Raw genomic sequence first — 1,076,101 nt, 5'->3', positions numbered from 1 at the left:
CTTCTTGGTGGTGTTTTGAGAAAAATTTCTTGACCCAGCCCACAAAGAGAAGCGAAAGTTCCTCCCGTTTTTGCACTTGTGTGATTTTTCATGTGTTCTCAAAATCGTTTTAAATTTTGTAATTGAGAAATATGATAAATCACGATTTAGATATCGGAGACGGTGTGGCGAGTTGATGGATGGGGAGAAAAAAACTGGTGTGCACACACGGAATCAATTACTGCAGTTAGATAAATCTGTCAGATTCTATGGCAAGTCATATTCCTTATTCGGAAGATGTTTTCGCCGTGTCAAATTTGCATTAAGTGCGCGCGTTCGCGCCCTAACTGTCGCCAGAGGGCTCTGTGGACTGTGTGAGCTCGACATTCCCTGATGGTGTTGAGTAATCAACGTGAGGCGGTCTTTTGGGTATTTGGGGCGCAGATTTTTTAATTAATTCGCAATCAGGCGGCTCAAGGAGTTCCATATTATCAGGCCAATCCCATCCGCGCGAAGAATGTCCGAAGGCGAAAAAGGGTGGCGTTGAGACGGTGTTTGATGGATTTTTGACCCACGGAGCTTGACCCAAAGTGTGTGTGTGTGTGTGTGTCTCACGGTGAAAAGAGAAGTGAAATGAAAATCAGTATCGCGATCTTATCACGCGTGCACCGCAACTTAATCTGTGGCTGAGAACAATAGGGACACAGGCGAGACCTTGTCGATCACAGCATGACTGCCGTCCAATTGAATACACTCATAAATTCTCTTCGATCGCGGGCCACAGCGTAACATTGATACATTTGTCTCTCTGCAATTTTACTCGTTGTCTCAGCTGTTGAAATGCTGCTCAAGTGCGACCATATAATGAACTGTGTTCGCGACTGTTTTTGCCCTCACTTTTCACGATGGACTCTTTTTTTTGCTGCCGGTGCTTATTTAATTATCTCACCACCCCCTTCTTCGGCTGTCACTGCGGTGAAATACCTGGACAATTCTCAGGAGAGACGACGCTCAGAAAGGCCACGCGCATATGATGAAACTTCTTATGCGCTCCAAGAGATGCCTAATCACGTGAAATCTCACTCAATTGCGAGTCAAAAGTAATCTGATCTTGACGCCTTTTTATGCACAAAACACATCGCGCGAAGGGGGGAAATAATAAGGCAGATGTAAAGGGGAGATTGTAGGGCGGCTTTAAGATTATCATTAAGAAACTATAATAAAAAGTTGTCGGATGCTTTTTTTCTGTTGGAAATCATAAACGAGAGCAAATTGATCACATTCGATTAAATATTTTAGTCATTAGATTTCTTTTCTTAACACATCGAATATCTTGAGAATTCATTGGGTGATTAAATTGTTTGTTCTGGATTCAGGTCGAGGCGTTTTCTGGGCGAGATCACAAAATGGAATCAAATTTCTGGGCATGGCTTGATAAATACATCTTTTCTACTAACAACTCTGTGAGATCCTTTGATGTTACCTGTCACTACAATCAAGGACACTCTTCTCCTCCATCAGGCATCTCTCTTTCCTCTCCCATGTCATGATTGTGCAATTGATCGTCGGCTTTTATGGGTTAATGATTTCAGCGTGTTCCGTTTAACAATAAACAACATCGCTCTGGTATGTTCAGTGAAATCACACACGGGAGATTGAATCTCTCGATAAGATGTTTAGTTGCAGTGCAGCGCTGGATATTTCTTCATTGGTTTGTCCGTTGTGAAGATCATTTGTGGGAAAAAAATGCGACTAAAATTGCCAATAATTAGTCAATTAGTTACTCTTGCGTAAATGTCAATGTCACTGTGAGCATTGGAGTGCACAAAAAGTCAAATAGACTTTCAATTGAACGAAAGACTTCTTTTCGCAAGCGACGAACCCGAATTTTATTTTTAAATTCATTTTCATACGCCGTTTAAGCGCTACTTTTTTTTCGCCATCGCACAGTTGCAAAAGTTTTATATTTGGCATCTTTCTGGCCTTTCCACAGCATATGTACATGTCGGATTTTTTTTTGGCGGTTCCACACCATGTGCCTGAATTATTGGATGACTTTTTGGCACTTGGGGAGTCGGCGAAAAGACGCAGAGAAATCAGAGCAATGCACTTAAAAAGTAATGCCTATACAGATGAGAGTGCGCGGCCAATAATGTGGGGGTTGATTGTGAAATTTGCACATATAAAACATTTATCGGCTCGCCTTTAATCAAATTTACTGGCAATGGCAAAGTGCTGTTCACGCTTTTCGCATCCCATTCGTCAATTTCATGGATCGCAAGAGAGAAAAAAGCCGAAAAATTTTGCGTGAGATAGAAAATTATCCTGCGGCCGTATCGAAAGTATCAATAAAAATATCATTTTCATTTATTCACCCGTCATGTCTTGACGATGAGCTATTTTGGTGCCATTAATAGCCGGAATATTGTGTCCAATTGATGGGCAGATCTCATCTCTTTTTCGCTGTCTCAGCGCCTTTCGCACGCTACAAAACCACCAGCGGAAAAGGAGATGAAAGACAAGAGAAAGATGGCAGAATGGCGTTTAAGATATTAGGCTGAGTTGTCTTTTTTTAATAAATAATTACAATTTCAACACACGAAGTGGAAAATCACTGGCGATTATTAATTGACGAACTGATATTTCAATGTAAGATCTTAGTTTTCGGTTAAAAAGAAGAAAAAGGAGTCGAGTATAATGAAATACAATACAAAAATATCAAAAAATACATGAAATTGAAAAATATTGAAGAACAAGCAAATATTGAAATATTGAAAAATTTATTTGCAAATGTCTAGAAAGTGAATAGCTTGAAATTCCGACTGAAAAACCCCTTGATTTCAATCAAATTCATCACCTTCTCCGCAAATGGATTATTGGCATATCATGCGAATTTGCGGAAAAGTGCCTGAAGCTCCGCATTTTGGACTCAACATGTCATTGTATCAATTTTTTTGCATTCTCCGCGATCTTCCTCAACACCGTGTTAATTGTATTTTCACCGGGATTGTGGCCCCGAACTCTCAGTGGACTGTCTCAGGTGGTGATTGTGCGAATTTCTGCACTTTTCGTCAAATAATCGCAACTTCTCCTTCGCTTCGTTCACGCGCGATCGCAACTTCCCCAGCTTTCCACCATCCGTCGCGCTCTCCATTCACAAGAAACCACGGCATTTCTCCTCACCAGCAGACCCACAGTCTGTTAATGCACTGGAGGAGAAAACTCTGCACACTCTGTGCCACTCTTCGCGTTCTCCCGCCACTGCCAGCGCGCCACACCACTCTTCGCGTGTGGGGCTTTGTGATAAAAAATGATTGACTCTTTGATTCGAAAGTCGTGCAAAGCTCTCGCGACTCTCTTGGGTGGCTGATGAATTTCTTTCGTGGACAAAATACAGCAGCCAGTCAGTCATCGCAGAGCCGCAGAGTGGTTCGGTTGAAGTCTGCAGCGCCGTTCCCGAGGAGATCTTGAGAGTGTGGAAGGTGATTCAGTGTGACTTGGCACAGGAGGAGAGAACTGAGTGCCTGAGGACTGTCGAGGAAGTTGCACAATTTCCCGCTGAGGACATCGAGAGTGACTTTTTTTTCTGTTCCACCAGTGAGCGAATTTATAGTCGTGTGAAGTGTCAGTTTTCATGCTCAAAATCATATAAAATAATCTCAAATTGAGACACATTAATTGACTGAAACATTTTTCTCGATCTGTGCGTGAATTCATTAGTGAAATACGCTGAGGTGTCTTGGGGATTAGTTGACTCTCTTCTCTCTCTCTCGCTCTCTGGTGTGCCTGGCGCGACAGGAGGAGGAAAAGTGGATCTATCTGACCATCTTCTGCCTATTGCACGCATACAAAACATACAAAAATGATTACAAGGTAAAAGAAAATTATCTTATGTCTCTATTCTGCGCGAAATTCAGCATCCACAATACACACAGAGACTCACTGATCGTTGGGAGATCTCCCATGGGAGGATCGTTGTGCAGTGCAAATCAATTACAATGTTGTCACCCATCGTCATAATTCTCCAACACAGTGAACAGCTCTAAAGTGGCACCCACTGAATAGGCTCAGCATTCTCGAAGACGCGCTGATTAATTTATTCAAATGTATACACCTTTTGTTAATTCCATCATTACACAACGTCTTCACCTGTTCTTGTTTGTTTGCTGTACTTGAACTTTCCGAGAATCTCTTTCTCTCTTGCCTTCTCCATGCCAAGTTCTGTGATCTTCTCTCTTTTGCTTATGATGAATTGATGCTGGAGACGGAAAGAGATTGTTAAGTATGGGTTTGAAGACGAGCACAGAAATGATTCTTGTGAAGATCATTGTGAAATTATCATGTCATAGATGTACATTTAAATCATTTTTATTAATTGTTTGGTGCTTTTTTGCAATCTGCCCCAGAACTTGCCAAGCATTCCCAAATCTCCGGCTCATGTTTGGCCATATCGTGAGAGATGAACATATTAGGAATACACTAATAAATAACTGTAAAAGATTCTTTGAATATTGTTCCATCTCTTGACACGTCTTCCTCAAAAGTGCTAAGCTAACCTCTTCATCATCGCCGCAGTGGTTCAATTCTCACAGCAATAAATTCATCTTATGCCAGAGTTTTTCTTTTTGACTCCCTGCTGGACACACGAGATGTGCCACGATGAAAATAAAGAAAAAAACACTGGGAAATGTGTGTCAGTTTAATCGATCCGAAAAACAGTAGCGCGAACGAACACACTTCCTTTTCTCACCTGAAAATTATCTAATTAAGTTGCAGCGGCGTTGAATTTTCATCTAGTTTGTACATAAATTAGGTGCATTTAGCAATTAAATTCATGTCTTTTTTTTCTACATCTCTTCACCTTATGATTTGTGCCTCGGCAAACACACATGACTCAATTTTGTATGTCAATAATAAAAAGGCTCGCAATAGCGATTTACTTGGTGCACAATTTCGCAATAATAAAGTGCACAATTACATGCTTAGGAGAGTGAATGTCGCCAGAGGAATTTTCTAAGAGACACACACATGATATTTATTGAGAGTTTCATGATGATTTCTACCGATGATGACACAACAATAATTATGCGCGTCGATACAACATTTTTTCCCGCACTTGGCGCGCGATTAAAAACCCCACAAATGAAAGTCTCACGAAGTTCCACTTTTTCCCCCGCATTGAAAGCCCCAATTTTCGGTCTAATGCTGCGCGGTGGACTCACGTGAGAGAAGTGGGTGGCATTTTATCGAAATGACTATTTTCACAGGTGTGTGTGTGTGTGTTGAACCTCTCCCACATTTGGCGCTCAAGCTCTCTGCGTAGACACGATAAGTGCGCCTTTCTTGCACAGCCTCTGCTGGGCACTTAATGAGCTCTTATGGCTTCTGGGCTGGAATGGATTTGCTATTACAGAAGACAGCAAATTGAGGAGTCATTTGAGCGATGATTTGCCGCTCAAATCCACTTCTGATGGTTCGATTAAAGTGAATTTTCTCTGCACAAACTCAAAATTACAATCACGGGTGAACACAGGATGACCTGAAACACTTGGAAATTATTACCATTTTATCAACACTCCGTGTCGTGAGTGAGATATTTGTGAGGAAAATCAGGGAGCTTTTGCCCCCCAAGCATTCAATTAATAAATACACACGGAGTCAATTGCAGAAAGGCAGCGCGGAATTTTGCGCAGAAATTGATGAAAGTGAAAATGAAAAGTGCCTTTAGCACTTTTGTATGGTCAAAAATTAATATTTCATGAGTTTTTTCTTCTTCTTCTCTTCATAAATGAATTCAAATGAAAATTTTATTGAAATCAAGCACACAGAATGCGAATTGTCAAATTCACGGACGACCAAAGAGAGAGAGAGAAATGGAAAGCGTATAAGCTTTTGGACATTTGCCTAATGTGCCATCATTTGTTGTTGATGATATTTTACATGTGTTTTTTTTCTGCATTGCAAAGAGTTATCTGCAAATTTTACTCACATTTGACCCTAATCTTCTCAACGGACAAACCCTCGTCTCAGTGAGCCACTCTTCTTTTGGTTTGGAGAACAAATCTCATGAGCTTAAGTCTGCGAAATGTATCGTGCTCGAGTGTTTTGCAATCCCCAGATGTTGTGGCTCGAATTCACTCTCGGGTGATTTATGATGTGCGGAAAGGGAATTTAATACAATATTTTAATTACCTTGTCTTTGCATTTCAAATGTGAATAAAATATTAATTGTATATTAAACACAAATCTAATTGCACACACATTAAAATGCCCAGTGAGAGATCTGTTGGGGCACGAATTGGCATCGGAATTTTGCTGCCTGGAATGGGAGATGAAAGTGAATGGCAAACATTATATTGCAAGTGCTTGTGGAATTGCGGTAATATATTGGGTGTTGAGGAACTCTTGTGCGTCATCTGGATAGGCCTTTATAGAGATAATTAAATTACTCCACGGTGCGTAGGTGTTTTCTCATTTGCCGCCACGCAAATCGACAGTGAGAGTTATTTATCGGTTGAGAAATTAACACGCACACTCACCCGATCGCATTCAAGTTCATTGGCAAACTATTATCATTCGCACTTCGCGCCTTTTTTTACCTCAATAACTCTCTTCTCGCCAAGGGGCAGATATTGTGATCAGAAGTGGTGCAAAGATCAGCGGAAGTCTTCAATAGTCCTTTGAGCTGGAATTATTTTCATTTTTTGGTATTATGGAATTTTTTTAGGAGCTTTTTGATCGTATTTGTACCAAAAAATTCCCGATTTTGCGTTTATTACCAAATTCTAACCAGAATCTAACTAACTTAGTTTTGACTTGGCCTGATTTTGAACATTATTATCAAAAATGTCTCAATATTATTAGAATTTAAGGATATAAAATGACAAAAAGAGTATTTTTAACAATAATTCGCTACAAATTCTAGTTAGAACTGGGTCGTCAGTTGGTTGTAACTTAGTCATAAGTCATATTCCTAAACAGATCGCTTCAAACTTCTCAAGATAAGTTAAGAATGAATGAAAAATGTATTTTTCTTGCACTTTGTCATGGAAAGCGCCAGTGTTTGAGGCACTGCACTGTCACGGTGAGAAGATTCGTCAACTGGCCGGTCATAAAATTGTTGCGGTGATAAAAAGCTGGGCAATTTTGCAATGAGCATAAATCTTCATTCAACTCAAATAGCCGTCGATATTGCATGCGGGAAGGAAATTGAAAAGTTGGATGCGCGCGATCTAGAGAACCAGACATACACTTTCCGGTTTGGAGCTTGTGAGATGGAAAAGGCGATACGGAGCGCGCAATTGAGTGTATTTGGATTTATGGGGGGCATTTTTTTGCTATTGTCGCGGGGGTCAAACAGTCCAGGAATTGCAGATACCCGGACACACCTTCTGCCAGCCATTATGGGTGATAATTGACGCTCTCTGTGCTCTAGAACTCACTGGCCTTGCTGGCTGTGTTGGTTTTTTCTCAGCCAAGAAACAGCTGGAGCGATAAATTACTGGGGAGAAAAAGGCGCACTCGATAGAGCTGAGCAATTTAATGTGGAGCAGAAATGCGTGATTTATCATCAGGATATGCAGAAGAGAGAGTGAGAGTAATTGTCGATTCAGGGCAATGAACCTTCTTCTCGCGAGACCTTTCCGTAGGGACACAAATTGAGTGTGATAAGCGCGATAAGACCATTGGGAAAGGCGGTTAATCTGGCTTGAACAGGAAGGAAAAGCCACCGGTCAAGAGAGACAGTTAAACCTTCAGCATAAAATTGCCCTGTCTGTCTTGTGGAACGCGAAAAGTATTCATGAAGATGTTCCGCGATGTTTAAAGTGAGTGCAATTGCAGCTTCTTTCAATTCCCGCAGCATGTAATCAAAATGATGGTGCAAAGTGAAAGTGAAGGTCGCCATATGCGGCACTCCGGAGTGTATATTTTCGCATTTTACCACTCTTTGATTCTCTCACGTGGAAATTGTACAAGAAGCGCGTGCGTGTATGCGAACAGGTAACACTTGACGGCAAATAATGGTTTATTTACTATAAATAGTGGTGGTTAAATGTGGAATAGAAGGAGGAGGAGAAATATGAATTGACGACTATTGAAGATCTTGTAAAATCGCTTAATGAGCCCAATAATCGCCAGTTTAACTCTCAATGGCTGAACTGCGATTGAGCGCATTGCGAGCACCTTTTGTGGAATTGAACAATAAAGCATTAAATCATTTCAATTTCATTTTCATACAACCATGATTTCATCACATCTTCACTCTCAAGCCAGAGTCATGTTGTGCTTGAGTAAAAAAAAGGAGTCAATGTCGCTCATGTCGTGTTACAATTTTGAAAACCACTCAAAATTCCAAACACCCAAAATTAATCTGGATTATAAACATATCTTTTTGCCTTTCGATGTTGCGGAAAAGGAATTTATTTGCAAGACAGTGAAAATGTCAAGAGTCGTTAGAAAAATAGAAAGGATCTCACAAATGCGGTGGAGAGAATCTGATGCAGGAAATTGTGCGCACCTTTATGATATTTTAATGGTGTGCCGAAGAGGTTGGAAGGTCACCCAATCTCTCTCTCGTGAAACGTGCCTAATAATTCATCATTTCGCCTTAATTGTGAACTCGTGATGCCATAACATTGTATTCCCATTGTGATCCCTCACAACCTCTCAATTAGCTGTTTTATTGTTTCTCCGCATGACTTGAGGATTTTCTGGCCTCTAAGGTGGGTCACTCGGCCACAAACTTGGCCACCGATCAACACTCTGGCGTGTCCAAAATTGGGCAACACGCATTTCTCCGCACGCGTTCTGCAGTTGCATCTCTTCTTCGTCAAATGGCCAGCCTCTGAAATTCCTGGCATTTTTTCCAGCCGCGCATCTTTCACTCTGGCTCCGGCTGGGAGAGCAGAGCAACAATGTCTGCGATGCTTCGGACTCTCGCGTCGTCCGCCAAGGGGGAGATATTGCTCTAGGACAAGAATTTCTAACACTGCTGACACGCCAATTCTCAAATTATATCAAATATGTTTGGTTTCCATCCCAAATTTCTACAAAAATCCATTCGAACCCGCTTTTTGATGATCTTTTTCGATCATAACCTAAAAAATAATTAAACTTATGACCTTTAATAACTTTCTAGTGGTATATTAACTGTGAGGATTTACCAATGAACTCAGAAATCGCCCAAAAAGACTTCTAAAAAATGGTTTTTTACGTCTACGAAGCAAACTTTGAGGTTATGTTACATTTCAACACAATTTGCAGTGTTTATTGCTCTCAGAGGTTCAGAATAGCAACGCTTATTGCATGCAAATGCTTAATAAATGCATAATTTATGTGTTGAAATGCGAAATATTCACTAAACCCGTCTGAAATTGCGTTCATAACCTAGAAAAACAGTGAAATTTTCTTGAATTAAAATAAAAAGAAATTTGAGGAATCGGGATAATTTGACACTAAAAGAAGCACTCAGGAAGTGAATTATTGTAAATTTTAGATCATCTCCACTTCTCGCTTAAGCTGTACACCATTTGCCACCGTGATATCTCCCCCTTGACGACCACGGAGACACGCGACGGTGTCAAGAGACTCGCGAGCAAACACACAAATATGGCATGGATTGGAAATAAAACCAGATCCATTTGGACAGCATCTCTTTCTCTCGGGGCACTTTTTTTCGCATGTTTTCCCTCTTCGAGTTGTTCCTGAAACGCGTGGATTCTGTCATGAATAAAATCGCACTCACTTGAATGTCGTTTGGTGACCAAAAACTTTCCCCGATTGCGCGCCACAAGAACAGGATTTCGCGCATTGTGCTGCCTGCCAATGTGATGTCAATATATACACCAAATGAGAAGTGGTTAACATCGGCGGTAGCGGCGAGGAGAATTGCTCGCGAGATGTGGGTCAAGGAGAACCAGGAGATGTGGCGAGGAGTTGAGCGTGCTTTTTTTTGTACGCCCTGAGGAGCTTTCTTATATTAGTGGGAAATTTGTGCGCCTTTGAAAATCACCCGGTGTGATGGCCTGAAAGCGCGATGCTCATTGGGAGAGAACTTGAACTTAATGAAACACCGCAGTGACTTCAATGCTAAGCTCAATAGACTTGGCAGTTATTTAACATCGCAATAATGGGATCCATTAAATTTGGTCTCTAAAAGTGTATCACGCTGCGCGGCAATTGCCGTGAGTGTCTTTCTTTTTTTCTGACCTCTCGCGATTGCCTTTTTTTCTCTGGCCGCGCGCGCGCGCTTCTTCGGCGATTGCAAATGGACCAATTTGGTTTGGTGAGAGATTACAAAAAAAAACCACTTTCACCTTGAACTTTGCGATGCAAAAGAGCGAAAAAGCCACTCTTCTCTGGACACAGCGCAAAATGCAAAAACCCGAGCGACTTTCTTCACCACGCGCGTGAAAAGGCGGAATTATAACCAATTTCTTGATCCAAATCTCATGGCGTACATTGGAAATGTCAGCAAGAGATCTATTTTTTTCCGCCGCTGACCAGCACAAAAAACTGCACAGGAGCACCTCTTTTTTCTTGACTGGTCAATTAAGAGTTTTGTGATAGAAATTTTTGACATTTTCAAGGAGGCAAAAAATTAATGATGCTTTTCAACATGATATTCACTTTCAGAATTCTCACTGTTCTCTTGGCCACACTGCTGCAGACGCAGGCGCAGTTCTTTCCCTATCACAATGAAGTCTCGGATCGATGTGCTCTCCTCCTCACAGGACCGCCAAGATCATCTGCCTATGACTACAACTTCAATCTGCTGCGAGGAACGCCTGTGTAAGTGAAAATCACGAGATTGTCTCGAAATTTTTATCAACTTCAGTATAAAATTCAATCAAGGTTAGATTAATTCAATTCACCTCAGCATAATAAAGATATATCAAAAATCTCCATGGCATTTTCGACCAAACGCTGGTGGCTTGAGAGGAACGCCCGGAGCTATTAATATTCACAAAAATCTCATTGATTTTCAATGAATGCACTCGTTATCTCTTTTCCGTCTTTGATACTTTTTTCCTCACCTCTAAAGCATTTCCGCGAATTTTTGCCAAAGCTGAGAGACACCTTTTTCCCCTATTTTTTTTCATCTCTGCTTGTGCAACAACCCTTTATCTGCCTCTCAAATCTACACGCCATGCAACACTTTGCGACATTGCGCGCCTCGTAAATGGCGCTGCACAAGAACACTTTTTCTCACAATTTTCGAGTTCAATGTTAAAGTGTGACGCCTGGTGTGCACTGATTAGTTTCAGAGCGTAAATGGGTGTTAAGTGCAAATTGATCTGGGTTAAATAATTAGTGGACATGTGAGTTGATTACTCAATCGCCGCGCAAGAGAGACCAAACAATTTTGTCTGATGGTCATTACGTAAAAAAGGCCGGTCGCAGGCCTTCCCATTGTGTATCTCCAGCATCTCTTCAGCTTCATGTCTCGCTCTACTCGGTGGCTTAATTGTGTCGCAGACATCCCAGCCATCATGTGGAGTACGTTTTCGCGCACAGACTCGCCACGCCGCAGTTAGAAAGTATATAAAAAGAGCTTTTTCCTTATGCGCGAATCTCTCTGATGGTGTTGTGAAATTGAAAACTGAGGAATGTCCAAAGTTATTTAAAGACATTTTCACTTCCTGACGCGCGACCAAGAGGATGGCCATCATTGGGCAACAATCGCGCGTTTACCAAATTTGAATCACATTCCAATGGGATTTTGTAATAAAGTGTATTAGATAAATTGTGGCATATTTTCAATATTTTCAATGGGGGAAAACATCCGAAAACAATGTTGCAATGCCATGTCTTCGTGACAGCACGCAAAATGTGCTCTTGTCTCTCAATCCTCCTCACGTGCCTCTTGATCAGGAATCTTTAACCGCACATCTGCATCCCCAGCGAACCAATGGGAAGATAACAAACGTTTTCTCTTCATTTTCAGCATCTTTAAGATTCCTACAATTTTTTCCACCTTTTTCCGTGAGGATTTTCAAAAAATTTTGAGGTTATTAGGTTAGAAAATCAATGTTTCGTAAAATTCTGTATTTTTGTGTCAATTTTCTTACCATTTTTGACATAAACGAAAGAAAAATAAAGTTTCTATTCTATTTATAAAGAAAAATTGGCTGAAATCGCTGTTTTTATACATTTTTCCAGTCATAACCTCAAATAATACCGAGAAATTTTTAAGCATTTGCTAATGAAACCAAAATGGCGCAAAAACTGTTTCTTTAGACATAATTTTGTCACTAAATTTGTCCTAAATTAATCGCATAACCAAGAAAATCAAGGATTTATAATTTTAAAATACCACGCAATCTGTACACCGCATCAGACCACAACATTTCCCCCTTGAAGCGAGCTTTAGAGTGCAATAAATGAGCGATGAATGTTGCAAAGCTGTTGCCAGAAAATCAATTTGGAAATTGAGGCCCTTTGGGTGTGATTCTGTGAATTCCCCATGAATTACAACAGCAACCTTGTCGCATTGAAACTTATTGCATATTTATTTGCCTCATTGACCTTTGATGCCCTGCAACGCGCGTGCATTTTTCGGCATACAAATGGATTAAATGGTAGAAATATTACATGAAGAGATTTGCGGATTGATCGCAATTTTTTCCGGTTTGCAAATAGTTTTCTCCCATATTCATGTATAATGCAAATCTGGAATGACTAAAGAGCCTCAATTAATTCCCCCTGTGGTGAGGACAAGTGGCTGGGAAGTCTACCGGAACACACCAGCTGAGGTAATTCAGCTGTTCAGTAGCAAATTGTGCAATACTCGAGAGATTCGCCTGCAACAATCTTCGCTGCCTTCGCTGTGGGAAGTGCAAACAACTCGTATTTGTGGCAAAATTGATCGTGAGAAGAAAACGATTAGCGCAGTGTGTCTCTCTGGATTTCTCGAGGCTGTTGTTGTTGAGATGGGATCAGCGGAGACTTTCATGCTCCAAATGGTCGGAAGTACGTCAAGCATGAAGAGAAGCATGTGGTTGAACAGGCAAACGTGATGTATTGGCTGATTGTCTTTTGGGCAAATGCAAAAAGGAAGGACGCTCTCTCGCGCCATTTAGTGCCATTTTCGCACACACAGTGGACATGTGAATTAATTAGATCAACCGCGCGATATTGAGTCTCTCTTGTACTTCCCAATTGTTTGTCTATCTCTATTTATTTGTCTCGTACTCCCAATCAATTTGAACGGGCATTTTATTATAAGTCTTGTAGCACACAAGAGAGAAACACCTCTCGCGATGAAATGGAAAACTTTCACTGATCGTTTGGATTGGACGGGTGTTGTTTTATATGCGCACACATTGCAGGCGAAAGAAAAAAGAAGCCAAACGAGGTGATGATCAATTTTGAGGGCGATCGTATTGTTGTCTGAGTGGTAAAAAAATGCACAAAAGTGCAGTCTTGAGTGCATATTAATCGCGACATGGTCAAGGAGAAGCTTCATTGAGACACTTTCTTTCTTCACCAGAGTTCCTTACACTGTGGGTCAGACGTGTATCACATACGATGCCATCAATGCCGCCTATGTTGACGCCAGGAAGAGAATACGTGAGTAATTTCACAAGTCTAAGAATGATAATAGTCAACTCAACATTGCGGTGGTGGAAATTTGTGTTGCAGGACAGCATTATCGTAAATTTTTCGTGATAGGAAAATGCTGGTAAAATATGAATTATTAATGCAGAATTTTGCCTACAGTCTTTCAACTACTTTACAGTCTCTCCGCACTATCGATTTATGTGCAATAAATTGCTTGTAATTGTACTTAAATTTATTACAGTGTATTTCATACCTTTTTTTTCTCCTACTCCCCGCGTTACACTTATCAGAGAGACATTTTTCAAGTCACAGAGCTTGAATGATGTTTCTTTTTTCAATGCTGTTTTTTTTTCTATATAAACTTTCTTAAGCGACGACGCGTGCTTGAAATTTCAAATGAGTTCCTGGAAGCCAATAAAGTGTCGCGCTGTACAAAAGACTTCTTTTTAATTTCTTAAATGCTCCAAATAATTCACCTGCAGTGTCACTTTCAATCGTGTGACTTCTCTTCTCCTCTCCAATTGCCTGTGTTGTGTCTTTACATGGTAGAGAAAGATGATTTTTACATCTTTAATGCGTAATCTAATGAAAATCATATGTTCTAGAGACTTGTAGACTATCTTCTGCCCTTTCTAAAACACTATTAATTTTGAAAATCCGTTGGAAAACAGCGTTGTTATGAATATTTTAAGAATAAAATGCATAAGAAGACAGTTAACCATATTCAAAAGACTTTGTCAAAACACCTTATAAAACGCGTAAAGACGTGGTATAAGACAAATGATATGTTCTAAAGAGTTGTAGGCTAATAAGTCAGCTTTCCAAATCGCCATTGCTTTTGAAAATATGTCGAAAAATGGCACTTCTATCAGTGTTTTTATTAAAAAGTGCATATAAAGTCTGTTCTGGCATTTCTAGCCATAAATGTTAAATTATACCATCTTGCGACCATTTGTCAACTTTGATATGTTCTAGAGAATTGTAGGCGATGAAATTAGCTTTCCAAAACTGTGCCACTTACTGCGATTGTCGAAGCAGAACGTCTCAAATTGACACTTTGTTAAGATTGTGATTCCTCAAATTCTTTGCTGGAAATATCATTTGTAAAGAAAAGCATTTTATTACTGTATATGAAAGAATTGTCGAGGTTAAAATGTAATTAATCCAACCAACACTGCTCATGCCATCGGAGAGGAAAGAGAAGAGAGTGATGAGATTGGCAAAAGAAGTCGCTGGAAGTGACTGAAAGTGAAGAAAGATTACATTCTCCTTTTCCGCGGAAATGCATTCACTGAAGTGTGTGTCTGATATCATTTAATTCTAGACGTGTCGCAGCCCAAAGGTGACTGGAAGCCGGAAGATATTGCCACAGTTGGAGAATTACTTCTGGATATGTCCATTCAATTGGCTCGCACGTAAGTAAAACATACTCAAATCACTCCCACAATTGGCGCTCTCGTGCGAGAAATTCTCTCCCGCGCTTTATATGAAAAATCATGCAACAATTATTCCAGTGTCACACACAATCTTGGCAACAATGCCAAACATGCTCCGCAATGTCCAACATCACACGCAATCTTGAGGCTGGCGGTGAAATATCTTGACTTTTATGAATGAATTTTGCACTCCTTTTTGCCCACAACGAAATTCCCTCCCATTGTTTGCTAATTGAAAACGCCGCGAGTCTCCCAATTGCGAATTTATGATGAGCTGCAGTGCGCGTCTCTTGTGGCCAATCTTGGGCGCTTGATGAATTGAAAAATCATCGTGAGCATCTTGCAATGCTTGTGCGCCATTGTGAAATTGGCCAGGGTGAATAATTAGAATGCAATTTATCATGCTCTGGACCTGCAAAAAAAAACACAGCCAAGCGACAAAGAAAGATGTTGATTTGATCTTTGAGGTCTTCTCGTTGGGTGGATTTTGCCGTGCAATTGCATAACAACTTCTCTCCACTTGTTGCATGATGTGGAATTAATTGAATACACTAAAGACCCGGCGCGGGTTAAGAGGAGGAACAGTGGCACATCTTTCTTCTCCATTTACTGCTTTAATTTCTTGCGAATTTATGACGAGATTACAGATCAACTTCTCATAGCAATTTAGCCCCGCGAAAATCATAAATCTGAGCTGCAATTTTGCCATTTAGCCGAAGATTTTCCCGATAGATTTCTGTTTTGATATGACTTGCAATTACAAACCATAAATCATTAACCCAGCGAAAGAGACGCTCAAGATGCGTCAATTGATTGTTCAATTCTCTTTCTCTTCCTCACTTTTGTGCTGCTGAATTTTGCAATCATAATAGTGAAAACACAGATTCCATTCACTCATTTTCCATCCTACTTTTAATCATCATCATTTGGAGAGATAGAGAAAAATTGCGCCAATTCATCAACACTTGCCAAATACTCTCTAGGATATTATTTATTCATGCTTAATATACAGAATCTCGTGACTTGTCCTACATTAATGCTATTTAAGGGTGCAGTGAAGAAATACAAATGTTTTTTTTTATTATCTTTATCTATAACAACAACTTTTGCTATGTCAATTTTAATTTATATCCACGTTCAATTATCACCTCGCGATACCACTTCACAACGTAAAATTTCTATTAGTCAATTTGCCTAAATCCTTTGGCACATTTTATACTATAACTGTACATATGCAATTATGTTTTATACTTTCTTCTCTTCATCTTGTCAAATATCCTTTTTTTCTTTTCAATATACGCCACATATTTTCGGTGTGTGAAACATGCAATAAGTTCTCGACAAACGTTTTTCTTAGAGGAATAGGCATGATAATTCCAAAAAAGAGTCGAAGCTCATCATAATTAATTTAGGGTTACAATAGTGGTGTTATTATGGTAATTATTGTTGAGTAGGTGTCGTCATAGGAGCTGCTCTGTACAGTGAATTGATCCCCTTGATGGGCAGCGGATGGGCTTCCGTGTTGAACACCCACTCATCAAGTGGAATGAATGAGTCATCGGAAAATAGTAAATAGAGATACTGCAAAAGATAGACACGAAGCACAACATCAATATAGAATTCTACTTCTCATGAAAGAAACACACTCAAACTCTCGCCCCTTACTTTAAGCGTCTCCGCAAGGAAGAAACTCTGCTGCACATCATCCTTCTGTGGCTCCTCCATGTAGACATTCTTCACCCCTGAATATCCATTTGGAGTTCGGCAGTGCTTCTCCAGCGCCTGTACAGCTTCCCATCCCCAATCCCGATACTTTTGCTGATGCGTCAAGCGCCACATGACGAAGTAACTCTCAAAAGTCTCCGGCCGTAGAATATAGTACTTCTCTGATGTCTTCAGTGCCTTGGCTTCGGCCGCTTCGCTGAATCTAAACGATTCCGGACCCAATTTCGTCTGTGTCCGTATATAACTCTCATGGCAAGTATTTGTCAGTCCATGGGCAATTTCCATATACTTTGTCGACCACTCATTGGACAGTGTTTGTGACCCAAGGCCAAAGAGTCCTCCAGCGAAGCACGCCAAGTGATCCATTTTATGCTCCAATCGATCAAACTTCATATCCGACACATAAATCAAGCCATTCGGGCTCGTTCTAACCATATGCTCAATGATTGGCGGCATCGCCTCGTCAAACATGACACGCGCTTCCTGATCCTCACGACCAGATTGTATCCATGCTTTCAGCAGATACTCAAAGTAGCTGTCGCCTAAGGCACCCAGGGACATGTGATCTGGAAGAGAGCAACGCGTGATAATCCCCATTGGCGCACACTTATGTGTAAATCAACGCCATATTCTCACAAATTCACCTCCTTTCGAATGGATGCGAAAATATAGTGCAATTTTATCAATTATTATTGAATATCTATCAATCAAAGCACCGCTAAGCTCGCAAATAATGTGAATTCTCACACAAAACTTAATGTTTCTCTTCAAATTGCCTATAAACTGAGAAGAAAATCAGTAAATCGCGTGGAAAATCATGTTAAAAGTGAAGAAATTTGCGTGAAAATGTTCTTTAGGAGGAACAAAAATACTTTTACGGCAAGTTAACATGAGAAAATAACCACGAAAAGCATGAAAAATGCTGAAACTTTGAATTTTCTACATAGAATATGCAGAAATTTATTCTGTGTTATTTTCCATCCCTTCTTCGCCCATTTCAAAGGCGGTGAATGAGAATGCCATTGCTGAATTGTACGGTTAAAGCCAGATAAGTAAGTAAATTGACTGAAACTTACATTGTCCCCACTTTCCAGTCTTCGGATTGAGATAGTTGGGATACAATCCTTTGGGCTTCTCCAGCTCCCTGAGTACTTGACGCACATTCTGCACGCGCTCGCGATAAATCGGATTCCCCGTGATGTCACTCAAGTATGCAAACTCAAGATGAAGTGTCCCAAATTCTGACAAGATACTGCTTCCGCCGCTCGCCCAGCCATAATTCTTGCTCACCTGGAAGACAAACGGACGCGCGTGAAGAGGAGAATTTCTCACCACCCCTTCGATATAATCATTGACATACCCCAGTCTTAAGATTCACCAGCGCCAGAGGAATGCCCGTGGGTGTCTGGAAGGCTGGCAACAGCTTGTCAGCCACATGAACCGCCTTATCCCTGAACAGCGGATCCCCCGTGAGGGCATAGCAGGTCAATAATCCGCCCACGAAGCGAATATTCGTCTCAAATACTGAAATATCAACAGACTACCAACGCAAAAAAATACCACACATTAGCTCATCACTCTTTCCCCCCCTTGAAAATACAATACAACGGCATTTAAACTCACGACATTGTCAAAGGAGAATCGCCGCCTCAGCCACTCCCTGCCCTCCTCGAACTCCTCCTCAAGTCCCATAATGTACAGTGTGTCCAGGCCATCAATGATGGTGGCGCCGAAGTCAAAAGCCCCAAAAACACTGCCCGTGTGCGCTCGCTTCGATATCGGTCGCAATTCATTCTTCCCCCATGCAAATTGCTTGTAATTGTTCCACGCGAGAAGCATCATCTGGAAAATTGGAAAATGATTTACAACTCAAGCGCATCCGGCTTAATTACAGCGCTTTTAAATTAAATGCTTCCACAGCCAATAATATTTATACATATAGTAGCTCCAATTGCTGTGCATTAAATAAAACCCTCTGGAGCTGAGAGAATTCGTGGATTAAGTCAATTGATTTCCTAGAAATTCGACGCATTTTTTGACCTACACACAATCAACCAATTATACGCAGTGAATAGTGGAATTTGTGACACTTTATTGCAGAATTTTACTTATTAACTCTTTAATAACCTTATCATAAGGCCTTATCTTATCTTCAGGACTCATTATTAACGCTAAAATTAGATGAATTCCGAGTAACACAGTGTTAGAGACTGCTTTAACGACACTATCTTTGAGAAAACTCATTAGAAGACGTCGTTCATCACTTAATTCGTGCTGAAATGCACCCAAAAGAGACTCTCTGTATATTTTGCATAATTGTGAACAAGTTGAGAGTTAGGAATCTACACTGAATTCACTGAATTGGCGATGGAAATTAGTAGAGAAATGTGAAACTTTCAGAAAAATCTTCTTAATTTATGCAAATTCATCAATACACCTTTCCAATTCTCTTTGTGCAATTTATAATGGATTATAAGTGATATTTCTACTTTTGCCATTGATATAGCAATAAAAAAAAATTATTAGAAAGAAGACTTTTTAAGCAGTTTATGATTTAAAATCAAAACTACAAATTTCAAATTCTTTCGGGGTCACAGAATTTGATATTTCGTGAATTTTGGTTCTTTTCGCTTTGAAGTTATCGACACTTATCGATACAAATTCTTACTTTTTAACATCAAATTATGGGAATTCTTTGGGAAAGTAGTTAAAATCGACTTTCTAAGGGCTAAATAATCCATATCAGTCCTATTTTCCTCTAAAATTGTGTTAAAAAAAAGGAAATTGCACGCAATTTGTGTCGATAAGTGTCGGTAAATGTCGATAACTTCAATCACTTCAGCGCAGTGGGAAAACTCCCTTAGTTTCCAACTAAGGGAAAATTATTATAAGCAAGGAAATGCTTCTTGTTCACTTTGTTAAGGAATTCTTTACCCAAAACATCCTTAAGACATAAAAACAAGAAAGATTTCTAAAATAATATCAGAAAATACAGCAATTTTGCAGTCGCTAAAGGGTTAACACCACTCAAATTCCTCCCTTATAAATATTTGTGACATTCTTCAGACATCTGCCCAGGATTTAGTGCTTCCCGGATTTGTTTTCCAGAGTTACAAAGTAGCTTTTCATTCACCTTTCCACTCGGTGCACATGAAAAGTGTCTCAATTCCGCGCGATTTGCATTTTATCAGTGAGAAATAACCCGCACTGCTTCCGTGGTCGGGTCACTTAACTCGTCAACGAGTGTATAGGAGAAGATATAGACGAAAATACGTGGCGATTTTACCTGTTTCACTTTTTCCCTCTTTTCCCGGATCGATGAGTCGCTGTCTTGGCCGCTGTCGGGCCCGAATTTCAGCGTTGTCGTCACGGTTTTGTCCTCGTCGACGCCCCCGGAGAGGGGCCCCTCCTGCTGCACCCCATCGCCCAGAGACTTGTCCAGTGGCGGAGCCTTTTGCACCTCAGGGCGGTCGATTATGTCACCGATTTCGCCCTGAATCTTCGCCTGAAGCTTCTCCCTGTCATCGAGGAGATGTGGGTCAACGCCACCGTCACCCCTGAAGCCCTGCTGGGCGACGGGTGGGGCGGGTATGAAGATCTCTGGGCCGGCCTTCTGCAGCTGCTTGTACACACTGAACACACGATTGGAACTGAAGTTGTCCGGGAGGAAGAAGAGTCCGCAGAAGCACACCAAACAGAACGTGAGCAGGACCAAGATGACCAGCAATCTTTCACTGTTTCGGAACAATTTTCGCTGGAAGAGTGACGTTGCTGGCGTTGTGGTGGACCTCGAGTAGGTGGGAAGCATGGTTGAATAAGTTATATTACATTTTTTCACACGATACTTGGTAAAATTCTAATTGATAACTCGCGAACTCCGATTTTCACGTCCACTCGATGTGCAATGTCAATTCGCAACTGGCATGATAGCGTGCGTGGCAAAACTTTCCGTTCTGCGCCGCCGCGGCGCTGCCCATCGATGGCGGGAAGAATATGAATAAAAAACGTGTTCTGACAAACGGTATTCTCGCGCGGCTATCGCACAAAGAACGTGAAATGAGAGGAGAACGCTGGAGTGTTGTGGCTTTTGTACAGCAGCGAAAGCCAGGGTGTGGAGTATTCCGCTGTGTGCTCCACTTCACCAATGAGTGGCGCGAATATTCACTGCGTTTTGGCGACCGCGAAGACAAAGAGTCACTGTTCGGGCTGTTCTGTATGGATGCAGAAGAGAAATGTGCGTTACTTTGCTGGCATTCTGGATGGACATTCTGATTGGGAATGAAAGTAATTTGTAGGTAAATCAATCAGCGTTGAAGATGTCTTTTTCAGGCTCATTCTCAGCTTTATGCGGTGAAAAATTGCTCCAATTCATCACCTTGGGTATTTTAGCCGTGGAATTTATGGCAGGAGTGAGTGCTTTTCACAATATCTCGTTAGTCTGAAGGCTCGCCAGTCTTTCTCTTTGGGTGGATTTTGCCTCGTGCCAACGAGTAAATCATATGTGAGCTCCTGACATGCTCAAAGACATAAGATTGACTGTACTTGTCGCACCAGCTTCTTATGCAAATTTGTCTTTATTAATTTGAAGCAAATTATCCATGTCACAGATCAGTGATTATGCACGGTTTGCCTCCAATGAATACAAGTAGCTCACCGATTTTCATTGCAAATCTAATGGATCGCCGATGAATTTGCAATTTCGTGCCAATGCGCGCGCGGACTTTTGCCTCCGAATGCCAATTGCAAAAATTCTGCGCATTGTTGGACTTTCACTCCAGATTCACCGGGGCGCATTTTCACGTGTCTTAGCGAGATTTCATCCACAGCGCCATTTATCCAATTATCAATTCGAGATGCTGCCCGAGACAGGCGCTAAGAGTGGTGAAGATTTGAGGATTTATTCATGGTCTTATTGTGACTCTCAGCATATCAATATTTATGCTGCTGCACATGCAGTTTATCGCCACGAGGGCTTTAGGCCGCCTTTTCCCAATCAGAGTGGCGATTGGCGCAGATGAGAGATAAGATCGCCGCCAAGTTGTGCAATTAGCTGGTCACTAAGTGCAATTTTTACTGTCAAATTTGAGGGAGAGCGCAGCATAAATTAGATCTGGCGACTGGAATTACTTAAATGGAGATTTACGACTGCAAAATTACACACTTTTTCAGCCCAGAATCCAACATTACAGAGTGACATTAATGGAATTCGTGGTGGGAATTATGAATTCCACGTAAAATCTCTGGGCAAAATCTCCCTTATCATCCACCGTACAGCAACTCACGTGAGTGCGCGCGAAAGAGTGCGATTTTCATTAGAAACTCTGGGGCATTTCTTCGTGTTGGGTATCAAGATTGGGAACTGGATGCAATATTTAAACGCATGAAGCCGCGCGATCCAGTTCCAACCGCGTTTGCCAGTAAATAACATTTTAATTATGCAGTCAGCGCGTGAGAGACAAAAAAAAAACAGAGATGAGGAAAAATTCTCGTGCGACTTTCCGCCGATAGAAGAGAAGCCGCGCAGACTTCTTGGCATCTCCTTCTTGGGTGCTTTTGCCACAGAGAGTCTCTCTCGAGAGTCTCACAGATTGTTGGAGGTGAAAATGCGCGCGGCATTTGAATGGGGGAGAAGAGAATTTGCGCGTGTTTGGAAAGTTTGTGACGCGAGTGCAAAAAAGAAATTCCCATGCAAAAAAAAATAAAAATCGCGCGCACTTCATCTGGGCGGAAATGTGCAAACGAGAGTGAGAAAAGGTCATTGGAGCCATTTGTTCCAATCTCAAATTACTTTCCCTCTCGCGCAATTTCCGACAAAAGGCGCCCAAAAGATGGAAAAACTCGCGTGATACTGCCGTGTTTGTTTTGGCGGAATAATTAACACACTCACGGAGACGATTATGTGACTTTTTACCACACTTGAATGTGAGTCAAGAGTGTCAAGAGCATCTCCGAATCCACTTGCATTATTTAAACTACAGTAAATTGTGTAAAATTCATAAGGAAAAATAATTAATAAATTATTAGTGATTTGTTGATTTATGGATGAATTCCCATTAAAACAGAGGAATGTTAAGGATGTGCTGTATGAGATTAAAACAGTCTTTAGTACTCTTAATCACACAATCTTTATAGAGACGATTGTGTTAAAAATTCCATCAAATTTAGTACTGAATTAAAAGAGATTTGCAATTCTGGTTTATTTATTCATGAATTTGTTACTTTAAAACGATTTTCATATTCTTTTCCAAAAGATATCAAATGGCATTCAATGCAGTCAATTTCAGTACAATTTAATGAATTATTTACTTAACTAATTCGCTCTTTACAGCTTTATATATGCCATAACATTATAGTCTGAGAAATTATATTATTACAATGTTGCAGACGTAATTTTATGGTCATTCGACCCAAATTGTGGCAAAATGTGGGAAAATAATAAATGTCTCACTGCTCAAGCTTCGCTCTTGAGCTCCATAAAAGCCAACACAACAAGTAATTTCAATAAAGATAATCTCATAGGTAGCATAAATCCACCCAATAAACAATTGACTTTCGCTCTAAAGTTTTTACTGGAAATTGTTAATAGATAGACGGAAAAGTTTCGTCATCCCCTGTTGATGATCCTCTCACTGGTTTTGTCATCTCTTTTGTGTGTGTGTTTTTCTTCGCCAATTTGTCGCGAAATTGCGTCGCGATCTTTGTACAAGAATGCGCGGCAATTTGGAGATGCGTACAAATAACGACTATTTGATACATTGTTGCGATTTGTTCGGAGCCCATTAGGCAAAAAAGTGAGAGTTTCCCCCTCGACATTCATTACAATTTCTTCTCGTCTCAAACACATCATTTTCAATTTAATACCGTAATTGTCCTACGCGTCACGTGGACTTGCGGTGTCAGCGGCAATTAGCTCGGCGCGGAGGCACGAAAAAAAGCACATGCGCCAAGCCAATTGACGCGAGATGATGACCATCGCGCGATGGGGACAAAAATGAGCATTGAGATGAGGTAATTTATGGGTGTTATTACAAGAAGTGATCTGAGGAGAGAGATATTTTCTCAGGCGCGATCAATTTTCTCTCGCCTTTTCATCAGAAATGAAGTGGTGGAACTGCGCTCTCATATCAAGTGTCTGAATCGGCAATTTGCCCCCTTTTTATCCGCCACCTCGACACTTAATTGAGCCGTTTTGCTATTTGCATGTTTTGTCTGCGGGATGATGCAACAGATCTCCGCGTGAGGAATTCCAAATTGCCCACGTGCCGCATTCTCAGCATTCTTTGCCTCTCTCCGCAGGTACGGACTCTCCTATGAGGACATCGAGAAGGGCTTGCCGCACATCGACACGTCCAAGACGCTCGTGCGCGACGTCTGTCCGCCCTTCCTGTCCGGCGTGGAGTGTCGTCCGGGCAAGTATCGGCGCTTCGACGGGCTGTGCAACAATCTGGACAATCCCACGTGGGGTGCCGCCAACACACCCTTCCAGCGCCTCGTGGGGCCCCTCTATTCGGACGGCATCAACGCGCCCAGGATCAGCGTGACGGGACACGAGCTGCCCTACTCGCGCGTCGTGTCCAGAACCATGCATCCGGACGACGGCTTCCACGATCACGCCGGCACGGTGATGGTGATCGCTTGGGGACAATTCATGGATCATGATTTCACACTCACGGCCACACCACTGGGTGAGTTGAGTAACTTCCTGAGCCGCGCTTTCAGGCCGCGCGCGCTCAATGGGATTATTTATGACGCGATCGCATTCGATCGAGCGCGAGATCATGGTCGGAGATGAGGCGCTTTTCTCCCCGGAAGTGAGGGAGTATTTTGTGATTTATCGACTGGATTTGTGCGCTTTTTTTATCACCCAAACAATGACCAAAAAGAAAAAAAAATCATTAATCTGACTCAAGCTATTAAGACGTTCTGTAAGTGACTTTGTCATTATGGGGCTTTTGTGGAATTTTCTTGGGTGATTATAAAATTTTTCAACTCACCAGACGTGCGTTAAGTAAACTGGAAGAATTTTCTTTATCGGGAAATTTCCATAACATGTTCATGAATCGCTTCATTCTAATATTTCGCAAGATCTAATTAGTGTTTTATCCACTTTTATTTAATACTGATAATTAACTATGAATATATCCCGTGGAAATGACTGGCAATTTGCGCGCTTGACTGTTTGATGAAACGTCTCTGGACAAAATATTGCGGTGCTGAAAATATTGTTCCTGCATCTTGACACTATAATTGCCCTTTCAGGTTTTCATGCCTCCTCTCAATATAATAATACCGAAATGTCTCTATTAATGCGCTCCTTGAGAAACCCATTTGCCATCAGTAATACTTGCTCTGTGTGTGTGTCTGTCTTTTTTCTCAATCGAGCGCACTCTCGAGAAATTAGAGAGCAATTTTCCCGCGCGAATGTTGTGGCTCTCGCAATAAAAGACTTGGGGGTATTTTATCATCCAGTGTCGCGCAATGATGCAAATCCCACGGAGGGTTAATCGTTGGCCATTGCGTTAGGCATTCTTGCATATACAATTTCCAATTGATTTACTCTCGCGTGCTGGCGAGTGAAATTCAGCTGTGTTGCGACATTCACGAAATTTGCATTCATCGCCATCAGATCCGATCAATCGCAATGATCCCGAGGAGTGCTGCAAGCGACCGCCGCACCTCAAGCATCCCTACTGCAATGAGATCCGCGTCCCCGACGACGACTACTTCTACCGTCTGTTCAACGTGAAGTGCATCGACTTCGTCCGGGGCTTCCCGTCGCCCAGACCAGGATGCAGACTGGGCTCCAGGCAGCAATTCAACACGCTTACCGGCGTCATTGACGGCAACACAGTTTACGGCGTAACGGAGAAGTTTGCCAGGAAATTGCGAGCAGGATTTGGCGGGCTGATGCGCATGAATCCGGTGTTTGCCGAGTACGGACTGAAGGACATGCTGCCGCTGAAGCTGGACATCCCGGACGAGGGATGCACGAGGCCCAACAAGAGCATGTTCTGCTTCGAGGCCGGAGAGATTCGAGTCAATGAGCAGCTCGTCCTCACCTGCATGCACACTCTCATGGCCAGGCAGCACAACAAGCTCGCCACGGAATTGGCTCAGATCAATCCTCACTGGGACGACGAGACACTTTTCCAGGTGAGTTAGGCGAGAGCCAAGGGGGAGATATTGTGGTCAGAAGAGGTTTTGAAGACTAAATAACATCTTATTTCTTGAATTGTGAATTTTCATTCAATGAAAATCGCGATTTTAGTGCTAAAATTAAACATAACCTCAAAATTTCCACTCAACAATAGCGTAATTTCAATATTATGCAATATTATTCAGAAATCATATCTAAAAGATATCAAAAAGTGCAATGAAAAACATAAAATCTTAAAATAATGTCTGAAAACCTCAGTTATTAAGTTGTGAGTTAGATTCTAGTTAGATTTTGGTCATTTTTCAGTCGTATAACCATTTTCATGATTTCTATTCATCTCTTCTCCAGGAATCGCGACGCATCAATATCGCCATCATCCAGCACATCACTTTCAATGAGTTCCTGCCGATTCTGCTGGGCAAGGAGGTGATGGAGAAGTTCGGTTTGGTGCTGGAGAAGGAGGGCTATTGGGATGGCTATGATAATCACATCAATCCGGCCATCATTGACGCCTTCGCGGCTGCCGCCTTCCGCTTCGGTCACTCTTTGCTGCCCACAGCCGTCGAGCGCTGGTCCAAGGCGCACAAGTTCATCGCCTCGAAGCGTCTGTCCGACCTCATTCGTCGTCCCTACGATCTGTACCGCGCCGGAGTGTTTGACGAGTACTTCATGGGACTGATGAATCAGGTGGCGCAGGCGATGGACGACTCCATCACGCAGGAGGTGACGAATCATCTGTTCAAGAAGGAGGGCAATCGCTTCGGCATGGATCTGGTGTCGTTCAACATGCAGCGCGGCAGGGAATTCGGACTGCCCGGATATATGGAGTTCAGGAAGTTCTGTGGCCTGCCGACGTCCCACACGTGGGAGGAGATGTTCGGCTCGATGCCCAATGACACAATTCGCCGATACGAGAGCATTTTCCAGTGAGTATTAGGAGCTGTGATAGTTATCATTGATCGTGTTCAGTTTCTATTTAATAAGATATAGTAATTTATCACATCAATATCAATATTATAATCACATTTATTTCATTATTAACCAGCACTTAATGGGCCATAGAGGGAAAATCAATCATTCTGGCGCGCTAATCATCACCATTAAGTTTAATTAAGTACTCAAGTTGATGATCTTTTTTGTGCGCTGCCACGAAGAGGAATTTACAAATTGACACCACATTAATGGGAATATTTATAATGCAATCTCCTGGCACACTGTAAATAATAATGAGAGTGTGATCAGTGATCCTCAACTTGTGCTCTCCCCCTTGGCATTTTCTCAAGCCCCAGAGAAATTCATACACTCTCAAAATGATCAATTTTCTTCAATTGTGAAACATTGTTTCACGTGAATTGGCGAATGAGACAGAAATTGGCTGAAAAGTCGTTGATCTTTCGTGTGATCTCTCCCTGGCGCACACAGATTGCCATCATTAAGCAATGCACCCATGAGATCATGTGTCACCACAAATCCTCCGCGATCATTTATCATTTTTGCGGTTGGATTCATTGAGTAACACGGAGGATCAGCGCGTGATCAATGATACATTCTGGCCCATTGTTCTCGTGTTGATTTCACATGGCAAATTCCCTCCATTTATCGCACTTCACACCTGACCCACCGCCGATGTCTTTTGTCGTCAATTAGGCATCCTGCTGACATTGATTTATGGTCCGGCGGCGTCTCCGAGAGATCACTGCCTGGCTCCATGCTCGGGCCCACCTTCGCTTGCGTCATCGCCACACAGCTGAGCTACTTGCGGCGCGGCGACCGCTTCTGGTACGAATTGCCAAATCAGCCGTCGTCCTTCACGCCGGAGCAACTGCAGGAGATCAGGAAGATCAAGCTGTCGCGCCTGATCTGCGACAACACCGATCTCATCGACACCATCCAGATCTACCCAATGGTTCTGCCTGACCATGAGATGTGAGCTCACCAGCGCAATCATCTCCTCTGCAACGGTTTTAACCTTGTTCTTGTACTCTTGCAGAAACCCCCGAGTGCCATGCAAGAGTGGAATTATTCCATCAATCGACCTGACCAAGTGGGCAGACTATGGACATTCATCAGACTACTCACCTCATCAATATGTAAGACAAATGCTCTCTTTACCCGCAAGAATTGTTGCGGAATTTGATTGATTGTCTTTCCTTTGCGCCTTTCTTTGCCCAATGCCTCTGAAAATGATGGATTTGCTCTCGCAGAAACTTTTACTTTTCGTTTTTCACTCAAAAACTGTATGATAAATACAACGTCAGGAAAGATAAATTAATATTTTTCACTTCTACAACTGAAACATAAGTTTTAATTTGGTTTTTCTAAAGAATCCACTTGAAAATCTTCTTTTTGGGTATTTTTCCGGCCCTAACCTCAAAAATATCATGAAAAAAACCATTTAATTGTGCAAAATTAGTTTTTTTGATTTAATAACAGACTCAAAATGGCCGATTTTAGATCTAAACCCGGCCAGAAAGTTTTCTAATTGACATATTCTAAGTTTTTAATATTATTTTTGAGGTTATGTCAGATTTTAGCACGATTTGCAATATTTTTGTCTGAAAGATGAGAAGACAATGTTTTTGGAGCCTAGAAAGGCATTAAGAAGGACTTTTCTTTAGCTGTAATTTAGATGAAACGTCCATTTAGACGATTGAGCCATAATATCTCCCCCTTGATTGGTCTGATTTTAACAAATGTGTTTGTCTTTGCAGCAATATTTCAATGAGCTTCACGATACCGTGGTAAGCTTCAAGAAGTAAAACCCATAGCACGATCCAACCCAGCACAGAGACACACAAAATGTATAAAGAGAAAGGCCCGGTGCACCAAATTCTGTACAAAACTCCCCCAGTTTTGCCCTGAGGAATTGTGGTTGAGCGGATTTGATGGCGTTGTGATTGGGTTCTTTTTGGCGTTTGAGGGCACCAAAAATGGGCAACGGAGCTTCCATGTGAAGTGCGATTTCCCTGTAAATTCCACGGAGATTTTCCCCCCCAAAATCCTTTTTCATTTAATTTTATAGACATTCACTCATTCGACAGTTAATGCATTTTTTTTTGTAATTATTTATTTCTCCTATTATTTCTTCATTTTGCCATTTTTTTACGTCTCTTTTTGATTTAACTGATAAAAAGAAGTAGCATTTATGGAATGACAATTTGTGGGTGGTGTAAAGTAGATTTTCTTTTTTCGATAATTGACACCCTTTAGATTTGTAGTTTTACGCATTTTCCTTTCACACTGTTTCTTCCTTTTTTTTCCTTTTGTACAGAAAGTTTATGTATTTTTTACACTATGTAGTTGGAGTTAATTTTTTCAGCATGCGAAATCACCCTTCTTTCTTCCTATAAACTTTCCTCCATTATGTTTGAGACATGAAAAAATCCCCTGTATAAATGTATTATTTGTCCAAATGTACATGAAAGATTTTGTAAATATAAATAAATGTGAGAGAAGTGAGTAAATTTCGCCCGCAGAGTAGCTAAGATAAATGGGAAATCTTTCAATTTAGCCATTCTATGCCAACAATTACCTGAGTTTCAAGCGGAAGAAGCGCAGCGCCGACATGGAGGGTGATGAGTATCACCTGTACACTGTCTACGGCCCACCCAGTGTCCGGAACAGCACGAGGAGCAAGCCTGGGCGGCGGAAGAAGGTGTCCAGCACCATCACAGAGGCGCCCAAGGAGGCGCTCGAGGCGGCGGAGCTCGCCAATGATGAGTTCTTCTTCAGGAACATGCGACGACCACCGAAGAAGGACAAGAGGATCCGCGATCAGGTGGAGGTGTTCAGCGAGGGCGCCCAGGAGGACAAGACGGATGAGGATCCGGGCAAGATTGAGGCGAATTCCAAGGAATCCGTTGGGGATTTCTTCAAGAATGCCGACAAGGGCTTCATGGCGGAGTTCGAGAAGCACTTCCACCACAACAGCCGCCTGCTGGAGGCCCAACACGAGGACTCCTCGCCCGAGGAGGACGCCAAGAAGTGGGTGGATGAGGTGAGGAGTCGCGACATCATCACAGACTTCAGTGATCGCATCAACAAGAGGATAAATCAGCGTCACGCCAGGCAGAAATTTCCCAAATATCAATCATCAAATTTCACTCATTTGTAAGAAAGTGATCCGCTCATCAATAAATTGGCAAAGACTTTTGTGTCCCAGGAGAAAAGCTTCTTCTTCTTTTTTTCTGATACTGATTAACTGCGGCCAATGCTGCACAAAACATGGTTATTTATTGCATATACAACAACATAAAAAATCTCACGGTACAGGTAAAGAGTAAATAATACCAACAAAGAGCGATGTGTCGGCAAAATAGGAACTTTCATAAAAATTTCTTATGCACGCGGCGCGTAAAAACGGCCCATGACTAATGCACATCATTGAGATGATCGTGACCTGAATAAATAATCTTATTAGGGAATGACGCGCTGAGAAGATGGCACAGAATGGGGCAGTCCGAGAGAACTCTCTTGGCGGCTGCTTAGTCCAATTTGGTGAGGAAGGGCGCAATGGAGCCAATGTCCTCGCAGTCCGGTATGATTTTCCCCTTGAACTTTACACACGCATCCGCACACATTTGTCCCTCGAAGTACGAGCCGAACATCTTCTTGCATTGAGCACAGTTTCTTATGCAAACGCCAATGAAGTCATAACTCCCCATCACATCTGCATCACACAGAGAGAGAAAAAGAGAGAAGAAGATGGCTTTTAGAGACACTCTCTGCTCCTCATCCGGGTTTTTCAGTCATGCTAAAAATTCACCGCGCGCCGCTCATTGAAGTGCGATTTTCGCGGAAGGCGAAAATCAGGGATTTTTCTAATCCACTCTCAATGATTCTTTTTGCCATCTTGAGAGCATCAATGGAGGCGCCTGGTGAAAGCTCACTCATTTCGCAAATAATCAGAGCTTTCCTGCCACACACTTATCAAATGGTTTTCAACATCACATGGTCAATATCAACATATTAGCATGATTAATCCGTATATTTTTGGATAAAGAGTCAAATTTTTCTAGGAAAATATGAGCTTAAATTCAGAATGAATTGACATCATAATATTGCAGTGTAATTTCCATTCAGAATCAGGAATTTACTATAATGAACAAGCTCGTGCAAAAAAGAAAATTTCCATAAATTATGCTTTTCCAAGGGGGATATAATTTGCTTACAATCAACAATATTTTGATAATTTTGTCTTGAAAATCGACTGAAAACTAACTATTAACTGATAACGATTATTGTTTATCAATCAGAGTATTTCAAGCTCAAGATTGCAATTGTTAGCTTGAAAAATTGAGGTTATGTTTGGTTTTAATCTGTCTTTTATCACTCAATTTCCAAAATAATGATCTTCATTGAGTGCAAATGCGCAATTCTACTCAAAAAAGTAACAAATTTCAATTGGAAGATGTTTTTTATTTTTTAATTTATGACATAACCTAAAAAAATATGTTAATCGATATTAAATCAAAGCAGTGAAGTCAAAGCTCTTGGATTATTGCTACTCTTTTAGCATTTCTAGCACAACTGAACGATAAAAAGCAAAACACAATATATTTCGGCAAATAAAAGAGGAAAAAACAACAATTACCATACTTCTTACCAATCGTTGGAGTTGCAAAGATTTGCTCACTCAACACGGCCATCAGGATGCCCAGCGTCAGGAGGAAAAGGAATCTGTTTTCGCTCATTTTGCTGCGTCGCTTCGCTCTGAACTACAAGATAAATCCAACAACAAGAGAGGCGTTTAGGCAGAAATTCCTCCAGATCGACACTCACTGGATGTCTTTTAGCGCGCGCTTCTTGTGTGGGGACACTTTGAGATCTGCACAGGTGGAAAGCTCAGTTGGAACTGCGAGACTTCCATTGCCTCAGTCACAATTTGGCATCAATATTTATGCCTTTCTCGCGGGCACGCATTTTCTGCGGCAAAATGGCAAAGCACGCGAGAGTCTCTGGCCTGGCGAGAGAGTCCCCACCACAGAGCCTCCAGCACGAGGCGCCCAGGCATAAAAGCTCTCGCGACAGACACACGGTCTGTTGTGGAAGTGTGCAGAGAGGCAGATAGAAATCGTTTTACAGTAAACTTTCCGGTGATCCGCCCAAGGACTACAACGTTGTGGCGACGCCGTTAAAAGAGAGCGCAAATATGTGCAAAAAATGTATTAAATATTCACTCTGCGAAATCACCTTCCGGAAGATGCCATGACAAAGCCACCCGAGCACAGGAGGAAGACTCGCAATGATCTCAGCATCGCACCCACGCCCGTCGCGTTCTCTCTCGTAACGGGGATTTTTCTCAGTGCATCAACACTTGATCCGGAAGTTGCGAGAGAGCTTGATCGACCGAAACTCCGGCGCGAGTCATTGCCATGATCAAGGTGACTTTTTGGCGTACAGCGCTTCAGAGCTTTCTGCGACACACGCCAAGGGGAGTGCAATTGGGGAGTTTTCAGGCCCAAAAGTCCAATAAAATTTCAATTTGCATTGAACACACGTTTCAAAGTTCTAATCTTATAATGAATTCATCCAGTTTACATTCGATATTCTTCTAAGAACCCCCAAAAATACTCTTAAAAACACTTATGATCATTTATTTCGATCATAACCTAAAAATATTATAGGGAAATACTTGAAAAATTAATTTAAGATCAAATATATGAGAATTTTTCTTTATTTTTTAGTTATTAAATTCAAAATTGCTGATTTTGTATCTCAAAACAGCTTTAAAATTTCCCGAAATTCTATTTTTAAGGTTATGTGCACATGTTGCAAACAAATTAAATCACATAACCTAGAAAAGCATTAATATGAATTTTATTAAGTACAGAATCTTAAAAAAAAAGTTATTTAATAGAAAAACTAAGAAAAGCATAGAAGGCAATATTGTAAATATTTCCGCTTTTTAACACTGTTCGCCAGTTCTGACCATGATATCTCCCCCTTGGACATGATTTCGTTCACCCCTTCGGTCAAATATGCAACAAAACCTCGCGACTTGCCAGCCCCTCGGATGCTTCAGTGCGTCCGGAAGATCTCTCCCAGCCGCTCTGCGGGGTGAATGAATCGCGAACGAGGGTCAGGTGAGAAATGTAAACACTGCGTTTCTCAGGCGACTCTTAAAAACCATTCCAAAGATTTTTCAAATAAATCATTTTGGCGTACTTGAAGATAGTTTCCGGACACTGTCTTGGGACTTTTATGACCACTTTTGCACCTCGTCACCACTTTTACGCACGTTACCAGTTGCTGGAAGTCCACTGAAGCTTTGGCGTGCGAACAGTATCGTTTTATACAAAAGTGTTAAAGGCGGCGACTGAGGAGTGTGTGGAAATGCAATCAGTCTCCGGAATTAATTTGATTTGCGGCCATTTCCTCCTAATGGATGCATTACTCTGCGGGTTTTTCCCATCAGTGGGGAAGCTTGGAAGGCGTTGACATCGATAATTTGATCAGATTGATGGAAATTATACATTTCCCGAGTGAAAATTGGGATTTACAATAATCACTTTTCAAACTCACCGTCGCTAAAAGCTCGCAATGCTGTGAGTTTTTGGCGGGGAAACTGTTAGTGTTGCCAGATGATTTCCCATAATCGCGAGCGCCCTCGGTGACCTCTGCGAGAGTTCTGAGATTAGTATGTTTTGCTCACAGTGACGTGGATTTCTCTCCGGGAATGCTGAATCTTCTGGGCACCGTGAAGAACTACCACTGGGGCAAGCGGGCGCCCCAGTCCCTGGTCTATCAGCTGGCGGAGCTGAACTGTCCGCCAGACAAGGAGCTGGACGAGAAAGATGCCTACGCTGAGCTCTGGATGGGGAATCACGTCATGGATCCCTCACTGGTCAAGGATACTCTGCAGCCGCTGGGAGAGTATCTCTCACAGCAGCCCACGGAGGTCGTTGGCGACACAAGAGACTTGCCATTCCTGCTGAAAGTGCTGAGCATCGAGACAGCGCTGAGTATTCAAGTGCATCCCAACAAGAAGGAAGCCGAGGAGCTCCACAAAATCTTCCCGGACGTCTACAAGGATGACAATCACAAGCCCGAGATGTCAATAGCGCTGACTCCCTTCCTGGCGCTCTGTGGATTTCGTCCTGTTGCGGAAATTGTGGGTTTTCTGAAGAAATTCCCAGCAGTCGCTGACCTTCTCGGGCGGGAAAACGTCCAGAAGCTGGAAGCTGATGTTGGGAAGATGGATCATTCTGAAGGCCTGAAGGCCTGTTTCACGAGATTAATGCAATCATCACTAGAAGAAATCGAAACCACGCTGCAAAAGACTAAGAGCCAACTTGAAGCTGTCCTGGACAGAGATGATCTCCTCTTGAAGACATTCCTCACCCTCTTGCGCGACTTCCCAGGCGACGTGGGTGTTCTCACAGTCTTCCTCCTGCACATTGTCCAGCTGAAGCCTGGCGAGGCGATGTTCATCTCAGCGAATGAGCCTCACGCTTACATTTCCGGGGATTGCATCGAATGCATGGCTTGCTCGGACAATGTGATCCGTGCAGGACTCACGCCCAAGCCCAAGGACATTCCCACGCTCATCAGGATGCTGAAATATCAGCCACAATCGCTGGCCGCCAAGATCTTCCCATCCCAGAAACTCAACGGAGACGAATTTGTGGACGTTTTCTCGCCTCCGGTGCCTGATTTCGCTGTCATCAGGTACAGAATCCCTTCGGGTGTGACGAGTCACAGTGTGAAGCTGCCCCAGAGGGGATCTGTGATGCTGGTGTTGTCTGGCGAAGCCAAATTGCAGAGCTCCAAAGGTTCGGGACTCGCCGTGAAGCGAGGATCTGTGGTTTTCCTGCCGGGAAATGCGGGAGAGACGCTCAATATCAACCTGGAGGCTTCTGGAGTGCCATTTGAGGCTTATCAAGCAATGTATAACGATTTTTGATGGTGTAAATAAAAATATTGTGATGGTAAACAAAAGTTGGGCATTTTGGATCCTTCGCATAGCATTTTTTCGCAGATATTGCGACCAGAAGAAGAAGGAATTTTGCTTTATTGTAAGAATACGGCATCAATAACTGTTTTCCGATTAATGTGAGATGGAAATAGTGATTATCTCTCTATTATCTTGTTGAAGCATTCTGAAATGAGAGGATGAAAGAGGATTTTGTGAGGAATTCCTGGAATTCCAATGGTTTTTCTGAGAATCTCGCGCGTTGCGGCGAAGAGCGGCGAATAACATCGCCAGCAGCGGCGATGTCATTGTGACGTGGCGAAAAAACATCGCTCGAGAGTTTCATCGCGTCACTGTGGCAATTTGGTCGAAGTGGTGTTTTTGTGCGTGAAAAATCGCGAATTTTCCAGCTTTTCCACACACTTTTCCGCCCGTGCGTGTCCGCAAAGTGTGCACGAGTGCCTTGCCCGCGTGCTGGCGTGGATGTTTGCTGTGTGTTGGCGGTGGAAAGTGGGAAAAAGTGCGCTCAGCATTCGGGTGTGTCACCCATCGTCGTCGGCCTGGGAAGCTCCTCAGCACCACATCCGCAGTCTCTCACGTCAGTCGGAGACAAGCAGCGGCCGAGTGAGAGTCACAGTCCGTCTCGTCGTCTCCAGTGTGTGTGGCCCCCATTTGGCTCTTCTCCAGTGCTCCGCAGCCGCTCGGGCAGTGTGATGCCACGGGCGTGAGCCGTGTGCCAAAAAGTGGTGCTCCGTGAGCTGTGCCAGTGCTTCTCCGGGTGTCTCGATCCGCGAGTGGGACGCGTGAATCATGTTCAAGTGCATTCCAATCTTCAAGGGCTGCAATCGGCAGATTGAGTTCGTCGACAAGCGCCACTGCTCCCTGCCCAATGTCCCCGAGGAGATCCTCCGCTACTCGCGGAGCCTCGAGGAGCTCCTCCTCGACGCCAATCACATCAAGGATCTGCCCAAGGTGAGTTCCGTCGCATTCCATCGCACTGATGTCATCCGCACACACCCTCTCTTCCCCGGACTTCCCACTCCCGGACGCTCGCGCGCCCAAAACCCAATGCAAAACCCCCAGAAAGAGCGTGGAAAGCGGGAGAACGGGAGAGAAGTCTCGTGATTTGGCGAGAATTTGAATGACTTTTCGGGATGGCAAAACCGTTTCGACGTGGAATTGTTGTTTGCTCGCGAATCTCGCGTGGAATACTTTGATTTTTACTTCGGTTTCGCCTCAAGTGAGCTTTTGAGAGATTCTCAAGCGACTCAATCTTGAGCAACACGATAACATTACGCTGGAATTCCACATATTGCCTTATCGTATTTGCCTTAGATATCGATTATAGGAATACAATTATGAAGTAAAATGCGTGATTCTGAAATGTTTTGGTCATTTTATTAGCCCAAAATGGGCATTTTGAACTACAGAATAAGAAATCGCTTTAATTGCCGATGAAATGTTAATGAAAACACATTTTCCAATGTGCAGAAAAATCCAATTTAAGGGTCAAAATGCTCTTTATGAGCGTGGAAATGAAATTCATGACCAACGATTGACCTGACTGAAATCAAAATGAAAATACGCGATAAGATCTTGGGTTAGCCTTAACCCTACTTAGATAAAATCGCTTGAACAGGATTCTTTATTACGACAATTTCACACCTTGAGAGATTCTATGGTTATTATCTTAATTGTAGTTGATTCATTGGATTCATTAGTCCGAATGTCACGCATTTATCAGCACATTTTCTTGGTGAGTGAGATTAGAAAATCTCAAATAGATAAAAATGTGTAATCGTCAAAGAAAACCACCCATAATTTATTTTTCACTCTCTGGATAGTTTAGCGAGGTTAATTTTTTGTGTTGAGGGGAGAATGTTTTGCTCGATAAAATGTTTGTGAAGCAATTTATTTCCAAAACACACCAAATGCTGACTCTCCCCTATATTGACATAATCTTTCCACGTGGATCACAATGGGGCAATGATTGTGACAAGGGAGCGCACATGGAGGGATATTTAGTCGATTTTTACTGTTTATTTGTGGTGCAATTTTTGCCCAGACATCAAAACTCTGCCCACATTTTCCTCATTTTTCTGTGTTCGGCCTTTCTTCTCGCTGTCACACTTGCTAATTAGGCTGCGGGAGAGATTGGCTGGGCAGACACACAAAGGTTTATGGCTGAAATGGGCGGTTTTTTCTCTCCTCTTCTTGGTTGGAAAATCACATTTGGCCTAATCGAGTAATTATTTCTCTTTTATGAATTATTTAGATGAGTCCATGAGACAATTGCTGTGGATGGAAATTCTGCTCATCAAAATTTCCATCCCCCTTCAATTACTCCGTCAACCCATGCGAATTTTTCAGGGGGTTGTGAAGTCACTGGAGATAATTAATCAATGTGTGCTAATAATTCTCTCTCGGGGGTTAAATTGGCGGTGGCGCACAGGAAAAATTTCGACTCGGACATGCGGGAAGGTCGAAATTTTGTGTGGCACAGCCTTGAATTATGTATTGGCGCTTCGTTTAATTACAGTGGCAAAGACGAAATATTGCCATTGTCTTGGGGGTATATTTGGTCGTTCTTCTTTCTTGTTTACTCTCGTGATAGCACAACGAGGGGTGGTTGATAAATGTATATGCATATGAATCAGTCTCTCTTGTTCTATTAACACTAGAAATGTGCTGAACATGGAATTTCACTCAAATCAATTCTGATTCGATTGAATATTCAGACTTCATTAAGTACGCTTTTGAGAGGAAATTTGCTAAATTTTGACGGAAATATAGCAAAATTAATATAGAAACAGAAAATATTGTGCTTAAAAGTTGATTTAAAATACATTTTGCGTATATTTTACACAAATAATTTGTAAAAAATCAATTTTTAATACTTTTTATCAAAGTTCTGTATGGAAGAAGTTAAAAAAAATTTCATATTTTCTTATTTTAAGTCTTTTAAGAACAAAAATTTTAGACAAAAACCTGTAAATCTAATTTTTTTCTGTTTCCTCATAATATACAAATCTTAAATTTTAAAAGCTACTCAAAAATATTTCAGCAAAGCTTGAAATTTAAATTTTTGCCACAATGGCCACAAAGTGCTTTCTAGTGTTAAAGGCGGAAATGTTGAATTGACTCAAAGAAGAAGAAAAAGGGTTCTTTTTTTACACACATTTTTGCGTCGGGGCCAAACTGTGACTTGAGCCTTGGATTTTCAATTACAATGAAGTGTCTCTGTGCTGTTCTGCATTATCCTGCTGGTTTGTGTCTGCTTGTGATGTGGCAGACGCCACAGGGCGGGTGGGTTTTTGGGCGGGTGGGGTTGAACTAGACAAAGCCACCCACTGCCAAACAGGGCAATTCACTTCATCGCCTCGATGATTGTACTGCGGATCCTTGCTGTGGAGCAGCAGCAGCAGCAGGTTCCTTTGCTGGGCGGGCGCTGCGGGGGGAGGGAGAGAGGGTGGGTGGCCCAATGGTTAAGTGGTTGCCATGCTGTGTGTGTTTGTAGAGCGCTCGCTCTTCCCCAATGGCAAGTTTGGCGCGCGAGGGTGGATCGATTTGAAGAAGTGTCGTCACACAGCGAATCTCACACTCAATTTCTCTCTCAACAGTGCTGATCCAATTGGTGGGAACTGCCAATGGATTGTCAAATGGTTGAATATTTTAATGGTGAGAATTGAGATTCTTTTTCTTGTCTGTCAGTGAAGATAGAGAAATCAACGATGATTGGGCTGAAGGACAGGTAATTGGTGGCGATGTTTGAGGCGAATCCATTAAGGGGTGGATTTTATGTTATATGCTAACTTACCGCACACAATATGGTGAAGTCTTTGTTATTGCAAGGCTAACCTTAAATCAATATTTGATTCAGGTGGGATATTCAAGGCGAGGAGATTAAAGTCAGATTCTCTCAAAACTTCATCAGATTCTGCACTCAAGCCCATCTCTGGCCATTTTACTAGAATAACATCTAAAGGGATTCAACACAAAGTTCGAATCCTGCAGAGGAAATCTCAATGGAGAATGGCTTAACAATGAGTGTGTGTGTTTGCGAAAGGCTTCGAAGCTTTTATGTAATTGATAAAAAACATGATTTTTATCTTGTGTCTGCGACAATCTCCTGTTTACTGTATATTTTATATTTCATATGATATGTGAACATCGGCACAATACAGTTTAGAGGCGATTATAATGTTGGCGAAGAGTGTATTATGTGGCTGAGCTGTACATAAATAGAGAGAGGGATGAGGTGAAAACAGTGACTATGTATAGCGAGGAAATGCCGAAAGGTTGATGGGATGTTTATCACTCCGGGTGGAATTTTATATGGGAAAAAAGTGTGGTTCTGCAATGCATAATTTATGTTGGGTTGAGTTTGGAATTTTCTCCCTGAGAGATTTGATGTGTTTTTTTTTCTTCCTTTCTTTTTTTTTTACTTAATTACTGATTTGTTTTAACAACAAAACTTTGCAAATTGTCAAAGAATTATTTTTTGACAAGTGATTTATTAAATTGTCTTGCGAATATTCAACAGTTTCACTGGGGTTTGAGAAGTTCTTTGCTTAAAGTTTTCCATGAAGTTTTCCTAGAAAACCGTACTGACAGTGTGGATTTTGTGGCGAGGAATTTATTGTATGACTTTGACAAGAGGGAATTGTGAATAGATTTTCAACTCTGAAGATTTTCTCTGAATTGCATTAACAAGATTGGAATATTACTTGAAGATTTGGTTTGAACAAGAGAATTTCTAATTAGTTATTATGCTTTCTATGCATGTACACACATCATAAATGTGAGGAATTCCTGTAGAATAATAAAACATTGCGTTGTTTATCAGTTTAATTGAAATTCTCGACATTTTGATGCAAAAGTCATGAATGATAGTTTAATTTTGGTGCATAAAATGAATGTATTTTATGCTTGAAAATAGAGTGTTAATTTTAAAATTCAACAGTTAGTTAAACTAATAACAAACAGCATTAATTTCAATGTTTGAATTACAAATTTATCTTCATGTGCATAAAATTAAGATAAAAATATCACTGCAGAATTCGTATCTCTACTTTTTTTAAATTAATGTTTTATCAACTTTTTCCTCTCTCTCGGAAAATATTTCTCTATAGTGCAAATGTCAGCGAGGAAGTCTTTTTGTAACAATTTCCTGAACAATCAACTTTTACTGTAATTTGATTTTCATATGGAAAAATGTTTGAAATTGAATTTTTTCTCAGAAATCTGGATTGCGCACAGCAAAATTGAATTTTCCCTGGAATTCTTCCACAATGTGTAGAATATTTCACACTGAGCGAAGGATGGAAGATGTGTTGGGAATGTGGAACACATATAGTACTAATTATTATTAGGTAATTGAGAGATCCTTTCGTGGTGACTTGTGTATTGAGAGAAGACGGAAGTCAATGAGGGGATTTTGGGAAATAAGTAGCTTATAAGGAATGGTGAGGAATTTAGGTTTCGCTGCTACAAAATTCTTGTTCCTCTCTCTCTATCTTTAGCGTCTTTCTGTGTGTGTGTTAATTGAAAGAAATTTGCAAAAGAGATGATGAGGGAAATAAATATTAAAATGGGAAAACTTCACGGCGTGTAATTCCTCTTCTCCAGCATAGATTCCAGTCTTTCTTGGCTGCGAGATAGTTGAAATACGTTTCGCATAAATTTCACTCGCCAGTCAGACAGTTTTGACCACACATTGGTTGGGGAGAGAATGTGGCACAATGGGGCTCGAATGGACTCTCTTGCAGACATTGCAGGAAGAGTCAATGAATTTTTCCCTCTGCATTTACTCTTCTGGACTTGTAATATAAATTTATAATTCAGCATTCACGTGAATATTATGCTGGGTGAATGTATTTTCAATGCATCACTAAATGCTCCATTGTGATGTGTTCAATCATCATCACATAATGTAAAATATATAAAATCCATTGACTTTTTCACTCTATCAAATCTCTGTGTGTGGAAAGAGTGAGATGGAATGAAAAAGAGGGAGTTGGAATAATAGTGGAAAGATACAGTTACGATTATGATGCTTATAAGATCAAAATTAAACCATTAAACTTTAACCTTTTTGTGTGCTTGCTTGGCTCTGTAAATTCCACTGGAGTCACTGAATTGGCTGCTTTCGGAAATTGGAGAAAAACTCTTCGCCACATTTATGGCTTAATGGCCAGCTGTTAGTTTTTAGTGCATTTTATCAGTGGTTTATGTTGATGTTTTATTAGAACTATTTGCGGTGATTTGACAACTATATGAAACTGCTTATTTTATTGAATTGCTATGAAATTCAGCAGAATATTTACTAGTATTTGCTGAAGAAGATGTTTTGAGTGGGAATTTTTGTCGCTGGCAATTTTTTCTCTTACAAAAAGCGTCTATCGGTTGGTGTTATCGCGCAATTTACACCTTGCGCGCGATATCACCGCTTTTTTCTGCTCTAGAGAGAATGTGTAAATAAATACGTGACGTCTCTCTCAACTACGAAGAACACTTATCAACACAGGGTGTCAAATTCTCCCTCACGTCGTACAAACTTTTGCACCGTCGCGCGGGCAAATTGAGGTGTGAATTAAAAAAGGGACACGAGAGAGAGAAAGAGAGAGAAACTCTTGTGATAGATTAGATAAAATGTGAGCGAGGCATACATATCTTGATAAGTTTTATGCTCGTTTTTTTCCACTAATTTCATGATGATGATTTCATTGCTGATAATATTATTATTTAATTTTTGCTACTTGCAGAACTTCTTTCGGCTTCATCGACTGAGAAAATTGGGCTTGAGTGATAATGAAATACACAAATTACCACCGGATATACAAAATTTTGAAAACTTAGTGGAATTAGATGTTTCCAGAAATGGTGAGTACTTTTTTTTTATTTTCACTTTTTTCTTTAAAGAACACTTTGATGATGTAGAAATATATTTCTATTTTGGAGTGTTTTGAATTTCAATGTGAGTGAAAATAAAGAGAAGCATTTTGTGTGGCTTCTTTTTATTTAGAAATTGGAAAGTGGTGGAAAAATATTTCCAACATTACTTTTCACTCTGTTTTTTTTGGGGTGGGTTAAAAATAGAACTTTTTTCCTGTTCTTTTTCCAAATATAATAACCATCTTTTAGCACTTTTCCGAATAGTTTCAATATTTATACTTTCATGTGCATTAGGTGTGGAAAATTTCAATGAATTTTGTAGTAAAATGTCGAAAAAAATTAAGGAAATTTCCCATTTTGGGGGCTTTTTTATGGATATATTTTGACATAAACTTGATGAGAGAAATTTCTTGACAATTATCACTTAATTTCATACTAAACTCATGTGAAAATTGTGAAGATTTTCCGGAAATTTATCCACAAAACAGCATCATTTTTTCAATGCACAGTTGGTGATCTGTTTGAGAGACAGACTCTCGTTTTGTGTATATACGTTTGATAATCCAAATCCAAACACATGAGTTGAAGTCAAAAGGAGGAGAAAAGAGATGAAATTCTTAGAGATGTAATATATACAACAATTTGAACTGTGTGAAAAGTGATGTTGAAGAGGCAAAAAAAGTGTTGAGTTTTTATAGTTGCCAAAAGCATTTTCATCAAGAAAAAAAATTTTATTTCTTGGCGGGTTATTATGCAATGACGGGAGAATTTTTGCACATTTTTCTCTCCATACTTTTCCTCTCTATAAATATTCCTTGACTGAAGACCTTTTCGGCTGTGAGATTCCACGCAGAAATTATAGTTTTGGGTGGTTGGTTATTAAAATTTTTGCGACTCGTGTATTTTTAGACAATTTTCCGACAGACTTTTCGTCTGTTCTCACATGGAATTAGGGGAAGATGGAACACAATATCGCACCGAAGCACAATTGTTCATGTGCGATGTGATAAAATCAGCAATTCTGCACTTCCAATTCGACGGGTTAATTGGAAACGATAAGAATCATCATTATTCAAGAGAACGAGTTGAATATTTAACGTTAATATCGCTGCGAAATTTGTCAAATTGACTTTAAAATCCTCAAAACACCTTTCAATCGTTTGTCAAAGTGCTAATATTGCTCTGTAATTATCAATTTGTGAATATTTCAGTTGATTTTATTGGTATTTATTGGAATTTTTGACTGAATTATGGCAAAGTTAATAGAAAAACAGAAAATATTACTTTCCAAAGTCGATTTTTAGCAGTCTTCGAGTACATTTTATCTAAACAAGTTTTAAAAATCCACTTATCATACTTTACACTAACTTTTCTTTAAATTTTTCTATTAAATTAATTGAAAGATATGAGAAATATTCATTCAAAGTCTTCTTAAACGATAAAAATAGTTGATTTTTCATAGTTTACGTCTAATTATAGTTTATTGTCTCATGAGATGCAAATCTCAAAATTTTTGTAGTTCTGAAAAACCTTGAAACCTTGCTTGAAGACCATTTTAGGGGCAGCGTTGCCCCGTTTTCCCCTATAGTGTCTCTAAATGGCACATGCGGAGGATAAAGGCGCATGTGAGTGTTGTTGGGGGTGGAGATAAAAAATGATTATCGCATAGTGTGATTAAGTAATGGATGGCCCTTTGCTTTTGCGTGTGTTTCATATTAATCTGCATCTTGATGGTTTTCTCACTAATTTTGTGACCTAATATGACTTTACACACATGACGACGACAACCAAGTTTGGGTGGAAAATTTTGTGACGAAGCGAACAATAATTAATGTTGATGGGAAAGTTAGTTGGTGAAAACCGCACAGGAAAATTGTCTCAAAATATTTTAATGATTCTGCGGTGAGTGTGTGTTTTTGGGGAGGGAGGAAGGAAAAGGCAGATTGAGAGATTAGAATTGACATGTGAATATTGAAAGATATAATTTATGGTAATTAATTTGTTCATTTAGTGTGCACTTGAGCGTGAAATGGGCTGAAAGTTTTGGGTGGGGAGGGGGAGAATATTTTGAGTGCGTGGGTGGCTGAACTTTATTTATCTGTCTCGTCCGCCTTCGGAAAATGCCACTGTGAAAATTGACAAGAAGTGCAAAATGTGTGTGTAAGATTTATGGAAAATTTTCACTGAGGTGCAAAATTGTGGCTAATTGCCATTGGCATGTTTGACAAGAGAGTTTTCACACTAATTTCTCAAAGTTTTGTTGGACATTTCAGGTGAAATTCAGTAGCCAAAACATTGAGAGAGGCTCTAACAGTGTGTACAAGTACATTTCAGTGCATAGTGTTAATGATTTTTCGGTGTTTTGCCACTTGTTGTGCACTCAAGCGCACTTCCTTCGAGTCTCGCTAAATATTTTATTCAACATCAAACACTTTTGTTCTACTTTTTTTCTCAACTTTTGCCCTATGTTGTTGTATATAACAAAACGAGTGGAAAGTCTGTCTGAATGTGAGAGATTCTCGTTAGCACGATTGTGTGATGAATGTTGGCTGTGCCTCAGGCGAAAATGCCCATAAAAATTCCACATATTTTTGAGTGTGACTCTTAGATGCTCTCTAACAACATCCCACGGATGACAATATGGGGAATTCCTTTCATCTTTTATCGTTTCACTCAACTCTGTTGACTAATAAGGGCGGCTGTGATCAATGCGATTGATTCTCAATGCTACAATCGTTGGTTCGAATCCCAACGATTGCAAATGTTCAATCACAGCAGAGTGCAAAAATTGAGCCTTTAAATAAATAAACGATAGAATAATAATTCAGAAAATATGTTGTGATACGCTATAAGAATGCTTCTCACTTTATCACTTTATCATATTGATTCCAATGCATTCGAAGCTTGCAAACTCACGATGTTGTTTTGTATTGTGTGAAACGACAGCTGGGAAAATGGTGAGAGTTTTCGGAAGATAGTAAAATTGTCTTTGACACATTAGAGTGTCTCATTAACATTCATTAACTAATTTCTCTCTCACTCTCAAGTGATAAACTTGCTTTTGAAGACACAAAGTGACTTTTTTTCGTGCAAAAAATCCCTTTCTTTTGAACTTGATTGTTGTTTGGCTTTGTGATGAATTACCATCAGACATTCATTGGCTATCAATTTGATGAATAGCTTTCGCTTGCAGAGAGTGAAATAAATTATAGTGTGGCTGCGCTTTCCTGCGTGGAAAATCTATGAGAGTCTTCTTTTCTTCTACTTCTCTGTCTTGTGGTGAAATAAAGAGCGGCAGATGGAAGTAGGAAATATATATTTAAATTCTCATATTAATTCTCTCCACGAAGTCAACACACAAATAGTCTGTGTGAACTTCTTGGAAAGTCAGATGAAAAATTATTTGAGTATATTTGCATTTTTCCTTTGTGTGTTGTGAATGGAAATTCCGGGGAAAAATGAGTGAATAAATCTCAATCTCCGGAATAAAATGCCAAATCATTTCTTAATGATTTTTTCCAATGTGCAGAGGAAAAATGAATCACGCTGTGAAAATATGTTGTTATTGAACATGTTGTGGTGATATATAAAATCATTGTTTAATTGATTGTGAAAAATTCATTTGACGAATTAATTTGACAATTGAAATACATGGAAAATTGATGGAATTGATAAAATATTAAATCTTCAATCCTGTGTCAATGCCATTTTGCGCTCTCACGCTTCGCGGCGGGTTATTTCTAATTAACCCCAATATTGCCATGCAAAATCGATAAATGCGGGTGGATTGTGCGAGGGTGGATGTGTGTGTGGGTGGGGGTGGGAGAGGGAGATTTATGAAAAATGAGTGACTCCTTTGATATCAAAATTTTCCCACGAGTTCATTTTGTGTGTTGTTATAGACAAAATAATGGAATTTTCGGTTCACCACTAATTGCGGCTTAACTGTAGCGTTGCATGTAATATCCACATCGAGGCTTATATATGCCTCATGTTCTCCTCCCACTCTTCCGCCCAGTGCTGTAATGGCCATAACTTTGCTGTTTGCTTGAGCATCTTGAGCGATGAAAAACTAAAATTATGCCCTAATCGAATTTGTGTCACAAAAATGTGGGATTTTGAATGTTTTTTTTTTTGGAGAAAAATTCAACATTCAAGGCTGTAAAGATGAATGGAAAATGTGTGTGAAAATGCCTTAGATGTCATTGGATATTTCACTGACTAAAAATAGTAAAACTTTGTCAATAATTTTCTTATTTTGTAACACATTATAAACTCAATGTTTCATGATGACGATTGTGAATCATCTGCAAGTCAATGAAACTTTTCCAACTTCTTTACCTCTCTTTAGTAAGGCTCTTAATCATTGCTTTCAGCGAAAGAGAGCGAGAATGAAAATATTGCGTGGCTATTGAAAATGAAAAGTGACCTAAAGACGCGCGCGCGCGCGGCTCTTATCGAGGTGGTTTGAATGATGTCGAGAGCGAAAACCATACACTTGATGTGTACAAAGTGAAAAAAAGAATATGTATAAAAGTAATTTCAATTGCGCAATTTATTTTTTTCTTTATTGTTTTCACCTGGTATGCAATAAAATTAAAATGTACAGAGAGTGGAGGAGAAGAAGAAGGTGACTGTTTATTGTTGTCTCATTAAATACATCGCAATTTTTACGTATATTTTTCGCTATAGCCGAGCAATTGTTATGTATTTGTGTCATGATGTGTCGCACAAATATAGGTGAAATAGGTTGAGAGATACAAGGTTAAATCGGTTAAAAGAATTTAATATTTGCTCACTGCGTGCAATACGTGAGAATTTTTTTGTTGTAGGGAATTGATTGTCAACTGATTCACTGGATGATGATGATGATGATGTGACACTGCACACGATGATGGTTACGTGAAAATGTCTGGAGAATATTAATTGGGTTATTTTCTGCCTAATTAGTGAATTATGACAAAACGATTTTAATTGAATTGATGTGTGTATGGCGAGTGACTCTTGCTTTATAATGAAGTTTGTCTTGTCCAGAGATAGTTTTGCCTTTGAACAGAGCTTGTCAGAAAACGTCCACCTCAGACCACAATGGCGAAGAATGTTGAAATTCATATTCCTGTGTCGGCTATATGGCTTCCCCAATGCAGACGTTTGATGTACGCAATTAAGAGTGACTGTGTGGTAAAGTGTGCAAATGCATGTGATTCTTGTCACATAAGTTTTGCATGGGAAAGCAGGCAAGCATGCCATCAGATACACTTGACAATGTTGCGCATCAGATATAGAGAGAGAGAGTCAAAAATGATATATCCTTATGTATGACTCTGTATTACAGTGTTATAAATATGAAGTATTATTAGATGTAGACTGAATATTTCACACTTCCGGATTGTACGTGTGACGATGGCGTACATGAAAAGTTATCTGGGGAACAGATGGAAGTTCTTTGGGGAATTTGAGATGATATCGAAGAGGGAAATTGCCATTCCTCCACTCTTTGTTGGCATATCAGGAAGAGCTAAACATATGCCGTATGTTCAATGCTTTTCCCATCTGTAGAGATGGAGAATTTGATATCCTTGTTGTCATTCTCAATCTGCGCATTGTCGATATCAAGTCATTTTACTCTTGTCTTCATATATGAATATATATACATGAGTGGAAAAGAGACAAGATATTCCAGCAACATTCCTACTAATTAATGTAGTTTTTCCCTGGGAATGAAGTTATATATAATGAAATGTGAAGGAAGAACTTTCAGGACTATAAAGCATATTTGCGATTTGTTGTTTGTATAAAGTCAAAATGTTGTTTGTAACATTTGAAGTCACGCACGAAATGGCTCTTCAAACTTTGGATAATATTATGTTTTATTGAGCTCCTTGGAAACTGCAAACTTCCGGCAAATTTTCCATTGATTTATGGGTTCGCCTTCGTGTGGGTTTTTGCCATGAGAGGGTTTTTCAGCCTCATCATCCCTCTCTCTCTCTGTCTCTCATTTTCCAATTTTGAGCAAATAGAGAGAATGCACAAGAAACTCAATTCTCTATTGAATTGAACTTTCTAATCATCCTAATGATCAATTAATAATTATAGGAAATTAGTTATAATGGTGTAACCTGAGGTTCTCTGTGTGTGTGTTTGCTGGAATCTTGATGGGTTCTGAGAATGTGGCACACATTGATTGAGGGATGGAATATATATTGCTGAAATATCAGGGAATTTGGTGAGTCTTTTGTTGGCTCTTCCTCACTTTGTTTTATTATTTGCGGTGAATGTTTAAAAATAGGCAAGAATTCCAATGGAGAAAAGCCACTGTTTGTACATTTCTCATGTATAATTACAGAATAATTATTTGTTTATCAACTCAATTTCGACAAATAATTCGTCCTCAATTGAATGGGAGGTTAAAAAGAAACAAACAGCCGAACGATATTTCCGTACAAATATACATTTATTTTGAGTTGAAAATTTGCATGTGCAGCACTTTATTATTGTTGTTTTCTTGCCTTTCTGAATGATGATGAAATAATAATACATTTTCGTATATCCAATTAATTATTTTGCCGTTTCTTCCCTTAATTGAGTAATTTGAAGTCTCTCAGTTTGTTTACTTCTAATTGCTGTGTCTGCAATTTTGTACTTTACGCTATCGAAGCTTTTGTTCAGTGGTTTGAAGACACACGAAGTCATTATTTTAGATGTTTTTTTTCATATCTTATCACTTTTTTTCATGGTCAGTAGTTTCTAATCTACAAAAAGGAGGATTTTACAGTGGGTTATAAAGTATTTTCTGTGGTTTTTATTTTACAAATATTCACAAAATGGTGATAAAATTGGCAATAATTTGAGATTATGTTTGGATTAAGTTCTTTATTGTGATTTCGACCCTTTTGTCTCTTCCATCTTGAATGTATGTTAACAATAAACTGTGGCGAAAGAATATTTTGAATTGTCACATAAAAAAGTGTGTTCTTAGGAGAATGTCTGCAAATGATTGCATTTCACTTGATCTCGAGACATTTTTACAGCCTCGAGACAGATACGAATGTTAGGATGGATTGATGTGGTAGAAAACAATGCTCAGTGAATGTGAATATTATGTCAAGAGAGTGATTTCAGCGTCTTGCTTAAATCCACTTTTATTCGTATTCAAGTTGTTATACAAGAAAATGTGCATAAAATATGCCAAATAAATTATCTTACGGTGTGTGTAAGATTTTTTTTTTTTGCAATGAAGAATGGAGAGATATATGAGAAATGTTCCTTCAAATAATGTCTCGAAACATTAAATATGGATGAGTTTTGCTTTTTTACTTTAATGCGAGGGAGTTTTAGACAGAGAATGAGAGAGAGAAAAATTCATCGTTACATGCTCAAGAAGTCAGTGGATATAACCGGCAGGCCTAAACAATGAATAATATGTTTTTATGACTCAGAATTGCCATACAGAAGAACTTTCTTGTATTCTTTCTTGCCTTATGGCCTGTGTGACATCGCGGACTTGAAGCGCGAGAAGCGAAAGAGAGTTTGAGAAATGTGAAGAGTTGCATGGGGAGAAAATTATCCTCTTGAAAAAGTCATATTTGAAAAACAGACGTTTATGGAGATTAAAGGGGGATTTAAGTGAATAACTCCCTGAGAGAGTATTTTTTTTTCTCAAGATCTTCTTTGTGATCTAATTATAGTGAGTGAAATTCCATTTAATTCCCGCTTGTCATAATATTGTTGCCATATTTTTGGCAAGAGTCTCTCTCTAAATATTCTATCGTTGTGCTCTCAGTTTGGAGAGAGTTTATAGAAGTCGCGCAGTGGATTTTTCTTGTCAGGAACAATGCCTGGAATTTCTCCAGAAATTTTTTTTTAAGAAGAGGAGAAAGAAAAATGCCGGAAAAGTATTTCAGCAGCTCGAACAGCGGCAAGTGAGAAAAGAAGAATGAAGGGGAGAGAAATAATCATTTCATTTCCATATAATTTCACATAAAAATGCGCCTTGTATCTCCGAGTGTGGCAACATATATACATGTATGTAGATATTTGGGAAAACTAAATCGATATTTGAGTGCGTGTGGATGGGCTTGTGAAAAGGATGAGTCTCTTCTCTGAAGCATTGAGTGTCGATTAATGCTTTGCCTGCCTTCTCTCTGTTGCTATTAATATCGTGAATGAATATTAAAGGATGTCAATTTAAGCGAAACAGGCGATAATATTGCAATTATGTAGATGAGTTGCAATAAAGGAAGCAAGAGGAAAAGTTAATTCTCCCTCTCTCTCTCTATCTCTGTCTCTAAAATATGATATTCTGTGCGTGTCTCTGGACCAGAGATGATGGGGACTCTTTTTATTGAAGATTAATATTCAATTTTTGCGCCGAAGGATGAAAGATTCTTATATTTTGATCTTCAAGACTTTGCACACGGGCTGAAATGGTTGTCTTTGGTCGCACGCCGTGCGAAAGGAAAATGCCATTAATTTTCCCTGTCACATTCACACAAGTGCTCTTGCTGTTGTTCTCCAACCCCTGAGAGACGTGCATGTACATAATTTCTTTTCCTCTGTCCCTCAGAGAAGAAGGGCGAAAAAGGGTGTGATGGGAAATGTACAGAACGTGCATAACAATTAGTAAGATATGATGTGGAGATTTCGTCATATATATGGGGATATTTGTGAGATGAGAAAAAAAGACAGAGAGAGGGAAAAAAAGTGTCGAGTGTGTCATCGTCATTTTCAATGGGTCAGTGACCCATGTTTAATAGCAGTTGATGATGATGCCTGGTTGACTTCATATAAAACTGAGAATGAGAATGTGAGGCGTTTCATTCGTATAGGAATGTGTTTTACTCCATAACCAGCTTCATCTCTATTCACCATCCAACATATAAAATGCCTGGAATACACAACAGTGCATAGTTGAATGAAAATCCAGTTGCGTCGCCATCCGCAACATATACATAAGCTCTGTCTCTCTCTCTCTTTCTCGCCCCTCTTTGAGCAAGTGAGCAACTATTTTTGCTCCATATGAAGTAAATTGTACATGGCACTATTATTTTTCTGCCTTCTACATAACATACATAGAAAATTGATGAAATGAGAAAAATGTCACGAGATGGAACATGATTCTAGATGATTTTTTAATAACTCCGTCTATGTTGGATAACTATCGTGTGCTTGGATATTTCTGCAGCTATGCTCATGTTTAGTAGTGCTGGTGTCACTTTTTTTTTCTTCTTCTCTTATTCTCTAGCTGTAGTTAATAACGGTGGCATTCTTTGCATGTTTTTTTTTCCTCCTTACACTGCAAATACATATGAAATGATTCGATGGAATTTAGTCAGAGAGTATTAAAATGATCAGAAGGAAATATGGACAGCGAAGAAGAAGGATAATTGCTGAGATTGACTGTAAATGGGAAGAGATTGTGGAATGTGTTCAGTTTAGGAAATGATTGTAAAATAGTGCAGAACGAGATTATTTTGTATTCAAAGATATAATCCCAAATCTGACACCAAACTCAGGTATTTTAGCTAAAAAGTGTCAAGATGTCTGAGCTTAGTTTTTGGCAAAACATTTTCTTGACGATTTCCCGACTGTTCCTGTCGTTTTTTGCTTTTTCTGATCAAATTTCAGCAAGAAAACAGAAAGTTTATCTTACATTAACTTCACTATTTATAAAATTCTCTTGAGTGTTGTTATCACGAAGTATATTATTAAAATGACATGATTTTGCATGAAGCGACATCTATGTATTAGTGCTTCAACTAATTGACGCTGCAATCGCTAGTTCTCCCACTAAACAGCTAAGATCTTAGCGAAGAAAAGCGAAAAAATCAGCTTTTTTTACAATCAATCTTGATATTACGTCAAATTCAAATTCATGTCAAATCAAAACGCAAAAGCTCCACAAAACCGTAACGGTTGGTTTTACTTTCATGAAAGTAAAAAAAGGGGACTGTTTTTTCCATATCTCATCATACAATGTTGAAAAAGCACACATAAAATTACGCTGTTGGCTTGGATTGTTGAGTGGTATTTGCCCATGAGCAATCCAGTGAAACGAGATTGAGCCGTAATGTTGTGTGGTGTGGAGGGGGGGGGGAAGGAAAAATGACAACAATATCAATCTTGTCGTTTTAAAATAGTTCTTGATTGGCTATCAATTAATGTATAAAGAGCCGTATTTCGTTGCTTGTGACGTGAAACACTATATATGTACAATGGGGGGATGTTTATATGTATCTCAATTCCCATTTCTGGACTATGATGAGAGACAGTATGTATTCTGCAGTGATTATGTGGATCAAGGTCTTTTGTGAGGTATATTTTTGGCGATGAGCTCCTTCCGGGAAAAAGTTCCTTCGGAGAGAGCGTTTTCAATTGATTTTTCCTTTCACGTAAACTCTGTTTGGATGACGATGATGAGGATGTTGGTGAGAGAGAGAGTGAGTGAGGAAAAAGCTCATTCTTTGTAGCGATAAATTTGATTATTCTCATATAATCAAATTGATGATGATGGTGGTTTAGCTACAGTTTCCTCCTGAAGATTAATTCTGACTTTCTTTGGTCGTGTATCTTGTTTTTTTTTCGCCTTGCTTTTGCACGCTCCTGAAGCTTTGGTGAGGAAGAGAAGGAGAAGAAAAAATTCTAAGCTATGGTTTTGAGAATTGAATTTCTTCTGGTGAACGTGCCGATAATGTGTTATTCTTTTCTCTTGTGGCCAGCGTTCATTGTACTCTAGAATGTCATCATCATAATCTACTTGGCGTCCAGGTTGAAATCAACGCGCTCGCGGTTGTGTCTTTTTAAAAAGAGAAGAAGAGGTTGAATGTCTTTTTGTGTGTGATTTTCAAGGTGAGAGATTTTGCAAAAGACTGTGTGAGACGCGAAACTCTTTTCTCTCTGTCTTTTCTTGTGTGTCTCTCTCTTCTCCTCCAATATTCACACAAGAAGAAGTTGTGTGACTTTGTGCATAAATAAGCCATATAGAAATTTATAGACTCTGGCCATCGACTGGTATCTTCTCAACCTACGTCTTCATCGTGGAAATTTGCCTTCATCGGGATAATATCAATAGATTACCAAATAATTGCACAGGTTGTTAGATTATTACTTTGTTGTGTATGTGGAAATTCTCAAGGCATGAGTCAGAAATTTATTGAAGAATTTTTACACGAGAAATCCATCAGAGAATAAAGTCAATCTTTCGCTGTGCTGAATTTCAATCAATTTCAGGAGGTTTTTCTGTTATATTAAAACTCTTAATTTATCCCATAATTGCATTGTGGTGAATTTAGGTTTGAACGGTAGTTGTAAAAGTTTCACTTTAGAGTTCATTTGAAGTACAATCGTCTGAAGAGGGAACAACAAAGGCTGGGATGTTGGCATTTGTTCTATATTAATATTCACTCTCGGACGTTGTTTCCCTCCTCACGTGGAGTGTCCGTGTGTGGGTGGATGAAGGGAAGTGTGCTTGAAAAGGTGGGCAGGAGCTGAGGAAACAAGTGTAATTTATTCACGAAAAAGAACAGAGAGCGAGAGAGAGAGAGGTTGAGCCCAGAAGAAGAAGTGTGTAATAAGTTGAATGGGAAACAAAGTACGGTGAATATTTAAAGTATGGATGTGAAACCATCGAGGCAAAAAATCTCAAAAGATGATTCTTTTAGCAAATTGTCGAGAAAGCCCAGGAGAAGAAGAAAGAAGAAGAAGAGGAGTGAGAAAGTAGGACAAGAGATGTTAAAGGTACACCAATATCTTTACCCATTTCACTCTCTTCATGGTCTATTATAGAGTGAAAGAGAGACAGATTTTGCAAATAGAAAAGTCTCACGTTTTCTTCAATTTGGCATCTTGTGGCGTCTGTGAATCAATAAAACCTGGGATGATGTTTGCCGGATGAGTGAATGCAAAATTCGCAAGAGTGGCGCGCGATGTGTGTTATTGAATATTCACGATGAGGAGGAAGAGCGTGAGTTGAAGTGAAGCGCGATGTTAGATTTGATTTAATATGCAAAATCACCCATTATCTTATCTTTCTCCTCTTTCTCTCTCTCGCTCTTGATGCTTGCTTGGGGTGAAAATTTTCACTCTGTTTGATATGCTGACGCAAAAATATGTCTGCGATGGAATTCACAACGTAATATTTGTTTACTTTATAATGCGTTGTGATTCGCCCATAAGAAGCTTAAGTGCTCTCCACCTTTGGATGATATTTGTTGAATGAGGTTTCTGGGCATTCCAAACCACAGTTCAGCACACAGTTAATTACTGACGGTGGAATGAATTGGAATTAGTGGTTTAATTAGATTTCATTCCGGGTTATTTTCACCTCAAACCCCAAATCTCTAATGTTTTGCTGACATGAATTTCTCTGACGTTGAGTAGCAAAAGATGGTATCATCTTGGAAGATATTAACTGAAACATTAGAATTAGCTGTGAGCAACAGTTTAATATTCTGTCTTTTGGTGAGAGAGAGAGAGTTCGTAAAAGTAATTTCTTCCTCAATTGTGCGACTCACTGATTAACTGATATTTCCCATCTCGAGTGTTAATATTGCGACAAGCGTAAAATACACACATTTTCTCGCCCTGGAATCAAGTTCAATATGGGATGAAATGGTGCTGTTGGAAGTCATCGGGTTTCATGAAATAACATGCAATCTATGGCAGAGAATGCGAGAGTCAAAGTGCCTGTTAAATTTTATTATAATATATTATATTAAAACACATGGGATCGATTTTTTTTCTCTCTCTCTTATGCAATATGCTCTGAATTGTGGAGGAAAACAAGGAGGATGAAAGAGAGAAAGATGCTGGAGAAATCTTCAATGCTTTCCCATAAATCCTATTTGATTTCACGCCTTGAAGGTAATTACAGCAAAGTTCTCTCGTGGCTATTAAACTTTTAGAGAGCAAAGTGAGTGGTGAGAGAGAAGGAAGAGGATTTGAGTGTAAATTGACCACAAGAATTGGGGATGAGAAGAAGAAGTCAGTGCGCGCGGTTTTCTTGGCAACTTTTTCCTTCTCTCCTTCTCGTCGTCACTCGATAGATTTGCCAATTGCACGACATGTTCCCGTTCTAGTTGGTCAAGTAACGATTTCGGAATGAGATTGTTGCGCGGTGCTGCGATGAGTGTTGAGAAATCCCCGCAACTTTCATTGTGCGCCGCCAAACATTGAAGAGTGTGAGTTGTTCGCGCTCTTTTTTTCTCTCTTTCTCTTTTTCCTCGTGTGGCACAAAAAGTTCCGTTTTATATGTTCAACACGACTTTGGAATCTAATGGCTAAATAGAAGTGTTTAAAGGGGGATTTTGCGCATGGTGCTTGTCGATTGAGGTGACTTTTATGCTTCTCACATTGCCGTGTATATACATAAAGCACAGGTGGATGTGCGAAATTCGATGAGGCTGATCCGGGTGAGGGGGCGCGCGATTGTGGGAGGTGAAATGCGCGCGGGGATCTATTGAGAATGTACAGGGAATTTTTTTTTTCCTCTTCTTCTTTACTTCGTGGAAAGCACAGCGAAATAAGCGGATAAAGTGTGGAGCAATCGTGATGTTTGCAGACGAATGCAAAATTATTGCTCAGACTTTCAAGCCATCGAAGTTAACATCTGGAACTTTTCACTGTGTGTGCGAAAGAAGGGGAAAGTCACTAGGCGAATTTTGTGAGGAATCTTGATTTTTGAGAAAGGCCAAGATTTCAAGATAAAAAATGACATTTTCTCGAAATTTGTCTTTGGGAAATACAATTGGAAGTTCTACATGCTTTTAGAGTTAAATGCCTTTGAAACTGCTGCCATCTGGTGTCAATTATGTTGAATATATTTCAATTTTGATTGAATATTTAGGAAATTTAACAAAAAAATCCATACAATATTCAAATATTGAGATAAAAATGCTGTTAATGGTCTGATTTTACTAGTGACTTTCCCCTTTGGTGTGAAACTTTATGATGAAAACTACACGAAAAATAAATTGATGGCATTTTCTGCCAACGTGAATAAAAATTGTTGTCATGGTGACAGTCTTTTGTGTGTTGTAAATGTTTGGAACTGGGGAGAAGAGAAGAGAAGAGAGTATTCATCGATGGTGAAAAGAGTATCGTTGCTATTTAGATACTTTAAACGATGTGGACAAATATAGTGTGTCTATTTTGTCTATACAGATAGATAGATTTTGATGGAGAGAAAGGGAGATTGTGTGGCCTTTAAAGGTCTCCTCATTCTTGCATTATTTTCTCACATGATGCTGAATATTTTGCATGTTGAGAGAGTGAATTGCATATTAATAGTTCTCTTTTTCCTTCCAGATATACCGGACATTCCTGATGATATCAAACACCTTCGCAGTTTACAGGTAGCTGACTTCAGTTCGAATCCAATTCCACGATTGCCCGCCGGCTTTTCTCAACTGAGGAGCTTAACAGTATTAGGGCTCAATGATATGTCGTTGACATCATTGCCAGCCGATTTTGGAAGGTGAGATCCATCACGTTTTCCGTTTATCTTCGCACACTCTTATAAACCGTCTTGTTTACATTTTCACGTCCCTCTCTTTGTCTCTCTCTCTCGCTCTTGCTCTGTTCGGAGGAGAGCTTGAGGCTTTTTTTTGTATTCTGCCATTTGGGCACCGCAAAGTAGGGCATTTCAGAGAGCTAGACGAAGGTGAAGAGGTGCCGTAGAAAAAGCCCCACGTACATATAAGAAGGTGGAACAAGATATACAGAGAAAAAAAAAGAAGTAAGGCATTGTTGAAGAGTCATGTTTCTTATAACTCTCCATCGGTCGATTCAGAGAGTGAACTGATTGAAGATTATAAATACCCCGGTTATGGACTTTGAAAGTAATTTAACCTTTAACTTGAAACAATTGCCTAACGGCGTATGGAAAGAGACTCTAATTTGATGGGGAGCAAAGAGAGAGAGAGAAATTGTGTGTGTGTATGCATGGAGACTTTAAGGTGTTTCCCTCTGGGCGTTTTTTTTCACTTCATTTGAAATTGGTAGCTATATAGTGGTTGAGCGAGTGTTGGTGAGATGTTAACCCAGAGAGGTAAAAATCGGAAGGTGATTGTGGGTGGTGGGAAATGAGAAACATTTTTAATCAAGTGAGCGCGCGCGAGAGGGAAGACACAAGAGGTGGGAAACCTCATTTAAAGTAAAGCACAAACTGTGTATATGTTGAAAAGCAATTTTTATATAGCAAAGCTATGACATCACATGACCACACATATATAAATGTGGGCAGGAGAGATAGACAGTGAGTGGTTGGGATTTTATTAGCAATGTCATCAATTTTATTATTTGATTTGGCAGATTCATTGTTGGATAAATTTAATGTTGTGTATAAAATCTCTCTCTCTGGCTTTGCTGCCAACTTCCGGAAAATCTCGACAGGAAAGAGTGGAGAAAAATTGAATTTAGCACTGGATGTAGCATCTGAGGTTTTAGCTATATAGAGCAAGAGACTGAGAGAGAAAAAGAGAGAGATTAAAGTGTATAACAAGTTAGCGACTTATCATGAATATTTCAAGAGTTCTTAATGACAATGGCAGAGACTGTAAAGTGTACACTTGTTCAACGTAACTCCACCGCAACAAATCCAATTACCAAGTCACTTTCAGTGTATTTTCTATACATTATTCCAATGATGGCAACAAGCGCGGCCGGATGATGAGACCCTTTTTCATACCCTGCGAGAAGAGAGTTCTGATATGTTGGGCAAATGTTGCAGAAAAAAAGGCGAAAGAGCGACAGAGAGAGAGAGAGAGACTCTTTAGTAAACAGGAGGTCGACCTTTTAGAAAGTCGCACATCTATTGGAAAGGAAAAATTAAATATAGCTATAATCAAAAGGGGATGCGAAAGAAGGGATGGTGCTTTTTCATGGGTGAATGAAATGTTATACGTGGAAGAGACAAAGGATAAACTGCACAGGACATGTTTTCTCTCTGTAGAGTGGCGATAAAAAATATTGTGAAGTAGTGATCAGGTTTTATTTTTAATGACATCGTCCTGAAAAGTGCCTTCCGGACTGTTCCATCTCTCTCTCTTGGGCGGGACAATTCGAAGGGTGCTTCGAAGACTATCAAGACTTGAGTTTGCATTGTTGGCATCTTATATGGTTCTTGAATAGATCTCGATATCTTGACATGAAAGAAATCGAACTTATAATAGGTCAACTTTTGATAATCTAAGATTTGGACGGTATTCAAAGTCGATATTTGATAGAATTATAAGATAAAGATTAGATCGACTGTATAAATTTCCTGTATTTTATAAGTTGTTTTTCACCCTTAAATTTATTATTATAAATTTTGTATGAAATCCTATTCTGAATAGGATTATTGAGATATAAGAAAGCTATTAAGAATCGACCGTTTCTACTTGATATCTTCAGTTCGTCTATCAAATCTACCAATTTTAATTAATATTTCTATAACTAACCAAGGAAAGCAACAGAAAATAATTAGAATTAATTAATATTTTCAATTTAATGGATGATAAAAGGGAGTTAAGGCAAGAAATCTTGCAAATTAATGAAGCTTTTTCATATCTCAAACTTCAACTCAATTGAATATAAACAAATCTTGCAGAAAGCTTTGAATTCTGGAATAGCAATTTTGCCTTTTGCTGGTTTTTGAGGCAACCGTCGTTATATTTCTCTCACTGTCTGCAAACTCCCACACTCCACAGATCCACAAGATGTGGATGGAGAAAGAGCCGCAACAGGGAAATAATAATAATAAGTGCAACGAAGAGGAATGAGAAGAAGTTGTGGAGTTTCTCTCGAGGGAGAGAGAGTAAAAAGGGAATATTATTATGTGCCGTGTTGTGTATATGGTTTCTTCTTTTCTTCTTGCCTGATGGTGAAGAGAGTGAGTGCGCAATTGAAGCTCATTACTTGAGACTTCACCATTTTGCTCCCAATGTCAATCAATTAAAATTCCACGAGTTGTGAACATTTTTCCTCTGTGGATTATTTGGTCGGCAAATGAGGAACTGAACAAGTGTAGACAAAAGACAGGAATTTTCAATTTCATCTTAATTCACGTGTATCACGCACATGAAAGATATGGTGGTGGTATGAAAATCACACAATGGGTGTATAAAGAGAGTGAATAACTTGGGTATATCACTCATTATTGCATAATAGGGTAATTTATACAAGATTCCCATTTCTCATGCACATGAAATACCCGTAATATCCTTGGAAAGTATAGAGAGAAGATTATGGGTGGACTTTTTACCTCTCTGTCTTTGAATCTCTTTGTTTTTGCATGACATTAAAATGTTGTTGGAAAAAGAATGTTTATAATCAAATCATGTCTTCACAATGCAAAGTTAAGTTCAATTAGTATTCTATGATAGGGTGTGATTGAGAGAAGGTTTCTTCGGCTAACTAATTAAGCAAGTCGACAGGAGTGCTAATCATTTGCACACGTGGCTTTCACGAAGGAAATTTCTATGTTCTACGACATTGTGGCGTGGTTCTCGAATTTCTCTCTCTCATTCTCTCTCTCTCAATTGCCAGACATTCGCATACAAAATTGATTTATCTCAATGAATTATTCTCGTGAGGAGGCACAGAGGAAAATTCATCATGAAATTGCTCTGTATTTTGATCATGCTCTTCCTCACTGGAGCAATTAAGGTGAAATGTTGGCGAAGAGATGAATTAAATTTCTGAGAATAGCTCATATTCACTTTGATAGGTAACTTCTTGGCTGTCTTTTGTTACACTTGATGATGAATTTGACTCTTTCTGACCTACATTTTGTCTTCTTCTTTGATTTTGATTGTTGGAGGATTTTTATTTTGTTGTTGCTAGAGGCAAAAGTATACTTTTGTGTGTGGTCAGAATCATCATTGATTCTCTCTCTCTCTGTTAATTTTGGGAGGAGCGAATTTTTGTTTACGTGCCGATAGCAGTAATAATCGCGCTTCTGTTCAATGTTTCTCTGTACGCTAATTCAATTAAGTGGAACAAATTTAACATTCTGATGCTGAAAATTGGCGAAGAAACTTTGAGTGTTGACGGCATTAAAACATTAAGGAAGTTGAATTGAGTGGCAATTTATTTACAATTATATTGTTTCAATTCAGTCACACACAGATGGAATTATCTATCGATGAATTTTGATATTATGAGTGGTTTTTCCTGATGGGGTGCGTATTGATGCATTAATATTATTATTTCAGGAAAATGAGCCATCATCTATTTTGGTGATTAGTGGTTTTCGGGGCAAAATGTAACGAGCTCTCGATGTGCTCCATGAGAAATTGGAAAGAGAGTTGAAGAGATGATGATGAGAGAATTTATAAATTAAAGATGCTAATTTTAGCTCAAGTCGAACTAAATTTACGATCCACAAACGGTGTAACCTACTTGGCAGAAATGCTCTTTCTCTCTCTCTCTGTCTGTATTCCTTCAATTTCACCACCAATTTTTCACCGATAAGTGAAAAAGAGAAAAAGAGAGAGAAAGAGGTTTTGTTTTGTTTACACACAGTACTCAAAAATCCACATATACACTGAGGGGTTTATAATGTTTGGTGGTGATGCACGGAAAATTATTTTCAGCACTGTAATGATGCCAAATATAGCGTGTGAATATTATTTTTAAATCCCTTCTTACACCATCAATAAATATATTGCCACGGTAGACACACAAAATCACTTCTGACCAATTTTTCACATCATCATTTTCACACGCAATAAATTTTTGATGATTTTCCCTTTCTTCACTCGTGGTGAATATCTCACGAGAGGTTGTTTTGTATTATTTGGGGTTTTTTTCTGTCTTGAATGTGTGCGTATTAAATGCGTATTTAAACACAATTAAATGCAACCGCGTGTTGCAACTTTACGTTCATATCATTTTTAATAAGCTGTCAAAAATGAATGGCAAGAAAAGCCGGAGAATTCACGTGAAAACCAAAGAATTAGACAATAATGATGTATTTATGTAAATAATAAACATATTTATTGGATTTTCCTCAACATTTGTGCACATTTCAATGCACCAGATTGAGGTTATGTGTTTCCGGATATCCTTCGACTCTGTTAAGTACATTGAGAGTAAAGAGCAAATCTTGCACTTTACGGCTAGTCAAAAGAAGTCGCAATAATATGATTGTTTGACAGCTGAAATTCATATTAAATAAACTCCCAAACGTAAAGTTGCAACGACCGGCAATTTTAACAATCTTTATAAATCTGTGTGGAGATTGAGAGATAATGCTTTTTAATGAATTCATAGCGATTCAGAGAGGAAAACGTGCATTTTTGCAATGTGTTTGTTTGTATTTATTGACAAAATGTATGCACATATGATATATAGTAAAGTAATATTTATTTACTGTCTGTTTGTGCATGAGAGCAAACAAACAGTGGACAGAGCGAGTGTGATTGGAATGCCAAGTGAGATATTTGCGGGTGTAATTTACAATTGAAATTAAATGGATGGTATTTAAATTTTGCTTCGTGGTGGAAAGTGTGGTAAACAGAATGACTGGATTGTACTATAGAGTAAACTTGTTAAATATTGGTCAAGTTGGGTGGGAAAATTATCCTGTTCACACCTCTGTGACGCACTAAAGAGAGAGAGAGGAGAAAATTCATGCGGAAAATTACACTTCTCTTTTGCAGTTTGTCACAACTGGAGTCGCTGGAGTTGCGGGAGAATCTACTCAAGAGTCTACCAGAGTCGATAAGTCAATTAACAAAATTGGAGCGACTGGATTTGGGTGATAATGAAATTGAACATTTACCCCCGCACTTGGGTCACTTGCCAGCTCTCCAGGAACTTTGGCTGGATCACAATCAATTACAGAAACTTCCGCCTGATATTGGGTTCCTTAAGAATTTGGTGTGCCTTGATGTTTCTGAGAATAGGTGAGTTTTTTCTATACGTAAAAATTTATATTACGCCATTAAATTGACTTTGTTGGGGGGAATTTTGTCAGTGTGACGGATGTGCTTTAGCCGCCGTACAATCCACTCATCCATGTGATAGAGGTTTTCCTTTAATTTCCTCCTCTTTTGCCATTTATTCAAATTAAAGGTGGTCACTTTAAATATAATTTTACACATCACATGTATGGGTTTTAAAGTGAATTCACACCATCAACATGATCAGCATGATGATGATGATGATGAAAGGGTGGGATTTTGTGCTGACATTTTAGCAAGAGCAAAGTGAAGCTTCTAACCTTTTTTTTGTGATGTGTGTTAACCCAATTTTCTCTCTCTTTCCACCAGATTGGAGGAGCTGCCAGAGGAAATTGGTGGTTTGGAAAATCTGACAGACTTGCACTTGTCGCAGAATCTGCTGGAGACCATCCCCGATGGGGTTTCACACTTGACCAAATTGACAATATTGAAACTAGACCAGAATCGATTACACACGCTGAATGAATCCATTGGAACGTGAGTGTCACTCTTTTGGCCCTTTCTAGCAGCAGCAGAAACAGCAAAAGGCCCATGAATAATTGAAAGGGCAGCTGTTTGAGAAATTATCAGCCATTTAACTCATGTGTTGCTTTCCTTTCTCTCCCACACACGCTTATTGCAGATGTGTTAGCATGCAGGAGTTGATATTGACGGAGAACTTTCTCATGGAGATGCCCAAGTCCATTGGTAATATGGGCAAGCTGAATAATTTGAATGTGGATCGCAATGCACTCACGGAATTGCCAATTGAGATTGGCAATTGTGTTAATATGGGTGTACTCAGCTTGAGGGATAACAAATTGACCAAGTTGCCATCGGAGTTGGGCAATTGCCAGCAACTCCATGTGCTGGATGTGTCCGGGAATCGTCTGAATTATTTGCCGTACTCACTGGTCAATCTCCAGTTGAAAGCTGTGTGGCTGTCGGAGAATCAGGCTCAATCCCTGCTTACATTTCAGCCTGATACAGACGAGGCGACTGGCGAACAGGTGATTGTCAAATATTGTCTCTCTCGTTCTCCATAATCCCATGACTTATTCACATGCAGATCACTTTGGGCTGCGCATAGAAGAGGGTGTTTAGTTAGAAATTCAGAGAGGAACATTCCAGGGCAATATTTCACCCAAGGGGGAGATAGTATGGTCAGAGGTTGTTAGGAATTGGAAAATTTGGTCAGAAACTTACAACATTCCTTTCCTGTGAGCTTATTTTACTGACAAATTATCAGAATTCTTTGAATTGGAATGGAATCATTGCTATTTTGAACCTTTGACGCAAAGAAACTCTAAAAAAATGTGTTTAAATCAAACATAACCTCAAAAAGAATATTTTGAATTTAAAAAAGGTTTGTTTAACAAGCTTTCTGGAGGATTTTGACTCTGAATCGACAATTTTGAATTCATTAAGAAATCAAAAGAGATGATTTTGTGATCTAAAAAGCTTTTAAACGAAGTTTTTAAAGATCTTTTAGTGATATTTTGAGGTTATGGTCGGAAAAGACACCAAAGAAAGCGGTTTTTGTGGACTTTTGCCAAAGTATTGATTAGAAACATTAAGAAATTCAATATAATTTGAGAATTATTGTGCAAACAGTCCAAAAAATTTCAAGTGCTGCAAGTTATTTCCCCCTTTAGCCAGTTTTCAGTTAGATTTCAGTTATTTGATAGGAAATTAATCAATATAACCAGCATATTTTACAGAATATCGTTTATTTTGGCCTTTTCAAATTATTCTGCTATCTCCCCCTTGATTTCTCTCCCTCTTGAATTGCTTCGGCTCCTTCTGTGTGGATGCCAAAAGTCTAAACTATCCTCACATATCTCCATGTGTGCATACTTAATACGAGGTATTCGTGGAAAGTGGAATAGTTCATGAATGGAAAGAGAGACGATCGTAAAATACTTCTTCTCTGATGCATTTTCCCGCAAATGCTCTCGGTTGGCTTTCTGATGATTGCTCTATATTTACGGTGTGAGCTCTATAAAATTACCGTTTATATAGTTTACAAATATTTCTTCGACAGTATAATGTTGGATTTTATGGTCGTAATTTTAGCTCTTCATGTGAATTGCATGGGGTTCCTTTTTTATTGATGAGAGTATATGATTGATAACTGAATTGTGGGTGATAAAATGTTGTAATATTTTACAGGTCCTCACGTGTTTCCTGCTGCCGCAGCAAGAGTACCAACCCCTCAGTCCTGGTGAGTCCTTTTATATTGCCAATGCGTCAAATATCGTCTCCCTTATGCCCAATTAACCATTTTATTTGCCGGCCACGTGAATTTTTGAATGGCGCAGAAGAGACAGAAATCTGTTTGCCAAGACCAGAGTTCATAATAAAATTTGCACTTTGCTCCTATTTTATCGTCGCCACGCTTTTGAACTTTTTCGGGTGGCAGAAAAGGAGGAGGAGGAGAAGAGGATGAAGCATTTGTCTCTGTGCGTCCACGCTGAGAGCATCCTTAAATGCTTTTAAGAATGATCGTAAAAGAGAAGCTTTGTTTTTTACTGTCATAACCTTAGCTCGCCGCTGTGTGTATTGAAATGAAGAAGAAGGAGAAAAAATTCCTCAGTTTTCGTGGGTGTTTTTGAGAGCGCTCAAAAGAGAGAAGAGCGAAGACAGTTGGTTTTGGTGGGAAATTTTTGAATTCAGTGAATTTTTATGTGCAAAATACTATCCAATGCGAACGTGGTTTTTATGTCAGTGGCAAATGGCGCAAGGTTAGAGGAAATTGCGATGAAAAGGGGGTAAAAAATAGAGTGCTTGAGAGAACTTAATGACACTCATAATGCAATATGACTTAAAAGAAACTGCTTTAAGGACTCTGTGTGTGTCCGTCTGGTGGTTTTCCCGCGGTGCAAAAGAGAGAAAAAGAAAAAGAGAGTTACATTTCCGCTGTGTCGCTTTACTAACACCTCAATTCTGTTTTTTTTTAATTTAATTGATGTCTTATTTCTCATTAATTTTATTTTACTGCTAAAAATGATTTGTGTTGGTTTTGTATTCTTGAAGAAATGATCAGTGGCAGACTATACAGATCGAACCAAAGATTCAGTTCCATGGACTTATCAATGATTCAAGGTTTGATTTATTGAAAAAGCAAATATAATTTTCAAATTTTATTATTAATTTGGAATATTATTATTATTATTATTATTTTTTCTTCTTTATCTTCCCTATTGTCTGAAGTTTCTCTTCTCCTTATGAATTTAAACCCTTTTTTAAAATAAAAACTCCACACGTGATGAAATATTGGATGTTTTGCACACATTCAGAATGAAAGAAATAATGGAAATGTTTTAAAAATCACTTGTATAATTCAATCCCTCGACAGAATTTGTCTGAATGCAAAAGGGAAAAGCAAGAAATGTTAACACATTTACTGTGCATTTTGCCTGGAAAAAAGTTTAACTCTCTCTCTGACACAAGCTTGGCTAAAACTCTAACTAACTCAGTGATAACAGACTTTTCTGCGCTTGTTTCTCTTTCGAAATAATTCTACCCCAGAGAACTAAACAGAAAAAAGTGTATATAAATCAGCGTGGAGTTTCTCATTTTCATTCACCTCTTTTTCCAACCATTTTTCCAATTGTATAACAAATACATAACGAAATACTGTTTTTTTCCGTGCTTTTGGAATGGGGAGATAGAGAGCTTTTGCCATGCTAAAATGCATGAATGGAAACTTTCATGGCGACTCGATGAAATTACTTTGACGTGCGTTTTTTATTTATTCCTATCTACATATATTTTTTCTCATTTTGTGAGCAAACACACAACAAATATTCTCTTTCATAAGATTTACTTTTCATTAAAAAGATCTCATTTGCCATTGGATAAATTGAAAGTGCTGGAGAAGAGAGAAAAAAGTGTGTTTGTTTCTGTCTCTGTGTGTTGAAAAAAAAGCTCCAAAGTGAATCATTGAGTCAAGCTGGGAAGAAGTTAGCAAATTAGAAATATAATCACAAATCGCATGAGTTGAGATTTTTTCTCTCTGTGTTCTTTTTTTTTTTGGTAGAGAATAATCTCTTGTGAATTCTTCTGTGTAGAGAAGAGATAATAATTAATAATTAGGAATGCGAGAATATGTTTTGAATACGAAAATGTGGGTCGAACAAACACGAGAGAGATGAGCGAAAATTGATAGATTACATGCCAGTTGTGGACGAAAGGATAGAGACACACACGATGCTCAAATTGGTGATTTAGCATGAATATTATGCGGATTGATTTATTAAAATATCTTTTAGAATTCTAACAACATTATTTTGTTGTTATAATCTAATACAATTTTGCATTTGGAAATGTGATATGAAATTTTACAGCGTGTCCGATACAATTACAACAGCAGAGTTAATCCAATTATTCTGCATTGCGTTGTCACTGTTGTGTGAACGCAAGAGATAAAGAGAGAGAGAGAGAGAGAGAGGGAGTGAGAGAGTGTCTCTAAACTTTTGCCAATGTACTGTGATAATATATTAAAAAAGAAAAACAGAGAGAGAGATGAGAAACAATGTCATGATTAATTAATTGATGTATTCTTTTTTCCCTCCACCGTCGCCGCCGCCGCTTTTTTCCTGGGCATCGAATGGAAGCAGATAATCAGAATGATACGGATTCTGAAGGTTGGGAGGAACGTGAGGCATCTCGCACGCATTCCGTGAAATTCTCCGAAGACTCTGTCACGGATAAGGAGGTATGTGGATGACATTCGAGGAGCTTCCGCTCACCACATGTGGGCTTTTCATGTGACTTAATGGGCTCTTGGGGTTTTTTTTCTCTTTTCTCTCTTGCATTGCAGCAGACGCCGTTTGTGCGACAGAATACGCCACATCCCAAGGAGTTGAAGATGAAGGCGCACAAGTTGTTTGCCAAGGAGAAGAGCAAAACCGATGACACAATCGGTTTGGATACGCTGTCTGAGGAGTCGTCATCCAAACCGTCATCGGTGAAAACGGTAATTGAGTCAGCGACGATGGATAATATATCGGAGACGCAAACAGATGTGGTCCCAGTGGCGCCATCTGGTGTGGTGGTGGCGGGCAAGAGTGTGAGTCAGGAGCCAATTGGTGTGCCACTGCTGCCCAATATTGAGGAAGTCCCTCAGGCGATGCCCATGGGCGACAGCAATGTCGTGGGATTGCCGAATCCGCCGCCGACTGAGGCTGAGCATGAGGATGATATGGAGGACAGAAGAGTGGGATTCACACTGAATCAGGAGAGTGAGGATGATGGTCAGTTTCCCGATCCGGATGATCTGATCAAGAGACCACTGAGACTCCATCGACGCGATACGCCGCATCACTTGAAGAACAAGCGTGTTCAGCATGGACTCAATGATAAAGCCGCCAATCTCATCATTGCAAATGCGATGAAGATGAAGGATCATCCGCACCAGGAGCCAGTGATGCAGCAGCACAGAATTGATAATGTTGTGCATGAGGAGGAGTTGGATGACAGCAAAGCGGAAGATGGTGAGTTTGTTTATTGATTTGATATGTTGAAATTTATTATGCTGAGACACTTGAGAAAGAGAAGAGCTTTTGAAGAGCCTTGAAGAAAGCTCACTGCCAACCAATACAATCCGGATTATTTTTTATCGACTTTGTGTGTGTGTTTGCAATAAATATCAAAAGTCGCGGGCGATGCGGTGAGATCATTGGCAGATTTTTTTTGGCCACTAACGGGGTTTTATGATGGTCAGTAAATTTATTAAAGCTTTCACAGCGATTTGTTCAGTGTTTCTCTGTGTGGTTTTCGTGTGATCAATGGGGGAAGTGTGAGGCTGAAATAATGTGTGATCCCGTTAAAATATATCACACAAAAGCCACATTATTGCTCATCGTAATGTTTTTATTATTACTATTTTCTGCTAAAAATCATTGGCAGCAAAAACCTTTTGCTCAATTGTCGAAGAAGATGTCCAATGTCATATTTTGCAAACAAATGTACAAGTTAAATGGTCACTTAACGCCTCAATCAATGCTGAGTGTGGACAAAATTATGTATTTTTGAACACTCACTAAAGGGTTGAGTACACTCAATCATAAATTTGGCATTGTTTTGGAAATTATATTCAATATTCCATTTGTGTTTTTCTCACACTCAACAATCTCTGCGCTTTTCTATCTTGACAATTAATCAGCCAGAATATATTAAATAGGCGTTAAAGTGCTCAATGAGAGCAATCGGCCAATGCACATTTGGAGAATTGTATAAATACAATTACAGCAATAGTGTTGATTGGGAAGGGGGAAAGGAAGGTCATTTGTGCAATTTTTGCTTTCTTCGGTGTTTCTCACTGTGAAGTTCGAGGTGGAGGTTCACGCGGAGGGGAAAAAGTGTGAGAAAAATGAGGTCAAATGTGACGCTATTTTGAAATCATCAAATAGAGAATAACAATATGAGAGAATTCCAAATGCTTTATTACACACATAAGAAAGAGAAAAATGTGTGATTCTTTTGGGATGGAAAAGTCTATGAAGCGTCACGTGATAATTAAATTAAAGGCAAAAGAGGCTTTTCGTGTGTATCTGCACGGTTGATGCTTTCGAATTTTGTCCAGCGATACCTGGACGAATAAGTTTGTGCGTGTGTGTTTCATCTAAATAAATCTCAGATCGCAATTGACCTCTGGAATATATTGGGCGGTTGGTGGAAATGTTGAATTTGTTACTTAGTGAGGTCATGAGTCAATACAAGAGGCAATTTGGAGATGTTGAGAGTGAGAGAGAGAGAATTAATTCACACATAATAATACGATCTTCTCAGCTGTGGATAGAAATCATTCCAGTCGGTGACTTGAAGTCAGGAATATCGCGTAGTAAAACTATTTGTTTTTGTGCGGAGTCTTTCTGTGTTTTTTTTATTTTGCTGTTGCCAAAATGACACCATTGTCTAATTCAAAATTCATAAACTATTACGTCATGGGTGGTTGTGGCTGTAAAAGGCAGTTTGGAGCATAAATAAAAAACTGGACAAAATGTGTAGAGACAGAGAAGCACACACAACATGAGAATTGTAGACATAAAATATAATATTGGAAGATGTGTGTTGACCGTCGTTGAGGTGCTTCTGAAATGAGCAGCTTTTTATTTGTTGTGAAGCATTCAAGCAGTTCGGATGGCAGATAGTAAATCTCTTTGCTGCTGCTTTACAAGGCGTCTCTCTCACTTGCAAATATTCTGGTTTATTGTGTGACAAGAGTTTAATTTTGGCATTTTGTCAGTGTTGTCTGTCTCTCGACTCGAAGAGACAGAAAAGTCAGTATTGATGTGAAATTTTCAAGTTGGAAATTGAATTTTTGGAAAAACACTTATTATTTCTCTCTGAGACAGTGTTGATTGTGAAAGAAAGTGAAAAGAGATATATATATATAAGGCGATTTAGAGTCAAGTTGCGAAGAAGAGATGAGCAAAACGGTGACAATGAGTGACAAAAGTACGATGGATTTATTAAATTTCCGTTCACATTCACATCATTGCCATTCCTTCCACTTCTTTTTTTCAATGGATTTACGAAAGCTTCACTATCAGAGGCAACCTTTCTCACTGAATTCACGAGTGATAGAGTGTATCGAAAGCAAAGGGGAGGGAGAATGTTGGAAGTGACCGTGATAAGGGAGAAACATGGAATATGTGTGTAAATTTAATATGATTTCCTATCTTGTTGTGTGTTATTTGGGGAACAAGAGGAAGCCAATTGAATGGATGTGTGGGAATTTTTTTTTTCTTTATACTATTGAGGACGAAAATATATTTTTATGCATATCCAATAAGTGTGTGACATTTTGAAGGAGGAAAATTTGTTAGACACGATTTTATGTGGGGGAAAATCAATTCTCACAGAAATGCCTGTGATGGAGAGAGAGAGATTACAGTGGTGGAAAGAATATTAGATGCGATGAAGAATTTGCGGTGTATAGAAAATTGGGTGTGTCTATAATGCTTCCATTCACTGCATTATAGTTGGAGGAGGTAATAAATAAATAATCTCTTCTACCTGATTTGCTCGAGACAAATTTATGATTTCCTTCTTCAATTTATAAGCCATTAATATTTATAGAGGAGAAAAGTAAACTAACAATTTACTATAATTGGTGGCAGTTTTTTTGTTTTGCATCTTCAGCAAAAATAATATGATGAATAATATAAGTTGGAAGATTAAGCTCTGAGATGTCTAGATGAGAGAAAATGAATAAAATATGGGATTAGATATGGGATAGTGGAAAAAAGCGATGATCGAGGAAGAACAAAACTCTCAGTGTTTGAACTGAATTGAGCCACTTTGTCTCAAAAAAACACACACCGTCCGAATTTCTCTGTTCACGTTTCAATGCTCGAATTACTCATATATTTAATAAATATATTTTTTCCACTCTTCTCGCCCAACACGATATTGTGAAGGTGTATTTATATTACATTCATGGCGAAGAGAGAGAAGAATATGACGAAAGGTGTGTGTTAGAAGATAAAATTCACAAGTGTGTGTTGTTTAATATGTGTCGCGCACACTGAAATGCCTGCGCGAAGTTTTATCGCAATTCAACTGTATCAGTCACAACTTGCACTTCAGTTGAAATTCTCCCTTTGGCTGATAAACATTTATTATAAATCTAAAGCTACTATTTAACGTCTCACGGAGGGGATTTTCATCACTTGGGCGACGGAGGACGTTAAACTCACTGGGGAAAAGCGAGATAAATTCTATTTGTGGATTTTGCAATTGGGAAACTTCTCAGTGAACTGGAAGAAGTTTTTGACAGTGGAGAGAATCACACACTTTAGTCTATCTTTGGCATTGATAATAGAGCACTGCGTAATTTCACGAGCGCCGCTGTGTGAGGAATAATAAGAAAAATCCCGATATATGAAGTTGGGAAAAACGCCGCCAATTTGCTAATTGACGTATTTTTTCTCCTTCACAATTTTTATTATGACGAACCTGACACGTTGAAGTTAATTGAGTGGATTTCAGTCGATAGTGCCTCAATTTCTGTTGCTCGCAAAGTCTAAGCGTGAATGAATTTCAAGTTGAGTGTTTCTCAAGAGTGTGGTTTTATCGCGCGGTGTTTGGATAAATAATAGAAGAATGACACAGTGAACTGATAAAATAAGAAGGGACGAAGGTTTTTCTTTCTATCATTTTGGGTGGAAAAATTTATTCCAACACTTAATAAAATACCTGTTCGACGATCTGGTGTAAAAATTCGAGAGAGAATTCGCTTATCTTATCAATTGGAATACCTTATCGGCGACGTAATGTGCTGATAAGGCAATTAAACGCGCGCGCGAGAGTTGGGAAAGAAGGGCACCCCGTGAATGTTGTGACTTGGGCGTTGCTTGGTGAGGAGGAATCATCATCATTGCCGACAACAAAGGGCCCTCGATGAGAGATAGATTTGGGTTTGTGTGGAAAAGTGGGCCACTCGTGAGCGATGTTTAGTGTGAAGTTGAAGGTGAAGGAGGGCAGAAATTCCTTGCCGCGATCGGCGGGAAAGAATAGGATCAGGAGGAATTCTCAGGGCAGCACAAGTGGCAGGAGTTCAATTCTGTCAAACAGAAGTAATGGCGAGAAGAAGGAGAAGAGAGTCAGAATAATAACACATCGTGAGAAAGATCGAGATTATAATGATTTTGGTAAATTTGGCGGGATTATCGAGGGGTCAATAGCTTTGGGATTTCACTCACTCTTTCTCTCTTCTGTTTACCTTGGAAAATTAGCATTTTGCAAGTGGAGAAAATGCGGGAATTGTGCCAAGTTTGGATAAATTGATCAATATCAGTGGCAAAAATTGATGGAATGAATATTCCTGCAGCTATTGTCCCCTCAATTATCCCTGTAAATCCACGCACATTCTTAAGCCTTCTCACAACTCTTATAGCTTCATCTAGTCTATCATATAATGTAATGAGATCATGAAGGTTACAAACAGTGCCACATTTTCATGACACCGATATTTGATCTACACTGTTACACCCACTCAATTGAGCTGTAACGCTTCGACATAACAGAAGGAGATAGAAAAAGAACTGAATGTTGTTTGAAGCAAGAAAAAAATGTGGAAGAAAAACAAGAAAATATTCCAATGTTTTCCATTTTTATCCGAAAAAAAAGTGTCTCTCTTAATTGAGTGTCTTTTTAGGCACATAAAGTGAAGACATGTTAATTGAGATGGAAATTGACTGAGGAGTTCTTTTTGATGTTTCTGTTTGCAGATGCCGCAGATGGAATCACGGAATTGCGTGAGGAGCGCTATGAGATCCACATTGAGCGCACATCGGCGGGATTGGGCTTGAGCATAGCCGGTGGCAAGGGTTCTACACCCTTCAAGGGTGACGATGAGGGTATTTTCATATCACGCGTGACTGAAGCTGGACCAGCGGATCTTGCGGGTCTTCGTGTTGGTGACAAAGTGCTGAAAGTCAATGGGATTTCAGTGGAATTGGCCGATCACTATGAAGCGGTGGAGATTCTGAAGGCGTGCGGATCGGTTTTGGTGTTGCTTGTGACAAGAGAAGTGACTAGACTTGTTGGTCATCCGGTCTTCAGTGAGGATGGCTCAGTGTCACAGATTTCCATTGATAATCGCACACTGGAACAGCAGCAACAGGTGGATCTGCAGCAACCGCAGAAGTACATTCCGCCACCGATTCAGATCAATCCGCAGCAGCAGAATCCTGGCATTACATCGCCATCCCTGCTGACGGCAAATGGTGTGGTGGAGAATGGTGGCAGGGATGTTGTGCACAAGATCACACTCCACACGACCTTCATCAGGGATCAGATTGGTCAGGGATTGGGATTCAGTATTGCCGGTGGCAGAGGATCACCGCCGTATAAGGATGGTTCTGATGGGATTTACATATCGAGAATCACTGAGGGTGGATTAGCGCACAAGGATGGGAAGATTATGATTGGCGATCGAGTATTAGCGGTGAGTTTCACTGCGATATTCTAAAGGATGTTTGAGCAACTTTGCTGTGTTTGTAGATTAATGGCGTGGATATGACTACGGCTCATCACGATTATGCTGTTCAACTGTTGACGGACACACAGAGATTCGTTCGACTGGTGATTCAGCGTGAAGTCAAGGGTCCTCTGGAGCCACCACAGAGTCCCAGAAGTCCGTCAGTGCTCAAGGGATTGAGTCCAACAGGATATATGGCAAATCGACCAAGTAAAGATGAAGGGATGATGTGAAGGCTTATTTAACAGTATTTCACCTATCGTCTTTTTCTCTTTCACAGCCTATTCCGGCTACAGGCGATCCATTGATGGATCTGAGAACGTGAAGACGGCCGCTCAGACACACACAGTGCCACCCACGGCTCAGGCGGCGACAACTGTGCCGCCCAAGACGAATGGCATTGATACAGTTCCAGCGCCTCAGCCGGCGCCACGTCGTCTTGGCTCACAGAGTGTGCCGAATGGGGCGCAGAATGGTCCCCAATCGGGTGACGAAGAACCACAGGTAAGTGTCTTGTGCTGTGTTTTCTATTTCTCTGTTGTATCACACTTGTAGAAATTCTCCCTGACACTCTTTGAGGGGGTTGCGGTGTTTTTTTTTGGGACTTCTGTGGGGCAGATTTAGACAAATGTTCTGATTGTGAATTTCTCTGCGTGGTCTGAAATTGGAGATTTGCTCTTGGCACACAAACAGCGGAGGAGGAGTTTTCAATCGCGCAACAAAAGGTAGGTTTTGCTGCGGGGGTGAAATCAACAATTTCAGACTGTGTGTGTGAAATCACGATGATGGGGAAATTTTGTGGGGGAAAATTCACGGCAAAAAAAACCAATAAAAAAAAATGAAGTCTAACAATTGAGCTAAAAATTAATTTGTCTAACACACATTTTAGTAATTTGCATGCCATAATAATATAAGATTTTGTGAGAGCGATATTAGAGATTAATTGTATTGATCTTTCCCACTAACAAAAACTCCTTCCTTCTTGCGATTTGACAAATTGTTTTCCGCATTTTTTTTTTATATTTGAATTTACATGTTGTGTTTATTTTATATCGATTGGAATGTGAATTTGTTTGTTTTTGCGCTGTTGAAATCGCAATCTTGAATTGGCTGCACGAGAAATGTTTTTGATATTATTATTTTTTACATATTTGTCGTGCGTCTCTTGCGAAGTAGTTTAAATTATCCTTTTTTTTCTTTGTGATAAAAGAAAGTATATAATGACTGTGTAAAAGGATGAAGAGAAAATGGATAAAGAGGAGAAAGAGAGAGAGTTGTAAAAGACACAAAAGATGCAGAATCGCGGCTAAATCAGCGCACAAAAATGATCACAAGAGGAAGAAGAAAGAGGAGATAAAGAGAAAGAGAGACCAAGAGAGAATCCTTTTCCCGTAGAGTTCATCAATCACATTGTTTTACTTATGTTCGCTATCCCCTCCTTCATTTTCGCCCGTCTAGGTGCCACACACGCCTCGTCCACTGACCAGTGATGATTTTCAAGCCATGATCCCGGCCCACTTTATCAGTGGCGGTGTGCAGCCCCATGTTGATGTGCGGGAGAGTGAACATGGGCCAACGGTGACGGTGACGGTGAACAAGGGCATTCCAGATATGCCGATGCTTCCGCCGGCACCCACAGAGTTGGGCAAAGTCACTGAAACCATTACAAAGTCAACATTCACGGAGACTGTCATGACTCGTGTCACTGACAATCGTTTAGCCGAGCCACTCATCAGTGAGGTGATTATTTGATGACGTACAGCAAATCACTAAGTACTTTTGTGTTTCAGAGGAGAGAGAAAGAGACAGAGTGAAAGAGAGAGAGAGAGAGAGAGAGAGTTTTGTTTGCGCTTTGCCAGAGGCAAGAGGATGGGATGACGAGATGAGCAAGAGTTGTTCAAGATGAAGCCTGATTTGAGACAGGCAAAAAGCCATTCTTCAGTGTTGAAAACTTTACTCTGTTTTACTCAAGTGACGTTTGGGTTGATGAGACGACAAACTGATGTGATGGAATCCGAAAATGATGTGAAAGCGCTCATGAACACACACAAGAGCAGAAGGAATAACATGTCCTTCATGGACCGCAGCATAAGGAACAAGGAGCTGGTGACACTTGAGTCATTCCACATATTTATGACAAAATATAGAAACGTCAACAAAAGACAAGACTCTATATTAGTTGATTATTTGATAGGCGCTTGTTGAAGAAGAAATTCATTTCTGTAACGTCGCTTGAGTGAAACAGAGTTAAAGTTTCCGTTTCTCACATAAAAATAGCAAATTTCCAATCTTCTCAACTGTCAAACATCATCTTGAACATCTCAAAGACCAAAAAGAATTTTCTAACCGAAGAAAAAACATGTAAAAAGCAATTCAAATCATCAAAGAGAATCTGGATCATCGTCTTATTTCTTTGCTGTTCTAATTGGAAAACGCATTGGAGAATGAAAAAATTATCCTTCTATCGCATCCTGAGAAGAAAAAAAGACAGAAGAGACTCTGTTTGTTTGTGTGAAGCACAAATTTTGCATTGTGTTATTTATCAGTAAATTTTCATTATCACTGCATTATTACTTCCCACATCACCTTCACACATTCATCTTTTTGTGACACACATTTTCACGGAGAAGTCACTCACGATAGCGAGATTACACAATGACACAAAATGTCTGTAGTGTTTCCTTTAGCAATGTTTCTGTTCAATAGAACTCTTAGTGTTAGTCATTGTTGAGAGACATTCTTGCCGTGAGACTGAGAGACAAGCATGATTTTTCTTAGATGATTTTTTGTGTAATTCTTGTTATTTTTTTACTTGAACTGTAGAGAATGTAGAAGTTGTTTTGGAAGAGTTTTTTCTCGTTTACTTGTTTGTCGTTTTATTTGCTAGTCATGGGCAAAGTTTAATATTTTATTAATTTGTGCATTGTTCCACTAAAATGTTGGCATTTAATTATATATTCTGGCTACCTATAGAGAGAATCAGACAAAAGGCGGGAGAGAGAGGCTTAAAGTTGATAAAACATGATGTCATATTTGAGTAAATGTGGTGGGAATTTCTTTGGGAGTTAAAGCGCCTCATTGATATTTCATTTGGGTTCGGTGACAATTGAATCACACACACACACACAACACATAGTAAATTTCACTGAATTAATTTTGCTGCCAATAAAGGATGTTCTTTCTTTTGTGTGGTCATCCTGAAAGTGGGTGTAAATCAGACCCTTTTCTCCAGGCCGTCAAATTCTGGCTCAAAATGGAGTTGCAGCTGAATAATTCATGACAAATGGCACACTTATCAGTTACCAGTCATCAAACCTACAAATCTTATCATCATCACAAAATTATTTTCTCATCCACTCAAATGTGTGTGGTTTTTTTTTCATTTGGGGTTTTGATTGAGCAAATTGTGATTAATGTTATCATGTGAAATTCATGGATTTGTTATGCTCCTAATGACATTATATTTTTATTTTTGTACTCATGGGAGGACTTTTTTCACTGCAAAATTTACCTATGATTTATTTTCAGCTTTCTGCTCTGTTTTTTTTTTTTGGTTTATTCATCACTTTGGATTGAAAAAGAACAAAATTGTTGTGTAATTAATCTTTCACTTTCAGATTTTTTCTCTTCTTTTGACACGTGTTTTTATCTCTCCCTTCTCTTTATCCTTTTGTCACATCCTTTTCCATACTTTCATCACGCATCATTCTTAGACAATTGAATAAACAAATAGTAGTTATTTAAGTACATGATGGATTAACTTAGCGAGAAATGCATTGCATTGGAATTGAGGTGGAAAACACATTAATTAACTGGTGAAGAAGATAACTATCGGTTTATGGCATGCGGATTACTAAAATGTATTTAGTTACTTTACTAATTAACAGGGTGTCGTGGAAGGGTTTTTTTCTGCGCGGGTGTTTATTAGATGGGAAAAGAGTTACGATGGGATTTTTTGTATATTTGATATTGGATTTTTTTTTTCAGATTTGTACATTTTATAATGTTTTGCAATTTTATCCTTGACAATTTTTGCAAAACTGACCCAAAAAGACCCACAATTATGATTTATTTCTGCAATATTTTGTGCTTTTTGTGTGTGAAAATTCAACTGTAAAATTACTTTGTAATTTGATTGAAAAATCTCTCTCTTCGCCTTTTTTAGGATGTGAAGCTGCCCAAGAATCAGGGCTCTCTTGGCTTCAGCATTATCGGTGGTACAGATCATTCTTGTGTTCCATTTGGAGCTCATGAACCTGGAATATTTATCTCACATGTAAGGAAAAATCTCTTCCGTTTGATTCTTCTGTGGATTTCACTGAAAAATCTCCTGGATTTCAGGTTGTTCCTGGCGGCATTGCCTCCCAATCTGGCAAGATCCGAATGGGTGATCGAATATTGAAGGTAAATGGAACGGATGTGACACAGGCGACGCATCAGGAGGCAGTGATGGAACTCCTTCGTCCTGGTGATGATATCACTCTCACAATTCAACATGATCCACTTCCAATTGGCTTCCAGGTGAGCATTAATGAGAGTTTTATTTTTCGTTGAGTGTTATTTGGTTTTTGCTTTGTTGTTTAAACAATCAAAGTGTTTTTTTTTTCTTTAAAAAAAAGCTGAAAAAATGGCTTTTAGAGAAGAAATTTTTATCTGTTATTTTGTCAAAGAGGAGCTTTTTCATCGAATCCATTTTGCAAATGCTTTTTATATCACAAATTTTTCGTTCTTTTTTTATCACAAATGCAAGCAATGCGAAATAGAAATATTAAAAGATGAGGTATGTAGCTGTCTGGCAAGCATTTTTCCATGGGAATTTTATCATTGAATTCATCGATAGATGTTGCTGAAGTAGTTAAGATTGTTTGGTGGAATTCATTGATTGACTGGTTTCTCGTGATTTCTTTCTCTCCTCTGCAGCAAGTTGTGCTGGTGAAGGCCGAAGGTGAACGCCTGGGAATGCACATCAAGGGTGGATTGAATGGTCAGAAGGGTAATCCGTTGGATGCAACTGATGAGGGTGTTTTCGTGTCTAAGATCAATTCCAGTGGTGCTGCAAGACGAGATGGTCGACTGAAGGTGAAAATTCTATTATGATAATTCCTTCCAAGACTTCTTCTCAATCTTTCTTCCTTGTTTTTTAGGTTGGAATGAGAATTCTGGAGGTCAATGGAATGTCTTTGCTGGGAGCTTCCCATCAAGAGGCCGTCGATTCACTGAGATCGGCCGGCAATGAACTCTACTTAATTGTCTGCAAGGGTTATGATAAGTCTGCGCTGATTCACGGCGCTGGAATGAACACGGGAAGACGTCTGGGCTCGAGGGCGTCAGAGACGGGATCGGAATTGAGTCAGAGTATCTCAAGTTTAGATCGTGAGGATGATGATTTGACATCACAACAGCAGAATCTTGTGGTGAGTTGAACAGAAGATTGAAATGTAATTGAATTTGTCATTGTGTTGTATTTTTTTCAAAAGGATTCTGAAGTGTTCACCGATACGATTGAGAAGATAAAGTCACTGCAAGTGGATGAGGTGGAGGAGAAGTCTCAACCACCCAATGAATTGGCTTTGGTGAATTCAACGCCGTCAGATTTGGTTCTTATGAAGGAGAAGAGCACACCTGAAAAGGTAAGAGTTTCATCTATTGAAGGAGATGTTGTTATTGATGTTTGTTGTGTGCTTTGGCAGGTGCTGGATATTGTAAGGGCTGCCGAGTCTCTGGCTCTTGGTGGGAATGCCGAGGTGCCGCCTGAAGTGCAAGTTGAGGCGCATCATGATGACAAGAAGCAGAAGACCACAACAATTGTCATGTCCAAGCATACACTTGATACACAACCACAGGTATGTTGATTTCTCTCCACTTCCTCAAGCTCTATTTTTGGCCATTCTGTGTGTCTCTCATTGCATCTCTTCTTTCCTACTCTGTCAACCACCCACTCTGTCTAAAATATCCCCCAAAAGGACAGGAAGAGTGCATGTGGTGATAAAAGACTCTCATGAGAGGAGTTCAAAGCCAAAAAAAAACACTCCATTCTGTGTTCCTAATTTCTGTGTTTATTTACTGTGAATAATTGCAATTCCTCCTCATCCTTTTGCACTTCCTTGTCTATCCCAAATTGTGTCTTATAACTTACTTAGTCACCCTGAGACTTCTTGCCAAATTTATGCATCACAAACCATTAAAAGAGAAAAAGCAGTGCAGTGTGTTTTATCTCTTGTTTCGTTTCTCTTAAATTGTGCATATATAGAAGCTTATATATACAATAAATGTGAGCTTCTCTACTTTCTATGATGAAATAATGCCGAAAATGTGCCTCTAAATTTTCTATATCTACATATTTTTTATGTTGGTTATTGTTTGCAGAAGAGGAAAGAGAAAAAAAAGAATTGTTTGCTGATTTTCTGTTTATTTTTAATGCCTTTTGTGCATTTCCATATTAATTACTTTTAAGTGTCTTTAATCTCTTATTTGAGTGTTTATCTTTTTCTTATGTACATTTATGTGTGTGTGTGTGTCTTTCTGTGAGTGTTGTGCTCTCTCTGGAGGTTTGTTAATCCATCTGTAATGCCATGTGAGAAGGAGATTAATTGAGTATTGTTGTACTTGTTGACTTTTTGTAGCGAAATCGTTGCCGTTTATCAACAACTTTTAGAGTTTAAGCTAATTTCAATGGTTATAATTAATTGAGAGATAGTGTTTTAGGCATAAAATGTCCAAATGAATAGTTATATAAATTATCGGATATATATATTTCTTTTTTTATTTAGGCAATTCTTTTTGCTAGGCTATTAGATTGATGAATTGGTAAAAGAAAAAAAAGTTGTAAGCATGTGATTTTATTTGTTAAACAACTCCTGAAATGTGAAATCTTGCCGCATGCGACGTTTCTTCTTGAACCTTTTTGATAGTGTCTTTGCGAAAAGAGAATTGTTATATAGTTCTGCAGTGAATCGATGTAGTGAATATTAATTAAAATATATTTGTCGTGCTCGCCTATTCCTGATAATAATAATAATAATAATGATGCATTTGAAAGGAAACTGATGTGTTTGGTCAAGAATTTTGTAATGAATCTTGGTATATTTAGTAAAAGAGAGAGAAATAGAAAATTGTCCGTAATTATTAGTGATGATGATGATGAAAAAAACTAAAATTGCAAATATTTTTCTATTCTGCCGTTCCAGACATCGGCCAAAAATCGTCCCTAACTAATGGTAACAGTTTACAAGACTGAACTAATTAATTTATTTGTAGTGAAAGGTGGAAAAATTTACTTTAGTCAATATAATCTTTTAGTTTAAGAGATGAAAATTTTGAAAGAGTTATTTTTTCCCTTTACTATCTCACTCACTCTTCCTTTTTACTAACTAATTCGTAATACTCAAATTTTGTAGGTAGATTTAATTACAAACCATCTTTCTGTTAAGTCCAAACATTGAATTTTATCATCCCTTTGATTGAGTTTCTCCAAATCGTATGAATAACTGCCATTTTTTGTGTGCATCAAACGTACAAGTTTTACAACAAAAAGAAGAAAAAAAGAACAGAGAAAAAAAATGATACAAAAATACACATTTCAATCAATCAATGGAAATAATAATAACTGAAGAAACAATCTCTTATCAATCTCTATCCCGCCCTTGAAATGATAATAAGAAAAATAGAAGAAGAAAAAGAAAAAAAATAATAGTGACAGAGAGAAAATTGATTATTTTGAGAATTTAAGAGAAAAAAAGAACTTTGTGTAAGATGTAAAATGTAGATTCTTTTTGTTCCCTCTCTAATGACTGTATTAAATGTGTAAAAAACTACATGAAAAAAAAACCAATTCCTTGGACCAAAAAATAAATGTGTAAGAAATTGAGAGGATTTAACTGAGAAACAGTCACAAGAAACAAAGAAGTGCGTAGAAGAAGTGTTATATTTTTCTCATATATTGATGTCTCAAATCCCCAAAAAAAAGAAAAAAATACTGTCCCAATGTTTCTCCTTTTCTCTGTGAAATGTATTGAACAAAATGATAAAGAAATCAATTTTAACATAAGATGTTAACCAAAAACCAGCACAAAATGAAAATGATAAATCACACACTGGTCCATATTTTATCGGAAAAAGAGTATCTCTGTTGTACAAACTTCTCTGAAGTGTTTAGTGTTGAGTGTTGTAACATTCTTAAGAGTGGACAATTGACGGTGAAGAGTGTTAAAAAGAAAAAAAAAGAGAAAATTCAATCAGTTTTCTTTTCTATCTTGTGTTTCTTCCTTCATAAACGAACAAGATTTTCGGATTTTTATTTGGAGTTTATTTTTTTTTGGAATGGACTAGAAATTAGTCTTTCTGAAAGGGTTTTGAGAGGAATTTCATTTGTCGAAAAGTAGATAAAAACTGGTAACAGGATATGAAATGAACAGAAATTGGAAAAATTGATGTTTCCTAACATTGTGTATAATTGTAATGTAATTGTTAAACACTGAAAGAGAGGAAGAGGAAGGAAAGTTTGTGGAGAGTAATTTAAGGATTAAAAATTGAGAGAGAGAGAGGAATTCCAATGGTTTCCCCGAGAGAACAAATAATAATTGAAATTAGTTATTCTATTGTTATCATTCTCCGTGAACAAAAGAAGCAGAAAAAAAGGATCAGAAGATTTGAGAGGTGTATATAGTTTTTAAAGCAATTCGTTGTCCTTTAGTGAGGTTTTTAATAGAAGTGACAGAAAAAGAGAAAGGAAAGAACATCTTTGAGATTACTTTATTGAACAGTTAACTTGTAATTTTTGCAAGAAAGGCAAAAAGAGAAAAAATAATTTTTGTCTGAGTTTTAGTGGATTTTTTAGCTAGTCCTGTGGCGGAAGAGGATTTTATTATCTCCCATTTCATTTATGGAGGAATAACATGACGAGATCGTGAAATATATTTATAAAAGAAAAAATATTTTTAAAGAATTACCAAAAAAAAAGGCAATTTTATTTATCTTAATTTCCAATTTGTTATGATTTTTCTGTTAAGAGAGCGAGAGAGAGAGAAGTTTTAGATCGCTTAAATGTTTTCTGTGAAAAGATTTAGAAGAGAGTCAGAAAACGAAAATTATTTGTGAGTATAAAAATATCAGAAAATGATGCTTTTGTTGAAGGAATTCTGTTGAAAGTTGTTAATTTTCTTGCTTCGTCTGTTTTTTTTTTATTTCAATGTTTAAGTTTTATATAATGAAGACTATTTTTGTGTGTCCTTTATAATTTTCTGCTAATGCTTCTTTCATCCTCATTAGATATATATTTTTTTGTCTCAATTGGCCCATCATCAATCTCATCCCAAAAGTGTTTCATGAATAATAAGCAGTCAAAAAAAAATGTGCTGAAAAGTTGGTGGCAAAAAAATTGGATCTGGGATCATCTGTGTGTTAATTTCATCATGTTTGTAGAGACTGACTGAAGTGTGAGTGCGTTTGGGGGTGAATTAATGCCATGATCTTTTTCTCTTCCGATTCTCTCTGCGCGTGGCGAGCAGATCGAGGGACAGAGAGGCGGTCAGCAGAGGCAATTGGCCAAGGGTGAGGGTTCAGGAAGGCCCAGAACACCTTCTGTTTCAGATGCCAGCGAAGCGGGAAGTCTGCCCAGAGCGAAGCGGGTGGAGAAGACGCCTCCGGTGCCTGTGAGGAGGAGGGAATCCGTGGAGGCGACACTCGATGATGTGTCAGATGAGAGTGAGGAGGAGAACAGGATGTATGAGAAGCCCCTGCCGGCGGAGCCAAAGAGGCAATTCAGGCCGACAGTTGTGGAGGTGAAAACTGAAGTGCCGCCCACGAAGAAGCCAGAGAAGAGTGAGAAAGCAGTGCATCGAGGTGAATCGGATCGCAGCTCTGTGAGTTCCTACAAGAGTGACAATCACAGGAAGTCCGTGAGTTTCGATTTGAGTGAGAATAGCAGCGAAGAAGCCCCAGAAACGCCGGTACTTCATCGTCCGTACACACCCAAACCGGATCCCAGCAAATATGTGGAATCAGATGAGAATATCTTCAGCTATGAGAGCGATGAAGTGGCCAGAGTGGAGGAGAGATACGCTGATAAGCCTAAGAGAAGAGGCATTCTTCGGTCACCGAGTCCGCGAGTTGAATCGCCAAGAGCGACACTCAGGCGGGAACCCATTCCGGACACTGTGGAAGAGCCAGCTGAGGAGGAGCTCGAGAGGGAGAATCCCTTCCGGAAGGAGGCTCTGTCGGCTCAGCGGTATTCAGACAAGTACAAGGAGTATTCCAAGATCCCGCGAGGCGGTGAATCTGGATCGGATAGCGAAGAGGGACGAAAGAATCGCCCAATTTCCGCTTACGGTTATGATCACGACTATGCCTGGACGTTCAGGCACATCCACAAGGGCTTTGAGGAGATCTCCCAGTCGAATGAGAACCTCAGTCAGCCGTCAATGATTCCCATCAAGAAGCCAATTCTGTACAAGTCAACTTCCACTCTGCCCGATCGTCCGCGTGGAAAGCCTCCGGTGCCGCCGAAGCCGCCGGTGAATGTGAAGCAAGCGGATCTGGTGCAGAATGACGCTCTGAATCGGATATCGATGGAACAGGGTGACTTTGTGGAGTTCCAGCACGATGCCGCGACGAATGCCATCAGAGAGATTCCGCGACCATTCAGTCCGGACTATTCGCCGCTGCCGCCAGTGCCGGAGGCGAAGAAAGTGCCGTACAACAGAGTGAGGAGCGTGGAGAGACCAACTGTGCGTCCTCCGCCGCCACCAGTCAAGTCACCTCTTCAGTACGAAGTCATTCCGGCGAAGTATGACGTTCTGCCGTCACCCAAGACGCCCGAACTCGTGCATGAGAACTGCAAGGACAACATCCTGGTGACGGAGGAGGTGCACAGGAGCATTCTGCTGGGGGAGAATGAGGTGCGCAAGGCGCTGCAAGAGGAGGTGGATGATGCCAACAACAATCGATCGCTGCCAAATCCCTTCCTCAGCGACTCAGATTCCGACATCACGGCCATTTCGGCGGCGGACGCTCTGCCGCCCAGCATCTTTCCGCCACCTCAGATTCTGCCGGTGCACTATTCCCACCTGCCGATGCCCCAGCAGCCGGGCTACTACGTGCCCTATCCGCCGCCGGGCGGGCAGTTCCTGGTGAGTGGCGCCAATCAGCCGTATCAGGCGGGATTCGGTGGTGGTTACAGCTACCCGTCGGCCCAGGCGGTGTTCGGGATGCCGCAGTGGGCACCGCAGCCTTACCAGCAATTCCCCGGACAGGGCAACCTCACCCCCTTGCGTGTCACCTCACCGCCACCTAACAATTTCACCCCATCTCAGAACAGTCCCAATCAGAGCGTCGGCAAGCAGACACAAGTCTAGCTTTCTTTCAGTGTTCCCGGGCACATTCCGCTCTGTCCATTGCGCACGAGTGGAAAAGCCTGCCCGCAAAATCGAGAGTATTCTTAGTCACTTAGTGTTTTTTAGAGAACTTAAGCCAGATTTATTCATCCAGCAAACAATTTTTAGCCATAGTATTTTTTCTACGCAAACATCATCTCTCAGTTTTATTACTATTTTTCCTATAAATCAAATTTAATATATATATTTTAACGCACGGCACATTTTTCGTTTTGCAACTTACAAAATTTAAAATATATTAAGTTACTATAATTCAATGTCTTCTGGACACTTTTTAATGCACATTTGATTTCTCGTCTTTGTCCCCCTTTTATTTACTAATATTTACTTTTCCTTTATTTTTTTCTCTTTAACAATGAAAAAATATTTGTGAGAAATAAACGAAAATATTTATAAGACACCAGAAAATGCAGTGAATTTATTTTGTGGCGTCCTATAAATGTTTTTTTCACTTCTTTTCAGTTCATTTTCATTTTCTTTCTATTTCTTTTCCGTCAAATATTTGTTGCACTGTTTTTGTTGAATTCATGCATTTTCCGTAGTCACCACCGGCATCGGCAAAGACACCCAAAACCGTGTCCGACAAGAAGAGATTCTTTGAGAATGCCATGGAAGATCAGCACAAGACTGCGTCCAAGACAGGTACGATTTTGGCGTCTCTTAAGCTAAGAGAAAAGGGGAAGATGGCATGGCTAAAATGTGTAAGACATTTTTAAGAGACTTCTCATGCGTTTTAAGAGAATCTTGTAGGAATCTTCTAAGAAATTGTCGTATTGGAATTGACAAATTAAAGCTAAAAACAGCTTTTGAAGTGAAAAAACTGGAGAAATAAGTGATATTTTGTCAAATATTGCTTTTTTCTTGATTTTCTCACCCTTTTTAATAATTTTTAGCCACAAAATCTCCCCCAAATTGATTAAGAGATGATTATTCAACTGCTATTTCACTCCCTGCAGACAAAGTCTTCTCGTTCTTGTCCAAAGACGAAGTGGAGAAGCTGAAGCAGGAGGAGGAGCGGAAAATCGCCACGATGGGTCATGAGAAGCCCAAATTGAGTGAATCCGACGATTTAGACGATAATTTCGACGACGATGAGGACGCCTACAATTCCAGGTGTAGCAGGTAAACTAAGCTAAATCGCCTTTTCTCTCCCTTTCAGCAATATTTTTATGAGTGAAATCCACATTTTTTATGGAACTTTACGAAAGCTTCATTTGCAACATTCCTCTAACAAAAAGACACTTTTTAACAATGTTTTTCGCTGAGCTTTCATCTCTCTCTCTTTACAAATTCAGATAAAGTCCAGTCCAAGGCAGAATTGAACGTCTTTAGCCACATTGTCGCCCTTCTGGGTGTGAATTGGTCGTGTGAAATTGAGCTCGATTCTCGCAAATTGGGCGAGAGCCACAGCCAAACCAATTCCAGCAGCACTTCTCATTGTGTCTGCAAAGGCAAAAAGAGCGAGAATAGATCAGAATTTTCTCAATTTAGTGATGAAACTAAGAAGTTACCTAAATTAGAGTCCACATTGCCACAGTTGAAGAATAAATGCGTCCTAAAGAAGCGGGCAAACTTGTAAAAGTAGCTACTGTAAGGCAATGGAGCCCAGATATGAAGTCCAGTTGCCCAAAACATCTGAAAAGATCAATTTCTCATACAGTTTCTGTCCTTGAAAGACTTTTTGAGTGCTTCTTACGTGTGTTCCTGGAGAGTGTCCCTCAATTTGTGGCCCCACGCCGCCAAATTCAAAGCCTCTCAGTGAATATGGGCCACCCATGGTGAAGAGACTGTTGATTGGGATGGGCTTTTCGGGGCTGAGCTCTCTCAGGAATCCACCGCGGGCTGTCATTTGCAGTGACATGTTCCAGAAGAGAGGCAAATTCCGCTCCAAGTGTGACGTTATCGACATGTAGTGGATATCGCCGACTTTTCCTGCAATCGATAGCAAATTAATTGCACTCGTTGAGCTGTGTCATTAGTTATTTAGCACGTTGACTTCGAAAGTCACTCTTCCATGGCAAATTGTTGTTCTAATTGTGTTAAAAACTCACGGAAGACGCTGCTCTCCAGTGTTGTCCACAACATTGTTCCGCTGCGGGGAAAGATTCGATCCTGGCGATCGTCGTACTTCATGATGTAGCGCACAATTGATGCCAGGCGTGGTCCGAAGTGTTGCCGGACGAAGAGAGGCACTTGGCGATTGATGCCCGCGAGTTCGCGGAAGGAGAGCTCATACTGCAGTGTGTGCTGAAGGTGGTTTGACGTGTTAAATACTAGATTCAGAGTGCCGCCAGCTTGATGATTTGTGTAGGAGTTGTTGTGGTTCTTCGAGGTGTTGTCGAATAAATGCAAAAATGTCCTGTAAAGAATCGAAGAGATCTTCAAATGTGAAGACAAGACTTTCCGAGAGACACAACAACTCACTGTGGTCGATACTTTCCGATGAGCTTGCGGTGGAGAAAAGGTTTGGTCAGCTTCACATTGAAGCCCAAATTGCGACGACTCTGATCGCTGTTGCTGTACGCATACTCGAAGCTCAGACTCTCGCCTCTTCCGGCAAGATTGGGCAGGAGAATCTCTGCCTTGGACACCATTTCGTACTGATTCATCTCCGTGGACACATTTCCCTTTATCCGGCGACTCTCCACGCCATAGAAGTCCACCACGTAGCCGTACTTTGTGCCCGGCGTTACGTCAATCTTCGCCCTGATCTCCCGGAAGGCCCCCATTGAGAGCAGAAGCTCTCTCACTTCTCTCACCTTCTCCACCAAGTCCCGGACGTTTGTGATGTCATAGCACTCCTTCAGGGTGTTGTGCACATAGTCATCCTTCGTCCTCTCCAAGCCATTTATCGTGACTTTCGAGACGTAAGCCTGAAAGTGGGGCAAATTCTCAATAAATGGCTGTGAAACTCCCGGAATGAGGTTATGTTGACAGATACTCACTTTGTAACTTCCCAATCTCTCGCGCAATCCCTCGCCTCTCTGTCAGAGGAAAGAAAAATCACACGAAGAGCCATTAATTAGCATAAAGTACTCCATTAGAGTGCAGAGGCACGAGAAACAAATAAAAGAAGGTGAAGAAAGGTAGCACCCAAAGTTACGCAACTTACAGAAGTCATTTCAACTGGTAATCTCCACTAAAATGCGATGTTTTCGATAAAATTTAACAATACTTTACAATAGGTATTATTTACAAGTGTGATAAAGCTGCTTTCTCATGTACTATTTCGTGAATTTCACCGGAAAATCACACTAAAACACCCATTTTCACCCTAGCAAAATGCTAAACACTCACCATGACTTCACTCACTGGCATGCACGTGACCTTGCAGGCGTGCCAGTGTGACTGACAAGCGAAGCTTTCGTGAAAGTTTTTTGTGTGGATTTTTGAATGTGTGAAAGTTCGTTACAAGAGTGCTTCTCAAACATTTCCATCCTTATTAATTCTTATGCAGGAATCCTCTTGCTGAAATTGATGCAGTATTTAGGAAATAGTATTGCTGACTTCTAAGATATTTACAGAGCTTATTTTTTCTGCTTTTTTTGTGAATATATTTCAATTAATAAGGAAATATTTTTTCGCTGCTGTGTAAAAATTGAGAGTTTTAATGCAAATTAAAAGAGTTTGGTAGGATTTGCTACTGTTTTCTTGTGTTTTTCTTTTTGCTATCTGGTCTTCCTTCACTGCATAATTCCTCTTCATTTTACATTTAACCACTTTGTCATGCTTGGTTGAGGGTTTCTTAAAAATAAGCACACGACTTCGACGTGAGCTGAGAACTGGAGAAATGGTCATCTAGACTCTTTCCAACTCAGCTCCGGAGAGTTGGAGTGTACCTTGGAGAACATTCTTCAAACAAGAGCACGAAAACCTCCTGTATTCCCATCTCTTTATTCATGCAATTATCTTTTAACTGCTATTTGTGTTGGCTTTCCAACTGGTTGTGTGAACGAACGGGCTTTTTTTTCCCCACCCTCGTCTTTCGATGGTGAAAATTTTGCAATATTATTAAATAATATTCCACCCCTGACCAAAAACCCGCCTGTTTAATTAACTGTGTGTGTGTGAGTGTCCGAGAAGGGGTTGAAATAATTTATGAGGCGAAACATGAACAATTTATGCACTCAATCATGTTTATTGCCATTTTGCCGCTGGGCTCTTCTTGCCTGGGATTGCACGCAGAAACAATAATAAAATGGGGGGAATTAAAATCCCAACCAAAATTTATTATTGTTCACTCGGTAAATTATCCAAATGCAGCTTCTCGCGCGCGTCCAAAATGTGGGACAAACTATTTTGCACGCTGTTGTGACAAATGGAGTGAAGTTGAAGTTTTCCCAGAGAGTGACTTTTTTAACAGTTTATTTTTATAATTATAATTGGAATTTGTGCACAATTCATGAGGTGTGGATTCATTTGGGGAAATGCACGATAAATGAATTCATTCAAATATATATAGACAGAGGTAAAATGAGGGTGTTTTGGACTTATAATCTTATCGTTTTAGGAATTAATGTGTGAATGCGATATTTTTCCGAATTCCCGTGAATCTGTTTTGTTGTCTGATTGCTAAATATCTGTCTCTGTATGTCGTGTGGCTCATCCAGTTCACCATCGCAACCATCATCCCTCACATTTGTCGCCACCGCATCCTCACCGTCCCCCGAAGCACCCAAGACGCCCCAGAGTCGCATCCCCGTGCGCACGGCCAACGCGGAGAAGCGGACGCGCGACGCTGGCCAGCCGGCCAGTCAGCGGCCAATTGACGAAGCCCAACTGAGCCCGGCGGAATTAAAAGCTCTGAGGTAAGGCCAACACGTCTTTTGCCCCCCATTTTTTCATTCGGGGCGCCACGAGGCGAAGGGGGAAATTGATTTTCCGCCAAATCCCCCTCAAACATCTCCACGGAGACCACAAAGAGTGGCAGATCTTCCGGAGGGGAGGATGGATGGATTAGGTGAGGTTTCGGGGGGATTAAGTTGTCGGTATGAGGAGATATTATCCCAACGATGCTGAGGAAATCTTGAGCGGGGAAAAAAATGACCATTTCTAATCACGTTAATTAATGCAGATGAATGATTAAAGTAATTAAGACGGACTTTGCTTGTACAAAATTATCAAAAGCATGTCAAAGTATCGCTTTAATGACATAAAAATTGCGTTTCACAGTTGTGGTTTTTTTTTCAACACCAAATAATTTGGATTGAAGAAAAATACTGAATAGTCTTCTTGTGATAAAATTGGAGGAAATTGAATCAATTGAATTTCAAATCTCTGAATATTTGCTTCGCCAGGATAAAGGAAGATCGATTTAACGGAGTGAAAGAGCTTTCAGTATTACAGCCATGACGCTCATAAATACGAAGAGAAGTGTGTTTATTTTCAAAACTATCTGGAAAATGCTGTTTATTTTCATGAAGCATCATGATGAAGTGCATGTGAACTCTCCTTTTGTATCCCGTTGAATGTTTACAGCGAAGCAAACAATGCAGTAGTGGCCACTGAAGCTTTATGTTTGTTTGCCTACTCCGCGAAATTAGCCCGTGTTTTGGCATCCCGAATGAATTCTCCGGGATATTTCACGCGTGCAAATTCCCAAGGGTTAAATTTTGTTGGTGCGAAGGGCAAATCTGTAATTGAAATCACTGTTCTTATACTGGAATTGCTGAGCTTGCGTGGAACAGAAGTGTCCTAATTGCTCCTTAAGGGCGCGCTTGGACAGTGAAATTGGTTGGGATTAATGTGATTTTCAGCTGTGGTGGTGAAGATTATATGCAAAAGAATGTTTTCTGTATTTTCTCTGCTGTGTGGCAAAATGCAGGGCGGAGAGGAAGCGCGAGTGGCGCCAGGCGAGACTGAAATCCCTGGAGCAGAGTGCAGAGCAGATTCAGAGCATAATTCAAGCTCAAAATGCTGTGAATGAATCAAATTTGCAGCAGCGTCAGGACAGAGGCGGTAAAAATGAGGTAAGTGGGAATTTTTTGGCCTTGCCACACAGTGCAAATTAATTTATTTGCCCTAGCAAAAATAATTCCCATGAGAAACTCAGTATTAACTCAGAATAATCTCCAATTAATTTGTCGCTTGATTTAATTCTATTTTATACCATTTAATCATGACATGAGAGGTGATTTTTTCTCGGGGTATTTTTTTTTCTTCCTAAACTAATCGCATTTTTAATGTTGGGGTGAATCAATATATTGTGATGAATATAAATATATATTTGTTGTCTTGTCTCTGTACTTTATTTTATTACTGTAATTGTGTCTGTATGTGGATTTTTCAGCTGGGGGAATATTTTGGAGATAAAGCGACGCATTGTGTGATGAATAAATTTGTAATTGGATCATTTATATATTTTTTGGGGGAGATTTTCTGGGAGAAGGTTGAACAAATTAATATACATTATTTGCTATGTCGTCTAATAATTGTGCATAGAGAGATACTGAAGAAATATCATTGATTTCCTATAATCAGCCATTGAGGACGTTTTAATTGGACACTTATCAGCATTTTAATTCAAACGAGAAGTCACAAAATTATATCCAATTAAAGCATTCTCTCACAAACTGACTGAAATTCATCTGTCTCTATTATTTAACTCCTATATTTTATTGATCATTCCTTCTGATATTTTTCTTCTCTTTATTTCTTTTTTTTTCTCTTCCCAATAACCAAAACATAAAACCTGAAAAAAACACACTGAATTGACAAACCAAACCAAAAAAAAAATGTTCAAAATTGCGCCAAATTCTCTGTCGACAGTCTTTAGTATTTCCTCGTATTGCTGTCAAGTCGCGTCCTGGTGCTTTGGTCGTCCGCGAAAAGGAAAAAGTTCTCGATGAGAAGATAACACGGCGTACAGAAGAAGTTGCTTGTCCAATTACTGGGGAACCACAAATCAGAACTATTGAATATATTGAGAAGCTCATCGAAACTGAGGTTAGAAACACATTGAAGCTTCCTTTTTTTTATTATCTCTTGTTACTGTTTTCTTTATTACTTTTAGAAGTGAGAAAACTTTTAAATTTGCTCCTCTTCTCTGATAAACTCTCTCTTTGTGTGTTTTTTTTGCCAATACTTTTTGTACAGAAGTTTCTCTCTGAAAGAGAGAAGAAAAAAAAAGATTCACAGAGGAAAATTACCTTCTTGAGCAGTTAAGGTTTTCTTTTTCATTCTACCTTTAGCGAAAAGCTAAGAGTTTGGTTAAAGACTTTTTTTTGTGTGTAATTATTTGGAAGAAATGGTTTTTTTCCACCTGAAAATCACTGCTCTTGATCGTGATTTTCTCTCTGCAAATGTGTGTGATTCTTTCGGAAAGTGAGAAGGAGATGAAAGTTTTGTGAGAAAATTGGGAAACTCATGTGATGCACAAATGACAAAGTGAGAAAATGCAATTTGACTTAATAGAATTTGAGTTTGGAGAGACAGAAAATTTTATCCTTCCTCCAGAGAGAATGTCTGTCAGTTGTGCAAAAGGTCTTAATTTTCTGCACAAAGTTTTCCTCTCTTTCTGGCACAATCACAAGTGTCTGGTTCTCTTGCAAAGTTCACACACAACAATTTCTATTGCTGTAAATAGCAAAAATGATTTAGTACATACAATAATAAACATGCTGTGCATCCAAAATGCTCCTGCTTTTGTGTGTTATTTTGCGCAAAAGAAGGGTTGGAATGGAAGAAGAGCAAAACTATATATATAGAAAACGATGAAGAGAGAGTTATTCCACTCAATAAAACTCTTAGAGAATCTTCGATAGAGTCAAATTTAGCTGCATTTCTTTTTATGTCAATAAAAATAGAGAGGAATAAAAGAGAGAGAAAATTCTTCAGAGATTTTAACCTAAAATTTATATACACAGAATGAAGAAAAAATTGTAAAGGAGAGGAGAAAAAAAAACTTCTCCAATATTGTATAGTTGGTGAACGAAGAAGAAGAAGAAAATACAATTGCGATAACGTGCACAAAATGGAGAAATGCAATTTAGTACAAAAGCGCACGATAGAAAATTTTTTTGCCCTCTTATCTTGTAGAATATTTTTCACTCTTCACGACTTCTTGTTTTTTTTTTCTTTCCTCCACACGCTAAACTATATATGTACATATATACATATGGAAAATTGCTGTACATTGAAAATTCCTCAAGTTTCTCAACTTCTTTCTCTCACTTTTTCCCCATGTGTGCAACTTCTTGTTATGGGTTGGAAATTCAATGGATGGAATGTGACTATTGTGCAAATGGTTCTTTCAGTTATATTTGGTGAATTGGCTTTTAATACTCTTCTATATATTCTTTCTCTCTCTTTCTGTGTATTATTTAGTGAGGCAGAAATGTTTGAGGGGCGATCAAGTGAGCAAATTGAAGATTTTGATCAAGTTGAAAGGCATTCAATTTCACTCACTTTATCGCCCTTTGCATGATAAATCACACTTTAGTCATCGCACATCGTTTTGTGCATGCATCAGAATGTGTTTGTTGTGACCATTGGCAGAAACGGTTGGCTTTTCATAGGCATGGACAATGTTGTAGATCTGGCTGTGGAAGCGCACTAGAGGGCAGAGTAAAGTGAATGTTGTGCCACACAACTGTCTGGTGTGGAGAATCCACTGACTTTCTCTGACCAATTCGTAGGTGGAAACGTGTCAGGAGAAGATAATCTCGATAGAACTGCAGGATCCGTCGCGCACGCCGGCTGCGACGCCGTCAGATGAGGAGAATCCCTCCATTGTCACCGTCCAGTGTCGGTCTGAGGGCGCCACGGGGCCGCTGGAGTTCATTGTGCGGCCAGGGGTGGACGCCACAGATGCCAGAATGCAGTATGCGCCCATGCAGACGATTGTGGAGGTGGTGAATCCGATCCTTGGCGGTGGCGGAGCGGCAAACACCATCACGGTGGGCAGATCGAGTGATGATTACTATCCGTCCTTGGACGAGGAGACGGCGGAGTTCGAGGCGAACGAGCGATATGAGCTCAGTCTCAATGATAAGATGAAGAATGTTCTGCAGGAGTTGCTGGAGAATGAGAAGGTGAAGCTCAATCGATCCAGGAGCATGACTGAGAGTGACAATGAGGACCAGGATGAGGATGATGATGACGATGAGTCCGAGGGTGCTGAGTATGATTGCGTCTTCAGTGATCATCAGGGCAATTCACACTTTGGCAATGGCTTTCCCGCCACTCTGCACGAGGAGGACGAGGAGAATGCCAATGATGAGATTGAGGAGTGTCAGGTGATCAGCAATCCCAACGCCCAAGACGACGAGGAAGCCACGCAGGAAGCGCGCCAGGAGACAGCCGATGAGGAGCTGAAGGAGCGTCTGATGTCGCAGCTCAATGTGGACAATGCTGTTGCCGAGGAGGCGATGGTGGAGGAGGACGAGATTGTGGCGAATGTCCAGGACACGGGCCTTCCAGCAGCGGTAAATTCAAGTACAAATTCCAGCAAGAGCCGCAAGAAGCGGAAAAACAAGAACAAGAAGAAATAGAGAGCTTCTCTAATCCCATCATATAACCAACCTCAGCGAGGTTTTCGGTGCGTTTCTTCGTTCGACTAATGAGATAATAAAATAATTAGTGTAACAAAAATAAATCCATAATCATGCAGCTAATTGAGGAAAGTGGATGGAAAAATCATGCAAATGACCCACTAATGAGCACAATTAAGTGATCATTTGCCTAAAGAGACATGATGACATGTGCAAGAATGCGCGGTAGATGGAATAATAATGAAATAGATTTACACACTTAATGCTAGAAATCATGCAATTTCTCACTAATTTATAAGTTTGTCTCCTTTATTAGTGAGATTCAAGATACAGAGATATTTTATTTTAGTAGATTTTTAAGCTCATCGTCTCTTTTTTTCTCTTCTCTTTTTCTTTGTCTCTTCCAGCGTGTAGTTTTCACATCACGAGTGGGTTCAATGATTCCGATAGCCAAAAGAAAGGTCTAATTTAAGATAATAGCGCCTAAAATGGACCACTTTTTCCAACACACCAATTCTGGACGAAATCATGCGGAAAAGTAAGACAATTTCACCCTCAAGTCCACTAATCCTCAACTCGATTTTATCCCTTCCATTGCTCTCCAATTAAATTAATAATGGTCAGAGAGGGGGATGAGCGCAAAGCAGGAGAAGAAAGCATTTCGGTGCTTTTGGGTAAAAATTGTGTGTATTGCGCGCATTAAGACTCTCTCTCTCCTCAGTTCATCCCTCTGGACTCCCGTCCTGTTTTTTTTTTCTTTCCCTCACATCCTAATGGCAATTTAATTCTCCGCAATAGGAATTAATTTAATTAATTTTCCATCTATACTCTCTTTTTATTTGTAACACCGTGAGATAGAATTTACGAGGATAATACCTTGCATAGGACTAAAAAAAAAAGAAGTGCAGAGATAACTGAGTATATAAGAAAATTAAATGGTAATTCGTAGAAATTGTATTAAGATTTAGTGTACTGACGTGAATTACGTGGTAGATATACAAGAAAGAAGAAATAGGAGAAAATATAATGTATTAACTATTAGTATTCCATATCAAAATGGTGTCTTTTTCCACTCTCAACGCGAGTGACGATCAAATTCAGCACAAAATTGGCGACAAAGCGCTCTCACAATGCTGGGCAAAATGCATGGAATTCCTGGAGAGCAGCGGATGGTGCAATGGACGATTTATGGTGTTGGTTTTCGCTGTAATTAAACCCGCTCAACTCAATATTGTGTACACTCTTGGGCGTGCAATGGTGCTCAATGTAATCGATTGCATAGCATCGCGGCCCCCAATGATGAAGTGCCGCCTTTTGCCCCTCCAGCAACGCTTGCGACACTATATATGCAGTTTAATTAACAAACACTATTTCTTTGCACTCTCATTTCGTCCTCCAAGACATCTTCATTCGCCGAGAGCGATGTAATTAAAAAGTTTATTTCCTCTGTCACACACACACTTGCCAGATTACACGGATTTTTTTCCTCCACAATCTCCGTCAATTTGGCGAACGTGGGAAAGAAGCTGTGCGCTGACAAAGAGCAGGAAGACAATTGGCTCTTTATACCGAGGAAGATTTCAGTGTCATTATATCTAGTTAGGGTTTTATCGTGTAAGAAGAGGAATTAATGCATCTTCCTTATGTGAGTCCTTTTACAAATTTAATCAAAATTGCACTTCTGAAACACTTAAAATGTCTTCCTCAATTATTTACACTCAAATCATGTGTGTTTTCCCACTTTGAATCGATATGGAAACATTTTCAATTTGAAGTTATGCAACAACAGCTTTGAAAGTTTTCCCAACGGTATGCGCACTTCATTGGAACTTTGTGTGCGCTGAGCTTTTAATTAAGCTCTTCCTCTCTTTGTAATGACTTTTCACTTTGTCGCTGCTGTGTCGAAATAAAATATTTCCCACCCCTCAGTTTCGGGGTGGATTTTATGACTTGTTCAGCACTTGTTGATTGGCACTGTGAACACGAGCTTTCAGGGACATCCTGTATATTTGGGGGAGTGTGAAGTGTGGATTCTTAAGAGATTTCGGAAGGAGAAGAACAGGAGGTAAATTATAATGAAGCCAGTTGCGGAAGGTCAAGGGAAATTAGGGTGGAAATGAACATATTTTTTCTGCACGTTGATTTTTCCAATGGACACTATCTAAGGTGTTCAACATCTACAAAAAGAAGGAAAACGTCTGGAATTCAAGTGGTTGAGCATTGAATTTCTCTCTCTGTGACACACTTCTTCCATTGCTACACTTAAACCACGAGAAAGGGTGTCTTTTCAACCCTCTGCATTATCAGATTGTGAAAGCACTATTGAATGTCAGGAATCCATTCGGAAGGACAAAGTTGCCTTGAAGTTCTTCACAGGACTTTCCGTTCGACTTGTGGTGTTACGTTCTTTCACACAGTGAATTATTTAAACCCCTTTTTCGACTGGTCAATCGACCAATTGCGAGTCTCCGGCGGAGTGAAATTGAAGGAGTGGTGAAAAAGTGCGACTTTCATCTTATGACGTGAACTGATGAAAATGAATAAATCAGGGAAAACTTAAGTGGAACGCCAGCGAGAGAGAGAAAGAGGAAGTAAAGTGAATTATGCTCAAGACAAGTCGCACAAGTAATTTGCATTTGTAATGAGCATAATGTGGAAGGGAGGGAAAGTTGGGGTATGTACACATCTTAATTTTAATCTCTGGGTCACTCACTTGTTACACGCAACGTCTTGGAGGGCATCTCGGTCTGGCCCTTTCTCCCATCCACCCTCCCCTGAACTTCCTACCCCGCCTCGTCGTCAACTGGAGGAGATTTCTTGAATTGCAAATGGTAATGAATTTAGGGCGGATGACAGGGCAAATTACGAGAACGACATTTTTCACTCAGAAGTCAGCCTGAGCATTGAGTGGAATATACTCTGTAATAATTCTATTTTGGGGCCAATCTCTGTCAATCCGCCTTGCTGGGCTTTTGATTGCAGACAGCGCACAATTGTCTTATGGTGGATGAGATGAATGAGATTCTCTAGGCTGATCTCTTCAATTTTATGTTCCTTATCAGACGGATTACACGGAATTTCTTCCTGGGAAATCAATAAAATCCCACAGGAGAATCGCCCCGGAAAGAGGATTGAAATATCTCTATATGAAAGCTTAAAAGCTCTCCATGTACTTTATTTCTTCCTCCTTTTTCTGCTTTTATCGCCTTTAATTAACTTTTTTTGCCGTGACGAATATGAGAACAAGTGAAAATTTCACATCTTAATAAACGCTATAAACTCCCAATGATGTCAGAAGCAGAGCGTGTGAATTTTTAATCAAGAGCTTTTTTTGCAACTGTAATTTACTATTTAGCAGAAGAGAAGAAATGAAGTCTATCACATGGACAAAAAAGCGCTAATTAACGCGCTTTCTTCAAACATTTCTTCTTTCTGCAGTTGAAGTTTTACAGAGTTTCCATTGCAGTGTGAAGAAAGAAACGAATTCAGCATTTTAATTGATATTTAGCAAACTTTCTGCATTTTCACAGGAAAGTTCGCCTTCTTTTTTGTATGTTTTTCGTTTTTTTTTCTATGCAACAATTAGAAAGGCAATAGTTAGCAGAAGAATCCAATTGTTGTGGAGTGAAAGTAGAAAAGCTCTTTGTCAATCATTTGCATTTCACCATCCGGCGCCTCCATTGCAATTGTTGTACTTTAGTGTTGATTTATTTTCCCTTCTCTTTCAGTCTTTTATTCGGTATTTTTTCTCTGCCACTAAATTGCATTCACTCTCGACAGAGAGAATAGACAAGGAGGAAAAACTCTCGCTTCAGCAATTGTAAAATGAAATAAACGGCAAAACTGTATTTAAAAATCCTTCAAAATGTGAAAAAAAATACCAGAAATTGCACTAAAGAGAAACCAAAAAGTAGGGAAAAAGTGAATTTTTAATGCTTTTTCACTGGTCATTCCCGACTTTGAAACGAATAGAAACTGTAACGAGTGCTTTTTTCTTGTATAAATTGAAAAGTTCACCCACATTTCAATGCTTAAAGATATGCAAAAATGCCCTTGTTCATCCTGCAGAGGTGGCAACAGAGCAGATGAAGCTTCAAAGTGCCTGGTAAGCTTTATGAAATGATTATTCAATAAAAACATGTTGGAGCTCCGAAGGTTTTGTGTTGGCGTTGACATTTTCCAGTGTATTTTGCATTCAGAAAAGCTCTTTGAAGTCGCTGCTGACGCTGTTGAGTTTTGGGAAATTTTAATATCATATAATTTAACATATAATAAATTTGCTAAAGGCTTTTAGAAACTTTTTAATAATATTGAATACATGAAAGTTCTTTGATATGCATTTTCGTTAAATGTATATATTAAGTCAACTATGCGAAATTAATATGTTTTATAGAACTTTTTGATATTTCCATCAATAGAATTGTTGAGAAAACAATTGTTGCGAAATATTATTGTTAATTAGAATTTAATTCTATACAGAATTTATAAAATTAAGCTCTTCGCGTTGCATTACATTGAACATATGAAGAGTAATGCAACAAACAGTAAAAACTGCTTCTCGCAGAGCTTTTCCCAAAATAAATACATTCCAAATAAATTCCATCCTCATTATGGGGATGTTTTTTCCACTGAAAATCACAGCACACAATTCATATGAAAATAAAATAATGACAAGGGAGGTTTTCCGGCTGAAACTAATGAATCCACATGTTCCAGGCAAAGAAGCAACAAAAGCCCGTGGAGGAAAAAAAGAACACATCCCGAAGTTCACATCATAAATAAAATGTGTATCCATGGGGCGGCGCGGGGTTGGAAATAGTGGTGGAGTGATTGCTTGGAGCTGCACATGAAAATGCAAATGAAATCACGCAATGGCGTATCGATCTCTTTTGGGAGGCCTTTTCTGCCTCCGCCAGCACTCGTCTTAGTCGCACTCGAACGTGCCTGTGGTGTGAAAGCACTTGGAACTTTCACACCAATTCACGCTGAAATTTCACCCCTTTCTCCCTTTTACCAGCAAAACACCATCAGAAGGTGTGCGGAATTGGTGTGGGGATGTCAATTTGGAATGTTGTATTAGGGATTCAATAACAAATTTTTGAATTACAATTCACCCGATCGACGCGTGAGAATGAACAACGCGTGAAAGTTCCAGTGCTGGAAGCACACATTGAGCCCTGAAAGAAACTCCCATTCGTGACAGGATCACATAATGCCATTCTTCCGATGTCTCTCTCTCTCTCTCTCACTCTCTCTTGACTTCCTCTCCAATGCCAAATGAGATTTGTACACAAAAGCCGCACCGACAAGAGACTTTTGCCTCTCTCTTGCAGAGAAAATAAAAATAACAACAATGCGAAGAGCTTTTTCGCCAAACCCACCGGAAGCGTGTAAGTTTATTTACTCTTTGGCTTTTCTCTGGCCAACGGCGGTGAAAAAAAGAGGGACACGCATGAGATGTGAATGAAAATTCATACAAATTTCATCTCAGCGCGGTCAGTGCTGAAGAGTGAGTTTTCGCAATAACTCCGGCAAATACAATTAATTATGTTTCGAAACTATATTGTCTGTGAATTAATTGGTGGGGTGAACTCTCAACTATATCGCAAATGAGGATTTTCCACCCATCGACGACACAACTTTTAATGGATGTCGTAAAAAAAAGAGCGGATTTTCCATGACCAACAGTCGTGTGAGAGTGACTTTAATTCCCAGGAAATGTTATTGGGTGGAAGTTAAGCTCTTCACGTGGCGGAGGAAACTCAAATTGAAAGGATTTAATGTGATTCTCAGTTCCCGATAGCAAGAACAATAATATACAGTATAATTTAAATGGGAAAACTCTGTCAAATTAATGAACTTGTTTCACTGTGTATTGTTGAGAGAAGAAAAAAAGTTATCTCGTCAAATATAAACAGAAAGTACTGAATGTGTAATTAACCTTTTTTCTGTATAGTAAAATTTGGTGTGATATTTAATTTAGGTGGGAAAAAAAGGACTTCTCCACAGTCAAATCATTTGCATGGTGCTAATCAAACCGCATCAGTGGCAATTCGGCAGCTGTTTGCTCTTGACAACCATCAAGCTTTCGGTCTCGCCGTTCCACACCACAAATGCATCACGATGGGACGTCCCAAAGTTGGTAAATTACTTCTCTCTCTCTCTCTGGCAGCTCAAAAGCCCAGTGAATCGTGAAAAGTTTCAGCATTTCGCCACATCAAAAATCGATAGAATGCAAAATTGAAAAGTCCGGGGCCACAGTTGGGGCAGATTTGGAAAAGCATTTTCACACTATGTGTGGTTTGGGATATTAATAGGGTGCTGAAGAGAACACGGCGGTGTGTTTAAGTGTTCCGGTCAATAAATTCTGTAATTGGTGAAATGTAGTGTGTGTGTGTGTGTGGATTTTACGCACCTTGTTTGTTGCGCCTGCATATTTAAATTTATTGGTCAATTTATGTGAAATATGCACAGCAACAGATTTAATCTCGGCACTGTTGCGCTTCGCCACCATCAGGATTTAAGCAGTAGTAGTCAGCAAACTGACCAACAATTGGCCAAGCTATCCACAAGGTGACAATATTCCAACGCTGCTGCATCGATTTAAGGGCGGAGAAACCTGGGCACAAGACAGTCTCGCACCTGACTTCCACCACGTGCGCTCCTCCCGGGGTGATATGTCGCACCATTCAACAGTGTGTGGCCCTAATGTCTCCTCCACTTACACAACAAATGCAGATGTTCTCCGAATGTCCGCCGGATGCGTTGACATTTAGATATGTTTGCACATCCGCCTGCGATAGCATAACCCAACCATGAAACTTCTCCCTCTTTCTCAATGCGAGAATTACTATTCATCACATCTCTGCTCTATGCAAAACCTATTCATACACGCGCTCAAGAATGTTTGCACAGAATGTATTCAAAGAGTCTAATTTCAAGTGGTGAAAAGTGAGGAAATTAATTAGATATGCTGACAGAATGCATTGACATAAAAATTACAACACTCTAAATCAGTGAAGTTCCATATTTCACTCACTGTATGGAATTTTGTGAGAAAATTTCTGCAAATTGACATTCACAGAAGAAACTAATTAGAATTTCATCAAACTTCCGCATATGGTAAAATAACTATTAAAACTACACAATGAATTCTAACACCAGAATTGTAATATGACAGAGAGTTTTTCTATTTAGTATCTTAGTTGGGAAAAAGTAGGTGAAATATTTTTCCTCATTCACCCTCTCGTGAGAGATAAAAGCTGGTGTTTTCGCCAACATTTCCGTCTCAATAGACAAGCAAGATTACTTAAATTGCATTCTTGTCGCCTTGGACGGGGCGAGAAGTGACGTGCGGGGTTAACAGAAGCACCTCACAGTTGGAAATATCTCAAGTAAATGGATTGGCAAACACATTCCAAACCAACCCATGGCGGAGTGGAAGTTTGTGCTGAGGCGATGAACTCAATTTAACTCACATTATCTAGTGCCTAATCAAATCAGAAAGAGCTCTCACTGCACTGTCTTCACACTCTCTCTCCCTCTCCCTCCGCCCTTTATCACGGAATCTCCCGAAAAGTGAGAAGCATCAGAGCTGATGAAAATATGTCTGTGTCATGCAACCCCATTGAACCACCCCCACATGCTCAATTTATGCTGAGAATCGGTGATTGCAAAAGTGCAAACAAAGCTCTCTAGTCAGTGCATCCCTCGAGCGCCGTCAGTGGAGCACACGCTGCTGGTGGAGGGTTGGTATTCGATGTCGAAGGAGACAAAGAGGGTGTGCCTTTTATCAATTTGCTGATGACCCACCCACGAGATTTATTGTATGTGAAGTATTTGGGCAAATGTGTCGCCCTTTGCGGGGGGAATTGCTGTCGAAGGTCCCTGAGAATTCTATACTTTCTTGTGAACTCACAATGTTCTCTCCTTTGCTTTTTTCGCATGTTTCTGGCCATATCAAGGCAGCAGCAGCACGAGAAGATGGGTGAAATGGGACGAAGAGAAGAGGAAAATAAAGAACCGAACCCACAAGACACTGTCAATATTGGACAATGAAATCACCCAAGAGGTGGATAAATTCGAAGAAGAATTGTCTGAATTCATTTCCTTTTACGCTCAGCAGCACAGAAGTAATTCCTCAATCGCACAATTTCAGGAATTGGTCGCCTGTTGGAAATCAAAAGAAAACTGATACTCGAGAAATATCAATTTTTCATCTCACCCCCAGAAGTGGTCACAATTTCGGGCGAAAGCATTGCGGGTTATGATATGGTTGGGAAAATGATAAAAATCAGCCGACTCAAGCCTTTCCAACCCCCCAAAAAGAGCTCATCGACCGCAATGGGAGATAATGAGCAAATGATGAATTTGTGTTGTTTCGCTTTGATATTTCATTTCAATCTCACACGGAGGCCGTGAAGATGGTCAGGGAGGCTCGAGTCCCGGCGCCTCCACTGTGTGAGTGTGTGTCTCTTGCGACAGTGCGCAAGTGCAAATCTATTTCTTTGCCCTGGGACTAGCAAGTGTCGAGCTTTTCGTCCCTTTTATCCCCCCTCCATCCACCTTCATCCACTTGCTATGCATTCCCAATTGACACTCTCGCGTTGCCGGCGGTCAGAAAGGAAAGCTCATAAGCTCAATTGGTGAACTTTTCTCACCCACGTTGGCCAGACAATAGAAGGAATTATGCGAATTGCAGGCAGGAAATCGGGAAATTTAATTAGCCATTCTATTCATTGCATGAAAATAATTGCGCCGAACTTTCAACTTTAATCCCTCGCTTTAGTCGCACTTCCCACCCTGACCTTTCCATACCATCGAAGCAAAGACAAAAGCTCTTGTTGCCCATTTGCATTAATTCACCAGCTCAAATATCTCACTGGCTGTCTTGTGACCTCCTTTTCTCCCAACACACTGAGCACGAAGCGGCGAGAAATTGGAAAAAGAAACTCTTTGAAAGTGACTCCCCGTGGAGGAAATGAAACACCATTAGATAATGCGATACCGATTTAGGAATAATGAACTTTTGGCCCATGTAATGCGGGATATTTTATACATTCAACACAAATTCTTATGTCCCTTCCCTCCGCCCATCATTGAGGAGCCCCTCAAAAATATCTCACCCTCATTTTAATTAATGATTCAAGCCAGTGTCACGTAGGAAATTTGTCGCGGGATTTGAATATAGACGATGTGGTTGATGAACTTCATTCGAATTTCAGATATGTGGGCTTCCATAAACTCACACCTTCTCATCATGACACTTCAAGTTATGAGGACATTTCTGGTGGCGGATGATGGGAAAATTTCACTAAAATTTCCTCAGAAAGTAATGTATATGGAAACGTTTAAGGAAATTAGGTCGTAAAATTATAATTTGTAAACAAATTATGAACGAAAAGCATTTCAACTGGCCCAAAAGTTCCAGGGATAATTCTCAATTTGAGGAATTCTTTCTGCATTGAATTTCAATCAGTCCTACAGTAGATTTTATTTTTATTACCAAACAATAAATTTTATGTGTATGAATTTCCATTCGAAGTCCAGCAATAAAAATTTTTACGCCTTATATCCTTGTTGCAGTAATATTTTCGACACATGATACATTCATTGTATGATTCGGAAAGTGTGTGTTTTCTCAACAACAAAAGCCCTGACGAGAGATGTTGATGGGAAATTTTCCCTTACATTTCATACGCCTTGTTTTGCCCTAATTTCACCCCTTGTGTGAGGCCAAGCGAGAGTTCTCACTTTCATTTATGTCTCTGTGCTTCTCCATAAACACTCCTCAAAATTCCCGCCGAAATGATCCACCCCCTTAATTCATGTTTCATATGGTTGTCGGAGGGCGGCATCGGCATTATTTCACCCAGAAATAAATGCCGCAATCGGCTCAAGAGGTGCCATCCGTTGAATCGACAGCTTTCTGAGGCCTCGTGTGTCTATTTAATTGCGCCCGCGACGCGAGATCGCGCGCCAGCACAAATGTGGAGCGCACATCTGGGATTATAGACTGGGGTGACGTTGAACTTGACACGAGCGATAATGCTGTAATTAATGTTAATGACTGTGCAAAATGGGATCACACTCCTTGCAGGGCCACAGCGCCTCACAATGGAATGCGGAGGAGCTTGTGGTGTCATAAAATGTATGCCTTCTTCTTCTTTGGTCCTCCGTGTTGCCGAACGATTCCGCATCTCCTTGCCAGTGTGGCACCTTATATTATTCAGCAAATTGTATAGAGAGAGACTCACTTGTATGACTTGCACACATTCACCACAAGACGAGGGAGGATGAGAGCTCAAGAGTGGGGCTGCGTCTTTTGGAAATTGCGGAGGAAATCCCTTATCTCAGCCGCCACATATCCACGCGCCATTCCCTCCTCCACCCATCAAATGCGACACTATTTGTACTTTTAACATCACGTGGAAGAAAGTTCATAGCATGATGGAATGTTTCACAAACGACCCACTCACCTGATAAGGAGTAACGCTATCACCCTGTGCAATAATATCCCAGCGCGGAAAGCTCTCGCTCTTACCAAATTTCTCTCTATAGCCTTCAAGGCGTGCTTCACAGAGACTTCTCTGTCTTGCCGCATGTTGAAGGATTTGTCGGTGAAAATGTGAAATTCATACTCACTCGAGTGTCGCATAACAATAGAGAATTTTATTGTGTAGTATTAGGGGTCCTTCAATATCTCGCTGTATTCATCTTTGATTCCATATTTCATCCACCCCTCAAAAGCATACGTGAAAAGCAATTTCATCCACCTATACGCCACTTCCTCAATCATTTCCCATTACAGTTGAATTTTGCGATAAAGAAATCCCCAACAATGCCACACAAATAAATCCCACCGCAATTAAATTCCATGGATCTCTTCGGCTGTAGAATTCCTGCAAGACACCTGAGACTACGATCGATTTCCTTTTGCCATCGTGTGGCACACACTGAGAAGGTGAATCACCAGTCCAGAAACATAGCTCGCGTGCCTGAATCAACAAGTACACACACTTGGACTCTTAACAGTGCACAAAATTAAATAATTTATCCACTAAATCTTTCTGTTTCGGGAACATTTCTATACTTCCACAGACTCGGAAGATGACCATAAATTACCAAGAGTTGAACTTTCTTGAACCCCCAGGAAGATTTTTGGGTGCGACTCTTGAAATTGGGATCCAGATCCTTGTTATGAATTGCTTAGTGGTTCCACCCTCGTTAGTATGCATCATGAATTTGGGAGTCAATTAATCGAAAACCCCTTTCAGCCACTGTGCTGGGGAGTCGACTTCAAAACTTACATCCAGGCAATGTCATTTCTTTCCCACGATCCTCGTCAAAGAAGTGTATCGCCGAATTCAATCTTCCTCGTCCTTTCGTCACTTATCAGCCCCTTGTTGATATTCCTGACATTATGAACTCTGTCTGGGGTGTATTTCTCCATCTCCAGCTGTAACTTTCGCCACCCCAGCGAATGGGGGGCGGGGGGGAGGGTGGGCGCCACGAGTGTATCAGCAACTTTGTGTGAGATACCGCTGAAGGGGGGAGGCGGGTTTGTGGGGTCAGAAAATACCACGGGGATGTTTCTGAGTAGCGCCAAAACACACACACAAACCATGAATATGAGAAGAGGTGTGAAAGGTTGTCATCAAAATGACATTTATTTTATCTGATATAATACACCAAGGTTTACTGACATATATTTGCATATTAATGATGTCATGGGAGTGGTGAAAGCGCCCCGAGGGCGCAACATTGGCTCCATGGTAGATATTTTCAATTAAATTGAAAACTACTTGATGGAGATTTCTCCCTCGAGCACCCAAAAAAACATCAACCGCGCATGAAAAGAGGGAGTGGAAAAAAAAGAGACGAGCAAACAATGGGGAATTTTCTTCATTATTTGTAAGATTGTTTCCATGTCAAAAAACCATTGCACAGTCAGTCGCAGCAAAATTCACCCCATTTCGCCAAGATTGTGATGAAGGGTGCGCGCCCATTAAACTCTGATTTCACTGCTATGGTTGAACGGATAATTCAAAAATATGAAGTTAATGCCCTGCAATTTGCCCGACCATTTCAAATTCTGGGGCAAAGTTGCAGTGAGAAGGATCTGACAAAGGAGAATTTGCAGGATTAATTTAATCTAAAGCTCCATCCTTGACTCTATGTGCAGAGAAACTAAACAGGTTATCGTATCACAAGATGTTTTCTCGGAGAAAAATGAGAGATTTCTATACCGAAAACTCTCCTGATTATGGGTTAAATTTTCCGCTGACTAATGGCCCCTTTTTGCTGGGCGAAATGCGTCTCACCCTTCACCAGAGGGTGGGGAGAAAATGTGAGAGTGGCTCTAAAACTCAGTGGAATTGTGTACGTAATGATCAAATAGTGTGTGTTTGAGAAGGTTTAGGGTGTTCCGGTGGTTTCTGATGAATTAATTTGCAGAGACCACATGAACCGCACGTACACAGCAAATCCAAGAATTATTGTGTCCTGAGTTCCTACACATTTATGTAAATTCTTCATACACTCAATGCTTAATTCCATGCACAGACACTCCTAATTGTAAATTCAATTTATCTACATTTTTCATACATCGACACTCATGCAGAGCTTAAGCTTTTGCTGAGTAATTTTCATGTCTTGCACTCTTCATATAATCCAACTTTTATCCATAGCAAGTTTTCAATTTGCAAACTGCGAGACTTAAGTGGGTGCGGAGGAGGAAATAAGTGCAATATTGATGGTAACTTTTCTTTCCAATTTACCAATTCAGAAAAACAGGAAAGTGCCGGAGTTGAAGGAGTTTTCACGAGGCTACTGATGAGTGTAGAAAAAATTACGGAGAAATTGCATTAATTGGCAAAGTTTTGCACAATTCCTCAAAATTGTATAATTGTTGAAAATATCTCTTATTGGTCTGGAGAGATATTTCTTGATTAGATTTATCCAACACTGGTGAAACTTTCACATTATTGCGCCTTCATGTCTTGGCTTTCACCCCAATTAGCTGGGCTTTTCGACAAGTCTCCATCGGCTTCTGAAGATCCCCAATAAGTTTCGTGCTTGACTGTACATTGTGCAGAACTTATGCCGGCCATCTAGACGAGAGTGTGTTATGGTTTAGGGGAGTTCTGACATGAATCTTCCATTTAAATTTCCACGCTCATCTTCCGGGAATTGAATGTTAACCTCAATTAGACCATGAGTTGATATTCGCTCTGGGAAGTTCAGCCGCAAACACTGGGGAAAGTGTAGTGATTTAGTGTTTGACTTAATGAGCCATTAAAAGCTTCTGCAGACCCGCAATTGTCACACAAAAGTCCTCCTTTCTCTCTTCTTGACTTTCAAAGGATGAGATTCGGGGTGAAAATTAGTTGGAAATTGAGACAAAAAGCAAAACTCCTCGAGAGACATCTCTATTGGCGGTGCTTTAGAGGAGACAATCAATTGTTGCTGCACAAAAAGCCCGCGGGGTGAGTTGTCTAAGAGAATTCCATTGCTTTTCGCATGGAAACGTGACTCTCCAGTCTTCGACAGAGAAGGCCCATCGGAGGTGATTGATTATTTTTTTCCACTCCAATGGATGCCATTGTGATGGGTGGAAAAGGCGCGCGCCGCCCTGGAGCAGATACAAATTCAAGAGCAATTTTTTACTCCAAGCATCTCCGTTGACGAGCATATTGACTAAAATAATGGCAACTTGTTGCTGGGGAAATCTCTCTTTTTTTACGACTCGTCAGAAATTACACGGAATTTTCTATCTCGTCGAGGAGCTTTATTGCGCAACAAGGAGTCATGAATTAAATATGACGGAGCTTTTATCTATTCAAATTGAGAACCACTTTTGAGACCCTATTCTTTAGGAGATCAAACAGACGCTCATTTCAATCACTGATTTCCTTTCTCCTTGAATTCTCATTGGGTGATGGAGAATCCGCTCACAGATGTGTGGGTGATTTTTAGGGCGTGGGCGAAGGAAAAATGCTAAGAGTATTGAATTTTACAGCAAATTTTACGGTCTGGGCAATAATTATTTCAATGTTAGCACCAAAACAAGACTTTGGCTTCTCTTTTATGACCTTTTCATATCCTCCAGAGACTTTTAACAGTTTCCATTCGTGCATCTCTCGCTCTCTTTCTCTCTATTTCATGGGATACATAGTGATACAGAGATGCTTTTTATTATTAAAAACACTGCGAAGCGAAATGCCCAAAATCCAGCGACAAATTAATCGAGAACATGGTAAAATGAACGTTATTGAGGAAAATTTGGGAATTCCTCGCAGTGTTTCTCGCTCTCCACCTCACTTCTTGTGGTGGTTTCAGGGTAAGGAAATGGTTTCATAAAGCAATTTCTTTTGTGTTGAGCCCAAAATTGCGCAAGTTGAAAAATTTCCAAACAAACTCAGGCACAATCTTCGCCCACACACGCGCATTTTGCCAAAGTAAAATCCTGCTTAATAAGAAAGTGAGTGGTTTTAATAATCATTTGTGTTATAAATTTAACACATTACACGTGAGCCTCTAATAACATTCTTATTTACTCACCGTGTCGTCAATTTCGCCGCTCACGGACTGTGTGTGTTGGGAAGGTGTGGCGGAGAATCTAAATATCAGACACCTGGATACATTGTAAAGGCTCACAAAGCGCTTTTGACGACTTTCTGTGCTGGCGAAAGAGGCTGTGTGCGACGCCGGGAAGCTGTGGGTGGAAAAAGGGGTGGATACAAGTGGATTTTCTTTAATCCTATTTCCATGAGCTGTGTATATATGTGTGTGTGTCTTAAGCAGGGAACAATCTCACCCGAGCGTGTTATAAATTGTACAAAATTTGTTCTCATTTACAGACTTACCAGCAAACTTGCTTCTGGATTAATTATCCCACATTGGCATTTTTGTCCTCTCCCGTGCATCATTATTCGCCCAGGATTATTACCATGATTATCTGCCATGGATTAACCACAATTCATGTTCACATTGTGGAAATTGATTGTAGTGCAAAATCTTCTTTTTTTCTGTGTTTGTGTGATTTTTTTTTGAATTGGTGTGTAAAAGAAAATTCTTGGGCAATAATTCACCCACTCAAATTGCCAATTATGCGGATGAGAAGGCAAGCAATAGTGGGAATGTATGAGTGGGTCCATTGTTTGAGGGAGAAAAATCACCCCATTTGGGCAAATGACCTAAATTTCATTTTCCACTGACGACAGCATCGCCTTTCTACGTCTTTTCATTTTTCAGCGCTGACACAAATATTGATATTTTCCTTATATGTACTCTGATGATCTTGCGAACACAGCCACAATTTCTTCAGAATCTCCACAGAATTGCTCATTCCACCCAATTCTGTCCATTTGTCATCGGATTCTCCAACATCGAGATAATTGCAAGTCTTCCAATTCACCTGCTATTGTCTTTTACTTTTTCATCGTCTCTCGCACTAGGAAATGTCGACAAGTATTTGCTGAGGAGAGGAAGCTTTCAAAGACTCCCAACCGTATTGAAAAGCTCAATACATCAATTCACGACGGATTGAGTGGGAGAGAAACACGACAATTCATTTAATTGTTTCAACATTTCCACCCAACTTCGTCTGTGTATTTTCCGATGGGCCTCTGAGACATGAATTAACAATTTGGCACCAATTATCTTGTTTCTTTCACCCAATTTCTTTGCGCGCCTTTCACACGGCGCGCGTCCAGAAAAATCCACCCTCCAGCTGTTTCTCTGTCTCGAGAGATGGCGAGAAGGAGAGAAATTAGTGGAAAGGTGTTTCTCTTCATGACCTACATAAATAGCCCAGAATGTGTGTGAAGTGCCTCCATGGAGACTTTCCGGGTGGAATTCCCCAGTGGAGATTGACGAGTGAAAATCCGAAAGTGGGGAAGCTTTTCAAACTTTTCCTGCTATTTACTAAATTCTTCAATATCCCCCATTATTATTATTATTTGTTTTCACCCAATTCCCAAGCCTGACATCTGTGAAAATATGCGGGACATTTAATTGATTTAAGACCCGAAAAGAAAAAATTTATCTCCGCTCCTTAGTGAAAATTTTTATCCACCGAGAGCAGGTAATGGAAACTCAAGCGAGACTGTCAACAGTTTTCGCGTGGTTGGCCTAAAGAATTCCCGGAGTAAACTCAAGTTGGGAGCTTGTTTAGTCGCTCGAAGAATTTACCCTGCAAGGGGTGGGGGAGAGGGGGCTGAGGGTGTTTTGCAAAAGAAATCGAGCAAGTCTGTTGTTTATGCTGTGGGACTGGTTTCCATTGTTTCTTTTTTATCTGCAATTTTCACGCCCTCAAAGCTCCGCGCGGCGCAAAAAAAGCTACAAGCGGATTCACAGGCAAACAGAAACATATAAAAGCCAAATAACAATGAATGTTTTACACCTCGAGGAGGCACTCATTTTCTCTGTGCTCATGAATACCAAGGATGAATTCAAATCCACACGAAATGGTAATTATATTTGCTATGTGGGAGCTTTTATTCTGCGCAAATGGCAAAGAGTGTCTGAATGTTTGGAATTTCGCGGGAACGGTTAAAATGAAAAATACAATAATAACCCGACAAAGTCTCCCTTTAATTCCCACAATTTTTCACAATCATTATTTGTTCTGCATCTGCGGAAGCTATAAAATTATCACGTTGAACGGCAACTCCTGCCATCTCGAGAGACTCTCGCTGGGAACTGTGAAAAGACTCATTGCAACAGTGCGAAGTGTTGGGGGTGAACAAAAGATACATGTGTGGATGTAATATCACATTTATCATCGTGTCCTATAAACTATGGGTGAGTAATTTCTATTTTATGTGATATTATATTGCCCTCTCGTAGCATTTGATAGATTATTGCCATCGCACAGCAATTTGCCATCAGAGTAATTGAAAATGAAATTGAACAATTGGATGTGAGTATTACATATTGAAAATGACATACACGGGAAATTCTTCTAATGGATTCACAGATCTCAAAGAGCCCTACATTTAGGGGTGTGTGGGGGTGGGTGGCGGAGGCGTGTGAGCATGATAGGGGGAAATTAAATTCAACTTAAGGAGCAGAGAAGATGTGGAATCTGGCGAATTAGCCCGATGAGGACGGTGATTAGGGTGGTCTGGAGAGGGGTGTGAATGAACACTTGATGATTCCTCAAAGTGCCACTTGCAAGAGAATTCCTTCCAGGTGAATTTGATTAAATTCACATACAAGAGCATACTGTGGAGCTCGAATTTCATCTCTTTAAGCACACTTCGACAGTCACCACGAACAAAGTGCGCAGTTTTAAGGTGGGCTTTTCCCAAGGGGGAGATAATAGATGCCTTGAGTCTGTACACCCACTTTCTGGAACTTTCACAACTCCTGTGCAAAATCTTAACCATCTCAGACTTCAGTTCTTACTTTATCACAATCTTATCGAGGCTTTTTAAGCTGAAATTCATATCATCTGATGCAGTTTTTATCCAAAAACCACTTCCGATCATATCTTCCCCTTGAATTTTCCTCTTAAAAAATCATATAATATGCTGCTAGACTTTAAATAAATCCTCACTCTATTGGCCACAATTTGATTTATATATTTAATTGACTCGTGAAAAAGGGACTCGACTGTCATCAAAGGAATTTGTGGAGAAGTGAATGATTTCATCAGAAATCGATATCTCTCAGCAAAATGTGTCAGGTGAGTGAAGAGATGGCAAATACACCCCAAAGAGCTTTCCATGTGAGGAACTTTTGACAGGGCCGTTGATATCTTATCAGAGCTCCTTCAATCGTGTCAAATGTCAGAGATGTTTTTTTGCCACGGTCTCCCTTTGATGGCATAAAAAAAGCCGGAGGAAGCGCCGCATGTGGAATCCTCCCTTGTGGCATCAGAGCTGAGGTGCTGAGATTAGTGAATAGAGGAATTGAGGTACAATATCGGCATCGAAGTGCTCCGCAACTCTGGTGCTCTATGCCTTTCAACAAGGTAAATTTCTCTACACTTCGTTATCCCCTTTGTCGTGAATGTGTGTGTGTGTGTTGTGTGAGTGTGTGGTTTGTGGAGCTTTAAAGGTATTTCTGCCAGCCTGTTCGACCTTGCTCAGCGGAAGGAACTCATTGTCGTCAATCCAGGAGCGAAAGTTGAGGCGAAACAGGGGGATGAAAAGTGAAACCAAGCAGAAGGAAAAACTAAGCCAATAATCTCCAAAATTCAGCATCTTAAACAAACACCATGAACATCTTTTGCCACCCTCACTCTCTCTCTCTCTTTCTCATTCTACCAGAGGCATTCGTCTATTTGGCCTTTTTATGGTAAGAAGACACAAAGAGAGGGCGGCAAAAACATGCAGAAGTGGGTGGAGGGTAAAAATTTGTGGCAGAAATACGGTGAATTGCTGTGGTGGTTGTCTTATTTATTCTCTTCCGGTTCGTCGAAAATAATGCCAAGGAATAATTCTGCGATAATAAAAGGCATACACATCGCGAATTGAAGGCAAAAAAGCTGCCACAATCTTGAGAAAGAGAGAAAATTTCCAACATTTCACTCCGCGCGCAATGTTGTGGATGAGGAGAGAACATGAGAGCAACATAAACTATGCCTGAGGAAAGTTTGAATACGCGCATGAGATTGAGATATTTCGTTTCCCCCAATTAAATATTCCGGGCGGGCGGCAGATGCCCCACCGCGAATTCATTAGATTTTATCAAATTATCAGGACTCGCATATATTTTTCAATTTGACTGTTGTCCCGAGGTGAAGCCGCCGGAAATGCGAGATGAGCCCTCGTCATCTCCGGGCACGGGGAGATATTAGAAAATTAAATCAGACAGACTTTTTGATTTATTAGCCTTTTACACGTGACTGAATTGGGGAATTTGATTGTAAAGTTGAATTATGGCCGAGAGCAAAACCATTACAAGCGCCTTCCCTGTTATGGTTTTATTCCGCCAAGAAAAAAAATGTGGAGAAGAAGAAATCAACATCTGGCTCCTGTGGAGCATAGAAAATGTGTGCTGTGAAATCTCATTTCAACATCGCACTCAAGCAAATTCACATCTTTTGTGCACATTTCACATGCGATAAATTGGGTGAAATGCAGTCCTTCTTTCACCCAAAATCACCACGATCTCAACCACTTCAGAAAGTCCAGAGATTGCGAATGGCATTCATAGTTGAATAATTTTCTTTCTCCCAACTTTCATGTCAAGAGAATAACCCCGGAGAACACAACTCAGAGTGAAGCAATTTGAGTGTGTTTCTCTGTCACATGGAATCATTCACCGAAAAGCTCATGCTTTGATACAAATAGTTGGCTGCGAAGTTCACAAATCCACTTTTACACCATCCACATCGTCTCGCAACTCTTCACCATTTCCCCTGCACCCCCAGTGTAAAAAGGGTGAGAAGGTATATGACATTAAAATGGAAGAGAGGCAAAAGTTATTTTTCCCACCCACGCCCTCGTGCCATCGCTGTGGGGGTAAAATTGAACATGAAAGCACAATTGAATTTCAGCTTTGTTGAATTGTAGCGTCTTTTTCATAGAATTTGTACCTGAAAACTCTCTCGTGGGAGAACAAGGCGGAGCGGAAATTCGCAGATTCTCACTCTTCAGGGGCGCTTGACTAATTGTTTTAAGTCAATAAGTAGCGTAAGAATACATATAATTCACTCTGATTGTGGCAAAAACAAGATTGATCGAAGTGTGCACTTCATTATTCTTATTCGCAGGGTTTTAGAGATGTTGTGTTGAGCGTTTTTGGCGTAACATTTACAATAAATTATTATTATAAAGTCATTCCGTGGCTCAACTTTTTCCTCTCTCTCTTGGGTTTTTCTCATCATGAAAGCTTTATTTAACAACCCATATTCCATATCTTCTATCCGAATCTAATCACGAAACAATGGCTGTATTAAAAATAATATCTCTTGATCTCATTTCTGGTGCGAGCAATTCCAAAAGCACCCCAGTTATCCTCCCCCGATTTCACACTACAAACTCACCTAATCCTTCACCCTCTGCCACCCCCGTTTTGGGACGCACACACACACACCCGGAAGAAGACCTTGGTGTGGAACGCAGTTTTGGGGGGGTGTGAGACGGACCCACACGCAGAACAGTGCGACGCATTAAAGTGGGCCAAGAGGGTTTATCATCTTGATTAAATTTCATGGGTGGATGGCGAAGCCGACAAAAGCCAAAGCCATTAAGCCGGGGCCAGGCCGAACATCTTCATTTCTTCTTTCCAATAAGCCAAATATTAGCAGATATTCACCTCAGATACTTTCCATTGTTATGAGCCTGTTTCTGTGCCCACTTTCCCTTCCGCTGGGCTAAACTTTTATCTCACGTCCTCAATTATGCACGAGACGTATAGAAGATGAAGCAATTCGTTGGCAAGAGTGGAGAAAATTTCACAATTCCCTCCCCCCGCCCCGCCCCCCGTTCAATGTGAGCGCGCGACGGCAGGGAAAAAGTAAATTATTCCAGAATACATTTATGCAAACAAAATGTCATTTATTTTCAAGTAGCTACCAAGTGTGGAAATCTTAAAATATGTAAATTGCCAGGTAATGACTCTGCTTGAACATCATACACAACAAAGTGTGGGCCGCTCAGGGTCTCCTCTTCTTCAAACTGTGATTTTTTCCACGCTCCAGAATATTCCACACACACACCCTTAAGATGATGAAACAACCCTCAGACATTCATAATACAGAAAAATCTCTGGTGCGATGGGCCAAAAAGTTGGAATATTTTTGAGCCCATTTTTGCACAACACACGCATTTTCGGGATGAAATTTAACGGCAAATCAAGCTTTTCAATTGCCCAGAGGGTGTGCTTTCGTGCGCCACCCGCGCACTGCTTGAGAGTCCTTCCCCTTCGATGCTATAATATAAAACTTATTACCAGTTTATAATAGACGAAGGCAGCGAGGGTGATTTTCGACTTGGAATAAATTAAATTGCGTCAAATTGAATTACAACGTCTTAAGTCGACAACAATTGAGATTGTTGGCAAAAACATGGCAAATTCCACTTTTTCGCATCGTGGATTGCATTGAGAGAGAGAGAGCTTCTCGTGCGGAGAAAAGAACCCTCCTGGCTTTCCGCACTCTTAACGCATTCACACACACACCTGGTGAATTTCCATGTCATAATCCGCAATGTTTCTCCCATATTGTGCCTCATACAGCCATTCTGAAGGGTAATTCTGATGTACGCGACAAGAAACTTGCCTTTATTTGCCTTGCTATCTTCTAATGGATGACAAGAGGGGGTGGGAAGTTTACAAAAGGGGTTCGGCGCCCACGTACACATCAAGGGAAGTGGGCGTGAAGGCGAGAGACAACTAATGAAGCCACTGGAGTGAACTTGAGATTATTTTCACAAGGGATTTTTCCCCACACAGAAATTAATGTAGAAAATGCATGAGATTCTTAATTTCTTACATGCAGGAAATAATTATGCTGAAAATTTACTTCTAAACCTAGAAAATCTCTAAATATTATATTCGATAAATGATTATCAGCGTATAATGCGGATAATGTGTGTTCTTGAGGCATTATTGCGTCACTCCTTAACAATTTGATAAGGAATTTGGTTAATTTCATGTGCCATTTTCAAACGAGCGATAAAATTTGCGCAATTCTCACAAAGAATTTCCACTTTTCCACCTTCATACGTTGGGTAGAAAATGACTCTTGACTAATTCCTCAGCCGCACTTTAATGCTCAAAACTCTCGTCGCTAAAGTGCGTTGTAATTTGCAACCGGAAAATATTTCTACTCATACGTTTCCGTTGTGTTTGCCGAGTGAAAAAAAAAACATGGAAAATGCGTTATTAATTAACTGGCCTCATATTTTACGCGGACTCGAGGGACGAAAGCCATTGACATGTTTACGACGACAAAAGCCTTTCGGGGACCATCACGGGAAATATACTGCTGTGGACTTGAGAAGAGTTTCCGCACAAGGCTTGATAATTATTTATGGCCATCTGGAGCGACTATGATGTCGGCTTCGCCAAGTTGTGAAAAGTATATTTCCTTGTAATTCTCAGCACACTGTGAATATTTGCTCGACTTGCAGTGGAAGAAGTGTATTGAAAGTTTAATGGGGGTTTCCATCAAGGATCTCTTGTGAAAGTCCTCAAGATGCGAAAGGATATCCGTGTGATATGGCAACAGGGCGAGAGAGAGAGAGAGAGACGGTGATAATTCTCACTGTGAAAGTGTCAATTGAATTTCGCTGTATTTCTCATATTTCCACTAAGAGTTCTTCACTGTGCTGAGTGTTGGGAAAATACATAAAATACAGGGAAGAATTATTTTTAGCATTTTAAATAACTTAGATCAAGACTTATATGATCGAAAACTTCCATTAGATAGTTTATGAATATACAAAATCAATTATATCAACAGAAATCAATATGTGATTGAAATGGATGAAAATGCTTTAATAATAAAATTTTCATCAAACTTTCACCAAGAATCTCTCAACAAAGTCCAGACAATGCTTTTTTCAATTCAATGAATTTTGAACAATATTTTATTAGCACAACTTTTCTGCAAATATCCGAGAGGGAGAGAGAGTTTTGAAATTAAAATTGAAATTGATGGAGTTTGAAAGGAAAAAAAAAGAATGCTGTGCATAGTTTTTGTAATCTATGAGACAGGATTTTCATTCCACAGGTGACAACAGCAGCACTTGTGCAGTTTATTTGAGTTGTGGCGTAATTTTTCCGCTTAGCTCGCAGGAAAAGCTTCACGGAAGCACTCAGTGTTGCGGGTGTTGTGCTGCGAAAGTTTTACATCCCAGAGAGAAATAAATGTCCGGCTAGAGGGAGGACAAAAGCAGTGGGTGAGATGGCATGAAGAGCGGGGGAAGTGTTGAGAATGAAACATATCCTGCGGATATTTTTAAACGGATAATTCTTCAACTGTCTCAGCAATGAATGAAGCACGAGATTTGCCGCGTGGATGAATAATAGATCCAATAATCTATGCGCCTTTATGAGTTGAGCTGGTGAGAAACAATTCAGCCAGTGTAAACCTGATCGACTGTGAATTAACTTCATTCACTATTCACCCAGGGTGTGAGAGGAGGGGTGTTTTGTGGGTGGAAAGCTCAAAGCTCGTTAGAAGTTGAATGGAGTGTTTGGCGAAGAGCTCTCCGGGCAAACATTCAACGAGGTCGAATTATCTAAAAGAAGCACTTAAATATTTTCATGAATCCACTGGGGGATTTTTGGCGGGAGTGTGAAATGTGTGAGCAGACTTCGTGATCAGGCGAGTGTGCGATAGTCATAATCCCGCGTGTCGACATCATTATCATAATACGGCGTATGCGTGGCTTCCTCGCTGGAATTTACTCATCATCCCCATGAATGCGGAATCCTGCCTCGGCGTGTTTGCATCCTAATGATGGTGCACAAAATTGCCGGAGAAAAATCCCAGTGAGTTGAAATTGGATTTACACATTCTCCCCATCTCCTTTACATGTATGATACACTCGACTTATGTTGCCAAAGAGATGCCATTTGGCGTCCAAATGGAATGAAATCATACAGATAATCGTGAAATATTTAACCACTGACTTTTTCCACTTCTGACTCAGAAGCCTCTTGTGTTGTACTCTGGAGAAAGTTAAGCAGAATCTCGTGTGAAAATGTGAATCATGTGTTATTTGTATGAATGAATCTGACGGTATATTATTGAAAGATTTATTCACACGTTCCTCTCAACTGCCACTCTTCCGGCACAGCAAACCCACGCAGTTTATGAGATGAAAGCTCACCTTGAGGAGGAAATGTGATAAATTTTTAAGGCTCTTTCAAACTATAACACCACATGAACCATCATCATTCTCATGACAGCTTCCATCACTGTTTTGTAAGTCGCCCAGCGACTCATTTCTCTTGTACACAGTGTCACAGCGGCAACACAATGAGAAGTGACAAAAATGGGTGGGTTTCTCGAAGAAGAGAGAGAGAGAGAGAGTGAGACTGAGAGCCAGGGGCTAATCGCTGGGATTTACTGAACAAAACCATGGGATTTTCCATGAATTGACTTCCATTTAATTCAAGAGAAAAGCCACTTTTGCTTCCATAAATTATGCAAGACATAAAATTTCTCCCTGATAGAAAAAAGAACAGGATACACAATTTTCGGCTGATTCACCCTTGCTTTGCGGATGAGATTTCATACATGTCACTTGAAATGGGAGTTTCACCCATCCTCACGTCCTCGATGGCCCCTTTTTTCCACCCACCACACTGTCTCATCCATCCAGAGAACAGCATTTTGCATTCGTCTTGCCCTGAAGGAGAGAAAAAGTGAACGACAACATAAAAGGATGTTTTCTCATTTTGATTCATGTACATATGTACATACGAGCATAAAAGCTCATGAAACGTGGGAAATAGGAGCAAGAAATATATATGCTTGGCATGGGATTTTTACCACAGAGCCTTGAGTTTACATGTGTATCTTTTTCCCCGGGACAAAACTCCCTAATTACACCGATTCATAATTAATTAAAATTCCATCCATTTTTCAACATTTCTTTTTTGCTCCTTAAATTCACCTTTAATTTCCATATTTCCCCGGAATCTCTAAAGGACACTTCGCCCCCATATAATGGCCAGAAGGTGAAAAGGCAGTCGTCTGAATGCCAAATGTTGTATATTATTTGTCTTTGTGGATCATCTGCCGCCCACATTTGACATTTTCTCACACCCTCGAGAGAGCTTTGATTTTGCAGAGAAACTCATGCGATGGTATTTTGATGAAATTCACACAGCAAAGCACAGAGTTTTGGAATTCTATATGATTTGTATCTGAGAATGAAAGGCATTTCCAATGCTCTACTCCTGTTGCTTGCAAAACAAACTCTTGTGCGCAACATCGAACGGTCTTTTTCCCCTTGCGATGTGGGAAAAGCTCACCCTGAATGAACTCAACTTTTCACGCTCAACTCCCCCTTTTCAGGGTGACGCACTCGCTCCTGTGTAGGTGGTGGTCTTCCTGGGGTAGAAATATATGTGGGCTTCAAAGAGGTGAAATTGTCGAGTTTTTCTCCACTGAATTATTAAAAACACATATTGGGAGAAAAACATAGTGTTGAAAGAATGGGTGAAATGGGAAAAATACTCGCTTACACACCAGGCGTCTCCACTGGATACAGAAGGAATTTCACATAATTCAAATGCTGGGAAATTGGTGAAAAATAAATCATGAAGCATAATCGCTTTCATTTTATTCTCATTCCCCTAAAACATACATTACATTTTCCACCCAAAATCTTATGCACTAGCTGAAATTGCATCATTTACTTTAATGGGTGTCATTTGTGAATAATTCCACAATTGATATTTCCCCTCGAAAGCGAAAGCGCCGTCCCAAAAGTGTGAATTTTACGGAGGCTTTTTGCTACACAAAAATTCCTGCTCTCACTCTCTCTCTCTTCCGCTCTCTCTCTCCCTCTCTCTCAGTTGAGAGTGCTCCCCAGAACCTCCCACCTTGTGAGAGAACGAGCTTTCTCCTTCGGCCCACTCAGTGGAGCTCTCTCGACACGCTCTCTTTCGAATGTAGCGGGTGACACTGGAGCTTTGGCGGTGTCGAGTTAGTCAGGGAAAGCTAGAAAGCCTGAGCACAACAAGTGCGCGACGTGGTAGAGAAGAACACGGAAGTTCTTTCACTCACCAGTAGATTTTCTCCCCCCGAAAAAAAGCAGTGAATAAAACGAAGTTTTCCCCGTGCAAATTGGCAAGTTTCGGCCGCAAGTCACATACACAGGATTGATTGACCAGTGGTTGAGGAGAGAGTGGTGGTCTTTTGTGGCCGAGGGCCGTGGCCGCGAGTTATGAGCCAGCGATTAATAATCATTATGTGAGAGAGCATTATTTGGCACATGGATGAAAAATAGTGTCCCATGAAGGTGTTCAGCAGCGATGCCAAATGTGATTATGTGCGATGGTGACACGAATTCAGTGGAAATTGTGAAAGGCTAGAAGTACGTGACATGGCCCAGAAATCCATATATCTCCCCACACAATCATGCCCGATAATCACGGGTGAATTTTAATTATTCACCCACACCCACGCCCCAAACTTTTGGCCCAGGGAGGAAAAGAGCCTCGGCTTTTTTTTCCTCTTCTCAACCACTGACGAGCAGCCACAGATGGGCTGAACGTCGGAGTTGAGGAATTTCCGACGCACCACAGCAAAAGTTGAAGAGACGCACCAAAAGCTTAATTAGTTATTCGTGTCTTTTGTGAACTTGAATGATATTTTTGTTGAGCTTCTCTCATTTTTTCCATCATCAATTCACTCTCTCTCGTCTCTCTTCCTTCTCTCTTTTCACTTCACCCTCGGGTTTTCTTCCACATTCCTTATTTCCACTCACTTGAGCAGCAAATGAGTGAAATGGCAAAGTGAAAAGAGGTGACAGAAAAGAATGAGTTGCCTGAGAAAGGCGGCATAGAGATGCTGGGGAGATGGAAGAGAATGAAGCAAATTAATTATTAAACTCATTTTTCAAATTGAAATTTCACTCCCGCCCCTCTGGGCTTACAAAAAAGAACTTTTGTTTTCGCTGTGATAATCCCAGGGAGAAAAATATTCACTGACCATTAACATCAACCCGAGCCGAGGGGTGTAAATCAGAATAGCCAACTTCGGTTATTACTCTTCTTTCGTTTCAACTCTTCTTTTCTCACAAAAAAAAATCTTTTGAGATGATTTGGGGAAATTCGTAGAATACGGAGCAAAAAATAATTCTCTATAGAAAGTCTAAAAATATATTCTGATGGTGAGTTTAAAAATAAGGAAATTCAACAAAAAATAGACACCCCTCAGACGGAACCCTTTTTTTGAAAAATAGCCCAGCTTCAACTGACGCAAGCATTTTCCGCGAGTGTTGGAAATTGTGCCCCACGAAGCTTCTGGGGATTATTTTTGTCATTGCGTTAATTATTTCAGAGGCGGAAGGTCGGAGCACTTTGCACCATTGGCCGACCTCAGTGGCTAAATTGCCCATTTCTCCCATCAGCAGCACGCTGTGGCAGATCTAATCGCGGCGATGCTGCCAGTGATGAAAAAAAAGTGGAGCACAAGGTGGATCAATTAGAGTGTGAATTGAGCGTCCAATAATCCGATTTTGCGTCTTTCGCCGCCCTCGGGCTCGGACGGTGGGGTAAGCGAGGGTGATTATCAGGCGTTGTGTGTGCGCGAATGAGGTTTGTTAATAATTAATTGTGAAAGTAATATTGCAGTGCCCGGTAGTTGGTTCATAAACAGAGCAAATTATCTGAATGGAATTATAGTGCATCCCCACATGAGCGTGCAGTGAAGTTTACACGTGGATTTCAAGCGTGAATATAGTGGCCAGAATCACATACAAAAAGCCCTCCCCAGAACCATCAGCAGAATGCCAAAATTAGTAGTGCAGAAATTTTGGATAACTCTTTGTGGATTTATGTTAATTTTGATGAATCACAGAACAAGTGAGTTTAATTACCATGATATTATTTCAACCAATTATTGCATTCGCGGTGCCATTTGCTCACGGCGCTCAATGTTGGCGTGCAATGTTTTTCGGTGGTGCATCACTAAAAATGATTTCCCGTATCAATTTCATTTTATGCGGGAGGAACAGAGTCATCACACTGGCGACCCTCCTTTATGACCCCAACTGGGTGATGTATTCACACAGGAATTTTAGCCCAGAGAACATAATCAAATCCCGTCAAATGTGTGTGTCTGTGTGTGCTTTTCAGTTGAAAATTTTCCACTCTGCACATATAGTTCGAGGCGCATTTGAATGCATTTGCATTGCGAAGTTCGCAATGTGAGCTTCAACGGATTTATTTTATGTAATAAAACTTCACACAGCTTCTCCAATACGCCGCCGAGGATACAGACCAAGTCCCAGAACATGTTGGAAAATGAACAGAACAGCGATTTCACTGATTGTGGATGATAATGAAGCGGCATTCGCTCGAAACAGTTCCAATTTATTAATCTTGTGCTGTACGTTTCAATTCCAATTTGTATACTAATGACTGTTTTTGGAACATTGAAAGCTTTGATATTATTTTGCACTTCATCTGGGAATATTTATGAGCTCAATTGTAGAAATTACTCTGTGTTTCAAAGTAGTTACAATTGATGAAACTTAGCTGGGGTTATGTTTAATCAGGCAATACAATATTGTTTGCATTTCTGATAATACCTTTAATACTATATTAAATAGCTATAAAGATCAATGCACGCAAATTGATTACAAATTCTAAATTACCTCCGAAAGCCATGATTGGAAGGATAAGTCTTTAATCGTCGCTGAATTCAATCAAAACACTTCATCATGGCGCAATAATATACAAACAATAGTCCAGAAACCTGTTGGTTCCACATCAATAGCCGATAAATCATAGGGAATTCTAATCAATAAACAAGTGGGCTAAAAGCCAAAACGAGCATAGTTAAACCATCTACTTTTGTCATGAGTCCGTTGAAAGCATTTCAAACAACCACCGTGATCACTGATAAAATTCCACTCAAATCCAGAGAATCCTCCTGAAATGACTGTCCCAGCGAGACTCGATGTAAATCAATCCTATTGATTTTCTGCCATTGTCCGACGCCCACGTTTTGAAACACGTTCCTCAGTCGCTCTGGTCAAAAATGCGAGGAAAGTCGCCATGAAAAAAACATGTCCATCACGCTTGAGAGAGTGCTGTGAAGGTCTTGTATTAAATTTGAATTTTATTCACAGCTGCACTACATATTTCATCATCCCCGAGTATTATATTCCACCTTTGCCAATGCTAAACATAGAAGGCATACCTTTCTGCATACAATAAAAATCCATCTCTCGAATCCGCGAAAATCAGGGCACGAGTTTGCTTCCTCCCAAAAACCATGGCATTTGAATTGTGTGTTATTTTGGGAGACTGCTGGGAAACATATCTTCATAAATTATTCAAAAACACACACGTTGAGGTACAGTGGATGGGAAATGAAGGAGAGCGTATACACATTAAATTCTTCTCAAACATCGGAGAGGACATGAAAATGCCAAAAGCTTTCACGGATGTTTGGATAACAAATGAAAGTTTGAAAAAACCACGCCAAAAGAGTGGTTTTCCGTCTTCTCAGAGCCTGAGAGCGGAAGGAAGTAGTTGCGAGCATGACTTTTCACTGTCGCGGTCGGGAAAATGCCAGAGATGAGTGCTGAAGATGAGGTCAAAATTCTTGTACAAAACTGAGAGAATATTGCAATTTATTTTTTAGAATCCCTTGCAGTCTATTTAAAGTTCAAATATATGTCTAAATCAGGTGCGAAGCACTTGAAAACTTCAGGTTTATGAGTGGTTTTTGAAGAAGTTGAGAAAATTTTCGTCAAACTTTCTCTACTTGTCGTGATTAGTTTGTTATCTCGAGACTAAATCACGACAAAAACAAGCTTTATATTTAAAAGAGATGAAAATAATAAATCTTGTAATATTTTTTCCGTATCCTCGCATATCCTTTTGCTGTTTTTCCTTGGTTTTCTCCCCCCTGAAGCAAGCCTATAAAAAATAAAATCACTTCACTTAATCATGTTTCCAATCCGGAATTCCTCAGACTCCTTTTCGCAAATTCCATGGAGTATTTTACAACAGTGCTAGAGATTCACGAAAGAGCGCCTATCAGCGTGTGGAAATGTGATTGAAAAATGTAATAAGACTCTCTTTTGTCGCATGATGGGAAGAGAATTACTTTGGCAAATAACTCCACGCACAGTCGCGAGGCGTGGGAAAAGACGAAGGTGGATTTATTTAATTCGGAAATAATGATGCGAAACATGTGCAAAATTTCATGAAATCGATTCAGCAATTCATTGGGCTGAGTGGGTGGCGAAAGACATCTCCCCCATCATTGGTGATAATTTGATCATTTAAAATTTTCTCCGCTTCTCACTTTTCATATCACTTGCTCTTATCTGCGATGAATTTTTCCTCAGTGTCGTGTCATTTAAACACTTATGGCACGAGTGGCAATTTTTCAAAAGTGGATTCATCAACCGAGGGGCGAAAGTACCCGCAAAATGCAAATTCACCCACAATTTTGTATGCAATAAGGAGGTGAAGAGATAAATCTCTATTAATGTTTAATGCATTTTCTTATGCATAAATTTGCCGAGAAGAAGTCAATGGGTAAAATTTCCCACTCAAGGAATCAACTTGAAGAGCGTCTTTTGAGCGGCAAACCCCTTGGATGCCAAGTTCTCATCATTGATCGTATTGATGATAATTTTCATCGTGCCTTCCTCTTCACTTTATCACTCTCCGGGAACTTTTCCCCCGCGGGCTTTGCCACCCCATGGGCTGAACGAGGGAGGGAAAAAAAATATATTCATCGACGTGGGGAGTTTTCAAACACAAAATTCCATGTGGGTGGATTTTGTGGGTCAGAAGTGGAAAGTGGGGTGTGGTGTGAGGCGGGAAATCAAGTCAGGAAAAGCCACGCAACATCTTGAGTGTCGAACTGAAGGGGCGGAGCGGAAGAAAGAATGAGATGAAGTGAATTTGAGTCATTTCAGCCCCTGAGCACATTTATTCTGGTTGCTATCAAATATTTGTCTATTCTTGCTCGCGACATATTTGCTCGGCATAGATGGGAAAATCTTATCAACGCCCCCCACCCTTGAGGATCACCCTCACTCCCCTGTCTTCACCGCCATGGGGATACAGCATGTAGTAAATTACTTGTCACAAAGACTTTCATTTATATACAACTTCCGCCCTTCACTTTGTCACATTGAGTGGGGATATTTTGTCGTATATTTCTTTTCTATGGAGCAAAAGCAGTGCCCGGAGCGGAGAAATTATCTACTATAGATTAACGCTATTTGATGAGGCCACCTGATGTTGTTCCTTCGCCCACCACCCACTGATATCTCAATGGGACTCTATTGATTCCCATTTAATTGAGGCATGAGCTTTGTGCCATCGAGTCCACGCATGCTGAAGGGATTGTCACACTAGCAGCAAATGCTCCCAATCAATTATTCACCTTGGCTCACGAGAAATTACTTGTCATACAGTAAATATTGCCCCCCTCCCACCCCTCAGTTGCTGTGGATGTGATGTGGAAAAATTGAAATTTGAAATTCCATTTGCATGTAATCTCCTCTAATTCCACAGAACATGCCAAGGATGATGTCGATGTTGTCTTACGGAGAAACACACCTCAAACCACCCTAACTCCCTCTCAGCCCGTGGCAAATCCATCCGATGGATTTCCTAACGATACAGGGAAATATCGAGGTGGGAATATTCAACAGGGAGAAATCAATACTAATACACCAATTAAATTACGGCATGGAAAAGCCTTCTGCCTCAAGTAAGGCATCGCAGTCAAGGAGGCAATAGTACATGGTTGTTAAATTGTATTACGTTGCTGGATTTATCATTTTATATATGGTAATCCAATTCAATCCAAGCGATCTAACAATTGTGTATTTTCACAATCATCAATAAAACACGAGGAGATTAAGCTGGTGGGAAATAGAAATCAACTCAATTCCATAATTAATGACTTTGTCATTTCCATCCTCTCATTCTGCCTTCACTACACTTCGAACACTGATAGAAAATATCCATCAAGAGTCTAATTTAATTAAATTAGGCACGATGAAAGCACTGTTTTTCCGTGAATTGTATTTCTATCGAGAGTATGTTCAAATTACATTTATATTTTACCCCATACAATTATTCCTACTATAAAGTATTGATGAAGGGGGTTTTAAATCGACCTTCATAAGTCATGAGAAATGGCGCTTTTTCTCTGTTCTCTAGAACACCTTTTTGAGAAACAACTTACATATGAATGTCCCTGAGTGAGGGAGCGTTTTCACGGGGGTGAGAAAAAGGCAGCCAAACGGGCACTCGGTATTGATTTTGTATATCGAAGTAATATTCTCCACTCCTTGAAAGTCCTTCCCCGCTCGTGCTCGGGAAAAGTATCAAATGGAAGTTACATGTGGGTAATATCGGAGCAGAAACGTGCATTATTAACTTATTGAATAAGTCAATAGCTAACGGCGAAGGCTGCGTAAGTGAAAAACAGTGAGGAAGAATCCTCAATGCGTCCTTCGCATTAATTTTCCCGCGAATTTCAATTATATCTCATTCATTCTTTTCATGTGCAGTTTGGCGGAATAAATTTTGAAATTATGTACAGTAAAAAGTGTGTGTGTTTATATACGCTGAGGAATGCGGTGTGACTTCTTGGGGCAAAAGAAGTTCCATAGTGTGTTTTTGTCAAAAGTTTTGTGTGCTTGCGCGGGTGGGAAAAAGTCAAGTGAGATTATGGCTTGGGCACAGAAATATATACACAAAGAAAATGGGCACAAAAAGCCGCATTGTTGGGCGCTTCTTATGGCAACATTATTCTGATTTCACTCTCTTTTTGGACAAAAAATTACAGAGTCAAATAAATTTTGAATGCTTTCACTGCAAAGTACTCCCTAAGCTCGCAATGTCTTGGGGTGCTTTTGGCTCTCGCACACTCAAAATGGGCTCTGAATTTTTCACGAGGTGATTGTGAGCCCCGGAAGAAGTTCACCCGCCATAAGCTCACCATAATTCCTTGGCATTGTCGTAAGGAGCTAAAGGACATCGCATCGCCCCCTTGACCATTTGAATAAGAAGTCCAGAAGACGCAATTTGCCTGCGGCGTGGCTCTGACATGATCTTGATGATGTCCTCCACTCGCACTTTCACCTCAGACAAAACACAGTATTTAGATACCTCTTCAGCAGCATGTCTGCTAATAATGTCATCAGATTGTGCTTGTTTGTCCTCCGACCGCTCATATCCAATGACACCCTCCCCATATTGACCTTCTCTCATGCCATCTGCAGCAAATCAGTTCTCTTGTTGTTGAATTTAATATAATTTGCATTTGATGAATGTTTCAGTACGACACAGAATACCATTTCTCCCGGCAATATTTTTTGTCCCAATGGATGGATATATTGTTTGATATGAATATTTAAATTGAAACTATGCACAGATGCTCACGTGGAGTCTGCCCAAGAACTGCTTTTCGGAGAGTGCGGAATTAAACTTATGGAAATGTGAGCGGAAGCTATTTTGTGAGCATTATGAGGAGCAGAAGAAGAAAGTAATGCAAAAATAATCAGTATTAATCTACAGATCGCTATCATGCAGATGAAGTGCATAACTTGTGTTTTTTTCATACATTTCCACCCATGGTTATGATTCAAAACGATAAGGGAAGGGAGGGAAAATAAGGGTTTGATAAATGTGCAGGTGTTACACAGCAAAGGGCAAGAAGCGATTCATGAATTATACGGTGAAAGTCTGAAGAAAAACGTCGACTCTCGCAAAGAGTTCTTAACATGAAATTCAAAGCTTCGGGAGCGAATGAGAACGTGCCTCAGGTTCTAATTGCAAAATTCATTGAATCAGATTCTCTGGACTCCACCTGACCGAGAGCGATTAAGAAGGATAATCCTCAATGCTGCCCAGCGCACATAAAGTATTCAATAGCCAGAGAGATTTTTTAATTTAACCCACGTTCACCCTTCCTTCCGTTTTCTTGCCAATTTCCGCGCTTTCGCGTGGCAGAACGCCAATTGGGCGTCAATTTCCCATCGACAAGAGAGATAGAGTGTCAAAATTGGGAGCAAAAAACGGTGCTTCTCCACCATATTAATGTCACTTCGTCACTAAATTTCGTGTCGCGGAAAAGGGGTTGGAAAAAGGCCCGGGATAGACATATACCTTCTGCCTGGGGGTTGGAGATGGAAAAGCGAAGCGGAGAAGCACGAATGAAGGAATTGGACAAATTGTTCCCAGTCACGAAGGTGCGGAAGAGCGTGTCGGACACGAAACTGTTGTTTTCTTCCTCATTGAACCACTCTCCAGCTCCTCAACCCATCTGGCCATATATTATCACTGCACAAGAGTCTCTGGGACTCTGAAAGAAGACGTTGTGCAAGTTTGCCGTGGTGTTTTTGAAATTGGAAGAGCGCGCGATGCATCCGAAGAGGGTTGAAGATTATTATGCGCGAGACAAGGAGCTTTGCAAAGGCGACTTTCTTTCGTCCAATATTAGTTTGCTTCTCTATTATTTATGGATTTCCATAAACATAATGCTTCTTCAGTGGCGTGTTTTCTTCTCCTTTTCACCCTAATTTCTCTTCTCTTGGCTGCTTTCAGACATAGAATTTCAGGCATAGTGAAAGCGTGAAATTCCTCATCTCATCGCCTAATAAACGTCATTCATTGTCTTTTACTGTCGCTCAGCACACAATTTGGCGAAACGACCAGAAAGTTGAGCATCATGAGGAGGAATGTGTAGTAGTTGAAAAATGAGAATCACTCGAGGATAAAGTCCTATTTTCGATTGTTGAAACTTTTCAGAATTGAGGATTCCCAAGTTAAATTGCTTTCACAGACTATTCTTCCTATCTGGAAACTTCCCACACACACACACGCTTCAATTGATATATTATTGGGCGATTATCTCCTGCTTTCCAGCACAAAATAACATTTGAAAGTTTGTCCATCTCGCAGGAATTCAAGGGAAAAGTGAAAAATGCTAGATTGAGAGCAATTGTGGGAAATAAAGACAATAATGAACAGCTATGGAAGCTGCGATTGATAGACAAAGTTCCCCAGAGAAATGAGAGCAGAAAAATTCATTCATTAGGAAGAGAGAAAATCCAATTTATCAAGACAATTACACTTGAAAATGTTTCACTAGAGCTTAAGAGAATTAATTATATGACTTGGAGTGTAATTTTCAGTCCTTGATTAATGTTTAAGTTTATCGATACCTTATAATTTCTCCGAAATCTAAATTTGAACAACCATTCTCAGAATATATTCTGTCTTTTCTTCTCCCTCTGTGATTCAGTGCCCGTGTAAGCCTATAAGCTACTCATGAAAAAAATTTTGAAGGTGAACAATATGGGGAAGAATTCATACAAGAATTTTTCCATTAGCTCTTCACATTTCTTTTCCACATATACACCTTTCCCGCGGTGTGCTATTGCGTGAAGGGCGTGGGGACTGGGTGCGAAATGATAAAGTTTTATATGAAATTCCACGAAAGGCGCTGCGATGATGCCGGATGTATAACAAGGATCATTAAAAACACACGCTAAATGTGTTGTATGTGTTTTTGAGTGGAAGACATGGGGCGAGAAAGTGGCTTTTTTTCATCTCACAACCATCGGAAGGACGAGACTCGTTGAGGGTGCGTGAAAGCTCCCAAGAATGTTTACTCCACACACTCTTCGAGGCCCTGCCGAGGGAGGGTGTCCCTCTATTGCCAGGTGAAATGTGTTGCGTATGATTCTAAATATGCACACATATCGCACTCTGAGGGTTGCGCTCGCACAGCGTGGAAAATCATAAAATTTTATCGCTGAGCCTATCGTTTTCCATCTCCCCAACTATATATCTCTCTCTCTGGACTCACACACCTGCCCTGGACCAGGGATGTACTTCCTCCGGCAGCGCTCCTTGCCACCATCATCCGGCGAAAGCTCACCGAAGCCGTGTGTGGCCTTCTGGAGTCATTCTCGGAGGGTGCATACATCCATATAAAGATGTGCCACAGCCATCCTGGCATGTTGTACACATTTATATTCGACACACGGACTTTGGGGAGACGTGCTGGTGAATTTGAAAGGTTTTCCCACCTCTCGGGCCGGATTACTCTCGCCTGGTGAACTTTCTTCATCGATTGAGGAAACCTTCTCATCTGTTTCGTGTGTCTGTGTCTTCATTTTTCCCTCGCCAGCCGACCTCCTCAAACACACACTTTAGATATATTGAATTTCAATTTCGTGGCCCATTTCGGGGGGTAGTATTTTCAACAGTCACTCCCTCACTTTTTCCCCTCTCTCTCTATTGTCTCTCTGTCTCTCTCGTGCGAAGGATGACCCAAGCAGAAATATTCTGTTTGACCAAAAGCTCGCACTGTCAGTTACAGCGAAGATCACACCAAGAGTAATAGACATAGTCAGACCACACGAGTGAAATGGACACATTTCTTTGCTCATTTGCATAATTTTTCATGACCCAAAAATGTTCACAAGAAAGTGTCACCGATGGGCAAATGGGCACAAAAATTCATGACTCACAAATCACGGTGGCCGCAAATGCCGTCATATTTATTTATAAGGCAGCTCCTGAGGCTATTTCTGGAGTCGCTGCTTCACCATCTTGACACAGTGCTGCATTCAAAATTGGATTAATTAAATTCCGACCCACTTTCTGCCATTACAAACTCATTACTTTCACACCTTGTATTGGGTGGCAAAGGAATTTTATATTCCCCTGAAATTGGATGGGGTGAGTTTGTGTGCCTGAATATCATTTTTCCGGGAGTGTTTTGCTTCGCTCTGAAAAATACCCGGAAATTCAGCATTAACACACCGGGGAAAAATGAATGATGGTTAGATGATTTGGTGCATGCAAATTCCAGGAACAAAGCTAACAAGGTAAATGGCCTGAATGTCGATTAATTATGGGTAATAGGAGATTTTTCACGCGAAACTTCTGCACAAAAGGTGTTTAGTAAATTTGATATTCCATTATTGATTCGCTGGAAAGCGTTGAATTCTAGCGTTATGCTTTTCTTATTTGTGTGAATTAATAAAATGTCGAATAATCAGATGAAAATCTCCGTTTTCTGCCTGTGAAAAAAGGGCGCCAAAGCGTGTCTCACAAAAAGCGAAATATGATGAAGGAGAGAAATTTAATTGAACGTGAAATGTGGCAAACAATAAATTTAAATGATATCGTTTCATCTCCACTTTTCCCAGGAACATTTTGTCAATGTGCGTTGAGAGTCATAAAGAAAATTACATAATGAGAAAGTTCTCGCAAATCTTCAGGGGTTTACTTTTGCCGTAAGGTGGAAAAAGTGTATATGTATAGATGGGTGGGTGGGAATGGTGTGTGTTTTTCCGTGGAAAAAGGATGGGAATTTAATTTGACGATATGCCACTCTCGTGATTCGCCACACAAACACACACACACACACTCACGCTTTGGGATGATGCTGTGGCAAAGAAATTAGAGTTGCAGAGTGGAGTGAGAGTCGTCATATTAACTTTGGCGAAACTTTTCCGCTTCATCTCTAAAAGCCTCTCTCTCTCTCACCAATTCACCCTATGGGAAATTTTACGGAATTCACACACTCACAGTATGAATCACACTTTTCAGACAGCTTTCATTTCCTGCGTGATATCAATTCTGACTTCTCGTCAATTTGATTTGTGCCGTAACAGTTTCCTCAATCCACTGTCATGACAATATACGATCAATTTAACAATGCCGTGGGAGAGAGAGAGGCTTTTGAGCATCAGATGCTGCCATTTCACTTAGCGAAGTGCCCCTGTTGGGCCGTTGGGCGACGCTGCGATTGGAAAACGTAACAAGTTCTCGATACACATTTTCGATATCCGGACCCATCCCCATTGTTGCCCATAAACATGTCACAATCCTTTCAGTCTTCAAAAGTGATGTCATCATTTACCAACATCCTCTCCGTCCGCCGTCATAGCCCAATGATGTGGCACTGGAAAATTTATAAGCTCCCCGAGAATTGATCGCGAGGCAATAAATTCACCCATTGATACCGAAGGCGAGAAGTTTATTCTGCCACACCAAGTGTCGCTCCTGACTTGTAGTGAAATTGAATGCATCTCGAAAGAGGCGAAAAACACCCCACAAGACTTTACAGCACTTGCATTTTATATTGCCTCGTTCTCTCCCTCTTCTTTGGCAAAATCAATTTCAATAGGAGTCACAGGATGAGACAGTGAAGGAGATTTCATGGAGGGAATTTCCATAAAATTCCCATATTGCTGAAATAGCTCGCGAGGCTGCTTGAAGTTTCTACAGTGGAAGAAATTATGGGCTAGGAAGATTGTTAAAAATCTCCAACACTAAGTTGTATAATTTAATGGAAAATCACAATTAGGTTTCTCTGGACGTCAGATGAATTTTTTACACCATCTGTTATTTCTCCAAAAGCAAAAAGGGTATTCAATATACTCAAAAGTGTTCAATCTATTCTTCAATCATAAGAAAAGTTGAATTAAATTTCTACATAACTTATGAGTTACATTTCACTGGAATATTACAGAAACGTTCAGCCAATTTCTCAAACATTAAATTAAAATACATGACATTAAGCTTCTCGGAAGATCATCCCCTTTCTGCTGAATTCCATTAAGTCCTGAATGTTCCTTGATTAATTCTTTATCCCGCCAAAGTTGGCGATTTTCTTCATGCGCTTCGTGAGTGTAAAAAATCACCGCAATGAATATCTCGCTGGAATCTTTGTACTTTCACAGTGTGCACAAAAAACTGTTCACAATGAGTTTCAATGGAATTTGCATTGCATCAAAAATTTATATGTTCGCTTTTTCTCATCACAGACACAGTCGCACATGAGTTTTATTCGACCAAAAATGGGGGGGTGAAAATATATGTAGATTTTCATCCATTTTCAGACTCATCGTGGCAAATTGAATTGCATTCGCAGTAAAACGCATGCCGAAACCTTTTTTGAGATCATGTATTTATTTGAGTGTGAGACAGCATAAAATGTGTCACTTCGTGTTGGGCTTTTTCCATGAAAAAAATTGAAACAAGCATTAATTGCAATTTAGGGAGAATTAATGACTTGTAAGTACGTTGGTAATTGCGAAAAAGCATAATATTTGTGCACAGAAAAAAGCTTGAAAATGTATGAAAACCAAGCTTTGCCGGTTGTGCAAACAATTTTGCAGCGTACTTACGAGAGTGGAAAATTAAATTTATTGCACATATATTATACATAATTTGCATGACGAACATTTCATGCATGCAAAAGATGAGTTTTTCCCTCTAGAGAAGCATAATTCTTAAGCTGTTTAGCATGAGATTTTGATCTACATTCACCATTGATAAGCTTAAAATTTGCAGCTTTCAGTGCTATTAAAAGTATTTTGTTGTTCAAATTCTATCTGTACAGCTTGTCATGAGCATAATGCTAGAACAAATGGTACATGAAATCCATCCTGATCGACGAGAGAGCGTCATGTGTGTTGCACACACAGTAAGGCATTCTATAGTGAGAGTTGAGTTTCCAACTGGAAAAATAGAGAATTGCTTTTCAATTTCAATCTCACAATATTCCACTTTATTGCACACTTTTTTTTCTCCCACCTCGTCCCAAAATTCACTTATAGTGGAATATAGTGAAAAATAATAAACATTTTCAATTTACTCACCCAACGCTGCGGATGAGCGCTGAAGCCTTTTTGTCCTCACCCACAACGGAGTGTTCTCATCATGTGAATTTGTATAGCATGACATGCGAATAGTGTAGAAGAAGTGTTCGTGGGTTACGAATATAAGCAATAAAACGCTTTTCATATTCACTCTCTCTCTCTCTGCGGAATCAGTGAATGAGTTGAAACAAGTCAACATGAATTCAGGGGTGTATGAAAGTATAGAAAGATGGGAAACTATGGAAATTAAATAGATATGCATGTCGAGTGCGGGAAATGGGAAATTTGCGTGGAAAAAAAGAACGAATATTCAGCGTGAGCAAAATGGCACGAACTATAGATGAAATTTGTGTTTTGTCATAGCAAATACTAATTTAATTCTCTACTTTCTCTCCACGCATTCGCACACAGGCGGACAATCCGAATTTGAGGTTCAATTAACAGTTAGAAAATACGTGGAAAAGGGCTCCAGTGTCACTCTCCACTGTGAGCACAATGTGAAACCCGAGATTTTGTACAAGGTAAGTGGAGACGCCTGGTGTACGTGTGATAATTTATTGTCAATGAAGAAGCTCCACCGAGAGCTTTTCCACGGCAATTTTTTTTGCCTCCCACCCAACGCCAAGACACATCCTTTACACGTTTCCGATATCAGAAACCCTCATAAAATATATGTAAAATGTTGGAGTGGAGAAAAAAGTTTAGCGTGTAACAACTTAATATATGGTATTGTTGATAAAATATTTGATATTCTTCACATATTTCTGGAAGCCAACCAGAGAAGTCGGCAGAACCAGATATCTCAGGAAGAAGCCCAGAGTGTGTGTGTGTGTGCATGGGAAAGTTTCCTCCACATTTAGAGCCATATGAATAAATTTATGATTACCATAATTTCTCATGTCAAAACATTCCACCTCTTTTATAACATCGGCCATATCACAAAGTTTCCTTCACTCTTCGGCGAGCACGAATTGCAAGATGGAATTTTTGGAGGCTTTCTGAGAGGAGGAAACTTTCACTAAGAACATTCCATCTTCAAGATGAGCCAAGAAAAGAAACTTCTACACAGAATCAAAAAGTATTTCTGATTAAAAAATGTTTTTGATGAAAAATATCTGCCAAAGATGCTTTGAAACTATATTCAATTTGACCCAAATTAAAGCACTAAAGCCAATTACAACTGATTTCAGGTTTGCATGGGTCATAAATTCATCATCATGTGGCAGATTTTCGTGATAAGCATGCCAAATGTGGATGTTAATTGCAAATCGTGGTCAGAATTTTCTCGACAAATTGAATAAATCAGTGATTAATGACAATTTCATTACTGGGTGGGTTTAAAATAATCCCGAAAACACACAAAGCATAGGAATATGTGGCGAATTTAAATGGCTTTTCCTTGTAAAAACAAAGTAATTGAGGGCCATATTGCAGTGAAAATCTTCAATATCTTCTCCCTTTTCCAGGTCACGTGGCTGAAAGGTGGCAATAAAATATTCGAATACATTAATGGACGCAATCCACCTTTCCGAAACTTCACCGTTCAAGGAGCACTTATCGACGTAAGTGTAGCTCTTCCACCCCCACCAGATTCATCATGAGCCCGCGTGAAATCAATCACTGTCTCCAAATGTGCTTGAGATAATTTATTGCACATCCAGGGCGTGAGGCGCAGACAAGGAGTTAAGACGGGCCCTTTTTTGGGCCGCGTGTGTGCGTCTGGCGGCGGGTCAAGAGGGTGTCGGGAAGTCATAAATTCACGCATGAGTGAAATCACGGCTCTTGCGTCGCGCGCCTCGCAGGATTTGGATGTCTTGCGACCGGATGTCAGAGATGTTGGGGATGCGCGGTGGCTTTTAATGAAATGTGGCACAATTTGAGCATGTGACACGCAAAAATAACGACCACCCATAAATCCTTGTGTTTATTACATCGCTATTTTGTCCGCCTACACACGTTTCACCCTGCGATGCGCAAGATAGTGGCGCTGAGAGTTGAGTGGAAAAGAAGAGGAGCGAAAAAAAAGCTCCAGAGCGCGTAATTCACTGAAAGCCTTCCTCACGCGCCCGATTGTGATGAATCTATTGGCATAGGGAGCTCAGGGGATACAAGACAGTGAAACGTGATGAATTTCCGTGTGCCGGAGAATAGATGAGAATGGGTGGTGTATTGATTGATGACGAGCATAATTCGGAAAATCCCTTCAGCGGAATGATTTTAAGTTCAATGATTTATCGATTGTCTTCCATCCGAATCACCAGCCCTATCTTTATCATCTCCGGCAAGAAAGCATGAATAGCGAACTGGATTATTTATGAAGCCCGTCTTATGTGTAATTTAATTAACTCACACAGAATTGCTCAATTTGAAGCTGGGAATGATGGATTAAATGAATTTTGAGGGAAAACAATGCAAACAATGTCACTTTAGCAGTCAATTGACTGTATAGGGAAAAATCCACACAATATGCGATATCCTCTTTAAGTGATCATTGGCGCGAGTTGATGTTGCTGTGTATGAATTTGCAAAATACCCAGCAGTGCTCATAAGCATATTAGCCTAATATCATCATAAAGGACCCCTTATCTTATCAAGTTGTGCTGCATAGCCCGAGAGCTTCCCTTTTATCTCATTAACGCCAATTCTCCCTCTTCCGCACGGGCGCAGTGGGCGTCATCGGATGAGCGTCAGGTGACTTTGAAGAATGTGGATTTCGATGCGGGTGGCTTGTACTACTGCGAAGTGTCCACCGACACGCCGATATTCACAAAAGCGTCACAGGACGAGCAGGTGCACGTAATTCGTGAGTATCTGGGCAAACCCAAATAATCCCTCTTTCTCTCTCTCATGTGGCTACAGTCTCTAAATCAAATTGATTAATGAATATCAAACATTTGCCCGACCCAAATGCACACACCCTTCGTTAGTTCCACAAAATGGACCACCTCGGATCTCATTCAGCAAGAGGCAATTTTTCATCGGTGAAAATCTAGTGGCCAATTGCACAACATCCAAAGCCAGGCCTGCACCACACATCACGTGGCTTATCAATGGGAAAAAGGTAGGGCGAAAGAGGCATTTTTCAAATTTACATGTTCCCCACACACACAAACACACCGACTGTTGGCAACTTGTTGCAACTTTGGACCTTTGCACGACTGGCGAAATTGGCTCTTGCCAAGGTCCTTTTTTTTATCCTTGTCGCTCGCGCGCGCACACATTTGGTCAGGACAGCAATGGCAATTCTGGCAATTTATTTAATTCAACAGGTCGACGATAAACACATAAGAACGCTCTTTCCCTATGCATCGAGTGGCAGCGGTGGAAAAAGTGCTCATCGATCAAAAGTTCAGCAACACCCCAACAATCCATCGTACGACAGAGTGGACTTAGCAACTGACACATTCCCCAAATCACCGACCCAAGCGAAAGGTAAACCTCGTCCTGAGTTGCTAAAGACATTGCTGAAATTGGAAGAGGGTGGGTGGGAAAATTACAGGGCAAGGAAATCTATTCTCTTTGTGTAGTCTCAACTCAGTCCTGCTTGGAGCTCCACCAACGAAGAAGGATGACAGGATTTTTATCACTTTCAAAAGTGGAGCTCCACAGCACCAAAAGGGTGCCATTTGTAGTGGCTTCAGACACACCTTTCTGTGACCTCTATCAGGTGGGGAGATCTCCTAAATAGACTGTGCGCTGTGAAATTGATTCTCAATTAAAGTGGTCGTGAGAAAAGTTTAAAAATACTTCCTCCATGCAAAGTAACGAGTTATTTTCAACTGAAAGCCCTTCGTGTGGGTTTGTCGTGGATTTGAAACACAGCGCGCCGCACTACCTTTGATTTCCCCACTTATATTTCTTTGGGGGATGAGGAAAAGGAAGTTGAGGCAAAGAAAGTGGAGAAACCATAATCATTAACATGGGCAAGACATTATCATTAAATGACACTCTCCAGCATTTTATTCGAGACATCGAGGGTGTGGGGCGATAAAAATAAAATAAAATGGGGTAAAATCAATACACGGTGAGTGTGGCTGAGGCGCGCCAGATGGTGAAAAGGGGCGTCCTGGGGTGGCTCATGAAATTTGTTGATCCCAGCTGCGTCATCGGAAAAAAGAGAGAAAACTCGGACATGGTTTTTACATTCAAAAGGCCGGGATGGACAAAAGTCGAGCCATTTGCAGAATTAATAAAAGCATCGAACCATTTCGGCAAAAGCTGCTCCTCTTCACCCATATTATCTCTTGCGTCCTCTCCCAGATCGCCACGAGGCGTCGTCGCACATTCCGCGGCCGCAATCTTTCGACACGTTCCACGCATCGAGTCGCTCCTTCGGCTTCGGCGGCAGCTTCGAGGCCGTCCCCGCCAAGGACATCCACTCAGATTTCTACGACAATAAATACCACGACGCGAGAAAGCATCGGTGAGTATCCAATATATATATATGAAGCTCTGGCATGTTTTCTTGTTATCATCATCGCACTGAGAGAAAATTAAGTTAACGTTTACATCACTTTGTGGACGCATTCTGAACTCTGGTGGCACATTCCTATTGATCTCAAGTAAAAGGGAAATCGAATTTGTCGAGAAACTTGATGAATAACAAATAGAAATTGCCTGAATTCCAGTTCCATCCCAAAGATTTCCAAACATGACCCAATTTTCGAAATAGTATCGACATGAACTCTACCAGGAAATCAAACCCAGCCAGCAATATTGGAGAATTGAAGCACTTTCTGAACAAGCGTAAAATAATCGAAAACAGATAGTTAGAATGTTAGAAATGATCGAAATTCTCAATACCAATAATTTTGATATAAAATTGATGATCTTGTGAATTTCTGTCTGATAAATTGGCATTTTTCCAAGCATTTTTCTCTCAGTGCTTCTTCACCCTACTTCACTGAGCAACTTATCGAATTTCTCTTCTTTCTTCTGCTTCAACAAGATAACTTTCAGTCTATCACACTTAGCTTTCGACAAGCCTTCGAATCCTGGGTGGAAGATGAGAATTTTAGAGTCGATAAATTGTCATGAGAATTCCTTACACGATTTTCTTGTTGTCAATACTAATAAAACACCTTTGCATCCTGACTTGCCTACGTGAATTAATGAATATTTGTTCACCTTATCGATGCGAATTGGTTGTAATTCTGGTGTTTGACTTTTCTGCCATCGCCACAGAAATGGCCGAAAGTACCGGCGGTCGTTTGGGGAGGGCGTAACCGTGAGGAATCCCCACAGGCCCATCTTCGCCGCCAGTCAGTTGAGCGTGGAGGTGTCGCAGTTGCACGCCGGCAGCAATGGACGCCTCGAGATCACCTGCCTGGCCACAATTCCCGCTCACGTCGGTCCAGGCGAGCAGTTTGCCGACTACAAGACTTTTTCACTCAAGAGTGAGTAACAGACACACAATTCCTCCCTTCAGCTCAATTATCTCAAGACACACTCTTCTCTCGTGGGACAGTTGACATTGAGCAGCCCGAAGTAACGTCTCCCGTTCCTCAGCCGGCACCACTTGGAAACATGTCGACTAATAGTGCAGCGCTTTTCACAATTAACACCCTTGTTGTTGGAGTACCAATTGCTTTTGTCATAATTCAACAGAAATGCCAACGACTATAAAATCAACAGCCTTCATTTTGCCACACACACACAAAAAGCTACCCTATAATTATTTTGCGTTGTCTTCGAAAAAAGTGCTCCTCTGACTTCCTCTCTAGAGCGTCCCAGGAATTTTCCCACCCTGGCAAATTGCGCATTTTGCATTCTTCCGCGTCAGATTCGCGCCCATGAGCGACAAAAGGAGCCGCTGTTAGGACAAAATTTGGTGTATAATTGTTATTTTTCTGCGTGAAACCGTCAGAGATCCACTCACGCGATATAGATTTTAATTAATCCTGTAAATCTCCTTGTTTTCGCTTGAATTCTAAAAAGAGACGAGAAGAGAGGATATTTATGCGTAGAATGGATGGACAAAATTAGGCGTATATTATGATGATGAGACAAAATGTGAGACATATATTTTAGGAGAGAAGAAAAGTGTGGATATAAATTAATTGTAAATTAAGCGTTTAAGGGAATTTTGTACCGATTTTACATGTATAAGAAGCGTTTATGTTATTGCTTTTCTCATTTTATGCGGACTTTTTCTTGTGTTTTAAAAGAAGAAGAAGGAAAAAGAAAAAAAACAATTATTAAATTAACAAATGTCGCGTGTGTATATTTCTAGAGTGCGACGGACATTAGTGAAATGTTGTTATGATTGAATATATAATGTAAAAGTGATGAAAATTTTCGCCAAAATGAAATTTAGAGAAAAAAAATGGATAATCTTTATGTTCCAAGCGAAGATGACGCCTGAATGACGATTTCAGATGTTATCTGGGTGAGAAAGAGAGCTTTCTCAATATGAACAAATATCGTGCATGAGACAGTTTGCAAAGCTTTGAATGAGAGGGAATTGAAAGTGTACAATTGAGGGATTTATTTAGTCATCACGAGTGGGGAAAATGAAGGATAACTGGAGAGGAGTCTAAAATCAATAGAGCGAAGAGTAAATGTTACATTAGTGAAATGACGAGAAAGGGTTTGCATCCATTTCCTGGCCAAAAGACATCTCTTTGAGTGTCGCACTGGAAAATTATTTCCTACACTCTGAGCATATTTAATTTGGGAAATTACTTTCTCCACCCCTCATTCCGGGGATAGGGGAGAAAATGGGGATGGTGCGGTTGAACCAATAAACTCCACATTGAGGCATTAAAAACACTCGACAAATACCATAAATGCTCTGTACTCTGCTTTCTCCGGGTGTAACCTGGGGGATGAAAAATATCCTTTAATGAGAAAGTTAAACATTCGCCCACTTTTTAGGTAAATGTTTTTTCAATGGCCCTCAGGCAATTTCAATTTATACCCCCTGGAGACCACCCACACTCTATCAGCGCCACTCAGTGCCCAACCCCTTGTCGCTAATGTGATTTTTCCGCTGATGGAGGACTCATGGAAAAAAAAATCTAACGCAAACCCATCCTCTTCAGCGCCTTAATTGAGTTGTGAGGCGAAAGTTGATGAAATTATTGTGCTGCCCAACTCGACGGGATTGTAAACTGCACGGCGTAATTAATTGAGCGATGGGCCATCGGTCATTGGGGACCTTTGTTGACAACTCAATTTTTCACAGATAAATTTGTTGGCCATTTTACACGTTACATTGTCACTTTTCCCATTTTGCCAATGAACACAGAGTGAACATGCTGAAATTTTACATTAATGGACAGCTCCATTAGCTGTCATTGTACTTAATTTTAGCCTGATCCTCGATTTTAATATATTTTCGAAACTCCATCTGCGAATCTTATCAAATTCGCAGATAGCAAATGACAGAATCGATTTTGTGTGTTTGTGATAAAATTACAAGAGAGTGCACTTTTTAATTCACCCGCAAGTTATATTTATTTCACTATTCACATGTCAATTTAAAATATATTATATTGGACAAATCGACCATCCCATTTTCCCCTTTGAATGCTGGAAATTAAATAAATTCCCATTTCCCTGGACGAAATGAAAATCCATTAATACGAAAAACCTTGTTAACCCATAGGAAATTATAGATGAAAAGTAATAGATCAATTCATTGTAAATGAGCTAAAATGACTATTGAAACAAGCTTTAAATGTTTTTTGGGAGTATTAAAAAAAAAGAGAACAGATCGTTTGTGTGCGGAGAAACATTAAATAACAAAAAAAATGAGAAAAATAAATGAGAATTACGTACTGATAGTTGTGTGTATAAAAGTAACACTATATAGAAGAATGTGGGAACATTTTCGTGATGAGATTCACTGGAGAATTTTCCTCACACCATATATATTATTAGGTAAAATGAATTTTCTTATTGACCGATTACAAAAGGGGTGGAAATGAAGAACAAGAAAACACATAGTTGAGACCACATAGAGAAGAAAAACTCTTTCCGTCTCTCATTCCAAAGCATTTCTATAATAAGCAAAAAAGTTCTCACAGTTTGTAAATAGTGATAGAAATGATGCTGAAAACTGAGAGAGAGAGAGAGGAAAGAAAGAGGTTTTCATGGTGAAATGAAAACATTTATGAGCCAATGAGGAGAAACGATGGAGAGAATTCCATGAAAAATTAAATAGTAACAATTTAAAGACACTGTATTGTTCACACACACTAAAAAATTGACATCCCTTGGCGAATTTCACTTGATGCGGAGGTTTTCACGGCAACATGGTCTGTGAGCAGGGCGGAAATTTGAGCATGAAAATAACAAGGCAGGTGCAAGACTTTCCAAGTGAACACAAGAGCCCCAGAAAAGCTCCTTACAAGTGGTCTCTCGCTAAAGAAACATGTCTTATGCAGGTATTGACGTCTTCCTATGCTACGCTGTCTATTATTATATTACAGAGAAGGTGAGATAGTATGAAAAGATACCGTAAATAGAGTAAATTTAACGTTATTTAATACTAAAAAAAACAAGCATATGTAAAACAGAAAATTTGAGAAACATCTAATAAGCTTCTTAACGATAGAAAAGCTGTAACTTAAAGAAAGTCTTACGAGATGATTTTTTCCTTATCTCGAACACACTGACAAATCTATAAGAATAACATTAAAATGACGTGGAAACAAAGAATATTTCATAGAGATGATAACTTCAAGTTTTTGATTTAAAGAAGAAAAAAAAAACACACTTTGAAGGAAAAGAAAATAGTCTTATTGTAGGAGAAATATATATTTCTAGAGTTCTCAATTCATATAAACAAAGAGTTTGAAAAAAAAGAAGTTTTTTAAATAGTGGACATTTTAATGGAAAATGAAAAAATTGTAAAATTTATTACCGATTTCTATGCTTGACAATCTTTGAAATTTGTACAGATGAGAAAAGAAAAATATTACAAATGCTTTGTAATCCTTAATTTTTCACTCCTCATTCTTTCTTAACCAGTTAGATAAACATACATTTTTCCTTGTGTGAAAAACACCTCCCAAGCCCCGAAGCTGGCGGAGAGTTGTGCGGAAAAGTCATAGAGAGAAAAGAAGTTGACATATTTTTTCACTTGGAGAGATATTTTTATAAAGTCGGACATTTTTTATAGTCGAGGTTTCTCTCCCAATTCATCCTTCTGAGATTTTCGTTAGAAAAAAATAAAACTAAATATCCTTGTTGTTTCACTGACCAAGATGAAAAATACCACTGAAGAAAAGACAGCTCCAATCAAAAACTTGAAGGCTAAAAAGACACCCAACTTTCCCTATAAGTAGCTGAGAAAAAAAGTATTTTCCAACAACACACATAATATAAAATACACCATAACAAAGCATAAATAAGCATAACCAAGTAAAGTAACGAGAATATTAAATAAAATTCAATGAGCGTTTTTTGGTGTGGTTGTAAATAAGAAGTGGCAGAGAGTGTGTTGAGAATTGTATTGAGAATTGGCAATTCTCCTGCGCATTTCTGATCAAATGAAGGGACTTTACAATATACAGACTTTGTACATGCAAAATTATGCCTTATTTCCCAAATTTTGTACACAATTAAACACAAGCCCAGTTTAACATTTAGAGCGACTACTAAAGGAATATGAAATGATCCTTATTGGAAAACAATATGCTTCTTTAACTTCATATTGTGAAATGAGTGTTGAAAAATCAAATGCATCAAGAAATAATACTTGTGAACATGTTTATGCGATTACATTCTCAACATTTGAGGCATTCCTTCTCAGGCTGGAGTGTAAAATTACAGCAAAACAAGGAGCATTCCGAAAGGCAGAGAGAAAACCTCCCATTGATATATTTATCCGTGTTTAATGTGGCAATACACAAAACATATCATGAATGTTGTAAAAGTGTATGGAGAGAGAATTATTTTTTGTACATATTGAAGAGAAAGAGAAACCATGATGAGAAGGCCATTGAGAAGCATATGAGGGCAAAATTGAGTAATATAAATATATTTTAGGAGAAGGAAAAAAAAACAAACAACTCTAGACAAGTTCTTTTCGTCAAATTTTCGCAAGAGAAACTGCTGTTCGACATTACATATAAACATGTGTGTGAAGATGAGTTCTTAGGACGGTGGAAGGATGTTGAGAGGATCCACATTCAATTCGCTGAGTTGAGATGATGAGAGAGAAATATTTAAAAAGAAAAATTAATGAAGAAATGATGATAAAAAACACTAAAATATAAAGTGAAGTATTGAGTATTATGCAGAAATATTTCCCCGCATGAATATTAATCAACCCAGTTTTGTAGATAGGAGATAATGAGAAAATTCACAGGATTCTTTGTTAGCCCCTTTTGAGCATTCCAATACCCTTATAGTTGCCGTTAAAGAAAATTTTTATGTCCTCCTCTGTTGAAGAACTCTTAAGATGGCAAAATGCAAAACTGGAGAAACGTTAAAAGTTATTTTTCTTTGTCAATCTATATAGTGTTTAAGATTTAATTGTAAAACTAAAAAAAATGAAAGTGAGAACAACTTATGTATAGGTGAAATAAAATGAAATGATACTAAAAAAGTGACATTAAAAAAGTCTTTATTTTTTAAAGAGATACATTTAATTACCCTGAAAACTGTAGTGTGAATTAAGATGGTTGGAGAAATACGAGGCATTAGAGTGCTGAAGAAGATGTTCTTTCATTTTGTAAAAAAGAAGAAGAAGAAATCATGATAATGAAATTCAATTTTAAAGAAGATGTAAAAATTATATGAAGAAAACATTATGAGAAAACTGCGAAATTATGAGACAAAGAATGAAATAAATGTTAATATAATATAGCCCAGTAAAGTTATCATCACTATTTTCTCATTTTCAGCACAGCTAAGCGAGAGCTTTATGGAAATTCCTGGGCGATGGAGGGAAAAAAAGGAAATTTCATGGTTTCTTCATTAGTCATCATGTCAATTCCATCAACAGGTTTTTTTCCACCCTGGCCAAAGTGTGGTGCTGAGAGATGGAAAAATCGTCTATGAAAGTTCCATGAAAGGCAAAAGTGGTGGAAAATAGATGAAAAAAGCTCCGCTGCCATTAAGCACTGGGCCGGCAAAGGTAGGTTATATGAGATGAAGGGGCAAAAAAGGCTTGGATAAGTCTGTGGGTGTTCTCCTTTATGTGACAACACAAAATCAGAGTTTCTCCTTTTGAGCCCCATAAAATTTCACCACCCAAAAATTCCTCTTTGATGACACACGAGGAGAAAAAAAACGAGAGCTTTTTCCCTTACACAAAAACCAGCCCTCCAGTCACACTCCGCAGCCCACAAAAGAGGGACTCCTTCACTACACACAGACGCTGTGTTGGGAAGACGAGGCGAAGGCGCCTCATAAAAAAGAAATTCAATGAATATCCCTATTTGATGGTGAAGAAAAATTAATAAAATAAATATCATGGGCAGTTGCGTACAAAAGCCTCTTCACATGTGGCCATCTCTCTCCACACCAGGTTCGCCTTTGCTGTGGTGGATATAAAAATATATGCATATAAAGCCAAACACTCATAAGGACCATTAAGCAAGGAAACATTTCCGCCTTGTAAGAGAAATGGCATGAAATAAGGGGTGTAATAAACAGGAAAATTTATATCCACCACCTATATTTGCTCTTTCATTTCACTGGAGCCACCCACATTCGCTCTTATAAACCGATTCATAGGCGAGGAAAAACTTTCGCCCCTCTCCGCCCACATCCGAAGGGTGAGTATCTGTCCAGGGATTAAATACTTATAAGCAGAGTTGATGGGAAGATAGATAGCAACTTCTGATTCTGAAAACTCCATTAATTTTGCAATCAGACAGAAGAGGATTAAAAAAGTCACGTCTTTTAATTCAATTTCTAGTTCTATTATTTCAATTTTTCGCCCCTTTTATTCATGCTGCATTGTGAAAAGCTCTCGGCTATAATCAACTCTATATGATTCCAGAAAGTGTATGGAAAAGATGTCAAAATATGAGGTAAAACTTTCAGGCGGCGAAACTTTATCCATGGTGTTGAAATATGGCAAAAGTGATCAAAAAGTAGCACGGAAAAAAATCAGCTGATGGCAAACTTGAGGGCCCTTTGCTGCCCCATTCAGTCAATTATCGACTTATCTCACAACTCATATGGCGTTTGAGAGGTTTTATGTGGGCTAAATGGAGTGAAGAGAGGAAAAGTTTTGTCGTTCAATTTGCCGTTCATCATTAAAATTGCCCATAACTCTCATCACTTTCACTCTCGATGATGCTAATGGCGTTCACCTAGAGCGGAAGCGAAAAACTGGTTGGAGAGGGGAAAAAAAAAACTTTCCCAGGCCATAGAAAAGACTGCGAGTTTGTTTTTTTGTGTGTGAATTTCCTCCGCGCCAAGAGTGGCGCTTTTTGCGCCTCGCGTCGCAAATGAGAAGGAGCTTTTGTTCTCCAATTCTGCGTGTGATATGAGAAATGAGGATTGAGCACACGAATGGAGGGCAAAAATGAACAATGTGGAAAAGAGGCAAAAATTTTCATGTTCATGCTCAATGGAGCTTTCTCCTCCGCCTCCTCTCCCAATTGTCTGGGCACGAGTGGGTGGCGGGTGAGAGTAAAGAATATGCTCATGAGCTTTTCACCTGGAGTTTTTTCATCCATCTCTTCATACAAGTTCTTTTTTCCGCCGACAACCGACGCTGTAATAAAGGATTCGCAGCATCACTGACAAAGGCGCGGCGCAAATTCAAGCACATGTAACTTTTATTGCATTATTATTTGGACAAATCATGCAAGGGTGGAAAAACGTGCCTGTGAAATTTCGGCATAGCAACAAATTCACTGTGCGATTTATTGCACTTTTCGCAAGTTATTTTTGCTGATAGTGTGAAAAATTCATCAAGAAATATCTTGCCCAATTTCGCAAGGCCCGCAAGAATAAAGCTCTCTTCTTTCTCTCTGACGCGTGACCTTAAATTCAGCAAAAGCATTCGAGCAAATTACCATTCTGCGCATTGTTGTGGGCGTTGTAAAATTTAACAAAATGATCATTGCTAAATTTACCGTGAAATTTCACAGAATCATCAAATTGAACGTCTGGCAGAAAAGGCAAAATCCCATTTTTACCGTCTCTCTTTCTCTTTGAACTTGCGTTTGTTGAACTCCACAAGTTCACCTGGCAAAAGGGTTTGCGGTTGTTGTCGTCTCCAGGATCGTTTCTACGCAACAAATAAGACTGGCGAGAAGAAGAATGGGAGACTTCTGACATCGAGCGTGACCCCACTTTGCTATTGACTCAGCATCTCTCTCTCTCTGTGAATTTATCGTTGTCGCCAGTCATTTATCTCAATTCATTCGTGTGTATATTCTTTCAAAATAAAACAACTACATGAGACTCGAGTGCTAATTAGAGACTTTTCTTCGCCACCAGCTGAATGTGGAGGAGTTTTGAGGCTCAATTTGTTGTGAATTTCATCAGAACTGGAGGTTAATAACGACGCTAATTATCATACACTTCTCAATTAGAGGCCATCGTCCTGTCTCACACATTTAATCATCAACGTTTTGAGTAATTCAGGTGTCATATTTGGTTACTCCCATTCATTTGTCTGCAAAATTTCTCTGGCATCAGAACATTGAGAAGTGTGCATAAAGACAGGTGAAAATTTAATTTTATAGCAATCATGGTGCCGATGGTGGCACTTTGAGTGAAAAATACCCCCCAAACTCATACATAAGTGAGGTGAAGTCGAGGTGGAGAGAGATAAAATAAAATGTCCGAAGCGTGTGTAAATTTATGGATTCCATTTTTTCGTTCAATTAAACACCCCCAAAAGCTCTGTTTCTGCGCACCCACATTCCACCCACTTTGCATCCCAAGTATCCCAAGGGGATGTATTTTATTCTACGCAAAAAAAACATACAAGTCTGTGCATAGAAAATTGGCCATGAGAGTGGAAAATTGAGGATCATTTCACTGTCTTTGTTCATTGGATCAAATGCGTAATTAATCGCTCGTAGTGTAATTAAATTCTCTGTTGACATGTTATGTTGAGGAGTAAAACCTTTGATACTCTGTCCTGGATTTCCTGCCCCGCGTAATTCACTGCAATTGCACAGAAACACCCATTTCAATCCGCCCCTCTTCGTCCAGGAGGGAGAAAAAGAGTCCTTTCGCGTGACTTCAATACACACTTCATCATGGAGTCTGCCAAGGATTTCACTCTTGCTAATTTGCTAATTTCCACCGCGTGAGTGGGAAAAATTCCATTGAAAGGCGTCGCAGTGTGGGAAAAATGGGAAAATTACCCGCAATTTCTTGTAAATTGTGCCAAGCACTCAATTTCCATTGCAATTTTCAAATAATTTATGAACTCATTTCACCACACCATTTTCACCATGAAAATCAATTTGAAAGGCGTCACTTTGTGACCATCTCTGGGCTGCAAGAGAGAATTTTCCCATTAATTTTATGAACTTGTAGAAACTTTCTGTTGCTCTCGCCCATCCCATCTTCGCATACCTATTTCCACGCTATGGGTGATGATTTTATCGTGTCAAGTGTCCATTAAAAATAATATTGCTTTTTATTATATTTCCCACGTACACACTCTCCTTCTCTCTCTCTCTCGCTGTGTCAAGCGTCAAAGGACATTCACAAAGTGACCTGAGGAGACTTCAAAGGGACGATAATTGAATATTCCCGAGATTTATGCATTTATAGTTTACTCACTATTCAGAAGCTCACAGTGTTGATGAGTTATTTTCTCAGACAAACAATTAAGAACAATTTGCTTTGTTCCTTTGCCGGTATACGAATTATCATCCCCCCTGAAGCAACAGAAAATCGAATATAGCGTCTGACTCTCTTGAATATTATTAAATTCCCCCTCTATTCTATTAATACTTTTTCTCTGTCTTATTTTTCGTGTTATTTTCTCAAATATCTGTAAAGTTTACGCCCAGAGCTTTGGCGAGAAGGAAACTTTCATCCACTGCATGCATTAGTGTGATGATTCTATTAACCAAAGATGGTCACCAAATGGTCCATCTAATTGTTCCGAAGCCAGAGCTGGGAAAGTTGCTTTCCAGCCTTGTGGAAAAAGCCAAGTGAAGGAAGAACCTCAGAAGCGGTAAAACCACTCAGAGTCCCTGATGTTATGCCCAGGAAATTTCTAGGTAATTTCATTTCTCCTCTATTTTGGGGATATTTTATCCCCAACCACTCAGACTGCAGATGTGTGTGAAATGCTGCAATTACATTTTCCCACTTTGCAAAGGAAAATCTCCTATTTGACTATGAATAGCGTTTGCAAATTTTTACCACATTTCAGTACATCATGAGCAGCACACCATCAGAGGGTGAATTGCTTTTGTGCAACTTTAATTGAATTTGCGAGAATGTGCGCTGCTTCAGAAGGAGATTTTTCCCCATATTATCTTCAAATGGCAACATTTCCCACACATGAGCGATGAGAGCTTCAGCAATGCCATTGTCATGACAATGATATCTTGAGCAGCATCGCGACGAACATTATGCATGACCCTTTCCAGATTGAGATGGCACTGAAAGTAAAGAACGTCCGCACATTATTTCTGAAGAAGTCACAAGAAAATTATCGATTTGATAGACTCCTTGTGCAGGATGTGCGAGAAATCAAATTGTCGCAATGAGATATATCGATCGAAGTGCGCTTGTTTAAATTCACTCTGCATTTTTGCATCTCTGCTCACGCGAAAGACATCAGTTTGCATCTCATGTTGAGGCGAACTCCTTCAAGACATCTTCTCCAGACACGGTGACACGTATGAATTTAAATATGAGTTGCGCCAACTCATTTATGAATAGTGTCATCCAAATGTAACAGTGTCATTGAGACGTCTCCAACGCCCTGAGATGGCATTTCAATTGGAACACCTGCGCCACTCACTCTCGAGCCACAAACCACAATAGCGCAGTGAGTCGGAAATTGTGATCATAAACCCTAATTATGTACAACTGAAAAAACTCACAGTCACCACTCCTCGGGGTGGGAAAAACAAGAGAGCATAGGGAGCTGTTTTTGAGGACTCGGACGGGCAGGAAGTGAGAGAGAGGCACTTACGGAGGAAACACGTGATTATGCCTGTAAAAGGTGTTTTGTTGAATTTCATGAGGTTGTATAAAATAACATCTCCAATGCTGCATAAGAGGGCTAATAAAAGTAAATTGCTGGTGGTGAACAATTTCCAACTTAAGCCGATTATCCTGCGTAAATTGCATGCAATACATGACACTTTAATTCTATAATTGGCTTTGGCAAATGTATAGATTTCCCCATGAGATACTTCCAACTGATTTTCCCTTCAATTGAATCCCGGACAAATTCAACCACACGCGCGCGCACGTGGAATTGTTGTGACGAAGAAGTCCGTTTAGTCTTGAAGATACGGACAAGTGGAAAATCTCCAACGAAAGAGTAATTATTGTGGTGTTAATTGAAAAATATCGCCCTACTTTTAGCCACACAGACTTTATTTAATCAATTCCCAACTGGGCGAATAGTTAATCACACACTCGACGGACTTTCCATGGGAGACACCGGGAAGTCACGTCGATCGATAGACACTTTTCTTGCTGATGCAATTCATAAATCTCTTTTCAATTTCCGCATAATCCTCCAAGCAATACCATTTCTCCAGCTCCCAGCATTTTGTCCATGTACAGAAGAGAGCCCCATATTTTACTAGGCACATACATACATCCCAGCTTGCAAATAAACACAAGGTGAAATACAATACACCTGCCTCAGAAATCGATATTCTGACGCTTTTTGTGCACAGCAAGACAAGCGCTCGGCAGGGCCGACAGAAGAGGTGAAATAAAACCCACTGATGACCCCACCATCAACCTCTCCATATCACTGCTGAGTGTCGCAAAAGAAGCGGATGAATTATCAAAGAGAAATGATATCTGCAAAACCTCTGCGTATCTCTGCTTCACTAGACAGTGTGTCAGAGTTTTTGCGTGCAAATTTCCCGGAAGTTTCATCAAACTGAAAGCTCATCTGGACTAGCCATTAGAATATTAGTTGACTTTGGCAATTGCATCAGTCCGATTATCTTGCAACTCGGAATAAAATAGCAAAGTTCAAAGGAAATCAAATATTTGTGCCTGAAATTCAACATAAAAGGTATATTTATTTTCTGTAATTCATCTTACGGAATATCTCGACCAATTGTAGTCACTTCTGTAAGTCAACAGAGCTCTTTGTTTATCCTGTGCACTTTGTTGGTAAGCTCACTCGGTCTTGATGGCGCTTTCGGGTGGCAGAAAGTAGGTGAACGCGAAGGAATTCCGAGCCACACCCTCCATATCGCAAATATCCAGTCACATAAAGCAGTGGCTGATTGCTATATTTCACGACACCAAACTTACCTCCTTCTCAGATACAATCAACACCGTCGACGCGCGCTGATAAAATGATAAAAGCTCCGCAGGAATATATAGTAAAGGAGAAAAGTGCCTCAAGGTGTGTTCTCGTCGTTTAGCCCCGAGCGAAGGACTTTCTTACACACTTGGCAGCAATTCCTTGAAGTCATTTGATGGCATATTAATATTTATCAAACCGCTTGATTACCCGCCATTATAGATAAAATATCGCACTGCGCCCTGCCCTCGACAGGGACAATGGCATGGGCCGAAGACTCCAGTAATTATCACCCGACCATCAAATGTTGAATATTTGATTCTCCACATCATTAGGTGGCACATTAATTAATGAAATGTGATAATTATGCCCATCACTGCACAGATAATGGCCAGAAAAATTCTCTGGTGTATCATTGAGCACAATTTGGTGCTGTGATTTGTCAGAGCGAGATGTTCTTTGGCACAGTGAAAAAGATCCACACAGACAACTATTTAGAGTTTCTGGTACGCCATGCGAGCTTTGGAGCTTTACTCAGTGGAAAATGATGGGACATAAATCTGGTGGCGCCAGTGGAAAAATCTCTGAGGCGCCATAGAGAAAATCGCAGCTTCAGTAACACATAAAATACGATTGACTTGTTTTCCTTCCATTCTTCGACAGCACTTGATCCAAGAGGCAAAACCAAGGCCACACACAGATTAGGATGTCTCTCAATGAGATTACCCTCATTCCGGAGCATTAAAATTGTCACTTAAAGGGCTTGGCGAAGAAGGAACAAAAAAAAAATGCCGCCACCAAAATATTTCCTGAGATTTTTGACAAATGTGATTCAATGAATTTCAAAAGCATTGAGGATACACGCAATTGTCGGTGAAGCCATAAATTTCCCAGGAACACGCTTGAAGATAGCTCGAGCCAAAAGGGGTGGCGAACGCACGCGGGGCGCAAAAGCTCCGTCAGCAGCGGATGGCAAAATAAAACCAAAAATCGTGCCATAAAAAGCCACCGTCGCGAGTGTACATTTAATATTTACACCGTGAAGCAGTGGCCTACAAAGCACAGAGCTTGAGTTTTCGTATCAACAGTAAAAAAAAAGGGGTGGCGCCTCCTCCACCCCCAGAAAAGCAAGGGGAGGTGAGTTTGAAGGGAGAAAAAATATAGCATCTACATTATTCACAATCGCGTGCCAGAGAAATGAGTTTCTCAGCCGTGACCATCACCGAAATTGAATGAGTGCCAACTACTTGTTACACGGCTTGTCATGTCCTCTCTGGGACTCCTGCTATGCTTAAAGTCATGCTCATCTGGCAAAATGTTACCCACTTCACCGGAACTTGTTGAATTTGCACTTTAAAACACACAACGCAAGGCCATTGGAAATTAAATTTGTCATCATTAATTTCCTTAGGAAGGCAAAGCCAGATGTCCAAGGGGTTTCCCACTAGTTTGAATTTTGATTAACATCATTGACAGTTTGATGTGATGAATAAAACGTGTCGCAATTGAATTAAATTACCCCAAATGAATATGACTTTTTGCATTCAGTCGCTATATTTATAAATGAAAATTCAATTTTTAATTATTTTTCAATGACTAATAATTAGTGAAATCTCTGAATTGAATTTATCTCTAAATTTCCATTTGCAATTTTCCAATATACAACAGAGATGCCACACAAGAGACATTTTACCTCATTTGCCCACCCCTGGCTTTGCTGACGAGAAATACGACGCAAGAAAGTCTGTTCTCGTGAACTTTTTCACCTCAGCACGGACGGAAAATGTATCCTGGAGGCGACTGGTTGAGAAAATATAATGCTCAGATAGTGAAATTTGAAATCACAGAGCCAGTGAGAGGAGAATATTGCCTGGGAAAATTATGGGTGAAAACTGATGCTTTGCGAATTTTATATCAAATCATAAATTTATAATTGCCAGATGGAGGCGCCAGGTGCTCGGTGTTCTTATCTCTATAAAATAATATTTTAATTGCTTTCACATTTTATAGGGGTTGCAAACTGTGTTGTGTGTGTGTGTGTGTGCCATTTATAGGGTTTTCGGGAATGGATATTTGGGGTATTTCTTGGGATCGTGACTGAGAAGCAAATGGTGTGGGTGGAAGAGAGTGACTTTGAAAGTTGCGACGACGAACTTTCAATGAGTGCCGGAGCACACAAAATACCTGAGATATTTTGCAGTGACGCTCACCAAATTGGTGAAAAGTTGAAGCAATAAAATATGAAATGTCTGCACTGGATATGGCATGTGGGTTTGTTTACTTTGCCAGTGAAATTGGGTGGAATAAATCATTGTTCAAGGCTTTCACACAGGGTGTGTGTGTGATATTTACCGAGATAATTTCGTCAAATGACCATACGAAGTCTTAAGGAAGAAAGCCCCAATAATGGGCGCCCCATTAGAGGTCCCGATAATTCTCCACGCCAAATTGTAATGAGTCTGCTTTTTGGGGGGGCGGGTGAAAACCGCCAATGTGATACTGTGGCTCTGGGTGTAATTTATCCACGGAGTGGATGTGAAAATTGATGACGTGATTCCACATGATATTGTGCACCATAACTTGCCTTACAGCTGAGAAATTTATTCAAGACATCCTCCATGGCATTTAAGGCTGAGTTCTTGCTCCATAAATTTTTCAATAACGCCGCCATTTCCACGTCCATAAAATTCATTTAGTCACCCGTGATGGCCCTCACCCCAGCGACAAAAAGGGGTATCACAGAGAAACTTTTATACTAAAAACATAATTACCACTTAACCGTAAAAGAGGAGCACTCATTATAGGCATCGATATAGGGAGCAGAGAAACGTATAATTCACATGAATTCTCCTTTATCTCTTCAGCGCAATCTTACGCCCATGATAGGGGCACTCTGGCCCGTTTTTATTTACTCTGGAGGGCACTTTCTTTTTTTTTCACCCCTCCCGGGCAGCTTCGCCCTCCGCATGCGATTGTACAGCGTATTTCCTTGCCAAGACGGATGGAGTGCGGGGGAGTTTAATATTACGGAGACGTGACTGGAATAGTTGACCTGACAACTCGCCTGGTTCTGTGCTTTATTAGCAACGTTAATTACGGAGACACTTGTTCAGGCCTACCCGCTTTCCTCCGGCTTCCGCACACACTTCTTCTTCCCTCCGCCGGGCAATTAATTAGCATGATGTGCATCCAAAACTCACATTTCGGCATCCCATAATGAGACACAATTGATATGCGAGGAGAGAGACGAGCACATTGCACTCGGATCGATAATTTAATTAAAATATTTCTACAGGTAATTCATCACTTGACTGTGCCTTTTGCCAAGCTACACCTCTCTCTCTCTCTCTCTTAAGTCAAACTTGACGACAGAGTTGCACATCGAAGTTTCCCACAATAATCCCGGAAAGACTTAAACAGCGACAAAGCGTTGTGCAATTTCGAAATTGGAAGATTTAGAGACGAAACTTGAGCCACTCTCAATAGCTTAAATTGTGGATTTTTCCTTTGCTATTATCAAATTCCCCCTTCAGCCGGAAGTCATCAACTCTGGGCGAAACTATGTGTAGAGTAAATCACTTGTTCATGTAAATTGCCTGTAAAACGATTAAGGCGTTCACTCCTAGACATGTAATTACGGTGAAATTAATGTGATAAATCACTGCTACTTATAACACATCCCATTTTACAGCACTCTCGCTCGGGAAGCATTATATTTTTTAATCAAAAATCGCTCTCTCTCTCGACAAGTTAAGGGCGGTGGAAAAGCTAAACGGTGAGGTGAAAGTCCTCTGGCTGAAACACTTTTTATTCCATTCACAGCAGAGCTTTCGTGCAAATCCCGTAATTTTCAATCAAGATAATTTTTGACCAGCGCAAGGTGATAAAACCAGAAATTAAGTTCTTGCGGAAATTATTTTTTTTACAAATTACATTTATATCACTAATCGCAAAGAGTGCACAATGAGAGAATATTTAGGTCACTGTATGGAAATTTAAATTTATGCATTATCTACTGACGTCAGGCGCTTATGTATTTGATCTAATAGTAACACATACAATAAATTCTTCACTAAAAATTCCACACAAACAGTAATTAGTATCTGTTAACGTGAAATTTTTATCTCTTGTTGGAAAAAATAATAGAGAGGACTCTGGAATTTACATAAAAAATTAGCCATGCAGACACACTTTGCACACGAAGTAATGTTTCAAGGCAAAATTCTGAGAAAAACCTTAAGAGTATGTTATTTTACCCGAAGGGCAATTAAAAGCGATAGAATTACTTTGGGCCCTTTGGGCGCATAAATAGCGATAAACTTTGCGAACTTTCCAATTCAGTGGAATCTTGGGCAGAGTGAAGACTTACAGAATGGAACAGAGAGGATTCTGTATTATCCTATCAATGCTCAGTATCATCAACTTGACTAATTGTGAATCCAAAATTTGTCTTGGAGATTTCCTGAAGGATTTCGTGGAACATGAAAATGTTCCAACGACGATTTCCTTGTTCGATTGTCAAAAGTATTCCATCGTGAAAATTGCGAGAGTGACTGAATTGCCGATTGTGACGAACCCGAAGGACTTCCTCGACATCCTTCAGGATCCGAAAGCCAGAAGGAACGACGTTCTCAACGTTGTGGATCTCGACTGTCCTTCGGCCAGAGAAACTCTCGCCGAACTTCCGCCTCTTCTTCTGGCGCATCCCATTCGGTGGCTTCTCCTCGCGGACTCTGCGAGCCTCAAGGACCACGAAGGACTCCTCGAGGATCTGCCACTGCGACTGGACAGCGACGTTCTTCTGGCCGAAGTCTTCAACTCCTCTAGACTCAGTCTCGATTACAGTGAGAAGAAACTCTATTCAATTGATTATCGCAATTCATCCTGAGCTTTTTCACTCTCTGCAGTCTTCAGGATCAACCCGAGTTTAACGATAAGCCACGAAGCTTACGGAGAGTGGGATTCAAAGGTGGGAATCAGAGACTTTCGGAGCACAAGAGTTTTGTCGCGCAGACGATCGAACTTGCATCAAACTCTCTTAACGACGTCAATCGTCATCACGAATCCAGACAGCGTGAATCATCTCGACGATTACACGTGAGTATCGATTTTGGCTCAATTGAGCAAGATTTCAACTCATGACAATGCATTAATTGTGTTTCTGAAGCGATAAACACATTGACTCAATCACCAAAGTCAACTACAGAACGACCAACATAATAATGGACATGCTAAACGCCACTCGGAAGTTTACAGTCAGCTCGAGTTGGGGCATTAAAAACCAAACCACTGGCAAGTGGGATGGAATGCTTGGTGAAGTTTTAGACGGACGGGCTGAAATTGGCGGAACATCGCTCTTTATGACACCAGAGAGAGTGTGGATTATAGAGTATCTGACGTTGACAGTCTCCACCAATTTAGCCTTCATATTTCGCCCACCGCCGCTTTCTTATGTCGCCAATATCTTCTACCTGCCTTTCAGAGGCACAGTTTGGATCGCGATGTTCGCTCTTTTGGCTCTGGCCACGTTCATCTTCTTCTTCAGCTGGCGACTCAGCATTCAATATAAGAATCGTGAGGAAGAAGTTCCCAGATTCAGCGACATCGTGATGAACGCGGCCGGCGCCGTGACTCAGCAAGGAGCGCACATGGAGGCCAAGATCGCTTCCGGAAGGATTTCGTCGTTCTTCCTCTTCCTCTCCATGTTCTTCTTGTACACTTCCTACACCGCCAACATCGTGGCTCTGCTGCAGTCGACGACGACCAGCATCTCTACTCTGCAGGATCTTCTGGACTCCAACATGGATCTCGGCGTGGAGGACATTGTGTACAATCGCCACTACTTCAGCACCATGACGGAGCCAGTGCGGAAGACAATCTATGACACTAGGATTGCGCCTCCGGGAAAAAAGGACAAATTCATGAGTTTAAATGATGGCGTTGCTGGAATTCGTCGAGGACTTTTCGCATTTTTCTCCGAATGCGCAAAATCTTATCAAATGATTGAGGAAACATTCTACGAGCATGAGAAATGCGGGCTTATGGAAATCAAATATTTATTTACAACTGACCCTTGGCTCGCCATAGCGAAGAACTCTCCCTACAAGGAAGTCATGAAAGTTAGGTAAAATGATCATAAAACACAGCATTCACTGATAGATTCATCAAAAATTTCTCAGTCTTTTTAAGATGAAGGAATTCGGTGTGGAGCGTCGTGTGGAATCAAAACTCTACACACGAAAGCCTGTTTGCAGCGGAAAAGGACAGAACTTTGGAAGTGTTCGTCTGATTGATTGTCACATGATAGTCACAATTATCATATCAGGATACATCTTATCGCTATTCATCCTTCTGCTTGAGCACTTGGTGAAGAGGAAATATTTCAGAATCCCTGAAGGCCTTTGTCTCTTTTAAAATTGCTCCACGCTCACAAAGGACTCTATTATCACCTGAGAATTATAGATTCACTGGAAGCACATGCTGTTTGAACTCGCACAATGAAATTTATATACCTTCAAGCTTAACACTGCAAGCAGAAGCTCTGTTGAGCTTGCACAGGGAAAACTTATGTAGAAAACCCACATTTTGGTTCTCAATAAATGGAGAAGAGAAATAAAATATTTATTTCACTGTGTGAATTCCATAAATTAAAGTGATAAGCAAAGGTTGAGACTGTTTGCTAATCTGTAATCTTGTATGTACAAAAGAAATTTTTAGGTCATCTATGGGTGAAGTTTCAACCCTGAAAACTTGTAGTTTATCTTTGTCTCTTCTCCCAATTTCAGTGATAACTTTCCCATATGCCACTTCCTCTAATGGTACTACATTGTGCTAATATTTCGAGATAGTGTGGACAGAATACATTTATGCGCATAGGAAATGAAGGATTTTAAATGACAATGTATATTGAAGTGAAATTCGGGGAAACAACACTCTCTAAACTCGTCAAGATTCGCTAAGCACAAAGCTTTGTCACATGCATGTACACATTTTCACCAAATTACTTCCCCAAAGCTCTTCATTGCAGGCTTTTGTGGCGTGACCTTCAGTATTGAATAAAATATGACCACTCACGAGAAGTCTTTTGGGGGCGTTTGTAAACATCGAATGGCATGTTTGCTGCCCGATTGCGAGACCCATTATTAACCAACTCAAACGGACAAATAGGCACCTTACTCAATCACAAATGAATTGGAAAGGGTTTGCAGAGCAGTTCAATTGCAGGATTTTCACCATTGTGATTGTCAACAATTTAAACTTCAACGACTGCTCATGATCAGCCAAATGAAATCATTAAAATCGAATTGAAGAAATGTCTAAATAAATCCACTTTTGAGTCTTTCACTATTCATGGTCTCAGAAACATTTTGGTAATTATTAACACATCATTTTCGATGTCTCGAAAACATAGTTAGTTTGTGTTAAAGCGAGGACAAGAGCAGAAGTTTCTTTTTTTCTGAAAAGTGAAGTGTGGAATCCTGTTCAGGACACTAGCAAAATGTACAAACATAGTGGAATCAATTCTCTTCTCACACTAATAAACTGAGCAGTTTCTAAAAGTGACAATTGAACATGCAACAATATAATGTATTTCAATGAATTTCTCTATATATTCACAGTTGCAGGACAGAAGAGATAATTGAGGATAATTGTATGGTTGGGCTTCACCGACAGAGAGTGTGGGAAATAAGATGAGAAAATTAATGGGAGTGAAATTCAGCAGAGAAATGGAAGAAATTCTTCTACTATAGAATTTGCATAAGAGATTTACAGTCGAGAGAAGGATTTTGCAAGAAGGCGGAATTTAGTGCAGTTATTCAGTCAAAGAGTTGTATTTCAATTGTATGTTATTTTATATCACTCAGTGTGTAATTTTCTACAAAATTCCAAATGGCAGAAATGTGATACAAAAGGACAGAAAGCTTTCACGGACTTTCAGTTCCATTTCACATTCATTGCCAAAGAGATAGAAAATGATCGTCGTAAGAATTAGTTGCATTTTAATACTTCTGAGCTTCACCAATTCAATAAACACAGCGTCAAAGGCTTTCCTTGGAGATTTCCTGAAGGATTTCGTGGCGCATGAAAATGTTCCAACGACGATTTCTCTGTTCGACTGTCAAAAGTATTCCATCGTGAAAATTGCGAAAGTGACTGGATTGCCGATTGTGACGACCCCGAAGGAGTTTCTCGTCATCCTTCAGGATCCGAAAGCCAGAAGGAACGACGTTCTCAACGTCGTGGATCTCGACTGTCCTTCGGCCAGAGAAACTCTCGCTGAACTTCCGCCTCTTCTTCTGGCGCATCCCATTCGGTGGCTTCTCCTCGCGGACTCAGCAAGCCTGAAGGACCACGAAGGACTCCTCGAGGATCTGCCACTGCGGCTGGACAGCGACGTTCTCCTGGCCGAAGTCTTCAACTCCTCTAGACTCAGTCTCGATTACAGTGAGAAGAAACTCTATTCAATTGATTATCGCAATTCATCCTGAGCTTTTTCACTCTCTGCAGTCTTCAGGATCAACCCGAGTTTAACGATAAGCCACGAAGCTTACGGAGAGTGGGATTCAAAGGTGGGAATCAGAGACTTTCGGAGCACAAGAGTTTTGTCGCGCAGACGATCGAACTTGCATCAAACTCTCTTAACGGCGTCAATCGTCATCACGAATCCAGACAGCGTGAATCATCTCGACGATTACACGTGAGTATCGATTTTGGCTCAATTGAGCAAGATTTCAACTCATGACAATGCATTAATTGTGTTTCTGAAGCGATAAACACATTGACTCAATCACCAAAGTCAACTACAGAACGACCAACATAATAATGGACATGCTAAACGCCACTCGGAAGTTTACAGTCAGCTCGAGTTGGGGCATTAAAAACAAAACCACTGGCAAGTGGGATGGAATGGTAGGCGATCTTTTGAGTGGGCAAGCTGACATCGGTGGAACATCTTTGTTCCTCACTCCGGAGAGAATTTCTATTATTGAATATGTAGGTCTTACAATTTCTACAAATTTCGCCTTCATATTTCGCCCACCGCCGCTCTCGTACGTCGCCAACATCTTCTACATGCCCTTCCGAGGCACGGTTTGGATCTCGATATTCGCTCTTTTGGCTCTGGCCACGTTCATCTTCTTCTTCAGCTGGCGACTCACCATTCAATATAAGAATCGTGAAGAAGAAATTCCCAGATTCAGCGACATCGTGATGAACGCGGCCGGCGCCGTGACTCAGCAAGGAGCGCACATGGAAGCCAAGATCGCCTCCGGAAGGATCTCGTCGTTCTTCCTCTTCCTCTCCATGTTCTTCTTGTACACTTCCTACACCGCCAACATCGTGGCTCTGCTGCAATCGACGACGACCAGCATCTCCACTCTGCAGGATCTCCTGGACTCCAACATGGATCTCGGCGTGGAAGACATTGTGTACAATCGATACTATTTTGGCATCATGACGGAGCCTGTGAGGAAGACAATCTATGACACTAGAATTGCACCTCCGGGAAAAAAGGATAAATTCATGCTGAAGCAAGAGGGAATAGCTAAAATACGAAAAGGACTTTTTGCATTTTTCTCTGAAGCTACTGGCGCTTACAAGATAATCGAGGAAACTTTTTATGAACATGAGAAATGTGGCTTAATGGAGATTCAATATCTTCAGGCGACGGATCCATATTTCTCTATCGCAAAGAATTCTCCGTATAAGGAAATCATGAAAATTAGGTAATGCATTTGAAAGATAATCAAAGGTATATGAAGTGAAAACATTATTAAATTATTTTTCAGCCTGTTGAAAATGAAAGAACGCGGCATTGAAACTCGAGTGTTATCAAAAATCTACACACGAAAGCCTGTTTGCAGTGGAAAAGGACAGAATTTCGGGAGCGTTCGACTGATTGATTGTCACATGATAGTCACAATTATCATATCAGGCTACATCTTATCGCTATTCATCCTTCTGCTTGAGCACTTGGTGAAGAGGAAATACTTCAGAATCCCTGAAAATCTTTGTCTCTTTTAGAACTCTTTGCTTATATTATTATGTAGTTGCTATTGATTTGATAGCCATTGACAAAAAGCTATCCTATTTGCTCTCTTAAAGTAATTTCATGTTGATGATTATCGCTGATCAATCAAAATACACTCAATGTCACGTTTTGGGAGTAGTACGTTCGCTTACAATAATAATAACCACCTTGATTAGATTTAATGTACAATTTGTTGCTCGAAGGGAAGAAAACAATGTGAGAAAGCTTCTGTAATTAACATAACAATGTCAAGCGAAGAATCCTAGAAAGCAAATTTGTAGAAGTCAATTGTAATTATCTTGTAATGATTTCACGCAATGTTTAAAAAAACATACAAAAAGAGTTTTAAATTGAATTTCACCGTGAAACTCTGCAGGGGTTTTCAAGAAACACTGAAAGCTTTAGAATTTGCCTCCTCTGAACAAAGCATTCAAATGTTCAACATGCGATGCTCTTTGGAAGTAATAATAGACCTCTAACCACTATGGTCTGACCAAACAACGCAGCTTTTAATAATACAGAGCTGGAAATTGTATAAAAGTAGTGAGATATAAGAAACTTTTCCCAGTATTCCTTAAACAAAGAGAAGCAATTAAAATGAAGTGTTTCGGCTTGTATTTGGCTCTTGTTCTGCATTGTTTTTTCAACTCAACATGTGAGTCAAGGATTCTGGAGGATTTTCTTAAGGACTTTGTTAAGCATGAAAACATTCCCACCACAATTTCCCTCATGAACTGCCAACTGGACGTTGTGGTGAAAATCGCAAAAAGCACGAAACTTCATATTATACCAAATCCAACGGCATTTCTGGCAACTCTCGTTGAATCTTCACTGAGGAGACACGATGTCTTGAACATCGTGGATTTGGATTGTCCCCATGCTAATCATGCTTTGACACAAGTTCGTCCCTTTCTTATGGCTCATCCAATGAGATGGCTTCTGTTGTTCAACTCATCTCGCAGTGAAAATCACAGGGAAATTTTACAGAAGCTTCCGCTGCAACTCGATAGTAATGTTCTTATTGCTGAAATCTTTAACTCTTCAAGGCTCTCTCTGAAATACGGTGAGATAACAAGCTCAATGATCGAAGAAAGCTGTTAAGCATCTCTTCCATCTTCTCCCAATCGCCACTAGTTTACAGAATTGACTCAGCAATGGAGGTAATTTACCAGGATTACGGCGACTGGAGCTCCTCAGAAGGTATCACAGATGTGCGCCCGACGAGAATACTGGCCAGAAGACGGATGAATATCCGCGGGAAACTGATGACAGCGTCTCTCGTGGTAACGAATAAAAATTCCCTCAATCACTTAACGGATTATGGGTGAGTTTGCGAGTTCATGTGAAATTTAATTGCCAATCTGGTGGATTAGAAAAGTTAAATTAATCCAAATTCATATGTGAAATTCTCCCCAGGGAGCGTCACATTGACTCAGTTACCAAAGTAAACTACGTGTTTGTCAATCACATAATGGACGTCATGAATGCCTCAAAGGCCTTTATCCACACCCCCGGATGGGGCATCAAGAACCACACGAGCGGAAAGTGGGATGGAATGATCGGTCATTTCCTGGAGGAAAGAGCTGATTTGGGGGCCACTTCGCTGTTCATGACCACAGACCGCGTCGCAATCATTGAGTACGTCTCAATGACAGTTCCCACGTACGGCGCCTTTATCTTCCGCCCACCGCCGCTCTCCTACGTCGCCAATATCTTCTACCTGCCCTTCCAGGACACCGTGTGGCTTGCGGCACTTGCTCTTGTGGCTTTGGCCACGCTTATCTTCTTCTTCAGCTGGCGCCTCAGCATTCGGTATCGATCAAATGTTCCTCAGAACGAAATTCCCAGATTCAGCGACATCGTGATGAACGCGGCCGGCGCCGTGACTCAGCAAGGAGCGCACATGGAGGCCAGGATCGCCTCCGGAAGGATTTCGTCGTTCTTCCTCTTCCTCTCCATGTTCTTCTTGTACACTTCCTACACCGCCAACATCGTGGCTCTGCTGCAATCGACGACGACCAGCATCTCAACTCTGCAGGACCTCCTGGACTCCAACATGGGATTTGGAGTTGAGGACATTATCTACAATCGATACTATTTTGGCATCATGACGGAGCCTGTGAGGAAGGCCATCTACGACACTAAAATTGCGCCTCCGGGAAAAAAGGACAAATTCATGCCGAAAACAGAGGGAATAGCTAAAATACGCGATGGCCTCTTTGCATTCTTCACCGAGGCTCGCGCTGGTTACAAAATGATTGAAGAGACATTCTTTGAGCACGAGAAGTGCAACCTGGTGGAGATTGAATATTTGCAAGTTACCTATCCGTGGAATGCAATGAAGAAGTATTCACCATACAAGGAAATTGTGAAAGTTCAGTGAGTACAACTTAATATTTTAACCGCAAAAGGCTGAGAGAGATAATCAGTAATTTTCGAGAGTGTTTACGAATAGTTAAAATTTTATTTCACTCCATATCTTACATGTTTACTGCTCAATTTTCTCCCGTAAAGCACTTTAACGGCCTCTGCGGAGCATGCAAGGGCCTCGTAAAGGCTCTCCTAGATCTCTATCTTGGACCTTATAAATTTAAAAACTTCCACTTCTTCACCCGTGCAAATGCAGGCAAATGGATTGCATTCATATGAACAAGACTGAGGAGAAGTTTCCTCCTAGAAGTCTTTTGATATTGGTTTATCGATCGACAATTCTGTGCAAGCGACGCTCAAGCCAATGTCAATTTGAGTGAGACTTGAATAATTTCTCCCTTTGCCAGGCTCTTCAAGATGCGAGAACATGGCATTCAATCACGAGAAGTTGACAAAATCTACACAAGAAAGCCCGAGTGCTCGTCCCAAGGGAAAACCTTCGAGAGTGTTCGTCTCATTGACTGTCACGTTATTATGCTTATCATAGCGTGTGGATATGGACTGGCATTGATCATTTTCGTGCTCGAGATGCTGATGAAATTGTGTGAGACCAGAGCAACAAAGGCCATTTGTATGTTCTAAACTTTTATTGTTATACTGTTGCTCGAGAAGAGCTCTGTTGTGTGCCTCTCCTCTTGAGGACATATTTGCAATCTTTGTGAGATTATCTTGTACTTGAATTAATTATTCACAGCATGGTGTAATTCTCAGTGTAAGCACATCGCAATTATACTCTCTGGCATGTATTCGAATATAATTTCTACTAACCATATCTCCAGAGGAACATTCTCGGTCTTTTTTCCGGTCTTCTCCTTTTCCATGCCATCAAATTTCACCCCCGCATGTGCATGGCTCAGTGGTGCCTTTCCTCGCAGATTTCTCCACTCCCTCGGTGGCCTCACTAATGGCACACATAAAGAATTTAATATGATTTTAATTCTCCCTTCCTTCACTACAACAAGAAGTTGCGTTATTTATGGAAATTGCAGCTTTCTTCGCGCACATAGCAATTTCTCATTCCCGCGTTCAACGCTTTTCGCACTGAACAGGAAATTATTTAGCGACACAGATAAACCTCCACTGTTTGTTCGGTAAACAAATTTTCAATTTTCCCATCTCTTGAGCACGGCTAGCTCATGCCGATGCCGAAGGTTGAAGTGTATTTGCCAGAATGCACCTGATGCACTTTTGTCAATATTTTTTATAGATCTCTAGCGTGTTATTTGGCTGTGAGTTAAATTTTCAATACAGCCATGCAAGAACGTGCTGCCAGAGCTTTTCACAAGGTATAAAAGCTCCGACATAAAAGCCGAGAACATAACAGTCACGATGAAATTCAGTGCGGTTGTAATTTTGAATTACATCCTTATTTTCTCGATTGAAAAGTGTCAATCTGATGGTGTCGTTGAACAATTTCTTAAGGATTTCGTTAAGCACGATAACATTCCAACAACAATTTCTCCCCTCGAGAGTCGATTGGAAAATATCGTGCGACTCGTAAAGGCCACAGAACTCCCAATATTAACGAGTCGAGAGATTCTTCTGAATCCATCCGCCAGGAAGAATGACATTCTGATGACGGTTGATTTGGACTGTCCGTCATGCAGAGACATGCTCTCCAGAATCCAGCCTGTCCTCTTGGCGCACCCAATTCGATGGCTCCTCGTGGCCCGGGAGAAGCACAGTGAATTCCTCGAGGGTCTCCCACTGCGCCTGGACAGCAATGTGCTTCTCGCCGAAGCCAGTGACTCCACAAGCTTCTCCCTGAAGCACGGTGAGGAAAAATTTAACATTCTTGTTGTTGACATTCACATTCACTTGTGGGTGTAGTTTACAAGATAAAGCCACTTTTGGGAGTTGTAACTGAGGATTACGGCAACTGGAGCACTTCTCACGGCATTCACGTTGGTCGCACGGACAAAGTCTTGTTCAGGGGCCGCATGAATCTCCATGGAAATCACCTCACAGCGTCAATTGTGCTAACAAACAATGACACCTTCAATCATCTCACAGATTACAGGTGAATTATCAAGTAGAACAACACAGTGGTGGCGGGAAAAGCAGTACTTGCTGGCCTCTTTGCAATTATAAGATTCTCTCAATCTCTGAGAATTGTAAGGATGTGCTTTCATGAGCTATTTCACCCTTTCAGAAATCGTCACATTGACTCCGTCACAAAGGTGAATTACGTATTGACCAATTATCTCTTTGACATGGTTAACGCGACCCGGAACTTCCGCTACCACTCCGTATGGGGCGTAAAGAATAGAACCACCGGCCGATGGGGCGGGATGATGGGTGATTTAATGGACGATAAGGCAGATTTAGGGGGCACATCATTGTTTATGACTGAGGAGCGTGTCCCCATTATAGATTACATCTCAATGACTGTACCCACGTATGCAGCCTTTATCTTCCGCCCACCGCCGCTCTCCTACGTCGCCAATATCTTCTACCTGCCCTTCCAGGACACCGTGTGGCTTGCGATGTTCGCTCTTTTGGCTCTGGCCACGTTCATCTTCTTCTTCAGCTGGCGACTCAGCATTCGCTATCAGAATGTTGAAGAAGAAATTCCCAGATTCAGCGACATCGTGATGAACGCGGCCGGCGCCGTGACTCAGCAAGGAGCGCACATGGAGGCCAGGATCGCCTCCGGAAGGATCTCGTCGTTCTTCCTCTTCCTCTCCATGTTCTTCTTGTACACTTCCTACACCGCCAACATCGTGGCTCTGCTGCAATCGACGACGACCAGCATCTCCACTCTGCAGGATCTCCTGGACTCCAAGATGGATCTCGGCGCGGAGGATATCATCTACAATCGCCACTACTTCGCAATCTCCACAGAGCCTGTGAGGAAAGCAATCTACGTAACTAGAATTGCACCGCCTGGAAAGAAGGACAAGTTTGTGGATAGGAGTGAGGGCGTTGCCAGGATGCGAGCTGGTCTTTATGCTTTTCATGCTGAAGTTTCCACTGTGTACAAATTAGTTGAGGAAACTTTTTATGAGCACGAAAAGTGTGGTCTCATGGAAATTAAATTCCTCCAAGTCACCGATCCGTGGTACGCTCTGCCCAAGTTGTCACCATACAAGGAAATCATGAAAGTCAGGTAATTGGCAAAAGGTTTTTCTTATTAATTTTTTCCAATATTTTCATTTAAATATACATTCTATCCATTTTTGCCTTTCTAGTCTGTTCAAGATCCGTGAGCACGGCCTTCAGGCGCGCGAAGTGGGCAAAATCTACTCGAAGAAGCCCGTGTGCGCGTCGAAGGGTCAAAACTTTGGGAGTGTTCGCCTTATCGATTGCTATGTCATTATCCTGATAATACTCTCGGGCTATGCGCTCTCGATTTTTATTTTTCTACTAGAAAAGTTGCTCAGCACTCGTGAATGTTCTACAGCAATTTGCACACTCTAATTTGCTTAGCACAAATAGACGAACAGATATTTCACCAAATGTTGTTGCAAATTTGTCTTGAAAATGCACACAATTTCAGCATTTCATTTAATTGAATATATATTTTCACTAAATTCGCGTTTTCAGTTTGCAAAAAAAAATACACAGAATAAAATAACATTCATTAGATTGGATGATGTGTTAAAAAAAAAGATTGATCAAATATTATGGCAAAAAATAATATTGAACGTCTCTCACTGGGATGAAAATATCATTTGGTGGTTTTTCGTGGTTTGGAAAATGATGGAGAAAAAAGGGAGAGAGAGAGAAATTGTTTGTGACATGAGAATGACTAATGTGGATGTAATTTATGCAATTGCAAATAAAGCACGAGAATCCAAATGTTAACTATGGCGTGAAACAATTGTATTAATTTGAGCCCACACTCTTTCGGGGGTTGGAAAGGGAAGGATCAGCGAAATGATGAATTGTTCGCCCAATTCAGTTTTCGTCACGATCATTTTTTTCCATCAAAAACCTCTTCTGTGGGTGAAATTCTGCGGCAGTTGCTCATTCATCAATCCAAACCACCCACAACATATTTTTCCGCCCCGTTTGCGAAATTAAGTTCGACAGACACCCTCTTCTCAGCTAAATAGCATTCATAATGATTTCCCTTGAATCCTGGAGGCTGACGAAGAAGACATTTACGCATAATCCCACCCATTGATGCTGGTTAAAATGCCAAAGCACTTCTCGGAACTCGTTTTCAGGGCTTTTTCCCATCAATTCATCAGACTTTGATGAACCTAATATGATTGTCAATCAATTTTATTACGGATTGTTGTACATAAACTGAGTAAATATCAAAATATTCGTGAGAAGCACTTTCATCAACCTTAATAAATTCATTTGAAGAAATATATACAAGCCTTTAATCCGGTGTATTTAAACACTTTTCATAAGTAATGTTACACTCTTTCAAGAATGATTTGATAAGAAAGCTTCGTAGAAAGAAATCTTACGGAGTTCATTTGAGTTAAACAACTCAACATTAAAGGAAATCTTCTTAAGCATCATCCTCATTTATTAATCAAGGAAATTATATTACGAGAATTGAAGCTTTCAGAGCTCCAAGGCCTAATTATAAAGCGATTCCCTTTTGAAGATTGTGGTCAATGTCAATTAATGAAAGACCCGCTGAAGAGAAAAAGGTTTTCTCCTTCGAAGGAAGATGAGAAGGAAGGGAGAATCATTAAAATGATCACTCTGGGTATTTATTTCCTCTCCTTCTGTGCACTTTGTCGACCCAATGAGCTCACACAAAAGGTAAACTGAGCAGTGCTCGTCTTGTAAAGAGACAAGCTCGATGTGCATTTCAAATTAGTGCGCGCAAATTCAACTGCACAGAGTCATTATAATCATTCAGATGAATCGGAAGAACACTTCTCACCACTCACCAGTTGAGACTGATAATAAAAATTCCATTAAAAAGGTTGAATAGATGCAAATTCATTGCTTGCATAATGCCCAGGCAATTGAATGTGAAAAACGAACCGCAGAGTGCTTTTCGCACAGACTGATCTTGAAAATGTGAAAAGTGCCAAGCTAATATTTGGTTTCCACTTTTCTCCACAAACACTTTCTGCCTCATGGGAAAAGAGACATGAGGTGAGAGAGAAAGAGAGCGAAAAAAAACTATATAATGTCAAGAATCTACACTCATTCACACGTGAATCCCCTGGAGTTAGTTCAGCGTGGGAAGCAAAAAAAATCAAATTGCTCAACATGAAAGACATTCGCAATTCTGAGTATGTCTCGCGATAAAACTTGACTGACACTCTGTGGAGAAATTGGATTTGCATTGTATCTTTTCTCCTTTCTTCTGACAGAATTTCACTTTTTTCGCTCTTGCCGTTGATTCACATTTTTTCTCCTGAGTTTTCCACAGAAATTCTGATGGATATTTGTGAGAATTTGTTCTTTGAATTTTCTCTGCTTTAATTAAATTCTCATCGCTGAAGGTGTTGTGCGTTCCCATAATAAACAATACAGTCTTTATTGAATAAACTTTTACCAGACGCTCATCGCACTAAGCAAAAGTCCCTCAAGAACCATTCTCAAACAGAAAAGTCAACCATCCAGAATAAGACTGATAAAACTCCCCCAACAAGACTATATAAATGGGTGAATGAGGATGAAAAAAAAACACACGTGAAAATACTTACCAAGTTGAGAGAAAGTTTATGTTTTCAAGACAATATATGATACTTTAATTCGAAATGAGGACGTGAATGGAATTGATTTGGTCTTAGTGTGATCCTGAGAGGGGAAAAATAAAAACGCACACACACACCTTTTCCATCGTAAATTGGATATTACACACTGAGAATCGGAGAGAAGTTGAGAAAGTTTGCTGAGGAAAGATCCGTGAATAAATTTCATTGCTCTATATATATTAGAGACGATATAAGATTCTCCATATCGTGCAGATGAAGGAGAATCACACAAGTTTCATTTCCACCCTGAGAAAATAATTATTTCACACTTATGCTCCCGAAGTTCCACACTCTTTAAATTTCACCCCGATGCACAGCGCGCTAAATTATATCCAGGTGTGGCGCGTCTGAGGGTGTCTGGGGGTGTGGAAACGTGTCGGTTGGAGAGCACTCAACAATCACAGTCTTGGGATTCTGAGTGGGGCTGTGAGTACCCACGTGGGAAGACTGCCGAAGGAGCTGTAAAAGCCAACCGGATGACGAGAAAGGGTCATGCGTTCGCTGATCTGTGACCCCTTTTTTTATCCCACCCGAAATCTAATTACCCGACAGGATGTATTAGCAGGGTGGGAAATGTCCAATCAATTATTGCATGGTAAAATGGAAAAAACCATAAGCGACAAGTTGTAAGGAATTTTGCTATACAGAATAGCGAGAGAGAGAGTGAAGAATTCACATCACGTTCTTCACCCCCGTTTCATTGGGTTGCCTTTTGTGTCTCTTCATTTTCTCTCCCATTCTCATACAGCGACTTGTAGAATTGTGTGATGCTTTTTCTCTGCGGGGTTTGTGAGCTTTCCGCCCACTGAATTACTCCTTAGGTCACCACACAATAGAGACAAAACGCATAAAGTACCCAAGCCATGGCATAAGTGTCCTTAACCTTTCCTCGCGATGCATATGAAAGCACTGGAGCAGTAAAAATGTTATTTTACACTCTCATTCCGTTTGGAATATGAATGTGATTAATTTCACCATATATATTTTGGATGAGAAGAGAAAACAAACAACTGATGACCCTCCCTCTAAGCATCATCAGTCTGCGAAATTTCTCCTTCGGCGCATAAGAAGCACCGTCGTGGCCTTCATACATCATCATGATAAATTGTTCATTTACCTGAAATAGAGTGTCAGCATTAAATGAAAAAAAGCGCACACACTTTTCACAGGGGGTAGAAAAAACGCACCTCCCAGGCAAAAACGATGCTCTCGCGGAAAGCTTTTCCAGCACACAATCACGCGCTGTAAAGCGGCAAAGGAGAAAATTTTCTCAGATTATATAGAGAGCGCGAAAATGCGCGACAGAGTGGGTGGGATGGCAATAATTTATTTTAAATTAGACAATCCTCAGCTAAGGAGGAAGTAACACTTCGCGAATCCGCCATACGTGGAAAATATTTCCGGGCATGATTTATTCTGACAAATTTCACGTACAAGCTCAGCAACATATTGCTCAACTGTCTTCCAACTGTTATTTACGTCGGTTGAAGACTTTCAAACTATTACTGATAAAATACTCTGTCACCGTGTGAATATTTCTGAATGATTTGACTTCATATTTTCATCATGTATCATGCATATGGAATATTTAAGCAAATTCCCCTCAGTGCTTATAGTACTTCTCAAAATACAACCGCCAAGTGTACTTCAATATATGTACATATAATTAATCAAGAATCAGTTGGCAGAAGCTTAGCAACCAAATGCGAATTTGTGGCGTATTTACAAGTTGATGCTATTTGTGAAACACTCCAAATTTCCATTCGAAAGCTTTCCACGCCAGTAATTCGATAATTGAAAATATTGTCTGTTCCCACTCATATTCAACCACTTTTTACACACAACACTCAATGGAAAATTGATAGAGTTGCTGAGTTCTTTTTTGGTATAAAACCACTAAAAACATGTGCAATAGAGTATCCTTTCAGTAACAAGTTGTTGGCGCTCATCCAGAATGACTGACTTTTTGTCCAGTTGCCGGCAACTGACACGCGATTTTCCGATAATAGTTTTTTTTCATGCTAAAGAGGTTTAAGTCTGTTTAATTTAGGGTATATTGGGTGTAAATCTATATTTAACGTGGGTGATTCTCAGAAGTTATCTGGGAAATTCAGAGAATTGATGAACTTGGCAAATTATTGATTTTCCTGTGACATTTTCTATCTAAACATTAGCAATTCAGTCAATCGTGTCAATAATGGAATAAGAAAGTCAAATTGGGATGGATTTCCCAGAAATGCTGTGAAGATTCAACCCGAAATGTTGGAGTTTCGATGTAGCAAAAATAGCAAACTGAATTTTAATTAAAGCCCATCCCAACTGTTGAATCTCCGGAAGAGGTGCAAAATGCAGAGTGGATTCAATTGAAGTGGGATGCGTGTTTGCCATTGTTGTCTTGCAGTGTGTGTGATTTATCTGGGTACAGCAGAAGCATGATGTTTTGCATTGCGCAAGAGAGATATACACACATATAAATATACACAAGAATGGGGCGCGCACAAGTGAACAGATGTAATCAAATTTACACCCTCTCACTTGGTGACACACAGTTTTCATGTGAACCCCCAGCGAAAACACTGGACAAAGCTCTCGCGCGCGCATAATTTTACATTTGTGCAGCAAACATCAAGAGCACATAATCGCCCCGAGCCCCATCGCCACACTTCCGCCCACGATGAGGGGTTGATACCACAGGTATTTCCGCCACTCACCTCCCAATCCACTCAGCATCACCCAAACTTGCCACATTTCACAGAATTCACCGCCTCTGGAGTTGTCATTCAGACACACTCTTACCGGGAATCTCCCATGAAAGGATCATCAATAAAACATCCTCTTAAGAAGGCCCAGTTAAAAATATACCCTGACCTTTAGCAAAATTAATGTTCTGCCATATACATTCATAGCATTCATACATTTTTCATGGACTTGACATCTTCGTCACGCATTTGACTTATAAATCCATTTCACGAGCTCGACAACTGACAATCAAACAAAACATTTGCAGGAGATTGAATCCAATTTATCAATTAAAAATTAATATTTATTAAATAAACACAATAAATACTCGAAAGTATGAAATCACTATAATTTTTCTCTCTTGTACTTTTTGCTCAATCCATTCATCTTACATGTTTTCCCAGTACAAGCAACATATTCGCTCACCATGTTTTTCCCTAACGTAGGAAAAAAAAAGCTCTGAATTTCCCCTTCGTGAATGTTCCAACAAATGTACGCAATTTACATCCCAACCACGGGCGCACGAGAAGGGTTGACGAATAACATCGCATCTGCTCCTAATGGTTTTGCCGTCTTCAGCCCCAAAATGAGCACGGCAATTGACGACAATCAGGACTCAGTTAAATATTAATTTTCTTATCTCGCGTCGAGTGACTTTGGATGGCTTTCGTGCGATGGGCCGCATTGGGTGGTTGACTAGTAAAAAGCTCCCCATCCATCCACTTTGTGTGAGTCATTTTGACAATATATATAATGCTCGGATCGATTGCCTGGCCGTGTCTCCATTTCGGAGGGGGGAAAGTCATGGAGCGAAAAAGGGATTATTTGCTTCTCAAAATTATGCTGTTGTAAATGGAGAGAAACCCTCTCTAAGATTTATATCACAGAGATTCAACCGCTTTGCATTCCGGCAATATCATATTGGAAAATCCAGCCAAATAAGTAAGCATTGTGTGGAATCGAGAATTTCCACGCTCAATCCTTTTATAACATTTGGCAGTGCGAATGGGAATTCCATAAATAAAATCCACGAATCTGTAAATGGTTTGAGACTATAAATCATATGTCAATTTCCGAGTCCCCAGTGTGAATATTATTTTTTTCCGTGGGACGCCGTGTGACATGGGGAATGAAAAGCTCACCAATATCGTTTATTGTGGGGTTAACCATGGGTAAACAGAATTTTTTTGTGGCCACATGACGTGGCTGTTTGCAGACACTCTTTTTCTCGGTCTTTCTGAAAATTCTCCAACAAAATATCCCTCTCTTGGGCTCCATTGCAGCCCTTAAAGTCACTGGACGGAAGGAGGAAAAGTTCAGCACTGGAAAAAAATGTAGGGCTTGGAAATTGATAACTCTGCAAGTGGGAATAATTTATCACAATCGATTTTAATTCTCTGGCTATTATTTTCCTATTAAATATTGAACTACATCAGGCGGTAATTCGCGGTTTTGTGCTGCATAAATGGATTTCAGGGAGTATTATTGAAAAAAAAAGCAGCATAATTACAACACTGGTTGTGGATAATATTGGAATTTTTAATAAGCATTGCTTCATTTTTATCACATTATTTGACAGTGACGATCAAAGATGAATTGACAATTTTCTCTTTTAGTAGCCACAAATTAATTTTGTGCCATCAAACGATGGGAATTTCAATGAGAGCTCGACGCTCAATTCGATTTTGACATCATTGTGAAAGATTAAATTTTCATGTGATGATAAGTGCTCTTAAGAACCAACATGAACACATCGAGCACTCGGTATGATAAAAGGCTTTGATCACATTAACATTACCTCCTAACTGCTACTCAAACACACTCTCTCGTCCCTCCACTGAATGTTAGGGGTGTCTTTTTGATTTATTTTCACTCTACCAAGCACACGAGCATTGTGACATGCTCTCTTTCACTCTCAGTGGCTGAGCAATTCCGTCCGCAATGTTTGCGAATGAGACTGGCTAGTGGAATATCTATTTGTGTGCTTGAATTTCCATCTCACATAAAATTCCATCATTGTGGGTAATTTATGAAAATAAGGGTGTCACTTCTCCGTCGGCGCCACTGAAAACACATCTCCCCTCAAACTACTCTGGGGCCTCTCCATTGGTGATTCTCGAGAGACGGCTTCGGGCTGGGAAATTTCCATATCTCACACCCAACATGGTAAAGTGCTGAAAGAGCGTCTTGATTTACAAATACAATTTTCCATTTCTATTCCCACAATCAATTGGATGTAGATGGATAAGAGAAGACGATATAGAATAGAAGAGAGAGAGAAAAACTACTTACAAAAAGATCCTGGATTGATATTCAAAAGTATGCAGAATTTCATGCGCAGCTTCGAGCAAGAAAAGGCCGAAATAATACAGAAAATAACAATTTCTGCTATTTATTTTGCACTATCACTGAAAAATTGCAAGTTGGCGAGAAACTGAGTGTGTGTGTGAGAAGAAAAACTCCGATAAAAAGCCCCATAATTGATAATAAAAGGCCAAGAACGGGGCTTCACGGTAAGTGGAAGAAATATGTTGGGCCGCAGCAACGTATGAACTTTTAGTGTTTTCCCACCGAGATTTATGGACGGTCGAAAATAAAGGATTGAAAGTCATGCCACTAATTTTCTAGCTGAACACCCCCGCACGCTGGTGTGGGAGGAATTAGAAGCTATATATTTTTGAGCTTTTTTCACTGGCATCTGAACTTTTCCCGGAGATATGCCATAAATTCCCTCCTTGCTGGTTTAATGCCTTTCTCCACATAGCTTCACGGCGCAGCGCAAGTTGCCGTGTAATGAGAGAAAAATAGATATTTAATCACAATTCAGTTGTGTGGAAAATAAATCGTGAAATTTATGTGGGAGAAATCAATAATCATGGAAAATCAAAAGGCCATTTGGCTCGACAGTGATGAAAAGTTTCACAACAACCACCTTGAAGTCACCGGAATGGTCGGAATGTCATTCTAAATTGCATTTTAATTAAATAATCCACACATTTGAACGCACTTGTAAGTTGGGATCGTTTATTTCAATTAATCCCATCACATTTGCCCCACATTTAGGGGAATTGACACAATTGTTTCTGCAAGGAAGAATGAATTCAGAGAGAGAGCACTAAAGAATGTGACATCCAGTGAACATTCTGGGTCAAGAGTCATTATCTGGGCATTTTGGTGTGAATATATTAAGTGAAATGGGTTATGTACACATAATTAACCAAATATGTTGTTCGTCAATCAAATAACAAGTGATTCTACAACATATTTACTGATAACATAATTGAAAATCGAATCACGCGTGTAAAGCAGTATTGTCACTCACACAATCACTCTCGCACACTTTATTTATTCTGGCGGAAAAGTGCCAGAGAGGAAAAGCTCTTTGGTGGCATTCTCAATGGTGTGGGTGTTAATCAAAATACACTCAATGGCAGGAAATTGAAAATGTTTCCCACTCACAGTTCAGTGGAACCGGTAAAAAGTCATAAGCACGCAAATGAATTTAATTTCGTTCGCCAATCTGTTGAAGAAATTCGTCTGGGCGAAGTTTGTATTTATTGGACAGGTGGACTTTTCCTGGAGTGCAAAGAGAACACAAATTGGGTCAGTCATTTTATGTACTTCACCTTCAAAACCAGAGCACTGTGGCACTATCGATTGCAATCGGGAGCACACACTTGTTGGTCTGGAATTTTTGCCACCCTTTGAGTGCAAATGTAAAATTTACAGCAACCCAGAGAGAGAGAGGATGGAATTTCCACAAAAACCCCATCAGTAAATTTAGAAAATGGGTCTACATTCGCCATGGAGATTTTAAAAATGCACGCATGCCTCGTGATCCCCATCACAATTCCTCAACGCCACCACTTGAGCCCTAACATTTCGCGTGAGTGTCTGCACATGCTATTCATCTAAGTGATAATTGTGGCCACAAAATGCTCCGCTCAGCACTGAAAAATGCTTCCATTTTATCGCTTTTAATGCGGCGGCCAAAATGCACGCACGCCAGAAGTGGTGGAAATAATTTCCCAGTGGCCCTCAGAAAACATGGTAAAATATGTGTTTTTGGCTTCCCCATTTAATGTGAATTTAAAGGCATTGACATGGAATTACATGCTCTGCTCTCTCGAGCTTCAAAGTCATTATTTTAGGAATGCTACAGCCATTCTCTCTGGCCCAGAATAGTGATTGAGTGGACCTGCAAGGACACTCAACAAGTGTCTAAGGTCTTCACATATGAAATTCTCAAGAGAGAGAAATGTTATTGTGCAGATGCTTAGGATAATTCGTCATGTTTCTCCAACTCTCAAGCAATCAATCAATTTTCCAAGGCACTGCATTTAACACTGCACTCGATCACAGTCCAAAATCTTCATATGCATTCAACAAAACAACCCTCGAAGTGAGCGCGAAGTTCTTGCTTGCGCTTAATGAGTTGATGAAGTTGATGAGCTTGAGGGCAAACTTTAAAGTTTACACGCGCAACTATTCACCACTCGTCACGAGAGAATTTAGGCAATTTTCCGTGGTTACTAATAAGCTCCTGTTGGCTTTCAGGAAATCAGCTTTTACCTCCTATTAATGCGCCAATCCTTTACACACGATGTGTATTTATAGAGGAGGTGCAATTATATTCTCGAATAGACGAAAAGAATGCGAAAAAGCAGCGAAACATTTGGCAATTTATAATAAATAATTACACACCATGTCTGGAGAAAAAGCCTCGCATAATACCCATAAATACCCTCTCGTCTTATTTGTTTTGCAAATACCAAAGCTCTTATCTCACGAGCCACCACTTAATTCAATGGCATTTATTCTTTTTCCGCCTCATTTTCCATCCGCAGCGCCAAGATTGTTTTTATTAATTCACGGAGAGATTCGTAGAAATTCTCTAAGAGAGATTAAACAATAAAGTGGAAATATTAGAGCTCGACATGCGATACTCCTTCATTCAATCTCTCCGTCCCTTTTCGCAAGCTTGAAAACTTCCAAACTCCTTTCCTCCACATTTATGTTATTGCTTTCTGCATGGACGATGGCAGAGGAGGAAAAAAAAAGAGCAAAACTCTGATTTTTCTAGACATTATTTCAGAGATGGTTTCCACTTTCAGCTGGTGTAATTTTAAGTGTTGGATTTCTTCTCAGAATTTCACAGAAGTTATTCTATTAAGACTACTTCGTGTAATTAAATAAGAAATGATCCGCCTCTGGCCTTCTTGTGATTTCATATCAGAAATCCCAGTGGATGCCAATCGACGTCAATTGAATCCCCTCAATGAAACCACACTGCACTTGGCATGATGCATCTGTGGGATGCGCCTGGCTTTTGATGGGTGGGAAGGAAGGGAGAAATTTAATTTCCAATGGATTTGCAGTCAGCATGAGACGCCCGAGTCAGTCCAAGAGGCTTGCGGAATGTTCTCTAAACTCAATTATGGCAGCATTTTCCTTTTGGGACACGTTTCCACACATCCGCCGAGAATATTTTTCAATTTCAGCTTCTCCAGAGTAGCCTCGGTGCTCTGTAATACTGATACATTGAGCTCTTTATGCCTGCCAAAGCCAGCAGAGTGGCAGAGTTGCGACAACTTCAACTCACAGCTTTTATTTACACACACGGCGGTGAAGTTCCACGTGTGTGCACACTTCATGTTGTAATAAGATGTTTAGGGGAGACAGAACTTGGAGGATTGTTGCTCATTGCATGCCGAGGTGTCTGAATAACATCTCTCTTCTATGGTCTTCCCTACTCTAGCTTCGCAGCATTGGCAAGAAATGGTCGGGAGAAAGGTTAAAGTGGTATATCGACCCTTGTGTGACCACAAAAGCCATGGAAGATGCCTCCGGGGTGTTATGGGAGAACGGAGTGGAAAAAAGCCCAGAGAGTCCTTAAATATTGAATGGAGCATCTTGTTATACATTTTCCACTCTTTATATCCTCCTCCACATTGACTCACACACACCTCCGCAAAAGATATGACACAAGAGACAAAATATTAGCCTCAAATTGTTAATTTGATCGTCTCACTCGAGAGATTTTCCTGATTTTTCCCATTCACCCTCGACAAACGATGATGTGAGGCCTTCGGGGGTAGATTTGTGACTCTCAATGTAATTTCTCGAGCAAAACTGAAGCTCAAAGATGACCCACATCGTTTATTGGCGCCTCAAAGTCACCCAATTTTACACACCAATGACTTTTTCCACCCTCTGTGTCCTCTTCCTTCTACACAGTATAGCAAAATTTACACACTTTCGGCTTCTTCTTGGCACTTCGCCCCACAGCAACGGTTGGAGGATGTGGGGGTGCTTGTTACTTTATGGCTGAATTTTTCCTCTTCCGCTCTCCCCCCCACTCCCTCTTCCCTGCGCCGGAAGACAGCGCGCGCGAGATTAGATCTGTCCTACGAGACCACAAGCAAGAGGGTGTTTGAGATGCAAGATGCAATCAATCAGACGTGCGACTTTTGCCAGCTTCGCGATGGAAAATGAGACTTTCACCCGAGACCAGAATCAATTTATTATCATTAAAATGGCTGACAGTGTATGCAGAGACTTCCGGAGTGAGATTAATCTCATCACTCAATATGTGGAGCATCCTGGGCGGAATCAATATTGTGTCATTTTATGAGCCACGTGGGTGTATTTCGCTCCCTCGCCTCTCGCAATTTTATTCTGGCATCCACCACAAAGTGAAGAAGCAAGTTTTATCATATTACACAGCGTGGGCTTCGAGCATAACATATGCACATATACAATTGGGGTGTTCATGCTAAATGTTTAGATACCCCAGCTTATCATAAATTGTCAATTTTGCCCGGTCATTTCCTCTCCCGCGCCAACAATTCCGTGAAGGGAATTGGATTTGAGAAAAAAAAATTATTTAGGGAGGAAAGAAAAATATTGAATCTAATCAATGACAATCCCTTTGGCCTTAACCCTCTTGAGGCGCCTTTCAATAATAACATCCCCAAAACAGGTTTCTCATATGACACAACATCAAGAAAAAAAAGTCACTTTCTCGCAGAAGAAAAAGTACTTCGTCTCTCTGGAAAAATGCCATCACTTCAGACTGAAATCTCTTGCTGCGATACAAAAATTCAATATTTCGCCGCGCAGAGAAATCTAATAGAAAAATAGATAAATTACCCAATCTCGATGTGTTTGATCAGTGAACAGTCCCTGAGAGTGCAGCAATTTCATGGTGAACGGAGACAATTTAGCGGAAATTAATTGCAATAAATTGTGTCATCTTTGAAAATTGACTCTCAACATCAAATTATCAAGTAATTGATGTTGTGGGAAATTCAATTAGCACAGTTATGGATCATTAAATTTCAATTACCCGCCATCAATGTGGACTGAGGAGTGTTATGAAAGAAAAAGGGACCAGAGCCAGGGTTTAAAAGAGCATGAAAACAAGCCATTAATTTTGCACGGCTAATATTGGGAATTTATGAAATCAATGTACAACATTATTTCACACCTTTTATTTAAACAATCACACAAATATGCGCTTCATTGTCACAGCATTGTAACAAATCAATGCACAATCTGCATATTGATAGCCATCATTGCATTAACCGCAAGTGTGAAAATATGCAAAATGATTCCATGCAGTTATATTTAAATTACAATAATTGACTCCGAATATGACTTATCAATTTTATAGCTTGGTTATTCCTTCAAGAATACCACAAATCAGCCACGAAAATAATAAATGCTCGGAAAATGCGAGATTCTTTCTTGGAATTTCTTTGAATAATAAATTTCTCACATTTCCCTGAGCATGATGACACAAGACTCTCTCTCTCTCTCTCGCTCTGCACCCACTTGTTGAAATTACATTTTCTCCTCATCCCCAGAAGAATTGCGAGCGAGGGTGAAATATTGCAAGAAAGACCCATTCACCCTCGAGGTGATTTTCATCGTCATCCACTGAAAAATCACATTGATACAAATTGATTTTTTTCCACGATGACTTGCCAGCACAATAGCGAGTGATCTATTATGCAAAAGAGTCTCTTTTTTCCCTCACAGAAAGGGTGTATTCTGTCCACGATACTCCGATTCATCGCATGAATGCTTGCGTCGCATGAATAATGCAATGTCATAATGTTTTTCAAAAAGGAAACTTGTTGGGCTTTCAATTCAATCAAAGAGCTCTTATATGTCTTTAATCTCCTAATCAGTATAGTGTCCCTCACATGTATTGCAACATTTCTGGGGTGTACAGAAAATCACATTATGAAGAACTGTTTTGGAGCTTTCTTAGGAAACAGAAAACATTTCTTTTTTCCCGGAGAATTTTTAGCGTAAACATGTCTCTTGACATTTCTCTGCATGTTTGATCGAGAGAGAGATAAGAAGAGAGTGTGAGAAATCTCACAATCACGCGCTGTGCTTCGAAAGACGCGCCCGTACATGTTGAAAATCACTCCATTTCCCCCCAAACGAGCTCTCATCGAGCTTTCTCTGTTGATGTCTCTCAAACAGCATCACAATACCCAACGAAGAGTCCCGTATAATTAAGATTTGTTATTTTACATGGAAGCTCCTCCACAATGTCTGTTGACAGAGGCAGATGTAGCTCTCGGGGAAATACTTTTAATGAGGGAGAATCACAAAAGTAAGAGTTTTTTTCTCCCATTCTTTCCTCATCGCATGAGTAGGAAAAAGGAGGATTTCGTGAGAATTGCAGTAGGTTGATCTCTCGATCTTGGAGAAGGAGTTTGAACTTCTTTCGTGCAATTAATAGTTTACATGAGAGAAGAATACTTTTTCCTAACTATACTTCCGTCATGGAAACCTCTCTTCGTTCCATTTGTATGAAGAGCTTTACATCCTCCAATGAAATATTCAATGAAAAATATTTGGGAAACTAGGACGAAATGCTCTATCGATTTTATAAGGTGAAAACTCCCTCTTTTCAATATGGTTTCTGTGGTGGCTTCCAGAGGAACAACTCAGCAGTTGATCGAGCATTTTCCCATCCACACCATTAACCAAAATTTTGCACCCTCTTGTATTATCGCTAATGCTGAAAATTACATTTCAACACGACTCTTATGCCATGAGGTTTGTTTTAATTAAATGTTTCCTATCCAATTGTATATATTTCACATTACACAACATTTTCTCATCTCTCAGGGGCGAATTAATAATTCTGGGGGTGTGGAGAATTTTCCCTAACCATGGAAGAGAGAAAGATATTTTGTTCTCCACTCATGTAAAATTGAGGGAGCAGAGCAGCAAAAGGCAAAGCTCAAGGAAGGGACCCAAAAAGGGAAAAACTTGTTTAAACTTTATGCTTGTGTACTCAGAGCTTTCAAGCCAATATGCTCCGCGGCATACATCGCATCTCGCCCACTGATGGAATACCTCTTAAGGAGTCTCTCTCCAGCACAGTGAAGCTATGGGAAATAATAAGGCCATCAATTTGTAATAGTTAAAAATTGGCAGTTAAGGAAGATGTGTGTGGAGTGAATTTCACAACAAACACACAAGAGCGCAAGGGAAGCAGCTCAGAAATCAATAAGAACTCCTACTGCGGTCCATAAAAAACGGGTGAAAAGTTTCAGCTCCCGTGGAGATGTGAAACATACAATAAATGGATTTTACTACCTCTTAAATTTGTAAAAATTTCAACAAACAATAAAGTTTCCCCGTCTCGTGTTAGTGTCTCTGGCACTGAAGCACCCTCAATTTTTGGGGTGGTGGAAGGCGAAAAAAGCCCTTGGGCCAACGCGTGCTGCTTTCTGGATGTGTTTCACATGCACGCACATACACTCTAAACTTGTATTTTGCGTCATATTATTATAAATTGTTTCCACTTTATGTTGGCAAAATTTAACTGCTCGACTTGCAATACTTGGTTGGCAAATTGTGGGAAGAAGTTATAGAAGTTGAAACATTTTATCAACTATATTCTCAAGTGCCTCAGGTGATTTTTGCCGACTTTTAAGACTGCCTTTTTCCGCAAAAATCGTTCCACTTCAATTATCACACAGAAAGAGGAAATTTATAACATTATTGCCTTGGCTTTTCTCACAAATTTTCCACACCAACTATTCCGGGACTTTTTGCCCTCTTCTCTCTCTCTTTCGCTCTCTAAAATGCTATTAGAGATGCTCAGTGAATACTCCGTTGAATTATGCCCCACCCACGCACATAAACTCAATTTAGTGAGACGATTGAGCCCTGAAATGGCTCTGCCAGACTCCAAATAAAATTGTCCCCGCCGTAACACTTTTATTCTCGTCCATATCAATGATATCGACATACCAATGATGCAAAATACACTCTCAATCCACAGAAAAAAAACACACACAGAATGGCATTTGAATTCCAATAGAAAAGCCTTATAATGACGCTTTTATGGGTGGAAAAGTCTCCAACTGGGAGAATAACTTTCTTGATTTATTCAAATTACACCCGACATTTCGGGTGGGAGGCCTGCGAAGGAATATTCAATAAATATACATAAACACTGTCATATCCTCGATGTAATCATTTGGGGGTGTCTGTGCTTGGGAAAAAACAGCAATTTCTCACCCTCTCACATCACGCCGAAATGCCATTTTGATGTGCTCCGAGAGCGAGATATTGCCATCATCATATTGCCAATGGAGAGGTGATAAAAATTGTTCGACAATTCCAACACCCTGACGAGCTTTAAAGCTTCCCAATGCGAGATGGAAGAAAAAAAGCCACATTTGCAGCAGAAAATTCAAGCTCTGTCACTTTTAAATTAGATCACTTATGGGGGAGAGAGTGAGATGAGCTTTCCTGGTCGTCCTACATATTTGGAAAAGCTCCCAAGGAGGAGCTGAGAAAGCCATAAAGTGTGGGAATGTGCGAAGAGCAGCAAGAAATCCTCATCATTTCTTTCCAAGTGTTACTTTTTTTTCCTCCTTCATTGCTCCACTGAGAGAATGAAGAAGGATTCCCGACAGGAAGCAGGATGTATCAGCAGAATTTTGATTGATTGCAACATTGGAGAACACCCTGAGGGACTTGTTGCATTGTTAGAATGTGTCGTTGCGCTGATGCGCCTGGAAATTCAATTGATTCCCCGAGAGGTTCACGTCTTTCGCCGCCCACACAGCCTCAGGGTGACTCCTCGTGGAGAGAATCCGCATGGCATCTGGGGGTTCTTCTCGGTGGATAATAAACAACTCATAAATTTCTTATGCTTCTTCTGCACACGAGGTTGATTTTCACACTGAATAAAGTCCATGGGTGGTGTGAAAAATTTTTCCACATTATTCGCCATTCGAGGGTTTGAGTTGAAGAGAGAAAATGTGGACTTAATGGCATTGTTTGTTTGTTTTCGCACCCAAAAAAAAGCCCGCGTCGAAAGCTGGGCATTTTCGAAAAAAATAAATAGAAAATCACCCATAGAAGAGCTGAAAGAGAGGCGTTAGAATAGCAGAGAATATATGGTGTTAAATTAAGGAAATGTGGAATGGAGAAATGAAAAACCCACCCGATTAATAATGAAGCAATTGAATTTGCTCCATCCCTCAATGAGGCGGCCACAATTGAAGGCAATGAGCCATTCTGGGGGTGGTTAAGCGATAAAGCGGATGAGTTGGGGTGAATGAAAAAAGATCAAGCTTTCCCGCACAGCCAGGACTGTCTCAGTTGCTTCCCAGTGAAAATACCAAACTGCCAAATTAGGTGGAAAGTTGTTTTTAAGCTAAATTGTGCACTGTCAAGAATGGGGAAGGAAATTAGAAGCTTCTATGACAAGGAAAGAAAGAAAATAGAGGCAATTTCACCACTAAGTATGATCAAATACGAGAGCAACTGAACCAATTAAGTCTGTGCATTTATTAATCCGGGAGCCTTTTCGCTTGGTGGCGCTGGAAAATTGATAGGAAAAGGCCCCAAAGTGAAAAGTCAAACACGGTATATTCGGGTGGATATTGTACTTTTGCCAAATTAGCCCGCCCTCCGCCGCTGCGTGTGTGAAATTGAGCTCTGGTCTGGGCGATTAAAAAGGCTGAGTCGCGACGGGAAAAATCCGAAAACGTGCCTTCAGGCCGCCGTAATTGCTTCTCCATGGGTGGAAAATTGCCTGGAAATATGATGTATATATATAGCCACCTCTTCCTCGGAAGAGGAATAATACATATTTGCTTCGGGTCGGGGAAATTTAATTAATTTTCATAACCCAACCAGTCACCACATCATATGGAAATGTGTGAGGAGATTTAATCCATTATTCCAATCTCTCTCAGTCTCCGTGCCTCCACATCCCTATTAATTTCTCAATTGCCGCACGCCTATTTGGCGGGCCTTTTACTGCGTCACACAGACGGATTGAAATGGATGATCATGACAGAGAGCTCTTGCCACACATCTCGCTCCCAAGACAATCATCTCATGAGGCGCGCCTCTCCATAAGCACGCATTTATTCATTCATTCGCACTCATTTACTTATTTATGAGCCACGCCACGGGCGCACTTACTTCGGCACTCAATTGCCGAAGGGCGGAACAAGTGGAGGAATTGGTCAATGTTTCACCCTCCCCAAAACACAGACAAGTTCATAATGTTGAGCTTTCTTGGCGTCACACTTCCGCCAGTGCCAAGATTTTACTGGATTTCTTTTTCGCCTAGCAAAAGAAATTCATTTGGGATTTAATTTCGCCAAAATCGACGTCGCGTCTCGTGGAAATTGTCTGCGATTCGCAACTTTAGCAGCGAGACAGTCTCTAAATGCTGCGTCATGGCGAAATCTCAAGAGGAAATGTTGCTTTTTTTCATTCAATTATCCAACATTTCTGTCAGACACACAAGATCAGATACAATATAAGAGAGAGAATGCGGGGGAGATTTTATTTTATGGCCATCACACGCTAGAAACTGCGAATTGAGCAGCTTCTGTGTATGGGGGCGAAAGTGGGTCAGGAACAAGGGTTGTAGGCCATAGATTTATGTGTGCTAATGATAGAATATAAAAAGAAAAGTTCCTGCCGGCATCTTCGCTATCAATTCAAGTTCATCAGAAAAGTGGCATTTAAACAATAAAAGAAGCAACTTTTTCATGGCCTTTTGACCTTCTTCCGAGCCTTTAAGGGCTGCTTGTGTGTGTAAGGGAGAAGAAATTGATGAGAGGATTGAGAAGGAAAGTTGAAGAAATGGAAAACTGCTGAAATAGTCAGAAACATTTATCGGGGAATCATTTTTTTCCGCCTGATGATGGACTTAAAGTCCTTTCGCATGCTCTAAATTACGCCGGCCTCACGCCTCAGGGGGGAGATCAGAAGGGACGGAATGAGGTCAAAGGGTGGTCAAAAGGTCGCTGCATCACTTAAGGAAAAAGCTGCTTCTGGGCGCGTTTCTGTCCGATGATCGAGTGCGCGACTGAAAATTGATGGATTGTCCGAATGAGCTCTGGAGGAACATGACAAATTATCCAGAGCATCTGCTGCACAGAGGATTTCCTCCTGGGAAATTGCTCTCCAGTACTTGTTGAGTGTCCTCATCCCAGTGATTTATTACTCTCTCCGCCGTTGCCGCAAAGAATTGCGCAATTAATACAATTTAACGCACAAAACTACTGCAAAAATGCTTCACTTTGAATTATTTATGCAAATGTTGCGCGATTTGTGAGATTTTCCCCCACATTAAAGTTTCCACCCCTGAAGCCATAGTATAATAAATTTTCCAGCTGAATGTTATGCACAACATCGTCAGTTGATTATTCACATATTTTGCAAGTATTTTTCCCCAGGAAAATGTATATACAATCGCTCGGAGCTGAATTTCTCACACCCAGTCGTAACACTGATCTTTCCTATTTTGGGTCACTATCGATTTTCCACCCCCGGAGAATCAAGTGAATTCTCCCTCCCCCCCAACAAGTGTCTGCAGCACTTGTTATTGCGCCATTTCAGGCCACACGCTCTGAATGGGGGCACCCTCACGCCATAAAATATGCATCTCAGATTCTCAGGGGCACAGAGTTTCACTCATTGCACCCGAACTTGATTGGGTATCAATGCCCAAGAGCGAAGAAAAACTGCGCCACTCAATTCAAATCACTTTTATTTGCTCAGGTCAACAATTGCTAATAGAGTTTGGCAAGGGGAAGAACAGATTATCTTAAAATAGACTCGCCGTGCTTCTGCAGACAACCCTCAACTGTGCTGTAGACCAGCAACAGTCTCCTCTCCACCGCCTCAAAGTGCTCCTCAGTGAGAATTGGATACAACAGATCGTACTTGGTGAGATCCTCGAGTGTCTCCGTGAGACTGCCGCCCGAGAACATCTTCAATCGATGCCACGTTGACTTCCGGATCAGGCAGCACTGATACAGTGGCGCCAGGATGTCAATAAAGTCCGTCCCAGGATTCCCAAAGCCCTTCCCATTGTCCATGAGCAGCAATCTCTCGTTCCGCGTCTCGTAGTGATGCCGATCGCCATTCTGGATGAGGAAGTCAAACACAGCGGCATCAATCAAGTCCAGCAAGCGCGTCATGGACATTCTCTCCTTCACGGTGTCGCAGTACTCCTCGTCCTCCTCCCACTGCGCCTTCACGTGGTCCTTGTACGTGCGCTGCCACGGTGATCGCTGTTTCCCAATCCCACCAGGCACCAGCAGAAGCAGCGTTCCCTCCAGTTCATTCGACTCCTCCTCGCCACACACGGCTTCGGTGTCTCTGCAGTAGAAGCACTTCCCGAACACGCAGTACTGACTGCCATTCCGCACCTCCATCGTCTCCTTCAGCTCCTTGTCCGCCCGTCTGTACACATCTCTCATGTCTATCCGTCTGCCCACGGCGATCGGCGTCCACCGGAGATTTAGAATCGCTCCCAGATAGAACGCCACAATCTCCGCCGTGTGGCGATCCTTCCCTGAGTACACAGCCCCCGAGAACACCGCATCCTTCTCGTACCACTTGGGCTTGAAGATGGCAATCTGACTACCCGCCAGACGCAGCATCAGCTTCAGTTGCGTCCCTTTCGGGCTGTTCTTGGCCCTGACAATTCCCTCCTGCTGCAGAGCACGCACCACCGCGCCCACGCCCTTCGCATAGGCCGGGTAGATCTCATTATCCGCCACCCACTGCAAAAATTAAAATAATATTCAGCTATCCTGCGCTCTCCATTCGTCCGGTCACTTTCCACTAACCTCTTTGGCTGCATTCCAAACACTCGAAATATTCACATAATTGCTCGGCCGCAGGTTCTTCAGCAGCTCCTTGCGGATGGCCAGGTACTTGGGGCTCCTCGTGCGGTACTGGTCCTCCAAATTGTCTGCATTTTCCACGATTTTCGCCTCAAAATCCCCACTTTTGGGCACCTTTTGCTGCTTTGCCAAGTCCTTCTTCGCAATTTGCTCATTGAGCCTCGACAAGAAGTAGAAGTTTAGTGAGAATATCAACAGGAAGAGACTCACGAGCAGTCCGGCGATCAGGCAGATGCGTTTTCTTATCATCTGAGCCTCATTTGCACACGAGAAACTCAATTTTTGTTGCGAAAAACTAAGAAAATGCAGAACTCTTTGGCCAACGACTAAACATAAACAAACCACACAGAAGGATTTGACAGTTCGCTCTGCGCGGGATATTTTTTCCGCGCGCCGATCAAAATCAAGACAATTTCCACAATTTCAATGAAAAAGCTTTGAAATAAATAATTTACTCATGATTCTCGTGATATTAAATATTATCGCATATATTTTGCGAGTAGAAGAGCTTGAATCCCCGTCCAACGGTGGCTCCATTTGTGCGCACGGGAAGAATCAATGGACCGGCTGAGAAATCCGTGACCGGAAAGCTCTTCGTGAAGTCTTCACTTCTGCTTCCGTCATTTAGTCTCTCTCCGCACAATCTGACTCCATTTATTGCGATGTAGTCGTCAGCACAGTTGAAAATCTCGGCTCCGGCTTGTTTCGGGGGAATTATGCTCACACCGTCTGAAAAATGTTGATAATCAAAGAGAGATTTTTGCTGTCGACGCAAAATTTTACCTTCATCCGTGTTTGTCAGCTGGAATTCCTCCTCGGTATTGTTGACATAATTTGAGTATGAAACTGTGCAGAATCCTGGAATTCTCTTGATGCAGACCACATAATTAAGATTATTCTGTGGGAGAATAAAGAAAATTCCGTTGCTGAATCTGCTCGATATTTTTCGAATAACACCGATATATATCGGATGGGATATTTTTGACAGCTGCAGCTTTTGCCCGTGTGTGCGTGTGTTTTTCAGACAGTTTTTCAGTGAAAGAGAAAACAGCCAGATACAAACGTTGATAAAAAGTGAAAATTCACGGTAAGTAACCAAATTCCGATGATAATATCTGCCCTCAGAGGAACAGTATTTAACCGAGTAGCGGAAAAGGTAAAAATTGAGAGAAAACTCACCAAATAGCTGGGATTTCTCACTGAGACAATCGTCGAGTTGTCCTCATAGTTGAACGTCTGAATGATTCCGGAGGGCTCTGTGAAGTACTGGAGGCAGTTCGGGGGCGCCAGGTTGCTCTTCAGCTGTGTGATCCTCACGCTGAACGCCCTGTTGTCCGCCACGGAGGACAGCATGGAGAGGAAGAGCAGTCTGCTCGCGGAATCTGAGACATCGACGTACACTGAAAGATTGTGAGAGGAATCCCTGAAATCCTGACCAAGTTATCATCCATAGTGACTCACTGTGCTGCCCAGTGTTCACGCCACAGATCACAGGGATGAAGCTGTTGAGATTATTGCCGGACACGACAAATTGATCGTCTGAGCAGAAACCTTCGACTGGCGGACGGAGTTCGAAGAAGACAAACTCAAGCAGGACTTGCTGGACGTCCGGGAGGAGTTTCACGGTCATGGTGCACGCCACACGCTCCGTGATGGGACCTGGGAAGCCTGGATTCTCGAAGTAACTCACTTCTTTGTCGCTGTTTCCGCCGCAACCGACTTGAACTGCAAGGAAAAGGGATTCTATGGATTCCTTCTGCATCTCTTGACGTCAGGAGGAATACCCACAAATGCAGCAGACTCCAAAGCCACTGGCACAGTCCTCAATGCCCACTCCACCCAACTGCTCACACTCCAACTGATGGTAGCAATTCCCGCTGAGTTGCCTGAGGAATTTGTTCGAGGAAGCGCACGGCTCGTTGGGAAACCGCACGATGTTGAAGAGGTTGAGGAACCTCCTGCCCGGTTTATTGACCAATGCCTTGCCCTCTGTGGTCTGATAGTACTTAAACAGACTCATGAGTCGTGTGAAAATATAGCTAAACACCTGATTGAGTGTCGAAGATGATCTTCCTTCGGAAATTTCGTTCTCCATCTCACCAAGATCCTCACTAAAGACGTCCGATCTGCGATTTGAGGGCTCATATCTCAATCTGTAGCGAGTCTTGAGGTCCAAAGACACATGATTGTGGGAAGTGTTGAAGTGATTCTGTGGAGACTTTGTCACAAAAGGCACTAAATGCGTCACATCCTTGGAACAATCAAGATTGATCAGGAGATTCGCGAAGAAGAACACTTTCAACATTGTCGCGAGAGCTGAAGATACACTCACTATCGCGGTGACATCTTAACTGATGTCTGTCGAAGGGATTTCGGCGCATTTAAACAAGTGCACGAGTGCAGCAGAGCTGAAATTGTGGGACAAGAGATGTTGGAGAAGATTCCACAGAGGCAAACATGCAAATCTAAGAAATTGTCAAGCGTGTGATTCTCTCACGATATTCTTCTCTCTCTCGTAACACCATTTCTAATCAGAGGCGATCTTCTTTGTGCTTTTGCAGGACATGGGATCGGAGCAGTCGACCGCGGGCCAAGGAGTCGCTGCCACTCCGGCCAGGCGGCCTCCGAGTGAAGCTCGACTGTATCGTGGGAACACAATCGCTGTGCCTGACAGTGCTTTGAGGAATTCTAGTCAGATTGTGGCGGAAGAGGCAGTGGCAGCTCACACAGACTCTCGCCCATGCTCGCCACCGATCAGCGTCTGCTCCGACTCAGATCTGCCCTACATTTCCTACACGGATCGCCCAATTGGCGACTCGCCGAAGATCAGGAGCAAAGGCCCTCAAGCGAGACTGACGCGCGCCAACACCAGTGCCACGACCAAGAAAGCCTCCTTGCCCAGGGGAAAGATCCGCCCGGGCTCCACAGCGCACAATATTGTGGTGGTGAAGGCGGCCACGAAGGAGGGTGGCATCGAGAAGGATCCCGACATTCTGAGACTCCAAGTGAGTGTTTTGTGCGTTTGTGTCTTCACCTCGACATTCCCTCCCACACTGCTAATGATTCTCCGCAGAGAGATACTAATTTGGGGTCATCAATTGAACGCGGGCGACTTTTGATGGCTTTCTTGTTAGATTTTTTCATTCTTTGAGCAATTTCCGCGTATTGGAATGGAGATTTTTTTGGAAATTGATCCCATAAATTGACGCTTGTTTATGGATTTGAGAGCATAGAATTTTGATATTTTGCTTGAATTCAATTAACACACACAAAAATTGCTATACTTTCTCACAAATAATCCCGCTAACTTTAGAAAACCTACAATTAATTTGAGGATTAAACCTTTTACAGCAAATAATCATAATAATAATCTTTCAGTCAAATCACAAAGCATTTTGAGAAATCATTGTAACATTCCACAATGATGATCTCAGAATGATTCCTTTTACGAAAAATCTCTCTTTCTTGCTTTCAATGTAGATTGTTTTTCGTGGCTTTATTTTTGCAAATAAAAAACACACATTTATGCACATTACTGTAAAATAGTTAAATTAATCGTTACACTATGTGTTGGCTTAATGTTCTTGGCATGTGTTTTCTCGTGTAGATTTGTGCGCTGAGCCACAAACAAGTCACCCTATATAGTGATTAGTTGGTCAAAAAGTATTATTGAGTGCCTGGTGTCTTATAAATCACTGTGGCGTGTCACTCTCGCGGGCAGCGCGAAGGTATCTCTCTCTTGCCTTTTCATCATCATATATCTGGAAGTCCAACGCCCACGCGAGCCACGGCGGTGTCGCGAATGCTCAGCGGTTTCCTCTCGCTGGTGTTTGCGCCTGTGGTGGTGTCATTGAAGAACGAGATGCTCGACTTCAGGTGCTGATGTGCCCTCAAACGCGCCTCATTCGGCACTTCGGATGGCTTTGGTGACTCCCTCACGGTGTTTGAGCGCTGAACAGGTCGTGATTTTGGCGGTTCCACTGGTGGCGGTGAGCGTGGCTTCTCATATCTGTCCTCATCTTCTGGAATCATGTACTTCACTGTCCTCTTCCTGGGCTCGGGCTCGCGATAGAGCGTCTCGCGGGGCTGATAGTAGTACCGATCGATGGGCATTGGTTGATGCAGGATCATCTGTGGCTCATCGTGGAGGAATTCAGGGCGAATTCGGGGGTTTCTGTACGCTGGAACAACGCGATTTTCATAGTAATATTCCTCCTCGGGTCTCACAACTCGAGACTTGATCACTCTCACGGGCATCTCATCGTAATCGTATCCATTGCGATAGACAAACTCCTCTGGCTCAACTTCCACGCGTCTCGTCTTCAGGATGGGCTTCACTTTGGACTGCTTAAGTGTCTCAATCTTCTCCTCAGTTCGTCCATTTGGGCCTATCTTGAGATTTTGCACCTGCTTGTTGAGCTTATGTAAATCCATATCCTCATCATCCTTCTTCAGCGTGAGATTCTCAACAGACTTGGATTTGCTGATGTTCTTTCGGGAGATGTTGGATTTCTTGGAAATATCATCATTCTTAATAGCAATTATGTGTTCTTTCTTACTCGATGATGGTTTTTCTGACTGATTTTCCGTAAATGATATCTTCTTTTCCACCACTTTTGCCGGAGAGGCGCTTCTGGTGATGTTCTCTGACTTCTTCGTCACACTTGGCTCCGTGACGTAATCGTAGAATTCAATCTTGGACGACAAAGTTTGTCGCTTCTGATCCTGAAAGCCCTTGTCGATCGATGGTCGTCGAATGGGATCCTTGGTGGTATCGACGTGATCGTAGAACTCAATGCGGGACTTCATTTGCTTCCTCACCAGTTCCTTGGGCGCCACATCGTCACTGATGGCATTGTTGTTCCACTGTGAAGTGGATGGCGTGTCCGATGGTCTGCGTCGTGCGGCCAAGACGGTTTCTCTGTGCGATGACTCACGAACAGATGGTGTTGTGGCTTCATCTGGCCAGTACATGTGAGACTCCTGACGATTGGGACCACTGCCATTCCTGCGCATCATCTTATCCGTGAGTCCTGTGAAGAATTTCCCGTTGATCATCTTCGTCACTCGCTCGCACTCACTGTCCTTTCACTTTCATCCAAAAATAAAGAAAAAGGTTTAGAGAGAGAGGTTTTGGGCGCAAAAAATCACTTCCTCTGCGCTAGCAAAACTAACAGATCACACGAACGATCGAACTGACACTGAGACGCGCGCGCTTGAGTTGGGCGAAAATTGCGGTCGATGGCAAATCTGAGATGTCGAGAGTCCACACAGTTTTCTCAATTTGGCAATGCACGCAAATAAAAAGAACAAGACGGAATGATATAATTTTTCCATTCATTGTTATTAAAGGCCTGCCTACACAAACCACGAGGCCTGTCATGCAAAGTAGCCAAACGGCGACGACGATGGCATGTCGAATATGTATAGCCATCTATTTCACTCCACAAGACGCACTCTGGGAATTTCTTGGCCTGGAAGATTGAGTGCTTTTGCAACCTTGATGCACTTCCCACTCTCACAAAAACACTTTACATCTCTCACTCTCTGCCAATACCGCACTATATGTTTACACATGCTGAAATTACAAAATATTGTGTTTATTTGTGACATTTCCACTCGAAAAAAGAAAAACATCAGCATAAAAGCCAACCATAACGATCGAATCCACCTTCATTGATGCTCTGCATTTGTTGTCTCTTTTCGCAAGTTCAATGCGATGGCTTTTCTCGCGAGAGTGTCTCTCTAATTGATGCCAGAGGACAGAGAGATAATGCTTAAAAGCTAAGTGTGTGTCTGATTGCAGCACTTTTCCCCCACCACTTCCATGCTTTTCCTCTCCTTCAATCACCCACTTTAAATGCGTTTGTAATTTGCAAGTAAATTACTAATTTAGATTAAGCACTAATTCATCTGTGATGTCTCTGCTTCGCTTTCAATGGAATATTTTCGGTGTCATTATATTGTAGTTCTTGTGCAATCGATGCTTGATTTGTTGCTTTAATTAAAGCTCTCACCCTCGCACTTGATGTTCATGTTGATTTCAGTTGTGAATTCGTAATGCAATTTATCATGCAAATACTCAGAGTTGAAATTCTGTATTACATCGTACGTCCATTCAAGGGGTGGATAAGTGGCTTTTTACAGTGAATCTTGAGTAAATTAAATTGAATAATTCGGTAAATCGATACGAAATTAAATAAATAATTTAATTCCATAAAAATAGCATTTTATATAGTAAAAATTTGTTCAGTTTTACAATACCTTTAAACACTTTGAAAACTCAGTACAGTTATTGATTAATGATTGAAGGAATATTGATTGAATAATCGACAGATCGAAATACAAGTGAACCGAGATCGACACTATTATTCACCTCTTAGTGTGTAATGTGAATAATCAGGGGGTTAAGTGATTAACGCGACGGTATTTCGTTGGGAAGAAGTAATGAAAATTCTGTCTGTTGATAATCCCTGGGCTTTCCGGCAATTGCAACATTGCAACATGCGGTAATTGAAGCTGATTGAGTGGGTGATTTCTTGCAGAGCATTCCTATGTTCTTGCCTGTGATGCGTGGCACGCTGTCGTTGCCAGCCAATCGTGATCCGGAAGTGATGGAGCGACTGCAGCCTGTTCATCTCAACAACATGTGTCGTCGTGTTCAGGCGCACTACAGTGTGATGGCCAATCGAGTGGCGGCCGATCAGGCTCAGCTCACGGCGAAGGTGAAAGAGGTATTTTGAGGGCATTTTCATGACTCCTCCTGAGGATCATCTGAGCATTTATCCTTGCAGATTGATGGTGAGATTGGCAGAATGCACGGCGTCATGTGCGAGAGACAAAAGACATTTTCCACATATGCTGAGCACTTTGCGAAGCTTCACAGTGTTTCGCAACAGCTGAGCAGATGCAATGCGATTCTCAATGAGACCATCGCCAGTGCGGAGGTGCTCAATAATTTTCTGGAAATCGAGGACAGACTAGAACCATTTGTGTGGACGACGCATTAAATAAAGGAGAAGAAGAAAAAGGAGTTGTAAATGAGGGAGAGAAAAAAAGTGCATTGGTGGAATTTTTTTCCAAATTTCCTTATTGATCCATTGATCTCCTTTTTGGCTTTTGCGCTCGTCTACAAAGTGATAAAAAGAGGCGAAGATTAATTTATTTTATGTAATTCATTAGGCTAGGTGATGACGTGTATTTATTTTCCATTTGGAAAACAGACAGGCTTTTAGCGGATTAATTGCTGACAAATTACAAAATTACTGAATTAGTAGAGTATAAAGTCACACAAGTGCGCGCGGTGCAATAAAAAGAAATGAGATTATATTGGATATCATGCGCACGGAAATACGATAATGCAGTGATTTCTTATGCTGCCTCACAGAGTAATGTTAATGGCGTGCACTTTTCCTTCATCCTTCTCTCCTACTTGTCATTAGTCTAAAGTCTCTCCTCTCAAACAGTGTGTCGATATATATATATAGAGGAGAAAAAAACCAGTTGTCACATATCTAATTATATGACAAATATGTACACTTTCTACATAAAAGCATGTCAAAAAATTATTGCAACATTCAACATCTTCATTAAATGGTGCGTATATTGGGTTTGTGAATTAATACCTTACCTGATCCAGATTCCTTCTCACTTTGCCCCAGTCAATTGCGAAATATTTATGATCGATAATGTGTGCAATTTCATCGAGAAGATAGAGAGAGAGAGAGGAGAAAAAGATTTTCACTCAATTGAATCTATATGGGTTGTGAGAAAGCTTTATTTGAAAACTCCCATTACAATATTTCTCTTTTTCTCTGTACGTTGTGCGATTGCAACAAATTAATAAAAGACTTTAATGGCTACCAGGGAAAATTACCTACACTTTGTGGCGTGAAAAAGTCACTTATTTTATAATTTTACCAAGGATTTCTCAATGGATTTTCTTGCTATAGTGTGTGACAACTTTCGTCACACATGGCCTAAGAAGAGACTAACTAAAGCTATATTGCAACACAAGTTTGAAGGGTTTCATGATGATGATGATGATGTTATCAAATGCGTTGGAATATTGGTTTGAAGATGAAATTGTAGAGCAGGAAAGCTAATCCCAGTTGGAGGACACGCTTGAACCAGTAGAGTCTGCAAGAGAAGCACACAAAAGCTCATAATGACGATAGAGTAGAAGTGATTTCAGTGATTTCTCTACCTGTTAAGTTTCTTCCTTGCCTTCTTCATGCTCTCCAGGCCGTCTTTCAGGACGAATTGTCTGATGCCCAGCATGTAGGACTCGACGTAAGAGTCCCAATCCATATTCGTCATGTCGCAGTTGAACTCCTCGCCATCCTTTGCCTCCTTTGCCGTTCGCATGAGTTGCCGAAAGTTGCCATTGTCAAACACCCACTCGTGCATTGCGAAGAATTCTCCTGTGTTTGCCGCCGCCTGGAATCTCTTCGCGATCTTCATCATGATGGGCTTCAGGCCTTGCATTCGCATTATAATGTCGAAGATGTAGGCTGGCAAGAAGTGCAGAAATGCCTCAACAATCTTGTGCATCAGCCTATTTGTGCGATAGCTGAAGCCGGGATACAACATCACGTACTTGGTGGGATTTATCCGTGCCCACTTTTCCGTGATTCTGCCATAGTCATACCAGCCGACGGGGTTGATCTGGCCAGATGTGCAGTTGTAGACGGTGATGGAGCTCTTCTTGTAGTTGCACACGTTCGCCCAGGCGGCGGTTATCAGGGTGTTACTGACGATGTCCACGGGAATGAGGTCCATGATGCACTTCTGATCACACATGATGCTGCTGATGGTGCCGCGGCCGATCTCCATCATGATGCCAGTGATGCCGTACACATTGTCCACCCAGCCGGGGAAAGGCTCCTTAATGGAGCCCGTCACGATTGAGGGTCTCACTATGCACACGGGGATTTTATTCGTGTACTCTGCGACCACTTCCTCAGCCATGGATTTGGTCAGCGTGTAGGTGTTGGGATGCGTTCCCTGGAAAGTCACACAAGCATATTTGAGGTGAAATAGCTGAAATACTGAGCAAATGATTCAAATTAACTCACCTGCAATCGATCTGCGAATGAATCTATGATTTCTTTTGGTAGTACTTTGATGCACTTGATGAACGTGTCCTTATCTAATGGTCCTTTGGTCGCGTACACAGTCTCGCCCACGTACTTCAATCCTGGATTACTGTAGGCTGTGGACACGTGAACAACACTCTTCAGCTTTTTCATCTTGCAGCACAAATCCATCATTGTCTGCGTGCCAAGTGTGTTGAGACACGCGGCATCCCTCAGACTCTCATTGAATTTCACTGTGGCGGCAACGTGAAAAACCACTGTGACATTTTCCATCACCTTCGTCATGCTCGTCTCGTCCAAGCCAAACGACATCTCATTGATGTCACCAGCGATGCAGGTCATTTTGTCAAGAGCGAGAGGATCGCGCGCCCGTACGCGATCAAACACTGGGTTTTTCACGAACTCTTTGAAGCGCTGTTCGCTGGTGAGACCGCGATTCGATCTGAGGAGCACGTAAATGGCTTTGATGTCATCACAACTGAAGAGGAGCTTCTCAATGAGGACCTTTCCGAGGAAACCCGTGCCGCCTGGAAGATAATGAAAGCAGGCTGAAGATCACACTCCGGAGAATATCACTAATTTCCTCACCAGTCACAAAAACCACGCCGTCTCGATAGAATTCTCTGATGCTGCTGTAATTTCTGTCATCATCCGTGTTGTTGTTGTTCATAAAAATCTCCGTCTCGGCCTCCATTCTTCAGCAAAGATCCTCAACTCAAGATGATGATCAAAGTACAATTCTGCACGCGGAAAGATGAATTATGTTCGTGTGAAAGCTTGACTAAATTTGATGCTTAAAAGTTAAAATTTCGCGCATTTCCCGCAGAAATGTTTGCGATTTCGTAACCCAAAATTGAATCTCCAAGAGAGTCGCGTGAAAGTCTTTTACTCTATGAGACTCTATCTATGCTCTTTTTTACACTCTGCATCCAACATTTCCCTCCCAACAGAGTCACATAATGCAATAGATATGCTGCTGGTTTTCTTTGCGATTGCAATTAATAGGAGTGCATTGAAAAACTCTCACTTTGCACTGTGTGTGAATATCGTTGCGCGCGCCAAAGTTACAATAACCACGCTTTATTACACTGCCAAACGAAATTTCCATTGCACTCCATCCATTTGCAATTCGCCCGAATTATTCCTTATGCGATCTTGTGCAATGTATTGTCCTCAAAAAATAAGAAAAAAAGCACGAGACTTGAGGCTTGTGTGTGTCGATTTTGAAATGTTTCTCTTGCCAATATAATTGAGGGTTGTTATTTCTCTCAAAATACCTTTTGAGATGCATTTCAATGCGTGTGAAAAATCGACATTTTGCAAAGTGTTCCGGAAAAAAATCGTGAATTGTTTCAACTTCAAATGAAAGTGAAACTATGAGCATCACAATGTACGTAAAATAACGTGAAGAATGTTTCTTTTTGTAGTCTCACGATGATTAAAGAATATTTGTATGATCTTTTGATAAGGAAAATATGTGTCAAAGGATGTTTTAAGTGTGAAAATTACATGTTTTAGATTCTGTAATGAATTAACACGCCCTCAAGCAATTCTATTCTAATGTGAGAATATGAAAATGGTTGCAATTGAATTAAATTATTCATTCTATTACATAGAATCTCAAGTGTGTTCAGAAAGCGCGTGTGTAGCGATAATCTCACACGCCACTGTACAGTGGCTCTAGTCGGCTTTTAGTGCAGATGAAGAAGTGTACATCTCAATAAAAGTGTTGAGCCGCGACGGGTTGTCTTCCGGAAATTCACACAATCCAGTTTGAATGCACTGTGTTACTGTGAGAGTTGCACAATTATAATTTCAGACAATTCTGCACTATTCTTTCCAATGGAAACCCCGAAAATTGCCCTTTGATCTCGTTTGCGATTTCTCCCATTTACAGCATTACATAACGCGACTTTCATGGAAATTCTTGCAAATGTGCAATTTACCAAATGAAAAAAAAGTGAGACAGAAATGTTGCAAAAGAAAATCAGGCCAGTTGAAGAGTTTGGAGAGATTCTCAGAGAATTTCTTGCAAAGAATGCGCGAATTCTTCGTCAATTCGCGTGGAAATCCATGATTTGAGTGTTGATCACAAGAAAGTCTTCACTTTTTCACTTCTTCACTCTCGATGGTTATCCAACTGATTGCTCTGGAGTTCCGCTGAGGACTAAATCTCAGCTCGAGCTGCATCTCTGGCTCTGATGCAGCATGCACTGCTGAGGCTGCTGGGAGGGATGTGTTGCTGCATTTTGGCGGGAGATTTTCATGCTGAGGGGAAACTTTTCACTCTTCTCTCACAATTCTGGGGCGCGGAAAAATTGCCACGCACTGTCATAATGCCCCGGACTGGGCGATGATGCAAGAAAAACTATTTTAATTAGAACTTTTGCGGTGAAATTTAATTGAATGACTTCCTTTGGGCGTCTTTTTTATCTTATCACACACGCGCCTTTCAATGGAAAAGCAATGTACGATGATTGGCGGTTGTTACTGATTGTGCGCTATCGTTGTCTAGAATCAAGAAACCAAAGCACACGAGTTACAAAAGTGCTGGAAAATTTCTTTACAATCCGGTATTTTTTTTCCCTTAAAATCGTCTTTAAGTGTTTTATTGCTAATCATATCTCTTACTCGCGCCTGACTAGCTGACTATCGTCAACTTTAATCAGCGGATCCACTTTGTATCCCAGATCTATTGAGGCTCTGATGTGTTGCATGAGAGGAATTGTGCCATTGCGAATGCCTTCTTGGGTCAAAATCTCCTGCAATTTGCTGTCTTTGTTGCAGAAAATGATATCGTGCTTCATGTCGATGTACTTCTGCAGGGATACTTCGAGGTTCTGCAGAATCAGGAGCTGTTTGTGCTTATTGACATCACCGGCGATGTTTCCAATTCCCTTGGCCGATGTGAAATCCAATCCCGTGAATTTGCTGCAATCAATCACAACGGGAACGTGAAATTCCGCTGCCGCTGTGGCTCTGTTCGTCCTCTCGCGGAGGTAATCAATGCCAGGGAAGTAGAGTCCAGCATTCGGTGTGATCCTAATGTACTGATTCCCATCGAGCTGCAGACGAAGAAGTGATTAATTGACTTTCTGAGTGTTTGTCTTCGCGCATAACGCAATATTTACCTCCTCAACCTTAACTGTGGTCTTCGGTCTGGCCCACATTGATAACAAGTGGAAGCACGTGAGTGCAACACCGACAAGAAGTCCAATCTCAACGCCGAGAACTAGACAGGCGATCAAGCAGCCGCACCACGAGTAGAAATCTCGCCGGTTTTCCCGCCAAAACCTCAACACCAGCTTGAAGTCGATCATGAAGATCACAGCGCAGATCAGAACGGCTGCAAGAGTGGCTTTTGGGATGTAGGCGAAGTATGGCGTGAGGAGACTGAGCGCCAGGACCACAATTATCCCTGTGTAGAGTCCTGCCATGGGTGTTTGCACGCCACTCGCGTGACTGACGGCTGATCGCGTGAAAGCTCCGCACGCGGGCATTGAGCTGAAGCACGATCCGATAATGTTGACAATGCCGAGAGTTAACATCTCCTGTGACGCATCAACTATCCTTCCGGATGCTGTGAAGAGAGAAGTGAGAGGATTTGGTCATTTAGATCTTCTGTAAATAGGCTCGAGAGTCTTACTGAATGACTTGGCGATTGCCACATTCATCAGCACAGCCACGAGTGGAATTACGATGATCCCTGAGCCGAGTTCTGAGCAAATCTCCAGGATGTTGAGCGTCTTGTTGTTGTAGTCAATGCTGAAGGGTGGCAATTGGAAGGTGGGAATTCCAGGTTCAACATTCCCGGATAGCTTGAAAGGCACCTCATCGGCTTGCATTATCCAATGGTAGGCAACTGTTGAGGTGATCAAGACAGTGATGGCATTCCGGGATATGCTAATGTACCAAAGGAATTTCTTCAGACAAATCCCAGCTTTAGTGTTTGTGGACACTGGAATATTGTTGAGGAACTGGAATTGAGAAATTCATTAAATTAAGTGTAAGATTCAACAATATAACAAACTTACTCGAAGACTTAGCAGAGCAATGATGCAACAGAGCCCCAGAAGACTATCGCCCAATTGAATTTCGGAATATCTATTGAACAATCCAATGATGTAGTCAGCAAAGCCCTTGGCTGTGTACTTAATGCCTAAAATCCCCTTCAACTGCGATGATATGATGATCAACGAAGTGGCCGTTGTGAAGGCAGTTGTAACTGGAACTGATATGAATTCCACCAGGAATTCAAGCTTCAGAACTCCCATTAGAAACTCCATAACTCCGGCGAGGAAGGTCAGAATCACGACAAATTCCACAGGTTTATCCATGGTGAATTGCAGAGTGAGCAGAGCCATCAGATTTGTCGGTCCGATGGAGACTTGAGGAATGCTGCCGAAGAGCACGTAGAGAAAACTCCCGGCGAAGGCTGAGTATAGGCCGTATTGTGAGGGTACATTGGCCAGGGCGGCGTAGGCTATGGCTTGAGGGATCATCGTGAGTCCGAGAGTGATTCCGGCTATCAAGTCCGATATCGCCGTCTTCGCATTGTAGTCTCGAATCCACGAGAGAATGTGAATGCGCCGCAAAAGGAAGGCTTTGACTTTGTGATCGCGCCTCTGGATTAAAGATCCGCGTCGAAGGAATGACGGTCGTGGCGTAGATCCGACATTCTTGAGTCTTGCCGTCTCCTCAGCATCGGACACTGGATGGATGGCGAAAGAATAGTGAATTTATCAGGCTTTTTGCGTGCAATTGAGACTGTATTTGTGTGATTTCAAGAAGGTCACTCAATTGAGTTTCTTATAAATATTTTTTTTTTTAAGAATGCACAACAAATATTTACCTACTAAATTTACTGTCTTCATATCTATAACAGATTACACTTAAAATGTTTGTATTAAGCGAGGAGAGAGGGTGGAACGAAAGACGGGGAAAAGATCACAATGGGCGTTATGTAATGTCTTAACGATCATGGAAATTTTTTTTTGCTAATATTAATAACGAGTATCCAAAGATCACAGGATCACAAGAACAAGTTCACACAATATAAGTCAAAACGTCACGAATTTCTATACAAATAAACTGATGGTCCTCTAAGTACTTGTCTCGGGGTCTGCCTCCATGTGAGTGATTAGCTTTGTGCAAGTGTCTCTGTTATCAGATGAACGTCTCGAGGGGAACTAAAAGTGTAGTGTGAGACTGATAAATCACTGCGATCTCGAAATTTTTATCAGAATTTCCCGTAAAATGGCTGTTTATCTCGTGAGATGGTGAGGAAGAGGAGAGGCTTTTATGTGTTGACGAGCGCGACTTAAATTGTTGCGATAAACATATTTCAGTGGAATAGAATGGAGGTCTTAAATTGCGATAATGAGTCCGAATTGCCATTCAATCTCCTCGTCTTCCAGCATAATAGGAATTTTCGTAATGTCGTCCACTCTATGATGATTTCCTCTTCATTCACTAGCGCCGTGACGTCATGTCTGCGCGCGCGGAGAGGCAAAAACCCAAAACAGCACAATCACTTCAATCTCAGCCTAGCACGCAATTCTCTCGAAAGACTGATTGCTCTGGGCCACAGACGATGAGGTCTGTGAATTGTATCTGGAGCAGAAGACGACTGAATCCGGTGACGATGAGTATCCGTGTGTAATTGCTGCTGGCTGAATTGTTTGAAAAGTTATGGCCAGATTAGATAAGATAGGCGATACAGGAGTGATTTGTAAAGTGATGCTCATACAAGTTCCCCTCTTATCATTTACAATTCTTTCTTCCACACCTATTGATTCACCATTGATTGCCATTGAAGGGGACTTTTAGCCTTCTTTTCTCTCTCTCCGGAAATCAATCAATCAAGTTGAAGCACAGAATGGGAACTGAATCAATAATTGCTGCGTAAAATATCATCATCGAGTCAAGTGATGAATTGAAGAAGAAGAAAAAAAGCCCCACACTTTAACACTCAGTAATTTTTATTACAAATTAAGATCAATTGATATAAAAAGTGTGACAAATTGAAAAGAGACTTCATTTTTTAAGGGATATTTGAAGGTACTTTTTATGTACAAAAAAGGGAAGAAAGATAAACTTAGCATAGAAAACTCACGTAATTCACTAACATTTTGCAAGATAAAGTCTTTCCTTTAACAGAGAAGAATCATGATTTAAGGGAGAATTTATGTCTATTTTGTATTTTTCACGCTTTATTGGTTAAACCGGGTTAATTTCAACGAATCTTCTTCGCAACCTGTGCAATTAGTTCATCAACACGTTCACTGGCGCCTTTGAAAGTGGACGGATTTGGTCCAATCATCTGCACAAGCTGTGGGACATCAGGCGAAACCTGAAGAGAGAGAAATTTGTATTATTTTCGAGGATATTAAGGGTGTTAAAGAGTGCATTTCACCGTTATGAAACGAGCGAGAGCCTTGATTGTTCTGAATAAATGCTCCTCATTGGGTTTGGCGTTGAAGAACTGCAGAATAGCCATCGCCAACTCAACAGCAACATCGTCAAACACCTTAAAAGAGAGAGAAAAAGACACGATGATAAACATTCTTGTACGGCGATTGAGTTTGATAGGTAATTTTAGAGAATATCCATTGAATCTGCTTGCTGTTATAGTGCGAAAGCCACAACAATAAAATTTTCTTCAGTTCATTAGATCACGATACCTTGGAAAGTGATCCTTTGGGTAGCATTTGACGAAGCTTTTTAGCCCGATGGAGTTTCTGTGGAAATAAAAATTCACCCTCCAAAGTATCTTCATTCACAATTATCAAAACATTTTAACCACGACAGCAGAGCAGATTGCATGGATTCTCGCGGGATGAGTGAGAATATTTCTAAGAAGCGATACAGACCACGGTTTTTACCTCCTTGCACGCCAAGTTGTGGATGATGGCGGTGCCCAGATCCTGAAGGGTGGGACAGGAGGCCAAGAGACAGTGAACCGCCACTTTCGTCGAGGCGCGAATATTCGATGTCTGGCCACCGTTGTAAGTCCACTCGGAGATGTACAGCAGCCACTCGGAAGAGCTGGAGTTCTCGAACAAATTGCACATCTGCAGAGACACAGAAATGTTAAGCATTTGATGCATAAATTTCACAAATAACAGACTTACAAAGAGCGCGAGCGCCTGTTGCTCCTCAGGAGAGTGACGATCGATGTCTTGTGCGTAGTTCATGAGCACATGATCGCGCCTGTCTTGGTGCAAAAGCAGGATCACATCGTCTTTCAGGGCGGCATTGGCCAGAGCTCGAAGCAGGTGAACTCGCGTCTCTGTCGAGATGCCCGGATCGCGGAGGACACGCTCGGCGAAGACGAGGAAGCCATCGCTGAGAGCCCACGATCCTTCGCCCTCCAGCAGATACTGATGCAGCTCCTCAATGGAAGTCTCATCGTCCTTGGACAATTTACCGTCCAGCAGCTTCACGAGGGACTCAAGCTCCACTTTTGGCTGCAATTATTAGAGATTGTATTTGGGTTAATGCCGTTTTGTTTACCAGACCGCAAATTTGGACATTTGGGTCAATGCGCAACAAAGGAAAACCATGAGCTGAAAATTGAACTCACATCGATGTTATTGAAGACCACCGGAGGATCTCTCTGGCGCTTTCGCTCCTCCTCCTCGCGCTTCTCTCTGGCCTCATCCTCCAGCACCTTCTCGGATGGCAGCATCTCAGACGGAATGGCTCCGTCGCCATTCGTCGTGGCGCCATTCACCTCCGCATTGGCCTCCACCTCAGACATGCCGGTGTTTGAGTTGTGATCACTCTCTGAATTGCTGTTGGCGTGATGCTTGCGCTTCTTCTTCTCTTTCTTGCGCTCCTTCTTGGCAATCTTCTCCTTGATGGTGTTGCGACGCTCGTTCAGCGCTAAGGACTGCAGACGTGCCTGCTCTATCTCACTGTTGAGCTCATCAAAGCCCGGACTTGGCTCACGAGCACCGATTTGCGGTTCGAATGAGAAGTGCTGCGTATTCTCGCTGGCGCCTATGCTCTCAATCAGTGGTCCTAAGGTCTGGCCCAGAGGCGTGCCGAGGAACTCCTGCGGCAGGTCCAAGATGTACTTGGGGATGGAGATGCCACAGAGGAACTGGCACAAGTCGTTGGAAAATGTGTTGCAGTTGTGCTTCAGCAGACTGTAGCAGGAGCCTCTGTGGAAGCACAAATCACTGTCTCTGAGTCACTGTCTCAAAATATGGCTGTGCATGACGATGATGGGGTCATGCGCTGGTGATCTTGAGCATCTACTCACCTGAAGGTGCTTTCGGCTAAGCCACGCACGTAGTCCTTGAAGACTTGAAATGGGATGAAAGTCTCGCCGATTTTCTCAACTTTCTGCGGTGCTCCCAAAACGGTTCCGCCCTGAAAATGTGATGTCCGGAGACTCGTTAAAAATATCTCACACCAAGTTGTATATTCACACTCCACCAGAATTTAATCGGCAAATCTTTCGCGTATTCACGAAAACTAAACCGATACTGCAAGAATGTGAAATTACACATGAACTATTCGATAAATGTAGCTATTAAGTGGGTAATTTTTGCTCAAAAAGAACCAAATAAAATCAATTCACCTTCACACTCTGGGAGAAATAAAGTGAAACTTTTGTGAGAGAAAGAATTACTCCTTTGTGTGAAAGTTCTTCCTCGATGTGAAAACGTTTGCTTGGCCAGCGGTGGAAAATGAATTCTCTCCCGTTTATTTTAGAGACACGAAGCCACGACATTCCTTCGGAGTGTTCCTAATTATAGCCCATCGCATACACGAGTATCTCTTTTTTTCCCTATCAACACTCTCATTTCTTCTCTCTCTCTCTCTCTCTCTCTTTATTCAGAAGGAAAAATATCAATGATCCATGATGTGATGCAGCATTTTTTCCGCCACTGAGAGAGAATCTCTCATGCTGAAGAAATGCGCGCAGAAATTCACACAAAATTTATTATAGCAGCATTCCTCGCGGGAGGTGTTTTCTTTTGAATGTGAGGAGGTAGACAAAAAAAGTGACGAGATAAATACGGCGATAGAAGGTGATGAGAAAATTCTCACAGTGAGATTTTGCACATTTTGTCATGTTTCGCGACGATCGAGAGACTTCCGAAATAGAATCCTGATGCGAGACACTATAATTAGACGCCGACACATCGTTTGTTCACCTTTTACGAGATTTCGATATGCACGCCGCTCTCTTCTCGGCGTGATTTGTTTACAAGCACGCCAATAAATCACATGGCGATCGATCTTGATCGCTAGACAAACTCACCGGTGGACAGGCTTGGATGCCCTGGGCGCCGAAGAAGTACTCCCGGCCGAAGACAACGACTCCAGTGTGCCAAACGCCCTCGATGTGCCGGCCCAAGATCATCGAGGACATGACGGCTGCCATGCCCTGGGTCAGATCGTATATATAGAGCTCCACTTTGTGGCTTCCGTCGTCGTCCATCTTCCACACTTCACTCTCACTCCTGCAGTTACACCGTGAATAGACGTGTGTCCAATTGACTCTTGAGATCTGTTCAAGTGAAGATGTGAACATTTATTAATAAATGAGGAATGTGCACAATATATATATGTATTAAAATATGACTTGTGCGCGTCTGGACAGACTGAGAAGCAATCACAGAAAAGGTGCTTCAAATTTCACTCACTCTCCCTCTGCCAAAATACATTAAAATGGCCCGAAAACATTTCACATTAATGAGATCAGCGAATGCGCGTCTCTGTGAGGTGTATAGAATCCAGAATCTTAACGATCATGTCGCAATTTGCAGTGACACGAAATGTTCAAAGTGAAAATTGACTGAATTTATGATCGCGGAAACATAAGATGAATTATTTTTAATTTTTACTACTTTTCAAGCAAGGAAAAAAAACAACGATAATAGAGAAATTTCAAGAACAGTGTTTTTTGTGTGTGAATTATTTTTGTTTATCAATGATAAATTCGCAATGCGTCAATTTATCTATTAAAAGCCCAGCATCAACTTATTATATTCTCCAATGTGACTTTGTCACATCTTCGCATGAATGATGAGCCAAAGCGTGGTGTTATTATTCATCTTATTTGCGAATTATATATTAAATTAATTGCAAAAGACGGTGAATTAATTCGACAAGCACAATTTTAGAAGCTCAACTTCTTCAGATAAATCACATAAATTCCTCTCTCTCTCTGTGAATTTTCTTCCTCATCTTCACTTGCAGTGAGAATTCACACCGTTGAAATCGAAGAAATAATGCGAGAGTGTTTGAATTTGGCTGCGCATAGAATACGAACATTTTTCTCTATAATCGCAATTAATTATACTATTTTATATACACTTCTTTTCCGTCTTCCAACACATGTGACGTCAAGGAGTATTTTTCCCCAAAATTTTCGTCTGTCTCAAAAATACTTCGTTGGTCATTTGCTTGGATATTTTGTGTTGTTGATAATAAAGAAAAAAAGAGTGGCAGAGAAATGTGTGAGTCCTTTTGAATGTCTGCCATGGAAATTTTTTCCCCTTCTTGGTTATGTAAGTGAGGGTGAAAACTGTCTTAGACTTTTTCTTCTGTTGTGTATATTTTTTTTCCTTCACAATCATTGCACAAAAGAATTTCACACACCTAAAAAATATTCACACTAAATAAATCTCTTCCTCTTCACTTGTTGGATTGAGGAAAATAATGCTAATTGCAGCACAATGTGAAGAAGATGTAACAATTTTTGGCGAATTGACTTGCTTGTGCTCTGGCAGAGTCGCGATGTAAACTAGTTGGGAAAATCGGTTAGGTTTTCATGCGATATTTCTTCGTGTTTCTCGAAAATTATGCGCGAAAACTTGTTGGTGGAGGGAAAAGACAGTCTTTTTGCTAAAAATATCCAAAATGTGTGTATTTGAAAAGCCGTCCTTATGACTTCTTTTCTCACCGTTTCGCGCCTCCTCAATAGGTGTGTGCGAGGGAACTAAAGAAGTTATTGATTATAAAGAAATATTTATAAAGTGACATTGAAGTCTAATTCTCTGTTTTTTTGGCACAAGAAAAAATCCACTGTTTTTATTCAGTTTTATTTACTTTCAGATCTTTGGCCTTTAAATTCAATAGAACGTGAATGAGGAATTTTTTTTCTGCTTAGATATTCTTAATAATTGTCCAAGAAAGTATTTGAAATAGAATTTATGGGAAAGTGATGATTAATCGCGCTTCAAAGAAGCTCAGCAAAACCTTTCTGGGCTCGAGGGCATTGAGGACATCCTATTCCGCCCAATTTTCCCAGCTAGAATTATTCTCACTAAATTTTTGTTGATTCTTTTTGCCACGAAAAACAGACACCTGTTAAGTAATGATTTTCCACGGAAATCCCACTGAATTTGCACTCTTTTCTCTAATTGTCGTCAACTCACCTCAAGTCCAGCAACTTGTCTTCCAGTATTTCACAAATCAACTGTGATTTTCTCACTGTATTTTATTCTAGAACGATAAACAAATCTTATTTCATGACTCGTGAATTTCACATTCCTGACATTTGACAATCAATTCCAACTCGTTTGCTATAAATATAGAGATGGCGCAGAAGCAGTGAAAAATTGAAGTTTTGGCGCAATTTTTATTCACCACAAAGTGTATTGGGAATTTCGAATCATGCTATAAAATCCCACTGAAAAGGAAATTTTTCATGACTGAAAAAAGCAGTAGAAAATCAGAGAAATAAAACATATTTTTTCGATTATTCTCTTGAATATATTTCAATAAATTCTTACCTTAGAAAAGAAAAAAAAACTATTTACAGTAAAGTGTTCGTTTTGTGTGTTTTTACTTAAATTTCTATTCAATTGCAATTTCTCACGTTAAAATACATTTTGAAAAAAAGTCTATCTAAAAATTCACTAAAATCAACATTATAAATTAGAAAAGAACATTTATTTTTTTGCGTTTATGTTAATATTTAAGAATATTTTGTTCAAAAAATATTTCTTTGTGTGTTAAATTATCTCTTCTCTTTTCTACAGATTTTTTTATTCCTTGTTTTAATTATGTTAAGCCTTAGAAGAACTAGAAGTTAAAATAGATTATAAATCTTTAATCTTTCCTCGATCGACAGGTTATTATTATTATTCTTTTTTATTAATTCTTGAGACTATGACACATTTAGTTTTCTTTTTATACCATTCTATTATTTATTTTCGTTACTTTGCAATAATAAAATTCTATCTAATTTCTTTTTTGTCTATTCCTAGCAGTTAGTTTGCAACAAATTAGGCACTTTCTTTACTTGCATGTTTTTTTCTTCATCATATAATTCAATTTCTTACTATTCAATAGTGAATTCTACAAACTAGTTCATTGACAAACATAACATTTCCTTGATAATTCTCTCCACATCTAAGTTTTGCTAACGAGTTAATCCCACCAGTTGTTGCTTGAGACTTAATTTAAAAGTACATATAGAGAAAAGATTTAGTGAAATATATAACATTTCTCGGTGGGGTGGCCAAAACAACAAAGTTATCTCTCTCACAATTCCTTTTTTTTTTTATTCACACCACAAAAAAGAGACACAAGTTTTATAGTGTTTCTCTCTTTCGCTACTAAAATCTGAAGCAGTTTTTGGAAGTCGATAAGAAGAGCAATAAAAAATAAACTCATAAGTGAATAAAGAAGCAATTTTTCAGGCAGTGATTTCACACACAAATATGTAAAAAAAAACTATCAATAGACATAGAGTAACAGACACATAGTCAATCGCTTAAAGTTTCCATTGTAAATGTTTTCCTTTTATTTTTTTTTCTTTAAAAAAATTAAGAGAAATGTTCATGCTACTTCAAAATCACAGAGTCAAGGAAGCAATAAAATACAGTGTTCTGGATACTGTGAAGAATAGTTGTGATAAATTTTCCATCATGAGAGACACTTAAAGTAAAATAGATACGTTTTTTCTCTAATCTTAATTATTGCACTTTGAGGCTCTCTCGAAGCAATGAAGTTCACCACAAATCCTACACTTCCACGCCGTAGTTTCTGTCCACCACATAATCTGGCGGCTCTGTCTCTTCGGCGATGCTCTCGCTGATTGTCCGCGGCGCTGGGATTGGGTGAATCTCGGCGGCGGTGTGCAGGAGTTGAACGGCTTCCGCGTGCGGATAGCTTGGCGGCGGCGGCATCTTCTTGCGACGAGAGGGATTCAGTGGCCCGTGCAGATTGTCAGGCAATGTTAGGTCCTCATTCGATGCATTTTCCGTTGGCAATTCAGGCACTGACATTCCCATTCGCGTGAAGAAAGCCATCTTTTCTCTGCAAAGACAAACGCATTGATTTTAAGAAAAATCTCTCATGGTTTCTTGACAAAGTTTACTCACTTGAAAGACACAATGTCGGGTTGTCCCTTGCCTAGGCGTGTCTTCCTGAGCTTGTAGATCTCCTTTGACTTCTTATGCATCAACTTCTGCAGCTTCTTGTCGTCTGGCGTGTTTGGATCCGCCGTCTCGACCAGCTTCTGGAAGTCCTCATTCTCAAGTGCCCAGGCGGCCACTTTAGCATCATTGGCGTCTCGTGCTTGCTCAAGACGCTGCTTCAAGTCCCTCAATTTAGAGATCTCGTCATTGAGTGTCTCGAGTTTCGTGTGCTGAGCCTGAAGATCGAGCTCTAAATCCAGACTTGTGCGTGGAATTGAACTTGGATGAATTTCTAGAAGGAGAAAAATACCACAAAAATGAGGATCAAATGCGCTTTTTACAAGCTTAAAGCTTCTACTCACTGGACACAGGTTTTGGTAGTCTGTTGTGGAATCGCAGCGATCGTCGCTCGATTGAGTTCCGCTGGAAAGGATGCAGGAGTGTTGCGGCTCCAAAGTGCATGGCTGAGTCGGAATCACTTCGATTGAGTCGGCAGATGCGATTCTTGCTGACAACAGCGCTATGAGAAAGAGAAAAGAAAATCAATATTCGAGCTTTATCCTTAAAGCCTTTAAGCTCAATTTACCTTGGTGAGAAGGTTTGTGATCGCTTAACCAGGCGATCGTCAATGGTTTCTTTGGACATCGCTGCAGTTTCCTGGAGTCTCCTTCGCGCCTTCTCCGGTAGGAACGCACACTCGGTGTTGGTCTCCTTGTCCGCCATCTCTGGCGTGTAGTTCTGCACCTCATTCATGTAGTCCGCCAGCATCTGCTCAGTGGACTCATGCTGATCCTCATCCTCAGTGCTCGACTCATCGTCATCCTTGCCGCCACTCGCCTCAGCGGATTGATCCTCATCGTCGCTGTTAATGTTCAGTCTTTGATTCAATTCCATCGCCAGAGCGGCATGATGGACATCCTCCTGGCCCTGATTGCGTGTCAGTGTTGAGGTCTGCGAGGAGATGATTGTGGACTCGTCCGAGGATTCCTCCTTGCACGCTCCGACGACCTCAAAGGTCTCCAGGTTGTTCAAGTAGCGGAAGTTGAGGATATTATACCACTTGAGTGTTGCGTCATCCGCATTGAATTCCGCCAGACTCACTTGAGCGCATCCCTGAAAGGGCAGAAATACATTTCATCAGTTTTACCCCTGAAAATTAGTCAGTTTCTAAAGGTTTCTTACAATGCACTCTTCGCGTTGGCCAGCCAATATCGCGATGGCGTTAACCTGGAGAGTCTTGGTGAATACTTTGTGCAGATGTATGGCTATTGAGAAACTGTCTCCAAATACTGGTTTCTGGAAGTCCGTGAAATTATTTGTACGTAGAGTTTGTGACGAATTTGGCAGGAGGGCAGCTTTGAAGTACCTGCAAAGACAATTAGCATAATTAAAGTGTCTGCTGAAGCTTGATATCAAGCTTGTAAACTTACATTTGACATTGCTGCAGAGGACAAAGAGCCGTGAGATTCCTCGCCCTTTCGAGTGAAATGTGCAGAGCACTGTCCGTCTTGGAGTATTTCAGTCCAATCTGCACTTGAGCAGCCTCTCGATTGGGCAGCAGAGCTCGGGACGCTTCGAACACTCCCGAATCACCGGCCACAGATTCATTGCTCACGGCGGCTGAGACTGAGCGCGTATTGGAGGCGGAGGATGATCGTGACATGGCCATTTGCTGCTGCGGCAGATCGAGCAGAGAGGGCTTCTCGTAGATCGGCGACAGCTGAGGCGCCAGACCCATGCTCTGCTTGAATTCCAGCTCTTGCAGCCTCTCCTCCAGTCTCATGCAGTCCAGCACAGTGGAGCTGAGGTCCAGATTCTTCGTGTTCTCATACGTGGGCTCGTCACCCTTCGTGGCACACTCGGAGGAGTCTTTCATTGGTGACGCCGGAGGAGTTTCCATGGAGAGACTGCTGCGCGGCGACAAGGAGACTTCTGAGGGATGAGAGAGCCTCTGGATACACCGCTGGAGGTCCACCATGTCCACCTGGGGCTCAGTAGACAGCGGATCACCGTAGATGTCCGTGAAGCTGAGGCCTGATAGCGATCCCTTGCTGCTGGCGGTGGATAGAGAGCCCAGACTAGATCCACTGCTGATGGAGAAGGTGCTGCCGGAGGATAAGCTCTTCAGTCTCTCCTCCAGCAGTTTGGTGGACCGCAGAGCGTCTTGCAGCTGCGTCAGCAGCATCTGCTTTTCCTCATGCACTCGCAATCTGTTGGCTATGCACTGATTGCTGAACTCGTACTCCTGGTTGAGCTCCTGCTCCAGCTGGTGGCACGTGGACTGGATCTCAGCCACCTCTTTGGGTGTCTTCGACGACGTCGGTATGCTGCGGAGCTCTTTGAGGAATTGCTCCTTCTCCTGGATCAGAAGCAATCGATCCTTGTCCGATTCCAGCTGTCCAGGCTCAATCTTCTCCACATGATCCGCCAGTTGCTGCTGCAGGTACTTTATCCTCTTCTTCCACTCGTCGTACTGTAGACGCGTCTTTGCCACTTCCGCCAATCTGGCGCCCAGTGGGAAGATATCCGCACAGAGATCCGTCTGCGATGAGGCACAGACGCGATCCTGGGCCAGATTGAGAGCTGACACCACCGGACTGCCGTTGCCGTACTGAAGCCTCGTCAGATCGTACTTGAGTTGCGTCAGACTGCGCTTCAGCTCCTTCTTCTCCTGCTCGCCAGACACGAGATTCTTCTGGATCTTGATCATCTCGTCCCGTATCGCCTGAACTTCAGCCAGATTGTAGCATCCATTCTCGCGGGCACTGAGCTTCTGCTCCACACTGCAAAGGCAAAGAAGAAAGTCATGAGTTAGATTGGAGTGGGATTGATTTGGGCACTTGTTGGCGTACTTGTAGAGTGTGTCCACGCCGCGCTGTGTGAAGGAAATCTCTGATGTAATTTGCGCTAGTTCTCGCTTCAGTCGTCGCACTCGTTCCTTGGACAAAGCCAGATCAGCTTTGAGAAGTTCAGGATCAAATTTGGTACTAATTGAGCTCGACGATGAATAAACTGCAAATAGAAGGTTGACGCATTGTTTAGAACCCGTTGAGGCTTGACCCGAGATGGTTAGTAGGTCTAGGTTCGGATACTTACGACTAGTTCTACTTGCGGCCATCGCGTTAAGATTGTTGAACTCATCTTGAGCCAGCATGAGTCGCCTCTGCTTCACATCGTAGATCTCCTTCTTCGCCTCGAGTGCGTCCTGTGCTGAATTGAGATATTCACGAAGCATGGCCTCTTGGACAATTTTCCATTCTTGTCGCGGATCTTCGAGTTGTGTTGATTCTATAGTGGCCGATAGAGACGGAGAGAATTGTGTATTGTGGCGTGTGAATTTTATTGCTCTCCGCGAGCGATTCTTCTATTGTTTGGCATGGAGATAGGGTGTGAAATTTCACAATAATATACTCACGATTGAGGTGATTGATATAGTATCGGCCAATGATGGTGTCATAGGCCTCCTCCCAGCCCAATGGCAATTCATCGCCAATGCAATCGGCGAAATTTGATGGTTTTGTATATCTGCAATTGGTGAAGAGAGTGAAAGGGGGGGAAAATATTTCTGTTATATAGCTTGCGTTTGGGATTTCGCAAAAGGCTGATGAGGAGGAAAAATGGTTGGTAAAGAGTGAAAAGGCATTTTAGCGGCAGAGTTGAGAGAAGACATTGTAACACACAATTGAAAAACTGACTCTGTGTGTCTCTCTCGCATACACTCGCAGGCAATTTAGTTGTACTATTTATAAGTTATGCAAGAATTTCTGTGGAATGTTGAACACATTTCAATTTTATATCTCTCCATGTCATTACGATGTTTATAAAGTTCTCCCTCTTGCCTCGGCATAACGCACGGCAACACAATGAGAAAATGCCAGTGCTCCGCATTTGAGAGGTGGCCAGAAGCGGAGCACGCAAAAAAAGAGATCGAGGAACACGAGATGGTAATGAGATGAGAGGAGATATGAGGTTTTTAGCAAGTGTAAAATCACTTCAATGAAGGTGAAGCGAAATATTCTCTGTCTGTCGTTGTTGGCCACAGAAAGAGTGGAGAGATATTAATACGTATATTAAATACACCATGAGAGCAGAGTTTAAAAAGGGTACTTTTTATTATTATGGAATGCCATCCTCGTGAAGGCACACGCACAAGAGCACACAAGAGGAGAAAAAAAGCAGTCATCTGACTGCGTTGGAATCTCATGTGGAAAAAAAGCGAGTCATTTATATTTAAAACAAACACTATTTTAGTAAGTTAATCCAACAAACAACCTAACCTTGGCATACCACTGAGTCTCTTTATCGTGGTGTTTTTTTTTCGACGGCTTATTTATATTTATAATATACATATTCATTATTAATGTCACCACTTCAGAGGCACTTCTATTTTCAATATGAATAGACGGGGAAGAATTCCTCGTGACATTTTCAATAGACTTCTCTCGCTCTCTGCGGAATATGAAATATATCTTATTTCAATCAAATTCAATTCATCTCAGTCACGCTTCACTTGGAGAGCGATTGCAGAAATTGATTTCAAGGGTGGGAGGCCTTTTTATTATTTCTGTATGCGATCGTGCAAATGAATGGCTAAATTATTATATTCTCTGATTGAGAATATCACTTGTGGAAATTATGCTGTGGAATCCCAAAAGCCAAATCCAGTCAGACTCATAGTCAAGGCTGATTGTTAGATAACTGACTAGTTTTGTGCCTTTTTGGCCTTTTTCCGTAAATTCGTCATCCAAAGGAAATGTCTCCAACAAGACTAAAACTCTTTATAAAATGACTCAGTCAGATAATATTGCGACGGTGGGTTAAAAAAACTTGTTAACCACAAAAGGCATAATTAAAGTCTCATTTGACGAGTTGAAGACATTAAACGCAGTCAGTGTTAAATTTCTGACTCTGTAATGTCTCAATATTTTGGCAAAGGAAGAAACATTGAATGAAAAAGACCTTCTTTACCAGCTAAGGAAATTATTTTTGGATTAAAAACAAGACACTTTGAGAGCTTAGTTTATAGAGTGAGAGAGAGTCTTTGGAATGTTACATTATTTCGGGAAGTGCTAAATTTAAGACGCGCACTTTCTTTCCCAAAAGGTTGGTGTGGAGAAGGCGAGAAAAATTCACATTGCCATAAAAAAGGCAGTAGTATAAGTTGCGAGAGAGAACTAATATGCGAATTACAGTGTAAATTTAGCAGAATTGTTTGAATAGATTTGTACATACGGATAAGTATGTAAATAAGGAGTGAAAAGTGAGGAGTTGCCCTCTAGAATAGAGGCTCTCTTGTGGCAATAAATCAAAATGCACATATATATAAGACATTCCATTACGCCACAAACCATAAAAATTCCAATCGAGCGAAAGCGTTTATAAAATCAACATGAGGCTATTTTTACATAAACTTCACTTCAAATTTTGAAGTGTTTCAAATACATACTGCCACACATATATATCTGTAAGAGTCCCACAATAGGACAGAAGTGAGATGAGTGGAATATATTGAAAATTCACCCAGATTTTCACACTCATATTGCAATATTTATGAAATTTCATTACTTCTTCTTACAATTTTTATGTTGTATGTCTTGAGATAAGCGCGCGCTTCAGTGCTCTATAAATTGCCCAGAGTGATATTCTTTTTCTATTTGGAGTGTGTCGAGAGGCAGTGAGACAAGAGAGAAAATCAGTGTTTGAAATAATACTTGAAAATCTAATTAAGAGAATCGCGAACTGATTGAGAGTGGATTTCCGAGAAGCGCGCAGATTTCGCACTAATTTCGCGACTTTCTGAGAAATTCCATTTGGACGCCGCGCGCACACACAATTATACATTTTCTGCTATTAAGTGAGCGACAAAATTTCTACAAGTGAGTGAAAATAAACATATCAACATTCCTGCGCTATCAGTGAATCATTGAAAGTGTTATCATGAAATTGTCCCAAACGGAATGATTAACTTGAAACACTTTCTGCCCCTTCACGTTCACCCAACTCTCTCGGGCGTGATGGTTGATAAAGTTTTGACGGGAGAGACGCGAGCTTTCGCATGTTTTTTTTTTGTTTTCTCCCCATCATCATCTTCCTCATAGGAAATGCCATAACATTCTCCTTTTCGCTCGCGCGCGCGAACGCGATTATTGGAGTTTGAAAAAAGTCTGCAGTGATGGGAAATTCCCCAGAATTCCTCTCTCTTGATAAATTAATGCTCAATCTTCGGCTATTTTTGGACAGTCCACACACTCTTTTCTGGCTAGAAATAAAAACGACACGAGAATGACCAAGATATAAAATTCCAAGAGACTGTCATTTCATTTATACAGTCTTCTCTCTGGAAATATCAGACCAGTGGACTTTATCGATACAAGATTACACTCTCTTCTCGCCGCTCCTTTGCTAAAACAGCAGCAAGCAAAAAAAAGAACGACGACAGACGATTAAAAAGAGTTGAGCTCTAATCTAACGATTTATGGAGATATCTTCTAAATGCGACACACACTCCCAACAGTGGTAAGATGAAGACGCTTGGTCTGGGGAGGGCAAAAAAGACAGCCAGGAGAGAGAAAGAGAGAAATATTTTAACGGTTGTTAATATAGCTTAGGAGAAAAATTTAATTGCATCTTCGAGAGCATGGAGAGGAAGATGTATATGCGATACGGCGAAAAAAAAGAACGCTGATTCAAGAGTATCACATCAGAAACTATTATTATTGCTAAGTACATTCATGAGGAGAAAATGAAAGACAATGAAGAAAAAGGCAGACTCTGAGCTATTTGGAATTCATGTCGGGTGTGTTGATCTGTTTTTTTTTTCGTCAGAAAGCTTTCAGAACGGATTTTTTCCCTGCTTCTTCAATATATACTTGTCATTTAATTCAAACCATGAATTCTAGTGAAATCCAAAAGGCTGAGTGACTGTCTTCATGTCTGCACAGCCGAGGAGGGAATGTCTCGCGGAAGGCGTTGTTCAACCCCACAGAGACCACAGGAAGTTGATAAGTGTGGGAAATTAATTTAAATAGCCGACCATCATTGTTGAGGAATTTCGTTTTGAATCCTCCCACACTTTTATAGAGATTGCCGGTCATTCGCCGCATTTTTACCATCAGGCAATCTTTATTACATCGCGCGCGGCTGTCGTGGACAGGGCGCAAGTGAAGCGAATCCGCACCATTTTCTAACATCATGGCAATTAATTCATGAATTATTGCCTGTGCAAGGAGCTCTCCCAGGCCTCCCGGAACAGTGGACTTTGATGTGTAGGAGGATGGACTAATTATCATGGAATGAATGTCGGAGGGAATTGTCTCTGTTTGTCTCGTCGATTCACTCTCTGTCGGAGGAAGAGGTTCACGAGGGAAAAATCTCTTCCTAACATCTGTAAAAAATCACTTCTTCACCGGACACACTCGTTGTACAACTTCGTGCATCTCAAGTAAATAATCTTCAATTCAAGTTCAAGATGTGCCTTCCTCTTGGCTCTTTTTGCCCACCATCATCCTCCTGCAATTTACACACAGAGAAAAACCACTCAGTGAGAGAGCGAGATTCTTACATTGTAACAATGGCCAGAGAGTGGACATACTGAGTGTGGGAATCTCCTCATTGTCCCCCGCGCGCCTGGCTTTCAGATGAATTGAAGAAAAATTACTGATAGGAAGAGACCGCATTTCTTTCGAGAGCCCCAAAGAAAGATCACAACACAGCGCAAACCAAACTTGGGAATCGACTTACAATTGAGCGCTTGTATTCGCGCGGATCGGTGGAAAAATGTGTCGTGTAAATGGGCCTTAAACAAATCACCTCGTTTTGATGCGAGCCGCGCGTCTAAAAGTCTCTCTCGAACAAACCGATGAACCTATTTTGGGCGGTATTTCTGTCTGTGGTGTCTTTTATAAATAAGATGTTGCAAATGTCACAAGTTTATTGTCGCTATTTCGGTGGTGATTCGGCGCTGATACATTGCGTGTGTGAGATATCAGGAAAAGGGATCATTCATGGCGTACATTATTAAGCTGAGATGTTGTGTTCATGGAGATATCGTCATTGTGCGTCTGCGGGAGAGATCGCGTAAAGAGAGGCAAATGATGTGGGCGGAAGAGGAATTTTTTTCTCGCGTATATAAGAGTGTCTTTCACCAAAAGGGAGGGAGTTTTTTCATGCTGTGTCAGCGCGGCACACGAGCAAGAATGCTCATGTGTTTCGACGATGAAGAGGTGCAGATTAAGAGAGAAGTCATACAGTTAGGCACAGCGAGATATTCATTGGATGAGAGAAGAGACTGCGTAAATTTCAATCGAAAAAGATGTTTCAAACAGGAAGAATGTCGTCAAGTTCATTAATGAACATATACAGAAGCCACACAACAATTCATGGCACAGGCATTTTTCATCGTGCACAACACAATCGCGCGCGCGAAAGATATTATATGGAACTTTTGGGGAGGTTTGTTTCTTTTTTGGGGGGAAGAGATGAAATTAGTATAAATTTTATGGCTTTTTCGGGCCTCTTCTCACGACATTCTCCGCACACACTCGATGGTCAAGTGTATCCAAATTTGGGCAAATGCTTTGTCCGATAGAAAAGCATGAGAGTCATTGGCAAAACAGGTGGGTGTGTTAGCAGACAATCCAGTCTGCCATCGTGGAAGTAGACTTCAGCAATCCAGCAATTTGCCCTCACAGTCAATATTTTATTACACACAAATCTCGCTCTCTCTCTCTCTCTCTCGCTAAGGTTGTGACTCAGTAGTTTGGTATGCTTATTAGCCTTTGGAGTGTTGAAGCACGATTCAGCAGTGCGAAAAAAATCCACTTTGTCGATCGATTTCAGTGATTATTTCGGGTGGGAAGGCGCGCACAATTACAAAATTTAGGAGCGCGTGTCGAACGAGGAAAAGCTCCAAAACGGGCGTGTATTTGTCGCATTCCATACACACCGCATTTCATATATATCTATCGCGCAATGGGCAACTAAATAGTGAAATCACAAATATAATACTGCCAAAACCAACATATTGTTGCGGCGCCCACGGAAAAAGCCGCGCGCGCTTTTCATAATATCACAACTCGACTGTGCAACATTTTGGCACTTGACCGAATTTTTCTGTGCCTCTCAATTGAATTCCTTAGGAGAGATTTTTTTATTCTTCAAACAATATATGTTATTCTCAGGACACTATTGAGACGGATTTTCTCTGCTAATGTATGCATTAGCAGAGAGAGACTATTCAATAGCATCTTCCGTGTGTTATGTGCTTTATTGTTACATATCGTGTGGAATTCCAACTATTTCAAAGTCATTACACGCACCTAATTAAAATAGCTGAACTGTGACGCTGAGCGCGGAGACTAAAAATACCGAGGAACGTGGTTTTACCTCTCCGGACGGGAATATATTTTGCCTCCCTTGCATGTGCATTCCGTGGATGGTGTAAAAAATGCCTAAAGAGAGACTTCAAATCGACCATGGGAAATTTCCTCTTGAAATGCGCGCGCGGGAAGACAGATGTTGCTGTGCTGAAGATACCGGAATAAGATAGGGCTGAGCGGCTATAAATTCAGCGCCGGGAGAGACGACTTAAGTTAGAGCCTCCGGAGAAAACTAGGGTTTTGCTACAGAACTTTCCAACGAACCATTCCACACAATCTTTAGGATTGTTTTATCTCACGGTGAAGAAGTTGAATTTGAATAATTCAAGAACCTGTATAATCCATTATGGATTCCCGGCAATATCAGGTTCTCCGGTGATCTTAAATAGAGAGACACTCTCGATCAGCGATGATTCTACAATTTACTCCCCAGAGTACGTCAATATAGTAGATTTGATCTTATCTCGTGGACCTACTTAAGCGCGTCGCGCACTCAATAGAAATTTGGAATGCGATAGGGTTCAATATGATTACACAATTTTCGAAATTGATCACCGCGTTGACCTCGAAAAGACATACAAAGTTTGCAACTCTGAAATACCAGAAGCTATAATATATTGTATGATTCAGGTCATATCCGAAATGGGCTTAACAAAAATATTCTGCATAGCTTTGCAACTTCTGCAACTGCCAAGAAAATTGCTGTTTCTCATAAAGAGGGGAGAGAAAAAAAACGCGAATTTCACGTAGAAAAATGCATTAAATTTCTTCTCTGCTATGTGGTATTTCTCAATCTCCCGATGGTAAAAAGAAAGAGTGAAACACGACAAGCTCACACAGACACGAGTCGTGTTAGTTTCCAAAGTAAAAGGTCAATATATTTTCGATGCACGGAACATTTTCTTGAGGCATTTCTAACACACATCACTCATACTGTTGATTTATTTAAATAAACCTCCAATGCTTGGGTTTTTCTCCTCCTAAACACATCTCCTTCTTTTTCCTCTCGTCCATTTGTTCTTTCTTATACATTTTATTTCACATTTTTTTCTCTCTCTTGTCTGACTTTTCAAAATGTACGTCAAAGCTCTCTTTCTCTCTCTCTCTCTTGCTCCCTCTGCCAATGTGTGGACTTTTGTGGTGAGAATGCGAAGAGTGACGCGAGAAGAGTCTCTCTTATTAAAAATTAAAATCTATACAAAACGATGAGACAGAAATTTAAATTAGGAAGAATTGATCGAGTTATGAAGTGACAGAGAGACTTGGGAGGAGGACAAACACACAAATCGAGGGAAAAAAAACACTTCATTTACATTTGACGATCTTTAGCTTGTGTGTTTCTTCGTTTCACGATCGCAAGATCCAGTGAAGAATTCAAATGGAATTTTATAGTTCTTTAGAGGAGTGAGGAGAGATTGAGCTTCGGTGGCTCACAGACTTTGTGATCTTCACGTTGACCTAATCGTAAACTTCGCTTGAGAATTCTAATTTGACCTTTTGGAGAGAAAAAACGCAAAAAGAAAAATCTATTCTAGTTTTTGCTTCGCTGTTTTTCATCGGAATTTCACATTGAAAATAGTCAAAATATTATTCTGATCAATTTTTAACTTCCTTCTGACCACTTTCTACATATAATTTCCCTATTAAAATCGTATAATTGAATGCCTTTTGGCAAATTCCTCTATGATTCAATGACTTTGTGGCGAATTAATTCCGTCAATGACAAGTGCTGTGAATGCTTCGGCACAAGAGCCTCAAGATGGGGGATTTTCTCAAGAAGTGTCAGAAGATTGGAAGTGGAAAATCTCATGAGCGGGTTCTGAGGCGGCGTGAAGCGTGGAAATCTCGCTGGAATGCGATCTTGAAGGTTGATGTGAGGTGATTGTTAAGGGGGATTCTCGAAGGTCTGCACACAACTACTGCTCACCTGTCTCTTGGATCGATCCAAGTGGTTTTCTTGCTGTTGTGATCAATGTAGTAGATCTTTCCATCGTAGTCCTGACCAATTTCCCAACCATCGGGCAAGTGAAGTTCACCATTTTTACTATGTCTTTTTGGCATATTCAACACTTTTCTTTTAACTTTTTACCCGCGCACAGAGTTTATTCGGGCCCTTTTCCCCCGTGTTTTTTTTCGCCCTATCTTTTCTTGTCTTGTTGTGAACTATCTTCTTGTTTTGCTTCTCTCTTTCTCTCTCTCATGTACTTCTCAAACTACATACACAAATCTTCCTCTATTGTGGGTATAGAGGAGAAATATAAAACCTTTTTTCTTGCCTTTCGAACCTTCTACTTCTTGTATTTTTCTTCACAACACACTATTTCAATTCAACAGTATAACACAAACTTCTCCGTCGCGCCTTCTCACTCCTCTCAACACTGCTGGACGGATGGTGAGTGAGATGGGTGTATTATCCACTCTGTCCCGCCATATTGAAATTCCACAGAGCGATGTTGCCACTTCTTCTTCGTGTGTTGCACATTCCAATGGTATTTTTTTGTGTAATAATAGATAATCTGTTATAGCTTTTCTTGTAGGTTCAACACCATTTTATTAAAACCTCACACACACACGCCATCGGGCCTTTTTTTCGGCACGGTGAGAGGGAAGAATTTCATTTGTCCATGACTGAGCGCGGGGTGGATGAAATTCAACGGAAACTATAATATTTGGGTTACTATATTTCTTTTTTTGAGGGAAAAACGATCCAGTGGTTTTCCCCAGCTCTCTCTCTCTCTCTTTCGCTCTCGCTGCAAACAGTCTCAAATGCGAACAAAAAGATCAACTTTTACAATTTCTCGCGAAAAAAAAACACACAGTCAACAGTGTAGAAAAGAATTCACTCGCGTATACTTTTGTGCTCAATTAATGTGTATCAATTAATGGGCATTTCCATGGATTTATGGGCAAATGTTGCTGTTCGGCGACTGTTCAGCCCATAAGTTGATCATTTGGCAGTCACTCTCCTTCGAATTGGATAACACTTATAAGCCTAATCCCAGGATTAACTGCACAGATCAGTTTAAAGCCAGACACTTTGCGCACAATTTTGAGTGAGGAGAAAATTTGCGATAATTCTTCTCCCTCTCGGTGTGGATACTCGGAAACTTATGTAGAGAAACAAAACGGCACAATGAACTTAATTTAAAAGAATAAAAAAAACAAAGTCACTTAATCGAGGAGAAATGTTGATAGAATTCGCGGCGATTGGGGCGAATGGTGAGAAAAAAAAACACACAGTGACTCGTTAGAGCTGACAGACCTCTCTTGAAGCGCTCATTTTCGAAACTGAATTCCTTGTGCACACCATCGAACGGAGTCACTGAGAAATTGTCTTATTTCACTGCGATGCACACAGAAACACGGCGTGCTTTCTGTGTGTATTGCCGCAAGTGTTGCTATAGCACCACATTGTTCACAGTGTGCTGTTAACCATCTCTTTGGGAGATTATTTTTAACCGTGCGCACAGAGCATAGTTTTGGTGTTTGTGTGCCCGAGAAGCTTCGGATGTGTGCTACAAACATTTTCCCAACACTATGCTTTCTGGCGTGATCCCATGGTTTTCTTCCACACCACACGAAGTGTGTACAGTGGATATGTTGGTTTAGACGCGAGAGAGTGAGCGAGAGGGAGCGAAAAGAGCGGTACATTCCGAAAAAAAGTGTACAAGTATAAAATTCTTGTACTCCTATTCCCGCCACCAGAGCAATTGTCGTAATTGTATTTATAAGCGGTGTGTGATAATAAATATTGACGTCGCTTTTTCGGAATGTGTGTACATTTTGACTCACTTTTTTTTCGCGTGCGCGCGCGCGCCCTGACCCCGCGTGCTGAGGCATGCAGAGGATCACACACTTGGCGAAAAATAGGAGCATAAAAGCACAGCATATCTAGAGGGTAGCAATTAATAAATGCGCGCTTTCTGGAATCTCACTCAAATCGCGGGGAAGTCAGGCACTTCTATGTGCAAAATGCCCCATTTAATGTCTCTTTTCTGCTGATTGGAGGGTGTCTGCTTTCGCAGAAATGCTGCCTCGTGTCGTTTTTTGTGCGCGCCTTTCGCGAATTCTATCTTTAATTCGTGAAATATATTTGCGGCATGGAATTGAAATAGAAGAGCACGCGGGGATTTGTTTACTGGAACAAGCCAGGATGTCTGACGTGCAATGTTTGTGATGATGGCTTGAGTAGGGGAAAGACGGGGATTTTAGTAAAGACTTCCGATGCATTTCTCACAAAGAAGAAACGTTTTATTCCGGAGTAAAGAAAATACAGGGATTTTCACTGCATTTTGTACAAAACTGCCCCACTGTGGGGCACTTTCGAAATGCAATTTTTCACTTGTTTCTAGAATGAAATCCAAAGGCAATAATAAAGAAAGTCTTTAAGTAAAGAACATTATTTTAAGATAAGAATACTTTGACCGAATTTATCCCTGACTTATTCTTCCCCGCTTTCCCCTATATTTGTTTTTTCGGAATGGAATTCATGATCATGATAACATGGAAATTGCGAGATTCGCGTATCTCTTGCGTACTTGAGGCTGATTAGAATGCACGAGATTAGCCTTAATGAGTGATCTGGGATGGATTTTGGTCCAACACAGCCGCTATTCGTAGGTTGAATGCGGCATTAATTGCGCTGAAAGAGGGAAAAATGTTCTGCGTGAAATATTAAGCATTTCCCAGCTAATGTCCTCCGTCGCTCTCTCTTGCTGTCCGTGAGTCGTGAAGGCACGCGAAAGAGTCCCATGAAAGCTGTGCGCGCGGCTATCTAATGAAATTCCTCGATTGCAGATAAGACTGATAATTTATATGAGATTTGCACGATCCCACAATCTGAGGAATGCTTTGAGAGACACACCAAAATCAACTGTTATATTGCAAGAAGTGGTCGCGCGGCAAAAATACAAAAATGCCCGTATGCAGTGGCGAAGAGAGCGGTGAGAATGTAGCAGCCAAGCATATATATATATATCGCGAGTTTTTCCATCGCGGAGCCATTTGAAAGTTTTCTGGTATGAGTGTACAATTCCTCGTTGGAGTTTACTGTAAACATCGCATTCCTTTGCAAATTATTTATCAGTTTGTTTTTAAATCAACTCAACCACCACACAAGAACGTGGCTGCCTTTTTTTCTCTTCGTCTTCTCCATTGAGGTGTCCAACACTCATGGACACAACACTATTTTCTTCCCATTCTCACCCAATTATTATTGGGATAGTGTTTGATGCAGAGAATCTTGGAAGGAATTCTAGGACAGCAATTGCCCGGGCGCAATATCTCCCCCTTGGCGCAGTGGAATATGAGAAAATATTTGCTATTATATAATGAACTATGCCGTGAATTCGCGGCTCATGGAGGAGAGTATATTTTAGTACTGTGTAGAGGGAAAATCAGTCATTAGATTTCACAGAAATCTAGAAGATGGAAGGGAATTTGTCAATGCGACGCGCAAAGTCTTGGCATTTGGCCGGTAGCATTTCACCGCATGAAAGGAATGCACCTTTTTTGCGCCCTGCGACCCCAGGAAGACATTCCGCGCCTCTCCGGCCCAAAGCATACCTATGCTCTCTCTCTCTGTGTGGTGTACATAATGTTATGATAGGCATTGGTAAACGTGGCAGCGCTGCAAATAGAGTGGCGCGCGATTCAAGTTGCGCGCGCTGAGAGTGTCATAGAAAAGAGGCAGATTGACGTCAGTTGACTTTTTAAAGCGATTCTGTGGAATGCGAAAGCAAAGCGGTTATCTGAAAAACTAGTAATATGCCTTTGGCTTACAAACTGGTCGCCACTCAGCTAGTATATCGAGATTTTCGTTCGACTATCGCGCACTGCGGCTAATAGTTCAATGTACACGCAGACTTTCTAAGCTGCGCTCGCGCGCGACTGTGTGTGAGCGCGCGACGATTATTAAAATGGATAAATTATTGGATCACACTGCCGGTTTTCTCTCCAGAGATTTCTGCTCTCCGCGATGGCGCATCTCCGCGCGCTCCAGCATCTTCCAAGAGTGCGCGCGCGCGCAATCGATGTGTGTGAGAAATTTTCAGTTTGGCGCGAATGGAGGGTGAGAATGAGTGGTCGCGGAGATATTTAGCCGGTGTGTTGTGTGTACACCAACTATAAAATTCACAAGGCTTTACTGTTTATTTATTGGAAATAAATTTCCCAAGAAGCCACTCTACTGAGCACGCATATTCCATCCACTGTAATCTCTTCACTTGCACGCCAAGACTTATTTTATTAATATTTATACCGAGAATTCTCCCAATAGTGGGACGATATATTCATCTTCAGATCTGGCTTCTCTTCCTCTCTATAATGTTGCCTTCTTGGAAAGCCACTAATTACGATGAAATCTAATAATAAATGGGAAAAAGAGTATTTAAATGAAATCGGAGATTCTTTCCAAACCACTTCACCTCATTGTCAAGATGCTTCTTTCTGCGTATATCAATGGCTCAAAAATTGTACACACAAACTAATCACAGAATCTGCCAATTGAACTGTGCCACGCGGTGTTTCTCTCGTTATGCACAAAAGGGTTAAACTTTCCGCGGCAAAAGCATTTATTTGCACATCTGCATAATTTCCTGATAATTCACTCTTTGCTGAAACGTGCTTATCAGCTGTGTTTTTCTCGTGAAAGAAGAAAAAAAAGAAGAAACGTAGTGTAATTATCAACATTGGGAAGAAGCTCTTTAGCTGTGGCGATTACCGATGAAGTGCATTGAATATGTTGAGCGATAAGAAATATATTAATTTCATGAAAGTCTGCGATGATACGACTTCCTGCATTCCTCTGATTGTGTAGAATAAAAATCGGTGGATGAGTAAGAATTTATGTGTTGAGAGAAAGAAAAAAAAAAGAGTTGAGCGTTTTATTTCCTGGCTGGGGCACTTTTAGTGTGATTCCAATTGCAAGTGGCGCGAAAAGTGCATACGTAAGCTATTTATTGGGTGTAATCTTTTATCTCACACTCTCTTGCCTATGAGTTATAGGAGAGATACACAATTTACACGCATATTTTCGCTGTTCAAGGGGGGAAACATAATAAATTATACACACATGATACTCCATGGGCTCCAATGAGAAACATCTCTCGTTCCCGCTATTTTTGGTCATCTTTTTTCTCCAATACCATCCGCGCGCGATGGCTTAGGCGAATAGGTTCGCGCCAGCCGCACAGTGAAATAGGTGTATGGAGATGTGTGCTTGAGTATGGAAAAAGACGAGCAAGAGAGAGACTAATAAACCGATATATCGCATTCCAGGGAATTATATTTCAATCAGAGAACTCAATCTTGGTCGATTTTGAAGAAGTACAAAAGCACACGGTGACCAGAGTGAGATGGAGAATTCCAGGCGATCAGCCAGCAAAACACTTTACGTGCCACGCTATATGATCACGAAATTGTAAGTAAATACACCTTCATAACATCCAGAGGTAATTTTGTGGATGTTCAAATTCATCCTTCTTATCGCGCGGTATTCTTCGCTCTGGCCATTGCGTCTATACTTGCGAGTTGGAATTCTCTCTCTCTCTCTTTTGCGAAAAGATACCCACCAATCTTCTCGAGCACAAACTTTGGTATTTTACGCAAAAATTTTAAAATACTCATCAAATTCACTCACGATTCTCATTCTCTCAAGGAAGAAAACCCAACCACGAGAGAGACACAACAGAGGAAGATTGAGGTGAGATTGAGGAGCACAAGCAGTGCAAGAGAGAGAGAGAGAAAAAAAACGAGATCACTTTGGAGTTGTGCGAGGCCACGATATGTGGAGAGTTGAGGAAAAAAAAAGAAAGAACTCACGAAAAGAATTTTTTGACTTTTCTAAAGAACGCGCAATTGTTGGGCTGCCAGGAAGACGATTTTCCTTTGTTTTTCTGTCGTGTGGGTGAGCACGAAACTGATTCACTTCATTGCATCATGTCTCTCATGATGATTTGGTTGTGTCAACGAACTTTTCTCATTGAAGTTGGCACACACAGGAGACGATGAAAAAAATGCTGCCCTTATCAAAACTGCTCTTGGCGGCGGCGCTCTTGTCACTTTGGCGCGGGAAGAAAGTCGACATCGCCAGTGTCACACATTTTATGATCCAAAGTACAGCATAAACTCTTTCCTCACACTCTTCACTTACGATCTCTGTGCTGTTCTCTCTCTCTCTGAAAAGTCCAACGATCGCGGGCGTGTTTTGAAATCACAAAATTTTTCCTTCCTCATTTGCGGGGCGCGAGAGAGTGCAATTGACAAAAAAATTAAACACAATGTTGGCACATTCCCGAGTCATTTCGTGTGCCTTTTTTTCTTGCCACATCAAAATTGCCTTCTTAACATCAACTTGGTGTTGATATTGAGTGGGTGGACGACGAGAGAGGTCAGAGTGGAATGTGTTTTTGGGGGACTTTCGGGGTGAAATGATGTGTAGGAAATTTTGTGATATCGCCGCTTCTCAAATGACCCAAGAATTTAAAGGAGAAAAAAATCTGATTAAATACCACTTCTTAATTACCAATATTAAGAGCCGTTGAACTCACTTTGAGGCACAGACAATAAAAGTCAGTTACCAACAATACTTATCATTTCAAATGCAGTTAAAAGAAATCATTCTCAGTTCAATTGTGTCTTTGTGTAGTAATTCAAATGTTCAGTGTTTAAAAATTTGATTGTGTCTCTAAATCAAAAATTGATGATAAATCTGTGCAGAAGAATTATTGTGAAGCCAAAGTGGCCAATAAAGTTCCCAATCATTCACTCTATTTCAACGATCTTCTTCTCACCTCAGCGTGGAAAATCTGTGTGATCGCAGCTTAATTTCCCCTCCTGCGAATGCGCCTAAAGGCAGACAGAATGTGCGATTCTCCTCACGAATTTATTAGCACTTGAAGCAGAAGCAGTCGAGCGATTATTCACACACCAGTTTCTCCTAGACTCCGGGAGAATATAATTTCCACGATTGAGAATTGAATGGAGGAGAAAAAAGTTGTTTTGTTGCCCTCGCGGTGTCAAACTATTGAGTAATAGTGAAAGCCGGCTGGCAAAAAGTGCGCGGGCTAATCTAATGGGGCTAAATGGGATGACTTTAGGCGGGCAATGGAGAGCAGAGAGAACTCTGGGAAGTGCATCCACATGATGATCATGGGCAAAGTTCACAACTCCATGTCTCACTCGATTGCTGAGCAACCAATTTCTCCATGTGAGTGAGCGAGACAATGTTGAAAGCTGAAGTGTCTCTGATTCCAGAGGTCAGCCACGGTTCAACATGGGTAGAGATTAGGCCTGGATAGTAAGGGGAAGGGATCCAGCCGGGATTTCTCTCGGATCATGCATTTCAGTCGAGCTGTGGCCGTGCTGAGGAATTGTTGGCTACTCTCCAGTGATTCGTGCGCCTGTCCTGCGTGTCTGTCTGTCTCTCTGTGCTGCTCTTGGCCCAAGGAGGATCGCCCGCCAGCACTTGATTTTGATTGCGAAACCCACTAACGGTTGTTCATTGGTTGTAAAAGTGTTTTTGCGATAAGGAGGGTGAACAGTACAGCGGCTTGAGGAGAGAGAGTGGGCATTAAGTAGAGCCAAAGAGTGAGTAATTCTCCCTGTGAAATTCCACACACCACTGATAGTAATCCCGAGAGAGAGGGAGACAGAAGGAAGAGGGGGATTAGAGGGTGTCGGAAGTGTGTAAAGTTTGTCCGTCTGCGGGGAAATCAATATTGACGACAGACAAATTGGATTGCCGCCATGCTAACAGTGTCTCTTCCTTCTCCGTGAACAGTGGCTGGTGGCCAGATAAAGCGACGCAACTCCGGACTGCCGAGGATGGAGGCTGTGGCGAGAATTGGGAGCATTCCCATTGTTGAGACGAGCCTCAAGACGGCCGAGACAGTGTATTCGCGCATCAAGAGGAGCAACACACTCTTCAACTGGTACTTCAGCACCGCCGAGGCCACGCTCTGGGCCGCCGTGGACTCCTTCAAGCCGGCTGTGAGACTGGTGGAGGGACCCCTGAATAAGATCGACAATCTCATGTGCATGAGCCTCGATATTGTGGAACAGAGAGTGCCCATCGTTTATCTTCCACCCCAAGTGGTGAGCGAAGAGAGTCAATTATTTTCTTTTTACACAGCTTTCACGCAACTTCTCAACTCTTCTTGTCCAGGTTTACTACAACACCAAAGAGTACATGTCCGATCACTTAGTGCGTCCTGTGCTGCGACGAGCCAATTCGGTGAAGGAGTTCGGTCACTCCATGATGGACAGCAAGGTGTCCAATTACGCGGCGGATAGAATTGACGGCGCCATTCATGCGGCGGACAAGTACGTGGAGCGCTTCCTTCCGGAACAGAATGGCCAAGACGAAGTTGACTGTGAGTGTCTTATCTTCTCCACTCTGTCGCAATTTCTGTTCCATCCGCGCATGTTGATCTTGATCGTTGAACAACTCTGAGCTTTTCAACCCACGAAAGACAGTGGAAAAGGTCTTCTTTTTGTGCTTTGAGCAGACATGAAGTGCAAGATGCTCCCTCCGTCAGTCTATGTGGAAATTGGAGCGATAGGAGATTTGGTGTGCGTGTTGAATATCATCAAGATGCTCTTCAGTTATTGTGCGGAGAGATTTATCGTTATTGTGTGATGTGGAGGTCAAATTGTGGGGTTATCGCGGTGTAAAAAAAGCCAAAGGAGCTTGGATGGCGGGGTGAGACTGAGGAGCATTGAAGAGATGATTTTGTATATGTACAACTTCCACAAGTTGCCACTGGAACAGAGTGAGAGAGCGAGTGTGGTGAAAAAGCGCAGTCCGGAGATGCAGAGAGTGCAAAAAAAGATGAATTGCTTGAGAGGAGCGACAGACGGGGAGACTGTAAAAAAGTGGCGTTATTCAAAATATTTCTATCTCTTCTCGACGGAGGAGCGGAATTTTTTTGCACTTGTCAATATCATGTGAGGCATAAATAGATGATGAGTTATGGCCTATTAACAGTTGCGAGACTGATATCATTGGGGGTGGGCAAGAAACTGCAATTAACCCGTTCCTTATCACACTTTGTCTCCCACTTTAAATACACTTTGCCCATTCGCAGATAAACACGGACTTTTCTGTCGTCTGTCTCGCATTCTTATGTAAACTAGCGCCTTGTTGTGAGAAATTTCGTCTATTAACAAGCTTTTTTTTTGGAACTTAGCGCCAAATTATTAAACATCTAGAGATGTGTTTTAGCGCCACTCATCGTCGCCTTCAAGGGAGAAATACTCTGAACAGACTTGGTGTACGTTTCAGTAGAAGTAATTAGGAAGCGGAAGAAGCTTTCAATTTTTGGCCAATTTATCGATGGAGCCGCCTGGTGGTTACGCTATATATTCACGCTTTTTCTTCTTCCCTCTTTTGCCTCTGACAGTGGATAACAACAAGAATGCGGAGGATGACAGCAAGGAGATCCACGTGATCCAGACAATTCATCGCGGCCAGCGATTCTCCAGGAAGCTGAAGCGTCGCCTGACCAAGAGGACAATCATGGAGGCGCGCGCGCTGAAGAAGCAGAGCGTCGAGGCGATTCACATTCTCGTGTATGCGGCAGAGTTGATTGTCACCGATCCCAAGCAGGCGGTGCAGCGCGCCAAGGAACTCTGGGCGTACCTGAGTGAGAACGAGCCGGAGAATCAGGCGCGCCCGGAGACGCTGGAGCAGGTGCTGGTGCTGATTACGCGCGAGACAGCACGTCGCATTGTGCATTTTATCAACTTCACCGTGAACACGGTGAACAAGCTGCCCAAGACGGCCAAATCGAAGGCCACGGACATGATTCATCACTTTATCTACATCACGGACTCGCTCATCCGCATGGCGCGCCTGGAGAAGGTGAAGGTGAGACTGGTGAGGGGCGCCGAGGGGATGTACAAGAGGGTGCACAGTGTCTATGACGCCATCCAGCGCTATGCCACGAATGCTCTGGTGAGTGAAAGAATGGGGGTGGGAAAAAGGAGGAGTTGGCGGTGATTAATAGGCGGTTGCGTGTTTCAGGAGCGTCTGGCCATTTTCCTCTCTGGACGCCTCGAGGCGGAGAAGATCACTTCGAGTCCGCGACGCCGAATCCAGGCGGGCAGCAATAATAATCAAATGCATAACAACATCAATGGAGTCTATTAGCGCCGCGACCACGGCGCTCCTCCTCTATTCCCTTCTACTACTAACCTTCCTCCATCTGCAATGGCACTTCGCCAAGGTGACCATCGTCGCTGTGTGACTAACAAGCCACTCTTTTCCCAGCTTTATCTTAAATAAGAAACCTTCCTTCGGTGTGTAGAAATTACTTTACGGGGATCTTCTATAGCCTTAAAATGTGCTTTCGCTTTCAGCTCTTGTCTCCATAAATATAAAATAAAAAGGATTTCTTGTATGGTTTATCAAAATGTCTTTTATTTGGCATACCATTTAAATGATTCTTCTTTCATCTCTCGCTTTATAATTGTTTTTCTCTTAATTTTTGTCCATTCGATTGGCGCACGCGCGCGCTCTGAGGAAGAATATCAAAGAGTTAAAATATTGCAAAAAATACTTTCATATATCTCACAACTTCCTATAAAAATAATCTTCATTTAAAGCACATTAGAATTGTCTTTTGATTCTCTCTTACAAAAAACAGAAATTAAAAGAAAAATTGGACATAATAACTAAAATCGCCAGACACGAAAAATGGGGGATTAAAATATTCTCACTGCGCATCTCTTATCAGGTTTTTTTTTCTTCTATTTTATGGACAATTTTTGTTTAGTAAAATTAAAATAAAATAATTAAATAACATAACACAATCACAAGTCCGCAATTTCACAACTTTTGGCACACTCTCTAGTCCACCCTCTTCTTCGCCTCGCCATTGCCAATGTTGTCCAGCTCAATGTCTGAGCAATTGTCGGAGTTGGACAGGGCGGAATCCATCGAAGACACAGTGTTGTTCACATTGGCGTTGCTCTTCTGCAACAGTGGCTCTTCCTGAGGCGTCAGCGGCGTCAAGGGCATCGGAGCGGGCTCCTCCTCAGGATTTGGCTTCGTCAGACTCCCGCCGCTGTTGACATCCTCAATGGCTTGTCGAAGCTGGGAAAGAAATTGACGCACATTTAGTCTTCACTCTCTTAACTTAAGAGACACCCCAACTCTTAACTCACCTCCTTCAGCCCAACGACGCCCACCAGTTTCCCAATCTTCGTCACATAGGCATGATTGATGCCCACCATGGAGAACAGCGAGTGCACCTTGAGCAGCGACGTCCGCTCGACGAGCTGGAAGGGCGCCGGATCGATGTGCACATTGGCGCCCGCGAGATCAATAGGCTTCGCCATCTCCTCCATCTCCCAGATCTTCTGATCCTCCGGCGACATGTCGCACACTCGCTCGCGCGGCAATTGCACCTTCTTCGAGATACTGGGACTCAGCGGCGCCGAATCCGGTCCAATGCTGGGCGATCCGATGGAGCCCACCTCGGGATCGGGCTGCACATCGGCCAGCGTGGCTGACTTCCTGAAGATGATCTCGAAAGCCGACCTGAGGCGACTCTCTGTGCCCGTGATGGTGGAATACGGCGTGGCGACGGGACTGTGGGGGGAGATCGGTGAGAATCCCTTGAGATTGAAGGAGTTGGTCTTCTTCAGGATGGACTTCTTGGGCTGTGATCCCAGCACTGGATGATTCAGTGCCTGCACCTTCTTCGCTTGTGGCGGCAGCATCTCATTGTTGGCAATTTGGCGCAGTGTTAGAATGTCCGGGGCCGGCATCACTTCGAACCTGGATGGACGACGCTGTCGCTCACTCTCCTCACGCTGCAGACGCTCCTGCTCCTCCCTGGCACGCTCCTGGGCCTCCTTCTGCCACTTCGCCGCCACCTCGAGTCTCTTGTCGCGCCCAATGTGCTTGTCAATCATTTTTATCAGCTCGAAGCGCTGCACCGAGCCCAGGAGGATCATATTCTCTGGATCGTCCACCAGGGGAAAGCCTCTGAGGGTTTTGTTGGCTTTCAGCACCTCCTTGAGCTCCTGATACGTAATGCCCTGCCAAATGTACTTCACCTCGCGCACCATGAAGTTCTCCACGTGGATGCTGTACATGCCGGAGCTGGAGGGCAGCAGATCCGGCAGGTAGGGAAGTTTCTTGATCAGGATGATGCTGTCGTACATGGAGGGCTGCAGGAGGGCCGCTATGGCATTGGAGATCAGCGAGGCGATCATCACAGGCACCAAGTGTGTGATCTGCCCAGTCATCTCGAACACAATCACGCCCACGGACACCGTGTGCGTCACAGCTCCGGCGAATCCCGCGGCGCCCACCACGGCATAGCCGCCGGGGATGATGGGGGACAACTTCCCACCGTATCGCACGCCGTTGGGGAACCACAGATGAATGCCTTCGCCCACGAGACGCCCAATTGCGGCGCCGATCTTGAACACTGGGATGAAGATTCCCGAAGGCACTGGGATTGTCGATGCGATGATGGAGAAGAAGAACTGAAAGAGAGAGAGAGAGAGTGAAGGTAGAGATTGAACGGAAACACCCACAGATTCAAGACTCACCGTGAAGAGTGTGTAAATGGTGAGATTGACAAAGACATTCGTGTAAGATGTGGTCCAATGTTTCACGATAGCCGCCTGCTCAACCGTGAGCTCGGGCTTTGTCCACGTGAAGTTGGTGAAGAGCTGCAACACCTGCTCGTGCGTGCTCAACTCTCCGGCAATGAACTGCCCCAATCCGAGTGGGAAGGAGATCGTGGACACCATCAGGGCCAATATTCCCGGATAAAGGAAGCGACTGTGGACAGAGAAATATTTTATTAGTGGAAAACCGTGGCGATTTTTGAGGAAAACTCACTTCTTCTGAAGGAATTTGTTGATCCTCTTGTTGGAGCGCATAAAAAGGACGTATTTCCTGTGAACCCACACATACAGAGCTCCTCCCAAGCCACTGACCACTCTGAAAGACGGCAAAGAACAGGAAGATTTCAGTACAATAAGCAAACTTTGCACGCTTTTTTAAGAATCTTACCCTATCAAGGCAAATACAAAGAGCTCCTGAGGATCAAAGGGGAAGTCCATGGTGAAATTTGTGGCAAAGAGAGCCGTCACAGTGTCCGCTTTCTGGAACCACACGGCCAGCAATCGGAACACCGTGGCTCCACACACTGCAGCAAAGAATCCTCGCCAGTAATTCCTCACGGCAAAGTACGTCGTTGTTACTTCAATACTGAAAAGCACACCTGTGGAGAAAAAGGACACAAGGATGAAGGAGAGTTTCTTCGGCGACGAGAGATTGCCTGTCTCACCTCCAACTGGAGCTGCGAAGCAGGCGCCCACTCCCACGGCACAGGCCGCAGCGAGCATCTCAGAGTTCCTGGATTCATTCTCATAAATGCCTTGGAAGGATGTGACCAACTTGCTGAGCAGCTGCGCCACAATACTGGCAATGTGGACAAAGGGACCCTGACGAGAGAGAGGGAAACTGATGACTTTGCAAGCATTCTGCGGGATCTGGAGATACTCACTTCTTTCCCCAGCGGCATTCCACTGCCCAGTGTGGCCGTGAGTCCGACGATCTTCGCCACGAGCGTCTTGAACGTGAGGTATTCCTTGAGCGCGACACCGCGGAGGATTGTCTTCATCTCAGGGATGCCAGAGCCGATGCTTTGGGGCGCGATGAGGTGCACGAAGCCAGCGGAGAAGAGGATGAGAGACACTGGAAGGGAGACCCAGGCGAAATACTGAGCCACAGGCTGAGATGTGAGATCGCGATAGAGCCAAACGCGAGCATTTGTGCACATGGAAATTCCCTTGTCCATCACATACTGTACACAAGGGGAAAAAAGAAGAGAAAAGCGTTGAGCAGAAGACTTCGATGCACTTCAATTTAGTCCAACTCACTGAGATTAGAGCCATTATGACACCCAATAGTGCCAGAAATATCCAGTCCTCGCCCATCCTGGCAACAGAGTGACGCCAAATCCACGACATGATCCTGAAGCAGCGACTCTCACGATGGCCGAGGAGTTCCTGCAAGATGTTCCCACCACTACTACTTTATACATTGGCATTCATCCTCTCGCCATCGCGCTCTGCATCGCAACTTCCCGCGCAATTCCCTCGGGATTTTCTGGTTTTCTCTCTATCTGCACAATTCTTTCTTGCGAAGTTCAAGGCTCTTTTGCAGAATCAAGAAAAATAAGACTCAAGCGATTGTGCGCAAAAAACTTTTGAAAAATTCATTTATACTTTGTTTACGCTTTTTTATTATTACTCCAAGAGAAGTTTCTTAATGATTTCACCATCTGAAATCCCATTTTTTACATGCGATAATATCCTCTCCTGGAACCACTTTTTAACAGGTTTCTTTTGCGCAAATCAACGCTAAGAGTTCAACAAACCGCGCAATCTCGAGGGGTGGTTAAGTTTTACAGCAGAGCTTTGGCATTCTTTGCCAGTATAATTAGTCAATTTTAGCCAATCGATAGGAGTGCAATTTCTTCACCAAAAGCAGTCGCTTTTGCTCTGTTATCATGGGTCTTTAAGTGAACGAATTAAGTCTAATATCACAGAATATTTATTGAGGTTTTAAGGTCTCTTGCGGGGCTGAAAGTGTGTCAAGGAAGGAAGAAATTAGCCATTGTCTGAAGCAATATGTTAAATATAAAATTCCAGGCAGAATCAGAAGGTTGACATTATCGCGAAACAATAAAATGAAAGGCTTTTCTGCAACTCTTCTGAACATTCTTGCTGTGAATCTTTAAGAAGCTTTCAGTCGTTTTAAGCACTTTACAAGTGCAAAAACTGTTATCGTTCACTTTATAGTCAATTATTCGCTCCTTCCCAGACATCTTGTCCCCCAAAATCACCTCTAAATTCGCCAATGTCTTGCTCATTAGCCAGTTTACTCCAGTTAATCGCCCCTCGACATTGCGCGCACGTGAACGACGTCATTCGACTTGAGAGAAAAAGCGCGCTCAATTTGTCAAGCTGGCTTTTTCTGCAAATAATTTATTGGATGATTAAATAAATCAATTATCGTGGAATTTTTGGCAATTTGTGGCCCACAAATGAGTGTCGCATTTCTTCCAGCGACACGCCTCTTTTCCACTTCTCTTCTCGCGCCGCGGGCAATTTCACTTTGTGTGTTTGCAGCAAAAAGCTCACGCGCGTGCAGCCTTTTGGGGGACTTTGGCCCCCTCGAGGGAATTTCACGGCTCTCCGTCATGCAAATTATACAGTATAAGAAAGAAATTATTGTGTCTTGTTGTCTCCCCCCAGAAAAAGAATCCGGTGATAAAGACAGTGTTTATATACCCAGAGCTCTTGTGCGCCCAGTGAATTGCTTAAATACCTTGTTTCGTGCTTTGTCCTCCTGCTTCCGTCGTCGTTCGAGCAATTTAAGTCTTCTCGCTTCATCTTTTGCATACTCGCCTAGATCTTTCGTGTAGCGACCGTACATCTGAAAGATTTTATTAACAAGAGAACAAAAAGTTCTGATTAGATGGGATTCAGTGTGGAGTTCCTGGAAATCACAAAAAAAGAAAACATCTTGTTTAATAACCATCACCAGAAAAAAAGAGCAAATAATCAGAATGTGAAAAACGTGCAATTTCATGCTCTGAGCAATTTTTATTTGGGACCTCCAATTAAATATTTGCCCAAAGAAGCGTATTTTTCACATTATTTCCATCTTTATCTCGTGTTGTTGTCACTCTGCCGGCGAGAAGTGTTTTTCGCCAGTCCCTCGGCAATAGGGAAAATTTATTGTCGCCAAAGTCAGTCGCATGCCATAAAAAGTTTTTGAATCAAAGGTGGAGATTGTGGTCTTCTGATAATGTCAATACACCGTGTGACAGTGGTATTATGAGTCTCTCAACTTGGCAAATCTCGGTTAATCAGATGAAATACAGCGGGAGGGATTTCTTTTCATCTTATCAACAAAAAAAAGTGGGAACTTACACACAATGTTCTGCACACACCCACAAAGATTTTACAGGCAAATTGTGCACTTCTCGCAGTCATTCAACATCTCATTCATGGATGCGTTAATTTGTTAATCGCATCAATTGTCGCGAGTCTGCGTTTTGTTGATATTTTTGGCTGTTGGCAATTCGAAAATCGTGTAACATTTTCCTATTGTTGTGTGTCTATTTTTACCACCCTTCCTACGCATTAAACCCATCATCATCATCATGTGTGTGTGTGTACTAAATTAATCCCCATCTGACCCAAGGCGGAGGGATTTTCTCTCGCATTTCTCTCACTCAAATGTCTCATTCGATCCCACTAACCGTGACACAATTTTCCTCGCATTCGCGGACAAACAACACCGTCTGTCTTTCCTCGTCACCAGAGGGAAAAGCACACACACACGCAGAGATTGACGTGGGAGTGCATTTGGAGGGAGAGGAAAAATGCGAGACTTTCCCTTGATCGACACCGTCGAGGTGAAATTTCTTGAATTTCTACATCACATTGTCAAGTCTGATTTTCTCAGTAGCCGAGAATTATTATACACTTTGAGAAATGGTGCGAAATCAAGTAGTATATTTTCATTATCGTCAAAGCAAATAAATAAGACACTGAGCAACATTCTGAGTGATTTAGGAAAAGTGTGTGTGTTTCAGTAAACGAGGAAGCCGTGTCTCTATTTTCACAGCACACAAGAGGATGTTTCCTGAAGACTTTGCGACAAATGGAGATTCATTCGGTTGGTTTGGCACTCAAAAATTGTTCTACAAAATTCCAAGGAGGAGATAAAGCATGATGGTATAAAGTTCAGCAGTAAAAATGATCTCAAATACATCTTCAATGTGCTTGTTTTCCAACCAATTGTAGCGTTATTCTTGGAATTTATATTCATACTAATGCTTTTTTAGATTGTGTGACAGATTTAAGATTGATTTAACCTCCAAAAGCAGTAATTCTGGTTGCTTCAGTCGTAAATTATTGCTATTAATTAGCAGAATTGAAAAACATATGAAAACAGCATAAAATTATCAAACTTTGTCCTAGAATGCTTCTTAATTCTAGGTTATGATCGAAAATAAAGCGGTTTTAACTAAATTCTTACAGAAAAATCAAATAGAAACTTAAGAAATTAAATTTGTCATCTGAATTTTTGTAAGTGCTTTACAAAAGTGGATTTACAAATTTTCAACCACAATTTCTCCCCCTTGCAGAATCCCAGCGCACAACTTACAAAGTAGAAAGCTTCAACTTCATTCTCCACTTCCGTGGTCTTCTCCTCTTCCAAGCTCCACTTGGACACATCTTCAGTTGTGGGTGAGGCCGAAGCCAAGACTGTTCTCTTCCGCGGATCGCGCAAGAACGAGAAATCGCTCCACGAGGCGGAGATTTTGAGGGTGGGAGAGCCAGGAGCGGCCGTGTTCTGGCGATCGTACTGCTTGCGGCGCACTTTCACCGAATCTGGCGCCCGATCTGACGGCAAGGAGACGAGGAATTCCGGATCGAAGGCGTATTCACGCAAAATATTGTCACTCGTCATGTGAATTTGCCGCGAAAACCGTATTTTTCACTATTTTTGGCCTTTTGCATCTTCACACGGCGCGATTTGCTCAATATTCGAGGGCCTCCTCAAGACAATTTGACTTGCAGGAGAGCCTAAAAATACAATAATAACCTTCACTCTCTCTCTCTATTTGCAAGTGTGGCCGCCCAAACGCAATTACCGCGATAAGACTAGATTTTATTCTAATCACAGGGATGATAAGCACTAAATAGTCATTGAATCACTCATCAATTCACTCATGATCTTTATAGGATCTTCTTGTGATTCGCACGGAGAAGAAATAAGTTGAAGAAGAGCTCGAGAGTTGTTAGCATTTGCAAATTTCCCGTTCGACTGAAATGAATTGGCGACAATTTGACTTTTTCGTGGTCAATTCGAGCCTTCTATCTCGCTCAGGCTTTCACACTTGGTGGAAGTTGAGAGGGATTTTAGAATAAGAAGCATCATAATAATGATGACTTGAGGTATTTATAGGTTTTTATTCATTCCCCCAAAGACTATACAAATTATTCTCACAATTAAAACATACACACTTTTCACTCTCTTTGCTCGCTCATCAATTCTCTCTCTCTCAGAGGACTCAGATCACAAACACCTTTCGCGTGTGTTTAAGTGCTGGGAGAACATTGCGATCATTTTGTTACTTTCTTATAACTCTTTAAAAAAAAATACATATTCATGCATTTCCATAATTTGACTGCAAATAATGAAAAATCATTTCTCACGCAAGTCTCTTCATGTTCTCTCAAGGATAGGAAAGAAGCTTTTATGATGCTGTTTTCCAGTCATTAATGCAACAAATTTCACTTTGAAGCTTCCGATGGAAATCATTGCGCGCATCTTCTGAATGTCATTGTTTTAAACGCCCAACTTGATTACGTGTAATTTATCACCACAATCGCTCATGAGCGATCTCGTCTGGGCAATTTTGTCTCAATGTTTATTTGTGTCTGTCTATAATTCACGCTTTTTCACCCTCTCTCTGTTCGTCTCATCTGTTGTTCATACCTATAACTGAATTACGCTGTCTAATTCTGACCAGAGCATAATTCGGTGGAATCTCATGCATCTCTTAGTTCGCATGCAAGGACATTGTCAGGCGCTTACGACGGTATTTATGTAGCCAGAAGTGTCAATGCTGATACTGTCGTCATCGTCAGACGATGAGGAGTCGTATCGCCCACTTTCCGACAGACTCGGCGGCGGGCATGGGTAGAAAGCCTGATGGCGGACTTTCTTCGACTTCCGTGGCCGATGCATTTTCTCCATTGAGGCACTGGTCAGCTGCCTCTGCCGGAACTCCCTGTGATTTCAACCCCAAGAGCATTAGAGAAGAAAACATCCCGCAAGATCAGCGATTTTACCTGAGAAAGTTCTCAAAATCCTTCCACTCAGCATCCACGAGCTCCACATTGTCCTCCCCAAATTCCTCATCGTGAATAATTCGATTAACATGGTCTAGATTCCAGTCACGTTCCCGTTCTCGCATCATTTTTTTTATTGGATCAACTGAACAGACTTTGTGTGAACTTTTGTGTAAGGAGAATTGAGTTCCGCAGCAACAGTTCACCAACACATTTGACACAAAATTGCAACACCATGTGAGTCAAATTATCTCATAAATCTACTTGCTGGGTGAAGAATTGATTCAAGTAAAATGTCACGACAGATTATTCTATTTGGTCAGTGGAAGGAAGGAGAGATGTGAATGGGGAGAAAATTGGTGTGTTAATGATTGGAAAGTGATGTGGAAAATTAATTGATTAATTACTGTTATCGCATTGAATGGCAGATGCAATTAAGATCACAATTGTAGCTTTTGAATAAACTTCTAATCAGCACTTGTGAGAATATTCTAATTGGCAATCACTCTGATTCCACATTCCCGCCCCTTTTGCGTTCCATCAAGAAAAGGCAGAATTATGCAGAGAGGAAAATAGACACAATTTTTCACGGTGAGGGAGCTTTTCTGGGTGATTGAGGCTCAAAGTCAGGGTTACTTAATGCGTAAGCATCCAAAAACGATTAGAGATATGGATAGAAGATTAATTATAGAGCGAGAAAAAGTAGTTTCTGCCTTAGCAACACCCTTATTTTCTACACTCAATTCTCGGTCATTTAACATGCTTCTCCTAAATTCCTCACGGCAAAATCTCCATGGCCAATTAAGACACCCCACTTGGCGATTATGTCCAATGAGACTGGTGTCTAAACAATGAGACGAGGCAGTGATGAATTATTATGCAATAGCGCGACTGATGATGTGTGAAGAAAGTTGCGATAAAAGAGATGCAGAAACGGAAGTCGATGGTGTTTCATTGGCTTGAGAGGGAGACAGAGAGAGATGTTTCCTATCACACTGAGAGATATGCCTCCACATAATGCACATAATCAGATGTGATGCGCGAGATAGAGAAAGGACTTGACCAGACACTTCACAAGCATCGGATGCACAGAATTAGCAAAACTTCCAGTCAACCCAGTGACTCCATGTAATTCCATCACACAACTAAATCCAATTCGCAATGTCTGGCCACCGACTTGCGATCTTCAAGCTCGTCAGTCTCCCCCGAAGGAGGCATTCTTTTGTTCTCTGTGTGTGGGACACCCACAATTTCATGCCTCGTGATGAATCTTAATCGAATAATGAGACAATATTCCTACCAGCGATCCATTTCGTGGCGTTTTCCCGCGGACTCTCGCGAGTATGCGCGCACGAGAAATGTCTCTAACAGAAGCAGGGTGACTCACTTTGATAAGACATTTGTAGAAATCTGAACCGAACGCAACCTCTTAAATCAATCAATCGCTCAATTCCAGAGAAAAAAACACGCACAATTCAGTGTAATCTAAGCATCTAATTGGGAGTCAAAAGTGTCTGCGGAGAAGATGGATTTTGCCTCTTCAGCCATGTGCACCCTATTTGTGCAAAGTTGTCGCGTCTGTGGCACGAGAGGAGAGAATCTCTCACGTACAATTGTATCAAGTAGCCGGATATTTAATCTGAATTCACGCTAATTTCCCATCTTTTCCGTTTTACAATCTCTTTGACACTCTTTCGCCTCATCGCGAAAAGATCATCAAACGAGTCACGAGTTCACTCACACTGAGCGCCAATTGCACTTTGCCCTTCCGCATTGTCACACAGGAGGCTTCAATCCATTTTATTCGTCCCCTGGACATGTGACACACGCGCTCAGCCCCAGGCAGACAATCCCCCGTAAGCCCAAATAGGTCTTTTATAGACTGTGGCTTTGAGGAATTCGCAAACACAAAAGCTCCCTTATCAGAGTCACACCTTCGGCGCTGGTCAGATGGTTTGACTGTACTTTGGATTCCACACAGAAGAAACAGTCTTTCTACGTTTAAAATATCAATCAATCTGCGATTTTTGCCATAACGTGGAAACACATGGATTAATTTGCAATTTTATCACGCGATTCTTCTTCCTCTTTAATTTATTGACTCTGAATTAATTGGGCGGCTTTGGGGCGTTTAACACGAAAAATGATATTGACTGAGGAAGTCCAGAGAGAGTTTTTCAAGGGGAATCACATCAAAATTCATTAGTATGAATTCTTGAAAAGCGGAAGCTTTCAAAATTCTGAGAAGTGCATTAATAATTATCAGGTTTATCTAATAAAACAGAATTTATAGATTAAAAATTCTTCACATCACTCATAAAATTGAATGAATGAAAGAATAGAAATATCTATTTTAGATCAGTAATAGCTGGAATTATTGAATTCACGGAAATATCGACAATTTCACAAGTAATTTCACATTTTCTTTAAGATTCTAAAATAAATTCTATCGAGAAATGATTCACTTTTGCCATTCACTTTAAAAGTTCAGAGAATTCTTGGAAGTTTTTAAGTTTTTCCTCCAACTGAGCATGATTTTCAAATTATTTCGTCAACTAAAGCGACTAAAGTCATCACTAAACTTTGTTAGCGCTTCTAATTATCAAATTAGACGTTTCGCCACAATTTTCCACATTTGATTCTCACCACATAATATTTTACCTGCGCCGTGGGATAAAGTGAGCCAACATAGAGATCACGATGGGGTCTCCTGGTGATCTCTTGTCGCCTCAGCGTTTCCGCGATTGACTTCATAATGGATTTCACCGAAATTTTTCACCACTGTCTCATATTTCTCATTTTTGCGCCGCGCCGCGAAGCCACGAGAAGCGAGAGAGCGTCTGAAAAATCCTCCACTTCCGCGATGCACTCCGTGCAATCCCATCAATTCCACTGAAGCCAATCCCAATCTAATCGACAACTTATATACCGCAGATTTATCCGCGATATGGTAATGATGGGAGAAGAATCCCGCGCGAGGAGGAAGAGCTTCTCGCATTGTTTCTCGCTCCAATTTTCATATTTGCCATTTTTTTCTCTCTCGCATCGCACACGTCCTTCCCCCGCTTCCCAGCCCAGATTCTCCACATTCAGAATCTGGAGCTTTGTTCCACATTTCCGATGTGTGAAAATGTGCAGTACTTCGTTAAATGTTTACAGTTAATGCATTGCCACCGATCAGGCGAGCTTTCCTCTTAGCGCACCGTCAATTTCTTCGCTGCAAGTGAAACATGCATAATTTCCCCCTCCACACTCGCAGATCAATGCATTTTCTCACCTAATTCTCATATTGGGAAAACTGCATGACTGCTAAGCACGCGAGAAAAATTCTTGTCGCGAAGAAAGCTTTGACAGTGGAGACGCCGGGTGAATGGATATTTAAAGACATGATGCGATTGGTCAAATAACTTACAAAATATCACACTGACGATGTCAAATATCAGGCACGAAGGCACATTTTGGATGCTGTTGCACTTAATCACTCAGAAATTCACCAATAAATGTTAAGAAATGGGCAAACAACTCACAAAGTATTGAACAAAGAACAAGAAAAAGGACTGAAAAATTGTGCAGAGAAGTGAATTTCGGTGTTGACACTTTGACTGATTTGGTCGAAATGAGCAAAAATAGTGTGTAAAATTGTAAAAACAACCATTTTTTGGCGTGATGTCGCTAATTAAAATCACGGATTTAGATTGTGAGAATCAACTTCGACGATAACGACTGCCGAAAAAGACGCTGATAACGACACCTCACGTCGCTTTGTGACCAAAAAGTATAGCTTAAATGCCCCTTTTCAAGAGCTTTACGTCGAGGACAATTACCTCACAATTTGATTCTGTGGCTTTATCAAACTAAGACTTCCTTATCATGCGACCAGCCAAAATTTCACCGAATTCTCTCACTGAATTATCTCCAAGTGTGTTCGCGGCATCACTTTCTCGCCCTTTCTCTCCACCGTGGAAATTTCCTGCGATAGTCTACAGAAAAACCATAATAAACAACAATATTTCACTATCGTCTCATAGCTCCAGACGTGCTCACTAAGCACATTCTGTTACTATAAATTGCATCAAATTACTTTTATGCAAAACATTCTCGGCACTGTGAGAAGATTATTTCTTATGCAATCTGATGCATTTCCAGCTCTAATCGCGGTTTTTTTTCGCTACTATGAATGAGAGATTCTTTCAATTGTTCTGGCACCGAAAATAAATTACCCACATTCTTTTCACCTTGATCGACGGAGGCACGATTTTGAAGCTCTTGTAAGAACTGCACGAGAGCTCTCAAGTGAATGATTTCTGCCGCAAGAGCTTTTTTGCCAAGAACCACCCGAAAAATTCTCTTTCAAGCGAATGATTAATTTCGCGATACAAAAGCATTTTTGCCACACAGGAATTTGATTATCTGATTGATGATATGTCTGTAAAAAAATGCTCAGAACACCGCGATTAAAGAGTCTTTCGTCCAAGGGGCAGATATTCCAGTTGAAAGTAGTAAAATATTTTGAATATTTGCATTGCCAAAGCTTCTGTTACAGTTTGAGGGCATTTCCGAAATGATTTCGCCTAGAAAAATGATTTTTATTGCTTTTTCTAGGTTATGTGTTGGATTTAAAACAAATTCTGACTATTAAATAATCCTTAAAATAGTCAAATTTTTGGTTAAGCTGGAAATATGTCTCTTTTTTTGGCAAAATTAAGCATTTGTGTATGAAAAACTTCGGTTTTTTGGCTTGTAAGTGCCAAATTCAAGCTCATTATCATGTTGAAATATTCGCTTTATTATTTAAAGCGACGAAAAAAGCTCTTAAAAAGGCATTCAAGAGTAACAAAAGTGTTAAAGATTCTGCACAGAGTCTTTGTATCTATCTCCCAGTTAAAGTTAAGGCATTGCCAAGGGATTATGCTTATCATGCTTTCTCCCTTCGAGACAGCTATGGAAATATTGAAGCATATCAATTTGTGTGTCTGTACCAAATATTGTTCGTGCTCAAGCAAACTTGTTTGCAGACAATATTACTGTGTTTGCCAATAAAAAGTCCAAATAATTCCGAATTTGTTCATACAAAACGATCAAAACAAATTACTCAATAGATGTTTTTGTGCATGGAAAAATCAATTTTTCCACCCAATAAATGGAGTGTAAATTCGATCTCATGACCCATCAATGGGCAAATAGTGAGCATTTTGAGTGTGAAATTGTCACCAAATTGGAAGTGAAATCACCACTTTTTCAGCGCTAAATTCAATTTACACACACGCTAAGTGACCCATTAATCCTTGTCGTCGTCGTCTTCTGGGATGGACAAACCAATTGCAGAGTAAGTGTCACAAGTTTATCACCCCTCGTGCGAACCACGATGGAAGTGTAGCGTGAAAATCGATGAGTATTGTGACGAAGAGACATGTGTGACACTCACATGATGTGATCGTATTATTTTTCATGTAAATTAGCAACAAATTCACGTGAACACAACATTTGGGGCTTTAATAATGCATAAAGGCGTGACTGAAAAAATATTGCCGACTGATTAGTGTGTGTCGCAGGTAAATGTCTTTTCGGCAACAAAACCAACTCAATCTGGTTTACGCGTGTTGTTGATCGCACCAGAGATGGAACAAGTGGGAAATTAATTCCCATATTTCCATTTATTGTTATAAAGGCTCTTAATGATGCCTGGTTTTCAGTGTTATTCTTAATGGTAAAACCCGCGCCAATTGAAGTCATGTGATTGAGTTTTTTCACTGCCAATCATTCCTGAATGTTGTCAAGGGACAGAATATGATCATCCGGCCATCCACGTGATTATTTGGGCATTTTTTATCGTGCTTCACGTTTTTTTCTACCTTCTCTTCGAATTTTTGGTATTCAATCCGCGCAGAAGAAATCACGTGAGATATTTTAACACTCGTGGCCTCTTTTTTATCCTCTCAACATACGCAAGAGATATATAGTCATCTGAAGTACATTGAGAGCTGGCGAAGATTCCTCACAAGACAACTCAATGAATTTTGAGCTTGACTTGCGCTTATCAAGAGGCAATAATTTGACGAAATGCGATGTGAAGCGCGAAACATTGACAGGTAATTCGCCTTGACAGTCGAAATTATTAATTTATAGCAATCGAAAAAATCATATGATCACTATCTCTTCGGTCAGAGTGTGGCAAGTGTTATCACAGAGTGTGTCCTTATCAATTGGCGAAGAAAAAAAGAGTGGCATGACGTGTGGAGATAATTGCGATGGAGAAATTTATCTCCAAATATGGACCCTTTTTCGCAAACTTCGTGTGACTTCCACAGTGCGATCGCGCATTTGAATAAAAAGCCACTCGATGGGGGAGAAGCAATAAAAATCAAAGTCATAGTAAATCACTTGAAAAACATTAATTGAAACACTCGGTTTCAAGTACAAAATCCACTTGCTTCGCACACAAACTTAATAGCGTCTCAAATAATATTTCTTTTCACTATATATTGTTACTAATAGTGGAATTATGCAAATTTTGCATTCTTCAGTCGAGCATTTTGAATAAATTACTCATATGCATAGTTGCTGATCAATATTTTTTTTTTTTCAATAAATCGCCTTTTAATAGATTCCTTTCATCTGCATGCGCAAAACACATTGGAGGAAATCCACCTTAGAATATTCCTCTGATCTTGATCTCAATTGAGGGAAAAATACGCAAATCTCTTGCTCTTCATTCAATGATAAAAAGAGAGATCATGAAGAATTCTTGATTGCAAATGTTGGTGGAGCTTTCTTCAAACGTGTTTTTGCAGAAAACACGGTAAACTTGCGCAAAAATACTAGAATAATTCGTGGGAAAGACGGTGGTTTTGGTAAAATTCTTGTTTCTAAACTCGTTTGTCTGGTGTAAAGATCAAATTTCGCAGTGATGACGATCATCGGGACACATTTGAAGACAAACCACAAAAAAGAGTGATTAATTGAGAGATCAAATTTTCACCGTAAATCGACTAATTGCTCAGAGAACATGAAATTTGCAATAAAAGCTTCAAGAGTTAATGGAGAAAAAAACAATTTCAATGTCTTCCCAAGTGAAACGTGAAGCCAGTTTCCTCCAGATTATCACTGAAGGCATCGCTTTTCACGTGGACAGACAGTGATAGTGACCAGAGAGAAGAGACACTCACCAGAGTATTTTGATAACCCCATCCGGTGTCCTGTGAGCCGGCAACCTTGGGCGTCAGCGGTGAGTCCATCTTGAGGATCTTCGGCGACAGATCCAGACTCTCCTTTCCGTCCTTCTTCAGTAATGCCATCGTTGTTTCTTCCTCTTGCACAAATTACACACACAAATTGTTCCTCTCAAGAAAACACTTCACTTCCTCGCGAGGATCATGGAATTTAAAAGAAAAAGGCCTTTTTCGAGCAGAAAACTGTTCATTCACATTGTGCTGCTGATGCCCTCAAAAATAGATTGAAAAATGAAGGAAAAAATTGTGTCATGTGTCTTTTTCTTTGCTCTTTTTTCCTCCTATTATATGAAAAAGTTGTTTTCTTCTCTCCTTGTAACACGCCTCGTCTCAACAACACTTATCACTTCACTGGCAAACGATCTCGCTCATCAGTCAACAAATTTATTGACGAAGAGGGAAGATTACACGAAATATATTTCTAATTATCACACAAACTGTTCTCTTTTGCTGCCAGTCCGAAAGACACGCAGCGCTGGACAATTGTTGGAGGAATAAACAAATATGCTGGAGATCATCGACTGCGAGGGAATGATTTGATTAGGTTTGTGATCTCCAAACTGCTCTGAGATCACCATCCGGTCTTCTTGGGTTTCGTGAAATTTCCCAGAATCACTTTCTTAGCCACACGAACGACTGTTGAGGTAGGTTTTTTCCGTGAAGTCACCGCCCAAGCGCTCTCAGCTCAATCGAGCCAGCGATCATGAGAAGATCATTAAGTCTAAAATCTATTATGCAATTTGTGCAGCACAGATAAAGAGTCAATCAATTTTCTCTCCCTCTCACTCTGGCGACCAATTGAGAGAATGATCAGTTAGTCAAACACCGCGTCGTGTTTCGCTTCTTTGAGCATCGCCAATATAAGCTGACACTGTAGTTAAATTATTGAGCAAATGTTAGTCGAATGATTCCTTCTTTTTCCCGGAGGGAAAATTCCCCAAGAAATGCTCTGGAGAAGGTCACACTTTGCTTTCCTCAGCAACACTCTCTCTCGACGACAGAAAGAATCCTTCTGAGAGATCCAATTTCACTGGCACAAAAGTCAGTTTAACGGCAAAACAATAAAAACAGAGAAGCACACAAACGAAAAATGTGCAGCAAATGCAACGAAATCGGGGCGCACTTATTGCTAAATTGTTCAGCACAATTCAACAAACTGGAGGCGATAAAGTGATCGGTAGCCGATTAAGTCACACTCGTGAAACACTCCAGCACATAATACACACTGGAAAACTTCCTTCACAGAGATTTTGATAAGCACTCTCTCGAAATATATTCACACAGAAAACAGTCAGTTTAGGAAATATCTGCGTCTCGTGATCATGCGTGCGCACGATCGTTTGGATGCTGAGGCAGAGAAGACGCAGAATGTCTAGCCGGTGTTTCGGAAGTTCTGGGCATCCAATCGAAAGAGTGCCTTTGGGAAAAATGAAGTGGAGAAGAGTTCCGCTGACTCTACACACCGCTCTTATCCCCACTTTCTCACTCTCCGTCTCTCAGGCGCTGCGTCGTCAGCTGACTCTTGACTCAGAGTGGCCCCAACACTTGCAATGCTGCTCAATTTTTATCAAACACTCCACTTTACACTATCACACAATTATTCTCCCGGCGGGACACAGAAAAAAGCACACGGCAGAAAAAGTACATGAATTTTTTTTTGTATTGCAGAAAAACTTATAGAATTTAACACCATCACACAAGCACTGTCTGACGCTCTTTTTTTGCACTTTTCTGCCTCGTTTTCTACCCACAAAAGAGACACACGGAAAATATAAATGCGCTTATTTACATAGAAAACACACGTATTCGCTCTCAAAATAAAATACACCATCAGAGCGATATTTGCATTGAACATCTCTCAATTCAGCACTGAACGCAGAAGTACCGACAGTAAAAGTCATGCAAAAAGTACTGCAAAGTCCAGTAAAAGTCGTAGAAAATTCACATTCAATTCTTTATTCAATGCTCGTTTTTCATCTTCTTCTTCTCAATTTACCAAATATATTATGTATAAGTGCAAAGGGGGAAATATGTTATTTCTAGCAAAGTGTACCAAACAAAAAAAATCATACAATTGACCCTAAAATTATTATCTTATATCAGCAGAATAAAAATCATTACGTATTATCATGTCTATTTATTACTATGTAAGTCAAAGAGAGAAACAAACAAAAATTACATTGTAATTTATTCATCACTGGATGTCACATAAAATAATTTTCCTTGTGATTTTCCAGACAAAATATATAAAATTGGATCATAAAACATTTTTTTCTCCATTGTTTCTCATCTTCTTCTTTTTTCTTCTTTTCCTTCATGGCGCACAATAAATCTTGTTTCTCTTCAGGAAGGAAAACATCAAGAAAAAAAGAAAACATCGCCAATTCACACAAACATACCAAAAAATTCCAATCATTTCCTTAATTGTAATGATTTAAAAATGATTTTAACTCTTAATTGTGATTTTTTTCATCTTCTTCTTTCTTCACTTATATCAACTACATAAGATAAGTCATCAATATTTTGTTATTTCCATTTGATGTGAGTTATTACATAGAAAATAATGAATATTGTTATGCGGAAATACATTATACATTTCCACTTTATCTTTTTCACACCAAACCATTTTGGTTCTATCTAAATATTTCTAAAAAAAATTCCAATCATTCTCTTCTCTTTTTTTTCTTCTCTTCTGCGTTAAAGTACAATCCATTGTGTCACTCTAATTGTTGTAAAAAAAAATGCAATGTGACTTTTTATATTAAAATAAAAGAGAACATAAGAAATATAAAGTGAAAGCATTCCACCGAATGATCTTCTAGAGGGATTATTACTATTCACGCATTCACACACTTGATTTATGTTTAGTTTGTAGATATAGAATTAAGAGTGATTATTGTTGTTCAACCAATAATTCAATCAATTAGTTCTGTTCTGTCCCTCTTTAGAACCTCCTCTCGCGCTTGCGAGCATTGTTCGACGCATTGTAGAACAATTCAATGTAGCGAAAGCCCATTTTCTCCTTATGCTTTGACATTGCCTATGAAAGAGAGAGACAAGGAAAAATCATCAGTGTTAATTAACTCACCACACACAGACACACAGATGAATAATCACTTGATAAGGACACTTGAGACAATTGTAGGCATTTCAGGGATTTCTCACAACGAAAAACACACTTGACGACATCAAGTGAGTTTCTCAGAAGCGAATTCATTGATTGATAGAAACAATTTCACGCTTTTTATGCCATTTCAAATAGCCCAATAAAAATGATGTTAAATTCCCAGTTTTACTACTTGAGGTTTTCAGGTGACACACTCTGACCCATCAACTGTCTTATCAATCATCTCCAAAGTCTTTATCAATCGAACTTGATGATGTAAATCACGCTTGAAGAGCCCTCAACTTACCGCCATGGCCTCGGCTTGAGTGGCGAAAAGGGCGTCCGCCTCGCCAGAGTGCAATCCGCGGCTGTTGTAAATCACCTGGCAATTGATAGGCTTCAGCGGGGCGAAGAACTTGTAGATGTCCTGCTCGTCGCAGTAATACGGCATGCCGCGCAGATGGACGCAGTACTCTTCGCCGCCCTCCTCCTCATCGCCTCCCGCCCACGTGCCATTTCCACCCCCCATACCGCCGTTGCGGTTTCCCATGCCGCCGAAGTTTCCACCTCCGCCGCCGCCGCCGTTGTTGAAGCCACCGCCGCCACCGCCAAAGCCACCTCCACCGCCACCGCCGCCATTGCGCCCCATGAAGTCATCTCCGCGGCTTCCGAAGTTCCCAAAGTTGTTATTCCCTCCGAAATTGCCTCCGGCACCGCCAAAGTTTCCTCCGCTGCCGCCGCCACTGTTGCCCCCAAAGCCGCCGCCACCGCCACCTCCGCCTCCGCCGCCGAAGTTGCCAAAGTTCCCTCCATTGCCGCCGAAGTTGGGCCCATTGCCACCGCCGCCTCCACCTTCTTCATCATCAAATACTGTTAGAATTCTCTATCTGCACAATCAACTCAACTCAGAAACACTCACCATAGCCGCCGAAGTTGCCAAAACCACCGCCGCCGCCCCCGTTCGGGCCTCCTCCGCCTCCGCCGCCGCCATTGAAGTTATTGCCGCCGAAATTGTCAAACGGACGACTCTTCCACGCGCCAGGTCCATCATCTAAAGACCAATTTGGAGGATAAGGAGGCATATCTACAATAAGAGACTCTCCTCAGTCCAAATTCTAATGCATTTGGATTGCAAAAAGAGACCTCAAACTCAGTCATCAAGATGTAAAGTAAAGTAAAGAAAAAATTGTACCAATCCTTGGAATGAAAATCAGGAGAAAGAAAGCTTTCCATAAATTTTCAATGGATAGAAAGGGTGTAACATTATTATTATTACATTCTCTACCTCAACATTATACTACTGCAGAGATTAACACAGAATCAATGCAGTGAACAAATTGTGAGGCCTTTTGGACGAAATTGTATTTACTCATCGCTGTCAAATGACCTCTAAAATCTCCCAAACAATTTTGTTTGTCCCGCAATTGAATCTACAGAGTCAATTTCCACTTAAACTGAGAAATGATAAAGTCACTTAAACAGTGTTAGAGAGTGAAATGATGAAATTTGCTTAAATTATTTGTGATAAAAGAATTTACTGCAAATATCTTTCATATTTATGCTTGAAAATTAGAGCCACAGTCACAGATTGATCAATTTTTACAAATTATTCTGCAGCTTTGACTATTTTAACTACTCTAACACATCTCTAACATTCCTCAGTTTGAGTGCCAATTGATCCCTTCTCTCTGATAAGTCTTCTCATCAGTAAGAGTGGAAAGTTTGAGATTACTCACTTCGATCGCCTCCCTTGAAGTTGCCACGGTTGCGCATCATGCCTAAACCTCCACCACCTCCGAAGCCCATGCGTGGTCCACCGCGTTCATTTCGATCGTACGGTCCAGGTCGATTGCTATTGAATGTACTCCGGCGAAATTCAGATGCCGAACTCCTGAAGATCTCGATGTACCTACAGTTTTTATCATTCACGACGGCGCCGGGCAAAAGAGTCACAAGAAGAGATTTACAGGAGAAAGAGAAAAAGAGAGTGGAAGAGGAAGGAGGAAAAAGAAAGAAATTAGTGCTTCTTTATCACATAACAGATCATATAAAAAAGATACAAACAAAATTAACTATATGGCATTTGGATGAAACTTAGATAACTACAAATGTGTAAAATTAATGAATTTTTCTTGTAGGCAATTATATATTATTAAGACGCTCGCTTTGCATTTGATGATCACACTCCTGTTCTTCTTCTTTCTCTCCAACCAAACATCATCATCACCACCAAAGGGAACACATTTCTCTCTCTCTATTCTTTCATTCCTCCGCCACAAAATCCAACATTATCTAGAGAAACAGAAGGTGTCGCATATTCCATCATTATTACAAATATGCCGCCCAACGCTCGCCACACCAACACTGCTTTGGGCCTCTCAGTACCAAACCCATCACTCTCTCTCTCTTGCCAGACTCCCTCCGTCCTCCTTCCCACCTCTGAAATACATGGTAGCTTTCGAGTGTATGTGGAAGGCTTTTAGGCTTAAGGGAGGCGCTTAAAAAGAAAGCTTTGCAATCGTATATCTCTAAACGTGAATTAATCATTATAATTATTATTCATCAAAGATTACATTAAGAGAAAACCTAAACCCAATTAATCAATTGCCAAGGTTTTAATTGAGAAAATCATAATGATAATAGAAAATAAGAATTATCTATTATTCTAATTATTATTTGATCCTTAGATATTTTTCTTTTCATTCTTCTTTTTTTCTTGCTTCTCTATAATGTATAATTAACCCTCTTGATTCACTGCAATAATAATAAAAGCATAATAAAACCTTGAATTAACATCAATCAATTTATCTGCCCGATGATAGTGAAAACCGCACATTTTTCTCCACTCTTTTTTTCTGTGCTCAGAAATTGCAATCCAATTAAGCTGTAATAACTCACATCGAATCAAGAGAGTTAATTGCACTGCAAATTATTGTATAAATAGGTAACAGTTATAAGAGTAAAATTAGTACATTATTTATTATTGATTAAAAAAAATTATGCGTGTGTAAAAAAAACATTGAAAGTGTAGAGAAAAAAGAGATACAACAATAAATCAAAACATTTTTTTCACTCTTTTTTCTCTATCTTTCATGTTTTTTTCCTTTCTTTCTTTCTTTTGCTTTTCTCTTACGCCAAATATTGTAAATTGAAATCAAAGGAAAAAAGTTACCCATTTGATGAGAATTGAAAGAGAAAAGAAAAACAAACTAAATGCAAAAACTTAAAAAAAAATACACTTGATAGAGAATCAAACAATACCTAAACTAACTATAAAGAAAAACACCTTCAAAAAAATATTAAGAAGTTAAAAAAAAATCTCTAGACTAAAGAAAAATCAGACACCTTCAAAAGTATATAAAAAAAAGTTTTGTAAAAATGTAGCAAAAATACATTGTTGTTTTGTTTTATATTTAAGAGTAGAGATAAAAAAAAAACAATATAGTAAATAGTATTAAGAGATAACATGTAAATAGTAAAGAAGTGATTGAGATTCTTTTGGATTTGCAAATAGTAAACCCACACACCCACCTGTGCCCAATTTTCTCCCGATTTTTCTTCAGAGCCTTCTCAGTGTCATCCGGATTTACGAATTGTACAAACGCTTCACCCGTTGCGCGCCCCCTGTTGTCCATCACAATATGAATACCGCCTCGGTCCTGCTTTAGCTCCAACCCTGCGTTTCATTTCCATCCACACCCGGGTTTTCAGTAAATGGTCTTCATTTTAATAATCAAAAGAGATTCTTCTTCTTCGCTCATGCATCAGAAAGTTTTCTTTTTTTTTTGATGAGTTAGAATTAAGAAAAAAACAACAACACTTTCTCTCCTTTTATACACTGATTTTCTTATTTTTTTGGTCACAACAAGAAAGCAAATTGAAAAAAGTGGCATTTTACTTTTTTAAAGAATTTCTTACTGAAATCCAATTCAAGTTTCTTCCAAGAAGAGAGAAACCATTTCATGCAAACATTTCAGAAATGTCCCAAAATAAAAGCATCGTCTTTTTACCATCAAATGATTAATGAATGAAATAGAATTTATCAATATTTTTCGGGACATTTGGAAGAATTTCACACAAGATTTGAACCAATGAAACTGACAAAATTCTAATAATCCGGGGTTTATCCATTAAGAACAATCAAATGAGCCACCAAGATTCCCCCTCTTTGAAAAAACATGAAAATTTTTATCCACAACAAAAAAGCGAGAGAAGTTTTACAAGATATATATATATAAAAAGAAATTGACTTTTGTTTTCTGAATTATGACTGGAGAGAATTTTTATGACTGTTCTCGTTGAACTTACCCTCGAAGAATGTCTCAATTTCACCCGGTGAAACACTGTAAGGCAATCCACGGAGTTTCACGAAAGTGTCCGCCTGAACGACACATTGTTTCCTCATGATTGTCTCAAATTCATCGGGTTTCGCAGCGAAAACTGCAAGAGAAAGCACAATTTAATTACTTTTCAATCAACAAAAGCGCGTAATAATAAGGTATAAATATAAACAATAAACAGGCAGGAAAGAGGAAGCAAAAAATTGAATCAACTCAATATGGCCAAAGGACATAAACAGAGGCCCCGAAAGTGTGTGTTTGCGTGCATCCCTGAGTATTTTCCCCTGGACACAACTTACGAGAAGGATCTTCTGAGTGGATCTCCTCCTCAGAGGATATCCTCTGGACTTTCCTCTGCCTTTGCCTGCGCCTCTCTTCGCGGCGCTTTGCCGTCTTCGACAGCTTGGGCTTCACCACAACTTCCGTCTTCTTCTCAGTTTCTGTCACCTCGCCGGCATTACTATCGGCAAGCGCCCCCGAAATGCCCATCGAGCACGAGATCTCAGGACTGGATTCAGCACCGCCGTGGCTTTTCTCCTCGGCAGTGGCTGTCCACAAACTACGTCTGGCCTCCTCGAGTTCCCAGACATCCGCTCGTGCCACACCTATTGGAATTTCGGCCACTTCAGACCCCAAAATCCTCTTTCTCTCTCTCATTTTATCACTCTTTCTGCTCCCCGGAAAGCAAACCGACTCAAGCATCGCGCACTTACTCTCAATGTATCGATGCCCCATGACATTCTTGTTGTACTCAAAAGCCAAGTTGAAGTCCTTCTCGCTGGCGCACTCCACGAAGGCCTCCCCATTGGGACGGCCGTCTCTCGGGGACGTGATCAGGTGGATTCCGTTCTCGCCATTCACAGTCTCCACGTCCTTGAGGAACTCCTTGATCTCTTTCACGGTCACATTCCACGGCAAACCCCGCAGTTTGATGATGTTGCCTTCCTGCACCTCCGTCATTGCCACTACAGAGAACACCACCAAGAGATAAGGGTGGAAAATTAGTGGTTTCCATAGACGAAAATAGCCTCAAAAGTGGCTCAATAAAAATCCACTCTGCGAAAATGTATCAATAAAAGGCGGCCTTGACGGTCGCCATCTTGAATCGCCCAACAAAGTGAGGAAAAGCTTCACCAGCCACCCTCTCATTTTCACCATCTCCGCTGCCTCATCACTACCCCAATCACTTGCAATTGCAGCTCTAGAAACCCCTTCGCACTCGTGCATTGTGTAAACACTTCCCGGACACGGAAAATATCAGGAAAACCGAGATCGAAGTTGAGCATTTTCTTACAAGAACGTGGCGCCCTTTCACATGAAAATATCACCTCAAATAACCACAGATTTATCTCTACCTGTGCGCTAAATCACTCTGCGTTGGCGTGTAGATGCACAAAACACTGCTCAAAGTGAGTCTTCACAACTTTTCACCTAGTTATTCACGGATAAAATCCACGCGAACCGGCAGACTCTGCGCGTTCTGGAGTAAAACAAACCGTGCAATGGCGGCGCTGGGGTTGTTTGACAGTTCTTCCGGAATTTTTTGGCACTTCAACGTAACCTCAAATTAGTGGTCACGCGTGTTTACCATTAGGGAGTGTTTTGAGCGTGGTTTTAACTGCTGATATGGCGAAAAAGAAGAGAAAGGGACGCTCGGTGAAGAAGAATATCCCCACGGTGGGAAATGAGGAGCCTCAGGAGATGCTGAATGCGCCGCATTCCTTCGTAATTCACCGTGGATTGCCCTGCCCGAAGTTGAGTGACCTCACGCGAGACTTCCGGAAGGTGATGGAGCCCTTCACGGCCATGAATCTCAAGGAGCGGAAGAGCAACAAGATCAAGGACTTTGTCAGCTTGTCCAGCACTTTTCATGTGTCCCACATGGCGGTGTTCAATCGCTCCAAGGAGCAGGTTTCTTGGAAAGTGGCCAGACTTCCTCGTGGGCCAACGCTCACGTTCAAGGTGCGCACTTTGCAGGACTTCCAGGACTCCAGAAGTCGTTAGGGCACCGTTCTAAGTGTTTATCTTTCCAGATTCACCAATTCACGCTGATGAAGGACGTTATTGGTGCCCAGAAGAGGCCCTACATGGACGAGAAGTCATACGAATCGGCTCCTCTTGTGATCCTGAACAGCTTCTCGGGCGAGGGAAAGCATCTCAAGCTCATGGCTCAGGTGCTGCAGAACATGTTCCCCACCATCAATGTGTCCACTGTGAAACTGGCCAGGATTCGACGGTGTGTGTTGTTCTCCTACAATCCAACATCAAAGCTCATCGATGTCCGACACTTTGCCATTCGCGTGCTGCCGGTGGGAGTGTCCAGGAGCGTGAAGAAGCTCATCACAGGCAAGATCCCCAATCTGGCCAAGTGTGAGGACATTGCGGACTTCATTGAGAAGTCTACTGGGCTGTCAGACTCGGAATTCGAGGATGACGAGGCGTCGCATGTGGTTCTGCCGCAGGATTTGTCGTCCCGAGGAAGCCTGCAGAACCAGAAGTCCGCCATCAAACTCCACGAGTTGGGGCCTCGCATGACAGTGCAGCTGATGAAGATCGAGGATGGACTGTTCAACGGCGAGGTGCTGTTCCATGAGCTCGTGGTGAAGACGGAGGAGGAGAAAGACGCCATCAGGCGAAAGATTGAGAAGAGGAGTCGTCTGAAGCAGGACCGGAAGGAGGAGCAATCGAGGAATCTGCTGAAGAAGGAAGAGGAGAAGGAGAAGCACAAGAAAAAGTGCCTCCAAGGGATGAAGATTGAAGGGAATGGAGCAGTTCAGGAGGATGATGAGCCTGATGACGACGCTGAGTACTTCAAGGAGGAAGTTGGCGAGGAACCGGACAGAGAACTCTTCGCACCGAACGATCCGAAGCGCCCTCCGAGGCCAAGGAAGCGCCCCGCGGACACGAAACGACATTCTGGCGGGGATGAAGGGAAAAAGAGGAAACTTAGCAGCGGCAAAGCTGAGAAGAGCAGCAGAAAATCCAAATTTTCCTTCAAGGCTGCGCCGGGAAAGGGCAAGAAGTTGGTGGGAAAAGGCAAGAAGAAGTCCAGGAGATGAGGGAAATGAGAATAAAATCGTTTATTGTGCATTTATGTTGGATTATTTAAGCATTTTCTGGATGGCTTCTGCCGAGGGTCGATCTTCAGGCAGATCCTTTGTGCAGGCGTAGAAGAGACCCACGTAGAGATTGTAGTCATTGGAGAGCTCCAGTGTTTCCGGGAGCGGAGGTCTCGTGCCCACTCTCATGTCCAGTTCAGTCATGCTGTCTTCATCGTCCAGACCGAAGAAGTGCGGCGGCATCAGGACAAAGGTCTCATAAATGACCAGACCGTAGCTGAAGATGTCGCTTCCGCTGCCAATCAGCGACGTCATGTCGTCAATGACTTCAGGAGCTGCCCACAAATCCGTCCCCACGTACTTATCGTCCGGATCAATGTGGCCAGACTTGTCAATCTTCAGAGACACTCCGAAATCACAGAGTTTGCAGACCTCAAAGTCTCCCTTGACCAGCACATTGCCCGACTTGATGTCCCCATGGAGGATCTCCATCTCCTTGTGCAAATACTCAAGCGCCGCCGCAATGTCCAGACAGAATCTCGCGATCTTAGGCACTTCCAGTGGTCCCATGTCCTCCTCCAGACGCTTCTCCAGAATGTCAGCCAGGGATGAATCGCAGATCTCCAGAGCCAGAATATTCCGTCCATCCGGACCCTTCTTGTACGCCCTGAAGCCCACAATATTGCCATGGTTCAGCTTCCGGAGGAGCATTGCCTCCTTCTCCAGCCTCTCCGAGTACACCTCGCTATTCTGCATGTCCCCATCCAGTGCGAAGCGATTGAGGCGCTTCACCGCCCACGGAGACTTCACCACATCCTTGCTCGGTGTCCTGTTCACGCGACAGACCTCAATTCCTGCCAAAGATCATTCAATTCACATCGTTCACATTCAAAATCAACTCTTTCGATAACCTCATCTCTGCTCACCTGTGCCAAATCCCAGCTTCTGCAGCTGTGGCGACGGCGGAATCTTCAGTGGAGTGCCCAGAATATTGCCAAACACATTCTCAAGGTGCTTATTGCGCAGCGGAGTCCTCTTGGGGGTGTCCATCGCTATTAAATCCGTGGTCACAAGTTTTGAGCGCTCAAAAGACCGTTGCCAGCGTCCCCCGGAATGAGTGTCATGCGCGCGCCATTGTGGAAATTTTCCGGAATGCTGGTGTCACCCCTTGAGCGATGAGTGGCGCCGCGAGTGGTGAGTTCGAGGATATACGCATTCTTTGGTGGCGAATTGTGTGAAAAGTGTGTGAAAAATAGTGCAAATTGTGCCCTTTTTCCGTGGAATCGCACCAAAAATTGCATTTACAAGTGCACAGTGTGTGTTTGCCCGTCGATACCGTGCCTCATTGGGGGTGAAGAGGATTTTATCAAGTGGATAAGCGCACAAGAAGGCGACAGCGTATTGACGCAACATTTTCTCTTCGACTTCTTCGCAGCTGAAAAAGTAGATGAAGGTGCGTCCGAGGGCTCTTTCCACCGTCTCCAGCGTGCCAAGAGCACCCACAAGGGGTGGGATGTGTGGCCGAGCGCCTGCCTGTGTGCCTCCGGGTGTCGCGGGCCGTGGATTTGGGGTGTTTTTGTCCCACGGAGAGGCGTGTGTGGGCTTCGAGAGTCAAGTCAAGGGGGGAAAGCTGATGGGCGAGAAACGCAAAATTCAGCGACTCTTGTCACTTTTCCACCATTGAGCGTCTCCCGGAGAGGCTTGTTGTCTGTTTGACGAGCCGATGGCAGTGCGATTTGGTGGTTCATCGCGGCCATTCCATCATCATTTATCGATTAGTGTCGATTGAGCAACGGCTCTGGGTGTCTTTTTTCCACCCATTCTTCGGGGGTTGCACACCATGAGGGCGCTACCAGTCGCAGAGAGCGAGAGAGGAAGAGATTGTGACCTTAGCCTTGCCTTTGTCAGGTCGTTCACACATCAATCGCCAAATACCAGATATTTCTTGACTCTCTTCGGACTTTGTCACCAGCATCGCATCCACTTTCTCATCATTCACACCTTCGGCAAACTCCTGGGCGTCCGCCGGTGTCGGAAAGTCCCGCAAAACGCCACCTTTTCGACCCCTTTCTTCGCACTCTTTTGTCCACGCGCGCGCGGTTGTTTGATAACACACGCAGAGCAATGCAAGAAGTGGACAATTTCCCCCCAAAAGTTTCTGGCCGCTCAAGGGCCAGACGAGGGCTTATCAGTGTTGCCTCTGATGGGAAGAGGTCAATGGGTTTATCAGAAGCACGCCAGCTCAAGAGATCCAACAAAACTCTCTCTCTATTATGAAGCAAAGCAGAGTAAAATGCGCGCCTATCTTGAAATCTAATCTGCAGTTGTACAGATAATTCATTTTTTATGTTAAAATATGCACATTTTCAGTTGTTTACACAAGAAGCAACACGAGAGATGAAGATAAACAAGAGTATAATTGAAGATAAAAGAGGATGAAAAGAAGATTAACTGAAGACAAACATGAGGTTAGAAAAATCTGACGACAGACTTTTCTTTCTCAATTTTGTCTAAGCACAACTCTCGGCAAAGCATTCTGAGAGTTTTCGGAGTTTTCACAGTTTTTTAACGTAAATTGTTAAGAGAGCAATATTTGTGTCTCTTCATGTCTGGTTTTCAATCATCTTTTTGGTGTGAAATTATCGATTTTCTAGCTTTTATATGTATATTTGCAATTACATTTTCCACTCTCGTGAAATTAATTAATTAATATCGAAGGGAAGAGTGCGCGTGGCAGAAAAGGGGGTTGAAATTGCAAATTTCCGTAGTTTGAAATTGGGAAAATGAACTAATTTTGTGTCCATTTTGCCAGGCAACATCTACAAAATGTCACGAAACAAAGATAAATATGAAAATAACAACCCAAGGAGGCAAACTGTATTCCTGTCACCTGAAGACATTGCAGCGGGTCGAAAGACAAACTGGCAGGCGGTCGAGATAACAGGCAATGTGAGGAACTTGAGCCCAGCGCTGTGGCAATTCGAGCATCTCACGGCGCTCTATCTCAACGACAACAACCTCCTCCGCTTGCCACCCGACATTGGACAATTGGTCAATCTCAAGACACTCGATCTGTCCAGCAACAAATTGAGAAGTTTGCCCGCTGAACTTGGCGATCTCATTCAACTGAGGTGAGTTTTTGTGTGCAGATTAAAGTGATGCATTTTCCCAACATATTCTAATAACTCTTTATCTTTTCCACAGAGAACTCCTGCTGAATCATAATTTTTTGCGTGTTTTACCGTATGAAATCGGAAAGTTGTTTCATTTACATATGCTGGGGTTGCATGGAAACCCACTCGGGAAAGACATCCTGTCCATTTACAATGAGCCAAATGGAACGCAAAAGCTACTTACATTCATGTTGGACACTCTTACAGGTGAGTCCTTTTTCCTTCTTTCTCACACACAAATATTAAATATGAAGCATAAAATGCCAAAAATTTCACTCCACTCAGCAAAGACACAAACCACTCTAGGCAAATTGAGAATTAGAGTTGATTTCAGCTCTAAGCTAGAGTTGGAGATTAGATTTGTGAAATTTTCTATAGAATCACGATTGTATGTTGCACAATTGTGCAATACATATATAGGAATATAGTATATGTGAAGAATGAATTGGAGAATCTGCGATGTTGATTGAGAGTAAATGTAGAAGGAAAATTGCACAATTTCTGGAGCACAAAATCGTGACAGTGAAATCTCTGAAAATTCATTCCATAGAGAAGTTACAGAAACACTCCCAGATTATATTGAAAGAAATAAAAGAAGAAGAAGGAGGAGAAGAAAAAAAGTCGTGTGCATCAAATGAGAAGAGAATTGGGTGAAGTTTGTTGCAATGGGGAAGAAATCGGGTGCGATTTATTTACTGCATTGATGATTTATTGCTGGCTTGAAACAATTTCATTCCTTGGCGCATTTTGTGGCGCGCGAAGGTGGGATTTTTCAGCGTATTATTATTGCTGTTATTTGTCAAGAAAAGGGAGGTGGAATTTTTGCTTGTAAAACTCGTCATACATAATTCTCCAAGTGCGTGAATGATCAGGCATTGAATGTCCTTCACACACGTTTTGTGGAGTTGGAATTAGTCTCCATTCATTTTTCCCTCTCTGAGCTTGGATTTTATGCTGTTGTTGCTGTTGTTGTTGTGTGAGACATTTTGTAGTAACAGCAAAACACAACAGCATAGAATAATTGTGTCTCTCCTTTGGACAATTGACATATTTGCTGCAATTTAGCAGGCATTCTTTAATTTGTGTCACTCACTTGTGATATGATTAATTTGTGCAAATATTTTATCATGGTTAAATTGTTCTAAATGACTCCTTGACTGGGTGTTTTGTCTTGTTGTTGTTGAGTTGTGTGTGAGGTGGAAAAAAAAGAGGGCAAAACATACTCGGCCTCTCGCTTTTTATAATTCACCCGATTATATGAAGATCAGATTCTTGGGAAGTATCACAAGACAATGGGAACTGAGTTTATAGTGAGAAAGAGTGCGCGAGCGAGAGAGGCGCGCACAAGGAAAGGTCACAAATTATAGACAAAATGTTAAATGATACAGAGAGATAAGAATGTCGACATATTGTGCATTCTCGCCAAACATTTCTGTATTCTTGTTGGATTATTATTATGTATTCTTTTTCCACCATGACTCAGAATTTCTTCATTCTCTGGCACACAGAGAGAGAATATCTCAAGATGGGGAAGAGATACAGAAAGAGGGAGGGCACATTAACGACATTATTTGACTAATTTGTGATGGTAATTGAAGTGAATGGGCTGAAGAGTGATTGAGAGAGGAGTCTCTATCATTTCTCCATGGTTTTTCTGTGTGTGTGTGGCGCTGATAGAGAAAATCCCTTTCGGTCTAACCAATAAGTATAGATCGTGATTGACCCCATTGAACTAACGTGTGTGTGGCATCGTTTGCATAATTCACAATATTAAGACATTCAATTACACTTCTTCTCTTGCTCTCTATGTATTTCTCTTTCTCAATTCCGGGAAGTTTCACTACAATGTTTATAATTTCCTTATATTTAACTTGTGAGCAAAAGGGAGTTGATATAAATTATATATTTATATTTGAAGGGAAATTTTTGAGTATTTTCAAGTCTCTTTTCCACTTGATTGAAGCAGAAGAAGTAGTCAAATATACTTGTGTTGCACTCTATGTTGTGTTGTGTTGAGTTTAATTTTCACATTAAGTTCAGCACGACTTTCTAATTTTAATTTTCCGCCCAATTGAAAGTGATCAATTGAATGTCAGTCTCTCACTTTTAGTCTGATAATTAAATGTTGTATAGTGAAACTGTGAAGAATCAATTGAATTTTGAAACAATTTTACCATCCATATCATGCAATAAACATTGTATTTTTACAATTAATTGAGATTCTAGTCAATGAGAATTTTATTCTCACTTTCAACATGTGTTTTTCTGTTTTTTTTCTCTGTTCTTTTTCCTTGTGTTTTTTGGGTAAAAATTCCCATTAACAATTCACGAATTAGATCACTGGGTGAGGATTTCTCTCTCTCTCTCTCGCTCTCTGGCTCTCTTGTGGGTCAGGGAATTTTCACACAGCTCATATATATTGGAAATCCCTCGCGATCTTATGGCGTTTCCGGGAATTCTCCCCGCACATTTGTTCGGGGCACAATCGACAATTGGTCATTCTCCAATTCTATGGCTCTTTTGTGTTGTTGCAAATTGTACAACACAGACAAGTGGCAGAAAGAGCGAGAGAATGAGGGGCTGAGATTTGGTCAAGGTGATGTCGATAATGATTCTTTGATTTTCCATTTGAAACAGAGTCAGAATCACGAGGGAATTGTATTTAATAAGGCTGTTTGAAGACTTTGTGTGTGCAACAAAGTTTCTTCTCTTCTCTTTGGGCATGATGGCTTGAAGAAGGGGAGTTTTCAGATTCAATTGAAATTGAATCTCTCACAGTTGTTTGGCGGCGTGTAATGAACCACAAACACCTCAATTGAGTATAGTATAGTTTGAGAATTTGTGTGTCACACCGAGTTAATTATTCATGCTAACTTAACATGAATTGCTGGTGGCGAATTTTTTATCTCTCTGTGTTTCTGTCGTAGCATGGTGAATAAATCGGCAGGCAATTTGAATACAATTAATGAAAGTTTCCTGAATGTTGTCTGCACTTGTTTTCCGAAGGCAAAATGTGGGTGATGAAAGAAAGGCGCGAATGCGAGCGAAAGGAGAGGCGCTGAGAAAAAGAAGAAAAAAAGTGATACGCGCGTTAAAATTGATTTAATTTCTTGTGTGACACACAAATTAATTTCTGCGGCAACACTGAGCAAACACCCACATTTTGTTGGGAAGTTTTTGGTGGTGAAAATGGCAAAAATTTAAAATTGAATTATGGAGATTTTTCAGACAAAATTAGAGGAAGAAAGTTATGATTTTAATGGTAAAAAAAGAAAATTCCGGTTTCATTTTATTACTTTGGTATTTGCAAGCTTGATTCAATTTTCTTGTCTTATTTAAATTTAATGCGTGTGTTTTATGTGTGTAAATAAAAAGATAAACAGCTTGAGATAATTTGCTGAAATTATAGTAATTTTGCGTTGAAAGAACACAGACTTCTTTTAATTGGAGATTATTGTTGGGGTTTTATTTTTCCTTCCTCTTCCATGAAGATCTTTCACTCTTCAAGGCCTCCTTTTTTTCATTGAACATTTCTCGGGATTTTACTATTCAATGCACAAATTGCATCTTGTGTCAATTATTGAATTATAATGTTTATTAACGAAATGACACTGTTGAATCTAAATTTAGTTGCAGACTTATTTAATTATAGTTTTCATGCGTCTTTCTTGCGTGATGAAGACAGACTAAATTAAATATTTATTAATGAGTTTTTGGTGAGTAAGAAAAAATCGGAGCACAGTTGGCAAAAAGTGCTGCTAAAAGGTGTTCTGTGTGTGTGTGTTGATGAGAAGAGAGATTGCAAGTGAACGAAAAAGATGGAAATGGTGTAAAATTCACGCAAAGCCACAGAAGAGTGCTTCTATTGCTTCTTTTGCAGGCTCTCGAGAGCCTGAGAAGAGGCCCAACGGCCACAGTCAGTCATGGCGCGCCAAATGTGGTCACAGATGGGTGAAAAGAAGAAGAAATTGAGAAAGTGATGCTTGAGCATATTTTTTCCATATCTTCACTTACCCATCTGCTTCATTAAATAAACGTCGCGTTTTTATTTCTCCTCTAACTCTCACACCATCTTCTTGCTCTCTCTCTCACACCTTTAATTTTCACCTGAAGATCACATGTCCATGATGCATACAAATGAACACGGATGACCCAATTTCGACCCCTAAAAGACTCCTCTCAAACAATTTATATATGCCTCACTCGAGAGAGAGAGAGAGAGAGAGAGAGAGATAGAGAGCAAAAAAAGAGCGATCTGTCTGCAAAACAGAGAAATATGCATGAATTTTATTATTATTTCCGCCAAAAGTGGCACATAAAAATAAAGTAATTTTTTGGCTAAAATGTTGAAGACAGAGCACGCAAAAAAGTCACCCAAATGAGACTGATCTCTGATGTTTGTTGACAAAGAACAAAAAAAAAAAAAACTTGCGAGATTTGTGTATTGTGACAAAAGGCAGAAGACACGCCAAGAGAGAGAGACAGGATTTGGATGAAAAGAGTCGATAATGAGGAGAAGAAGAAGAGGAGAAAAAAGAGCCAGAAGAAAGTCTCAATGAAGAAAGATCAGGGAAAATTTCTCTTTCTGCCTGTGTCTTTAGCATCTCTCCCCTCAATTTCACCATAATTTATTATTTTTAATATCCAATTTGCATGATCAATTAGTAAAGTGTTGATCACTGCCATGAGATAATGCGAAAATTTAATTGAGCAACAATTATAACCCTATGATCATCGTTTTTAGCTCCATTAACAACAATGTGAATGTGTTGGAGAATAGAATTGATTGCATGCTTGAATCTCACAATAATAATATGATCGTGTGACCAATAGTGCTTCATTTGATTTCTTATAAAACTTATATATACAATGGAATGCAGAGTATTTCGCTGGCTTAATCGTGTCTGTGAGATTAAATTACCCATGGTAAAAATCGTCACAAATCTGACTATAAAGAGTGAGAGAGAAGATGAAAAAATTGCATGATCATTGCACGGAACAATTCAGTGTGTAGCCTTGAAGAGATCACATTTAAAGATCACCCTTTTAATTTATTGGAATTGTGGAGATTAAAGAGGAAATTAGAGGAGAGAATCTAGGTGGAGAAGTTACTGGGTCAACCCTGAAAGATCACGCTATTTGAGAGCATTTTTTTTAAAACGCTGTTTGCCATCTTGGGTAAAAGATCACTTGGAACAATTTGGAGTGACTCAAAGGTTTGATCGAAGGTCTCCTTTTGAGAGATTAGGGCGTGATTGTCTGTGAATTACTTAGCTTTTTTCAATTTGTCAGTTAATTGGCGCATTTCTGTGCTAAGCAGAAACTTTTATAGAGAGAGATTTATTGATGATGATCAGTGTTTTACGATCGCGCAGAAGCAGCAGATTTGGTCACACACACAAAATGGGGAGGTGAAAAAGAAAGAAATGATGATCACAGAGTGTGACATACATTTTGAAAATTTTCACTTTTGCATATCGTGATCATCATTCAATGTGGAGATTGCTTAAAGTAGTACACAAAACTCCTCTGGATGGGATGATCGAAGCGTCAAAGAGAGAGAGAGAGCGAGAGAGTGTGAGAAGAAGAAGATGTGAAATTGCCATCATAACCATTTATGCCAATAATTTCTCTTTCATACTAATCAATATCATCAGTGATGGTAATTGTCATGATGAGTGAGTAGTGGATGATTTTTAATTGACATGGTTGATTGAAGTGTTTCCTGTCTATTGTGGGTTTTTCTTAACGCTCAAGCGGCTATACGATTGCGCGCGCACGTGAAAAACTGATGAAACTTCTTCGGTTTGATCAATCCAATCAATTGGAGAATAAAGTGATCAATATATATATAGGGGGAGAATGCTTGTCTCACTCTGACCAATGTCAGAACAATTGGTTCAGTAACCGAGTGCCATACTTTTCCTCCTCCAAGCATTCCTAGAAGCACTTTAGGACAAGAGAGAGAAGAGAATTAACTTCCAAGAGAGCAGAAATTGTGCATAAAAAGCCATTCACTCAATTGATTCCACTCAATACGCGATCTTGTAGATCGCGTTGTTTAGAGAGAGAGAGAATTAAATTCATTCTTACATACTGTCACCCAGTGTTTATTCTCAGTGCGATCCAGCATGATCTTAAGGTTGATATCTCTTCTGTGTGTGCGTGCGCGCGCGTGTGTGTATTGAGAGGGATTTTCACACAGCAAGAATACTATACATATAGTGGAAAAGAGCTTTGGAGAGCGCAAGCAAAATGTGTGTGGAGAGAAGAAAAAAAAAGAATTCTCCATCAACATTATAAGGTGAGGAAAGAAGTGTGTTTCGTGCGATTGTGTGTCGTGTTGTGTGTGTGGAAAATCAGAGGAGAAGTTGCACGATCGTTGATTCCACCAGCCGACCAGACCAGTTGCCCGCCGGCTTTCATCCAGGTCGGATCGTGCGCTCATTGAGGGCTGAAGAGAAGATAGTTTTGCATCTGAGTTGAGTGACTGTAGACAAGTTGAAGGAGAGATCAACACATTGTGAGAGGATCTCGTGTGGAGATCAAGGAACTATTTAATAATCTAATTCAACAAATTGTGAATCAGCGTGAAATCTGGTGTTGTGGTGATCTTCAAAGTGTGCAAAAATTTCGATGATAAAAAAGAAACAGGGACAGAAATCATTCAAAAAGGAGAGTGTTGAATTTATAATTGAGACACTGTGTTGTGTTGTTCACCTTGCACCACTACCTGTTGTCTGTCTCTGTTAACAATCTTTTCGTCGTCTCACATGGGATAAAACGCATTGATTTCCAAGACCATAGACATTTTTATATATGGCAAGAGATTGGAGCACAATATTGGAATATAATGTGAACAGTTTGGCAGAGGAAAAAGAAACTGTGGAGCATATAAAGTGTGTTTATTTTTTTTCGTGAAGTGTTGTGCTGTTGTTTCACCTGCAGCCAATTGTTGGGATATTTTCATGTGTGTTAAGAAGGAGTAAAGGCATTAATAGCAACAGCGAAAAGAAAAAAAAAAACGATATTTTTAACAACTCAACGGCAAATTCACAGAATTCTTCTCCAAGTCTGACCAAGTTTCCATGTGAATTTAATGAGTTTGCACATGTTGTGTGTGTGTTGAAATACCATCAACATTTAATGTGACAATCGTTAATTTCGAGTAAAGCACGGCTTCGGCTCAATTAAAACAGCCACTTGGCGTGCTCAGTTGGTTGATGCAACTGATTTTTGGGGGGGAAGGAGAACATCGTAAAGAGACTCTAAACGACCGAACTTTGGCTAAAGAAGTGGAAAGAAGAAGAAGAGGAAAAACTGTGCTGTTCATTGCACTTGTGGAGTTAAACTTGAAGGTGCATTTATTGGAGAGATGCAGTGAATAAAATTGCTCACTAAAAAAAATGGATACAGGTGATAGAGGCAGCGTGAAAGAAATGGTTTAGTTTTTTTTCTCCTCTCCTGCCTTTTTACCATTCTATCGTGGCTCCCTAACATCATTTCTCTCGTGAGGGAGTGTGTGGAACAGAATCAATTGCAGAGAGAGAGAAAGAAGTGATGCACAATTCATAGTGTTCGGTTTAGTGTTGGAAATTATGCAAAACTCACGGTGAGAAGAGAAGTAGAAGACGAAGAAAAAAAGAGTGTTGAGTGAAGAATTTTCCATATGTTGGAATTTCTGCAACTAAGAAAGCTATAATAGTGTGCCGAGAGATAAGTTAATAATAGTAGGCAGAAAAAAAAGAGAGAAAGAAAGAAGTGGAGAGATTAGAGAAACGATTTGTGATGATACCTTCATTTTATTGCTGTTTACCTATGTCTGTCTATAATGTGCAGAAGATGGTATGTGATTGAGCCGCTAAGGGAACAAGAAAGCAAAGAGAGCACAAAGAATAGCACAGCCACACACACTCGAGAGGAGAATAATTGAATGTTGTGTGAAATGCAATATATCACGGAATGATGTTAAAGTGTTATTAGAGCACCGTTCGTCACTTGGACACGGACCTTCTTCATCGTTTTATTTTCCTGGCTCCCTGAGAGAGAGAAGAGAAGTGTGTTTGGTGGGTGGAAGACGCGCGTCTTTGACACAACACACAGAACACACTGAGAGACTGCCAGAGATTGATGGGTGAAAGACACCTCAATGGTTGGCGCCAATGATGAGCACGTTACCATCATGTATGGATCGATATGTGAATCGATACATGGTACCACCGGCGACACATCACTTGCCGAGTCACCAGACACCACCTGTTGGACAGCCCTACTTCCACCAGGGCACTGTCGGCGGTGGCGGCGGCAATGCAGGTGTTTCGCCGCCCAGTCAGGCCGGCCAGTCGGGTGGCTTCATGATGAATTGCTATCAGAATGCCAATGGATGGACGGGTGTGCCCTTGATTAGCACGGCAAGTCGACGTCCGAGAAAGCAGCAACAGCAGCAGCATCACTCGATGCCGCCGGCCAGCAAGCCACCGCCGCCCGCCACGGCGCCGCAGGACTTTGACGAGAATGCCATGTCACGACTGGCCATTCACGCTCACGGAGCGCCACTCATTCTCACGGGTCGTGGCTATCATCGGAAGCCACCGCTGGTGCGACATCCGCAGCCCATGCAGAAGATCCCATCGTGCTTCCCAGCGGCGGCGGCGGCCGTCCAGAGGGTCGCGGATGAGTTTGGTGTGTACGAAAATGGTCATCGACAGCTGAGTCAGGCGCAGGCGAGTCATCCGCCACTGCCCGATGCCTTTTCAATGGCCATGAACAGTGATGAAAGTAGTTCAACATCGTCCTCAAATAGTCACACACCTGACACGTGTTTGCCGCGGATAATAAAGCCGCGCAAGAGGCGCAAGAAGGAGCGGAAGCCAAATGCATGTCAGAATCCAAATGTCACCACGATGCTCGGATCGATGCCAGTTAAAAATAATTGCACCAATGCCAGTAATGGTGTATCATTGATGAAATCTCTGCCGCTGGTCACGACGTCAACACAGACCACCATTCAGGAGTTCAGTCCGGCCAGTGTGACGGCGGGTATGATGTGTATGGCGGCGGATGAGCCACAATTTGCCGAACTCAGTGGTGATCTGGCTGATCCTGGAATTGGACTGATGATGAATGGTGTTGATGAGTCAACGGAGGAGATGAGTTCGTGCAGCTGTCGCCTGTGTGATCCATTCTGTCGGATCTGGGCATTCCCGCTCAGGAGATCGTGCTCAGACAATTCAGGTGAAGTGGAGGCCACGAGGCGGAATGTTGGTGTGATTGGGAGTCACATAAAGTCCTCATCGGCGCGCAATGAGTGGCGAAGTACGCCCCAATTGTGCCAACAGCAGCAACAGCAGCAGCAGCAAGTGTATGGCACAAATATCGATGGATCTCGTAAGGGTAGTTTAAGTGATTCTGGAGATTCGGGATGTGACCTTCTCAGTGGTCTGAATTTCGCCACCGATGACCTCATCAATATTGCTGACAGTGGCAAGGATTTGCCGCCACCAAACTGTGATTTTCTCCTCACGGACGATTGCTGGGAGATTCTCTCGCGCAGAGTGATGGAATCTCTGGACTTACGCAGTGATGACACGCCGACACTCGATGGCGGAGCACCGAGTGGTGCGAAGGGCAGTGATTGTGTGTCATCGGACAGTGGCAGTGTTTTCAGTGATGACGGACAGGCGCCTCATCTTGGGGTGCAAATTGCCAATCTTCTGCTCGACAGTCAACCGGCACAAGTACCAATTTTCAATGCATGCTTCGCAGCACAGCATCTTGGCGGTGGTCAAGTGAAGACACCCAATATGTTTGGTGATAAAGCGCCACTGTACATTCAGGAGAAGGATCGGGGAAATGAAATTCTCAGCTGCATCGATATGGTGTGGAATGGAGCACCGCAACTGATGCCAGTTGAAGAGTAAATTGATGAAAATGTCCTATTTAGTTTGTTCGATAAAAATGATTAAGGGTATAAATTGTGTACAGAAGTTTTTCATTTTTAACTGATATTTGAGTAATTTTTTGTATTAATCTTTCTGTAATTGCTATAAATGTAAAATGTAAATTATATAGATTTTTCCACACAAAACTTTTATGGCTATGAATTAATGCACTTAGCCGAGATTGTATACAGCATAAATTGAGATTGAGAGACATGTAAGATGAACGGCAAGTCGTTTGTAAAGAGTATACATATATAGATATATGAATTTTCTGTTAAGCTGAATAACCAGAAAGTAAGTGATGTATAGAGAGGAATGTGTGAAAAAACATATCTGATAGCATTATTAGAGTGAATTAGTAAGTTAGCAAGTTTTTCTATAATTTCTTTCCATTGCAAATGTGTGTGCTTTTTTTCATATACATAAATATTTAATTCATGCTGAAACCACGCGCTATACTGCAAAAAAAGAAACAGACGCACACACACGAGATGCAGGAGAGAAAAAAATCACTTACGCATCTCTAAAATGTTTGCCTATATCTTGACGCTTGTGCGCTATATTTGCAATGTTTATCTGTTTTATTTTGTGTTCTTCATCGCTCAACCATAATTTGTAAACGTGTGTAGAGAGACAGTATAATTTTGTATGCATATGAAATGCACACACAGAGAAGAAGAAGAAGAAGAAGAAAAGGAGGAAATGAAGAGAAAAAAGGAGGAAATCTATTTTAGATTGAAAGTCAATTTAATGAAATCATGACGCGCAGCGACACAAACAGCCATATCCGCCAAAGTTAGCTTTCTCTTTTGGTTTTGTACCTCAACCGAACCGCACAAAACGTCGTCGGTCGTCGCGCAGTGTGGTATTATTATGTTGTGTAAATGTGTATAAAAACGGCTGAAAGACACTTTTCATACACTTTACACACATAGTGAAAGTAAACCGACACGAATTAGACTTTTTATGCGACTTGCGCTGCAAGATGAGAGGTGTTTCTCTTGCAATTTGCTTGTGGCTTTCTCACTAATGATCTCTCTCTCTCTCTCGCTCTTTTGCTCTTGCTCGTTTGGGTGAGAGATTTGGCGATCATACATGATTTTCCCATGGTAAATGACGTGTTTTTCATCCCAATAAAACTTGAAAATGCAATATTGAGAAGTGCATTGAATGTAATTTTCTGATTGACTTGCAGTCATTTTTTGTGTGTATTTTTCGAAGTCAATGACAATGCATTGTTGACTCGAAGAGAATATATGTGACATTAAATGGAGGGAAATTTGCATATTTCAGTTGAGAGGAATAACAAGTGGGAAGTCAATAAACTCAGCATGAATTGTTATGTGATTTACCTACATAATAATATTTAAATGGAAGCCACTTTTCTGGAGTTTTGCTCTCGAGGGCGGTGCGCGCGGACAGTGAAGAGATCGAGAGAGAGAGAGAGAGTATCCAAAGTAAAATATCGTGAAAGAAGTGAAAGAGAGTGTGAATAAAAAGGAAAATTCATTGCATGACACACAGAGGTTGTTTAAAGACATGAAGAAGAAAAAAACACACAGACAATTTTGTATCTTTTTGCCTAGAGAAACAACAATTTTATTGTAGATTTTTTGTGTAGAAAATTTCTATTTAATTTCGTTTATGAAAAGAAATCAAGTCAAGACAGTCACGTTCGCGCCGGGGTGAATTAATTTCACTTGAAGAAATGTGAAAGTTTTCTCCAATATATTTTCTGTGCAATGCAAGAGAGTCTTTTTTTGCTTGTACTCACATTATTATGATTACTTTTATTATTATAAAATCACTGCTGCAGCAGCAGCAGCAGCAACAGTCAAAGCAGTGAAACACTATGTGCATTGCAATTAAATCACTCTTCAGTGAGAGTAAAACTCTGAAGAAATTCTGTTTTTCACAGACACACAGAATTGTATAGATTTTTTTTCCCTTTCATCGATTATATTGAATAATTTATTGGATAGAAAGAGATTCACAATAAAACTAAGTGTAAGTTATTTCACTTTAATTACAATGATTAGCAATTGATTGAATTTTCATCAAGTGCCTTTTCATCATTCACACAACACTTCTCCAATGCGTAATATAAAGATTTTTCCTAAGGCAATTCTGTCTTTCCTCAAGCAATTTTCCAACATATATTATTCCATCATAATTGTATGTAATTGCCTTAGAGTTACAATACATAATAATTGATATATTCTTTAATAAGTTTGTTGCAAATGAAAAGTAATACATCATATTCATTACAGTGAAAATGTTTGTTTTTCGCTTGTTGCCTACTTAAAGAGGGGAGGGGAAGAGAAGTTATCAAATGCGTGTCTAAAATGAGGGAGTTATTAAATAATTTATTCTACGAAAAATATCCATCAATCACACACTTAAAGAGATACTGTGTGTATCATTCTGTTTCTCCCATTCCCATGAAGTCTTTTTCTCACATGAGATTGTGTAAAAATTTATGTCGTTTCACGAAATTTCATTGCATCATTTCTTCATTTTTCTTTCCTATCTTATTTTTTTATGGTCTTTTTTTTGGGGGGTAAAATTAGGTGCTCTCATTCTCTCTATACTTGATTAACCATTCATTGTATTGAAATTTGTGGCTAATTTTGCACAAATTGTGATAAATCAGTGAAAATCGATGGTGAAAAAAAATTGACGACCGTGAAATAATATCTCTTAATTTGTTCTCAATCTCCCACATAATCCTTCTATTTCACACTCTTTCGCCATTGAAATGTTAAATTGGAGTTGCTGTTTTAGTCACGGACGCACCAAAGAAAAAATGTAATTTTGGCCTTTTTGCCTCCTGTTTTTCCTTCTTGGTTGAAATCCACCCAAAAGAGATGAAAAATAACTTATTTGGTGGTTCGTCAACTCTACCATCGAAGGTCAATATCCCAAAATGATTATTATTACAATGTTTTGCATAAGAAATGACACTCTCTGATGGTGGAGAGAATCTCCCAATGGGAGAAGATTAAGAATCTCCGATTCACAGTGACGAAGATCAATTGATGGATTATTCGCGTGAAAATTAATGAATGAATTTTTATGACTAATTGAAAGGTGATGAAAAAAGATGGTATAATAAAATCTGTGTGTGGGTTTCACAATTCTCTTCCATCTTTCTTTATGAAAAATCATCATTGCCACGATGAAGAAGTGATTTTCATAAGTATATTTAATTTGGGTAAGATTTTTTGAAGAAATTCTCGCCAAGTCATCAGACAAATATGATTTTGAGAGAGAGAAACTTTCAATGAAATTTGAGGCGTTTCACTTGAGACATTTCAAAAAGTCTCTCCTTCTTCTTATTGTATGCCACAAACTCTATCCGAGAAGCGCCCTATAAGACAGTCTTTTCGTGACAGGAAAAATAAGACAAGCAGAGTGAAAGAATAGGTTTTTTTTCCTCTCTTACACTCATTCTGGGATGGGGAACTAAAGAAGTTTAAGCGTTTTGACCAGGAATTGTGGTTGAGGTTCAAGGGCAAGTAAGTTACCTCTTTTTATGTTTGGCTGATGTGTGCGGAGAGAAATCAGTAGGGAGAAACTTGAATTAGATCGTTATGTTGTGGAGATTAAAGATGCCTGAATTCCTAACACACTCTGACGCGCTGTTGAGATACTCAATTTTGTGTTAATGACCTACTTCAAGAACTCTCAGTCTTGGCACTCTCAAGGGGGGTTTTTCTCTTCTTCTCCACCGTTTTCTTGGGTTTTCTCGGGTGTGTTTCTGAGCTTGTGTTGTGTGGGAATAATTGAAGAGGATGAGAAGCCAAAGGAACACCACATTCATATTGATTTCTTTTCTTCTTCTCCATCGCTTGAGAGGGAAATAATTATTTATCAGATTATGAGAGCGACAAACGCATTTGTTAATTTATTCTGACAGTAATTTTTTTCGGGACTCCTTTTTGCTAAATCTACATTACAGGTTTGTGTGGTGGATAATTGGGCACCATCAAAATTTTTTTGGTTAATTTGATTAGTGATTATCGCGAGAGAGAGATCTTTTGAGTACGCACAGAATATCTGGCACAGATCTGTGCGCACAGAGAGATCATTTATAATGTGGCTGAGGTGATTTTCTTGTTACAATAAGACACCCGGAGGAAGATGGATTAGCGAATCTGTATAATTTGGTGTCTAAAATGAATCTAGTTGCTCAAATGTGAATGAATCAAATGTGAATCCACCTCTTTTTACCAAATTAAGATGATTTTTTTGCCCAGTCTAAACACATTGTCAGTGGTTTCAGTAAAGTTCCTCATGCCAGCGATAAATTGGCAAGTGGGTTGGATGATTCAACTGAAATTCAATCGGAAATACCATAAATAAAATCTAGTTCTGAGTGGCTTAAGAGAGTGAGAGAGAGGGAGAGGAAAAAGAGAATTATAGAGACTGAAATATGCAAAAAACTATGCTGGCGGTCAGCAAATAAAAAACTTGGAAGATCGTGTGAAAAATTTAAATTTACAAAATGCTATATAGTAAAGAATTTACGATAAAGACAAAAGAGAAACATTAATGAAGCGGTGTGTTTTTGCGAATTTTTCAACTTTGCGAAAAAGAGTCGCTCTTTTGCCTCCAAACTCCGCGTGTTGCTTTTTTTCGGGGTCGGAATGTGTGCTGTTTGTCATGATGATAAATCTTTTTGGTCAAATTCTTCTTCTTTTCTGAACTATATCTTAATCATACACGTGAAGACAGATGATGATGATGATGAAAAAGAAGTGATAAAGTGGTTGAAGAATTGTTGAGCGCAATAAATTGCTGATATTACAATGATAAATTCTGTATTAGAATTTTCACAAAAATGTGTAATGAGAAATTATGATGATGAGGAGGAGAATCACAAAAGGTAAATTTTTACTATGATTAAAGCACAATAAAGAAATTCTTTTGGGGCGAAATACAGAATTTCTGTTAATCTTTTTTTGGGAAGTAATATTTCGGATGTGGGTTTATTTTTACAATTTTATTTCTTTATATTTATTCTCAATTTCCTTGGACTCAATGATAATCGACATATTTTGCTTTGTAACTGTAATCTCAATATATATTTTTTTACTATAAATTTTAAGTTTACGAATGAGAGATTTTTTCTTTTTTCTCTCTTATTATGCGCATTGCATAAGGCTTTCAAATTATTTCATATAATTCATACATATTGTGATCAAGAAAATGTTTGAATAATTGTGTGAAAAAAAAAAATTGTACAGTGTGTGTAAAACCATCGAGAGGGAAAATATTTCGCAATTTAATTCAATTTATTAGTTAACTTGTGTTACAATGTGTAATGAACACTTCCTCCTATTATGTTTTTGCTATTTTCGCGAAATATTGATGTTCAGCCTTTTTGTAGTATATTATGTGTGTGTGTGTGTGTGTTGGATGGAAATTAGAGGTCTCCCTCGTGGTCTTTCCCTAATTAAACATCCGCATTTGCTCATTGAGGCGCATAAAAGATGGGAATTTTTATGATTAACAATATATCGCCTTTTGTTCTAATTAACTCCTTATTGGCTCTGCACGCAAATTTAAAAACAGTAGCAGCAGAGCTGAGAGGTGTTTGCTCATAAATATTCGTTCAATTTCTTTTATTACCGCGCCTCTCCATAGCTCTATATGGCGTGGTTTCTCTTTGTTGATTTTCTCAACTCCTTTAATATGTATGCAATAAGTATTTAAACATGAGTGACTAAACTGCGGAACAAAATTGCCTGCGGAAAGCAGACAAAAAACAGTGGCGATCATAAAATATAATATACAACTGCAACTTCTCATTGAATTGGGTGAGGAATATATAGATTTTTCTTTTGCAAAATGATTGCGATGCACTGATATTTTTCTCAAACACATCCAGTTGCTACACTTCCACATTATTGTAAAAGTGGGTGAGTGTTTTCTGGAAAATCTGCGCGCGAGAGTTCCTCATCTCACCCAATAATCACACTTCACACTTAACATATATTTATTGATGACTGAACAAAGAGTGAAAGAAGAGTGCGAAAAAAAAGTGAGCAGAATTTATGGAGTTTTTTTTTCTGCATTTCTCCTCTCGATGGTTCATTAAAATGAGCGCATGCATTTAAAGTAGCATGTCTGTTAAATCCTTTTAATAAGTTTTCGCATTGTAATAGCATTTTATTCGCTAAATACCCCTTCTTACATAATTCACACGGTAAATTTTTATTGTTAAACATCTCCCTATACACATCTTCTGGAGAGCATATCGCGCGAGCGAATTGCGGGGAAGAGATGCTAAATAGTGTGTTTGTGTATGCATTGGAGATTTATTTAAATTTGCGTTATGCCAGAAGGTGTGCTATTACTTCATCTTGCATTATTTGCTTATACTGTAATTTTTGTGTACTCTTTTTTTTATTATTGAAGATCTCGTGAAAAAGAAATTATTGAATAAGATTTTGTGTGTTATTTAGGCTCTGAGATAATATGGACAAGATTACATGGCAAAATATGTTGACTTTCTCTTGCATTTCACTCCAATGGACTTTTTTTTTGCTTTTACGTTCTGTTTTTTTAAGTGTGTGCGATGCTCTAATGCTAAGAGAAAGAGTGAGAGACAATTGAAGTTACTTTAACTCTAATATTATTATTTTTTCTGTGTAATTGTTTTAAGGACAAGCAAAAAAAACGCAAAGTATTCTTTTCTAGATTTACTACAAAACAATTTGTATATGTTAAGGAAAATAATTCTAATAATTTATACATAATATTGCAACAACAAAAAAAGTAATAATTTGAGAAAATGTAGAAAGGAAATACAGAGAAAATTCTAAATCAATCAACATTGGAGGTTCTTTTAATGCGCTGACACGACGACATGTTCTCTCGTTGTTGACATCAATTGGAAAGGAGAAGAAGGGTTTTGAAAGTGGAGATGAACAATAAATCACCATGGCTGACAATTGAAAAGCAACATAATTATTATCACAGAGACTTTGGGGTTTGTTTTGTGTGTGTTGCTGGACTGGCTGTGGATTTTGAACGGTGTGTCAAATTGGAGAGACAGTTTGGAAAGGGATACAATGAAAGATGAGATTCTTGGTGGGTTTGTTATACACAAGAACATCCAGCAACATTGGGAATGTTGCTGGATGTGCTTTACCTTGACAGACATAAATTTCATTGAACCATTCGTTGTCTCTCGATGGGCATTTTTTCTCCCATTTCCCAAGCATCTATCCGCGATGTCTCTCTGATCATCGCTCGCTATATGTGAGAGAGAGTGAGTGAGCGCACACGCTTAGGAGGATTAATGCCTTTTTTCCAACCAAGAGAGACCATCAAGCTGAGTGCGCGCACTTCCATCCGCGATTGACTCTGAAATTGTAGCTCTTTCTCGGTTGTACACCACCTCATTCCATCGAATTAACTTTCACCCAAACGACTTTTGAAACTCCTCAAGTCTGGCGTCTTCCTTCTGACTCATTTTCCCCATGTTTTTGCCATTAAAATATTCATTTAACATTTCAATTTGATTTATCTATAGCACCGCTTGTAAAAACGTGTGTGCGCCAACTTTTCGATATGCTTCTCTCTCTCATTGCCTGTTCAACTCATTGACTTTACAATTGGACGCTTTTATCGCGTCTTCCCACAGTTATATATTTTCAGGCATTAAAGCTTGCGCTTCTTGTTAGTGGAAGAAAAAGCATACTTTTTCTCTTCACATGTAGCAAAAATCTTTCACCGTGAGGATTGAGAAGTGATGAAGGAGAAAAATCACAATTTGAATTTCTGACGTTCTCTCTATCTGTCTTACAAATGCTTGGGAAAATTGCTCAGGAGATTTGTTTTATTGACTGTATTCACGTGAAACTCCATTACGTTTAATATTATATTAGGTAGAAGTCTAAGTAAATTTGCCAATATCGTAAATTCACTTCTGACTAACATTCCGGACAAATTTTCATGACTGTCAAATAGAATCACGGATTAAAAAAAAATCATCTTGCCCAACCCAAATGAATTCTATGGCAAGATCTTGATTTCCTTCAGAGACACTGATGAAATTCAATTTAGATTCTTTAATGTTTCGCTCCACCTCGTCATGTTTCTCATGTGATTGAAGGGAAGGTGATTAAAATCTGTCTATAATGAATAAATTGTATGGAGCAAAATGTTGTGCTGCATTGTATATTAAATTCAAGTGCTACAATGCAGCAATATATTGTGGGGAAATTGTTCTTTTTTTCATGTGTGTGTAAATCTTCCTCTTGTGGCTCTCTCGAGTGTTCTCTTGATGGGCGCGCGCGAGCAATGCTCATCCCAAAAGCCATTAGAATGTTAAGCAATTGAACTCATATCAATTGCCGGAATCTCTCACATTCAGTATTACTTTGTACTCTCAAAGTTTGTACATGACAGTGGAAGAAGTTCGATGAGGAGAGATTTTCTTATAATTTGCCTTTCCCCAATTTATCAGCTGTGGTGGAAAAAGAACGTGACTAAAATTATTTTATCCTCTCAGTTTTGTGCTATATTGAGCTATGGCTAAAGTGAGAGAGAAAGAGCGAAATGCATCAGAGTGTGGCTCGGCTACCAATAAATTGTTGCACACAGTGGGATTGGCGCTGGAGAAATGGCCAGGAGATTGAGAGGTTGTGGCTCCACGGGTGAAATATTGATTGCGTGCAATGTTGGTATCAATCACTTAAAAATATGAGAGTGAGAAAGAGTGGCAAAGAGGCTGAGGTGAGAGAAGGAAATACAGGGAGCAGATATGGTGGAATTTCTTCAGTGGCATCATGTGTGGAAGTTGTTCCCATCCGGGAGAGCATTGGGAGTGAGAAGAGAGCAGAAGAAGAAGAGACCCTTGGTTGATCTTTTATTTTATATATTACGCCATTTGCCTGCAATTGGCTATGCTGCCTTATGTATACACACATATATGTATGATCCATATAGCTATCAAAGTGAAAATTCAAACAGAAAATATCTCAAGCATGCCACAGTATTTAACATTATGCTCCCAATTATACTCTTCTACCGATCATCAATTTGGTCTACTGATGGATTTACAGCTGATGCTATCTGATCGAAATGCACTGTAACAATGCTTCCCTTCTTTTCTCATGTCTAAACATCGCGCTGCCTCCCTTCGCTTCGCATACACAGAGAGTCATCATCTTGGGCGCAATTTAATATTGCAAAATTGCATTCATTCAACATACGAATGCACTTATTTCGTGATTAGAAAGCCTACATAAAGGCCATCACCAAAGAGCCAAGACGATGTGAGATGTGTCTTGTGTGTTAAAATGATGCTTTATAATTATTATGAATGTGAAATGCACACACAATTCTTCATGTGGTGCGCAAATTGAGATATCACATCAAACTCTCTCTCGCTCTCAATCATTTCTCGCACCTCGCACACTTCCATCATAATCACTCATTTCAGACACCATCACAAGAAGAGGCAATAAAATGCTTATGCCCATAATGTGAAATATATATTGTAGCTCATATTCTGAACTGTGATGCAGAGAGATTGAGAATTAAAATTACATTTTGAGTTGCGCAATTTTATAATATCGCAAAATATTTCTTTCGTGAAATAATCACCATTATTGCTATATCAAAATTGCCTGTGATTATTAAATAAACCTTATTATATATTCACAATTTCCCGTAAAGAAAAACAGGCACATGAATGTTTATGACTTCCGAACTTAATGCGGTTTAATTGCATTTTTCCAGTGGTGTAAATAAAATTGTGACTGCCAAGCAAAAGGCTTCCATGTAAACGTTAAAATAACGTTTATGCTCAAGTAATTAGTTTTGTTGGAACGCTTTATGGGCAGAGAAAGAGTGCGAGATATATATTGTGAGAAAATCCTATTAATGTGTTCATAAATTATTGTCTATGTTGATAGAAATTCACGATGGCAAAACTGGAGAGAAGATATTTTCTTCCGGATATTTCTATTTTATTGTTCAATATTCCAAAGTAAAAAAAACACGAAATAGAGATAATTTTTCAATGTATAAATTGCAAATTATGCAAATTTTATTGCCTAATTCCCAGATAAATCAATTTTTTCACAATGCCAATGATTGAACTTTTTCTCTATTCGAAGTATCTCTCAATTTAGGAGGTTCATTATGGGTGGTAAATTTTTGGTGATGATTAATAGAAAGATGATAGAGCGTAATTTTCTGTATTGATACAAGAGAAGATCGACCGAGAGAGAGAGTTGGAATTGTAAATATTAATAAAAATGTAAATAGAAATTGGAGAAAATGTACCCAAAAAAAGAGAGACAAATCATTTATTGATCTCTGAAAAATAAATGGACCTTTTAGTGTTTATCATTCCACGACTTTTCCATTTAGTGCATTTTTTCTGGAGTGTCTCTTTGGAGTGAACTCTATTAGAACATTTTTTATAATGAATCAACAAAAGCCAATATCTTAGGCGAGCGAGATTGTTGATTAGCAGAAAAAAACACGCAACTGTTTGATCTTGAAATTGGTTTCTAATATGGTCAATTTTACGATCAATTTGACATTCAGACATTTTAAGCTTAATTGTTTGCGTTGTGATTAATAAAATGGGAGTGATACAAGGGCAAGAATTGAGACACGACGATCTTGTTAATTATATATACAATCCATCGCTCAGACGGGCAAATCTCACAATAAATCTCATTGGGTGGAAAAATAAATTCTCAATATACACATTTTCGCTGAATGGAATCAGCAAAAAATATATATATGTAAAGCTTGACTATTGCGCACAAGCTTTAAACTTGCGTGAAGAATATTTTTATTGTTGGTCGATTTTTATTTTCTGTACACTTGTCTCTCTGTGCGGAGAATTGAAATAGAGAGCGCGATAAAATAAATTGTGTGACCTTTCTTGGTCGGCGGGAATTTTCATGTGACTGTATGGCAATAATGCAGATAAATTCATACATTTATAGTGATTGTACATCGCTTAAGAGAATCCACCTCTCATTTGTCTTGAGGGTGGAAAATGTCACGACCTCTGATCCTTGATACAATTGTGCTCATGCGGCAGGAGAGATTATCGCCGATGCATTTGCATGAGAACAGCATTTAGAGACTCTCTGTGTGGATATTAGGAGAGACTCTTCTCACATTCAAACAATGATCCATTATTTGGCGGTGCTCTTTTTTTATCTCTCTCTCTCTCTCTCTCTTCAATGATATGCATCTTCGCGAGGCGAAAATAAAAACAAACACTGGGTGAATTGATTAATCCGTTTATGGTTTGATCCACCCCCACAGGCAGACATTGGAGTCTCTCTCTCGTGGTCTTTTCGGATGAGACGAATAAATTGTGCGCGTCTCTGACACAGAAAACCGTATAAAGAGTTTGCGCTGAGTGTGTTGTTTGGTACATACATAATAATCTGAATGTGCGAAATTGTATATATGGGAAAATATTTCGTCTTTTCGCATTTCAGAGGCCAGCCTTGAGAATGAGAGTGATTATCTCTGTGTCACTTTGCATTGAGTCTTGAGGTCAGTAGACTTTTAAGAAGTGAACACTCTATAAAAGGCAAAATGCGAGGAAAATCGCCTCTGCGTGGCCAACTTATAGGTATAGAGAAAATCAATGAGAGATTCTGAATATGTGATTGTGTCGCACAATGTTGCGACAAAGTTGCAAGAAATTGATATCTATACTGTGGCTGCTCGTGTAGAGTTTTTATCAATGGCAATTGTGGACCTTCTTTTGAAATAATGACGCTTTCTTTGGGTCGTCTTTGGGTTGAAAGAAATGTGTGTGCGTGTATACGAAATAACCTGGTTCTCTTTGGTGAAGTTGAGATTTATCGATGGGATTTATATGATTGATTCGATGATCATGATTTGTATGAGAAAATAAAAAGACCGGAAATGAGGATTTCTTTTTATTATCTCTTTGATTTGCGTATAAAAGTGTGACTTTGGCGAATTCGGCTTAATTTTGCGTGAATTTTGTGCCAACAAAGGAAAAAACAGGCGTAATATTTATTTGATGATTCTGTCATAATATTGCTATCCACTTTTCACAGAGTGATATTGTGCCCAAATTGGTGAATCACGATTTATAATGAGCAATAATAAATTATATACTTTTATGGATGCGTTTATAAAAACGAGTTTTCCAGAGTCATTCACAGTCTAGAGTCTTAAACTTTAACCTTGACTGAACCTCCACTGAGATCTCCTTTGATCTTAGGCGAATATTTTTTTGTGCTCACAAACACACACTTTCAACGTGGATTTTCTGTGCTGCACACAATCGTCAGGTGATTGAATTAAACTTATTCACACTGCCGGGTGTCGAGCTGTCTTTATTGGGTCATTGTGACTAATTGTTGCTAATTATTTCGCTTCTCTGTGGAATGTTTCATTGCCTATACAAATAATGAGTCTCAAAAGTGCACTCTTAGAGCATCTGCAAGATGATGATGAGGCATTTTCTTGAGGTTGAATGATAGGCAATCAATGTTCAGTACAGAAATATTTCTGGGTGTTGCATGAAGAATGGAAAACTCATGCAAGAGGATGTGAATTTCCTCTGCAAATAATGAAGAAATTTATGTCACATTTGTGGGTGAAATGTGTTTCTTTTTCATTTTCTTGTAATTGGGATTTTTGGGTCATGCTTTTGGGCTTTTGGGCGAAACGAGAGAGGTTTGAAAAAAACATGACATGGGAAAAGAGTTTTTACTTTTCTCACCCGCCAAATTGCCAAATTATTCAGCTACTTGAAGTGTGCGACAGTGTACATTATGATGATTGTTCTTTCTTATGTATCAACCATGGTCATCTCAATCATTTATAAGCGAGACAAAGTAGCAATTATGCTGTTTTTTTCTACTTCTTCTTTCAAACTCCAAGAACTCCCAATTTCAGCGGGAAAAATATTGAGGAAACCTCTCACCAAGTCTGTCGGTGTAAATCAAAAGGTATTTAGTGTGAAGAGAGAATAAGATGGTCGAGAAGTGGGGGTGAGCATAAAGAAAAAAAAGATGTTGTATTTAAAATATCAAAGCCATCAATTTTCTCGTGTTGATCGTGATGAATTCAATTTCCTGTGTTTTAAGGTAGCCAAGCCGACCGCAAAGAAAAGTGAAGATTGTTTTTTTCTTCTTCTTCTTGTGTTTCAACTTTGCCTCATCTTCCAAAAACAAAAAAGTGTAGAAAAAGCCTAACAAGTGAGAAATACTTTTGAAAAATTCTATTTTTTGTTCCCTCTCTTGCGCGCTCTCTTTGAATTACTGGATGGAAAATAATGTCAGGGTTGAATTTCATAATGAAATCTCGCTTTGCTTTAACAATTTAATTTACCATAAATGCTGGTGTGTCGAGGGGAGAAAAAGAGTTCACGATTTGTGCAACATTTTGAGAATATTTCCAGAAGAGACACAGAGTGAGAGAGAGAGCATAAAAATGGAGAGGGTTTTTCATTGAATGGGACAAAGAAAATGTCTTTGGCATGTTTGTGATTTCAAAAAGTCACCCATTGTGTGATCTTTTCCTGAGAGTAAAGGAAAATATTCATGAAAAATTAATGGGTTTTAGAATGTATACATTTTGAGATTGCGCACATGCGGATGTGAACAAGAAGAAGCTTTGCTATGTAATTTGAGGGAGGGAATGGACGAAAAAAAAAATTGGTCAATCGTGCATTTAAACGGTGATTTTGTCTGGTGGACCGTTTCGATTGAGATTTTGCGCCTCATCCAATCGATTTTCTGCACATGTGGAGAGAGAGAAAACAAATGAATTTCTCTGTTATATTTTCGCTCTATTTAACATGACACTTTTCACCGAAATGTAAATATAATACATTTACATATCACTTCACTCTGGGCTGTTGCAGAGTGTTGTGAGTGTGTCTCAAAAAGTAAATTGAATTGTTAAATTTCTGCTGATCTCTTTTCATTCAATCCTGCTCTACGCCTCTTCTCTCTCTGGGGTTTTGTGACCAATTGGTCTGGTGGCGGCGTGAATATTGTTGGACTAACTGAGCGTTGGATGAGGAATTCGAGCACAAGACGAAGAGAGAAAAGTCTCGTAAGAAAAAAGGCGCTAGAACATTTTGTTTGACTGCCATCGCGAGAGCGCCACACGGAGGAGAATCTGAGACAGAAAAGAGCCAAGTGAAACAGCATAAACGGTCCTATTGTTTGCAAATTGATCACGGTTCAAAAATAAAAGACATCAATTCATATCCATAATATTGCCAACCATCCAGAAATATTACCATAATGCTATTCAAATCTATTGAGTGAAATTTTTGGCATTTTAAAATATTCCATGAGACACATTTCCTCACGTTGGAATATTTTATGTTTGGACGCAATTTCATGATCATAATCTCTTTTGTTTGCCTCTCTTTCAGGTGAGTCAGTTCTCTTTTCATTCACGCATTTCAAGGTGCATTTCGTCGGTGATATTGAGAGATGATTCGGCAATATATCGGCGGTAAGGAAGGAAATTCTTCGATGACTTTTAGGTGATAATTACAATGAGTTGCTTACGTGTGAATCAACAATTGGTCACTTCCTCTCTTTCTCCTTTTTCATTAGTCAATGCAGTTTTGTGTATAAGAAATTTCACACAACCGGCAAAAGAATGGTTTGTGAAGTGTAAGAATCGTCCATTCATGATTTCCAATGAATAGGAAGAGTTTTAAGGAGAGAGAGAGAAAGGGTAATTCTGTATCATAAATTTCCCATTTCCCTCCATTATGCCATCGATATTATTGGGAAGAAGCTCTCTTTCTCCCATTCTTTAAATGGTGTGGACATTCAGACAAGAATTCCAATTGAATTTCACATATATAGGGTGAAAGAAAAATGCATTTTGTCTCAATGATTGCGGTGTGAAATCTGCGTGTGTGTTTAAATGAAAGGTGGATGCATTTGAAGGTGAAAAAAGGGGGTGACGATGATGGTCAATTGCTTGGCAATATAAAAGGTTATTTAAAGTGCCCTTTGTTCACGATATGCTGCATATGGGATTTTAATGTGTGGTATTTGCTCAAGTGAGCACACAATTGGCCAGTATGTGGAAGTTGGTTGGGGCATGGAAAAAAAGGGGTCACTCTTTCACATCCTGTTCCATCCAATTGTTTAACAATATATGTATATATATATGGAGCACTTTATTGGCTTTTATCGTGTGCAATCATCAAGGGGATTCACACCACAAGACCGATTCTTTCTCACCTCACTGAACATCCAGCATATTCGGTTGATATATCGTTGGCTGGAGCTACATATGATGCCCTAAAGAATAGCACGAGAGAGAACCGTGCACGGTTAATAGATAAAATATTGGCCAAATGATGGACATGGATGATGGCGTTCGCATGCAAGAATGTCTCGATTGGGTGAGAGACAATTGGGTGGCGGCAATCAAAAGTCTGGCCATCACACACACTCTTCTCATTTGCACAGCGGCGCAATGGGTTGTAATAATGAGTGGTGGAAGTGCAAGAGAAGGTGAAGAGGAGAGGAGGAGAGAAAAAGAAAGAAAAATCATAGATCACAATAAAGAATATATATATGAATTGTGGAACATTGTAGCATCGTGCAGAGATTGTTACAAAAAGAAATCTGTAACGTTCAGTTAGATGATACAGTTTTCACGCATTCTGCGTTCTTTAAGACAAATACTCCAACTTCTTCGCGGTCTATCTTATGATCCAATCTGTGCTAGACACTAATTCTATACCTATTATTAAGACAAATTAAGTGATTATCATTCTTAATTGGTCTACCACGGCATCGGAAAAATCCCAACCGCACACAACGCATCACGAAAGAGATCCTCTTTCTCTGTCTGTCTGTTGTTCTGTTTCTTGTGTGTGATGCAATTTTGAAGAACGGATATTGATTTTTCTCAAGCGATATATTGTGAATGGGCGAGGGAAATTCCCTTCTTATAATAGCACTTCTTTTCTTTTTTTCTTATTCTTTTTGCTCCACCGCCGCATGTGCATTGTTTTCAAGAAGGTTGAAATTGAAACACCCATTCATGGAATGGCGCGCAATGGTGTAATGCAATATTATATATAGACATATATATGTGAAAAGTATCCGGAAATTTATCCATCAACTCCATAAATTCACGTCAAAACTGTGCCACACCAGCACAAATCGTGACTCACAGCAATCAATGTTTGTTTTTATGAGAGGGAAGAATAAGAAAAACACGAATGAACGAGACTTGGACAGAAGACTTGGTAATTTTTCAATTTTCTTATAATGAAGAAGAAGAAAAAAAAATATGGAAAGAAATGTCGAAAAAGACTAGAAAGGAAATTGTAGAAAGTTCTAATTTTTTTCAATGCAATACAGTGAAGATAGTAATAATAATGAATGTGTCTAATAAGGATTCAATTTAGAAAGAGAGAAAAACGGTACAAAGAAGAACATCATATTTGCTCAATCAATATTGTATTATTCTGTCTTGGTGGCATTTGGGTAGGAGAATAAGAGGTGTTGACAGTGGGAGATTCCGTGCATATCAGAATCCAATTTGACGAAGTGATTGTGTTAGAAATGAGAAAAAGCCACAGGGGACATTGCAGAATCAATCAAATATGGCGATGTTGTTGTCTATCTCGAGTGATTGACTGAGAGTATTATAATTTTTAGCATTGACCATCACAGATGATGTCTATGCAAAAGATAGTGATGTGATATGAAGGAGTTTTATAACGGTGTTGCTGAAAAACTCTGTAAAGTCCAAGTGGTAATTTCTTCTTGATACTATTGATCTTATTTTGTCTGGTTGTGCTCAACGGATTGAGGTCTTTTTCTATTATTATTATTATTATTTTTATTGTTGTTCTTCTTGCCAAAGTGTTACACAGTCAAGAGTGTTGATAAACTTGTCGTAATTGCAAAAATCAAATGTCAAAATTTCACACAGCATAATTGCAATTATTATCTATAATCACTCTTTCTCGGACGTGTCATGTTTAGAAGACTTTCTTGACTTGGTGCAGCAGCGAATGACGCAGTGTGAGAGAGAGAGAGAGAGGCCAAAGAGACAATCATCATCGTCACCGCAACTTGTCAGAGATTGCCATAATAAGATGCTGGCGCGCGAAGTTGAAGAAGAGAGTCTTCCGTGGTTGATTTTACTGTCTCAGCATCAACACATCAATTGATGCATAGCTTCTCTCTCTCTCTCTGTGTAGCAAAAATTATTATAAGCCACCTTTGGCAAATATAATCGATTTTGAACGCGCTTAGAGACGATTGAAGAAGATGCACACGTGAAATGATACACAAAAGCGATATGTGTGCGCGCGGAGAGACGATTTTTTTCTCTCTCATCTCATCTCATCTCTTGTGAGCTTCACAGGTATCAATGTCTTAACAGTTATCTCCTTTTTCTTCTTGCTATATGTCTTCTGATGTGTTGGCTTGCTCATATTACGGATTGACCTTATTATCTAGTGACCCACTGAAAATTTCTCATTTCACCCGAAGCACATGTCGGCGACGAGTCGCGCTTTCGAATATTGTACTCTCCGTGGTGTGTACTTTGCTTCTTTTTTTCTTTCTCTCACCACACTGTCTCTTCTTCCTCCAGGTGCCCCTCTTGGTGGCGGCTCATCTTCTCTTCGTCTTCTGCTGAGAAGCCAATGGGGAGATAATTGATATTTTCTTTCCTCATCGTCTCGCTCTCTCGCCACTCATTATCACACATGAGGGAAATTATTGCATAAAATTCTTATTTGTTCTCCTCTAATGTGCGGAAATATTGTCTTCTATGAGACAAATTGGTGTATATATTTGCGCAAGATTAGGTCACTTTTACTTTTTCACCGTTCAACTGGGTGAATTTTTTTTTCGTGGCTTCACGGAATTTCTCGAAGCATGAAGGAAAGTTTTGCGGTTGACAAGTGAAATGATCTCATTTCTAATGCCAATTTCTGGAACCATAGAAAAAATCAATTCTCCTTCCCTTTTTGTTCTCCACTCTTCAAATTTTGTATATTCAATCCACATATACATATGTTGTGTGGATGTTATGAGAAAGACATTCAAATTGTCTAATAATTGCATTGATATTTGTTAGAGAAAAGCACTCGAAGTGAAAATATCATCAATTAGTCAATTCCCATTCCGAATGCATAAAACACCATTGAGTATTGTTTGTTTTTCTTTCATTCTCTCTCTCTCTCTTTCTCATTCTTCCTGTTCTTTTTTGTCCGTGGCTCTTTGGCTTGATGTGTCGTCGAACATTAATCATCTTTGTAAAAGGTGATTTGCATGTACAGTTGAATATTTTTCGACTTCTTCCGCGACTTCGTGTGACAGTTGCACACGGACTCTGGGTGATTGGCTGTTGAAAGGAGAGTCGAGAAAGGCACGCACAAAATCCTACACAGAAGAATTATCACGCATTGAACCTGAGGATGAACGCACATGTAGATAATTTATCATTTGCTTATCTAGAGTAATTTTTCACGACAGCTAATACGGCTGAAGTGCAGTGACTTGATAAGCCTTGTTTTTTTATCCAACAATTTCTGAGTGAAACCCTTCGTAATGTGCGGTCTTTCTCTCTCTTTCTTTCTGTTATTCGCTATGCACCACGATCGTTGCCGTTAATATTTAAATTTCGCCTATACACGGTCTAATTGTATTGCTGGGCTGTGGCGAGAGCAAAAGAAAAAAAAACGGCAGAGAGAAAGAGAGAATTTCTGGGAAAAAGAAGCGCCACGGAAAAGTGAAGATGGTATAAAAAGAATCTGTTAACTTTTTATCTTTTGCATTTAAAAAATTTATCGTCATTCGCGGTGTTTGACTTTGAGATTGCCCAGTAGATCACGCGCGGTAATGATATAGGCAACAGGGAGTAATAGATTGTAGCGGTGTTTGTCCAATTCAGTCATCTATCTTCACTCGATCATCCTCATTAATTCGCTAAGCGATAATTGATAAACACACACACACAGACAGTGTGGAAATGATGCAATATAGCAAGAAGTGGTTCTTCTGTGATAACATTTAAACATTTGCAATTGAGGTGAAGAGAAAATTCCATTGAGAAGAAGGAGTGCAAATGGAGATGAGATGATTTTGACGCGATGATAGAGCAAATGAAATAACCCAATTCACTCAATGCAATTGTTGTGTTTTAATAGACATTATGAGTTTGAGATGAAAATTCTAGTTTTCTTCTTTCTATCTCAGAGCAGAAGCACGGCAAATAGTGGTCAGGAATTATGTGGTGCTGAGATTTATGTGAATATATCACGATTTCAGTATTTAAATTCACGATTCAATTAAATGATCGTATTTTCTGACTTGCCCATTTTGACTGTGTGCAATTTACAGAGATTTCAAATCACAAATTTATGCAATATTTATGCGTTCTGCTGAGATTTCACCTGAAACTCATGCGCAAGATCACAATTGAGTCGGACACATGATGCAAGATTTCGGTCGAAAGAAGCCAATTTATTGTGCGTGGGAGTGAATTGTCATGATGCAAAGTCACTTCCTTGCCAAAGACTTTCCTTGTTTACTTGATCGTGGGATGAAATCTTGGAGGAAGAAGTGAATTTGAGCATTGCTTCCGAAGTAATTCAACAAGAAAAAAGCGTAAAATTTCTCGCATATTAAATCATTTGTCAATGTGACTCATCTTCTTCTTTCTCTCTTTAAAGCTTATGACTAATTTCCTTTGCATTAGTTTCCTATACATTTCGCATGTGGGTGTTTTGGGAAGAAAAAACATGCTGAGATACAGTGAAGTGTCTTGTTTTTCACCACTTAATAATTCAAACTCTGTGTGATGTTGAAGAAACGTGTATACAATCTGTCTATTTCCAAATTCTTATACGCTCGCATGGCATTTCCTTTCTCCCGTGAAATTTTACTACACACATCAATTGGTAATTCTCACGAAGTTTTGTTTTTGACAATTTGACTTCTTTCACTTCGGGCTTCCCTCCCATTGAATTGAGAAGAAAGGAGGAGGAGGAGAAGGAAAATTCAACATCACGTCTTGTCACAATTTTTGCCCACATGCTATTTGTTGTACAGCCAGAGATACTGTTAATGCACGAAGAACTCTTTATTTGAGTATACAATTTTGCCCGTCGCTTTTTCTCATTTCTTTCCCCGAGAAACCATGGTAAATTTCTTATACAATTGTGATCTTTTTGGGAAATTGACATCTTTTCTGGAAAGTCCCTCAAACTGTTGTCAATGTGGCCCTTTTTTTCCACTCGAAAATAACTATCTAAAGTACAAAATTTGTGTGCGTTTGAGGAGAGAAAAGAAATGAATGTAACACGAATTTCTTTGTTGAGATTATCCACAGCCAATTTTCAATGGATTATATCCAACTCTGGGCATTTCACTGACTATATATGGTGAGTGAGAATGGTGGAAGGTATCCTAAAATATTATACCTGCTTATTACCATCATGTGTGTATTATTATAATTTAGCCTATGAACTGGTTCAAGAGAGGTGGGCAATGATCATGCACTGATATGGATGGGATGCCCTACTTTTTGTCTCACAAACAAATCTCCCGAGAGCCAGAGCAATCCAATATGTATGTTGAGTGTTGGTTTGAGGGCCTAGAAATGTGCACCAAATAGCACATTTTGTGTGTGTTAAAATAATGAAACATCAAATTGCGCATCGAAGGCTTTATGTTGCGCGAGCTCGTAGGTGTTCAATGGGTTATTATACAATTATTTGGAAATGGTGTGTCTGCGCCTTCCTCCTATTTATGTGCAATAGAATATGTTGTATGCAGATTGTTACTCTCTCTCTCTGGAGGCTCTCTTTGGGGCACTAAAAATCAGAGGCGTACATATCGCGATATTGTGTGAAAAGCGAGCGAGAGAGAAGCAAAAGAAGAGTTTTTTTTCTTCTGCTCTTCCAACGATGCCTTTACAAATGGGAGTGAAAAATGTTCTCAACTATATGGAGGGGAATTGAAGAGAGAAAAGTGCCTTAGGTTATTTGCATGAAGGGATATTTCAACACTTGACTCAATTTGCCCCCTTGCATAAGTGGATTAGGAGAAGAGGAAGCCTCCAATTCGACTTCTTTCACTCAATTTACTGTCTCTCCAGCCTCACCTTCCACTCACTGGTCAGATATCAATCTCGGTGATTTTCTCCTGTTGGTTGTGCCGTATTTTGTGTGACGGCGCATAGGCCAGCGAAGAGCGAGAGAATAAACACCTACAAGTTGCCATGGAATATATGCAATCGGTGTAAAGTATGGTCGTGTGGTATTTGACGAGAGAGAGAGAGACGATGAGGGATATAAATAAAAAGCGGTGACTTTTCAAATGTCAGAACATTAAATTGTCAATTATGGTGCACATTGGTTGGTTTAATGTTATTATTTTCATATGGAGATTAATGCATTTTGCAGGAGTTGAGCGAAGTCTTGTTTGGCATATCACGATCACTAAATAAATTTCAATCCAATTTTCTCTTCAAACCATCTCGTCTATGTCTAAACCACACACCACAATAATAATATGTCCAGAGTTGGTGAACAACAATGCAGAGGATAAAATTATTGCGCGAGATTTTGACGGAAGATGAAATGTCAATTCTTTGGACAAACTATTATCCGTCAATGTCAGAAGGACACAATTTGATTTTCAAATGCATTCAGAAAATGCATCACACTCAATTATTCATCTTGGAAAATGTCCAAGAAACTCTTCATCTTCCACAATGAACTTTAAGGTGTCCAGAAGCTTCATTTCTCAACTCTCTTAACATTATAAGGCGCAAGAAGTCAAGGAAGTTTCTCTCTGACGCTCTCTCTCTCTCATGTTGTTTTCTTGAATTGGCGAGTGAAGAAAATTGTGAAAATAATTCGTGAAAGTTCTCTTGAGGTTTTGTAATGAAAGAAATTGTGCCCTAAAATAGAATGCACACAAGCGTTTATTTTATTTTCAAATGTAATTTAGCAAATTGGTGTTTGCTTGTCTCTTTGCGTCTTAGACTCAGATGTGAATGCATAAAATCGCTAAGGAAACACGCGTTGTAGCATGACTTGATAAGCAATTTATGGTGAGCAGTACATTTTTGCCTGAATTTTACAATTTTCTGCACAAACAGGGAAACATATGACCATATAAGAGTGTGTGATGTGCTTTGGTGAAAGTTTTCCGTTGTTCTGTCTCACTCTCGAGTCACAAGCAATTGGCTGAGAGACGCGGGCATTTTTATGTCGCTGATTATCTTATATATTTTGAGCAATTAGAGACGAGAGAAAGAGAGAGAATGAAACGGTGTGTCTTCCTCAAATTCTTCGTGTGCATTTTTCGTTTCGTGGGTGTTTTGCCACGGAAGACAAGTGATCAAAATTCCCAAGAGAAGTTGCAAGAAGTATGCAACAATTTCAGTTGCCGATGAAAGGCATTTCTTTCCGCTTCTTCACCGAAATAATTGCATACATACAACCACTTTGTGGTTATCAATATTAATGCGATTGTGAAGATAAGACACAGGGTGAGAGTAGTTTTTTTCATAATGGGTGAAAGAGATAATTAACCACAAGAGATCAATAAAGATGCCAACTTTATAGGTTTATTTCTCTGCACTTTATGTAACATTGATGGGTTAGCAGGAGATTTTTTTCTTCTTCTTAATTTGTAAGGAAATATTAAGAAGTATTTTTTTTCTTCTTTCACCTTCTTTCACTCACTTTACGATATTATTACACATATTGCAAAGAAAACAAGGCAATGGTTGAAGGAAAGAAATTTTAATGGATGAAAAGAAAAAGATTGTGGTGAAACTTTAATTTAATATTGTGGAGAGAGACAAGAAAAGAAAGCGCGCGTCAGAAAGTATGCAAATAATATTAGAAGATGTAATAGATTTTGCTCTAGATTAGCATTGGTTGAGATCATATAATGGATGTTTCGTAAAGGAAAGAAGGAGAAGAAGAAAAAAAAGGCAGATCTCACTTAATGCATATCTTGTGTGTGTCAGTTTGCTGTTATGGAGAAGCTCTTCTATTATATTGGGTGAAAAGTGTCGATCGTATCGTGGCGCATTTCGGGTAGGAAATTAAAGGAATTGGCTATTGAAGAGAGCATTTCGGGCAGAAGTAGTACAGATCATTTTCAATATGATAAAATAACACATAAAATCCACTTGTGTGCGCGATCTTTTTGTATAGTTCGATGAGAATGCAAATGAATCATTGAAATTTGTATTTTTTCCCCAACTTGATCTTCCGATCATGAGTCTTCAATGCAAAATGGCATTTCCAAGCGATATTTGTTAGTGTATTTTGCAGTGTGTCTATAGTTTGATGAGATTGCCTAAGATCTAGATCACGAGATTCACTCCACACCTTGGACGCATCGTGAATTGTGAAATTCATGCGAGATATTCTTTCTTTCTTTTTTATTAAGAAAAAAGGCAATACCATTGAGAGTAGCAAAACAATATTCATTTTTTTTGCGTCTTACACCGCATTTCATTTCTTCATTCTCAATCATATCATGTAGATTTGTAGAATGTAGATCGAGTATCACGATCGCGCGGTATATTCAATGTGTTTGCAATGGAGTTGGAGAGAAAAAAAGAGATGCAGAAATACATTAATACACATTATACGTGCGCGCGCGGGGTTGTATTTCTCTCTCTCGCCTAAAGTCCAGTGATCGCTTACAAATTATATCCAGACACCACCGATATTATTTGTATTTATTGAAAGGTACACAATGAAAATACATTAATCAATTCCCTTTTGCGGATCAAAATTCATCACAATGTATGAATGGGTATAACTGTAGCCTCTCTCGCCATCTCATTTTATTCATTTCCGTCTCTCGCGCTCGCGCGCGCGTTCTTTCAAATTTCAATATGATACGTGGATTATTTAATTCTCCTGAATGAGAAAAAGTCTGGCGCGGAAGTTAGATGGTGGAATAATTCTCGGCATGAAATAAATATAATTCAAATTGATGATTTGCAAAGTGGGTCAGGAGAGGCCAGAGTGACACAAAGACTCAGTGCACTTTTCATTCATATCCAATTTGATTGAAAATTTCTTTAGTCGCACACGTGATGTGATCAATAGTGTGAGATTAGTTGGATGAAATATACACGACTCAACTTCTTGGCTCAAATGAGATCGCACTCTGTCTGCGAAGTGTGCAAGAAAAAATAGACGGCGGATCTTTGTGTCGAAAGGAGCGAGACAGTTTGCCAAAAATGGTGATGGTAAATTGGCTGTGCAAGATCGATGATATTTGCTGTAAAGATCAGCAAATAATGTATTGCAAATGTGGAATAGAAAATAAATTATTTATGTGTACAATTACAGAAATTTTTGAGGAGTGTAGCCAAGCCTTGAGTAAAATGTTAATTAATATCTCTATAGATTTCGGGAGAAGCGCTTCTTCAGGTACAAAAAAAAGACGTGAAGAAGTCTCTCAAGTGTGGTTATTTTTTTCTTCTTCTTCTGCCCCAAAGATATGTATCAATTTTCTTAAGTGATTAAGATCACTTTTGACCGAACAAAAGATTCAATTAACTCTTCAAGAAATTTTCGCAACAATTCTTCACCTTTTTTCTTCTATGTACAAATAGAATTTGAAAAATTGTTTGTGAAAGATAATGAAGTCTCCTGAGTTGTTGTTCGTCATATTTGAGGAAAGATCAAAGATGTGGAGGTGAAAAAAATGCGAGAATTTCGCTAGATTTGTTCTGTACAGTATCAATGACCGTTTTCCCAGTGCGAAGGTTAAATTTTTTCTCCCCATCTTGATCTCCTATGTGTTCATTTACAATTTTATTCAATTTGCATATGCGTACATAAAGTGTGAATGGCGATGATGGCAAAAGACGAAATAAAGTCGACAAATTGCGTGGTTTATCCACATTTGATGATGTCTCAAGTGGATTGTTTACTGCGATCAATTTTGCAAAATTGACAAAATAAATATCGCGGCTCAACGAGTGAAGAAAAATATGTAAATTTATTGAGAATTTCTTATTTTGGCAACATGTCATTCTTTAGAATATAAAACACTTTGTTTCAGAATCGATGCGCAGTGTTGAATAAATGGCTAATAATTTATGAGAATCAATCCTGGGTGAGCTTATGATGTTGGTTTTTGTGTCTCGGGCGCAAAATTAACCTCGACTCTTTTTACGCAATAGAGCTCACGCATCTTTTCTCACCTTCTCTCCACTCTTCCATTGTCTATATCTATTAAATGGTATATGCCTTGCGATGCGGAGCCAAAAGGTGGATGATTGAATATTGAGGAGAAGATGATGATGGGTGGGAAAAAGACGGTTCTCTCTGCTTAAGTAATGTTTCATTGTGTAATTATACGAATAAAACCTTTTCATCTTCTCACTCAGGAGTTCACGACTTGGCAAAAAGACTTTGGCTTTTTGCAACTGACTCAATTCTTCCACTTTAATCTTCATGTGATGAGAAGGTATTGATGATCTAGATCTAGCTTCGTGGTATAGAATTATATCTTTAGGAAGGATTTATAAGCAAAAACCACTCAAAGTTGCCCAAAATCCCGCGGAGCAACAAACAAAGCTCCTAAATTCCACTCTATCAAGCCTTCATCTGGACAAGTGGGGAAAACATATGCGATGATCATTTAAATTCTGACGATGGCAGAGACTTGAGAAGAGGTGTTATTGTGCTCAGAGTGGTTGTCTATTGTGAATCACTGCAAGTGACCAAATACAGTGAGAGAGAGGAAAACTGTGCAGACGAGCGAGATGAAGAGAAAAAAGAGCCAAGTGGTGATACAACACAAAAGTTACATGCGAGAGTCAATAAGATGGGTGAGTGTCTCTATGGTGAGTTCTTTGTCAATTGCAAAACTTGCATAATGTGCAATGTTATTCCCACGATTAATACATGAATGGGAGAGACACTCGATGGCGTATTTCATTTCCTGATTGATGATAGTGTTCTTAATTTGTGTATTACTCAAGTGTGTCGGGTGGCTTTTGTAAAATTGTTGTTTATAAGATGAGAGAGAAAACTTTGGCGAAGAAGCACGTAGTTTGGGAGGGAAAAGAAGGGGTGTTGAGACTTTTATCTGCACTAAAGGAAGGGCCTGAGAAATACACTAAGAATATATGTTTCACAGGAAACAACAAGGAGAAGCGCTTCTAATGCATTTCCCCTGTTGATCACCATCGAGATCGAGTGTTGTTACTGCTGTTCTTCCAAGCACACCAGTCGCACCAGATTGAGAGATTTAGTGATAATGTGTTCTCCATCTCTCTACCCGTGGAATAAGACATTTCGCACATTTATCATTCGTTTATGTGGTGTGCTCTATGACTCTTTCGCTCTCTCGTCACCATGTTTTCCACTTGGCATTAACAATGTGGATGACAAGGGAGACAAATTCAGAACACAACATCATAATTTCCATAATGTTGAGACGCGCGCGCGCAAAAAGAGTCTCACTCCAAATCTCGCGCGTCGTCACGATTAAAATCTCTTCCTCAATGTGAGAGATTATTTTGGATGAGATGTTCTTTGCCCAAACAACATGACTCAACCTCATTCTCATCATCACACCAAATATTATACCTGAAAAATTCCCTTTAACATTTCCAACACGTCTTCATGAGGAAGTTATATAGAAACACTCGAAGGAGGAGGAGGAGAAGAAGAAGATATTTTTAAATTTCTTTACCTATACGGACAAAAATCAGCACTTTTCTCGCCCTCTCTTGATAGAAGCATCAATTTCTCATTAACTCAACACCGCATAAGCACAACTTGGGGCTTGATGAGTCACTCAAAGAGGTTTTCCAGCTGATATATCGACAGAGAGAGAAAAAAAAAAGAGAGTTGATGAAAATTACTAAAAAGAACGTTGAAGAGGAGGAGGAGTAAAAAAGGCGATTACCGGAGCAAAACTGTTTGGTCTTTTGTCTGTATTGTCAGACACTGTTTAAGGTGGTTTTGAAGAAAGAGAAAGACTTTTGGAGAGAGAATTAAGATTGTAAAATACCTCAAATTGAGGTGAAAGTGACCTAAAACTTTACTTACACACTTCCGATGTTAATTTTATACTCTGTCGGTGCAATTTAATCATATCGTGTGCCTTCCATCTGTTTCTCTTTCTTCACTTTTTCATGCCATTTCCTTGGCAATTTTACACGGATATCTTGCAATTTTGCATCTCATAAGATATTCAGCATGATGTCTTTTTTTTAGTCATTCTCGCGCGCAATGCTCTGTATGCGGATCGGGAGGCATACATATATATATGTATAAAAGAAGGTTCGATTTCATGAAACGATGCCTATAATTAGTATATGTATTAAATCATGTATCATGGACTTTGAATTGCTCCTTTCCAAAGACATGAATGCAATATAAATTAGAGGGGGTTGCAAATTGATTGTATATTGGATGGATTTCTAGGGAATTTTAGTCAATTGATTTTCTATATTCATAAAATTCTTCTCTTCGCGCGTATCTTTGTAAATTCAAATAAGAGAAATAATAAAAATCACACTCTTTCATGCCAAATGTTACATCGAAGAGGAGTGCAGAGAAGAAACTGCTGTGACCAATTGATTACCCCTTTCGGGAAATTAATAGATGGTATGCAAGCGTGAGGAGAGGGGAGAGAATCTGCATATCCCCCTTTGAAGTTAATAAAATGTAACAAAATTGATCGTATCTCAAAGTTTCACTATTATTTTACCTGCTCGCATTTTAAATTATTGATCTCTCTCTCGCTCTTTCTCTCTCTGGCATTTGCTGCCTCTGCTTCATGCAATGCCAGCCAAAGTGTATTTAATTGCAAAGTGACCACATAAAAAGGTGTACTATAAAGCATTTATATTGCATACGGTGGCTGGAAAAAAGTGTTACACATTCACATGAGAGAAAGAGAGAAGCCGACAGAAAAAGAGGTAAAAATAAAAAACCGAATCCAGAGAAGCTAAATTGCAATGGAAGTGTGGGTCGCGGAGTGTGTGTAGATTTCCGTTTCATTCAACATTATGCACACGCTAAATGCTCAATTTTCTCTCGAAAAATCTCAGGTTGAATGGGAGGAAAGAAGTGGTTTGTGTGCTGAAGAAGTAAAAGATGTGAAATAGCCATAAGAGAGCGAGAGACGCGGTTGGGATGAAAAATGGCTCTAATGGGGGCAAATACAGTTTGTGGGCTTTAACTCTCTTGTCTTTTATTGATTGTTTACGCGCTCCGCAACCTGTTGACTCTCTCTCTCAATGTCTTGTGGAAGAATATCTCCCAGAAAATAGAGTCTATCGTATATTTTTGTGACAATTCTCTTGGACAACTCGTACTTGTCAGGACATGACATTTTCCCCATCCGTGTTGTTGTTGTTCTTGTGATTCATGTGTTGGCGTCCGTGTCTTCTTATGTCTCTTTTGCCACAATTAACCCATGGCAAAAGGTGTGCGCTGCCATGAAGCTTTTACTTTTCCTTTTGTCTCTTGTCCTCTCTGTTATTGGTTTTCTTTCGCAATTTCCAATGGTTTTTCATGTACTCCTCAGCCTGGGTATTCCAGGCAATTTCATGGTAGGTTCACAATTTAAATGACGAGTAGGAGGGACACTCATTTTTTCCACTCGAGAAATTGCACCACATATTGCGCGATGCAAGGCAAAAACGACAATCTCCCGTGTGGTTTGATTTACAATAAGAAATTGTGTTTCTAGTTTGATGTCACTTCTTCGCGAGGGAGCATCCATTAACGGTTGTCAATTCAATTAGAGACGCGCGATGAAATTAAAGTGAAAGTTTATGAAACATCGCACAAAATATCGTCGCTTGATGACTTCTTGTATGGGATGTTTCGCTATGCAATGTGAAATGTATAATAATATGAGCTTTGCGGTTGAATTATTGTAGAATTGTTGATGATTTCGCAATGTTTGTCCTCATCGTCTGGGTTTTATACATATACATATACATATTGCATCCTCTCTCTTGTACGTCTGTCTCTCACGTGAGAATACAACAATAAATTTTATTCCATGTTAGAGAAAATGGTGGCATTTGCAATGTTTAAACTATGTCTCACTGCCTGTTGCCGTGGATATAATGGAATATTACGTGAAACAGTAGGAAATTGTCGCTTTTCAGTATGTTATGCAAATTGCGGTGTTTGGGAACTGCTGATATTTTGCAATAATAGTAATAATAATTGTTTGTCATGGTATCGCGCACCATTCGGAGTTGCAACTCAACAAAGCCCGAAAAAAAAATCCGCACCAGCATTAACACCTACTTTTCATACAAACATCCCAGTGAATTTACAGTAAAGTCTTTTTTTTCTTCTTCTCTCTTTTCGCCTGTTACACCATCAATGGGTGACTTCTTTCACACATTAATTTGCACCCATTGAAACCATCGGAGATTTTTAATTAAAATCTACACCAATTTTGTGAGCTTCCACGTCTTGTCGGGTTCGTTCGGTTTTTTTTGCACGGTATTTGTACTTGAGAGATTTTTAGAGCACCTCAGCGATGTGTACAAGAAGTTGAGTACCTCCAAGATTGTCTTTTTTGTGCGTTTCAGCCACACGAAGAAGAATGGCAAAAAGACGATTTGCGCGAAAGATGCTTCGCATGTTGGCAGCCAGATAATAAAAAATGAATCTTCCGCGATATTAATCTCACCGTAGGGTGGATAATTTATTAAATAAGATGAGGTATTTAGTGATTGAGTGTGGCACAAAGTGGATGAGAGGAGCTACCCGAAAAAATGCTGTACAGGTGGATTGTTGAAGAAGAGCCCTCCCGGTGGGGCGAGAAGAGGAGGAAAATACAAAAAGTGTGCGATTGAGCATGTGAACAATTTTCGCAAGTCCATTTATTTTAAAGAAAGAGATGCTGGAACTGAACAGATTCGGTGGGAGAAAAAAAGAGGCCTTCGCATGACCCATGGATAACCTGTATACATAATATTTCTCCGATTAGCATCAGAGAGACGTGAATATGATCTCATTTATATGAACTCTCTGTGCTATCGTGCATTCATCGTGGCAAAGGCTGAATGATTGAAAGTTGTACGTGGAAAGGAAGCGAAAAATTCTCTTTGGAATGTCTGTATGGATCAAGAAGGAGGTCTCATCTAGTGGAGGATTTTCCTGCGTTGTTGGAGAAATTGTGGGCAAAGTGATGCCGCGCGATAGTGGACTCAATTTCTCTCACAATATGTGTATCCCACACATTTTCAGATAACACTCGAGAGTTTCTCTCTTTAACAATATTCAATTAGTTTTACTTCTTTTTGTCGATCGCGCGCACGCGCAATTTCTGTGAAACATTTAGGAATTTCCCTATAACTTGACTTCGTTTTCTTTTCTTTTTTCGAGCTAGAAAGATTACAAAGTGAAGGTGGATATGATTCTTTGCAGCAACTTCACTCACTCGGTCGTATTCCCTCAATTCTCTCAGCATGTGTTGGGCGATTATCGTAATTATATGGAGTATAAAGTAACAAGATGATCAATTCACTGTTCATTACCACAAGGTAGTTTACTTTTATGGCAATTTATATATATATATGTAGGAGAAATTAGCATTCGAGTATCAGTGTATTGTTGTGAGTAAATCACTATAATTATTTATTTGCACTATATTAACATTCTACCGGTGAAGAATGGCGAGAATAGCAAAAATAATTTCAGTTGCAAAAAAAATCCGTACTACGAATTTGTTAAATTTACTCTAGAAAGTGTTATCTTGATGCATGCCTTCACTGACTCTGTAATTTCCTTTTCCCCTCGTAAATATTGCAAAGCATGAGAAATTTCCTATGAGAATAGCCTAAAAATCGCCAGATTGTGCGTTGCAAAAGTGGAACTATTTAAAATATAATACGCACAAGAAGGAGAAGAAAAAACAGACAGACAGCTTTAAAAATCGACATCAACGTATTGATAATGGTGTGAAAATGCGGAAATAATGTGGTGTCGAATTAGATTTCTAGGATGGAAGGCAATATATTTCTTTTATATTTTATTCTACATCCTCGTCGGCGGTATTTTTAGTGTGTGAACAACAATTTCGGGGCAATTTTGCAGAGCAAAGAAGCCGGCAAAAAAGAACTCTATGCTGACTTCAAAATACACCCATTGTAGGCAACAAGAGAAGTGAATTGTGATTGATGGGTGATTGAAAATATTACGAAAGTCTGTGTTAACCCTCTCTTGAGAAGCCAAAGCCAAGAAATCATTAGAGCTGTAGTTACTCTCTCACTCTCTTCTCATTTATTAATTCCAATGAGTTGGGATATTTTGGCATTTCATCATATTATACAGGCGATATTTCACCAGAAAAAGAGACTCTAATCAAATAAGAAAAGAAGGTGTGCGTAATTGAATGATTATTCTCTGGTGGAACGGAAGTTGAGAATTCCCTCCTGCGATAGTTGGCTACTCTGTGCGGCTCTCATTCCACTTCTTCTTCTCTTCAATTTACGTTTAATTTAAATGCAGAAGGGGGGCTTTTTGGTGGCGGTGTAATTGAATTTGAAGAAAAAAAAAAGTGGACACAAAAGGTTCTCTCAAATCTCCCCTTGCGGCGGACGAAAGAGCCCTCATTGCTTGGGTAGTCACGGTAATGAGCGCAAGAAGAAAGAATAATTCATGGCAATTTTATATTGTATAGAGAAGTAAAAACGAGGTTCAAATTGAGGTTTAAGGTTTCAAGGGTCTTCAAGGTCTCCTCTTTATCGCCACGGCTACTTTTTTTTTCTCCACCGCCCATTCTCATGCCACACTCTGCTGTCAAGGAATTGTTGATGGTGAAGACACGAAGACACTCTGTGTAATGTGAACAAATTAATTTTCATAAGATGCCACCGAATTTTTCCACTCTTTCACACAACCATTCCGAAGATCAGAGCGTTCGCATTCGATATTTGGTATGAAAGAAAGAAAAAAAGACAGACATTTTCCATGCATGGATTATTGTTAGGTAATATATTGAGTTATAGCGTGTGTCTTTTATTTTTTATCACACACGATAATTTTTCTCATCGTCATGTTGTCAATTTCACTGCGGTCACAGAGAGCGTTGACACTGAATCTTTCGATGGGAGGCGGGTTGAGTTGGGTGGAAACCATACACTTGTGAAACTTATGTATTAAACGTGTGTTTTTTCTCTGTTATCTCTCTTGCTTTTGCCGCAAGATAGCCACTTTGCCGATGAAATGATGAGGAGAGGAGGAAGAAGTAAAATAAAAAAACACATCTCAAAATTATTGGGCGTATTTTTCGTTTTGAGAAGGAGGAGGAAAGAAAAAAAACACATCAAAGTTTACACACATCATGTACATTCATAAATATTTAGTATTTCAATTCGGTAATTAGCACTAGGATGTAGAGAGGAAAAAAGACTTTCTTTTTCACAACGCCGCGCGCGCAACTACGCGGTTTGGATGAGGTGAGAAGTAACACAGTTTAAGTGCCACAGAGCGAGTTTTAGGGAGTGGTAAAATGCGTAACACAACATCCGAAATTGATGAGCTTAAAGCTTCAAGTGTTTATTCTTGAGTTGGGATTGTGTTTTTTTTTTGCTGGAATGCACTTGAGAGGAGTGAAGTGATGGAACTTCTTTCCCAAGGCAGTAAATCATCTGGGAAAAATTTCTCCTCTCCAATTGTTTATGCTGATATATTTGCACATTAGTAGATTTGTTTAATGATCCAGTATGACAAACATTGAATGCACATCAATTGATTTATTGCAGAAGAAATTGTAAATATACATGGAGAATTGATAAATGCAAATCACATATAATCGATGATCTTTTGCTGCTGTGTATTCTCACAAATAAAAGATGAAGAAAAGAAGACAGAAAAAAAACGACGAAGAACATGTCAAACATATTAAAATATGGGATAAGAAAGGTGGTTGATCTTGTTATATTCAAATTATTCAATCGCACGACTATTTTCTCTGTCAAGATTCCGCAAAGAAGCGAGATTCTATGTCGATGTGCATCGTCAATAAATCAGTTTATATTGGGATTGAAATGAGAAGTCACCAAATGAAATCGCATTTAAATTTTCATACAATGATATGGAAATGGAAACTGCGTCACATTTGAATGAAAAATGATGTATAAATTTCGCTCAATTGGGTTCGTCGTCTGTTGTTGATGTCTTTTGTTTTGGCTGTGCTATTTCCCATTTTTGGCCAAATGCACAACTAATGGAACACCTTAAGTGACTCGAAAGATACATATTTTGACCAAATATCGCACATTAACAAATTTTCCATGTCATGTTTTGAATAGCTTGTGACATTTTATTTAATATTGTTCCCATGTAATGTTTGTGTTTTCTCAGCTAAAGTTAAGCAAAGTCAAGATCAAGGTGAAATGCTAATTTGTATATAATGCCGTGCTAATGTAAATGGCAAAGCAAAATAGAGACATAACACAATGAATGACTGAGGTTTTGTGGTGGTGGAGGCAGGAGAAAAAAAGAGTCAAAGCGTATGTAATATCATCGCATGAGTTGGCTTAGAGTGGATGAATCTTCATCGTCTTCATTGTGTAATTACAATTTAGCCTTTGCTCATCTATGTGAATCACCGAAAACCATTTATAGATTGACTATTTATTCGCTCATATGCGCTGTCTCTCATTGTTGTGATGGGAAACAAGTGGTAAAGACTGTGAGAGATGATAATTACAGAGTTATTATTGTTGATTGGGTTCTTGTACACTTGTTACCCATGATATTCTGCCATCAAGTCTTCGCTGATATTGCAATTGAACTACATTTTATCACTCTGACAATTCTTACTTATAATATCTCTTTTATCTTTCAGGTAAGACGATCATTTCTGCACTAGAAACCTGGTTAGGAATTGTGAGGAGAGCCAAAGTACGTATTTGCAATCAAATTACTGAACAATTGATCATAAAAATCACTTGTCTCGTAAGCTTGACTAGCACTATATCAAAATTGTCTTGCTGTCTTTCTTTGGTCGTTCGTTGGAAGTCATCGGAATCAGTTTCGAGCATCAGCAGATGGTTGGCGATTTAACCAAAAAAGGGCCGTCCTCAGAGATTTAATTTCGAACTAAAGACACTGGGCTTTTATTATTTATTAACCTTCAGTATCATTCCATCCACAAATGGAATTGTTTTTGTCTCACGATGGCGCGCATTTTCCACCACTGTTGCTCTTCTTGATGACTGTGAAAAATCATTGAATATGAAATTACGTGCCGCGTGGATTGTGTGTTCTATGGATTTCTTGGAAAATGCAGGAGAAGAGGCATTTCTGTATCGACGCGCATGTTTAGGTGGAAATTCCATTGAGAAGAAGAACAATAACAGGAGTTTGTTGTTGTTGTTTTTCACTCCATACCTTCGTCGTCATTCTGCAAAATCATTCAACAATGAGAATCTCTTTGCAAAAGTGTTGTTGAAGAAAATATCAAAAATTTTCCACATTCCATCAATTTCTTCTCCTTCTCTTTTAATAACTTGTTAAGAAACGCAAGAAATACACTTGGCGCATTTCTGTCTATTTCAGGGTCTCTCGTTCTCTGCATTATTTGGCATTATGGGTTTTTATTGTACTTAAGAAGCACATACTGTTTGTTTTTGTCTCATGCTTAGCGATTTTTTTGGTCGTTGCCATTGTTACTTCTAGGCGGAGGGTAATTTTTCATGGAGTTTTGTGTGATTGTAAAAAAAGGGAAAATGATGTTACAACAATTATTTTCACTTTTTAACAAAACAAACAAGCAAAGGTACACATTGGATGAGGTTATCACATTTTGTGATGATTGTTTCTTCTCATTATTGTTGTATTCTTTTTTCGGGTGGTATTCACAAAAACATCATCATCACATGAGGAGAAAAAAAGTGCACACTCTTGACTTATGCTCTTTTTTTTTGCTGTCATGTTCCTCGTGTGCCAAAGAAACTCCTCAACGGATGAAATTCCAAAGTGTAAGAGTGATGAATGTCTGTGATATTGCGGAGAAGGTTAAATGGTTTTGTTGGGACAAGGAGGAATTGATGGTTCCTCACGCAGGAGACACACAACATTCACAGTGAGTGATATAAATGACAATTTGAATGCCTCCACCACACCCTGAGAGACACACGCAGATGCCAAAATGAAGATGACAATATTTCAAGACACTTTTTCATTTCTTTTTCTCCACAGCTTATAATTGAATTATCCACTTTGTGGGATTTTCTTGGCACTTTTTTCTGCCTCCTTCCCAAGCAAAACACGATAACATAAGCGATACGATCAAGTGTCTGAAAGCGATCTAGCAATTCTAAGAAAATACGCGGCTAAGGAAGAACATTTAAAAGCTCTTCTACAGAGATTATGTTCTTCAAGTTCTTCAAGTTGGAGACAAAGAGGAGAGGATTTCGTATTCAATGTGCATAATTTTGAGAAGTGCTTGAATAAGTTTTTGTGAGGAAATTCATGGGTTTTGGGGACTTTAATTAAATTATAGAGAAGAACAAGAGACAGAGATGGACACAAGAAGAAGAAAAAAAGAACCCAAACGACCTGATGGTGTGTCTTTTGATAAAGTGCCATGACTTTGAGCGCGTGAAGTAACAAGAATTGCGTTTCTTAACATCTGTGCTTCACGGGCGCACAATGTCACCTCTTCATGGGAGATAACATTAACGCATTATGTAATTTATGAGATCACTTTTTGTACAGATGCTTCTTAAACTCTTCTCCACTCGTTTGTTTATCTTTGGTGACTAGTTTCTGTATCTCTTTTTTTCTGCTTCTTTACGCAACAATCGGTCCATTCTAGAGAGTGTTCTTTTTTTTTACATTGAAACTTCTCTTCTGGGCAGTTACTTTTCGGCAGAATCTCTTACATTATGATAGTCACAGCAGAAGAGGAAGAAACAAAAAAAACAGCACGAAGAACTAACAGAAAAAAGTCCCGTGATGTGTGATGTCTTAAGAACAATTTGACTTCTTTTTGCAGTGTATTTATTTTGTAAATTTCCCGAGAAAAATAGCGGCTTAGAGCAGTACACGAAATGTGTGTTACTTCTCACATTGGGTGCGATGCAAAAATTAACCAACATCTTGAGATGCGGTGCTAAAATAATAGGAAAATTATTAAGCTCTGGTATATTGCTCAATAATTTCTTTATTGGAATCTACCGTTCGCCTTTTGGCTAATAAAGCTTTCTCATGCAGGAGAGTGCATTAAAATACAAAAATCATTTCATTTGCAAAAACCACCAACCCAGTAATTTATGTGCTTTTTGAATTGCCTTAAGTGCTATATCTAATGCTCCACAGTATCTGTAAATTTTTCGAGAAGCCAGAAAAATGGCAAGAATATCTAATAATACCAGTCAATTCGTCACAATGTATAATAATATTCCTACTAATCAACATGAGTTGCAATGATGGATGGAGAGAAGGGAAACAGTTGGACAATGTTTATGGAGGTAAAAATCGTTTTTTTCTCCGTTCTCCCTGAGAATTTCTTGGCTACCACACAATTCTATTTAGCATTTTAATGATGCTCATCGAATTGACTTATCGCCAAGTAAGCAATTAGAATTGCTATTTGTATAAATGCATCACCGATACAATATAGTTCCACACAACATTTCCATAAATTAAGTGTGAACGATTTGCATTTTCACAGGAGGATGCATTTTGGTGAGAAAGAGAAATTCTTTTTCCATTCCACTGCCTATATCATTAATTACATGATTGCGCCCGCGGGGAGTGAGAATTACAGATGTATATTCAGTGGGCATTCAAAGTGAGGCCCTTTTCAGATGGGTTTTTGCGCCTTTTGTGACTACATCACAAGCAATCATGTGATTTTTCACGGAATATCACTCCTCCTTTGCAACCATGAACTCACCAAATATACCTACAATACATAGAACTTAACTCAACACAATTGAGGGTCACCCATGGATGTTTTTGACTTTGAGTCGTGTCGTTCATCTGAAAATGGTGAACTTGCCTCAAGACAATGTGACTTTAAGTCGATATACATTGCGATGTATATAATTTACATACGCCAGAGCTGAAAAACAGATCTTATACCCCATGATTAATCAGAATGTATTTTATTATTCCATCTCTCACTCTCCTGATAGTTTAACATTCCTCATTCTTCAATTGTGCGATTAGATATCTCTCTCTCTCTCTGTCTCACTTTATCTATGTGTAATTTCTTCCCTGAAGAAATTGGATCAGAGCCGTCAAGTTGTCGCGGAAAAATCATTAAACATTTAACGATCTCTTATTTATGATCTAATATAATTCCAACTCTGTTTACCAGTGAAATAAAGCGACACTTTGCGATTTAATTTGCCGATAAAATATCCTCAATCATCGTGATGATCAAGTTTGAGGTGTGGCGAAAAATTTTATTCCATACCTCATTATTCTCACTCTTTGTCTCCCATTGAATCGTTCTTCAATAAATCTGTGGTGATTTGAAAAAGGAATACGCGCGTATTGTCTTTGATTTGGAAGGCACATCATGTGATGATGGCAGGGGGGAAAAACGAGTGCTGACTTGAGGAAATTGTTTGGGAATTCATGATTGTGGTGAGGAGGAAGATTCCAGGAAAAATTACAACCGACGCAATTGCCTTACCTCAATTTGCATATCCATGTAGAGAATGTGAGCAATAATACAGATGATACGTGATAATTGTTGTCTCTATAAAAGTAGATCTATCCTTTTCATTGGAAATTGTCTATTCTGTTATGGAAAATAGGTATGAAAATTTGTAGTTAACATTATTTATATATTATTGTGATCCCGTTAACAGACAACACCATAAACATTTATAATGTCTTAGAATAGAGTGAAAGAGAGCGTCAGTTGGGGAGATGTTATATTGGAAACAAAGGTAATATTCTTACAACCTTAAGGTGTGGTGCACTCTTAATTATATTGAAATGGGAGAAAAGATAAAGAAAATTTCCAATAACCAAAGACACTACAAGATTCCTCTTCCCTTTTCTCAAAACGCTTATAAGTTGTGTCAACTATATTGGCTTTTGTATTACCGTGACAGAGAGTCTATTTAATCATTTTTCCAAGTCTGAATGCACCTTTTAAATGCATTCAACAATTTATTATTCGTAGAGAATTTGATTTATTCAACTTTGAGTAGAAATTCTTTCATTGATTTTCAGGGTTATTCATTAATTTTATTTAACTGGCACATAAAAGACCTCTTCAGGGATATTAAATTTCAATGAATTTCTCCATATATATGTATGTATTAAATTTCCTATTGACTTCGAAGCAATTTTCTTTAATACGTGTGACCAATTTCGCTGGATATTGCTGAAAAAGCAATAAAAATGAATTCAACACGATCGAATTAGGAGATTTATGTTTTCTTTTTAGCATAATCAACCCATGTGGGAACAAAACTGCTTCGCACAGTGCTTTAATCCATCAAATTGGAGGAGAAAATCCACATCTACCAATTAATGTTGAGACTCTTTATGCAAATTGGGTCATTTTATTTCATCAATATTGTAAATGTTGATGCCCAAGAAGTATTTAGCACACGTCCAATTGTGGATGAGAAGTGAGCCTCGAGTGAGGATTCCCGCTGATAAATGCGATCTTCGTCCCATTTGATGATTCGCGATGGAAGAGTGTTGTGTTCCCGTGCCTTTTTTATGCTCATGTTATAACACAGTCTCATTGCAAAACCCATCAATTTATCGTGTGCAATTAAGAAGCAATTGTAGGCTTCAAACTCAAAGAATCTCAAAGGGTTTTTGCCATTTCCACTTTTCAGGCTGTTTTTTTTCTACACTTCTTTTGCAACAAAGTGTGTTGTATGATGATCTTTTTATTCCCCCCTTATTTCCAACAACAGGAATGAATATATATATTTAAAATGTCATTTTGGCAAGAAGTAATTTATTGTTGAATTGCATGGATCTACCCACTTTGGGTGCGCGGCGCACAACCAACACATTGCAGAGAGAGAGATGAAGAGTCGGTGCGCAATGATAGAGATATAACAAATTGCAAAGTTCAATTCCTCCAGAAATGGACACTTAATATCATTCTTAGATGCTTCACGGGGCGTTTAAATCGTCAGTTTCCTGACACACTCATTTCACTCTGCTCTCTCTCTCTATGCCTTTTTGCCTATGATTTCGCCGCGCGTTCGCGCAATCTGGAGTATGTTTGTGTCTTTTTCTTGTATTCGATGTGTTGGTTATTTTGCAAAATGATTTAATATTTACTCTGATATTTATTCAAAACTTCATTCGTGGCAAAGAGTAATGATAGCGAAAATTCAGGATTATTACACAAAAGGCACATTCATGGAATATTTCCATCTATCAATGTAATGATTAATGGTGTTTGATGAAAAATTGTTCAAGGTGGGCTTTTTTCTTTTTTTTCTACATGGAAGAAATCACATCTTGACGTTATGCGTTTTAATATTCCATAAATTGGTAGTGAAAATTAATTAAATTTATTCTAATTGATGAAACGAGCTGATAATTGATCGATAACTAGTATAATTGCTTTGAACTTCATCGTATGGCGCGCGGTATTGAGTTACAAAGAAAAATTTATGTACGCCAAGAATCTCGCGAGAGAGTCTCACTGGATAATAATTGTATGGTGTAAAAATATTCACCAGCGATAATCATCATCTCTTTCACGTGCTATCTTCACAAATGGACCTCTCTCATTCTCATAACAATGTGTGGGGAACTGAGATGGTTTGTATTTCAGGGGCAAGAAAAATAATAAAAAAAAGACTCTGGGCTTTAGATTGGTTTTAGAAAATTGCACGACGATGGGAAAAATGACAAATAGAAGGGCTTCTGATGTTTGTTATCGCCGTGCGCAGATCGTAAAATGTAAATTGACACATTTTATGACAATCAATGAGAATTAACACCCTCTGGGGGTTTAATAAACTTGTTGATTTCATTTGGATCACAGAGCAATAAAATGTGCGTATTTGCGCGCTTGGGAGACTTTTTGAAGGCACACCAACAGAGAGAGAGATGAAGAGGAAAGAAAAGGCACATAACAGAGAAATACTGGTAGTCAGAAAAGCCGAAGAATTGCTAAACAGTCAAATGCAAAACATTTTACACCAGAGTGGCAAATGGGGAAACATTTAATGATGATACCGCGTGTCTCTCTGTCTTACTGTATGGGCGCTGGTCATGGGAAAATCTGGTGGAGAAGGTTTTTGAACATATACAATTATTGACTTGTTAGACACTTTTGCATTCCCTTTGTGTCTCTTTGGGAAGTGCCAAATTAAGAGGGTGTGAAACTATAAATTATTAAATTTTCCACGTGTTCAAAGCTATGTACATATCATGAAAAGTGTGACGAAATTTCTGCATTCCAACCAATTTTCAGAGAGATAGAAAATAATAAAACATCACAATTTACAATATAATATTGTCATGATGGCAAAATTGCTGAAAAATATCTGCAGAGACGCGCGACAGATTTCTATTCAACCAACATCCATTTGAGAGAGAGAGAGAGAAGGCCACAAAAGGCGCTCGGCAATCGCGTGATGATTTTCTTGCCCAATCTTTATGCCTCTTGCAGTTTTTGGGCTTTCAACAGTATAAAATGCGCACATAGTGCAACAGTTGAGAGTGAAGGCAGAAAAAGACAATCCCAAAAGAAGTGACTTCATGCATTTAATCTCCTCTCTTGGGAGTTTTGTTAGACTATACGAAAAATTTTCATACAAAATTGTTGTGCAATTCACACATGACCGCATTTGTATATATATGAACGGGGTTTGTGGCGTTTGATGGTGTTGCGCTGCTGTTTGGCTTGTTCTTTTTCGTGTATATATATAAAATTTACGAAATGTTTTATACGGTGATGCTGTATGTCGTAAAGAGAAGCATGTAAATATGCTGCATAGTCTCTACTGCACATGCCAATAAAATTATTGTTCAATTTATATACACAGCATCGCGCGCTTGCATAGTCGCCATGGCGAAGATGTTGGACACTTTGGTCCAGAGAGGATGATTTATGAAACATTTTGCTCCTTTCTCTTTCTCCCAGATTAACCTTTTTCTTTTGTCCCACGAAGAGAGAGAGAGAAAGGTCTTTTTGCTTAAAATGTCTCAAAAAATATCACCAAGATTTACGACACCCTTCAAAGTCGCGGTTTTTTTCTTGCTGTCTTTTTACACAAAAGTGGTACGGTAATCAATTGATTTTGTGGTTTGCCATGTTGTGTGGCTAACTGATCAAAATGTTAGTACTAAAGTTATATAGGCAACCGTTCTCTTCTATAAATCACAATATTAAGATTTCCAAGGTATGGGATGAAAAGACGGGGGGAAAAAAGACCATAAGGAGAAGATTGAGACTTCCAGTGTCGTGCAATAATTCATATAGCGCGAAATTGAATGTTTCTTCTTTAGTGTGTTTGTCGGTCTGTGGGGGAGTTTCTCACTTCTTTCTCTCTGTCGCGCTCTCTTGTGTGTCAGAAAGACAAGAGGGAAAATGCAAGACGACAGAGTTCCACTCTACTTCCATTTGAATTACATATGTATATATGAAGACTTTGTATGTCGACTGATTTTCCCAAAAGATTTCTTGCAATTGGCACACTGCACTTGAGGAGGAGAGCATATATATTTATGTGTACCACAACAAAGCATATTTCAGACATTTGCTCGTGGCTTTTTCGATGTGGAGAGTCAAATGCTTAAAGATGTTTCACTTGAGAAAATATAGTGCAGTTTTTTTTCCTATTACATTTAATTCCATCAAATAAAGATCACCCTTTGGATTGAACTCCTTTTTCCCATATTCACTGGTGGCAATCACATTTGAGAGCTTGATGCAAATGGCATTTGTGCAATTGCACAATTAATAAATGCAAGAAGGTAGTGAGAGTGCATAGGAAGACTCTCTCACATGAAGCAAATTGGTATTTGCAGAGAGAGAGGCGCTTTGGCAAATGCGGAGGCGCAAATCCAGATGAAGTTTCTTATTCCACCTTTACCCATGAAAGAGCATAAATGTGTCTTTAATTGCCACACAGTTTCCATTTGACGTCGCAAGAAAAATCTCTTCCAGTCAATTTTACGATAATGATAATTATTGAGACACGACTTGCAGACTGATCTTCATTATCCACTGAGAGTCACTTAAGTGCCCATTTTGGGGGGAGTTTTCAATGATATTTTCTTCACCAGACGCTTGTTGAGAAAAGCACATCATCGTGGCAATCGATGGCAATTGCTTCAGAGTTGAACGACGAAAGTTGAACGTTGCTCTGGATATGTTGCAAACTTTGTCACAATTTCCATCTATTAGTGCAAATTGTGTGCATTTTGTGAAAACTTTGCATAATATCCAAATGAAGTTTGCTGGATTTTCCGGTATAATTGTGGATTTTCCAAAATCTGACGCATATTCTTGGAAATTCCTCATTAATTAACTGGCACTGCGATGTTTTGGTGATTGTGGAAAACCTTCAAAATAGATTCATCAACAAATTGGGTTTGTTGTTTGAGTGAATGTGCACAAAATATGACCCAATGCTCCAATTTTTTTTAATCAATACAAAATTAGTTCATTTCAGTCATAATTGCACATTCACGAGAGTGCGACCAATTGACTTAACTCGAGAGCCATTCACTCTGTCCAAGACGTTCTAAATTCACTCATTACAAGTCATTTTTTCGAGGAGATTTATTTTGTAAAATGATATCTCATCATTGAATCCGTAAATCACAATTTTGCGCAATAATCTTCAGAAATTTTTCCCCATGAAAAAGGTGTTTTAATTTATCTCCCATTGACTATAACGACGTGGTCTTTGGGTGGAAGAGAGAAGAAAGAAAGATATGTGTGTGCGCGTACATATGAAGAAAATATCCTTTTTAAGTTACTCAAGTGCGCCGCTTTAACACTCATGGAGGGAATTTATTGCAATCTGACAAGTTCTTACTCAAGTCTCTTCTTTCTCTCTCACACATTTTTGATATATAATCACGATAAACGTAATAGACACACTGGCGCGATTTATTCCTCACAACATTTGTAGGCATTTGCGAGAATGATGGGGTGAATCACAATGTTTGCGAATTTGCTGCGCTCTTCATCTCTTTTTCAAAAGTGTTAAATTCCACCTCCGGGCAAAATTAGCCAAGTCTTTTCTGCCTTTCATTCTATTTGGAAAGACGCACACGATTTTGCCGAGAAGGAAGGCAAACTTGAGATGATGATGATCATGAGCAGTTTCTTGGGTAATTAACTATCAATGAATTGTTTCTTCCTTTTTTCCACTCCTTCTTTCCATTCTCAACAATTGTATATATATTTTACGCCCAGGAGTGTCATTTTCATTTGCTAACATGTTATAATCTCCATATTTAAGATGCTCTTTATTTAGAGGGATTTTCTACATCCCATTTCGCAATTGCGACTCTACAATTCCTCTCTTTCTCTCTCTGGGTTGTGGGGAATTGAGAAGGAGTTGCTGATAAAAATTTACACTGGCATAACAATAATTTCACAATTTACTATGTGAGACGGCACTGAGGGAAGACACAGAGAGAGATATCGAAATATGGGCGTTCATTCTCCAATGCATTCTTGACCACCTAAGCGTATTTTTTCTCTCCACCATCCCAACAAGTATAGAAAAGTGTATCTTTTTAATGTGAAATTGTGGAGATTTATGTGACCAATTAACAATAAATAAAGTCATTTATTTCTTTAGCTTCTCTATATCGAGAGAATGCATATTTCACTCCTCACTCATCTCCTTTTTCCACTTGTTGTGTGCTGTACAACTCTGTAATAGTTGGTTTGTGTCTTGTGCGATCGCACCATGAATTAAGCGATAAAACACGCTTTACGCTGAAGAAAAAAAAAGAAGAAAGAATGCAAGTAAAGCATAAAGATCAAACGTCAAACACTTTGGTATTGATTTGACTCTAAAAGATTCTTACAGAACACAATTAAAAACCCGTATTTCTGGTCATTTCTGACTCAAGGCGTCATATAAAACAGATTTTACAGTGCCGAAATAAGCAACAACAATTTTCATTCATAAAGCTAACGTGTTTCTTGCGGTATTTGAAGACAAAAAGAAAGAGAGAGAGAAAATTTGATGAGTGAAATGGCAGAAAAAAGAAAGAATACAAATATTTATTTGCCAATTTAAGTTCAATTGAGGTGGAGCAGCCCATTCACACCCACATTCTCGCTAAGATGTTCTGTCTGCTGAGACTATGCAATATCTTGACGCTCTAGTGAGAGAGGAACACAAGGGAATTTCACAGTAGTTTCCAGCAATATTGGACATTATGTCTTCATGTCTGCCTGTGGAGTTGTGTGGATGCAATTCTTCAAGCTAGTGCTGTTTGACATGTCTAAGAGGACTCCACTCCAGACAGAAAACACCTATTTTTTGCCATCTGCCACCCAATCGATGTCAGCCAGTCTGACAATGACAATTAACCTGAGATGTTTGAGCGCCGTAGAAGAAAATTCCTCAGTGTCTGGCACAGACAAGAGGAGTACAAGGAATATATCGCGCAAGAAACTGCAAGAGAGAGAGATGACCTTTCGGTTAATAATATGTCGATCGATGGGTGTTGAATTTAGCATTGTAATTTATCCCATATGTGGGGGACACACAAGAAGGAGTGAAATTCCATATTTGTCGAAGCTCTTGGCGCTTTTCTTGAGCGCATTGATAAAAGTAAACAGTTAATTATAACATTATGTATGCATGCACAACACGCGGTTCTCGGGCGCGAAGAGTGCCAGCAAAAGAAGGTGGATGCATGGGAGGAGGGTGGTAAAAAAAATAAATACATATCACTGCAAGAGTGAGAGAAGAATGCATATTGCATTCATTTATATGCTGCATAAATTGCTGTACAAAACGCGTTTTGTTATATTCAACAATGCAACCAGCAGGCAATATTATGTGTGTGTGTGTTTCGTACATATTTTTCGCAATTGAGAGAAGTGCAGAAGAACACCAAGAGGAGGAAAAAGAAAAAGAAGCGCGCGAAAAGCTATTGAAAGAGACAGTGAAATAATAAAAATATAAGACCAAATTGTTATTTCTCTCTTAATATAAAATCACCGCACTCTTTCCATTTCTTTTAACTTTGAGTGCGTTGTTTTTGTTGTGGCCTCTTCTTCTTCTTCTTTTCGATAATAAACGACTCGACATAGAGAGACTTTGGTGCTTTTGTGCATCTAAATTAACCTCTCTTGTTATGTACGTACGTAGAAAAAGTGGCGAATGCGGCAAAAGACGTCTTAAGATCATCTCCCTCTCTCTCTCTCGCTCTGTTGGCCTTTTATTTATTGTTATTGTTGTGATCGCGCATTACTGATAGCGCATAGTGGAATCAATGGAAATTGCAAGTGAGAGAAAATGGATATAGAGAGAGAGATGAGTGAATCTGCCTGGAATGTAAATTGATCAGTCGACTGTTGTTTCGTCACACACACAAGATCGCATTAAAATTTCAGTTGATTTTTTCCTCACTAATCTACTTTGAAAAATACCATTGAAGGCAAGCTGAGAACAACAATGGTAATCCTATCTCAGTGGGAGGGAAATTATCTGATATTTGCTGCCCATGCGAGCAGATGATCTTGTTAGTAGGTTTTTTTTCATCATCTACTTCTTCTTTTACTCTATAATGCCATGAGACAGATCAGTGATCTTCACTGATTGATCTCTGTGAGGCTTTAGAGCCTAATCACGTCACATTGCTGTATACAAGCTTCACTCTGTTCGAGGGATTAATTAGAGAAGATGCCAGGCGTGATATTCAGTAAAATAAAAAAAAAAAACAGAAGAAAATCGTTTCTCACCAGATCATTGAAGATTTCTTATCTTATAAACTGAGTAAAGTCTCTCAACAGATGTAATATCAAATGTTCTCTCGTGAAATTTATCAGTCTCATTTACTCCTATAAAATATGGTTGTTTAATGACGAGACACATCTTCACCGAAATGCGATCTCTGTTGCATTTTGCCTTTAGACAAATATTCAAATTGACAGAATTTCTCACGAGTCAAGTGATGATCAAGTCGATGTTTCAGAAGGTGACTTTCAGATTGCATTGGATTACACATCAGAGAGTGCGAGAGAAAGAGAGATTTCTCTGCAAGGCGCAGTGTGGCAAGAGATAAGATAAAATGTTAAATGCATGAGAAGGAGTGAATCTAAGGTGAAATTTTCAATCTACTTGCTAACTTCTCTCCTTTGCTGATGGGCAGAGAAAACAAGTGATCACTTCACGTGTATTGGCGTGAGAGAAGGAGAGAAAGATCATTTAATTTTCATCTCATACCGCACACATTATATGATTTCATATACTGTCTGTGTGTCTGGTGGATAAAATATTTATGATATGATATGCCACCCATTGAGAATTGGTGGAGTTGCCACAATAAATGCCCCCCAACGTCCGAGAGATTTCAGTGCAAATTGCACAAGAAACCTCACAGTGGCTGCTGAGGAGTGAAATACACACTCACACCCTGTGTTGTGTCTTTACGTGGTAAAGATTGTCTTTTACTCGTGTAGAAAATATGTGGAAAGATGGGAAAGATGTATGAAAGACAGCTGAATGTTCTATGTGATGTAATTACCTTTTCTAATCTTTGCCACTTTTGGCACTCGAACAAGAATTTATTGAAGAAGTCAAGAAAATTCTTGCATTAGATTTCATGATAAGAAAGTCAGAAACTGCACTGATTTTACTAGGTTTTTCACTATAAATTCACATGATAAAAATATCCTTCCTAAGAGAAAAGCCAATTTTACCACGTAAAAAACTGATGTAAAGGATAAAATGTCAACAATTCACCCAACACTGTGCACAGCGCAAGCATCCAAGAAGGTTGTTTCACCTTTTTCTGCATCATTTTCCCTTCTCGAGGAGAGGCATAGAGATCAAGATAGATCTTCTAGATGTGTCAAGTGAACCACTCCTCAAAAGCCCCCTTTTTTCCGCCATTGATACACACTCGTGAAAATGTGCTGGCGAGAGAATTGTTGTGTGTGAGCAAGAGAAGCTCCCATGCAAATTGATGTCCTCCTTCTTCGGCGTTCTTAATTCATCTTGATGTCTCTCACATTTTATACAACATTTATTATATTGTGAACAGTCTAGGAGCACTAATGAACAAGGAGTATGATTTATATTGTTAATCGCAATAAATATCATTGAGTCGTGATAATCCATAAACTTGGACTTGACACAGCCAACAGAGGCGAAACACACATCTTAAATTGATGATTATGATGGCGGGAGGACAGTTTTGTGAGCCTTTTTTCTCCCCTTCCATCCTGGGCATCTCAAAAAGGGGGGTTTTTCTTTTATCATATGAAGTGCGCGCGCAAAGTGACTTCTCAACATGTCTGGAATTCTCAGACTTGCTCAAGATCACTTTTGAAGGTAAACACACAGCAATACAACTCAGATGGTTTCGTGTGCATGACTTGAAAGCTACGCTTTTTGTTCAATTGAACAAAGACCCGCGCAGTCAGTCAGTCTCTTTAAAGTGTAATTAATTTGATGATAAAAGACATTCGTGGGTGTGGGATGAAATTGTCACACTCTTTTGCGGTCAGATGACTTCTTTTGCAGATCTAAAATTGCCGCATATTATATTTTATGGTCATTCTTTTGTCGCACAATTCTGCGCGCGCTCACAGCGAATGCGTGAAAAATCTGCCATTTCGGCCACTTAAGAAGTTGAGACACAATCGTGGGATTATTAAGCATGATTTCCAGCACAAACACACGATCTTTAAATAGGATTACAAAGCAATCTTTTGGTCACTTTTGACGATTAATCATCCACTCAATGAATGATTCACATAAATTTTTCGCAGAATTTTCATCACTTTTCGTCACAGTTTTTTTTCCCATGAAATTTTCTTTGTCAACAACAGGAAAAAAAAAATTGCACGAAAGGTGGAAAATTGTATGATAAATGCTCTGCAATGAACTGTTAATTTGTAGACGGACACAAAATGTGGGTGTACTCAGTGAATGTACAATGAACTTGAAATTTTATGACTTTCGAAAAACACACACAAAAAAACACCTCCTCAGGAGTCTGGCGCATAGATGGAATGTTAACGGCCAGACACAAATTCCTCGGGATTAAAAAACTGTTTAAGAAAACCTTTAAAAGTGCCGGACATGGAAAGTTGAGTGAAAATGATTCAAGTGTGTGTACAATTTTGGCAATAAAAACCGCACATTGAGTCGTAAAATATAGGCTTTTAAGTGAAGAATTGAGCTCTTTTTGCTTTTTTCCTGTGCACAATTGTTCTGTACAATTTGCATACACTTCTTGAATATTTATTTTTTCTATACCATGAATCATTCTATTTACTCTTCACTTGCTGCTTTATTTTTTGCAGAAGAAAAATGTTTAAAAATTGCAATTTTGACGGTAAACTATTCTGTCATCAGCGCATATGGGCGAATTGCTATTGGCAAGAACGTCCTCTTCTTTGTTTTAACGCTAACATAATTGCAAAAAGTGGCATCAAACTTGATTGATTCACGCATGAGATTGATAAGAAAAAAAGATTGACTCTCTCGTCATCATCTTCATCCTCTTCGTCGAGACTTTGATGTTCTTCTCGGAAGGATTTCGAAAGTGATCATTGCGGCATATAAGATGCATAGAGTGAGATTGTCGTGTGTTGATTTGCAATGGGGAAAAAAGGGTGTGTTTAACATGATTCTTCCGATAATTATTCTGCTGATCTATTGAGAAACGTGCGCGCGAGCACGAGAGAGAGAGAGACAGAGAAGGTAAAATACCAGAAATTGTCAGCAATTCCCATTAACATGTTGCCAACAATCTTCAACATAGGAGATGAATGGGGAAGAAGAGACTGAAATCTGCCAAGTATTTAGTGTTTCAGCCCATCTCACGTGGATCTCTCTCTCTCTCTCGTTCACCATTAATTTCCCATCATTTCCAGATGATATGTTAAGGGAGAGAAGGATGAAGTAGAAGAACAAGAAAATGTTGGTTGTTGTGTGTAAGATGATGTCTCAGCATCCGCCTTTTATTGCTTTACCAATTGGCAATTAACTAAATGCAAAGTATTAGGTGTTGAGTATAATTGAAATAGAAAAGTTTCTATGCAAATTAATCATAATTTGCACAAAACACTAATGAGAAAAGTTAACTCTTTCTTTTATCTGTTATATTATAACTTAAAAAAAGAAGCAAAATACAAACAGTTCGTGTTGTAATGCGGAAAACCGAGACGAAAAGAATGCAATGCAAGAATCTAGAGTGGAGAGAGAAACGTGAAGAATTCTATGGTCACTATTGAATATCATTTAAGTAAATTCTAGACTTTTTTCCACTTTTATACTCAATAGCACTCAATGCAAAATAATGGTGAAGAAGAATAAGAAAAAATAAAATTTCTTACGGCTGTTTAAATGCAAATTTTATCGTACATTTTAAGTACCTTTTTCACTCTACGTTCTTGAGTATAAATTAATTTGAATGCTAAGTATAATTGTGATAATCATCCTTTTTAAAACAAATTCCTATTATTATGGCTAATAGTTGTGTGGCGCGAGACAAAATTAGTGATTTTTATGACTTTCCATTGCATTAATTCACTGCATAAATTCATACAAAATGTCCAGTAGACAAAAGGGGAATTTGAGTAAAAAGTATGAGGAAAAACATTATCAATTTGCACTCTCTTAATCTCACTTATTGCGCACCTTTTTTCCACCCAATACCGGAGAGTGTTTATATTGAAATTCCGCGTAGCGCATTGCATTATATTGTTGAGGAGGTCGCGATGCCCTGAGATTGCAGTCATTATGAACTTGAGATGCACGCTTGATTGGCTCTTGTGATATGTGTGTGGTGAAGAAGAATGAATTGGCATGTGAGAGAGTGAGAGCCAACAAATTGGTAATTAGCAATTGGCATAAGTAATTATTATATTGTCAGCATTGCCGCGCGCGGTGAAGATCAGATGTTGTGTGTGGAGTGGAATGAGAGAATGAATGGAAAATATGATATGAGTGAAGGAGAGGAAGATGGGCTACTTTGGGTGGCTGATAATCAGTGATTTCCTCAAGCTATGCATTCATTTATATTGCTATTTGCAATGAGAAGATCTTATGGTGGCTCACGTTTGATTGCTGTGTGTGCGCTTCTGCTGCAGAAGCGCATTTCCACTGTTTTGTTGCGCCACACTGCGATGACGATGATTGATTGGTATGGTAAAGGTGATTCACAAGAGAGCAAGCAACAGAGTCAAAAAGAGGGAGTGTAATATAAGATTGTGTGCAATTGTCAAGACAAAATGCACAACATCACTCGTATTTTCCTTCCATTCGCAACATCTTCAAATCCTATAAACGCATCGGCACAGAGAGACAGAGACTTGCGACGCAAGATAACACACATATATATATATATATATATATTTGCAAATAAGTACGTCTTGATCAGACCGCGAACACTTCTTCTTTAGCCTTTTACATGCCTCATTATTCTCTGTTTTTCCTTTTGAAATCCCTCTCATCTTCTTCCTCCTTTTTGCGTCCTCTCCATCTGGGCGGCAAATGGATTAACATGATAAAAGACAATCACAACCACGCGCAGCAAGACGTGCAGTGGAAATGCAGAATCAATTCAGAAAAAGGCTTTTAATACATGGATTATGGAATCGATATGTACATATTGAGCATGAGAGAGTTGAATGGGAGAGATAAATATTAACCACGCAATTTTGAGACTTGCGCTTGAGAGAGGAATGGTCAATCAGAGGCCAAGAGACCACCTCTTTGCTGTTTAACACTGATTCTTGCACTTTCGCGCTTCGTATTCCTTCGCACTCAGAAGCCTAAGAGCATATAGTGTATGACTTGTTGAGGAACTTAATCGAATTTATACACTATATTAGAAAATATACCTTGGCTTTAAAACCGTTTTGTCCTAACTATATATAGATCAATTCGCGCAGATGTTTGCAATGGAAGATGAGAATTAGAATAAGGCAAAGAAGTGTTGCCCAAATGGAATCCACATGAATTTCAACAGACTTAATACAGTTTGAATGGCCTAATTGTGTAGCGCAAGTTTGTGCAAAATCACGCTAGAAGCTCTCAAATATATCGACTCAATTTCAATCACACGCCGTCTGGGCATTCCAACGAAAACTCCCGCGGGATTCTGATCTCGTCGCGGTATTTCTTTGCCCATCAGTAAAAGAATAATAATGGCACATTTGATTCTCTCACTCGCGCGCGCACACACCAAGTGCGAATGGAGATGAAACTGCTTCTCAAGAGAGAGAGATTAGTCTGCAATATTATAGGGGAGGCGAGTAAGAGTTATAAAATAAATTTGTTTGCACAGATCAATAACCATGACCCTCATGTCGATTCCACGATCATGTTGCACGTCGTATCAATTGTTGCTCGTCAGCATATGTTCAACAATGGTTTTGGCGCATGGATTCACTCTTTTCTCCTTCACATCTTTTGCGCGCTCGCCATTCCTCGCCATTCCTTTGATATTTGAGACTCTCTTCTGATGGTTTTGCACACGGCAAAAGTGATCTTGTTATTTTCCATGTAATATGAAGAGAATCTCTCGTCGTTTTTTTTCTTGTGTCTCTTTTCTTCACTCTGCGCGACTTCTCTTCAGGGATTTTGTTTACTCTCTGTGTATTACTAATGAGCCCTATTTGTATAAATATGTGCAACTGTGAAAAAAGCAACGACACGGGGAAAGACTTGAGCAGCGAGAGAGAGAGAGAGAAAGAGAATATTATGAGGGACAAAAAAAGAAGCACGATTTTTCTGTATTTACACACTGTTTGCCTTCTTTATCTCGTGCTCGCGGATGCGCGCTCTTTGGCTCTCCTCCTCCTCCTCCTCATGAGGGACAGAAAAGGAGGAGAAAAGAAAAAAAAACAGCAAATCAACACGCTGAGAATATTTGCTACTCATTAAACAATTAGCACTAATAACTACTCTTTTTGTTCTTCTCACAGTCAGTGCAGGACCTCCGCCTCAGCGTCCGTGGATTCCATTGGCTCGTCCTAATCGTACTCGACCAGCATGTAAGTTTCTCCTTATCACACATTTACCATCTAATATTCGTCAATTAATTAATGTGCAAATTGCAAAAGTGGAGCTCGAGATTCTCTCTCTAAGAATCTGTCCGGAAGATTTTTATGAGATATCTTGGCTCATGAGAGAGATATTGAGAACGAAGACTTAACATAAAATTTATGCATTCTCTTGTCTCAGTTTGTATGTAAATTCTTTCTGTGTGTAACAAAAAAGAACGAAATTACTGGAATAATTTGATAATTAGGTGCATTTTCACAGCATTTACCATTTAATATGTGAGGATATTAAGATATTCCAAAATGATAAAATCACTGCTGAATATGTAAATTCAAAAAGGGGGAGCAATTTTTTGGGTAATTATGCAAAGGAATTTTCAGAAGCTGAAAAATCTTCTTCATAAATCACTGAAATCAGTGAGATTTTATCATCACACACTAAAGAAGAGAGCCTTTAAGAATTGGCCTACTTCATCTGTTTTGAGATAAATCTCAATGTGTGACGATTTATGACACAATCAGCACCAACAAGATTGTCTATAACTCTTCATTTGAGAACAAGACATCAACGCTTAACAGAGACAGAGAGAGAAAGAGAGTGATAAGAAAGTCCGGCGGAGTCTCTCCCAATTAACCTTTAATCGGAGTTGGTCAGTAAATTTTCTCATGTAAAATTTATTGTAATGAATTTTGTACGCGCGCGCGTCAATTGACTTGTCTAACGAGCAAATTTCTTTCTCTCCGACCGACTTTGAATCTCATTCTCAATATTCTTCTTCTTTTTCATCTCTTGCCAGGTATATTCACCGTAATGTGCTACAATGTACTCTGTGACAAATATGCGACTAGACAAATGTATGGCTATTGCCAGAGCTGGGCGCTCGGATGGGAGTATCGGAAAAAGGTGAGCAAGTCTCTTATTTCTCATCATCTTGAATAATGCTAAATTCTTCTCTTGCAATTCTCTCTCTCGAAAAGGCCATTCTCGACGAGATTCGCCACTATTCTGCCGACATAATCAGTCTTCAGGAGGTGGAGACGGATCAGTTCTACAATTTCTTCAAGCCAGAACTCAAGAATGACGGCTACGAAGGGATTTTCTCGCCAAAATCACGCGCCAAAACGATGGCTGAGAATGAGAGAAAGTACGTCGATGGATGCGCCATTTTCTTCCGGGCATCTAGGTTGGTTTGATGATGATGATATTCAACCATCAAAATACAGATCAGAAATTGCAACATGATCAAATTCTTTTGCAGATTCTCGCTGATCAAGGAACATCTGGTGGAATTTAATCAACTGGCCATGGCAAACGCCGAGGGGTCGGACAACATGCTGAACCGTGTGATGCCGAAGGACAACATTGGCCTGGCGGCGCTGCTGAAGGTGAAGGAGTCCGCGTGGGAGGGACTATCGCCAGAGGCGGCCGCCCTGGCGCAGCCGATTCTCGTGTGCACGGCGCACATTCACTGGGATCCTGAATTCTGTGATGTGAAGCTGATTCAGACGATGATGCTGAGCAATGAGCTGAAGAGCATCCTGGATGAGGCGGGCCACAGTTTTCGGCCAGGACACAAGTTTGACAGCAATAATGTCCAATTGCTCCTCTGCGGCGACTTCAATTCCCTGCCAGACTCCGGAGTGATTGAATTCCTCAGCTCGGGGCGTGTGTCAATGGATCATCAGGACTTCAAGGAGTTGGGCTACAAGTCGTGCCTGCAGCGCCTGTCGGGCAGTGATACACCAAATGAATTTACGCATTCCTTCAAGTTGGCCTCGGCGTACAGCGAAGACATCATGCCCTACACGAACTACACCTTCGATTTCAAAGGTATTATCGATTACATCTTCTACACGCGCACCGGGATGACGCCGCTGGGCCTGCTGGGGCCCGTGTCGGCTGACTGGCTGCGTGAGAATAAGGTGGTCGGCTGTCCGCATCCTCACATCCCATCGGACCACTTCCCGCTCCTCGTGGAGCTGGAGCTGTGGCATACGGCTAGTTCGCAAACACCAAATGGCCTCATTGGCCGCAGGTAGCAATAGAGTGACGACATGTGGCACAATCACAATCCCTTCCTCCTCACCATCCTCAGACATGCCGCATCGCTGAGTCCCACCCCACCCGGCCAACATGCCGCGGACCCTGTCCACTGAAATCACCCCCATTCCCTCCCCCACACGCGCGCGCTTCCTGCGCCGCATCCCTACATTTTAATCACTGAAAAGTAAACATTGTATTGAAGAGCCGAATGAAAAATTGTCACAGAAGTGTGGAGATCGTGAGACAACCAGAAAAATATACACACATTTTAAACGAAATTACCTTTGATTGATAAGTAACAAACTGCAGGCAAATGAAGAACAAAAAAGGAGCGACATTGATCATGATAATTTCTGGAGTGCAACTGAGAACGTGAGTATAGGCATTAAGGAGGAGAAAAAGAAGCACACACACTTAAGGTTTAAGGATATAGAACGAAAGAGAGAGTTTCACTGTGAAACTGCAGAATCAACGGACAATGAGAGGCACACGACATCTGAATTTGACCACACATTATTATATATTGAATTGGAACCAAGGCAAAAAAAAGCTTCTTAGCCAGGAGAAAAAAAACATCATCAAAATCACAAAAACATGGATAAAAAGCGAGACGTTAGATGAAAAATACTGCGCAGACGAGAGCCATAAAGAAAAAAATGAAGAAGAAGCTGAAGAATTCCTTCAAAAAGAGATTCAACATGAATTTCCGCAGAGGATGCAGAAAATGCACATTTACAAAAGAAGAAAAAGCAACTCTACAAACACACACACACACACGAAAAAAAACACACCTGAGGAAAAATTGTCAGCGTAAAACTGCCAAAAAATAAAAGCACCGCTAAGGAAAACAAGAAGAAGAAGCGAAAGTTAATACAGAGTGAAGAATTCAACAGCTGAAATGGACTAAACAGAGAAAAATGAAAGAGAATAACTAAAAAAAATCGCTATATAAATAAATAACAAAATAGGTGAAGAATAAAAATGAAGAGATAAAGAGAAAAACACGAGAAAATATATCAATGATGTGATGAAATAGAGTAATAACTATTGTAATTTTAATGATGATGATGAAAAATAACAAAGTACAAAAAAATATGAATAATGTTAAAGACATGAAATGTGGTGGAAAATGATAGGAACGTAAAAAATACCCTTATATGCCATCATTTGACTTATTAGGACGACAAGCAGGTCATGCAATTTCAAAAGAAAAAAAAAGAAAACAAACGAAGGGAAGCACTATTTTTCATCTAACTTCAAACCATTTAATCCGGAAATCTAGACAAGAGAAAAAATATATGCGAAAAATAAATCATGAAATGAAGAAAAGGTTAAAAAAAAAAGAATTCAGAAGAAGCGAAGAGAGGAAATTATATTGTAATATTTGCAGAGAACAATTGCGATAATAATAATAATAATAATTAATAATATAGAAAGGAAGGAAAAGAGAAAAAGTAATTTTAACATTTAAAAAAGGAAGAAAGATTGATGAAAATGTAATGCATAATTTGTAAGGGAAGAAAAGGACTTTGAGGGTAAGAAGAGAGAGAGAGTTGAAGCATATTTGGGTAGGAAGGAAGAGAAGAAAAAATGGGAATTAAACTATTACAATTTATATGATAAATAAGGAAACAAAAAGGACTTAGCGGAGTACCTGTTTTCCACCAACTTTAATGTTAAAGAGAAGGAGAAATTAACAAAATAACCACTAAAGAAAAACCCACAAAAAAATGGTCTTATTGAGAGAGAAAGAGAGAGAGAAAAGCGAAACAGTGGAACAGCGAGGAAAGCTAAAGTGAATATAAAAAAAATCCCCCTTATTAAACTTAATAAAAAGTAAAAGTGAATAGAAAGGCGCGCGTGTAAGAAAACTGTTAATATGTAGATCAATTTGAATGATGACAAGATCAAAGCGATTCCTTTGCGACGATAAACTTTTAATCACACAGGATCGATCATAGCGTCATTGACTTTTTCTCAATTTTAAAAATCAGTTACACACACGTTACAATTTTTAAATTGCACATAAATATATGATTAAATTGCGAAGCGAATTTCTTTTTCTTTTTTTTCATCCCCCGCCCAGAGAAGAAAAGTATTGTGAAAATGTAGTATTTTAGCTCGCGCTCGTTAATTCTGCTTCTCATTCATTTTCTTCTTCTTTTTTGTATTTTCTTTTTTCGAGCAAAACCAAACCTCTTAATGAAGCAACAAATTCTAAAAACTCATAACATTGATATATAAGGAAACTGAAAAGCATTAATAGCATCAGCGAATGTCAAATTGCACACAACATTTTAACAATGCAAGAAGTGAGAAAAAGGAGAAAAACAACCCAAAAAGTAGAATTCCTCTAAGAACTTTTTGACTGTTTTTTTTTTGCAATCTTTTTTCTACATTTTATCTTTCTTCTTTTCCACACAGATAAAAAAAAGCCACAGATTTTCTTTTTATATATATTGTATTGAGATTCTTTTTTTTTTGTAAGCTACTTTAGATAATTTTCTAATTTCTATGTGGGATGAATTTTTTTTCTAAGTTTAATTCTTTTTACATTATATGAAAAGAAAAGGATTTTTGTCCTTTGACAAAACCCAGGAAGAATTTTTTTTTCTCTTGTAAGTAAATTCATGAGTAAGAAAATTGATATAATTTTAATTGTGAGAAAAAATATATTAGTTTTTATTAGGGTGTGCAATTAAATGGATAAGATTTTTAAAGTAAATATATAAATTTGCGATTGTCTCCTCGGAAAGTAAATTTAAATGGAAGAAAAAAAAATGTGAAATTATACAAAGAAGTGTATTAAAGAGCTATTAATTGTTGATAAACATAATGATTGATTTCCCCTTTATTTTCGTGTAATAAATGCAAAGATAAAAAAATTAGTAAAAAAAAAGAAATTGAGCAAAAATGCACTTTATTGACGTAAAATGAGAATAAAAATAATAAGTGAAACGAACAAGAGAATATGTTAAGGATGAGAGAAAAAAATCAACAAAAAGCTTTAAAAAGTGAATCTTTGAGTAATTTTGACAAATTTTAAAACGAAAAGAAAGAAAATGAAAAAACTTAACACAACTCTTCATTTCAAACACTCTGTAAAAGTGACAATTAAAGTGCATTAATAAAACAATGGAATAAGAGTTTAATGGAGAAAACTAAATGTAGTCAAAGATTTAAAGAAAAAAGCAGCAACAAAGCGATATAAATATTTAAAAAAAAAAATCATTCATTCTTTAACTTTAAATCACATTCAACTGACTTTGTAAACCCGAAGAAGAATTTCAAGAAAAAAAGAACAGGAAGAAAATGTGTGACAATCGTTAATTTAGATTCATTTCTAAATATTATTTGTCCTCCTCCCCAATTTTTCAATTTTTCTTTTAAAGTAAATAATAATATATATCATCAAAGCTTATTAAAGGTAAAAGAGAGAGAGAAAATCATTTTATACACATTTTAGTAGATAAAGAGGATAATTTTATTGATTATATAATGGTGACAAAGCGAAGCCAAGTGTAGAAGAAGACGTGAAGGAAAATGTGTAATTTTTATTGTGAAAAAGAATAAATAATTATAAATAATACCATCAATTTTATGATCAAAAAACAACAAGCGCATTGAAAATATTTCATCACATTGAACACATTAAAGAAATACACAAAAAAAACACACGAAATGAGCATTAAAAGTATAAGTTTTAAGAGTCATACAAAAAAAGTAAATAAATAGAAACAGGAAAATTATGAATTTTCGCACAAAAATCTTTTTTTTTATTTTTCCTCCCCTTACCAATTATTAAAAATTTACAAAAAGTGCTTATTTTGTATTCAATTTGTAAAAAAAATAATGTGGAGAATAAAATGTAGTTAAATTTTCCACTGCATTAATTTCAATTTGTACAGCTAGAAAAAGAGAGAAGGAAAAAGAACAGAAATAGTGGAAATATGTAAGAATTTTGTACAAAAATTCCCCCAAAATGAAAACATAAAATGCAAATAACGAGAGAAAATCATTCATATGAAAGGAAAATACGTACAAATTGAGATTATTGTGTGACTGTTTTTACTTCTTAGATTTTTAATTTAGTCATTTTTGTCATATTTCAGATTCACTCTCAACTGTTTTTTTTTTTAATAATCTTCCACCCCCTCATGAAGAAATGGAACAGAGAAAAAAAATGTAGAGTAAAAAAATGGAAACAAGAATTTGTGAAGTTTTGTCATGAAACATTATGTAATTTTCATATTAATTTCCCGAGAAAGAGAGAAGGAGGAAAAACAGAAAACAATATTAAGTAGGTGCATGAATTATTATTAATTATTATTATTAAAAACAAGAGAAAAGGAAAGAAGGGAAAAGCAGACGACAGTGACGAAGAGCAAGAATATAGAGACATTTTGAGAGGGAGAAAAAGGGAGAAACAAGAGATATGTAAGAAGTGACGAAAAGAAAATCCACTAAAAAAACCCTATATTAATTTTAAAATTAGTGATGTATGGAAGGAATATGTGAAAAAAAATAAAAAAAAAGTGACGAAAATTTTAAGTATAACAATAAATTATACAGAAAAATTAGTCAAAAGTCTTTTGTTATTTCGGTGCTTTTCTCTCAGTGGAATTCATTTATTTGCATAACTCCAACGCATTCTTACGCCTCGTTTACAGTCAACAATCTTTGATTTCATTTATTATCATCAGTGTTATCTCAATTTTCCTCCCCATTTTCATCTTCTTCTTCTTCTCCTTTTGTATTTCCCTTTAAATTCGATTTTATATGCAGTGTTTCTTTGATCATTTTATCAGCCGAATAAATGTTATGAGAGAAATTTAACTATTTATGAAGATTCGCGCTCTCAATTTCTCTGTGTTTCTTTTTTTCTTTTAGGTGTGATTTATTAGGCGAACACCTTCTCAAAAGCTTCTTTTACATTTTCTCTATCTCTCTAATATGCTACAATTTCTTTTCTTTTTTTTAATAACTTTTTCAACAAGTGGCAGTGATTTTGTTAACACAACACTTCATTAGAGGATTTTTTTTTCTTTTCATTTTTGTGAAGAGTGATAAATTCTACGATTGAATAACTTTTTTTCTCTATATAATTTAATATCAATTAATTGAATTTTATCCTAAATTACCATATATTTTAATAATTCACTTTATTTTCTCTGCTTTTGTTAGAACACACTAAAATAAACTGTGACAAAAGTGCGTTTTGTGATGGACAGAAAAGAAAAACAAATCAGAAAAATACTTTTCTCAAGATATGTTTTGATGAATTAACTTTTCCTACTATATATATATATATATATTGGTTAATTGAAACATTTCTCTGCATTCAACAACTATTTTATGACCATCTTATTTTTTTCTTCTTCTTCTTTTTGTGGCTTCTCTAAGGCTTTCTTATTGTGTCTCATTTATTGTGCAAACTTTCATTTAATTTCTTCTTGTTTATTTTTTTTTGACCAATTCAATCCACTATTTGTACTATATTTTTTCTCAGTGAATTTCACCTAAAAAGTTCTACATTTTAATTTCACAATTATATCATTGCTAAAAATTTATGCACATTTTATGTGGAATAAGAAAAGAACAAATAGTGAGAAATTTTGAGTCCTAACAATCCATCCAAATCCACTCAAAGTGAGCAATCTTTTGCTGAAGAAGACATTGAATTTAATTGTGCGCACGATTATTGCAAAAAACCCAAACTTCCCTTCTAACACACAGAATCCTTCGATATTCAAATAACAATTTCCATGCGATTTCCTTTGCGACTGACTTTTGGCGTTGCTTCAGGTACACGACCGCACTTAAAGGTAAAAATGACTGTCTGCTGATTGAAATTGGCCTCGAATCTGCCAAAAAGGAATAGTTTGATAAGCAAACCAGTGAGGAAATCAAGTAAAGGAAAAAGACACTCACTCAGTACTTATGTGAACCTCTGGTGGCTTTGCTGTGGCATTTTGTATGACGAGAAAGAGTTTCGTGACAATTTCAATGACGTGACACGTTTGAAAGGCAAAATCACCCTTCTGCCGACTCATTTCCGACTTAAGCAGCAAATTCCAGGAAAAGGGAATGAAAGGAGACAAAAAAAATCAATTTACACTCGCCAGACTTTTCTCTTCCGGCGGAAAAGTGGAAAAGCGTAAGAAAAAAGGGGTGGAGAAGATAAATGGGTGTCTTTGGCGTGCGCTCTCTCACCTGAAACAGACATCCTGTGGGAGAGTCCGTGGCTTCGTGGTGATACATTGTTCCATGGCGACATCGAGGACTTTCCTGCAAAATTGAAAAATGAAATATTAAAGAATTTCAGCCACACACACACACACAATTGGTGAGAAATGGCAAATCACACTTACGGGTCTGATGTGGAAAACAGCAATGTCGTCTGGATATGGTGAGAGGGAGAGGCGATAAATTTCCGTGGCTGGAACACGATATTTCACTTGGAGGGTCTTTTGGTCCAACAAAAGCATTGAACTTGTCGATAAAACCAGCAAAATTGGCACAAACTGAGAGAGAAAATTGCTCATAAAACACTCTAAATCAATCAGCAGACGTAAATTTATCACTACCTTTCCACTCGTTCTCGTGATCTTATTGATGATATCAGCAAACACCACATATTGATCATTCGTCTCCATGCAGATCCTCTTCCACTGAATATTCTGCCTCAGACGCACATAATCCCCGATAAAAGGACGCCCAATACTTCGGCTGTAGCACGCTTTGCGCTCCCTGAAAATGATGCTGGCAGTGACTTTCTCCCTCATGCGATTGCGTGCCGTTTGGTCGAACATTTTCCTGTACTTGTAGCACTGAAAAGCAAAAACCCCAAAGCAGACATTGAGGACAAGAAAATGCAGCGAAATTTCTTCACTCACTCGCCATCGATGGTAGATTTTACGCAGAAGCTGCGACGTCTCAGCCAAAAAGTGCGGCACGCGCGGCCATTCAGTGCACAATGGACTCAAGCTGTCCAACGGAAGACGATGTGGCAGTAGGAGCAGGAAGTGGCGACGCTTCCACTGAATATAGTGCTTCTGGATCACCTCAACTGCCCAGTGAACGCGTCGGCGATACTTCACGACGCGATACTCGGAATTTGACTGAAAAGCCATGGAAAAAATCATCTCAATTGCTCATCAATGACTTCACACACTCCTCACCCTGTATGATCTCCATATCTTGGCGATCTTGATTTGACTGCTGCGCAGCCTGAGAAACCTCCTCCTGTCCCTGTATCCGCGGAATATCTTCTGCACGAGCGTCGCCAGTTCGCCCAGTCGCATCCTGCGGAACTCCTCCATCTCAATCACAGTCCTGGGACTCCGGATGAACACTCTCTGCGTGCAGATGGTGAACTCGGCCGTGGGCAGCGGCAGAGAGCGCACAATCAGTGCAATCGCCTCCACAACTGATCCCCTCGCGAAGTGCGGCCACGTGAGATTGTTCAGCAACTTGTAGCGCGCCAGGAAGGCCACGTGGCTCATGCTGAAGCAGTATCCGTCGCGCCAGACATTCAGCACGGGCATGAGACTGAGATATCGCACCTGGTGCTGAATCAGAGACATCTCAAAGTGCCGCGGCTCCTCGAAATCATTCGGCTTCAGGCAGAACACATAGTGACACTTCCGCCGCGCCAGAGTCTTCAGCAACGTGTGCATTCCCACGCGCAGATTGCTCGCCACCGACGCTGGTCGCTTCGTGCTGCGCTTGGGATTTCCCTCGGGAAAGAGACTCTGCACAATGGGCAAATTGCTCTGGAACAGTCCGTAACTCACGCTGCGCGGCAAGTGATCGGCATTCTTCTCCACAAAGTGCTGCACACTGTAGCTCACAGTGCCGGCAAAGTGGCGAATCTGGAAGCTGTTGGGGCAGCTGGCGAGGTCGTCAGAGAGGAAATTTGGATGTCCATCCGAGCACTGATGGATGCGCGTCAAGTAGATGTCATCGCAGCTCACATGAGGCTCATCCAGGAGACTGAGAATACCATAATTGGGCCGATCGAATAAATCACAGATGCCGCAATTGTCAAAGAAGTCCACGCGAGTCCACTCCAGACCCTCACGCACGTACAACTCCTGCTGCTCCTTCAGCACAGACACGAGAAAGTGCTGCTGAAGACGCTCACTGCAGTAGTTAATCGCCAGTTGCTCCAGCGAATTCCGCTCCAGTACCTCAAATCCGGAGAAATCCAGAATGCCCACGTGTCGCTTGTGCCCATTGAGGCGTGTGCTCTTGATCTCCTCATTCACGCGCGCCACAATCCACACGAACAGGCGTCCGTACAGTGTTCTGCACAGCGTCTGCTTCATCTTCGTGGCCGCCTCGGCGTCCACTTCCACCCAATTGTCCGGAATTTGCGTCCAACTCGTGCTGGTGCGCGTGAGACAGAGCACCAGGATGTCGACGTGAATCTCCAGCAGCTGCGAAATCTCCACCACTTCATACTCATTCGCTATTGAGCATCCTTCAGTGCCATCAATATTCGTCGTCGGCAGGAAGATCAGATTGCCCAACTTCAGCACAACCGCCAAGATGCGGAAGATTGACGTGATCTCCTCACACGTGAAGCCAATCACGTCGAGACTCCGCTTCGTGCGACTGAACGCCTGACGATCTTCTTCAGTGGCAATGCTGCTCCTCAATACTTCGTACTTCTCGATGTTGCGCTGCAATTTCAGCGCCTTCAGCAGATGAATGTCCGCTCCGGCCAGCAATTGATAGAACACATTGAAGTTCCTCTCGTTCTCCGCCACACTCGTCACGCGCGTCTTCTCCAGCATATAGTGATAGATGTGGCCACCAATCACGTCCCCCTTGAAGTCAAATGCCACATCGAAGAACTTCCCGAAGCGACTCGAGTTGCGATTCTTCGTCGTCTTGGCCGAGCCCATGGCATTGATGAAGGTCTCCGCGTGGGCGACCTTCTCCTTCGTCTGCTGCATCTCCGCCTCGTCGTTGCTCATGCGACTCCTCAGGATGCGCCGGAAGTTCTCCACGATGTTGCTCACATTGCCATAGCCGCGCCCAAAGTGCGGCGGCGGCGTCTTGGCGCGTCGCGCCGGCACCCGATCACAGTCCATTGAGCACTTCGGCGTCGCCCTGAAACCATAACTCTTCGTCAGGCCATCCAGCGTGGCCAGCTTGTCCCTCATGTTCGCCTCCTTGTGGTGCAGCGAGCACGAGCGCCGGAAGGAGCAGTCGTCGTACAGCGTCTTGGACAGCACCACATTCTTCTGCTGATACTCTGGCGTGCTGCACGAGTGCTTGGGGCACTTCTTGGCAATCCTGGGCGTCGAGTGGGCGTGAAGTTGGCACTTTGACGGCAAACTTTCTGAGCTCTTCCACTCGTGAGAGCATTTTCTCAGGCTTCCATACGAAGACTTTTCCGTCTCGACGCTCCGCTGCCGGAAAATGCATCCCTTGGACTGACTGCAGGCGCCGGGAGAGTCCAGCGAGGACTCGTGCCGCGGAGTGGAAGAGCGCGAGACGTTGCTGGAGCCGTGAGCTGAGCAGCACGGGGAGGAAGTGGATCCTCTTCGCCGTGGCGAGCGACTTCGTCGAATCTGCGGTACGCGCGTGATGAAATCCACCACCATTTGAGCCGTCTCACTCTTCCCGCTGCCACTCTCGCCCGTGAGAATGATGCTCTGATCCTCATGGAAGTCCAGCAGATTCGCGTAAGCTCGACTGGCGACGCCAAAGCTGCAAGAGAGGAGTTATTGGCGTTTACCACTGAAAAAGCTCGTTAAACTCACATGTGCGGTGGGAGTTTGAACAGTCTGCGGGTGGCGTAGGTCTTCACCAGGTCGGGCGTGGTGAGAGGGAGTGGCTTGAAGGGGTTGATGGACACCAGGTACGTCCCAATGTAGGTCTGGAAAAGTCACAGGAGAGGCATGAAAACGGGGGCAGAGTCGACAGAGATCTGATGGTCTTACGTAAATGTGATCCCTCTTGTATCTCAGGTGGAGATTACTGATGAAGTTATCCTCGGTGGGATTCTCCAGGAGCACGGAATCCCAGCATCCCACTTCCTGCTCCGCGTTCGGCATCTCAGCTGCTCACTCCTCACGCATGGAACACCCGAAGCCATTCACCTGATCCACCCTCCGGAGGCGGAAGTGCGCGTGGGGCGGAAGAAAATGTCAAATTGCAGCACTTCCATTTGGGGTGGGACCTCTTTTTCAGAGCACACTGGGATGTCCTCGCCTGAACACTTTCCCGCCGTTCCTGCAAAGCCACACACAGTGTGAGGAAAATACAGCTTTTTTTCCTATTTGCATTGTCACAGAGATTCACAGACGTGTTTCAAAGTCACAGAAATCGAAAGTGAGCCCCACACAAAAAAGGACTCCATTGAAAAATTTCTTCTCAAGCAATTTTCATCCACATTATGCACAAGAAATGCCCCGAAATATTACCTGAGAGTCGCTAAGCGTGACTTGGTGGTTGTGTTTGAGGGAAATTCAGTGGTTAGCAATTGCTTTTTCCTCGATAAAATCACACTTTCCCATGCCACACTCTTTTTTTCACGCTCAAGGAAAACTTCACGCGATTCTGGGGGGTGAATTTTCCCACGCCCATCCTGCCACCAGAGGGCATGGCGTGTGAACATTCAAAATGACCGCCTTAACGTCGCACAGGTGAGAAAAAGCTCAATTCACGCATAAAAACATGTGGAATTTCTTAAAAATATTTATTCTACAGCATTCACGTAAGATTACAATCGAAAAAATATCAATATTCGTGGTCATCACTGAGAAGTAGGTCACGTTTTTTTTACACAGGATACAATAAAATCATAAATATTTGTGAATTTCGAATTAAGAGAATTGCTTTTGTGTTTTGTTCAGAGACAGTTTTTTCGAGACGAATTAAAACATCCTAATTAAGCACGTGATCGTCTAAGAATGAAATATTCACAATTTTTCTCGACAATTTGTCACTCTCATGAGATTCTCCGGTACTTTTCCTAAGGCACTACGAGGCAGAAACAGAGAGAGAGAGATATTGAGATTCTTCCCAGCATCAGAATCACGTGAGATTGCAGCTGGAGCTGCATTGATTGAGTGGTTTGCTCTTGCCCAGCACAATTCCCGCCTCCTCGCCATCTGCAGTGATAGAATCGTGTCGTCGCTGCAAAGAAAGACAACATTTTTCAACCCTGTTTAGAAAAACGCACTTCCTGAGAAGCCGATCAGACTCACTTTGAGCTCATTGGCGAGACACATGAAGGCCTCCTCGACGTTGGTGTTCTCTTTGGCGCTCGTCTCCATCACGAACAGAATCTCCGGCACGAATTCGCACATGGCCTCAGCCTCTGAGAACTCCACCTCGCGCAGAGACTCCATGTCGCACTTGTTGCCGATCAGGACCAGAATCACGCTCGAGGCAGTGTAGCGACGCACCTCCTCGATCCATCGCTGCAAGTTGAGGAAGGACGACCTCTTGGTGATGTCATACACTGCCGGAGATAGAGAAAACCCAGTCAATATTGGCATTAGAGACGCAATTGAGTCACGCAGAGCGATAAGAAGAGTGGAAAAAATAGACAAAATACACCCAGTAAATAAACATTGATAAATATGTGACTATTTCTGCGCTACAATTCGTGCAATTATGTGGAAAATCAATTGATCCACCTCTTCAACATTTGGGAGTTATTTTTAGTGCACGAAGAAATTTTCTTCACGGCCACCTTTCAAAATTATTCATCTGTCTTTCGAGCGGGCGCGTCTTGAGCGACTGTCGAATGAGAAATGAACGCGAAGAGCAGCCCAAAAAATTACGCCTTCACTTTCTGCACATCATTATAAATTTCTAATGCGCATTTTAATGCTACACTTGCACAACTGACCAGGAAAATCACTGTCTGAACATCGGTTTTTCCCAAAGTAGCTCAAATCTTATGCAATCGGACTCTTAAAATCGAAGGTCTTCTCTTGATTGGTTATTCAAACAGAGAAAAAGGGCCTCGAAAGCATCTAATTTGTATAATAGCGATCGCCAGATGATCTTCAGCTGCGCAGCGCTTTCCATCCACTTCATCCGGACGGACAAACATTCCGCTGTGTTGTACAAATTTAATGTACATTTTCATTAATAAATTTCGCGTGTTTATGGTCGATTCGCCAGAGTGTTTTGCTGAGAAGAAAGTTGCCCAAAATGATGGGAAAACTCAACGCACTGAAGACTCTGTCGCTAAATTCCGTTCAATTAGAACACATTAAAATTAAAGTGTTCACACATGTCGATTCACAATACTTCATCTCTCAAGCGTCAGGCGAGAAAATGCTAATCTTTTTCCCGTGAGTAATGCGCGCGCGAACAAAGGCGATAAGACGGTGGCGCGAAATCAGGCGCGAGAGGTCAATCTGCGATAGTCTGGGCGTGAATTTTCCATCTCATGTGCATCTCTGTGTGGCCCCGAAACGCCCCATCGAGCAATTTACCTATGATGACTCCATTCGCGGATCTGTAGTAGCTCTGAGTGATGGTGCGGAATCTCTCTTGGCCAGCCGTGTCCCAGATTTGCAGCTGAAACGACACCAATAGTCAGTCCTCCTGGCTTTCCCATTCTCCTCATCTCCCCAGGACACACTCACTTTGATCTTCTTGCCCTCAATGTTGACGCTCTTCATGGAAAAGTCCACGCCAATCGTGTTTCCGTGCCTCTCGACAAAGTTCCCCGACTTGAAGCGCTCCACCACGCACGACTTTCCCACCCCACAATCGCCGATCAGGACGATCTTGAACAGGAAATCAAATGTCTCGTCCACGGACATGGCCATGAGGGTGTGGGGGTTGCGCGTCGTCATCTTCTCGCCACTTTTTCACCAACATTTAAGGCAACAGAACACAGAGAAAATTCCAGCGAGATTTTTGTTTACTATTTCGCTGTCACACTGATTGGCGTGAAGTTGGTCGCAAAAGCATCGCAGGTCAATTTCCCGATTCACCAACCGCGCAATTCAAATCCCACTGAAACATTAACGATCTCTCAAGGGGCTGCAAATTATCAGACTGAAGCAGTGAAAAAAGCACTCATTTTGTAGAGAATTCAACTTTATTCTGGTACATATAAATATACAATTAATTACTTCGTGTAATTGTAATCCTTAAAATGTGTTTGTATCTTCGCTCCAGTGAAGAATTTGCCCTCTTAGCACCCTCCTTTTAAGTTAGTGTGTGTCGCATTTTAAACCACATTCTGTGATGTTTTTTTTTATTCCTTTTTATTTCCAATCAATTTTCTCCATTTTTTCATTTCTCTCTCAGTGTTATTCTTGTTTTTCTCTATATTAGCACAAATAATGTGAAAAAAAAGACTTAAATGAACACAAAAAATGTTAATATAACTATGCATAAATGAGGAAAAGCAATAATTTCACGACTGATTCTGTGTTTTCAAGGGTTTTTCTTTGTTATCTTACAATCAAAACCACGGCAGTTTTTCTTTATTATCCTTCAATAGTCCTCGAGTTATGTGAAACACGATTCTCCTTAATTATTACATTTAAAATTGAGGTGACTTTTAAGCAACTTATAAAAAAAAAAGAAGAGTACGTCGAGAAATATTCTCAGTAGAGGCAAAAAAAAGAGAAAAATCTAATCTTAAACTTAAATCTTGTTAGAGAAAATCCTTCCTTAATCCTCAATATCTCTATTTACTCCTTCACACTTTTCTCAATCTTTACAAGCTATCATTTAATTCCCTTCTCACTTTCTTTTGTAAGGTTGTTTTACTCCAGTTAAATGGATTTCAGGCATCTTCAAGTTAAGACAGAACAAATACAAGAAATATAATAATGATGAGGATAAATATTCTTATTTGCAGCACTAATAAATCTCTACTAGATTTTGAATACAGGAAGCAATTCCGATGCTCAGAAGTAAACTTCTTGAGTGTGTTTCTGTGTTGTGTGTGATTTAGAATTTACATTCTTCTTTCTTCTTTTTTTTCCTTTAAACTCTAATCTTCTATAGGCATGACATTTTGATCGATTCTTAATCTGATCTTACATTTTTAATAAACCTCTTCTTCTCACCAACATTTTTCCAACACAATACCATGTAAATATTCTGCATTATAAACTTCCTTTCAAGAGTGCATTTTGAGGTGCAACAAAATTTTTTTATCATTTTCGTCTGGAAATAAATTTAACTTCAATTTTAGAATAATTTCTTGATCGTCGATTCTCCTTATTTTTTTCTCCTCAGCAAATTCATTGAATATTGTTCACGATAATTTCTTGTTTTTTTATCCTTTTATCTTCTCTTCTCTGTTCTCGTCTATGCTATAAATCAATAATAAATTGTATGATTGAATTACAAATTATAACTAAAGAAAAAAAGGTTCTTTTTTGTGTGTATATAAAAAGTATCTTCTTTGCAAATTGAGAATCTTCAAGAAGCTTCAAAAACACTCACTCTTCATCAACAGATTGATTGAGATGTTCGCAAAGCTTCCATCAAATTCACAATTGTTGCTTCTTTACCTCTTCGTGGGATTGCAGAAAAGTGTCCCTCTTTCCCTCTTTCTCTCTCCCTTCAAATGCGCCCCTCAATTCACATGACACGACACTTCTCCTGGTTCTGCTGTCCGTCACTGCTGAACTGCGACGCCCTGGAGGCTGACCTGAGGCTCTGATGGTGGTAGAAGTCATCGCCACCGAAGCCAGACTCACGATGTCTGGACGCCAGGCTGGACACGTGACTGCGCACACGCTCAGACGCCGCCACCTCCTCACCGTCCGAATTCACCAGCACGGTCTTCATGTTGTCCCCGACGAACCACTTCTGTCCCTTCATCACGATGTTCGTTGGCGGCTCGTGAGTCACGCCCGAGTCGGCTGACCACACAGTCACCACCGCATCGCCGTCCACCTTCACGCTGCGATGAAACTTGAACACCGTCTCATTGGCGCCCACCGTGCGCGTGAGTTGCCAGCCGCCGATCGCGATCTCGCGGCCGCCCTTGTTGCGCAACTTCACGAACTTCCCCTCCGGATCCGCCTCCACGATCTCAATGTCCCCCTTGGCGGACGCCGTCACGGAGAAGTCATTCCAGCTGCGCTCATCCGACTCCTCCAAGTACGTGCGCTTCCTCTTCATCGCCGGTCCGCCCTGGCGCTGTGGCGTGCGTCGCGTCTGGCGACTCCCCGAGCGAAACAAGGAGAACGATGATCCCCCAGAGGGGTGAGACTGAGAGGGTGAAATGTTCAAGCGATGCTCCTCGCCGGACAGCAACTTGTCATATGCCGAAATCTCCATATCGAATGAGACCTACAAATGAGAGAAACACGAAGGATTTAGTCAAGGATATTTTCCACTGTGTTGAAGTCACACAAACCTTAACGTCCAACAGGTCTTGGAGTTCTTTCAGTTGCTGTGAGAACTCCTCTCTCTCCCTCTCCAGCTGCGCCTGAAGACCACGCACAATATTCTCATGATTCAGACGCTCTGTGTCCAACAGCTTCTCCAGATCATGAATTCGCCCATTCAGCGTGTTATTCTGTCCCTCCAACTCATTGATTCGCGACTTGAGCGAGTCAGCATGAATGCGAGTCTGCCTCAGTTCCTCAAAAGCTGCCGATGCCGAATTTGTATTTGCATTTAGTGCATTCTGCAGATTCTTAATCTTCGCCTCATAAAGCAAATCCACCTGATCACGATTTGCCTTCATCTGCAGCTCATACTGTTCGCGCAACTCCATGAGAGACTCCTTCAATCTCGCCTCATACTGCTCACTCAAGCGCCCATCAATCTCACTGATGTCCACCTGGCGTCGTGTGCGCGTCTCCTGCAGCTCCTGCTGGTGAATGCCCTCCTTGAACGTCAACTCCTCCCTCAGACTCTGGATACTATTCTCCAGATCCACGCGCGCCAGTGTCTCCTCCTCGAGATGCTTGCGCATCTCCTCCAGATGCTTCCTCAGCTTATCCAGCTCCTTCTCCAGCTCCTTCACCTCATCGTGGTACTTCTTGCGCTCGCTGCATGCAGCATTGTACTTTCCAGTCAATTCGCTGCACCGAGACTCATACATTCTCGCACTGTTCTCCGCCAGCAGAAGATCCTTCGTCTTCTTGTCGAGTCTGAAAAACATACAGAGAGTGAGTGAGTTGAGCATGAACGCGGCTTTGCTAATCGATTTATCAAGAAGTGTATTTAGAAGGGACAAAAGTGTAGGAGAGGCAGATGCCAAAAATAAAAATTTGCCATAAGCAAATCGATTGAAGCAACACACGCAAGAAATAATTCTCCAGAGGCGAATTTGCTCAGAATTTCACTCAAACAATCAGTGATCATCATTGGTAACAAAACAAGAGCGCAATCATGTGATTGTCAAGCCCATCGAAATCCTTCTCAGAACTCTTCTTCTTCAACCCAAAATAGGTGTGGAAAGGCAATAAAAGGCCTGCCAAATGAAAGTGAAACATGCATTATCTTGGTCATTGACCTTCACTGCTGCTCTCTTCGTCCACCTTTTTACCAACGATCGTTCGCCTATTAATAGCATTGGCCCACAAAATACCATCTCCAGGGCTCATCATCATCCTCTGCCCTCGCTCAGACAAACAAACGCGCAAGATCAGACGCTTCTTCATGCGTCTTGGCATCTTGAGGATCTTCTTGAGTAAATAAACTTCCAATTCCATCATCATTATCAGCATCATCATCGACTAAACACCGGAAATCAACCATGACGAAGGGAGAAAAGGGTTTTTATGGCATGATTCACTGACTTCTTGAGACTCAAAGTAGTTTTTCAGCTTGAAATATGAAGCTTTCTCAACCATATGGTCGCTCATCTTTCCATTAACAACATTTGTGAACTCCCCAAATTGAGGAAAATCAGCAAATTAATATCAACTGAACATCGAATTAAAAAACTTGACCAATTTTTTCTTTTTCTTCTCTTAACATGTCAGCAAATTTATGTAGAACAGTGTTCCATTCAGTGAATTCTCTTCCAAAAAAAATCCAACTTGTAAATTGTAAATGAAAATTAATTCTCTCCAATTGTATTCCCCTCGAAAAGCACCCTCACACAATTAACACACAAAATAGAAACACCATCAGAGTGTGTTTTCTTGAAGAGAAACACTCCCATTTCACCTCTGTTCATTGCTTTTCTCTCTCTTTCTCTTATCCCAACATTTCTTTCCTACCACAATCGTAACATTTTTATATATTTTTCGTTCTTCCTCCTCCTCATGCCTTTCACACTTCCTTCACACACCCTCCCTCACTATTATCGCCCCTCTTCGCGTTCCCACATCATTTTCCGACCTCGTGTCTGTGTATTTTGAGTGACATCACGCCCAAAAACAGGCATGACGCGTCGTGGCGTGCAGAGAAATTAAGAGACCCACAAAATATTACCTCGAAATCTCGAGAGATTTTTCAATGAAGACGTTTGTCGTGAATCAATATTTGCACAACAACATGAGATTTCCGTGAAAATCAACTCAAAAAGCAGGTGCCTCACAACACCATCTTCATCATCCGGCGCTGCCGCATTTCTGTGGTCTCCCGTGACGCAATGCCAGCCCGCCTTGGGGTCTCTTTCGTCGTTCCTCTCTGTCTTTGACCTCATACATAGTCAATAAATCACCCACAGGGTGAACCACAATTGGCAGAAGTTAACTGCTCGCTTCGCCAAAGACATCACAGCACTTCCAACAGGCTCAACAACATTCCGAATGACTGCTTTTATCGCTAAACTGCTTAAGATTGTGTTGGTTTTTGTCGTGTCATTGAAGACTATATAAATTGTCATGAATTCTACCAGAAAATCTCTCCACTTGAGCCCCGCCTTGCCGTAAAAATCATGACTTCTTCACGACACTTTCTGTGTTGACTTTCCCGTGAATCTCAGTGCGTCACCCTGTGACTCGAGGCCTTCCTCAAATAAAGTCTCACACACATGCAGAGAGGAGGATGAGAGAAAGCGCCCCCCATCTCAAGAGATAGCCCCGTATCGCTGGTGACCCACTGTGATTGTCCCTCAATCCCAAATCACCCAGATTTCCGCCAAATTCCATCCTTATCAGGCGCTCTCGTGGCTCAACGGGACTCTCTTCCCTCTCCGGGAGAGTTCGAATGGTGTGTGCGTGTGAGTTTTATGATCTCTCGTCGACATTCTTCGGGGTGACATCACACTCCACATTTGCTGCTCTTTCGTCAGGCATGTGGAGCTCCCGGCGAGAGCGACAGACACGAGCCGCCCGGGCGGCAGACAGAGATGGCGAGAATTCGGTGAATAAATTAGTGGATTTTTTGAGAATACTTCATGGTCACTGCCTCTCGCGCGCGGAGTGTGTTGGGAGGCAACTGTGGGTAAAATGGGGCGCGCTCTTACCTCGCCTTGAGATCATCGTTCTCCTCCCAGAGACGCTTCGTGTCGATCTCCAGCTTGGCCTTCTCGCGCGTGGTGTCGTCCAGGAGCTTGCGGGCATCCGTGAGCTCATTGTCATACATGGCCTTCATGTTGGTCATCTCGCGCGTCACCGTCTCCTGCGACGTCTGCACCTGGATGCTGAGGCGGCTGTTCTCCTGCTCCAGCGAGCGATTGCGCTCAATATAGGCGGCCAGACGGTCATTGAGGCCCTGCAGTTCTGCCTTCTCGTGCAAGCGACTCGCCCGAGTGGGGCTGAGAGGACTTGACGGCCGCACGCCCGGACCCGGCACAGGAGTCGTCTTGCCACCCGGTACTGGCGTGCTGGACGCCAAGGGCGTTCCCGAACCACTCTTCTTCGCCTTCGATGCCATGGCTTTCTCAAACAGAATCACTTCACGCAATTCACGGGCACAATTCTGAGGTATTTTCAGTGTCTGGGGACTTCTATTTGCACAGATTTTCGCACTATCAGCGCACACACTTCCGACCAACTCAACAAATTCACAAAAACGAAAATGGCGACAGACGCGCGACGACAGCGCCAACGACCGGCCGGCTGAAATTCACGCACCGCGGCGCTGAAGTCAGTGAGTGGTGTTTGCGGAAATAATTGGGAAATTTTTTCCTCTCCACTTTTCAGAAGGATTTCCTGGTCAGGATGAGTGTACTGCCCTATCTCAGAAGTGCCCTGACTCTCGGCGAAAGAATTCTAGGCACGTCATCCTTGCAAACAGGTAAAATCTATGTTGTTTCTCACAGAGTTCTGAACCTAACCTCCCTTTTTCTTGTGTGTCTTCCTGGCCAGTTCCTGTGAGATTCGCAAGCAAAAAGACAGGCTCCAGCACTAGGAATCAGGGCAAAGGCAATAGCAAACCCAAGCACAGAGGATGGAAGCGCCAGGACGGTCAGCACGTGACACAAGGAACTCGACTTGCCCTTCAGCGCAAGACTCGCTTCCATCCGGGACTGAATGTGGGCTTCGGCCGGGATGGCACTCTCTATGCCATGAGGGATGGCAAAGTGGTAATCACATGCGAGAAGATTGATCCAAACTGGGACCGCACGTGGGTGCAAAGGAACTACGCCGGCCGAGAGGATCAGACGATCTACAAGAAGTTCTTCAATGTCATCGCCGAGAAGCAGCCCCAGAACTTCCGGCTGGTGGAGGAAGTGTAGGGAGAGGGAAAGTAGTGCAGGGAATAAATAGTTAAACAGCCGATGGATTTTTTTGTCATTTATTATTTTCATACAAAAATGTTTGTTTCTTACAAAAGAGTCTTATCACTAGAAGTAGCAAATAGGATTCTATCGTCCTCTTCTATGCTTTCCACTTATCTCTCATTCCGGATTATATACTCTCTTTTCTCGCATCTCTCCAATCACGGATCATCTCCGGAGGACAAACAACTCAATATATCGTGAATAAATTGGTTTAAAATTAACATAAAGGATTCACAAAGTGATTTTCTCTCATATATTTTGTACTGTTTTTCGTCATCTTGGGGGATTTTTTTTTCTTCTCACAGTTTTGCATCTTTTTTTTGTCTTCTTGTGAACAAATAAATTACATTATTAGTTAAGAAAATTTGTAAATTGAAAAGGAGAAGAAAACTTATAATAGAAATTCCCAATAATGGAAGAATTTCCGCTTCGCCCATTTTCTGCCCTAATTTTCTTTATGAGGAGATGATTAACATTTTTTTTTATTTTACAAAGTTTTCCTTTATAAATATTTCTTGTGTTTCTTCTTCCAAAAAAACATTCAATGTCTCTTATTTCCCATCCTTTTTTTGCTTTTGAATACTGAATTGGCAATTTTTTCTTTTTTTTCCTTTGCTTCCTATACAAAATTTCCATCCAACTCCCAAATTTCACACTTTTTCTCTTCTCTGCTCGTGTATAAAGTGCAAATCCTTCTTTTTCCATTTGCCTATACAAAAGTACCTCTTTTTTCTCCTTTCTTTATTTAATTATTCTGTGGACAAAATCTCACAATATAAATCTTCAGAGATTGAGAGAAAAAATTGTTAAATTTTTTACACATCAACTACATTTCTAGGAATTATTCGCTAATGTTGCAAATGAATTTACAAGATTTACTCTTTTTTTTTCTTTGCAATCAATCTGTGGAAACCGTCTTCTGGCTTCTTGTTTTTTTTTTACCTATTTTACAAATATTTCCACCTCTACTCGAATTTTGCAACGTGTCACCATTTCAGAAGATATTCTTTTCTTACAGAAGTTCACAATTTTTCAGCAGGTGCGCACGTGAAGGTGAAATTATTGTGGAAAATTGCACACAAAAATATTCCTTTTTACAACACTTCTTTCACATACATTCCAAAAGGAGATTTTCTCCTCTTCCTTCTTTCTTCAGCCCCCCTTCTCCTTAAACACTGGAAGACCTTCCAATGAAGAATGTTTTCATTTTTTTCTTAGTAACTCGAAAAAGTTTTTTTTTTTTAGTGATTAATTTTGGTGTAGAAAAACTGTAAAATTTTGTGATAAATTCCTCCTCTAAAACACCATTCTTTTACCCTCCATTTCTTCTCTCCTTCACATTCTCTTTACATAATTTCTCCACTATTATGTTGATTATGTTATCATCCGATAATTAACATCAGCATCACTTTCAGCCCTGTCATTTGTTCAAAAAAAATCCTTCTCTTAGCGCTTCCGTCTCAACTTTCGCCAGCATTTATTTTTGTAACACTAAGAAATACCTACAGTAGTTAATATATTTATATAAAAGTTAAGTTTGCAAATTCCTGCAGGGAAGGGTAAATCTATTTACAAGAGATACAATATTATTAAAAAGAAAGCGTAAAGAAATCCTTAAAAACTAATGTTTCTCTCTCTCTCTCAATGGAATTCTCTCTCTCAACATTCTTTCTCACATTGTCAATGAGATTTTCATCTTCAAGTACACATTTTCACGACTCTTAAATTTTACAGTAAAAATATTTTTCCTCTTGAGATTACAATAAGGAAAAGTGTGTTTACAAACATTGTTTCTCTCTCTCTCTCTCTCTCTCTTCACAATTCTACCATATAGAATTCCATCTCGCTCTCTCACTCAAACTCTCTCTCTCTCGCGTGGGTGGTTTGTTATTCACATTTGGTTGCCTGAGGGTGCGTCCTGGCGCCCTGACTCGCCTAGGCTATTCGGTTCACCAGCTGCATCTTCCGGCGGTTGTGCGACGGCTGTGGCGTGGACGTGGTCAGATGCTGGCCGGACTGAATGTGCGAGAGCCCGAAGGAGTTTGGCGTGGCGGGTGTGATGGAGTAGTTGACATCCAATCGTGCCCTCTTGTGCGTTGGAAGCACTTCGCCGCTGTCATCCACGAAGCTGTGACTCAGGGACAGAAGCTCCTTCGAGTCCTCAATGTCGATCTCATCATACAAGTCGGCAACCTGGCGGAGGAATCAAGCGAAAAAGACCATCACAATACTGAACACGCTAAAGAATTCTTTTCCACTCACCTCAACATCAAAATCCGCCTCGACGTCATCATCGCAGGACTCCGGCTCAGCCTCCGCCTCAGAGTCACTGTGCTCCTCCGACTCCGAGTGTCCCTCATTCTCAATATCGCTCTCACCACTGTGTCCATGCTTCATCTCACCACGCTCCAGCGCCTCGAGATTCTCCGGGAACACCATGGCCTTCCGGATGGCGAGCGGATCCTTGCGCGACCACTTCTGCACCTCCTCGTCCATCTTGCTGATCTTGGACGGATTCATGGCCCACAGGCAGCCCTTGCGCTGTCCACCATTCGTCGTGGGCTTCTCAATCTTCTCGAAGCACTTGTTCAGCGACAAATTGTGCCTCACGCTGTTCTTCCACCCATTCGGTGCCGTCTTGAAGTAGGGAAAGTGCTCACACATGAAGCTGTAGATCTCAGACACTGGCAAACTTCCACTGCGCGAGTTCTTCAGCGCCATCGCGATCAGGCATGAGTAAGAGTACGCCGGCTTCGGGAACTCCATGCCCGTGGACTTGATCTTGATCTTCGTCTGACCAGGTGTGGAAGTGGCAATCAAGTTTGTCCCATTCGCCAGTGTCCGCGGATGCCCGTTCGCCGTCACCACGATGCTCTTCTGCAGCAACTTCGTGTGCCCATTGATGGCACCGCCGCCGAATGCGTGACTGTGGCTGTGGATGCCATTCTGCTGCTGATGCTGCGGACTAGATTCACGCTCACGCTTCTGCACAATTATATTGCCATTGGCCAGTGAGGACTTTATCGTGCCGTTCTGCTTCAACTTCGCAATGCTGCCCGTGTTGTTGTTGGCAAACGTCAGTCCACCAATGCCCACGGCCAGCTCAATTGTATTGCCGCTCATCTTCTTCAGAATGCCACCATTGGTGGTGGTGATCTGCGGCATGATCTGATGGTGCTTCCCATTCGGCTTCTCCGTGTGCTTCATCTCATCACTGAGATCCTTCTTCACCGCCTCAATGCGCGACGCATTCATCGTCGACACCTTCACGCCATTCACCGTGGTCGTCTGCGTGGTATCCTTCACCTGTGGTATCTTAATCGGATTGGGCGAGAAGGTCAGGTGGCTCTTCTTCTCCTTGGGACTCGCCGGTGAGCAGCCATTGGCCAAATTGACACTCGTATTGAGATTCAACTGATTGCGCGGCGATGCCGTGAACACAGACGACGAGATGACCGGCATCACAGAATTTGGATTGACACACGCGCCCACATCGGCATAGATATCACTCCCGGCCGACCACTTCGGCCCGCCCAGCCACGAGATCTCGCCATCGTTGTCATTGGAGTCCAGGTCCAGCGACGGCAGATCGTAGTTGATCAGTGACGAGAACTCACTGGCGCCGCCAACCACTGTCGCCACCTCCGAGCGGATGTCGATGTCCAGCATGTCCTGCATCGAATCCGAGATGTAGAAGTCCATTATGGGGCCGGAATCCTGCAAAGACACCACAGTGTTACATTTTGGCGGGAAGTCAGAGTTCACACACAAACACATTTGGCATTTCCATGCATGGTCGAGAATTCTGGGAAAATCGTCCCACTTTTTTCGGCCCCACATTAAGTGTCTCTCTCCGGCGTAAATTTATGAGTTTCGCTCATTTATGAACAAAGTGTGGTTTTGTGGAGAAGAAGAAGAGCTTTCCAGGGTCACATTGAGTGTGTGCTAATGAACTTCCCCCCAAAAGTCCTGCCCAGCTCAATTTCTCTCTATCAAATCTTCCATCTCAAATCTCTGGAATTGCTTTATTTCTCCTTGAAATTCCCCCCTTAATCAGCTCTCCTCATACTCTTGAGCAAAACCTTCGCGAGATCATCAGAACATTATGTGTCTGTTCTCATTTTCCTCGTCTGCATGTCTCTCTGATTGTTTGGCCGGCCATCCAGAGACAAAGAGCTTCAACGAAGGAAGGAGAAGAAATACAACCGCGCGCCAAAAACGTGTTTCATCGTCACGATTCACCGCGGAGTGATATCAATTTGGCGCCAAAAGAACCAAACCTCACATCTCACTCCGATCTACATACTTGGCTGACTCCTCTCTTGGCTGGCCACCCCTCGAAAATTGCCCAAGAGTGAAACCACACTCGCTATCCAGCCATGGCAGATGGTTTCTTTTCGGTTACCCAAGTCTCTCTCTCACTCTCCTTGTCTCTCTGTGTGTCTCTTGTGAATTCAACATAGCCTTTAAGACCACCGTTGTTAAGGCTTAACATTCGGCTTTTTCATGCCCCAGACAAACAGTGTGGAATTTTTCAAAACTTTTCCACTCGTGGAAATATTCACTTTCCCCTTTTATTTTGCTGCCATCTCACTCCAGAGCATTTCTCTCCCCCTTTTGCTGAAGCACACAACATATATCGCGTCGGTAAAGACAGAAAGGTGTTCGCTTCTTTCACTCTTTTCCAAATTCACAGCCCTGCACACACCTGGTCTCGAATACCGCCAATTTATCTCCCCTCTCAATCCATCTATGCTGTTCTCACTCGATCGTGTGTGAATGCCGACAGAGTGCACACAATTTCCCCCTCGCGTTTCTCACTGTGTAATTCATGCATCTGTCCCACCATCTCACTCCGCACCACTTGGGAAACCTCCATCTGTCCTCTTCCCCCTGTCCAGAACCGAGCATTGAGCTCGCTCTCTCTCTGGGTGAGAATGAGAGAACTCAACGTAACTCAGCCAGCGCGCGCGCGCGGGGGGAAAACGCTGGAAAGGGCGCACACACAAGACGACCAACAAAAAATGTATCCGACTATAGTAGGGTTAAGTCATGAGTACCATCTCTTTCTCGCTTTCAGCTCTGCGTGAGGCAATTCTCGAGCGCGGGCTTTTTTCCAACCTTCCCTCCAACATATATATTGTATGCTCTGTAACACCAAACCCCAAGGAGTATGTATTTTTGTTGTTTGTTGGGGTTCTCGTACAGGAGGCGACATCGTCTATTTGAGGTTAGGTTTTAGCGAAAAATTCGGCCGTTATTTTGATCATACTATTTTTCATCGCGACTTTCTTTTCGAGCGAAGTCACAATAAACCAACTGTTCATTCATTTCGCACGTTCTAATTGTCAATTTTCTGTGCAAAAGTTGAAGAAAAATGAATTGCAGTGCAATTGGCTGTGAGAATATCCAGGGATGTAATCCCCACGTCTCCTTCCACCAACTCCCACACCACGAGAGTGAGAAGGTGGTGAGGAAGTGGAGGAAAATCTTGAAGAAGTCGTCAGGTATTGAGAAGAAGATCATCAGAGTGTGCTCTGACCACTTCCTGCCTGACGATTTCCACCCCACTTCCCGAGCTCTGCAGGGAGAGTGGAAGTGCAGAAGGAGATTGAAGAAGGGAGGTAATGATTTATATACAATGCAGGTTGTTCTTTTTTATTATTTCATCTATAATAATTTTCAGTTTTCCCGACGAAAGTTGGGACATCTCCAGAGCTGAGCCGGGCTCATCCAGAGGCGAGTCTGGACCTCATCCAATCTCTCAACCCAGAGATTGCAATTCTATGTAAGTTTCAGAATAGAAATATGTGTAAATTGATTGACTTAAATGTGCTCTCGTATTTCACAGGGATCATTCCTACGCAAAGATCATGCCCTGCGGTAATGGAGATGAGTTTGAGGAGAGAACTGCAGTCTTGAGAGACGAGGATGAAGAGCTGAATGATGTGATCCGCGATGAAGCCGGAAGTGACAAAGAATCGGAAGTAGATATGCTCTTCGACAACACAATCGAAATTATTTCGGATTATGAGGAGACAGTGGAAGATCAATCGATTGATAAGTTATTTTTTTTATAATATTCAATAACTCTATATGGATTTCATTAATTTTTGCGAGAAAGTTGAATTTTACTTCCAAGATTCCACGATTTTCATCTCACTTTTAAAGTGAAAAAAAAAATGTTCTAAAAGACACGTGTGAATTTATTAATGAAAATGTGGACTGCAGCAGATATTCAAAAGATGTCTTAAATACTTATGTGAAGCAGAGAATTAGAAACAAAATAATTTACCAAAATAATCACTTAATTGAGAAGGAGAGAAGGGCGAATATGTATAGGAAAAAAGGGTGGGCGGCTTCACAGGAGCAAAAGAAAATACAAACATTCACAACTTGAATAAAATAATGAAAATCCGTGAAAAAAGAATTGTTTAAATTTAAATTCCCGCGAATTCACTTCACCACGAAACACAAATTTAACTATACATCTTCTTCTTCTTAAAATGGTCGCTTGTCGCCTCCTGTACGAGAACCCCAACAAACAACAAAAATACATACTCCTTGACCAAACCCCGACTCAAGAATATTGAATTTTCGTGAGACTGCGCGGCAAGTCGTCGGTCACACTTCGTGCCAACATCGTGCCATAGTGCTTTTGCCTCAAGACTCCAACATTCACCAGAAAATTCATATAATGAATGTGTGTGCAGAGAGAAAAAAAAACGTTAAGATATTGAACGGAGGGTCCCGCCAAAAACACTCATCTCTTTGCCGCTAAAAATTCATCTCAACCGTCTTTTCTCACGCTCCGCAGTCTCTCTCTCTCCCTCTCTGTCTCTCTCGCTCTGTGAGTTAGACGAAAATAGCAAACATTTTCCCTCCTCACCATGCAATTATCCTTGATCTTCATGTGGATCATAAGAGCAAGAATGTTGCACTCTTGCCTCCATGCAAATACAAACACAACCTATCATTGGATTCGCGCCAAAAATTCTCAGGAACTTCAAGTGTTTGCTCTCAAACCCTCGCGCTCCTCTCTTCCTTTTTCTTCCCTCCACACAACATCTCCGGATCTCTGAGAGCTCAAAAAGACGAAGCACAACTTGGAAATGCAATGCCAAAGGCAACTGCTGAGTGCTCTTGGAGAATGAAAATACACTCAAGTCATTGAGAAAATACCCTTTAGACTTTAAAAGTTATGACTTTTTAAACCAAATTTACATCCTAACTCAGGATAAATCCAGATATCTGTGGAATCTCAGAAGCAATTACCATATTTCTTCAATTCGATCAGAGACTTTGAGCGAGTTTAGAGAACCCGCCAAGAACGACAGAGAGTTTTAGGTTACGTTTCAGTGACTTTTGCACTTCTTCGCGGGAGATTTCCACTTGAGATTATTTTCCAATGAAAAGGCCAACCGGAGAAAAACACACACACACACATAAATCCCAGAGACTTTCCCAGGAAGACAAATAACCCAATCAATTCCGGGACATATTGTGGGTGAGGGAAGAATGTTTGGATGGTAGAAAGGGAAATTTCAGTATCGGTGTGAAACCCAAGAAATATCAGAGTGAAAAGAATTGTTGTTGAGACACTGGAGGTCTTTGTCTTGCATTCTCTCTCTCTATCTCTGTCTCTTCTGCTATTGCAATTGCCGGCAAAAATTCTTACTCTTCGCATTTAATGTGTATGAAAGGCAAAATACGAAAAACAAGGCTCTTTTTTCACAACATCAACTCCATGTGTGAACTGTGAGAGAGAAACCTTAGCCCAACAGCAGCAGAAAAAGAAGACTTCAAAAACTCCAACTAAGAAAACCAACTGCGCGAATTTCTTCCCTTTTCTTTCCCACTTCAAGATATTCTCCGGCAATATACTTTGACCAAGGAAGATTACTGGAAAATAATGCTATTAAACGGACAATTTGATTATCACTAAGTTGAGTTTGATTTTCCTTCCTCTACCATGAACACTGACTATTATAGTACTTCTTTCCCCACTTCTCGGTAAAGCACCTTCTCAAGTTCAATCTTCACATTTCTTCCCGTTCATTGCGCGGCAAAAGAGAAATCTTGATGGGGGGAATTTTGTACGGGCGCGAGAAAATTATACAATATTGCCGAGTTCTTGAGCTTGACGTTCTTTTTTTTCTCTCCTCTTTTGCTCACTGCCTTTTTTTCGGGAGCAATGACACGAAATTGTGAATAGTAAAATTTTTTTTATTATTCACACCATCTTTCATGTGTTCACACACAATATATATAGTCACAAGATCGCATTTGGCGCAAAAAAGTAACATTAAAGCAAATATTGCCCCACGTAAACACTTCTAATAGCAAACACCACGACTTTGGTGTCCATTTGGGGGCGAGCAGAGTGTCTTTCTGCGCTCTTTGGCCAGTAAGAGAGAGATTCGTTACATAAGGTTAACATTAATGTATCGTTACCTTTTATCGAGTGAAATAATACAACAATTCGCACACACAACATGACAGCTGTTTAAGGAAAAACGGAGAAAATGTGCGAGGCGTGTACAATTTTTTTTTCTTCTTTCTTTCCTCCTCATGCACAATTCAACCGAAAATAAAATTTCATTCAACTCCTCGAGCACGTGTTTGCGCGCCAAAACTCACTACAATTTCACGTACCCGCGCTGCGGACCGACACAGAGCTCCTCTCTCTTATACATTATTATTGTGCCAGGCAAAGAGACACCCAAAAGCCATAACACACTCTGAGGCTCTGCGTCTTGCAATATCGCCCCAACAACACATTATATATATATGTATGTATAAAAGTTTGCTCGCCCAGACAAAATAAACCAATTGATTATTGACTTTCGTCTCTTTCTCTCTCTCTCTCTCTCTCACTCACTCACTCTTTTCGCCTTTTTGGCACACGCACAAACAACACAACTGCCAATTTAGTGGCCAGCAGAAAAAAACGAGGTACTGAGAAGTAAATAAATTTGCCCATTAATATGCAGCTGCTGAATGAAATTTTACAAGGTCCAAAAGAATCAATAAAAGTTCAGAGGGGAGCTTCAGCCGAAGACATGTGTTAATTGATGCGTTACAATTTGAGAAAGTTGAGGCTAAAAATAGCATATCAACCAAATTTGAGTTGTGAATTGAATAACAATATCCAGAAAATTCCCGAAATTCTAACTGACCTATAAATTCAGTTAGAAAAATCTAACAAGCTAAGCAGGTGATGAGAAATCTTAGATTTTTCCTTCCAACACCAAGAACAACCCTCAAATTCTAATCCCATCAAATCCAACCTTGAGACTGATAAAACCAGCATCCACAAAACCTAATCCTCTGCTATTTAATTTTAAAGAGAACTCCAGAGAGAGAGAGTCTCAACGACGCAATAAACATGGCAAATCCAACCACAAATCCCAGGCTATCAAAATAATCTCTCAAGACCAAATGGTGTGAAAACTTGCAACAATTTCCACACATTCTCCCTGTTCATCAACCCCAAAAGAAGAAGGAGACAAGAAAGAAAAGAAATGGGAGAGGAAGAGCAATAGTTGTGCGCCATTGGATGAGAGACGGAATTAAGTTAAAAAATCAATAAAATTTCGCCGATTGCTGTGAGAATGTGTGTGTGTGTGCGCCACCCCCCCAATGAGCTTTTTCCACATGCGACACGGAGAGAGAGAGAAAAGACTGGGAGCAGCACAGCGGCAGAAATCCCATCATTGGAGTCTCGCATTGCCAGCCGAACAGTCCCCGAAGCCACGTGATTTATGATTTATTTTGGCTCTGTCGAGGGGGCGCATTGTGAAAAACACACCATGGATAGGAATTCCAGGAGGGCGCGCGGACGGACAGCCGGGGGTGCTGCAGGGAAATTTGCCGCCACCACCCAATCACCACAGCGCAGGCGCATTCACCCCTGAGCACAACCTTCCTCCCCCGCCTCCCGCAAACACGCACATCCCGCCCCGCACAAGCTCACTCTCAGGACACACGTCTCATCCCCAGACCGGCGATTTTCGCCAGGAATTCCCAATCTACCCTTGATCTCTCAGCTCAGCCCAAGTGTCGCAGCGATGTCCGGAAGGAAGGTGTATAAGTTCACCTCAAGGGAGTCTCTCTCTCTCTCTCTCGCTCTTTCCCACTGCCCAGATTCTATGGTCTCCCTATGGTGACATTTTACAGAAGGGTGGCCAGGTCACAGGGGGGGTGAGAGCTCGATGCTGGGTAATGATTTTCTCCCGTCTCCATGGGACCATTAATACAAAACGACCCGGTAAAATTCCATCAAACTCCCATACCATTGCCAATTACTCCCGACCAATAAAACACTGTGGCGGAGTCTTTAAAAATTCAGTCGGGATCATTTGGGGGTTATTTCAACCCATGAAACTGTAGTTTTCTAAAGCTGTGACTTTTTTTGGTTACAAAATTTACTATTATTTGTCAGAAAAAAAATTTGAATATATCTATAGTTATCTGAATTATCTAGTTCCTCAAGTTTGATCTTGAAATCTTGAATTTCACGTCCCCTACCTTAACAAACCCAATTTATCAGCCTGAATCCAACCCCTACCCCTAAGAGCGAACCTGTGTGATTGAGAATAATAATAATTCGGGTATAATGTATTGCCTCATAAATGCACGGCCCAAACGGAGGGTGAAAGTTGAAAAATTAACGTCTATTTGCCCTTGTCCGTGGCGAATTTCCACAGCCCCGAAAAAGACAGCTGAAACACCCAAGAAAAAGAGGTCTTGCAATGTGTTCCTAACTCAGCCTTTCTCTAGACAGACACCAACTCGAGAAGCTCATAAAGAAATTTAATAATTTTTGTACTTTATTTTAGATAAGCGCACACACTGAAGATTAACCGTGTTTTGAAATACGACTACATTAGAGTGTCTTGTAATCCTCGAGAAAACACTTATGATTTAACGACTATGGTCTGTTTACGCTTTCCCGTGAGTGGAAAAAAGAGAATGTAAATATCGTGTGGGTTGAGAAGAGGAAACTAATCAATTTATCGCTCAATGCTGTGCCACAATAAAGGACCCTATGGAGTATAGTGACTTCCAAAGGTGATCTTAAGCACTACTTTTTTCACTCTCAGTCATGTCTTCCGCACCTCTTCCATCATCCATCGTGTGGTCATACACATAACTCTCCACATCTTCATACGCCTCACGACGTGTTGTGTGAAGAAAATTGTGTGAGTGGAGAGAGAGAGAGAGAGCTTTTGTGGAGTGTTGTGTGTGCTTGAGAATAATTCCAAAAGGCATTAAAGTATTTTTAGAGGAAAAATTTTCTCATGTAGAAAACTGGTTCTGGGAACATGACTTCTCAACATCCCATACTGTGTGGTTATAAGAATTCTCAAACATAAAGCCAAAGAAGTTGAGGAAAAGAAGAGACCAAAGGAAACTGAGAAAAAACCATTCCATTGTATTCTTCTTCTTCCCCTTTTATAGTCATTTTCGCAATTGATTCCCTTTCTCTCTCTCTCTTCCTCGTCTTTCCCTTATCCTCTGTCCTTCTGCCCAACACACTGTGTGTGAAACCTTTTCTGTGGGATGATCGTTCTTTTTTTCTCTTCTTGTACGATTCCTGGTTCTCGATTGCAAGTGGATCTTTTTGTTTCACACCATGTGTCCTTTGTCTCATCACTTCCTGGTGGCCATTTACATATCCTCCTCTCTTCCCTTCTCTGTTCCTCTTGAACATACAACCCCCAACATCATCTACCCATCATAAATCGAATTACAACCTTTCGGGGATGTTGGCTCGAGAAAATTATATCCACAAAATCATTACACCTAATTTATTTATCACAGATAATCACGGAACATTAATTAATCACAATTTCCCCATCATCTTCTCTCACACTCCTCGATACAACAAAATCAATCAGCTTCATTTGCGCCAAAGCAAAAGGGGAGAAACTCCTAACTAACGAGGAGGTCGAGAGCCTAGAAGAGGAACTCACTCTCTGTGTCTCTAGGCATTGAACCATTGGCGCCAAAGAGAGATTCAGAGACCCCAAAACTCTCTGTCGCTATTCAATTTCCCAGACACATCCAGAGAGAGAGACAGACTTCAGCAGACCATAGTCAGTCACGCTATATTTTTCTTCAAGAACCTCACAATCTAACCTCAACACGTAACCAACACAGGGGCAATTTTGGCGCGCTAAAAACCAGTCTCACTCTCGCGGAAAAGGAAAAGAAGTGTGTGCAGAGGCAGCAGCAACAGAAAAAAAAACACGAGAACCCACGGCGAAAGAAAACTTATTTAGAAGGCACACAAGAACCACCAACAATTCATTCCGAATTGAGTCATCGGCACAGTTCATGGCTGAACATTTTTTAAACTTTTTTTCCCCACGTCCCATCTCACTCGCACTCTTTCTCTCACTCTCTCACTCTTCATCAATTCACATAATTTTATTTTTTCCCCCCACATATAGAAGACTCTCTCATTTATATTGTTTGTGTTTTTTTGGTACTCTCTTTTTTTTTGCTCTAACAGTCACACATTGGCGGTATAATTGGAGCCCTATCGCCAACTCACACACTCTGTCCGGAGCTCACAACAGCAGAACACCGGCAAATTTGCTGACAACGAAATTCATATGGTCGGGGGATCATTATTTTCCCGGCATGTTGGCGAGATATTAAAGAGCAGAATGCTAATTTCCCCGGCAAAAGAGACACCCAGTGTGAGAAAATGATATGCAAATGATGTAAATAAGCCGGCATATTCTCCATACACATCACACACAGCTCTCTTTTGGCTCTATATCTCCACAAAGACACCGCGAGCGCGGGATTGGACGGAATTGACTCTCTCTCTCGGACAAAAATTAAATCGCCAGCCAGTTGAATATATATGTGTGCATGTCAACCACTTTTCTTTCTCCCGCGAGCACGTGGTCACAAAAGGCGCGCATCGAGACTTCCCGCCCAAAAACACCATCGTCGCAGCATATGCATAATTCACACTCATCTTCAAGCCCATATGATTAAGATTCCTGGGAATTCCCAGCAATTCCCATGAGAGAAAAGTGAGACAAAATTGGGGTTTTCAGGGACTTCATCTACCTGTCTACATCCCTAATCCTTCAGCCGGTTATCTGGGGTTGTGGAGAGCGAGAGAGAGGAAAGAAACATTCCCATCCACACTCCTTTTCGCTCAGGTCAACTAGGACAACGAGAAAAGAAGACACAAAAGAACCTCTCGACAGAATTTCTCAGGAAAACATCCCGACAAGTGGATTTCTATGAAATTCCTCTGGACCGACAAAAAAACACACGAAATCCCAATAAGATTTGCCTTTTTCTACCTCTCACAACATCATTTCAGGATCATCATTAAAATATACTAAGTTGACCATTTAAGAAATCTTCTCTAAACTGTTTTCTGAAAAGCCATTTAAAAGGACATCTTGTAATTGGACGATTTAACTTCAGTTTCAGTTCAGATTTTGCTGTTCACTGTATATTTTTAAATCCCTCACTCATCAAACACACATTTGCTTAAGAGTGAATTTTTTTTACCTACGCCAGCGCGAAAGGAGAGAAAGACACTCGATCATACCCTAGGTCAATAATCTAATTTTAAAAATTCCCCAACGCACATCTTTAAAATTCACTCCATCAAACGAAGGCGGAGGAGAAAATACAAAAACCCATGAATTCCAATATTTTTTCGCGACGTAGAAGCAAGAAAAAAAAATGCCACATCTTCTTCTTCTCCACACTCTCCGGCATTAATTTCGGCGCGCAATTTACCGGAGAAAAAAATATTTATTGATGAAGATAGAGAGAAGAAAAAAAGGTGTAAAAGACCTGAAGAAATGACGCTTTTCCACACACAACACACACACGGAATAGAGTGTCTTTTCGGTCTTTTCTTGGGCTTGGAAATGTGGCAAGAAAAGTCAAATACATGCGGAGCAATAAATATTTAATAATATTGCGCTTTTATTTTTTCCTCGGCTCTTTTCGCACCGTCAAATCGGCCACAAATCGCCTTCTAATGTCAATGACACCTTTTTTTCGCCTCGTCTTTTACTTCTTCTTCTTCTCCGGGACACCCGTGAGCGCGCAGAAAAATACGAAAATTCTCCACCATATATATAGGTAGATATACCGTCGAATACATAGTCGTAAAAAAATCACAACGTCACCTGCTTATCAGCAGAGCTTCAGCACTCTGTATTTTTATGTATTGTTTCTACACACAACACAACAATTCCTCCCTTTTCTCGCCCCCTTCGCATTGTGTGTGTGATAAGAAAGCGCGGGAAAGAGTTATATTTCACTGCCAATGAGGTCAATTGGTGCACAATGTATGGTGTTTATGTATATTTTAATTAAAAATTTGCGCTTTCAGCAATCTCAAACATGCTCTGGTGATAAGGAGTTGTCATGTATGCATGGTCAGTCTCTCGGCTGGGTTTCTATTTGGCATGATTTTCCCCAAAAGTCACACTCTTGTGAATCGACAGAATCGACGGATAAATTGATAAAGTTTTCCCGAGAATCCCGGATGTTAAACAATCTATCGACGTGTGCGATAAACCAATGAAATCGGCGCGCAATTTCCACTGGACGATGAGTAATTTTGTCGCACTTTTCTCAGAAAACTGCCCATTTCTTCGCCCTCCTTACCAAAAAATAACAGCAAGATAGGAAGAATATAAGTGAGAAATGTATTCGCGGCACGTTGAAAAGTCTGTTGTGTGGGAAAAGTCGCGGAATTGTGACACTTTCCAAACATGATGATTTTACTCTTGTTGGCTCATCATTCCCGGAATGTTTTGCCCTCATGTGTGCCATCCCTACATATATTCACACTGGGATTCTTCTCTCCGCTTTGCGCCTCTTTTCGCCTTCTCTCGTCTCAATTCCAAGGCCGTGTGAGCCAACAAACCCGGCCGGCGGCTGCACGGCTCTGCGTGTCTCGCTCTCATCGCATTTCCCGCCTCAATTTCCCGCTCCGCGCCCGTGAGCGCAAGCGAGACGACCGCATGTGGATCTCATCCATCGCGCCAAAAGGGAAGTCATGGGAGGCACTGAAGAACTTACCGAGAATTTATTGAGGAACACATCGTGAAATCCTGAGCTCATATCATCGAAGAGTTCACACATTTTCGCCTTCGATCTGCCACAAAATCCCGACTTGTGATGGCTTTTTATTTACTTCGGGATCACACAAGAGAACAGGCAGTGTAATAGAAGAGAGTACAAAAAGCGCTCTTTTCCACACAAAGTTACAAAAAATATATATATAGAGTATATTCCACAGTGAACGAGCGCGATTGTGGATTTTTTCACGCGGGAAAATGCAAGAGATCAGTTTATCAACAATCTCCGTCTCCCTCTCGCGTCCAGAGACAACGCACAGTGTAGAATTCTGCTGTTCCGGGCGGGGAAAACGGCTCAAGAATATAATATTCCACTCTGCTGTGAGAAAATCTTCCACTCACGCAACACACACAGTCCATATACAAAACTCAACTGGCGCACAAATGGCGGACAGCACTTTTGTTCGCGCTTCACTCCGGTTTCCCTCTCCCGGCACACACACACACTCTCACGGCGCTCTCTCGCTGCGCTCTCACTGCGCATGACACAAAGGAAAACGGCGACTTTTTGAAATTCCCCCACGCTCATTGGCCACATTGGGAGAGCCCACGTGATGGCTCGCTCTCTCTCGCTCTCACCACGCACACCAGCGCACTCTCGCCATCCGGTCTGAATTATTTAATCGATTGTGTGAAACCCGCAACTCAACAGAGGGAGAGCGAAAGAGACGGGAATAGTCAAAAACACCCTTCCAGGCAGCGCTTCGCCCCAAAACCCAGCGAAACCCCCACCAGAGACCTCCCAAAAGCGCCCTGCGCCCATAAAAAACCTCATCACCCACGGCCGTGCATTGAAAATTGCCGCTGAAAATTTTGACATGAATTTTGCCGGGACAATTTTCCAAGATGGCGACCAATTGTTTACACCGGCTTCTGAGAGTGTCCCAATAATAATTGCAAAATTCACACAGAAAACTCAGTACTCACCATTTTATTTACGATGATATCGCTGTCTTGGCGCCTCACGAACACTTTTCACGACAAAACACACAAAATAACGCTCTTCCTCACGGACTCTGAGACGTTTTTCACCAGAGACTCATGCCACTCAGCAAAACTTCACAATCGTGTGCGCCTCTCCCTTTTCAGCCAGAGAGCCTCTCGCTCTTTCTCTCTCTCCGGGCGAGTCCACAAGCTCGAGGGGCAGCCGCTCTCGCATTCAACTTGAACACAGCGACCGTTATTGACCGTTGCAACAGTTTGACAAAACATTTAAAAATTTAATGAAAAAAAATGCAGAGAATGTACACGAGACCCATGAGACTGCTTCACTTGCTGAGGAACTTCTTTTTGACATTCCTGTGCATTAAGTCCTTGGAGGACTCCCGCACAGTGCCGCTGCCATACAGTTTAGCCTCCTTGAAACTCTTGGCAGGTTTCTCCAAGGCACTTGTGCTCAAAGTCTTCTTGCTCATGCCCTTCTTGGGCTCCAGTGATGTCACCACAAACTCCATGGCGCCCCCACGGACTCCGGTCTCCACCACGCGCACCTGCGGTTGGATGTCCGTGATCTGGAACACTCCGGTGGCCGTCCAGGAGGTCGTGGAACGCGGAAATACGGCACTGGGCTCTTGAACCTGATGTGCAGGCTTAAATTGCTTCAGCCTCTTCTCCCTCTTGAACTGCTTCGTCACCTGCGCCTTCCTTATCAACTTCGCATCGCGCACACTGAAGATGTTGTCCTTGGCCACAAGAGGCTCCACATTGAACATCCCGGACGTCGTATTGATTTGCTTGGGAGATTCCGGAGCAATTTTGCGTCTCTTCTTCATTCCAGTGTGTTCCGGATTTTCTTCCGCAGTTCTCTTGCTCCTGTCCTTGATCTTCGGCGTGCGTTCAGTGGCAGCAAGTTGATTAAGCAGAGACAGAGGGAGACGCTTGGGATCCTTTGATGGCAAATCTTCCGCCGGAACAGTCTGAAATCCAGAGTACACAAAAATTAGATTTCTGTCCAAGAAAGTGTGTTGAAAACTCACCTTTTTCTTCTTCCTCTTCATCGACATCTCCTCCTCCTCTTGCTGGGATTCTTGCTGTCTTTCCTTCTTCTTCTTCTTGCTCTTCTGCACGATGGACTCTTCAGTGTCTTCGTTCACAGCATCCTGACGCTTCACCCTCTTCTTCTTCTTCGTGGACTCCTTCGTGGCTTCCGGAATCATTTCAACAGCCTTTGCCTTGGCCTTTGAATCCGTCTTGGCGGACTGCCGAGGATTCTCTTCCTGCGCAGTAACCACTGGATGCTCCTCCTCACCCTTCACCTGCTGCTGAGCTTCTTTCTCGCGCTGCTTTTTCTCCTTCAACTCCGCCTTGAGACGCTCCAGATCAGCGCGCTTCTCTTCCGCTTTCCTCTTCAACTCCTCTTTTCGCTCCTTCGCCGCCCGCTTCTTCTCGCGCTTCTCCTGGTTAATCTTCCTCAGAACACCAGCAGCCTCACGCTTCTTCTGCAGAAACTCCTGACAGCGCGCCGTTATAGCACTGAAGGATTTTCCTTGAGAAGTCGCTTCCTCCTCTTCCTCCCCCTCAAGATCCTCCCATTGGCCATCGCTCTCCGACTCTTTCTTCCCCTCCTTCTCTTCCTCTGACTGAGAATCGCTGTCAGATGATGGCTTTGGTGATTCCGGAGACTCCTTTTCCTCAAGCGCCTCCTTCACGGGGGTTTCTCGTAAATCCTTCTCAAGATTTCTCGGCACCGATTCACGCTGAGGACTTTTCTGTGGCGTTTTGGACTTTTCAGACGGCGACAGAGAAGTCATTGACACATCCTGATCGAACTCCGCATCAATCACTCTCTTGTCCTCCTCTGTCAAGTTCGACAAGACCGTTCCTTGGAAGCGTACAAGGGTGGTGTCTTTATATCTCTCTATCTCCTCGTCGCTGTCTTCAATCTCCCGGATTCTCTTCCTGCCCTTCTTCACCGTCTCACATTTGGCCTCCAATTCATCCAGCGAATCATCTTCGGCACTCTCCTCGGCTTCATCGCCGGAAGACTGAATGAAGTCATCTTGAGAATCCTCTTCGTCATCATCATCCACCTCCCGATCATCTTCGGAATCCTCCGATCCCAGAGAAATTCCATCTACGGGAATTTCGTGGTCATTCAGATATTTGCGCTCCTCCTCATCCATAGACTCCTCCTCGTCGTCCACCTCTATAGCTTCATCGTCGATAAAATCACCCGTTTTCACCTCTTCCTCATCGTCCTCTTCTGCATAGTCATCTTCACTGTCGATTTTCACTAGTTTGTAGATGTGTTTAATGGGTTGTTCCGCCTCTTTGAGCACTTCTTGACGCTTCTCTTTCTCCTCCTTGCGCTCCTTCTCGCCGAAAGCGTCAATTGGACCCTCGCTATCCTTATGACCAGTCACAGACTGAGTCCAGCTTGTGGAGAACTCCGTTTTCGCATCATCAGTGACACTGAAAGAGACCAAAAAGAGGGTCAAAATAACACTCATTCAAACTGACGAATAGCAAAGTCTTACCCAGAATCTTCCGGCACTTTCTCCTCTGTCTTGTCCTCGGCAGTCTTTTCCACCTTCTCAGCACCATCAACAATCTCCTCCACCTCATTGCCAGCCTCAACTTCCACCACCTTCTCGCCGTTCGGGCTGTTCTGAGTCTCAGACACTTGCGCGGTTTGTCCCTCATCTGAAATGCGAATGGACGTTAGGCGCTCCAGGTGCACCATCGGCACTTTGTCCGAGGGAATACTTTCTGACGAAGTGTCCGCCTCTTTGGCCGTCTTGGCCGCCGCTCTGGGCGTCTTGGGGAACTGCACGCGCTCCTGATCGCTCTCCGGCGACTTGCTGAACGACACACTTCGTCCATTGAGACTCTCCACGTTCTGCTGCGTGAGATTGGACGCTGCCCGCTGGCGAGTTATGCGTGGCTGTCCAGGATTGGGTGTGGTGGTGGTGGAATTGGACTCTTGATCACTGGCCGGCCGGCGATAGGCCGTGAAGCTCTGTGGCATGGGAGAATCGGCAATCACTGACGTCCTGCGCGACCTTCGCGGAGTGCCGATGCGATTCTCCGTCGGATTGCCTAAATGCCACATGGAAAATAGCTCAGTGACTTCTCGCTGTGACATCACAACACTATTCTCACCCTTCTCATCAATGGTCTCCAGCGGAGGAGTCTTCTTCGCGGCTCTGGTGGATCTTGTTCCGCCTGCAAACAAGTTCAAACGAGTTTGCTGATCAAGAATTCCCGGAAAGTGCGCAAAAACTCACCTGGAGTGTCTTCAATGATTGTGTCCAAGGACATTACCGAATTCGACCGTTTCGGCGTGCCTGGAGTGTCTCTCTCCACAGATCCCAGTCTCCTGGCCACAGCCCGGGTCACTGGAAGCGAGAAGGGGGCGATAGAACAGAAGCCACATACAGAAAAGTGCACAATTTACGCTTTTTTCAAGCGTCCCCCGTTGATCCCGTTAATAGATTCCCAACCAAGTTGCGCCCACATTTGTGGCATGATTTTTCATGCAATCTCCATCAAATAGCAGCAAATACTCACTTCTCACAGGCTCTGGGGACACCTGGATCTCCTCCTCGCTCTTTGTCTTCTGAACCTTTGGCATTTTTCCGGCAATTTTCACTTACAAGACGCCACAAACACGTGCTGCTGAAACTGTGCTGCCCTTTTCCGATGCGCTTTCTTGCCCGATGAGCGAATCGGAACTCAATCGGTCCATCGCAGTTCGACAATTTGAAAATGCGCCGACAAAACAGAAATCTCTCTTCTCATATATGTTCTCTATGAATTTTTATTATTCAGACAAATGGACAAGAAAGAATATTTACACGGCAAAAAGTGTGACAAATTGGGCAAAGAATTGGTTTAGTGGCTGGTCTCTGGGTTGATTGGCCGCACGAGAGTTCGTCTTACAGTAGAATGAATATCAGACATCATAAGATCCTGGGCAGAAGAGGTCGCACCGCGCGATACAGGCCGTACCCCACGGCGCCCAGGAAGCCGTACTTGATCGTGGCCCTGATGATCCGCCCGCGCATCGTGGGCGGCGGAATGACGAGGATCTCCGCAATTCGTCGCGAATCCACTTTTCCCCAATTTGCCATGATGCCGGCCGAGTGTCCGATTCCCACCACGCCCACCACATTGATGGGCTGCAGCGGCTCGCCGGGATGCAGTGGCGTGGAGGCGGCCATCTGGAGTGTGTGGCAGAGATACAGATCGCGCTCCTTCACGAACACCGTCTCGAAGGCGGGAAACTCGCCGGCCATCTCCTCCATCAGCTTCTGCAACAGATCGCTCTGCTTGCAGTTCTCCACCTCCTCCTTGTTGATCTTCAGATCCGACGTGATCAGGCGCCACACGAGCTTCAGCGTCTGCCAGAACGTGAGTCCGTGCAGCGAGCGCTGCAGCGTCACGTTGATGGGCCGATCGCCGAGATGAAGCATGCAGTGCGGCAGCTTCTGTGCCTCCTCCAGCGCACGCCTAAACTCCCCGCCCGGCGCCATGCCCAGCTGCTCCGTCAGCTTGGCACTGATGTTCAGCAGCAGGATGAAGAGCAGCCCAATCACCACGCCATTGGACTGGACGGCGTTGCGCAGCTTGCTCATGTTGATGTCCTTCGCCTCCTCCAGCAGCGTCTTCTCGTCGTACTTGAGAATGTGAATGCGCGAGCCGCACAGCTCCACCACCACAATCCGCGGGCGCACGTTCCTGATCACCAGCGATACGTCGTTCTGTGACTCCTCGCTGTAGTGCGCCGTGCCGACCAGATACACTCGACTGCCGTGCGGCGTGGTCAGGAGATTCACTGTTGGCGGCAGATTCCTGTCGAACTCCTCCAGGCTGCTGTAGATCTTGATCTCAGTGCTTCTCTGCGGTTCCATCGCGGGCTTCTCCGCCACTGTGGTCGTGGTGGAAGTGGACGCAGCCGCCGTTTCCGTCTCATCATCGCTGCTGATCATAATCACCTCCTCGTGGCTGTGTTTTCGCTTCCTGCTAGCTTCTGGCGTGTGTAGGGTCTTCTCATCATCGGCCATCAGGACTGACGACTCATCCTGCAAAGAAATGAGCTGTGTAGAAACAGAAGAAGCCACATCCTCTGCACTCACATTCGACTGAAGCGTATTCTCCAGGGTTTCACTGCTCATCTCGCTGGCGGTCTGTGTGGTGTCGCTTTCGGAACCTAGAACAGCCCACACAGAAGTCATTTAGTCGATTTGCCACACGAAATTTCCAGAAAACCACTCACCAAATCCACTATTGTCCAGAGCACTTCTGTACAATGTGTCGTCACTTCGATCTGACACTGATGAATTTAACTCGGCCATAATCTATAGTTTACTGGAATTGTTTACTGCCCTCTTAATCAGATGGAGAACTGGAAAATTGCAGTTTTCTCACTGAAAAATCCAAGAGAATCCATCAAGAATAAAAAACGACACGTCAAATGAAATCAAAACATAACCTCACATTCAAATACACTATATTTACCTACCAATTTACAGTTTGTAAACGCCGAGGGTGGAAAACTTTCACGTGGAATTGACTTTATGAGTCTTCTAGAAGACTTTTCAGTAGTTTGGAAAACTTTTCACGCACTTAATCACTGGGAAAATTGCGAAAATGTCAGCACACAAATGCAAACATTCTGATTTCCCGATTCGTGGTGAATAGCGCACTGTTTCTTCTGGATTCCGCTAGGGGGATCATTTCGAATTCCGCTCCCACCAAAATATAACTGTAAAATGGGCTCCATTTTGGAGAAGCCGGAAATTGGCTCCAAACGCTCCAGATCATTCGTTACTCGTCAGTCTCTCAGGATGGCAGGCACTTCAGGTAATACGGGGAAAGCTAAGGTTGTTCTCTATCCTCCGATTATGGATGAGAACAACGTTTTTCTGGAGAAGGAGTTCGCGAAAGTGGTCCAGAAGCACATCAGGGCTTGCATTGCGAAGCTGCCCAGGATCGATGTCTGGGTTCTCGAAGACGAACTCGGAAAGTGGATAGAGAAGGACCCCCGCAATAGTGGCGACGATGCCCGGAAGTATTACGGGCTTCCTCAGTGCGCTTACACACCGTCTGTTCCGGAGGACACGACGGAAGTGCACGAGTACGCATTGGCTCACGGCATCAACCTGGATGAATTCGACGATTCTGGAAGGCTCATTTGCGCCCAGATCTATCGCATGATTGTGGTTGGACTCAAGAAGGGGAGAGTCTACTACTTCACCCAATTCCATCACCTTGTCTGCCAGGAATCCTGCAAGGACTACGCATCGTGCCCGGTTTGTCAGTGAGAGAGAGAGAGAGAGAGTTGCAAATAAATTGAATATGGCTTGATTTCCACGAGTTTTACTGAGACACAGACACAATTACAGCGATCCTCCCCTAGTTCTTGTACATATCACAGAGCACCTTCTCCATGGGTGTGTTGCCGATGGTGCGCTGGAAGTACAGCGACTCGATCTTGTGCGAGTGAACGGTCCGGAGGAGTGGCAGCATGAGAAGCAGCCTGCCGAAGCGCGCAATCTGGCCGGGAAATTGGCTGCGGCAGTGCTGCGCCAGCATCACTTGCGCCTGATCCTGCAGATTCTCAATCTGCGCCGGATCCTTCAGGCCGCGCGTCTCCGAGCGAAACAGCACGATCGCCTTGAGACAGGCGAACTCCGCCGGATCCACGAGCACAGACTTGAAGCGACACAGCGTGTCGTGCAGCGTACGCACGTCCTGCGCCACCTGCGTCTGCTTCATCACGCCCGGATTGGAGAGATTGGCGCAGTGCTCGGCGGAGGAGAAAAGAGAGCAGCTGGCCGTGTCCAGAGGCATACACCACTGGATGGAGTTGAGCAGGAACAGTTCCGCCCACGACTCCTCCAGTAGGATCACCTGATCGCGGAACGGCAGACTGGCGAAGCTGGGCAGATTCTTGGCCCACTTCACGGCCATGAAGAGCAGCCGAGCGCTCGTCTCGAAGATGGTCTCCTGTGGATGACCGTAGAATTTTGGGGGCATCAGGCAATGCATGGGGCCCGTGGGCGAGCGGTCAGTCTCCTCGTCATTCGTGACATCAATGGAGTCCTCTGCAAAGCCCCAAAGAAGCCCAAATTAACACACTCTTTATTGCACAGAAAATCCCACCCGAATCTCACCATCGTTGTCATTTGAGGGAATGGGACTGCAAGATCCCACTGAAGACATGCTCTTGGCGGACTCTGGAGCCGCCTTCACGCAGTTATCCACTCTGCCGGCCTCCTTGGTCGAGTTGCTGAGCGGCGGCGACGCCGGCGGCTGAGAATTGTTGCTGGACGTCGTCGAAGCATTCAACGGACAAACACTCTCGTGATTGCTGTTACTGCTGCCCGTTCTCATGACGCCCACACTGCCCAGGGCGCCGCCTGAAGTCCCCAGCGGAGATCCGTGGTGGCCAATGCTGTTGCTCAGAGGGAATGACGATGGATTCTGGAACAGAGTGCTCACGGGAACAGCATTGAGCGCTGCAAAGATACGCAATGATAACTCTCTTCCCTCTTTCTTCCCACCACGTGAAACTACCTGGAGGAGTGAGAAGTCCCGGGCCGTATCGATTGGAAGGCAGCAGCGACACGGGAGGACTGAAAATATTATCGAAACTTCTGGGAATCATTGGCAGTTGCCACAATGTCTCCACACAGTGAGACTTTCTCAGCACCTTTCTGTGCGTTCTTTTACCTGAAAACCCCCACTGCAACCGCTGCCTCGCGCAGGGCATGTCCTTGTTCCATGTCACGCAGAGCCTCCGGACGAATTGTGGCGGTGTTTCGTGGCTGACGCTCATTCTGCACGGCTGAAGAGTGGAAAAAAGCAAGAAAATTCTTTGAGGATCCAGAAAAAGCATCATGGCGCCACACCGTCAGCGCCTCTGGTGGAAAAATATTGCATAGTTTTGAAAAAATATTCACACAAAGAAAAACGCGTTTAGTGTGTGTTTTTCAGGCAATTTTCATCATTTTCATATACTCGAAGTAATCCCTTGAATTTAATTTTGAAATAAGTATAATTCACTAAATTCTAACACTCAATGGCTTTTTACTGGAATTCCTTTTAAATTTTATAGCAAGTGAGGTGAAAGTGAAATGTCAGGCGTGGTGAATTTTGTGAAATGTCATTGAGTGTTTACAACACAATCAGCTGTTGGATAATTTTCAGATTTTCACTCTGTCTCTGCATTTCCTGCACTAATTTTACGTGTAAAAGTTATTTAAGTGTCGAATTAAAGTAAAATGGAACCCAATTGGGGTGATTTGCCCACAGAATCGCCTGGTAAGTGGAGTGTTTTGAAGCGCACAGCAAAAATGCAATGAGACTGAGGATTTATTTTGGGTGTTTCTCAGGAACGAAACGTCGCGGCCCGCGCACGAATCAGGAGCAGCGGGAAACCTTTGTGGATTTTGCGACAAAACACCCGGGAATACTAGACAGCATGCATCCGCAGTACCACAGGCTCTGGGCGACGCTGTCGAAGGTGCTGAACGCAGCCGGAGCGCCGCAGAGATCTCCGGAGGAGTGGTCGATTAACTTCCGCAATTGGCACTACAATCTGACCAGTAAGATGAAGACGGCGCAGGAGGAGGCCAAATCAGGACACCCGCCCAGGGTGAAGTTGACGCGCTTCGAAGAGCGCGCTCTGCGCGTCTGGAAAGAGCTTCCGGACATTCCAATGATTGCGACGAAAAGCGAGTCGCAAGAGCACAGCATGAGCGACGATGACACAACTCTTCCTCCACCCCATCCAGAGGGTGAACAGCGAGATTCTCTGGCCGATCAGGATCCTCTGCTGACCACAACTCTCGGGTTTTCCACAAAATCATCTCCGCGATCTGTTTCCCCGCAAGTTAACAATGATGCCGAGGATTTGGATTGTTCCAAGGATTGCTCGGATTATTTTGACAGCGTGTTGAAGAATCAACCACATAATTCACGCACATTCACCAATATTCCACCGCAGCCTTACACGCAAAGGGAAATGCAATTCTTTCATTTGCTGAACTCAATGCGACAGGAGAGAGATTTCTTCAAGAATGAATTCCTATTGATGAGGGGAATGATGCAGGATGCAATGAAATTGCTCAAGGAGAAGGATGAGAAGAAGCTGAAGTATTCCAAGTATTCTAAATAAATGAATTTTTGAATGTGGCGCGCAACAACGCCAGATTCAACACACGCGAACTCTAGCAGAATTACTTTCAACTACACTTGTAAATATTTTTGATAAGTGACATTGCCGGTGCGATTCGCAATTTGGTGTTTAGCGCGATCCTTCAGTATTTTCAGCGTGATTTATCAAAGAAATCATGTCCAGCGACTCAGAAGGTGAGTGTAATTAATTGAAGAGTTCGTCAGTGCAATTCCAATGGTGATTTTCTTTTTATTAAGAAGCAGATGAGAGTCAGCGAAGTCAACCCAATACAAAGGTTTGTTTCTCTTCCTTCTTTGTGGGTTTTTTTCACAAAAGAGCCTCAAGTTAAGCGATTTCTCTGCTCTTTCATGGAAAATAGAAACACCACACTCAAGAGCAATTTGATGTTCTCATTAGTACGATTGGAAAGAACCCGATTGACTTCAATATCGGCCGAGGATCACGAATGGGTCCAATCTTGACTGCGAAGAACGCCAAGGCGTGGCAAGAACTCACCGATGCTCTCAATGCAGTGCCAAATGGCGCCAAGAAGACAGAAACTCAGTGGAGAACTGTAAGCGCGAATCACAAAAATATCCGGTCAAATGATTAATTTCCTTTCCACATCCTCACAGTCTTGGCACAGCATGAGAGGCCGCGCTTGGAGACATCAGCGAGATTGCGAAAAACTGGGAGTTCCTGTTAATAAGGGATCGATTCACTACAGAATCCTCAATGTGATCTCAAAGAAACCAAAGAGAACGACAAGGACGACGAGTGACTGTTCTGCAGACGTGACAAATTCAGCAATTTCACAGCCAATCAGCAGCGCTCCAGATCAGGATCCTCTGCTGACCACAACGCTGCAAGACAGCCTGAAGAGATCTCCCTGTTCCCTCGACTGCTCTAGGCATTCTTCCCCTGTGCGAGAAGACGCCCTTCCTCGCCCAGAAGAGGCAGACAAATTTGATCATCCGCCTTCAGAACCGTACACTCTCCGGGAAATGGTGAGTGCTTCTCAGCGCTTTCTTCCGCATTCACTAGGCAATGTAATGTATTTTTGCAGCAATTTTACTACTTACTGAAGTCCGCGAGAGAAGATGTCCGGAGATTGACGGAGGAGAGAAACTTCTTCAAGACTGAATTTGTGTTGATGAGAGAAATGATGCAAGAAACTGTTAAGTTTTTGAACAAGAATTAAATTATCGGTGAAAATGGGTTGAAAATAGAGATCGTTTGTGTGATTTGAGCATTTAGGATTTGATATTTAAAATTAAGGGGCAAATAACAATAAAGATATTCTTAGAAATGGCAAATTAAACCCGGCTTATGAGAATACTTAACATGGAATTTGATTAATTTTATATCATTTTCACTGTGATTTGCTTTGTTTAAGTTGTGAAGCGGCTTAAATTGAATTAAATAAATAGAATTAAATCTAATTTAGGGGCTTTTCTTGAGAATTTACTCGTTTATAACAAATCAAAAGTCTTTAAAAACTTAGGAAAAGCATTCTCAAGTCTGACTGAATTTTCACAGCTTCAGTCCACAGAATATTTCCTACTGAACTTTACTCTTCGATTCACTCGCAATGTTAGGGGTTAAAAATGTGCTTAATGTGAAATGCTAATGAGCGAAAGAGGTACAATATCTCGCGATTTACTAAATGGTTAAATCCTCTGAAGCGCCGAAGTGCAATGGAATAATTATTATTGTTTGTCGCGCGCTAAAGAGCTGCACAGAATTGTGCGTGCAAGTGACCAGGGCATGTCCGGGGTGGGGCGCTCTGGTGCTGTTCCGGGGACGGAGGATCAGCGGCAGGTCAGATGCGAGTCAGCGTGGAGAAAATGGAAAAACGCACGGGTGGTAAAACAATGTGTGACACGTGCCGTGATTGTCCGGGGCCCACAGAGCAAATGCTCGCCTCAAATTGCGACACCTTCGGCGCGGGGGGTCTCAGGGCCACTTTCTGCCCTCGAGGACTCGACGACAGGGTGTTCTTTTCGCAGAGAGACGCAAATCAGATTTCCCGACGCGCGATGCACGTGCTCGACGCGTATGCAAACGATTTTCCGCCCACCTCATTTCCCGCTCGCGCGCGCGGTGAGGAGATGAAAGAGCCTCTCGTTGGCCCTCCAATTGGTTAAATTTACACTAAATTTGATGTCTGTGGCGAAAGTGTGACCAAAGATGCGGTAATTGTGCCCAATTTGCATAAATATTCTGCACTGGCGCTGAGTTTTACCATCATTAAAATTCACACACACACACAACACCATTCTTTGTGGCCTCTTCATGGAAGATTGCCTCCTCTGAAGGGGTTGTTGGCATGTTTTTTTTTTGGGAATAAGTATCTTACCGTCTTTGTTCATGCCCATTTGGAGGCACTTTTTCAACCGGCAAGCTTGGCATTGATTCCGATGCGCCTTGTCCACGACACAGCGTCCTGTGCCTGCTTGGCATCTGTTGGAGAGAAGAAGGAACGAGTCAAGGGGGAGATAATGTGACTTAAATCTGTACATCACACTGTTGTCTTCAGAAATCAAGGTGTCAAGATCAAATTGTGAGAATATGAACCTAAAATTTGTACTTAAAGACTCCAAAAAGGTTTTTGTCCTGCTGAACAATTGAATTCAATTTATCAGTCTAAAATCTGTTTGGTAACTTTTCTTAAGAGATTCTGGAAGGTCTCAATCAATATATTTGATTTAATCTGCAAAGGAATCTTATTTTCTAATCATAACCTCACAAATAATAGGACAGATTTGAAAGAATCTTCTGAACAGCTGAGGTAATCCTTTTGAAAGTTTTTTGAACTTTTACAATTTGCCAATGGACTCAAAATTACGGATTATGATTCAAAACTAGGTAGAAAAGCTCTTAAAATTGCCATTTTCTCAATCCCATATTCTATTTTTGTGGTTATGTTTGATTTTCACCAATTTTGTTTAGTTTTATCGCCGTTTCGTATAAATAGAATAAATCACATAATCGAGAAACGCAAAAGAAGGCTTTCATTCTAATATTAATCCTTACACAACTTCGTAATATCTCCCCCTTTGGGGGTGAATCTCTGGATTAAATTGAGCAAGAAGTCAGGGATGATTGTTAAGGATTACTCAAGCAACTTCTTCGCAGAAATATACCTGCAGCAGCACACAAATTGATATATTCATTTGCATTGAAATCGCTCATCATTTGCAGATTCTTCAGAATGTCTCTCCAATTATCGTTCCTCAATAGAAGCGCTGCTCATCTCATTTGGAATTAATAAAGTCACCCCTGAGGTTGTTGGGAATTGTCTCTCCTTTTGAGTCTGGCATCCTTGTGATATAATTGCGGATGAGTTTGAGTGGTGCAGAAGATGGGCAAAGAGGATGATTCGGGTGACTTCAATTTTTCACAAATCAATTCGAGTATCTCCTTTGACCATCTGCGCTCCCGATGGAAAGACAAAAATGGGATTTCCTCCTGGCGCACCCCTGGTGTTTTTGGAATCTGTTGCCACCACAAGGATTAAATCCCGTCGGTGAGCGACGGAAAAATCCTGCGTGATACACTTTCTTCCCGCACAATCAAGGGATAATTGCGTTTTGATTCATTCGCTCTTGCAATTTGCATAAATTGATTTCGGGCTCTTGACCGGCTTAAGCGCTGAGGCATTTGATGATATTTGCAATTTAATCGGCAAGAATCTCTCCCAAATGTCCATTTGATGCATCGCACACACACATTTGCCCAATGTTGCGCGCGAAGCGAGTTGAGATATTTCAATAATTTCCCCGCCCTTGCTCGCCGAGGCTTCCAACCCTCGCGCAGGGGATTCGCAGTCTGTGGGATTTATGAGGACCATTTAGAGAGGCATGAGCAATTGATGGTCACATTTGGCACCAAGTGGGATTCACTTGATCCTTGTTATTTTGCTTCTTCTTCTCCGTAATCCCCAATCTTATTCATATGACACTCCGGGAATGTATACAACTCTGCCACTGACGCCAGAGTGAATAAATTAATAATTTCCTGGTGTTTGCAATGGGAAAATACAAATTGATATTCACCCCCGCCCATGAGGGGTGGCAAAAGAGCAATGGTGTGAGGACTGAAAGTTATTTTTTTCACGGATTTTTATGTCACTGCATAAATTTAAATATTAAATCCCCTGTTTAAATAGCATCATCAAGCATCTGATACCATTTCGGAGGCGAGATTGTTATTTCTCAGAGTTGATTATGTTCAGAAATAGATGAGAAATTACGAACTGTGGAAAAAATCTGCTTATTTCCTGAAGCTTCTGGGGAATAACAGTGCTTAAAGTGTGGTTTCTTGTTCTTCAGACTCAAAATAATTATATTAACTTTGTTTAAACAATTTGGGATTAAAAATTATGGCAATTAACGACTGTTTTATAAGATTGAATCGATTGAATTGATAAGAATACAAAACAATTTCAGTTGTGAACTTCATGAACAGTTTGAAAAGCAACTGTCTTCAGTTCTCACTGATTCTTTTCATCAATTCATCCTGATTTAATCACGAAATATAATTCTCTAATTGGCCATTTCTGAACTCTCATCTATCTTGCTTATCAACTCTGCGACTTCTATACAAAACCAGCGCAAAAATAGTAAAACCAGTAACTACAATTAGAAAAGGGGATGAAATGCAAACACGAATACAGTATTCCTCTCATTTTCTCCAAAAATGTGTGGCAAGTGATTTTACCTGTAGATGAGTTTCCGTCGGACGCTGCGCTTGAAGAAGCCCGAGCATCCGTTGCACGCCAGGATGCCGTAGTGCTTCCCTGAGCTCGTGTCTCCGCAAACCACGCACACGAGACTCATGTTCTGCACCTTGCGCCCATTGCCGGGCATCACGGTGTTTCCGTTGCCGTCGTGAATGGCTCCGCCGCCATTTCCGCCACCGTTTCCGGCGGCATTCCCATTGGGCGGCGGATGCCATGGCATCAAGTGATTGGGTGGCGTCGGGAAGCAGGATCCCGGCGAGTTTCCACGGTGATCTTTATGGGCGAGATATGGAGATTATAGAGTTGTTAGAGTTTATTAATCTGTCTGGCTGAGAGAGAGAGAGTCAATTGCGAAAATTGCTGGTTCATGAATGACAACAAATCCTCAAGTGTTGATTGTGTGACACGCAAATATTCCCCGAAGAACGTGTGCAGCATCGCAAGGATGTGGGAATAAATCTGTTTTAAGTGAATTATACACTTAAACCCCTTCTTCTTCCCTTTTTTCCCCTGTTTTTCTGGCATTGCTTCTCCTCGTCGCACGGGTCAATTGTTTCGTAATCACCCTCTAATTGAGAAGAGTGATTTCTTTTCTGCCGAGGGTGAATGTGCGCGTCCGAGGGGTTGAGATTCGACTTGGTTTGCAATTCAACAAATTGCAAAGAGTGGAAGAGGAGCAAGTTGATGTGCGGAGAGATGGGTTAATGAAATTTGTCAATTATTTGATTTGATACTTTTGTGCCTTTCCAATGCAATTTATTAGGCGATGAGATGTGACGTGGAGTCTTGAGGGAAGGAAGAAAATGACATTGAGTTGGATTTTCTAAAGAAATCTCGGATCGTGAGGAAGAAAATTGATAAATTCATCATTTTGCTATCAATCGGAAAGCAGAAGAGAAAGACTTTGCACGATCAACTTTCTCATTTGCACACAGATCACAGAAGAAAGCTAAAAGAGTGTTTCCATCGCCTTTCAAGTGTTCCTCTAAGTTGTCCCTTTACAAATTGGAGGTTGAAAGGGACGTTTTGTCGTGTTTCGGGGAGAAAAGACCTCGACGATTCGATTTGATAGAATTTTCTCGACTTTTTTTTTCTTCTTCTTCTGCCTGTTTAGTATGGAAAAATGTGAATGAAGTTCTTCTTATTTGCCCTCAAAATTGCGAAAGTCATGTCACGTTTCTAGGAACGTGTTTATTATAAAAAATCTCCTCGCATCGACTTTCTTTTCATTTGTATACTCAGGATTTTTCTTCGTGGATGAATTGAGGAGTTCTTTTAGAGTAATGGAAATTCCAGAGCCAATAATGACGATCCATTTTCTGCACACTTTCCGCTCGAGTTATTTGCAATTTCAATTGCAGAAAGTGTTAATCTATTGTTTGTTTGGCAAAGAAGGGAAATGAATGTAAAATTAGAATGATAATTTCAGAGTGAACATATTTCAAGCTAATTGTGGGTGAGATAAAATTGCACTGAAGTTGATGGATAAATCTGCAAAATGGCAATAAAAGCAACCCTTCGCCAGCAACACTCGTGTGTGGGTGGATAAATTCACTTATTGACTGTCTTCGCCATGAACTCAATATATTTCCATTATTGTCAAATTAATGCTAATCATTTTTGACGGTGCTCAACAAAGCGAAACGACGAGTGCAAATGATGGGAAATTTCATTACGCTCTCCTCCCAAATCACTTTCCCACAAGAATTTCCTCTCGCTCAACCATCACTCAACTCAGGGGCGTTTTCTATATACACAGAGATCACTGTCAGCATAAATATCTGTAGTTATTGTCTCGTCTCTCAGGTATTTTGCAAATATTTACATTTGGGCGAAGCATCGAAATCAGAAGCGAGAGCGCAAAACTCCCCCCAAAAATTCCATGTTTCCAATGTTTTCGAAGGAAGAGTGGAAAATCGGATTTGTCATTTTGGTAATTTAATTTCTGCCTGAGTTATTTCGCGAATTTAGCAAATGCGAGGCGGGAAGAGTGAGAGAGAGAAAAGTTTTGCGCCTTTCACGTCGCTGCCAAAGGACAAGGAGGAGAAAAGGAAAATAAGTGTTTGGCGAAAAGCAAAACTTTCAATGGTTTTTCCCCCGAGAAGAGCAATTTTCCTTTCGTAAAAATTTCCTCATCTCTTTCTCTTCGCTCTTGCCTTGAATTGAAAAAGTTTTTCCCATGTCAGTAATTTTTCTCTATCTCATTCTTGAAATCTCTCCTGACTCAATCACTCTTTTCTTTGGCCTCTTCTTTTTCTGTCTCCTCTGCACCAATCTTATCTGCGCTATTTCGCGTAAACTAATTTCAGGTGTAACTTTTTCCCTTTTACAGCATGTGGCAGTTTTAATGCAATGATTTTCCTTTTACTGCCTTCAGACACCTAAATTGTCTCAGTCTGTGTTCTCTTTCTCTTGTTTACTTTTATTTGTACATTTTTGTGAGGCTTATTTGAATGTTTCTTGTTGGGAGGAAATGTGGCGCGGTTTCTATTGATTTTTCATCAATCACACTTTCGAGTTTTATTGGAGTTTTTCCTTCACTTTGACACTTTGCAAGGGAAAAAAAGCTTTCCCACGCGTTGCCGTCAAATATTTGCATTGCATGGTTTCAAGGGGAAATTACACGGAATTACAATATATGCACTTGATTGCAAAATTCAAGAATATTTCACGACTGGTGTAGCAAAAACTTCAACGTTGTACCACAAAGTCATAGTGTTTATCCTGTAATTTCAATAAGCAAAAATGTGACTTGGGCAAATATCAAGAAATTTCTCATTTTGATATTTAATCAATTGGCGCCGACAATGAATACAACAATTTCATGTGTCACTACGAAGTTTGCGGTGTTATACTTCTTATCAGCGAATTATTAATGATTTCACAGCATTATTTGCCCAAGTCTTTTCACATATATGTGTATGACTTTTCGTCTTTTTCGTCTATTTTTACTCATCATCGAGTAATTGTTAGTTTTTTGTCGTCTCAATCATGCCGGGTTTCTCGTGGCGGAGAATCAGCTGTATAAAGTTTAACTTCTGAAGCGCCAATTTTTGGACAAGCACACAAGATGTGTTTTGTCAGAGTGCGCGATCGTGGCTAAGAGTTAAATATCTTCCAAGCACGTGTAGACGAGAATTAGTGAGGCACAAGGTTAAACTGTTGTCCTTGTATTAAAACACAGATATTTTTTGACTTAATTGCGATGGCAAGTTTCTTTTGGATATTCTCAGGTGTTCGTGTGATGAAGAAACACTTCAAAAATCCACTGTCTTTCAGGCGGTGTCTTTGGGGATGAAAAATTCACACAAAGGCCACCGAAGAGAGGATATTCATATTAGTATTCACAGAGCGAACAACTTAGAGCTTTATGCGTCAAATTGTCTGTGTATATTTTTACATACAAGGTGGATTGGTGTGAAAAATTGAGAGAAAAAAGCCACCCCGAGGGAGGAAATGGACACAGTGTCTAAGGCGGGGATGAGATTTTGGAAAAATGACAATTTGATTAAGAACAATGCGTTGAAAAATATCATTGAGGCGGACGTGCTTGGAAAATTTGCTGGCATTTTATCACTCTTGGCTGAGAATAATCCTCACGATTTTCTCACGGCACGTGCATTTTTTCTACCCGCGCGAAATGTGGCGAAAAATTACCTGAACCGTCGGAAAGATTGTTGGTTGATATTTCCATAATTTCACACCACTTTTGATCACCTGCGGCAGAAGTTCAATAATAAACAGCACTGTTTGGATGCGAGAGGAAAAACGCACTTTACTCACTGGATTGTTCACAAGGAAATCGTGAGGAAGGATTTTTAGTAATACAGTAGTTTGTTAATTTCACTCAGTTACACACTCTGATTTTCCACTTTTTCCTCCGGTGCCAGAGTTAAATTTGCATCAACCACCATCAATTTCTTATTGATGCTGTTTGAGTGGAGGAAAATTGCTGGTGCCGCGGTGGCTTCTGCTGCCGTGACTGTTTTTATGCCGCGACAGTGTGTGTGTGATTGTAGATGAAATAGGGTGGAAGCTTTCCAGCAAATGATGCTGAAATTCCCGCCTCTCTCTCGCATTTCGTGAATTCACACAGCCACACGAATTGTCAACCATCTCTCGACCAGAAGTTGATCCCACTGAGATACACACACCACCATCAACCCCTCGGCAACGCTTCGCCCTGCCATCCACATCTTGGCACACACTCTTGGCAAAGTGCTGGGAAATCGTCCTCAGCATTTTTATTGCATCCCCTTTCCGGCCCTACACCGTAAAACCCGCACAATTCGCCACTGAATTCACCTTTTGCGATGCGATAAAACCACCCAGACTTGATAGTTTTAATTAATTGCATGATAAAAATGCCAATTTCATGCTTATAGTAAAACGCAGTGCATCAAAGAACAGGATATCTTACTAAATTACATCCTTTAAATCCAGAAAAAGTAGTTTTATTCACCTCTTATTTATCCCACATTCTGAATTTGTACATTTACATGTTGTTTTATCAGGTGTTTTATGTCTGGAAAGGTTTTAAAAAATTCCCCTTGAATTTTGCTTTTAATAATTTTATATATAGAAAGTTTTTTTGCCAGGAAATATGTTGATTTAATAGTTTTTCACGAATTCCCATAAGTTTTTTCATGATTTTTCCCTCACGAAGAAGCTCTTTTCAGCGATTTCTCTTTTACGCGTGGCACGGACTTTAAAATCAAGTTGATCATAAAGCTAAAAATAAATTCGCATTCTCAACATTCAGCCATTCCTGACGTGCACTTTCGCCCCTTCGTTTCTAACCGTGCAAATTGACTTTGTGTGCTATTTTCATAACCCTCCTGTGCTCATGTAGAGCTCCTGAACTCTGAACTGAAATACGATTCTATGCTTTGATTTGATGTTTGTCACGCCTTTGGGGCGGAGTCTCGCAACCATTTCCACACGAATTTCCCGACAAACAGAAGCAGAGAGAGGCAGCGAAAGCCCTACTTTCACCACCACGATGGAAAACGATGGCAACGATGGGGTGGCAAGTGGGGGGAGGAAGTGGAGAGACTTTGGTGGCCATGGAAGCTTTTTAACATGTTAAAATTCAGGCGCGATTTTCCATTTTCTCCCTCTGTCTCACTCACACTGCCACGATTTGGCTTCGTGTTCAGCCCTCTTTCCGCGCATTTGCGGTTTATTTTCCATACAGTCCAACTGAGTTTGGATTTTGACTGAAGGTGGATATTTTAATTTAATTTTGGCACATCGATTAATTCCCCAATCTTGCTGGTTAGGCGAAGGGGTGCGAGATGATTTTTCAATCCACCAAATTTTGCCTGATTCCTGAAATTTTCAACTCTCTTTGTGCGTGTCTTGGCGTGCGGGGGTGGATTCGTTTCGACAGGGTGGTGGTTATATATAATATGGCAAAGTGTGGGATTAAATGCAAATGAGAAGCTCATCGATTTTGGCACAAAAATCTCCCTCAAAACTCAAATGGAATTAATTTTGTCACATTTGCCCAATTTCTCACATTCCGTCTTGTGAGCTTTTTATCTTTCACCCCGCGTGATTACTTTCGGGGTGGGTTTTATTGTTCACAACCAAAGCTTTAGAGATGCTTTATTTCGAAAGTCACTCCACTGATTGCCTGCGAGCTTTAGAGACAGAGTGTGTGAGAGAGAGAAAGCGAATTGTTAGTGGGTTTTTCGGATTGTGAAAGAGGATTATAATGAGTGTGCCGATTAAATTTACTTTATGCTATTTTCATCTCCACATTCAACATGGGCGGAAAATGCTTTCTCCCCCGAAGAGATTGGATGTCATAATAGAAATCCAATCAGAGAAATGGAATTTTATTGCACAACCTCCGCTCCTTAGTATTCTGAATACATGTTTTTCTGCTCAGATCTGCGCGTGTGGGTTTTATGTTGGAATATATATTTTCTTTATGAAATGCAATAATAGTTGAATATATTGCGGGGTGTTTTTCCCAACTTGCCGCACATCTTTATGGGGGCGAGGAAGACACTTTGCCATATCTCTCAGGGTGATCCATTACCAGTTTGGAGCGCTTTTCTTTGTTTCCACATCCAAGGGGAGAAGCAGTTGGATTTGGACATAAAGATGAATCCACATGGAGATATCATGAGCAGCCAGAATCACTCACCCTCTGACGCGCGCTGTGGGGTGATGGAAAAAAATTCTTTTTGCTGTGTTGCGGCGGATTTTCCATGTGCGCGCGGGGGATGAAAGAGCAAATGAGAGAGGGCGAGACAGTGTGAGTGAGAAAAGCTCAGATGGTGAAAAATGTGTTCACCAATGAAAATACACAACGTAACAAATGACGCTCCAATCCGATTACTCTATGACAAAAGCAATAGAGTGTATCCACCCTCAAATCCACACTCAAGGGGTGAGAATCAATGCATATATTCTCGTCTACACTCAACATTCGATGGGTGGAAAGCTTTGCCACACACCAGAAAGCTTACTCTCTGGCTTTAGGGGTTTCCGCACATGGTGTTCACTTTCTGTGTGTTTGCTCTGCCCCGGCAAAGTGGGTGGCGGACGGGCGGGCGGCGGGGGCGCAGGGGGTGCAACGAGAGTGATGCTGTGCCCATTCTGAGGCGTCTGCCTGGCGCTCTGCTGTGCCCGTGCGTGGCTCAGAATGGGGATGGTTGAATTAAATTGTGAACTAGTTTGATACTTGTGGCCTGGGCGAGGATTTCATCCCTCATGCTCTTCTGCACGCTTTGAAAATGGATGGAAAGTGCGCACTGAGAGTCATGGCTTTGAATTTAAAACACAGACACAGGCAGAGAGACAGGGATTTCTGTAGGGTTGAATGGACCGGAAGGGATGATAAATTCTGTGGTGACCAAGAATATAAAGAAAAACAGTATTTTTTAAAGACGAAAATATCAAAAACTAAGAATTCCTCACAAGAAATGATTGATTTTCACAGAAAAATCCCTTGTGTAAGTGCAGAAAACGCAGTTGTTCACCCTTTATTGACTTCAAAAGCCGAACCAACGTGGTCTATTCTAAGTACTCAGCATCAGTGCTGAATCAAAGGCGGCAAATCGCTGAGACGGTGCCTGAAAAATGGGGTGTTTTGCGAGATTGTGTGTGTGACAAAGGGCATTTTATTTAGTGGGATGAACAGTTGGTTGATGTATGGCGAAGTGGGTTGAATGGTGTAGGAGCAAAATACAGTGGATCGAAGGATTTTATGGGATTACGACACCGCTATCCCATTAATTAATTGATCAATAAAATCCCCAACACTTTTGCCTCTTCTTCTTTCGCCTTCTCGCATTTCGAATTCCACACTCACGGCGGCATTTTCAATTTTCACGCCACCTCGAGCGCGTCCGGGATTTATTGGGGAAATATCAGATATTTAAAAGTTACGAAAACAAGAATCATCACAGAAAGTTTTGGCGACCAGCGATGAATGGAAAATGAGGTGCGATTGTTGATATTTCCAAATATATTTTATTATACACTCAGTTATTTATTCCTAATACAGTAAAGAGTCTGGATGTCCTCCAGGATCAGGTAATCTAGAAAGGCTGGGAAATGTACACGTTTCACTCTCTCATTGCCCTATAAAAGGTGAAAAAGCAATTAGAAAAATTCTTTTTTACACACTCTCATGATAAGATTTGAAAGGCACAATGAAATTGTCGTTATGCGATAAAAAGTCTGCATTTTTGTATAAAAGTCACGATTTCCGCGATAAGATGTCTCGCTGTGATGTCAGCTGAACAATTGACTCACAGTGCACCGAATTCACTGCATATGCTTGTAAGGCAGCGGATAAGACGGACCCATGGGTCCAAAATCCATCGACGGCACAATTGGCGGACTGAAGACGGCGTTCTCGAGGGTTATGGACTGATAGTCTGGTTCTGCTGGCTGCTTGTACACCTCCTCATCAGCGTCATACTTGGAATTAGAAGTACTTTGCTGTCCCATATTGATTAGCTGAACATTTTGGTGATTCACATTTTTTTTAATTGGTTTGTTAGAGTCTGAAGGAGCAGAAAATGAACCAAATTGTGGATATTGCAGAGAAAAATATTGTTGTGACTTTGTAGACTGTTGTTGCTGTTGCATTTTCGGTTGTTGCATTTGCGGTTGTTGCATTTGCGGTTGTTGCTGTTGCATTTGCGGTTGTTGCATTTGCGGTTGTTGCTGTTGCATTTGTTGCATTTGCGGTTGTTGCATTTGCGGTTGTTGCATTTGCGGTTGTTGCATTTGCGGTTGTTGCTGTTGCACTTGGGGCTGTTGCTGCCATTGTGAATATTGTTGTTGCATTTGAGGTTTCTGCTGCATTTGCGGTTGTTGCTGAATTTGTGGTTGTTGCTGCAATTGTAAATATTGTTGCTGTTGCGGTTGTTGCTGTAATTGTGAATATTGATGCTGCATTTGGGGTTTCTGTTGCATTGGCTGTTGTTGTTGCATTTGCGGTTGCTGCTGCAATTGTTGTGAATATTGTTGGTTCTGTTGGGGCTGTTGTTGCTGCAATTGTGTGTATTGTTGTTGCATTTGCGTTTTCTGTTGCATTTGCGGTTGTTGCTGCTGCAATTGTGAATATTGTTGTTGCATTTGCGGTTGTTGCTGCGATTGTGAATATTGTGGCTGCTGTTGCTGACAGTCTGGTTGTTGTTGAGCTTGTTGTTGCATTTGAGGCTGTTGCTGTTGCGATAGCTGTTGCTGCTGAGGTTGTTGCTGCCATTGTTGTGAATATTGTTGTTGCTGTTGAGGCTGTTGTTGCTGCCATTGTTGTGAATATTGTTGTTGCTGTTGAGGCTGTTGTTGCTGCTGATTTTGATCAGGAAGATATTGAGTAGACTGAGAAGCATATTGGTTGGAAAAGTCTTGTGTAAATTGCATGTATTGATTTGTTGATGACTTCTGCGCCTCTTCACTGTTCTCTTTATCCTTCTGATAATATTGTGAGTTATCGTTGCCACTGTCTTGAGACTTGTCTGAAGGTTTGTGAGCATACTTTTGCACACTTTCCACAATAATTGCGTTCACATAATCATCCGCAGGTTGATCGTAGTTATTGAATATATCCGCAACACTCATTGTGACACCTTCAAAATGATATTAAAAAAAAACACACTAAAAGAATGCACATTCCTTCACAATCTCCTTCTCATTATCTTACCACAACACGTCACGAGGAAAATTGCGAGGAGAGTCTTCATGGTGCGATCAGCTGAAAGTGCAAGTCCGAACTGAATATTTGCTTCTGGGCAGGAAAAGAAGTGCAAAAGAATATAAATGAGTCGTGCGACACGTTCTCACAGATATAATTGATCGTGAAATAGTGTGTTTTCCACTTTTCCACTCCAATTTATGGAAATTTAGTGGTCACTCATTGTCGTTCATTTGGAAATGCGCCGTGCATCGCGGAGTGGGGAGCAACAAAGTGCACTAAATTACATTCTTTGTGCGGAATCTTCTCTCTTATGTATTTCATCACTATAAATTAGTCATTATCGTACGTTCTCTATATAATACATTGCGATGCATCTTGGGCAAATATCTCACTGTTGATATCCATTGGGGATGTGTGTATTTTTGGGGTGGAGGCAAGAGTTGTGTGTTCGTCACTGGGCATCATTCTTCACAATGTTCGTGTCAATTGGTGGCATTTCCTCTGTGGTTGTCGTGACTTCGCATGAGGAATTCTCTGTTGATTCACTGGCCATTCGTTCGCCGTCGCAAAAGGCACAGGCGTCATTCACGTATCTATTGAATATCTCCGGTCGATCGGCATAGATATGATGTCCCGCTCCATTGATAACCTAATTAGGTAAAGTCAATTATTCCTCAATGCACAAAGACTTTGGCTCTCTCGCATGCAAATACTCACTTGCAGATTCACGTAGCTGTGAATGCGGGAGAGCTTCACACTCTCGCCAGAGGCTTTGTCCACCCAGGATCGAGAGCCGTACATCATCGTGATGGGGATGTCCTGTCTCAGCTCCTTTATGCGATGAATCATGGGATGCTTGGCCCATCCGTAGCTCGACATCATTGCATGGAATGCACTTTCACCCCTGAAATTCAATGAGAACACTATATAGGCTCTCTTCCTCTGATACTCTCAATTCAAGGGGTGACGAAGTGTCTTTCGCACTGAAACGTGAGTGGAAAATTCAAAATACACTGAAATTTGTGACTTGACAAAACATCAGTTCTCTTCAAGTGTGAGTCAATGAACAAAGTTTATAATTAAATGTTGGAGAAAATTTGGGACAAGAAGTGAATTCTGGTGTAAATTAAAATCTAATAAGAACAATTTCATCAACAGTAACATTTAAAACTATTTTAAGTGTTTGGCTTGTTAAAAAAGGGCTACGATTATCAATAGAACAATTAAAAAGAGATTTCTTGAATTCTTACACTGAATTTCTGTTCTTTTGCGCTGCGAAAGACCTTTTTAACTGTGCTTCAAACTGCTGAATCATCATATTAGCTCAGTGTTATTCACCCCAGATTCTAATAAGACAGTGTAAATTGTACTCACGCTGGCGTTTGAGCATTGCATTGGTGGATGTATTGCGGGATGAGTTCCTCCTCCTTCACGATTGATGTGTATTTGCGAATGATATCCGGACGGGCCTTGGACACGACCCACTGTCCGAAGGGTCCTGCCGCTCGGACGGCCCACAGTGGATTGAGGGGCTGCAGGGCGAAAGCCAGCACCCTCACCCACATCGGGATGTTGTACTTGTTCCCAATGTCCGCCGGCTTGTCGGGAAATCCCCACGGATCCGCCAGGATGAGGTGTTTCACGCGATCAGGGTGCTTGATGGCATAGCTGGAGGCCAGAAAACCGCCCATTGAGTGTCCCAAGAGGATCATTTCGTTGAGCTTCATCTCGCGTCGCCACTCCTCGATGGACGCCACGAACTGTCCTTCCGCCGTCAGAGCATCGCAGGAGAATTTTGGCCTGGAACTGCGTCCAAAGCCGAGTATGTCGATGGCATAGACTGGACGGTTCTCGGCGAAGGAGTCCAGATTGAGGATCCACAGTCCCACGCCGGATCCCAAGCCGTGCAGCAGAACCAGAGGGGTTTTCGGGGCGTCTGGATTGAGGGAAACTGTCCAGATCTTGTCCGCATCACTCACCACCGGCCCAATGTCCACGAACCAGCCGCGATAGGCCGTCTTGAGGTCTGCAACGAGAAACAGAGAGCGACACCGAAGGGTTAACGGACAGCTCGAAGTGTTGTGAAGTCAGTGACGTAGTTTGTTCGACTCACAGGAAAATATTCGCTTCTCTGCGCTTCTCAGCATCACTGGTGATTTGCTGGTCCAGTTGAAGATGCCCCAAATCCAACTGCAAATGGCAGAAAGGATGAGTAATTTAAGCAATTTAACTAAGAACGACATGATTTCTCAGTGGATTTTCACAGTGTGTCGATCACGAAGGTGTCCTAGAAGAGATTTCACTGTTAATACTTCCGGACATTCGCGCAGAAAAGGTGCACAATTGAGTTTTTTCGCGCGCGCGTTTCATTGAAGAGAAACACTGAGGAGTTTTTGCGCTGGATTCCGCGAGGTTTGCAAAATGTCTAGTAATTCATTTTATCTCTCCAACACTCGCGCTGCTTAGGAGAGGAGAGAATTGGGTCAGCGATTAGACGTCACTCCTGTTTTTCCGCCGAAATATCATCCTTTTGCAATTGTATTGGTCGCGTATCGAAGGGAATTAATCTCACACGAGAATCTCGTCGCTTGTCTTTATGGCGCTGTGTTGGAGGGATATAATTGAGAGTCAAGGTTGTGAGATAATTATGTTAAATTGCTTGGCTGTGGGGAGAGGAAAAATGCTAACTCATTCACCTGATCGATATGTATGAAAGGTGTTTGGACGATCTTGAGTCATGGATTTCATCATAATTTCTTGTGAGTGAAAGAATGCACAACGTTAGTTATTTATAATGTCTGTGTTGCTTTATTATGAATGACGAAATCAACAGAAATCACGGACTTTGACATTGAACTTTTCTCGCGCTCGCATCACAGATTTTTCATGCTGGGAAAATTGTACGTTTTATTATTGACTAAGTGGCAAAAGTTAATTCAATACCTAGAATTTGACTTTGGGGCCACAACTTCGCACTCCGTTGCCATTTGAGAGCTACTTTACTCTACACTTCCGCTGTATGGGATGATTCTCGGTTAATTTAGGCACAGAATCACACTTTTTCTTTCCTCTCTATGCAATGAAAAGCCACCACAAAACGTTGGAATGTTATGTGAGGGACTGTGTGAAAAACTTCCTTCTTCTACGCACTGGTGTAACTGAATGACTGAAAATCTTCTGCGATCCACTCGCTACTCCATCATTATTCTTCGTCACCGTGACAAACTGATACAATATAATCTTTCGTGTGATTTTTTTGCACACCTTTTTAATTCTCTCCCCACTAAAACTCTGATGTTGTTAGATAAAAAATCAGCCGCTCTTGACAGCGCGACGAGCGCGTGTTGCCAGATGCGCGGCAAAAATCCCACTTGGGTTTGTTTTGGGAAATTCTCGGCGGAGTGTCAAAATGGACCGTGACGATAGTGAGAGCACAACTTCTCTGGAAGAGGAAAATACGGAGAATTTCTGTGATAATCCAACGAGAGACACCCTCGCGGAGGGCTTGATGGGCCTATTCAAGCCTGCCATTGATCAATTGGACGAAAGAGTGAGAGCAACCAGGTAAATCCGCATGATTTTGCCACACCTTCGCCACTCATCATCCTTATCAGCGAATCTTCTCTGTGTTTTCTCGAAGAGTGTCGCAGTTGGAGCTCAAAGAGCAGCTTGACAAATTGCACGACGAGCTGCGGAAGATCCAGGAGTCACAGAAGACGCCACCAGAACTGGATGGTTACGTGAAGAAGTTGATCAACGTGAAGCACAAAGTTACTGTTGTCACGAACGTTCTTCAGGGCGCGCAGGATCGCCTGAACAGACTTCATCAGCAGGTGGATCGTGAGAAGCTGCGGAGGAAGACACTGCTGGACTCTGAATTGGCCACGTCAGCTCCTCATTTGGGCACTTCAGACTCTGTCACATCACCCAATTAATCTGCCTTCAGCTTCCGTCAACATGGAAACTCCTTTCCTCACGCACTTAACACAGGAAGATTATAAGGTCAGCAATTACTGAATCACAAGATTAAGGAAGAGATTTATTTGGGTGTTTCTTGTGTTTCATTACAGTTTGTTTACGAAGCCGCTGAGGATAGTTTTCTCCTTCTGGACGCTCTCGAAGAGGATCTTCCGCAGATTAGAGACCAGAAACCTTTGCTCTGTGTCGAGATTGGCTCAGGAAGTGGCGTCATTATCACTGCTCTGGCCAAGAGTTTGTCTTCTTCAGCTCATTGTGTTGGAATCGACATCAATTATCACGCTTGCAAGGTACTTTCCTCAGCGTTTCTCCTTCCCGAAAGACTCTAAAGCGAATGTCTTTTCTTTCAGGCCACCAAGAAGACTTCCCTGGTCAATGGGGCGTCTCTTGATGTGGCGGCAATGGATTTATTGAGCGCTTTCCGCTCTCATTCGATTGATTTACTTATCTTCAATCCACCTTACGTGCCCACAGAGCCGAGTGAAGATGATTCTCGAGATCGTGGGACTTTCGCGGGATGTCTGGTGAAGTCTTGGGCGGGTGGCAAGGATGGATGCTCAACACTTCATCGCTTATTTCCTTTCTTGGCGGATAAACTGTCCCAGAAGGCGATTTTCTATCTACTCTTGTTGCGAGAGAACAAACCCAAAGAAGTGCTGAAGACATTCCTCACGCTGGGCTTCTCAGGCAGCATCGTGAAAGAGAGGAGAATTCGTGGAGAGTATCTCTACATTCTCAAGATCGTGAGATGCAATTCAATAAAGTAATTATCATATTTTATATGAGGGATTTCTCGGTGAAAGTTTTGGCGGTTTTGGCGCGTTTTTTGTCCTCGTCGCGCGATGGGAAATTTTGAAATGTCAAAGTGCGCGCGCCCAAAAAGGCATTCACGGTGATTTGCGGCGTCTTCTTGTGTTTTTGTTGATTGTCTCTTGAGGAGTGGCGACCAGGTGAAAATGTCCAAATCACGAGGTGCTAAAGGTAGAGGTAATAAGAAAGAAAGTGCCGAAACGTGCGAGGTATTCACAAGACCGAAGGGAGAGACGAGAGTGTGTTTCCTGGACAAGAAGCTCTTTGAGGTTAAGGATGGGCAGCTGGACGTGATCTCGCTGAGGAATCCCTCCTCGCTCAAGGCAGCAAATTACATCATCTCCACGGATGGCAAGTGTATCAGGGAATTGCTGCAGTTCTGTCAGCCTTATCGTTCCTGGTTCATCGATGAATCCATCCAGGCTGATGGGAATCTCTACATAACAACTGAGATTGATCCGCTCTTCCTCATCCTGCCCTATCTGGTGGATGCTTGCAGTGAGATGGCAGCTCCTCTAGACAGTTTCCTGGTTGACGAGGAGTTCCCGCACATTTCCCGGCTGCAGGAAATTGTAACCGCGAAGCAAATGACTCGAGTAAGACTTTCAGAGAATGCTGTAAGAAGTTCTGGAAATGAATGAATCTTTATTTCTAGATCTCAGACGAAAAAGGTAATGATTTCGTGAAGGGATTCAAGTACAATGAGATCAAAACGCTCGATTGGTTAAGCCAGAAGTGCCAAAGAGTCGCCAAAGTGCTGAAGGAGAAGAAAATCTTTGTCGGTCAGGGAGCAGTTTCGGCTACTTTTATCTCTCCGGACGCCAGCGGTGAGACTGAAGATGACACTAGCTACCTCACCTACGCCTTCACCATACTCTCTGACTATATATCTGAAGACTTGAGTGCTTTGCTGAAGCAGAAGCTGGGCATTGAGGAGAAATCGGTGGCCAATGTGAAGCGAAAGCCATCGAAGACACTTCAAGATGCGTCAGGGAAGAAGATCAAGACGGAGAATGATGAGAATCAGTATGCCGAGTCGGATCTGGTGCAGGAGAAGGTGCCAGAGGTGAAGTTGACGTCGAAGGAGAAGGCTCTGGCCAAGGCAGCGACCGGAACGAAGAGTATAATGTCGTTTTTCAAGAAAAAATAACTAAATGTTTTTATTCTTTTCGCAAAACATAAATTTTCTTCTGAAAATATACACTGTTAGTATCTCAAATAACGATAAAAATTACTCGAAAAGATATAATTTAAAAAAGGGGAGTCATTTTTAAAACAATTACTGACTAAATTACATAGCATATCATTGCACATTGGATTCTTGTTAGCAAGATTATAATGTCTTAAATCTACTATACAAGGTTTATCCTTGATGCACTTGTGCGAATTGTCTGTGACTTTTCCCCCCTAAAAAAAAGAGTGTCCAAAAGAGTCAGGTAACTTCTTCTCCGGCGTCCCGTGAAGGAAAAAAAAACTAGTTAATGCAACAAAGAAAGTTGATCCCATCAACCAATAAACGATAGAAGAGTACTTCATGTCCAGGAAGGAAGTGAAAACACTGACTAGAAAATGGATGTTAAATGCTTCTCGGGCGGACTCAGAAGCGCATCGCTTCGTCCACGTCTCGCCTGGCGGGAATGTGACCCACAATCTGGGGCAGATGATTCGCGCGGCCGTTGAAGGCGACACTCTCGGGCTTGTAGTCGAAGTAGCGACGCCCGGACAGGCGCATCTCGTTCAGGATCTCCGTGTGCAGGGGCTTCCTGGCCATTGGCGGCGGCATGAAGATGCTCATGTCATCGCTGAGCTTCCTGGCGTCGCGCTTCCTCTCCAGATTGTCCATGGAGTCCTCAACTGCCGTTGGACTGGGCGTGGGACTCGAGACGGCTCCGTCTGGATCAGCTCTGGCCTGCGGAGAGCACAGTTCTTCAGTTGCAGGAATATTCTCTGGGTGGCGAAATACTCACGGTGTTGACTTGCCATTCGGGTGGCAAACTTGTGCAATTCGGGCCACTTTCTTCCAGGGAGAACATCCTCAATTGCTGCCGAATTGAGGCTTTCTCTCTGGCGCGCTTCTTCTGAAACTCCTCCTCTACTCGCCTCATCGCTTCCAGTTCACTGAGACGCTGAGCTTCCTTCTGCTCTGCCTCTTTGGAGAGCTTCTCAGCCAGCCGGCGCCTCTCGATCTGGCGAACTGTGCTCTGGAAGGTGAAACGGTGATTCTTCGACTTGGACATCTTCACTGGAGGCTGAAAGTAATGCCAGGAATGCTTAAAATTGTCTCTTAATTAATGTCTTTCATACTTACAGTCCAGGATGCTGGTGAATATTGAAGGTTCTCTCTGTGATTCAGCGAATTATCCGGCTCTTCGCGCTTCGCTGAGGTCGTCTTCTCGGTCAGGGATTCACTTTTGACCACTGATCTGTGCGGTAAGTACATAAAGTGCTTCCCACCGGCTAAGTAACTGAATGACGGAGGCTGCATTGATGGAACGATATTCATTGGTGGCGGAATATCCTTATCAATATCCTCCTGTAAGGACGAATTTGTTAAACGCAATTGCATAAGACGCGCCCAAGTAATTGAAATTACCTGATCAGAAATGGATGGAAGAGGATTCTTCTCAATGGAGTTGGGCGCTGATCTGCTCAAGAACCAATTGTCGTTGCGATAGGGTGATGTGTCCAGTTGTCCTGGTTCACTGTGGCCATTGAATGCTCCTGAAACTGTCCTTCGCAGTCTCTGCAGACTGTTGAAGGACTGCTTCTCCACTTTGTCACTATAGATGCTACTTTCGCGTGGCAGAGACAAGCTGAAGGCGTGCTTCTGCCCAATTTCCTCCTTTTGCGCCTTCTCCTTCAGCTCATCTCCGTCTGAACTGCTCTCCTCGCCAAGATCCTGCTGTGGCGTCCAGGGCGACAGGAACGGTCCGAGCTTCTGCTCATCACCTGTCGTGGCACTGTTAACATTGATGGGCGACGTGTCCGTCAACTCCAGGAGTCCAGCATCTCCGGAGATTCCACTGTCGCCACTCTTATTGTCCGGCAAGCCTGGAATTGGTTCACGATAGATTCGCTCAATTCTCTCCTCATTGCGTGACTGGAAAGAGATTGACAGGATTAGGGAATGTGTGTGCTCGAATGGATGCGATGAGAGGACTTACAGAAGTGTCTGGAGGACGATCGCTGGAGCTGAAGTTGTCTGGCTTCTCAATCTTCCACGGATTGAACTCCTTGTCAGTATCCGCGGCTGGTGAGAGCATTCGCCACGCTGCTGCCGGACTGAATCTCGGGATTTCGAACTGCTTCTTCGGTAGAGTCGGTCGCAGCTGGAGAGAAATGCCCTCCATCTCGTCATCCCCTTTCGCCAGGTCCTGCAGCATATTCTCCTCTGCATCTGAGGACATTGCGGACTCTGAGGAGTCTGTCATGCGCGGTCGACGCTTGAGGTTCAGGATACTCTCGGCGAAGATGTCGATGGCCTCATTCTCCACCTTCTCCAGATTAATATCGTTCACCTTTGAGCTTTGAGGGTCTCCCATGCCGAAGTAGAAGGTCTTGGGGGCCACTTTCTCCGCCTGAGGCGGCGCCGCTGGAGGATTGGGCTGTGCCGGTGGCTTGGGAATGGGCGCATCAGCTGCTGGAACTTTGATTGTGATCTGCTCCTTTGGCTTCGCCACTATTTTCTGTTCCACAACACCCTGAGACGTCTTCTTTTGCGTCACTTGACTACTTTCTTTGGCGGGAGATTTCACTTCCGTCGTCTTCTGTGGCTTGTCTGTCGATGATTGCTGCTTCACGGCCATCGAGCGCCTTCGCGTGGCTTCCAGGAGTTCCTTCTGGAAGTCATTGCCGACCACTTGAGGTGGCTGCGAGGCTCTTCTGGCCTTCGACTTTGGCGACGGCGGCGCCTTGGCTTTGGGAGGACTTTTCAGGTCATCCGAGAGCTTCCTGAACGTGTCCGGCGCCCGTGACGGTTTCGTCTCCTCCTTCTTCCGGCTGAGCAGGAGACTCAAGTCGAATGACTTCTCCCTGCGATACTGCGGCATTGGGAGCAACTGGATCTTGGACTTGGCATTGCCTGTGATGTCGGGCTGTCGCAAATTGATGTCGTCTGAAGAGAAGAAGAGCAGATAAAAGTGGAACTTTTAATTGGGCTGTAAAATAATCTTAATTTGCCTCCGTGAGAGCGTGGGATTGAATTTCTTCATTAATAGTCAATGTGTGGCTCATTAATTAATGAATATGGAAATCTCAGTGATATATCTTTAGAAATTTTCCTCACCTTGAGCCGGTCGACTGTCTCTCAAGTACTTATTCCTCCTGTCCATGAAGGGCTTCCTGAAGTGCATGTCCGACGCCTCTGTGGCCAGCTTCTGGGGATTGTTGGTCTTCTTGCTGGACTCGGCCTTCGTCTTGAACAGCCTCAACTTCCTGGGTTGCTGCTGTTGTTGTGGCGGCGGCACCGGAATGGCCTCCATCTCCTGTCTGGGCTTCCAGCCGAAGCGACTGGGATCGTACTCATAGCCAGGGCGATTGGGCGGCACATTGGGCGCCTTCTTCTTGCTGCGCCCCTTGGCGAACTTCGACTGCAGACTGCGACTGTGGTGCAGCATGTCGTCCTCGGAGAAGCGCAGATCTGGCTCTGAGCCGAAGCGCTTGTAGTTCATCTCCTGGGCAGCGTAGTTCCTGCCATTGGGCACCATCTCGAGCTGCGTGTGGTGTCTCTGCAGTGCTCCTGGCTTGTACTTCATCTCATGATGATGCGTCGGCGAGGAGATGCTGCGCGAGCGATGAACTCCGCTGGTGATGGCGCCAATGGACTCCCGCCGGCCGGTCAGGGTGCCTCCGGAGTGGAGGATGACACCATTGTTGGTGGGCCGAAGTCGTGATGTGTCCGCCAGATCGGGCAGGACCTTGATCTGCTGCTGATACGCCGGCTGAGGCAGGGAGTGGTGCCATTTCTCCTCGATGTCCGGACTGTAGTGAGCCAAGCTGTTGGAATTCCCCATGGCGATTGATCTCTGTGTTTTGAGTGCGCGCGCTAATCTGGGGAGGAGGAAATAGAAAGTAAAAATTGGTATTTCTTGCTCGCCTTTTGGGGGCTCATAAAGTTTCCAAAATCTCTCAAGACACACACTGTATTATTCTTGAGAGTCCATTTAAGAGAGCCCCAGAAAAGAAATGATTGAGAGATGATGTGATTAGTGAAACCTGTATGATCTCTTTTGCGACGCTCATTTTTACTCTCGATTTTTTCCCCGCGTACATTTCTCATTCACTCTCAATCGAGAGTGTGTGCGTCTTTTTTGGCATAATAATTCAGGTAGACAAGAAGAGAGCATTCGGAAGAAATGCCAGACAATTTGAATGAAAGAAAAAGTTTTACCAGCTGCCGGCAACTTTCATCAAAATTTTGATGCTTTTGTCAACTTGTGGGGCTTTTTTTCTCGCTCTCTGTATATCCGGACGTGCACTTTTGAGCGAAATCATGCATTATCTGGTCTTTTATTTCTCCGCGAGACGCAAATGGATCATTTTTCTCTCGAGATTCGTGGACACGTTTGGAGTTTAATGGTTTGTTGTGGAGCGCGCGAACAGACGAAAAGCAGAGATAATGGGTTTTGATAAACGAAAAAACTGAGCTCAGACAGTGTGGGAATGAAGTGATTGCGAATTTCCACTTGATTGGCTATGGCATCTCGCGGAGTTGCCCTGAGATCGGGCATTGTGACTTGGCGGGAGTGTGGCTAGAAATGGCCGGAGCGGCGCGCAAACGGTGAAGAGAGAGAAAAGATCAAAAACTGGATTCATCGGCATAGCGCAGAAACGACAATATAATCGAAAAGATGAAAGTCAAATTTCACCTCATCCATTTATGTACGCACTCGGGCTGAGAGTTGTCTTGTATATTTACTTGTCCATTCATCAGGGTCAATGATGAATGAAAAATTATTAAAATGAAGTCAGATGGAAAAGAGATGGAGCAATGTACCCAAAGCATAAGCGCGATCATCACTTTTGCCTCTCTTCAGCGTCTTTCTCTTGCATTATAGATATATACATATATTTTCTGTTTTACATTAGAGGTTAGTGACAGGATTGGAAATTCACTTTTTGCCATCGCACAGCCAATTTAGCTGTCAATCAGTGAAATTTGTCATTATCGATGAGATGGAAGAAAAGAAATTTTATTTATAAATTCACAGATATGAAAATATCATATGAACATCATTTCTTATTCGCACTCTCGCGACAGACAAACAGAAAAAATATGCGCTTTTTGGGCATGACAAGCGAAACATGAGAAGAGGAATGATTTTGAAAATGAAAATAAGTTTTGTTGATATTTTTCCTCTTTTCACTCTCGCATCTTCATTTGGGCATTGCTGATGAGCTCAATCATTTTGACATTTCCTCATCTCTTTAAACTCTTAAATTATTTATGAGATCATCCAATTTGCTTGAGCAGATGTTGAAATGGGAGTCGTTGTTTTTTTTTCTTCTTTTTCTTCTCAAATGAAATAATAATAATAATAATATGTGGAGATTCTCTTTCTCGCATGGCATCGCCAAAAGCGTGGAAAATAAGTAATTGGCATCGCGTCACAGAAGAAAAGAAGAGAGAGAGACTCTCTTCAGACAGGAGAAAACAATTATAAATGCATAATTATCTATTTAACAAATGATACAATAAATGCAAATAACTCTTGTGGGAATTTGCTCACATCGCGCCGCAATTTTTGCATATTTCATCTCACGCATTGCTGGTACATGCAGAGGCCCCGAAGTATGGGGAGATGAGGAGGAAAAGGAGTGAAGTTATGTGTGGCAATTATGCGAATGAATGTTCAAGTCCGAAAAAAAAAGATCTCGCACGAAAGAAAGTGAAATGATTTTATTCATCTCTCTGCACTGATCTTCACACACAGCAGTGTCCGAAAAAGGCCAGAATCAACCACATTCAGCGAAGGAAGTCGCTTTGTGGGCTTGACAATCACGATATCGCGTCCTCAGGCTGATGGAGAACTTTCGAGTGCCTTTTGTGGGCAGCTTTTTTTTTGGCGCCCTTCGCGAAGCAGGTGAGATGAAAGACGTTCTTCACGTGCACACTGAGGAATTTCCTCTTAATTGCAAGACCCAAAAGCTATGCCACACCTCTCACATATGCGAGGAAAAGGTGAAAGGCTTTCTCTCTTTCTCACTCCTCGCGGACAACCGCGCGAGATAAAAGCCATATAATTTTCCGAGGCCCCGAAAAAAAAGCGTGTGCGCGCAGAGGCAAAAGAAATGGTGAGATTGTTAAAGGAGAGAATTAATCAAATATTTCATTTGATAAATCACTCGACTGTCTCGCAATTGCTGATGAGCGCGCGAGTTGGTGAAGAAGAAAAAAAAGAGCTGCGTCAATATGCAATTAAATTGATTAGTCTAAGTGCAACCATAAATTCTTGCCTTGGAATTGCTGGTCTGAATAACTTTCTGAGAGTCAAGCGAGAGAGAGAGGAAAAAAGAGAGCTTTTGATGTGGATTAAGTAAAAGAGTCATGGCTTTAAGACGATCTTATTAGACATCGCGATGCTTTGGTGTAAAATCGTGTCACAGACATTATTGGAAGTTTTAAAGCTCCAGTGGTTTTTACCATCTTTCGAATGAGACAACATTTGTATATATAGACAGAGAGAAGTAGAAACTTTTCTTGTGCATATTTTCTTTCACGTCGCTCTTTTTTTCCACAAATGTCTCCATTGGCAAATGGCTCAAACAGAGTGACTAAATGCCTTTCAGTTTGACGAGGAGAAATATTGTGTGGATTTTCTTCTCTATTGCACACTTTTCTTCCTCTCTCAATTCCACTCAGCAAAGAGATTTCCACATTGTGGTGACACACGTGAATTGAGGAGAGAATATCTGCAGCATTTTGCAGTTTGACTAGATATAAATTGTACTTTCTAATTTTTGCACCACGATTCCAGTGCGTTTTGTCCATTGGGGGCTTTTTTGTTGGCCATTAGGAGCTCTTCGGTGTGAGAGAAAGAGGCGCACACGTTGTTTGTCCATTTTGTGCTAAATACCACTTTATCTGGAGAAAATCTCCGACGGCAGTGTTGGATGGAGGAAAGGACGTTATTTTGCATAAATTCACCAAATTTAATGAATAAAAGACTTTTTTTTTTGGTCACAAATTTAACTAAACATGAGCTAATTTAAAATAAATGAAGAAAAAACACACGCCAGAAACGGAAAAACTTTCACGGATGACAAAGTCTCTGCGGAAATTGTTTAATTCAATTGGTTATGGGAGAGACGAGGAGGGAAAAAAGAAAATAAAGACACATTTAGTATTCAAATTGTCGCCTCGAGATTTGTCTCTCTGATTTCTCAAATCAACTGCATCGCAATGCATCAGTGTGCAAATTGTGTGAATTTGAGCATTTCATTGCTGATTGCGCGCGGCGTTTTGCGTCTTCTGTTGTGCTGTGCAGAAGACGAAGAAGAGGTCACTATCGCGGACAAGAGGAGCGCAAAGAGGCGGATTTAATGTGAGGTGCATATAAAAAGCACGCTGGGAGAGATTGTGATCAAGTGAAGATGACATTTTACTAGAAATGCTATTTGTAAATTTATTTAACGGTTCTGCCGTGGGCTCGATTGTTGGGAAAAAAGGCCATTGACAAAAGAGATTTGAGGAGAGAGAGATTATGTGGTGAAAAAGACGCTTATTCAAGTCTTTCTTGCACTCTGCTGCGTCTTTGATCGATCTTTTCGTGCGTGTTTTCTTTCATTTATCATAAATTTACTCCTTCACAGACTTTTTTTTCTGCCTCTGCCCATTGATTGAGGGTAAGAGATATTATGGTTGTGATTATCGATGGGAAATTCGCTGAAATGTTTCCTCAACGTCTTCGCGGCAATTTCTCACCTTCAGTGAGTGGTTGAAATTTTCAGCGCAATATCGCGTAAATTTCCACGCAAAACGATGCTCTCAAGCCTCTCAAGCGATATGCGAGAGGAATGTTGGTGTTCTTGAGTGAAAGTACTGGACAATTGATTGCTTTCGGGGGGCCACTGACTCTTGAGAAACTCTTGAGATCTGCACAGACTCCTCAACTGATCGGCAAACAAACCGACATTACAAGCAAATGTGGAAGCTCCAAATGCGCTGACACAGATTCATTATTAAAGCCTCTCTTCGGTGTAGTTGCAAGTCGACTCTTTTGCTTGATTTTTCTCTCGTTTCTCTCTGCGTGGCTCGTGATTTTTTCATTACAGCAATCGTCTTATTAAATTAAGACGCGCGCGCGGGAGAGAGAGAGCAAAAGACTGAAGAGATGTTAAAAGCCTCTAACAACAATAATAACATCAACAATAACAACATGAAATTGGACCGTAGATAATTTAACCATTTAATTACTCTTCTACTGAACTTGAGGTTTTTCACCATGCGCCGCAGGTTTTTTTTTCTCTCTTCACTTCTTCGCATTTAGATTGCACACGGGAGGCTTTTTTCCATTCTCAAATAATAGCGTATGACTTTCAGACAGAGTCAATCAGAGTTCTTTTATGTTGCACACACACCAGAAATAATTGTTTTAGAGGCTCTCAATGGCGAAGTGGTTTAGAGCAGTGCGGAATAAAAAGCGAAGTGGCTTAATCGCCCTGAGGGGTTGAGTTTTCTGAGGAATGCCGCCGAGGCGCGGGCAGTGGCAGTCTCGGGAGTTGGACTATTAAAAAGCCATCAGAAGCATTACTTTCATTTGCCTGGTGGTGTGTCGAGTGACAAAATAAGAAGGCAGAAAAATGCATCACAATATAATGAACTCTCATTTCGCGATTCGAGTCTCACTCGCTTGTTTGCTTTTTTGCTGTGATTGAATTGTTTGCTAAATCTCCATCTCCCGCAACAATGAATTGTGAATGATGGTTTTTCACTGTTTTTTTTTCATTACACCTAATTCATTTTCCATGTAAATCACTTTGTTTTCATATCGCAGCCACTTTTTCGCCCCGACATCTTGAGACGCTTTCTATAAATTGTTAGTTAACAATTTTTTCTGACACGAAGAAAAGTCAATTAATTATTATTTTTTTTAGAGCTCAATGTTTTATTATAACCACTTATGTGAGTTTTTTTCGTGTGTACTTCTCTTGGGTGGTGTTTGTTAATTTTATGTGCTAGATTACAATTAAAACTCAGTCAATGTCGAATGTGAATTTCTCGAGGAGAGCCAAAGTGAGAGAGAGAGAAATAAGAGGCATTATAGATTGCAAAAGATTGGGCCAATAATACACAATGTAAGAAAATGAGAGCGGCAGAAAAGGTTAAATGCGGGAAGTGATGTACTTTTTCCTCAGCGCTCTGGTCAAATTGTGTGTTCTTATTTCAGCTAATAAGGCGTGTGTGTTTTGTGCTCTTTGTTGGAATTTTCCACATAATTTCATCTTCACGAAATGATTTTCAAGCAACGAAAAAATATCCCCATGAATGACCAGGAGAGAGAACACGATAGTTCTGTACAGTAAATGCTGGCGGAGGAGGCCAAGGGGGAGATAATACAGTCAGACTAATCATCCAGATTTCTTGGATTTCCTTCGGTTTTTTTTTTGCACAGAATCAATTAAACTTAAACATAACCTCAAAAATAGACATTTGAACATGGCAAATGTTCATTTAGGAAAATTTCTACATGATTTCGGCTGTAAATCAGCAATTTTTAATTCATTGGCAAATCATAACCATTTGATTTTGTTATCTAGAAAGCTACCAAACGAAGCTTTTTGAAGATCTCTTAGTTATATTTTTAGGTTATGGTGGGAAAAGATGTTCAAAAAAGTGTTTTTAAATAGATTTTTGCAGAAATATCGCATGGAAACTTAAGAGATTCATTATAGTTTGGAAATCGTGTGGAAACAGTGTAAAAACTTCAAGTTATAGAAGTGCTAAGCAATTTCGGAAGTGTTTATCTCCCCCTTGGCGGAGGCTTTTCATGCGCAAAAAGTGTTTGCTTTAGAGATACTGAAGGGATGGTATATTATGGAAGTGAAGGAATGTGCAAGCGAAAATGAGAATTGCAAGAAGTGACTCCCGTTAAAGAATCAAACAAGTGGAAGAGAATTCACGGAAGAGGGGAAAACTGTGGAAGATGATGAAAAAAAATTGAGCAATCAAGTGGCAAATTTGCGGTTTTTTCCCCATGTTTGTGTAGCCATAGAGGAAGAAGGTATTCGCGCGCGATGGTACGAAATTGCACAGCAGGTGAAGAAGAAGATGAACACAAAAAATCCACTGTGTGCTTTTCACAGGAGAAAAACAGCGCCCATCTTGGCGCATTTCTTGCACCGCCAGACAAGATGTGTTAGAGAGGAAAACACAATCGCCGCCACAATAATTTGAGAAGAATTTCCTCAGGTGAACTCTCCGCGGTAACAAGTAAGAGCTTGTATTTTTACCAGGAAATTTGCATATTAGAAAATATTGCTATTTCATAACAACTAAGCATGTGGAATTGCAAAAGCTCTCCTCGCCGCGGCCGCAGAGCGGCAATTCAGAGTCTTCGGGAGGTGTAACAATGCAGCGCGATACAAAAGAATATATGTAGAAGATCAAATCTCAAATCTAATTACTGGTGCTCTTTTTTTCCATCCACTTCTTTCCCTGCTTCGTCTCATTCCTCAGAGACTTCACCATTTAATCACGGTTGACTCTTGATTGTCGTCTTCTTCGGCTGTTATTGTGCACATTAAGAATAGCGCTGATACTGCGATTAAGTCAGCTTGATTATGGGGAACGATGATTTTTGCGGATGAACGGTTTAGTTGCTCATCGAATGGCGCCTTGAGGTCCGAAAGCGTCGAACGACAGGAATATTACATGGCAGAATGTCATAAGCTATTAAAGCTCCTCTTGTGCACACAAGTGATTGAACGGCGCGCTCTTTAGCATTTGCTGACTTTGCCGGTGTTTGCTTAAGGAGAAAATGCGAGGTGTGAAAATTTAGAGGTAAAAGAATGGTAATTTGGAATATTTCGAAGGTGTGATTTTGAATTGGAGGCACACAGAGACTGCAATATCAGTGGAGAATTATTGCTGAAGATCATGCTCTTGCGAGTGTGTGAATGGAGATGGAATTTATAATTCTCTTGCACGGATTTTCTAACTTTGGCGCATAATCTTGTTCACATGGAAGTGAATGATCTATTTCCATTTGAAGACATGAAACACAAGCACACACAAGAGCCTCTTCTCCTCTCTTTGGCAGAATGTGTGCGCAAGAGAAGTGCAACTTATGGATGGATATTTCTCAAGCCCCAGAGGAGATTTTTCTCTCTCTCTCTGCGAAGCCCCTTTTTTCCCGTCCACAGCGCATCTCTGTGGGCTATAAATGAAGAAGCTTATTGCTACCATCTCTATTATTATTTTCTATATATAAAAATTTTTATATCACAAACTGAGTATTGTGGCGAAAATTCTTAAGTATCTCGCGGGGAGAATCTCAAATAATGTGTGTATATATGTATGGCATTGTAAATTTCTTCGATGGGAGAAAAGAAGTGGATGGAATTGAGCAAGAAAAGAGAAGATGAAGGCAGGGAAAAAAGAGCTAATCGCGTACAAAGACAGTTGAACAACGTCGTCGCATTAAAATTCCACACAGGAGAATAGAAGTTAAAGAGTGCGCACAATTTCTTTCCACAGGGCTCTCTTATGTTATTATTTTTCAAACAAGCGAGATAGAAGTGGATAGATAACAAAAAAAAACGACACACCAAGACACAATGGACACATTATTTTTGTAAGATTTCTCGTGGATTCTCATCTTATATCGAATCGCGCGCACAGTTGAACAGGCAAAAAGAGGTGAAGTTTTATAATTAAGAAATATTTAGCTGTGCGAGAGAAGTTGATGCTGGAATGTTTCATTCTCTCTCTCTGGACACTTACAAAATGTACAGTTGAATTTAATCCATAGTCGACACCATGAGAGACTTTCTGAGAGCGCCTTTTTTGGCCACCTTGCTTCAGGTCAATTTGTTAATCCAGATGGAAAAGAATGGAGCGCAGAATTGGAGAGAAGCTATAATACCACTTCCAGCTGGGATTTGGTGTTGAGAAACACTACACAAGCACACACCTTCACTGACTATACTTTGTTGGATAAAATAACAAAATTACCAGTCGAGAGAGAGACACCAAAAATTGTGAGACGATGTCTGTTCAACTCAATGAAAGGCAAATATTCCGCCAAGTCTATAACTTTTCGAGGTGTTTTTCTCCCATGCGAAAGACTTTGTATTTTTAGCACTTTGGAAATTGGCTTTCCGCGCGCCTCTCCTTTTCAGCGTTCCGCAATCAACTGGTTGGCCTGTCTTGGGGGCACTAATAAGTCCACACTAGGCTGGATGGAAAGTAACTCGTCTATGAGCTGCCAATTGGCGAACAAGAGCGTGCTTGAGTGTCTTGTCTTAAGAGTCTCTGAGAGCGGCGAACCGCGAAAAGGTGTACTTCTTTCGTCAAATGCACCAGAGAAACTGACTCGCGAGGCTCAACACTTGGCCAGTGATCGTTACTCTTGTGCCTCTCATGTGGTGGCTTTCCAACGTCTTCGGCTCTTTCCACTCGCGTGCGCGCGCTTCTTACGCCCGAGAGAACCACATTCGCGGTGGGAGAAATGCCTCTCTATCTCTCTGCACTCTCTCTGACTGGAATGTCCAAAAAACCGCCTCTTCCCAGCAAACGTGGGAAGACAATAAGAACACTCCGCGAATGAGCAGTTCTTGGAAAGCCTAAAGGCTCTGTTTCTTCTCAGAAGCACACGGACAGAAATATCTAGCCTCTTTCTTTCCCAGAAACCAAATTGAATCATTTTGGCAAATTACGGAACATTAATTTGTCACGGTTGTACCTGAGAGTGTCGAGAGGACAAAAAGAAGGTATCCCAGAAGCAATTTTAAATGGCAAAATCAATTTCTTCTCGCACGAATTGTGCATTTTGTAGAGGGAAAAAGACGATTCTTCTACTCAATCGCCTACTTTAGGGCGTTTTTGGGGCAGTTATCTTAAGTTAAGAGGCATGAAAGATCTTCGAAAGAATTTGTATTTTCGCCATAAACATAAAATACAGTATATTTTCACTATATGCATACAAAATAAATATAAATGTAACAATGTTCATAACAAAGATACGTCTATAGGCTAAATTACAAATAATACACACTTTTGCACACATTTTCCTCACACAAATGATATTTTTAAATTATACTTTAAAAAAACTGGAGAAAACAGAGAGAATTTTCCTCAATTGTTCTTCACATTCAATCACAATCTTTTCAATCAAATAAATACAACATAAATAAATACCATTACAACCTATCTTAACAATCCCACTTAATTGCCAATTGATTTGAGCACTTTTTCCCAAAACATTCTCCCATCGAAAGTGATTAAAGAGTGTGCTAAAAATTGCAAGAAATGTCACAGTAAAATCCTATCCAGAAGTTTTATTTTCATGGGCTTCCGAGAGAGATAGATAGATTAGAATATCTTGTACATTTAACACATTGGAGCTTGATTGTCTTGTGAATTCACTCAATTGCCTCACCGCTAATGTTCTGACTTAAAACTATGCGCGTTCAATGGAGGCCCGTGACGCTCTGCAGCCAGGGCTTGTAGTAAGTGGTTCGCATGTAGACACCAGGAAGATAGGGAGCGGCGCACTTGATGCCGTGCGACACAGTTCCGGCCAATTCCCACCTGCCGTCCGGACGCTGGAGCACAAGAGGACCGCCGCTGTCGCCCTGAATCCAAGACAAAATTGTTATTAATCAGTCACAAATTCTATTCAGCGCAATTCCGTTGATAAAGCGGGACTTTTTCACTCTGAAATTCTTCTTCTAACTGTGTTGCGGAAGTTGTAAATTGGAATGTGTTGAATTCTCTTATTTTGCAAATTTCACTTGCTGATGCGCAATTATTAATGTTATTCTTCAGCGAGAAGATGAAAGTGCAGTGAGCGTTGTAAATCCCCGCCTTATCTCCGGAATTACCAGATTTGGCAAGTGTGAGACGTTTTATGGCATTCCAAAGTGGCTAATTATATTATCACTGTCAATTTGTCCTACATTTTACACTGAATGAATTCTAATTTCGCGCACATTCTCAGAGATTTCTTTTTTTCCGCCATACTCACTTAGAAAGTGTCTCATTTTATGAGCCAAAATTAGCGATATGGCTAATATAATGTCTTAATTAAGTAAGAGTTATCAATTCAACATGTTAATCAAAGTCGCTACCAAACAGCTTCTTTGGCACTCACTTCACACGAGTCCTTCTGGCCATTGGCGTAGCCGGCGCAGAGGAAAGACTTGAGGATCTTCTTGTTGTGTCCGGCAGTTTGGAACATCTCCTGGCACACGCTGTTATCGATGATGGGCACGTGGACTTCCTGGAGGACGGAAGGCACTCCGCCGCCGTACTTCAAGCGCCCCCATCCCGTCACCGTCGCCATTCGTCCCGTGAAGTCAGCATTGTCCGGAGGCATGCAAATTGGCACTGAAACAAGCACACAATGTGAGACTATCCATAGAATACGCGCTCTTCTGAGTCATTCTTACCAATGTGAGTGTCATAGTGAATGGGACTCTCAAGCTCGAGGATGGCCAAATCATTCTCGAAAGTCGCAGCATCGTACTGCCGATGGACGATGACTCTCTTCACGTTCTTCGTGACGGATCGCTTGGACTCCAGCTCGCCGGAAATGTCGTATTCTCCGAAAACAGCCACGAGAGATGCAAGGAACCTGCGGAAATTCGTAGTGAGTCCAATTATTAGCATTTATACTTAAGATTGTGCGGAGATTAACTCACCCTGGCTGGCAATGGGCTGCAGTGATTACGTAGCTGTTGGAGATCAACACTCCGCCACACTTGTTCTTCGTGAAGAGTCCCAACCATGTGGATTCACGCACCAACACTTGCCAAGGGAACTTGCCAAAGTGGGCACTCTTCCCACCCACAATCCTGCCACTCTTCACATGAGGCTGAACTCCGCATTCTGCCAAAGAGACGTGAGATTTATCCTCTACTTGAGTAAATTCTTAGATCAATTTCACTTACTTATTCTCCCATCGTCACTCGTCAGTGGCGTCGAGGTCTCTCCGTCCTGCTCCTCGCCAACATCCTCAGTGTCGTAGTCATCAGCAGACGTTGTGGAGGCGAAGGTGGTGGTCTTGATGCGCTTCGTGGGCTTGGTGGTCGGTCTGGGTGTGGTTGTGGTGACTTTCTGGGTAGGTTTCCTCGTTGTCGTTAGAATGGTTGTGGTTGTGGGCTTTCTGGTGGGTGGTCGACTGCTGGCCTGTCCTGGTCTTACTGTCGGCTTTCGCGTTGTCACGCCCGGACGAGCCACTCCAGCTCCTGTTGGTCTTGTCGTGGGCCTTCGACTTGGCACTGCCGGGAGAGGAGTTGTTGTCCTCTGCGGAGGCTTTGAGGCAGGCTTCTTCGATGGGGGCTTCTTCGAAGTAGATGCAGGCTTAGCCGTTGGTCTCTTCTGGATTCCAGTTGTGTTTCGCTCGAGCACAACATCTGCCAAACTATCAAAGTTGTTCTGAAGCGAGGCAACAATCTTGCTGACCAAGAGATCCATTTTATCCTTGAACTTCTGATCTTCGAGGAATGTGGGCGTGACGTATTCCACCTCATCTTCCTCTGCTGGGTAGTTTGCGGATGTGTTGAGATTGGGATTCCTCACAGGTGGGAAGTTGATCAATTCGTCTTGCGATGTGAGGTAATCTTCCTTGATTGTCGAGATGTCTGGATAGGCAAGAGTGGAACTGGCATAGACGGGATTCTTATCGTAGTTCGTGTGAGTTTGGATGTAATTGTAGATTCCGTCTGACTCCTCAGCGGTGTAGATTGCTGTTGACGAGACGGTGTTCTCGTATTGTGGTCGATAGAAGTCCGTGCTGAAGGTGACCGATGGTCCGTATGGCGATGTGGGTTGCTGGATGGGCCTCTTGGTGACGATGGGACTGTAGACGTAGGAGGTGCTGGGCGGCTTTGTTGGCCGAGACTGCTGGGGCCACGGAGAAGAGGAGCCCAGGGCGGGTTTGGGTGTGATCACGACCGTTGGCGAGGGCCTCTGAGTGACAGTGACTTGAGGATATGCTGCGCCTTCCTCGTCGTACACATTCTGCTGGATAGGCTTCGACTGGATGATCTGCTCGGGCGGCAGCGTTGAGCTGGACGGATCGAAGGGTCCCAGGACAATGACAGTGGGTGTTGTGCTGGACAGCAGACCCGGAGCAGACGTTGAGAACTTCTGGGGAATCGTGGAGACGGTGACACTCGTGGGTCTCTTGGTTGGCTGAGGCGAATAAACATAGCTTGTCGATGGAGGCTTTTGGGTATTCTTGGTGCCTCCGGTGCCTGGTCGCTTCGTTCCCTTCTTCGTAGTCGTGGAGCCTGGTCTGGGTGTAATTGCCGCAGTGCTGGAGACATAGCTCGTGGAGGGAGGCTTTTTCGTTGGCTTCTTGGGCTTCTGCGACGACGCGGGTTTTCCCGTTGATGCAGGGAGTTTGGAGGTGACGTAGAAGCTCGTCGGTCCGTACTTGTCTGTGTTGATCTCTGAGAAATTCTGTGGGAATCTCGTGGTGTAGAAAGTGGTTTCTCTGTCTTCCGGAGTCGATGCTGAATTGTACTGTGGTCCAGTGTTTGTCTCGTTGAGCATGAGAATGATGGACTCGATGGATTCCATGTCGTTCTCCCCAATTGTGGGCTTCACGCTGGGCTTGTCGTTGGAGATGGTGTGCACCAGGACGTACTTGTTGGGACTCGCTGTCGTTGGCTTTGGTTTGGGCTTGAATTCCAGCTTCGCGGGCGGATTCTTTGACGATGGCTTGGGTGTGCTGGACGGAATCATATTGCCGGCTGATGTGAAGTCGCTCGGCTTAGCGTAGCCACTGGTGTCGTCCTCCAGGAGATCGGCGTCTGCTCCTGGGTGTGTAATGTCACTGTGCGTGAACTGCGCGCCGTAGCTGCTGTCCAGCAGGCTGTTGGTGACGTGGCTCATCTGACTCAATGTGAAGTAGTCCGCAACGGAGGACTCCGTGGAGCTGAAGGGGGATGAGAGGCGCGTGGGAATCTCGGAGCTGTAGTAGCTCGGACTGGAGTGCATTGGCAAGTACATGTCGCCGATCTTCGTCGACGCTTGAGGTGGCGGAGTCGTGCTGGAAGTCACGGGCAGATACGTGGAGACCTTGTGGGCGGACGATGGGGAGGACACCACAACGGCCTCGTTGTTCACGTAGTAGTGACTCGTGAACTTCAGCGAGCTGTCTGTGGTCGGAGCTGGTCGGTCCTGCACCTTGATCTCATTGAAGTTGGGGAAGTTCCCGGGGTGGATGTGATTCCCGTAGGTCTCGTAGGACAGCGCCGCAGCGGTGTTGCTGACGGGTCGCTCGTCGAGCTCGTCTGTCGGCGGGGTGAGTGGCGTGTCCACGGTTCCCTGGAGCTGACAGCAAGTGCCAAAGAGAAATCTGTTCGGGAGAGGAGAGAATGGGAGAAAGTTGAGACGATGCGGAAGACTTTGATGTTCTAACGATTGAAAATCTTGCAACTCGATCAAAACTCACCCGTCCATGCAGGCACCGACAACTTGTCCCTGACGCTGTGTACACTCATGGTTGAACATGCAGATCGTGGGACCGTGTGCTCGAATATCATCTTTGGGCAGTGACTTGGATGGCTTGCAGAACTTCGGTGTGATTCTGTAGCCGCCGAACAATTTTCTCGACTCTGCAATGACATCAAGTGAAAAGACAATTGGTGCCTCTGTCTCTGGACTCTCTCTCGCGCGCCTTCTTTCTCTGCCCATTGGCAGCTGAGTCACGATGTGCCGGGGCCAGGTTCGTGGCTCATTGACTTCTGATTGTGACCCACAAACTATGGTCAATTTATTTCCCATTGCTTATTTAGCGTGCGGGCGGCCTGATGCTCGCGAAGAATTCACAAATTGCCGAGACGCGCTTCTAAACTGATTCTCTACGCGAAATGAAAATCTCCAACACGTGAATACCATGTGCAAGAAGGTGAAAGAAAGTCTGTGAGTGAATTTGTACTCAATCGACCCCAATTTACTTTTCAACTCCTTCTTTTTTTTGCATTTGCGCTCTCATGCCTAATCTTGTCTAATTAACCAATTACAGCCATTTATTTTGACTATTTTCTCCTCAATTGAGCAAAAATTGCGTGTGTTGGTCTCCTATTGAGCTTTTCTGGCTCTGCACTCGCTTTGAGAACAGATGAAATCTTCTCTTGAGGAGTGAAAAGTGGCCAAAGGAATTCCACAAGACGATGTTCCACATTTTTTTTCCCTCCAATGTGTGCAATTTGTCATGGCGGAAATTGATTCTCTTGCAAAATACCTTCGTGAGTAATGTTGATTTTAATTTAGTTTGGGAGAAAGAGAATTTCTCTTATCGCATCATGAGATTGACACAAAAGTGACACATTTCTCGCTTGCAAAAGATTTATGGCTTTTCAACACGATTACTGCAAAATTAAGAAGCAATTAATTGCAACACAGATTTTTTGGCATTGACTGGAGAGAAGATGTTTACTTTCTTTCGGATTCTGTCTCGAAATGAAAGTTACAATGGGTGAAATTTCTCGATCCTTATCGAAATTTATCTCATGCTGTTGTTGAGTTAATTTAAATATTTTGAATACCACATGCGCGCGCATGTTTGAATAGCTTTATCAAGCACGCTTTTCTGCAGAATGCACGATGAAGATCAGGTGCTGAAGGTTTAACAATTTTTGGGTCATTTATATCTACTTAATATGGACACTTTTGGCGTTTGTCATCGCGTTCTTATTCCCATAGCAAATAAAATGGTTTACAATGAATATCTTTGGATGGCATTATAAACAATTGCAAATGAGGCGTGAAGACCATTCTTCTTCTTGTTGTTCTCCCAGAACACACTTCCGCAAGACAATTGACGCGCTTGTGTTGCGAAATTTACACAAAAATTTCTTTCACAACTTTCATCTGAGACAATATTGACACTTGAGCCCATGGACAAATTCTGTCTTCGGGCTTTTCATCGAGGGAATTGAATTAAATTGGAATTTGTGGCGCACGTTCCACAGCGTGTGTGTGTCTTGTTACCACAAATATATACCTAACACTTTATTTATATTGCTACTGTGGCATAAAAATGTGATTTCAATTGACGGTATTATTGTCTGCAGCCGCATTTCTTCTCACGAGATGTGGTGAGATGATATCGCCAGAGGTGGCTTGTAAAATTCCACTAAAGAGTTACTTATATTGCATCCTAAATTCCCCCCATCAGAGATACTCATCAGTGTGTTTTCCAGCAGATTACCACGGAGGCTCTGGCAGGAAGTGAGGGCGCGATGAAAGTGGCGAAGGAACTCAAACGAAAGAGTTCAACACTGCAAGACTCTCTGTTATTGTCTTCAATTTCATGTCTTTGGCTATGCGTTCGGGGAAATGTGTTGGTGTCCCAGTTTAGACTGGCTGCTACTTAAGAATTCAGGACATAACGGGAATGAATTGATTGCACACACACCGGAGAGCGAGATACTTTGCATGTCTCTCTCTCTTCTTCAGCACTTCTTCGCCCAAGAGTCTCACTGTGTCGCGCGATGCTGGATGGCGCGAGTGAGCGAGATGCTGAGATGCTGTGCTGGTCAGTGATTCTGTGCGCTGATTGACAATACACGGACGGCGCGAGATTTCTCAATGGGACGACGACGACGTCCCAAAAGAGTGCAAGAGAAGGAGAAGAAAGCCATCTGTGGCGACATATGCAAGCCAACAATGCCGCGGTTGTAAGAATGAAGGGAAGTCATTGTGGGTGTTTGAGCTTTCCGGCTCAATTGATCGTCAAGAAGTTCTGCCAACACGTGTCTCTGGTCGCACGTCTGGGCGCACATGGAAGAAAGTGAAAAATTGGCCGGTTGAGGTCAGAAATAGTGATTTGCTGAACAAGAGTTTCTTGGGTGAAAAGAAATCTTCTTGCTGACCAAGAATGGACTGTGAAACAATTAAATGTTCTTACACACACACACTTTTTCTTATTGGGAATTAGGAGAGAAAGAGTATTAGAATGAAGTTGAGAATCACTGTTTTTTCGACAACCTCTCATTGCCAAACGAAAGTGTTTTTAACCTCTCATAATGATTCTGTGTGGTGAAGAGGAGTTAATGTTCTTTGAGAAAGTTTGTTGGGAAAGTTGATATGGTGATTGGAGAGATTTTTTCTTCTTTGGGAGCAAAGATGTCGTGTTATTTCTCAGAATTCTTCTCAGTTTCTAGAGAGACTTTGATAAAAAAAAATCACTTAATGCATCAAATTAAATTAAATCACTTCTTCTGAGAAGTTATTATGTGGTGAATGTTTTGCAATATCAAGATCTTCCTCTTGTCGCTAATTCAAATGGTATCACGTTTGGTCGTTAAAATCTTAGTAAATAAAGCGATCTGGATGATAATGAAGGAAATGTTGACACTGTCGCTAATTTCAATGCAAAAATGCTTAATCAGCTTTAATTTCCTTCTCTCCGATCATACGATGAAGACATTTTTACGTTCCACTTTCATTGGATATGCTTTGTGAAGAAGTTAATTGGTTTTATTTGTCTTGGGAAAAGCCACGATTTGCTGACTTTTTCCTGAGAAGCGTTAAATTGCTCTCGATTGATGCCACTTCCGGTCGTAATTCTGACAGAGATAATTCAATTATCAAATGTGCCAGACTTTTAACACCAATCACTGTCTCTCTCGTCCAGATTCTTAGAGCTAAAGTGTGTGTTTCATTGACGATGATCTCTTTTGCAGTTGACGCTCTGCGGCTGTTGAGACTGCCACTATTTATTGAGGACTCTGACTTCGTGGTGAATTCATTATCATACGCGTGGTGGAAGAGGCGCGCGAGAGAGAAAAAAATCTACCGATACGTAACGGGGTATTCAATAGAGGGAATTCACGAAATAATTGATGGGCAAATGTGCAGCGCAGAAGCTGAGCAATTGCCGATGAGATTCCTGTCACCCACGTGGGCTTCCGGCAGTGCTGGTGATGGAATGCTATTTGGACGAAAGTAAAATGACGAAATTCAATTGGTGTGAGACGGAAAGAGCGAAAGAGTCAATGGCTGAGAGTCGATGATATGTGTTCGGCCAAAGTCAATGAAGCAGGAAGAGAGATTGCGAGAGAAATGGTTGCATAATTTTCAATAATGGCAAAATACCGCACTTTCGCAAACACCACATTATCCTCCACGGCATAGTCAACATATCAGTGCACATTTATCAGGCGTTGAATGATGCTGATCAGTCCGGGAGAACGGATTAGAGGCAATTGCTGCCTCAGCATCATCATCATCATCAAACAGTAGCATGATAGAGGTGAAATGCTCTGTGATGCGTACAAAATAGACTTGAAAATATATTTCATTCCCCGCGCTCATTTGCAATCTCCACAATCTGCGCGATCTGCGCGCAATGTGTCTTATAATAGTGGCCGTTTTTTGCTGCTCTTTTCAGGAGTTTAGTGCCTGTGTGAACCTGTGTGTAGAAATCGAAAAAGACCACAGAGTCCGGGCGGCGAGAACATCGCGCCGAGTGGCTGCTGAGGGTCTCATTGCGGAGAGCGAGAGAATATATATCTTGTTGGACGAGATGAGGAAGAAGCAACCAATGTTTCTGCCGTGCGCTTGTGGACATACTATAAATTTTTTTCTTATACATCCACGCTAATACATTTTAACGGAATCCAGAGAAATGTTCCGTTCTCATATATTACTTGAATTATTGCAAAAGATACATTTATGATGCGATAGTTTCTCCCAGCAATTTGTCTCTCCACCACTCCTGAGAGTGCAGATTTTTCAATATAAGTTGCGCGAGTGGATGTTTTTTTCGGCCTATTCAGAGGTTGTTTTATGGGACTTTTTGCCGATAAACTCTGAGCATTACTGTTAAATTACTTATGATATATATTTCTCTCTCACACAAATTGGCCTTTAATCTTTTTCAGCAACACCCAGTAATCTCAATGTTGAGAAAGTGATGCAATTGGGTGAGATTTCGCGATGGTTTTTTGCTCTAGTCAGCGCGAAATCTGAATGATTATCATGCATAAGAAGCGAAAGATCGTTGATCTCGGAAATTGCGAATAATGATGAAAAGTGAATTATATTGAGGCCAATTGAAAATACAGTGATGCTGGGGCTATTAAGTCCACGAAAAATTTAATAAGCAAGTCAGTGTCCTAGAAAGAAATCAAGCGCAAAAGATCATGCGGGATTTCTTCTCTCTCTCGCGCTCGCGCGCGCCATCGAAATTGAAATCAAAGATATCGAATGATTACAATTGGCAAAATACAATTGGGTAAAAATTCCCGTGCAATGAAGCGAACGGGAAGTGAATATTTTTCAACAGGGCAAACTATTAATTGAATGTGAAATTTCACTAATTTTCTGCACAATTTGTCCGGTGGCAATTTTGGGGGCTCTACACAGAAACAATTAACCCAGAAGCCCCAAAAGTATTTTCTCCCACCGGCTGTCGTGTGAAATGGCATTGTCATTAAAACTTTTACTTATTTTGATCCACACTATAACGCCCGTTCCGTCAATGTAGATTTTCCCTTTGGTGCGCCTTCATGCCATGCCGTCTCTTTGCCCACAAGCTCTCAATGTCTTCAGCACGTGAAGCATATCGGGAACTTGTGGATTTGTTCCTATTTGTCTGATCTGTTTGTCTTGGCTCTCACCGCGCGCGCGCGGGGTCGTTTTTCACATTGAGCCACTATGTGGATCAAGAGTGGCAGAGAAGTTTTGAGATTAACACCGAAGAAGTGTGCTTTAGCATGGACGAATTTAACGATAAGACAGCATGAACACATGCAATGGATGAGACTTGGGTGGTGCGCTTTTCGTGCTATTGATTCACGATCTTTTACCACCTTTCGAGCCCGCCAATTGTGTGTGTTTGTGAGTGTGTCTTCAATCCATATTGCTCACCGGATGGGTAAAATGTGTGCCAAACTTCGAACAATTTTATGCTCCAAGGAATGCTAATGCATTACCGTTTTGACATAATTTATTATTTACTTATAGATTCAGTATATGATCGTTTATATAATCTCATCGACTGCCCACAGCTGAGGAGCATCAAGAAGAGAGATGATCTTCCACTGTGCGGCAGTTTCTTACCACGAGCACTGGAGACTGTACTTAATCCGTCGATTGGGATTGTGTTTTTGAGTAGAATTGTCATCAGAATCCACTTGGAGAACCACATTTTGGAAGCACCACACTTTTTTTTCTTTAACACTATTTCAAAGCGAAGGAATTGGGCCTAATATAAATGCAGAAATATGCTTTAAACTAGAGGTATTTATTGCTTAGATATGTTGGCCAAGAAGTTGATGAGAAGTATCAAAAAATTAGCATCTATAGTTCCACCAAAATATGACACACAAATTTCTACCCAACATCGCACTCACAGAGAAATTTGGGGCAAAATTCTCAGGTGGTGTGTCTATTGTACGTGTGTTATTGCACTCGTTAACAGTTTTCACGGATGCTCTTGACTGCCAATCACATAGCTTTCTTCCTGTGTCATCACCAACACCGTCCACTTTGACTTTCAGGTGGAAACATCTTTATAATCCGAGAGATGAGGACACTCTGGCACTGACTACTTGGCTGCTGATCTGCTCTCGCTCTGTTGTGTGGTACTCCAAAAGGCAAACAACCATCCACGGTGGATTTTCGAGTCCAACTGAAGACGCAGCAGCAACGAGCTCAGGCACTCTTTCATGCGCGCGCGAGGTGTTCTTCGTCGGGAAGACGCTTGGAGAGAAATGTGCAAGAGAGAGAGTCAGAGGAATGGGGAAGGGAGATGCTTGAGTGGCAGTGAAGTTGAGTCAAGGTAACGTCACACCATTTTTCAAGTTCATGCCACCTGTTGCATGGAGGCTCTTTTCGGCTCTCTGCACCGATTTATCTCTTATCGCTCTCTGTGTTCCCTGGAACAGGATGCTGGCGCGGGGGATTGCGTGGATGATCGTCTTAAGACTGGCAGCACGACTGGGCCGCTCATGCGGGCGCTGCTGCTCCGAAAATGGTTAGTTATGTGGCCCAATTCAGTCCAACTTGACCCATTGGAGGGCTTTCCTTCCTCCACACACTCACGCCGCGATCATTGATCTTGATCATCTCCACATATAGTCTTGAGGAGTGCAAAGAAGGTGGGAAATTCAAATTCTGACGAAGAATTTCTCCTAATTTAAAATGTACACCTGCCAGCGGCGCAACTCACACAATTATTAATTGACCACAAAATTATGATTGAGGAGTATTAATCAGAGGCGCGCTGCATGTGAAATGCAGAACGCGCCAGAGAATTGCGGGTTGTGTGCGCGCGCGCGCGTATTGTTTTAATCCAATTGGAATCGCGACTTACTTCTTCGCGGAGAAGTGCCTATGTGTCTGTATACTTATGTATTTTTTTCTTATTCGTGAAATTAGGCCACTGGTACACTTTATAGCGGTATTCAATGTATTAAGACACGACTCACAGACACCACAAACATCGTCATCAGCATCTTTTCGTTCTCTTTCTCTCTCTCCTTGTCTTTTGGGCTCTCCGGCATATCATCATTAGCCGATGAGGAGCAGTGGCTGAGATGGTTAACATGCAGCTTGAAAGACGATCAGTTGAAGAAGTTGGGCATCGGAAGCATTTTCATTTGGGTGGATCACGAGTGGGTGAAGATGGGAGGAGAACCTCTCAAGAGAGTGCGTCTTGAGATCGGGAAGATTGCTGCTCAATAACGTTTCGATAAACTGCTACTCTGCGTCCATGATTGGGCAATAAACAGAACTTATAGATTGAGGATTAGAGATTGTGGTAATTCAGACTGATTTCTTGTCCACTTGAGATTGATTGCAATCTCTAATCTGCTGTCTTTTCAGCTCGCATAAAACTTAATCCACTGGAGGTCTGTTTAATGCTTGGTTTATTGCGGTGGGCTTTTGATTGGAAGCATGAGTTGCCCAGCGAAAAGAATTCCTCGTCGGATTTGTAGGTGAATGTCAACTGTTTTGATAATTTATCATGGTGATCGTGGTCCATTGTTCGAAGTATGATTAATTTTGCCTTGAGATGCGGTAAGAAAAAAGAGGGCCTCTCATTTGGACGATTTCCAAGAGAATGACAATGGAAAATGATGTGGGGAAAGTCTATTTGAGAGAGATATTGCGGGCAAAGGAACATCTATTTAGTGCTCAAAGAGAAAAGAATACTTAACTTAAATGACACCAAAAGTGAGGTCAAATGTTGAGATTTATCTCTTTACGCTGATCTTCAACTTGACACAGTGGATTCTCGAAAGTCCCTCACGTGTCTCTCGATAGTGTTGCTTGCATTCATGGAAATAATAATCGGAATGGAGAACATGAGAGTTATGAAAATATTATGCTCACTTTTGTGTGTCACGCCGTGTCTGTGGATCAGTGTGTCCTGTGCAGAGAGATGCACTTGACGGTGGTATTCTTCTGCTTGATAATAGCTCAAGAATATTGTGGCTTTTCACCTTGAGATTCTCCACAATGAATATTCTTCTCCCCGTCAAATTCCCATGATTCTTCGCACTATGCAAATCATGAAGAAATATGGCATTTAGTGTATTCGCCGAGAGAGAGTAAATTGATGGCAAATGAGGAATAATTCTTCTATGTCTTGTGACACATAAAATTAATATGCGTCGCATGAAATTCACATATTAAAGTGTCTCTTCTCAATTGTGTGAATGTGGACAGAATGCCAGCTTTCCGCGACAGAGAGAGGATGAGGAGAATTGTCAGGGAAAAGAGAAAGAATTTCCGGAAACTTTTCACTTTTGTCATATCCAAACATTAGAAGAGGGCACCGTGTCAAAAGCGTCTAAGGCACATGTTTCACCATTTTTCTTTTTCGGTGAGCTCAGAGAGAAAATGGCAAGTTGAAATACTCTTCCCAATATTTTTCTATGTCTCGTTCTAGTTTCCATCATCAAATTAATATCCAACAATGATCCATGCGAAGCTGAAGCTCAGTGTGTAGAATTTAATGGTTTAACTCACGAGCTTGTGGTTTTGCTTTCATATATTATGTGAGAAAAAATTGTACTTATATAGGAGAGAAAGATCTCTATATCGCTCTCAAAGTACTCTTGGATAAATTGTGCTATGAGTTTTACTACCGTAGTTTAAGAGGTGTAGGGTAATTCGAGTGTAAATTATTGCTGTATAATCATAATTATAGTGGAGATGTCTTTTAACGTATGAATTGTTTGATGAAATATTTATATTATTACTTTTAATTAGTTCCTGTTGATGAAATGATCTACATTTGCGCTCAATTTTTTTTTATCATTCCAATTAATATGCAAACTAAACATCCGCGCAATTTTACCACTCAATTGCCCAGGTGATGAGAATCTGCTCACATTTTCCCTGCTCAATCAAAATTCGACTTCGCCAATTTCTCATCATCACTTTGAATATTCCAAATTGACGATCTGGTAATCGATGTAATTGGGCATCCAATCCAAAGTGAAATCAGCTCTTTCTCTCTCTTTAATTGTCCCCTTCATTCCGCATTTCAGGGCGATCTGGTGATGAGGAATTTATGATGCATTTCGCCCTGAAAATATTGCTCGTGACCCTGAAAAGATTAGAGAAAAATTTGTCGATGCTTTATTATGGAGGAAGAAGAAGAAGGAGGAGGAAAGAGTTTTATGAGAAATTTCTCACCTCTGAAGAGAATTGAGGCAATGAAATTGATGTGTTGTGTGTGAAGTTGATGAAACTCCCAACTAATTTGCCATGCTTTCCAATACATGATGAGCTTTCAAAGAATTGGATGCGGAGAGAAGGCATATATAAAAGAAGTCTCAACGATGTGATGTTTGCTTGTGCAGAAATTGTAAGAATTGATTTGTGAATTTGCCTTTGAATAACGTCTCTATTATCTCCCATAAAGTGTTACTTTCTTAACCACCCAAAGGCTCCCACTATGCTAATATTGAAATTAAAAACGCCCATATTGTGTTTATGGTGGAAATTATGCGTGGAACGAATTCAAATGGATGCTCGATGCGATGGCGCTGCGGAATAGTGGGTTAAAAAACATCTCTTCTCTCACTCTCCTGGGAGAAAAAGACACCTTTTGCATAATAAATTATGATCTACATACATTTTTATGCGCAATCAAAAACCATTCTTCGCATGCTTAATTTGCCTTTCATTATTTTTATGACAGGCAAATGGAGAAAGACATCTTCATCAGGTGTAATTTAGCTCGTTTTTTGGAGGCGTTCTTTTTTGGCTTCATTCTAAAATCGAAAGTTCCTTGCGAAAGTGGCAAAAGAAGTGCGGTTTTAACCTCGATCTCTGAGGTTTTTTTTTTTAATGTAAGTCGAGTAAATAAATTTAAGACTTAATTTCTATTTAGACAGAAATTATTTAGCGATTTTAACTCCTTTTGGAAAATGTACAAATATTTATGCTCTCTGAGTACTGCTCTCTGATACTTGACTCACAGTCTTCAACAGCAATTTTTCTCACATTTTATTGTTTTATAAGACTCCACCTTTGATGATCTGTGCCATTTCTTTTCTCCTCTCTCAGCAAATTAAGGAGAATTTGTTGTACATGAATTTCACTAAAAGATTCATGAAATATATTCCCAGAGTACAAAGGGGAATTAAAAAGTAACTAGAATGGTTAATGATTGTTGCATGTTGGACGCTGTGAGTTGATTTTTCGTCCAAAATCACAATTTGAGAGCAAACTCGACAACATATGCGCGCGTACATGTTCTCATTGTCTATTTAATTTCACGTCTTCTCCAAGCGACGCACTTTATAAATATTACCCAGAAACCTAGTTATGATATTTTCCTTAATTCTTTCATTCATTCCAAAAATCACCAATTCGTTTAGTCAATGATCGTGTCTTCTGACATTTCCGGAATTCAAAACTTGGCGGAGAGGAGAAGAAAAAAACACACAGCAGCGTTGTTTGTGGAATATTTTGGAATTTTGATGCAATTTCTTCGAAAATTAATTGGAGCGACCTCTGCGTGTGTGACCTTATTTGGGTCATTCGCCTTGGGAAAGTAAATGGTATTGAACTTGTATCGAGACTCTCGTATTGATTAAATTATTTGTTGTGTAACAATAAGCACGGGAAATGCATCATTTAACATAACAAATTACACGATCTTGCGTGGCACTTTCTTTTCTCTCTCTCTTTCACTCACATTTGCTGACGCACTTATTGAGGGCTCTTTTTTTTATTTGTTTGTCCCAGCAGGATTTTAGTTCTCTCAACCCAATTATCCAATTTCGATTGGCGCTGATAATAAAAGAAAACAAAGAATTTCTAAACAAATGTAAATTTCTCTGTGACGATCGCGCTTCCCACTTTTTTTCTCGGTCAACAGATCATTTTATTACCTTCATGGATATTTATTAGTGACTTTCGTGCAAATAAGGTGACGCACGTCCTGAGAAAATTAAAATAAAATGATATCTTTTGTGCTGTTGCGGGAGAGAAGAAAGAAAGTGAGTTGTTCGAATGCGTGTTTATTCAACGGCATTTTCTCATTTGATCTCGATTGCGATCGAGAAGAAGTGCCGAAAGGTAGGCAAAATGGCTGAGGAAATGCGATATTTTCTCAGCGTGCTGAAGAAGGCGGAATTGATATTTTGCAAGCAACACTGTTTCTTGCCTGATTCACGATCTGTGTCATGTCAATAGAGGGAGATATGTTTTGAAAGATCACTCATAGGCAGGTATTTACTGAAAATATTTGCTGTTTTGCAAGCAATTTTGTTAATTTTTACTTTCAAACGGCGAACTTTTGACTGCGATTGGAGGAAAAAGTCGCGTTTATTCTGTGCCAAAGAGTTGGAGAGCAAGAAGTGTTGAATTGTAAGAAGTGGAATAGAGAATAAAAAAAACAAGTTTGAGAGGAGGAAATATCGAGAGGAAGGGAAAATTGAGAAAAATTAAATGACCAGAGATGGTTTGTTTTTTTCTTGTGTCTTTTTTTGAAAAAGAGTCACAATAATGTTTATTCTGAGATTTTTTTCTTACACCATTTCTTTATCTCTACACATATATTTTGTTCGATCATCGTGTTATTTACATTGAAAGGGTGGAAAAGGATGGAGTATTTAAATGGCCGAGAGCAACCAATCTGATATTCGTGCTGTCGATTCTTCTCTCTTCAAGTGTATAATTTTATTTATGGATTTATACTCCAGAGTGGAAGGAAGTCAATGGAGGAGAATAAATAATAAAAGTATAAATAATTTATTTATAAATTTATCATCTCGTGAGATGAGAATTTAACATTATATACTTGCTGTTTAATTGCGAATAACTTAATCACTGTTTTTTTTTTCTTCTTGTCTCCCCTACTTAAACTTCTCTCTTTTTTTCCTTTCATCTATGATTTTGTTTATTTGCAAAAATGATTCTCCAACAAAAGATTCATTTTGGTTTTATCCATTCACACACATTTTAGTTCGCTTCCTTCTCTTCTTTTTTTTCGTTTAACACTTATTTACACACTAAATGTCATTTGAATTTAAATAATTGAAATATCTTTTTTCTTTATATTCTCCCATTTTGTTGATGGAAAAACCACAATTAGAATTATCATCTACTTTGAACAAATAAATTTTTATAAAAATTGATTTAACAATTACTAACTGCAGAATTGTTTGCAATTGTCACTAAAATTTACTGCCTTTTCGCTCAATTTGTTCAGCATTTTCCGCCACGGAAAACTGCGAAGCACACGCATCACTTGAAACACTGAGTGTCGGACAAGAATTATTATTATTCACATTGGCGCGCGCGAGACTCTCTTGGAGGTCGCTCAGAATTGGAGAATCTGATTGATCCAGTCCCGGAACTCGGAGATGCGCGTGTAAACGCCGGGCTGATTGGGCTCCGCGCATCCGATGCCCCACGATATGACGCCGGCCAGCTGGAAGCGCTTGTCGTGACGCTGAATGACCATCGGACCGCCGGAGTCACCTGAAAAGATTGCAATTTGTCGTGTCAATTAGGCGGCAGTTAAAGTGCGCGGATATTTTTATGTGACAGGCTCAAGTATTTTCACGTCTCTTCACCTTCGCAGGAGTCAAAGCCGCCGTTCTTCCAGCCGGCGCAGATGAATATGTGGGGAATCTTCTCGCTGAAGCCCGCTCTCTTGTACATTGCCTCACAAATGGTGTTCTCTATCACAGGCACGGTGACTTCTTGCAGGACACTGGGCAGAGGGCCATCTGTGGAAGCGGTGGGAAGTGTTGAGCAAAATCATGATTGTTTGGCAATATTAATGGCAATCGCAGTTTATTGCCGAATAAGAGAGTTAAAAGGCGTTTCAAAACGTTAAGCCGCTCTCTTGCCATGGAGCAAAATGAGTTTTTTGGTATACAATTAACCGCAGAGCTTATGTCTTTTTATGGGTTTTCTTGTAGCACAGTTTGTTTGTACACGAGATCGCAATCTTGGGTGGTTTAATAGCCTTCAAACGTTGCGCTGCAAAACTAATCTGGGAAGATTTGTGGCTCTTTATCTAAACTACATGATTAATTCACACATAATGATGATAGAGCTTTTGTTGTTTGTGGTCAGGAAAACGTGTTTTAATTGATAAGGCAAAAGTTGAAAAAGCTTCAGAAAGAGTTCTGCAAGGTGAATACACTCTAATATCGACTTTTTTTCCTCACCTTCATACAGTCTTCCCCAGCCCGTCACGTAAGCTGTTCTCCCGATGAAGCTCTCGTCGGAATCTGGAACGCAGACAGGAATGATGTTGGGCTGGAAGATCACCGGTTCGTAGAATCTGCAGCGAGAAAGGAGATGTTAAGCAATGATTGCGATCAAGAGGAATTGAAAGGGTGATTTACCTGAGGAGGGCAAGATCGTACTCGAAATTGTGAGGATTGAATTGAGGATGCGAGGCCACAATCTGCACACGGCGCTCCTGATATCCGTACGGCTCTTCCTCCTCAGCCAAATCATACTCGCCCAGTCGCAGGAGCAGATCTGACGGTGGAACACTGAAAGACAGCCAGAAAAGGTGAGTTAATGTCGTCTCGTCAGTGTGAGACTCTGAAAATCCCAGATTACGCGCGTGCTTCACTAATTTTTTGCTGGTCTGCCGCTGAGTTGAGAGACACCTCAAATATTTACCCGGGCAGGTTTTTGCCTCTTTCTTCCCTTCTCTTCACTCTCCTCTCTGGAAGCAATGGCGCGCTTCTGGTGGTTGTCTGGTCATAAGATGCTAAATAACTTGTTGAAATTACACTCACTTGTCAACACAATGAGCCGCTGTGATTGCCCAATTCTCATTGAGCAGCGCCGCTCCACATTTGTGCAAATAGGTCGATGTTCGCCACTGTCTCAGTGATATTTGCCATGGCCATCGTCCAAATGCCGCCTTTGTGCCACCGACAATCCGTGGCTCCGGAAACATGCGCTTCCCGCAGACTGCCAGCGCCAGCAGAGTCGCGTTGATCACAGAGGGATGCATTTCGCAAGGGGCCACACGCGAAGGATGCCGGGAAGAGAGAGAGAGAGAAAATTCGCTGAAAACACTTAGGCACACACGCGCGGAATTTTCATGTGAGGCGCGCCGAATGGAAAAGTGGTGTGTCTCCCACTGTTGGAATGCGCGCCGGCAGATTGTTTGAAAAATGATACGCGCGAGTGTCGCGAATATAGTCAGACTTCTGCGACGAGGGCTGGTAGTAAGATCATCAGCGGGCGCGCGAGTGAGCCGACTTGGCTCAGCGGCGGTGTGCGCGGTGAGGTGGAAAAGACGTTAAATCTCGTTCGACCACTTTGAAGGAGATGCCCGCAAAAATGGGATTTTTTACCCTTTTCGTTCTTATTGTTCAAGATTCTGGAGCTCTTTTTTCCCCCGCGCGCGCGCGAGAGACTCCATCAACATCTGAGATCAACACTCCAAACTTCCATTATTTTGTATTTCTCTCGCTCTCTGTGCTTCTCCATCATCTCATGGGTGTAATTACCCACGATCTCGGTGATGTACGGTGTGTGTGAGCGATAAAAAATGTGGGAACAATAATTTCACTTGATCGAATTGTCTTGACCAAGATTCATCCGATTGTCTTGACCGAGGATCAGAGTTAAAAGACACCCAGACTACAGATGAAGGATGGGAGATGATCCTAAGTCTGCCTGACAGATTTTTGGACTTGAAATCAGACATTTCTAGGTCAGTAACAGTTAGAAAAGATCTTCTAGCTCTAATTTAGAAGACTTTGAAGCAAAATCTTTAAATAATTTAACTTTTTTTAGGTTAGAGTGGAAGAAAAAGCTCAATAGAGTTATTTTCAATGCAATTTTACAGAATTATGTAATGAAAACTTAAGATATTCTTAAGAATCTAAGAATTAAACTTGTCAAGAAGTTGTGTACAGATTTTCTTTCAATCAATACACAATCCTATCTTTAATGTGTTCCGCGAGATCTTTTCAACTCTGATGCCCAATCCCCCTGTAACGAGTTGTGACCTTATCTTCCGTCGTGACTTAGATCTGAACTTACTCAGTCTGTAGTCGATTCCCTCCATCATGGGCGTTGTTGTTTCTGTTGTGCCATTCTGGGCCACATCTCCAGCTGTCGTCTGCGCGCTGGTCTGCTCAGTAGCATTCCCAATCGTAACTCCGGTAGTTGAAGATGCCGTTGTGTCCTCGGCTGTTGTCGCGTTGATCGCTTCTGTGATTGCTGCTGGAGTTGCTTCCGAAGATGATTCCACGGGGATTGTCTGCAGTGGTATCCAACCCTCAGTTGTGCTCTCCGTCTTGTTCCTCTCACTCTCATCAATGTTGTTAGTCCATGTCACCAAACCAGAAGCCATTGTAGTCGTCTCCGCCTTGGTCGCATTTTCGACAGCAGCAGAAGTTGATGTTAACGTTGATGTTGATGTCGATGTTGATAACACTTCTGACTGGGTGACTGGAGATTCTACTCCACTTGTACTACTTTGAATTTCTACCTCTTCCACAGCAATCGTCGACGGTGGAACGATTGCGATGGAGGATGTTGGCTTGGGTTTCGGTCGAGGAGCTTTCGTTGTCTCAACAAAGCTCAATGTTGTCAATGGTTTCTCCTCCTCGTCCGTTCCTGGAGTGCTCTTAACAGTTGTCACTGTTGTTGGCTTCGCTGTTGTTTGCACCGTGGTTGTTGTTATCACTTTCTTCGTCGTGCTTTCGGTCGTTGTTGTGGACAATGTTGTTGGCAACGTTGTCGTGCTGGGAGTGGTTGTCGTTGTCTTTTTTCTCGTTGGAATGATCGCCGCCAAGGTTGTGCTCTCCGTTGTGGGCTTCCTCGTGGGCTTCTTCGTGATTGTCGTCGCATTTGCGACAGGCGTCGTCGGTCGCCTTGTGGGCTTAGGGCGACTACTAGGTGACGCGGGAGGCTTCTTCGTCGATGACGGTCGCTTCACATTCGTGGGCTTTGGCTTGGGTTTGGGACTATGAGTTGACTTCACCGTTGTGCTGGTCGTCGTTGGCTGCTGCGTTGTCGTCCTGCGTGTGGGATATCGCGTGCTGTGGGTGGTTGTGGTGACTCTAGGCGTGGTCACTTCTTCCACCGGCGCCTTCGTGACATCCTCCACGGACTGGAATGTGGACAGCTTGACATTCTCCGGCGTGGTGGTGGCGGCAGGAGTTGATGACGTGAATCTCGTTTCTTCTAACGGTGCGCTCGATGTGCTGGGCTCGGTGGCCAGCGAAGAGGGCACCGGCGATGGTGTTGTGGTGGCTGAGGATGAGGATGGTGGAGATGGAGAGGAGGAAGATAGGCTAATAACATCATAATTGGTCGTATAATGATGATGAAGTGCTGGAACGCTACTCTCTGACGATAAATTGTGACTAGTGGTGGCTGATATGGTGGAGACCGGTATCAGTGGTCGCTCTGTTCTCTCTGGCGTCTCACCCTCGGTGGACGGTTTCAGCGTGCCACCCGTTGGGCGTGTTTGTTGATGTAGAAAGTGAGAAATGGTATTCTCATCTATGCTATTGTCACTTATTTCTGGCTCCACCAGCAGTTGATCGTCCTGCAAGATAGAGAATGCATTTTCCATTAGACTTGAGAATCTCTGCTCCATAAGTGATAAACTCTGCATGAATTATTCTAATTGCAATAAAATACCACTATGCTGCTCTTTTACAGGGGGGAGAATTAACTTTTATGTGGCATTTAGAGAGTGAAGAAGGTAGAAATGTAAATAATACGCGCGGTTTTCTCTGGTCATTTTTTCTGCTGCATGATTTTCCTTTCAAGCTCGTGCACTTGTGGGAAAATCTTGCATTTTGAAACGATCCAAAGCACAATCCGTTGTCTGAGTGTTTTTTTTTTCTTGTGCTCAAAGACGCTCTTTCATACCTTTATATGACAGCACGATCCGAAGTAGAATCTGTCGATGCAGGTGCCAAGATGTGTGCCATTGGACTTGAGACAATCGATGGCAAACATGCAAATTCCCTCTTCGCCGGATCGTCGAATTTTGCACGGTAGATGCCGGATGTTGCGACCCGATTGATCTTCATTAGGGAAGCGATTGTCGGGCATGGAAAAAAAGCAGAGAAGTAGAGAGAAAATTGATGATTAGTTCCCAGAGATAATATTCTAATGGGTTTCTCCGGTGAGAGAGGAGGAAGTCCGCTGGGTCAGTGCGTGGAGTTCAATGTGGCGATGTGAGAGAGTGAGAGAGAAAGAGGGGAATATTTGGGTCTGCGCACTCATTTGCGTACGTGCGTCAATTTGGCTGTGCTCCTCTTCTTTTCGGGGTCTCTTTTGTGTGGCCATCGGGATGAGTTACTTCGGCGGGTGTCAATGTCAACACAGTCTTTGCTGACCTCAATCTCTTGTAACACACTGAACTGCCACACACTCTGTGTCAATATTGTGAGGAGAGCGGACAAGTTGGGATATATTTTGGATGCTCCACACGATTTTGCCATATTTCTTTTCGGAATACGCATCGTTAGAAGAGATAATTTTGACTCTGTGATGGACGGAAATTTCGTGTGGAAAATGATGAAGGGAAAATTACTGGAAGAATTGTATGAGAACACGAAGCAAAGTGTATATATATTGTATCTGACCATCAGAGATGGTTTGATGATGATGTTCTCGTAACGGGATATTGGGTGAGTTCTTGTGGAAGATCGCAACTGAATCCGCGCGCGAGGCTCGGGAAGCAAACGCCACGATCTTCTCCCAGAGAATATGTAACAAAATTATACATATAAAGCGAGAAGAAATATGAGGAGCATATTGACCACATAGCCTCAACATTGCGATGGAACCGAAAATATTACGAGGTGCTTTTTTCTGGTCTTTCTTTCTTTGACGATTGAATAGGGTCAAGGATGTTCCTATTGAACATGTTAATTAATTTCTTTTCCTCTCCTCTATATACCATCATTCTTGTGGGCTCGCTTTTTTCAACCTCATTCTCTTGGCGCACATCTCCGTGGATTCTATACAGACCATCAGCCGGGAGATTCTTTGGATGACGTGAGAATGTTCTATTTTCAGACAAAGTGAAAAGAATCACGTCTGCCTGATCACCTGTGCCCTTCACTCAATTAGGTAATCGCTGTTAATTTTCAGCTCAATCTCTGACCTCTTGTTTTTCTCTCTGCATTGAATTTCAGCAGAGTGACGAGATTCTCATACAATTTGACTAATTTCAGTCAATTTGTATTCGTGCTGGAGAAGCAAAATCACATGGAGATTAAGTCTAAGACACTGAAAAGCGCTTCAGAATGAAGAAAGTGTCTTTTGTAAGAATCTCACTGCTCCGGCATTGCTCAAATGCGGACCCTCGCGACCGAGAATGTGTGTCAATGTGCGGTTTTAGTGACTGTCTTTTTGAGCATGTCTCTCTCTGTCTTTCGCGCCATCTTACAGATCACGAGTCAAATATGCGGATATTTTGCTGATAAAAATCCCCCAGAAGAGTCACGTGGTGACTGAGAGTTGTGGCGGAATTAGTGAAATGACTTGCACACCCATAATTGTGGCTTTTGTCACAATGCAGCGCCGCGGAGAAATGGGTTAAACGTCTTATATTCCTACTTCCATCAATCTTCTTATGGTGTTGTGTCGCACAGAGAGAGAGCGAAATGAGCACGTTGTCGATGAACGGAGGCGCGAAAGTTTCTGCGCATTTTTCCACCTATGATTCACGGAAGAAACACCTACAGTTTTGGGTGGCGAATGAAAGTTCTCAAATTACACCTCATGGATAGTGTCATCTTCTTATACTTACAGTGTGACAAGTGGTGAGAATTCTTCAGATATACTGGTGAGGAATGGCAAGTCGCCATGGATGTGAGAATGAGAATTGTCCAGAGACTCGAGCGACTCCATTGTCTCCACTGGGATCTTCCTCCTCGCTGTGTCGCCTCGTTCATCTGAGCGGAGAGAGAGAGAGAGAGAAAAAAGAGAGAACAAGAGAGGTAAGTGAATGTGTCAAAACTCATCACAACAGCTCCATGATTAACGTATAAATTAAGGGGGAAAAAAAAGCTATTGCGCGAAAATTGTGAGACATTGACCCAAGACACCGCGATTGAATCATCAAGAGAGATCAGTGGAGTTTTTGTTCCTCTGATTAAATTTGAATTTACACAAGCGCGCGCGCGCCCAACAATTGGGTGATTGGGCGAAGGAGGAATCAGACAAGCGAGATGCGCAAAATGCGCGTAAAAGATGAATAAGACATTTTACAATGGCTTGTAAATCTTGAGGGATGGATTGTGTGTGCGAGACAAGATAATCATAATTCCGCCCTCATGTCCAGTGCAAAGCGATCCTTTTGCCTTAACAGAGAGAAGAAAAAAACGATAAACATACGCTAAAGTGTTCCAGGGGCAATTTAAGTAAAACTTGCTGGCTTCTTCTCCTCCGTGTGTCTCATCCGAGGGAGAGAGAGATTAAATTCTTCGCGAGAGCGCGTCCTCGTGGATGCATCTCGGGCATGGTGATTAAATCAAATTGTTGCAATTGAAAAAGAAGCCAAAGAAGCTACAAAGTGCAGATGGGTGGAGTATTTTTGCTCATGGCGAGCATTGTGGCGCGCGGCGAAAAGAGTCTCAGCATCACAGAGAGTGCAAAAATGAGACCAAAATAATGAAAAGCAGTGCATCTCGATATATCTTCTTCATGGATGGCTGAGACCTTCTGTGACTTCCACGTCGACCATCATCAGGGGAGGGTATAGAGTGGCTCTCCTCATCGGTTGACTTGCTGCTTCTTTGGGCCGCGCGGAGCACCTTACGGAATTGGGAATGTGTGTACCAGGTAATCAAGAACTTCCTCTCTTGTCTCACTCTGCCTGTCTGTGTGTGAATGGAAAATGAGATGACAAGAATCACCGCGCGCGCGATCATCTCCTTTTGAGAATCTCTGCCTATATTTTCCTGCCGATGCCACAGATGGCTCAAGTCTTAAGGAAAAATTCCTCTTCATCGCGCGCATCTCTTGTGGTGTCTCACAAATATACACATTTTTATTTTTATCTCTTCCTCCTCTTAAATATATTTTTCTCCTCCCTTCAAGTTCGACGCACATAACAAAACTCTTCTGGCTATATTTGTATTCTGCCGTGTAAATTGAGTAGTAGTTATCGCTACCTTGTCTATATATAGAGCGCTCTTCTGTGTACCTTCAACTATTTCAATATTGGAGAATTTATGCGTTGGACTCTCTCTTTCTCTCTCTCCCTGACTTTACAATCTTTTGCATCAACTTTAGCAACAATTTTCGCAAAGAGCGAGAGAAACGATCAAGTCCGTTCGTTCAACTTTTACTGACGTGCGCGCAGAACACATAAGACACTTTACAATTTTAATTTTAGAATCCAGCACATTTTCTACAGCGAAAAAAAGCAGAGAGTCCCATGACAGATAACACACGGAGAAAAAGATGAGCGAGACATTAATTTAATTAACGGATAAATCAACCCCGCGCATTAGACATGAGAACCGCTTTGGCAGGTTCGTCGCCTGCTGCATTGATGTCTTTCGTGTCTATGGCGTCGTGTGTGTGCGCGAAATTTCGCCAGGGAATCTTAATGCATCCGTATCAATTCGATGATGAGGGAATTCTTGACATTTTTCCACCTCATCTGGGTCAGCATCATTACACCCATCAGCGTGATCGTGACACGGCGTGTTATGAAATTGTTAGACATTATCGCGCACCTCTAATCACCGATATCGGGGGGGAATTTGCGAGGGGCCGCTCTCGGGAGTGACATGAAATATTGCGCGATATGTAATGCGGAAATGTTGAGGATTATTGTGAGATAATTGAGGCGTGTGATCGTGAGAAAGAGGCGGAAATGATATGGAGCCTTGACCTCATCTCCCAACCACTTCATATTCCATCCTCATCGTCTCTCTTCTCACCTTTCTCTGCATGTGGGTGGTTCGCGAGAGTCTTGCCCCAATGATTCAGCAATGCAAAGCTCCTTCCCTGCAATCTCTGCGCCGATCCTCGCTCTCTGCAAATTTTCTCAAAGCACCAGCAGATCGATGGTTTGGTTAATATTTCAGAACACAAAGTCACCAGCAAAATATCGCGGCCAGAGTTTCACTTGTCATATTTCAAGCACCAGAGATATTTTCACTTTTCCCCGGTTATCACAGAAATGTAGCTAATGTAGGCCTGGCGTCGTGTCACAGTGGCAAATGTGCGGGATTGTGGGGAAGACAACGAGAGGCACATTCAGTGGCTGCATTGAAAATTGAACTCCTCATATGCCAGCCACCTGGGAGAGAGAGCAATACACTGACAAAACAAGAAACACCACCAACAGAACTGTTATTTGGCTAACGGTTTGCGCTGCTCACACTCAAGAAATTCCATGATAATTCGATCGACTCTTGGCTTCGTTGCTTTCTTTCAATTGCGATCAACACACGGCAAAATCTCTTCTCAAGATCGTTGAGCAAAGCTCAACTGTGCTTCTTCTCTCCTCTGCGCCTTTTTCTCCCGCGTGTGTGTTCTTTCACCAATTTTTCGACCACTCAATGAATGACATGGATTCCCGCGGCAGAGATCACTCGGGGAGGGAGAGATTCACTGATGCCCTGGACCTCTGTCGTGAGATGCAATCATTCTGTCTCTCCGCACGATCGTCAGGTGGACAATTCGCGGGAATGCTTAGGCACTTGTCCACCAGCGAACATCAACTAAGGCGCCAAGTGTGCAATATTTCTCGGCTGGTGCTGAAATCGGGGCTGAAGAGCGCCACAAAGTGGGAAGTTGTGTGGTGGAAGAGGTAAAAAAGAAGTCTGTGTGCGCGCGATCGCGAGAGAGAAGCGGCGAAAGACCTTGACACTGAAGATGTTAGAATCACACTGAACCGCCGTGCAACCTGTGGAGCTCCTCAACTCCAATTTTCCACCGCCGAGAGTGAGATGGGAGGCACTCGCGTCATCCCGCTCTGGCGCACAATTCGAGCGCACGGAGACGAAGAGGAGCAAGATTGCTGGGGCATTTGGATGCTCTTCTTCCACAGCTGCGATCATATGGCAGCGATCGCGCGATGGGAGATGAAGATGGGGAAGAGCATCGGATTCCTGACCAATGTCGCGACTCACGACACCACCGAGAAGTGATTTGATGGCAAAAACCTCTGTCATCAGTTGCAAATTGATCTCAAGGCGTCGATCGAGTGATCTTCTGTGTTTGCCTTCATCTCAAATTCCACCCAATTTGTCGCTCATTTGCCACTGTCTCTCGTGGTATTTTCCATGTTACATATATACTAAAAATGTTTTATCACAATTCCCCATGCCATTATCTTGTCAGCGTGTGTGCACCGTTGAGTACAGTGGCCTCAAATGCTCGGACTCTCTCATGTTGTGGCATTTGTTGTGTGGCAAAAGAGGAGCACCGCGATATTTCACAATTGCAATTAAAATATTTTTCGGTGTGTTGCTCCAGATGTAAGTGTCACGATTGCATGTCAACAGGAGGGGAAAATTATGATATTAAATGTCGATCCGTCCATCAACACTACGGCGATGATGGCCTGCGGAGGAACGGCGAAAAATTCAAGAGAATCAATTTATTTTGATTCCAATTTGTTGCTGAGATGGTGATTAAATTCATTGAGATCACACGAATGCGGGGAGAAGATAGATGTCGAGATTACTTCCTTCAGGCACACTCGAGAGATTCCTTTTTTCCCCATAAATAATTCTAGATCACACTCGAAGCTTTCGGCATCGCGGAAAGCTCTGCACGATGTCTCGTGTTGTTGTCTCACTCACCGCGCGAGAGCCGCAATGTTTGATGAAAAGCCACTCGGAATCAAAAGAAAACACCTGTTGTGTAACAACTATTTGTAATTTCGCTCTCTCGTGATCTTTCTCTCGAGCATTTCTTTTTTACTGCCACCTTTTCATCAATTCTCTCTCTCTCTCTCGCTCGCTCTGTCTCTCTGTGTTACAACACAAATGCATGCTGAAGAAGTCTTTAAACTATAATGGTGTGTGAAGAAATTAACGTATATGATGTACGAAATAACTGTAATTTTCGTCACAGCCAGAACCCAGAGAAGAGGCAGACAAAAAAGAGAGGAAGAAATGTACATAAATTAAGAGAGCTTGCATGAAAATCTCAGTGGCCACCAAAAATTAAGAGTGAAGAATGGCCAATTTGGTGATTTTCATTTATCCCATCACCTGGGCCTTTCTTCCTGCCTCATAACTTCTCACCACATTCTCTGGCTGGCCGAACAGCAGCGATAAAAGGTGAATGGCGTAAAAGAACAGTTGCCAGAATGATTCTTGAGGCCGCTTTTTCTTCATCCTCTTCCCAAGAAGAATAGCATTTTTGTGCGGATTAGCTCGTTCCAATGAGTGTTAATCAATTTCGATGAAGAGACAACACTCCTCAAGGAAGATCACCGAAGAGATCAATAGAGAGATCATGCGAGATCACCAGAAACCGCCTCGATGTATGCAAAACACGCGGAGAGCTTTCACAAAAGCTTCCAATGAAAATAACACCTTTTTCTTATCAAAATAAATTATTCATCTTGTCATTTAATTACTCAAAAACAAACCCTACAACTTACAGTATAAATTCTTAAAACCATTTAGCCTAGAATACATTTATTTACAAACTCTCCAGTATTGCGCTTGTTCTCCTTCAGCGAGAGGGTTGGATTTTGAAAGATGCACACGCACATTGTGGTCGAGCGAAGTGTGAACAAATTCGAGGTTGAAATTTGTTTACGAGAGCAAGGTCCTCGCGAGAGTTTGGAAATCATCACATTTTGTAGTCCTTTCCCATGACTTTCTCAATCCACGGCACAAATTTCTGTATGTTGGTGTAGACGCCGGGCAGGTGCTCGCGCCCACAGCCAATTCCCCACGATACAAGGCCGATGAGTGTCTTGCGACCCTCCAGACTCAGCGTCAGCGGTCCACCGCTGTCACCTGAATGCACACACAATTGAGTTATTGCCCAAAATTCTCTGGGATGATGTCCCAAAACACTCACCTTGACACGAGTCTCTGCCGCCCTGCGAGAGACAATCGAAAAGCATTAGCATAGTGTAGAAATTGGGAGTGTCATGTTTACACGTACTTCTTTGTATCCCGCGCAGAGGAAGACATCGTGGATTGTCTCCCGTCGTCCGGCAGCTCGAAACCATCTTTGGCATCGCTCATTTGGTATGACCTCCACGTCCACCTCCTGCAGGACCGATGGAACTGTGCTCTGGCCGTGTCTGGTGCGTCCCCAGCCCGCCACAGTGGCCATCCTGCCGGTGAGCTTGACCCCCTTGCCGGGCAAGCAGACGGGCAGGATGTGCTGCTTAAACACCACCGGCCGGTCGAGCTTCACGAGCGCCAAGTCGTTCCTGAAGTCCGCCGGAGAGTAGTTGGGATGCACTTCCTTACGCTCAATGCTGTACTCTTCGTGATTGAGACGCTCATCTTGATCACGCACGTCCCACTCACCCAGACGCACCTTGAGATTGGCATTGGGCGTTGTGGCGACACAGTGAGCCGCCGTGACGACCCATCGATTTGACACCAAAGCGCCGCCGCAGCTGAGCTTGCGCGTGAGAAAGCCCGACTTGATCAAGGCCGCCTGCCAGGGATGGGAGCCAAATCCAGTCGAGTGACCCCCGACAATCCGATTGGATCGCATGTAGAGTTCCCCGCAACCTGAGAAGAGGGAGATAAGAAGATCAGATTTAGTGTCTTCGTTTGTGAAGCATTCTTAGCGTGCTGTTGCGGACTACAAAGTGTGAGAGTGCTTGAGTGCTCTTTCTGCCTAAAGTTTGGTGCTGTCTGTGGCTTTCTCAACTCTTGCAGCACCTTGAATCCCATGCACAGCCGACCCATCGTCCTGCATCTGCACGAAGTGCGGCCGATAGGGATCGTCATCGCCAATGGGCGATGCCAGAGCGTCCACGAGGGGATCGTACGGTGACTCATCCGGGATGCCGAAGTGATGATCCGGCACGACACTGGCTGGGCGATTGAACACAGGAAAGCCCAACTGATTGGTCTCGTGCAGCCAATCCTGCGAGGGTCGCGGTGGCGCCGGCCGGTAAGGATATGCTGTGGGCTTCACGTACGATGGCCGCTGAGTCGTGAGTTCGGCGGTTGGATAAAAGCCAAACAATTGTATAATATCACCTGAAATGTGCCTCATTCAAACTCTGCGGTTTTGACGTCGCGATGTCACTTGTGACGGAAAACTCGCGAGAAATGGGTGAATAACTCGATCAGCCACAGCATGAATTTATGTTATATAAAATAGATTTAATGGGTCATTTAGTTTGGACTCTTAAGCTCTTCAAATATCCATTAGATTTCACGCTTTTTAGCTTTTACACCGCAGAAATTAATGAGCCCTCTTTATAAGGATTAATTAAAAATCTGTACTTAATCTCTCTTGCAGAAAGTCCATTTCCTGGCAAGAAAGGTCTCGAGTTATTCGCCCTCTTGACTCGCGAAGTCACCGTGGCGCAGAAACTCAAGTGTAGAACCTTTTCTGAGAGTGACTCATGCCATTAATAGAATATGCAATTATCTTGCCATCGAAAGGGAGTCCCGCGTGCATCATTCTCTGTCTGTTTGTGTCTCATTTCACTCTCCATCGTGTGTATAATATCACGAAAGAAAGGCAAAATGATGTGAGTCAATGTAATGTGTTTTAATTCTGTTGAGTTTTCATGTGGAACGATTTCATTTTCATTTTGTATTTCTCCTCCAGGTGATTCAATTTGTGTGTTTTACTGGGCACAAAAATCTTCTCACAGGTCTTTTCTTCTCCGCGTTGTGTTTAATGGATGTTGATTGCTATTTGGTGTGTGCTTGTCGAGCAAATAAAAGTGACATTCAAATTGTGCTCTGCGCGCGCGAGAGCCAGGAAAAGGGCACACAAGACAGCCCGAAGTAGAGTGGAAATTTATTACTTCTGTGGGCAAAAAAAAGGCACAAAAAATTTACCATGGAAATGAAGATGATTACCACCTTTTGTAGGGCAAGTGAAAATGCGCTGAAATAATCTCATTAAAGCTCTCCATTCAAGCTGCGTCCCGAAGAAGAAAACACTTTCATTGGCAAGCGCAAATGCTCAGCGCGTCGCATCGCGTGCAATTTATTGCACGTATAGAACACAAAAGAATTGTGAAATGCTCCAAAAAAAATTGGTGGAATTCAACACCCACAAAATGGCAACATACAAAGTGTATCATTCGACATGCAGATGAATTATGCCACTCACGAGGCGCACCACAAGTGAGAGCTTTTTGCTAAAGGCAATTTTGTGTAATTTTCCTGTCGCTTTTGTCTTGCCAGACTTTTTTCTTCCGCTCCAGAATTCTTCTCTCTGTGCTGGACTTTTTATTTCCATGATGATGTCACAACACTTTTATCACACATTGAGGTTTTTCTTATATCAGCTGTGTTGGTTGCATGATGATTGCATAGAATTTTGAATAATTTTTAGGGGAAGAAAAAGAAAATTGCATGTGCTTTGTATAATATTTCATGGGTTTTGACTGCGAGGATTATTTCACGTTTCATTCGAAAGTCAAAAAACGTAATTTGTGTGTGAATAGTTTACAACGAAAAAGCGATGTAAACATTTTGAGAAATCATGTCAAATGTCCATCTCTCAATTCTTATGAATATTTCTTTTCTCTCTCTCTTCGAAAACATCTGATTATATGGTGGCGACATGGCAATAAAAAAATGCCTGGCAGAAAGTGATTGAATGGAAAAAGAGTTTTGTATAAATAGAAATACAAAAATTGAGGAGGAAAAGGGGAGGGGAATTAATATTTTCACGCAGTGTTAAGTGAATTCCTTCGCGGCGAATTTGCCATTGACACTTTAGGGAGAGAAAGTTCAATGGGGTTTTTTTTTGTCTTCACCTCTCATTGTTGACTATATTGCATTGACCTTAAAATGAGTTGAACGCATGATGTGGTTGTGTGTGAAATGAAAATTGATAGAGAGTGAATGATGGCGATACTCACTGGCGTTGTGAATGGCTCCGTGCTCGGGATTTGTGGCTGGATGGAGATCTTCGTCGATGCAGCATGACCATATCATTCCACCTGAGCACAAATCCATGGGTTTTCCACCACCCAAAACGCATGATATGGACAGGCCGCACTCGAATTTCTTCCCCTTGTATTTACATGTTTGCGGGATCACTGGAAAAAACGAATGGGAAATTAGATTTTAATTGTCAAATGTCTAGAATTTCGAGGATCGATTGCCAGGTCACTGATTTTACTCTTACTTCTTCCCAACATGTCCATAATATTGGCGGACTCGTAGGAATTGTAATTTGTGGGGTGTTTTCGTGTCAGAGCGTCCAGGAGGAGAAGATCCTGCTCCTGACGCGACGTGGCCACAACTGTGGCACCTTTTATATCCAATAACACACTCATAAACACTACAATTATCACAGCATTCACTTTCAATTGGTGGCATTTTGCCCAAATTCTCCAACTAGTCATTTTACTCCCTTCAATTTCCCTCTTTCACTTCAAATCCAGTCCAAATTTCACTAAATATCAAATGGAAAGATTTTTATACAATAAATCTCTCTCTCGCTCACTCAAAGTGGGAAATTTTTCGTGTGATTTCAAACTCTTTTTCTGCACTCAAAACAACCTATAAAATCTCAAACTTCATCATTGATCATGTTTCTTGGCTTTTTTTTATATCTCTTCTCTTCACATTCCTTTTTCACGATGAACTTCCTTCAGTTGAACTTTCTTGTCGAGGCCGCGCACTGGACCAGATAATTCAAATGAGATATCGCGCGCGATAGAAAAGTAACTCGGATATTCTATTGGTGGTGCAATTAAGCCACGACGAAGAGATGGAGAGAGATGGAGAAGAGCGATTGAAAATGAAGTGGAAATAAGAAATTTTCAATAGATGTGTAACACTTTGTTGGGTGACCCAATTACTTTTCACTGCAGCAATTCAGAATTCTGATCCAAATGCCTTGTTGATTAGCATTTTAAGAGGAGTTTGTGTTTCGTTTGTTCACCTCACGAGAGCCACTGATAAATTCCGCAACGTTTCGTGTACAAGAAATTGTGGCTAAATGGCCTGAAAGATGCGGATTGAGCTGTGCAAAAAGGAACACTTTCGCAGATTGATTTACAACACGGTGGAAAAGCCAATTTTTGCACTATGAATCCGTGAGTGAACCAAAAATTGCCATCACGTCTTGGAGTTTGGTGTGGAACTAAAGGAGAAGAAAGAGGCGCACTATCAAAAGAGAGAAGAAGTTATCCATCGTGCAGTGAAATTTCTTACTTTTTCAATTATTTACCCACTACCTCATTCACCTCTCTCGGCTTCAGTGTTTGTGTTCATTCCTTCACTGTATATTTTACTACACTTCTTGGCGTCTCTCACACACCAATCTCTCTCTCTTTGGGTGCCTTCAGCTCTGGAGTGTCTCCAATTTTTCACGTATAAAAATCCCCCAGAAAACTCCTTCACAATTCTCTCTCACTCTCTCGTCAATGCGTGGTGACTTTGTATTTGTGCACTTGTGTAGAAAAATCCACGCATTGGTGGACAATGAAAGAGAAAGATGGGGAAAAGACGTCGGAGGTTTTCATGTACATAGCAAACATATGCGGTGATTCATTGAGGAGAAAAATGATTGCAAGATAGATTGGAGTAACCAGCATAAAAATTCACAACTCTTCTTTCTTCATCTTCTTGTGAATCATTTTTTTTTCGCGAATGAGAACCAAAAGTCTGCACAGGGTGATCTGAGAGGCGAGATTGTGTGGCGAACGGAGAGTGAAGGTTTTTTGGAAAAATGCAAATACGCAGCGGAAGTTGAGGAGGAGGGAAGAAAAAAGATGAAGAACCCCACAATTATTTCACTCTTTTTTGCATTGTTTAACGTGGTGAAAGTATATAAGCTCGTGCTTTGTATATAAAATACAACAAAGTGACACTGTGAAGACAAAATAGACTGAGCTAAAATCTTATGGAAATTTATGAGCAGTTGCGAAAGATTGTTGAGATACATTTTAAAAGTCAAAAACGATTAAATTCTCTCGTTTGTACACCCCTCGAATGATGGAAAATCTCACTTTTTCTCTCACTGTGTAAACATAATCAGCTGATATTCAAAGACAATTCGCGATCGTTTCTTTATCATTGTTGACACACTCAATATTCACGCATAAGTGTCATGTTAATTGCCTTTCCATTCTCGCACATTGACTTTCATTTTGCTTCAAATTGTGTAATTAAGTGATTTGTTTGCAGAAGGAGCTTGAAAACACTCTGTGAAATGATGCACGCACTCAGAATTCTCTCATGAGTGGCGCGTATTGGATTACAAGAAAAATATTTTCATTCCACACTTCTCACCACTTGGCGGCTGAGCACTCACTGAAGACGTGAGGCTCAAAATTGAATTACACATGTGTTACAATTCTTCTGAGATGGAGTGAGACACATTTGGGAAGGTGAGAGAGCCCTCTTGAGGCGCCGAAGACACCATCAGCGTGTTGACCCAATTTGCCGCCAAGTGGGAAAATCAGTGACCAAATCCGGGTGATGACGAAATTGTGTCTTTCGTCATGTGTTTAAGGGAAATTGCAGAATGTCAGGAAAGTTATTTGCAACTTACATTCGAAGTCGTCGAAAAATTTGGCTTCTTTGGGCATTTGATGCGCAATTGAGTTCCTCAGTGAGTAGCTGATGACGCGATTGTAGCCCTCATTCTCCTGACCATTGGTGATGAACAGGAAGTCCGTCCAGATGGCGATCAGGATAAGCGGCAGCGAATGCATTTTGCCACGCAAAGGTGCCATTAAGAGCGGAATATGTCTCACGGTGTCATGGCATTGAAGGCACTTCCTCGCTGACAGAGATGTCCATAAGAGAGAATTCACTTTCACACAAATCACAAAAACGGCCACAATAACATCTCTCTGGCGAGTATCTGGGCGATGGCGGATGGTGGGTGAAATGTCCACGCCGCGGTCTATTGTTGATTGTTTGGCGAGAGCGCGAAAATGTGCGCGGCGACGAGGAAAGACTCGCCAGAGACACTGACCTTCGATATTTCCAGCTTTCTTTCGCCACTCTTGCGCTGTGCGTGCCGAGAAGCTCACGCGGAGGCTGCGAGGACGTCGCAGTGGTGATCCTGAAGCTCCCAAAGTGCGATTGAGCGCGTGGTTCAGTGGAGTTGTGGCTCCATTTTCGATGGTGTTCGGGTGGAGACTAATTTTGACCGAAAGCCTGCAGCGCAGAGAGTCAACGCAATTGGAAAGTAGCCGGCGCTCGTGAGTCAAATGAAAATACAAAATGTGTACGTAAAAGAAGTGCTGAAGACTGGATTATTTATCTCATTCAGGTGCTGGCGTCTCTCTTTTCACTTCTTGTGATCTCCATAAAATTGTGAGTGGCCACGAAATACAACGCAGACACACATTTTGGTTACTCAACAGTTTTTCGCCACCGCGCGCGCTCGACGCCGCGGTTTCCCTCCGTCGAGGAATAAAGCACACGACTGCGGAGGATGGAATGATATTCATGGTCAAGGTGCAAAGATGATCAGTGAAAGTTTTTTTTCCTCTTCTTCATTTCGCGCATCTCGCGGCCGCGGGCGAAATGTCTCAATTATGAATATATTTGAATAGCATCACGAATCGCAGTGCTGGGTGTGAGCGAAAGAGAAAAGAATGGCTAATAGATGCTGGCGACTCTGCACGGTTGCTTGGGAAAGTCTGGGTCTGCATTTCACGGGGTGTTTACCATATCGCTCTCTCTCCCTCTCTCGCCAGAGAGCATATAATTCACGGTTTCCGGAGGAAAATCACTGGAATTTCGCGATCTGTGCCTTCGGCTCAATCGATTGGCTAATTGAGGCGGTGAATTTGGCAAAGTGGATCACTGAGCAAACACTTTCTTCCTTTCTTCTGCGCGTGAGAAGCCAGATTTATTGCCCAGATGATTGACCATAGAAAATCACCAGCGGGAATTCCCGCGCGCGCGCGAGAAGCGCACTCTCGCGGCGCCGCGATGCAGGCAGATTAGGATCGCTTGATCATCTCTTGAATCCACTTGGAAGTCTTCATCACGTTGTGATAGATTCCGGGCTGCTTCTCCACGCCACAGCCGAAGCCGGCGCTCGTGATGCCCACCAGGTAGTGACGCTCCTTGATCCTTGACGCATATGTGACCATCGAGATGACCGGCGCACAGCATCTCGTTGAAGAGCTCAACATTGATGTTCTTGCTCTCATGCCACGCCACACATTCTGACAGACTGATGATGGGCACTGAGGCTGTCCTCAGGATACTGGTTCCTGTTCCTGTGCTCGCCTCAGTCTTTCCCCAGCCCGCAATCATGCCATTGACTCCAGTCAGATCCAACTGGCCAACGGGCAAGCAAATCGGCAAGATGTGACTCCTACAAGATGGGAAAACCATCAGAAAATTTCATTGATTATCTACATCATCCCTCTTACTTGTATCCAGCCGGCCGAGAGAGCTTCAAGAGCGCCAAATCGTATCGGTCGGGCTGTGTGACTCTAAATTGGAAGCGCGGATGAATAATCTTCTGCAGCACTTTGTGTCTCTCAGCTGGAAGAGGTTCAGAAACCGTGCCCGAATTTTGAGTGTCCAGCTCTCCCAGGAAGACAATAATATCACGAATCCTCGCCTGTTGAATGCAATGCGCTGCCGTTGCGATAAACCGCCGCGAAACTGTTGGAATGATGTAAAATATTAATCGCATTACATTTCTTTCCAGATAGATGTGCCTGAGAGATAAATGGGTTAAATCGGACGAAAGTTACCGTTTAAGCGCAGTGATATAACACTTTCTTATTAATGATCAAAACGTGTGATTTTTTGCTGTGTTGGGATTTCTTTGTGTTCTTTCTAGGGCTGACACTTACGTAAAACACCTCCGCACTGGTACTCGAGGATTCTAATGTGTGCCTGCCACGGATACTCTGCGAATTGTGCCAATCGTCCGCCTATGATGCGCTTCTGGAGGGTATTTTGGCTGCTTCTCGAGACGCCACACTCGAAGGCGTGCGTCTCCGTGTCGATCCGCCGGCGAAGGAGCGACACTTTGGGGTAGACTTTGGTGGGTTTCGCAGGTCTCACGATGGGCGGCTGGGGCGCCACGATGACCGGCTCGGGATTGTCTGGGATGCAGCAGGAGAAGAGCCAGCGATTCTCACCGCAGCCCTGCGCATGGCGACCGCCCTGGAGCCAGCAGGAGAAGGAGAGCTTGCAGGGCATCACCTGGTTCTGGTGCATGCATTCCGACGGCAGGCCAAAGACGCTATTGATGATGCCTTCGTGGAGAAGGAACAGAAGGTGTGATGATAATGGGGTGTTTTCCATTGAGCAGCAAATGTTGCGTGACAAATACTCACTTGCATTCAATTGATCGGCGGAATTGAGAGCGAGCAGGAGGCAGAGTCTGAAGATGATCACGTGCTTCCATTGTGGCATTATTCAGTGGTGTTGGAGAAATGAGTCCAGAGAGATATTACTGAGGCATTGTGCACTCATTGTGTGCCATCCAAGTTGATATTTTTGCGTGCTTTCGGACAATCTTTATGCCTCTCTTGACACCATCGACGTCATCGTGGGGTTTCAGCTGCCAATTAAGTGAATCTCTCGCGAGATCATCCGAAAAGAGGAGAAACGCTTCACTGTGTGTGTGTTCGACCTCAGGAATATCACGCTTAGAGCCGGACACGGAGTTAACCGTTTTCTGGGCAAATGCTCGTCTTTCTCTCCGTGCAAAACACCTTTGCAAGAGAAGATGTGCGCGATTGACCCAGAGATTTTAAAGTATCCGCAAACAACAAAATTTGCCCTGAATCACTTTTGCTGTGCAGAAGAAATCGCGGGTTTGATGGATTTCTTCTCCCTAATAGAAAAATTGCTGATGATGATTGCTGTTCGTGGACCTTTTTTGTGCAGATGATGCTGGGTGATATTTCGTTGGTGATTCTGTCCTTTTTTCTCAGTCAGACATCATCAAAGTGTGGCCGGAGACAATTTTCTCCATTTGTGTGTTTTTCTCCGTGTCACAGAGAGCCAAGAAGTGGGTTAACAATAATTGCACGAGCGAAGGCAAGAAGATCAAAAAATCCTCTCTTCAACCTCGCGTCTGGTGGATGAGGAGTTTTCTGGATGTGCCGCCGCCGCCGCACTCGAGCGTGACGCCGCGATGCTGAAGAGATCCAGAGATATTTTCTCCTCTGTTCACTGAATTTTGGGTTGTGAAGCAGAAAATCCCGGTTAGAATTCAATTTAGCGTTCAATCACTCCTTGAGTCACAAAGTCAGCCTTTGGCGATGCCGAGTGAGAGTTGAATGGCTGAGAGTGTGAGCTTTTCTACCGTCGAAAAAGTCTCTGCAATCACCGGACAACTTGTTGGCGCCTGAAGTGAAATTGAAAACAATATAAACTCGCGGAGTTGCGCCGATAAGATTGTGTGTGAACGGAGAGGGAAGTGTTGTTTGTAGGCAAAGTGTGCTTGTTTCGAGGTGAAGATCAAGAGCACAACACCTTGTCAGGAGGACAGTTCACCGAAAACTGATCACTTGTGACGTCTAATCCCACTCTCGCGAGTCTTTCTCTCGCGCAGGTGCTGTGATTGGAGTGGAAACGTGTTTTTGTGAACTTCTTCAGCTGAAGAACACTCGCGAGATGATGATGGAACATCTAACTGTTCTTCACGCAACATTTTATCCACTCACGAGATCACCGGATCGTGCCCAGAGGTGTTCTCTCTCGTCATCTTACTTCGCTGTATTCTCTACCATTTGGCCAAATTGCTCTCTCCCGACTCTGCAATTGTGCTGCAAAAATCACTGATCATCCTCACTTGCTCAACATTTCTGCGGGGAATGAAATTAGACCATCTTGTGGCGTATTGAATTGATGAGTAGAGTCAAAACAATCGCGAGGAGAGGAAGAGAAATGCATTCAAATTGAGATCATTGGCAGATTGATGAGGGGAAATTAGGGACAAGATTGTTAGGAAATTTGTTTGGTTTTTCTCGCATCTTTTTTGTATTTTATTTTCGTCGTCTATAAGGTAGAGTAATTACAACAATTAATGACTGGACTGTAATTATTCGATATCAATTAAGGAAGTTTATGTACAAAATATTTTACACACAATTTTCTCTTTCACATTTTGCTTTGTTCTTCCCTCAATTAATAAACATCGAAATTGGAAGAGGAGAAAATTCTTCTTGAGCAATTTTCGTCAATTTGATGGAAATCTAAACACTTGAAGGCATTTTTTCTTGAATTTCACAGCGAAAAGGGTGAAATTGGTAACAAATTAAATTGGAGGTTTATATTTCTTTTGCGGTGAAATCATTTTCATCGATAATCTCCTCAATTTGTGTTTGCTTTTTTGCCTTCACTTTTTTTTCTTGATTGGATTCTTCGTCTTACATGTTAGAGAGTTTCTTTTAAAATTATTTACAAACATGATAATTAACATTAATAAATTATATACACAACCATTTGTTCAGTTTCACAGAAACATATCCCAGAATGGTCGCCATCATCTCCGGAACATCAATTTTCACCTAAATTTCCCATTTCATTCTCTCTCTCTTTCATTTTGATATCACATAGTAAGAATTGATTAATTATTCGTGCGCCAGTTTGACAATTGCATTGGCCTCACGATCTATCCATGAAAGTATACTTCTTCAGGGGTTTTAATGCCATTTTTCTAGTCAGGAAAAAATTCTTCACCTTCTTTTCTTTGCTTTATCACAACACAAAAGGCTCTTTTTTCTCTCTTTTTTTCTTGCATTTTCTCCATCATCCCCTAAAGATACCCATGTTTTTCCGCGTCATTAAAGGATTTTCTCGTTGTTGAAAATGGTTCTAATTAATGTAAATGTAGCTGTGAAAAGAGTCCCCAAAAAAAAACTCTCTGCAAATGTAAGTTGATTGCAGAAAGAGTCCCCAAAAGTGCAACAAAAATGATATTTGGTGCGTCGCGGTGTTTTTTTTTCTCTTTTAAGTCTCTTTCTCTTTCCGATGACTCGTCGGCTCTACATTGTGTCATTTCTTACAAGTTGCTTACGTAGGAGATCCAGTCGACAGTGTAGGCGACTCGATGGTAAATTCCTGGTTGGCCACGATTAGCACAAGAGTACCCTGCTGAGACAATTCCTGCAACATGACACGAATTAGTCACAGATTCGGTGCATTTGTGGTGTGATTTTATACCTATTAAATACCATCGTCCACTCTTTTCGTGCATCAGAGGGCCTCCACTGTCGCCTGAAAGAGCAGAATAAGTTGAAGATGTTGCGCGAAAGTGTGCTACAAATTAGAGATTGTACCTTGACATGAGTCCTTTCCACCCCCTCGATAGCCAGCGCATAGCATTTCGGGATAAATCACGACATTGATGCCATTACTTCGATGCCATCGTTCGCAGACCCTGAAAAAAAACACCAGCAAAGTGAGAAAATTACATAACAAAGTGTTTTGCAATGTGTATATTTTTGTAAGTGAGCTTTTGAGGAAGTTATGTCGAGCAAATTCTTCACTAATTACTTCTTTATCGGCATGAAATGAATCCAAGACGTGTTATATAAAGTTTGCAGTGAAATTTGCATAACAAACCTATTGTCTATAACAGGAACATCAACGGCTTGTAGTGTCTTTGGCCTCAATCGAGATCCTGGATTCAGTGCTCCCCAGCCGGCTGCCCAGCCAAATTTCCCCAGGAAATCCTCATTCTTCTCCGGTAGGCAAATCGGAGCTGCAAAGTGATCAGGAAGTGAATTGTCTGTGCGAGTGGGAAGATTGAGAGGAAACTCACCAATGTGTGGCATATAGTGGACGGGCCGTTCGAGGGTGAGCACTGACACGTCGTATCGATCGGCCTGTGGGGTGAACTTGAAATAGGGATGGACATCGATGCGTCTGACGCCAAAGGTGTAGGCCGGAAGGGGTTCCACGGCCGAATTGATCACATAATCCCCAAGAGTGACATGCACTTGGCGTGGGCTGGCTCGTGCGACACAGTGGCCGGCTGTAACCACGTGTCGGCGTGAAATGAGTGAGCCGCCGCATCTGGAAAGCAGAGACCTGGCGTGGTTATGCACACGTTTCAGGGCACAGAGCGGGAGAGCGAGAGAGAGAGAGAGAGTGGAGGAGAAAAAGCCGGTTAGTACATTATGATAAAGCTGTTAAGATGAATTTTTTGTTGGCACATGGTTAACATGAATTTTATTATTAATAAAGCTGCTTGTGTGATTACTTTCTTCCAGGATATGGTGAATCTGTGTCGTACCTTGAGGAGCCAATTCGAATGTACGCCTGCCATGGAAAGGATCCGAATCCAGCATCATCACCGCCAACAATCCTCCGCTGAGCTGTTTGTTTCGCAATGGAAATTCCACATCCTGACGAGAGAGAGGTGAGTGAGATATGCTCTATCTGAGCCCTTCCCATCCAGAAGGATTCAAGAAGGTGGCATGAGCCATAAGAGCGCAAACTTGTGAGTGCGAGAAAAGCGAACAAGAAATAAAATTATATGCTTTCATGCGAACATTCAAAAACTGTTGTTTAATAATCTCCCAAAGTTAGACTCTCTGGCAAGATGATCTTCAGCAAGCAGAGGAATGGCATGGAGATAGAGAGAGTGAGAGAGAGTGAGAGCAGAGCACCCACAGCAGATGATAGATAAACGTTAGGAGTTGATAACACAGTGTCTCAAACAAAAATCTTCCACAACAAAGTTATAGACCTCGTTTAGTTCACAAATAGTCAATTTCTCATTAAAGCTTTTACTTTGTTTTTAGTCACAAAAAGCATCATGATATTGCCAAAGATTGTATTCCCCTGCAAAAGAGGCGAAGGAGGAATCCTATGAGGGAATTTGAGGGAATGAGGAAGGATTGGAATTCAGGGAAGTTGATGATGAATAAAATGATGAATTTACAGAGATGATGAAGATGAGGAAGAAGTGTGTATTCGTCTTTCAATTTGTATTTGTTCTTTTAGTAAGACTTTGAAGTAGATGATCGAAGTAATAACCATAACGCAAAAAAAAGATGTGAAGTAGTAATTTGGACGAAAGCAAAAGCATGCAGTGTGATGTTGAAATTAAAATGAAACCAGCCACTTTTGACTCTTGTAACATAATCTTCATTTTCGAGTTGCTCGTCTGTTTTAATTAAAAGAAAACCACGACAACACGTTGCAATTTTGTCGTGTGTGTGCTTTCAATTGCAAAATCAACAGACCATAATGATAGAGGATTTGTCATATGAACTTCCGTCTTGTCTTTTTGTCTCGTTTCTTTTTTTTATGTATTGCTATTGGTGGAGAAAAGAATTACCAAACATTTGTCACTGTTTCCTGTCGCAAGTCGGTTTCAAAATTGGCTGGAATTGATGTCTTATGAATGTGACACCCACCCGCCAAATTACAAACTAAAATAATAAAAGGAGCTCATCATGTAACGTCCTCTTTATCAACTAAAGGTGTTTCCTTCTTGAATCCTTCTTCGTCGCCCGCCCCAAGAGAAGAAGTGGCAAGCATACAGGAAGCTGGCGTTATTGAGAGAAATTAAAGCCCAAAGCGCTCTAAAAGGAAGAGATTTTCTCCGAATTGCGCCAAATTTGTCCATGCATGACCCAATTTTTGGCTTTTAAGAGTGAAGAAGAAAGAGGCATTTTAGCGCGATAAAGAATTCAAATTACTGCTTCTGTCTGACATTCGAGTGTATATTTTCACTAAAGAATTTTCCCTCGACGAAGACAATGGGTAATTTGCAGTGGTTAAGTGAAATGAGTATATAAAATCATCCATTAACATTGTGAGATTTCTTCAGCGAGAGCGCAAAACACACTCCAAAGAATCTAAATTGTGAACGACTGGAAAAATGCTCAGAAGTTATTTCAGCGACGCAAAGTGGGTGAAAATGAGAGATTTATTTAACGATCTCGACAACACATGAAAGTGTATAAAATCAAGAATTAATCCATTGACAAAAGGAGAGAAAAAGATGGAAATTTTTTTCTTTCTTTCTTAAATACCCTCCGAAAATAATACACCAAATTTGCATACAATGGCATGAAATTGTCAAAAATTTTGCGGGCAAATTCAATTTTGATTTCTCTTTTTCCCTTTGTAGGTAAATCGACTATTTCCATTATTTGAGTGTTATTCTTCTCTTTTAGTGTCTGTTTCCAATTTTTGTGATGCTGGTTGATGAATTGCATAAATCATGATGAGGCATGTATTTATCACCTTAAGAGTTATGAGTGAAATATTATTAGGTGCCTAATTGTCAAATGGGTATTTCCAACATGGTAAAAGTGAAACTTTCCGTCACGTTTATTGTCGGAAGTTGTCAATAAGATTAGTTAGGTTTGTACCTAACTTATCACCGATTGAGTAACACATGGCACTTTGATATCTTGATTGACAGACCACTGGAGATCAACGGTGAAGAAGCACTCTCAAGATATGATTGATGAGTGAGATGAAAACTCCCCGCCACGTGTCAAAAGGAGGCGTTCGTGTGTCTTATGCACTTTTTCCCAAACAATTGATCGTCTCAATATATCATCTTGTGCGCTCGTGATCATCTTCGAGAGAGACGTGCACTTTTCGACGCCAAGGCGCATTGAAACAATGAGGCGTTACATGACAATATGGATATAATTTTTCCCTTCAATTCTGCGGCGAAGTCCTCTCTCTCCATTGTCTCATCACCTTTTGTCAACAAGCCACATATTGCGGGTGGGTGAACAATTCATTCTCCGTATGTCTTCTGTCACGTGAAAGAGTCTCTTATTATTATTTTCCTCTTGTCATGTCTTGATGATGTTAGCGAGCCAAAAAGGTGGGAGAAAGTAGTGTGTTTCAAAATATGTCAATTAAAAAATGGTCTCTCGGTATCGCAAGAGAGGTGTAAAAAAAAGTTCATCGCAAAACACAATAAAAAAAAACAGAACAAATTGATAAGAGAGGATGTTTAAGTGTGAGAATGCGGGATGAAAACTCACTGGGGTCGTTGATAACAGGTCCATAATCTTTGTTTGGAAGATCCGTCAGATCGACGGTATTGCTGAGGTCGCCGGCCGTGCCGAGATTGGCCGACTTGGCCGTCCTGTGGCAGCAGCCGCGCAAGAGGCCACCGCAGGCGCCATGCAGGAGGCCACCCGACATCCAGCACAGCAAGAAAAACTCACATGTGCCCCCTTCGTGTTGGCAATGTATATCTGACGTGACGCCCTCACCGGCTTTTGCATCACATTGTGGGTTTTATCAGTGAGCGTGCGTGCGAAAGATACAAGAATTTCTCTCATTTATTCACTGGGCATTTTTAAAAAGACGAATCACAATATGCTTTCCCTGTTCTTGACCGTTTTTCTCAGACCTAAATGACAGAATCACGATCGCGAGCGCGCCAAGCTTTTTCCCCACAACTTTGATCTCTATTAAATGTGCTTTTCGTGATCATTTGCCTGGCATTAGCTATTGATTCGTGATTTTCCAATGATCTCCTCTTCAAACTCTCTCATTTCTTCTTCTTCTTCTTTTCCCCCGAAATTTCCGCCAATTTTCGCCACAAGAAGAGTTGTGTATCAAAGAAGGAAGGAGATTTTAATTGGCCTTATTTCTCCCTATTAAAAAATACCTTAAAAAAAATTGTGCAACAATCATCTATATAACCACGTCACGTTAAATAATAACAACAATTTCAACTATTAACTGATAGTGCATGTCTTCAGCAGCACATTCTCCCCCAAATTGCTGTATCATCAGCCACGCAATTTTGCAGATATTGCCACTAGTCTTCATCAATTGAGCCACTGTTTCATTACCCCTGATTATTATTGAAATTTGCCATGCACTATCATTAGGCGATCGTATCACATTTCGCATTCAGCGAAAATCAAAGTCAAGCTCTTCGTTTTTGAATTTTTCTCTTTGCAATTTGACTTTCAGATCCCTTCCATCGAGCACTCGTGGAAAAAAATGGAAAGGTTAAAGATCGTTAATTAAACCTGAGCGATTGGATTGGTAAAGAGCGAAGAAATTCAGAGAAATGGCGAGAAGAAAATCGAAAGTGAAACTCTTTTTTCGTTTGCTGAGTGCAACAATCGATAGTGCTCAATATCGTGTGTGTGTGTTTTGTGTGTTTGTCTATTCTTCATTTGGGTGCCGCCGTTTTGCCAGCCAAACTGGCAAATTGACTTGGCCAGAGGAACAACTCTTCGGTGGGTTGTCACTCGAAATTGCGTGATTTCTCAGTATGGTGAGCAAGAGTCTGAGTCGAGAGAGATTATATGAGTTGTGGAAGCACGATTAAAAATGCCAATTTGAATTTTTAATGGTGAATGATGGGCAATTAAAGACGGATGTTAAATGCACATTTTTTGTGTGGCTTCGCCATGCGATAGAGACATTGTGGCGGGAGAGATGATGAGCACTAATACTTTTTTTTCTTTTGCTGTCTGACTAATGCACATGTTGTGTAACTTGAATTTGAATTGTTGTTAGTTTTACGCAGGGATTGTTTAGCGCTTTTTTTCCCTTCCGATGAATGAGAAGAAGAATGCTTTCCTACTCTTAATTTCCTTTCATCTCTCATCGCAAAGTCTCTATAAATGAGGTAAATTTTGAGCACCGAAAGATTTGCGTGATTGCTTTTTCTTTGAAAAAAAAAGGCACAGAATCTTGCGTTTTTTTTTTTGAAGGAAGAGGGCGGATATTACTGATCCCTGCGGGAGTGTTAAGGCCCAAAAGATTGTCCCCATGCGTGCAAAAAATGTCTTGATTACCTCGATCGACGTTGCTGGGATCGTCGGCTATGTCTTGGAGATTGAATTCATTGCGAACATCCTGAATGGCCGCCAATTCGTTGAGTCCAAAATTTTGATCACTGCGCAAAGTGGATAAGAAGAAGTTGTTAATTGCACTCAAGTTGAAGCAAGTCCTCCACTCCCTCGGCCACTTCTCGTTTGTTATTCATTTTGAGTCAATGGATGGAGTGAGCAAGAGAGGGACCGGCTTGACTTTCACATTCACTTTCCATATAGTGACGGAGTGGGATTTTTTTTGTGGTGATTTGCTGCTGTATTTTTATCAACTTTGGACTTTACACATGTTGAAAGACAAAAAAAAATAGACGAAGAAATTGAATTTCAAATGCAAACTTGACATTGCGTCTTTTCACTATCAAAATGCAAATGTGCGTCTTTTTTCCATGTGTTACAAAACATCTTCCACAACAATGGCATTTTTCGGGGCAAATTTATTCACTGGTATTCCATAAAATGCATAAGCATTTTATGGTGAGGGAATCATAAATATGTCGCCAGAGCGCGGAGATTTTATCAGCTCCGTGTGACTCCAAGAGAGTCGTGAAGATTTCATTAGGTGCAAAATTACAACTCTTGGCAGCAAAAGACAATGCAATGGATTTCCCAATAGGTGAACTCTTTGGACAGTTTTACTCACCGGAAGACAATGTTATCGTTGGCGTAATTTGACGTTGAGGAGGCGCCCGAGGGGAAAGTGACTCCGTCATTCTGCGGAAAGACCACTCTTGGCGTCCGACTGCGCCAGAACTGCTGCGGCTGCTGCAAGTGCTTGGGCTTCGGCGGCCCCGGGTAGTCGCTGTACTCAACGTATGACTTCGGCGGGAAGAACTGCCGCGGCGGATGGCGGAAGGAGTCATATGTGACGGCGGCCGAGGTGACGGCGTCGAACGCCCGAATGCCGAGCTTCTCGACGCCCCCAAAGTCGCCGTAGGGCCGCTGTGGCATGATGTGTGGCATCGCTTGTGATGGCTGGAGGCCCGTGATGGGCCCACCTGTGGCATCCCCGAACCGCGTCACGTCCTCGTGCGCGAAACTCTGTTGTGGCGCAGGCGAGGAGGATTGCGGGAAGTCCTCGGGAAACGTGAGTCCGCGCGTGTATCGCGCGTCGTGAGCGTGATGATCTTCACTGTATGGTCTCTGGTAGATGCCAATAGACTCGGCGAAGCTGAGGTGATCCTCTCGATATCCCTGCGGGATGAAGAAGTTGTCGTACTTCTGCACAGCTGGGCCGTAATCTGGCACTCCACTCCGCCTCGCGGAGGCTTCTGTCGTGGTCTCCTGCTCATCTTCGGCCTCCCCAGCGTCGAATTTGTCCACTCGTGGCTTCGAGTGATGGTACTCCAGGTGGAGAATGTCACTGGGAGTGGCGGTTGTGGCGTTCGCCGGAGTGTCACCGCTGTGCGGTGTTGGCGGGAAGCGGAAGGAGCCAAAGGAGCCCTGGGGCGTTCCTACGGCGCCCTGGAACACCTCCATGAAGCGTATGTTGTCCACATTCGAGAAGATCTGCTGCGGCGCCAGGAGATTGTGCACCAGCAGCGGTGTCTTGCCCTGCGGCCGGTGCAGTGTCACGCCCACGTGAGACTCCGTGCGGGCGGGTCTGGCCGGGGAGTCGATGGCGTGCGCCAGCAGAATTCCCGCCACAATCGTGAGGAGTCGCCATTTATTGGTTCCGAACATTCTTGCTGGCTAATTTCGCCCGGGTTCGTCGCTTATGCGCGCGTTGATGTCCTCTGATGTCCTCTCCACTCTCCGAAGGGATTTTCTCCGCAGTGCTGTCCAGGGGATGTCTCACTTGGGCCAAATCACCTCAGCTTGGACATACTTCCTCAGGGCGCTTTTGTTGTGACACACCGAGCTTTGCTCACTTGCTAAACTTCACACCACGCTTCGATGTGCGGCGACGTTGGGAATAATAACACATGAATTTCACTTTTAATCTTTCGGCATTTGCATTCGAAATCAGATGGAGAGAATTTCACTTTTTTTTCTTGGCTGTTTACACTATTAATAATCCAATTTGTTGGCTGCTGGTGCTCAGCAAATACGAACCGTGCGTGGTTCCCTCGTCAGGGGCGCGCGCGCGAGGGCCTTTTTTTTCTTTGAGCACCGCCAAGAAACAAGCAATTTCACTTTTAACCGTCGATCTCGTGATGGCTCGGAATTTCCAGGAGCATTTGCCACACTCACGTGGACGCTTTTTTCGCGGGCAGGTTGATTTTCAGTGTGCACAAGATTTCGTAACAATTGACGGCCGATGTCACTTTCACTGGCGGGGTTGAGGATCTTCTTCACTGGGTTACTCGCTCACGATGTGATGCTGCGCACAGGCAATTGGTTGGGTGCTACTTTTTGCTGGATTTATAGCTGCTGGAAGAGAGAACGAAGGCAAAATTACCAGTGTGTCCGAGGGAAAAATCGACTTGTGTGTGCGCGCGAGAGAAAGCAAAAAACTCTTGCGCAGCTCCTTCAATCATGTGCCTTAGATTCACCGATCGACACTGAGGCCAATTAGTCATTCAATGGGACGTCCAAAGAGACTTGCTCTCGAAGATCCAACCTATCGAGGTGATCGACGAGATTGTTGATCTCGACATGTGAATGAGAAATTGACGATGGAGGGAAACCTAAACATTTCTGTGGACTCTTTTCCAATTCTATCAACGTCTCTCAAAAAAAACCAACATATAAATGTGAATTTTTCTTCACCATCGCGTGTGGTTGGAGAATATGAGAAGAATTCTCCAGTGTAAATACGGATGAGTTTTTTGGGAGAAGACAGAAGAAGAGGAAAAAGAAGTAATTTTTGCCTATTCGAGGCACGCAAGACGTCTCATAATGGTTGGCATGAGGAAGATGACAGAGTCAGGAAAGATGATACCGATGGAGGAAAGGAATGGGCGTGATTTCTTTCACTTTCAGTCGCACTTTTGTGTTATCGAGTGGGTGAACGGAGAAATAGTCATCAAAGGGGTATTGATTTCCAACAAATATTGTACATTGAAGCCATGAATGATCACGCAAAGGGTGGGAATTTGGCTGAGATATGCACAAATGCTTTCATAGGTCAGTGTCCGGTATTTTCAGTTGTTTGACCTTGCGAGTTATCATTAGTGAAATCTAACATAAAAACATTACAAACAACAACAATCAACAACAGCTTGAATTTCTCCCTTCTTCTAGTCAATAATGCGAACATCTTGAAGTGGCCAAAAGCAGGATACGAGCTGTGCATTTGTAGTGTTTCCTGGTTATCGCCAACGAGACGGAAGTCACCAGTTGTACACATTTCCCCAACGAGTCATCCGGAAGTCACAATGAAAGGCTCTTTTCTCTCACTCGCTGATTAATTCTTCAATATTTCACAGAAAAATCTCTCTGAAGATCACTCAATAAGTGCTTCACATATTTCTTTGCCATCGTTTTTTTTTTGTTCATCTTGCGCTCTTCTTGGCAAAAATCAAACAATGAACAACTCACCATTTCACCGTGCGCGGATGGCAAAAATAACAATATCGTGTTTTCCTTTGAGTCTCACTCACTTTTTTTTCTTCTTTCTTAGTGAACAATTGCGCGCCTGGAGAAAGAAGTCAGGTGAGATGAACAGGGAGAGAAAGATGGGCGCAGACTCAATTCACACCACCTCCTATTCTAATTTCTTTTTTTCCACTCAATCATCTCGCATGCGGTGATTTATTTCGATGGCTGAGCGTTTGTTCCGTGGAAATCAGTGAAATTCCTGCACAATGCTTGGGAACAATGCAAGAAGTGCGGTTGCATATGAGGAAAAGGCTTTTCCTCTCTCTGGCGATATTTGGCCAACGGAAAATCCCGCTGAATTTCCGGATGTTTGCGCCGAAGATTGTGTGTGGGTTGCGCGAAGAGGTGTAATTTTTCTTCTCTGTGTGTTGTGTGTTTTTTTTGCACAGAGAAAAGCAAAGAGACTTTCTGTGTGTGGCGCAAAAGACACAATAATAATGATCATTTTAAAACGGAGCGACACACTTTCTACCAACAGACAATTTCATTGCGAATGTTACTTGTAAGTTACCAGATTTAACAGACAATTTTTTCCCTTCTTCTCTTCTTCCTTCCTCACTTCTGCTCGTGTTTTCTTCTGCATGGTCTTGTTGATGAATTTTGTTGATTGAAGATTGTCTTTCTCTTTCACTGGATGACTTTCTGCAAGGTCGTTTAAGAGCCCAAGAGTCGAGAGTGGCGCGCGCGCGCAAGAGAGAAAAAAGGCACGACGCGCAACAGAGCTCAAATTAAAACCAGATGAAGGTGAAAAAAAAATCGTCTGTTGGCTCCAATGAAGTGATTCTCAGAGAAATTTTCCTCTGCAAATTGGAGTGAGTCAACCAGATGGACGCGGGGTGCGCGGAGGGACATAAGAAAAATAAGAGATGAAGTAGTTAATGAGATTTACAACACTTCAGAATCCGGTTTAATGGCAAAATGAGAGAATTTATCCTCAGCAAAATAGTGTTGAAAATATGTATCTTTTTCTCTCCACCGCCTCGGTTTTTTTTTCGAGAAAATGTAAACTGCAATCGTAAAATTTTACATGAACAATTTCACTTTACCTCGAGACCAATTTAAATCCACAGTGGCAAAATGCGCGGGAATCCAGATGAGAGAAGAGGTGGTCAGGTGTAGGAATTTGGAAATTGCTCCTCCAGAGAGTGTAAAATCACAATAATATCAGGTGAAACTTAACAAGCGTGTGTGCTTATCACAAATTTTTTTTCACTGATTTCTGTCTCACAATCACTCACTTTTGCGCGGGGAACTTCTGGCCAAAAAGAGAGAGAAGAAAAACCCGATAAGATTCACTGGTTCTCTCGAGAGAGTTTCAATGCACAGACACAGAAAGGACCCGAAAGACAGAAACTACAAATGGATGAGAAAAGACACAAAAAAAGGATTAGAAGCCAGAGCAAAAGGGTCACAAAAGAAAAAAAAAATAAATGAAAACAGGTGAGAAAAATGCAATCAAAGTGACTATACAAATGGGTTGTTTGTACAATTTCTCAAAACTCACGACTCTCTCTCTACCACTGATGCGACCTTCTTGAGTAAAAGCTCAAAGAAGTCTGGTGCTGGCGCTTCGTCTTTTGCCAGCGAAAAGCGAAAGAGTCGATGGAGGTAATTTTTTCGAATGTGTGCATGCCTTTTTTCCCAACTTCTTTCTCTTTCTCACTTCTTCTGCAACGCCAACAACAGCCCGTCTTGGGTGGGGAGGCGCGCAATCCAAGTGGCGAGAGAGTGAAGAAAAAAGAGGTGTATATCGTGAAAGAAAAGTAAAATTCGTTGCTTCCCAACATATATGAAATGCATCAAAAAGCAAAGCTCATAACATGTAAGAAGAAATGAATTTTTTCTTTCTTTCTTCTCTTCTCAAAGGCACTTTGAGTGGGATTTTTGGTAAGGTGAAGAGAAGTCCCAGAGTGATGAATTTTGAGGAGAGCTTCTGGGAGAAGAGATTTTGAAGCTGATTTGAGGGAAATTGAAGCTTTCCTACGGAGAAAAACTCTCATGCAGAAATAATCTCTGCTCTTGGCTATGCTTCAATGGCCTTAACAATTGACTGTGCATTGGAGGATTTTGGAAGACTTAGCAAACATTCCACACTCACAATATCTGTGATTTCTCGATGAGCAATCACTGGGCGCAAGAATCATTATTAATAGGCATTTTAATTTGATTATCCTCTGTAGAGAGTGATTTTGATGGCTTCTTCATCATCTCTCGATGCGAGAAGATCAACATAGAATAGAGTTGTTTACGCTTGGTTTTTTCTTGTCAATTATGTATTGACTGTGGATTCTCGCCAATTGTCTTTTCCCATGCCATTCCCATGACTTCAATCGTTGGCAGATGAAGAGAAAAGATGAACCATGGTGCGGAGATGCATTAATTGGAAGAGAGAAAGACGAGAGAGGGAGAGAAAAAATGGTGTGACGAGAAAATCAATTCAATTGTAATTAATTCACAATAAGTCTCGAAAAACATCACCACACACATTTTCTTCATCTCTCCACCCGTTGAAATTGCAATCATGCAACAATAATTAAGACCAACTATTCAACTTTTCTTCGGTGTCAGTGGAGATGTGATGAAGAAAATGGAAATGGTTTTCTTCTCCACAAATACAACACAACTCTTGGGGCTGTCTTCATTTGCAAATTTCTTTCTTTTGCTGTGCGCGGAGCAAAGAGAGAAGAAAAAAAAGTCGAGAAGGAGTATCAAGTTCACTTTTGGCGCTCAAAGAAATCCACGCTCTATGCACACAATCGAATTATTAAATTGGCAAAATATGGGAGAAGAGAGATGAGAGAAGAAAAGCCCAGGTGGAAAAATAATCCAAGTCGAAGTACAAAAGAGTGTAGAAGAAGATGGAGTATAAAAAAGGCCTCATGTTTTATTCATTGTTATTTCGCCAAGGCAAATATTGGCTACCGAGAAATGGAGACTCTGCGATGTGCGCGCCTTCGAGTATCATCGCCAATTGTTTGACGAACTTTCTTCCAACGGCTGGGCAAAAACGTGTCGTCAAATTGAAGGTTTGATCGCGCGATGGTGATGAGAGACCATCGATGGGATTATGCAATGCGATGAAATCTCCAAATGGGGAAATGAGTGAAGACGTGCGCACGCTTAAAAACATCATTAATTTGCATAATTTCCTTCTCATAATGATTGCGCTTGGCGCGATGCTTTTTCGGTTTGGGATGAAAATGAAAGAGAATTTGAAAAGCTTCTCGCGCGAGGAGATTTTTTCGGCTCTGCTGCTGTTGTGGTTGCGATGGCAAAATGTGTGCGCGCGCGAAAGTGAAACGAGATCTCCAAGGTGTAGTTCAAGGTGTATATGATAGATTTTTCACAACCTGTCCTGCTCTCGCACGACTTTGTTGTACAAGCGCTCGCGCGCCTGAGAGCAAAATTGCACATTAAGTCGGTAATTGAATTCATTTGACTCCTCCAATGCACAAGGAATTGATCGTTTTCCACTTAACATTGAGCTGCAAATGTTTTCCCAATGCGTAGCATATGGGAGAATATCGAAATTGCCCACTAATTTAACCGTAGAGGTTTCCATCCCAGGTAATTCATGATGTACGTGCGCGGTGCAATTGTGTTGTGTACATCGAAAAAATGAAAGAGTTGAGTGAGTGAACGACGAACCCGATTGATGTTTTGCCATTCAATTTTCTACCTGAGAAAATTGAATTGCGAGCTCTCAGCAAAATCCTCATCATTGCGCGCGTCAAAGAGTCTCAAAAGGCCTTTCAATAATCTCTCTTTCTCTCTCAAACACCCATGACAAATTATGCTAATGGCGAAATTAGCTAATTAACCACTTGCTGAAGTGTAAAATGATCAAAATGGATTTTCAGCGATGATCCAAGAGAGAGATGGCAAGGTGAGATTAGTCCGCCAGTGTGTCTTGTGTCTATATTTTGTAATTTTGCACTCATGATCTTCTGCTCTCTTTTCTATGAACAATTAACCACCTGCTCGGCAATTAATGCCGCATCTCCTCGTCAATTCACTTGAGATCATGTGTGTGCCTTCAAACAAAAGCGTCGACAATTGATGGTTTTTTTGTTGCTATTCTCTCTCTCAAAGCACAAAAGGCCAGAAAAACTGAGGTGTTCGATCGCGCGCAGGAAAGTAAAACCGAAAGTGGAATTGCAACGAAATTCACGGGCTTTGTTTTTGTCTTAGCGCAAAGAGAAGAGAAGAAGCAGATGGAAAAAAGCATTAAACTTCTTCAGCAAACTCTATCTGACCATTAATTTGATCGGCAAATTCCTCCTGTTCGCTGATGCTCAAGAGTCGACAATCGCGTTGGCGCCATCGCAGATTTTCCCGCGCATTTTTGTCGCACATTTCATTTAATTAATATCTGTCTTCACTCTCTTCGGGTCGGATTGCGTCTCTCAATTTTTGCCTAATTAGCATTTCGCTCGTCTGCGTCGCTTCATTTTAATATCTTTCACTTTTTCTTTCATTCCAAGGCCCCGGAGATGGCAAGAGATGATCCAGAGAACACTCTCGCGGCCAACATCCAATTAATGAGATCGATGGAGAGGATGCTCCGAGTGAATAAAAGGGACAGAATGTGGCGATGAATATCGCGGTGTATATATTGAAAGTCTTGTGGCTGAGTTTTACGAACTTGGGCTGCAGCGTGATTCCATCGAGTGTTTGGCGCGGAGAAAGTAATTTCTGCCGCTCCACTCGCCATCGTCATCGCGATCTTGGCGGTGGCTGGGAGAGAAAGAGTCGCACCGATGAAGATTCTGGCCATTTAATTCGAGAGGGAATGGCGATTTTATCTCAACTACTCTTCACTGCTTTTTTTTCGTCTTATTCAATTTTAATGGTATATATAAAGATGCGAAACCCAATGCGAATGCCCACGAATTCCCATCAAGTTTGTTTTTGAAGGCACTCTGGGTGCATCTATTTTGGTAAATCTGCATCCCACAATTCAGGGCTATTCAAGAGAGTGAGAGAGAGAGATATTAATGATAGCCCTGAGAAAGTGCATGTTAATGTTTTCGGCTGGAATTTATGCATGCACTCAGCAGAGAAATGCTAAGGAGAAACGACTTCTAAAATTAAATTATTCATACTTCATCAGCTCATGTTTGTCACGGACTTTAGTCTGGATTTAAAGATACTTTTGATTTGGCATCAGTTTTGGGTGGTTTCTTAACACTTTAACCTTCTTTTGTGGTGAGAAATGCTTTTCTTTGCAAGCGATAAAATCTTTAAATTACAGTTCAACAAAATGAATACTGAATATCAATTTTTCGGCCTTTCTTTCTAACACTTTTGGCGACCTGAGAAATGTTGAAAAGTGTCAATTTGAAACGATCTGCTTTCAAGAAAGTGTTTTAATTGCCTACAATTGTAAAGAAATACGTAAAAATCTCATAGTGGCGTCATTTTTCTGTGGATTTTTACGAAGAATGGCGTTTTGAATAGATTATTTCATAGCCTACAACTGTCTAGAATCCGTCATTTCTATCAGATCACATCTTCATCTGATTTTCCCTTCATTTTCTGCTGCCTATCAACCATCAAAATAAGTGAGATTAGTGTTAATTACTGCAAGAGAATCTCTGGGCTACCGAAAAACTCAGCCTCCTCGTTGCACTCAATCATCGTCACGCGGACTTTCTGCTCGGAATTGCATAATTTTTATGCTCTTGAATTGCATGACCCACAAAATTTCCCTCGCATCAACATCCGCCTGGAGCCTCGCGATGCTCTTTTTGCATCTCCACTCGTTTTCTTTTGACCCACTCCTCCTCCAGATCGCGCGGAGAGTTTCACTGTGACCTTCGTGAGTCACCGGCGTGTGCAGAGCTCATGAGGAGCTAATGGACTCTCGCGGGAGTCGAAAGCTCCGGTTCACTGGGTTGCATCACGAGGCCCCGAAAAGAAGCGAACGAACTTGAGGGATGTGTTTTGTGTTGCACTCTGTGGATTTTCTTTATGGCTTTCAGCGTGAATTACCACTCGCATTTCTTACCAATCTCATGCTCATGCTCAGTGATATAAATATTGTAATAGATTTTTAATGCCCTTGCGTGGCTGAGAGCGCGTGATATGGCGATGAAGAGGCCTAGAGAAAGATGAACTCGAAGGTGAGTTTGAGAGACGCGCTACGCATTTATGGTTGGAAGAAAAGAGCCACCGAACTTTCCGGTCTTGTGATCGTCTTCTCGATGAATGTTGCCTTTTTTTCTTCATCTTCTTGCTGTGGATGGCTTGCTCTCCCTCTCGCACTGAGCATGTTTCATGTTTTGGCGCACTCAAATAACTTATATTATACATGATCCAAGTGAAAGTGATGGAGGACTCCTTCGTGCAATCACGAAAATACCCAGCCACAGCCAACATGGATCAATTTGCTTCTTTTTCTCCAACTCTGCGCCTTTTTTTGTCTCTCTCGCCAGCAGTCTTTTGCCTCTCTTGGCGCGCTGCACTTTTTTTCGCCCTGCCAAACAAAGAAAAGTTCGGAGAGAAAGACGACAAGTCGACATTGATTCACTTGATGGACTTTTAAGCAATTTTCTGGCCAATTTTCCATGGTTAATCCTTTGGTGGCGTTTTTGCTGTGGTGTTTGTAATTTTTGTGAAATTTTGGCGCGTTTTTTTCCTGGTATGAATATTTTGCACACAAATAGAATGAATAATATGGTATATAAATATTTCTGTGTAAAGAGACCTGCAGACGAAAAAATCGGATAATTTTTCACTTAATAGACAGTGTAAAATGGTCAAATGACCACTTTAAATGCGTAGAAAGTGAAATTTAAAGCGTCGGTTCCATCGTTTAATAGAGTAATCTTGGTGTATTTTGAGGATGTTGAGTTAGGTAAGAAATGCGCTTGAATATTCAAATAATTATTCACTTTTTGTCGATTATAATTTACAAAATTTCCACACTAAAATCCACACACTCATTATTGCTATTATCTCATCAATTCTGAGCCACAATTGAAATGATAGATTGCGGAGTAGAAATGGCCTGACAATTATACCATAAACACGCCACTCTCACTGCTGTTGTGCTCTTTGTTTGCCTGCACTTTCATCCACTGCCTTTTTTTTACGCGCTCAATCTTGGCGCTCTTTCTCCACCAAATTCGCCATGCAGCGCTGTGCATCTTTGGCTCTTGGCAGAAGGAAGGAACAGCCGGTGAAATGGGCAAGATTCACTTCCGTCTTCACAGTGTGTAAAAGCTGCTCCAGCGCACACGAATCTCATTTGCAGATCATTAATGCTGGATCATGGCGATGAAGACACCTCGCAAGAGGCTCAGAGATTTGGAATAAGGAAGTCATTATCGAAGTGGTAAGTGAATGTGCTGTAATTTCTGCACCTTCAGCGCAGAAAAAAGGCCGCACGTCTTGTTTTTTTGTGGTCAGCGCGAAATATTGCGGAAGCGCTGGGCCAGTGTGAAGTTTTTGGCGACGATTCATGGGCATTTTTGGTGATGTCCACGCTTTTGAGGTCACAAAATGTGGGTGTTTTCACTGATGAGAAAATAATCTGCGAAGAAATCTGTCCAACTTTTGCCAGAGGCTCGTCATTTTGGCGACTAAAGTCGCGTCAAGAAGGCCAATCTTTCTCGAATATATCCTCGATATCTCACCCTTGAGCCACGCAACATTCAGAGAATGAGAAAATATAATTCTTATATCACAAATCTATCCAAACTTTCCCTACAAGACATTTGCAGCACTTCAAATGTCACTTAGCCTAAACACTTCGCACCGATTTAATTACTCTGCGTTTTGTTTATGTTTCCAATATTGTGTTGAACATCAGGAAAGAGTTTCTGCGAATTGCGCAGAAAAAGAGTGCAGCAAAAGACATGATAATTGATCTGCCGATGATTCCTTTTCCCCGCGCGCAATAACACAAGTCCCATTGAAAGTTGAGTGTGTGTAACGTTTTGCTGTATCAATTGGCTACTTTGCCCGTCAATTTGCACCTCTTGGGTGTTACAAGCCCATGAAACAAGAGACCGACGGATTACTTTTCCAGCCCAACTTCCGCATTTGGGAAGTGATTTTCCCAATTGACCAGCAAATTGACTTCTTTTTTTCCACATCACCACCTTGAGCGCGAGGAACCTTTTGTACCGCTGGATTGTAATGACTCTCATGCATTGTGTGCTATCTGTGCACAAACTGTAATTTAGAGAAATTAAAAAAAATACACTCTTTCACACATATTTCCAGCATATTTTCCGCGGGCAAAAGTGGAAGAAGTCGAGTATTTGTTATGCAACTGATTTTTATATATCAAATTATAATGTTTTCCTGCTATTAGAATGGATTTCATGTACTGTCTGAGCCAATTTCTTCATATTTTTGCATATAGTAAGACAGCGAATTTGTGCCATTATGAACATTGTGGACGTAAAAAGGTGATTTATTTCACTACCTTCCACACTTACTAATTGTAATATATTTCTCATTCGCTGGAATATGATGTCATTAGTGATTTACGGATATTTTCACCTGTGGTTTTTGATTATTTCACCCATATTTTGTAATTTCCTAATCTCTTTTCTCACTCCATCAACTTCAGACGCTTCAGTCGTTAGGAAGTTTTAAGTGCGGATTTTCGTATTCTCGCGCTTTGGCTATGAACCACTAGGATCGCTGCTGGCATGGTGGTTCACAGCGCCAGTTGCGGAGGAACTGCGTATCAGTTGACCGTGACCTCAATCGTCGCCGGGACTTGTTGCGCTTCCGAAACGACACATTTTCGCGGATTTCTTGAATAAATTGCAGGTAAGGTGAGTGAAAATGCCAAAAAGAGATACAGAAGCACCACACAGAGCCTCATCGAGTGGCAGTTTATCGCTGGGAGAGTGCTGCAACACTCTGAAAAATGATCCGGCTTTTAGAGGTTAGGAAATTTCACCCACTTTCACCTAATCAAATTTCCTTATCAGCTTCACTAATTGATTTTTTGTCCACGAAGGCATTCTCCTCCATGAAGCCAATGATCGGTACATAGCGGGAAAGCATCAGGAGTCAATAGAGCGTCAAATTGAGGCACTGTGTTTGGGCTTCCGGACAAAGTTCTTCCTCAACGACGACAAAAGTGATAACAGCGATAACGGTAAGAATTGTGAGGTTTAACAGGAATTCCTGATACTGATGTCTTCTGTCTCACTCAGATTTCTATGTGAAATTGCTGCGTAATATAGCATCTCATCACGCTGACACAGAATCTGCCTCAGACTTTAAGCCGTGAGTGAAAAATTCACCTTGTTTCTCAGATGTTTCGTAAACATTGCGTCATTTCAGTGTTCTTTTCTTCGGTTCTGAGCCAGCCAAAACGAAAGATTCTGCAAAGACAAAGTGTCAGGAGCACGTGGATCCCAAGGCACTGGTGAGGAAGTGCCGTGATTTGCCTGAAGAGTGGATTGTGCTGCAGTTGTGCAAGAATTTCGACCCAAACGCAGCGCATTCTCTCCAAAGTGAGATAATCTCCAGCAATCAGGGCATCTTTCTCACTCTGCTGAAGTACCCAAGAGCGGATCTCAACAACCATGAACCTCTGTGCGTTTATCTTCCACCATTTGCGCAGGAGAATCTGTACAAGATGGTGAACGACATCACGCAGGAGCATCGCAATTTGCTGTCCAATCCGGGTGTCGATCGAGAGATCTACTGGAGTAATTTGCGGAAGCTGGACGAGAAGTATCTGCGAATGATTGATTTGGTCATCAATTGGATTGGTCCATGGATAGTTCTGTTCCAGGGACGCTCGAAGAGCTCAGATAACGCCTGGGAGATGGAAATATTTGCCAATGTGGATCTATTGGCGGCGCAAAAGAAGCTCTCCAATCGCCAAAGAATCCTCCTCAGCATTATCAGCTGCTCCTTGGATCTCTTGTCGCCGGATGATGTGGAGATTGCCGCAAAAGACATTGCCAGAGATGAGAAAGAGTGCAAGATTATCAAAAAGTTCCTCAACGACAATAATTTCCCAGCGCCAGCGAATGAATCTGCGCGATTTCCAACCATTATCATTGTTGATGAACTGCTGGATCAATTTCCATGGGAATTGATGCTGCCGTCGAATGAAATGTCGCGAGTCAGTTCCCTTCACATCCTCTTGAGACTGTTTGAGAAGTACCAGAAGAAGATTAAGAATGGATATCTTCATCTGGACATCAAGAAGGGAAGCACAATGATAAATCCCGAGAGTGATTTGCCAAAGATGGAGCAGAGAGTAACGAAGTTTCTCAATTACTGGCTGCCAGAGTGGAAGCAAATTGTTGGAGAGATTCCAAAGTCTGAGGAGTTCAGGAAGATCCTCGAGTCTGCAGATATTTTCCTGTGAGTAAAACGAAGGAAATGCGCTAAATTTGTGATTTTCATAAGTTTTCTGTCCACACTTTCAGCTTTTGTGGCCATGGGAATGCTTTGAAGTACATAAAACCAGAAGATTTGATAAAAGACACTCTCAACTGTGTTGTTATGTTGTTCGGATGTGACTCAGTTAAGCTGAAAGCTGATGGTTTTTGCAGCGAAATGACCGCTGTTCATCTCTACTATCACTCTGTTCTATGGTGAGATAAAATACACATTTCTAATTTAATAAATTCCAACTATCTCTGCTAATTTCTGTTATTTCCTCCAACTCTAGTCCGCTTGTCATTGGGTCGAAGAACATCATCACTGATTCTCCCACGGATAAACTCACTGCCAGAGTTCTCAGCACGTGGTTCAAGTCGAAGGCTAAGAAGCACTTTGCGCTGTGCAGCGAAGCATCCTTCAGGAAGGGTGAAATTGAGTTTGTGAAGAATGCAAATCCAGCTTGGGAAAATCTTCACAACCCGAGTATTTTGGGGATCTTTGCTGACATTCGCAGCACGGATTCGCTGCCAATCTACATGAGAGCTGCAATTGATCTGCGAGGACTTCCCATCTGGCTGACATCGAAATAAATTGGGTGAGGATATGATTTGATTACGTATATATTTGTTGAACAGTTTTCAATTGATTGAAGCTACAAGAAACACTGGTTGAAGCATTGTTTTGAGACATAGAATTTACAGCAAATTTGGAGGAGATGAAATTTCTCTCAACAACATTATTATTATTGATAGCACAGCAGTATTTGATGCTTCTCTATTTATAATACACAAGTTCTCTTTGGAGTAACATTTTTCAATATTTCTTGGTTTTAGTAAGATTGTTTAAATCGCAATTCTTTAACATTCACATTAATCTTAAGTAAATTCATCAAAAGCAGCAACGAAGCTTTAACGATTGCAAATTATGGGAAACTTTACAGCTTTTTTCTCCTTCCTAAACTCTCATAAACTCTCTGTAAATACAAATAAAGCGCGGAAAGCACTAGTTTTTAAATCTTAAGTGAATGATGACCACATTTTCGACAGAATTTCACATTGGCATAGATAGTTTCCTCAAGAGGTGATTGATTGTCATCCTCATGAATGGTGTTACATTGATCAGTGACGGAGATGTGAATGTGGGGAGTTTTCCAGGAACTTTCCGGCACATTCCATTCGAAACATTCATCCTGGGAGAAGCCCATGATTTCCTGGAAAAAGGCGGGATTGGAAAAGCCACAGGAATCACCAAGATTGCTGGCAAAAGAGTTGACATGTGGAATATTGGGGAAATTCTCCTCTTCTCTGAGTATTCTTGAGAAAGGAAGAATTGGTTCGGACTTTCTGTGAGTTCTGAAGTGAGTTTTCCGGGGAATTGTGTGTTTAGGGATCGGATTCGCTTCTGCCGCACTGTTGGAACGTTGTCGGTTTCTTAATCGGATGTTCTGGAGCTTCTTGTCGATGTCTGTAGCATTTTCCTGAATGGCGTTTGTTTCTTCATAAGCTGATGAAGGGGAAGAGAAAGTTAAAGGATTTCTTGAGTTTTGTCTGTGAGTTTAGAGATTTGTGTGGTGAAATTGATGAGCATGCAAACACGACACCGAATGAGAAATCGTGATCAATACCTTCCCTTCGTACCTTCCCACGGATCCTCGTTGTCCTCGGTGATGGTGCGGTTTTTGTCTAGGAAATTCTCACCATCGCTGCTGTTGTGGATGCCCTGAACGACGAGATCCATGCGAGAGTCCAGGGAGAATTGCTTGCCGGACATGAGAATGCCACGCACGCGGCGTCTCATCGCCGGAGAGTCTTGATTCTGGAAGGCAAAGAAGCACACAGTGAATGGGTGTCTGTTTTTTTCTCTGGGAGAAGAGCAAGTGAATGTTTACAGCAATTCTTATGCCGGCGTATGCTTTGGCCAGAAACTCATCGGCATCGAAGATGGCAGCAAAGGAACCGTTGACAATCTTCGGTGACATTGGTGAATTGGCCAGGAGGAGACTTGAGCCGAAAGCCTCATTCTTCTCTCGAGTGTCTGGAAAAAAGGAAGATGAGATTCGATTAGAGCTCTAACTTCTGCTTCCAGCCACGAATCTTCTCACCTTTGAGACACACTCTTGTCCGCTCAATCTTCACGTTCATCTCCTCGAGGATTTCCGTGGCCACTGTTCGGATCTCTGCCCAATCCTTGAGGATGTCCTCGTTGGTGGTGCGCGCCGAAGTGATGGTGAAGCGGATGACATATCGTCCCTTGAGGGATGCCGGCACGCAGTGCAAGTTGCCGCGATTGTTGAGCCTCTTGAGGAGTCTCTCGGTGAGATCATTGTCGCCCCTCAAGCGAAACACCACCATGCCTGGAACATGATTTGGGAATGTTGAGATGGCAGAAAATGGTTTTTGACGCCGTCAAGAGGCGGATAAGAAAATGGTAATCATTTTTTCAAGGCGCAACATTACAAACTCACAGGGCGAAATATAAGAAAAAAAAGAAGAAAAGATGGACAATGCCGAAAAAATGAGAGACTTCTTGAGTGCTCCTTCAGCTTTTTTTTTCTTCTCGCGCGCGCGCGATTCTCGAGATGAGAAGAAATGAAAGAAGAACCGTTAGCAATTTCATCTTCAGTGAGAGAAATTTATTTTGCAATTCCCTGGGCAAAGAATGATTAAGCGCATTTTAAGGCGATTTTTTTTGCTGGCCGAGGAGCTTTCTGGACGGAGTGAATGTGTGTGTGTGTGTGTCTTTAATCCTCCTTTGGGAATTACTTAACACAGCAAAGTCTTGGCAGTGGTTTTGTGGGATATTTCGATCATGGCAAATCCCGCCAGATCATCGAGCAAAATTCACCGGAGGTCTTGGTGATTTTCTTTTGAACTGGGTGGCAAGAAAGAGCGCAGAGAAAGGCGGAGGAGGCGCAATGCGAGGGTAAAATTGTCTTTCATGGTGTTTCAAACTGACAAAATTGGTATTTAATGTTACAAATTATCCATACAATTTTTCGCCTCGAGGCTGGTGGGTAGAGAAGATCCAATTGGCGGAGCAAAAGAGGCAATAATAATGGATTGGGTGAAAAAATGAAATGGATTTATTATACTTGTGAAATTGTTCTTTTCCAACTCTCTCAATTGATGATGGTGCAAGATGGGAATGTAAAAGAGAAGAAGAAGGAATCAGAATCTCGCGTATTAACGCACGCAATAATGTGTCAAGATGACGGGCGCGAATGAGTCGCGGCATCAGGAAGAGAAGAATTTTATTGGGACTGGAGGATGCCAAAAATGGGTAGAAGATGAAAGGCACAGACACACAATTCGCCTCTTTGCGAGGAGAGATAAAGAGTGTATAAATGAAAAAAAAAACACCCGCGGTTTTTCTTTCACTCTGTGAAGTGTTTAACGGTGAATATTTTGGGGAACTTTCTTCACGAGATAACAATTAATTTTATTGATTTCCAACCAACACTCGCGTGGACACATTACCGCCTCAAGTGAGTGCGAGAGATTGAATTGATAGATTAGAGGGATTTCCAAGAATCTCACCCAAATGTCTGGCGGCTGGTATTTCGAAGCGATGATCAGCCAAAACCAGTGCCTCAAATTTCTGCGCCAGGCGAACACCCTGCCAAGTTGACAGAGATCATGATTATTGACTGCCTGCAATTGAGTGATTATCCGGGAGACATTGATCTATCTCTCTCTCTCACCTCTCGGATGTGCTTCTGGAGGCCCTTGATGCCGTAATTTCGCAGAACAAACCAGAGCTTGAGGGCGCGGAATCGCTTGCTGAGCGGAATTTGCCAGTGCATGTAATCGATAGCCAAGCCAGAGTTCTCGTGCTGAAGATAGAGTGGTTCAACATTGAAGGTTCTATGCAAGGCTCCGCTATTCTTCACCCTGAAAAGATGTGATTTTGTGAATACACAACATTTCCAATCGTCTTTGCTGTCTCACCACAGAGCTGTGCAATCAAAGTGCACCATGAGCCATTTGGAGGGATTGAAAGCCAGAGAATCTGCCCGGCGAATCCCTTTGAGCCATCCTCGATACTCCGGACAGATGAAAGCACTGCCCGCATAGGCGGCGTCCACGTGGAGCCAGAGTTTGAACTCCTGACAAACTGTGCCCACTTCCTCGAGATTGTCAAAGGCACAAGCTCCTGTTGTGCCCAGAGTGGCGCAGACCTGACCGGATTAGATGGGGAGAAGAGACAGAGATGCATTTAAAGAGCATTGGCAATTAGGCGTGATTTTCATCCCTGAGGATTGTGGAGGGAAGCAAAAAAACAGAACAGGGAGTTCTCATTAATTGGATCCCCATGAGAGAAAGAGGGGGAGGGGGTGTGGTGGAATGGGTAGTTTATTTAAGTGTCTTTCGTCGGGCGAAATACCCACGCGCGCAAAGACAAGAGTGGATGGGGAAGGCAATCCGCTTTGTCAGAAATCTTTTCACAATCTGTCGTCGTGTGTCTCACACTCTTCGGTATTAACCATGATACTCAGTGGTTTGTCACTCTGTCCAATTGTCAAGTTCTGTTCACTTTTAATTTGAGATGGAGATTTTCCCCAGAGACCAATTTTCCAACATCACAACAGCAGCAGAAAATAATAAATGATGATTGGTGAGGTGTGATTTTTTTTACTTACCCAAAATGGTATCAATCCTTGCTGAATATCACTCTCAATTGCCTCACGAAGTGGCTCACCGCGAAGGCTCAATTTCTCATCCGCCTCAATGTAGCGCATCCTCACGAGACCTGAAAGGAGGCAGAAAAGGATTCTTTATATGGTTCTTTTGTGTCAGTTTTGGATTGAATTCTCACCGATGAGAGCGGCCTTTTCCACACTCGAGTGAGCCTGTTCCGAGCAATAGGCCACGAGGCGGGCATTCACCTCGGAGTCCTGGAGTCCTGGTGAGTGTTCATGGAAGCGCCTGATGGCTTGGGTTCTGCCAGCCAGGAGGCACACAAGAGTGGCTTCACTGGCTGTTGTCTGGATCACACCGCCGCCACGACTTGAGCTGCCCATGTGCAGGAAATCGTCCGGCAGTCCAATCATCTTCCCCAGCCAATTCATCGCCACTGTCTCCAACTCTGTACACGCCGGCGAGGACGCCCATGTGAAGCCCAGGCAGTTAATCGCATCCGCTAGCATGTCACCCAAGAGAGATGGGTAAGAGTTGAGCGCTGGGAAGTAAGCGTGCATGTGAGGACTCTGCCAATGAGTGACTCCGGGCATCACAACGCGCTCCACATCGGCGAAAATTGCTTCCCAACTCTCGCCCTCGAGCGGAGCGGAGTCCGGCAGGAGGGTTCTCATGTAGCCGGGCGTGACGTTGGGAAAGACGCGCCTCTCCCGTATGTTCTGCAGATAGTCTGCAATGTAGTCCACCATCTCCTTGCCTTCGGGGCGGAGTGAGACAGAGAGAAAGAGAGGAAATCAGTGCGACATGAGCAAAGATTGGGACTATCAAAATGAATCCAATTTGGGGAGTTATTTAACTCAATAAAATTTGCAAGGCAATAACATTGGGGCAATGGTCATTGTGTGAAATCCTCGGAAAATCCTTTAATGCACTTTACACATTTTCACATGCTGAGTGAATTGCTTGCGAAGGGATTGGCAGATGATGGAAGAATTTATTACCTCGTCTCCGATACTCCTCACAATCCATTATGTATATGTATATATATATTGTCTTTTGGCGAATTGGAAATAAGATGTGTGGAACTCTGTTGGAGAATCTCTTCTTTTTACTCTTGCCAAGTAACTACAGAAGGAGCAAATGGTGCAATTTGTTTAAATGCATTGCATAAGACAATGGGTTTTAATAATAATAATTGTGAAAATATGTAGTTCAAAAAGAAATTCTCCAGCAAGTTCAATGAGACAGCGAGTCAAGGAGAGGAAATGTTAACACTGAAAACCACTTTCGCGAAATTTCCGCGGTGTTTTGTGGAATTTTCTCTGGCTTCCTCGCGATGGTGGGGAAGTTGGAATATACACTTGAACCCGACGTTAATGCTATTAGAGTGAGTTGAGTTTGAAACAAAGAAGCAAAGGGAGAATTTTCTCAATGAAACTCCGTGGGAAAGCCAAGAGATTCACTCTTCACTTGGTGACTTTCAGGGAAAAACTGAAGTGAAATCGTCCAGGATGTCGCCTTTTATACCCCCTTTTTTAGGGGGGTAAACTGATCGTGTGTGGGGTAGATTTTGGGGGTGGGTTTTTCACACTGTCACACACAATTCACATGGTCCATGGCTGTTGCGCAGTGACATCTTTGACTTTTGCACGAGGTTTCTCGTCTTGTTGGCAAGAGATTCTTCTGCCGCGTGAGATGAAATCTTTTGTGATTCTCGTGCCGTGGCAAAAAGTCGCCCATTTTTCATTCAATGCTCAATTAGGGTGTAAGAGAATTATTGCAGATAATTTGTTCTCATCTTTTATCTCTGCCAAATAGGCGCGCGCGATGAGAGAAGAAAAAATGCTTGATTTGTTCCTTTGTCGAAAAGCTTCATCCAATTGACTCTCGTGGTTTTCCATTCTTTCTCTCTTCATATTGATGCGCTTTTTTGCGCACTATGGAAGTCCGCGGTGTCCAATGTGAAAACTTACACTCATTACGGCATGAGCTATTTGTGTATGAAATTGTCATGGAGTTGACTCATATATTGTTGGGTTGGGAAAGAGGCGAAAAAAGCAAAGAGAAGAGAAGCGAAGAAGAATGAGTGAGATGGCTAAAGATTCTGAAACATGTACAAACACACCTGAAGAATTTCATGTATATTTCTGTATTAAATTTCTTGTGTGTCGCACTGTGAGTACGTTCGTTGACCTCCGTGGCTCATATAGCGGTAAATTCAACTTCAATACACCTCATCTTCTTGTGCTCTTTTTCTTAGATGGGCCTTCCTCGCCCGATCTCTTTCTCTCGTGCACAAGCGCAAGATCGCGGTATGCGTGTGTGGATTCTCTTGGCTGGTGTGGTTTCACTGTGGCAATGAGACAAGAAATGGAATAAGGAGGTACATTACACCTTTAAATTTCTCTTCTTTCTCCCTCATCTTCAGTCTTCCTCTTTGCCCCGAGAGAGAACAAAAAACAGAAGAAGAAAACTGTACCATTAAACTTGGGGAGAAAGAAGGAGAAATTGTTGGTAAAATGTTGATATTATTCTTCATCTACAATCAACTCTCTTTCGTCTCAATATTAATTTGTTCTTTATGTGTATGTAGAATTTTTTCTTCTATTTTTCACCTCACTCTCAGAATCTTCCAGGTGTAATTAGTTAATTTATACCCGATGGCTGGTTTTTGTCTCTCCTCCACCTTGTCTTCTATTTGCCTGATCATGACTTATGGTGGTCAGGAGATGAAGAAAGAATGCGGCATGGAGAAGAGTGACAAATGTGTGTGATTATGTTTAGGCAGCATTAAGAGAGATTAATATATATATTGGCGATAGACTTGGGAAAATATGCAAAATAATCCGCAGACGAGGAAGCCAAAAAGGTGAAACGGTAACCGTAGTGGTTTATGGGATGCTGTGATATCTTTATCTCAGCTATAAATTCATTCCTTAAATACATATTCTCTTAACCTCAATAGATTTTTTTGGCTGAATTTCGCAATATTTCGTGCGGATTAACTGAACTCCTAATTTGATTATAATTGGTTGTAATCATCGTGGTCCGCGAGAGATCTCAATGGTTGATATATATTTTTTTGCCAGAGGCCAGCCTAATAAGGTTTCCAGCTTGTAGCATTTCAATTCACATAAGAGTCAAATGTCTCTGATGCGGAAGAGGCTTAAGACATGAAGCCGCGGCTTAAGGCATTCTAGATTGTTTTATTGTGGGCCATGGAAGAACCTTCTGGTTCTTGGAGGCTCGAAGATGAAAAAAAAAAACCTCCAAAAATGCTCTTTCACACACTGTGTGCTGTGCCAAGGGGGAGATATTATCCTTCGAAATACTGTAAAGCTTACCGCAAGTAGTAAAAAGTTTTTAAATACTTGCAATTAGATATCAAAAACTTCTTTCTCTTCTTTATTTTAATAAAAAGCGTCAATTTTGTTTTGTTTTGCGTAGAACAAACCAATACAAAATACATTTCTAGGTTATGTAACCAATTTTTTGATAAATTAATAGCATAACCTTACTAAACATCAATTTTGATGCATAAAAAAAGAATTTAAATGTATATATGGCAAAGTTGAGCATTTGTATTGAATGAATGATGCAATCGCAGAAGTTTAAGGATAAAAATGGCAGTTTTTAAGTGAAACATAACCTCAAAAATTTCATTTCAAATCAAAAAGGATTTCAAATGAAGATTTGCAAAATAATACATTTTTGTAAGCTAAATAGTATGGACAGTTTAGTATGCTAGGTGTCTTTAGCAAGTTAGAAATCCAGATCTTAGATAATTTCCTCCCCCTTGAGCGGTTGATCAGGAAAGGGAGTCCCCCACAAGGCAGCTGGATTCTCTCTACTTGCATGGATACCTTTTCGATGGTTCTGTGTGGTGGAGGTTATATGATGGATAAAGCAGAAGAAGAGGGGAAAAAAAGTGAGGTAGAGAAAAGAACTTCTTTGGCCCAAAAGAGCAAAGTTGATTCCTTGAGTGCTCTGGGACCTTCCAATGGTCCAGTTCATTGACCATTTCTGGGTGTTTGAGTTTTCTTCGTTCTTTTTTCCCGCGCGCAGCATTTTTCTTTTCTTCATCTCGCTCTCGCGGCGACTTTTTGGGGGCCTCCGTCGTCGTGATGCCGGTGAATTCTGGGTTTGATCATATCCCCAATGGCAGTGATTAATAGTGTTGAGAAGGAGGGCTCGCGTTGTCCATTAAGGGCGCTGCGTCTGTTTTGGCCGAGGTTGAATTTCCAAGAGTCACGCATTTTAATATGAGCACAGGCTCCTTAGCATCGGGATTTTGTGGGCTACTGTTTCAGAGGACTTCACTCCCTCTCGGCTGCCCACACACACGCTCCGCGGGTGCAGTTGATGTTGTCACAGCGGGAACAACCGTTGGATCATTTTCCCTTCCGGCTCTGCCCGGAATTTGCTCCAAAAGTCCCCAAGTGTGTGCATGTGACTGAGGTGAGGAGGGAGACAGACGTCCGCACAGGGAGACAGAGAGATGTGCCAGAGCGAGAGATGGTTGGTCATCCCGAAGAAGTGTGCGTTGCTCAATGTTGCTGCTCTGTTGTTGTTGTGGCATCTGGGAGAGAGAGCCGCCCGTTGAGGTCACACACCCCAAGAATGTTTGATTCTTTTCATTCTCGCACTGTCTTGTGTGTGGAGAAAAGAATTCTAACACTGAGAGAGGAGCCTTCTCTCGCGCCCAGCGCCCATCTTGCTCTCACTGTGCACGGGCAGGTGGGCGCTGGAGTGAGATGGTGAGATGGGAAACGAACACCATGGCAAATGGGTAGAGAGAACATACCAATAAACATCTCCTCATCATCATTGGGGAGCTTCCAGCATTGACTTCCAATCGTGGGCAACCGAATGACGACAAAGACGCGGTGCCCCTACAACAACGGGCAAGAACATTGAGGCAGCATCAGAGGTGGAAACAGTTCTTCTTGTGCTATTTAACTCTACGTTATCGTGTTGCTTTCCATGCCTTTCTTCATTTCCGTATTTTTGTTATTGCGCGTTTTCTACCCATTCAAGGAGCACAATTTACTCTTGTGTGGCAAAAGAGAGGTGTGGATTGTGAAAGGATTTTTCCCAGCAGCAACTTCTTCCGGCTCATCATCAATTGTTATGCGCTTGTCCAGCTGAAATCCGCTGCTAATTGATTGTGCCCAAGAAGAAGAAGAAAAAAGGCTTTGAGCACAAGCATCTGCGCGCTTAGACTTGGTTGACAAGGATGTGAATGAGTGACTCTTGAGGATTTATCAGTGATATTGAATCTCTCTGCGCAGTGTGCAATGGTACGAGAAGAACAGTGACTGAGAGACGTACTGAGATTCGTTTGCTGGCCACTTTTCCAAGGACGAGGTGTGGTGAGGGAAAATTGCATTGGCAGGATAGAATTCAAGTGGACGGGAGCATCAAATGTATGTGCCATCGTCTAATAGTGAAGTGATCAAGAGATTGAAACTGTCGGAATGGTGCAAATTGTCGTCGCCATTTGTCAAGTGGGATGACAAAAACTACATGAGTGATCGAGATTATCGCAAATGGCACAATAGTACAAATGAAACTCTCAATGAGGCATCCAGCAAAGTGCACAATTCATGGATTATTGCTGTGAACGATCCAGTGACAGGGATTTAATTTATTGTCTTGCGATATATTCACTCTCTGGTGGAATTTATCAGCTTCTTGTGCTCCGCACTGTCAAGGAGTGACGATCGGAGGAAGGCGAGAGCAACTGGAGGTTTTTCGGATTTGTTGATTGGTGAAGAGAGAGAAAAAGCGTGCGCCGTCCAAGGGGAAGGAGAAGTGAATTGGATTATTTTGTGGAAGGAAAGAATTTTAAAATGCCAAGTACAATTAGAGGTGAGTCTCCATATATAAATACTTGATTTTGCAGATTTTCACCGTTGATATTGTCTCGGGGAATATTACAATTGTCTTGGCCTCTCTCGCCGAACCTCTTTTACTGTTTTATTTTTTGATTCTACTGAAGAAGTTCTGGCAACTTCTCTCTGTCTCTCTGGCGGTGTCTGTGCTGAATTCAATGGGTCTTTTCACGCGCGCTGAGACTGAAAAAAAATCCCGATATTCTTAACTGCAAAAACCTCTCCAATTGATATTCATGTTGAATATTTTGCCTTGAGAGAGATTGAATGCTTAAATTTCATAATGTTTGTCAATAAGCCGTAAAAATTCTCCCACTGGCCAAAAAAAAAACAACAGAGAAACAACAGAAGACAACACACAAGTAAAACAAAACGATCTGCGGGTCAAACACCTTCCTGAAAAAGAACTATATGGTCGAAACAAGAGAAAAGAGGTGTAGTTGAGGTGAATAAAATTACACGATGACGCATTTATTGTCGAAAAATATGTTTGTGATTTCCATCCATGCTGAAAATTGTTTGCATTCTTCAATATTAATCATCATATATGTATGTAATAATTGTGAAATGCCGCATCGTTTTGGGCATGAAGAGAGTCGTCGCCGTGGAGGGAAAAAATTTACGATCATGTCTGGAAGTCTTTCTCTCTCTCTCTCTGGTCGGTGGTGGTGTTTTCGGGAATTGGGGAAGATGAGAGGCCTCTGGGCGAGAAGACGCGCACGTCTCACAAAAGGGAGGAAAGACTTAATTATAATAATTTTCTGGGCTTGAAATTGCTTGTACAAATGATAAATAATAAAATTTTGGCGGGTCTCGGCGGCGATTGAGGATGCAAAGTTGAGGGGGAACAGAAGAGCACGGACAAGAAAAGAGTCACACACAAACTCTACCTGTTTTCCCAATGAGACACAAGAGAATATTTACTGGGCGATTAAGGTAACGGTATGCACCTGTCATTATTGGCCTTTTACCATTTTATTTATGTGTTACTTTTAATAAATTTTCGCTCGAAATTCTTCCTCCTGCGGGACAACCCGTGAAAAGCATCTCGTTTTTTCTGTGTCTCTCTTCTTGTTGTTGTTGTTTCGCTCCTTCGGGGCGCAGAATTTTTGTGCACAATTATCAACTTTCTTCCCGATTTTGGGGAGAAGAAGAAGAATGAGGGAATTTGGCGGGAAGAATGCATGCGCTTGTGCGGTAATTGTGATGCAAGAGCACGAATGAAAGTGGCCCGAAGAAAGACACTCTCCGGGCGCAAAGAGTGGCTCATGAATGCCACTATTCCTGTGCTAAGTGCTTTCTATTGTAAGGCACTAAAAGTCAGCTGAATGGAAAAAATAAAGAAGAGTGATGTCGGGTGGTAAAAAGCACATTATTGATGCAATGTAAACAAACAATTACAGCAAATTGAAGTGAAGAAAAGACTACATATATGGGCAATTGAATGAGAGGCGCAAGAGAGAGAGAAAAAAAGCGCGCGCGCGCTTCCTAAGCATAGCGATGGGATGCACATTTGGAGGAGAGGGATTGTACCGTAGAAGTAACATAAGTTTACCATAAAAATTAACAGTTAACTGTGCTCTTCTCATACACATTAATGCTGTCTGTCTCTCTCTATGCTAAGAGAGGCCAGCGATGATGGTGTTGTAAAAGAATGGGTGAAAGAAAGCATAATGATAAAACGCGGAGAAAGACGACGGCGTGTGGTGACGGGAGGAAAAAGTTGCACAAGAATCAATGAGACATTCTTGGATCGCCAAGAGAGAACCCGGATCTCGTGGAATTCTCAATTACCTCCTCGCGGGCAGGTTTTGCCAATCAAGCTCTTGGCAATGCTGCTGGCTGAAAATCACCCACCGCAGCGACATAAGAGAGAAAGAGCGAGAAAGAGAGGCTTGGCGACATGGGGTTGAAGTGTGGTTTTGGCTGTTTTGAGTCCACAAACACAGAAGGAGGAGAATTTCTCTGATTGCAGATTCTTTCCGCGAAAGAGGCGCAAACTTGAGCATTTCGCGCGCGCGCACACACGATGAGACCATCACGCAAAGTAGGACAAGTGTTACGGTACTTTGCCATATGATTCAAATATTGAAAGAATATATAAAGAAGCAAGAAGAAAAAAAAAAGGCTGAGGCAGCGAAGAACACTGTAAAGTGCGTACAAATTAACGTGTGATTCTCCACAATCTCGCATTCTTCTCACACACACACTTGGTGATCTTTTCTAATGCAAAAAAGAAAGCCGTGTGATGGCCTCTCAGGCGAATTGATGAGGATTTCTGATGCTGAGGAATTTTCCACTCCCCAAAAGCTCTAAAGAAAAAAAAATCAACTTGCCGCGTGTGTCTTCTCAAACATTAATCAAATATGAGAAGAGAGAGAGACAATCGCCAATATTTAACTATAAATATGATTTGAGGAATCCCATAAGATAACGGAGAATTTTTATCGAAGCTGCTTTGGCCATTTGATTTACGACAATTTTCGGCTTGATTTTAAAACAAATTGACGAATTTACTTACATGAATCTGTAATGGATTCTATCTTTATCATTAATCTCTTCTCATTTTACCTTTAATGACTGCGGCTGTGGTATGTCAAGATGAAAAATTAAAAGGTTGAGCCTCTCTCGTGTGCAAGAACTGAGAATGTTCTCTTCGTGGGATTTTTCGTAATCCCTCTCGATACACTCGTGTGTTAAGTAACTTGTGTTGTTGCAAAGTATAATCTCCGTTGTTGTTAAAAATATCTTTATCTCTAATCTAATTTGTCTTTTTTTCCTGCTGAGAGTTTGCGCACTTTGCTTGAATTTCCCCTTGACAATTTCTCCTAACTGGAAATTTGTGGTCAAATTCAGTGTCCTGAATATTCAATTTCATTTGCCATTCACTGATAATTGAATTAAGAAGGAAACTTTGTCAATACAATGAAAATTATACGCCGGAAGTGGGAAATTCCCTCTATTTCTCAGTCCAAACACTTCCTTCTCCTCACATTGAACAAGGACGAAGCGTCTTTCCTCGCTTCCTGTCGTCTCTGTCGTGTGCGCTATCACTGGAATGGTTTGTTGTTGATTTCCATGAAGTGTAAGTGGGAAAACAGTGTCAAAACTACCCCATAATCACGCCACGAGGGTGAAAAGGACTGAGCCGAAGCTTTTTTTTGCTGGTGTGGGAGAAAAAATTCTCAGCGACGTCACAGATTGCATCCAACAATGGAATCGACCCACATTCGGCATCAACTTCCGCTTGTGTCCTTTTTCATTCACAAAAAAGTGGAAATAATCATTGCTAGCGAGTGACAAGTGGCGTTGGAGTGTTGATACAGCGGACTCTTTTGTTTAAATCGCATACTTTAAGGCAAATATCGCAAATGGCAAAGTGCTAGGAATCACGCGAGTCAACATTAAAATCAAATTCGCACCTCTGTGAGAGTGAGCTTTCTCGAAAGAAAAACGGGGGTTTATCTCAGGAGGAATTCACATTGAAACATCTCTCTTTTTTGTTGTTTCTTTCTGTGGCATTTAAGTGTTGTTCAGGGTGTGCTACATTGTTGGTGTGTCGAAAAATTTGCGTGTTTAATCGTTATTCGTTTGGCAAATCCTGAAACGGATCTTTAACAAGTACAAGAATTTGTGCAAATTTGTGGTGAAAATTCATCGAACAATTGGATTATGTTCTGCACAAATCCACGCTTTTGCTTAAATTGATTCCTCTGAAAGTGACAGGGAAAATTCTATTTCCGGGACTGAAGCAATAAAATATTTATACACAGACAGAAGGAACTCTCTAATGTACAATGGTGTAAAAAGGATTCTTTTTTTCTCTCCGAAATTGACTGAATCATTGAAGTCTGATATTTTCATAAATGTTGTGCTCTAACTTTGGCGGTGTGACAGTTTAAGTAAAATAAGGAAAAATTCCGGAAAAGTTCATCAGAGTGAGACTGAAAGAGGACAAAACAGGAGTGATAAATGACAAGATAACGCACACAAGGATACGGAGAAAAGTACACGGTGTTTGTGGATTGGGAGTTTTCCCCGATCAGAAACTCATCGAGAGAGAAAATCCCGGGGGTTGAAGTCTCAGCTTTTCCGCCCGGTGGAAAATTCACCACCGCCACCCACTTCTAGTGCGCGGCCCCATTCGAGGGGCGGCAATGCAAACAGACATCCTCTGTGCGGCTGGTGAGCGCTCGTGAGGGTGGGTGAAAGTGGTGAAAGCGCACTCGATGAGGAAAAACACCCAAATCCGCCATATTTGGTAGATTTTCCTCCCCATCGCTGTGTGTATTGTGTGTTATTGATTACGAAACAGCGTAGAGCGAGAGCGAGAGGGCGCGAGAGATCTGAGAGTTGCAATTTTTACTTTGACAAGACACTTGAGAAAAAGTTTCACGGTGAAGTGTTGAGAGAGTTGGGAGAAAAAAACACAGAGGAAAACTCTTCGGCGAATGAAGAATTGAGCTGAATTGGAATTTTTAGAGCTATGCTGTGTGCGCGAAGAGAGACGAATTCTGTGGTGGTGTGAAAGTGCGACGAAAATTGTCAAAAGCTCAGTCAAGAGACAGGGGCAGAACGCAAATAGAATCCGCGGTGGTTGAGAAAAGGTGTGTGGTGTGTTTTAGTTTGAATGGTGAGGGAAGGAAAAGCTCCTGTGTCGGAATCCGTAGCTTTTCCGGGAATCCCGGGCGCTGTGGCGATATAAGGGTGGAAGAGACGAATCCGCGCGGTTGTGTGACGAGGGAGAGAGGGAATCGTGTGAAAATCGAAGGTCGATTTTGAGTAAATTTCGCTGATTTTGTGTTCTATTGTCACATCGAGGGTAAATAACTCTCAATTGCAGGCACTACAACGAAGGGGGGCGGGTGGCTTTTGATCGGAGGCTGACTCGAGTGTCTCTCGTGGGGGCTGTGTGGTGTGGATGCACCCCAGAAGACAAGGAGCCGAAGTGTGTGTATGTGTGCGGATAAAAAGCGACGTAGTTGAGGGTGGCAAGATGTAGTGTGTGCTTTAAAGTTCACCCATCCACAAGCAGCCCATCCCAAATGGCAGCGAGAAAGTTCACGAGTGCGGGGTGTAGATAGACTGTGACGAGGTAGAGAGAGAGAGAGAGAGCGAGAAGAGATATTGAAGAAGGAGCGAGAGTGTTTTTTTTTCCGTGAAAGATTTCCTAGAACTGTGCAAAGCCTGTTGGAAGAGAAGAAGTTCATCAGGCGAGAAGGACAAACGAGAGCAATTATAAGTGCAGAATTTTGCGTCCGAGAGAGGAAGCTTGCGTTGCAGTTGCGGAAACTCATTCAAAGTGGCGGCATCAAACGAATTATCCCCGTCTCTCCCCACTTCTTCGCCACCCACCACCCCCCAGAGTGTTACTCTCACACCGCTGGAGAATTCACCCACGATCCTCATTGTGGGCGAGGCGACCTCAGCGGCTGTCTCGTCCTCCACCACAGACACTTCCTCATCTGCCACACTGTCCACCTCCTCCCCCACCGCCTCCTCCTCCTCCACCAGCGCCGCGTCAACCTCCACGGCCACCCTCGTTGTCACGACAATCGCCCAGCATCAGCCGCAACTCACGAAAGCGGCCGGCTCCTCGGGAACGACAAACCCAATCGCCAGGGACATCTCGTCGACGGGAGGCGTCATGACAGGTTGGCTTCACACACCAATGTCCCTTATTTCTCCACATTGCAAACCTCTATTGATCGTACACAGGATGCTTTAGAGTGTAGCATAAATGCCCATGGAGAGAGAGAGAAAGAGCTTTTTTATGCTACACTCATTCCACTTTAAGTTGTTTTTCATTGAAATTCATCTTCATTTTGAATATGTTTCCAGGAATATTCAGAATCTATCTGTCCTTTTTCCCACTACTATCATTATTATTGATAAACCAATCAGGCTTAAAGTGATTTAGTGAGAAATCACATAATAAATTATTGATCTGCCAATCTCATAAACACTTTGATATTCTCATCTAAAACCTTATAAATAAAATCACACGAGGATGAAGTGAAATCTCTTTTACCACCAATGAAATTGTGAACGGAAAATATGATGTAGCAAGCAATCCTTTCTCACACCCCTCCTGAGAATATCATGCGCTACATATGCTACTATATATATCGCTATAAAAGCTCGAAGCTTTTGCCGTTCCGTGCGTGTGATTGATTGAACTCGCGTTGCGTTGGTTTTTTGTTCTTTCGTCGTCGGATCTTTTTGGGAAAGTTCAGAGAGCACAGAGCCGAAGAGAAAGAATAACGGACTGTATTTTTATTCTACTCATTTCTCCGAAGAGGCCTAAAAAAAGACACCACAGCCCAATCGGTGGCTTTTTTCTGTCTCTCTGCCATCTCTCATTACCATTCTTGTACTGCTGTCGATGTGGAAGAGTCAGGAATTCCCTGGGTAAATTGAACATCTATTTGCGCGCTGATTCTTGCTTTTTTTTTCTACCGCCGATTCTCTGGTCATTTGAGAGGCTTTTCGGGTGGCTGTTGGTCCAGAGAGAGAATCGCCTTCGCGGTGTAATTTTCTTCGTGTGGTGGATTCGCTAGAGCTTCTTGTGAATTCCCCCCATTATCTCTGCAACTTCTTGACTTGGGATTCTTGGGCATCTTGAGCGAGTGAGTGTGTGTGTCTTGCTGTGCGCCGTGGATGGCAAACCATCAAGAACTAACGGTAATTGCGTCAACTACAAATCTTACCGTTAGTGACTTTTAATGCTCTCTTCTTACATATGGAACACACCGTATACATTTTACCATCAAAGTGGTTGGCAAGTTCTTCTTGGCTCTGTTTGTCTCCCTTTGGCATCTCTCTTGAAATTCTTGCATTCAGCGTTAATCTATCTTCACCTATAGAATTCCACTGGGCAATAATAATAATGGAATGAAAAAGAGAGAGAGACAGAGAAGAAGAAGCCAAGAATGGCAATGATATTATTCATCTTTATACCTTCCTCCCCCAATAAATATTCCAGCACAAAGTTGCTCATTTAATTGTCTCCACCATCATTCATGGCATTTTCCCTCGATGTGTGTGGTGTGTTGTGTATTTCATGGCATTTCCCGCTCTTTTTCCCCATGACCACCTCGCTTCTCCTCCTTCATTGCCGTCGTGTGCCTTTATATGCCCGATTTTTCTCCACTTTTTGCAATAATTCCTCAATCTTGTGTGCGCTGATGTAAAATTTTAGAGCTTTTTCTGCTTTGGTGGCTTTTATGCTGTCATGCGGGGCCCGAAAAAGCCGCCGATTCTCGCGGAGAGCGCGACTCAGTGGCTCTGGACAGAGAGAGAGAAAGAGAGAGCGCGAGAGAGTTGCGGAGAGGGAATTTCCGCTGAGCGCAATGTAACTTCTTCTACTGTGTGGCAGAAGGCGCTCTGCGGTGCAAAATCGCAGCATAATTTGGAAGATTTAATATTCAGATTTATCCACATTTGTTATCAAGATGTATAAAATGGTATTTGGCGAACACATGTATTCTCTCTGAATTAAATTAAGCTAACTGTCTCCACTTTGAATATTTATGCCTTAACACTTCTTTTCTCTCTTTGTCTTTGCAGGTAAGCTGATAACTTCTGTGTGTTATTTGATTTCTGAAAAGGAGTGAGAAAGAGAAAAAGGGGGAGATCCACATCCCGGGGAATGTGTAAGTTTAAACTGGAGAATTAATGCGGGATTAATCTGATTCTGCCACAAAGCAGAACGCGTGTAAAGTGATTCTGTGTGGATTTTGGAGACAAACTCTCTACACTTCATTGATTATTTTCACTGCTGAAGCTCTCGCGGTGTTCTTTAACGTGAATTGATGCGGCAATTAAAATGCATTTTGTACGTACAATTTTGTCTCTGGTAAAATGAGGCAATATAATGATAAGCTTGACTGAAATTGTGCATGATGGTTTGGTTGCGTGTGCAATGCAGAAAAATGATGAAAAGTCATAAAATCTCCCAGTGGCAAGAGAGAGAGAATCCTCACAGAGTGGCTTAAGGTATGGCTTATTCCAGCTAAGAGATGGTGAATTGCAGAATAAAAAAAAATGCAGCGAAGAGAATGAGGTCAATCGAATGATTTTGTGCAACACACGAAGTGAAAAAATTTTTATGAAGAATCGTCTATGACACTGGTGTGTGTCTCAATTTGCACTTAAACTTCTCTTCTAACTCGTTTTTCAGCTTCTCGTGCCAATGCTTGGGCTCTTGAGGCAAAGAATTTTTCATCTTTTGAAGGTGCATGTGAATAAAATCTATCTTTTCAGTGCTTTTTTTCTTCTTTGTAAATGAAATTCTTGCTCATCGCACACAGAATTCACACGGAGTTTTGTGCGCTGGAAAATGTTGTGCACATTTGAATATTGATCACTTTTATGTCCCTCTCCTTGCAAATGGGCATTTGGACGAAGAAGAAGGAGTTGCATTTGCATTTTCTTGGCTCACGTATTTATCGCCAAGTGATCACATTCGCGACAGAGCAAGTCTCGAAGATTGTGCCCAAAGAGAGGTGTTTCTCGGGCAAAATTGAATTTGTCATGTTGACCATGAAGATTTTTTCTCCACTTCTTTTGCTCAATTTGCTGCCTTTGAGGCCTGCACAAGAGGCTGGAAAATGCACCATTTGAGAATCTCGCGAGATGCGTGAGTGACAGAGAGGCTGGATGAGGTATGAAAGAGAGGAGCTTTTTGAGAGCGCTTCAACTTTCTGGTTCTTTTGCATTCTGCACCGCTCTTGCGGGTTCTGTTTTTTTTTCTTCATACCTCTTCACTTCAAACGCTTTCAAGGTGGACAATATTTTCTTGTGATTCTCTTTTTTTTCTGCAAACGTGTGACCGTCTTATTTGGTTTAAATACCAAGTTTAATAGAATCCAAATGGTTGTTGGATGTTGAAAATGAGAGGACAAAATGCGTCAAATGCAATTAACTTTTCAAATGTGATCTTATTTCGCCTATCGATGTTTACACACTTAATTGCCTCGAGAGATATTATTCTCGATGGGAGGGAAAAATTGAGAACGGTTGTTTGGACTTTGTTTTTCATCGGTGGACACAAGAGGAGGTGCAAGAAAGAGAGACTTGAAATTATCTTCTAGAATCGTACTTCTTTCACGACGCAAGAGGGGGAGAAAAATGGTGATTATGGCCAGAAAAAGGCCGCTAATTGATCAAGAATATAATGTATGTTGTGCAATAACTGGCTATGTTGACCATAATTCATGGGGGATTTTAAAGACAAGATCATCAAGTTTCACATTGAGTTTAACCTGAAAGGGCAGTAGAATTGGGACGATTTGGCGCACACTTGACGGTGCAAAAGAAACACACTGGAAAATTACTCTTTTTTCTGCTTCTTCAGAAAAGACACACGTTAGATTTAGAATTTCTTCGGTTAATTTCTCTGTTGTTTTGCAATTCTTTCGTCCACATTATTCATCTTCTGGGAAATTATTTTTCGCTTAGTGTCAAGGAAATGGGTCAGTATTTGGTGAATGTCGCATAATTTTCCACGTCTTCCAGACCTATGAAAAATTAAGTGCACACATTTTTGATGGTCTGGGCGAAAGAGTGGCGGAGAAAAAACACAGTTTGACTCTGAACACACCCAATTTCTCTCTTCATGTCGTTGGAATATTGCTGGGTTATTTCTTTGGTGTGAACATTAAAAGAAAAAGATAGGCAGAAAAAATGGGCTGATTTGTCACATTTGTGACAATATTTGCTGATTTTTGTTCAATAAACTTTTATTAAATATTTATTCTTCTTTTGATCTCGTTCTTGTCTGTTCTTCACGTGGCGTTATTCGCGTGAGCAAAAGTGTGCCTTTCTTGCGGTAGGAGAAAAAGAAGTGCGTAGGTTTTAAGCATTTTCGCGCGGTGTTAATTGGCAATAGATAAGATGAGAGAGAGAGAAAGAGGGTTCGATTGATTTCTGTTGCTTTTCTTGGTATAAAGGAAGTGGGAAGGAAGGAAAAAAAACGGAAAGAGGTGGCAAACAATGACAAATTCGTCTCGTGGTCTAATTTATTGTTTGGTATTTAGTGCACACAAACCCCATTTCATCTTATCAAATAATATTGGTTTCGCTGGCACATTAAAAGGAAGCTTGTGACGCCGCTCAGGAGTTGAACATATATTTCAAACTCTTCTCTCTTGTATTTGAGACGGAAAAGTAGGTTACTGTTCCCAGTCACACGACAATCTTGCCTTGTTGAGGGAAAAATATGCTCAAGCAACAATTATGTGAGGGAATTTCGCGATTCTTCCCAAACTAACAGTGTTTTTCTCAATAACAGGCACCGACAATTGTTGTTTTTTCGCCTCAGATGCGTTTCTCGCGCGGCACTCAGAAGAGCCACACAACGATTTCTCGACTCCTACAGTCAATAGACCAGGGCAAAGAATCGCCATGTGGCGGAAATTGGCGCAAAAATCTCTCGCTGAAATCATGGGGAATTGTTTCGCAATGAGACATTTGCAATGCTTATTGGGAAAATTGACCAGAGAGATTCTCAAAAATACAGCCCGAAGAACGTCCTGATTTTGCGGACGCGAAAAAGGAGTGGGGAGAATAAAAACATCAATCTCTCTTTTACTTTTCTTGATTCTCCAAATGTGATTTTCCTCTCGTGCAAGCGATCTTCTGGCCACGATTATGCAATGTGTCGCTCCGACAATAAATAATAATTTCACAGTGAATCGTGCAAATACGAGCGGATGTTTCTTTGACTTCATTTTGTGTGTCATATGAGAAGAGGCAAAATGCATCCAACTATTATTACGAGAGAAAAAAAAGAGCAAGAGGGAGAGAGAGATAGAGTGAATCAACTTCTCAATGGGTCATGAAATGGCTTTTTATAGTGCGATATGTGTGAAAAATTGTTCATTGAAAAATATGTCGTATGATTGCCACTGCAGTCTTGCGAGTGAAGCAGAAAAAAAAGTTTATAATTACATTTTTTGCCGCATATTGTTCTTCATTGAAATTAGTGTTAACCTTAGCGGGGAGGCAAGATCGGTACTTTTTTTTCTTCTCCGACTCCGATCTTAAGGAGCTTGCTGGTGAGATAAGAATTTCAATAGGCTATTGTTGGATGTTCCTCTCCTGCTCTCGCTCACTTTGCGTGCTGTTCTTATTGTGTTTCTCCTCTTTTTTTTAAACATCAAAATAATAATAATAATAAAAAAGACTATAAAAATCCTGATAACATCTTTCATGAAATGTTTGATGTTCGAAAAAAAAAACATATTTGGTACATTCGTGAGTCCGTCTTTGCAGTGAAAATGGCGCAGAAGATTCTCCCAGGGAAAGAGAGTCTCACTGAATTATGATTAATTTTCCTGTACTTGGCATATCTCTCTGGCCATTATGATGATCATCCATGATGATTAGCAATCATGTTGATAAGTTTTCTCTCAATTTTCTTTCTTCGCAGCTGCACAATGGGTGAATTTCAGTGGAAGATTGAAATGTCCGTTAAGTGCGAAAACGACTCTTAAAGTCCTCCTAATGATCAATAAAAATCGTGTATAACAGTTTCTCAATCATGATATTAGGAGCGATACTAAAAATCAAAGAGAATGAAAGACTTCCAAAACTTTTATATGGCAAATCAACAAGATGACGAAGAACCGTTCTCGTGTCAAAAGACAGAGAAGAGAGAGAGAGCGAGAGCGAGGAGGGGAAATGAATTGGGAAATCTAATGTGATATTTAATTATTTTGCATCGAGGTTTTTGCAGTGTTTAGCAAGAGAGGTGTTAAAATTTGCAAAGTTTTGATAGAAATTTCACTGTCGAGTCGACGGGAAAGGCGCAGCTTCTGAGATTTTGTAATTTACATTTACGAATACACTTTAGGTTGTCTATTAATTGCTTTGGAGATCATTATCAGAAGTAATTTGTCTCTATCAGCAGGTAAAGAAGCGCCGCAATGTGGAATAATTGGCGTTTAATGGTTGATAGTTTGAATTTTCAATGCAAATTGGGAATAATTTAGATATTCACTGAGGGAAATTGTGTAAGTTTTGTGTGTGATTATTGATTCATCTCTGATTCAGATGATGTATTTGCGATCAGAATCTTATAAAACCCACTAATTTTTGACAATTTGTGCCAATCAACTGTTTTCATTCTGTAGCTGTTAAATTTGGTATAATCTTACCTGTTTGATGAATAATTTCAACACTTCATAAGCTATCGTATATTTCAATCTCATCACCTTAGGATATGAATTTTCTCGAGCATAATAGCGGCGAAAATGTAAGATATTCACCGTGGTGTTCTTACAATCAAGAGGGGCAGTGTGTACCTGCCATCGTCAAAAGCTCATTTCTTCTTCGCTTCTCTTGCCGCCCGCGGCCAAATGACTCGAGAGTATTATATGGGTTGATTGTAGGAAAATGGGCCAGAATTCCAGTCGTCAAGTAGTGCACAGATCGCCCCCCATTGTGCCTCAATCGTCATCGCTGGCAAATGTGTATGCAGTGTGAGTACAGTGAGTGTGGCAAAAGGGGAGCTTTTCCAGCCATTTGGCGTATTAGCTCACGAGATCAACATTACCGCGCGCGCGATGAGATTACATAACAAAGTGCATTCACACTGCAGTATTAATAGCCGCTATACGGTGGCCTCGGGAGGAATAGTGTATGGATGTGAGGCGGCCAGAGAGAGTGAGAGAGAGATACACGACTGTGAGATGATTTTTTCGGTGTATTGTTTGGACGCACATATTCGATGATGCTGCCGAGGAGGCGTACCATCATCATCCCATCAGAAATGTGTGTGAAAAATATGCATGAGACGTGAAGATGAGTTGTTGTTTGGTGAATTTCACAAGAACACATGTTTTCGTTAGGGAATTCCTTCCATCGTGGAATGCTGATGGGGTGAATAGAACACTACTTTCGTGGGTGTGTAGGATAATCTCTGAGATATATATATATGGTGCTTCTCAAATAGCGTGTGAAGCTTAAGCTGCACACGGAGATTTAATTCTCCAGGTTGATAAACATCCAACAATTGGTTTAGTGGGTAAAGATCACACGATTGTGCGAGAACGGCGAGAGCTTTCGTTGGGAGCTTTCGTCTTCTCACGCTATATAGCGGATTATCGTGGCGCCGTTTTTTGACATATTCACTGACCATTGGCGAAATGATGACGACAGATTTACTTCATGTGTCTCTCTTTCGCTCTCTTTCTCTCTGGTCTGGCCTTTTCGCTCCTCATCGTGGCGTGAAAATTCACCGAAATTGTGCAATCACACACAACAAATCAATTGACCAGAGAGAGAGCGAGAGCGAGCGAGCGAGAGAGAGAGTGAGTGTCGAGAAAAGAAGCAAATCGCCATGGCAGTTGCTTTTTTTATTTATCTTCGCGATGAATCTTCAGGTTTTTATTCGGGGATACCGTTTTTCTTCAGCGCTTTCCTTGGCCATCGTGTGCACAATGTATTGCCAGTGTGTGTTTGGAATTTTCCTCAGGCGACGCGGTGAAATTTTTGCACAACCCCTGTGTGTTGTGTGGGGTTGCTTGGATAGCGCGGTTAGTGGTGGCGGGAAAATGAACAATGTGTGACAACGATGCACACACCATTTAACCATTTTCCACCGAGAGATATGGCATTTATTGTTGAAATTCATAATAAGAGAGACACACAAAACCATGAGGAGCCATACACAATAATGAGATATTCCATAACTTTGGAGTACCATAAGTTAAGGCATCATACATAACCATACAGTATACATAAAATGTGCTGTATTCATAGTGAATTTAATACTCTCTGGGTATAGTTTGTGGGACAGACAGAGAGGAAAAGAGAGAGCTTTTGCTGAGAGAGAGAGAGCGAGTCAAACTCTTGGGTATACACTATAGATTTTATAACTGAACCCAAACAGCCATTTTACACAATCACGATGGTGAGTAGTGGTAATATGCTTCTAGCCAGTCTTTCGCCAAACTTCGTGTGGAGCGCATCGATGCGGTTTACCAATCTTTTTTTTCTACTTCTACACCCAAAAAGAGATACATTACAAACCTCTCTGGGACTCTGAATGAATAGTGGACATTTTGTGCAATAATTATATACAAAAATTTTCGTGAGTAATTTGATGTTTGTGCTGAGAGAGATTGTTGTGCAAGTTGCACTCGCGAACTGTGGACTTTGATATATTTTGTGTATTTGTAGCCCCTGCGGAGAGGGGTGTGTTTTCCACTCAGTGACATTTCCACCCAAAATATTGTACACTCGAGCTTTCTCGTGTCTGTGAAGAAAATACACTGTCGCCCAGGTGAAAGAGAAAAAACACTCTTCATTTGTATATTTTCGTGAAAATCACGACTCGAAGGCTCGGAGCTTTTTTCAAGACGAGCTTTCACCGGTGAATGGAGTTGTGAATGCCACTGAAGGAGGGGTAGAAATCACCCTACATCACGAAATAGTGTGCTAAAGTGCCATTCCATGAGGAATTTTCTTCACATATATTTAATACAGCGATCACAGTGGAACTTGTGTGCTTTTTCATCGTGTCTCTTTCACACACAGAGACAGGCAAAATATTGGGAAATCACTTTGGATAGATTTATATTCATCATATTCAACGCTGTTGAGATAATATTTTCCCAGTGGGAAATCCCCACAAGGATGTGCCGTTGAGGAGGAGTGTGAGGCAATCCTTGTGCAGGAGTCGCAAACACGTAAAGGTTTAAAGAGTCACATCTTGGCTCTTTATTTTGTCAGAGGAGAAATATTAAATGAATATCTATACAGTATTAGTGAGGGAAAAAAAGAGTAATAATAATGACGCTGCGTCGGTGGCAAAATGCCACATATATATTTTGCAAGCGAGACGGTTTTTTTGATTATTTAATCCCCATATCGTCACGATGAAATGGCAAGGAATTGACGCGATTGAGTGTAGAAAAGGGAAATTCATTTGAATTTCCAATGGGGCACTGGGAAAATCGATGGAAAGTGAAAACTGAGGGGAAATTTTCGGGGAAATGCACAATATTGTCGATAGCGAATGGGGCGCAATTGATAGAATGAAAATTGCAGCTGAGGGGAGCTGCTCCCCATTTATCTCTCTCTCTGTGCACTCTCATATCTCGCATTTGAAACACGATCACCTCAATTGGGATCTCCATGGCATGGGAGTCAAGTGGAATTAAATATTGTTGCAATACCGTTAAAATGCACATTGAGTAAATTAACATCTTCACGCGAGAGATTAACACGGGTTAGAAAGAATAAAGACGCGATGGAGAGATGATCAAGTCCCGGTGCAAGTGAGCAAAAAAAATGCTCACATTAAATATTTTAACAGTGAAAGAAGTTGCGCGAATAGTGAGACAGAGAGAGAGAGAGAGAGAAAAAAGCGCCAAGAGAGAGAAGAGATGTGCAATAAAATGAGGATTTCCTCTTGGCAGTTGCATTCAAGAGATTCTTGTACTGTTACAGATTGTTGAGTGGAAAACAATCCTGGATATTTGATATGTCTGAGGCCATTGAATTGTCTGGGATACCCTTACACATCCTTCTTGAGGTACTTTTTATCTCACACTCGGTCTCCTTTGTTGCAATTCCTCACCCACGCTAAGAGGATTTCAATTGGGTTGTGTGTTGTGTGTTGAGATGCAAGAGGGCAAAAACGCACTCAAGTGCAATGAGATTGCCAGCGAGGACTCACATTGAGACCTGCACGAATGCCAGGATGTTGCTGGGCGGGCGGACGGACGGGGAGTGTGAAAGGATTTTTGATATAAGCAGAAATCCTGCAGCTCCTCATGGTGAGAATGTCTGCACACTGGATTCAATTTCATCGTCAAATCTACCTTCTTCCTTTTCGTGTTCGTTTTTCTCCAATTCTCTCGTTGAAGAGCGAGGACTTCTTAACAGGATTCCATTGTGTGCCTTCCTTCCTTGTTCTCATACAACGCGATATTTGTACCTCAACGAGGTTTACAGTTCATTTCCTCATTCTCTTCCTTCTCCTGTCGCACGCCAGGTGGGGTGAAAGTGGGGGTGGGGTGGCTTTGGGAAATATTGAAAATTTCGATTTTCGTCCCATGAGGAAAAGGTGGTGCCAACTGTCCCTGTGCGGCGCCTGAAGGGAAAATGCGCAATCTCAGTGCAATTCCTCTACACCAAATTGTTTTCTCTTCCTACAATTCCCAACTATGCCTTTATCGGTGTGTGTTAATTTTCAATTTTTCCCTCTGGGATTTCACTCTTGGGTGTATATATTTCTTGGAAAGCACCGTTTGAGATACAGCACAGGGCAAAATTGGTGCGTGCAAGAAGTCTCTCTGTTTGGCTTTTTTTCTTCTTTTCCTTTTGGAGAGAAGAAGTGTTATGCAAAAAAGCGGGGTGAAACAAGTTGCTTTGGGATTTGTACTATTTACCCGTTGACTTATAAATTACACACTCATCTATTCGCTAAATTGCACATACTCATGAGTGTATCTCATGGCTTTGGTGTGCACACACATGTGGAGGAAAATTGGGTATGTGTATTTGCATGCGGTGCATAAACATAAGGAGAGAAACATGCATGGGAATGTTCCCCGGGTTGTGTTGTCGCTGGGCTTGTGTCTGTGGATAAAAATCATTAAATGGGTGGAATGCAACATGAGAAATGTATTAAATCCGATGGGAAAACACTGAGCATAAAATATACCCTCTCTCTCTCACTCTGTCTCTCAGGCCTTAGAGTGTGCCTTAGTGTTTGGTTTGGGAGCCTATGCACATGCAATGGAGCATGTGTGTCGCGCGCACATTCAATGCATCATCATCGTGCATTTGCCGTGCCATTGTACCCAGTTACACACATTCTATTTTGCCTCTATTTCCATCTTGTGCTCTTTCTCTCGCACACACCCTCCTTTTCACTCATGCTCACTTTTAGTGGGTCTCTCCTTTGCCTATTTTCTTTCGCATCACGACCATATGATACGGATTTGTGCCACAGAGAGAAAAGTCGTCTCTTGTCGATGTTTTGACTCTCATCTTTTTTTCGTCACTCTTCTTCCTTCCTCTTCTGGGAGGGGAGACCCACATTTTCCGACTTGGGAAAAGCTGCGAAGCTCTCTTCTGGGGGAGGCAAAAGAACTTTTTTGTGCACTTCAACTGCAATTTTGCTACAGGGATTTTTATCCACATGTTATATATGGGGGATGAGGGAGAATAATGTCAAAGTGTGGAGGAATTGCAGAGGAGCAAAAAGCAGATATTAATGCTGAAAGATGAGGAGGAGGAGGAGAGGAGGAAAATGTCTTGGAAGAACGACTCCTTCGGGCATAGTTGTCATAATGCTTAGTTGAGCTTCACTATGAATACAAGAGTGTCTTTTGAGAATTCTCTCGCTCTTTGAAGACACAATGTTGACAGTAGAACCACTGAGTTCTCTTCAATATTAGGGTGGGTTCACGCGAATGGTTAGCAGTTGAGTGTTTGAGTAATGAATATACACACAGATTCTTCATTTCAACTTGTGTCATTTCTTGTGAATATTACGTAATACTCCTCTTGCATCCTAAACATCCTTTGCATGCGAAGCGCATAAAAAATGACAGAGACATGAGTTCAAAAGGAAAGTGGCAAGGAAGGGGGGGACGGCAGAAGGGAGTGGAAAAAGAGCTCCGACATGAATCCTCGGCGCAATGGAGACGCTTGGTGGGTTGTGGGCGGCTTTTCATACTCACAATGTGTTTGTGTGTTTGTCTCTGGGGTGGTTCTTTCACTTCTCTATATACAACAAAAAAGGGATATGGCTTTGTCGTGGGAAAATAGTGAGGGAAAATGTTGGAACAATATGTGCAATCAATACACGCTCTCTCTCTCCACCCCAAAAGAATTTTTCCACAAAGAGAGTGAGGGAGAGAGAGAGAATGAAAGGGTAGAACTTGTGCAACACGAAGAAGTATGTAATTCATTGCAATGAAAAAGCACACAAGATTCATTACATGAAGAGGGAAAAAAGGCACGCTTTCATGAGGGTGTGTGCTTCGGGATGAGGAACAAGAAGAGTAAAAAAAAAGCGCTGAGAAAGTTTCCTGTGTCGTTGTCGTTTGAAGAAAAAATCTCATGTATTCTCACACGATTTCTTCCTTTTCGAACATATATAGCATAGCAGATCGCGCTGTTTTGTGTGTAGAAACTGTTGAAAGTGCATTGGAAGCTGAAGACACAGTTTGAAAGGATGTCGCAAAAATTGTGGACCGTTCAAAAACCTGGATGAATTTTCATGTGTGTCTGCAGAGAACTTGCGTGATTTGTGTGCTTTATTATTTCTTCGGCTGAAGTAGCCACAAGAAGCCCAGCAGTAAAAAAGAGAAGCAATCTCTCTTCCACCACCACACATAAACACTCTTCTGTGCAAAAAGGTATAGCGCGGCTGCAAGAATTAAATTCAATTGTTGGGAAGACAAGAGGAGAGAGAGACTGTGAATTAAATTGAAAATTGCGTGTGCAAGAAAAGTTATAGCATTGGAATAATAAAACTCTTGGAGAGTCTCTCCCTGTATCTGTGCGCTGTTTGGTGTGTTGTGTCTTACAAAGTGATATTAAAACAACTTCGAGTTTAAGCCGTTATATAAGGTTGGAATTACATGATTGAATATAATAATAATAAAAAGAAAAGGAGAGAAACTGAGGAGCACCAGAGGAAAAAATCCCCAACAAAGTTTCAGTGCGACACTCGAGTGTCTCCTTTGAGGATCATTTCGGGAAAGAAGCGTGCGTCGCTTCGCGAAGTGCCGCAAATTCACTCACTGTTGCAGGAAATAGAGAGGATAAACTGTGTCTGTTGTGCGAATTAGCGAATAACTGCCAAAAACACAGAGAAAGAAAAATTGCCGAGAGGAAGACAAGCGTGTCAGAGTGGAAATTGACATTTGAATTTTTGGAGAAGAAAAAAAAAACAGCACCGACGATCACAAAATTCGCAAAATCAACCAAAAAGTGTGCGCCCCGAGAGACAGAGAAAAAGAGTTTTCTAAATTCGAGCTTATATGCAGATTTAATAATTGTAAAATCAAAATATTAAAGTGTCTTATGCAATGGCAACGTGAAAGTACAGTTTTATACAACGTTTTTTCTTCTCTGCTTTTTTATACCGTACATATATAAATTTTTTCTTGTGTTATTTATTTATTTCAACCACACAAAAGAGAGAGAGATAAAGTCCAAGAGAGCGACTATACAGGCAAAGTCAATAAGAAAGCAACATTGACAAAAATTCAAGAGAGAGAAAAGCAAGAAAAAACTGCGACAAGCAGAGAATAATACACATCTGAATGTGGATAAAAGTGCACTGAATTGAGCAGAGAAACACTTGAAGATTTTGGGCAAAGTTGAAGAAAAGAAATTACACGAAGGAGTGTTGAAATTTTTGTACCTTTTTTGCATATAAAAACTGTGATAAACATTTTCTCTTGGCTTCAAGACACAAAAGGCAGAAGGAGAAGATTAAGAAGAAAAAAAACACTCTTTTTTATACCGACGAAACTTCAAATCTACACACATTAAAAAAAGCAAAGCAACTTTTTTTAGAGCAAAGACGAAAAATTTTTCCTACTAATCTTGAGAATCGAGAAGACTTGACAGAAGAGAGAGAAAAGCTTCGACTGCAATTGGTATTAACTTTTTCTTCTCGGCAAAGAAAAAACCTGTGAGCTTGAGAGCCTTCAAGTTGAGGAGTGGAAAATGTCCTCAGTCGTCGAAAAATGCACATGGGAGATATTTCACGTGGAAATTGTGTCAATTTCTCGACGGCAAACAAAATAGGTATGATAAATTGAGTGCATATGAGATAAAGATCGAGCACAAGAAACATTTCTAGCAGAGTTGAAGGGGAAAAGCACTCCGAATTGTGTGTGTGTGTATCTCAGGAGGGAGAGAAGAGACAATTGATAAGGAAAATGTGATGTGGAGGACTTTCTGTGTGTGTTTATTTTCCAAATGGACACTGAGAAAAAACTGCACACGCAAGAAGTGTGAAGATATTCATAGGAAAAGTGTTTTAGGTGATAGTTTAAAGAACAAGAAATTGTTGGGTGAATAAGACACACTCAATAGGGAGATTTTCAACCCATTCAGTTGGGGGGAATTTTGAATGGAAGTTTGGTGTATTTCAGTGAAGAGATCCTCAAACTGCATTTAATCTCTCGAGGTGTGAAAATCATCTGGAGGTGTGAATGTAGTTTATTCATCTCTCTGTGTGAATCCTCTGTGCAAACGAGGAAAAACTGTGTCGATTGCGTGGGAGGAAAGAGAGAGAGACGCTTTTCGCCCCTGTGAAGAATCAGTGCTCTCTGATGATTTTTCGCTTTGGGGTGTCGGAGAGACAAAGGCCAAAAATAGTGTGATTAAACAAGAGACGAGATTAAATGCATACCTCGAGAATGTTTGATATGTGGAGCACAGTCACCACTAAATTAGATGGACACACTTCGGTGCAGAGCAACATTCAGACAACATCTGTCCAGAGTCCGTCTAGTGGGTCGATTAAAGGTAAAGCTCTCAAACCCTTTGTACGATCCTAATTTCAGCTCCGTGTATTTGTCATTTCGCGTTAACTCTGAGTTAACTGCTTAAATCAATTTCATTTGGGTTTTAAACACCCAAAAGAAATGTGCTAAAAGAGAAATTTCCGAACTGTGATAATGGCAAAAGAACTGCGCACACTTTGGATGAAAAGATTTCGAGAAATCAGGCGAAAATCTTCCTTTTTTGCCATTTTTTATACTCTCACCTTTGCAGACTGACATTTAACAGGCGCGATCGTGTATCTCGATTAGTCCCATGATTGAATAATCGCGCATATATTCGCGGAGTGAGAGACACTTTTGACTGTCTGCGGTTGTGAATGCATAGCAAAAAAAGAGGTGTTTTTGACGCATTATGAATTTGATTTTCATAGTTGATAATGTCTCAGCAGGGAAACAGTCTGTCTTTGACGCCCTTTTCTCTATTTCTCAATATACGCGAGTGCGTGCAAATGCTTTGGCGTTCGCCAAGGAGGCTCTCGCTAAGACTTTGAGAGCTAGATGTGTAATTTACAGTAAGACATAGAGGCAGGTTGGGATCGAAAATGTTGCCTCATGTGATTTAACAGCTCTGAAAACTGTACAACATTATATGGCTGAAAGTTTTCTGTATTAATTGGTGTGGCATATGGTAATGAGTGTTGTTGCCAAAAATATGTCACAAATTATTCACTTTGCACCAATATCTTTGGCACGCCACTGTGTGAACCAGCTTGAACAGAAACTTTCCACGGATGATGCGGAAACATACATCTTTCACTTCTTCTTGTCGAAATGAGTCAAATTAACTCCCCGATTCACTTCATGTGGGATTTCTCGATGAGGCACATTTTTTTTGCTCTCTCGCACAGAAGATCATGTCTTAAATGCTAATGCCCAACCGATAAATTGTATCCGGATTTTGTATCTCGCCAAACGGAAATCTTGCAGAAGGTTTTTTTTGTGCTCCTCCACACTGCTTGAGCACGCGGAGTGATTAAAATGGCAAATTGGCATGGAGTTTTAGCATCTTTCTCTCTTTCTCTGTGGCTTCATCTCGAACAACAAAAAAAAACGAAGAAGAAGTGTTGTGTGTGCGTTTTGTGCGTGCTCTTGTGCTAACGGCGATCTTGAGCATAAGATCGAATCCGCGCCAATTAATGGGACTAATCAGGCAGTTGAATAATTTCTGTTAACTGTTTCGACGGTTGGGGAAATTGCAATAAATGTTGTGTCTCTCAATGGATTCATATTAACTTAAAGCCCGCCATCATCCATCTCTGTCAAGCGTGATCATTTAATTGATGATCTTTGACAGGGAAGGAAAGAAAAGAATGGACGCTTGGGCGCGAGAGGGGCGCGATTTTTCGAGAAAACCCGGAGCACACGTGAAAGGTGATCTGGGCGGGATGATGATCAGTCCATGTGTTTGGGCATGATTGGTGTGCGTAATTGATTAAAATGATAATAGGTGTCTCATCTTCTTCATCTCCAAAATGCCATTCCGCGATCTTTTTCGCGCACACTTGAGTCTAAGAAATTCGTCGACATTGTCTCTCTTTCTCACATTGAATGTCTCTAAAATGAGAAACAGTTACCTAACTGTATAATCGCCGGTCTGTGTTTCACATTATTATTATTTTTCTTTCATACGTGCGCCTTTTTTTCCTCTCTTTCTCTGTCTCTCCATGCCCGTTCTTCTGCCTGGCCCAACATCGTCCAACGAGAGGCGCGCAACCACTCTTTGACTCATAATGTTGTGTCTGTATTCCAAAAGAGAACCCAGCACAGCATGGAGAGCAAAATATGAAAGAAAACTGTAAATGAATTCCAACTTGGGCACTTCATTCACCTTCTCACCCAATAACGGGCTTTACTTTCTCTTTTCAAAACTTCAAATTTTTTTTCACTTCTTAACCACTCTACGTGAGGATTTTTTTCTTCTTGCGCCGTCTCACTTGGCTTTCAATTGTCGTGCGACTCTGTTTTTTTTTTCGGGGGGAGTCTCGAGTGGGAGTTGACACCGTAAAAGTCTGACCAAAGGCGATTTATCATCTGTTCGTCAGCCTTTTTGATGGTAAATGAAGATGGAAAAAATGGTGTGTTTTTCTCTCAAATTGCACTGCAATTATTCGTATCGATGATGAGAGGAAAATTTCCACTTCTGAACTCTCTTCTCATGCATTCCCTTCATCATTTGCCGCCAATTTACCGCACAGATCTTTTGTAGTCAACACAATTAACACGAAAAAGATCATATGTAATAGACAATCAAAAGCAGATTCTAATCTCTTTTGACGGGTTGTCTGGCAGAAAGAAAAAGTTCACGAGAGATACTCAACTTGTGGAGTGAGGAGAGAAGTAAAGTGTCCAGCTGATTCTCATTGCGGCCACATATCGTGTTGAAGGGGAGGGGAAAGGGAGCAACAGAGAGTTGTTGTTGCTGGTGGAAAAAACACTTAAGTTGCAGGGAAAAAATTTCACGAGTGTCGAAAAAAGTCTCGTGACTCTGCAGCTAAAGTGGTTGCGAAAGCTCAGTACAATCAATTACAAGCTTTTTACGGATTTTTTGCCGTCTCTTTCGCCCCTGTTGGAAAAAGTCCATTAAATATATGGCGCGTTGTTTTGGGCGCACGGAGGGTTAGAGAGAGGCGGGAATGTGGAGAATAACACGTGTAATTAAGTGCGTTTGTGGGTAATATTTTGAAGCATTTTTGACTATGTAATTAGTCAAACTGCAAATAATCTCGATGGATTTTTATCTGGCCTCTCTTGCGGGGCATAACGTGTTTTTGAGATTGTATTGTACGCCACTTGACTCGCAGTATTTGTCACTAAATGCGCGGTGACGACGATGATGAAAAAAAAATGCTCAGAAGCACAGCTGAAAGAGCACGAGACGCGAAGAGGGAGCATAAATCATGGATTGCATAATTTTTACACACAGTTTGACTCTCGCATATAAAGCATATGCTTATGATGATGATGACAAAAAAGCTCAGAGAGTGTGTGAGTCGATTTTCATATTACCGACATGATCATCATGATCACCTCGGTTGTCTCTTGAATGTAAACTGTCTCTATTTAGTCAGCTCCTTTCGGAATCTCATCGCCAAGAGAGAGAAAACTGAAATAAAATAAAAGGATGCAAGCATTTTATCAACTATTTTGCACATAACAACATTATACAAAGAATTGATGGTGATAATGTTGTGTTCTTGAACAAAATATTGTAAGCAGCGATTTTCCAGCGTGGGGAAAATTTTCCCATTAATTCACACCGCGAGAGCTTTTGTAAAAAAGAACCTTCGGATTAATTTTCTTGATTATTTTACCACACAAACACAACCAATACTAATTTAACACAGAATGAACGAAAAAATGCTGAGGAATTTCCTTCTCTTTCCCACATGAAGTGATATTGAGGCGCATTTTTTCCACACAAATATATATATTTTGGGTCTAGTTTTGATAAAATGTCGATGATATTGGGGAGGTGTTGTTATTTTACCTAGCAAACTTCTAGCACATGCTTAATCGTGCGTGGTGGGTTTGAAAAAGTTACTATTTTGCTATCTGTTTTATTTATTTTTTTCTGTATACAAAAGAATGGACTTGAGTGGGAAATTGGGGAGGGGATTAAATGGGAAAATAGTATATATTGGGTGTTTGATTGCTCAATTTCACCGTTGACCTTCAATTTGAACTCTCTGTGGCGAGAGAGACACCCAGAGTTGAGTTGAAGAAAAATTGTTGTTGCCAATAATGTGCAAATACATTCTGCATGGCACTTTAATTGATACAAATTCTCAATGGTGGGATGAAGTACGCGAAAAATCCATTGCAGGTGATTTGGCGCAATTCTCCTCTCCATCAAGGATGTCGTTGTCTCTTCATTCACTCTGTTTTGTGTGTTGCCTCCTTGAGAAAGTTCTTTGGTCTCCCCACCTTGACGTTATGATTCACAGTTGGTTTATTTACAAAATCATTCTCAGTGAGAATGAGTTCCTAAATAGAATATCTTCACCTACTTCTCATGGTGAGCAGCGAAGAAGAAAAGATCGCGCGTCTCTACTGACTTGTCCAAATAAGTGGATGGGATTCATTCTCATGTGTTGAGACATGGGTAAAGAGTGGCTGAAAGAAATTATGGGTCGCGTATTTTCTTTGGTGGAGGGAATTGAGGTCTCTCAAACCGGTAAATCTAACTGCAATCTCAAGCTTCTGTTGCTTCTGTTATTCTTCTGTCTTCCCTCTCACTCTCGCGCCCCCCTGAGATGTTTTTCCACAATACCGGCCCAACTTATGCTTATTTTATTTATTGTGTGAAGTTTTGCCGTTGATCGTGGCCGAAGAAGACATAAATACTCTGAGTCTCTTCTCACAACCGGAGGATGAGAGGTGAACACGAGGGAACATAAAGTATCAGTAAGAAATGCAAGAGAAGCATGAGTGTGTATGCATCAATGGAAAAATTTTCCTCTATATGCCATTTTTCTTTCGTGCTGCATTTTCTTGTGCAACACACTAAGAACACATCTAACGGATGTGCAAGAAAGATCTTCTTCATCAAAACTTTAAATGCGCGATTTCATCGTGTGGTGTTGTGCCAACTTGTATGCGGATTTTATATGCGAAAATTTATCGACAGCAATCTCGTCTCTTTTTTATGATGATGCCTCTCTCACTCACGCCAATAACCGCTTGAGCTTCACATGTTTGTGCTTCTTCTATGCACAATTTAATTATTAATTAAATCTATTAAGTTACTTCTCGTGGACTCCTTTTCTTGCCACTTCATCTTGCGCGAGGCTCCATGCGTGATGGGGAATTCTTTTCCACGCTAATTCTGGTTATTCTCACCTGTTCTCACCTGTGGTGCGCCCATTCCTAGGCTGTAAAGTGAATTCTAATTGAATTAAGGCTCATTATGTAGAGGAGAACCGTTGATCGCCACAGGGTTGAGGTTTTCTGTAACGAATTTAAGTGATTAACCTTGAAAAAGGCACTGATAATGGTATATATTTTACACTCGAAGAGATTTTACACAACAAATTAATCGAAAATGAGCCATAAGAACATTATACTGTGCGACACAACATTAAAATTGACAATTCAGTAATGTCCTATAAATAGACCTAGTGCAGAAGAACGAATGCAATCGAAAGTGTCTTCTGGGTTTGATTTTTCTCAAGCACATACTTTTTCCTCTTGAACTCTCTCTCTCGTCTTGATAACACGCCCGCTATTTGTCAACCAGACGAGAGCACGAAGGAGCGATGAAAGAATAAGACGTGAAATTCATGATGTAACTTTATTTTTGACTCATTGATACGTCAAGTGAAGTGAATTCTAGACTAAATACTTGGCAGTGTGTCTGAGTTTGATGGGGAGAAAAGGTATTTGGTGTGTCCCTCGCGAATGATTTGCAATTGTAATGCAAAATTTACCATCAATTTTCACGCAAAGACATATTACGCTATTATTTATATTCAACGCGTTTTCGAAGGGGGAGTTTTTCTTATGCTTGCAGAATATCGTTGAAATTCAATTGAGATATATTATTTTTGAGAGATGAAAAGATGCCGCAATCACTGGCAGTTTAATTTATTTCAGCACTAATGATTTGTTGTTTGGTCTTCACTCGGGAGATTTATAAACTGTTTCTGTTTGTGGGGTTTGTGTGGTTATACCTTCGCCTAAGCACCATTTAGTAGCGGGGAAACTTGATGGACTGTAGGTGTGTTTCTCTGGGGAGTTTGTCTTTCACTCGGCGGAAATTGCGATTTTCCTCAGATGTCCCTGGTAATGGAGCGAGTTATAAACACATCCAGTATATGAAGGGGTCGTTATGCTAAATCCCCGCTGCAACAGTGCTTGAGAGAGAGAGAGAGAAAGAGAGAAAAGACTGGGATTGTGTGTGAGGAATTAGTGCTGGAAAGCTCTGGGAATTGTTAAATCAATACTGAAAGAATTTTCCTATAGATATTTTCATTCTCAACACTCAAACTTGCTAATTCGAGATGAAATTCATAGAGCATGAGAATATTTGACAGGCGAAAATCCCATGGAAATTTACTCAAGGGAACCTTCTTCGCACACTCTAATCGAATGTATGTACATACATTTGACGCGCATGGTGGAGGAAAAAAGCTTGGGAAAATTGTAGTGATTAATTTATTAAAATACACAGCATTGATCTTACCAGTGGGTGTGTGGGAAAATTGGCAGATATGCGGGGTGTCCCTTGCATTTTGTGAGATAATTGTTGGGTATTGAAAATGCTGTGGAGTTGTGACAATAAGAGACGAGTGACAAAACAGTGATACTGTGGAAGTCACACTAACACATATTTTTGTTTGTAGCAATTTTATATAATATAGCAAAATATATATTGAAGAGAGTTGGAAGCCATTCTAGCGACCAAACTGCCCGTCCTTGGTTGGTCTATTCAACTTTGTCCCATTTATTTTCCTCACACACCAAGTCGTGCGTTTTCCAATTCTCTCTCTCTCTCTCTCTCTCGCTCTTTTTCGCTCTCTGACTCCGACAAATACTCGCGTGCTTCTCTGACGCGATCTCTCTTATATGTGGCTATTACAACTATTTGCCTTGTTGTGTCTATAATAAATATGCGAAATATTACGTCTTCCACTGAGATCTGTCGAGGAGATACTAAACAACTCCTCTTCGCTCTCCCCTCTCTCTCTCTCGCACTCTTCTGGAGCTTTTTCGTCCCAAGGGCTTTTTCTTTGCCCTTTTGCGTGGATTTATTTTCAACTGACATTCTTGGAATTCACTTTACTTCTCCTTTTTTGCAATGTTCATGGAGGAAAAGGAAGTTTCTCACATCGTTCACTCTATTCTGCGTCCTTTGGTGCTTTCGGGGAAAATATTCGCACGAGAGAGGGTGTGAGGATTGTGTCAGTGTGGAGGAAGTTGTGGACTTTTGGCGCAGACACGATGGAGACGCCTGGTTGCCGGGCAATTAGGCGATACTCCTTCGCCTTTGCGTCTCTCTCTTTTCTCTCGCTTGTGTGCACTGTTTGAAGTGCGAGAAGGGAAAAGCCTATCTGCAAATACTCACTTTGACAGCAAATTCAATTGAATTCATTTCCTCAATAATCTCAAGAACCCTTTTCTTTCCTTTATTTTTTTGTCATTGTCCAATGGCAACTCGGCTTTGACTGTGAGGGCTTTGTCCATCCCTGCCATGGCAGGGCTTCCCCTTTGTCCCTTTTCTGCATTTACACTAAAATAAAGTATGTTGGGGATAATTAAACAATAATACAAATTAGTCACAAGTCTAGACGTTGCAAATAAATACAATAGAAGTGGCTGAAAGTGGCAGTGGAGGCGGCGGGTGGTTGAAATTGAAACGAAAGCGAAATTCATTATGTCATTTAGGTATGGCTCGCTATGAGGGGCGAGTGTGTGAATGGATGTTGGACTATGGCTTTGGACGTGTTCGTGTGTGTGTGTGTGTGTTTTGGCGCGATTTCATTTGGTGTCAGTTTTAATTTAGTTTTGCTCGTGAGAAGAAAGCACGATAAGAGCATGACTGTGTCGGACGCTTTTAATTGATTTAATGACACTGGGATGTGTGGAGGATGAGCATAAATAGCTGCAGAACAGTCAGATATTTCTTTGGATTGTCTACTTTGGTTTGTTTTCGAATCATTGACAGATCACGTAGACTATTTAGGACCTTGCAATTGACCTTGATGAACACACTATTTCGTGTTGACAATCTATATTTTCTAAAATTTATCATGACGATTTTAATTTACAACATACAAATTTATTATTCAGTGCAAAAGCACGTTTTTGCAGTATTTTTTTTCTTTATGTAAGATTACTTGAATGAAGTCTTATCTCATTTCAATTTCGCATCACGAATTGCAATTGAAACTAATCAAATCAATTTTTCCAACTGTCTGAGAAAGCCGGGCAAAGTGTGTGCAAGATGATGGAAATGAGAGGAAAATGCTTTGTAGATCATTTTCTCCTCCTCTCAACATCAATGATTTGCAACTTCTTCATCCCCATAATGGGTTGTCCTTTGGAAATCCGCCATGTTTGCTGTATAAGAGAAATAAAAGCGATGAAGGAGGCATAAAGAAGATTTTGATGAGGAATATTAAGAGCACAAGATGAGAATATTGTGCGGGTGAAATTTTTTTTTCTCTCTCTCTGAAGCATCATTCTTCTTTTGAGTGAAAAGAGCTTTTTCTTCATTTCACATTCATTTTTGAAATGCATTTTATATCACATCCACCTTTTTTTCACTTCATCCCTTTTGGCTTTTCGTGCCTGCCTCCTTGCCTTTCAATGGTGGTGTGAAAAAAGTACCCACTCATCATATTCATTTTACTTTATTTCTCCCCGAGCGCTTTTCCCCACTCACATCATCATATGTCATCTCAATTTCCACATAAACATCCACGTTTACATGCTTCAACTTCCTGCGGGTGGCCTGTGTGCAGTGCAGCAGAGTGGGTGGCCGTCGGGGGGTGGTGGTGGATGGCACTTAAAAGTCAATGGATTGTGGGGGTGGGCGGGTGCTTTTTCATCAGCTCTTTCATTTCTCTGCTCTCTAAAAGACCGAACGCATGCGCTGCACTGGGACTTTTCATTTCATTTTCCTTTCCACTTTTTTTACGGCCACTTTCTTCTATTCGCCTCACACAGCTCAAATTACAAATAGTGACTTCTTTTTATCAATTTCTTCCCTCAGCACTGTTTAAATTGTTCTCAGTTTTATGGGCGCTTTTCGAAAGGCAAGAGAGAGCGTGAGAGAGAGAAAGAAAGAAGTTTTGAACAAAGTTTACTTAAGGTTTCATTCTTATCACACGCGATACCGAAATATTACACAATTTGTCGATTAACGCACTATCACCAGACTCTTAAGCTTCCCTTCTATTGCATTTTATTGTGTTGAGTGCTTTTTGAGGAGCTACTTGAGTCGCTCTGGGAAATGATAAAAAAAAAATGCGCGTTTCATGTCTGAAACCTTTGGATACATTTATTATACATAAATGGATTGTTTGACAAAATTGTGCTTTAAAGCCCCTAAAATGCAGTTAATCTTCTCTATAAGATCCCCTCGTTTATGTATACAAATCTCTTCTCATGTTTGCTTGTTTATCTTTCTCACAATATTCAAAATATTATTTTAACCACACATCAAAGCAAAGGGAGTGAAGAGTAATATAAAAATTCATTATACAGTAGCAAAATGCATAACATTTAATTAATGATGATGTGTGTTATTTGATAATCGGACGGTCTGTGTGCAATTTTTTTCTCTCTTTTTGTTTCTGCAAATAATTTCAGCTGTAATTGTTAATTATGTATGAATAATGAGGCAGAAAAAAGTGGGGGAGTGAGAAGAGCCGGAGCACGAGGGAGAGAGCGACAGAGAGGGAATGTTTTATAATGCAGTCAGTATAAATAAAAAATTAATGTCTGAGGTGTGAAGAGTGAGAGGGGCAATTGTGGGTGACAGAGATGGCGAATGATGTTAGGTAAATGAATAAAAATGTTCCGGCTCGTTGGTGCTATTAAGTGTTATGTGTGAGAATTGGTTGGTGATGAGATTATCTGCAATATGCCAATAAGGCACGGTGTGATGGTACGAGAGAAAAAAAGAAGAGAAGAAGAAGACACGCTCGGGGAGGTGGAGAAGCAGAAGAGGCGAAAGAGAAATGTGGAGAGAGAGAAGTTCAGGAGTGCAGTGAGAAGCCACAATACAGTGGAGGCGCCCGGTGATGGCGCTTATGCTTCATGCGCTGCGTAATGACGTGCTCATGGATAACAGGACTGGCGTCTCCATCGCTCAATTCATTTGCCGACTACCACTTGACTGTCGCCTCTCCCCTCTCGCTCTCGCACGTGGCATGTGCCACTGATGCTCCGTCTCTCTCGGCACACACCACACAAGATTCCGTTGTCTTACACCGTTTCTCCCATTGATTGTGTGGCCGGTATCTCACGACTCGGGGGTTATCCAGTGGGAAAATGTGTGTGGGTGCCTCTGCTTTATTGAATTAAGTGATGGGATCTTTTGAAGATTTACAAAATTCTACACGTGTGTATTCCCATTACAATCGTGTAAATGCGAGAGATCAGCAGTCCAATTTGTACAGCCTTAGAATGTTGCTTTTCGGAGAAGAAAGAGAGAAGCTTTCTGTAATGTTTGGTTTCGCCTCGGAAAATCAACTTGTTTGTACGTGACTAACAAATTACTAAAATTACATGAGACAGAAATTAGTGCATAGAGAGAAACTGTTTTTAAATTAACATTCTCTGGCTGAGATGTGCTTTAAACTGCACTTGGCATTCCAAAGTAATAATCTGCACAAATAAGTAGAATTACAGTGACATTTCTTAACTATTGAATTTCACATTTGGCCACTTATCAACCCCCATTTTGCAGCTCAGCTCCTTCTTATGCTGCTCCAAAGTAATTCCTACATCGCCAAGTAACGACGATTTAATTGCAATTACTTGTATACATTGTTTGTTCATCTCTTTCACCATCTCTCGTCTCGCTCGCGCGCTGATTGCATGTGTATTGAGAGGAGATTTTTTCCTCCCTTTGCGTGCTGCGAAAAAGGGCTCCTGAGGAGAGGAAAAGCTCCCCTGTTGGGAGGGGGTGGAGGGCCAAATGGGTGATTTATTGGTGGTGTAAATGAGGAGTGTGCATTTTTTCGACATATGACGAGACTCGCGTGTGTGCGTGAGTGGATTAGTGTGTGAGATGTTCTCAGTGACATGCTGCTTGACTCAGTGTGGCGTGTGTGAGTGGGTAAAAAAGCCGCCTGATCGGTGGCGAACGACTGTACGCGAATCCCCAACGAAATCGCGTATAGTTGTACGCGAGAAGCTTCGTAAGTGGGTCATCGCTAAGTTGGGTCATTGCACTATGTATGCCGCGGCGCTGTTATTCTCATTCTATCCCCATCTCACTTCAATCCACTGCGTTCTTCTGCCATCGCACCTCTCCTCTTTCAACCATTTGAATTATTATTCAATGCGACGTAGAACGGGAGAGCGCAAGAGAGACGGATGACAAATTCGAGTGAATATGAAAAGTCAAAACTTATGGTTTGTTTTTCTAATGCCATTTGTCTTCGGGGAGCAATTGATTCTCTCTCTGTGTGTATGTCTTTTTTTTGGCCGCGAGGGAGAGAGAGCTTTTGTGTGAGCTTTTCTTTTTATTGTCTCGCGAGTCGACGTCTCGCCGCGAGCGACAGAGACGGCGTCAGGCGAGAGAGATGATATTACACCACAAATTACAATATCCACGACTATTACATAGTCTTATGAGTTATTAAATTAATGTGCATTATGTAGCTTGATTGATACTCTCGTTTTGATGGTGGTGAACAACAGACGCGGAGAAGAAATGCTTCATTTATAAAATATTAGAGAGACTTTATTTCTTCCTGTCTCGCTCGCAAAACGCCACAAAATTTCACTATGATTTGATGGACGCGCGCGCGGCGTTGCGAAAAATCGAACGGGCGCATCAATGCGATTGAATATATTAAATTTTTGAGGCACTTTTTGGGCATAAGAGATGTGGGAAAGCCTGTTGTTTTTGGGCGACAGAGAGAGAAAGAGAGAAAATGACAGATCAGTAAAAGAAATGTTATCGCTTTTTATTTATTTTTAGACATATGATTTCATAACGCATCCATAAATGTCAGTAGAAAATTTGTTACCGCAACGCGATATTCATTAAAAGATTTATAATATTAACAGGTGATTCAAAAGCACTGCCTCTGTTCGTCCACCTGGTGGAAATGACCTCTAATCTCGCCCTTTTTGTCGAATTTTTCGGGGTGAATCGACATGGTGTGTCAAATGGGAGAATTTGTGGGTGAAATACGATCGCTGTTGTCCCCACGCCTTATCAAATCTGCCACAAAATTGACTAGATATGACAAATCACACGCAATTTAATCCGGCAATGCGTGTGATTTCTCAGAAGAGCATGACATGGTCAGTGAAGGATAAGAAGGCAAGACGATTTTCTAAGGATTCCCCAGTCAGCTTAGAGACTTTGCGAGAAAGGTTGTGAGTCGCCTTTTCTCGCCTCATCCTCTTTCTGGCCATTGTATGGTGAGAAGCCCCATGTTCGTCATATTAAACTCACTTTCACTCAGCAATGCGTAAAAATTCATTGCGTAATTCCACAATAAATTACACACAGTCGCATATACACGAGTCTTTGGGGAACTCCAACAATTGCTGGGTGGTTCGTTTTCATTTAGCTGCTGTTTTTCTATACAACGACAATTACGTTAAAGGCATTTTATCACTGGGGCAAAAGAAGGCATTTTTCACCTGAATTGTGGGTTAAATTTACCTTTTATCTGCGGCTCCACCTCTGAATTTTTCACCACATTCATTTATATTGACATGCGTTCAAAAATTAATGTTTTCTCTCGCTTTTTTCTATCTGTTTTCCAGGTAAGGAGAGATGATGCATATGCTTCACTGTATGAGAGAGTTGTTTTTGGTGTGAGAACGTTGTGGCACACATGCTGATGAAATTTAAGTACCATCGAGAGAGAAGTATTCAATAAAATATTTATTTCAATTATTCTCTGTCTCTGGCGCACACTTTTTATGGCCAAATACATTTGGTCAGATAAAAATTGTGTGAGGGGGGGGAAATTTCAACCTATTCAGCACATAATTTATTGGTTTCCATTGAAATATTTTGCACTTTTGAGCTTTTTTTATATTATTCCATTTCATTTCATACCATTGTGACACAATTGAATTTTTTTTGTCTGACAAATTATCATTATTAATCCTCGTGCATTGCGTGGGAATTGCAAAACATTGCTTTAAGGGATTTTGTGGCCAGAGTGAGAGTTGACTTTGAAATAGTACTTTTTGGACTCTTTGACAGAGAATGTGGCTTTTGTCCTGAGGGGGTGGAAAATTCCTTTCATAAGTCACAGAACGGGAGGGGGAAAAAGAAAAGAAAAAGTCGCATGAAAGTCACTTGTGTTGAATAAGACGTGGTAATATATACAAACTCTCAATTTTATGGCATCCACCCTCGCAATTTTGAAAGTGAGAATGAGTCAGAGAAGTTTATGGCGAGAGCAACCACCTTTCATTCTCATTTTTTTTTTCTTCTTCTTCTTGTCCCGCTCATGGGGTGAAAATACCGGAAACTAGTAGTGAATGGGAAAATCTACTTACAACGACAATATATATATATATATAGAGAATAGTAGAAACATTTCAAATGCTCTTCCGCGGCACAAGTTAGAAAAAAAGCGTGCGATGAAAACATTCTGGGAAATGAAGAGTGTGTGAAAGATGAGAAAGTTGTGATATATGTATGTTTTCTGGGGAAAAAATAAACTGAAAATTGTCCTCTGTCAGTGATAGAATTTTCGCCTGTCTAACACTTCCGACTTGTGCATAAATTATCAAGAGAACGAGGAGAGATTGAGACCAGAGTGGATTGAGGTGAAGGAGAGAGATAGAGTGAAATGGGCATGAAAGTAGTCAGCGATTAACATTTCTTGATATTTCTCTACACATCGTGTGACGAGTCATTTTGGATAAGATAAAAGAATTTTCGCAGTTGAGTTTGAGTGTGTAAAAAGAAACCACTCTCAATTAAAGACATTTGATTTATGAGAAGCTAAAAATACATTTGGACGAGCGAGTGAGATTTTTAAGGAGATCATAATAGCAATTAATGAGAATGTTTCTTATTTCTTTTTTTGGGTTGAATACGAAGAAAATTCCCTGCAAGAGTCAACTCGTTGGGCTATTTTGGGCCTTGTTTTTCTTGCTGATTCTCAACAGTGTGTGAAGTAGTGTGAAGGGATCGGTGGGGGGCGAAGGGGGGTGGTCAATTGAAGAGCAGTTGTGTTTTTTTCCGTCTGACTTCATGTCCAAATCAGATTTCTTATCTCATCAACAATTTTCCCAAATTGTAATTTCTACTATTTTCATTGAGTCTCCCTCACTTCTGCTCCCCGGCTGTATGTTTATCAGACATTGACCTTTTGGTTTATTTCTTTTTCGTGCGTTTCCACCATGCGGCTGTGTTGTGAGCGTAAGAACAAGTCACAGCGTGACTACGCACACAGAGCGAGAGAGAGTGCGAGAACTTTTTCGGCGGCAGGGCAAGGCTCCCCAAATATTTCTTTGTGTGCGGGGGTGGAGGAATTGTTTGTTACTCAAGAGGTTCCTAGACGACCAGCCCCGGTGGCGGTGTTGTGTGTGGAATAGTGGGGTCGGAGGATGATTGGGGGGATGGATGGATTCTTTTGCCGCTCTCTAGACGCCGGCCGAGTGAGAGCGAGACGGAGAAAAAGAAATGAACTCGTGTGTGAATAATAGAATGGACTTTCCGGGTTCATTTCATATTAAGTTGATTCAACTTTATGATCCGCGTGTTAAATTGAGACTCGTTGGCAACAAGCAATAAATAAATCAACAAAAACGTGAGATTGTCCATTGAGCAGGCGAGAATATGGAGATGAAGTGAGGGGAACGCCTTCGAAAAAAATCTTTGCAAAGAACGTCAAAGGAAGAGAAAAGCTATATACAGAGTGACTTTTTTTTCCACTCAATGCGGCAACAATTAAACAGCGTATTTGTTGACTTACGCAGTCATTGACGGGGGATAATTGCGCGGGTGGTGGTGGTGACTTTAAGGGGTGATTAACCCTATTACAACATAAATTTTCTTCAGTGGACTAAACAGAATAATAAAAAAAAATGGGAGATTTCTCAAAGGCCATTCACACCACCCTCAATACGGCCTCTTAATTGAATGAACTTTTCACGGGGGGGGTGGGTTTGTTGGGGGCTCGTGAACTCTTCCTTCTTAATACCTCTTCTCTCGCGCAGAACAACTTTTCTTTATTCAACAATGCCAAGTAAACAAATCGGGAGTATCAAGAGAAAAAGCAGCTTTGCCAAAGGGCAATTAGATGGAGTGAACTTAAAATAAGAGGATTTCAGGTCATTATCGTAACACTCTGAGTAATTATTTCAGGATATTTTCATCAAATGAGAGTTTTTATGCAATTCTCAAAGTGAATTTATCTTCATTCACAATTATTTGCCATGTTTTTTACTGGTCACATTTCCTATTCACCCCTCGATTTGTGATATTGCCTAAGCTTTGGCCTTATGTTTGCAATGGCTTTCCAGGAAATCTCCCTGCTTTCCATTCCTGCCTCAAAAAGTATTTGGTGTAAATGTCTTTTGGGGTGGAAAAAGAGGGCATTTTCTCAGAAAACTTTAGCCATTTTCTTCACGTTCGATTTATTTGAATTTAAAAGGGAGACCAAATCCCCACAATCACCAATCATAGCCATTGTCCCATGATCCCCAAGAAGTCCTATACAAAAATCTAAAGCCCCATCGCCATGTACTTTGGATGCCAAGATGATTAACCCCGTGTTCACGCGCGCTCCCGATTTGCTGGCTGTGTTCTTTTTATCTCCTCTCACCCAGAATGACTTTCCCTCCACACCAATTCTTCTCCTCCTTCGTGTGTTGTGCAAGAGTGACAAGAGAAAAAATTGTCGTGGAGTTAATCAAGTGAATTGCATCTGATAAGATTTAAAGTGTAATTCGCAATCTTGTCGCCGTAGTTCGCTCAATTGCACTCTCAAATTTTATGTATATATCACGGATGCAAAGCACATAACTTTTTTTTTCGGGGCACAAGAGAGGGGCTGAATTCCATAATATGCTCTCCAAGTGTGCGGTGTATATTCCACTTCGTATTCTCTCCCTTCAGCGACTTCGTGACGTCGCAATTTATCGCATTGAAAATTTATCACACAATGTGCATTTAAGGTTCTCTTAGGAACGTCGAGAGCGAGAGAGAGAGAGAGTGTGGCGAAAGCTCTCAAAGTTGGGAGCTTTTTCCACATCGACAGGGAGAGAGAATTTCCATGACGCCCCGTCGTCGGCAATCTTTAGAGGAGAGTCCTCAGTGGGCGGGGGTGAAGTGGAAGAGTGTCTCTTTCGATTCGTGTGACTCCCTTCTTTTTTATTTATCTCTTCGCACTATTACCATTTTTATGGTTTTGTTTAAAAAATACAGTGCATAAGATGCTTCACAACTTGCACTATCTTTTCCTAAGATGGGTGGCTTTAAACTTCTCCCAGAGGTGTGTTTGCATACTGTATCGATTGGCTCAAGACTTTAAGCTCCATCAATTGATCGCTCCACTGGCTGTGGCGCATCCTCGTGTGATGGAGTGAGGAGTGGGAAAAGGGGTTTCCATTGTTTGGCTGCCGGTATATGAACGTCTGCTTTATCAGAAGAAATTGAGAATGTTTATTTCTGATAAGAATCTCCTATCGTCGTCTCACTCGCTGCGCTCACGCGGGATATAGACTTTCCTCCCATCAGTCAGATTGAAATTTGTATATTCCTCTCTCATCTGTTCTGCGGCCGCGTGTGGTTGTGAATGATTCTCTGTCTCTCTGGGTATGCTTGGGAGCCTTTGCTGTGTGTTTTCTTCGGTATTTTAGAGGAAAGAAAAAAGAATTGTGTGCGCGCGAGAATGTGTGAATGCGCCATCCCGCTCCCACTAGTGGTGTGTGCCATCCCAAAGTGGGGGCAATGACCGATGAAATGGCACTGTATGGTGAAATAAAGATAATACATGTGACCATATGTGTGACTCTTTTTTTCGCTTCACACTTGTGACATTCCCAAAGCACTACGTCAAGATTTGCATAAGTGTGTGCACTTTTCTCTCGTCGCACACCCACCCCCTCTATGATGGGGGCGGTGTGGGAATGCCCCATGGGGTGGTTTCCACCCCCGCTCGCCCGCGACTGTCAGGCTGACGCGCGCGTGTGGGGATCCCCAGCGGCGGGGATCGCACGGGATGCGTCGGATTTCGGGTAGGAGAAAGGTGGGGAGCACACCTCCCCTCTTGTCACTCTAGTCATTCACCCACACGGTGCGTTCAATGAACGGGATCAGCGGCGTCTCCCGCACTCCCGCCCCCAATTGTGTGGGCCATATGACGACGTAGCGCGGTCGCTCGCTGGGCTCGTGTCCCTTCGTGCCTTCATCCCTGCCAGAAGTCAATTGAAATCGCTCGAAACAACAGCTGACTCTCGATGGCTTGACACTTGTCAGCCTGCCAAATGCGTCCGGGCTCTTCAGATCAGCTCACGCTCTTCCGCGGCGACCCGAGGCTCCGCTGCCACCGCACCCAGACCAGACAGAGATGCCAGATGGGAGCACTGTGTGCGTCCCTGTCGCCCTGCAGCCGCACTCGAGAATGGGGCACATGCGCCCATGAGGCCCAACATTGTGGCTCCAAGCGCACACACACAGGCGCCGTGTCGCGTCCGCGGCGTGTCATATGGGCAGCAGTGGCGGATGTGGTGGTGCGCCTGAGTCTGTGTTGGGCGGCGAGTGCGATCTTACGTCAGGCTTCACGGGTGCCGTGGTGTTGGGTCGCTTCCTAGTTCCACAGTCGTCGATGAAAGTCGCCAAAAAAGTTTGTGCGGTGCGGGGAAAGTTCTTCTCTCTGTCGCTGTTTTTTTTCACCCTGTCCTTCCAAACTCCTCAAACTTCGAGCTTTTCCCAGTGCTGTGTTCTGAGAAAAAAGGGGGGTTGCTGAAATCCCAGTGTGTGTTCTTCTTGTGGTTTTGTCAAGTTTGTCCAATATCTCTGAGATTCTTTGTCCGATAATACTGCTAATCGCGCAAATCCACGTGAAACAAGTGTCACGCACAGATCGGCGGAGAGTCGCCAGAGAGACACACACAATTCGATGGGGGTGAAAGTTCTCGGGAGTTCCTCCGGAGTTGTGTTGCCTGAGGCCGAAATCCCCAAAGTGCGTGCGTGTATGTGTGTGTGTGTGGGAGCGGGACATCGATAGGCGAAAGCGAGATGTACATTTTTTTGTACTTTGACGAGAGTGTTTAAGAAAAAATTATTTTAATTCTCTCAAGTCTCTCGCGGTGTGAAAAAGTTCGGTGTCTTCGGTGGGTCTTGAATGAGGGAGAAAAGAGGAGTAGAAAAAAAATTGTGAAGTTTCCTTCGTGCAAAAGGAGGAAAAACTACCTTTATTTTTGTACCAAGTGAACTTTTTCTTGCGAAGAAAAAAAACTGCATCGTGAGGCCTTATGAATTGTAATTGCAAAAGAGAAAAGGAGGATTTTTCTACACTGTGCCGAAGAGCACAAAAAAGGAGTGATTGAAGTGGTTGGAAAATTGTGTGATTGTCTAAAAGGGATTCCGTGTGAGAAAAGTGACCAGAATTTTAATTAAAATTAAAATTAAAAAATCTGCCAGTGGATTTTTTCCCCGTTCATGTGCAGCTAAAACGGAAAAAAGAGAGAGAGAGACTTTTGCCGGTGATCAAGAGTGGCAGAAGAGAACCTCCTGGAAGTGGTGTACATTTTTTTCATTGCCTCGTGTCCTGCACTTTTTAATTGACGTGCAAGAAGGGCCGCATTTTTGGAGTGTCTGTGACAGGGCAGCGGAATAAAATATATATATATAATTCCCTGTGTAATATAGTGGCTCGAGGCCCGCGCGCCTGTAAACGAGGAAAAGAGCATGTAGAGAAATGTGAGGAGCAAAAAGAAGCCGAGAGATGTGTGAAAATTAAAATTGTGTTCATGTGTAAAACATCCACTCACTGAGAAATAAGAAGACAAGAGTTGAGGCGAAAAAAATTCGGCCGAAAAAAATAACATATATAAAACACAGACGTAAATAATTTTTCTTTACAGTCAAAAGAGTTCATTGACTCCGCTTATTGGGACTGATATACAAAAGTGTGTGACGTTTCTCCATACATAATATCGTGATACATCCATACAGAACACAACACATAAAATACTATAATCGGAGAATGTGAACTAAGTGAAATTATGTTATGTACTTTTTAACTATAACCAACTTCATCTCTTATATTGCACACCGCGATGCCATTAATCACACATAAAATTCACACATAAAGCTCGCTTCTCTCCTCCGAAATCTGCGGGCACAAGGCGAAGAGTTGTGGGGATATTTGCCTCCTCTCTACTACCACAGTGGGTGAATTGCGCGCCAAAGAGCTGGGCTTTCGATGCCCTGCGATTAATTTTTCAATTAATTGCCACCTCACATAGTATATTGAAGTTCTCCAAAGCCATTCGCCACAGAAAGTGAAATTATTCTCCCCAAAATGTTCCGCCTCGTTCTTGCACTGGTTGCAAGATCGATGTCGTTTGGGAAATTTCGCGAAATTTTCCACCCAGTTTATTGACTTTTGGAAATCTCGAGGCAGTTCCAACTGGATTGTGAGCCATCTGATCGATATACCATTTCTTGTGCAGAGTTAATTTTGAGCGATGCTCTGGGTTTCGAGTTTCATGTTTTGCATTCAATTTCCTATATGCTATCAATATCCATGTAAATTGTTAAGTGATGTTTATCAGTGATTCCTCTGTCTCATCGTTTTTTTTTTCCTGCTAAATAACTCATCTCTGGATGGTTCTTCTTAATATTCTTCTCTCCCTCTCTGAAATTCTCTGTCCCCGTCAAAGTTTGACACTTTATCAATTGTTCGCTCTGGGAATTGAATTAACATAAAGGAGCGCTTTTTTTATCAGTTTGTGAATATTGCGAAATTATTCCAGAGCCCATGAGAGTGAAGGTGTCATTGACCTCCTCTCTCTTCCCAACTAAAAGCTTTTCCGCACCGAGAAAGCTTCGATCACTTTTCGGTATCTAACACAGGCAGATGTGCAGAGAGAGAGACAATTTCCAGTATAGAATTTCCATTCTCAGCAGTAACAACCTCAAATGGGCTTCATTGGGAAATTCTTTGCCACATTTTATCATAGAGACAGACACGCATTTGGCGCTATTTTCCTCGTATTGACGATGGGACGTGGTGTTATTCCCATTTTCAAATAGATAGTGCACAATATATATGAATTGTTTCAATTGTGAATTGGCTGTTTATTGTGGTTTAGTCGGTTGGTTGTGTGACACCTAAATTATCCGCTCTATATTTCCGCGACGTAGTATTTTCCTAGTTCACTCTGTGTCTTATTAGTTTTTGTGTGTTTGCTGTTTGTGGAGAAAATGGCCCTAATGCCAATTGATAAACAACGCTGGTCTCGCACAGCGAGGGAATTATATTGAAGTCCAGGGAAAAATTTCTATTAATAACCTGCATAACAATGGTTAATTGATAATATTCAATTTAGTGGCTATTTTCTTATCAATTCACATTGTTGCCAGTGTGTGCATTATATATTGTGAATTACACAATTTCACGTCTGCTGTGTCTAGTTTAGCTTGTCTGGGCAGGCTTTCTGCCGGGGAGTATCTATCACCGGTTTTTGGGTGAGATTTTCCCAAATAGAGGGGATTTAGCAATCTGTCCAACACAACACACAGTGTGTCTCCCCTTTTTTGCCAGTTCAATCATTATCTCAGGCGCTTTTATCTCGGCAGTGTCTCGCGAGGATTACACCTCTCTGGGTGTACATTGTTTAATATAAAATGCTGTGTGAAAATGGGCGAGTGGTGATGAAAAATATACAAAATGTCATTCACTCCATTTTGTACATGAAAATGATGATGCCCAGGGTGTGAGTGTGAGAGAAAAAGCCGGCAAATCATCGCATGGTGACGTCGCGAGCCGCGGTTCAATAACATCGAGAGTACTCACGTCGTACTCTATAAACACTCACACTTGATTTTTTTTTGCCTCCACACACTCAATTGTTCCTGGGGCCGAAAAAAAGTGTGGAGAGAAGAGTATGAGGAAGAATTTTTACACTCTCCGATCATTTGCCTTTCGGCACAATTTCATTGACTCCTCAACTAGTGGCGAAATATTGGGTGTAATTTGAGAGAGAGAGAGGAGTGAGAGCGAGAGAGCGTTCCTCCAGAGAGCTTTCCGCGTCATCGAAAGCTCACACAGCTCGAGGTGACTAAACCTCTGGTGTTTTTTTTTGCTATCTCGTTTGTTTTTCTCACTTCTGACCGATCTCTTTCCGCGAAAGGGTGGAGAGAAATTCCGCGGCCCAGGGTTTATTTTTAAGTATGAACTCTTGGGAAAGAGTCGCAGTCTCAAATTATATTCCCCACAATGTGCAGTGATAGGCAATCTTTCTGCCGAATTTGCAAGTGAATTTTCGCCCGGGTGGGTGCAAATTTGTCGACACCAAACACACACACTGACATCGTCAATTTGGCGAGTTGCATTTCAAAGAGGTGCGCGATTGTCCTCCACCCCGAAAATTTAATGCAATTGGACGTGTTGTGTCTTTTATCGGGCCGTTTTTCGCCTCCTATGCACTTTCTGTGGTCGGTGGCGAAGCGAATGACCAAAAAAAAATCCACCGAATCAGGCCTTTTCCGTATCTTGACCTAAGACACACGATAAATTGAAAAGTGTACCTCTAGAGTCGATGGCTTTCGCTGTGATGAGCATGTGGTATCTGGGCGCAATCCATTCACTGTGGTAATCCTCTGTGGGGCGGGATGGGCTTGTGAGGCTTGAGAGTGTGAGAGGGTATTTCGGTTGGTACGTGAAAATTCCCGTGTTGATTGCCAAATTTCAGTGATAGACCATCGGGAGCGCGGCTAAATCCCCAAAGTAAGCAAGTGCCATCCGCTGGGAGATTGTGAAAAATCGTGAGTGAGGCGGTGGGTGGTGCAAACATAACCGCCAACGATGAATATCCAGCGTATACGGCCACTGTATCCCACCTAAGAGACGCTGGAGAAGATGGAAAACGACTTTAGCGACTTTCTCAGTCAGAATTGGTATGGAAAATATGGGGGCGCGCGTGCTGCCGCGAATAACAACAACGTGGTGCCGGCGTGCGGGAAGATGGACATGGCGGCCCATCAGGCGGCGCCGCCGCCACCGCCAATGGGCGAGGTGGGCAAGGAGGCGCCGATGGGCCTCGATCCGCGCCTCTTCCTCGACGAGCTCAGCCAGATGCGCGGTCCACCGCATCAGACCAACATTCAGCGGCACCAGCAGTTCCCCATTCACCATCGCGCCGCCTACGCGCCGCCGACGGCCTCCTGTCGCCCCATGAGGCCCCCGCAGCCGCCAGCCATCAAGGAGTCCTTGCGACTGCCTCTGGACACGACCATCACGCGCAATGGGCGCGCGGCTGCCTCCTCTTCACTAAGTGCCATATCGACGTCCACGTCGCCGTGCCAGCACGCCGCGGCCGCGTCGTCGACCTTTCCAGGACATCAGGACACGGCGGACAGCACGACGCCGCCGCCACTGATCCAGAACTGCAGCAACCTGCATGCGGCCGCCGCCATGAACATTGCCACGCCGGGAAGTGCCAACAATGCGGCCGGAGTGGAGCCCGAGAAGAAGGTTCCCAACTCCATCAGAGGTAGAGATTGTAGCTTAGCCACAAGACTGGGCTTAAGTCTGGTGATTTGCGACGGACTTCATGTTGTCTAGACATAAAATTGGCGTCTCTGTGAACGATATTTCACCCAAATTCAGCATCTTATTGCTGCCTTCCTAATCTCGTGAGGTGGGATGATAAGACTTCCTCTGATAAATGATTTGAGAACATTGTCAGATATGCGGTGTTTCTGAAATGCAAAAGTGGGTCAAGCGTTTTTTTTTCTCTTCGCCCGCGTCAAATTCTGCGTATATTTGTCTTTATTCCCATCTCACTGACTCACAATCCATATCGCATGCAATCACACACTGATGCGCGCGGCTTTGGGTGAGAGAATGGAAAATCTTGTTTGTTCTGAAGTGGCTTGAAATTGAGCCACTTAGTGGCCTCGGAGTGGATTTAATTGAATTTCTCCGGGTTGTATGTGAATTTATGTGAATTTTTCCAATAGCTCGTTGTTTTAAATTGATGATGAATGAGTGGCTGTTATCACAGCAACTGTGAAAAGTTTGTATATGGCACATTCTCGGAATTCCTTCGTTTGGACGCGCTGAAAAGCGCGCGCGTCGCTTCGGTTTCAACGAAATATTTTTTTTTCTTTACTAATAAATACTTTTTCACCACCCGAAAAAAAACAGAGAATCTAATGACTCAATCGGGAGGAGAGTTCATTGACTCAATGGTAGTTTTCGTTCTCACTCTGTTGACGCTCTAAAATCGATTTGTGTTCTCATATACACACTTTTTTCCACATCGCGTATATATTGCCAGAACAATGCCGTAGGAATTTGTGTGCTGGGGGCTTTTCCTCATTCATTGATGAGATGGTGGACAAAAAGACTTGTTCTCACTCTCCTTGGGATTTTTGATTTATTTACCATATGGTTATTTACCATTCTTGGGCACGGGGGTTTGGCAGAATGAATGCCGGGTGACTCTTTTTGTCGGCGACACTGCAATTTCGTGAGGAATGCCGTATATCCCCCAAAGAGTTGTGTGAAGAGCTACTGAGAGAGACTAAGAGCCATGATGGGGCGTGTGTGTCAAAAGAAGCAATTCAAGACGTGATTTTGTGTCGATTTTCATTCACACTCTGGCGAATGCGCGCCACAAGAAACAATCAGCAAGTAAAGAGTGAAGCTCAGGGGGGACGAAAGAGGCGAGGGTGGGCCAGTGAGGGGGTGGAGAATGCTCAAGTTCACTGGCATCCAAATGACTATGTTTTCTTCAAACGTGCCTTTTTGCTCGTTTTTTTTTGCTCGGCAAAATGAACAAAATAATTTATGTCTTGCATTTCTTCATTTTTTGCGATGACATCAGTCACCATGGCTAATTTTTTTGCTCATTTTTCTGTTACTCTCAGTGCTTTTTTCCGTGCCACTGAGAAGTCAATTAAAATGCAAATTTAGAATTTTTTTTTGAACCACTTCTTGAAGTGCATTATTAAGAAATTTCCCAGGGCGTTTTTTCGTGTGTGTGTATTTTACAAGAGTGGAAACTTAATTGGAATTTGTGACAATTTTCTCATATCTCAGCTGTAGTTACGCATTTTTAGTGGGTGTTTTTTAGCGTGAATGCTTAGAATTACTTCATGAGCAGAGCGTACATATCATTAAAATCCTTAATTGCTTACCATGTTGTGGTTGTGAAGAACTCTTCCGCGAGAGCTTTTAATTAATAGAAAAATACATCCACGAAGTGAACAATTTGAGAACTGTTGAGTTGAGCTTTTATGAAAATGCAAACAGTGTAGATTTTTTTTGAGGGAAGAATCATTCAACGTGTCTAAATCGGCTCATGAAGTATTTTTCACTCATTTCTTTTGAGAACTTTTCTCGCTTTTTGAGAATCTCTGATGTGTGTGTGTGCTTTTAAAGCGGTGCGACAGTGAAATGGGCAAAAATAACTGGCATAATGCCAAAAAATATTCATGTTCTGTGTGTATTTTTCATTTAAACAGAGAGAAAGAGAGAGAAACTATGAAAAAAAACACGCAGGATATGAGATGGTGTGAGAGGTATAGAGAGAATTGATTTGTACTTTTTGTGCATCTGCATGGAGGCGAAATATGTATGAGATATAATAATATAAAAAGTCCAGTTGAAAATGATTTATTTCGCGAAATAAGTATAATTGAATGTAGGCGTGCGACTTTCATGAAAAATTAACAAATTGCGCTGCACACTGGCAGTGTGAGAGAGGCATATAATGGCTAAATTGATTGAGCGCGGGGTGATGTGGACTTTTTTTTTCCTGCCGCCACACACCCCTCGGTTATTACATTGATCGCTGATTTTCAGCGTGATTGATTGGCGTGGCGGAGGGATTATAGAGTGACTCCTTCGGCACACTGGATGTTAGACAAAGTGTAATTGGATGATGGGGAAGAGACACACTTGAGACCGCTTTTTTTCGGCCACAAATAATCCCACACTCTCGGCCTCTCGACACTGAAGTGGCCACAGAGACCGCAGCGGAAAGTTCGCACACAGACAATCACGCCTCATACCTGACCTATTGCAACAGAAATTTGCGTTGCTATTAAATTTTTGATATCAATCTCACTCTCGGTGTCGTCTTTTCCGTCCGGCCCGGACACATGGCGCGGCCGGAGGGTGAAAAATAGGACTTTCAGCCACTCTGGCGGGTGCTTTGTCCCTTTTTGTGATTTATATTGAAAGCTCTCCGGTTGCGCGAGAGCTTTTCTATCATATCAGCGTGACCCGAAAAAAAACAACGCTCTGCTGTGCCCAAAATTGACCAAATGAAATGAACCGCACACACACACAATTTTCACTATATAATGTCGTGAAAATATGATTTAATTCAGAATTTTGTGGTGAATGAGAAAAATTATTACATTTTATTTTAATGGGACACGAGAGAAATATCTGCGTAGATTTATTAAGCGATTCATCACCATAAATCAAGGTGTTTTGCATGGTTTACTGTTGAGTCTCTATAACGAGTAATTGTCGGGTGATAATTTTTCAAATCACCATCGATAAGAGCTCTCAAACTAACTTCCTCGTTTGCTGATAACATCAAAATTCTTTGTACTCTTATCAATTTGGCAAACAGGTGAAATTCACTTTCTTCCGTGATTGAGAGATTAGACAACCTGAGTTGCGAAAGGTCTATTTATATGTTGTTCACATGAGCAAATATCATCCTCGAAACTATGGTCCACTCGCAGGTCAGGTGAATGACTTCGTGTTGAGAGAAGTTTTGCTCTCTTGTTTTATATATAAACACTTTAGCGTAGAATTCCAAGTCAAATTTACATTATTTATTCCAACACTGGTGTCTCGGCAAAAGGAGCTAAATTTGATATTCTCTGCCTTTCTTCTTTCACACTTTTTTTTTGTGTATGTTCTTTCTCTCCTTTAGCAAAACTTCCGCATTTCTGAACTCTTCAATCTCAAGAAGAAGGAAAAAAGAGAGCTTCATACACTTTGGGATTCCGTGTGACGTAGAAAACAGTATGACTCTCTCATATTTGGTGCAATAAAAGGCAATTTACCAATTAAAATTGATTCTGTGTTATTGAATTAAAATAAATAATTGAATAATGAAATTCTCTGGTGGGCAATATATATTTTGTGACATAATAAAATGTAGGGTAAATGGCTCTTCGTGGAGGTTTTTTGAAAAATTTAGTTAGCTTATTCAACAGCCAATTGGATATATATATTTTCAAATGAATTTTTCATGCAATTTCAGTGTCTTCACCTCACTTTTATGAATTATTTTGAATATTCAAAACATTTTCTGTCGCAGGAAGAGACAGAGACGAAATATGAGTTTATTAATGCATGAGCTATTTTATATTCCTTCTACCTGTCTGAAAAATGACGATAAATTCACTTTGCAGTGTGAGATTTTTGCCGCACATTCTTATTATATCTCTTTGATCCACAGCTTTTGTTGAGAGATGAAATGTGTCTCTCACTCTCTCTCGTTCGTCTAAGATGATCTAACATGACTTTGTGATGTCTAATTGCGATTTTGTCTTGTCTTCTTTCAGCTCAAATTGAGATAATCCCATGCAAAGTGTGCGGAGACAAATCATCGGGCGTGCATTATGGTGTGATCACATGCGAGGGCTGCAAGGGCTTCTTCAGGCGGTCTCAGAGTTCTGTGGTGAATTATCAGTGCCCACGGAATAAGCAATGTGTAGTGGATCGTGTCAATAGGAATCGATGTCAGTATTGTCGACTGCAAAAGTGCCTCAAATTGGGAATGAGTCGTGATGGTGAGTAGTATGTTATTGCCAATATTATCCTCAGACCTCTCGAGAGGAGGCAGAAAGAGCATGCTGATGAGTGACTCTCACTCTCCGCGTATATTGCGTGTGATAAGAGACGCGCTTGGCGAAAAAAAGGCGCGAGCCAAGCGCGAGAGGGCTTGGCTGTGTGTGTTGGTATCGAAAATTGAGGTGAATGACTGGAGTGGAGCACAGAAATGGGAAGGAATGGAATAAAAGCGTTTTGGACACGTGGAGTCCCACATCTCACAATCGCGCCCAGAAATCGATCTATCTCACTTCCTCTCATCAACTTGTGCCGGCGCGTTTCTTTCGAGGAGAGGCGCAATTTTTCGCTGGCTATACTTGTATGGGTTTTACTACGCGCCTCTGTGGCGCTTTTCTTCCGTCATACACCATGGGAGAACTTCTTGCCCCTTCGCAACTCTATTATTTATTCCTTAATCTCTTTTGTGCCTCATATTCGTCGCAAAGGCGCTACAAACAAACACCAAAACTTCAGCTGCCTTTCAGCCCTTCTGCATATGATGAGAGTATGTTTGTGTGTGCTCATGTGAGGATATGGGGAGAGGATCATTTTGATGAAGAAAGTTGAGAAAGGAGAAAAGCTCAAGAGATTAGAGACACCAAAAGTGATTAATATTCAAGGAGATTATCCCCCCGAAGACTTTGTCATGGCGTGTGTTCTTATTCCTCTCCTTATCGCTAAATATTCAACCATGTGCTATCTCACCTTCTTCACCAACCACTCAAAATTTATTCAAAGAGCTGATTATGTGGGTGAAAGCAGGAATCGTGACTCTTTGATAAAATGATACAAAAAGAAAGGAAAGAGAGTACAGAGGAGTGAGAATCCCAAGTGCGATTTCTTAATCACACTTTGCCATCCGTGTGCAAAATTTCCCGAAATATAATTCTGACCATCAGAGAAAGAGAGAGAAAATTCAATTCTTTAGCATTCCAGCACGGATTTTAGCACTGACAATATCAATACTGAAATTCTTGAGGTTGGCCAACGGGTGTGAGTGGCCTCCGTTTCCAAATATTGCTACACTTTTTCCGGGCGTGATACCATAATAGAGATGTTTTTTGGGCCTCACTTGAGGATGACGTGTCATTCTAAATTTATTCACATGAGCTTTTCAATCAATATCCGAAAGGGTGAATAACTCGAAGATCATTGAACCTGAGAGTGCTCTCACTCTGCCCAAAACACCCAAACTGATTTTGTCTAATTCTTCGCAAAAGCATTCGGAAAGGCGCAATAATTGAATTAGTCTCTCTCTAAATTATACAAAGTGTTTCACCAACACTCGGGCCACTCAACAAGAGTTCTCCATCCCTTCTGGCGCACAAACACGCATTGAAAAATCAACATTGAGCCCAGCAAAACAGAGCCAACGAAATCGGGATGTTGCGATGGGATAATTTGTGGATTACTGAATATCTCACAGTCATTAGTGTTAATCCATGTTTAATTAATTCACATTGATGATTGCGTTTAATTCAAATAAACTCCACACGTTAGGGTGGATATCAAATAGAATTCAAATTAAAATTCCTCAAATGACGCACAAAAACGGGAGAATTGAAAAGCATTTTCAATTATGCAGGAGTTTTGTATTGTTGAATAACAAAATACTATGTGCGAATTCGCAGAAATCAATTTTTAATTGAGGAGAGTGAACAGTGGGATGGGTAAGCATTTGGTGGGAAATTCACGTAAATTCAAATGCAAGCCCGAAATTATTAGTTTTGTGATATGCAGACTGATGAAGTTGTAACATAACAATGTATGCCAGGCAACATGTTTTGGAAAATTGAATTTTCATTATGGCTATTGCACAATGGCTTGACGTGTTGTTACTTTCCTTTTTGGACTGGAAGTGTTATCGTAGAATCTTCGTATTTAGGCTCGATAATCGAGCTTTTGAATCTATAATTGAAGCATGATTTACTTAAAGCTGCACTTCTGAACGAGTTTTCTTTCCTGCGCAAAAATGTGTGCTGCCAAATAGGAACTCGAACGCATTCTTCTTCCTCCCCAAAAGTAGGTTGCAGTGCGGAAGTCCACCAATTGGGCCACACTTGGCGTCCGTATCGCACTGAAGGCGTAATTAAAAAATATATATACATGTTAATTTTCAATGACAAGTCCAACATGAAGCCGCATTTTCGCGGTGAGCGTCGATGATAGTGCTATTTTTCCTTCTTGAATTTATTTATTAATTTAGTTCAACTATTTCGGTGTCTTCCTCAGACCTGGATTTGCCATAAATAGTAGAAAAAGAAAAAGAAACACTTTTCTTTTCAAACAACCAACAGCAAACATGTGAGCGTTGGACTTTTGCACGATTTTCTTGTGCGGGAATTGTAACAAAGTTAAGGACGTTTGCCGTTTGTGGAGTTCATTGTCGCTCTCTTGATTGAATATCAATGCAACTTCTTCCACTTCTTTTTGCGAAACTATTACATATTGCTATTTGTGCTCTAACCCCATTTATTGATTTGCCTCCTGTTCACCTCACTTATGGCTTTTCAATTCATTCACACAACACATGCAAAATGTGCCTCGCGAAGACAATTCTTTGGGTTGGGTGGAAGTGAACAAGGAGAAATTTCCCACTCTGGCTGGGTTAAAATAGTAAAAATCCACTATCAATGCATTATTATCGATTTCCTTGCGAAATATAAGTTACAAATTATTCAATGCAACTCACTATCTCAGCATTGCGATCTCATTCTGGGGCGTGTTAGAATTTATCGAGCCTCTGCTGTCCTATCCGCACCGCCCACGCGACTTCATTGTCCATCTACTTCCCATGGCGGCAGGAGAAGTTTCAGGTGCGAGAGATTATCAGGGAGACAATTCTTCATAAAACTGTCTCCCCTTCGTTCGTGTATGGTGTGCTCTAATGGGCAAATGCAGAGGTGCATTGATGAATCACCGAACGTGGGATTTATTGGCTGAGGAGTGCGCGAGGTAATAATAGTAAGAAAAAAAGAAGAAGACAAGCCAAGAATGTATACCTTTGCTCTCTCTCTCCCAAAGCAAAAGCTCCTCAATCGTTAACTATCAATTTGTGTTTATCAAGAGAAACAAATCACCGGAACGATTTATATACACAATTTTGCAGTTAGTTGCCGAAGGGCATCCCCACACTTCGAACTTCTTCACCAACAGAATGCAAGTGCATGGCGCACTTGAGAGGCGGTTATAAGCGCTGTAAGAACATGTGCGCCACAAGAACCTCAACACTGCGAGTTTCTATTTTTTTTTCCAGCGATTTCACAATATTGGCAGAGATTCTATGGAAATTTTCATATATAATTTATTGTGGCAATGTTGCAAAAGAACCTCTAATTTGTCTATTTGCGTCTCTATGCAGTCATGTTACATTGTTTCTCTCCCCCTGAATTGTGCAGTGGGAAAAAATAATTGCCGTCTGGAATCTCACGAGGAGGAGATTTGCTAACGCACAGTGACAGTAAATTTAACTGACAAATTGCCAAATACATATGCAAGACTATGTTTAGACTTCCAGTTTACAATACATATTGTCTCGAAATCTTATTTCATCGTGAATTTATTCAATATCACCTTGTCACAACTGTCCTGAACATCTCTTCAGAGGAAAAGTGAACAACTTGAGTCTGTCAAGTAGTGATAAATGAAAATTCAGTATCAATCAGCAATTGAGAAGGTGCTGAAAGAACACAGAAACATATTCATGGCGTATATTCTTTGTTTTCATCTGATGGAGTCTTTTTCTCGTGTAAACGTGTTACGCCAGAGTCACTTGGCTGTTGTTGCCACCTCTTGTGCGATGCATTTGCAGCTCAATAGCCAGTGTTTTGCAATGGATATAGAAGCGAAGACGAGAAGGGAGAGGGAGAAAAAATATCATAATACAATATAATGTGTTAACAATGAGTCGATAGATTCACAATTCAAAGGGTTTTTCCCATTTGGAGCCAAAGAGTGTGAGAGAAGGAGTCACAATTTATACTGGGTAACTCTTGTATCTCTCTTCCAGCTATTTTCTATTTCAATTCACTGCAACATTCGGTGGTGTTTATATAGAGAGAATGTTCGAGTTGCAACTGAAAATCGATACACGTGAAAATAGTGTGTATTTCCTTTCCACTTGATAGACTATTATTTGATATTTTGCGAGCAGGATAAATATTGAGAGACATTTGTTATTAACTTTACAACATCCTTTTCCCATTGATTGGAAATTTATCACACTTTTTACGCCACCGAGTGGCAAATCAATGGTCTTTCATTTATCAGCTTTGCGTGTGAAAATTTCCTTAAGCATATTTTTACTGTATGGCAGTGACATAATTATAGGAGACTTTGGAAAAGGCAACTTGTCGATCTCTGACTTTGCAGATGATTAAGCATGTTTCATGAGTCAAAGAGCTGTTGAAGGAGAAAATTTCCCATTGAAATTAAAGTCCAATCCAACGGTGGTGATGGTGTAAAATTTATTAGAGTCTGTATAGTGATTTAGTAGAGGAAGTTCTTGGGAGAAAATTCATTTGGGATTCGTCTTCGCGACGATGCTATTGATCGCGTAAATTCTGAGCGTAATTGAATCAATATTGAATTGAAGTGCAGATTATTTAATTTGCAATGTGATAAGTCTAGTCGCGAAAATGCAGCAAACAATCATGTCGTAAACCATTTGAATTTCCATCGTGGTGGGAAATGATGTACAAAGTTTATATGGAAGGTGAGAAATGATGGTGAAATTAATTAAAAGAGGAGTAAAGAAAATTCTTATCACACGACAGTGGAAGAATGTGAGGATTGTGAGATATCTTAATTAATTTATTTACCGTTTTTATACCATCACTCTGCATTTTATTCAGTGACAATTCCCCATTAAATATCTCGTTAGCCAGGAAAGAAATGCAGAAAGTATTTTTCCTTTTGCTTAAGTTTTTCAGATTATTAATTCCTCCTGCGCGAGTCAATGGCAGACTGTCGTCTTAAAAGTGACGAAATGGGGAGATTTGTGGGCTTTAACCCTCTTTTTGCTGCAATCTTCTATAGTCGCTGGTGAAAATCTCAGGTGTGGTGAAGAAGAAGGTGCAAAAGATGCAAGGCAAAGTGTGTTAAAATAAGAGGTCGCGAGTGATGAAGAAAAAAGCGAAATAGTACTGTAAATATAACCGCTAGAAGAGGTAAATTGCACACACGCAACATTTAAAGAATGTTTTGAAGCATTTCTACTGTCTTGCAAGATCTTGCGTGTGTTTTTTTTTCTTTCTTTAGTGGTTTTCATACACACTTTGCAGTGCGAGGGAGAGAAAGAGAAAGAGGAGGATAGTGAAAGAGATGAGAAAAGAAGAACATGCCCGAGAGATGATTTTCTTTTGAGGAATCCCAAAAAAGACAAACTCAATTTCTCTCTGACTCGAGCATTCTTCTCTGCCTTTTCATTCTTCGCTGCATCTTGATAGTCTCCAACAGTTTATGTTTTATCATAAAGCAACATATTATTACACAATGCTCGGCATTCTCATTTTAATATTCAGTATTCTTTTTATTCACTTATTATTGCTATTGTTGTGCCCTTTTGTCGGTGCTCTTTTCTTTTCCTCACGCCACGCTTTTTTGGCAATGTTTTTTTGTGTTGTTTTTGCTGTTGTGCCTTAGTTTTCTTGTGGTATTGCAAGAGGGCTTAAAGAGCAGATTACTGGTTAAATTGTTATAGTGATAAAATTATAGAGGAGCGCTGGGCTTCCCTTTGAGGAAATAATTCAATCAAATATTTGCTTAATGCGGAGACGGAAGAAGAAAAAGAAGACGAAAAGCTCATCAAAATGCGCAAAATTAATGCGTCCGTATTCGCAACTTCACGCAAAAGGTGGAGAGAATCCCTCATGCTGTGTGGTGACTGGGAAGACGAAGAAGTTGTGTAAAAAGAAGTGATACCGCGATGAAGAAGGTTGAAGAAGAACAGCAGAAAGAGGAACAAGTGAGGAGTACAATAATAAATAACTGTTTTTTGACACACTGCCTTTTAAATAAGCGCTACATGTAATAACGTTAATGTTATAAAATTAACGTTTTCGTGTGTTACACGATTTCCAACTGTGTGATGCCTTGTTAGAGGCAATCCCGTGTGCACACGCGGTATATTGAGAGTGTGAGAAGATGATCCAGAGAGGCGGGAAGAGTGGCTTCCCAATGTGACTTATGGGCTCGAGGGAAGAATGGATAACTGTGTGCAATTTGTGTCAATTGAAATATCTGCAAGGTTCTCGCGCTTTCGCGCCTCTTTTATGGATTGGGTCACAATGAAATGAAACCACCAACTTTCGTGATTGGGAGAAATGAAGAAGCTTCTCTTCACGACTTTCTCACGATTCGCCCGTCATTTCTCCACCTTCCATGTCTTCTGACAGCCGCTGTGGAAGACAAACATATCAAGCATTCCCAATTATATCAATTAAATAAGTGGAAAGATCACAGAATAACAGCATTTTCATGATTATTATGTATGGAGGAATAACACATAGTATCTCGTGCAGCATATGCTCCATGCTCGAGTGTCTTGGATAAATATTTGTCATTTAGAACTTTCAGGCATTGATTTTCTGTTCTTTTTTTCTTTCTCACTTTCAGCTGTAAAATTCGGACGAATGTCAAAGAAGCAGAGGGAGAAGGTGGAGGACGAGGTGCGGTTTCATCGGGCGCAAATGAGAGCCCAGAGCGATGCGGCACCCGATAGTTCTGTCTTTGACACCCAAACGCCATCAAGCAGTGATCAACTTCATCATGGGTATGATAAACACCCCTGAATTGCAATCTTGTTTTGGGGGAATTTTGAATTTCTGTGGTACTGATGTGTCTGTTTCTCCTTCTCTTCCAATCCTCGCGGTCTCGCGGAATTGGCCAATATAGATACACGTACCTCAATGAGGTGGGATACACTAGTCCCTATGGTTATTCCTCATCTGTGACGCCACAGCAGACAATGGGTTACGACATTTCCGCCGATTATGTGGACAGTACAACAACATATGAGCCTCGAAGTACGATGATTGATCCGGACTTCATTGGCGGACACAGTAAGTTCAGCCTTTTCTCCCACAACTTTCCTCCACGCCAGAGTCTCACCACATTTTCCTCTGTGTAACCTATGTTGATAAAAGACTCTCTCTCTCTCTCTATCTATCTGTCTTTCTCCACATCATAAAAACCACCCCTCAATCATCGTGATTTTTATGTTGTTCTTTTCACACTGTCACTCAAAGTTTCTTGGAGAAAACAGCATAAATATTACTTGGTAGAATTTAGCATCACCAAAAATACACTCACACATGTTTATTGTGCAGATATATAAAAAAAGAATCATTCTTTAATTGTTACATGCAAATAACGAGAGTCTCGTGGTTAATCTGTATTCTCTAAAATGTAATTTCGTGGTTGTGGTTAACTAATTGGCCTGTGTAACAATCTCTCACTCTCTTCATCTCTCTTCTTTCGGAGGGTTGAGGAATGAGAAGCGACGCGGGAGGAGGTGAAATTGATTTTACGTCTACACAAGCAATATGTTGGGTGGGATGGAAAGGGCTCGAATGTATGTGGAGCAAAAAATTGCGCAGAGTTGCAAAAAAAAATAACACTCTTGACGAAAATGATCCGGGAAAATCCTCCAAATAAGGCTCACGAGCGAGTGACTTAATTAATTAGAAGATAATCAGATAGTGAGTGGATGCGGAGAGGGTGGAAAATTAGTGACACTCTCTTGCGCCACACACTCTTCCATCATGCTGCTCAAATTATAGTCACGATGGCAATAACCTTATCAAGAAAGAAAAAAAGATGATGATGATTTTCACGTAGGAAAAATTCCGGGAAGAATTATGCCAAGTTTGGTGCGTATCTAAAAATAAACATGGAAAAGGAGATTTTCTCCTCATTGATTATTTCCTCTTAATACACCCATTGGCGGCAGCAATTCCAAGAACTTCCGATTGGGAAGGAGGCCAATATTGTTGGGGATTTCCCTTTCGATATGTATAAAAGAACAAATAGTTTTGTGCTAATTCTGTCCCAATTTTCTATTTACATTTCATAAATAAATCGGAAAAGGCTCTTGTGAAAGTGTCTGTGGGAGTCATTTTTGTGGAATTTGGAGCACTTATTCCATTTAGAGGTGAATTTCCGCCTGTCTTATCGATTTTGTGGGCTTTTTTGCAACTCTTTGCGCTGTCTCTCACAATTTTATGCGGGCTCGAGGGTGTGTGGGCTTTTCCGCTCAGTTTTGGAGCTGCTCATCTTGCGTGGGTGAGTGGCTGATGATGGATCTATGTATGTTGCCCATGCCATCATCATCATCGTGAATTTTGGGGGTTGCCGCGTGTTTATTGTCTGTCCGATGTGTATTGAGAGTTGAGCCCCACACTAATGGATTAATCCCGTATATGTCTCTTGTGCTGCAGCCAGCAGTTCTGGCCCTCAGCAATCCTCCTCTTCGCCACCGACGCCGACAGCGGTGGCGCAGGCGGGTGCCACGGCGGACAATCAAACCACCACCGGAAATGGTACAAACAATTCAAGTACAATTGTCACCATAAAGCAAGAGTCACTCCAAAGTGTTGACAATTTAGTTGGCAATTTTGTCGATTCCACGACTTTCTTGCACTCACCAAATAGTCAGATGGTTAACCCAAATCTCGTTCAAGTTCAAGGAGCGTCAGCAGGTGATTTTCGAATCAATATTTTTCAAACTTCTTTTTGCATTTATTCCTTGTCAGAGAGAAATTCTCTTTGAATGCATTTTGCGATGGCAGAAGATTTGAATTTATTTAGAAAAATTGGAAGATATTTTCTTTTTTTGTCATTCTATTTTGTTCACTTCCTTCGCTGTTATATATCTTCTTTTCGTGCCAACTTTTGCAAGAGGCTCGTAACTATTATCTGTTGTTTCTTGCTATTATTATTCTTTCGTTTTTCTACTGTCAGGGTGGGAAATTGTGAATGATATTGCAGTTGTTGATTTGAAGTACATCTATGTTACCTTCCTCTTGCAATTTCCTTTGCAATATATTTTTTTAGGGGTTGCTAAGGGTTGAATTCATTTTCATTTCATTTCCATGTGCTGAGGAAGTTTCTCACGGGAAGTTATTTTGAGTTTTGTAGGGTAAAAAAGTCTCTGTGTCTTCATTTGATATGGTTTTATTGTCATCGACGGTGTTGTTCCTCCCTGATTTTCTTTAATTCTCACCCGTAGAAATTATCGTAGAATGACTTTTTTTTTAATTGGAATGCCTAGAGATAGAAAAGTTCCGTTGTTTTTCGTTTCTCAAGAGAGACGCTAAGAGAAAAATTATGGACCGCAGAGAATGATAAAAGAGAATGCCTTACTAGAGTAGATGAAGATGATGATGAAAAAGAGATGGAAAAGATGAGATATGATTTTAATTTGTGAACGCATTAGTGTTCATGTCTGATTGTGATTTGTGGGGAGGACTTTAGTCTGCCCGCGCCACTCTTCAGCTGAAGATGAAAGATGAATTTTTCTATAGGCAACAATATTCGCCGAGGATCTGAGTGCTGCCATGGTGATTCAAATCCTCCTGGTTCGGGTTCCCAGAGCCACCAACATCAGAATGCCCAAATAACTCAAATAACAACATTTGGCGAGGACGATAGCTCTTGTGATTCCCATACGAGATGGGGTAAGAAGATGCTATTTGATCCTTCCATCGAAAGGATTTTTCTTGCAACAGTTTTTCTCTCCCCTTGTCTTTAATGTGTACTTTTCTTTTCTTTTTTTTCTTCCACCACTTTTCCTCCTCCATCCGGAATTTATTTTCATTCTCCGAATATATGTCTCATATGTTCGTTTTCCCCCATTAAATATTGTTGTTGTTTAATGATGAAAACAGTTTTTTGTCGTGCGTATTTTTTTTCTGTGGCAAATATTTACTGGTTTAACATTCAATTGGCGTTTACTCAACATAATTCGCTTATTTGCATGATGCGATAACAAATACAAAATGTACATAATGTATAATTATATTTTATAAACCCAAATAATTTCATTGTAATTTAAGTTTTTACCTGCGTGTGATTTCCCATATTTTACTGCTGTGCGTTAGTTATTAAGTGTTAAATGGAAATTGTAATAACTGAAAACATTTTGCTGGTAATTTTCGCAATTTCATCCTCCCACCCACATTAAACACTCAATTTTCTTCCTTTGATAACTTCAGTGCGTGCTAATGTTGAAACTTTTGACCTTTCTATTGCAGCCGAAGGTGACATCAATGAAGTGTTAATTAAGACACTCGCTGAGGCGCATGCAAACACAAATCTCAAGTTAGAAGTAGTTCATGATATGTTTAGGAAACCGCAGGTATGTTAAAGATGTAAACTATTGTCGCTATTCTCTTTGCTGAACTCAAACACACACAAACAAACAGCCTACAGATTTGTGTGCGACATGACAAAGCACTCTGTCAAATTATATAAATTAAAGTTCATGCAATTTACAATTAAACCATACATTGCGAAGCTATAAATACGGACGTCTAGCGGGGCGTTAGTGATAATGTAGGAGAATTTATTTTCATAACCACTTTTATTGCCCATTATATCAAAAGTTGTCCGTGGCAGCAGAGCAAATAATATAACACATGAAATATTTTGGATTTTCTCTGCAAAACAAGAAGTTTCTCGCTTTCATGCACACTTATCAGATTTTTTGAATCTCTCTCCGTTTTCACCCCCTCAGGATATGTCTCGGATATTGTACTATAAGAATTTGGGTCAGGAGGACTTGTGGCTGGATTGTGCGGAGAAGTTGACAGCAATGATTCAAAATATCATCGAATTCGCCAAACTCATACCTGGATTTATGAGGTTAAGTCAAGATGATCAGGTAATGACAATCTTTCTATCTCATTCAACTTACTTTGTTATTTGTCATCTCATCAAATCAAGTCATCTCATTAGCAAATGTCCCTTCCTTAAATTTTTATTTTGCACATCCTCTCATGATTCACTTTTTCCTTGTTAAATGTTTCTCTTTTTTTTCTTGTGTTTCAAAATTTCATCCTCATGCTTTGATTTAGTAGAATGTAAAGTATATATAAAAAAATGTTTTTGCCTTTTGCCAAATGGGCAAAATCACATGAAGCCAAAAAGAGTGATCTTTTCTCCATTGTCTTTTTTCTTTTGGTTCGCGCTGTCGTTCCTTGTTTTTTCGTGAAATTCTCCCTTGCAGATTCTCCTGCTGAAGACGGGCTCATTCGAATTGGCCATCGTAAGGATGTCACGACTGATGGATCTCTCGCAAAATGCTGTTCTATATGGTGATGTCATGTTGCCACAGGAGGCCTTCTATACCTCTGATTCATTTGAGATGAAATTAGTTGCATTTATCTTTGAGACTGCAAAAAGTATTGCGGAACTTAAACTCACAGAAACTGAATTGGCACTCTATCAGAGTCTTGTGTTGCTGTGGCCAGGTGAGTCTCGTCCATCCATCAGCTGCGCTCAATTAACTTGCAAGAGATACTCAAGCACCATTCTTCTTTCTCCCCCATTTTCTCTCTCTCGCTGTGCAGAACGAAATGGTGTCCGGGGCAATACGGAAATTCAAAGACTGTTCAATATGAGCATGTCAGCAATACGACAAGAACTAGAATCAAATCATGCACCGCTTAAAGGAGATGTCACGGTGTTGGACACACTTCTCAATAAAATTCCAACATTCAGGTGAGTAGCAGCAATTCAACGTGAAGTGGCTATTAATGTGTGCCATTCTGACCTTTTTTTCTCTGCCTTCTTAATAGGGAACTCTCCCTGATGCACATGGAAGCACTGAGCAAATTCAAACAGGATCATCCACACTATGTGTTTCCTGCACTGTACAAGGAGCTCTTCTCCATCGATTCACCCCAAGATCTCACATAACATAGCGACGACAGCAGTGCCGCCGTGGTTCTCATCATACAAGAGGCAGAAATTGAATACATCTGAGACATTGCGTAGTGTTCAAGGGGGAGAATTCTGTTAGAGGCACGCGGCGTCAGATGGTTAGGGGCAGAAAAGAGTAACATTTACTATTAAACAGACAAATGAGAGCAAGAGAGAGAAAAAATGGCGAAGAAAAGTGATAATTAACTTCAGCAAGATGAGAAACTGTGTGTGAAATGTCTTCAATTAATTTTCTATCCCTCAAGATGTTTGTAACTTATTTATTATTTGTCCATTCTCTGCCTTTTCACCCTCCTCCTCACAACTTGGGAGTCACCCTTTGACTTTCTCCAGCTCGCGCGCGCGAGAAGATTCTGAAGAAACTCTGAACTGCCTTCGTTTGATCGAAACTTGTGTGTTCATTTTTATTATGGTTTTTTAAGTCACTATATTTTTTTACTCCAGTATATTTCGATGTAATTGCGTATTGATGCATTTTTTGTATTCTTTTATTTACTTAATATTTGCTAAATGTCCAGATGAAAATATTGAGAAAAGAGAAAAAACGTGAAGAACAGCAACAAGGAAAGGAAAGACAAGAAGTCCCACAATCAGGAGGAGGGTTTGAAATTGAGAGAATAAAAGAGCAACACAGTGAGAAGAAGAAAGTATAGGAAATGCAATTAAATTAAGAGTAATGAAAAAAAATGTAAAAATATGCACATAATTTCTAATATTTATATTAACTAATTTACTTGAAGAAGAAAAAAATTCAATAATGGAAATCACTGGAAATTTTTGGGTGAAAAGTCGATTTTTTTTTAAGTACTTCTTTGTCCTCTTTTTTTTGGTCTTTTCTTTGTATAACATGTCATTTAGTTAACGTTACTCAAATTTCTTGCATTAAATAATTATATTGGTGTATATGAATTTAAATGTAAACTATATTAATTATAGTTCTGTTCTTGTTGTTATTATTTCGTAGAAGTTAATGTTTTTGTTTGTTTCTAATAAGTGTAGTTTCCCCGTGACGTAAAAAAAACCAAGAACTAACTCTTTTCTACAGCACTATGATTTTTTGTAAAGATACGTAAATTTTATCAACACAATCTGTTATCTTCCTCTTCTCTCGAACAAAAAAAAAACAAAAAACGAACCAAAATCTTCCCTTTTACAGATTAAACCCAGTAATTTGTTCGCAAAAAGAATAGCATTATAAATATCCAGTGAAAATGCATATTTATTAGAGTTCACTTTTGGAGGGATTTATTATAACTTTTATTATACTTTTGAGAGACAATTTGACACACACACACAAAATACTGACAAAGATGATGGAAAAAATAGCAATTCAATAAAAATAGAAGAGATACCAAATGAAAAATTAGAAATAACTTGCAGATCAATAATGTATTTACATAAAAAGTAATGTCATGAAGACGTTTTTGGTTGATTTTCTCTGTGAAACATTATCAAGAACAGTTTGAAGACATCTTCAATCTCTTTGACGTATAAAATGCAATCTAATATTTATATAACACAGAAAAAGAAAAAATAGATTTACAAAGAAAGAAAAAGAAACCTACTGTTAAAGCATTGAAGATGAGATATATAAGATTTTATTGAGAAGTAATGAGACTTTTTACTACATAAAAAATAATATCACACAAAAAACCAATTCGATTTCTGAAGATTGTGTTTGACAAAAAATTATTCTTCTTGATTTCCTTCAATACTTGCTTTTTTCATTTGATATCTTCTTTTTCCACTTTATTGCAAAATTTTTGCGGCAATAGAGAGCAAACAGAAGCATAGAAGAATGCATGAAGAAATAATGTAACGAGGAGAAAATTTTGTGATATGTTTAAAAGAATACAAAATGATGAGCGGCGCGCGAAAGTGGAGAAGTGTGAAAATAGCTGTAAAAAATGTTTATTTGTTGAAATGTTTTTTTTTTATTGTCTTGTGTATTTTTCCTCAAGATTAGAATTTGTATTGACTCTTTATTTTGCATCTTCATTAAGAATAAAAATAGAAGAAAAAAAATGAACGGAAAGACATGAGAACATATACGATTAAAGAAATAGGAAAAAAGAAGAAAATAGTCAAGCAAATAGACAAAAACCAGAGATTTAAGCAAGACGAAAAACAATCTTCTATACGTACTAAAAAAAAAAACAAAACATTACTAGAAAAAGAGTAATAATAATAATAAAAAATGTGAAATAGGCATTTTTCAAAGTAGCAAATGTTAAAAGGAAAATATAACACTTCATCGATTGTTTTTCTCAAGCTCTAAAAAAATTGCAGACTCACACTTAAGATAAAATCATAAATATTTCACCAATTGGTTTAGCATCCCCTTTTTCGTTTGGTTTGGTTCTACAACTCTTGATCACGATGGTTCATAAAATCATCGAGAAAATATAGTAGAAAAATCACATTTTCAAACATCTAGTAATGAAGGATGAGAAAACACAGTAAAAAAAAATTTTAAGAGAGAGAGAAACTTATAAATGTATGGGTGCTTCTATAATAAAAAAAATGAAGAAAAATACATGTATGAATTAATTGCCTTAAATACAAGATTAATGATGAAAAAAAGAAGATTTAATATATATTAATGACATAAAATATATACTAAAAGTAAATCTGAATAATTTAATATTAAACATAAAGAATTATATTAGTAATTATTATTAACTATTATTATATATACAATAGTGAGAGAGAAAGAGAGAAAAAAGTGAAAAAAGAAGAAAAAAAAACTTGTTAAACATAAATGAAACCCTTTTAAAAAAAATTATATTTCACTGAATACAACAAAGTAAAAAAAATATAGCGTGAAAGGCGAGAGAAGAGCGTGAGTGATGAGAAGGAAAAGAGTAAAAAAAGAAAAAAAGATGAGAGAAATAGATGAAAATTTGCTAAAAACTAAAAGATTGACATTAGATACAATTTTTTTCTGAGAGTAGTCTTAAGTGCATAAACTTTAACATGAGAAAACATGGTAAAAAGATTATTAAAAAAAAAATATTGCGTAAAAAAATATACAACACTTTTACAACAAAAAAAGGAAAAGATACAATGAGACGAGATCATTTTCAAAAAAAAAAAACAAATTTTATCAGACATGAAAAAACGACAACTTTCCATTGTAAAAATATATATATATACGAGGGATTATGTGTAGATGGCGAAAGGGGAGGGAATTTTGAGGAGATTTCGGGGGCGGTTTGGGGCGACGATGGCTTCATTGACAAATTAATCTCGACAGAGTTTGCATTTAAATAAAGAGAAAAAAAACTTCACTGAAAGACATTAAAGAAGAAAAAAAAATTACACATTTAATCAACACGAAGAAAAAGTTCAATTTCAATCCGTAAAAAAAAATTTCGATAAACTACAAGGTTTTAAAAACTAATACATAGAAAAAGAATTTAATGTTTACATATTTAATTTTTCGTCATTGAATTTCGTTGAAATGACTTTTTTCCCCTTTTGTTGTGCGTTTCACAATTTTGATGGTATATAAAATAGATGAAAGAAAAACTAATAGACTATTTTATGCACAAAGAATCTACTCGACCAGAGAAAAAGAAGAAAAAACGGCGAAAAATCTTTTCATAAATTTAGGCATTTACGAAGTTTTCTTTTCCTTCTTGTTCAACATGAAAGTTGAGGCAGTGTGTAAAGTAGGAATTATTTAATAATTTTTTAGTTTGTTCATAGAACATAGAAACAAAGGATGGAGAAATATAGGAAGTTTTATTAATTATATTCTGCAAAAGGTAAAAGAAAATGAAAAAACACACACACAAAAAGTCGAAATTATTCATATTTTGAGATGATGAACGTATAAAAAAAAGTGTAGGAATTAAGTGATTAATTATCCCTAATTTATGATTTATTCTTATGGATGACAGTGGAGAATTTAAATTAATTCATTTTATAGGGTTATTCGGGTAAAAGGGTATTAAAGTTTGATCGTGCGCGACTTTAAAGACGCGTTCAGGCTTCGAGCGAGTGTCTTTTGAAATGTTCGTGTATTTCCACTCTTCTTAGTTGTCAATTTTTCTTTTTTTGTTACACCGTCTAAACAACAAAATTTGCTAAGTAAACGGATGGAATCACTGTGAAATTGTAAGAGATTTAAAGATGATGATGAAGACGATCCGAATGGGGCGTTTTTAGTGTTAATGGGCATGAGAAGTTTCTTTTTTTATTGTAACCTTGTACATACTTTTTTTTGTGTACATAAGAGAATGAAAAAAATGGGAAAAAGTATAATGTGAAAAATTTCGACTCTAAACAATTTAATTTTTAGAAGAAAATTCTTTTCTAATAGAATTTTGTTGAAGCATAATTGTTTAAAAAAAATCACATTTTATTAAATGCAAAGCATCAATAATGTGTAAGGATGGATATTTTTTAGGGAGTTTGAAGTATAAAAAAAAATGAGAGCAGAGAATATTAATTATTACTTTAATAAAGCAGATGAGATGTAAAGATTTAACTTTGTTGTTTCCTTCTCTGACTATTAAAGAAAAAAAAACACAGACATACAAATCACAAAAAATAAGAAAATCCTTCAGTATATAAGAATTTCTCATAAAGATAGAGAAAATAAAAGATGAAAGCATATTTAAATGAAAAGAGAAGAAAAACACAAATGAATATTAAATGGAAGATGAAATTTAAAGTAAATTATCATGTACCTATAATAAATTCATATAATTGTAATAACTCTTATATAGTTTTCTTCTTTTTATTCTTTTTAAATAATAAAAATTAATAAAGATGATGAAAATAGAGGAAAACGACAATTTTTGAATTAGGCAACATAACAAGGAGCAGCAGTTAGACACGAAGGGTGGGTGAAACAAACACACACACACAAACACAGAAGAAAATAAAACCTACAAAAAGTAATAAACACAAATCTAATTAACTAGAAGTAAAGATTTATGAAAAAAAGAGGAAAGAAAGCAAGGAGAAAAGTGAAAAATAAATAGGAAAAAAGCAGAGATGATCTTTTCTTTTGTTTTTCTTTTTTAAATTGAATTAATATGTTGATGAAAAAGAAAATTTTTATTGAAAGTGTACAGAATCTATTATACTAATTAATACATTATTAAATATATACAAAAAGTGACGAAAAAAAAATGCGCTGATGTCTGTAATCTAGCTAAAGTCAACATGAAGATTCCCTCAAGACAAGTTGCACAGTCAGTCGAGTGGAACTCAACTCACTTTGGGATGTGCGAGAGAGAGATTCTAACAACAGCCAAAACATCTTCAGTTCTTTGTCCGCAAAAGAGCGAAAAGTCATGTGAATTTTTCACCGAAATTGAATTTTGCAGAAAAAGAGTGTCATTGACACGACACAGGAAGTCGATGGCAGTGCGAAACAACGGAGTTTCCTCTCTCAACTGGTGCGCCACAAACAGGCTGAAAACCCTCCCAAGAAGTTCACTCACACAAAATTCACTTTGCAGGAGCTTCCGGGAAGGATATCACGCTCCACGGAGCCCTCTTTCTCTCGCCTTACGCGGACAGTGTCTTCGCGTGCAGAGGAAGAAGGTGTCATAAAGCTCTCTAGATTTGCGATACTCTGTCGATTTATTGCAATTTTAATGTGTTCTTCTCACACACGACTCAGAACAAAGCCACCGTTTGGACTGGGAGAAGAAATGAATTTTTCAAGCAACAAAGAAGCATAAATTTTATCTTCAAGAAGTGAAAGATTTATGAAAATCTCATTTCATCAAGAGAGCTTTCGCGTGAATACTTTTACAGAGAAGGTGAGGAAATTGAATTTGCAGATTATCAATTGAGCCTTTGAAATTGTCTCGCGCGATCCTTTAATTCTCTCATAAAGCATTTCAACCATTATTTTGATGCTGATTAAATTTGATAATTTAATTTAAATTAAATTAAACGGTTATTGTACTATTATTCGTTACACTCTTCCTCGTCATTTTCAGCCCATTTAATGGAGATTTCAATGAAAATTCACGCAATTTGTGGATGCTTGATAATTTCCCGGGCTCCAATTCAATGTCCAAAACAACAGTCCTATAAACCAATATAAAACACCCACGAAAAGTGAGCAAAAGACAGAATAAATTTGCCATTGTTCAAGTGAAGAGTCATTAAATTTGGCCTTCTTGGGGGTGCCTTTTGTGAGGCGGCGCACATCAGCAGAACATTTTCGGCGCACAAATCCAATGGCGCGATCTTTTTGTGCCCCACACATGGAAGTGCAAACACAGTTTATCGGTTTGTCATCTGGAATGCCCTTCGTGGAGCTCTTTCTCACCCAAAAACACTTCCATCAGCATCATTCGCGCGCGATTGGCCCACATTTCAATTGCTAATGATCTTTCCACTGGCTGAGCATTTGGATTGCAGAATGTGTCTCTCTCGTGCGCGATTCTCCTGCTTTGCATATTTGATCATCAATGCGGTGGTCATTCTGCTCTAGCTCTCTTTGCATGCCCCGCATTTTGTTTGATTGTGTGTTCGCGAGATCGACATTCTCAGAAGAAGTTCTGGGTAGAAATCTGAGAGATGATTAAAAGTTTCCACTTGAAGGGTTTCTCACGCGCGAAACCCGCGAAAATTGCCCGCGCCAAAGTGAGATCCCGAGGGCGAGATAATGATTTTTGGACGCTTCTCTTTGGGCGGATTGTTAACTCCTGGGAATAATTAAAAGTTCCCTGGACTTAAGAAGATAAATACTCATTTTCACGTCAGTCAAATCTCACATGACAAAGGTTCTGAATAAATTTCTCATTGTGAAGAAGAATTGAGAATCATTTCCTCTGCCAAAATTTGCACACTCAAGTCCCTGAATCTTCTGGCCACTCTTGAGATATCGCGTACGCCGCATGCGAGAGAGCAAGTGAGATCACTCTTTGCCAGGCGCGCAAGAACAGGAGAGGATCACAAAATAGCAATCATTTAGTACAGGTGTTTCTCTCACACTCGAACAAAGTGTAATTTTGCAGCGCGAGAGGAGAATAAAATAAAATAACAAAAGTGGAAGCACTTCATGAATAAATTGCTGTTTGTACTACGCGACGCTCGTAGTAAAAATATAATAAAATAGTTTAGACACAATCAATGTAATTCAGTCGTTTTCGTCACTCCGACGCGTCAACACGCAATCCTCGGAATCTCTGCGATCGTGTGCGATCATCACACCTTATTAACAACTGCCAGTCTTATTTAATGAATCCCTGCGAATATTTGTGCATTGAGGACAATTAGAAAGGACGATAATGTGATGTGAATTCCCTGAGGGGAGATTTTTGGTGAATTTATTCGTGATTTTGTGCTCTCAATTGGATGATCTTCAACGAAGAAAGTGTGTATTTGTGCTCAAGTGTGGAGGATTTTTGGATAAATTCTCTGTTTCACTATGAAACTCCCATCCAATTATTATCATTGCATTTGAGACTTTAGAGAATCACTCATGAGAAAAAGAACTCACGCGTTCTAGAGGGCGAATAAGTAACAATTTGAGGATAAGCTCATTAACTACACAAGTTCCAATTGAATAACTCCGTAATTCAGGTTCTGTTTGTTCTCTAAACACGAAACCCAGTTCAAAATTCACCCATTTGTGAACTTGTCAGCCCGCTCACCTCCAATTAAGAGCTCTGAAACTCCCTACAACTGTGTGAAGATCATTCTCGTGATCGTCAGAAAACAAACTTGAGGAGCATAAATGAGGAAATGATCAAATAATTGAAAGGTGAAATCATCATGATTTTTCTCCTTGTCCCCTCCCCCCACTCTCTGTGTGTGTCTTTATTAAATCCGGCATGAGAAAAAACAATAATCTTTTTTGTCTCAACACAATTTTTCTATCATCTTCATCATCGAAATATTTCGCGACTGTATAATTAATTTTTTTTGCCCATCTTGCGCTTTTTTGTTGGCCTGCAAAGAGGTCGCATCAACGAAGGTAGCCCAGCGAGAACAAGAGGAAGAAGATCAAGTGTGTGGCTTGGAATTAACAGCAGAAGCTCCTCTTCAGTGTTGTGTGTGAGTGCAAAAAACAGTACCCAAGAGCACGAATTTTTTTCTGCTCTCCATCGAGACTTTTTTACAACCGTCTCAGCCTCTTGTCTCAAATGTGAGATTGAGACAGGTGGAAAGCAAAAAAACAGCAACACAGGAGTAACGGTGAAGAGGCATTTAATGAAAAATTTTTCCTCATTCTGGGGAGATTTTGCGTGAGTGAAGAAGACATTTGATCTCCATTTGGACACTTGACGTGCCAATTTCGCTTGCAGATTCACTGAGGAGAGTCGTCAGTGAAGCTGCTGCGCGGTGATTGAGATTATATCCTTGTGAGTTGTGTGCCCCAGAAGAGAGAGATGAGGTGGAAGCACATTCCATCAATCGTTGGGTGCCTGTGTCTCTGTGCCACATTTGCCACTGCCATCCAGATAGATAATCGCCTAGTGTCTGCACAAAATGGTAAGTTTGCAATGGCCAGCGCCGATCTGGCTGCGCAGCACACCCTCTTCGCCAAATGCAACTTAATTGCAAATATCCGCCCTGTCTGGGCGCAAGACAATCGCGCGCACTGTCTTGCGCAACACCAAGGAGAGACCCGCCTTGTCACACTCGGATTCACGGCATCCTCTTTTGCAGATTGCTTCGAGAGGATCGCCCTGGGGGCGATGATGCCCTTCGGCAGCACCTTCAGGAACACCGACACGAACCTCCTGCGGACATGCGAGGAGCTGTGCGCCCGCGAAGGCCCCAAATGCCAGACGTTTGCATTCGGGTAAGGTCTGCCAGTGTTGTGATTGATTGATCTCCGGCGCGAGTGATCGCTATCTTAATGGATTCTCTCCTCTCCATTCATAAAAGCGTGCTCAATTGAATTTTCATGCACTTTTATTAACTCTCTTTGCGCAATAACATCCATTTCCACTCTGAAATGATTGATGTGCGACTCTTGCAGAATCCATCCGAGAGGAAATGGCACGTGCCAATTGTCTTCCCAGAGGATAGATGCGAGCAAGTCCAGGCCGGTGGGCACGATCTTCGATCCTGACTTCGACATGTACGCCAGGAAGGAGAATTGCCTGCCACCACAGGGATCAACGAGTCAACTTCCCTTCCCGGGGAATCTTCCCGGGGGCACTGATCGTCCAACATCGGGTCCGGGAGCACAGTTTCCGCCCTCATCCTCTCCCGCCAGACCTGGAGGACCTCCTTTCACGTCTGTGGACTCAACGGACAACACCCGGCCACCATCAACTCCTATCTACACAACCACGGACACCACGGGAAGCTCTCTGGCCACGACTGGGGGAACTGGCGGAACTGGAGACACGACTTATGGCAGTCAGACTACCAATCGATATCCAGAGACTCCCTATCCGCCCACAGAAGGTTATCCCAACCGACCCAACAGGCCGAATCCCTCCTATCCTGGAGGATCGCAATATCCGTCAAATAACAGACCCTACGGACCAGACTACGCTTCCTCGCCACCAGGAAGATATCCCACAGACCCCAATGGAGGATATCCAGGTAAATACACTATGCAATTAGGTCACTGCTCACCCTCACCACCCACTGAATCACACTTTAACAGCCATCACTCAACGACCATCGCACCCAAATGCACCCCACAAGATCAGGCCCTTGGGGCCACTGGACAATCGCGATAAGTATCGCCCTCGGCCCGAAACTGGCTCCATGGCTGGCGATCGGGAGACCGGATACGGCTCCGGTCAGCCGGATCGCGTCACCGGAGGAGCTGGAAGTGGATATCAAGTGACCGAACTTCCGACAGGCAGCGACACACGCCCGTCGGATCCATATGGAAATCCGTCGAACACATATGAGAAGCCGATGAAGAACGACAAATGTGAGTTCCTGGAAGTTGCACGAAACTCTCAATTTCTCACCCACATTCACTCTCAATTTGGCAACAATTCACTGGCGTGTCTGCATTGCGAATTAATTTCGGGCCCTTTTGTCTCTGATCACGTAATATAATTCTCCTCACTGCGGTGCGCTTTCCGTGGCGCGCGATATTTAATTCAATGTCATCTGTATTGTTTCCATCCGATGCTGGAATGATGGCACAATTTCATTAGCCAATGCCTGGCTTTTTTTGCCACTATTGAGACTTTTGCCTCATTTTATTGCTGCGTGAGATCATTAAAGAGAACTCACAACAAATCACCGACAATTAGAGGAGGCATTAAAGTTAATTTGCCCCAAACACCTGACTTTGCGAGCACTTTTGCTAATGCGCTTCTATCCTTGCCGGGACATCTTCACGGACAAGCAGACAAGCCGCCATCCGGAGGAGGATCTTATGGGCCGCCGAGTGGAGGATCAGGATATCGCCCGAGACCGGAAGCACGTGAGTTGAAGTTCATTGAGACTCTTATTTTTATTATATTGCAAAAGAATCTCAGACATTGTTTAGACAGATCTCACGGCAATTCATCATTTCTTGGAGTCAAAATCCAAGATCAAGACCATAATTTGTATTTAAGAAATGTGTTTTTTTTTCTCCCCAAAAACAATTCATGCAAATCTCTCTCTCGTAATGCTTCGTTTACAATATTGCCGTGCAAAAATTCACATTAAATGTTCTGACTTGATGGATTACATAATTACCATTTACCACAGTGTCACGCACCAAGTCGATCGTGAAGAAGAGAATTTATTCGCTGATGCAAATTGCGGAAAGAATCCGCTAACCCTTCCTGCTCTCCTGGCAAGTTTTATTCAACTCTCCTCGCATTTTGGCACTTTTGCCAAATGCCGCGATGTTGAAGAAGAGTCATCAACACTCTTTACCATATTCTGCACGCCATGTGCTCACGTTCATTGACAAAAACGTCGGAAAAAGAAGTGATTTTTGAGTGTCGTTAACCGCCAAATTAATTGGCGAGATCATGAATGAACGCGAGCTTGCCATAAAGCTCATTTTCGCGCGACAAATGTAATGATCCTCGCCATCACAATGGAGATGAAAAGTCAACGTGTGCAGTGTATTTTTGCACATATGACTCACTTGGTTGTGCGCAAGAGATGGAAGATCGCGCGGGAAGCTTTTCGTTTCGGGATCATCAGAGCGTGAACATGAAAACTTTGGGTCGTTTGTGTGATCTTTTCCAGTTGCGCTGTGCGCGACTGTGTGAATATCAGTGGAGTAATTAGCATAGCGCGTGTTTTAGGCTGCCCATTGGGAGCTGTGATTTTTGTTTCCAACTCAATACGGATGCAAATGAGTCTGGGCAGCAGATGCCATGCACAGAGAGCAACATGAAAGGGGCTCTCGATGGCGCGCGCTGTTTTCATTGCCATCGCGCACCTCCGCGATACTCATTTGCCGTCGAGAGCATTTGAATTTTATTTTAATTGCCGCTGAATTAATTTCCCCGACACTTTGGGATCATTGTTTAGTATGCTGAACTACTTGGTGATTATCGTCATTGAGAGGCTCAAGGGTGAATTTGGTGTTGAACGAGGGTCCTCGACTCCTCTTCAATAAATCACTGGGGCTTCTCTGAATTGAATCATCAAAACAATCATTCAACAACGTGGCAAGGATTTAGAGAAATTTGTGCTATGGAAAAATAAGCACAGCAACTCAATCGGATCGGCAATTATAGGCAAAAGACAGAAGACAAACCATCAGCAAGGCCGCGTGTAGAATTTGATGTAATGATGATAATATTACCTATTATGAGATAATATTGTTAACTAATAATGGGCAAATGTGAGTCTGGGAATTTTGCAACAATGCGAAAAAGAGCAAAAATTGCTGATGAACATGAAAGCGAGAGCACACATCAATTTTTCATTTCATCTTGTGCGAAGGAATTTCTTTTCTCCTCCCTCTTGTCTCCCGGCGCATGAATCTCCCGCGTGGCGTAGAAGTTGTGCGGGTGTGGAAACTTCTTAAACTTGCATGCGCGAAAAAAAACACTACCCAAAGACTTACACAATAACTGGAGAGACGCATCAAGATAAGGCCCAAAGAGGGGCCCTTTTGCATCTTCATACAAAATGTGTCTTCAATATCGATTGCACATCTCACAATGCATGTTTAATCTTCGTTCACCATTGGATGATCTTTCCATTGAGAACAAAACTGCATTGAACGGATATTTCCGATGAAGACAACAGCACGGAGGAATCAAAGAGTGGAACGAGGTTTTCCCTCGTGTGTGCGATGGGTGGGGAGGGTGGAAATTAACAAACAAACAAACATTAATGGTATTTTGCATAAGATGCATTTTGATTGATTTGTGCTGGCAACCAAACACACAAATTTCATCAACTCGTCGGTCACTTTTGCGTGAAGTAGGAAGGAAAATGTGGGTGTGAGCGAGATGAGGAATCGAGAAAATCGGATGTGTTCCAGATCCAACCTTCTGCCTAGTGGAGGATGTCCATTTCCTCACGACTATATCAATATGTATGTAAAGTGTCTCTCTTTATTCTGAGCATATTTTATCCATACGAAATGAGATTTTAATGATCTGTACGAAGTTTTTGAAAGTTCTTCCTGAGCATAAATTTTTTGATCTTGAATATTTCCATACTTTCAAATTTTAAATCCGCACTTAATCTCCCTCTCAGGATCGAGGAATAAATCCCCCACACAAGAATAAGAACAATGGTAGGTGATGAGTGTCAATTGTGGGAGGTTTTCCGCCTCTCGTGCGAGTATTTCTTGTGCACTGGGCAAAAGAAAAAAACAGTGAAGGTAAATTCATTCATGTGGCTTCCCCACTTGTTGTCTCAGGGGAAAAGTATGTGAGTTTCCCGCCGAAAATCTATAAAAGACACTGCATCGCGTGGATTCCACTTCAATTGTGGTCCAAGTGTGATCGAGTGAAAAAGTCCAGAGAGAGAAAAAGATAGGAAAAGTCTCACTGAAAGGAGGGAAAATCCCAGAATTCTTAGTTAAGTTAAGTGATAGAGATAAGAACACACACAATTGAGTGAAGGGAATTCTCTCGAGTGTTTCTCGCATCCCACGGCGGGAATGTAGTGATTTTTGTTAGAAATGTGCAACTCAGTGAAGGAAAAATGGTGACAACCCTGAGAATTCTTATCATTGTCACTATCTGTGCTGTTCAGACTCACTGCAGTTTCCCCGGTTTCCCCCACGAAAGCACTATTATTATTGTAGAGGATGCCAAAGGTTGTCCCTAATCGATCTCATGACTGAAGGAATTAATGACATCTCATTATCTTAACTTCCAGCATGCTTCAGAAGAGTTCTGGCTGGCAAGAGAGTGGCTTCTCATTGGGTACGACGAACCTTGTCTTGCGAAAGGGTCGAGGATTGCCAGCGAGAGTGTGGCGAGGAGAAGAGATTCATCTGCGAAGGCTTCAACTATCGTCTGGATCCCTCAGGACGCGGTCAGGGCAATTGTGAACTGACCGAAGTGCCTCTGGGCGAAATGGATCTCTACTCGAGTCCCTTCCATCGCGACAAGAACCTAATCAACCACCCGGATTATGATTACTACGAGAGAGATCGCAGCAATTCGCCCAGTTGCAAAATGCCCAGTGGATGTGTGAATTGTGGTCTGAAGCCCTATCGACCTCCGCCTTCAAGTTCAGGCTATGGACCATCGGACTTCTACAGACCGACAACTTTCAGGCCTCAGATCGATAGCTATCCAGGCTTCTCGCCGGATCGGTACAAACCGGAAAACAGTGGCTACGGAGGCAATTTTAGACCTCCAACTTCCGACTACAATCGCTATGATGTCTCCACTGCTGTGGACATCTACAGACCGCCCAGTTATCCGTCCTACAAGCCCTTCGGAGTGGACAGATATGATCAATTTAGGCCATCGCGTCCAGAGAGACCGTCATACTCAGGTCCTCCTTCCGGATACTACGACCACGACCGACAGGATTACGGAAGACCTCCTCCAGAATCCTTCTACCAACCACGACCAGATAGTTATCGTCCCAGGTGAGATTCTATTGATACTCCTCCAATTTTCTGATCAGGAATAACACTTCAATCTTCCAGGCCCTCTCTGAATAAACCTCGTCCAAGTTATGGTGGATCTCCTGATCTTGAGGATAGATACAGAGATCGCTATCCTCCGCGACCATCGTACAACTACCTCGATCGCGATGACAAACCCTCGGGAGGCCCTGGAGGATCATACAAACCCCAATCGACCTTTGTTCCCTACCAAATTGGCCAGAGCTCGTACGGCGGCGGCTACGGTGGGAGTACTTCGAGTGCTTACTGGGGAATTCAATCCGGTCACGATAACAAACGCCCGGAAGGAGGTCCATTCAATTACTACGAACTAGGTGGGAACCAAAAGTACTCCCAGCCAGAAGATAACAGTATCTGGGGCTATCCGGGAAATCGCTATGGGCCAGAAGATCGCCCGCAGAGAGTGGACTACGGAACACAGTGGACCAGACGTCCTGGACTCGATGAGTGCAGTGTGAAGTCGAGTGAGGGATTCAGGCTGCACAAGGGTGTGGTGAGACTCGCTCAATCCGTGCCCAGTGTCCGAGAGTGCGAGAAGATGTGCGTGAACGAGGACAAGTTCAAGTGCTACACTTACAGTTATCGCTACTCAGGTGGAGCGCGTGAGAATTGCTTCCTGTGCGACAGGCCATACAATCTCCTGGACTATTATGCAGATCTGGAACCGGATAGGGATTGCGATATCTATTCCATGTCGGATGATATGAAGTCCTGCACAAAGCCACCGGCTAGGGAAGAGCAGAATAATGCCCGTGAGTTTTAGTGCTTCATCTTATGTAGATGAGGTGTAATAAAAGAGTTTATGTGTAATTTCAGAGTGCTTCTTTAAGGCCATCGACTCAAATCGCTTCTTCAAGTCCATTGTCCGCGACTCCCTGACCGTCAAGTCCATCGGAGAGTGCGAATGGGAGTGCATCAAGTCCACCAAATTCACCTGCAGATCCTTCACATTCCGATACAGAGGCCATGGCCACGAGTCTGTCATTGATAACTGCCAACTCTCGGACTGGCCCTGCAAGGACATAGATAAGGACAGACATTTGGTGACTGACCCTTCGTTTGATATTTACGAGAGAGCCAGTTATGGCCATGGATGCGAACTCCAGCCAATTGTGGATGAGAAGCACCAGAAACGTAAGATTTTTTGAATATTCAGAAAATTCCTTGAGCTGATTACTCTTTAATCCTTTTAGTTTGCTACTTGGGCTACGGATCTCCTGCCAAGCTACTCTCCTCGGCGATCAAGAAGGTAGTTTCAGCTCCGACTGAACTGGAGTGCAAGAATGAGTGCATCCGCTTCCGAGAGACGACGCCTTTCAAGTGCTACTCCTTCAGCTATGGGTGGGTTAAGGATGTAAGAATTGACCACAAAGAGAGCGTAATTAAGTACATTTTTCACTAGATCGCAAGCCTCTTCGTACAACTGTGAGATGTCTGATCTGGATCAGAGTGAGTTGAAGCTGAACGTGCACTATTCACACACCACGGATCGGGACTTTTGGCTCTTCGCCTGGAATCCCTTCGACTTCACCTGTCGCGACAAAGTGACGTCGGTCAGTGGGAACAGGAACGATCGCCGGATGGATGTCTTCCGCGAACCGGGTAACACATTCCCTCCAGCACGAATTCCTCCCGTCCTGGAGCAAGTCTTTCAACGTAAAGTTCCTTGTTGCACACGGATTGCACAGAACAGTTCTTACAGCTTGTCTTTGTGACCTTGCAGCACATCTCTGTTTCTAAGAGATACCACTCACCTCATCCTGATTCCCTGTCGCTTCATTCTCTCTCTCTGCCTCTCTCAACTTTCTGTCTCTTTCACGCATTTCATTATTTTACTGGGGATTTGGCCCTCGAAGGAGAGACTCTGCGCCACTTCACCGTGTCCGGGAAGCCCTGCCGACAGGGAGCCAAGTGTGAGCAGAACATCATCACTGGCTTCTACTCCTGCGAGATCGACGGTGGAGAAATCGGTTCCTGGGACTATTGCTGCAAGGAGGATCATCCCTGCGGATATTCCCAAGGATTTGACTATCCATGGTGAGACATTCACTCCATTCCGACAGATCAGGGAACTGATGCAGTGTCCTTTGCAGGTGTTATGTGGGAGACAAGTTGGATCAGTGGCGCACGTGCAGCGACAGATACTTCCCCAACAAGCCCTCTGGCCAGACATCGACTCTCCCGCCGAAGAAGAAGGGCGAAATCTACCAGCAACCACCGAGACCGGGCAACCTGCAGAGCCTGGAGGAGCTCTCAGCGGCACGCCTCTGGCCCATCACCTTCCTCTACAGCGAGGGCCCACCAAACTCCACGGAACTCAGCAATGTGGTGGATTGCAAGAAGGAGGATTGCTGAGTCTGCACGCGACACCCTTTGCCACCCACTTTTCGCTTATTTATGCTCCGCTCGGTTCTGTAACGCCTTAATTCAATACAGAGATTTTTCATCAAATTTCCATGGTGTCTTTTGCTGTCTTCAGTTGCGGAGCCCCTCAACGGATTTTCTTATTCCAAAATTGTTCCTACTCCGCTGTGCTGTATCCGGTGTCATTCGCGGTGTCAAAGATACTCAAAACGCTGCAAGGAAGCGCAAATAATTCTAAATCAACGAAAACAACCCATTATTTCCACATAAATCATGGGGGAGGCGAAGAAGTCTGCTTTGTTTGTCTGCCTGGGTAAGAAATCCTTTGGAATTATGTCTCCTGGTTATATCATTGTCCAAATGGCGCAGGAAACATTTGCCGCTCTCCCATTGCTGAGGCTGTGTTCATGGACGAGGTGAAGAAGGCTGGCCAGGAGGACGAATGGAACATTGACAGCGCTGCCATTGGAGGCTGGCACAAGGGCAACAACCCAGACTACCGAGCCAGGGAGACAATGGCCAAGCATGATCTTCCGTACAGCAACAGAGCCAGGCAGATTAAAAAGGAGGACTTCAGCAAATTCCAATATACGTAAACTCAAAGATGTTTTTTACCTGCAGTGAAACAATCTTAATTAACTTGTCTCTTCCAGGACTCAGGATCAGCGGGCTTCGAGCAGTGCTACGTGCAGTGCGTGAGATCCTGCAAGGCTTTCCTGACTCAAGTCACCGAGGGAAAGGTTTAAAAGCGCTTTTCCGTCAAAAGTCACATTTCCACACGACTGATCAGTGTCTTTTCCTAAAAATAGATCTCTCACGACAGTGTCAAGCGGAGTGTGAAGAAAATGTGTGCAACTAGTGGGAGAAAATTGAGAATTTTATTTGTTTGCATTGGTAATCCTTGTGCAAAATTGTCCCTGGGGGAGAAAATTCACTCTGTGCATTGTCTCTGTGGCTTCAGGAAACTCCTGTCGAAGTCCCATGGCTGAGGCTGTGCTGAAGAATCTCCTTCCGCAGGCATCGACTTGGGAGGTGGACAGTGCTGCACTGGCTGACTGGAATGTGGGACTCCCTCCGGAGCCCAGATGCATGAGGATTCTTCAGGAGAATGGATTGCACTCGGATCACATTGCCAGACAAGTTTGCAAGGAGGATTTTTACACTTTTGACTTTATTTTCGGCATGGATCCCAGAAATATTGACGATTTGATGAGTTTGGCTCCACCAGACTTCACGGCCAAGATCGAATTGCTGGGAAGATATGACAGTGAGAGGGATAACATCATCCTGGATCCGTACTTTGAGACAGGAGATCATGGGTTCAGGCGCTGTTTTCAGCAGATTAGCAGGAGTTGTGTTGGATTCCTGCGCATTCACGGAGCATCGCGAAGATGCCACGCTGTCGATTAATGCTGACACGCGTTCTGGATGAAGAGCGCCCACTGATCGTGGAACATCTGGCTCACCTTCATCCACTCCTTGTCCGTTAGAACACTTTGCCTGTTGAAAGAAGTATTGTTGATTATGTGTCTTGAATCTAGTCATAAATGTTCTTACTCTAGTGATGTCCATGCGAATTTCTTGAGCGTCTCCAGGCCAGCATCTGCTGATGCCAGAGCCATGAAGGCGTAGTAGTAATCGTAGTTGAGTCCTTTGGCAGCCCAGAAACCGGGATCGTCACAGGAGATGGTGACTGGAAGTCCTTGAGAGATGTAGAAGCCAGCAGGATGATTCCTCAAGTCGTGCACCAAGTGAAGAACTTGATTGGAGATGGGATTCACTTCTATTCCTATCCTTCGCTTCTTCACAATCTCCAGCAAATAGGGATGCTTCAGGAGAGCATATCCATGGCCTATTCTTGTGGTGTTCATCAGGATTGCGTCGATTAGATTCTCATCAACATCAGTTCCATACCAATCTTCAACACGCCAAAGGAAATTGTATGAATTTATCAGGTATTTTTTGCTATTTTGTACTTCACTTACTTGTCTCGCCAGCATGGAAGAAGAACTTGGTGTCCTTTGGCAGACTCTGGAGGGCTTCTATGAATCCAAAATTTGCATTCGTCACTTTCTCCTGGGCGGCAACATCGAATCCCACGATAAAATGAGGAAAACGCTGCTTGAGGCTCTTGTAAACCTCGATGTCTCTCCAACTTCCCGCAGTCAATCTGTCTCGATTGCCCGTGAAAATGGCCTTGGCTCCGAAGAAGTTCGGATTGTCTTCCTTGAAGTCATCGATGACTTTCATTAAAATCTCCGCGTGTTCGATTTCGCTGTAAATCCTTCCGGAATCATCATAGAGCTTCGCGAAACCTGTCCTGAATTCAGTGTACATTACATTATCATTGAGCAATTCCTGCAGCGCTTGTCGGTAGAAATCAACAAAGACGGGAACATAGTGGAGAATATCTTCGGTTGTGGCGAACATTCGCTCGAAAGCTGTCCAAACCACATCAATATCGGGATAATCAATCTCAGGATTTGGAGTGTAGAGATTGAACTTGGATTCCAGCCATTCGTCAAAAGCCGTCACATTTTCTGAAGAGTTCCTCAGGTCGGACAAGTAATTCCACTCAATGGAGGAATCTGGCTGTCTGAAGGTCAATCTGGTGATGTTCTTCTCATCCGTGTAGATAATCATGCCTGGACGGTAAGTTACATTCCTCAGGAGCCACTCTGAAGACACCATTGCACTGCTGTGCCCATGAAGATTGGCTCCTTTCGGCATCTTCGCAATGAACCGAAACACCTCACTCTGCTCAATCTTCTCCTTCACCCTGAAGAAGTGATGAGCGGCCAGAAAGTTTGCTGAATTGTTGAGACCCGCTTCAATCTCTGCCACTTTATACTTCCTGATTATATCATCGGCACATTTCTCCCAGGCGACCAAATAGAAGTTCCCAAGACGAGTTTGTTCCTCAAATTCCTTGATCGCATTTCGCGTGAATTTGTAATCTATGCACAAAAAGAGTGTAAAGATAAATGTTCTTAATTAGATTGGTGTTGAAAAAACACTTTTATTATCTCACTGTTCTTCACAGTTTTTGTAACAATTGGAAAAAAGTGTAGAGCATTTTTGCTCATAATCATATCCGGTCAGAGTTAATTGAAGAAACTAAAGATCTTCCTCCATTTTCTCAATGATTTTCCGTAGTTTAAAACACATTTAATTAAAACAAATATGATTTTCTCGACACTTTTTCATTTCAAAAAAAGAATTTTTATCATTTCAATACTTTACCGGATAATGTTGCACTGAAATCACTTGACAATAGTGGCGGTCCAGATCTAGACTGCACAGAAAAGCCACTTAAAATCACCCACAAGAAACTAATCAAACTCTTCTGCATGATTCCACGAGGATTGCCAGAACTGTTCTCCGACACGCTTCCAGATCGAGTGAGAAACGGAGAGTTTAGCAATATTGTTGCTGCCTCGAAAATATTCTACTTTATTTGGTGTTCCACTCAATGCTCGTGATAATTCGTTTGCATTGGTGTAAAAAGATCATTTAGAGCAGAGATAAAAAACATTCCCGTAATATTTCACTTTCATTCGTGATTTATAAGCGGAAAATGTGAGTTGCAACATTAGAATAATTTGGGAATGTTTGATATGGGCTAATGAATGAAATGTGGGATAGTTTTTCATTGATAGCATGAAAAAAGAATCTATAATTGAGGTGTTTCAAAATGCGGTTTTACATTAATTCAGGCGATGCTCTTAGTTATCTATATTGCAGAGCATAAGCTTCATGGCTCGAAATAAGAGTTAAAAAACTCGTTTTTCTTCAAAGCATCAGTAAAAAAATTTATTGACTTGATTATAATTTCTTTTTTCATTTGATTTTTGTTCAGAAATTGTAATTTCGTCTATTTTTCTTGGGTTATTTCTTTAGAAATTTGGCTAAGAACAAGATAATTTATTCCAAGATTTTTCTTTACATAAATGAATTGAGATTAAAATATTCACATGAAGTTTTTTTTTTAAATTCAGTTTGCATAAATTTTGGCGATTCTCTGAAACTTTGAAAATAAAATATCTGCAGATCGCATTGTATGATTTTATTCCTTAAAATAAGACGCAAAACACACACTTTTATGCCAATTTCTAGATTTATATTTGGGTTCTTCAAATTCCAAAAGCGGCATTCAGATTTAAGAAAATGTAGAAAGGATTCTCAATGGTAAACGATAAAACGGATATTTTTCTAAGTAATTCTTCCATTAATTAACACAATTTCTCTCTCATTTCATTCAACGAAAACCGAGGCTTTAACTTGACATGAAACTTTTTCTATTTCAACCTTGGCTTTTCCCTGCTCTTAATCAAAATCAGATATCCTTAACAAAAACCTTAAATGCATATTACTTACCAGGCAATTTGTGCAAATGAATGAGGCATGAAACAAAGTAGAAAAGAGCAAAAGAAACACTTTCACGTCTTTTAACCGTATTGCGGGCGAGGGAATCATCTCATAAATTATACCTCCTGAGTCGAATGCAAATGATTGTTTGAGCATTTCTTCGTTGCGTAACTCTTTCACTTCACGACCTCCAAAGCCAGTGGATCAATTTCACTTTCTCTCCATCGCTACAGTCTCGGAGTCGCTCTTCCTGGCCACTTCTTCCGACACCGCGAGTCGATGAACCTGACAAGCAAGGCCAAAAAGCGCCCGAGATCACGTCGTGACAAAGTATCTAAATATTGAACATTGAAGAAAGTTGTGAAAGAAGAAATTTTATACCCCTTCTTCACCATTTGAATTCCTCGTGGACTGGATTTTTTCATGCTCATCAGTGTGTTTTACTTCCAAGTTCACTTTATTTTTCTGCTTGCTTCTCTCTGCAATGATTACATTATTAGCTCCTCGATTCTTGTGCCTTTTTTCTTCATTTCTATATACTTTTTTTCTTTTCCTAATGCATACAGAATATGAGATAAGACAGTGATCTGCAATTTGAATTCTAGCTCCTTATTTCAGCAATAAATAGGCAACATTGGGTAAGATTTTCTTTCACTATTTGATAAGAAGAAACGCATTTTAAATTTAATAGACTGTGCATGTACTCATCATTAACACTCAATGGAAGACTTGTAGTCAATGAAAAAGGTATTTTTCTCTCTCTTTCTCTTATATGCTCTTAAGCAACGCTGTGTGTCAGTTTTTGTCCAACGATATGAAAAAATACACAAAAATAATTACTATTATTTTGGTAACAGATATTTCTTACGTATGGCAACTGTTTAACAAATCCTTTTCATTCATCTACAACGCTCGGTTTCTCTCCACTGCGTTTCCCTAATGCACAAAAAGTAAACAAAATACAATAGCTAGCTATCTAAAATTAAAAACATATGAAAAACAATTATACAATTATTTTTTTTACTCCATGCCATGATTTTTTTCATCTCTTCTTCACTTACTAATTCTATCATTCTAATTATTCACAATTTTTCTTTTTCACGTATAAACTAAAAACACATTTACTTCTCTCATTGCATCTTAAGTATAATAAATCAAAAAATATCCCCTCCTCAGCCCTCCCCATTTATTTTGTCCCACCCACAAAACATCTTTTATAAGGTAAAATGGAAAATTTATAGAGCAAATTTCCCCTTTTTTCTCACTCTTTTTCTTGCACTGTTTTTCAACATTTCCCAACATAATTTTCTTGCTTCACCAGAAAAAAAATTGCACTCCTAAGTAGAATTAACATTACACAAAATAACATTCTTTTCTCCTCCTTTTTTTCTCCATCTTCAGCCCTCAACTTTACAAATTGGTTTTTCTCACATCTCCTAAAAAATTGTGTCCACTGATTTGTTCTCAATTAAGTCTGCATTTTATGCATTTCTTTATTATTGCAATATTTGCAAATCTTCCACCCACTCCTTATCATTGATTCTTTGGACTGTACACACGAAGAAGGCTGTCCCCCGTTGCACTATTCACGCGTGACTGTGGCATTCCTGAGTTTACATTAATATAAGACCTGCAAAGAGAAGGATTTCAATAACAAATTATTCAGAATTCACACATTTTCTCACGATCACTCTACGTCTAATTGTGGAATTGGAATGTCTTAAAAACGGCTATCATTGAATCCAAATGACGACGTTAGACGCGACGTAGTGAAATGCCATCGGCAAAAAATCACCATGAGATGCTATAAGTTTTTGCAGACGCGATATTACTCGCATGAGTTCAACGAAATCACTCTGACAAGCGTAGACGAGATCATTTTACGCACGACAAGTAAACTTTAATTGACATGTCTGGCTGTACAGTTTAGCGGGAAACCACAGCGGAAAAAGGAGGCAAAAAGTCAGGACTCACCTATTGTGACGCATGTGACTCTTGACTAGATCACTGTTGACGAGTGCCGACATGAGACTAATCTCTCCGGCCATCACCGTGGCACAGATGATGCGCGCCAGTTGCTTGGCATTCTCCGCCGGATGCGTGGCGTGCGCTCCACGGACGCCGAGCATCTCGAGGCACGCCGACTGGGCCGGCAACACCGTGCCACCACCAATTGTGCCCACCTCGAGCGATGGCATCGTGCACGTCACGTAGAGATCCTCCCCACTCTCGCCGCACACCTCCATGCTGGTGCTGCAGTTGCTGCTGGTCACGTTCTGTGCCGGATCTTGTCCCGTGGCCAAGAAGATTGCCGTGACCATGTTGGCCGCATGGGCATTATTGCCCCCAATGCTGCCCGCCATGGCGCTACCCACCAGATTCTTCAGCTTATTGCACTGCACCAGCGTCTTGGCGTCGGTCTTGAGAATCATCTTCAGCTTGTCCGCCGGTATTATGGATTCACACACCACATGCTTCCCCCGGCCCTTGATCCAATTCACCGCGGCGGGCTTCTTGTCCGAACAGAAATTCCCACTCAAGCTGATGATTTCCATCTCCGGGAAGATCTCTTGTATGCACCTCAGCGCCATTTCAGCACCCTTGGACACCATATTCATGCCCATGGCGTCACCAGTGTGAGATCTGAAGCGAATGTACAACGTGCGTCCGTCCACTCCGATGAGGATCTCCTGCAGACGCGCATAGCGACTCGTGGAGTCGAAGGCATCCTTGATGCGCACATAATTCTCCTGCGTCTCAATCCAACGCTTTGCCTGAGACGCCCGATAGACATCTGGAAAGCGAACACAGGGCGCTCTGGTCATGCCGATATCCTGCACCACACTCGTCACACCCCTGGACAGGAGAGCCTTGCATCCACGGTTTGTACTCGCCACCAGAGCGCCCTCCGTCGTTGCCATCGGCACGAAATATCGCGTTCCATCCAGAAGCAACGGTCCGGCATAACCCACCGGAATCTGGACATAACCAAGCACGTTTTCACAGCACGCATTCATCACCTGTTCAAAGGCAAAATAAAGTAATGCGAATTAGTGTTTCTCTTTAATCTCTCGCCCTGATAAATTTTGTGAGGCACTGAACAAATTGTCACATCCTCAATAAACTCTCTAGAAAAACCTCCTATTGAAATCTCTCACCTTGGAATAGTCATAGCCTCTGTAGGGGAGATTCTGAAAGACATCCATCGGAATACGAGCTTCAGTGGCCATCACTTGTCGCCTAATCTTCACACCGCGCTCAGGATCATTCAGGACAGATTCAATGTTGTACAGCGGACAGTGTCCTCCGCCAGCCTTCACAATCAACCGAATCTCCTCATCACTGAGACTCGCTCCGCGATCTTGCGAATTGAGAATCTCCACACATTCCCGCACAGGTCGAGGCGGTGGACTTTCCTCCTCTTTCTCCACATCTTCAAGCTCCTCCGCCACACGCAGCCACTTATTCTCCGTCTGCGTTGTCTGATCAAGATATGTGGTGTCATCATCCAACGTAAACAGAGGCTTCCTCTTTGTCTCCTTTGCACAATCAATAGCGTCACCATTGGACGTGACTTTAATCTCTACACCGCCATTACTATGTGTATTATTACTGTCGTGACTTTCGCCCAAATTTAACTGATCCGCCAAATCAGCACGATCCTCAAATAAGATCAATTTGAAGGTGAGAGCGATTATCACCACCATAAAGATTATTTGTTCGGCACTCAATGCAATCCATCTGATAGTGAGAATGAGGAAGAGAAAGTGTTATCAGTCAATATTTTCTCATTAGCATTTTTAGTGGTGAGTAAAAGAGTGTATATAGAAAGATCACTCACTTCATGATGTATCCTGTAAAGTCCGTTGGCTCTGTGCGATTCAGGGAAACAGTTTGTGGTGCATTCGATAGTGTGACAGTTTCAGACTCGCTTTCCCTATCTGAGAACGTGAATCGACTGAAAAATAGCAGAATTTCACGATCAATTGTCAATTTATTTCAAATATCAATAAATCTAACAAAATATCACCTAAGAAAAACCAGAAACTTCATTGCAACACCCAAAAAAGTAACAATTATTACTGCAATAGTTGATAATAAATTTAAACACTGAAAGATCTTTCGACGAAAAATCCCACTAGAAACTCACTGACATTCGTCAAAGCGTGGAAAATGTTTACTTGTGATCTTGAAGAGGAGACTAAATCAACTGTGCTGACGAGTTGTTGAGAATCTTCTAAATAATCTCTATCATCTCTTCTCCCTCTTCTCCCCTATGAGTGTCTCCTCAACACACCACAAAAACCCACCTTTTTGTCCACCAAAATATTCTAATGATGTCTTTCGTACGACATATTTTTAATGTATTCTCGAGATGATAAGATTTCTTACGCTAATCCCTTTTATTTTCGTCTTTCAGTGACGGTAAAATGCTAATTTACCTCACGAATAATCCATTATCTTCAATTGCATTGACGCTATACTTGTTTGACTTAAAAATAGTCCTTTGCGGATCTCTCTTCATCTTCTTCGTTTTTTCTTACTCACCTGTGAGCATGTACAATAATAAGTCCGGTTGACATTATGATCTTGACTCTCTGCACAACGGGATTTGGCTTCTGATCCTCATCATAGAGGGCTCGGGTCAGAAGGGAATTCTTGCCCTTCACAGATCGCGCCACTTCAATGCCATTCCGCGAGAGCTCCAGAATCAGTGACAAACACGCCGGATACAAGGTCATGAAGAGGACATAATTCACAATCACGGACATCACAGCAAATCCACACAGGAGCTCCAATCGATGCACACCAGACAATGTTCCCACGCGAATCACCAGAGCCTCCACGAGGGTGTCCAGAGAGATTGACGGCCCAAGAATTTCCATTCCACGAGCAATAACCTTCGTCACTTCGGCCTGATTTGAGCAATTCAGTGCCAATTGAGCCAGAATTCCCACCTTTGACAGATCAACGAGGAGGAGAAAGAAGAACATTGCGTCCCTGTAAGCAAACAAGCCAATGAAAGACGATTAGGATTCCTCTTACTTTAACAGACTCAGTCACATGGAACACTTTCTTAATCACTGCAATATCAAACAATAATAAAAACCAGTGAATAAAAGTATGCAATAAAATTCAGAAAACACCTGTTGACGCTCAACAATCACGCATTTTACACAGAGAAGATAAAGTGAAATACACATTTTGTAGGAAAAAGTTGTGTTAAAATTTCTAAACAGTGACGTAAAGAGCGTAAAGATTGCTCGTTTCCATGTGATAAAAACTCACCTCTCGCAGAGAGTGATAACGTAGGTCAATAGACGAAATATAAAATCAAATAATCTATTAATCAATTTGATGTCTCTTTTGCAAAGCTGATAAGTATTGGCAATATTGCTGAGACTTTATTGATCAATAAATTCCGTACCTTATTAAAATTATCGCTTACAGTCTTTTTTTACAACTGTACTCTACAATTTACGTAAGTATTTCATGGCAAATTTGAACCAATTTCCCACATCTATTTTTTCACCCTTCATCGCGCGACTCATGTTTAACGTTAACAGCAAAAAGTGAGTCAAGATCTTTTCTAAATCCTACAACTCAATATATTTCCCCAAAATTATTTGAACTTGTTTAGATTTTCCACATATACACACACGAGAAGGAAAGTGTGAAGAAATTCCTGCCAATAAACAACGCATTTTTTCGCACACTCAATCATCAACATGGCGCAAAACACTGTTTAACTAGATCTCCACCCGTTCGTGGAAGAAATACGCACTTGCAGTGACATCAAGCAGACACTCTATTCACTGAAGAAACAAATATACTCACTTGAGATCAGCGACGGAACTTCCCAGGAAGTAGAAAACCGTCGCCATGAAAATAAGACTAGAGACGAGTGCGAAAAGTACAGCAATTCCTGCAAGTGAAAAGAGTTGAGATGTATTATTTGAATAAATAAATTTCTGGGATTTTCGACTGCGTTTAATATTCACACAATTTCATGTCAATGGCGTGACGTAATGTTCTAATACAAGTTGAATTGAGGGAGAGTCGAAGCTCCGGCCGTACATGAGAAGTTTATTTCTCTTTTTTAGCCTAAAATAAACACACGGAAATTGCGTTTATTTGAGCCAAAAGTAAATTTTCAATACAAATTCGCATTTCAACATAAGGTCAAGGCATTTTTCTCATCGTCCAACTAAATAATGCCTGCAAGACATTTTTTTCCGCTGCCCTAACACGCTTTGGCACTTCTTCCTTAGAAGACTTGTGTGTCTAATGTGTGTCTAAACTGACTGAACTAGTTGAGAAATTACATGACATCCTAATTTAATCCAATTCCATAATGGCAATGACTTTATTAGCAAGTTTTTAGTCGTCTTCCAGAGAGTTCGACCACTTCCTGAAGACACTTTTACCTTCGCTGTCCACAAACGTTTTTTTCTGTGAACCGAACGTCTTGAGAATAAACCGGAAAAATTCCTCTTTTGCTCAATGATCGCTCAACCTCAGAGACAATTTCTCAATATTTGCACAAAAGCCACATTTTACAAATTTGCCCAGCCGACGAAATTATGCTCAAATTCGGTGATTTGTTTAACTTGTAATTTTTGGAGGCAGTCAAGAATCAAACAAGGACCTTCTCTCAAGTACCACTTCCCGAAAATTTTAACCCGCTTTATTGTCTCCTCTTCATGGATCACTTAAACGGGAAAAACCTCTGCGCCATCAGATGAAGCATTGAGAAGAGTAAATTGTATGCGGATTGTAGAAAAAAAGAAGAAGAGAAAAATCTCTCATGGCTGTTCAGTATTCCAATTCCGAAGAAGGCACAAAATATATCTGCTTATTGTCAACATGTTAGGCTGCTAGAGAGTATATTTTCATGTTGCGTGATATGACTTTTCAATCGGACTTATACAATTTTGCTGCACACACAACTCTGAGTTATCACACAAGCCATTGATACTCACACAGAAGTTTTTAAGTAACCCAAATGAGAGACGATCACGGGAAATATGACATACGAAGAGCTGAATTGATTGCATCGCATAATTGCCACTGTTATTCAAACTATCTAATTAGACATCAGAACATAATCTCATCACTCGCGTGAACCCTGAGAATTGTGTGATTCACTCTTCATCATTAGCTAAAGCATCACAGATTTCCCCCCTCATGGCATCTCATGCAAGAAACATTGTCCCACTTTCGCGAGAAGCAGCACAATAATTAATTTTGGAGTTCAAGGAGACAATCATGCAACAGCTCAGCTTTTTTTTTCCTTCACACTCAACAAGCCCAAAAGACACCCAATGTGAGATGTACACCATTGCGTCTCTTTTGCTACAGATTTCCATCACAACACATTGCACATTGAAGAGAAAATTGCGATAAGTGGTCACTCTTTTCAGCCGCCACTGCAAATTTCCAGCACAAACATAAGGTTGAAAGAGAAGAGAAGAAAAAAAAAACACCCAACGATGGAATATTTGCAGAGTTGTAACATGAAATTTTGCACGATTGAATTGAAGTCAAGGGCGTCCAGCAATACCCAGTAGCATTTTGTCCATTCTTTCTCATCTATTTATGACCCTCTGAAGCTGTTTTTGCCCACACGCAACTTATTCCACTTGAAGATGACACAGAAAAAGAATTAATGCTTTGCCCAGAGAGATGCGCCGCGCATTGCAATCGGCAATGAAAAAACCATCCAAAATTTCTTACAAGTGTTACATACTTCTCACATTAGCAGAAAACACTTCTGACCTTCATGATTTTTCTCTCTCTCTCTCTCTCTCTCGTTCTTCAGACAATGTGGCAATTTTTATAGCCAAGGAAAATCACTCTATCTTATGATCTGTTCAAAATATGCAGGAAATAATTAAGAAAGGATTAAATATTACATTTAAACAAAATTTTACGTCTCATATAAATCCCTATAAACTTTCTTTATCATCGCGCTAGACAAACAAATTACACCAAATTACACGAAACAGTAAAAACACGTGCAAGAAATTTACTCTTCTCACAATATTACAATCAAACTACTTATAAAACCACACGTAGAAATTACCCAAAAAAAAGGTTTAATATTGTTATTATTATAATTTTTTTCAGCACATGAGGAGATATTCTTGATGGTGAACACGTGCTAAGTAAATCGCTTCCAGTTTGAGAAAGATTTACAATTACGGCCAAAGAGTATTTTTCATACATACTGCGCAATTATGCCATCCACAGCACTGCAATTCATTTCATCAACTTGACAGGTTAATCCAATTTGCACGCTGATGAAGAGCAATCGTAGAGGTAAGCATGTGATCTTTGACTTTCAGTGGGCAGCATTAAATTGCATTAAAAGACAAGCAGAACAGCTCACGATTCGCCTAACAAATTGTCATTTCTGCAAGTTTGTTTCAAAGGAGTATTTCTCAACCGAAGAAAACACCAAAGAGTTTAAGCCCGCAGTCTTCAGAATGTACAGCATATTTCACTTATAAATACTTATTTTATATGTTGCAATTGAATTACAATTTTTGCATTCCTCACTTTGATCAAAATCGAAAAATATTTGTTTACACACAAATTGAATTTATCGTCTGTGTGAAAATCAAATGCAAACGCATTTCAAATTCTATAGTCTCATCTTACTCACGTGAAACCAATACTTTATTAAATGGTAACTTATGGTCATTTGAGGTTGTTTCTCACTCCATCAACCTCTTGTCCCTCTCTCTATCTAATGCCCCCAACCAAGATGTGAGGCGCAAGATGCAAAAAAGCACCTCCAGATCATGTGAATGTCTGTCAAGTATATGCATAAAACTTCACCACAAGAGTCAACGAGTCAAGTGGCCACAATCTTGTGTGGCAAAATATTCGTGTCATGGTTCAATGACAATGATTTAATCGCTTTGAACCGATTTCATACCTCTTTGACCAAGTCTCTCTTGCACATTGCATTCGCCAGACTCTCAAGCGATGTATAAACAACATTTGCGCGACTTCGAGCCTTTCTCAACTTCAGCCAAAGCCGAAGAACAATGAATAGAGTGAAAATATTGCAAGAATCTCTCTCTTTCTCTCTCGTTCGCTCTTTCACAACATTAATAGTCAATTTCAACACTCTAATATTGCCATTTCTTCCTCTCTTTTTCTCCCTCCTCGCAGAATTACCTCAAATGTGACTTGTATCCTTTCGCAATTGATCACCAAGAAAATTTTATCTCTTTCTCTCTCTCCATGTCGCCACAAAAATGCACACTCCAATGCATCACAATCCCACTAAAAGGGGGTAATTAATTAAATGTCTTGCAGCAATAATGACATACTATGTGATTGAATAACTTTAGTGCAAGCCAATGTGATAGATATTGAGGTATTTTGCACTGTCCAAATTATGCCACACTCTATTAACCAATTGTCTTTGCATGTTTTCCCATCTTTTGTGAGCAAAAACACTTGTGTGTGCAAAAGACGCCAACAACTTGTGCGAATTTTACCATATATATACACATCAATTGCACACACAAGAGTAAATAGGAAATTGTACTTTACCCAATAACACATTGCCGATTCCCGTGTTCAATCAAATACAAGTGTTGGGAAGAGGCTCAACAAAAATGCACTCTTTCAAGCAACACACAAACACACACAAACACTGTACAACTTTCTAATCTCATGCACTCATAATAAGAAAAGACATCTCTTCACAATGAGAGCCGGCTGGCAGTGGAGACGCCTGGTCACCCGGCGTCTCCACTGTTGTGCCGGACTTGATTTTTTGAGGAATTTAGAGTGTGTGTCTTTTGGGCAAAATCTCAACTGTTTGCCACATATTTTCTTGCATTTCAAGTCTATGTTCGTGGGAAATGCTGTTGAACTCGCTCAAATATTCCGAACCAACTTCAACAAACAGCGCCAAGAATGAGTTCACAAGAAGACTTTATTTCCAAAAGTCTGCTCGAGAAATGAATTGTGGAAATATATGAAGTATTTTTTTTTAGTTGATTTATGGATCAAATGTTTGTATACTCGAAGGTTGAGATGCTGAATTTGTTCAACAGATCATATAAATGCTTCTATTTGCGGAAAAATCTGTTTACGTTCTGCCCTTCGATTTTCTCTGTTTCAACCACAAAATTCCCCATAATTTCATGTGTGAAGGGAACACAGATGTCAGTGTTCAATTGGTTCAACTTACCGAGAATGTACTTGGAGCCGAGCTTGTGCAGATTTCGGAATTGGTAGTAGCAATAGAGGACGGCGGAGCAGCGCACAATCGTCATGAGGATGACATCGGCGGCGTTGTACTCGGCCATCTCCTGATCCTCACACGTGTCTCGCCAGTCCCAACCGTGGCATTGACGTTGTGCCTGTCGCACAGCGGCCGGTGGCGATTGATCGCCACTCTTGCAGGTCATGCACAGGGTCAATGTGACAACGGTCACAATCACCTCCCACGGATGGGAGGCGCAGAATTTGCCGTGGGCACGAAAAAACTGCCCCATCATGTTTGATCAGCGTCCAGGAACTGCTCCCGAATCCGGTGATCTTTCTCTCGTGTCTGGAAGAGAAGGAAGCAAAAGCTTAGTCATTTGTGATATTTTTTTTTTTGGAAGTCAACCACACACAGTGTCTAAAAATAAACATCGCGAGTGCATGAAAGTGTCGGAATTAATATTATATAGAGACACTCTTCATGGGAAATTGAATTTCTGCAAAAACAATAGCAGCAAATTCAGTCAGAAATTCACAGAAATCCAACCGGCGAGTGGTTCTTCTTATTGAGCGTCTCTCACTCTTTCTTATTTTAGAAACATTTTCATACAATCATAAATATTTCCACCCACACATTGCTTTCTCATTTAGAAACACCACCCAATAATACCTTATTGACGGCAATCTAAGCCACAAATTTCCTCCCCAACATATTGATTTAACATTTTGGCGTATCTTATAAACAAGATCAGGGAAAATTTTCACCTCTCTCAAGAGCACGGAAAATCTCCTAGCACAATTAAAAACAATGGTTGAACAATAAGTTCATGGTATTTTCCTCCTCCCACAACACTGTGTTATTTTAGACGAAATTCACCCATCATCCAAGCGTGATTGTTATGAAATGTTGCAGCTTTTACCACAATCAACACCACACCACGAATTAACTCGTCAATTGCGATCTTGCGAATCTCACGTTGAATTCAAAGGATAAAAGGCTTCAATCGAAGTCTCCATTTGCAATTATCGAGCACAAAGATATTTTCCAGAGGCAGTTTGTTTACCAAAAAATTATGTGAGTTGCGCTGCTTTTGTGCCTCACAAACGCTTTTTTTTTCTTGGGCACTTCTTCGGAAATTATACTACAACATTATTAATATGTATGTATATATTCGCCAAAAAGTGAGTCTCTCTCTCTTTTATAATTCGCTCATGATCATCCGCATTGTTATTTAAGAGAATTACAAAAGTTTTCAAGAAATCATTCATAGTTTTTTTTTATCGCATACGTTTGGCTAAAATTTTCTTTCTCGCCACCACCGTTTCATGATAAAACCACTTTCTGTGATATAATCAAATGAATTTAATGTATTTTTTTTTCTTCATATATCAGTGGAAAAAGTGTACTCAAGTGTCTGTTATGAGGAGTGTTTTGTATTCTTCTTCAACCGTTGCGCAACACCAATTACTTCTTCGACACTCTAATCCAGTTATTTGAATACTTGGGATAGGTCAAACCCTATAATAGTGGCTCACAGTGGATTTAACGCAGATGTAAAAAAAATGTTTCTCACGCTTTTACTCCCTAAATAGACATTAGAGTGAGGTTATGATAAATCTATCATTTCGATAGTGTTGAAATCAACATAAATTGTATGTTTTACTGTTAGTTTTTTCGCCTTTCTTTTCATTCGTTATTATCTCTCTCTCTATGAACTAATGGGCGCTCTTAAGATAGGAGAAAAAAGCCACAAACAACAACAACACTCCTCAACGAAAGATGCCTTTTTGGCCCTTCATTTAGATTAGGAAATTTCAATGAAAATTGGAAATTAGGGAAAAGTTGATGCGGTTGAGTAAGGTGATTAGCATAAAAAAGCAGCACATTTATTCTCTCTCTCAGGCGCACACTTTTGAAAATGTGAGAAACTTTTTTTTTCTTTCTTCACTCAAGACATTGGAAAACCTGTTCTTAATGATCAATTGGTTAAATAAATAAATTTTTTGAACGAGGCTATCTTTCTTCTATGTACACGCGGGGCTTTTTCTGCCTCTATTTGCCCAAGATATCATCTATTTTTAACATGATCCACAAACAGAAGCTTTTTTCCCCCGCCACAAAGTGAAGAAAACACAGCCAAAGACACTGAACGTGAGTGAAAATCGCAGCAAAACTGCATTTCTTCCTCATCACTGAAGTTGACTATCTAATGTACAGAGAGATCATCATCAACAACACTTAATCCAGCTCCGAGAGACACATTAAATGGCATTACATAATCGAGGTCTTGGCGCAAAATTTTCATCGTCCACAGTTTTATGTACTTATTTACTTTAACGCATTATTGTTAATGCTAATAAATTATTGAAACATACTTGAGGAGGAGAGGCAGGAAAAAAAGTTCACCAAGTGTTGTATGCTTGGCTGTGAAATATTAGATGAGAGACGCGCTGAAGAGGATGTTTTCTTTGCCAACAAAAATCTATTATCGAAGACTCTTTTTGCAGTGAAAATAAAAGAATTTTGGAGAGGCAAAAGAAAAATTCCCATTCAAAAATGGTGTTGATTTTTGTTTGACAGAAATAGCCAAAAGAATTATAATTTTTCAGCCGCATGGAAACCAAATTGAACTTATTGAGGAGGCAGAAATTCTGAATAAACAGAATAAAACATCTATTTACATTACAACCCATCTGCAATTTATCTCTTTGCAAAACGCTCATTTAAATGGAAATTATTCAGGTATTTCTTCTCACCTTTCGCATCCACAAATGCCCAACCATTGGACTTTGTGGATTTATCTCTCTCATCGTCGTGTGCGATTGTTCTGGACATATTTGCCCAAAAATAACATGTTTTATATTCAGCAAAGTAAAACACAAATATATATTTCACGAAAGCGATTACTTCCTTCAATGATTGGAATAATAAGTAAGAAAAGAATTTGAATAGGCACGCAAAGATTGCAAAGTGTGACATCTGCTATTAAAAATTACATCACACGGATGTTAAGAACACACAAAGGCGTTTGTTTCACACCTTCAGAAACTTCCTTTTTACCCCACTTTCAGTCAAATAAAGAAGCTCTGCATGTGATTTATTTTAATTGCTAACAAGTAAAATAATTTTACAGTGGCACAGATAATTTTTATTGTAGTCAATTAATTCGACTTTATTCATCCGTCATATTCGAGAAAGCCAATGAACTTGTTCTGAGGACACTCATTAATATTTTACTACTTATGCTCATCCTCGACATAATAAAGTCATTTCCAATGAACTAAAGAATATAGATAGTCATCTCTTGAGCGATTCAAAATTGCTGGCAACAATTGTGATTAACCTTCGCCATTCTGCATAGACGGCATAAACAATACAAACAGCAAAAACTTAGAGACAACAATTCACGTGCCTTTGCCACTCTTTTTTTCTCCTCTTCTTCTTCAATCACCTGAAGTTGAGGTATAATAGTGTGAAAAAAGAGCAACTAAATGCAATTATTCAACTCAACATTGAAATTTATCAAAACTTCCATTCTTGCTCGAGGAACATTAATTATATCTTCCTTCTATTTTCCTGCACAATTTCTTATGCATGTAAAATACACATTAAAATATATGGAAAAGATTGAGCAGAAGCAACAATTAAAATGAAAAAAAGACACTAAAAATGTCTCAATGGTGTGACAATGTGAATAAAAAGTACTGAGACAGAATTTATTCACATGTAAATTGCACCATTCATTGCGCATGGAACTTTTTTGCAAATTAAACTTGGCAGTGACACTAAAGACACCCAGAGAGCTTCCCCGAAAGATCAAACCATTGAGAGACTTTAAAAGCATACAAGGTGAGAAAAAATAGATATTCACTGAAGATATACATGTTGCTTTTATGCGAAACACACGCGAAACTATGAAAAAAGAACCTTTCAGACAAAACTCACCTTTTTACCACTTCACAGATTCACTCAGAACAAGTCAGAAGAGTATAGTTTAAAGCGATTTTCAGCAAAATAAGTCGCATTACAGACTTAGTGGGGTTTTTTATACTCCCGCAGATTGAATATTAAAGCATATTTGTAAGTAATTTGCAGGTGATTACAAAGTGCAACAAAATTTCCCCATTTTTCATAAGATACACACAGACAAATTATACGCATTTTTCCGCACTTCAACCATTAATCAACTGTGATAATCTGGGTTTCTTGGTTATACCCAATTGTTATTAGAATCTGACAATAGATTTCTAAAGAAAAAAAATTATTTCTCTATCACACAATTGAAGACATTTGTTTATTTGTCTGTAAACACAGTAATTTTCCTGCAATTTTTTTTCCTCAATCTTTTATTGGGTTTTGCCAAACAATTTTCTGTAATAGTTTTATTGATCATGCCTTTTCACACATTCCACTGTAATTCACCTCATTTCCATATCTCCATAATTTCATCAACTCTTGCTCAAAAATATCACCAGTCAATTGAGAGCAATCACCTAAAAAAGTTTTGTGTGATTTCACTAGATTTTATATATCTACAAATCATTCACATATTATTTTACAAGCGCTCTTTAACCCAAAAAAATTTCTGTCATTGACAAAAAAATCACGAGATGGATCATTTTACATGGATTTCGCAGAGCAACACTAAAAGTGTCGAGGTAAAAGTCTCACAAAATTTGGTTGTCATTTAATTGAGTGACGCAAAACAGGCTGAAATTTCGGCACAAAAGTGTGAGATGGTTTTGCCCACTCTCACCTCACAGCTAATTAACCTTGAGGGATTCGATTGCAAAAGCATCCCCCGAAAAAGACCCGCGCGCACAGTCGCAAGATTATTATTCAATTCCACCAGCATCTGCAGGAGCGTCAATGTGTTGGGAAATTATCAAAATATCACAATATTTCAACTTTTGTCAGACACACCAAAGTGTTGAGAAAGAGAAAAGTTTGTATAGGAGAAGTTAACTGTTTTTTCTTTTTTCAACAAAAACCCATATAAAATGTGAACACTTTGTAGCAAGATCTCTCTTACTCTACACACTTTTTCTCTCTCTCTCCCTTTTACGGTGTCACACATCTAAAGCACTAAAAGAAGAAAAGCAAAAAACATGTCTTCAGCGCAGATCAATAAAATATCAATGAATGTTTTCCTTTAGCGTGAGATCATCAAATGTTATTAACCTTCGTATTACATCTTCATTGATGATTTTTCTACGTGAAACTCGCATGATCAAGGAAAAAAAAGAAGAGAGAAGACATGAAAACACCGCAAGTTTTCACTTTCATTTGCCATTCTTCTTCGGCCAACACACAGCGCACGATAAAGAGTCTCCTTTCCCACTTTGTCCAAAGTGTGTCAGTTTATTTCCAGCGAAAAGATCACCAAATATCCATCGGCACTCTGTGCGATATTGATTCATTGTGCTTTTGCTATATATTGAGCAAATAAAAGTCGCGCAGAGTTGAAAACATGTTAATGTGGCAGAAGAGAAAATGAAGTCAAACAATTGCATTATGAATGGATTGCAATTAAGGAGGTAAAATATAAGGAATGCTTGTGGGTGTATAAAATGTGTAAATGATATGTTATATATTAAATCTCTTGGCCAGACATTAGTTGTATTATTATTATTATTGCCAATTGCATAAAACCCACTTATAATCAATAATTATCGTGAGGTCTGATTTTTTTTACTCATCTTGCTTTGCTTTATTTTGTTACCAAACAACACAAAAAAATCCATTTCTTTTACTCGTGTTTTCATTTTCCTCCCTCCATCAACTTCTTCTTCTTCTTTCACTGCGCTTTTCCTCCCTCACCTTCGCTCATTCCCACACCTGATAAATGTATGTTATGGATATGTCTGTACTCTTTCCCTCTCTTTTTACCATGGCGTATTTTATTTACATTTAATATTATGAAACGCGGCTCCTCATGAATTTTTTATCCATTCTTTCTCTTTCTGGTCAACTCTTCTCGACTGTTGTGACTCCGATAAAAATTTTTGCATAACCACAAAAGTTGGAGTGTTCAAAAAAAAAGAAGGGAATAAATAAATAAAAAGTTGTCCGTCTACCTTGTAAAATCCCCACCAACAATAAAGATCGCTTTTGACTCTCCTTTTCGGCAATCAATAAAGAGAGCGATCGCATCGACGTAACGCTCTTTTATCACTGATATCTGCAACAATTTGTCGTCACGTGACGACAACACACAGTCGAGAAATTAACCCAATGTGTGCGTGTGTGTGTGAAAAATTTACACGGAACAAGAAATTAGGAAAAGAAGAGAAAAAACACTCAAAATATGTATTAACCTTGTACCTATTTTCTCGTTGGCGCACAGAAGAAAAAAAACCACCGCCGTTTCACTCTAATCCCAGGCACAACAGCTCAATTTCTCCGCCATATCGAAATTTCGCCCTAACGAAAATTAAACACACTCTTTCCTTCACCGTCACGATCGCGATCGTGAAACTATGTATATTTTCTTTTCCGCCAGGGAGAAAATTCAAGATCACATTTGATATAATTTTTTTTACCTCCGCAATTGCAAATCCCAACGGAGCACAAAGAAAAGGCCATTGTGCGGTTTGAGAGTCTCTCTTCTCTTCCAAATCACTTTCATTTTCATTCTCTTCCTCACCACACCGCAACATCAAAATAAAAGAGACAAACCCGCGAGGCTTGTAAAGTTTAATTTTTTGTGCAATAGAATAATATATTAATAAATTTTTCTTGCGCTGCGATTTTTTTCACTCCCTCTTTTTTCTCTTCAATCTTCTCCGTGAACTCCAACAAACCATCTGCAATTTTCACTTTCTTTCAGCCTCATTTGGAATTCATGCTCTCTCGACAGCACAAAAAAAGCGCCTCTTCCGTCTCTTTTTCACCCAATTTATCTCACCTCTTTCATCGACCACACAAATTTTATAATCACACACATGGCAAAAACTTCACTTTCATTGGCAATTATTTTCTGCTTTTCGGCCACTCTTTTTTTTCCACCAGATTTTCAGCAGCAACAGAAACCACTGAAGTCTCTCTCTCTCTCTCCCTCTATGCATATGTTGTTTTACAACGTTTTCCCACTGGCAATTTGAGAGCTTTTATAGTTGAGAGACAGAAAAAATTCAAGTTCACTCCAGAGCATGCATAAATCACCGAAGAAAATCGAGGGACAGCAGTTCAAGTTGAAGAAAGTGGACATGATTGAAGCAGGTTGTCTTACAAGAACTCTTGTCTCTAAATTGAACACTGCTTCGGAACAATTAAGTGTGAATTATGGCTCAAATTCACGCTGCAATACAGTATTTTTACTCCACATAAATCATGCCAGACATTCAAAATAATGCTTCACGTGATTAGGACACAAGGGCGCCGTTACACGATAAAGAGATGCATTTTGCGTTTTAATTGTCATGAATGCATAAAACTGTAAAAACAACAGCAAAATAATTTTTTTGGGAACTTAAAAACAATTCTATTGTTGTTTCTTGTCAATAGAAATGCATTTTTTTTATATCCCGATTAAATATTAATTAATTTCTATTCTAAAACCCGTGTTATATGTTCTCTTAAATATATCATTTAAATAAAACGTGATCTCAAGAATATTGTTTCCAGTATTTTCCACTTTATCGTGGGAATTTTGATAAAACATATTTTATAATTGTAGTTATTAATCAATTTTATTGATAATTGTAATTGTTGTTATTAAAATAGGTTGAATGCGGTGACTGAATATCATCACAACTTTCTGCTCTATGCGCGGAAATGCAGTGATATTGAGAGGTGTTAAGAGAAAACGCGCGCGCGCAGTTTATGAAGACAGATTTGAGCATGAAATTTGACGAGTCACACAATTAAAATTCCTCCCATTTCTTTTGCGAAAACCAAAAAAAAAATTGACGCATTTTGAGCGAAAGACGATCAAATTTCCTCAATCGACCGTCTTTTTGGAGTTCCAATTTTGCAGCATTGAAAAATAGTTTTGTATTTTACTTGCTCAACACGTAACTCTTTTTCAAGAGGCATAATATTCAAAGAGACGGTGAAAGTTTCATGAGCAGCGAAATATATTGGGAGGAGAGCGAGGAGAGTGAAAAAAAACTTATTAAATTACGAAATTTTAACACAAGACATCAGTGCAGAGTGCCATAAATTAAGAGACAAAACCATCAAGAGGAGGGCACAAAAGGTGTGCTTCTTTGCGCACTATTTTGCCATCTTCTTCTTTCTGCCTACAAACGCGAAATAATCTAAGTGTCACTGTTTTATGTGGCAAATGTTGGCGAATTTGCGGTCATTTCTGCGAATTTCGTCATCCCTCTTTGTCTGGAAAGTCACAAAAGCACCAGAAGACGACGAACTTCACTCCCGGAAAGGGATTTTCTTAGTTAAAAATCACTCACCTGACTCTAAAAGCGCCCAGCTGAAGGTGGTGATGATGAGCGGAGACTGTCTTCTCCTGATTCTCGACGTGTCTCTTGCGGAGCACACACGGCGGATGAGTCACACGAAAAGTTCAAAGATTGTTCAACTGTATATTACTCTCGCGCTACCTTATATAACGCTCCCGAGGGACTGGGATTCCGACAAGCGTGAACTCTCACAGCGATCTAACCGCTAAATGCACATTGTCACACTGTCAGATGTGGCAGGGTATCCGGGGCGAAGCACATGTGACCTCTCGGGGTGGTTTAGCTTCCATGAACAAGGTGGCGGAGCTCCTCTCCGGGCAGAGCACCTTTTGGATGAGAGATGTGAGAACAAAGAGGGAATCTGTGAGAAAGTCGCCTGCGCAACTTGGCGAGATGGCTCAAGAGACACTCTTCCGGACGAGCGATGCACTCCAACTGAGTGGCCAGAGAGACTTTTCCCGAGAGCCAACTCCTCCAGACACCACTGTGCGTACCGTCCTCAGGCGCTGGTGGGGGTCTCGCCGTCGTCAGCCGCATCGCACGGCTACGCACACATTCACAGACAGTGGGGCCCCCGAAAACCGTCCTCACACACACTCCAATCACTCCCAATTTTGCCCCAATGCAGCACGAAAATCGAAAGTACAGATCACGCCAGACATTTTGACACTTCGCTGTGTGTGACGTCGGAACCCGACTGACGAGCTTCGCACTGCAGTCCCACTATTGTCCGTCGCGTGCGCTCTTTCCTTAATTTCCACTGAAAATAAATTGCATTTCCACCCCCAAGAGATGGTACAATGTGGGAAAATGCTGATCACTGCATTCTTTCGCAGCCGGAAAGTGTAATGATAGATTATTTGATGTTAGCACGTGATGAGGGATATCAAGACTTGAGGGCTCTTCAGCCGGGTAGCGCATGCGGATTCTCATGAAGCACCGCAATTGTTTCCCGCTCCACAACAGAAACCTTCCAATGCTGGTGAAAGCATGCATTTCTGCCCTTTTTGCCCCTTTTTCTCCAGTCTCACTCGGATTTCAAAGTTGTGAGGAACTGAGGAATTGGGCTTCAACTCAAGGCATCAGTGGCCCTTCCTCACGCCGCGAGGATCTTCTCATGATCGCCACAACGGTTGCCAACCGAATCCAAAACTTCTTCTAAAAACCATCATTTTTACCTTCTATCTCGACTTTATTCTTAAATCATCATGATTTTGTACATTCTACAAAACACTTTTCAATTATTCTACCGAATGTTACAGTACAAAAATTCACATCTAGAAGCTGGATAAAATGGCCGGAATGTGATATGGACGGATCGATGAGATTCTCAATTGCTTGTCTTACATCCTAAAAAAAGAGAGTATAGTTTGGGGGTAGAGTTGGACGGATTAGTGCGCTAGAAAGGCAGCGAGCGCCACGAGGAGGAAAGAGGACACGTGCAGTGCTGATGAGGTGCTCTTGTAGAAGTCCCAGTCAAAGATCTTCACATAGTTCTCGGAATTCATCCACGGATCTTCGCCATCGTCGAAGTGCATTGGGCACTGATCGCGCTCTCGCTCATACTCCGTGGCGTCCACGGACACCACGGCGCCCTCGGTGTAGTTCCACGACGTCACATCCTGCCGGATGTCACAGAATGCGCCCACGGCCTGCGACATGAGCACGCGATTGAGATCCGCCCGCTGATACACCCAGCATCGGTACTTGGACAGCGGATCCAGATCGTCGTACGTGATGAGGTAGGATTTGAGATTCTCCTTCCAGAAGCCAATGCACTTCATCTTGTAATCGGGATCGGAGTAGATGTCCACAGGACGCCCCAAGTGGTCCACTGAGAGACAATAGTTCTCATCGATGGCCATCTCCTTCTGATCCGTATCGCACACGGACAAGTCCGAGATGTTCTGCTTGCAGTGAATGTCCGGACGCGGACTCAGCGTCACACCGCCCAGGATTCTCGTCACGAATGGATGCTCTCCGCGCTGTGTGAAATTGAATTTGCCCGCCACTGGACAGCGCACGGGAACAGGATTCTTGGCTGTGGAGAAAATCCCAGAAACATGACCAACAGTGACCCAATTGCAAAGGCAAAAAAGCATGCTAAGCAATTGATAAATTTGCCAAAGCAGTCAAAAAGAAGCAATGAACTCACCCAAGAAGAGATCATATCGCCACTGAACCTTGTTCTTGAATTGCACCCAGGAGCAGACTGTGCTGAAGTCGTCTATGATCACAGCCACGCCTCTTCTGTAGCGGATGATGTTGTGATGGCGCGGCACAAAGTCGAAGCAGACGTAATCCTTCTGGCAACCATCCACCGTCAATCTCGCCATCATCACGCGCGTGTCTCTCTGCTCGCGACACACATAAATCGTCCTGCGATATCTCGCCTTGTCCGGATAGTAAGTCTCGATGATGTGCGTCTCGTTGACGAAGACATCGGCATCGATGTTGGCCGTGTTGATCCAGTCGCCGCTGAAGTTCTGCGGCAAACGACAACCGGGCAGCACAACTTCGGCCTTCACGGGCGTCACGCGCATTCTCTCCGGCGACTTCTCCACTGTCTTCAGCGTGTTGCACTCTGCCGTGATGGACACGCCAATGTACAGATCGTCATCACGATTCTTCAGGAAGCAGCGATACTTCTCATCCTTTCGACTCTCCTTCGTGTTGGCCACGGCAAAGTAGTGATTTTTGCCCACAAACCAATCGCCCAGGCAACTGTACTCCACCACGCCGTTGAACGTGCCCGCCATGCCCTTGCACTGCTTGTACGTGATGTTGAACTTCTGGTTGGTGATGAGGAACTGCGTGCCTGCCGTCTGGCAGGAGCGAATCTGCGCATCCTGATGATCGCATTCGCCGGTGAAGCGGAAACGATTCTGGTAGGCAAATTGCCACACACCTTCGAGCGACGAACGACAATTTATGGGGATGTAGTTCTCATTGAAGAGCGTTATCAGCTGCTGCTCGGCATTTATGCCCTGACACACGCGCTCCACTGTGGGCTCCTCATCCGGCTTCAGATTCACGCACGGCGTCTCCACCTTCTCGAACACATTCAGCGTGCGCGGCAGCGCCTTCACGCAGTGGAAGCACCCTTCGCGATCCTTGAAGATCAGCATGTAATTGTTGTCCTCATCCTTCAGCATATTCACACATTCGCCCCGCTTTGACATCTTCGTGGCGTCCAGCACGGTCAGCGTGGGCTTTCCCACCTCCCACGAGAACCACGAGCCTCGCAGGATGAGTGGGATGGTGCAGTTGCATTCAACATTGACACCTGCAAGCAAAGACGGCGTGAGATGGGGCGCGCAGGTGAATTTCAGTGGAAAACTGGGGGGCTTTTTAGAGGCACAATGTCAGGAGGGTGTGGCAGACTGGTGAGTCAAACCCTGTGTTTTTCCACTTACTCAGGTATCCTAGGGCAATAATAGTACACCACAGCAACTTTTCCATCCTCTGAGAATGTATCAAAACACTATTTCACTAGAAATTATTGGAAATATTCAGAGAAAATGCATTATTTTTACATTTCTCTAATTGCGTTTATTTCCCACTGACATTAGTCAACTGAGAGCTTCAGATCTCCACCACTTGGTGGCTCCGCGCCGTGACACCGCAACTCATATTCAAAATTATCCAAGTAACGTACATTGATTGCTTCTTATTAGTGACTTTTATTAGTGAAAATTTGTGGAAAAGCGCTCTAATAAATTACAAATTACATGCCATGATGCTTCTCGTTATATAAATTTTGCTCGTCAGGTGGAATAGTCATGGGTTAGCCTCGCTTTTAGTGTTTTTACTTGTGATTTCTTCTGGATTTTTGTTATTTTCACTCTCTTTCTCAGGTTTTTCGAGTTTTTCCGATTCTTTATCATCTTTTTCAAGAATAGCGCTTTGCACTTGACTTTCTGTGTTGGGCAGTATTTGAACACGATCCCCGTCAGCTGTCTCAAGAGCTCCTGCCGCTTCTGTGAGACTCACAGTTGAATTCTGTCGCAGAAGATTCAAAAGTTTCTCAACACTCTGTCCGGAAAGGACCAAACGATCAGAACCTGAGTCAATCTGAGGCACATTCTGTGATTTCTGCGTCTGATCCACTCCGTGATCATTGAGATTCGTCACAACCGTTGGCACCACATATTTGAAGACGTACTTGAAAATGGTGATCAACATAAAGGTGGTGAAGAATAGAATTAAGGGCAGCAGGAGAATATTCTCCGTAATCGAGTAATTTGCGGAGATCTCTTTGAATGATGTTGCAGCTTTGTAGACGAATGTGCTGAACTGCTCCATTGTAATGTGACTGAAGAACTCCAGCAGAACCTCCGTGGGGCCACAAATGCTCCGCTGAGGACCGAACTTCTTCAGAAGGTGCTTCATGCATTCATCCTCAGAGTATGAAGACCGTGAAGACCATAAAGACCAGGACGACGTCACCTCACAAGGATTCCCCTCATTCTCACGATTCAGCTGCAGCAGCTTCTTGATCTCCAGTCTCCTGTTGCAGTCCATATACATCAGCAAGTAGCTGATGGCCACAATGGTGAGGATAAAGACTAGGACAATGTTTCTCTGCATCCGACGACTCACGAACCACACAAAACTGAGAGTTGTCATGGCGAGAGTGATGAAGAGAAGCTGAAATGCGAGAGAAATAAATGAAACTGGCCAGACGAACGCCCGGAAGACTTACAGTGTCTGAATTGTAGATTTCGTTGAGGTAGAAGGTAAAAATTTCCACGTAGGACATCACAATCTCCTTCGCCTGCTGCAGCTTTCCATCCCGCGACAGTTCAATCACCTCAAACACCACACTGTCGAGATCTCTGGCCGTCCGAGCCTCTTTCAGCTTCTCCAAAATCTTCGGTGTGACGAGCAGGTGAAGGGAACGGAACATTTGATCCCCATCCGGACTTTTGCGCAATTTCGATGTGTCAAAGAGGAAATTCACCAGTCTTCTGTAGAATACGAGCGACTCATCCACAGGACAGCTTTCGCGCGGCTCAGGTTTGTCCGTGGCATCCTTGGTGGCATCTTTATTACGTGTTCCGGACACCTTCTGCACGGACGCCCAAGCATGAGGCTCGACCCAGTCTTCGGGTATTATCACGTCATCCTGGAATGCTGCACAACTAATGATAATAAGTAAAAGTCCTGCAAGATGAGCGGCTGTTATTTTCACAAATCGAGCGGTGAATTAGTGCGGAAAACTCACCAAATCCATGAAGAAAAAGGTTCATGATCTCATCGCATGTGTGTTTACACTTTTCCACGTCACGGCCATTATCCAAGACCGCTTTATCCAAAGTGATGCTGTGAAATTGTTGCTCAGTTCACTTCGAATCATTGCAGAAAAGCGTCCGCGTGTGGTTTTTTCGTGTCCGCATTACAAAGGATTTTCCCTGGTGTAGAAGTAGACTGAGGCAGTGAATTGGGGCGCTACGTGTGGCATAAGACCTGCAGAAGGTAAAACGATTGAGAAAGTGGTGAGAGCAGGAGCGTGAGGAGTGGAAAAAGGTGCGAAAGTTCAGGGGATGTTACAGCGTCCATTGCATTGAGAGATTCTTCTCGCGGTGCATTTTGGGGGCGCTAGGCGCTGAATTGCAGGATGTCGCTCTTCATAACACACGTGGAGACATGCAGGGGGGGCAACTTCCTCAAGATCTACGGGCAGATGGACACGGAGGAGGCGATTAAGATCGAGACGGCGATCAAAACCATTGTGGCTCGCTCGCAGACTCGACAGACACCCTTTCGCCCCAGTGATGTGCAGGTGGGCGTGCGGTGTCTCACGGTGTACACGGATGGGGCGCACTATCGGGCCAAGATTGTGAAGGTGGCGGAGCGGGATCTGGTGTCCGTGCTGTTCATTGACTATGGAAACACGGCAACGGTGCACATTAGCGAAGTGAGTGGCAAAAGAGCCCCTGATTTTCTCTCTAGGCATCATTTTTTTGTTGTTATCATTATCTACCCTCGCTTTTGTGGTGAACAGAAAAATTCGGTCATCTTATCTCGATGTGCCTTAAAAATTTATTTTGCAAGAAATCAATGCCATTTGTACAAAAGAGCAATAGTAAATTTGCTCGCCACACTTTTTGCCAATATTGGTGTGAAAATCAATGGAGTATTTGTCTAAAATGCTCATCACTCTGGCGAATGAGCGACTGACGAAGTGTAGAGCTGTGTGACCTAGTAATTGCACACACAGGAATGCCCAGCAGTGATTAATTGAATTGAGAAGACGAGGAGTAACACTTTGAAATCACATGCACTAATGCGTGGGGGCCTCTCTTTACAGCTACTTTCGCTGCACACCAAGTCAGAGGAGACCGCGTATCTCCTCGGCACCGCCCCGCAGGCCCACGAGTACATATTGGCGCGCATCTGTGGCCCGTGGAGTCAGAAGCAGCTAGAGGACATCAAGGAAGAGATCCGCAACGATACACATTCATACCACTTGGAAGACAAGGTAAATGAGTCAGCATCTCTGCTCAGCTTTTGTTGGCCACACGAGCGCACGGTGTGTGATAACACATGCCGCGCGATAACATTGTGTCGAGGGCTAAAAATACGAGACGCTACTGTATGGCATTTCACTGCACAAGAGCGAAAAGACACACAGAGCAAATATACAGAGATAGAAAATGCCTTCACACTGCGGCTTTATCTATAACAATAATAATAATGAAATAATTAACTTGCCGGACTAGTTAAAGTGCGATCGGAATGCGGAGAGAGAGAGAGAGAGATTATCACTGCATAAGATGTCATGACCTTTGGACGAAGGGCGATATTAGAATTGAGTTAATTAATCTGAGCATTTCTGGGTATTTTCCATTATTTATCAGACCTCCTTTTTTGCCTCCCACGCAGATACACTGATGATGCTGAATTTGCTGGGTTTGTTACAAGAATTCACCTAATTTTTATCTCTCTCACACACTCTTTGCTTGGGTCTTGAAAATGCAAGAAACATTCTCAATTGCTGTTTCTTGCCGGATCATAAAAAAATGAAAACATATCTTTTACGGTTCTTTGGGCGTTTGGGAGGGGTTTCTTCGGCAAGTCTGTGTAGAGTTTTTCTATCTATCAATATTTACTCAGTTTGTGGTGTTCGTGGATTTTGGGCACGTCGATTAGTAGTTTTTATATATTTACAAAGAGGCTTAATTGTGTTTGATAAAGATTCTTTTATTCCTGGACAATTTGCTAAATTGTAGTGAAAAGGCAAAATATTGAATTGGATGATTTATTGGTGTGATTTGTGTGAACTCTTGAGTATTTTATTGCCTCACTTCAGCGGAAATTCAATGTGATTTACAGCTGTGTTGGCTTTTTCTTGTGATGTATGTGTACATTTTTCTGCTCTCTTTTTCAGGTCGATCGCATTCCTATAATCGGTGTTCTGTATAGAAACTTCGATTACAGTCAGTATTTGATCGAGAAGTGTCAGATTGGCACGTTTATTTCGGTGAAGAATCAGAAAGAGTCACTGTTGGCGGGCAGATTGATCACATCACCACCGCAAACGCCACAGAAGACGATTCCGGAGAAGATTGAGAATCTCGTTAATATGCGATATCTTCAATCGTCTGGCGTGGTGAAGAAGAATCTAGAATTGCAGTCATCGACAAATCCCTTCCTATCGCAGAACACTCAATCGACGCTTCAGCAGAAGATGGCACCGCAGAAGGGAAAGGCGACTGAAGAGTCTGCTGGTGGATCAGAGAAGAGCCTCAGACAGTTGATTCTGCCCGTGAATTCCTTCCACGAAGTCACGTGTTCTCACGTGGAAGATGGCTATCGACTGTTCTCGCTGCAGCTGAAGACGAAGGAGTCTGAGCTGAGAAAGCTGATGAATGATCTGTCGCACACGCCACTGCAGCAACTGAGTCAGCCGAAGTTGGGCATGTCGTGCATTGTGCGCCATGAAAAGAGTGGACGATTGTATCGTGGCGTGATTACAAACATCATGCCAGCCTCTTGCATTGTCTACTTCGTGGATTTTGGCAACACGGAGAATGTTGCGTGTGGCAATATGTTTGAGATGCCCGCCCACTTCCTGCGCTACAAGATGTTCGCGGTCAAGAGCACACTGGCCAATTGTGAAGAGTTGGGCGACAGACACGCACTGAAGGACTTCTTCCAACAGTTGATATACAAGAAGGATCTGAGCATGAAGGTGTTGCTGAGTCAGGGATCGTCTTTTGTGCTCTGCTGTGAGCTGTTCATCAATCGAACGAGCGTGATGGATGAGCTGAAGCGCATTCAGATGTTTGGACTTCAGTATCAGCCCACCGTGAGACTGTCTCCGGACTTTCATGGGCCAGTGATTGTGCGCTATGTTGATTCACCGAAGAAGTTCTATGTGCAGCTGGTGAGCAACACATCTGACCATGATGTGCTGATGGACAAGCTCTCGATTTACTGTCAGAAGCAGGGAAAACCGATGTCGGAAGTGAAACCGGGAGCGCTGTGTTCGGTCTCTGTGGACAACGATGTGGATTGGTATCGTGGGCGTGTGGTGGATGTGAAGAGGGCGGAGAGGAAGGTGTCCGTGAGACTGGTGGACTATGGGAAGATCATTGATGTGCCGTCATCAGCGCTGCGAGAGATTGGCTATCAATTCACACAGATGCCGCCTCAGGTCTATGAATGTTGTATCAAGGGCTTCGAGAGCATCTTCGACATCAGCGAGAACTCGGCCAATGCCTTCGAGATGCTCGTTGAGGATGCCGAAGGAGAGCGGAAGACCCTCAATATGCATATTGTGGATTATTTGACTGAGGAGACGCTGCTTGTGAATCTATTCGATGAGACACAAATGCCACCGGTGAACATCTCCAAGAGTCTCTGCCGATCGCAAATGCCGTACAAGGACTTTGTCAATATGTTCGAGAAGAAGGCGCCGAATGTGCGCAAGCGAGAGGCGTTCAAGAGGAATGAGATTGTCGGCGAGATGACGACAGAGCAGGGAAACTTTACAACATCCAGTGATGTGGACACATATCCGACGAGACCAGTTGAGGAGAGGAGCGAGAGGATTGAGAAGAACTCGTGGAATAATGGCAACTCTCCGTCAGAGCGATCATCATTCGATGGGGAGAATGGCAAGATGCGTCAAGGCTTCAGGAATCAAGGTGACAAGAGGAATAATAATAACAACAGCGTCAATTTGATGGAGAAGCCAAGACGTGTGAATGCTGGACTTCCGGCATTTGCTGACAATACCAAAGGGTGAGTTTTTCTTCCTTACATTTCTAGAATCATGACGGTTTTTTTTGCTCTTCATTCACCCAGAGAAATCCTTTTACTTATAATGATGTGCAATTAATTTCTATACATATAGGCATAATCCTGCCTTTTCCACCAGCAAAACCAATCAGCGTTTTGCGAAAAACAGCAAGACGAAAGGGTAAAAAAAACAGAAAGAAATTACCAAAATAGACGTTAGATTCACAATTACGCTTAAAATTATACGTTGCACAACACTTTTATATGTCTCTCTATGGATTGATGATTTGTCCACAAACACACCTCAGAAGGAATCTCAATGCGTGGCATTTTCTCTTGCAAATTTCTTTGATAATAATTCAATTGGAATTATTTCCACCTTCGTGTGTGGATAGAATTGCAAATGATTTTGCTTCTCTTTCGCACAAATTTCAAATAAACATCTTTTATACAGAGCACGGTCAAATATTCACGGCAAGAAGTGGTGTTTGATGATTTATAACTGGCAAGAAGCAATTGAGACAAGAAAAATCTATTTTTATCGCGTGGCAAAACAATTAAAAAATCCACCCATGATCACAAGAATTTTTCCTTTAGCTCAGCAGCTTTTAAATCGGCAAATCATTGCTCATGAGCGACTCTTTGTGGGTGTGTTTTTGATGTGTGTTGAAGGAAATTGATAGACTCTTTATATGCCTTTCAATTATCACAATTTACCGCATTTTGCCCAATGAAATTCATCTGCATTTCTTTATTCCGTTCAATGATTGTGAAGATCGTGAAAAAAGATGCTCGATTGAAGAAGAAGCACTCAATATTTCTTCATCTTCTTCATCATGTGCAAAATGTGTGCACTTTATTGTTGTTCCGTTATCGTGGTTGAGAATCACAATGAGGTGTGATAAATTGCAGTATAATTTAATTAATTTTACCATCAATTGCACAAATTGCTCAAACTTATCATAATATATATATATTATTTTTGCACTTGGGAACAAAGATCGGGATGTTTGTTGGTGCATGGAAAAGCATCTTTTACTGTACATTATTTTTCTCATTTCATGGTTTCTGTTCATCGAATGCTTAATGTTTTTTATATTTCCATTTGGCGGTTATGATTTTTACATTATTGATTATTGTGCAGAGAAATTGATATTTTTTATTGCTAAATGGCAGTTTCGAGCGACGCGACAATGCACCAAGAGACGGAAAGGCTTACGATCGTGGAAGTGATCGCAACAATGATCGCGGGATTGAGCGCAACATTGACCGTGGCGGCGTTCGGAAGAATGTGAAAGGCGCCAAAGAGTCCTCACCGAGAGCGTATCAAGCGAATAATCACGCTGAGTAAGATCTTTTGGCCTGAAATGTGATGTTTTCTCTCTAATCAACAATTGTGTTCTTTTGCTCTCTCTCTCCTCTGCAGATCGACAGAAAAAGACTGGAATGTGAGCTCAGCTCATGAATCAAAGACTGTGGATAGTATTTCGCTCTCGAGTGCTGATTACAAAGCGAACGAAGTGACTTTTGATGTGGATTTCGATGTGGTCTTCACGTATTGGATGGATCCGGAGGAGTTTTACGTCCAGCTCACGGCGCAGCGTGATGAATATGAGGCTATGATGAGGGAGATTCAGGAGGAGTATGTGGGCAAGAGGCCCATCGGCAGCACTCGCTATGAGAATGGGTGGTGCGTGATTGCGCGACATAGTCGAGATGAGGTGCTTTATCGTGCCAAAGTGTATGATTACAACAGGAAGTTGAACAAATACAAGGTGCTATTTGTCGATCGGGGAAATCGTGGCGTTGTGACGCCGGATCTCATGTGGCCAATTATGGAGCGCTTCATGAAGTTGCCCAGCATGGCCATTAGATGCTCTCTGGCCAATAATGTGCCGCTGAACTTTGAGCAACAGGATATTTCACCACAGATAAGCAATTATGTGAATGACACAATGAAGATCACGTGTAAATTCAACGAACTGGTAAATGGCGTTCATCTGGTGAGTGTGAATGCGAAGCGAGGAGACTTGCTGAACGCTCTGGTGGCGGATGGACTGGTGAAAATGCCCAAAGATGAGGAGGAGACGACAATGCTATTTGATAATGTGAAGGTGAATGCCAAGCTGCTCATTGGCCAGACAATTCGCGTGAAGATCATGAATGTGGAGAGTCTGGAGAAGTTTCAGGTGTCCTTTGAGCACTCCAACACTGTCCTTTCGGCCACATATTACGACATGAACTACGCAAAAGTCCTCGTGGACAATGCTCTGGAGCAGCTGAAGAGACTCGATGGCTCATTCTGCAAGATTCACGTGATGGACGTTGGAACGAATGATATGTGAGTGTTTTTTCTGTACTGCTTTTCAATATGGCTTTGCTAATAATTTCTTTTCCTTGTCACAGTCTCCAACTGAAGATCCTCTCGCGATCATTCCTCGAGGAGCCGCCACTCATCTGTCCAACGGCTGTCTTTGAGAACACCTTCACAGTGATGGTGGCTTTTGTGGAGTCCTTGAATGTGATTCACGTGCAGAAGAGTCAATTTGCCAATCTCCTGACGCAACTCATCAACGAGATGTACAGCCACTATGAGTCTGACGTCTCCAGTTCCCACTATTCCTTCGATGTGGCGCCCAAGAAGATGTACGCCGTGAAGTCCGGCGATTCCAATTGGTATCGTGGCGAAGTGTTGAAGATCAGTGGTGATGATGTGACGGTGAAGTACATTGATTATGGCAACACGGAAGTGGTGAAGATGAACAATTTGAGGAATCTCACGGGCTATTTCTCACAAGACAGCGGTTATGCGACCAGAATCTTCCTGCCTCTCGTCCCGATGGAGGGCAGTTCGCCAGAGGTGGCTGACAATGAGTTGGGCAGAATGATTGTCAATGTGATGCCGACAATTACGATTCTGAGGAAGTACAGAGGCGAGTGTATAGCTGACTTGCAGGTCAATGGATGCAGTGTGGCGCAGGAGTTGGAGAAGAAGGGAATGGCCAAGATGATGGACACGGATGAGTTTTGTCGTGAGATGGACAAGAGGAGTGATATTCAGATGCTTGACACGTCAAAGGACAGCATTTCGGCATTTGTCACGCACATTGTCAATCCCAAAAGCTTCTTCTTGCAGAACGCAGCTGATGTGGAGGAGATTGAGAAGCTGCAGGAGTCCATGCAGATTGTCGGTGAGTCTCTGCCACCGCTGGAGGACACGGAAGTGGGAAAATTGTGTCTGGGCAAGTACTCAATGGATGACTTGTGGTACAGAGCAAAGATTCTCGATTCCACGGATGACATGACGACTGTTCAGTACATTGATTATGGGAATATGGATGTAATCACTGATAAATCTTCACTAAAGGAGATTTCCGATGCTTTCGCCACAATTAAGCCGTACGCTGTGCATTGTGCTCTCCCTCTGATTCCCAAGGAACACCAGGATGACTGGAGTCAGGTGGCAATTGATGTCATGCAGAATCTCTTCATGGATCATCCGGTGAAGTATGCAAAGATATCTGAAGAGATTGGACTTGCTTACGTGCATCTGTTCTCCAAGGGTGGCTCGAGTGCTGAAGAGATGCTGCTGAGGAAGAATCTCGCAGAGCCAATGAGTATTATTGAGGCAAATTCGGAGGGATTTGTGTGTCACTTCAACACTTTGACGGACTTTTACATGCAACTCATGCAAGACACGGCGGATTTGGAGTTTATTTCGGAGTCTCTCGATGAGGTGGGCAAAAAGGGTGAAACGCTGACGACGAGTCTGGAGGAGGGACGAATGTATGCTGCTCTGTATCCAGGAGATAATTGCTGGTATCGCGCCAAATTGCTTCACTCAACAGCTGGTGAATTGGAGGTGATTTTTGTGGACTTTGGCAACACTGCCATCACGAGTTGTGTGAAGAATCTGCCACAGCACATTGCAGAGTTGCCCATTTTGTCCAGGAAGTGCTCCTTGGCAGCACCCAAGAGTGGACAGTGGTCGAAGGAGGCGCAGAAGAAGTTTGTGGACATTGCCAAGGATGGTGAGACACTCTTTGAGATTGTTCCCGTTGCTCCGGGTGAGACAACAAGTGTGCGACTGTTTCTGGACAAGAAGAACATCGAGGAGATGCTGATTGAGGAGGATAAAGAGGCGATTCCCTTCGTCAATGCCACTGTGAGTCACATCAATTCTCCCGGAGATTTCTATTTGCATCTCACAGCAGAGTCTGCCACTCTGGATCGAGTGCTGAATCATCTGGAGGAACCTCAGTGTGTTCCAGTGGCTTCGCGTGAGGTGAATAACATCTGTGCTGCCACTTTTTCCACGGACAAATGTGTCTATCGTGCCCGGATTGAGGCGCCTGAGGAGGATGACAAATACAAGGTGTTCTTCATTGACTACGGAAACACGACTGTGACCAGTGATATCTGGGAATTGTCACAGGAGATGAAGGATATCGAACCGCTGGCGCTCAGATGCTCGCTTGTGAAGGAATTCTCTGGGGATTGGAGTGAAGAGCAGCGCGAGAAATTTGTGGAATTCGCTAAGGGTGGCGAACAGATCTTCCAAGTGGAGTTCCTGGACAAGTCTTCCTCGCCAGCTATTGTCAGGCTCCTGATCAATGACGAAGAGATGTTTCTGGGTGTGGCGCCAGGGGTGAATGTGACGGAGAATGAGTCTGAGGCGCAAGACATGACATCGGAGTCGAGGTTGATTGTGGAGGAGCTCGTGGAGAATGGCATGGATCGGCGTGAGATGCAGCAATTGACTGAGGAGATTGTCACCATGTCCATTGCTCGTGGTGACGCTCAAGTGATCACTGAGGAGATTGCCGAGTTGTCCATCAGCCAGTGTGAAGAGCAGAAGAGTGAGGAGAACTTCCAGGTGTCCGAGGCCAAGGAGGCGAACGACAGTGGCACCAGCACTCAAACCTCCAGTGATGCTAATGTGATCCTCGAGTGAATTGAGCGATCATACAAAAAATAATCCCACTCCAAGTGATTCAACATTTAAATGATATTTTTATAAGAATTATTTACCCAGAGTTACTCATTTACTACTTATTTTCTCTTAACTACTTGAAGTACTTTGTTCCTTATTTTTTTGATATTTGAAGTTAATTATCCTACTACATTTATGTGAATTAAATATTGTTTTGACGAAGTCGAAGAATAAAAACAGTGAAATATTGATAAATGATTGTTATTTATTCAAATTGCGCTCAGCTGACCAGTGGCCATCTGCTGGAATTGGGGAGAAATTCCATGTGACATCGCGCGCGCCCGGAATTGTCCCGACGCAGTACTCGCGTGTGCATTTGTGTGAGTGTGACGGGAGACAAAATTAGAGAGGCTGAGAAAAATATTATTTTGTGATAACATTTCAGCACTACGGCTAGTGATTACTCGATCATCGAGGAGTGCGATCAGTGCTGCAACTCACGAGCTTTAACACCATCTTGTAGACTGCGCCAGGTGGTGAGTAGATGGCCTGGAAGAGGGATGAGAATTCATCCCTGCCAGAGCCTGTTTAGCCAGTTTTTCATGCCCACGCAAAATACCAACGAGAAAATTGCAAATTTCCTCTGCACACACGCGAAAAGGTCACTTGAGGCCCCGGAAACAGCAACTCTGTGCTGCTTCTGCTGTGTGTGAAATTGCCTGGGAAGGAATTCATATGAAAGTCACCAGACAAAAGTGCGTCGTTATCAATTGACAAAAAAATAGAGTGAAGACACGAAAAAACAAGCTCGCGTTCCATTACATAATTTGAATTGTATATTTCGGGACACAATAATCATTGAGTTTCACGAGTGTTGAAAGTATGCGAAGCACTTGAGCGGCGCACTTTGACCCGCTCCCCAGCAGAGAGACTTGAGAGAAACAGCGCTGGGCAAAAGTGGGTCAAAGAGTCATCATTTGTCTTATCAGCGATCCACCAGGATTCATCCTGACGATTGATAACGACGGACTGGCGAGAAAACTGATTGGATTCTCTTCTTTTCAGTGGTTTTGGAACCCCAGAGCACGAATCCTCCATTCCGCACAATCTCCAGAATATCCCCCAAGGAAAGCCCGAGAAAATGTCCTCACTTCCGCGCGTGAATCTCGATGAGCCGCGATACGATCAGAGCACGTACCTCAATCGAGCTAAACACTTTATCATTCTAACAAACCCCCTCAACGTCTTTGTGTCCACCAGTGAACTCGATCGGGCGGCCAAAGTTGTCCAGGACTACAAGTAAAAACACACACAAACTAATCAGCCTCTCTCTCTCTTCCACTAATCACGGCACAATCTTAGCATGCTGTGCGAAAGCTTTGGAATTGATGATGGAAAGTTTTGGGAAGGAGTTTCCCAGAGTCTCAAGTACGCGACGGAAGTTATCTGTCTGCTAAGAGAGACTCCATAAATGCCATAAACTACGATAAGATGAATTGTGTATCTTTCGGCTGTGGATTGCATAAGTTGTTATCAAAGAGATCACTCATCTTGGCCAATTGGGTCAATGACCAAGTTCACAATCTCTACTTTATGGCCTCCTTGAGGTCAATGTCGCACTAACAATATTACAGATCAATCACAGCAATCACTGCTTAAATACATTTGCTAGAATTCTTTGATTTGCGGATTTTTTTCACTCTCTTTGGCTCGGTAAATATTTTATTGCGCTTACGAAGTGTGAAAAACGCTCTTTATTTAAGATTTTTGCACTTTTTCATGACTTTTCTTATATTTCTGTGATTTCTGTCTTATTTCAGTATATTTCTCTCATGATTTCCTGCTTTTTTATAACTTTTCGAGCTTCTTTCACACTTTATTAAAGTCTTGAGTAGATTAATGAGATTAATCAATTCCAATTTTCGCAAAACATGCAAATTTTCACTTTCCTTTTATCACATTTATCTAATTATATTTTTCTTTCCTTTTTGACATTCTCCTGATCTCATCTCATCGGCAAAGAGCTGAGAAGCCAGTGGAGGCGAAGAGCATCAATGATGTCTGGCGCGCAAAGTACATTTACGACTCTGCCTTTCATCCGGAAACGGGTGAGAAGATGATCATCATCGGGCGGATGTCAGCCCAAGTGCCCATGAATATGCTCATTACTGGGTGTAAGTTGCTCCTGTGTCGCCACGCAGATCCTCTAGATTAACTTGAGATGCTTTGGCATTTCAGGTATGATGACCTTCTACAGGTCCACGCCGGCTGTGGTCTTCTGGCAGTGGCTCAATCAGTCGTTCAATGCCCTGGTGAACTACACAAATCGCTCTGGCTCGTCGCCAATCAGCAACAATCAGCTGTTCACGTCCTACTGCCTGGCCACGGGTGGCGCCCTGGCCACTGCTCTCTCCCTCAATCGTCTGTGCAAGTCTGCGCCACCACTGGTGGGGCGTCTGGTGCCGCTGGCCGCCGTGGCGGCTGCCAATTGCATCAACATCCCCATGATGAGGATGCAGGAGCTGCAGCAGGGCGTGGAGTTGTACGATGACAACAACAATCGCGTTGGAGTGTCGAAGAATGCCGCCCAGAAGGGCATCACGGCGGTGGTGTTGAGCAGAATAAGTATGGCAATGCCCGGAATGGTGTTCACGCCCATGCTGGCGACATTCCTGGAGAAGAAGGGCGTCTTCAGGCGCCTGCCCTGGGCCAATGCACCCATCCAGACGCTCTTCTGTGGCTTCTGTCTCACCTTTGCCACGCCCCTGTGCTGCGCACTGTACAGCCAGAAGGCCAGCATCCGGGTGGATCAGCTGGAGCCGGAAGTGCAGGAGAATGTGAAGAAAGTCTCGCCGGACAGCAAGGTGGTGTACTTCAACAAGGGCCTCTAGACGCCCCTCCGCCACTTCTGTTACCAAGCAATAGTCCATTTAAATGCATTTTTGTTGTGGAGAAAGCATGAATTCTTAATTGATTCTCTGGACCAGAAAAGCCCGGCACAGCTTCAGCGCCATCTACCACCAATATCGTGATACTCGTCCATTGTAATCTTTATCTCTGGGAAAAGTGAAATAAAAACAGGCTAATTCCTCTGGAAATGCGACCTTTTGTCCTGATCCGCGAGATGAGGAAGCAGGATGAGGTGACGTGTGAGGAATTGGTGAAGAATTTCATCCTCTCAGGCGTTCGTCAAGCTTTTGTTGAGACAATATTCAAGGAAGTGAGGTTACAAGGCATTGTTTACATTTTCCACCCTCATTTTCCCGCTCTGCATTTTTCCCACACACAGATCACCCTCCAGATGATCGTTCTGTGCTGGGCAATCGCCTTCATCTTCTTTGGCATTCCACCTCTCTACTGTCTCCTCACCGTTCCGGGAGTGATAATTGGCCTCTTCTTTTTGGTCTACGGAACATTCTTCAACAAAGCCATGGAAATCGCCAATGTAAGTGTTTCTGGGGGTGGTTTTGGATGCGCTATGATCAAAAGATATTCTCTCAGATGAAGCCCAATCGATGCTGGTTAGCTGAGCTGCACTACAATGGCATTTCCGAGCCGAGAGACTTTGATATCTTCTTCAATGACCCGCCAGATGAGCAACAGGTGTCCAAGATGCGCCGAAAGGTGGGAATTTATCGACTTTTTGCAGTTCCTGGTGAATTTTGAAGAATCTCTGATCTCTTGCAGATCATCTCAAGCATCAGCATGAAGAATCACAGGAATTTGCACAACTCAGCGTGGCTCTATCGCTTCGGATTCAGTCACAAGAATCACATTCCAAGCCTCGGAGAGGCTCTAATCGCTCATGTGCTGGATTTCTGCCGGGACAATCGCTTCTCGACTGTTGAGGGCGTCACCAGGGAGTGTGACGATGATCTGCGGGATGTCTACACGAAGCTGGGCTTCACCATGAAGCAAGTCTACCACAAACAGATCGTCGGCAATAGCCTGAGAATTATGAAGGCGCAGTTTGGGATTGATCTCGAGAAGTGGAATGGATATGGAAATTACTCCGCGGACTGATATTAAATCTCCAGAATCTCCAGAATTTCTCTCTCAAGCGTGTGTCTCGGCTGTGGTAGTCTCGGTAGTCGCGTGTCTTCGCTGATCTTTATCAATTCCGTCTGTCGTCTTTCGTCTTATCAATGTATTTGAATAATTTTGTTTATAGTGAGACAAATTTACACCTTTCTTCCACTCTCTTCACATATAAAAGCTGGTGTTTCTCTCTCATCTCTATCATTCTCCCAGTTTCACTCACACTTTAGCCACTGAAGCTCAAATTCTCGCTGCCCAGATCAGGTGACTTCTGCCCTGTTTTTCCACTCTCTTGTGTTGATCACGATATTTTCAGTGTTTTCCTCAATTGGAAAGTTAAATAGACAATGGCTCAAGTCCAGACGGGTGAGTGACCGCTCGATAATTGTGCTGAGCTTATTTTCAAATCTCTTCTCTGCTTTGAATTCAGTGACTGGCGCCGTGGCGAGCAATTCGCTGGGCTACACCCTGACCCATGAGCACTTTGCGTTGGATTTCACGCACTTCCACTGCGATCCACCGCAGCCACTGGCCAGCATCCTTCAGCAGCCAAGGATCACGCTTGAGAATGTGGGATATGTTCGCCAGTATCCTTACTCCAGCGCATACAATCTGTCCTTCAATGACGAAGACACCAAACTGGCTGTTGAGAAGGACGTGGAAGCATTCAAGCGCTTCGGAGGCGGAACGATCGTGGAGAACACTTCCCACGGACTCAGTCGCAATCTTGGGCTGATGCACGACATTTCCATGGCGACTGGAGTGAAGGTTGTTGCAGGAACTGGTCACTACGTCGCCTCCATGCAGAGCGCCTCGACTCTGGCGATGACTGTGGAGCAACTGACGGACATGTACTCCAAGGAGATCATCTCCGGCGTGGATGTGAATCCTAATCTTAACATCAAGTGTGGATTCATCGGTGAAGTGGGCAGCGGATGGCCTCTTCATGGTGAGAACAAAGTTTCTAACAGATTTTCTATTGTTCGCTGGATTCGATGTCTGTTTATCTGACCACTGATAAGGAAGACAGCGATTAGCGCTGTTTATGCATTGAAAAGAAAATCCCTGAACTTAAACTACTTCTATTTTAGATTTTGAGAAGAAAGCCATCAAGGCAACTGGAGAGATTCAAGAGGTTATCGGATGCGGAGTTTCTTTCCATCCAGGAAGGAATGAAGAAGCTCCATTTGAGATCATCCGCTTGTATCTTGAGGCAGGAGGAAAAGCCTCCAAATGCGTCATGTCTCATCTGGACAGTGAGTATCAAATACTGCAAGGAGAGGAATTTCGCTGACTTCTTTTTGCTTCCCAGGAACACTTCTCTGTGATGAGAAACTGTTGGAATTCGCAACTTTGGGAACTTTCACACAATTCGACCTCTTCGGCACGGAATGCTCTTACTATCAGTTGAATCCGCAAACTGATATGCCTTCTGATGGCCAGAGGATCGCCAAAGTCCTCAAACTGGTCGCTGAAGGACGTGAAAGTCAAGTCTTGATGTCTCACGATATTCACACAAAGCATCGATTGGTAACACTTGAATTCCTCCTAATCTTGTCATCCTTCAACTCATTGAATTATTATCTCGCAGGCTCCATTCGGCGGTCACGGATTCTCCCACATCCTGAACAATATCCTGCCAAGGCTCAACGTGCGCGGATTGTCGCTCGAGCAGATCGATCGCATCACCATCGAGAATCCCAGTCTTTGGCTTCAGGGCAAGTTCTGAAGGCTTCCCGGAGAAATCTTGCGATGCTTTAGTGATTTTTTATTAGTTCTCTCGATGCTCAATTAAAGCCTCTTCTGTGAAGCATTTAATTATCATTGTCCAGTTCACCCAATAGGAAGAATATTCTTGATAGGTTATCAGACTTTCCCATTCATTTGTGCATTAAAAATCCACAGAGAACAACATCAGGGTCAGAAAGAGCCACCAAAAATCGCCCAATATCAATTCCACCGCAATTAATCAGGAGTTTGAATATTCACTCAGTGATAAGTTGAATGGCGAATAGAATAATTGCTCGATTTACTCACACATTCAGCATCAATTTACTGTGACACAATTAAGCTTCGGTCCCAAAAACTCCAGCTCGCAAAACAGGGCGGGATTTTTCTATTAACAAAATGATAAAGTGTGCATTCTTTCATTCATTTGCTCTAAATTTCGCCCACACTTTTGGGAACCACTGAAGCCGATCGACGCAGTTCGGATCAGGTGACTTCTGTTCTTTTGCACTCTTGCGCTGATAGCGATATTTTCTCAGTGTTTTCTTCTTCTCAATTGGAAAGTTAAATAGACAGAGGAATTATGGCTCAAGTCCAGACAGGTAAGTGACCAGCAAATTCTCCTCTTGTGAATTGATTCTGCGGATTCAACGATCTCTTCTGTTCTTTGGATTCAGTGACTGGCGCCGTGGCGAGCAATTCGCTGGGCTACACATTGACTCATGAACACCTTTCGTTGGATTTGAATAGCTTCCACTGCGATCCGCCTCAGCCACTGGCCAGCATCCTTAAGCAGCCAAGGATCACGCTTGAGAACCTTGGATACATTCGTCAGTATCCTTACTCCAACATCTACAATCTTTCCCTTCACGATGAGGACGCACAGCTGGCAGTCAGGAAGGATTTGGAGGCTTTCAAGCGCTTCGGAGGCGGAACAATCGTGGATAATACTTGTCATGGGCTTGGCCGCAATCTTGGACGGATGCACGACATTTCCGTGGCGACTGGAGTGAAGATTGTGGCAGGAACTGGACATTATTTGGCGGCTAAGCAAACTGCCTCAACGCTGGCGATGACTGTGGAGCAGATGACGGATTTGTACTCCAAGGAAATCATCTCCGGCGTGGACGTCAATCCCAGCCTTAATATCAAGTGTGGCTTCATTGGCGAAGTGGCCAGCGGATGGCCTCTTCACGGTGAGAACAGACTTCTGCTCAAAATCCCTTCAAATCTAAACTCTATTGTTATCTTAACACTGATAAGATGAGTGAGAAAGATAACGATTAGAAGCATAATTAAGAAGTTCAACGGTCTATTTTTGTTTGCAGATTTCGAGAAGAAAGCCATCAAGGCAACTGGAGAGATTCAAGAAGTCATCGGATGCGGAGTTTCCTTCCATCCGGGATTCAACGAAGAAGCTCCCTTCGAGATTGTCCGCTTGTATCTTGAGGCAGGAGGAAAAGCCTCCAAATGCGTTATGTCTCATCTGGATCGTAAGTATCAACTGAATACCACAAAAAAGGAGAATAATACTTACCAAACTCCATTGTTCAGTTGCGTTCGTTTCTGATGAGAAACTGTTGGAATTTGCAACTCTGGGGATTTTCACGCAGTTTGACTTCTTCGGCTTCGAGTGTTCTTACTTCCAATATGATCCGCACGTCGACATGATCTCTGATGCCCAGAGAATCGCCAAAGTCCTTAAGCTGGTCGCTGAAGGACGTGAAAATCAGGTGTTGATGTCCCAAGATATTCACACAAAGCATCGTTTGGTAAGACTTGAATTCCTTCAATTTTGCACTTTTTACCTCAATAGAAATACTTCACAGATTTCCTTCGGCGGTCATGGATTCTCCCACATCCTGAACAACATCCTGCCCAGGCTCAACGTGCGCGGATTGTCGCTCGAGCAGATCGATCGTATCACCATCGAGAATCCCAGTCTTTGGCTTCAGGGCAAGTTCTGAAGGCTTCACGGACAGTCTTGCGATGCGTTAGTGACTCTTTATTAGTTCTCTCGATGCTCAATTAAATCCTCTAATCACTTGTCAATGTCCAGTTCATTCAATTCGTCATCCAGACCTTCGAGATCTTCGCTGAGGAAGAGATTTTCATTTATAGGTGCAGCATCAGAGGCTTCCATGCCTTCAGCTCCTTCCGTGGGTGTGTCGTCAGACGCTTCCTCCTCATCCTCATCCTCATTCTCGCCCTGAGGTCGATGGAAGCGATCCTCCGTCGCCACTGTTCCCGTTCCGTCCACTTCCCCAAGAGTGATGCTGGTGAAGTCAATCTCGTGATACTCAATGCCTGTCTCGCTCTCCTCCTCGTCACGCTCGTAGCTGTCGAAGGCTTCATCGCCATCCTCCATCTGGCCATCGTTGACGAGTTCAGGATTGAAGCTGTGAAGAAAGACAGGTGATTAAACATCCAGCTTTTGCGATAAATTCCTCAATCATACCTAAACATTTCCCTTCCAGAGAGTCCAATATTCTTGCCGGATTTAAATTCATTGCGCTTCTTCTCTTCATCCCTTCGGATTTTCTCCTTCTTCTCCTCAATTTTCCGCTTTTTCCACGCAATAAAGCTCTCAAGAGTGACTCTTGTCTGCAAGAAATTGGCAACAAAGTTTGTGTTTGTTTAGCTGTTGAGGGAAGAATGCTTCAAGACTCACTTGATTAGGTCCAAGAGCTGCTCGTTCGCTCTCGATTAGGTCTACTAGGGAAATCTCAGGCTTCTTCTGGTCCAGGATCTTCTTGTCTCGCTTGAGAACGTATCCTTGTGGCAGTGCATGGCGATAGATGCATTTCTCTCCGTTCGGACACTCCCAGAACCATCCGTATTTGTATTTCTCCACTGCGTCCAGGAAGTATTTGCAGATCTGCAACAGTCAGAGTGTCAAAGAGGCCAAGAAACGCCCCGGAAAGACTCACAATATCAGTTGTGGGCATTCTCTTCTCCTTGCCGTGCTTCTTGTCCACCACTTCCTTCAGCTTCTCGTCATTCCAGTTCTCCATGGAGTCCGCCTCTGTGCCATCATCCCGCATGTCCACGTACAGCGACCGCTTCTCCACCTTCCGCTCCACGGAGAGATCGTGGGAGAACTTGCACTTGTCTCCCTTGCTGCATTGGCCCTGCTTGAAGAAGACGCACACCACGGACTTGGGATCGGTGCCCTTCTCAATCTTCTGCGTCTGGACGGGCTTGAAGATCATCTGCATCTCCTTCTGCTCCTTCAGCTTCCGCTCCTTCTCCTCCTTCTTGGCATTTGGATTGAGAGCATTCACCGGATGTTGACCGCCACTCTTCACCTGCTTCTCCACTTGCGCAATGAATTTCTGCTGCTTCGTTCCCTTCTTGTTCTTCAGCCCAAACGTCTTGTCCTGCCAACGGGACGAAATAATGTTTATCTCGCGTCTGGGAAAATGGAAAATAACTGGGACATCAAGAACAACAAGTCTAACCTCAATCACTTTCTCCTTCTTCTTCTGCTCGGCTTTCTTGCTGGAGGTCGGCTGAGGCTTCTTCGGCGGCATGTTTTCAACTTCCTGGACAAACTAATAATCTCAGGGAATAGGTATTAACGGGTAAATAATCACAATTTGAGGTATTTTCAACAGAAAACAAATTCCAGAGAAAATTGAACGTGTCGCTGACACCGCATGCCAGGATACTGCGCTGGGCCAATTCAGCGAGCCGCCGTGCTGACAAAATGATAATTCAAGCTCATAAAAATATAATTTCAGCGCCAAATTGTTCAGAATAGCTTCTAAAGTATCTCTATAGACGAAAATTGATGAATTTATACATGAAAATGAGGAGAAAAGTGGAATTTTCTTCTGCAGCCGGTTGCAGTGACTGCAATAAATCCCGGTAGATGGCTCACATGTGGCAAAAGCAGAATTTTACAGTGTATCAATTGACAGCGCGTTCGCGCTGCAAACAAACAACAAGAAATTTATAATTTCCGTGGATTTCCCTGTAATTGAGTGAAAAACCTAGAATGGCTGCGAATAGAGAGCGTCGCAGCAATGCTGGGAACCGCATTGCTAGACTCCTGGACGATGAGGAAGAGGATGACTTCTACAAGACTTCCTACGGAGGTTTTCAGGAAGCTGAAGACGACAAGGATTATGAGTTAGTATTCCCAAAGTCCGCCTCTAAAGACGAGTGCTATTGTAATTTTTGAATCTCAGGCAGAGGGACGAGGAGGAGGACGTCGTGGACTCGGATTTCAGCATTGACGAGAACGATGAGCCGGTGTCGGATGAGGAGGAGGAGAAGAAGACTCGGAAGCGGCGCGGTGTGGTCACGAAGGCGTACAAGGAGCCAGTGAAGAAGCCCGCGGTGGCGAAAGACAAGAAATCTCCGGCAAAAGCGTCACCGAAGAAGGTGCCGAAGCCTAAAATGCCCCCAAATCGACACCCAAAGTTCACGGTGATTGATTCTGGGCGGAAATCCTTCAGGAAATCCACCGCTCTGAAGACAGCTGCCACACAGCACCGTCTGAAGCAGCTGAACGAGGCGAAGAAGCACAAGAAGGCGGTGGTGAAGACAGAGGAGTGGATTCCAACGCAGGAGGAACTCTTGGAGGAAGCTCTAGACACGGAGAAGGAGAATATCAAGTCTCTGGGTGAGTATTTGGAGATATTCCTGGCCACAGGAGGAGTAATGCTGTTGGGTGTTTGCAGAGAAGTACCAGAAAATGGAGCTGGAGAAGAAGAAAACGCGTCCGACGAAGAGAGCCTTCACTGGACCGATGATCCGCTATCATTCCATGTCAATGCCGCTGATTGAGGAGCTCACGCCGGCTCCCATGGATGCCGCGGCAATAAAGACCGAGGAGGATGCGGGTGAGACTGATATGTCGCTGAAATTCAAGACGAAACGCAAGACAGCCAACTCCAGAGCGGCCGCCAAGACTGGTCCGCGTGTCGAGAGGACTTTTGTCACCTTCGAGAACGATCTGGACAACAAGGTGTTCGAGTCGTACTTTCCGCAGCTGAGGCGGAAGCGCCAGGAGCACAGGAGTCGCATCTGTCCCATCACACATCTGCCCGCCAAGTATCTGGATCCGGTGACGAAGCTGCCGTACAGGAATCTGGCGGCGTTCAAGATCATCCGCGAGGGATACTACAGACAGCTGGAGGAGAAGGGCAATCCGGAGAATCCCCTCATTGCCAAGTGGTTGCAGTGGCGGAAGCAGATCAAGGACCAGCGACAACGCTACAAGAGTCAAAAGAATGCATGATGAAAGTGAAAAAAGAGGGATTTTTGCGAACTGGAGTGCTTTGATTGCGAAAGTGGGTCTGCTGAGCTCTTGTGGAAAATCGGAAAAATTGCGAGTATACCTTCGATAGCTCAGTTGGTAGAGCGGTGGACTGTAGAACGGCCGAAAGGCATATGTGGAAATCCATAGGTCGCTGGTTCAAATCCGGCTCGAAGGAAACTTTCTTTTTCACGTTTTTTTCCTCTCTTTTGGACAAAATTACACTAGAAATAGTCATTAAAAATTGGTTTGGCAGAGAGAAAATGATATAAAAAGAAATTCTTTTTGTCGCGCCTTTTTTCCTCCTTTGAAAAGTTAACTTTTCATAATTTATTCGTCATATTTTGCTCTAGGTCGATATTTAGTGGGAATTGAGTTGAATTTCGTGCAACATTGATAAGAAATGTTGATTTTTGCGGGCTATGAACAATTAAAAATCGACTTTCGACACTTTTTGCCAATCAATTCGTCAATAAATCCCAATAAAAATAACTGGAAGCTGTACGAAACAATTGAAACAGAGCAATATGAATGCTTTAATGCACAATTAGAGTGTGTAAAAGTGTGCAAAAAATGGGCCAACTCGCTCGACAAGTGCCCTATTCATGGAAGCGTTCTGAACAAGTAAGTGAATTGAATCCGAAGCTAAGCTAAGTAAGTAAGAGCTAACCAACAATTTTGAAAGTTGGCAGATCTTGGTGGCCAGAGGAGAGCTTCAACAGTGCGTCCGGGCCCGTCGCCCGTGCATCTGGAGCTGCCAACGACCACCAACTATCTACCTGGTTGTGACGGGAGCCACTGACAGATCAGCGAACTAATAACGTGAAAGCGATCAATGTCCAGTTTCGTGCCATCACAGACAGAAGACACACACCTCCAAAAGCCCATTGCCAAGCAATTGCACTACATTCAATTTCGGTGCAAAACATCGCTGGCGAAGTGTATAGCGCGAGGAGAAACACTTAGAGACATCTTACCGTTACTGAGTGAAGGAAAAAAGACAGGGATGCATTGAGGAACACTGTCGAAGGGTTCCACTTCTAGGGAAAAAACGGGCTTTTCGTCAGATAATTCTCTAAAATCATTTCTAGCATTCAAGATTTTGGCCATTTGGTGGATGTAAAATTAATGGAATTTAACTAACTGAAGCGTAGAAATTGGCTTAATATTCTGCTTTAAATTGCTGTAGTTGTAACGGCTCTACAGTTTCCTTCATCGTCCGCTAGTTCAGTACTTTTGAGCTAAAATATCTGCTTTAGCTTTAGCTTTTGGGTTCGCTGGAACAATTTAGAGGAGAAAAATGCGTTTTCTGAGCATAGAAATCGTGTCTAGAGACTCAATCAAGTCCAGAAAATCATATAATTAAGTTTTCCGATAAAATCGTTAAGAATTGACCAAATTTGCCAGTGTTAAAATTCAATCGAGGGCTTCTTTTCCTCCCAATTCGACCCTGTCTTGAGCACGTTTAGCACATTCCCAAAAATTCTCCTGTCATTTTGTCTGCATTTCGGCGATTTCCACGCATTCCTGTGCAGCTGTGTGGCAAATTCTCTTCCCAGGCGCGCCAGAGAGAGAGAATCTCAAGGGAGGCAAATCATCAGTCGTTCAGTTACTCCAGCGGGAGTTGTCGCACTGCCCCGGCCCAGAGAGTGACGGAGTTGGACAAACAAACTGTGCTCATCCGTGTCGTGTGATAACAGATCGATTATTCATCGGCTGTGCTAAGTGATAATAATTAGTTCAGTGCGATTTGTGCCCATGCAAGGACACTCTTCAAATCCATTCTGTGGGGCGCAGACATGACTGCGGATTCTCTTCCCTCACGCACGCTTTTCCGCGCTATTAATAGTCCGAGTGTGCGGCAGTGAATGTTCCTTTTTTTCCATTTTGCTCTGAAATAGGAGTATTTTTAGTATTTTTACACATTAAAAAGCGTCCATTGAAGTTTCGGTGGTACCGCAAGAGAGTTTTGTGGCTGAATGTTGAATGCTGTGAGAAAATTGGTAGGTGAACAATCCGCGACAACAATAGTATTTGTTCACAAGAATGAAGAATGAGATCGTTAGAATCTTCTCTTGGTGAACACTGCGAATGAAACACTCCCTAAGAAAACCGGAGCCTTTGTGTGTGTTTTCATGCGAAGAATGCCAAATTGAGTCACGCTTTTAGTCAAATTCTTTTTTTTCGGCCCCTCTGCGTGAAGGACAAGAAGCACGTGGACGAGATTTTAATGCTTTAAAATCCCTTAATTTGCAAGCTTTTGATGAAAATTTGCAAAAATTTTGATGAAAAATTGAATCTTCTCATGCGTCACACTCAAGATAACGCTGAAGAGTACTTTTGAAGAGGTGTTTGAGTGAATCAAACAATGCCGGAAAGCTTGTCAACAAACTCACATCAATCCAAGACGTTCCCTTATTTGCATATCAATGGCCTGGAATTTCGTTAGAATTGCAATTAAAGAATTACAGCTGTTCTTCTACTTCTCATTGCGTAGTTGAATTACACCTTTTTTTTGGACGCTCTTTTTCAACTCTTTCTTTCTCCAATTTCAGGTGTTTTGTTGAGTGTGTTTTCAATTCTTATACGGTTAATCGGCGGCAGATGGTACTAATTTCCTCAAGACTTCATCATGGCTCAAGTGAGTATGAGTTTAATGGGAAAATTGACTTATCGTGAGCCGCTTAACTGGATTGATAACCTCGTTGTTGGTGTTTCTCCTTCGCAGGGTGTCACAGCCAGAGTTTTCCGGTGCTTCTGTGACTGTTCTGATCTCACTGAGAAGGAGATCCAGGACATTGTGATGGGTCATCCAGATCTCGCCTTTACTGATTCCCGCGTTAAGCAATTGTTCAGAGCTTACATGGATAAATTCCATCCACCGACGAGACGCGAACAGATGTGCCTGAAATACCTCACTTGCTACGAGATCAGCGAACAACTCCTCAGGAAGCCGGCCAGCGATCGACTGGACTTCGAGATGAACTTTCAGCTGTACGAAAACTGTCCGACTTACGCGTGGGAAAGGATTCTCTACAACGCCATCCAGGATCACACGCATCCGCAAAAGCTGGAGGAGACCTTGCACCAGTTTATGTTGGAGCTCAAGAGGTACTTCGAGGATGACACCCACAACTACTACGCCCTGTTCAAGGAGGAGCTGATGAAGAAGCTGCAGCAGACGTGATATTGAGAAGCACCACAAGATGACTCTTCCTAGCTTCAGGCCTTGTGACGTTGCTTCTAGATTCGCCGCACTCAGTGTTAATGAAAAAACCTCACAGATATTATTGATAAGAGAAATAGAGAGGATTTATTGCCATTAACTTCCGTTTGTGTGTCTATTCTTGATCGCACGAGTGTGCTTTGGAGACTTTTTCCCGCGCGCCGTCATGGCGGTCTCAGCGCCCATTTATGGCAGATTGCATTTTATGGCGAAGTGTCATCCGAAGCTGGTCAGCCCAGCACGAATCCTCCGCTCGCAGTCCGCCAGTCAGTTGATTTTCCAAGTGTTTCGACGCCTGTTGTCACCATCCGGACGCCTCAGCAGCACCCAGACGAGTCGTGAGAGTCGCACAGAAAATGTCTTTGCCAGCAGATAACATCAAGGTTTGCGTGGTGGGATCGGGAAACTGGTGAGTGTTCCTCCTGGAAAATTCCACAAATCCCACAACCCCACCCACTCCGTCTATCGGATGTGGGCAGACACGATCTCATGGTACCAAAGGTCAATGCTTGGCGGCTTGTGGGAATTTCTCTGGGAGAAAGACAGAGAGTGTCGTTTAAAGGTCACGGTCAGGAGAAATCATTTTCCACACACTCTTCACGGTATTTTTTCCGCTAAGAATAGCCACGCTTATTGACACTCTCTCACCTCGGCATTCATCTCATTTGCGTGCAATTTCCACGGTGCAGAGGGAAAAGCAATTAGCCGTATGTGTGTTATGCAATCTCACCACTTTTCCTCGTGTTTTGTGTGTTTTCCAGGGGATCAGCCATTGCCAAAATTGTGGGCCACAATGCAGCCAAATTGCCAAACTTCTGCGACAGGGTCACGATGTACGTGTACGAGGAGATGATCGACGGCAAGAAGCTCACGGAGATCATTAATGAGCAGCACGAGAACGTGAAATATCTGCCTGGTCACAAATTGCCGCCCAATGTGGTGAGTTTTGCTCATCCTCTGGCCGCCTTCCAAGTGCGGCGCAAGGAGAAAAATCCGGGAAAGCCTCGTCGGAAGTGTGTCTGAAATGTGGGTCAGTCGATGAGGGATCAATCACTCTTCCCGGTTGAGACGTTGAGAATGACTCTCAAGTCGCACGGCGTTATGTAAGAACACTGCCTCTCAAAAAATCTCTCTTTATCTCTATTAATAAGTGTCCCCGTGATCACGTGGGAGCAGAGTTGAAAGTGCACAAGATCAAGGATGGTCGAGAGAGTGTGTAATTAATGCACGGTGTTTTGTGGTTCTCACGCGTAAATCAATTGTCCGCGCGCGCGATGCTGAGACATTCAAGTTAAAGGCTGTTAAACTGTAAATGAAATGCTGCCTGTGGAAGGTATAAAATGTCGTATCACGGCCGCAAATTGTATAATAAAATATAAATGGCACGGCAAAGTGATGTAGCAGAAGCACGAAAATGAATAATTTCAGCTATTTGCATAGCCAAAATAACTTGCAAACATTGGGAATTGTTTCTTCAGAGATTTTTATCACTGAGTTTTACCTGAGATTCAAGAGAAAATTGAGAATTGATATGAATTTTTCACTGTATTTGCTTGATAATTTCTCATTCACACAGTAAATATGAGGTTAAATTGACTTCTCAATTGCTGTTTGCGCATTTGTGAAATACCTAATCTCAAAGTGTCTTGATACCACGCTTCATTACAGTCAAAGATCGTCGAACACTTGATAAAAGAATTAGGCAATCGACGAGAGGCGAAAAAATAATCAATCTAGACTAGATTTTCTCATTAAACTCTCTTCTTATCAATGTCAGGTCGCCGTTCCTGACGTCGTCGAGGCGTCCAAGGATGCCGACATCCTGATCTTCGTGATTCCCCACCAGTTCATCCGCGGTCTGGCCGGCCAGATGCTGGGCAAGATCAAGTCCACCGCCGTGGGATTGTCACTGATCAAGGGCTTCGACGTGGCCGAGGGCGGCGGCATTGCGCTGATCTCGCACATCGTCACGCGTCACCTTAACATCCCGTGCGCCGTGCTGATGGGCGCCAATCTGGCCAACGAGGTGGCGGACGAGAAGTTCTGCGAGACCACAATTGGCTGCAAGGACATCAAAATCGCCCCCGTTCTGCGGGACATCATCCAGACGGACTACTTCCGTGTCGTGGTGGTGGATGATGAGGACGCCGTGGAGATTTGCGGTGCTCTCAAGGTAATATAATTTTTCCCACCTCATCGAGTGAAACGCAGGAAAAGTCGCGCGGTGTGCGATTAATTAAAATGAATGAGCTTTTTCGCGCGTGAATTGCATTTGGGAGTCAATTGGCGGGCTCAATTTATGTAAGACTGCGATGACTTCGCTGCCATCTCTGAATGTCGCAATTTCTCCATCAAATATTCATATCCGCTCCATTTCCCTTGCGGAGCAGGAAGTTTTATCAAACACTTTCACCCGAAATCATGCATTTTTGCAGAACATCGTGGCGTGTGGCGCAGGTTTTGTGGATGGCCTGAAATTGGGTGACAACACCAAAGCGGCCATCATTCGTCTGGGTCTCATGGAGATGATTAAGTTTGTGGAAGTCTTCTATCCCGGCGCCAAATTGTCCACCTTCTTCGAGAGCTGCGGCGTGGCGGATCTGATCACCACGTGCTACGGTGGGCGCAACAGGAAGGTCTCCGAGGCCTTCGTGACGTCCGGGAAGAGCATCAAGGAGCTGGAGGATGAGATGCTGAATGGACAGAAGCTACAGGGTCCCATCACGGCTGAAGAGGTGAACTTCATGCTGAAGAATAAGGGAATGGAGGACAAGTGAGTGCGAATATTTCTCCCACATTCCTGCAATTCCTGCTCACACGAGCGCTTCTTTCTTCGTCAGATTTCCTCTCTTCACGGCCATCCATCGGATTTGCACGGGTGTGCTGAAGCCAAAGGACGTGATCGATGCGATACGCACACATCCGGAGCACATGTAAGTTTGCGCTTTTCTGTGCCATCTTGTCTCGTTTTCTGTCCCTCCAAATCCACAGCCCAGTGCCCAAGGAATGCCATAAAACTCTCGTTTCTGTACTTAAGATTGTAGTTCCCGGAAACCTTCCACAAGTTTAAGTATATTCCTTGTATAATCTTAATTTTACACACACGTTATTAAATTGATTTCTCACCTATTCGAAAAGTTTTTATCTCGTTTTACAAAACATCAAAGAATTATTATTATTACTATTGTCTTGCCCAATATATTGTTTAGCCAAATCTTATATATTATTATTATTCTTTATACTAAAACTAGTCTTGTAGTTCTCACCGGTTTTTTCCCTTTTTTTATTACTAATCCCAAAAAGTAAATGTTATTTTTTAAAAGAATTGTAGTCTATTTGTTAATAAAATGCCAGAAATATTCCCAAATTGTTATTAAAAAGTATATTTTTGTAGTTGTTCTTTTTGGTCCTGTTTTCAAAAATATATCCTAATTTTTGGTTTCTCTCCTCGCATTATTTTTCATTTACACAAACACTTTTTTTTCACCAGGTAAGTAAAGTCCCAAATTTTCCCTCCTACAATATTTAAATTGGTTTATGATTATTTGAAATTTATTCTACTACACATCCTTTTTATTTTAGGCCTCGCTCGAACTATGCCAAACTCTAGAACCTACCAATTAAGCCTGTGTTCATAAAATCAAACATTTAACAAGAAGATTCCAAAATGCCAGACTGGATAATGCGTGTGTTTGTTTATTTCACCAAAAAAAAAACAAGTCTTGCACTCTTTGTCCGTGTGTAAACTAAAATCTCTAGTGTTAAGGAGCACCAGCTTTTGTATTTCACACCACTTTTGATAAGTTCTTTTTTACAAAGTTTTGTCAAAGCTCTTCATCATCGCGGGATGAATTATTTTGTAACGCCCTGTCTTTTCTCTTCTTCCAATCTCTTCACAGGCAAACCTTTGGTGCCAAGTGAGAGTCTATATAGATATTCTTTGAGAGTGAAGAAAAATGTTAGATGATGTTTTTTTTGGGGGAGGAAATAAAGGAATTATTGTGTTGAAAAATGTTGGGAGAGTTTCTCTTTTGAGCTCTTGCGATTTTGGCGGGAGTGATGCTGCCAGGTGGCGCTGGCGGCGCGCAGAGTGATGGGGAAAAGTCTCCAATGTTTAGCTGTCAGTGCCGTCGTCATCGTCCTTGGGAAGTGGAGATAGAGAGAAGAATCCGCGTCTGATAGTGCATTTTTCGCCTTTCTTCTCATCCGCCTGGCAAGTGGAGCAATGAACTAGTGCAGTTACGTAAAGCAGGAGACAGTGATCGAGCTTCAAAGCGCCATGGCGGGCAGCGAAGAAGCCAATTACGCACTTCACATCGCACTCACGACGCTCCGGGAGAGATGTCAGAAGCTCGAGGCTCGCTTGTCGGCCGTCGAGGAGGAGAACCATCAGCTGCGCGTGAAGGTGGGTGACTCGCGTGGCCAGGAGCTCGGTGACAGTGCTGAGAACGAGGTGGGGGCGCTGCAGGCCAAGGTGGCGGATCTCACGAGACAGAAAGTCCAGCTGACGGATCACATTGCAATGGTGGCCACGGAGAATCGCCAGCTGTGGTCACGCTTGTCGCGCCTCACGAAGGACAGCTGTCCACCGAAGGCGAGTCCACCCTCGCCGATCAACAGCCAGAACCTCATTCGCTCCAAGACATTCACACAGAACGCTCCCAATCCGAAGTTGCGCGACAAACTCCCAGACACGGAGAATCTCAGCCTGGAGGAGATCTCCCTGCAGATGCTGAACGACGTGACGGACGCCAAGCAGCAGCTGGAGAAGAGCTGCCAAGAGATCATGACTGCCAGCACGGCGGACGGTGAGACGCTGATGGGATTCGGCTTCCTGGCCGACGACGCGCCTGACACCGAAGGTGACATCACAGAAAAGCTGACCAAGGGCCTGGACAGGTACAGGAAGCTCAAGGACACAATGGTGAAGCAGCAGAGTGACTTAAGGGAGCTGATGGAGCAGAGAAAGTCCCGCAAACGCGGTGAGTAACAGTGATGACTTGTTTACTATCGCAAAGAGTTTTTCGCATAGCTGATAAGCGCATTTCTTACACCACATTCGCTTGTTCTTGCTTTCCGTAAACAATGTAGCGTTCTTTCTTGCTCTTTAATTTACGATAAGCAAAAAACAACCGAATCTCTAGAGGTAATTTATGTTTTTTAAGATGATTTTGACGAGCGGGTTTTCACCCGGACATGAAAATACCGAGAAACAGAATAAAAAAGGGGTGAATTTGTGCAAAAAGTTATGTAATTTGACCACAAGAGTGTGGAAAATGCGTGAGTGACCTCAGCAGAAGGTTGCAGTGTGAGGAAACGCACTCTTGGTCTCACTGTTTGTCTTCTTTTCCACTCCGCAGAGCTGAAAGTCTGTCGAGCGTGCGAGGAGAGGGTCGAAGTGGCGAAGCCCGTGACGGTGTCCATCGATTCTCAGACGGACTTCGAGGAGGAGCACGAATCCGCCACTCCGCCAATCCCTGAACCGCCATGTCCACCGACTGTGCCTCCACAACCACTTCCGCGCCACTTCGATGCCAGTCGCCTGGACTTTTTGGAGCAGAAGCGACTCGCCGACGTGCTGGACAAGATGTGCCCGATGTGTGGCAAGATCTACAGCACCACGAGCAAGTTCGAGGAGTTCCAGGAGCACGTGGAGTCGCACTTTGTGGACGAGAACGAGATGGACTTGAGCGTGGAGCGCAACTACGAGATCGTGTCGAACTTCTGACACTCCGGGAGGATTTTCTTTCACGGAGAGATCTGAGATTTCGTGGGCATTTCGTCGTTCGGAAATGACTTTTTCTATCGCATTGCTGAGAGACTGCGGATTAAAATTGTGTAAATAGAACTTATAAATAGTGTTCCAGACAAACCCCTTCAGCGCCTCAGAGCGTGGAGATTTTATCAGTATAATAAACTACAATAGATAAACACTAGATGTTTTAAGGCTTCAGCCCAGATCCGTGGGTTTCACCTCTTTCGTCGTGGCTGGAGGTTGAGTCGTCTTCTCCATGAGGTTCTTGCTGAACCACGCCGGCCTGGGACGCTTCATCTCCACGATCCTCTTGCCCTGCCACATCTCCGCCGTGGCGCCCTGCAGCTTTTCGCCCTCATAGAGGACAATCACATCCTGCTCGATGGGCTTCAGGCCCAGATTCTGCTTGATTTCCTCCTGCATTTGCTTTGTTTCCTTCCTGACGCGATTGTAGCAATGCGCTGCAGCCACAAAGAGGGGAATTGAGTGTCTGGGAGGAATGTAAGGACAGTCTAGACTTACGGCAGAGAACTCCCACTTCGTAGTGATGACCACAAGTGATGCAGATCTTCAGGTGAGTCTTCACCTGCAACAATTTCGGTTTCTCCGGACTTCCGAACTTCCTCATCATGCGCTTTTCAACTGTGCGCCGACTCTTCGGCACTGCCCACACGATGGCGTCCTCGAGGGTGTTCTTCAGCGACTCCCAGAGTCCTGATCCCTGCTCCGAGCGTTCCAGGCGATTGTCCACACCAGCGACTGCGAGAGCTGAAAGACGTAAAACACTTGTAAGACACAGTCCGATATGGTTTCCCTAGGCGATATGGGTGGGAAATTACCAGGAAACTGGCGTGGAAATTGCGGAAAGATGAATCTTTCGATGGCAGAAAACACCCGAGCCAGCATCTTGTGAGGTTATGGTGGCTGACAGCGCCGCCTACGGGGAAAGTCTCCAGAGAGCGCGCGATTGGAGAGTTTGAGAGCACGTGGAGGGAGGAAAAGTGGGCTCAAGATGTCAAAATCAGCTGAATCAACGGCATTTACTCGTTTTGTGCCTCTTCTTCTGCCGCTGCAGAGGAGTAGGGAACCGTGTGGTGTGGAGTGGTGGTAGGGCCTCTACTTTGGGGGCCCCGTGCTAAATGCACACGACATATCGTCTCACAATTGTTTTGACTATGGCGTGTATCAGTTCTAATCGGGTAGCCACCCGAGTGCAAGAGAAATTGTGCCAGTTTTTAAGTAACAATAGAAACTACTATCAGCAGTCCCGTCGGCGATTCGCAGCCCCATCCGCCACAGTGTACTCATCAGCTTCCGGACAGCCACAGACACTCAGAGGATTGTGTGGAAAATTCTTACGTCAGGTAAGAGAGATCTTCTTTTACCACCACAACTCTTGACCTGCTTCAGGTCGTCCTGGCTCAGCCTGGCCACCCAGTGGGCGGGAGGGTGGACAGCCAGGGAGTGCTGGAAGTCTCCCTGGTGCCGCCACACTCCCTGCTTGCTCCTACAGGTGGGCATTCCAGTCCGAAACTCTTCCCACAAATCCTGTTACATAACGACTTTTGCACTTTGCCTCCTTTCGCACCTCTTCCATCATCTGTGACCCCCTTTCGCGGCTCAAGTGACGAAATGAGAAAATGACCAGTGACTTTCCCACCCACGAATTGCCAACAAAGTGAAAATACGGGATGCGAAAGGGATGGAAAAGTAGATCGAGAGCGAGAGATGAGAGAAAGAGGTTGGGAAATGCGCGATTTTTCGCTGTGCAGGGCTGCCGAAATGCGCGCGCTCGTGTGGTGTTGAACATTTTTGAAAAAGTGCGCCCAAAATCCCGCCCGTTCTGAAACGGTCGCGCGCGCTCACGATAAAAAGCGCGTTGGATATGAAAAATTATGTAAAAATTCGAGTTCCTTTCACTTTTACAGATAAATATTTGTACGAATGAGGTGGATAAAAAATCAATAAATGGACAATATATAATGTAAAAAGATTATCTAACTCCGCGTTGACTACCCAAAGATAAAAGAGTGCCAAAGAAGCTTTTTGAAGTCACCGTGTGCTTAAAGAGATGCAGAGACAGAGAGACAGAGACTTTTCCTCAGCGCACTTTCGGGTGGTGGAAAAAACGGCTTGTCATTTGCATAAGATTTATTGTACGCAATTTCCCTGCTGAGATGGAAATGATTTTATCGCCACTGAGAAGAGCCAACAAGTGGACGAAAATTGGTGTATAAAATGGGGAAAATGATAAAGATTTTTTTTATTTTTCTTTAATTTCGAAAAATCGCTCGCGATTCAGCCTGTCGCGTGTCCATGGGCGAGAGTGTGGCGCGATAAAAGTTGGATGGGTCTGTGTGGTTGTGACTTGCCCGCGACTTTCTCAATTTTAAATAACATTTTTCGTCGTCACTTTCTTTATTTCATACATATATTTTTCCATCCCATATATTTAGACGGTGTCTGTTGCGCTCTTACGCCTCATATTGGGTATACACACAGCTCGATATTGCTTTTTCCCTCGCGTACGGTCAGCGTCGTTGAGTGTGTGCTGGGGAGAAAGACACATATCGAACTATATATGATATGGTTGTGAAAGAAAAATCCAATGGAAAGCTCTTTTATTCATCATAAAAGTCCACCACACACTCACTCACACCACTGTTGTGAATGAGAGAGAAATTTTTCGATTTTTCGACCCGGTGGGGATGGACAAGAAGCATCTTCGCCAGCCACACTTGGCTGCCTCTTTTTTTTTGTGCGCGCTTATAAAATTTCGGTTTTAATCAATGCAAAATTGATGCAAATTTCCCCGTGGAGACACTCGAGCTGTGCGACCCAACCCAAAGTTGTTATTCAATGCACTTTGCGCGCGGCGTGTTTGTGTGGGAAAAAGCGGCGAAAATGTCGATGAAAAGTGGAGTTTGGCGTATCCTTGAATTTTATGGGGAGAAGTCTGAGACGATAAGGGAAGAGTGAAGTTAGATAATGACCAGAAGACGCAGTTATACATTTGATGTTATGCAATGAATTGTTTGTTTTGAATATCTTCAATTTCACAATTGATCGTTTTTCTGCAAATGCTTGTGTTTCAGCCCGAAAATGCTATAAAAATCAATTTTATTGCCTCCAACAAATTATTTTTGCTTGAGTTTTTATGGCACAGATTTTCCCCAAAGTGTGTTTGTGTGTGTGTGTGTGAAAAATCAATCGCATCTGCTTATCTCTCTCAAATCAATACACACTGATCAAATGGGCGAACGTTGGAGGTGTTGAAGATGTGTATATATGGTGATGGAAAAAAAGACGAGGCAACAAAAAGAAAACTAATAAAATAAATGGCCGCATAAGTTAAATATTGTCTCTATCCAAACTGTCCGTCGAAGCGTCTCTCAAGCTAGTTTTGCAGACTCGGTACGGTTACGAAAGAAAATGTTAATTAGAATTGATAATGTTTGCTTAAGTCTCTCTCTCTCTGTGGCGTGAAAAATCTTCTTTTTTTCATGCTCTCCTCAGGCCTCCCTTCTCTCTCTCTCTCTTTCTCTCTCTTTTATAGTCATTCACTTTGGTGAGGAATCGCCAATTGGAATTTGTACAAATTTGGCCGAGAGATTCTCCTATGGATAAACTCTCAAAATCATGAATGAAGAAGTTGCCATGCGATCGTGTGGCGAAGAAAAAAGATGAAGAAGAAGAAGAATACCTGTATTTTCCTCAAATCCGGATGTAACATAAAAATTGTACATTACAAGTGAAATATTTACTCAAATATCATTTCGTATTCCGGGCAGGTGATGATGTCACATTTTCATCATTCGCTCAGGTGAAGAGAATACATAGAGAGCTTTTGATGGCCATCGTGCGCTGTGTCTTTAGGACTTGGTGAATAGGAAACGGCAAACTCACACTCCCTAGAATGCTTGTGAGTCGCGCGGACTTGTTCAATATAATATATTATTGCAATCATCAAAACCCATTGAGAGATCTCGGCGCATATGCAAAAAGCCACTTCATTGTGCAGCAATATGTGGAAGGTGAAATAATTTCGAGAAGAATTTTTATGCACCCACAAAAGTTGTGCAATTCCTTTTATAATAATGTATTTTAAAGACACATATATGAATTCTATTCCCCGATGGTTTTGATGAAAGAGAAAACAACAAGATATAGTCTTGCTAAACTCCTCCTCGAAACCATTTTTTTTCTTCAACTTCTTCTTCTCTGTGTGTGCACAAAAGGAGGGAAAGAAAGCCAATATAACTCATGTGCTTTTATGCTCTTTTTTTCCACTAAATATCACACCAATTATTATCTGAAATAGAGTAAGACGATATATATTTTTTTTATTATGTTTCATTTCTGAAATATTCGGCGAAGAGAAAGAATTCAATTAAATTAATCATTGCACTTTTCTTCCAAAAAAAACAGGCATCATAGCCAATAATCACACCTGCAAAGTTTCTCGGTAGTTTTGCTTCGCTCTGGCCATGATAAAATATGGCATAAAGAGATTTCTTTTGATGGTGTCTAAATTCGTTGAACGTGAAATGTGAGAGATTTGTCGGTGATATACAGGGTGATAATGTGCTAAAAAAAATCTTTACTTTTTAATTGAATGCCAGTAAAAGTGGGTGAAATGTTTTGGAAAATTCAAGGATTTGAGCTTGACAGCAAAGATTATGAATGGGAAAATCATTAAGAAATCAGTTGGGAAATGTTTTCAGCGTCTTCCTGTGGTGAAAAATTGAAAGGTCATTAAAAATTCAATTCTCCAGTGGCCAAAAAACGATGTTTAACTTTGATTGTGTGAAAATTGTCTATTTTTATTGCGCATAGCATTGATTTAATTGGTGTGTTAAATCACTAAATGTGTTTTGTGGGTGGAAGAGTCAGTGGGGACGCCTGGTGGTTGAGCTGTGAGAGGCTGAAATAATTTCTTTCTCTTCAAAATGCACTCTGTTGTCGCCAATTAAATGCCAAGTGATAGCATATAAATCATAGGCTCAGAGCCTGGGCAGGTGGCGTGAAGAGTGTGAGCGTGGAGGAAAAAAAAGGTGCTGCAAATAGCAATTTGCGCATAGCATCGAGAGATATATAACGCGAGCGGTGGACTTTTTGCACTGTGCTTCTCAACATATGTTATATCCAAGCGAGAGTGTCAAAGAAGTCCATCGGTGGTTTTGGTGAAGAAGTTAACCTACTTTCGGCAATTTAACGAAATCAAGGCCGTAGCGAGAAAATTCACTGGTTTATTACCTTCTTGACTGGCATGGCAAGTCGATGGTGTGCTTTTGCCGAGGGGGGCGATTCTGGTCCGCGAGGAGAGTTGAGAGTGAAGCACAGAAAAAAAAGAGCAAACAACCTGCTAAAAGGCACGATTGGTGCACGTGAGAGGTGGAATTTTTGCACCATGAGATTGAAAGTAAAGTCTCGAAAAACTCTCACTCGACAGACACCTTCTCTTCATGCCATTAGAGTTCAATATTCCTGTTCTCTGGGCTTGGGAGTCGCGCGCGCGCACGCGCACTTTTCGCAGGGCATCACGGAAAATGCCATCATTGGCTAATCGGTTGGTTTTATAGGCGCAAAATATCACAGCAATTTGGACGATGAAGTTGGAGAAGCATATCTTCGATGGTGTGTTTTATTGAAATATGTCCGTTGAATCTGGGACTCTCAGAAACTTGCTCTCTCTGTCTCTCAATGGTTATATAATTGAAATGATAATTATACCTCAAGTTATGTGATGTTGACTTTAGAATATTTTAAAATCACACATAAGACACACCGCAGCATAGATATTCGGGTGTGTTTCAGCAGAAAAGATTTGCCCAGAGGAAGAACGCCGCGCAGCTTAATGGGCACTTGAGAAGTGCGGTGTTGTGCCCGCAGAGGTCGAAATATTGATTGTGCGATTGAATTTGCAAACCCCATAAAATATTCATACCTTTGCCTTGTGCCACGGTGTGGCAGCAAATGATCTATGAACTTCATGTTTCACTGACACCACTGGATACAGACCTTCGTCAAAATTTGATGAGTCTTTTTTCTTCACTCCTCTGTTCACTTCTTCTGACTTGGAAATGCAAATATTTAATTTTTGGTCGCTGTACAATTAGCAGAGAAGACCAATTGAGTTTGGTGTTCTTGAACGATGAGACACTGAAAAAGTCCCAGAATCTCATTTCAATATGATTTTTTTTTCTTTCTTGAAGCATTAAATGAGAGACAAATAATATAAAGTGTGGTAACGGAAAATTTCCTTCATCAATTTTGTTCCGCAATTTTAGAGATTATTTGAAGATGATTTGCGCACAAAGAAGGGGTTTCTCACAAGACTCGCAAGGGTTTGAGACAAAACATTCACTCTCTGCTCTAGTTTCTGTTGTGGACTTTCTTTTGAGGTAAAAAAAAATGCTTGGGGATCAGCTGTGTGAAGAGTGTTATGAAATCCACTTCTGAATGGACTCTCAGGTGTGGACATAATGCAACTTCCATCTTATTAAATCAACATGAATATTAATTATATATTAATGTTTTGTTGCACGACTGAAGCTTAATGACAGACCAATCAAGGGAGATTAAAGCCACAATATTTTGTCTTTTTTGCTGAATTTTTTCCCCTCATAATAATATGAACTGATAAACTGATGCTGGAAAATAGGATGAGTATTTTTGTTGGATTGGTGAACCCCTGGCGGGTAAAAGTGCTGTCTCTCTGATTAATTCAATCAAATAGAAATCACATTCCTCGCGATCAAACAACAATAAATGGCAATGACGTCTTGCATTCACAATTGTCTTCACTCTCACCTTCTCTCTCTCTGGGGCGACTCTCTTTTGGTCGCTCTTGCGCTCGTTTTACCCTTGTGCCCGACCAATTTGACTTTTTGGTCATGAGCACGCGCCTCAAAGACGTGGAGGAGGTCTCAATGAACTTCCGTGGCGCGGTGAAAAGTGTGTACAATATGCATATGTATAAGGAAGACGCATTGACAATGATCGAGAGGGGAAGAGGAGGAGGAAAAAGCAAGTGGCATGGAATAAAATTGTGCGTGATTTATTTAAATTACAAATTCCACCTGTTGCTGAAAGCTCGATTGTGTTGTGATTTAATCGAAAAGCTTCCCAAATAACTATTAAAGTCAAAGTGTGCATTGATCGTGGGCAAAAGCTCTCTCAAAAGTGCACAATTTAACCTTTTTTTTGAGAGGCAAAACTGGATTGAAGAATATTGCGCAAAAGTGGAATTTTTGAATGGTCAAGAAGGAAAAGTGTCTCAATATATGTGTGTTGATATTATTAAAGTGTTGTGTTTCAAGTGGATTTTTCGAAAGATTTTTCTCTTGATGAATTAAACAATTTTTTGCGCGAGTGGATTTGATAATTTCTTTGTCTGTCGAATTTCTTGAGAGACTCTCATTGACCTGCTAATGTGCGTTTCGCACCAGATTGACATGCGGATTGTATTTGGCGGTGGGAGAAAAAATTCACACTACTCCTCAATTCATGAGATTCATTCACAACTTTTCACTTTTTCTCACTTGACATAAATTTGACGATCATCGTTGTGTGATTAGTAATTAATTTTTTTTTCTCTCTACAAACTCTATGTAGAATAATAAATCACTCGATTGGGTTTTAAAATAAGAGATTCTTCAACAGCAACAAGAAGGGAAAATTTTTCAGTCATTTTTTCTCTAATTCCAATTTTTTCCCCCTTTTTCAGTTTGAATCCCGCGCACAAGAAAAACGCAATATAAGTAGAAAACTTTCGAATCGTAAAAAGAGAAGATCATCATTATTTATTCAAATTATATCGTCAATGGATATGTTTCATAAGAAGAAATTTTTGAGTTATTTTTTTGTGTTGTCTTGGAAAATACATTTTTCATAGAGAGGTGTAAGATTGTGCGTAAAGGAGGAATAAAAAAAATGTGATTCGTCATGTGAATGATGAAAAATCACGGCTAATACATTAGTCATTGTGATACAATTACTTAATGAAGTATTAATTAGTGCGCGTTGGTCTTTTTTTTCTTTTTCTTTCATTTGAGGGCGGACTGGGAAACTTTTACCGCCAGATGCAGAAAAAAAAAGAGTTTTTTTTTCTCAAATGAATGAGTGATAAACGAAATTAAGGAAATATTCAATCACAATAATTATAATCGCAGACTTTTTTTTAGTACCTCACATTATTTGATACATTTTTTTCGTATCTCTCACTCTCTGTGAACCTCTTGGCTGTGGGTTTATTGCTGTTGACAGATGGTTGAATGGTGAAATGTACAATTTTATTGCAATCAATCAAAGTGGAACGCATGAGTTGAAAAACATTAGAAACATTAGTGAAAAGAAGCGATTAAGTGTACCACCGATAATTCGAGGCACGTTATTCAATGTCAATTGTCCGAATATAGAGTGCCACAACACTCTTTGTAAGTACAATGATGTTGTCTTTTAAATGGAAATTGGCCTGCCATAAGAAATTGCTGATCTACTTTGACGGGTGATCAATTGCTGTCTTTTTATGATTCAAAACTCTACGCAATGTGTCTAAACTGTTGCGGCTTCCGAAGAGTGTGAAAATTTCGCGAGGACTTTATTGGCTTCGTCGACACACTTGTTAATGCCAAACGTCGAATTTGCAGAGATGCTGCCAATGTGAAATCCCTCCGAGCTGCCACGAAATCAGTTACTCAATCACCCTTCGCGGGGTCTCTCTGGGTTCCCTCTCGAATCGCACGGCCTGGGAATGATCACTGAAGTAGCAATATTGGTGTATATATAGAAGAGAGGCAAACACAGCGAACATGAGATGATTTCTTGCCATAATGCTTGAATTGGAAGCAGTTTTGTATTTAAGGTGCAATAGCTGAATGTCGTTGGGTTCAAGGTGGTGAAAATCATCACGATTTTTCATGCAACACGTTTTTTTTTACTCTCTTGTCATTGCATGTCGTGTGAAAATAGTTGGAGATGCAGGTGAATTGCCAAATGTGAGTCTAATTTTGCACACGTGCTAAAAAGATCGCGGATTGCCCAGAAGGGAGGGGGGGAGGTGAAAAGGGGGCGCGAATTAGACAATATATCAGTTACAAAATCATGAGTAATCGTTGGGTGTTATGTGATGATGATGATGGATAGAGGAGATGTTTAATAAGGTGTGGGAAGGAATTAAATTATTTTTGTAAACTCCTCTATTGTGATAATGCTGGGACATGACATTATGGTGACTTTTATGTGTGTGAATTGGTGCCGGGGGATTTGAGAGAAGGAACTTTCGTTTGATGGCGCGAAAGTGTACTTGACTATTTGCTCTCTTCTTCTCTGTTTCTATGAATACACAGCGGCACACGGATCGCACATGAATGGCTAAATTGAATTAAACATTTAATTCATATCAAATATTTCCTTATTATTTTGCACATAATACATTTTTTATGTGTTTGCCTTTCCTTCCACATCTTCTCGGCGATGCGAGAGAGAGAGAGAGGAATTCGCCTCGTGTTGTCGCGCAATTGAACTTGTGCGCGAGGAAGAAGAGATCAAGAGTGATGTTTCGGATTATGGCAGAGATTCTCACGGTGGTGAAGAGCAAACAAGATGCTTGTGAGATGCTTTGCAGGTGTGATAAAAGAAGGCACGAGAGAGTGTATTAAAATTACAAAATTGGAATGCATTAAGTAGCATTCTCCGTGTAACTTCTTTAATAGCACATCCACTTGATGTTACGTGTTTTACTTTGTGATAATGTCTCACTGCTGTCAAGCTGGCCAGCGTATGTAAGAAATATTTGCGTGAATGGGAGACAATAAGATAATATGAAATGTCAAGATAATTTTGTCGCTGGGGAATTGATTGAAATAATATGTAAATAATTGTGTAAATTAATTTGTAAAAAGAGTGTTCTTATGCAAGACATCGTCCAAAGTGGTCTTTATGCGAAATGCCTGCCGAACATACAGAGTGTGTCTCTGGGATATTTATTAATGATACAACTGTGCGCGCGCGAAAGAGATGTTCTGACGGCCAGTTAGAAGATTTGTCCGCACATATGTAATTTCCAATCTCCTGACTTGTGTGGAATTGTTTGACTTGTAGACTTGCGATGAATATGTAATTGGGAGTATTTGTATGTTGAAGATGCGGCCAGAAGAGGAATTTGTGCTTCAAGGTGTTTCACATATTATTACCATAAAAATGATGACATAGGACGCATATTGAATTGTTGCACGTTTTTCGCTCTTTTCACTCTTCCCATTTACAATTCACCTTCTTTTACTTGACACGGGAATCCATCGCGAGAGATTGTTGGCTCTTTTTTTTGCACACTCATACAATATTTACTTTAATATTTCGGTGATTTCCGCATACGAAACGCTCTTCTGTAGCGCGGGTTTTCTTCTGACGCGAAGACGTGACATCAAGTCTCTCACCTCGCGAATTCTGAGTGCTTTTTTTCTTTCCTCCTCCAAAAAATGGACTGACAAATGATATCTTTCTTCAAGCATGTAATTTTGCATGTTTCTTGTTTAGAATTTTTCCTGGGTATGGGACGAAAAAATTTCGTACATTTATGCTAATGAGTGCGCGGCTTTTTGAGAAATTTTTGCTTGGCAAAGCAGAATGCCAGAAAGTCTCTTGAATGGGGGAGAAGAAGGTGAAATGAATCATTGATGGTTTGTAGTAAAATATTTCTAATTAGCCAATAAGATGCAAATTGACGCGCGCAAAAGTTATTTTCTCGCGCAAGAGTTTGTGTTTACTCTGGATGTGTCGAAAGGCGTGAATTCTTGCAAAATTCATTCATAAATGATAATTTAACAAATATCACATAAGTGGATGTTTAATCAATTTAACTTGATGTCTTAGCACGCAAAATTTTCACTCTTCCACCTCCACATTACCATCATTTAATACCATTTTCAATATGTGATTTGCTTCTGACCACTTTGCACAATAACTACTGTGGGTTATCCTTGTAACAAATCATGAGAGTTTTGTGGTATTTCACAATTCTCTCATCTCTGGTGCGTGAAGATGTTTCGATTCACCTCTAATTATGGTGAACTTAATAGTGTCGTGATTGAAAATGTCTGTGTGGCGTTTGATGAAATGGAGAGAAACTGTATATGCTTTATGGTGTGCCTTTGAGGAAGTTTACTGCGTGATGAAGATGAAGAGGAGAAAAAAAAAACGGCACAAGCTAAGAGTTTTAGTGTCAAGGTGCATTTTACATTAATTAGCACACGCGAAATTTTGACCAATTCATGTGCTGATTAAGGCTAAAACGTGTCATCACTTGAATGCTGGCGCAGTGAAATGGCAAAAGCTCACGTGCAAACGAAAGACTTCAATGGGGCAACAGGAAGGAAACCCGCGGGATGGATTTTTGTGGTGAATTTAGCTGATTTTTTTTCGGGTCATGAGCGCGTCTCTCACTTCCATCTCGTCATGTGTTGACGATCAAAATTTACACCTTGGCGCAGATTGAGCCAGCTTTCACATGGAATGTCTTGGGCTAGAGTTTTGTGTGTGCGTCAAAATGGAATTTGCTATACACGTTAAATATATCCCCAAACAAATAATCTCTTTAGAGATTTCTTCCTCGGTCGAGAGAAAAAAAATGCTTCACTTTAACTTTCAAAAGTGGAGCTAATGGTGCACAAGAAGATCTCTTCTATATTACACACACACAGTGTGTGCGAAATTGTGTCAATGTCAGTGATGATTGGCTTTACCATTAAAGCACGCGTTCATGTCTTTTTCCTCTCGTCTTGTGCGTGAAAAAGAAAATTTAAGTGTGATAAATATTCTAATAGATTAATCAAACACCCTCAATTGTGTAGTTTCACAGCTTTGCCTTTAAATATAGCCAAAGAGTGTGTTTTTCTTTTTTTTTGCTTCTCAACCTCCTTCTGGGACTTCTTCAGTGCAAGAGAACTCCACGCAAAAGCCAATCAATGGTGATTATTTCTACGATCGATACATGAAGAAGTGAAGTTTAAAAGGCGATGTTGTTGTGTGAAGTGGAAGAAAAACACAATGAACACAGATATTCAAAGAGAAAGTGAATAAAAGACATATAAACATCTATATGGTATGCGCGCGCCTCTCAATATAGAGATGGCAAAATAAGACAAATTGGAACGATATTCCATCACCTGTCTCTCTTTCTTGGGATGTATTTCTTCACCCAAACCCACTCCGTGATGTGCCGCGATGTGGCTCTAGTTTGAACTATTACCCTTCGCGACGAGATGCATTTTATGTGGAGGCGATATCATTAAAAAGCACTTAATCTCTTCTGCTGGAGAGCAGACTTGCACAATGTTGTTGAGCAAAAAACATAATAATGTGCGACGTCTGAGTAGGAAACATCCACATAATTTCTCTCCGCTGAGAAGTAATAAATTAATTTCTTTCGAGATCATTTGCCACATCCATATGGGAAGAGTTGCATATGGTTGGAATTATTGTTATTAGTTCAAATATATGTAGTTGTATTGCTGAAAAAGGCTACTGCATTCCATTTCATTTAGTAATTGTGCCAGACAATAAGTCTCACCATCCCAGGCAATCCAGTATAAATTGATGCTGCAATATGTTGAGTATTTATGTGCATGTTGGCAGTGGATTGAAAATAACTGCAAGAGAAAATGCGATTAGTGGGCTTTGAACTTTGCTGAGTGCACTAATTATCAATGCAAATGAGGCTTCAAGAGGATTTCAAAATGTTATGAGGTTGATAAATGTTGAAATTACTGCAATTACCATGTTAATTTTTTTTATTTTGAAAATGTTAAATAAAAACCCCTAAAAATTCCTCTTTCTGTGTCCATCGCACTTTAATGATTGCTCACAAAATACAGCAATTCTCCAGTAAATTATAGTGCAGAATTTTGCCCCCAAAAGAATCACAGCGAGCAAAAGAGGAAGGAAAAAAATGCACTGTATTGTTTATGAGGGAAAAACATGTGTTTTGATTTTCAATTCAACAATAACGACTAGTTGAGTGGGGAAAAAAGTGTATATGCGTAAAAATTTGTGTAGCATTTTCTTTCAGCTGAAAAATGCTGTTTTCTTCGCATTTTCTCCCCTGCCATTCCATAGCATGGTTTAGTGAATGCATTTTCCATTTCGATATATTGCTTCAAGCTAAAAATCACCAACATATTGCGAAATACTTTCATAATTTTTGCTGTTGGGGAGCATTTTGAGCCAACTTTGATACACAACAAATACACACTTGTGTGTATGTAAAATTCAATGAGAAAGAGTGAGAGAGAGAGAAATTAAATAAATTACCCACAAACGTATCTGTGCACGAAAATGCACTGCAACTATCGCATTAAAGAGTTCAACTTAATTTATTGTGACGCTTTTGTCATCGCTAAGAAGCTGTGAAATTGATCTTACACACAAATTCCACATGCGAGTGTGCACTGCAGTGGAGACGCCTGGTGGGGAAGGAGCTTTTTTTCTTGGAGCTCTCAAGTGACGTGGGCTTAATTTTATTGTGGCAAAAACATGAGTTATTGCATTTTTTCGGGGTTTTGTCTCTTCGGGAGTTAATTGAGACGGTGGCAATTACACCTCCATTTCGGGTGCTAAGCTCATTTTTCTTTTATTGACTGGCTGTGTCTCGGGGAAAATGTGGCAAGAGGCAATAAAAGACAAAATACCTTTGATGAAGATTGTCAAGAGGTGACAATGTTGTCATTTCTTCGATTTCTTCACTCTATGGGCTCAAGCCAATATTGCTATACATATAATAAAAACCTTTTTTCATTTATTTACGCACATCGCGAGATGCCAAAGATTAGCGGAGAGTGAGGGGAATAAATATATATAAATGTGTGGATTTTATTGGATGTCACAAAGCGAAATTATGTGGATAATTTCCCAATCTTGAGGGCAGGCAGTCATGGTCATTTGTGAAGAAGCGCGTCGCGCGTCTCTGTGAAGAAGAGCTCCCATTTCCGAATGTGCAATCAAGATGTGTTTTATGAGTCACGAGAGAGTAAAGAGCGGGTCGTGAAATCGATACAAGGTGTTCACATTTAGTCGCAGTTTTTGATGGTCTATTATGCGGATATTTGGCGGGTGTGTGAGTCCAGCCGAACCCTTTTTCGCCGCCTCTTTCGCAACATTGCATTGCGACACAGAGCGTTGGAAAATACATGTGTAAGAGATGGAAGTGTGTGGAAAAATCTCAAGCAAATCATAGTCTTTATTTGCGGTTGAATCTGAAGCACATCAAATGCGATTTGGTAGAGCCGCGAGATTTGGCCACACACAACACAGGGAGAGAATATAAGGTGATGGAGAGAGGTAGAAAAAAAAGAGTCAATGTTGAGCCATGCGCAGGTGAATTTTCTCAAGAGTTAAATGCACTCACGCGAGTGTGGATGGGAAACTGGTTAACTTTGGAATTAATACAAAATTTTTATAACAGTTCTATAGAGATTGCCTCATGAATAAATTATCTGATCATAACCCAAATATTTCTCTCGTTTGGTTGCCATGTGTTTGCAAGAAGTCGAAGGCTCAAAGTCCAGTTTGGGTGGGAAGGAGATGAAAATCTATACGCACATTTATGGTTTCAAGCGATACTTTATCGTGGCCGAGGTGATAAATAAAATGCCAGAGATGTGCATCACAAGGTGTGGCGACGGTGTACAAGAACCTTGTCCACAGAATGCAAGTCGAAGAGGCGCGCATCGATATGGAAAATTCAGTTTCATCAGAGCTATGGCAATTCACATGCACAATAGATGTAGAATTTATGTTTCTCAACACCCGAATGGTCACTCTAATTGTGCTGGGTGAATTTTGCAGAGACAATCCGAGTGTTTGGAAACATTTATGAACCATCCATAAAGTCATAAAGTTGTTAAAAGTCATGAGTTTGTGAATAATTTGGCGAATTGATATCAATATTATGGCAGCAATTATGACGAAGGGGACAATAAAACAATTCAATTCGGGTGTAATTTGGATGAAAACTCTCTAAAACATCTAGACTAGGTCAATGACCAAGGGCTGAAGACTGCGGGAACTGTGAAGTTGAGAGAGCACCGAAATGATTTAATAATTGCTTAAGCCACTGTGTGTTGATTCCATCATTGGAAACATGCCTAAATACAAGTTTTTCGGTTGAGTGGATATCTATTGAAATGGAATTTCGAATTGATGTACAATTGCAAGTCTCCGTATCTTATCTCAATCTAGAAATACTATACGATGATGCCATTTCTGACGCAGCTCTCTGAAGTGCTTGTGGTGAAAGAAGAAACCTCTCTGGATTTCCTCACAATCGTCGCCCTTAATTTATTAATTAATGAGGAATACTTTTGTGTGCTGTCATTAAGTTTTTAATCTATTGCAACAGAGAGGATGCATTAAAAGAAAAGAGGAGTTCTTGGTCGGTGATTTGCAAAATAAAATCTTTATCTAATAGCAATTTCCAGAGTACTTTAACAATAGAATTGCTTGATAAAACGTTGAATTATTATATTTTCCTGTTCTTCGCTGTGTTGCATTAAGCACGAAAATAAAAATTGTTCAATTTAACAGGTGCACTATCGATTATGTGTTTATTTTCCATTTCATTCTTCTTTTTATTGGGGCACATTAAGTATATGGAAGGGAAGAAAAAGCTCACAGAGCGCGCAATTTGCAAAAACACTCACGGGTTTTTTTCTGTCTTGCCAGCCAAACATGCACTGAATAAAATCCTTCAGCTCACATACCCTTTTGTTTAGCACACTGATTGTCTGGGATTATGAAATTTTAAAATGAGCAAAAGAGTGGAGAAAAAAACTCATCGATTCCATTATATAATTAGTCGTTTTTTTTTCTTAATCAATATCGCCGTTTTTTCGTGCTCACACATGGTAAATTCAATATCTCTGTGTGCTATTTGATAATCACTTGTGTTGCCCAGTGCACAATAATTGTGTGTACATGGAGAGTCTCTCTTAAAGAGCAGCACAGAGGAGGTGGTTTGATGTTGCAACAATTATTAATTTTATATAACGCCAATATTCAATATGTGCACAATATGCAAAAGCACATATTTGACGGCGTGTGCTGCACTTCCTCAATTAAATGCATACGTCGGGACACCTTCAGAAGCGTCGCTGTGCTGGGGGGCACTGAAGATGCGAATGAGTGGCAACTCGTTCACTGTTGATTGAACAAATATATGTGTCAGTTCTTCGCTGACCTTCTCTGCATCAGCAAATTATGGCTCCACTGAGAATTTCACTCATTTCACTGGTATTTCCAGTGACGTGTTTTTTTTTTTGAATGAGATCCTTGTTGGTTAATGCGTATCATTTGCCAGCCCTCAGGGCAATTTCCCATCATAATTGTGTGTACTTTACGTTGTTAATGCATTAGCCACGTGTTTTTTTTCGGGAAGAATGTGAATTAGATTACCGGTATAAATATGGTAAACTGGTTGATAGTGTCCAAAAGTGACTTGTCTCTCCCGTAACTGAAATCAATCGCTCATAAATGTCTTATGGAAAATCACACATGAAAAGCTGTGTTTGACCCACGACGAATTATCCAATCAAGAGCTCAAACAGCAGCCAATAAATATTCAATTTGATTTATCGGTTTCGATACTTAAGGAAAATCTCAATGGGCAATTTTGCGGTGATCAATGACCTCGTGTTCAAGAGTGAAGAAAGTGAATGCCTGGGGAGCCCCAGTTTGGGTGAATTGAGTCATTCTTTTTTCCTGACTAATGAGCGCCTTTTTTTCTCTCTCTTTCTTGCACTTGCAGCCATGCACAGCAAAACCATTGTTGCCCATCACACATCCTTGCATGCGTGAGTACAGCTCGGTGCACACACAGCAGCCGGCAGGACCAGTCAGAGACTACCAAGTGCAGGTGGATCCCTATATCCTCCTTGAGGATGAACTCAAATTCATCTACGATGATATCCGACAGGTAAATTGGCCGTGATTATCAGTGGAAAATTCGCCACTGGCGTAACCAACGACTCAATTGTTCCAACCTTTTTTTTTTACTTTGACATTGTGACCAACGTGAATTGGGCGATACAAGAAATTAACTCAGTTGACGTAATTGTCACTGATGTGTGTTTTTTTTCACATACACAAAAGATTTATGTTTAATTAGTGTGGCAATTTGCGTGCTGTTCTGCAAAAGTTTATGAGAACTGTGAGAGTGAAATGATGTTCTTCTTCTTCGTGTCTCTTTTGCAGTTGTTGGCAAATGGAACGAAACAGCCAGAACTCGATACAATCGCCTCATACTATTTTGATGGTCAGGGCAAAGCCCTACGTCCTATGGTGACGCTTCTGATGGCAAAAGCAATCAACTACCACATCCAGAACAAAGAAAATAGGTAAAGTGTCTCTCTCTCTCTCGGGGATCTTTAAGGTCTAGGACCGTTTGATGGCTTTTCACGCGGCGTGCTTCAAACTCTCGCGTGGATGTTGATCTTGAGTCTATTATATATCGAATGGGGAGGAGGGGGGAAGGAGAGAAGCCGTCAATATTGTTAATGTAACACAAACTTTCCTCACGAATTATGCTGTGTGAATGTGGGTATGGATGATTTTGGGTGGGGGCGCGGGCGGGTGATTGAGAAGGTCTCTGTGAATATGAGCAGAAAAAATGTGTGGTCAATGTTTTCTCTCAAAAAATGATCAATGACAATTATGATCTCTTTAAATCATCAATGAATAATTTTTCATATAATTTAAAGTCGCTCTAGAGAGGCCTTCCTGCGCCTCTCGGCGTCGGCGGGGGGTTTTGCAAGAGCTCGTGAGAGGCGTGAAGAGTGTGTTGTTGGCGAAGTTTGTTTGTCATCAGGGGAAGAAATATCGCGAGGCAGAGAAGCGTTGATAAACACATGGACCTTGACTATGCTGGTGATAAATGTGTACTGCCGGGTGAGGGGGGTATTTTGGGCGGACAATGAGACAATGAAGAGTAACCTTTGCGCGCGACAATGGGGGAGATTTAATTGCGACCGCAGCACTTATGTTTTCCCTCTTCTTGACAGTAGCATCTTGCATAACCAGCGACAAGTGGCGATGATTTCGGAAATGATACACTCGGCTAGTTTAGTTCATGACGATGTCATAGACCAGTCAGATTGCAGACGGGGAAAGCCCAGTGTAAATATCCTGTGGAATCACAAGAAGGTGAGTTGAAGATATTTTTTCTAATGTTGATGTTGTTCTTGAATGTCCCCAAAATGCAAAGATGTTAATAATAATCAATCATGCTTATTGGTCACAACTGATGCCCATCGGCATCTTGTGGCAAGTCTCAAGATCATTTTGATTGAAGAAAATGATCAAGTTGTGCCCATTCCTATCTGGTTGGCCGCAGTTTGCCATGCGGCGGAGCGACAGTGAAGACCTATACCTTGCAATTTTCAGCCACAATTTTCCGAACCTTGCCACTTCTTTTGCCATACAAACAGTCGCGCTGGTGGCCGGCTTATTGTGGCGTAATTGCATCTAAACCACATATAATACAAGAGTCCAAGTGTATGTCACCGGTCGTTGGTGAATATGATGAAATAACCAATATTTCTAATTATAGTCACATTGGCACCAATTTTGAGTTTAGCTCGCTGCTCTATGCTGAGTCTCTGTTTTTTTTCTCGTAGTCAAAAGCCCCATCGTCTTTTTCAAGCTCCGTACGCCTTCCCATTAAGAAGTTATACACGCCGAATGGATGTGGCTAGAAAAAACACACATCTTGGACAAGTTTTCTTGTTTTCTCGCCATTCGAGCCAACGGCAACCAACAATCATAATGTCATGAATGCACAATGTTAGATTGGAAGGTTCAAAGATGATGAAATTTCTCAATTTAGTCATGAACTTGATTAGAGAATTGTCGATGGGTGTTGGAGGAGAAGAAGAAGAAGGTGATGATGAAGAAAAGACTGTGAGATGTTGTGACTTTCTCATGGTAAAAAAAAAACCGCGCAATAACAATGGCAATCGAGTGGATGGATGGAGTTTAATCTGCCCTCGAAGATGCGCAAATGAAAAAGAAATTTCTTCTCTGGATCTTTGCGTGCATCCAAGTGTGGCGCGCGCGCGCAACACTTTCATGATGGAGGAGATGAAGAGAAGTGTTATGGCATTCCACAAAGGGTGGATTGGGAGAAAAATTCATGCTCAGGCGAAGAGATGTGTGTGCGCGATAAGAGTTATGGAGATAAAGAAATTCACTCGGTGGATTTAATTGTTGTTGAATCTCATTTAATATGATTCTTCGAAATGGAATGGTAGAAGAAGAAGAAAAATCTTTATTTCTTTTCCATTCCATGGGCGTGCGCGCGAGTATCCAATGTGTGTGCTCTTGGTCGTGTCGCATGTAGAGCGTGAAGCATCGAGAGTGATCTTTCAATTGGAACAAAACAGAGACTTACACTTTTCAAATAACAGGATTTTGTGCAATTGAAAGTTTTAATTGAATTGCACGCGCGCGCTTCGAGTCTTTTGAGTCATTCTTCGGGGATTTTTCCCTTACTCAAGTGTTGTGTTGTTGTGCGATGTTTTTGAGAATTTAGCGCGTTTGTGCTAAAATGTCCAGATTTGTTGGTACAGATCTTCAGAGGTCATCTTTCCAGAAGTCAAGTGGCACTTTTGCCGGGAATTTTGTCTCCTATTTGCACATGTGTCATTGGGAGTTAATTGAAAAATCTGAGAATTCAAGTGACGCTATTTGAGGCTTTATTTGCCCTGATTCGATGCTTTTTCTCAACTGGACTTTGTGCTTGTCTGAGACCTTGAACCTTGTATCTTTGTGAGGGGAAATGATCTTTGGAACTCTCACTGTAATAAAGAAAAACGCGTTCAAGTTCCGCAAGTCGAGAAGGTATTCCGATGAATTATGATAGAAATCTGTGGCTTGAGATATTCAGCTCAAGGAGATAGAAAGTGATAAAAGTTGCGTGTATTTTTTCCAAGAAGATGAATGGTCATTCTCACTGTGATTCGCTCTTTTTATTTCTCTCTGCAATGCACGCGCGCAGCTTCACATCTTGACCGCAGTTTGATGCTGATGGGCGAGAGTGACGGCGCGGGAATGGGATTAGAAGACGCGGGAATCTTAAATGTCTTGGACAAGATACACTCGAGATTGTGAGTGTTTCAAGGCCCTCCTCAAAAGGGTGACCATTTCACAATTGCAAGACACCACGATTGATCTCTCAAGCTCATTAACTCACGCTGACTCTGCAGCGGTTAAGGCTTTTACTATTATACAGTTATAATTGTATGTTTGTGTGGCTGTATTCAAATTCAAAGGAGTTGGTATTTTTATGATCCATTGCAAAAGTGGATTCTTATCTTGACTGGTTGACGACCTTGCAAATTTATCATATTTTTTGAAAGTAGACTCTCTGCAAAATGCTGCAAATTGCTGCTTGGCAGTTTGTCAATGAGTGCGCGTTTGAAATTGAAAAATAAACGATTTCCAATATTTAAAAACCCACATTCAAAATTCCGCATTTTCTCCACAATTGCTCATTTTTCCGAGTAAAGCCAATGCGCAATGGTAATATTGTGCAAAAGAAGGGGCGCGAATGCATTTTCTGACCACCACAATTGCTGCATTGTGGCGACGCCTATGAGCATTTCTTAGACGCGATATCCCCGAAGAAGATGTTGTGACGAAGAAGACACTCAATTGACACACCGCGCAGAGTGTACGAAAAAAAAATTCCAACGTATTTCAACATCCTCACAAGAGCACACCAGCATTTTGTAATGTTGATTAGTGTCTTACTGTGAATTTGTGTCTCCTATATGGTTGAAAAAGTTGCAACTGAAGACTTAAAGAGGCAAGATAGTATTTCTTTTTTCAACAATTGCGACAATTTTTCGTGCAACATTGTTTCTCTGGCCAAAAGGAAGAGAAGCCACTGCGCGTGCTAACAAGAGTGAAATCCCAATTAAGACTCTCTGATTTTTATGTCTCGCTGAAGGACTCTTTGGTGTTGATGAGCTCATATTTTGTATATCTTAATCGTTGGAAAGATGCGCGATACTTTAATTATAAAGTCTGAGGTGAATTTCTTTTTTCTTTACCCAAAAAATGAAATATTTTCCCATATCTTTGGGTAGTGTTTTTTGTGTGTCGTAATTTTTTCGTCAGCTGAAAAGTTGTCGATTACGTGGTTTGTTCATCGATCTCCAGAGTTTTTCTTGCATAAGTGGCACACACAGCATAACATTTTGTCTTGTCTCATTTTTAATATTAAATACAGAGAAGGATGGACAAGTGAGACGCGCGGGAGTTGAGAGAGAGAGACAAGAACACGCAGTGCGAAGCCCTTCGATTTGACCTGAAAGTTGATCATTGCGGACACACAATCGATGTCATTTATAAATTGTATATATAGACAACCGTTAATTTTTTGACTTGCAAGACGCAAGCGAAGAAGTCGAGGTGACGCGTCGCAAATACCAAAGAGTTCATCATTTTGGTGGTGATAAAATGATGTTACGTTTGAGAGGAGTCTTTTCTCTCTGTGAAATTGTGATTCGGGTTGATGCAATAGTCAAAGTCTTCTTGTGGGACGGGCAGAGTTTTTCCTTATCAATTCACTCCACGTGTGCCGTTTGTTGGGATTCCCCATGGGAAGCTCTGTTAATTTAATTCTCCTAATGTTCATCATTTGCATTCACGGAGATTTCCGCTTCATCTGGTCGGCTTTTTTTCCCTCCACTCCAGTCGACACTTCTTCATTTTCTCTGCATACAACACACGACTTTTCTTGGCGCTGAGCCACTTGATTTGGTTGCTTTTGGCTCTGTGTGTGACGCGCGCGCACGCTTACATTCCACACAACACAACAACACAGAGAGTCCACAAAATGATCAGAAGCCAAAGCAATTCGTATCTGGCATTTAACTTATGGACCACTTTCCCCACTTTCTATTCTTCGATACGATTAAATTCTTTTCAGGTTTTCCTCTCCTTGTCCAAATGGCCAATTCAAGGCCCTGGCGAGATTTGCCTTTTCTGCAAATCCAATGGGACCTCCACACATGATTTGTTATTTGCAATTGAGCACACCTGAATTTATTGTTGCCTGGCCCAAGAGAGTCTCTCATATTGGCTCAGATATGAAGAAATCCAAATGCGTGGCGGTTAGAAAAAAAAAGTCCATCGAACCACACCACTCATGGTCAATCATCTCTTTTCCCATTCATAAATACCTTTAAAATTTTTCACTTTTATCCAATAGGATGGCGCATGATTGTTGGCAGATCTTTTTTCTCACCTTCTGACTTCATTCATTGATTCTCTCTCACATCGTTTTTCCTCCAGCGCAACTCACTTTCTGTTTCTCTCCGTCGTGGCGATCTCGCGCAGAGAGAGAAAGATATTTCAATGCTTTGGAGACTTGGAAATTATTAATTTTCACTAACGCATTCTCCCCAACTGTACAAAGCTAATTGCAATCTTACTGATTATATTTTCTGTATTGTGCGGTGGAAATCTGCCAACTTCCGAAATTTCACGCGAGAGTCTTGCGCGCGCTGGTTTTTTTGGCAATGATTGGCAATGAAGTTGTAGAAATTTTTTCTGGTGCAACTTTCTTCTAATTAGATGATGTGTTTTTTTGAGGAGGTTTTGTGTGCGTCAAATGTTGTAAATTGGGTCACACAGCAGTGTTGTGCTCTGTGGGAGAGTTTTCTGATTGCAGAAATTGCGCACACACACAGTTTATTGCATTCCTGGTTGTCAATGCAATCACGTGATTTTTGAGAGAGCTTTAAATCACAGGTGATGGGAATGACTTTGCACCACAGATTGTGAATGAAAAGAACCAAAAAGTATGGGAAAGTGAGAGGGATATTTATCAGCATTAAGTCAGTTAATTTTTGGACAATATCCCTGAGTGAATAATACTTTTATATCAATCTGTTTTAATGGGTTTTTATAGCTGAGCGCCGTGAGTAACATTGGCCTTTTTGTTCCCTTCCTCTTTCAGGTGACGATGGCTGGCGATTACATTTTGGCCATAGCTTCCATTTCAATTGCCCGACTAAAGCATGATGACGTCACAATATCCCTCAGTAAGGTAAATATATATAGATATGAATGTCAAGCAATTCTGCGGAGAAATGATGACAGAAAATGCGATCTTTTTCGGCCAACTCGTCTGAGGCGGACTTTCTTCACTTTTCATTTCTCTCTCTCTGTCTCTCTCCCTCCATTTCTCCTCTCGCGGAGATCTTTTTCTTTTTATTAATGCCATTTAAATTGCAAATTTTTCAACGATGAGGCCGACAAGTTGTGGTACATTCTTTCGTGTCTCTCTTTTTTTTTTAATCATACACTGCAAAAGTGTCTTGTAAAATTTGGCGTTGCCGAAAAAGTGACGACGATGTGTTTGTTGGCTTTTACTTTCAACCTCGCACTCTCGCATCTGATGAAATTTCAATATCCGCTTTTGGCCACCATCGTGTCAACCTCCTTATGCGCGAATCTCATCGCGCGCCGCAGTCTTTTCCTCGTCTGAGCCAACAGGGATGTTTCACATGGGCGAGATTCGCCTTCTCGCGCGGCCAACAGAGAGATAACATTGACTTTTAAATTAGCCAACAGTCTGAGGCGTGTTACCTTGTGTCAACAATCAATCGTTTATTCTTCTTCAAATAAGTTAACCTCATATTACTTTTCGTCCCGTCCGGCTCTCATGATTTTTCCACCACAAAACCTATAAGAGCCAAAGAGTGTCGCGGAATTTTCTCGTGCGGATCACTTGTGAAATTGTTGTATTTGATGAAATATACTTCTTGAGCGCACACACACACACTCAATCAGGCGTTATTTTAACAAATAATGAAACATAATTTATTCAAATGTCCTCGATTTCAGCAAATTCCTCAACTTGTGCGCGCTTTTATTTAATTTGACACATTCTCTTGTGCGCTGTGCGATCATCGTGCGAACTGAACTGATGATGGAAGAGGTGCGCTTTTCAGGAAATTTCCCAATAACACCATAAAATGAAAACCCTTGAATTTTTTTTTCGGTGAAATTCAATCTGAAATTCCACGAAATTTTCCACACAGATTTGTTATCTGATTTTTCTTGAAATTGTGACATTTATACGAATAATTTTATTCACAATTGCTTCACTTCTCTTTCGGTGGCTAAAGCCTGGTGGTGTGAAAGAATGTCAATCACACTCACATTTTTCTGCAAAAGATATCGATTTTGTGGCCTACATAAATAAATTTTGTGCCACGAAATGGCAATACAATGTCAATTTTACATGTATTCTTTCCTCTCTCTCCCTCTCGCTGTGCTTCAGATCCTTACTGACTTGGTTCAGGGAGAACTCATGCAGCTTGGTTCCAAGGAGACGGAGAACGAGAGATTTGCACACTACTTGACCAAAACATACAGAAAGACAGCTTCACTGATAGCCAATGCTTTAAAAGCGGTGAGTTTGAAGATGTCCTATGAGAAATTGTGAGACCTTTTCTCACTCCGATGTGTCAATATAGGTCGCCCTGTTGGCCAATGCGGATGAGAACATCTCGGAGATTGCTTTCCAGTATGGCAGGAACATAGGGTTAGCGTTTCAGCTGGTGGATGACTTGCTGGACTTTGTGTCAACGGCTGAAACGATGGGCAAACCAACAGCGGCAGACCTCAAATTGGGACTGGCAACGGCACCAGTTCTCTTCGCTTGTGAGAAAGTGAGTGTCTTATTCTCTGATCCTTTTGACTCTGATTTTCAATTGCATTTAATCTTCTGTATTTCTTTGCAGTATCCTGAATTAAATCCAATGATAATGAGACGATTTCAAGAGCCAGGCGATGTTGAGAAGGCCTTCGAATTGGTGCACAAATCCCAGGGATTGGAGCAGACCCGCTTCTTGGCGCGCAAACACTGCATTGAGGCGATTCGATTAGCACAAGAATTGGCGGAGTCGCCCTATCAGAAGGCACTGGTGGTCGTTGGCGATTTAGTCCTGAATAGAATGAAATAGTTAACACTTCTTTCCAACTATTATTTACTATCTCAAGCATACATTATACAATTGTGGGGTGGGTGAATACTCTTGTGCGACTGCGGATGGTGTGTGAATGTGGAGATGCGAATGGATGCGAGCGTGCGTGTGTTGTAAGATATTCAACTGTCTCTCTATTTCACTATGGCTGAGGGACAGCGCTCTGTGGCTCTGTTTTTCCACCTCACGACGCCCGAGAGTGATGTTGAAGAGCGCATTCACATCCGACAAGGCGAAAAATGCACGAAACTTCCTCGTAGTGCGCTTTGCGGGTGTGAAGAGAGAGAGAGAGAGATACATATATAAAAAGAGCGTTATAATTTATGCTGTTCGATTGTGCGAATCCGAATGTGAGTGCGATGAATGCGATCAAAAAAAGGTACACTTTATATGTTTCTTTTTCATATCAATTGTGGAAGCAAAGGGCAATTAATGAGGGAAAAAAATACACATCGACCATTTTTTTTTTCTTCTCACCTATAAATCTCTCTTTCGACATTGCGTGGGACTTGACTTCCCACGAAACGCACGAGTAAATCCCCAAATAAAGAAAAAATAGTCAATTGCCGCCTAATGAAGAGTTTAACTATTTATTTAATTCACGAGTATTTCATTAATGAGACTATCTGAGACATATACAAAAAAAGAGAGAAGTCACATTGCGGGAAGCAGTCGAGGAGGAAATGGAGAAAAAAAGCGTGAGGAAATAGCGAGATGGGCGGATGATATTTGTGTCATTGTATTGATATTTTTTAGCAAGATGTTTCATTGGTAGAATTTGAGGAAGAGATTCAATGATTTTCACCATCTTTCGTCCATCTCGTCGGCACAGATTGCAAGAAAAACAGCGAAATTGAGCGATTCTCTGTAAATTTTGTAAATAATTCAATTAGAAATCTACTTGAATGTACACTTTTTACACTGAATTCGAGAAGATAATCACCTTATTTACTCTTAATTGCAATTTAATTGTAACTATCTATCGTGTCAGTGAGAATGTGAAATGTTTGAATGATTTTTTTATATATTTAAGTTCACTGTAAATAAAATTGAAGTGGAGAAAGAAATGAGCGAATAGATGTTTACTCTAAGACATGTATAAGACAGACAAGTATCGATAATTATGTGGAAATATTTCTAACTTTTGTTAAAGATAAAGGAAAAAGAAGAAGAAAATGAATTGTGTAAAAAAAAAGACGCTTGAGAGGTGGAGAAAAGTAGCGATAAAGAAAACCTATTAGGATGTGAAGTTTAGAGAATGTTTAAAATATTCTTAATAATTTGAGAGGAAGATTATTTTGTATTCATTTTTATTAATTTGTAAAATTTTGTTGAGCGCGCGCTGGTCAAATAAAATTTTTTCAGTGGGAAAAAAAATCACAATGAGGAAATTAGTCATTTTTAGCAGTTTCCAATCAATTGCTAGTCATTATAATAAATAATTTGAGTAATTTCCAATATAAATAAATCATCCCTGTAAGTTTTTTGTGTCTCCGCTCCCGCCCTTCCGTTTATTATTTGGTAAGCTCGAAAGCATGGTTTTTCTTTCCACACACAAACACACAATTTGTATATTTTTTTCACGTACTAATGATTCGTTACCATTGCAATTTTTGACGCAAATTTTTGGAGGGAAGAAGAAACACTTTACAAGAAGGTCTAATAAGCTCTGTTTATTCTTTGTTTTTTTTTGTATTATTCTTATTTAACGAAGAGTCGAAGGAGGTGGAAAAGAAGCTGGCGAAGTGGAAAGAAATTTATATTGATTCCAAAATATTATGTTCATATAATTTGAAAAGGTAATTTTTTTTAGATGAAAGAAAACACGCAACATATTTTATAAAATTTAGTTTAAACTACCTTTTTGAAGAAGTAGAAGGAAAAATCCATTAGAGACGAAGTGCTGTTGTGAGAGAGGAGTTTCGTGAGGAAAAAGATCCCAATGAATGGATGTGTGTGAATGCGTAATACTTTTTATTTTGTGTAAATAACCAAGAGAGGATAGAAAGATTGTCTCTGTAAATATATATATATTGCATAGAGAAGGAGATAGAAGAGAGAGAGAAAAATATTCAGTTTTTTTAAGCAATAATTTTTGTCTCTTTAAGCCTTGTAACATCTCTTCTTTGTTGTAACAAAAATAATGTTGAAGAAAAGCAAAATTCTACCAATAAACATTACATTTTTTTCAATTATGGCCAAAACACCCGAAAGAGCACGCCACCAGTTGTGTGAATGCGTGCAGAAAGTATTCCTCCGGAGCGTCTGTGACGAGACAGTCCAAAGAGAGCTGCTGCCAGGCCTGGCAACTTTCGCTTTTTTCAAGAAGTCACCGCGCGACCGTCGCGATTTTCTCGCGAGAGTGGCAGCTTGGGTGACGCAAAGTGACTCTCACCTGCCGGATCTCCACTCCCACCCGGACGACGAGTCTGACCAGTCGCGGGAGGGCCGGAGAGCGGCCCGATGCGGCGCTAATTACTTTCTTCTTTCGCACATTAAGCATTCGAGTCGCGTTCCACGTGCGATTTATCTTCATCTAACTTTCGGCGCATTGTTACCGTTGATATGTAATCACCAGGAGAGCTTTGCTGGATTATCCCCGGTGGAAAAATGGGGTTTCGCTCAATCTCTCAATGGGTGGAAACCCTGAAACTTTAGCCTCAAATTTGTGGATGCCTTGATTATATTTTTAACTGATCTATTAATATATTTATTTACCACACAATTTTCATCTTATCTGCAATCATATCGATGTAAATAAATTCAGCAGAGAGACAAGAATATTCCAAAATACCACAAATCGGTTAGCATTGAATTTCCCATCTATCCATTAGCCTACCCAAGGGCGCTCTGGCGAATCAATTCCACATGTCTTCAAATCATATCCGTTGAGCTTTCAATTGAGGGGTGAATATGATTATGTCCCATAAAAGCCACAAGACGCTGAGGATATTGGCAAGGAGTCAATTTGATTGTCGAACAGCTGGGCTTTTCGTGCCTCCAAAAAGGCAGCAATATCAGGTTGGAAAATTGATCGAAAATTCTCTGGGAAATCTGCATTCCATCAACTTTGGCTTCTCTGACAATAAATAAATTACCCATGCTGAGAAAATTACTCCATGAGAGAGCTTTGACCTCTGAACACACAAACACTTCTCAGGCAATCAACAAGCTGTTCTCCGCCAAAAAATCCGCCCTTGATCGATCGAGCGGGGTTCAATAAAATCGGGTGTGTAGTGAAACAAATTGGGCTTGGGGGTGGAAGAACGGAATTCCTTTACGGGCCCCAATTTGCAAATCACGCGAAGGGGGACACTTAAGTGGAAATCTTTATCATATTTCTTGCTTTTCTGTTGATTTTTTCTGCGCACCGCCGAGCATCAGTGGCAGTTTTGTCTATTGAAATAATAACTCAAAAATAGATTGGCTAGAAGGTCTCTCTCTCGACGATGGAGTTTTTATTTTTGTCAAGGGAGTGAACGTGCAGCTTTCGCCCAAGCTCATGGCGGAAGCGCGGGGTTTGAGGGAGGGCGGGCGGTCGTTACACGAAAGCTCACATAGAAAGCGATTGATTTCCTGTGGTTGTGTCCTGATAGTTGCTGTGTTGGGGAATAATAGGCACACAGAGTGGAAGCTTTGCCAAAGACAAGGCGCTCGGAGGGCGGTTAAGTGAATTACAGAAGTGATTTTCCACATATTTCTCCTTTATGTCTCGGCTTTTGGTGCCTGTGGAGCTGCGTATAAATTATAATCACATTACTTTTGTGTGTGTGTTTGTGTATCTCAGAACAGCCTTGCTCGCTTTCCCCATCGATTGGGGTTGTTTTTCGGGGTGGGCGGGAAAAGGTCTCTCGCGCGATGCTTCTGTTCCTGTGCAGTATTGCGAAATTCAGCACAGAGAGCGCGAGGAAAGCGCCAGAACTTTCAGTTCCTCCGCATTCTTCATCACGAACGGTTCGAGCAAAGTTCTCGCGAGTCTCGGGCAATTATTAATTAATTGACTTGGCGCGAAATTGAGTTGCAAAAATGTGCCGCTGCTGGTGTGTTGCTCATCCCACGCGAGGCGTGTGAATGTGGGCAGAGAGAGGATTCTAGCCTGTGTCCAGTGATCGGAGGATGGGAACATTTCTTCACGGCTACGATCATCCCGTGTTGTGGTCTGAGGAGAAGCGTCGCGTGGAGCAGCGGAGGATTGCAGACGAGAGTCTGAAGGTGGTGAGGCAACAGAAGGAGCAGCAATTCAGGCAGAAACTCCAAGACAGGGAGCAGGTAAGGTATGAATATAAATGTATGGGACAAGAAGAAAAAATTCCGCGTCATAGCGATTTTGGAAGCTCGCGGATTTCATTGATTTTCCATACCATCAGCATTTGCATTTTAACGAATTGCGGATGGATTCCCCGGCTTCATGTCGGCTGGGAAAATTAGGCACAAGCGACAGAATTCTATTTTTAGGGAGTCACACAACAACTTTCGCATGGATTCAACCCAATTCACTCCCCATTCACTATTCATGCCTCGACATGGATTCCTTTGGAGCCACCGCGGGCCAGAGTTGGGCGCTATTGACGAGGGTGGTTTGCAGGTATAGTTCCAAGAGTTATGAATAAGGATGTTGGACGTACAGAGGGTGATATATTTCCATTAGGATGATAACAAGTGTCTCACTCAGTTAGTCTCAATTCACCTAACATATCGCCTCAGGCATGCAAGGAAAGCAACTTACTGTCCTGTTTGCCACATAATTCTTCTTTTGAGGGCACAAACAGGAGATAAATGGCACTAATGCTTCGGAGGAAAACTCATTATGTCCCTGACAAATGGTCGCATTAAATATTAAATATTTACCAGGCGCCTCCATCGGGGAAAAGCTCGCCTCGAAACTTCTGCAGAGAAATTACCGCGCGCTATTTTCGCTACACGTGAAACATACATATCGCAAAGTCTCAGTAAGGACATCTTGAGCAAATATTTGACTCTCATGGCAAAATCCATCTGCGTAAATGTTGATAAAGTAAGCCAATTGATGCGTTCGGCACGCATTGATGGCCTTCTGCACAAGCATTTCTCACCCTCGCATATAATCGAAAGCAAACAAAGTCGTGCGCTTCATATTAAAATGATAGCATCAATTCCACATAAATCCCACGGTCATGCCCGCGCAATTTCGCTGCATTGGAGTGGATTTTCGGGGGTGGACGATGGTATTTCAATGCCGAGTGTGTGCAAACGAAGGTGTTGCGTGCCAAGGAGCATTTTTCACCCTAGACAACTTTGCCCATTTTCCACTCAAGTGAGCTTTCATCCCTCCGCAGCACAGAAAGGGAGAATTCCCCACACCCCAGCAGGCGTCTTTGGCAAATTCTTCCTGTCGAGATTGTTGGCATAAGATAGACGGAAGCGTCAATGTTTCCGCGAATATTTTCCTGTGTCTTTCAATTAGCATTTTCTTTAATGAAAATCGCACCACTTGTAAATTTATCAGGGCGTTTCACGCGATTTTGCCAACTTTTCGAATTTATTAATGATAAATTTCAACGCAAAACTGCTAAACTCAAATAATCTTTCCCCCTCTTTCCTTTACAGTACAGGCAGATGATTGAGAAGCATTGTCCGTGGGGAAAACCAGGTGGTGGAGCACCAAATGATACCATTCGCATGACAAACATCACCAAAGTGGGTCTCTTTCCAGAGGCAATAAACGTGAGTGAATGCATAGAACGCAATTGAGGGTAAGAAAATTGAGGGAATCGACTTTTCTTTTTGTTTTTAAGACTGTCCGCAATTATGTTCCACCCCTTCCAATGCCAAAGATACGCGGAGGCGGCGGTGGAGCGCCGATTCGAAGCAATTCGGGTCGCTTAATCACAACGTTTAGAGATGATCCTTCCATCACGTTCAAGGATCAGACGAGAAATATTGTAGATATTGAATTGAGGTACAAAACATCCCCCAAGAATAAGAAGACGTATAAAATGGAATTAGGTGAGTTTCTTGTGTGTTTGTGTGTAGAAATCATGGAATGAGAGCTCAAGAAGGACAATTTTAGATAAAATTGTGGAGGAAAAGCACCAGCGGAAGAAGCAAGAGAATTGCTCTTGTGAGAAGTCAACTGCTGAACCTTGGGGAAAAGCTGGTCCGGGTGGGACTCCTTGGCGTCCTCCGAATGCCATCGGATGCTCCTTCATGGAATCCATGGGCTGGACAGATTCCAAACTACTACAGAAGATGGATTCAGAGACACACTCGGCCTATACAAATCCTAATGTTCGCATTAAAGTTTCTCCGCCGTCAGATCAAGAGGTAATACCCAAAATAATCCGATGTGTTTAAAGATAAACCGTCTTAACGCAACCATTCCAGAAACTCGTTTACCCTTTCCAGATGAAGAACATCAAGGAAGAGGCGCGAAAGCCTCATCCTGCTTGCTGTCTCATGTGCAACTGTCTCTGTGTTAAGGATGGCAAGAATAGGCACGCTCCGCCCCCGCCCCCGCCTCCTCCGCCACCCATCAACAATCCCGTTCCGCGACGCATCCGCCGAGAGTGTGATAAATTGACGCCCAAAGTCACTGAGACGAAGCCGAAGACAACAAATCCAAAAACCAAGGTTCGAACTCGCTCTTACATGATATCGGAAGGGGTTGAACTGGTGCCTTTGCTGGCCAAAAGGAGAGCTCAGGAGCGACCCATCAGCCTCTCCTCGACGGACGTCACCAAGTACAAAGAGGTGGGACACACGGAAAACTACAGCGTCCAGTATCTCAATGATCTCTGTCGGCAGATGAACAAGAGACGCAGAGCTTATCAGGTGAGATGTGGCGCATCTGCCAAAGGGAACTGACTGACCTGTTGTGTTTTCCAGAAAAGCAAGAAAATGGACATCGAGACAAGCAGACGCCACTTTGAGACGTGGAGCAGCTTCTGGGGACGTCCTGGACACGGAGCACCGCGAGAAATAAAGAACAAACTCAATTTAGACGATTTGCTTTACAAACTACCTCTGACGGGTAAAGCAAATTAGTACTAAAGTGTCCATTTAGATTTGTTTTAGCCTTCTTTTAGGTGAAATCGAAAGAACGCATTAGATTCACACGAGAGAATTCTATTTATTGTTGAATGATTATGTTTATTGGTAGTACTTTTGCTGACTTAGTACTTGAGATTAAGCGGATTAAATGGTACTATTTCACTGTTTATTGCGTCTCTTCATCAAGCTGTGCGCGAATATTTCAGCCACAAAGGTAAGAAAACTCAAAGACAGACCACAAGTGAGAAAGATAAAGATGTCTATGAAGTAACTCATGTCAAGGGTGAAGGCCACATATTCATTTACAACCTGAGGAATGTGATTAGAGAGATTCAGGCGATAAAGAAGATAATCTTCGTGTCTGCGGAATGCCTGGAAAAATCCCAATTGCACAAAAATCAGCAGCATCTCATTAATTGCTTCGCGAAAGAGAGAATGTTCGATGATCTTGAAGGCCACTTCCATTGGAATGAGACACTCGCTTAGCTCGTGAAAGACATTCTCTCCATACACCCACATTTCCTTCTTCTTGAGGTGCATCTCGATTACACTGTGCAGCAGAGCGTAGCCTTGGCTCAAGTTCTTAGCCTCAAGCTCAGCTATAATCACTGACCGCTTCTTTATGATGATTTTCTGAAGGAGTTTTTCACTGAAAATGGAATGTTTTGGTGTTGAAATAGAATTTGGGACGCGGAATTAGTCATACTCAGTCGCATCGCCAAATTTCTGTAGAGCTTCCACGACATATTCCTCAGCCCAAATCGTCAAATCGGTCTCTGTCAATTCCTCCAGGGAATTTATGTTGGTCTCAAAGGGTGGTTTGACCAAATTGTGGTAGACAAACTCAGTGAAGAGACCTCCCATGATTGTCGTGAAGATGAAGAGGGAAACCAAGAGGATTTTCCCGGAAACTGTTTGCAGATCACTCCTTCCATTTGTCCTCAGATAAATTCCTAATGTGTGCAGAATAATCTTCATCGCATCCACTCGATTGGGATCTTTCACGAATAGGATGATGTACCAAACAATCACAATCACGAGAAGGATAATGGGACTGTATTTGACGATGGGAATTGCGAGGACTTCTCTGAAATGCAAAGTAAAACGTCAGTAAATTCACTATCTCTGGACTTATCCTACCCAATGCCAATCCTAAACGGCTTTCCAATGGATGGAATGACGATGGCAACGCAATCCATCTCGTGCGGTTGCAGCAACTCGTAGTCAGTGCAGTGCAACTCACTGTAGCTGGTCATCAAGATCAAATCGGGCCGCTCATGGAGTTTACTTGAATAGATATCGGTATCACTTTCATCTCTCACAATGTCCATTCTCTTACTCACAACACATCGTGATTGAGGCTGTCGACAAATTGGATGGCATCGGTCGAATTCCTTGTCGAGTCATGGTCCTGAGTCATGCTGTAATCGAGCTTTGCATTCAATTTGGCGGCAATTGCGTGCGCCAAGAATCCATCGCGGCCCCCAAAGACCACACCCGGGAAGATGTTCTGCAGATCACTGGGCATCCTCACCATCTTCGGTGGTTTGGTGTATGCAAACACGTCCAGCTGCCGCCCATTGAGGTCTTTGGTCTTGGAGAAGAACACGTGCTGGTGCAGGTTGAGAGGGAGTGTGAGGTTCTCGCGATGCGCGGAGGTGAAGATGAGAATGCTGTAGATCTCTCGGAAGTGGTTGGCCGTCCAAATTTGTATGGAGTTGCGCCACAAGATAAGGGCCGCGTTGGACACTGAATACCTCTTGAGAATCTTCATTGTCGTCTCAATTGTCGATATATTCTGTGGGATGGTGTCTGTCAGAGAAATTATAATCGTGTGGGCGGCTTTTCTCTTGATTCTCCTCGCCAGCTCGATCTCCTGCAAAGTGGAAGTCACACTCTATTCAATTGAATTGTTTCAATAGGCGTTACACCATTTTATACACCTCCAAGTTGTGCAAGAAGAGGAGATTTATGGTGCTTATTCTCACTGTACGATTGAGTTTGATATCCTTCACTGAGTGATTCACATCGAAGTACATCTGAGGGATTTCTTCGCCCAATGTTGCTGTAAGAATGTCAGTGATCTCATCCATGTTCGCCCCTCTGCCGTAGACGAGAGCGTTTCTGTACACATGATTTGGATATGAGTTCACAAGAACCTGATGTTTGGAGAAAGCGCAAGAAGATTAGAATTCTCCCAGAAATGAACAACCGCCGACCCCAAAATTCACCTGAAGCAAGAGGCAGAGATTCTTGAGTGCCAGCGATGGTGTGCTCTGGATCACCTTCATGGTGATTATCACCATTCGCATCTCGTCACGCTTTTCTTTATACCGTCACGGGGAATTCATCTTCTGGGTGGAGCCCACGAATGTCCACTTAATCGGCCGTGCACTCCAATTTCGTCCACAGTCCAAACTCAACACCGCGGATCTGATGACACTTTGATGACTTTCTTCCATTTGTCCCACCTGACAAATGACCCTGTGATTGTATGTCTCGGCGAGGCATCGATTTCCACCCATTGATTCACAAATGAAGTGTTTTATGGGTGTTGAGAGAACGAATTGCTATCCTTTATGGCTTGGGAGGAATAATTTTACCAAATGCGTCTTTCGTGTGAAATTTGCATATAAGAAAATGAGACTTTGATGTTTGTGAAGATCATCAATATTAGAACATTAGCATCATTAATCACTTTGCGGTCACCAATATATTAGAGATTATTGTCGTCAGTGTGGATTTTCTCATGGAAGATGAAAGTGGAATTAACTGTTTGTAAAACAGCCTTCATTTCCATGCAATTCCAACGTCAGACAATCTACTATGATTTAGTCACTAATTTGCTAAGATGGTTAATTTCTGGGGTAATGAAAAGATGTGTTTGTTTGGTATTCATCTCGTCACTTTTGCTAATTACCTTTCGTGTGTGTTCATTTCACTTTTCAAGCGACAAGGCGTGCAAAACCTGTGCAAAAGCATATGCAATTAAAAGCAGCAATATTGTTTGGTGCATTCGAGCGCATCCATGAGCTTCTGTTTTGGATTTCTTGCTCTCCATCCGCAAGTCTCTTTGCCAGCAGTGGCTTTACCTTTACCTCCGATCAGCTCGTTAACACGGCGTGCGCGAGAAAAAAAATGTTTGAAATTAATAACTTTGTATAAGGAATATCTCTGTGGAGCAGTAAAATTGATTTTTTGCAGTCAGTACACGAAATACCAGAGAATTTCAATGTATGCTTGCCATCCAAGGGGAAAAAACTTTCTCCGTCAGTGCTCAAATGTCGGAGACAAAAAAGTCCACATCCAAAGTCACTCATGCCAGATTATCGCCCTGTTGATCATCAAACAGTTGGATTCATTCATAAAAATTTCTTAATCGAAATCTCTGTGGGAGCCAAGCAGCCGCGGCGTCTTGTGCGCCGCTTGTGAGCTTTTTCGGCCGCTGAGCATGCGCTGAGGTGAGCAATTATAATCGGACGCGCTCACCTTTGTTCATCTCGCAATTCACTGTCCCAGGAACGCCCAGAAGAGAGCCATTTTCCCATCTGCCTCTGGCCATGATATGCAAAATTCACGCCACATTCCGCTCTGGCGAGGCTCATCCGCTTTCCACACGCGGGACAAAGATTCAGATCTCCATTTCGGGTGGGTTTTCATTAAATTTTAATTGCATCATTGGATGATTGTTGACTTTGTGCCGCTGCACAGACATTCCGCTCTTGCACTTGAGTTTAAGGTGAAAAGATAGAATGTGATTATCCTTTAGTCACGCTGGTCGGATTACATTTGTAAGCGAATTAAAATTCATATTAATGCCTTGTGATGGTGTTGATTGATTTTCATTGCAGAATGTGACTTGATGAATTCAGCAGAGTGAAACACGGCAGTTTAATACAATATGTTTAATTAAATCAATACAATTTATTCACTTTTAAGTTCATAAACTGAACACTACATTGTTCCTTTTCCTGAAAACTGTCGGTGAATAAATATCTGAATATTCTTCACACTTCCCGATCAATTTTCAATTAAATACGTTAATGCAGATGAAGTAATATTTCTTTCAATACAATTCAGTTGCAAAATTTAGGTGAGCTTTATTGGTTAACATATATAGCAATTCCATTGAATAGTTAATCATCAGCAATCAAATACTCACTGCTCAAGGCTCTTGTCAAATTTCACCAATATTCCTATATTAAGTCAAGTTTATTCTCACAAACATCCTCAGGCAAAACTTTGGTATCTCAAATAGCTTGCGGAGTGTTTTTTTTGGCCGGTGAAGACGACTGACAAAGAGACATAGAGATACTTCAAGAAGCACTGCAAGGCGAGAAAAAAAGCTCATCCATTGATTGAATTAAATCGTGAACAATGCCATCTCCTGCCAATCATCCAGTGAATCTGTGGGTTTCTCATTGTTGGCAGATCTCACCCAGCATCTCACGTGTAATTATCGAATTAGCAAAGCTTCACACATTCCACAAAGTTTATTTTATATTTGTTTATCCAATGAAAATGCTCAGTACGCGCTTGTCTCGCACTTTTTTTCACCTGTGTAATATCTTTTCGTCTCCTAATCGCCAATATGCAAAAAAGGTTGGGCTGAGAAAGTTTCAATAATTCGCGCGCGCATTTTTCTTTATAACTCTTCCGAAGATGATGCCCAAGAGTGTCAGACGACACTTTCTTCGCTGAGGAAGCGCACTCTCTGGCATTTTCATGTTGTGTATTAAATTGCCAGAATTTATAGAGCCATCGAGCGTGCAATCACAAAATTATGTATTCAATTCGCTGCTCATTTTTTTTCTTCATCTTCTCTCGCGCGAGTGTGGCTGGAAAAAATCCGTAATTTATTTGTCAAATCGGAGAAATTGATTTTAAGACAATTTCTTGATTATAGGGGACAATCAATTATCTCTCTATCAGTGATATTTCACTTTTTTCACGCCATGCGGAAATCTCATAATGATTTCTTCCCCACCACAAGAGACGACAAATAGACTTAGTGACGCTCTTTTTTTATGCTACACCCATAATATGTTTTATGGACAATTAAAATCATTGAGAAGCAAATAAGCGTTGACAATTTTAGGGGCTCTGGCGAATGGGCATATTTGCTAAATACTTCTCTCGTCACTTCGTTAAATATTATCATGAAAACACACTTCATATAATGAAAATGGGAAAGTTTTTGATAAAATATTTGAGTAATATCTTTGGCCAAATTATGGCATTCTCGAGGTTTGAGAGATTTTTGGCCTGCTGAGCATCAATTGTCTTTAATAGGCTTTACTTTAAACAAGCGAAAATTATCACGCATTTTGAGAGAGATTCCATTCTCCATTTGATTTCTCCCATTTTTCACAGTGCCAATTCCGACAAATTAGCTAATACTCCACCATTATGGGTGAATTTTCCCGCAAATGAAGAGTGATTTAGCATCATTCTCATGTAGGTCGATTTTGCCATTTTTAGGTAAGAGTGCACAATAAATCAAAAAAAAATCCGAGAGTTTCACACACAGGTCATTGTTTCAAGTGCACGCACAAATGTCCATCGCGATAATCCAATTAAAGCATAGTGCACGCCATTGACTTCTTCTCTGTTTGTGTGCGGTGTGTTTTTTTCCGCAGATGGCTGCCCCCTGACGTTGATGGAGTGCAAGAAACTGCCTCACAATTGATCGGCAATCAGTGAGAGTGCGAGAAATCAAATCGATATTGCGTGAAAGCATTTAAATCAGCGCCTCAACTTGAGATTTACCCACGAATCAAGGCTTTACCGACGCTTTTGGCGATGACACCTTAAAAGACGCTGACGCTCGATTGCCAATTCCGCGAGAAAGACCACAACACTGCACGCATAGAGACCAATTATGAATTCAAAGAGCTTCCAAATGCCGCTTAGAGTGATGCTGCGGCAAGATGATCGATGGAAGATTGAAGCTTTCTCGCTGATGTGCACCCAATGGAGTGACCATTCCATCGATTTTTCCTCAATGCCCGAACTGAAGAGATGCCTGAAGAATGTCTCCACGCTGGATTTGTACCTTGACGAGGTGAGAACCGTGTACGATGTGAATTTGTTGACTGGAAAATTGACCCGTGCGACATCAATTACAAGAGTTCATGCGGCGAAAGCTCTCTGACACTCACAAAAGCACTCGTCCATGATGTAGAAGGGTGGGAATTTGGGAGACATGCTCTCTGTCTCCTTGAGAAAGTACTGGATCCTCTCGGATGATATCATGTAGGCGTTGCTCCTGTTGAGGGAGTAAATCTCCTGAATCATGTCTTTGAAATCCATCCCGCGAAGCCGCATGTTTAGTTGCTCCACAGAAACATTTGCCCTCAAGATGCTCTCTTGGTTCGATGACATCAACTCCACCTTGTTCCAAGGAGCCAACACCAGATTCAGATCGGAGTGTCAGAGATCGGTGAAGGTTGAGTACCTCTTGTAGGGCGTAATTTTGGCCATGTGAGTGAGAATCGCTGACGAGAGCATCATGAAAATCATCCGAGTGAAGATATAGAGAGTGACTTTTAGAATCTTCCCAGACAGAACAGCTCTGTTCTTATTCTTCCTGAAGAGAAGCTTTCGCAGAATATGCCATAACATCGCCATGAAGATGACGAGGATGGATATTATCAGACCATTGTAAATTAGACTGACGAGGATTTCTAATAAAAATATGTCCTGAAACAAAAACATCTGTAGATTATTTTCAATAATCATCGAATTATGGCTTACCAAATTCAGCAAAGGACTTTCAGTTGGAGCCAAAATACAAAGTTTGAAAAATTTTGTAGGATAAATTGGTTCATAGTCAATTAAACTTCTTGAAAATGTGAATTTTGCAAGATTCACATCAGGCAATATAATGTTCCTTTTGACCCACGAGAATTCATAGTAATTCACTAAATCAGTGAGATTCACAGTCATTGGTTTAGGCAGGATTTCATGCACTAAATCCACATTAAGATACTTCTCAAGAGCATCAGTTAGAACTTGATAATGACCAGTTAAGTAGATTTTATTGCCTTTGACATAGAAATTGTTGAGGGTTTGCAAATTGAGTGATTTCACATAGACTTTATTCATGGGTCTTATTTGTTGGATATTTTTGAAATTTGACTTCATATCCAGACCACAAGTTAAGGTGTTCGGACGCCACTCGTACTTCCTCTTATGGATATTATAAGATATAGTTATTTCTGGCTTCTCAACAAACATCAGATGCACTTTGAATACGAATTGATCCTTTAGCAGATCAATGGTTTTGTTAAGAATCTCTTCAGTGTAGATCTCAATTACAAGGATATTTCCTACATATTCATCGCTATGATGGTAGTTAATGTAGTGCCAAATTTGATAGAGCGATTGTAGGAGAACGACTTGAAGGCAATTTGCCATGTGATTAGGCTGAGAATCCATCGAGTGGACAGTGACTTGGACGGTTTTTGAGAAAACCGCCTTGTACACAACATCATCGGTTACTGACGAATTCTCCTTGTCTTGAATCACACGAAGAGCCGTTCCAAGAGCAGGATTGTGACAACTGTCCAGGACTTTGTGAAAATTTTGAGAAAACACTGCGATGATGCCGATAAATTTTGTGAAATTCATATTAAATGACCCAATAAAACTCACTGAATTTCATAAACTTGTCGCACCTTTATAGCCCAGCAGAGTTTGGCTTGAATAGCATTTGCTAATTGTGCAATTAGTCGCGCAAAGAGCGAGATTTTAATCCATTATGCACGATAATTGCAGATGGTCTCCTAATGCACACCGATAATTGACCACTCAGTTACTCTGTCGCACGCATTCAGCCCATTGTTTTAAGCGCGCGCGATGGATAAATTCTTTTCCCACGGCGAATGTAGAGTTTCGAGGGCGGTAACGTTTCCGAAACTTTCCCATGAGATTCACAAGCATTATTTGCACAATTTTAAATTTGATTTTAATAAGGGTGTTTTGGCATTCAAAATTCTCTATATATGTAAATTGTTTGGGAAGATGATGTTATGAATTTATCATGAGCTAAATTGGTATGATTTTTCAAGGGTCTTCAAAATTTCTTCTGGCTGTGCAACACCTTAAGATTCTCCAAAGAGAAGAAGTGCTAAAGAGAGACAGCGTGCGCCTTCTCGAGGAAATGAAAATCCATCGGTTGTTGTAACGGTATAAGATGTGAGGTGAGAAAGAGAGCATTTGTGGGGAAAACAATTAAGATCTCAGCATAAAATTCCGTGCTGCCTCTATTTACATCTTCAAGTGGGATGTCAATATTTCTCCATCGTGAAGGTGGTTTTCGAGACATGTGAAGCGTGCACAGACACTCATCGAATAGCACTTCAAATCATCTTCATATAATGTTGAAGAATCAATTGCCGAAATGGCACTGTTAAAAGATCATTACCATTGTGCTTTGGCCATCGCCAGTTTGCCACCCAGCAACAATGGGTGAATATGAGAAGAGATTCGCGAGAAAGTGATCGTAAATTAATATGAAAAATCGGTTTTTGATGCTTTTAGCTAAAAGCGCTGAGACACCCACGTCAGATCACAAATTTATCGACCTCTTGAACCTCTCTCAATCTCACTTTGATGGCCTTTTCATCGACTTCTTTTCCGCAATGTCTCAAGATGATGGGAACATCGGATAGCGCTGTGGGTGGAGTACAAACCATAAATTCAGGAGCCCCAACTTCTGATTGCATCTTGCACAACAAACTCAATGGTATTTAAGCGAAAAAATATCACACACGTGGCCAGATTTTTAACATTTTTCACGATATTTGCAAATCGAAGAAGTGGTTTTTTGGAAAGTCATCCGGAGGGGAGTTTGATGTGATTTAAGAGGTGTTGTTTGCACATCTGTTCCTCAACATGGTGAGCAGTGAAAAGTGTTGCTTTCGTTGGAATTCTCGACATTTGCAAATAATGTGCAAATTCAAGAATGACCCATTAGCATTATTTTGGTCGCTCTCGTTTACGGCATGTCTTTTTCCCACGCCACCAGAGAATCGCGCATTAAATTATGTCACTGCGTGAAGAACTATAAATTAGGCATATAAAAAATTAGATATTAAATTATTAATTTATACGGAATTATAGGAGAGTGAGGCGACATTTCTTGACTGCGTTTTGGTGTAATATGCTGTCAGAAATTGCCCCACAGTCCGCTATTTAAAGATCATTTTGAATGCAGACACTCACATCATCTGAAAGGCATAATTTCTGGGACTCTGAAATTAGATCATCAAACCGCCAAAGATCTAATTTGCAACAATAAATTGCATTGAAGATTGTAACAATAACGATTTATTGGCAACAAACAATACGCGATATTGCTCGGTTTTTCTGTGCAATATTATTTTCTATATGTGATTCTCTATTTTCTCTCAACCAACTTGAGAGTGTTTCTATGCTGAAATGGCACGATTTTCTCAATTTTTCATCAGGCACACCTCCGGGAGGCATACTTATTTGGGCTGCAGAGCAATAAAATAAGAATATAATGACGCCACCCAATTTGACTTCTATTGCGCAAATATTATGCAAGATTTCTCTCTCTCTCTCTGCCCAGCACTTAATCATGCGTTACCATTGAGATGGTATTTGATGCAATTTTCTCCGTGTGCAATTGCAAATGGAATACCAGAGGTAATTTCCACAGCGGAAAGGTCAAAATCCTGTGGGAGACTTTCAATCAGTCTTTCTCAGCGCCAACCTCTGAACTTGCGAATGGCACAGAGAATGAGAGGATGATTTCTGTGTCTTGGCATAAATTGGGTCCACACCTCTCTCAATTGGATGCTGCACTTCATCTTCCCAACTTTGGGCATGGAATTGGTGTGATGTTGAGAAGTTGAAGGTGATTTTGCCGTGAGCACAATTTTCACCGGTGAACATCTTGTTCTTGTGCGGCAGCGTCAGAAGCGCGACTCGCGCGGCATGCAGTTATTGGGCAGTGTAGCTGAAAATTATATTGATTAATTTCACATTTCCACCAGAAGACACTGGAAACACTTGATTTGTGGCGGTTCCTCCTTCTCGTTGGCGCGAGGAGTGAGAGAAATTGCCCCACCACGCCGTGGATTATCCGGCGATATTTCGAGTGTCTCGCGAGCAATTGTTGTGTGGTATGGAAATGGCTGGTGGAGGAGCTTCTTGGAGAATCGTGTTTTCTCTGCACCTCATCTGGCATCTTCTATCAGTCGGTGAGAGTCTTTCACGGCGAATAGTGGACTATTGTTGGCGCTTTTTGTGCTCCGTCTCGATTTTTATAACTTAAGAAAGAAGAAAAAAAAAGTGTGTTTTGCATCGATTTGTAGTTTTGTTGTGACTCACTTCTCTGCCTCCCCTCTGCATTGTGTTGGATTTCGCACATCAGCATCTCTAAGGGATTTTATCCATTCCACCCCTTGGGAGGATTTTCTCTGCAGAAAGGAGTCTCTTTACCAAGAGAGGACCCACCATGAACTGGGCAAGTATCAATGGAATTCGCGCGTCATCAAACCGCAGGGAATTTATTGTGAGAGATTGAAGTGCAGGAGGCAAAATGCTTCTGCCAAGGCACGTTTTTCCAACGGAGAAAAAATGCAATCGCACAGAAAACACTATCAAGAGAAGAGTGCGATTTGGCGAAATTATAGGAGAAATCTCTTGCATTTTCATATACAACAATTGCCGCAGATTGTTCACCATTTAAGACACCATTTCCATAGTCAATATTCAAATGATCAACACCAAAGAGGACTTTTCAGTCGAGGGGTGAGCAACTCTGCGAATTTGCTGGATTTAATTAATGAAATTGTGTTAATTTTGATCATGAGAAAGTACTCTGACGGAAGATTATTGCAAGATTTGGGTTAATTTGGACAATACATATGTTCAAGCAAAATCTCTCCACGTGTCGTGATTTCTCTTGAATTAAAGGAAATTGTCTCAAAAAAACGATCATCAATTTTCTCAGCTTTCCGCGCATACATAAATTTTCCATCGCCTTTACGTGATGTACTCTGTTTTGGGGACAATCTGCATCGAAAAGCTCGCACTATAAATCCGTGGGCATGTTTCTAACTTTTTCCCATCGCGCCCAGAGACGTAAGACGCACTGATTCGATAAGCACATTGAGATTCTTCGGGTGCATTGTTAAGCATCCACGCTGGCCAAAGAGGCCAACAACCTCCAGCCTCTTCTTTCTGCCTTCGTCTCTATTTTTTTCCACCATTCTCAGAGACACAGGCATTAATCAACATTGGATTTTCAGTTGATGTTGGGCGAGAGAGAGAGAGAAAAAGGAGGGAAGAAAAAGTCTCTGGAGAGGCTGAGATAAAAGAAATTGAGTCCACCGTGTTGTGCCTTCAATTAGCATCTCTCGCGAGATGATGTTTGTGATGGATAAATAGAAAATGCGCGCGCGCGTCCAGCTGTGATTTTTCCGCCAAATCTCGCGCACATCCGCCTCTCTGGAGAGCCTGAAGAATCCGCGCGCGGAATTTTCGGCATACAATGGATTTTAATGAGAGTCTCTCTTCTGCACTTAGCATTGACAGAGAGATTTGAGATGCGCGAGGCAGTAAAAAAAGACTCCATGTTCCGCTGGAAGACAAACAGCGCGTCAGGAGAAGACATCAAGGAGAGCCATCGCGTATCGAGGCTTGATGATGGGCAAAAAAGAGCGCGATGCTGAAGTCGCGCAGCGGAGAAAGTTTTTGGCGGTCGCGCGCGCTTCTGGCAAAAATATCCATATACGCGAAGAAGCACTAAATTGCGCCAAAAGATGACGATTATGGCCAATATTGAGAGTGCGCGCGGTGGTAAAAATCTACGCGATGCTCGCATGTGAAATGACCTCAAAAGCACTTGTCTCTCCTCTGTGCACATCCCCGCACCGACTCTCTTCGAAAGTGTCTCTAAAGACAAAAGACTGGCTTTGTGGAGAAAAAATTAGAGTCTCATTTGTTTTCACACCTTAATTTCCTTCCCTCTGGGAATCTTTCGCGCGCACCGTCAGCGCGCATTTCCAACCACGGCAGAAAACAGCTCTGTTAACCCGGCTAAATTGTATCTCAATCTCTAACACCTCAGCGCGCTCTTTCCCTCTTCCTATTTCCTCCTCAACCAGCCCAGCAGCTGATGCCCATTGAGACGCTCGCTGAGGTTGCGATGCATGTGCAATTAAATTGGGCCGGGAAAAGCTGATTGAATTCCATTGCATAATATTGCTACAAGAGAAGAAATCCCCCTTTTTTTCACCAGTCTGGTTAGCATAAATCATTAAGTTTTTTTTGCGTAAAATATAATTAATCCCATAGTGTGATGTTTCATGTAATTGGAAATTGCATAAAAAAAATATATGGGCAAAGGCAAGTGGAATACAATAAAATCTCAGAGTCTCAGTTTCGTTGATCCAATTTCTTCGCTTGTTCTTCCAACTTGCCTCGGCGGAGTCTCTTGCACATTGGCCGCGGTGGTTTTCTTGCCTCAGCTGGGAAAATACCGCACTTTTTCCTCACCCACACCTTCGTGTGTTCATCATCATTTTTAATTGATCCCCAGCAGCAGCAGCACAAGATGCGGATGAGCAGCGATGGCTATCGAGAATGCTCATTTCCACAATTATCTAACAATAATTGCACCTTGGACGAGGGAAGATGGTCAATAGAAATGCTGGAGACGCTAATTTTCTCTTCCCTTTTCACTTTTAATTTGCTCAAAAGCACTAAAAGAGTTAACTAAACAGACATTGTTGACGTAGATTCGCCTGAAGATGAGCGAATAATTACATTTGCTGTATTTTATTACGCTGAATTGTGAGGAGAAATTGTATAAATTTGGACGCTCGCTATAAATTGCGAAATATTTGATATTAAAAGTGTTTTAAGGGAAATTATTCTGATTCTGGACAACATTTCCTCTCTCATTGTTGAGATAAGAAACTATTTGAAAGAAAAGTAAGAGTTTTTCGTATAAAATGTTTTTATTATGTACTTGTTATAATTCATTTACTCATAACATTTATTTTCATTTTATTAGTTGTGAAAATCCTCATTAAAAACGTAAAAAATGATCTGATTACAAATATTTTTTTAAATCCATTTTTAACGCACTATTATCTCTTCAATCTTTAACAATGCTAAGAAAGTTCATTGCAAAGTTTACTTGAAATTCGTCAACATGTTGAGAGAGCATGTAAAGGCACAACTCTGCAGTAACTCATGAGTGATCCATGGGATCATATCTGATGGCACAAATCTTTGTGACCACTGAAAAACTTACATTCATCATCCGTCTTGAGCATTAAGCCAACAGTCTTTTCACTTCAAGGTAAAATGCACTTAATTAGAGACTCTTTGGGAGACTGCTGGCCAGATTATCAGCTTCAGTGAGCTTTTTCAAGTCCCTTCTTCAGCTCGTACAATTCTTTGGGCGAATAGAATTTCTCCTTTGGCTTCTGTTGATTCTTATCAGGCTTTGGAGTCTTTTCCGACGACAAAAGTTCAGGAGGCTCAGGAGTTTCAGGCTTTGGCGCTTCGGTAGAGGCTGTCTTGCTTATCTGCAGTGCAGCCGGATTGAGCAGAAGCTTTGTGCGCCTCTTCTTCGGCTTCTTCTTAGGCTCTTCCACGATTTCGACACAATCGCTTGAAGATGAGGAAATCACGATAGGTTTACTCTTCTTGCTGTAATTCTTTGGGTTCGGCGCATTCCCCATGACTGTTTGTCTGCCCTGCTTCTTGCCAAGCAAGTGCGTCTCCTGGATCAGCCTCGTGATCTCCTTGTCGCAAAACTGTGATTCCGGCTTGAGCAGTTGTCCGGGAACTTCCGGGCGTGGATTTAGCTTCTGAAACAGTGCTTGCACTTTCAAGTCCTCAAAGCACTCATCGTCCGTGTCTTCATCTTCAATTCGGACAATGGGCTTGGCTTGAACTCTGCCCAGTTGACCCAAGGTGAAGAAACATTCCGGACTGTTGGCCAGAATTGCCTCTTCAAACTCCAGGGCAGAGTAAACTCGTGACATTTCGTTGCAAATACTAAATGAATAACACAAGATTATTAGATAGGAATAGTCTGGGAAGATTACTTCACAATATTACTACCTGAAGAAGCTGGAAATATCTTTAAAACTGCTGGGATAAGCAAAAAAGACAAAGTGCTGATAAAGAATAACAAAAATTGACACCACAATTTTTTCGATATATCGCCGAGAGTTGCAATGTCGATACGGCAGAGCAGTGCAGCAACTCGAATATTCAAATGACAGACAAATATAACGACTCGCTCAAGTATGTTTCACTTCTTTTCATTCCAAAAACAGAAATAAATTATAAATCAATGTCATGTGTTGTCGCTCTTTCCCACAATGTCGTGGCACAGCAGCATCAATTGAGTATTTCGCTGAACAAAACCGCCAAGACAGGTTTTCTATTTGAAATTTCTCTCTGGGATCTTCTCATCTTCGGCACAGCGGTGGAAAAAATATATTATAAAAGACAATCAATGGAGTGCATAGAGCATCTCCCCGAAATCCATCGAGAGTGCCGATTAGAATTTCAAATTAAACACTCCACATCGGCATCAGTGTTTTGGATATGTGAAAGAGGAGAAATGTGAAGTGGGTCATGGGTCAGTTTTTCATCTCGATGGAGCGCGCAACAATATCTCTTTGGCCATGGCAAGACACAGAGAATAAAGTGGCCATTATTTTAATCATCCTCGCGGTTTGTTTTGACTTGCTGAGGTGAATTGCAGACACTGTAATAACTTAATCAGATAAAGTGGCCTCTCAAGTTGCGCACTTAAGAGGGCAAGACAAGGAAGTGTTTTGTTGACGAGTGGCGGACACAGTGGAAAAATTCATATTGGGAATCCATACTTTGCCTTCTGGGATTGCTTTTTCGATGTCTAACTGTAACTGAATGCCAAGAGTAGGAAGTTTTTATCATCGCACGGCCTTTTTTCTGCCTGCATTCTTCTTCTCTGCATTGCGTGATTGATAATTGATCGTACAATCACACTCTCGAGGGTCTATCATTAACTCTCAATCTCCCAATTCTCCGGTGAATTGGGCGGGAAAAAAAAGAGTGATGTGGTTCAAAACGCGAGGGCAATTTTTCACTGAATGTCTAATGAAATGCGTAACATCTTCGCTAACTTATCCCATTGTGATAACTCCAGTGGTTGAATGGTTGGCTTTGATGCAATCGCAACTGGCAAAAGGAGGAAATATATTTGTGTAACTCAGCTGACGAAATGTGACTCGAAAGGGAGGAGAAATGGTTTAGCAGTCAATAGAGACAATTTTTCTTCACGTCTCTTCTCATCATGTCACACTTTCTCAAGCGTTCTTCGCGCAATCAAAAAAAATTAAATATGCTGCATCGCGTCGCAATGGAGAATTTAATTATTGGAAGCGCTGACTTGAGGAGTTGTGAAGATGAATAAACAATTTTCACAGCCGCCACACACAAAAGACCCCCCAATTGGTCATCTTTTGGCCTGGGAGTTCATCAGTGAAATTGCATTATTAACTCGTCGATACACATTGTGGCTTTTCGCACGAGATCCACCATGCTGTGAATTAATTTGCTATAATCACTCTTTAATCGCTGGGGCAGCGCAGAAAAAAAGAAATTCGTGTGAGAGAGTGGAAAAAACTCCGCACAACAAGTGATCGACCATTGCATTGTATATTGAGTGTGGATCTTCAATGGTCGATGTGCGGATCTTCCTTGTGGAGGGAAAATTGAATAGGAGAAGAAATTAAAATAATGTATATCATTTCTCCTATGCGCGCAATGATCAAAAATTTCCAGTTCTGCGCAATCAAGCTGAACTTCACGGAGTGCATAAACAGAAAATTAATGTGTAATTTATCATAAATGACTTTGATAAATAATCCATTTGACCAGTTTTTTTTCCTCCTTCTTCTTCTCTCGATCATGATCATCTTCGGTGGCTTTTGCCCAGTCCGGGCATGGCTGGAAAATTACTCCCATCTTCGTCAATTTCTCTTTGGATTTCCGGAGACACAAAATGCGCGGTGGATATTTTTATTACTCCCTCACGATCAGCTCCGCTGGCAATTAAAATCCCTGGTCGAAATCATCTCTATTTCCTAGCATTTGCTCGCCCCCAAAATCGACCTTGCGCTAACTTTCTTTCCAAAACCACCTGAGGATCTCTCAGCATTGCGTGTCTCGACATTATCACACCTCTCTCGTGCTGTCGAAGAAGCCGTCCCTTCCGCTTCTTAAGACGCGTTGACCAGCGATCGATAATGAGTCACGATCGCGAAATCTTCTTCACCTCCTAAAGACGCCAAATTGATCCGCACACTTTTGATCACACTTTGGCTGCTGAAAGACCGCAAAAAACCGCATCGCCTAATGATGTGCCAATTGATTGGGATCAGTGATCTTCCTAAAGCTAATCCATCGATCTTGTTGCTTCATGCCAATCCACTTTTTCGTTTCCGTGGCTTTTGGCGATCGGAGAAAAAAGGCCACAACCATATGGAATTTGTCGTGATCACGATTTATACTCCGCCACACAATAATTCCCTCCTTCAATTGTGACTTTGAGTTCTACTCTTTTGCTCTTGTGTTCATTTTCCGCTTTTGACTTTTTCTGCGCGGTAGTTTTCCCTTTAGCCATCAATAAAGCCAACTTTTGACGGTTCACACGAGTCACAGAGTGATTAATTGATGGTAAATTGAGAGATTTTCCTATGACTGAAAACCACACAATTGACTGGGGGAATTTTTCATAATGATTGCGACTAATGTGAAATTTATATGCGGTGAAAATCGTCTCATATTCAATATCAATTGTATAAAAGAGTCACACCGCACAGGACAGATGTAAATGTCGAAGGGCGTCGTGTTAAATTGAACATTCAAATGGCGCGTGAAACATCTCTTTCGTGGTGGGACCTTTTATTCCCCCCTGATCGCATCTTAAAGCTATCTTAGCACGTTAAAGTGTGATTTATTATCTCTCTGTCTTTGAGGAATCCATCGTCCTTTGCCATCAGCATCAATTCGCACTTAATTGCTGGGAGAGAGAGAAGATGAAATTGAAATTGTAATTGAGCTTTTGCAACTTCTTTAAAAAAAAAGACACGGAAAGCAATTCGCTGAGAAATTGTATGTTTTCGTGTCTGGAAAATGATTTGTCACTCTTTTTGCATGGACAGTCTGTCTTTGAAGTGTTATGTCAACTTCAGGGCACGGCGTAAAATCGACATTCAGTAAATTATACAGAATGTGAGAAGGGACAAATTTTAATTGACTTGTATGCTCTCTGCCAATGACTCTGCGTTAACCTTTTGCCCCACACCATTAGACATCAGAGGAGTTGCATGTGTTCGCATGCAAATTTGCCATTTGTGCGCGATCATGCAGACGCACTTGTGTGTGGGTGAAGATCACCCAGTGATATGCTTATAAAGATATTTTACGATCATATGGTGGGTGTTTGAATTCTTCACCAACATCACAATATCTGTAGTAAAGTAATAAACAGAATTAGTGTAATTCGAGCTCAACAATGCAAAAAGGTCTCCATTTGAGCAAACATTGAGGCGCAAAGACGAGTAAAGAGTGTGCGGCACATGAGAAATTCTCTGGCAACAGCATCGCGGAGGAAATGGTAAAGGTCACAGCGTGGAAAGCATTTCACCGTGCGAAGATTATGGAAGTGACAAACAGAGGTTGGAAGAAAGTTTCAACATTGGATGAGGCATGAAAGAGCTCGATGGAGGTGAAGAGGAGTCTCGATTTTGTGATATTGCAGCGCGGAATTTGCCCAAAAAAACAGCAAACACATGATTTCGATGAGAGACACTTTCTTGCTATGCGAGAAAAGAATATATAGATTTCACAAAATTTCTGCATCGGCTCAAAAGTGGGCACAATTAGGCAGAAGCGCAGCCTTTCCGTGTGTGTGGTGGGTTTTTGGAGCACGTGTTCGATAGGAGTTTCACTTTCGCGCCAAATGAGACGATTCAAGGGGTTAACAGCTCCGGCTGAGGCGTAACTGATTGCTGCAGATTTGCAATTTCATTCCTCCGGTTACGCACTGCTGAGCATCAATTAATTCGCTTCTTTCCCTTTCTGGCTTCCTTGCAGATTTTCTGGGTGACTCTGAGTGCTGTGGTGTGCGCGTCGTGGGCGGAATCCCTGTCGGCGCCCAGCAATGAAATTGACACACCAACAGTTCGGATAGATCCCATCCTCAGGAAGGCTCTCCTCAAAGCCCTGAGCAACCTGGAGCGCGAAGAGCTGGAGGATGAGAACACCACGCCAGAGTCATCGACGCAACAGTCTGAGGAGTTGCTCGAGGAGAGCACATCCTCAGATCGCAAGCTGCCGCTGGTCCAGTATCACACCTACATCATCGATCGCAACAGCAGCACCGGAGGAGACGACGGCGACACCATCTTCCAGACCATCATCCTGCCCAAGACCACACTGTCGCCGCCGAAGCAGGACAAACACGAGAAGAAGAAGATCATCTTCAGCGTGCCGGATCCCGTGAAAGACAGCGATATCAAGATCGAGACAGTTCAGCTGGCCCGGAGTGTCACCACCAGCGTGCAAGCCAACGAGATCGTGGACGACCGACAGTCCGGCAAGACCACTCCGTCCAAGGACCTGCTGAAGAGCACATCGACCACATCCCTGCCCTCGACAACAGTCGTCGTCACGACGACCCCCGAGCCTCCCGTGACCAACGAGGATGGCGAGAATATCGAGAAGGTGAGGGAAGTGCAGATCCATCAGGCACCGCTTGTTGCAGCCTTCACGGTGCAGCAGGACGAGCAAGGACTCCCGAAGAGAGTCGTGCCCATCTTCAAGCACTCAGAACCACAGTCAGCCACAACAGTCCAGTCCGTTCCGGCCATCCAGAGCCTCTCGCAGCCACCCTCGATCCAACCAACGCCCAACACATATCAGCAGGCTCTGGAGAATAAGCAGCGCGAGCTGGAGGAGAAGATCCAATTCCTCCAGGCGCAGCAGAGGCAGCAAGAGCATCTCATCAGGCAGCATCAAATCTACCAAGAGCAGCAGAGTCTGCAGCGACAGCAGCAACTTCTCCTGGAACAGCGTCTGCGTCTGGAAGAGCAGAGAATTCGTCAGCAGCGCTATGAGCAGGAGCAGCGACTCTTCAGACTCTCCCAGCGACCTCCGATTCCTCTGAATCGTCCACCAAATGACGTGCAACTCTTCTCCAGTCTCTCCCTGACGCCGCCCAATGGCATCCTCCTGGAGCAGCAACTGCCAGTGAAGGAGGCCATCAACTTCCGCAATTCGCCACACATCTTCTCCCAACCGCCTCATCTCTCTGCCTCCCTGCAGGCTCCTCATCGGCCATTCTCCAACTTCCACCCCAACGGACCGCCATCCTTCAGCGCACCCCCGAGTCCTGACCGCAACCGCGTCTTCCGGCACGACAGTGAAACCGGCAACTTCGGCTTCAACACCAACAATCCGAACAACAACTTCCAGCAACAGCAGCAGCAGCTGAGGCAGCTGACGCCCTCGCATCAGGCCAATCAGCAGCTGCAGAATCTCCTCTACCAGTCGGGCATCTCGGGCGGGCGGTCACAGGAGGAGGACCTGAACATCATCACGCGCGTCCTGGCGCTCAATCACGGCATCACGACGCCACTCAACGGCTTCCCCAACGGGCGACAGCAGAACTTCGTGTAGGCGCCGGGCCGCGAGGGTGAGATTGTGTTTTAGCGATTCCTCGCCCCGTCCGCTGGCCCTGGGATCGCGCCCCGGGCGACACACACCTGAGTCATCATTCCTCATTCCCAGTCACACATAGCAAATCTTGTCCGTAGGCGCACACTTTGGAGATTGGATTGGAGGAAGAGATAAGGAGCCATTGCTAAGAAGAAAAAAAACAAGAGAAAACCATGGGAGATGGACAAATTGCCACATTTTTTCTCGAATATCTTTAGCTTATTATATATTTATTAGGTTGCATATAATTATAAGTTGAGGCGAAGACAAGAGGAAGTGGAGATGCTGGAAGAATGAGAGCTAATTAGAGATATTTAAATGAGATGTTGTTTCAAGAGCAATGATTTATTCAAATGACTCAAAAAACACAGTAAAAGAATCGACTGCCTTACAATCTACCAACCATGAAAAATAGTTTTTAAATGTTAAAAGGAAAAACTCATTAAGAAAATTGTTATTTCTCTGTACAAAAAAAAAACAAGAAAAATATACTCTAAATAAATTGACTAAGAAGAAGTCGTTCGGTGGGATTGGCTTTAGAAGCCATTCTCGATGCGACAGAGAATTGGAACATCCTCCAGGCGGGCAGTGATCTGGGAGTCACTCTTCGTCTCCAGATATTCCCTCATGCGATCTCTCTTGTAGCGCTTCCAGCGTCTCTTGCGCAGGAACTCCTCGAAAGTGGCTTCGCGCGAGGGTAGCGTGAGATTGAGATAGATCTTCGTGCGACTCCAGATATTCCCGATGTTCTGCTCCTTCTGCATGAGCCAGTATCTGGGTAGGAGGAGACACTCTGTCAGGCGCTTGGCCACAACACTGCGATGGTTCATCTCCTCGCCCAAGCCGAAGATTGCGCCCGTCTTGAAAGCGCCCACGACGACGAAGTAATTGAAGGCAGACGCTGGATTTGACGGGGAAATCTCTTCAGGGGGAAAATCCTCCTCAATCACAGACTCCTTCTTCACCTGCAGATCCTTCAACTTGTCGAGGATGTTCACTGACTTTCGCCTCTCGCTAATGTCGAGTGGAATTAATCTTGGTCGCTTGCGCGAGTGATCAACTTTGAGACACTGAATGATGGAACACTGCCCGGCCAGGAGGAAATACACGAAGCTCTTGAGTCCATTGTCCTCCCGGAAGACAATCTCATCGCGCTCATACTTGTGCAACTTTGATAGCACACAAGCTTCGCGAATCTTCAGCCAGAGAATAAGAAGAAAAGTGAAATTTAATATTCAAAACACTCAATTAAAGACAAAACTTTTCATGAAGGGAATTAAATTGATACAGTTGAAGAAGAACTTATTGTGTTGGAAAAACTTTCAGAGAGAGAGAGAGAAATTGTATTAAATTTCTCACAATTCTCTGGGAAGATGCGGAGAAAACTTCTTGGCACACATTGAATGTGGAGGGAAAAGTTTCTTTTTGGGCACAAAAAGCTCACCTGCTTGTCTGAGAAGTTCTGGAAGTATTCACGAAAGACTGGACGGTCCAGGATCTCCTTCTTCTGATCCCATTGCTCCTGCAGAATCGTCCGGAGATGCACCTCGAAGTCTTGTCTCGTCACGAAGAACAACTCACAAGTGGCTAAGTTTTGGTGGGGGTGCAAAAAAAAGTCACACAATTTCGAGTCTTTCCACTGTGACGCTCCTGTCGGAACTGAAAAGCTCTCGCTCTTCTCGAGGTGAAATGCAATTTTGCCTCGCAAACATGAATTGTGTGTCAGTTTTGGTGAATGATGATGAAAAAACTGTAAGCCTTTCTTTCTTCCCACAGACAAGAACCACATAACCACCCCCGCCCGCCCTGCCAACCCAGAAACCCACCCTTTGATTGTTTTATCATCCAATTTCAATACACAATCGCACGACAAAAATTCCAAAACACAATCGATTCCCATTTCTTTTTGATGGATAGATTTGAACCGGAAAGCATTAGTCACGCAATTTCATCGCTCTCGTGTCTCTCTCGTTTCGAATATAGTCTCATTCCTGATAACGCGACATTTCGCGATGACAAAGGATTGAAAATTTATGCCAAGCCCCACACTAAAGTGCACCCCGAACTTTTTCACCCTGATGGCATTTCCGCGACAGGACATGGAAAAATGAAGGCACTGGGCGAGAGAGAGAGAGAGAGAGTTGTGGGGCATGAAAATTATATCAACAAGCCAGCGAAACAATCCTTTCGAAGCCCTGCACGGAAAAGGCATATAAAAATGCCATTGAGAAAGTCACAGGGTAGCTTTCGAAGGCATTGTTGAGCTTTTCTTGTCATCGTCACGTGATAAATTATCCCTCGTGGGCTCTAATTGATGGTGGCAGAAAGAATCAACTCACTCGCCGTTTCGCACGTGACGAGACGCTCCGTATCGAAGAGCAGGCCAACCTCGCCGAACATCTCACCAGAACTGAGAGCCTGGACAGCTTGATTCCTGGTGAAAAGGGTGGAGAATTCAATTAATTGCACTCCACAGCAGAAAACAATTATTATAGCCACCTGAAGGTGAGCTTTTCATTGTCCCAGAGCCTCTTGTGGACTGTAATCTCACCGTTGATGAGGAAATAAAGTCCTGTAGCTTCGTGTCCTTCCTTCACCACTGTTCTGCCTTTGCCATAGCTGTTGTAGTATATAATATGAGCGAGATTTTCCCGAATATCCTGGAAAATAATCATTTTACTACACAGAAAGCAGAGCTTTACGCTTTTTCACTCACTTTAGAGAATCTCCTGAGGCAGACAATCCTGTTGAGAATCTTGGAAATGAGTCCATTCTGCTCCTTTGTCCTCTTTTGCGGTGGGATTTGGAGGATATCACAGTCCTAAATTATTTTCAGACAATTATTTACACAACTAGAAAAGCGAGAAAAGCCTGGGAATCTCAAATTCTCACTCTCTGGATGAGAAACGCTCGCGGTCCGCTGAGTCTCATCTTCACATCCAAATTCCTTGCCGTCAGTGAATCCTTGGCGGTTACATTTTGCCATATATTGAACATCACAACACGATTCACGAGCTTCCTGAATTTCTCCCTGTGAATTCCCGTGATTTCCACCTCTTCCGGCTCTTCAACACTTTCTGCACTTTCTTCGCCCTTCAGATCCGTCATTTTGAGTTGCTGAGGAGTAACTGAAGTGATTTTTGGGTCAAACATTGCGAAAAGTTGCGCGAATTTTCGTTGTATTTATAGAAAGTGCGTGCCGCTCGAGGAAATCCATATAAAAAGTCACTATCCTTGGACATTCTTATCACGCGGCGGAATCTCTTTTCGCTCCACACGTGTTGGCGCGCGCGCTGAAACCAGTGAAATGTTTTTACGATTCTTGGAGCTTTATGTGTGCAATTGGAGGGATTTGTGACTGTCAAAAGTGTGAGTGAGAGTTTGGTGAATATTTTGTAATCCCCAGAATGCAGACAGTGGAGAAGAATTGCATTTTCTGCAAGATTGTCCGCAAGGAGGACAGCAAAACTGTGATAGAGCATGAGAGTGACAATATTGTGATATTTAAGGACATTAAGCCTGCCACAGAATTCCACTATCTTGCCGTGCCGAAGAGGCACATAAAAAACTGCAAAGAACTTACGATGGAGCACAAACCACTCTGTAAGATTCACCCTAATCGGCTATAGGAAGCTTTTGAGTTAATCTTTGGTCTTTCAGTGGATGAGATGAAAGAGAGTCTGGAGCAATTGCTGGCGGAAAAGGGCGTCAATGTGGCAGAAGAGGGACTTCTGGGCTTCCACTGGCCGCCCTTCAACTCCGTCAAGCATCTCCACATGCACGGAATGGGGCCTCGAAGTCGCATGGGAGTCATCGGCAAGCTCATCTTCAAGCCCAACAACAAGTGGTTTTGCACGGTAAGTCGCAATTTCATGAGCTTTTCAGTGTCCTGAAATTAAATCCTCATTTGCAGAATGATCACGTATTTGAGTGGCTGCGAAATCAACCCTCGTCTTCATAGTTAAATCTTCCCAATTATATACACGTCAGTAAGCATGGATTTGTGGGGATTAATGGGACTTTAATAAAAGACAAAAATTTATACCTTATCAATTACATGACCGTTTATTGATTCATTTTCTTCCCTTTCGGTAACTAAAAACATTTATCAATTTAGCCCGAAGAGAATTTGGAGGTGCATTGAAATGCAAATTCATTATAGATTTATATAATTAATCATCTTATTGTTTTTTCACTGCACTACACAAAATAGTCAGATTTTCCTTCCATCTTATATAACTTTATATAATCCTTAATGATTCCTGACTCCCTCTTTTCATCATACTACGACCCTAGGAAAAAGCTTCTCTACTCTTTTTTTTTCTTTTACTAATTCCACTCCAATTGATTCACCTTTTATCTTTTTTTTTTAGTATTTGTTCTCTATGTACAAAAATGTCCACAATTGATTAATGCATCGCTGTATACTTTTTTTCTCATCAATTTTTTTTTTAAATATAGTTTTTACATAGGTCATACGGTTATTATTCCTCTCCTTCGGCTTTACCTCCTTTTAGACACTAGTAAATAGAGTTTATTAGAGTTTTATACTTTCACAAATAAAATGCCACAATTATATAATTTCCTTATATTCACTTCCTTATTTAGTATTTTATCCTCTCTTTCTCTCACATCGAGAAATGAGTTTATTTATTATTATTGAGTTCGTGCTGGTTTTGAGGTCGATTCTTTTTCCTTTATCTCATTAATACCAAAATTTCTACTGATAAAGTCTTCGTGTGATTCGCACAGAAACCGTAAAAAATGATCAGTTTTCCATTTCCTAATCTTTCTCCGCTTTCGCTGATATATCAAGAGATTGTGATTAATAAAATGTTTGCGGTAAAAAATGATTGTTTGCAAAAATGTATCTCTAATCGCTATATATTTTGTGGTTTTTCATTACTTTTTTTCTTTATCAATCTTATTTTATAAAAATATATAGTACATTACAATTATATTGGTTGTCTATTTTCCATTATAGATTTTTTCTTTTCATTCAATTAAATTGATTTTCTCTGCATTTGCAATTCCTTAAAAAATATCCTTCAAGAATATTACTTTTTATTCATTCTTGTATTAGCCTGAAAGATAGTCATTTTTGTGTGTGTTTTTTTCTTGTAAAAACGTTGGGAATTGGAAGCAATTATTTCATATTTTTTATAGATTACTAAATGGATTCATCTACTGGTCTTGCAAACAACTACAAATTTCTTCACTACTTGTCCAGATTATCATTGAAAGTCACCCTAAACTCCTCACTTAATTACGCAGTGATACGAAAGAGTCCTAAAGTGCGCAGTTAAAACACGGATAATTCCTCGGAAATCTTCACTTTTCCTTCTTCCTTTTACCTTTTTTTACTTTTTTGGTTTTGGCAGTGAATTTTCACATGATAAGGATTCTTCTTGTTTCGCGATAAACATCGAAAAAGCGCGCCTCGCGTGCGGTTTTGATGAAAATTCGTCGTCAGTCGCAAAAGAAAAAACACAAAATTACACAAAATATTATAATTATACACATGAAAAAAAAGAGAAAATAATTTACGCAAAAGACTTCTTCACACTTAAACAACTAAATATAGGAGCTAATTCTAAGATGTTGATAGATGATAAAAAAGATAAAAATGATTCTCTTTTCACCTTCTCCTCATCATTAATGATAAAATATATTATAATGCTTTCTTGATGGTTTTTTTGTAGAAAAATGTGCGATGCGTAATTCTGTCGTAAAAGAATGTTTAGAAAAGTCGTCATTCTCTTGTGCAGTCGCGATTTGTTCTCAGCTGTGTTTCTTTCTTTTCTCTCTCTCTCTTAAAAGTATGACTCGATTTTACAAATGATTGTTTGGGCGTCCCTTTAAGGCGATACGTACGGCGGTGGCTTCCTGTATGATGGCGTGACTGGGGACTTTCCTCGGCTCTCCCGTCCGCCGATAATCACGGCCGGCGGCGGCACGTACTCATCCACATCCTCGTTGTCACCTATTTACGCGTCAAAGATAAGAGATTCACTCAATTTCTTGCAATTTAACAGTCATTTGGCTCATTTCTTACCATCTGGATTGGTGCTATTGTAGGATGGCGGCAGCAATGGAGGCTTCTCATCTTTGAGAATCACCGGAGATTTATTCCCAATCTCTGGCTTCTCATCGAGTTCATCCTGGAAGATCACTGGAATGCCTTTGGAGCGGAACGATCGCCTCTCCTCCTCATCCCCGAGCTCCATCTTCCCCGTCAAGCGTCGTCTGTGCAGCACACAAGCGATGATGGACGCGAGCAGCAGCATTGCCAGGATGATCACAGCCGGCAGCACGAAGGTCAGCAGGTAGTCGTCCTTGAAGGTGGGCGCGGGCTTGTCCTCCGTCTTGATGGGCACGAAGGGATCGTGGAACGTGGTGTCAGTGCCCTGACAAGTGCCAGCCGGAATCAGATTCACACTCAGCAGATTGAACTCCGTGCCAATTGTGTCACGCACGCGATTGCGCACGGAGGCGTCAGAGTGCATCAGGACATTTCTCAGGACCTCAATCTCATCGTGTGGACACATGTGATGAAGGCGATAAATTGTGGTGTTGTAGAAACTGACGAGAGTGTGTCCAGAGTGATGAAGAGCGCGAATTGATCTCACCTGCAAAATCAGTAAAGCGAGATTAGAGAGATTTATCTCTTGTCTTTTGTGCATCTTAACATATATATGTGTGGACAGAAACCTGAATGTTAGCAGTTGAGACATCACCAAACACTTGGGCAACTCTCTCGATAAATCTCCGTTGAGTGGCTGAGTTGTTGAAGTTGTCATTGGAAATGCCAAGAGTCATCTCGAACAGTGCGCTGTAGTCTCTCTTGGGTGCATGATTGACCACCACAACCAGAGCGTCAGTCGCCGTGAGTCCCTCCCGATCCTCAGCCACGAGGAGATACTCGCGCTGACCAACATCTGCCGGCTTGGGAATGCCATAGAATTCCTGATTCTTCGAGTCAAACTGCAGCCAATGCTTCGCATCGAGCTTCGATCCTTCCAGCGACAACAGAGACAGCCTCAGATTCGTGCCATCTTCCGGATCATAGAACGTGTCCTGCGGCACCTGGAAGATCAGCAACTGTCCAACAGTTGCATTCACTCTGTCCACCTGATTCCTCGGCACCGGCGGGAAGTTCTTTGAGATCGTTGGCGTGGGTTTCGCCTTGGGCACAGCTTGCTTCTGACACGGTCCAATTGGCTGTCCAGTGACTGACTTGAGCGCAATCTCCGGCAGAAGAGCGTCCGAGAAGGCTCTCGTGTGCAGACGCTTCACCAGATTCTCCAGCTCCTCCTCAGAACATCTGTCCTTGGGCAGGGTTTCGTTGGTGTAGACAAAAGTGGCGGAATTGGGATCTTGCTGACTGTGTCTAATCTCCCGGACAATCACGCTGTTCATGTTGGCGTCGCCCATGGCTGACACAATGCCTCGCACCACCTTCATCTGCCAATCCACGCTATTGCTGAACTTCTCATTCAGGCGAATCCCAATGCTGATCTCATGATTTGCACTCCTGTGCGATTTGTGCTGCTGCACGGAAATGTCCAGCGTCTCCGTGACACTCTGGCCAATGCTGTCTGTCGCATGCAGACGATACTGCCAACGTGACACAGCGTCCTCAAGAGGCCTGGCGAGAGGGAAGAAGCAGAAAAATCACCAAAAAGTCATAAATTCCATTGAATTCTTTCCCAAAATTTACAAGTCATTGGGGAAAACGCAAAGAAAATCCAGGTCAATTTATCGATTTTCCAACAACAACACTCCAGAGAATTTCAACGACATTTCGTATTTATCATAATAATCTCTTTCGCAATATTTTTTTATTCCTTTATAATCCAGAATAATTAAATTGGCAGAACAATTGTAAAGTCCTCAACGGTTGATAATCTTTCTTGTTCACGTATTTTGGAGAAAATATTACACAAATCCTTCTTGGCATAATTCCAAAATCTCTCAACAAGCAATGGTTGTTATGTGTGCTCTTCTTGTGCTTCACACGAAACAAAGATTCTCTCTCTCCTGTAATCCATTCTGGAGAGGAAACTCTTGAAGGGAAAAAAAGGAGTGGAAAAGATGCCTTCCGGATTTATAACTTTCAGCATTTTCCACATTCTTGGGAGAAAAAAATTTACACCCGTTGGCAATTCTTTTAGCCCATCTTTTGTGTGACCTTTTAAAGACAATGCAAGGAGTTGAATTGACATAATCCTTTTAAAGTGGTGAAGATGAGTTTATGAGTTAAGGAAAGTTCTTTGTGTATTTGATGAATAAATGAGCGTTTAAAGTCTGTATTTGATAATCAATTAATTAATGTCATCTCAACACTTCTCAATTCTTCTTTTAAGAGTTAGTTTTCAACATAAACTTCCTCAGGCGAGTTAACTTTCCAGGAACAATTCCTGAAAATCTCACCACAAAAGACAAATAATTGGACGAAAAGTTCAATTGAAAATCAATAGAAATGTCAAGGCAAGAGAGATTTTCACCCATCGAAGAGACAAAAGTCAAATAAACCAAAAACTAAATGGCAAATACTCACAGTCCATAAATTTCTCTTGTATCCACATTGAATTGAATCCAGGAATTGGCTTTCAGGGGATGATCATTCTTGTCATACAGCGCTAATTGCAAATTATTCCTATCCTCATCGTCGTAGAACGTCTCCAGGGGAACGTGGAGGCTAATTTGCGAATGTGATGATAACATGGGCCCAATTAGTGTCACACGTTCAGCTCAATTTCCCACGGAAATTGCAGGTAAATTGCAATTGGTCTCACCTGAATGGTTTTCCCGCGGTGAGCGCCTGCTTCGGGAGGCGATTCCTGATCACGGGTGGCTTGTTCACCGCCTCTGGCTCGAACCACTCAGTCGTCGTGACCACTTTTTCGGTGGTTGTCGTGGTGAGAAGTGGCGTTGTTGTGGGCGCACTGGAGCTCTCAGTTGTCGCCGAGGCCGTGGACACAGGATCATAGACAGAAGTCCGCGAATTCTCATCCTCATCGTCATCATCATCAATGTCATCTGATGATTCTGTCGTCGTTCCCACTCGCGGCACATAAAACCGTGTCTCTGATCCTGTCCTCACCGGCGGCGTTGTTTCCACAGCCACTCGCGTAGTCTGCAAATCACAGAGCGATGTAATAACATAAGTGAATTTATGGGCTTTTGTGTGAAAATTAAATTTTGTCCGCAACATTCAACGGACAAATAACACAATTTTGCACGAGCGTGTAAAATGTAAATTTATTATTTCAGGAATGGAAAATTAAAGGCTTTGCCAATGGGAAATCCCACTGAAAATTCCATCAAACTAAAATATTTACTCTTCAAATACATCCTGCCACCCGAAATCGAATTAATTGACAACATATTATTTTTGCATTATTCAAATTTTGATAAATTCATCAAAGCATGATTAATTATTTGCGTAAATTGAAAATGGAAATGATACACAAAGAAAAAAAAAACATATTTTCCCGCCCTGCGAATGCGCTGATGGTAATTAATTCAATTTCAAGTCAATTTACTCTCGAAGGGTGGATAAATTCATGTATGACTTCATCTCACCTTCTCGTCTGCGACACTTGACGGCGTGGTTTCCGGGAATCTGTGTGTTGTTGCCGGATGAAGAGTGACTCCTGGAATCACGACGTCAGGCAACTCTTCACCATCCTCCTCGTCAGCTTCCTGCACAGCGGGAAAGAGGAAGAGAGAGAGAAAGTGAGGTGAGAAAAGTGTCCCGGAAATTGATTTGTGATTGAAAAAAAAAACTCAAAATCTGTGCTGAAAATCAAAAGAATCGCATTAAATTATATAAAATCTGTACAGAATTAACAGAGTGGTTTTGTCCCGTGGAAATTCACGATATAAATATTTATATATATGTATATATATGGAGTGTGTGATTCGAGAGATAGAGAAGGACTTTTTCGTGAACACATGCAATATAACGTTAGTAACTTGTGTGCATGATTAGGAGACAAATGAGGCTGGCATAAGCATAATTAGTCACTCATGGCTTTGGGGGTATTTGTTTCTCGGGAGAAAGGACATCTTCACAACAGAAACCATTTCATGGTGCAGCAAAACAACTTCGTGTGATAATTTTGTGTATACAAAAAGGGACCAACAAATGATATTACAAAAATATATAAAATAAAACCTCACACAGTGGAATTTAATAATATAAATTCACGAAGTCTCACTGCAACGCGTGTGTAAAATTGAATCCCAAATTGATTCCTACAATTAACTCCTTAGCGTGTCTTGTTGCCAAGTGAACATCGCACAAGGCGTCACTTTTTGAGCGCCTCGCGCGCTCCCGGGAAGATACTTGGCGGACGCTCTAATTGTCTCAACCCCCACAAACTCCTCCTACAATAGTTCCAAGGGGTTGGAATTGAGTGCATCGGCTTAATGTGCCGGAGAAGAAGGTGTGAGACTTTCTTTCCGAGCTTCGCCTCATGCGGGGTGGCAATTAAAATTCGCAACTTGAGGGAATTATTTGAAATTCGTGGCTTCCACATCAGCGCAAGCTTTCCCTCCGCGCGCCTCGGGAAGTGCAGAGGAAAATGTAATCGATATAGAGTTGATTATTGAGTGAGAAAAACTCCGCACGAATTCCATTGTTGAGCGCAGCATAAATTTCACTCTGTCTATATATATAGTGAATTCCCTTCTTTGTCAGCTTCGGGAAAACGAGAAGAAAATTTATAATTGGAGTATAAATTGAAGTGGTACTTTCCAGTTGCTCGAAAGTATTTAAAGGGAAGAAAACTCATGATAGAAATCAACTTCAAGAGAACAAAACGTCCGCCAGAGTATTCTTCTCGTGAGCTTTTTGCCCCGCCCCAAATGGCACTCCCGGAGTGGGCTAATGGGTGGCAGAGTGGCTGCGGGAAGTCCCAATTGTAGGAATCAATTTCATGTGACGCCGGCGGGTGTCCTCTGGTCGCGGTGGTTGGTCTTGAGGGTCTCCCCCGAACGCCGAGCGTTCCCGGTTTTCTTACCTTGACCGTGGCACTGGCTGTCGTGGCGGTGAATGCATTCGGGGAGGACTGGGTGGGTGTTGGCGATGCCAGGGAGGTGGAAGTGCTTGTTTGCTCTGGCTGTGTACTCTCTGTGCTTGCCAGAGGTGTGCTTGGGGTGGTCTGAGAGTCACGGAATGTGCTTTTTGTGGTCACCTCGGTCGATTCACTTGCCGTTTGGCTACTTGTCACTGCCTTTACCTCATGCCCACCCGACGCCTTCGTCACTGGCCTCCACACATCCTCACCACCACCTCGACTGATCTCCGTGGTCACCGTGGTGCTGGCCACATGGGCGGCCGTGGTGTCGAAATCTTTCCCATATCTTGGCCTCATGCCATCTTTCCTCATGTGGGACACATCCTCAATCACATAATCATCCTCAATGCCCTTCTTCCCGGCCAACGTGACCGGCAGCTGTGTCGTGTGGCGCTGCGTTGACGGTGACAGAGTCGATGGCGTCGGCAGAGGCTTCTTGATGATCTCAATTTGCTCATCTTCCGGAATTGTCTCGATAATTGGCGTGATAAAGTCATCATTATCGCTCTCCTCCGCCACATTGTATGTGTCCGGAAAGATGCCCGTGGGCTTCTTCTTCTTCGCACTCTCCAATATCTTCTCCAGCTCCTCCTCATTCTCCTTAATCTTGCTCATATTATTCTCTATTGTCTTTGAAATCTCCGACTCCAGAATTGACACACTCTCCCGAATATCGGGATCGAGATTGTCAAGCACTTTCCCCGCCGTACTGTCCGCCACCAATTGAATATGAGGACCACCGTGTGTCTGAACTGTCTTTGTCAGACCAATTCTACTATCGCGCTCTAAAATCTGCGATGGAAGCAATAAAGAGAGAAAGAAATAGACAAGAAAATTTTTCGTAAGACTTATTTACAATCCTGCAGAGATTCTTTTTGGTTTTCAGAGAAAGATTGAGAGAGAGAGAGAGAGATTCTGCCAAATGTTCTACTGCGCTACACAACCTTTGTTGGGTTGTAAGAAAATTCCCACCGCCCAGAAGAAGAAGAAGACGAAGAGAGACGCTCAATTAGAGACCCACAGCCTTTACATGTACACAGAAGTACAAAGTGTTAAGGAGATTCTTGTGGCGTGTATATTTGTCAATAAAGAAAGGAGATAAAAGCTTTTACTTAATTAACCCTTTTCCTCCCCTTAACGACCTCTACGACATTTTACACAAAGAAGATACACATTTACTTTCTTCACAGGCACTGAAAGAAATTCACAAACATTCTCTACTTAATTGTAAAGTTCTCTATAGAGCTTTTAAGTTCTCTCACTCTATTCATTCCTATCATTTCCTCTTCTCCCGCCTTTGTGGAAATGCAATCAAAGAGTAACCACTAATAGAATCTTCTGAAGGGAAAAGAAACCACAGAAACTCTTCTCCACTGGATATATCTTTCCTCCCAGTGTCCGGACAATGTAGGGTGGATTTTATGAAATTAAACTACATCACATTATATTTCTGTATTGAAAATTGTCAACTCTCTCGAGTCTCACTCTTGGACCAATTCTAATTTATCTTATGACCCACTTGTTGGCACAAGAAATGCCCCTGAAAAGGTAAGGAAAAGTGGTTCTCCCAACAAATCACAAGGGTGGGAAAAAAATCGATTGAACCCCCGAAAAGAAAAAATCAACCCACCCAAAAGCTATCGATATAAGCAAAGATTAAACATCGTTCACCTTTTATCCGATGCTTTTTTTTATCTCCAAACCACCCTCGTAAATCTCTTCAGTGGGGAAAATTAGTGTGAAATTTCACGTAATATGCAATTTTATTTACACCTCCCGCGCCAGTATTGATTGAGCAATTTTCCCCTTCTCAACAAACTCGCCACAGAGATTTTTTCCAGGGGAAAAATTGGTGTGTAATACATAAAAGTGGATAAAGTGGCTTTTGAGCCGCTCATTCTTTCAATGTGGCTCAAAAGAAAGGGAACAGAGATAATAAAACATGTAGAGGAACAATTTTACTTTCATTTAAGGGGGAAAAGGATAAGCCTTCTCTCCTTGGCACGAGTGGAAAAGAGAAGAGAGAGAGGAAACAAATGATTGTTAGTGTAAAAGGATGATAAAAATCACAGAGAGGACAAAAAAAATCAAAGAATTATATAATGTCATTTATCACAAAAATAAATGGAATGGGAAGTTTATATATAATGAGTAATTATGAGCGAAAAAAAACACAAGAAAAACGCAAAATACAGACAGTAATAATAAATGTAAGTGAAAAAAAACACCACACCAAATATGATGATGATTATGAATTGAAATGACCCAAAAAGATGGTCATTTCAGGAATGATAACAGGGACATCAAATTATTTATATTAATGCCACAGAACACACTTCGAAGACCACACCTTTTCTGAGCTTTTTCCATTAACGGCAACACATTTAACAGTAAATATATATATATAAGGGAAGAAAAAAACGGGTAACACTTTTGCTACAGCACTTTGCATGAATTGCATCTTTTTCTCTCGGTTTTTCGTGGATGATAAGGAGGAAAATAAATTTTTGATTTATATTCACATGGTTGGCAAAAGGGCAGAAGTACAACATTTCTTCCTTCTGCCACTTTGGGAGGATATTTTGGACTATATTTGGCGGGCTACTTACGTTGGTATCACCATGATGTCGATGTGCATGTGTTGATACGGTTGGCACTTCGGTTATTTCCTCTCTGGCAGCGTGAATATAGGGAAAAGAACGAAGGGAAATAATGAGATTTCTCACCAACAACACTCATTCTTATGGGGCAATTTTTTCCTGTGACTCCCCAAGCAAACGACACACGGGAAACGTGGAAAGGAAGTCTCTATCGGTGCTCAGAGTTGTTGAGGATATTGATTAGAGAGAGAACTATGCTTATTGATTTGCCTATAATCTACATGTTTTCTTCGTCACAACAACAACTCTGAAACACGGGATAAGAAAGTGTTCGTGCACAAAAAGCCTCAAACGATAAATATTCTCTTACTCTTGTTCACATGGTGAAAAATTGAAAGAGAAAAAAAAACAGGATAGAATTTTGAGAGGAAAGCATATAAGAGAGCGTAAATGGCGGGAAATAGGAAGGAATTCTTCCCGAGACAAAAAAAAATAGCAAAATAGAAAAAGGGTGAGGCAAAATCCCACCCATATCGAATGGCTGGAATGAAATTGAAACTAAAGTAAGTAATGATATATAAAATATGTTGTCTGAGGAAAAAATTTCCGCACAAGTGTGGGCATATTTTAACTCCATCGCATGGCAAAGACGAAGTGAGGAGGGCAAAAAAGTCAGCGATAAATCACTTGTCGCTGTGACAGGGGATCGAAGGGCAGGAAGAATCAAAAGTGGTGAATAATAAATCTTCTCCCAGCTTCCGTCTCTTCAATTTCTCAATGCGGCACGACTGCGAAGAAAAAATGTTCAACCCTCGTGCTAAAACCCCATCTTGGCGAAGAGTATAACACACGAGGAAAGGGGATTAAAAATACAAAAAGCTCCGCGTTGGATTTTCTCGAGAGTGCGTGTGCGTTTGCGGGATGAAGAATCACTGGGGAGAGAAGAATCTGTCTGCGACAACAAAACTTACTCGTCCTCGTCCTCCTCGTCATAGTATTCATCATACTCATCCTCGCCGGATCCTTCCGTTTCGCGCTTTGTCCGCGGAACTCTGTGTGTGCAGGGAGAAAAAAAGGGAAAGGAAATGAAATGATGTAATTGAGGCTCTTCTGAAATTGCGGCATTCAATTTGGTGGAATAATTGAAGGGATGGCATAATCACCTATTGCTTGCACGTCGTCTATTCACGGACCACCACTCAAAGTCCAGGCCAGAGATATCCGCAATGGTGCCATCCTTCATCTGTTCCGCAATTTGATTGGCAATTAATTTGCCCGTGGGGAAGAGTTCATTGTCGCAGCCCACCTTTTTGGAGCAGCAGAGAAGGACGGGAAAAATAAAAGAAGAAGCATTGATGAGCGAAGGAACGCATAAACAGTCGAGAGATTCTGATGGTAAAAATGGACTTTTGATGAGACGCGCGATGATGGTGAATAAATTGTTCACTGAGAGAAAAGAAGTGAAAATCTCTAATGTCATCTCAATATCCTGGACTAACTGTAATTCAGCCGTCATTTCAAACATATAAGATGTGAATCTAAGATTTCACAGTGGAAGTTTTATGAAGTGCTTCAGGGCTTTTTTTCTTCTCTTCTTTTCTTTCCCTCCCAATAAAAAAAATTCACATTAAGACGAACAATATAAGATATTAATATTTCTGAAATGTGAGCTTCTTTCTCATAAATCATTAGTTACTTACCACGAATTCTATTCGTCCTACTTTCTTGCCAGAACCCACATTTGGCGCACTCGGACCGCGACTCGATGAATATTTTACCATTTCGTAAATGTCACGCCTCGAAATGTCGTCAAAGTGGAAAAAATTCTGCAATAGAACCGAAGAGAGAGAGAGAAACAATTAACATTTATCAAAATTATCATCCACAATATATTTCTATTAGTCACACAGTTGAGAAATTCCACCCCCCCTAAATTGGCAGAGTCTAAAGGACTTTCTGCAAATTCATGAAGTAATTTCCTAATGATATTCCTTGTTGTGTGTGTGCTGGAGTTGTTATGAAAATTTAGGAGATTTTCACTCCAAAACATACCTTTGGGATCATGAAGAACCGGGAAAGCTTATTTACAGCTTTAGTCTTCTTATTGTCAACAATATTACTCCAACTTTGTGATTTCAGCACAAGTGAGAGGAGTATTTTGCTCTCCGAATGGGGACATTGCGATAATTCCTGAAATATTAATAAGAGGATTTCCCCATGAGAGGAAATAATCCAAAATGTATTTGTCTGCACTGGGAGAATTGCTGTGAGATTTTCCTCACCTTTTCATAGTGCGTATTTTTCGTCGGTCTCACCGTCTCTGCAATCTGCTCCACTGGCTCCGTGAAGACAAGCTATGAAGGATGACAAAGAAGACATATAGTAAGATTTTGTGAGATAAGAAATCTCTTCTCTTTCTCTCTTTACTAATTAAGATTTACGGGCTGCATTGATTTATGACAAATGGAAAAATGAACACAGGAAGATTTCATTAAGAGATTCTCAAAGGTCTGCATTTAGCACGTTTCTCAGCATTCAGCACACTCCATTCATTGGGGATTTAAAATAAAAATCTCGCGTGGAATGTATCTGAGGCCTCTTCTATATGGCCTCAGCTCAACTCTTTTATCTCTTCTCCTCTCGCGCTCTCTTCAAGAGGACACAAAAACCAACATCGCGCGCCAATAATTGAGTTTGTTGGGAGGCAAGAAAAAAAGAAAAACACTCTCTTATGATTGTAGATAATAAAGCGCACAAATAAGTGTCTTGTTTTAAGTGCTGTAAAATCTCTGGTTGAATTAGAGACACACTCCATAAGTGAAATTATTCTACGCCATGGCACTGCAAGTGACTACAAATGAAAGAGAGCGACTCTTGCGACGCGATGCTTTTCACTTTTCTATGAAAATTACAGAAGAATGAAATTTTGAACTTTTACACAAAATTATAGAAACAATGCTAACTTGTGTGCTATCAAAGATGGGAACGTGATTCAAAAGGAAATCCTTTTTCTTATTTTTCAATTGATACATTTTCAGCACTGAAGCTTGATTTTCTCTATAGTGGGTGCAGTTGAAAGAGAATCTGTCTGTAAGTGGAAACCCCACAAAATCCCATTGAAAACACACACCCAAATGTTTTTCTCCAACAGAACATCACACTCTTCACAAACTCCCACCATCGGTGATATTTTGAAGCATTTCGCATTTTTCTGTGCATGATTTTGCATCTTTACAGCATTTTCACCATTGCGAGCATTCTTCCGACAATCGAAGCAATATTTCAATTAAAATGTCTCTCTTTCTCTCTCCCCAGTCAATTGAATGCTATGCAGAATTGGATTTATCTAATTGGTATGCAACACTGCGGAGTTCAATGAAACATTATACTTTATGTTGTGTATTATTAAACACGCAGACAGAATTGCATGAAGGGGGGGGAGAAGTTGATGGACAATGAATCGATTTTGGTATAGAGAATGAAAATTGTGATTAAATAACAAGTGTTCCACTTAAGAGCTCTTTTCATTACAAAGCCTCACACACAATTTATTGACTTCTCATTTGATTGAATTAGCAGGAAAATCTGTGCATCTCTCTCTTCCACACCATTGGCTGTGTAAATTTGGGCAAAAAATATAAAATAGAAATTGGATCGTCAGTCAGCGTGAGTTTGGTGAATTTTTATCCGAGCGAAAGGGTCAGGAGGTGTGAGTGATGTCTGTACCTGCGGAATAGGGTACAAAACACAGTCCGCCCATTTAATCCCTTCGACGCGACACACACACACGGATTTGAAGTTATGCCATCACCTTTGACAAGGCACTATGGCAGCAATTACGGGGACATTCGATCAATAACTCATCAGGGAGCCCAACCACGTACAAATCCATATTATTCTCCGCCTCCGAAAACCCTTGTCAACAGCCCCTAAATCGGCCCCTTATCCTCACAAGTCTTCTGTGCGCTCCTTGCCAGAAAATTGACGGCATATGCCTCACAGATAATTGATTAATTATTGAGGCATTTCCTCAAAGACACACAAAACATACACTCAAGAGACATTTTGGCCCATCATCGGAGGACTCCTCACCTTGCCACAGATGATGCCTTGTGGAAGATGTGAAATATTCAAATGATCGGTTAATGGAAAGCAAAGTTATTTGCAGTGCTGAATTTTGTCAAGTTGCGACACGCAAAAATCAATAACTTCTACTCTTCTTACTCAGCTACGAATGCCCAAACACACACATACAGATAAAATATTTCTCATATTTTGTGCTGTTAAATTACAAGTAATTTACTTTGGAGAAGGAGAAAGAGAGGGAAGAACTTCCTTGCGTGTCTCAGAAATTCATAAAACTTTCAAGCTCTCGACAGCTTTTAAATTTTGGACGCTGGCAGAAAAGCACTAAAGTGGGCTTTCTGCCATATGCGAACAGCACACAACTTTTCGAAAACACTCATTGTTTATCGCATGAGCTTCAGAAGCAAGTCTACACCTCAATTTTAGAAGCTTCCCGAGAGAAAGTAATCTGCTGGAAGCAGATAAAGTGAAGTCAGTGGAAGTCTTTTGCGGGGAGTGTTAAAATATTGCTTCTCTAACCAAACAACAATTTCTGGATGGATTGAAATCTCGACATTTTTGTGGCTGTGAGAATTTTCAAAGAAATTATCACTTTGTTTCTGTTGTTGTGCAATAGCTTCCCATTGAAAATCTCTCTTGTGTGTGTATGATTTCCATATGCGCAGTTTGTCTTCGTTGCAAAAAAGTCTGTATTTCTGCAATTTTCCCCCAAAGCGCACAGAGAGGCAGAAAGACAAAGCATGTTTTGGGAAGGGGAAAAAATTCATCAGGAAATTCTTCATCTTACCTGCAAATCCTCCTCGTTATTTGCATTCTCAAATTGAAAGTCATGCTGAGCCGTGGCAACAATTAAACTCCCAATCGCAATGATGATGCTCCACTGAAGATGGCTGCTTTTAGCATTCCTTGAGATCATTGTCGCTCTCAAATTGTCGCACAAGCTGGCAATGTTAGAGTTGTTCTCTCACGACAATTGGTGTCCTTCCAACAGAAGCCACAGCGACTGGACGTCAACTTCCAATTGAATATTGTTGGCAATCACACGAAAAAAAGTGATGATTTTTCGTTGAACTCTCGCCACACTAAAGCATCTTGGTTATCTGTTTTGTAGAAAAAGGGGGAGAGAAAGAGAGGAGAAAGAACATTAAGATTGTGGTGTATTTTATTAGTTACTAAAATAATGGGAGAGGTTAAATGTCGCCTATTAATCATATGAATCATCACGCATTTAGACATTTTTCCCCGATGAAATCCTCTCTCACAGAGAGCATTCCATCAACAATACAAGACTTGTTATTCGGATATGAGAGCATCAAATAACAGTGTTACAACTCCCATCGTGATGCAGTGTAATTAATTAACAGTCTACATATATTTAGAGGAGATGATAAATAAATTTGATACAGCCACTTGCTTTTCCCCAGCACACAACATATCTCTGCACGCCCTAATGCCCGATTGTCTTTGGCTGTGCAGAGAGAGAATCGTCGTTGATGCAGAGGAAATAAAGCAATCTATATTCATAAGGCAAATTTTGAAGTGGTTATATCTTATTAGGGGGCGAATCAATTACAGATAAATATATACAACACAAAAAGAAGAGACAGAAAAAAAACCACAAGGACTTTTTCATTCTCTAATTTCAATATATTCGCCCAACCGCACACAACATCCACAAAACCATCTTCATTCATATTCAAGTCACGCCAAAAACACAAGAATTACAAATTCAATATGTTTTCCTGTCAACATGATTTTCTAACTGAAAGTTTTTCACCCTCCGCGCACAGAGTCTTCTATTAATTTTATTTGTATGCTCTAAGAATCCCTCCTTTCGACTGAATAATTCCTGTCTCTGGCGCGGTGAAACTCTTCAAGACAAGATGAATTTCGCAATGTTCCTCCACGCGAAATGTGAATTTCTGCAAATATGTTTCCAATTACCATTTGCTCTTGAGATGAATGTCTTTTGTCATTCTCTCTTCGTGCTATTTAAAGCTTTTACGATAATTACACGATTGTAAATAATCTTGAAATTTGAAATCTTAGCTATTCACAGAGCCTTCAAGTTTCTCATCTATTCATGAAACACCCTAAAAATATAATGTGTAAAAGTGCCCAAAAGTTCCGTGAAAATCTCTTTTCACCCACTTCCGCATCTCATTTGAAAGGTCAACCACACGCAGAGGTATAAATATTACGAAATGTTGTGTGAAAGAGACTAATTTTTCGCTAATATCTCGGTCATATTGCGAGTCAACTCAGTGAAGGTCTATAAATAAACACTTCACTAAAACAGTATTATTTCTTTTTTACCACCACCGCACGCCCATTGTCGAGTGATATGGTCTTGACGGAGGCAAAAAGACGTTTCAGTGTGACTAAATTGAGTCATAATATGCAAATGCTGAGAGGCACAGAGAGTATCGCGCGCGCCACATTTGAGCAGGGGTTGTGGAAAATAGGCTATTTCCACAGTTGAGTGCAATTATAAAATGGGTCAAGAGGGGTGGGGGGAGAGGAAGACATTATTTCAGATTACAATCGCTCTGGCTGTTCTTTGCCCTTTTGACAACTCTCTGTGCTCAACGTGTGTGTTTTTGTCTATTTTTTCTAGTCAGCTGTTCACCAAGTCTCTCTCTGAATGGGATTTGAGTGATTTTCGAGACAATTTGTCTATGGCGAGAATCTAGGAGTGGCTCATGAGCCCATCAATGCGGCGACGAGGGCAAATTGACTCAAACACAACAGCAACAAAGTGGCAAATGAATTGGCGCCAAGGTTCAATAACTCCATGAGGAGTAGCCATATGGTCGGCTTGACGATCACACAAGGGGAGATTCTGAGAGAAGAAGAGAGAGGAAAAAAGTGTTTGTGGATGGAAATACTCAAATAAGAATGATGAGTATTGCTCTGCATTTTAAGTATTTGCATATTTGAGCAGAGTGTGTCTTTTGCTCTCCCCTAAAACGCCTTATGAGCCACGCCACTTGACACTCTCTCAATTATAGCGTCAAATGAAGCGCTAAATAGTCTCTAAATTTCAAAGCATCCCAAAAACCCGAAGATAGAGGCTCACAAACTTGGTCCCAGAACAAAGACCGGGAGAGCTGCAGGAGACAAACACCATGGGAAGAAATTACTTTTCTCATTGCATGGAGGCTTCATTTCGATCGAGATAGGAAGCCATTATACGCTTAATGTGTAAATCGTGAGGTGACAAGCCATAAGAATAATCCCTGAGCTCAACATACACAACTCCAACGAAAGTCAATTTATCCATAAAAGGCGGTATTTGGTCTTGTAATGGAATAAAAATTCTTGAAATGCGACGTTTTACTGGCTGAATTGCAGTGCTAAATTTCAAATCAGAAGCCTAATATCATGAGATTTCCGCATCAGATGCCATAGTCTTCAGTTCAATTAATTATTATGATTATGAATTGGGGTTAATTCGGACCACATGAACTAGATAAGCATCAGGTAATAGAGTCAGAACATCATATAAAAGCATTTCGTCACACCATCCCAGATTTCTCTTACTTCTCTGTGGGAGAAGAGGAAATCCTAATAAACATTATGTGATCATTTTTCCTTTTATATGTATTTATAGAGAGCATTCTTTAATACTTGCAATGAACCTCAAGCGCGTGCTTCTGTATTATTTATAATACTTTATATGCAAGATTTAGTGTAAGAAAGTGACGAATAGCGGAACGCACGAATCTCTTCGCATTTCTATGAATTATAAATAGTCACACTTGAGAATTTTCCGCACAGGAAAAGTCTCTTCTGTCGGTTTTGTGATTTATTTGCTGGAAAGAAAAAAAAAATCCACCAAAGCTTTCAACAAGAGGAGAGAAAAAGTCATGACATTTAATGGGAATCTTTACTGCTCAGATATAGAAAGTTGTAAAATTTTTCTCCATCCCCGGGAAATGTGTCTCTTCTTGGGAATATATTGACGATAGTTTTTTTTTTCTTTCTGTCGAGGGATAAAGTGCCAATGGCACCATTCAAAGGCATTGGCTAACCAATAAAAAGGCGATGAGTCGTAAATTTTTGGAAACTTTTATTGGTTTTGAACGATTTTCAGTCCACCAAATCATCCACTGTGTGAATTTCGACTTCTGAGGAAGTCATTTGTATGTTCTTTTGACAAATTACCACCACTTAATCTTTCCCATATTATTCTGCATTTCATCTTTGAAGCCTCTCTTGCTGACTTTTTCAAAAACACACACACACATTTGAGATGATGCCAAACAATGTTGCAGTGTTAAGTTTTCCTTTGAAAAATCACCACAATTTTGGCGTGAACTGAATTCAAGATGTGGGAAAATATTTGCCAGAAATCCCAGGGAATGAATGAAAGTGGAAAATAATAATTCTCATAAAATGTTTGCCGAGGAATTTGGTTGCATTGGAGCGTTTATTGAAATGCTCTGTCTGAAGATGGTTCAAATCCCAATGTTTATTTTTTATTGGTTGCTTGATTAAAACCTCAAGATGTCTAGCCTCAATTTGTTGAATAAACATTATATCACTCGCATTCCTTTTTTCCATCCACTCATCCACTTGCAAACACCAGGCAAAACTGCAGAGTTGCAATTGGCACAGAAGAGAGATTATATTTCGCAATGCTCGGAGAATTAATTGAATTCCTCAATTGAGGTTTATTAAATTTGAAGTTTGAAATTCTCTCTATCGCATCACAAAGGCTATTAATTTTCGGAACACTTCTATCTCTGGATGGACAATCAATCAAAACTCGATACAGAGAGAGAGAGAATTTCCAACATTTCATGGCTCAACCCCGATCAATTCTGTGTGATGCCTCTTCAACATCGTCCAAACTATTTATTCTCCAAATGAAGAGGGTGGATCAAAAAGGGATTCTCGTCAATTTGATATATAATAACAGGAATGGCTGGGAAATAAATGAAGGAGAAAGATGAAACTTTCGATCTTTGTGTTCATATTTATCCAGTGATTAATCAATTTTCTCTCTGAAATGGAGAGAAATATGAGAATTTTCCTCATGTTCAAAAGGCGATTCACGATTCCATTGTGCAACGATGGAAAATTTATATATTGATTTAATACACCACAACATTGGGATGTATGAAAATATATATTTGAGATTTTATTGCCTCGTGCCAGTGAGCGAGTGAATTTTTGCCGAAGCAACAAATTAATAGAATTAAAACACGCAAAACAATAAAGTACTCATGAGCTCTTCTCTTGCCATATTCTCTCTCTCTCCCCGCAACCAGGAGGAAAAAAGAACGTTATTTCGCCATTTAGTTTGGATCTCACGTTTCTCGATGAAATTCACTTTGATGGATATAAACATAAAATTCTTAATTGGTTCACCCAATGAGAGTTTTCCCGGGCAAAACCGTCAATCCTGCCCATGAGTTGTGGGTCGGCGGTGATGGTCGAGAGGTAAGGAATTGTTGGCGGAGTCCGGTGACATGAGAAGAGGTTTTCTTCTTTGTTTGGCCGCGCCATCCATAAATTCAACTTTGTGTGTTCTTTCATCGCCTCGTGACACTAAATGCTCTGAGCATCGATTAAAATTAGAATGATTGAGCGACAACATAAATTCTCTCTTCAAAGGAAAATTAATTTCCTCAGCGGTATAACTTGTTGCATTCTCCAGAGCAGAGCTCTCATGAAATATTATTGGAGATTTATTAACAACTTTTGATACGCGCGCTCGCCTTTAGCAATTCAAGTCACTTTGCGGGTGGGCTAAATTCTTAAGGCCATTTGCCCCCAATCCGGATTTTTTTTTCCTTCTCGGGGGTGAATTGTGTCAAAAACATCACCCCTCTTAAAGAGCCCATAACAACCCTTGGTAATCTCAACATCTCATTTTATGTAGTGTGAATTTTCTATTCATTTCCATCAAATGAAAAATATGTCAATATCTCGGCATTTACAGGGGAAAAACGATGAGATACAGCAAAAAATCCATGTTGGCGGATGAGCAGAAAAAAAGTAAGTAATCTCTTGGGTGGGAATGGCACACGCTCTTCAACGGCCCAAGGCAGCTTTGAGGGATGGTGTGTGTGTATTGATTTTTTCTTATTTATGTTGTTCCCATCTCGTTGGTACTTTAAGTAGATTCAACACTTCAATATACATTTGAGTGTCACTCAATGAACCACGACGACTGGAGGAGTGATGGGATTGTATTTCCTCTCTCTATCATTACTGTGCTGAAAGGCACGCATATATGGGGACCTATTTTATGTCATGTGAAATTTGCTATACATAATACTCCTTCTTTCTGGGGGAAATGTCCAGAAATTGATGGACAGTTGTCCATTTCTGAGGGTAATTCTATGGTAATTTGTGATGTTTTCTGACCAATTCTCAACACAATTTTATGTGCACATTTCCAATTCAATTTCCACGCACCACGAAAACCTTGAATTGGATGGAAAGCAAAAATATATATTCCGCCTCGTGTGAGAAAGTCAAAAAAAACTGTGTTAATATGATCAAATGAGATTTGCAAGAGGCACAGAAACTCTATCGCTCTATAGATTTCCATCAATTCTCTGGTCGCGCTCTGTGTGTGAAACTTTGTGCAGTGAAATGTGATGTCTGAAATTCAGTTCAATAGTCACGTTTTGCCAATTTTCCAAACTTTGTCTTGGCGCCTCCTCCCCCGAGAGGCATGACTCCATCTAGCATCTGTTTCTGCCGCAGAATTTATTTGAGCATTGATTTTGCAGAATTTCATCTCGCCCTTCCCGAGACGCAATGAAAGATAAATGATGTGTATCACAGAATGTTTTCATCCACCGACAAAAAAAGCACCTATAGAATGAATGTTAATCAGGGAAAATTTAAAGCTTCTTTCTCTCTTTCGCTCTCTATTTAGTCCAACGCAACAAATATGGGATGTTTTTCCATCTTCAACGCACAATACCAGAGGCATGCAGACGCCTGAAAATGCTATATGGTTTTCCGGTTGAGAGTCAAGAGGCAACAGTTGAAATAATAATTAACAATTTTCTGTGTACTCTCAGAGAGACCACCGCCCAAAGAGGTTCTTGTAAATATTGTTTTAGAATTACCCAGAGAGGTGCAAGGTGACGAATTCACGATATAGCATTCCTACTTGACTTGAAATAGAGTGAAACTGGGCTGTTGAGAGCTGTTTTCTTGCGTCATTTCAAAGTTCAAAGTCAGCAAAATAACCTCCGCATCTCCCTAAGTAATACTCATGTACGCTTTCATCTCCTTCAAACATCTTTCTTTACCTTCACCACAAGCTTAATTTAGCAATTTTTCTCTCAACAAATTTTCATAAATTTTCCTCCGCACGGCTTCTGGTTTTCCCTTTTCTCTCTCTTTCTCTGTTGCAAATATAAAAAAAAAAACAGAAGAGAAAATGTTGTTCAAATGAATTCAATTATTCTGAAATGTCAGAAGTTGTTGTATAATGAAAAATTCACCTTTCCTTTTCGTGCACATTAAACAATGGAGATTCAAAGGATGTGAAACGGTACAAAAGATGGACTTTAATTAACTGGAAAATGTTGAGTAAGAGACCATAGAAGCTCCGTGCTATTGTCTTGAAAGCTCTCATTTTTTATTTTTCTCTCCCACTTGCTTATGTATATAAAATAACATCCCCATTTACAAGCGCAATTTCCCATAAAATGCCCCAAGATGTTTTCCCATCCGTCCACAATCAACTTTGTATTTCCTTACTTATTTATTCCTCAGGCTTTTTGCCTCCAGTCGAACTTTCTTGCACCTTATTTCTACCCCAGAGAAAGCTCAGCTTGAAGCCATTAAAGTCATCAAACTCTTCCCACCTTCAAAACCCCGTTCGAAGAGTCTTTCTTCTACTGAAATTGCATTCCAACCTTATCTTTTTCATCCCTGTTTGAACTCAAGAGCCACTTGCAAATTGTATAAAATAGCATTACGCCGAGAGAGACAGAGAAAGAGAAGGAAGGAGAGCGAAATGATGATACACAGTGTGTGCATGTTTTCCGTGATAAACACCACGAGAGAGAATTATGGAAATTTATTTTCCCACCTCCCATGCCATTGAGGAACTTTGTTCCTTGTCCAACTTTTATGGTGTTGTATCTCAAAGCTTTTTCCATCGTTTCTCCTATTGCACGACGGAGAATCTGAGACGCAAATGTCGGCAAAGTTTATTGGAAAATTCTCGTAAATGCGCTCTCAAATAGACACACATTCTTTCCACACAAGATCCTTTTGCATCTTATATTATATGAAAATATATCCTTTAAGGAAATCGTTTGGCCTTTGATTTCTCTGAGTGTAATTCGAAGCTATGTTCGCGTTCTGTTTCCTCATTCCTTTTTTTGGCATGGCGCAAAGAGTTCCAGAACTGAATTTTTGTCAATTTAATGCACCAGCAATTTTGCGCAGAAAAAAAAACTCCATCATCCCCTGAAAATCATAGCAGGAAACTTCTTTGTGCCTCTGTGCAATTTCCGGTGGTTGGAAGTTAATTGACGAGCGCGCACACACACAGACTTTCCGAAATGCTTTGCCAGTCATAAAAAAGCCATAGAGAATCCGAGGAACGTGACAATTTTCCAAAATGACATCTCAATTTTATTTTCTTTAATAACTTTTTGACACTCAATGGGAAATGGATGGACAGAAATAAGCTATTTAGCATGTGTGTCGTTAAACTCTTTTCATTCCGCGCGTCTCATTGAAGATTGTGTAGCGTGAATTGTGAACCCTAAAGAGTGGCAAGATTATTTTTGTATTTGACCTTTTGCTGACAAAATGCCCATTATTCAATTAATCTCGTTGAATGTCGATTTGTGAAAATGGAAAAGGACTTCACATTGGTCCGTCGTCACTGACACATGAACTTGACGTTGGCCATTTATCAACTTTATCAGACAACACAGACGATGGAGAATTTTGAAATATTCACAACACGTCGTCACCGAAAAATTGTATTTTCAGTGATAAAGACATTTCCTGGAAATTCTCTCACTCTAAATACTTTTTATAGTTTGTGTAATGCGATATTTTAATTTGAATCATGCAACTGGTGTCATAACTTCTAGCAATTCTTCCAACACAGACATCGTGTGTAAATAAATAAATGCCTTAATAGGGTCTGAAAGTCATTCTCGAGACCATCAAATGGGTTGGTATTGTTTACTTGAAGAAAATCAACCACCTACGACATGGACAAATTTATTAATACAAAATACCATTTCCGTGTAATTCAATGAAACACATGTACTATTTATAGCTCGTATAGCCATTGAAAAAGCACCACTAGAATTAGAAGAGATTGTCGAGAATATTTATGTGATGATTTTATTCTTTTCCTCGCCACCGACGATGAGTTATGGCGATAATTTAGGAGATTAGGTAAGGGTTTTTTGGGGGGAAATTCAGGAGCATCATGAGATGGGGTTTCATCACACCGTGGCAGTGTGTATTTTGGGATTTATAGACCCATATCAATCAAAAACACGTGTTTGAAAGCGAGTAAAGATGAGCATTATGCGTTCTTAATCCCCCTTCGCATACGCCAAAGCCACCAATTATTGGCTCATTCTCTGCAATTGTCTCGATAATCACTTGTATTGAATCACACACATGTGGAATAAAAGCTGTGAATCACGCGCTATTATGTAATCCAATTAAAATTCAATGTACGATTTGCTATTTCTGTCTTTTCTTCTTTTTTGCTTCAGTCTCTCGACCCAGTAGAAAAACAAACTTGACGGTGAATTTCATTATCAACCTCCACGAGAAACCGCCATTGATGATGTTTCGCCAAATTTGGAGCACCTGCGAGTGACGTGATAAAAGAAGATCACCCAGTGAAGATGCCTTCATAGAAATTGTTGTGCATGTGCTGCGAAAGGAGGTTAAATAAGCGTGTGACACTATAAATATTTATGAGAAAATAGTCATTGTCACAAGGCACAATGAATTATAAAAGCTCTTGTTTTGCCACTGGATACTGGTGAAGCATGGGATCTTAAGATGCGCATATTGAGGGTGTTTTTTTTGTGTGCAAAGAATGAAAGTTAGTATATATGTGGCACATATTGCGGCTTTTATGCTCATCCCAAGTCGATATCCGCATATCTTTTGCGCCAATCTACCCAAGAAGCATAAAGAAGACACACACACACGCCATATAAATGCTGTATTGGGAGGAAGAAATAACTGAGTGTCGCCCAGACCATAAATGGCACATTGTAAGCATACTCTCTTATTATTGCACACTACAGATCATCCCACAGAAACCCAACGAATGTCACGGAGTTTGGGGCGAAGCGAAGCGATATCGAGGAGGACAATTCGCCACAGACCCAAAGGATATACAAATCGATTCACCTCGGGCGCACTTGTGCACCCCTTTTTCCCTCCTTTTCTTCTGGGCATCGCTCTGGAGCGCGGAGACTCGCCAGTGATTTTGATGGCGTGTCATCGGAGCATAAAAATAAAAGAAATCTCAGTATTATTTATTACCCCACAGCAATGTGGGATTGTGTGAAAGGGATTTTCACGCGCCTGGCAGAAAACGTAACGCTCTCGGGATTTCTCCAAACACTTTCCGCAACATTTACCCTCCAAATGAAGTCGGTGGATCGTTTCATGTTGCTGTTGTGCCAAGTCAGCTCTCTCGTCTTCCTGACAAGAGAGTTCCACCACACTATTTAGATGCTCATTGAAATTTTTGCAAAGTGAAGCCACTTGAGAGGATCTCGGAAAATCTCTTCACTTTGTGCTCTTTTTGGGCGGTTTTTTGGTCAATTTGTACCCCGGATTTGGTTAAAGCAGAGAATATTATGCAATTAGGATAAGAAATCTCTGGCAAAATCTAACAAACCTCTTAAGCGTGAAACTCATGAATATCTTCCCGTTGTTTAGACATTCTGCGTGCGAGTTTTTTTTTTCTCTTTAACCTGAAGATAGCGCGCGCGAGAGTAAATAATCTCTTCATTCAATATTTGTCAAATGGAAAAGTTGTTGAGAAATTGTTGCACACTTTGTGTAGGTAAAAAGAAACCATGAATTCTATACCTTATCAACGCGACAGAGTCAGCTGTATACTCGCTGTTTGCTCGCTCTTTACGTGAAAATTAGTTCTTCGGTATAGTGATAATATTTGGTCGCTTTTCTCACTCGGTGGCACCTCGAGATAAAAACATAGTAACAGTGACTCATGAATTAGCAAGACAAGAAGCATTTCTCAAAAAGACAGAGGCACACAACTTTTGCCCGTTGTTTAAGTGGCAAAAAGACAAACAGTTTTTGGAGTCGAAATAGCCCAGAGTATTAATAATATTTACGATGCCAGAAAACACTGGGGCGATGTTTGGGGGGAGAGAAAATTAATTTCTGCGCCACATGGAAAAATATTGTGTGATATAGACAAATATCAGCACGAGGCAAGGAAGGAAAAGCTGACTGAGCTCATTATTATTGTAATTCACACTCAATGTATATAATTAAGGGAAATTTTTGTGAAGACAGCTGCCTTCGTGGGTGATTTTGGCGGGAAATCACTTGAGAAAATATTTATGGATGACTTTTTTTCTGTGTGTGTGTGCAGAAAGATTAATTTACACGGCAAACAGTAAGTGGATTAATACAAGTATATTTATGAATTTATCCGAACAACATACTTCTGATATTATCCATCTAAATTATTCATCCAAAATTACAGTCTCAGGTTGGGGAGAATAGAGGCAAAATTGCCGGTAGATGACCGGTTGCCTGACATTAAAAGTGATGAGTAATAATACAAAATTTATACATAATATCCGACACCAAAGGGTTATTGGACTCTATACCAGTAAAATATGCGCTTCACATATAAATACTGCCAAGTAAAGGTACATTATTCCTCCTGTTTGGTCACCACACAGCACCCAAACGAACACCAATTGCCGGCTGAAAAGGGACTAGACGCGGAGTTGGAGTAGGTTTCAAATAATTTCCTATTCATGATGACATTCCATTCATAAAACCCCGTGTTTTATCACCCCAGACTACCTACAAAATAATAAACTTATCACTGTGATGATACAGCTGATCCCAAACAGGGAGAGTTAATTAAGTAAAAACAGTGGAAACTGGCAAAATTTGCATATTAGATTAAAATCAACACCATATGAAAGCCAAAAGCTTTCTCTGTGTGTGTCCAGAAAAAAAAATGTTTTTCCCGCGATGCGGTGAGGAATTAAAGCTTGGATCATTGCCAATACTTTTGCAACTTCCAAGCGGCAAGAATGTCAATCATTTCTGGATGCCAAAGTGTGTGATGCGCGCGCGTCCCTCTGAGGTGAAATGCCATCGGGAATATGACATGAAATGGCATCAAATAAATATAATATTGAAGCGGAGGGGGGAAAGAAAAAGAGGCTCAACGAAAGCAGGGCACTTTGACACGACTCAGGAAAATGACTCTGTCAAACGTGATAAGAGCGAAACTTTTCCTCAAATTCACATATTTCACCCACCAAACTACCTCAACACATCAAATATATTTATTGTGTATTCCACAAAATTGCTCATGTTTACACACAAAGTGTTCTTCGCTTTTTGTTTTTGCCTCCCCGAGGGTGCAGACATTTGGGTTTGGCAGTGGAAATATAGAATTCCCCAATATTCCACATTCAAAGACACATTCCAGCCCATGGCATGAAATTGAGGGGTTGAAAATTTGGCCAAAAAAAGCACTGAAACTCACCACAATTGTTTTGATGTATAGAATTTCTCTGTGTGTTTTAACGTACCTGAAAAGAAGAGAAGAAAATATATTATTTCAAGGAAAAAAGCCATTGCGAAAATATTATTTATCCGCCCTTTGGGCAAAAAGCTCTATCATTCGTATATTCAAAATATACGTGCAATTTTTCCAACCAACTCCTGCAGGCACTTTAGACACCCTCTCTCAACCCCACACATACTTTCCAGCCCTCATCCATTCCTCACAAAAGCCTTTATGTGACACTTTTCCCACCCGTTTTCCCACCGTGGAAAAATCGTGGCAAAAATGTCGCCCAAATGCATGTGCGAATGGGCGAAGGGAGAGCTTTTTTGCTTCACCGAAAAGCTCAATTGCAGAAAATGTCTCAAATGGGCGCCTGAGTACATTTCCGAGATGGTGGAATAAAATAAATGTTATTGTTCACTGTGCGAATGGATGTAATATTGTGGCGTGATATAGAAGACAAAACACAACAGTGCTTGGAGAATACTTTGGGATGACTCTTAAATAACAAATGTGATAAAATATCACCCATGGAGAATGGTTTGTATTCTGAGAATCGAATATGAGAGGCGTTTCAAGTGGCAGAGAGAGAGAAAAAAAGCGGTGAAATGGAGTGTCTTCCTCCGTGGATTGTGTCTTTCTCTCTCTCTCTTTCTCTTGTGCTTTCTCGGACTTCACTTTTTCTAGTCATGATTTCGAAAGATGTGAATTAACTAATTGACCTATTAAATGGTACGAAATCCTATTAATTTCTCTTCGCTTTTCCACCCAAAACTCTATATCTCAGGAGCATTCATCAAAAGCACATGTGCACATTCAGCACTTTTCATTCACATTTTTCTTCGTGCTGTAGTTCAGAGTGAACCACTCTCTTAACTCCCAACAGAGACTTGCAGTCTAACTCCAACGATTAATTCTAACATTTCTGCTACTCTCCATAGACTTCACCAGACATTTCTGCTGAGTCTCTCTCTCTCTCTCTGTCTCTAAATAATAAAACAATCGAGCCGCGATACCAGCAGAAATTTCACTTCATGAATTTATTTAAAAATTAAATTTACTTGCAGACTCTGTGCATCGTGAGGAATTACATTCAATTTATAGCATCAAATTGAGAAATTGCAACTTCTCCCCAAACTTCCCCCAGACAAGAAAATGCTATCGATTTGTTTTCACCAATTTTTCCTCCGTGAAATCTGAAAATGCCCAGTGAATTTCCCTACTGAAAAACAGACACTCAATGATTCATCCTGCTGATCCGAATAGAGAATCATCAATTCCCTCAGCACAACATGCAATGACTTTCCCAGACATATTTTTTTTATTCACATCAGAAATTCACAGAGATAAATTTTAATGACTTCATCATGGACATAAACAAGTTGATTCAGTGAGTAATTAAATTTCCAGTGCTCGAAATGAAAAGTCTGTGGCTTAAAATATGGGGCAATGATGCATCGTGCCTGTGTGATAACCGAAGGAGCTTTAAGACCTCACATGATTCCCGTGAGGTGCTGATTAAATTTCGTGTGCCTATGACGAGTTTAATGTAGTCATAACAAACATCTCTCGTGAGAACTGGCGGTGGTGTGAAGTTCAAACGGACAGTAATCACTTGTCATCATCATCGCCAACAATTATGGCCAATATTTGCCATTCATCGTCACGAATATATATCATAAATGCGTCCCAGAGTGTCTCTGTGTTTGTGTTTCTGTGCAATTATGCACTGAGAGTGCAACAATTAATCTATAAATAAAGTGCATGAGTGTCACTTTCGAAGCCCCGTCAACAGAATCGTGCCAAAGTACAGAGAGCAATGACCAAAAATACACTGAAAGCGCGAGAAAACTTCGCAAAATATACATTACAATATTCCTCCTCTTCCATCACCCAATAGCGCACCATTGCTAATGTGCCAAACAGTCATTTCCGTGGTGGCTTTTTTTCATTTTCTTTCTTCACACACGCAAGAAATATTCACTCCACGACGAATTACATTATTTTCACACATGAATACTAATCAGCAATAAATTCACATTCATAATCGCGACCATATGCATATTTGACCGCCAGTCATCGCGCGCAAAAAAAAGCTCCCATCAGTGAAAAAGCACTCGCTTGTCCAATTGCAATTGGAGCGGACATCATTAGGTGGACTCAAAACAATCAATCATTAAATTCACTGACCATCGGGCGTAATATGGACATTAATAAACATACGGCATTGCTTGCAATTGAAATCAGAGAAAAGGCAACACACACTCACACCCACATTCTGCCGTCTTTTCTCCATGGACAGTGAATGCATCTCAAGACAGTGCAGAGATTGTCAATCTGCGGATGCACAATTCATTCCACTGGCAGTGTGAATTGTAAATAAACATTTGTTGACGGTATTTAATTACATGTTTAAATATTTGGGTCTCTCTAACCTCCAGCACAATATGCTTATGTTATCATTCTCTTGTTCTGTGAGTGCTACAATATTTACAAAACTCACACTCGCACTCCTGCTGAAGCGGCGAAAGTTTGAGAATCTCCTGCACACTGCTGAGCCTTATAAATCCACTCTTTGCACACAAGATGCAAAGAGAGCATTGCAGAGGTTTTTGTATTAATTGTGGAAAGGGAGAGAGACTGCGAGGTCAATATCACCTCACACCCAGTCGAATCACTTTCCCGCCTGTTCGACTTTCCGTGCACAAGAGAGTTTGTCGTCGAGACGAGGTGAAAGAACGACTGAGGAGGATCACCTTTTCTTGGTGTCTATTTAATCGATTTCCCGAGCTTCGAAAGTCAGACACACATAATATACGATACAGTTTCTGCACGCTGTGTGTGCAACTTGACACCAATTTTCCCAACTCTTCCACCTCTTTCACTGGGCGCACTTTCTGTAATTAAATCACATTTGCCGCTGCTGCATTTGCAAGTCAAAGAAAAAGAGCAGTGAAGGAGGTGTCCTGGGCAGTTCCGCGCTCAAGAAGCGCGAACAAACACCACGATTTTCTGTTCTTCGAGCCGCAATTAAGTCAAATAAACATTTACATGTCTGGGGAAGTGAAACAAAGAGACACTCTGGATGCCTTTTGTCCGAGAGAGAGATGCTTCAGAGTAGAACTTCAGCAACAGACACGATTTGCGAGCGCGTGATTGAGCACAAAGTATGGCAAATGTTGGGAATAATTGACTGTGGAATAATTGCTGAATTTATCACCGCGCGTTTCAAATACACCATTTTGACTCTGACCGACTGTGTTTACACATGAGATGGGTAAACACGTTCTTGGACATTCCACGCAGTGTGCGTCTGGCGGGCAAAAATAATATTGATGTGAGTTTTTCCAACCACCACGTGCGTACATTTTAATTCACAGAACTCAACTAGCCAAAATGTTTGTACATATCGTGTTACTCTTGGGCAAAATTGTGCGTCTCACAACCTTCAAAAACGTGCGCAAGAGGGAAACAATTAAGATACTATATGAACTTGGCCCAAGATTTCATTACCTGAATCGAATTGAAATTTATTTTTGGCACGAGAAATCTTATAAACTTCCTGCTATCGATGATCAAGTCAACTTGTTTGATTTCACGGATTATCTTAATCAAATAATAACTCCGCATTAAATCGTATAGAATTGATCTTATCGGCTTTCCAATCGTTCAGAGTTTCTTCGTTCAACAGCGGAAGGCGTAGGTTTAATACCATTACAATTGCACCAGTGCATTGAGGGACACTTTGAAGCTATATTTCATGACCATGCAAGAGCTAAACAAGAGATTTTTCATCACTTGCAACAATTTTAATGACTTGCAGTCGCACATTTCTCACTTCAGCTTCTTACATTCTCCGCACATGGAATTTATCTTCACTTTCAACTCCGGGAAAAGAAAAGTTTCAAGTACCCCAAATTGACGTCCTAAATCACTGTCGACGACCGTCACGTGGAAAAACATGTTAAAATCGCAAGAAAGAAAAAAGCTCCGCATGCGGAAAATTGTGGGATTTTGTGGTTATTCGCCAGAAAAGAAATTCTCTTCAAAAATATTCCTTCAATTACCAATTCTCCTCTCAGTTGCTGGTCCAGATGGTGGCAGGCATTTATTGAATGGATTGAATGTTGTATATTTTAGGGTGGAGAGTGTAAAAATTCTCTTTTTCTTTCTCTCTCTCTTCAAATTTAACTGCCACGCTCACCATTTGGTTCGTGAGTCACGCACTTTAGCATCTTCTCAGCAATAAATTCATTTAATAGTTATATAACAAAATGAGACCACATGATAGAATCCGTTGCATGTGAAAGATGAGATACATCCGATATGGGCAGGAAGTGTCTCTCTTGGGGAGGTTGACAAACTTCGAGTCCCAGTTTTTCCTCTTCCTCATCAATGCCCAAAGGGCGCCTTCAAGCCTTATATAATTACAACGCCGGGACACAACTCGATGGCGTCAACGAGTCTCTTCGTGCCGTAAATTTTCCCATATAAATGTCACTTGAGGGTTGTAAAAATTGCGTAAGAGGAAATTTATAAGTCGCCTTTTTTCCCTAGCGCAGCGGCATCTGAAAATGCCAGAGAGTGTTGGATGTCACTAGGAAAATTATAAGCATAAATTATTTTAAATTTCACTGCACATTCTCTCATTCTTCTGGCTGTTCGGTGGAAGTGAAGGGATTTTCTGTTCTGTCAGACCCAGAAAATGTGATATTGTCGGTTTGGGAGGATTGAATTTAAGAGGCATGAGTAATCCGATATGAGGCTTCTCTCGCTCTCTTCTCACCTCTTTCACCATCAGGGAAAAATCCATAAATTCAGGGGGCATGTGCTGATGGTTGTACAGTTTTTGGGATGGAAGAAGACCTTCCCAGTTTCTCTGGCAAAGTGGTGATTTTTTCCACTGTACACTTAATCAAATGATCCACACGTTTTGTTGGAGAAGCACCTTCGGGCCGAGGGAATCATGCGTAATTCATGGGAAGCAGTCAACTGACACTGATGAATAGGACCATCAGACCACGGCCACTGTTTCGCCTTATATTTGCCCACCAAACAGCCTCTGCAAGCGGATGAAAATGATGACTTTGGGGGATGTACAAATGGCCGGGATTCACTCCACCTGTCACTCATAGGGGTAAAAATTTCGCAAAGAAACACCCCTCATCGCTTTTAATCAAATAATCGTCGCTCCGCCATTCGCCTAATTGCCCAGCAAATTCATTCAACGTCAGATTGACAAAATTCTCCCCGACAAGCACACACACATGAGCCATTACTTATTCATGCAATTGCCGGCGAATTAGTGACAAGAATTTTGAATGCCATGGCGTGTCTGTGCGCAAAAGTTGGCAAAACGAGAGAATGGAAAATCATGAATTCACATTTCAAATAAACTCATAAGCATCAATCTTGATTTGGGGACTTTATTCACACTGCCTCAAATCAATTCCCGCTAATTAATTTTCTCAAGCTCCTCTTTGGAATGACATATTGATTAATAGAGAGACACGCTCAGAATGAACTCTTGAATCCTCCTTTCAGGGCAACGAAGAGAAATTTGCTGCAGTAAAAGGGATCATTTAGAAAGCAATTTCAGCATCTCTGATATATTCTGAGATTCCTAAAAGGGCTAATAAAATTTTGTGCAGCTTCTTTTACCGAATTTGCATATGAGATTTTCTTGGGAGAAAATCTACCGGAGAAATCTCAGTGAATTTTCTTTGCAAACACTGTTGAAATTTTCATAAAACTTCCCTCTTTCACAGCGTCTCTTCTTTCTCTCTGTGCTATTCTGTGTCAGACGACAAGAGGAAGCAAAAGGAGTGAATATAAAAATAATATCCAGGATGATGGAATGAAATTATTTCCTGGCAGGCGACAGTGTTGTCGCATGTAAATGGATTATTGAGGCGATGACAAAGGCATGTGGGAGTGCATTGAGCGTTAGAAGCTTCAGGGGATGCAATTTCACGTGACGAAGTTTATTCTGCAACACACCACATATCCTCGCAGTGGCATATTTTTCCTTCCTCCCTTTGCCATCACAGAGTGTGCTGCCGGTCGCCGAGGACAGATGGAAAAGGATATTTTGAAGAGTGTATGTCTCGCCATTGCAATCAATACAGTCTGCCAGAGTGTGCCAGAGAGGATTTCGTCAATTATTTCAAAACACAGACAAAAGGGGGAGTGATTTCCGATTAATCTGCTGGAGTGTTATTGAAATTTCTCTCTTATACATATGCGAAAACATATGAGGGTATTTATCATGGCGAAATCTCTCTATTTGGGAAAAACCATATGTTCCCAGATGGACTTTCTCCTCTTTTGTGGCTCACAGAGAGAGAGAGAGAGGAGAAAAAGAGGGACGGATTTATGTGAAGCTATTAAGGGATTCGGACAGGAGACCCGAAAAAAGTCACTGAGACGATTATGAATTTAACATGGAGTTCACTGAAGGATTTCCTCCCAATTTTTGACGTAACACCATTTCGCTCAGGGATAAATGTCCTTTCCCTCGCAAGTGTCCAACGCACAAGATTTTTCGACGATACACAGATTTGAAGCAAAATGCCTTCAAACGTACACAGAGATATAGTATATCTTCTCTCGTCAAATTACCCCAATTGACATCCTCATCATCAGGGCCAAAACCTCAGAGCGCAATTGAAGAGTCCTTTCTCTTCATGTGAATCCGTCCAATCAGTGCCTTTAGTCATTACGCTTATCACACCCATAATATCACAACGCTCTGTTGTCGTACCGAAAGGCAAACTTGTGTGTCTGTCAGATGGAAACTTTTGCCCATTTAAAGTGACATAAAATCACAATGAGATATTCCATTCGAATTCCCAACATTCATCCATATCTCACCAATTCCCATCAACAATTTCACATATACATTCCTCCAATTCGGCACTCTTCATCGATTCCATTTGTATGTTGTGATCTCTCGAGTGCCTTCTGAGCTTCTCTGCACAAATTGGATTGTGTTGCCTGATTGCTTTAGTGGCAGTGGATTGTTATTTGAGAAGAATCTACAGCATCACTTAATTGTCAAGTGAATTAACTACCAGTGAGTGATTTAGGGAAAGGGATTCGTGCTCTCTGTTTCACCCAAAAAGGCCAAAGAGGTTCTGAAAACTCTTCCCATTCAATTTTTCTCTCTCTCTCTCTCTCTCGTATTTTTCCCGTGATCCCGACTTCAGGGAGCATTCAGGACAAAAAAACAGAGGGAGTTTAATTAGTGTCTAGTGAATTTATCGAATGACAGGGAGAAAAACAGATGAGAATTCAATTACAACACAATAAATGCCTCCGGTGATGAGGGAAAGGCATAAACAATCAATTAAGGAAGTTCTTATTTTTCTACTCCTTTCCCTGAGAATATTACACGCACAGGTTTTTTTCTGTCTCTTGACTTGCGCGTAAAAAATCCCATTACCATCCACTTCTTTAGCAGCCACTTAAAGGAAGTGGATCACATAATGCATTATTGACACATTTATGTCAATTCACTGCCACATCTCTTCACCCTCATGCTTTTTTCCCTTCACACACAAGATGTGTTTTCCATTATTTTCACAATTTCACCAAGAAGCATTTCATATGTGTACTTCTTTCCCCATGATTTGTACGGCAAAATTAGATTTTCCACTCACAGCACGACTTGTATTTGTGTTGGCCACAATTTTCTGCAATGACAATCCTCCTGAATCATTCGATATATAGTGGGAGTATATATATTCATCTGATTCACAGCCAACATCTGCTGGCCCAGAGAGAGAATAAGAGCACAGGAAGACGCAGAAAAAAATCCACAATACAGTCAGCAAAGCTCCTCTTTTGCTAATCCATTAGGCAGAATTTTTAATTTTAAATCCCCATGACAGGAATTCAGTTTGCGCTTCTCCTTTCATAATTTTTCTGCGCGCAGACTTCAAGTCTTTTTGCACTATTTTTTTGGCCTTTTTGTCTCTCTTTCTCTCTCTGCGAATGCATAGCATTCACTTAACAACATAAATTGCTGGCAATGCGTTTGACTGACGCAATTGTTTAATTTTTATAAATTGGCGACCATCAGCACTTCTCTCGTGTGCCCGCGGAGTTCCCTCCACTGCCATTGTATTTTGCCCGTCATTCGCGGGCTGTTTCTCCGTGTGGCTGTAGATATGAAGCGCCCCTCTTTGTCCGTCACTCGGGCGCAGCATAATTCCCTTCTTCTTCTCCTTGGTTTTGTATATGACTTACATATAAAAATAATTCTCAATGTGTATTTTGTTTATTCTCTTGCCCTCACACGCGCGCTCCTCTGATGGCTTCCTCTCGCACCAGCCATGAATATTCTCTCTTGCCTGCTTCTTCCACACCCAGAATAACAACGAGAAGTGAATCTTTTTCCAATCTTCAGCGCCAGCAGATGCGGAGGGAATGAAGCCGAGGCACTCATACAAATTCACCCATGGCGAGAGACATAAATGGACAAATGAAAGCAAAATGATATTAAAAGACATTGGAGGAGAAATCCTCGGGAAATGCTTTGGGGATCTTATTATTATGGGGCGGGGGCGCTTCGAAAGGGGTGTCGTGATCGGCATTCACCCACTTAATTCGAAGTGTTGCGGGAAAAATTGAATTCTCCCCTTTTCTTCTTCTCTCTTTGCCACCCCTCGGGAAAATCTTGATAATTTGAGGAAAAAGAGTCCCATTTTGCCAGTCATTCGTCTCAACTGGCAGAGCTTGAAAATCTCCTTGGGAATGATAGAGAGAGAGAAACACTGGATTTGCCACCATGGTGAGATAGCGAGAAAAAATGGAGCAATTCGAGGAATTGCGCGAGGATTGACATGGAGCATTAGATACCCGTAGAGAATCCCAGCGAAGAACTGCAGAGGGAAAATGTGAATTTTATGCCTTAAAGGCGTTTATAATTTTTTTTCTCTGTGTGCGTTCATCTCGTGCGAGTTGGAGAAATAAAAAATAATAAATAATGAAATGAGTCCTAAAGACTCCCCAATGTCGATTTATCATCCGCGCTTTTTGAGCCACGAACTCACAGGATATGAGAAGAGGTGCAGAATGGGAAATTTTGCCATCTCTCAGAATCTCATTTTTGTGTTGTGTTTTCTCTCTGTCTCTAAACGCACATTGGACACGACATCACGAGAAATATATTGCAAAAGGGGAGAAACTCTGTTGGGATTGTGATGAAATTCAGGAAAGATTCACTGTGAAGATTTTCTGCAAAGCTCTAGTTTTTTTTCTTAAGGGTTTCAGTGTCTGAAATTCAGTGAAATATTTCACTATTTTCATACATTTCCATGCAATCTCTGAAGCCTTTTCCTACGATGAACCATGACAAAACCTCTTTCGAAATGGTCTCAAATGAAGGAGGATTGAAACATTATAGAGGAGGGAAAACAACGACAGAGACGGAAAAAATAACGACACACTAATAAAAGAAAGTGTGAAATCTTCTTAATAGAAAATTTATGGGCTCAGGAAGATACACACACACACGCCAATGGATTAATTGGACAGATTCTGAGTGACTTCGGGGAATTCTGACGGAACATCTCAGATGGTTTTGTGTGTTTGCGGTCAACCCCTGTCAATCTTGCATCGAGCCCTTATCTCGGGTCATATATACATATGTGAGATAAGACGCAATTGCAAAACAATGTCACGAAGATGGGGCCAAGATATGGCTGTCAATGCGCCTTCTTGAAAATCGATACAAAGACCGTCTCTTATCGCGCCAAAATCTCAAATCATCACACTTCGCCGCCCAGATTCTCTCGGACCGTGTGTGTAAGTTTCACGGTCTCGCTTCTGATTAAGTCGAGCCGAACAGCATCCCCATCCTCATAAATATTTAGGCCCAAGATTGCGGGGGTTGGAAAATCTACATATTTTCTCCCCAAGGGGTAAATAAAGTGTCTCTCACGCAGTAAATCGACAAGGAATTTGGCAATTTGCATTAGAATAAGAACAGGGAAAAAATTATAAGAATGTTGACAGAGAATATTATAAGAAAACTGAGAGGAAATATAATTTTTAAAGTTTTGAAATATGTTTTAAATTTATATTTCAGTTATTTTCAATACTTTTAGAGATTCAGACAATTTGAGTATTTTGAGGTTTTTTCAATTTATGGTGTATAATTTTTTTTTATTTTAATAAAACATTAAAACATGTATAAATGTTTCGAATCGAGAACCCCTTGAGATCTGGCTTGAAATTCAAGTCTAGTTGGCCATAAAAATCGAATAAGACTCAGTTGGCCAGTTTGACCATTTGAACGTTGTTTTCTTTCAATCAAGGCTGAAAAATCATCGGAAAAAATCTATAAATCAGCACTGAATCCGAGTTATTCACCCCTTGTTTGCTCCTCTCGCATCTTTTGGTGCAAAACACCGGCTTGGCATCCGCTTTGTTTATAATTTTTTGTCCGTTGTCTTCGGCAGGCGATCAAAAGGCGAGGTAGCCTTCCATGGAGGGCGTAAAAAAATCCCTGTGGGGTGTTTTCGTGCCTGTGTGAGTGCGAATATTGACGTGGTGGATTTTGAGAGATGGGGCAAAATAAAAGCGAAAGTCATAACAGAGCTTCCAGGAAAAAGCTCGACGCCTGATGCTTTTCCGGGGGCGGCAGCAAAAGGTGTATTAAGAGCCATTCTCAGGCATCTCAAGATCTGTATCGCAATCACTTCTGAGGCGCTTTTCACGCCGTAGTCGCCGTGAAAAATCCACGAAAATCCCTCGAATGCTTAATATGGTTTGTTGTGCCGGAGAAAATTGATCTCTCACACCACCCCAAGAGCCCAGAGCTCTCCCATGAAGATTTCAGGAGTTGCAGCCGTAATTGCGATTATGAATGAAATTACTTGTGTCTTTTTATCAAAGCAGCGCGTCTCATTTTCCCAAGAAAGTGAACTTACCTCATTCGTGAGTGTGCGTTTGTCGCTATCAGTGGCCGAGCGAAGGCTTAATTTTCTCAGAGACAGCCGCCGAAGAGGAATTTGTATTGTCACAGAAATACACAAGAGAGTTTTCCTCTCAGGAGAAAACACACTGTAGAGAAGTCTCAGTTTGCGGAGCAAAAAAAGAAGGCTGTCTTCACGGCTGTGATTCCGCAGATGCCGCAAATTCGGCCGAAATTGGCAGGAATGGAGCACAGGTGAAAGCCACTGGGTGGCCAAAAGCGAAACTATGCACTGCAAAACAGCCCCTCGATGGGAATTTCACCGGATTTGTGTTTGGCAATTCCTCTGGAATTGCCTAGCAATTGGAAATTTCTACACTCCCGACGCGACGACGACACCGCCTGAGCTTGAACTGTCACTCATTTCACCGCGACGACCGCGACGGCACGATTGCCACTGCAGAGGTCGCGTCGCTCGAACCACGCGACCGCCATCTATCGCCAGTCTCTGTGACAACACGGCATTCCAATTGGAAGATCCCCGAACGAGTTGGCAGCGCGTCTTGGAGAAGTCTCCAAAAGCACAGACACACGAACTGAATCCGCCGCTCGCACAGCATATGCTCGCCGGCGATGCTGTTATGCTGTGGCTCAGCAACAAGTCCGGGGGAAGATTCGAAGGCGATGGCGCAGAGGAAGCTGTGACAAGTGACAAATGTCCTGTGCGGGGCAGAACGCGATAGCAGTTTGTTTTAATTTCCCACCCGCCAGGAAAGGCAGGAAATGGATTCGACTTTGACAGTAATTGGCGCCCCCTATGAGATCACAGGCGGCGCATACTCTCCGGGGAATCCCATGCTAGGGCGCCACGGAGACCGTCTTTTGGGGGGCACTTCTCAGCTCTGGAACTCACCTGGGCGGCACTCAATCCAGTGACAATGGAAGAATGAACTGTTGAAAATGATTGTAGAGTCTGAAATTGTCTTTGAAATAAAGAAAATCATCTGAAGAATCGTTCTTTCTTTGCTGTTTTATATTGTAATAAAATTAATAGCGAATTAGGTATCCTTGGCCATTGGAATTTCAAAGAAAATCACGCAACGGTTCTTATGGAGTTATCCCACTTCATTTCGCGTTGAAGTTATCGACACTTTACGATAGTTATCGATACTAATTGCGTGCAATTTCCCTTTTTTAACACGATTTCAAAGGAAAAATACTTTAACTCAACTGTCTAGGACTAATTAGTCGACATTAGTCCTATTTTTCCCATGAAATTGTTCTTAAAAAGGAAATTGCTGGCAATACGTATCTATAAATGTCGGCAAGTGTCGATAAAATCAATAACTACAACGGTTAAATAAAACCAAATGTGCTTACTGAGTTAAAACCACAATTCTCTTAGATCTCTGATTGTCAATAAACAAACCAAGCTCTTGTCTAATGTTCTAATTAGTCGATGTGAACTTTAATTACAGAGAGGACACATTCTGTTTGAATGCTTTGAATAGGATGAATCCGTGAATGCTTCACGTGAATTAAATCCTACTAATTCTCACGTGGAGTTCCCCACAGATCAATCACGCTCCTCTTGTCTAAGTGCAATAGTTACAGATTAGGAATTATCTCATTACGACATTAAGCACCCCACATGAGTGTGGGGTTGTGTTGCATTTGCCGAGATGCTCCTCTCCAATTCACTGCTGCATAATTCCACAGCCGACTGACTCACTGGAGTCTTTAAGGTCCTTTTTATTCCCCCCCTGATCAATGCGCTGCGGCGCAAATTTGCGTGAACGTGGGCTGCCGCGTCTATCAGCAGCGAGGAAGATTAATCACTTCGGGGAATAAACAAGCATTCACTTGGCGTTGAGTTAATTGGGTTAAATAGTTAGTTTGCTTGCTCTGCGCTCTTGTGTATCTCGGTCAATGGGAGACCTCCAATTGAGTGTGTGTGTGTGTGTGTGGGTTTGTGCACCCCGCCGCCGCCCTCGGCGCGGATATTTGAGCAACACGCGCAAGAATCTCCCCGGCCGCCAATTTGCATGCATTCTTTCAGCCCATAGTCGCCAAATTGTCGTCCCCTCGCCAGAAGCGCCATGTAATTTGAGCTGAAATTACCTCTCGTTAGTGGACTATTCATCACGGAGTCATTATGCGAGTGTGTGTGCGCGCCCCCAAAATAAACACCCTTTCGAGTGGCGCTCGAGGGGGCGCGCGCGGGGCGTCTGCCCGGAAGCCCCTCTCGTGTCATTGGAGATGACAAAGAGCCTCTCTCTCTCTCTCTCGAGGGCGTCTTGTGGCGCCGCGAGACCAGCCGACGCATCCCGGCCGAAGGGATCATGATAATGATGTGCTTGTGTTTATCTAATCATCATCATTAGGCGATAGAAGGGTTTTGACACACACACAAGACTTCGAGACTCCTCTCGATGGCGCCTGTAATTCGATAATGAAGCACACAATTCGACCCACGGGGCGGCGGTCCCACCCCTCGACGCCCCTCTGGAGACACACCATTTCAGCTTCCCAGCGGAAGATATGCCGATTGTGTAAGTGCGTAACCTCTAAATCCTGCGAAGGACGCGCCACACTTTGCCTATTAATAGCGATAAGTCGACACTCTTTCAACTGTAATTAACCATTTTCAAAGTGATTTGTGGATCAGAAAATGAACTTCTGAATCAACTCCCACTCAGAGTGGTGGATGTTAAAGTCTTCTTGCTTCTTTTTGCATTGAAGTTATCGACAAAAAGCTATCGATAATGAATTTTAACCAGATTTTAACAGAAAGTTAAGAGAAAAAGAGTTCAGATCTAAAGAAAATTGATAGAAAATCGCACGCAATTCGTGTCGATAAGTGTCAGCCAGTTCAATAACATACCGACACTGAAACGCAATGGGATAACTCCTTAAGGCTTTAAATGGGGATTGTGTTAACGCATCTGTTAACCCATTTTGCACTGTTTGAATGTGAATTATTTAAACGATCTCCAGAAGTTGTTTTAACGAAAATGTAAAGAGCAAAATAACAGATCAGAAGCTGAAGAATAATTTGCAAATATCGCGGTTTTAGTAAAAATATCAAGGCGTGTTTTGCCTTATTAATTTAGAATGTTAAACTCTTGAATTGAATTGAATTGATAAGCGAATTTTTCATTAATAAGCATTTATTTGTCAGGTTTCTCATGCTTTTCTTACAGATTGATTATAGTGTTTCGAGGTAGAGTTGTTTGCCAATAAAGTGAATTTCTAGTGGTAAAATTGTGATTTTCTCCGCACATTCTTTTGCTCCGGGGGAGAATCTCTCAAAGTTCCAGCTCTCAGAAAACTTTTATTGAGCCACTCTGATCTGCATTCCGGCACTACTTTTCTTATTTGCCCATTTTGGAATCTTTCGGGAGAAGAGATTCTCTTTATTGGTAATATTGCCAAGAGGTGAATTGCATCAGGAGTTGGAAGGAAAGTGGAAGCTCTCCGGTGGAGTCAAATGCATTTTTCTTTCAACCCAAGACAGGAAAAAAGAAAGGAGTTCAAGACTTTGTGAAACAAGAGGAACATTGCAAAAGAGTGCAGCCAGAAAGGACACTATATTCATGCCATCCGTTTTCGTCATCGAGTGACGAAGAAATCGGAATTCTCTGTCATGAATTTTCCATCGTCCGTCAACGAGAGTGTCTCGATTTTCTGTCGACATCCTAAAAATGTTTGAAATTGCGGCGGTGTGGGTGGCCGAGGGTGAAGATTGGGGGCGCGGCAGAAGGTCGAGTGGAAGAGGAGAAGCGGAAGAGGGACACAAAAAAGTAGAAACGTGAAACAGGACATACTGTTGCATGGAAACCGGCTGAAGAAAACATATTGATACGATATTGGTACGACAAAGAAATCAAATCCTGTTGAATTGGAGGGAAAATGAGATGGGAAGTGAGCTTCACCACACAATTTTCTCTTCACTCCCACTTATGGGCTCCCTTTCGCACAAATACACACACTCACACGCTGCTGCTGGAGCTTTGGCGCGTGAGGGCGAAAGCTCCCCAAAAAGCACCCCTGACAACGACACAGGGCGCGTGTTATAAGCTCTCCCTTTCCCTCGTGATGCCGACGTGTATTTTTTTTCCTGTGCCATCGACAGAATACATGGGGAGGCTTGTGATGTCAGTGAGAGAGGGAGAGAGAGAGACTGGGAAAATATTCTTCCCAATCCTTGGAAACAAAATAGAAAATGTGCGCTACCCATGGAGGTTGGCAACGGGAAAACAAGAAGCATCTGAAAAGAAATACAAAACGACAAAAATTCTCTTTTAGATTTTTGTTACACACAATTTTCCATCGCGATTTTCTTGTTTATCTTCTCTCATGAATTTCTTTTTTCTCCTTCAGCACTTTTAAGTGTTTTTTTCGCCATCTTCTCTTCCTCTGTGCCCCCTTTGTGTATGTGCCCTTTTTATCGGAAAGAGAGCCTCGAAACACGGGGCCAAGGGAGAAAAACAAGTAGAATTTTTCATAGATTTATATCAGTTTTCAAGCCCTTTTCCCACCCCCCCCCCCCCGGCCATGAAGGTTTTCTGCGCCTCGACACAATTTCATGTTCATTCATTTCATGCAATTACATCTAATGGAAAGCACAGTGCAAGCTTTTCCTCTTGACGTTCTCGAGTTGAAAGCAATCGGAACTGAGGTGTATGTTGCATTTCATCTAAATAGTGTGTGTGTTTGGACAATTTTCACAAACAAGCCATTTCTTTGCCGTTCAATTCCCATTCAATAAGGAGTTCTTTGCGAACGGAGAGTAATTATTTAATTGCCATGTGAGAAATGTGATTTGAAATGACGCATAGAAAAATGAGGAAGAGTTAGAATTTCCTGAAATGTCCTCGCCATTATCTAATAATGGTGTGCAATTGTTATTAAAAATCACCCAATGAACACCTATTATTATTAGCCATGTGCTAGAAGGTAAGGACGTCAAATGGACGTTTTTACCTCTGAGACTATAAAGTGTGGCAATCATTATCAATTATCTTCCAATTTTCCATTTTGTCAGAAAGCATTTCATCGCCATATGGCTCACAACACTCTCTCTCTCTCTCTCCCGTTTAATGATAATCCACACAACAATTGTGCTCAACATTACAATACACTCGATTGACAATTGCATTCTTCCAGGTATTTCACTCCATTACATCCTTCTTCACCTCCACTGGAGAGCACTGTGAAGTGACATCGGGTGATGATATAAAGAATGACGTATTTTGAGAGCTTTTCCAGTGGGAGTGTAAACAGGTTGGATGCCACACAAATAATATGGTTGAATCTCCTGACTGAGAAATTCGCCATTTACGCTTGTGCACACCTTCTTCGTGGCACTGGCAAATAAAATCTCTCTGATCAAACACCATGCTGTCTTTGTCATACGTTGGCGGGTTGCATTTTATTGTAAACTTGCTGCACAAATATGCATAAAGCCCATGATCGAAGTGGAGGATTTTAAACACAAAGCACAACCAATGACATAATAAAGCTCATGGTCTCCACGCAATTCCCCCCCCAGCTTTCATACGCTTACAGCACAATCATTGGGATTACTTTGGGATTAATTCGCAAAGTGATTTCAAATTTCCGGTATGCTTTTAGCTTTATGTTTCTAATTGTTGAAAATGTTTGTGCAATTCAAAATATGGTGAAAATCATATTTGTGTTTATTGTGGAATGGGAGAATTGCTCCACCCAGATTCGCCTTCCCTTTGAGGGTGAAAGAAAAGCTCTTGCTATATAAAAACCATTCAGAAGCTTTCATATTAGCGAGACGTGTGCTTAGAGAGTGAGCAGGAGATGATGAGTAGAAGAAAAACAACATCCAAGGGGTGATTTGTCGCTATTTATGGGCTACGGTGTATCCTGAAAGGAGGATATTTGACTCCACGCCTGGGGAGAACAGAGGAGTCTCCTCATATAACTCCTCTTTTTTTCTCTACTCTTGCCATCCCACCAAAAGGCGCGCCCTGGGAAAGCGCGCGGGCGAGAGAGAAAAGTTGTCGGTTGATGGGGTGAAAGTGGCAGAAAAGGGTGTTTGATTCAATTTCATCATCCACTTCTGGCGGCCCGAAGAGTGAGAAGTGGAAAATTTTCGTCGACAAAAAGTGAACTTTCACCTCAGCTTTTTCCCAACTCCACCCAAGTTTTCACAGCTGGCTTGCGGAGAGCTTCCAAAAGAGCAACATTACATCCCATTCTTCTAATGGGAGTTTTGCCTTCCCAACTATAACATTTTTGTGACACCATCAGATCAGCGCGCGCGAAGGTGGCGGGAAAAAGGGCTGACGGGGTGATTTCTCAGTGGAAGGGGGTGGAGGAACTTCCGTCGTGGAAGCTCCCGCTGGAATTAGGTTAAGTGTATATTTACATAATCGTCAGTTGGTGGGTTTGTGTGCTGCCGGAATTTCGGAGTGTAAAATGACTTGGCGTCTCCACTGCACGAGTCCTGCGGGGCCGAGCGGAGCGGAGAGTGCAGATTAAGATGTGCATAATACCAATTTAGTAAATTGGATACCTTCTTTCCGGCTGCTCTTCTTCGTCTTCATAAATTTACACCCCAACTCCAGAGACTTCGCCATGCACACCATCATCACACTATTCAATATCACAATTTGCACCGTACTCAATCTCTTGCCGTCGCAAATGCTCTTCTCTTCAATCCACTACCAACAATATTGGCCTCGCGAGGTGTGCCGGGCGTCTCGCATTAAAGGAAAAGAAGAAAAAGCACCGCCAGGAGGAAATTTTTAAGACAAATTTACGATTGCATCAAAATAATATTCGATAAAAGGGGGTGGGGGAGAGTGGAGAGAGAGACTTTTCACACCTCGCCAAGGAAGAGTTTCCGCACATGCTGAGGGGGGTGAAAAATGTTGGCGCAATATATGGGCATAAAGGCGTCACAGAATTGTGGTTTGAAAGCTCAATAAAATCTCACTTTATTGACTTTTTGCGGTGAAAATTTAAACGCAACACCTTTTCCCACACATTATTTTTCCCCACCATTAATGGTATTTTTCACTTGGTTCGCTCAATTTTATATAGTTTCCCTCCACCACTGCACTCACACACACACACCCTCTTTTTGGAGCTTTTCCCGCCACGATCAAGTCCATGCGGTGTGCAGAGGTCAATAAAGTTGGACTCAATGGAGACGCCCTGGTCGCTCTGTGGTCAAATAAAATCATTTTAAGTGACACAATAAAATTCCAATATTTCAGGAAAGTTATCGCATTGTTTGTGATTATTACCTCGTCGTTTTACTGCAATTTTGGGGGGTGGTGATGGTGGTAGAAATAAAAATGTATAAATGAGCTGTTATTGGAAAGTTCTTAATTGAATTTGTAGTCAAATTCAATGGATTCCATTGAAAATAAGACGCTCTGCGCCTCTCAGACACCCTCCGCCTGGTGTGACAGTGGAAATTGACTTTCTGCCAGAGAATGGCGGGGGAGGAAACAGACTGCGAGAGAGAGAGTGACTAATAAGGGACGAGGGGCAATAAAACAAAATACCCAACAGCGAAAAAATAAGTACTAAATGATTAATTAGCAATTTAACCGTCATGAACCTTTGAGCAGTTGTTGCTCCGTATAAATACGCCGGAGCTGCGGAGGGTGGTTTTGGGTGGTGGGCGGCAGAAAATAAGGAACCCCGCAGGAGACCGTCGTGGCGACATTTTCGCTTCCGAGGGTTCCTTCTTAATAAAATATTATTGTTATTGATTTTTCATCTATCAAATTAAATTAGCGACAAATATGTTTTCTCTCGTGCGGAGATCTCCCTTTTTCCTCTTTCACCGGGAGTGGAGACATTGATACGATGAGGATCCCGTGCCACCCCCACACATTGCTGCAGGGATGGTGGATGAACGACAAAACATCCACCCCCTTGTGTAAGGGGGAAAAGCCCAGGCAGAGAGCGTGTGTGTGTGAGTGTGTAATATAAAATATAGAAAATAACATTGTTTCACTTTATATGGCTCTTGTTGGACTTATTTATATTTATTTTTTCATTCCAATGATGATGACGACAATCTTGATGGGGAGGATGTTGGCTTATTTCTCTCAATCTCCCTCCACCCCCACCCCCACCGTGCCGCCCAATTCGCCATTGTGCGTCTATTTTTTCCGTCCTCCATTCCTTATTTATTTACTAACTGTTTATACAGCGTTGACAACAAGATTCTGATGTGGTGTACACACAACATAAATTGTGCTTTTGTCCCGCCATTTTTTCCACCCCCACCCTTGTCGCTTATCAAATGTGTCCCTATCTCGTGCCATCCACCGTGTCACACGCTGCGGGGTTGGGGTGTCGAAGAATAACACGAGAAAACGTATGTAATAGCGGAAAAACACTTCAATTTGGTGCCTCTCCTCACCTGCTATGTCTTCGTCTTCAGTCAACGCTGACATCTCGAGATGTCTTAAATGTCTCTCACCCGGTTTGATACAGTTTTTCTTTCATGCCGAGTGAACCCACGGACGGGGTGGCTCTCTGTCAGGGAGAGACTCACCATGAACTCCTCTCTCTCTCACTGCCTTGTTGTTTAGGTAATGTGATCTTTTTAATGCGCCACCAGTTCGGAAAATGAATGACTCGAGTCACAGAGACAAGAATGAGCTCATTTATGAATAACAATGCGCCCATTCTGGAATGGAACCCTTCAGGAAGGAATTTTCTGTGTTTGTTGGTGAAATATTGTATTTAATAAATGCATTTGATGAACTTTTATGCCATTCAGTAAATTTCTAGGAAAAATTCCATCTTGTCAATGCTGCTGAAGCTACTTTCATTTCATTATAATGATTTCTCCAATTGCATCAAAGATTGAGAAGAGTCCCTTGGAAGGTTGCTGAAAGAAATTTCCCAAGGTGCAAGTGGAAAACGATGCTCTGTAGATCTCGCAATGTATGTCGCAACATGAGAGCACTGGCTGAGATGGGCAAATAAGACCGCAATGTCAACTGTCAACAGGAATTCATTCCATGATTATTATTGGTAATTTTGCGCAGAAGGAGCATTTCGCCAAACCACCCCCTAATATTCATTACTTGAGGTGTCTCTTGAGAATTTCACGCTCAACCATTTTGCTGTTGGAATTGAAAATATTTTCCAAGGATAAACATATTAGAAATTCGCACAAATAATATTGAATAATTGGTTGCGGGGATGGTAAAGAGTATTAATATTGGACAGAATAAATACGAAAACACACAGAGGGTAGAGAAAAACATCCCACAGGCAACATTGTGTGTGTGTGTGTGGGGGGGGGGTGTGCAGGGAATTGATGGGGGTGAGTTTGTAAAAGAAATGGATCGATTTGTCGGACTTTTTCCTCCTCCCGTTCGCTCTGGCCCAAAAGAATGTTGAGTGTGTGTATAAAACAAAATAAAAGTTTGATAAACCACACGGTTCTCCATTAATTACCAACTTTTTCGCCTTTGGAGGTCTTTTGCTTCCGCACCAAACTCTAAACTAAAAGCCAACCAGGCGTCTCCGCATGAGAAAAGTTTCGTGAGGGTGATCGCCGCCACCAACCTCCCGAACTTTCTCGTCACGATATTCGGGCAAATTATTTTCCTCCGAAGCCCCTCTCGGCCCCTGTGAATCATTTTCTATATCTCGCGCCAATGGATTATGGCTTCTCAATTTCAACGTGAGACGCGTGGTGGAAAAGTGTTGGGAAATTTATTATTGTTCAGCGTGTGACACACAAGTTGAAATACACTGTTGGGGCTATGGGTGGGAATATTTCGTGGGAGTTTACAGCAGAAATTTGCCAATTTTTCCAGCCCATTTTCAACTGTGCATCAACACTGGCGGAATGAATTGAAAATGGAGCGAGACAAAAGTGTGAGCATTCTTTTTCTTCTCGCTTTGTTGCTCCAAGTATCGATTGGCAGGCAGTTGGAATATTCTATGTGTAACTGATAAAATCCTCCGAATTCGCCTCACCCGCGCGGATCTCTCAATATCGGTGCGGCTGTTGGTGTGTTTGAGGACGGATGGATGGATGGATGGTGTAAATTGGTGAAGGGGAAACTGCAAATATTTACCATGACGCCATACAATGTAACACAGATACTCAATAGAATCATGTTCCGGGGCCTTGGAATCCCTTCGCCGCCCACCCACCCCCCAACCCACCCATGATTTTATGGCTCACACTCCAAAACACCCAGAATGCACAGCGAGTGTGGGCAGATCTGGTGGAATATTAGGAGAAAAGCGACTCGATGGTCCGACACAGGTGATAATTTATATAATACGTGTGTGGACAGTGTGGAGCTCTTGCTCTATGTATAATTTCTAATGTACATAATGTGGAATTCTCAAGTATCTCCAGCCCCAGCCTGTGGTTGTCTCCTTCAAATACAATGGCACATAATGGGTTCGTTGGTTCAATTTCTTCTTCACGTCTCTCGCCCGCTTCGAGAAGAAAATATCGATTTTTCTACCCAACGATAACCTCTCACTTGTTTATCATATACACGACACATAGACTCAGAGGGAGCGCAACTTCACCAGCAAAATATAGCATTTGCACTGTGATATCGTTTCGGCTTGATTGCGTTTTTCGACGATTCCCCCCCACCCTCACCTTCGGTGATATTTTGCCTCTTCGCAACCATATATGATTATGTCGAATGCTGTTGCTGCCTTAACGCTTCAATGGCTCAACTTCCAGCTGCTCACATCGTGTTGCACTTTGTATTTGTTTACCGTCACTTCCTTCGCACGTAGTTTGTCTTTTTTTAATATCACATTCCCACCAATTGCTTCAAGCGACGAGCTTTGCGGTGTGCTAAAAATAGTGTTTATCAATTACGTGGCATTTTTATGGGAGTAAAAAACAGTATTCCTGCTTGTCAACAGAAAGATTTCTTGGAAAATCCCGAGAAATGATGATGAAAAGACAAAGAATCTCATTCAATTCTTGGCTTGATTCTTGCATTGCCTTTCTCTTAAAGTCTCTGGTTGAGCTTTATTTATTCAACTAATTATAAAATCAATCGGATACTAAGTTTGGATACAGTCGCTTCTCATATATCTCCCAAAAAGTGGAGCTTTCGCACACACACCCTCGCAAGGAGGCGACGAAAGACGCTCTTGCGATGTATGACCACGAGGAAGACGTGGTGGAATGGTGGCAATGAAATCCGATCTATGGGTGGATCTTCTTTGCTAAATTGCCCTCACACAGAAACAATTTCACCTCCCGCCTTGTCAGAAAGCTCACATCGTCGCCAGATAAGGGAGGAAGGAAGAAAAAAGACACAAAAGCACTTGGGAGGATGAATGAAAATTGACTGCGATAATCTTTAATTTTTCCCCACGGCGAGAGGGATGAGAGAAGGAGAGAGGGTGGTATGGAAAGGAGGTCCTTTCCCGAACAGATACTTGGGCTGTACTTGTTGCATGACAGTCGACAACATATTATGTTGGGGAACACGAGAGCGAGTGGCTTTTTCTTTAATGAGAGACAAACACACACACACACCATTCCACAGTCTCTCGGACTATCATCATCAGTCAACTCTGGGCGAAGGAGAGAAGGTCAAATTATTAGCCTCGTTTCGGCAAAGGGAGCATTCCCAAGTGGAAATTCAGTCCCACCGGATGAGGCCAACCCTCCCGATAGCCAATCTTCTCAGCCTCAGCCGCAGTGTCTCTCGCCACTTCATTCGTGGATTGCCTTCGGTGGAAAAATGCTCGACAGATTGTAATTAAGTACTTTCGTAATTAGTTAATTATTCACTGAATATTTATAGAACTCCGACTTCACCCCAAATTCGCACAGACAGGAATTTCGGATTAGGCTCTGGTCACGGGAATTTGTCACACTTCTTAGCTCTCGCTGTCTCGCAGGAATAATTAATTAACTCTATATACACTTTTCAGACAAAGAGAGAGAGAGAAGCAATCATTTCAAAATCTTCAATATTTAATCCTTGATCCCTGGATGATATTGGCGAAATTTATGGGCTCTGCGAGAGCCACGATAAGAGCAATCGATAAAGTAATTACTTGAAAATTGTTTGTCCAATACCACCAAAAAGGACACACAGATGGACCTGAAGAAGGGGAGTGGGGAGAGCTTTCTCAAATATTCAGCTGTAAGCTTGAGAATCGCTCTCACACCCGCCAAACTGTGGCGTCGAAAATAATCAATATGTGGGCGACGGCGGCGAAGAATCCCGCACTGTTGCTTGACCCAACCACCACCCTTTCCACATGCAATCTCTGTCGTCTCACCGACTTTCAGGGGTGGTTTTCGTGTGGAAAATACCTGTGCGATGTGCAGCCCCATGAGTTGCCGGCACGATAAAACTCTCGAGAGGAATTCTCAATGGCAAGATGGTATCGCTGGTCTGCAGCAGAGGAGGCAAGTTCGACTTACTTTAATCTTCTCTAATATATTGATGCAACGTGTTGCGTCTGCTTTTGCACAATCAACCAAATCGCACTGATGGGCTGGTGTTCACCATCGCTTTTTCCACACACACACACAAATTCCCACCCGTATTGATTTCACGTGAAAAAACAATCAATGATTCACATGGGTGGCATTCTCACCCCGACCATCCCTTGGGTTTTGGCTTTAAAGTGATAAAATCGGGGCTGTATTTCATTTGAATGCTTTAAGGAAATATTTTTACATGCTTTGATGATATGCAATGAGAGCACTCGAATGATTGAATTGCGTTCGCACAATTTTGATCCTCTCTCTCTCTCTTGAGAGAGATTTCTCACAAAGTTTGACTGAAAAGTCATGCAAATAGTCAGATAATTCCCATTTAATTGGCTGGGTGCATCTCAGAAGTTACATATTGTTGACGAAAAGCTGTTTATCCAACTTTCAAGCCCCTGAATGATTAGCGTATAGTTTCACAAATATTGCGTATTAGTGGAATAATGAGCAAAGTTTCCTCATATAATTTCATTACTTCAAATTAATAATCAACTAAAGCATCTTCACCGCTTGGCAAGAATCGTCTTAGCTAAGTTAGCTGAGGATAGCAAATAAGTGGATTGTCTCAGCTTTTCATCGCATCGTTAAATTCCACGTGAAAATGACTTGAGCTGTAAGTTCAGTAAATCGCTTCTTGAGATTCCCAATTATTTCTATTATAAGTTGATGAGGTCTTTTTCACCCCAGCCAACACTTCACCATCTCTTGTTTCTCGACAAAATTTCCACTGAATTTTCCTATTAATACCATGCCCTGCTCCGGGCAGATATATACACTTTCCTGCACCCTTCTTGTGACGGTGAGACACGCGGGAAAAAAGAGACGATTTCATGACATTTTGGGAAAGAGGGTGTTTTTCTGGGGCGTCTGCATCTCGTACATGATCTGAATTTGTCACATCAAACCACATATTTTCAATTAGGCTTCCTGACAGGTTATTAAGTCAGGAATGGCTCATTCCTTCACCACCATTCCGCACACTCCTCGGCGCCACTATGAATGGCAGCTCTGCATGCGTGAGGCTTTTCACGCGAGCATCGGACAACTTCCCCGCCCCCAGTGTGATGATGTATAGACTTTCTCAGGGTGGGTTTTGTTGGCTGAGTGACTGAGTGAAATCCGCTGGGATACAAAAGAATCCCCCGGAATATGTGTCAGAAAGTCTGCACGTGCTCACAATGTCCTGGGAATGTTGCATTGAATATCGAGAACGTCGCATGAATTGCTGATTGCCGCTAATTAAGTACCCAAAAACCGCCCAATTTGAGCAGAAGAAGAGGATGAATTTAGCATTGGCGTTTCAATTACTGCAGTTTCACTCCTCTCTTCATCTCTGCGGGTGGAAAATGTTTTGGAGGGGGTGGTGGTATTTTGTGACGGCAATTCCGTGATGGCAAAACATATAATGTATACGGTAAGTATTCATGGAGCTCTTCCATAAGATAAGAAAAGTGGGTTCTCCCTGGCAAACAGCAACACGATCTTCATTCCACTCTGCGTCTCTCCACCGAAACATATCGTCCTCAATTTCTCCATTCCCAGTGTCTCCCAGTGTTGTGCTATTTGTATAAATTTGTCGCAGAAGGAGAGCATTTCCTGGATTCAAATGAGGACTCTCTATTTGGTCTGACTACACGTAGTGAGACACACAGACAACATATAATAAGGCGAGCTCAAATTGTTCATATTAATTACAATTAAGGGCAGAGAAAACGCCATGACTTTGCCCAGGCGAGGAGGAGGTAAAAAATCCCAGACTTCCTGCTTTTTTATCGATTCTCTGGTGCTCCTTTGTGCGCCCTCTGAACCCAATATTGCCTCCGAAGTGTACGGTGGAAAAAATTCAGAAACATCGACAAACTCCAGCGCGTGAGTTTCTCAGTGTATCGCAGATAGAGAGACACAGAAGTCTATTATCGGTAATTGAATGAAAAACACAAAGCGGAAATGAGCATCTCCTGGCTTCTTCTCAGCTCAACTCAACTTAATCTGATAGTGTGACTGCAAAGGTGAAATTGAATCAAATCCCAATGTATATAAAATGCACAGCAATTTCATAATTATTTGTATTGTGTTTTCTGTGTAGAAGAGAAAAATTTCCTCTCAAATATCAATTAAGTTTTCACCACAAATGAAGCTCTATATTGGAGTTTTTGTCTTGTGTGTGTGTGTTTGTGCTTCAAAAGTTTCCCTTTTTCACTTTGTCACTTGACATGCAAAACGAAAATAGACAATTTGTACGATTGCTGTTCCAGCGCACAAATTGAGAGAATCACTTGAATGTCTCTCATTTAATGAATTCTCCTTTTGGCATGGCATCGGGAGATACCAGTGAAGCACGAAAGAGCTACATATTCATCAATCGATTCGATCAAATTATAATTATCGAGTGAAACCGTACAAAATGGGTAAATACGCCATCAATAATGCAATACTGGGTACACATACGCACGTAATAGACGATGCGAAGGCCAATTAAAATGTGATACTTGGCAGTCCGCATCAAATAAATTATTATTTCGGAGCACTCGAGAGACATTTTCTCTCTTGAGAAGCCATTCGTCTTTTCATCATCTTGTTTTTTCAATCTTCTCGGTAGGCTTTCAAAGATGAATTTCAGGACGCAGTTTTCACCCTCATTTTCCCCACAATTTGACCTCTTTTCATCACTGTGTTTCTCACAGTGTATATATTTTTCAGTCTTCCTCGGCGATTCATGGTTTGTCCGCAAAATTCACTTGAGAATGTCTTTTGTGGCAATTACTGTTGGAGAATCGCACAAATCAACAGGAAACGAATGAAAATAAACAACAATTTAATTTTATCTCCACCCTATTGTATATGTGTTCAGACGATTTGCTTTATTTCCCTCATTCGAACCGATTTCTCTCCTCTACAGCTTCTGTGCATTTTTCCCGCCTCTGACGCCTCTGATTCTCACCCCCGCAAGACGATCGGAAAGGGGTTGGAGAGAGAGAAGATTTGATTAAATCGACACCACTCTATTTCCCAGTGAAACCCCTTTTCACATAACATCGGACTCCACGCAATGCCGGATCACAATTCATCGAGGGCGACCGGCGGTCGGGGCGCTCCGAGGGCGGGAAAATAATTGGAGAGTTAATTTGCATTTTAAGGGTTTCCTATATCACTCCGCCAGTGTCGTCATTTAGCTGAGTCGCCGCCCCTCATCCCGCTCCCCCTCTGTCCATTGGACTGTGCTTGGGGAAATTGTGTTGTTCTGTCCGGGATTTCTATTTTCTTTCGCTCAATTTCATTTTGGAAAGTGGCGACAGTTTCATGCGATGAAGGCGACGGCAGGACCAGAGGAAAAAAAAGACGAGAAGGACGCAGAGGAGTGACATGTATAATTAATTTTTTGCCTTCCCCCGGCAACAATTCAGACACAGACACAGAGGATTAGAAGACGACTAGAGAGAGGAATCTAGGCGAGGTCGAAGGAGGGCAATTTAATAAGAAAATAAATAGAAAAATATTTCACTGATCAAAGGGAGAGAGAGTCCTCAGCAGAGATCCTTGGTTGATCCTCAAGTCGCCGGGGTTTAATTGATTGGCACGCATGCTGAGCGCTTTTTTAATTAATCTATCGACCAAATCGAATATCCTAGAAGGTGAAGGGAAAGGGAGAGAGAGAGAGAGAGAGAGAGACTTTTGGACATTTGTCGATTGATGAAGTGCGAGAAAACATATTGAAACACACACGTTGGGTGGGAAATTATGTGCATTGGGGAATTCTCATCAACAACATCCATCAATAATCCGTGCGAAAGGTGTTTCGCACACCATTCCAGCGAGAGATGGAGAAATCCCCAACAAATGGCCTCTCATCCCTTAACTTCTCGAAAGAAATCACAGATCGAAGTAATGAAAATCAACCCCCCACAGGAATTAACCGCGCATTCTGAGGGGCATTTGGCTGGAGAACAGGGGATGGATTTCAAGTCAATTTACATGGTGATCCTAATCATCCGGAAGTTTGAGTTTCACATTGGCGCCGAAGAAAGTGATGCGACTGAAGTGACGAAGGATAAATGTAATTAAATTGCAATATTAGAGAAACTCATGTATGCAAATTATTCCCCATGCGGAGAATCCCGTATATATAGAATGATGCGAGGGACTCGGTGAAGACATGCAGACTAAATGGTGATAACAATAATCCGACTGTTTTCAGACATTAATTATACAATGTCGTCAAGAGATGCAAATGTGTGGGTGAGAAGGAGATTTTAGGCACACGCAAAGAAGGAATTGTATGATAAAGTTTCGAATTGCCATGAGGAGCCCTTCAAGGGCTAACACACAGAGCACTTCAAAGGGGTTTGGGATGGCACATAGTGACCACACGGTTCATTTAGCAATTGCCAAATTGCATTAAAAGTCACTCATGGGTGTTGCTTTTTATGTCATCATTTAAATCTCAATTATATTTGCATGCGAGAGAACAACAACACTTTCATTTACATACAAAACACCCCCCATGCGACAGGGTGCGGGCAAGTTGAGAGTCATCCCATGAGCAATAAAAGACTCAATTTTCGTATGGTCCCCGGAAAGTTTTAGTCCAGATGCGAACACTTGCAATGAATCAAACTTTGTTGCAACTCTGGGCAACTTTCACCTCAGGACTTATCAAATTCCATACGCTTGGCGGGGAGATATGATGTAAAATAATCATAGTTTGTAATATTGCTGCAAATGAAACAATACACGTGTACGTATGGCATGGAAATGTGTTATTTCGCACGGTGGTGGGTTGAGGGTGGGTCGCTGTGGGGGAGTGAAATAATGTTATTCTGTCAGCGGCACGTCGTTGTGACGACGTCGCCTCTCAATCGACTGATAAAGTGAGCGGCTTTTGAATATCATTTGAATAATTCGCGTCAGGACGATATATTTTTATGTGAAGATCATCATTTTGACACGATTTAGTCACTTGGAAAATTGTTTTGCATAAAATTAATGTGTTGTTGCTGCTGCTCAAGGGGTTGCGCGACCCTTAATGTCCTCCACCCGCGCAACCCGCTCACAATTATGATTTTAATGTTCTTCCGCTCAGTGGAGAAACGGAACATGCCGAGGCCTCTCTGGGTGATCAATTAGAGCTTAATTGATTGCGAATAATGATTAGTTCCAAGAAAACACCCTCCCTTTTACCATGGAAGAGCGAAAGCATTCAAGTCATAGTGTAAATATATATTGTGAGTCTAAATAAATCATTCAAATGCAGAAATAGTTCAATTCCACACACAATTTTCCACTCTTGTATATATGTCGTCAGTTTTCTGACAATTTCATCGCGAGCGCGAGTGAGATTTTTATGTTGGGGAACATATGGTGCAATTCACACATTAGAAGGATTTTCTTCAACCGATTTTCTGCGATAAAACTGTGTGATAGTATTGTTGGACGAGGGCGCGGTAATATCTCTCTCATTCTTGTTCAACAATGCAGTCTTATCGATGCTAACTGACAACATTCATGAAAATTTATCATTCTGATTTGGAAAACAAAGAGGAGGGGTGGAAAAATTTTATGTTTTAGCACTCTTTCGACATGCTATAACCTCTCAATTCGTCTCTTGGCGGCTGGTTTCGGATAATGTGGATTTGCTGGGAAAAATTGCGAGGATAAATTGGTCCCTTTCGTGTCGTCCTCTCAGTGAGTGGTGAATCAATTTAATTTAATTTACTTGTAACAAATCGATTTTGTCAATTTCCTTGATTAAAGTAATATCCTGCAATGGCTTTGTGTGTGTGGCATCCCTTTTTGCATAGAGAGCATCGCATGGGTCACATCTTGGTCTATTGGCTCGATGGACTGTGTGTGTGTGTGTGCGAAATGGGAAAATAATTCCCCATGGCAAGCGACGTGATGCAGAAGAGCACGCCAGGGGACCTCAGCCAGGGCGGCCAGGGTGGGCGGGGGTGGAGGGTGGTGGGTGTAAAAAAGAGGGCAAGACGGAAAAAAGTCGCCAACCGAAACGAATGGAGATAGTTTTGTGCTATTCCTTGATTGATTCGAGAACACGAGCCAGTCACTTCATCATCTCCTTGAGAGAGACCTTTCTGGCGGTGATGGCAAATGCAAATATTGGTACTTTTTTCCACCCACTGACCCCACACCGACACTGTGTCCAATCCACTCTAAATTTCAATTCGATTTCCCCCGGGAGGGATCTTCGCGCCGAGGGTGTGCAAATGGCTCGAGATGCCCCCTCGTCCGCCCCTCCTTGCGGGGAGCATCACCATCAAAGGGACACCCAAGGCGACCCCACAGTCTACAATATCGAAAATTGGTGGCTCTGCCGTCTCTTCTCCTCCAGAAGGTGTCATTGGGTCAGGGAGTATCGCCTTCTTGGAAGACACATGTTGGCATAAACGGTGGGCCTTTTTTCCATCTTCCTGCCATTTGTCAAGGGATGCCCTCAAGGAATTTTAGAGAGAGTGATGGAACTCTTAAGGAGATTGCTTGTGCCTTTTTTCTATCGCCCCCTTTACACTGGAAAGTTCAGAAAAAAGACAGAGAGGCCCATGGAGAGCTTTAAGCCGTGATCGCAGAGCAATGCTCAAAATGCTGAATGGCAAATTGGAAGTTATGAAAGTCTGATGGCTGGTCTATTCAGCGTTGATTTTATTGACTGACTGACTGGTGAAACCACTCAGATAGAAGTGTCTTTGAGGCAATAAATTTAATTTGATCTTCCTTTGGACTGTCCTTGGCAATTAACCACTCCATATGCGGTGCAAATATTTAAGCTCTGATGATGGGAACCTTCCGTCAGAAGGCCGCAGGAAATATCATTCAAGTGGTATGCCTTTTGATGCTAAGCTCAACGCGCAATTTCCCATCAGAATTGACAGGAGGAAATTTCCGGGGTCCAAACACCGAACCACCCCCAGAGCCACCCCCCAATTGCCGGAGAGAGACAGTGTGTGTGTGTGGGGGGTGGTACAAGAGAAGTCATTACGTAACACATCTAATTAGAGAATTGCCAGTAAAATGGGGTGATGAGAATTTTGTGTGTCTCTTGAACTGCTGAATGGCTGAGACAAGGGGTGAAGGGCACAATTTGAAATGCTTCTCTTGCCATGGCGAGCTTTCGCCCCAATAATTCTTGCTTATGAAAACGGAGTGTTTATGGCTCGTGGGAAGTTTCTCTGATATTCGGAGACAGTCGCAAGGGAGTTGTTGAGGAACCCCTTCAGCGCATATCATCCAATTTGGGGGTGGTTGTGGTGGTGAGCTTTTTCCGTTTGGCACAAATGAGGAGATAGTGGATGGCCCCTCGGGAGAAATGGCAATTTGAGCTTCTCCCGAGTATCATTTGAGGTGAAGTTGAAATGCTCTCTAATCGCTTCCTCTCCATGGATTGTCTCTATTTGTGAGCTTCGGCAAAATAGAGTGCCTCACACGTGGTAGTAAAAGAAAGTCCCTCCTCAGGTGTAATTTTCCATTTCGTCAATCCAATTTGATTTCGAACATCTCCCGCCCCGAAATTCCACTTTGATGATGATGACAAACCCACCCCTCATCCCCCAAAGTGGGCTCTGTGACGGGAAGTTGACGGTGACAAAGAAATGGATTGGCTCCAATGAGAGAGAGCTAGAGAGATTGTAGTTTGGCGTGCGGGGGAGATAAACTTTCATCCCCCCAGTTCCAAGGCAGCGACGAAAAAAAAGCTACGCGTGGAGTTAAATGGGTGGGAATTAAAAAGGATCAAATTCACTTTAAATAGCACAACAATTACGATGATGAAAGTAGCAATGAAAAGCATAAGCCGCAACTTGTCTCCGCAGCTGCTCTCCCACCCACCTCAGACCGAAGCCACCCACCGCCCGCGGTGGAAAGCAACACTCATCGTAAACTTAATTATCTCGCCAGCGAAATTGTTAAGTAATTTGTTTACATTTAGCTCATTAATTTTTTGTGTTGCCCCGCTTTGTTTCGCCGACGTCAGCCCAAGACAACAGCCATTGAGCTTTCGCTCGGCGGCGCGAAGGGAAGAGGCGGAAATAGCGTCGCTTTTTGCCCCCGTGATACCATCTCCAGGTCGATCGCACTTCCTCAATTTTCCACCAACGCAGCGACAGCCCCGATATTGCCCCCGTGCATCGTCACTTGGCGATATGGCGAGTGCAAGACATTGTCATTTATTTTCCGCCACGACACTGACGTCGTCAACGGAGCTCCTTGCGATTTTTCATCCAATTGATTGGCTCGGCGGATGCATGGGTTTGCCCGGGCAGCCAACCCTTCTATTTGCTCGTCTGCCACACTCGAGAGCACAGCTCGTAAATTCCAAGAAAAAGCTCCTCCTTGAGCTTTAGTGCGGTTGCAGGTCTTAAAATAACGCATGATGGGAAAATTACACTACAAGTTGACATGCCTGAAGTGAATAATTAATGCTTTGTTGAGATATTCAGCCCAAAGAACTCCCAGATTTCTTATTAATCACTTCACTGAAGTTAGTATGAAAACTCAACATTCTTACGAGCTATATAGAATCTTCCCTCAATTGTTCATCCTTTTGGAAATCCCACTAAAATTCAACCCTTAATTTCTGGCAAAATCTTCGTCAATTTACATGTTTTAAAGCACTGATTAATAAGCTTACTTGAGCACTACAATTGATCGCTTTTGATTGAATGACTGTGCATTGGAAGCTTCGGGTCAATAACTTAAGATTTCCCACAAATTTACCACAGAGTTGGTGTTTTGCAAATTCTATTCGCATGAAGCTTAGTAATTTTCTAAGAAAACAGATCTCTCTGAGTTCCATTCCTTTGCGGGAAAATAGAAAACATCCAGGTATGGAGCGCTGGTATTCAAAACAGTTCCTAAAACCCTGAGAAGAATTCCATTGAGAGTCTCCTCACCCCTTTCCCCCATCGTCCATCCCTCAAACCCCAACCCGCAAGACATGCTTTCAATCTCCCTTGCCGAATGCTCGAAGAAACCTCATTAAATTATCCTTATTGGGTCAGAGTCAATTTGCAAGAATCACTGTGCTGAGCAGACGAGATGAGGTGTGGAATTCCAAAGTCCTGCCCAGAATGCAACTTTACCTTTTCATGTTTGCCCATAATTGCAGCAGCTGCTGGAACAAACAACTGTGGGCGGTGGTGACCTCTTTTTCATGCCTCTCCGGCCGCATGCATCTCTGGACCAGTGTGTTGGCCAGGGGTGCCTCCCGCGGGAAGGTGGGTGACAAATTGTGACAGCAAGTGTCATAAATAAGCAAGTTATGTAGGATATTGCGCCACCAGGTGGGCCGGGGTGTCCTCTGGCCGTGCCTAAAGATGGGACTTCTCCTCTTTGAGCGAGAGGAAGGAATGCTGCGACGTCTCACCCTCCGGCTGGCCTATGCCCTTATCTTCCCTCTCACTTGCGCCACCCACTAACCGTTTCTTCGACCATTTCACGCTCAGCGGCGCGCCTGTGTTGGTGACACGAGGGATATTTCGTAACATGGAGAAGCCCGCGATGGCGCAATCGCGAGAAAGCAATCATTATAGAAGGGAGCACGGTGTGCTGAGTGACACACCGACACTGTTCAGCTTCACCCACACGACCAGAGATGGCGCATGGCAAGTGGGCCAGTACCGCACCCTTGTGATCGCCCTGGCGGCCCCACAGTGCGCGCGAGCGAGAGCACACGAAGGGGTTACATCGCGTGAGTGTGCCGGCACACTGCCACAAGTGTCACGCACACTGGCGCACGGCGGGCCGGACAGAGATTTCCCCCAAAGCTCGGTGGCTTCTGGCGAAAATTGGACGTCAGTGTAAATCTAGCCGAGCGAGTGTCAGTCGAAAGTCAGACGCGAAACCATTCACATGGTTCTTGGGGTGTCTCGAGCTCTATCTCTCTCTGAACATTTTTTGAAAACACTTTGTTCATTTTCACTCATTCTGGCCCCACAAAAAAAACCATCATCAATCACCCCTCCTTATCCTGTGTTCTTCACAATCCACCATTATTATACAAGTCGCGGAAGGGCATTTCGCTTCCTCACCTTGATTTGCAACACAAGACACGCAGTGTGACTTTTTTGTTTTGGGACAATCTCTGATATCAATTACGCGTGGCACCCGACAATCGGACATCCTCGAGACTTCTAATACTTTTGCACACACACACAAATTTTCCCTTTTGCGCGCCTTTCGCGACAGCAGAAGAAAGAAGAACTGTGATGTAATGTGGTGTTAACATCTGTGAGCACTTCTGATGGCAACAACTGCCTGCCGAGCGTGATCCATGGTGAGTACACAGCTCCAGTAATTGAACATGCATAGGGAAACCCTTCAATTTTGCGGCACGAGTTGAGTTGAGAGAGGGAAATTGGGCTTCAAGCATGATTACATTGTTGGGCATAAATTATTGGAAAATCATTGGATACATTAATAATATTGGCAAATGTTTATTTTAAATTTGTTCCTTGTGTATAATTGTGTTTTTGCCTGTGGGTGTGTGGGTGGGTGAGCTCGGAAAATGAAATCACCTAATAATTATGCAAATTGTCACCCGCACCAAAACAGCCCAATTAATTATGTATTCGCGGTGATGTAAATTTTACTCCGTTTTATGATATTCCATTGTCGCTACCGCAATGCTAAGCGCCTCATTGCAAAACCATTTGCTCACTTTTTCCCGATCTGTGGACGGGTGTTCAGTACCAAACCACGCAATTCAATCACTCAGACGGAAGGGAAAGAATATCTTATGTTTAATTTATGGGACCATTTTCCCCCGTACAACCACCCCTTGCGATGCTCAAGAGCCTGTTTACACACCATCCATATGGAGCTCTCATCTTGGCATCCATCTCTGGAAACTGTGTCTCTCCTCATTATTATGTGTGTCTCCTTGCGATGGTATTTTCTTCAAAGTCACACGATGAAGGGAGGGAAGAAAAGAAGTGTTTGTCGCGATGCGGGGGTGAAGAAGGGGGGAGAAACCATAAAATTGGCAATGTTAAATTTTATCATGTCAAAAAAATAACTCCTAAAATTATCTCATCGCTTTAGCAAAGGGAGAGAAATAAGGGGAAAAAGATGATGGAGCAAAGAAGATTTTCCCTTTCAGCATCACTGCATATGAATTTTCCCAATAAATATTAAATATATCGCCTCTTTGCCACACGGTGGAAAATCCTCCGCAAAGAGCGCGCGATAAGGAGAAGAAAATTCTGTGAAGATTGCGTGTATTTTTCCCCAAATATCTCCTCTTCTATATCATCCAGTAAAAAACTCCGAAGCTCGCAAGAGCCTTCAATGAAGAAATTACTTGGCGCGCTCTGCAAACTGTATTACAGTTGTGCATATAAACTAGATGGGGAGAGAGAGAGAGAGTCCCAGAGATTGCCTACACCCTAACCCCATCGCACTCCGCAGGCGGCGGCCCAAGAAGGCCCTCCTGGCCGCCGAGAATGAAATATTGTACACGAGAGTGATGGTGGAAAATGTATATATGGCATTTGTTGGGGAAGAAATGTCAGAAGCAGGCTCGCAAGTATTAGACGCACACACACCCTAAAAATGTATGATGATGATGAGGGGAATTGGAGCAAAAAGATGAGGTGACAGTTTTGGGCGACACACCAGCCCTCACAAGTCACATCCACGCCAAGAGGGGACATTGAGAATTCACATAATGAATACATAATTATCAGATCATTTAGATGCTCCTTCATCGCCCTCCGAGCGCCACTCAATTTCTCGCCAACAGCGACGGTCGTGGAAGTCATTTCAATTTCATGGGGGCGCGCAGAATGGCGACTCGGTCAAATAAATATGCAAGACAACATGAGGGTGATTTTTTAATTTTAACCCCTCGCGCGTGAGAGTCACTTGAACTTTCACGGGGTGGCGAGCAATATATATTGCCAACTAAAGTTTGTGGGGCGACGAAATGAGCGCAACAGTGTTGCTCGTTAGTGGAATTGTGTCTCAATTTGTTAAGTATGTCGCCTCGGGGACTTGAGAAGTTTATTTAATCCTCTTCGGCCTCTCTATGGAAAAAGATCCCATGAGTTCTGTGTTCTTTCTCATCCGAATTAATGTCAGAACATCACTCTAAAGTCAAATAGTTTCTAAAAATGTGAAATTTAGAGTGATACAAATGAATTATCTGGCTTTTTTTCTTTCTCCGAATTACCTCAATATACTAAAATCCTTCGAAATTCCTTAAGCAATGCTACAGTGAATATAAAAGAATTCGCAATCCTCTTAAGCGGACACCGCAAATGTAGACAATCGAGCGAAATGGCGAGATCAATATTGAGAGGTCAAGGGAGACATTTAGGATAGAGGACAAAAACCCAAAATGACCACAGCGAAATCCCTCCAGAATCCACCCTCCAATTGAGGACTCGTCTTCCCCATCATTTCCCAATCATGTGTGGTTTTTCTCATAATCCCATCCCGAGATAAATCGAGAGACACAAGAGAGAGAGTGAGAGAGAATGGTCGGAACGACGAGTTATGCAAAACACTCTCGATGGCAGCCAGCATAGTTGGAATAAAATAAAATTATGAAATTTTCGGAATATTTTCAAGTATTGCTGGCTGCTTGTTTGCAATGGGATGTGTGTGACCGAGTGGGAGTGCATCCCGAAACACAATTATATTTCCAGTTGGCAGCAAATATTTAGTGGTGGTTCGTGGGTATTCATCCCCCCATTCAGTCGTCAGACGAACTGTCGGGATGCCGTGAAAGCTCCGCTCTCTGCGTCTCACCAAAATTGTATTTTCTCTATGGAGAAGAAGTGTTTTATATGCACATGTATGTTCTGCATAATGGAATTGGAGGGACTCATTTAATATTGTTTTATTCTGCGCTCTCGCTTTTTTTTCGCCTTTTCACCCTCTGTGTGTGCATTCTCAAGTGTTCCCCCGTGATGGAATTTATGCAATAATGAACATTATTTGGAATGACTACGGCACTGTCGTATGCCAAAAAGCACCTTCTTTCTCTGAGTGCCGAGGCACAATTGAAGATGATCGCACGACATCAAAGTTTCGATGGGGATCATAAAGGGACAACACAGAGTCTTCTTCTCTCCACTTTGCTAAGTACTACCAAGAGACTACCGCAGTGTTGCTTTGTATTTAATAAAGCCAGGACGATATTGAGGGGCTTTGGCTGTCTGTAGCCTAAAATATTTCCCATTGTGCATATTACACTGGCTCTGGATGTGAATTTTCTTCATCTTATTGTCGTCTTTACACCTCCAGGAGGTGTTTCTCAACCATCACAAAGCCGCACTCCCCTTGAAATTGTGCTGAAAAGGGAAGACAAAGTACAATCTCTGACTTTTGGATTTTTGGTTTGTCTTGGTGTGAAATTTCTGTGGTGATTCTTTGAGATTTCATTAGGTTGATGGCGAGAAATAGCCAGAATTTACAGAAGAATTCTCAAAGGTTCGAGATGAAAGGGAGAACTCTTAAGCAATAGAAACTTAATTGCGTGGAAAAGTTGATGGAAGAAAGTTTATAATATAGTTTGTGTCCAAATATCTCGATGCTCGTTTTCTCAGCACTTCCTCACTTGCCGTCGTGGCGAAATCGAGAGCAATTAATTACAATAAATCGGAACACGATACGCTGTATTGTGGAGAATAAATATTTCCTCCAAACATGATCTTCGCCCTCAGACGTCGTTTCTTGTGGGGGCGGCGGCGGCGTGGGTGTCCGTTTGGGTGGGAAATGCAATAATGTTGCCGATGCGAAGCAACAGGGTCGTCATCGAGACAATGTTGAGAAATGGTGGTGCGATAAGGGTGGAGCGACAAATGTGAGATCTTCGGTGGCCGGAGCACAAATAGAAAAGACGAGAAGTTGAGATTTTATCTTGTCACATTATTTTTTATTTTCGGGGGACGTTTGGCGCGGGGGTTTGTGAATGGTTTGCTTTTTGTGTCTTTCTCCGGCTGTTTTTTCCTCCTCCCTCCCTTCGCCGCCGCCCAGTGCTCTGTGTTCTGTGCAGAAGCAAGTGGTTTTTTATTACACCATCAACCACCCTGAAAATTGTTTTGCCACTACTAATGCCAGGCATCCGACAATATGCGGATATAGCGAAGCTTTTCCCCCATTTGCCGGAGACGATGTGTATGTGTCTTCTTGTTAGTCGCTCTCAGGCTAAAGTTTCCCTGTGGGTGGGCCCTGTGAATTGAGGTGAAATTCGAAAATTGTCTGAGTGAGAATGAGCGAGCGAGGGTGAGCCACAGAAATGCCGGACAGTGGAGGATGACTGGAATGTATACAATATTTTATAGTGAAATTTCACTCTTGACCACATTGTCGTGGTTGGGATAGATAAGTGGACCGGAAATGTTTTCATTTGACCCACCAGAGAGAGTTCTCAGTGTGTTGAAGGGCGGCCGAAAAGTGTCCCCCCTCAACAACGCAACTCCATGTGGACACATTCCATGATGATGATAACCGAACTCCTGGGCGATGAAAATTTACACTCATTTGCATAATTGTGTATATCAGACTCACCCTCATGTCGTCCGCCATCCGCCAAACGAAAACTATGTCAAGTTGATTTATATATTGGCCCCATGTGCATCAGCCTAAAGAAGAGTTACAGCGCCGCGAGTGAGAGAGAAGAGAGACTGTCAGGTGATAAAGCATAGTCACACCGAAATGAATAATTGAAACATTAACCTCCTCGGCAGTTTCGGGGTGGAAAAAGCACAGCCACACACATTCTGTCGTGCAGCACAAATTTGTTTATAAAATCAATACATTCTAATGTGATTATTATTGCTTCCATTATTAATAAATATGTTAAATACATTACCTTCGGTTGGTGGTTTTCTATTTGAGGCAAAGATGGCAAACACGCAGAAACAACCCCTCATTGAAGACACTGAGAATATCTTCTATACCAAATAATTGATTTTCCCTCCACATTTATAGCTACTTCTCTGTCGGCATTGCGCCTCTCCGCAGGGACGTATTATGTTGGAAAAGCGCGCCCAGAGATTCAATCATGATGTGGATATTAAATTTTCATTCTTACACAATAATACGTCGACGTTGTACGTGAAATTAGAAAATAGAGGAGAAGATAGTTACACAGGAGCTAACTTGATTGCTCCTTCCTCCACTTCGTGTGCGGGTGCAAAATCTTCCCCATGGGTGACGCAATTCCAGCCCTGACTTCCCTCTGCCAACAATCCCACCTCTCAATATATTTGAATTTTTATCTGCAAATATGTAACATGTTCTATTTTTCTCGCCGCGCGCGCTCTCATCCCCGGGATTGATGGCGAGGAAATGTATAGTCGAATTCACTCACGCGACAATTGATTGATATTTTGATACAAAATCGATCGAGCGATTGGATGTAGAGAATGTTATACTTTCTAAAGCGAGTCCCATCTGTTCGATAAACACTGGGTGCCGCTCGCGCGATACGAGCGGAAGGGCTTTTCCAACCACTCAATAATCTTATCATGTTCTACTGATATCGCAACTCATTGTAATTAACGTGGAATCTTCCTCCCTCCCCTTCTTTCCGTGTGCGTGGATCGAAAAGGGGAGCGAGAGAAGAGAGACTCTTGTCGCTTGTCAATTGATTGTCGACTTTTTTCCCGCCTTTGGTGGACTCTTTTGTGTCCTCTTCATCCCTCTTTTGTACTGTCCACCCACACAATGGCGAAGCATTTAGTTCATGGGCTAAAGAGGATATTTTGGGGTAGAAAGAAGAAAAAAAATCGACCGTAAAAGATGAGCGCAGTCACTTTTTAATGAATACACTCACACACACTTTTCGTGAGGTCGAGCCATGACGAGTTGGACGAACAAAATTTCCACCCCAGAGAAGCTTTTATATGTATCTCAGAGGCATCAATTGATTGCCTAAGCTTTTCACATAACAAATGCTCTGCATTATTTAGTCTGCTTGCATTGTACGTCCAAATGGCCATAATGAGCTTACGGGACAATGCATTTCTAATTAAAACACAATTCACTAAATTGTCAATTCTCCCACAATTTGCCTGGTGTGCTCTATGGTCTGAAAAAATACACTCCACGGATCAATATAATAGTTGAAATTTCAATGAGCCTCTTTCTGACCCTCTTTTCATAGAAATTCATCGCTTTATTGTGCGTACAATTTTTCAACTAAAACAAATTCAACAACCCCGTCAATAATATGATTTTGATTATGTCATCCAATTAGGGGAATTTACAATTTTCCCTCCACTTGGCGTAATATGAGAATATTGACTCTTTGGCCATCACTGAATTCTGTCTCACACTAATTTATGAGAAATGATTAGAATTTTCCCGCCGCCACAAATCGCTTTGAAACCTTCATTGCCACACACACACAAACACAGAATATTTGCTATTAGTCGCACAAAATGTCACCACCTGCCTAAAAACATTAATCAAACGGATTCACTGTAAAGGGTTTATCAAATTTCAAAAGCGCTTTTAGGAGTTTTTGATTTTACTCCCAGCTGAATTGCTTTAATACATAATGATTGGAGCACATTTTTTGACGCACAATTCATGCGTAAACATTCAGAGCCTTTGAGAACACTCGTAATATAATCCTCTTTGATTTAATCATATTCAAAAGGGTGATTCTTCCGCGTGTAAAACATCATCTCTTCCCCATAACCAGCAATTGTCCATTGTGAAAAGCAATTCAATGGCGCAAAATATATTTGCGAATATATTGCAGTCCAATAAAATGGGTGCGGAATATTAAAAAATTAATTGTATATTTCGACAAAAATTTTCATGAGGAAAAATTTTTAATTGGGAAAAACTTTTAATTAACTGAACATACATATAGTATGGAAAAACAGGAGGACACATTGTGGAGTGTAATGTAATTGTTGCTGTTGCTATGCAAAATATCCCATAGAGTCACTCGCAAAATACACATTTTCTGTGGGCCTTTGAACCACCACACAAAAAAAAGCGTCGTGCTGCATGTTTAAAAGTTAGTTAGCGTTTATCAGCACTCAAATACAATCGTTTCCTATTGAAAAATTTCACGCTGTCGGTTGCGGGTGTTTTATTATGTATGAAAAATTTCAGCCTCTCCACATGCACGGCGGCGGCGGCACAGCAACAAACACGAGGGCCTCCCCCCGGGGGAAGGGGGCGCGCCGCGTTGTGATGGTGAAGAATGCGAGGAGCAGGTGTTTTCTTGCCGCTCCGCAGGCACAGAAAGGGTGGCTGCACACGGCTCATAATCAGTTTGTCATATTTCATTGATAGATAGAGTGAAAGGTGGGCGACAGCCTAATTGAATTATGCCAACATTCATTACACACAGTTGGTGGCCATGCCGATGATACGATTTCGCCTCGCAACTCTCCCTTTGTTGTCAACTCGCAAAAATGCCCCCGCCCACGCTCATATCAATTGATGCCACACAATCATTATCGCTGTCCTACCTGATTTACCCCACCTCGTTGCACACATGAGACCCTGGCCACCCTGTCTCACCCTCCCGTCCGAGCACAATGGCGCGCCCTTCCGCCCTCGCCCGGGGATTGATGCTGCAGGGACAAAGTGGAAAAATCAGATTGTTAAAAGTTGCCTAATTAAATGCGACGCTGTTTTTTCTCCCATCGTCAGCCATTCAGTGATTTTTGACTCTTTTTCCCTGCACCCAAATGCATATATAATCCGCACGGAGGGTTTTTTTTGATCGCCCAGGACACCAAAATGCCAAAAGGAATTTACAAGGGGAAAATCACTCGCGATTTCAGACCAATAACTTTGTGATTCTTCAATAATATCTTGATTTTTCCGTGATTTTCATTCGAATTTGGATTATTTCATTCAATTCTCAATCACTTTTTAATTACGTCAAAGGATATTGAATTTTTTTTGATTATTTTCCCACATATTGCCACTAGAGGGCAGCAGTTAAAAGACATGTAGAAGTTCGAGCTTTTTGACCGCGAAAAGCTTTATTTTCTCGCTTAAATATTCTTCTCCCGTAATAATCAATTGTTGGTCATATTTGGATTATTGTTTATTTAAATTTTGATTATTTGATTTTTTTCATACAAAGTAAAAACCAATATTTAAAGATTCGATTGAGATTTTATTCCTCCAAAATTGACTAATGACTTTCCCCTTGGGAATTGATGACTTTGTCTCATTTGATACTCTTTTTCACTTTGCAAAGACCTTCCATGCCAGGTTTCGATAGTTTCAAACTAATAACCGGTGAAAATTCACACCCCTAAAAACATTGCGGTGAATTTAAATACACACTCGCGACGCAATTTGACTGCACCTCAAGCCGATTTGCAAATAAGCCGGGAAATGCGGTGCCATATCGACACAAACTATACAAAGTGTTTTGTTGAACAAGACATTTGCTCAACACCTCAATAAGCCCACCGCCAGCCAATGTTAACATTCGATGGGCATATGTGAGTGATGTTTTCATGGTGGTTTGTTGAATCAACGCGTCGTATTATGTAGATTGTGTGAGCCATAATGAGGAGTTGTGTGTTTAAATTTTAACATGAATTTGCATATCAAAGTTTTGACGATTATTATGGGTTCATTCACATTTTACCCACAATTGTGTAAATACACACACACACAAGTGCACGCCTCGCCCAATTGAGTGGTGAAAACCACACCTGACTCTGGGAGACAAGGTGGGAAAAGTGTTGGATGGAGTTCTCTGTGCTGGGGGAAAACGCGCTCAGGTAAATTGTATATAAATTTTGCACACATTAAATTGTCCAGCGAACACACCCTCACTCGCACCTTCGCCACCCCATAAAGCATTCAACCTCTATCAAATTTATTAACATCACCCCGCAAAAGGCGTAAATAGCATTAGATAATGGATTAAATTCAATTCGAGCGATTCCACCTGGCGGCATCCGAAGCATTCTCTGCCATCGTGTCGCATTACAACTCGGAGGAGTGACACAAGTTTGGCCCCCACGGCAGAAAACACCCAGTGATTTTAATTGATTTTGACTATGAACGGGAGAGAAAAATCCTATAAAATTGAATTGACCCGATTTGTCTTAACTTGACAAATGGAATCATATATATATATATTGGGTTTGCTGCTGTGGAATGTCAGGTGAGAAATTAGCTTCAGTTGTGACAATTTCATGATATTAATAAGCGATTCATTATCATTAGGCCAATTAAATCACTCACTGCCATCACCATTGATTGGGCAGAATACTATTTTGATTAATTCCCATTAAAAGTCTCTTCCATTCCACTCCAGCAGTCTAAATGCACCCCCAAAACTAAACATAGAGTCACACATTTTTGGGGAGGGCACCGGCTAATGAAACACCAAAATGTCATTAAAGTGGAACAGAAAAGGCGCGCACTCAGGTGGAAAAGCACGCATGATGGAAATGGAGGTGCAATTGGATAAACCTCTTAAAATGTCAGATGGATTTTTATCTAAAGCACCTTTTTCGGATGTGTGTTTGTGCCGTATATTGAATGCGCGGGGGTTTCTCTAATCCCAAACTCACTCGCAACACAGTTGGAAAATCCTCTGTGACAGAAGTGAATAGGATTTCACGCAATTAATCAATAAATTTCCATATTGCGACCGAGGATTGCGTGTTATCTAATGAAAAATGTATTCATCCGTGTATCCACCGAAAAAAAGAACCGTCGCGAGCGAGGGAGAAATCCACTCAGAAGCTCCATTTGGAATGCATGTATGCATATTTATAGCCATATGAAATGGATATCGAATCCACTCGCCAATGGCCACATTAATGGTTCAATACGAGAACAGCTTTGGGGGTGTAAAAACGAGCGATAAACTCGAGGGGTTTGTCAGTGAAATGCTCAAGAACTTTCTTCGCTATATATTGTGGCAATTATTTTAACACAAGACAACGGAAATTCCATTTGACAAACCTCTTTGTCGCCCCTTTTTATTGGCCTCTCAACAGTTACTCGTCGTCGCTTTTCCCCCAAACTATCTCACATGCTCAATCAATTAACCATCGCACAGTATTGAATTTCGTGAAAAAGTGTGTGTGAACAAAGAACTTGTTGTAGGAAAATGTCACGAATCCGTGAAAATGAGAATTTGATCCTTTTTGCAAAAGCGCATAAATTATTCCATTCCCGACGAAACATGCGGAAAAAATCAAAAAAATAACTAATTATCACTGCTGAAGGGGAAGTGCCAGCAACAGAAATGAATTGTGAATTCTCAAATTAACTACACCAAACCCGCGCGCGAGACGCATTTGTGAACAGGGGATGGATTTTTCCACCCCTGTTCGCATAGTGCCTCCCGGAATAATTTCATATTTCAGTGAATTACCAGAAAAGAATATGAGGCGAAATAAAAAACGGCAGACTGGCGAGAGCCATTTATGTAATTTTTCCCACAAAAATCAATTATCCCCAGAGAGAATGAATGTTTTCCCTGCACTCACACCGCTGACCGCGTCCGTTTTTCCTCCACCTCTCGATGGAAATTTCACCCACGACATGGGAGTTTTCATCATTTTTTCCACCCACTTTCCGTGCATATCATCACATCCACCGCAGTCACACGAGTGGTGGGGCCTTTTTCGACTGGCCCAACCCTTTCCCCAGCGCACACAACCCCACTAATTTCCGCACGCGTGGAATATGGGATTGTTTCCCAAGTCTGAGCAACACATACACCTGGGTCGAGGATAATTTTTTGATAATTAATTCCACACAAGTGGAGAAGGGCAATTATATCAAGTGAATTGCATGCGATGTCGCAAAAAGCGTCACACAGTCCAGAATCGATGTGTGTTTCCAATGAAATTTGAATTACACACACAAAGTTTGACATGATAATCTTTCGATTTTGCAAGCTTTATAGAGTCCTTGAATACGTAGCCTTCAAAATGAAAATCCTACCTTTCACAAGAACACCTCTTTGATCACAATAATGGAAATAATTGTGCCTGAAAATTTTTGGTGGTTGACAATCTCAGAAAAGAGAGAGGGTGGAAAACTTCCATCCAATGGGATTCTGTTGATATTTCATTCTTCCGTGTAAACTCTTCTTCTCAAAAGCATTTCGCCCTAAATAAGAAATTAACCACAAGAAAGTTTAATATTTATTTAGGTGTTGCGACGAAATTTTCCTCTTTCTCTCTCTCGTGTCACACTTCAAAGCTCACATCGCGCGATTCTCTTTCCCACATTTTATGCGCGGCCCATCAAAAGTTCTCTCGTGAAAGATTTTACGTGTAAATCAGAGAAACAATACGTGCAAAAAATTATTCTCTACTAATTTTCTTACAAAACTGATTTATTCTGCATTTTCCTTCCGAATTCAATTGATTTCATTATGTTTTTTTGGAGTACTTTTTGGAGTGTGAAAAAATCCACAATTTCTTGATAATTTCGAGCTCTTTACCTGGATATTTATATTTATATATTCTGCAATACTTTTCTCGCAGTGCAGAAGTGAAAATGTGATTTAAGAGAAAAATTTCTCCTCTCTGGAAAAAAAACTTTTCAGGGTGAAAATCAGGCCAAAGACGCAGACTTTTGGAATCACTTGAAAGTGAACACCCATGATGAGAGGCACACGAGAAGCAAACACCCTCTCCCTTTCTCTCACCCTCTCTTTCACTCTAGAAACTTTTTAGATAATTTACAGCCGCGGCTTTTACTTTGATCTCCATTGCCGCGGGCCTCGCAAAAATGCTTATACTGCGGAAATTCCGGGTGAAAAATGAGGAAAAAGATTATCCCTGTTGACGAAGAGTGTTGCCAAAGTGTACAAAAGGGCCGAAAATTAAAATGACTCTCGAAAGTTTAGCTGTGTAGATGTTTTGGTGCAAATTTCCATACCAAATATTGCCTTATTGTAGTTAGAATATAGGATTTCTTGGGGAATCCTATCTTCTTGGGCATTTCTAGTTGAGGAGATTTGATGAAAAATTCAGAAGCACAACAATTTGTAATCTAGTAACATTTGAAGTGTGTACTCAACTTACAAACCTGCGGAATTTTCTATGAATCCCTTCAAAATGCACTTTTTCTGGTTTTCAATTAAATATAACATGAAAAACACACCATCACAGAGTTTTAACAACTCCGGTGAATCCTCACAAAGAACACATTTTCCACTAGAAACTGTGGACAAACCGCAGACTGGCAAAAACCCAAAGGTGAATAAATATGTAGAGAATGAAATGGTTTCATCAATTTTACTCATATTTCCAAATAATATTCATATCACCGTCACAAACTTCACAAGAGTAAATAGCATGTGAAATTCATGGGACTTCTGCAATCCCATCGGAGGATCTCAAATTTCCCCGGTTATATCGAGCAATGCAACTCTGAAAGTAAAAATCTCCCCAAAATTTCACTATATTTGTCCGCTCTCTCCCTCTCCAGACAAGGTGTGAAGCTTTTGAGCAGAGTTTCTCTCTCATACTTTCACCCCAGATTTTCATTCTATATTTGAGTTTTGGCTCTGTTGAAAAAGTTTCAGCAACTTTTGGCAAACAGAATGTCGGTGTGTCGCAAAGTACAACACAACAGGAAGGTTAATTTCCATCCCCCACCCCTAACATGCAGGGTTGTGTGCATCATTAGGTAATTAATCACTGCTCATCTTGCGCATCCACTTTAAAATGCATTAATTACCACTCTCGTTCTGCGGCAACTTTGCCACTTCAAGAGATGTCTGTGTAACTTAACCTCAATATCGATTGGCATTTGAGGTGCTTACCAGCAGTCCTCGGATCACCGCACAGGGAGCCACTTGAGAAGTCAGTTGGTGAATCTCCTAATTGGGCGAGAGTGCATTGGAAATTTTGGGTAAAGCTAAAAGCTCAGAAAGATCTCCGCAGAAAGTATCTTTCGTGTGGCAGATAATTGAATTATAAACTGTTTCTGCCGCCATGGCCGAAAATACAACTTTCCACCCCTCATGCTGGGCTGGGGGTGGTTTTTGGGGTTTTTGTGCCAACACCCCTGCCGTGAGACGATGACTCCTCGTCTACAGCCACTTTTAGCCCATTCATCATCGACTTTTGGTAGCCAATTCATCGTTCCTGACAGCTTTTCTGTGATATAATCTTGTTATTTATCTTCCACTCGGATGACTACATGAGGCCATATCAGAGGAGTGATGAAATTTTGCGTCCATGGACATGCATGAGGCACATGTATGGGCACGAGAGACAGCCTTGATGGTGACTTATATTTGCATTTTATACCCTAGACTGTACAGAGTTTCTAAATAATAAATGCCGCACCGTCTATAAAATCGCATGGCATCTTCCAACCGGTTGGCAAATACAGACAATTTCGCATGACGGTGGAGTTAAAGAGAAATTTTCAATTGTATCCCAGAGGCAGATTTCCTCCCAGTGAGTGTCCATAAATAAAGTTTTCATATCATACGTCGTCCTCGAATGTGACAGCGACTGTATGAGAGAAATTCTCGGAAATGGAGTTGATCATGACTGAATTTCAACCAGAATTAAGATCAATAATCGCGAATTGAGATTTTAGCCATCAAACTTCCCAGAAACACAGTGTTGAATTGCGAGTTGATTAATTCATTAGTCACAGTGTGTTTAGAAGAAATCGATCCCTTTTTCTCATCTACGAAATTTTGAGCTCATCGCAAAGCATGTCTAGTATCAAATTCCGGACGAAGAAGCGACGGGAATTGGCTTGTTCATGGAGTCCATCACGAGCAGGTTGTCTGCATTTAGTACCAGAAATTCAATCCCAAAATTACTCCTATACAACTTTATGCAAATATTGAAACGGGATCCAAGCGGACGGATTTGTCCAGGAAAATATTGAGCAACACATCAAGAGAATTGTTTGAAATTTTGTACGGGATTTTTCCCCCAAAACCTCCTCCCTCCTTGCGATTTTTGCCTTTCTCCCGTAGCAGGAAAACATCCTTCAAACAATGGGCAAATGTTTGGAAGACTCTCGAGTCTGAATTTTTTTTCTTTCCTCTCCCTCTTCATGTTTCTTGTTTTGCGATGCCAAAAACATTCTACATCCCGAAACAACATCCCATAGCCGAAGAAGAAGAAATAATACTTTGTGAAGTGATTCCCAGAGTGACTTGCTCTCACTCTGATCCTCATAAATTTCCTATTTTTCACGATGAAAACTTTTCCCGCCTCAAGCTTCGGGCAAAACTTATCATTGTCCTCTCATATATCTTAAAATATTTCACAACGTGTCTGCTTTCCACCTCATTTTCCACGCCTCTCTACCCCCAAGAAGAAGGTGAACGAGGTGTTGAGAGGCGGCGGGGGTGAAAATTTGCTGAAAATACGAGACAGACAGTGAATTTCCTGTATATGAATTTTTTAAAAATAGCACCTGCAGGACAGGTGGAAATGCTGCGGGGCAACAGTTGGGAATGGCTGAAGATGTCAAATTGTTGCTTCGGGACTTTTTTTCCGTTTACTCTAATAGGAAGTCTCTCTTTCTGTCTGGGAAAATCATTTGAGATTTTTCGGTGAATATTTTTATTTGACTAAAACACCTTTTATCATTTCAGATTTTTTCGTCTTTCGGCAAGGAAAAGCACAAGGTATGTAATAAATATTTTGTAAATTCATAGAGATAAAATTTACATAATTATTCAGTCAAATATCATGGTCGGGAAATGTAGCAATTTGTCACTTGGTGGTTTGCCTCTAATATGTAAAAGTATTCCAATATTGCTCGGGTTTCATTATATCATGTTGAAACACAATGCCAGAGTTACAAAATTCGAACGGTTTATATGCGAATGTCACGGGAGATTTTGATTGAAATCTGCAGAATCCTTAGTGATGCCTGAACCCATTCAGCGATTGCCAAGCGTATTAAAATAAGCGCAAAATGAATTTTGCCAGTGATGTGGTGGCGAAAAGGGTGGCCATGAGGGAATGGGGGTTGGAATTGGTGCTATTGTGTGAATTTTCTCTGTGAACTTTCACGAAAACAAATTAATTTTCGACACATACAACGTGAATCACTTCACAACAACCTCCCCATTTGCTCTCCACTCACCCCTTTTACCGGGGCCACATCAGCTCAGGCAGTGCAGGTGAAGCTGAAAGGACTCCCCAAAATGCGGAAAATACAGAGAAAGAGAGAGCGAGAGCGAGAGGGGTGGCTTTGTGTGTGTTCTTTCACATAACATACCTATGTATTGTTGTAAGGCAAAAAAGGCGACTTTTCATGCGAAAATATCTCACTCCCGCGAGACTGGACATGCCAAAAAGCGACAAAAGACCAAAGGGTGAGGAAGATAGAGTCCTTTTTTCCACCAAGAGCCATGAAAAACATTCCACCCAAAGCGCCACCCCGCAAAACATAATAGCATTTTGTGTAATAAATAGGGATAAGTGAATGGGTGAGCTTCAGCGCGATACCGGAGCCCGATCGAGAGAGGAAGATGGTGAAAATCCTCAGCACGGAGATTTATGTTAAAGGTATAGGAGACTTGCCGAAGTGGAAAACTGTGAAATATGTTTGACACAAATGACTTATGACTCGATGATAATTATTCATCCTGGCACAGAAGCATCTCGTGTTTCACTTTTGCACCACGAAGCATCACCGACATTTTATCCATCTGCTGGTGCTTTCCTGCCATGCTCTCAAACTGGCCTCATCGAATTAAGGGGTTTATCACAAGCCAAAAGGCAATGTTGCGATGGTGATGAAATTTTCACAGATGTCAGTGGGCAATAAATCTTGCTTTTTTTTCCTATCATTTCACCAGTGCAACAATTGGTTGCGATCATCACGAAACTTTCCTGTGTGGGAAAATTTCCCCATTTATGCCGTGAAATATTGAAATTCTCATCACCATCATTTCGATGGGCTGTGGAGAAATTGATTTCGAGAGTGGTTGAGTGGAAGTGAAGGCAAACCAAATGAGTTGGAAGAAAATTTTCACCTCATCAAGTGGGAGGCGCACACGAAGGGCACATGCTTTGCCTTGTCTCGAGCAGAACTCAAGTAAAATGAGCACACAAATCTATAGCTAATTAGCAACTGATCGTGGTATATTTAATTAACTTGAAAACAAATCACTGATTTATTGGCAACATTTGATGTTTCACCACAATTGAGACTCCGCGCTCAATGGCGCGCATTTTATGAAAATCCCCATCACAGAGATTTCCCAGGGAGAACCGAAAAATTAATTCGCGTATCCAAGGCAAGAGCTCAGGATGTTGTAAGCGCACAATTTATGGAATGGAAGAAGCATGATATCTGGGAAGAAAATTGTAATTTTCCATGCGCACCCCCAAAAACCACCCCTCTCCCCCTCACCTAAACCAAAATGCCACCATCTATAAATACAGAGTTTGCCACGGGAAAACTAAAACAATAATCCCCTTAAAATTATATTTCATTTCACCTTTTCGCCACCACCAGCTGAGTTTGTTGTCTCACAACATTGGGGGTGACATAGGGTGGACCATAAACTTTTCTTAGCCCCCGCGCTCCAGCCACCGGCGGCTGGGGGTGAGTTCATCGTGGTCGTGGCGCGATCTTAAACCTTGTAGCGTGGCGGATTGTTTATTTACAGCCACACACTGTGCTCCTGAAAGGACCGACTGCACACAGTGCATCTTCAGCACCCAGAGCAATATCTCTCATATGAACTCGGGCTTTTAGCCATCAGCCATGTGCAAGCGAGCAAGGAAGGGGCGATGTGGAGCTTTGAATGCAAATCTAATCTCTCCTGGTTATTTTTCAAACCTCCCGCCCAGCAATAGAAGGTCGTCTTTGGCCTTTCAGGACACTGAGAGGAAATTGCAGGAGGGAGGGTTTTTTGAGCTCATTTTGGTGAAGGGAAATGTCCATCACAAAGGGTGAAATTACATTGTGTAGATTAATTTGGAGTTTGAAAACCTTTGAGAGTCACATTTTTGGTTTATCTCAGTGTCTGAGACAGAAGGCGTTTGCCTCTGTCTAGAGAATGGTTTCATGTGTTTCGGGACGCTATAGTGGCGTAAAATTGCAATCCACGTCCTGTGGAAACAAACACCTTCAAAGTTGAAACAGAGTGTGGCCGGGGAGATGGTCTTGTGCAAAACGGGGTTTTAATTTTAATTAAAATGAACTCTTTTATGTTCCCACCGCTGATACCCTCACTTTTATATATATCTTCTCACTCATCTATCTTCATTTTCCAAGCCACTCTCGTGCCACACAATTTTCCAGCTAGAAAATCCACCCACGATCATCTCCGCCCGCCCCACCATGAGGATCAGCGCCATCCAGCCCGGCATCTTCAGCGGACACACTCTCATTGTCCCTGTGCGAAATTCCTTATCTCCGCACCACTCCTCTCCACCCCGCTCGTGCGGGTGGCCCACGAAATCCTCCTCTGGCACTTCCGACGAGAGACAACACACATTGAAGTAAATGAAATTGTCTTTATAATCCTTGGCACGTCCTTACTTGGCAACTTTGACAAATCCTCAAAGCAATAAAAAGTCGAGGGTGTGTCTTCTCTAATTCTCTCCTCTCACACCCATCGCCGGCCACCCTCGAGAGCTCATCAACCGCAAAGCGAAAAAATCCCACCCGCCCCGGAGCCGCGCGAAAATTTTAACAACTCCCCACAAACCGCATAAAGCCCCGCGTCTTGGCGGAAAAATTTATTGTTGCTGCAGCAACAAAGTCTCTGCATGTGCGCCATCAACTTCACTGTCGGCGGTGGCTTTTTTTTGGGGGGCGGGATGTGGATGAGTGATAAGAAGAGGATTTTTCCGCGATGGTGCGTGGGACAATAATAATTCCCCTAATAGAGACTACTTGTATTGAATAAGGAATTTCCCCCGGTGCGTAAATCACGCGCACTTTGTGCAGTGTAAAAGTCTCGCGTTGGAAGCTTGAAAGATTTGCCAGCGTTTGTTGACTTCTTCTTGTGACTCTGGCGCGCTTAAATTTCTCGTCTCATATTCACAATGTCTAATTTTCAGCGGGTGAAAGTGGCGTGGAGTATGAAATTTTCACGAGATTTCCAAGATGTTCATCTTTCTCACCCGATTCTCAGTGGGTTTTGGGGGTGTATTTTGGATCTCATTGCCTTTTCGGTAGGTGAAAACGGGTGAAATACAATATTCTCCCAGCAATTTACGTGTACAAAGCCCAAAAGCCATAGAGACAATGGCACAACACTTGATTCTCATCTATCACCTGAGCAACAAGGTTGCTTCTTCCGCCCACCGCCAACAAATGTTGGGAATGGTTGGCGAATATGCCTCGAGAATACGACGGAGCGCGTGTGTGTGAATGGAGAAAACACACGTATCTTTTCCACCTTCGTGCATTTCACGGCGGTTTGGGAGTCGCGTTTTTTCCATCTCACCACGCCACTGATGACACAGAGATGTCTTGCTGGAGGTGCTGAGTTTCTTCACCTCATCTGGCGTGAAAAATTACCCGAATCTGCGGCAAAATGGGAGCTTCAGTGCGGCGAGAGCTTAAGAATTTACATAGAAATTGAGAGAGGGCGAATGTCTTCTCACTTAATTTCCCGAGCGCAAAAACCTCCAAAAAGGCAACCCAAAATCCACGCCACTGCGAGACTTAATTATTTCATTTCGTCCACACTGAGGCGATTTATTGGTGACTTCCTGAGACGTGTTCTTATTAGATTCTTTCTCCGTTTTCACCATCAGATCCATCGCACTTGATTAGGTTTGGGCGGGAGAAAAACAAGAATTGTTGGGGCGAAAGTCAATCAAACTTTGGCTGCTCTCTCTCTCTCTCTCTCAGGTTGAGCACGTATTGGGGTAAATCAAAATAGAAAATAATAGAGGAATATTGCAACGGGCAAAAGAGTTGCTGAGGACTTTTACTGTGAGTTTTCTGCACAGCAGCACAGCTTGAAAATAAAAAAAACATGCAGAAATTACTTTGAAGCCTTTTGAAGTCTTTTGGATGGCAAAATTGCTTAAATCGATCCCATCACTATGCATCGTCATCCGTGGCGGGGGTGAGAGAGAGAGTGGCAAAAACAACAGCTCACTGTTGCTCTAAACCCCCTGAGGTGGATGCCGAAAAAGGGCGGAACAAGCGAATCAATTGTGAAGTTAATTTCACAGGGATTTGTATGCGTTTGAGAGCTTTCATTGTTCGCTCCTTTTGCCTTTGAAGCTTCGCAGCGTGACAAAAATCGGCTTTTCGACGGCGCGCAAAGTGCAATTTGGCACTATTGATTTTTTCCTGGATTCGTCAAAATGAACCCGAGCAGCAAAATTTCAGAGGTGCAGACTTGATTGACGGACAGGTGTGGATCATGGGGTCAAAGAGGGGTTAAAATGCAAGAGGTCAGCAGCTGAAAATCACCTGCAATAGTTTGCACAAATGGTGTGGGGGTGTGAGAATTTGTTGCGAAAATGATTTGAGGGGCGTTCAGGAGCGTCACAATTGGTCGAGAGGCCACTTAATGAAATTACATTTGTACGTCCAGGCGGAATAGTTTGGTGCAACAGATGGTCACCAGTGACTGTTTGGGGTCACAGGTGGGACAAATGTGGGCAAATTGCCAATTGTCAATTCTCCGTCCGCATGCCAAATTGTATTTGGGTGCAGCGCGGCCCCAGAGAGAGTCGATCTCATTGGGGAAAAAGAACTCCGCAAACACGAAGCGAGAAAAAGAGTTTGAGAGTCGCTTGAGTGTAATTTTTAGAGGAGGCAAAATTGCTTCTTATCAGGTTTTCTGCAAGACTGCCTCGGGAAAAGTGTGTACTATATATGTGTGTGTGGGTGTGTGTGGTGTAAATTTCCTCCTTGGCGCTCAACTCATCCTCTCGAATCCATAAATAACTTACCCAGGGAAAATGCTGCGAGGCAGGGAATTTTTCCTGGAGCACACATTGGATTGCTGATCCAGTTAGAGATGCCACTTCTTCTTGTCTACTCTATACCTTTTCATTTTTTTCCCTCCCCTTTTCACCCCGGCGGCAAGTGCATCTGCAAAAGGCGCAATTGGGAAATTTCATTGCAATTTGAGCAGCCATATGATCCTAACTGTTAGTGAGTGAATTGACAAAGACGCATTGATCGAATTAAGGGTTCATATTGATTAAAGAGACATTTCTGGGAGAGTGATTTAAGAAGAAATGGGAAAAGAAATCATCCACTATGAGAGAATACAGCTCAAATTTTCCTCCCGAAACATGTCTCAAACATCTCAAAGCGCGTTCTCCTCATATGGAAAATTGCTGAAGATACATGATAAAGCTCGTCGGGCGGTGAATTAACTCTGTGAAATTTGATTTCCCGCCCCATGAAATTTTAATTTACCTTTCATCTTGAGCCATCTTTTGTCGAATCCTCCCCAACACACATACACACCTCTTTTGTACTGCTCATCAGTCTGGGCGGCGGGGTGAAAACCTCGGAAATGACGAATGGGGAAGAGAGGAAGGAAATAAATCTCGTCATTTTCCTCTTCATACCAAACACACACACACACGCGTACACTTTTTTCCCGTGCCTCTTCTCAAGCGACAAAACCTTCCCTTAAAGGTAAATATCGAGTGGCGAGAGAGAGAGAGAGAGCTTAAACTACACCCACTAAATATTTGCTAATTTCCCACTCATTTGCTCACAAATAGTGCAATGCTTTTGGCGGGGGTGGTGTTCGGGGAAAAATAACATAAATTGAGCGCGCCCCGGATAATTGATGATGAAAGTGGCAAAGGGGGTTCACGCCACAGCGAGTGAGAGAGTCTCTCTGGCGCTGCGATGAGGCTTTCGGGGTGGAAATAATTGTCACGAAGAATAAATACTTCGTGATGTTTGTCACACTTTGGCGATTATTTACGATTATTTGTGAATGAAAGATATTTCTGTTTCGTCCATTTCGAAAGCTCTCATTGTTATTTTCAGAGGGTGTTTTTCTGTATGTATGTGGCTCAAGGGGTGATTTAGTTTGTGAGGCTAGGATGTTTTTCCGCTCACTTCTTCGTCTGCCAATGGATTTGTGTGTGTCTCTTACTGGTGAATGACAAAGTATAGATGAGAAAAGTAATACAATCATTGACAATTTCACGGCATCTCGCATAACTCTTTCTCTCGTTCGTCTGGAAAAATGTCTTTGGAGGAGTGTTTTCGCATGTTTTTAATTGAAATATCAGGCGAATTTTTCTTGTTGTATTACAGAAAAAAGAGACAGAGAGACACATTCTTTATACACACAATCATTTATATTTGAACAGAGAAATTCTGCGCGAACAGTGGCAAAAATACACGATGATATAATTCAATAACAAATAGACAAATGGAAAATTTATTGAATAATAATGAAAAATCCCATGATACAAATTGAAAATTGATTTCTATTTGCTTCCCACTCTGTCATCGGACTGTTTCATCAAACAAGAAAGCCAAGAGCACGCGATAGAATGGTGTAAATGTGTGAATAGTGGACAGATTCCAATTGATATTTTTCATCACTTTTCTGCAAACAAGCATATTTTTGAAGCATTATTTAAAGTATTCGATGAATCCAGTTTTTGTGCATTTTCACACAAAAATATTTCCAACGAGTCATCGCGAAACTTCCACTTCACGACAAATCAATTCATGAAGAGGGACAGAGTATGACTATAAGCTTTGGAGTTTTTGGACAATTTAGCAAGTCATCGTCATCATCGTGCTGAAGGGGTGCTTTTTCAATGCACTCGAAGGGGTTGGTCGATTTTTTTTCCCCCGAAAACCCCTCCATTCATCGGACAGTGCGGATTGTTCTTTGACAAGGAGACACACACTCCACAGCATAATGATCGTACAAGTGCATTTTGTAATCCCTCGAAAATGTATGCGAAGCGCAAAATCCTTGTGTATCGTGTGTGCACAATTTATTAGCCCATTGTTACCAATTTAATCTTCCAATCAATGCAGCCAGCGACAATGATAGTTTGGCCATTGAATTGCCAAGTCCGGCGCGTCTTGGAGTGCCACTCCCGCTCTGTCCACATTTCATTTAATACCCTCTCTGTGTTTGTTTCACCATGGGAAGGATTTAGTCTCGAGATCCCTTCCAGCTCTGATTGTTTTCCATCGCACTGCCAATGCTGAGAAATCAGTGTGGGTGATTTTCTCCTCCGCGATATATTGATTTAGTGCCGCCCCAGTGTTGCTTTCTCTCCCCTCTCATTGTGCCCTCAAGATACACAAAATCACCTCCCCTCAGGACAGTGTGTAAGTGTTTCATTTCCTGGACGACAACACACAATGCTCATCATCTTCATGTTGAGGATCAGACTGAGGCACGCAAGTGTGGAGCACACAACATGTGAATTTATTGAGTGCCAGTTGAAATTGAAATTAAAAATTTTCACTACATGCCAACCTTGGAAGATGGCGAGACAAAGTGTGGCGTCATTATGGAGACACTGGGGAGAAGATGGGAAAAATTGTACGTGAGAGAAGAGGAGTTTAATCTAAAATCAATAATCTGGGCGGCATGTGAGTATGTGTGTTTATAGGAAGATGAGTCTCACTGGGTGAAAGCTTTGCGAGAGCTTTGGCAACTTTAGCCTTTTCGTTGATATTTCGCATGTTGGCAATCCTTTAACAAAGTCATTCTGTAATGTATTCCCCATATTTTTCCCACCCAGCGGAATATTTATGAATATTGTGACTACATTATGGCAAAGCAGCGTAAATATTTGCCATGGAGAGCGCATTTATTTTATTTTTTACCCCCAAACCAACCAGGGAGAGTTTGCAAAAATTCCCAGATAATTCCCTCGTCGTTACCCAGGGAGCACGTGGATTTTCCCGCCTCTTTCCACAATCACTGAGCCATTTTCCGTGGGAGTTTGAGTGAAAAATCTCATGGCATGAATAATGCAGGGGCGCAGGTGCTGATAATGTTGTGCAATTATTTACTAATTAGTTATAAGTCTTCAAATCTGGGTTGGGTGCCTCGTGAAATATTAACTCCCTCCCTCTCCCCCCCACCCATCCTTGTCGTGTCCAGTGCGCGAGGACAAAAACTCACCATTAAAATTACATCTTTTAATTGCCATTCTCCGTGTGCAAAATGTATATTCCCAAAAGCTCATAATGCACAGTCGAAGGCATGCGAGTGGCATTTGCGTGTGTACAACTGTGAAGGGGTGGTGAAAATGTGCAAATTGATTTAGTTGATAATGAATACAATAAGAGCTTTTCGCCATAATTCCCGAGAGAAAGGCACTCACAGGGAGAGAGAAGCGTATATGTGTGTATAATAAAATATGATTGAATTCTCGGAGTTGAGCAAAGTGCGGACAGCTCTCTGCATTGAATACAAAATCGTCAAAAGCTCCCGACCAGGAGACATTGTAGGGCATCCAGGGGGATGTGTGCTCCCTCGCGACGCTCCGCCATCAGCATCAGCAGTGCACATTTTAACTGTGAGCACTGTCAATGCACAAGAGATAATCAACCGCAATTAAATGGGGTTGCATACGTCCAGAGCCATGCTTTTGCATTTGCCCATCCCCGTCGTGATATTCTCCAGAGGGGGACACTTCACACCCCGCGTCACTCAATAGCCCATCGCACACGCGATGCACACCATTTTCCAGATGCACTCGCGCTGGAGGCGAAGAGGTCGAGCGTCGGGAACAAAGGACTTGCGGGAGGGCAAATTTGAGAATCTATGTGTGGCGCCGAGAGTCCTGAATGTCCCAAAGTACATGCATCGAGAGTGTAATGTATATGAAGTGGCCTTTTCCGCACCTAATGCTCTTTGCCTTCCCACTTTAGGCGTTCCATTAGAGGTGGAAAGAAACATATACAAATTTCAGCAATTTTGAAGATTAAGTAGCAAATTTCAAAATTTCCCATGCTTTTTGAAGCTTTATTTTAACCGAATATAGATGAGATTTCAACTCAAAGTGTCCTTTATTTTCCACTCTTATAATTTTCTAGAATTCCCACAAGTTTTACTCGTGGAAATTGAGTATAATTCAAAGAAATAACGAAAAAATAGAATACTAACAGCATCATAAGTCCAGACAATACATAAAGCTTCAAGATTTGAGAGTAATCTTCAGGTGTGATATGATTTTCACGTATTTTTCTGCAAAATTTCATGATTTTTTCCACACTTAATCTCCCCACTTACCCAGAGTCATATTGCGAATTCAACAAAACACGTAACTTGGGAGGAAACACATGGGGAATTTCCAGTGTAACTGCAGAAATATCTCTTGCATTTTCCCACTCATTTGCCCTGCAAAATGCGACACGTTGAATGTTCACCGTGTGTGTCACACTCTATTTAAATTGCACATGCAATTAGCTTTCCACTGCGTCCAGAGGCAATTTAGAGTGAGAGAGAGAGAAGCTGAAAAAGGCATGAATTGACCGCCTCTGTGCGCTCTTCTCATGGTGTGGTTTCAGGGATTTGATTAAAATACCACGATATATCTTCCCACCTGAAATCACGGGAAATTTCGCTTCATGTCATGCGGCGATGGGGGAAGAAAAATGGTTGGGGATGAGGAAGGAAATTGAAGATGTTGTGCACCTCCTTTGGCAAATAAAAATCTCACACACTGGCGGAAAAACCCACTCTGAATCATTGATGATGCAGAGGAAGAGAATGAAAAAAATTGCTCTCGAGCTTGAACGAGGGGTGGCGAGGAGGGTGGAAGGGATTTAAAAATTCACGAGACATCAGGGAAAATTAAATAATTTACAGCAGCAATAATTTTTCTAATGGGGTGTGTGTGAGCCTGAGTATATTTTTGTTGCCTTATCTCTCAAGTCATTCTCCTCAGCCTCCCCCCAGGAAAGGGGATATAAAGGGAGCTGTTCTGGGTGTCTTGAATCAATCATAAAAAGAGCCTGAGATTAAAAAGGGGAGGCAATTGCCAGGAAATACGATCTGAAGTTGCGCTGTTTCACACAACTCTGTTGAGTCACTGTACGGCGCCTTTTGCGCCACGACTTGTGGTTTTGCGATGAGAAAATTGATCCCGAAATCACGGACAAGGAGCGCCCATTGTCTTTCAATTAAATTTGTCGCTCTTGCCATCCACAAATTGCTTTAATGGATTACTTCTGATCCATTTCGCGTCCCTTTTTCGTCACATCATCAGCATCATTATGACTAGAGGGGGTGTTGGTGTCATCTCCGAAAGAGAAGAGATTCGTGTCTCGATGGATCAAAGGGTTGAGCACCACCCAAAACCTCTCTCGCGAGCGCGCGCGAAACACGCGAATCATGTGGATGAAAATCGTGAAAAAGGGGAGCTTTCTTCGGATGGAGCGTGACAGCTTTAATTTCAAATAGAAAATTTAATCTTCAAGCTGAAGAGTGAGTTTTCCAACCCCTCCCTCTTTCGCATCGAAAGTGGAGCGAATTTTGGGTGAAGGATGGCAAAAGAAAGTCTGTTTCAACTCTTTTTGGGCGTCCCCGGAAAAAAGCATCACCCAAATGGAGCCACCCACCGAAAAATTGAGTGAATTGCGTGCAGAGAGCTTTCGGAGCCACCCACAATCCGGGAGAAAACAGCTGAAGACGAAATGTAAATAACCTATTTTCGAATTTTGTACAAATACCGGATTTGTTCCACTCAACATAAATATTACAGACACACACACACGCGCCCTTTTCCCCACTATATGCAGAGTGTGACGGGAAAAATCACGATGAAAAGCTCCTCGATGAAAATCAGAGCATGAAGGAAAAATATCTCTCTCTCTCTCGCTGCTTAGCAATTTCGGTCCACTCGAAAGGGGTTTGTTTTTCCACTCTTCCCCCCCCCCCCCCCATCTTGCTTCGGTATGAGCGCAATTATCAAAAAAATCCAGCAATGGAGAGTATGATGTGTATAAAATATTTATACGGGGGCAATTTACATTGGAAGCAAAGTTGCCCGAATACCTTTTAACTCCAAGACTCCAGCTCAACCCCTCGGCATTTCTTTTCCATTGCAATAATTGGGGACTTCATTGATAATTCAGTGAGTTAAGGGAAAACATGAAATTCTCACTCCTCAAGACTTGCCGCTTTGGAAAGCGTAAAAGTCAAGTTTCATTCTCTTATAGCAATATTAAGAAAGGGGCTCAACGCAGTTTTCCTTTTTCATTAAGTATATTAGTAGCGAAGGGTGGGACAGTTATAGAAACCAAGGTGATTTTTCACTAATCAAGCTTTCCCAGCTGAAAACATGTGCTTAACAGAGAAATGTGAAAAGTTTTCTGCACAATATTGCCCTGCCTTGCTCTAACCACTCCGTCTCAGAACACTTTCCAACGAGGAAATTAATTATCACCTGAATTGTTAACTCCACCGTGCAGCATTTCTAATATATATGTATATACAAGGAGAAACTGTTTGCTGGGCTTCAAAGTGCAAGTGAGTCAAACGGAATACCCTCGGTTTCTGACCTCAGCCCTTGGCAAGAGGGAGTCTTTCTCGGATGTTGTCTATTTGCCATGCATGAAGAATGTTTGACTCTTGTTTGGACGGTTTCACGTGTGGCCAGGCCATCAAACGGCACAACTCTGAGTGCACTTCTTTGTGGTCGGACAACGAAAATGCACCAATGACCCTCACAGCCGCCATTCGACGTCCCAAGTGTGGCAGCCTGTGGTTTCTGCGGCCTTCTGGCTCGGGACAAACATTAAGTGTGCCGGAAAAAAGTCCCTCACCGCTCATTAGTGGTTGACTCTTGGGCTTGGCGCTGGCTTTTGTGCACTGGCGAAGGAAAAGGAGGCCACGAGAGAGGGGGTCGAATATTAAATTATTCTGCTTATTTGACTTCGATTGAGAGCCCCTTTTGAGCTCAACAGCGAGGGGTTGGATATGTATTTTTTGCTGTGTATAGCTCAAGTTGGTAAATTTGATTTTCGCGCTGTTGCGAATGGGATAAATTTTATACATTGATTTTTGCAATTTTCGGATTTAAAGCGCCGCCAACAGTGCTCGAGAGGAAGTGGATCAAGAGGGCAAACAATGGGGGTGGATTGGAAGGCGAGAGAACGGATATTGGGACATTCACAGCATTGATGATAATTGCAGTGTCTTGGAGCATTCTTGCGCACCCTTCTCTGTCAATCCCAAGCTCATGCTTATCGTCACTTTCTGTCAGGGTGGCCGCCCCGAGGAGTCGAGGAATTCCCAGTGAATTTGCCTCGTGTGGATTTAGCGTTTCGCATCGACAAGGGATGAAAGATAAAGCTCTCAACATATCCGAGGAGGGTGTTTTTGGGGGAGAGAGGGCGTCGAAGTCGATGCTCGCATGGCGAAAATGCTTTGGTGTACATTCGGATTAATGGTGGGGTTGGCGAGAGAGTGAGAGAGAGAGAGTGTTTGAGCAGGAAATTGTTGATTTGTGTACACATATCAGTGTTCCACTCACCACGAATGATGGCTTTATTGAAACTGAGTGATGATTAATTCGCCCAGAGGTTAAAGTTATTCCGTGAATCTCATTTTCTTGCATCACCAGCACTCTATCTCTCCCCACGGACAATTGATTTTTCCTCGCTCCGCCTCATGGCAAATATTTTCTCACCAATTCACTGGTGCGACGAGGGATATCGAACACCACCTCCCATCCTCCCCGCAATCCTTCCCTCTTGTAAGCAATTCCGAAATCAATAGTGTGTCAGTTAGGGAAATCTCAAAAGTTTCAGGAGTTTTGTGGTCGACTTGCCAAACGACGGAATGTTCTTTGTCATATTTCACAAGTTGTCGTATCTTTTTATCCACCCAACTAAAGGAAGCGAGCTTTTTTGGCGGGGGTGGAAAAGTGAGACTCATCCAGGCATGATATCCGTTAAAAAGTGGGTGTTTAAAGAGATTCTGTGTCAACTCCAAAACTCACACAGTTTCATTTACTTATTATCGCAAGGAATTGGCGAGATATTGCGTGCAAATCTGCAATTATTCACCCCTTGGCGGCAGTGTTGAAAGTGAGAGAAGACAGAGTGATCTCTTATCTTCATGCAACAATGAGTCTTGCGAATTTTTCTCCACCCTCTTCAGCCATACACCAAAGGAGTTTCCATCATCCTTTGTAGGATGGATAGGAAAATGGACGAGAGAAAAGGGACAAATTTCTCGTGAAATATTCGAGGAAAAATGCTCTTCAGCCAGACGATTGCACAGTTCACAAAATATTTCATTGTTGAAGAGATAGGAGAGAAGAGCACTTGCATTCCAATGTGCAAACACAATTTGGACAAAAGGCTTTACTATCGCCACAATCAATTTGCTAAATCAATAAATTACGATTCAGAGACTTTTGCTGTGACTTTGATTCGCACACAAAGTGATTGTGATGAGCATTGAATTGAGTGTTTATGCAGTTGGACAGCTTCTAGAGAGAGACTTTTAGTCCAAAAACAGTGAATATTATATATATTTCTGTGATGGAAATCCAATTATCGTGAAAACTAACGATGTGTCTGTCCGGAAATGCATTGCAGTAGATCCATTTATTATCCTTATCACCGTCCGCTTCGCATCGCCAAGGTATTGTCATTCACTCCACGCGGAAGCTGCCCAACCCCCCAAAGAGACGCGCGCGTCTCCGTGTCATCAACCCTTTCTCCATTTGCAGATTTTCACATGCAAGCAGTCTCTTCTGGCTTTCCACACGCCCACCGCTCGTCGTTCAGCCAGCAATTTTTCACATTTTACGACAATTTTATGCAACGATTTCGAGCATTCCCGGCGACGGAGACTTGAATGAATTATTAAAGAGGCGAAAATAGATGAAAGCAATTTGTTGATTTCCCACCCACTAAAATGATCTGCCCGAGGTTGTCGCTGGAAATCTCCCAATTTAATCCCAAATGACACACAGAGAATTTCCCGAGGTTTTTCAGCCACACAGCGCATAATTCTATAGAGGATTTGAATAAAAGGGAGTTACATTTCATATGAATGACTCTCTGTTGCTAATTCGATTAAATTGCGAGTATTCCATGAGAACTTATACTATAAATCCAAGTATTTTTGAATTCGCACCACATTTTGTTACATTCAAATGACAAACAGCTCTGATTTAGCATGTTTAATCTCGTCTTTATAGATAAGATTTCATTTATTTGCTCGCTCTACATAATGTATTCAACATATTCACAGCATATTTTTGCAGGTGAGAAGCACAAGTCCAAATGAAGCGAGAACAAAGACGCTAATTTACTTGATAGCAAATGCTACATAGTTTCGTGTGACTACAATTCTTGAGAAGATCACAGAGTTCATGATGAGAATTGCCTGAAGCGTCGCACGGCACTTTCAGCAAGAAGTGTTTAGTTGAGCTTTGTAGTGAAGTGAGCACTATTGAAGACAGCGAATTCTACTCCTTTTGAGTTTACTGGGAAGATTATTGTACGGTTTTAAGTGAATATTTACTTGAAAATGAGGACAAAACTGAACTTTATTCGCGTTTTACACAATAAATTTTCATATTAATCCATTGATTTCCATGCTGTTTGTCAATCTAATAAAAACTAATAACATTCGCAGACTTTTTCCCTCACGAAGACCATCTCGGGACAAGTTGAGACTCAATTATTTGCAATCTGGGGCTGACATGGTGATATCTTTGGGATTTGTCACCACTATTGGGTGTAATTTGTTCAATTTGCAAGATTTAGGGCGGATATACGAGACAGTGTATCGGTGTTAGGGAAATGTCATGGGAAACGTGTGAGGAATAAGAAGTTTCCACCACCCTCTCGACACGAGGGCGGGGGTTCACGGCATACCTTCGCCGAGGTGAAACGCCTGATCAGTGTCTGTCTGTCAACAGTTCTATGGTGTTGCTCACAAGTGTGCGCGCGGAGAAGGAGGACAATTTGTTGATTAAACATGCAAAAAGACGAGATTGTTTGTGAAAACTATTTAGGTTTCCCATTGAGGATCTCCTCGAGCGGAAACTCAGCATGACACAAGGAAAAACTAATAAAGAAGTATGATGTTTTTTGGACTTTTTTCCCTCTTCCTTCCTTCCTTCACCACGCGCGGCGAAGGAGGAGAAAGAGAAGTGTGGGAAAAAGAAATGAGGAAAAATCGCCCTGCACAAGCCAAAGTCGAGAAGCGCGAAAGAGTGAGAAAGAGAGACGATTTTCTTGTTTAACTCTCAACATAGTGAAAAGTTATTTCATATTTCATCAGTCTCAAATGCCAGGAGGGAAGTTTAATTTTTTTCTCTCTGCGGTTATCCCTTTTCTTTCTGCAATTTCTTCCGCCATCGCTAAAGAGTGAAACTGCCTTTTTTGCACCCATGTGCACGCTGATGTCTAATTATTTATGAAAAACTTTTCACACACACACACAGAGTCTCCAGGCTTGGCAATTTCACCACCCCCACGCCCGATCCTTGCAACTTCGTCCTGCGGCGAAACTCATGCAACTCTGCGAGCTCTGAAATTTGTTGTTTCGCGGGGGTGTGGATTAAAAAATGGAAGCGCGAGATTTGTTCTATTTGTTCTTATGCTTGCGCGCTTTGTTTTGTTTCCCTTTCGGCTCTCTGCGAGATGCAACACTTTATTAGTTGCATTTAGTGGTTTTGCGCCGCGACGGATAAAAAGTGAAACACAATTCACTGCCCAGGAATTGCTTCACTGTTGCACAGAAAACTTTTTATGTGCTTTTTCTTCTATTTCTAGGGATATTTGTGCCTCGGCAGAGGGAGAATCTTTATTGCTCTCCTCATTTCGCAAGACGCCGCGTGTCCCTCTCCTGCCATGTCTCTTCTTTTCCTTGTTTTTCGAAAATTAATGTTGCATAAAGTCAAATTGATGGATGGCAGTGCGATTGTGGCAATTTTGCACACATAACTTATACGGAGCGCCTCTCGAAAGGCCCTTCAACCCTTCTTCGGCATCCTGAAAACTAAATTGTTTCACCCAACTTCTGCCGGGTGGGGCTTGAATATATGGGATGATGTGTGAAGAAGCTGTTAAGTTATGAAAATAGCAGACACTCTGTCGGATTAGCTCTTCACTCCCTCTCCCTCTCCCTCTCTCTCTCTCTCTCTCTGGGAAAACTTTTCCTCCGGGTGTGAGTGATAAAATGCCTTCATGACTAATGCTACGCTCTCAAATATGAAAGTTATGGACTCGTCTTGACACATGTCATCAATTCTCTGGCCGTTTTTGTGTTCACCACAGGCGAAGGAAGAAAGGGACTTGTCGTGATGGACATATGAAGAGAATCGCCATGCATAATTGATGCTCAGCCCTTTTTTTGCCTCGAAAGTGGTCTGCATGCGCTCGGGTCTTTTGTTAAATCTTTCAAGTACATAATTTTCTTAAGAGACTTTCAGAGAGCCTCACAGTTTTCCATCCAAGGAACCGCATTCCAGGAGAAACTCCAACCATTCTCTGACTTGCCCTCCTGATGATAATTGGAGACATCCTGAGGACATGTGCCTCTAATTATCCTTGAGCCCAGGATGCATTCAATTACACCTAAATATGCGTGCGACAATCGGGAATTAATGCCAAGGCGAGAGATGGCACAATTTGACAGAATATTGTATGTACAACTAATTAAGCAATTACAGGGGCAGTGCGGCTCCTCGGGAAGCTACTCAAGTGTCACTGGCTTTGTGTTTTATTGCCCACTGTATTATCATGATTATCGTGCGAGACACTTGGAGACGAGCAAAACGGGGGAGGCATTTTAATGGGCGCCCAATGACGCCCATAAAGATCCACTCCATCCACTTGCAAGCAATGCGTCCTCAACCCCTCTAATGGGGGACGGACTAACGAGAAATCCACGGATCATGTGACAGAATGTGGAGCTCTCTCTGGCCAAGAAAGGGGAGATCCGGCGAAGAGCGACCGTAATTTGGCTGTTCTTCATTTTTACGACCCCCAAGGAATCTCATATAGACGTGCATCAAAAAAACATCCAATTCAATTTACACCCCTATCCACAACCCCTCAAAACACCCTCAAGGCAGTGCAATGCGAGATCCCCCAGAGGCATAAATTCCCCATCAACTCCCACACACACACACTTTCGTGCCGCAGCAATTGAATTTAATTCGAAACCATTTCTTGTCTTGCAGAGGCCCGGAAGTTGCGTGACCCCAGATGATCATCATGAACTTGGTTGGCCACGCGTATTCTTGGGTTATTAACACACTATTTATGTTGTTATTGCTTGAGAATACACGTAGTTGACAAGTGCTAAACGGCAAATACTCAGCCCAAAAGTGGGAAATCCTCCCACTCAAGAGGGAGGCAACGCATCGACAGCACATTTCTTTCTGAATGTTTTATGCTTCTCTTTTCAGGGGCGTTTTTGTCGCTTCACATTGATTTGAAAAGTCATATGAATTAAAAGGCATTATGACATATAAATGTGTGGCTTTTAGGAATGTGTGGTTTGTGACACAAATAAAGCTCATAAAATCAACTTGCTATCATTCATCGGTGAATTTCTACTAAACCCAACGTCTTGAACAGTTTATCTACGCTATTTGACTTAAAGCAAGACGGAAAAGATTAAATAGCGTGTTGAAAAAGGAAATTGAAGCACTTAAAGTGACATTTTTCATCATATTAGTGGAATTTCGCATTTTATCTCAATGAAAACTGCGATTCCGAAAGCTGAAAGTGGTAAAAACGGTGCTTAATTCAAACATTAAATAAACTAGAAATTCAAGAAAAATATGATCTGAAAAGTTCAGTTCTCAGGGTGAAAGAGCTGAAATTAATCAGCTTTGGCTTCAGGGAATTTTTTGCACTTTTTGCATAAGAATCCACACAAAAAATCAGTGTAATTAATAATGTTTTAAATAAAATTGAAACTACCAAGAAAGCTCATCTCAACTAAGGAGAACATTTTCTACAAGAAGATCTCCTTAAGAATTCATATCGGCAATCAAGTGAAGGCAAGTCAAGCTCGGCGCAGAGGAAGAGATTCACCACGGATGCTCTTCCGCGGAATAATTACCAAAGCGACTGACGTAAAATGTGTCGTGGGGGTGGTTTTTGTCGTGTGCATTTTTCACGCGAAGCAATGAAAAATTCCTTATTGTCAATTTACCACAATTGACTACGCACTGTCCATACGGAATTTCGCCTCAGTGAGAGAGAAAGAATGGAAAATATGGTGGGGAAAGTGGCGAAAAATATTTTTATTCCCCAACAACTGTCGATTGGAGCCCTTCTTCTTCGTCTCGACGCCCGCTTTCAGCCCCCCCGCCAACCCGACACTTCTTTCCTTTGCCACCCACTTCAGAGGATTCGCCCATCTTCATTATCATAATTTTATATTCACAAGATTCCAGCGTAAACAGCTCGAAAACCATGTTCGCCCTCTCACCCAACGCCCACCCACCCACCCCCTCAACCCATATTTATATAATGTTGTATTATACGAAAATATTTTAAGATTCAATTTGAATACATTACAGACGAAGGAGCTGCCGAGGAATGATTCGCCAGCAACACACTAGCTGCAGCTCAAGGGGTGCGCGGCATAATTTTGGGGCGAGCGGGGGGTGAAAGATGGTGAGGAATATTTATGCCTGGGAAAATCTGTTTCGTGTTTTCTGCACAAAAACACAACACAACACACGCAATGTATCAAAAACCAAGCGCGCGCGGATACAAAGGCAAAACATCCGCGATTGTACATCTTCATCAGTTCCTCTTCTTCTTCTTTCAGTCAAACATTTTTGGCTCTCCCCTGAGACTCTTCCAGCGACACGTGGAAGTGCTTTTGAAAGAAGAAGAAGCAATGCGATTTGATGAAATTGATTTCATTTCAACATAATTCACAACATGTAATCGCGAAAGGCTTGAATTTTGGCACAACTTGAGATCTTCTGTGTTTTGATGGGGCTTTTCTTAAAAGCTCTGCCAGAGGACCTTGAAAAGGAACATCGGCAGCTCATTTTCAGGAAAACCCTCGCCATGCTTCTGAACTTTAGCCTTCCCCCACCCTTCCCCTTGTGTCTTTAATTCATGGACCAAAAGCGACTCTGTGAGATGTTGTGCACAACATTAAGAAAGCATCCTCCAAATAAACGAATAAATTATAAGAAATTTTCCTTCAGAACATGCACACTTCTCATCTCGCGGGTGGAAAAAAAATCCCCGCGCACAACAAGCAAGTCAGGGGTGGAGGTAAAGGGAATGTATAAAACATGATAAATGTGTTTATTCAAGAATCTAATTAAAATTTAAGCACTTTTTAAAAGCATATAGCTTTCTTGAAAAATACGGAAATGCCATTCCCAACCCACACAATTCACGTGCATAGATTTCTCCAAGGAGAGCCAGAGCGCCAACAAGAAGTTGTAAAGGCAGAAGAAGAAGAGGGCAGAAAAAAAAGCACACCGGACACATCCAATCGACGTTGCACACTGGAATTCTCTTCATCTTCTCCAATTTTTTCCACCCACCGCGCGCCCTCCATCCTCATTTTCGCATAATGGAAAATAATTTCAATTCATAAAAGTCATTTCCTTCCCTTTCAGCGCGTCAACTTTGCGCTCACCTTTGCCCGCCGCGCTTCGGGAATCCCGCGGATTCGCTGGTCGCCTGTGCGTTGAGGGTTTTTTTTCGGGGCCGGACCACTGTCAACAACGCCGGAAGGAGTGAAAAGCTCTCTCTCTTTCTCTGCTATTGAGCCCAACTTTGTAATCACTGTCAAGTTGAAAAGGTGTGCTAATTAATAATTAACAATCCTTGGACGAAAATCGCAATCACGCTGCCAGCAGGAGGGAAAATCAGTGTGATTTGCGCTCTCCGGAGATCCCAAAAAAGATGAAATAGTCCGAGTGAAGTTGCCTTTCATGGCAAAAATATTATGTAACAGGAGGGAGTGAAATGAGTTAAATAAATGTTTGTCCTTTACCTTCCATGCGACGCAGCCCGAGAGACCCTTTGATGCCTAAAAAGAAATGAAGGGAGGGAGAGAGAGAGAAATAAAAGAAAAATAAATATTAATAAAGAAAATGTATAAACGGAAAATTCTCCAAGAGAAGATGGATGCTATTGACTTTTTGGGCATCTTTTTCACTCCATCAAATTTTCTGTATAGAAGACAATTTTAATAAAATTAAATATTTAATAACCAACAGAGAGAATTTGTCTTATTTTCCTATATTGCGGTTTGTCTTGAATTTAGTGTGTTTTATGGAGAAAAAAGGAACAACAAAAAGAGTCTTTTTTAACTCTTTTATTCATGGACTGCAAATTTCAAAGGTTGAACTGAAGAATAACCTGTGAGAAAAGCATTAATTTCTTCACTGACGCTTTCTTTTCACATTTCGCCTTTGATCGGAATAAAAAACATGAAAAAATGTGGGATCTTGCCGTGACCAGGAATTGAACCTGGGCTTCCTCGGCCACAACGAGGTGTCATGACCACTAGACGATCACGGCTGAGCTCCACTTGTGTGCTTTAGTGGCTCCAATTCAGCTCTTTCAGCTCCGCTTCGCTGGCCGAATTCGGGGAAAGTGAAAGTCATCAAAAAGACATGGAGCGATCAACGATCACTCTGTCAGCGAATGAATTTCACACGAGCCGCGAAAGAAGTTGCTATTGCATGCCATTCGCGGGCATTTTGAAAGTCAGCAGAAGTTGATATGAAAGAAACCAAAGAACTGAAAGATTTCATCTGTCCTTTTATTGACTTTACTTCTGTCTTCAAGTATAATTCATTACAGAATTGTTGCTTTACAAACTACTCTCATAAATATAATTATACACAATTTCTATCTCCTTCTCTACTCTTCTGCTCGATTTCTTCCTCCCATTTTTTTTCTCTCTCAAAATGACGACATCAGCGCCACAAAGTGATCCCATCTGTTGCAATCAGACAAGCTTTGTCCACTCAAAAAGAAAGAAAAACCTGAACACACCCTCGCGACAAAGGACATCGGGCTTGAGCGACATTCCAAAGAAACATATGTACAAAAGAGGTAAAAAAGGGAGCTAAACAAGGGGGAAAAAGAACCAGAAACTTGAGCTTTTGAGAAACGCAGCAAAAATTAACATTCTTCCTAAACGCACAAAAAGGGGGGATAAAAATGATCACAAATTCTTCAATATCTCAACACGGAGGGTTTTTTTCTACACTCCGCTGTTTTTTTTCTTTACACTCAATAAACGCCTTACAAAATTTCTTGATTTTTTTTGATTTTTCTCCAGCAAACCCATCGCCATAAACGAAAGAAGTATATATATATATATAGAATCAAAAATTCTCCTTCACATAAATCTCAGTCACAATCATTCTCTCAGGATTCACACGCAAAAAGCTCATTCATTCTCTCAATCATCTTTGTATGTACAGGAAAAAAAGGTTTCTTTTTGTTTTTTTAGCAAATTAAGATGATCAGAAGTGCATCACTCACACATAAACACAGAAACACACATCTCGTCCGCGTGTTCAGCCCTTATGCATCACTCGACGCCCCATCGGGCGGATGTAAGTGGAGCGCATCTCTGGCTCCCCGATCTCTAGCACACTCGACGGACGTCGAGCCGGCGGCGGAATCATAATTTCCCGAAACATCATTATTTGCACTATAAATTTCCGCGTGGGAATTCCCTTCCGTGGAATTTAATTTGGCGTCTGGACTCGGTGAATGCGAATTTGAGACTCCACCGATCGATTGTGCCACATAGACGACGGCATCTGAGCTGCTGGGCGCCTTCACCACCCCCACATCATCAACCACCCCATTCGCCACCTGATTTTGCGAATTCACCGCGGGATTTTCCTCCGTGGCCGTCGTCGTTGTCGTCTCAGTGGGAAAAATGTAATTATTCTCCTCGAAGTTGCGCTGAAAATTACTCTGCGATCCACCCTCATCACTGACCGCATCTGCAGCTGATGCACTCGAGCTGAGGAAGAAGCACATCAGCGAATGTCGCCAGACACACATTGATAAGGTTCAGCGGAGGAATTATGCTAAAATTGCCCCTTTTTCCGTGTCGTTTCTTACAGTATCGAAAAGATTCTGTATTTCTACTCAAATTTTATTGGCAAATTCCGTGAAATAATCGCATATGACCTTTACTTAAGCTTGTTTTAGCTATTTTAGAGCGATTACACGAATAAACGTGTTCTATTGTTCACAAGGAACAATTTCACAGCCTTTTTTCTACTCTTAATGCGATTTTTTCCGCGATTCATCAGGAAATGAAAACATAACCTTTAAATTGTCTCCGCACGCCTTCGATATTTTAAAATTGCATCTCTCGAGCTGGAATTCTTGCCTGTGTTTAAGGACATTTATTCACTTTCATGATGAGTTCAATATCGAGCCAGAATTCTTGCTAATAACTCTGAATTTTTCCTCATAAAATAGGGCATTTTTAGCATAATTCCATGGCAGATTAGAAAGTTGGTCACTCACCTGTTTGCTGTCTCTTCTGTCGCCTCATCACCCGTTGTCTGTGTCTCATTCTGCACAGTTGAGGGCGTTATGGCAATTCTGCCAAGTGTTATTCGCTGCAAATTCCCCAAATTCACCACACGAATTCGCGGATTGTTGTTGTTCTCGTTGTTATTGATCAGGCCACCGAGAATTGTATTGGCCATAATGTTCCGCAGTGTCCGCATCACGGGCGTCTCATCGCGATTCCTTAGGCCGGGCACAGGAAGCCTTCTGGCCAGATACGTCACATTAGTCAAGAAGTTGTGGTTATTGTTGTTGTTGTCATTCTGACGATTCACCGGCGGCTCCGCCTGGCGTCTTGCCGCCTCTCCGGCCGCCTGTCCCACCACTCTTGCCGCACCATTGCCACCACCCTGCGCATTCCCATTGGCCGCCGCCGCCGCGGCCGCATTTGCGCCCGCGGCCGCCTGCTGTCCATTCTGCCCACCCTGCTGTCGGGACCTCATCAGCAACTGCTGCAACTGAGCCTGGTGTATAATCACAGGCAGCTCGTAGTGGTGGAAGAAGTACACCATTGAGTGCTGCAAGACAAATGGAAAATTCTAAACTCTTTCTGCACTTCAGCTGTCGCACCAAGAAAATTTACTGCTTATGTTCACCCATACTTTTACGACTTATCTCAACATTTTCGCCCCCCTTTTTCTCCCTCCCTCTCTCTCTCTCGTCGCTCATAGCGTATACAATTAAAAACTCCCCTGCAGGCTTTCCCTCCTTTTCACCCCCAAACTCTCCCACACAGCCGGCATATATAGTGAAATCATTCTGTGAATTTTTCCCGTCTCATGTTTGGGATAATAAATTTAGCGCACGACACACGGATTCTAAATGGGAATCTCATGTTCTCACATTCCTTCAATGGCTTTCCTCTGAGGGACCTCATTCGAATTCTCATGACTTTTCTTTTCACTCTCTCTCTTTCCCTCTTTCACACACCAAAATTCACTTGTCCGTGTGTGCAATTCACTGAACTTTGAGCACCATTTCCACGCGATTGTGCAAATTAATCAAATCTCTCCCTGAGAAGGCCAAATTCCTTTTTGTCCTTTTACACAGGAAGTGTTTGAAGGGAAAAGAGGAGGGAAATTTTCGCAATTTGCTCATTATTGCCAATGTAAGTATTAATGTCGATGTGTGTGTCTGAAGAAAATTGCCAAATGATCTCATTGTGATTTAATCTTGCAAACTATTTCGAGCAGAAATTCAACAGAGAATTTCTCAAGAATGGAATGGGATAAATGGCAAATTGTATGTGCTGTTCATTAAATCCCATTCCCTTTTTTCATGCTTCATCAATTCACATTTTGTACTCTTGTACGTTTTAAGGTGAGCTTTAGTCATGTGCTAAAAGCGTCCCAGTATTTTCCCACTAATTGGTTCAAAATCTCCTTTTCCATTTCACTCTATCTCACATATTATAGGCTTTAACAAACACGCACAACTTTCTCTCTCTCTCTCTCTCTCTGTCTCTCCTCCATTTCCATTTGCTGTTGCGCTTCTCCCAAACCAAATATTTCCCCGTACGTTACAATCAATGTCAATTTCCTCACTTTCAAACCATCACACACTTCCTCCCCTCCTCTTGTGACCACCAGCAATGCAAGAACTGTGCCAATAAGGTAATTGGCGAGAAAAACAGCAAATGGAACATCATCGTGTGTTATGGATTTTTCAGTGTGATGCAACAAGCATCGAACTAATAATTAATAATGCTCGCCATAGAATGCATGTTAATGCCTCACATATTGCATTATGTCGATTATGCCCATCAACATTGGCAGGTATTTATGCTAAAACAGTTATCCAATCTCACTCCTTCTTCACATGTCCATCATCAAATCACTACTCACACACATCTAAACTGTCTCTGCTTAGAATTGCTTGCATTCTGAGGGTGAATAGCTAATCAAAAGCCAAATGCTGTTTGATCGCAATGATTTAGATTATATTAAAACTCCTTTTATACATTTTATGCACACAATCCTCCAATTTTTCAATGAATTTATGGAATTGATAAAGAATTTGAGAGTCTTTTCTGTTGTAATAAAAACGAATCTTCACACAAAAAATCTCTTATGCTTCAATATTTGCTCATTTCTTGAAATAGATTCAGTGAAAATCATCCTCAACATCTAAATCGATTCGCGTTTTTCTATTACAACCTACAATCAATGCTGTCCAATTCAGTGAAATTGCACTTATAACTTCACCAATTCAGCGACTTATATGAATATCTTCTTGGCATAATGAAGTTCTCGCGTGAGACATTCTAAAAATGCAAACAGTGCCACATATATAACTCTCCCACCCCTGAATCGGTGTGTGTGTGTGTGGTGTATTTAATATTGAATAGAGAGTACGTTATGGAGATATATTTTATGCTTGAAATGATTTTCCAATAAATGCTGATGATGGGCCACGTGAATCGTGCTCTGCATCCGATTCGTACCTCTCTTCCACCTCAACATCATTCAATCTCAGTCACGTGGGCGCCCCTCAGTTATCCACGTGATGGGGATTTTCATGAAACAAAGACACACATTTTGCTGTAAAACCACCCCCCACCACTCAAGCCCCGAAGTCTCACCGGCTCATACCGCAAAACTGACGCGTCAGTGTTTGTATTTTGCGTATTAACCCAATGTCGTCACGCCTGGAAAATGTGCAATGCCAGAAACTACACTCTGACGATTGCACATTGCAGGGGTTGGGGTGGGGAGGAAGAGAGTGAGAATGTCACCCAGGTGAATTTCACAGGCACGAAGTAAACATAAATATATTGTATATATATCTTTCACCCCCAAATGCCGTACAAATGTTGAGGAGTTGCGTAAAATATTTGCTTAGCACAATTAAGTCATTGAAACTTGTGAAAGTTCCCACTTTTCCACCCCTTTTGTGTTGTGAATCACACCCAATTGAAAGTTTTTCAAGAGAGAGGCTTTGCTGTGAAAATTTTCACAGCTCTATCAAGGGTAAAATTTATGAAAGGAAAAAAACCATAGCGATATAAAATGAAAGTTCTGAGAATGCATTTAAAAAACATTTACCGAAAATTTTCACAGATTTTTTCACACACAACATCCTAATTGAACTTTTCATTTGGGAGTAAATTTTTATTAAAGTCTCTTCTGCATCTCAAGCAGACACAGGTTAAAAGGTCACAGTGTCAGCTAGAGAAAGGGCGCTGATTTCTCATTGTCTCACCCTCGTGAAATACAATCTGGAGAGATTCTGCAGTCTAATAAAACATAAACATAAAGTAGGATAACATTACTCGCCTGTACAATTTTCCACGAGGCAAAGTCAATCTTTCTTCCTTCCCCCCCACTTTTCGCATTTTCCATCCCACTTCCTTCACTCTCTTCCAACCCACTTTTTCCCAGGAAATCTCCGCCAACGGGTTGAAATGTCACATATATCTTTTAGAGGTACCATAAATTTTTCACTCATTGAATATTGCAGCATTTTGCGAAACTGCGGGAAAGCATGCAGTCGAGGCGAAACTTTCAAGCCATCATCCAAAAGGGAAGTCTTCTAGCGAGCGAGAGAGTGAAGCTTTCGAGAGTTGAACGGGTAGCGAGACAGGCAAAAGGCCACCCCTCGAAAGTCACACAAACTTCCTTTTAGTGGGTTATATTTTCTCTTTTTATTACCTGTATAAAAAGCCATGAGGTGACGAGCGCCAGACTGCTATATTGTCCATTAAATCGATAGTGATAGGCGTAGAATGAGAACTGGTAGAGGTAGAAGAATCTGCAAAGAAAGTACAGAGCTCAATAAATCTCTTTTGCTCTCTTTCCTCACTCTGAAAAATTCCTTGGGCATAAAGTCAAGTCAAGGAAAAAAAATAGCCCTTGAGGGGAGAGTAAATCGTCACATATTTTCCATTTTGATGACGTTGAAGCTCCGATTCTTCAACTTGTGACTTCTTTTTCACTTGATGGCACACACACACACGCTCAAAAAGCTCACCCCGACAAGTGATGACGAAGGCGACATGCCAAAAAAGCTCAGCGAAGAGGGAGCGTGAAAACTGAGCGAGGGTGGCAAGTATTACGTGGAAAATGTGAACAAGCCGGGAAATTGGGCTTCCAAATCGCTCAGTGAATGTTCAATGTACTGAAGTTTTATTCCGCTAAAAAAAACATTTTTGAGGGGTGAAAAATATATATCAAAATATGTTGTTTTTGCAGCACTTTGAAAGCATTTGTAGTTTTTTTTATTTAAATACATGTATAAAATGTATTTCTGGATTAAGAGTAAAAAATTCTACTTCCCGAAGTAGCAATTATCATGCCATTACAATTTATTCCCTTCACCATATTTCCTTTTTTTCCGCGAAGGGTGAAAAAAAAGAACTCCCCGGGAAAATCACTGAAAGGGGAATTGAAAAAAAAGAGCTGAAGCAACAACAACAACACAAAAAAGGAGCCCAATAAAGAAACTTGGTAAGAAATAATAAACGCTTTCGATAAAATTTTCACGCCTATTTTCATTCTTTATTTAACAGAACAAAACAGAAAGAAAGAAGAGACTCAAAAAGTCATCATTTCCATGTCTCTTTTCTCACCCTGACACGCAAAAACATGTGTATATTTGAGATGATGATGAGGAGTGGAAAAATTTACGCACTCTGAATAGCAATTCAGAGGGAAATCTATGAAATTTTAATGGTGTTTTTGCATCTTGGATTCCCACCCAATCTCCACCAAGCATATCTGTCTGCCAAAGTGTGGAGTGAGAAGGGCAAAAAGCACACTCACGCATGAGGAAAAAATAAAAATCGCATATAAATTTGTGTGTTACAATAAAATTTATTAGCTTCCCACACTCTCTGCCATTCAAGCGTCCGTGGAAAACAGAAATTTCACACATCGCCAAAGTGTCTGGTGAAGAAAGGAATTTTTTTTCTTCTTCCCTATCTGAACATTTGCACAGATCGTAAAAGAATTACTTAGTCAAATATCTGCATCAGGAATAGTAGTCGATTTTATGGTCTTAATACCAACTTCTGAGGTAACAATAAACCCAAAATTATTCACAATTTAATTCACAGAGAGGAAATTTGCTGATTCTATTGAAATTATTTGTTCTTAAACTTCCAATTGCCACTGTAGATTGTTGAAAAATAGGCCCAATTGGAAGACAGTAATTTCTCTGAATACATTCTGACGTGCCATTGGAAACAGAGTGACTCAGAAAACGCTCGAGAAAAGTGAACAAACAAGCCCCAACTGTCCCTACTTCTCTTCTTCTCCTCTCTTACAATCGTGACACGCCCGCAGAAATATTAAAAAAAAACCCTGAAAGAGGGAGACAAAGTGGGTGAAAAAATGTATACCGGCGCGTCCCAATAACCATCAGATATGAGTGTCATAATTTTTCTCACTTGTTTCCGGGAATTCAGCCACACATTGTATAGTTGTGGGTGTGCAAGTATTCTCTCTTTTCCACAGAGGCAATTTGGTCTCTCTGTGTGTATTCGTTTGGGAAGGACAATAAAGTAATTAATTTCCTTATTGCCGCCTATTCACCATTTTATAATTGTTTCATCCACTGTGACACAACTCAGCTCCCGCGGGAACATTCATTCGGTCGACGGGGGAGAAAAAAATTTAGGGATGTGACGTGTGATGAATTTAGAGGTTCATCTGTGATTATGAGTTTTCATCGTGCATCACGAAGTATTTTCATTTAATTCCATCAGTCGGGAAGTCAAGGAGGAAAGAATAAAAAAAACCACCCAACGAATTCCTTGTTTGCTCTTACAATTTTAAGAGCTTATTTGCTTTTCCCCAAACTTTCTGTGCACAGCCCGGTGGAAGATTGACAGATATAAAACCCTAAATAGCGCTGAGGTGACTAATAATTCACTCAAATTATACATTTGAATATGCTACATATTCCAACCCCTTAGAATAGAATGTCAAGATGGGAAAATTTACGACAATTAAATAGAGAAATTCTCAAGGAATCTGTATCTATCCTATGACTGTGTATATCTAACTAATTTAGCGTCCAGACATCTTGCCTTTTTCGGCACACTCACCCTTCCACGAAGGCGCATATAAACAATCGTAATTGAATTTCCACCTCAATTGCCATTTTCAATTATTTACAGCGAATTTTCACATTGAGGAAAAGTGGCTTTGCCCGCCACGCTGGAGTTTTGGAACAATAACCCATAGCTGTGTTTCTTTCTCCTGTTGCTTCAACTCCTCTCTCTCTCCTGCTCACCTTCAATTCTTGGCACACCAAGTCAATTCACTCCCCCTGCCTGCCTTTGCCAAACACCCTTTCGTGCCCTCTTCCAACACACATACAGACCATCCTTCTCCCCCACAGACACCACGAGATATTTGTTCCGAATACAGACCAAGAGTGGACGGTGAGTCCCAACCCACAATGGTCTCTCTCTCTCACTCTCCCTGTGCGGCCGGTGGGTGTTTATAGCAATAGTGGAACCGAAGAATCATATAAATAACCCCAGCACACCACCCACTCACCCCCCTCAATCCAGGGGATGGGCATCGGTGCGGTGCTGGAACGTGAATTATAGTGTTGAATTAACTTAACCCCTTTTCCGATTATTAAGGCAAACTCTAATTCAAATGATTTCAATTCGTTTATCAAGCCTCCCACACACAGAGACACAAAACACCTCGACTCTGGGACTCTTTCATTGCAATGGCGACAGGGACTCAAGAGGGGGTCGCTTCGGCCACGGGAAAAGTGTGAGACTGAACATACACAGGGTGTGCCACCATCTCTAATATGTTTACAGAGCTTCAATGGTTATGAGGTCGGGAGGTAACAGTGCGGTGGATACACTCATCGACTTAATTAAATTTCCCCATAGTATATTAGGTTTGTTTTACACACACACACACACACGAACACAATTCCATTTTTTCCCGCTTCATGTGGTAAAACAATTCAGTGAATTAAGCATAGTGCCTCTACTGAGATAGGTAACCCTAGGCAATGGATTCCTCAAATGTCACGGGACTTTTGTGGGTATTTTAAAGCCTTGTGTAAGACCATTCCCTAAAGATCCTGACTTTGGATTTTGATAAAGCCCCAAACCTAGACCTATACTGAGTCCTGAGAGACAATTAACCAAATTACCAGTTGTAAGACAGCCAATATGGCTGGTGTAGAAGCAAATTAATTTGTTTTGTATCCCATGGAGATCAACATCCAGCAGATGTTGAAGAAAAAAACCTCCAATTGATTCGAATTACCATCGGACAACAGTGCTAATGTTTTGTCTGGTTCCAATTGCCTTCAATTCAATTGACTTGACACCATCTAATTTATATTGATTTTTTAAAGTTATTCTTGACGCTCGCAAACATGCAAAAACAAGGAAACAGTAAAAAATCCACAAAGATTTCACCCTTTCGTTCAAACCTTAAAACCTTTTGGAGCATAAAAAGAAAAACAATTTGATGGGCAGAGAATAAAACAAGAAATACAGATATTGAATATCTTCGACCGAAGCAGTCTTCAATTAGAAATTGATTACGGTTCAGTGTTTTGTCTTCCGGCATTGCCTCTTTCGTCAATGAAAGAAATTTTATCTCTTATCCTGGCCCGAGATACGATAAGGAGAGGCGGAGTATCAAAATATCTCAGGGCAAAACCAAAAAAGGGATGGTATATATTGGGTATATTAATTTATATGCACGAGAGAGAGAAGAGAATCAAATAACAGGGGTTGGATTGTATATAAAAATTTTATTATGTGGCGCAGAAAATGGCTCGGAAATAGAGTGTTTTACCAATAAAAACCAAAAGTCATATTTTCCAATTTCTCAAATTGCATTCCAAACGCATCGTATTTTTCCAATAAACCGGCTGGAAACTGTTCCGCACACTTTGGGATGGAGAATTTCCCCAACATATAAACCATATTACACGTTCTCTTGCCTTCTGTGCAAAATCTGCACTGCAGATTACATATATATTTTTCTACTTCTGCTCAAAGATGTTGTCTGAACACTTTTGCAAATGATTTTTCATCACGGAGTGTTAACAGTGTACCTCTTCCTTGTATCCTAATTATACAATAAAACAAATCAGTGTTTTGCCTGGTAATATGAATAAAATGTAAACGAAGAGAAGAGGGCCTCAAGATGAAAATGATGATGATGACTTGAATATAATGATGGGAACAAGAGGGTATTTCCCTTCAACGGCAAGTACACATAGCAACTCCTCATGATCTAATTAGTTTGCTATGAGTTTTGCGTATACATTATTACCATGTATGAGGATGGTGTTCGCGAAAGGATTCAATTTCTCCCCTCTTTTGTGTGTATGCTCCGCCAAAACCACCCTTCACACTCTCACCACACACACGCAGAGCGTCATAAATTGCTGGAAAAGGGGGTAACTTTGTAATCCATACAACACACCAATTGAGTCTTTTGAAGAATTCAAGTACAGGCATTTAAGTAGGTCTTATAAGAAGACAGGTAAAGTGGCTCTTTCAACTCCATCCACTCGTTTTCTCTCTCTCTCTCACTCTTTGGTAAACTTCCAGATCAATATTGTGGAAGATGAAATAAAATTTGAGTGGTCAAATGGTCTCCCATTTCAATAAAAACATCCCACCATCATCGAGATGTGGATCCATTAATAGTTTCGTCGCCAATTCCATCATTGAATCAGTTGGGGGGTTGTTTTTCCGAAACTCCCACCCTCTCTGCCACATCCGCAAACACCCAGCAAAATATTGTATCCCAGCCACAGGAAAAATATTATACGGAGGACTCCATATTGCCTTGCGGGGTGCAAAACACACCCCATGACAGAGGGGGGGAGGTTGAGGAGTGAAACTAGCAAAATTGATGAACGTTAAGTCAATTTGATGTCAACTCGACATACAGTGGGTAACACAATCGGCTTCATGTGCACCCTCGGAAAAATACAAGTCACAGCGGGTGGTTGAAAATATACTTTGGCCTCCAGCAGCATGCTTTAACAGCATATTGATGTACATCAAACTGTGTGTGTGTGTCGGTGCCCAATCATTCTCACTCAAACCCAAGGCGAGACAACATCGCATCGTCAACTTTTCCATGTGCATTGTTGGCATATATGGCAGTGGGTGGGTGTGGGTTGAAAGAGAAGAAAATGCCAATTGATTGCCACTTAAAATATGATTAATAATCATTCTCAATGAGTCACAGACATTGAGTGAACTACATACATAATGCGACATGCTTGACGAGCAACATTGAAGAATCATTTTCTAAGACAGCTTTTCATACCTTTTACTCATCCCCAAACCATCATGTTAAGCTCTGAATTATTTGTTAGTAAAATCTGACGGTCAAACGGGCCGAAATCTTACAAAGTTCCTCTCCCCCCTCCTTCCACTGTTGGTCAAAATGTATATATTGAAAATTTACACTAGGGGGAATAAAAAGATGTAAAAGCATCGGTTTGGATAAAAGCTTTCACAAATCAATTATTCACATCGGTACAAATTGTGATTTAGAGCCTATTCGCCAGGAAAAAGGTATATGTTTTCAACAAACAAACATTTCATCTAAACATCATATGCCTTATATACATTATATTTATGTACACAACAGGTCGCTTTTCCGGATGATGTTTCACTGTTAAGAGATATTTTATTGCTGCCGCCACTGGTGAAGTGGCAGAAAAATGAGGAAATGTGTGTCTTGTCGGCCTGTTTTAAAAATCATCAGCGTCTCTCTCTCAAAGAGTGTGTGTGGGGAAAGCGAGGGGGCTCTTCATTCTGGATGAGACAGCTAAGGATGGAATTTACGCACAGCAAGTGGCAAAAGCAAGAAACATAGTGTGTGGGTGGGACAGAAAAATTTAACGATCTGCAAAAGACGACATTCCATTGTTTGCCAAATAGATACTGAATGCATTATTTGTGTCTGTTCGCAACAGATAATAACAATAATATGTAATAAAAATGAATCAATTTGACATTCTTTTCGTGATGTGCCCGTAAAATAACTCTGACAGTGAGCGGTGGCGCGCACGCGGGGGTGGGAGGAAATTGTGGAGGATGAAAATGTCGAAAGAAAATTCTCCTGAGGAGATGGAAATGGGACAGGAAAAAGGTGCACTCTTGCGAAATCACAGGAAAATTATGTATTGAGGGAAGAGGAATATGGAAATGGGAAAAGGGGGTGTATGACTGTGAAAAATGACGAGGAAATTGAGTGGATCGAGAGTTATATTGTTGCAGAAATTTGTCTGTTTATCGAAAAAGGGGGTTTGGCGAAATGTTATTTCGCCTTATTCAACCACTCAAAAAATTCTCCCTCTCACCCCTAAAAACTCATGGATTTTCAAATCAAATCATTCATGAAATTTTATATATCTTTTTAGTGATGCTCCCAAGCTTGCTTCTTCAGTTCTGCCTTCACACAGCATGTTCTCAGCGGATGAGTTGTGTACGTAAGAGATAGGGAAATATTCATAGACTATTTTCAATCACATGGAATCCGATGAGGGTTTGTATCAATCAAAGTTTAAGAAGAGCACATCTCTAAAGAAATCTCAATAGGATTTATATTTGATTTTATCTTTGTTAAATTTCCCACTCTCTCTCTACTTCTCTCTCCTTTTCTCATTCCAAATGTTTGTCCACATTTTCATCTTCCGTGAAGAAGCGCCAGCATGGGAAATAATAAGGGTACAAGAGGATTATTTTCCTCCTCATCGATTTCTCTCCTCCACTGAGAGACTTTGTCTTCTCTTTTCTCCATGACGAAATATTGTGAAGTTTTAAGTTGATCGAGAATAAACAGAAAATCCCCCTTTCTTACTTCCCACAGTAAACAAAATATAAATGTTCGAATTGTACTGTATTTTGCAAACTCTAAATCCAGTCTCTTCGCTCAACTTGGACTGTGACCTTATTTCACAAAATGTGCAAGACATTTAGAAACAAAATTAACCTTTCTAGTCCGTTTTTTTTTGGTGCTAAATGAAATTGAAAATTAAAATCACTCACAAAACTCTTTTTTGAATTCAATCCATCATGAAGTTCGGTCTCTTTGCAGAGGTTCAGCAGCAATTGAGGCGAGAGATTCCTGATGGGCAATTTTATTGCAAAATTCCAACATCAACCAAACTGGGAGAAATATTTATTCAAAAACACCACAATTGGGAAACACACTTTAAACACCTCAAAACAGTGCTAAATTCCAATAGAATTCTTTTTTTCTCTGCCCAATCAAATAACATTAATAAGTAGATTAATCGAATATGTTTATAATTGTGTGCCAACCTCACCAAAGCCCCCCAAATATCTATGAAATTAAATTAATGCAGAAATACCACAATATTGAAACGTAGTGGGAATATCAGCAGACAACTCTATAAACTATAAATTAGTTCTTAATTGGCTAAACCACATACGAAACACCCTCTAATGCAATTTCAATGTATTTCTCGTGCATAATATTATTGAGATGAGAAGTGGATGCAATATTTTCAATTTCCCCTGCCCCCTGAAAAATACAAAATTCGTAAACATTCACAATTAGTACAAAATGACAATTTTGTACGCGAATCTCTGTGGTTATTTTCAGTAGGTGAATTGCACTGAAAACCACTAATCACACAGATTGCAAAACAACTATTTGCACTGGCTTCAGTTGACGCAATTGTATATGGTAAGTGATTCTAATCAAATGGCTAAATTCACCCCGTGACCAGATGTGAAATATAATTCTTTTCTAGACTGCATAATATTTTTCAAAAACAAGATAAACCTATTTACAAAAGCTTCCACTGAGCTTTGAGAGCATTAGATTGTGTATTCTGTGTACATTTTTCCCATCATCTCCTCAACGAGACACAAATACCATATGTACGAGGTGGTGAAAGGATGCTCTTTAGGGGTGCATCATCATTTTCATAAGAAGCCACCCTCCAACATCTCTCAGCTTCGGATACTTTCTCAATATTCACATTCACCAAAGTTTGCTCTATCAACACACACACACACACACACACACACACACACACACACACACACACACACACACAGAGCTCAGCGAAGTAGAGTTGTGACAATTTTGCACGTGAGAAAAGATTTTCATCTGGATAAATATTACCACTGACTATCTCTTCTCTCATGGTAAAAGTGGCAACTCTGGACGTATTCCAAATATGGGCAAAAAGGCACTATAAGACCAACTTGAGGTATACTGAAGCTGGTGATACGGAAAATAAACATGAAAATATCTCCGTCGTCATGGCTCTTTTTGCCTTCTCCCCTGTGATTCCTGACTACCAAACACACACACGAGACACATCTTTCCCACTGTACATCTCTCCCGGTGTGGTGATTTTGAGGACTGTGCGGAGGAGACTGAGATCCACCTCACACTGTAACATATATGATGGAAAAGATTTCTCATGCAAGACACACTTCTTCGTCATATTATTATAATATTTTTTTCTACTTCTTCTTCTCCAGACATACACGAAGACTGAAGACAGAGGAAAGAGAGTGTGAAAATTCCCTCATGGAATACAAAACCAGATTTTATTCCATCATGGATAGTGTTTTTACTTAGTTTTTCTTCTTCTCTCTCATGGAAAAGATTCAACAAGGGAATTCTTATGCAATTTTGCCAACACACTTTGAATTCTTTTCAACATCTCTTCTCGCATCATTCCCAAACCAAAAGTATTTAGTAACAAAATGCGTCTAAATATGCCTGATTGGCAAGATAGTCTTGCTTTCAATATTTCAAATTCAATTGATTTCTGCATTTTCTCCTCTCACACACCATCAATCAAAATGTTTGAGCATTCTTTACGAATTCATTCTCTCAGTTTCACATATGATTTTCATGGAAAACTACATGACGGGGAGGAAATTGTGCCGCTCAAAATAATTATTATCATTGTGAAAACAGAAAATATTTCATTTTGAAGGAATTCCACATGAAAGCTTCCATGAATAAAAAAATAACAATAAAACCCTTGTTAGTTCCATTTCCTAATTGAAAAATTTCCATGAGACGAAAAAAAAGAGAGGATAAAACACACTGTTTGGATGGGAAAAAGAGTAACTATTCAAAAATATTCCAACAATATTTTCTTTCCTGCGTTTCAACTATATTTCCATCCCCCCCCATCTTCGCCCATACCATAGTTAGTTTTATGCACACACAAGAGTGAAATTGTATTTATTTTGGCATGCTTTTGCATGCATAAGACAATAAATACAGTGGATAAAATTGAAATATAGACAAAATTATATTTCATATTTTTCCATTTCACTCACATCTCAACGGCGAAAGACTCTCTTTTTTTCGTATCTCTCCCATCATAGCGATGTACTTTCTTAAGTCCAAACAAATTAAATTTAAATCTCTCTCTTTCTCTCTCTCTCTCTCTCTCTCTCTCTGTCTCAATTCTTAGCGTGTTGGAGCCAAACAAAAAGCCAAGTCGCACAACCAAGAGTAAGAACAATAATATGTAATAATAATAAAAATAATACAGACACTGTTTCGCTGATGGTGGAGAAAAAAAAGGTAAGAAAAATATCAAGCAAGTATTTTCCGGATTCATTCGTTTGTTTTAAAAGCAATTTAATCATTTTGGTGTTTCCACTTCGCCTTTTTCCGCCCTCCCGGACGTGTATTCTCTGGCTTTCCCACCCTCTTTTCCTGTGTGTGTGTTTGTGTCAGTGTGTGTATTCTTGCGGGTGGGAATGTTTTCATCTCTATCCCGCATGTTCCCTCGCTCTCGGGCAACACATCATGGGAAGAAATCAAGGTGAAGCACAACGCTCTGAGGGATGTTTTGTGACTCTGAGAGTGATTGTAAAGTGTGTTGTTTGCATTTCACGAACATCTTCTTCTCAGTTAGCTTTAAGAGTGTAAATTGTTTTGCAAAAGTGCCCAAAATGCAAACTATTTGGTCACTTTGGCAAATAAATAAGGTAAAATTGTATATCTTCCAATCGCTTTAGTGCCATTTTTTCCTTCTCTTCCTCGCAGTTTACAGAAAATTCACTGTCATCTTGATTGTGAGAGACAAATATATAACATAATGGACTCACCTCAGCCAGTGTCTCTTTGTCAGTGAAGTATGGCAACAAATGGCATCATATTGATCTGCCATCCAAACAACGAGAATAATGTAGAAAGCCGTGGTGGTGTCATTGAAGAACTCTGACATAATCGCCTCCATTCCTGCAAAAGAGAATGAAAGGAGGAGCAAAAATTAATAGAAAATCCCTGAGAAGATCAAATTCTCTCTCTCTCTCTCTTGTTGGAAGAAAATTCAATCAATAAACCAATATTTCTTCTCATCACCTCCACCAATCGTCTTTTCCACTCAATAAATACAATTAGATGCGATAATCCTCAAGAACACTTCCGTTTATCCCTCTGCACATCACTTCGATGCTCAAAATGCAGTCAGATTCTCAATCAAACTTTGTCAAGAAGAACGAAATTGAGTATAAGCTTGATATAATTGTTGAATGAACCTCTTCAAAATTCCAAAATTTAAAGCTAAATTTTCCCAGAAAATTACCCAGGGAAGGATTTAACAAGCAGAAAGTGGTATCAAACATACACATTCACGAAATTTGCACCCCTTGTAATCGATTTTATGCCCACAATTCCCACTCCTTTCGTCATTGAACGACACTTTAGCACCCCTGAAGAGTGGCATTGAAGAGAGCATATAGTGCTGAAAGTGGCATAAATTCATTCAATTATGTCCAATGAAATTTTGTGGTTATAATTACCAACGGAAAAAATTCATTAAGAGCACTCCACCAGAATGGGAGACTCTGTGTCTTCTTCCGCTATCTGGGCAAATATTGGGTTAGAGTGCTTCACATCAGGGCCAGGATGTAAAGTGAATGAGAATTCTTAACTCCATTATATCGTCCTCATGTGTATTTAATTTCACATGAGAGGGAAAAATCCTCTGTCTTCCGGCCCTCCCCATCCCGAGGACCATTCCCTAATGCAATTGTACATTCTGCAATCACTCCAAGCGTTAATTGCATTCTCAGAGGATTTCTCCCTTCACCCCCCTCATGATTGATATACTTTGAAGACGCCACGAAGAATTTCTCCTTCCGAAAAAATGCAATATTAAAGCTTTTTTTTAATATTATTTATTCTCAACTGCGCAATGAAAACCCATGAAATGTTGGAAAATTATGTGGTTTTACGTACTTCATCAGACTTTATCGTACCACATTATTAAATTTATTGACAAAATTAACCATATTACATTTCATGCATCATATATTTCATCACTCATTATTAAAAACGCATATTTTCTCGTCGTTTGACAAAAAAACAGGTTTTTCATCAAATTATAACAATTTCCCGTGCGACTGATGGAATATATTTTTTGAAAAGGGGTTGTTTTTGCAACTAATTAAAAACTTCTGCTAATTGAACATTACACGCAAAATAATTTTTGTTAAAAATCATCCAAATAGAGTGCATTATAACAGTGATTTTATTGTTCAACTACAGGTTCTGCTTGATATCAAATAAATATATAATGATTTAGCGCCTCGCAACCGTGTTTCAATTAAAAATATATTGCATATACAATTTGTTAACTTGCGTTCTCGGAATCCAAAACACAAAAACAATCAACACAGATTTTATCATGTATTTACGTTGTCAGGCAGAAAAAAATCTGTGGAAAATAATGGTGCAAGGAAATAGGAGATAATGTGAGAATATTTCACAAATTAATGTGATTTGAACATGACGCTCCCGGTGCTCTTTTCACTTCCTCATTCTCTCTTGTTTTCCTCCATACAATTTCACCATTTCCACCATCCTCACTCTCTCTCCGCCTGATATTCATTACATAAATCATCACACAAACTAAGGAAAAGCACAAATTGATGATGTTATAACCTTATTTTTCTCACCCGTTTCTCCCTCGGTATTTTTCGGAGCGTAAAAGGAAAAAGGCACAAGGCACAAGAGACAGGAGTCGGAAGTAAAAGACCGTGTAAAATTACTTGTAATTGGATAGTCCCTTTTATCACACACACACACTATACTTTTCCACTACAATGCCCATGGCTAAGCAGTCAGTTCGATCTATATAAATCCCCAAAATAGATGTAAAACATATCCTTAATCATATCCTCCCGAAAAAAAGAAATTTATGTGTCTCTCATACACTCCTAATCAATAATAATAGTAATAATAATATGTTTTGAATGAATCGAAAATTTATCAGCAACCAGTGACTCACAGTCATTATTTGTGCGCTCTCTTCCTTCGCACACACGTAATCCTGTTCCTGTCTCTCAACCACCTTCACTGCCAAACCGTATCGCCCCCATATCGGAAGTATCATCTATAAATATCAAATATCCGGTGTGTCAATGAGCCCGTTAGAGACAAATAACTCTGCAGGGACACACAGACACATTCGCAGTGTTATCGAATTTTGCCACCCACTCTCTCGACTCACCCCCGCAGGAAAAGTCGTGAATGGAGCATGTTTGGATCTCGTCATTTTGGACAAGGATTTCGCACAGCCAAAGACACACTTCAAATGAATTTCTTCCTCAACACACTCACACTTTGGCGCAGAGTTGAAGATTCAATGGTTTCTATAGTTTAAAAGACATCCAGATTTAACAAAGCACTTTCAATCCCCCAAAACTTAACACCATATTCATCTATAAATCTTCACTCACAACTCTGCATTTGATGTTTTCAGCATCACACACTTTTTATCAGCTCCTCTATATATCATCTTTCTTTTTTTTGTCAAATATGTATGTATGGCAACCTTCGAAAAATACTTGTGTGTGTATAGCTATAAGCCAAATTCACCATGTAAGCGCTCAGAGGGTCAGTAAAAATACAGCAAGAAAGCTAAAAGCTCTCCCACATTCTCTCTCACATCACACACTCTCCTTCTCACTCACTCATCTGTGACGACGCGACAACGATGACGACGTGCAGTGCATAAAAAAAAGTCCATTAATAAGATACTATCTCTCTTCCGGGACTCTGGAGGTAATCTCTCCAAAAACCACCCCATCTCCCTTCAGAGAAATTTTCGCCTCTTTTTGTCACTTCAACTCTCTCTCTTGCCACCTTTTACGGTTAATGAAGAGACTATCATCTCCCTTTCCTTGCACATCATCATCCTCACTTCGTCCTTTGCAAATGCAACAGATTATAATGAAATTGTAAGGAAAAATGTCGAGATTCGGTGTGTCATTCCTTCTGATATTCATTGTCCATTTTGTTGGGCAGAAGAAAAAATTCATATTAAATTGACAACGACAGACTGACTATGACAAATCACACTCGTTTATCGGGCATAAAAGTATCATATTCAATTTTGAATGATTCTCATGTGAATATGAGCATCATATTTGCCACATGAATCCATATATGCTGAAAAGTCGTGGAAAGTATGGGTTGTAATTTGCAACAAGCGTATCATGTTAAAAGTGATTTGTGTGACAAGAGAGACCGTGGAAAAATATGAATTTATAACCAATTTGACTATTTTTTTTCTCTCCCCTCAATTCACACTCTCCGCATGGTTACAAAAATACATATATTTGCCAATACAACTCACACACCCGCGTGCCAACCATTTATTGGCAACTTGAGGTTTATACAGAGAGAGTGTGGCAAAAAGCTCTCAAATTGCATTCAATTCATAACACTCTGACAAGCCATCATCATCATGACAGAGCAGCGATGCAAAGTGTGAAATGAAAGTTGAGCTTAAATGATACCTTTCTCCACAACCAGGCGCCTCCATCTCAACATGACACTTATACATCATTAAATTTTCTGGCACGAGAATGAAGAGCAATAATACTGGCTTTTCTCACTCTCTCTCAGATTTCTCAAATTCTTCAGCTTCAGCCATGAATTGGAAGAAATTTCCACCCAGTAATGTGAGAAAATATCGTAAACTTCTCATTTCATCTTCACACACTCACACAACACAACACAACGCAATACAAAATGTTCACATTTTTCTACGAAAAATTCATATTCCACCTCATTGTTAGTAGAGATGGAGAAAAAAGTGGTAAAAAGAATAAGTGGAAAAGGGCTCCAATCACGTTGAGGAAAAATAGTGAATTTACTATGTATAGTGGAGAAAGCAAAGCGCACGCTTTGATGTCAAAAGGAAAGCTTTGACGCTACAAATGTACTTTTTGTCACAATTTATATATTGTTTGACGGGAGAGAGAGAGAGAGAGAGAGGGAGAGAGAGTGAGAATTTGTGTCGTGTCACACAAAAGTGTGCATTGAAAAAGAGATGTGAGAGAGTGTCAAAAGAATCAGAGTTATACACAAAAATCGACCCTTTGACTGTCACGAATTGACAACTATTATATTGGCACTGAAAAGGGTTACACATACTTGAAAGCTATCCACGATCTCCGCCTCATCCTCAACAGCATCCTCACAACAATCAATAAAAAACCTTCTCACACACAAACTCACAGACTTTTCCTCCCAAGGAAGAAGACGAACATCGGGGCTGAGAAATATGCCATTGAATACAGTAGGGAAATTTTAGAGAAGTGTAAATCCATTTTATTATTATTTCCTCCTCACACCTTTCAACCCTTTTCTTCTTCTTCTCTTTCCTTTTTCTTCCACCCTCTCACATATTCTCCGATTTTTTGTGCCCACTTTTCTCGACCCTCGTCGAAATTCACACAGTTTTTCCTCCCACTTGTTGAGCCTTGTGAGGAACACACGAGAAATCTTTGAGTGTTTCAAATCAAAATAAACTCTTCCTCAATGACTCTCAAGAGGAGGTCATAATGGAGACATTTCGAGTGATCGGAATTGGGAAGAAAATCGGTATTCCTCAAAGAACACCAACAAGTGGTTATAGTATTAATAAAGAAAATAAAAATACAGGAATATTCTTCAAGCACTTATGAAATTGAAATAAAATACACAAACTGTGAATACAAACATATTTAAGATCCATGAAAGCTCCTCCAAAAGGGTTCGATAGATTTAACCCAAAGGAAAATGGTAGAAAACTTAACTCTCTTTTGAGAAAAAATACATCTTTTGCCATGGACTAAAAAGAACCGCCTCTGAAAAGGATAACCGCTAAAAAACATCGAACAAGAACTTAAAAGACACGTCTTTCTATCGCCATTGAAGACATTTTCCCATTTAAATAACTAATTTCCTGTCTCGCTGGCAATCGAGGGTTGGGGGGATGGAAAAGTCACTACACTATGTCAAAGAAAATTCATGAGACATTCAGTCAATTAAAGTTTCTGATTGCCTTAAATATGAAAGTTATATCCTGTAAAAGAAGGTTGAAACCAGCGCTTTATCCTCACACACTCACGTTTGCAATATTCGCACAGCGTGAAGGTAAGAAAAATCTCATCTTTCTCCTCTACTTTAGCAATTTCAACTTTGTCCTTTTACAAAAACACCATGCAAAATAATGTGAGAATTAAAATTTCGAACATCATCAGTCAAAAATGCTAATAAGTCTGAGCTGAGCGAGAAAAAAGCAGAACCATAATTTCATTGACTGCATCATTATCAAACAATCCAGAGCAACCATGTCAAAAACATCTTCTCTTTTCTCTCTGGGAAGAAGAAGAAAGAAAAAACCGAAACCAAAGGCGAAGAGCAGAAAGAAATATTTCCATAATATCCTCACTCAGTCATTCTATCTCTCTTCAACTCACACTTTTTTAACAAAATTCCACTCTCGAGTCTCTTTTCCTATGGATGTGCAAAAACAAGGCACGAAGGGAAAATTCGATAGAAATTAATCTTAATTTTGATATCTCTCGACAGATAGGAAAATTTTCTTTTGCCTTCACAAGAAAAATTGCTTGAAAAACAAGTCGTTGCCAATTATGTCTAAGATTTGATGAAGTGGAATTAAAATATACCGTATTACAGGCCATCCTCCTCCACTTCGTCCAACATTGTGTACAATAATGATTATTTTTTGTGCGCCAAGAGATTTTCCTCTCAAGGTGTGTCTCAATGTGAGAATCTTTAAAATGTTCACCATCTCGCTGTAAATCCATCAATTTTACGTTCACAATTCAGTGTTTTTCATTTTCAACAATTTAACCATTAATATTTTCATCATTAATCCGCAATTCACATCAATTAAATATCAAATTGCACCCATAAAGATTAAAGCTTGCTGCTATGCTATCAAATGTAAATAAATATGTATGATTCACATACAAATAAATGACAAATAAACTTAATAACTTTTCAATTAATTTTCACTCCCCTTTTTTTATCCATATGTACATTTGATAGTGATATGAAATCACACACAAAAAATTCGGTAAATATGTACGTATTTTATAAATCCATCGATTTGAGGTGAAACACAGCAAATATATTTTTTTATTAACTCTTTATCCAAACAGTGCGGTTTAAAGTCTAGTTAGATTGTTGCATAACAAGCCAAATGAATTTCTTTAATACGTAATTATCCCACTGACAATCGTCAATTTAGATTCCATCAACGTATCTTCAACTATAATCAATACACGCTTCGTATTTCAGATTTCATATCAAACAATTTCACCTCATCAAATGCTGAATTCAGTGTCGTGTGTGTGTGTGTGTGTGTCTATAAGCAAAGACAAATCCTACAATTCTGCATTATTATGAGTTATCTGGAGAGGCGAGAGACAATTGAACTATATGAATAGCTTGATTAATTATTTATCAAATATTCCATTAATTTATTCCAATTCGATTAAGTCATGCATAACATATGCCTCACTCGTGCCGCACAGACTCAATGCATTTAAATTAATCGTCACACTGTCCATCAAGCATTCACCCTCAATTCCCATCAAGAGCTCAATGAAAGTGTAATTTTACATCATCTTCATCACACATTGCCAGAGTGCGTCCCGCAATTGACACTCAAGTATATGTGATGCATGGACTTTCATAATAGAGTGTGACTTTCTTCAACACACCACACACAACCCCCCAAATTACAGGGACAGACACACTCTCTCTTGCCTCTCATATCAAAAAGCCAACCCTGAAATTATCTCTGATTGCGCGCAATGAGTGACTTTTTTCACGACATTCCATACATTATTTCAAGTCTTCAATTTGTTGTGCATTTTCATCCCATTCCGAAATCTCATTTCTCCTCTTCTTCTTCTCCTCATACACTCTACAATAGCACACCAAATTGGCTTTATTATAGTGATACTCATACTTCTTCTCTCTCTCTCTACATTCTCCCAAATCCACATCTTTCACTTTTTCTCCCCATGCAACTTTTTACCCAATCAACCCCCCACCCCTCATGAACCCGAAATAAAAAAGCAACAAAGAGGATGGAATTTACCATAGTTCACCTCCCACTGAAAACTCTCTCCCAGCTCAACATCAGCCCTCCAATAAAGCACCAATGAATATATTAATACGGGGGGAGGAAAAAAAAACTTTATTCGCGTTTTAATATTTCCCTTCTACATTCATACCATATTATATTCCCACCCACTGACAATCCTCCCGTCACACAACAATTGAAGGACTACATTGGAATATGATATGGTGTGCAAAGATGAAGTGCATGAAGAGCACAAAAATCAATTGTTCACAGATTGGAAAGTATATATATATATAGAGAGAGAGATTGTTGGCAACAAAACAAACTTATTGGGATTCTTCTGTACATTTTTCCACTATGGTTTTTTCAACCATCAAAATTCCTTCATGCACCAGAATTTCACAGAAACTATTTAACAAAAAACGAAAAAACATCATACAAAAATCAACTTTAATTTAATTTGTCAGAAAAATCTTTTGTGTCATCAATTGAAGATTCTATCAAAATTAAATCATGCATCAAAATATGATATTCTGCACACTTAATTCAATTAATTCCGCCATTAATCATGTACTGTGTCACTGCTCATAATTCAATTGTCCAATCAAATTAGTGGCGGTGAAATGTTACAATATTCCATTGACAAAATCAATGTTACACAATATTTTGGAGTGAAAAATCCAATTGATGCCAGTTTTGTCGCTCATAAATTAACCCAATGACACATCCGTCCGCCCTTCATCACCTTCCGCCCAACCATCGCTGTCTTTAGTCCATTCAAGAAGAGAAAAATGAATCTTATGATCTCATTTCCACTGATTGTGTTGTGGGAGACAAAAAGCACTCGACGAGAGGACAGAGAGAGATAGAAAAATGTCTTGAGGATCCATTTGGCTGTCCTCCAACCCCGCCTCGCATCGCCTCGCCTCGCCAACTTCTCATGGCTCAAAAGGATGGCAGAATCTCGCGTGTCACACCATCTCCACTCCCACGAGGCACCATCTCCTTGTCTCATATCGCCATTTCCAAAGATATAACACCATGAGATTGTATTAAGTGACAAAATAAATAAGGCTTGGGATACTATTATGGGGTTGGCGAACACACACACAAGGAGAGTGTGAGAGAGGGCAAAGAAGTAACATAATATTTGTCTCTAGCGAAGCTTCGTCATTAACGTGGCTCTGTCATATTTTCCTTCTTCATTTTCCCAACCGTTGAGCTGCCACTTAGTTAGTCAATTCACTCACATTCACTCATTTTCACCCATATATGTCACGACCTTTTCGCGCGAACATGCCCTTCTCCCCAACCCCCCAACGCCGACTACGACGACGCTTTCCACCTCAATGGAGAAAGAACGATACCCACCCACAATTCCAAGACATCCCCAACTCCGCACTGTCGCTTTGAGGTATCCACACAACTCTTGGTGTCACGGCGAGAGCGACGAATTGACAATGCACCCACTCACCCCGGCAAGAGTCTCACCCTCTCGTGTCACCAAGAATCCTGCAACACTTCAGCCACTCTTGCGAGAGTTGAAACTTAGAACAAAATATGAATCATTTAGTTTTGTCTCTGGCACTTCAATTATTCACCAGCAAAGATACGCTTTTATCAAGTCAATTGTTGAAAGAAAGACTCCTCAAGCAAATGCAATTCACACACACACCAAAGAAACAATGTGAAAAACGGTGTGAATTCACAAAACTATGACACACACTCTATGATAAAAGACTGCAGAAGGAAGAGAACAAGAACAGAAAAAAAACCAGTAACTTCTAATACACCAAGTGAAAGAGAGTCAATAATATGCTAATTTCCATTGTGCCACTCAAGTTTATCTGTTATCGCACTTCATCATCGAATTTGTGAGTCACACTGAAGAATCTCTCTCTCTCTCTTTAGCACACTTTATCATGCAAATTGCTCGTGTGACTCTTCTCTTCAGTTCTTTTGCACTCACGAAGAACACCCATCAAATCACATCCAATCAATAGCAATAATAGTCAAGTTTAACTTTCCAATCATTGAGAAATATCAACTGAAGCCAATTGGTGGAATATATATTGCCATCCTCCCACCGAAAAAGAAGAAAAAAATGGAACATAGATAGCAATGAAAGGCAAATCAAGATATTTCTCCATCTCTCCAACCCCAAAAACTTCGTATCACTGTCTCTCTTTCAGTTAAAGATTACCGGAAGACACTCACAAACTCGATTAGAAACTTCTGCAAAATTCCTCACAACTTTTCTCACCATATTTTCCACCCCCGCGCGCGCACGCCGTGCGACACAGAAGGAAATGGGAAAATACTTCATCACATATTTTTCCTTGTATTTTTGCGGTTTATTCCACCTCCAGACGCACGCAAAAAAATATTATGCAGACAAGAAGATGGATTGGGGAAGAAAAAAACTAAGAATATATTTTTTGATGTGCCTGAAAACTTTCTCTCTTTCTCTTTGCCATTCACATTCCATTTTCTTCACCTACATATATACTGACTCTTTATATATGATGACATACACATTGCTCTTGATGGAAGATCAAAAATTATATCAAGAAATGGAATGATAAGAAAATAATTCTGTGACTTTCGACGGCGACAGAGATGAAAAGGAACTTTTTTTTTCTTCACCGCGCACCCCAGAGATAATTTTAATCTTATTTTCATATCAATTTCACTTCGATGACAATTCCAATGCCTTTTTTTTCTTCTGCTTCCTTCCATCTTCCGCCTTTTCGCGTCATTTTTCTCCCCCCCACTCACCCAATGCCGCCGCCGCCCAAATGCCTTTTTGGCCGGATAATGACTCCGTGCGTCGCGCGGAGAAAGTGTCCTGAAATGTCACCAAATCCAGTCGCGGAGAATAAGTGCACCTTTGCCCACAAGCGGAGTCGGAGGCAGACAAGGGATGTAATAAAAAATAGTGCACGTAAAATTTAACCCTCCCAGTGTCATTCAGTTATGCGCCCATCAACCCTCCAGAATTTCGCCTCCTCCCCAACGAATTCACTACATATTGGAATCCATCCGAGTTTTCACCGTTCATAAAGCCGAGAGTTGATAACAATTGTGTGTAGATGAAAGACATGACATTATCGCTGACACAAATCGACGGGTGAATCGAAAACTATGAAAAGTCGATTTCTATCTTATTAGACAACAGTAAAAAAAATCTTATTTATCTAAAAAGCACAAATGGCAAAAATTGTCATGTATTGCGATTGAAAAGTGAAATATTTATTAACACTGAACAATTTTCCAAGAAAAATGTCTCAAAAATTGCAGTCAAACGCAAAAAACATCTTTTCAGAAAGTAATTTTAGATTTTCAGAATTATCCGAAAATGTTTTTTCCACTTTGAATGAATATTTCTCATATCTTTTAATTTTTTTCACTTAAAAACTTTAAAAGTAGATTATTTAGAACTTGATTGGGTAAAATCAACTCGAAAAATAATAAAAATCAACTTTGAAAAGTAATATTTTCAGATTTTCTATTAATTTTGCCATATTTTAGTCAAAAATTTCAATAAATATCTATAAAATCAACAAAAATATTTACAAAATAATAAATACAGAGCAATATTTGCACTTTAACGGACGATTTGAAAGTGTTTTGAGGGTTTTAAAGTAAATTTGACAATTTTCGCAGCTGTATTAAAGCTACATTTTGAACTCGCTCCACTGAAAAATTGAGATTTTGGCTTTCCATAGTTTTCTTTTTTATTTCTGGATATTTTCAGTTATTCTACCATTGAAAACAAGTAAAATATATAATCTTTCACTCTACAAAACATCTCGATCAACTCTGTGGCAAATATTATTCACCATGTTGATGAAAATCCACGTTGAACACACAAAGGTGAGTTTTTCAGTAACAAATACACACAGCATACATGTATGTACACACTTTGTTATATTGAGGGGGCGATTTTTATATTTTTGTGAACTCCCCGAACCTTTTCGCGCCACTCAATATATATTTGGTGGAAAGTTTAAGTGAGAATGTGTACAGAAAAAAAGGTGGGAAGTTTAGAGTGTGGGAGAGAAAGCAGCAATGCAGAAACCTGTCAAAAATACATATTTTCCAATAAAAATGCTCAAATATCAAATTGCAAATATTTTACAAAAGGAAGAAGTACATTGGACGCGCTTTTTCAACGATGCCCATCTCCCAATCTATTGTATGATATCGTTGGAAATATGAAAAATATCAAGGCAAAATACTTTTCAATATTATATATATGAAATTGCTTGAGAGAAGACGATTGTGTGTGAGAGAGAGAGAAAGCTTGTAGTCTGAAATAATGTTTGAATGTCATCTGTGAGAGGACATAAAAAAAAGGCTCTTGTTGACAGTGAAAAATCGCACGTTTCGCGACAGATATTCAGAAACGCGCAGTGGAGGAAAACTTCAGCAAGTGAGTGTCGAATGTCACGGCAAAGGGGCCTCATTTGCCTCTGGCAGAGGTAACGAGATGAGGGCAAAATATTCAGAAACACTCACCAACTAGTGCCAGGATCACCGTGAGCAGCGGCGCAGCCGGGAATCGCACGGAAACATTAAACTCCAGCATCTGCAGCAGATCCACTGATGATGAAAGCAGAGAATTCGTTATAAATTAATAATTTTCACACTTGCAAGCGCGCCTGTCTATCAATATGCTTTTCTCTCCATCTTTTTCTTCCTCACTGTCTCTCGCCAATTGACTTTTTTTTTGCCATTATGCGCCTCATCGTCTCTATGGGTAATTTTACGCAATTTTTTTCCTTCTATCACGCCTCGCTCTTCTCCATTCTGTGCTTCTGGATGGGAAAGACAGACAGAGAGAGAGAGAGAGAAGAAAAATTGCCCTCATCCCATCATTATTATCGATGTGACAGTGTCAAGTCTTTCATTATTTCTATCTATTCAACCCTTAAATTTAATAAGCAAATAATTAGGACATTTTTTCCCGAGCGTTCGCTATCAAACACCCCTTCATCTCTAGGGTATTTAATTAAATCCACCCCCACGCGCGCGTCATCGAGATTCACACGAGGGTGTGGTGAAAAAATCCACAATAAAATTCATCAAATGAAATGAGGTATTAATTTTTCTGCTCAATTTCATAGGCGGACTGTTTTTTTTTAAATCACACACGCACACAAGAGTTAAATCAATATCACCATAATTACATATTACAGTGTTGGAATATTATTGAATGAATTCTGTATATAGTCTGTAATTTATTAATTTACAACATTTTGCGAGAAAAGCATCTGATTTGCCACACAATTTTGCACCATCAGTAATCCTGTATTTCAGATCACAGCAAAAACATAATAATAATAAAACAATTATCAAGTATAAAAACAGAAAATTCAAATGAAGCGCGAAGCTCAACCATTCACTAATAGACATACAGCATATCGACGGGTGAATGGAAAACTATGAAAAGTCGATTTATCATAGTTTTCGTCTTATGTATTTTTGAAAAGCCTTTTATTTGTTCTTTCTGTACAAGAATTTTAAGATTTGTATCTTATGAGACAATAGAAAAAAAAAATCTTATTTATCTAAAAAGCACAAATGGAAAAAAATTGTCATGTTTTGCGAATGAAAAGTCGAATTTTCATTGTTCACGCTGTACAATTTTTCCAAGAAAAATGTCTCAAAAATTGCAGTCAAATGCATAAAACGTCTTTTTTGGAAAATATTTGTAGATTTTCAGAATTATCCTAAACCTTGGACTTTAAATGAATATTTCTCATATCTTTTAAATTTTTCCTTTGAAAACATTAAGAAAAAGTTCAAGTAAAGTATGAAAAGTTGATTTTTTTTGCATAAAATCGACTCAAAAACCATTAAAAATCGACTTTGAAAAGTAATATTTTCAGATTTTCTATTAATTTTGCCACATTTTAGTGAAAAATTGCAATAAATACCAATAAAACATTTACAAAATAAAAAACACAGAGCAATATTTTCACTTTAACGAACGATTTGAAGGCATTTTGAGTATTTTGAAGTAAATTTGGCAAATTTCGCAGCTGTTTTAATGCAAAATTTTGAATTCGCTTTGCTGAAAAATGGCGATTTTGACTTTTTATAGTTTTCGAGGCACCCGTCGATATATTTTCCAATATTGCGTCAATATTTAGCTTCAGCAGCGAAGGAGTGGCTTTTCCATATTGAATATCCCGCGCGTGGAGGTCAGTGTTTCTCCGCCAGTGAAAAGGTCACACTGAGGAAATTGATTGGCATCGCAATGATAATCCTATGCTAAGGAATTTATAACCTCATTCAGTGTAATTATAGTCACCCTTCTTGGTCAAATTAGGGGTGCAATTAGGAACCAAAATTGGTGAGTAACATAGAATATTGGTGCAGAATTGTCATCTCAAGAGTACAACAAAAGCTCTTGCAACTCTGATGGCTGCTCGAAGATCACGCAATTGACATCATGGAAACTCCATGTTTATTGGTGGTCTCCTGATGAGGCCAGAGTGATGGCAATTATTGGCTACGAATTAAGCCACAAGGAGAGACATTCACCACCCCGCACAAGACATATAGTTCCCCCACACTCACCTATAAAGACGAAGATTTGATGATGTGAATACCTCAGCAGCATTGAAATGGAGACAGTCTGGAGTGGAAGAGGAAGAGATTAATTAGATGCTGTGGCAAAAGACGTCAATTGACATGAATTAAACTCACGAAGAGGAGCATTATGAAGAAGGCGGCCGGATAAGAGCCTCTGGCCATCCACCACATCGACACAAATCGATAGTGTTCCCCAGTCACGACATTCCTGCACCAAGAGAGACACAAAGAATCATTCATTATCTTCTGTTGTGAACGATGAAAAAAATTAGAAAGTATAAAAGTTTCATTGCGTGATTGGACAATTTTGCACCGCTCATTGAAATGCATTTCGTTTTTCGTGGGTTCTTCGGCCCAAGAAAAACACACAGCGCAACAGTAACAACACACAACATATGCAAAAACAAGGTGTGTGTGAACTTGCGGAGTTGCAAAAATTCCAAGATGATTCAAGGTTTTGCTTGCAACACACAAAAGAAAAACACACCTCAAGTATCCCTTGTTGTCTTCCTGCTCCGCCAGCACTTTCACCGACGCCATCAGGAGATCATCGTAGCCCAGAAACTCCTTCAGGATGAATCGACTGAAGGTATCGCCGAAGCACTTGTCCTTCTCCGGATCCAGCGTCACAGTGTACACGGGAATCTTCAGTCGCTGTCGCGTGGTGGATGACAAGCGCAGAAATCCATACTCCAGCGAGTACTCCACAATGTACTGATCCTCCAGCCACACGGCATTCACCAGCTTCTCCACCTCCGGCACACTGGACCGCAGCTCGCCCTCCTTCTCCTCCTCCGCAGCCGCAATGGCGGAGTCGTTGAGCGTCTGATTGGCATACACGATCGAATCCTCATCGGACGTCTCCAGTTCACCCTCGGCGCCGCCCTCCTCCTCCTCATTGCCGCCCAGCAGGCCTTTGGACACATCCGAGAAGAGACTGTCGAACTTCGTGCGCTCCATCATCACCATCTGCGTCTCAATGTACACCTTCACGTACTCCGTCGCGGCGCTGTGGCTGTCGTTGTCCGGCGGCGGCGGCTCCTTGTCCGCCTCCACGGCCGCCGCCCCGCCGTTTGACTCCTCGTGCGGCAGCGTCGTGGACGGATCGATGCTCACCAGGCCTTCGCGATGGTTGTTCCGCATCAGCGTCAGCTCGCTCTCCTCCACTTCCGGCAGCTTCGCCGCCGGCGGCGCGTTCTTCAGGATCTCCACGCGCAGAATGCCGTCGCGCGGCCACTCGCCCTTCACGTGCTCCAGGCACGTGGCCGGCGTCTGTGAGAAGGTGATGTGAATGTACACGAGAATGAACAGCGCCGTGAGCGCCTTCAGCAGCATCAGCAGTTCAATGGCACGTCGCATTGGTCTGCAATAGAAGAGATTCATCCAATCAATGCCTCAACATCTTACGACAGGGCAACTTCAGCATGACCCGCGGGCAAAGTGGAGCAGTATTTCATGTTCTGCAGCAAGGTTAAGGTTTCTGTGACGTCAAATCCAAACATAAACACATTTCTAATGGGGCGCGAGAGATAAAGATGATGGCAATCATTGGAAAGTCTCTTTGTGCAGAGCTTTAAGAAGAAATCCCCAGAAAAAATGCCGCATCATTTTTCAAGCATGCGAAAGAATCGGTTTTGTCCGCATTCGAGTAGTAGGAAATGTGAGATTATTTGCCAAAAAAAAGAACACAAATCTAGCAAATTGTCTTCCAGGGACAAAGTGACTCAGTCGCGGTGCTCTGCCTCTTTGATTTTTCTTTTATATCTCTTAAGACACTTAGCATAGTGCAGAAGAAGACTGAAAAGAGGAAATTTGAGCAGTTTTGACCATTACAAGGCTGTGAAATCTTCAATTTACACCAAAAATTCAGTCAATTCAGCATCGGACACTCGGTTTGAGCCACTCTGTTCGACGTCTCTTCTTGTATAATAGCAAAACGCCAGGAAAGCAATAGAAAGTTTGGCTCTTCTTGCGCTTCTTACTCAAGAAACGCTTCAAATTGCCACAAATTGTGCCCCTGATCAAATTTGCAAAGGGAAAAGTGCAGTGAAAGACTGTTAAATGGAAAATATGGCACTGAATTGATGTTCTGCAGCGCATAATTTATGAGACGTTGCGCAAACAATTGATCCGGGGGTGGATTTCACACTGCCACGGAGCCCAAGAACACCTTCGAGCGGCTCGAAGGCTGTCCGGAGAGGGTGAATCGCAAAGGGAATTTACTTGGGTATCGCTTGGGCATAGGCCAGGGCAGTCTTGAAGAAGAGGGCGTGGAACAGGCGATCTCGCACGTTCATCAGTGAGTTCTGGTTGTTGTTCCTTGGCCGATTGTTGTTGTTGTTGTTGATGAGCGGAACACCCGGAATGGCATTGTTCTCCGGATTCACTCCCGGAGGCAAAACATTTGCATCCGTCATGCCGCTTCTGGTGTCGCCTCTTCCCTGTCCGTCAAAGTCTCTTGTGTGGCTTCTCGGGGGATGTCGCGTGGATGAGACTCCTCGTCACCTGTGCCTGCAGGGTGAGAAAAGCTGTTCAGTGGTGGTTTTTTTTTCTTTGTCCAGAAGTGGAATTGGAGGAGGAGAAATGGAGCCTCTTCAGCTGCGACGGACAGTCGAAGTGAAAAGGTGTGATTTTGGGTGGAAATTGTCGCGTGAGCTGTGCAAAAAGTCCACTCACCTTATCTCTGTGAGTCTCAGTAGCGAAATGTGTTGGTTATTTATTTATTCCGTCACCATATCATGCATAAAATTGAATTTATTTTCACCACAAAATACCAAAAAATCACTGATACATTCAGCTGAATCTGACAGCTCACACCAATGACAAAACATTCTCCTCACTAGCCCACAGCGCCAGCGGCCAACAATGGCAACGTCGAGCGATGGACTTTTGAATCGCCACCACTCTGCCTTACCGACAGCAACGGACGCCGCGCACACGCTAAAAGAGCCAAAAGACCAACTTTATCCATTTTTTACTCTTTATTGGACTCTCCTATCACACGCAGTGATTTAATGGTGATTATATAAAATCATTTGATACTATTCATTCCTATAGTTAGCGCATATATACTCAAATTACAGTTACAATTACCAAATTTCGTCCATGAAAAGTGATTTTTGCTGGTGCTTTTGCAGACAAATCATTCGTGTGTGAAAATCAATTGCAATTCCGCTGATATGTTCATCTACACATTTCCTATTTCAGCAATTTTTCCGCATTGTCGCGTATTGAGAGATATTTTTAAAAAATAATTCGCCTTGTGACACTCATGAAGCATTTTTTTTTATCTCCTCTGCCGCGCGCTTTTCCTTTCATTTTAAATATGTACATTGACATTTTGTTCCAAAGTGTGTGATGTTCGCCCACTCTCTCTGTCTCTCTCTAAAGATACGTCTAATTGCAAATACACAGTCTATAAATTGTCTGTTATGATTATACCATTGTCTATGTACATTGTCTCATCATTCTTCCTTACTTCCTAATTGCAATGCATATGCTGATGTGTATTCCTCACAATTTTTGTCCATAAGAGCATCGCTTTTATTCAATATGTCCGCCATGACAGACTAAACGGCAGCTTCGTTAAGTCCTGACGCGTGTGTGATGTGCAATGTCGCCAAGGGATAATTGACGAGATATGCTCTGATTGGGAATTATTCGGCATTTTGGTTCTCTTCTATAACATCTAAAAAGTACATCCACTAATTAAAACTGCGCTGTATTCTGTCAGTTTTACAAAATGTCTTCCATTTTTTTTTTTCGTTCTAGGGTGTCGCGTTTTTGCACTTTTTCTCTCTCTGCTCCGTGAAAACTGTCCAGATTGTTAGATTCTTTTTTGTCGTTAGAGATTAGAGAAGTGTTGGGTTTTGATAGAAGTTGTGTTTTTTTTGTGTATTGTACAAGAAAATACAGACGTTGAAGTAACAATGATTAGAACTCTTAAAGCACTTGAAATATTCATGGTTTTACATCCCTCCATTAACAGTTTTCTTCTCTATTTACAGATTTAGGTCTCATCTTTCACCCTTAATAATACACATTTATCGATTATGACTACATTTCTGTTCCACCAACTCTCGTCCTTCGTTCAATTTAACACCTATTTTACTTCATTTGTTCAATCTCTCCCACTAAACTCTCTGCGCTCAAAATCTCACACCCTGTTAATTAAATATCTGCTTGCTCTAGTTGTGATTGGTAAAATATATACGTCTTAATATCATCATCAGTGGTTTGCAGAAAATGCTTAAGAAAATTGAAAAATTGCCTGAATTGTTGGAAATTGATATATTTGTGTTGTGGTATTGCAAGGGTTAAAAACATCTGCTCTTCACCCCCTTTTAGAAAAGATATGCAAGTATTTCATAAAATTATTACTCAACTTATGTGCTTTTCATTTTTTATAGGAAACTCTTTCATCAATTGACCACTTTTCCAAAAAATTGCCACTCAATTTGTCGCATTTCTCTGCTCAAAAACTCAAATTGACTCGCGTGCTTTTTTCTGCACGCTTTCAGTGTAAAATCTCCTTGTCAGGGACATCATAGAAAAATTCCGCATGGTTGGTGCATTGATCTAGAAGCTTTCTCTGTGAGTTCAGGAGTGAATATGCCTTCAGAGAACTCCTATTTGGACGTTGTGCGCCGTTCCCAGGACGCTCGAGTCGAGATTCAAGCGCACCTGACCGCCCAGGATTACTTCCGAGATGCAGCCAACGATGCCAGCGCTGTATTTCCGGCGGGTGTAGTGCGAAGTCTCTGGCATTCCACCTGGAAAGGTGTCGTTAAAGAACATCTTTTTAACAATCTTCTCAGAACTCATGCAAAATTCCCTCCAGAATTAGACCGGTGATTATAAATATTTCAATGGAAAATGTCCATTATTTTCTCCTCTTCATCAGACATGCAGATCAATTTTTAATGAATTTTTGCGAGGAAAAAATCCTTCAATTAGATGTAAAAGCCACTTATTAGCATACAGTCCACTCACCCACGTAAAGCCCAGTGTTCGTGTTCAATTGCCTAAGTCTTCCCGGCGCCTTCCGCACGGCCGCCCTTCCGCCGTCCACCTCCAGCGAACCCTCCTGCAAGTTCCTGCACAACAGACAAAGTCGGTGAGCGCGCAATTCTCCCGAATTTCCCGCCAAATCACTCACCTCACGAGGCGCACTCGATGCCACAGCCCGTCGCTCACTCGCGTGAAGTTGTACTTGATGTCCACATCTCCGGAGCCCAGATTGTATCTCAGGTGGAGGAAACTGTTGGGAGATGAGTGAAAATTTGACTAAATTCGTCAAGTTGCTCTCGCTGGCAAATTCAATTTTCATCCCTCTGTGACGACTTTAATGAACTTTTGCGAAAAGCTTTTCATGAGATTCTGAGAATTCTGATCGACGGAAGAGAGAGTGAAATTCCCAGAATCACAGAAACGGTGTCAGTGAATTTGCTGGGCTTTTATTTCGACAGAAATTCAGAAGTTCTTGTGAATGATTTATTATCAACCATCAAGCTAAATTGACCTCTTTGATGTGCATAATATCAGAAGAGAAAAATGTTAATTTGCACATATAACTAATGTGATTTGAGCTATTGAAATACCCGACATACCTGGGAATTAATAGGTATTTAAACTTTGGAACTCTGACATTGAGTATTACACATATTAAATGGAAAAGCTTTCGGGGCTTTTGATACTTTCCAACCAATTAAAAGCAAATAAAGCACATGAATAGTTAATTCTCCAATGCTCATCACATCAAAGCCTTTTTGCATTCATCAACTAAAAGTATTTAGTAGGTCAAATCCATCAATGGAAGATTCTTGCAGCCAATTTTGAAAATTGCTTTTAAAGTATCACGCGTTGTGAAAAACATCTCTTGAGAATTTCAATCGAAACTCCTGCAAACTTTTCCCAAAGTCCATCAAATATAGCTCAGCGCGAAAGCTCTCGAATTGGCGCTTGGCCGAGAAATAAACTCAATTTCACTCGAAACATTCTCTGGGTGATACAATTAGAGACAATCCACTCGATCCACCCTCACGGACACTCACCCTTTCTCAATGCCCAGCGAGAGGAAGTCATCGTCGGGACGAGCACTCTGTCGTCCTGTCCAGAGCAGCAAACCATTCTTCGAGTGCGACTTGAAGCGCAGATTCACGTCTGTTGAGTAACTGATGATCTGAGCCAGAGTCTCGGCGTCGCTGTAGTGGAAGAAGCTGTCGTGTCCGGTGAAACAGGCGCCGTGGCTCTTCTTCCTCTTCAGTCCGTGGTGAATCTCACGCCAGGACTCGTCTTCCGGACGCTCCTTCATGATGCGTCGCATCTCATCATCGAAGTCCGGTTCTTCGAAGAGCGAATCATCTGCGTCGAGTTGCAGAAGTGGCTTCTGATCGTCGTCGAGTGATTTGTCAGCATCGACAGGTGCTTCCTCCTTCTCATCCCGCAGAATCCATCTGTCATCATCGGGCAATTCATCACTATTATCGTTCATGGAGAGGAATTGACCATTATTGACTGTCTCGTCGTCCCAGTCATCCAAATACCCTCCGTCTTGACGTCCCTCGATCTTCAGCGGATTCTCTGTCGTCACTTGCTCCTCCTCAACATCCTCAACGTAGTAATCATCGTCATATTCCTGCTCCGGCTCCTCCTTTTCAGGAGCTGGCGTGGTTGTCGTTGAAGTGGTTGTTGTAGTTGTTGTGGTTCGCAGCATTTCCTCGCGGCGCGCCTCCTCTTCAGCTCGATGGCAGGGACCATTTGATGGACTGCACTGACACTCGTAGGAGTCCAGATTGGGAACGCACAGAGCCAAGGGTCCACAAGGACGTGCCACGCAAGCGTGAGGACAGTTCTCAATGTTGGATCCGCCAAGAGCCTCCGAAATGATCGCATAAGGTCGGCCATTGACCTCCATCTGTGCAGATAAGATAAATTCTTAGCTCAAATCCCACCCATTCTCTGTACTCTCAACAAACCTTTTGAATGCATCCCACGAAGGTGCCTTTCTCCTTCAAATTGGACGGCAGAATTTGGGTGTTCTGCACACCGCCGAGGAACAAACTGTGTGGCAGTGACAAATGCCAGAATCCATTTGGCGAAATGGTCATCACTTCCGCCAGTTGATCGACCTGTGAAACGAGGACGAGTGTGAGGTAAATTGCCTGCTATTCGAACAGAAATCTGTGCCCCTAAAATACCTTCATCACGGCCAATCGGGCTGTTCGGGAAATCTTCACAGTGTGCCATTGACCCATGGACAGTGGAAATTCACTCCTGGAAAAACAGAAGAGGACACATTATGCCATAAGCTTGTGCAAAATCTGCTGATGTTCGTCGCAAATCCTCATTTAGAATGCAAAATGCAGTGAAACACACATGAAACTCCAATGAAACGATGAAAGCTCAACAACTTTCCTCGAACAAATATCCACAAATTCCAGTGATAAGCAGAGAATGCAGAAGCAGGAGTTTATCTGAAAACTCTGCCATTCATGGGGTGTAATTGAAAACGTGAAAATTCCCCCCCCACACACACACAAACACACACAAGAGTCGATGGTTTTTGGGGGGAAACGCGATAAAAGCAAATGCCATCCTCCAGAGCTTTGGCGATAAAATGCCGTGATAAAAGTACATGGCATACTCACCGGACTGTTGCTGGTCCACTGCCAAGATCGAATGTGAACTCCATGTGACCCATATTGAGGCACAATGATATGTAATCACCATAGTCGTGATGGCCACTGTAGAGCAACAGACCGTCCTCCTGCTGCGGCTTTATAATGATCTAACCAGAGAAGAGAGTCGGCATTAGTCGCCCAGAAAGCTTATGTGCAATTAAAATTCAGTTATACCGCCCAAAAGCTCACGAGTTGGCTTGCCAACTAATGAGCTCCAAGGCGAGTTTCGGATGTCCCCACACACACCCACATCAGCCGCACAGGGTGAATTACTCCTGCATGAGCGAGTGGAAAAATTGTTCGTTTTCCAGTAATTTTCCGTCGATATTTAATTATAATTGGTGAAACTTTGTGGGCCGAGGCGCTGTCGGCGGTGGAATGCAGAAATCAATACAAGTCATTCTTGTCGCCTTCGGTACAAGACAAAGCAATTAATTCACCCTCAAGTACTTTACCCATCGAACCAGGAAAAATATTTGAGGGGTGGCCAAGTGACAAAATGGACAAATTCTGGGTGAGAAATGCATTTTCTCTTCAATCTAAAACCACACACAGATTTTTCTCCAACACGCGAGTAAGTTAAGACTTTTTTCCCTCCACAAAAAGTACATTATTAGATTGAACTTTTTATTCTATCTCGTTTGAGTGACTCAGTTATAGAGTTTTTCCTATGGAAATCATAGTCTCGATGAAAAACTTTGGCGATTTAAAGTAAATTTGCATATAAAATTCCATGTCTAAATGAATAACAAAATTTTGCAATTGGACTGCGAATGGCGTAGAATTTCAATATCACATCCCCCTTCCACAATGTTACTTCATCACCCCTTGAGCCGGCTTTAAGACAGTCTCACGAGGGGATAAACATTTGTTGTTGCTCAATCGAGAGTGTTTTTCAGGACACATAAGAGCATATAATTCAGAGTGAAATGTTACCCTATTCTGGGCTGATGTGTTTGGGGCAAAACACGTGTAGACAATTGGTCGAGGAATCCACCCTCGGGCATCGCTTACCTTAAACTCCAGCCAAATGAGTGCAGAGTCTCCGAGCGGGGCGAATCGCAAATAAGATGATCCATTAAATGAAGGCACCTGCGTGGGGGGCACAATTAAATGAGAATGAATTGTGGGGTGAATTTATCATAATTATATTGCCGGGCGGGCGGAATTACCTGTAAGTCCAGTCGCATCTCGCATAAATCACCACCAAAGCCGAGGGGACACAGACAAATGGCACCCTGATCGGAGGGCAGGCATTTGCCGCCGTGGCGACATGGGTATCGGCTGCAGCGATCTGTGGAGCACTCCTCTGGAAGCACACAGACAGAGTGAGAGTGAGAGGATTTAGGCGGTGAGCGGCAAAACATGCTCTCGCAGTCGGCGGAGTTATTAAATGAATATTTAAATTTCAATTCACCACACACTCGAGCCCGGGGAGGCTTCATCACTCATAATTAGTGACTGCTGTGCATGAATTTGGGAAGTTTTCCCCGAATTTACGGCACACACAGAGTTGATCGCAAGCTGCCCCGGAAAATGATGCTCCAACTCTGTGAGCTTTCGCAACATTTCCCAAGAACATTTCGCATCCAGACGCTCATCAGCTCAGGGTGAGCAAAGAAAAGAGATCTCCCGAGGGTGAATTAAATATTTTAGTCTGTGCGTCTTGCTCAACACAACTCAAATTGTCCGCCTTTCGGGACATCTCCCGGTTCACTCCATGAATCTCCCCACCGACTAACCCCAGTGAAAATCCCCGCGGGACGTGGAGAAACTTTCTCCTGGGCTCACATTCAGATACTTACGCACATCGAAGCCCTGGTTGACGTCGCCAGAAGGTGAAATATTAAACTCGTACTCATGCTCGTTAGCAATGAACTTCCTCACGCAGCCCACAAAGCCCTCGTTGACCGGCAACTTCCTCGCCATTCCAGTGATGTTTCCCGTCCCGCCCAGAAACACCGGCTCCCTGAAGGTGATCCTGGAGAAGAGGCCCTGCAAGAGATGGGGAGAGAGAATCGATTACATCCCGCATTATCAATTTTGTATCGCCCCACAAAGTTCCTGAGATGGAAGGGAACTTCTGGATGTGAAGATATATATGGGGAAGTTTCTCCCGGGGGGTGAAACGGAGATGCGGGACTTCTGTACAAAGTGAATTTTAAACAAAAACGACCAAATTACAGGGGTGGGTGGCCTCTTATCTTAGTCGGGCGCTGCCTGAGACTCGCGACAGACTCTTGAGATGAAAAGTGTAGTGTTGCGATGTGGAGAACGCCAAGAAAAGCAAGAAATAGAAGCCTCAAGAGGGCAATCATTGCGAGGAATAAGGTATGAATGCAAAAATACTTGTGGTATTTCTCAATTTGTATGGAAATTGAGATCAAATTAACCTTTTTCTTTCTCTTCTGATCTCTTAAATCTTAAAACTCTGTCTGTTATTTATTTCATCCTCACAAGCAATGTACTTGCTTGGCGTGCTTGACTACCCCCTTGTGATTAAAAGTGTGATCCTTTGAGACTGAGAAGGGCAGAAGCTCTTCTGTAGAAATTTTCCGAGGCTCTGGAGTGGAGGCGGCTTAAATTCCTCGGCTCTAGAATGTAGTTTTTTGCGATAACGACCGACCGGAAATTTTCAATTATCCACCAAAGTGAACGCAAGATAATTCCTCATTCTCGTTTTTTGGCGAGGGTGAGTGTGGGAAGATGCGGAGGAGTGTAAGGCAAAAAGACCTAAGACAAACAACAGAGCGAAAATTCAGTTGGTTGGAAATTTTTGTGTAAGAAAATGTGGATTTCAATTCAATTCAACTCAATTCCCATTTGTGCTGTTTGAGACGCTGCTGTCGTGTAATGTGTTTTATTGTAAATCGAAATCCCACCCTCGCTGTGTGCGCCCCTCCAGAGTTGCGGAGCACACATGGGGCGAGTCGGGGTGGGCGGGGAGATGCGTGGATAAAAGCTTGAGTAAATTCAATTGAGGCTTTTGGATATTTGCGGAAATATTTTAATGCTGCCAAAATTGTGTTACAGTCAGTTCACGAGGGTTGCCGGGCGGCTAGGCGACGTCAGGGGGATGAGATAAGCCCTGGTCCGGCCGCAGGATAAGTACACTAATAATTTCAGACAACGTAGCATCACACCATGGGCAAGTTTCGGGATAAGCTGCCGGTTATTAAATATAGGCTTCCCCAGGAAGTAAGACACTTTTGATAGTTGCTGGCCCGGATTATGCCGAGAGTTCTGGTTGTGATAATTAGAGTACGATGCTCCTTTTACACTTTCCACTCCCGAGGGATTTTCCTCGGTGCCGCAATGACGGCCAGAGCTGTTTTCGGATATGAGCGAGAGGATGGAGAGATGCTTTTAGCACACATCCTTCCGGACAAATTGTCAGGTGGATTGGCAAAAGCTCTCCCCCCTTTTCATATTGCAATATATATTTGACTATTATTAAGTCATGCGCCAAAACTTCGAAGATGGGAAGACATTTCCTGTCCCGGAGAAAGTTGGGGTCAAAGCTAGAAAAATCTTTAATATACAAACTTTTCTCCCAGCTATCCAATAATTTCATAAAGTTGTTCGATTTCCAAAGTTTACCACCCTAGCCCCAAGAACTGTCTCACAACCATTTCTCATGGCAGCATTTATTACATTTTTCTTCCCAAAACCCCAATACATTTCTCTTGCACACACACACAAACGCGCGCTAACATTTGTGTCTTCGCATTGAAACACATCCGATCAATATATTATTGAGTGTGACTGCTTTGTTCCTGTCCCAAGTGGCAAAGTTTCAATATATGGAAAAAGCCGTGTGGAAAATTGCTGGCCAAATTGATAGGAAGATGGAGCATTTTCACGTGTCCAATTCCGATGAAATTTCCCTGTCACATTTACCCCATCCCCTATAGAAACTCCTGGCGAACCGTCGCAGCTCTTATTCTGCCGAGCTGGCTCTCCTTATTGGGGAGGCCACCCTAGGTTATTTGCTTATGAGCCACTGCGGTGGGGTTTTCAATACAACTGACAAAGTTCCACCAGCTGAGGGTGTGTTTATCCAACCGCGTTGCAGGGGTGGCGGGGCATTGTGGCTTGTGTGAAAGGGGGAAAGTTTGGAGAGGCCTTGAAAATTGCAAATGCAACAATTTACTATCACAAAATTCCCTCTGAAATCTGTCTAGCAATTTCACATGAACATTTGGAATCATCAAAACCCTTGAATTGTTGTATTGAATAGAATTTATGAGAACCTTTTCATCGCATTTATTGAGAAATCAATTGAAGTTGAAGGGTTGAATGAGGGTTTAGATATTGAATCTGGGATTTCTCATGCATTGTTGTGAAACTTTCATAATTTTCAATGATAATTTCCACCATCAGAACGGAAGCGCAAATACGTCAAGCCACAGATCCGAAGAAAGGGAATCATAAATATATTTGTCCTCTTTATATTTGACTTGGAGGAATATGTGTGTGGGGGTGGACTGGAGCTCGAGGATGAATACGAAAACATGCAATAATAAAAACGTCCCTCTTTTTCTCACGGATTATCTTGCAACGAGTGGTGAATATTGATAGTAATAATTCTTCCCCAGAGGGCGGACGATGCGAAGCGACAGAAAAAGGGTTCCAAATCGGGGAAAATCCTCCCTCGGCATCAGCGGGGAGGGTGTAAGTTCTGCTGAGGACTTACTTTGGATCGTCCCTGGACACGATTTCCCTGATTGAGGAGCAGCCATGCATCCCATCTGTGTCGATAAACCGTGACGGTGTTCCACTGATTTAGCACAACAGTTTCTTCAGATTGCACTTTGCCGGTACCAGAACCGCAGTCGAACCTGCAATTAGAGAGTATTTGGTTAGTATTGGATTTTTTCTGCACACTTGCCGCATTCTTGTCAGCGATAGCAAATCCGCCCCGGGTATTGCTTCCCATTAGCAACACCATTCCAGGACACCCTCATCCCCCCCCCACCCCCCATTCGCCAATGAGTTCCATTCAGTAGCGATAATTGACTACGATATTTTTTCCACCCTCTCTCTCTGCTCGACTTCCAGCTGGGGGAATTGATTCTCATTTGTCTGGTGCGCAGGTAAAAACACCCCCTCAGATATGTTCAATTTCACATCATCCGTTAGTTGCAGTGCGATAGCAAATTAATATCCCACCTGAAATTCAATTCAGTCCCATCTTCCTGTTGAATTTCATAAATAGCGCGCACAAATCCGCGTATCTGATTGTATATTGTGTATTGTTAGAGTGAATGTAGCACAGGAAGTGCTTTTGCCGAAGAGACAGCAAATAAATGGGTGGATTATGTGCAGGGATATTTTTCATTAAACATTCTCAGTCTACAGACATTTTTCCTGGAATTCATCAATGGTTTGTTTGCACAATCCCTTTCTGCCTTCTCCCAAAAAGCACTTTATAGCGAAGGGGGATGTTTTCCGGAACGACTGCCCTAATAATTTTTGGAGAAGAGAGACGCACTGAGATGAAGCACTTTCAGCTGGCGCTCTCATTCAGTGGTTTTGCAAGGCAAACGATTTATCAATTTCTTTCAGTGCTTATCGCAATAGAGAGTTGTTTATTCCCCGGGAAAGTTCGCATGTCGATGGAAAGTGGTCGGCTTCGAACAGAGGAGAGAGATTAAACTTTTCATTCACGATTGTTTCATCTATATACACATTAATTTTCCACGATAATGCAGGTCCCCGCCTTCAGGAGGAATTGGCACAGAAAGTTGAGCAGTAAATATTAGCATTTAGTATTGTGCTTATTGCAGCAACTTCAGCAGAATCTCCACGAGCCAGAGATATCCTGAACAGCATCGGGATTGTATGTATTGTCGCAATGTACATGGAAATCTATACGGAACTTTTCAGAGGGTGGCTTGCAATGTAAATGATACATGTGAAAATCGTTTTGTCCGCACAACCCTTCAAGCATTTATCATCCTTTCTTCACATTGTGTGTGATTGTTGGCCAGAAAATGGCACTCTTCCTCAATTGAGAGGATGTTCTCATCTGTGGGGTGAAGTTGTTTGGGCGGAAAATGTGAAAGTTTGCATCTTTTGCGACAATTCAGGAGTTTGCGAGAGGACATTGAGGAATTGACTGATTTATGAGAATGCTTAATTATTCAATAAATTGCTCTCTCTAAAATTTCTCTTCTCTCACCAAATAATAAACTATATGGCGGCGAGGGTTGATAGCTTAAACTTTCTCCACAAACTTTGTTCATTTCACCCAACTACATATTTGCCAAAATACGTATTTTAATTATTTTTCTCCCCTATACAAATATTTCACATTTTCCCCTAAACAAAACTTTCACATCTCGCTCATAAATTTCATTATATTATCTGAAGCGAGAGAAAGAGAGAGAAATGTGTGGAAATTTCTCGCTCTGCTTCATCAAGCGTGGTTTATTGAATCAGCGAGAAAAATATTTCCAACATATCAAAGAAAGTTGTATAAAGTCAATTGTCATAAATTGCACCTGTCTTTATGAATTGTTCACGAAATGTAGCGTAAATTTTCAATAACATTTCTCAATCACGTTAAATTGCACACTTTCTACCCGGCAAATATTTAAAATTGCCGCTTTGATCCCGATTTGTGATTTTTGCCAGAAAATGAAGGGAAAAAGTGCGGGTTTTTTGCTTAATTTTAATAAAAGGCAAAATTTCACCCTCCAATGTTCATTTGCTCATTTCTTTTTCTCTCCATGGAAATAACTCTGTTTCGCTCAATTGTTATGCATTGCTTTTGTCATGCCGAGCATAAAAAAAAATGTTTCGAACGCAGGGGTTGATAATTGGCAAGAAATGTTAAATAAAAGAAGCCCCCAAAGTTAAACGTGGTTATGAAATATCAAAGTAACTTTGAAAATCTGAAGGAAAATCTGCTATAGTTGCAAGAAATGTAAATAAATCCTAATTTTCCAGAATTAATTCAGCAATTTATTAACCCCTGCAAAAGAGACCAGAGCCCTTGTTTATTTTCAAGATCAAAGCATTTTTTTCCAGCTCTCCTCGGCAAAATGAACCCTTTTTCCCGGGGTTTTCGACTCAAATGGGAGCCAGAAAATGGTTGGAAAAAGACACAAGTCTTTGCAGAACCAGCAGCGTTTGATCTCACCACACCCCAATCGACTTCACATCCACCAAATGGCAGGTGGGTGAGACGAGAAATATTAATTAGTCACGTGCCACCGTAAAATTTAATACCCAATACAGCCGCATTAATTTTATTCAAATGCACAGTCAAACTGAGCTTTGATGACGAGGCTTTTGTGTGACTGGGGTTGTTTGCTGTGGCGAAAGCCTCTTAGGTGCACTCTGCCTAATTAATCATTTGGGGTGGATTTTGAGCTGCAGCAATTACTAATAATAATACGGAAAACTACACTCGCAAAGCAATATTTACAAAAAATTCACTATGAATTGAGCTATGAATGGAATATTGAAGAGAGAAGCTTTAAATGTCCAGTGAAAAATATATCCGAACTCAATTTTATCTGTCTGGGTATTCCGAGAAAATAATAAATGCAATTTTCTTGGAAATTCTCGAGACAATGAGTCAGAGAATTGTTTGGCAGAGGACCGAAATAATTCATCAGATATAAGGAGAATGGAATGGGAAAGCCACAAATGACACTCCTAATGTCCCCTGAATTCGTCTTAATGAATATGGAAAATTTCATTATAATTTATTCCTATACTTTGCACAGTCTTAATCATTTTGGATTATGCTGAGAGAAATTTCGATTTCGTCCCTTCCACAGAAGGCTTCAGGAATGCCATTTTACTGAAAATTTTATAATGAGAATTTCTCATGCGAATTGCGATGTTGAATTTTCAATGATTCTTCAGCTGTACTGGAGAGATGAAATCTCAAATAATTCCCATCAATGTTAAAAAGCAAAATTGGAATGTATGAAAATATTCAGTCATTTACTAATACAATATGATTTACATCAAAGCATACCAAATGCAAGCGTGGGATTAAAGGTGAGTTGTCAAATGAAATTCCAAGAAAATCCTTGTGAAAATCCGCTTAGGATTCAATGAAAATTTCCGAAAGTTCCCGGGAAACTTAAAAGCTCTTTATCGCACGCTGTGAATTGCCATCAATACCCCCAAGTTGGGGACAATTCACAGATCATTTCGAGAGGATTTTCTGGGAAATTCCCACGTGTTGGTGAATATCTCATTGTTGAGGATTTTCTCTCCTGCTGTAAATTTACATATTCAAGAAAACCCCACATTGTCTGCAGTACAATTAAAATTATGAGCTTTTCGCAAATTTTGCCATCATCGTCCATCTTTAAACTCCATGACGCTCCGGGCGCGATGACTCTTCATCAAACTCACTTTCTCCGCGGCAATGAGGCGCTGTGTGGGTGGCAGGAAACTTTCCCGAGCCTCCCATCTCACCTGACGGCGAGGTGGAGGGGTGCGGAGGTACATTAAAATGAAACAAATCGAGAAAAAAGCTCTCGCGGTGTGAAGATGAAAAGTTGGAAAGTGGGCGTTGTTATAGTGTTTGTCGGGAGAGTTTCTCTGGGAAAAATATTAAAATAATACCGCCCCGAAATTCTCACTAGATATATAATGCCGTGGATGAAGTCTCTCACATCCAACTTCCTTTGCCATTGCTGCAGGTTAAAAGTGTTGCTTTGCGGAGGTGGATAGCGGCATCGTTTCTATGGCAATGTATGTTTTATACCATCTCAAAACATACACTCAGACTTTTCGTTATATTGCCCTTTCACATTTATACATCATTTCATTCCTCATTTGACGTGCGGAAGGCACACAAACAGGGGATGATGGGCTGAGGTGGTGGGTGGACAACTTTTGCGCCAGCTGAGAAAGGAAGGAAAAGTGGCAAAAATATTTCACTTTGATACGCGAATATGAGATGAAAGCACCGAAAATCTGAGTAAGAATACGGCAATTGTCCCTGTCACATTTATCTGTGTGATGCCTGCAAAAATGCTGAATATCTGATACAATAAATCTTCGTACCGGAGAGTGCCTTCTGCAGTCACCCAATATTTATATATGAATCTTCCTGATTTATTGCTGTCAGTTTTCTATTTGAAATATTCCAACCCACACACAATCTCTCCCTCTCTCCACCTAATTTCCCTCCTAAACATATCGCCTTCGATGCGATTCAGGTCAACCGACCAGAGTCGCCTCTCGAAAGCACTGCATGAATAATTGAGAAAGCTTTCGCTCTTCTACTCGCCAAGCTCACTGAATGACCCGAAAACTTTATCCCATGATTTTCTTTCATGCCATGATTTCAACTGATAACTTGAGTTATGACTGCCATGCACTTATCAAATTGAGGGAGATCCTCTTTCATCGCTGGCTGTTTAGAGGACGAAATCACCCTCCTCAAAGTCTCTGGCATTAGCCCATGAATATTTTAGAGGGTTGTATTTTTCAAACCACACAGCAAAATCTCATTTTTATCCTATGAAGACTCCGGTGGCATAAAAGGGAAAATTCTCCCCATTAATGCATTAAAAGAGCATCACATATTTGACTGGCTAAGAGCTAAAAGTTGAAAAGAGCTTAGATGAGAGATTGTCGATAAGATACACACCAGAAGCCAGGGAAGCAATAATGGTGAGGATGTTGAGAGAATAATCGTATCTGCAATCTACAATCGACACACGCAACTCTTTGTCTCACGCTAAGATATTCAAAATATGGCAAATAGAGTGTTTTATGCTGAGGAAGGACTTACGATATCACCCATGAATTATTCCTCCAGAGCTGAGATATATTTTGTTTATGTCCTCACATTAATTATAGGGGTGAATGGCTGTGTGGGTGGGCGATGAAACTACGTGATCACATAAAATGCGTGCCGTGGAGGTGCAAAAAGATGATGGAGAGTAATTTTACAGTGGCATCACTCCATCTTCAAATCTCCCCCGGAATGGCTTTTGATTTATTTTACATCCTCCCCCCACCCCCGCTTTTCTCCACTCAGCCGAAAAGCCCAGCTCTGTGTGCAATTCGTGCGCGGGGGTGGTTTTTCGGGAAAGGGCATAACCATTGGCAAAATGTGTCAGTGGCAGAAAGTTATATTTGTGTATGTGTGTGTGTGTGTTAATATCCGGAGGATTTGGGGAAATCTGATAGGAAAATGCTAGAAGCATAGAAAATCAGTTTTTGCCTCTTGCAAAATGTTGCCACTTTAGCTCTGAAAGCCACCCACTTGCACGGACTCTTATGTAATGTTGCTTCTATGTGGCAAAATGGCAGGAATACACAAAGTCAGCAAATAACACCGAGCGACATGTCAATCAATTTCTGATGATGATTTTTGCCAACAAGGGGGATTTCAGGTATTTCCCGTGGGGTTGAGAAAAAATCGTTGAATATCTCTGCATGTGTTCAGAAATGAATCACAACATTCGCTGGTATATATTCTCTAATAAATGCAAAATATGATGCAAAAATGCATAACTTGCTGTCCCTTCGGGCTTTAATTTGTGAAATATGACGAAAATGTAATGGAAAATCACTGGGGTTTCCCATTGAAAAATACATTGCAATTCACACATTACCAGAATTCAATGAATCCCTGATGGATGAGAACTGCCATGAAGTCACCAGTGAGATCATCCCGTTCGCCAGTCAATAGTATTATCCCGTCAAAAGTCTCCGGCCGGAACTCGATGTGCAGCTAATGTGGATGAGACACGAAAAGTGTTTTAGTCTCCCAGTCATGTTTTCGGACGGAATATTTAATAAGTGAACATGCAAATGGAATAAAAATTGTACCTGGACATGCTTGTAGGCACCACGAAGGGCGGGAAAGGACATCCAGGAGTGTTTGGAGAAGCGCGGCACAGACACTTTCAAATCTGCAAAAAAAAGAGAGAGAGAAAAAGATGGAGGAGAGCTTAATTTAATTAATTACACGTAATTGAATGCCGTGCACTCCCAAAGCGCGTGCTCAACTCACTGATGGCAAATTAAACAGAGCGAGGACTTTTCCTCGTTATATAAGATGATCCACAACATTTACTTTGTAATCTACATTATCTCTCGCCGAGCCTTGGCTGGTATTTACATGCCTTCTTCCGTCAATTCATCATTCATAGCGGAACACTCGCGCTTCCGCCTGAGCCCAGGAACGCTCCCGTGACGTAATCGACACACACACTTTCTTCCAGACTCTCTCTCTTCGTGGAAGTGAAGAATAGCAGAGCACTTTTGAGACGCCGTAGAATATAAGAGTGGATATACATGTGGGGCAATTGAGGCAAGATAGCAAAAGAATTCCTCAGCAAAGGGAAAATCTGTGTATGGTTCATTGAGAACAACCCCCATAGGTAAAGCAGTGGAGGAATTCAGCGCGATTGAATAAGAGAAAATCGCTGAATCATGGATACAAAATGTATGGGAATTGTGAAGTTGGCAAGAGTGTTAGAAAAGGTTTCTCTATGAGAAACAATAGTATAAATTTCCAGAAATTGACAGACAAATTTGGTTAGTATAAATCCACTCTTTCACAAGTGCATTGTTGAAAACAACAAATTTAGTCTGGAAAAGTATACGTTAAGCTGTTTGAAATCCTTCCAGTTTGTCACGATTAAACCCTTTCTCGCCACAAATTTCCCACGATAAGAAGCGAATCAATGCTGCGGCTCAATCCCTTCGGTACAAAACCCCCTCGAAAATCAACCCCACAAAACGGGGTGTCGATTGTTTTCGGAAGCATGAGTGAAAATTACTTGCTGACACCTTCCGATTGTTCAGCCAGAGTGAGTGCGCGCAAATACGAAAAACGAGAATTATTCCATCAACTTTCCACCAATCCAATGGGGGATTATTTCATTGAATTTTCCAGCATAACTTCTACATCATGTGGATTTGTGTGGCGACAAAAAAATAGGGGGGAAAAGCCTTGTTATGGAAAAATTTCCCGCTGTCAATTTGTCGTGTGCGATTCATGGAAAAAACTGATGCACACTTTGAGGAATGAATTATTACCGAACAGACGCGTCCATGTGCAGCAGTTTGCCATGTGTATGATTCTATAATTCATTATTACCCTTGTCACCGGTTGCATTGTAATTATCATCACACGCACACACACAGATGAAAAGCTCGGCGGCAAATCCGCAGAGCTTTTGCCCGCCGTGGTCGAATTCGTGATGTTGTCCTCGCGGGTTCGGGGTTGGATGAGCAAATAAAATAGTCCACCAATTTCTGGTTGACAATTAAATTATTCGCGCGCCGGCAATAAATTTCAACACAAGAGTTGCGGTGCCTCAGGGCACTTTTTCCCATTGTGATTTTGTAGGTGAAAGAGGGAGTTTCAGAGGCCTTTTTGGTGTGGGTGAATCATTTGAATCATTCGTTTATTAATGGAAAACAATAAAAAGGGTGGTTTTACTCCAACACCCCAACGAGGAAAGCTGTGCGCAAAAACTGCTGTAATTCATGGGTTGAAATCCAATTTTTGGTCACAACGATATATTAACATTCCGCCCACTGTGCAATGTTGGAGAGGATAATAATTTCCGAATGCTTTTCATCAAAAACTCCCACTCATTTATCAACAAAAATATTTCATCCATGAATTTAGGCCCAAGTTTTTGTCGTTTTTCTGCACGCGCGAAACCTTTTCCATTAGATCATCGAAAAAAAATAAGCCAAAGGTCTGCTATTTCCAGTATTTCTGTAATCATTCGTGAAATTACCGCGCAAAAATTTAATTAACCCACTAATAATTAAAATTGATATTTTATGAAAATGATTTGGGATTGTTTGTTTGTTTCTGGGTATTAAAGTGAAGCAGTAAAACAGGATTTTGCACTCACAATTCGGAAAAGCTTCAGCAAAATAATTCCCCGAATGGAGTAAAATTGTTTTTCCATCATATATTTATGGCATATTTACGTGCCATGTTAATTATCACACAAAAGGGCTGAAGTTCAAAGGTATTTCACGTGAGAGCGAAATAGCGCAATCATAAAATACTTTCTTTAATGAAATTGCTTCCCGGAAATAATTGAATAATTTCCAAAATACAGGAGAAATTGCCTCATTATTGGCCCCTTTCGGCGCCACATCAATTCCCAACTGTGCCGCTGAAGGCCTTCCACAAACTCTCAGTTCGTGTGCTCCTTGAAATTCCAGAGAACTGCGGAAAATCGACTTTCCGCCATTGAATGCGTGACTGCTGAGCATTATCCCATGATAATTTGCATGCGGAATATGCCATGGGGTGTAATTAAACTTCACATGAGGAGTTAGTATTAATATTCCGTTGGCGGAATTTTCATAATTTACACCCATTTTAAAGCGTATTAAAGTGTGGAGGGAAACTCTTCATCGACTCTTCCTCAAGTGTGTGTGTGTGTGTGTCTCTTCGCGCCGAGCAATTTTCCAGGCCGTTCTACACAGATTCCTCTGCGTTCGCATTGAATACTACGTTGATATACCTGATGGCGATGAGGAGAAGTGGCTGGAATTTATGGTGAACCATTTGTATGATATATTGAACCATTCCACCGCTAGCTTTCCACACAATTTTCATATCACATGAATTTTCATGTAATTAGGATTATTATTTCGCCGTGCATGTGTGGGTGATTCACTAGTGAAATAACACAGAAGACATGTTGGCGGCGTACGAGCCTGCCATCGGTATTATTTTGCCTTAATTACAAAATCAATAGCACACCAAACAATATTCCCAACCACAGGACTCGCTTCCGTGCAGGAGGAAATTCACATTTTGCCTTCATCATCTCTTAACCCAGACGTTTTTACAGTATAATATTGTTTCTTTCGCCGAATTGCGAGGATGAAGTGCAGCAGCACTTTCTGCCATGGCAAGTTGAGTCGTTAATTTTTTTGTATTACCCCCAAAATAGCATAAAAGCCATCGTAAATATGTAAACTTGTCAGGAACAACGAGCTATAAATATTTTTGTTGGAATAACGAAGCTAAATAGCTTCATAAAGCCAACGAGCTTCGTTTCTTCTAAGGGTTGTACACAAAGGTAGAATGTTTATACTGGCACTTGAGAGACAGAAAAGACTTCAATAATGATGAGTTTAGGTATGAATAGAGGAGTCTAAAATGAAGATAAAGATTCGATGGCGCACCGATTGACCCATCTTGAGACCTTCAGAATCACAATAAAAGAAGAACAAGAGCGTCTCAGCGTGTGTGACGATTTTTCCCAAGTCTATACGGCTGAAGAAAGGCGAGCTTCGCCGGGTGTGAGTTATTTGAGGATTTCTCCAACTTGCGTATATTGAAATTTATTATTTGCACGTGAATCCACCATGTTGTATTTGTTTCGCTGCGAGGGTGAACATGGCGAAAGGGAGCATCCAATTAGACATACACTTTTTCTGCACTCCCTCGGCCGCTCGGGGGGGTAATTTTTACCGCGAGGCAAGAAAAAAAATTATAATGGATGGAATAAATCAGGGAATTTAATTTTGATTTGTTCCTTCTCGCGCTGCTTCTCTTCCTTCGCCGAACTTCCTGTCTCCGGCGGAAACACGTGCACGCGGTAAATATGTTATTTATTGAGTTTGGCGAAATATTCTTTTTAAAACCTGCGGTGGAGATTATAATTTTAAATGACTTTGCGATGGAGTTGTCGCGAGATGCTGTGTCTTTTGGGTGAAAAATGTGTTTCGTGAGTCGTCTGGAGAATTTCTCCCCCGTCAAATTGGCCATATTGTGTAAGCGTCACGGAGGACACTTGGAAGGGAAAATCCCCCCATTGGAAAGCTCACCGAGAAGGAGGCAACAAGCATGACTCATTTAACGCTTTATTCCAAAGTTACACAGAGTCTCGCAGTCAATCTGACAGACACAAATATTGATCTATTCACCGCTTTTTTCGCCATTCCCTCATCGCCCACTTCTGCAAACAACACGCGAGATATTTGCGAGATTACAAAAGGGAGATGAAAATCCCATTGTCTGCACTGGGCTAAAGCTTCCTGTTTATATCATTCCCATACATGATACGGGGATTTCCTGCGGAAACTGTGGCCCTCTTTGGCCGTGGAGAAAGACTGCAAAAAGTCCACTGCAATCACCCCCGAGTTTCCATTCGCCCCTGTTGCCTCGCAGGCCAGAGCAAAAGCGTCTCAATTACACCAGGAAACCCATTTGAGAGAGGATTGGTTCCATGGGAAAAGTCATCCCCTAAAATTCAATTGAGGAAATTAATTTAAGACATATCATTTTACTGATTTGCCTTTTTTTCTCTCTCTTTCAACCTTCTGGCTGAGCCTGTGATTAAAACTCGCCTACACATCAAAGGAATTCCTCATTTCAGGGTGGAAAAGTACAGTCAGGGAATTCACAGATCTCTCGAGAGAATCATATTAATTTGCACGTTATGTGATTATTTCGCGTTGAGGGAAATAATTAAAGAAATCCCAGAATTACATTTTCTACTCTTCATTTCATTTTTCGCCCAAAAGTTTGCATGGAATTAGTGAGTTTGGGGGTGTGTAATTAAAATGTAAAAAGTTCCTTTCTCTTTTCCTTCCCATAAATTCTCAAGTTCATTGTGATGATGCGCCAGAAGAAAGTTTCTATATGCCTTCAGGTTTATTCATTCGTTCAATAATGGAAAAAATGCACATTTTTCTGCATTGGTGTGGAAATATTTTTTTTTAAATTGTTACACTTTGTGCTGAAAAATCAAACAATGGGAGAGAATTGCTCTCTTAGCCATAATTTAGCAGAAGCGGCATTTTGAGGAGGAAAAAGGTCCTCTTGTGTATAATATTGTGGAGTTTTTGGGGAGATTTGTGAGCTTTCGAGGGTGAATATTGTGTTCATAAATTCCCATTTAATATGTGCACACAAGTTGGTTTCCGGCGAAGTGTTTCTATGTTTTATTCTCGGTTCAATGAGAATTACTCGCAACTTTTATGCATTTTTAAATGTCTGCGGTCAGTTTTATACCTTAAACAAAGCACAAACTTCCACAACAGCTTGTTTTCCCAAGGAATATTCTCCTGTTTTCCGCTTAGCGGAGTGCAAACTCAGAGGATCTTATCTTGTATAGTTATCATGGATGAATGGAATGATTGAAAATATATATTCGCCTGGTTAGATTTTACATCGATTTGCTGAATTATTTTTGCCGCCGGGTGATTGACACCGAAATCAATAGGGGCATGACCTCAATTCAACTTTCAACGCTGCACAAATATTTATTGAAATGAAATCCACAGACGAGAATATCCAGTGGATTTAATTAAGCGCAGCATTTCTTTCGAAAGTCACTCTGAAAGCTCTCCCTCTCTCTGTGGCTTTGCCATCCACTATTTGTCGCCCGGAGAAAGTCCTTCAGGATTGTGGCGTTGAGATAAAATGGTCCAGCCCTTAAAAACAAAGTGAGAATTGTGACTTATTTACCTTCTGTCGAGGGCACGTACAGTTGGTGTAAAAACAACCGAGGATCCTTCTGTGACTCCCCACAGGGACAATAAAATGGGAATCATGGCTTCGAGGGCGATATTTTATCTCCCACTTCCCATTTCTCAGTGGCCTCTCTAATGGTTTTCCCGGGCCCAGAGAGAAAAATACCCCGAGAAAATGACGATTCAGAAAAAGCAGACACACTGTCATCCAAGTTCTTGTCACCCCAGAGAGAGAGTGAAGCTCGCACTCCAGCCCCGAAGGAACTGAGCGCGCCAGCAACATTAATTGAAGAGATCTCACTGAACGTGACGTGGGATGAATTAAATTTTGATTTGATTAGTAAAAACACTTTCTGCACAACTAAAATCATTTACGTTCACACGCCCACAACTTTTCTGCCTCCCCCAAAACAAACTTTTCCCACACACACACACACACACACACACGCGCGCTTGGCTTGTCGAAGCCATCATGACCACCTTCTTCATGATTTGCCGTTTGGGATGCGAAATGACAGTGATGTTAAGTGATTATGGCTCACATTATGATAAGAGCAGTAGCAAAATTGCATATGATTCGGTGCCACTTTCTCAACCTGTGAGCAATTACGATATCGCCATGTGGAGCTCCCCGAACTCCAGGGGGTTAATCGCTGCTGCTCCCAATCCAGCAATTCCCTCAAGAACCCCACTTCAGAGCGATAATCGCATTAGTTGAAGACTTGACTATGGAGTCGCATGGAGTATTTGGACAAATACGATTAGGAATTTTGCCCAAATAATGGAAGACAACTGACGAGTGGAATCGCTCCCAACTGGAATGAGTGGTTGAATGTGAACTGTAATCACAAGATTTTCTTGATAAATTCACGTGAAATTCAAGGGAGAGCTAAATATGCTTTAAATCTGTTTACCTGTGCAGAATCTTTAACATTTAGCAAAATAATTTAGAAAACGACTCAATTTGCTCACGTTTTTTTTATTTAAAATACTAATTCTGCTCAGTTCCAAAAAGAGTCTCTCACCCTGCGTTTTAGTGCGTCCATGCAGAGAGGATGTGTCATAAAATAGTCCCATTTCTGTCGAAAAACCGCACATTTTATGCTCGTCTACCATCAAAACATTGCTCCGCAGAGGCGCGCGCGCCAGAACTCTTGTGCCAGAGAAGTTGAGAATTTAAGCCATAAAGTTTGAGCAGAAAATGTTCAATGGATGGGTTGTGAAGAGACAAACCACCCACTCGTGAGACTTGGTGACAGACAAAGCGCTCACTACTCGGTGGTGGTGGAAATAAATTATCTCAGAGACTTGCTTCATTATATTCCATATTGCCATTGTTCCGCCCGACACTCAAACTGACATATGCAAGTGAAATGTGTTGACTTTCTTTCCACAACGTCATTTGTAATTATTTTCAGCTTACGGCCATTGTATCGCCCCATCGGTAGGAGGGTGAAGTTGATGATGAATTGACAGTGTGGTGAAGATTTTCCCTGCGAAAACTTTCTCTTACCTTCGTCGCACTTGAGTCCAGTCTTGCCGAATGGACAGAGACACCTCGATGGGCCATCGCTGTTATCGCACGAGCCATCAACTCCGCAGTCCAGGACGCACGGCTCCCTGCTGAAGGAGAGGAGAAAGGCTCTGTTAGGAGCTGCTCATGGGGGTGGATGGGGTTGGGCAGCATCACGGCGCACCGCCTTGTGAACGAGGGGCTTACGTCTACTTAACGTAATTGTGACAAATAGCTGCACTTGCCTTCTTGTTACACAAAATACACACCAACAACGTAGAAAAGGGATCATGGTACAAAGTGGCGTCTGTGGTGGAGAAAATGCATGGAAAATTTACGATGATGACGGTTTAAAAGTTAAAGTTATTCTCCTCCAACTTTTCATATGCACTCTCTTTCTATGCAACTCCGCGCGCGCGAATCTCATTCGTGATCACGTTAGGAGAAAATGAGAATTGAAACTTTGTTGGAGGGTGTGTTGAAAGAGGATAATTGGAATGATGGGAAATGGAGAACAAATGACAGTGTCTTTATTTAAGAAAGCGTAAGTTGAGAATGTGTCTTAAGACCACTTTTTAGAGTAAAGACAGAGAGAATCCAATTGAAAGCTTTCAAACTTTCTTTCATGCTATAAAATGTTTATGTGTTTTCACAATTTGCAGGTTGATTTTCTGCCTGCTAGATAAATGTATGAAATTCAAATCTCCTCTGAGATAAGAAAGAAAATCCTTTTCTCCATTTCAATTATCTAAAATATATATATGGTTGAATATTATATTATTTTTCAAGAAATATACTTTATGTTTAATCCGACTCGGAAGATACAATTTTCCTTGTACTTTGATGCACAATATTGTGAGACAAGCAGAAAATTCATGATTCTCAAGATTCTTTTCAATTCCTTTCTCAAACTTATTGGCATTGTGTCCATGAACCATGACATTTAACAAGTTTTCCTGGGAAAAGTGAAGCACTTTCCATGCTAGAAACAATTTCTCAAACTTTGGATCTGTCTTAATTTACATGATGAGCAATATAGAATTGAGTGTCTCAATGCAAATTGTAAATTTATTAAACTTTTCGAAGTTCCTTGGCGTAAATTAGGTTAAATCGAATTCAACTCTTGGACTAAAAACTCTCCCAAACAGTTTAAATTGCATCAAGGAGGAACTCACCTGAGCACAGTGGCTGTCTTGTTTGATCCACTCCTGTTCTGGGACACATGTGGCTCTCCGGTCGTGCTGGACGGCGTGACAATGGATGGTTCCGATGAGTCCACCTGCTGTGCCGCCGCATCGTAGCGCTGCGAATCTCTGCTCCGGAGATTGAGTCGATTGTTGTTGACATCGTCATAGACTGACATGTCCTCCTTCGAGTAGAAATTGTCGTCGCTCAGCTCGCTCGACACCGTGGCGAATCCGCCCTGGCCAGTGTCACTTCCGGCGGCGGTGTTGATTTTGTGCGCGCCCTTCGTCAAGAGGGTATTGTCGAAAATGTGAGCATTGGAGTCGTCCAGCTTGGCGCTGAATGACGCGCCGCGCTGGTACAGGACGTCCTCCTCCATGTTGGGGTCCTCGTCCTCGTTGGGCGGGTACGTGGAATTAATTTCTGCACAGAGAGAGAGAGACAGACAAGCGTAAATTACTCCGCTGAATTCAGATGAAGCGACGATTAAAATGTTATCAAATTAATGCCTCTCCAGCATTGGCAATTTGTGGCTTTTATGATGGGTCAAAAGCCACTTCAGCGCCCAATAATTCACTGGCGACATCACAAGTGTACTTTACATCCAGTTCATGAGAGCAAATACATATTATATAAATATTTTTGACATTTTTCCATGACGAGACCAGACTTTTCATCAACATTTCATCACGCAAAACACAAAAAGTTGTCTGGGTTGAAATGTGAGGAAAAATCGAACATTTTAGCACGTCATAAAATCAAATCGCATAATTTAATATCGTTTGAATACTGATTTATTAATTAAAATACTTGAATAACAAATTATCACTCTGGATGCATTATATATCCTAATAGGAAAATTCGCCACGCAGAAAGCCATAAAAATCCATTATAATCAGATTTATCGTTGACTCTTGCCAAAGATCGCACTGGTTTTATAATTCTGCGAAATCTGCAAAACCGGCTTGCATAAAGAGCCGAAATATGGTTTGCCTTGACGCAAGAAGATGCAGAAAATGTCAATATATCATCGTCTTTGAGATTGAATCAAATGCAAAAAGACTTATGATTTTCCACATTATTTCCATGGAAGAACTTCACGAAAAGTCATTTTTCACCTTCCTTTGTGATTCTCTTTGTCTGGGGGACTAAAAGGAGGTGAATTCCTCGAGAGTCTGAAAATAATCTCAAATTGTAAAAGTTTTTCCCACGCTAAACAACAAAAAAACGATGCACTTCAGCTTATATTGTTTCGCAATATTAAAATTAAATTACACTCCATGAGATTGCAGCTTCTGGGATATTTTTCTCTCTTTTCCTATATACCTGAAGAGATGGAGGGAGTTGAGAGATTTTCCTGAGAAACATCGCGAGGAGTGAGATTGAAAATTTTCACAAGCGGATATATTGTTCACAATATCGATTACACAATGTATTAAGTGAGAGTTTATCGTGATATCAATTATAATGTGTTAAGGGGAGAAATTAGATATGAATGAATGCGAATTGGGGGTAATTTGCTGTGAATTAACATAAACAGACTGACCATTTTCGCTTGTCGAATATCGATTTTATCTATCGGAATATCTATGAGGATCGATGACGACACAAATTAATGCAATCGATTGGATTGAAAATTTGCAAGCATTCCACTGCAGTAATTTGACATAAAATATTATTTGTTTGTTTCCCATACTTGGCTTTAAATAGCCCCAGTCATTGACTATTTGCAATTTTGTATGGTTTAACCTATTTCACATTAAATCCAATTGAGTGGTTGGCAATCGAAGCACTTCTCTTGCCTCTCTCACAATTCATTTATTCCACTGATGAATATGCAAATTTGTGTGAAATTGAGAGAAAAGATGCATCCATCCTTGAGAATGATTGATAATGAGATGTGCTGCTGTAACAGCGCATGAGTGACTTCCTTTTCTCGTCAATTGAACTGTGAAATGCCATTCACTCCGTCCGACGAAGGAGTTCCCCAAGCGACGTCTTGTGCCAAAGACGACTTCAGTGCACAGCCTAAGACAGAGTCATCTCTCACACCTTGGCGGACTTTGTCATGATAATTTCAATGGGAAAGTTTGTGTTGGCATCGAATGAATGACCGGGAAAGACAATAAAGTGTCTCACACGCGTGCCGAGACATTATGTCATCGCGTGATGTTTTGTGGGCCAAATTAAATTTCATCTCTTTCCTCCAGTTCGCGGCAATGCAGCTCTTCACACAATGGATCGCGCGCGCATTCAGAAATGCCCTTGCAAATTGCCAGATTGCGGCTCCAGCACGTCTCATTGACATGGAGATGAGATCTCCGAGTCCGGGTCCATCAATTCATATCATCCTGACTTGGAATCCGCCTAAATGGAATTAGCATAATCTCGAATCAGCCATAAAATCTACATTTTTACCCGCTTTGGCCCTCCCACGAGCTCCTCAGGAAGCCAGAGAGCTGCGGTGCTTTTGGGTTTGGGGATTTCTATGTATTGATCAGTGACCTATTGAATTCCTGCCACACTGTCCCCAAGGCTGTCGACTCTTCTAATGCAAATCATCCATCTTGGCTGATGACGGCGTACATTTCCTACAAATATTTATTTCCCGCCTGTTTGGCGGGGAAAACACTTTCTTGATGGGTTGATCGCCTCAACAATTCGCAAATAAACTGTGAAAATGAGACAAGTTCGCCAAGGGGTGTGTCACTTTTGTGTTAATTTGCCATAAAAAAAATCACGCCATTCCAGCTAATGTGTTTCATTTTCATACCGCAAATTTGATGTGAGAATCCTACGCAATATCCATTTTGTGTCACAAATGGAGGGATTGAATTAAAATATAAATTAAATATGACACATGAATTAGGACAGAGTTAATTAATAAAACACATGTTCTATGTATAAAATATATGATAATTTTGTAAAGGACACAACATTACAAGTCTATTAAACTGGGTGAATTGGAAAGCTGATAATCAATTATTTACAAGTCCACTATTTATATACTCTTGAACTTTGGCATAATCTTCAGCCTCCTGATAATTAATTTTGCAATGTAATTTACTGACAAATCAAGCCAAAAACATCTTCATTCAACATCTCCTAATGAGATCTCATTTCCCACCTAGAGAGTGATACAAACCCCTCGAGAATCCATTTGATACATCCGAGAATGTTTGACTACTCCAGCTATTTAAATGATATTTGAAGTAGGAATTCCTATCTTAGCGGTGTGTTTAGAGAATTCTCGCGCCAAATTCAATTTCACTCTCAATGAGAGCGTTTCCCACATTGGTCGCGCGGGAGAATGTGAAGAAGAAGTGCGACGACGAAAGAAAATCCATAACCATGAAAATGAAACTCGTTTCCCAATTATGCTGTTTCAATTTAGCCCAAACCATAAGACGAAAAATGCCGAAATGAGAGAAGAAAACGATATGGTAGAATTGATTTTCGCCTTTTACTGTGTTAAGGTCAAACATTATGAGTATCAGAATGATTCCCCAAATATCATAAATTTTAGCGGTGAGAGAATCAGTGTGTGTGCACGTGGCAAGGTGAATTTCTGGCAAACGACAGACAAACAGATGATCATCTCACACATTTATGAATCATTCATAAATCATTGCGGCACGGGAATTAAGTATCGCGCGGGAAATCACTGAGAATTGGAGATTAATTAATTAAATTCGCATACAATTCTTTGCTCAATACTTCATCGCCACGCTTTTAGTCTTTCTCTGTTAGGGTCAGAGGAAGCATGGACCGGATGCTAGGCGCCAAGAGAGCCCTTGGACGGTCGAAGAAGTCAATTGAAAATTTAATGAGATAGAACATGGCGTCAATTCTACCCTTCGGGGACTAATTATTGTGTTTTTTGGCAAATTGGAGGAAAAATCACCCTCTAGCCGTTGGGGGAGAGGGTGGAGAAAGCACCCGCGCCATTGTCAGACAGTCCCGCGAGGCGAAAGGAAAGTCGAGCTTTCCACCAACGTTCCACTCGTCCTCGGTTAATAATATAATACAAGAGAGGGTGGGAAAAAAGGCACCGGAGGCCAGGAAAAAAACTGGAGGGCGAAGCGTTCAATGGGATTCGGGTATTTGGTTGACACGTTTCACTTGTAGAAATGAGCTTTTCTCCCACGCCAAGTCACTTTTTTTCCTCTCGCCATGTGACATTCGTGGGGGTGGCGAAGCGCTCGTTCCGCGGCCTCGTCTCAATTAACGAATTTAAATGCAAAACCACAGAATTTTACCCTGGAGGACTTTTTCTCTATGACCCTCAACTGTCGTGATGGCTTTCTTTGGCTTCTTTCTTCTGCTCCAGCACTCCCAAATGATTTGGGAACAAGGTACTTCAAGTGTGGGCAAATCATAATTTCCAGGAATATTTTAGGGGTGGTTTGAGGAGACAAAAAAGCTACAGAGTATGAATTTTCTCTTCTTGGGGCTTCTCAACACTTCACCTACCAAAAGTGGTGAAATATGCAGAGGATGAAGTATTAAAAATAGCTTTCCACAGTTCAGAAGATTAAGAATTAAATAAGATGAGCTTTCGGGTTTCCTGTTTTGATCAGATATTCGTTACACAATTCAGTTGCATAAATTTGAATATCAATTAACTATATTTTGATCATATTGATTTTAGGGCTTTTCTAAATAAGACTCGCAATACTTTATTTACATCTAAATCACCGCACACAAGCTGTATTATCTCTAAAAACTTCAAATGCTCCGCCGAAAATCCGTCTCAAGTCAAAACGCCGCCTTATATCACTATTGCTCTTCATGTGCGACACGTGAGATTGCTTTGGGAGAATTTATTCATGAGCGCTATGCAGAAAGTTTTGCACTATAACTGGCTATAGTGGATTCCTTATGTAATATCGCTCTGGGCAGAACGACTCTGCGTCAATTCTGGTGACTGTTGATTCTGGCAATTTCATCACTTAGCACATCATATCCGGAATTCCCATTCATATCTTCTCTGCCTTGGCTTTTGCGCTAGCCGAAGAATTCTATCCCACCTGTCGTGCATACAAATGACGCTGATTTTGGACATGATTTTCAACCCACAAGAGAAACCGAAGCGCGCTCAAGGTTTGCTTGGAAATCAGATACTTGCGTCGGAGAGCAATTAAAGCGCACGCCTTAAGATTGATCTGACTTCTTTGCCTTGTTCTTTGCTGATGATTTAAAAAGTTTTGAGGATCCGCAAAAGGCCAAAAGCCTCAGCTGTAATTGCTACTAATTTCTGACGAAATAGGCCCTCTTTTCATGGGTCAATCAATGTGTATTCAGGGTCGCTATTCAGTGTCACGCTTTTCGCGCCTCTTTAGCACAATTGAAAGTGCATCACCCGGCGATCATGTGGTCAATAGACGGACTGAGGTAATTCCTTTGACAATATTTATGACACAATCGCAGACTCATCTTCCTCTCGCTTCTCTCGGTGAAATACCCACTTTACTGCGCGCAAGTGTTTGTCTATTTGTCAAATAAACAGATGAAGAGAGACGAGCTTAGTAACTAATTTTGCCCATAAATTGCCCTCCTCACCAGACACACTGTGAGGTCTCTCTCGGCGGTAAAAAATGGGTGGGGTGCCAATTTTCGCGTCTCAAGACCGGTCTATTTCGTATAAAAGTGATCAACGGCGTTACAAATCCAGTCACTCGAACAGTATCACTAGTCCAGGTAAAGCACCTCACCGTCTCCACGGATTTATTCCCAGTGCAAGAGCGATATTAACAGTGATAATTTGCAGGATATTCGCCCCGCAGACACCAACGATGAGAACCTCACTCGTCCTTCTCGGATTTATCGTGGCCCTCGTCGCCGCGACGGAGGAGAAGCCCGCCAAGCTGGAGGATGAGCTCAAGGAGCTGCCCCAGGCAGCGCCCGCTGAGCTGGTCAGAGACAAGAGGACGCTGAAACTGCTGCTGGCCAAGAAACTCCTCGGCGGGTTGGTATCTTATAATAAGTTTCCATCTCTATGGTGCCTCGAAAAGTGACAAAGTGTAATTGCGAGTGAAGGTGTAACTCTTGAGAGTCTTGTTAATTGTTGTGACTCGCGTTACTCAATGGAGCGCATCTTTGCGGATGCGATGAAAGCTTCTCTTGTGCGATTTAATGCACACAAATTTGCTGTTGTTGTTGTGTTATACAATCATCTTGAGTGCCTCTGAATATAATTTACATTTACATGCTTTTAATTTGGTCTGAAATATCAATTTGGCAGTTTAAATTCCCAGTTCAGATAACACAAATCTTCTTCCAAATTGGATTCTAAAAACCAGACTTCAAGTCACTAATCATCTAAGATTGAATCATGCTCATGTTAACACATCGATTAACATATTCAATTTATTATGGTTATCAAACCAGTTTGAGAGCATTTTTTCATCATAGCGAAAGAAGAGCTATTAATTATCTCATTGAATTATTTCATTCTCCTTCCAGTGGCGGATACGGAGGCGGCTATGGAGGTTACGGGGGTGGTTATGGAGGTGGATATGGCGGCTATGGGGGCGGCTGGGGATCCGGATACAGTGGATACGGAAGCGGTTACGGTTATGGCGGTGGTTACGGCGGAAAGACAGTCGTTGTGAATGTTCAGCCTGGCTACAGCGGCGGCTACGGAGGATCTTATGGCGGCTACAGCGGCTGGAGCCCATCCTATGGATCGTCATACGGTGGATACAGTGGTGGCTGGAGCCCATCCTACAGCAGCGGCTACTCCAGCTATCCGTCCTACAGCAGCGGATGGTCCGGCTATGGATCCGGTTATGGATCTGGCTACGGAAATGGCTGGAACAACTACGGCGGTTACAGCAATGGCTGGAGCGGATACGGAAACGGCGGCGGCTGGAACTCGTGGTAAAGCTTACATCTCCAGAGTTAATTTATTGAGCAAAACCCTTAACTGCATAGAAAGCCAGTTCGCATACGATTTTGGCCTTAAGCCCGAAACTGCCACTTTTGTATGGTGAGAGATGAAATTTTGTACAATAAAGCTTACAACTGTGAGAGCAAATTTTATCGATCGCGCAGCTTTGGAGAAGCGTTACAGGTATGGTTCAATTATGCCTCATCGGGTTTCGATGGGTCTATTACACATTCTGCCACACTCCACGTGTCACACTCTCAAGTGTGGAATCCTGGATGGCTGGAAGTTTGGGTGAAATCTGTGAAATGCGAGTGTTTGTTAATTTGAATAATATCATAGTACGTTAGGTTCAAACGTCTTGTCTCGTGTCGGTTGTCGTGAAATCCAATAAAAGCCACCCCTCCGCACACACGGGGTGGGTGTCAAATCTTGTGAGGCGTCTCAAAATCTATTTTCCAAATAATTCCTCATCATGTTTCCTCCTGCTATGCCTCAATCAGGCCATCAAGCGACGGTGTGGGGCCGAGACTGTGGGCTCAAGACATCCCACTGGCCCTATCTCTGCCACAGGAGAGATATTTATCTAAATGGGCGCTTCATGTAGTGCCTCTCGTGTATCGATTGGTAGCTGCAGAAGAGGCACTTTGTCTTCGACATTCATCATAAATAATATTATGTGTAGTTTGCCAGTCATGAGCCTCCGCCTCGATCCTGTATCACACCGCCGAAGGAGGGTGGATTTGTCGATGCCTCGCCAAAGTTTTGGCAACTCGTAAAATTTGCGTAATTGGAATATAAAGTTTGTCGTCGCATGTGTGAGTTGTTTGGCTTTCGTGGTCGAACATCTTCTCACGATGAGAATCTATATATAATATTGGGTAGAAGAAAAAATAAAGAGATACTCTGGGCAAATGGCAACTTCTGCACGCCTCGCCAACACCCCATGAATTGCAATCTGAGGCGTGCACCATAATAAATTTATGATTTATGCATTCGATGGATATTATTCGCACAATATATCATCCACGAATATGATCCTCTCATGCTGTGGAATTTATTTCCGTAATGGCACATCCATGATGTCTCTCTCATCCATCACGATTGATTGATTGGCGCGTGCAGTAATTTGTTTCACTTCACCAGCATAAAATATCCATTTTAATTACAAACACTTTTCGCAGATCAACTTCCTTCTGGCATGAGTCTAACAATGCCACTCATTATTCACTGAATGCAGATGGAAAAGCGCATCCCATGGGCCGAAGCGTGTGTAATTAATTAACCCACCAGGGAAAATTGATTTATGCAGTTCTCATAAATAACCTTTCAGCTGCAACATAGCGGAAACCCTCCCAACTGTCTTTCAACATATTACAGCATATGAACAGACGCAGCATCGACAAACAGTTCATTATCCGGTCTTCAATTACTCACAACAGAAGCTTAAAAGCTCTGAAAGTAGTAATAATACTGCAGTAAGTCTTCGCAAATCAATGGTAATTATGCTAGATTGTGAACTCGCATGCTATGCTTTTCGGAAAACAATGCAGTATTGAAATTTTCACTACACAAATTGCATATTTTGGCGCACAAATAATCCTTTCACTCAAGTCACCATCAGTGTGGTTTGAGAAAACACTTGTTTCATCCTGTGCACGTGAATTAATTCTGACTGTACAATGTATTAATAATTTGAGAGAATTTCAAACTGCCCTCCAGTCATGGTTTCCCAGTTTGTATGCTTTGTTGATTTATCATATTTGCAGCAGAATTTCCAGTGAAGAACGCGAAACGAGCAAACACAGTGGAATCATTTGTACGAGTCATTAGATTTCTTTTATCACTCTTCATACGTTATGTGGCGAAGAGTGTTGAAACCTCTCACCAGAAATCATCCTAATTTCACACTGAAGAGCTTATCCAGCAAAGTTTTCAGCTGCCAGATCAATCTTGATGTCTATTGGATTAGCCTTATGGGTTTGCTTTTCAAAAATACACACTGGAGATGGTCCAGCGCGTGGAAAAAAACGTGCCGAAGCTTTGGGGAACTTTTCACAGAGCTTTTAGGATTTGCGGCAACCCCGCACACACACTCTCTTCATATCCTCTCAACTCAAATAAGCATTACCCCGACAGAGAGAACGTGTGGGAGCCAGCAGCCAAATCGATATCCGATATGTGATTTTGTATTTGTACCATTTGATTCGATAATGCTGGCAGAGAGACCATAAATTCCGATAAATATCTGCATTTGGGGTTGTGGGAGCTTGATGAAAAGCTCTCACCACCAGGCATCACGCCCGGGATGGGGGCAACTTTGTCGTGATTCCGATTGAATTTCGCGAAATGAATATTTGCACAATCCACTCTGAAAATGCAGATCAGATACCCATTAAATGTGATTGAAGCAATTTCGTGTAGCTTCATTAAATTGCTTCTCGAAAATTTGGTGTGTGCATTTTGAGCACTTGAAAATGTTAGACTTGTTGTGCTTCTCTTGCTGAGGCCTTCATAAAAATGATGGCCAGCATTAATTCTTTTCCCCATTTTTCGCCACTTGTGCTGGCCAGCATAATTCCGCACATGAATAGGGAGAGAGGAACAAGAGTTTCCCATCCGGCACAAAAAAGCTCTATAATTCAACTTACTTCACAGCATCTGAAACATCTTGCAATGGATTTCTTCCTCCGCCTCCTTCTCTCCGCCGGAAAAGCCATGCGGAGAGTGCGAGGGGAGATTTTCAAGTGTGGTGGAGAAATTTTCTCTGGCAGTGACACAGTCAGGAAGCTGCTTTTTCGGGCGAGGAGGCAAGATTACACCCACAGAAGTTGGGAAGGAGAATATGAAAATGACACATGAAGCAAATTGTCTGTGTGTGGCTCAAGTATTCCTGTCATTCAGTGATGGCGCATTATTTAAAGCACAAAAATTGTCTTAAGGCGTTCCTTTCACTTTTTCTCCGACTGTGAAAACTTGCGTGCTCGGGAGGCGCTCGTCTTCCGCCCCCACAACAATTTTCACATTGAGCGCCTGGAGGGAAAAAGTTGAGAATATATTCCGAAGGATTCCCTCAGAACACATCCACACGATTCCACTTGCGAGCCCCAAAACTCTCTGGCCGAGTGGAATGGGCGTTGGGAAAATAAATGTATGTGAAGATTTTCCATTGTGTAGTCCTCAATAATTTACAGAACAAGTCGCGATTTTTACGCGCAAGAAATTGATAGTTTTTATAGTGTTTTTTGCACAGAAAATCTCGAATAGCAAATTAACGAATTTCTTCTCTTTCAACTCACAGAGAAAACTTGAAACTTCCAATGAATCTTCTTAGGAAATCTTCGAAACAAGCAACTGTTTAGAATCCATTGAATTCATCTAATTACTCCATATTCAACTTTGACTCAAATTATTCGGCATTGTGCTGCTCATGCATTTTGCATCAGGCACTGTGTTGAATAAATTTCCTGCTTTACTTACAAAATCAACACACAAGCACACGAAGATTTCACCACAGAGAATTTCTCTGGAGGTTTTTTTTTCACCCTGAATTCTCTGTCCTCCAGAATTTGGGTGAAAGAGTCCACAGAATGCGAGATGAATTCCTTATGCGCTTCAAGAAGATTATTTGAACTATTTTAAAACACATCTAATGACATGCTTTGCATATTGAGAATTTCACACAACGTCTTTTTATTCCCTTTTCTCTCCGGTGCGCTCGCTTTATTGCATTTTGCATTATTAACACCTTCTAATCGGTCTTGAAGATTTTCTCCAATGAAAGCTCATTAAAAGTGCTCTTCGTATTCATCGGAAAAAGCGGGGAATGATGAGTCGTGGAGAGGTCGATTTCACCCTCTTCAATCTGTTTCTCCGAAGAAATTCCATTCAATTTCACTCCATTCAGCTTGAGATGTTGAATGATTTTTATGGCATTTTCTCTGGAGCGAATGAAAAATGACTGACTTTGAGGAGTGTCTGATGGGGCTTTGCCTGCCAAACAACGCCACGGGATGTGAGTGAAATGAAGAAATTTCCCATTTATTATTTTTAGCTTTCAACCCATAAAATTTCCCCTGGATCGAGAGATGCTTTTCTCTCTTTCATCCATTTTAATGGGGGGCTTTTCTGTTCGCCTCGCATATCGAAAATTGTCAATCGATTGGAATTGATATGGGGAATCTTGAGCATTTCCCTCGGAATATGCGCGATTGCGCAAGTTCCTGCACTGATTACACACCGCACAGACATTCTCTGGAAGTGTGACAGACGAAGAGAGCTTCCAGAGAATATTGTGTGTCTTAATTGATGTTGGAAATTGAGCTCTTAATTGGCCTGATCAAATGCTTGAGTGGATTTTTCACGGTGAAACAAATTATTTGGCAATTTCTTCGCCGTCAAAATCTTGGCAAATGATGCGAAGAGAAATCAGCATTTTAGCGGCTTTTGTTGTTCTCCGCACTTTTCACCCACTTTCTTTGTATGCTAATCGGAAATGGATCGGTTGTGTCGATGGTTGGGCGGCCTGAGGGAGGCTCGCTATTTAATGGGGAAGTTCAAAGGCCGCTTCGGGTGAATGTTTAGAAATTTCTCATCGTCCTATTCATCACGCGCTGCTGATGGGCTGCAGACAAAGCGTGGGTGGAGCTTTTTTGTTTCGCACCCAGTGTAGGAAAATTCACCCAGAGAGAGAGAAGAGCCTCTTTTCCTAAAGGCAAAACCCGTGACTTGGCACTTCGGTCTGTGGATTGTACAGTGAGCGATGCTTTATTTATGGAAATTAAATTCGACCAATATCAAATTGAATTGGGTCCCGAGCAAATGGGCGAACGTCTCTGCCACATAAAATATCTCCTTATCTCCACGGAGATCCGATAAGTGTGGGCCACGTGAGCGGGCCGAATATTTTGGCGCCAAAACTCAAGCACCGGAGATGCCATGCTCGAGGTGACGCCAGAGTCGCACACAGAGAGTGTCTTCCTTGAGGGTGTTTAGCAACCCAAATTAGGGCAATTACAATCCATAATGCAATTTGCATGGATCCCCTCACTTGACACTCCCAGGGCATCCTGCATAATGACTTTATAACGAGGAAGACATGTTCCTCGCCAACACCACAGAATCCAATGAGAAGAATTGATCAAATTCATCGAGAAAGTTATTAAGTAACTCCTCTTGCCATCTCAGAGACTGCATAACTTCTTGCCCGGATTTCCTCCACCCCATCTTCCACCGTCACTTTCAGTTCATCCTTCGGTGAATAGGGAAGATATAATTGAACTTCTCGTGGGATTCAGGAACATTTTCATTCAATGACTGTATCCCAAGTGACACAGAGCACTTCTTGTGTTATCCAAAATTAGTCAGATTTGTGATTTATTAGGTAAAGTTGACTATTTCCAACTCATGCATTAAAGAGTGACGAATTTCCTCTGCTTCGCATGGGAGAAAATCTGTATTTTCTACCACTTCTATTTATCTTGCGAATAGATATCAATATTTTCTTTGGATTCTTTCAACTCTTCTGCAGCAAAGTTCTGATAAATACACCCAGGTTTTCCCCTGAAGCGACAAAATGCTTCGAGTGGAATTCGCAAAGTACACGAAAAGTGGTAGTTTTCGTATAATTAAAGCTCTTCCTCTTTATAGTAGAACATCTCTTCAACAATATATATTCTCATGACTTTTTCAAAGTCTCTTGAAAGTTTTCATTGGAGAATTTCTCAACTGTTCATCAAGCCAAACAACCTTTAGACACAAAACCACATCTTTATTATTTAAATTTCAGTCTGCAATTGAAATTTGAAGTTTCAATTAATCCATCAAGAATGGGGCAAAATTTAACATTTTAGTACTTTGAATATGCTTTCAAACATTATGATGAAGATCATGGTGAAAATAGAGACTAATTCCGATAAGCTTGAGATTGTGGGCGGAGCATTTGCCACCCTCTCGCATTCTAAGAACTTGATATGTTCGCTAAGCTCACGCGGTATAATATTTCACGTAAATTCGTGCATTTGGGCAAAAGTTGCAATGTAGCAAAGTATTTCTGGATGCTCAAAACTTTGCCTCGGGACGACAAGAATGCTCAAAGCCCTGAAATACTTCACCTAATCATTCCTCATGCATATTCTGCGTTGAGCAAATTCATGCAGGAAATTGCACAATGCAGAGGTAATTAACCATGGAATGCAGTGGGATGAATCTCCAAACTCTCGAGGGAAGTTGCACTGGCGGGCATTAGTTAAGGGGTAAGAAAAATTAACTCATCGTTTGATATTATCTCAAGACACCTCCTGTTTATGGGGCGAGACAAAATGCTGCGCTGATAAATCGCCATGCCTTTCAGACTTATATTATTGCTCTTCTCGCCAAACGACTTACCCTGGCAACTGTAGCCATTTTTCTGCAGTTCAAAGCCTTCAGTGCAGTCACATTCGTACATTCCATCGTGCAATTCGTAGCAGAGCTGCTCGCAAGGACTGCCATGTCCACAGTGGCCTGGAAAATAATAGAGTTAGAGCAATACAATATCACTACATTCTTTTGTCGAAGCTCGCTCTAGACACCATGCGAAATGGCATTCGACGGCGATAGAGAGTTGCTGAAAGAACTAGCTTAGAATTGGATTTTTCCGAAACACAATGACAGATGCCATTTTGCGATCTGTTCAAATTTAAATCCACAACCGTTTCGATTTGTCAAAGGAAACGCGCAATATAATCCAATCCAATTCCATGCGAATAATCCGTGAAAAGTGTTCAAAGGAGAATTTTCAACTCTGTCCTCAGCGTCCTCGGCAATACAAACATTCCTTTTCCAAGTTTTTTTTCCATCCCTTATCGCATTCACAGACGACACGCAATAATCAAACCCCAAAGAGTCGGGCGAATCGAGAGGGAATGATTGCGAACGGGAGCCAATATAAATTTTTCCCTCAGTCTCATCCCCATTCAATCCATTATGCCATGTGATATCTATTGGAGATAGTAGAAGAGTTTAGTGAAATATTTCTCAGGTCATGGATGGTATTGAGAATTTATTTCCACTGACGACGACCCGCCTGCAAAAATGTCATAAATGATTCACTCTCGATATTCTCTCTTCACTATGTGTTTCTATATAGCAAAAATTTCGTATGGCATTTCAAGGAGCTTTCCCTGCCATGTGAGAGGGTTGCAAAAAAATCCACTTTGAATTTATTGCATCATCCCCATATCTCACTCGCATATGGTTTTACTAGAGCCTTTTCAAATGAATTCAATTCTGTTAATAATAAATAGAGTTTGAAAAGTTTATACTCGAGCAAACCATCGAGGGGCTTTCATGAAATTCATATCGTCTATATATACTTTCATCATACATTAAATTGCACTGTACAATTTTTTCCCCATCCTTTCAGCTCCATGCCACTGAATTAGTAACTCCATAACAAGTCTATCTGCAGCCCAGAATCTCTATCCCGCATGTTTGAATACTTAATGCCGCCTCTTTTGCACGGAAAACTGTGCGAAATGGGAACTGTATAGTCTCTAAACTGTACATAAGAATTAGTTTTATAATCAACTTTATCAAATTAAGAAGAGTTCAGCTGTATTTTTTCACCGCCTCGCGCAGTTGAAGGTGAAAAAACATTATGAAGCTCTAGCTTCCTTGTCTGTTTCCCTACAAATTGAGTGCATTTCCGCCCGACGGGGAGAGCTTAAGAAGGCTCTCTTGCATCATTTTCTTTTCACCTTCTCTCGCAGCTTCTAAAGCTCAACATATCGTGCTCTGGAGAGACGAAGAATCAACGAAATGAAGCTCAAATTGTACACAATTTTGTGTTTTCTCTAGGCAAAAAAAAACAGAACACAGTTGAAAAGAATTTATCAGAGGATTTAGCAAATTGCAATTTGAAATGAAACTATACACTAGAATAGTGGAAAAACTCACTTCCCTTTGCGTCTTTTTATTTTTTTATTCTTTACTCCCTCAAATGAAGTTCACTTCCTGTTGGCGGAAAGCTCTGGAAATTGCTTTTCAAGGCTCTCACCGAATGGAATGTTAGTGGAGCGACACATATGATGGAGATTTTCGTCTCAATTCTGCATTATTCATCTCCTTATGGATTATTTAAGGTGTAACTGTATGCGGAGAAGTCATACATTTCCCTTCGACATACACACTCGATTCTCTCTCTCTCAAATGTCTGCCACATGCCTTCCTGGGACACATCGCACCTCGCATCCAACACACCCCCACCTGTGCACGCTCCCATGTTTGTTTTCATGCCATATTTGCTCTACTTTGCCGTTCCCTTTTGCAATTTATGAAATGTGTAGCTTTTTCTGCAAAATTCATATTGGAAATGTCGAGTGGCAGAGCTTTCAAGATTCATCCCCAACGTTTGCCGTCTCAAAAGTGACATCCATATATATCCATTCCAATCCATTCCCTTGTAAACCCTTGTAAGGCGGTTACTTTTTAATTGAATGAATTGTCGGATGATAAAAGTTTATTGTTGATCACATTCTTGGGAGCGCCGCTGAGCTTTTCTCCCGCTTGATTTGCACATAATAAAAAAAATCTCCACTCGAAGGGTCATAAATACATATATATTCTGTGGAGGGTGTTCGACGGGAAATCTCCTTGGTAAACAGTCATCACACTGGGTGTGTGTGGAGAGGAAGTAAATTGGCGTCACAAGAGGACGACGGGGAGCGAAAAAGAGCAGAGGATAAAGATGGCAAGAAGTACCCATAAATTCCAGTTAAATTTCAGTGGAATTACATACTCTGTCCGGGAAAAGCTCTTCACCGCATTCCAAACCCCAACACTCACATGCTGAACTCTCTGCATGTGGAGCTTTTCTCCATCCCTCCCGCCACGCTTTGCCATGGCGATTGCGAGGGGTGAAAATTGCACGATTAATTCCGCCAGGAAGGAACTTTTCAAGAATGTCCACTCAGGGGATGGCACTTACATGGAAATTCAATTAAGAAGGATCCAGACAAATAAATTTCTTTGCAGATTCAGCAAAATTCTACAGAGAATTTTTGGGGTTGTCCCCACTAAAAATGCCCGCAAGGATTGAAAATTCAATGGTCGAGAACGAGCGCAATTGAGGAAGAATGGTGGGATATTTTTGTCGAATTGCAGAAATTCTTCAATTGAGCGAGCCTTCACTGGCTGAACAGGGATTGAACCATAATCCTGAGGGTTTCGAGGAATCAGAGATAATTTAAAATTCAAACAATTTTAATAAATTTCACAATCGCTTCATATCAATCTCATCAAATATTTGATCAACATAATGAATATTTTGACGCCTAATATGCTGTTCAATATCAATGCAGATTTTTTTGTGCCCAATATTAATTGAAATTCATGGGAATTTTTTGCATGTGTCGCAAATTTCCCCAACAATTCGTGATGTATCTCACTGTGGCGAATTTCGCTCCCTCCGCAGTGAAAATAGAGAGGATGTTTTGGGGGGATAAAAAGAAATCACTTTTATGGCCATTGCGAATCTGGGCTCTCATCCCTGACCCGCTTTTAGGGGTCTCCAGTGAGAACAAAGGAAACACACCGCGCCGAGTGAATTTCCCTGCCCATTCTTGGGGCGGATGCCCCCGAAAAAAAGGCTCTGGCAGATTTTAAACACAATCTATAAATCACAATGTGTGTTTTATGGCGGAATATTTTGTTGGGCGGACGAGGAGACATTTACGAGGTTTCTCTTTATATTTCAAACCCATGTGAAAAATGTAACATACAAAATACTCGTGTATGTCAATATAAAGCATCATACACTGTGTGAAAATTGCTACACAATTTTACCTTTATTGCTCTCAACTCACACCTTTCCTTTGGGGTGTGTGTGTTGTAGAGCTTTCTGGCTTCTCGCCCCGCATTTTTCCTCTTCTGGCTGCGGAACAATGTCGATGTGGAGCGATTCTTGGGGGTGTGAGAATGCGAGGGAAGAAAGGCAGCCATCACTTGTACGCAATGCCACTAAATCAAAATTGGATGTGAAGGAAGGCACCCTCATCAATTTTTCTCAACACAATTTTCATTATTGCACACCGTGAGACCCCCAAACGGGAGGGAAATTGACGAAATTTATTCACTATTGCCTCACTCAATTTTCAATCCATGCCACACCTTGCCACTCCCCTTCGAGAGCACCCTCAGCACATGGCCAAAGTGGCATGACTTTCACTCTAGGGGCGAAGAATTTCTTCATATTGCAGAATCACTGCCTCGAAAACCACTCGAGAATGCTAAGACTTTAAATTAACTGTATGTTTTTCCAATTTTTGGCTGTCAAAAGCTTTTGTGATCGTGAAAAATAATGGATAAACTAATTAAATCACACTAAATTTGCCAGAAAGTCCCTTTCTTACATCGTCAACATTATAATAAAATTCGTTAGACGAGAGAAACAGCACGAGAATTCGGAGAAAAAAGACGTAAATCATTTTCGTAGTATATTTTCCGCGTGAGAAGGATAACAAAGGCCCATAGTTCACTATCAACAATGTTTTTTTTGCCTTCTGTTGGTTATAAATCATGAGAAGACACAAATATGCCGAAAAGATTTAATCGGTTTCTCTCAGTGAACCAAACTTCAATTTTCTCTGTGACTTTTCCTCAACTCACGTACGCGATCCTGACGATTTTCCATGGGATTTCAGGTCACACCACAATCTCACTGTCACATAGCAGAGATGTCAACTTTTATAATTTCCATTTTGAACATTCCATACAAAACTTTTCTCTTTTGCACTTTTCCTTTGCTCCCAATAGAATCCACCATTTCCCGCGTTGGGAAATCACCTGCAAAGATCACTCAATACGCGCCAAAAGAGGTAGAAAATTTTCCTTAAATTGGCTAAATGTCTCTACCAGTGAAGAGAGAGAGAGTGTGAAAAATTTACCAAGCCATCGAGCAAAATGGGAGAAAATCAGGTCACTCAGGAGACACATTTTCACCTGTAATGTGCGGTTTCTATTCTTTCCCTTCGGTTCATCGTCATTTTTGCAAATTACGTGCTGAGATGCCTTCCAAGGGTGGCACAGCTTGGAATGTAGGTCATGCGGAAGACAATAAAAAGCAGCTTATAGGGTGTCGACATGCAGGAGGAATGATAAAATTATGAGAATCAATTTGAAGGGTGGCAAATCACACCATTAAAAATCACTGCTGATGATCCGGTTGCTGTTTTTTTCTCTGCACATTGCCAGAACGCCCGCAAAATAGCTGCTCATTTAATTATTTTACTCAATTTACTCCACTCATATTGAACACACTCGCGCCATACTTAATGTGTGAAACATGTGTGAGACATAAAATGCATCGTAATTGAGTTTCAGCGGAAAATTTACGATTTGTGGCAACTTTTTTCGCCCGTTCGACTAACGACAGAAAAAAAGGGCATGAAAAGAAATATTAATTCTCTTGCTGGTCAATTTAGTGTTGTTTTTTTTTGTCATTTGCAAATGGTGTGTTGTTTTTTAGCTGTTCAATTGTATCGTTATATAGTTGTTGATTTAAACTCCAGAATTATTTAACACAATTTTCTGCCCACAAACTATTATTTACTCACTGGCCTTCAATAGTTTTGCTTCACTCACAGAACTATTCCAAAGGCATTATTCCACTCAATAGTTTCTGCCCAAATAAATTCCTAAACTCTTCGAAAACTATAGACTTTGTGAAAAGCAAGTTTTCCCTGCGGTGGAAATTCCTTGTGCTATGTCCAAGAAGCAGAAAATCTTCCATTAAATTTAACCCATATTATTCACAGCTCCACTTCGGGGCGGGAAGGGGGGAAAATGGGGAAAATATGACCAAAGATGGGAGAGTAAAGAGCACTCCAGTGTCTCCTTTTTTCCACTCCAATTCTTGTTGTGTTAATTACGGCGAAATCACAAATGTTCCAATTAAATTAACCGTAAAGAATTAATGGGGACTATTGCTTTCCATGCGGAAACATCCTACGCGGCACACAAGGAAGAACCAGAGAGGAAATTAAGGTGTATATGTTGAGCACATATCTTAAGGGTGGGTGTAAAATTGGCAAGAGAATTTAAATGGAGTCTTCATGTGAAAATCGATATGAATTTTTGGGTTGAGAGTGAGAAATTCCACATAAAGGCGAAAACCCATTTTAGGGCCGAAGTGTATAGACGTGAAAATAATGTGTGAACACTTTCTTGGGATGGTTTTCTTGCACACAATTTCTCAGGTATTTTCACAGGGTGGTTATTTTGGGCGTTGAAGCAGAAATTTATAGCACGATATTTGGGAAGAAATGTTCATTACAAAAGAAAGAAGGTGGAAAAAAGGAGAGGAAAATTGTGACTTATGTTTCTCTGGGATTGATTTGAACTTTTTCAACTTCAAATTTGAGAAGAAGAAAAGAAAACTTTCCACATCGATTGATTGAATTTGTGAGAATAAACCAATCCTAATCAATCAAATAAAAGTGTCTTATAATAACCTGTGTATATACAAGGGGTAGTAAAACATTCACATGCGAACGACCTGTGGAAAGACTTTTTTGGCAAATTTCCAATTTCCAACTTCTTTTCCCCGTGGAGATCAAAATCTTTTCTCTGAATGCAGATAAATTTCAAGTCGTCTCCAAAGTTTGATTGGAAATACAGGGAGAACAAATGAATTTTGCCTCCTGAAGTCCTCAAGTTTCGAAAAGTTCTTCATCGCAACAAAAAGAGAGGATCTTTTGTGCAAAAGCAATGCAATGAGGAAATTCATATGACAAAATGTGGGAAGTTTATAGGAAAGCAATTGTGCCCAGGAAAGCACATCGGAAGGTTAGTAAATTTCCCCACTTCTCGTCCATCCTTTGATGCACTCCTGGGTGAGGATTGTCCGTGCGGTTCTCACTCTGGGTGCACGTGAATTTATTGTTGTCGATAAAACACATTCAGTGCGAACACCTGATGCCAATTTCCAGATACCTGAGCAGACAGAGTGTCTTCTCTTATCCACTCGCTGAGTATCTTTTCCCATTTGAGTGCTTTTTTCACGTCGCAACACCTGAGATATTTCCAGCTGAACGCCCTCAAGTACTCGCCAACAATGAGCCACTGACTGCTCCAAAGCCATTGTTTCTTAATGCCTGAACTGTCTCAAAGCTAAATCCTGACAATGATTCGCGCATGATTTATGACAGACATTTCAATATTTTCCAACAACAGTATAAACTTTTCTTCAATTCTTGTGCACTTTCCCAGGCGGGTTGCTTTATTCGCTGACGCCTTCGGAGTGCCACGACGTGAATTACCTTTTGTGCCCCATTCGCCAAAAGGGGCGGTTGGGATGCGTGCGGAGGCAAAAGTTTTCTCAAGCGCTTTTACAGAAAGCTTTCACCAGAGTTGAACACGAAGTTTTTTGTTATTGAGATTGATAGTGATAGTTTTATGAGTATGAAAGGAAAGTGAATTCTGATAGAATCACACAGCGTCTCTTAAATATATTATAATGCAGACATTGCGGATGATTTGCACCATTTTCATTATGATTATGAACATGAAGAGCTTTCATTAAATCATCACATTTTAATTAAAAAATTTTAAAATATTTAATTAATTAAAAATCCCCACCAAAGTTAAAATATATCGAATAAAAGTGTCACATCAATGCGTGGTGAGCATTAAATATTTCTCATGATTATGCGCCGCATTGTAAAATAAACTTTATGCCATCAAATGCATTACTATAGAGCTTCCGTTTGGTGTTTATCATTAGCATTCGGCAAATTTCATACCAAGCATAATTATTAATATGATTTCCTGTTGAATTTCAATTCAATTAATAATACAAAACTGCCCATTTGATTTCTCTTGCCAAATGCTGCCATTTTGCCTAAACCTCAGCCAGAAATGTCTCACGTCCTGAGAGGAATTCTATCTCTCAACTCCTGGGGCTTGATCCCCATGCGACGCATGAACGGAAATTCATCCCGAATTAACCCCCACCCCCTCCCGTTCCATGCCTAATTTTTGCCAGAGTCAGGAATGTCTTACTGGGAATCGCGATGTGATTACTCGGCTATCTTATTAAATCTCTAATCTACCATCTAAGAGAATTCCTCATCGGGGTTGAGGGTGGATTTTTTGGGGGTGTTGGCGCACAACCCCCTTTTCGGGAGGGGTGGATGAAATACAGCAAATGCGTGTGTCTGCACGCCAGAGCGTTGGCTTATTTACCTGTCTGAGCGTGGGGGCGTTTAGCATGGGAAGCGGTTGGTTGTTTTCGGGGATATTTGCACGCACAAAACTACCATAAGATAATAAATGGGATGAGGTGTTATCTCTTAGCCTGGGCGGTATGACTCAGAGTGGAGAGAAAAAGACACTGTACATTTTGGCAACCCTTGCGCGCTGAGTGAGAAAGTGTGTGTGCGGGTCCACTAATAATGAGAACTAAGTGCTGATGACGCCATTTGGTGAATTTTTCATAAAGTGTGCGTGCGTGGTGGGATCAAAAGTGTATCTCTCTCTCCCATCCGTGGAATTATTGATGATCCTGAGATGCGGCACCATGCAAACACTGTTGGCAATTCACCTCCCCAAACTCCCAACCATGCGAGACATGGCAATGCGGGTGTCATTATTCACCCCCAAAGACCACCCCCGCATAATCCTCAACATGGCCAATTCCTCTCTGGGCCCCTTAGGGACAAAGAAACACACATCCACCATCAAATAATATTAATAAATCTCGAGGTGAATTATACATACTTTCATTTGTGTGGGTGGCTCCCCCCCTCGCCAGGATGCGCGGGGGTGGGTTTGAGCTTAAGTGTATGTGTGTGGAGAAGAAAAGAGCTCAAGAAGTCCTTATAGCCTCACACTTGGCCACAACACTCTCCGAAGAACAAACAGAGTGATGTAAGTGGTGCTCTTCATTGTTTATATCGTGTCAGAGGAGAAGTCTTGATCTTTTTCTCGCACGACCAGTACAAGGAAGGGATTACATGGCAAGAGATATTGATAGGATGCATATAGAGCACAAAAGGAATCTCCTTGTCTCTTGATCCTATCTTCACAGCAAATCTACTTGAAAGTTCATTGCATTTTGGCGCATCGCAATCCATTCAACACTCGATGCTGAGGGGATTTCTTGACATCCTTAAGACCCCGAGTGAGCATAGAAAGTCACACGATGTGTCACATCGAATGAAATGTTAACTATGCTTCGTCGCATTACGCAATCCACCCATCAGGACGCGCGCGTTGCTCATAGAACTGCAATCCATAAACTTCAGCAGTGGGAAACGATGGGGAAACCGCGCTTCAGTGATGCACTTCCCCGTGGAAAAATCGATTTGAATGAAAAATTTACAACCCTTCCGTTGTGCTGGGGAAGTGAAAAATTAAAAATCAATTCCTCATGCAAATGCACAGTTCAAAGGAAAGCATGCTCTTTCGAAAAAGGTATGATTCTGCATTTCGGTGGAGTTGGTGGCAATTTATCGTGCGCACGGATGTTCTCTGAGATTTTTGCGCAAAAATTGACGATGACATTAAGCATGAGTAATATCATGAATATTAAGCAGCTTGGCATTCATCGAAAATGATTTGCGCTAATGACAGTGAACACAGAGAGTGGGTGTTTGCAATGATTTGGCCTTTTGCATGAAAATTCTGCCAGATGCCAAATTGAGTTTGAATGCGGAATGAAAGCTTTGCTGTCTCTCTCTTCCCGCTTTCGCATTGCAAATAATCCTAATAGGTTAACCATATACCCTGTGTACGGAGAGTGGAGGCGATCCTGTCATATCAGGCGAGTGGTCTGTCCCTCATGGTCTGACCAATGCTGAGGGTGAAAGGCAACCACCTTGTTAGTGCAGAAGCTGAAAATCCGCACACACGCCATAAACTTGCCCCAAAGAAAGTTTCCCTCGGCAACCCAGTTGTGGACTAACATCTGACAATAGATGGCACTGCTGGGCACTGGGAGCCTATAACTGGCGCATCTCCCATGGGCAATTATCGGAATGCGGGGGTGCAGAACAGTGGGCTGGCGGCGGGGGTGGGAGAGAAAGTATTGAAGGGCAGAAGTGGAAAATCGAAAAACCATAAATCCCACCATGAACGTCGGTAAAATGACTAATGGGAAAAATCCATTTATTTAACGTAATAGGAATTTTTCCCACACTCACTTCCCGGTACAAATCAAACTGTATGTATGAATTATATGGCGGAAATGGGAAATTTATACTGTGAATTTATGGATATTTCACTGAGAATTGAGTGGAAGCAGAGAAAGACCAACTTTTCCCGATTCTGCCTTTCCTCCCTGTTTTTTTCTCTTCTTCTTCTGGCCAGCAAAAATCCCACCCCATCAATTGGCAGAGCGACAAGATTTAGCCCACAAATGATAGAAAGACAACGAAGAGGGCAAGGAGAAGAGTCATTGAGATATTGAGTGGTGCTTCCAATGAAATTACCCGAAAACTAAATTCATGTATTATTTCAGCGATCCTTTGAGGATTTGCCCCCAATCATTGTTCTCCGTCTGGCAGTCGTGCCGAATAGTGGCTCGTAATCCTATTTCCCATTTTCCCTTTGATCTCCCTCTCTTCATTGATTCCCTCTCGCTAGGAAGTTTCCTTCTGCGAAAGGTGATTCCTGATACACCCCATCCATTCGTCTTCACTCCGCCAGGAGTGAAACTTTAGAATTTTCCGTACAACCAACTTTTTGTCCCCTTCTCCGTTTGTCTTCATCTCAATTTCCCTCCCCCTCCGAAATGTATATTCCTCAACTCTTCCTCTGCCTCTCCGTAGGGAAATGAGGGGATGAAGTGAGAGCCTTGCGAGAGATCGATAGACCTGAATGCAACTTTCCGAAGAAAGTCTCACAAACTTGGGTGCCTTTCAAGTCCAGCCAAGAAAGTCCGAGCTTCATAATGAAATAGTTAACTTTATACATAGCACAACCTTGACCGTTGTCAGAATAACTAAACACAAATCAGGAAGTCAGAAAGTTTTTCCGCCAATTCACTGCAATCTTCAATTAACTCAACCACACGTGCTTTGCCATTTGTTATCATACACTTAAATACTCACTTTTTCCATAGCGACAGTTTTGGCAATTGCAATAAATTAAAGAGTTTTGCTTAATGATCTTGCATTTGGCATAATTGCTGGCGCCGCTGCAGTGAAACTTTCCAATAACCTCACCCCAAAAATGTGATCAAAGTTGTGAAACTCTCTTCAACATACGCTTAATTCTGACGATATCCAACTTTTACGATGATTTTTATTGGGAGAAAATTTAATTTCACCACAAAATGTCAGCGAGAGAAAGTTTGTCAGCATTAAGTCTCCATCGTGTAGATGAGAAGGGATTGCATTAGAGGGATATGCAGTAATTAAATTCACCTAATCTCGAGAGTTTTAAGGTGAATTGTACACGAACTGTGTTCACGTTAATTGTCGTTCAAGATGCGTTGGCAGACAAGATTCTCTTTGCCATGTGACTTTAGCAATTTGCTGGAATTCAATTAGAACGGAACCAACATGGCAAAAAGGTGATGTCTCAAGCTCAGGACTTCCTTGAAAGTCTCTCGCATGTTGTGCAGTGTCGGTTGTCCAGAGCAACTCGACACTTTTATTGTTCGTCTCGAGAGTCCTTCACGGGAGCTTTCGACCGTTGATTGTATCTTACATTTGCATTTGCGTGCTGTGAAAATCAATAGAAATAAGAGAGTGAGAAAAACCCTCTCGGATTGACTGTGATGGGGTGATTTTTCTCTCCGCAATCATTTATGGTAGTAAATGAGCTGCGGTAAATGCAGAGAAAGACGAATTGTTGGCGCTGTAAAATCAATCAAAATGAATTTACTTCAACACGCTAGAAGTTTGCGAAACATTTCAGTCAGACTTACAAGGATGAATTCCTCAAACTCTATATTTATGCATCTCACCCCTGAGCGCGCGCTTCTCTTGCCAGTCACGCCAACGGGGTCAAGCAATAAAATTCCCTCACACTCCTAATGCAAAATGAAGGCGAGCGCATAAAAGCTCCCAGTGAGAAGAACTTTTAATATTCCACATTATGGGGATGAAAATTAAAAATAAACACCGCACTTTATTCCGCCAAAAAGCTTGAGAATCAATTTTAATTTAAATATTCATGGCAATGCTGAGGGTGAGAAAAGTTTTCCAATGAAGCTTTGAGCTTCATTTCTGGCGCAAAAGCTTCAAGTGTCTCACGTGATAAACCCCAGACGAATGAGATGCCATAGATGGATTGTGTGTGTGTGTGTATTTTTCAATTTTCCACAAGAAGCCAAGAAAAAGTTCTCAACTGTGGAGCTTTGACTTTGCGAATTGCTTTCGCAATACCAATAAAGTTGGCGTGTAAATGAATGGATGGATAATTATGATATTTGACCGCAGGGAAATGAGTTTAATATTGTCCCTGACGTGGAATTTGAGGGAGGGTTTCTTGGGGGAGGGAAAAATGGTAGAGAAAGGAATCATTGAGGGCATCAAGAGCGGTTAAAATTACACACAATGAAAGGTCAGAACCTTTTTTTACGATCAATTTCCCACCGTAATTTGATATATTGGTCCCTTTTTCGGCGCGAAACTTGATACTTTATTAGACTTGAAAATTCCTAAAGAGAAGCACCCCTAACACAATTCCATCCCCCCATACCAAAAAAAAGGTGAGAGACTTTGTCTATTCATTTGCAACACGGTGAACAAGCCAAGAAATTATTTGTCACCCAAAGAAACAATTTTGAGGTGAGAAAGAGGCAAAAGTGGAAGATGTATCTTACCGAGAGCGAGAGAAAACATATAAAAGGACTTGATGTTGCTGTGCGAGAGGAGATTCTAATTGAAATTCATGCTCCTTGTTTTCGCGCGCACACAATATTAGGTGTCATGTTGGCAAGGAGTGAGGAAAAAAAGCTCTGAAACCGCTCTAGAGCGTAATTCGTGCCAAAGAGTCATTAAAAACACCCCCTTGTTCGGCCCAGAAGACACCCTGGATGGGCGAGAGTGAGAGCGTGCGAAAGTACCGACGCGCAGTAATCATAATGCAAAATGGGATTCTTCGCTCTAAATTGCGTCTCAAGCAGATAATTAATTTTAGCCTTTTTCCCACACCGTCTGAGGTGTGGTTTTTTTGCTCAGCATATAGCTGAGAACTTCACACCTGAAGCTGAGATTCCTTGGAAGCTTCCACACACACACACAGTGACATTCTGATGGTTAAGCAACGATGCCAATTCTGACGCTAATCACTTATCCGTATATAGTGTCATGTCTAAAACAGACATTCCTCATTAAATCTAACACTCTCATCTTGCGAAATCGAGCAGGATATAGTGTGAAAGTTTTCCTTGCCAATCTATCACAGTGTTAAATGATGCACAAGCAGACAAAAAGACAGCATCAAACTTAACACCAAGTGAACTTGCTTTCAAATAAATCACCTCCACGGTTGAGGAGAAACTATCAATTAATTTCCCTAGAGAGAATCTGGCTGTAGTGGGAAAAACGGGGCGGCAAAAAGTGCAAAAGCTCCCAGTGAATCGCGCCTGCATTAATACAAATGAGAAGAGCGACCGGAGAAAAACTTTGCCAAAGCTCCTCTCTGACACGTTGTTTGCCAAGGTTTTTTCGCGCCACATTGACTTGCATAAATGTTAATATATATTCTCATTATATATTTTTGAATTTTATAAAGATTACACATTGAATGGGATAAGAAAATTTTCTCCACTCAGGCAAAATTGCATAGAGTGAATTAATGGGAACATTTTCCCCCATTTTAATCTGTCTCATTTTCCAAGGATTTTATGTTGGCCTCATGATGAAAAAGCACATGCAGCCGAGGGAATTGAATTATAATCTCCTAAAATCACGCCTTGGCGTTCACCCCCCACAATAGTCGCTCATTGCGCACCCCCGCAGGCAGTCCGGAAAGGCAAAGAGGAGTGAATTTTAAGTACACTTCCGTGGAAAAACGTTACGTGCAATTTGTGTCACTTTCCCAAGCAGATTATCAATTTTCCACTCATTTTCCCATTCACGCTCCCTTTATATTCTTCTATAATTCAATTTCTGTCCCACCTCCGGTCCATGTGCACAATAAATTCTGATTCCTACCCTCGTCTGGAGTCGCGCACACACACGCAAACCTGACCGGGGCGATTGCACCCCGACAATTCTACGCCTCGGGGGTGTGAGGGAAATGAGATGGATTGTTAGTTTGCAAGAGAGTGCATTAAATCTAAACCCCTACACAAGCTCCACATGCAGCGTGAATGTACCAACAAATGTGATGAATGAATTTGCTGTGTTTCTGTCGCTCCCGGAGCGCTGCAATCGCTCCCGTGAAGTGGCATTTGGGGAAATTGCTTGTGAGAAAATTGCGATCAGGATCATCGGCGAACCGTGATGTGTGTTATAAAATAATAATATTCCTGTATTTGGCATGCTCGAGAGCCATATGTTTGCCTCTGTGCAGCGCCTTCGCCGTCGCCGCTCGGGGTGAAAGAAGTGTGAACATAGGGGTGATCAACTACACCGATAAGCGACACATTAAGGCAACACTATGAATGATGAATATTGCTCCCCCTTGGATGGTGACAAAGTTATTTATGCAAGTGTGTGTTGGGGCTTAAAATTCAAACACAAAGTCAACGTTGTCCAACCAACAGTGGCAAATTGGATTGAAAATTTTGACAGCTGTTGCAAATCACTTGACAAAACTTTACAAGAGTTCCAACACTTCGCAACCAATTGATTGTCTGAGGCAATTTTCCATAAAACTCTCTTTACATAAAACAACAAAGTCCCTTTCCGGCTGCTGTTCACCTAACAAAATGCACAAACTGTCGAGGATAATTCAAGTGCTGTGCGGAGTGTTGAACTTTTGATTGAGAAAGTTATTTAGTGGTTCGGTTTATTTTCATTGAAACAACCTCAGTCCCTGGGATTGATTCATTGATTTTCCATCTGAATGAACTCAATGGAGAACTTGTTGATGTATCCCAGAGACCGAAGATGCCTTAGAATATTAAATGCATTAGAAAGTTTCCGATATCTCGCAAGAAGAAGAGAAGAAGTGGCTTGTGAAAGTCTGTCTCGTGAGAAAGTCTCTCGCTTGCATTGCTCGTCTCTCTTGCAAATTTCTTTCTAAATACCTCAACAAGGTCTTTCTCTGGCAATTTGCATGATTTTCTCACACAAAATTACCCCGAGACGACACAGTGAAATTTACTTGAACACCCCCTCGTTTTGGCCTCCCATGAGCTTCAACATTGTTTGCCATCGAGACATTTCGCCATTGCTTGTCTGCTCCTCAATATGTTTTCCCCAGTGTCGCTGAAATTGGCGCTCTTTGTGGCAAATTCCACCCTCGTTGCAGCATAAACGTCGGGGGTGCGCGCCGCCTCTGCCGGTGAAACCAGGGGGATTAATGGAATTATTGTGACGGTGGAGGCGTTACGCAAAGGAAAAAGCACTTCTGCACCACACTTCAGCACAAAATGCATTCACATTTCAAGAGGCGACGCCAAAGTGTCTACATTTTCAGTATCAATTTTAGCAAGGGACGCATTTTGTCAGCACTTTCATTCCATCCCCGCACTGTGTCTCCATGGTCAGCTGGGTTCGCTTAACAACCCTTGACTTAAACGATTTCAGATAAAAATCAGGCTATTGTCATTTTTTCCTCCTCCACTCAAGCTTTTTGCCAGTTCCTCTCTCTCAAAAATGTTTTTAACATTTTTCCCCAATTCATTCACCCATCGATCAGTGGCGTAGGATTTGGCGGATGTTGGGCAGAATTGTGCGGACATTTTCCCGCCTTTCTCCTTTCCGTGCGCGCCACTGTATTGAGTCATTATTCATTAAAGGCAATGAAGTAGAGCGACAGTGAAGGAGCACTGCGGATCGTAAAAAAGCGGGTTCGCGAGGGGGTTTGAAGGGGCGACTGAAAAGAGACAAAGTGACAGGAAGACAGTCGGGAGAGAGTAATTGCTTCGAACGAACAGGAAATTAACACAATTTTTGTGAAAATTCCCCAGAATATTCTCCGCTGGCAAGAGAGAGCGTAATATGAAAGGGTTAAAAACTCTGACACGGATACAAATCCCTCAGTCATAGTGATAATGCCGACAATTCTGACTCTTTTTATACTTGCATTCACTTATCATATTGCTTGGAAATGGCACTTTTTCACACGGTTAAGGGGATTCAAAGCCCATTTGCTTGCCGTCTCCTTATCAGGTGCTTCCTTACCCTCACTTCTCTATTAAATCTCTCTCTTTTTGCTGAGGTATTTCTTCCTGTCACATCCACACTATGGCGAACATCGTCTTTTTAACTTTATTAAATGAAACAAGGGAATCGAGGAATGAACAACACTCTATTTGGAGTGTTGAGGGCTGAAGAATATCCATATAAGAGGATATTGAAGTGATTTAGCAAGTGAATGAAATGAAAAAGCTTCCAGGGGAGGATTGAAGCCGGGAAAAATGACTCGAATTTGAATAGAATATCAATTCGATACACGATATCATTATCAATTAGAAAACATGCAGCAGCAGCGAATATTTAAGCTCAGCCCGACAGGAGAATTGATGGTAATTCAGTGGAGAAATTCATCAGGGTCCGTCGTGTGCATGATTAACTCTTTCCCCAATGTGCAAGGGGTGGTCTTGATTAAATTCACCGAGAGAGCATCGTTTGCATATGGGGCAATTGACTCCGGCATCTATTTGTACTGGGAATTGGTTGTCTAAGTGGACGAGAAGGGGGCGTGTTGCATCACAAGTGCCCTCGATGCCATTTGGAAATTTGGACGTCCACAGTCTTCGTGGTTGGTCATTTGGTGTGGAGTCAGCAGTTAAACACCGACAAATTGCGGCTTAATCAATGAGAAATCCACAATGTTGAGGGATACTTGAGCTAATACCAGTGATCGCGTGGGAAAATATTTATGTGGGTTTGATGTCTCGAGCATGGACACATGAAGAATGCTTGCCATAGAGCCCAAAATGCTGTGCCTGAGATGCGCGAATGAGCATCTGCTCAGCAATTTCACATTTATATTCCCATAATGTCCCAAATGCCGTCGAAAATACCACCCCCAAATTTTCCACCTCACCATTACAATGGTACTTTAACGCTCACCTTACACGCCGTCTCCCTTGTAAGGAGTTTTCCAAAACATTTTCGGTGAACATCCCACCCTCACTCGGGAAAGTATAAATCTTCTTCACCCCTTCGTGTGTTGCTACATTGTTCACCTGCCTCATTCCGGGCACTCTCCACCCTCCACAGAGGAATAACCATTCGAGAAGAATGAGACAGCAATATAGAGATTCGGCGAAAGTAAATTCTTTTATATAGTATTACTTTGTCTAGCTATTTATCCTGCAGGATAAAATGAATATTTATAGTTGGTAGTAGAAGAAAAATTCTCTCCTTCCTTTTCACTTATTCACTCCTGTAATTTTTCCTGAATTTACCCCTAAACTAGAGTGCAAGAAAAATACTGACTTTTGTGAAGATAAATGGCATTACTTTTGCCTCAAGGGAGAGATATTGCCGTACAAACAAATGTTGTGTACTGTGAAAAACATACCTTGAAACGCCGCTTCGACAGATACTTCAGGATCGGTAAGCTTGGCCGCCACTTGGACAGCCAGCAGCAGTAATCCTAGCAGCCACATGGTTCTCTGTTGTCTCTGGGCAAAGCGTTCCAGAAAACCAGGAACCAAACAGAAGAGAAACAAAGGCCCAAACTATCACACGAAACACTCCAGGCTCGCTTTCAGTTGCTTGTGTGGCGTCCGAAATCACTGAAAATGCCACAACATTCAGGAAAAGCTGGCGATATTTGGTAATGACAAAAGTGATTGCAATCACTTTGCGCACGTTGCAACGATTACATTACAATTGGAGCTCCCGCTGAGGCTGGAAAATTCAATCAAATCACAACTTTCACAAATGCGTTGATCGATTTCGGGTAGGGGGGAGCGGAAAATCGTGCAAGTTTCCACGCTTCTCTCTCTTTTTTGCCACCTTTTCTCCTGGCCCAGGTTTTCAAAAACACAGGGGAGAAACGCACACAAATTCACTTGTAGGGTGTTTGCCAACGAGGGGTTGTTTCACGTTAATCCACTTTACGTTTATCAACTACGTTCTCGCTCCTTCTTCCACCCACACGAGCGCCTCTCCGCACCTCTCACTCACTCGCTGTTTTCCACAACACACGGGAATTTTCACGGCAAAAGCCTAGATGGGGGGCCTTCACACTTTCCCGGAGGATCACTCCGCGACGGGGGCTCCGCTGTGCGTACAAAAACTTCACCTCCGCCGGAAAACCACCAACTCTTGAGGGGGTTTGATTTGGTGTTTGGGCTGAGAAAGTGCCTCGGAAAAGCCACCGCAAGCAGACGCCACACGACCGATGCTGAGAAAGCTTTCCCTCTGACTGCTATCGAGAGAGTCTTTGGCGCTTCTGTGGAGACTTTTCCGCTCATTTTCCCCTCACCGGTCGACACAATGGTCTCTCGGGAAAACCACCCCTCGCTCCCATCACCATGGCTTTTCACCACGACGGAGAGAAAATCTGCGCAAAGCCGGCATTCGCTGACAAGGACGACGGCGCATGCCTGAGGAAAGTACAGAGTCGGCATTCGTCACACCGTGTTTTCCTTTTCCAAACTCATGGATTTCAGAGTGTCATAAGTGAAGGAATAAAAAATCAATGGACTTGTAATACACTGAAGGAAAATACGTAAAATATACACAGGAAAGTTTACAAAAAATACCACTTAAAAAGACAGCTTAAGCTTCCTATTTATGCTTTAGCAAAACTTCAATAAAGTATTCCAATTTGTCAGAATTTTAATTAATTAACTAACTCTTAATTGGCAGAGGTTTGATTAGGTATCTGAACAACATAACACAGTATTCAAGACCGCAACACATTTTGCGCAATTCAGCATTCCAGTGAATTCAATTTATTGCATAGTTCAATTTGGAGTTCCCAATTCACAATTTCCCTCACGTTAAATTATTTCACAGAGTTGTATGAAAATATTTCTGTTATTACTTTATTTATTAAAAAGCCCCAATTCAATGCAGTTTCGCCTCGACAGAGAACATCGAACGAGAACCCCAAAGGGCTTTTCTCAGCGACTGTGTCTCAGTGGGAAATCGATGAATGGCATGCGGGAACGTGAAGGGTTTTGCCCCAGTCCGGATGGGGAGAATATTCTGCAGTTTCGTCACGCACGAAAAGCCCCCAAATCGAATTCCATTGAAGATTTTATTGATGTGTGGACGAATTGGAAGCGTGCGGACTCACACTTTCGCTGTGCGAGTCATTAAACCGGCGCGCATTTCAATTGCACAGAGCATTTCCACCAGGATTCACCAGTGACTAACTTTTTCTAGCGCAAAACACTGCGGATCAATTATCAAAACATTTTGTCACTTGGCCAACCATATGACCTCGCATCCTCGTTGATTGCAGATGTGATAAATTCATACGAGGGATTCTGAATTGTTCATCTCTATTGCCTAGGACTTTGTATTTACATAAAAAAGAGCGCATTTTTCAGGTCAGTCATTTTCCATTGCTGGTGCAGTCTCGTCGGGAGCTTCAGGGGTGCTTCCGTTGCCAATTGGAGCGAGAATGATGATGGTGACGATGGCGGCGACTAAGCATAAACTCACGAGGCCAAAGATCAGGAGTCCCCGCTTCCTCCATGTTGAGTACTGCGGGTGGAAAAGAGGTTGAGAAAAGTGTGAAAATTCAATTGATTTATAGCCACCACTCGACATTGTTTTTCCACTTGTGAGATATCACGAGAAAAATTCTGCTGCTCTCATTCCATTCATCATCATAAAGTTATTTAGATTTTGAAGTGTGACGGGAAAAATGGAAAATTCGATAGAGAGTCTTTGATAACGCGCGAATGACTATGATGTTTTTCCCCACACACAATGTGTATATGTAGCTCTTTTTTTTCCCACCCACAAGCGATACTCACTGGGGCATCAATATTGCGATTGCTGTACGAGCCGTGCTGCTGAGCTTTGCGAAGCAAAACCTGCAAAAGAATGGATGAGAAAACAGCGTGTTATTTCGGTGAATGGAAAATTTGTTTACGACTTCACATGGGATATGTAAAAGTTTGTAGTCTCTTCTCACAGTGCACTTGTGATTGCTTATCAGCTTGTGATGTGCTCACAATGTACTCACTGTGAAATATATGTGAGCCGTGACGTATGCCAAGACGGCCAGTGATAAGATAGCGTACAGCCAGTTGGGCAGTTGAGCTTTTTTCACCATGATTGATAAGAAAATGGTCACCGCTGAAAGAAATGATGCAGATAAATTTATGCAATTTCTACTGGCCTGGAAGGGCAGGGAGACTCACTGGCCAGGAGATGGGCGAGCACTCCGCCGAATCTGTGTCCCCAGTTGAAGTACTTCCGTTTGTCGTCACCAAGGCTGGGCCGGAACATGGCCAGGATGGGGTGGAAGAAGCAGAGGATGGTGGTGATGGTGCCGAGGATGGCGTGAGGCGCCTCGCCATACGACCATCCATCCACGTCAATGAAGATCATAATGAAGGCGATCAGGGTGAAGGTCCACGTGAAGAGCATGCAAGCACGATGCCACTGTTTTATAAATGACACCACTTCACCATATTAATCTCATTAATCTTCCGCAGCATATGTTATGGCCGACACACACGGAGAGAAAACGGACGACATTATGCATACTTTTCATCCCAATTTCTCTCAGTGTTGAGCCATCGGTGCGTGAAACTTACGAAGAACCACGCTTCGGTGCCAAAAATCTGCCTATTAACCCACGTTCGCTTGAAGTACCTGCAAGAGGGGCGGGAAGGGGATGAAGTGGCAGTCCATCAGGGAGTGCAGGCGGAGGTCAGCTCACCTGGCAATCAGAATCCCCATTGATGTCGTTCCCAGCCAGGCAATAACCATGAACGTTCCATGGAGCTTAATTAATGTTGCACCGTCTGGCAGGTCCAAGTCGATGTCAATATCACTGGTTGCGACATCATCTTGCCTGTCGGATGCAGCTTTCGGCAAGTTCTCCACCTGCCCGCCGAGCAGGGAGCCACGGACAGCCCCAGTGAGGGCAAACAATATCGCAATTAACCACATTGAGCTTCAGAGTCAACTCTGGCAGTCAAGTCAGCTCACTTTCACTCACTCCCATCCACAACTCACGTGGCTGCACAAACACGGAAATTGCGAATTTATGTATTTTGCCAGCAATCACGGGAAATCTCTGCTAAATTTTCCTTCCTCGCGTGTGCGATTCTCGACACTTTTCACTGTGTGAACGAGCGAGGTGCGAAAATGGTCTGTTGACTCCCACTTCACCTTCATGAAATACCTCTGAAAATTTTATCTGCTACTATTTTATCACCAGATGCCGAATTTCTTGATAACATTGACGACGAGTGAGTGAGAGGTTAAATCACAACACAGACACACAAAAGGCGAAGCTTATCATCACCGAAGCTCTGATAGTTGCTTTTCCTGGGGGATTAATTCGGATCCATTGGAGAATGATTCATTCCAATTGAGAATTCTCCATCGATCGGACATTCACGCAAATCAAGGGGGAGATAATATGGTCAAAAGTGGTGTACAGCTGAGTTGGAAAAAAGAAGTGTTCAAAAACTTACAATATTCCTTTACTGAGTGTTTTTTACTGCCAATTCTTTGTACTTCTTCTGATTTTAATGTCAAGAAACCCTGCAAGTTATGTTGATATCGAACATAACCTCAAAAATAGTCCTTTAAACTTGGAAAATATTTATTTAGGAAACTTTCTTGGTGTTTTTGACTGTGAATTAACAATTTGGGGTTTATTTAGGGAAGATTTTGTGATATAGGAAGCATCAAAACTGAGTCTTTAAAGTATTTCTTAGTGATATTTTGAGGTTATGTTTGTAAAACGTGCTAAAAAAAATATTTTTAAGTGTATTTTCACAGAAATATCGGTTGGAATCTAAAATTTTCGAGTTTTAGACGTCTTTGTTAGTGATGGACAAATTTAAGGCACATTTTCTTCCCCTTGACTCAAAAAGCGACACGCAAAAAGCAGAATAATTTCATCTAAGCATTTATTAGAACCATATTTCTTCTGGGAATCTCCAAAATGAAACTCCAAATCCATTTGCTAATTCTCAATTCAACTGAACACAATATATTCTTGCCCGAAATCTCCCTCTGAAGCTTTACAGGAAGTTAATGAATTTGAGCTTTTAAGCTTAATCCCGGAATTAGGACGATTTATATCAGGTGGTGGGGAAAGTGATGGTGTATTTTCCACCTTCAAAATTAAACATAACACACACACACGTTGCAAGCTAAACAATATAATCAGCTTTGTCCCTTCTTCCGTGCCATTTGCGAGTGAATTTTTCATTTTGCTGCGCATTTCGAATGAGTGTTAAAATGCAATTTTTCACTCCTTCTGTGACGCGACACCCAAAACGTGGAGTCATTCACGGGTTGTGCATAGAAATTGCACGCCCGCCTCGGGGCGGAAGTTCACTTGCGATGCAAAATGTGGTGCACTTTTTCTTCCGCCCCAAACTTCGTGTTGGGAAATGCGTCGAATTGAGAATCTCTCCTTGCTGCTCTCGAATAGTGGTTGGAGCTTATAAACATAACAATGAAATGGATCCACTTCCTGATCTGAATGTGTAATTCTTTTACCATGCGGAGCCCAAACCACACATCCGGGCGACGGAGGAAGTGACTGTAGATGGCGAGATGAATTGGCTGTGGATGTTGAGTGGGTGAGTCTTTAATCAGTTTTGCCAACCCACTCTCAAGATACATATCTTGGTGAGTGATTTTGGGGGAAAAGCTCGCGTGGGTGGATAAATTGTGCTGCAGAAGCACAAACTGTCTCTGGCCATTTTCAATTTTATCATGATTAAATTTTGAAAATTCTCCGGAATTCTATTGCTCTGTCATTTCATATTTATTCACCTCCTCCTCCTCCTTTTACGCTGCAAGACCACCCCCCATTGGTGGGTTGTGTGCTGGAGTCACTGGGAGATGTCGTTAGGTCGCATTCTTCGAGCAATTTCCGCATTATTTCATCAAATGGACGAGGCAGAGCAAGATAAAATGATTACATTCCACTGTCGTCAACCTCAACTTTTTCCACACTGTGCAATAATAACTGGAACAATGGCAGAGAAAGGAGCGTAAATTTCATTATCCACCCTTCTCTCGGTGCTTCCAATTGTGCTGCCACTGTTGTGTAATGACAGCAATTAAATCTTGCGCGCTGCACTTGAGAAAATTGCGCCGCGAATCTGCTTGAAACGCTGATGAATCAGCAATGAAACATAATAGCTTCTGCGCGGCTTTCATTTGATTGAAAATCATATCATCCAACGTTTATTGTTTGGTATAAAGGGAGATTTGGGCTTTTTTCACAGCCTTTTTGGCATTTCCTCTTCACTGGCCAATTTTCCATGTGAGTTGAATGAGTGAAGAACCTTCAGCGCAACTTCATCATGGCGAATCACACAAATTTCTCCCTTAATTAACCTAATTGATGAAGATGAAGTCTCAAGTGGTTCACGAAGCACACAACTTTCCGTCCACTCTATATACGTATATTTATCCACAAATAGTGAAAAGAACTTGTTGGGAGGGAAAAAATGTGAAATGTATAGCAAGAAACTAAAAAAAAAACTCGCTGGCAAAAATTGCAAACTCTGAAGAGAAGACGCGGAAATTCTCCGTCCAACTTTGTCATCAGCAACCATAAATCTCTGGCAAATGGTGGTCCATTTATTGGATGACGCGATGGTCTTTGAAGTGTGACAAAGTGATGAAATCCCCGCCAAGAAGACATCAAGAGCCATGGCGGAGTAATTAAATGCTTCTCCGTCAGCTCAAGCAAATGGGGCGGATTTGATACAATCGCAATTACATTTTGCAATTTCATCTTGATCACGCACCCAAATGTTCCGCCAATGAACTCTGGATGGCACGACATGTGGAGGAAGCACGATTCCCTATTTTCTCAGTGCCAAGAAGAGCAGTTTTCGGGGCGCCAGGGTATCGCCACATGGTGACACTCTGTGGATGGGGACAAGCTGTCTGGCGAAGCGGAGGGTTTTGCAGAGGAAATCAAGAGCATTCGACAATTCGTGGGTGGATTTAAATGTACATTGAGTGCCGTCAAAGTTTCCCCTTGTGCCATCATTCAGGCCAAATGAGCAATCATGTGCATTTAAGAGGATGGTTCTGCACAGACCCTTCGCCTCCCCTCGCCAACCCCATCAACTGCACTGCCAAATGCCGATTGCCACGGATTTGGGGTTGAAGAATCGATGGCACTTCGTCCGATTTCTCATCACTGCCACACACACACACACACAACACAGGCTGTTTTGCCAGGCTTTGTCTTCATCACATAACAAACGCGCGCGTGCACATTGCAAAAGTTATGTATAGAATATGGGTAAATATTTTTCCTTTAAACTTCCAACACACTTTCGAAGTTTGCATTTGATAAATTGACGAGCGGGTGGAAGTTGAGAAGCGCAGATCTTCCCTTTGAAAACTTCCACCCCGACTGATCAACATTTCAATGCTGAAAAGCATTGCAGAAAAGTTGCACAATAAATACGAAATACACTCGCTTGAGATGCGCCCCTTAAAAATGCTCACAGTTTGAATTTGAGGACAAACTTTCTGCATAATAACAAATACATACACAAGGGTGGAAAGGTGAAGATATAACGAGGATATTTATTTATCGTCAGCAAGTGGAGAATGACTGATTTGCATCCTTCGCATTGTGCAGCCAATGGCATGTGCTTAATTGGGGGGCAAGTGAGGCTAAGCTGAAGTGCAGCAAAAAAGGGTGGCAAAGGTGAGGACAAGATGTGTGAACGACACAGGAAATTGAATATTAATTATAGTCCAGGAAAAGGTGTCATGCATCCTTTTATTGGAGCCATCGTGCAGAAAAGCTCCCCACATTCAGCGGCGGAGCTTTTTTTGCACACCCCCGCAAGTGTAAATGCTGTGCTGCTTCACCGTGATTTTCCATCCACTTTTTTCCACCCTCGCTGAGTGCATTCTGTGGGCGGAATGGGGGGGACTCAATGGGAGACGGAGAGGTTTGTATATGCAACGATATTACTCTCCAGGTGGGGAATTGAATTAGTCTCCAGGCACTTCACCCCCGTGGGCGCCTTTTTACGTGAAAATCGCCCCGTAGAAAATACATTGCGAAAGCCACAGGAGTCGATGCAATGTGTGGAAAATTCAATTAGAAATCGATCATGAAGATTAATCGCGAGGGAGAGGGATTTATGGGTGAAAATTTCATGAATAATTTCATCATTAAACTCCGCACTTGGAGTGCGTGGAGGGAAAGTTTGGCGAAAGTGGATTTTCCGGTAGGATTCATTAATGCTTCTTCAATGTCTCAATGGCTCAAAGTGACAAATTTTCGCAAATTTATTCACACACACACACACACAGTGACTGAGGGTGAGATTTATTTGGGGAGGATCAAGGAGATTATTGGTGTTTTATGAGGCAACATGTTATAATTAAAAGAAACACAAGGAAACACACAATAAACCATAGAGAAATTATGATGAACGACCCTCAAATTGCCAAATTATTGCTGTGCCATCGGGCAAAATTGTGTGAGACATGCACAAGATGCTACTGACCTCAGAGCTCTCAACTCTCCTTCATCACGGAAACTTTCAGTCATTTGTCAATTTATTGATCCACAGAATCAAGACACTTTCCTCCCCGTTGTAACTCACATTCCACTAAAGCTATATATGTTATATGGTTTATTGTATATAAAATTAATAAAAATTACACAATCTTTTTACATTACAAAAAAAAAACAACTTAACAAGTTACTAAAAGTATGAATTATGTACAGACTCGTATTATCTGGCGCAAGGCAATCGTGAATTGCAATTCCTGCATGTTTTTCTTTTTGTAGTCTCATTAAAATTAAAACCTCTCATTTTTTTTAATCTTCACCTAAATTTATCAAGAATAATACTAATAGACATTTTGACATGAAAAAATAAGATATACAAAAAGAATGGAAAAACACACAATTTGTGATCATTTAGTGGAAATTTGTGATCTCAAAAGTAAAATCGTTGCGAAAGGACATAGATTTCGAGGATGCATTTGAAAGAAAATTGTGCGTTATGGCCTCAATGAGTGTCACACACTCTCTTAGGTTAAATGCATCGCGCGCTTTGTGATGATCTTCAAGATGGAATACTGCTGGAAGGGGGCGAAATTCACACAGGGCGACACACTCTAGTTGCTGATTTTGGTTGTGATCTCACTCACGGCCGTCTCAATGGGCGCCAGCACGGAGATAACCACCAGAGCGATGGTGAAGAGTGTGATGATCGTGAGGTAGAATCCCAGCAAGATCTTCCTGAGCCGTGAGTACTGAAAACAGAGCGAGAGAATCACGCATTGTAGTCACAGACCTTTTAAGTTAAGAGATTGTGCACTTACCGGAGCATCTTGCTTTCTCTCCGATCCCATTGAGCTTCTGGATGGCGTCATGTCGGTCATGGGGAAGGCAGTAATCCTCTGGCCGCTGCTCCTGTCACTGGCACAGCCGGCAATCTGTGCCCACAAAAAGATCTAAATACTCGGGCATTTTGTGTGAAGCTCTTGCAAGCATCATTGTGGGTTAGTATGAGAAAATGAAGACCTTCTGTTATGCTCCCTTTCCGCATTTTTTTCCACATACACACATTCATTCGCACGAGGGAAAATTTGGGGTTACTCTTCTCATTCACATCGCATTCTGCATGCAAATTCCAATGCCTTGCGCAACACCCAGAGTTGGTCAGTTGAGGACTCTTCAACAATAAAAGCTCTCCCATCTGACAACTGGCAACTCTGTATTCGCACACACACACACACGAGAGAGGAGGACTTCATTCAGGTCATCAAGGCATTCAGGAGCAAACCACCTCAAAGTACAGAGAAGTCTATTTACATTTTCTGCGGCGTGTACAATTATTTCGAGAATGAAATTGTACAGTTGTTGTTTCTGTCTAGAGTAAAATCCACATAATTTCTTACACTCCAATGAAAAGCCCAAGAAATTGTGTTCGCTCAACGAGTGGAAGTGCATGTTTTAAGGCTTCACAATGCACTTTTCCACTCGCCCCCCAAAAGAATTCTCATTATACATTTCCATATAATGTTTTGCATACAAATTTTCTGTCTATATATGGAAAATCATATTACAGATTGCGAGAGCGTCATGAGATAAAAAGCTGACAAGATTTTGAGAAAGTCTGTAGTGTGGCAGAAAGTGTGTTTATGGTGAATATTTCATCGTGATTCCATACAGCTCGATGGCATGATGGAGTTGTTGAGTGTTTTGGGGAAGAGTTATAACATGCAAACCCAGATGCAGACCATAAATTCAACCCCCATTGCAAATTCCTTGGCATGGCAAAAAGCAACATCCCCCACCATATACACGGGCATGTGGGGCGAAATGCAACAAAGTTTTGCGAGAAAATGGACAGAATTTCAAACGAACTCACCGAGAATACGAAATGCATGAACACGTGGAATGCAACAAATGCCACCAAAATCCAATCCATCCACTCAGGAAGTTCCGCTCGTGGTAGTTTTACGGCAAAGAAGATGGCAACGACTGCAAATAAAATGTGTTACAACATCAGACACACGCTCTTCTTTGGCTTTTACGACCGTCGCGAAGAGAGATACTCACTGGCCAGAATGTGGGCAGCGTTGCCGCCGAACCAGTGGCCCCAGTTGAAGTAGGGTCGATTGGAGCTGCCCGGATGCGGCCGGAAGAATGCCCCGATCGGCTGGAGGAAGCATATGATGGTGGTGACGAGACCGAGGATGGCGTGCGGATTCTGAGCCTGCGACCAGCCCTGCACTTGCACGAAGATGATAATGAAGCCCGCCATTGTCAGTGTCCACGTGCTCACCATCAGAACGCGATGCCACTGCGGAGGAAAAGTCGTTGAACACCGCGAAGCTTAAATACGATGTTGAGTAAACACTTCTTTTATAGCTTGGCCGTATAATTTCCCCGGTGACCAAATATTTGCCTTTGTACTCTGCAGTGTGGATGTCTTTCTACCGGGTGCACTGTGGTGTATTTGCTGAGCATCAGATTTCGCTCAAAAGACTTAATTACAAAACACAGAGCGTCCAGAAAGTTTGCAGTGTTGCAAGCAAATCGCGACATCCGGTGATGACAGAACTAATTGAAATGCAACACAAGAAAGACTTAAAGTCCAAGACAAGAGCCCCGAAATATATCTCATAATTGATGCACCCGGTATTTTTCTGCAGGCAGAAAAAGAGTGAGAAACTCTTGCGGAAATTGTGTGATTCCATGTGAATCGACAAACATAAATGTTAAGTACATTAATTATCCGACAATGAATCCGCTGAACTAATGTAATTCACTCACTTTTTGACCGTGAATCAAGATCAAGATCACTCACCGCAAACCATTGATCCTTGCCACACATTTGGCTGCCCACCCAGGTCTGCTTGAAATATCTGGCGATCAGAATGCCGGCAGAGGCTGTGCCAATCCATGCGACCAACATGAAAGCTCCGTGAAGACGATAGAGAAGCACAGACGCCGCCTCAAAGTTCGTGGGATCCGTGAGACGCGCCGATCTGCTGGTCGGTCTGAACATGATGTCGTGGAAGGCGATTGAGTTGTCACGGATGTTAGATCCCGAGCAGAGCAGGAGGTAGTACTCGTTGTTGAGCAGATCGAACTGCTTTCCCATCACCGTGCTCTTGGCATCGCGCTCGACGTTGCAGTAAATCACGCCGTCGCTGAAGGAGGAGTTCAGGAGGCGCAGGTGATTTCCGGGCTGTCTGATGGCACTGTAGGGCCTCGCCGTGGTCCAGGAGGCATAAACATTCACCACTCCTCCCTGAGGGATGCACTCGATAATCGAATCGTCCATCATGCGATTGTCCGTGGACAAACCAACTGCGACGTAGGCGGGATTCACTGGAAATAAAGAGCACTTAACATCTCAAGTTTTGGTGATTCTCTTAATCTTCTTACTGTGTCCGGATTTGAGCTCAAAGTAGAATCTCTCTCCTCTCGCCGTGACTGTCGTGATGACCTGACATTGTCTGGCACTGAGGCAATTGTCCGGGAAGCCGAAGCAACTCTTGGTCGTCCCACAGCCGTCGTAGATCGTGTCAGTGCTGAGGATCTTGGACTGCACAGGCGCGGGCTCGTACACTGGCCGGGTGGATGAGAATGGACGGCGGGTGGTGGAGATTCCTCCAGTCGGAGGCGCTGCTCCGCGAGGAACCACTTGCACAGGCTCAGATTCAATGCCCACCCAGAAGTGAGCGTAATCCTGAGCAACAGTCGCACTGCAGAGAAAACCCAAGAATTAGAGAATCCGCTTGAGTTTGAGACTGAAGCTGAAATACTCACTTGAACACTACCGGTCCAAGATAATCCTGGGGAGCTTCCCATTCGACTGAAATTCGGGACTTCCCACTGGGTGACACGTGCGTGATTGTATTGTCCTGACCATTGCAATTGATGAGCTTCACCAGACCATCGCTGGTGGGGTTGAATCTTCCCACAACGGCATAGGGCGGCGTGACGCTTCTCGCCTGCAACATGAAGCCGCCGAACTTCAGCTCCGACGTGAGACCCTCGATCTCCACCAGAAGCGTCTGTCCCTGGCCCACCGTCGATGCTGTCGTCTGGATGTCAAAGGGAGACACATCGTTCTGGGGTGGAATTCCGCCCCCGTGGAAGGGCATCAGGGTGAAGCAGACACTCTCAGGCGCTCCATTGGGCAGCGGCTGGCTGAGATGCAGAATGACCAGCAGGACGGTTGACAGGAGGGCGAATGATAGCATGTTGACGCCTCACGCCTCACTCTCTCTCTCTCTGCAAGAATATCATAAGCAAAATGACGAATTGCAGTATTTGTCGGCGTCACATGGCCATTGAATTTTCAATACAACCACCTCTGGCCCAATTAACACCCTTCTCTCTGAGTGGAATTGATAGGGCTTTGCAGCATGCATATTTGCACCTGTCATCAAAGCGTCCAACCTCCTCATTGCACAATAAATTAACCCGCACAGAAGGGTATATTAATTACCCGCACCATCATTTAATATCCCACTCAAGGGGAGAAGATTTGTGCTCATGATGATTGAGCCACACTCGAGAGATCATGAATGCACTGGAAATTGAGTTGCAGTCAGAACTTCTGGAGAATATGCAAAAGCTTTCATGGGCTTTCATCATATGGTGGGGGTCCTTTGGAGTGGATTTGAGGGGGGTGGAAAGAAGGCAAGAAATCAAATTTGGCTTAACATATAAAATCGCTCAAACGACCACTTTAAGTGTCTCTTCCCCCCCAGAAATTTGAACATGAGAGCACCATTGAAATGCTCATAAATAGTAATGCATTCCACACGACAGCTCGCACGTCGTTCCAGCTCAAATTCTCTGCCTTTCACATATGAATGAACCCCTTGCATCCTGAGGAATGCCACAGAGACTTTTTCAGCTCAACGTCACACTTCAGCTTCCTATGCATCATATCTCCCGAGAGGGCTTTCAATTCGGATGGGATTTGAGGTGGAAACCACCACAGTTCGGCGCCTCAGAATGCGCTCAGGATCCTGACAAGAGTGGCAAGGAATCGATCAATTGTCCGTGGAAAACCATCTAAAATTCCACATGCAAAAGGATCAATTGAGGGTTTAGTAAAATAACCACAGAACCAGAGATTTTGCACAGTGCAAAAAATCCCCTAAAGAGGGTGGAATTTATCATCTTTATGATATCTTCGCCAGTCGCAAAATAATCGATATTGCGCCGCAAGACGCTCATAAACTCCGCCTTCGTCACATTAACACCGAAACTTCACCCCTCCGGCCTAATCCACCCCGATGGGCATCACTGTGCGGGGTGAAAAAGGCTCTGTCCGCCCGACGTGAATGCACTAAATGAACACAATATGTGCCATGTTCACCGAATTTATTCATGAGGCGGTACGCATAAAAGATTCACACAATATGCTACAATATGCTGTTCCACCCCCGAGTTATTAACACTTGCAGCAAGAATTGTGTGAAGAATTGAGTGAATTTCGTGCACATTTGAAGAGATGACCGAATAACTTTCCCGCGTGTTTGTGAGACGAATGTGAAACGTGTGATAATTAATTAAGCAATAGCCGATTGTATTTTATCCCTCTTGCCTTAATAATTTATTCAATGTGTCCACAAAATTAAATGATGATAAATTTGAACGCTTCGCACGGGGAAAAGTGACAAAACGGTCGATACAATTCCCAGTTAATCCTCTCTCTTATGACATAAATAAATAATTGTCCACTCGGGAAATATTGAATATTTAATTAAATAAAAATTGAGTGCTTTTCCCAGGGAAATTCACCTCAAAATTGAGACTTTTCAACCTATCAATTGTGGCTTTTAATATAAACACTTTGAAAATAATAATCAAATCTGTCGGGAAATGCAGTAAAAACAGGTGGAAATGTCCATATCACGAGTAACTCTTGTGAATTCTCTGAAACCAATGTGGATGAGGTCAAATTAGGAAGCAATTAATTCACTTATTCCTCATCATCGGGTAATTTATCTACAATGCTTCAACATTAATGATGCAGCTGAGCTATGAAATGAGCTGCCAATGGGCAATATAAAACAATTGAGACTCTCTCTGTTTATCGGGGAAAAAGCTCCGGATATTGATAGAAACAAAAAACCTTTATCGAAAAATTCCACTCACTGCGGATTTCGCCATTCAATAAATTTTCAACCATGCCAAAAAACAGTCAATTTATTTGCTAACTTTCCGAAGTGATAATGTGTAAAAGTGCTGCCCAGATTAATGCTCTCGGACCACAAAATATTGGGTGTTTATGCGAAGAAGGTCGCGCGACAGCGCAGTTGTGAGTCCGGTGTGGATAAATGACCTCAGACGCCGGCTTGTGGTCAGTGGGTTCACCGAATATATAGCGTGGCTTGATTGATGCGGGTGGCCGGCGCCCCTCTCATGGGCAATCGATCCACTTCCCGTGGGGATGGGAGCTTTATCAGCGCCGGAGCTTTTCTGTTCTCGCCTCTTCTGGGTCACGAATTTACTTAAACGGAAGACAATTACAACCGACAGAGTTGAGATGTATGAATAGGAAATTTCGCCAGATTATCATAAAGATGAGTAAGTAATAGTGAGTGGTGAGTAGTAATAAGTAGATAGAAAAGGGATTTATTGCCAATATTGCGGTGTTGATTGGAAACGCAGGTTGAGTGTATTTTACACAAGAGTTGATATCAAAGAAAAACTCCCCAATCGTCATCTAAAAACTACACCAGCAATGCTCTCTCAACTCTAGACTGAACTCTTAGCATTGAAAGAGAGTATCTTATGATGGCGAGTGTGAGTCAAATATCAGACTTTTAGCTCGCCCAGAAAGACGACAGAGAAATTTCTTATGTAAATCTTCACGGTGAAAACGAAGAAAATTGCTGAAGAAATTCACCTTGTCGTGTGAAATATTTTCGGAAGTTTTTCATCACAGTAAAACCCGTTCACTCTTTCTCTCTTTCTTTCTCTCCTAAATAGATATTGAGTGAGCTTTTGATAATGTGTCTGAAATGAAAACCATTTCACACTCGAGTGGCCGAAAATGAAGTGCTGTGCAAGACATTTCGGTATTTATGGGGCAACAATTGGACTTTCAATGCTCTGCACTCCAAACTTTGCTTGCCAATGGCTCTGAATGTGGAACCTTGAAAAGTGCCGGAACTGGAATTGTCCATTGAATTGGGCAGGGTTTTTGCCGAGCAATTGCTGTGAGTGAAAATCAAACCACATTCTACCCATCAATCCATGTGAGAATTTTATTGCTTCTGCAGAATCATCATCTTCCTCTTCCAACTCCCTCAAGCATGACTCACACGCACATCAGGGGCTTTTCCAACTCGCTCTCTCGCCACCAGTGATGATTCACTGTGCCAGCAATATAGGGAATTCTGACCAGAAATTGTCTCACATCGCCAATTGTTCGTCTGCTTGAGAGACAAACACACACAGACGTAAAAGGAAGTGGAATTTATGCCATTTTTGTCACACAGGAAATTATATTCATCGCACTTTTTTGCATTGGCGCGCGAGATAAAAATTCAAATTCCACCGCGAAAACATTTTTTCACCATCAGTTCATGTTTTTGCCAAGCAATGCCCCAGAAATTTGCCTCACGGACACCTTTTTGCGCCACAAATAAATGTGGAAGAAGAATGTGCAAAAATTCATACCAACAAAACCAAAAAAAGAAATGCGCTGAAGACAAATCGTATTTCAATGGGGATTTTCGATGAGTCGATTGGGCAAAAATGCTTCTCTTTTTCCCCCTCTTTTGGGGAGTTGAACTAATTAGGAGTTACTAAAATTAGCCAGTCAGTGAGACCCCGATATTGGCGTGATGGAAATTGAGACGATTGCAGAGGAACAATTTAATTAAGATCAAACCATTTTTCGCTACCGCGTTTGCTGAGCAAAAGGAAAGTGATTTATTGATTTGATTTTTCTGCTGATTAATGCCATTCTTCCTCTCTGAAATTCCTCCCAAATAATACCATCATGTGCGTGGAATTATTTCAATATTGAATTTCTCACTCTCTCTGTCTGATCGTCAATACAAATATTTTTGCAGCTCCCCTTCGAATCGAATAGAACCGGCAAAAAGGGGCGAACAAATAGCCCAAAAGACAGCCAATTATTACGAAAGTATCTACACATTTCGGCATCGTCAATTTGTGGGCATTGTAAGCTCTCCTGCGGAGTAATTCCATCATGGTGAGTAAATCATAGTCAAAGAGAACCTCCAAAAAAAATTATCATTCTTCATGTCGGTGTGTTGTTTTTTCAGCTATAAGTCTCATATAGTCAAAATGTGTTTTTTGGGGACCCATTTGTTGACGATAAAAAAAACGAGCGGGTAAACAGTTGAATAATGGTTTCCAGCAGAAAAATAGAATGTATAGAGAGAAAATTCTCAACAATTGAATTGTATTCACACGTTTTGTCGTCACTGGAAAGTGAGTGCCTTGCATTTTATGCAAATTGCCCACAAATTGCTGGACTGAGGCGGATTGTGCAATAAGTTTGGAGAGACAGTTAAATGACTTTCGATGTCATTATATCAAAAATACTTTGCGCGCAATGCTTGGAAAACTCTTTTGGTGCGGATTTGGTGCAGAAAACAAAGTGAACTCAAGTGTTGTGACATGGAAAAGGTGTTTGAACTGCGCCAGCAAACAATGGACCACCAAAAGGAAGGGACTAAAGCTCGGCTCAAGAATTTTTCCTTCACTCTCTCTCCTTTGTCACATCGTAGAGAAAGCAGTGAATTTCCACGGAAGAGGATCATCAATCAATTACATGGGTTATCAGTGATTGATTCTCCATCCGTCATGTTCAATGCTTTTCATGACAAAACCCACCCAGAATGGGCTAAAAGCTCCCCCACGGTGACTCCCAAAGTGACTTGATGGAAGCTAATTAGCGTGTGCTTTGACACTCAAATTTTCATGAGATAATTGATGGTGAATTTCGCACGTTTTTGCACTCAAAACTAAAAGTGATATCATGGCGATTAACATGCGCGGAAGCCTCAAATCGCTTCCCAAATCCCACGAGTTTGTAGGTGACATTGATTCGGACTTATTAGGGATTTAATTACACTGTTTTGGATTGTTTGGCAAAACACTGTGAATAGTTATGGTAATTTCTCAAATGATCTTCAGCCCACACATTGACAGATAAGTGACGAAATAATTACATTTATCTGAACACTTCTCGTGTAAAGTGCAATTTCAAGTGCAATTTAGAGATGGAGATTGTCTTGATTGGATGTTGTGTGCTATCAATTATGATTTCAACATTTCTAGTGGTCAAATAAGATAATGAAGCTTCTGATTTCGACTATCTAATGATGGTTAATTTGAGCACATTTGAGCTTTTGCTGTCAATTCTGAGACCAAAACTCTTTCAAAATCATTATAATAAGTTACATTTCGTAACTTTATTGATTGATGAAAATGCAGCCCAGAAAATTGGTTCCAGAGATTGTCTTTTGATACACAGAAACATACCAAGAAATCTCCTAAAAGCACCCACTCAGGTGAATTTCCCATTTGTAAATTAACTCATGGAGACACAAGATGGGATTTCTCGAGAGTCCAATGGAGTGGGGAAATGCCCACAATTCAGCAGAGTGCTAATTTCTCCCCAGATAAATTTAACAGGTGTGTGCGAGACTGAATTCCGAAGGGGATTTCGAAAATGTGCTAATTTTCTTCAATCGCACACAAGAGATGTATTGAATTTCAGCAAATACACGACAATAGAGTGAACGGAAGCAAGATCAATGACTCTGTCTAATATATTTTCCTTTCGCTCGAAATAACTCCACATATCGATTTCATTAATAATTTCCCAGAGAAATTACTTCTTTTGGAATTGCAAACAGAAATATCCATCGAAGAAATTGGGTGACTGTCATATATAATTTTATCTGATGTGGAAAATCAGGGGAGAATTGAAAAGAGTTGATTGCATTTTATCGCCGCGCGCCTGATAAGCGAAAAAGTCTTGAGATTTTGAGTGTCAAATAGTCTATTGAAAATTCAACCATATCAGCTGCTTGTGGTAATTAAGAACTTGAGACGATTCCCATTGTTTCGTCATGAGTCAGTGATACATGAATTTATTGGTCTATCGAGCACGTGATTCAATTGAATTGGCGGAAAATGACAGAAGATTTAACTTATGTTGCATCATTTCCCCAGTCAATCACACATTAATCTTTCACAGAGCTTTTCACTGGATTCCCCAAAAAGGCGCCACACTCAGATTCTAAGCCATGAAATCGCCAATCAGTCTCATTTGTCAGAAACCAGAAGCTCACCGGCTTTCCGGTCTAAAGCACGCGAATGACCACCGAAAGTCGCCTCAGTGCCTTTTATTGATACTTTCCAGGTGAACAAGGAAGACAAGTGGCGAGAGGAAAAGTGTGTATATCTTAAAATTTAATGGACTATTAGTCCAGTCTCAATAAACTATCAAAGTTGTTATGAAACAATAAAAGCATGAAGAGATTTTAAACGCGCGCAAGATGTGAAAAAAAGTGAAAAATCATTGGGCTGAAAGAACGCCAATTAGTCAATTTACATAACGCACAATTACGTTGCGGTGTTTTCCCGCATTTTCTGTCATTCGATGGGAAATAATGAGGAAATGTTCTTGAGCACAGGACATTCACCTTTAACCTCCACAGCAAGACAGACAAAAAGCGCGCTCTTTCAGGTGACGCGCGCTTTCCTTTCCGCAGGACGAGAATATATGAAGGAAAAACCACATTGCGCCAACTTTTATGTGGCAATTAGTGGCAAAATGGGATTTTTGGCAGATCAAATGACTCATTTTGTACCAACAATTAATTATTATACTTGATGCCTTGTGTGTGTCATTTCGCCCAGAGAACACTTCTTTCCTTGACTCTGTTTTGTCTCATTATCTTCACGATAGGAAAATTGTGATGTGACGACACAAATTGCAGTGAGTCACTGGAAAATACATGCTTGTTGAAATCATTCGATGAGTTGAATATAATATTTATATGATAAAAGCAACAACTTAATCGGAGGCAAACAATACTCACTTTTTACGGTAGTTTCAAACAATTACCTTACTAAAAAATTAAAACTCTGCGATTTATTGCAAAAAAAAATAATGCAAAAAATCAAAATGAGAAATTTATTCATGCATTTTTCACGTGTCATTTCATTTGATAATAATTTTTTTTACCAATTCCTTCCAATGCCTTGTAAATGTGTTATCAGAAATGTTTTCTCAATATCACAAATGCAATTTATTTTAATCATTCTCCACTTTTTTCATTACCACTATGATCAACATTTAGCGTTGCAAAGTTAATATGTCTTTAAGCATCTTTTCCAGTTTTCTTCACATGTTCTTGAATTCTTGAATGCTCAAAATGTGTCCATGAGCGACGGAGTTTCTGTGTTTCGTTATCTTGTTAATCTTCGTGCATTTGCTATTAAAATATGTGTGACTTTTTTCTTTTTCCACCATAAACCATCAAAATGCATAAATTCACCTCACGTTCTCTGCTTATGAAAATTCAGAAAATTCAACTTTTCCCACTATGTTCTTCTAATCCATCGATTCAATAGATTTAATGTTATGCAACTGGGCTTTTCTTCTCTTCCATCGCGAGTCAGCTGTACACTTTTGACTCAAATCTCTTTGCCTCTCCCAAAAATCGCGTTAATTGCCAGTGAAAGCAGTGGCTATTAAATCAAAATCCTCTCAATTCACCGACACACGAAGAATAAAAAACCATCATTTGCTGTTGAATGTAGATCACAAAATCGCGCGTCAATTCGCGCAAAAAAAGCGCCCAGAAAGACTCTGTGCAAGAGAGACGTTGGGTTTAACGGCAGTAACATTTCATTAGCAATGCAACGTGAACCTGTACAAGACATAATTTTTTCCTGCCATTAACTCTTCTCCCCACCACAGACGCACCAGCGACGGGCCCAATTCCGAGGTGGGGACTTGATCAAAGCTGACGCTGTGTTTTGTTGAATAATTATGGTGATTTTTTCAGCGCGATGGACTTGCACGCTTCACGGAAAACCGGTTGCCGCGAACGGGCACGTCTTCTGAGCGGCCTGAGAGACTTATATTGACGATGTGACGAAGAAGAAAAATGGGCCCTCGACATTCCTCAAGCCCTGACAAATTCGCGATGAGCCAGAAAATAATTTTTTATTGTTGTCACAAGAGCGAAAGACACCTCAAAAGATTGCTTGAAAGCCCCCCACAAAATTGGGGTCTTTGGCTCTTTTCTGTGACAATCCAACACACTCAAACACAGCGGAGATTGTTCATTCCACGCTGCTGACCATGTCGCACACCAGACATCACCTCTGCACAGAATGGAAACTGAGAGTCCACGAGAGCTTTGGGCGCTCGAAAAGCGAAACTCCGATGAGAAATAGGTCAGTTTTCGATGTAAAGCAGTCTCACGAGCCGCCAAAATACACCCATTGATCGCCGATTCGGGATTTTGGGGTCAAAATTAACATTCCACGGGGCACAGGTTAAAGGATTCTCACGCAATTTCGGCATTACGCAGCCTTGAGAGGCGCGCTTTTAACGACTGCCCAAGGAAGGGAATTCCATCGAGGCCAAGAGAACCCAAGAAGACATATCAAATGTGGCGCAGTGAATAAATTCCCGTCTTGATTGGAATCTGGGTGTTTAAAAAAAAGCCCATTAAGGCAAGGTTCTTCTATTCAACCCAATCTACTGGCCATTTCACAGCTTCACAGTCTTGTTCAACTTCTTTCTGTGGTGAGAACGAATGAAAACCCATTTGTGTCGCATTGACTTCTCAGCCTCCAACACAGAGACAAGAAGTGCACAAAAATCAAATTAAACCGTTTTCGAGCATGCAACACAAGCACACAAGCAGCAAAGAATGTTGAGCAATTCACGTTGATTTTCAGGCACACAAATCAAAACCACATTTCGCATTGGAATGCACAGCAAATTCCCTCCTAAACACACCAATCTTGTGGCTGACGAAGGCTCGATAAAGAGTTGGATTGGAGTGTAATGGGAAATCCGATAATGTTATATTTTTACTATCAATTCTCGTGATTGATTGAAATGACTTTGAATACTGATGACCTTCGATGGAGGCAAATCAGAGAGTAAAAAGCAAGAGAAAATCTCAAATAACATGAGTTTTCATGACTTTTTTCCTGACTTTATGGACAACAGAACGACCAACTAAATTGCAACTCTGTGGACAATTTTAGTGGTTTTCACAAAGTCAAAGAGTGCTGTCGAAAGTGTCCAAAAGTGTAGCTTTAATGGATCTTATTTCCTTGGCAAAGTCATTATGACTCATGTAATGGACTTTTTTCTTTGCAAATTTTTGGTAATTCTTTTGTGTTTCACCATCAAATCTTTCGTAGATCATTAACTTAAAGACACTGTTTGAGAAATTCAAGCTCAATTCATGCGATGTTGTGAGATTCTTGAGTCTCTTGAGACTCCTTTGAGATGATAATGCAAGAATTTCTGCGCGATCTTCTTTTGCATACGCCTTCAGTTGATCACTTCTGAGAACCGCAAAGTAATTGCTGCGTTATTGCACAATCGCAGTTGCCCAGCGATCAGTTGATGATCGTTCGTGTGCAATTTCATTAGCAACACCGTTTTTTATTATTATTGCAATAAATCACTTTATAACTTTTAAAAGTATTTCAGGTATTCAAATGCTTGGGAAAACACTTCTGTCTTGCATACAAATTTGCAGGCACCAATTTCACAATATAGAGACTTTGGGGACAATAAAAGAGATCTCAAGAAGTGGCACAAGAAGTGACAAAACAATTTTCAGCGTACGCGAAGTAATCGCGCCCGATTTGACCATGATCTTGAGGGGTTTTTTTTGCCATTCAATTCCTCACTCTAGATAGCGATCTGGTATCCAAAAATCAGCGATCAAGGCTAGAAGCCATTAAAGATCGATGCTGCGAAATGTATTTCTCATTTCCGCTCGTTTCTTGGGCAAAATTTGACGCGGGATTTTCCGCCAATTTCACACCTGTCAGAGTGAGAGTGAGAGAGAGAAAAATGGCCCAGCATTTTTTGTCCAGCATCCAAATCTTGAGCACAACTTCAATGGCGCGAAATATCTAACAAACACACCCAAACTGGATGTTTGCGTTGTGAAAAGTGAATGGATGACATCATTGAGGAGAGCCTTGAGCGGAGCAATTCGTGATCTCTTACCTCGGATCTCGTGTCTCTCAATATATTTTTCGCACAGAAATATTATATGCATTCCACTTAATTGGCGCGCTCTCAAACCTGTTGATTGTTTGCGCGCGCAAAATCCCATGGAGATGCCCTAGCGCGAGGGCGTCACAATTCACTGAATCTCCTCTGCGTCTCTGCCGCAAGAGGAGCGTCTCCCACCCAGCTTCACCCACCCAGAAAAGCAATCAACTCTCACCTGGGCTTCGAACTGCACAAAAATTCACTCTCTTGGCCTGCCAAAAAGAAAAACTTTGAGGTTTCTTCGAGACTGAGCGCGCGGCACTTGTTCACTTCGTGCTTCTCGAGTTGTGACTGAACGGCGGAGCCGTTCGAGTGGTCAGGGAGCGACTTTTCACACACTCAAGCACCTCAGCAACCATCTCCGTCTCGCTCACTCGTCGCCGGGGGCTCTGCCCCACTCCCCCCGCGCCCGTTCCAACGCATCGACGCATCGCGCGCTCGCGGAGAGTCTTCGGATGAGCCACGCGGGATTTCCCAGCTCAAGACATCACGAGGAAGGCGAGCGATCGCCCGCCAAAGGCAGCAGGAAAAGCCCTGACGATGCATGAAAAATGTAATTTGTGCCTTTCATTGGAGTCCTTTTGTGTGCTAACGGCATCGCATCCAACACGAGCACAATAGCAGAAACGGGCTTTAGTTTAGAAGAGAGAAACACTATTGGGCTTTGGCATCAAGGGGTCGATATTACAGAAGGAAGTGGTGTACAACTCTGTCGAAGCGTTAGGAAAAGGAATTGGTCGAATTTTGCACTGCAAAAGCTTCTGTAGCAACAAATTGAGGCATTTCCTAAATTATTTTACTTAGAAAAATCAAATTCTTTTGCTTTTCTAGGTTATGTGATTGATTTAAAACAGATTCTGATGATTAAGCAATTCTCAAAATCATCTAATTTGTGTTTAAGTTGTGAATATTTCTTCTTTTCACTGCAGATTTAAGTACATGCTTTCAAAAAACTAAATTTCAAGCAGGAAATTGCTTGAAAATAACTTAAAAGTCAATCATAACCTCAAAAATATTATTTCAGTTAAGAAACATTTTGATTGTCGCTATATTTACTCAATTATAGGCATAAAACTATTCAAATTAATCCGAGAAAATGCCTTTAGAAGTGTTTCAAGTATTGAAAATTCTGCACAGGTGTACAAATTTAAAGCATGTTAATTCACCCTTGTTTTGCATGCTAAAAGGGAAATTTCAGCCAGTCATGTTTGAGATTGATTACACGAGAATGACGACAAAGTGACAATAAATAAATTGGAAATGTATAGTTTGTTTTACTAAGAAAATGAAGGAATTGCTAATGAATAATTACAAGATATAACAAGACAAGTAAAACCAGTTAAACATACAAATTATAGAACTTTGGATGAGATTCTTTAACCCTCTCACGTTCAATCTGGGATATATTTGATATTTTCCCGCCACAAAAGCACCAACAATAGAGGGTTAAAGTCTCAAAGACAAGCATGAAATGATGTAATCATTCTAAACTTATAGAATTGCATTTATTTTCCGCTGTCTCTGGAGAAGAACTTCTATTTTATGAATTCTTCAATGCGCTTTCATGTTTTATCATCTGAATATTTCACCACAAAGTCATGATTTTCCTGTCGCAATTCAACTTGCAACGCGAGTAAAGCATATCTAGCATTCCATTCCGCACTCTTTTCTTCAATTGTCATTGTAATACATTTTTCATAACGTCTTTACAACTCTTCCTTATCATTTATTACGGGGGAAAAAATACCTCTCTGAAAGCCACATTTCTTCGGGAAATTCTCCTGATCTTCCATCAAAGCTTTCAGCGTTATTTGCAGTCTAAAACTACTGATCCTTTAATTCCCTTTCGTGAGTGTTGCAGAAAGTAGAACAATAACGGGGATCACTTTTGGGGTATTCCTAATCAATAACGCGCGTGATTTAATGAGGAACATTCTAATGAAGGCACAGCGCGATAAGACAAACATCAATCTCTGATATCATTTCTTCTTCTTGCACTCCGAAATCCCCAAAAAACACCTTCTCCTCACGTAGTACAACTCCAGCCAGGCAAGCCTTGAGCGATCTTACATCATTTTCTGTCTACCTTTGCTGTGATAACGAATCGCAACTGCTCCAAATTAAGACTCACGGTGTGTCTGCGAATTAATATCAAGTCTGCTCAGCAGAGTGGAAAACGCCGGAGTTTTTTTTCGGGGGGGAAATTCTCTCGAGGAAATCAACCACACACTGATGATTTCCTCATTGACTTCCGCACATCAAGAGAGCAGCCGAAATGCATGAGAAGAACAGCGTTTATTGGAAAAAATCGAAAGAATTATGACTCCGCGCGCTCAGAGATTCTTCTCGGCGCCATTGCTGGGCGGATTGGAATCGTTGCTGATGCAAATCCACTGGCGGTCATTGTTCTCCTTCCACAGCGTTATGTTGTTGTCGCCGCCGGACACGGCCAGGATGTTGCCAGTGGCTGACCAGCTCACGTTCCACACCACGTCGTCGAAGACGTTGAGCACGGTGGGCGTCCAGTTGACATGGTTGTCGCTGCTCCACACGATCACGCGCTTGTCCTGGCTGCAGGAGGCGATCTGCGTGTTGGGCAAGCCAATGTTGGGCGCCCACGCGACGTCGCGAACCTGCAAAATGCAGAAAAATTAGTGAAATTGATCGATTGAAAATGCTGCACAGGAAACACTTAATTTTCCCCATTTTTCGTAAACAATTTAGGCAAAATTCAGGTATGAGTGTTGAGAATTACTGTTTAACTGATTTCAGTGACGTCAAAGAGCTCTTGTAGCTTTTTGTGCGTAATTTCGACAAGTTAAAAAGAAAAAAGGCACTATTTTAAGAGCTTCTGTAGTGAAAACACTCAAGAATTGCGAGATCATAAGATTTCTTGGACCTTAAATCGAGTTCTCTGCTTTAGAGACAGTTTAAAACGAATTTATAAGTTTAGCTTCGCCCATTCGGAAGCCACGCCCATTCCGAAACTCACCCAATCCGTGTGCAATTCCAGGCGACTCTCCTCAACCCATCGATCGCCGTCCTCGCGCCAGATCTTCACAAAATTGTCGCATCCGCCGGACACCAGCCGCTTGGGCGCCGGCGTGGCTCTGGCACTCTGGTCAAAGGAAGCATCCGGAAGCGCCGCTGGACACCAACTGACGGAATTGCAGCCGATGGTGTGCGCATTGGGGATGCGCTTCGCCTCCCACGTGTCCTGTGCCGTGTTGCACGTGAGGATGGAGATGGTGCCGTCGGAGGAGCCGCACGCCAGGATCAGGCCGTGCTCGGGCGGCGCCCAGGCCACGGAATTGACGGAGGAGTCGTGGTTGCCGTACTCATAGCACTTGCCCCAATCCTCCGCCTCCTTCCACACGATCACCTTCCGGTCGTACGAGCAGGACGCCAGGATGTTGCCGAAGCGCGGATGCGCCCACGCCACCTGCCACACGGGGCCACAGTGGCTGCGGAGCTCCGCAATCTGCCGGTGATTGCCGCCCTTGATGTCGAACACCTTCACGGTGTGATCGGACGAGCAGGTGGCCAGCCGGAGGCCGTAGTAGTCCACCTCGGCGCTGTGGATCAGATCCTCGTGGCCCGTGTCAACTGAATTTAGCACCGACACCATTTTCCGGGGATTTTCAGCGGCAGGAAAACAATCTGAAGAGCGACAACAGGATCCCAATGACGTGTCGAACGTCAACGGCGCGCACGCGATGGGGCGTATTTTACGCGTAGAGAAGTGCGGTAGATAAATGCTGCGGCTGCAAAAATTCCCCAAATATCAATGCAGTCACCTTTTCCTGAATTTCCCTAGCCCAGGATCAATGAATTCGCTGTATTTGTGGCACTTTTAGTGCATTAAAGAGAATATTTTACGCGTGTTTTTATTTGGGTGCTGGAGCGAGCTCTGGTGGCTGGTATCGGCACTGCTCGTCCATAAAATTTCGTCGCTCAGCCTTCTTCTTCTTCTTGGCCGTGGCGCCAGTCTCGTTTCATGGTGGACGGGCGAATTGCGTGAAAAATTTTTCTCTCGTCCTCGGGCAAGCAGAGAGCGTGCAAATAGTGGTGAAAATTGCGTAAAAGTGCGCGGAATGGGCGGGAGAAGATGTCTCGCAGTGGTGGTGACTCCAAATGGCGATATTTGAGAAGCGTATCGAGCGCAAAGTGAACCTCGACGACACCCAGGAGATCCAGTGTCGCATTGAAACGGCGCAGAAAGTCGGCGGACACACGGTTGGTGCGGGAGCTCCGCGTGGCGCCCCACAGAGTGGCTCATGTGTCTCCGTGCTTGCAGGAGTACGTGCTGAGGGTGCAGCGAGGGCCGCTGACAGAGAACTCCTGGCGACTGCTGCGGCGCTACAATGACTTCGTGCACCTGGACAAGTGCCTGCAGATCTCGGGGATCGAGCTGCCGCTGCCCGCCAAGAAGATCCTGGGCAACATGCAGCCCGCTTTCATAGCTCAGCGTCAGGTCGCACTGCAGCAGTACATCAATCACGTGCTCATGAATCCCATTCTTGCATCGTCGCTCCCGACGAAGAAGTTTGTCGACCCGGACAGCTACTCCACCCCGTTCCACGACCTCGCCCTCCAGAACGCCTCCCTCTGCCTGCGGGCGGACGGCCAGTATGCGCTGGGGCAGAGTCTGGGGCCCATCGGGTGGCGCCTGCGGAAGCACTACTTCCGCGTCACGATGAAGCTGCCCTCGGGGCGCAGCTCGCCTGGCCAGAGCAAGCACCTCGTCAAGTCCATCTCGCAGAGCCACGCGCGCGGCGCTCCCGGCGCCACGGGCAACGGCAGCGCCGCCGCGGCGCCCGAGCCCACGCAGGTAAGAAAAAACTCCCGGAAACTAGTGATTTTAGGCCCAATTCCAGCGCAAAGACAGAGTCATTGAGGCTTATTTACCGAGAGATTTGATTAATTCCACTGATAAACTGGGAAACTTCTGGCGGAAATTTGCACAATGTGGAGGCAAAAGAAGGTCGAGGAAGTGTGGAAAATTTTTGCCACTGCTTCGACAATGAATAATCTGATGATTCACTCAAACAAGACATTAAAGGAAATGTTCTGGTGGTTCTGGTTAAACTGGCGAGCAGGAAAATAGCACAAAACGTTGAGTTTTCACAAAGTTGAATCTGTTTAATCTTCTCTTCAATGACTTGCTGTGTTTTGATGATTTTCCTGCAGTATTTTCTGAGTAAGAATAACATTTGAATGAAAATTAGGTGGGATTTTGGGTGATAACGAAGTTATCCGTTGTGATTACAGAGTGAATTGAGTGATTTTTCATAAAATTCACTCAATTGGGCTTATTATCATGCTGGCCACTGTGCAGTTCACAGCGTAATTTACATGATTTTGTGTGCATTTTATGCACGAATGACATGAATCGCTATTTTGGCTGTGAAATTAGATTAGAGCGTAGCGGAAATTTCGGAGTAATTGACAGAGAGAGAGAGCGAGCGTGATTGTAATTAGAGCTCCCCGTTGTGCAGGACGTGATTCTGGCGTGGACGGAATATGGCCCCGATAAGTACATCGACGACCGGGAGATTCACGCCGCGCTGCGGAATCTCGCCGGCGTGCAGCATCCCTACATCCAGCCCCTGGAGTACGTGACGAGCAACGACAACGGGGCGCTGGTGATTCGCAAGTTCTCGGCGCACGGCAGCCTCAAGGACATGCTGTGCTGCGTGCAGCCCGTGAATCCCTTTCTCACCAAGTACGGCAACCCGAAGGGGCGCTCGCCGCTGCCGCTGCGCGACGTGGCGCTGTACGGGCGGCAGATCCTCGAGGCGATTCGCTTCCTGCACTCCAAAGGGCTGCCCATTGGCCACATTCACGCCGGCAATGTGGTGATCTCCGGCGGCACGGCGCGCCTGATGGACGTGGAGAACTTCATCCTTGGCGTGCCGGCCTTCTATCGTCCCTTCTTCGTGCAGCACTCGAAGATCAGCACGTTCGAGGCGGTGGACGTGTACTCCTTCGGCCATCTGCTCTACGAGATGACCATGGGCTTCTCCCTGCAGGAGTCCGTGGCCAGACAGATCACCGACTGTCCAGACTCACTGCGGCAGCTGCTCGAGTCGCTGCTGCTCAGAGACTCGTGCAAGAATGGCCTGCCGACGCTGGATCAGGTGGCGCAGCATGCCTTCTTCCAGGAGCACGTGCCCAACTTCGCGGACGTCCTCGCCAAGGCCAGCAAGACGTCGAAGCCGCACCTAAAGTGGTCCACCACGGCCAAGGAGCAGCTCAAGATCGCGGTGCAGAAGTCAGAGCAGCGCCTGAGGGACGAACAGAAGTCCGTGCGCAACCAGAAGAGACTCGTGCGGGTGCAGGAGTGGATGAGTTCCGAGGAGGAGAAGAAGAAGATCAAGAGCAAGGCGGTGAGTTCAAGCTGGCTTTTATTTTTTTCTTCTTCTCTGGGTTGAAATGAAGGGGCGTTTTATTATGGGTTTTGAGCACACAACAGCGCGCAATTGAAGTGAGAAGTTTTGTAGTGGAAAATTAGGAAGAATTAGAGATTGAGAGGTTATCTAATGGACCAGAATAAGACATTCCTAAGCTTGTGTGGGACAAAATGAATGAATTTTCCTCTTTTTGCTGTCGAAATGCAATTTTTTAAGTTGACGATTAAGAAAAAAAAAGTCAGTCAAAGATCTTTACGACTGTCATAAGAGCTTATATGAATTAATCCTACGAATGTCCAATGAATTGTGTGATAAGACAAAATCTATTCACTTCAATCGTTCAGTTCTGTACTTTTTTTCTGCTAAAGAATTCCCCTTGGGAAATTCCTGAAATGCTTTTGAGTATCTTCTTACCTTCTCAGTAACTGAAATATTAATCTTAAAGTGATATTTCGTGCAATATTCTTTCGAAAGAATACCTCAATATCTTCAATCAATTCTATAGAGACATTTCTGGGGGTTTCCTTGAGGAAGTTTGCCACTAAATCGTGTCAATTTCCTCTGTCTGGGATTGAATGACCTTTTCATTCTCTGAATAAATCATTGATTTCCGCCCCCCGAAATATGCTCTGGGACGAGAGCAGCACATACAATTGACGCGAGAGAGAGAGAGAGAGAGTGAGAGAGAGAGCGAGGGAAATCCATCAAAGGGCCGAAAAGCCCAAGTTTATCGATAAATCAGTGGACTTGCTCCGCGCTGTCTCTTCCAATTTTTATCAGCACACACAATTGACCGGCTCGGAGGAAAAGCGAGGCTTTTGATGACTCATTAATTATGGAATGAGTTCATCCATTAAATAAGCGCGCGCGGCGAGGGTGGAAAATCGTTAACATCCTCTCAATTTTTATTTTTTTTCCTCCGTATCTCGCGGTATTGAGAGATTATTAACACACAGCATTGGATGATGGTGTGGCGGCGGTGTTTTTTTTTTTTGGGAATCTTTGCAGAAAATGGAGCAGAAACAGTCGAAGCTTCGTCAGCAGACTTCGTTGCAGCTGCAAAATGGTCCACCCGTGACTCCACTCACGCTGACCCGCTCTGACAGTGTCAACAGCGTCTCCACGTCGCACGAGACGGATTCGCCACTCCCGCCGCCACCGCCGCCGTCGCTGCCCAATCTGTCACGCACGACGGATGACCTGCGGCCGAGCACGAGCGGCGAGCGGGGGCGCTTCGCCCTGCTGGACTCAATCTGCAAGTTCAACAAGTCTTCTCTGCGGCGCGTGGCGTCGGACGATTGAGTGGACGATTGGAGATGAGAACTTGAGCGCGATGCTGTGCATGTCAAAGGTACATTCGGACCAATTTTAATTGTAGTTCTTAAAGAAAACAAACCCACGAGAGTTTAGAGAAGAAGATGATCGAGAGAGAAAGTGGGGAAAAATCAATGCAAATCGATGAAACATAATCAGGCATGAGCGCGATTCAAAGGCAGCACCGAAAGAGAATTCTCAAATATTTACAAAATAGACACAAAGAGAGAGAGAAAGAGAAGGAGAAAAGGAGGAGGAGAGAGAAAAATTTGTAAATCAAAAGGCACTAAAATGAGTTGCTTTCATCGTTACCAAATGGGGAGGGGAAGAAAGAAAGAAAAAAAGGAGTAAAGTGAAACGCATTTTCCTCCTCCAATTCCGCATAAATTGTATTGTATATTTCTTTCCTAATGGTTATTGGATACTTTCCTCATGAATTTTTAAAACATGCCCGGCATTTTATATTTAAAGTCACAGAGAGAGAAAGAGAGGAAGAATGTGATGAAAATGTGTGGAAAATTGTTATTCTCGCTTTTATTTTTACACCACTTTTTGTACAATTTCAATGTAAATTACAAATTTGTCTTCTTTTTTCGACACACACACACACATTCGGCATGGAGAGAGAGAAAAAGCATTTGCATGTTTGTTCTCTTGCATAATCAATTGTGCGGATGATAAGAATATAATATCATATTTCCTGATGGTTTAAAAAAAAACGAATTGAAGCGCGCAAAGCAGATATAAAGAAAATAAAATGCTGAGCCGCTAACAAAGAGAAAAAGATATTGAGCGAAAAGGAGGGAGAGAAAAATTAATTAAATTATAAGACTGCACCTTAATTGGAAAATCACTAGAGAGAATTGACGAGAAAGAGAAAATTATAAAAAAGTAGAGAAAAAAGAAAAGTTATGCTGAAATATTTGTGTGTGAAAAGTAAGATAGAAAAAGAAGAAAAAATCGTTCTTATAATTGTTGTGTCAAATTGTCTTACCAAAATACTATAATAATAAATAATAATAATGATGAGAAATTAAAGAGATAAAAAGAAATGTTCTTAGAGAAAAATCCTTAAAGAAAAAGATGCAAAAAAATAATCTCCTTTAAATGTAAAGAAATTCCCCTTAAATTAACCACACTTGTGAGAGTGTTTAAAAGGAAAGTACATAAAATATATAAAATTGATGTTTCTAAATGTGACACTAAAAAAAAACAACCCAAAATTTCCCATTAAACAAGAGAAATGATTAAAGATAAATGAGATCTTATGATAACAAAGCTTGATGTTTATGAAAAAAATTAAAAAAAAATACATTAAAATTGTGGAAATTGACGCGATGGAAATGAAGTTTCAATTGAGTTTAAATCCTGATTCGACGGAGAAGGAGAAATATGAATGTTTTCATGCATAAGAAATTGATTTCTTCAACAATTTATAAAATCACTCAAATTCCTTAATATTTCTGTCGTGTTGCTTTTCACGATGCAAAAAAAAGATCACAAATTATTGTGACAGAAAGAATGGAAGAAAAACTAGAAAATAATATTTACGTATAGAAAATAATGAGACAAGAGAAAAAAGGACAAAAGACTCACAAATTTGGTGAGGAAGTTAGTTGAAGATAAAGAGAAAGAAAAAGTGTAACATTTAGTCAATATTAGTTAAAATAATGGATATTTGTGCATCTTTGGCGCTGCGGTGAAATCAATATGTTCGCCGCCAATAGACTCGAATGCAAATCATCCGGCCTCTCTGGCAGAGAGTGAGTGAAGGTGGTTTAGAAATAATTCAATTTCCTCGACTTTCACCACCCCCGCGCGCCCACCTCGTTGTATTTGTACAGAGAGAAGAGAAGAGCTCTCAAGTGAGTGGAGGAGATATGAAAAGTTTTCCAAACATGCCGTCGCCCTTCCGATCGATACGACAACAACACTCTTTACCGACAAAATGCCATTACACCTTTTGCTTTCATGTGCTCTAGAATAAGCGGAAGACGAAGCGCGGCGGAGTTCATCCTCGTGGGGGGGAAAAGAAGAGAGGCCAAGGAGGAAAAATATAGCTTTATGTGTTTTTTATTTAGACAGCACGAGTGGGAAAGAATGGCGCAGAAGAGGAGTTTATTGTTGTTATTGAAGTGATGTTTCTATAATATTACGAAGAAGTAAAAGAAGTGAATTGAGAATTACAAAATGAGACGTGATAGTGATTAACCCAAAATGTATATTTTTTATTGAGAGATTTTACGTTATTATTTCTTTATTTACAACACAAATAATTATTGCTGTAAAGTATTTTTGTTATTGTCTCAAAGTTGTAATAATAATAATAAATGAAAGAAGAAAAACATCTCATTTTTGAGTAGGTGATTTATTTTTTTTATTTGTAAAATAAAAATATTCTTTCAATTTAAAACACAAAAACACAAACATGATTAATAAAGAAAAGAGAGAAAGAGTGAGAAGATTAATTGAGCTCAAAGAGAGTTTCCAGACATTTTTTCCAATTTATATATTTTCTATATTGTGAATTTTTTAATAAAAGGCAAATGAAAGTGGATTTTTTTGAAAGAGATTTAAAAAAAGAAAATATTGGCGATTTGAGAGACAAGAAGTAAATTTTTGATGTTTTTTACTTTTATTGCGATAGCGCAAAATGCCGAGGATCAGAAGACACAGGATATGTTGAGAGTTAAAAAAAATAAACCCAAAAATATATATTGTGAGAATATTTGTGTAAAATATATATAGAAGAAGGACAAAAGATGCATTTTACTGTCTATGCGACACTGTCTAAGGCGAAGCCTTCTCCGTCTGACGTGATCCTCGCTGTTAGGATATTAGCCGGTAGAGGTTTCTGTTATTCCATCTTTATAAATTATTCCAAATCCTGTGCTTCTGAAAGTATTTCCGGCCTTTGGAATTGATTCGGCGCACTCTTTAACGATTCACCGAATAAATTCGTCTAAACCATGAATTGTGTCTCTGCTGACTTAGTCGAGGCACATCTCATCGATTCTGTTCAAAAGCCGCAACGATTTCCTGGAAATCGCAATAATAATGAAGAGCTTTTCACAAAAAGCCACCCTCGGCCTCAATTACAACGTCAGGACATGCAAATAGAGTAGTAGCGGAATATCGTGTCATCCTTGAATTAATAATGCTGTTGTTGTCGCGACGGCACAAACCGACAATTTCCGTTGAAGGATTTATTAGTCCATCTGCATTAAAAGTGCCATCAGATGGAAGAATTTCGCCTGAGATATTAATCAGTCAGCCATGCTATCATATCTAGCATTCTGCATGGGTAAATTAGTAGGTTTGCGATTGGTTGTGACAGGATGAACAAAGGATTCTACTTCCGAGAATCCCAGAAGATGATCCAAAGTCTCAGTGTAAATGACATGAAATCTCTCTCTCACTCTCTCTGACTCAGCACAAATCCCACTCATTTGAGTGTTGCCCATTGCTAATTTATTGATTCTAAAGTGAAACTCATACCTTTGCTTCGGTGATGTGCAATTGTTGTCCAATTGGACACACTCGTAAAAACCCATAAATGGTTTTGTGTTGCTACAAATCAATGAAATTACTCCATTAAATTACCAATTTTCCTGCCGTTTCGATGCTTCCATACACGGGAGAAATATAAATCAATTGCCACATGAATTACTTAATTGGTAATTGGATTCCATCTGACGTCAATGTGTCTTGCTTTTGAGGAGCGTGAGGATTTTCTCAAGGATTCAGCCACATTTCCTGCGCCTCTCTTCTCTGTACCTCACATTGCTGGACGCGCTGCTGCCGCACTGCTTTGGCCACACTCTCTGTAAACAGAGAATCGATGAAACGAGGAGAAAAATGATCCAGAGACTCGCATTCCTCGTCATCTCATCAACGCCATGCTTCCCTCCCCGCGCGGCCACCCTCTCGCCCACTCTGGCGGCTGATGACCATCACCCAGAGGCGAATTGAGTCTCAAACACACGAACCATCCTCACCTTCTGCAGAAATTGTATTGAACACGCTATCGATGGGCACACAGACCACGGCAATTCACGGGCCCTTCTCCATGCCCTCTTCGCCCGAGATATCAATCTCGAAAATGGTCCAGGTGTGAAAGAGGCGTGGCTCTTGAGTCTTTTGAAGACAGGTCCTGAAACCGAGATTCCAAGATTCTGCACCGAGAAACCGCTCACAGGGAGCCTCATTTCGCCAGCCGCCGCGGCCAAGGAGGAGATATTCTCCCAAGAGTGCTGCACAGCTCAGCGGAAGCTAAACAAGTGGGAAATTTCATGACTTACTGTTTTTATTGCATAATTTTGTAAAGGAAAATCAATCAGAATATTTTTATAGGTTATATTAATGCGATTAGATAAAATTAAGTAGCAAAATAACCTAAAAAAGATTAATTTTAAATCTTCAGATGGAAATATCAGCGTTTTTAGACAGAATCTCAATAGCACTTTATAATAATCACAAGAATTCGGGTTTTAGGGATTATTAACAGTGTAAAGATAAAACATAACCTCAAAAATGTAGTTTTGGAATTCAAAATTGGACAATTGTACATTTTAAATAAATATCACGACAAATATCACCTGGAAATTAAGATAAATCTGTTAATTGTGGTTGTTAATTGTTTTTTATTGTGATTCAGTCAAGAATGGCGTCTTTTTGAAGCAAGAAAACTTAGTTTAGATCAAGCTTACATTATCTCCCCCTTGACTTTGCCGTCTGCAGAACTTCTCGCTTCTGCTCGGTGTGCAGAAACACTTGAGGAACACCCGGTGAATTGCCCAGAGCTCGATCTTTATAATGAAATTTGGCACGTAGGAAATTAGGCGGTATTTTGCAAAGGAGAACCGAAAAGTTGCACTCATCCTATATGCGGTTTCGCTGCACTGTTGGCGCGGCCAAATAACAACCAAGAGTGCAGGAGAAACCCAAATAGCCGAAATGCGAGAACAAAACACTCTCATGTCCGATATAATTTGTCGGAATTGGGCCTCTGCTGCGCCTTCCCAGGCTGTGCATTTATAGAGGCTAATTAAAGTGCGAACTTTACAACCACTTGCGCGGATTTATGCGTCTCTTTGGCTCTTTGAAAAATAACCGTCAATTCTCCTCCAACTCTGTGCGCGCGATCTTATCACGAAGGCAGATCTCGAGTGATCAATAAATCAATCACGCGATTAATAATTGGCGGTGTGGGGAAAATTGAAAAATTAATTAAGTAAATTCAACAGCGACTAATGCGAAGGATGCCAGACATCCTGGCGTGATTGACTTTCATTCAAAATTATACGAGCCTCCCGAAAGACAGAGAAAGAGAGAGAGAGAAAGAGCGAAACTTGGGCATTATTTTTCATCAACATCGAAAATTATTCACGACTCTTGTTGCTCGGGTATTTAACTTTTTTTCTCCCTGAGCGATCTCCACCTCTTCGCGCTGTGTGGAAATATGGTTCCTGCCTGTCTGGGTTGATCGTTGCCTCTCTTTTTCGATGGGCTCTGGAGTGCGCGAGTGAGAAGAAATTGCGCGAAGAGACTTTACCAACCAACACTTCGATCATGCCGTGCCGGCAAGTCTAATTCATTTTATTGTACAATTTATGCCAGAGAGCCCGAAGTTGATGCTTAAGAATGTTTCTTCCCTCGGATGAATTGCCTCCACATCTCCTTTCGTCCTCTCGTTGCACCTCAATATTGAGGTGATTGGCAAATAATTTTATAGACGCTCCTTTATGATTCCACACACACCGTCGATGGATGTGTGAAAATGAGCAATCTCACATTCTGCCGCGGCTCTCTTTCCTCCCCATTTCGCGCATGACGACAATAAGCCAACCATCATCAGAATATAAGATGCAATTCGCGATATCATTCCCCAAGCATATCGCGCGGCTGATCTGCCGACGAACCCTCCGCGCCAGAGACTCCCTCGGAGATTCACCGACTGCGTAAATAACATCTTGTAATGATACGCAAATGCAAACAGACCCGTATTTAAGGCACCCAGAATGCCTCTTTTGCTCACCGTCGTCAGCCAACGGATCCGCGCGCGCGTTTTCCAGAAGGTGGCGGCAAAGGAACTCCCGTGTTATTATTTTCAATTAAATTTTGATACTTTGTGCCTCAAGAGACACGCACGATGCTTCCGTAATCCCGCGCGAATTGTGTCCCAATAATCATAATCACCGCAGTGAAAGGCGTGTGCAAATTTCCTCAGAGCATCACCTTTAGCCGTTATCTTTTACTTCTTTTCTGTTTTGTGAAAAGAAAACACGCCGTTTTACTTGGTAGGTTTGCTGAATTGCTGATTAAGGATTGATTATGTGCTACAGATAAAAAAATCCATCAAAACGTTAAATAGAAGTCCAAAAAATCGAGGATCTCAGGGTGTATCCTTCATATTTTTCCTTGTATTTTGCCGTATTTTGGCTCCTCTTTGAGATATCGCCATGATCTCAACACCAAGTGAAATATCATAAAAATCTCATCATTTATTGTCTTAATGTAAAAGTCTCTAAAAATGAAAGAAATGCCAAATTTTCAGCACTTAAATTGACCTAAATTTTCGAGTGTTTCTGATCTCAAAGTAATTTCTAACATCAAAAAACTCAAGAGTCAAAAGCCATTGTACTTTGTGGGGATTTCTCAAATCCCAGATTTGAAGATCTTATCATATTTCCGGATACTTTCTTCCAAGTCACTTCCAAAACTGCGTGCATTCTTTGGCTTTTCACCCATTCGCAACAGGTGCTCAGTCGGACGCCTTTCTTCCTCCCATTTTTGCTGAAAAACTGCGATGCTATCTTTCTAATCAATTAAAAGGATGTTCTCGGCGCGGAAAAGTACTGCAAGATGAATCGAGTGCGCGGCTGCAGAATTGGCCGCGAAGCTGATGAATCACGCGCGCTGTTCTGCGCCGTCCAAATACAGAGTGCGAATGCGAAAAAGAGTGAAACCCGCAATTAGACGAAGCTCATTTGCTTCTCTGCAACACCTCAGCATCTCTTGGACTCGCGAGATTGGCGAGGAAGTGGTTTTTGGCGCGTTTGTTTGTGGACTTTGCGGTCGAAGCAATGGCACGACCTTCTCGCCTAATGCCCGAGTGCGTCTGCTTTTCCCGGCCGATTCTCGGCATTGTCAGTGGCGAAGGTGGGTTATTATGAGTTGCCACGGCAGGAGAATAAATGTTTACTTTGCCCGCGGTGATCGATTTGATGCCCCGAAATCCCATGGAGCCCGTGAGCCATTCTTTCTCCACCTCTCGCGGTCCATTTGGAGCACATTTTCGCGTTTTGAGGCCATTAATAGTTGATTTCTATGCCCGGATCTACACACTTTGTTATTATGCGCCCTCCTTTTCCAAACACTCCACGCTGGCCTGAGCAGCGCCTCTTTTGGGGCCCCGAAGACGATCCAACAATTATTTCTAATTATATGAGTTTCGTATGAGGCTAATAAAATAAATTGTTGACGATTATCTTCTCCTCTTGGTGCGTCTTGGGCCAGCTTCCCAGGGAAACCATTGAAATCCGATTGTTTTTAACCACTTTCGGGGGGCTTTTTTGTGCTCTGTCCCTCCTTTTTTCTGGTGGGGGTAATTTATTGGAGAGAATTTCTTGATTATACCCCTGGAACGTGAATTTAACAGCAATAAAGAGTAAACTAACATATTTAATAAAATAAATAAATACTGTGGCGTTGATTTTAATGCGGCGATTGTGTGTTTTCTCCACATCTTCTCTCACCCAACCACGCAGCAAATCTTCTCCTTTGCATTGCATGCGGAGGATTCTTAATTCTTCATATATACATATATTCCAAATGCCTGGGCTCTTTTTTCTGCCATCTCAGCTGCACCTTTTAACTTTATTCCCCATAATTCGCCGTGGAAAGTGGAATGGACAGCATTCGTTGTGGTTCTGACCACAACAAAAGCTCCGGGATTTTTTTCTCATCTCGGGCTGAACACACCAAATTTCCGCAAAAGCAAACATCAAAGTAAATACCATCCATGGCCAGGAAGGAGAAAAGAAGACGCAGCATAAAAAGAGTGAGAATTCACAATCAAATAAATTCAATAAGTCTCTCTCCGCGCGGCACTGCAAATCGCACAACTCCTTCGGCATATTAATCATCTTCATTACATAATAACATAAATACATTAGCATGCGTATACAGCTTGTTGGACATAAATGTTCTAATGTTGCCCGGTGGAAGGAGATTCGATTTATTCCCTCTCGGGCCCGTACAAGAGCACCCATGAGCCAAAAGACGGTATCAAAGACACCGCAACTTTAGGCACCCTGCGGTGAAAATTTGTACCTCAAAGTCATCACACCTTTTCTTCTATTGGAATATTTATTTCACGTTGCTCTCTTTCACTTCTCCTTGCCTCTTTTTTTTCGCCTCTCCGGAGATCTCCCGATATTGTTTGGCCGCGCGATGGATGCTCTTCGATATTATGCGCTTTAGTTTATTTTATTAACATAATGAATATTAATACACGCATTATGTTCTCGCGCTCTCCACACTCATAACACCTTCTCTGTCGCTGGCACAGCGAGCTCCGTAGGGTGTTTCAAGGGTTGGCCGATGGTGTGTGAAAAATTGGAAAGTTTCAGGGAAATTGCAGATCTCTTGCACACTCTTCCTGACGTGCTCGTGAAATATTCCACCTTTAAGAAACCTTGAAGGTGCTTCTTTTTGGCTGTGCATCAACCCGAAAAAGAAGTGAATCATTTTATGATTTTGTGAATCTCCTGCACATTTTTCACACTCGCCGCGGCCGAATATGAAGCGATCTCATAAAAATGATTCCTTTTGGCGCGGACGCAATTTAATGCACGCCGGCGAGGTGATGAGACGTGCAAAGTATTCTCACGATGGTTGTTTTCTGGTCATTCTCTGGGTAGAATCCTCATCTGTGCGCGCAAGGAGAGGAATTATGACATGAAAAGTATGTTCAAGAGTCAATTTATTTTTCGCATATCACTCGTGTTCGATCGATAAATTCATAATGACAAACCGTTACTAATCAGTTATTGATATGCTCGCGCGGTGCACTTGAGTGAGGCTTGATGATGATGATTGAGGCCCAGATGGGCGCGAGAGCGAGAGAGAGGGGAGAAAAAACAATGTGAGAAGTAATGGTGGATGAATACGGTGGACCAACTGTTGAAAAGGAAAAGACAAGGCAGAGGGAGATCCACAAAGAGATCCGAAACTGATTTCCACTTTGGGGAGATGCTTCAAATGTGATTATATTAAAGGGCATATATTGCTCATATGAGGCCATTAATAAAACTCATATTCCGCGCTCTCGCGGGTCCACATTCGCCCCGGTCTCACTTAAGCATGTGATGAAGTCTCTCCGGCGCGAAGGAGGTTCGGAAAAAGAGTTGGTTATACATAAACAAGGAGGGAAAAAATTCACCTTCTCGGGGAGAAACACGATTCTGACATTGAAAGATCTCTTCATGAAATTACACAGTGTATATATGCAAAAATCCATACATGAGGCAAACCACGATAATTTCCATCAAATTTCTCTCACATCGCGCACCATTGGACAGACGGCGAGGGGCCTTTTGTGCCAGGCAGCCAATTCATTTGCGATAATTAATGAGATCATCTCGAGAACCACAAGGAGATGCCGAGTGCATCACTCGTGACGCGGTGTTGGTTTGTGTGTGAAAATCAACACGGAAAATCACCCTCGAATTGACTTTGTGGCCTCATAAATATTTCCCCGGAGGGCGTTTGTCATTCAACCCCCGGGAGAAATGAGGCAATTTCCACTTTCCACTGAAAAAATCGCACCCCAAGATGAGAATCTGCACTCTGTTGCATTACTTTTCGTCTCGGCCAATAAGTCAGGAACGTGTTGGCTATTTCGATTTATTGATATTGTGTCCCAGAACAATCCTCTTCCTCCCCGCGCACCCCTGGCAATCGAAGAAAAGCCAGAGAAAGACGCGCAGAGGGAGAAAATATATACAAGATATGTGCAGCTACCAGAATTACCTCTTTCGCCTCATTTGCAGCACGATGGGAAACATAATTTTCCTATTTTATCACACCACGATCAATGGGTGAGTTGTGTAATTCATCGCCAATCCTTCATCTTGTGTTATTGGACGAGACTCTCGGCCAGAGAGCTTCGTGGCGAACTTGAGAGAGAGAGGAAAATGGTAAAGATAAAAAGCAAGTGTTGTCTTCACATCTCAAGCCACATTCTCTCATTCTGCCATGCTTCTTGCAAAGCGGCTAATCGTCCGTTTTCTTTGATATTTATTGGCAAATTCATATCTTGAGTTGTTTGTGGATGTGATTTTCGCACCATGAGCGAGGGCTTCGAGGCCAGCAACGCGCGGTCAAAATTCATGAAACAGTTTTAAAAGACAAAAGTATAACATCTCTAAATTTTTATTGCAGGTCTTGAGTTTGATGTCATTTCACGTGAAAGTCCTTAAAACCACCAAATGAGCGAAAGCTCTTCAATTTCTGCCCAGGTTTAAACCCACTTCGCACCATCAGCAGTCATTCCATCAAATGTGAGAGACGCGTTGGTAAAAGATTCATTTCTCTCTGTGGTGCTTCTTTTGTGCTGCGCGCGGATGCTTCTTTATATTAAAAATATTGTTTATGTTTGCACGAGGTGAGACGCGGAAAGATGTGAGCGAATTCCCCACCTCGCGCGCCGCCCTTCTGCTCAATTTAGCGATTGGCGATTTGCCGAACTAATAACAAGACAGCTTCGCCGATTTGAGATCATTCCACCGTCCTCGATCACTCTTGCCGGCGATGCATGTGTACTTTTCGCTCTGGGAGACATGCATTGGCTGCCGGCTGCGCGGCGGCCTCTCGCGCGGCGCATTCGCGCACGGCGGCGCGACCGAGGTGGAACTACTGGCCACCCATCGGGGGGCCACTGGTGGATGGTGTGCCTCTCGCTGGCAATCCAGTCTGCTGGGCCTTTGCGTGCTACCTCGAAAAATACACATCGTTACTGCAATCTGAGGTGGTGCGTTTTGTGGAAGTCACCGATATGTCGGAGTGACATGGACGAGCGCCTCGCGAGGGCGCAGGATTGATGGATTGGGTTGTGACTGAGTGTGTGGAGTGGGTGGAAAAGCGCCCCCAGGCCGAGGAAAACCGCCACACATTTTCCGTGTGAACAATGCGCGAAAGCTCTCGCGGGAGTTATGCACAATTAAGGATGCGAACGGTGAGAAAAGAGACTGCGAAGCTCCTGCCGGATTGCATTCTGTGGTGCGTGTGGTGCATTTATTTTGGCGCTGCTCTTTGTACCACCGCGAATGATGCTTCAAACTGTTATTATTTCACACCATCCAAATCACGGATGCTGCCTTCCCCAATGAGTTATGTGATCATCATTCCCCTTCTCGCCACATTTTCACTCGTCGCGGCCGCACAGCAAATTGTCTGGCCAGTTTTCTCACTCACCTTTCGATGCCCGATTCCGCCAGACAGAGCGGGTTTAATCACACACAATCGTGTGTGCTTGAGCTTTAATGAGAGCTTTCGGCGGGATTTTTGCACCTCTGCACATTGTTCACTAAAGTGAAGGAATTTTTATGCCTCTGTCGAATTTAGACTAATGCTCACGATGTTTCTCTCCCTTCTTTTTTTATGTTGTTGTTTCCAGTCGTTTAGGCAAACAAGAAAAAGAACAAGCGATGGCCATTCTCGGGCCAACATCACATATTCACGCGAAAACGCCCCGCGGGGATGTTTCAACGCCGAAAAAGGCGAAAGACTACAAAGTGTGCAATTTATCATTAGATAAAAGATCGCCGGTAGCATGTGCAGGTATTGAAGATCAAAAACCCACCCCGTGTCAATCAAAAAATTGCTATTTGCACGAAAGATCGCCACCGAACTGGTGCCTCGGAGAGCTTCCATTATGTTGTATAAATTGAGTGAAACCGAAAGTTTTGTTGTCGCTCTTCAGCATACCAATTATCCATGTCTTTGCCTCTTGTCCGATGCTTCCACACTGTGCCGGAGACAAATTGCAGCCAGAGTGACAATTAAAGCCAAGAGGATGGACAATGAGCCTAACATTCTCTGGTGCGCTCTGTGCTAAGCTGTTGGAGAAAAATCTGCCTCTTTATCCGCAACTGCAATTGGCCGCGGGGCGAGAGTTACAAGAGAGTTGAAAGAGACATTGACAGAGTAAATATTTCTATGCAATTTCCACCATTATCGTTTCAATTGTGCCGTGTCTGATGTTAAAATAAAGTAATTTTCTTATTGAGCGACACGCGAAAGGAATTTTGAATGGTTTGAATTCAAGAGGCGACAGTTGCCAGCTTTCTCGACTCTTTTGCATTCAGAACTTTTCTGTGTATTGTTGATGGCAAAACAATTGTGAAGAGATTTACCAGGACTTTTAGTGGATGATCTCTGCTATGCAGAGCGAATCTTTACTCGCATAATCAATGGATCATTACTCAAAGTCTTGGTGTGCAATTTAAAGGACGCGCGCGCCTGGTCAGTAAATCATGCGAAAATGAGGGAAATAGAGCTCCTTTTGTGTGATGTTTGATGGGACAAGAGAAAAGAAGAAAGGCAACGGAACAGCAGTTCCTTTATAAATTCAACAAAATAATAATTTCTTTATCGTGTCAACGAGAACTTGCCGTCTCATGCCATCGTCCATTGCCAGAGTTAGCGCAGTTTTTCGCACGGCTGTTTTTCCATCCACACTCTGATGGGCGACAGAGCGAGATAGCGATAAACACGGAAAAATGTAAATCACGTCGGTATAAAAATAAGAGGAAAAAAGCCATAATCATATAATCATAATAATGCCAGAGACAGGAAAAGAATGAATATTGTTGTGCGCTTGTGGAATAATATCAACATGACTTTTGTATTCCCCAAAGAGACTTTTCTATACTTTGCTTATGTAGGTTTTTTTGTGCGCTTTTCTTTTCCTTTCATCGAGAATAAATCGATTCAATTATTATTTTGAAGGCTGTACATATAACCTCCATCTCGCTCCCTCTCTTTCCCTTCCATTTCTTATGATTTTCTGTACACAGGACGTAATGATTTCGAGGGTGGGAAGACCTATTATTCCATATTTTCTCCGCCGTCCAAACAACTCCTGCGGAGAAAAATGGTAAAATCACCTTTCAACCCCTTCAAATGATGATTGTGTCCTTTTGTGGATAACAATCTGAAACTGGAAAAGTGCTTCAATTGCGAATAAATACAAATCAATTATGACGGAGATGGTTTTCATGGTGAAAAATAATTGCAGGAATTCATTTAACATGAATCCAACAGAATTTCCCGACAACCCCTCGTCATGGAGCGGAACAGAAGCAATTTTCTCCAGCCAAGAGGATTTTCTCTTGGTGCTGCGCCAGCAAAATATGAGCGGATTTTGGTCTGTTGGACCAACATAGAGTGCTCAAAAGTGGCTGTTTTGACACCGCCATGCAATCTCAATGATTCACCATGCATGCAGACGAGCACAACAATGGCAAAATTATGCCATAGATAAATCCATTTCATGAGCGCTGAATCGTTTACGTTATACGGTAAAATTGGATGACAAGGCTTATACAAATGTAAGTTTGTAATTCGATTTGTCAGAAGGGAAATAAGAGATTTCTTCAAAATGCACCTCAACAGAAAAGTCCGCATCTGACAAATTGCCGCATGAGCCTTTTGTTGTTCATCCCCGCGCGTTGTGGCCTGACATCAAATAGCGCCAATTGCACTGCAATTGGGTGCGATGATGGCGAGACGCGCGAGAGAGAGCTGAAGAAGTGCATGAATATGGTTGGAAATGATGAGAAATATTGATGGTATGAATTGGATGGTATTTGTTAATAAAAGATTTATTGGAGAGCCGATTCGACAATGGTTCTTGTGGATTTTACCTTCCTTTTCAGTACTCTTTATAATGTTTATTAATACGTGACGACGCCCGCGTTTTTGAATTATTGTCCGATTGTTGAAATGCAGCCATTCTTTCCCTCCCCAGTGGGATGCCATTGTGGTGGAGTGAGATGGAGTGCGGAAGATACGATGAGGATACCAATTATACGTCTTAAACCCCCTTTTCTTTCACTGGCGGCGCTGATTTATGACCGCTTTCAATTGCGCTATTTAGACTATTTGACTTAGCCAAAGGCTCTTCCGGGAGGATTCCGATCTCCTTCCAGGACTCCTCGCGTACAGACAGAATTTCCATCCAACACAGAGAGGAAATTAAGAAGCTGTTACTTCTCACATCGCATAATGTTGGGTAAATTAACTTCTTATATGCGCAGTGATTGATGCCATCATCATTTGTCAATGGAGGCAAAGGAGTGTAAACTCCAGGCTCTTTGATGTGGCTCCACAATGAGCATGGAAATTGGTCCTTCTTCTGGCCACAATGTGATCTCATGTCTCTCTGAGAATGTGTTAATTGCCGCCACTTCGCTTCTAACAAATTGGAATAATTTCATTTCACACTCGCGCGGAATGTCCAGAAGGCGGGAAATTGAGCTGAAGAGAGCTCATATTATGTACATTAAATTGGAAGTAGTTTTTCTGACAAGACAGAGAGAGACTAAATTGATGGGATGAACGCTGTGTGCAGAGCTTTGAAGCTTTTCTCTCTCCTGACAACAAATTAGGTGAAGATCGAGGTTTCTTCGTCAATTTTCCCATATTGATCAGATTGTAATTAATTGGTCAGTAGTTTCAGATCAATCGCGTCATCAGAAACTCTCAAGACAATAGAACGTAATCTTGAATCACAGAATTCTCCTCAATGTGCATAAACTTTGACATCTTATCTTATATTATATATCTTGTAAGTACGACCATAAAGTTACATCGAGTCGTCAATTATTGATTTACGTGCGCATTTGTGTGCAGAAAGTCATGAAAGGTGTGTAATTAGGGATAAAAACAAATAGCCAGCAATTTGAATCATTCGTAATTCTGAAGTTCTCGCTGGCAGATCAGGTTTTTTCCATAAATTTCCTTGAATTTTCCACAACTGATCAAAGTGGAAGTTTAGCGCTGCGCCAGTCTCTTGATCTTGATATCTTCGCCCAGGTTGAGGCTCTCCGGCAAGCAATACCGCCAATTATCCGCCCCCTGGAATTCTCGTCTGGCGAGACATCTCATCAATCCGCTTAGAATCTGCAATTAATCCATCGCCCGGAGCTTTCATTGAATAGATCATTCGGTTTATTTGCTCAAGAGACACTCGAGTGATGGCTTGAGTATGAATAATGCACCCAAGAGTGCGGCGCACATAATTACCCTTGGCTTTGGATGGTGCGTTCGGAGAGGTGTTTAGCCATGCAATTAGACGGGTGGTGTTTAAAAACAAATAGGAAAATCACCCATTGTACAAAACGATCTCCGCGCGAGATGTGATTCTGCTGAAGCCACACTTCTTTCACATACAATTAGCCATCGTGCATCGTGTGGTTTCCAACGCTGATGCGGCGCAGATTCCGCGCGATGATCGCGCTGAAAGTATGGCGAAACGTAGTTTGCATGGGTGAAAAGTCCATAATTCCACGATTAAATCCGCACACACAAATAGACTTCTCCTTTTACCCACAAACCAGTCACTTTGGTTGCTGTTGAAAATTGATAATGGCCGAGGCGCGTATTTGTATTTCTGCCAGACCGCACGATGCTCGAGGCAATTTTGCACACAATTTCCCTGAGTTGTATTTGAAAATTGTTTGCGCAGATCAGACTTTTCCCCTGGCGTCGTCGTGATACTTAGGCCGAGGCCAATATTGACTGGAGCCACTTCTTGATACGATGAATAATTATGCCATTACGCCAGACAATTGCTCCGCAGCAAATTACAATAAATATTATTCAATTACCGTGACTCACAATTTCAAGATAAACACACTGCACGCGGGGTGCTGAGACAGCCTGAAAAAGCGTCCCATGCGCGATGTTTTGTGCCCTCCAAACACTGCCTAATGATCGGGGGTGTGCAAGAACAAATTGCCGGACCTCTAATGACTATGCGCCTGAGCCAGAAAAACTTCCGAGGTGTCTAGTTAAACAATTTGTGTCATTATTTGGAAATGATACACCATTTCTTCATCCATTTTTTCGGTGTTTCTGTGTGGCAACAATTCCGATGGCTTTTTTCTCTCTGTGGCTCCAAATGACAATATAAAAATATGATTAAATTTTGTAACCAATAATAAAGCCATTACCATAATCACTCACTCACTATTTGTTCCGGCAAGATGACTTTTCTTGCACACGCTCACGCTTCGGCGACACCCTCCGCCCTTCTCTGATTACATTTTATCGTCATTAGGCCGCCCTTTCGTCCTCCATAATTCGCTACGCATGGCCACGCAGCAGGGTTTGAGCTTTCGAAAGCTCCAGCTGGAAAATATTGGTCTGTTGATTTGGGGGAGAAATCAATAATAAGAAAAATTCCCGCTCTGGAGGAACTCTCGAGTCCTTTGCCAAGTGGCAGAATTGCGGCCATATCGCGAATAAGGCCCAGAAAGCCAGCGGCAACACTGTTAATTCCTCAGAAATCTAATTGGATGCGATTTCCGCGCATGTTTTGGGTGGAAGCTCCGCCCCAAGATATTATTACCTGTCTGTTGGTCGCTCCAAGTCTTCTCTCTCTCCACTTCTTCGCCCATTTCTCAGGTGTTCGCGCCCGCCGCTGCTCAGCACTCACTTACCATCGGCAATGGTGTTGCGGAACCGCCGGCAACACGACACAAAATCCACCAGCGGAGCCCCAATCGGGTGGGGATAATTAATTGAGGAGCAAATTCGACTTTGCCACCATTTGGGTATTTACACGCTTCAGCAAAGTGGAGCGGCGGCATTTTCTCCAAATTCCCCTGGGATCGTTTTGTCAGCACACACAAAAAGCACCTTGTCACGAAAAGCGATCCCTTCTCGCCCTGAAGCCACTGTGCAGATTGATTCTCCGCAGCACAATTTGATGGGACTTTTTCAATTTCTTCTCACACACACAAAAAACAGATCATCTCTCCTGCAATTGATTCCCTAATTCGGCATTAAATCGATACAAACCCCTATTGAAGAGTCTCCTTTCGTTCTGGCCTTTGAAGAGAAACACAGTCTTGTGTTTGTGTGTGGCAAAAAGGGGGAATTCGATCCGACCTTGTCGCGCCATATCAAACAATTATCTAACTAATTATCATGGATATAAATGAATTTTTCTCTGAAAATATTTACCAAATGCCATCAGAAACGGAATGTTCAGGCTGTTGTCCTGTAATCGGGGAAAAATCAACAGAATTTGACAAGAAAATTGCCACCATTTTCTGCGTCTATTATGTTGGAGAGTTATTAAACTCTCGCCCTATGGAATCCCATTTCTTACTATTTCACTAATAAATTGGTCGTTTTGTTGCACGAAAGGTTGAAGAGACTCGTTGGCAAACATCCTTTGGATGAATAATGCCAAAGGAATTGAGTTGAGTGGCTGTCAGATTGCTAGATGAGAGATATTTGGCCACAAATTCAACCAAGAATCGTACTTCAACACTTTAATTTATCTTTAGAGGAAGTAATTTGAATTTAGATTCTTAATTTTTTCTGCAAACACATCTTATCATGAGTGAGATCTTATCGCCGTGCCATCAACTCTAGCCAGGAAGGGCGTGAAGAGTCACGAAGGCCGAAAATGCAAATAACCTTTCTTCTCTGCAGTGAAATTTCGGCACAATACCCGCACCACCAGGCGCCTCCACTGCCACGACGCCAAAGTGGCTGTCTTGGCCCGAAGCGCGCTGATCGATGCGCGGATGACCAAGTATGATCCCTCATCCATCACCGAATGCGATCAAATGATCCGAAAAATGGTAATTTATTCCCACAACTTCGTTTAATTTTGATTGACGTTCACATCAAATTGTGTGAGAGAGCAGAAGCGCTTCTGGTTCTCGGCGTGGAAGTCCAGAAAGTCTCTCTTCTCTCACTCTCCTTTCGGGGAGTTGTTGGAAAAAATAGAGTAAAATCGATTAATGGACCTCGTTTTTTTCCCACTCATGCCTCTCGCTGGATGGAGCGAAGAATTGAGTGGTGGTCAGGAGAATCGGTGGAATTCCTAAATGGTTTTGTTCATTCATTGATAAATCGAATTCTTCATGTGCACAGCTCTACACTCAATGAAATTGTGCGCTCCGCGTCTTGGGCATTAGAATTGAGTCCAATAATTCTCCGGCTAATTCAATTCTATACCGCATTAAAGCGATTAAAAGATTAAATTTGTTCTACAGTGTGAAACACTTTATACACCATGTCCACACTCTATTTCTCCACCCGAAGATCTCACTCAATTCTCGGGGGTTTCTCCGCACTTGTGCATTCTTCTGGTCAGTCATGGGATGGGAATAAATCTTGACTGCATTCACTCTATGGCCATTAGTAATGAGATGCTGGAAGAACGCAGTGGGGAAAGAGCGACAATAACAGGTGGAATTTCTTGTGAACATAATCTCACCACAGATAAACTAATTAAAATTTAACGTTTTGTATGTGCAAAATAACTCCACGTATTGAGATCTTTGGAAAATATTATGCACAACTAATTGGCTAATTACACCATATTCACTCTTGGCAAGCTCATAAAAGTGCAGCACAACAAGAGATGTGTTCTCTCCCAATCAATTGAGCTTTTATTGGTCTCTTTGACCAGTTTCGCCATTTCCAGGGACAGGAAAACAAAGAAGGTGGCTTCCACCTCCTCCCCTTAACAAGGTGTTTGTTGTTAAAACCCATCATGATTCATTTTCTCGCTCCGGCCACAATTAAGTGGTGTCTACTTAATGGGCTCTCTCTCCTCTTTCTCCTGCCCCAGAGAAGAGAGACAGACAGATAGCATTCAATGCCCATTTGTCTTGAGTGAGGTCTTGAGCTTCATGTGGAGCATAGGCGCATGAAAAAAAAAATGGTAAAATTTTAACACCCGAAATGAAGAACACGCGGAGAAGCTCACCGTGGGGGAAAATAGCCATGGTGGGTCATATTTCGGAATAAATGGGAATGGTGTAAAACTGTTTATTATTTAATAATTCCCATACTACTTGATATTTAATTAAGATAAACCACTTTATACACACGGTGAGTATCATAAAATTAGTGGTACAAAAGAGCGCACCAGTGGAAATGGTGTGAGGATAGTAAAATTGTTGGTGATAAATTGCGCGCGAGGTCTTTTGGGGCTCAATTTTCTCTTCGTATAAAACACTTTACCACAATCCCAAAATTGCCAAGAGTGCCTTTTATCGCCCAACACTTCTTGAGATCTTTCCGCGCCATTGAGCGCACTTTTCCAATTTCCTGGGCGGCATAAAACACTGAGCATTGTGCCAACCGTCAAACAGGACAAATTTCACGTGTTTTTGTCCCAACATTTGATTTTCCTTCGCCACAACAAAAAGATGTGTGTATAAATTGACAAATTGCCTCACTTGTGGACACGGTTATTGTCCCCTGAATTTCTTTTTGGGCCACATATGAAAATCCGAGCGAAAAGACACCTCTTATTGTTGAACAATTGAGGAATGTGTTGGGATATTTTGACACTCATTGACGACATGGTTACACCATCAAGGCGGATCAAATCAATTTCCCGAGGGAGAAAAAGTCACCGTTTTCCCACCACAAATTCGAGGCGAGAGAAAGAAAAAGAAATGCTGCAAGTTTCTCATTGGTTGAAATGAATTCTTTGATAACCATTTTCGAACACTATCAATTCGCCAAGTTCTTGCGGGAAGTGATTGTTTGTAAGTAATCTTCTAACGATCTCTTCCCACCCTATTTGTTGTGCTTGAATAACCGTTTCTCAAGTCCTTTCGCCTCGCTATATTTGAATATTCAAATATGTTTTGTTATTCTCATCTAATTGTCTCTTTTACTAACTAATTCTGGATGTTCTACAGCGCTTGAAAGGTTTTCCTTGGGCTCTAATTAACCTCTTCTCAGCCAACATCACAGCTTGATTGAGTTCTATTGAGTTCCTAATTGACCAGAGAGTTTTCGCGGGAGCTTTTCGGTGGGGGCGACAAAGCTCCCGCGCGGCTTTTGGAAAGGTGAAAAAAGACAATTGGCCAGGTGAGAAAGTGTTTAATTTGGAGTGTTTCGAGGCTTCTTTGCCACCTTCACCTCCTGCCCCCGTCCGAGCACACAAAAGACCCCAGCGAGACTCCGCGGAGAGTCTCATCAAAGTCACGAGCTAACAAGATGAGAATGAGGCAATATGTATGAAGTGAGCGCATCTTGTTCAAGAGGCAATTATTTTTTTTGTTCACCGTCCAGAGCAGCATCCCGCAAAGGAGGCAAAGAGACGTGTGTTAAAACGGCTCGATGATTGATTCTATTCTCCATTACAAAAACAATTACTCGCCTCAAACCATTTGAGTGGATCTTTCTTCTTATCCGTGGCCGGAATTAATGGTCCAGAAGAGCTGCGCGGGAATGTTTATTGAGGCAAAAGCCATGAGTCAGGATCTCCATCTCACACATCCTTTTGATGTCCCACATCAAATCGCTTAACTGGACCCAAATGAGAGCGGATCAAATCTCGCGGCGATCGCCCATCTGTGTCCATCCATGATCTGGCTGTGCGCGCCTTTTTGGCTTGAATTTGCATGATCAGCGATCGTGCACGGTGAAACATTAGCAATTTACAGTAAACACAATTTTCAATGGGAATCCATTGGAAGACAGAAAAAACCACCAATTCTCCGAACGGCATTTCTCCAATTTCTCAAGACATTTTCACCATCATGAGCTCTCGCATGATCTTCCAAAGGCAAATGATCACCCAACTGGCTCATGGGTTGATAGCGAAAAAGCAATACAACAACATAGGGCGGATGGAAAAAAAGGTACAACTGACTCGATTTTTGTCGGCACTGTTTGACTTCACGATTTGAAGGTGTTATTCTGGTAATTAATATCAGTTTATGATGTTCACAACAGCCAGAACCAATAATCAAAATCATAATAATCATTTATAAAAGGCAACAGCCAATCCCCAACTCACACAACACTTCTTCTCTCTCTACAATGGGATCTTTTTTGATGGGTGTTTGAGTTATATCATCTTTTTTCACTCCTCCTGCGCGTCCAATCTTCCACGGTAAGTGTGAGGAGAGATGGTTTCTTTTGTATTCCTAATAATATTTTTGTAGATTTTACCTGAAACTCCTCGATTGTCGCTCTTTTTCATCTCTTCCTTCCTCCTGAAAGTGAGAAAAACCCTGAAACCGTGACAAGGTTAGGCCAGGAATTGTCACTTGACTAGTGATTCCCAGGGCGATCCCAAGGAAGAACGCCCACTCCTTCTCATTTGCGAATCATTCACAATATCTGTGACTTTTTGCCCACGATCGCAGCCCAAAGGAAATCTCAAAGTTGTGCACTTTATTGTGTGTTTTATTTTTTCCTTTCCGCATCGCCAACACAATAATCTCTCAGAGTCTATTGTTAGTTTTCATAAGTTCAACAAAAGTCCAATTTTTTGTATATCTGGATCATTCGATTGAAGAGAGTGGATTCCTTCGAGAGTTGTAAAAGGATTCGGGGTGTTTTATGGGATGATTTTAATTAAAGAGACGGCAATAAAGTCAAATTTAACACACTCCCTCGAGATACTTAAAGCTAAATAGTGAATTTATTGACTCCTTAACCACTTGGCACTATTGGCATTGGCTGATTTATTCAAATTACTCCGCATCTGCAGATGGATAGTAAAATACACCGTGGAAAATACACCCTGAGCGATTATATTTGTGGCTGCACACGTGATCTTTTTCGTCATGGAATCACGCCTAAACGGTTCCTCCGCGGGTCAAGCAGCAATCATGGCCAAAAGTACCGCAAAACAGTGGCAATGAATCATGTAATCTTCACACAAATATTCATAATTTACCTCTTGGAAATCCATAGGAGAGACAATTATGGTGAAAACTCTCTGATGATGACGCACTCAATCGCCAGAGATGATTTCTTGGACACCCGAGGTGTCGTGCTGTGGCGGCACCACAGATTAACTTCATAAATTTTCCTCGAATTTCCTGTCTTTGCCACACAAGAAGTGGCCTTTTTTCGCTCCGCGCAAAAGGCATTGCAATAAAATCACAAAATTAGAGATGATTTAAATAAACAACCAAATCCGCCAGACTTGTCTTCGCGGCTTTAATTAGTTATGCATTGAAAAAAAAATGGAAGGAGAGCTTATGAATGGACAGGAGAATGAGTTGATGGCTGTAATATCATTTTTATGCCCATTCACCGCCGATGTTTGATGATATTTTAATCCGCGGAATTATTTTTCACCACACAAAAGCTTAAGCAGCATAAAATCAATATTTATTTCTCGGAACAAGACTTGAAACGTCTTCGATGCGGTGTACATATCTCAAGGTGGGGGATTGAATGCTTGCAGTAAACATTTATTGCAGTGGGAATTCGAGTTGCTAATAAAACTCATGCTTATTACTCGCTAGAGTTCACTTAAAGACTTAATTTATGTGCGGAAGGCAATTATACTCCTCATTTTAGAAATTAGATTATCATTCCAATGAGATACAAAACCGTAAGTTTTCGTCTAAAGCAGTCATAATTGTCTGTTCTTATTCATTTCCATATATTTGAATCATATTTATCTGGAAATTAGCACATTGTACACCTCGTTTCTCAAATAACCTCCCCTTGTTCTATCGGATGATATTAATTTATGATCATTTTTCTGGTGAAACAACCAAGGTCACATATCTTCAGCAGAATTGCCGCTGAGAATGACGATTCGATTGGCTGTTAGATTCTGGTGGCAAAATCTCACCCTGGGATAAATTTCTCCCTCTGAAAATCACGCATCCCGATGATGACTTTCTGTGGCGGAAAATCACTTTTTAATGCGAAGGGCGTCACCAAACACGGGACGACACCATGTAATTTCTGGTTTCAGGCCATATCGACTGTCGCTTGGCAGCTGCTTCCCCGGGAAGACACACATTTCACCCTCAGCGTCTGGGGAGGGGGTTGCGCCCGGGGAGCGCGCAATTGGGTGAGTGAGTTGGATGGAGAATTGGATAAAATGGTCTTGTCTATTGCACGGTCATCATTAACCGCTTCTGCCACGGCGATTGATGGTAGTTGAGCAGAAAGCGCATCGAAAGAGGGTTGGTTTTCCCCTCTTGTTCCAGCGACGCGGTGCATTATTGTTGTAATTCAGTTACAGAAACAAATATTAATGTTGCTCCTTTTTTTGCCCTCGCCCAAAGCCAGAGCGTCTCTCCTCATTCTCAACTTGTCAGGGAAAATTGAAGAAAATATATGGGTGTGTTGTGATACACGCAAATTAGTCACAGTTTAAACTTTGTTCACGCGGGGCCACAACAAAGTCACAATGGAATTTCTGTATTCAAATGTGCACATTTCCAAACAATAAAATCCCGAAAAACACATTTTATCAATAATAAAAAGAATTACGACAAACTCACCCCGTCTGGCAGACGTTGTTGGGGATCAACAATGCCCGAATGTCATATAAAATGGAAAATATGTTCACTGGCAATGGTGTATTTTCGCCAATATTTCGTGGGCAATGATTTACTGGCGTGCCTTTTCGGATTAACTCATTCACGATGACAAACTTCGTGGAAAGGGAGTCTTTTATTCTCTGCACTTCGCGCCAATAAAAGAATGACTTGCGGATAGGATTTCTCCGTTTTTTTCCTTCTTTTCTTGAGGGGAGAGAAATAAGCTTCAAGTGCCGAGATTAAGTTAAAATAATCTCCGTGCATGCACACTCGTAAAAGTTGGTGGAGATTTTAAGAAGGCAATTCAAGAGTTGGAAGCCAGTTTTGACGGCGAGTGCGCAAAGTGTTGATGATTCGGTCACATTGTCTTTGTGTGCAGCACAACAAATATCACAATTATTCAGTGATAATCATCTCAATGGTAATTCATCTCTCCGAAAACATGGTCTGTGGTGTTTTGGGGATTTGCTGTCTCATTGCAGATCACACACTGGTGAAGACTTTGAGAGGCCGAAGGTGAGTGGACAGAAAAAAGCGTACCGATTCTTTGGCAATTCCTTCGACCTGAATAAAGACTAATAACAATATAATAGCTCTCGGGAGGTGTCTGTTTGATTTATGGCTCAATGAATGATCTCTCCCGGTTCGACTGGACCCGCCGGAGTCCCAGGGTGAGAGAAAGACAGGCTGATGCGGAGTGAAATGCGGTAAACCACACAAGAGTGGCGCGCGGGATGTTGTGTGCGCAATGGTGTAACAATTGGGATTTATGGAGTCAAAGAGGCATCATCAATACCATGAGCTCGCACCCACTCTCACTGGTGATCGTGGCGATAGTGGCTGATTCACTTGCCAAGTTCGCCACGGCTCAAAAGGTGCCGAAAAAGATGGTCCGCACAAAGAGATCCAAATCGATATCTCCGGGAGGTCAACACTAAATGATACTCAAAGAGGAGAAGTGTTTGTGAATTCAAATAGAAGGTCATAATTAGATGATGGACTTTGATATGTTATGAGATTTTTTGGAGCCCAAAACCGCGTGCCTCTTTCGCCACACATCCCATAATCCGTACATAAATATTCCCGGGAGATTCTGGACACGATCTGAAGAAGACCATCTCAGGATGGCGCAAAGGTATAGGAAAAAGACCTGCGTAAAAATAGATGAAAGAGCGGCTTTTGTGTGTTTTGAGTTCATTAAAACCATCAGAAATTTGATTTATTTTATTGCTGTCCGCACAAACTGCCAGATTATGAAAATTAATAGGGGAGTTTTTTAATTAAAAAAGACGCCCGGACAGAAACCACACACAGAAATCGTGTGAGGCGCCGACTTTTACTATGGATGTTTTTCCATAAAAATACATTTTCCACCACACATCTCGAGAATCCCACTGAATTAGTCTTAATTGCAGAAAAGAATCGCTTGGGAGAGATCCTCAAGCTCTTTTTTTACGCTCTTTGAGTGCGTCCATAAAATTTTGAATTTGGGTGGAAAATTTTTGAATAACATTTTGTACATAATATCGTGATATTGCGCAGAATTGTACGCACAGCTTTGGGTAATTACATAATTGCAGGTACATTTTCATCATCAAATATTTAAGTTTCTGGTACAGTAATCTGAGCGCTGCTTGTTTCTCTAATAAAATCATAAAAAGACTTTGACCGAAATGTTACGCATGTTTTAATGGAAATTTCTTAATTATTGCCACAAAGGCGTGTCAAGCAGAAAGACAACGGTGGTTGGCGATGAAATTTGCTCAAGAATTTCATCGGCAGGTCTATTCTAGGAGCCACTTTCCCCGCGTGGTAGGTGGTCAAGTGCGTGAGGAATTCACGGATTGAGTCTCATTCCCCGCCAAATGACACGGTTCAATGAGTCTGTGTGGGGCTGTGGAATCACCTTAAACTAATTCACAGCGTGAATATTTGATTTGGAGCAAGTTATTTTTATTTATTGCCCACACTGTCGGCAAGTCGGTCCTCCGTGGTCGGCATCCCAAGACTTCTCTCTCGCTCTGTCTTTCTCCCAAGGCATCCACGGGCGGTCCGGTGTCGAAAATGTAAGAAAATCCAACTAATGGTGGAATTGCTCCTCTTTGTGCCGCGCCGTCACACTTTGTTGGTCAATTGACGGATCGTCGGTGAAAGAAATGAGATTCGTCTGAATCCACTGAGCTCCACACCTGGGGATGTGTGCCTGGATGGTAAAAAGCATCCGCAGCCAAATTAGATTACTCATCTGAATTATCTCAATGGGGCCTTGTTTTTTTCTTGTCATGTCTTGTCTTCTCCAACCCAAGGAGACGAACAAGCACTGACTTCACTTACGGATTTTACATGCTTTGTTGAACGCGTCCATTTGGCTGAGTGATTGATTGTCGTTTTATTGACCTTCAACCACCCACTCCAGAGAGGTGAAAATACCCGCGTGCTGTGCCTCCAGAACTATCGGCCCATGGGCCATTAACACCTGCAGATTTCCAATGAAAAATCCTCCACAATTGCCGAGGCAACAAAAGAAACGCCATCGCCACTAATATCAAGTGTCAGGTGCTAATTTGCCTGCTCCAGATTATTATTATTATCAAGTTATTGTGCTCTGTGAGCACAAAAAACGAGCCCAGCACCAAAATAGCACTCTTATTGCTGTAGCAATTGCATCGTTGCCTTTTTTATCCACCGCACTTTTTCTCCTGAGGAATGGCCACTAATTATGAGGTGTGCTTCTTTTTCACTTACACCACATTTTCCTCTGCCACCTGCAGACCTGAATAAACTCTTCATCAGGGGTGGCGAAGGACCCGTGAAAAAATACAACCTCTCGCCCTCAATGAATTAACATTTTTATGGATTTATTGGCTCCGCGGCTCCTCATTTGCCGCGGAAGAGGCTCCGCCCCTGATTAATCGATTTACAGGGCCACATTAGGCCTCAATTGACCGTCATATCTGTCTCCGCTCATCTAATTTGCGGTCACGATGCTTCCCAGAAGCCACATGACACACTCAGGATTGGCGTTGGAAATTGCAGTGATCGTGAGACAGTGAAGATCATTTGTGGCTAATCCTTAATTGATTGCCTCGCTCTCTCTCTTATTTTTCGGGACTTTGGGCGCCAAAAGGCGCACCGGAAATGCAGAAATAATAGCATTTCATTATAGCTTCTCACCTACGTTTGGAGAGGAAGAAATGTGTGATTTAATATGTGATCATTTTTCTCTCTTCACACATTTCTCCTCTATGATCGAGAGCTCGCTTCTGCTCATCTGGGTGAGTTTATGCCATTTGTTGGATTGTGTTGAATTCTGAAACTTACAATTGACAAGAACTTATAATTGACAGAATGTGTCACGCTTGAAGAGAGATGCATTCCTTGTGTACTGTCTTAACTAGGTGATTGGCAAGGTTATTAGAAGATCATATATTATAGCCACTTCCAAGCGACCTAAGCTTGCACAATTACTACAGACCGTGATTTATGATTTGTCGTGATATTTTGCACGAGTGTTATTATTTCTCCCAGCTCAAATCATGGGCAGATGGAAGCACTTGGCCAAGTGTAAAGTCCATGGTTCTTGGGAAACGAAAATTGAGGAGTTATATTTTGAGAAATGTGTGTCGGTTGCCTTTTTCTCTCACTCTCTCGCCGTCCGCCATTCATCTCACCTGGATAATTCTCCGGCAATAAATACAAAGTGAAGAATCCAAATTATATAAACTTCCAATCAATCAATCCATCAATCATCGGTGAAAATAAATACAAGCTTGCGCCTTCTCGTTGCTGGACGCTGTGAAAATTACGCGCACACCATCGACCAAAAATGAGCGCCCCAAGTAAACAAATAGCGCACATTCTTATGTGTGTGCGTGGAGGATAATTACCCCAAAAGAGAGTGTGTCTTCCAGCCACTCCATTCACCCCGAGACAGTCAATAGAAGCAAATCGTCTCTAAATTAATCGACAATTAATCATCCGGTGCTGAGACAACTTCAATTGCCTTTTCGTCTTCACAAATTGGTAAATGGGCAAGTTGTGTGTGAGTTGCTCAAGTTCGCGGGAGGAGATGTGGTGTTTCTCAAGAAAAAGATCTCAACTAGTGAAAGAAGGTGAGAGAGTACACCTTCCACTGGGATGTTGCTAAATATGTTGGGGATGGGGAATGCTTAAGTGTGTAATAAAATGGATGCTGCACGCGCGTGAGCGCGAAGATGCCTGAGAACCGCTTATTAATGTACAAACCAGGCTAATTTTCTCCGCAGATGTATTTATCCAGCTCAGCGGACTTTTCCTCAGTCGCGCCGACAAGCCACTTTGCACACCGCAATCTTGGGAGTGAAGATTAGAGAATAAACAGACAATCCACCAGAGAGGGAGGGTCACTTCCAGGCCCTTCGGAATTGCCTCGCGAACCCGCTGGTTTTCTGTTTAAATTCTGCGCGCCATTCCGAATATTGTGGTGTGCATAATATTAATTTAACGATTTCCAAATAGAAAGTCTCCCACTGATCGTGATCTCTTAATTGACTCTCGCCTATTTAAAAGCTCGTAAAATTGCTGCAGCCACAAATCTAACACCGCCAAAATTAATTATAATTTTCTCCGCGCGCGGTGAGAAGAGATCAAATCACTTTGCATTTCATGACCGATGCTTCAGGTTCAATGTGGTGTGTTAAGTTTTATTGCAGATTTCGCGATGAAGTTTTTGGGGCGAAAAAGGGCACAAGAAGTGCCGACCAAATCCAATAACATCGTGTAAATTCGTGGCTAATTTATCTCTTCCTTCGCATGGCTAATTTTGCCACTGATTGATCTCAAGAATGCTAATTTGGGCACCTCGGGGCTGTTGGCCCATTGCTCGCCGCGCTGCCCCGAAAGAGACGAACAATGGCAGAACGCCCAAGAAATACATGGGCAAAAGCTCGCGGGAGCTTTTGCTTGCCGACAGGGACGACAAAAGGTGTCGTGATTGCCATCAATCTCTATAATTATGAGTGATCTGATCCAAACAGCAAATAAAATATGCAACAAATCCCCCGGAGAAATTGGCTCGAGATAGAGGCGTCGCTCGGCATCGTTTCATTATGCCACACGGCAAACTTTGTCAGCTGCTGTCGTTGATTTTTCCACCGCACCGAAATACTCTCATGGATGCCCATGGAAAAGAGGAGAGATCATGAGTGCACAAGTAGCAATAATCGACGGTGGAATCGGGGCAAGAATCAGCACAATCCGCGCGGCAATTCCACAGAATCTCGCAGCCTTGCCGGCGCACACCGTTCTAAAATAATAATACCTGTCCAAATTAGTAATTATCTTGGATTATTTTCGCTGTACAAATTTGTATTTTTGCACCTTTTTTCGTGTTAAATTATTACTCTTCAGTGCATATTTATGTTATGCACTTTTATTTTTCTTATCTCTCTCTCTCTCGCCTCCTTTTTCACCTTCACCTTTTATCCTTTGCGCTCTGCTTCTCATCTCAATTTTTGCACTCGCAGCAAATTTCTCAACTTCTTCCCTTCACACCATTTGCTGCGGTGCAATAAAGACGAAGCGGGAGCTTTCCTGGTTGGGAATATCCAAGGATATTATATAGAATTTATCATCCCCAATTAAGACATTTTGTAGAAATTCTCAGCTCATTATACCGACACTTCTTAATCTACATTTTACAACTTTTCCACCATATAGATTTTCTTATCTATCCCGAGAATCACTTTCGGTGCTCTTTGCCTAACTCTCACCGCATCTCCCACTGTTTTTTTGCGCACCGCCAGAAACTTATCAAACACGAAGACAAGACAAGACAGGATGAATATATTTTACCCAATAAAATTATTTCAATATTTAAATATTCATGATTTTCCCCGGACAAAAGATATGGAATGTGTCAGAAATCCATTAAAGTTGCGCGCGCGGAAAAGGTCTTTTGGCGGCCCCTTTGCGCCCGTTTGCCCGTGATTCGATTTGATGAAACAATCCGTCAGAGATATATTAAATGCCTCTCCCGACTCATCCATATATTTTCTCAAAGTCAAGCACCACGAACAACAACTCCAAAGCAACTCCTTGTCAGATTCCGGAAGATGATTTGATGATTATTTTGTTGCTTTGCTGCCCCATAACTGGAAGGAACATGTGAAGATATTCTCGTAACCCCTCTGCAAATCGTCTCCATATATATGTACAGAAGGAAAGGGTGAATTTGCGCCTTCCGTCTGTCTTGGCATAGGACTTGCATATAGCAAATGCGCGCGCGGAGGGAAAAACTCACAGTGGGAGTTGGAAAAACTAATAAATTCCACACGCAAGTTTGTACAATTTGCACGGAATTTGCATTCACCGAGGAAGCCGGAACTATTTAACCCCTTGAAAGAGTTGAGGAGAACCTCTTCATAGAATTCAAGCTGATATTCTTTGGCGACTCGGCAACTTTGCCAGACATATATGCAAACGAAGAGGGGCAACTTTAACTGCAATACCAACATTTGCCATAACATTCGTTGGCGGACTGAAGGTGGAAATGCCAGAAGCCAGAGTTGAGTGGAAAATAGATAGTAGAAAGTCATAGAGTGTCTTAGAAGACAGCAAATCTAGTGCGAAAACACCCACAACTTCTATCAACTCTGCGCACGTTTCAGGCCAGCAAATTGCGAAACGTGAAGTGATTTTCAACATTTGTTTTCATTGCTAAAACACATAAGAATGGTGTGATATGACATGATTGATTAAATGTACAAATAAAGTTACATTTTTATGTTAAAACTCCCCTTCGTGGGCGCGATTTGTGGAGCTTTTTTACTCCCATGAAATTCTCTCTCTCTTTCCTTGTGCATTTTCCGCCAGGATATTTGCATGCAAAAGGTCGTACTTTGTGAATTTGAATATAATGTGGCATTCGCCGCACAGAAAAGCTCGACGAGGACGGAAAAAGGTGCAGGATTTACATATAATGAGTATGTAATTGGTATTTGTTTACAGGTGTTGTTCTCTCTCCCTGAGAACACGGCCACAGAGAAGTGCATTTTGCCTCTCCTCACGCGTGGTGGCGACATATTAATTATGAAAATGTTTATTTAGCATATATGCCTTTTTTTCTTTCACCTCGCAACCTTCTCTCGCTGAGCCTCCTCGTAAACGGTTGGGAGTTAATTATTATCGAGGCACGCCACAAGAAGTTCCCCATTTCGCGGGCCGGCGTGCTTAATTGTTGTGGCTGGCGAGCAGAAACTCTTGTGACTTGGAAATCAAATAAAATCTCTTCGCCGGAATTCTGACATCACCATCGGCGGCAGCTCCTCCTTCGGTGTTGCGCGCCTTTTGTATAAATTGTACAGATATGATGATCGGAATCCACCGCAAATATATGGAAAAGGTTTCTTTTTATATCTTCCAGAAGCCCAACTGCTGTGTTAACCGGGAATGAGAAATGAGTGGGATATTGTACCATCGCCTCTTTTTGCACTCCTTTTTGCCTTTCCATCGCCCATCACGGATCTTTTTCCTCACTTCAAGCGCTCTCTTTTCGCGCTCTTTCACTCTGTGCGCGAGGAAACTTTTATCTCTAAGCTTCATGTCTGTAATGGGCGTTGGATTATAATTACCTCTTTAAACGCGAATTTGTTGTTTCATTTATTTAAATATACACACAACACACACAATCTCTCGCATGGGCTTTTCTTCTGAAATCATTTTCACATGGCACGTCTCTTTTTTCCCTCTGCGCCTTCACATATTATTTAATTTCTCCCGTGGCACGGTGCTAAATATTGATCTCATTCCATGTTTAAATATTTACATGTGCTCTGTAATTAATTATGTGTTGTGGTTCTTTTGCTACATTCCATTATTTATAATTATTCCCACACTTTATACATTAATTCACCTGCGGGGCGGAATTTCAATAAAGTAAAATCTCCGTGTGACTTTTTTTTTCCTCTACTTGCGCCGCTGTAACACGAAATATTTGGAGAGAATTTCAAATTAGCAGCCATTTAAGAGGTTGATCTCTGATGGCAAAGAGAAGTAAACAATCGGTGTTGATGAATTTTCTGGGTTATTAGGCGTGCATTGCTGGTCAAAGAACTGTGCAAAGTCTGGTCAAAGGACGTGAATTTTCGGTCTAGTCCTGGCGTGGTCGAGGGCGGAATATTTAGTATTTTCGGCTCCAACGCCATAAGAATCGAACAGTGCAGAGAAGACGAGGCTCAGGGTGGAAATTATAGAGCTGTCGCTCCTATGCCATGTGGAAAATGTATCGTTGCTAAATAAAGTAATTTATTGGGATGAATTATTATCAGTTGCCACGATTTTTCATTTAGTGAGAAACACTAAATACCGCAAAGTGGCATATTTCATGTCGCGTCTATTTGCCGCGAAATGAATCTTAATAATTTCATAGACGCTTCATAGCACTTTGCACTCTCTTGGGTTGTGGGGCTGGAAGAGCGATGGGAGCCGCGGCATAGGTTGGATGGAATAAATCCATTGAGGCTCTGAAGGATGAGAGGAGGTGTGAGGCGAAGTGTTCCACCTATTGTCTCTAATACTTGCTCTTTTATTGAATTCCACAGAAATGGGAAAGAAAATGATAAATAATTTCCTTTCATCGAGCTTTTTCTCTCCCTCTTTTCGCCCAATTGTATATTTCATGTCTCTTCGTCTTGACTTCTTCTCTCTCTCTTTCTCCCTCACCACCTCTTGAAGTGGTTGCACACCTCTCCCTCTGCTGACAAAGTCAAAAAACGACAGAGGGAGGAGGATTCTATACATAGAATGATGGCATGCAATGCTGAAGCCTCTTCAAAGTTTAAATCAAACCAATATATTATTTGCTGTACATATTTAACCAATTTATTGGCATTTCCGAACAGGTATTTTGTGCTTAAAGGTTATTTTATTGCTATTCGCGGTGTTCAATCGGCAAAAAACGACCATCGAGTGGCTCCAGTGCAAGGAGGCAAAGGCGGTGTTTTTAGTTCTTGATGCAAGCGAAAGAAATGGACGCTCGCAAACGCGATACTTTTTCCCTCCTGCCAATACAAAAGCCCATTTAATACCACTGGCATATCGTCAATAAATCGTTTATGTACATTTTAGATAATAATACATTGATGATTAGTCTGTAAACACGTAATATAATAATCGCGTGAAGAAGTGTGAATAATTGCAACAGAAATGTGTATGAGAATAAAAGATGAAATGCCAGTCGAAGGCAATTTATGTATGAACAACCAGGCGTCCCCATTGAGAGAGCTTTTGCCCAATTTTCGGTCTCTGGTGCGCCTCAAACCATTCATCGTTATTAGTTTTCTTGCCTTAACTACATGAGCTAATTGGCTCTTGAAATTTCGCTTCAACATTTATTTAGAATAATAATTATCTCTGCTGCGGCGATTCCTTGAAGACAAGCCCGAGAGAGAGCAATTAAAGTCACCGAAGCTGATTAGTTTTTTCTCTCTCTTTTCGCGACAATTTCTTTATCGTCCACAGAGAGACCCACTTTTTCTCCATACCACACATATGTATATATGAGACAAAGAATAGGAAAAGAAAGTGTACATAAATTGTTTAATGTATGGCAAAAAGGAACTCTCGCGCTGTGGACTTAAATTGTTGGATAATTTAATGTAGAACTGCATTGAGCAATTCACTGAAAGTGTCTGACAAATTGGATTTTTCCTCAACTAATTGAATTTTCCACTTAAACTGCAATTGAGCGTTGTGCAATTTTTCCGCATATCAGAGCTACAACACCGAAAGCCATTATTTGCCTTTGAGCTGAAGCGATTGGAAGTCGTTATGAGGGACTTTATTAAAAAGGCGATGAAGAGAAGGCAATAAATGCGAGATCCTTCTTTGCTTCTGCATTTGCTGTGCGCATAATGTGAATTTCTCGCTAATTATGTGCTAATTCTGTTGAAAGGGCGCTTCGACGATGGTCAGAAAAATTACTCAATTCATTGGCAAGAACGATGCACTTTTATGGGCGAAAGGAAGCCAGATTTGTGTGTGTGTGAATTAACGATAATTTATGGTGTGAAATTTATTCAAATAGAACCCCAAAATATTTATGTTTTCCCTCCCGTCGCCAGCATTGTCCATTTGGACAAGAATTATATGAAAATATTCTCGGCATTTTTTCCACCAAACTTGCGTGTGAATGCTAAATTTATCATTTCGCTTTTCCTCTCTCATGCTTTCCACCGTCAAAAATCCCGATTTCCATTCCTTTATCACATTCAAATGTTATTTTAGCCATTATATTCCACCCTCGCGCGACCGCGGGCAAAAAGGCTCCGGCACAAGGGTTGAGGAATTCCGACTGAGAAATCTCCTCCTTTGAGGATTTATTTGGCATTTTTACTGTTTGCCTATTTTCTGGGCCAACACGTGTTGATCCGCAAATATTTTCACATCATTAAAAGCTCTCATGCGCCAATAAAAGCCATACCATTTTCACCATCGGGGCTGTTTATCATCTTTCTTGCTCCAATCATCAAAACATTTCCACATCGTAATTAATAATTTCCCTTTTCCAGTATCACGATTATTTAGCCAGATAAGCGCCGACGACTTTTTTTTCACTCAATCTCTCACAATTATTGAAATTAAAAGTTCCCATCGCGCGACCGCAAAGTGTAATTTTCTGTTGGAAAAGCGATTAAAAAAGAGAGGCAAATTGGAGGTGCACAGCAGTGTGATAAGGCCACCTTTTTTGCTTCGCTACCGCGCACATGATTTCTCTCCAAATAAAAATTGTCGCAATGTAATTACAGGGAATTTCGCCCAATAACTTTTCAATCATTTAAGGCTCGACCCCTGCAATATTCATCTGCGCCCGTCAGAGATCCATCAACTAATTGATATCACGCCGAAGATGCCAATTTTCTCCGCTGATGTGGAAATCATCAGCTCTTGGACACTTTGCGCGGAGATGCGTGCAAGATCGTGAGATGATTTCCAACCGAGGGGCCAACGCGATGTGATAAGAGAGCAATGCATCGCCACGCGAGATGAAAACCCCGCGTGAATTCGTGCGAAATTGGGCTCTTGAATTATTGGGCATCAGCGTCAAGAGTGACTTAAGCGGATTATTAAATTGATTTCTCGTAAGAAAAAAAATAAACTGTGGGGAAGAAAAAAAGGCCTTAAACGAGCGTTTTATAGCTAGAAATTTCGCGACCCATAAAAGATAATAATTGAGTGTTAAGAGTGCACTTTTTTGGGCAAGAAAATACCCACCATGCACGGCCGAAACATGCAATTTCACGCGAGGCACAGAGGACATAACATTTATATGATGAATGGGTTCTGGAAATATTGGTGACTTGTCAATATTAATTAACAAATTAATTGACTTTTAATGCAAAAAGTCCATATTTGAACGAGTGTGTATGACTTTAATAACCGGCCTGTCTATCGCGTCTGCATCCATAATTTCATATTTATTAAAGACATGGGGCATAAATGAATCGTGTCTCGAACTAATCATTTTCTAGTTACTATCGTGTGGGCTGGTATTTACTCAGTTTTTCCATTAAAATCACTCTCCGTCCCACCGAACGCAGCCAAAGTCGCACAAGAAAAGTGCATTTTGTATATACGAAGCAATCCAATAGCTCCAGACACGTTGTGACTCCGCTTTGCACGACTTATTTCAATAATCCTTGAGTGGACACAAAAGTGGGGAAAATATACAGAGAGAGAGGAAATTATTGTGATTAGTAAAAAGTGCCACTTTTTAAGCCAACGCGATGCACCTTGCGGAATCGTGCCTTTTTTCCCGTCATCTCGCTATTTATCGATTTTATATCACTTATAATTGGCTATTTAATTAATTTTATTGCAATACTGCCCGAGGAGTTTCTGTGGTATAAACATTGTGCTTCAGTTTTGCTCCTGCAGGCGAACAACAGTAGCCGGCGATCTTTGTAGGATCATTACTATTGAAAAAAATGCAGCTGTATTAAAGTTTTGCAAAAAGAAGAGATCATTTTAGTCCAGTTTATCTCTCAAAGAGTGGATATTTTAAATAAATCGATAAATTGATTGAAAGCTTGCCTTGAAATACTTGTTAGACATTTTTTTGATTAAATAAATACAATAAATTCTTTATTATGCTATAAAAATGTATATTTTGTCCGTGAAATTGAGGATGAAGTCATCCTTTAAAATGACTTTTTTACCTCTTTAAAAGTTGTAATTTTATGTCTCCTCTTGCACAATAAAGACACTGAAGGTTTAAGACGGTAAATAAGTCAAAAGACTTCTATTTCTTCAGCAATTCCACCTTCAGTTGAGGTCATTTCATCAATTTTCGACCACCCTCTGCCTTAGAAGATCAATAAAAGAACCTCACGTGAGACAATTCGGAAGTGAAGAGAAGCAATATTAAGTAATTTTGTGAATCACTTTTGCTTCAATTCAATAACGATGGCAATTGAACACGAAATGATATACTCACCCGATGAAGAATCTCTTTTCTTTCTGCGGAAAATTAGCAGTTGCAGTGGATTTTAAGGGGGTGAGAATTGTGACCGCCAACAAATGTTAAATTAAAATATTGTAACAAATTTATTCCATTTGTAACTTGATTTCTTATTTATACATTCAATACATGTGTTTGAATTTAGTTCTTCTCATTAATAATTGTACATAATACGGCTATTTTATACTTAATTGTAATTGCACATGGACAGGAATACATACATATTTACATAAATAATTTATTTACACACATATTAAACTCATTCGTATGACGAGAGAAGGTGAGAACCACTTCACCTTCGCACAAAGTCTCACAAGAAAGTGTCTCTGAATGGGATAAAGAATGGTTTTTTATTATTACGCTAGTTGCCAATTGATTTTCATCACAAAATAACACACAAAAACCCAATTGCAACGATTTCTCACCAAACTCTTATGCATAAAAGTGGTTTAAGGTGGAAAAATTGGTAGTTTTGAGCTCAATAAGAGGAGATGTTCGTCATTAATAATGTAACTGTGGCTCAGGTGGCAATAAATCAAAGAGTTTTCAATTTCAAATGGCGCAAATTATCGTTAAAAATCAATTACAAGTCGAACGAATGCGCCCACGGAGGATTTTTCTCATGCCACACTTTTTGCCACCAAAGTCCATTCGAAAAACCCGAAATTAATTACGTGAAATTCAACTCTTTCTCTCCCCGCGTGTTTGGCTTTTTGTTCTTGGTCATCCTGAGCACCGCAGCATCTTTCTCAGTTACACAAAGTAGGTGCCATAATTTTCTCATCCACTAATTACCCATCATTCCTCCTTAAAGATGTTAAACACATCTCAGCTCTCTGACTCTCTATGCTCTCTCGCTGACTTCTTTTTTTTCCCTAACCATCATCATATGTATGTGGAGTTTGAGAGGTTGCGGTTTTGAATTATGATCTCCTATAATTTATTCTGACGAGATAATTTCAATAATTTCATATCCATCATTCCACATTTACACACAATTTTACCACGCATTTGACTCCTCATCGAGATGGATTCTTCGTCTTCTCCACCATTTCTCCGCCACCTCCTTTCGCGGCATTGCCAGTGAAATTTCGGTAGAGAAAATCCGCCAGATTCTCATGCTCAATCAAAATATTTAGATTAATCGCCATCCGTTGTCTCATTAGGCCATATAGCCAAGTGACCCCCAAAGAACAAAGCCAAATTTCCATAAATTTCCCTTCCTTCTCTCTCTCTGTCTCAATGCCAATTATCTATGCCTTTTTCTCACTCCTCGCGCAGAAAATACTCCCAGCAAATGCGCCCAGATAACAAAAAGCCGCGAAATGTGGAGCGCGAAAAATCATAAAACAGTAAAAGAAGCCTTTACGAGTGCAATTTCCAGGGAGTTTCACCCAAGAATCATTATTAGATCATGAAAGACTCTTTTACAGCCTCCTCTTCGTGCACCTTCAGCACTTCTCAAACCGCGCATCTTAGAGAATCCTTCACACCGCGTGCATTTGATCACAATGACGAATTGCGCCATTTACTGTGCGATTTTTACTATTAGAAAGTGCAGCTGAGACGACAGGCAATTATTGTTACTTAAATTGTCAGCTTATTTGGTAAATTTATCGTCTCTCTTAACTGTTTTCCAGGAGTGCGCGCAGTTTCCGTGGATTCTCAATGTCATAACACACAGTTGTTGCTTTGCATTCCATTTACAATATTCATCCAGTTCATATTCCAATCGGAATAATCATTTCAGTCAATGGAAATGGAGATGAAGTGCCAGTTTTTGTGTCACATGAATGTGAAAAATATCTCACGGAAAGATTTATCTTCAAAATTGGTTTCTGTTTGTCTTTCAGTGTTTAGGCAATTGCAAAAGTGCTGATTTTTCAGAGAGTTTCTTATGGAAATCCTATATTGAAATGAGCCGAAGCGGCTGAAACAGTTTATTCGACAAATATTTTGCATGAAATCATATTAAAAACTGTTCCTGATTCACAGATTGTTCATTTCAGATCTTATAATGTCTTCCTATATTCACAAAATCACAAAACTTTCAGTGATCTCTTAAAATATTCCCAGTCTTGAATTTTCTAACTTTCTAAGAGATTACTGAAAAGTCCTCTTTCACAAAACATCTCGTCAGTTTTAGCTTAACAATAAAGATAGGAATGCTCTAAATCCGAGAGTTTTAACTTACAATCGCGCTACTTAGCTTGGTAGTTTTCTTCAGCATCGTCCAACGTTCAATTGTTTGCAATTGGCAACCTTGTTTTTCGAATACTTGATGAGACTCACTGGTAGGCCGACCTGCGGTGAGCTGGAATAGGACTAGGAGTCGCGGCGGCGCCTCAGACGGTTCGCAGGGCGGACGGCGGCATGCGGGCGAGCTCGGGGGCGTGATGGTGCAGCGCCAGGGCGGGATAGACGGCCTGGCCGAAGTAGGCCGGCTGCAGGCCGCCCAGGGGCGCCGTCATCATGAGCAGCGGGTGCACGGGCAGGTCGTAGGGCAGCGGCGGATGTGGTGGGTACTGCAGGAAGGGAGCCTGCAGGGCCACAGGCGGCGCGTGCGTTATAGGCGGCGGGTGGCGTCTCCCCAGATCCTCCGGGCTGTCCTTGCGATCTGGCGTGATGAGAGATTCTATGGTGAAGGCCCGCTTGGGCCGCGTCGCCCTCTCGCTGGGCAGGTGGGTTGCTGCTGGTGACGGCGTCCTGGGGCGCAGCGGCGGACTCACCACGGCGGCCGGGGCGGCTGGCGATGGTGGCAGCGGCGGTGGCATGGCGTCCGGCAGGCCATCGTGTCCGGTGAAGAAGAAGCGGTTGATGTTGGCCAGGGCGGCCAATTCCTCGTTCAACAGATCCTTGTCCGATTTGTGCAGCTTGAAGCGCTTCCGCCGGCGCAAGAGGCTGCCGTTCTCGAACATGTCAAAAGCCTGAGGATGCAGCGTCCAATATGCGCCCTTGCCGGGCCGATCCGGCCGTCTGGGCACCTTAACGAAACAGTCGTTGAAGCTGAGATTGTGCCGCAGGGAATTCTGCCAGCGCTGCGTGTTCTTCCGGTAGTACGGAAAGCGATCCGTGATGAACTTGTAGATCTCACTGAGTGGCAGCATCTTCTCCGGGGAGCTCCAGATCGCCATGGCCGTCAGGGAGATGTAGGAGTACGGTGGTTTCTGGTCGCCATACGACTCGCGCGATGGTCGAGGCATCTTGCACGCGTCTTTGACCTGTCTTCCTTATCACTCACTCACCCGGCAAAGTTCACTCATGATTCACTCTTTACCGCGCTCGGGCCATTCTCTCCTGGACTCTCTCTCTCTCTCTCTGTGTCTCGAGCAACTGAACAATCGAGTCCTGGGAAAGCCTTCAATTTTCCGGAAAAGCACAAATCAAGATAGGCTGGATAATCACACAGGCGAGAAAGTGTCCCTTCGCCTCCTTATCGATTACACCAACAACTTTTTCAAAGCCCAAACCTCTAGAAATCACGCTCAAGTGCCAAACAGATGATCCTTGGCGCAGTGCGAAAGAATCACCCGACGAGCTGCGTTGTTTGTTCAAGACTGGTTTTTCTCGTGCCTCAGCCGAGGTGCTGAAATGGGGTTTTCTCGTGTCGCTGTCGGGGCGGAGTCACGGCAACCTCCGGCGCGACTGTGCGATTGGCCAGCATCGGAACAATGGTTCCCTCGCTGTGTCAACCCGGAGGCCGTGCCGGCGCGCCGCCGTGCGATTGGCTGATCACGGCGTTGCCGGGACTTTGGTGACTCTTGGGTTGGATGTTGACAAGATTCGCGAGGGCTCTTCTCGCCACTTCGGCCCCCGAAGCGCCACTCAGTCTCACCCGATGATGGATGTTCGTGGGCAAACACGGGATTTTGTGGTGGAGTCAGCAAATGGCATAAATCAACATGTTTATCGTGCTGGCATTCCTGCCTTTTTGGGAGCACTTCCATTAAATCGGATTTCCTGGGGGATATTTTAATGACTACTATTTCTAATGGATTTTCCCTATATATTAAGATATCCTTTTGAACTTTAATGGACTTTAGTTTCTGGGTCTCACTAATTTTATGAGTGATTTTGAGGAAAAAGAAATTTTTTACAATCAAACTTACAATCAGCTTAACGAGTAAGTGAATTTTACTGATTTCATGAAAAATCGTTCGTGGAATACGAACAGAATAATAATAAAATGTGAAGTTAAATATTCCGTTCACAATATTCTGTCGATAATGCAGTTGAATTTGTCCAGAAAAGAGCTTCGAGAAAGTTTACAGACGATGGCAAAGCAGAAACTCTGTTCGGAACTCCAATGCTTCAGCAGCTTCTGTGAAGCATGAGCATATGCTTTGCAGCAATTAATTTGAAATCATGGAAACAGTAAAAACCAATAATAATTATCAGTGAATTGAAGGAAAAAATCCAGAGAAGAAAAGTTGAATAGAAGAATAGATTTTATTTTATCTTTTTATAAAAAAAAATACCATTTTTGCTTTGAATAATAATTTTTTAAGCCTGAATAGCCGCTTTAGGTCGCTTTGGCTCTCACCTCTGTCTCACTTTTGCCTACCTTTTGGTGAAGTCGATGAAACTCAATTCCAAAAACGTGCCATCGTCGCTTCGTCATGAATTTCAGCTTGATTTCAGCTCATTCAGAATTCAAATAAGCCATTCCGAGAAGAATTTTGAGTCAGTCAATCGAGTGAAAAACCACAAAAACCCATTGATTAGCATAAAAAAGCCACAGTTTCTCATGAATATTGCTTTTTATTCGTGTTTTTTTAAATCCTTTCTCAAGTTTTTTTTTCTTGTATTGTTAAATTAATGTAAATAGTACATATAATTTATTTAAACAGCTCTTTCTCAGAATAATTTCTCAATAATACACATTAGTTCGGAAAACTTATGATTCTTCCCTTCTTTCCTGCTGTGTTTTTGCCAGTTCCATGAAAAAAATACAAGATTAGCCAGTTTTCTTGATCTGGTCATATTTTTCAGGCAGGAGAGAAAGGGAATTTTTTTTCTTTATATAATATTGTGGATATGATAAAATTTCCACTCAATGTGAGTGAATCGTTAGTTATTTTTTAAAATTATTATGCAAAATCATTTCAATATGCGGTATTTTCTCAGCAAAATTTCCTCTACTTAATTGAATCTGACTTTTTAAATTGCTGCTGGAAAATTCTTCTGCTCAATTACGACTCTATTCAATTAACATTAAAATTGTATTCTTTTATTATGCATTTATCATCACTTTAGAGGGTGAATCCACAAAAAATAGCCACCCTCTGATCAATTTTTCTCATTTTTCTCATCTTCAATGGAAACATCTTCCCTTCTTTTTTTTTGTTTGTTGTTGTTGTTAAACTACTAAATTGTGCATTGTTTATTTAGTGGTTTTCTCTATCTTCTCGTGCACTTTTTCCACAAGCTCGCTATTTACTATGTATATAAAGTGTGTTTATTTTTTTCTCTCAGAAATGCAAATGAAAAGTTCTATTTTTAATCCATCATCGGTTTCTCAAACTCTGCAATTTTACCAGCTGAGATGCTTTTTCTAGCTTAGCTCAAAAAGAAGAATGCTTAATGTGGAAAAAGAAACAATGGGAGGGAAATTCTAGGGAAAATTGCTCAACTTGTCTCTGTTTTTCATCTCTGTCTGTGCGAGACAAGAAAAACACCGGGAAAATTGCGCTATTTTTCCCTCAAATAAAAACACGCGAAGAATCGCCCCAAGAGAAAAGATATTTGATGCTTCAATTGAATTCAGTCTTTGTGTGTGAACTACAGAACTCATTTAAAAAGAATCTTTATGGTCCTTAACACGAATACCCAAAGAAATTTGGTTCGTTATCATATTTTTCTTCTCTCCTTCCTCTATAAACAAATTATTATTTCCTCCAATTTTTCTTCTTGCTTTTTTCTTTTAACTCTATTGGTCATCAATATTCTGTGATATTTTTCTGTTTTTACTTTCTTTGCTTCTCTAAACGTCATTTTGAGGAAAATAAAAGAACTCTGCAAGAGCGCAAAAATCTACTCCTTGACTTACTTCTCTACAGCAAATTAAGTAAAAGATGGATTCTTTGACTTAAAAATAAAGAAAACAAGAAACTACTGCCGGATCCTCGGTGATCCCACATGGACTTGAGTGACTATTCAGTACACATAGATCGTCTTGAGCTGCGGCTTCAGTTCGGGCGGTATCACCGGAGTCGCTTCGTGGGGTTTCCTCGAGATGAGTCGCTTGAAGCGTCCGCTGAGTTGCCTCTTGAAGCCCTTCAGGCCGTTCCGTTCATTTGCCTGCACGAGTGCATCCTGGAGGAGATGGAGAAAAGGTCCTTTTTTTAGTTCATCAGTCGCGCATTTGGGATTTGTGGGATTTTTAGGTAGAAAAATTCCTCGCATGTGAATTCATCTTCTTTCTCATCTTCTCAATGCTTATATTAAAACGACAGAGAGGTCTTTTTTATAGCTGCACACGATTCACAACAATGGGGAGAAACGAGAACACAACAGGAGATGGCTTGACGAGGAGCGGCAAAAAGTGGAGGGACAAGAACTGGTGGAAGGTTCAAGCGGTCAGTGATCATTCAGAGATCACATGATCTTGCATTTCTTCTCTCTTCTCCACTGAATTTTCAGTCTCACAGATCTCACACAGAGCCAATCGACATTGTTCCCAATTGAGAGATCAGCAAATTAATTAACATTTCTGCTACAAAAAGTCATGTGAATCATTCATCAGGCTGAAGATCAACTCAGTAATTTGAGGAGATTTCATCCCAAAACGATATTTGCTCTCCAGTGATCGTCAAGAGTTGAGGAATTCGACACATTTTGCGTACAAAACTCATACGTTATGGCAAATTTGATCGGGTTTTACTCGGAAAAATCTCAATTGAACCAACTTTGAGGTGATCTTATAGCGCGTGTCTGGATAAAAAGTGGATTGATCTGACAATGCTGTGTGTGGCAAACGTGTGTAAATATTTTAATTAAACATTTTTTGGGTGAATTTTTCCACCTTTCCTCGCGCACAACGCAATATAATATGCTGAAGCTCGCCTTGATGCGCTCTCATGATCATCTTTTAGCATTTCTGGGTCTGACTTTTGTCCCCAAAAAGAAAAATCGTCTCTCACAAGATCACCGATGATCATTAAATATGATGGAGTGAATTGTTAATATTTGTGCCAACGACTTTTTTCCACACCGAATTCTGCTGACCCAATAAACATCTCTCTTTGTCATTCGTGCAAAAGATCCTCGAGTCGCGTTTCCGCATATAAAATTGATTGTCAATCGACGAGCCAAGGATGGCTGCAGCGAGGAAGGAATTGATCATGCATAATCACCACGAGACTCTGTGTGTATATTTTAAAAATTCCACTGCTGTCGTCCAATTGCAAATTTGCAATCGGATGTTTGAAGGCGAGACACACACACGCGCGCATTTTATGACAGGAAATTTAATGTCAAAGCACAGTTCAAAGTTTAACAGCATTCAATTAATTCTTCCACTTTTGAACCGCTCTTTGATAAGGGCTTCGCAGTGAGATTTTTCCAGTCTTGTGGTTTCGTGGCAGCTGTTCAAACAATCTCTCGCGATGACACTCCAATTCCGCTCGCGGGAAGAGTCTCGCGGGAATATTGTGAGTCATGAGACTTATGTGAGCGCCCAAGTGGATGATCAACAAATGCGTGCTAATTACATGAGAAAACGCCCAATTGGCCGATTCACGCGAAAAACTCAATGACTAGCCGTCATTTTCACTTTCATTCGAAATCCGCGCCAAAGTCTCTGTCCCACATTTCCAAACTGTATATAATCACTTTTGCATGTCATTTTCTCAATAGATTTTCCAATTAGGCACGCCTTTTGGCATGTGCCAGAATGCATAACTCTTGCACTGAGACGGTGTCAGGTGGCTTATGCGATTCGTGCGAATTCTGCACTTCTTTCGATTGCATCAAGAACAAAGTTCAATGCAGTGCAACAGTTGGTGGCCTCAGGCGAAAAAAAGTGTCTCTCTAGACAACTCCATTGACCCCGTGTCGATTTTCCAGGACGTCATGATTCCACCGCACACACGAAAGAAGATGGGCATGAGTCGCCCGTGCTATTTCTGAGTACAGCCTTATCAGTCGTGTACTTATTCACGCGTGCACAAATGGTTTGAGAAATAGTTAAGTAAATACGCAAGTGTGACTCAAAATCGATATCATTTTAGCGCGAAATGACAATTTCCCGTGTCTCTAGTTGACTCTATCTTCAAGGGTATGCAGTGGCAATTTTTACACGCGCCCCATTCATATCTTCCGCGAGGATGTCGCGAGTGAAATGACGCACCCCTCGTCGTTAGTTTTTTCTGTGTCTTCCCAATGGCGCCCAGAATTTTTTATCATTCACACACGGAGAAGCGCGGTTAAAAACGTGATGTCCTCGACTGATTACAAACTCAACTAAAAACCAATCAAGAAATTATATTTTTGGAGTGTGCTTTTCCTTGTGGGTTTTATCACCTGAAAATGTCTTATAGACGCGCGATGATGAGTTTCGTTGGGCGTTTGTGAGTGTGTATTTCCAGGAAATTCATGGGATTTCTTTCCCACCTTCGCGGCGTCTGGTTCTTTGACTTTTCTCTCCTCCTCTTCGCCAACGCCATCCGTGTCAATGTGACCGCGATAATTAGATTGGAAAAAGGTGGAGGAAGAGAGCGCGAATGGCACGGCGACTCCCCAATAAAACAAACCACCACAACACATTTGCCAACCATGCAAAGATCATTTCATTCGCGAGCTAAAGAAGGGGGAAAAGACCATGAAGCCAGTGTGAATTTTTATCGCTCTCTCTGTCCTGTTTTTCATAGGTGAAAAAAGATGCTGGAGGAATATCGAAGGCGCGCGCGCGGAGGGTAAGATCAACGAACTCCTTCTCCAGTTCAATCCTCAACCATGAATCTCTTCTCTCACTCGCATGGATCTCTTGCCTTGGAAATTCTTGTTCTCTTTTTCAGAGGCATTGCCCCATCCGCGTATCCCATGAGAAAAGGCGCACACACAACTCCTCGCCTGGCCATCAAAGGGGGAGTTGTGCGCGCTTGTGAGCCAGACGGATGGAAAAAATGCCGTCTTTTCAATCTCTTCCCTTCTTCTCTGGACGCCAAGAGAGATCTTGTCTCTCCTCGCGACTCGTTCGCCATCGCCAAACGACGACGATGATGAGAAGGGAGAATTCCACATGCGGGTTTTTTCTTCAGGGGTTCATCAGAGCAATATGTGGGCTATAAAATAAACTAGACTAGAGACACTTACTTGACTATTAGCACAGTAGAGGTTCGGCTGGGGCGGCAATGGCGGAAAGACCCAGACGCTGGATGGATTCTGCCTGTAGGTGACTGGAGCTTCAGGCACAGCCGGAACGATCTGAGTTGGAGCCTCCACCGTGACTGAGCTGGAGCTCTCTTCGCGTTTCCGTAGTTTACTGCGAACGAGCCGCATTGTCATTAGTGTTCCGTTGCTTCCGACCATATTTCTTCTCTTATTGGCTTCGCTATCACAGGCTGAATGTCCGTTCTCAATCACAAACTTATTGTGTCTTGCGAAGGGGGATTGAGCAAATGTCGCGCGACGAAGAATAAGAAAGTCTTTTAGTCTCTTTGGTGTTTTTTTGATATGATGATCAAATTTCTGCGCAAGTTTATCAACTATTTCCCGTTGAGTCTCTCCAATAGTGTTTCACCACAGTGATCTTCTCACAAATCTCTTCACAAGTCCTACTATTTCTTCCCATCAAGTGTCTCGCGACTTTATCACTCTTGCAACTTCCGCTGGAAGTTGTGTCTTGAGCGCCTCAACAATAAAACTCAACAAAAGCGCCACTGCAAGTGAATTCTACACTGAGAAATTGTATCGAATTACGTGAACAGAACAAACTCTCTTTCTCTCTCTCTTCTCACTTCAACCGTTCGAATGGCTTAGCTTCACATGCAGAATTGGTGAGAAGTGGGCTCACACATGCCGCTTATATATGATACCCGAACACTTGACGTCAGCCGTATTCGGTTCTCGGGCACGAAGATTTTACTTATCGCACTCCTCTGTCTCGCTCTGCCCATCGTGCTTTCGCCCTCTTGGCATCGGGAAAAACTGTACAATCGCTAAACGGTTTGCCTCAAATCTTAAACTCACGGTGCATTTCTTCATCTTTATCACAAGATGCCTCATCACACAATACAAATTGCAATATCTCTGGTCGAAGGTAAAAATTCTCTCCTCTAATCACTGACACAACTTCCATGTGTGGAATATATTCTCCCCACTTCTTATCACCGAGTGAGGAAATTGTGGCAGGAAAAAATTGATAAGCGATTGCTCATCAGTGAATTTTTCCAGAAGAAGAGCACCAACAAAAAGCTATGACGCGTATTTTGCCCCTCAGAAGGCTTTATTATTCCTCTGAATCGCGGTGTTTCGGATGGGATATTAAAAAGGTGACTACATTTAATCACCCTGGCGAGTATTACAATAAACAGCACGAGTAATTGGAATTGAGGTGAAAAGCGTGGATTTGTTAGAGAATTTTTCCATCATTTGATTACATTTGCGACTCGTGATACACTTGAAAGCCTATGTCAAACTCTCTAGGTTATAATGAAAATATCATTTTATTTGCAGTGATTTCCCCTTAGGAAAATCCTTTACTTTGTCATTAACATTTAATTGAAGCTCATATAGCAATTAGAATAGTAGAAAAAACATTGTTTTCACTGGGAAAACCGGCTTTTTAATTTGCAAACACAATGATGAGTTTTAAGAGCAAAAGTAAAAGTAATGAGGTTTAGATTTTTGCCAAACCTCATAACCTTTATAGCCAGTTTTTTTCAGGAAAATTATTTAGTGCGGCGTGTGTTCGTTAATCCTCAAATATATTGCTCATTTTATCTATTAAGTTGAAGTCATATTTCCGCTCATCAGTTTTACCGCTCAGACAATTGCAATTAAGCTCTTCCAACGGAGTAAAAACCCAAAACTTTCAAATCGATTCACCATATCTCATCGATCAAAAAAGGCAGGGAAAAAACTGCACTGGCGAAATAAATGCTAAATTTCATGTCTTTGAGGTCACATTTGGATACTTCTTTGTGGGTACTTTCTTCTCTTTGGCTGTCTCCCTCCTCATTGCCGTAGTTTTTTTTCCCTCTTCTCTGTGCGATCAATCTGACCAGATTGGCTGTTTTTTGCACCGTGACCACACACACAAATCGCGCGCGCAGTGTTGTTAAATAAATATGCCAAACCAATTCAACCGATGCCTTTTTTCGGTTACGAAAAAGGCAGAATGGAAAATTTCGCAAAATTCAATGCGCGAAATTGCGGTGCCGCCATTTGACGGGTAATTTCCGTTAACATTTGCGTCGCGATGCCCATTAAATTTGAAAAAAAATCAATTGTTCCAGGCCACAGAAGACGATTCCACTGCGTGGAAGACTTATCGATTTTCCACACTTGTGGCTCTGTTTTTATTCCCGCTCTTTGTTTTGTATTTATTGGCCTCTGTGGTGTTCTATTGCGAGAGACTCGGCAGTTGGAGGAAATATAAGTTGACTTGCGATACTCTTTTTTCTTACTATTCATGCATACCTGGTGACAAAAAGCAATATATAGACTTCCTCCATGATGTGGTGAAAGAGTCGTGTTTTCGGGGAGTGTTGATTTAGTTAATCCGTGAAATGTAAATTGGTTTTCCGTTGAGGAAACTTTTGAACTTCTTCACACACTTCTTCGGCCACCACACAACACACCGTCGTCCACCTTCCGAAGCGAACACCCAACAGCACCAAGAGATTCAGAGACAGCAACTGGAAGTGGTCGAGTCTCTGAGCTGGCATTTTATATTGACTTTGTAAACGTATATAGCAAGTCTTCTCTCTTTGGCTCTGAGAGAGTGTAAAATAAAAAATTGCGGAATGGAGTGGATGGAACGCCAAGTGGTGGAATAAATTAGTGTGCCTTTTTAGAGACGGCCGCGGTCGCAGTGGGAGGGGGTGGGGCGCGGGAGGGGGACAAGAGAGTGAGACTTGTCCAAGAGAAAAATCCACAAACCCGCCAGAGCGCGCGTAAAAACCCATCACGAGCACGCCAAACGCTTCGCAGAAGGTTTTCCCGTGATGTGTCTTCATCTTCATTCATCATTTCTTGCACTTACACACACTATGTGTGCGATGGTTCAACCTCACCATGAGCCTATTTATAGGCCTGAAAGAATTTCTCATTTAAGGGAAATTATGTTAAGAACTCTACCTGCACGACTGCGTTCTATTTATAGCCTTTGCTGTTGATGGGGGGGAAAAATGTCACCAAGTGCTTTATATAGTGAAATTGTCAATAATTGAATACACCTTTGGCCAGAGGAAAAAATCAACATATTATTCGTGTCATTAATATAAAATGGCATGAGCAAACGGCGTGAATATCTGTGACCGTACATATTGATTGCATTGGAAGGTATATACACCGTAATTATTCACCAAGGTAATATTTTTTCACTTCAATAACACCACAGTCGCTATTTGTGCCATGAAAATTGTGTGTATGATCAACTTTGGTAGTACAATTTTGCATGTATTTCAGCACTTTTTTTTCTTCATTGTATATACAAAAGTCTCAACTGTTGCTGGAAAAATTCCTCTAAAATCCCCCAACAATATGTCCGCATTAAAAAACCACACAAACTTTTGCCACCCAGACTGACTCACAACTTCAACCTTCTCCCTACACAATTCCTCGTGTCACTTTTGTACATAAGAGAGCTCGTCCAGAAGGTGGTTTTCACAGGTGAGAGACGTCAAACGATTTCCACTGTATAATTGTACACTTGCACACGAAGGTGGAAGCATCGAAAAAGATCCACCTACAGTTTCTTCTCCCTTTTTCCTTCTGAAAAATTCATGCAGACAAACGCACACTTGCCATAGGTCATTTTACCAACATATATACCATGAGCAGACAATTGCGATCGTGACATTGAATGGAATTTTTCCACAAGTTCTTTTTGAACGCGCCAGAAAATTACAAAGCCGCCAATTGCAGCACTTTTACGCAAGGGGTAAGTCATCGGAGGGATGAAGAACTGGAGGGATTTTGTGCCCAGTGAAAAGTGCAAAGAATGTCTTGAGCATGTTTTTGAGCACACGAGAATTCTTCCAGTGATGGTACAATTTCGCATTGAAAAGTGCGACAAGGAAGTCAAGGTGAGAAAACCGCATTGGCAGAAGCCTTGTGGTCATCGATCATTGATCGCGATCTTGTCTCAACCGCTCACTCGCAAAATTTCTAATTGCTGATCGTGGCAAAAGTGTGTGCAAAGCTGGAGGAATGGCAAAATGTGCTGAAGTCACTGTCTCTTGGCTGCCTTCACGCGTCGGCAGCACAGACAGAAAGCCACAGACAACATATCACTTGATCCAATTGCCCAGTGTTTGATTACATAGACAGACTGCGACGATCAAATTCTGTCTCACAACCTTTTCAAACACAAAACTCCCATTGCAACAAGAAAGTCCATTAGCTTGCTGCAATTTGCTAATACGATGCCACGCGTGTGCCGCTGACGAGCTCATCTATCGCGTCATTATAATGTAAATTCAACAGAATCCCATGCAATATCTAGTGAGAATATCCATAGGCTTCGCAATAAGAGCGCGCGCGTCATCTGAAAATTTACGTTACAAATCCATAAGTTCAACAATCTCTGAATCACATTCATCATCGCAGCACTCAATATTGGGTCACTAACTGATCGTGTTTCTGTACTGAATTCCATCAAATTGTTCCTGTCAATTATTTCTCACTCAGCCCCAGAATAGAGAGTGTTTTAAATTCTCTGCCGCGGCGCGAAAAATTATATTTACAGGAACATTTTGCATTGTTTAACATCAAAACACCGATTAAGCGGACTTCAACCCAGAAAAATCGGCACCGTGGGTGGATTTAGTGTGAATTTCCCCTGTCGCGATCTCTGTTCATCGTCTTTGCGCGTAATTGGAGACACTCATCCAAAGCTATGGAAATAAACACAGCCAAACATGCGAGGGAAAAAGCTTGGAAGATAAACACTGCGGCGCCCCAATTTCAATTGTTTTGTCCACGCTAAAAAATCATCCACAATCAACACTTTGCGTGACGGAGTGGCGGAAAATATTCTGTTGATCACGGAAAAAAACGCCGCGCATAGCATTATTTCTTGTCTGAGGACTCAAGTGAGAGAAAGAGGAGAAATGTGGGTATCTTTGCCGAATTAAAAGACGCAGAGGCATGAAGAAATGCGCCACAAATTTGCTGAAGAGGAGAGAATCAATTGACCCTCTGTTGATTGGGCAACAATTGAGGCGAATTAATTGATCATCGAATTGGGTGGACGGGTTCAATAAAATGTATTTTTCATTAAATTACCAGCCCTGACGTCAAGCGCAGCCCGCATATTTTCTCCTTTAACCAAAATCACCTTCTACAGAGGTCCATGGAAAGAGACTTCAACCCAAAATGAGATCTTCTGCTCAGCAACAAAACCAAAAGCATGTGAAAATTTGCGATGGAAAAGTTGAGAAGAACCACGCGTAGCGGAAGTGATTATTCTATAGCTCCAATTTCGCAATATTCTCCAATGTGGCATTGAGTGTGTGTTATTACACAAGAATCTACTTAAAAGTCAGTCTCGTTGAGAGAGAGAAAAGTCTCTCACGTCGAGAGGAAATTTAATTACAATTCCAAAAGTAGCTCAAAAGCCTCTCAGTTTTCTTCGATTTATCATCTTTTTCATTTACATTGGAACTCAGCTAGTCTGCTCACTTAACCTTCTTTTTCCCTCTCGTATCTTTCCACACAAATTGATAGGAAATTGGCCAAGCAGAGTCTCTCTCTGCTGAATATGACATTCTTTTATTTATTCTTCCATTGAAAAGTCTTATATCTTATCAATTCCGTGCCCCTTCTTCACTACAATCGCGTGCCATATTATATTCTCTCCGACATATTAATACATTCCCTGGAATCGCGTCAGAAAATTCCCCTTCACAACTTCTCAACATGTTCTCGAGTCTCTGGAGTCAACAATGCAGGGGAATTGCACAACAGAAGTACACCTACATTTGTCTTTTCAATTAGCAATGGATCGCCGCGAGAGCGCGAGTCATTCCATGTGAATGTATTTCCTCTTGAGCGCTTCTATTAGTCATAGAGAATTTTATTTCAAATAAACTACACTTCATCGTGATTTGCCGCTTAATATTTTGCATATACGAAGGTCGGCGAAGAAGTTCTTGTTCTGAAACTGCATTTCTCAAGAACGTGATTTCGAAAAAGAATTCCACACACACAGAGTGGCTCTAAACACGAAACTTGGCACGGAACTAAAAACTGACCATCGCCTTTGCATGCTCACAATCTTTCAACCCGACCTCCGGATATTTACATTTAATTTAGTGAATGTGCGAGCTTTTTTTCACCCAGAGTCTTCCATTCCACGGAAGACCGCAGACGGCACAAAAAAAATATCAGTCTCTGACGCTATTTATAGAATGAAAATTGATTGATTTATTCTTCATGTCATTAAATCTTGGAGTGATAAAGCGCGCGCGTGTGTGTGATGGTGAAGAAAATCGGAAATGCAGGAGAATTGAGATGCTAAGCAACACTCCAAAAAGGTCAATAAACAACCATCGCATCGCCTTTAATTGCTGGCAACTCTCTTGTCTCTCTCTAAATAGCATGGCGATTAAAAGAAATATGACTATGCTGTGTAATTATTGCAATTCCAACCACCTCAATCATGTTCCACCAACGTTCATCGCCGCGTGGAACTCAATAAATATTATTATACAGTTTTATTGTTAGAAATAGCGACAACTAGCCAGAGACTCGTTCGCACATATGATCGACAATTTAATGAATTATTGCACTTCTCAATGCTCTGTCTCATTTAGAATGCAGCGCGAGAAACGAGGAAGATCGCCAAGGAAGGTGATTAGGAGGAAATTGTAGAAAACAATTTCACTGGAGCAATTTCCCGATTAAATATCATTTCGCACGAGGCGGAGAAAATGGGCGTCATAAATTGAGGAATTAAGAACTTTACAAGCCTTTGATACAGCCCACCAATCCTACATATTTAAAATCAAGTGTGAATTGTTTGAATTGATGGTTGTTGAGCAAATTGCAATTTTTTTGTACCACTTCTGTTCCGGGGAAGAATTTTCAATGTCGCACGCATCAAACAAAGCAAATAGATAAAATTGTTAATTGGCAGCAAATAATTCTGCCATTCAATCGCGCAGAGGCATTAAATGATTTCCATTTCCTTCAATAATATATATTGTATGTAGAAAATACTTTTCATTTTTCTCTATTAAATCTTCACAGTGTGAAAATGTTTACATGAATAGACACAAAAGTGACCAGAAAAAAAGCCTCGTGATCACGAGTTTAATAGAAAATTTTCCACTCAGGAGTTTATTATCTATACACAAAGTCCAGCTAAAGTGAAAATATGATTCAGAAAATAACATTTGTGGTAACTATAAATAGTTTAGAATAAGCAATTCAACACAACCAGATAAGAAAAGACCTTTTCTTCTCTTGTCACATCCAATGCACTGCATTGATTCCATATTCAATTGGGAAAATATTGACAAAATTACATGCCTCAAGTGACACTCTAAACTGAATACAATCCAATTAATCCCATCTTGGCCTTGGGCAAGTCGAAATGAAGACAGAGTTTCATTAAAATTCTGCAATACACAATTTAGCCGCAGCTTTTTCTCTCTTTTTTCGTGCTTTGTGTGTCATTGTTGAGGAGCTTTTGATCATGTGATAAGCGCAGTCATTAGCACGTTAAATTGAGGTGGATTTTCACGTGAGGTAAACACACTAAACACCATCCAGCTGGAAAATGCAAAAAGACATCCTTTTCACACTCTTTTCTCTCTCTTGTGTCGCAGATAAGGCGCTTGTTGCCAACTTCTCAGCTGCTAAAGAGTGGGAAAATCCATCTGTTCGCCCATTGTTGTCTTCACGTGGCAACCGAAGAACTTTAATTCAACAAACACGATGATCAAGCCACGCTGCAGACGATTGTGGAAAAGTGATAATGAACATTGATCGGTACATTTAACTTCCAGAAAAAAATTAGCGCTGTGATTAAGGAGAAATGATGGCAAATAAATTGAGAATGATATTTGCTTCAGTGATTTGGTGAAAAATACTTGGCGATTGTCCGTCCAGAGACATTTTACCCACGTGTGAAAATTGCCAAAGAGCACCAAATGTGATAATTATTTGCGGTCTTGATGTGTTTTGTTCATTTTGTGCTTGAGAAAATGAGACACTTGCGTCAAAACCATAATTTCAATTGATGTGTGTAGTCAATAAATGCGAGAAGTTTGTTTGGCACTCTATGGAACAAACAGTTTTCGCTACATCAGTAACACACACACTCTATATATTGATCAATGAGGCGTCTTATTGAACTCCAATTGCTGTGCGCGCGAGACTAGGAAGACTTTCTTGTTTATGGCTTGGCAATAAAAACAGATTTATTTGCATTAGATTCTAAAGCTCATTTGTGCCATTTGGAGGCGCGCGTGATGTAATCCCTTCGGGAAATTTCCCGACATTATCTGATGTGTCTTGTCTTAATTGATAATCAATCATTATTTGTTGAAAGGCGTAGAGAGTGAGACATTCAGTCCATGATTCCGAAGTTCTCATTGTCACGAGGAAAAGCCTAAAGTTCAAGAGATATTTTGAGAGAATTTACCTGATTGTAACTGCGACTAGGACGATTATAACACCAACTAGGAGCATGGCAATAACAACTCCATAAACAACGTTAATAACATCGTCTGGAGCATCTGAAAATATACAAAAGCAAAATGCGAAAGTCACTTAAATGTTTAGAGCATTTCATTGCACACTAAAAACTACACAAAAGCCTTAAAGCCAGTCTGTCGCATTGCGCCAAGTCCACCAATTCTGTCACAAGACGCCAATCACCGTCAGACAGTGAAGATCAGGAAGAGAAGAGAGAGAGACAAATCACTCAGCGAAGGTACTGGCCAGAACCACTCTTGAAAAGCCCCCCCACACGCGTCTTCAGGTGTGCGCACTCACGCATTTTCCTCGCTCTGGCGACTTTGGAAGGTGAACTTGTTGGTCGCATTTCGCTCTGACTGAAGCAACTGACGTCAGAGCGAACCTTACCTTCTGGATGTTCTCTCTTCCCCCAAAAATATCCCAAGCATCGTGCCGACGTCACCGTGGTGAGGCAAGATGCGTGTGATGTTGAAACTTAATGACCCATCACACTTTTCACCGAGAAAATCCCCTTCTCGATGCTCTGGTGAAAATCATTCGCCGCACATATAACCATTTATCAGTTCACACAAGCTAATTCGGGCTCAGTGAGATCTATTTTCGCACCAATGTGGATAAGGTTGCATAAAAATGTACTCGCAAATCTTCCTCAGCAAAATGCTCTTAGTGCACTCTCTAGTTGGCTCAATCGTAATCACACATCGGCAGATGGTGAAATGATGGATTTTGGGTGGATTAAATGTAGATTTGGCGATAAGAAAATTAGCAAATCGCGTGATCGAATGGGCAAAAAGCCGAGAAAATCCCTCAGAGACGTGCGTCAAAACAATGGACAATGGGAATCGCAAGACCCACTGGAAGCGTCAGCCGAGTTTAAGATCAAGGCTTTGCGCCTAATCCGTCAAGTCCATTGAGAAATTTCACCCCCTTTTTACGTAAGCGGGAGATGTTTTGCCGGAATAAAGCGATTAGTAGAAATTAGATCAAATTTTTGAATGGAAAAATTAATCAAATAGGACTTGGATTAAGTAATATCACTTGCAGGAGTTGTTAATCAGCAGAAAAAACAATGGTAAGATGATAATTTGTTGATCAATTGTATTCAATTTTATCATTTTGAAGTGTTTTCTAGTCAGGATTGACTTTTAATTAAATTTTGAAGGTGTTTCTTATCTCAGATTTTACCATAAGCCATTTCTTCTACTCATTTTCCTTTCCAAAGTGGCTCTAGATCACTTTTTAAACTTTCCAAAAAGCAAAACAAGCTCTTCAACACGACCTTCTCCCGTATTATGACACAATTCCATAAAAAAAAAACACAGAGCCGATAGTATTATCTCAAACAAAATACGGTAGTGCTTATCAAAATACCTCAAATGTCTCGATAATGCCTCATAAGACTGTTAAGATCTATGACTTCTTTCATCTCTTCCACGTGATCTTTTCCGTGAATTACAACTTCCCCATCACTCCAGAGATTGCTTGTACAAGTGAAGCCAAAGACACGGCGCGCCTTGAGCAGAGCGCGAGACCTCAATTGAGGAGGAAGGTGACCAAAAAGACCAACATTTTCTCTGACTGACTCTATTTTCTCTGCCAGGATTATTATTATGCATGGGCTTGAGCCATGAATAGCACAAGATTCAAAGTATCAAGTCTATTTTCACCCTCCCTTCGATCGTCTGAACCTCACCTCGTCGCACCCAAGAAAATCACACACGAAAATTCCAATTGAGAGGAACAAATTTGCTATATGTGCAAAATAAATTCAATTACACGGTCAACTTGAGGGTGAGAAAAGCTATAGAGAATCATAGAGCGAAAATTTGTGAAAATCCACTGTTTTGTGGCCAGAAGCAAATCATGGGGAAAATTGAATATCAACATACTGACGCAAATCTCACCCAACAATTGTTAATTCGCTGATGCGAAAACACACATGATAATAATGGCAAACATGTTTTTTGGTGCAAAAATATATATATTGATGAAAAGCCATGTTTTCGCGAGTGAGGAAAAAGCACGGACTTGACATCATCACAGTGAACAGGAAAAATAAAATATCACTGTACGAGGAAGAGCCAGAAAGTCTCTTGGGAGAGAAAGATCTTCATGTGAGATGTCTTTTGGAGTGACACAGGTTTATTTTAGATTGCACGGAGTGTGTGAGATTCTCGGAAATCATTTTGAGATCACCACCCCAGTGCCATAAAACACACATTATGAATCTGTTTGGTACAAAGTGAATAAAAGAAATATTAAGAGAAATGATAAATAGTCTGGCCGCATTTTCCCCGCACTTTTCGAGAAAAAGAGGTCTGATACGCGTCAATTATCATCTACTGACGAAAGTCATTTTCGATTTCAACATTATACTGCGTATTTATCATTTCCTCTCTTCACAGAATTGTCCGACTGAATAAAAACACACAACATGTAATGCGGAAAAGGCTTTTTTTCCTCGCTCTCTGGTATTAACAAGACGTTCGCAAGAGGGATTTCTGATAAATCCACTGCGTTTTGTTTGGGAGTTTAGCGAGAAACTCGTTTTATGCCAGCCGTTTAGAGAAAATAGAGAATGATCATTTGGAATTCACGAGAACACAGAGAGCAGCTCATGATGACGTCAAAGACGTGAAATACAGTTTCGGATGAATACCAAATTAATGCTGTGCTGATGTTGCGCGTGCTGGATGATCCTCTAATGGGCCCAAGAATACAACAACCCGAATCTAGAGGTTAAGCATTTCACAATGGTGTGTTTTGTAACATCTCTGTAAGTGTTTACATGCGAAATTTCATAAAGATCTGACGATCATTAGTCATGCGTCTGGAAATCAGGCGGAGCAGACGATTGTAAGTGAGCGTAGGTGTCTTCATTGAGTGATTGTGATGCTATAAATCAAAACACACCAGCAATAACAATGGAGTGAATGATGTTATTTGGTCACTTTTACCTAATTGAACTGGCGCACGGCGTGACTCATGATAGCACAGCTGCTTCCGTGACTAAATATCAGGCGCAATCAAAACAGATAATAGATGTGTCGCATTGTTGTTTCGGAAGATGTGTGTACAAACCCGAGAATCTCCCACAATCCCAGTAATGCGTAGTTAACGAGACATCAATAAGACCAACAAGAGTGTGATTTGGCACAACATCCCACAACTTTGGCGTACATTAAAAATGTATTTACCACTTCTTTGTCACACACCCGTGCAATACGGAAAATCCCATACAAAATCCCCCTGCGAAACTGAAAATTGTGCAAGGAATGTCAACCTCTTTCGCCTCTCCTCCCTTCCTAAGTAACACAAGAGAAATTCACCGTAAATATATAATCTGGCGCCTATTTAATTTCACTTACAACCAACTGGTATCTTAAGAAACCCCACATCAACGCTAAACCTCATCCAGAATAATCCAGATTAACTGCGAGCAATGCGGAGTGAGAGAGAGTTTGGAAAATCACAAGTATATGCGTGTTGTGTTTGTGGCATCAATTGGGTTTCTTCACATCATTACGGACCTCATAAAATATTTTTCCCCGTTCTTCCTAGAAAAATCACTCACGAACAAGCTTCTCTCCTCAGCGAAAAGACATGAGAAGAAGAAAACAGAACTGACACGCCAATAAACTTAGTAAAATCAATAAAAATTTTTCAGCTGAACTGACATGAAAGAGGATCTATCAACTCTTTTATTCTAAATCGCCTTTTTTTCTCCGCTCTCGACGCTCTATTAACCTGAATTTTTTGGGCTGTAAGGAAAGTCACAGAAACTCTAGTGCGGAGAATTGACAATGTTTTTTCATCCACACTTGTATATTTTGTTGTTGGCGATGCGAAGTGTGGAGAAAAAAAACAGCTTGTATGTAAAGCAGTTCTTTTGATATTATTTAAAAGCCATCAAAGTGGCACTGTGCTTAGTTTTAGACGCGTATAGAAAAATTCCGAATTACATGTGATGATCAAAAAATTCACAATTCGCGCGCTCTGACTTGATAATTGTCAGATATCGTGACAGATGTTGTAAATCTCTTTGTCAAATTTTAAACATTTCAGCAACCTTCAAATTTTACAGCACAATTAAACAGAGAGAGAAAGCTCTAAAAATAAAATTTCCATAACAACAAAAAAAAACTTGTAATCACTCTTTTTTGTGTGTGTGTCTCTTCCCCGTCTCTCTTAAGGCAACATTATTTGGTGACAAATGGAATTTCTCAATGTCTTTTCCTCATAGCTAAATTTAATATTTCTTTCCCGACAATCGCACACCCCTATATGCATATTTATATACTATAGCATTTAAATAAATTGTTTGGGTTCTTCTGCACGGCTTTTCGTCGTCTGCACCAGAGGCAAAAAAAAAACAAAATAAAAGCCGTGCCTCTTCGCAGACATAGTCGTTAAAAATCTTTGGCACTGTCAATCATGAGAGAAATGATTAAAATTCCATTATGCAATCCGTGTGTAACCCTTGCAGGATTTTGTCAATTGATGCCAAAATACCTAAATTCTATCATTTGGTCGCTCTTGAGCAATTGCAAAAGGTGGTTCAAAATGCGCCACTCAGCTGAAATCCTTCAAACACTTCTACATGCAAAAGCTAAAGCACAATATCTCTCAAATGCACCATGGAATGTGCAAAAATTATCACACAAAACCACACTCTCTGGAGTAATGTTTTCCCCTTCAGAAGTCACAATGCCCACCACTTAATGCGATTGTGCTAATTTTCGTGCCGCCCAAAGAGTCAATGTCACTCCAGAAAGGAGAATCAATTGAGGCTAGTATTTGAGTCATGGATTAAAGCGTGAAAGTCAATGGGTGAGGATTAATCAATTGGAATGTCAAATGGCTGGAAATCCTCTCATACAACACAAAACTAAATAATTGTGCGGTCTATCTTTATGGCAGGAAGGACAGAATTCCTCGGGGATTTACACAACTTAATTCAACGTACTTGTGCTCAAAATGCTATCGCGCTCTCAATAATGTGCTGAAAATTGCCATTGATTGAATAGAAAGAACCACCACAGATATAATACACATGATGTGGTTTTTCCCCCTGCACCATCCCAATTTTCTATATTCATCTATTAATAGACTTGCAATCTCCCTCTTACGAGTCTATTTTTTCCTCACGATCCTCACTCTTTTTGCACGACAGTGAGAGAGAGAGTGAGTGAGTACTTTGAACGCTGGCCCACAGAACACACTCTCGCACATATTCAAGCATATATATATTGATTGGGTGTGACTTTTATATAAATATAATTGTGTTAATTATGTCGAACCATTGGTGATTACTATCGTTTGTATTTTCAGTCACCGTCTCGGCGAGGGTGCGAGAGGCCAAGCCAAACATCAAAATAATAAATCGATCGAAAGTGCTTTTCTTGCCACCACCAATTTTCCTCTTTCTCAAAACATTTCTCTCGCCTCCAATAATTGCTCGTGATGACATGGACTCGTGGCCTGTTGCTAAGTCACACAAACGCGAGCGAGAAAATATATAAACTGTTGGATAGATTAAAATACACGCTTATATTCGAAAATGCGAATTTCCGACAACCGACCAGACTTCACACTTATGCTTTGGCCCATTACATTGTAATCTCATAACGATGTCGCGCCGCTCTCATCCGCCTTTTTCTCTGCCGACATTTAGCGACATCGCTTCAGCCAAGTTGTGGCCAAAGAGACGATAATTCAGTCCGTCAAACTCACGAATATGCTATTATGTTACAAGTATTATAGTTTACACTATATTAACCCTTCACATCAACTCCCCCGATTGCAAATGGAACGCAAAACGACAATTAACTTAATCATTCGCATCTCCGAGGGTTAAAGCAGCGGAGGCGCCGGGTGGTGTTCGGGGAAAAGCGCTGCCCTTCCATGTGGCAGATTATTGTGGGTGAAGTATGCAATTAAATTTCATTTATAGCACTTCGAAAGGCCGAATTGCGCTTGACGTTATTCCCCCATAACAATCCCACCATTGCCTATTCTTACGTCTGAATTGATAAGTAGTTTTCAGTTCATCAAACTTGCAACGTATTAAAAGGTATAATTGAAAATTCCTACTCAAATGTATATCTCTCAAAGCTATCAATATTCCACAGAAAAAATAGTAAAAAGGTGTGCAGAGCCAGTAAAAACTAAATACAGCCCAATTCAACTAGAATTTTCTCCACTTTTCCCATCCCATCCTCTCAAATATTAATAAGCACAATAGCAGTTTGGCGCAAGTGAAGCGCTTGAGGTGAAAAAACATCGAGTACAAACACCCCTCGAGGAGAAGCGGCAGAGCTGATGATCTTGAACCTCGTGCGCATTGTCTCGTGGTGACAAGGAATTTTCCCAATTATATGCATGGCGACAGGGTAAGTCACCATCAGAGAACAATTGGAGGATAATTTCATGCATCTTTTTCACACATCGTCTCGCAATTTCACGGAATACGCCAGTGAGACAGAAAAGCGCCTGAAAACAACCCGCGTGATTTACAGATCCCCTCAATTGTTTATACAATTAATGCTTGAGTATCTCATGAAAAATCAACATTTCACCTATCCAGAGTTTTCCATTCCCCACCCCAAAAAAGTGTTTATCACACGATGAATGAGCGCATCATGAGGAAAATTAATTCTTCACGTTTAACCACGCAATTGCAAAAAATATACGCTATAATTGATCCTCTCTCGTCGTATTTTCCATCCATCAGAATATTTCATCAGCTCAACATCACATAGAGTTCTCAATGGAGGCTCGCCAATGCGTCACAACCATACAAAAGCCCCCCAGAAAAATTCCCCAAAACAGACATAAATTACCTCTTTTTTGGCAATATCGTGAGCACTTGAGCTCTTGCACCTTTGAAAATTCACAGGAGAGTCAATCGCCAATGTGCGCAACAAAACAACACTTGAGAGAATCGGTTCAATGTTTATGTTTGCATAGAAATTCTGTGCGCACTTCCCAGGGCTCGTGTAGTGAAATTGTAGCCATAATAACGAAAGGGAGAACCCTGGATTAATTAATTGTGGAAAATGCGCGCTCTTTTGATATGGTCAATCTTGACCCACTTTCTACCCAGACTTGACAGATTTTTTTTTCGCGGAATCGTCAAGCAATAAAAAGATCAATGAATAGGTGTCGATATCTTTCTGTGGTGTGTCTCGATAATCCCTCGAGAGACTCACTGATGAAGCGGCAATAAGTCATTGTTTTTCTGCGGTTTCCAGACACAAACATTCGTGAAGTCAATAAAATACATTGTGCCAATTTTATTTTTGGGTAGCATCAAAAGAATTCAATAGCAAATGAGTGATTTCCTTTCCGAAGAACAGTCGAGAATTCTGGGGGGAATGTTACACAATTTCCCGTAGTGATAACCGCGGAAGAGTCAGCGACTTGTGCAAAAAGCCGAATAAGAGGCCACACAATTGTAATACTGGCTGGCACATAAGCAAAGAAAGCGAGACGAGGCGAAAAAAGTCCCTCATAAATTGAGTAAAAAATGATAATTTACAGCTCTTCATGCAGTTGTATCATGTTATCATGCGATAACGCTCCATCTTATCAGTGTTAATATCGAGATTTCGCGCAGCGAGTGGAGAAAAATGCCTGACAAACACATTTCAATGTGATTTGCATGTTTACTTGGGGGCAGGAAGAAAAAAAAGAATAAACTAAATAAAACCCCTTTTTCATCTCCGGCCTCTCAAGCAGCTGTTCTGGCTGAATTGCCTTTATAAAATTACATATATATGAGTAAAGATTGTGAGGTGAATGAGCAAAAATCCTCTCCGCGAAGCTCAAATTGGACGCGGAGAAGGTTATAACTCTCTCGTGTTAATGTTAAGGTTAGAGGAGCAAAAGAGCCATCAACATTGGATGTGTTTTGTGTGAAATGCATGCGGAGAAAGAAGTGAATTGCGAAGCATTAATTACCAAGCCCAAAAGCCAAAAAATAGGAGGTTGTTTGTCAAATGCACCATTGGAACTTAATCAATTCATACTATTGATCTTTCCACTTACCAAGGTGCGATAATGACGATAGTTCAGAATCTGAAAATATGAAAATTATCTATGTTTATTCTGTCTTCGGTCTGTGCTCTATAGAATTAATGATCTCTGCGTCTCTAAATGCCACCCCCAAAATGTCCACTGATCTCTTATGTGTGGTGTTGCGAATGGCATGGGAATTAAGCATATCGAATGACAATGGGTAAAATGAGAGATACTGTAATTTTCCCAATGGAAAAACAAGGAGTATCAATTCATCCAATAATGGATATTTTATCAAATGCGAACGTCACACTGGCGTGGTGAGACAACAAGTCGAAACCACCGCCAAACAGATAATTTATCGCGCAGGAAAAACAGGAAAATGATTCGCGTGTCTCCTTCAAATTAAATATATCCTGCCGGTCACACGCCAATGTATGTTTTTGAACTTGAAAAGGAGCTTTGCATTAACGATCAGTTGGTCAATCAATACTCCACTTTTCCCCTTGATTAATTTTTCAACAGACACGCTTTTATATCTGACAATTGCGCCTCAAACGCGACAAGAGGGAAGTCTTTACGTGTTTTCAGCATTAATAAATTATCTGCTTTCCCGGCACACAATTCGTTTCCAACGCGACACCTTGAGAAACATTGCAAATGCTAAATGTGTGGCTAAAAGCTCGCGTCTGTGTGTGGCTGTAAATGTCGATGAAAGCTTTGAATGATGTGTCTTCGATGAGCTGGAGAGTTTCGATGGAGACTTTCGAGAAGCTCGTTAAATGCTTAAACACACACAAAGCTCACTGGAGAGTGCCATTGAGTGGCTTAGCCAGCACAGGTGCAACACGATCAACGGTCGTTGTTAGGTTTACACACAACATAAAGCTCACACAGGTGCAACAGATCAATTTCAAGAGAGAGAGAGCGCAACAAAGGAAGAGAGATGCTCTAGTTTTTCCTTATAGATAAAAAGCGAGAAAAGAAACTCACCAGTGTCATTGAGCAATCCTTGGATGTCATTGTTGTCTATGTCACCCCCATCTCCATACCCTGCAAAAGACAAGAGAGGCACGCATTAGTCACCTAATCGCAGGCCCCCCGGAGACATTGGACATTTTGTGTATCGTGTGCACTTGAACTCTGCGAGACATTTTCACAACACGCCGCGCAGTGGGAAAAATAAACACCGCGCGCGATGCTCTTCAAGTCAAGTGCCACACGCAGATTGGATGGCCTATTGCAAAATTCGATAATGGGTAAATTTCCGCGATAAACGCATGACGGTGAAGTTGATGTCTTTCTTCATCTTGGTGGGCCATTAAAATTCCGCCAAAGTACACGAGTTTTTGTTGAAACAATTGTGCTGGAGGAAAAATATTTGACAACATCACTGAGTATCGTCACGTCCTTTTCACCTCAATTCTTTCTTGTCTTTGTATACAATTTATTTGTAGCTGAAAAATTGCCTAATAGCAATTCACACGAAAAAGCTCTTCCACCAAAATATGACTAATATTGTGTCTGTCCGAAGGACAGAAGAATTGACATTGCAGTGAATTTGAGGATGGGCATCATCAACTCTGCAACGTAACCCAGAAAAACCATCAGATTTCCATCCAAACTCTTGTCAGGGTTATGAAACTGAAACACTCTCCATTTCTAGTTCATAAAGCGTGTGTTGTATAAGAAATTATTGGGCGCAAAATTTGGCCTAATATTTGAACATTTGTATGAGGCCAAAAACAGAGTGGCAACATTGGAATTATTTTGCAGTTTTTTGGCAATTTGTTCTATTTGTTTTCCCATTCAAAACATTCTTCAGTTGTGCAGTTAGCTTAACTGCTGAGCTCACCATAGACGCGAAATGCGCGAAATACTAAAAAGTGCGCGATGATTATCGATCAATTCAAGAGTATGGATTATCTTATTATTGTGTGCGATTACCTGATGAATCATTGGATGATTGCCTCTGCAATTGATATCCCAGCAAATTGATCATAATCACAAAGTGATGATTTCTCCAAGTTAAATGCGATTAATCAAATTATTCCTAAACTCCTTCCGCCTTTGCTCACCGCGCCGCGCACCATTGAAAAAAATGACACTTTTTGCCGACAATTTGCAATTAATGACATAAACTTTTGATGATTTTCCACGAGAAGAAGCAAACAACTTCCCAAATTACTGTCTCCTCTCCATTTTTGGACACAGACAGACAGACAGAAAAAAAACAATGAATGGAGAGGAGAAAGTAATTCACATTAATAGCTTTTTAATTATTCCTAATTTGTCGCACATTTCTTTCCCCCCTCACTTAGATAAATATTTAACTGGCGACAAGCCTCCTCTGGAGCTTCAACTTGAATAATTTTCCAAGCAAATTCAAGTGGAAAACACTATGGAAAGGATTTGGAATTAAGTCGAGTGGCGAGACAAACGCCCCCAAAAACAACTTCCTTGGAGTATTTCCTCATAGTAATAAAATGCTTAGCAGCTCCTAAGCAATTCACTATAATATTGGCTGTTATCGCCCGCTTATCAAGATGATTCTCGCGCTCTCTTATGTGTTTTTGAACACTGACAGGCTCGTGACAATTTTATCACCACGGTAAAATGTGTGAAAACCCCATCGAAAAGAATACGTGAATGCCTTATCAAGGCACCTGAGCTATATTTGTTGAACAATCCACCCCTTTTTCCTTATTTTCATCATCATCTCTCGTCACCTCCAATATCGCGCAATTTCTCTGGCACAGTTCGCCTTCACTGGGTCTCCACATATCGTAGGATTTGCTAAGAAGGTGAAAATTGTGAGGTGAAAAATTACTCAATGGTAACATTAAAATACACATTTCTTCTCCACTACAATTGCATCATACAATTACTAGTTGAGGAAAGTTGAGCTAAATTGGCCACCATCCAACAAATCGAGCCACAGAGAAACGTTTTGTTTCGATGTCTTATCACAAAAATTATTCAATCCATCATTTATTGGCCTGTTGAGCCACAAAGAGAAATTTCTTTCGCAAAATACACCCAAGACGAGAATCACACACGCGATTGCTATCAATGAAATTGAGAGTCTGCGCCAGAGAGTTTGAGACTATAATTTAGTGAGCCAAGAAACACAACATTGTGGGCAAAAGGTCGTCTTCTCGGGGAAGGAGAGTAAGAGAAATTATGCAATGAGATCAGCAAGATCCCAATCTCCATATGTGATCTCATTTTCTCCACCTCACAGCACAATTTCACGATGATATCACTCGCAATTCAACACCATAAACCTCTTTTTCCCGATATTATTACCATCAAAACTCGCGTTTGCCACCATCTAAAGACGCTCTCAAGCTCACTTTTCAAAAGCACTCCTTTTCTTCAACACTTTTTCGGCAGAAAGCATCACGTGAAAAGGAATTGAAAGTTGTGTTGGCAGAACAAATGTCGAGAATATACTGAAGTGACTTAATTCTGATAACAACCATGAGACTTTCAGAACAATATATCGTATTCCAAAATACAGTATGACCACTTGAGGTTGTCACAAGCTCAGTACATAGGAGATTAATTCAATAAAATTTATAGCACACACATTTTCATGCCAATCACCAAATGGTGACCATCAGAGTCAATAATGTCTCAATAGAGCACTTTTTTCGCTCACCAACAGTGCGAAACGCGCTCAAATCTCTACGTCAATGTACTCTTCAGGGATTAAACTGATTGTAGACGACAACATGATATTTGTTTATCACTGTACTTGAGGATTTACCCGGTATTTCTATGTGAGAGGAATTACAGATGTGATCAAAACTATACGACATTGTGTTATTATATAACATAAAATGCCTTGTAAAATGCAGAAATATCCGCTGTTTCCTTTCTCCACGCCCCAGAAGAGACTCTAATCTGACTGTCTTATCTTAATGATCTCTTCCACGAAATGTGATCGTAAGAATTTTGATAGCCACTGTATTTGCATAGAAAGTTTTATCTGTCTTAAGGTTTCCGTCTCTCAACCCTCACCTAAATTCTTGACTGGTGACAGGAATATCTTGACATTATTCTTTGAAGAATCCTCTCGAGGAATTCACTTGGAGGAATTTCTCGCAGGTAATTTTCCCGGTTAAAGAGAAAATCACCGGCAAAATTCCCCCACAAACACACCTGAGGAATTCCACCTTATCGCTTTTGCTATTTCATCGCGCCACTATGTTTGTTCATATTGAAAGTATGCAAGAGAGAAAAAAAGGGAGACGTTGTCAATATTGTCACTCACGATGTCTTCCCAGTGTATTTCTCTGGTCACTGATTAGATAAAGCAGCAATTTATCGGGGAAATCTTGCTATGTATTTTCATCAATTTCTAGAATTGGAATTTAGGTAACGTGATTTGGTCGCGTCCTCATTAAAAACTGGCGCTAAAGTCACACTAACTTGCGGTGACAGAGTGTGTGAAAAACAATAAAAACCACATGATAAAAACGTGAGTTAGATCACGTTTCTCTAAATTGATATCAGCTGAGATTTCATTGCAATTCCACCCGTTTAATGAGATTGATGCTTAACTCTGGCAAATTGATTCCAATTGCCGCCCATCAACATTGTCAACAATCGTCCAGCTTGTGGCGAATTATGAAATGATGACACGACAAACTTCCGCGCTCATCATTGCGGAATATTTTTCTTGATCGCCGAAACGTCCAGAAAGCGACAGAGAGAGAGAGAGAGAGAGAAGCTGATGGAAATTACGCCCTGGGGACGAAGAGTAAACATACAATAAATTAACAACAGTCGCCAGCCTCGTTAATCTGCTTAGAGAATGAGACTTCAATTGAGGTAAATTGATTGCGATAATGAATTAAAGTGTCGCGTGATATATTCTCTCTCGCCCAGAGAATCCATTCATCATAAAATCTGTTCAATGATTTCTTTCATACAAACCAATGAAAAGTCGTGGGGAAAATTCCATCAATGAAAGTAATTCAGGTCATTACCTTCTGCCTCACAAGCTGTTCAAACACAATCTATATATCACAAAGTGCAGGTGTGGCAGAGGAATCAATCTCTCTCTTCAAGACCAAAAACACCATCTATTAATGAAAAATGTGTATCAAATGCGTTCATCAATGTCTCACTGTCTCTCCTCAAAGTTCATTAACGTGGAGGTTAAGGTAAAAAATATCTACATAAAAAGCTCTCTTGAGGCCCTTCAACGGATTTGATGTCGGAAAGAAAAATTGTGGTGTCACTGGGAAGATAAGAAACTCAAATAGATTAAGTCACAATCTGTGACAGCATCTCTCTTGAGATTTAGAGCCACCGTTTTACGTGAATGCAAACTGTTTGCCTCATTTTTCCATGGAACTTTTATTATTTGGCCTCTTCTCTTTGGCCCAAGATCACAACTTTAGGCTTCGAGATATTCTACGAAAACTTGAAATGTTTCTCCGCAGTTCATATATCGCCACAAACATCTCATGAATGTTTTTCTCATGAAATCTTCAAATTTCATTGCCCAAAATTGTTTTTCTGTGCTGGCTTTCTGACGATGTTCTTGATTAAACTAATTTTCTTCCTCATTGTTCTGACGCTGTTTTCTCATCTCTTCTCTCGCGATGTTAAGAAAAACACATCATGATAAATTCACTTTCGTTTTGTTATTACAAAATTTTTATATACATTTATCTCCGCGTGGAATCGCAAAGAACACGAAATTCATGTCACTTAATTACTTCACAGGAAATATTAATGAATGAATAAACTTTTTCATATACCCTTAATTAATCATCACGTGTAAGCTTTTTATCATTTATATTTACCGTCGATAAATTTTAAACCATTCCAAAAGAGGAACACAAGAATATATTGACAAATTCTGACGTCAATGACGAGCAATTTAATGCAAATAACACTCGCTTATCACCAGTCATGTTGGATAAAGATGTTCTCTTTTCTGAGAAAGAGAGTTTATCGACTCATTGTGCTAATTTTTAGCCACCTTTTCTCTATTTGTCACTCAGGTGGGAGATGCCTTGAATGGCATATATGATAATGATGAAGAAACCCCCGTGTTTGGCACGAAATTAATTTAAATACTAAACTGTACATTTTATTAATTAACTTTTTCGCAATATGTATCACCAACAACAACACCTACATTGTGGCCTAATTTTGCAGAATTGTAAGACAATTATCTCACTCTGCTCGTGTGTAATTCATAAAGGAAGAGAGGATAAATATGGTGTGAAATATTCCCCTGTGCGATGATTAATCAATGTCTCAAGAGGTCTTATTGGGTAAATAAATTGAGATAATTGCTGATAAGTAAACACAGTCAAATGACATGCAGTGTTAGTGTAAATGGTGAGACGCGAAGTAACGCAATTTTCCATGTTTACAGACTGCATTCCACCAAAAGTGTACTTTTCCGCTGGGAAATAACCTGATGCAATTCTGTGGCGAAAAAATGGACGAATTTCGTGCGAGCATTTCCTTACCGGTATATCTGGCACACCCTTCAGGTTTTTCCGGTTTTCCTCTCACTTTTCCTAATCACCGCATGCGTGTGACATTATCGCTCCACAAGAGCGGCGATTTTGCACACAAAATCTCATGACAACATCAACCGAAAAAGCACAACTTCTTCTTCTCTATGTCAACAAGTGTTGCAATTTCCACTAACGCATGGTAAAATATGCATTTCTCAATTCTTTCCCGTCAGCATGTATTTGGCGTTGAAAACTTATGAATTTATGGCGGAAGTCTCTCACTCGTCGCAATGAAAAGTGAAAAGTGTCCATAATATTCTGTTCACGAGTCGCGCGATGAAGAAAAAACTTGTGCAACACTGCCAAGGTGGATTCAATGAATACATAGAAATATAATATATATATTGGGATATATTGAATAAAATAAGACATTTGAAACCCCGAAAATAATCAAATGCCAATGACGAGTAATTCGTTTTCATTGACCTAGAATTGCCTGTGGTCTTGTCTTTTTAATTCTTCTGATGTCTCTCGCTCTCTTTGGTGCGCGGGGGAAAGGTTTTGCATTTGCGAAGCAATATTTTTCAAGATTATTAAGTGCATAAATTAAGGTGAAGAGAGAGAGAAAAAAAATTATAGAGAGTTGAGATTGAAAAAAAGCACGCCGCGGATCATGATCAGTCAGAGACAAGATCGTAAAATTGCGGCTGCATCAAAAATGCAATTAGATCGGATTGACACGAAGGCTGAAAATGTTGTTAAGTGTATTTTTTTCCGTCGTCTCCCTATAAATTTTATCCAGTTTTACCCTCAACTGTAAACGCAGAGTCACGGTTTTTTGCTATCACTCTAGCTTAGAGCTTTGCCTCAAAACATGCTCTAAATCAAAGCTTTCATGCCTGAAACTTCACAGGTGCGGCGAAGTACAAAATCCCCACTCATCAATTGTGGTGAGAAAGAAGCTTGAAAGAAGTCATTGAAATGGCATCAATTTAAATCGATAAATTGTCTCTCAGGCACACTCTTGAAGTTCAATATCACACACGTGATCTTATGGCGGGAAAATTGCATCTCATCTGATGGGCAATTTAATGTGAGACGCGCGCGCGTCATCGATAGAGAAATCTGCAGCCACACAGTCGATAAGAGAATCCATAATGGCAAAAGTGTCGAAAGTTGCGCCAATGTGTAAAGATCGCTCTTTGCACATCAAAAGTCATGCTTGAATTGGACAAAAGCACCCAAAGTAGGAAGAAAACATGCCGAAATATCTCTTAGTAAAACACCTCTCTCAAGAAAGGTCAATGGTATTTGAGGAGTTTCTTAAAGACACATGTCTTATTAGTTTTCACGCTGCCTGTCTGCGAAAAGGTGACGGCGCGAAGCGGATTTTTTCTCACTCTTGTGCACAAAACATGAAGTCAAAGACGAAAAAGCTCTTGAAGCTCATTTGCACACGACGCAGTATAAAAATGCTGCTCAACCATCGAATTAGTGTCACAAATTAATGAACAAATATATTGAATTGTTAAATATTGATTGTGGTTTTGTCAGACAAAAAGCTCAATTAGCTGCACTTTATACACGGTTAATTGCAACTGCGGTTCCCCCCCAATCATGTCGACTCTGTGTGTAATTTCCAATTGATTAAACCCCAGCAGAATGTGAAGTTGGAAGACAAAAGAGTGCATATTAAATTGCTATTTCGCGAAAAACACCGAGCAATCTTTCCATATTGATTTGATGAACTCATAAGATTCAGCTCAAAAACTTGGTGGTGCATTTAATCGTGCCAAGGTGATCTCACAAGTGTCCAATAAGACATCGAGTCAGTGTATAATTTGCTGAGGGACGATTTTTATCATTTTACACCTTCTGCTGTGAAATAAATAAACACCAAAGAGCAATCTTTCCTCAGCACTGACACTCTGGGAATTGAACAAGATCACTTGCGTGAAGGGCAGAGGACGAGAGCTTTTCAATTTTCGCACATTATGTGTGTGATTTCTTGGAAAATTCAGCAACACAGTCGTCCCAAGATTTATCTAGGCTTTTAGCTTTTAAACTTTTATAGCCCAAAATGTGACTCAACCTTAGCTTTTTCCTCATAAATCTTTTTATTGTCGTCCAGGTTCAAGGTGATAAACAATTTACGGAAGTCTTTTAAATTATCTCTGGGAAATTCATTGAATTTTGCAGTCGCAACTCCAGAAACACGCAGTCAAATGAAGGAGCCCAGAGAGCAAGTGTTAAGAAAAATGACGCGCAAAAGCTCTATATACATATATTTTAATAGCGCAAAAAACATCTTTTATCACGAGATAAAGTCGACTGAATTATCGCGAGCACTAGTGTGGATTTCCCCATTCCCTTTTCAGGGCACAAAGAGTGCATTAAAGTGCCATTAACACATCACAAGATCAAGGCACGAGCATGTGAGGAATGATTTACCGTCTGAAGAGTCGGAATTGTCATAATTGATCGTCAATGACTTTTTAACATGACTCTCTTACACATGTGCCTTTTTCGCCACTCAATTGACTCGCGCATTCTGTCTACGTCCAATTAGATCAATTTCCCATCCAATTCCACCCTATTATCACTCATTAGACTGTTAGGAGATGATGATAAGATCATCAAAAAAGATGTACTCGATCTCGCATTTTGCCTCCCATTCAATCCTACACCGGTGTAATTGCACGAAGATGCTCCACGCGAGCTAAGTAAGTGAAATAGCTTAAAAAACGAAGAGAGACTTCAATGATGCTAACCCACGAAACCGGTTGCATAAAAGGCGTCTTTAACCTGCTGATTATTTTCTTGGCATTGATATAATTATTGAAGTGGAGTTAATAATTGAAGCTACATTTGCACATTTTATAGGAAGTGTTTGAGTATGGATAAACTGTTATACCTCTAATGAATTAAATGGTCGCGAGCAAGGTGCATTTTTGCAATGCAGCGAAAAAAGGCATGTACAATCACCCGGGGGAGACCTCATGGGAATCCAGCACGATCATCGATTGCTGTAAGTTAAGTGAAACGCTAAAATATGAACAGTTGAGAGGACCTTGAATTGATCACTGATTATATTCTATCGATATGTGCCTTTTTGCAGCACATCTCCCACTTTGGATGATCACCCAGAGTCTCTCTCTCTCTCTCACACCTTCTTACCGCCAATCGACCCAATGGATCGACACAGAGATTTTCCACAACACTGCATCATGCGCGCTGAGTTGTCTTTCAAGAACACAATTCGCCGTGAAAATGTGTCACGCACACCAATCGCCCGTTCGCCAAATTAATTCGTCAGACAGCTTAAATCACATTAAAGACATCAATTTGATGATCAACGGCGCGATGTAAAAAGAATATAAACAAATACTGTGTAATGGTTTAAAACTTTCCGCGAAAACTTCCTCGCTCGATCTCTTTTCACCTGATGCTGCGCCGCAGTCAAGTTGTGTGCTTTTAGACCTTGATTGGTTGTGCTTTGATCTTGAATTAATTCGTGATCACTTTGACTGTAGATCACACACAAAAAAGCCTCGCATAGCAGCAGTACGGCAAAGAAAATGTCCAGATGAAAAGATCACCGCGTCAAAATAGTGGTTTTTCTCTCTTCAACATTGTCATTTCGACACACGCGCATTTGATCAATGGTGAAAATGATAAACATTCGATAAAATACAAAATATCTGTGTTTTAACAGTAATTTTCCACACCTCATAGTCTTCTCAATCTCTCAGGTTCATTGTTGCAAAGAGAGGCATTCAAAGGCGATGCGAGAGACCTTCTAGAAGACGCCCAGCATTGTGGCAAAAAAAGCGTCCACGGTGAGGTTAAAAGCACCCAACAGTCCCAAGATCAATGGTACAAGCGTGAAGCTCGGGGAGCACAATTCGCAAAGTTAAGGTGTGATCAATGCCTGGGCATCTTGTCTGAAAGTGGCTGAATTTCTTCTCTCCACGCTTTTATGACTTGTTTTTGCACATAAATCTGCATGGCAGATGCAGGCGATATCTTTTACCTCAGGAGACATTCAGTCACCAATCTTGGCATTTCGAATTCACATACTCGTTTTATTAATCCCGGATGGGAAAAGTGATCGAACATGTATCAAAAATTTAAACCTCCAACGAACTAGAAAGCCCAGAGAATACTTCAACGGAGAGTCTGACTCGAAATTCTATGCTGAGAAGCATTTTTCCGAGTGTAGACAATAGATAAATCGCAGTGGATCTTCCGGAATTGCCATGCCCACCATAAACAGACGCAATTGAATAGCATTCGCGAGAAGAAATTCAACACGTGTGTGTGCAGAGAATACAAAATCATGCCAATTTCCGAGGATAAATTGGCGTCACTCGAAAAATGTGCCTCAAATACAAAGTTCATCACTTGCGCGCCCCAGAGAAAGAGAGGCCGAATTGAGGTAAAAAAAAGGTGAAGCAAGAGTGCACCCGGAAGTGACATGAAACATAAACTTTTGCCGGTCAACTGACAATACAAAATGAGTATATTGTTGTGATTATCATTAATAAAATGTATATCATTCACATGTCGGAAGGTCGAAACTCATCCTTATTTGCATTGTCCAACGATTTTTTTTTCGCCACGCATTCAGACTAATTAATCATTGCCCATGAGATGGAAATACATCAGGAAGAGTTTATGCAGCATCGCGGAATTTTTTCCCCTATTGTACTGTATTGTAGCATGGCTTTTATGTTTGCCATATACAAATGATTGTGATGCCAACAATGATCACAGCTTTTGAGATGAGAGATGTTAACTGATTTTATTCCACATGCAATTGTCATAAAAAATACCATATCATGTTACACATAAGCGCTTCTTTTGATTGACAATTGTGCAATTAAAATTGATTCTGTGGTGACCATTGTACAGTACAAGGATGGGTTCTTAATTTTTAAAGGTTGAGCTGCACCAGAAGGTCAATGTGGAGTGAACAAAAAGAAAAATGTGTGTCACACAAGAGAGAACATTATGAGCGCATGTGTTTTGTAGATTACCATCGCAGTTTGTCACAGTGTTTCCCACTGGAATTCCACTTGGCGGTTTGTTGATTCTCTGTCGCTCCAGAACCTTGCAAATGATGCCTAAAGAGGCGACCAGTGTAATCATTTGTTGATCACTAATTAGACCTCTTGGACTCCCCTTCACTTTGGTGGAAGAAGTAAAAACCTACCTTGTCAATTCATCAAAGTTATATCATAAAATAAAGGCAAAACATGATGAAAGACAGGCTCAAGTCAGTGTACGAAAAAAAAGAGAAAACGTGATCCTCCTGTGTGGTTTCTTCTTTTCCTCATCTTCTTCGCAATTGTGAATGGATCTCGCGAATGCATCACTTTGAGGTGCTCACTTTTGCGAAAAAATTCCATGAATTTTCAACCTTGAGGGACTATCGAAAAAAAGCCCAACATCCGTTGAATGAACTCTCACACAAGAATGGCTTCAATAAACTATACACACACGAAATTTCACGAGAATATTATATGCATAACTATTTCCACGAAAAGAGTGATCAATCGGCCAGATATTGAGAGAACATGGCATTGACAGACCATTGATAAGGTGTAGAAAGGACGTGCGCGCGATCGTGTAAAATTCCCCGTAAACTCAATGCCAAGTTCACTGAATTTTCACGCTTTTTCTCCTCCCCCCGTCAATTAACATCCCGATAAATTGTGATTTTTCACCTTAAAATGAGGAAGTTATGCAGTTTACAATTCAACTTGGCATTGTGACCTCTTGGCGGTCTTATCTCACGTGAAATAGTGTTGAAAAATCTCCGCAGATGCACCTTCAGATTATGACACGAGAAGAGTGACGCCAATCGCTATCGATCATGCATCGAAACACGATTTCTGAGCATTTCCTCAATTTCTACAAATACTCGTCATACGCCAATTGGCATTCACTTATGAATTTCATGCAATTTTTATGCAAATATACATCAATATCATAACGTGCCAAGGTGTATTTTCAGGTGAATTCGAGAAAAAATTATTTTTATGTGTGCGAACTTGAACTCTTCTCCAGTCGAGACAAAGTTCTCAATTTATGCGCCAGTAAAAAAAATGCCGAACCCTCAAAAAGGTGGGAACAAAAGATCAATAACTCAGAAACCTCTAATTTTGACAATTCACCGCGAAAAGTGCCTCGATCTCTCTGCCTTTTTCCCGTCATTCTGTCTACGACATTCAGGATGAAACTGGATCACGAGATCATACGATCGCGCAAGTGAATGTCTTCAACCTCTGGCATGCAGTTTTTGGCACGGAGGAGAGAAAAAGAGTCACACAAAATGCCCAGTAAACCACTGAGGACGATCTTGAGCGATTCGCAGAATAGGGGAAAGCGAGTCTGTTTCTCTCAAATACTCATCCAAAATCGGAGGAAGTTTGCTCAATCATACAATTACTCATTATACATATAAACATGATTTGGAAGCTAGTTTTCACACCTCTAATTCTTAAAATTAGAGGCACTCTGAAGGCCGACAAGTAATTGCGAACCGAGTTATCCCAAAATTACTCCACTGTCCTCTATTATGTTAGGATTTCTCACAATTATTTTGCGGTTTTCCTCATAGTCTAAATATTTAGAATGAACTTTTATTGCTATTTCAACGCAAGAAAGAATGTTTTAAATGACGATCGCGCATCTGATAATTTTAGAAGGATGAAGCCAGGCGAAAAAACATGTTTATCAAAGTCATATCATCACAATACTGTACAAGTCTTTGAACATATATTCATCTATACACTCTGTTATTGTTCTCAGAGGAGTCAAATTGTATATGTTGAAAATGGGAAAATAGCCTCTGTTTCTCCAACAATTTCAATAAAATTATATTTCAAGTCTCTCTCCCCGCGAACAAGTGGAAGCAATGCCACAAGTGAAAATTGTTCTCAATGCTTCGACACTACGTGAGATGTGTCTGGTTGGCTTGGCAGGAAAACACCATTGCGATAAATGGATGAAAATGAGCCAAAATTGTATTAATTGTAGACACTTTTTCTGCATTCTTAACCACTCAATTGAATTGCACGTCGCGCTGTGCCGGTCCTTTTGAAGAAAATCACGTAATTGCCTGTTATCAACACGCTCAGAAGGCAACCCCATCTAAATAGCCGCCCATTTGGGATTAAATGACACCCTGGCATGACGCAAGTAATTGAAGACGTCGCATAAATTACACCCAAAGTCATTTCAGCACGTCAAATAGGGAGTTTAGCGAATCTTAGCATGACGTATTTCATTAGACGAAAAATTGTGCGTATGTCTCACTGTATAATTGTGCAATTATCAGCTCCTTATTGATACTGTCCGCCTGCAATTAGCAGACTAAAAGCACTTTTGCCATTTTCGCTTGAATGATTTGGAGACTCAAAATATTTTTCTGAGACAAAATAAGTAATGTACGCCTGTCAATAGAATATTAATGAGACACGGGTTGAGCAAAACAAATTATTATTATTGTTAAGTAAGTTTTCGGTCACAAAATTAATAGAATGTATATTTTTACCTTCCATTAGCAAGGTATTTCTTTACAATTTGCCTCGACAGGCTGGGTGAGAAACAAGAAAAACATGTGAAGATGAGGAGCCGTAAATTGAGATATTTTACATGCATTTCCACTGAAAACCATTGGCAAGTTTATATAAATTGTGTAAACAATACTGCGAGTTGGGTTCAATTAATTGCGCCGATTGATAGAAAATTTTCACCCACATTTTCTCAATCAACATTGAAATTTTCACGTCAATACTTTGCCAACATTGCTTCTTGTTCTTTATTCACACACACACACACACACACGCGCGCGTTGAACTATATTTTTATTTGTGGGTGAAGAAAATATATAAACAATTTTCGCGATTTCGTTTCTTTTTTTTGTTCTCCATTGAAAATAAAAAGCGAAAATCGCGGTGTGTTTCACTGGTTGTGATTGACATAGCAAATGTTGGCGGTTTTTGTGCCATTCTAGACAGACATAATTTTCATACACAAGGCCAATATCATTTTCGTCATTTATATATTGTGTATATATGTATATTCCTTGTTACTCTTATTGTCATTTTCCCCGTTTTCCGGTGCGCTGGAAATAACACACAATGGAAATGTGTAATTGCAAAAGCTCAGACTGTCAGTTGAACTTCAAGGAAGATCACTTTGAAGTGCCAATTTTGGGCTTTTCTGTGGCTTAGTTTAGAGAGACTCTCCAACAGGTCAATTAACATATGATCTTGTAATGATTTTTCAGCTGAATTTAGTCACACGCAAGAGGTTAGTAATACAGGTCGGATTTAATAATCTGCAAATCTGTGACTCTGTATTCTAAATTCCAAAAATCAACAAGTGTATCTTGACAATTACAGCAGCCAATCATCATTATCTATTGAATTTCTTACGAGTTCTAATTTTAGACACTGGAAAATAACTCAATAACAGAAAAAAAAGAAAATAGTTCTTTCTGATGTTTAACTTAAATATTTTTACTCGTTGTATTTAATCATCTTTTGCACAAATATCCCCACACATTTTCCCGACTGTTTATCCAATTTATATATTCACAGTTAACAGTTTGAAAGAGTCAATAATAATGAATAAAATGGTACTTTTCCGTCTGCCATCCAGAATAATTTCCATATAACAATGTGAAAATATCACAGATCATCTACAATTCAATCTCTTAATTGTACAAACCATTCAGATAAGACGGAATAATAGACGGACACGTGAAATGTCGACGATCACATGCACACCAGGCGTCTCCATTGTGCATTCTTTCCATCTTTCTCTCACTCTTTCGTCACCCATCGTAAAATCCATACATTATTGTGACTTCAAGATAAAATTTCTAATGCACCAAACAATATAATTACATCAGATTCTCGTGTGTAAATATTGTTCTTCACTAAGTGTCGAGCATGTGCATAGAAAACAGTTTACTTCATCGTGTCAGTTTATATATACGTTTGTACACCAAAAATATCCCCATAAAAGAAAATTAACATTGGAGGTCATAAAGAGGTAAAAAGATGAGTTGAAATTTTACCAAGTTCTGCCGCCGTGATTGTGGCATTTTGAACACTGTATCCGAAATAATCCAGTTTTTGGCTGTTTTCACTGTCACCAAAGTCAAGTGAGATTGCTAAATACCACACAATTCTCCACAAAATTCAGTCACTTCACATATAAATGGGGAGAAAATTGTGCTAATTCCACTTCAGTTTCTCCGCAATGCTTGATATTTTTTTCTTCGGTTTAAAAATTTTTCACCCAAAAGATCACAAACCGGCTCTCTTGCAAAACACACATACAATTCTTATTAAGTGGAGTTTAAAGACAAAAAAGCATTAAGCGATATTTACTGGTTATTTAATTTTCCACCTCGCACTGTGATATGAATAAAGACAAGGTGTTTTAGCGATATACGATACTTTCTATCGCTTTTTCTTATCTTTCAATTTCACTTGATTGTTTAGCATGGGGAAAAACTGCCGGAAAGTGTCAGGACTTTAAGGATATCAGCAGAATATTTAACTTTCTTTGCATATTGTTAAAACACCTTGCGTTGAGAGATATAAAATTGCCACACAATAAGACTTCTCCCTTCTTTTTGGGCAAACAACACCGAAAAACGAGTGAAAAGTGATGTGATATATTGAGAAAACTGCGTCAAGAGAATGTGTGTCAGGGTTGAAGGGAAAATCTCGATCAAAAAAACCCGTTCACATTACCAACACTGCACCGAAAAAGCGAATGAGAAAGAGCAAGTAATTTTCTTTTTATCATCATCAATAACAAATTGCCTCTTACTTTCTCATCATAATCTCAATCAAGAAATTATTATTGAAAGTCTATGAATAGGAGTTGTGTGTGTGTTTTCTGTAGAGCAAAGAAAACTCATCACGTCCTTGGCAATCAGTTTTTGGGATGAGTTGTGAGAAAGAGAGAAAAATGTGTCTGAACCGGTCATAGATTGGAAAATATTAATTGTGGGAAAAAAAGGTTACACGTGAATCTTTTCCCAACAATAATAAATTGTGGTGGAGATAACAATACACCCAAGCAGACAGAAGAATTGAAATGCGGAGCTTTACAAGGATCTTAAGCGCGTCATTCTCGGTGTGAATCAACGAAGCTCTCGCGCGCGCGTGAGATTTATCATAATCTCTTCAGCAGCCGCACATCGATCACGATCGCGGAGAAAATCCACATCAATTTAGTTTGTGGGCAATTATCAGGGTGTGTTTGAGGAAAGAGTGGAGAGAAAAAAATGGTAATAGTTGGAACTAACCAGTTAATATTGCTTGTTCATTGTACGGCGGCGTTTTTACTGGCGCGCGCGCGCGGCAAATTGATCGGAAACCGAAAGTAAATCACACAGGAAGTATTTCAGAGAGGAGATATTCTGGCCGAAATATCTATTTTCAACACGCGCGATGTGGTTGTTTAGAATATGTTCTGCTCGCAGAACGGGTGAATTCACAACTGATCAGCACACAACCACTCCAGCCCACCTTTTCCTACCCGGCAATGGTGAATTGCACAAAAATTACACGCCACTCAAATCTCTCAAATAAGGCAATTTTCCACAACACACACAAACACAAACATACAACACTGTGAGAAATTATGGAGCGCGCGTTCACGTGAAAAAGGCCGAAAAAAGTTCCACTTGTAGCGCGGCGCAACGGTTTTGCTCAAGGCTCGCGGGATGAAAGCACCACGACCGGAGTGACGGAAAAGCGCTCAACTACTGGAGGCGATCGGAATGGAATTGAAGAGCTGCTGTGTGTGACTCTCCAGGCCTGGCGACGCTCTCGAGAACATTGAGCTCGAGGAGCTGGGAATCGATTGAGGAGTCAGCACGCGTGTTGAGAAATTTTGCGCTCACCCAGACGATCGTGGAAGCATTTTTCGTGTTCCCTGATTCCCCACATACATATATAGCAACTCTCGTATACATACTTTTACCTTGATGAAAAACTACCTGGAAGAGACACACTATACAGTGTGTGAAAGATTTATGAGAGCACGCAGTTTTCTCTCACATTTTCCTACTGAACATGAATGCTTAACGATTTCTTTCACATCTCTCTTCTTAAAGGATAATGCGATGAGGATATGACTTTTCTCTGATACAAATAGACAAACTTGTTCCCAATCTTCTGCTCCACACTGTCTGACCCAACACTAAAACTAATACATCAGACAAATTGCTTCTAAAATCCACACCGAAAACCCATTTATAAGGAGACATTATTAACTCATACTACCGCACAAAAGAGGTTCTTGTCAAATTTGCAGATCCAAAAACGGTTTGGCGACAACGTACGAAAATGGAAGAAAATCATTTAGAGTAAAATTAGCAATTTTTCAGCATCGCGACATCGTTTGCTCGTCTCTAATTTGCACATGGACTGTAATTAAATTACAAATTCCACCACTTCCCCTAACATTGAGCTCCACATATTTGAGGATACAAATTCTGCCTTTGTCAGAAGCTATTTTTACCTCCAAAAAAAAAAACCATTGTTGAGATATTTTAACTACAACTCTGATCAGCTGTGAAAGAAAAAAACGCTCAACATCCTGAAATGACGGTGCAAACAGTGCAAAAATATTATGTAAATTTCCTCTTGATCAAGAGCATTCTCACATGAAGCAAAAAGGATTATTAGATAGAACATTTTGTGAGCTGTAGTGGAATATTGTGTGTGCATTGGAAGCAAAAAGACGAGTGAGAGGTTTGTGGAGTCTGTCTTGAATTATGGTTGATCTATTATGCAAATATGTGGCATATTATTAATTGCAAACATTCATTACATAAGCACACTAGTCATAAAAATTAAATGGAAAAAACCAATTTTTTCCACAATCACCCGAAGCTTCGTGATAAAGTATATTTTCAATTAGAATATTATTAACTAGAATGGATGGTGAAGAAAAAGTGCTTAAAGGCAAATATTATTATCGTGTGTCTTTCCGCAATGTAGGTGAGAATTAGAGGAAATCTCTATGAATGTTTTCTTAAACCACAACATTTAAATTTCTAATAGTCTTTTCCAGGGAACTGAAGAATTCTCTCTTTCTGTGTGTTCCACGTGACTCGTTGAGCAATATATTCCCTCTAATATGCCAATTTTCTTAAGTGTTCATTCAGACAATCAATAGCCAGACTTCGTGTGCTGCTTAAGCACGTGATCGCATCAGCCCACAAGAATTTCTATTAGAGAGAAATTTCACAATATAAGAAAAAAAGTCGCCACGCAATTTTTCGACGACACACTTGATCTCCTTATTCATGTAATGCAACATCTTTCCCTCCCGTGTCTCTGTGCCATTCTATGATAATTTCATATTAAACTTTCATTGACTCACATGCGTAGACGCGCCTCTCGTGAATTCCACGAGAGTTGGCAGCATATAAACAGATCACTTTGTCGACGAATTGGTGATGAGGATGATTAATGGATTCCTCTTGCTGCCCAAGCATTATTTCCCTGGCGCCTCCAACTTTCAATTAAACCATCCATTCATTAACATTTTCTCCATCGCACAAATTGGCATTTGAGAACAGATCTGTTTCTTTCTTTACCAGAAAACTATCAGCATTTAACCTTTTGCAGTTATTATGTTGATGCAGCCTTGAAAAGTTCCTATACTTTATCAATTTGAGAGAGAGAAAAAAACGCAAAGGCATTTTCCACTGCATTATTATGCAAATTCCCTCCTTATCTCTTCATAAATTCATTGGGAGATTTTCAACCTGTTTTTCCCATGCCACACAATATTCCACGGGGTTTTTTCGAGTTTTTCCAGATTTCACAAATATATGATTCGATCTAAGTGCAAATATAGAGTATAAAGCGTAAATATTATGACGTTGTGAGGAATTTATGCAGGTATACACAAAATGCATCAACATTCCTGTGCAGTCTATACGAAAAATCCCACTTTTTCAGCGATGTTTCTGCTATTTTCTTCCCATTTCTCGATTTTTCCAGTATATCACACAAAGACTGTGTCTCTGAAACTATTGAATATTGGATTGCAAACTCGTCTGTGAAACTCTGTCAGGTGGGCTTTAAATTTACGATGTGAACGAAAAGAATCAATTCCAGTTTGGCTCTTTGTCACATGCTAAAAAATCGTCGTCTTCTCTTTACATTGATCTTTAATACTTAATATAATTTATCGTTTCATCTGTGAAAGGAAACTATTAGCAAAGTGTGTAGAAACAAAGACTGAACAAACGGGGGTTAAATTATGACAAATCATCAATGTTTTTTAATTATTTTAGTGAAAATATATATATATATAATAAATTATGGAAAAGTACAGTTTAATGATTGAAAGATGAAACGCAAAATTCAAGTTCAACACATTCAAGGTGTTTCACTCTTCAGTAGAATTCATGGAAGTTTTCTGAGAAAATCAATCTTGATTAATAATTCTCCTTCTGGGTAATCTTGACATATAAAAAACGGTTTTATTGCGCTTATTTTCCGTCTCTAAAATATATTTCGTCGAATAGCGGCTTTCCTGATAAAATTTCGTTTTCAATTCTAATGAATCACCAAAATACGTGAGATCAAGCTTAATTGGGAACGAGTGTCAGTTTTGACCTCTAAGATAAAAACTTGTCTTTTTTTTGCACAAACTGGTTAGTCATCCGGCGAATCCTTCCTCGTATATATAATCGTGAGATTTGCGTAGAGTTTCTGTCGTGACAATATTTTCGAATATGCAGAAAAAAAAGAGACTTTCTTCATCCCAAATCGCGCACTCAAGTCGCTCAAGTCGTGAAGAAAGGAGTGATTGATTTAGCCATTAAACCATCCTCTTGTTGGCAGACATGAGCCGAAAAAGCGTGACTTTTTCGTAAAAGCATGCGCAAATATCAATGGTGTGTAAAGTAAACTCACCCGTATTGTCATTGTCATCTTGCAGATGATGTCGTAAGTGATGCAAATGAGCGTAAAAGTGATGATGGTGGAGGACACATGCCAGATCCGTGCAGTTTAGCATCTTCACCAACAACTGTCTGAGGATTCCACTTCAGCCAGCAGATCTGGAAAATTGAACACACCATCAGAATGGGAGAATCATCATCAATCATCGCCGCAAGAACTTTTGCTCGCGCAGCTTGACAGAATAATTCTATGCAATAGAGGTCAATGGATAAATCACTTGCTGAGAAACCTGTTGCACAATATCACACAACTCGTGTGCTCTTGGCTGAAAGTTGTGCTTTTGCAGAGATACTATTATAGATTGGAAAAGCTCAGGCCATTTGTTAGATGAACAATTGCCCGATGATTATATTGCTGCATAAAAAAAGCCTAATTAAGTGACTCGCGCTAATAAAATTCACTCTTATTGAGACGTGAAAGATTGTCTCATAAATAATAAAAATAATTGTGCAATGACTTTAATTCCCTCCTCCGACGCTTTTGCTCCCCCTCTTCGCCGCGAAGGTGTTGTCTCGTGATAAAAATGCCATAATTATGGTAATCTTATGTGACTCACATTCTTCTCAACATCTCTATTGACATCTTTATGCCCACTCCAGAGGCACATAAAGCACTTTATCTGATAAGGCCCCACCAAAGAATTCCAGATGTACGCCTTCTGGCATATCAATTGCGGTTTTCAGTGGCATTTTCTGGGAATCACACCGAAAACACAGTCCACCTGAAAGACTGCAATTCGTGGGTGAGGCCCAACATGACGTCAGTCTCTCTTTATCACAATCTGCGGTCACCTTATTAATTCCTGGGTCGTGCGAAACAGTTTTGAAAAAAATAAAACTGTAGCATGAAAAGGCCATAGATTTGTCGTGTGTTCAGTGCATTGAAAAAAACTGTATAATTAATTGTTTGAGATGGAATTCATCCTATGCAAACACAACCATCGATGGAGAGGAGAAACAGTTACAACCACGGAATTCTTCCGTAGTGAATCACAGCGCGAAAACACATTGCATTCAATCACGATCGCGTAGTGATCTCTCAAATGGTGAAACTCTCTCATCAAAACCAATTGGCTCAACCTGTTTCCACTCTGGCCAGTCCAACCACGACAAACTCTTCAGCTAAAGCGATTTTATTTTCAACAGACAAAAAGGCGCCATCACGCATTTTATCCACTGCGTGAGAGTATGAAAGCTCTCTCGCCAATCGCGATCTGAACAGAGAGCCTTATCACTCCCTCCTCTCCTCGCTTTGCTTGCTCAATCAATTTTCACACGTGAAAATTCCCGAGAAATCAGCCCAAAAATCACGCGATCGATGACGAGAGCAAAACAGCCGCCGACTTTCCAATTTTTAAAGCACATCTCGTGTGCAAATTTTCACCAAATTCGCTAATTATATCCACTTTTTTCTATTTATTCGACATTTTAGCAACTTGTCACGTCATTATTTAGAAAAGTGTTCTGCTCAAAAACTGATTATATATTATTATAATATTTGTCGAGTTGGAAAGCACATCAATCAGCGCGTGGAGCGATTGTGATTTGACTATCTAGATAAGAGATTATTAAGAGAAGTGAATTTAGAACTGAAAATTATTACATTTTGCAGGCCAAAAAGTGATCTTTAGTGACAATCAATTGCACCACTCTTTGATAACCCAATCAAAAAGACATGAAATCTCAACGCTGCGATGCAGTAAAATGAATAAATCGCGAGTTGATCGGCTTTTTTGGCGGGGCAAAATGTGAAAATTACGAAACTTTTGCGACACGGAGATTATTTTTCACATCGTCTCTCCTTTTCTGATTTTAAAACATTTTATAAAATTGAGCGGATGATGGTGGAGAAGTAAAAAAAACACACACGATAAGTTTTGTGAGGTCTAGAAACAGCCAACGAATTAATGTGTGCAATCGCAAAGAAATGGTTGAATGTGTGGTATTTATTGCTCATTTTTCGAATTCTCTCCTCAGTACGAAGAAAAACTATAAAATAAAACAGTAAAGCATTTTTTTTCGCCCCGACGACTATAACAATAAAAGTTCAGGCACAATTAAAATAACTCCTTTTTTTTAACTACCGCGATGGATATGCAAAAATTCCTCAAGGGTGTTGTGCAAATATTGTTATATGTATTTAAAAATTGAGATTTATGAATTCAGCGCGATTGACATGTTTCTGGAGCGAATTTTTTGCTGTATTATTTCTTTGCTTTCCCCTCCGCAACATTGCATGGCATTTGAGGCTTTTTTCTGCACTGAGTTGCAAAAGACAATCATTAAGTATATATGGGGAAAGGTGGGGCATTTTTGTAAGTTTTTGGCGCTTAATAAGAAAACTTCTCTCTTTATAAAATCTTATTAAATGTATATCGTGTGTGTTGAAATTGGAATTATAGCGAAAGAAGGGAAAAAATCGAGCAAAAGTGCAATATTTCAGTGGAAAATTACACTTCTTTTCTTGCTTCTCTCTCTCTCTCTCTCTCGCTCGTCAAAAGCCGATATATGTTATACTTTATTGGTCACTGACTTTACTAATAAACAAGGCGCGCACATTTCATCATGAATTCCAGTGCTATTCATGTGCCGAAAAATGAAATTGCGAGAAAACTATACACTGTTTATATAATTTCTCTTTCAATTCAGCGGCACTCTCTCGAGAACCCCAATTACGACGATACATGACATTGCAATTGAGCGGGGAAGAAAAAAAAATAGATAAATTGTGCGGCAATAAGAGACAAAACACACGCATTAACAGCTCGACAAATCCGCAAACGGAGGCTGTGACTCAAATTAACCGATCATTTAACCTTTATCACAGTTTGAAGGTGTTTCACACAGCTAAAGTACAGTGATCAAGCGTGATCTAATTGAGAGTCAATAGTGTTGTCTGTTTCATTTTCTCACTCTCACATCATACATTTTTCGAGACTTTAATCAACAAACCGATACACTACAATTAATTACATAATTACTGCGGAAGTGGCAATATTGTAACATGTCTTGCTAGCAATTTATATCTCAATGGAGAGCTCTCTCGAGAGGGACTTCTTGGTCAATAGTGTTAAATATTTAACACGCCAGACTGGAGATTTCTCCCAGCGCACTCACAGCGATCGATCAGATGCATTTCGAGAGGATTGAGAAATTATTCAAATACACTTGATAAGGTTGTCATAAATTAAGCCAAGTGAAAGAGAAACAGAAGCGAAAATTATTAATCATTTCTATCGCACAATTTTCTCAATTTGAGAAATAAATTCAACTCCTTTTTTTCTGCACTCAAGCAATCAATTGAATTCTTTCTCTCATTTGCTTTGTTCACAATTATGCAAGAAAAATTATGGATTGAGTGCAGAGAAAAAGAATCGATATAATTGATACTTTTTCCTCCACCTTTTTTACACTTTAGCTATAAAAGTCACACACAGTGTTGTCGCGCTTTATCTGCGGTGAGTGCCTTTGCGTTGAAAAGACATTCATTCATCCTTTGAAAATAACGACCTCGATGGGAATGTAAAATTTATTCAAAAATATGCACGTCCAGTGGAATTGCAAGTTTTGCGTGTCGTTGGAAAATGGAATAGCACAATTTTTTCATCAAACAAGATCGTCGCAATGTTATAGAGTCAAATCACTATCAAAGCAGTCAATTTGGAAAGAGTGTGATTCTCAATCGCTCAGCTGTTTTGCATCACATTTCTTGCCCACTAAGCATCGCGAACTGCAGCAAAAAAGTGTCGAGTTGTGTTCCGAACAGCGTCGATAGTGTTTTAAAGTTTTGAGTATAGATAATTTTTCCAACAGATATTGAGATCGTGAGCCTTGACATACAATGAATAGCATTTCAGAGTTTTTCTGTCTTTCTCCCCATCGCAACAGAAAATGTTACCTCTTTTGTCGTGTTATTTGCTGATCGAGTCGCCGATATCGCGGGCGATCGCTGTCCGCCTAATTTTCTGTGTCACAAATCACATGAAAAGTCCATGATGATGCATCTGTTTGCCAGCTGAATGTCCACACACAGAAATGCATCAGTCTGTAAACGCGCTTTTTCTCACTCTCGCTCCCTCCTCAAAGATTATCCTCTCCTGATCGATGATCGCGCGGGATTGAGAGAGAATCTGGCTCGTGATTTCACTTAAAATGCACACACAAGTTTTCAACTTAAAGCTCAATAGACACTGGAAGTTTCACTCAATATAATTGGTTATCATTGAAAATTGAACTGTAAATTAACACATACACATTCGTGTGAAATATATTGGTGGAAAAAATAACCCATTCACTCGTACGCATGCATTTGCCCGGCCGATGATGCAGAAGGTGGGTTTTGTTTCTTTTCTTATGTGTCTTATTATATTAATTACAAACACTCTCGCGGAGTTTTTTTTCTATTATTTTTAATTGAGAAGAAAAGCGCTATTGCGAGGCACCGGAGTAAGGCAAATAATCGTGGCACTGGGTAAAAGAGCTTCAAAACTCATTTCTTGCCTTGGATGTGCATCACTTTCCTGAACCACAAGACATCGCGCGCCAAGTTACTGTTTTCGAGCTCAGATGAACCTTATCTGGAGCAACAGTGATAAGGTCTTTGACACGCGATTGAGAGCCGCTGGAACGTCAAGGTGGGCACAAAACACACACTCTGGCTATCTCACTCGATCGCGAGCCTCAACATTATTATTATATTTATTGGCAATTGATGGACTTCACTTTGTTCACTTTGGATTGGGTGTTTTTGTTATTGGCAGCAGAGCTCCAACACTTTTCTCGCTCTCCCCCTTATTTAAAAATGCATTTAAAAATGTTATTTCGGTGCCAAGCTGAGCAGAATACAAATAATTGACAAATATGCGTAATTATGCATTCACGACAGATGGAGGAAAAATCCTCAATTTGTTGTCTCTCTCGTGGTGAATGGAGGAATTTCAGAAGAAGAAGTAAAAAATTTCTTCGCGTTCACACGAAAAATTGGGACCACACAAAACTCTGTCTCTCTGTGATGCCTGTTTAACACACCACAATCCAACCACTTTTATCCCCTTATGCACATCACACCTCAATTAGCACCTCAATTGATCCCTCCGTCCTAACGACAGCCTCACGAAAACTCCGATTTATCCCAGTGATAAAATATTGCGGGAAATGCTCTGTGTGCATTGAGAAAATCACACACGCAGACACGTTGTTTATTCAGTGACGGCTTGACAAGCACTACTCACTATCCATCCAGTTGGGTGAGAGCAAAGCAAAAGCGAGCCATTCGAATGGAATACAAATTCATACCAAACGGCATGAGCAACATGGAGAGTGAGAGAAAAAATGCGAGAAAACCACACATGAAAGTTGCCCCCGCTCCTGAAACTCACAGACTCCTCTCTTGGGCCAGCTTTTCTCACTCTGTCCAGAAGCCCAAACACAGGCACAGTGCAAGTGCACAGGTTGCTGGACATCGTCCGATGGTGGAGATGATCACAAAAGCGCCACGAAATTGAGATTTCATCAAGTAAATGCTCCAGATGAATTGCCAACGTCATAGATTAGGGATGAAGATACGTCGAAATTCAATCTCAATGGAGAGATCTTGAATTATGAAGCTTTTAGGGAGACTTGTGACATGAAATCTTCACAAGGATAACAAGGATTTGAGAAAAACTGCATAGAAAAGATCAGCATCTTCCCATTTTGCATTAAATTCTGGCATTTTTAGCTTCTTTCAAGCTGCAAAAATTATTCGAAAACAATGTTTAATGGACCTTTCAAATCTCTTTAAGTCAATCTTCAACCTGAATCTATCAGTCAGTCGCACCTCGCGCTTCAGCTCTGCCTGAGAGCATATTTCATGCGTCTGTGTGGCTCTCTCGAGAGCCATTGCGCGAGAGCATTTTGCCCACTGAGCGGGAGAGCTACAAGTGGTTTGCACACAAATCAACTACCCAAAATCGCCTAGCAAGATCACGCTTGAACTTTGAGGCAGCTTTCAGTTGATCGCCAACGAGTTATTTTTTGCACAAAAATTACCGCAGTGCAAATTTACTCACCGACTTTTGCTCTCACGGGAAGTTTTTGCCAAAATGTCTTCAACTTCCCTCAAACACAGAAATCCATCATGCTCTTTGCGATGACTTCAAAAGAGCCAAGAAAAAAACGCTCAACTTTGCATCGCGTTCAGCGAGATTGGTGGGGAATCTCTGCGCGCTCGTGTTGAGACGATTGAAAGGCCAAAAGTCTCTCCTGAATTGTGAGAAGAGCTTCTTCGACGCGCTCACCTGAGAATTGGGGTCAAGTTGAGGTGATAACACGCTGGTCAGGCAGAAAATCCTTTCAACAATCACTTATCATCCAATTGGCAGCTCCTTGTGCCGCAGCATTGATCTCTTTATCGCATCACTGGTGGCCAGAGTCATCTCTTTCACCTCCCCGCCCAGATTGGTGGTGAAAGTGGCGGATTTTTTCGTCGCATTGCAGCATCTGTAACAGTCTCGCGGCCCCCACCATTTGCTCCCTCCTGCCAGGCACTCTGAGCCCCCGAGGGGTTCCTGGTCAGCCGGAGCGGACGTGGAAAGAGTTCTGGAAGACAGAGAGACGGAAAAAAGAAATAATCGTGGACAATCTTGCAAACCGGTCAATTGAATGTTTGAAAAAGTCAAGTGAGAGAGAGAATTCCTCTCACTCTTCAATGCACGGCTTCATATTAAAAACACTAATTGAATTAAGCGAATGATAGCACACAAATGAAGGCAATTCTGGGATTTCCCCACAATAACACCCGCCATGCGATGTGGATTTTAATATTGACGACACAGCGCGTTCACCATTTGTGCTATAGTAGAAATTTGTTTACAGTCTTTTCCGCAATGCGTTGAGAAGTTTTTCCACAGAAGACTGTTTGATTGCTTTATCGCGGTGTGATGAGGCAAGAAAAAAAGAATTGCCAAACAGTCAATATTGTCTTGTCACTTCCATGGAATCAAGATCAAGCCGGAACTCACGACAAATTCACATGAAAGCAATTGAAGAGATCTTTCCATATTCTAAGTAAACAGTCAAATTCATGCGGCAATTTTTCTCCATTATCACAAAGAATCTCATTTATTGGCACTTGTTAGTGAGTAATTGAGTGAGTCTGCAAGTGAGTCACATTGAATTCAAATTCGCTCCCGTTTGTCATCTGACATGAGCAATATTTGCCATAAAAATCATTTGCATATGAAAAGCCGACACTTTGTCACCTTTTTCTCTCACTGTAATTTATGTTGTTCGCTTGAAAAACTCCATAAATCTTCTCCCAAAATTTCAAAATGTTTTGCATTTTGGGACTCTCTTTTATGACTTTTATGTGATAAATTATGAATTCAGTTCTTCAAGTCAGAAGTAATTCATGAAATTTTGCAGTCGTTCTTTTGCATTTTGGTCGCGAGAAAAAAAAACCAATAAAAAGCTGGCATGAATTAATTCTATAGAAGACTTTAAAATAAAACGACATTTTGCACAACATTTTGCAATGAAGAATAGAATTTAATGGATAAAAAATGGAAAATCTTTCCTGTTATTCAAATTCTTTCGATTTCACGAAATTAAAAAGTTAATCTTTTATAGCACAAATTCCGCATTCATGCTTATTTTTCACAGGCATTTTCCACTGACAAGCAGCAATATCTCCTCTCATTATTTGGCGATATATTGATTGGGTGTCTTGAAATGTTACCGGGCATAAAAAGTAATTTAAAGGTCGAACAGCAACATTTTGAGCTTTGATCTGAAGAAAATATCTTCTCGCATGGAAAATTTTTTAATGCACAACAGAGTGAAAAAAACTTTCGAGGAATGATCAAAGCAAAACACACGAGAGATGATTGATCTCAATTGTGTGAGTGTGTGAATAGAAAATCCCCCGCAAGAATGACTAGAGAAGAACTTCTTCTTCTTCTTGTGGCCAAATTCTACGTCAATTTCGGCTGAACTTTGCCCAGCGCCAAAAACATTGATCTTGGACAAATTGCCTGAGCAATTCACTTCGTGTTTGCATCTCGTTGCCATTGTGGAATATTTTGCACACCACGCAGAATATCTCGAAGCACTTCTTTTGGCCACAGAGATCTTTTTTTTCCCTCACTGCGCTCGCGGATTTCTTGCCGCAAAATCCGGACATCCTTGAGATCTCGTCCAACACGGCGGTTTGTCTCACTCTCCCTCACTTGTGGCAACATTTCCTTCCGAAACGAATAAAAGTCACCTGTTTTGGAAGGGAAATAAAAAAAATGAGTGACTCTGTTGAGAACCAGAAAATACGGAAAATACATAAAATGAAAAGAAAATCAGAGATCATAATAAAAGATTTATCGGTTGTGATTTGAAGGAGATTTCATCAAACATCAGTGAAACATGACAATTTCATGCAATTATTTCGGTATTTTAGAGAAGAAATATTTAGACAAAATTCTAACATCAAGATTTCTTCTTATTTCTTTTTTTATATCTCTTCTATTTGTTTTATCTTTCTTGTCTTAAATTGTCAGAATAAAATTTATTTCATGTATTTCATGTTTCATGAAATATTTCATCATTCAATGTCTGCTCAAAGGTGGCTCTGATGTAGATAATGCGTGAGAGAATTGAGAGAGCTTCTCAATAAAACCTATACAGAAAATCACTATAATTTCACAAGATTTCACAATATCTGTCATCACGAATTGATTTTGATTGATTTTATACTAAAACTACACTCATTCAATAACACTAAACACATAGAAATATTCAAAATACTCGAGAGAGAAGTTGAAGAGAGAAAGAGAGCGGAAGAGCGAGAATGCGCGGTGGTTGTATTTATGTTATTTTTAAAAGGCGCATCGCGCCCAATGGTTGAACCCCTAAAACTGCTCTTTAATCTCAAGTCAAGTGGAAAATTACCATGCAATGTCTCTTCCTGGCTAACTTAGCGCCTCTTGCCTATCAATTTCCCACGGAATTTATGATAAAACACCCCGAATTTCACTCTCGCGCATGAGAGAGAGAAACTCTCCGTCAAACTCCCATTCGACGTACGCACACTTCGCATTGTGTGTATTTATTTTGATAAGCGCTGTCGAGTCAGCTGTCAAGTCGCTGCGAAAAAGAGCTCATTTCTGTGTTTGGTCACCGTGAAAGCGAAGCTCTTGAACTTGACCGGAGGCTCTCTTATCGCAGTCCGTCGTGGTAAAATTGTCTCGCGTGCACAGTCGCGATAAAGTCTCCTCCTTTTGACGATGGCGACACTTCCGCCCCGGAAAAATCCAACCCCCACGAAGATCTCCAAGCAACACCTGTCGCCCCTGCAGACGCTGCTGCAGATGGGCTTCCCCAAGCACAGGGCGTGAGTATCCGGGCGACTTGCGAGCGTCTCTCGCTGAAGAAGGATTTCACGAGGGCTGATGATCTTGCAGGGAAAAGGCTCTGGCCGCCACGGGGAACAGGGATGTGCAGCTGGCCTCGGACTGGCTTCTCACACACGTGAATGATCCTTCGCTGGACGAGTGCTCGCCCAGGGAGTACATCTTGTACGCCTGCCCAACAGGACACTTCCTGGAGCAGCTGCACGACTTCTGGGCCAAATCCAAGGAATTGTGCGGCTGGAACGGAGCCCACAACTTCACTCCTCACATCACGCTGGTCTCCTTCTTCAAGGTAAGAAGCTCCTCCTGATCATCGCCAGTCACTATCATCGCTTGTCAGTGAGAAAAGCTAATATTTAACGATGATTTGCTCTTTCTCTGCCGATATAGAAAGAAAGATTAGAAGCGATTTGATAAGACAATGTGAAAGTGATGTTGATTTATCAGCTTGTGGCCTATTTTTCAACGATTCTGGAATGCGATAAGTCAAGTGGGAAGAGAGGATTTTCAATAATAAATTGAGGTTCCTCATTGATTAAACGGATTCCCTTAAGGATAAGATAAATGAGCTCGGATATTGGCTAAAATAGAGAGCAAAATGCCAAATGAAGACCTTCGGCAAGTCATTTAGCAACACATTCACCGGAAAAAATCTGCAAATCATCGTCAATGACTCAATGTGTGTCTCATTACTTTATCTAACTACACCAAGTCGAGTGTATATTGCAAAATTGGTTCTTCACCTGTGGTTTTAAAAGGGATAAACCTAAACTGTCACGCCCATTTATACGCCCCGCCCACTCGAATGCTTCCTGAGGAGAAATCATAATTAAATTGAGTCCTTTTTCCGTATTCCTTTGTATTTTTTGAACTTGTGCTGGAATCTCACTTCCCTTCCAGGCTCCGGATGAGTGTGCTCCTCAGCTCTCCCGCGCCCTTAAGCAGGTGGTTGAACAGGCGGCCGCCAATCTGGATCGCCCGCTGAAGCTTGAGCTGTACACAAGCCACAACTTCATGGGCTTCTTTGTGGCCGAGGAGGACGCCAATTACCTCAACCGTCTGGCACTGCAGTACGTGAAGGAAGTGTCAAACTCAAGTAAGTGTCCAGACCGCATTCCCCGCAGTCTGTCTGAGATAACATTGCATTGCATTTCTCTTTGTGCGCGCGCCTCCGTGGACACGATAACTTCCACAGTTATCAGCGACACGTACGAGCAGCTGGACGCGCTGGTGGCGTGTTTTCCGTGGTGTGGCGGAGTCACATCCGGGGCACGGTGCATTCCGCGCAGCAGCAGATGTAAAGTCTCCTTCCCTTGAGTGCCGTTCTATTCCTTCCACTTCCAGCATCTCTTAATGCGCTTTTTGTGTGTCTTTCAGCCATTTCCCTGGAGCCGCACGTGAAGTCACTCCACCTGACGCTGGCTTATCAATTCCCGGATGCTCAATTCAACGCCCTGAAGGCACTCGTGGACTCACTGGATCCCGCCTGTGCGTCCGGATGGGAATTGAGACTGTACTCGAGAGACGCCAGACTCGCGACCAAGCAAGTGCACAAGATTCTCTATCCTCACACGCCACGTGAGCCCGACGAGCTGGAGCTGATGATTGGGGATTACATCTACCTGAGCAGCGATGCTCTGCAGAACAGCTCCGATGGCTGGGTGGAGGGCATCTCCTGGCTGACCGGCATGAATGGTTTCCTGCCTGAGAACTACACCGAACGCACGGCGGAATCCGATGCCTGGACTATGCATCGCACGGTGCAGCTCTGCAAGTGTCCAGCCATTGTGGACACGCCCATGGACGAGCCGGAGCCGTCGAATGGCAAGGCGGAGCAGCAGGACAACTCCTCAGAGAGCACAGCTCCAATTGAGGACGTCGCGGTGACCAAGGAGAATTCTGTGCCAGATCTCTACGGTGCGGATGTGTCGCAGGCCTTCCAGCAGATGGTCAGCAAAGTCACCAACGCGTCGATCCTGTCCGAGGCGGTGGACAAGAGTGCCAAAGTGACTCAGGAGGTCTCCGGACGCGGACGGAGGATCTTCGTGATGCGACACGGCGAGAGGGTGGATTTTACCTTCGGCTCCTGGATTCCCTATTGCTTCGACGAGTTCGGGAATTACAACCGGAAAGACTTGAACATGCCCAAGGTGCTGCCGCGGAGGAAAAATGTGATGCTGGGCTGGCAGAAGGACTCGCCGCTGACCAATGTCGGTGTCTATCAGGCCACGCTGATTGGCGAGGGATTGCGAGAGGCGGGCATCAACTTCACTCACGTGTACGCGTCGCCGTCTTATCGCTGCGTCCAGACAGCCACTGGCGTGCTGGAAGGGATGCACCTCAAGGATTCACTGCCCATCAATCTGGAGCCGGGATTCTTTGAGTGGCTCGCCTGGCACGCCCACTCGGGCGACAGTGTTGTGGAGTGGTGCACGCGTCAGGAGCTCACGGACGCCGGCTACAACGTCGCGATGGACTACCAAGCACTCATCCCGACGGATCAGCTGCACAACCACTTCGAGGAGTCACTGCATCAGTTCTACGCGCGCAATGACCGAATCACGCGCGAGATCATCAAGAAGACCACGGGAGACGTGCTGATTGTGGGTCACGCCATCACTCTGGACGCCTGCACGAGAGATCTGTGCGCCAAGCCGCCCAGGCAGTCATCGGAGCTCAGCAAGGTCATGCAGAAGGTCTCCTACTGCAGTCTCGTGGCCACTGAACAGGTGGGCGAGAACGAGTGGCGCGTGACTGAGCCGCCGTGCTATCCAGTCACGCACACCAACAACCAGCGCTTCGACTGGAAGCTCCTCTCAGGATAAATGCCCTCCCCCGACATTCCCGCCCATGGCGCGCGTCGCAAAAGACTCCGGAAATAGCATTACTATAATAGACTCACATCACGGAACGGGGGGTTCAATCAGCAACTGGTGGAAGTGGGAAAATTCCATAAAATCATGGTTAAGCCATGAATTTCCCATCTTAATTTATCGGAAGATATTTTCTTAGACCAAAATCCGTGAAAACATCACATTTTTCATCAATAAAAGGAGGAGATAATTTGGTCTGAAATTGAAGAGTTAAAATACTTGCTATATTCGTTTCGATAAAACTTTGATTTTGTGCTTAATTGTTTTTAATGGCATTTCAAAGTATCTTTTAATGTTGTATTTTCAGGTTATTGTCGAAAAAAATACCCAAAATGAGGTTTTAAGTTGATTTATATAGTCATATCGACTTGAAACTAAAGAAATAATAATTTCTCCCTTGCAACAGTTGTTGATTGAACCGTCTAATTACTTGCCTCTCTCAATATTTTGCCACGATATCAAGAGGACAGCGCATGAAGTGTTCTCGAATCGCCAACCAGTATACGCTATCAAGTGAATTCTAACACATTCAAAGAGTACAATAAATGTAACAATAATTATCAATGTAAAATCACAGAAATTTTGGCTGAAAAGCGTCTCAAAAAAAAACTCGTCGCCTCTCAAAAATAAGAGGTGAAAAAAATTTTAACACTTAAGACAATTATAATTGGTGGAATATTTTTCTGAAGAAAAATCATATAATGAATTTACTAATTTTTAAATGTTCTTTTTTCTCTCTCTGATATTATTATGATGATGATAAATGTTGAGAAATTGCGCTCGACGGCAATCGTGAAAGCAAAACAAGCAAAGGTGATTTTAATGCTCTTAAGAATTATACTTTTTCCGAGTTGTAATTCTTTAAGCCACAACATAAAGTTTCTCTGGGAAAGAAGTCGCCGCGCGGCGACTCGTGATTTTTTTTCTCTATAAACATTATTAAACAATTTTAGACACTCTTTTCAAAGGTCTCTTTCTTCTTTCCTGTGTTGAAAACACACCCACGCGCAAGTTGTGTAAAACTACAAATTGTGAATGATTATGGAATTAATAAAGAGTTTCACATAAAATACCTTTTGCTTCGCCTCTGGGCATCACTTGTTGCTTCCGCTCTGGATTTCCTTTCTCTGCGTGGCAGCGCGCTTCGGCTGCGCTTCGGGACGCGCCAGGGTGATTTTGGGGGTTGAGCGCGCGCGAGAGAGGAAAATCAATAACTCTTGTCCTCTCTGCTCAGTCTCAGCTGGAGATAACACTTTCATTTCGCCAATTTTTCTCGCTTCCATTTCGCCAAGCTCTTCCGCCTGTCTTCTGCAAAACCCCTGGAAAAGTGACCCGAAACACCAGGATTTTGTGCTTAGAATCAATTCATCGGCAGGATTTTTGCATCAATCCGCGCTTTGGCGGTTTTTTGTCTCTCTTATCGTTTTCTCCATTCAATGAGTGTTGTGTGTGGTGAACAAAGCAGTGAGAAAAAGATGATGAATCCCTGAAAATCGCGGTGAGAAAAAGTCACACACTTGCGCTGCGGGAAAATGCGAACATGTTGTGTGTGGATATTTTGCAGAGCTCCAGGAAATGCCAGGAGGAATCAACTTCAAATGCAGGATGAAGCGACAAAATGTACGTACTCTTTCGCTCGTCGTGTGCACCTTCACCTATCTCCTCATCGGCGCCGCCGTGTTCGACGCCCTCGAGTCGGAGACGGAGAGCCGCCGCTGGGACTTCCTCCAGAGCGTCCGGAACAACTTCATGAAGAAGTACAACATCAGCCAGGAGGACTATCGCATGCTGGAGATTGTCATCATCGAGAATAAGCCGCACAAGGCGGGGCCGCAGTGGAAGTTCGCCGGCGCCTTCTACTTCGCCACCGTCGTCCTGGCCATGATCGGCTACGGCCACTCCACGCCCGTCACCATCGGTGGCAAGGCCTTCTGCATGGCCTACGCCATGGTGGGCATCCCACTGGGTCTCGTCATGTTCCAGAGCATCGGTGAGAAGTGTGCCAGACATGTTAGCAAAACTGCCAACTTACCTTCTCCGCAGGTGAGCGTCTCAACAAGTTCGCTTCCGTCGTGATCCGACGCTTCAAGCGCTACATGCGCTGCAAGGAGACCGAAGCCACGGAGATGAACCTCATGATGGCCACCGGCTTCCTCTCCTCCATCATCATCACCACCGGCGCCGCCGTGTTCAGTCGCTACGAGGGCTGGAGCTACTTCGAGAGCTTCTACTACTGCTTCATCACCCTCACGACCATCGGCTTCGGCGACTACGTGGCGCTGCAGAACGACTCGGCGCTGCAGAACAAGCCCGGCTACGTGGCGCTGAGTCTCGTCTTCATCCTGTTTGGCCTGGCCGTGGTGGCGGCCAGCATCAACTTGCTGGTGCTACGCTTCATGACAATGAACGCCGAGGACATCCGACGCGAGGAGGCCGAGGCCCAGATCGCCGCTGGCCACACCTTCAACTACCAGAGCGACGTGAACGTGAGCGAGAAGTGGATTCCCGGACAGCACAACTACTGCGCCGCCGAGCAGGACGACCAGATGTCCGTGTGCTCTTGCACTTGCCTGGGCGGCACCGGATGCATCAATCACGAACTCCTGCTGGATCCCGGCTACCATCCCACGGACATCATCACGAGCACTCTCAGTCTCGAGCGCGCGTCTGTGTGAGAAGAGATGGACAGGAATTAAGGACGAATTCATCACAAGAGTGCAATTCTTAACAGCATTTGAGATCTGTTTTCGATGTTAAAAGAAGGATTATGAAAGAGTGTTGTTCGAGGGGCCAATCAGAAATTCAGCCAAATTTTGACAGAGAGATTATAAATTGCCTTTTAGAAATTGTAGTTCTTATTGTTGAAAAGCGTGCTTCTTTGTAGTCATTGAGCAATGTTGTGTCAAATTTTGAGGTTTTTTATATAAAAAAAAGCGTTTTGCCAAATTGATAAAAAATTGGGAAGAAAAAAAAATCCTCCACATTAAATGTGTGTCAATTACTTCGGAGACTGTTAAGACAAGAAGTTTCCCATCTCACAACCAAACAGATCTCATTATCACAATTGAATTGCACTCGAAAAAACTCTCTGCAATTGAAGGGATCTTACAGATTTTCTCCAATAAAACGTACTTTAATTGTCATTATACAAGTAAGGTTTACAATGTACGTTTTTTTTCTTCATCATCTTCTTCTCCAAATATAGCAATTTCTGTGTGTGTGTAGAAGAGGTTTACATATCGGCTTTACACATTTTCTTATCATTAAAATCAAATTATTCCCAAATATTCCAATCTGGTTATATTATAGAAAATAGTCTCAAATCTTGTTACTCAAAAACTGTTCCGGCTCTCCTTAAGAACTACTGAAATATTACTATTTATATATATATATATCTTCTTGCCACTAATAAAAAGGGGGAAGAAATCCAATGTGTAGGACTTCAATGTGTACTAGAGACTATAATTAATATTATATATGTACCATATTGGGGAGAAAATATGTAAATTACAATATTTCGCAGTTGGATTTTTGCAAAGACTATTTCAATTGATAGATTCTATTGAATAAAATAAACTTCCATTCTTCTCTGTATAAAATATCAAAGGACTATCAAACTAATCTCTCTGTTTCTCTCTCTAAATAAATGTTAGTTTATACTATAAAAAAAAACCACAAATCAAAAGTGATCTTATTCTTCCTTAAGTTACTTCTAAATTTACTATTTTTTGTTGTTGTTTAATCATATATGGTGTGCTCAGCAATTCTATACTCTTAATTTATGTTCTTTTTCCTCTTCTCTCATGAATGCCAATTTTAATCCCCATTCCTAAATACACACTCAATATATTTAGTTGTTTTTCTCTTTCTTTTCATGTACAAGAAACTCTGCACATTTTTATTAACATCAAATATAAATCATCGCGAATTGGACACAATTATTTCTTCACTTAGAAATTTATATTAAAAAAAAATCTTATGCGGATCAATTTGCATAATTTCTCATACACGGAAAGTTGATCAAATGTTATTTCTTCTTCCTCTTTTTTTCTTGTTAATTCAATATAGAAAAGAAACATGGCTTATCTAATCCTCCATGCTCTCATTGTGTCCAGGCGATCCTCCATTGTTCTTTGGCGACTCCGAACGTGATTTGCGATCTTTTTCCTCAGAGCGATCAGAACGATCCCTGCAAAAACAGCAATTATTATTGTCTTTTTTGTAGTAAAATTTGCAATCACACAACAAACCTCGACATTGACTTCCTGTTGTTAACGGACTTTGATCGTGATCGCGATCGTGAACGTGTGTCACGATCACGCTTAGCAGAACGCGATCGTGAGCGCGAATCACGCTTCAGTGAACGCGAACGAGACTTGGATTTGGAATTGTCACGAGAATTCCTGCAAAATTAAAAAAGCACATCAATTAATCCAGCGCAAGAGATAAAAAGACTTTCAAAAGGAAACTCACTTGGAGCGGGATCGCGAGCGTGACTTGACTGCCGATTTGGACTTGGAGCGTCCGCGTGACTTGGAGCGACTGCGGGTCTTGGAACGTGGCGAACGTGAGCGTGAACGCCTACGTGAGCGTGAGCGCGAGCGACTGCTCGACGATCGTGATCTGCCACGTCCACCGCCACCGCGTCCCGATCGCCGATCCTCCACCAGACGAATGCGACGTCCATTCAGCTCAGTGTCGTCCAACTTCTCAATTGCCGTCTTCATGTCGGTACTCGAGGCAAATTCAACGACTCTGTGCAAAAAGAATAGATTTTATATATAGTCAATTTGAAGGACTTTAAAATGAGAGAATCTTCTCAAATTCACTCACCCTTCATTGCGACGCTGCTTGTGAGCATCAGCATAAGTCACTTCACCAGCCTGGCGCATGTAATCCTTCAGGTCCTGAACATACCAGAGATAATAATCGATTAGAACAACATAATTCACAGTGTCATGCAAAGTCTCTTGTTCATTGAAATATCAAAATTCACTTGTGTGCCTTACATCCCGTTTCCAATTATCATCTCTCTTTCAATTAACTGAATGAATCAAAATGGAATTTAACAAACAACAAAAAAAAACATGATAAATTGATATCTTTTCTATAATCAATTATTAAGAAAATGTGTTTTTAAAGAAAAATAATCAAGTAAATGATGATGATAAAGAAGGACAAGGCTGCAATTTCTCACGTCGCATGGCATTGGCGAGATCGCACTAGAGACTCCCGGATGGGCGGAAAGAGAGAGATAAGAGATGAGGTGAGTGGATGTCATCTGCCCAGTCAAGGAGGAAGACACACAGCGTCAGAGTGGAGGAACCATCAGAAGAGAGACCCTTTTGGGAGACACACACACAAACGCACACGAGGACATCGAGAAGGAGGAGAGATTTGCCACCATCAGCAGCATCGCCCTAAGCCAGAATTGCGCGCCCCTCACAGTTCATCATCACTTTGATGTGTTTTAAATGCTGATTAGACGCCCAACATCCAAGTCTCTCTAAGTGCGATCAGCGACTGTTTATCACTAAAAACATCTCAATGTTTCTTATTATTTTCTTCTCTGCAGAAATTGCAACCTTGTCCTGTGGAGAAAAAGAATCATTTTGTTACTTTTCTGAGCAGAGATAAAAAATAAATGTGATTTAAAATCTATGTGAAAAAATCACCATTTTCTACCATTTCTCTTTCGCTTTCACTCTCTTTCGTCTTATTCTGTTCTTCTTCATTTTGCAAAAGTGTCGAGCAATGACGGAAGAGTTAAATTTTTGTCTTATTTCAAAATATTCAGTCATTGCTCAATTAATGTTTCTTTTCTTATTACAGAGTAAAAAAAAAAAGATATAAATGTTATAAATTCACACATTATGTGCTTTTTACCTTTTCATCAGCCTCTAAACTCTCTCTTTTTGGACTCAATCATTAACCATTTTAGCGCTACCAAGAGGGCCTTTATTGCATCCCAAATCCAGGAACACAATAAAGGAGGCTTTCTGTCTATTCAGGTCAACACACAGTCAGTTTGCTCGCGCGGATTTTGAGGCTCGTGTTTCGGTCATCGTTCTCTTGTCCTCACCAGATAGATTTTTCACACCACCACGTCATCGGAAAAGGGCCACAGATAGAAGGAGAATTGTGTGTGTTTCTGTTTGGATGACTTGTTCTGGTTGATCATCATCTGATCAGGCTGGAGAAGACCTTTTGGCTATTTGTTCTTATCTCTCTCTCTCTCTCTGTCTCTTTTTCTTTTCACTCGCTCGCTACAAAAGCAACCAACAGTCGTCGTTGACGTCAAACATCCCATCATCTAGGAAAACCACATCATCTGTGTGAGGATGTCACACACAGCGGAAGGAGAAGCGCATCGAGATTATCGTCTTTGGTCACTCTCTCTCTCTCTCTCTTCGAAGATCGGTTTTTGGGGGGAAGGAGACCAGAAGAAGCACATCAAGCAAGGCAGATTTGGCTCTCTTCATCTCTCATTTAGTTTACACCATTGGCACCAACGCGCGTTCGCCACCACAATGCCATTTAGAGGGCCCCCGTGTCACAGTCACAGTCCCGCTCACGTGCCCGGACCCCAATTAGAGGAGGCTTTTCTTTGAATAAAACATTAATATTACAACATTTTACTAATGTTCAATCCACAATGTTTTTTTTTCTTTTCATCTGCGTGTTTAGTTTGTGTTCTTTTCTTTTTTTTAAGGAAAAAATGAAATTCCAGAATCTATTTAGGGGTGAAAAAAACACAGTCATTTGAATTGAGTTGACTTAATTGAAAGGCTCTGAAGACTGAAAATACAATCAATTGCCATCAAATTACTTCTTCTAATGTGTTTTTAACACACCCAAAGTAGATTCTACAATTTTTAATATTATTATGTCGATGTTATTTCCTCTTTATCTCTAATTTTTTTTTGTCTCTTTTACCAAAAAAAAAGAAAGAAAATTAAGTACAACCAAAGCATTTTTTGCTCTAAAAGAAGCTACAAGTGACGAAAAATGTAGTTGTTGTTTTTTTTTTACAAAAATTAAGGGGAAAAAATTGCATGCAATTTTAAGACAAATAAGAAAAAAATATGTGGTTAGCGTGAAATAAGAGTTAAAATCATTAACCAACAAGGGAACAGTATAAGCAATCGATTGCTCTCTCTCTCTCACACACTCATTTACGCTCTTTTAGCGCCAAAGCAATCAATTGCTTATCACCAAAAAAAGAAAGATAAACCATTTGGTGGAATGTTAAAAAAAAAGAAAGAAATAATATCACATTCGCTGAAATATTGCGTGCTTTCAATGCCACACATTGTCGTCATCCATGAATTTGTGTGCGGTTCTCAATGCATCTTCCTTCCTCTCTTCACATCATCATTTGTTTGTCTTTTGTGGGCTTCTTCTTCTTTCCTCGCTTCGTTGCGATTCTTTTCTTTTTTTTGCCTTCTTCGCCGTCACACAACGCTCTGTGTGTATTTCTTCTAATTGTTTTCTTGCCACTCTCATCAATGCCATCATTGTCAACACGTCAGTTGTGTGTTTTCACATGTCCTCAAGATTATTATTATTATTATTGTGGATGAAAGTTAACTTTAAGAGCGTCAAATGCAAAGTGCAGAGATTCTCTGTGGTTCTTTGCACCATTTAACACAACGTCATTTTGTCCACATCTCAGGGGGCTGCAGAGACATCTCAACCACTATTCGCGGACCGTCAGGGAAAGCTCGCAAGCCAGAAGACCAGAACGGGGCGGAGGAACCAGGGGGAAAAGCCAGAAGACCATCAGAAGACAACCAGGACCCACATTTCGTCTGAGAGAGCTGCACGCCTCGCCTCGCCAAATGGTGCAATGAATCCACACACGAGAATCAATCTCACAATCGCGTGAAAATTCAAGCAAAACTTCTTGAGGATATTTTCTTTCCGTTATCATGTGAAAACACATCTCGAGCTGGTCGATATTTGCGAAGATCATCATCTCAGAGGCCTCTTCTCTCATCCTTCAACCACGAGGTAATCGAGGAGAAATCCAACTCTTTGCCAGTGTGACCCACGAGACAGTCTCTCTCTTGCATTTGATCGATATTTCATCCCCCCAAACGGGGGAGAGATATTTTGATCAGAAATAATATATGCATAATATAGAAAATATATATGAAATAAGAAATACTGAAAGAATGATAACAAGAACTGCGTTAGTTTCTTTACCTGCCAACTCACGCGACTCGACAAATTCTCCACAATCAAGCGATACTCCGTGCGCAAAGGTGGTCCATAGCGAGATGATGATCTGCAAGAGGGAAAAAAACACAACAAAACGACATTATAAACAATTATGAACACAAAGTATGCCAATTGTACAACAGGTTTTTTTTGGGTTAATGACCCACTGAAACAATTATTTTATGGAATCTTTTGGGGTAAAAGAGACCCAAAAACCGTCATTTTGCCCATTTTTCATGCTTTGTTATTGAAAATCAGTTGAAAATGAAATAGAAAAGCATGTTATGAGGTTATTTTATGTCAAAATGAGGGAAAAAATTTGATTTGAAATAGTTTTCAATGGCCAAATTGTTTTTTACGTTCTTTTTTAGTGAAAGTTTTGCAATGCAATATTAGTTAAGCACTCAACGAGACTATTGATAATAACGTTTTTAAACAGATAAAACAAAACTCAGTGATTAAATGACGACTTATGAGTTATTTTACAGAGAATTCATTCGTCAATGTAACAGTTTATCGTCTTCCTGAGCTTGTGAAATACAGAAAAGAAAGAAACACATGGCAAAACTGTATACATAGTTGATTATGATAATAAACCGTGAAATTGTGAGCCAATTTACCACAGAAACATTCTTCTACAACAACTTCACGACTCAGCAGCTTCGAGTCCGTGGCAATAAGAGGAAAAAGGATGGACTTACTTATCAGAATAGCGCCCCCTGCGACTATAACGATCATCATAGCGATCGCGATGACCACCTCTCGCCTGGCCTCGCGCCTGCTCAACAACGACTCTGGAAGAAGACCTATGTTTATTGAATTATCAGGATCTATAATGAACCTTCAGAGTGGATGGTATTTGGTATTTGTCTGCCCCTCCAAATCAGCCTCAAAACGTATATCTGTGGACTCTCTAATCAGTGGTTTAAGCATTTCTGCGGGGCGAAAGAATGCCAGCCAGTTGGCCAGATGGCTGGGATTTCCAGGTAGAATCTCAAGCGTTTCGCCAATGAGTCACAACAAGACTGGGCGTGAAATGCCTTTTCGGGAAGCTTCTTCCGCCTCTTCATGCCCTTATCTGGCGACCTGACGAGCATTCATCGACCCCTTCTTGGCTAATTCCGGGAGGTTTGTGACGGGAATATAAAGCAAATTACCTTTCGCCCAGCAACTCCTTCCCGTTCAGCTCATATATCGCATCGTCTGCATCTCTGTAGTCCTCAAACTCCTGCAGAAAAAACAAAACAAAACACACCGTCTCAGTGCCAAGAAACTGCGCGCATTTTTTCCGTCTGTCACTCACCACAAATCCATATCCGTTCTTGATGAGAATGTCTCGGGTCCGGCCGTAGCCCTTGAAGAAGCGCTCCAAGTCGCGCTCACGCACGCCGTACGGCAAACCGCCCACGTAGACACGCGATCCAACCATGTCTGTGGAGTGAAAGTGGCGCCAGAGGCCCTCAATTGGGTCAGTGAAAAGCAAAAGGAAGAGATTTGGGGCCACAAATTCAAGATGGCGGGAGACCGCATGAGAAGGCACAAAATATCATCCGTCCTCACGCTGTTAATACCACAGCCCGCGCACCAACACCTACCTCACTTCGTAGCTCAAATGCAGCTTCTCACTTTTACACTACTTTCCACCACGTCTGTATCCTTTTTCCGCAGGATTTTCACAAATTTCTCCAGCACTCGCCCAACTTCTGCGACGCTTGGGAATCAATTGCTGGGGTGGCGGCGCTTCGGTCGCGCGAGCTGCCATCGCGCGTGTGACAGCGCTGGCAACCCGCGCGCGTCCCAAATCGATGAACGTCAGTCGATGAGTCGGTGAGTGCCGTGGAATTTGCGTGTTTGTGCGGAATTGCGTGGAAAAACCGTGAAAAATCGGGGAAAATGGTGATTGGCGGTGTCTAAAATTAGTGCTATCGCCCGAAAAGCTACCCAATGGCCGATCCCGACTGGAAGAAGCGCGTGGGAATCACGATCAACTACAGTTCCGGCGAGGAGGACGACAGGTGATTATTTTGCGCAATCATTTTTTTGCGGACCACTTTTTGCCCAGCCACGGAGGGCTTCTGACCAGGGAAAGTACCTCGTCAAGGCGCCAGACACCTGACCGTGTGAGTGGTGAGATAAAATCAGCTCAATTGCTGTGCCAAAGTGCTTTTCGCGGCCCCAAACTTTCCTGTGACGTAATTGAGAGTTGCGGAGGACGCGATTCTGGGATTCCCGGCCAAGACGTCACTTATCCCAGCTCCAGATCTCCTCGACAGCCGCGCACTTGAGCATGCAAAGAGTGCGACCGTGACAGGCAATTAGTGCATGAAGGGCGGCGATTAGCATAAGAAGCAGCGCGCTTCCGGAAAGGTCACTCTCACTTTTCCTCCCCACGCAGAGAGACAGTCGAGTGGGAAAACCCGCGACCGGCCTCGCGCTGAGTCTCCACTCCCGGAGGCGACAGCCACTCGGGGGAGTCTCCAGACTAGAGTACACACACACAACTCCTTATCGTTATCTATTCGCGGGCCACTATCGCGATGGGTGTATAATTGTGATTAATTAAATAATGGGGAGACAATGCGCGAAAAGAGGCGCGAATCCGGTTTATTCCTCCCGGAGGCACTTTTCCGTCTGCCCGGACGGCCGATGGGGGCTGCACTGAAGCCATACCAGTGTTCAAGGTGATGAAAGACCCGTGAAAATTGCTAAACACCTATTTTTCCACTTTCCCAGGGGGTTTATCAGCTGACAAAGTAGAAAATTTGAGATCTTGTAACGTCAGAAAATGTGAAGTTTGCAATGCAAGCAATTTATTCTTTCGCGGAAAAATTTAAAAAATATTTAATTTCAATTTATGTCGTTTAGAAGAGTGTGAAATTTCAATAAACCGGATAAAATAATTCTTTTCACAATAAAACAAGCTAGAAAATAAAGTTAGCAACTGAGCAGAAGTTGAGAAATGCCAAAAACACGCAGAATTTGTGTTTGTTTTATGGAAATACAACACCTTGCGAGTGGTTTTCATTTCAGTGCAAAGACTCATCAAATATATTTTAGTGTTTTGTGTGCAAAGAAGAAGCGAAAAAAGCAAATATCTCGTCTCTTGACCCACAATTCTCTTTGTCTCTCTCGCTAATTTCTTAATCAATCTATCAAAATTCACGAGTGCACGCAGAGCGGTCGGCTGATGAACCCCTCTGAAGAGAGTGTTAGTCAGCTTTTGGCGTCTATTTGGCATCGCATGGCAAATGCAGAAACAGATAAAAATCCTTTTATGCGGGACAATTTCTGCTGTGATCGATTAGAAATCGCTTTCACGGCACTATAAATAAATATTTGCCGATATGTTATCAATGCTAATTGGCGGGATTTGATCCACTCGAGAGTCACTGTCGAGGGTGAATCTATAAATGGGAGCATCAAGTGATGCCAGCTCGTCATTGTCATCGGTGTTGAGGAAGTGTTGTTGTTCACAAGGAAGAGAAGGGGAAGAAAAAGTAGGAAAGATTGATTTGAGAAGTCAAGCAATTGGCTGGGAACTCCTTCGTCGTGTGATCATGAGGAAGTTCAAGGGGAAGAAGAGATCGTGAGTTGGCCTATTAAAGTGACTCTCTCTCTCACACTCAAGTTTCCTTCTTTCTGATAAAGAAGTTTTTCTAATCAGAAAATCTCTTGCGGTTGTTTGAGGTGTTTGTTTGAAGAAGAACATCTACAAACACTTGACGGGCGGTTTTTGAGTTATTGTTGTATTATATATTGTTATCAAAATTGTGATATCGAAGCGGGAGGAAATTACACAGGCTTGGCTTTGGTTGGACTCTTGATCAGTCTTCTTTTTGCATTCCTTTTTGCAGTGTGGAGTTTCGCACGAAAGCGCCACAAGGTGATCGTGGAGTTGATGTTGGTGATTTTGTGCCAATTTCGTCCACTGATGATCTTTTGACGCGCTATGAGGAGTACGGAAGCACACCGCCACGCACGAGGATCAAGATAAAGAATCGCGACTGGGACAGGAAGCAGAGAATGTGAGTCACACTTGGCGGTGAAATGTGCGTTGTCTTATCGTGTTGCGGTGGCTAAAAATTGCGTGAATGTTGTTTCAGGGAGGGAAATGGCAAGAGGAGCGCCGCCAGGATGTCCAGATCCAGGGTGAATCGGCGCAACACGATGGATTGTGCCATTCTCAATGAGATGTTCATCGAGGATGAGCACAAGAGGACGGACAAGCGCACGCTGCAGCTGCAAAGGGAGACAGACAGAGAGATTAAGCTGTCTTCTATGGCCTCGGCGGCGGTGAATCTGATGCAGAATCGTCACTCCAGACCACTGAGCAATGCCAGCATTGAGGAGCGAACGGAGAGCCTTCCGTCCAATGTCACAGTCCACAATAACAATGTGGTCACGACGACGGGAGGAACACAGATTGGTGGGACGTTGATTGAGTGCAGCAACAGATATATGAGTGTCCAGTCACGTCCTGTGGGGTGTCGCATGTCCGCCCCGCCGTCGGCCTTTGCGGCAAATCTCAAGCTCGATCAGACTGACATGCCAAAGATCCAGAATCGACAGGAATTCCACGAAACCTTTGCCAATCTCATTAAGCTGGGCAGTGTGGATAAGCAGGAAAGCAAAGTGAGTTATATTTCAAGTACTCAAACACACTTGTGATTTGAAATTTAATTGGCAAAAGTGAGAGTAATACAAATACTCACATTTTATGTATAATTTCCTGTCCGGGGAAAATTTTATCTATTCACAAACGTTTAATTTAAAACAAACAAGAGATTATCATGTCAATTTGGACGCTTTTTTCTCGCTTTTTTCAGCTCTCCCATGAAGAGTACAAATACCAGACGGAACTACAAGACTTAATATGGTTGGAATTGCAAGCGTGGCACGCTGATCGGACGCTGGAGCAGCAGGACAAGTACTTGTATGCAGCCAGACAGGGAATTGGGGATTTGCTCAATGAGATCATGTCGTACAGATTCCAGCCGAGATTCTCGCGCACCTCCAGCGTGGCCAGTGATACGGACAGTGGTGTGGCGTCAGATTCGGCGAGTTCAACTCAGGAGGGTGGCGGCAGGAGTCCAATGATGTCTTCAGTGAGTCAACCGTGCACGGGATGCTTGTCAATGTACTGTCGTGATTGTCAGGATCAGCAGGGATTGGCGATGAAGCAAGTAGAAGTGTTGCTGACACGATTAGAAGCGGCAGAGGCACTTTTTCCCTCAACTCAGGCACTTGGACAGTGTTATCCGATCTACAAGAATGAAGAGTTCGTGGGAAGAGTGAAGGCAATGTGCTTATGGTACAATATTACGCGACATCAGAGGCTGAAATTGATGATTTTGGGAAAATTGATGGCCAGAGCGCAGAGTGAACCGTTTACATGGCCAGTGGCTATTGAGGAGCGTCACAGGAATTCCACAGCATCTCTGCAGGACACTGCAGACTCAGGGAGAGATTCTGTGGATTCCAAGTGTGCGAAAATCTCACCGCCAAAGGTGCAATTCACGCTGGATGAGACAAATGAGTCGGGCAGTTCGAATGACAGCACGATAAGTGGGGAGTCGATGATGAAGGAATCCACACCGACACCGCCGGTGGGTGATTTTGGGAAGTTGGTGAATGAGGTGAATCTCTTCAGTCGCAATCCTGCGCATGGTTCGCCGTACAGGAAGTATATTGAGACGGTGCTGAAGTCACGAGGATTGGGAAAGAGTCTGAATTTCCTCCATCGACTGCACAATGTTGTGCTGCGGAAGGCGCAAATTACGCTGGAGAAGCCAGGAAGTGAGGAGTCAGATGAGGGTGAGTTGTTTGAGATTGATTCGCCGATTATGGAGCCACCGCTGGAGAAGGAACAGGAGGATGAGTTGAGAAGATATGGGATTTGGAGTCCTGAATTTGAACAACTGGCTTTGCCATCTTATGTCCCATCATTTGTCTTCTTATCGCTGATTCCCATGGAGGTGATTCATGAGTTTCTGCGATTGAGATTGGAGACACGCCCAGTGCAGCCGAATCCACTGAGTCTGGAGCAGCTGATGAAGGAGTTGAGGGAGGGCTTGATCTTGGCGATTACGCATCGTGAGCGCTACAATAAGCACATCACGACGGCGCTGTGTGAGAAGGAGCCGGAGTTGGAGAAGTACATTGGGATTCTGGATGAGTTTGACAAGACGGTGAAGAAGGTGATGGAGCTGTATTTGGACTATGTGGAGCAGTGGGTGCTGATTGCCGCTCCGGAGGGTCATCAGCGATCTGCCATGGACAAGGAGTGGATGTTCACGAAGCTGGTGTGTCCGATGATTCCCGGACAGCACTCGAGTGCCGCGCGGAGATTCTGCATGATTGTGAGGAATCTCTTGAGGACAATTGGGACGCGACTGGTGACAAGGGCAACGGAGCTGGATGATCAGATTGACGAGACGGCTCATGGGGAGGCGTCAAAGTGGGAGATTCTGGCCATTTGTCGTGCCACACAGTCGCTGTTCACGGAGGAGCGTGAGAAGGCGGTGAAGGTGATGGCGTTCGCCAAGACGCTAATTCGTGATATTGAACATTCGGACTTCCATCGGGATCACAGTGAGGAGTACCTGAGGAAGTGCAAGGGCGATGATTTTGTGTGTCTGGAGGTGAGAGAGGCGATCACGGTGCTGAAGAGGGATGCGCTGAAGGTGAGGGAGAAGCTGACGACGATCATTGAGATGGTTGAGGAGAGATGTCATGTGAAGCACATTGCGGATCTCGATGAGGTGGACAAGGCGGCGGTGCTGACGAGATCCCGAGAGATTCTCCATCAAGGCTACAAGTTTGGCTTTGAATACCATCGTGATTTGGTGCGTATGATGGAGACGAAGATTGTCACGTGCAAAGACAGCTCGTGTGAGTTCAATTTGTCACTGGGAATTATTGGATTTGCCAAGATGTGGATGAAATTTGTGATGGAGCGATGTGAGAGAGGACGAGGATTGAGACCAAGATGGGCTGCGCAGGGATTTGATTTCCTCATTCTCGCCTGTGATCCATCCAATTCGCGCCACTTGAGCGAGAAGGAGTTCGAAGAGATGAAGGCAATGATGGACAAGTGTATCTCTCATGTGATTGGCATCACCACAGAGCCACAGCGCAAGAGACCATCGCCACGATCGCGAAAGACAAGTCCAGCGGCGAGAAAAGTCACGCCTGGGAAGATGAATATCACAGCTGGACCGCAGAAGAATTTGATGCCACAGATGAGCCTGAGAGAAGAGGCAGTTGGACTCTCGCCCACCAGCATGCCAGATTCCCCGGACATGATCAGGAAGCAGACTTCGTGTGACACATCAACGAATGGCATTTCCATCATTGTGCCGCAGATTACCAACTTTACGCAACCTTTGAGGCAGATTCGCGTGAGAGATTCAGTGAATCGATTGGATCTGGAGTTGGAGAATAAATTGAGAGAGAGGAATCTTATTGGGCAGGTGAAGTCGCTCAATACTTGTGACAAGATTCACATTCGCTCAAGGAGTGTCACATTCAGGTGGCATCGAGGGATAAAGGTGTGTAATTTCAGTCTAAGAAGAGTGTAATTGTTGAATAATTGGGCGCGTTTTTCCTTTGCAGATTGGCCAGGGAAGATTCGGAAAAGTCTACACGGCTGTTAATAATTCGACAGGTGAATTGATGGCAATGAAAGAGATTACAATTCAGCCGGGAGAGAACAGAGCCATTCGTCGTGTGGCTGAAGAGCTGAAGATCTTCGAGGGAATTACACATAAACACCTCGTGAAGTACTACGGAGTGGAGATTCATCGAGTATGTGTTATCTTTTATGGCCCATTTTAAACCATATATTGCTCATTTTCTTTTGTAATTCTCCAGGAGGAGCTGCTGATATTCATGGAGCTCTGCTCGGAAGGCACTCTTGAGAGTCTCGTGGAGTTGTCAGGTGGTCTGTATGAGAGTCTGACACGTCGCTTTACAGCTCAACTCCTCTCGGCCGTTGGTGAACTCCACAACCATGGAATTGTACACAGGGATGTGAAGACTGCCAATATTTTTCTCACCAACGGATCCAATTGCCTGAAATTGGGTGATTTTGGATCCGCCGTGAAGCTCCAGACGCACACAACGGTGCCTGGAGAGTTGCAGGGATATGTTGGGACGCAGGCGTACATGGCGCCGGAAGTGTTCACGAAGAATAACACCGAAGGACACGGCAGGGCAGCTGATATCTGGTCATTGGGCTGTGTGGTGATCGAAATGGCGTCGGGGAAGGTGAGAAGAAGAATGCAAAAGAGAATGTTTGGATGTTCTGCTAATGTTTTGGGTTGTTTTTTGCAGAGACCTTGGGCCCAGTTTGACTCCAACTTCCAGATTATGTTTAAGGTGGGAATGGGAGAAACTCCTGAGGCGCCGGACAGTTTATCACAAGAAGGACATGATTTCTTGATGAATTGTCTGCAACACGATCCCAAATCTCGTCAGTCGGCCAATGAATTGATGCTTCACAACTTTTGCAAGGTGAGATTGAAGGGTTTTCCTTGATATGAGAGAGAGAGAGAGTTCTAAGGGTGTTTTATCTCCACAGGTCGGTCTTGAGGACGATTGCTCGTGCGATGACAAGAGACAGCAGGAGATTAGACGATCCAAAAGACACAAGCCCAAGTCCTGAACACTTTACAGCGTTCTCAATGTTCGTCTTAGTAGTTTTATTCACTACACACTGAGTATCTTAATTGTTATACATTTATGCGCGATATGTTTTCCAGTTGATTACTTTTCTTTTATCAATATTGACTATTATGTTAAATAGCTCAGGAATGTGAGACAACACGTGATTCGTTATTACTGGTTTTATTCTGTTTATCTTGCTGTAGATGAATTGTTTGCTCAAAGTTGGCACGATGTGAATGATTGTAGAATTGTATAGGGAGAGTGCCTATAATTTAATCACTGTAATCATGAAAGTTATTTTATATACACAAGAAAACACAGAAGTTTTCTTATGGTATTTGTGAGGAATATTCAAAGAATAGTCGAGACACACTGCAAATGGAGAATAAAGATTATATTTTACGGAAAAGTAAATGAGATTTTCTTGTTGTTTTCTTCTTTTTGGAGGATTTTGAGGGACTCTCAATAGTCCCGAAAGACTAAAGGGTCCCTTTGGATAAAATTATAAAGAATTTATAATGAAACCTTTGACTCAATTCGTGTTTCACTGCTTCTTCTATCGCTGCTTGAGGTGTTGTCTTCCCGAAGTATATTTTAAGGATGGTGAAGAGGAAAAGTCATACAATATTCCAATAAATATTTTATTACACTCCATCTACATCGCATTCCACAGAGTGGCTTTTTCATGATGTCTCACTAAATATTGGAACACATTTCGTTATCTGCTAAATTCACACATTTCTCTGGCTATATTTATGATATGTATTTCAGTTAATACTTTGCTCTCTTGCCTATGCCTATTTACACAGTTATGACGAGTAAGGTATTCTTTATTGATATGCATTGGTTATGCTCTCTCCACCACTCCTTCCTGATATAACGTCTAAGAAACTTCAAACATGTTTCCGGGGCACCCTTTTTGTTGCATCAAGAAAACTCTGGCGTTCATAAATGCAAACACATTTTAAACACTGCGCATTGTGTCAGTGATTATTTACACATGCTTTCAATCTGAATTTACGTACATAATATTTATTTATATATATGCTTCCTAATGCCTAACAAATGTTTGTGATGCTTCTCACCTATGATACACGTTGAAATTGACTGTAGTCTATGTTTCACTAATACATCGAGCGTGTGATTAGTCCAATAATGTTTTGACAATTAATAAGAACAATGAGAACTGAAAGGGAATTTTTTACAAGCACTTCCTGCAGTCGAATTCGATGAATCAGACTGTGTGTGTTTTTCATCCGTAGGAACTTTGGTCTCTTGTCAGCCAATTCATCAAATTCCATTGAGTATTTTTCACAATATTATTCCTGCCTTCTAAAACTATGATTATATCTCTTGTTGTTTTTTTACACTATCTCATCAATAATGCTATGATCATTCATGTTTACCTACTCTAATTATCTCTTTTTTTTTCTTTCTTTATCAATGGACAAGAGTTACTGTGCGGGCGTTCAACTCACAAAGGAACTGTCTATCGAAGTGTACTTTGACGTTCGATTTTTTTCTTTTTTGCCTTTTTTGTCCTTCGCGAGGATGAACTTTGAAAATAAAACTTAAAATCTAATTGTATCTTTATTATGATCCTATGATATCTAATCGTCAAAATACAGTACTTCTGCCTATAAGTGATCATTTATCTATCGAGTGCGCACACAGAGCAAATTAATAGCACTTCGTAGAGATCAGGAGAGACCCTGGAAAATGATCATATTGACAAAGCTGCGTGAGATTAAGCGAAAAAACTGTACATTCTATACAAATACTTTGGGACTACATTAGCGGCAGAATTTCCTTATTCTGCACCGCAACAAAGCGTAGCCCAAATTATATCAGCAATTTACAAGGGGTTACTAATAGAGATATTGAATGCCTCAACATTCAGTGTGTTGAAAGTTCCTTTGAAGATTTAGAGATCTTAGAAAATATTTCAAGAAAGAGTAGAAAATGAAGGAGAAAAATGAGTTTAAGGTAGCAAATTGTCTTCTCGAGCGAAGTTTTAGGTTTGAAGATAGATTTTAGAGTTTAAATACAGAAATTAGAAGATTTTGTGAGAAAAACGAGAGAAGAGAAGTATAGAAAAGTTAGAAAAATCTTCAATTTCCACATAAAACCTTGCGTAAAACCGTAAATATTCGATTAAAGATGAAGTAATGAAGCAATGTTGTCTATTTATTGGTTTTTGTGAGCTTCTCAAAAGAGAAATTCGCCTTCCGCTCTTTAAAAATGCTGCACAATAATTTGATAAATGAATTTTGAATATAGATAAGATCCCCAATATTAGCAACCCCTTGGCATTATATGATAAGTTGAATGAGGATATTTTTTTTCTTCATTATTTAGAGGGGCCCAAGAAAATGCTTTGTCCACGAAAAAACATCCAATACATCCCATGTTGTCCAATAAATATTCAGTTATTATGTCTTGTTCATGGTGGGCTACTAAACTAGAATTTGTGATATTGCTAATACACGCAGTGGTTTTCTACTTTTATCTACATCTACACATTCAATTTCACCTACAATATACTCTTCCTCCCCTCTGTATAATATACATTTTTAGGCATCTAACCTGGACACTCTGGCGAGTGTCCTGTTCTTACTACAAAATATCCGTTGATTGATATGTGTCGTTTTTCTTTTTTCCTTCAAGAATAGTCTAACAATATTATAGTTATTGATATGTTTCGGTTTCATGTCTTTTTCTTTTCTTCAAAAATTGTTTATACTTGATTATTTTCTGTATACAATTCTTTACGGAAAAGGCATAAAATGTGTCCTTTTCACTTCAAAGTTTCATCTAAAGATTCAACACAAAACATTTTTCTTTTTTCTTCTTCAATTAACACAGGAAATTTGTCAATTCAACAACTTTTAACACCAATAAATTCTCTCTTTTCAACACTAAATAGATTTTTTTCCCTCCTTTTTAGGAATAAATATATATATATGTTCTCTCTTTTCTTCAGAATTAGATTCTGGTGCACAAGCTTTCAAGTGTTTCTTCATTTTTTTTTTCACCCCACGTGATTGTAAAGCTTTCGATTCGTCAAAAGTTAAAATAAGCGTTCAGTGTTTTAAGGGTTGAAGTGTTTACGAAGACAGCAAATCTCGCATGATATCCAGTGAGTCCTGCAGCGACTTGGCGTATCGCGTGGCGCTGGTGTTCTCGGCGGAGAAGAAGGCCGAGATGCAGAAGACAATCTCGTCTGGATAAGGGTTGTACGAGCAGCCGTAGCCCTTCGGAGTCACAGGTCCGTAGCCCATGAAGCTGTCAGTTGAGCAAGCGACCTGCGCAAGCAATTGAGAATATTAGATTAGAAGCAATTCCCACAGAGAAGCTCTTCAAAGCCTCACTAAAAGCTCTCTCTCTCTCACTCTGTTGAGTTTTATAATTAATTACAAGCTCTTGCTGTTTTCATTCAATTTCAGAGATGCATCTCTGGAAAATTTTAATTAAATACTCTGTGAAAGTTTCACTTGTTATTGTATATATTCTTCTCCGAAAATATCCACTTACATAAACTTGCCAGGCATTTCGTGAAGTGCTCTAGTAAGAAGTGCTGAATAATTCGTGCAAATTGTGTGAAATTTAATTTATTTGCTTTATCACAGTGCTGAGTTTGTGCAATACAGACAGTATTTTGTGGTGCAGAGTCCTTGGGAAATACCTGACTCGTGGAGAGGAGAAAGCAGTTGGCGATTTTGTAGCTCTCATCCGTGAAGAGTTCGTGCATTGGACCGCCACGATCCTTGCAAGCCTCTCTCAAGCCCAGCAAATGGATGTCAATGCCATGTCCCAGGATGTTCTGAACCATGATCTCAGTTTGGCGAGCAGCTGCACATCTGAACAGCTCTCTCAAGTGATCCTTCTGCAATTCAAGTAATTTTACCCGCTGTTCTAAACACCAAAAGAACACTAGACTTACGCTGTAAATGCTGAAGGTGACTTTCTTAGCATCCTTGTCGTCTTCCTCCTTGTCACTTTCCAAAGGAACATTTGGTCCTTCACCCTGACACATGGCCTTGGCCCACTCCAGAGCCTCTGACGTTGCCGATCGGATACAGTCCACTCGTCCCAGGAGGAATCTTCTCGTTGAAGCGCTTTCATAAGTACTCACCAGGTGCCCATAGAGTCTGCAAGAAAGTGCAGCAATTAAGAACCTAAGCAATAGACTTCAATCGCTTTCTACTCACTTGTAGTAAGCCAACTGCAGAGCCAGTTGGATGAAGCAATCGGGACTCACTTGACAAGCCTTGATGAAGGACTTGCCGTAGGTCTGATAGCGATAGACGTAAAAGTCCAGATCCTCAATGCGTTGATCGAAGGACTTCGCCGCCACGACTAAGCGTCGCTGCAACGGTGGCTTTATCACCCATTCTAGGCGCTCTGGAGGTGGCAAATGATGCTGTCCAGCTCCCTCCTCAACGTTTCCCATCGCGTCAATGGCTCGCAAGATGCCCTCAAGGAGGAGAACCACAGCTATGCCCTCAGAAGTCGAGTGCTCATAGCACAGACCCCAAGTGCCGTCGTTGCAAACGATGATCTGCATGGTTTTGTCGAACCACCGATTGCCGCTGTTGTACTCACTTCCGCCGCCATGGATCATCTCGTGCTCCATGTTGGTCTCATCCCGGCCAGCGACGTGGTGTCCCAGCAGAGGATCTCCGTTAGTTGCCCTGGCGTTGAAGGAGGTGGGCAAGGACTCGTCCAAGCAGAGGAGAATGAGAGCTTGCTCAATCAGTTCGATGTTTCGCACATTCTGCTCCTCTTCCAGCAGAGCTTCCCTGTCGTGAGCCCACTCATTGCGCGCCTGTGCTGTGAGTAGGCCCACAGGTGGTGGCGTGGCTGGGAGACAGGGAGCGTCGCTGAGGACGTACAGGAGCTGAGATGCAATCTCATCTTCTGACAGCTGACCGCGATCGTTTGCTCGAATGGGGACGCAGTACATCTGATTGCGACACGTCACAATGATGTGCTGATCCGTGCGCCTCTCTGGCAGATACTGACTATCCTGAGGATCGCCAGGTCGCCGGCAGGAGCCGAGCAAGCGATGGTACTGAGCCATGCACAAGGGTTGTCCTTTCTCCCGCGAAGTCGCGCGCTCCATGGCGAGTTTTCCACTGTGGAAAATATTACAAGTTTGATAATGGCTTCGTGTGAATGGCATATTGATAAAGGAATGTATGAACCTGTCGAGGATGTCTTTGTGCTTCATGATGCCGTCAATCAGACGGGCAGAGAATCGAGCTACATCATGGACTGTCGTGAACTTGCGCGGAGGCAAAACCATCCCTGGATTAGAGTTGATTGGCAGGGCGAGTCTCACGTCCATGTACATGTCGTTGAGCCAGTAGTTGTAGGCCTGCGGAACAAGGTCTTCATTAGGTCACTGAGGTATTTTTAAAGATATACACTACTGATTAATCAATCAACGTTGATTGGTCATCGAGATTGGCCGATTGATTGGAATGCGCAAAATTCACACCTCAATTATTTATTAATTATCAATTTTCTTGTCAGTCGCACACGACTGGGGAGAAATCGATGCATTTTCCTGCCATGGCATTGAAGTATATATTGAAAACTTTTAGCCAACTTGCAACGCATGACATCCTGAGGGTGGATTCGTTAGGGAGAGAGGGAGAGAGAGGTTGTGTGAGTCGTATTTGAGGAGCAAATACACAATGGGAGAGCAAATGCCAATATAACAAGAGGCATCCCGCCACCCCTTTGTTGCCATGGGACAGCATCCGTTCCTCAATTGCGGAGGACCAGCTACTGAGTCAATATTTGTCCTGAAGCACACGCATCCCTCACACCCATCAGCACTCCCTCGCTTGTGCCATGTAGGGATGAAAAATTAATGAGATTAGACTGGGGTTGTTCCACTTTAAAATTCACTCCACGCGCACTGCCAAGAGTGCAACTCTCTCGCGTTTTTTTCGGCCACAGGCAGCACAAAGCGCAGAAGACAGAACCTGGGCAGGTGGAACAGTGTGATCGATGATCGTCTGAGTGTAATGAATCGCTCCACAATAGAGATAAATGGTAGGAATTACATGTCCGCGTGAAATGAGTGCAAGATAGTGAGTGTCACATTTGCTCCCTATAAAAGCCCATCGCGGCTTGTTGGTCTGGTCAAAGAATCGTGGGTGGTGAAGTAATCAACATGAAAGGTAACAAGCGGAGGATTAAAAGTTGTGTGACTCTTGTGCTAATTTTCCCATTTTGCAGTCTTCGTTGCCATCGTGGCACTCTGTGTCGTCTTCCGGGCTCAGGGCGCTCCTGTAGCCTCGGACAGACCTCACTGCACGGCCGAGAACATTGGGCAGCTCTTTCCCAATTGCCAGGACAGCACTGCGTACTTTCGCTGCATCGGACATGATGAATTCATGGAGTTGAAGTGCCAATACATGATGTTGTTCAATTCCGATGTGCAGAGTTGCGTGGAACAGAGTCTTTGGCAGAGATCTTCAATGTGCAGGGCTCAGGTCATGCCGGAGACTCAGCAGTGGCCTGAGAATCCAGCACAGCAGTGGCCTCAGCCTGAGCAAGGTTGGCCTCAGCCTGAGCAAGACTGGCCTCAACCTGAGCAAGGATGGCCTCAGCCTGAACATGGATGGCCTCAGCAACCTCAGTTTCCAGAGCAGAATTGGCCACAACAGCCGCAGAGTCCTGAACAGCCTCAATTCCCAGAGCAAGGTTGGCCTCAGCAGCCACAGATGCCTGAACAAGGCTGGTCCCAACAGCCACAATTCCCCGAGCAGAACTGGCCACAACAGCCGCATATTCCTGAACAAAGCTGGCCTCAGCATCCTGAAGAGCCACATTTCCCAGAACATGATTGGCCTCAGCAACCTCAGTTTCCGGAACAAGGATGGCCTCAGCAGCCCCACATTCCAGAGCAAGGATGGCCAGAACAGCCGCAATTCCCCGAGCAAGGCTGGCCTCAGCATCCTGAAGAGCCACATTTCCCAGAACATGATTGGCCCCAAGAGCCTCAGTTTCCGGAACAGCAGTGGCCTCAGCCTCATCCCGAAGTGAACCCCTTTCCTGAGAATGTTAACGACCACATCGGTCAGCAATTGCCCGAGTTTCCGTGCCAGCAACCTGAGCATCCTGTCCAGGAGTGCTGTCCTGTCGAACCGACGCCATGCCCTCCGTGCTGGGACGAAGGAGTCCATCTGCCAGAGCCTCCATGTGAGGGTCCTGAGCAGTGGCCGCCACTTGATCGCCCACCCCAGCAGCCAATTCCTCCGGTAGAAATCTGGCCACAGCCCAATCCACCGCAGCAGCCTATTCCTCCCATCGAGAACTGGCCACAGCCCAATCCACCCCAGCATCCCATGCCACCAGTCGAGAACTGGCCACAACCCAATCCACCCCAGCATCCCATGCCACCAGTCGAGAACTGGCCTCATCCTCAGCCACCAATTGGAGAGCGTCCGCCAGACTTCGCTCCACCGCCAGTCACGGAACATCCTCATGACGATCCCTGCTTCTGTCCATGAATCCAGCGGAGATCCTGATGCTGAGTGCTGTGCAGTGTGTGTGTGGATTTACAGAATGCGGAATAAAGTCTTCTTACCCAGTTCGCCTCCTCTTCTCTCTTCTCCACGAGGTACTGCTGCAGGATGGGGCCGAGTCCTGTGGGAGCGGAGAACTGCTTCACGATCGCCTTCACGCGCTCGTGATGCTGCGATGTGAGTAAGGGCTCCAGCAGGCGCAGGTACTCGGCCATTGTCTGTTCCAGCGGTGGGACAGGTACTTTTGGTAGATCCTGTGGAGGGAAAATAGTTTGAGTCCCTTGGAATTTAATTTATAAGAGGGATGACAAACGCCCTTGAGCGACGAATGAAAAAGGGACATTTTCGTCAGGGTGACTCACTTGGGAGGAAAAAAAATCTATATAGATAGTTCAATAGAGAAGAGCGGGGTAATTTCAGTCACGCTGGAAAATGCCTCGTTTTGCCCTATATGACAAATTGATTGAGTCACCCTTGGCGGGAATTTGCAAATCAAATGCGAACAAATATCGTCATCCCTGGGAGATTTCGCACCAAATCTATCGGTCAATGATGAGATTCATGGTGGGCTTGTGTGCTCAAGATAATGTTGAAATTCCTCACAGACGAGAGCCGAGGAATTCACTCAATATTTGCCAACATGTACAAGTGCGAGAAAATCCCTCAATGGGATGTGCCAATATTTGATTTGAAGGGCTTTCTTTTGCAAAAATCTCCCTAATTGGCTTCCACGGCAGGCGAGAAGAAGAGTCGGATCACCCTGCAAGCAGAGGGATAAATCCACCAGCTGACTTGCGTCGCGGCGCGCCAGTGAGGAGGTCAAAGGGCGCGCAGAGGGACGAAGGTGAGCCTGAGAGGTGAGCGATCGATAAAGGCACCTCGTGCTTGTCGTAGTGAGCTGACGGTATATATCCACTTTTTCACCGCCTCGAGAATTGCCGCCGAGCATGGAAATCATTCTCATTTAATAATGCGCCCCAACATGAAAGGGGTGCCTCTCTTCATTGTTGAGAGAGAAAAACACGAAGAGGAAGCACAATGTATTCATGGCAATTGAATGGGTTCTCGAGTGGACGCTATATAGTAATGAAAATAAGAATTTGATGGATGACTGTTTAATTGCAAGCTGAGAAATTCTCCATACGACACTTTTTTTCCCAAATAATGCCAAGACATTTAATCATCTCCTTTTTGGGGGGCGTAATTTATCCGTTTTTGCGGGTGGGTTAATCAGAAAATGAGGAAAATTGCTCCATCTCTGGCCACACCCTCGGCAAATTGATGTAACGATCTTGATTTAATTACAATCACCATCGATCCAAGAAGGGTTAAAACTCCCTCCCGAAGACATAATTGATACAATGCCGAGGAATTAATGCATAAATATTCACATTAACAGAAACATTGTATAAATTTACAGGATTTCGGGGGTGAGTTTTATCATTAATGCCGTGTGAATTCGTCAGATGGTTTGCTTTTTGGGCGAATAAATATGAAAAGGTATAAGCAAAATGGGGAGAAAGAGAGAGATTTTTCATGGTTTTTCGCACTTCTACTAAAAACATTGTGTGTGTTATTCATCTGAAAGTTTGCAATTTTTCCGAGTGCAGAAATCCTTATTTCCCTAACAAGGACACTCACACCCCACTCGAGAGTGAAGCACTTGAAATTCCTTCTCGCCTTTTCATCCCATTCCACCCTTGAAATGACTTAAGCTCCTATGGGAGATACAGTATTCAGAATTGACGTCCTACTTTGCATTACAATCTCTCGCTTGAAAGAAACATCCTTATTTCTGGGGCGTGCGTGCGAATAAGTCTCACACTCCTGGGCTTAATACATTCTATAGAAGAGGTGCAAACTTACTTCGGGAAAGCCAAACTCGTCCGTGGCCTCTGTTGTAGACAACCACTTTTTCGGAAGCGACAGCAATGAATCTCGCCATCCTGGAAGAGATAAAGAATTCTTGGTAAGAAAAAACCACTCATTTTCGCCTGACAAATGTGCACAGACACTCTTGAGAAGTGGGTGTTTTTCTTCGCCACCCTGTCAGCCTTGCTCTAAATTTTCTATTTGAATATTTTACAGTCACTCGTCGCCCATTCCAAAACGTGGGCGAGTTCTCAGAAAAAGTGCTGGAGTGAAATGCAGTGGAATTTTTAATGAAAATTTCCATTGTGCAGGAATTTCTTCGAACACAAGCAAATTACCACCAGTCAAGATACGATTTCTCCCAGTAATCCCGGATCAGTTGTGTGGTCACAAAACTTAATTGGAAAACTGTCTTTATATTGTGTTATCACGTCAATTCACCACGTTTCAAAGCCAAAGCATCCTTTTATTGACCTTCGAGCGTTAACTGAAATCTCAGCAAGAAATTTCAATTACCCCTTAATTGTTTGCTTCTAATAGTCTTTTTTCTGTGACGATCCCTTTTCCTCAGGAGCGCTTCTATATATACCTTTGAAAATTAATGTGTGTGTGCGCCCGAGGATGAAAAATCCCAAAAGCACGTTCTTCATTAAATTCCCTTCGCGCTGGATGGAAAACACAAACCACCCTTCGACATGTTACACCCCCAAATCAAATTACATTACCGTCGCCGGTGGAAATTTTGCAAAAACCTGCAATTCCACCCCTCAAGAGTTGGGCATCTCTGACATTTTATCCGGCGATGCCCTTTAATGTCGACGCTCGCTTTAAGGCTTTCTGCTGAATTACGAGTTATCCGAGAGAGTTATAACGTTGTTACATGCGTACGTGTAATAGAGAAAATGCCCTATGCCTCCCTCAGGACCAGTCTATTCTCCAGTCCCTCCTCGCCATTACCTTCCCTTCTTTCTTTTTCCTCCTCCTCACGAGGACCGTCAATCGCGCATCAGACAGCAAATAGAGACATTGACGCTCATCGTCAAGGAAGTTTTTCATCAGCAGCATCTCTGACAGGGACTGATTAATCGTCGGGAATGTTTTAAGGAGCTCCACATGAGAATCCTTAATTTTTCACGACTCTCTCAGCATGATGAGCGTGAATATTTAATGGCACGAAGACGAGCGTGAAAATTCGTCCTCCAGCCTTGCCTCCAGCAGAGTTGCTCCCTTGAAAATTTCACCAGGTCGCCATAAATCCTCATGAAAGCACAATCATTGCCAAAAGTGTCTCTTGAGAATGCTAGAAATCACGTTCACAATTGGATTTGCAAGAATGTGTTGCAGAAGAATTTCAATGTACACGTGTAAAATAAAATATCTTTCAGTTTCACTTCAAGTAATGCAAATTGTGAGATAGTTTCGAAAAAAAGAGTGTCTGAAGTAAAACTGTTGTATTATGTTTCTCATTACCAGATTCTGTCTCTGCGTTAAATTGGCAAAACTTATGAAAGATTTATGTAATTTAAGGTAAAGAAACTTCCAGCGATTTGCTTGGAATCTTTCAGTCTTCTTCAGCAGAAGCCAGGAAATTGTTGAGCAATCTATCTTTGTGCGATGAAAAGGTGTTCCTTCGGAGGGAAATCATGCCCATTTGCAGAATTTCCAATTTCTGCACACCAAAAGAGGGGTGGAACTGTCGAGAAAAGTGCTTGGGTGAATTTTGTATGAAGATGGGAAAATGTGCCTCTGGCTCAGATGTTATATTTTCCGACTCTTTCCATTGCATGTGTGAGTTGAGCACTTTCCACCCTCTCTACTTCTGAATCAAACACGAAACTCTCGGCAAGTTTTCCGCCGTACGATAAAAAAAATTTCTCCCAGAGAAAAACTCTTTTCACAAACACACATCAATTCACTAAATTGGAAAATGTTCGCCATTTTCGCGAAGATGAAGCAAATTGATACTTAACAATTTTGGCGGAAGAGAAGATGCTTGATTTCTTCCGGCTTATCGTGGTGACAATTTCCGAACGGAAAACTTTACCCCACTTTCTGTCCCTATTTCGGGGAAATCATTGTGGCTGCGAAGCCACAAGAGATTCCATGCGAGATTCGGCGAAAGGTCATGATGAAATGGGTGCTTTTGTTGGCTCTCTTATCAGTCCCTCAGACCACGCAACTACCTATAAATTTCATTTGCATCCACGCTCACAAATTAGAGACAGCGGACATCATTGGCACAATTGTAATTAGTATAATTACTGGCAAGTCTAATTGAGATAAAATCATATCGAAGCGACGCCCACACTTCTCGCTGGCTGATTTAATCTCTTTTGATGTCTGTGCGCCATAAATACATAAATAGAAGATGAAAGGCAATGATTCCACTCCAAGAGGGTTAGTGGGTTTTCACAGAGAGCATTTTCCATTCTCTGCAGGTGAAATGGCATTGCGCAATTTGCCGTGAAACTCTGCAAGCGACTGACACAATATTGTGAGTCACTTCTGAGAAACCTTAACGAGCGATTTCCGCTGAAACTGGGTTCGGTTTTTTCTTCAGCGCTCTATACAATTTTCCACTGAAAATCATTGTCAAAGGAGAGAAGAAGTTTCGCTTTGTCTGCAGGAAAAGGACAAGAGAGAGGAAACGAAGTTAAAGAAACCCTCATTTATTGATGGTAAATTGGTCGAATTGAGCACTTAAATTGGACGCTGGGAAAAATAAAGGCGCTTTTTTTTGGAGAAATTTTAAAGTTCTCCAAGTTAATCCCAAAGTGTATTGGCAATAAATCTTTATTGTTTTTTCTTCCTCGTCAAATCCTCCGCATGGAATCGTCAAAACTGTGACGGTTTTCACGATTTTTGCCAAATAGATTTGCAAATTGAATTGACAACACGTTAAATTGATGTTATTTGAAAATAGCACACTCATCCGTCATCGATCTCCGCCTCAAATTGGATTTTTCTTTTTATGAGCGGAGGAAAATTTTCCACATGAAATTCAATTAGGTTCATCCCTTCTCCATACGAAGGCAGTCTATGAAGGGATGTTGTATAATTTAGGAGAGAAGTTTGTGGTGGAAATCTTAAAGTTCTCTTCGTGTCTCGTCTTCGTCAAACAAATTGCCGGGACTTTTATTTTAAAGTTTCATATCAGTCGAGAGAAGCAATAGAAGTGAACCTTTCGACTCATAAGACACTTATCTTGTGCACTTCCATTCTCTTTCATCCCTCTCAAGGAGGAAATTCGAGGTGAATCCTCTTGGTGAGCATTCTTCATTCATCCTCCCTTTTGTCGGGGGAGAAGCTGAGTGCAGAGCTGGCAAGTGTGTAGATTAGAGATAAGCCATGGTATCGTGAAGGCCTGCAATATCTTTTCCAACACCCCTTTTCAACTCGCTCCTCTTCTTCCCTCACATTTCTTCCAAACAATGCAATGATAGATTCCCTGATGAAACACAATCATTCCTCAGGAGGAAGTGAAGAGTACAGAGCATGTGTTATTTTACCCATCGCATGTACAGTTTTATGCTTCAATTCCCCATTCCTTTTGAGCATTTGAGACAACTCATCGCCTCCAGCATCCACCCAAGCTCTGCGTGACGCCGGTAAATAAGTATTCCGTGATCGCGCGAATCTTCAGGACGCGACAGGCCTTTTAGTGGATCATCCAGGGGGTGAATAGAAGGGGTTGCAGGTGAACGATGAGAGTGAAGGTGTTTGTAATACGATTTCTGCCATTGACACGGAATCCTGGGGAGAATTCCGCCCACTCAGACTGCCTGCAAGTGGCAGTCGTGACAAAAGGGAAGAGTTCATGCGATTGCTTTAAGAGGAGAAGAGCTTTAGGATTCCAGCATGGACTACTTCGGCGGATTTGTCCTGGGAACAGTCAATTATGGCTCTGCTCCAGTCGGATACCCTCAGGTATCCTCGCACGCTCGCGTCACTCGTCCTTTTTCCCATCACAAAAGACGACGAAGAAGGTGGGTTCGTTGCAGGGGGAACATGTTACCTCGTTAGTTTCCTCGTTTATTTTTGGTCGCTGCAAGTGGGCGGGCGAGCAAAAGGGGGATGAACGATGACTGGAATACAAATGTATACATTTATACAATGTTGAACACAACATAATCTCGCATCCTCATCTTCAGACTTTCTCTGTCCCTCGAGTTCTCCGTCGGAGGGATTTCCTCACCCTCGTGAAGAGTGTATATTGTACGTAGTGTGGTTTCGCTGCTCACCAAAGCTAATATTGTCTCTCGACTTGGGTGGGAGAGGGAGAGGAAAAAGAGGAGCGAAACTAAATCCAACAGCTTACAACACTTCTTCTCCAATTCAGCACATTTCTTCACGGCGATTGAATTGGACAATGTACGAGTGGGATTAATTTCTTCACGGCGACTCAATTTCACTGCCGCAATTCATGGAGGGACAAAGCAAACACGTGCCGATAAGGGGTTAACCAGTTGTCCTCGAAATTCTCTAAAGAGACAATCATAATAATCGACCGAACAATAATTTCATTAGTTCCGCGCCGACACAATACACTTTCCGACCAGTCACGTGGCGACAATTTCTCCCTCTGCACCCTCTTCAGATCCTCAGCAGCGACATTACATTCAAATTAAGCAATTAAAACATCCCCGAACTGTATAGAACATTTCTCCACCAGCAAAGGCGAAATTCACTTCCGCTCAACTTCAATTTCCTGCCTTGGAATTTTCTCTCATGGCAAACACCAAATCCGGCAGGTGAAAAATTTCCTGCACTCTCGCCACCCTTCGCGTGGCGCCGCACAATGGGTCCAATTTAGCGACAGAGGAGATTTTCGCTCTGGAATTTGCTCCTCGTCATTGTTTCCTCAGCCAGAAGTTTGTTCACATAATTAGTGCAATTCCTGCGTTCTCCCCTTTTTCGTCACTCTCGCCAACCCCACAGACACTTCCCCAGGATTCTCTCCCTCTGGATGCTGCGCTGAACATAATTTCTGTGGGTGTGAAAGGTATTTTCAGCGGTTATATTGCTTCATTGCCTATGGGTGAGAGGAATTTCATGCTATGAAGGACTTTAAGAAATTTATGAACATGTGAAATTTTCCTGATTGCAACACTTGTGCGATTTCAGAGGAAAAACCTTAACAAAAGAGAAATAAATCACGCTGAAATTTTCAAGCTCTCCGCAGCGCGATTGAAAAAAGAGAGAGGAGGAATCTGTGGAGGATAGGAAAATGAGAAAGAACAACAATAAAGGTGTGGAAATTGACAAGCATTAATCATAATTTTCCATCATCGGAATGGGATTTGCGCGAGGGTGAAGTTCTGACGAGAGGAAGCACTGAGAGAAGTTCTTTTATGCCGCCTGACCCCGAGCACAAAGGCACCCCTCCAAGGCCTCCTCACCCTCTCTGAGGGATGATTGTGTCTGGTGCTTTATTAACAAAAACCCATTGAGCTACACAATTCCCGTGCCACACTTACATTATTTACTCGTTTTATCACGTCCGGTGCGCCGTAAAGTGCATGAAACCACCCTGAATTTTTCCCAACAACAGGAGGGGCGAGGCGCACATTTTCCCCGTCAAAGTGCATACAGTGTAGGGGCGGTGAGGGTGCGTGCGTGGGTTTTTTGAGGAGGAGGGTGGAAATTTACATTTGAGTCTAAGGTCGTCAGCCTTAAGGAGGGAAAAGTTTGTGGGACGACGAGATCTGCACTAACGATATTACCATACCAAATTGGACTAATATACTCACTTTCATATGGAAATATTTGATGTGGTGAGGGTGGATTTTAATGAGGCACGCCAGAATTGAAAACTTTCTCTAATGGCGACTCTCGTCTTGCGCGGGAAAATATTCACGTGTGCGGGAAAATAGGTGGATTTTTTTTTACTTCTTCCTAACGGGGCGGATAATTTCTGCTTTTGACACATTTGACGATGAAATTGCTATCTTTGGCCATGACTTCTCCTCCTAACAAGTATGGAAAATTTCATTTTAGAGCTGGAATTTGAATATCTAATTTCTAACCAATGGTTAGTTGAGTGCCCATTCAATTTCAACTTCAATTTCTCATGTTTCTGTCGATAGAACTTTCGTGCAAACTTTCACCAGAGGCGAGGGTGAAATAGGAGGGAAGAAAGCCATTACCAGTAAATCTATCCCTGTGCCACTCCTCTTTGCAATCTGCCAGGCTCTCTCCCTGGGATTTATTGGCATTTAAATTCTTCTCGTTCGTTTCTCATTTGATTCCATCACGTCATGGGAATTTTCCGGGATTCCGACCATGAGCGGGAGGAGGAATTTAATGAAGATTTCTCAAAATTGGCCGCCTCAGAGCTGCTATCACGCGCTTCTCCCCGGCAATTTATCATAAAAATTCTCCCCCAACATCACGAATCGAGGGGTGACTGTTTTGTCATCAGAAAGATGGAAATTGTACACATCTCGCAATAATAGTGTTATGGTGAGAAAAACGTATTTGTGTACAATGATGATGGTTGACAATATTTTCTCATAACACGAGGGTTGGTATGCGACAGCATTCTTCATGGTATTATGAGGAAGCAATAAGGGGGACTATTAGCTCATACTTTCCTTCCCTTCTCATCCAGATAGCGCAACAACAAAAGGGGATGAAGACACTCTCAATGATAACCACATTGCTTTTTTTCGGATAACAATCAAAAGTTTAATTGTAATTGTTATAAGTTATATGTTTTTTTTTTCTTCTTTAAAGTTATAGCATACACATTTTTTTTATCATTTCTTCACTGCTTCTTTTTTGCCGTGAGATTTTACACATTCAGTAACTTATCAACGGGGAACAAAATTATATGCTTCCATCATTAGATATTTTGAGGAAAAATGAATAATTGCATTCTCAATTATGTTTTAAATATACTCAAATATATCTGCACAATACTACATCAACAGGAATATTACTTCAATTGTTAGCCTACATTTAGTTAATGGTAGTTTATTTAATGCTGCTCATTTTTTTGGGTTACATTTCATATTCTTGCTATTTAATTACAGTCGCTCAAGAGCAGATTCACAAGATACGGCGTTATTGGATTGTGAAATATGCCATATATTTATATCTGTTATGGGGAAATTCTTATTTATTCATTACAATTTTGGGGGCAGAATTTTCTGTAACAGAAATCATACTTGCCAACACAAAATGTCACATATTGTAATCGATAATTGATTACTAGTTGTTAAATTGTTATCCGCAACCATCAGTAGATATGTAAGGCTTAGTGTAAGACTCACACATTTACTATAGTGATTTATATTGACGGGAATTGGGGCGTGTCTTGTAAATCTGTTCTTTACCTTTGTGATAAATTTATAATCTTGTTTATTTTTCACACTGTAAAATCAAAGAAAAGCCATTGTGATGGAAAATACCAATTATAATTCTTCCTACATTAATAATTCAATTTGTTACATTGTTTTTGCATTCTCTGAAAGGAGCATAATAGTACTATTTACCGTCTAATTTTAATCCTATATTACACTTGCCGGCACCATAGTCTCTTCATTCTTCATCCTCAAGTCTTGGGGCGTGAAAATGCAAGAGATTTCTAGGTAGATTTTCTCATTCTCTACAGCAGAGACTGTATTTACACTAGGGATTATGTTCAGGGTATGCTTTAAATGCGCAAAAAAACACCTTCGAGATATTTGCTTCACAGATATACACAATTTTCTCAAGACGCGGCGAATAATATTTGTTATGAATGGAAATTTTGTTGAAAGAGCGGTGGAATATTTCATTTTTTAATACTTTACACCTACATTTTACATATAAATTATGTATCCTAAATGGTATCCTTTCGAAATTCACTGGTATGTTCAAATAAATGCTGCTTAAAATGGAAGGTTTCGCTGATTAAATGAAAAGAAGCTCTCTTATTGATTTTTTTTTCACCTTTTGTTCAATGGAAATAATGCCAGGAATGAATACTTTATAGAGCAAAATAATGTATAATAGCTTATCCTTCTTATTCACTTCCAGTTTATATACAAATGCAACATTGTTCGTACATAATTTCCTTATACAGTATTATTCTATATGATTCTTTCTCTCAACTACGTCTATACATTGGTTTCAACTTCATGTTTCATGACTTTGAGGGTTTATATTGTACAGAAGATCCTCTCATGCCCTCATCTTTAACGACCTACAAATCATTCCTATAATCTTAAGCATGTCTCTCTGCTTGATTTTTGGTTTTTATCCCCAATAATTGAACCTACGTGATAATTGTGACGATTAGTGTGAGTCCCAGAACGCTTCTGATCTTTACATATTTTCAATGTTTTAGCGTCTAGCATATCTACAGATTATCTCATCTACCTCCGCTCCTATCATGTCATCTTGTTTCTTCTTCTTTTTTCCTTCTATAATTGGTATTATGGATTATACATAAGTTAATTGTTTAAATATCTAATGCTATAAGTAGTTAAATTTATTTAGATTACTGTTAAGTCATGATTATTAATTACTCAAGTTACAATTTTTTTTCTCCATTTTGTATTGCTTCGTTAAATTACGGACTGGATGTTTTTTTTCTGGGATTCCTAAAAGTTTATCCGAATTTATATTTAAATCAAGGTCTCTCGGGATTTGTCTTATATGTGGTCTCTGGCTTGAATTGTAAATCAAGTTTCTCTTCACTAACTTCTGCGGTATTCGATGTACGACTTGGGCTCACCCACCCCTACAGGGGACCTTTCGATATTGTGTAACACTGCATTTGGGTCTAACTTTTACATGAGGATCGCCTCCTCTAAAGGAACTCAAGCGAAGAATCAAAAGGAAAATACACCAGGATTCTCTGACACTATACGCTACCCTATTACGATTAATTGATAAACTTGATATGACTCGGTAATGATAAGATCCAAACCTAAGTCTTCCATCCATCCAACCTCACATCCAATGACATTCTGTCTCTACTTTACACGTAATGATGTTTGCCCTTACACTATGTCTCTTACCTTTAGTGTCTATCTGTATCCTTTATCCTTAGATATAACTATCCATCCTCAATATATCTATAATAAATTGGGATCGTGAGGCCTTGATGTGGACCTCAGTTTTCCCGAATAATATCACTTTGGTAAAAATCAGGCGAGTCACATGACTCTGATATGTATCGTTACCTTGGTTGTGTCTTAATGTTATAAAACGTGGCGTGGCTCCTGATTAGAGCCCATCCACCAGAACCCATAAGATAAGTCAACTCATATGCCAACCGATTTTGATCGAGCAGGGAGTTCGGATGGGCTGATACCAATAGTGGGCGACCATCCTACCCTTGAGCGAGCACCCAATAGACGTGCAAACTTGTGTGATATGTATGCGATACCGATGCCGCGGCGGAGCCTCCCCTCGATCCAGTTGACTTCCTACATGCTAGAATATTATACTCCTAAATGCCTATAGCTAAGATATGGGAGCTGAAAATGAACCAGGGAGGGGAAAAGAACCATCAGAGTGTATTAATAAATTTTCATTAACATCGAATTGGCGCTGCGGCGAGGAAAAATTGAAAATTCTGCGCAGAGAAAGTTTCCGCATTATCCTCGCACTCTAACCCTCCTTTTCTTTGGATATACCAATTCAATTTAAGAGCACACGTAAAATCTCAAAAAGTCTCAATATAACTCTGCAGCAAAATATGTCCAAGTCACTGTAAAATATTTACAACAGTTTAATATATCTCTCTATACATAGTCCACATTTATATAGTAAATATCTTCATTTTGTATATAGATAATTGCATATAATATTCTTTCTGGATATGTATTTGATAATTGTGTGTCTTCTCTTGGATTATATAGACGCCTCAATTGTGCTGCGAACAGACCTAACAAATTTTCAGTGAGATTTTCACATTCGAATTTATAGCGACAGTGGTTGTAAACAAGGCTCGAACAATACTGGCCAATCAATATTCTGAAAACCGTGGTCAGTAATTAACAATTGCAGAGGGAGCAATTTCCCCGCTTTCATGCACGTTTCAATAAGAGTGATAATTTCTGCAACAAGAAGAGCATAACACAAACGATAACGAGTGGGAGGCGGGAGACCACTTTAGTAGCCCTGTCGGAAGGGATTCGACACTTGTCTCCCCTGCTCTTGTGGGGCCTGTTCGCCCTGCCTGAAGGGATTTGCCACCGGTTGCTGAGGCAATTGTCTCTGTTGCTGGTCATACACTCCACCTTGCTCCTGATACCCGGGCTGATAGCCCTGCTGCTGCTGATACTGGTAGGATTGATCGTACTGCCCCTGAGCCACATACCCGTTCTGATCCTGATCTATGTTTGTCTCCTGCACCCCTTGCTCCTCCTCGAACCGACCATACTCCAAATGGTTCTTGTAGTCTCCCACCGGTTTCTGGTCGTGCATTGTATAAGTCTGGTATTCCTTGGTGGGCGGATCACCCATGAGGATGTTGGCCTCACTCTGGAACGGCTTGAAGTCGTAGATGTGCTTGAGATACGTCAGAACAGGTGCATACAGGAGGTTCGAAAAGGCTATCAGGACATTCAGGGCAGTGAAGCCTATCGTCTCCACAATCCCGCCTGCAATTATGGGCCCCACTGCATACGCTAGGGAGTAGGATATGTCAGCAATGGCGTAGATACTCCCGTACACTGAGACGTAGCGCACATCCACGAGATAACCTAGAGTGGGCAACAGGGCCGTGTCGATGAGGGCAATACCGAAGCAAATGCCACAGATAGGAATCATGAGCACCTTGTAGGAGGAGGAGAAGGGTATGATAAAGCAGCAGAGGCCTTCCAGAGCCAGTCCGCCGGCTGCCATCAGCCACTGGTGCTGCGGATACTTTCTGGCCATCTTCACTGTTATTACAACTCCGAAGACGTGGGGAAAGAAGGCCGGCAGCCAGATCATGCCAATCTTCCAGTTTTCAGTCGTGAGGTTGTCCTCCATCCACAGCGATATTGTGGGCTCGAGGAAGGCCAGGGCGACATTGCTCATCATCAGGGCACCGGCACACACGGCAATGTAAGGGTCCATCATGAGGCGCCAGATGGGTATTGTAGGCGAGCGCTCGTTCTGCCTCTCGGCCAGTTGCTCCTTCACCGGCTTCATCACCAGCAACAGCATGAGGCCGTCGAGGAGGCAGATGAAGGACAAGATGAGGAAGGGCACTTCCTTGCCGGCGAATTGGTACAGAGCGCCGCCGAAGGGTGGTGCGACCAGGCACCCGAAGCTAATGAAGGCCAGGGCGATACCCAGAGCGCGCGAGCGCTCGTTCTCCTCTGTGAAGCGGTCGGCAATCATGGCGAGACCTGAGGTGTCCGCGAAGGCTGAGCCGGCGCCCTGCAGGGAGCGCGCAAAGAAAAGCACCCCGTAACTGCGACCGCAGGCGAAGACGGCCGTCGAGAGGAACATGATTGTCAGGCCGATCATCATGGGTAGGTCGTAGCCGATGCGATCAATGATGGCGCCCGAGAAGGGGTTCACCATGAGCTGGACGATCGCCTTGGAGGCGAACAGCACCCCAGTGGCCGAGTCCTGGCCGTGGTGGTCGTGCGGCATGGGCTTACCGTTAGTGGCATTGGCCATCTCCTCCTCAATCCCCCACGCCCCGATGTAGCGCAGGTAGTCGGGAATGATGGGCACGATCACCATGTACAGCATGTTGTCCAGCAGCAGGGCGATGGACACGATCACCAGAATGAGGCGACGCTGCATCACCGGCTCCTGGATCTTCGTCCATACGATCTCCTTCACGTCGTTGAACTCCAGATTAATCACGGGAATGGTCCAAGACATGGTGGCGCTGGCTTTGGGGCTGACTGTCTCAAACTCTTTACCTCACTTCACGATCGATTGGCTGCAGATAGCGCTGGTGAGCCGGTGTCAACGCATGATGGCCGCATGGGTTAGACCTGAAGGCTGCACAGTTGCTCATCGACGTGCCCAATATCTTTCATTCCGCAAGAAGGCAACCTTCAACACACAGAAACAATATTTTTACTTTAGTCTTGGGCATAACAACAAAACATATTTGGTGTGAGGCATCAACCAAAAAGGTACTAAAACCAGACTCTTAATTTGCTATTCGGCACACGCGATATCTTAGTTATGATTGAAATGTTGTTTCTGTGGTTTAAGGATGCCCTCATTTCATCAGCGTCTCCCTTCTTACATGCTACATATACAAAAAAACACAGCGCTTTTGCTTTACAAAGTTACAAAGGTAGCACAGAGATTCCTCAGCTCTAACGTCTGCAAGACTCTGGTTATCCGGCAAGAGTGTCTTACCCTAGAAAACACACATTTCAATCATAAGGAAATATCTAAGAGTGCTTCTTGCAATTAATCGACGCCGCCGGGCAATCTTTTCCGATATTGCGGCCAACAAAGACATGAATACAGTGCTCACCCCCGCTTTCGTTCCTTTGAAATGTGGTCGTTTATGCTCTCTCATTTGGGGAGGAAATTGAAGGGGATATATGGAATTCATATGGCTTTCCTTTCACATGATCTCGCCTCATTGGAGTAAATTGTGTGATTCAAGATGATTTGGCCACTATTTGTACCTCAACCCCAAACTTTTTGCTGAACCAAAAGCCACCCTCTTCTGCTCAATGGCATTAGGGCTATTATGCGGTTCACAGAACTTGAGGATTTCCGTGGCTTTAAAGTGACCACAATTTTCTTGCAGAATTACATAAACTTGTAAGTTTTCTCCGTGTGAAATTGATGGAGTTTTTCTAGAGCTTCACTGGGAGAACATAATTTTGTTGTTGGCGAACAAGTGTGAGGGGATTAATGTGAGAGCCACGCAGAAAGGGTGTTAAATGGATTGGAAGTATTTTATTGGTTGTCTATTGTCGGGAGTGCCACGGCAATTATGCAATTCCCTGACATTCTAGACGACATGCTATTTTGTGCGTGTGATAAAAATATCCTGACATGGAAAAAGTCGCCCTATTAAAGTAGAGAGATCAGCAAGATTGACTCTTTGCATGGTGAGGAGTGAATAATTGACGACGTCAGGTGCCTAAGCAGGTGAAGGTGCTTTTACTCCACTCTTTTTCTCTCTCTTTTCCCCATGAGTATTCGAACTACCATCCGCGATACTTTAAGAAAGTCCGTAATTCTCAGCACGCAAATGACTCTGGTCACGCAACCGCCCAAATATTGATTCACCCAAAGTATTCCATCAAACCCCGTGTGGAGAGACAAGAAAAAAAATGTACAACTTTCTGCCAATTTGAATATTTTTCCGTGTGGGAGGACCTCATTAAATTTGCGCAAAAGAAAGCGCCTCATTTCCCATTCCTTCCCTTTTAGAAAATGTGAGGAGCGTAATGGTAAATATGAAAAAACACCGCGAAGACGACTGTCACTGAAGCGAGGTGAATTACTTTGCCTCCTAATCGAATAAGTTGCAAAATTTTCAATTACAATAAAAATATGAATAAGTAATGAGGTTTCTAGCGACCCTCGCGAGGGTACAAGTCCACATATAAAGCATCAGAAATTCAGGGGAAATGGAAATTGTGTCCATTCATCCACCGTCTGGCACCTTATAAAATATTCACACGAATGTTGCTAAATAACGAGTGAGATATTCAATACCGGAGGGCGCCCGAAATACCTCGAAAGCGAGGGGATGAACATATATTTGTGCTGCTATGTTTGTTGAGGAGAGAGACACCCCTAAATCAAATGCAGCGTTGAGGCGAAATTACCTTTCCTCCCCACGGAGGAAGCCTACAACCCTCGTCACGGCGATCCTATTTCTATATTTTCTATTTCTAGCCCAACTGTTCTTGCCTCTGCCATTTGACTGATGCATGGCGACGGTATCCCCTGAATTTCTATCGGCTGTAGTCAAAATATTGATAAAATCACTGACATCCAATTTGTAATTAGACACGGGAAGGAAGACACCTTTCCGTCTCGGGAACCCTTGGCAAATGAATCGATTTTTCACCCGAATACACCCTCGCTTCCACCCAAGAAAATTCACAAATTTATAATGTTGCCGCCATGACGGAGACAATTGGACTGAAATGGAGAAAAATGATAAAAAATATGCAAATTGGTGACCAATTTCTCTCGTGATTTATGAAAAATTCATGCCCTTGGCGGTTACTGAATAATTTAGACGTGGCAAAATCATGCATTAAAATTCACTGCACAGATATTTTAGTTGTGAATTTTTCATATAATCATAACTTTTGTATTGAATTCTCCCGTATTCTGTCTGTATTTTTATATCCTTTTAACTCTTCAGTTGTCAAATTAAGTGCTAAAGAGAGATTGAATCCAAAAATACCTCCTTCACGACCTGTCAATAACAATTTCATGGTCACAAGATGGAAAAGCCAACCCTCTGAGAGCATTTCCTGAGGGTATTTCTGGAAACTCATAACCTATTTTGGAAATAGATTAATCAATCCCATTGAAATATTTATTGCTTCGCAGCCTTGAGTTGTTCAAAGCTTGGCAAAGTCCTTGGAAACTCTGTCCACCCCGAGTGGTGAAAAAAACAACATCGAAAATCCACCCTTCGCTGAGGCATGAAAATGCAAAGCCGTCGGTGGAATTCCCGAGAGAGCGACCGCAGCCCCTGGACAAGGGTTGCAAATTAGAGACAGCTGGTGTAGGATTTCACAGGCAAAAGCACATCTCATGTTAATCTCTTGCGCTCATCCCACGCGCGGCTCTCCCAGGAGACCTGTCCTGGGCGCTCGAAAGTGAAGTTATATGCTCGTCTTGGGAGGATTTCGCATCGCGACGAGGGGCTGGAGTCACAACATCGAAAGACACTCCGCGGAGACAATGCCGAAACTCACGGCGGAGGAAACAATAAAATGAATACAAATTCCGCCTCTGGGTGAGGGTGGCTCAAGATATTGCCAGGGTGAAGCATAGGAAAGATGAATAATTTAATTTTTTCACCCCACCCTTGGCGGCTCAGGTTGTTTATTCTGCTCTCTCTCCCTTAACTTTCACCATGGCGAATTACTGTGGGTTTTTATTATTATTCCGTGTACACTGCAAGACATTGCCATTCTCCATCATGATTCTCAGCGGAATGATATTAAATCGAAAAACAATATCATCCCTCAGACACGGCGGTTGCGAGAGGGTGAGAAAGAAGCGACATTAACTTGAGGGGTGGAATGATAAGTTTGCGTTACTGCGAGTCTTCTGTGACGCTAAAGCTTTGATGGTGTGCAAAATTGAATGGATAAACAAAGAATTACCGAGAAAGGTGAGGAAAATTACGCACCTCTCTCACTCTCTCTTCTTCGGACAATCAAGTTCTTCCGCACCGAAATCTCATTACAAGAATCCCAGGCATTTATCAGTGTTGGGTAATTTGATTAATGTCATCAATTAAATTCAATCAATGTCACCTTCTCAGATGCATCAGTCATCATTCACCCCTCAAGAGAACAAACCCCAAATGCTCATCGTACAAGCAATTTTTCCAAGGGGGACAATTAAATAAAATTAATAATCTACCCTGTGTCATAAATTAATCTCGTCAGAGGGGCTAAATGAGTTTTCATCTTGGTGGCCTTTTCCAACCACCAGAAGAGCTCTTAATTGCACTATTTTTCATTTTATCCCCCCGCGATTTGTTTTCTTTGGAAGAGATTCTGAGGAGAAGAGTTAATTTCCGCAATAATCAATTCTGTTTTAAACGGTTTAAGCTCTTCAGAAAGTAATATATTTGACTGGTAAAGTATATTTTCAAGACTATCTTAAAAGACAGGGAAAGTTTCCGACGGTATTCTCAAGTTCTGAAAATCCGGAGGGTCTTTTTTAGGTCATGCGATGTGTCTTTTCAGGGCAGTTTTCACCATAACTAAGCACACCTTTTTAAAATAATCATACCCTATCAATTATTATTAACCCCAGCGCCCCAAAACATTCAGATTTCCACAAGTATTTTCCGTCGCGTCGAAGGTCTTCTCGTGTCGAGTGTAAATAAATTAACGGCTTTCGTGACTACGATTTCCCAGCATTTATTTATCAACGATCCCCTTGATTGGGGGCTTACGCAATACTTGTACACAGCACCGAATTCTGAGGGCAGAGAATTGCACATCCCCTTTCCGGGCAGGTATCCATTTTGAATGGGCGGAAAAATGGGGGGTTAGACAGTTACGTAACACTCACCTGTATCGGGAATTGCCCCAGTGAGCCGATTCGCGAGGAACCCACGGATATTTGTGACGACTCGCTGTGGGGAGTTGGGCCCCCCGAAGAAGGCACCACCGAGCTTCGAGAACAGGGCGGAATCTCCGCTGCTGGGCCCCTCCGAAGACGCCACGGTCTCGCGTTATGCAATCGGCCTCTGCTCGTGCGAAAAATGTAGGGTAGCTAGGCTCTCCTCCAGGCGACACTTATCACTTTATCACTCTCTCTCTTGTGAACTCAAAACTCTTGTATCACTGACAATGTCCTGGATTTCATTTGCAACGAGTCTCTGTGCTGGGCAATTCCTGCGATCCTGGGCCTCCTGGGTGGTTGCGCCCCAGCCTACGGGGGGACTGGGTTATGCAAGAGGGCCTCCCGTCCAAAAGTACTGTGTCTGCTGTTGGTTTCCTGCAGCCAGCGCGGTCCACTCGACCTGGCCTTGCTGAACTGTAGCTTCGATCTGCCGGGCTCTTCGTGCCAGTCCTCCGCCACGTCTCGGCGGCCCCTGCGCCGGAAGAGCCTTCCCCTGGTCCCTGTGCGCATGCCCCGCTTCCTCGCCCGCCCAACCCCATTGGCTGAGGCCCGCCGTGACGTCACTGCGTGACTTTCCGCTCCCCCACGCCAGTTGGAAGGGCTGGGGGCGCATTGTCGCCCCGCGAGGCATCAATTGGTGAAAATCCCTTCGAGAGAGATAGCCCGAAGACAATCACTCAAGGACCGTGGGCGACGCAGTGGACAGAAAAAAGGACAACTCAGGAGGAAAGAAATGTTTGCCAAATTGACCCCAATTCCTCACACAAACCCCAATGCTTTTCCACTCTGTGTTGCGCTTCGATAAAAAAAACTTTTTGCCCACACCAGTCCGAATTAAATTGTCGGAAAAGTCAGCGAGAGAGGAAAGTTTGTCGTTATGTAACTTTTGGGGGGATGAAAATGGAATCATGGCCGAGGGAGTTTTACATTTGAGCCCAAAAGCGAGACTCTTTCGGGCGAAAGTTAAACTCGCAGAGTCCCTTCGATGGTGAATAAAATATATATTTTTGGGCAAATTAACGAGGCTATATTGGACTGCGGGGCAACCATGAAACCAAACACCCGACAATACTCCGCAATGGGGTTAAGTGTTTAATTTGGGCGAATATCATTTCTGGCATGTCTCCCCACAGGAATATATATGGAGTTACATGCGAAATTTCCATAAAAGAGGTGAATGTACGTCCACAAGACTCGCAATCCCTCCACATATATCCACTCAGATTCTCTGCATTCAACATAAATAAATACTTTATGGTCTCATGAGAGGGTGGAATACGCTCCAACGATGGAATATAACAAATCGATTTCATACCAAATTCATTATGCATGAATATCACGGAAATAATGATTTTTTGGCCCTTGTGGAAAAATATGGCCATCCCTTGCCGCTGAATGGTAAACACCATGGATTTTTTTTGTCGGTGAGAAATCACTCCATAATCCTCGGCATTTGCCTGCAGAGAATTTTTCCTTCGGTGTGACAGAGAAAAACATGGAATTTCATCCACGATGCTTAACACCTGAGGGGCGGACAATTTTCATAGGCGCACAGAGTTACCCAGGATGATAAATATTCAAGCAATGTGTGTATAATGTGTTCAATAATGCTCGAATGAACAGTGATTGCTTTATGGCAGGCAAATTCCCAACAGCTTTGCTACAATTTAAATCAATTCGCAACACCGTCATTAAAATAATTGATTGTTGAGCACACTTTGTAATGAATACAGCATTTTCATCATAATTAATTAAGAAACATTTTAAACAAATTGCCAATTTGATGAAAACGTGCTCAAAATGAAGATATCTCTGAAGCCCCGCCCACTAGAATGCCCCGCCCAACAGATTCGCTATTCGCTTGCAATTCTGCTGTGGTGAAGGGTTTTATTTTACTACGAATACTTCCTGAATTACGTAAGAATTACTCTTACTCATAAGTTGAAGTTTTAATTAGTTTGAACTCAATTTAGATTCTTGATTACTTATTTACACACGCAGAAGGACTTTATTTTGATCCAAGCTTTTCCCTCTTCTCTCCAGCAAAGAAACCATAATGAGACACTATTAACCTCTCTCTGGAACTCCATCAAAACTTTCTGCCACAAGACGTTGGCTCAGAACTTGCTAAATTACTCACAAAGAGTGTTGTCTTTGAGAAAAAATCACTGCCCCACCGTTTACTAACCCCTGAAAGCCATATTACAAGAGAGAAGAAAAATTATTCTGTAAGACTCGCGAGATGGTAATTTCCCAGAGTAAGACAAGAGCAACTTCCCTCTGGCATGGTGACAATCTTCTTTATTCTCCCATAATCACCGACAGAGCGGACTTTTTTTCGGAGTTCTTGTTCGCTAAACCGCGACTCACTCCTGGGAAAAAGAATAAATGGATGCTTAGCGAGGTGCAGCGAGTTTGTCTTTTGATAAATGTTTTTCAATTAAGGGAAATTCAACATTTTCCAGTGGTGAAGAGCACAGAAAATTAATTTATGGTCTGTAGTTTCTCGGTGAGCGAAATAAATTGTGAAAATCAAATGTGTCGTGCTAATAAAAATGAATGATATTTGCTGGACTTGCTGGACGATGAGCAAAGTGAAACTTTTATGTTTTTCCACCAGAGTACTCATGTGTGGGTGTCAGGCTCAATCTATCTTGGAAGGGTTGTAAACATGACAGCGTTGATGGATATCAATGTTGCGTAACTACAATTTAAGTGCAGTCTGTGTACTCTTATGGGAAAGTAACAACTCTACACACGAGACTTTTATATTAGGACTGAGCTAAAGAAACGCCCGTTTATATCATAACATATTCTTCTGATGGTGGCCTTAAAAAAACAACAAGAGTTATCGAATTTTGGCACATAAATATTAACAGTTTTTTTTCCATGTCGGGCATTTATGAAGATGTGAAAATGTTAGGTATGTCTGTGCCAGGTGTAACATTTTCGCATACTTGTATTAATTCCGTGTCTGCAGAGATTTCGGATTACCACACAATTGTAACACTTGAATAAAATAGCCATCATAAATTAAAACTAAGTTTTTTATTCTCTGGAATATTCATGAGAAAAGTGAGACATTGAAGAAATCACTATTTATCACTTGAAGCAGCCTGATTAAAGTGTGGAGATTGCGCTTTAGCACGTGGTTTAGTACCTATTCATGCTATTTTGATCCCCATCAAGGGTCACCGTGAGATTGATATCTCTGAGCATTTAATGAAATAATCGGATATGAACTGAGGTGAAGTTGGATGAGTGTTATTAGAAGAAAACTAGGGTGAAACGGGGCTACTTTGGCACACCATTTAAACCTTTTTAAGCTATCCTGACAAGCACTTAAGAAATATTGCGTGACAGTTTTATTTATAGTGCAATTAAATATTTTATTAAAAAATTCAAAGTAGAAAAATGTATAGTTTCTCTGGCATTTCCGGACATTAATATCAATTTAAATGCAATAAAGTCCACTTCAACATTTAATTGCAATATTTTTCCCTCTGTCTTCTCTCCTTCTCAAGTGTCTGATTAAGCTGATTATATATTTCCAAGTTTAGCACAAAATCGATTAAGCACAGCAAAAGGCAGCACTTTAGCCGGGGAGAGTGAGAATTCGTCATGGGAATGCTGGGGATTTGGAATTGAGTTAGGAACTTCAGTTGGAACACACGAAATCAGGTAAATATTGTTCCATCTGAGTGGGTAAATGTGGCAATTGTCGGCCGGAAATTTCCTCCATAACCCTTTTAGGATGATGATGTTGTTTGTCTGGCTTGTTTTCGTCCGACACAACTATGAGCGGCATTTCCCGCGGGGGAGTGAAAAGCCATCCCCCGCTGAGACAATGCAGTCGATTCACCTGGGCTGGAGGACATGAGTGGCTGTGACGGTGCGTTTTATCAATGACATTTTCATGACCTCCAAATGTTCGATTTGTGGGGCCTTTTAGGGACCGAAAAGCATGGCCGCGAAGGTGTGGCCTGGGGAAATGTTAGCGGGTGCTCTCCAGAATGGGCGTGGTGAGCTTAATGGCACATCTTTTCCTGTGTTGGGGAGCTTCTCGGTGCGCAATCAATATCCCCTCGCGTGCCGTCCGGACGGCGTCGGGCGCGGAGGAGCAGCCAAGAGGGCCACAAATTCAGCAGACAGGCCATAAATAAGAGTGCTGGTAATCATTCGATTCAACCCCATTCGGATTTCCGGATTCTGGGGGCTGCTTGTGTATGCCATGTACATTTTCCTACCCAGCCATCGGCTGGCGATGTGTGGAAAATCCATTCCCAGCAAAAAGCGCATAAATTTCGGCGCAAACGCAGTGGAATGCGATGGAAATTCCTCACCCAATGCTACTCTTTCACGCTTTCCCATTCATAAAAATTGCTTTTTTGCGTGCACCACGGACTGGATATTAATTCCTGTTGGCCCATTGTTGGCCAAAAATACCACCGCGGCTTTTGCAGACTTGCAGATAACCAACCAAAATGGGTATATATGAAGCGCATTTTGCTGGCACAAGACAAGCAATAAATTGGCGAAATTACATAATTTCATGGTGTCTCTTTTCTCCTCCACAACGCCCCATTCAGTGACCATCTGCAGTGCACAAATATTGATGGTTGAAACATGGTCACGAATTGCTGATGAGTCTACAAGAGAGCGGGAAAAAATCATTATTTGCAAATTTCTCAAATATTTATCCAAAGCTTTGGCATGGCGCGTCGATACTATGTTGCTGGACATGCAGAACGCCGTGCATGTCTCCGCGATCTGTAATAGCACAGTAACGATCTTCCCATTTGGAGATTATCATCTCAAGTCCATTGCAAGAGAGGACCCAGATGACGGCTGAGACACGAATTGCGTTCAAGGTGAGGTGTCGAAGATATGCGAAAATCTTTGGCAAGTTGCCAAATCACTCCGCACAGCGTGAATCACTGGAACGCGTGAGTGCGACAGAAGACCACCTTCTCAGCGCATTTTGCCGCCAATATCGCGCCCGTCAGCACGTCTCAGCCTTGGCGATGGTCAGGTAATGGAAAGCAATCAATCATTTCATCACAATCTCCGAAAAACGACATGATTGAAGATCAACACAAATCATCGCGAGCGATCACCCCACAGTGAACAATTGACTCAATTCAGACCCATGTCAGCTACCAATGAGACTGCGAGAGTAATTGCATTTTCAATGGTCGGATCTATCCAATTTGCTGACTCGCGCCGACAAGGAGCAATTGGGCAATTCTTCTGTTCATAGGCACAAAAGGCGCCCCATAAATTAAGCACTTGGTGTCAATTTGCACTCCTAAAAGCTCCTCCGACGAGGAGGTCTCTCTGGCATCTGGCCAGGGGTTCATCACGTTGAATTACAGAGCATCGAAGGTGACGATTGAGTTCCCTAAATCCAACTCACTCTTGTGTCATTGACAATCGCCAATGATGTCAGAGTGAAAAATTACACGACAAATTCAAATTGATCCCCAGAAATTCAAGCTAATCAATAAGCTCAGCCAGCCGAAGGCTAATCAATAGTATATCTTTTTTATTAGTAAAATTGCTGAGCAGAAATCTTTAGGGTATATTTTAGTGGGTAACCTAGAAAATGTGCCCCGGAAATTATTCTTTCAAATTATCTCGAACCCACCAATTTAGCCCTAATTGGGCAAATCTATTGGCATGATGCAATGCGTGTTCCCGCGGAAAAAAATCCTCAGCAACTCGTGATCTTCATCTCAAGAGATTTGAGTGATCAGTGAAGGATGAAATGCGGCGACTGACAGTGAAATGTGGCTGATGAGCCCCTGAGCACTCAAGTGGCGATCGTGTGTCAACTGTAGCAACAAAAGGCCGCCTCGAAAGCGCGATCGCGAGATATATGGCGTGAATTTCCTAATCTTCACTCCCGGAGCAGACAAATCATCCATTTGTGGGGCGGAGGGCGCACTGGGTGATTGATTTGGCAATTTTGAGCGATGCTGCCCGCATCCGAGGGACCTCCGGACTCAGATGAAAGTGAATCAAGGCTGACAAATGTAAATTGACGCTCACATAATTTCTATGGGATATGCACAGCATAGAGCTCCGTATTATTTTGCATTATTTGTCAGGCTGAATTGTGTCTGAGCGGCTCTTTGAGACACTCTCTTGGTGGCTCAATAGAAAATTCATGTCCGAAGAGAAGGAGACTTCTTGAGGCTTTTGCACCATGAAAGGTGGAAACCTTGCCTGGTGGGATTGAACCACCTCCTCAAGTCATATGGCTTTGATAGCATTGCCGCGAGTGTGAGACAATGAGAGACGCATAATTGCCAAAAGACGCGCTACCCAACGTCCAACTGCTTGATTTATACACAATTTTCAACTATCATTCTCTGACTTTGATGAGGCGCATTATTCATGATCACTGCGTGAAAGATCACCAAGAAGAGAGGCTTCTAACCCAATTCCATTGAAGGCTTCCGCTCACAATGGCGATGCGTGGCTCGGAAGCTCTCCCAAGAGGCAGATGCACCAGGAAATTGTAAATTCTCGTGCTGCACTGTCAATTTACGCATTTGAATGCTGAATGATGTGGTGTCTCGATAAATTTTCGGCCCCACCGAGGTGAAGAGACCCGCTGAAGAGCATCACTCAAAGTGGGAAGTCTTTGGCGCAGTCCATAAAGAGACGCCATCGGAGCTTGCACAAGAATTTCCTCAGCAGTGCGTAATGAATTTATATGCAAAAGAGGCATCCAAGTCTGCAATTGCTCACGATGGCATCTCCGTCAGTACAAAAGCACTTTGCAAACCAATGAATAATATTGCAACATGAGAGCGCAAGAGAGATGTGGTTTTCCTCCCAGTGGGTATTTGGAGCAGAGAGAATAAATCTCCACTCCAGGATGGCTCAACAATGGCCCAGCAATTCTGTCCGGAATGGGAGAATCGCAACCTCCGGATTTGAGTAATTTTCGCCCTCATATCGCACCACTTAATTAGTCAAAGCAGTGCAGAACAGCCCGAGTCACTGAGCTATCGTTGATCTCGCAACAATGGTCAATTATAAAATTTGAACTTGTGCCATTATTGCGTGGGACTTAGCATTTTGGGGCTTCAGCTATTTCTCCACAGAAGCAGCGGACGATTGACGAGCAGGTAATTTCTTTTCGCACTCAAATGAGTATTTAATTTCGTCATGTTGCACAGAAATTGTCGTACTTACCGCAAGTAGAGTGTTTAAAGTGGTTTTACGTAAAACTGTGAAATTTATACAATAATATTTGCCCACACAGTAGAAATGATAATTAGAAAATAATTTAATTTTAATCGGTAATTTTTGGGAAATGAACTCAAAAATTTAACAAAACTCAAAATTAATATTCAACAGGCAATTAAATTTGAGTGCAAAATTGAATGAATTGCTCTCAATATCAATTGCCGCATTTAAATGTTATTAAAAAAATTATCTATTTGTGGTCATAAATCAAGCCTTGCTGACGCAAAATAAACGCTTTTGACCATATTCAAAAAAATGTGTGTAGAAATTTAACGAATTTGCATAAAGTCGACAACAGAGTAAAGTTTGCTCATAAACCAATGAAATTCTGTGAATTATGCCAATGTTAATTTTTATTTACAAGCCTCAGTAAATCGGTGACAAAATTCAATTTCCTATTCCTTCTTGTTTTTCTTTAACAAAAAAATCATATTCGCTCAAAAATGATTAATTTTCTTGTTTTTTGACTATTAATCTTTCTTCATATTTCTTGTGGAGACGACAAAAAACCTTAAGTATTGTATAAATAGGACTAATTGTGCTTCTTAATTGAAAAGCTACCGCACAATTTTCACCCTGAAGACCCGATTGACATGTTAAGGTTGCGGTCATTAAAATTGGGGATTCAAAATCAAGGACGCGATGATTTTGACAAGTCAGGGACATGAAATTCATCTAAAATTCGCTACAATTTATAAAGCTCTCTCTCGTCTAACTTGGTGGGACACTGCGAACCTCTCTCCCAATCATTTATCTGCGCTATAATGAGATTTTTTGCACTCGGCATGATTAATATCTGGCGTCAGAAGCAATCACATTTTTGGCAGTGAAACCACGAGCCTTGGCTGATGTCCTCACGAGGAGATGATGTGCAAGTTCAGGAGAGAGCCAACATCAATCTCTGCCTCCCACTTCAGCTGGGCTTTGTCTCTCGAAAATGTGGACCACGTGAAGATCTCGCCGATTGTGATGATGATGCTGGAATTGAGCGAAGAAGCCACTTTGCCAAATAGACTTTCACTCTCGTCTATCCGTGAATTACCGTCTGCAATTGGCCTCACTTGTGCCATCGGTTTTCTTTTTTTTCCTCACTGGTCAACTCCCAGCAAAAACCATTATGTGAATTTTGCCGACGAGCCAAGATAATGGGAGCAATTTTGCGATATTGTCCGCGACTGAGGATTAGAGGGCATTGCAAAAGGGCCCCAGTGAAGAAATTCCCTTCCTCAATTGGTGCGCCAAAACCACCCACGGAGTCGCGAGCCGTGACTTGAGGACAAACAATTAAAAGATTTTCTTGTGCATTGTGCAATACACTAATTGATCTGAATCATCAATCATTGCGCTGGAGTGCAAGACAATGATTGTCGAGAGCAATTCACCGCGAGATTAATAGATCTTCCAACGCAATGTATCCTTGGTGCTGCAATTTCTGCACAATTGCACTTGACTCCTTTCACAATTCCAATACAGTGACTTATATGGTTGGGGAAGATAAAAAAAAATTTGTTAACTGCACGAAAAAGAGAGTGTCATGAATTATTAGTTCCACTCTTCGCTAATATTATACAATTATTACTGGCAATTACAATTTGATATATAATTCCTGAGACCATCTTATAATTGATGGATTAAAATTGTTTATGGAATCGAAAGGAGAGGAATATTTGCTCTCCGCCAGATAAGCCAAACACTGTGCCTAATTACCCTGCTTTCCTCGAAAGTACGCCAGCGCGCGACCAAACGAACACATTGACCATATCCACCCACTCTTTAAACCACCAAAAAACCGTGGAGTTTTGCGGTTTGGATGAAAAAGTGAGTGTGAAGATGAGATGCAATTAGTTTGAGTTTCGCTCGACGGCGTTTCCTACCAATAAATCAATATACCTGGGCAAAGAAGCTCACCCGTAAATCTCTTTGCATTGAAGTGTCGTCCCCCAAGCCCGCAGTCTCTGCGTCTACTCATTCGTCACACACACGAAGGTTGCACCACATTGTTGGGTAATTAGAGAATTTGCGCATTCACCTGCAAGGTGCATCTCAGGCCTCTCAAATGGGCGATTTTTCAGTCCTATATCGTTGCACCATTGTTGAAGTACACTCGAGACAAGTCGCTGATGTGCTCCTTCACAGACTCGCGGAGATGCACATGCATTAATATTGCATTACAGATGAGCAGAGAGAGTGAGAGAGAGAGACTTTGTATGCTGTTAGATGATTGATGTTCTCCTCACGGCTCTTCTCATCGTAAAGTTTTATGTATGGACGCCCTTGTCACTGTTCAGGGGAATTAGAGAGAATTGAATTTGCAAAGACCATTCAGTTGAGAGAATTATCTGACGGCTGAGTCGATGGCGACACTTGAAATTAATTTCCAGTAATTGGTACCACAAAATGCGATGCAACCATCCGCGATGCCGATGTACCTAAACAAGAGTAAACATGACTCTGAATAATCATCACTTCTTTCATAACAACATTACCTCCAGGGTCTGTTTTCTAGCGTGGTTTGAAAAGAAATTTGGTTAGCATAAGAGCCCTGACCACATGATAATGTGATGTTGGAAAGGTGATTGTTGTGATTAGCGCACAGACTCCAATACGGGCACTTTTCCTCTCACCTCAAAAACCCAAGAAAGTGGCGAAGAAGGTGTCAAAGACAGGAGGAATCCACTTGCATCGAGGTTTATGGAGGTGATAACCAGAAGAATGGATAATTCACGCAAATCGTCTTGCAATTATTTGCTAACATCTTTCCTGACACAAAATTGTGTAATGACTAAATATACACAAAACACCGATTAATTTCACTTTCTGCAGAGATGCTCGCAACATTAATTCTCTCTACATAAAACATAACGCGCGGCTCATGTTTTCATCACCCAATCTTCAGTGCGGTGCTTTTTAACAATGGGCATAAGATTGTGGTTCGGTTAGTCTAACTAAGGTGTGGACGATGGTAATAATTGCATTTATTTCACTGTCTCTTCGCGACAGAATCTATATTTCATCTCCTCTTTCACATGACCTTTCAACCCAAAATCCATCACAAATCTCGGCGAGATTCTTCTCATCATTAGCCAGCTACTGTTGTCTCTCCCTCGCGCTGGACAAACACAACATGTCGGTGGCTTTCTCTTGACAAAAGGCACAAACGCGAGGTGACAATGATTTGAACGTTAAACATGCCAAATGAAGTATTTTAAGTAATAAATATGTATTGTGTAATATTCAAAAATAGATAACACATTCTTTCATAATGCCAAGAAGCTTTGCCCTCCTCACAAAAAGCTCCGTCTGAAGCTCTTCTGTCTCTCTCTTGATTCTCTAAATTTTTTCAATAAAATGCCAATTCCACGAGGGGACACATTGCGCAATTTGATGCGCTATTTGATTGGGTAATTGTATTTTTTTCTTCTTTACCATCGCCCGGGATAAAGAAAAGAGAGGCTTTTTCTTGAGAAATGTCTTCGCCTTGAGTGCCCATCGACGCGTCTCCAGCGTCGAATGACAAATTTAATTCACCTACGTAACATCTCACAATATAATCCATTCATGTGTGATTCTGCTCTGTATTCATGGAACAGCGCCAGCGAATCTTCCCTTATCTCCTTTCGGAAATCTCCAGAGAGATTCTTGAGACAGACGCAGAAACGAACTCACGTCTCAACAGTTATACTAACAATAATAATTACAATTAATCCTATGACTCTCTCGCAAAATGTTGGTGGCATTTTTTTACTTAACAAATCACAGTCTGTGTATTTGTCAAGGAAGAATTGCATTTCAAAATTGTGGCCGCACAAGCAAAATACTGGTCTAAGATATATTGAAATACTTTCGCGAGAAACTTGCGTTCACACTATAGAATTTATATTCTGCATATGAATAGGTACTGAATATTTTTACATATAATGACAATGTCTCGCAAAAGCACATCATAAAGTTATACTAGCATTTTCATTTGGTCATTGTATGAATTCCCGTGCAAAGTGATAAAGATTCGCCTCTACCTTTATTTCACTTTTTTCTTCTCTTTTAAATGTTTTATGGGAATTTTAGCCTGTCGAAAATCACATTTTCTGTATGCATAAAGAATTGTGCAGAGATCATATTTTGCTGTGCTCTGCTGAATTTTCTGCCTCACTTGATTCACTTGAAATTCCTCACGGATTTTTCACTTATCAGACAAATGCAAATTGCTCAAAATGCGATTAATGACCCATCCAGAGGAGGCATTCTGCACGGCGGCCCAGAGATGCACCTGAGGGAGAACGGCAAGAGCTCTGAGCTGAAGACGCGAAAGACGGTGAGAAGAGCGCTGAATTCATTCCCACCTCCTTGGCTTGTTGGGTGAGCGAGAGAGGTGAGGATTTTGGATGGGGAGATGCGTGGAAAGCCAAGTTCGCTGAAGATCTCTTTTGGCCCCCGGTGAGCCTCTGCCTATATAAAGTGACGAATTTCAGCTGAATGGTATTCAGTTGATTGTCGAACACGGTGGTAGCAAACAGTTCCTCTTGCCTGTAGTTCCCTCGATCAGTGTGACCCACGCAGGAACTACTCTAAACGGTTAGTGAGTGCCAGAGTTTCTCTCATCTCAATGTGCCTGTGGATTACTCGACTGTGTCTTCTTCTCTGCTCTTTACGGATGGACTTATGCAACCGACTCACTCAATAATTGCAACCTGCCCTTCCGGATGACCTTTCGAGGCGCGCGCATCCCAAAAGAGCCGCCAATATACCTCTGAGCGTGTGAAAGTTTCCCATTCTTGGCATCTTCCAATGTGGATATATATATTTTCGACGATGCGGCAGAGAAAAACTGTGACATTGTGAAGGAGAAGAAAGTCGTCTCTCGTTTTGTGCAATAATCGCGTGCCACGGATCAGTAATTGATTTTGCCATTAAGATTGATTGCAGAGACAGAATAGCTTCTTCGCCATGTGATCTCGTCCACTTTCCCTTTTTTTCGCGATTCTTTTTGTCACCTGTGATCAGCAGCTCCACTTCTAATTAACTATGCTGCAATATTGCATGAGGAGAATTGCACAAGAGTTCCCCGCAGACAATAGAAGATTCCGATTTTTGTCTTCCTCGAGACTTTCTTTCCACCTCACAACGTTTCTCTCTATTTCTCTTGCAGAAAGCACCAATTTGTTGCACTTTGTCGCATTGAGAGCCACACAAGAGGCGTGAAAATGGTAAGACGCTCTAATCCAAGAAGTCAATTTGCATAGAGATGGGAAGGTCATGGACTCTTTCCCACAATCTTTCAAGAATATTGACGAAATGTCCATTCTTCCCGGTCTCACCTTCCCACACACTGCATTGAGACATTAATTAAGCGATCTCATTCACTTTTGCAGCAATTCGCTGTGGTGCTGTGCTGCCTGATGGGCACCGCTTTTGCTGGCGAGTTGGTAAAGCGTGAAGGTAAGAGGAAGGGGCTGCCCCTAATTCAAACAGTCCATCTATGCGAGATAGTCCGAGATAAGAGCCAAGCGTTCATGACTCGAATACCGGATGGCGAGTTGATCTTGATGTTCTGGCTCGTTTGCAATTGGTCATTTGGACTCTATGCTAATCACTTTCATGACGCACTGACTTGAGACATTACCATTTCACTTACCTTTCAGCCCCACTCCCATCAAGCTACTTGCCACCCTCTTCTGGCCACCACGGCGGAGGACACTCTGGCGGATATTCTGGCGGACATTCTGGCGGACATTCCGGTGGATTCGGTGGTGGATTTGGTGGAAGCGCTCCTTCGGGATCCTATGGAGCCCCCGCTCCTCCATCAAGCTCTTATGGGCCACCATCCCAGTCGTATGGCCCACCTCCGTCCCGTCCTTCACCCAGTTACGGACCCCCACCATCTGTCCCAGCTCCAAGCTACGGACCTCCGCCTTCCAGGCCATCTCCTAGCTACGGACCTCCTCCATCTCGTCCCTCTCCCAGCTATGGACCCCCACCGTCCAGGCCTAGCTCTAGCTACGGACCCCCACCATCCAGGCCATCCTCCAGCTATGGTCCTCCACCATCCCGTCCTTCATCCAGCTACGGACCCCCTCCGTCTAGGCCCTCATCCAGCTATGGCCCACCCCCATCCAGGCCCTCTTCCAGTTACGGACCTCCCGCCACTTCCTACGGCGTCCCAGCCGCTCCCTCCTCATCTTACGGAGCCCCTAGCTTCGGCGGTTCTCATGGCTCTTCCCACGGATCCTCTAGCAGCTTCGGCGGTGGATTCAGCTCCTTCGGAGGATCATCCCACGGTGGCAGCTTCGGTGGCTCTTCTCACGGCAGCTTCGGTGGATCTTCCCATGGTGTCTCCTCTTCGTACGGCGCTCCTGCTCCTCCATCCTCGTCTTACGGACCACCATCCTCCAGCTATGGCGCTCCCGCTCCTCCATCGTCCTCGTACGGAGCTCCCAGCTTCGGTGGATCTCACGGAGGCTCTCACGGAGGCTCGCACGGTGGTTCCCATGGTGGTTCCCATGGCGGATCCTTCGGTGGCAGCAGTTTCGGCCATAGCGCTCCATCCTCGTCTTATGGAGCTCCCGCCCCACCATCGTCCAGCTATGGAGCCCCCGCCCCACCATCCTCAAGCTACGGAGCTCCACCATCCTCTAGCTACGGCGCCCCATCCGGCGGATACTCTGGCGGCGGCGGCGGACATTCTTCTCACGGATCTTCCCACGGCAGCAGCTTCGGCGGTGGCTTCGGAGGTGGATTCGGCGGTGGACACTCAGGCGGATACTCCGGAGGACACAGCTCTGTGCCTGAGACCATTCCCCAGAGCTACTCCTCCAACGGTGGCTACAGCTACTAGAGCATCTCGCGAGTTTGTCCTGGCGCTCCTCGTGGTGCTGATAACCACGAGGCCAGGCTCAAAGCCTACCAAACCCCAGATTGCAATCTGAAATGTGCCTGAACTTCATTCCCATGCCCATGTCTATGTTTCTAGTGTAAATTATTTAATTTTTCTTGTTTTCTCGTGTGTATTATTAATTGTATAGCCAAATAAGTGTCTATCCCATTCTCCTACTCTCATTCTGTCTCCGTCACAAATATATATATACAATTTCACATTGCAACGCAGAACGGCTCAGAGACACAAGGTAAAAACCCTAAAAGCTCGAAATACTCAACCGAAATACTTGTGTTTTTGTACAACTTGGAAGGTCTTTTGTAATAAAATTCTCAAGATGTTTCTACCCAAGAAATAAATGAAAAGCGAAAGTGTTTTTTTTTTCAAACATGATTATGTCCTGTGTTTTCTTTATTTCTCAATATTTTTTACTCTTTTAGGACTATATTTTTTTGTCAACAACAATAACTATTTTTCTTTGCTTCACTCTCATAATCTTCACAATCTTCTCTTTGGTTCCCTTTTTGCCATCAAATTCTTTCTCATTCCATTGATTGATCTGGGGGAGATATCAATTATTATCTTTATGTATAAATTTATACATTTATTACATTTAGACTTTCAATATACTCTTGTCAGTTAAATTGCCTATATAGTTCATCTAAATAATCTCTTATTTATCATCTTTAGAGAGCCACAAATGCTCATGATATGTACGTGATTACAGTGGTTACTTTGGGAGAGAATCTCTCTTTTATATACTTGCTGTTGGGTGAAAACTTTGGGCATCTCACAACAAAGCCAAGTATTTGGTTTCTCATCAGTTGAGAGGTGATCTTCTGTCGATCTCCAAGTGATCTTCATGCGATCTTCGAGTGTATTTTTCTTCAAACTGCTTCGAGGTGACAGAGGAGAAAAAAAAGCAGTAGAAAACTTTCCCCAATATTCCACTCTTTTTGGGAGTGTGATCTTCGGTATTTGTAGAGTTCCGGTGGTTCGCAGCGGGCGAAGCGACCCTCTGAGAGGTCAGGCTTTCCAACCACGAAGGAAAGCAAATAATTGACAATCAATTAGACGGATTTTTGCCTCTAATTTATTGCTATTTTTTCCCAGATTCATCAATTGAACAATCACTTTTTTTCTCTCTCTCTCTCAGACACCTCAACAACCTGTCTGAGGATCGCATAAACCTTGTGCAAGAGATGCTTAAAATTCATACTTTATCTTTTCCCTTTAGCATGTATGATGCCACGCCATGTGATGATAAATTAAATAAATTGACTATGTTGAAAATCGCAACTTGACCTCAAGCGCAGAGCAGAAAAAAAACAGCCCAAGAAGATGGGCTTCAATGTTTGGACATTTTTATCACCGCGCGACTCGCAGCCATAAAAATTGTCCGATTATAAAACATATTTATTAATGATTATGCTGGAATGTATTGAATGTTTTTCACGCCGCGGTGAAAACAGCCGAAAAAACTCACTCTGCAGGTATGCAAGAATAAAGTACCTGCATATCTTTGGCATCTTCTCAAGTCAGTCTACCTTCCGTGCCATGTGAAATTGTCTTTCTTTTTTTCCCCATTCAATCATTGTAGGGAAACAGAGAGAGAAAAAAACGACAGCACGGAGTGCTTGAGTGCGTGAGAAAATGTTACGTAACACTCTTCGCGATCGCGAAGAAAGTGATCACCGCAGAAGATTCACGGTCAACTTTCTTCCGCGACTGACACAGTGTCGGCGGATTTGCCTTCCGGACAATGACTGAGAAATTGTATGCAAATGATATTTAAATCTCATCGCGATGATCATGCTGAGTTCAAGTGGGGAAAATTGGAAACAACGGATTTATCTTGTTTTTTGATGAAAAATTGTCCTCACTCTCACTTTCTGTGCAACACTGGGAAAAATGAGATGGTGAAATTCACTCATCGCCGAAACAACGCCTAATGCTGTAATTGTGATTTACGGTGTAGCACAAAATGACTCTCAAGTGCTCTCTAATGGGCTCATCACGAGATATTTGATAAGCTCACGAAGTTTACATTTGAGCCAACCCAGGAAAGAGGCATTATTATGATCTGTTACACTTTCCATCCATTAATGTGTCACTGCGCGCCTCTTTTCCCCCCAAAATCCACTGTTTGACATCCACTCCAACCTTCTTGCATAATTGATTAAAATTATTTTCGTGTGGGAATTGATTGATTCTCTCAACTGTGAGTTAACTGCTGGCCTCATCGGTGGTTGACACAATTTCTCTGTTCATAGTTGAGGTGTGAATTATTGAGGAGATGCCTAAAATTGACCCAAGAGAAGAGGGAAGGGGGAGTATATTCACATTTTCATGGGGTTACACACACTCAGATTATTTACACCGAGATGGTTTTTTTTTTCTTTTGGGTTCATCTTTAGACTTGAAACTTTACACGATATTTAGCCCAGGTAGAATTAATAATAATAATGTCAGCAGCGCTCTTAAATGCTGTCTTCCACCTGTTCTGTGTTTTCACTTTCATTACAGTTACAACTGTTTGTATATAGTAAAATTGTCTTAATGGCTATAAACACTAAATATATGTACGTGATATGTATTCTGATTTCTTTACCTACTCCGCCCACATCTTCGTGTTGCTCTTTCTCTGGAAGGACACCATATTGATATGTATTTCTTCACCCTCAAGTACATCTTTAAATATATATGTATATATTGTAATATATCTCTCAGTTCTATTAAGCGTTATACATTTATCTTATTATATTCACCGCATGTCCTAAAATGTGACTCCTTTTTCTCTTTCTCTCTATGAAACAGTCGATGTTTTTTTTTTTAATTTTATATACTTTTCTTTGGTAGATTAGCTGTATCATTTCAATTATATTCATCCCATTTCTCACCTTTCCCATCCTCAAACTCTTGCCTCAATTCATGTTCCTCTCTAAATACAGAAAAAAAACAACAACTCATTATAGTGATTAAATAAATCTCCTCAACAATCTACTTGCAGCTTATCTCTTGCATTTTTCTCATAGCACCCAATCCGGAAAACTCAATCATTATAAATCTCTCTTTATGCAATTTGCCGCCTAACAATGATATTTTCCACTCCTTTTTCCACACTTCTGAAAATATATTTCATCTCTCTGACCCATCTTCCCAACTCCCATAGTTAATTAATAGCACAGCTAAATCTAAGAAAAATTTTCTTTAGGCATTTAAAGAGTAATTGAACTAATTACTTTGTGCTTTATCCACTTTGTTTCATAACAATAAATTGTACAACAATGCAAACGTCTTTCTTTTATAGACAAAATAAACAGTTTTTCTTTTTCCTTTGCAAATTTGCTAAATATTAATACTTTTTCATTTTCATTAGGTAGATATATTGATATGTTTTCATTTTTTCTTCAAATAGATTCTATAATAGGTAATTTATGTTCAACACAATTTAATACGCATCTTCGTGTTCTCTGCATTATCCAATTTCTAAACAACTAACAGCATGTTTTGCCTGCATTTCATTTGTTGTTTTCAATAAATATAGTTTTTGCTTATTGTATAACGTTCATTAGACTTTACAGTGATATGTTTTGGTTTCATTCATTTCATTTTCTGGTTAAGTTTATACTGAGATTACCTCAAAAACACCTTCAGAGCTCCTCAATGGTCGCGACTTACTGTGGATATTAGAAGGCAGTGTTGGCTTGTCCTGCCCGCGGCACGGGAACTTCCATGCCAGTCTGACCACCGCCGCCCGCCGCCCGGATTCTCTCCACCTCCGCAATGGGCAAATCGTCGTCAGGCTCCATGGCGGGATTCACGCGTCCGTTCATCTCATCCTTACCCACCATCGTGGCAGCTCCGTACATCCTGCCCATGGCACTGGCCATCACGGAGAGCTGCGAGGGGGAAATTAATATTTTCCGTCACTTGCAGGAATGTAATTTATACATTTCATGTCAACAAACGTTGAACATTTCTCTATAAATTCATATATATTAAAGTTCTATCGAAAAACCACTTTGAATGTAACAAGAATAACAAGTGAAACTAATTATTTTTCATGGAAATGACTGTTATTATTCCTATTGAAAGCCGATGAATGCCAACAAACCAATTAGGCCAACATTCACAATCTTCTAAATGAGAAAATTGTGTATATTGTGCAATTATAAATAATGAAAAAGGCAAACAGAATTATTTACTCAAAAGGACTCTAATAATAAATTAATTTGTGAATGGTTTTGTCTATTCAGAAGTTACTAAAATATGCTTTTCTACCTGTTCTCCAGCTTCCGAAGGTTCTCCCACTCGCTGGACGTCCTCAGGAATGTTCACGACACACCTGAAATAGTCATACTTGGGCGCCAAGCGACCCGTCTCGAAGACCCACTTGCTGTACCAGGAAACGCCCACGAGGGTGAACAAACTGAAGATCATGGCCATCGTGCGGAAGGGGAAGAGCTGGCGATCCTCAACTGGATCATAGCCGGGATAGTGAATGGCGGCTGGGAGGCCGAGTAGAGGTTCTCCGCCAGACAATCTGACCAGGAAGGCCACGATGTAGGCGAAGAAACTGCCGTAAGTGTTGCAGAAGGGCTTGAAATGAACCACCATGAGGAGCTGCAAAGACGACGATTGAATTTATAATGACAATATGCAGGAGTGGAAAATTGTGATTTTCACCTGAGGAAATAGGATGCAATAGACGAGATCTGAACACATTGACCTGCGGAAGAGATTGAAGGTGCGCGTGTTACATAAGAAGGAACAGAAGGTAGTCGCAAATATTGATTCACTGGTAACTCGCAATGATCTCAAACATGTTTGATAATTCCAAGTTAAACATCGTGACAACGCGAGGAGCATCGTCACCTTGTTTGGCCACAAATGTACTTTCTAATCTTCACGCATACACAATCACTGGTCAATATTTGGCATGCGGAGACTCACCATAAACCATAGATTGAGGGTATTGTCAAAGCCATCACAGTCGCTAGAACGCCAACCACACAAATTGAGATTCGCATCACCCAGATGATCTCCATTTCTGAAGCCCTCTGTCTGAATATGAGCCTGTACACGTTCCGGGCGAACATCGAGGCGGCGGACAGGACTGAGGAGTCCGCTGAGGACATCACAGCGGCGGAGACGGCGCCCAGGCCGAAGAAGGAGACGAAATCGGGGGTCAAGTACTGCAGGACCATCGGCAGAATCATGCTGGTCTCGTCTGTTGTCAGCGGATAGGGCCCAGTGTAGCCCGTCTCGTTCCATTCTGTGCCCCAAGATTGTGCATTAATCTATTAAGTAATTGAGATTCTCTAGCTGGAAGTCTTACTTGTGGCTTTGGCGATAGCTCCAATTAAAACCGGTGGGATTGCCATGAGGATACAGCCGAAGGCCGCCACGTAGGACAGAATCTGAGCCCTCCCAGCCGTCTTGCTGGACAACACACGTTGGAAGTACACCTGCCACGGGATCCCGCCGAAGATGAGCAGCAGCCCGTAGTCTATGTAGTACCAGTGCTCCTTCGGGTCCACAGATCCCACCCAATCCACCTCCATAGACGACAAACTGGCCACGTGGTCGTTGGCCCAGGCGAAGGGGATGCACATCCAGAGGCCGACGAAGATGCAGAACAGCTGAATCACGTCTGTGTACGCCACTGAGTACAGCCCGCCGAACAGGGTGTAGAAGACCGCGATGCAGGCAGACAGGATCACGGATGTGCGGTGATCCATGTCGATGATGACGGACAGAGTGGCGCCCAAGGCGGCCAGGATGCCCGCTGCCCAGAAGACTTCACCACAGAGCGCCGGCAGGAAGAGCAAACCTCCCATGCGCTCCCCGAAGCTGTCCTGCAGCGGATCCAGCATGGTGATGTAGCCCTGCTTCCGCATGGGATTGGCGAAGAAAATGCCGCCTAGACGAGACACAAAGGTGAGATTTTAGAGACGCACGTCATATCCTCAAAGGACAAACTTGTGGCTTCTCCCAAAGGTGTCAAATTTCAGACAATACATTGCCGACCTTTCGCCGTAATTCAATTTAATCCCAACCTGTTCAAAAATGCACTGAGAAATTCGTGGTTTAAATATTGAGGGATGAAAATTCTTTAAATTTTAATACTCGGGAAGAGAAAAGCTATTTGATTCTGTCAGTTGTGTAATTTATATGCAAACTTTGCACGTAAATTCTCTGCATATTGAAGACAACGAACTCTTAAGTGCTTTTAGCTTTGTATTGAAAGAAAAGTTTCAAACTTCTTTCAAACTGCACCAACTGATCCATTACGAAAGTCCTTCTTTTTCACCAAATGTTTGACAACTTAATTAATGAAGGGCAAAGAATTGAGCACGAAGATTATGAGTTGTGCAAAAAATGTTGAGTCAAAGTGAAGCTTTACGATGTTGTAAGAGTTGCGCATAAAATGAAAGAAAAGCCATAAATCGACGGGAGATTGAGAGCGGGTGGTGTGTGGGTTGGGGAGTTTTAAAAAGGGATTTTTGCAATTTCCTGCGAGCTTTTCAACTCACCAAACACGAGACTCAAAGCATATCCGAAGGGTGCCTGGCACCAAACGAGTCCCGATGTGTAGATGGCTTCTGCCGTGCCATTGATGTATCCTCCGCCGACCCAGGTTGCTGCACAGATGCGGAGTGAGAGGGTGAGATTGAATTGCGCCAGGGGCGGAAAGATTAGGAGGAAAAAGAAATCTTACCTGTCATGGTGAAGATGCCCACGAAGAGACCAATGGATCTGCCCGCGAGCATGACTTCCTCCTCTGAGTCATTGCCCTCCTCCTTCTTGCGTCCCGCCCAAATGCCCACTCCCAGGATCAGGAGGTAGAACAGCACAATGCTCACGACGCCCGCGATATTAATCATCGTGGCCTCGCTTGACACCTGAGCGTGTGAATCTCACGGAAAACGGCTCGCAGTTCTGCTGTGACGCCAAACGAAAGATTTTCTAGCGAATTTCCACTCGGTCGAGATGTTTTATTGTTTCAATTTATGTCACACGGCCTGAAAAAAGTCCACCAGCAATTTCACAACTCAGAGAATGCCGAAAAAAGCTGCCCAAATGGCTGACAAAATGGGTTTGGACAATTTTACTCTAGCTATATACATATTTTTTCCAGAGCGCTGCGCGAAAATTGAATTTGAAAACCACTTGAAACAGGACATAAAAATTGAATTTATACAAGAGACACTCAACAGAGTCTGAAAATTTGCGTGCCATCAACAAATGGAGATATTTTTTTCTCCTCAGCGTCGCTTTGTTGCGAGTCGTGATTAATTTTCAGGTTTTTCCTCGAATGACTCACTCTGACGACATTTTCATTCATTTTCTTGGATATATAAATAAATCCCCGTCAAATCAATTCGATTAGGACTTTATGGATTAAAATAGTTTGTTCTCTGTTGACCTTCTCTCGATGGGGGAGAAAAAAAATCAACAGAGTGACAGAGAATAAAGTCTCGTTTCCCCAGAAAGGGCGGCCTAAAATATGACTGTCGGTAGGAAAATCGAGGCCCAAAATAATGAGGATCAGTTGGGGTTCTTCGCCCACACAAATCTTAATTATACTGAACCTCATTCTTCCATTTGAAGCCTTCTCACAAACGCACAAAGTTTCACCCTGCCCGAAATTGTGGTGGAATTACCAAGAGAATCCAACTATTGATCAATTTTTGATTGCTTATTTATAGAAAATTTACCTTGCCATTCACTTGTTATTCCAATTGGCTTGATAAATTATGCACAGCGCGGGTGGCAGCTGTGAATATTGAGCCACAACAGAATCCAAGGGAAATCGATGGCATTAAGGGCGCCCTTGGCAGGGGCATTAACTGCCCATCTAGACACACGAGGAAGCCTCATCACGTTTTCCAATTATCCTTCCAGGACACACAGCGTGACGACAAAGGCACGGATAATTAGAGATTCACTCTTCATTACCGCCAAAACGCTCTCTCAAAATTGTACAATATTCGAAAATCACCCGCGATGTGATTTATCCTTTCACAAAGAGTATCCGCGTAATTGTGCATTATTTGTTCACCATTGACCCATTTTCTGCTGCTATTTAATCTCTTTTTCCGTCCGCGAATTGATAGCAAAATGACTGTAAATCCATTAGCGTTTGAGATATGTCCTTTCAGTATAGAGACCCCTTTTAGTCCTCATCAATATTTTCGCTGCGCGTGTTGAATTTCACTTTGTGCTACATTTTTATAAAGGAAAAGGATACTGAGCATGTACATAGATTAAAAATTAAAATATATAAAGCAAATTTAGCCATTTAAATTGAATTTTATCCTGATAATTTTCTAATACAACCCGGGATTAGGCGAATAGAGAGCGTTCGTAGGACATTCTTTTGGAAAACCTAAACCTGATGGGATCTTTGTATTTCCCACAAAACATTCTGTTTGCTGATGGCATGAGCATTACAATACGCAACATTCCTAATATGTAATCTAATTCTGAAACTTGAACATCCTTTTGATATAGCAAACCTAACAAAGCGTCACGCTCAAAAGCAATTCATTATAAGCGACAAAGCTTCGCAATTTCTTATCCTCTCCAAATATCTTTTGTAGTTTTCTTCTTTTACACTCAATTTTCTCCTGCTGCTTGTGAATTCACGAAGATATATCGTAAAATGTGCAAATGAAACCGAATATTTGATCAAATGTCTCGAATATCTGCAGCCACGCCGTAACGTCGTTATCGTCCTCAAGAGAGCCTTACGTAAAGGGAAGCATAGATCGATCAGTTGCCTTCGCTCCACTTTTTTCCATTGAGGCTCACACAGAAATCTCCTTGGGAAAGACCCTAAAATCCCTCCCACACTAGCGAAAAGGAGCCATTGCAGGCGCGAGGGAGGGAAAATCGATAGAACGACGTCAAGGTACATCGTGCGTCCTTTCGTGGAGGCGTAATTAAAATTCCTCCGAATGCATGAACTTCTTGGATATCGTTCTGAACGTCTTTACAGAACAAAGTGTGTACATTGTATTCTCTGTCAACGCTTTCACTCCTTCCTGTCGCACAGAATTTCTTGGGCAATCGCGCTCTGTAATTACGTAACGCGGCACCGAGAAGAGGAAAACTGTCCAAACTCACGAAACTTGATGGTGAACTTACCGTGAATTTGCACTTGAAAGCCAAAACAAGGATAATTCGAAGGAATCTCAGGGAGATTTTCTTATTAGCACATCACAGATAAATTCAACAACACTTTTTCACACCCTCTCTTGAGACTCAAGGGTCAATTCTCTGCATTTCACTCACTCAATTCCCTTGTCAATCTCGCACTCACTGCGCCTTTAGAGTCCTCACTTTTTCTTTCAAACGGGGGTTTTCTGTGGCTCAAGAGTCCGTATTCTTTTGGTGGCTTTTGTACAGAGAGTGTCCACACTTCAGTGGATGGCAATTGGAGGATGACGGGGATTCACGGTGAAACAGTTATCGCCCCAACGCAGAGACGTCTTTTGAGACGGACTGTTCCTCGTTCTGAAGGCCCGTAACCCGCACATGTGCCCTTCCCTGCAGCCACACCAGATGATCCCACACGCACCTCAAGGCATGGGACGCGGGGCTGCGAGCTCCCGAAGAAAATGGCGCTCCCAATCGATTGGCGGGACCCACGAAGGCTGCCGACGGTCTCCTGGCTGTACAGCTGAGGCTCTCGCAAAAGCTCATCCGCACCTGGACGCGGCAAAGGCGATACTGAGAGGCACCCCGACGTGCTTCACCCTCCACGAGTCGCGATCGATCGTCCTCGGTGACGTCAAGGCGACGCGATTGGCGGCGTCGGAGCTTTTCCAACCCCTCCACGTCACGCTCACGCGCGCGCCAGCGCGAAGGCGTCCCGCGAGGGGAGCAGGAGAGGGCCCGAGTGCGTGTCTCACATGCTTAGGAGACAACTCGTGGCCAATTGTGCAATTTTTGGCTACACTTTCCCATGTTTCCCAGTCCATCGTCTCGCCGGAAACCCCCTGCGAGATTTTCCTCTCACCATCTTTAAGGATGAACTCGGAGAGAGTCCTTGAAATCCTCCAGAAAGACGTCAGCCAACGTGAGAGGCTTTAGAATTGTGAAAAGGCCAGATTTGCTAATTAAATATGAATAAAGAGCGCGTTTGAATAAATAACGTAATTCAGAGGTCGTTATACCGTCGAAATGACTGCCTTGAAATTCAAACATGAATCATGGATATTATTTAACATTAACTTTAATTGCTCCTGAGAAGGGTTAACTGAAAAGAGAAGACGGAAAGAGTATGGAAAACACTCTATTTTCAATTAAAATTCATGCGAGTAAGTGAAAATAGGCGGAGCATTGGAATGGGTGGGGCTTGAAAGATATTCTTTATTGTCTAAATAGAATTACTGGAAAAGGAATTTATAGGAGAACTGTAAAGAATTTTTGAAAAGAAATAAACTATCTACCAAATACTTTTTTATTTAATAAATAACCATTATATATTGGGTGTGAAACGGCAAACAGCCTCAGAAATCAAATTGTACATCACGCTCGTGCTCATTGAGATCAAATCTGCATGAATCTCATACAAATTGCAGCCAATTTCTTCCGTCTCTCGCCTTCCTCTCCGCTTTGACCTCACTTTCCGCCCACTTATAACTCCCCTTTCGCATTAGGAGACCTTCAATGAAAGTTTAGCGTGGAGGATTTTCACGTGGGCGTCAATCGATGGTAATTTTTGCGCGTACACTTCTACTCCATTGAACCCGGTTCTTCTGACCGAGTGCCTCTCCACACGAGATCTCCTCATCCTCCACAGCCCCACAGTGATTGACAGGTGGCAAGGGTTCGGGACTCGTGAGGATGTCACTTAAAATGACTGATTAGTATCGCAATTGACATCGACACGTGGAAAAATAGCCTATTTCCACCACGCCCTCGGCCGAGCTATGATTTATTCACAAAGCGCCGCTCTTGAGGGATTCAGGGTCAGGATTCAGCGATAAATGGAACCTTCCTGGAAATATGTCGACCACAAATCGACAGCATGTGTCTCAGTTAAGACAAAACGGACGCATTTTTCAACCTGTGATTAATTCACTTTCAGATTTAGATTTTCAGAAAAGTAATTGCTTTTGTGCTTCAATTGTGACTCTGGAGCAATTTTACTGAGTTTCTCGTGCTTCTGTAGTCAAAAGCTTGTTGAAAGTGTGAATATTTAAGTATCTAATGGATGAAGCAAGAGCTGGAAACCTCTGCGAAGAGTCAAAAAGACATGAAAATGAAAGATTTCCTCTTTCATTCGCTTTAATAATTTGATAATAATTTGATTTTTCTTCCATTTGGGCAAGTGTTTAAGTTTAAATAGAGAAGAATCATTGGTACATTCATATCTATTTATTCATGGCTTTTTAACAGTGATTTAAAAATACCGCTTTGGCGAAGAACACCCAATGTATGTGTCTCCGCTAAGAGCGCTGAAGAGAGAATTGGGTGGATTTCGCTCTCTCTCTCTCTCTCTCATTGTTTACGTTTTGGTTGTCAGAAAACGTACTGTTTTGCGTGCGGAATTGTGAAAACTTTGTTAGTTCTGTGTTTAGGTATGGAAGAAGGATTCAAAATTCCCTCCCTGGACATCAAACGTCCTCCAAAACCTGTTCAGCAGAGGACAAAAGATGACGAAGACAGCACAGCAGGGCAATCTTCCGGTCAGGAGAAATCTGACGCTCCTCCGGTTGCCGTGGAGTGTCCTTATATTGAGCCCAAGTGGTCAGGAAGACCGTCGGATGACTCTGTGTACAGCTTCGAGGTCCTCAAGACAGGCATGATCATTGAAGTGGTGGAAAATCTGGAGAAGAAGCCTTATTGGGTCTTCGGAAGGCTTCCTCAGTGTGACATCCCAATGGCTCATCCCACAATTTCCCGGTGAGTCCCTTCAAAATTCTCTGGCAAACACAAATACTCACTTTATCATTTCTCTAGGTTCCACGCTGTGCTTCAGTACCGTCCGGACGATGAAAATGCATCTGAAGAGCCAGAAGAAGAGGATTCTGGCCAGAAGAAGAAGAAAGTTGAGCCAGGATGGTATCTTTATGACCTCTCCAGCACTCATGGGACCTTTGTGAACAAACAGAGAGTCCCTCCGAAGACCTACATCCGCATCCGAGTGGGGCATATTGTGAAAATGGGCGGCAGCACTCGACAGTTCATTCTCCAGGGACCCGTGGCTGATGAGGAGGCAGAATCTGAGCTGTCCATCACCGAGATGAAAGAGTTGAAGAAGCAACAGGCTCTCGAGATGCTGCAGAAACAGGAGCAAGAGCGCCTTGAGCAGGAGAAGCGCGAGAAGGCGCGCGAAGAAGAGGGAATTAGTTGGGGAATGATGGATGACGCTGAAGAGGAGGAAGTGGATCTCTCAGTGAATCCCTTTGCGTCCACCAACAACGAGCAACTCTTCCTGGACGATCCTAAGAAGACGCTGAGAGGTTTCTTTGAGCGCGAAGGCCTCGAGTTGGAGTACAAATGTGAGGAAATGTCGCAGGGAACGTTTGTTTGCCGCGTGGAGTTGCCTGTTGATGATGCCCAGGGGCGGCCAATTGTCGCTGAAGTGTGCCACAAGGGGAAGAAGAAGGAGAGTGTGATCCAGTGCGCTCTGGAGGCTTGTCGAATCCTGGACAGACAAGGCGTTCTGCGTCAGGCAAATCAGGAACCGCGCAGAAGAAGAGTTCCCAAGTCAGATTCTGACGATGATGATGACTTCCTGGACAGAACTGGGGATGTGGAGAGGAGAAGACAGAGGAAAACAGCATCACAAGAAACCTCTGCACTTAGTTATGAGGATTTGCTGGGACAACAGCAGAAGATTCAGTCGGAAATTGAGGAGATTGATCGGAAGATTGAGACATTCAAGCAATCCGAGAAGGCGATCAAGAGTTCAAATGAAGCTGATGATCTTGATGATTTCATGACAAACCTGAAGAATCAGAAGATCATTGATAAGATGGAGATAAGGAAGCTCAGAGTTGAGCAACAGAGGTTGAAGAATGAGTTGATGAAAGTTGAGAAACTCGCTAAAATTGCGGCTCCTCATCTTCCGTCAATTAAATCTTTGGCCACAACTTCAGAAGCTGCTGAGAAGAAGAAACCGGCTCTTCCTCTGTTTGGGAAAAGGACAAAACTGAAGAAGGACTTTGGTGTGAAGCGAGAGGAAAAGAGAATTCCAATTGAAACTCCGTCTGGTGAGGAAGTTGAGGAAGAAGTGGAGGAGAAGGAAGAACCTGGAGAGAAGAAGGAAGAAGAGCAGAAGCGTATTTTAGGTCCCACCATTGATCCAGACATCCTTCGCAGGATTTCCCATCAAACCTCCGCTGAGCCTGATGAAGTGAAGATGACAGAAGACACAGAAGAGCCCCAGAAGAGGAAACTCTCCACTTCAACTGACCAGGAAGGCCGGGAAGCAGCTGAGGAGGACAAATCAGAGTCAACATCCTCGAAAAAGCGCAAAACCAGAGTGAGGAATCGTGAAAAACACCGCGAGAACATCGATATGCCGGATGAAGATGTGGAGAAAGACTCTGAAAAGTTCTCCGGATGGCTTCCTCCGGAGAACCAGCGAGGCGACGGCATGACTGAGCTGAACCAGAAGCTGGGCTACTGAACATGTTTCTATTTTGAACACAAAATACATTCTAGAACTGCATCCAGTTCGTTAGTTCCTGGACTTTCTCATTGACGTAGTCTTTCAGGGCAGGATTGGGGCTCAGGATTTTCACGCCTTCCTGCAGCAAATCCATGGCGTCGCTGAGTTTCGAGAGAGTTTGCTCGCGATTGGCGCTCTTGTTGTCGAAGTCACGCTTCGCTTGGATCGCCAGCACAGTCTGGAGATCCATGAGGAGATAACCGCGGAAGAAGCTCAGTCCGGGCTCCACTAGATTTCCCACTTCCAGCAGCTCGCGGCAGATGTCAATCTTCCGGATGAGAGCGGCATCGCTCAGCTCTGCAGGAAAGTAGCCCGGAATGTTGCCATACAGTTGACTCAGGGCGTACTTCACCTGCCAAGAAAGGTAAGATTCTGACGCTTTTTCCCAAACAATCTCTGTTGTTGAGTCCTCACCTGAAGCATATGCGTGTTGGTCCCGTGGAGAACATCCCTGTACTTGATCAGGAACGCTTCGAATTCCTTCGGCGAGTGTTGATCCAGAGCGGCGATCTCCATTTGGATCGCCTTGTTCCCCTTGATCACTTGCTGTGCAGGAATTGTGAGCTCACAAGCGGAACATTTCCACGGAGCGGCGTCTTCAAAGGGATTCATAGGGATCATCTTGCCACTGTTGCACTTTGAGCAGATGAAAGATCCCGCGAAGGTGCTCAATTCCGTTGGATCTCCGCATCTCTCGCAGAAGCAATCGAAGAACTTATTCTGGCGCAGATGTTCTCGTCGCTGCAGCGTCGCTTCCAACGTCTGACCGTAAGTGGTGAAGATGGGAGATCCTTTGGTGATGGCAACTGTGGCTATCAGGATGAAGTCAAAATCCTCACTGAAGGTGTGGGCAGTGTTGGGGACGCAACTGTGCGAAATCATCGCCGCAGTTGGATAAAGTCCTCTGATTTTGATGTTCCGATGTTGATGGCGGATTTCGAAGGTGTTCGTGTCGAGAATTGCAGCGATTTTCATGACAGTCTCCTCGTCAATGTCCACCTTCAGGATGGTCCTGATGAAGGTCAGCAAGTTGGCTTTCAGAATTCTGTAGAGAGGCGTGTCAATTCGCCTTTCCAGGTGAGACTGCAGATCCAGCATCCTCTCGAAGTCCAGTGGATCCGATTGCTTCAGCAAGCAACATCGCAGCGGAACAATGGCGCAATACGCGGCTTCCCTCTTGTTCTCATCCCCAGGAGAAGCATTAATCTGAGCTTTGAACTTCCGCGAGGCCATTAGAGAGCACTCAGCCTGGTGGACGAAGGACTGCTCGCAGGAAGCGCCACAGAGAGGCCAATTGCATTGGGAGCACTTGTAGTAGTTCTTCTGCTTGGGCTGAAGGCTCAGGAAGCGATGGCAACCGAGACACAAGACGCGAGAGTTGATTTTGGGGCCAATGACCATTGGTCTCTCCTTCAGGATCACTTCGCCTTGCTTAATGTCTCGCGTGGCGACGAGATATCTTCCCATCACTTCATCCACTTTCAGCTGAAAGACAAGGGAACATTTTTAGAGTATGTAAATCAATTTAGATTAGTGTTTCAACGCGCGCATGTTCTATTTTCACCGCACAAACAATTACACACATATATGAGAGACTTTTCCCATTAGCACAGATCTCTTCTGGCGCATTTACCCTTTTTATTTCGGGAATGAACTATGCAATGATCAAGGCAAGAGGTCAACACTTTTCCTCATTCGCGAAATCGCGAGCTCACCTCAAAGCACTTGCACATGACCTTGTGACCCTTTCGCCAGTGGATCTTCTGGTGATCTTTGCCACAGTACACGACATTCTTGCAGCCGGCGCACTTGAGGAACGCCTCGACGCCGCACACAGGACACAAGTTGATTGACGGCATCACGCCGGAAAGACAGTTATGAGCTGTGTCACCGAATGTCTTCTTCAATAACTCCTTCCGTCACATCTCATCAAGATATAGATACACTTCTTCAACACGCGACAATTTGTTCACGAGCAATTTCGCCTTCTAAATACCTCTTGTCGCTCACAAATCAGTCAGACAAATGGCAAGTCTTTGCGCGAGCACAGATGAAGATTTATTTCGAGACAGTCTCTCAATTCCCATTATCTTCGTTCGATGATCGGAAATTAATTTCCTTCGCCATCGCGTCCGAGTATATAAATATATTGCCTAATGGCAAATAATGCGCTATTCAGAATCCATTTCAGCGCGCGAGTTTGCGAACTCCTGTCACAGTGTTTACATTGTATATCTCATTCATGTCCTCGTTAATCATCCTCCCAAATACCCAGTCATTTTTTACTCCAGCTGCGGATTAATAAGTCCGCGAGGTGCTAAATCATCTCAGAGGAAATGTTATAATCTTTTCCCACCGGCTTTCCTCACTCCATATTTTCCGGTCTGATGAGAGGAATTTTCCGCTCACTTCTGGCACGAAAATATATTTCTTCGGGAGTGTGTTTATAAATTTCTCACCGCACATTATTGCCTAACAGATGACAAGGAGAACTTTAGAGAATTTTAAGAGACACTCAACACGTGTTCACGCGTGAGAAGAACAAATTTAAAAGCAGAGAATATTTATGAAGAAGATTCATAAATTTCTTGTTCGGAAAATTAATAGATTATTGCTTTTCTGACACATTTTATCTGATTTTTCGTCAAATTCACGCTAAATGAATTTTTTCAAAGTGAATTTTATTTATTACTTCTATTCTTTAGTAAGAATTTTGATACATAATTGTGCATAAGCAGATATTTTTATGCCAAAACAACAGAGAAATCAATTTCTGTCAACAATTCAGGAGCCTGTGAATGAAAGTGTAGAGAATGACGCGCATCTCTTGGGCAAACGTGCGCCGACTCGGGAATTTTCGTTTCATTTCCCACTTTCTCTGGGGCTTTTGACCACTCAGATGTGACAGGAACACTTTTGTCACCCGACAAGGTTATCCAGAACTCTGCTAGTTCGCTCAAGAGTGCCATTCTGTGTGATGCCCCCGCGAGTCCTGCTCCTGATCTTCTCCCTCATGATGTCAGTGAACGTGAATACTTGCGAGATCGCCGACAAGGCGAGATATGACAACTACCGGCTGTACCGGTTTCACATGGCCACGGAGGAGCAGGTGAAGGTGATGCAGGAGCTGGAGCAGATGAGCGACAGCTTCGTCTTCATTGGACACGCCAGGCATGTGGATCAGACGCTGACGATGATGGTGGCTGCCCACAAAGTGGCAGAAGCTGAGGATCTGTTCAAGAGATACGGCATGACCAGAACAGTGCTGATCTACAACATCCAGGAGAAGATCGACGATGAGTGGGACACTGTGCTGCCGAAGAAGACGCCTGGATATCAGCTGGATTGGCAGCATTACTTCCATCTGGACACCATCAATATGTGGCTGGATCTTCAGCTGGAGAACCACAAGGAACTTAGCTCTGTCAGTCTGGGCAGTAGTTACGAGGGCAGAGACATCAGAGGAGTGAAACTGTCGCGGAAAGCTGGAAACACTGCGGTGTTCGTGGAGGCTGGAATCCATGCCAGAGAGTGGATTTCACCAGCGACTAGCACTTATCTTCTGAATCAACTCCTCACCTCATCAGGTCAGTTGTCAATCCAACAAGATTTGTGTGCTGAAATCTGATTTTGTGGGTGTTTTTCAGATCCCAGAGTTCAACAACTCGCTGAGAACTTCGACTGGTTCTTTTTCCCAGTCGTCAATCCCGATGGTTATGTCTACACCTTCGACTACGATCGCCTCTGGAGGAAGAATCGCAAGCCTTACGGTCTCTGTCGCGGCGTGGATCTCAACAGGAACTTCAACTCCTCCTGGAATGGTCCAGGATCCAGTTCAGATCCCTGCCGATATGATTTCTGCGGTGGTGCCGTGAACAGCGAGCCTGAAGTTGCGGCAATTTCGAATTTCATCAAGAAACACGTGAAGGAGTCCCGAATCAAGACCTTCCTGAGTCTCCACTCGTATTCGCAGCTCCTCATGTTTCCCTACGGCAGCACTGAGGACAAGGTGGATAATTATGAGGATCTTAAGGCCATCGGAGAGAAGGCAATCGAAGCCTTGGCCAAGAAGCATGGCACGCAATTCAAGACTGGTAGCATAATTGAGACGATTTATCCGTCGAGTGGCGGAAGCAGCGACTGGGCTTATGAGGAAATGGGGATCAAGATCTCCTACACTTTCGAACTCAGAGGACCACCTGACAGCACGGAGATGTTCATCTTGCCCGCCAATCAAATAACGCCCGTCGGCGAGGAAACTCTCGAAGCCTTCATCACGATTATGAAGGAAGCTAAGGCGCGAGGATATTACGATGATGCTTAAATTCAGCATTAATTTATCTACTGGTGGAGAGAGATATTTTTTTTAATGGTTTGAAGAAACGAAGAAACTCTTTGAAAATGATCAAGAGTGGGAAATAAATTAATTGCTTTTCACAATAAAGTGTTCAACAAGAGGCAGAAACACTCTTTGTCGACTCATTATGCATTCATATTGCCTTTCGCTTGCATAAAGACACTTTTTGCACTTTCAACAATTCGAGAGAGAAATTAAAAGAAAGAAAAGCATTATAACTATTCTCGGGGACTTCCGCAATTATGGCAAAGTGGAGCTTTTCTTGGTACTTCACTTGTTCTCTTTTTGGCAGCATTAAAAGTTGCCTGAATTCGAGATTTCTATTAGTTTTCAGTGGTGAAATTAAAATTAATATTCAGATGCTGGTGAGTTTCATCTGTGAAAAATGAATTTGCAATAATATCGCAGCAGTGAATACATAATTGAGTGGATTTTCAAGGGTTCTCCTTGAGCATTTAGCAAGCAGTACGCGCATGCAAACCACATTTTAATTATGCACTTTCACAAGTTCCCGCCTGAATCTGTTTCACTGTTTTTCACGATGCGAATTTCCTCGAAAACTGCTCTCGAGTGTAATTAATGATATTAGTATCACTTGAGTTTCTCCGAATCACGAGACTCGATGCTTTTTCGCATAATGTTTCCATCATATCTTCTTATCAAATGCAGAAATGATGCGGCGCGCGCGCGATGAATGTGTGTTTTTTGGTGGAAAATTGCAGAAAATGAGGAAGCACAGAGCGTTACAACTTTGCAAACAATCCACACAAAATTGCAATTGCAAATTTTATTTCCATTGGCACGAGAGAAACACTTATCGTGGAATGAAGCGCTCAAGTTGAAGGTCTTTCGTCGTCGCGATGTAATTCGATTTCTTCCACTTGTTGGTCTCACTCTTCCTCGCCTTCGTCCTCCTTCTCGTCCTCCGGCAGCTGACACGGGGTGCACTTGGAGTTCCTTTCGTAGTCACACACGTTAATTGCCGGATTGAAGACCAGAGTGGCGGGACAGAACCTATGGGGAATCCAGGAGAGAGGGCGGGTGAGTAAATCACCAGGACATTCGCGTCTGTCACAGTCTCACATCCTTATGGCAGTTCCGTGGCTGCAAATGAAGAACTCATTGCAGTTCTCAGGCGCCGGCAAGAGGGTGAGACCCGATTCAACTTCATCTTCGCCAACGGATGGGCACGTGGGATCGGAGCACGTCTCCTGGGCATAGCAAATTGTGAGAGAGATTAGGGACACACTGACGAGCACTAATGCAACTCGGGGAAGCATTTTATCCACACCGGCAATTTATCATTCACCTCCCAGCACCAAGTTTCGCAAGCTCACTGATCTGCTCACGAAGCTTTTGCGCTGTTTTATAGAAAATCACAAAATGCTTCGCGCAAAACTTCCGATCAATTGTGAAGGTATTTTATATAGTTTGTGAATTAATATTGCAAAAGCCACACACAATTCCTCAATGAAGTGCATCATTTTGCATTCTATTGCGAAAGTTTGATAGATGTTGTCGAAGAAATTCAACTGGAAGAAGACTTTTGACGTGTGTTTATTAAAATATAAATTGATTATTGAAAAGCTATTCAAAGTTTCTACTGGAATGTCTGAATTATTCCTTTATTTTAACTTTAAGAAAATAGAGGAATTAAAAGCTACTGTAATATATTCTATATATGTATATTCTTTATTGAATTAATCTGATACAGATGTTTCATTCTGTTGTTTAATTCAGTGATTAAAATCAATTTTTTTTTCAACAGATTCTGTGTTACGTTATGCACTCTGTTTCAATTTGTACTACAAATTTAATTGAATATTCACTGCCATTTGTTGATTTCCTCCAATTTGTTTTCAAAGCTTCAAAGTGCCTAATTAGTCATTATGCATATAAATTGAGTGACAACATTTTTATGATAAATGAAAATCGATTTTATCATTCGGTTAAATTAACCAAACATGCTGCGCATTAAAATATCAAAGAGAGGCTTAAATATTTTCATAATTCAATGGATGTTTCATTGAAAACGTGCGCTGGTTCATCACAAAAGCATAACAAGGAAATATAATTTTTAATATGAAATTGTCCGTCCATTGTGCGATGCAATACGCTATTGAAAGTGCATGAAGAGCGATTGTAATTGTCGGGCATTGGATGTTGCACAGGGATTCACTGGTGGGCACACCATTAAATTCATCTCTGGCAATTGAGGGTTGGTGACAATGGGGGCAAAAGAGAGGCGCCATAATTGATTTTATTGCATACATCGCATGATTAATGATATGTCAATGGGGAGGATATTTTTTTGCGGGTCCAAATCACTTTCGCATGGTGACACGTCCCTTATCAATTCACTTCCTCTCCTATTTTTCTTCGTCGGAGCCACTTTGGGTGGGAAGGCATTTGAATACGCAGAGAGACTGGGTGAGTGGCACTCAAAGTATTACTCGCAGAGATATTTTTTTGGGGTGATGAGGACGTGAAATGTGCTTTTTTTTGGATAAAAAACATGTACATCAAGAGAGAGAGAATATGTCTTCTTTCTGGCCATCCTCGCATTCACGCTGTGAATTTCCTCTTCATTGCAGTTAGAGTTGATGCTTTGGCAAGATATTGGATATTCCTTATATGTTTCAAGTTTACCGGATCACTGTCAATCGAAATAGTGCTTCTGATGCTGTATTTTCATCCTGTCGAGTTTTCAATCTATAGTCAGAATATCATCCAACTCTGACTTGAGGCTCTCTCCGAAGCCGCCTTTCTTTCCGGATCACTCAAAGATTGACAGTCTTTGTCGGCGTGGGCGCCGCGGCGAGAGGGACGAGGTCTGTTTTGCATAAAATTGAGCATGTGAGGCGCTCACAAATTTATATCTATCATATCTTCCAGGGCACTCATCCACACCGAGGCAAGTCCTTTCGCTTGTGGCCTCGCGCTGCCAAAGAAAAGGCTCCATGGGTGTATTTGCATACATGACTGCACTTTCGTGTTGGTAAATCGAATGGAAAATACATGAGGAGAGCAAACAAAATCATCCCACCCAATCTCTATAGAAATTTCAGTTTGGCTCTTCAAACATCATTGGGAAGAGGACACTCTCCCAGTGGAGAGTGTGAGGGGTGGTTTTCCCATCGCCCACAAAGTGGAGGACTTCTGCGGGGAAATTTGTCAATCCTGTGGAATTGGGTGAAAGTGCTCTCGAAATGCTATCGGAAGAAAAACATTGAAAAATCATTCGCATACATTGTGTGAATGTGTCGCTGATAGGTTCGGTAATTAACGTATTTGGCGATGTAATTAATCACCGGCAAAAGCTCATGTGTGTGTGCGAATATTTTCCAAAGTGATTATTGTGATTTTGGCACACGAAATGCTTTTCCCTCGAGTGCGCGATGATAGAGTGAAAATATTACAATAAATCCTCTCACGGCCTCATACTCCTGGCAAGAGAGCTTCGTGGAAACAATGTGAAAGCTCCGCAGCATCTCACTTTCTGCATCATCAACATAAACACATCATATATCCTCTCGGTGGGTTGTATTTTGGGGTACACTGTGTATAGATTCAGAGAAAGCTTCGGCAAACAACCCCCCAAACTCCCGTCAAATGGTAATTTTGACTGTGTTTGGTGGATGGCGTTAATTAATTGAATTTTCTAAAATAATTTAACGCGGGTGTTATTGTTGCCGGGGTTTATCATTCAACTGGAAATTATATTTTCACCCATGTGAATGTGTGCCACCCCAAAAATTCACCCAAAATTTCCACCCCGGGTGACCCTCAATGAGATAATATTGTCGCAGAGAAAAAGCTTCGCCGAGATTTTCGGATGTGGGAAGAAATATTAAATGCTCACAATTTTAGGGATTGTTTTGCGAGCAGCTTTCATGTGAATTAATCTCACAATGAGTCCCCGCAAAAGCGACAGAGAAATCTCATATATACAGAAAGTAAGTACTCAACTTTAAAGAACATTTCATAAGAACTTAGATATAATGGAAATGTGGCACTTGTGTAACAGAGGAAGAATAAATTGCAAAAGTGATGCACAGACAATGAATGAAATAAATTTCCCAACCCTTTTTCGCTGGGGGATATTTATAAAGATGAATTAATGACTGTTTACGCTGTATTTGAAAGATATTTACTCGTGTGAGAATAGAATTTATATTTTCTAATGGGAAATAAAGTGATTCCAAGAAATTTTCATCAATACACTGCAGTTGCTTGGAAAACTTGGCGGGTAAACAAACAATAGGGAGAGGTTTCCATTTCTCGAGGCATTTCCATATGCATTTTCATACATTGTTGGATTTCTCACTGCAGAAGAGGCAAAAGTTAACAACTTCCCAGGATTTCTTCTTCCTCAGACTAACGAGATTGTCATCATCATCATCAAAGGAAGTCTCTTTTACCTAAAGTTCACAGTTGAAACTTGTGAAAGCTGACACAACATATGATTAAGACTCCCTTAAAATGTTAATCTTTAGCTTTTTCCTTGGGAAGAGTGAGAATTGGGACAAGAGATCAATGTTCAGATCAACAATTCTGAGAATTCTCAATTTAAACAAGGATATTCGTGTGTATTTTTAAAGAAGCCAAAGTTCAAAATGAGATGGAATTGCTGTTAGAAGAAAGATTTCGGCACAATTTGTCTATGAGATCCTTTGAGGGAATTTGCCCGAAAGCTATGGGAAATCCTCTGTTAAGAGAAAATACCACAAGAAAATCGATTGTGCTTTATTTTTCCCTCAATTGGATGCACTATCATCGTCATCGTTTGGTGGTGAGGGAGGAAAGGATTGCGGGATGGAAAAGCATCACACGAGCTTTCGATAACAAAAGGTAATGCGCTTTCCTTTGTCGTCCACTCCACGCTGAGATGCATATCTGTGACACTGTCTGTAGAATGGCAAAATCTGTCTTCTCACTGGAGAGTGTCTCGTGGTGAACATAAATCATCCCTCGGAGTGAATCCCAGGGAAGAGAGCTGGATGGGAGTCAGTGTGGAGATAATGAAGAAAAGCTCCGCAGGAGAACTCGTGCGGCATCTTTGCACAAATGAAGCCACTTAAATTCATCTATTATTACCTCTTTCATGGCACTGAAACACGGACTGAGGGTGCAATTAAAATAGAGCTTCTCAAGATTATGCGTTCTCCATTCTGCCGATATTTCACTTTTAAATTTTGTCACTGGAAGCCACCTTTGGCGACCGTCATATTCCCTGAAATGCTGACTGTTCAAATCCTCTTTCTCTCTCCTCGACAGATGGGAATACTCGAGCGATCCATGCCATTCGCCCAATGCAATGCATTGTATACACAGTGAAGTGGAGAAAGTCAATTTTCCTCTTGACATCAAGCAATGGACGATAGCATATGAAAGTGTCACTTTCGACAATTTTTTCGCATGCTCTCTCGCCGGTCCTCCGAATGCATTTCACATCGTCGTTCTGATTTTGATTCCCGTGACACGCTATTACATTTCCATTTTTCCCGACAGCTTGACAGTCTGCATAAAAGAATTCCGCACCATTCTTACGCTTCCATGCAACTGAAGGAGTTGAAATTGGAAAAAAAGTATGCAAATAGAGTGACTTTTATTGCTGGAGTCTTTCTGCATCAATTACTAGCAATTTCAAATATTCTTTCCTGACTCCCTTTCGCCATCATCAGATGAATTCATCTGACATTGGCCTATTTGCTGCAAAAGGTCATGCTTTATTTAGACACATGATAGAATGTAAAGCATTGCATGGGATACAATTGATTGCATTTCATATTTTATTCACTCACGAGTTATAGATTTTCCCGATGATAACGTCCACTCAATTCTTAACTATATGCAATTTCGCAACACCATCAGTTGTCCAATTTGTTGCGATCTTCGTGCTCTTAATTCACTTTAAATTGGCTCCTGCCCTGGACATTGGTGAAAAATTTCGCCTCATTTCTCTCCTTCAGCCACTGCCCCAATAACTTTTACCATCGCACACCCCCTTGATAATCGCCTTTCGCCTTCCGAGGGAGAATCGTGGACATGAATAAATGAAAATAGCGCTGATAATGTTTTAGAGAGCGTTGAGCTACACTGCAAATGCGGCGGGTTTGTTGTGACTCCGTTGTGAGACATTCAAAAGAGCCACCAGTAGCTTTCACCCCAAAAGCGCATGCTTTCCAACTACATAGAAATCTCTCTCTCCCTCTTGTGAAAGCTCATCCCCACTCCGATGAAAGCTCTTCACAAACAGTCCATCGAAGGTGTATTCCTTTAAGCTCGCTGTTTGAAAAGGAACTTGGGCATAACATCCTGCCGAGATGTTCTACTTGCGATGTACAATCACCCGATCATGTTGATGTTAGAGAAAAGGGTTGAGATTGTGTGTAATTTGCAAAGTTTGGCGAAAGAGTCGACGGTGTGTGTGGTGGGATTTGTATGAATTGGATATGAACACTGATGATAGTTGTTCATCGTGATTGCAGAAACTTTGCCATTGGGAGAAGACCGGAGAAGGTGGAACTTGAGATGTTCATACTTGATTGATTTCTCAATCTCATACTCGAGATAAGGCTCTGCAAACCCTCGTAGTGTCGTGTTTGTTTGCACAGCATCATCAGGGTCCCTCCAGAGCGCCCATTCCACGCCTCTGAGCATCTCTCTCTCTCACTCTGTATATTTGCATGGAGCTGGAGGTCAAGATGCGAGAAACTTCCATTCTCCCATCGAATTAATTCCGCCAGCTAATCCTCGAGTCTGCTGAAAAACGAATCTCGCACCGGAAGTTGTGATGACGCGACAAATACCAAACGAGCTCAAGACATCATCTCGGAATTTGGAGTCCCACCACCCTCACCCGAGAATCCCTCGTCGAATTAGCAGCTCTCAAACTCTGGGCTGAGCATCCACCATGGGATTCCCATGGTAATTCCGTGAAGCGTTTACGGGCAAAATCTGGGTATTATGAGGAGAATTTTCATCGCCATAGCGAGTGAGTGGCAATTAATAAAAATCACCATCAATTTTCATTCTGCAGACCTTTTATCACAGCCATAAAATTTGACTGATTGTTCAGCAGGAATTCAGCATCGTTTTGAAGACTTTGTCGGATTAATTACATCACTTTCAACGTCACGAGAGAGGAATTTTCTATCATTTGTCTCGTTAAGTTTAAATTTGCCCACTCTTGACCTTCTGGGCTATTACAAAGTGTATAAAGTTCACTGATTCTCTTCGGAATTAAAGTCACACAAAAAGGAAATTCAAGTAAATTCGACCTGCTTTTCCCGTTAGATGCAATTCCTCATAAAATGCCAAATTAATTGTGTGACCCCAACAAAAGAGTATAAATCCACGATGGGAAATATTTTCATTTGATATCTTTTCCCATTTTCCCACCCACAGAGACACGACGGAGAGCGTGAGAAAGGTAAAATTACCCTATCACGGCGGGTAATTCCTCAAAATAGGCGCCAAGGCAAGGGTGAAAAGGGGAGGAATTTGTCAGTGTTGTGCGGTAGCCCAAGAGAGGGAAAATCAAGACATCAGGAGGAGCAGAAAAAAGATTTCTGTGGAATCTCTTTTTGCCTCCCTCAGCACTCAGGCGAGGAGCAAAAAAAGCCCAGGTGAAAATTGTGAGGCACACACACACAGACATTAAATTGATTTTCGGTATCAGTGGGTTTATGCACGAAAAGAGGACACCCAATCCATCATTTTCATGAGAGCTCACAGTCAATCAAGAGGTAATAGCCAATTTTACTTCAGGTGAAATATACTTTGATGGGAGAGGACTCCGTGTTCGCTGTCATCCTTGGGGCCAGCACGGCATATAAGGGAGAAAAAGTGGTTCCTTTTTTCCTCACATTACCAGAGGAGAATGACACTGTGTGGAACGTAGAAGAATTTCTGCGGGCAAATTCTAATGGGGTTTTTAACAACTTTATTTCACCCATTAAGTCAATCGATCGCACACCTTCCCAGCTATCAACGCGCTCAACCTGACAAATCACTTTGGAAAATAGGGAAATTGCACTCTTAATGAAAGAGTGCTCCACCCTGTCGAGCACAAAAATCTCTGCACTTCTAGCCTCACCCCTAATAACTCACTGCTTGGCAGAGAAGCGTCTTCTTTTCCCAGAGGATCAATTGAGAAATTGCCAGTGTGAAGCAGTTGCGGAAGAAGTTTGAAATCTTAGAGCTGTCACGCTGGAAATCACGAAGAAACCCGGGCGCAACTTCAATCTAATTTGACAGTGATTCGAATCCGAAAGAGAAGATTTGGGAGCAATATATCAAGTTAGTGGTAATTTGATGTGAGTGATTTTAGAGAGAACTAACAGACAGTTTTGATAAAGTGCGATAAATTATGAAATAACAACTTCTTCGCAGTGATTATAAGGAATTCTTTTCCAATAGCAATTAAGCTCTTAAAACACTGGGGCATTCTTCACATTTCACTGGCGTCACATGAAGCTTTTCAACGCTCAAACGATGCGGACCTTAATTTTCAAGTCTTTTCGGTGTTCATGTGACTGGTTTACACTATCGAGAGCACACTTTGATATGAGATTCTCTCTGTGTAATTTAAGTGTGTGATGAAGTCAATAACGAGACTTTAAAGCTTGAAGGAGAGATCTAAACTATTGAAATTTGTTTATTATTTGCTATAGCTTCGAAAACCAGCCATAGAATTGCAGATCTAATCGTCTTTCTCTCACTATGAATTGATACTAATGATTGCAAGGCTATGCCATGCTATGCGATAGTCAGTGTCTATTAACAGAAATTTATTCATGGTCAAATCAATATGTCTCCCACAATATATGCGCTGAATGACACACGAAATTAATCAGGCGCTCCCAGGTGAGCATCATAGCTGTGCAAAATAGGCTCGAGGGTTTGGTAGCAATGTAATTAAAAGGCCGTGTTGGCACAAGTCGTGGAAGTTTTTGCCCCCGCCGCCCGTCATTTTCAAATCAGATTGATAGTTTAGTGGCACGAAAGCTAGAGAGCACGGATCTGCGGCTTTGTCTTCTAGAGAGATGGGGCATAATTTAAGTCATCACTCACTGGAAAGTGGGTGGAAAATTGTGATTTGGCCTGTGCCGCAGACCCTTTCAATTATCTGTCAAGAGCTGTAGGTGATGCGGACCCAAATCTCGTTGCCGGCAAGAGGCACTGAGCCAGTGTCGAAACTTTATTATATTTAGACCCTGGTGCCCTCCGGGACGGCGAGAGATTGACGTACCATTTGCCCGGTTTCTCTCACTCTCGCCCAGAGAGAGAGGCGATATGGCTAATAATGAGACCTCAAGATGACTCCGGATCTCCGTCGAGGTGGAAAATTAGCTGGAATTCCAGCATATTTTGCAAAACAACCATCGCCGCCACGCCACAAGAATCCCAGGCACACGGAGATTCGGGTGATGTTTCCGCGGTAAAGACGGTTTTAGCCATTCTTTCCCACGCCCAAATCCAATTTATCCACATAGCAGAGACTTGACGGAAATGATTTTCCACTTCACCGCTTTGCACGTCTCACTATTCCGTCTCTGACAGGAAGCTCACACACTTTCGACTCACAGGATAATTTGGTAATATGTCTGCAATCAATTTGCATCCATTCAGTGCACATAGCAACACTATAGCCAGCTCCATAGGCTCGTTAAAATGCACTGATTGCGCACAAATTCACTTTGCAATCGCGTAATTAGATTTTCAGCCGAGGCACAGACTTGATATGGAGTATAGAATTAATTGAATTTTTATCAATGGATTACGCTAAATATTACCATGATCAGTCTGACGCTTTGTATATAATTCTATTAAACTTTTGCCCCATTTGTGGCCTTCGCATGTGAGTGCGGATTGTAATTGAAAATGACTCTTTGATATCCTGCCATGTGAGTTTATTTAAAATCCACCCTCCGCAATAAAGTCTATGATTGAAATCAACCCTCCAGACAAGCGATTCACGCAAAATTGTAAATCGTATTTCTCAATGAAATTAATTTGCGGTCTGTCAGGATGATTGTGTGATGGTAATTTGCTAAAAGCACCGCCAATCTAGACTGGCAAAAAACACCTCAACGGGAGAACTCTCACTCAGGCGCCATTAATTGTGGTCGATGCTTTTGAAATTATTCCACCAGAAATCATTACGTTCAACACAGCGGCAATTATTCAGAGTGCTCTGTGGCAACAATATCAAATGCATTCAGAGCATAATCTCAACCGCCACTCCCTGCGATAGAGTTGGGCTTCCGCGGGATTTCTCTTTGCGAAAATGTATTATGCATTGAGGAGTTTATATCTTTCGGCGCGCGCGTCTACGTCACGTGGGATTTTGCGGCCGGATTATATATAGTCGGCCTGGGAGAGACAATGATGATTAACGCAAAAAGCTGGAGGTGATGAAAATGTGCTCCATATTTGATGGCACGCCGTATATCGCAAGCCGCATACTGACATGGATATTGGGGCGCGCTAATGGGCGCCCATTTTCAAGGTGTTGCTCATCAGGACTCCGCGAGCCTGCATCTATGGCAGATTGTGCGACACTGTCAGAGTAGATGTTAAACAATACAATTAGCAATTATGTGAGTTAATAGTATTAGCGCACGACTTGACGAATTTATGTCTAATACTTGTTCTGTAGCTCATTTGCCAAACCACACAAAGACACTTATTAAATCATTCGCCCTCTCCTAAGAACGCCATTTCAGCTCGCAATGCCCTGTTTAGCATCAGAGCTGCTAAGATGTTGAGTGAAAAATGAGAGATTTATAGGAAAACCATAACTTTAGCTAAGCAGAAGAACAAATTAAATCACGCCACATCAAAAATCTTCTTAATCTGCCAGTTTGCTGCAATTTTAATCAAAATTCAGATTCAAATTCATATTATATTCTGACATCTGCAAGAATTCCTTTGAAATTCTTCGCAACTCTGTCGCCATATATTAACTATAAATAGAATCTTTATTCACACAAAAGTCTCCAGTTGGTTGAGGGGTGGAAAGTCGTAAGTCATATAGAGTGAGTATAATGCTAAAATGAGTTTAGCACCTTATTCTTCTGGCTCTTTCACGGGCCATAAGGGTGTTGTGTGACTTGTAAAGCCACCAGAATTTGCGTGTCTTTCAATTTCCACTGTCTCTCGGGGGAGGGGGTGAAATGTCTCGTTAAAAATGTGGTGTACACATACATTTTTGGTGTGCGGTCGTCGGCTACCTTGAAATTCATGAGGGAATTAATATTAATTCGTGCAAGAAGGCATCAACGAAAAAAAAACCACACCAACATTTCGCCTTTAAGCCGGTCGTTCTTGAAAATTCAAATTTACCACCGACAGCGAAGGCCTTCAACCCTTTCCCTCACCTTCGCAACATGTACGAAAAGTTGGATGTATGGCGGAAATTTTGTTGCTCACTTCCTGGCATAATGACACAGAGAAAATATGAGAAAATCATCCTCTTTTAGCATGAAATCAAATGCAAATTGAAACTCCTTTTTTCGACCTCCATCCATTCTTCTTTTCAAGCTGAAATGCTTGAGAATTTGCCATTTCGCTCAGCAAATTATATTATGGGGATTCTATTGGAGGATTCCTAACCCCTTTCTAACTACATTTAGGTCCCGCCTGTGTGTGTGTGTGTGGTTTTAAGCAGAAAACTCATTTTGCATGTTGAATTCCGCTGTGAGCATGAGCAAAAATGGTTAAATTTAGATTCTCAAACGATGATGTCGCTTCAACCAATTTCTGATTGAATTTCTTCAAAAGTTCCGGTCCCATTTCACCCCTGCGCCCTCGCTTGCCCTCCGCACAGAATTATTGAGGGGTTGTTGGCTTTATTTATACAGAGCAGAGGCATCAGAAATGTGTTCCTCCAGAGAGGTAACACTTGTGCCAGCTGAAATGAGAAAAAATATATGAGATATTTTCTCCTACGACAGAATTCAACATAATAAATTTATTATGCTGCAAAATTGGTATATTTGGGCAGAATTTGAGTGTATCACGAGACATTTCTCAAGATGTTTCTCAAGACGCTGCCAGGGGCCTCTTAAGTTGCCCAATTAAAAGTTCATTGTGATCGAACTACACGTCGGTGTACATTTTGGTAGTTAAAGTCACGATAGACGCTAATTGCGAAACTTCCACCATCAAGACTTTGAGAAAAGAGTCATAAGATGGGAAAAATCGACTTTGACAAAGTTATAAAAGGACCTAATTATAATTTTTTATTGGCAAATAATTAGTAATAAACTCCAAAATGCCATTCAGCCAGCGCCACTGATTTTTTGATCTACGATGCATGAAGAGAGCGAGGAGAAAATTATATGTAATTAATTCAATTGAATATTTTATAAAGGCTAACGAGTTTTTGGTAAATTGCATTTGACAGAGTCTCTTGAAAAATGTATGCTTCATTAGCCGGAAATAGAAGAGAAGAAGTTGCAGTGCTCTTAAGCTCTCTTAAGCTATAAATATTGATCTGCAAATTAATTATCATTTGTTCGCGAGAAAATTGATGTTTTTCTTGTGTCAAATATTATGCAAAACGTCGCTGAAACTTTTCAACAGACCACAAGCTTTAACCATAAATGAATGAATACTTAATTGAATATGATTTTAAATTAATTATCGTGCGTCTGACAACATATTGTTCAGTGCTTAAAGCCTGAGAGCTCCTAAAAAGCATATTTACTGGCCGATTTTACACGTGTCCCCTGCCCAGAGCGACATTGCAGCAATATCTTGAGCAATTTAATGCATCAGATTGTCAAACATTATGTCACACATCCGGAAAACATGTGGGATGAATATTTTAATAATTCGCCTTCGGCTGGAGTCTGTGCCTCACATTACAAGGCGACGAGGAATTTGGCTATGTAAATAAAATCATACGCATTCAGGGTGGCTTTTTGTGCCGCAGGGGAAAAGTCCTTTTCTTCCCTCTCCCTGAAAAGTCAAGGAAAATGCGAATTGGGGAGAGAATTCTTTGTCTCTATGCGAGACGACAATCAACAATTGCTCTTCTTTGTCTTTAAGCTTGTGTAACACAAAATGCTTGCAATTATTGCTTGTTGTGATAAAAGTTGAGAATTACAAGATTTACTTGATGTCGTAATAATTTATTTTTATCATCCCTTTCGTGTGAATTTCTCGCCCCAAATACCAATGGTTCGTATATTTATACAATCGATGAAGCGCGCGGTTCAATACAGGGAGAGCAACAGAATTGAACTAATATTTGTGAAAATGATTGGGGCGCGATATTGGGTGTGCAGAGGGTGGAAAAATCAAGTCAATCTGTTTCACATTGCCACCCTTCATTTGTAGTTACTATTTTTTCACTCGCCCATCGACAATGAATTGTTGGTTTTGTCCATGAACGTAAGGAATAAAATGGAAATAATTACGATTTTTATCGCATGCACTGCACGGGCGCATTTGTCTACAAATCGACATTACAGCAAAAAGTGCCACACAATTTCAGGGCAACTCTTCACCCACAACCACCATTCGACTATATTGATTTATTACCGACTCTGGGCAGGGCTCACGTGTTCTGTCGATATGTAAACGAAAACGCTTTGTATCAATATTTGGAGAGATTTTGGGCATTCAAACAATTGTCCTTGATTTTAGGCAGAGTCACAAGACCACTTAGCCAAGTCTTCTCAAGTGAGCTTTGAAGCGTTCTCCGAGTGCACATATTGCAGAAGCTTTTCAGCCACCTATATGTGCACATCACTCAGTACACGATATGAAGAATCACTTCAACTGCACCTCTTGACAAATTTTCAAGCATTCATGTGCAGAAGAAGGGATGTAAAGAAAAATTTTACCATGTTCTGGGCCAAAGCTGAAATTGTCTATTTATTCGCGTTCAGAATTTAATGTGCGTTGTGACAACATTAATCGCATCTACGATTGTCCTGATACATGTATATAAAAACTAATTTCTAAACTGCGTGCTTAACGTGCAAAATAACAGCGATTGAGAAGAGTCAGCGGAATAGTAAACACATGTTTTAGCGCCAAATCACACTACTTCGGCTTCGTAATAGAATGGATACAAATTTGCATATTCCAATTTCGTCACGTATGAAATGTCGAACAGTGTGTAAAATCAATAGACACTCACCCTCTTCAGCGTCAATTCGGCGTGTCAAATAATACAAAGACTTCGCGTAATTTTACGAAGCGGCGCCGCCAGTGAAAAGCAGCGACTGGGGATGAATTTGTGCTTTGCCAATTACTTTTGTATGGTGAACTTTCCCACAGAGCTCAAACACTTTGGGCTAACGAATAGGTGAAATGTATTTAAATGCATTTTCCCACATCCAATGTCTCCATCAATGTCTCCACTCATCTGCATTCGATGGCATCGAACGGAAAGAGAAACGAGAGTCGTGTGGAGTCAAAAGAGGATTTGCAGCATCAATTTGATGTTTTCAACTAATATAAATTGTCTGTGGATGTTCTGAACTGGGGGTGCAATAATTGATGAAAAGTGGTGAATCGCTTTCCAACTGTGAGTTGCTGCAGGAGAGCTTCACACAGAGTTCCATCATTCGATAAGTAATTGGGACTGTTGGAGGGGAACAATGTTAAATTGGAAATTTCATGATACCCTTCCATGCCCTGTTTTACATTTAAGGAATTATATCTGGGAGGGTTGATAGGTATGTTGATGGAAATTCTCATGGAAAATTCTCTTGTGATATATTGGAAAATTTCTCAACTCTCTAAATGTTTCATGCAGACGAAAAAATTCCACCAAAAACGAATGACTACAAAAACCAATCTTTCATATTATTTGTTCACATCGTCTATTTAGTGAGAAAATTGCAATTCACCACACAAAATGCGTATTATTACTCTATAATTACCTGCAGACATTTGCGGGAAACGGAGCAATTTCTCGCATATTTTCCATGATCATTTGCATTTTCATTATGTGGAAATCCATCAGAGCGCGAAATACAATTACAACGAACCATCTGCAAAAGCTCATTCAAAAGCTCGCACGTTGGAAAATCATTTCTTATGGCACTGCTTGTTGACTTACAAGCAGAATAACCTCAATTTGCACTCTCGTGGTGTTCTGAAATTACTGCCACAGGGCGGTTAACTGAAAGCCAACCACTATTGCATCCACCATTGAATGCCACTCCGTCATTCGACATCGCACACAACAATATCGCGCGACGACGCAGGCTTTTGGGTGTGAGTTTAATTAGTATGCAGATGGGATCAAAGTCAATCTGATAGTTATTCTCAGGAGTTAATTGATTTCTAAACCCCAGCCCTCGTGGGCTTCGTGTGCTGCTGAAGGATTTGCGGGGAGAGACGATGTGCGGCTGAACCTCAAAATCGATCCATTAAACGTCATTCCGTTCTAGCGGAAATAATTTAATTTAATCCGTCGACAGAGAAAATCTTTTATTCCCCACAAGATTGGGACATCCCTGAGCATGGGCGATACATTTAATTTAAAATAACCCTTATTTATAGTCACTTTCTTCAAACACATTTTCACCCCATCTCTCTCTCTCTCTCTCTCTTCTCACACCCTCGCAGCTCATCAGTCTCCGTTTCCTCTGAAGCTTCTGATACACCTCTTATCTCAAGCGGAAGCCCCTCGAGACAAGGGGTGAGTTAGGGGCGAAAAAGAGTGCGAAAGGTTATTGAGAAGGTACAATCAATTGAGATGTTGATTATTTCAAATGATGTGATTCCCTTGCCTTTTCATGATTCGATTAAATCGCGTGAATCTCTTTCGCACCTGTTCTTCTCCCTTAAAACTCGCGCGCTCAATCATGGAAAAAAGAAGCTCGACATTAAATCCAACTGAGCACCTTTCGAGAGAGAAAAGAGATCCGGTGTGAAAAGCATGAAAGAAAGAAGCCGCGATTTCGCCATTTATATTTAATGAATCTTCATTGAATATTAATGACGAGAATAAATCGGATTTTCCAGAGAGTGAGAGAGAGAGAAAAACTTGAATTATTAAAATTTTCCCGTGAAAATTGACTAAGTTTGCCCTCGCATCCAAGCGTGAGAGTCGCACTCAATATTTTTCCAATCAACCCCCAGCACAGTGAAATATTGACATTCGTTACATTTCTGTCAGATGGAAAATCATGAATGAACTTTTCTCCACCCCATTTGCTGGCCCGCACGAATGGGAAATTGCATGAGTTGCAGGAGAATTGAAAATTGGTAGAATATTCCAATTTCTCTCTAAGCACGAAATTGATGTCGTTTCGTTTATTTTTATGCATCGTGCGGATGACTTTCTCACAATAAACTGCCATACCTGGCATACAACTTTTCCCACCACTCACAGTGAAAGTTCACCGCGAAAAGCTGTAAAACTTGCTGCTCTTTTTGCCAGAATGTGGCATCTGTGGGCTTTTCAGCTGAGAGCTTTCATCCGAATGTGGTTTCACAGATTCGTGTTGATATTGCTGCCGCAGCCTTTGTTCTTGTTGATGTTTCAACAGTGAAGCGTTTAAACAAAATTGAGTAATTCATCAACGCTCCTCCTTTACAACACTTCAGACACTTCAGATTACATTGTTTCCCTCTTTTTCAACCCTTCTGCGAAAAGCTTGTGTAAGCAAATGAAGAGTTATTAATCCATAAATCTGTCTATATGAAGTCAAAGTTGCGAATTTTCTGAAACTCTGTTCAAAAAAACTGACTGAAAATTAATTTAGCGAAATGTTGCAAAAACTTTAGAATATTAGTGAAAAATTTGCTGTGTATTTTTTCCATTGTTTGACTGAACAACGGAATGTTATATTTTTTTGTAAGCACATTTTCCTCATAGTTCTGCAACATTCGGACAAATAACATCCGATGAGAGGAAACCAGAGTCGTGAAAATTTTGATATATGTGAGCTTTAGTGTTCCCCATCCAGAATGTGTGGCCGTAAACATGACACGTTAACCCTTGGCAATGTCAAAAGGTGCTTGTTTTCCTGTTTATGGCATTGGCCCTTTCACATAGTCAGGAAAATTTAATGATGCCAAATGAGCGTGAAACGTGATAGTGCTGGCAAAATGCAGTGAAATTAATTTCATTTCGCTTCTTCCCTTAGAAGAATTCTCCTCGTGCAGAATTACCGCAGTTCGAAGTTGCAACTTCTGAGGTGGATTTAGTGGATAGAATTTGATCACTTGGAGTATTTGGCGGAGTGAAAAGTCAACCCTCGTCTTGCATTAGCTGCAAGAGAGGTTAATATTTGCTCAGCGCGTGGTGGGAGAATGATGGAAAATCGATGAATTGGGGAAACTGACAAATGCGCTCATTCCATGCTGAGGTGGAAAATGTCTCAATATATCACACATAATCTGGCAAAGTATCGTTTTACGCTTGAATTGAGCAATATAAGGAAATAAATTTCAATTTTCCCTTCAAATATGACATCAGTGGTTGCACTTGAGTATCCTCATAACTCCACTTGTACATTATGTTCCGTTTGGACGCAATAAAAGCACATATGATTTGTCCAAGGAGAGTCAAGATTGAGAGAGGGCCGCAAAAGGAAAATCGCATGGCAAAAGTCAGATGGCAAATTTCCCGGGTGTAATTCTGACGACAAAAAGTAAGAGGAGAAAATCGATTTGGGGGTTCTTACAAACGATAAGCAAAATGTCGACTAGCACGTTTTATTTATTGACTGAAGTGGAGCGTGAAATAAGACCTCCTCCCTCAGCCAAAAAATCCCACGGAAGCTCACACACACACATTTGAAAATTTCCCACGGAGAAAATTGCATTTCCTTTCCACTCCCTAAAGAGATTATGAATTTCTACTTGACAAATTCCATTTTGTATAAAAATCTCAAATCCAATTTAATCAGCACATCTTCTACTTCCAGCCAGACGATCCTTGATCTCCAGCTTCATTCCCCACTTTGACTCCAATTTAATCACCTGTGGCTTGAGAGTTGGGTCGAGAGTGGGAGTTCTCCTTTCAACTCCCTCTCGACCTCGATGCATTCCATCGGAAGAAACTCCCGAAGAATCTAATGAATTTAGAATTCAATAATCCCAACTAGTGATGCTCACTGTTCTGGGTCACTCCCACGAAAGCTCTTCTCTCCTTTGCAATCACTCCACGACAGCACCGCATGTGTCAGTCCAGATGCTTCCCTTGAGTCCCATCTCAACACTCACGCCTCCACTGGCGAGCCATTCTGTTTCGGCGAGAGCACAGCGAATAAAAAGGGGGAGATGGAAAGAGATCTACTCACAAATATTTCCCTGCTTTCATCGCATGGACCCATGAAAATGATGGATTCCAAATACGATTGTGTAGACACATCATACTCTCGTCCCACGCCTCGCCCTCTCGTCGGCAATTTATCAGATTATTCGTCAATAAAAATCCGATCTCGCTGTCGAATGACATCAAACAAAACGCAAATTGATTTTTCCTTTCTTTCCTTGCCGATGTCGCGTGAGACACAACAAATATATAGATCAAGTCGCTCGAATTTACGCTCTTTCACAGTGCGGAAGATGTAAATTTCGAGTGGAACGCGCGCATTTTTCTCAGCCTGTCATTCCTTTTCTCCCCGCCCATAACAAATAATCTTTCAAATCTATAATGGAAAGATGCTACTTGTTGGATCTCTGCTGACTCCCCTTTTATCCGTCGCCTTCGGAGATTTCTCGTTATTGCCTCTCTGTCTCTCTGCCTTTTACATTAGAAGACCATCAATCTATCGTAGCTGAAATTCGTCTGCTGATTGTCTTTCATCCCTCATGCTTCTGTCGCAGCAGCACTGCTAGAAAGCGTGATGGGTAAGAGTCAGTAAAAGAAGGGAAATAAAAAATATATCGCGATGGTTATTTGTATGAAAATTTAGGGGACAAGAGTTCAATTAATAATTAATAAAATGCGTTGAACGCATATCTGTAAAATTGAAATTAAACTCAATCATTCATCAGAAATTATATTAACACACATAACTCGATGGATTATGCATTTAGAATCTCATTAATTATGTTTACTTGGCGGTAATTAGATTCCACGTGACATTATACATTCAATTTTCTAATTATTAATTCGCGGAAAATTGAATTTTCCGCATTTCATCATAATACCTGTGAGCATTTTTCCCATTTTCACATTCTACAGCCTTTCGGCATTCCGTTTTTGGCACTGCACGCAGTGACAATGAGTGAAATGGTGTGTCATCGATAAGAAAGTGTTGTAGTGCTGGAAGCTGTGGGAATATCTTGAGATGGATCACTTCAAGTGGTACCCCCAATTCACGTGGGATATTTGTCAATTGGGATGATATCGCACAAATTGACTGGATGCTTGAGAAAACCATTAATTAATTAGTTAGCTGCCAAACCACTGGCGTCTGGATGCAAAATTGCTCAAAGAGCAATACCTCGACACACACAAATTGAGCTCCTCTGCCAGAGTTCTTGAGATATATATGAAAGTTAGCTGCGGCGAACCCCAAGAGTTGAAGTCGTAAACAAACTTGTTGGAGTGGCTGGAGCTTATCATTTGGGAATGTGAGTTTAGTTAGATAGCGAAGACTAACACAATCAGTCCAATACCAGATTATTCGATCTTCACAGCGTGTGCAGTGAAATTTGTGCAAGCTCTCCAAGTGCTCTTGGAACTTGCTAATTAAGTTTATTCGCGAAAATACCCACTTTGCTGGCAGATAGTTTCACATGGTTGCCACACACGAAGGGCTTATTTTGCTGGCAAACTCTCGCATGGAACATTACACCCACATTCCCATGGTGGCAGTGTGACGAAAATAAATATTTAATATTCTTGTAAAGTTGGCTAACATGTCTCAAGTGTGTGACTAGCATGAGCACGCCGTGCGGAAGGTGAGAGAGATCCTTCTGGCGTTCTGTGCAACAATTACTAGGCGTGTCCTTCCCCCTGGATGTCCTTCTCCTTTTGTGGCAACGACACAGAGTGTAAAGGGAATATCTAAATAGAGAAGTTGTGTTCCACCGCACTATAACTATGCCTTCCTTCTCGCATGTTTACACCTTCTGTGAAAGGATATTTTTCACCCTCATTAATTCGTTTAGATAGCAGAGAAAATTAATAATAATGAAGGAAAGAGCATTAATGAATAACATTTAAAGGTGTGATGAAGACATCTTTCCAAGGAAAACCAACGAATTTTCCCGTCTTTTTGGAACGTTTGAGAATCAAATTTTCTCACCTGCTCGAGCTTTTACCGAAAGCTTTCATTATTCACCGAGTCCCGCTGAAAGTTGCCCATTCATATCATCTTGCATAATGCATTAGCTTTTCAGGAAGAAAACTGCACACAGAACTTTAATCCCTGTGGCCTTAGTTTCTCTGTATATACGAAGGAGAAGAATTCTCTCTCCCTCAAGTTTTGCCCGTCAAAAATTCATCTGCATCGATTTTCTGGCTCTTGCCAGGGAATATTTTCTTATTTTCTCGGCGAAACCTTCTCAATTATGTCATCGTGTGTTCATATCTCGAGGGCATTCGCGGTGTGTGTTTTTTTCTGTGCGCAAATATTCCCTGACAATTGTCATAATCAGTGCAAAAGTCTGAAGGCGAGATTGTCGTAACCGCAGAAAACACGGGATTTTCCACTGGGCGACACAAAAGTCGTAAAGTCATGTGGAACGGTGGCAATTTTTACGATCATTCCCTGTATATTGTTGATTCGGAAGCATTGGGCGAACGGCATTGAGAGTGGAACAATAATAATCCTGGGCAAGATATAAAAACCTGGTGCTTTGTAGGTAAGTAGAGTAATCCATTTGGCTGCGAATGGGTGGGAATTTTTTTTTATTTTTGACGTCACATCATTATAAAAAGGCGTCAGATGTGTATTCAGTGTCATAAATAAAGGATATAAGGAGGTGAATCTCTTTCGCATCATTCGCACACTTGATAAAAGCACCGCCAAATTCTGTGCGGCGGATGAAACATTACAAAAATTATTCATGCCACAGAGCATTTTAGCATTTTTTCCTCTTCATCCATTCCTTCCATCCAAAAACCTCCTGGCAAAATGTATTTTATTTTTAATCACGACAGCGAAGTGTTTTATTAAAAGTGATCTGTGTGTCTCTTTTATTTGGGAAAATTGGGAGAGCAAGAATAAAAATGCTCCCTTTGAGCATCGCATTATACACCCCAGAATTTTTGCAATAAAATAAATTATTCCCAGAGGCTTCCTCTTCCAGTAAATATTTGAGATCCCGCACTGCTGTACATATAGCAGTTTTGCTATAAATCTTTCGTCCTGATTCAACCATAGAACCGGAATATAAATTTTACGCTCCTCAAGAGTTGTGGGCGGATCTGCCGTATACAAATGTGGATAAACGTTGAGATTTTTGAGGATAACCATAAAATCAATTGAATTGTGTGCGGATTGCGGAGGTGCTTTTGCCCCCAACATTGAATTATTCACACTGTCGTGAGGTGACACTTGTGAATTTTATTTATCTAATTTTCTGATATATTGCACCTACCCTTTTCCCGGCCAAATACACACTCTTATCATTGATAGCCCATCGTCGGCTGGGAAAAGGTCCAGAGAGGACTCGAAAAGAGGTTCATTTATTATGAGAAAGTACATTACGATTTACAAGGTGTGAATTAAATATCTCGCTTTTCAATCGACCCAGAACAATGAACAGCCGAGAAACTTCAGAGACCCTTTGTGGACTTCTTGCATTCTTCAAGGGTCTCTGGATTATCTTGAGTTGTTAAATACACTCAACGCTCTCCGCTAATGTGACACTTTTCTTCCCACACAAAACCACTCTTGCGACAAAGTGCCTTAATAAACACACAAGAGCTGCCAAAGAGCTTTAATCAACACTTCCGGCCGCAACTGCTCTTGGTGGTGCATTTGAGGGCGCATAAACTTAGCACAAAGTTGTACTTGAGGAATCTGTGTAAATGACAAAAGGATGTACTGACAATTTTGCAACAAGTTCTCTTTTTTTTATGACTGTGCAGAGATAAAATGGCAGTGTTGGCAATTAAATTGCGTCAACAATTGCCAAGTGGCACGTATTATTTTGTCACGGAAGCGCCTGCGGAGGTGAGCTTCAATAAAATTCACGGATCATTAAATGCGCCTCGAAGGTGGCGCGGATCTGTTGCGGCATGTATGAAGATGAATCATTTGGCACGACAGACGGGAGCTTTAGTGCTTTTAATCTGTCGTCAGAAGCCAATGCGATGGGATCAATTCACGTGGATGATAAATCCCAAATCTTCAGGTGGGGCTTCATCACGTATTCCGCCACCTGTCTCGGCAACACATGTCTCCCAGACTCAAGTTGAGCCTCTCAAATTTACAATACATCCACCTTTTCCACCGCTTCCCTCCCACGGGGGCGAAGAATGAAAGAAAGAAAAAACTCTCTGAGGCCCCTTTCGCACTTCCCTGTCACACATTTCCCCCACAGAAGAATAAGAAGAGGAAAAAAATCCACTTGAGATGAAAACATTGGGTGTCGAGATGAAAATACCATTCACTGTGGGGTGTCTCATTTATTCCCTCGGAAAGGCTTCGGTTCTTCACACAAGCAAGTACCACCCCTCAAACACTTTCCCATGAAATATGACTTTATATTATGGACTTGAAGAATTTTCACACAAGGCATCATAATAGTTACAATCAATTTTATAAATGGCATCATATACAACCTCCGCCAGTCTTCCGTGTGTCAACGGGTCGTGCAAAGAGAAATTTCAGGAGACCTCTTCGTGGTAACTACATTGAATCAATCATGTTACATTTCGTCAGGATTTCTGTTACACTTCACCAGAGAGAAAAAAAATCCACCCCGAATCGTGAGACATTCCCAGTGTGTCCAACAATTTGCTCGTCTCCAAATCCCAGAGGAACAGATGACTTACAAGAGGTTTTCGCCCAGAAAAGTCTGCTTCCCGAATTTCAACACACTTCCGCCTTAGGCTGGCAGCATGTTTTACGAGCTGCTGAGATTTTATGTGAATCTTTTACACGAGTTTTCTGCTTAACATTCCGTATCAAAAGCTGATAATATAGTATAAGTATACTTTCACAACTTGTAGAGAAATATTTAAGAGTTAAAACTTTGAAAAGTTCCACCCTGTTGATAAAATGATCATAAAGATTCTATGAGATTGAGTCTTTTTCGTCTATTATAAACAGCTGAAGTCTGTGAAATAACTCTGTGAACAGAAAACAACACTTTAATTATAATCATGTATTCCAAATCTAATTTGGTTTCGACTGGATGGAAAAACTCAAGAGACTTTCCACTTTTGCTTTTCACTTCATTTTCCGATTGTGCTTAAAACCGAGCATATTGCATTTTCCAGTGACTCTCAATGTGTCACCGAACTTTTGCTCTCCCTCCGGATTTGATGGCTGGCAAGTGGATAAGCGCTGGTGGCTCAATTGAAATTGTCAGCTCTCATCCAACTTTTGCCTGGGTGCTTATGAAAAATTCCTGAACACCTCGGACGTTGCTAAGTAGGAGGCGACATTGTTGGTGCGAAAGTTGACACAACGAGACGCGCGGGCTTCAGCTTCGTCACCATGAATCATGAGTATGCTTTTAAATACATTCGGACGGTGAGAACGGCTGGAAGAGACGCCCAGGGAGGCGAAGACTGATGCAGGTGTCAAGGTGGTGAATGTAGAACTTTATTAATTTCCAAACTGGTGGTGGGTTGTTCATGAATATTCACACGGTGCACTCTAGTTGAATTCCCCTTCAAGAGCCCAAGTTGCAGCTTGTCTCTCACTTTTCCGTGATGGATCATCCGGCGTGCTTTTGTTCTCCCAGCCAACACTTGCCCAGGACTGCACTTGCAGTGAAAAGCTCTTCAGCAACACCCAACACATGGCGGAGGAAACTTTTGCTCGATGGTGTTTCGTCAACATCGCGGATAACAAAGCCATTGCGGACTGCTATTCACCACATTTGCAGGTAGCTACGAAAAAAAAAGAAACGAAGTTTACAGCCCTACTTCAACACTGACACTGAGATTCTACAGCTTTGGGTTGCAAAGTTGAAAATTATCTTAATTAGACATTATATGCTCAAGTCAAAACTCGAAGTATTATGATGTGTTTGCATGAGAATAATATCCCATCATTTCACAATTTATACTTTGTCATAAGTTTTAGTGAACATTTTCCTCCAACGTGCGCAAGAAGAAAAGAGATAAAACTTCGTCTACGAATCAATTCAAAGTGCGCTATTTGAATTTTATTTACTTTATAGTTGAGCCAGGAGGGAAAGTGAGTGAGTAAATATGCGCGATGGAATCATTAAATTAATTCAATTTGATGTAAATTGGCGATGTTTGCCAGACGAAGAGTGATTTCTCAGCAAAAACTGCCAGCCCAACCAGCATATCAGAAATGTAAATTTGTCTAATTTTCCCCAAAACGCTCAATCACGAGCGATTTTTTGCCAAGATCCCCCATCATTGTCGCTTTGTGTGTCTCTCCCCCGAGAGAGTTGGTGATAAAAAGGGCACAAGGATTGGGGGTGGGTTTCATGTCTCTAAAATTCCTTCTGTAAACACATCTTTTTCAAGTGTCTGCGCGCTGATAGTATCACATGAAGGCTTTTCCGTGTGATAAAGCGATTACGCAGTAATCCTAATTAACCTCCTTCCCGCAATTTCATTCCTTCGGCATTTTAGACACACACACACACACGCTGAACCTGTGATGAGTTCTTAGAATAATTCCCCATTGCTTACAACCAATACGATTCATGCTAATACTCCGGTACTGTTACTGGGAACGCCGAGGTGAAGAAGATTGAAGCTGAGAATTTCACATTTAATGCTTTTGAAGCTTGTTTTGAAGCTGAAATCTACCTACAAGATTAAAGGTTAAAACTCCCTTCAGGTAGATAGTTTTGGCTGCTTTTGCTGTATTAAATCAGATTTTCTGATACCTTCACTCTGCTCAATTTCATCGAAATTTGACACTGTTCCCAATATGGATTTTAGTCACTCTAATAAGCTGATGGAATTAATTTGACTGATGAATTTTCCCCGAAGAAATTTCCTGTATATGAAATTCAATGATGATGGATTCTACAAAGTGTTGCCAAAAGGATAGCTATATTCGAATCAGTTCGCATTTTCCTCCAATTTGCTGCCATAATGCGAAAATCACGCTGATGGAATGAGACATTATTAAATTCTTTGAGAAATAACGGTGAGTGTATAACGTTGAAATAAGCTCAATGCACAATGCTTTGAATGGAATTGGAAACTTGGTAAATTGACCTAAGCTCACTCTTATCACGACCCGATAAGATCATTCGAACCATTTGAGGGCAAAACTCCTGATTTTCCCTTCCAACAACTACGCTTGGAGTGGCTTTTTTGCCGAGGATGGGTTTCAACTTTCTCAAAATGATAAAGTTTCCGACATGATTATTAGTAACAGCGACATGAAGGGATCAGGACGAGATGAAAAATGAGAATGTCAGACCGAAGAAAGTGAGAAGAAAAGGGAAATATAGAAAATTGCATGAATACTAACATGGAAAATTTACAAGTCGTTTGCAAATTTTACTAAACCAACTCTTCTCTCTTCTTCTTCTCCTGCCCTTGTTTTAGTTAAAATATCACACCGAAAACTTTTCATATATTGTATTCCCACTTGTTTCCATCTCGATGCATAATATCTTAATTTATAACCAAATTTCATTTTCTGACTTTGTCGTCTCGACAAGATATGGCGAAGGAGGAAAAAGCGGAAGCATACATGTTTTCGGGGGACACCCACATGCTTCACCCCCGCCACAGGGGGTGGGCAAAAGTGGTTAATTGTCATTGCAAATGGGTGTTCTTATCAGAATTAATCATTTGCAAGTACAATTGTGTATGAATTTATTAAATGGTCGCCGCTACGTGACTTTAATGTAATTTATTTGCTGTATTTCCTATGGCTTTAAGGCCTCTCTCTCGCCATCCGTTCTATGGTGAATTTAAATTAATACATAGAAATAAGAGCGCGCGGCCCTTTCTTCCATCTCCTCCGACACGTGCCGAAAGAGCTTTTACGCTTTTCTCCGTAACTTTTCTCCTATGTATTTTTTGCTGCCCTCACACAAATGAATCATGTTTTCGCCTCGCCATTGAATTGAAGGCGAGACGCGGTGTGTGTGAGAAAGAAAGGAGCAATTGTAGAGGGAATTTCCATGATCTTATTCACGTGAATTTTGTATAAAGGACCTGCTTTGCACCCACACAAGGCACTGGGTCACTCTTTAAATTCTAGTGCACATTGAGCTCCATTCACTGGAAAACGCCTCAATGGCTCGGAATAATCCCCATGAGAAATTCACTGTGAGTGAAAATGTTTGCTTGGAATAGGAAATAAAGCTGACGAACTCAGCTGAAATTGTACAGCTTAACCAACCAGTGTGAATAAAGGAAAACTTATCCAAAGAATTTACACTCCAATGCAATCATGAGAGCTAAAATATTCGGTTATTATAATGGGCAACAATGCGCTTGTCATATGTTCAAACTGACATTCATCGCAACTTTATGGCCAAACACTTGTTTAGAAATGACAAACAAAACTCTTGTTCACACAGAGAATCCTCAGGATATTCCTCAAGCTGCCCATGCATCAGGCTCGTTATTTATATAAAAATATTTGCTCTTCCTTCCATCAAGAAATGTATACATTATCTTTGAGCATAGCCAACAAGGGGGAGTTAAATGCAACATAAGCCCTGAATATCGTTCCTCTGCACATGAACGTGCAATATTTTGCCTCCGAATAAGACAGAAAGTGTATATATTCCAGAGTTTAAGATATGGATTTACAATTGTAAACAATATCGCTCCCATGCCACATGAACTTTTAGCATTTGCAGTGAAAGGGCTGCTCTTTGCTGTGTTGGAAAACTTCAGCTCCAGAGTTCATGCAACGACTGTTCAATTTAATATCATCTTCCCAGAGTTTCATATGGGAATGGAGTGAGTAATGCAATAATAAATATTGTATTGCAAATTACTCGTCAGCGACGCGAATTCGAGAAAACTCTTTGGTGCGAACATAGTATTGTGCAAATTACGAAATATAAATGCAATTGAGGAGGGAATTTAATTAGTGCAAAACTTTGCCAAGAAGCGAGAGAGGATTTATTCGCAATTCGAGTGATGATTCTGGAGGTTATAATGATAATAGGATTATTGTAATCAATTGGCGACGGCAAGTACTGAGAATGTCTTGCAAACTTGGATGACATCTCCAATTAAGTTTCTACTTTACTCCCCGTCTCGTTGCTGGATGGTTGGTGAAGGGGAGAAAAAAAGAAACTTCTACTTTATCCCCATCAGAAGAAGTGCAGCTGAATATTTAAGCGATAGAACAGGAGGAGAATGAAGCAAAGTGTTTGTTGGATGGAGAATGAGTCTCTATTTTCTGACTCTTCCATCTCATATTGTCTGTTTTCTGGATGGTTTGGTATTTGTTCAGGAAAGCCACAATATGTATCTTGTGCTGAAGAGATAAACAGTTGAATTTTATGTGAGATCCTTTTGTGGTTTTTACCGTGTTTCTCACTTCTTTGAAATATTCACCTCTTTCACCTCCGCCTTTCGCGCCAAAAGTTCGACATCTCCACGATAAAAGGAGCATAAATCTCACGGGCTGTGATGGGGACAAAGAGTTAATGGCAAGTACCTCATAAAGTGGATTTACAGGGCAACATAATTACATTTTGGGTAGTTTATGGGACAAAGGAGCGTGCTTTTAACGGCACAATTGAAATGAAATTAGTACCCTATGTTCCGTGTAATTTCACTGGATCAACTCTCGAGTACATGAAAACCAGATTAGGGATAGTGCTACTTTTCTACTGAGAGAGGACAGCTTTCCCGGACTTTTGGCAGGATATTAAGGGATGCGCAGAAGATATTGCAATGCAACCGAATGTATTGGTTTTAAAAGTTTGAAGAGGGCGGGGCAAATGAGTGGGCGGGCTTTACCGAATCTCAACACACACACACATACAAAATGAATGTCTGAGAAAATCCTTATAATTTTCTCGTCCTTCTGACTGACTGTTGTTGCTTCTGACAGATTATATTGATTGAAAGTACCATATAATGAAAAAGCTTTCAACAGATTCTTCGCTAATTCCCTCTGAAGGAGCTTTTAAACACCTACACTTTTCGCTATCTATCAAAATCCATTCAAAGCAGTGGCGCTATTTCCCTCATTCCCTCATCACCTTCCGGCCGAGGTGATTCGCTATGGAGAGCTTTATGTATGTGAGCAAATGAATATCAAAGCTCTCCACGAAGGAGACTCTCGAGCCGCCAGTGAAGGAAGTGTGGGAGGAAAAAAAATCCATTTGTAGGTGAAATCAATTGATATATCTTCTTTTGATCTTTCAATTCAACACCCGAGAAAGGGAGGATGTTTGAGAGGAAATTTTCACTTGAAATTTCTTCCTCAACTTCCTGCCACTCCATTGCAATGTCTGATGGAAAACTCCGTGTGGTGCCAAAGTTTTCACTGTGCTCATGATGGCTCAGGAAAATGCGTGGGAAAAAATATTGCCATTATTTCCGGTTGCTTCCCATACATTTTCCCTGGTGTGTGTGTGTGTGTCGATGTTCTGTGTCATGTTGGCGATGTCAAGAGGGGAGAAAAAGTCTCGAACAATGACAAATTTCTTATATAGGCTTTTCCCATTCCTCCCCCCCCCGTTAAAAGAAATTTGTGTGACTTTCGCGCAAATGCTAAGTATTTAAGAGTATTTTCTGATGTGTCTGATGAAGCTCGAGAAAAATGTTTCACCATTGTCATGTCTCTTACCTTTCCTCGCGAGAGGGTGAAACTTTGTCGGAATTCCAAAATACAATTTCAATTATTTAAATCTCTTTCATGCTCGAGCAATCGACCAATGAGTGCTTCGTGGGGGAGCGATAAGTCAACCTCTCTCAAGGTTTTGGGGTGAAGATAAAGTAAATATCATTCCTGTTCTGGGCAAAAGTTGGTGCCAAATTCTTTGGATTACTCAAGACTTTGACTTAACTCCATCACCCAGTGAGTGTGCGAGCTTGTAGGTGGACAAGAAAATTTAATAAACTTTCAGACGTTACACCAAAACTCTTCTTTTGTCTTGAACGACTTTTAATATCAGCTTCCTTTGATTCGCAGAGTGAGAGAGAGAAAGAGGGTGGATTTTTTCGACCATTTTCCCACACAGTGAAGATGTGAGAATGGAAAAGAAAAAGTTTATCAATCTCATAACTCACATTGTCGAATATGGACAAAGTTTCCCTTTATTGGATTCTGAGCTTTAACTCACGAGGTTTTCTCTCCTCTGTTGGTGTTCACTTACAATTGAATGATGAATAAGTTTTTGCAAAATACAATTTACAACACACACGCAACAACTTCTGAGAAGTGGACAAAAGGAAGGTTTATTCTAAACTATACTGAAGCTGCATTGCGTGGGATAAATACAAATTTGAAAGCCAACGATTTCAATCACCCCGGAAAGCTCTGATTGCTGTTGCAAACGCCTTTCTATCCTCACCATCAGCGTAGATTGTGAGGCAGTTGGGGATTTACTCAGTGCAAGAGCCTTTTTCTCCCACCACCATTCATCACTCAATCTCTCAGCGATTTATTGAATTGTCGTGTGCGGCACGAAAAGAGAGGACTATTATGAAAATTCTGAATTTGAATTTGTGATTGAATTTGAAAAGACATCTTTTGCTCTATTATTAACGCGGACTCAATGGCGAGGGCGTCGAGTGAAGTTTTTCTCATTCAATTATTGTCACTCCATCAATAGATATCGAATTCCCTTACTCTCTACACAGAGATGGGAGAATCTTGAAGATTTTGCGAGTTGAAGCAAAAGCTACAACTGTGCGCGCCAATTTTTTTTTCTTCTTCTCCTTCTCGCCTACACGACAAAAACGGTGATATCACTTTGTCAATACACGGAGGAAATTTATGTAAATTTACACTTTGATGTTTTATTTGTACATCATTTTTCCCAGTCCTCCGCTTATTATAATCTCCGTGTTCCTCCTCCCTCATATTGACAAACACATCCATCAATTACACGGGGAATCTCAGCTCGTGTGTGTATCTTCTGTGTGTTGTCAATAGAGAAGAGGCTTAGAGAAAATTCCGTCGATACCCCTAAAATAGATTCCCGTGCGCTCCAACTTACCTTTGTGACTGAAATATCGAGATTATGTGGCAGGACGAGGCGCCATGCGGGCAGTCGTCCTGTGCTATGTGGATGTTTTACAATGGAAACTCCACCAGATGGTGTTCAGCAAAATTCACACACTGCGCTGCCTCTCAGGCACACATGAATGGATGTTCACTGAAACGTCCACGCGGCTCTTGTACCGGAGTCAGCGCCAGAGTCCTGCGAGAGGCGCGCAATTGCTGTCTGCACTCAATTCTCTGTCAGGATGTCTATGCTGAGTGTTTCGGCATTTTTTTGTCACCATTATTTTCATTTTGTGTGGCTGGGAAATTGAGCTGCCGATGAGGTAAAACCGCTCCAACAAATAAATACTTTCTACAGGAGCTTTGGCACAAGGAAGGACAATTTAAAAGCTGTGATGTACAACCAAAAGCTGCCACTGGCTCAGGCAATGGTGTACTTTTTCCCTGGACGGCACTTCACCCCTTGACAACTGTGAGAACTTATCAGGTTGTGGTGAATGAAAGTGTGAAGCTTTTGCCCCTCGAAAACAATCCAAATTGTATGTTTTTCGTCACCTTTTTTGTCCACCTTCACGAGTAATGTTGTGGCATGTGAAATAAATACACAATAAAATCATGTGAGCGCGCCCTCGAAGGACACGGGGGTTAAACTGGGAATTTCATTTGTTGGCAAACGATGTACATTTGGACTCAATCGAGACTCAATTCATGGGGATTTTCGCGCTGCTGAGCTCTTTTGTCTCGCCAAAGACGTCTGTGGTTGTGGGAGGAAATGGAGATAGGCAATGAGGTGGAAAATTTACTTTTTGCCACCCCAACATAATCCCACCGCCAAGTTCTCAGCAATATCAATCCAGCCACTTGTGGCTGGGATCAGAAGGAGTTGGAATAAATTACAATTCCATCGATTTTCTCACAAGTCTCATCATTTGTGGCTCATTGGAAAATGACCTTCATTTCGCCGCCAGTGTTCATGAGATAAAGAAGAATGTGGATAAATTTTTCCATGTGACTTTCTGCTTCAGACACTCTGACAAGTTCTCCTGTTGAGCATCCAAAGTTCTCGCAGTTCACTGAATCGGAACGCAGAGAGAGATGAGATTCAAGTGAGACAGAAAACAACATATTTTTCGATTTTCCCCAACATGAACTCACATGAGATTGTCTGTCTTGTGCTAATCATTCTCTCTCAATGCAATATTCAATATATGTGTGATTCGGGTGGAGATTTTGGCCCCTTGTGAAATATTTATTGCTCTCAGGAATTTTCACTCAGTGCTTAATAATTGATGCAAAAGAAATTTTACTGCCGCAGATTCACCTGAATTTTTCATGCCATCATGCTCAATTCACCTCATCTATTTCCCCATCCATACACCCTCTGTGTGTCCTCTGAGGAAATAATTGAAGTCTTAGACAGAGCATTTACTCCTTCGTGGCAAGAATGCCAGATGATGGAAAAGTTAAGCAATCTCGTCGGCACTCTTTTCAAAACTCTCTGCTGGTTGAAAAACTTGAGGAATTCCCACCATGCCACGAGTCCATATCGATTCGGATGCAGAATGGAAATTTCAACGTTATTAGATGAGTTTGTCTAGCGGATAAAGGCGGGGGGATTTTGGCTCAGTAAACAGCATGAAAGCTCCACATCATTGTGAAAAGTATGAGGGTGGAATAGAAAAGTCGCTGTATTGAGTGTCTTTGTGAGCGATCAAGAAACTTTTATATTGCAATTCACTTGTATAACATGCGATGAGAAGAGACTGTGAATGGTCTCAACTGAAGTTTGCAAATCAACTCTCAAAAGATACACTTTTCTCCGCGTGAAGTACCATTTTGCATGGTGGATTTGGGGGGGGTGATAAGAGAAGAATGGGGCTGTGCTTGTATATCATTGTCTTCGAAAATCTCTTTTCCAGACACTTTGTGCAAATAAATCCGCACATTGGAAATTCTACAGACACCTCCCATCAGTGTGACTTTGGGAAGAGCTTTCACACACGAAATTCACAATTAACGACGCCAAAGGTGTGAGTTCATCGATATCTCTGGCTGTCAATCACGAAATTTCTATTAATATATTGCACTCCACTTAAACACAGCTGTGGAGTATTGAACGACGAATCTATATGGACATTCACATTGTTGTAAGTTATACACGACACTCCCAGTCTTCCTCTTGCTGTCGGCATGTGGGAGCTTTCACAGAGCATAATATACAATGCTTCATATGTTCAGTATCCTTACAGGCATTGACGTTTTTAGCTTCACTTGTAATTCGAAATTGAATCGCAATTAGATGTACAGATTTCGATAACTACTCGCTTGGATTAGTTTTGTGGAGGAGTTTAATGTCATTTTGAATGATCCTGTGGAGAAATGACGAAAGTTCCTGGGAATTTATTCAGTTACTACTCATGTAATATGCGTAAGCAAAAAAAGGTCATTTTCACTTGCAAGTTATTGGAAAACTTTCAACAGATGGACCAAAAAAAATGCCCAATTTTTTTCTTATTTCTTTATATCAAATCCATAAAAGTTTCTCATATCATATTCATCCCACGATGCAAGTTTTGATCATAAATGCTTTGTATGTATGCAGTGAATTTCAATTCAATATTAATATCCACAAATCTGTCAAACTGATATTTATCAGTTTGATTTCACACTGAAATCATATACACTTTATACTGTGAAAAACACATTAATTGCATATCCGCATAACTCAACAAAATCAATGCCATGCGTAGCAAACATTGAGATTTAGGCACAATTTCAGATCGTGTGATAATAATTCCACAAACTATTCACTCGCGTGCACAAACAATATGTTTGCGGCTTGTTGTGAACAAATTTGGCAGGGCTTTTGGCAAATTGGAGAGAAAATCCGTGAATGAGGATGATGTATTTGAATCCACTCTTCACTACATATTGACAAATGTTTGCATTCAATTGATATATATCAGCTGGAGAAATTGTTCATTTTCATTGATTAATTTAATCTGTGGTTCTATTTCCGGTTGAAATGAAATTCCGAAGTGTGATTGAATTCTGAGTGAACATACATTAAAGAGATATGCGCTTAATTTCAACACGCCTGTTTGCTGTAAAAGCTCTGAGAGTGCTTTTGGGAAATTTCCTCAGGGACACGCCACCT

At 41.5% G+C, this 1,076,101-nt stretch overlaps 91 protein-coding genes, 1 long non-coding RNA gene and 2 other non-coding genes across 154 annotated transcripts; 41 read left to right on the top strand and 53 right to left on the bottom strand.

Annotated features, from left to right (window-relative positions):
- Nucleotides 1-15,951: 15,951 nt before the first annotated feature.
- Nucleotides 15,952-20,613, bottom strand: LOC132257206 (mannosyl-oligosaccharide alpha-1,2-mannosidase IA). The gene is made up of 6 exons (XM_059754017.1): nucleotides 19,990-20,613; nucleotides 18,327-18,545; nucleotides 18,064-18,243; nucleotides 17,780-17,993; nucleotides 16,644-17,269; nucleotides 15,952-16,559 (listed from the first exon to the last, which is right to left on the bottom strand). The coding sequence occupies exons 1-6, from the start codon at nucleotides 20,509-20,511 to the stop codon at nucleotides 16,419-16,421; spliced, it is 1,902 nt and encodes a 633-aa protein (XP_059610000.1). The 5' UTR covers nucleotides 20,512-20,613; the 3' UTR covers nucleotides 15,952-16,418.
- Nucleotides 20,614-22,526: 1,913 nt separating this feature from the next.
- LOC132257157 (chorion peroxidase) lies at nucleotides 22,527-29,599 on the top strand. The gene is made up of 7 exons (XM_059753944.1): nucleotides 22,527-22,625; nucleotides 24,000-24,388; nucleotides 25,330-25,856; nucleotides 26,209-26,786; nucleotides 27,508-27,786; nucleotides 27,851-27,950; nucleotides 28,572-29,599. Coding segments are annotated over exons 1-7 (1,923 nt in total). The 5' UTR covers nucleotides 22,527-22,623; the 3' UTR covers nucleotides 28,620-29,599.
- A 745-nt stretch (nucleotides 29,600-30,344) lies between these two features.
- Nucleotides 30,345-35,309, bottom strand: LOC132257212 (eclosion hormone). The gene is made up of 2 exons (XM_059754040.1): nucleotides 35,044-35,309; nucleotides 30,345-30,568 (listed from the first exon to the last, which is right to left on the bottom strand). Exons 1-2 carry the CDS (start codon nucleotides 35,102-35,104, stop codon nucleotides 30,345-30,347), a joined length of 285 nt encoding a protein of 94 aa, XP_059610023.1. The 5' UTR covers nucleotides 35,105-35,309.
- Nucleotides 33,478-34,793, top strand: LOC132257130 (mannose-6-phosphate isomerase). The gene has a single exon (XM_059753904.1). It carries the CDS (start codon nucleotides 33,539-33,541, stop codon nucleotides 34,763-34,765), a length of 1,227 nt encoding a protein of 408 aa, XP_059609887.1. The 5' UTR covers nucleotides 33,478-33,538; the 3' UTR covers nucleotides 34,766-34,793.
- A 119-nt stretch (nucleotides 35,310-35,428) lies between the features above and the next one.
- On the top strand, nucleotides 35,429-94,369 carry LOC132257209 (protein lap4). Of its 15 annotated transcripts, none has more exons than XM_059754025.1 (29): nucleotides 35,429-35,746; nucleotides 41,539-41,656; nucleotides 55,973-56,141; nucleotides 61,312-61,557; nucleotides 61,924-62,091; nucleotides 62,237-62,603; nucleotides 63,766-63,817; nucleotides 64,630-64,698; nucleotides 66,216-66,313; nucleotides 66,419-67,091; nucleotides 71,835-72,553; nucleotides 72,610-72,796; nucleotides 72,867-73,090; nucleotides 74,045-74,326; nucleotides 76,752-76,862; nucleotides 76,928-77,107; nucleotides 77,337-77,366; nucleotides 77,507-77,665; nucleotides 77,731-78,000; nucleotides 78,064-78,216; nucleotides 78,277-78,429; nucleotides 82,093-83,712; nucleotides 84,519-84,618; nucleotides 84,933-85,098; nucleotides 88,587-88,784; nucleotides 89,801-89,945; nucleotides 90,745-90,921; nucleotides 92,613-93,401; nucleotides 93,875-94,369. In XM_059754025.1, the coding sequence occupies exons 1-29, from the start codon at nucleotides 35,585-35,587 to the stop codon at nucleotides 93,932-93,934; spliced, it is 7,845 nt and encodes a 2,614-aa protein (XP_059610008.1). In that variant the 5' UTR covers nucleotides 35,429-35,584; the 3' UTR covers nucleotides 93,935-94,369. The 15 variants fall into 15 exon arrangements, with proteins under 15 accessions (XP_059610008.1, XP_059610006.1, XP_059610007.1 ...); XM_059754023.1 differs by having other exon boundaries at nucleotides 92,613-93,514; XM_059754024.1 differs by having other exon boundaries at nucleotides 66,422-67,091; nucleotides 92,613-94,369.
- LOC132257211 (SAM50-like protein CG7639) lies at nucleotides 85,145-87,405 on the bottom strand. The gene is made up of 7 exons (XM_059754039.1): nucleotides 87,089-87,405; nucleotides 86,922-86,960; nucleotides 86,401-86,849; nucleotides 86,028-86,335; nucleotides 85,673-85,908; nucleotides 85,488-85,611; nucleotides 85,145-85,419 (listed from the first exon to the last, which is right to left on the bottom strand). Exons 1-7 carry the CDS (start codon nucleotides 87,095-87,097, stop codon nucleotides 85,268-85,270), a joined length of 1,317 nt encoding a protein of 438 aa, XP_059610022.1. The 5' UTR covers nucleotides 87,098-87,405; the 3' UTR covers nucleotides 85,145-85,267.
- Nucleotides 94,370-119,236: 24,867 nt separating the features above from the next.
- On the top strand, nucleotides 119,237-143,622 carry LOC132257170 (uncharacterized). Its single transcript, XM_059753957.1, has 10 exons — nucleotides 119,237-119,479; nucleotides 120,741-120,971; nucleotides 133,190-133,299; nucleotides 134,245-134,340; nucleotides 135,446-135,581; nucleotides 135,706-135,839; nucleotides 136,048-136,210; nucleotides 137,039-137,201; nucleotides 137,963-138,174; nucleotides 138,246-143,622. Exons 2-10 carry the CDS (start codon nucleotides 120,956-120,958, stop codon nucleotides 138,401-138,403), a joined length of 1,188 nt encoding a protein of 395 aa, XP_059609940.1. The 5' UTR covers nucleotides 119,237-119,479; nucleotides 120,741-120,955; the 3' UTR covers nucleotides 138,404-143,622.
- Nucleotides 143,623-154,542: 10,920 nt separating this feature from the next.
- LOC132257266 (glutamate receptor 2-like) lies at nucleotides 154,543-156,584 on the top strand. The gene is made up of 4 exons (XM_059754105.1): nucleotides 154,543-155,014; nucleotides 155,078-155,267; nucleotides 155,338-156,294; nucleotides 156,350-156,584. Exons 1-4 carry the CDS (start codon nucleotides 154,543-154,545, stop codon nucleotides 156,582-156,584), a joined length of 1,854 nt encoding a protein of 617 aa, XP_059610088.1.
- A 28,508-nt stretch (nucleotides 156,585-185,092) lies between these two features.
- LOC132257149 (glycosaminoglycan xylosylkinase homolog) lies at nucleotides 185,093-186,596 on the bottom strand. Its single transcript, XM_059753935.1, has 2 exons — nucleotides 186,197-186,596; nucleotides 185,093-186,130 (listed from the first exon to the last, which is right to left on the bottom strand). Exons 1-2 carry the CDS (start codon nucleotides 186,500-186,502, stop codon nucleotides 185,162-185,164), a joined length of 1,275 nt encoding a protein of 424 aa, XP_059609918.1. The 5' UTR covers nucleotides 186,503-186,596; the 3' UTR covers nucleotides 185,093-185,161.
- A 118-nt stretch (nucleotides 186,597-186,714) lies between these two features.
- LOC132257265 (uncharacterized) lies at nucleotides 186,715-188,558 on the bottom strand. Its single transcript, XM_059754104.1, has 5 exons — nucleotides 188,042-188,558; nucleotides 187,715-187,978; nucleotides 187,433-187,653; nucleotides 187,037-187,151; nucleotides 186,715-186,982 (listed from the first exon to the last, which is right to left on the bottom strand). Exons 1-5 carry the CDS (start codon nucleotides 188,556-188,558, stop codon nucleotides 186,726-186,728), a joined length of 1,374 nt encoding a protein of 457 aa, XP_059610087.1. The 3' UTR covers nucleotides 186,715-186,725.
- LOC132257179 (BLOC-1-related complex subunit 5) lies at nucleotides 187,287-193,879 on the top strand. The gene is made up of 4 exons (XM_059753972.1): nucleotides 187,287-187,340; nucleotides 188,815-189,258; nucleotides 192,799-192,987; nucleotides 193,048-193,879. The coding sequence occupies exons 2-4, from the start codon at nucleotides 188,818-188,820 to the stop codon at nucleotides 193,261-193,263; spliced, it is 846 nt and encodes a 281-aa protein (XP_059609955.1). The 5' UTR covers nucleotides 187,287-187,340; nucleotides 188,815-188,817; the 3' UTR covers nucleotides 193,264-193,879.
- LOC132257162 (uncharacterized) lies at nucleotides 189,701-191,566 on the bottom strand. Its single transcript, XM_059753949.1, has one exon. It carries the CDS (start codon nucleotides 191,309-191,311, stop codon nucleotides 190,007-190,009), a length of 1,305 nt encoding a protein of 434 aa, XP_059609932.1. The 5' UTR covers nucleotides 191,312-191,566; the 3' UTR covers nucleotides 189,701-190,006.
- A 411-nt stretch (nucleotides 193,880-194,290) lies between the features above and the next one.
- On the bottom strand, nucleotides 194,291-196,322 carry LOC132257178 (putative fatty acyl-CoA reductase CG5065). Its single transcript, XM_059753971.1, has 4 exons — nucleotides 195,940-196,322; nucleotides 195,331-195,878; nucleotides 194,460-195,259; nucleotides 194,291-194,392 (listed from the first exon to the last, which is right to left on the bottom strand). The coding sequence occupies exons 1-4, from the start codon at nucleotides 196,043-196,045 to the stop codon at nucleotides 194,305-194,307; spliced, it is 1,542 nt and encodes a 513-aa protein (XP_059609954.1). The 5' UTR covers nucleotides 196,046-196,322; the 3' UTR covers nucleotides 194,291-194,304.
- Nucleotides 196,323-197,722: 1,400 nt separating this feature from the next.
- On the bottom strand, nucleotides 197,723-200,991 carry LOC132257224 (sodium-independent sulfate anion transporter-like). Its single transcript, XM_059754055.1, has 5 exons — nucleotides 200,204-200,991; nucleotides 199,386-200,062; nucleotides 198,998-199,328; nucleotides 198,483-198,931; nucleotides 197,723-198,416 (listed from the first exon to the last, which is right to left on the bottom strand). Exons 1-5 carry the CDS (start codon nucleotides 200,223-200,225, stop codon nucleotides 197,979-197,981), a joined length of 1,917 nt encoding a protein of 638 aa, XP_059610038.1. The 5' UTR covers nucleotides 200,226-200,991; the 3' UTR covers nucleotides 197,723-197,978.
- Nucleotides 200,992-201,314: 323 nt separating this feature from the next.
- On the bottom strand, nucleotides 201,315-206,868 carry LOC132257177 (uncharacterized). Of its 4 annotated transcripts, none has more exons than XM_059753967.1 (8): nucleotides 206,751-206,868; nucleotides 204,629-204,877; nucleotides 203,621-203,730; nucleotides 202,937-203,519; nucleotides 202,485-202,820; nucleotides 202,224-202,424; nucleotides 201,767-201,880; nucleotides 201,315-201,703 (listed from the first exon to the last, which is right to left on the bottom strand). In XM_059753967.1, exons 2-8 carry the CDS (start codon nucleotides 204,806-204,808, stop codon nucleotides 201,587-201,589), a joined length of 1,641 nt encoding a protein of 546 aa, XP_059609950.1. In that variant the 5' UTR covers nucleotides 204,809-204,877; nucleotides 206,751-206,868; the 3' UTR covers nucleotides 201,315-201,586. The 4 variants fall into 4 exon arrangements, with proteins under 4 accessions (XP_059609950.1, XP_059609952.1, XP_059609951.1 ...); XM_059753969.1 differs by having other exon boundaries at nucleotides 202,236-202,424; XM_059753968.1 differs by lacking the exon at nucleotides 206,751-206,868 and adding an exon at nucleotides 205,972-206,227.
- Nucleotides 206,869-208,101: 1,233 nt separating this feature from the next.
- Nucleotides 208,102-221,369, bottom strand: LOC132257166 (protein kibra). Its single transcript, XM_059753952.1, has 10 exons — nucleotides 220,044-221,369; nucleotides 212,155-212,264; nucleotides 211,836-212,027; nucleotides 211,592-211,751; nucleotides 210,170-211,522; nucleotides 209,922-210,105; nucleotides 209,326-209,852; nucleotides 209,102-209,259; nucleotides 208,704-209,031; nucleotides 208,102-208,638 (listed from the first exon to the last, which is right to left on the bottom strand). The coding sequence occupies exons 1-10, from the start codon at nucleotides 220,175-220,177 to the stop codon at nucleotides 208,344-208,346; spliced, it is 3,441 nt and encodes a 1,146-aa protein (XP_059609935.1). The 5' UTR covers nucleotides 220,178-221,369; the 3' UTR covers nucleotides 208,102-208,343.
- A 5,691-nt stretch (nucleotides 221,370-227,060) lies between these two features.
- On the top strand, nucleotides 227,061-230,382 carry LOC132257139 (lipid storage droplets surface-binding protein 1). 3 transcript variants are annotated; one of them, XM_059753920.1, is made up of 5 exons: nucleotides 227,061-227,324; nucleotides 227,898-228,211; nucleotides 228,282-228,489; nucleotides 229,519-230,072; nucleotides 230,142-230,382. In XM_059753920.1, exons 1-5 carry the CDS (start codon nucleotides 227,222-227,224, stop codon nucleotides 230,265-230,267), a joined length of 1,305 nt encoding a protein of 434 aa, XP_059609903.1. In that variant the 5' UTR covers nucleotides 227,061-227,221; the 3' UTR covers nucleotides 230,268-230,382. The 3 variants fall into 3 exon arrangements, with proteins under 3 accessions (XP_059609903.1, XP_059609904.1, XP_059609905.1); XM_059753921.1 differs by lacking the exon at nucleotides 227,061-227,324 and adding an exon at nucleotides 227,443-227,704; XM_059753922.1 differs by lacking the exon at nucleotides 227,061-227,324 and adding an exon at nucleotides 227,777-227,799.
- A 126-nt stretch (nucleotides 230,383-230,508) lies between these two features.
- On the bottom strand, nucleotides 230,509-247,890 carry LOC132257133 (chloride channel protein 2). Of its 4 annotated transcripts, none has more exons than XM_059753909.1 (12): nucleotides 240,089-240,110; nucleotides 239,021-239,280; nucleotides 238,764-238,959; nucleotides 235,476-235,583; nucleotides 234,023-234,151; nucleotides 233,647-233,946; nucleotides 233,428-233,584; nucleotides 233,151-233,361; nucleotides 232,977-233,078; nucleotides 232,682-232,916; nucleotides 231,284-232,615; nucleotides 230,509-231,212 (listed from the first exon to the last, which is right to left on the bottom strand). In XM_059753909.1, the coding sequence occupies exons 2-12, from the start codon at nucleotides 239,146-239,148 to the stop codon at nucleotides 230,967-230,969; spliced, it is 3,144 nt and encodes a 1,047-aa protein (XP_059609892.1). In that variant the 5' UTR covers nucleotides 239,149-239,280; nucleotides 240,089-240,110; the 3' UTR covers nucleotides 230,509-230,966. The 4 variants fall into 4 exon arrangements, with proteins under 4 accessions (XP_059609892.1, XP_059609891.1, XP_059609894.1 ...); XM_059753908.1 differs by having other exon boundaries at nucleotides 239,021-239,287; nucleotides 240,089-240,103; XM_059753911.1 differs by lacking the exons at nucleotides 238,764-238,959; nucleotides 239,021-239,280; nucleotides 240,089-240,110 and adding an exon at nucleotides 246,187-247,890.
- Nucleotides 247,891-248,240: 350 nt separating this feature from the next.
- Nucleotides 248,241-255,205, bottom strand: LOC132257135 (heterogeneous nuclear ribonucleoprotein H3). 4 transcript variants are annotated; one of them, XM_059753913.1, is made up of 9 exons: nucleotides 255,051-255,205; nucleotides 254,409-254,660; nucleotides 253,995-254,300; nucleotides 253,664-253,795; nucleotides 252,887-253,031; nucleotides 251,092-251,264; nucleotides 250,275-250,439; nucleotides 249,663-250,225; nucleotides 248,241-249,289 (listed from the first exon to the last, which is right to left on the bottom strand). In XM_059753913.1, the coding sequence occupies exons 2-9, from the start codon at nucleotides 254,653-254,655 to the stop codon at nucleotides 249,194-249,196; spliced, it is 1,827 nt and encodes a 608-aa protein (XP_059609896.1). In that variant the 5' UTR covers nucleotides 254,656-254,660; nucleotides 255,051-255,205; the 3' UTR covers nucleotides 248,241-249,193. The 4 variants fall into 4 exon arrangements, with proteins under 4 accessions (XP_059609896.1, XP_059609898.1, XP_059609897.1 ...); XM_059753915.1 differs by having other exon boundaries at nucleotides 250,275-250,406; XM_059753914.1 differs by having other exon boundaries at nucleotides 249,663-250,210; nucleotides 255,051-255,204.
- Nucleotides 255,206-255,246: 41 nt separating this feature from the next.
- LOC132257137 (protein Peter pan) lies at nucleotides 255,247-256,783 on the top strand. The gene is made up of 2 exons (XM_059753917.1): nucleotides 255,247-255,657; nucleotides 255,729-256,783. The coding sequence occupies exons 1-2, from the start codon at nucleotides 255,322-255,324 to the stop codon at nucleotides 256,752-256,754; spliced, it is 1,362 nt and encodes a 453-aa protein (XP_059609900.1). The 5' UTR covers nucleotides 255,247-255,321; the 3' UTR covers nucleotides 256,755-256,783.
- On the bottom strand, nucleotides 256,758-257,864 carry LOC132257140 (lymphokine-activated killer T-cell-originated protein kinase homolog). The gene is made up of 2 exons (XM_059753923.1): nucleotides 257,681-257,864; nucleotides 256,758-257,608 (listed from the first exon to the last, which is right to left on the bottom strand). The coding sequence occupies exons 1-2, from the start codon at nucleotides 257,802-257,804 to the stop codon at nucleotides 256,797-256,799; spliced, it is 936 nt and encodes a 311-aa protein (XP_059609906.1). The 5' UTR covers nucleotides 257,805-257,864; the 3' UTR covers nucleotides 256,758-256,796.
- Nucleotides 257,865-257,941: 77 nt separating this feature from the next.
- On the top strand, nucleotides 257,942-325,460 carry LOC132257138 (CCR4-NOT transcription complex subunit 6-like). Its single transcript, XM_059753919.1, has 7 exons — nucleotides 257,942-258,207; nucleotides 259,567-259,885; nucleotides 259,959-260,134; nucleotides 321,993-322,061; nucleotides 322,868-322,974; nucleotides 323,049-323,254; nucleotides 323,330-325,460. The coding sequence occupies exons 2-7, from the start codon at nucleotides 259,581-259,583 to the stop codon at nucleotides 324,108-324,110; spliced, it is 1,644 nt and encodes a 547-aa protein (XP_059609902.1). The 5' UTR covers nucleotides 257,942-258,207; nucleotides 259,567-259,580; the 3' UTR covers nucleotides 324,111-325,460.
- Nucleotides 268,138-271,448, top strand: LOC132257167 (uncharacterized). Its single transcript, XM_059753954.1, has one exon. It carries the CDS (start codon nucleotides 268,138-268,140, stop codon nucleotides 269,845-269,847), a length of 1,710 nt encoding a protein of 569 aa, XP_059609937.1. The 3' UTR covers nucleotides 269,848-271,448.
- Nucleotides 325,461-326,264: 804 nt separating the features above from the next.
- LOC132257134 (unconventional myosin-Ia) lies at nucleotides 326,265-333,222 on the bottom strand. Its single transcript, XM_059753912.1, has 7 exons — nucleotides 331,296-333,222; nucleotides 331,011-331,235; nucleotides 330,702-330,944; nucleotides 330,486-330,638; nucleotides 330,328-330,402; nucleotides 330,046-330,173; nucleotides 326,265-329,978 (listed from the first exon to the last, which is right to left on the bottom strand). The coding sequence occupies exons 1-7, from the start codon at nucleotides 333,213-333,215 to the stop codon at nucleotides 329,864-329,866; spliced, it is 2,859 nt and encodes a 952-aa protein (XP_059609895.1). The 5' UTR covers nucleotides 333,216-333,222; the 3' UTR covers nucleotides 326,265-329,863.
- A 61-nt stretch (nucleotides 333,223-333,283) lies between these two features.
- LOC132257264 (unconventional myosin-Ia-like) lies at nucleotides 333,284-334,260 on the bottom strand. Its single transcript, XM_059754102.1, has 4 exons — nucleotides 334,071-334,260; nucleotides 333,891-334,006; nucleotides 333,343-333,837; nucleotides 333,284-333,296 (listed from the first exon to the last, which is right to left on the bottom strand). The coding sequence occupies exons 1-4, from the start codon at nucleotides 334,182-334,184 to the stop codon at nucleotides 333,284-333,286; spliced, it is 738 nt and encodes a 245-aa protein (XP_059610085.1). The 5' UTR covers nucleotides 334,185-334,260.
- Nucleotides 334,261-334,814: 554 nt separating this feature from the next.
- LOC132257228 (ras-related protein Rab-43) lies at nucleotides 334,815-338,273 on the bottom strand. Its single transcript, XM_059754063.1, has 4 exons — nucleotides 336,738-338,273; nucleotides 336,585-336,669; nucleotides 335,340-335,596; nucleotides 334,815-335,268 (listed from the first exon to the last, which is right to left on the bottom strand). Exons 1-4 carry the CDS (start codon nucleotides 336,948-336,950, stop codon nucleotides 335,167-335,169), a joined length of 657 nt encoding a protein of 218 aa, XP_059610046.1. The 5' UTR covers nucleotides 336,951-338,273; the 3' UTR covers nucleotides 334,815-335,166.
- A 125-nt stretch (nucleotides 338,274-338,398) lies between these two features.
- LOC132257226 (lamin Dm0-like) lies at nucleotides 338,399-343,049 on the bottom strand. 2 transcript variants are annotated; one of them, XM_059754060.1, is made up of 4 exons: nucleotides 342,497-343,046; nucleotides 339,485-340,226; nucleotides 338,631-339,417; nucleotides 338,399-338,429 (listed from the first exon to the last, which is right to left on the bottom strand). In XM_059754060.1, the coding sequence occupies exons 1-3, from the start codon at nucleotides 342,904-342,906 to the stop codon at nucleotides 338,701-338,703; spliced, it is 1,869 nt and encodes a 622-aa protein (XP_059610043.1). In that variant the 5' UTR covers nucleotides 342,907-343,046; the 3' UTR covers nucleotides 338,399-338,429; nucleotides 338,631-338,700. The 2 variants fall into 2 exon arrangements, with proteins under 2 accessions (XP_059610043.1, XP_059610042.1); XM_059754059.1 differs by having other exon boundaries at nucleotides 338,399-339,417; nucleotides 342,497-343,049.
- Nucleotides 343,050-343,091: 42 nt separating this feature from the next.
- On the top strand, nucleotides 343,092-343,754 carry LOC132257229 (large ribosomal subunit protein bL27). The gene is made up of 2 exons (XM_059754064.1): nucleotides 343,092-343,269; nucleotides 343,341-343,754. The coding sequence occupies exons 1-2, from the start codon at nucleotides 343,194-343,196 to the stop codon at nucleotides 343,709-343,711; spliced, it is 447 nt and encodes a 148-aa protein (XP_059610047.1). The 5' UTR covers nucleotides 343,092-343,193; the 3' UTR covers nucleotides 343,712-343,754.
- LOC132257227 (hepatocyte nuclear factor 3-beta) lies at nucleotides 343,755-359,999 on the bottom strand. Of its 2 annotated transcripts, none has more exons than XM_059754062.1 (3): nucleotides 359,824-359,999; nucleotides 346,019-347,473; nucleotides 343,755-345,949 (listed from the first exon to the last, which is right to left on the bottom strand). In XM_059754062.1, exons 1-3 carry the CDS (start codon nucleotides 359,824-359,826, stop codon nucleotides 345,692-345,694), a joined length of 1,716 nt encoding a protein of 571 aa, XP_059610045.1. In that variant the 5' UTR covers nucleotides 359,827-359,999; the 3' UTR covers nucleotides 343,755-345,691. The 2 variants fall into 2 exon arrangements, with proteins under 2 accessions (XP_059610045.1, XP_059610044.1); XM_059754061.1 differs by lacking the exon at nucleotides 359,824-359,999 and adding an exon at nucleotides 358,838-359,268.
- LOC132257172 (uncharacterized) lies at nucleotides 349,110-349,847 on the top strand. 2 transcript variants are annotated; one of them, XM_059753960.1, is made up of 3 exons: nucleotides 349,110-349,380; nucleotides 349,443-349,544; nucleotides 349,608-349,847. In XM_059753960.1, exons 1-3 carry the CDS (start codon nucleotides 349,134-349,136, stop codon nucleotides 349,676-349,678), a joined length of 420 nt encoding a protein of 139 aa, XP_059609943.1. In that variant the 5' UTR covers nucleotides 349,110-349,133; the 3' UTR covers nucleotides 349,679-349,847. The 2 variants fall into 2 exon arrangements, with proteins under 2 accessions (XP_059609943.1, XP_059609942.1); XM_059753959.1 differs by having other exon boundaries at nucleotides 349,443-349,847.
- A 124-nt stretch (nucleotides 360,000-360,123) lies between the features above and the next one.
- On the bottom strand, nucleotides 360,124-363,546 carry LOC132257225 (glutamic acid-rich protein-like). 2 transcript variants are annotated; one of them, XM_059754058.1, is made up of 7 exons: nucleotides 363,406-363,546; nucleotides 363,123-363,233; nucleotides 362,998-363,060; nucleotides 362,602-362,934; nucleotides 362,373-362,538; nucleotides 360,873-362,307; nucleotides 360,124-360,812 (listed from the first exon to the last, which is right to left on the bottom strand). In XM_059754058.1, exons 1-7 carry the CDS (start codon nucleotides 363,467-363,469, stop codon nucleotides 360,165-360,167), a joined length of 2,820 nt encoding a protein of 939 aa, XP_059610041.1. In that variant the 5' UTR covers nucleotides 363,470-363,546; the 3' UTR covers nucleotides 360,124-360,164. The 2 variants fall into 2 exon arrangements, with proteins under 2 accessions (XP_059610041.1, XP_059610039.1); XM_059754056.1 differs by having other exon boundaries at nucleotides 362,373-362,934.
- A 93-nt stretch (nucleotides 363,547-363,639) lies between these two features.
- On the bottom strand, nucleotides 363,640-365,537 carry LOC132257280 (traB domain-containing protein). Its single transcript, XM_059754124.1, has 4 exons — nucleotides 365,360-365,537; nucleotides 365,114-365,264; nucleotides 364,974-365,047; nucleotides 363,640-364,919 (listed from the first exon to the last, which is right to left on the bottom strand). The coding sequence occupies exons 2-4, from the start codon at nucleotides 365,190-365,192 to the stop codon at nucleotides 363,798-363,800; spliced, it is 1,275 nt and encodes a 424-aa protein (XP_059610107.1). The 5' UTR covers nucleotides 365,193-365,264; nucleotides 365,360-365,537; the 3' UTR covers nucleotides 363,640-363,797.
- Nucleotides 365,538-366,202: 665 nt separating this feature from the next.
- On the bottom strand, nucleotides 366,203-380,541 carry LOC132257263 (photoreceptor-specific nuclear receptor). Its single transcript, XM_059754101.1, has 8 exons — nucleotides 380,532-380,541; nucleotides 380,246-380,467; nucleotides 373,742-374,036; nucleotides 371,379-371,482; nucleotides 367,573-367,687; nucleotides 367,417-367,475; nucleotides 367,014-367,358; nucleotides 366,203-366,944 (listed from the first exon to the last, which is right to left on the bottom strand). Exons 1-8 carry the CDS (start codon nucleotides 380,539-380,541, stop codon nucleotides 366,253-366,255), a joined length of 1,842 nt encoding a protein of 613 aa, XP_059610084.1. The 3' UTR covers nucleotides 366,203-366,252.
- LOC132257283 (uncharacterized) lies at nucleotides 368,013-370,318 on the top strand. Of its 2 annotated transcripts, XM_059754129.1 has the most exons (5): nucleotides 368,013-368,163; nucleotides 368,235-369,314; nucleotides 369,399-369,593; nucleotides 369,655-370,026; nucleotides 370,086-370,318. In XM_059754129.1, the coding sequence occupies exons 1-2, from the start codon at nucleotides 368,124-368,126 to the stop codon at nucleotides 369,017-369,019; spliced, it is 825 nt and encodes a 274-aa protein (XP_059610112.1). In that variant the 5' UTR covers nucleotides 368,013-368,123; the 3' UTR covers nucleotides 369,020-369,314; nucleotides 369,399-369,593; nucleotides 369,655-370,026; nucleotides 370,086-370,318. The 2 variants fall into 2 exon arrangements, with proteins under 2 accessions (XP_059610112.1, XP_059610113.1); XM_059754130.1 differs by lacking the exon at nucleotides 370,086-370,318 and having other exon boundaries at nucleotides 369,666-369,676.
- A 693-nt stretch (nucleotides 380,542-381,234) lies between the features above and the next one.
- LOC132257278 (putative mediator of RNA polymerase II transcription subunit 26) lies at nucleotides 381,235-383,108 on the bottom strand. Of its 2 annotated transcripts, XM_059754123.1 has the most exons (3): nucleotides 382,936-383,108; nucleotides 381,537-382,861; nucleotides 381,235-381,362 (listed from the first exon to the last, which is right to left on the bottom strand). In XM_059754123.1, exons 1-2 carry the CDS (start codon nucleotides 382,973-382,975, stop codon nucleotides 381,549-381,551), a joined length of 1,353 nt encoding a protein of 450 aa, XP_059610106.1. In that variant the 5' UTR covers nucleotides 382,976-383,108; the 3' UTR covers nucleotides 381,235-381,362; nucleotides 381,537-381,548. The 2 variants fall into 2 exon arrangements, with proteins under 2 accessions (XP_059610106.1, XP_059610105.1); XM_059754122.1 differs by having other exon boundaries at nucleotides 381,235-382,861.
- A 106-nt stretch (nucleotides 383,109-383,214) lies between these two features.
- Nucleotides 383,215-386,251, bottom strand: LOC132257281 ((Lyso)-N-acylphosphatidylethanolamine lipase). Of its 2 annotated transcripts, none has more exons than XM_059754125.1 (5): nucleotides 385,873-386,251; nucleotides 385,043-385,216; nucleotides 384,304-384,955; nucleotides 383,647-383,833; nucleotides 383,215-383,578 (listed from the first exon to the last, which is right to left on the bottom strand). In XM_059754125.1, exons 2-5 carry the CDS (start codon nucleotides 385,170-385,172, stop codon nucleotides 383,381-383,383), a joined length of 1,167 nt encoding a protein of 388 aa, XP_059610108.1. In that variant the 5' UTR covers nucleotides 385,173-385,216; nucleotides 385,873-386,251; the 3' UTR covers nucleotides 383,215-383,380. The 2 variants fall into 2 exon arrangements, with proteins under 2 accessions (XP_059610108.1, XP_059610109.1); XM_059754126.1 differs by having other exon boundaries at nucleotides 385,043-385,119.
- Nucleotides 386,252-386,338: 87 nt separating this feature from the next.
- On the top strand, nucleotides 386,339-387,110 carry LOC132257284 (SNAPIN protein homolog). Its single transcript, XM_059754131.1, has 3 exons — nucleotides 386,339-386,493; nucleotides 386,570-386,931; nucleotides 387,000-387,110. Exons 1-2 carry the CDS (start codon nucleotides 386,339-386,341, stop codon nucleotides 386,862-386,864), a joined length of 450 nt encoding a protein of 149 aa, XP_059610114.1. The 3' UTR covers nucleotides 386,865-386,931; nucleotides 387,000-387,110.
- On the top strand, nucleotides 386,887-387,674 carry LOC132257262 (methyltransferase N6AMT1). Its single transcript, XM_059754100.1, has 3 exons — nucleotides 386,887-386,931; nucleotides 387,000-387,197; nucleotides 387,258-387,674. The coding sequence occupies exons 1-3, from the start codon at nucleotides 386,887-386,889 to the stop codon at nucleotides 387,672-387,674; spliced, it is 660 nt and encodes a 219-aa protein (XP_059610083.1).
- Nucleotides 387,675-387,798: 124 nt separating this feature from the next.
- On the top strand, nucleotides 387,799-389,251 carry LOC132257282 (ribonuclease H2 subunit B). Its single transcript, XM_059754127.1, has 2 exons — nucleotides 387,799-388,313; nucleotides 388,373-389,251. Exons 1-2 carry the CDS (start codon nucleotides 387,864-387,866, stop codon nucleotides 388,865-388,867), a joined length of 945 nt encoding a protein of 314 aa, XP_059610110.1. The 5' UTR covers nucleotides 387,799-387,863; the 3' UTR covers nucleotides 388,868-389,251.
- Nucleotides 389,252-402,348: 13,097 nt separating this feature from the next.
- Nucleotides 402,349-420,353, bottom strand: LOC132257260 (serine protease filzig). Its single transcript, XM_059754099.1, has 13 exons — nucleotides 420,133-420,353; nucleotides 419,728-419,880; nucleotides 419,548-419,663; nucleotides 418,945-419,100; nucleotides 418,695-418,849; nucleotides 413,332-413,454; nucleotides 408,310-408,448; nucleotides 406,344-406,653; nucleotides 403,831-406,247; nucleotides 403,582-403,798; nucleotides 403,330-403,514; nucleotides 403,032-403,267; nucleotides 402,349-402,513 (listed from the first exon to the last, which is right to left on the bottom strand). Exons 1-13 carry the CDS (start codon nucleotides 420,351-420,353, stop codon nucleotides 402,349-402,351), a joined length of 4,593 nt encoding a protein of 1,530 aa, XP_059610082.1.
- A 921-nt stretch (nucleotides 420,354-421,274) lies between these two features.
- Nucleotides 421,275-428,514, bottom strand: LOC132257259 (mucin-2-like). Its single transcript, XM_059754098.1, has 4 exons — nucleotides 428,203-428,514; nucleotides 425,133-425,277; nucleotides 423,239-423,396; nucleotides 421,275-422,909 (listed from the first exon to the last, which is right to left on the bottom strand). Exons 1-4 carry the CDS (start codon nucleotides 428,512-428,514, stop codon nucleotides 421,275-421,277), a joined length of 2,250 nt encoding a protein of 749 aa, XP_059610081.1.
- Nucleotides 428,515-429,924: 1,410 nt separating this feature from the next.
- On the bottom strand, nucleotides 429,925-436,190 carry LOC132257258 (serine proteinase stubble). The gene is made up of 6 exons (XM_059754097.1): nucleotides 436,028-436,190; nucleotides 433,652-433,777; nucleotides 433,383-433,562; nucleotides 430,472-431,055; nucleotides 430,385-430,406; nucleotides 429,925-430,320 (listed from the first exon to the last, which is right to left on the bottom strand). The coding sequence occupies exons 1-6, from the start codon at nucleotides 436,188-436,190 to the stop codon at nucleotides 430,151-430,153; spliced, it is 1,245 nt and encodes a 414-aa protein (XP_059610080.1). The 3' UTR covers nucleotides 429,925-430,150.
- A 1,245-nt stretch (nucleotides 436,191-437,435) lies between these two features.
- On the bottom strand, nucleotides 437,436-438,873 carry LOC132257257 (serine proteinase stubble). Its single transcript, XM_059754096.1, is given in 4 exon segments — nucleotides 437,436-437,559; nucleotides 437,561-437,815; nucleotides 437,874-438,111; nucleotides 438,306-438,873. Coding segments are annotated over 4 exon segments (1,185 nt in total).
- Nucleotides 438,874-441,411: 2,538 nt separating this feature from the next.
- LOC132257256 (uncharacterized) lies at nucleotides 441,412-448,934 on the bottom strand. The gene is made up of 9 exons (XM_059754095.1): nucleotides 447,895-448,934; nucleotides 447,216-447,316; nucleotides 445,434-445,670; nucleotides 442,709-442,820; nucleotides 442,235-442,488; nucleotides 442,036-442,174; nucleotides 441,750-441,850; nucleotides 441,634-441,687; nucleotides 441,412-441,576 (listed from the first exon to the last, which is right to left on the bottom strand). The coding sequence occupies exons 1-9, from the start codon at nucleotides 448,932-448,934 to the stop codon at nucleotides 441,473-441,475; spliced, it is 2,142 nt and encodes a 713-aa protein (XP_059610078.1). The 3' UTR covers nucleotides 441,412-441,472.
- A 10,550-nt stretch (nucleotides 448,935-459,484) lies between these two features.
- Nucleotides 459,485-504,802, top strand: LOC132257292 (uncharacterized). 3 transcript variants are annotated; one of them, XM_059754144.1, is made up of 7 exons: nucleotides 459,485-459,702; nucleotides 459,778-459,918; nucleotides 459,977-460,049; nucleotides 460,107-461,144; nucleotides 461,210-461,377; nucleotides 461,455-461,760; nucleotides 504,702-504,802. In XM_059754144.1, the coding sequence occupies exons 1-6, from the start codon at nucleotides 459,600-459,602 to the stop codon at nucleotides 461,753-461,755; spliced, it is 1,824 nt and encodes a 607-aa protein (XP_059610127.1). In that variant the 5' UTR covers nucleotides 459,485-459,599; the 3' UTR covers nucleotides 461,756-461,760; nucleotides 504,702-504,802. The 3 variants fall into 3 exon arrangements, with proteins under 3 accessions (XP_059610127.1, XP_059610126.1, XP_059610125.1); XM_059754143.1 differs by lacking the exon at nucleotides 504,702-504,802 and adding an exon at nucleotides 479,266-479,389; XM_059754142.1 differs by lacking the exon at nucleotides 504,702-504,802 and having other exon boundaries at nucleotides 461,455-462,177.
- Nucleotides 462,175-467,449, bottom strand: LOC132257291 (histidine decarboxylase). Its single transcript, XM_059754141.1, has 11 exons — nucleotides 467,404-467,449; nucleotides 466,804-466,889; nucleotides 465,981-466,559; nucleotides 465,805-465,914; nucleotides 465,113-465,342; nucleotides 464,866-465,055; nucleotides 464,702-464,780; nucleotides 463,267-463,518; nucleotides 463,054-463,199; nucleotides 462,803-462,980; nucleotides 462,175-462,668 (listed from the first exon to the last, which is right to left on the bottom strand). Exons 1-11 carry the CDS (start codon nucleotides 467,436-467,438, stop codon nucleotides 462,175-462,177), a joined length of 2,379 nt encoding a protein of 792 aa, XP_059610124.1. The 5' UTR covers nucleotides 467,439-467,449.
- On the top strand, nucleotides 474,925-533,989 carry LOC132257293 (probable nuclear hormone receptor HR3). 4 transcript variants are annotated; one of them, XM_059754145.1, is made up of 11 exons: nucleotides 474,925-477,350; nucleotides 518,674-518,901; nucleotides 525,557-525,713; nucleotides 525,836-526,002; nucleotides 527,380-527,640; nucleotides 528,466-528,618; nucleotides 529,195-529,298; nucleotides 529,677-529,823; nucleotides 530,169-530,412; nucleotides 530,512-530,662; nucleotides 530,740-533,989. In XM_059754145.1, the coding sequence occupies exons 1-11, from the start codon at nucleotides 477,344-477,346 to the stop codon at nucleotides 530,858-530,860; spliced, it is 1,740 nt and encodes a 579-aa protein (XP_059610128.1). In that variant the 5' UTR covers nucleotides 474,925-477,343; the 3' UTR covers nucleotides 530,861-533,989. The 4 variants fall into 4 exon arrangements, with proteins under 4 accessions (XP_059610128.1, XP_059610130.1, XP_059610129.1 ...); XM_059754147.1 differs by lacking the exon at nucleotides 527,380-527,640; XM_059754146.1 differs by lacking the exon at nucleotides 528,466-528,618.
- A 4,861-nt stretch (nucleotides 533,990-538,850) lies between these two features.
- On the top strand, nucleotides 538,851-547,325 carry LOC132257255 (uncharacterized). The gene is made up of 12 exons (XM_059754094.1): nucleotides 538,851-539,109; nucleotides 539,170-539,356; nucleotides 539,534-539,669; nucleotides 539,850-540,424; nucleotides 541,194-541,268; nucleotides 544,133-544,856; nucleotides 544,917-545,647; nucleotides 545,712-546,029; nucleotides 546,089-546,236; nucleotides 546,298-546,497; nucleotides 546,752-546,932; nucleotides 546,989-547,325. The coding sequence occupies exons 2-12, from the start codon at nucleotides 539,254-539,256 to the stop codon at nucleotides 547,248-547,250; spliced, it is 3,453 nt and encodes a 1,150-aa protein (XP_059610077.1). The 5' UTR covers nucleotides 538,851-539,109; nucleotides 539,170-539,253; the 3' UTR covers nucleotides 547,251-547,325.
- Nucleotides 547,326-547,437: 112 nt separating this feature from the next.
- LOC132257152 (low molecular weight phosphotyrosine protein phosphatase 2-like) lies at nucleotides 547,438-548,089 on the top strand. The gene is given in 2 exon segments (XM_059753938.1): nucleotides 547,438-547,572; nucleotides 547,629-548,089. Coding segments are annotated over 2 exon segments (417 nt in total). The 5' UTR covers nucleotides 547,438-547,532; the 3' UTR covers nucleotides 548,006-548,089.
- Nucleotides 548,090-548,240: 151 nt separating this feature from the next.
- LOC132257254 (low molecular weight phosphotyrosine protein phosphatase) lies at nucleotides 548,241-548,605 on the top strand. Its single transcript, XM_059754093.1, has 2 exons — nucleotides 548,241-548,526; nucleotides 548,601-548,605. The coding sequence occupies exons 1-2, from the start codon at nucleotides 548,241-548,243 to the stop codon at nucleotides 548,603-548,605; spliced, it is 291 nt and encodes a 96-aa protein (XP_059610076.1).
- On the bottom strand, nucleotides 548,566-550,345 carry LOC132257253 (adenosine deaminase 2-like). Its single transcript, XM_059754091.1, has 4 exons — nucleotides 550,291-550,345; nucleotides 549,245-550,216; nucleotides 548,817-549,177; nucleotides 548,566-548,759 (listed from the first exon to the last, which is right to left on the bottom strand). The coding sequence occupies exons 1-4, from the start codon at nucleotides 550,343-550,345 to the stop codon at nucleotides 548,666-548,668; spliced, it is 1,482 nt and encodes a 493-aa protein (XP_059610074.1). The 3' UTR covers nucleotides 548,566-548,665.
- A 1,720-nt stretch (nucleotides 550,346-552,065) lies between these two features.
- Nucleotides 552,066-562,182, bottom strand: LOC132257158 (3-hydroxy-3-methylglutaryl-coenzyme A reductase). The gene is made up of 7 exons (XM_059753945.1): nucleotides 561,844-562,182; nucleotides 557,466-557,553; nucleotides 556,176-556,628; nucleotides 555,469-555,585; nucleotides 554,786-555,368; nucleotides 553,602-554,647; nucleotides 552,066-553,257 (listed from the first exon to the last, which is right to left on the bottom strand). The coding sequence occupies exons 1-7, from the start codon at nucleotides 562,151-562,153 to the stop codon at nucleotides 553,161-553,163; spliced, it is 2,694 nt and encodes an 897-aa protein (XP_059609928.1). The 5' UTR covers nucleotides 562,154-562,182; the 3' UTR covers nucleotides 552,066-553,160.
- A 9,273-nt stretch (nucleotides 562,183-571,455) lies between these two features.
- Nucleotides 571,456-573,865, bottom strand: LOC132257237 (uncharacterized). The gene is made up of 3 exons (XM_059754074.1): nucleotides 573,701-573,865; nucleotides 572,440-573,570; nucleotides 571,456-572,325 (listed from the first exon to the last, which is right to left on the bottom strand). Exons 1-3 carry the CDS (start codon nucleotides 573,744-573,746, stop codon nucleotides 571,676-571,678), a joined length of 1,827 nt encoding a protein of 608 aa, XP_059610057.1. The 5' UTR covers nucleotides 573,747-573,865; the 3' UTR covers nucleotides 571,456-571,675.
- Nucleotides 573,866-573,947: 82 nt separating this feature from the next.
- LOC132257238 (uncharacterized) lies at nucleotides 573,948-575,602 on the bottom strand. The gene is made up of 3 exons (XM_059754075.1): nucleotides 575,512-575,602; nucleotides 574,990-575,450; nucleotides 573,948-574,934 (listed from the first exon to the last, which is right to left on the bottom strand). The coding sequence occupies exons 1-3, from the start codon at nucleotides 575,534-575,536 to the stop codon at nucleotides 574,065-574,067; spliced, it is 1,356 nt and encodes a 451-aa protein (XP_059610058.1). The 5' UTR covers nucleotides 575,537-575,602; the 3' UTR covers nucleotides 573,948-574,064.
- Nucleotides 575,603-575,647: 45 nt separating this feature from the next.
- On the top strand, nucleotides 575,648-584,721 carry LOC132257236 (maternal protein tudor). Of its 2 annotated transcripts, XM_059754072.1 has the most exons (7): nucleotides 575,648-576,204; nucleotides 576,598-576,768; nucleotides 577,678-579,536; nucleotides 579,649-579,714; nucleotides 580,710-580,880; nucleotides 580,960-581,874; nucleotides 581,940-584,721. In XM_059754072.1, the coding sequence occupies exons 1-7, from the start codon at nucleotides 575,905-575,907 to the stop codon at nucleotides 584,485-584,487; spliced, it is 6,030 nt and encodes a 2,009-aa protein (XP_059610055.1). In that variant the 5' UTR covers nucleotides 575,648-575,904; the 3' UTR covers nucleotides 584,488-584,721. The 2 variants fall into 2 exon arrangements, with proteins under 2 accessions (XP_059610055.1, XP_059610056.1); XM_059754073.1 differs by lacking the exon at nucleotides 579,649-579,714 and having other exon boundaries at nucleotides 575,649-576,204.
- A 41-nt stretch (nucleotides 584,722-584,762) lies between these two features.
- Nucleotides 584,763-587,422, top strand: LOC132257242 (sideroflexin-1-3). The gene is made up of 4 exons (XM_059754079.1): nucleotides 584,763-585,002; nucleotides 585,532-585,765; nucleotides 586,489-586,640; nucleotides 586,705-587,422. Exons 2-4 carry the CDS (start codon nucleotides 585,608-585,610, stop codon nucleotides 587,355-587,357), a joined length of 963 nt encoding a protein of 320 aa, XP_059610062.1. The 5' UTR covers nucleotides 584,763-585,002; nucleotides 585,532-585,607; the 3' UTR covers nucleotides 587,358-587,422.
- A 120-nt stretch (nucleotides 587,423-587,542) lies between these two features.
- LOC132257243 (uncharacterized) lies at nucleotides 587,543-588,504 on the top strand. 2 transcript variants are annotated; one of them, XM_059754082.1, is made up of 4 exons: nucleotides 587,543-587,686; nucleotides 587,756-587,911; nucleotides 587,968-588,090; nucleotides 588,154-588,504. In XM_059754082.1, exons 1-4 carry the CDS (start codon nucleotides 587,564-587,566, stop codon nucleotides 588,487-588,489), a joined length of 738 nt encoding a protein of 245 aa, XP_059610065.1. In that variant the 5' UTR covers nucleotides 587,543-587,563; the 3' UTR covers nucleotides 588,490-588,504. The 2 variants fall into 2 exon arrangements, with proteins under 2 accessions (XP_059610065.1, XP_059610063.1); XM_059754080.1 differs by having other exon boundaries at nucleotides 587,543-587,911.
- A 163-nt stretch (nucleotides 588,505-588,667) lies between these two features.
- On the top strand, nucleotides 588,668-590,307 carry LOC132257241 (phosphotriesterase-related protein-like). Of its 2 annotated transcripts, XM_059754078.1 has the most exons (6): nucleotides 588,668-588,768; nucleotides 588,821-588,870; nucleotides 588,935-589,453; nucleotides 589,596-589,760; nucleotides 589,817-590,034; nucleotides 590,096-590,307. In XM_059754078.1, the coding sequence occupies exons 2-6, from the start codon at nucleotides 588,852-588,854 to the stop codon at nucleotides 590,231-590,233; spliced, it is 1,059 nt and encodes a 352-aa protein (XP_059610061.1). In that variant the 5' UTR covers nucleotides 588,668-588,768; nucleotides 588,821-588,851; the 3' UTR covers nucleotides 590,234-590,307. The 2 variants fall into 2 exon arrangements, with proteins under 2 accessions (XP_059610061.1, XP_059610060.1); XM_059754077.1 differs by having other exon boundaries at nucleotides 588,766-588,870.
- Nucleotides 590,308-590,815: 508 nt separating this feature from the next.
- On the top strand, nucleotides 590,816-592,199 carry LOC132257252 (phosphotriesterase-related protein-like). The gene is made up of 5 exons (XM_059754090.1): nucleotides 590,816-590,834; nucleotides 590,898-591,428; nucleotides 591,561-591,725; nucleotides 591,787-592,004; nucleotides 592,062-592,199. Exons 1-5 carry the CDS (start codon nucleotides 590,816-590,818, stop codon nucleotides 592,197-592,199), a joined length of 1,071 nt encoding a protein of 356 aa, XP_059610073.1.
- A 23-nt stretch (nucleotides 592,200-592,222) lies between these two features.
- LOC132257239 (zinc finger CCCH domain-containing protein 15 homolog) lies at nucleotides 592,223-593,926 on the bottom strand. The gene is made up of 5 exons (XM_059754076.1): nucleotides 593,694-593,926; nucleotides 593,163-593,612; nucleotides 592,904-593,110; nucleotides 592,691-592,836; nucleotides 592,223-592,631 (listed from the first exon to the last, which is right to left on the bottom strand). The coding sequence occupies exons 1-5, from the start codon at nucleotides 593,763-593,765 to the stop codon at nucleotides 592,274-592,276; spliced, it is 1,233 nt and encodes a 410-aa protein (XP_059610059.1). The 5' UTR covers nucleotides 593,766-593,926; the 3' UTR covers nucleotides 592,223-592,273.
- A 209-nt stretch (nucleotides 593,927-594,135) lies between these two features.
- Nucleotides 594,136-595,991, top strand: LOC132257151 (vacuolar protein sorting-associated protein 72 homolog). The gene is made up of 3 exons (XM_059753937.1): nucleotides 594,136-594,366; nucleotides 594,426-594,862; nucleotides 594,921-595,991. Exons 1-3 carry the CDS (start codon nucleotides 594,233-594,235, stop codon nucleotides 595,478-595,480), a joined length of 1,131 nt encoding a protein of 376 aa, XP_059609920.1. The 5' UTR covers nucleotides 594,136-594,232; the 3' UTR covers nucleotides 595,481-595,991.
- Nucleotides 595,580-595,676, top strand: Trnay-gua (transfer RNA tyrosine (anticodon GUA)). Its single transcript has 2 exons — nucleotides 595,580-595,616; nucleotides 595,641-595,676. It is a non-coding gene; the product is annotated as a tRNA-Tyr (tRNA).
- A 1,092-nt stretch (nucleotides 595,992-597,083) lies between the features above and the next one.
- On the top strand, nucleotides 597,084-602,753 carry LOC132257274 (glycerol-3-phosphate dehydrogenase [NAD(+)], cytoplasmic). Of its 2 annotated transcripts, none has more exons than XM_059754112.1 (8): nucleotides 597,084-597,501; nucleotides 598,054-598,139; nucleotides 598,227-599,133; nucleotides 599,486-599,663; nucleotides 600,502-600,897; nucleotides 601,160-601,497; nucleotides 601,565-601,657; nucleotides 602,307-602,705. In XM_059754112.1, exons 3-8 carry the CDS (start codon nucleotides 599,081-599,083, stop codon nucleotides 602,332-602,334), a joined length of 1,086 nt encoding a protein of 361 aa, XP_059610095.1. In that variant the 5' UTR covers nucleotides 597,084-597,501; nucleotides 598,054-598,139; nucleotides 598,227-599,080; the 3' UTR covers nucleotides 602,335-602,705. The 2 variants fall into 2 exon arrangements, with proteins under 2 accessions (XP_059610095.1, XP_059610096.1); XM_059754113.1 differs by having other exon boundaries at nucleotides 597,091-597,501; nucleotides 602,624-602,753.
- A 63-nt stretch (nucleotides 602,754-602,816) lies between these two features.
- On the top strand, nucleotides 602,817-604,657 carry LOC132257275 (protein spindle-F). Its single transcript, XM_059754114.1, has 2 exons — nucleotides 602,817-603,706; nucleotides 604,085-604,657. The coding sequence occupies exons 1-2, from the start codon at nucleotides 603,004-603,006 to the stop codon at nucleotides 604,450-604,452; spliced, it is 1,071 nt and encodes a 356-aa protein (XP_059610097.1). The 5' UTR covers nucleotides 602,817-603,003; the 3' UTR covers nucleotides 604,453-604,657.
- Nucleotides 604,658-604,674: 17 nt separating this feature from the next.
- On the bottom strand, nucleotides 604,675-605,483 carry LOC132257276 (large ribosomal subunit protein bL32m). Its single transcript, XM_059754116.1, has 3 exons — nucleotides 605,319-605,483; nucleotides 605,002-605,247; nucleotides 604,675-604,940 (listed from the first exon to the last, which is right to left on the bottom strand). The coding sequence occupies exons 1-3, from the start codon at nucleotides 605,383-605,385 to the stop codon at nucleotides 604,675-604,677; spliced, it is 579 nt and encodes a 192-aa protein (XP_059610099.1). The 5' UTR covers nucleotides 605,386-605,483.
- An 18-nt stretch (nucleotides 605,484-605,501) lies between these two features.
- On the top strand, nucleotides 605,502-631,723 carry LOC132257271 (all trans-polyprenyl-diphosphate synthase PDSS1). 2 transcript variants are annotated; one of them, XM_059754110.1, is made up of 8 exons: nucleotides 605,502-605,843; nucleotides 621,281-621,448; nucleotides 621,727-621,869; nucleotides 622,533-622,674; nucleotides 627,497-627,586; nucleotides 628,826-628,957; nucleotides 629,022-629,216; nucleotides 629,289-631,723. In XM_059754110.1, the coding sequence occupies exons 1-8, from the start codon at nucleotides 605,619-605,621 to the stop codon at nucleotides 629,508-629,510; spliced, it is 1,317 nt and encodes a 438-aa protein (XP_059610093.1). In that variant the 5' UTR covers nucleotides 605,502-605,618; the 3' UTR covers nucleotides 629,511-631,723. The 2 variants fall into 2 exon arrangements, with proteins under 2 accessions (XP_059610093.1, XP_059610094.1); XM_059754111.1 differs by having other exon boundaries at nucleotides 605,504-605,843; nucleotides 622,536-622,674.
- Nucleotides 631,724-633,427: 1,704 nt separating this feature from the next.
- LOC132257193 (uncharacterized) lies at nucleotides 633,428-636,698 on the top strand. 4 transcript variants are annotated; one of them, XM_059753989.1, is made up of 6 exons: nucleotides 633,428-633,800; nucleotides 635,118-635,234; nucleotides 635,306-635,516; nucleotides 635,581-635,834; nucleotides 635,916-636,341; nucleotides 636,396-636,698. In XM_059753989.1, exons 1-6 carry the CDS (start codon nucleotides 633,648-633,650, stop codon nucleotides 636,552-636,554), a joined length of 1,320 nt encoding a protein of 439 aa, XP_059609972.1. In that variant the 5' UTR covers nucleotides 633,428-633,647; the 3' UTR covers nucleotides 636,555-636,698. The 4 variants fall into 4 exon arrangements, with proteins under 4 accessions (XP_059609972.1, XP_059609971.1, XP_059609974.1 ...); XM_059753988.1 differs by having other exon boundaries at nucleotides 635,895-636,341; XM_059753991.1 differs by having other exon boundaries at nucleotides 635,895-636,341; nucleotides 636,401-636,555.
- A 12,875-nt stretch (nucleotides 636,699-649,573) lies between these two features.
- On the bottom strand, nucleotides 649,574-650,778 carry LOC132257165 (uncharacterized). Its single transcript, XM_059753951.1, has 2 exons — nucleotides 650,676-650,778; nucleotides 649,574-650,609 (listed from the first exon to the last, which is right to left on the bottom strand). The coding sequence occupies exon 2, from the start codon at nucleotides 650,594-650,596 to the stop codon at nucleotides 649,961-649,963; it is 636 nt and encodes a 211-aa protein (XP_059609934.1). The 5' UTR covers nucleotides 650,597-650,609; nucleotides 650,676-650,778; the 3' UTR covers nucleotides 649,574-649,960.
- A 132-nt stretch (nucleotides 650,779-650,910) lies between these two features.
- LOC132257251 (myb-like protein Q) lies at nucleotides 650,911-656,291 on the top strand. Its single transcript, XM_059754089.1, has 2 exons — nucleotides 650,911-651,045; nucleotides 654,708-656,291. The coding sequence occupies exons 1-2, from the start codon at nucleotides 650,911-650,913 to the stop codon at nucleotides 656,289-656,291; spliced, it is 1,719 nt and encodes a 572-aa protein (XP_059610072.1).
- A 319-nt stretch (nucleotides 656,292-656,610) lies between these two features.
- LOC132257249 (cyclic nucleotide-binding domain-containing protein 2-like) lies at nucleotides 656,611-659,438 on the bottom strand. Its single transcript, XM_059754088.1, has 6 exons — nucleotides 659,223-659,438; nucleotides 659,047-659,151; nucleotides 658,830-658,990; nucleotides 658,670-658,764; nucleotides 657,775-657,917; nucleotides 656,611-657,526 (listed from the first exon to the last, which is right to left on the bottom strand). The coding sequence occupies exons 1-6, from the start codon at nucleotides 659,436-659,438 to the stop codon at nucleotides 656,867-656,869; spliced, it is 1,380 nt and encodes a 459-aa protein (XP_059610071.1). The 3' UTR covers nucleotides 656,611-656,866.
- Nucleotides 659,439-659,696: 258 nt separating this feature from the next.
- On the top strand, nucleotides 659,697-660,351 carry LOC132257146 (adenosine 5'-monophosphoramidase HINT3-like). Its single transcript, XM_059753932.1, has 3 exons — nucleotides 659,697-659,933; nucleotides 659,991-660,187; nucleotides 660,244-660,351. Exons 1-3 carry the CDS (start codon nucleotides 659,738-659,740, stop codon nucleotides 660,289-660,291), a joined length of 441 nt encoding a protein of 146 aa, XP_059609915.1. The 5' UTR covers nucleotides 659,697-659,737; the 3' UTR covers nucleotides 660,292-660,351.
- A 17-nt stretch (nucleotides 660,352-660,368) lies between these two features.
- LOC132257147 (uncharacterized) lies at nucleotides 660,369-675,105 on the bottom strand. The gene is made up of 13 exons (XM_059753933.1): nucleotides 674,891-675,105; nucleotides 672,300-672,371; nucleotides 672,070-672,207; nucleotides 671,718-671,843; nucleotides 671,181-671,323; nucleotides 670,989-671,069; nucleotides 670,027-670,090; nucleotides 667,428-668,209; nucleotides 665,129-665,224; nucleotides 664,891-665,031; nucleotides 663,042-663,978; nucleotides 662,386-662,959; nucleotides 660,369-662,313 (listed from the first exon to the last, which is right to left on the bottom strand). The coding sequence occupies exons 1-13, from the start codon at nucleotides 675,017-675,019 to the stop codon at nucleotides 662,189-662,191; spliced, it is 3,408 nt and encodes a 1,135-aa protein (XP_059609916.1). The 5' UTR covers nucleotides 675,020-675,105; the 3' UTR covers nucleotides 660,369-662,188.
- Nucleotides 675,106-724,743: 49,638 nt separating this feature from the next.
- Nucleotides 724,744-740,211, bottom strand: LOC132257213 (uncharacterized). Its single transcript, XR_009468247.1, has 3 exons — nucleotides 740,157-740,211; nucleotides 724,834-724,865; nucleotides 724,744-724,781 (listed from the first exon to the last, which is right to left on the bottom strand). It is a non-coding gene; the product is annotated as an uncharacterized LOC132257213 (long non-coding RNA).
- A 15,423-nt stretch (nucleotides 740,212-755,634) lies between these two features.
- Trnah-gug (transfer RNA histidin (anticodon GUG)) lies at nucleotides 755,635-755,706 on the bottom strand. Its single transcript has one exon. It is a non-coding gene; the product is annotated as a tRNA-His (tRNA).
- A 241-nt stretch (nucleotides 755,707-755,947) lies between these two features.
- Nucleotides 755,948-788,515, bottom strand: LOC132257217 (membralin). The gene is made up of 10 exons (XM_059754045.1): nucleotides 788,377-788,515; nucleotides 787,924-788,211; nucleotides 786,188-787,063; nucleotides 785,815-785,908; nucleotides 785,686-785,743; nucleotides 783,619-783,702; nucleotides 771,809-771,941; nucleotides 761,385-761,484; nucleotides 757,690-758,252; nucleotides 755,948-757,174 (listed from the first exon to the last, which is right to left on the bottom strand). Exons 2-10 carry the CDS (start codon nucleotides 788,115-788,117, stop codon nucleotides 756,724-756,726), a joined length of 2,553 nt encoding a protein of 850 aa, XP_059610028.1. The 5' UTR covers nucleotides 788,118-788,211; nucleotides 788,377-788,515; the 3' UTR covers nucleotides 755,948-756,723.
- A 154-nt stretch (nucleotides 788,516-788,669) lies between these two features.
- Nucleotides 788,670-843,159, bottom strand: LOC132257186 (pikachurin). The gene is made up of 17 exons (XM_059753982.1): nucleotides 843,059-843,159; nucleotides 825,812-825,928; nucleotides 812,526-812,958; nucleotides 811,351-811,460; nucleotides 804,201-804,283; nucleotides 803,984-804,102; nucleotides 798,079-798,223; nucleotides 795,188-795,377; nucleotides 794,555-794,691; nucleotides 794,397-794,474; nucleotides 793,350-793,489; nucleotides 792,900-792,975; nucleotides 792,678-792,830; nucleotides 791,754-792,616; nucleotides 790,859-790,960; nucleotides 790,693-790,796; nucleotides 788,670-790,472 (listed from the first exon to the last, which is right to left on the bottom strand). The coding sequence occupies exons 1-17, from the start codon at nucleotides 843,144-843,146 to the stop codon at nucleotides 790,318-790,320; spliced, it is 3,093 nt and encodes a 1,030-aa protein (XP_059609965.1). The 5' UTR covers nucleotides 843,147-843,159; the 3' UTR covers nucleotides 788,670-790,317.
- Nucleotides 843,160-844,961: 1,802 nt separating this feature from the next.
- Nucleotides 844,962-846,843, bottom strand: LOC132257171 (putative ferric-chelate reductase 1 homolog). Its single transcript, XM_059753958.1, has 6 exons — nucleotides 846,392-846,843; nucleotides 846,267-846,324; nucleotides 845,868-846,111; nucleotides 845,690-845,802; nucleotides 845,478-845,537; nucleotides 844,962-845,202 (listed from the first exon to the last, which is right to left on the bottom strand). The coding sequence occupies exons 1-6, from the start codon at nucleotides 846,622-846,624 to the stop codon at nucleotides 845,047-845,049; spliced, it is 864 nt and encodes a 287-aa protein (XP_059609941.1). The 5' UTR covers nucleotides 846,625-846,843; the 3' UTR covers nucleotides 844,962-845,046.
- Nucleotides 846,844-851,306: 4,463 nt separating this feature from the next.
- LOC132257221 (putative ferric-chelate reductase 1 homolog) lies at nucleotides 851,307-865,774 on the bottom strand. 2 transcript variants are annotated; one of them, XM_059754052.1, is made up of 8 exons: nucleotides 865,663-865,774; nucleotides 854,981-855,448; nucleotides 854,597-854,916; nucleotides 854,013-854,539; nucleotides 853,262-853,505; nucleotides 853,071-853,183; nucleotides 852,019-852,150; nucleotides 851,307-851,949 (listed from the first exon to the last, which is right to left on the bottom strand). In XM_059754052.1, the coding sequence occupies exons 2-8, from the start codon at nucleotides 855,415-855,417 to the stop codon at nucleotides 851,812-851,814; spliced, it is 1,911 nt and encodes a 636-aa protein (XP_059610035.1). In that variant the 5' UTR covers nucleotides 855,418-855,448; nucleotides 865,663-865,774; the 3' UTR covers nucleotides 851,307-851,811. The 2 variants fall into 2 exon arrangements, with proteins under 2 accessions (XP_059610035.1, XP_059610036.1); XM_059754053.1 differs by having other exon boundaries at nucleotides 852,019-852,132.
- A 1,989-nt stretch (nucleotides 865,775-867,763) lies between these two features.
- LOC132257290 (protein SEC13 homolog) lies at nucleotides 867,764-869,200 on the bottom strand. Its single transcript, XM_059754139.1, has 2 exons — nucleotides 868,480-869,200; nucleotides 867,764-868,120 (listed from the first exon to the last, which is right to left on the bottom strand). Exons 1-2 carry the CDS (start codon nucleotides 869,113-869,115, stop codon nucleotides 867,821-867,823), a joined length of 936 nt encoding a protein of 311 aa, XP_059610122.1. The 5' UTR covers nucleotides 869,116-869,200; the 3' UTR covers nucleotides 867,764-867,820.
- A 168-nt stretch (nucleotides 869,201-869,368) lies between these two features.
- Nucleotides 869,369-874,395, top strand: LOC132257289 (PX domain-containing protein kinase-like protein). Of its 2 annotated transcripts, none has more exons than XM_059754137.1 (4): nucleotides 869,369-869,723; nucleotides 869,785-870,318; nucleotides 870,986-871,876; nucleotides 872,909-874,395. In XM_059754137.1, exons 1-4 carry the CDS (start codon nucleotides 869,622-869,624, stop codon nucleotides 873,200-873,202), a joined length of 1,821 nt encoding a protein of 606 aa, XP_059610120.1. In that variant the 5' UTR covers nucleotides 869,369-869,621; the 3' UTR covers nucleotides 873,203-874,395. The 2 variants fall into 2 exon arrangements, with proteins under 2 accessions (XP_059610120.1, XP_059610121.1); XM_059754138.1 differs by having other exon boundaries at nucleotides 869,686-869,727.
- Nucleotides 874,396-911,315: 36,920 nt separating this feature from the next.
- On the bottom strand, nucleotides 911,316-912,567 carry LOC132257176 (fork head domain-containing protein FD4-like). Its single transcript, XM_059753966.1, has one exon. The coding sequence runs from the start codon at nucleotides 912,484-912,486 to the stop codon at nucleotides 911,629-911,631; it is 858 nt and encodes a 285-aa protein (XP_059609949.1). The 5' UTR covers nucleotides 912,487-912,567; the 3' UTR covers nucleotides 911,316-911,628.
- Nucleotides 912,568-914,024: 1,457 nt separating this feature from the next.
- Nucleotides 914,025-960,914, bottom strand: LOC132257200 (uncharacterized). 10 transcript variants are annotated; one of them, XM_059754000.1, is made up of 7 exons: nucleotides 959,586-960,914; nucleotides 955,641-955,786; nucleotides 936,170-936,229; nucleotides 935,207-935,236; nucleotides 927,102-927,195; nucleotides 918,599-918,881; nucleotides 914,025-915,598 (listed from the first exon to the last, which is right to left on the bottom strand). In XM_059754000.1, the coding sequence occupies exons 2-7, from the start codon at nucleotides 955,741-955,743 to the stop codon at nucleotides 915,440-915,442; spliced, it is 729 nt and encodes a 242-aa protein (XP_059609983.1). In that variant the 5' UTR covers nucleotides 955,744-955,786; nucleotides 959,586-960,914; the 3' UTR covers nucleotides 914,025-915,439. The 10 variants fall into 10 exon arrangements, with proteins under 10 accessions (XP_059609983.1, XP_059609992.1, XP_059609988.1 ...); XM_059754009.1 differs by having other exon boundaries at nucleotides 918,599-918,767; XM_059754005.1 differs by lacking the exons at nucleotides 955,641-955,786; nucleotides 959,586-960,914 and adding exons at nucleotides 937,124-937,283; nucleotides 938,486-938,574.
- A 3,720-nt stretch (nucleotides 960,915-964,634) lies between these two features.
- On the top strand, nucleotides 964,635-969,006 carry LOC132257187 (ecdysteroid-phosphate phosphatase). 2 transcript variants are annotated; one of them, XM_059753983.1, is made up of 5 exons: nucleotides 964,635-965,048; nucleotides 965,119-965,359; nucleotides 965,968-966,163; nucleotides 966,263-966,364; nucleotides 966,445-969,006. In XM_059753983.1, exons 1-5 carry the CDS (start codon nucleotides 964,942-964,944, stop codon nucleotides 967,890-967,892), a joined length of 2,094 nt encoding a protein of 697 aa, XP_059609966.1. In that variant the 5' UTR covers nucleotides 964,635-964,941; the 3' UTR covers nucleotides 967,893-969,006. The 2 variants fall into 2 exon arrangements, with proteins under 2 accessions (XP_059609966.1, XP_059609967.1); XM_059753984.1 differs by lacking the exon at nucleotides 966,263-966,364.
- A 6-nt stretch (nucleotides 969,007-969,012) lies between these two features.
- LOC132257203 (two pore potassium channel protein sup-9) lies at nucleotides 969,013-971,619 on the top strand. Its single transcript, XM_059754013.1, has 3 exons — nucleotides 969,013-969,438; nucleotides 969,505-969,930; nucleotides 969,984-971,619. Exons 2-3 carry the CDS (start codon nucleotides 969,516-969,518, stop codon nucleotides 970,613-970,615), a joined length of 1,047 nt encoding a protein of 348 aa, XP_059609996.1. The 5' UTR covers nucleotides 969,013-969,438; nucleotides 969,505-969,515; the 3' UTR covers nucleotides 970,616-971,619.
- Nucleotides 971,620-971,743: 124 nt separating this feature from the next.
- Nucleotides 971,744-977,884, bottom strand: LOC132257197 (serine-arginine protein 55). Of its 2 annotated transcripts, none has more exons than XM_059753996.1 (9): nucleotides 977,759-977,884; nucleotides 977,467-977,594; nucleotides 977,321-977,391; nucleotides 976,865-976,969; nucleotides 976,149-976,230; nucleotides 972,774-972,847; nucleotides 972,414-972,695; nucleotides 972,191-972,343; nucleotides 971,744-972,129 (listed from the first exon to the last, which is right to left on the bottom strand). In XM_059753996.1, exons 2-9 carry the CDS (start codon nucleotides 977,590-977,592, stop codon nucleotides 972,027-972,029), a joined length of 996 nt encoding a protein of 331 aa, XP_059609979.1. In that variant the 5' UTR covers nucleotides 977,593-977,594; nucleotides 977,759-977,884; the 3' UTR covers nucleotides 971,744-972,026. The 2 variants fall into 2 exon arrangements, with proteins under 2 accessions (XP_059609979.1, XP_059609980.1); XM_059753997.1 differs by having other exon boundaries at nucleotides 976,865-976,957.
- A 99-nt stretch (nucleotides 977,885-977,983) lies between these two features.
- LOC132257185 (mitogen-activated protein kinase kinase kinase 4) lies at nucleotides 977,984-985,233 on the top strand. 3 transcript variants are annotated; one of them, XM_059753980.1, is made up of 8 exons: nucleotides 977,984-978,178; nucleotides 980,018-980,188; nucleotides 980,267-980,795; nucleotides 980,990-983,713; nucleotides 983,778-983,969; nucleotides 984,036-984,431; nucleotides 984,498-984,677; nucleotides 984,745-985,233. In XM_059753980.1, exons 1-8 carry the CDS (start codon nucleotides 978,108-978,110, stop codon nucleotides 984,826-984,828), a joined length of 4,347 nt encoding a protein of 1,448 aa, XP_059609963.1. In that variant the 5' UTR covers nucleotides 977,984-978,107; the 3' UTR covers nucleotides 984,829-985,233. The 3 variants fall into 3 exon arrangements, with proteins under 3 accessions (XP_059609963.1, XP_059609964.1, XP_059609962.1); XM_059753981.1 differs by lacking the exon at nucleotides 977,984-978,178 and adding an exon at nucleotides 978,219-978,283; XM_059753979.1 differs by lacking the exon at nucleotides 977,984-978,178 and adding an exon at nucleotides 979,406-979,749.
- A 992-nt stretch (nucleotides 985,234-986,225) lies between these two features.
- On the bottom strand, nucleotides 986,226-1,010,601 carry LOC132257192 (choline O-acetyltransferase). Its single transcript, XM_059753987.1, has 8 exons — nucleotides 1,010,441-1,010,601; nucleotides 994,241-994,320; nucleotides 992,437-992,628; nucleotides 990,038-990,210; nucleotides 989,042-989,968; nucleotides 988,774-988,981; nucleotides 988,516-988,716; nucleotides 986,226-988,135 (listed from the first exon to the last, which is right to left on the bottom strand). The coding sequence occupies exons 3-8, from the start codon at nucleotides 992,587-992,589 to the stop codon at nucleotides 987,938-987,940; spliced, it is 1,860 nt and encodes a 619-aa protein (XP_059609970.1). The 5' UTR covers nucleotides 992,590-992,628; nucleotides 994,241-994,320; nucleotides 1,010,441-1,010,601; the 3' UTR covers nucleotides 986,226-987,937.
- Nucleotides 1,000,704-1,010,911, bottom strand: LOC132257191 (vesicular acetylcholine transporter). The gene is made up of 2 exons (XM_059753986.1): nucleotides 1,010,441-1,010,911; nucleotides 1,000,704-1,006,243 (listed from the first exon to the last, which is right to left on the bottom strand). The coding sequence occupies exon 2, from the start codon at nucleotides 1,006,064-1,006,066 to the stop codon at nucleotides 1,004,354-1,004,356; it is 1,713 nt and encodes a 570-aa protein (XP_059609969.1). The 5' UTR covers nucleotides 1,006,067-1,006,243; nucleotides 1,010,441-1,010,911; the 3' UTR covers nucleotides 1,000,704-1,004,353.
- An 11,391-nt stretch (nucleotides 1,010,912-1,022,302) lies between these two features.
- Nucleotides 1,022,303-1,024,966, top strand: LOC132257204 (pro-resilin-like). The gene is made up of 6 exons (XM_059754014.1): nucleotides 1,022,303-1,022,326; nucleotides 1,022,901-1,022,958; nucleotides 1,023,124-1,023,190; nucleotides 1,023,394-1,023,954; nucleotides 1,024,018-1,024,186; nucleotides 1,024,286-1,024,966. Exons 2-6 carry the CDS (start codon nucleotides 1,022,956-1,022,958, stop codon nucleotides 1,024,584-1,024,586), a joined length of 1,101 nt encoding a protein of 366 aa, XP_059609997.1. The 5' UTR covers nucleotides 1,022,303-1,022,326; nucleotides 1,022,901-1,022,955; the 3' UTR covers nucleotides 1,024,587-1,024,966.
- Nucleotides 1,024,967-1,027,424: 2,458 nt separating this feature from the next.
- Nucleotides 1,027,425-1,034,352, bottom strand: LOC132257188 (high-affinity choline transporter 1). The gene is made up of 8 exons (XM_059753985.1): nucleotides 1,033,782-1,034,352; nucleotides 1,031,350-1,031,653; nucleotides 1,031,165-1,031,272; nucleotides 1,029,967-1,030,551; nucleotides 1,029,582-1,029,903; nucleotides 1,029,315-1,029,357; nucleotides 1,028,910-1,029,251; nucleotides 1,027,425-1,028,527 (listed from the first exon to the last, which is right to left on the bottom strand). The coding sequence occupies exons 2-8, from the start codon at nucleotides 1,031,513-1,031,515 to the stop codon at nucleotides 1,028,315-1,028,317; spliced, it is 1,779 nt and encodes a 592-aa protein (XP_059609968.1). The 5' UTR covers nucleotides 1,031,516-1,031,653; nucleotides 1,033,782-1,034,352; the 3' UTR covers nucleotides 1,027,425-1,028,314.
- A 1,826-nt stretch (nucleotides 1,034,353-1,036,178) lies between these two features.
- LOC132257219 (kanadaptin) lies at nucleotides 1,036,179-1,038,279 on the top strand. The gene is made up of 2 exons (XM_059754050.1): nucleotides 1,036,179-1,036,547; nucleotides 1,036,605-1,038,279. Exons 1-2 carry the CDS (start codon nucleotides 1,036,225-1,036,227, stop codon nucleotides 1,038,277-1,038,279), a joined length of 1,998 nt encoding a protein of 665 aa, XP_059610033.1. The 5' UTR covers nucleotides 1,036,179-1,036,224.
- Nucleotides 1,038,269-1,040,403, bottom strand: LOC132257220 (SET domain-containing protein SmydA-8-like). Its single transcript, XM_059754051.1, has 3 exons — nucleotides 1,040,037-1,040,403; nucleotides 1,038,736-1,039,806; nucleotides 1,038,269-1,038,673 (listed from the first exon to the last, which is right to left on the bottom strand). The coding sequence occupies exons 1-3, from the start codon at nucleotides 1,040,178-1,040,180 to the stop codon at nucleotides 1,038,311-1,038,313; spliced, it is 1,578 nt and encodes a 525-aa protein (XP_059610034.1). The 5' UTR covers nucleotides 1,040,181-1,040,403; the 3' UTR covers nucleotides 1,038,269-1,038,310.
- An 845-nt stretch (nucleotides 1,040,404-1,041,248) lies between these two features.
- LOC132257132 (zinc carboxypeptidase-like) lies at nucleotides 1,041,249-1,042,812 on the top strand. The gene is made up of 2 exons (XM_059753907.1): nucleotides 1,041,249-1,041,908; nucleotides 1,041,969-1,042,812. Exons 1-2 carry the CDS (start codon nucleotides 1,041,299-1,041,301, stop codon nucleotides 1,042,643-1,042,645), a joined length of 1,287 nt encoding a protein of 428 aa, XP_059609890.1. The 5' UTR covers nucleotides 1,041,249-1,041,298; the 3' UTR covers nucleotides 1,042,646-1,042,812.
- Nucleotides 1,042,813-1,043,482: 670 nt separating this feature from the next.
- On the bottom strand, nucleotides 1,043,483-1,044,009 carry LOC132257180 (peritrophin-1-like). Its single transcript, XM_059753973.1, has 2 exons — nucleotides 1,043,762-1,044,009; nucleotides 1,043,483-1,043,692 (listed from the first exon to the last, which is right to left on the bottom strand). The coding sequence occupies exons 1-2, from the start codon at nucleotides 1,043,956-1,043,958 to the stop codon at nucleotides 1,043,569-1,043,571; spliced, it is 321 nt and encodes a 106-aa protein (XP_059609956.1). The 5' UTR covers nucleotides 1,043,959-1,044,009; the 3' UTR covers nucleotides 1,043,483-1,043,568.
- Between the last annotated feature and the right edge of the window lie 32,092 nt (nucleotides 1,044,010-1,076,101).

This window comes from Phlebotomus argentipes, unplaced genomic scaffold (assembly GCF_947086385.1).
Source record: "Phlebotomus argentipes unplaced genomic scaffold, Phlebotomus argentipes genome assembly contig_42, whole genome shotgun sequence".
Classification (NCBI taxonomy): Eukaryota; Metazoa; Arthropoda; class Insecta; order Diptera; family Psychodidae; genus Phlebotomus; species Phlebotomus argentipes.
The sequence above is the reverse complement of the archived record's forward strand: the minus strand, read 5'-3'. Positions and strand labels throughout refer to the sequence as shown.

Excerpts from the sequence above, each read along its gene's own strand:
- LOC132257206 (XM_059754017.1), bottom strand. The coding sequence starts at position 20,511 with ATGCTTCCCACCTACTCGAGGTCCACCACAACGCCAGCAACGTCACTC. Across the intron at positions 17,994-18,063 it reads TGGTGAATCTTAAGACTGGG|GTGAGCAAGAATTATGGCTG; the intron begins GTATGTCAATGA and ends TTTGTCTTCCAG. Across the intron at positions 17,270-17,779 it reads GACTGGAAAGTGGGGACAAT|ATCACATGTCCCTGGGTGCC; the intron begins GTAAGTTTCAGT and ends GCTCTCTTCCAG.
- LOC132257157 (XM_059753944.1), top strand. Across the intron at positions 27,787-27,850 it reads GTTCTGCCTGACCATGAGAT|AAACCCCCGAGTGCCATGCA; the intron begins GTGAGCTCACCA and ends GTACTCTTGCAG. Across the intron at positions 27,951-28,571 it reads ACTACTCACCTCATCAATAT|CAATATTTCAATGAGCTTCA; the intron begins GTAAGACAAATG and ends TTGTCTTTGCAG.
- LOC132257130 (XM_059753904.1), top strand. The coding sequence starts at position 33,539 with ATGCTGAATCTTCTGGGCACCGTGAAGAACTACCACTGGGGCAAGCGG.
- LOC132257212 (XM_059754040.1), bottom strand. The coding sequence starts at position 35,104 with ATGTTTTTTCGCCACGTCACAATGACATCGCCGCTGCTGGCGATGTTA. Across the intron at positions 30,569-35,043 it reads GATGTTATTCGCCGCTCTTC|CCATCTTCTTCTCTCTTTTT; the intron begins GCCGCAACGCGC and ends TGTCTCTAAAAG.
- LOC132257209 (XM_059754023.1), top strand. The coding sequence starts at position 35,585 with ATGTTCAAGTGCATTCCAATCTTCAAGGGCTGCAATCGGCAGATTGAG. Across the intron at positions 63,818-64,629 it reads GTACCAACCCCTCAGTCCTG|AAATGATCAGTGGCAGACTA; the intron begins GTGAGTCCTTTT and ends GTATTCTTGAAG. Across the intron at positions 77,108-77,336 it reads CACTTCCAATTGGCTTCCAG|CAATGCGAAATAGAAATATT; the intron begins GTGAGCATTAAT and ends CACAAATGCAAG.
- LOC132257211 (XM_059754039.1), bottom strand. Across the intron at positions 86,850-86,921 it reads AGAGATTGGGAAGTTACAAA|GCTTACGTCTCGAAAGTCAC; the intron begins GTGAGTATCTGT and ends CCCCACTTTCAG. Across the intron at positions 86,336-86,400 it reads ATCGGAAAGTATCGACCACA|GACATTTTTGCATTTATTCG; the intron begins GTGAGTTGTTGT and ends GATTCTTTACAG.
- LOC132257170 (XM_059753957.1), top strand. Across the intron at positions 134,341-135,445 it reads TTCAAGGAGCACTTATCGAC|TGGGCGTCATCGGATGAGCG; the intron begins GTAAGTGTAGCT and ends GCACGGGCGCAG. Across the intron at positions 138,175-138,245 it reads CAAGACTTTTTCACTCAAGA|TTGACATTGAGCAGCCCGAA; the intron begins GTGAGTAACAGA and ends CTCGTGGGACAG.
- LOC132257266 (XM_059754105.1), top strand. The coding sequence starts at position 154,543 with ATGGAACAGAGAGGATTCTGTATTATCCTATCAATGCTCAGTATCATC. Across the intron at positions 155,015-155,077 it reads TAGACTCAGTCTCGATTACA|TCTTCAGGATCAACCCGAGT; the intron begins GTGAGAAGAAAC and ends CACTCTCTGCAG. Across the intron at positions 156,295-156,349 it reads AAGGAAGTCATGAAAGTTAG|TCTTTTTAAGATGAAGGAAT; the intron begins GTAAAATGATCA and ends AAAATTTCTCAG.
- LOC132257149 (XM_059753935.1), bottom strand. The coding sequence starts at position 186,502 with ATGATAAGAAAACGCATCTGCCTGATCGCCGGACTGCTCGTGAGTCTC. Across the intron at positions 186,131-186,196 it reads TTTGGAATGCAGCCAAAGAG|TGGGTGGCGGATAATGAGAT; the intron begins GTTAGTGGAAAG and ends TAATTTTTGCAG.
- LOC132257265 (XM_059754104.1), bottom strand. The coding sequence starts at position 188,558 with ATGTTGAAAGTGTTCTTCTTCGCGAATCTCCTGATCAATCTTGATTGT. Across the intron at positions 187,979-188,041 it reads CTTTGGAGTCTGCTGCATTT|TTCAAGTCGGTTGCGGCGGA; the intron begins GTGGGTATTCCT and ends TTTTCCTTGCAG. Across the intron at positions 186,983-187,036 it reads GCTGACAAACACGGATGAAG|ACGGTGTGAGCATAATTCCC; the intron begins GTAAAATTTTGC and ends AACATTTTTCAG.
- LOC132257179 (XM_059753972.1), top strand. The coding sequence starts at position 188,818 with ATGGGATCGGAGCAGTCGACCGCGGGCCAAGGAGTCGCTGCCACTCCG. Across the intron at positions 189,259-192,798 it reads CCGACATTCTGAGACTCCAA|AGCATTCCTATGTTCTTGCC; the intron begins GTGAGTGTTTTG and ends GATTTCTTGCAG. Across the intron at positions 192,988-193,047 it reads TCACGGCGAAGGTGAAAGAG|ATTGATGGTGAGATTGGCAG; the intron begins GTATTTTGAGGG and ends TTATCCTTGCAG.
- LOC132257162 (XM_059753949.1), bottom strand. The coding sequence starts at position 191,311 with ATGATCAACGGGAAATTCTTCACAGGACTCACGGATAAGATGATGCGC.
- LOC132257178 (XM_059753971.1), bottom strand. The coding sequence starts at position 196,045 with ATGGAGGCCGAGACGGAGATTTTTATGAACAACAACAACACGGATGAT. Across the intron at positions 195,260-195,330 it reads CATTCGCAGATCGATTGCAG|GGAACGCATCCCAACACCTA; the intron begins GTGAGTTAATTT and ends GTGACTTTCCAG. Across the intron at positions 194,393-194,459 it reads GCAAGGAAGAAACTTAACAG|ACTCTACTGGTTCAAGCGTG; the intron begins GTAGAGAAATCA and ends CTTCTCTTGCAG.
- LOC132257224 (XM_059754055.1), bottom strand. The coding sequence starts at position 200,225 with ATGAAGACAGTAAATTTAGTAG. Across the intron at positions 200,063-200,203 it reads GAAGACAGTAAATTTAGTAG|TGTCCGATGCTGAGGAGACG; the intron begins GTAAATATTTGT and ends CCATCCATCCAG. Across the intron at positions 199,329-199,385 it reads TTGCTCTGCTAAGTCTTCGA|TTCCTCAACAATATTCCAGT; the intron begins GTAAGTTTGTTA and ends TCTCAATTCCAG.
- LOC132257177 (XM_059753967.1), bottom strand. The coding sequence starts at position 204,808 with ATGGACGACGACGGAAGCCACAAAGTGGAGCTCTATATATACGATCTG. Across the intron at positions 202,425-202,484 it reads AACAGGCGCTCGCGCTCTTT|ATGTGCAATTTGTTCGAGAA; the intron begins GTAAGTCTGTTA and ends GTGTCTCTGCAG. Across the intron at positions 201,881-202,223 it reads GCAAGGAGGTAAAAACCGTG|GTGTTTGACGATGTTGCTGT; the intron begins GTCTGTATCGCT and ends CTCTCTTTTAAG.
- LOC132257166 (XM_059753952.1), bottom strand. The coding sequence starts at position 220,177 with ATGCCAAAAAGACATAGTAAAAATGGTGAACTTCACTTGCCCGATGGT. Across the intron at positions 212,265-220,043 it reads TGGATCGATCCAAGAGACAG|ATATACAAAACCATCAAATT; the intron begins GTGAGCAGTAGT and ends CACCAATTGCAG. Across the intron at positions 211,752-211,835 it reads GGCCGCAAGTAGAACTAGTC|TTTATTCATCGTCGAGCTCA; the intron begins GTAAGTATCCGA and ends TTCTATTTGCAG.
- LOC132257139 (XM_059753920.1), top strand. The coding sequence starts at position 227,222 with ATGGAGAGCAGAGAGAACTCTGGGAAGTGCATCCACATGATGATCATG. Across the intron at positions 227,325-227,897 it reads TGAGCAACCAATTTCTCCAT|TGGCTGGTGGCCAGATAAAG; the intron begins GTGAGTGAGCGA and ends CTCCGTGAACAG. Across the intron at positions 228,212-228,281 it reads TTTATCTTCCACCCCAAGTG|GTTTACTACAACACCAAAGA; the intron begins GTGAGCGAAGAG and ends CTTCTTGTCCAG.
- LOC132257133 (XM_059753909.1), bottom strand. The coding sequence starts at position 239,148 with ATGATGCGAGAACGGGAACGTGACTGGAATCTAGACCATGTTAATCGA. Across the intron at positions 235,584-238,763 it reads CTGGCTACATAAATACCGTC|ATGTACGGTCGCTACACGAA; the intron begins GTAAGCGCCTGA and ends AAAATCTTTCAG. Across the intron at positions 232,616-232,681 it reads CCATTTACACACTCTTCACG|TTCTTCTTCTCCATCATCGC; the intron begins GTGAGTCTTGAA and ends TCTCTCTTTCAG.
- LOC132257135 (XM_059753913.1), bottom strand. The coding sequence starts at position 254,655 with ATGACGGAGGTGCAGGAAGGCAACATCATCAAACTGCGGGGTTTGCCG. Across the intron at positions 254,301-254,408 it reads GGGGCATCGATACATTGAGA|GTGTGGCACGAGCGGATGTC; the intron begins GTAAGTGCGCGA and ends AAATTCCAATAG. Across the intron at positions 253,796-253,994 it reads CCACTCAGAAGATCCTTCTC|TTTTCGCTGCGAAACCCGAT; the intron begins GTAAGTTGTGTC and ends TTTCTCTTGCAG.
- LOC132257137 (XM_059753917.1), top strand. The coding sequence starts at position 255,322 with ATGGCGAAAAAGAAGAGAAAGGGACGCTCGGTGAAGAAGAATATCCCC. Across the intron at positions 255,658-255,728 it reads GGCCAACGCTCACGTTCAAG|ATTCACCAATTCACGCTGAT; the intron begins GTGCGCACTTTG and ends TTATCTTTCCAG.
- LOC132257140 (XM_059753923.1), bottom strand. The coding sequence starts at position 257,804 with ATGGACACCCCCAAGAGGACTCCGCTGCGCAATAAGCACCTTGAGAAT. Across the intron at positions 257,609-257,680 it reads GAAGCTGGGATTTGGCACAG|GAATTGAGGTCTGTCGCGTG; the intron begins GTGAGCAGAGAT and ends GATCTTTGGCAG.
- LOC132257138 (XM_059753919.1), top strand. The coding sequence starts at position 259,581 with ATGTCACGAAACAAAGATAAATATGAAAATAACAACCCAAGGAGGCAA. Across the intron at positions 259,886-259,958 it reads GGCGATCTCATTCAACTGAG|AGAACTCCTGCTGAATCATA; the intron begins GTGAGTTTTTGT and ends TCTTTTCCACAG. Across the intron at positions 323,255-323,329 it reads ATTTTCTTCCGGGCATCTAG|ATTCTCGCTGATCAAGGAAC; the intron begins GTTGGTTTGATG and ends ATTCTTTTGCAG.
- LOC132257167 (XM_059753954.1), top strand. The coding sequence starts at position 268,138 with ATGGTACCACCGGCGACACATCACTTGCCGAGTCACCAGACACCACCT.
- LOC132257134 (XM_059753912.1), bottom strand. The coding sequence starts at position 333,215 with ATGGACTGTGATCGGGTGCCGGCGCGACGCGCCAAGACGCCGCCGCCG. Across the intron at positions 330,174-330,327 it reads CCACAGGATGTCTGTTTCAG|TCGGAAATGAGTCGGCAGAA; the intron begins GTGAGAGAGCGC and ends TTGCTGCTTAAG. Across the intron at positions 329,979-330,045 it reads GAGGTTCACATAAGTACTGA|ATTCGAGGCCAATTTCAATC; the intron begins GTGAGTGTCTTT and ends CCTTTTTGGCAG.
- LOC132257264 (XM_059754102.1), bottom strand. The coding sequence starts at position 334,184 with ATGCCGAACGCGGAGCAGGAAGTGGGATGCTGGGATTCCGTGCTCCTG. Across the intron at positions 334,007-334,070 it reads ACAAGAGGGATCACATTTAC|ACCTACATTGGGACGTACCT; the intron begins GTAAGACCATCA and ends TGACTTTTCCAG. Across the intron at positions 333,838-333,890 it reads TTCAAACTCCCACCGCACAT|CTTTGGCGTCGCCAGTCGAG; the intron begins GTGAGTTTAACG and ends CCTCTCTTGCAG.
- LOC132257228 (XM_059754063.1), bottom strand. The coding sequence starts at position 336,950 with ATGACGACGCGCAACCCCCACACCCTCATGGCCATGTCCGTGGACGAG. Across the intron at positions 336,670-336,737 it reads TTGAGGGCAAGAAGATCAAA|CTGCAAATCTGGGACACGGC; the intron begins GTGAGTGTGTCC and ends GTGTCGTTTCAG. Across the intron at positions 335,269-335,339 it reads GTCTCGCCAATGAGCTCAAA|CGACGACACGATTCTATCAC; the intron begins GTGAGTCTGATC and ends CTTTCTTTGCAG.
- LOC132257226 (XM_059754059.1), bottom strand. The coding sequence starts at position 342,906 with ATGGCATCGAAGGCGAAGAAGAGTGGTTCGGGAACGCCCTTGGCGTCC. Across the intron at positions 340,227-342,496 it reads AACGATGATCTCAAGGCGAG|ACTCGACAAGAAGACGAAGG; the intron begins GTAAGAGCGCGC and ends TATGTTTTTCAG. Across the intron at positions 339,418-339,484 it reads AAGACCTGTTGGACGTTAAG|GTCTCATTCGATATGGAGAT; the intron begins GTTTGTGTGACT and ends TCTCATTTGTAG.
- LOC132257229 (XM_059754064.1), top strand. The coding sequence starts at position 343,194 with ATGAGTGTACTGCCCTATCTCAGAAGTGCCCTGACTCTCGGCGAAAGA. Across the intron at positions 343,270-343,340 it reads CACGTCATCCTTGCAAACAG|TTCCTGTGAGATTCGCAAGC; the intron begins GTAAAATCTATG and ends CTTCCTGGCCAG.
- LOC132257172 (XM_059753959.1), top strand. The coding sequence starts at position 349,134 with ATGAATTGCAGTGCAATTGGCTGTGAGAATATCCAGGGATGTAATCCC. Across the intron at positions 349,381-349,442 it reads AAGGAGATTGAAGAAGGGAG|TTTTCCCGACGAAAGTTGGG; the intron begins GTAATGATTTAT and ends AATAATTTTCAG.
- LOC132257227 (XM_059754061.1), bottom strand. The coding sequence starts at position 358,900 with ATGTGTGAACTCTTCGATGATATGAGCTCAGGATTTCACGATGTGTTC. Across the intron at positions 347,474-358,837 it reads TGTTCCTCAATAAATTCTCG|GATTCCGGCCCCATAATGGA; the intron begins GTAAGTTCTTCA and ends GTGTCTTTGCAG. Across the intron at positions 345,950-346,018 it reads AGGCGGATTTTGATGTTGAG|GTTGCCGACTTGTATGATGA; the intron begins GTGAGTGGAAAA and ends TTCCTCCGCCAG.
- LOC132257225 (XM_059754056.1), bottom strand. The coding sequence starts at position 363,469 with ATGCCAAAGGTTCAGAAGACAAAGAGCGAGGAGGAGATCCAGGTGTCC. Across the intron at positions 363,061-363,122 it reads AATCATTGAAGACACTCCAG|GCGGAACAAGATCCACCAGA; the intron begins GTGAGTTTTTGC and ends ACTTGTTTGCAG. Across the intron at positions 362,308-362,372 it reads AAAGTGCCGGAAGATTCTGG|TGTCACTGATGATGCGAAAA; the intron begins GTAAGACTTTGC and ends GGTCTCTTTCAG.
- LOC132257280 (XM_059754124.1), bottom strand. The coding sequence starts at position 365,192 with ATGGCCGAGTTAAATTCATCAGTGTCAGATCGAAGTGACGACACATTG. Across the intron at positions 365,048-365,113 it reads TCTGGACAATAGTGGATTTG|GTTCCGAAAGCGACACCACA; the intron begins GTGAGTGGTTTT and ends GGGCTGTTCTAG. Across the intron at positions 364,920-364,973 it reads AGAATACGCTTCAGTCGAAT|GATGAGTCGTCAGTCCTGAT; the intron begins GTGAGTGCAGAG and ends ATTTCTTTGCAG.
- LOC132257283 (XM_059754129.1), top strand. The coding sequence starts at position 368,124 with ATGGAACCCAATTGGGGTGATTTGCCCACAGAATCGCCTG. Across the intron at positions 368,164-368,234 it reads TTTGCCCACAGAATCGCCTG|GAACGAAACGTCGCGGCCCG; the intron begins GTAAGTGGAGTG and ends GGTGTTTCTCAG.
- LOC132257263 (XM_059754101.1), bottom strand. Across the intron at positions 367,688-371,378 it reads AATGGGCATGAACAAAGACG|CCGTGCAGAATGAGCGTCAG; the intron begins GTAAGATACTTA and ends TCCACTCTTCAG. Across the intron at positions 366,945-367,013 it reads TCCCTCAAATGACAACGATG|AGGACTCCATTGATGTCACG; the intron begins GTGAGATTCGGG and ends GGGGCTTTGCAG.
- LOC132257278 (XM_059754122.1), bottom strand. The coding sequence starts at position 382,975 with ATGAAGACTCTCCTCGCAATTTTCCTCGTGACGTGTTGTG. Across the intron at positions 382,862-382,935 it reads TTTCCTCGTGACGTGTTGTG|GTGTCACAATGAGTGTTGCG; the intron begins GTAAGATAATGA and ends ATCATTTTGAAG.
- LOC132257281 (XM_059754125.1), bottom strand. The coding sequence starts at position 385,172 with ATGTCGTTCTTAGTTAAATTGCTTAAATTACTCATCCTTTCTGCCATT. Across the intron at positions 384,956-385,042 it reads AGAGAAGCGAATATTTTCCT|ACCTCAAGACGGCCTATCGC; the intron begins GTGAGTCGAACA and ends TTCTCGTTGCAG. Across the intron at positions 383,579-383,646 it reads ACAGCTACGTGAATCTGCAA|GTTATCAATGGAGCGGGACA; the intron begins GTGAGTATTTGC and ends TTACCTAATTAG.
- LOC132257284 (XM_059754131.1), top strand. The coding sequence starts at position 386,339 with ATGGACCGTGACGATAGTGAGAGCACAACTTCTCTGGAAGAGGAAAAT. Across the intron at positions 386,494-386,569 it reads GAAAGAGTGAGAGCAACCAG|AGTGTCGCAGTTGGAGCTCA; the intron begins GTAAATCCGCAT and ends GTTTTCTCGAAG.
- LOC132257262 (XM_059754100.1), top strand. The coding sequence starts at position 386,887 with ATGGAAACTCCTTTCCTCACGCACTTAACACAGGAAGATTATAAG. Across the intron at positions 386,932-386,999 it reads TAACACAGGAAGATTATAAG|TTTGTTTACGAAGCCGCTGA; the intron begins GTCAGCAATTAC and ends GTTTCATTACAG. Across the intron at positions 387,198-387,257 it reads TCAATTATCACGCTTGCAAG|GCCACCAAGAAGACTTCCCT; the intron begins GTACTTTCCTCA and ends CTTTTCTTTCAG.
- LOC132257282 (XM_059754127.1), top strand. The coding sequence starts at position 387,864 with ATGTCCAAATCACGAGGTGCTAAAGGTAGAGGTAATAAGAAAGAAAGT. Across the intron at positions 388,314-388,372 it reads CCGCGAAGCAAATGACTCGA|ATCTCAGACGAAAAAGGTAA; the intron begins GTAAGACTTTCA and ends CTTTATTTCTAG.
- LOC132257260 (XM_059754099.1), bottom strand. The coding sequence starts at position 420,353 with ATGCATCCCTCTGTGATCAACGCGACTCTGCTGGCGCTGGCAGTCTGC. Across the intron at positions 418,850-418,944 it reads CGGCTTTGACTCCTGCGAAG|GTGACTCCGGCGGTCCGATG; the intron begins GTGAAGAGACGT and ends CAATCTTTTCAG. Across the intron at positions 406,248-406,343 it reads GTCGGTGCCTGCATGGACGG|ATTTCTCTTTGGCACTTGCT; the intron begins GTGAGTTTTGAT and ends TCTCCCGAACAG.
- LOC132257259 (XM_059754098.1), bottom strand. The coding sequence starts at position 428,514 with ATGACAGAGGTTTTTGCCATCAAATCACTTCTCGGTGGTGTCGTGAGT. Across the intron at positions 425,278-428,202 it reads CTAACATCTTCAGTGTCAAG|ATGAACGAGGCGACACAGCG; the intron begins GTCTTTCGCCGC and ends CTCTCCGCTCAG. Across the intron at positions 423,397-425,132 it reads TTCTCACCACTTGTCACACT|ATCAATCGGGTCGCAACATC; the intron begins GTAAGTATAAGA and ends TCCCTAATGAAG.
- LOC132257258 (XM_059754097.1), bottom strand. The coding sequence starts at position 436,190 with ATGCATTCGCTGCCGCTTATCCTGATCGCCATCTGGACGGACTTCCTG. Across the intron at positions 433,778-436,027 it reads ATTTTTCGACGACTTCGAAT|GTGCCACAGTTGTGGCCACG; the intron begins GTAAGTTGCAAA and ends TGGATATAAAAG. Across the intron at positions 431,056-433,382 it reads CGGAGCCATTCACAACGCCA|GTTGCGGGGAACTCTACATG; the intron begins GTGAGTATCGCC and ends CCCTCTTCTCAG.
- LOC132257256 (XM_059754095.1), bottom strand. The coding sequence starts at position 448,934 with ATGTTCGGAACCAATAAATGGCGACTCCTCACGATTGTGGCGGGAATT. Across the intron at positions 442,175-442,234 it reads CCACTATATGCCACACATTG|CTCCGATTTGCCTACCGGAG; the intron begins GTGAGTTTCCTC and ends ATCACTTTGCAG. Across the intron at positions 441,688-441,749 it reads TGGAAAGGACTCATGTCAAG|GCGACAGTGGAGGCCCTCTG; the intron begins GTACAATCTCTA and ends CTGCTCTTTCAG.
- LOC132257292 (XM_059754144.1), top strand. The coding sequence starts at position 459,600 with ATGCCAAAAAGAGATACAGAAGCACCACACAGAGCCTCATCGAGTGGC. Across the intron at positions 459,919-459,976 it reads AAGTGATAACAGCGATAACG|ATTTCTATGTGAAATTGCTG; the intron begins GTAAGAATTGTG and ends TGTCTCACTCAG. Across the intron at positions 461,378-461,454 it reads TACTATCACTCTGTTCTATG|TCCGCTTGTCATTGGGTCGA; the intron begins GTGAGATAAAAT and ends CTCCAACTCTAG.
- LOC132257291 (XM_059754141.1), bottom strand. The coding sequence starts at position 467,438 with ATGTCACTGCGCAACAGCCATGGACCATGTGAATT. Across the intron at positions 465,915-465,980 it reads GGAAAAGGCCGCTCTCATCG|GTCTCGTGAGGATGCGCTAC; the intron begins GTGAGAATTCAA and ends GCCTCCTTTCAG. Across the intron at positions 463,519-464,701 it reads ACCAGCCGCCAGACATTTGG|GCATGGTGGTGTTTCGCTTG; the intron begins GTGAGATTCTTG and ends ATCATGTTCCAG.
- LOC132257293 (XM_059754145.1), top strand. Across the intron at positions 525,714-525,835 it reads AGTGATCAACTTCATCATGG|ATACACGTACCTCAATGAGG; the intron begins GTATGATAAACA and ends TGGCCAATATAG. Across the intron at positions 529,824-530,168 it reads GGTTAAGTCAAGATGATCAG|ATTCTCCTGCTGAAGACGGG; the intron begins GTAATGACAATC and ends TCTCCCTTGCAG.
- LOC132257255 (XM_059754094.1), top strand. The coding sequence starts at position 539,254 with ATGAGGTGGAAGCACATTCCATCAATCGTTGGGTGCCTGTGTCTCTGT. Across the intron at positions 541,269-544,132 it reads TCGCCCGAGACCGGAAGCAC|CATGCTTCAGAAGAGTTCTG; the intron begins GTGAGTTGAAGT and ends CTTAACTTCCAG. Across the intron at positions 545,648-545,711 it reads GGAAGAGCAGAATAATGCCC|AGTGCTTCTTTAAGGCCATC; the intron begins GTGAGTTTTAGT and ends GTGTAATTTCAG.
- LOC132257254 (XM_059754093.1), top strand. The coding sequence starts at position 548,241 with ATGGCTGAGGCTGTGCTGAAGAATCTCCTTCCGCAGGCATCGACTTGG.
- LOC132257253 (XM_059754091.1), bottom strand. The coding sequence starts at position 550,345 with ATGAGCAAAAATGCTCTACACTTTTTTCCAATTGTTACAAAAACTGTG. Across the intron at positions 550,217-550,290 it reads TACAAAAACTGTGAAGAACA|ATTACAAATTCACGCGAAAT; the intron begins GTGAGATAATAA and ends TTTTGTGCATAG. Across the intron at positions 548,760-548,816 it reads TTCGCATGGACATCACTAGA|GCAAAGTGTTCTAACGGACA; the intron begins GTAAGAACATTT and ends TTCTTTCAACAG.
- LOC132257158 (XM_059753945.1), bottom strand. The coding sequence starts at position 562,153 with ATGATGGGGCAGTTTTTTCGTGCCCACGGCAAATTCTGCGCCTCCCAT. Across the intron at positions 555,586-556,175 it reads ATTATTGTACATGCTCACAG|TCGATTCACGTTCTCAGATA; the intron begins GTGAGTAAGAAA and ends GCTATTTTTCAG. Across the intron at positions 555,369-555,468 it reads TTTACAGGATACATCATGAA|ATGGATTGCATTGAGTGCCG; the intron begins GTGAGTGATCTT and ends TCTCACTATCAG.
- LOC132257237 (XM_059754074.1), bottom strand. The coding sequence starts at position 573,746 with ATGGAAAAGTTGCTGTGGTGTACTATTATTGCCCTAGGATACCTGA. Across the intron at positions 573,571-573,700 it reads TATTGCCCTAGGATACCTGA|GTGTCAATGTTGAATGCAAC; the intron begins GTAAGTGGAAAA and ends CTTTGCTTGCAG. Across the intron at positions 572,326-572,439 it reads GCGATATGATCTCTTCTTGG|CCAAGAATCCTGTTCCCGTG; the intron begins GTGAGTTCATTG and ends TTTTCTCCACAG.
- LOC132257238 (XM_059754075.1), bottom strand. The coding sequence starts at position 575,536 with ATGAACCTTTTTCTTCATGGATTTG. Across the intron at positions 575,451-575,511 it reads CCTTTTTCTTCATGGATTTG|GACTTTTACTTATTATCATT; the intron begins GTGAGTTTTCCG and ends CTCATCTTGCAG. Across the intron at positions 574,935-574,989 it reads AAATCTACAATTCAGACACT|CTTCTCTTCATCACTCTCGC; the intron begins GTAAGTCTTCCG and ends CTCGCATTTCAG.
- LOC132257236 (XM_059754072.1), top strand. The coding sequence starts at position 575,905 with ATGTCGCTCTTCATAACACACGTGGAGACATGCAGGGGGGGCAACTTC. Across the intron at positions 576,769-577,677 it reads CATACCACTTGGAAGACAAG|GTCGATCGCATTCCTATAAT; the intron begins GTAAATGAGTCA and ends TCTCTTTTTCAG. Across the intron at positions 579,715-580,709 it reads AAAAACAGCAAGACGAAAGG|TTTCGAGCGACGCGACAATG; the intron begins GTAAAAAAAACA and ends GCTAAATGGCAG.
- LOC132257242 (XM_059754079.1), top strand. The coding sequence starts at position 585,608 with ATGTCCTCACTTCCGCGCGTGAATCTCGATGAGCCGCGATACGATCAG. Across the intron at positions 585,766-586,488 it reads AAAGTTGTCCAGGACTACAA|AGCTGAGAAGCCAGTGGAGG; the intron begins GTAAAAACACAC and ends TCATCGGCAAAG. Across the intron at positions 586,641-586,704 it reads GAATATGCTCATTACTGGGT|GTATGATGACCTTCTACAGG; the intron begins GTAAGTTGCTCC and ends TTGGCATTTCAG.
- LOC132257243 (XM_059754080.1), top strand. The coding sequence starts at position 587,564 with ATGCGACCTTTTGTCCTGATCCGCGAGATGAGGAAGCAGGATGAGGTG. Across the intron at positions 587,912-587,967 it reads AAGCCATGGAAATCGCCAAT|ATGAAGCCCAATCGATGCTG; the intron begins GTAAGTGTTTCT and ends ATATTCTCTCAG. Across the intron at positions 588,091-588,153 it reads TGTCCAAGATGCGCCGAAAG|ATCATCTCAAGCATCAGCAT; the intron begins GTGGGAATTTAT and ends GATCTCTTGCAG.
- LOC132257241 (XM_059754078.1), top strand. Across the intron at positions 589,454-589,595 it reads CAGCGGATGGCCTCTTCATG|ATTTTGAGAAGAAAGCCATC; the intron begins GTGAGAACAAAG and ends CTTCTATTTTAG. Across the intron at positions 589,761-589,816 it reads CGTCATGTCTCATCTGGACA|GAACACTTCTCTGTGATGAG; the intron begins GTGAGTATCAAA and ends TTTGCTTCCCAG.
- LOC132257252 (XM_059754090.1), top strand. Across the intron at positions 591,429-591,560 it reads CAGCGGATGGCCTCTTCACG|ATTTCGAGAAGAAAGCCATC; the intron begins GTGAGAACAGAC and ends TTTTGTTTGCAG. Across the intron at positions 592,005-592,061 it reads TTCACACAAAGCATCGTTTG|ATTTCCTTCGGCGGTCATGG; the intron begins GTAAGACTTGAA and ends AATACTTCACAG.
- LOC132257239 (XM_059754076.1), bottom strand. The coding sequence starts at position 593,765 with ATGCCGCCGAAGAAGCCTCAGCCGACCTCCAGCAAGAAAGCCGAGCAG. Across the intron at positions 592,837-592,903 it reads CAGCTCTTGGACCTAATCAA|ACAAGAGTCACTCTTGAGAG; the intron begins GTGAGTCTTGAA and ends AATTTCTTGCAG. Across the intron at positions 592,632-592,690 it reads TCTGGAAGGGAAATGTTTAG|CTTCAATCCTGAACTCGTCA; the intron begins GTATGATTGAGG and ends CTTTCTTCACAG.
- LOC132257151 (XM_059753937.1), top strand. The coding sequence starts at position 594,233 with ATGGCTGCGAATAGAGAGCGTCGCAGCAATGCTGGGAACCGCATTGCT. Across the intron at positions 594,367-594,425 it reads GAAGACGACAAGGATTATGA|GCAGAGGGACGAGGAGGAGG; the intron begins GTTAGTATTCCC and ends TTTGAATCTCAG. Across the intron at positions 594,863-594,920 it reads GGAGAATATCAAGTCTCTGG|AGAAGTACCAGAAAATGGAG; the intron begins GTGAGTATTTGG and ends GGGTGTTTGCAG.
- LOC132257274 (XM_059754112.1), top strand. The coding sequence starts at position 599,081 with ATGTCTTTGCCAGCAGATAACATCAAGGTTTGCGTGGTGGGATCGGGA. Across the intron at positions 601,498-601,564 it reads AATAAGGGAATGGAGGACAA|ATTTCCTCTCTTCACGGCCA; the intron begins GTGAGTGCGAAT and ends TTTCTTCGTCAG. Across the intron at positions 601,658-602,306 it reads CGCACACATCCGGAGCACAT|GCCTCGCTCGAACTATGCCA; the intron begins GTAAGTTTGCGC and ends TTTTTATTTTAG.
- LOC132257275 (XM_059754114.1), top strand. The coding sequence starts at position 603,004 with ATGGCGGGCAGCGAAGAAGCCAATTACGCACTTCACATCGCACTCACG. Across the intron at positions 603,707-604,084 it reads GAGAAAGTCCCGCAAACGCG|AGCTGAAAGTCTGTCGAGCG; the intron begins GTGAGTAACAGT and ends TCCACTCCGCAG.
- LOC132257276 (XM_059754116.1), bottom strand. The coding sequence starts at position 605,385 with ATGCTGGCTCGGGTGTTTTCTGCCATCGAAAGATTCATCTTTCCGCAA. Across the intron at positions 605,248-605,318 it reads ATTTCCACGCCAGTTTCCTG|CTCTCGCAGTCGCTGGTGTG; the intron begins GTAATTTCCCAC and ends TACGTCTTTCAG. Across the intron at positions 604,941-605,001 it reads CGAAGTGGGAGTTCTCTGCC|CGCATTGCTACAATCGCGTC; the intron begins GTAAGTCTAGAC and ends TTGTGGCTGCAG.
- LOC132257271 (XM_059754110.1), top strand. The coding sequence starts at position 605,619 with ATGCACACGACATATCGTCTCACAATTGTTTTGACTATGGCGTGTATC. Across the intron at positions 621,449-621,726 it reads TCTACGATGATATCCGACAG|TTGTTGGCAAATGGAACGAA; the intron begins GTAAATTGGCCG and ends TCTCTTTTGCAG. Across the intron at positions 628,958-629,021 it reads TAGCCAATGCTTTAAAAGCG|GTCGCCCTGTTGGCCAATGC; the intron begins GTGAGTTTGAAG and ends GTGTCAATATAG.
- LOC132257193 (XM_059753988.1), top strand. The coding sequence starts at position 633,648 with ATGGGAACATTTCTTCACGGCTACGATCATCCCGTGTTGTGGTCTGAG. Across the intron at positions 633,801-635,117 it reads AACTCCAAGACAGGGAGCAG|TACAGGCAGATGATTGAGAA; the intron begins GTAAGGTATGAA and ends TTTCCTTTACAG. Across the intron at positions 635,517-635,580 it reads GACGTATAAAATGGAATTAG|ATAAAATTGTGGAGGAAAAG; the intron begins GTGAGTTTCTTG and ends GGACAATTTTAG.
- LOC132257165 (XM_059753951.1), bottom strand. The coding sequence starts at position 650,596 with ATGTCACGAGTTTACTCTGCCCTGGAGTTTGAAGAGGCAATTCTGGCC.
- LOC132257251 (XM_059754089.1), top strand. The coding sequence starts at position 650,911 with ATGTCATGTGTTGTCGCTCTTTCCCACAATGTCGTGGCACAGCAGCAT. Across the intron at positions 651,046-654,707 it reads TTCTCATCTTCGGCACAGCG|ATTTTCTGGGTGACTCTGAG; the intron begins GTGGAAAAAATA and ends GCTTCCTTGCAG.
- LOC132257249 (XM_059754088.1), bottom strand. The coding sequence starts at position 659,438 with ATGACGGATCTGAAGGGCGAAGAAAGTGCAGAAAGTGTTGAAGAGCCG. Across the intron at positions 659,152-659,222 it reads GAGCGTTTCTCATCCAGAGA|GACTGTGATATCCTCCAAAT; the intron begins GTGAGAATTTGA and ends AAAATAATTTAG. Across the intron at positions 658,991-659,046 it reads GCCTCAGGAGATTCTCTAAA|GATATTCGGGAAAATCTCGC; the intron begins GTGAGTGAAAAA and ends ATTATTTTCCAG.
- LOC132257146 (XM_059753932.1), top strand. The coding sequence starts at position 659,738 with ATGCAGACAGTGGAGAAGAATTGCATTTTCTGCAAGATTGTCCGCAAG. Across the intron at positions 659,934-659,990 it reads GATGGAGCACAAACCACTCT|TGGATGAGATGAAAGAGAGT; the intron begins GTAAGATTCACC and ends TTGGTCTTTCAG. Across the intron at positions 660,188-660,243 it reads ACAACAAGTGGTTTTGCACG|AATGATCACGTATTTGAGTG; the intron begins GTAAGTCGCAAT and ends CCTCATTTGCAG.
- LOC132257147 (XM_059753933.1), bottom strand. The coding sequence starts at position 675,019 with ATGATCTCAAGGAATGCTAAAAGCAGCCATCTTCAGTGGAGCATCATC. Across the intron at positions 671,844-672,069 it reads GGTTCTTCATGATCCCAAAG|AATTTTTTCCACTTTGACGA; the intron begins GTATGTTTTGGA and ends GTTCTATTGCAG. Across the intron at positions 665,225-667,427 it reads AGCACTTCCACCTCCCTGGC|GACGACTGAGTGGTTCGAGC; the intron begins ATCGCCAACACC and ends AAAAGTGGTCAC.
- LOC132257217 (XM_059754045.1), bottom strand. The coding sequence starts at position 788,117 with ATGACGGATGCAAATGTTTTGCCTCCGGGAGTGAATCCGGAGAACAAT. Across the intron at positions 787,064-787,923 it reads TATGCCCAAGCGATACCCAA|ACCAATGCGACGTGCCATTG; the intron begins GTAAATTCCCTT and ends CTTCTATTGCAG. Across the intron at positions 757,175-757,689 it reads ACAGAAGAGACAGCAAACAG|CTCGAGTGCATCAGCTGCAG; the intron begins GTGAGTGACCAA and ends CTTCTTCCTCAG.
- LOC132257186 (XM_059753982.1), bottom strand. The coding sequence starts at position 843,146 with ATGTGGCTGCTAGGATTACTGCTGCTGGCTGTCCAAGTGGCGGCCAAG. Across the intron at positions 795,378-798,078 it reads GTGTCCAGGGACGATCCAAA|GGCCTCTTCTCCAGGATCAC; the intron begins GTAAGTCCTCAG and ends CATCTCTTGCAG. Across the intron at positions 794,692-795,187 it reads CAACCAGGGCTTCGATGTGC|AGGAGTGCTCCACAGATCGC; the intron begins GTAAGTATCTGA and ends GTGTGCTTCCAG.
- LOC132257171 (XM_059753958.1), bottom strand. The coding sequence starts at position 846,624 with ATGTGGTTAATTGCGATATTGTTTGCCCTCACTGGGGCTGTCCGTGGC. Across the intron at positions 846,325-846,391 it reads ATGGGGATTCTGATTGCCAG|GTACTTCAAGCGAACGTGGG; the intron begins GTGAGCTGACCT and ends CCCCTCTTGCAG. Across the intron at positions 845,538-845,689 it reads CGGCTCACATATATTTCACA|GTTTTGCTTCGCAAAGCTCA; the intron begins GTGAGTACATTG and ends ATTCTTTTGCAG.
- LOC132257221 (XM_059754052.1), bottom strand. The coding sequence starts at position 855,417 with ATGCTATCATTCGCCCTCCTGTCAACCGTCCTGCTGGTCATTCTGCAT. Across the intron at positions 854,917-854,980 it reads CTTGGACCGGTAGTGTTCAA|TGCGACTGTTGCTCAGGATT; the intron begins GTGAGTATTTCA and ends TTTTCTCTGCAG. Across the intron at positions 853,506-854,012 it reads GCAAGGATCAATGGTTTGCG|TGGCATCGCGTTCTGATGGT; the intron begins GTGAGTGATCTT and ends TTTCCTCCGCAG.
- LOC132257290 (XM_059754139.1), bottom strand. The coding sequence starts at position 869,115 with ATGGTGTCGGTGCTAAATTCAGTTGACACGGGCCACGAGGATCTGATC. Across the intron at positions 868,121-868,479 it reads TGGAATTGCACACGGATTGG|GTTCGCGACGTCGCGTGGGC; the intron begins GTGAGTTTCGGA and ends TGCATTTTGCAG.
- LOC132257289 (XM_059754137.1), top strand. The coding sequence starts at position 869,622 with ATGGCGATATTTGAGAAGCGTATCGAGCGCAAAGTGAACCTCGACGAC. Across the intron at positions 869,724-869,784 it reads AGAAAGTCGGCGGACACACG|GAGTACGTGCTGAGGGTGCA; the intron begins GTTGGTGCGGGA and ends CCGTGCTTGCAG. Across the intron at positions 871,877-872,908 it reads AGAAGATCAAGAGCAAGGCG|AAAATGGAGCAGAAACAGTC; the intron begins GTGAGTTCAAGC and ends GAATCTTTGCAG.
- LOC132257176 (XM_059753966.1), bottom strand. The coding sequence starts at position 912,486 with ATGCCTCGACCATCGCGCGAGTCGTATGGCGACCAGAAACCACCGTAC.
- LOC132257200 (XM_059754000.1), bottom strand. The coding sequence starts at position 955,743 with ATGCTAAACTGCACGGATCTGGCATGTGTCCTCCACCATCATCACTTT. Across the intron at positions 935,237-936,169 it reads AGGATTGCTCAATGACACTG|ATTCTGAACTATCGTCATTA; the intron begins GTGAGTTTCTTT and ends TCATATTTTCAG. Across the intron at positions 918,882-927,101 it reads CTAGTCGCAGTTACAATCAG|ACACAATAAGTTTGTGATTG; the intron begins GTAAATTCTCTC and ends CCCCTTCGCAAG.
- LOC132257187 (XM_059753983.1), top strand. The coding sequence starts at position 964,942 with ATGGCGACACTTCCGCCCCGGAAAAATCCAACCCCCACGAAGATCTCC. Across the intron at positions 965,049-965,118 it reads GGCTTCCCCAAGCACAGGGC|GGAAAAGGCTCTGGCCGCCA; the intron begins GTGAGTATCCGG and ends ATGATCTTGCAG. Across the intron at positions 966,164-966,262 it reads GAAGGAAGTGTCAAACTCAA|TTATCAGCGACACGTACGAG; the intron begins GTAAGTGTCCAG and ends TAACTTCCACAG.
- LOC132257203 (XM_059754013.1), top strand. The coding sequence starts at position 969,516 with ATGCCAGGAGGAATCAACTTCAAATGCAGGATGAAGCGACAAAATGTA. Across the intron at positions 969,931-969,983 it reads CGTCATGTTCCAGAGCATCG|GTGAGCGTCTCAACAAGTTC; the intron begins GTGAGAAGTGTG and ends CCTTCTCCGCAG.
- LOC132257197 (XM_059753996.1), bottom strand. The coding sequence starts at position 977,592 with ATGGTTGGATCGCGTGTCTACGTGGGCGGTTTGCCGTACGGCGTGCGT. Across the intron at positions 976,231-976,864 it reads AGGGGGCGCTATTCTGATAA|ATCATCATCTCGCTATGGAC; the intron begins GTAAGTCCATCC and ends TCCCTCTTGCAG. Across the intron at positions 972,696-972,773 it reads AAGCAGCGTCGCAATGAAGG|AGTCGTTGAATTTGCCTCGA; the intron begins GTGAGTGAATTT and ends CTTTTTGCACAG.
- LOC132257185 (XM_059753979.1), top strand. The coding sequence starts at position 979,574 with ATGGGAGCATCAAGTGATGCCAGCTCGTCATTGTCATCGGTGTTGAGG. Across the intron at positions 984,432-984,497 it reads TCGAAATGGCGTCGGGGAAG|AGACCTTGGGCCCAGTTTGA; the intron begins GTGAGAAGAAGA and ends TGTTTTTTGCAG. Across the intron at positions 984,678-984,744 it reads TGCTTCACAACTTTTGCAAG|GTCGGTCTTGAGGACGATTG; the intron begins GTGAGATTGAAG and ends TTATCTCCACAG.
- LOC132257192 (XM_059753987.1), bottom strand. The coding sequence starts at position 992,589 with ATGGCCGAGTACCTGCGCCTGCTGGAGCCCTTACTCACATCGCAGCAT. Across the intron at positions 988,982-989,041 it reads CTGCAGTTGGCTTACTACAA|ACTCTATGGGCACCTGGTGA; the intron begins GTGAGTAGAAAG and ends ACTTTCTTGCAG. Across the intron at positions 988,136-988,515 it reads TTCTCCTCTCCACGAGTCAG|GTCGCTTGCTCAACTGACAG; the intron begins GTATTTCCCAAG and ends TTGCTTGCGCAG.
- LOC132257191 (XM_059753986.1), bottom strand. The coding sequence starts at position 1,006,066 with ATGTCTTGGACCATTCCCGTGATTAATCTGGAGTTCAACGACGTGAAG.
- LOC132257204 (XM_059754014.1), top strand. Across the intron at positions 1,023,191-1,023,393 it reads CGAGTTGGTAAAGCGTGAAG|CCCCACTCCCATCAAGCTAC; the intron begins GTAAGAGGAAGG and ends CTTACCTTTCAG. Across the intron at positions 1,023,955-1,024,017 it reads CGGAGCCCCTAGCTTCGGCG|GATCATCCCACGGTGGCAGC; the intron begins GTTCTCATGGCT and ends GCTCCTTCGGAG.
- LOC132257188 (XM_059753985.1), bottom strand. The coding sequence starts at position 1,031,515 with ATGATTAATATCGCGGGCGTCGTGAGCATTGTGCTGTTCTACCTCCTG. Across the intron at positions 1,029,904-1,029,966 it reads AGCTATCGCCAAAGCCACAA|AATGGAACGAGACGGGCTAC; the intron begins GTAAGACTTCCA and ends CTTGGGGCACAG. Across the intron at positions 1,029,358-1,029,581 it reads CCCTCAATCTATGGTTTATG|GTCAATGTGTTCAGATCTCG; the intron begins GTGAGTCTCCGC and ends TCTCTTCCGCAG.
- LOC132257219 (XM_059754050.1), top strand. The coding sequence starts at position 1,036,225 with ATGGAAGAAGGATTCAAAATTCCCTCCCTGGACATCAAACGTCCTCCA. Across the intron at positions 1,036,548-1,036,604 it reads GCTCATCCCACAATTTCCCG|GTTCCACGCTGTGCTTCAGT; the intron begins GTGAGTCCCTTC and ends TCATTTCTCTAG.
- LOC132257220 (XM_059754051.1), bottom strand. The coding sequence starts at position 1,040,180 with ATGCCGTCAATCAACTTGTGTCCTGTGTGCGGCGTCGAGGCGTTCCTC. Across the intron at positions 1,039,807-1,040,036 it reads TCATGTGCAAGTGCTTTGAG|CTGAAAGTGGATGAAGTGAT; the intron begins GTGAGCTCGCGA and ends CTTGTCTTTCAG. Across the intron at positions 1,038,674-1,038,735 it reads CCAACACGCATATGCTTCAG|GTGAAGTACGCCCTGAGTCA; the intron begins GTGAGGACTCAA and ends CTTTCTTGGCAG.
- LOC132257132 (XM_059753907.1), top strand. The coding sequence starts at position 1,041,299 with ATGCCCCCGCGAGTCCTGCTCCTGATCTTCTCCCTCATGATGTCAGTG. Across the intron at positions 1,041,909-1,041,968 it reads TCAACTCCTCACCTCATCAG|ATCCCAGAGTTCAACAACTC; the intron begins GTCAGTTGTCAA and ends GGTGTTTTTCAG.
- LOC132257180 (XM_059753973.1), bottom strand. The coding sequence starts at position 1,043,958 with ATGCTTCCCCGAGTTGCATTAGTGCTCGTCAGTGTGTCCCTAATCTCT. Across the intron at positions 1,043,693-1,043,761 it reads CACGGAACTGCCATAAGGAT|GTTCTGTCCCGCCACTCTGG; the intron begins GTGAGACTGTGA and ends GATTCCCCATAG.